At 39.7% G+C, this 1,072,466-nt stretch overlaps 12 protein-coding genes and 2 long non-coding RNA genes across 39 annotated transcripts; 9 read left to right on the forward strand and 5 right to left on the reverse strand.

The window, feature by feature from the left end:
• Positions 1-4,773: 4,773 nt before the first annotated feature.
• Positions 4,774-93,078, forward strand: LOC134529119 (facilitated trehalose transporter Tret1-2 homolog). Its single transcript, XM_063362872.1, has 4 exons — positions 4,774-5,355; positions 80,950-81,085; positions 84,767-84,952; positions 90,733-93,078. The coding sequence occupies exons 1-4, from the start codon at positions 5,305-5,307 to the stop codon at positions 91,962-91,964; spliced, it is 1,605 nt and encodes a 534-aa protein (XP_063218942.1). The 5' UTR covers positions 4,774-5,304; the 3' UTR covers positions 91,965-93,078.
• A 39,352-nt stretch (positions 93,079-132,430) lies between these two features.
• On the reverse strand, positions 132,431-170,426 carry LOC134529911 (uncharacterized). The gene is made up of 4 exons (XM_063364468.1): positions 170,307-170,426; positions 155,281-155,448; positions 137,354-137,521; positions 132,431-134,379 (listed from the first exon to the last, which is right to left on the reverse strand). Exons 1-4 carry the CDS (start codon positions 170,406-170,408, stop codon positions 134,197-134,199), a joined length of 621 nt encoding a protein of 206 aa, XP_063220538.1. The 5' UTR covers positions 170,409-170,426; the 3' UTR covers positions 132,431-134,196.
• A 17,994-nt stretch (positions 170,427-188,420) lies between these two features.
• LOC134529912 (uncharacterized) lies at positions 188,421-204,251 on the forward strand. Its single transcript, XR_010074740.1, has 3 exons — positions 188,421-188,572; positions 203,403-203,525; positions 203,903-204,251. It is a non-coding gene; the product is annotated as an uncharacterized LOC134529912 (long non-coding RNA).
• A 3,286-nt stretch (positions 204,252-207,537) lies between these two features.
• Positions 207,538-260,360, reverse strand: LOC134529120 (SET domain-containing protein 9-like). 10 transcript variants are annotated; one of them, XR_010074469.1, is made up of 6 exons: positions 232,287-232,392; positions 222,360-222,498; positions 220,180-220,405; positions 214,663-214,786; positions 211,128-211,243; positions 207,538-207,798 (listed from the first exon to the last, which is right to left on the reverse strand). XR_010074469.1 is itself a non-coding variant. In XM_063362873.1 (6 exons), exons 1-6 carry the CDS (start codon positions 232,343-232,345, stop codon positions 207,590-207,592), a joined length of 771 nt encoding a protein of 256 aa, XP_063218943.1. In that variant the 5' UTR covers positions 232,346-232,392; the 3' UTR covers positions 207,538-207,589. The 10 variants fall into 10 exon arrangements, 2 of the variants coding, with proteins under 2 accessions (XP_063218943.1, XP_063218944.1); XM_063362873.1 differs by lacking the exon at positions 220,180-220,405 and adding an exon at positions 220,406-220,529; XR_010074468.1 differs by lacking the exons at positions 214,663-214,786; positions 220,180-220,405; positions 232,287-232,392 and adding exons at positions 220,406-220,529; positions 260,200-260,360.
• A 2,695-nt stretch (positions 260,361-263,055) lies between these two features.
• On the reverse strand, positions 263,056-289,163 carry LOC134529121 (nudC domain-containing protein 2-like). The gene is made up of 4 exons (XM_063362875.1): positions 289,009-289,163; positions 278,805-279,006; positions 269,987-270,193; positions 263,056-263,420 (listed from the first exon to the last, which is right to left on the reverse strand). Exons 2-4 carry the CDS (start codon positions 279,003-279,005, stop codon positions 263,346-263,348), a joined length of 483 nt encoding a protein of 160 aa, XP_063218945.1. The 5' UTR covers position 279,006; positions 289,009-289,163; the 3' UTR covers positions 263,056-263,345.
• Positions 289,164-311,180: 22,017 nt separating this feature from the next.
• On the forward strand, positions 311,181-373,940 carry LOC134529124 (phosphatidylinositol 5-phosphate 4-kinase type-2 alpha). 2 transcript variants are annotated; one of them, XM_063362879.1, is made up of 9 exons: positions 311,181-311,463; positions 323,218-323,315; positions 330,062-330,172; positions 330,273-330,411; positions 339,074-339,204; positions 346,374-346,542; positions 355,043-355,349; positions 356,607-356,817; positions 360,338-373,940. In XM_063362879.1, the coding sequence occupies exons 1-8, from the start codon at positions 311,326-311,328 to the stop codon at positions 356,792-356,794; spliced, it is 1,281 nt and encodes a 426-aa protein (XP_063218949.1). In that variant the 5' UTR covers positions 311,181-311,325; the 3' UTR covers positions 356,795-356,817; positions 360,338-373,940. The 2 variants fall into 2 exon arrangements, with proteins under 2 accessions (XP_063218949.1, XP_063218948.1); XM_063362878.1 differs by lacking the exon at positions 360,338-373,940 and having other exon boundaries at positions 356,607-357,803.
• A 21,419-nt stretch (positions 373,941-395,359) lies between these two features.
• Positions 395,360-530,686, forward strand: LOC134529123 (endothelin-converting enzyme homolog). Of its 2 annotated transcripts, none has more exons than XM_063362876.1 (15): positions 395,360-395,599; positions 465,120-465,227; positions 467,783-467,942; positions 471,363-471,569; positions 472,863-473,143; positions 476,196-476,294; positions 481,920-482,090; positions 482,906-483,060; positions 486,982-487,204; positions 495,341-495,464; positions 496,916-497,072; positions 499,928-500,106; positions 510,482-510,628; positions 515,085-515,224; positions 528,484-530,686. In XM_063362876.1, the coding sequence occupies exons 1-15, from the start codon at positions 395,588-395,590 to the stop codon at positions 528,658-528,660; spliced, it is 2,340 nt and encodes a 779-aa protein (XP_063218946.1). In that variant the 5' UTR covers positions 395,360-395,587; the 3' UTR covers positions 528,661-530,686. The 2 variants fall into 2 exon arrangements, with proteins under 2 accessions (XP_063218946.1, XP_063218947.1); XM_063362877.1 differs by lacking the exon at positions 395,360-395,599 and adding an exon at positions 414,512-414,646.
• On the forward strand, positions 424,740-432,017 carry LOC134529125 (uncharacterized). The gene is made up of 2 exons (XR_010074475.1): positions 424,740-431,391; positions 431,507-432,017. It is a non-coding gene; the product is annotated as an uncharacterized LOC134529125 (long non-coding RNA).
• Positions 530,687-545,343: 14,657 nt separating the features above from the next.
• LOC134528845 (octapeptide-repeat protein T2-like) lies at positions 545,344-545,694 on the forward strand. The gene has a single exon (XM_063362511.1). It carries the CDS (start codon positions 545,344-545,346, stop codon positions 545,692-545,694), a length of 351 nt encoding a protein of 116 aa, XP_063218581.1.
• A 243-nt stretch (positions 545,695-545,937) lies between these two features.
• Positions 545,938-625,604, forward strand: LOC134529126 (neprilysin-4-like). Of its 7 annotated transcripts, none has more exons than XM_063362883.1 (20): positions 545,940-546,076; positions 558,505-558,577; positions 559,226-559,379; positions 562,313-562,428; positions 569,421-569,590; positions 572,741-572,895; positions 576,013-576,156; positions 580,594-580,700; positions 581,675-581,913; positions 589,990-590,259; positions 595,457-595,683; positions 598,008-598,187; positions 599,415-599,626; positions 601,820-602,042; positions 603,276-603,452; positions 606,219-606,381; positions 611,527-611,736; positions 617,721-617,827; positions 622,473-622,648; positions 624,418-625,604. In XM_063362883.1, exons 4-20 carry the CDS (start codon positions 562,328-562,330, stop codon positions 624,515-624,517), a joined length of 2,961 nt encoding a protein of 986 aa, XP_063218953.1. In that variant the 5' UTR covers positions 545,940-546,076; positions 558,505-558,577; positions 559,226-559,379; positions 562,313-562,327; the 3' UTR covers positions 624,518-625,604. The 7 variants fall into 7 exon arrangements, with proteins under 7 accessions (XP_063218955.1, XP_063218953.1, XP_063218956.1 ...); XM_063362886.1 differs by lacking the exon at positions 545,940-546,076 and adding an exon at positions 557,629-557,834 and having other exon boundaries at positions 595,481-595,683; XM_063362882.1 differs by lacking the exon at positions 545,940-546,076 and adding an exon at positions 557,629-557,706.
• A 3,267-nt stretch (positions 625,605-628,871) lies between these two features.
• On the reverse strand, positions 628,872-855,729 carry LOC134529127 (carotenoid isomerooxygenase). Of its 6 annotated transcripts, XM_063362888.1 has the most exons (14): positions 855,627-855,729; positions 851,957-852,102; positions 838,763-838,934; positions 812,031-812,227; positions 662,106-662,307; positions 659,629-659,740; positions 657,211-657,357; positions 653,134-653,278; positions 648,187-648,340; positions 642,550-642,764; positions 640,678-640,854; positions 637,345-637,641; positions 633,035-633,133; positions 628,872-630,963 (listed from the first exon to the last, which is right to left on the reverse strand). In XM_063362888.1, the coding sequence occupies exons 2-14, from the start codon at positions 851,957-851,959 to the stop codon at positions 630,775-630,777; spliced, it is 2,109 nt and encodes a 702-aa protein (XP_063218958.1). In that variant the 5' UTR covers positions 851,960-852,102; positions 855,627-855,729; the 3' UTR covers positions 628,872-630,774. The 6 variants fall into 6 exon arrangements, with proteins under 6 accessions (XP_063218958.1, XP_063218960.1, XP_063218961.1 ...); XM_063362890.1 differs by lacking the exons at positions 812,031-812,227; positions 838,763-838,934; positions 851,957-852,102; positions 855,627-855,729 and adding exons at positions 707,640-707,752; positions 708,811-708,834; XM_063362891.1 differs by lacking the exons at positions 812,031-812,227; positions 838,763-838,934; positions 851,957-852,102; positions 855,627-855,729 and adding an exon at positions 786,480-786,550.
• LOC134529129 (uncharacterized) lies at positions 746,334-797,093 on the reverse strand. Its single transcript, XM_063362895.1, has 2 exons — positions 790,966-797,093; positions 746,334-746,511 (listed from the first exon to the last, which is right to left on the reverse strand). The coding sequence occupies exons 1-2, from the start codon at positions 792,569-792,571 to the stop codon at positions 746,429-746,431; spliced, it is 1,689 nt and encodes a 562-aa protein (XP_063218965.1). The 5' UTR covers positions 792,572-797,093; the 3' UTR covers positions 746,334-746,428.
• On the forward strand, positions 825,477-942,705 carry LOC134529130 (facilitated trehalose transporter Tret1-like). 4 transcript variants are annotated; one of them, XM_063362896.1, is made up of 9 exons: positions 825,477-825,626; positions 890,533-890,653; positions 891,986-892,103; positions 897,495-897,719; positions 899,684-899,918; positions 906,089-906,299; positions 908,747-908,879; positions 932,734-932,930; positions 936,346-942,705. In XM_063362896.1, exons 1-9 carry the CDS (start codon positions 825,544-825,546, stop codon positions 936,574-936,576), a joined length of 1,554 nt encoding a protein of 517 aa, XP_063218966.1. In that variant the 5' UTR covers positions 825,477-825,543; the 3' UTR covers positions 936,577-942,705. The 4 variants fall into 4 exon arrangements, with proteins under 4 accessions (XP_063218966.1, XP_063218967.1, XP_063218969.1 ...); XM_063362897.1 differs by having other exon boundaries at positions 891,986-892,085; XM_063362899.1 differs by lacking the exon at positions 825,477-825,626 and adding an exon at positions 855,823-855,941.
• A 52,080-nt stretch (positions 942,706-994,785) lies between these two features.
• Positions 994,786-1,070,968, forward strand: LOC134529131 (phenoloxidase 1-like). The gene is made up of 13 exons (XM_063362900.1): positions 994,786-994,862; positions 1,014,112-1,014,273; positions 1,018,149-1,018,338; positions 1,021,764-1,021,987; positions 1,024,737-1,024,939; positions 1,027,179-1,027,329; positions 1,041,251-1,041,352; positions 1,047,358-1,047,510; positions 1,050,461-1,050,589; positions 1,053,390-1,053,581; positions 1,055,163-1,055,301; positions 1,059,638-1,059,873; positions 1,069,482-1,070,968. The coding sequence occupies exons 2-13, from the start codon at positions 1,014,160-1,014,162 to the stop codon at positions 1,069,713-1,069,715; spliced, it is 2,067 nt and encodes a 688-aa protein (XP_063218970.1). The 5' UTR covers positions 994,786-994,862; positions 1,014,112-1,014,159; the 3' UTR covers positions 1,069,716-1,070,968.
• Positions 1,070,969-1,072,466: the final 1,498 nt, after the last annotated feature.

The raw sequence follows: 1,072,466 nt of genomic DNA on the forward strand, positions 1-1,072,466 counted from the left end.
TAGGGTGTGTGTCATTTCCGTATGTCCGACACACGGTCATATTGTAAGGTCTGTCAACTTCCTATCTGTCCCTTTGGTGATGCTCGCAACGGCTAGCGAACTAACGGCTTCAATAACGGTTTAGTTTTGAACTTCGTCAACAGATGGCGTCGACTTTAATTTCCAACGTGCTATCGTTTGGCGCGTCTGTAAATAAAATAAACATGACATGGCAATGGGCGAAACGAGGATATAAACATCGTTCGTTACAGTGATAAAATCAGATACTTAATATAGGCTATATTTAAAAAAAAAATTGGTTATCTGTAAAGTCGGTTTACGGACGATAGTTTAACGTGACAACGTCATAACATAACATTGATGAAATTATTGCATACTTTTATGAATAAAATTGAATAATTTTAATTTTAATAATAAAAGAATAAATACTTGAAATTATACTAGTAATCATATTTTTAAAATGCAAGAATAATTAACCTTTATTGCCGAAATTGTTGTTGTAATAAGCAATGAAAACCCCATTAACTTTTCACTTCACTTTATAAACAGTCGACGAAACAGTTCACGTGTAGATGACTTGTAATTAATTTTAAAAACTGGCGTTTAACTATAAAGTTTAAATATAATTATGAACAAGTTTTCATATAAATAAACTGTACACAAATATCTATCATCAATTATATGAATCACCATAATTTTACTGCACTCGCCGACAGCGTAACGGAACACAGCGTAAAATTACAATGAGCGTAATGGGACACAGCGAAACGGAACAATGAGCGTAACTGGACACAGCGTAACGGAACAATGTGTGTAACGGGACACTTTTTCGTGCGTGCAGCCGGCGTTCATCGATTTATTAGACGTTGTCACGTCAAAAATTTAAAAAAGCTTCCGCATAACGACTTTAGTAAATATTATTTTTAAACGGTTTTGTTATGAGATGTATCTTTTATACTCCTGACAATATATTGTGCCACTTCTTTAGTAAATATTTTGGGAATAAATCACACACTTTTCTTACAATGGTAAAATCTCAGCAATATCCTGAAATTGCGTGGGCGAAGCCGTGGGTTATTAAATAGTGGTTTTTATATTTCGTGAGATGGACGACAAGCAATTAAAAATTTAATGACTAGATCATAAATTGTGTATTATATCAATCATTGGTTAGCATTACGTAGTTCAAACACAAAAATCATGTACAACTCTTGTAAAAAGATGTAAAATAGGTAGCAGTGCCAGAACATGTTCTTATTAGGTAGGCCTATTATCGATCATAATTAATATATTTACAAATACGTACACATATCATTTTGGTGTCCACTTTGTCAAGTAGAAAGTGTTCTCTAACAACAAACATGATTGTTTAGCACACTTAAATATTCAAAATTATCGCCAACGAATCTTAATAGCATCACTATCCCACCCAAACATAGAAAATGGTACCATGTTAACATAAACATAAACACTACAAAATAACTTTTACGAAGCCATATGCCACGATCACAGTCAGTCAAAACAGTACAGTAGCAAAACTATTATTAATTCAAAATAAGCGTTAAACTTTGGTTTTGAAACACCCCTTGGTTGCAATCTGATGATGATATATCTTAAATTTTCCCTATCAATTTAAGGGAGTTTTCACTTTAAAATATATACACTGCCCAATTCTTTCGGTGTTGCAAAAAAATTAAATAAGACATACAGAATATGAACACTTGCAGACTATCCATTGCTATATCTAAATGAAGATTTTAGTTTAAATAACCCTTGTTAGTTTTTATTTTTAGTATATCAAATAATAGCTGAATAAACGCTTTCACCAGCCACAGAGGTGAAGAAAGATAAGCTTGGTGTATAAAGTAACAGCAGCAGGTATGCTATCATCTGCGAAAGTGAAATATACTCCAGGCATCAAGCAAGAGCTGCAGGTCTGCTCTCCCAGCCACAGAGGCGAAAAAGTGCTCGGTGTATTGAGAAAAACGTGTAGGTTTTCTCTCGTCCGCCACAGATTTAAAAATGTTCTCAGCGTGTCGAGAAAAAGATGTAGGTCTGCTCTCGCCCAACACAGATGTCAAAATGTTCTCGGCGTGTCGAGAAAGAGATGTGGGTCCGCTCTCGCCCACCACAGATGTGAAAATGTTCTCGGCGTGTCGAGAAAGAGATGTAGGTCTGCTCTCGCCCAACACAGATGTGAAAAAGTTCTCAGCGTGTCGAGAAAGAGATGTAGGTCTGCTCTCGCCCGCCACAGATGTTAAAATGTTCTCGGAGTGTCGAGAAAAAGATGTAGGTCTGCTCTCGCCCAACACAGATGTCAAAATGTTCTCGGTGTGTCGAGAAAGAGATGTGGGTCCGCTCTCGCCCGCCACAGATGTGAAAATGTTCTCGGCGTGTCGAGAAAGAGATGTAGGTCTGCTCTCGCCCAACACAGATGTGAAAAAGTTCTCAGCGTGTCGAGAAAGAGATGTAGGTCTGCTGTCGCCCGCCACAGATGTGAAAATGTTCTCGGAGTGTCGAGAAAGAGATGTGGGTCGGCTTTCGCGCGCCACAGAGTCGAAGATGCACTCGGTGAAAGCTTGCAGCTCGACCTTGTGGTGATCCGCGCGCGGGGGCCCGAGGTGCGACGGCACGCTCGTCAACACCCTAGGCCAGGGCCGCCTGGGGGGTGACCTTGGACTGCAGAGGTCCTGGGCTCGGATCTCGGACAAGGCTCGCCCCGGCCGCTGCGAGCTTCCTGCGCGCGCCAACACTCGCAGTCGTTCTTACTTGGCAGTGCGAAAACTAGCTTCAATGTATAATTAGGGGGAGAAATTTTTCGCTAAAAGATTTGAATACTTATTAGACTGCAACAACGTATACCCGCACCTGTGGTTTGTTCCTTGTAAACGGCGGCCGTCTGCGAGAGAAGTCGTCGCCTTATTTGACCGAGCCACTCAGGACGCGTTTACTTCCGCACTGAATCACTGTTATTGGTGTTGTCACAATCGACATGTACCTGGAAGAAACTCTCCCAATCACGGAACACAGACGATGCTACATTGTTTTAACTATGATCTAGTACCGGAATCTTTTCGCGAAATCTGCATGCCCCTATGTATAATTAATAGAAATAAAATAATGAAAAGAAGGCCGGGATTTTATAAATACTTTCGGTAAGGTGTAATTTCAATCAAATTAAAAAAATTATATAAATACTCTGTATTCTATAATAATATAAACACGGGTTTGAAATTGATAATTTAATTTGGTAAATTAATCTATATGTATTTAAATTAATTATGAATATCAATAAATATTATAAATATGTATTCTAGTTTAGAAATTTTAATAATTTACAAAATAATAATGAAATAATTTATAATTAATATTGCAAATAAATCAAACAGGTGGATACATAACCTCACTTATATAAATACACTTGAAAAGGTTTTTAAACACAATTTCTATCACTAATAACCACAATAAATTATGTTTTTTTTTAATTATATGGGCCAGTATGTGATTTAAAAGCACATATATAATTTTTATTTCTATGAGCTTTTTTTCATCTTGTCGATTTTTGTTGCATGCTGCGGGCGTATCATTAAAATTCACTTTCATCTTTTTTTTCCCATAACGTGCCTAAAGAAGTGTGACTTCAAAAACAATAGCATGCATTGTGATTTAGAACTGTCAATTTACAGATACAGGGATATGAATGTATATAAGAAGGCTTGCAGATGTTCGAGTGAGCAAGTATGCATATTACAAGAGTGGAAGTATATGAGTGCGCAAGTATGTTATCCTGTCATCGAGGCCCAACTACTTAGGCCCCACCCCCTCCTTTTCCTGATCTTGCCTATTTTTGTTTTTCTTTGAGTGATACACTTTCGTTACGTTCTGATGACGTCCACGCCTCAACTTAAACCTACCAGCGGTTAAGAGGTTTCACTTTATATATATATGTATATATATATATGTGTGTGTGTGTGTGTGTGTGAATTATTTAAAAATTTAAAATTTTCTAGCCATTTTTTTGACGTCAACAAATTAATATTCTCAGATGTCACTAAACTGTTTGGTACGACGTTGCTAGTGATACGAATTTCTTATAGCACAAAAGTGGCTTCAGATACTTTTCCATAACATTATAATACTTTTATTTTACTTATTAATGTAAAGTCACGTTTCTGAAATGTATTTGTAACATTGTGTGCTGTATAAGGAAGTTTAGATGTATCTTAATTCTTTTTTTCTGGTAAAGGGTGCTAGATTCTAGATATTTGTAATAAATACACATTTTTTTGCTCTGCAAAAAAAATCGTTTTCCTTACACGCCCCGGGAAAGCAAAAAATGATCGACTCAGTTTTGCTGTAGGTCGCGGTGTGTGCAATGAAACGTTTCAACAAAATGGCGGACTTAGGCAGTTGTTGCGCCGCGCGCGGCGGGGTAAACCAGTTGTCCTTCCACGCTGGCGTTGTGGCAAGAGCCGAATGCCTTCTAGCCTCACCTTCTAATTTCTCATTGAACGCCTTCCCCCGCGTGCAGTGTGCCGAATGTGACTGGCGCGCGGGCCTGCGCCGCAGACGCCCGCCAGTGTTCGCCGCGCGTGCACCTCGCACGCAACCGTCGCACGGAGGGGAAGCGGGGAGCGTTCTTCTCTCTCCCTCTCTCTCTCTCTCTCCTTCTTCTCCTTCGCGTCCGCGCGGGTGGCAGCCCTGACGGCGCTCGCGAGCGGAAGAAGGCACCCGGCGTCCGAAGCCTGGCGGCCGACGCGAGAAACACTCTTTTTCGCGCGCCGCCGCGTATAAAAGCCTGCGGGGGCTCCTGCACTGAGCTCTTATCACTTCAAGTGCTGGTACACCGCATCCAGTGTCGCAGAGAATTCGACCAGTTTCAGGTCTACAGTGATACTCAGCAAACCAACATTTTTTTTTTCCTGGACGATTTAATTGTTTTCTATTCCGTCAACATTCGCCTAACCTAAATTTAAAAAAAAAAACTCACGCTTATCCGTAAAACACGTTTCACGAGTCCAGTTCAAGCCGCCGATTTATTTCCTGTTAACTAATTTGGTGAAAGTTCTCTAGCAGCTGACAACGCTTCGCACGAATGAAAAGTGGTGGAAAATAATACGTACTTGCGCTTTTGTTTTTTTTTTATTCTTCTTCTTCTGAAGATCTACGCTTTCTAGAGCTTTTGTCATTATGTGCGCAAAAAATATTGTGATTGAGTTTTTGTTTGCGCACAGGTGAACGCTTAGGTTTTGTGTGTGTGAACATATATATTCTTTTACAAAATAAACTTAATTACAATCGAAGATGGTGGTGAAACACATGCAAAAGATCTGGAAATCGAATATTTCTCGAGAGGTGAGTACACATGTAAATACTATCGCATGTTTATGTATAGTCAGGAGTGTGTTTTTTTTTTTTTTCAGTATTAATATTTTAACCACGGGAGCCACACAAACAAAGGAATATATATTTTGTTATTTTTTTTACTTTAAAGTGTTTGGCAAAACATGGCGGTATAATACGCACCATTATGCGACGAAAGTTTTCCCCCGCCATTACGGTCTGGACGTACCCATGTTTGGAGAATACTGTGACATTAACTATAATTGCCTGTCAAAGGGGAAAAAAATATAAGGTTGTTACCGTCGAGAAAATAAACTGTGAAGACCTAGATAACTTTACACTTACCATATTTATTAAAACTTTCCTGCTTTAAAACTTTTTTGAACGTTTCTCAAGCTAACAAGCAAAATATGTACCCAGAACTAAGACAAAAACATTTAAAACATTTACCTTGCACAATCGTGTTACTATTAATTTTTTTTTGGAAATGTTTACAGCATATCTGTTTCAACATGGTTTTTTTTATTTGCTATGTCTTTTGGCTAAAATACTTTTGAAATATATTCCTGGAAGATGTAAAATGGAATGAAAACTCCTCACTGGGCATTCCATTTACTTCTTAGTTTAAAAACTTATATATAGAAACAAAATTAATAATCTCAAAATAACTGCAATTTAAAAGTACCACAGTTCCCATAAAAATATTTTCTTCATATTTCCTACACGTTAACAAAAACAAGTGTCACATGGATAAAAACAATAATACTATATAGCTATTGTAATAGAACATCATGCAACAATATTTAAGTTTTTTTTTCATTTTTAACACCTCTTGAGATACTTCATAATAGATGCACACATTAAGAAGTTTGTTTAATGTGAATGGCTTACATTTGGGAAATAAATTTAAATTATTGGTTTCAAATTGCTTGGAAGCATTAATATGTTTTAAATGCCTTTGTTGCTAAGCGATGGATTAACTTAAGCTTGTTAATGAATGCGCGTTTCTGTTTTAATAATACAACCATCAATTCGCCCGTTTTTAACCAAATATATAGGTAAATCAACATTTAGTTTTGCAATGAAATTTTGTTTTAATAAATTTCCTAGATGGACTTTAAAGTTTACGCATTAGGATTTGAAACTTAACATTCTCAAACAATAATGTTAAGAAAAAATTTTGCTTTGTTCCTACTTAGAACACGTAGTATTGATATAATATGTTATGTTATTTAAAAGTGGGGACTAACAACACACACGCATGTTGAAGGGATTACAAAATGTTATGTGGTTCCGTGTATTCATTTTCATTAAATAAAACTGTATTTATTACTCAAGCTTATCGTTTGTGCTGCTGGTCAGAATAATGTTACATTTAAAATGAATTTGTGAAGTTTGTTTTTAATTTAACTACAATTTTTAAATACACAACGTGCGTGAGACACACACGAAACCATACGCAGATTTTCACCTTGAAGCATGATTGAAAACACATAAACTTATACACATAAATGTTGTACATGAAAAAATAAACGTGCCATAGAGTCCACTTAGAATGGTTGTAAATAAGCCTAAATCAGATGCAAAAACCAGCACCAAATTATTTCCACGAGACGTTATCGGATGAGTATGATATATATAAAACTTTTTTTAAATAAATCATATTATTACTTTACAGTATTGAAAAATATATTTGTTTTTAATCTTAGAATATATTTTGTAATGATTCTACTAATATGGCATTGTAGACTAAATAATTCCTCCCTTCTCCCCTTGCTTTTACATAGCAAGTCAGAAAATACCGAACACTTTTTTGATATGTAATATTACTATCAGTGGCCAAATACTTAAATGCTTACATTAAGAATACCATCCATGTTTAGTGAAAACCCCTTGTGATTGTTTACATTGAAAATACTTTATATCTGCCCTTTCGTGGTTGTGTGACTTAAGGTACGTGTCAATTAATAAGTAGTCAATAAGCAATTTAAGTCCTGTACGAAAATGTAAAATTAGTACTTTAATGTAATTCATTGTTTGTGAGTGATAATGTATGGATAGTGTTTAGTCACAAAAGAAAATTATCGTTTCGCTTACATCTCCGACATCACAAAAATATTTTTAAGTGGGGAGGAAAAAAAATACGTTTTTTATGATTAAATTTTTCTAGGAATTATAAGATCGTGAAAATCTTAGATCAAAACTGTATCTATTGTACCACTTGTCCCACAATTTGGCAGATACCCGGAGATAAAGCCCCAAAACCCTCGGTGGTGGCCTTACACTAATTATAAGGGTAGCAAATGTTTTTTGCATAGAATTTTATAACAATGAGATAATATTTAGTGCAAATGGTGAATTATTTATAATCTGGAAAGTCTTGGATCAGAACCATATTCACCAGTTGCGAGGAAACAGCTAGTCTACATCCAACTTGAGATCTCCTTGAAAAATCAGTTAACCGGAGAGTCTGCGTGTTAGACGCCTATTTTGTTTTAATTATTCGAGGATTTTAAATTAAATAAGTCGTCATTACAAATTAGCTATTGCTCACTGTTACAAAATTGTACACTAAAATAGGGCGATTGCATTAAGAAATATTATAAAAAGGATGTCAATCTTTCGCCGCCATTGCCTAAAGTTGCTTGTATGGGATCTAGCGGCGTCGAAGACAAATGTTTCGCCGACTTTTCTGTCCACGTTCCAGTCACCATCTCCAGGATATCAGTTAACTGTTGAGGTTCTTGGTAACTCTCCTGACTTAAAAAGTTACTTCTGCCTGAGATGGTAGTGCTGCAGCGAATCACGAAACACTCCCCTCTCCGCAAAAGTATTTAAAGGCAGAAGCATTTACAATAGCTTCATTAGGTTACTGCTACCCTGAAGATGGCGAATGCAATGTCGACCGAAACGTCGATGAAATCTTCAACTTCGACGTGGCTAGAACCAACAAGCCAACAATTACACTAGTTTGAAAATATAAAAAATCTTTGATCAGAAAATAACTAGAGAGTGTTTTGTTATTTTACTCTCTCAAAATTTGTTAAATTTTTTATTAATACCATTTTTGAATGTACTCTTTTTTAAAACACTCTAAATACAAATTTGTGAAAAAAATTCTGCAAATCATTGTTTATCTGATGAATCATTTTAATCATCATTACAGGGAATTCTATTGATTTTCTGTAGTTTGTTTATTATTTTTTTTATATTTAGAATTATGTCCTTACGTATCAATAGATGGATAGTCATTCAATAGGCCGTGTTAATATTACATATCACTGGCTGGAGAATAGCGACCACTCATTTTGCAGTCTGCAGTACATTCATGCCAGCTTCATTTACGTGGTTATTCGAGTTTTTTGTTTTTCTGAGCAGAATTTTTCTTGTTGTGAGACCGCTTACATATTTACATATTTATGAATTCGCTAAGCTGAACCTAACCAGTCGGGAAACAGGTTGCGAGAGTTCTCTGCTCCAACAGGGAATAGAAGACTCAGTGTCACCGCCTATGCAGAGCAGCGTTCAGGGCGTCGCCATCTTGTGCACACTCGCGGAGTGCAGAACTTAACGGAAAATCACACGCCATTAAAAAACTTAAAAACTGCTAAAGACAACATATTGGTGTCTGTTAACGAAAAAGCATTTAATAATCTGCTGAGGGTGGATGAGTACTTATTTTTCGTATTTTTTTTAAACTTGATTTTTTGGCGAGTGATAGTGGTAAACCGCGTGCCTTCAGGATTATTTTTACGCATGAAAACCCGGTACAGTTTCATTGAAAGCGCCGAAGGGACTGGCATTGCACGTTTATCTTCAGCGGCGCTACGCACAACGAGAAGACTTATCGGCAGTCCACAGCCTTGCGCTTAGAGGCGATATCGCGCTGGAAGCACCAACGACGGTCGCACCTATCATCCCGCCTCACCAGCAAAGATACACCCTTGACTAGGCAGGTGCTTCAACCCGCTCGGCCAACGAGCAAGGATACTAACGCTAGTCCAGAACACTTTTAAATTCAATTATAAATAAAAGTCGGTTATTAGGTCCAAATTAGCAACACTTGGGGCAGCTGTGTACTTTTTCTTTTTTTATTATATTATCGCTGGTGCCGATCCACGTAGCGCAGTCGGCTGCACGCCAGCTTGCGGTGATAAGGTTTTTTGTTCGAGAGATACAAAGAAATATTTTTAAAATTAAAAACGCTGCATAGGTTTTTAGCTGGTGAGCCTTGGTTCGCAGGTTCGATTCCCGACCGCTTGTTGAGAAGGACTTCCTGGGTTCAGTACTGGCTGACGTGTTGTCCCTGGATCTCCACACTGCGGAAGGCAACGCAAAACCATCTCGCCCAGTCCGCCTCAGTCACTCCGTGACCGATATCCCCGTGGCGAAGTCTGGGCATCGAAACTATCCTTCCGGCCGACCAATCAGTAGAGACCTGCAAAATTCGCGGTTTCGATGGACTTCAGGATAGACTGCACATACTCCTGTACACTCGGGAAAATAACGCAAGTTCATTGGCTGCCGACTTGTAAGTCGTCTCACCTGGTTTGTCTGTGATTCGATCCTTCTTTGGTTGAGGGTTCATGACTGATTGAGATTCGTCCAGATGAACAGTAAGCCAATAGCAAAATCATCTAAGAGGTATATGTGTTTGAATTCTAGCCTATCACCGAATAAATCAGCGAATTTTGCAGGTCTCTACCAATCAGTAGAGACCCGTGAATTTCGCGGATTCATTTCGTGTTATGCTAAAATTCAAATAATTATACCTTAGTGCTGCTTCTGTCATTGGTTCTCTGTTAATCTGGAGGACTGAGAGCCAATTAGAGACCCTCACTCATAGAAATGTTGAATCACAGGCCACCCAGTCGAGACGACTGACAAGTCAACAGCCAATGAACAGTTGGCATTTGCCCGAGTGTGTAGAGGATATTGGAGTCCATCCTGGCGGTCATTGAATCCGCGAAATTCCCGGGTCTCTAGCAATCAGTCATCATCATCATCACAACTGTTGTTTTACATGATTTAGGCAGTTTGTTCACTTGAACAAAACAAACCATGGACATTAAGGCCCCCGCCTACCTGGGCACACACACGGTGTGCAGAGATTAAAGAAAAACAACGCGATTTCAAAACTACTCAAGATATCCGAGTAGGGTCCGCTTACAAGAAGCATTTAAGAATTCGCTGAGGGCCGAAAAGTACTTTTGAATTTGGGTAAAGTTTTTTAAACTGTATTTTTAGAAGAGTCAAAATGGCTAAAACGCATGTTTTTAAAGTAAATTTTAGGCGTAAAACAACTGGTATATATTCCTTAAAGCACTTAAGAGACTTGCATTACACCTGTTTCTTCATTGATCCGCCATTTAATGTTACGGTCACAGCTCAAATTTCACAGTTGTCCTGTGACGACGAGAAGACTGCGCGCTAGTTCAGAACCTTGCGCTTAGAGGCGACACAGCGCTAGAAGCACCGGCGAGCGTCGCTCTTATCATCCCGCCTCACTAACACACATACACCCTTGACGAGGCGGGCCCCTTAAGGAAGAAATAATATCATGACACACAGCAATTTTTATGGTTTGGCAGCCAGCCTGCTACCACAAGTTTTGAGTAGTTTATTTTATTATTTATATTTTTGATAATAAAGTCACATTAAAACATAAAAAAGATGTGGGTGTAGGTGTGTGTACCTATATATATTTCTCAAATGAATTAATCTCAACAGAGAATGTTCATATTCAACATCACTGCAAGCTTGTCACAACAACCTTGTTGCTAGCTTGTCACAACAATCTTGCTGCAAACTCGTCTAGACAATCTCGCTGCAAGCTTGCATTATTGCGACCACAAACTTTCTGCAAGCTTGTCACAAAAATCTTTGCTGCAAACTCGTCTAGACAATCTTGCTGCAAGCTCGCCTAAAGAATCTTGCTACAAGCTTGCCGGCACAATCCTGCTTCAAGCATGCCAATAAATTTTGCAGCAAGCTGGCAGTTAACCAACAGGCACTCGAACGAAAGACATTTTGCTGACAGGCACCAGACAGGAGTGTCGTTCGCCGACAGGCAGTAGACTGTCAGTCAAATGGCTAATGGTGACTGTCTGCACTGCGCAACTAGGTTGTCGAGGAAGGACTCGACCGTGGCCTGTAGTCAGGATCTACCACGGCGGTGGTTTAGGTACACACCTGGGTACTTGGGTACGCGGGTACATCCTCTGGGATGCCAGTCCAGTACCACTGCGCGACTTCTTCGTGGTCGGGTCTTGTGGTCAGAGAACCCGCCCCCCGACCAAGACGGTTCCTGGTTCCATTCCCGGCGGGTGTACGTGGTTCACGTGGCCCAAGGCACTATGGGACAACGTATTCTTCAATCCTCTCCAAGCAAGGGCAGTGGGAAGATGCTCTCGTCTTTTGAAGTACAGCGGACGAGGCTCAGAAAAACATCGTTATTTTAAAAGTCTTTTAAAATTAACTTTTTGACGTGATAACGTCTTATAAATCGATGAACGCCGGCTGCACGCACGAAAAAGCACGACTCATTGTCACGTTCCGCCTGAGCCGAGCGTGCAAGAACCGGCTAAACAACCGTGCGAGAAAATCTTCTATAATATCAAACAGGTTAAAGCGGGCTTTTTAAAAGCAGCAATTTAAAAAAAAATTATTGATTTGTCCAATTTCGTCATTTCAAATTAATAATTTATTGACATTCATTTTATTTCAGTTTATATATATATATAACTAATTGTTCGTGATTAGGTATATTTAAACAAATTATTTAAATGAAATTGGTCAAAACTGTAAATAATATTTAAAAATTAAAAAGTATGCAATTTTTCATCAATGTTTTCTTATGACGTTATCACTTAAAATTATCGACCGTAAACCGACTTTACATACAACCCCCCCTTTTTTTTAACTAGTATAGCGTTAGAGCTTTCTCAAAATTAGCGTAATAAACTTTTTTTATACTTAAAACCGAGTGATGCGGCGCAACGGACGAACTTCACGCTCTCATGCGGCAGGTCGCTGGTTCAGATTCCGTTCCAGTCGTCCTGGTTTAGGTCGGCCATGGTTTCCCGAGACGACTACGTTAGTGGTCACTGCAAGCCTGGGGTGGTTCGCGCCTGGCTTGTGACGAGATGTGACCGACAATACCCACACCATCAACGATACCAATAACTAGGGACAGGTATTTTTCGCGAAAAGGTCTGAACACTTATTCGACTGCAACAAGGTATACCCGCACCTGTGGTTTCTTCCTTGTGATTGGCGGCCGTCTGCGAGAGAAGTCGTTGCCTTATTTGACCGAGCCACTCAGGACGCGTTTACTTCCGCACTGAATCACTGTGATTGGTGTTGGTTACAATCGATATGTACCCGGGAGGAACTCACCCAATCACGAAATACAGACGATGCCACAGTGTTTTAACTTTCATCTAGTCCCGAAATCTTTTCGCGAAATCTGCATGCACCTACCAATAACGTACTCAAAGCAGCCAATATGAACGCAGGTACTGTATCATAGATCATACGTAGGGGCAGGAATTTTTCGCGAAAAAAAAAACCTGAACATCTACTAGACTGCAAACCAGCGGTTTCTTCCTTGTGATTGGCGGCCGTCTGCAATAGAAGTCGCGTTGTTTTACCGAGCCACTCAGGACGCGTTTATTTCCGCACTGACTTGTTGTGATTGGTGTTGTAACAATCGACATGTACCTGAGAAAAAACTCACCGAATCACGGAACACAGACGGTGATACAGTGTTTTGACTTTTAGCTAGTCTCGTAATCTTTTTGCGAAATATGCATGCCCCTAATCATCCGTGATGTTATTAAAAGTAGCTAAGCCAACCAAAAAAAAAAATCTTCCAACAGCAATAGAAAGGTTAAAAGATGAGTTCTAATGAAGATGGGCCTAAAGTACGATGGAATCTTCTTCCTAAGGTTGTTTTCTATGAATAATTTAAATATGTTTTATTTGCACAACAAAACTATTTCTATATTTTAACTCCAGAAGAAGGACTTATACCTTTTTACCACGATGCCTTTTTGACGTAACATCGTCTAATAAATCGATGAAAGCCGCCTGCACGCAACGAAAAAGGATGACTCATTGTCCCGTTACGCACATTGTACCGTTACGCAGTGTCCCGTTACGCTCATTGTACGATTGCGCCGCATCTATCTCTCTTCCACTCGATTGGAACAACCATCGATTTTACTTTTTCGAGGCACATTAAACTTGAAACACTCCCATTCGTTTCCCACTTTTCCATACATCGTCCTATCCTTAACAGAATAACACAGATTGGAAGAAGTTAAATAGCAAACATGTATAAAAGTTATAGTTAAAATAATCTGTTCGTTAAAGTAATAAACATATTTGAATTAATAAGTGCAAATAAAAGTAAATTTATCAATTAAATTGTAGATTTCATTTCACTTCTTCTTTGTATCCATACAAAATAGTGATAATTCAATAAAAATGATTCAATTTTATTCATAAAAGTATGCAATCATTTCATCAATGTTTTGTTATGACCTTGTCACGTTAAACTATCGTCCGTAAACCGTCCTTACAGACAACCACTTTTTAAAGTATTTTTTGATTAAAAATGTTTTCAGACGTACGTCATTGCTGGTTATACTGTATTTCATAATTACGCCTCAGTAACGGACAAAAAGATGAATACGCGAACACACAAAAAACAAGCCATAATTCGCCGATGTTAAATGTTAAATGCAAATACCACATACAGAATTCTGTGAAAGGAATTAGTAGGAAAAAAAATTCACAGAACACACGAACACAGTGAGCTACTGTGGCGTGGCAGTTTAAAAAAGAAAATTAAATAAAGTGAAACACCGACATTGGTCAACACAGGGACAAAGAGATGAACACAACAATATTGAACAAGTAATTTGCACAGCACGACAACACAGAGACGCATCTCTTTTGTCCATTGTTGAGGCTTGTCAATGGCATAGTGTCCCCGAGAATTGGCATGTGTCCAAAAATTGCATTTTAAATAAATTTTTCACACTACAACAATCCTTCAAAGAACACAATTAACATTTATGGCAAAAAAAATTTGAAACATGCTTGGGAAAACCTGCCCAAATCATTTTGGACCCTTTATATCCAGAATTATTCAGTTACATTGTATTGCAGTCTAATTTGGCATATATATATATATATGTGTACTGTATATATATTTCACTATTATCAAAACTAGTTGCCTAGTAATGACCCGCTATACACATCTCTTCTCCGCAGTTTCGCCGAATGCAATGCAACTCAGTTTTGTTTACGGAATAGGTAGACCAAAATTGTAGCGAAAGAGTTCACAATAGAATAACAATTGTTAAATTTATTCGGGCCTAAAAAAATGTATTTCTTGATTACTGGGGAAAAAATAAACAATTTAAAGTTATTCGTGTGAATCTTTATTAAATACACTAGAAACTGATTATGAGCTCAAGATTTTCATAACAAGAGGCGTTTTGACATATTATTGTGGGAATAGTATAAAATAACACTAAATTTAATAAGTTACTGATCAATTCTAGGAATCCCCTTTTATGTACCGTTTGTATTACGGCACTGCGAGGCATCCCGTTCCGCTTTGGGATGTCCCGCAGGCGTCATACACGCACACATAACTAGACTTCGCAGTGAGGTGACAAATGCGTGTGGTTATCTATTCAGTGTTGAAAGCCATCAGAATAAATGCCAAGCGTAGTGCCTCGCGACTCTTCTACATCCATTGTCATTGTAACCTTCTTATACACTTTTATACTTTTGGGTAGGGGCAGGCGTTTTTCGCGAAAAGATCTGAACACTTATTAGACTGCAACAAGGTATACCCGAACCTGTGATTTCTTCCTTGTGATTGGCGGCCGTCTGCAGGAGAAGTCGTTGCCTCATTCTACCGAGCCACTCAGAACGCATTTACTTCCGCACTGAATCACTGTGATTGGTGTTGTTACAATCGATGTGTATCTGGGAGAAACTCACCCAATCACGAAACACAGACGATGCTACAGTTTTTTAATTTTCAGCTAGTTTCGAAATCTTTTCGCGAAATCTGCATTATCCTACTTATGGGTTGTCTAACACCGGGAAGGCTAGTAAGACGGCGAAGTACACAGTGAAATTGTACGTACTTTTGTAAACTATTCTATGAGAGATTAAATGGTCTTTTTGTAATTGAATATTAACACAGAACTAAAAGGTTATGATTGGTGTAATTGTGGCCACTTTCACATTCTATCAATATGCACTCTGCACTTTAATTTTTTTGACGTGACAACGTCTAATAAATCGTTGAACGCCGGCTGCACGCACGAAAAAGGATGACTCATTGTCCCGTTACGCACATTGTCCCGTTACGCTCATTGTACGCTTGCGCCGCATCTATCTCTCTTCCACTCGATTGGAACAACCATCGATTTTACTTTTTCGAGGCACATTCAACTTGAAGCACTCCCATTTGTTTCCTACTTTTCCTATCATCTTCCTATCCTTAACAGAATAACATAGTTTGGAAGAAGTTTAATAGCAAACATGTATAAAAGTTATAGTTAAAATAATATGTTCGTTAAAGTAATAAACATATTTGAATTAATGAGTGCAAATAAAAGTAAATTCATCATTTAAATTGTAGATTTCATTTCACTCCTTCTTTGTATCCATACAAAATAGTGATAAATCAATAAAAATGATTCAATTTTATTCATAAAAGTATGCAATCATTTCATCAATGTTTTGTTATGACGTTGTCACGTTAAACTATCGTCCGTAAATCGACTTTACAGACAACCAATTTTGTCACCACTACTAAATACTTTTAGGTGAGGTGAATACGAACCAAAATTTCCTTTCAGTGTTTGTTCTCGGCTTGAGATGCGCTTTATTTTCGGTCATAGAGTACCTGGCGTCATCAGCCGTGTGCGAGGCGCTACAAATACCGCATTGGGTTCAGCGCCTCTTGGCTCGGTCTGTATCTATTTTGGTTCTACCGACGGTAGAGCAGACCAGAGCTGCGTTCACATCTTCGCAAACTCGCACACCCGCAATCGTTCCAGCTTGTTTTGTTTTGTTATTTACTCAGACAACTTTACAAACTTGACCGTTCACTTCGTGGATTTCAGTAGAACAGTCTATAATTAGAGACCGGAAAAATTCGCGAAATCATTTCGCGATAGGCTAAAATACAAATAGTTATACCTCAGTGCCGCCTCTGCTATTGGCTCACAACTCACCTGGATGACTCTGGGCCAATGAGAAACACATGACCAAAGCTTTATCGAATCACAGGCTGCTACGACAAGACAGCAGCCAATGAGTGGGTGACATTTGACCGAGTGTACGTAGAACTTTGGAGTTCATCCTAGAGGTCATTGAACCCGCGAATTTTTCTTGTCCCTATCTATAATTTATTTTGGGACAATGTATATTTTTACGTCACGTTATCAGACGATTTTTTGAAGGAAAAAAACACATAGTATAAGTAAAAAAATTTTGGAAAAATATATCTGAGTGTTAAATAGAAATATTTTGACTTGTAAACTTATGTGGGGATTTATTACGACAGTTTACTTAAAACACTGTTATAATATTACAATGAACTCAGCTTGCAAATAACGGTTTTATTTAAAGGGTCATCTAGATTGAATATCAGAGAAATATATTTCTGACAAACCTAAACATAGCCTATATTATAAATTAATTTAGTTTACAGTGATTACTTTGGTGTATTAACATCTTAGCTCTCGGTATGCGGAATTTTGAAGGAGTTATATCATTAAAATGGAACGGAAGTCAAAAAAAGGAAATAAGGGACGAAGATAGCGGTCCCGCGTGTAGCAACATAAACTCGTATTTTGTAAAAAAATGTAGGTTACACTCTTAAAGAATTGGTCCAACAAAAGAAACTTTATGATAGTGAGACTACCTTGGAATATGTTTGGTAAACTAAAATTGTCAAAGTAAAAAGGAATCCCAAGTTTGTAAATACGTTAGGAAACGGGCATTACACTATTTATTATTAAAGCCACAGAATTTTCGCGGATTCATTTAGTCGCAAGCTAGAATGCAAACCTCCACACTGTCGCACTGTGTCCATGATTTGGCCGCAGTTATCTGGACACGCCCCTCTACGACCGTGAGCCAACGATGTCCATCTAGGAGAGAAGTAAGCGAATCAGCTAGTGCCAAATAACAAGGATAAAAATGTTCTCGTTAAGAAATCAACCAATGGGAAAGTAAACGTGGGTCGAGCACACCTATAACTTTGAATTCTATCCTGAGGCCAGAGAAAAGTCCGTTAAATTTCCGGGACTCTATTTATAATACATAGTCTCCGTATTAAATTCAAATTGTACCGATAGCTTAGCTGCTTGCAGGAACGAGGATCAAATCTCGCCACTGTGAAATGTTTTTATTAACATAATTATAAAATAATAATTTTGAATCAGCTCAATAAGGTAAAGTTTTTTGTAGAAAGTATTTCAGTTGCTTAAGAAGAAAAAATTTACAAACGTATACTTAGTGTTGTGTCCCACAATAAGGGTTGTGTTTCAATGTAATATTTTAGTAATGTTATAGAAGTTTAACTTTTAATGTGTGCGGAAACTTTATAGCAATAGCTGTTTAATGAATTCTAACAAAATGGGCAATATCAAATCCAAAGCTGGAATCTATTGGTCTGTAACTTTTAGTTTGAAAATAACATAAAAGATAGCGCCACGTTCGTAATGCTTTAGAGAAACAACAAAATTTTAAATATATTTGACGCCATGTTCGTCCAAACACACTTTGCCTGGCTAATAAATTATAGGTATTTTAAAAGTTGCTATGATATTTTCTTTTGACTATCCAAAATTACAAAATGTATTTCAGGATAGTTTCACTACCATAATGTTTACTTTGGAGCACCAATACGTTTAGGTCATCCCCCGATGTTCGCGAAGGTTAATATGTACGGGTGCATGTTGCCACGCTTGGGTCCGCCATCTTGGTTACTTCGGCTCGTGGCTATAGCACTTTCTGCGTGCAAGCGCATTGGACTTTAGCCTGTCAAATTTACGTTGTGTGACGCGCGCCTCTTACATTGCATTTTTGGTGCATTCTAAAATTTCACCCTCAACGCGCCTAAAGATGAAAACGTAGGCGATTGGGACGCACCACAACGCCGAAATACCACAACACCGAATGCCAAACTGACCACAACGCCGACAGCTAGAAAACTGCTGTGTACCACAACGCCGATTTACCACAAAGCCGAAATGCACTAATGCCGAAAAATGTCATTGCAGGACTGCCACAAAGGTTAGGTTAGACTAGGTTAGGTTAGACTAGGTTAGGTTAGACTAGGTTAGGTTAGACTAGGTTAGGTTAGACTAGGTTAGGTTAGACTAGGTTACGCTAGGTTAGGTTAGGCTAGGATAGGTTAGGTTAAGTTAGGTTAGGTTATATTACGCTAGGTTAGTTAGGTTAGGTAAGGTTATGTTTAATTGTGGTATTTCGGCGTTAAGGTACATTTAAGAAACACACACAAATTCATTCAGTTGTTATTTCGGCGTTGTGGTAATTCGGCGTTGTGGTACACAGCAGTTTTCTCGCTGTCGGCGTTGTGGTCAATTTTGACATTCGGCGTTATGGTATTTCAGCATTGTGGTCAATTTTGACATTCGGCGTTATGGTATTTCGGCGTTGTGGTAATGACCCGTATGCGATAATAGTTCCGGTCTAGGGAGAAAAATGTCACATGTTGAGCGTTGAGGCATTTAAATGAACCGCGTTCAGTACTCTCGTTGTTTTGCTAGCCCTGAGAAATCAATAGTACCATCCTGTTAAAAATAATTATAGATAGGCTTCAGAAAGGGAAAAAAATTTACAGTTTTTCCTTAAAATTAATACTGTTCTTGTTTTTATCACGCTCGGCGTTACTTTTTTTTTTAAAGTATTCTACGTTAAATTTGGTGTCCGACTTTCGTATTATTAGTTCGTGTGCAACATGAGAACACATGAGGTTGTTCGGCACCCAGGTTAGATGTTTGCACATCACTGGCGAACACCGAAACACTCCCTCACATTCGCTTTTAATCTGTTTGGTTTTGCCGCCACTTGATGAACTCCGTGTTTTGTTCTGGCGTTCGTCTTCTTCTTTGGACGTGATGAGTAGGGCCATGAAAATTTCGCGATAAGATCCCGAGAGTAGCTGGAAGTTAAAACACTGTAGCATCGTCTGTGTTTCGTGATTGGGTGAGTTACTTTGAAGTGCATTTCGATTGTTACAACAACCAATCACACTAATTCAGTGTGGAAGCAAAACACGTCCTTAGTGGCTCGGTGAAACAAGGCAACGACTTATCTCGCAGACGGCTGCCAATCACAAGGAGGAAACCGCTGGTGTGGGTATACCTTGTTGCAGTCTAGTAGGCGTCCAGATTTTTGCGCGAAAAATTCCTGCCCCTTCTGATGGGTCCCAGTTGCAACTCCTCGGCCCGACTCAGAAGTTAAGAGTGCGTCTGCCAAAGTTTTGACACAAGTGGCGGAGTCATGCATCGTCGAACACACGTCCTGCGCTGTGGAACGACTGAACTCACCAGCTCGGGCTGACCATCCTGACTTCGGTGCTACGATGGCTTGCCGAAACTCCTACCATCCTGACTTCGGTGCTACGATGGCTTGCCGAAACTCCTACCATCCTGACTTCGGTGCTACGATGGCTTGCCGAAACTCCTACCATCCTGACTTCGGTGCTACGATGGCTTGCCGAAACTCCTACCATCCTGACTTCGGTGCTACGATGGCTTGCCGAAACTCCTACCATCCTGACTTCGGTGCTACGATGGCTTGCCGAAACTCCTACCATCCTGACTTCGGTGCTACGATGGCTTGCCGAAACTCCTACCATCCTGACTTCGGTGCTACGATGGCTTGCCGAAACTCCTACCATCCTGACTTCGGTGCTACGATGGCTTGCCGAAACTCCTACCATCCTGACTTCGGTGCTACGATGGCTTGCCGAAACTCCTACCATCCTGACTTCGCTGCTACGATGGCTTGCCGAAACTCCTACCATCCTGACTTCGCTGCTACGATGGCTTGCCGAAACTCCTACCATCCTGACTTCGGTGCTACGATGGCTTGCCGAAACTCCTACCATCCTGACTTCGGTGCTACGATGGCTTGCCGAAACTCCTACCATCCTGACTTCGCTGCTACGATGGCTTGCCGAAACTCCTACCATCCTGACTTCGGTGCTACGATGGCTTGCCGAAACTCCTACCATCCTGACTTCGGTGCTACGATGGCTTGCCGAAACTCCTACCATCCTGGCTTCGGTGCTACGATGGCTTGCCGAAACTCCTACCATCCTGACTTCGGTGCTACGATGGCTTGCCGAAACTCCTACCATCCTGGCTTCGGTGCTACGATGGCTTGCCGAAACTCCTACCATCCTGGCTTCGGTGCTACGATGGCTTGCCGAAACTCCTACCATCCTGGCTTCGGTGCTACGATGGCTTGCCGAAACTCCTACCATCCTGGCTTCGGTGCTACGATGGCTTGCCGAAACTCCTACCATCCTGGCTTCGGTGCTACGATGGCTTGCCGAAACTCCTACCATCCTGGCTTCGGTGCTACGATGGCTTGCCGAAACTCCTACCATCCTGACTTCGGTTCTACGATGGCTTGCCGAAACTCCTACCATCCTGACTTCGGTGCTACGATGGCTTGCCGAAACTCCTACCATCCTGACTTCGGTGCTACGATGGCTTGCCGAAACTCCTACCATCCTGACTTCGGTGCTACGATGGCTTGCCGAAACTCCTACCATCCTGACTTCGGTGCTACGATGGCTTGCCGAAACTCCTACCATCCTGACTTCGGTGCTACGATGGCTTGCCGAAACTCCTACCATCCTGACTTCGGTGCTACGATGGCTTGCCGAAACTCCTACCATCCTGACTTCGCTGCTACGATGGCTTGCCGAAACTCCTACCATCCTGACTTCGCTGCTACGATGGCTTGCCGAAACTCCTACCATCCTGACTTCGGTGCTACGATGGCTTGCCGAAACTCCTACCATCCTGACTTCGGTGCTACGATGGCTTGCCGAAACTCCTACCATCCTGACTTCGCTGCTACGATGGCTTGCCGAAACTCCTACCATCCTGACTTCGGTGCTACGATGGCTTGCCGAAACTCCTACCATCCTGACTTCGGTGCTACGATGGCTTGCCGAAACTCCTACCATCCTGACTTCGCTGCTACGATGGCTTGCCGAAACTCCTACCATCCTGACTTCGCTGCTACGATGGCTTGCCGAAACTCCTACCATCCTGACTTCGCTGCTACGATGGCTTGCCGAAACTCCTACCATCCTGACTTCGCTGCTACGATGGCTTGCCGAAACTCCTACCATCCTGACTTCGGTGCTACGATGGCTTGCCGAAACTCCTACCATCCTGACTTCGGTGCTACGATGGCTTGCCGAAACTCCTACCATCCTGACTTCGCTGCTACGATGGCTTGCCGAAACTCCTACCATCCTGACTTCGCTGCTACGATGGCTTGCCGAAACTCCTACCATCCTGACTTCGGTGCTACGATGGCTTGCCGAAACTCCTACCATCCTGACTTCGGTGCTACGATGGCTTGCCGAAACTCCAACCATCCTGACTTCGGTGCTACGATGGCTTGCCGAAACTCCAACCATCCTGACTTCGGTGCTACGATGGCTTGCCGAAACTCCTACCATCCAGACTTCGGTGCTACGATGGCTTGCCGAAACTCCTACCATCCTGACTTCGGTGCTACGATGGCTTGCCGAAACTCCTACCATCCTGACTTCGGTGCTACGATGGCTTGCCGAAACTCCTACCATCCTGCCTTCGGTGGTACGATGGCTTGCCGAAACTCCTACCATCCTGCCTTCGGTGGTACGATGGCTTGCCGAAACTCCTACCATCCTGACTTCGGTGGTACGATGGCTTGCCGAAACTCCTACCATCCTGACTTCGGTGGTACGATGGCTTGCCGAAACTCCTACCATCCTGACTTCGGTGCTACGATGGCTTGCCGAAACTCCTACCATCCTGACTTCGGTGCTACGATGGCTTGCCAAAACTCCTACCATCCTGACTTCGGTGCTACGATGGCTTGCCGAAACTCCTACCATCCTGACTTCGGTGCTACGATGGCTTGCCGAAACTCCTACCATCCTGACTTCGGTGCTACGATGGCTTGCCAAAACTCCTACCATCCTGACTTCGGTGGTACGATGGCTTGCCGAAACTCCTACCATCCTGACTTCGGTGCTACGATGGCTTGCCGATACTCCTACCATCCTGACTTCGGTGGTACGATGGCTTGCCGAAACTCCTACCATCCTGACTTCGGTGGTACGATGGCTTGCCGAAACTCCTACCATCCTGACTTCGGTGGTACGATGGCTTGCCGAAACTCCTACCATCCTGACTTCGGTGCTACGATGGCTTGCCGAAACTCCTACCATCCTGACTTCGGTGCTACGATGGCTTGCCGAAACTCCTACCATCCTGACTTCGGTGGTACGATGGTTTGCCGAAACTCCTACCATCCTGACTTCGGTGCTACGATGGCTTGCCAAAACTCCTACCATCCTGACTTCGGTGCTACGATGGCTTGCCGAAACTCCTACCATCCTGACTTCGGTGCTACGATGGCTTGCCGAAACTCCTACCATCCTGACTTCGGTGCTACGATGGCTTGCCGAAACTCCTACCATCCTGACTTCGGTGGTACGATGGCTTGCCGAAACTCCTACCATCCTGACTTCGGTGGTACGATGGCTTGCCGAAACTCCTACCATCCTGACTTCGGTGCTACGATGGCTTGCCGAAACTCCTACCATCCTGACTTCGGTGCTACGATGGCTTGCCGGAACTCCTACCATCCTGACTTCGGTGCTACGATGGCTTGCCGGAACTCCTACCATCCTGACTTCGGTGCTACGATGGCTTGCCGAAACTCCTACCATCCTGACTTCGCTGCTACGATGGCTTGCCGAAACTCCTACCATCCTGACTTCGCTGCTACGATGGTTTGCCAAAACTCCTACCATCCTGACTTCGGTGCTACGATGGTTTTCCAGGGAGATGCCCCCAAGCAACCTTACAAGAAGCCAGGGTGGATTCTGCCTCCGACCTACCTTATCCGCGCTGTTGGGTGTGTTTCCGTCGCTTGCGTCTTCGCTTGTTTGTGAGAGGCTATTCTATATATTCTATAAATAAAAATTAGTACACATAAGGTGTGTTTGTTGCTTTCGTGCCATAAATAACACAAACAAAAACTTGCTTGGCCACAACACGTGTTAGAAGTGAAACTACACAGATATAAGGAAAATTAATTTTTTAGGAAACACAAACATTTGAAACATTTGTAATTTTGCGTTCAAAATATATTTTTAAAGCTTATGGAATATAATTACGAAATAATAGGCTATTATAGCTAATTGGTCTACAATAGCATAGATTCGCGATTCGAGTTTATCTAAATATCTTCAAAGTACAGCGTCGATAGTTGTTCCGGATCATTAAAAAAAACATTTCTTCACAATTGGGAAAGGTCATACAAATTTTAAAAATTTTCTAATTTGAATTAATTAACTTTTTTAAAGAGAATACTTTTTTGTCGTTTCCAGCGTGACGAAAAATTCAGCATTGTAGCGTCGCTTTACCAACGCTTGTCCGAAAGTGAAGAGTGGGGCACTAAATACTGCCCCAACTCCGCTCTCCGATCGACCTCCCCACTCCTGAGCGCTGCAATCTTCGTTATGCTCGATTTAGCCTACCGGCCGTAAAAAAGAATAGTTAAACTTGAAAATAAAGTGCTGCTGGAAATATGCACTGCTAACGAGTCACGTGATTTGACAAGGGAAAAAAAGATATTGTTTTTTTGAGAAACATGCCTGGCGAACACAGTTCAAACACTCTTATGCTGACTGACAAACTATTTTGACAGCTGTGCAACAGGCGGTGTTGTCTGCTGCTCGTATTTGCACGACGTGAAAAAATATTTACAATATCGTGCGCAGTTTTGATGTCATTCTTAACAACTGTAGCTGCAGATCAGTTACATCCTATTCATTGGCTAAGTTATAATAAGAAATTATTTGTTTATTATTTTTTATTATTTACGGCTACAACCCAGAAGCCAAGTTACTTCAGACCAATGGCCGTGAAAGCCTGCGAACATTATTAATAAGAAAGTTATTTTATTAAAATAACTGACCCCTTGGCCATGAATTTGAATGAGGCTGACTTAATACCAGAGTCATCGGATTATATTATTTACATGGCGACGTTTATCTTTTTTCTTAAACACTAAATGCTTTGAAAACAGTGCATCCCGTGCCAAATTGTAACATGTTTATAAACACTTGAAGATAAAAATAATATCGTTATCTGTAAAGATGGAATAACTGATGATATATAATTAGAGCCACGGAATTTTAGCGGATTCATTTAGTCGCAAGCTAGAATGCAAACCTCCACACTGTCGCACTGTGTTCATGATTGGACCGCAGTTATCTGGACACGCCCCTCTACGACCGTGAGCCAACGATGTCCAGCTAGGAGAGAAGTAAGCGAATCAGCTAGTGCCAAATAACAAGGATAAAAATGTTCTCGTTAAGAAATCAACCAATGGGAAAGTAAAAATGGGTCGAGCACACCTATAACTTTGAATTCTATCCTGAGGCCAGAGGAGTCCGCGAAATTTCCGGGACTCTATATATAATTATTAGAGACCCGTGATATTCGCGGATTAATTTCGTGTTATGCTAAAATTCAAATAATTATACCTTAGTGTTGCTTCTGTCATTGGTTCTCTGTTAATCTGGAGGACTGAGGGCCAATTAGAGACCCTCACTCATAGAAGTGTCGAATCACAGGTTACCCAGTCGAGACGACTCACAAGTCAGCAGCCAATGAACAGTTGACATTTGCCCGAGTGTGTAGAGGATATTGGAGTCTATCCTGGAGGTTATTGAACCCGCGAATTTCACGTGTCTCTAATAATTATCATAGGTAATTCGAATAATATACACCCATTTTCAATTGCCTGGCATGATTCAACCAAAAAAAAACATGAACCACGGGGTAAAACAAATTATTAAGAAACGAAAGTACAAAATAATATGACATAAACTGTCCATAAAACTATAATGTACATCTAAAAAATTAATAACAGTGGCTTAGGAGTAATCGACTTATAAGCAAAACTATATTAAAAAATTTTTGACTTCATAATTTTTTAATTTACAGCTTTAAAAATTTAGTTATATTCTACTAACCATAAACACAAATTTTTGTCTCATTTTAGTAATTTTTTTTATTTTGCATTGGCTATTTTAATATCGAAAATAAATGTGTTTTAACGAATGTATTAACTATAATCAAGGTCTATATTGGTGTAAAATGTATTGAAGTTACCACAAAAATGTTTTATCATTTGGGTAAAAAAAAACACTGGACAATTGGGACAATTGACTTGCTTAGCATAAACATTATAATGGACCTACTTTATAAATAAAACTTAGTCATAAATGAGTTCCAAAAATCTCTTATCATCGTACATTTTTAATTTCATTTTTTGTCCATCGTTTATAATTCGTTGAACTGCATTGCAAACCCTTCCACGTAACTCTAATGAAATCTGCCATCGTATATTGCAGTTTTTGCATATTTGTGTCCGTTACCGATGCAGTCCAAACGAAAGGATACTTAGTTCCAAGGCTGCATTCTGAGAGAAACTAGCCTTGAAATGATATCCTGAGTGCTTTGACGCTAAGACACTCTGGTGTTTCTCCATGACACACTTTTTTCAGCAGTCATTTTTTTTTTGTATTTACATATTTTTCACACACTTTGTTTACGGGAAGTTATCAGTTTTAACGCGTTTAAGGTAGCCATTTGACACAAATAGATAAAAATAAAAAAAGTTTCAACAACAGTTGGCTGACTAAGCTTATCATTTTTAAAATGGACATTTCGAGGATGCTTTACGCTTAAAGGTCATTTAAAGAGGTTATCGTTCTGCTTGCTACGTGTCGCGCTAATGTGGAAAACGTCACGAGTTTCGAATGACAACAAAAGGAACCAAATCTCGCATCAAGTTAATACACGAATTTTTTTCAAGTGTACACGTACATCTTGGAAGTCACGTTGCCTCGAGTTTCTGCGAGTAAATCGTGTGGTGCAAAACTCTGTACCAAAATAGTTCTATTGCACAGGATTCCATGCCATGATGGAGTGATTTTCGACCATTAAAAGAAGACTAACCGCAATGATAGTTGCTCATGTAGGGACCGGAAAAATTCGCGGGTTCAATGACCTGTAGGATGAACTCCATAGTTCTACGTACACTCGGTCAAATGCCACCCACTGATTGGCTGCTGTCTTGTGAGACGTTCCAGCGTAGCAGCTTGTGATTCGATAAAGCTTTAGTTGGGTGTTTCTCATTGGCCCAGAGTCATCCAGGTGAGTGTGAGCCAATAGCAGAGGCAGCACTGAGGTATAACGATTTGTATTTTAGCCTATTGCGAAATGAATTCGCGAATTTTTCCGGTCTCTACATAGGCCTAAATGGCTGCTTCCGGTGTGCGATTGTATACGTTTTATTTCTAACGTCCCAATGAATAAAAACAAGTTGACGTATGAATTATTTTTTTTAATGTAGACACGGAGTAAATGCCAATATTATCCTCAAGAATTTGCGTAAAAACCTTAGCTTCCACAGCAGTGTTTTTCAAACATTTTCAATATTTTTTTCTTGAAAGGAATTCATTTTTTTTTACCACATACCTAGTATAAATGCTTAAGAGATTTTATTAAACTAAAATAAAGTTTTATTTTGTAAACATTATTGCATTTTATATAATGCAAATCATTTCCGTTCCATAAAAATAACAAAAAAACTAATATTATTATATATTTAAACAGTCTTATGTAATATTCAATTGATTTTGCATAATATTATGTCAAGCTAGACTAGCATTTCAGCACCCCATTCTTTACAAGAAATATAGCCTTAAAAAGTTAGTTTGACAAACGTGTGTTTTATCTGCATGTCCATTAAAACTCCGTACAGATTGTAAGGGGCAGAACGGCTGATACCTGGGACTGACTACTGCTGTAAATGGCAAACAAAGAGCTAAAGTGGTGAGATATGCATGCATGTTGAAAAAATGCTTCCGAATTTGACGAGCAGATTAGGCAAATAGGTCGTGCTGGTAGCAACACATTGTCGAAGGTAAGACGTGTCACCACACAGTAATACACCGAAGGCGGTAGAAGCCTTAAATATTTAGCTTATAATTAGAGACCCGGAAATTTCGCGGATTCATTTAGTCGCAAGCTAGAATGCGAACCTTCAAACTCTCGCACTGTGTTCGTGATTGGCACGCAGTTGTTTGGACACGCCCCTCTACGACCGTGAGCCAATGATGCCCAGCTAGGAGAGAAGTAAGTGAATCAGGTAGTGCCAAACAACAAGGATAAAAATGTTCTCGCTAAGAAATCAACCAATGGGAAAGTAAACATGGGTTGAGCACACCTATCACTTTGAATTCTATACTGAGGCCAGAAGAATCCGCGAATTTTCCGGGTCTCTACTTATAATGTTTCACCTATTTGCACGTGATTTTAAATAAGTTCATAATATTATCATATTTATTGTTTATAAAACCCTTTTTCTAATAAAGTCTAATTAAAATGTTTTCATGAACTTAAAGGCAAATTCTTATGTCAGTCCTAGCATGTAGTTCTGAAAGCATGGATTCGTGTCGTATACAATTTTGGATTAACCGTTTCTATGTATACTTCGTTTCAATCATTTTATTTTTAGTGCACTATTCGTAAATAAATAAATAAAAATTCCAAAAAAAAACACAGAAACCTTAGTTTTCAGGATTTTTTTTCGGGGGGGGGGGGGGACTTATTTTTTATTTATTTACTAAAAATTAAGTATTTGGAGACGAATGCTCCAAATGAACGGCTACTTTAAAACTTAATACCACGCAATTCCATGGTTTCAGTACATGCTAGGACCTATATAAAAATCATGTGCAAAAAAATATTTGCAGTTAAATAATTTACGATAATGCCGGACTTTATGACGGTGGCTACGAATCACCTGACATCCGTCCCGGCGCTCGTTAGTTTGAGTCATGCTAAGGATGGGATCTAACTCTCGACCCTATGCGCATGAGAAGTACGGAACATTGCCCCAAGACACAAAGGAAAATTCTTTAGTAGAAATAAAGTGGGCATGTCGAGGATGTAAAAATTAATTAATTTCCATGTAGCAATTTCAGGAGTAGTAACAAAACGTTTTAGATGAAATTATGTGAGTTGTTTTTATCAGTCTCCAATACTTTTTTTTAGTTATACTTCTTTAGGGGCGTTATGAAAAAATGATGAGAGTGAACTTTTACGATGCACCATGCTACACAGGATGAAAAAAAGGCTACATACGAATAAATATTATATATGTGTAGGGTCTGGAAAATTGGCGGTTTGAATGACCTCTAGGATGGACTCCACGATCCTCTATGTACGCGGGAATATTACACCAGCTCATTGGCTACTGACTCGTGACTCCTGCTAACTGGGATGCTTATGATTCGATACTTCTTACGTTCAGGGTCATTCATTGGCTCACAGTCCTTCAGGCAAACTGTGTTCCAATCACTGAAGCGGCAATAAGTTACACGCACTTGGATTCTAGCCTATCGCGAAATGAACGGGCGAATTTTTCCTTTCTCTATATATGTGCTTTTTAAATCATAAACTTTAGTTATTGATATTGGATACTGGTCCATAGGAAAAAAAAACTTTATTTATTGTAAATATTAGAGATAAAGATTATGTTTATACACTTTCACAAGTGTATTTATATAAGTAATGTTTTGTTTCGTTTGCATAATTTATTTGCATTGTAAGTTATATTATTTTATAAATATTTCAAATTAATAATTTAAATAAACATTTAGTATATTTATTAAATTTTATTACTGATTAAAATTCGTCTCGATTATCTTACTAAATTAAATAATATTATTGAATATTGAGTAATTATTTAATTGTTTCAATTTGTTTTATTTTATTATTTACCAAACGTATGAATACGGTTTATTATAAATTTATAATATCACTCCAGTCCTTTTATTATATTTCTATTTATTATTTCTTTGTAAAATTTAAGTGATGTTTTTTACCACGCCAAGTAAGTATAACTTATAACACGTGTACATAATTACAAGCTCCCATTTTTATCAACAATTTAAGACCTTAGACGTAAAAAGTGATAGCTCAAAAAATAAAATTATGGTTTCACATATTGATTGTTATTTTCTTCTATTTTCTAAACTATTTACGCCTGAAGTCATCAAAAAGATACGAAAATTATAATTGGTGTTAGTTTTTGCAATTTATTACGTTTTCGCTTGTTATCTTATGAGTTTGAGCTCAATAGACCGCCCATTTCAGAATCTTATTGAAGAAATTCTGCTACAAAAGTCTAAACCCGAACAAAATTGGTATTTTGTTGATATATTTTGTGAGTTTCTTTGGTTATAATGTTGTGCAGAAAAAAATGACTTCATGTTTCGGCGCAAAAACTTAACTTATTTGACCAAAATGTGAATAAATAATTTAGCTGTACATAATTGCGTTAGTTACTACGTAATTTTATTTCGATTTATTTCTATGAGCTTGCTGCAATTCAGTGTTATTAAATTTCACAGGTTATAAGAGTCTGTTTTTACTCTTGGAAACTATAACGCAAGATGGGATAGGTATACTTAAATAAGGACAACATTCACTATAAGTATAATTTTAAAAATAGTTTGAAATATATTAACACAAATGTGTATTGGTCTCGGGTGTAGAGATTTAAAATGTTTACTCGAATATTTTTAGGCTGATTAATGAACCAGCTTTCATGCCGGGAGTTGCTTTAAAGTCAAAATAAATTTAATGTTAAAATTTAAATGCTTCACTCACCTCACCTGGGATTCGAACCCAAAACCTCTTGTGGTGAAGTTAGCACTTAACCACAGAGATCGAGTGAACAGCATCTCGAAATGTCTTGTACACAGAAACCTTTTTTACGGATCGACGTAATAGTGTCATTATGAAACCGAAGGGTCAATGAACATATAAAAAACTTGCATAATTTTTTTTCGTTCAAAATTACTGTACGAATTTTTTTAAGGGAAATTCCTTTACGGCCAGTTGAGGCGATGACTCATCAGAGAGTAACGAAAAGTGCAACGCTCGAAAGTTCTGAAGTTTATGACGGTAAAGGGGGAGGGAATACGAACAAACAGATTACTGTAAGTATCTTTGCTAGTTTTCCTTTACAATATTGGTTATGATTGTGAAAATCCGGCGTGGAACCTCGTTATATATTGTTTAGTTTTATTGTTCAAGTTTATAATTGAACATTTTCTTCTATCGTTGAATCGGACTGTTGAAATGTTTGACTTCTTACGAACGCCGGCTGCACGCACGAAAAATTGTCACGTTCCACCTGAGCCGAGCGTACAAGAACCGGCCAACCACCGTGCGAGAAAATCTTCTATAATATTATAAACGCGAAAGTTTGTAAGTATGGGTGGATGGATGTTTGTTACTCTTTCACGTAAAAACTACTGAATGTATTTGAATGAAATTTGGCCTACAGCTAGCTTATAACCTGGATTAACACATAGACCCCATATTAATATGAAATTCCATCCCTAAGGGAGTGAAAAAGTGATAATTTCATTTTATAACAGAAAAAATCATAGGTCATAGTCATAGACATACAAATAGTGAGTGAGTGTCTTTATCTATGTCTGACACACGCAGGGGCGGATCTAGACTTTTGTTTTGGGGGGGTCACCACCGTCTAATTTATCACCAAACCCCAAAACTGAAGCGCTCGTTCGGGGGTCTTTCCCCGCAAAAATGTGGATTTGAAGGAGCAAAATGGTGCAATTTAAGAAGCTTTCGTATCTTAACATTGAATAAACTGCTGGTAGAAATATTAACATTCTTTAAGTTGATATTCACTACCAATGATATCTATCAAGGTTTCTTATGTTAAAAGAACGAATTGTCCAGCATGCATAATGCAACTAACTACACAGGACACAGCACTACAGTTGTGTTGTGATGTCAATCTGAATTAGTTTGGAACATTTGGTTGTAAATAAATAATTATGTCATGATTGACATGTTGGTTTGATATGTATATATTTACAGGATAAACTCAAGACGCCTTTTGCTGTTCTTTGCAAATTTTGTAATTATTGCTTCAATGTCTAGCTGAATGTCTTTGTGGATGTGCAGCAATGCGAGACCAGTAAGTCTTTCTTCTCCCATTGTTGATCTGAGCCATGTTTTGAGGCGACGAAGGGTTGATAATGAATGCTCTGCGGTTGCTACAGAAACAGGTAGCGTAGCTAGGATTTTAAGAAGTTTGTTGATAGAAGGGTACATTACTGTGTCGCACAAATCAATGATATGAGGCAGAACACTTGGAATTTCAATAACACCCCCAGATTCGCGCTTCCATTTGGCGACCCAAAGTTTGAACTCCTCCAGGACTGTGGAGACGGGCACATTTAGGAGCTGCTTATACATCTCTGCTACCTTTCGCACAACTTCCAGATCTTCCTCAGTGTAGGTTGTGCGAGGCAAGAGTATTCCCAGACTGAAGATATCCATGACATCAGGACTGAGCCTCTTCTTCAAATCACTTATGATATTGTCCAACAAGGGAATATAAACTACTCTTCGATAGTATTCCTCAGGGGATTGAGCTACATTTGGTTGAGAAAAATAATTCTCACGATATATCTGCCGTGAAACAATACGTGGTGTTTTCAGTTCCACATCCAACTCTCGTGCAAGATCTGCTGCTTCAGCAAATAGTTGCTGAAAAACTAAATCGGCTTCCTGTCTCTTCTTCTCCAGGACACTAATGGTGTCTGTTACAGCATCCATAGCCCTCTTCAAATCCAAGGTGTGTGTTTGAAGTAAACGGCTTAGTGACACAGTTGTTGCTGTACAAAGACAAAGAAAAAAACTTGCAAAATTGAAATCACACCCGAATAAAATATGGCACCAGAAAGAGGGGAATGAAGTGTTTCTAAACTTACCTAATACATCACTCAGGCATATGGAAGAAACAATGAACTCTTGACTGATTAGAGCATGTCGAAGGCACTGGGCATCAGATGCAGTTTTGCTGTCCTTCCACTGTGAAATCTCGTATAGAGCATCACAAATTTTTACCAGTGTGTCACCCTGGAACTGCAAGTGGCCGTCGTGCCTCTCCACCCAACGTGTCTCACAAATACCCTGCAGTGAGGTCCCACCTAGAACTTTTTTAAAGAGTTCATGTCTCTTTGCCGAGGCATTAGCAAATAACACAATTTTCTTCATTGTCGCTGATGTGTTGCGGCAATGTACGACATTAGACGATCGTGCAAGTGAATTGTTCAACAAATGGTTATTACAAGGACAATGTTTGGCATGAATGGCTGTTTTGGCAAGTTCATGAACTGCACCCTTCATTCCAGAAACCATAACTGAGCAACTATCGGTGCCTATTCCAACACAGTTTGTCATATCTACATTAAACTTTTTGCAGAGATCAAGAACTATGTGTGCTAGGGCGATGCCAGTTAGACGAGTATCCCCATCAACATCTTCGGAGCGAATCATATCATATGCATTACAGAATGTGATGAAGTCCTCTCTAACCGATCCATTGTGAAGGTAACGAAAGGAGATACTTAGCTGTTCAATGTGTGACTCATCAGTTGTTTCGTCAAATAAAACAGAAAAGAATTTTGCTTCTTTCACTCTGGCCAAAATCGACTCCTGTATTTCTTCTTTGCATATATCAATAAGTTGATTCTGTGTCGTTTTGCTTATGTATGTGGCATTAGCTGAAGTAGTTTCCAAGTGGCGGCGTAGGTTTGAGTCACCAGAGTCAACTCTGAAGTGCAAGAGAGCTCTAAAGTTCCCATCATCTTTCACTACAGAACTTGCCTCTTCATTATTCGCATTTAGCTTTACATTAGTACTGGGACCATCACCGTATTCATGTAAGACTCCATCATCCCTGTGGCCACGCAAGGAAATATTTTGACGACCACAAAAGATGGTGGTGCTGACAGTTGGTCGTAAACGTTCTCGATTTTCTTTAATTTGTGCTTCTCTTTGTGAGCAAACCTGATTTGCAACTTCGAGTGATGGTTGGTGATATGTTAAAAGAAAGTTTTTTCCAGCTTCAACAGCCCACTGGTGATACTGGTTCCGCTGGTGCGTCATAAGAGATCCTTTTCCTCCAAGCTGATCATCGAAGGACTTCAGAGGTTCCTTGACCATCCTTCTAAGAGGGGTGTTGGTTTGAAGGCCACCCCCTGAGCCTGCAGCAAAAAGGACACAGTACTTGCAATAAAGTCTCTGATCTTTGTGCGAAAGCACGAGCCAGTGAAATTTTTCCAAATGTGATCTCTGGGCATACTTCTTTGTCTCTTTCCCCTTCTTGGTAACAATACAGTGAGGGAAAACATAATCTGATGGTGGTGTCCAGTGTCGCTCTAATAGCATAGCCTTGGTGAAATCATTTAAATTGGTCTGGCCTGTGTAATATCCAATATCAGACGAAAACTGAGGTTGTGCCTGTGGCTTGTTTCTATTTGTCAATATGTGCTCATTAACAACTAAGGCAACAGGTTCAGGAGCTGGAACAAAATGGCAAATTTGATCCACAGATGTAGATGGTAGTAATGACGACGATTCACCTCTTGTCTCAGGCTCAGATTTTGACTTCTTACTGAAAAACTTGTCAATAGTTCTACCAGATGCACGACGTTTTGCTCCAGTCACATTCTTCAAGGAATAAACCAAGGAGAGATAAAGTATTAATTGAAGTTGTTATGTCTGTATGAATTATTTTTAAACAATAGTTGTATTTTGTATGGTTGGCAATAATAATATATAAGAATAATAATAGCAATAAATCATTAACTTATTTATTTGTTTGCTAAAATTAAGTACTTATTTTAAAATGCATGCAAGCATTCACAATGTCGCGTAGCATGCGTATGTACATAACAGAGTTGATCAACTCAACTTTCTACTTCGTACGTACGTGCGCTAAGTGGTGGTTGTGAATCCAGCAAGTACTACAAACGTAACATTTAACACTTAAGATAATATTAATTATTGTTGCGAAATCATTTCGCTCTATGTTGTAATCTTTTTTTATCACTTCTACTAAAAAGAGTAATGTAAAATTATGTATTGCCGACATCTTGTAAAGGCAAAAGGTTGCGAATCCAATCTCAAAAACTTAACATACGTGCGTGTGTTCATACGTTCGTTAAATGTGGTTGTGAATCCGCCTTTCTCTTACTTGCTTAAGGAATAAATGAAGTACTAAAAAAAATGTTGATTGTCATACCAAAACATTTTTGAGCAGTTAGTATTCTATTTCTATAATTGGTACTAATTAAGCTAGCTACACAATTAAAGTCTAACTAACTTACCATTATATGTTTTGCACTTGTTTACTTGTAAAACACATCACACTTCACACTGCAATGTTGAATGTTGTAATATTGACTGGATTGACGTACACAAAACAAAGAAGATATAATGTTTCATGTGTGAGCCTGCACAATGCTTCTTGATTTTTCCTTGCAATCGAGATGTGCGCACTATCTAGCGGCATGGGAGTGAAACATTTCTCATTTCTTGCTAAGTATAGTGAAAGAATTATTTAAAATACGCGAACAACAAGGAAAACAAACTAGCGAAAAGCAATTTTGAACTTGTTTGAATGTGTTTTGTATTAAATAATTGTAAGAATAATATATATTGAAATGACTTTCTGAAAATAACGAGAAAAGAAACAAGAGAATGGCAATACTAGTCGCCAGCATGTATCAAACATAAAGTAGTCTTCATACATTTTGATAATCAGTGATCATTGAATCGGCGATAGTTTTTGGTCATAAGCATTTAATTCAATTTTCAGTTCACTGCCTGGGGGGGGGGGTTATGACCCCTGTGACCCCCCCCCCCCCTCTGGATCCGCCCCTGGACACACGATCATACACATAGTAAGGTCTGGCAAATTAATATTTTTCTCCTTGGTGAGACCAGTCCGCTTAGTGGAGCTCGCAGCGGCTAACAAAATAAAAGCGCTAATAACAGTTTTGTTCTTAACTTCGTCAATAGATAGAGTTGCCTTGAATTTTAAACGCACCATCGTTTGATGCGTTTGTCATGTCTTTAATTTTCGTTTGTTTGTGCCGTATGCGTTCCTATACCATTCATCCGATTGCGATGAAATTTTGGTGATTTGTTATGCGCACGCCCATGAAGGTTACTGAGACGGTATAACTATTTTGCAATAGTTGGAGCACGAATCGTGTCAAAAAATGTGTTAATTTCATTTTAAATAGCGGCACGTCGTCTGTTTTTGTTGTATAAGTGCGCACGCATGACAATTCATTTAAATATAAAAGAGAAACAGAGATAGAGTGATATATATATAGATTGAGATAGAGACGGAGAGATAAGTTGAGATAGAGCGAGGTATAGAGAATGAAATAGGTTAGATAAATAGATATACCTATAGATGTATAGAGCTATATAGAGACTTATATATAGAATATATAGAGATAGTGGGAAGTATATATGTAGATATAGAGAGATAAATAGAGATAGAGAGATACATAGATGTATATAGATGTAGATAGAGATAAATATATATAGAGAGATGGATAGATGATTTGTATATGTGGAACTACTTCAAACATATTACAAAACAAAACTGAATGAGGCATTGCAATGCAGGCCGAGCATTAGCTAGATAATGGAATCTTTTCAATGTTAGTAATCTCTTATTTTTCAGCTTTTTTCTATATTGCTTTATAAAGTCTAAATTACATACAGACCAGGTAAATAACTATAAACTGGCAGAACAACGTCTGTCGGGATCTGAAAGTGATATAAATTAATTTTCACACTTGACATTCAAATTAAGAAGACAATTACTAACTACACTCTGTGTTCAGCCAGGGCAACGCCGGGTATTGCAGCTAGTCTTCTATAATATCAAACAGGTTAAGGCGGGCTTTTTAACTAATTGTTCGTGATTATATTTAAACAAACTATTTAAATTAAATTTGAAAAAACTGTAAATAATATTTGAAGATTAAAAATTATGCAATTTTTCATCAATGTTTTCTTATGACGTTATCACGTAAAATTATCGTCCATAAACCGACTTTACAGACAACCCCGCTTTTTTTTTTTTTTGCGATGATATAACTTGCGTTCAACACTCTTACGTAACGTAATAGCTTACTTCACACAGCCTGCAATTGCACTGCGAACATGAAACCACGGACGAAAGAGCACATTACTCCCGGACTTGAACGAGAGAACCAGCAGGCAACCACGTCATTTGGGAAAATTTCCATTGGCGACTTGGAAAGAAAAAAAAAAGAATGTACTGCCGTGGTTTCGCAAGCATTATTTCCAGAGTGACGACAGTATCACAACCCCTGACTCTGCGAGCGCTGCGAGGCTAGTGTCGTTACACCCAGTGGCGAGTAAAGTTTTTTATTTTCGGGAGGGGATTTGGAAAAAAAAAATTGGTTGTCTGTAAAGTTGGTTTACGGACGATAGTTTAACGTGACAACGTCATAACAAAACATTGATGAAATGATTGCATACTTTTATGAATAAAATTGAATCATTTTTATTTTAATAATAAAAGAATAAATACTTGAAATTATACTAGTAATCAGATTTTTAAATTGCAAGAATAATTAACCTTTATTGCCGAAATTGTTGTTGTAATAAGTAATGAAAACCACATTAACTTTTCACTTCACTTTATAAACAGTCGACGAAACAGTTCACGTGTAGATGACTTGTAATTAATTTTAAAAACTGGCGTTTAGCTATAAAGTTTAAATATAATTATGAACATTTTTTATATAAATAAACTGTAATCAAATATTTATCATCAATTATATGAATCACCGTATTTTTTTAGTCAATTGTAACATAACCTATTAATTATTACTGCACTCGCCGACAGCGTAACGGAACACAGCGTAACGGAACAATGAGCGTAACGGGACACAGCGTAACGGAACAATGTGTGTAACAGGACACTTTTTCGTGCGTGCAGCCGGCGTTCATCGATTTATTAAACGTTGTCACGTCAAAAAATGTAAAACTTTATTTATGTATTATAAAAACCTTACGTCAACAAAGGGTTGGGACAGTTTCACCATCATTCTCAACATACATCACTTCCTGCACCGATAAAAAAGTTTGTTTGCCTGAACAACTTATTTGTTTGTTATGGCGAAACAAATTTATACAGTTGATCCAAACCGATATTTTGGAATAGGGAAGATTTAACTGACCAAACAAAATGGTTACGTCTTTTCAAAATTATATTTTCCATTCATAAACAATAAATAGTGTTCGCAGTAAACTGTGTTCGGATTCTTACCCAGGAATTAATGCCTTGTCGTACTTTCAATATTTAATGTTATTTGTGGAACGTTCCTTGAATAGCATTCCTGTATTATATGCGCACATTAATAAGCGTAGTAAAACAAAAAAAAAATACAATTATTGAATATTCGTTTATCTTTTCCATTGTTTAAAAAAATTATGCTTGAATTAAACATCAGTTAAAATATAAAATTATGCACGAATTTTTGAAAGAACTATCCCGAAAAAATGTATTTCATAAAAGCGAGAATAACCATAGCCACGTTTTCAACAAAGATACAATATCTTTATTGTAGAATTACAAACAATTTCTTGGCAACTTGTTTCCAAAGGAATATTTTGTAAACGTACAGAATATTTTTTTTGAAGTGAAACTTCTAATGCGACTTCCAACAAGGTTGCGTTAAACGTTTAACGCCACCATGGAGGGGATATGAAAGCACTGTTGCGTTAAACGTTCAACGCTCCTGGGGAGGGGGAATAGAAAGAGACAGAGCGAGAGTGAATGCGTGGCACTCGAACGCATGCGCGTAGTATACCTGTTACAGGCCAGAGCAACGAGTAGCGTCCAATATTCCAAGCACATGCGCGTGCTATGAATTGTAAGCAATGTTAATAAAGTTTGTCTTAAAGAAACAATATGATTTCACTAAAAATCAATTTCTACTCCTTCCTATTTTCATTTCCACATTACGAAGTTTCACTTCTTCCGCGCGGAGGGACTCCACGCACTATTTTTTTTTTCTCTGTGCGACATGGTCGTTGAGTTGAATCTTAAACGCCCCTTCGACGGCGTAACCAGTAATGGAAGGGACAACTACGTAGGACAGGATTCGGCCGTGGTCTGTTGCAACGAATCCGTCTCGAAGTTCGGCTGGAGTGTTTTCGGGAAGCCACGTGGAACCGAAATCAGTTTGGCCAAACCAGGACTTTATCCCGGTCGCTCTGACAACGTGAGTCGACTGCCATTCACTGCGACACCTAGCTTCAGTCTGAAATAAAAGCCAGTCGTGGGGACTGTCAACAGAAGTGAAAACTTAAAACTTTGTTTTTAAATGTGTAATATGTAGAGACCGGAAAAACTCGCGGATTCTTTTCTTTATACGTTAAATTCCAAATATGTATACCTTGGTACTGATTCAACTATTGGCTCGCTGTTAATCTGGTGGACTACGGGCCAATGGGAGACCTTCAATAAACGAGTAAACCAATCACAACTTACCCAGTTGAGACGTCTCAGAAGTCAGCAGCCAATGAACAAGTGATATTTGCCCGAGTGTGTAGAGGATTGTGGATTCCATCCTGGAGGGCGATGAAACCGCGAATTTTTCCGGTGCCTAGTAATATGACATCATTTCTACATCAAACGTACGTAAGAAAATGATTTTGGTATTATATCAGTACGATTTCAGCATGATAAAACTTATCCTTACGTCATTTTTTAGTCACAACAGATCTCAGTGGTATGTAAAAATTACGTAAAAATTCATTACTTACCTATGACTTACCAGTGATGACAGACCTAGGTCATGTATTCATGTGGTCAAATTAACTTCACTTACTGCTACCACAGCATGTCGGTGATGCGAACTCACAAGATTTTAACCATCCAAAAAAGAGTCTAACACGCACATGATACAGTCGAGTATATACAATGTATTAGTGTATATATGCGTATATACATGTACACAGGCCGGTGCGCGTCGCCAGTCTGGCGCAACACGTCACTAGCATTTCGGTGACGCGAACCCGTAAGTTTCGCCCCTACCAAAAATCGCTCAACGCGGCTTAAGAAGTTTTCACTTCAAAAAAGGATACGGTTTTAGGCTGGACGCACACGGAATCAGACACGATGCCTCACGACAGATAAACACCATAGTTTCGTTACATTATTTCTCCCCGCATGCCCTGAATCAAATCGTTGTCGTAACACTCCTTCAAAGATGGAGCACACATGATCCATTCCGTACTAAAAATACTAATCGAATTGCATCCAGCCCCGTAGTTAAAATTAATCATTTGGCAGTAAATGATAAACATGTAATGTTGTAGACAGCAGTTCGCTGGTCAAACCGTAGTTGTTTACTAAAACATGGTGACACAAACAACTGAAAGGGCTCAAGTATGCACGAAAGTACGTGAAAGACTAGTTTATGTGTACGGTCCTTTAACCTGTCGGACGATCAACTGAAAACGTTGAACATCCTTTAACATGCACTTTTCATGGAGTCATTTAGGCTGGGAAGTCATGTGCGGAGGTATTCAGGAACAGACTAAAACGCAATCAAACCGTTTTGGGATTGAAAATGGAAAAACCTTCTAACCGCTGTTTTATTGACGGTTTGCTAGGCAATGAATGGAAGACAAGTATACGAGCAACGCGGCCTTTCCGAGTTCAAGGAAGCGAGAGGCTAGAAAGAGAGAAAGAGTAAAACTGGCAAGGCCTCCAGTTCACACAGTTCACAGTCACTCTATGAGTCATGTCTTAACTGACCTGACCATGTCTCGGACTGACCAATCAATGACTTGGACTGACCTAACCGTGTCTGGGACTGACCAAACTATGTCTCGGACCTAATTGTATCTCAGACTGACTAAACCGTGTCTTGGACTTAACTAACCATGTATATTTCTGACTTCTTCATGTTTCAGGTTTACCCAACCATGTCTCGGACTGACCGAACCATGACTCGGACTGACCAAACCGTGACTTGGACTGACCTAACCATGTCTGGGACTGACCAAACCATATCTCGAACTGATTAGTGTCTCAGACTGACCAACCCGTGTCTTGGACTGACTTAACCGTGTATCTTTCTGACCTCTTCATGTCTCGAGTTTACCCAACCAGGTCCCGGACTGATGAAACCGTGACTTGGACTGACCTAACCGTGTCTGGGACTGACCTAACCTTGTCTCGGACTGAACTGTGTCTCAGACTGACAAATCTGTGGTTCGAACTGAACTAACCATGTCTCCAATTTACCCTAACCATGTCTCGGACTGACTAAATCGTGACTGGGACTGACCTAATCCGCTCCGCGCGTTCCTGATCGGCGCGTTAAAGAGCAAGCGCCCACCTTTTAGCGCGTCTCCATTTTTCTTTGATCACGAGCTCTGAAAATAACAATTATTCTCTCTTTCCGAAAACCTTTCAGCCAAAAACACAAGTTCTTGGAATGTTTGGTACCCCAGAAAATACAGTAGGACTACCGCGAAATAACTTAACTTATACACACAGCTATGATTTACAGCAAGAAAAAAACGTAATATATAAACATTCAATTCCACCCACTATTTATGATATACTTAATATATTTATCGTTAAACATAAATGTACAGTTATGGCAAAAATTTTGATAAAAAAATCAGAAATAAAAGAAAATTAAAAATAATAGTAAGTTACATTAATTATAAATTACTATATGTGCTTACTTACATGATGTCTTCTTGTGAGTATATTATGTACGAAAATTATAGTAAAATTAATTTACACTTATATTTTTTTTTCACCAAAACAAAATACCCTATAATTTTTACTCTAATTTTACATAAATTATTTCTTGAAAATCCTCTAAGATAAATATCATTGCCATCAAATAATATAAAACTACAACTAATAGGAAGACTATAATGCAATGAAAAAACTATTATATCTGAACATAATTTAATATTTTTTTAGCGGGCTCGCTCGCTTGAAACGATTCTTAAAATGGGAACGACTGATTTAATATTATATCTTTGGACACACGTCATTACTCGTTTACGGTTTTTGTCAAAGAATAAACTCTAGTAATGGACAACTAGAATATATACTTAAACACATGGAGTGCAAGCCAATATCAGCTGATGCCAAATGTTATTTCCACGCGTGGACAACACAGAGTATTCCGTGGAATAAATCAGTCAGAAAAAGTTAGGAATACAAAAAAAATGTAGATTGACAACGACGAATAAGTTGCAACAAGTATACAGTTATTACAAAGAAACAACTCCGGACCACACAGAGACAGCCGAACCCAGTGACGAAACAAAACAGATAATACGGTCGACACAACTAAGATGGCACGGACGAACTCAACATCTTTCAGCAAACCTGTCGAAACGTTTTGATTTCTTTCTTGATCAAGCAAGGAGTTCTGGGTAAGATTTTTCCCCAAGAACATTCTAATTCTTTCTCGTTACAGTTTTTATATCAACACACACATTGATTGTAAAAATAAAGGTGGTTCTCTTTTGGTATTTAAATACGAAAATATTTTTTTAGCTCTTATATAACAATCTGAAAACATTAATTTTAAACATACGTGGTGAAAATTGCCTGTATAACTATAGTTCTGTCTTCTTTAAAACACCCTTAATTTATTTTAAGTAGGTCTTCGTGGTTTTAGTATACCTAACAACTACATGTCCCCTCTAGTACGTAAATGTAACAAATGTTATACGGTAACTACGGGAATAGGCTGCCCCTTGAATATCTGTACCTGGCCTGTGGCACAGCAGTTGAAGACTGCGGTCGGTGAGACGAATGTCCCTGGTTTGACTCCAGGACGGCGCCGGGATCTGACACTTGTGTCCCGGGTTCGGATACCCAGCACGTCTGTGCGCGCAGTCTTAAGGCCCGTGCCCACCCGGGCACACACGCGGTGCGCAGGGCTTCAGGTAAAACAACACGATTTTAAAACCACTCAAGATATCCGCGTGGGGTCTGCTTACGAAAAGCATTCAAGAGATCGCTGAGGGCCGAAAAGGACTTTTGATTTCGGATTAAATTTTTAAACTGTATTTTTAGAAGCGTTAAAATGGCTAAAATGCGTGTTTTCAGGGGTAATTTTTAGGCGTAAATAAACCAGTAAAGATTCTTGAAAGCACTTGAAGGACTTGCATTACACCTTTATCTTCATTTCTCCGCCATGTAATGTTAACGTCACCGCTCATATGCACGACGAGAAGACTGCGCGCCAGTCCAGAGGAGACACCGCGCTAGAAGCACCAGCGAGCGTCGCGCTTATCATCCCGCCTCGCCGACACACATACACCCCTGACGAGGCGACCTCCAAGGTTGCGCATGCGGACAGTGGTCGCCGAGACAACTGGAGACCCAGGGCTTGTGAATGCGAGTCACGCCGAGGTGGTGGTTTCCAAGCCCCTGGGGGCACTCGGCGAGACGAGAAGCGTATGAACAAGAGGCGCATGCGCACCGGTCCACACGCAACGTCTCGAGTAGTGGGGGTTTGCTGCAGACAAGCCGCGGTGAGCCGACAAGGGGAACCACACATAACTTAGAAACACACAACTTAGAACAGTCATAACTTAGAAACCTCGGAAAAATCAACTTAACTTAGAACTGTCATAAGTTAGGACGATCATAACTTAGAAGCACGTAACTTAGAAACACGCAACGCAGAACCACACAACTTAGAAACGTTGTAACGTAGAAAGTCATAACTTATAAATACACAACTTAGAAACACGTAACTTAGAAACACACAACGCTGAACCACATCATGTGGAACCATCATAACTGAGAAATACACAATTTAGAACACGCATAACTTAGAAGATTCTGTATTGCGTGTTTCTAAGTTGTGACAGCACACCTGACGACAAGGAAACCTCCTAGCTTGACGAACCGCCCAGTCTCTGGGAGAGACGAGACAGCGGGTCGAGAGACCTCACAGACAACTGCACAGACTGAGCGATACGTGGCGCAGACCAGTCAGTGCGCCAGGACAGTCTCCACGTCTTCCGCTCCGTTTCAGATCGCAATTCACCTTCAAGGTGTGGCGCAGAGAGTGAAGATAACAAGATAATTTCACATAGTTTACTTACCTACACAAATGTTAACCTTATTTGTGACGAGTTAAAAATGAAGATTAGAGTTAGGGGCAGGGATTCTACGCAAAAAGATCTGAACACTTATTAGACTGCAACAAGGCATACTTGTGATTGGCGGCCAACTGCGAGAGAAGTCGTCGCCTTATTTGACCGGGCCACTCCGGACGCGTTTACTTCCGCACTGAATCACTGTGATTGGTGTTGTTACAATCGATTTGCACCTGGGAGAAACTCTCCCAATCACGAAACACAGACGATGCTACAGTGTTTTAACTTTCATCTAGTCCCGAAATCTTTTCGCGAAATCGGCACGCCCCTATATATACGTTGTTGGGCTCGTTTTCTTTCTCCTCTTTACACTATGATTCGTTACCCCCCCCCCCCCCCCCCCCCCCCCAAAAAAAGAACCGATAGAGATAGATTAACAAAATAATAATACAGAGAGTGTGCACATGCGCTTGTTTCAGAAATTAGATATAGGTACCCTATACAGTCTGCTGTGAATGACTTGAAATTTTATATTTCCTACCAACGCGCTCGCGTTCTTCCTTGTTCAACCAGCAGCGTAGAGTGCGGTGTTGAGACAGTCCCTGCATTTCCCGCATAGATAGCGTTACCTGTTATGAATTCCATATTTCGTTTAGATATTTGGCGAGTTCCAAATTGCAGAATTGTTTGAAGAAACAGTAACACACACAGTTTTTTTTGACGTGACAACGTCTAATAAATCGATGAACGCCGGCTGCACGCACGAAAAAGTGTCCCGTTACGCACATTGTTCCGTTACGCTGTGTTTCGTTACGCTCATTCTTCCGTTACGCTGTGTCCCGTTACGCTCATTGTACGCTTGCGCCGCACCGACAGAAGTGAAAACTTAAAACTTTGTTTATAAATGTGTTTCTACGTCAAATGTACGTAAGAAATTGAATCTGATTACTAGTATAACTTCAAGTATTTATTCTTTTATTATTAAAAAAGCAGCATCTGTCGGCGAGTGCAGTAATAATAGGTTATGTTACAATTGACTAAAAAATTATGGTGATTCATATAATTGATGATAGATATTTGATTACAGTTTATTTATATGAAAACTTGTTCATAATTATATTTAAACTTTATAGCTAAACGCCAGTTTTAAAATTAATTACAAGTCTTCTACACGTGAACTGTTTCGTCGACTGTTTATAAAGTGAAGTGAAAAGTTAATGTGGTTTTCATTGCTTATTACAACAACATTCTCTTCAATAAAGTTTAATTATTCTTGCATTTTAAAAATCTGATTACTAGTATAATTTCAAGTATTTATTCTCTTATTACTAAACTAAAAATGATTCAATTTTATTCATAAAAGTATGCAATCATTTCATCAATGTTTTGTTATGACGTTGTCACGTTAAACTATCGTCCGTAAACCGACTTTACAGACAACCAGTTTTTTTTTTCCCTTATAATGTGAGTATTCCAACAGTGAATTTAATTTAGTTAGAAGATTTTCTTCTTCCTCGCTGACTCTCTGTCGTTTTAACCCTGACGATATACTTACTATGCGAGGTCTGAATTGCCAAAGAAGTTTCACTTTAATCACATGTACTGAGTTACACGCGCTCTTTTTTTTTTTTTTTTTTTGTGAAGAACACTTTCTTGTGCACCCAGCGCGAGAAGTTTCGCGTGACGCACGCACGGTGGAAGAAAAGAAAAGAAAGCGAATGCACGGAGTCCCGTAGAGCTGCTCCAACACTTTCGAGCACGCTGGAGCCGGCGCGCTCTGCCATCGCGGCGGTTAGCAGCTTTCCGCAGCCCACTTAGACAGGGCGCCTCATTAGCGCGCCGACGCACGACTCACTGAACCCGAGTCAGACTCCCGGATAATGCGCGTTCGTGCGCAGGCGCGTGCGCAGAATTTCATTTCGATGGATGAAAGGCCACTCCGGTGTTTCAGGGGCACTACGCAACCAGCGTTAACCTCATAAGATTCAATGCTATTTTCATTTTTCTTATAACTTATTAACTAATATATATTTCGAAATGATGCTTGCTTGATATGTAAGAAAACGATGCTCTTATCAAAGCCTCTTTCTTCAAAAACGTGCATAAATTATGGTTTTATACTAATCTGTACTAATATGCATTAGTGTATTGTATAGGTTTAAACCATAATTTATGCACGTTTTTGAAGAAAGGGGCTTTGATAAGAGCATCGTTGTCTTACATATCAAGCAAGCATCATTTCGAAATCTATATTAGTTAATAAGTTACAAGCAAAATGAAAATAGCATTGAATCTTATGAGGTTAACGCGGGTTGCGTAGTGCCCCTGAAACACTGGAGTGGCCTCTGAAGGGGGGAGATACACGTACTTTTCTAGCATTACACAAGCTACCAGCGCACACATAGGCCCGTGTGCCAAGCCTATCCCACAAGACACGCACCCCCGCCGTCGATTCAAATGATTCTTCACCAGTGTGGGGTGCACCTGATTTACTATGCACTTAGCGAGTTGTAGAAACTTCGGTTCCTGGCCTCGCCCAAGCTTACTGCCCCGGATGGCGATATGATGAATCGGCGGCGGTGGGGAGCCTGAATAGAATCCCTTAGCCTACTGTATGCATTCAAATTCTTTCCTTTCGTTGATGTTTATAAATATTATTGAAGTGAAATATCTTTGATGAGGGGGCTACAATTTTCGAGCGTTACGAAAATTTCCGATCGCATTAGGTGAATAGTTTGGTAAGTGGTGGGGGAAACCGGTATATGGGGAGGTAGGGGAGAGGTAGAAATGACGCAGCACACTTGAACACTTGCATGCTTGCACACTTGAACGCTTGCATACTTGCATACTTGCATACTAGCACACTTACATACTTGCATACTTGCACATTTGCACACTTGCATACTTGTATACTTGCATACTTGCACACTTGCATACTTGCATACTTGCTCACTTGCATACTTGCACACTTGCTCACTTGCATACTTGCACACTTTACACTTGAGCACTTGTGTACTCGCATTATTTCACACTTGCATACTTTACAAATAGAATTATTTAGCGCACTCATACTTGCATACATTGTTTTTATGATCTGTGACCTCAGGCAATGAGAATTATGTTTCCTATTCCTAACAATATAATAAGCAATAAGTTTCACTTATTTCACAAGTGGACTCCACGGGAGGGTATTTATAACTATATCCCCTCCTTTTTGTGTACGGTCCTCTTCAAGCATACCCCGATTTTTTTTTAGTGAAACTTGTGAACAGCCTGTAAATTGATTCAAGGTGTTGACTCATCAGTACGGACTGAAAAAATTCACGGTTTAGTTGTATTCGGGGAAATAACACCTGATCTTTGGCCACTGACTCATGAAACCTGTTTAACTAGTATGCTTCTTTTGTCAAGGGTTATTCATTGTCATTGGCTCAGAGTCCTTCTTATCAATTGTTCACCAATTGCAGAAGCATGCCTTATGTTAAACGCATTTGGATTCTAGGCAATCGCGAAAAGAAAACCGCTAATTTTCCCGATCTCTACTCGTCAGAGATAAACGATTAAAAAGTTCGCCTTAATTGGCGACAAAATTTTGTTTATGAAATTATGGTTAGAGTGGTATATTATTATAATTATTATTGTTTGGAGAATGGCGTGGAGTCGCGGTATGGCCTCGTAGGATAAGGGTGTGCATACACCTGCTCCTGGCCGCCACTCAGTTGTATGGGCCTTAACTAGTTTGTTCTTTTTTTCGACTATACCTGAGTGAGGAGCCATTTTTATGCAACAAAATAATTTCTAAAATTTTCGGGATGCGGCACGTGTCTCCATATGAAGTGCGTGACTCGACTTGGTGTAAAAAACACAAATTTTTCCAAAAAAAAAAAAAACTTCAAAAATAAACTATTCCAAAAAAATTAATATGCACTAAAAATTTAAAAAAAAATTGCGTATTTTTCTACAACTTAATAATCCACTTACTTTTTCTACTCATCAACATGTAGGTACGATCTATGTGTTTACCACGCAAGAAAGTAGGTAGGTACCACCCACTTCAAATCTAACTCAACACATACCTATGAATAACAAACAATTATCAAAATATTTTTTTTAAGTTCTCCTAAGTAAATTAAAATGAAAAATATTAGACAACTTAAAAGTCAATAAAATTATTAAGATAATATAATGTAGTTTTTTTTCTTTAGAAAATATAATATTTTTTTTTAGATATTCTGGCGGAATGTTTTTCCAAAAAAAAAATTGAAGTTTTGGTGGATTTTGGCGAATTTTTTGGCAAGTTATGGCAAATTTTTGGAAATTTTAAAGGTCAAAGTCATCCAAGATGGCCACCGTGACGTCAGAATCCAAGATGGCGGTCGGCTCCTCGGCTCCCCACCCGGAACCCTGTCGCCGGACCGGTGTGTGTATACTACTCACCGCGCGCAAGGAAAAGCCCCGCGGAAAGTGCAACTCCCGCGGCCTTATCGACAGCCGGCGATAATCGCGAACCCCGGCTCTTCCGCCAACGCCCGGAAACTTGAAAAACGGCACACCTAAAAAAAATGTCTCGTGTTCGTTTGCCGCGAGGCGGAAATTCGAGGCCCCGTGTTTGGTCTACACAGGAAACAAGTTTCTGTACGTTCGCAAAAGATTCCCCTGGAAACAAATTGCCAATGAACACTACATAATACAAGAAATATATTGCAACCTTGTACAATACATTACTAGGGCAGTTTTTGCAATTTTTTTTTAGATAATACTTTCAACATTTACGAGAATATAAAATTTTTTAGTTGATGTTTCATTCAAGCATACTTTTTTTTTCTAAAACCGTGGAAGAGATAATGGAATATTCAACAATTTGAATTTTTTTTTGTTGTGCCGTGCTTGTTATGTGCGCAGTTAATACTGGACAGCTATTCAGGGAAAGGTTTGCAAACAACTTTAACCATTGGAGATACTAGGACAACACAAAGCATAAATGCCCGGGTAAGAATCCGAAACCCAAATTTACTGCGAACACTATTTTGTAGTGATACATTTGTTTTCATGTACTAATGTTTGTAAATTTGCATGAACATTTCTGTACCATTTACAAAAAAAAAAAAAAACAAATTCCAGAGAAGTCGGTCCGCTGATTCTGGCTCTTCCACAATGACAAGTAAACTTCAAAACCACACTACCGGAAATTTTTGGAATTCGTCTGCCGCGATGCTGAAATTCAAAGCCTTATTTTCTATCCACCAAACGTTTTTTTTTTTTTTCCATTGGCTGATTTCTAAGTGAAAAACATTTTGTTCTCAATAATCGGCACAGCCTGATTCGCTTACTTCTCTTCTAGCTGGGAATCGTTAGCTCAAGTTTGAAGAGGGGCGTGTCCAGATAACTGCGGTCCAATCATGACCGCTGTGCAAGAGTATTAAGAAATAATTGCGTTCAAATGAATACGCGACCGCGAATATTCCGTACGTCTAGCAAAAGCCGGAAACGTATAACGGACCCGATTCACTATTGCTAAGGGGCAGGCATTTTTCGCGAATAAATCTTAACGCTTATTAGACTGCAACAAGGTATACCCGCACCAGTCGTTTCTTCATTGTGATTGGCGGCCGTCTGCGAGAGAAGTCGTTGCCTTGTTTGACCGAGTCACTTAAGACGCGTTTGCTTCCCCACTGAATTACCGTGATTGGTGTTGTAACAATTGACATGCACCTGAAAGAAATTCACTCAATCACGAAACACAGACTATCCTACAGTGTTTTAACTTATAACTGATCTTGGAATCTTTTCGCGAAATATGCATGCACCTAACTATTGCGTTTCCCGCTGCTACAATGCACGGAAACGTTTAAAAAAAAAAAAAAAAAAATGCAACCATTGAGATTGTATTTCACGGTACCGAAAAATACATTTATTGAAAAAAAATACAAATTTGAGATACAAGAACATAACACGGTCAGGATTTACATATATAATGAAATCTTACCACAAGGTAATGATAAAACACTAGATGTTCCTGTTCTAGAAACAATTTTTTTACCGTATATTTAAAACTTAAACAAAAATGGCTAACTATTCGGCTTCTATTTGTCGTACGGATTAACATAAGCGAAATACCCGGGCATTGCCGAACTAATCCGTACGGGTCTGTGTCCGCATGTGTGCTATTGTGGATACATCGTTCCTTGAGATTCGGCTTCGCTTACGTGTCATTGTATAACAGGCCTCGGGATGGGTTTACAAACCAAGCAAGAAACGCAAAGGCGCTACAAGGCAACACTCAATTAACGCAAGATAATCTCGGTCGTTTATAAAGCACGGAAATCGTAAGACAGTACCAACACAAAAAATTTAAATTCAAAAACACAAGAAAACATATTTCTTCCTCGGGATTTTTTGGTATTAAGGATTTTATCTTGAAAAATAAGAAACTGTCTATAGTATGTTTGGAAAGTGTTCTTTTCTTTCACGGTATGACAGAGACCTGCAAAATTCGCGGATTCATTCGGTGATAGGCTAGAATTCAAACACATATACCTCTTAGATAATATTGCTATTGGCTTACTGTTCATCTGGACGAATCTCAACCAGTTATAAACCCTCAACCAAAGAAGGATCGAATCACAGACAAACCAGCTGAGACGACTTACAAGTCGGCAGCCAATGAACTTGCGTTATTTGACCGAGTGTACAAGGGTATGTGCAGTCTATCCTAAAAGACATTCGAAACCGCGAATTTTGCAGGTCTCTACTAACTGTCCATATGGACGTGTGGAGTCTGAGGTAGGTATCTGGCATGTGAAAGTGACAGCATGGCGTACGAACCGGACCTGGCTCAATACTACTTTGTTGAGCCACAGTCGCGCACTGCTACACTCAATCCAGAAGTATCCATGCCTATTCCAAAATCACAAATAAAAATCTTCATTTCCGAACTTCTGCAGATAATACACACTTTATCCCCAGGTTTATAGTAAACATGAAAGGTACCCTTTATTTCTGAATATATAATGGTTTTTCTCCTTCCTACCTGAATACGGTAGATGAATTAAATTAATATATATTTTTTTATTGTTTACGTGCCAGAAAATAATTAGTTAAAAATTTTAAAATATATATATTTAGTAAGAAGTCTCTTACCACAAAACATTTTAACCCTCCATTTTTACGGGTTTTCTGTCTTACTACGCGAGTTCGCAGATAGTTAACTACTTGTCTGCTCGCCGATACGAAGGCGGCAACGCCTTGATAACTCAGACGCCACGCCCCCTTCCCCCCCCCCCTCTCACACTATTTTCTCGGCGGCCGTCGCACATGTGTCTTGAGGACCTGCCCCTGTCTGCCGACCAATCAAGGACCTCCGCTGAGATTGTCTCCCTCTGGTAACTGCCGTGTCCTTGTGGTACCGCTATGGTATTCGGAACTGTAACCGATTTTCAGAACCGGGAACTTCGGTACTAGTACTAAACGGAACCGAGAATCCCCTGTACTTTCGGTACTGGGTAGTTATTTTTATTTTTTATTAATGGTACAGAGCAATCGGTGATTGAATGATTTATAGGTACCTTTGAACGATTAAACAACAGAAAAAAATTATAGAAACATTTTTTATTGCGAAAATATATACTAACGTAAAGAAATCACTTTATTCTCAACCATATTCTCAATCTTTAACTTTGGAGGGGAAAAACATTTTAAAAAAAATTCGTTTTAATACATGCAAAATAAAAGAATTATCAACTTAGAATCATTTAGTCTTTTCATAACAAACATATTATAAAAACAAATAGGTAGAGACCTGCAAAATTCGCGGTTTCGATGGCCTTCAGGATAGACTACACATACCCCTGTACACTCGGGCAAATAACGCAAGTTCATTGGCTGCCGACTTGTAAGTCGTCTCAGCTGGTTTGTCTGTGATTCGATCCTTCTTTGGTTGAGGGTTTATAACTGGTTGAGATTCGTCCAGATGAACAGTAAGCCATTAGCAAAATTATCTAAGAGGTATATGTGTTTGAATTCTAGTCTATCACCGAATGAATCCGCGAATTTTGCAGTTCTCTTCTGATAGTTTAAATGTTATAAATAATTTAAAGAAATAATAATTGTATTACCTTAAAGATTTGGCAACTTCCGAACATATTTCTTTTAAGTTATGAATGAACTTATTTTTTTCCCCCAGCAATATATTCTATTACTAGAGACCTGCAAAATTCGCGGTTTCGATGGCCTTCAGGATAGACTTTTCATACCTTTGTACACTCGGGAAAATAACGCAAGTTCATTGGCTGCCGACTTGTAAGACGTCTCAGCTGGTTTGTCTATGATTCGATCGTTCTTTGGTTGAGGGTTTATAACTGTTTGAGATTCGTCCATATGAACAGTAAACCAATAGAAAAATTATCTATGAGGTATATGTGTTTGAATTCTAGCCTATCACCGAATGAATCCGCGATTTTTGTAGGTCTCTATCTATTACATTTACATTTTTGCACTTTTTGTGTGACAAGTAAAAAAATTTGGATGAATAGATTATAACTTTGCAATAAACACTAAATTATTGTTGTGTGTCTGTTAAATTTAAGATCGTATATACACAAGTGTAACATGTAAAAAATTTAAACAATCGACACAGTAGCCAATGGATAAAGAGCCATCCTCTGAATGATTGGTACTTTAACCATTTGAAGTAGGCATCTTGTGAATGGCGACCTGGGGAAAAGCCCTGTCAATTATACATACAGCCCTAACACCTCCGAGCTCTTAAATGATTTTCAACCCTGACGATGCCTTCTGCAATAAAGCGCGAAAAGTCAGTACTGCATCCAACTATACGTAACGTGGCCCGACCTGGAAAGATAAAATAATTTATCAATAAAATAAATTTCAAAAACTTGTAGAGTAGGAATAATTTAATTACTCGTACACCGACTCAGAATTCACCACCACCAGAATATTATATATATATATATATATATTTATTTATTTATTTATATTAAACAGTGAGGTATATCTTCTTAATGCAGAAGATAGCTACTTTTGCTATGAAGAAAATTATGCGCAACAAGGAAAGTTTTTGTGACGCCAGAGAAAGATTTATGTTTAAATTAAACAAGTAATCAGAGAAAATGTTTTCCAACAAAAATCAAGATTATTATATCATTAACGTAAATTTAAAGATGTTGAATAATTTATAAAAAAAATTGTTCTATTTTTATATACTATGAAATATGGAAAGTGATTTTACAGTGTGTAGTTACTCCCGTCGTATTTAAACCCTACGCATATCCGTTCGATGTAAAACACGGCAAACCAAAGAGATTGATGAATTAGGCGACGGGTGCAAAACATCCTTGTAGTTACGGTTTCTGTCGCCGGAGGTCGCCAGTAGGGAGCGCGTCTCAAGGGAAGACCTAGGTGTGCGTGTCGACCAATCATCTGTCTAGAGATGGCGTGCATCTCAACTGGAGGCCATTGTTGCTCCCGGGAACCGCCCCACTCCCCCTTAAGCTAGTGGTGAGCAGCTTTAACCAAGTAGCTCTTTAAGCTAGTGGTGAGCAGCGCTAACCAAGTAGCTCCTTAAGATTTTCTTTTATTCATATATTTACACATACATATTATAAGAAGGAAAATTGCTAAAACGCGTGTTTTATGAATATTTTTTAGAAATGAAGCACTAAGTACAGTTTCTAGAAAACACTCAAGAGACTTCTATTTTACCTTAATCTTCATTTTCTCCGCAATGTAATGTTATGGTTACTCTCAAATCTCTAGTTGTCCTGTGCACGACGAGAAACTGCGCGCCAGTCCACAGCCTTGCGCTTAGAGGCGATACCGCGCTAGAAGCACCAGCGAGCGTCGCGCTTATCATCCCGTCTCGGTAACACACATGCAGCCCAAACTGGGCGTGCCCCTTAAACATATGCGCTTAGCCGTGCGGTGCACGCATGTTTCGTAGGTTGCCTAACTACTAGGCATTTACTGGCTTAGTTGAAGCTTTGCTTTACACCGCGTAGTTCCTTCAATTTAAATCTGCAACAAAAAATTAAACATGTTTTATCATGACGAATCTACTCGCTTGTTTTGCAAAAAAAAAAGTAGTTGTATTTATTGTAGGCCTGTTCATGCAGAGTTATTCTATACATAATATTAGATAGATTTTACCACAATTCCAACTTATCGTTAGAGCCACGGAAATTTCGCGGATTCATTTAGTCGCAAGCTAGAATGCAAACCTCCACACTGTCGCACTGTGTTCATGATTGGACCGCAGTTATCTGGACACGCCCCTCTACGACCGTGAGCCAATGATGCCCAACTAGGAGAGAAGTAAGCGAATCAGGTAGTGCCAAATAACAAGGATAAAAATGTTCTCTCTAAGAAAAAAACCTATGGGAAAGTAAACATGGGTCGAGCACACCTATAACTTTGAATTCTATCCTGAGGCCAGAGGAATCCGCGAAATTTCTGGGACTCTACTCATCGTTCTTATATTACAGAATTTTATCCGCAAAATTTTTAAACATGTAGATCAATGTTTTTGTGATGTCAGTACGTTTCGCGTTCTTCAGCAGAAAACGTACAGGTTCAAGGTCTTCGTGATTGAAATCAGCGAGATTGAAAATTAAATGTGACCACGTCCGAAAGATTGATTAAATTTCGGCTGGTCGTAACGTTTTCTTGCGCCGTGTTTATCGGTGCCCGAGATCTTCAACTTGGAATGCAAGGTCATTCGTTCCCAGAGAGTGCGCACGTGATAGCTCTAACAGCTGGTAGAGATACGTGCTGACGTGAACACAATGAGAATATGAATGTACAAAAAAAAACGTTTGAATTCGAACCACTTGACGTGTCACGACTCACAAATATTTTGTTTTACTAAGACAGTGGTGTAACCGATAAATTACTTCGATAAGGCCTATTTGAATTGCAACTACAATCGCAAAAAAAAATGTTAATGTCGATTTTGGAACCCTTTTATGTTGTCTAATATTTACTCAATTTAACCATCAAAATATTTTATCATATATTTACTTACGAAGATCAAGAAAGATAGATATAAAAAATTAATTTACGATTGTAAATCTTATAAAACTATATCATCACGCACCGTATTTCCTCAATTAACTTTTTTTTACTTTTATAATTAGAATAAACTTGTTTATTATTCATAATATCATAAATATATTTTTCAATCATGTATGTAACCTATCAGGTAGCATGTTAGTTTCATTTGTAGCAAAAACATAAAAAATAAAATAAACTATCTAAGGAATTTTTTAGATTCGTGGAAATATAAATTATTAAACTTCCAATTTTAAAAATAATTTGTTGACCATATCTCCTATCGTACATGTGCATAAAATTATTTATTTAATTCCATAACATAACCACTTTTACGTGATCTTTCATTTCTGAAAAACTATTATTTCTAATTTTTGAATTAATTGCATTAATGTTTATGCTCAAAACTAATAAGAAAAATTAATTTAATCAATATTTGGAATTACTCACTTCATTTATTTTCTTGTTGAAATCAAAAACTATTGAAATTTACATAATTATTTTTGGTCATACGATTAAAAAATTATAATGATCTAAGATATTAATAAAAAAGTGGATTCCTTACCTTGAATATGTTTTCCAGCGTTGATTTAAAATAATAATTATTAATTTTTTTCATATTTAACTTTTATATAATGACGAATTTGTTGCTTTCTTGTTTTCTCCGTTATATACAATAATATTTTCAAAATATAAATACCTAATTTATTATTTTTTAATTAATAATAATATCGAAAATTTAAGAAATATTCATTTCTTGAGTCTCTTGCTCTCAAAAATAAATTCTGTATATTGTTGGAAGATATATAACTGCCTAAATTTATAAAATAAAATTGTTAAAAAAAATTAAAAATATACATACGGTAGTAATTTTGTATTTTCATTCTCAATATCTTTTTTTAATAATATCGTTCAAGCTAGTTTTAGAGGTAGCACAGTCTACAAAAACTTAGGATTCTTTTCTGTAATTAATTTTATTAGTTGAAAATAATAATAACTTTACTTAAAGGATGAAATCATACCGCATTTTGAGCTTAAATGATGAAATCATACCGCATTTTGAGCTTAAAGAATGAAATCATACCGCATTTTGAGCTTAAAGGATGAAATCACCCGCATTTGTTCGGTTCATCCTCGTAGCAGAATGGTGCTGTGTTGCGGTGTCCTGCCAGGCGCGCGGGACCAGTCAATGGCCAGGCAGCCGTGGGTTCGATTCCCCGCGGGAGAGAGAAACTCCGGCAGTCTACTTCTGGACCGGATAGGCCGAGTTCAGTCGTCGAACCGGATTTATAAACTACGCAGGAAACGCAATAACGCAAGTGACGCGAGACGCAAAAGGTTCAAAAAACGCAGTTTTCAAATACTCATTTAAAAAAAAAAAAATACGAAACACGCAAAAGCGTAACGAGAGCATTGCCAAATTAAACCTTCTTTGTTTCGGCTTAAGATTTCCAAATTCCATATTTAAAATGGAGTCTTCTGAAAACTTATTAAGACGCAGACATTATGAACATAAAAGGCCAAGATTTTTTTTGTCAAGTCAAGTTTTCAATTGTTTTACAGTAGGGCCTATGTCCATAAAAAGGTCTGAGTTATATTATTTCAATATTATCAATTGTATGCATTTTATAGTGATGGTTCAAAATCACAATTAAAGAGTAACTCAAACTGTTTTAATTATAAGCCCGTGCGTGAATACCGCTTTGTTTTTTTTCTCGCTTGCAGCGTGAAAGAATGGCTCTTTCCCCAATCAGTAGAGGGTGAACCTGTAAACTTTATTTGGCAACAAGATGGAGACTTTCCCCATTGGAATATCTTCGTACGAGAGTGGTTGAACGTTGAAGTCCCTGACCGTTGGATTGGTCGAAATGGTCGAGACGACAGAGATCTTTTTTCGCTGGTCTCCACGTTCACATGACATAACTCCATGCGATTTTTTTGGATCTTTATAAAAGATCGTGTCTACGTTTCGCCGCTACCTATTGATTTGCCAGAGTTGAGACGCAGAACTAAAGAGGCTATTGCTTCCATTACTCCGGACGTGTAAACCAAAGTGTGGGAAGAATTGGACTTTAGGTTTTATGTGTGCCGTATAACCAAAGCAGCACACATTGAACATTTGTTAAAAAAATTAGAATAGTTTACCATCAATTTGATGTATGATTTGTTGTAAACAGTCTTTAAAAAAAACTGTTATAGCATGCCATTGAAACTGGAACTGCATAGTGAAAGAGATTGATAATTTTAAAATGTTTTCATTATAAACCTGAACTAATTAAAGCGTCACGGGGAGTAATTTTTGTTTTTTTACTGTTTTACAATTTTTTAAGTCGTGGAGTTGGCGACGTCTTGCGACTTGTGCGTGCATTCTTCCATCCGTCGGTGTTTCATGACACGAGGCCATCCCAGCAGGACAACACCCACCAAGAACAGCTACTGTTCGGGCTCTCAAAGAGCTGGCTGCGACTGGCGCTTCGAGTGGTTCGCGACGCCGCGTTGGGCGCGGGAAGCCTTCTTTTCACAGACGAGAGAGCCAAACGCCCGATCGTTAGGGACCGGAAAAATTCGCGGGTTCAATGTCCTGTAGGATGAACTCCATAGTTATACGTACACTCGGTCAAATGTCACCCACTCATTGGCTGCTGTCTTGTGAGACGTCCCAACGTAGCAGCCTGTGATTCGATAAAGCTTTGGTTTGGTGTTTAGAATTGGCCCAGAGTCACCCAGGTGAGTTGCGAGCCAATAGCAGAGGCAGCACTGAGGTATAACTATTTGTGTTTTAGCATATCGAGAAATGAATTCGCGAATTTTTCCGGTCTCTACCGATCGTGCATCTTCGTTTTTTTTTTTTGTTCATTGTAAATAAATATGGCGGTGTTGATAAAAGGATACTAATGGTCAATTAGTAGAGACATGCAAAATTCGCGGATTCATTTCGCGATAGGCTAGCATCAAAACAAATATACCTTCGTACCGCTTCTGCGATTGGCCCACATTTTATCCGGGGAACTGTGAGCCAATGGGAAACACTAAACCAAGAAAGTGCCGAATTACGGACAGCCTAGTTGAGACGTCTCACGCGTCAGTAGCCAATGAACAGGTGTCATTTCCGCGAGTATTTAAAGGACTGTGGAGTCTATCCTAGAGGTCAATGAATCCGCGAATTTTACAGGTCTCTATCAATTAGTAGAGACCCGTGAAATTCGCGGGTTCAATGACCTCCAGGATAGACTCCAATATCCTCTACACACTCGGGCAAATGCCAACTGTTCATTGGCTGCTGACTTGTGAGTCGTCTCGACTGGGTGGCCTGTGATTCGACACTTCTATGAGTGAGGGTCTCTAATTGGCCCTCAGTCCTCCAGATTAACAGAGAACCAATGACAGGAGCAGCACTAAGGTATAATTATTTGAATTTTAGCATAACACGAAATGAACCCGCGAATTTTTCAGGTCTCTATCAATTAGGTTAGGTCAGCTACATTATAAATACTTTAAAACATTGTGGACGGTTGATTTGGTTAGGATGGCTACATTAAAGAACATGAACTTCGGGGATCTTCGGGTTCTGGGTCTCTCGTCTTTTTTTTTTTCCTAACCTAAGTTAAAACTATGTGTGTAAGGGAGGGGTCTAGGTAGGGAAGACTCTAAGTGCGTCTCAGGGCAAGCCCTATACGCTCTAAACATGCGGGTTTTTAACCATGCAGAGAAGGTCACGTGCATCATGTGCTAGGAGGGGATTGGCCAGCCATGGCAGACGTTTTCGCCATGACTAACTCCCCTCACTCTTGATTCTAGACTAACACTAGATAAGTTGGGCCCAGGTAAAACCTGCATAGACAGAGGGAAAACCCTGGGCACATACATGCGGGATGCAAAGGTCATGCATTATTACAAGCAGGTGGATTACAGGAATAGAAGGATGGTCCTGGAAGAAGAGTGGGGCGTGGTAGAAGTTCTACTATGCAAGGGTGGGGCATTTGGACTTTTAGTCCGCATTGGTTTGGTCAGATCTGGTCTTTTGGGGGCGGCTTATGCCGTTTCCCGTCGTGCTGCCAGTTAGCACTCATTGTGGCTGTGTAATATGATCGTGTAAGTGGGGCGGTCGCGAACTGTGGCGTCGGACTAGACTCCAGAGTGGTGACATAGCTTCAGGTCGACCTGTCGCCAGTAAAAGGCTGTCGGTCAGTTAGAGAAATTGCCACCATCTGTCATTGAAAAGTCCTAGCTGCAGTACTACGCTGTGTGAGCTGCGGTCGCGAGCAGGGCATCGGGGGAGGAGGAGAGAGGGGAGGGGGTGGAGGGAGAGCATGGGGAGGGGGTGGAGGGAGAGCATGGGGAGGGGGTGGAGGGACCACGGGTCGGCTCTCAAACCGCGACCATTGTGTGGCGGCGATCGTAACTCTGTGCGGGAAGCCGTCAGCACGTGGCGGGAGACAGCCGTGCGCAGTGGAAGCCATTGTTGGAGGCGCGCGCGCGTCACAGCGCCCAGAACAGGAAGCCCGAGACAAAATAATAAACCACCATTAAAGGAAATTCGTTGTTATGCGAGAGAGAGAGAGAGAGAGAGAGAGAGAGAGAGAGAGAGAGAGAGAGAGAGAAACTTCTCGGCAGTTACGTGCAATTCTGCACAGTCACAAAGAGTTGAAATGGCGCAACGGAGTGATGACAAAACCGAGTGTCTGGGTTATGGCTTCTGGAGTTTGGTTGTGATGGTGTAATTGAAGTGGATTGTTTGGATTCAAGATCGTTTATCCCGGTGATTAAGCATTGGATGTAATGTGGAAATCACGTCAAAATACGGAAATATAACAATAACTAGAGACCCGGAAAATTCGCGGGTTCATTTCGTGTTATGCTAAAATTCAAATAATCATACCTTAGTGGTGCTTCTGCCATTGGTTCACTGTTAATCTGGAGGACTGAGGGCCAATTAGAGACCCTCACTCATAGAAGTGTCGAATCACAGGCCACCCAGTCGAGACGACTCACAAGTCAGCAGCCAATGAACAGTTGGCATTTGCCCGAGTGCGTAGAGGATATTGGAGTATATCCTGGAGGTCATTGAACCCGCGAATTTTCCGGGTCTCTAGTTATGACGTTGTCACGTTAAACTATCGTCCGTAAACCGACTTTACAGACAACCAATTATTTGGACCTGATTTTCGACAGTGAATTTTATAAAATCTGGATAAATTGCACTAACCAGTTAATACTATAAAGTTTCCCTTTGTCTGTATGAACTTTGGTTCGCGCCATCCACCACAGGGTACACATCCGTTCCATGCGACTTCCGTTACATTCACGTAATCACTCCTACCAAATGCCGTATACCGAGAGCTGGGATGTTGCACATCAAAAAGTAATCACGAAAAAATAATTTATGGACGCATCCTTTCAATGCTACCAGAGCGAATGGAGGAGCCTTCTCTTTCATATTTCCTCATTTTAAAAAATATTAATCAATTTTTATAACTACTTTATAATATCACTATAAAAGTTCAATAAACTGAGCCAAAATTTAAAAATTGGTGTTGAAGTAGTGTTGATGCATACATGTTGAGGAATGAGTTGGAGTCACAATCAGGTATTAATTGTATGAATGACATGGCACAATAAAATGTCTAGACAAATGTGCAACACTTAACGAACAATAGTTATTTAGAAAAAAATTACGAGCAAAATATATCTAGAATAATTTCTGATTATTATGGCTTTATAATAACCAATTAATACTAATTTGATGATATTGTACTAGGTTCGTAAATTCGCGTACCACATTTTTTTTTCTACGAGTTTACTAGCGTAATCAACATTAGAGAATTCCCACAGGTCTGGCCACTCATGATCAACTCAATGACTGTCTCGGTATCAAACATAGAACACGTATTTTGCAGTTAAAAAGAAGGTAATTTGACGAGACACAGTTTCCCGTGTGAGAGCTCTCACTTAACTGAATGTACCAGTGGCTGACGGTGGTGGCGGGAGATTTCTGGGCAACTGACGGGAAGAGAAACTGCGAGCAACTATCTCTGGAGAGTTGCCCGACCTCGACGAGACAGTTGACCGTGTGAACGCTACCTGGCAATCCCCATCACGCCAATCACTCAGCAGTTGACAGCGACTCGCCCGCCACTCGGTTGCCGGGCAACTGTCTCGTCAAGGTTGCCCGTGTGAACGCTACCTGGCAATCCCCATCACGCCAATCACTCAGCAGTTGACAGCGACTCGCCCGCCACTCGGTTGCCGGGCAACTGTCTCGTCAAGGTTGCCCGTGTGAACGCTACCTGGCAATCCCCATCACGCCAATCACTCAGCAGTTGACAGCGACTCGCCCGCCACTCGGTTGCCGGGCAACTGTCTCGTCAAGGTTGCCCGTGTGAACGCTACCTGGCAATCCCCATCACGCCAATCACTCAGCAGTTGACAGCGACTCGCCCGCCACTCGGTTGCCGGGCAACTGTCTCGTCAAGGTTGCCCGTGTGAAAGGTCTCTAAGTCATACGCTTGATCAACCAAAGTTTGCTTTCCCATTGGCTGATTTCTTAGCGAGAAACATTTTTTTCCCCTTGTTTATTGGCACTACCTGATTCATTAACTTCTCTAGTAACTGTATGTCCTTGGGTTACGGTAGTAGAGGGGCGAGTTAAAATAACTAAAGATATATACAAATAAAAAACAAACACAGACAGCTAAGAAATTTCCGCGGAATAAATTTTCTGTGATTTCCCATATTTTCTACGTTTGACATCGGCTGATTTTGAATTGTTTTATGTTTGATTGCATATGAATATTATATTTTCGTTATTGAGGTTTATTTTGACTTGCCGTCCAACCAGCAATAGCGTTTGTCCGAAAAAAATCTTCAATCATAACATGATCTTTAGATTCAATAAGGAATTTTGATTTAGTACAATTTCTTGAACATACTCCATTGCAGTCTTGCACTGTTTGTCTTGGGAAAAATTCATAAATGCAATATAAGTAGAGACCTGCAAAATTCGCGGATTCATTGACCTCTAGGATAGACTGCACAGTTCTTTAAATACTCGCGGAAATGACACCTGTTCATTGGATATTGACGCGTGAGAAGTCTCAACTAGGCTGGCCGTAATTTGGCACTTTCTTGGTTTAGTGCTTGTCATTGGCTCACAGTTTTCCGGATAAAATGTGGGCCAGTCGCTGAAGTGGTACGAAGGTATAGTTGTTTTGATGCTAGCCTATCGCGAAATGAATCCGCGAATTTTGCATGTCTCTAAATATAAGAAATAAAAATTAAAACATAAACCCACAGAAAGCAAGCCCAAATCAGCTGATGCCAAACAGATAAACCCAACAATGAACATAAACATGTATTATAGGCAACACACCGACGACAGCACAGACGAACCCATTCAAACTCAAATTCTTCTGCTGTCTGATATTTAAATTTTGAATTTGTTCGTCTGTGCAGTCGTTGTGCTGTCCATAAAACCTGTTTAGGTTCGTCGTTGGGTTTATCTCTTTGACATTAAGGCTTGATTTCTGTGGGTTTATGTTTACATTTTTTATTTCTTATTTTGCATTTATGCAATTTTCTAATGAGAAAGAGTGCAAAACTGCAGGGGTTATGCCCAAAAAAATTGTATTAAATCTTGAAATAATTTTCGATGAACCTGTATGAGTTGACGGGAAGTAGAGACCGGAAAAAATTCGCGAATTCATTTCGCGATAGGCTAAAATACAAATAGTTATACCTCAGTGCTGCCTCTGGTATTGGCTCACAACTCACCTGGATGACTCTGGGACAATGAGAAACACTCAACCAAAGCTGTATTGAATCACAGGCTGTTACGTTGGGACGTCTCACAAGACAGCAGCCAATGAGTGAGTGACTTTTTGACCGAGTGTACGTAGAACTATGGAGTTCATCCTACAGGTCATTGAACCCGCGAATTTTTCCTGTCCCTAACGGGAAGTTCCTGCTTCCCGAGGTAAAATGGAAGCGTGGTTATCAGTGTCTGGTGTGACTAAAGATTAGGTTCACGCCGGGGGTGCGGTCTCTGACCTTCCTCCGCGGCGCTTTGCGTCACCCTCCGCAGTCGACGCGGCCTTCGGAGGCAGTTGTCGCCGACACTGTCGTGCGCCCCTGAAAGGTCAACTCCAGACGTAATGCTCGCACGCCGTGCAGCTTGCAGACTCGGCAGCTCCGCGGTCTGGTTGACCTTCAGGACTAGACTTGGCGTCAGAGCCGTGCATTTCTCCATGAAAAAAGTTACATTTCCAGACCAGCTGTGAGCTAAAACTTCGTAGTAGAGACCTGCAAAATTCGCGGATTCATTCGGTGATCGGCTAGAATTCAAACACATATACCTCTTAGATAATTTTTCTATTGGCTTACTGTTCATCTTGGGGAATCTCAAACCCAATTATAAACCCTCAAGCAAAAAAGGATCGAATCATAGACAATCCAGCTGAGACGACTTACAAGTCGGCAGCCAATGAACTTGTGTTATTTTCCCGAGTGTACAAGGGTGTGTGCAGTCTATCCTAAAGGCCATCGAAACCGCGAATTTTGCAGGTCTCTACTTCGTAGCATTGCCTGTGCTTCGTGGTTGGCTGGGTTTATTTCAGGAACGTGTCTCCTGTCAGCGCACCAATCACAGCCATCCAGTGTGGGATCAAACGTGTCCTGAATGGCCCGGTCAAATAGGGCGATGGCTTCTCTTGCAGACGGCCGCCATACCTTAACGCTAGGCGCGTGTACAGTATATCCGTAAAAGGATGTCCCACTTATAAATTTTAATAATATCAACTGTAAGAGTTGTAGAGCTCTGTTTAAAGTTCCCGATCAAAGAGTAACTCAAACAGTTTTAGACGAACGCATACGTGAGAACTGCTTTGTTGTTTTCAACCTGTAAACTTTATTTGGCAACAGGATGGAGCTCCTCCCCATTTGAATCTCTTAGTACGAGAGTGGTTGAACGTCGAAGTCCCTGACCGTTGGATTGATTGGTCGTAATGGTCGATACGACAGAGCTCTTTTTCGCTGGCCTCCACGTTCACCTGACATAACGACATGCGATTTTTTCATTTGGTGCTTTATAAAAGCCGCTAGAGTTGAGACACGGAACTGAAGAGGCTATTGCTTCCATTACTCCGGAAGTGTTAACCAAAATGTGGGAGAATTGGACTTTAGGTCGGATGTGTGCCGTATAACTAAATGTGCACGTATTGGCCATCTGCAGCAAAAAAATAGTTCATTTTACCTTCAATTTTATGAATGATTTGTTGTAAATAGTCTAAATTCAACTGTTATGATATACCATTGAAACTGTGACTTACTTTTATGGACCCCCTATATTGTTCGCGAAAAGATTTCTTAGACTAGCTGGAAGTTAAAACACTGTAGCGTCGTCTGGATTGCATGATTGGGTGAGTTTCTTTCAGGTACATGTTAACTGTTGTTACACGAATCGAAGCCATTCAGTGTGGGAGCAAGTGCGTCTCGAATGGCTCGGCCGAACAGGGCAAAGGCGTTTCTTGCAGACTCCTGCCAATCACAAGGCTTAAATCACTAGTGCGGAATAGCTCATTGCAGTCTAAAGTGTCTTCATATCTTTTTTGCGAAAAATATAAGGCCTTTCTTATCGTTAGAGACATGCAAAATTCGCGGATTCATTTCGCGATAGGCTAGCATCAAAACAACTATACCTTCGTACCGCTTCTGCGATTGGCCCACATTTTATCCGGGTAACTGTGAGCCAATGGTAAATACTAAACCAAGAAAGTGCCGAATTACGGACAGCCTGGTTGAGACGTCTCACGCGTCAGTAGCCAATGAACAGGTGTCATTTCCGCAAGTATTTAAAGGACTGTGGAGTCTATCCTAGAGGTCAATGAATCCGCGAATTTTGCAGGTCTCTACTTGTCATTGTTCCATTGGCTGCTTTCCTCCTCGGATGATCGGAGTAAGACTAAACTGTTCAACTGATAAACAACTGCCCAATTCGCGTCGTTATAATTTTTTAAAGCCACGCAGAAAGCATGCCATGGCGCATTGAAACGAAGTTCTCGTTGAATCGTGAGTAGTTTGACACGTTTTGAAAGGCAAAAAAAAATCGCATCATTACAATATTCATCATAACGCTAACCGGACAGAATACAGTAACCAATGAGCAGAAGATTGATTAAAAACTTCTTCTAGTTCATTCTTTAAATGAGACCTGGAATTGGGAAATTTTAATTTAATACAAATTCTTGGACATACTCCCTTGCAATTTTTCGCTGTTTTTCATGGAAAAAATTTCATGAACTGAAATAAAGAAATAAAAATGAAAACATAAACCCACAGAGAACAAGCCTAAATCAGCTATGTCAAACAGATAAACCCAACGATGTACCTAAACAGGTATTATGGACAACACAACAAACAACCGCTCAGACAATCACATTAAAACTTAAATATCAGACAGCACAAGAATTTCGTGGAAAGAATTTAGTTATGAAGAAAAAATAATAACAGCACAGACAAACACAGTGGACTAACAACGACGAGACATTTTCAACAATAACAGTAAATGCAGGCAGGCAAAAAAAACTTGGAAAACGCAGCAAACATTATAACACAACGATGAAGATTAACAGATATTATGGACAACACAACGATGGCAACACCAACGAACACAGTAGGTTTCCAATGACAAACAAAACAGTTGGGACGTTTCAGGAACTGGCACCTGTTCCCGTCATCAGGAACAGACTGATGCTTTCACATCTATTTCTTAATTTCCTTTCTTGAACTTTTTCCATTACAAACAGTGCAAAACTGTGATGGGGCATGTCCAAGAAATTGCGTTAAATAATTTCTTCCAGGTGTTTATTAACTGCCCAGGTACTGTCATGGCATGTCACGAGAATTTTGGCACAAGCACCAAAGTGATGCAGTTGTATAACTGATTCAAAGCTACTTTCCCACCGAATTAATCCGCTAATTAACCTTGTTTCCGGCCGCCAATACTGGCACAGACTGGTTTTTGTGGGATGCACGAACTTGGTCCCTAGCTCGTGCCAGCTACGCTTGATTCACGTAGGGAAGAAATAGTTCACGACGCCCAGTCTCTCAAGGAGGCCAAATGCTACAGCAGCTAAGCACAGACTCCGTAGCGAAGTCGGTTGCACACCGGATTTCTGTGCGAGAGTTCGTGAGTCCGAGTCCCGGATAAGACACGGGACTACATCTTTAACGTTTTAAATTCATCACAAAAATAAGTCAAAGTCGATAAAAACATATCATTAAATTGTGTATCGTGGGTCACGAACATCACCAAAAATGTTATTGGAATAGTTGTGAATCGGAATGGTTTGCAAGTGTTCAATCGTGGCCGACGTTTCCGTCACTGGTTCTATGCAGCCACCACTGGTTCTATGCAGCCACCACTGATTATATGCAGCCATCACTGGTTCTATTCAGCCATCACTGGTTCTATTCAGCCATCACTGGTTCTATTCACCCATCACTGGTTGTATGCAGCCATCGCTGGTTCTATGCAGCCATCACTGGTTCTATGCAGCCATCACTGATTATATGCAGCCATCACTGGTTGTATGCAGCCATCACTGGTTCTATTCAGCCATCACTGGTTCTATTTAGCCATAACTGGTTGTATGCAGCCATTACTGGTTCTATTCAGCTATCACTGGTTCTATGCAGCCATCACTGATTATATGCAGCCATCACTGGTTGTATGCAGCCATCACTGGTTCTATTCAGCTATCACTGGTTCTATTCAGCCATAACTGGTTGTATGCAGCCATTACTGGTTCTATTCAGCTATCACTGGTTCTATGCAGCCATCAATGGTTCTATGTAGCCATCACTGGTTCTATTCAGCCATCACTGATTCTATTCAGCCATCACCGGTTCTATGAAGCGATCTCGGCCACAGGGTAAGCTTATCGTTTCTATTAAATGTGTCCTTGTTATCTTTAAAAAATTTGTGCAATGGGAGTGCATGACTTGATGTAAGTTTTTGGACACACACCATTGCTAAGAACTTTTTATGTTGAAGAAAAACTAAAAAATAAAATAAAGAAATAAATAAATAAAATACCCAAAAAAGACAAAAAACACACAAAATTAAGCAAACAATTGCTATTTTCAACAAGGATACGAACACCACAAAATATTCCGTAACAGGAATATGGTCAACAAACAAAGAAAAACAAAGAAAAATGTACTAAGAAAACAAAAAAAAACCACGAATGATGACAACACAAAAATATTGAACCCAGAATAATTCAGCACAACAGTTGAAACGAGACAAAAACACGACAAAACGAAAAGACAAACGAACACAATAGTTTTACTAAAACAGAAACAAGCTTTTTTTTTTGTTCTCTTAGTACATTTTTCTTTGTTTTTCTTTGTTTGTTGACCATATTCCTGTTACGGAATATTTTTTGGTGTTCATATCCTTGTTGATAACATCAATTGTTTGCTTAATTTTGTGTGTTTTTTGTCTTTTTTGGGTATTTTTATTTATTAATTTATTTATTTTAGTTTTTAGTTTTTCTTCAACAGAAAAAGTTCTTAGCAATGGCGTATGTCCAAAAACTTACATCAAGTTAAATGTGTCCTTACTTATCTGCTATCGTACATTTTCTCTAATATTTATAATGAACTAGTTGTTCATTTCCAACTTCAAGGGCCTTGAAAGCTGATTCTTGCAGATGAAGGTCGTCGGTCAAATTCTGAAAAATCCCAAACTTTTTCAGTTCGCGGCGCACTTACAGGTTTACTGCCTGCCAGGCACAGAAATGAAAACAACTACAATCTGTGGCTCACATATGTATGTGTATATATTAGAAATGACAAACAAGAATATATTATTAATATAGGAAAATACTGAAGTGTTCGGTGTCAAACTAATGGATGTGACGCGTGATCTTGGTGATCTCATTTGCGAACACAACCCGAGCGTGAGTAACGGTGAACGCAGCGAGCGGTGCACGCAGCGCGCGCTGTTTGATTGGTTTATTGCGAATACAAGTAGGCTAGGTTTCCGGAGAAGAGAGAGAAGGAGCGCCTCGCGGCCCCTTGTTTGCCCACCGCAGCGCGCTCTTTGAGAACCTCTGCCACACAGCCCTAAAACAAACACCACGTGAACATTCAAAAACCAAAAAAGGCAGGAGTGTGCAGAGAACGCAAACATTTTTGCAGGTTGATAAATTTTTACTTAAAAATTGTGGGGAAAGATATGCGTTTCACAAAATCCGTGAAACTAGACGAATTCGTAATTTTCAAGTTAAAACTAAACAAATGGTTTATTGAAAATAATTAGATGAATTATTGAACATGTCTGAATAGTGTTTAATTGAGAAAAAAGTAAATATATGCTTGATGGTGTCAAATGTAGGACGAAAAAATTGCAACGTCTGGGAAGTACGCAACATGCGAAACACCCAGTATCCTGTAGCTGTAACCAATTCAGTAGGACTGATTGCTGAGTGATAGAATAACAAATGCAAGTAAAGGTTTAGCGGTTCCCAAATATTTTTATTTTTGGCCAGGGAAACCCTATGTTCGACTTTTCTTTCGGCGGTAGCCCGACTCCTCCAAAAGAGGTTATTCGGCAACAATCCTGCCTGCTCTATATGTCACTCTTCCTGACTCTCGCAACGCCAATGGTTTGTGGAACAGCTTATGGTCCCCCGTTGGTCCCGTGCAAGCTCAGCAGTTACGATTGTCTGCAGAGAATGTATCAGGCCTATGGTAATGGTAAGGACCGAGAATGGCGCCGGCGTGTTCGGGGGCACGCGGGCTTAAAAAAGAGCTGTACACTGCTCGACTAGGTGTGATACGTTTCCCTAGTCCAGTGGTCGGGGGAGGTACCGAGGTAACCCCCAGACCCTCCAGTCCACGCACGACTGGACTGTCATGTCTAGCCAGGGCTTCCTGCGGTCGCCGCCGGATGAGTCCAGGCACGTCCGGGCCTTAACCGGCTGTAAACCTGTCGGGCCGAGGTACGGCAGGTCGGAGGGTAGTCCAAGGAGACGAGGACATCCAGTGGAGTGACTCTGAAGAGTGGCGGTCGGTTTGATTTTTAGCGAACGGTCTGCCGGAAAGACACCAAGTTGGTAGTAGTACGGGAAGACGCCATGAAAGATTGAAATGTGTCCCATTGAGGTTTCCTCTAGGCCCAGGATTCTGATTGGGTAGGACTTGTACTTGGTAGTGGTGCTCTGATCACTTGGAGCAGGCCCGATGCGGAGTCGACGTGGTGAGCAACGAAACAGCTCCGGTACCAGCCTGGACAGCTAGCAAAGGTTTGGATAGAACCTCCACCGGACCACGGGTTCCCTGGGTGTTTTGAGGGGTCCCAGTGTGATGTGGGAGATCGGGGAAGGCGCCAGCATTGCTGATAACGCCTAAGGGCTTAGGACGCAGCCAATTGTCTGGTTAGCTGAGTGAGGCGGGGAGGGGTGGGGGTGAAGGTGGTGTCTAAGCTGGGATGGGTAGTCCTAGCCTCTGGACATAGCTGGATCTATAACACCTCTCCTGTTTCACGTATACGGCGTATTCCGTATCCACGCCCGTGGGGGCCCTAGGGCCGGTAGGGCTCAGGCTAAGAGGCCTGGGTTAACAATCCAAAAGGGGCAGAAATCCCTTATGCAGTCGTACTGTCTGCAGTAGGACCGACTGCCTTGGATGCAGACAGTTCGCGCACGGGCTGCGCAGCTGGCACAGATGCAGTGGGACAGGGCATCTTCGCTTGGGGCTCGCGGTGACCCGGTCAGCGACTGCCCAACCACCGGAAGAGCGGACACCGTTACCAGCGCCCACCGCGGCGCCTGTGGAGCGGTTTCTTGCAGAAGTGGTTCCACCGACCCAGCAACGACCAAGCTCTCATCTCCTTTTTTGATAGTTGACTCTGATACACTTTAATCGTTTCGTCACTTTGAAAACACATTCTATTTTACAAACAACAACAAAATTAATTACAATATACATTTCAACTACTCAGTTTCACTTTGGCGTCAGTCGAAATAATCCGCACAGGAACTACTTCTTGTCTCGTTCTCAACGTTTCGGTATGCCTTGTTGCAGACATCTTCAAGAACACAAACAACTGAAGGCCTGGTGCTCTGGAGCGGTATTTTATGTAAGGCCGTTCGCAACCTGGCTGTGATTGGTCCCTGGGGGCAGCCGTGATTGTAGGGTGGACTGACCAATCAGGATAACTGTGCTTAGTATGTGCAGCAGCCTTGACTGTGGTTGGTTCTTGGACGGTGGCCAATCACGATTATGGCGAATAAATGAATTCCATATGTTTCTTAAAATGCACCCATCTTCCCTGTTGAAATTGTTAAGGGCTTTTTATTTATACTTTTATGGCTTATCTTGCGTCGAAGGCAACTTTCAAATAGTGACTCTCGCTACGAAAACCTAGTATCTAGAATCAATCAACTCAGTTTATTGGCTTGAACCAAAATAGTTTAGAGATAATTTTTAATTATCAAGCGTGGGGAAGTTTTTTATCATGTTAAACGGTATTTTGTAACTCGGCATTAATCAATTAAAATTTTACGAAAAATTAAGGTACTGAAAATTTAATTTAATTCCCACGTTGTGTGCAAGCTAATGCAACAGTATGTTTAAACGCAAACATACGTCATTCCCGTCGAATTTTTTTTTTATAAAAGTGTCCCTACACGCACCAAACATATCACTTTGGGTTCAGGATAGAAAGTCACGGCGCCCGTTTCGAGTTCTGCCGCTCGTAATAAAGTACGGGGCGGAAAAAAATATGGCTGTGGAGCGAAAATATCTGATAGCATTTGATAGGACGAACAGCGATGGCAGACGATTACAGCCAACCCTTCATTTAGTTCAAGCAGTTGTCATGATATAAGAGCGTTAATTTTTCACGGGTGCGAAGCAAATGTCGAGTCATCTGGGAATCGAACGCGGTATCATTGGCTCACCACTTATAGGCTCTGAACACCGGGTCCACAGGCCGAACTTTACAGGTTCACTTATCCGCTGGTAAAGCCATGTCGTGGTTTCAGCGCTTCCTAAAAACATTGATTGATTCCATCATTTCGCGTAGTGCACACGTCCCCAAAAAAAAGAATGCGAAAATCACCATTGCCCGGGAGTATCAAATTGTATGCACAAGTGTATTACAGTATGAAACTATATATATATATATACATTATTGAAGTTATACTTCCCTAGGCGCGTAGTGAATAAAATAATGAGAGTAAATTTTTACGATGCGCGCGCACCATGAAATGAAATTTTTACAAAATAAAAAGAAGGCTACATACAAATATAACAATTATAATTCTGATTTTAAATCTTATACTTTAGTGATTAATATGGAATAAGTACTGATACGTATAATATGAAATATTAATTCATTGTAAATATTGTGGATATAAATTGTGTTTATAAACTCTTTCAAGTGTATTTATATAAGTGGTATTATGTTCCCGTATGTGTAATTTATTTGCAATATAAATTATAAATTTTTAACATTATTATTTAATTAATAGTGAAAATTTATAGCTATATTTTTGTAAACATTAAGCATTTTCATTGATTTTTATTATTAATTAAAATTTATCTCAATTATTTACTAAAAAAATGATTCATTTTATACACGTATGTATATTAACATTGAATACTGATTATTTATTTAAAAATTTTAATTGATTAAATTTATGCCTTAAGTTCATACACCCATTTTTTTTCAACTTCTTGTTACTTTCATACGATAAAGCTAAAACAAAAGTTAAGTACCCACCAAATTTAAATTAAAGTTTATTAATGACCTTTTTTATTGACGACCAAACATTTGTAAGGTAAATCCGGGAGATATGACGCACCTTTTAATTTATGACTTTTAAAAATACAAAATTAATTATATATAAGTAAGTAGTTTTGTCTATTTAAAAACTAATTATAAAAATAAAATTATGATGCTAACGTAGTCAAAAGCTGAACACATATCTCATATCATAGCTGGCCATATCTCCCATGGGGATGGGTGATATGGCCATGAATGGGTGGGAGGTATGGCTTATGGCTTAACAATGTTACTTCTCTACTGCAATAAGAATTCATTTACCAAAATAAAATCAGATTAAAATATGACAATAATTTATTTTGAATTTTAATTTACTATTTGGTTTACTTGTGTAACAAAATAACATTGTTCTAAAAACTGACTAATATATAAGTAATTTTTTTGCCCCCTCGATTGCCCGCCAGACAGTGTTTGAAATTTTTTTTTACCAAAGTGGGATTTATAAATTGTTCAGAGGAACGCGCGCGTACTTTTAACTCAACACGCATTCAGAGCATTTTGTTTATATCAAAGGATACAAACGTTCATATGTTATGCATTGGGCTCAGACGTGGCCCGTGTTCTAAATTTATTCTGAAACACCCATCAGGCACGTTGCCTCGATGACCACTGAATATATTTTACTTCATGTTGATATCATAATTAAAATATGTTTGTAGACACACTTTTTAAAAATAATTCTTTATAATCTCACAGTCCAAAAAAGTCGGTTTACGGACGATAGTTTAACGTGACAACGTCATAACAAAACATTGATGAAAAGATTGCATACTTTTAGGAATAAAATTGAATCATTTTTATTGAATTATCACTATTTTGTATGGATACAAAGAAGGAGTGAAATGAAATCTACAATTTAATTGATAAATTTGTTTTTATTTGCACTCATTAATTCAAATATGTTTATTACTTTAACGAACAGATTATTTTAACTGTAACTTTCTATACGTGTTTGCTATTTAACTTCTTCCAATCTGTGTTATTCTGTTAAGGATAGGAAGATGATAGGAAAAGTAGGAAACGAATGGGGGTGTTTCAAGTTTAATGTGCCTCGAAAAAGTCAAATCGATGGTTGTTCCGATCGAGTGGAAGAGAGATAGATGCTGCGCAAGCGTACAATGAGCGTAACGGGACACAGCGTAACGGGAAAATGTGCGCAACGGGACACTTTTTCGTGCGCGCAGCCGGCGTTCATCGATTTATTAGACGCCACGTCGAAAACGAACATTTTTTTTTATGAGTCATACGTATTAACATTGCACATAGCGTTCAAGATAGAATTTACATGGTTAATTCCTTTCTGTTTGAAATGTAACAGTATGATAGTTTTAATGTTGCAAGATACACTATTCGGCACTCTGTGCCCATAGATGTAGTTCTTGGAAGGTACAGGCTGAGGAGGATCGGTCCCTGTCGCACCAGTGGGGAAGGTCCGGCTCCCGCCTGACTCAAGCTGACTCACAAAGTGGTGCGCGGCTCGCAATTGACTGACCTCCAATTAGAAGCCATCCTGTCATTACGGCCATCGCGCTGGGAGAGTAGCTCATGCGACAAACAAGACCACGGCGACGCGGGAGGAAGCGACGAAGACACAGGAAATTGAAGCTCGGAGCGGGAAAAATCCCCACGGAAGGAAATTATTAACCTTCTTCTGACGTGAGTACGTCTTTAAAATTGTGGGAGGCAATCCAAAAAAAAAAAAAAAACGAGCGATAACCAAATCGGGGGGATTATAATAGTTTGGTGTTGATCATATCCATCCAGAATTTAATCACACCGCTGGATAGCTAAAGGATCGAAGAATTCGTTACGCTAAGTGAGGACTTTGACGCATCGCGCGCGGTTGAGGTCATTTCGCTGCGTTTCGAGATTTCCATTTAGTATAACTTTAGACTCGAAGAAGCTACGACGTTCGTTTGAGTTTCAATCGTCAGATCTCGTCAAAATCTATCGATAGCATGTGTAAAATATTATTGTAAAATAGTTACAGGGAATATATATGGTGTTAAAATAAAAATGTGTATAATCAAAAATATATAATGTCGGCCTATACGCGACTTCTTAGAGTTCAAACATGATTATAACATACATAAAATAGCGTATTTTATATTTTGTATAGAAAATATTATCTGTTACGTACAAGTATTCATGTACAACACACGGCCGTGTCCATGACACAGCCACACCCCATTTTTTTCGATCTTTGGTCGTTCGGGGACGGGACACGTGGTGTTCCGACATGGATAAAGGAGGCTTTAATCGATAGCTAGAGACCCGACAAATTCGCGGGTTCAGTGACCTCCAGGATAGACTCCAATATCCTCTACACACTCGGGCAAATGCCAACTGTTCATTGGCTGCTGACTTGTGAGTCGTCTCGACTGGGTGGCCTGTGATTCAACACTTCTATGAGTGAGGGTCTCTAATTGGCCCTCAGTCCTCCAGATTAACAGTGAACCAATGACAGAAGCAAAGTAAGGTATATTTTTTTGAATTTAAGCATAACACGAAATGAACCCGCGAATTTTTCGGGTCTCTATAACTAAAGTATCTCGCTACTTACCCCACCATCGTGCTCATTGCACGTCAACTGGCCCGCTTAGTACAAATGTTACGGGGTATTGCTAGAAGAAGAAGTAAACCTAGGTACATCCGGGTTAGCTTAGCATTATCCAAGTTAGTTTGGTAAAGTCCCAGTGATCACTAAAACAAACTTTAATTCAGCGTTTACCCGTGCACTACAGAACGCTTACTGGATAATGTCAGACAAAACAAAATGTATGATAACATTAGTTCATTGGTACATTTACTAACTGACTTAAACTTACCTGACGTGCTCAAAAATGACGCAACACCTAACATCTACCCAGCCAGCGTTGGGTAGATCTAGTTGTACATAGATAAACGCCGAATTAAAATTTATTTTAGTGATTAATCGTACTTTACCCAACAAACTCGGATAAAGCTAAGCTAACCCGGGTCAACCTAGGTTTACTTCTTCTTCTAGCATTTCCCGTGGTATATACAGCACATCTGACATTTTTCACGGTAATTTCGCGCGCCAAATGTTGACTCGACGCTGGTGGCGCCTGGGCGTCGAAGGATGACGGAAATTCACCTAGCCCTCCCCTTTTCGATTCCCTGGTGACCCTACGACCTGGACGCGTGCCGAGAGAAACCACGTCACGTTACGCGGCTCTCACATCACACGGAGGATAGTCACCTCGAAAGTGTTCAGCCTTTCTATGCGAGATAAGACGGACCTCGAAGACGATTTTAGCCAAGATTGATGCGTGATCCGAAAGTTAGTTCATGAGCACTACGTCCTGTGAGCTCACGAGCTCCACTTGGGGCGAGTCCTGTGTCGTGTCGCGGGTAGACAGTTATGTCTGAGGAAAGACAAGAGGACAGTTAGTGAGCTAGTCTGTGAGCGCTAAGTCCTGTGAGCTCGTGAGCTCCACTTGGGGCGAGTCCTGTGTCGTGTCGCGGGTAGACAGTTGTGTCCGAGGAAAGACAAGAGGACAGTTAGTGAGCTAGTCTGTGAGCGCTAAGTCCTGTGAGCTCGCGAGCAACACTTGGGGCGAGTCCTGTGTCGTGTCGCGGGTAGACAGTTGTGTCCGAGGAAAGACAAGAGGACAGTTAGTGAGCTAGTCTGTGAGCGCTAAGTCCTGTGAGTTCGCGAGCTCCACTTGGGGCGAGTCCTGTGTCGTGTCGCGGGTAGACAGTTGTGTCCGAGGAAAGACAAGAGGACAGTTAGTGAGCTAGTCTGTGAGCGCTAAGTCCTGTAAGTTCGCGAGCTCCACTTGGGGCGTGGTCCAGTGTCACGTCGCGGGTAGACAGTTGTGTCCGAGGAAAGACAAGAGGACAGTTAGTGAGCTAGTCTGTGAGCGCTAAGTCCTGTGAGTTCGCGAGCTCCACTTGGGGCGAGTCCTGTGTCGTGTCGCGGGTAGACAGTTGTGTCCGAGGAAAGACAAGAGGACAGTTAGTGAGCTAGTCTGTGAGCGCTAAGTCCTGTGAGTTCGCGAGCTCCACTTGGGGCGAGTCCTGTGTCGTGTCGCGGGTAGACAGTTGTGTCCGAGGAAAGACAAGAGGACAGTTAGTGAGCTAGTCAGTGAGCGCTAAGTCCTGTGAGCTCGCGAGCAACACTTGGGGCGAGTCCTGTGTCGTGTCGCGGGTAGACAGTTGTGTCCGAGGAAAGACAAGAGGACAGTTAGTGAGCTAGTCTGTGAGCGCTAAGTCCTATGAGCTCACGAGCTCCACTTGGGGCGAGTCCTGTGTCGTGTCACGGGTAGACAGTTGTGTCCGAGGAAAGACAAGAGGACAGATAGTGAGCTAGTATGTGAGCGCTAAGTCCTGTGAGCTCGCGAGCTCCACTTGGGGCGAGTCCTGTGTCGTGTCGCGGGTAGACAGTTGTGTCCGAGGAAAGACAAGAGGACAGTTAGTGAGCTAGTCTGTGAGCGCTAAGTCCTGTGAGCTCGTGAGCTCCACTTGGGGCGAGTCCTGTGTCGTGTCACGGGTAGACAGTTGTGTCCGAGGAAAGACAAGAGGACAGTTAGTGAGCTAGTCTGTGAGCGCTAAGTCCTGTAAGTTCGCGAGCTCCACTTGGGGCGAGTCCTGTGTCGTGTCGCGGGTAGACAGTTGTGTCCGAGGAAAGACAAGAGGACAGTTAGTGAGCTAGTATGTGAGCGCTAAGTCCTGTGAGCTCGCGAGCTCCACTTGGGGCGAGTCCTGTGTCGTGTCGCGGGTAGACAGTTGTGTCCGAGGAAAGACAAGAGGACAGTTAGTGAGCTAGTCTGTGAGCGCTAAGTCCTGTAAGTTCGCGAGCTCCACTTGGGGCGTGGTCCAGTGTCACGTCGCGGGTAGACAGTTGTGTCCGAGGAAAGACAAGAGGACAGTTAGTGAGCTAGTCTGTGAGCGCTAAGTCCTGTGAGCTCGTGAGCTCCACTTGGGGCGAGTCCTGTGTCGTGTCGCGGGTAGACAGTTGTGTCCGAGGAAAGACAAGAGGACAGTTAGTGAGCTAGTATGTGAGCGCTAAGTCCTGTGAGCTCACGAGCTCCACTTGGGGCGAGTCCTGTGTCGTGTCACGGGTAGACAGTTGTGTCCGAGGAAAGACAAGAGGACAGTTAGTGAGCTAGTATGTGAGCGCTAAGTCCTGTGAGCTCACGAGCTCCACTTGGGGCGAGTCCTGTGTCGTGTCGCGGGTAGACAGTTGTGTCCGAGGAAAGACAAGAGGACAGTTAGTGAGCTAGTCTGTGAGCGCTAAGTCCTGTGAGCTCGTGAGCTCCACTTGGGGCGAGTCCTGTGTCGTGTCGCGGGTAGACAGTTGTGTCCGAGGAAAGACAAGAGGACAGTTAGTGAGCTAGTCTGTGAGCGCTAAGTCCTGTGAGCTCGCGAGCAACACTTGGGGCGAGTCCTGTGTCGTGTCGCGGGTAGACAGTTGTGTCTGAGGAAAGACAAGAGGACAGTTAGTGAGCTAGTCTGTGAGCGCTAAGTCCTGTGAGTTCGCGAGCTCCACTTGGGGCGAGTCCTGTGTCGTGTCGCGGGTAGACAGTTGTGTCCGAGGAAAGACAAGAGGACAGTTAGTGAGCTAGTCTGTGAGCGCTAAGTCCTGTAAGTTCGCGAGCTCCACTTGGGGCGTGGTCCAGTGTCACGTCGCGGGTAGACAGTTGTGTCCGAGGAAAGACAAGAGGACAGTTAGTGAGCTAGTCTGTGAGCGCTAAGTCCTGTGAGTTCGCGAGCTCCACTTGGGGCGAGTCCTGTGTCGTGTCGCGGGTAGACAGTTGTGTCCGAGGAAAGACAAGAGGACAGTTAGTGAGCTAGTCTGTGAGCGCTAAGTCCTGTGAGTTCGCGAGCTCCACTTGGGGCGAGTCCTGTGTCGTGTCGCGGGTAGACAGATGTGTCCGAGGAAAGACAAGAGGACAGTTAGTGAGCTAGTCAGTGAGCGCTAAGTCCTGTGAGCTTGCGAGCAACACTTGGGGCGAGTCCTGTGTCGTGTCGCGGGTAGACAGTTGTGTCCGAGGAAAGACAAGAGGACAGTTAGTGAGCTAGTCTGTGAGCGCTAAGTCCTATGAGCTCACGAGCTCCACTTGGGGCGAGTCCTGTGTCGTGTCACGGGTAGACAGTTGTGTCCGAGGAAAGACAAGAGGACAGATAGTGAGCTAGTATGTGAGCGCTAAGTCCTGTGAGCTCGCGAGCTCCACTTGGGGCGAGTCCTGTGTCGTGTCGCGGGTAGACAGTTGTGTCCGAGGAAAGACAAGAGGACAGTTAGTGAGCTAGTCTGTGAGCGCTAAGTCCTGTAAGTTCGCGAGCTCCACTTGGGGCGTGGTCCAGTGTCACGTCGCGGGTAGACAGTTGTGTCCGAGGAAAGACAAGAGGACAGTTAGTGAGCTAGTCTGTGAGCGCTAAGTCCTTTGAGCTCGTGAGCTCCACTTGGGGCGAGTCCTGTGTCGTGTCGCGGGTAGACAGTTGTGTCCGAGGAAAGACAAGAGGACAGTTAGTGAGCTAGTATGTGAGCGCTAAGTCCTGTGAGCTCACGAGCTCCACTTGGGGCGAGTCCTGTGTCGTGTCACGGGTAGACAGTTGTGTCCGAGGAAAGACAAGAGGACAGTTAGTGAGCTAGTATGTGAGCGCTAAGTCCTGTGAGCTCACGAGCTCCACTTGGGGCGAGTCCTGTGTCGTGTCACGGGTAGACAGTTGTGTCCGAGGAAAGACAAGAGGACAGTTAGTGAGCTAGTATGTGAGCGCTAAGTCCTGTGAGCTCACGAGCTCCACTTGGGGCGAGTCCTGTGTCGTGTCGCGGGTAGACAGTTGTGTCCGAGGAAAGACAAGAGGACAGTTAGTGAGCTAGTCTGTGAGCGCTAAGTCCTGTGAGCTCGTGAGCTCCACTTGGGGCGAGTCCTGTGTCGTGTCACGGGTAGACAGTTGTGTCCGAGGAAAGACAAGAGGACAGTTAGTGAGCTAGTCTGCGAGCGCTAAGTCCTGTGAGCTCTTGAGCTCCACTTGGGGCGAGTCCTGTGTCGTGTCGCGGGTAGACAGTTGTGTCCGAGGAAAGACAAGAGGACAGTTAGTGAGCTAGTCTGTGAGCGCTAAGTCCTGTGAGCTCGCGAGCTCCACTTGGGGCGAGTCCTGTGTCGTGTCGCGGGTAGACAGTTGTGTCCGAGGAAAGACAAGAGGGCAGTTAGTGAGCTAGTCTGTGAGCGCTAAGTCCTGTGAGCTCGCGAGCTCCACTTGGGGCGAGTCCTGTGTCGTGTCGCGGGTAGACAGTTGTGTCCGAGGAAAGACAAGAGGACAGTTAATGAGCTAGTCTGTGAGCGCTAAGTCCTGTGAGCTCACGAGCTCCACTTGGGGTGAGGTCCTGTGTCGTGTCGCGGGTAGACAATTGTATCCGGGCAATGACAAGACGACAGTAGAATTGACAGATCAATGTTGTCGGCTTGGCGAGTGTGTGTCGGCACAAGCTACCTTATTAATGCAACAGAAGTGTTGATAATTTCCAAAGACAATTAATTGACATTGATATCGGTTAATTTTACAGAGTATTTTGTGGCGTCGTATAATAAAACATGCGTTCTTTAAATGATTCAGCAATGGCAAAATTTGATCAAATACAATTTTTTGAAGACACGGAATTGCAGTTTTGCACTGTGTATAATGGAAAAAATTCATAAATTCAAAATAAGAAATAAAATTGAAACATAAACCCACAGAAAGCAAGCCTAAATCAGCTGATGTCAACCAGTTAAATCCAAAGATGAAACTAAACAGTTATTATGGACAACACAGCAAATACTGTGCAGACGAAAACATTCCAACTTAAATACCAGCACAAGAATTATGTGGAAGGAATTTGGTAATGAAAAAAATAATAACAACACCGACGAACACAGTGGGGTTATAACGACGAGACAGTTTCAAAAATAACAGTAAATGCAGACAGAAAACCAAAACTCGACAACGCAGCAAATATACGAACTTGACGATGAAGAAAACAGATAGGTATAATGGACAAAACGACAACATGGGCGAACACAGTAGGTTTCCTATTACAAAACAAATAATTTTTTCATGACCAAATTACTTTCACGGAATTTTTGTGCTTTCTTATATTAAGTTTGAATGTTTTCGTTTGTACTGTCGTTTTTGTGTTACCTGTTTAGGTTCATCGTTGGATTTAACTGTTTGACATCAACTGATTTAGGCTTGACTTCTGTGAGATTATGTTTTCATTTTTATTTCTTATTTTGCATTTATGTATTTTTCCCATGCAAAAACTGCAGTTCCGTGTCTTCAAAAAATTTTATTTCATCAAAATTTTTTCCCATGACAAACAATGCAAACTTAATGGCGTGTGTCAAAAAAATTGTAAAATCATACAAAGAGACATTCTGACGAAATACCGTCTGCATTCTACTGTCCATTTATTTACAGAAACTGCCAAATAACGACGAGACTCGCTTCATGTTGGCACCTAGATCTAAGAAAACTGACACGATTAGGCTTATATCATTTCTAATATTATTGCGATGTTATGGATGTGCTTTTCTTAAGATCTAAGAGCGTGTAAAAAAATGTTGCAAATATTCTTGAGTCCCAAAAGCGGTCTGCATACGGGCAAAATGTAACTTTTTTGACGGGACAAAGTCTAATAAATCGATGAACGCCGGCTGCACGCACGAAAAAGTGTCCCGTAACGCACATTGTCCCGTTGCGCTGTGTCCCGTTACACTCATTGTACACTTGCGCCGCATTTATCTCTCTTCCACTCGATTGGAACAACCATCGATTTGACTTTTTCGAGGCCACATTAAACTTGAAACACTCCCATTCGTTTCCTACTTTTCCTATCATCGTCCTATCCTTAACAGAATTACACAGATTGGAAGAAGTTAAATAGCAAACATGTATAAATGTTAAAGTTCAAATAATCTCTTCGTTAAAGTATTAAACATATTTGAATTAATGAGTGCAAATAAAAGTAAATTTATCAATTAAATTGTAGATTTCATTTCACTCCTTCTTTGTATCCATACAAAATAGTGATAATTCAATAAAAAATGATTCAATTTTATTCATAAAAGTATGCAATCATTTCATCCATGTTTTGTTATGGCGTTGTCGCGTTAAACTATCGTCCGTAAACCTACTTTACAGGTGTGTTTTACGGGTGTGTTTTACACGCAGCTATGCAGTTGCTGTGTGTCACGCGCAGTGGAGCACAGACTTGTCACGCGGGTGTGTGTGTGTGTCTGCGCACAGGTGGTGGCCACCGTCGCGGCGCACAGCAACTCTGTGTCCGTGGGGCTGTGCCAGGGCTTCTCCGCTGTGCTGATACCTCAGCTCATGGCGAAGAACAGCTCCATCCCCATCACCGAGGACGATGCTTCGTGGATGGGTGCGTCTCCGCGGCCATTTTCCCTTCCGCCCGGTTTCCCAAACCTTTGAATATATATATACTGTATAGAAGTCGCGAGTGGATAGGATTTACTCTACGTTTTTCAAAAGCGTATGATGAGCAGCTTGGGAACTTCACCGCTGCAGTGCGCTGCCGTAACGCCCTGCATCGTCTTAGTTGTTATTTACACGTTAGAGCGCAGCACTGTCGCCCGCTGTCATTACCCGCACCCCTCACCAATCATTCACTGCAGCTCAAGTTCGTTCAACAAGAGGGGGAAGGGGTGTTTGAAGAGTTCGACACTTGTCCACCAGGGACCACCGCGAGTCGATGCCCTAGAGATGGTGGCGATTGCGGCGGTGAATTAACCAACTACCTCAAAACCGTATTAGAAATTTTAACCTGGGCTGGAGACTTCTATACAGTATATATATTCAAAGCCCAAACTCCTTGTCGTGCCTGCGTATCCTCTCCGCACGACTGCGCCGCGTCCAGAAGGAATTTAAAAAAAAAAAAAACCTGTTCCTGCAACGCGACAGCAACCACCCGCACGAGTCGGGACAAACGAGAGGATCTGTGACGCAGGGGCGCAACAACAAGGGGGGGGGGGGGGGCGGGGGGCAGAGGGTATTTTGCCCCCCCCCCCTTCTGAAACCTTGAAGTGGGGGCAAACGGGGGCAAAGAAACAGCTGTGTAATCAATTTTTTAGATAGTAAAACTGCTTAAATAGCACCATTTTCCACCTTGAAATACAAATTTTCCCCGGGGGACGACCCCCGGACCCCCCGCTTCAATAGGGGGGGATCGTTGATTCTCTATAAAAAAAAGGTATATTGCCCCCCCCCCCCCCCCCCTTTTTGGAAATTTGGTGGTTGTTTACCCCTGCTGAGACGTACACACTTTCTCAGAAGATTGCTTTGGACACCGGTTGCAAAGACATAGTTTGAAATACTGCAAGAAAGATTTTGTAACTTTTTACAACACATAAGAAGCTATCGTTTTTTTTTTTTTCAAGTATTTCTTACTGAAATTTGGAATATAATTTTCGAATTTTACTTACGTTCCATTCAAGCAAAAAAAATTTTCAAACCATGGAAAATATAATCGAAAAATTAAAAATAATGGGACATTATTATGTTTAATTATGCTTATTAGTAGTTTATATTGCAAAGCTATTTAAAGGAAAGCTATTGGAGGCACTGGGACAACACAAAGCATAAATGCGCGGGTAAGAATCCGAACCCAGTAAAAATTTAAAAATTATTTCTGTTCCGTTAACAAAAAAAAAAATAACATTTACATTGCACAGCCCCGACCTTGCACCTCGCGACTTTCGCCTCTTCCCAAAGATGAGACGTCACTTTCATTCCGACGACGAGGAGAAAGCTGCTACTCGAGCCTGGTGCATGCAGCAACCCCCGGGATTCTACTGCGACGGGCTCGCTCGACTTGAAAATTCTTGGAAAGGGAAACGTGAATATTGCATTACTAGGGGCAAGCATTTTTCGCGAAAATATCTGAAAACTTATTACACTGCTACAAGGTATACCCGCACCTGTGGTTTCTTCCTTGTGATTTGCGGCCATCTGCGACAAATGTCTTTGCCTTGTTTGACCGAGCCACTCAGGACGCGTTTACTTCCACACTGAATCACTGTGATTGGTGTTGTTACAATCGATATGTACCTGGGAGAAACTCTCCCTATCACGAAACACAGACTATGTTATAGTATTTTAACATTAATCTAGTCCCGAAATCTTTTCGCGAAATCTGCATGCTCCTATGCATTATGTAGAAGACACGTTAAGTTTTCAGGTACAGCAAAAAGTGTGAACATCAGTTAGCAAATAATAAAAATGCTGAAAATTGGGGCTTTACTTTTCAATCAACCCTTGCACGTATTTAAGGATATAGATTTCTAGATGGCCAGACTCGGGGTTTTAGGATACCTCTGTTGAAGTGGCGGTGTTCATGACGTCTCAGCGTGCTTGTTGGTCGCCCCCTGAAGATGGCCGTAAAAAAGAATGCCGAAACGTTGGAGAGAACCCTCATTCACACGAACGTGGTCTCAAACCAGAAGACAAGAACTATTTTAGACGATATAAAATTCTCGGTCCTTGAAGGAGAAAGGGGATATTTTTCAAAACAGGAAATATTTTTCTTTTAAAAGGGAAATTTTGTATCATTTTTCAGAAATGTCGAATCTTTTTGGGAAGAAAAACGAACTTTGAAATTCAAATCCAATATGGTCGCCGGATTCAGAGCCAACTCCTATCCCTAACCTGAAACCTTCGCTACACTCACCATAACTATACTACTCTGCCATGATGCGGAAACGTTAATATTATTACATAAAAAAATTACTTCCCTCCTCAACTGTTTTGCTATGCTTTCCTGCCTTCCTCTGTCCTGTATGTCTACCCAACTGTTATTTACCGACCATTTGAGGTACGGGTTCTATATTTGTATGCCAGAAGTGTTTGTGAGAAGCGGCTTCCAAAAAAAAATTACTCATCCTCATCCTCAGTGTGACACATGCCAGGGTGAGGACTCGAACCCATCCCAGGGCCTCTGCGAACACTACATTTCCGACGCCCGCCCTGTGTTTTCTCGTCTTAAAACTTGACACACAGCACAAATTTTACACAAACATATTTTTTTTTAAACAACTTATGACACGTTTTACCAATTGCTCCTACAGGGCGTGTGATTAATTTTCTATTGGAGGATTAAAATGGAACGTCTATAACTGGATTTGTTTGCACAAACGCTCAATCAAGTACCGGTCGTATACATACTTGACTGAATCTAATTTCTGCGGTAATTAGTTAATTTTATATACTTTTGTGGGACCATCTTTTCATAATATCTATCACAGCCCATCTAAGCTTTTATCTTCCCTTTGGCATTGACTCAGGCTGCTCAGACCCTTACAGGCTAGAGTTTTTTTGTCGCTGGAATGTGCAGCAACACGGAAATCCTATGAACTAATATTAAAAATAATTCTAACCAACATCTTCATTACTAAGTAAACAAATCCACGTTACGCCATGTTTAAAATATTTTGGTTGTCTAATATGTTAGTTCGAGTTGATCAGCAGTTTGTCTTCCTTTTTTATTTATCTTTATATTCAGGCCCCCTTTACAGTTGAGTATTTTTGTGACCCGGGGCAATATGCCCCATCTGCTCCCCCCCCCCCCCCCCCCTACCTGTGGAAGACAACTCTACGAGCACCTCAACCGCTGTTGCGCCTGCACTAATGGACATAGCGAGTGAAGATAGAACCATTCAGTGTCTGTTTTGTACAAGTGTCGTTTTCACTTCGATCCATTGCACTAAGAGGGAAGCCTTAATTTCACAGACGAGAGAGCCACACCCGAAGTTCCCCGAAGTTCATGCTCACTTTTTTTGATTTTTGAATTCACAGTATCTTTAATGTAGCTATCCTAACCAAATCAGCCGTCCACGATGTTTTAAAGTATTTATAATGTAGCTAACCTAACCTGATTGACCATTAGTTATCATGAGTTACAATGAACAAAAAAAAACCGAAGATGCACGATCGGGAGTTTGGCTCTCTCGTCTGTGTAAAGGAGGCTTCCCTTTGTGTACACTGTGGAGGGGAAACCACAAATGGCTGGACGGCCGGTGGTGACGGACGGTGGTCGGTGTGTCGGCAGCTGCCCTGGGCGTGATCTCGAACCCGCTGGGCGCTCTGCTGGCCGGGATCCTCATGGAGATCTTCGGCCGCAAGGCCACGATCAAGCTGACGTCGCTGCCCTACTTCGTGGGCTGGGTCCTCATAGCCTGCGCCTCGGGCATCCCGATGATGTACGCGGGTCGGTTCATAACCGGCCTGGCCGTGGGTGAGAGCGCTTCGCATCTTCGCTTCTTGGGTTGTGCACGTGATGATTTCTTTTCTGAGGGAATCGCCAGAGACCTGTAAAATTCGCGATTTCAAATCCCTAAAGGATGGACTCCATGTTCCTCTACGCACTCGTGCAAATTACATCTGCTGATTGGTTACCGACTCGTGACACCTGTTGACTGGAATGATCGTGATTCGCTGATTCTTCTGTTAAAAGTTTTTTCATTGGCCCAGAGTCCTTCGGATAAACTGTGGCCCAATCACTGAAGCGAAATAATGTCAAAAGTATTTGGACTCTATCCTATCGCGAAATGAATCAGCGAATTTTACAGGTCTCTAGGAATCACTAAATAAAAGGGGGGAATGGGTTTGTCTGTAAAGTCGGTTTACGGAAGATAATTTTACGTGATAACGTCATAAGAAAACATTGATGAAAAATTGCATACTTTTTAATTTTCAAATATTATTTACAGTTTTTGCAAATTTAATTTAAATAATTTGTTTAGATATAATCACAAACAATTAGTTATATAAATAAATTGAAATAAAATCAATGTCAATAAATTGTTAGTTATAAATGACGAAATTGGACAAATTAATTAATTTTTTTTTAAATTTCTGCTTTTAAAGAGCCCGCCTTAACCTGTTTAATATTATATAAGATTTTTTCGCACGGTGGTTGACCGGTTCTTGCACGCTCTGCTCAGGCGGAACGTGACAATGGGTCATGCTTTTTCGAGCGTGCTCACGGCGTTCATCGATTTATAAGACGTTATCACGTAAATATATTATTTTTTTTCTGCAAATTTTGTCACGTAATTGAAGTGGATTTTTTTTTTTTTTTTTTTGCTGTTTTCCATCTGTAAAACCTCAAGTGTGCATTGTTAGCTGAATAGTTTTATTTGGAATAATTACATCGGTCCCTCACCTCAAGTTCGTCTTTGCCTAAAAAATATAATTTGTCATATCTCGAAACTAAGTTTCTCGACATTCGCAACACTGTCACAACTCGAGAAACTTTGTTTCGAGATATGACAAATTATATATATTTTTTTTTTTTTGCATTTTGAACACAGTTTTTTTTTAATGAAAGTACTTGTAACTTTTGTGGAAATTTTTACTACTGTGTCACGCATGAGTGTGTGTATTATTTATTTACGGTTTATTCGTGATTTAAAAACGGATTTTTTCCCCCGTAATATAAAATTACCAATGATAATCATCGTTTGTTGATAACAAGAACGAGTGTCACTTATAATACTTAACTTAGTTTCTTGAGTACTAAAAGAAGTCACGTCCATGCAACAAAACTATCATTAACTGAATGACTTGAGAAAAAAAAGACTCCTAATAATAGTGGATCATTTGGAATAGTTTTATATTGTTGTATGAAAATTCTACCCAACTTAAGTCATCGTTGCTTTACAAAATAATTTAGATTTTTTTAAATCATTGCATTAATATAAATAAAAACCTAGGAAAACATGAGCCCACCATGTTTTAATTTTACACTTTTAGAAATTAAAATATGTTTTCTGACTTTTCAACTAAGAGAATTGAACTCAAATAAAATAATATTTCTTCATAATTTCAAACATCTGAATCTTTTTTAAAAGTTTACGCTGTATTTTAACATCCCCGGTGTATATTTCGTTTTAAACAAAAGTAGACTCACGAGCCGACAAAATAAGTGTGTTATTGCTGTAGACTAAACCGGTTTTTTAATGTTTGGCTAATATACCAAGAAATTTCTTTTGGACTCAAGTTCAAAGTAAGTTAACTCAGTGTCTGTAAATTTACTAAGATCCCTGGATAATTTGTAACCAGCGTTATTTGTAAATTGAAGGTGAAAATCACCAATTCTTGATTCATAACAAAAAATCCAAAATGGGATAAGATTTTTTATATGTGTTGATCACCCAGCTGAGTAGACAAAGACGAACTTAGGTGAGGGACAGTTATGAAATTATTACAAAAAACTAATAAGCTTACAATGCACACCTGGTGTATACAGATGAAAAAGAGCAAATAAAATTAAGGTTGAATTACGTGACAAAATTAGCAACAAGAATTATATTTTTTGCTCATTTAGTGAAGCACACGTATGAATTGCTCTTAAATAAGAAATAATCGCATAAAAAAGTTAAACCCTAACGTGACAGGTGAGGTCAATCCATAAGACTTATATGTCAACATGTTTGTACACTCATCATCGAGAAGACGAAGTTAATACCCTAGTTCAATCTATCCTGAGCTCTGTTTTCCGCGATTTCTTAAACACTTCCCAGTATATTTCTGGTCACTAAGAGTAAATTAAAAATATATATATATATAATTTACTTGCCTTCTACTTTTGTGGCAAATTTAAGGCTTTCGCCTTCTCTTACATTTAACCACGTATATAATTTGTATGATGAAATATATGGTTAAATTTAACAAAAATACGTTTAACTCGAACTACCAATAGACAAAAAAAATAGCATATACAAGAAAATGTTATAAATTTCACAAACTGGGAAACCAACTCAAACCAGCCTAAGACGTTAGTCCACAAATTGTTTATTTTTGATACACGCATTTCTGTTATATTTTTTCCTTTGAAAAATCACTCCCTGATGATGGCGACTGCAATGTCGACCGAAACGTCGGTGAATTATTCGCCTAGGACACGGAAGCCAATGTACTTGTGTGGTGGCACGGTTGTTCTCATGTGAATGCAGAAGTGTACGACTACCTGCTAGCAGCTGGGGAGCTGGGGAGCTGAGGACGCAGCTGTGTTGGCGCAGGCATGGCGACCGCCAGCTACGTGTACGTGTGTGTGAATGCTAGCAGCTGGGGAACTAGGGATCTGAGGACGAGGCTGTGTTGGCGCAGGCATGGCGACCGCTAGCTACGTGTACGTGTGTGTGACTGCTAGCAGCTGGGGAGCTGGGAAGCTGAGGACGGGGCTGTGTTGGCGCAGGCATGGCGACCGCCAGCTACGTGTACGTGTGTGTGACTGCTAGCAGCTGGGGAGCTGGGAAGCTGAGGACGGGGCTGTGTTGGCGCAGGCATGGCGACCGCCAGCTACGTGTACGTGTGTGTGACTGCTAGCAGCTGGGGAGCTGGGAAGCTGAGGACGCGGCTGTGTTGGCGCAGGCTTGGCGACCGCCAGCTACGTGTACGTGTGTGTGAATGCTAGCAGCTGGGGAGCTGGGGAGCTGAGGACGCGGCTGTGTTGGCGCAGGCATGGCGACCGCCAGCTACGTGTACGTGTGTGTGACTGCTAGCAGCTGGGGAGCTGGGGAGCTGAGGACGCGGCTGTGTTGGCGCAGGCATGGCGACCGCCAGCTACGTGTACGTGTGTGTGACTGCTAGCAGCTGGGGAGCTGGGAAGCTGAGGACGCGGCTGTGTTGGCGCAGGCTTGGCGACCGCCAGCTACGTGTACGTGTGTGTGACTGCTAGCAGCTGGGGAGCTGGGGAGCTGAGGACGCGGCTGTGTTGGCGCAGGCATGGCGACCGCCAGCTACGTGTACGTGTGTGTGACTGCTAGCAGCTGGGGAGCTGGGAAGCTGAGGACGCGGCTGTGTTGGCGCAGGCTTGGCGACCGCCAGCTACGTGTACGTGTGTGTGACTGCTAGCATCTGGGGAGCTGGGAAGCTGAGGACGGGGCTGTGTTGGCGCAGGCATGGCGACCGCCAGCTACGTGTACGTGTGTGTGACTGCTAGCAGCTGGGGAGCTGGGAAGCTGAGGACGCGGCTGTGTTGGCGCAGGCTTGGCGACCGCCAGCTACGTGTACGTGTGTGTGACTGCTAGCAGCTGGGGAGCTGGGGAGCTGAGGACGCGGCTGTGTTGGCGCAGGCATGGCGACCGCCAGCTACGTGTACGTGTGTGTGACTGCTAGCAGCTGGGAAGCTGGGGAGCTGAGGACGCGGCTGTGTTGGCGCAGGCATGGCGACCGCCAGCTACGTGTACGTGTGTGTGACTGCTAGCAGCTGGGGAGCTGGGGAGCTGAGGACGCGGCTGTGTTGGCGCAGGCATGGCGACCGCCAGCTACGTGTACGTGTGTGTGAATGCTAGCAGCTGGGGAGCTGGGGAGCTGAGGACGCGGCTGTGTTGGCGCAGGCATGGCGACCGCCAGCTACGTGTACGTGTGTGTGAATGCTAGCAGCTGGGGAACTGGGGAGCTGAGGACGGGGCTGTGTTGGCGCAGGCATGGCGACCGCCAGCTACGTGTACGTGTGTGTGAATGCTAGCAGCTGGGGAGCTGGGGAGCTGAGGACGCGGCTGTGTTGGCGCAGGCATGGCGACCGCCAGCTACGTGTACGTGTGTGTGAATGCTAGCAGCTGGGGAACTGGGGAGCTGAGGACGGGGCTGTGTTGGCGCAGGCATGGCGACCGCCAGCTACGTGTACGTGTGTGTGAATGCTAGCAGCTGGGGAGCTGGGGAGCTGAGGACGGGGCTGTGTTGGCGCAGGCATGGCGACCGCCAGCTACGTGTACGTGTGTGTGACTGCTAGCAGCTGGGGAGCTGGGAAGCTGAGGACGGGGCTGTGTTGGCGCAGGCATGGCGACCGCCAGCTACGTGTACGTGTGTGTGACTGCTAGCAGCTGGGGAGCTGGGAAGCTGAGGACGCGGCTGTGTTGGCGCAGGCTTGGCGACCGCCAGCTACGTGTACGTGTGTGTGACTGCTAGCAGCTGGGGAGCTGGGAAGCTGAGGACGGGGCTGTGTTGGCGCAGGCATGGCGACCGCCAGCTACGTGTACGTGTGTGTGACTGCTAGCAGCTGGGGAGCTGGGGAGCTGAGGACGCGGCTGTGTTGGCGCAGGCATGGCGACCGCCAGCTACGTGTACGTGTGTGTGAATGCTAGCAGCTGGGGAGCTGGGGAGCTGAGGACGCGGCTGTGTTGGCGCAGGCATGGCGACCGCCAGCTACGTGTACGTGTGTGTGAATGCTAGCAGCTGGGGAGCTGGGGAGCTGAGGACGCGGCTGTGTTGGCGCAGGCATGGCGACCGCCAGCTACGTGTACGTGTGTGTGAATGCTAGCAGCTGGGGAACTGGGGATCTGAGGACGAGGCTGTGTTGGCGCAGGCTTGGCGACCGCCAGCTACGTGTACGTGTGTGTGACTGCTAGCAGCTGGGGAGCTGGGAAGCTGAGGACGGGGCTGTGTTGGCGCAGGCATGGCGACCGCCAGCTACGTGTACGTGTGTGTGAATGCTAGCAGCTGGGGAACTGGGGATCTGAGGACGAGGCTGTGTTGGCGCAGGCATGGCGACCGCCAGCTACGTGTACGTGTGTGTGACTGCTAGCAGCTGGGGAGCTGGGAAGCTGAGGACGCGGCTGTGTTGGCGCAGGCATGGCGACCGCCAGCTACGTGTACGTGTGTGTGAATGCTAGCAGCTGGGGAACTGGGGATCTGAGGACGAGGCTGTGTTGGCGCAGGCATGGCGACCGCCAGCTACGTGTACGTGTGTGTGACTGCTAGCAGCTGGGGAGCTGGGGAGCTGAGGACGCGGCTGTGTTGGCGCAGGCATGGCGACCGCCAGCTACGTGTACGTGTGTGTGAATGCTAGCAGCTGGGGAGCTGGGGAGCTGAGGACGCGGCTGTGGTGGCGCAGGCATGGCGACCGCCAGCTACGTGTACGTGTGTGTGAATGCTAGCAGCTGGGGAGCTGGGGAGCTGAGGACGCGGCTGTGGTGGCGCAGGCATGGCGACCGCCAGCTACGTGTACGTGTGTGTGACTGCTAGCAGCTGGGGAGCTGGGAAGCTGAGGACGGGGCTGTGTTGGCGCAGGCATGGCGACCGCCAGCTACGTGTACGTGGCGGAGGTGTCGCTGCCGCAGCACCGCGGCACGCTGTCGGCGGCCGGCCCCATCCACGTGTCGCTCGGCGTGCTGGCCGTGTACGTGCTGGGCTTCGTGGCGCACTGGCAGCTGGTGGCGGCGCTCTGCACCATCTGCTCGGTGACCTCGTTCCTGGCCATCTGCAGCGTGCCCGAGAGTGCGCCCTGGCTGGCGGGCCGCGGCCGCGTGGCCGAGGCGTCGCGCGCGCTGCGCTGGTTCCGCGAGTCGCCCGCGCAGGCCGACGCAGAGCTGGCGGACCTGCTGCGCACCGTCGCCGGCGAGAAGAACAGCAACTCCAGCGACGTGGGCCAGAGCGGCTCCGCGCTCAACGGCGCCGTCAGCTACCTCAAGCCATTCTTCAAGCCGTCCGCCTGGAAGCCCTTCCTCATCCTCATGGTGTTCTTCCTCTTCCAGGAGGGCTCCGGCATCTACGTGTTCCTGTACTACGCCGTGAGCGTGTTCCAGGACGCCGGCTCGGGCCTCAACGAGTTCGTGTCGTCCATCGTGGTCGGCGTGCTGCGGCTCGTCATGAGCGTGGTCGGCACGGTGCTCATCAAGAACTTCGGCCGCAAGACGCTGGCCGTCGCCTCGGGGCTGGGCATGACGCTGGCCATGATCGCCGGCGGCTTCTACGAGTACCAGTACTCGCACCTGCCCACCACGGAGCGGCCCTTGCTCTGGATCCCGCTCGTCTGCGTGCTGGTGCACGTGTGCGTCAGCATGGTGGGCTTCCTGCAGCTGCCGTGGATCATGAACGGCGAGCTGTTCCCGCTCAACATCCGCGGCGTCATGGGCGGCGTGGTGGCGGCGCTCGCCAACCTCTTCATCTTCGCGTCGGTGAAGACCTACCCCAGCATGACGCACAGCCTTGGCATGGACGGCACGCTGTGGCTGTTCGCCGCGTCCAGCCTGTTCGGCGCCGTGTTCTGCCAGATCTTCCTGCCGGAGACCCGCGGCAGGACGCTGCGCGAGATCGAGATGGCCTTCCACGGCCGCACCGGCGACAAGACCAAGGGCGAGGTGAGGCCGCCGGCGGACATCTACACCATCGAGGACCAGATCCTGACCCTGAGGACCATCTCGCCCCTGCCGGCCAGCGGCGAGGCAGAAGGTCCTGCCGCCAGCAGGAGGCGGGCAGACACCGTGGCGGGCGACGATGCGGCGTCGTCCAGTCGACTGTGAAGTTTCTTCCGTGTGACATTCTCAGAGACACGCCTGTCAAACCAACCCGAGACGCGATCGCAAACTTCGAGAACGCACGAGTGATATCATTATAGACATTCAAGATTCGTATGCTGTTATAATGTGTGCCGTTCGAGAGAAGTTTGTGAGGATCAACGAAAGTGAGATGGTGAAAAAAAATATGGAGGGTAATCGTACAGTATTACCTATGAAAGATTTGTGCAATGGTAGTGCATGACTTGATATTGTAAGCTTTTGGACATACGCCATTGCTAAGCACATGCATGACAGACATGCATGTGCTTAGCAATGGCGTATGTCCGAAAGCTTACATCAAGTTAATCGTAAGGTATGTGCGGGTGAGTGAAAAAAAAAGTATTTTCAAGTGCGTCGTGCTAAAAAAAAAATACTAAACCCTATAATGAAATTTCGTTAACCGAAGCATGCAAAATTGTATGCGTTATACACATCAGTATTAGTGTATTCTATGGTGATTTCATTTTTAAGCATTCATTCTGCAAACTCAAACCTTTGAAATAAAGCTAATCAGAGCTAAAGTACTTATATTTTAAAACAAAAACTTAAAATGTATTTAGAAAGCTGTATTCGTATATGTATATAGCTATTTTGGTGAAATGTTTAAAGAAAACTTACTTTAATACGTAAATATTTAGAAAACCTTTTCTATAATTTTCTCGATTGTCAGGTTTTAAAAATGGACCATTGTATATTTTGTCATAATTATTATTGAATTTTTACCAAAAAAAATTAAGCTGATTTGGAGATTATAAATTATTAAATACAAATATGAGTATACAATTGTCATTTGTCAACATACACACTAGAAAAGTAATGAAACCAATGAAAACTCAAATGCTGATAAATATTGTATTACTTATTATGTCTTTATTCACAGGATCTTCCAGTTTTTGAGATCAATACTTTTTTTTCTAGTTTCTTTATTATTTTAAAAGAAATTTTGAGAACCAGACTGTTTATTTTAAATAGTTTAGATTATTTTGTACTGACTAGAATTAATTTTTTGACTATGTACTTGTTGAAATATGTTATTTATCATTTTCGATTATTAAAATATTTTGAGTGTTTACAAAAAGTTTTTATTTATTGTTTATGTATATCCTCCAATTTAATTTGCTACAAGTGGTGTGTAATAACACAAATATGTTAGTGTATATATAAGTAAGAATGAGCTTTTAATGAAATAAAACACACATATTTCATTAAAACAAAACACAGCTGTGGTTTTTATGAAAATAGTGTTTATACAGAAATTACTAGCAGTGTGATAACAAACATTTTATTTTTTCATGTTGGTTTATTGGAAAGGTAATAAATAAAAATCTAAAATTTTTAAACAACACTCCTTAATTTTTTAAATTATGAAATATTTGTTTTTATATTTAAAGCAAAAAAAACCTTTGTACATTTTTATCTATTTTTGGACTTATACTTCTTAATGCGAGTTATGATAAAAATATAAGAGTAAACTTTTACTGGGCACGCGCACCATGCAGCAAAAATTGATAGGATTAAAAAAAGGCTACATACAAATAAAAATTAAATATATAGTCTTAAATCATATACTTTAGTGTTTCCATACTGAATTTTGGTCCATATAATCAAAAATAATTATTTATTGAGTATATTAGTAATAGAGATAATGTTTATAAACTTTTTGAAGTGTATTTATATAAGTGAAGTTATGTTCCCGTAGGTATGATTTATTTGCATAGTAAATTATGAACAATTACATTATAGTTTAATAAATAGTAAAAATTAATAAATTATTACCTATAGTTGGCATATTTATTTATTTTCATTGTTAAATAGGATAATCACTTCTATTTTACTTAATTAAATAATTAGATTATACACATGTGAACAATGAATACTTGTTAAAAAATTTAATTTGATTAAATTATTACCTTAAGAACCATATTTATAATATCACTCTAGTCTTTTTATTATTTTATTTCTATTAATTATTCGCATGCATAATTTTTCAGTTTTTATTACCCCGAAAATAGAGATATTACGCGCGTAAGTAAGTACCCGCATCAATTTTATACTTACTTTTAGAAATTTATAAACATAATTTTAGAAAAAATACAAAGATCTAATTGCAAAGTATTGTCTTTAAACAGTTGTTTTAGTAATTTTATATTATATTATGCAACTAAACATTTATGTTACTCTAGCTTGCAGTCTGTGTAAAAATTTCTCCTAAACAATTAGCAACATGATTTGCTTTCCGGGTGGTGGTTTAGCGGTTTTTCAACCATTCATAATATTATATTTTTATTAAGAATTTACTTAAAATGAGGAAATAATATATTTATTTATTTTAAATCCGTTAATTAGAAGAGACAAAATTTATATTATAAAAGTAACATAATAGGAGCAATTTAAAACAAATTTTAGAACTGAAAAAAAAATCCATTGAGAGTTTATGAAAAGAAATTATAAACGGTAACGTAGGACGTGGTTTTAAATAACGAGCAGGTAGTATGATATATTTCTGGAAAATAATCATTATTTAATATTTTTGAGTAGTATACGAATAGGGCTTCTAGAACATGGAGCTGCAGCGTGGTGTGTGGTGGGGTCAATGACTGACCGTTCTGACGTTACGGCGGCCATTTTTGGTGTCAAATTTAATCAAAATTCCTCAGAAATTTCTCAAAATTCCTCAAAATTTCCCTTTTTCGAGATAAAAATTCCCGTTTTAAGGGAAAATTTCTCATTTTATTCCCTCAAAAATTCAAAATTTTCAATGCCTCAAAAGACTTTGGCCATTGAAAACCCCCAAAATAATATTAAGCCGCCGAGGTCATAACCTTAACCTTGACCGTGAACTTCAAATGCTTTAATTTTTACCAAAAATTCCAAAATACAAAAAATAAAAATAAAAAGATTAAAAAAGTTTTACGGTACACCCGTCATCTTGGATTTTAGAATAGTTGCAATTTTCGTTATGCCGCCATCTTGAAAATTTATATTTATTATGCTATAAAATCGGAAACAATTTTAAAATACAATAAAAGGTTTATTAAAATTAAAATAAAAACTTCACCATATTGAATTAATACGTCACCATTGCACTTTTCGTTACGGCAACCAACTTGGATTCTAGAACTTTGCAAATTTCGTTATAGTCCAATCTTGAAATTTCGTAATAATTATCCAATTTTAATGGGGGAAAATTTAATATTAATAAAAAGTTAATTTAATTTAATTTTAATAAACAAAAAGTACTTACGTTATGGAGTCTTCGGTTCGAATCCCATGAGGGCATTCGATTAAAAATGGCGATGGATCTATCCTCCAGGAAAACTATCGGCAGGCTGACCTACCACCACTAATGCCAGGACAGATATTACGCCAGCCGTATGACGTCATGGCAGCCATCTTGATTCCGCCATATTGTTTTTGTCTGGTGGAGGTCGCCATTTTATTTCGTCTTCTAGAGGGTGTTACCACCATATTAGTAACCTGTCATTCTTATGGTATTTTTTGATTAAATTATTTTTATTATACATCAAACAAAATCAAACTATTATTTTAACAAGTGTTATACCAACGCCGCATACATTCGGACCATGCTTGCCTTTTTCTCAGTAGCCGAAAAAGGTGTACTTCTGCAGGTTTTTATGTCTTTTTTTTTTTAATTATCACTTCGTCCAAACTAAAAGTCGCACTTGTAACAACTTAGCATCTTCTGCAAAGGATTCTTTGCACAATTGTCTCTCTCATGACGTCGAGCATTGTTGGTTTTAGTGAACGAAACACCACAGTACCGACACATATATTGTGAGGATGACACTACTGTTTTTAGAACCACCCTGACTGTTCTTTTTATATCATCAAATTCTTATTTAATAATCCAAACAGAAAATTATCCAGCCAGGTTTGTACTCTGGCTTACGAAAGATTTTCTCCAATATTATAGCTCTTAAATGTGCACATTCAAATATTTCGTCAACAAGAGTTAATTTATCTCACGTAAGAAGCTTGTTGCAAGTAGTTCCGCTTCTTGCCAATAGATGTCGTCAGATGTTGTGTTTTTAAGTAAAATTAATTAATTTTATTTGTGGGATACGGGAAACTCTCTCGCGAAAGCAAGAGGAAAAGGGCTTCACTTGACATTAAGGGGAGGGGAAATTGTCTTGCATGATAATGTTTCTCAGCAGTTTTAGGGAATAGTAATATACTGAATAATGATCTTTCTTGTTTGAATTCTACTTCATTCAAATAATATTTGTTTTATTTCGGTAACAGGAATTCACCAAAAAATTTAAACTGGGAATACTATTTCACGTTTCATATCAATAAAAAAAACCATGGAGCGAATATTTTCTTACGAATAATTATAAACACACGGAGAACACCAATGGTAGTTACGTTTAGAAGATTAATATACAGGATCACCCATAATTATGTATATGATATTTCAAAGACTGCGGTGAAGAAACTAGCAACATAACTTGAACATAAAATTAAGCATAAACACATTACTTTCATGCCTTTCCTTGCAAGAATTTTAATCTCTGTTCTCCATGGCATGGTCCAACAATGCCCCATTCAAATCGATACGTGCCTGGAGACCAATAGTACCATTATCACAAGCAGCTTGACAGACCTGTACTGGTATCCTGTGATAGTTTCTCGTAGTTCCGCCAAATTGCGTATGTGATCTAGATACTTAAAGACCGACACTTTATTTGACGAAAGTTAGTTTGTACTATACAATTTCGCAAGTATGAGAAATTTATGAGAGAAAACATTTTGGTGTTTTAGCCTAATGCTTGGCATTTATTTTACAATTTACATCATTTTTGTTGGAATAGCTCATACTTTTCTTTCATTGTTATTGACTTTCTAAGTAAAATCAATTTTATCAGGCTGTCTATATCTGTAACTACAATTTATCTGTGAAAGCTAATACAGTCCATACAATAAACAACGACAAATAAATTAAAGAAACACCACACTAATTTAATTTTTTTACTCTTGAGTGTGTAAATAATGTCTGATTATCACAACAGGAAATTGTAAGTGTAATTTGTAATCGGAAATAATCATAGTTCATTCAGCTCCTTAAGATTCTGTAAAGAAGACTTACACAATCTAATTTTTTTGAATTGCAGAATTTTAATTACTTATTATTTACAATGTTGTATACGAAATGACTACGTACGTAGAAGAAAGGTGTTTGGTTACATAATAATATCATAATTTACACTACATTGATTAATGTTGTGGAAACGGTAGAATTTTGCTAGCATCCCATTAAAAGCCTACATGTTCGTATAGATTATTGTTACGTATGATGAAAATTATGTTTTTAAAAACCTTAAAGGTGGCTACCAAAATCAAAATACTATAAAAGTTAAAACTTCTAGAAATAAATATGTCGTTGTATTACAAATTAATTTTTTATCTAGAATTACACACACAGATATATATATATATATATATATATATATATAGAGAGAGAGAGAGAGAGAGAGAGAGGAGAACATTAAGACTCGGAAATAAATTGTTGGGAATCATCTGCATTAATTGAATTAAAAATAATTTGATAATTTAAAACATTTATATGGACATAAGCGATTGCTGGTTTTACTGTATGACACGGATAAACCACACGAATTGACAAGAAATATGATTACAAAAACACAAAGAAAAACAAGCCAAAATCAGAGCTTATGTCAATTGTTTAATCAATAGACAGCACAGGGAATTCCGCGGAAGTAATTTGTCAAAACAAATATCACGGTACATACGAACACAATTGGCTGAAAACAATGAGGTAGTTGAAATAGGAAAAGAAAAAACGGACAAACAACAACTTTGGATAACACAGCAAAAATAAAACATACAAACCCAACGATGATACAATCTAAGACACAACAGTTGCGGCGTTTCAAAGAACGTAATAATGTAAAATAAAAGAGAGAGATTTTATGTTTAACTTCATTTGTGTCTTTTGAGTAAAATAAATGTTTGTAATCTGTAATGGGACGTCAAGTCGCTCCGTAAGTTATGACGGCTGCTTTCCTGGACGAACGTTTCTGACGTTCGCCTGCCGATTGACGACCCGCTTCAGCGAGCTGCCGAGCAGGTTGCCTGCCCAGCCAACGTTCGGGCGCGATCGCGTCTTCATGGCTGCTGCTAGTGTGGCCAATGTGCAGTGTTGCCAGTTTTCTATTGACGCTTATGCATACGAATAATCAGAAAGATCTTATTTTCTTTTTTAAAAAAAGTAGCATAAGAATGGGGCTCCGAGAACATGAATTTGGAGCGTGGTGTGTGATGGGGTCAATGACCAACCGATCTGATGTCACGTTGGCCATTTTTGGTATCAAATTTGATCAAAATTCCTTAAAAAATTCCTCAAAATTCTTCAAAATTTCCCTATTTCGAAAGAAAAATTACCGTTTTTAGGGATAGTATCCAATTTTCCCTCAAAAATTCAAAAATTCAAAATTCGGTATGCCTCAAAAGACTTTTTTGCCGTTGAAAGAACCCGAATCCTAAAACGGCTTAAATTCCCCATCGACAAGCCTTATTATGCCACCCAGGCCATGACCTTGACCTTAACCTTAAACTTTTAATTATTTAATTTTTTACCAAAAATTCAGAAAAAAATACAACAAAATATATAAAAAATTTCTTACATCACATACACCATCTTGGGTTCTAGAAATGTAGCACTTTTCGTTAGACCCGCCATCTTGAAAATCCTTAAATTTTATACTTTAAAATCGGGAAAATTTTTAGAATTTAAAAAATTAATAACATTTTAATGAAAACTTTTGCCATATTAAAAAAGATGTCACCATTGCACTTTTTGTTATTGTCCCTATCTTGGATTTTATAAATGTTGCATTTTATGTTAGGACCGCAATCTTGGACGTGTATGACATCATCGTTGCACTTTACATTACGGTCACCATCTTGGATTCTATAACGTTGCCATTTTCGCTATGGCCGCCATCTTGAAAATCCGTAATTGTTATCCGATTTTAACGGAAAATTTTTAAAAATTAATAAAAATATTCCTTGATTAATATTTAGTAAAAAAACCTACTTGGGTCACGAGTCATCGGTTTTAATCCAACGAGGTCATTCGATTAAACATGTTGATGGCTCCTTTCTCCAGGGAAGCCACCTGAAGGCTGACCGCCCACCACTAATGCCAAGACAGATATTGCGTCAGCCAGTATGACGTCATGGCAGCTATCTTGGGTCCGCTACTTGTCATCTGGTGGAGGTCACAATCTTATTCTCGGCTCCTAGAGGGTTTTGCCGTCATATTAGTTTAATTTTTACCCGCTAGAGTGCATTAATCATTAATTATGGTGGCGTCCGCCATCTTGTCGGACGTCTTGGCCACCATCTTGAATTTTTAGAATTCTATAAATCTGATATCTAACTAATTCCGAGTTAATTTTTGTAATAGAACTTCTAACCTGAATTTGTAAAAATCATCACCAATGACTAACAAAGTTGAGAGCAATAATAAAATCATTTCAGCAATCGGAGCAAGTTCAATCAAAATGCAAGTGAAATCAGTTGTAGCCAAATGTAGTTGGAGCAGTTGGATGAATTGGGTATTGGAGCAGTTAGATCTTTGGAGCTTTTGGAGCACTTGGAGCACTTGGAGCAATGGAGCATTGGGTCAGTTGGAGTTGTTGGAGTTTTTGAGCAGTTAGAGCTATGGAGTATTTGAAGTAGTTGGATCATTTGGAGCAGTTGGAGATTTGGAGCTTTGGAGCGATTGGAGCTGGTGGAGTAGTTGGAGTGATTGAAGCAGTTGTAGCGATTCAAGCAGTTGTAGTGATTGGGGCAGTTGGAGCCGTTGGAGAAGTTGGAGCGCTTGGAGCATCAGGAGCGATTGGAGTAAGGGATCATTGGAGCAGTGGGAGCATTGAAGCAGTTGGAGTAGTTGAAGCTTTGGAGAATTTGGAGCTGTTGGAGCATTGGAGCAGTGGGAGATTTGGAGCTTTGGTACAATTGGAGCTGGTGGAGCAATTGGAGCGTTTAAAGAAATTGTAGCGATTGCCGCTGTTGGAGCTGTTGGAACAGCTATAGCTGTTGGAGTATTTGGAGAAGTTGTAGCTGTTGGAGCATTTGGAGCATTTGGAGTTGTTGGAGCTTTGAAGCATTTGGAGCACGTTCGTCCTTATCGTTGATTGTGCATAATTATGTCTGTAGTCAGGTCATGATTGGCCTCGTGTTTAGGAGACTTCTGATCTGTATGTTTGACTTCTCACATTACCTGCTTGAAATGTATGCTAAATTTAGAAAAATAAGTCATCTTGGCTACTGATTATATGTACCAAACCACCAAATAGATGTGGCTGCCCACCAACTGGCCGTGTTAGCAGCGCCAAGCGGTTGGTCGGATCTGATCATCTAACTGGACGTGTCTTGATGGGGGAGAGTTCGCCTTCGGCAGCGGAAGGAACCGGACGTGTGGAGCAGCTCTTCCAGACCTTCATGCTACAGTGAAAAAGTAGAAGAGAACTACAAAGCTGTGTGCACTTTTAAGTGCTACACAGCCCGTCTAGTTTCCTGTGCGCTTCTAAGCGCGCAGGGGGTAACAACTGCTGACTGACTGACACGGACAAATCAGTGATCATCAGTACTGCTAACACCCAGGGTGCAGCACCCTTTGGCCTAGCCGCGACCCTGGCTAACTAGCCCCAGGGAAGCGGTCAGTGGGTGTGGCAGTACAGTTAGGCTGACACTTTCGAACAGGCTCCCATGACAGCAGGCGAGTGCGACAGCGACGGCCCATGGCAGACGAGCCAGGGCAAGCGCGTGAAAAGACACCACGAGGCCATGACAGGCCTGGCCGGGGGCCCCTCACCCCCCGCGCCCCCCGCAGCGCCCTCAGCGCCCACCGTGTGCGCAGCGCCAGCACAGCCGCAACAGGCAGCGACCAAACCGACCAAGAGCCAAATCAAGCCGCTGTTCGTATTCATAGACAAAGGGCACAATTACCCAATGATCTACAGCGCCCTGAAGAACTCCCTTCAGGAGAAGTTCACAGTATATAATCGTGGACGCGACCAACTGCAAATCCAGACCGCGAGTGTGCCCGAGTACCACACAGCAATCAGGGCCCTTAAGGCAATTGACGCGCAGTACTCCGTCCTTCTCCAGAAGGACGAAATTCCGAAAACATTCGTTTTCCGGGGAATCCACAGGGAAACTCCGAGCGAATTTCTTACCGAAGTGTTCGCATCCATGCAGCTGCCAGTCCAGTCGTTCTGGTTTCTGGACAACCGCCAAACCAGACAAAAATGTGACAAGCTCGTAGTCGAGGTCCCTCAGACCTGCGACACGGAAAAAATCCTCGCGATTCGCGAATTCGCGGGGATGCTCATTCGAGTCGAGGACTACCGCCACCCTGCGGGTCCCAATCAATGTAGCCACTGCCAGCGCTTCACGCACGTCGGCAGGGGCTGCGCGGCCAAACCAGTGTGCCGATGGTGCAGCGGACAACATCGCGCTTCCGACTGCCCCCACGGTGACAACCGCGACCATGTAAAATGCGCAAACTGCGGCGGACCACACGCAGCAAACTACCGCGGCTGCTCCGAGTACAAGGCAGCATCCCGCCAACATCTTCCCGCGCAAATCCGGAAGGAACGAGAGCGCCAGTCTAAGCGGGCGATGCGTGACAACAGGCGAGCTGCGGCTGCCTCACAGCTACAGCCACAATATCCAGGCCCCTCTGGCCAGCATCCAGGCCCTTCAGGCCACCAGGGACCACCGAGGCCCAACCCATGGGGCCCTCCCAGGCACCCGGAGCCACACTACTTCGGGCAATACCTGGCCCAAGCCGCGCACAATCGGTACGCTCCACTCGCGCAGGAGCCTACCTACAATGAGCTGGAGTTCCCAGTCATCGCCAATGACTACCGGCCGCGACGACCCTATCAAGGGCAACCAAACCCGCACTTCAAGAAGCACCACAGCGGCCACAAAAATGGTGGTGGTGCTTCTCAAACAAAAAAGAACACCGAGAGAAAGGAGCAGCAGGCCGCGCCGGCGGCCCCTGCCCCCTCTCCGCAACCAACTCCGCGGGCCAAGCCACAAGCTGCCCCCGCCCCACCACCTGCCGAAACAATGGCAGTAGACGCGGCCCCAGGCCCATCGACCGAACCACAGGCCGTGCCACACAGTGAGCCCGCACCTGCGCCAGACATGTCGCAGTTCCTCCAGGTCTTGGAACAGTCCGAGACCTTCAAGGCTGACCCAGTTCTAGCCGCTACCATCCTCCCTATGTGCCAACTCATGGCCATATGGTGCAATCCCGCAACGGAGCTTAAAGAAAAAATCAGAGCCACAATGGGCTTTGTCCAGGTCATCACTGCTCGCCATAATGGCAGCAAATAATCAGGCACACGACACAACACAATCGACCAACAATACCAACTTACACAAAATCCTTTTCTGGAATGCAAATGGAATTAAAAATAAAATGAACGAATTTATTCATCACCTCGACAAATATAAAATAAATATTGCGGCAATAAATGAAACACACTTGCAACAATCCGATCGGTTCACAATTTTAAATTACGTCACATACAGATGCGATAGGCAAAATAATAGAGGAGGAGGCGTGGCCTTAGCGGTGCATAAGAGTATAAAACACTCAGAATGCCAGCTTCCTCCCTTTCCAAATTTAGAAGCAGTAGGAATAAATCTGGTAATAAACAGGCAGCAAATTAAATTAATTTCTATTTATGCGCGACCCGGCAGATCACTAGCAACAGCAGACCTAGATTTATTATTTGATGTAGGCCCTTCGTTTTTAGCTATCGGAGATATAAATGCGAAACATATAGAGTGGAACTGTAGGTACCAAACAGCGAATGGTAGACTACTCTATATGCACCAATTAAATAGAAACTATCATGTCTATGCTCCCTCAGAGCCCACGCATGATTTTGGTAGACCAAACACACGACCAGACATTTTAGATATTGCACTTAATAAAAGAGTAAATTCCGGATTTGAACTTGAAGTTGTACATGAAATGTCTTCCGATCACTTTCCAGTACACATTGTATTTGATGATGCAAAAACAGAGTCAAACACGCCTCGTAAAATCAAAGATTATAAAAAAGCCGACTGGGGGGGTTTTCAAAATTATCTCCGAAATAATCTACCGGACGCGGCCGAAATAAACATAACAGACGGTGAAAATCTAGAGGCAGCAATCACTGAATTAACAACAAAAATTCAAACCGGGGTAACCAGGTGCATTCCAGAAAAGGAGATTAGGTTAATGCATGACGAGCTGCCAGCATATATAGGCCAATTAATTTCACAAAAAAGTCGACTGCGCCGCGAATACACACGACGTAGAACGGCCCAAACCAAGCGTAGAATAAATGAATTACGAATAGTAATCTCGGACGAAATTGCCCTCTGGCGAGCGAGCAATTGGGACAAAAAAATATCTCGGCTCAAAATCCAGGACAACAGCGCCTGGACCATGACCAGACGCATCCTAAATAAAACAGATAAAATACCACCACTACAAACAGACACTGGTATTGCCTTCCAACCTCGTGATAAGGCAGAAGCCTTCGCGAATACACTTGAAGCTGCGTTCCGGCCTCACAATCAGCCGTGCGACAGACAATTCACTGCCCAAATATACAGGGAATTGCGCCTGAAACTACAACAACCTGTAGTTGCAGAACCAGTCCCTACTCTAGCGCAAGAAGTCAAACGTGTTATTAAACGCATGCGACCTAGAAAAGCCCCGGGGAATGATAGTATACAGGCTATCGTCCTAAAACAACTACCAGACGAAACACTCGAATACTTAGCAGCATGCATAAATGCTATGCTAACACTACACTACTTTCCGACACAATGGAAAGAAGCTAATGTTATAGTATTTCATAAGCCAGGAAAAGATAAATCCTTGCCGCAAAACTATAGGCCAATTAGCCTACTAAATACACTCTCTAAAGTAGCAGAATGTATATTATTGAACAGACTTAAAACACACATACGAGAAAATAACATATTGCCTGACGAGCAATTCGGTTTTCGTAGTGCACACTCGACTGTACAACAGCTAGTCCGCCTAACGGAAGAAATAACTAGCGCATTTAATGTGCGGGATTATGTAGTAACTACATTCCTGGACGTAGAAAAAGCCTTTGATCGAGTCTTTCACGCAGGTCTAATCTATAAAATGTATGAAACAGGCTTCCCTGACTGTTACATTAAATTAATAACATCTTACTTAGCCAATAGGACATTTAGAGTCACAACAGAAGGCTCTAAATCAGACATAAAACCTATAAATGCAGGCGTGCCACAAGGCAGCATTTTAGGCCCTGTTTTATTTAATATTTAAGTGAGCGACATGCCAAAACCTGCACACCGCCTTGTAAAATTAGGCTGTTATGCGGACGACACAGTCCTATACAGCCGATCGCATAACCTACAATTAGCCACAAATAGGCTACAAACCGCACTGAGCTCCATGCAAGACTGGTGCACAAAATGGCGCATAAAAATAAACACTACAAAGTCAGAAACTGTAATTTTCACGCGTAAAAATCTACCACCACACGATCGCAGGCCTGAATTAAACCTGTTCGGCGACCAAATTCCCCATAAAGACGTTGCTAAATACTTAGGTGTTCAAATGGACCGCAAACTACTATACAGGATTCACATAGATTCGAAGAAGGGACAGGCACATGGCAGAATGTGTGCATTGTACCCAGTAATGAGTAGGCGCCTCGGAGGCACAGTTAAAAACGGACTGCTGCTCTATAACGCCCTCATCCGCCCAATAATTACATATGCAGCCCCTGTGTGGGCTATAGCAGCTAAATCACACCTTGCAAAACTACAGCGAATACAGAACAGATGCATTCGCATCGCTACAGACGCTCCCCGATACTGCCCAGTCGAGGCTCTCCATCGGGAAACGAACACAGAAACATTACATGATTTTTACGTCCGAACCACACAGACATTTTATGACAAATGTGCAACACACGAAAATCCACTTGTTTCATCACTAGGACAATATGATCCAGATGAAATAATTAAATTTAAGCGACCGAAAATGGTACTTGCGCACCGACCACCGTAAAGCGCTGTGATTGGCCGGACCCTCCGGCCAATCACAGCGCGCGCGCGATTTTTTTTTTTGTTCCTAGCCTAAGTTAATCTAAGTGTGTAGGGGAGGGTCCAGGTTAGGGGAGGACCTAAGTGTGTCTCAGGCCGAAGCCTATACACTCTACCATGCGGGTTTTTAACCATGCAGGACAAGGGCGCGTGCATCGTGTGCTTATTGGGGTTTACTGGCCAGCCATGGCTGCGATTGGCGCCATGACTGACGCCCCATTGGTCGCCTAGCTTAAAGCTAGCTAATGTGACCCAGGTAAAACCTGCATAGACACAGGGAAAACCCTGGGCCGGTTCATGCGGGGATCAATTAACATGCATTACGCAAGCAGGTAACTACTGGACAAGAGGAAGAAGGGTCCAGGTAAGAAGAGTTGGAGGGGCTGAAAAATCAACCTTGGTGGAGTTGGGAGCTTGGGCCTTGCGGCCCGCATTTAAGTTGGGAGCTCCTGGGTTATTATTAGCCAGGGGCGCATGCGCCCCCAGGTCTGGTTTCCCTTCAAACGCATAAATCTTTCGCGCGCGCGCAATTTTTTTTTTTTCCTAGCCTAAGTTAATTCTAAGTGTGTAGGGGAGGGTCCAGGTTAGGGGAGGACCTAAGTGTGTCTCAGGCCGAAGCCTATACACTCTACCATGCGGGTTTTTAACCATGCAGGACAAGGGCGCGTGCATCATGTGCTTATTGGGGTTTATTGGCCAGCCATGGCTGCAATTATTGCCATGACTGACGCCCCATTGGTCGCCTAGCTTAAAAGCTAGCTAAGTGTGGCCCAGGTAAAACCTGCATAGACACAGGGAAAACCCTGGGCCGGTTCATGCGGGGATACATGCATTAAGCAAGCAGGTAACTACTGGACAAGAGGAAGAAGGGTCCAGGTAAGAAGAGTTGGAGGGGCTGAAAATCAACCTTGGTGGAGTTGGGTGCTTGGGCCTTGCGGCCCGCATTTAAATTTGGGAGCTCCTGGGTTATTATTAGCCAGGGGCGCATGCGCCCCCAGGGGCGGGCGACTTCACGTCAGCCCAGCCACAGCTGCCCAGGCAGCCACAGTTAAGACAGAAGCGGGCAGACGAGCCAGTAAACCGGCTCGAACTGCGGGCGCACGGAGCGAAAGGCAGCCTGATGTTGCGCCATCTTCATCTTCCTTCTTCAGGTCAACAGCAGTACTTCTCAAGCCAGGGTGGGGGGAGGGAACCAACCTCGCCACCCAAAATCCCCGAGACGGTTGAAGGTCGCGCCGCTCGAGGCTACTGCTGCCACACCTACAGCAGCCCCAGCTGAAGGTTCCTGATGTCTTCCTTCAGAGTTCCGATGCATTTCAATTCCGTTGCGCGCGCAGCAGTTCACAGCTCCGCAAGTTCCAGCCCGCAGTTCGTCTACACTTCGCATCCAGGGCACATCGAGCTCCCCTGCGGGCCTTCGCCGACGAAGCTGCTTCCTGCCACGCGCCGAGCTGCATTCAGGCTACCTTTCACCCCGACAGCCGTAATAACGACTCCGCAGGCCGGCCATTGGTCCGCGGACTGCTATTGGTTATTCACAGTCACCCCAGCGAGATTGCAACTCTCGGGCTGGGCTCCCGTATCCGCCACCCGCGGGACGCGGTCGGTAGCAGTTGGCGCTGCTAGGCCGCCCCCAGCACGCACACAAAACCCACACGCACTGCCAGCCTTCGGTTACCCAATAGGTCGCAGGGAACTCCCAGCCAACAGCCCGCGAGAGAGATGTCCGGACCCCGACCAAATGGTTGCGGACTGTTCAGAGAATTCCGTCCAGCGCCGAGTGTGGCTATACTGTAATGGGTGGCCATGCCGCTGGGCACAATACACGAGCCTGCTGGCAGCTCAAACACTTACATCAAGCTCTCACACAGCCCGTACAACACCATTAGAAATAAAGCGTAGGAGTTGTTGTTAGGGACCCGCGATGAAGGAGTGGGCAATTTCTCTAACCGACCGACTGCCTTTTGCTGGCGACAGGCGATCTGAAGCTATGTCCTCTCCAGAGTGTGTCCCGACACTTCAACTTGCGGGTAACACAATACAAATTAATTATTCGTAGCTTCATAGCGTAGATGTTGCGGCTAGGGTCTTGCAATGACGGATCAGGCCATTTCTTTAACTGCCGACTGCCATCTTGGCGACAGGCGACCTGAAGCTATGTCTGTTCCGGAGTACGACCCAGTGCCAATACTCGCGGTTAATTAATGCAATGAACAACATCGTGCGTACACAACATATTACACTTCTTCCTTATTTTAGGTACGCGAGCTGACTGGCAGCTTGGTGGGAACAACAACATGTTGCCCCTAAAGACCAGTGCCCACCAAAACAAATGCGGACAAAAGGTCCAAGCTCCCAAATTGCTTAGTAGAATTTTTCTATCTGCCCAACTCTTCTTCCAGGACCATCCTTCTTTTCCTGTACTCAACCTGCCTGCTAATAATGCATGATATTTTGCATCCCGCATGAAAGTGCCCAGGGTTTTCCCTCTGTCTATGGAGGTTTTACCTGGGCCCAACTTATCTAGTAATTAGTCTAGAATTAAGATAGGGGAGTTAGTCATGGCGCCAATTGCTGCCATGGCTGGCCAATCCCCGAACAAAGCACACGATGCATGCCTCCCTTTCTGCATGGCTTAAACCCAGCATGATTAGGCGTAAGGGCTTCGGCCTGGGACGCACCTAGAGTCTTCCCTAACCCAGACCCCTCCCAAACAAAATACACTTAGTTTTAGTTAGGTTAGGAAAAAAACATAAAATTGGACGTGTCTTGTTGCTGACTGGATGTGTCTGGTTAATCGACTGTCATGTATAACTGCCATGAAAACATCATGCAAAGGACTCGCTTTGCCTTCTGAGTAGACTACAGAAATTTAAAAACACTGGTAATGAATTTGCTTTGTGAATTGTACTTGTAAAATGTACGTGATAATTTTTTATTTATAATTTGTTGTTTTATTTTTGAAACTGTCACATCAATGTAAAAATTAAAATAAATAAATATTTTCACCTAAAAATGCTATCTTTGCATCGAGCAAGGCTCACGCCAAGGACGAAAATCGATCGATTCAATCAGTCAATTAATGAGTGATTTTTTAATTAATAAATTTTGGAATTTTTCCCAAATATCTATCTAAATGATTACAGAATTTAAAAATTGTAGCCAATATGTCATCATCAGCTTACTAGAGGCTGGTAGTAGATTAATTAAAGCCTATTTTAGGACTTTTCACCATATTTATTGATATTAATATATTTTACATAAAATTAAACTTTTGGATCGAACAAGGTTAGAACCAATTACTTAAATGAGTTTAATCAATTTATTAATGAGTAAATTTTTAATTAAAATTTTTTTCCGAATCTCTAGCTAAATAATCAAAAATTTTCAAGATGGTGGCCACGACGATTGATAAGATGGTGGGTGCCCTGGCAATGAATACTAATGCACTCTGGCGGGTAAAAATTAGACCAATATGGCAGCAGCGCACTCTGGCATTTTTTGTGTGTGCTATGTGACACTAGTTCCCCTAGTATGAGTACTGAAAACAAGATGGTGGCAGCATTCTCTAGCAGACAGCGTGTGTTAACTAGCGCTCATAGTTACAAGTACTGAAAATAAAGGTGGCTGCCTCCAGCAGACGAAATCAAAATGGCGGACGTGACGTCATAATATCTGGCGATATATATATCTTGGCATTAGTGGTAGGAGGTAATTCTGCCGGTGGCTTCCGTAGAGGAAGAAAACCGTCGCCATTTTTTTTTTTTTGCTCTCGCTGAGTACGAACGAGTAATCCATGACGTAAATGGGGTTTTTAAATTCAAATTTCATTAAAATTATATTTAAATTTCTATACAAAATTATTTTCCTCCTAATTTTTGGACAATAATTACAGTATTCAAGATGGTGTCCATAACGAAAATTGCAACAATGATGTCACAATTAAAAATGGTGGCCATGACATCCTAATGGCTGAGGTCAAATGTCCTCAGAGGTTTATTGGAGGATTTTAGATAAGGAATTTAAGCCTTTTGCGGAATTTATCTTTTTTTTAAAGGTAAAAATAATTTGAAGTTTTTCTAATTCGAACTTTTTGAATTTTTTAAGGGTTTTTTCCCCTCAAAACCAGTACTTTTGAATTTTCATTTTTTTTTTTTGGCGGAAATTTTTTCCTTAAAACTGAAAATTTTGTTGAAAAATTTTAACTCATTTTTGGCAATTTTTGGCCAATTTTGAAGGTCAAAGGTCAAAGTCATCCAAGATGCTCACCATGTCGTCAAAATCCAAGATGGTCGACACCACGTACCAGCACCAGACGCAGGACATACATCTTTATACTGCTCTCCTCTCATGTCAGTTAGCATTTTTACTCAAAGTAAACTCCTTGCTGCAGTAACTACACCCGTTGCCTTTCAGTACAGCTGCAAGCGACGATTTGGAATCCATACCAGCTTTTGCGACTAATAACAAATATATACTGAGAGTTTTAAATTGAAACAAAAACTTTAAAATTAATTTCAGTCATCTACTGAGGAAAGTTAATTTTCCATTTTGTAAGATGCATTACCAAGTAGTTCTACGTTTCACCAACAGATGTCGTCACAGGTTTTGTTAAAAAAATATATATATATGTGTGGGATGAAGGATGCTCTCTCACGAACTAACGAGATGGAAGCCTTCGCTAGGTCGCAAGGATTTTCGTGAAATTTTTTTTTTAATGTCCTTAATATAAAGATATTTCAAGACTTACTAAGACATATAGTCAAATGTAGCCTTGAAGCCAGGCTAAAAATATAGCTTAATTACAAATGTAGCCTGGCTAAAAATGTAGCCTAACTTCAGCTGCAGCGGTCTCGCCTGGCTACAAATGTATCTGTGTAGCCTGGATACAAATGTAGCCGTCTACCTGGCTACCAATGTAGTCTGACTTCAAATATAGCCGTGTATCCTGGCTACAAAAGTGGCCTGACTTGATGTAATTTTTTGGACATACGCCATTCCTAAGCACTTTTTCTGTTGAAGAAAACTAAAAAATACCCAAAAGACATGTTATGTTATGGAATATTATGTGATGTTTATATCCTGTTGACAACAGCAATTTTTTTGCTTAATTTGTGTTTTTTTTCTTTTGGGTACTTTTTAGTTTTCTTCAACAGAAAAAGTGCTTAGCAATGGCGTATGTCCAAAAGATTACATCAAGTCATGCACTCCCATTGCACAAATCTTTCAAAGATAATAAAAGTAGCCTGGCTACAAATGTACCCTGTCCACAGATGTTGCCATGTAGCCTGACTACGAATGTTCGAATCCACATGATGTTAAGTCATGCGTTGACTCAAAGAGTGTTTCTACATTATAAAGTTATATCTTATTCAACCTGGCATAAGTTACCTCATAAAATAAAACAAGTATCAAACATTCATAATTCGTTGTGTTGTGAAAGCAGTCACTTTTCATGTGGTTTTCGGGATGCTCACTCACGATCACAAGAGAAGGAGGGCTTCGCTAGACATCAAAGGAAAGGAAAATATTCTTATATGATAGTGTTTCTCAGCTGACTCAATGAATAGTAATAGACTCAGAAATAAATGTTATTTAATAGAATGAATCGAACTTGGTAAAAGTATTGTATGCGCTGATTTGGTAACTGGAATTCACCAATTAAATGAAACTCTGAATAAAATTCCTTGTCTTATTACGAAAAAAAAAACGCAGATATTGATTTGCCAGAATTAACCAGGAGCACACCATTAGCTGTCAGATAAGATCAGGAGCGCAAGGACAAAACTAAAAATATATTGCCAGGAATAACCAGAAGCTTTCGAAGAATACCCACAAAATATTCTCAGGTGTAATCAGGAGCACACGGAGAAAACCAACCAGAATATTTTTTTTTTTAAATCCATCTCAGTGAATGTCTATGCATAAAATGTATTAGCGTAAATCTAAAGTCGGTGGCATTGTGCGGATCTCCAAGCAAGAAGGCGTCTCCGAGAAAGGTTTCACTGCGAATTGGAGTCCCGAATTTTTCCGTGTGACTCATGTTCGCGAATCGGAACCCAGGACCGGGGACGCACCACAACGCCGAAATACCACAACGCCGAAATGCCAAATTGACCACAACTCCGACAGCTAGAAAACTGCTGTGTACCACAACGCCGAATTACCACAACGCCGTAATACACTAACGCCGAAAAATGTCATTGCAGGACTGCCACAAAGGTTAGGTTAGGTTAGACTAGGTTAGGTTAGACTAGGTTAGTTTAGACTAGGTTAGGTTTGACCAGGTTAGGTTAGATAGGTTAGGTTAGGCTAGGCTAGGATATGCTAGGTTAAGTTAGGTTAGGTTATATTACGCTAGGTTAGGTTAGGTTAGGTAAGGTTAGGTTTGATTATGGTATTTCGGCGTTAAGGTGCATTTAAGAAACACACACAAATTCATTCAGTTGTTATTTCAGCGTTGTGGTACACAGCAGTTTTCTAGCTGTCGGCGTTGTGGTAAATTTTGACATTCGGCTTTATGGTATTTCGGTTTTTTGGTAACGACCCCCCAGGACATACTACCTTGAAGATTTGGACCACAAGCCTATTCGTGGCGGATTCTATGCCGAAGAGATTCAGCCTACGATGTATCCCGATACGTACTTGGTGGTGAAGATTCTCAAACGAAGAAATGGACGATCCTACGTCAAGTGGTGGGGTTTCCCACCTCGCTTTAATTCGTGGGTAGCAGATGCAGAAATAGAGAAAAGGCTAGCAATTTGCTTGTATTTTTTACTTTTAATTACTATTGTTTCTGGAAATGTATTTTATTTCTCAAACGTGTCATTTTTATGGTAAACTTTATTAAATTTTTTTTACCCCTTGAAATTATATTTTTGCATTGATGTAGTATTGAATTAAGGACTTAAAACGTTAGAATCATTTAGAACATTAGTAGGTGAATTCACGATGAATTTTTGTATATTTTCCTAATCTCTAGCTAAATAATTAAAGATTTTCAATATGGCAACCAAGGTGGCTGACAAGATGGCGAATGTCACGGTAGTAAATACTACTGCAATCTAACGGGTAAAAATTAAATAAATATGTGGACAGCTAAGTCTATCAGACTAAAATAAGATGGCAGATATAAGATGGCCACCATGGTGTTATAGTAGTTGGCGTAATATCTGCCTTGACGAAAGTGGACGGAGTTCTGACTGCTTGTGTACTTCAAGGAGGAAGGAGCCATCGCCATTTGTGTTTACCTTCATTAGGTTTGAAGCTATATGTCCATTATTTAAATACGATTTTTCATTAAAATTTTATCTAAATTGCAAATAATTATTTTTTTATATTTTGGATAATATTTACGGAATAACAATATGGCGGCTGTTATTTAATGATAAAAAATGTCGGGTGTTACATCATAAATTCAAATAACGGATTCGGATAAAGGTCAAGGTCATGACTCTGATAGGACTTCTGAGAAAATTGCCTGACTGAGGAAAATGGAACCAATCTGAGGAAAATTGCCCCTCTCCGAAGAAAATATCCCTTCTCTGAGGACAATGGCCCCTCTCTGAGAAAAATGGCTGATACGGAATTTTTTTTAGATTTTTGGCTGATTTTTTTTCTAAAACTAGAAATTTTGAGTCATTTGACAAATTTTCAGCACACTTGAGCAAATATTTGGTAATTTTAGCAAATTTTGGCATAATTTTTACATTTTTGGCAAATTTCTGCCAATTATTAAGTTCAAGGTAATCCAAGATGACGGCGGTGATATCATAATCCAATATTCCGGGCGGAAACTCAGCATAATTAAGCACCTTTCGAGGCACCCTGTCCCAGGAGGCCCTAATATATACTACTGAGGCTGACAAGATCGAAGACATTGTGTAGCACCTGAAGCTCATACTATCGAAGAATGTGATGTAGCACTGACAGCTAAAATATGGAAACGGTGCGTTAAAATGTATAATTATGGTTTTGCTGCTAATTATCACTGGGTAGCTGGCCATTTTAATGACTTTGATGCTCGTCTTAAAACAGAAGACCATATATCTTAAAAATATTAATCACAAAACTGGAAGAAAGATAACAGCAGCAGAAGAAATTGATTACATGTCATGGGACGATCCTAACATATTGGCTGATAGGTTAAGACTTCTAGTTCCTTTGCAAAATGCTCGAAAAGTATCCATCACTAATGAAATATTGATATACTTCGTGAACTAAGAAGTGCGGACTACATACAATAATGATTTGATTAAACTGAATGTGTATAAAAATAAAACAAATACAGTTTTGATTTTTAAAAATATACTTATTTTGTCGTAATCAATTTTATATGACTGAGTTTTCTCTGTACTACTTCTATTTTAAAGATGTAAAATTCGACAACAATGATTAACCAAATGGAAGAGTATAATAAGGTAATTCCAGGAATAGGATTCTGTTCAAACAAAATGCAATTGGAATCAGTTGGAGCTAAATGCATTTGGAGCAGTTGGAACCACATGCATGTGAAGCAATTGGATCAAAATTCAGTTGGTGTAATTGAAACAGTTGGAGTCAAATGCAGTTGGAACCATATGTCGTATAATTAGGGGAAGGAAATTAGCGCGAAAAAATCTGTACATCTACTAGACTGCAACAAGGTATACCCATACCAGCGGTTTCTTCCTTGTGATTGGCGGCCGTCTGCGAGAGAAGTCGTTGCCTTGTTTGCACGAGCCACTAAGGACGAGTTTGCTTCCACACTGAATTAGTGTGATTGGTGTTGTTACAATCGACATGCACCTAGGGTTACCAGACACTGATAATAAAAAAGGAGGACATTCATCTCGCTAAAGGAGGACATTTCACTAAAAAGGAGGACAATATTTTTTTTTAAATAATGAATTAATTACAATGGAGTACGATATTTTACAATGTTTTGGCATTTAATACAATTTCAGTATAAAGAATCAAACAAACTACGCATATACAGCATAATAAAAACACGTTTTTTATGTGATAACTATTTTAAATACAATGGATTATGTGAATAACCAAGTACATCAATCCTATACAAAAAAACACATGTTCAAAAAGTGAATAACCCAGTATAAACTCACTATATCCAAAACGAAACACAATATTACATATACCACACAAAATAAAATATCTTCTTGTGTATAACAAATAAATGTTATAGTTTGTTGCAGGAACACCAATAAGCTTAATATTTACATAATTAGTAGACATATACATTTAATATTTTTCAGATGAACTAATTTTGTTTAAGATTTTAGGGTTCTTAAGCAGATATGAGTAAAAAAATTTCACAGGTTGTTTATTTGAATTTGTAAACTACTGTGGTGATGGTTTTGACAGTTTCTGGTAGAAGTCGGTTTCTCTCCTTTTTCCACTGACTGCTTATCATGGAAAAAATTCTTTCGACCGACGCATTGTGTCCTGGTACAGAGAAAAAAAATTCACATATTTTCAAAAGTTCTGAGAATTGGTCTGAATTAGCGCATTCACTAAAAAAATGTTTTCCATATCACATCCAAACTCCCATCAAAGAAACTTTCATCTTGTTCCTTGAGGAATGCTGTCAAATGACAGTACTAATCAAAAAGTCTGACATCATCGACAGCAATACCCTTGTTCTTCAAATATGTAATGCTTGGTAACAAATCGTCGAATTCAATATTTCGTCTGTATTTCAAGTACATCCACTTGAAACACTGAAATTCTTCTAAATTTGTTGTCAATTTTTCTAAATAGTTTATGCATGCTTCATACAGAATCTGACATTCACCTAAAAAATCAGAACAGTGTTCTTCTGTACACAATCCGGCTTGTTTGCAATTATTAATCAGTTCTCTCACTTTCAAAGGAACAAAGGTGTGACAGTGCCTTTCTTTGAGGCAATGAAGTGTTGCCTCCAGATAGTTCACAACTTCCAAAATACAATTCCTTTCCTTTTCAATAGCCTGTATTTTTGAATCGAAAACAGACATAAGAGAGTGCAGAAACCACAAGTAAATTTCTGAAAATTCATCTTCAAAACATTTCTTGTTTATGTATGATGGCTGTGGTTGACTAAGAAAGTAGGATTTCAAAGCTGGAAATAATTTAAGTATTTGCTCAATAGCTGGGAAAAGACTTAACCAACGAGTTTTACTGTGCGATAACAGTTGTTTATAATCTAGATCAACTGAGTCGCAGAATTCCTTGAGACATTCTGTGCGAACTGTATACACGGAAAAATAATTGAAAATTTTCATGATTATTGATTCAATATCATATTTAAGCAAGTCAGTACCATGCTGTAACGTATTATGCAAATTATGTGCTGGGCAACCAAATCCTACGATGTCTCTACCGAGCTTGATTTTCAGAAATGAATACACATTTCGTCCCTCTTTTCTGTTCAGCCCACCAAAGTTAACGTTTGCAATGTCTCCAGAATACGCAACACATTTCGAGGCAAGGCCATATTTTTCTAAGGTCATAAAAATAAAATTTGTTATAGTATCTGACTTCGTTTTCTAGGTCTTGTATTTCAATTACCTTGGTTTTTGTCCAGCCTTCTTTCCAGTCAAAATATCGAATAAGAATGGGAAATATCTTCATTGATCCATGGTTGCTGGCGTCTGTAGCGACACCAAAACATGAAATACTTCCCAATGTCTCAACAACAATGTCGATTGCATGAGGAGCAATGAATTTTCGAATAATTGATTCGGCTTTAGTTCTAGCACAATAAATATTTTTTGCAGTTTTCGAGTCTCCAAAATTTTTTTTTTGTTCAGGCTAGACGTACAATCCATTGACTTAAAAGAATGGTGGTGCTTAATGGTGTGAAACGCCAATGCTCCTTCTGCGGCGCTTACATTACTGTTTACTTCATTTACAAAATAAGAACTTACTGTTGTAGTTGATGAAGAGCTGCAAACAATTTTCCTGTGTTTCTCACTACTCACGTGGCGTTCCAAGTCTGTAGAACCTTTATTCGCTACCAAAACGTAACAGTCGCACAACACACACTTAGCTTCATGTTCAGTTCTTCCACAAACAAAATTTGGGGATTTAGTTTTTTAAGTGTTACTAAATTCACACTTTCTTTTAGACATTGTTTCACACTACTACAAGTTAGCGCCGCATTAATGCATAAACAATTAGAAAATGATGTGGCTTTTACAAACGCAGAAACGATTTGTGGACTTGTTGTTACACCACAGAATTCATCGATTCAACACAAACTAAGCATGCGCTGTGTCCTGCGTGTACGCGTTGGGCTGGCCGTTCACAGTTCATCCTCCTGCCATCTATAATTATTTACAATAAACTTGCAACACACCACACGTGCTTCTGCATGTGCTGCTACCTGTCAAGCTGTCATAGAACTACTTACTAGTGGGGTGACTCTGCGGACAGCGCATTAGCGCGCACCGCGCGCTTTACTCGAAGTGTAACTGTAGGAATTATCTCACTTTATAAAAATGCCGGACATTTTGGAGCATTAAGGAAATTCCGGCCGGACGCAAAAAAATACATAAAAAGGACATGTCCTCCTTTTGCCGGACGTCTGGTAACCCTACATGCACCTCAAAGTAACTCACCCAATCACGAAACACAGACGATGCTACAGTGTTTTAACTTCCAGCTACTATCGAAATCTTTTCGCGAAATTTTCATGGCCCTACGTATAATGTACCCAGTTGGAGCAATTAGAGCAGTTTGAACTAAATGCAGCCAGTTGGAGCCAAGTGCATTTGAAATCAGGTGTACTACCCAGTTGGAGCAATTGGAGTAGTGGGAGCCAAACATAATTGTAATAATTGAAGCCAAATGAAGCTGGGTCCTATCATATTCTTTGGTATTCTAGAGAATGACTCCTAGAGATCGTATCCTACAGAGTTGAAAGTGCATGCAAATGTAGGTACGTCCTTTTCGTTTAGTATTAATAGTAAAGTCTGTAGTCATGACTGGATATTTAATGGTACAGAACCTCCTGTTCTTGCGTTAAGCGTAATATTTTCAGGGATTGTTAGTCCTCTAGTAAGCGTATAACATGCTTAGTTAGTTGGTCCATATGCTTCGAATAGATTATATCCATACTGTAATTATGACAGTTCAAGAGTGTGCTTGTGTGCTTGAAATATCATATTTGTTTGAAAGATATTACAAATATCGTGGTTCGTAGACCCTTGGTCTGACATTGGACATGACTTGGCTGAAAAGAATGCCAAGTATCGACGGAAAAGTCCTCGTGGTTTGGAAAAGCTCGATCTATATGCTTGTCACTGGAAATGACCTGTGTGAAAGGTATGACAAGTATCGGAAAAGAAGGTTTCTTGGTTCGGAAACGCTTAGCCTATATGCTTGTATTTGGTACTCTAGTAATCATAAGGTGCGCTGAATATGGTCTCCATTTTAGGGGTTGTGATAACTAGAGACCCGTGAATTTCTCGGATTCATTTCGTGTTATGCTAAAATTCAAATAATTATATTTAGTGCTGCTTCTGTCATTGGTTCTCTTTTAATCTGGAGGACTGAGGGCCAATTAGAGACCCTCACTCATAGAAATGTCGAATCACAGGCCACCCAGTCGAGACGACTCACAAGTCAACAGCCAATGAACAGTTGACATTTGCCCGAGTGTGTAGAGGATATTGGAGTCTATCCTGGAGGTCATTGAATCCGCCAAATTCACGGGTCTCTTAGTGATAACATATTAATTTACCCTGGCAGTTGTAGTGATAATGATAAATAAACTCGACGAAGGTATTGGGAAAAATAAATTTAATAATTATTTTAAGCTTAGCACTCAAAAAAATCGAATCCAGGACGGATAACTATCGGATCAATCATTACCTTAATCGGTGATATTTTGATGAATTTTGAATTTTCCATAATTTTTAGGTTAATAATTACGGATTTCAAGATGGCTAATAATATGGCATTTTCGGCTTACCGGAGGTTGTAAGTTTAGGAATTTAAGCCTCTTTTAGGACATTACACCATATTTTGAAAAAAATTATATTTTAACCCTAATAATGAATTTTACAGCGTCAAAGCATCGAAACAAGAAAATTAATATATCAATCAAATTTTTTAATAATTTTTTTATATTCTTGATGATTTTTGGAATAATTTCCGAATTTCTAGGTTAATAAATACGAATTTTCAATATGGTGGCCAAGAAAGCAGATAAAATGGTTTATGTCACTACTATCTGGTGATATATAGTACTGCACTCTAGCGGATAAAATTTAAAACTATTATGGAGGCAGTGAACTCTAGCAGACGAAAAAAAAATGGTGGTTCCAAAATGGCCGCCATGACGTCATACTGGTTGGTGAAATATCTTCCTTGGTAGAAGTGGTCGGAGCTCAGTCTGATTGACGGCATCAATGAGAAAGGACCTGATGACAATATGTTTTGTATGTGCATCATCCAGGAATCGAACGAAAAAGTTAAAACGATTAAGTAATTTAATATTGGAAATAAATATTTTTATATATTTGTTGGAATTTCTTCGGAATTTTTTGTTCACAAATTAAAGTATTTCAACAATGCGGTCAAGACCAGAGGCTTGAATTTTTCCATTTAAGAAATTTAAGTTTCTATAAGAAAAATTAAGCTTGTCAGATGAAAAATAATTCTCTCTGGGGATGGTTAAGCCTCTCTGGGGAAAATTAAGCCTCAGAAATTTTTTGAAGTATAAATTGGGTAATTTTTCCTCGAAAAGGACATTTTCCCCTCGAAATAAGAAAATCTTTAGTGATTTTGAGGATTCCTGGGTCGTTTTTGAGGGAAAATGTGAAATTGTTACACGAAAATGGCTACCGTGACGTCAGATGGCGGTCGGCACCACTCACACCACACAGCCACAGTACTGTGTGTTCATTCCGTTTCCTGTGTGTACTGTGTGTTCATTTCGTTTCCTGTGTGTACTGTTTGTACTGTATGTTCAGTGTGTACTTTTGTTGAATATGTGATGTTTCGTTAAATGTGCTCAGTCAAATCTGTAGTAGCTCTGAATATTTACTAGTCCAAAACCTCTTTGTCTTGATAAATCATTTTTCAGGGATTTTTGGTCCTCTTGTAAGCGTAAAACATGTTATTTTGGTCTAATTGATTGTAATTGATTTTATGATACATTGGGTCTGACAGTTCGAAGACTTTGCCTTGACTGGTCGAAATGTGTTATATTAGCCTACGACGGTCATGAGGTTCGGAAATGACTGGTCTATATGTCTGACATTGATCATAACCTGGTATCGCGGTCCGAAGACGCTTGGTCTATATGTATGACTTTGTACATAAACAGTTTAGAGGTTATTCTAAGTATCGATAAACTAGACTTACATGTTAGGTAATGCGACAACGTTTTTAATTCGACGGACAGTTATATTGTCTTGAGTTGTTTTTCGTAGAGTGAATGATTAATAAACTCCGCGAATGGTAATAGGAAACAGAATATAAAATTTATTTAATATTTAGTTACACTTGTCACTGGTCGAGAATCAAACCGAGAACAGGAATCCATCGATTCAGTTATTATTTTTAATAAGTGAATTTTTTGGTGAATTTTGGAATTTTTCCCGAATTTCTAGCTAAATAATTACACAATTCCAATATGGCGGCCAAATTTAAAGATGGCGGTTGCCTCAGTATTAATAAATGATTACTGCACTCTAACAGGTAACAATTAAAATAACATGATAGCAGCGCACTCTAGCAGACAAAAACAAAGATGGTGGCCTCCAGCAGACCTTGGTATTGGTGGTGGGAGGTCAGTCTGCCGGCGGCTTCCGTGGAGGAAGGATCTATGGACGTTTTTTGTTTTACCCTCACTGTGTTCGAACTGGGGACTTCATTTGGTAATTGTGTTTTTAAATCATTTTGATTAAAATTTGATTAATTGATTTTTTATTAATTTTAAATTTTTTTCCGATTTTCTAGTATAAAAATTATAGTTTTTTTAAGATGGCTGCCGTAACGAAAAGTGAAACGTTCTAGAATTCAATTTGGATTCGTAACGGAAAGTGTAACGATGAGGTCATACTCATAGAAGATGGCGGGCGTAATGAAACATGCAACATTTATAGAATCCAAGATGGCGACCGTAATGATATGTGCAAGGTTTTCTTTTTTTTAGATTTTTATTAAAATTTAGTTAATTTTTTTACAATTTTTGAATTTTTTTCTTTAAAATCGGATAGTAAATAAATATTTTCAAGATGGCGGACGTAAAGGAAATTGGAACGGTGACATAATATTCCATGATGACATCAGAGGCTTTTCGGAGGCTGTAGACATTGATTCTTAAGCCTAATTATGGAATTTGTGTTCTTTCTAAGGCGAAAGTCTTTTGAGGGTTTTCGAAATCCTAATTTTTGCATTTTTCAGGAAGAAAACAGGAATTTTTCCCGCGAAAAAGAGTAATTTTTAAGTTCTTAAATTTTTTTAGATTTTTTTGGCAGATTTTTTTAAAAAAAACTGAAAATATTGGCAAATGTTAGACAATTTTTGGCAATTTTTGAGGGTCAAGGTCATTCAAGATGGCCACCGTGACGTCATCGGAGATGTAGGTTCCAAGGCAGAAGCCGCCACCACCACCACAGCCTAAAGCCTGTGCCAGTATGCCGTATTATATTCTACTATTACCCATAGGGCCATAGACCCTGTTTCCCAAGTATCACGGTAATGGAGATATGTTGTTGTTTTTTTTAAGTTAATTTTGAACATTAATCGAAATCTCGCCTTTAAGTGGTCATAAAATTTTTGTTTGTGGTTTTAATACCACGGAATAACTTTTGTTGTATTCTTCAATGCATTTTTAATCTAACTTAATCAATATTTGATACAAATGGTTTCAAGAAAATTACTATTGCGCTTCCAAAGTTTCAAATATAAGTAAATGTATGAAACAATGTCAAATTCTAATTTTATTTGTAAAAAAATAGGTGCTAATTTTGATTTAGCTTTACTTAAAAACATTCTCTTGTATATACCCTTCCCCACAATATGCTACATGTCTAGGGACATGCAGATTTCGCGAAAAGATTTCGAGAGTAGATGCAAGTTAAAACACTGTAGCACCGGTTGTGTTTCGTGATTGGGCGGATTTCTCCCAGGTAACATATCAGTTGTAATAACACCAATCACAGTGATTCAGTGCGGAAGTAAACACGTCCTGAGTGGCTCGGTCAAACAAGGCGACGACTTCTCTCGCAGACGGCCGCCAATCACAAGGAAGAAACAACAGGTGCGGGTATACCTTGTTGCAGTCTAATAAGTGTTCAGATCTTTTCGCGAAAAATGCCTGCCCCTATACATGTCATAAATAATCAGTAGAGACCTGCAAAATTCGCGGATTCATTCGGTGATAGGCTAGAATTAAAACACACATACCTCTTAGATAATTTTGCTATTGGCTTACTGTTCATCTGGACGAATCTCAACCAGTTATAAACCCTCAACCAAAGACGAATCGAATCACAGACAAACCAGCTGAGACGACTTACAAGTCGGCAGCCAATGAACCTGCGTTATTTGCCCCAGTGTACAGGGGTATGTGCAGTCTATCCTGAAGGCCATCGAAACCGCGAATTTTGCAGGTCTCTAATAATCAGTAGAGCCTGGAAAAATTCGCGGTTTCAATGACCTCTAGGATAGACTCCACGATCCTCTATGTACATACTGCGATAAATTGCACCTGCTCATTGGATACTTACTCGTGACACGCGTTACTTGGGATGCTTGTGATTTGATACTTCTTTTGTTGAAGGTTTTTCATTGGCTTAGAGTCCTTCAGATAAACGGTGGTCCAATCACTGACTCAGCATAAAGGTGTACGAGTTTGGAGTCTAGCCTACCGCGAAATGAATCTGCAAATTTTTCCGGTCTCTAATAATCAGTTATGTGGTCAAAATAGAGATAGAATGTAGTTGCCAGAGTCACGTACAGTAGGTAACTCTACCCTGATGATGGCGACTGCAATGTCGACCCAAACGTCGGTGATATATTGGCCTTGGATGCGGCTACAATCTAGAAGCCAAGCTACTTCAGACAATGCTTGCGAAATCCTGCTATCCCTAGTTTATTAAAATTAATTTTATTTTTATTTGAGTGTTTTTATTTGTTAGAAAACACTTTCCTCTAACTTGATTTTTGAATAGGTACAACTTTAATATTTTAAAATTTACAACAGGATCATTTTATTGTATTTATAAACTCAACAAATATGTATCAATATTTTCAAATACTTGTAGCTATTTGTACATAAACAGTAATTTTAAAAACTTTATTGTTACCACAGTTATTAAAATTAATAAGATTTTTATAATGTTAAAGGAATTCTCGAAAGAATGATCAAAGTTTTAAATTATTAAAACAATTAATTATTTTATTCTTTAGAACTGTATCTCATTTGTTTCGAAATTTTTATTCATACCTAAATATTTCTAAACAAAAATTCACCCGCGAAATATGTGAGAGGCCTGCAAGAGCTCATAACTCATCCAACTAGCATTACTTAAAATCACACTTATTGATCTCCATCACAAGCCAGAGCCACTTACTGCTTCCCAGCTTCTGGGTTAAATGCCACGTTTGTAAAAATGGTGGTGCGCCCGGAGTTTCGGCATGCCTTGTTACAGCCATCTTCAAAGGCGATTAGTTTTTTGGTTGTTATTTTTGTGGTCTCAATCCAGAAGCAAAGAAGTAGAAACATATTTAGTGGGTTAAAGTTTAAAAGTTTAACTTAAAGGAACTCCAAATTTTAATTTCTGCATAATAAAAAATAATTCTTGCATCGAATTAAGTTTGCAAGTTTTTCACTTTGTAGTAAATTTTCAAATTCTGTCTAAGGAAGGCAGTGTAGTTTCGCAAAGTTCGATATTCTTAATAAATAAATATAAGTATTAAGATTTCTGATGGACTTTGTTATTTTCTAATTAATATTCAAAAACTTTAATGTTGGAGGAAATTTGTTCTTAAAAATGGGAAAATCATTGTATTAACATATTCCTAAGTTGGGGATATGCTATAATTTGTTGCAGAATTACATATTAAGTAAATATTTTTATTCTTCTGGCCATTAAAATCAATTTTCAATAACTTTTAACTATTGAAAGCAAACGTAAATAAATTTATTTGCACTATGTAGGCATGGTAATATTGCCAACTCTTGGAAAACTGTAGCAAAATTTAGTTTTGTTGGGGTTTTTTTCGTAAAGCGGTTGCGTTTTTATTGGTATCGTGCTAAAAACATTATTTTGCCAACGTACGACCAAAATGCATTTTCATGTGATGGGAACTTTATTTCGCTAGATTTGGTTCAAATTCGTACTAACATTTTAGGCCTGCTTAGATGATTAAAACGTTATCACTTGGATTTAAAACATAAATAATGGGTAATTGCTCGATTTTTCGAACTTTGTAGATGATTGCCACTAAAAATTTTTGTAGGCGTACAGTTAAAGAAAAAAACATAAATCATGCATCAATCCATATAATCGAAATATTAAATTTAATGTAATTATGCTTAAAATGTTATATAATTGATCGAAATATGGTCTTGCACTGTAATAAATTCATCGTAAATATCTCTAGTACTTTAATTTATGAAATGGAGTAAAAACATATTATGTCAATTTATTATTAAACATTATTACATCAAATTTAATTTTAGTTGACATTAATTTTGTATGGGTTTAGATCTTTTTTAAATATTGCCAAAAAACACTAAATTAGTTCAACAGCCTTTTTTTTTTATCAGTCATACACGCTACGAATTTTTTTTATCGTAGGTTCTTAAGTAGAAATATGTTCTAAGCATACAGATGTAGAAAGTATCCAAACGGTTACGCATTGCTTGTAGCGAGTGTTACATTATCGCACGTACGTTAGGCCGTTGTCACACTGTGTTGTCGATCTGGAGCGGTGATAAGTTTCTTCTCGGCGATTTCTTCGAGATCATTTGTTTGCATGTTCGATTTCGATCAATTTACTTGGTGCACTCTTGAGAGAACTGTTTTGTGCATTCTTATAAAAGCGGCGGAAAAAATATTTAGCCAAAAAAAAACGCTGCGGAACTTTTAGAAACAGCGACAGAAACACACAGTGTGTCACCAGTCCTAATTTGTGTTCTATTAATTACTTTAAAAGACACTAAAAACTTATTTGCCTAAAAATATGTATAATAATTTAGGTCAACTTTAGTTTAAAAACCGTTAATAAACTAATTACACAAAGAAAAAATTATATATACTTTTAATATCTATAAAACCCATTTTAAAAATAAGTTGATTCATTAACATTTTATTTTAACTGTTTGTATCCGACCAAAGTATCCTCATTGGCTGTAATCACTTGAATTGACGACCCAAGTAGTTTGGAAACCACAATATTCTTGAAAGTCCCATTTTCTTGGGGTTTTATTTTCTTTCTGTCTCCCCGCACACATTGTATTCAAAACGAATAGGCCCATTAAAGTTTCACAAAGTTACGTCAAAGAAAATTATTACGTTCAACATTTTTGACACCTTGTGACTCTACATTCGTCGTAAAAAATCATATTATAATAACTCCCGAAATATGCAATGGACCAAAAACAAATAAAATACAATATAATCCTTATATAAATATGGACACAAATTTCACGAAAATTTATTTGGGCTTCCTGCTATGGATTGATTAAAAGCATCACATATGCACTTTTTTCTACAGACGTATGCAAATACATAACTTAATTATTAAATTCTATTAGAGACATCAAAAACGTTTTGCGAAGCCTTTAATGAAACAGAAATGTTGTTCTTTAAGCACTGATTATAAGTATAACAAATTTTCACACATTTACTAAATTGTGCAAAATATTGGTAGTTACTATGAAACAAAATTTGTACGAAATTTTATTTTGTGCTGAACAACTAAGCATTTGTCTTTACTTATGTTTTAGTTGATAGTATCATTCGCAAGTATGTGTTATATTAAACATTAAACACGTTAATTAATATTATGTATAATTAAAATATGATTAGAGCAATTTTTTGTAAATTATTAAATTTTAATTCTTAGAAATAATTTTTTATATTTTGATCTGGAGTTGTTCCGGTGGAATTACGAATCTAGTCATTTACTTTTTGTATTTTTGTGTTAAAAAGTAAAATGGCAGCATTATGCAAGGTTTGAATTCGTACTAACTGACTGATTTAGCAACTGTGCTGATTTTCGTGTATGTAGTTAACTCTTTAATTAAATTAATTAGTTTATTTGTACCACCCCATTTATTTAGGTAAATTATTATTTTTTTCTTTTTTACGTCTCAGGTTTCATTGAGGAACACCGATTTCGCGAAATAACTTAAACTAAACTAAAATTTACAACAGTAGTAAAAACAGTTGGTGGAAAAAAAAGTATATTAATTTAAAAAATAATAATATACGCTATCGCATGCAACACTCACCGTCGATGCTGAGGCCACTTGATCGAGGACTGCGTCAACAGAAATGCAACGTTCCGCGCGCAGTGAAATATCCGCGGGAATTGCTTGATCGGACTTTGGCGCGCGCGGGCAGGCGTGTGTGTGATGTTGTGTCTGCCGCGATTCCACGTCTTCGTGGAACACTGTTCCTTCCCCCCTCCCCAAACCGTTCGAACCCTTCAGGCACCTTTTCCCCCCCTCCCTCTAGGCCTTGTTAGGCCGCGGGCCTTCCTGGGGAACATTCTGGAGCGACTGCAGCGACACAAAACGCGTCCGGCCGCGGCGCCCACGCGAACTAACAATCCTCCCGCCCCCCTCCGCCCGCCCAACCCCAGGCGCAAGAGCGAGACACGAACACAGGAGGAGAACAAAAGAAAAAAATAAATATTTGGTTGTCTGTAAAGTCGGTTTACGGACGATAGTTTAACGTGACAACGTCATAACAAAACATTGATGAAATGATTGCATACTTTGATGAATAAAATTGAATCAATTTTTATTGAATTATCACTATTTTGTACGGATACAAAGAAGGAGTGAAATGAATACTACAATTTAACTGATAAATTTACTTTTATTTGCACTCATTAATTCAAATATGTTTATTACTTTAACGAAGAGATTATTTTAACTATAACTTTTATACATGTTTGTTATTTAACTTCTTCCCATCTGTGTTATTCTGTTAAGGATAGGACGATGATAGGAAAAGTAGGAAACGAATGGGAGTGTTTCAAGTTTAATGTGGCCTCGAAAAAGTAAAATCGATGGTTGTTCCAATCGAGTGGAAGAGAGATAGATGCGGCGCAAGCGTACAATGAGCGTAACGGGACACAGCGTAACGGGATAATGTGCGTAACGGGACAATGTGCGTAACGGGACAATGTGCTTAACGGGACAATGAGTCATCCTTTTTCTTGCGTGCAGCCGGCTTTCATCGATTTATTAGACGTTGTCACGTCAAAAACCTACACAATGCACAACGTCTTTTCGACACCCTAGAAAATTTCCCTTCGCGGCACAACATCTTAGCTCTCATGCACGGCATTTAGTAGGAGTGATTTCGCGAATGGAACGGAAGTCGCGCGTGTGGAACGGAAGTGTGTAACCACGGTGCTGCCATCTGTTGCGGATGGCGCGGAAAAAAAAAGTTCTCAAAGCCAAAGGGAAACTTTGTAGTATTAACTGTTTAATGATTTTTTTTATATATTTTTTTAACGATTTTATCGTAACCGTTTAATTATGTAGTTTAAAATTTTTTGCTTGCTTATCGAATGATTCGATAGTCGACGTAGCTGCTCCGGCAGATAATTCTAGCGGCGGATGTAGGAACCACGTGTGATTCGTGTCCAGAAGTGTAGTTGAAAACACAATTAGCATGTATTTATATGTTTTAATGTGGGCATTTTTTTTCTAAATAAGTCTGTTAAATTTCGTGTCCGAGTTTCGTATTATAATTTTGCTTTCAAAACGAGATAATATGAATTTGCTCGTTACCGTGGTCAAATGTTACACATCTCTGTCGAGTACTTGTGGACTGGCTCACTTGTTTTCCTTTTTCGAACTTCACATGTAATTACTAATTAACCGTTTTGACGTTTGCCTGTGCAGTAACGCGAGCGCCGCCGTGCTTGAGACTTTGCTGTGCTTGCAAACAGCTCACTCAATGAAGACAAGGACCTTCAAACCAGAACCCATCGCTGCGCGAGAAGGTAACAAGTGACGTAACAAAGATGCTAGCTGGAATTTTCACAATTTCCTCTCGTTTCAATAGCTTGAGTATCTTTGTTACGTCACTTGATACATTCATGTCGCTCATTTAAACCCCGCATTTGTTTTTTTGTTTTTTGGAACTAAAAAAGAAAACAACAACGGAAGCTACACGAAAGCAAGCATTTGTTTGTGTCGAAAAGACGTTGTGCATGCTAGGCGTCTTGGGGAACAACTGCCTACAAAATATCTGCCAACCAGTGGAATGGAAGCGGCTACAGAAAACACAAGGCGTCGTGGATCTTTTTTTTTTTTTTTTGTGGGCGAAACGGAGTCTTTTAGTAGTTGGAACCAATGGAAACAGAAGAGAGGAACATTCTTCTCTTCGGGCAGGAACGAGACGGGAGACCGCTGAAAGTTCGGGACGTAAAGTGGGTCGCCCAACCGACTCCTCGGGTTTTATGGCGACCGCGTCACGCGCTGCTTCAAGCGCGGGGCTCGCAGGAAACCTTCGTTACGGGCAAATGAGGCCGGTTTTAAATCATGTCCAAAACTATGCGTGATGCTTTGTGTGTTCTTTGAAGCAGTATACTTCCTCCAGCATACCTTCCTTTGCCTTCAAAGTTTACACAAATCCCCCCCTTTTTTTTTATGAAGCTTTGGCGCTTGACATAACTTTTAACGAACTTTTTTCCTCACCAAAAATTTTACTAGCATAAAAAAAATGTGAGCGAGCCTTTCAGTACCCGCCAGTGTTGTATAACATCTACGAGCAAATCCATATGTCCTCGTGCTGCAAATACACTTATAATATTGAACTCGGACACGAAATTTGATGTAATATTCTTTAAAATAATGCCGAGTGTGATAAACATACGCAAAAATGGTTTTCAACTACATTTCTGGACACGATTCGCACATAGTTTAAGCAACTTTCGCTGGAATTCGCTTCCGGAGCAGCTCCGTCGACCATCGAATCATTCCATTTTCAGACCGAAATCCTCAACAATATAATAAAACTTCTCTTATAAAAGCGAGAAAAAAACTTGATAAAATACTAAACCCCAGCTTTGGACCTGGTTTCCGACGTGGAATTTTATTAAAATACTCTTCATCTCGTTAAAGTTCATTAACCAGTAAATTGTTTCTAAGTTTCCCCCTTGGCTTTGTATATTTTGGTTGGTGCCATCCGCCACAGATGGCAGCACCGTGGTTACACATTTCCGTTCCATGCGACTTCCGTTCCATTCACCAAATTTCTCCCACCAAATTCCGTATATCAAGAGATAAGATGTTACACATCAAAAATGATTACAATAGTAAATATGATAGAAATCATTGCGTAATGAAAATTTAAAATGAAATTTAAGAGTATGTTAAAATTTAATTTTATTGCCACAAATATTAAACATTTTTGAATCAGAGAGTATTGCATTAAGCTTATATTTAACGATTGACAATACAGGGTAATAAAAGCTAATGCAGATCTGTGTTTAATGTCGCATATGACCGACGATTAACTTTAGGATACTCTAACGCAGAAAACCTGCTAAAATTAGCTGCTTTCAAAATACTAACGGAATAAAAAGGGGTTGTCTGTAAAGTCGGTTTACGGACGATAATTTCACGTAATAACGTCATAAGAAAACATTGATGAAAAATTGCATACTTTTTAATTTTCAAATATTATTTAAAGTTTTTGCAAATTTTATTTAAATAATTTGTTCAAATATAATCACGAACAATTAGTTAAAAAGCCCGCCATAACCTGTTTGATATTATAGAAGATTTTCTCGCACGATGGTTGGCCGGTTCTTGCACGCTCGGCTCGGGCGGAACGTGACAATGAGTCATGATTTTTCGTGCGTGCAGCCGGCGTTCATCGATTTATAAGTAGGGACACCTGTATTTCGCGAATACATTTCTTGTCAAGGTATTTCACAAACTACTGTAGCTTTTCTCCTGTGGTTATTGGCTGAGGTCGGTGAGAGGTGTCGTCCCGCTCTTGACGGGGCCAATGAGAATGTGGTCACCGTACTGCTGCACCCTCACAATTTGCCATGACTCTTAGATAAAGCTACAGTGTTTTGTGAAATACCTTCACATGAAATGAAATCGCGAAATACAGGTGTCCTTATTTATAAGACGTTATCACGTCAAAAAACTTAAAAAAAAACATATCTAAAATAAATTTACATAGCTGTTGTGAATCAGGGACTATGTTAGTTAAGTTTTAGTGTTACTGAAAAACCATTTTAATTGAAATAAATTCTTAATTAGTACCATTATTTAAATTAATTAGGAAGAAGTATTAAAATAAAATATGTTATCAACATACAGAATATATATATATATTTTTTTTAATTACTTCCTCAGAAAGTTTCATAAGGGAATGAAATTTGAAAAGTTTTGACTGCAAATTTTTTTTGTAATGTGTTTTTATTTTTTATTTTTTGTATTGAAAATTATGTGACTAAAAGGCTAATTACAAAATTCGTTTGTATTTTAAAACGATAAATTACTTGAGATATTTTAAATAGTTTTGCTAGAATATTTGGAATAAATTATTTTTAACGTATTATGTCGTTTAAATACAAGGTAAAATTTCGGAGTTATCATTGAAAAATAATGTCTGGGTTTATTGAAGGTTTTATTGAGGTGCTTACATTTTTTTAAGTGAGTGTATTTGCAAATCGCAAAATAAAGACTTAGGGAACGTTCTTGTGTTTGTCAAAAAAAAATTACCAACAACCCTTCTGCGAGCGATAAAATACAAAATTTCGGGAAAATAGTATACGTAAGTCGAAATATGTCGCTGATAAAAATTCAGCATGTTTCTAGCAGATGTGAAAGCCTTTGGTGGAAATGGACGCTATCGTGTGGTGAAGGTTGCGGAATAAATTCCAAACATCTGCCCATTGTAATATTGGAATTCCCTTCGTGTTTCGTATACGTCCGTGACAGGCAGGTCCAAACGAATATATCTAGATCCATATAAATTTTAAGAAAAGATTTCCAGACCAGTCGTGGGTTAGATGTTTGTAGCATTGTCTGTGTTTCGTGGTTGGCTGGGTTTATTTCATGTGCATGTCTACTATCAGCGCACCAATCACAGCCATCCAGTGAGCAAGCAAACGCGTCCTGAATAGCCCCGTCAAACAGGGCAATGGCTTCTCTTGCAGACGGCCGCCAATCGCAAGGGAACAACCTCTTGCGCGGACATACCTGTACCTTATTGCAGTCTAATGAGTGAACAAATTCGTTCTTTAACTGTTTCATGCAATGGGAAATTTTGATTAAATACAGTTATTTGGAAATAAATGCCATTTTCCTGTTCTTGTTGAAACTGTCTCATCGGTAGAGACCTGTAAAATTCGCGTATTCATTTCGCGATAGGATAGAGACCAAATACTTTTGACATTATTTTTCTTCAGTGATTGGGCCACAGTTTATCTGAAGGACTCTGGACCAATGAAAAATCTTTAACAGAAGAATTAGCGAATCACGATCATTCCAGTCAACAGGTGTTACGAGTCGGTAACCAATCAGCAGATGTAATTTGCACGAGTGCATAGAGGATCATGGAGTCTATCCTTTAGGGATTTGAAATCGCGAATTTTACAGGTCTCTACTAGGGGCAAGCATTTTTCGCGAAAAAACCTGAACGTCTACTAGACTGCAACAAGGTATACCCGCACCAGCTGTTTCTTCCTTGTGATTGGCGGCCGTCTGCGAGAGAACTCGTCGCCTTGTTTTACCGAGCCACTCAGGACGCGTTTGATTCCGCACTGACTTGTTGTGATTGGTGTTGTAACAATCGACTTGTACCTGAAAGAAACTCGCCCAATCACGGAACACAAACGGTGCTATATTGTTGTGACTTTCAGCTAGTCTCGGAATCTTTTCGCAATATATGCATGCCCCTAATAATATATATATATATTTATATTTATATATATATATATATAGACTTTATTTTAATGAAACGTAAAAGTCAACTGACATACGAACAGAAAAAAATTTAACAAATGGAAATACAGTCTGGAAATTAGTGAAGAGCATTAGGGCCACTAAGCAACGGATGGCAATGCTAAAGATAAATTTATTGCTGGTACACCCCGCATGACAACAAAAGCATGACCTCACAATAATGCAGGGTAATACAGAACTGCTACTCTTGATTTAATTACTTGACTTATTTTATTGGATGCCATAAAAAGAGACCATTATTTCGACTATGTCCTATAATTCAATCGAAATCATTCTAAAACATTTATTGTATTTAATGTATTCAACAAATTTAGTATTAATTACTCCCCTAAAATTATGTTTTTATATTACCCTTAACATCTGTAGCTTTTCATCTGAATTAGTAAACAAGACATTCATAATACTTACACAAAACAAAAGTAATTCTTTATAAAAATTTACATTCAGTCAAATTGTTTCGAACCTCAACTATTGGACAGTAATTTAATTTACTAAACTTAGTATGGTTGTAGGAAAATAAGAAACTATCAACAAGTATTCGCTTGTAAAATTTGGTTTTATATACCTTAAACAACAGACAATTTATTTTGTATAAACACTAGTAAATTGTTAACATTTCTACAGGAATGATTACATGGTGAATAACAATAGAACCGAAATATCACCGAGATGGAATTTAATAAACCACATAACACTAAAATACAAGTAAAAACATTAAATGTAACGACATTATCCTGATACCTAGTTTTGTCCAATAAAATATTAATTTTAAATCATAATTATTTCTTTATACTTTCATTCAAAAAATTTAAACCAATATGTGCTATGTATAAAAGTTGTTTTTTGTTTATAGAGTATGGCATTTTTGAAGATGTATTTAAAAAGTAAGCTTGTTGAAGTAATTATATTAATTTTGGCCACAGCTAAGTAAATTAAAGCCGTTAATATCTGAAAACATTACAAAGAAACGTAAAAGTTTAATGTGTTTTAAACATTCCATATTGATTTTTAAAATAATATTAATAGTGTTATATATATATATATATATATATATATATATATATATATATATATATTACTGCGAATAATTATGTAGGTTTTATAGTTCCAAAAACTTTTTTTGTTTTAATGCACAAAATGTTATACATGCTTCTATTTGAGAAATTGTATATGATCATGACTTATGCATAGTTAATTTTAACGAAGTTTGTATTAAAATCATAAAAACCATCACAACGAATTCGATGTGAATATTAAACCATAAGATCTTGGCTCTAGTTAATTGCAGTTATCTGTTCATCTGAGTTGTAGATTTACGAGACGAATGGAAGATATTCCCGCAAGTTGCAAGCGATGACGCCGGCAATTTTTGGACTTGAAAGTTTCGCGTGATGACTGAAGCTGAACTGCCACTGGCACCACGCAGCCGAGTAGACCAGGTGTCGGTGGTTCATAGGATTGTACGGCTCTGCAACTCACAGCGCTGCCACAGCACAACCACAAGGCATGTCCTCATGCTACCACCCAGCCACAAACACAAACATTATCTTCAATGAATCAACAACAACTAAATCAAGAAGTCATTTCATCCGACGACAACTTACAATCACGCCAAAAATTGAAAATACATATTCACTTGCCAGACATGGCTAAGCTTTCGAAAGCGATGCAATGTCACCGTTATAACCAAGTAATAAATTTTAACAAAACCCAGGTGCTTTTATTTTAATATTTAATTAAAATGAATTCGTTTTTTTTATGAGTAGAGCTCTTACTAATGACTACCATAATTTTTTTTACATTCGAGTGTTTTTTTACTAATTTTTAAGACTTTATGTTGAATTAGTGAATAAAATATTTTTTTTTTCATCTCTTTTTTTTTATATCATCTTAAAATTCCATGAAGACACGCAGAAAACACGTGTTGAGACCCTTAAAAATACAAAAATGGAGAATCTGTTTACGTAATAGTTGGCGCATCCCACTCGGAATTCTGCCGGCCCGCGCCGCTCGTCCAGAACATTCGGTCACGGGAAGTCTATGACGTCAGTTTTTCGCCGCCTGCAGAGGGCAGCCCACTATTCACTGACCTTGAGTCAAACTCCCTGATAATCCCCGTTCGCGCAGCTTCGGCTTTTTGAAGTGAAACTTCTTCACGGTCTGAAGGGGTGAGTCAGAGCGTAACTAAACTTTAACGCTTAAGGGCAACAAGAAGTACAACGGTAAGGAGTGGGGCCATCGATGACGAAGAGAAGGCGAGGGCTTAGTTCACATTAAGTTTTAAATTTTTTTCAAGCTTTTTATCCAACGATAAATATGAAAATATTTTTTTTAAAAAAAATTTATATTAATAAATGCCAAAAATGTCTGACTCACCGGGATGTGATTAGCTAAAAATTATAAAGAGTTAATGGATTTTCTAAATCAAGAAAATAAATTATAAGTGAGTAAGCTATATTGATAATTCGTACAAACGAATAGTGTTTGTGGTTTCTATGCTATAAGGGAATATAATTAAAATATATGTTGGTTTTTTATCCCTGATATAACAGTACAAGAAATAGCTGTCATTGATTTGTAAGTAACACCATTGTCAAATATTACAATTCATGATTTAAAAATTTTTGGTTCCTTGTTTACGTTGAGTTATTGCTGGAACTTAATTTTTTTTTCCCCTGTGTAAAGTTAATGTTTACAAAACACTCTACAACCATGAGTGCAGAAAAATTTATTAAGTACGCAGACATTTTTCAGTTCTTCAGAAAGTTTTACTCCCCACAATTTCAGTAACTCTACATAGCATGGTAATATATATTTTTTTTCTTCGGAAGCCGGATCGCGGCCGGCCTGCTAGTTCTCGCCTACTAATCTGACAAACGCTCTTATTTCAAGCAGCTTTTTGTCGTGCCCGTACTCGGGCAGGTTCGGCGGAAGACGCTCGTAGAAGACCAGGCATATGTGGAACTCACGGCCCGGCATCTTGGGTGGGAATTTGTCTTCCAATATGTCGATACGAACCGAGATTGTCGACCCCTGAAAGAACAAACAGACACGCGTTCACACGAACAGCCTTTAGAACGCTTTGTTGATTTGGTAGTGAAAAGCAAATTGCTAGCGGGGTGTTGAACAACAAGTAATGATTAGAGACCTGCAAAATTCGCGGATTCATTCGGTGATAGGCTAGAATTCAAACACATATACCTCTTATATAATTTTGCTATTGGCTTACTGTTCATCTGGACAAATCTCAACCAGTTGTAAACCCTCAACCAAAGAAGGATCGAATTACAGACAAACCAGCTGGGACGACTTACAAGTCGGCAGCCAATGAACTTGCGTTATTTGCCCGAGTGTACAGGGGTATGTGCAGTCTATCCTGAAGGCCATCGAAACCGCGAATTTTGTAGGTCTCTAGTAATGAATTAATGATTAATTGAATGTTACGTAGGAAACGTAACGTATGTAATTGGCTGTTTGAACGTGTTTTCAAAATAATTTTTAAGAATAAATTTCGTGGCGGAGATTTGAAACCGCTCAAGGCTGTATACAGTTCGTATGTTGCCTTCTTCTTAAAACTCTCTATTTTTATAGTATCCTTCATAAACTCGACAAAAACTGGTTTTTCCACAAACTCAGAAAAATCCCGTATTATGTGGTTTCAGGAAAAATTATTTTTTTTATTGATTCATGAATGATATACCATAAAAAGTACACAATAAGTCGAAAGCTACATACAATTGATTCATCCAAAACTTTTAACCACATTATTTCACGCTTTCAATACATGCTAGCCGACACAAAAATTTGCCTTTTATATTATGAAAAACATTCAATAAAAACTTGATTAGAAAAAAACACTTTTTTATAAAAAATTAAAGGATGTTATTAGTTAATTTGAAATCATGTGCAAACACTAAATATTACAAGCAAAATAATTAAGCCCAAGCAAAGAAGAAAAATTCAAACATTTTGAGTTCAAATTAAATCAATCTAACCTTAATTTATTATAAAATAAAATAATCACTTAATTATTTCTAGTAGACCCTTGAATGTTTCTTTGGTACGATAAGATGTTAACTGACATATTTTAAGGTTCTAATCATTAAGCTTGTAATATAGAGATTTCTTGATAGTAATAATAGCTAATTTCGTTACTAATAAAGTTATTGCACAACTTTAAATCCAATTCAAGCTTAATTTTACAGTAAGAATGTATGTCAAACCAAAATGTTGGTTTGTAGCAAGGTAATCTTTGCATTGACTCATATTAGTGTAGTAACAAACCATCTTCTGTTTTCTAGTATACCTCCTTCAGCCATTCAGGTTAAGTGTAGTCGTGATTGTGGTTAGTATTCAGGGACCCCAAAAGGACAGAGACAAGAGAGAGAAATAGAGAGAAAGTGGCAGAAAGGTGGGGCAAAATAATACCTTGGTTCATTTTTTTCGCGCGTTTAAACTGTAAAAAAAACTAGGCCTGTGTCGATGTATTCCCTGAGTCCGTTGATTTTTGTTCCTGCGTGTCCCAGTTTCGATGACGATGATTACGAAGAGACATGAAAGTCAACAGAAAAATACCAGAAGTATAGCAAACAACACTTGTAAACTGATTGTGGAATCAAAGTTTCAGTCAGAAATCGAGTAGGATGTACAGACGTTCACTCGTGAGAATCTAAAACAATTTTGCCCCTAACTCTATATGTCCCATCACGGAAAACCCAGCATTAGAACGAAGTTTAATCCACATTTGCAATGATAAATTTTTTTTGACAACGACATTGAGAGTTGAACACTGAGAACTTTACACCGAGATAAAAGTAAATATCGTAGAAAGTCGGTACCCAGGACCCACAGAGAGTGACAAACTTCATCTACAGATTCATCACAATGAAATAAGTTGAAAACATATAGTTATACTTATGATCTCATGATCTAAAGTGCAGTTTACATATACGTCTTTAAGATGAAGTTGAAGAACATTTATACTGTAAATAGTAGTGAGAGTATTTAAGATAGAACAATGAGCGACTGGAATGTGTTTAATTTTAGGTAGTTCTACAACCACCGATAATTTTGCTGCGGCGACAGAATTCGCTGTGGTTGCAGAACTCCAGTCAAACATAATTATGACGCTCAGTGTTCTAACTAAAATACTTTCTTTATTGTCTATAATAGAAAATTTGTTCAGCTCCGACTTCAAACGGTACACCAGCTGGGGAAACACTTAAGACCATAAGCCGCGAGTTTGACGGTCTAATTCAGGCTCAACCTGTATCGGGACAGTTTTATCCTATGGGCTGTTGGTAATAAATAACTAATCCTGCAGCATATTAAAGTGAATAATTGTAATTGTGCTACTGAAGTTAAATCTGTCTTGTAGACTTATTACAGACCTCCGATATTGTCCTTCTTTCGCTCAGTTTCACCAGTGTACTCATACCACGATGGGAGATATATTTTAATTGTTTTAGTTTTTTTTTTACGGAATGCCAAAATGTTTACAAACTAAGGGGTGGAACAACAGGGGGCTAAAACCCGCGAACAACTGCCACATAGTTACCAACGGCCACGGACATTCTTCTGGTAGCTGTCCCTGCATCATGGAGTACATCCTCTGCCAGAGGTTGCTTTACGGAATGCCAAAATGTTTACAAACTAAGGGGTGGAACAACAGTGGGCTAAAACCCGCGAACAACTGCCACATAGTTACCAAAGGCCACGGACATTCTTCTGGTAGCTGTCCCTGCACCATGGAGTACATCCTCTGCCAGAGGTTGTTTTACGGAATGCCAAAATGTTTACTAACTAAGGGGTGGAACAACAGGGGGCTAAAAGCCGCAAACAGCTGACAGATAGTTACCAACGGCCACGGACATGTTTTGGGCATCTGAGGCTCCACCATGGAGTACATCCTCTGCCAGAGGTTGTTTTACGGAATGCCAAAATGTTTACTAAGTAAGGGGTGGAACAACAGTGGGCTAAAAGCCGCAAACAGCTAACAGATAGTTACCAACGGCCACGGACATGTTTTGGGCATCTGAGGCTTCACCATGGAGTACATCCTCTGCCAAAGCTCGTCTGCTGTATCCACCACATCGCACAAAGATATGTTCATCAGCGTGTTCTTGACGCTCCATGGGCTCTGGTCGTCCTTGCGATGCCAGTACTCGGCGAACACCTGCGAGCCAAGAGTACACAGCCAGTCATTTGTAGTGCAAGGCACACTAGGTGACAACCATTTTAATTTTACACACAAAGTTCTCACAGCATTATGTACCTCCGAACGATACTGTACTTGCCTTTCTTTTTTTTTTTTTTCGCTTTTACAAGTAACTGAAAATAGTTTTCCATTCTATATGTAGTTACGCCCTTCACTGACTCAACGATCGCGTAGCGCTGTGAGACAGCGCCTGCCTGCAGAATGCCAGCGTGTGGCGGGAAGTCATCCTCCAGGAGTCTGAAGCACTCTGCAGGTAGCCACATTTGCTGTTCTACACACAGCAACACTTCCATGCTTTATATCTTTTAAGAAGTGCATTTACCAAAATATGGCGTTAGGAGTTAAAGAAGAGCTTTTATTTTTATTAAACTTGTAAGATTTGAATAATTCTTTTACTTTTATAATTTGAATAATTAACTTCGCAAAATAAGTAAATATTAAATTTATCGCTGAAAATAAATTTTATTGCGTGAGTACGTCGTTATAATTCATTAGAGATTATTGAATGAGACGATTCACACGCAATGTAGTTTTTCAAGAGGTTCTTCATTCAAAAATTTTTTTGTCAAATACTTTTTTTGTAATTATATATATAAGAAATAATTTTCACTAGCACAATATTAAAATAATTTTAAATTAAATAAACATTTCGTGTATATTAAATTGTTTGTTGTATCGATCATTTTTTCAGCGGACGCCTTAGGCGCCTAATTACTAATTATTATAACTATATAAAGCGAACATGTACATCATGGACATATGCCTATTTTATATTATAAAATAGTGACATAGTGTTAGCTATATTTCATAAAAGGATATTGATCCGGGTACAGATGTATATAATCCCGATACATAATTTTTCATAGTACATTTGGAGACACATTAAGAATGTATTTTGATTATTTGGGACAAACATTTTTAATTAGACAAATATGGCACTGAAGTGAAATTTCCGCATCAAAGTTTTTAATACGAAATACTGTACCAAAAAATAATTTTACATCCATAAAAACAACATTTAGAAATTTGCACTTAACAATTGATATTTTTTTGTTACTATCTCATTTAATTCATACCACAAAAACTATTCATATTTGATGTAGGTAAATGAAAAAAAATATTTAAATAAAAAGGCATTGTAGACCATTCAAACATATTATATAGAATTGCATGCAAATAACTTTGCAGTTTTTATAGCTTATTTATTGTTCTTAAATCCACTAAGAACAATGTTCATAAATATTTATTTGAAAATGATAAAATTTAAGTAATAAATAATAAGTTAGCGTAGGCTTCAAATTTATAAGTATTCTTGCATTTATCTTACAAAGAAAAATATGCTAAAATGTTTTAGTAGATATTAATATTTGAGATTTTTTCCACATATTCAAAACATTCAGAATACTTAGGGCTTAAGAAAAATTCTAAAGTATTCCTAGAAACGAAAACAAAATTCTAAAATAAGTAGACAATTTATAAATATGTTGAATTAATTTAATAACAATAAAATTCATAATCTTATCAATGCACAATATCAATCAACATAATTTTAAATATACATTAAAAATTAATTGGCAGTTTTTATTAAATCAACGATATTTTTGAGAAATAACTTTCTCGTGTTTTGTACAAGAACCCGTTTCGCCATCCTAGGCAGCGAAGTAAGTTAGCTTCAATTATATAACAAGCTTGATTGCTGTAACTATTAACCTTGCAACAAGCATGACATGGGAGCACAAAAATGTGTAGCAAATTTACAGAACACGCTATCAATAAATAACCGTCATCTAACCAAGTAGGCTTACATTTACCTCGTCGGGATTTGTTTGGAGGAGAAATTAAATTTCAGGACTTGCAGTAAGCTAAACTCGCCAGTCCCAAAATCGATGTTGCTTCTAGAACAAGAACTCTACAGCATTGTCGCTAGAACATCAGTTAAGTTTTTTATTCTAACTGTTCCTCCTTCCTCGGCGCTGTCATCTATTGTTTAGCGGCCTGAGAATTCCACGGGCTTGCAGAGATCGCCGCGTGGAGTGGCGTGATTAATGCGCCGATATTCTGGATGCTTCGAGCGTCGGGTCGGCCCGGGATGATGCGACGCGTCACAACCACTCCAGTCCATTCCAGAAGGACCACCAACGGGTATAAAAGTTGCGAAGCTGGCCTCCACGGGAGTTCCAACGGGCGAGTTGAGTGAAGTGCGAGAATCGGTAAGTGGTGCGACGCGGAGCGAAGGGACCGTGCGTGTGACTGAGTGGTGCGATACTGTGTGTGTGCGGACAGGTGTGAGGTGAGGGGCGAACCAGAGTTGAGCCCAGCTCCAGTGAGGAGTGCGTACTGTGGACTGGACAGATACTTGGTGATTTATGAACAGACATTACCTGCGATGATTTAATTTGTAATGTAAATATTAGTAGCAAATAAAAATATATAAAATTAATTGGCCTATATTTACGAACCCGTTTCCCCCACTCGTAACAATACATATCCTTCTAGAGTAGATAAATATAAAACGTAAAGTATGGGAGAATAAGCAAAGTTTGTTTGCATGAAAAAATACACGAGAGATCAAAATATTTATAGACTAAGCAACATCGAAAGTTTACATATTTAATCGTAGTTATGGGTTATTAGCACACGGACGTTCAGTTTTTCATATACGTACATTTAGGAGAACAAATCTAATCTTTGACGAAAAAAAATCCATTATATGTCTACAGAAACTGGTACACAGGATTATTTTATTGTAATACGTTACAAAAATTTATTTTTATAATTTTCCAACCGTAAATGTATGAAAGTTAATTTTATGTTTAGAAGTAATGTTGAGACACATAATAATATGGATTAATTAGTTACGGCATTGCGCTGGTGCGGATTCGATCAGACAAAGACGTCGGTATTTTTAATTTGTTAGATCCCGCGAGCGTACCAGCGCACAACAGTTAGTTTACTAGTGAAATTGGTTCATTTCCATTCATACTGAACATTTAAACTTGTTGCCGAGGTTATATTTTGTACCGATCTCTCGTGACAAGTGTGTCGTGACGCCAACCTCCCTCCACAGAGTTTTCAATTGAGGCAGTAGATAGCATTTGACACAACACAGTGCGCATTGTCCGTGGACAGGATGGCAAACATACGGCGTTGGAAATTCCCACGTGACCCTCTGACGTGAACAGTCCTCGTCCCAGTTTCCGCGTATTCTTCAGGCCGTGTTCCAGTTGGTTTGGCCTTTGGTTATTAAACATTTTGCATTTTATTTTAAAAAATAACTTAGCACTCACTCGCCGTTAAACTATCATGGTGGTGATTTGGTAAATTTTATTTGGTCATTTTAAAGCTATTAAGTTGTTAAAACGCAAAAAAAAAATTGTCACAGATTCAGACTACAAAATTAGATCACGCGTTCGTTTTTGTATTCAAGAATATAATATTTTTATAAGTAAACTAGGAGTTGTTATTAGCAGATTGTCCTAATCAGTGATGACTAGAGACATGCAAAATTCGCGGATTCATTTCGCGATAGGCTAGCATCAAAACAACTATACCTTCGTACCGCTTCTGCGATTGGCCCACATTTTATTCGGGGAACTGTGAGCCAATGGGAAACACTATACCAAGAAAGTGCCGAATTACGGACAGCCTAGGTGAGACGACTCACGCGTCAGTAGCCAATGAACAGGTGTCATTTCCGCGAGTATTTAAAGGACTGTGGAGTCTATCCTAGAGGTCAATGAATCCGCGAATTTTGCAGGTCTCTAGTGATGACACAAAAATGACTTATTATAGATTTTCCAAACATTTAGTTCGGCTGTAAGTTAGACTGACTGGCAGGCCGTTATTTCGCGTTAGATTAGCTTGCAAATTCTTCGTGCTGTGTTGTTTCATTCCCAAAATACAATAATTGGTGGTATTATTCATTGCCATGCAATGGAAGTCAGTAGTATAGGAAAGTATTTCCGGGGACACGGGTTCTGGGTGTGGATTGTGATTGTCGGTCCGCCATATTGGATTGTGACGTCACGGCGGCCATCTTGGATGACCTTGACCTTGACCTTTGACCTTGACCTGGAATTTGATCCTCAAAAATCGCCAAAAATGACCAAAATTGGGCAAAAATTGCCCAAAATTCCTCAAAAATCGCCAAAATTTCAATTTTTTTGAAAAAAATTTCCGCCAAAAAATCTCAAATAATTCCACAGTTCAAAAATTAGGATTTCGAAAATCCTCAAAAGTCGCGTTGCCCTAGAAAAAACGAAAACTCCTAAAAGCGGCTTAAAACTCCTAAGAGCTAGCCGCTTATAAGCCGCCGACCTTGAAAATAAGGATGTCATGGCAGCCATATTGGATGATGACGTCACCGTTGCAATTTCCGTTACGGCCGCCATCTTTAACTTTTTTATTTATTATCCGATTTTAATGAAATTTTTTTTAAAAAATATAAAAAAATTCAAATAATAAAATTTTTAATAAAAAATATTTAAAAAATATACTTTTACGACACGGAGTTTGGAGTCCTCGGTTCGAACCTGGTGAGGGCAAAAAAAAATTAAAAATGGCGACAGGCTCCTTCCTCAATGGTGGGTGCTAGCAGACTGACTCCCACCACTTTTTTCAAAGCATATATATCGTCATCTAGTATGACGTCATGTCCGCCATCTTGTCTTCGATGCTGGAAGCCATCATAATTGTATCGTCGGCTAGAGTGTGCTGATGCCATGTTAGTTTAATTCTTACCCGCTAGAGTGCAGTAAACATTTATTACCGAGGTGCCCCCGCCATCTTGAAATTTGGCCGCCATCTTGAAAATCCGTAATTATTTAGCTACAAATTCGGGAAAAGTTCCAAAATTCATTAAAAAAAATCACTCATTAATTTACATATTGATTCGATCGATTCCCGTCCTCGGTTCGATAACCGATCGATGCAATAATGTTTAATTTTATGTAAAAAATAATAATTTCAATAAACCATGTTCAACATTCGTAAAGAGACTCTAAATCCTCTACTACCATCATCCTATCAGACGTCAAGACCACCATATTGGAAATTCGTAATTTTAATGCTAGAGAGGCGGGAAAAAGTTCCAAATTCATTAAATAAATTTGTAATATATATACTGATTGATTGGATCGACTAAGGTCCTTGGTTCGATCCCTGACCGATACAAAACAACTTTAATTTAAAAAAATACTAAAAAAGTGTTAGGTTTGAGAAAATAAAAACAACACAAGTCCTTTTAAAAAAATTTTTATTACATACATACTACACTACTACAGGTACAAAAAAACACTGACAAATTACTAAAGCCTTTTGGATTCCTCGATTCAAACAGTCTTCTTATTGTACGGACTAAGACTTTTACATGACTTTAAATGTCTATCCGATCCGTTCATCACCACAGCCAGAGACGGACTGAAGTTCATATCACTCATATAGTCTCATTAGCCGGTACAACACATGAGTCAAATCAATAACCATGTTCATTATACGTCTCGGAGCATTTTTTATAATGACGATGTAAGCTATCGAGACGTGAAACTAGTTTATTGCACTTATTGCACTGAAATTGTATTCTTTGAACATTATTAGAACAACCGCTTCTTTCATGTCTGCGAGCATTTGAGGTGATAGTAAATGACGCACCACAGTATTTGCACTGATGCGAAGTACGCTCTTCATTAATTGAAGTATTCAATGATGATGAAACTTCAGTTGATGGTGGAACAGCACATATCGAAGTCTCCTCCAGTGTTGTCAGAGGCGTTGCCAACGGGATCTGCTCCAACATCGTCGACGCCGACGTCAAGGTTCCCGCAGTCGATGGTACAACCTCCATCGAGTTCGTCGTTAAAGTCGGTAAAGATGCCATCGAGTTCGCAAGAACAGGCAATTACGCGACTTATGCACCAGAAGAAAAAACTAGGTGATCCGTACACCGTCGACGGCAGTAACAAACTAAGCGTCCTGCTGTCTAGGACTCGTTTATATACATTAACCGGTTTGAATAATACGCTAGTCAAATCAAGAACAATTTACTAAAATACTAGAGTCAAAACAACATTTAAAAAAATAGAAGCACCGACAACGAAAAGGCAGCACATTTGGAAGCACCGACAACGAAAAGGCAGCACATTTGGAAGCACCATCATCGAAAAGGTGGCACATTTGTCATTGGCTCCAATATTCATTGGCTCCAATATTCATTGGTTCCATCAGTCTATTGATTCTATCAGTCTAGTGACTCCAACAGTCATTGACACCAACAGCCTTTTTCTTCATCAGCTCCAATGATATTTGGCTAGAATGCTACGAGTCTAAGAGACTATGAGGCTACAATTCCACGAGTGTACAAGACTCCTCCAACTACCTTCAAGTGTATAAAGCTCCAAATGCTCCATCAGCTCCAACACGTAATGTACGCAATATACGCGCAATACATGCAATTTACACACAATAAATGTAAATGATTACACAGTACACACAGGAAACGGAATGTACACACAGTACACACACAGGAAACGGAACGTACACACAGTACACACAGGAAACGTAACGTACACACAGTACACACAGGAAACTAAACGTACACACAGTACACACAGGAAACTGAACGTACACACAGTACACACAGGAAACTGAACGTACACACAGTACACACAGGAAACGGAACGTACACACAGTACACACAGGAAACGGAACGTACACACAGTACACACAGGAAACTGAACGTACACACAGTACACACAGGAAACGGAACGTACACACAGTACACACAGGAAACTGAACGTACACACAGTACACACAGGAAACGGAACGTACACACAGTACACACAGGAAACGGAACGTACACACAGTACACACAGGAAACGGAACGTACACACAGTACACACAGGAAACGGAACGTACACACAGTACACACAGAAAACGGAACGTACACACAGTACACACAGGAAACGGAACGTACACACAGTACACACAGGAAACGGAACGTACACACAGTACACACAGGAAACGGAACGTACACACAGTACACACAGGAAACGGAACGTACACACAGTACACACAGGAAACGTAATGATCACACATACAGTAGCGGAAACACACACAGGCTTAGTTGGAAATCAGAATACAAGAAATAAAAACATTAAATTTTTACTTTCAATATTTTATTACTTCTCAACATTACACAAATACAAGTAAAACAAGCCATTATTGTATGTAGCCAGCATTCCTCAGTTCCTTGAGTATGAAGGATATTTCTTTGATGCACGAATAGTTTCCTGCACAAAGCGAACCATGTAGAAGTCTTAGCCGGTCAACCAATATGTTTGGATCTTTCCATGATGTGTAATCATTCTCTTCTACCACCATCTTCCTTGCACCTTTATAATAAATATTATGATCTCTGGTGTCTTCCGTTTTACCACCAACCTCAGGGTAACTTTCATGTTTGAGACGGTGATCATCACAAGCTTGATCAGATTTATTTAATATATCACGTCGTTTCCACCGTTTCGGTCTCAGGACATCGCCACATTCTTCGATCTTGACAGCTCTAGGTGCTTCATCACAGTCTATGCCTTTGTCAACAGCCTCAGAGTCACTGTAACAATCACTGTAGAAGACATCCTCTTCACCCAGATTACCGTATGAATTCGCTATCGATGATGTCGAAGTGTCTTCATCGTCTTCATGCTTCCTTTTTAGGAGTCCATCATTTTTACAAAGAATGGAGGATCTACTGAATATAGGCTTGAATGTATTCTCACTTTTCACGGTGTTGATACTTCCATTAGTTTCAGTCTTCCCGAAGCCATTAGCATCCTTCAATTTATGTTCTTCCTCACGATCGGGTGAGCTAATACCATCACGCTCAGGACAAGGAAAATTATTGTCATAATGCAGATCACTCTTCTTTAGCCTAGTGGATCCATCGGTGTCCTCTATGCCGTAAGTAGTCTTGACTTTACATGTTTTACCATGTCTTTTTAAGCCGTCAATTCGTGTTAACAACCTGCTACAACGATTACAGCTTAACATGTTGCGTAGTGGGTTTCTAGCACAATCATTCTTCTCATGACGTCTAGCATTCCTTCTCATGACAAAATCCTTGTCACAGTATCTACAGCGGCTTCCTTCCGATTCAGCTATAGATATCAAACCACGATCCATGATAGCTTCTGTGACTAATGTTAGATACAAACTGTCAGTTTTCTCCAATTGGAACCATTTCTTAAATAGAGTTTTTGAAATATTTCATCAGCGAGAGTTAAGTTATCTAATGCAAAGCAAATTGATGCAAGTAGTTCCGGCTGTCGTCAACAGATGGCGCCACGTGTTGCTTGCAGGTAAATAATATATATTTCATTAATGTAGGATGCGGAACGCTCACTATCGATCGCAAAGGGAGGTTGGCTTCGATAGTATCCAAGGAGAAAAAAGTTCGTCCTTCCTGCTAGTGCTTCTCAGATTTCTCACGGTCCGCCATCTTGGATTACGTCGTCACGACGGCCATCTTGGATGGGTGTGACCTTGACCTTTGAACGAAACCGCAGGAATGATCGCAAGCACACGGATTTACCATCAAAATATTGATAAGAATAATCAGGAGCACACGGAGAAAACCATCATAATATTGGCAAGAATAATCAGGAGCACACGGAGAAAACTGCCACAAGTTTTCTTTGATATCATTAAAAAAAAATTTAAAAAAAATAAAAAAACCAAAAAAAAAAAATTCAAACAATCTGGCTTGTACTAGAACTCTATCTTTGCTCAACAATGAGAAGTTCACAAGCTAGCAGAATGTTTGAATTTTTTTTTTCGTTTTTTTATTTTTTTTAAATTTTTTTTTAATGATATCAAAGAAAACTTGTGGCAGTTTTCTCCGTGTGCTCCTGATTATTCTTGCCAATATTATGATGGTTTTCTCCGTGTGCTCCTGATTATTCTTATCAATATTTTGATGGTAAATCCGTGTGCTTGCGATCATTCCTGCGGTTTCGTTCAAAGGTCAAGGTCACACCCATCCAAGATGGCCGTCGTGACGACGTAATCCAAGATGGCGGACCGTGAGAAATCTGAGAAGCACTAGCAGGAAGGACGAACTTTTTTCTCCTTGGATACTATCGAAGCCAACCTCCCTTTGCGATCGATAGTGAGCGTTCCGCATCCTACATTAATGAAATATATATTATTTACCTGCAAGCAACACGTGGCGCCATCTGTTGACGACAGCCGGAACTACTTGCATCAATTTGCTTTGCATTAGATAACTTAACTCTCGCTGATGAAATATTTCAAAAACTCTATTTAAGAAATGGTTCCAATTGGAGAAAACTGACAGTTTGTATCTAACATTAGTCACAGAAGCTATCATGGATCGTGGTTTGATATCTATAGCTGAATCGGAAGGAAGCCGCTGTAGATACTGTGACAAGGATTTTGTCATGAGAAGGAATGCTAGACGTCATGAGAAGAATGATTGTGCTAGAAACCCACTACGCAACATGTTAAGCTGTAATCGTTGTAGCAGGTTGTTAACACGAATTGACGGCTTAAAAAGACATGGTAAAACATGTAAAGTCAAGACTACTTACGGCATAGAGGACACCGATGGATCCACTAGGCTAAAGAAGAGTGATCTGCATTATGACAATAATTTTCCTTGTCCTGAGCGTGATGGTATTAGCTCACCCGATCGTGAGGAAGAACATAAATTGAAGGATGCTAATGGCTTCGGGAAGACTGAAACTAATGGAAGTATCAACACCGTGAAAAGTGAGAATACATTCAAGCCTATATTCAGTAGATCCTCCATTCTTTGTAAAAATGATGGACTCCTAAAAAGGAAGCATGAAGACGATGAAGACACTTCGACATCATCGATAGCGAATTCATACGGTAATCTGGGTGAAGAGGATGTCTTCTACAGTGATTGTTACAGTGACTCTGAGGCTGTTGACAAAGGCATAGACTGTGATGAAGCACCTAGAGCTGTCAAGATCGAAGAATGTGGCGATGTCCTGAGACCGAAACGGTGGAAACGACGTGATATATTAAATAAATCTGATCAAGCTTGTGATGATCACCGTCTCAAACATGAAAGTTACCCTGAGGTTGGTGGTAAAACGGAAGACACCAGAGATCATAATATTTATTATAAAGGTGCAAGGAAGATGGTGGTAGAAGAGAATGATTACACATCATGGAAAGATCCAAACATATTGGTTGACCGGCTAAGACTTCTACATGGTTCGCTTTGTGCAGGAAACTATTCGTGCATCAAAGAAATATCCTTCATACTCAAGGAACTGAGGAATGCTGGCTACATACAATAATGGCTTGTTTTACTTGTATTTGTGTAATGTTGAGAAGTAATAAAATATTGAAAGTAAAAATTTAATGTTTTTATTTCTTGTATTCTGATTTCCAACTAAGCCTGTGTGTGTTTCCGCTACTGTATGTGTGATCATTACGTTTCCTGTGTGTACTGTGTGTACGTTCCGTTTCCTGTGTGTACTGTGTGTACGTTCCGTTTCCTGTGTGTACTGTGTGTACGTTCCGTTTCCTGTGTGTACTGTGTGTACGTTCCGTTTCCTGTGTGTACTGTGTGTACGTTCCGTTTTCTGTGTGTACTGTGTGTACGTTCAGTTTCCTGTGTGTACTGTGTGTACGTTTAGTTTCCTGTGTGTACTGTGTGTACGTTACGTTTCCTGTGTGTACTGTGTGTACGTTCCGTTTCCTGTGTGTGTACTGTGTGTACATTCCGTTTCCTGTGTGTACTGTGTAATCATTTACATTTATTGTGTGTAAATTGCATGTATTGCGCGTATATTGCGTACATTACGTGTTGGAGCTGATGGAGCATTTGGAGCTTTATACACTTGAAGGTAGTTGGAGGAGTCTTGTACACTCGTGGAATTGTAGCCTCATAGTCTCTTAGACTCGTAGCATTCTAGCCAAATATCATTGGAGCTGATGAAGAAAAAGGCTGTTGGTGTCAATGACTGTTGGAGTCACTAGACTGATAGAATCAATAGACTGATGGAACCAATGAATATTGGAGCCAATGAATATTGGAGCCAATGACAAATGTGCCACCTTTTCGATGATGGTGCTTCCAAATGTGCTGCCTTTTCGTTGTCGGTGCTTCCAAATGTGCTGCCTTTTCGTTGTCGGTGCTTCTATTTTTTTAAATGTTGTTTTGACTCTAGTATTTTAGTAAATTGTTCTTGATTTGACTAGCGTATTATTCAAACCGGTTAATGTATATAAACGAGTCCTAGACAGCAGGACGCTTAGTTTGTTACTGCCGTCGACGGTGTACGGATCACCTAGTTTTTTCTTCTGGTGCATAAGTCGCGTAATTGCCTGTTCTTGCGAACTCGATGGCATCTTTACCGACTTTAACGACGAACTCGATGGAGGTTGTACCATCGACTGCGGGAACCTTGACGTCGGCGTCGACGATGTTGGAGCAGATCCCGTTGGCAACGCCTCTGACAACACTGGAGGAGACTTCGATATGTGCTGTTCCACCATCAACTGAAGTTTCATCATCATTGAATACTTCAATTAATGAAGAGCGTACTTCGCATCAGTGCAAATACTGTGGTGCGTCATTTACTATCACCTCAAATGCTCGCAGACATGAAAGAAGCGGTTGTTCTAATAATGTTCAAAGAATACAATTTCAGTGCAATAAGTGCAATAAACTAATTTCACGTCTCGATAGCTTACATCGTCATTATAAAAAATGCTCCGAGACGTATAATGAACATGGTTATTGATTTGACTCATGTGTTGTACCGGCTAATGAGACTATATGAGTGATATGAACTTCAGTCCGTCTCTGGCTGTGGTGATGAACGGATCGGATAGACATTTAAAGTCATGTAAAAGTCTTAGTCCGTACAATAAGAAGACTGTTTGAATCGAGGAATCCAAAAGGCTTTAGTAATTTGTCAGTGTTTTTTTGTACCTGTAGTAGTGTAGTATGTATGTAATAAAAAATTTTTTAAAAGGACTTGTGTTGTTTTTATTTTCTCAAACCTAACACTTTTTTAGTATTTTTTTAAATTAAAGTTGTTTTGTATCGGTCAGGGATCGAACCAAGGACCTTAGTCGATCCAATCAATCAGTATATATATTACAAATTTATTTAATGAATTTGGAACTTTTTCCCGCCTCTCTAGCATTAAAATTACGAATTTCCAATATGGTGGTCTTGACGTCTGATAGGATGATGGTAGTAGAGGATTTAGAGTCTCTTTACGAATGTTGAACATGGTTTATTGAAATTATTATTTTTTACATAAAATTAAACATTATTGCATCGATCGGGTATCGAACCGAGGACGGGAATCGATCGAATCAATATGTAAATTAATAAGTGATTTTTTTTAATGAATTTTGGAACTTTTCCCGAATTTGTAGCTAAATAATTACGGATTTTCAAGATGGCGGCCAAATTTCAAGATGGCGGGGGCACCTCGGTAATAAATGTTTACTGCACTCTAGCGGGTAAGAATTAAACTAACATGGCATCAGCACACTCTAGCCGACGATACAATTATGATGGCTTCCAGCATCGAAGACAAGATGGCGGACATGACGTCATACTAGATGACGATATATATGCTTTGAAAAAAGTGGTGGGAGTCAGTCTGCTAGCACCCACCATTGAGGAAGGAGCCTGTCGCCATTTTTAATTTTTTTTTGCCCTCACCAGGTTCGAACCGAGGACTCCGAACTCCGTGTCGTAAAAGTATATTTTTTAAATATTTTTTATTAAAAATTTTATTATTTGAATTTTTTTATATTTTTTAAAAAAAATTTCATTAAAATCGGATAATAAATAAAAAAGTTAAAGATGGCGGCCGTAACGGAAATTGCAACGGTGACGTCATCATCCAATATGGCTGCCATGACATCCTTATTTTCAAGGTCGGCGGCTTATAAGCGGCTAGCTCTTAGGAGTTTTAAGCCGCTTTTAGGAGTTTTCGTTTTTTCTAGGGCAACGCGACTTTTGAGGATTTTCGAAATCCTAATTTTTGAACTGTGGAATTATTTGAGATTTTTTGGCGGAAATTTTTTTCAAAAAAATTGAAATTTTGGCGATTTTTGAGGAATTTTGGGCAATTTTTGCCCAATTTTGGTCATTTTTGGCGATTTTTGAGGATCAAATTCCAGGTCAAGGTCAAAGGTCAAGGTCATCCAAGATGGCCGCCGTGACGTCACAATCCAATATGGCGGACCGACAATCACAATCCACACCCAGAACCCGTGTCCCCGGAAATACTTTCCTATACTACTGAAGTCGAAGGAGACTAAATAAATATTCACATGGCCAAATAAACATCAAGAGCATGGTGGTATCAGTCACACAACGATAACTTCAGAAGTCACTTTGACATTGTCATCAAACATGAACTGCCAAAAAAAAATTCAATATAAACAAACCCATGCGTTATTTAAGTAAAAAAAAAAAAAAACAAGTATTTTGATCCTTGAGTACTTATTTGTAAAGACCCAAAAAATTCGCGAATTCATTTCGCGATAGGCTAAAATTCAAATAGTTATACCTCAGTGCTGCCTCTGGTTCACAACTCACTTGGATGACTCTGGGCCAATGAGAAACACTCAACCAAAGCTGTATCGAATCACAGGCTGCTACGTTCGGACGTCTCACAAGACAGCAGCCAATGAGTGAGTGACATTTGACCGAGTGTACGTAGAACTATGGAGTTTATCATACAGGTCATTGAACCCGCGAATTTTTCCGGTCCCTACTTATTTGCGGTGTCATTATAGTAGTTTACACAGAGGACTCCTGCGGCTGAGATCCGGGTGAGGATTGCATTTCCGGACGATATCTTGGATGACGTCACAACCACCGTCTGGGATGATTGATCCAAAATGGCGGCCGGGGTCAGTGTCAAAAGTCAAGGTAAAGGTCAGAAGTCAAGGTAGAGGTCAAAAGACCCTCAACATAGCGGCCGTGACATCATCCAACATGGCGGCCATGACGCTATCCAATATGGCAGCCAACAACCCAATCCTCGACCAGAAACAAGTCGAGACTAGCCTAAAATAGCAAAATATATTAAAATATATATGAACGAACAAAAAATAAACTTTTGAATTGCTTTATTTCCGGTGCTGTTCTGCAGTTTGGAAGGCACAGCCAAGGCCATTGTGGCTGTACACATGCACGCATGCGCACGTCAATGCGACCACAGTTTGCTTGGAACAAACCCGCAGACGATGGGCTCAGAGCCAGGTTTCAGGATCCTGCTTCTTCTAGTGAGTTCGCGCGCGGCCAAGAAATATTTTAAACCAATGTAATTTGCCAGAGGTGTTTCTTAACCCTGAAGAAGTTACGTTAGGAAATCTACGTGGGTGAATCCTACCGCTGTGGGTATCATTCTGGTAAAATACTTCTTTATAGAGATTAAAATAATTTATTTCACCTTTTTTTGTTACAATCAGACAAAACAAACATCAAATAAAAATAATATTTGGGGAAAATGTGATTCATTCTGATAATTTTTATATTCTTGGTAATGTGTGAGCGTTGGCGACAAATTGGTAAATTTTATTTTCGGTCGAAGGAGGAAAGTTAATTAATTCTCTTATGTGTAAGTCCAGTGTCTGTGCATTTTTTTTTTCCTCTTTGGTTCTTTTAGTGGAGTGTCGAAACCAGTTTCCATATTTCTTATTCGAATCTTTTTTTTTAATTATTGTTTCCTAACATGTTACTGTCATTAATTTGAAAACCTTGAAAGAATATAATAATCTACAATTTCTAACATATTTACGTCTCCAACACGAGATCTTTATTAAGTTCCATAAACGTAATATAAAATCATATATATGTATTACTGTTTTGTACACATTATAAGATTTATTAATATGTTTGTTGCTTCAATGTCTTTTTCTGGAATGTGAATGCTATACCAAAGTGATTAATACGGAAATATGTCAATTAGGTAATAGTTTATTTCCAAATTATTTAGTTTATATTATATTTTGTAAGTTATACTTATTTAGGCCGTCGAGATGGAAAATTTTGGAATGCAACGATTTGCGTGCGCAAAATGTAACGGAAATTAAACAGGAGGAAGTCCAGTACGTATGCGCGCTTCATCCAGTTGTGTTCAAACGCAAGATATACAACGTAGCACCTGTTTTAATTTCAACGATTGAAAAAGAATAGTTTATGTAATAAACAAATTGAAAACCTTATGCTCACATATATTTTAGATACTAAATATAATAATATCTTCAACTAATACCTTTTTTTCAATGCAGAAACCAGAGAACAGATTTTCTTTCATTTGGTTTTCTTCAGGTTTATTGTAATTTATAAGCCGAGAAACAATTAGGCCCTATGTTAGAAGAAACATTACGTCAATGATATTTTCCTTTTCGTTGGTTCTCTATGCTTAAGTTTATTAAGTTACACCAAAAAAATTATAACTTCTAACGCACATCATAATGCGAAGCAACTTTTTTGTCAAATCAAATGTTAAAGCTCAGAGTAACTCACGAAAAGTTATTACTAGAGACCTGCAAAATTCGCGGATTCATTCGGTGATAGGCTAGAATTCAAACACGTATACCTCTTAGATATTTTTGCTATTGGCTTACTGTTCATCTGGACGAATCTCAACCAGTTATAAACCCTGAACCAAAGAAGGATCGAATCACAGACAAACCAGCTGAGACGACTTACAAGTCGGCAGCCAATGAACTTGCGTTATTTGCCCGAGTGTACAGGGGTATGTTCAGTCTATCCTGAAGGCCATCGAAACCGCAAATTTTGCAGGTGTCTAGTTATTACAAAAAACGAACTGTCGCACACTGTGCCGGAGACTGTCGCACACTGTGCCGGAGACTGTCGCACACTGTGCCGGAGACTGTCGCACACTGTGCCGGAGACTGTCGCACACTGTGCCGGAGACTGTCGCACACTGTGCCGGAGACTGTCGCACACTGTGCCGGAGACTGTCGCACACTGTGCCGGAGACTGTCGCACACTGTGCCGGAGACTGTCGCACACTGTGCCGGAGACTGTCGCACACTGTGCCGGAGACTGTCGCACACTGTGCCGGAGACTGTCGGAAAAACGTGAGACATGTTGGTCAGCATGAGCAGCACGCGCTCCTACATTGTTTATTTTTAATGTTTCCGCACAGAAACTTAATTTAATGCAATGATATCTAGGAAATTATAATCTTGTCATAACGCGTCCAGGGGTCCGTTTCGTAATAGTTAGGGGCCGGCATTTTTCGCGAAAAGATTTGAACGCCTATTAGACTGCAACAAGGTATACCCGCACCTGAAGTTTCTTCCTTGTGATTGGCGGCCGTCTGCGAGAGAGGTCGTTGCCTTATTTGACCGAGCCACTCAGGACGCGTTTATTTCCGCACTGAATCACTGTGATTGGTGTTGTTACAATCGATATGTAGAGATAGGAAAAATTCGCGGGTTCATTTCGCGATAGGCTAGAACCCAAGTGCGTGTAACTTATTGCCGCTTCAGTGATTGGAACACACTTTGCCTGAAGGACTGTGAGCCAATGAATGACCCTCAACGTAAGAAGTATCGAATCAAAAGCATCCCAGTTAACAGGTGTCACGAGTCAGTAGCCAATGAGCTGGTGTAATATTCCCGCGTACATAGAGGATCGTGGAGTCCATACTAGAGGTCATTCAAACCGCGAATTTTTCCAGTCCCTATCGATATGTACCTGAAAGAAACTCACCCAATCACGAAACACAGACGATGCTACAATGTTTTAACTTACAGCTAGTCTTGAAATCTGCATGCCACTGATAATAGTATGAGTTCAGTGATACATAAATTTCTCCTTGTGGGTAAGTTCAAACAATTTAAAAATGAAACTCTAACAGCTAATCATATGTAACCGTATTGTTTCCCAATATCGTTGTAGTTTAAGAATTTAAAATTAGTATGCAAGCACATCCGTGTTTCACTAGAATGAAGTGTAAGTATTAGCACACTTTGTAAAACGTGGTATAGCATTAACGTCATTATTTTATACCTCCATAAAATTGGGGTACTTATGTGTGCATAAAAGTTCTTATTTTCATTAAATAACGCTATCCTTGGCTTCACAGTATTTTTTTAATTTATCTGTCAGTTTAGAAACTATATTTTTGTTTAGTACAGTTATGGTTGTGAAACCGAACCATCGTTGTCTAAGCGTTATTCTATTAGCTATTAAAATACATAGTTGTATTTCCTTATGGAGAAATTAATATTTACAACCTGTATAACATATTAAAGACGTAAAAGTTATTGAAATACACGTATTGGAGTGATATTAAGCGAGTCGATATATCTTCAAACTGATTGTGGTAACAACATTCCACAATTTTGATTTAGGTTAAGCTACTATTTTTGGTTTTATAATGAAGGCTGTACATCCCATGAATAGTAAATTTGGAGTATAAAAAGTATAAACTTAAAAACTACAAAACCCAAACAAAGTTTTTGTTGAAGATAATTCTATCATCTAACATGTTATCGAGCTAAGTGCGTAGTTTACAGATATAAAAAGAAATGAGTTGAGGGATGTAATACGCATTTAAGTTGGGGCACGAATAAGGAAGTATTTTTCTAATTTAATATAACTTTTTATGTGTTGTATCAACTATGATTTCAATCAAAGGAAGACTCACCCCGATTTCGTTGGTGAATTGTCGCACCAACTCGAACGACAGGGTTACGCCTTTATTCTTCACGTTCTTGTTGACGTAAAAGTAGGATTTCTTCACGTTCTTCACGTATTTCGTATTCCAGCTTTTAATTTCGAACGAAACGAAGCTCAGGTTGTACGATCGCTTCGTCTGAAACACACGAAAATTTCAAACAGGTGTTCAGACTGTGAGAAAGTAAATTGCAGAAAGGCTTAAGGGGCCCGCCTCGTCAGGGGTGTATGTGTGTCAGCGAGGTGGGATGATAAGCGCGACGCTCGCTGGTGCTTCTAGCGCGGTGTCGCCTCTGGACTGGCGCGCAGTCTTCTCGTCGTCACAGGATAACTGTGAGATCTGAGCGGTGACCGTAACATTATATGGCCGAGAAATGAAGATAAAGGTGTAATGCAAGTCCCTTAAGTGCTTTCAAGAATCTGTACCAGTTGTTTAAGCCTAAAAATTACTCTGATAACATGCGTTTTAGCCATTTTAACTAATCTACAAATACGGTTTAAAAACTTAATCCCAAATCAAAAGTACTTTTCGGCCCTCAGCGAACTCTTGAATGCTTTTTGTAAGCAGACCCCACTCGGATATCTTGAGTAGTTTTGAAATCGCGTTGTTTTCCCTGAAGCTGTGCACACCGTGTGTGTGCCCGGGTGGGCGAGGGCCTTAAGGCACTGGAACCACCATAAACTCGAACTTGTCATCGGGGCTCATATATCAATAAATGAGTCGTTTAGCTGGTAAGCATAAAATCACATCTTGGCAAGCCACGTGTGTGTAATGTTTTTGCGATCACGACAATTTTTTTTTACGGTTATTCATCATTGAAAAATTAATTCATTACTTTCGTGTGCCCACCTAGTCAGGGGCGTATTTGTGTTAATGAAGAGGAATTATTTTATGTGGCAAAATTAAGGCATGCCCAAATTGTCTTCCATTTAACCAAAATTAATTTTCTACAAAGTACACGTAAATTGATAACAAAACCAATCTAAAATAAATAGGTTAACTTAAACAAAAACAATAACCAAGAAGATAAAAACCAACTTACTAATAACATACAAACTATATAAAAACACTATCAAGTATATAAGAAAATATAAATTAAATATATGTAATTTGTTGTAAGTAGTTTAACGAATTATGTAACACATTAAAAAAAATATTAACAAATTGACATTTTTCAAACAAGATTCATAAAAAAGGTTCTAAATTTAACTAACACTATAGTTTTAACTACACTAACACACGTTTTGTGATAAAAAAAACAGTTGATAAAACTAACCAAATACATTAACTATCCTAAAAACTAATTCATTTTATAATAATAATTTACACATATTCACACATATTCAGCCACACACATCGCTGGCGCCTCAGCTAAACCTGGGCATGGAAGTCTTAGTAAATACCTAAATAATCTTAAACAATTAAAATGAATTTCGAAGCCTAATTGACTCTTGTATATAATTCCAGGAACGTACAGTAGCCATAGAATAATGTTTTGCGTATGTAACAGTCATTTTTTGTGGGATGAGCAAAGAACAATTTCTCTGAGAACGTTTGTCTACACCAAGACGGTGACCGAGTGTCTGAAACTTGTTGGCCAGATAATATGGGAACTATGTCGTTAATGTTTTCGTATGCCGTAAAAGTCAAAAGAATTGTTTTATTTTGTATAGTTTTAGCCAAGATAACCTATTGTATTATGTAGACATAAGCTCACGGTGCGACGCTCCTAGCCTTTAAGCATAAGGCACTAAGCTATTAATGTTGGGCATAGGCCAAGTAAGAGATATGTGTGGCAACCATAGCATTATATGGCGTATGTTTGAAGATAAAAGTGTGTTGCAAGTCCCTTGAGTGCTTTCAAGAATACTCAGTGGGAGTTTCATATCCAAATATTATTCCGAAAACACGCATTTTAGCCAATTTCATCCTCCTAAAAGTACTCTTTAAAAACAAAATCCGGAAGCAAATTTACTTATCCGACCGCAGTGTGTTCTTAGGGAGCGTTCAAGTACTACGTAAGGCAATTTTTTTGATATTTTGACCCCCCCCCCCCTTCCCCCCGTGTAACGCGCCGTAACGTTTTTCTGTAAACCCCCCCCCCCCCCCCTCTCCCTAGTAAAACGTTACGTAACCCCAAGTGACCATATTTACCTAAAAGTCACAATTATGTGGCGTAACATACCGGAATGAGTCATTAAAATATCTTTGTTATTGTTTTAATCGCGTTAATGTTATTTATTAACATTTGCAATGTCTTGTTTTTAAAAGCAAGAGCTTTCTAATGTTTTTTTGTCCTAATAAATTTTTACTACTCAGTCATACATTTAGCAAACATACATTTAATTACGTCGTTTTTCTGACTTGGCCCCGTCCTTACACACTTTTTGCTTTATCCGCCATTGTTCTTCTCATGCATTCTCCTATTTTAGCGTTTTACTAATAAAGCTATTAAAATAAAATAACAAATTTTATCTCTAATAATTTATTTTTACCTTTGGCAATGCAATTACAAACATAAAACTAACTGCAATAAAATATATTTGTCAAAATATAATCGTATTTAAGAATTCAATCGAATGAAAACGAAAACATTTAAAATAAAATAAGCCATAATTAAAATAAGTAGATTGTAAAAAAAAACAGTTCAATTGGAGTTTTACTGCTCCTCTGTCCATGGGTTTGCCAGCCACTCAGATTCTTTCATTACTGGCATCCGGAGAGCAGACGAAGAGGGTTCCGGAATTGTTAACCCGCTTGCATCAACTTCGTCTTCGTCGAGCCAATCGGCATCCTCAGACGATGTTTCACAGCGACGCACAATGCAGAGAAGCTCATTTGCCCTTCTTGCAGCAAGTCGCTGTGGCCGTACTCAACTTTCACGAAGGTCTTGGGCAGTCTTGCCATGCATGTAACGATTGTGCATGTGCACACTCTTGTGGGATGTAAAATAAATCCCACAGGTTGAATATAATCGGTTCTTTAGGTCGGGTTGTACTGATGGGCAAACTAAATCGTAAGGCATCTGCTTAAACCCTTCTAGAGGAGGCGACAGATCAACAGACAACTTCACAAGAAGTGGCGAAAACTTGCATGATCCTTTGTCTATCTGACTAGGTACCACGAGCTTGTTTGCGGTTTGAAGTATTGGGCAGGGTGACAGCAGGAAAGTTTCTGGAAAGACATATTTTAATGCACTCCTCAAGCGGGAACAGCAGGATTCATCCGAGCATTTAATAACTTGCAAGAAATATTGCGATTCACGGACGTGAGCGCTATACCACGCCATATTAGGTTCTGCTGGATCCTGCAAGCTATCTTCAGGGTTTCTATATTCCGCCGAAACATCGTAGTTGTCAATTTTCATTTCCCTCCAGACCATAGCAAATCTCTCCCCAGCATGTTGAAAATTGCGTTTTTCCACATCATCATCAACAGTATTTCCTTGGTTGTCGAGATGAGAACCAAAATGTTCATGCGACAGGATGACGCCTGACAGTCGTTTGCTGAGGGGGGCCATGCGTCTCTCAACTCGGTTGTATGCACTCCGGCCAGAAGCATTAGTCGCTATGAACAGGGCATCCAGGTTGTATTTTTTGAAGTGTTGAATGGCAAAGTTCTTGACTTTCCGATAACGCGGGTTTTCGTCTGGCCCACCATCTACAAACACGATGATCACTGGCTTCACGGTGTTAGATTCTGTCATCATTAAAGGTTTAAATGCAGACACTGATAAAAGTGATACGAAATCATAAGCATGGGTGTTCGCTGTGGAGGATGCGTTTTTTCCACTCCTTATAGATATGTGTGTCGACCCGCTGTAACCGACAGCTTCTTCCTTACCGAAACCGTCAAAATCCACATTGACGCCGGCGTATACTGAAGGAATAAGTTTGTGTCGCTCTGCTACGACCCAGTCATGGTCAGGTAAAAGTACTCTGTATTCCATATGCATTAAAAGAGGACTATGACTTTTCACTACCGGTAAACCTATTGGTACACGGGCCTTATCGTCTTGAGAAAGAACAAATACTTGCTGCGGTCCCAGAAGCGACGCGAGAGACTCCAAGGACCTGATTGTAGCAGTGCAGAATTCCCCATCCTCATGCTTTTTGTGCATCTCGGTCTGTGGTCTTGCTAACTTTACGGGGACGGTGCGTACGTGCCTCCTTCCCTCTTGAGTATCAGAAGCGCGTGGAAGTAAATGAAGATACGTGCCGCTTCGAGAAATTTGGAATCCCATCGACCACAGCCTCTCATGCAAATCGGACAGAGTGAGACCACTTCTAATCATTTCTGTTCGGCGGCGTTCATCAGCAGCGCTGCCATGATTGACAATGTTAATTATGGTCTCTAGGAGAGCAGGTTTCGAGTCAACCAAAGGAGGCTGCCCAGGGCCAGATCGAGGTTTTACTGCAGAAGGATTGTTTTTCTGACGTTCAGCTTTCTCAAGTTTTTCTTTGGCGCGAAATTTTTTTGCTCGCTCTGCACTGTCTCTTTTCTTCTTTAAACATTTTTGTTCTTTCAATTCTTTCCTTAGTGTTTTTATTTACCAGTGTCTCTTGCTAACAGTAAGAACATTTAATCTCTGTTGAAGTAGGCTCATTTTCTTCATAAGAGTTTCTTGAGCTGGTTTGTTTGGAACATTTTTATTGATGTCCGAAACAATCGAAGTCATGTGTGATTCCGTAGACGGGATGTCCAGGTTGTCTACAGTCTCCTCACTAGTAGTCTCACTTCGCTCAACATGGGTATCGCTCATCTTTCGTTTGACGGCAGTGCTCTCTCTTCCACCGACTCCGACAATCGATCCCATAAAAGATGAACACGTGGATGAAGCTTCAGCATCCGAATCCTATAAACAAAGTGAACAAATATTTTAAACTAAACTCAGATGTTTCAGACCGACAACTAAGGTCAAAATATGTGCACACTCTGTATAAAACCTCCATGCCGAACCTTTATATAAAAAAAACGTGTATAACATGTGCATTGAAATATATAATAAACTAGCTGCCCAACCCGGCTTCGCACGGCTATACTGATGGAAAAAATTAAGCCACATCTCCCATTTACAGTAATGGTAAATAAAAAAAAATTCAGTGAAAATTTATTACAATGCTGTATTATGTACCGGAGAGAAAATTAATAGCACCGATGGTTTCCCGACTCGTGCACGCAACGTACAACTGATGTACCCGTACTTCGCTACTGCAGTCCACAGGCAGATCACTCTTGCGCCGCTCATTGTACATGCCCCTCCTTGTGGGTACGCCACTGCCGCGCGATGCCCGTTGCCATGGAGACGCAGAAGGCATGAACAATGCAAAATCCTGTTCTCATGCAGACAAAGTACCCACTGTTGCCTGGTTTTAACCACCCATGGGATCTAATTTTCGGAAAATGTCATCCTGCGTAACATAAGGATCATTACTGTGATGTTTCAAGTCCGTAAAATATATATACTTGAAAAAAAGGGCAATTTTTGATATTTAAAGTACCCGAAAAATTTCAACGGTGATGAGGACTGCACTAACAATGAAATAGTCGTTGCCATAGAGACGAATGAAGCATCAACAAAGCAACAGACGTTGCCATGGTGATTTCCTACCAAAAACTGGAAATTTTGATATATTACGCCCCCGAAACTCCCCTTGGGATCGGATTTCCGCAGAATCCGTTCTTAGTGAGCGTCTACATCACAAAATGAGTAACTATGCTAAATTTCAAGTCAATCGGGTGTATAGTTTTAGAGATCTCGTGATGAGTGAGTCAGTGAGTGGTATTTCGCTTATTTATATATATATATATATATATATATATATATATATATATACATACATACACACAAGTCCTTGTCAGAATTGTAACGGGAGAGGAAAATTATTGATGGTCCGAAAAATGAAAATTATCTAAAACTAATAAAAATAATTCTAGTAAAAGAAAAAACAAATTAAACACAAAGAGAGAGGAAAAAAACAATAGTTTAGGTTTGCGATTTAAAGTGATAAAAAGTATTTAAATACTAATTGAACTCTTATGAGGGTACTGATTGCTTCGTATTTAATATCACACGGGTGTTTTTTACTTGTATGGGAAAATTAAGAATGATAAGGCATCTAGTGCGTGGCAACAATGTTAATAGGCAATAGGAAATAAACTTTTAGCGCCTGCGGCATTGTCAACACACACTTTGTACGTGTACTGCATGTTGTATCTAACCCCCTCCAACGCATTTGATTCTAAATTTGACTTTTAGTAAGGATCCCTAATGTTATTGATAATATAATATAGCCTATAGCCTTCCTCGATAAATGTACTATCCAACACTGAAAGAATTTTTCAAATCGGACCAGTTGTTCCTGAGATTAGCGCGTTCAAACAAACAAACAAACTCTTCAGCTTTATAATATTAGTATAGATTACCCGAGTTCATTAAAAGATTAGACATAAATAAATTTAGAAGAGCTTTAATATTACGGCTCAAAAAGAGGTGTTTTTACACAACTAAGGAATATTTTGATTATAAATGAGCGTGAAATGATATAGTTCTGTATCTACTGTCTAAATTATTGTTGTTTATTGATAATTAAATAATTATAGCTAAATATTAGGTTAAGTTTTGAAAATGTTTTTTTATTATTATTTGTTTTGTTATGACTTGATGTAATTTTAATTCTAATTAACTTTGTATGAAATTTGACACTATGATATAAAAATTACATCCTTAATTTTCACGCCTTACCTCAGGCTGAATACTATAATTGTAGATACCTATTTTTAAGACCTTGTAAGCAGTGGCGGTTATTGCATTAGAGCACACTCGCACGTGAACCCCCTTGCCTCATTTAAATAGGCGCCTATTGTAATACTTAAATATCATACACATCGAATAATAAATAAATGCAACCCATGTGGTCTTATAACCATTAGCAATATTTTCCGAAACCGCCGCTGTAGAGTAAGCGCAGCTATGCTGGGATCGCAAGTGCGATGGAGGCTAGGCGGGCGACGGCGCGCCGCTTGGAGCGACGTGGTGGGGGTAGCTGCCCATAAGCCAGCCTAGGAGCACAGTCCAGGCGTGCGCAACACTATCCTGTGCGCGGCGCGACGTTTCTTGTCCTGTTTCTCCCATTTTTGCTCGCTCTTCGAGAATGATGACGGCGCTGTTTGTCACGTGTTATTGTTCTACTTTAGTGCGTTTAGTGCGACGTTTAAAAAGTTTGTTTTAACTACTAAGTTAAGTTACTCGTTATGGCCTTGAGTAAGTTAACAGTCTCGGACATAAAAACACTGGTGTTCTCTAATTTGTCATTGGAAAGGAAAATCTAAATTAAACAAGCAGGCAGGCCAATGCCTAAACTTACTATAGTGTAAGTGACTAAGTCAAAAAATAGGGAGTTCAGGAGAGAATTTAAGCAGGACATTTACGAGAAAAACTCGTGGATCTGTGGATGCGAAGAAACCAACCGGCTCTATTGTTTTCCCTGCCTGCTCTTCGCGAAACGAAGTGATGAATCTAGTTCTGTAAGTTTTGGCGTCTCACATTTGTCTCACTTAAGTCAAAAAATAAAGAAGAATGAGAGTGCAGAAACACATTTGAATTCCGTCCGGGAGTTTCATCTTTTGGGGAAATTAGACATTCGCCAACAACTTGATTGTGCCTACCGTTTGAACATTAAACAACATAACGAGCAAGTTACAAAAAATCGTTGTCTCTTGTCTAAAATTATAGATTGTATAAACATTTGCGGGGCGTTTGAACTCGCGCTGCGAGGTCACGACGAGACACAAGAATCTGCTAATCCTGGAATTTTTAGAGGGTTAGTTAATTTTTCAGCAGAGTTAGACAAATCTTTGAAAGACCACCTTGCAAATGCAACTGTTTTCAAAGAGACTTGTAAAGAAATCCAAAACGATTTGCTAGATTGTATGCTTAAAGTCTGCCAAGAATACATCAAAAAAGAAATTTCATGTGGATGTTTTGTTTCAGTGATTGCAGACGAATAGACAGACATATCATCTTTATTCCAATTGGTTATAGTTTTTCGCTATGTGTTACCTAACGGGCAAGCAGAATAACAATTCTGGCAGTTTGTAAATCCTCCAGGACATGATTCTGCGTCAATCGCAGAATGTATTCGCATTGTTTTGGAAAGTATTGTTGACAAATCCTAGAAATTGATATCTCAGAGTTATGATGGGGCTAGTGTAATGAGTGGGCATCACAATGGTGTTCAGGACATTATTCAACAAAATTATATATATGCGCATTACGTGCATTGTTATGCGCATCAGTTGAATTTAATTGTGGCACAATCTACAAGCCAAAACCAACAAGTCCGTGTATTCTTTTCCAATTTGAGTGATATAACTAACTTCTTTAGCCACTCACACAGAGAATTGCTGTTCTTGATGGCGTTGTTGGCAGGAGAATTCCTCGTGCTTCTTCTACAAGATGGAATTTTAAGAGTCTTACTGTTAACACGGTGTACGAGTACAGAGAACAACTGATTGAATGCATGAAAAAAATTGAGTCGTCATGCAAGCAGTCAACAACAATAAATCAGTCGGGAGCTATTCGGCGTATGTTGAATGATCCAGTGTTTGTATTATGGCTGACAGTTTTTTCACAATATAATGCCGCATGTAGACATTTTGTTTAATCAGCTACAAAAAAGGAGCATCGATGCCGATAAAGTCAGGAAACATGTTGACAGTTTTCGACTTTCATTTGAGAAAGAAAGAGAGAATATGGATAAAGTGAGAATGCAAACTGAAATGTCGGTGCCAGAGCAGCATTATTAAAAAAAATAAAGTGGAAGATGTTCATGTAAATAGAACTGTTGCAGCCAAGGTAGAATGTGATGTGATTACTAATCAAGTAAAGGAGAGGTTTTCTTTCACAACATATTATTCTGCGGTATGCCTTTTTGATCACGTCCGGACCACACGCTTCACAAGGGCCAGGGGGGGGGGGAAATTCGGTGATTCTTTATAAAAAGAGCCTAATGCTGTGAACCCCCATTTTCAAAAGGCACCAGCCGCCACTGCTTGTAAAACTACCTGTGGTCATGCAAATAAAAAAATATTATTACTCGCGATTGCAGATTTTAACTAGGATTCCCTTAATAACTACCCCTTTGGTCAGCAAGGTTTTTGGGTACTCTGCAACCCCCTATGGAGCAAGGTTTTTATAAAAATAATACATGTTCGTGATTAATTTTTTTTTTAAATTTTTAAAAACTTATAAAAATTTAAATTGCAGATTGATAACAATTACGTGTCCAGCAAAATTTAAAAAAACACTATTTTACTATTAATAGTTTTCTAACCCATTTTTTCTCATTGGGTGCAACAACGGTCTATATTACATTTCCAAATTCTACTTATATTTATCGTTTTCATTTTACATTCAAACAAAAACAAAAATAGGACAAAGTAAGTTTTCAATTGCTCCCCAAGAAGGGCTACGTATGCTCAATGATTTATACTACACATATTTTTTATATAAACATCAAAACCTAGAAAACTGTACTGAAAAAGTGCACATACGCACCTTTTTTTTTGTCGAAGAGTACGCGAAGTCGATGCGACATTGGGCCCTGCTGATGTTGCTGGCGTGCTTGATGTCTTCATGGGTAGCTAAAAATATATAATAGTTATGACCAGTTGTTGTATGAAAAATTTAGGTTTCCAATTATTATTACATTTTAACAGTACTTACCTGTGTAAAATAATTAAGCATTGTTGCTTTCTTCTTCGTGGCCTTCACCTCTAACTTCGTATAACATCATTTATATGTTCTACGAACTTTTCTTTATTTTTTAATTTTTCTTTAGTCGTTTTCCAGATTTCGGTAGTATTTTTTTTGGCATAGTTGCGCTGGCAAGTCAGCATGACAGCTGACAGCCTTTATACGCCAAGAACTGATGGTACAAATCTCCCTCTTTTGAGGACATTACTCTCTTTAACAATAATATGAACTAAATTTAATATCACTTACTACGGCAATCAGCTATTGCCGTATTACGCAGCACTCGAATACTGACAATGAAATGACGTGAATACAGTCGGTCGAGTGCTTGGAGCACATAAACGAAGAGGGTTGCCATCTTGGGAGAACAAAATACGAAGAATTCAATCGGGAATTTCCCGTAAAAAATAAACGAAAAGGGTTGCCAACTTGGGAGGTTTTAATTTACTAGTTTTTTTATTAACCCTTCAGACCAATCGTCTTTCGTACCACAACATTACTGTTGTGATGAAAGAAAATCTCACACATAGAAAACAGTGTATTTTGAATATCAATACCTATATAATTTCTAATATGGCGATTGGAGTCTACGTTGACAACCGAATTATAACGAAGCCATCCGAATTGCGGTATTTTTTGTTTTAACTACTTTACTGGAGTGACGAGAAAAACTGTCACAGCTGTTGATAAATATATTTTTTTTTTTTTGCTTTACGTTAGGAGTTAGAAAAAACCTTATTCACTAATCCTGTAAAGCAAGCAGAAGCAATTTTTTGAGAGAAAAAGTTTTAAAATATGCGTGAAAGAATCTGTCTCTACGCGACCGTTCTGAAGGGTTAAAAAAAATAATAAAACAATTTGACGTAACGCGTAGGTCAAACCACCCCTGTAACGCATCGTAACATTTTACAAGACACCCCCCCCCCCCTTTCTCGCCCCAAATTCGTAACGTAATACTTGAACGCTCCCTTAAATGCTTTTCGCAAACAGGCGCCATTCGGATATCTTGAGTAGTCTTCAAATCACGTGGTAACTTCACTATCTCTACACACCATATGTGTGCCCTGATAAGGGGGGGGGGGGGGTCGTTAAGACAACGTCGAAGTCATTTCACCTATGTGTGATATACTGAGAAAAACATGCATCGTACACGCAAGCCTAGTCGACTCCATACATAAACATCTTGCCTGTCAAGACTTCCTGAAACCAAATAAACTGCGGCAGTATACTTCATTCGGGAAGATGTATTTTTTTGGTCATAGACTGAAAATGAAATATTATCTAAAGAACTAATCTTAGTTTAGGATGAATATGGAAGTAAGTTTTACATTAATCGTAAATTATTTTGTTCTAAATTGCTACGAAGTCAACTTCCAGCCGCATTGGTCTGAATTAAAATCCCTGAAAATATTGTTACGATGCGGCTAGAGACGAGGCAACGAGGCAGGCCAGTCAGACCAAGGCGCCGATCACAAAAAGGGGAGGAAGGGGTCCAGGGGAGGCCCGGACACAGGTAGCGCCCATCACTCCGATACATAGTAATCCGATTAGAGTGGTGTATATCTGTCCCTCTCGCGTGTTCGGCTCTACCTCAAAACCCCGTCCACGTAAATTGGCGTAACTAGGACGTCATTGTTCTTGCAACCTCGGGCGTTAAGTTGACCTTGATGACGCGACACTTCGAAGGAATGCGAGAACATTCCAGAGCGGGGCTGAGAGGCATACAAACATGGAGGTTGACCTGCGAGGCCAGTAAAGTGAAGAGGGTGAGTGACACCCTTGGCGAGCGATAAGCGGGGGCGAGCGACGGGCTTCGTGTGCGAAGACCGGATCACCGAGGATTGGTGCATCCGGCCGGCGAGTGACTTGTGCGAAGCCCAAGGTGCGTGGTAAAAGGCGAGCAGTAAACAGATCCACTGTCGAGCCGAGCTACAGTGGGGAGAGTGAATAGTGGTCTTATTAAAAGTAAGATTACTTAGTGGACAGACAGGTAAATTTATGTTGCTAAAATTTCTAAAAGTTTCATATATTTAATGACGTTTTCGTTTGCACTAAAAAGAACCCTCAATTTCAAAGGCGCATGGTACTGGCTAGAGAAACTGTTAGGTTCATTGTTGTTTATGATGTTTTTACTCATGTTTATTCTGGATCAACCTTAAACATCCAAATTCCAGAAATATATTTATTATTTTCTAGCTAAGGTATGAATTTATAGAGGACATTTAAAGGTTTTTAGTCAGTATGTGCATGTTGGGCCAGACTTTAAGTATCCAACATATTTTAAATTTTACGAAATCATTACTTAGCTGATATTTTATTTGAGCTGGTTGGATGTTAAACGAATTTGGTGAAATTTTAATTTTATGGATTTGATAGGAATTGCATATAGAGCTATTTTGCATCTTAATTACTAGATAATAAGCAGGAATCATAATCATGGTTGTTTGACAGCCGATGCATTGTTGGCCAATTTAAAAAAAAAATAAGTTTTATTAGGATATTTAAGAACGTTTGTGTCTGGGTATTTTATAACTCTCCCCTAAATAATTTAATAGAGTATATTTTTAATCTGATGGAAACATAATATTGGAAAATATATTTCAAAATCTATAAACTTGGGTTATTAAATTGCCGAATAAAAGTTTAAAATATATCAGCTAATGTAAGTAATATATGCATGTTATTTGACCATGTGTTTGGATTCCAAAACATTTTATTTTTACTTAATTTATGATCAATAATTATTTAATTAATTGTTATAACATTCGTCTTAAAGTATGTATTCTGGTAAAGTAAAAAAAAATACTTAGGCTTTCCAAAAAATTAAGTGAAAAAATACTTCATTTTATGGCTATAGACTATACTTTTACATTTTCCCCTCAAAACTTTGGCTCTAATGCAAATGTCTCTCTTATTAAATAAACACTTAAACAAAAAAGGATAATAATATGTCAAGGGGGCGAGACAGAAACAAAAAAAAATAATATGTTGTGTTAATTAATTTTAATATTGAGCATTTCCTTTTTTAAAAGTAGTAATCCCACAACATTAAGTGTTTTTCAAAGACCATAAAATAGTGCATATTGACAGGATTATTACAGTTTTAGTCATTCATAAAAATAAATCATCTTTTAATCGCCACTAACTTCATAGATAAAGCTGTTTTTAGCAGCCAGTCCTTATTTACTTCAGTGATTCAAAAAAAACTTTATCATGTGCTTAAATGAAGCCGCATTTAGACAACTAAGCGATAAAAAAAATTATGGCCTTAAAAATGTTGAAACCAAGGTGTCTTTCTTTTTTTTTTTATCTCTCGATGTGGACACGATTTAACCAAATAAAGTAGTAAAACTTAAGTCCAAAGAAATATCTTTTGAATATATTTTTGCACTAAAATATTAATTAATTTTATATTATGTATTATTCCGGTCTGTTTAGTAATATCGGATGACGGACATAGGTGACGAACTATTATAATTCCGGCTTAAAGGGCTCGCCTACCCGAGCACACATACGATGTGCAGAGCTTCGAAAGAAACCACGTGATTTTTAAAAATGTTCAAGATATACGAGTGGGGTCTGTTTACAAAAAAAAACATTAAATAACGGACTGAGGCCATATACGTAGTTTTGTTCCCGCATTTATTTTTTTAAACTGTATTTTCAGGCATGGAAAATACGGTAGAGATTCTTGAATGCACTCAAGATACTTGCATTACACCTTTTAAGTCATTTCTACGCAAATTAATGTAATGGTAACCGCCGTCAGACCTCATAGTTGCCTCATGTACGACGAGAAGACTACGCGCTAGCTCAGAGGCGGGACCGCGCTAGAAGCACCAGCGAGCGTCGCACTAGACTAGGGGAAGCCTATGATGTACATTCTATATTGCACAGACCCGAATACTCACGTTGGCAAGCCTTCTTTCCACAGACGAGAGAGCCAAACGCCCGATCGTGCATCTTCGTTTTTTTTTTTTTTTTGTTCATTGTAAATAAATATACAACTCATGATAACTAATGGTCAATTAGGTTAGGTTAGCTACATTACAAATACTTTAAAACATTGTGGACGGTTGATTTGGTTAGGATAGCTACATTAAAGATACTGTGAAATCATGTAAACTGTTTCCTAGCCCTGGATAGCTACATATTAAAATGGTATTTGCTAAGCAACCATAAAATGATTTTACAGTATTTTTAATGTAGCTATACTTACCTAATATAACCAACCTTCCACAATGTTTTAAAGAATTTATAATGTAGCTAACCTATCCTAATCGACCGCAAAATTTAATGCCACGCCGGTTTATACAATGAGATAGAACAGAAAAAAAAAGCGAGCATAAACTTCGGGGAACTTCGAGTTTGGCTCTCTCGTCTGTGAAAAGAAGGCTTGCCAACGTGAGTATTCGGGTCTGTGCAATATAGAATGTACATCATAGGCTTCCCTCGCACCAGCGGGCGCGGCAAGGACTCACACACACACGATCAGTCGGAACTGTCAGTCGGAACCGCCGTGTGTCAGCTAGGACGGTGGACTGAATCAGTCGGAACTGATGGACTGACGAACTGATGGCTTCCCATCAGTTCGGACTGTGTGCTCGAGAACCCCCCAGTCCGAACTGCCGTGTGTGGAAACAAAGTCTCGCCAGTCCATACAAGCAGTCCATAAGCCGAGTGTCGTGGCAGACATCTTTGTTATAATCTTCGGTTGCTTTGCATTTTTTTTTTTACCTTTTTCTAACTAAAAGTGCAACTGAAATTGCAACTTCCAATGTTTCTTGCATACTTTTCGATGACACGATACATCAAACAGCAACAGCAACCAGAATACTGAGTGCGTCTGCACTGTTAAAAAATTTTCACCTTCAATTCACGAAGAACGCTGGTTACAGATTATCCAGGGTTCTTCGTAAATTTACGGCTAATCTTCTTAAATTTACGGACACTGAGATCACTTCCTTTGAAACATGAATCTGAAAGATTATTAACAGAACATCCGAAAACTGGGTACGAATACTCTTATTTTGTCCACGTGTTAGTTTATCTCTGTTCAGAACGAAACACGCAATTCGGAAATCAAAATTACGGCGTAGTTTCCAAGAATTTTCAATTAATTGAAGTTCCGAAGAACTCTTTATTTGAGGTTAGTTTTTCGTTGAAAAGTCCGTAGATTGACCGTAGTTGTGAACGGTGTGGGGAAGTTCGGAACTGGGAGACCCAAGACGACAGTTACCGGCGAATCCGGAGGCCCTGCTTGTCCAAAGACGACCACCGCGACTGCCAGCAGACAGCAGCCAGCCCCCAGGACGACGTAGTAGCGAGCGCGGCTACCCATGATGCACGGCGCGAGACTGGCGACACCCGCCCGCCTGCAGCGCTTTAAGAGAGAGAAAAAAAGTCCCCGTCCTGCCGAGGTTTAATGTGGCAACCCTGTGTCGCGTGCGTGTGTCTTTTTTTTTTTTTTTTTTTTAACTATTCGGTGACAACGCAACCGTTCGCTTCCGGCGACCGGAAGCCGTAACTTCGCTCGTCGCTAACACTGTTTGCGCGCCGTGAAAAGGTCACGATACAAAAAAAAAAACCAGAGGTGGTAACTGAAAATATTTAACTGCCGTGCTGTGTCGTGCCATGGAATATTTTTATTCCCTGGTTAACGTGTTGGTACGCTTTGTTTACGGGAAGCACACTGTGGTTAATTCTTTATATATTTTTTTTAAGTGAAGCTTCTTTGGGCGCGATGAGGTTGAAATTTCAAGGCCGAGTTTTAATGCAACGTTTTTGTGAAATATTGTTGTGAAACTTTTCTGACGCTGAAAGGACAGAGAATATATACTTGGCCAAAGATATATAAAGAGATAACTATGCTATATACATTGCTAGGCTCGTTTTCGTTCTCCACTTTGTACAATGATATGTCCCCACCATAAAAAAAAATTGAACCGAGAGAGATAGACAAACGAAAGAAAAAGAAAGAATTTGTGTCCATGCGCTTGTTTCATAAAATAGATATAGGTATCCTATAAAGTCATCTGTGAATGGCTTGAATTTCATATTTACTACCGTCATGTGCGCGTTTCTCATTATTCAACTAGCAGCGTAGAGAGCGCTGTTGAGACATTACCTGCATTTCCCTCCTTGATAGCGCTACCTGTTGTGAACTTCATATTCCGTTCAGAGATTTGGCGTGTTCCAAATGGCAGAAGTGTTTGAAGAAACATTAAAATGCACACTTTTTTCTTTATGGTGAGAGTATTTTCACTGTTAGTAATATTAGTTTTAGAAAATTGTTTTCTTTCTCTGGTTTTCTCTCTCTCTGCCTTACGATCAGGGGCGCAACAACAGGGGGGGCAAAGGTATTTTGCCCCCCCCCCCCTCTGAAACCTTGAAGTGGGGGCAAACGGGGGCAAAGAAAGTGCTATGGAATCAATTTTTAGATAATAAAACTGCTTAAATAGCACCATTTTCCACCTTGAAATACAAATGTTTCCCGGGGGAGGACCCCCGGACTCCAGACTTCAATAGGGGGGTTCGATGATTCTTTATAAAAATGTATACTGCCCCCCCCCCTCCCCTTTTGTAAATTTATTTGTTGCGCCCCTGCTTATGATATACTTACGAGTCGAGGTTTGAATTGCCAAAGAATTTTACTTATATCACGTGGTTTGAGCTACACACGCTCTATTTATATTATTCCTTATCTTAGGTTACAGCTATTTACTTAAATAATTCGTTGTTTCAATGACCTCAAATGATAGACACAACTATCGTGTGAGTTCTTGGCTCGGAGTCCTTCAGATAAACTGTGGCCCAATCACAAAAGCAGCAATTTCTTTTTTTATCAAAAAGTTATTAGAAAAGAAAAAGAAATTAAAAAAATATTAGCCCAACAACCCCAGGCGCGCACGCACACACGCGGTAATCCAACATTGATTGCCGACTGACTCCCCCTGACTGCAAACATCGCCACGCCAGAGGAAGTATCAGTAACCTTAGTGCGCAATAAAAAACGAAATTTAATGCTGTCGATGTAAAGTCCCGAAAGAACCGGGAATAGAATTTTAATCCTCGGTTCTTTCATTATATCAAAAGTATAGGGGATTCCCGGTTCAGAGCCCTAGTCACTTGCTGTGCGAACTTGCCGATGTTATGTGACATGCGCGTGCAACGAGCCATGAAAGTCACTGATAATTATTGTTGCTGTGTTGTGCGTGAAGTGGGCGCAGGGCCATCGAGATTGCGCCGGGATGTGGGTATTGTGGGTGGCGGAGAGTGCCGCACGTGCGATCTAGCGCGCCCTTGTTACATCCAGGCCGCCCGCTCAGCAGCAGAGTTCCGCCAGCACACCGCTCGGCAATGGGGTTCCACAAAACCGCTTGCTCGGCAGCGAGGTTCCGCAAGCATGCCGCTCGGTAACGAGGTTCCACCAGCCCGCCCGCTCGGCAGCAGGGTTCTACCAACCCGCCGCTCAGAGGCAAAGTTCCCCCAAACTGCCGCTCGGTAACGAGGTTCCACCAGCCTGCCCGCTCGGCAGCAGGGTTCTACCAACCCGCCGCTCAGAGGCAAAGTTCCCCCAAACTGCCGCTCGGTAACGAGGTTCCACCAGCCTGCCCGCTCGGCAGCAGGGTTCTACCAACCCGCCGCTCAGAGGCAAAGTTCCCCCAAACTGCCGCTCGGTAACGAGGTTCCACCAGCCTGCCCGCTCGGCAGCAGGGTTCTACCAACCCGCCGCTCAGAGGCAAAGTTCCCCCAAACTGCCGCTCGGTAACGAGGTTCCACCAGCCTGCCCGCTCGGCAACAGGGTTCTACCAACCCGCCGCTCAGAGGCAGAGTTCCCCCAACCTCCCGCTCGGTAACGAGGTTCCACCAGCCTGCCCGCTTGGCAGCAGGGTTCTACCAACCCGCCGCTCAGAGGCAAAGTTCCCCCAACCTCCCGCTCGGTAACGAGGTTCCACCAGCCTGCCCGCTCGGCAGCAGGGTTCTACCAACCCGCCGCTCATAGGCAAAGTTCCCCCAACCTCCCGCTCGGTAACGAGGTTCCACCAGCCCGCCCGCTCGGCAGCAGGGTTCTACCAACCCGCCGCTCAGAGGCAAAGTTCCCCCAAACTGCCGCTCGGTAACGAGGTTCCACCAGCCCGCCCGCTCGGCAGCAGGGTTCTACCAACCCGCCGCTCAGAGGCAAAGTTCCCCCAACCTCCCGCTCGGTAACGAGGTTCCACCAGCCCGCCCGCTCGGCAGCAGGGTTCTACCAACCCGCTGCTCAGAGGCAAAGTTCCCCCAACCTCCCGCTCGGTAACGAGGTTCCACCAGCCCGCCCGCTCGGCAGCAGGGTTCTACCAACCCGCCGCTCAGAGGCAAAGTTCCCCCAAACTGCCGCTTGGTAACGAGGTTCCACCAGCCTGCCCGCTCGGCAGCTGGGTTCTACCAATCCGCCGCTCTGAGGCAGAGTTCCCCCAACCTCCCGCTCGGTAACGAGGTTCCACCAGCCTGCCCGCTCGGCAGCAGGGTTCTACCAACCCGCCGCTCAGAGGCAAAGTTCCCCCAAACTGCCGCTCGGTAACGAGGTTCCACCAGCCTGCCCGCTCGGTAGCAGGGTTCTACCAACCCGCCGCTCAGAGGCAAAGTTCCCCCAACCTCCCGCTCGGTAACGAGGTTCCACCAGCCTGCCCGCTCGGCAGCAGGGTTCTACCAACCCGCCGCTCAGAGGCAAAGTTCCCCCAAACTGCCGCTTGGTAACGAGGTTCCACCAGCCCGCCCGCTCGGCAGCAGGGTTCTACCAACCCGCCGCTCTGAGGCAGAGTTCCCCCAACCTCCCGCTCGGTAACGAGGTTCCACCAGCCTGCCCGCTCGGTAGCAGGGTTCTACCAACCCGCCGCTCAGAGGCAAAGTTCCCCCAACCTCCCGCTCGGTAACGAGGTTCCACCAGCCTGCCCGCTCGGCAGCAGGGTTCTACCAACCCGCCGCTCAGAGGCAAAGTTCCCCCAAACTGCCGCTTGGTAACGAGGTTCCACCAGCCCGCCCGCTCGGCAGCAGGGTTCTACCAACCCGCCGCTCTGAGGCAGAGTTCCCCTAACCTCCCGCTCGGTAACGAGGTTCCACCAGCCCGCCCGCTCGGCAGCAGGGTTCTACCAACCCGCCGCTCTGAGGCAGAGTTCCCCCAACCTCCCGCTCGGTAACGAGGTTCCACCAGCCTGCCCGCTCGGTAGCAGGGTTCTACCAACCCGCCGCTCTGAGGCAGAGTTCCCCCAACCTCCCGCTCGGTAACGAGGTTCCACCAGCCTGCCCGCTCGGTAGCAGGGTTCTACCAACCCGCCGCTCAGAGGCAAAGTTCCCCCAACCTCCCGCTCGGTAACGAGGTTCCACCAGCCTGCCCGCTCGGTAGCAGGGTTCTACCAACCCGCCGCTCAGAGGCAAAGTTCCCCCAACCTCCCGCTCGGTAACGAGGTTCCACCAGCCTGCCCGCTCGGCAGCAGGGTTCTACCAACCCGCCGCTCAGAGGCAAAGTTCCCCCAAACTGCCGCTCGGTAACGAGGTTCCACCAGCCCGCCCGCTCGGCAGCAGGGTTCTTACAGCCATGTGTAGTCGTTTTTTATCTTATCTGAAGACCTCGCTGTCGAAGTAATGTCAGACATTTAAATTAAAGTTTTTATACTCTTAATATTGATTGAATTGTACAGGATGTTCATAAACGAATGTCCTAGTTTTATTGGTAATTTATAATGGTTTATTTAGACTATTTCCACAAATCGTACATCAAATTGAAGGTATTCTAACCTAGTTTTTATTACAAATGTGCACCTTTATACACAGTACACATCCAACAATAATGATTAATTCTTCCCACAACTTGGTTATCAAGTTCGGAGTAATGGAAGCAATAGCTTCTTCAAGCCTGTGTCTCAACTCTGGCAAAGGATTATTTAGTGTCGGAACGTAGACTCGATCTTTTATATAGCCCCACAAAGGAAAAATCAAATGGCGTTATTTCAGGCGAACGTGGATGCCATCAAAAAGGAGCTCTGTCGTCTCGACGATTACGACCAATCCAACGGTCAGGGATTTCTATGTTCAACCACTTCGAGTGCTTTTGGTTGTTTCTGGCGAGAACTCTGTTTTTTTTCTCTCCGTGTGCTCCTGGTAATTTCTGGCGCGACTTCTGTTGATATTCTTCGAGTGCTATTTATTCCTGAAAAAACAATCTCTGCATGTATTTTTTCGTAAAGAAACAATCTATTATATTCAAATATTCGTTTAGTTAGTGAATTTCAGTTACCAAATCAGCACTTACTTTATTTTTTATTAGGTGGAATTCAGTTAAAGAAGATTCATTACTCAGATGATTACTTTGTCTTAAAACAACTGAGAATCTCTATCATGCAAGACGATTTCCCTTCCCCTTGAGGCCTAGTGAACCCATCTTTCTCTTGCAATCGTGAGTGAGCATCCCGCATCCCACATGAAAAAAATATATATTTATATCAACACAGCATTTGGTGACATCTGTTGGCAGGAATTGAACTACTTCCAACAAGTTTTTTGCATGGGATAAATTAATTCCCACTGCTGAATGTAGCTGTTGTAGCCAGTTAGAGAAGTTGGAGCAATTGGGGCAGTTGGAGTAATTGGAGCAGTTGGAGCAATTGGAGCTACTGTAGCCAGTTGGGGCCAAGTGCAGTTGGAGTTTTGTGGCCAGTTTGAGAAAGTTGGGAACATTGTATCCTAATATATTCTGTGATCGATCGTATCCCTTTAATGGGAACGTATCCTTTTGATGAGTTTGCTTGTATTAGATTATATCTATAAAATAGGTCTTACAGTTCACAGACTCGTGTCTTTTCTGCTTTAAACATTTCCTATTTTTTTAAATATACAACAGGTATCGTCGAAGAAAGCCTCGTGCCTATAAGCCTGACATTGGACATGACCTGTTTGAAAGGTATTCAGAATATCGAAAAAGATGGCCTCGTGGTTCGGAAATGCTTGGTCTATACGCCTGACATGACTTGTTCTAAAGGTGTTACAAGTACCGAAAAAGAAGGCCTGTGGTAGGCATAGTGATAGCGAGCAGCATATTTTCATTTAGCCGAACAGGCGTCTTGTATGGTCGTTTTTTTTTGTAGTATAGACGATTAATTTAACATTTTTTAAGCTTCAATTACTTTTTTTTGGCATCCACGAGGATCGAACCACGGACTTAAATCGTTTGAAACAATCAGTAAATTAATGGGCGATTTTTAATTTTTTTATAATTTTTTTTTCGAATTTCTAGGTTAATAGTTACACAATTTAAATATATCAACATTGTTTTACTAGAGGACATCATATTAAGAATTTAAGCTGCTTATAGGACTTATCGTAGTTTTTAATGTAATACTTGAATTTTATGCATTGATCTTGTATTATACATAAATCGATCGAATCTGTCAGTAAATTAATAGATCTTTTTTGATAAATTTTAGAATTTTTTTCCAATGTAACAGGTTATTAATTACGAATTTACAAGATGGCGGTCAATATGTCATTATCGACTTACAGGAGGCTGGTAGATGAGGAAATTAAGCCACTTTAGGTATTTTATTGAATAAGTGTTTTTTGCCTAAAATAAATATTTTTGCATTTACCAAAGATCAAACCAAGGACAGGAATCGATCAAATCAATCACTATTATATATTTTTTTAATTTTTACCGAATTTTCAGCTAAATAATTACATATTTTCGCGACAGTTGACTGTCTAATACTAGTGCACTCTAGCAGGTAAAAATTTAACTACTCTGGTGGTAGCTCCCTCTGGCAGACGAAATTAAGATGGTGGACATAATATGGTTGCCATGACATCATTCTGGTTGACATAATATCTACCTTAGTATTAGTGGTGGTAGGTCAGTCTGTCGGTGTCTTCCGTGGAGGAAGGATATATCGCCATTATTTTGTCCTCGCCAGTTTCGAAACGAGGACTCCATGTCGTTAGTGCGTTTTTATTAACATTTTATTAAATCAATTCTTTTATAAATTTTAAACATTTTCCCGGAATTTTTTCTGATAAAAATAATGGACTTTAGAGATGGCGGACGTTTTTGTCATAATTTTAAAAAAAAAGAGGAATGTTCTATAACCCAAGTGAGTGTTTTTTTTTAATTATTGTGGATTTATTAGTCAAAATTTAAAGACTTTCAAGTTTATGGTCAAGGTCATGACCTCTACTAGGGATTTTGAGGAAAATTGCCCCTCTCCAATGAAATTTGGCTCTGGATATTTTTTAGGGAAAAAATGGGAAATTTTCCCTCAAAAAAGGAATTTGTCCCTTGAAATAGGAGAATTTTGAGTAATTTTTTTACACCAAGACGGACGGACGCTGTGACGTCATGGTGGTCGGCCATTGACCCCATCCTCAATCCTCAGTCTGAAACCTGGGCCCGAAGCTCCCAACCTATTCCACTTGTAAGCAAATGTTTTCTTAAAAATTTCGCACATAATTTGCAAGAAATTTAAATAAGTGTCTGAACAGCCAAGATTCCAACGGAAAATAAGTTTCTTCTTAATTTTTGCTAAGACACTTGCAAATTCAGAACGACAGAGCAACGACACAACCCCTCCCCCCCCCCCCTCCTCCATCACACCGTACCATCAAACGATTAATACATTACCTACCTCATCATCCTACATAACCTCAAATTCATCCATCACACGGAGGGAAAATTTTGGAACACTGAATGTCACATCGTAACAACATTAATGCCACGAGAAATAATTACTTAACCTATAAGTAGAGACCTGCAAAATTCGCGGATTCATTCGGTGATAGGCTAGAATTCAAACACATATGCCTCTTAGATAATTTTGCTATTGGCTTACTGTTCATCTGGACGAATCTCAACCAGTTATAAACCCTCAACCAAAGAAGGATCGAATCACAGAAAAAAACCAGCTGAGACGACTTACAAGTCGGCAGCCAATGAACTTGCGTTATTTGCCCGAGTGTGCAGGGGTATGTGCAGTCTATCCTGAAGGCCATCGAAACCGGGAATTTTGCAGGTCTCTACCTATAAGTCCTCGCAGTTTCATGATCTTGTCTCGAGCATGACACATGCAGCAGTGTGAAGCACGCGTGGACGTGAAGACACAGACACCAGCGGGGGCGGGCGAAGCGCCGGGGCTGCGGCCTCGCCCACCGACCGCCGGATTGCCCTCCGCGGCGCTCCGCTCGAGGTCGAGGCTGGCTGATTGACCTCGCGCGCGCAATTGCACAGCCACGGCCGCCATCCATCTCAGTCGCCGTCTTCTGTCCCGCGCTCTTCCCGCCCGACCCGGAGCAGGCGACGGGCGGCTTTGCGGGGGAGCTGAATTGTTGCCCCTTGCATGGGCAGCCCTTCAGGATTTTTCTTACAGTAGTGTTAGGTTAGGTTAGGTTAGGTTAGGTTAGATTAGGTTAAGTTATGTTAGGTCACTTTACAAACTAACCACTGTCAGAAAAATCCTGAAGGGCTGCCCATCAAAGGGGCAACAATTCAGACAACCTTTCAAAAACACCACTGTCAGAAAAATCCTGATGGGCTGCTCATCCAAGGGGCAACAATTCAGACAACCTTTCAAAAACACCACTGTCAGAAAAATCCTGATGGGCTGCCCTTCCAAGGGGCAACAATTCAGACAACCTTTCAAAAACACCACTGTCAGAAAAATCCTGATGGGCTGCCATCAAAGGGGCAACAATTCAGACAACCTTTCAAAAACACCACTGTCAGAAAAATCCTGATGGGCTGCTCATCCAAGGGGCAACAATTCAGACAACCTTTCAAAAACACCACTGTCAGAAAAATCCTGATGGGCTGCTCATCCAAGGGGCAACAATTCAGACAACCTTTCAAAAACACCACTGTCAGAAAAATCCTGATGGGCTGCCCTTCCAAGGGGCAACAATTCAGACAACCTTTCAAAAACACCACTGTCAGAAAAATCCTGATGGGCTGCCCTTCCAAGGGGCAAGTTTTCAGGATTATTTAAACACTTAAAGGAGCGTGTTTTCAGAAATTGGATGGGCTGCCCTTCCAGTCTCTGTACAAATAAACCACTGTTAGAAAAATCCTGAAGGGCTGCCCTTCCAATGGGCAACAATTCAGTCTCCCCGGCTTTACGAGCAGACGGCTCCACCGGAGCGCGTGGGGTAATATTACATAGGTTGGCAATAAAATGAACCAGATTTTTTTTACGTGCTGCAAGACACCTCTCTCTCTCTCTTGCTCTCTCTATCTCTCTCACTCTCACACTCTCTAGCTCTCTCTCTCTCTATCTCTCTCTCTAGCTCTCTCTCTCTCGTAAGAAATGCTAAGTATTATCTCGAAAAATGTATTCCGTAAAAGCAAAAATTACCATAGCTATCTAATGTACAAACTTACATAATTTTATCTTCTAGTATCACTAACTATTTATTGACAACCGCGGTGCTTACCGTATTGGCTCCACATCACCTGTGCTGATGCGATGGTAGACCAAGGCTTGTACTCCCAAGATCAGCATCCTCTAAGGCAAATACATCCTGGTTGCTTACTACAAAATATGTGACTAATGAGTATATTATTGAAAGAGTACTAAAAACTATTTTCTGTGCGAGACACCCTTGTGACTCCTGCAGGTTCTAGCCCTTGGTAACCTGTATTGAGGCCCCGAGATCCAGCAGCGACGGAGTGCTTGGGAACTTGTGGAACATGAGTAGTTAGTCAGTGGAAACGTGAGCAGGTAGTCAGGAGAAACGTGAGCAGGTAGCCAGGGGAAACGTGAGCAGGTAGCCTGGGGAAACGTGAGCAGGTATCCTGGGGAAATGGGAGCAGGTATCCTGGGGAAATGGGAGCAGGTATCCTGGGGAAACCTGAGCAGGTAGCCAGGGGAAACTTGAGCAGGTAGCCAGGGGAAATGTGACCATGTAGACAGAGGAAACGTGAGAAGGTATCCAGGAGAAATGTGAGCAGGTATACAAGGGAAAAGTGAGCAGGTATCAAGGGAAGGTAGTTAGGGGAAATGTGCGAAGGTAACCAAGTCAAATGTGAGTAGGTAGCCAGAAGAGACATGAAAAAAAGCCAGGGGAAACGTGAGAAGGTAGCCAGGAGAAATGTAAGCAGGTAGTCAGGGGAAATGTGAGCAGGTATCCTGGGGAAATGTGAGCATGTAGCCAGGGGAAACTTGAGCAGGTAGCCAGGGGAAATGTGACCATGTAGACAGAGGAAACGTGAGAAGGTATCCAGGAGAAATGTGAGCAGGTATACAAGGGAAAAGTGAGCAGGTATCAAGGGAAGGTAGTTAGGGGAAATGTGCGAAGGTAACCAAGTCAAATGTGAGTAGGTAGCCAGAAGAGACATGAAAAAAAGCCAGGGGAAACGTGAGAAGGTAGCCAGGAGAAATGTAAGCAGGTAGTCAGGGGAAATGTGAGCAGGTATCCTGGGGAAATGTGAGCATGTAGCCAGGGGAAACTTGAGCAGGTAGCCAGGGGAAATGTGACCATGTAGACGGAGGAAACGTGAGAAGGTAGCCAGGAGAAATGTGAGCAGGTAGACAAGGGAAAAGTGAGAATGTACCAAGGGAAACGTAAGCAGGTAGTTAGGGGAAATGTGCAAAGGTATCCAAGTCAATTGTGAGTAGGTAGCCAGAAGAGACATGAAAAAAATCCAGGGGAAACTTGAGCAGGTAGCCAGGGTAAATTTGTGTGACCATGTAGACATAGGAAACGTGATAAGGTAGCCAGGAGAAAAATGAGAAGGTAGACAGAGAAAAAGTGATTAGGCAGCCAGGGGAAAAGTATGCAGGCAGTCAGGGGATACGTGAGCAGGTATACAGGGGAAATGTGGCGCAAGTAGACAAGGTAAATGTGCTCAAGTAGCCAGGGGAAAAGTGAGCAGGCAGCCAGGGTAAACGTGAGCAGGCAGCCAGGGGAAATGTGAGAAGGCAGCCAGGGGAAATGTGAGAAGGCAGCCAGAGGAAATGTGAGCAGGTACCAAGGGAAAAGTGAGCCAGGGGAAATGTGAGCAGGTAGCAAGGGAAACATGAGCAGGTAGCCAAGGGAAACATGAGCAGGTAGCCAGGGGAAACGTGAGCAGGTACCAAGGGAAAAGTGAGCCAGTGGAAATGTGAGCAGGTAGCCAAGGGAAACATCAGCAGGTACCCAGGGAAACGTGTGCAGGTAACCAGGGAAAGTCCTCCGACGGTGTACGTCCACCAACTTTACGGCAGTGTGGAAATTCAGAGTTTGACCCCGCTGGGACCAGGGCATAGATCGTGCGGTGCTGAGACAGGGAATTAGGCAATCTGGTGTTATTGGGGTCTCTCTCCTACCTTCCAGAATTTAACAAATAAAACAACCAAAGACAAAATGAGAAAATTTTAGCAACCTAGATACATACGTTCATAGAGTTATTATTTTTAAGATTATTTCAATCCTTACTGCGCTACAACAAATTATTTTCTCCGCATTTCATCCCGAATCGCCCCATATTCGAAAGCTTCAAGAATGTTTTTACCAAGCAGTAAACATCTTATGCCGGTTTGCACGCGTTTTTTTTGTAAGCATGTATTTCACACAAACGTGACATGTTTGTTTCATGTATTTAATAACTATATGTATTTCTGTATTGTCTTAACAAAATCATCGAGCAATTTACTTAAGAACATAGTATTTAAAACAATTAAATAAAAATTAAAATAAAAAATGTGCAATTTCTTCTCTCATGCCAAATCATAACATGCATTTCAATTTACTATACCATGAGATTTTAGTGAGACCATTAATTTTATTTTTAAAAAATATTGGTTGTCTGTAAAGTCGGTTTACGGACGATAGTTTAACGTGACAACGTCATAACAAAACATTGATGAAATGATTGCATACTTTTATGAATAAAATTGAATCATTTTTATTGAATTATCACTATTTTGTATGGATACAAAGAAGGAGTGAAATGAAATCTACAATTTAATTGCTAAATTTACTTTTATTGGCACTCATTAATTCAAATATGTTTATTACTTTAACGAAGAGATTATTTTAATAATAACTTTTATACATGTTTGTTATTTAACTTCTTCCCATCTGTGTTATTCTGTTAAGGATAGGACGATGATAGGAAAAGTCGGAAACGAATGGGAGTGTTTCAAGTTTAATGTGCCTCGAAAAAGTCAAATCGATGGTTGTTCCGATCGAGTGGAAGAGAGATAGATGCGGCGCAAGCGTACAATGAGCGTAACGGGACACAGCGTAACGGGACAATGTGCGTAACGGGACACTTTTTCGTGCGTGCATCCGGCGTTCATCGATTTATTAGACGTTGTCACGTCAAAAATCACTTTTAACGATAACTTACTCATAGAATTATATTTAATGGTTGTACTTCACAAACTCCTGGCTACGGGCCTGGCTCAGATGTGATATCTCCGGCCACCTCCTCACCGACCTTGCACGGGAATGTTCACTAAGTACTTATTTAATGGAACCCAGTTGGCACTCACGTCCTCCCCGGGCACACATAAGGGCTGCATCTGAACACATAAGGGATGCTTCCATAGCACACACATCTCTACGTCCCTTAGCAAATGCAGCCACAATATAGAGGACTCATTTCCAAGGGATGGATGGTATCTGAATACTTTTAATGCTAGCACCGCCTGTTGACAGTTTGTCGTCCTAATGTTCACGTAGCCATTTTGAGTCGTGACGTCCAAGAATATTCAGCAAAACGTAAAAAAAAAAAACAACGACCAATTAAATATATATACCTATATAATGTAGCGTGAATGTTATAAATGTTAGCGATCAAAATAAAAATATTGTTATGAATCTCAAACTATAAAAAATACTTATAAATAGCATTAAATACCCTTATAAGTTCAAATTCACCTTTCGATAATTTTTATTAACTTTTTTGTCTCTGTTTTAGGTATCACTTTTGCTTGAATTGTTTTAAACAAATCTTGTGCTAAAAATCTGAAGTAATATTATATACAAACAAAATAAAACACGATTCCGAAGCTAATGGATGTAGGGACGCATCAGTGAATGCGAGGGAAATGTAAATAAATCAGAATAATTATACATTAATTAATTGTAGTGATAATGTTAATTGTAGGTAAGTTAACTGCCTTAAAGGCTGAATATTTTTGAAATTTGTTTTTTTTTTTTAACTTGGCAAGAAAATTCAATAAACCTATCACATTCAGTACGATGAAAAAGAAAAAAAAATCATTTATTTTGGTCAAATGCAAACTTGGTTGTAGTTGCATCCCATGAACATATCTGACGTTACATGTATTTGAAAGAAGGTGACAATAAGCGAGACCTCAGAAACAAGCTTGTGAGATAAGTTGTATAAGAAATGGTGGGTTACTTTTGTAAGAAACTCGTAAGCTAAATGGGGTCTTCCCTACTGGTTAATGTATTTTGCAACAGCGACCAAGAGAGTTAAAACATTTGCGAGAAATTTCTTCTGAACATGAATAATAAATGAAATACACGAGTGTTGTGGTAGTGTAAAAAAGGCACGCCTTGAATGTGTCATGATATCTAGCAACAATGTACTCTACGATTATTAAAATAATTACGTGGAGCTAATATACGACGTGACAGCTAACAACATAACATTGTTTAAATATATTTCTCCCAATAAGCCATTATAAGCTCTTGTTGTATTTATCATAACAGATATATTTCAATCAAATACGAAAATTTGAGCAAGAATGAGTTAGCCACGTGTAGGGTTAGAATTAATTCCCGAGGTTTTGTTGTCTAGCACATACCTACGTCATACGCATTTGACCAATGACAGCCCAATAGCGGCATGAAGTGACCTGGTGTGTATAGACCCTGGAGCCGCTGCGAGAACTGTGACTCAGCTGCATATACTTAACACAGCTCAAGCACCGCAGATATGTAGACACTGAAGAGATGTAGAAACTGAAGAGAACACCGCAATGCTACCAACCCCCAAAATACAAACCCAGTCGCTCTGTGGCGCGTCGCAAACGTTTAAATGCCAAGCAAAGTTTGTAAGCACCTAAATAACTATACTGTTAGAAATAACAGTAAATTCACAGACTTTTCAACGAAGAATTTAACTTAAAAAAAAAAAAACGAAGAGTTCTTCGTAATTTCAAATAACTGAATCTTCGTAGAAACTGTGCCATATTTTGACTACCGGGTTTACGTGTCGTCCTAAACAAAGGTAAAAACACGCATGAACAAAATAAGATTGTTCTTACTGTGGACTTAACCATTTATTTATAAGTTTTGTTAATATGCCAAGAACATTCTTTCGGATTCCTGTTCAAAGTAAGTGAACTCAGTGTCCGTGCATTTACGAAGAAAGCCATAGTAGCTATGACGAAAATTCCTGTGTAATTTGTAACTAGCGTTTTTCGTAAATTAAAAATGAAATTTTGTAACAGTTTAGGGCTGAAACTAATACAAAAAAAATCACAGCATAGCCACTACGTGCGCTAGAAGTGAAACGTCACTCGTAAAAAAATTGGTTGTCTGTAAAGTCGGTTTACGGACGATAGTTTAACGTGACGTCATAACAAAACATTGATGAAATGATTGCAAACTTTTATGAATAAAATTGAATCGTTTTTATTGAATTATCACTATTTTGTATGGATAAAAAGGAGTGAAATGAAATCTACAATTTAATTGATATAAATTTACTTTTATTTGCACTCATTAATTCAAATATGTTTATTACTTTAACGAAGAGATTATTTTAACTATAACTTTTATACATGTTTGCTATTTAACTTCTTCCAATCTGTGTTATTCTGTTAAGGATAGGACGATGATAGGAAAAGTAGGAAACGAATGGGAGTGTTTCAAGTTTAATGTGCCTCGAAAAAGTCAAATCAATGGTTGTTCCAATTGAGTGGAATAGAGATAGATGCAGCGCAAGCGTACAATGAGCGTAACGGGACACAGCGTAATGGGACAATGTGCGTTACGGGTTCATTTGAACGATAAAACCAAACAATGAAATACTCACTGGAGGACACAATCGTAGCAAATGTGGCGACGTTAAGCTTTCCAATAGTCTTTCAGTGGTCTGAATCTATTTTATTCATCCACCTCCAACAACAAGCCCCCCACTACTGAACTTTGCAATTTTCGTTATGCCCTGCACTTTTCTCTCAAAAAACCATGTGAATGATAGCCTGAGGGAAAGAAGCCAAAGTGTATCAAATGGAAAGATACATAAAAACAGCTTTCTCAATGGAAAATAAAATGTTTGTGCACCAAACAAATAAAGAAGTTCGTGTCCTCTCAAAAATACTCTAGTTATAGACCCTGATTTCTCATTGGCAGTCATATCGCCAAATTAATGCACTGTGCTTCCGGTATAGTAGGTTCACTGCAACACTTTTTAAACGCATGCTCAGTCTTCCTTTGGTTACAAGAATGTATCCCAAATTCCTTTTTACGGGGGAAGGGATTGGAAGAGGAGTCATATCCTTGATGATTGGTGATTGTCGTAACCAGGCTGTTTCTTTGACAAGCAAAATAAAATGGTTCACACGTGGCAGGAATAAAGAAGCAAATGTGCATTTACATTGATATTCCAACTGCCAAACCTGTTCAATTGTTCGGAACATGTGGGAGAAATGCTACACACTTTTACGACCAGACTTCTTGAACCTACTTCAACAAGAAAGAAACAGGCCTCATTGACCATCCCTGCTCTAATACGTACTGACAAGTATTTTGTGTTTTCTGTTTACGTAAATTTTATTTTTGAAGTAATACTTCTTTAGGCGCTTTATGAAAAAAATGAGTGTGAATTTTTACGATGTGTGTGCCCAGACAAAGTAATTTTCACAGGATTTAAAAAAATTTCATACAAAGAAAAATATGCTTTTAAATGTAATACTTCAGATATCGAATACTGGTCTAAATTATTAAAAACATTATTTTTTTGTTAGTACTAGTGATAGATATGCGTTTTACAAACTTTTTCAAGTGTATTTTCTTGTTTATTTTTATAAGTAAGGTTGGGCTCGACTTATTTAGGTGCGTATTAAAAAAATGATGAGAATGTTTTTTTACGATTCGCACGCAACATGCAAAAAAAATTTACAGGATAAAAAAAAGACTACATATGTATAACAATTATATATGTGTTTTTAAATCATATACTTTATAGATTGATATTGAATACTGGTCCATATAACTAAAAACATTTATTTATTGTGAATATTAGAGATAGAAGCTGTGTATAAACAATTTCAAGAAAATGTTTAAGTTTATTTATAAAAATGAGGATATGTTTCCGTATGTATAATTTATTTGCATTATAATTTATAAATTATTATATTATTATTTAATAAATAATTAAAATTAAAACATGAGAATAAACATTCAGCATATATATAGATTTTCATTATTAATTATAATTTACATCGATTATTTTACTAAAGTAAATAATTAATTTTTATAGCCTACGTGTTTATATCGATATTGAATACCAAGAACTTATTTAAATTTTGATTTACTTTATATTTTACGAACCATATTTATAATATCACTCCAGTCCTTTTATTATTTTATTATTAATTATTTGTATGCAAAATTAAAGTTAGTATTGTATTCCACCGTGCAATTATAACTTATAACGGGCGTACATAAGTACACGGACTCATTATTTTTAAGTGATTTCGGTGTTATTGTTTTATTTTTATGGTTGTGCTTTTCCATAAAGGCAGTGAATAATTCAACACATATGATTGTGATACATGATACGTTTTTACAACAAAATAATTTTTTATTAGCTTTCTATGACAGAATTTTCTCAGAACAATAAAAATTAAAATCAGCAAGCATTTGGTTGTTTGGAAAATGTACCAGCGTCAATATTGTAAGGGATGCAAGAGCAAATAAATCAAAGTGAATTTTTTAACTATACATTTGTAAAAACATTTTTATACAAATTTCATACTACATGAAAATAGCACTCATTTAATTTATTCATTAAATTATCGAGAATTGCGTTAAATTTTGTTGAAATGCTGATTCATTTAATAACTTTAGTGGCGTTTAAGTGCTATGTGGTGTACTGAATTGTATTTCGTTGTAATATGGACTATTGGACTGCTTATCAGTGTTATTTGAATTTTCGCTATTCTACATAAAGTCTTGTCCGCAGTATTCATTCGTTTACGCCGAACTGTTACCAACTTGACAGTTGTTGGCTAATCTTGGTTTTTTTTACTAGAGTTACTAGATGTCTCCTTTTACCACGACTTGTCCTCTTTAGCCTTTTTCGCTATTCGGGCGGCTTGTCTAAAAACCAGCAAATGTATTTTTATTTATATTTTTTTAGTAGAATGGAGATGGATAAATGTTCCGTGTTTAGTTTTCATTCTATTTGTATTTAAACTTCTTGGCGAAACAACACTATTCGTTGTTATTATTATTATTAATAATACTTCCACCTTGCCGCAAAACGTTTAACTACAAAATACGTATCAAAATCAGTTTCATATGTGTATGTGAAGCTGTTCATTTAGAATTAAATTTAAATTTTTTTTCTGTCTCATAGTGTATCGCTTGGTTTTTTGTAACTATATATATACATTGTTTAATGTAATTCTTTGCCTTGTGCAATTTTAAATAATTCTAGGCCTGTTAATATTTTAGATGAATAACACCATTGTTATGTAATTTTATTTGTAATATTAGGTTTCCGACTCATTTAGGTATATGTGGTTGTATTTCATTTCCATTTGTATCGTTTCAGATTATATCGGTTATTTCACATTAATATGTTCAAGTAGATTACATTTCCACACATTTCAGGTCTTTCCTTTGATTTATATCGTTACAATTCATGCATTTAATCATTGAAATTCGTTTATATTAAAGTACACTTATTTCGTTATAAATGGGTTCTTGTGATGCTTTTTCATGTAATTTTACTTCATTTTATTTATTTAATTAGATTTAGATACAAATAGTTCAATTTATATTGTATTAAGTGCTTTTATGTGTTTTATTAGGTTTCCGACTCATTTCGGTATATGTGGATTTATTTCATTTCCATTTGTATCGTTTAAGATTCTTTCGAATATTTCACATTAAAATGTCCAATTAGATAACATTTCCACACACATCAGTCCTTTCCTTTGATTTATTTTGTTACAAATCAAGTATTTGAAAAGCTGATTTCAAAAGCGTTCGACTCGGCGCGGGCTGCGGCCGAGCCCGACGAAGAGGCATTAAGAGAGAGAGAGAGAGGGAGAGAGAGAGGGAGAGAGAGGGGGGGAGAGAGAACGTCTTCCGCGTACGTCACGTGAGCAGCGCGCGCTGAAGTGATAAAGAAGCGGTGAATTATCCCATCTGCGCCACAACGAGCCGGCGGCGACTCAATCAAGCCAGACGTCTGTCCCTGCGCGCGGCTGCGACACGCAGACATGCACGGCGCTCTGCTGTTCGTGCCGGTGGCGCTGGTGTCTGTGCTGCGGGCGCAGGTGGCGAACCAAGGTGGGTGCGCTCTGTGCAAGTCACTGCAGGGCTGCATTACTGTGGGTCTGTTGCGTGTCGGGACACCGAGGCGTCGGGCAAGTCGTTGTAAGGCTGCATTACTGTGGGTCTGTTGCGTGTCGGGACACCGAGGCGTCGGGCAAGTCGTTGTAAGGCTGCATTACTGTGGGTCTGTTACGTGTCGGGACACCGAGGCGTCGGGCAAGTCGCTGTAAGGCTGCATTACTGTGGGTCTGTTGCGTGTCGGGACACAGAGGCGTCGCGCGAGTCGCTGTAAGGCTGCATTACTGTGGGTCTGTTGCGTGTCGGGACACCGAGGCGTCGGGCGAGTCGCTGTAAGGCTGCATTACTGTGGGTCTGTTGCGTGTCGGGACACCGAGGCGTCGGGCGAGTCGCTGTAAGGCTGCATTACTGTGGGTCTGTTGCGTGTCGGGACACCGAGGCGTCGGGCAAGTCGCTGTAAGGCTGCATTACTGTGGGTCTGTTGCGTGTCGGGACACCGAGGCGTCGGGCAAGTCGCTGTAAGGCCGCATTACTGTGGGTCTGTTGCATGTCGGGACACCGAGGTGTCGGTGCAAGTCGCTGTAAGGCTGCATTACTGTGGGTCTGTTGCGTGTCGGGACACCGAGGCGTCGGGCGAGTCGCTGTAAGGCTACATTACTGTGGGTCTGTTGCGTGTCGGGACACCGAGGCGTCGGGCGAGTCGCTGTAAGGCTGCATTACTGTGGGTCTGTTGCGTGTCGGGACACCGAGGCGTCGGGCGAGTCGCTGTAAGGCTGCATTACTGTGGGTCTGTTGCGTGTCGGGACACCGAGGCGTCGGGAAAGTCGCTGTAAGGCTGCATTACTGTGGGTCTGTTGCGTGTCGGGACACCGAGGCGTCGGGCGAGTCGCTGTAAGGCTGCATTACTGTGGGTCTGTTGCGTGTCGGGACACCGAGGCGTCGGGCAAGTCGTTGTAAGGCTGCATTACTGTGGGTCTGTTGCGTGTCGGGACACCGAGGCGTCGGGCAAGTCGCTGTAAGGCTGCATTACTGTGGGTCTGTTGCGTGTCGGGACACCGAGGCGTCGGGCAAGTCGCTGTAAGGCTGCATTACTGTGGGTCTGTTGCGTGTCGGGACACCGAGGCGTCGGGCAAGTCGCTGTAAGGCTGCATTACTGTGGGTCTTTTGCGTGTCGGGACACCGAGGCGTCGGGCAAGTCGTTGTAAGGCTGCATTACTGTGGGTCTGTTGCGTGTCGGGACACCGAGGCGTCGGGCAAGTCGCTGCAAGGCTGCATTACTGTGGGTCTGTTGCGTGTCGGTCATGTGACTGTCGGGACACCTAGGCGTCGGGCAAGTCGTTGTAAGGCTGCATTACTGTGGGTCTGTTGCGTGTCGTGACACCGAGGCGTCGGGCAAGTCGCTGTAAGGCTGCATTACTGTGGGTCTGTTGCGTGTCGGGACACCGAGGCGTCGGGCAAGTCGTTGTAAGGATGCATTACTGTGGGTCTGTTGCGTGTCGGGACACCGAGGCGTCCGGCAAGTCGCTGTAAGGCTGCATTACTCTGGGTCTTTTGCGTGTCGGGACACCGAGGCGTCGGGAAAGTCGTTGTAAGGCTGCATTACTGTGGGTCTGTTGCGTGTCAGGACACCGAGGCGTCGGGCAAGTCGTTGTAAGGCTGCATTACTGTGGGTCTGTTGCGTGTCAGGACACCGAGGCGTCGGGAAAGTCGTTGTAAGGCTGCATTACTGTGGGTCTGTTGCGTGTCGGGACACCGAGGCGTCGGGTAAGTCGTTGTAAGGCTGCATTACTGTGGGTCTGTTGCGTGTCGGGACACCGAGGCGTCGGGCAAGTCGCTGTAAGGCTGCATTACTGTGGGTCTGTTGCGTGTCGGGACACCGAGGCGTCGGGCGAGTCGCTGTAAGGCTGCATTACTGTGGGTCTGTTGCGTGTCGGGACACCGAGGTGTCGGGCAAGTCGCTGTAAGGCTGCATTACTGTGTGTCTGTTGCGTGTCGGGACACCGAGGCGTCGGGCAAGTCGCTGTAAGGCTGCATTACTGTGGGTCTGTTGCGTGTCAGGACACCGAGGCGTCGGGAAAGTCGTTGTAAGGCTGCATTACTGTGGGTCTGTTGCGTGTCGGGACACCGAGGTGTCGGGCAAGTCGCTGTAAGGCTGCATTACTGTGGGTCTTTTGCGTGTCGGGACACCGAGGCGTCGGGCAAGTCGTTGTAAGGCTGCATTACTGTGGGTCTGTTGCATGTCGGGACACCGAGTCGTCGGGCAAGTCGCTGCAAGGCTGCATTACTGTGGGTCTGTTGCGTGTAAGTCAAGTGACTGTCGGGACACTGAGGCGTCGGGCAAGTCGCTGCAAGGCTGCATTACTGTAGGTCTGTTGCGTGTCGGGACACCGAGGCGTCGGGCAAGTCGCTGTAAGGCTGCATTACTGTGGGTCTGTTGCGTGTCGGGACACCGAGTCGTCGGTGCAAGTCGCTGTAAGGCTGCATTACTGTGGGTCTGTTGCGTGTCGGGACACCGAGGCGTCGGGCAAGTCGCTGCAAGGCTGCATTACTGTGGGTCTGTTGCGTGTCGGGACACCGAGGCGTCGGGCAAGTCGCTGTAAGGCTGCATTACTGTGGGTCTGTTGCGTGTCGGTCAAGTGACTGTCGGGACACCGAGGCGTCGGGCAAGTCGCTGCAAGGCTGCATTACTGTGGGTCTGTTGCGTGTCGGGACACCGAGGCGTCGGGCAAGTCGCTGCAAGGCTGCATTACTGTGGGTCTGTTGCGTGTCGGGACACCGAGGCGTCGGGCAAGTCGCTGTAAGGCTGCATTACTGTGGGTCTGTTGCGTGTCGGTCAAGTGACTGTCGGGACACCGAGGCGTCGGGCAAGTCGCTGCAAGGCTGCATTACTGTGGGTCTGTTGCGTGTCGGGACACCGTGGCGTCGGGCAAGTCGCTGCAAGGCTGCATTACTGTGGGTCTGTTGCGTGTCGGGACACCGAGGCGTCGGGCAAGTCGCTGCAAGGCTGCATTACTGTGGGTCTGTTGCGTGTCGGGACACCGAGGCGTCGGGCAAGTCGCTGTAAGGCTGCATTACTGTGGGTCTGTTGCGTGTCGGTCAAGTGACTGTCGGGACACTGAGGCGTCGGGCAAGTCGCTGCAAGGCTGCATTACTGTGGGTCTGTTGCGTGTCGGGACACCGAGGCGTCGGGCAAGTCGCTGCAAGGCTGCATTACTGTGGGTCTGTTGCGTGTCGGGACACCGAGGCGTCGGGCAAGTCGTTGTAAGGCTGCATTACTGTGGGTCTGTTGCGTGTCGGGCAAGTGACTGTCGGGCACGTTATTGTCGGTCACGTTACTGTCGGACAAGTGACTGTCGGCAAGTTACTGTCGGGACACCGAGGTGTCGGGCAAGTCGTGCTATGTTGACTAAACTGTGAAGGCCGGTCCACACGCAACGTTTTGTACACAGTTTTGACTGCGCAGGCAAAACTGTGCAAACATAAGGTTGCCGTTTATCCGTGTCCACACAACACAGTTTGCAGCCAAGTTTTGTCCTATCAGTTGCGAGAATTCCTTACTTTGGCCAATTCTTTCCGGTATACCGACCTCAAAGAATTAATGTGTGTGTGTGGTTTTTTTTTTGTGTGTTTTTATCTCTGTTAGCCGCGATGTCAACCTCTTTGTATTTTTCCACAAGTGCTTCATACGCTTTACTTTTTTTGTCCCTATCGCTATATTCTTTTGATTTGACCCGCCACAAACACGGAAATGACTTGTACGAACCAATGAAATGAAATCCACGTGAACACTGTCGCAAATCTGTCATCGTTTAACAGATTACACTGTTCCGGCACAAATACCGAGGGAGATCAGAGCCCCGTGTACGGAGAAGACGGAGGAAGTGTCCACACGCTACGACAAGTCTGTGCAGGGTCGACTAAACTGCGCGGACGTAAATGTTCTTGGCCACAGTTTTCCTTCTCCGTGTTCCGTCTCCGCGCAGTTCACAAAACTTCGCAACTTTCCTGTCTACTCGCTACGTCTTGTCTACAACGATGTGACCTGTGCAGGTAAATCGTTGCTGAAAACGTTGCGTGTGGACCGGCCTTAAGGCTGCATTACTGTGGGTCTGTTGCATGTCAGGCATGTGACTGTCGGGCAAAATACTTTTATGTTAAATGACTGTTGGCAAAATGACTGTAGTTCTACTGTCGGTCGGTCAAAGGACTGTCGGTCAAGTGACTGTCGGGCAAGTTACTGTCGGGCAAGTGACTGTCGGGCAAAATACTTTTATGTTAAATGACTGTCGGCAAAATGACTGCAGGTCTTCTTACTGTCTGTCGATCAAATGACTGTCGGTCAAATGAATTTCATGTTAAATGACTTTGGCAAAATACTGTTGGTCTGTCGCCTGTCGGGCAAGTGACTGTCGGGCAAAATACTTTTATGTTATATGACTGTGGGTCTACTGTCGGTCGGTCAAAGGACTGTCGGTCAAGTGACTGTCGGGCAAGTTACTGTCGGGAAAGTGACTTTCGAGCAAGTTACTGTCGATCAAGTGACTTTCGGATCGGAAAAAACGACTGTCCGAGTCGGGAGTGTGATTTGTGGATGAAAGATTTTTCTTCTTGATATGTTTGGTAAAAGCTGTCTTTTGTCTTTTAACTTGTTTGAAAAACAAAGCCCAGCATGTGCATCTGCGCTGTATAGAAACCAGGCCTACAGTAAACGTGAAGATTTTTCAACCAAGAATTCAATTAAAGTAAACAAATGGTTCTCCGTAGTTACAGATAGCTGGATCTTCGTAGAAGCAACTACGGATTTCGACTCTCAAGTTCTATTTACTCTGTTGTAAACAGGGTGCGAACATGTGTGACTTTTTTTTAATGATTTAACAAGTTTTTTTTGATACTCCAAAATGATTGTTGTGTGTTAATTTTCAAAGTTAGTTAACTCAGTATTGCCGGTAAATTTACGAAGATAAGCGTTATAGGTGAAATGTTCAAAGTGCGTAAAAATTACCGAGGGAAAACAGTAGTTTAGTATTTAAATTAAAACTTTAACATTTTTTTTAAAGCTATGAGTGTTGTTAGTAAGAAAGCATTTGTCTGTAAAAAAAAAAGTGTTTGTGTTTTTAGTGAAAAATTCAACATATTGACAGTTTTTCCAAATAATTTATTTCTCGATATAGGTTTAGTATTAAAATTGGTTTTAAAGAATTTTTGTACGTTTTTATGGGAGTTTATCAAATAACAACTACACAATAACAATGAACGGCATAATATTGATGAAACTACTAAATGAAAATTATACTGTTTCACGCGGGTTTTGTTGAATACCTATTTTCTAGTTTTAACCAAAAATGTCATTAGATTGATAACTCATGCATACAATATTCCAAATTTGACCAATTTTAGTTATGAATGTTTTTAATGTATTTGCGAGAGGTGATATCTAAAATAAATAAACCATATATCCATTCACAACGCAATATGAAAAAGGTAAAATTACATTTTAAACATTTTCCCCCGGCGAAAGAACTGTCATCACTAGAGACCCGTAAAATTCGCGGGTTCATTTCGTGTTATGATAAAATTCAAATAATTATACCTTAGTGCTGCTTCTGTCATTGGTTCACTGTTAATCTGGAGGACTGAGGGCCAATTAGAGACCCTCACTCATAGAAGTGTCGAATCACAGGCCACCCAATCGAGACGACTCACAAGTCAGCAGCCAATGATCAGTTGGCATTTGCCCGAGTGTGTAGAGGATATTGGAGTCTATCCTGGAGGTCATTGAACCCGCGAATTTGTCGGGTCTCTAGTCATCACTAATATAATATATGTTGCTTGAAAATTTAATCTATAATAACATACTCTTATGTGTTTTTTTACCTACTTCAGCGCGCTTTTATTAACAGGAATTTCAAAAATTATTTTTGCCGGATTTCTGTTTTAGTCGTTAATTAAGCCATTTAATAAACTACTTCAACATTTATCGATACAAACAATCGCTGCATGACCTATAATCCCTTAGAAACTGGCATTAAAAAATCTATGAGACCATTCTTTAAAACGCGAGTTTTTATTTTACGATGATAAGCAATAATTTATTGCGTGAAGTCGTTCAAAGGCTTTATTGGCAAGTGAGAGTTGCGATCGAAATTTGGAAAATCCATTGCAGATAAAATGTTTACACCCATTGCATTACATACTTATTTTAGTTGCTTCATTTGCATGTTTTTTTTTAATCACTCGTGTTAGAGTTTTGAAAAATTCTGGTCCAGAAATAGATTTATTTATCATGTTTATTATATATTGTTTTTAATTATTAACGGTTTTGATTTGAAAGAGGCAATTACATATACTGGTGATTTTTTCGTATGCGTTTCTACGTCACACACAGGCATAAAGGCTCGGCAGCTTCAAGATATCATTGGCCATGATTAGAGACCTGAAAAATTCGCGGGTTCATTGACCTTCAGGGTAAACTTAACAGTTCTCTGTATAGTCGGGTAAATAACGCCAGTTCGCTAGTCGCTGACTCGTGAGCCATTTTAACTTGGTTGGCTGTGATTGGATACTTCTTTGGTTGAGGGTTGGTCATTGGCCCAGAAGCATCCAGATAAACAATGAGCCAACGGCGAAAGCAGCTCAAAGTTACATGTATTTGAATACTAGCCTATCACGAAATGAATCTGCAAATTTTTCCTGTCTCTACATACAGTTTCAATGGTATATTATTAAAATTTTAATTTAGACTATTTACAACAAATCACACATCAAATTGAATGTAAATTAATGTAGCTTTTCTTACAAATGTCCAATACCTATGTGCACCTTTAGTTACACGGCACACATCCAACCTAAAGTACAGTTTTTCCCCACACTTTGGTTAACACGTCCAGAGTAATGAAAGCAATAGCGTCTTCAATTCAGTTCCGTGTCTCAACTCTGGCAAATCATTAGGTAGCGGCGGAACGTAGACACAATCTTTTATTAAGCCCCAAAGGAAAAAAAATCGCATGGCGCTATGTCAGGTGAGCGTGGAGGCCAGCGAAAAAGAGCAATGTCGTCTCGACCATTACGACCAATCCGACGGTCAGGGACTTCGAAGTTCAACTACTCTCGTTCAAAGAGATTCAAATGAGGAGGGCTGAAATTACAGATTCACTCAAGCAAATTGCAGAACACAAAACGCTTTACGCTCAGGAGTCGCCATTTTGCGTAGGTGGCGCTGCAAGCGAGAAAACAACAAAGCAGTACTCGCGCATGCGCTTATCTGAAACTCATTAATTGTGACCTTGAACCAAAACTCCACAACGCTTGCAGTTGATACTATTAAAATTTATAGCTGGGACATTCTTTTTATGGACATGCTGTCCTATTGACATTCGTTTGTCTAAGTTAACCGTTTTTCTGACTTTAATGTGTTTGAGACGAATCCAAACGACACAAACTGGTCGCCAGTGCTTCGCACGGGACTCGAACCCACAACGCCCGGACTTGGGGTGCCCGCGAATACAACGTTAATGGCGCGAGGCACAGACAGATATTTGTCAAGCCGAAAGTCGTGCTGTGTTAAGAAATTACAGTCGATTTCCGGACTTTCCAACGAAGAATTTAACTAAGATATTCTTCATATTTTCATATGACTGAATCTTCGTAGAAACTATGCCGTAGTTTGACTTCCCCAGCTGTTTATTCCGTTATAAACAAAGGTGGACATACGAGTGGACAAAATAACAGTGTTCTTGCTGTAGACTTTAACAGTTTTTTGAACGTTTTACTAACAAACCAAGAATATTCTTTTAGGTTCATGTCCAACAGGGCCGGCGCGTCCATATAGGCGAACTAGGCAACCGCCTAGGGCGCCAAGTAGCTGGGGGCGGCGCAGCACGACACATAACAGCTGATATAATATGTTTAACGATTATTGAAACTAGATGAACATGGATTTTTGTAACAGTTTGGAATTTTTATATTGGTATAAGTAATTATTTAAAGTCCACGGTGACATGTTTATGATTTTTAATAAGTAAAAAATTAAAAAAAAACACAAGCCTGCTTACATTTGATTGTTGACAAAATCTTAGGCTTACGTGATTTATTTTGAGGCAAGGAAAATTTTTTAGGGGTGTCCGAGGGGGGGGGGGATTAAGGTTTTTCGCCTAGGGCGCCAATTTACCTTGCACCAGCCCTGATGTCCAAAGTAGGCAAACTCAGGGTCTGTAAAATTACAAATATAGCCGTACAATTACGAAGGTCCCTAGACAATGTGTGGCCAGCGTTCTTCGAAAATTGAACGTAAAGATTTTTAACAGTGTGGCTTGAAGATTCAAATCCCCTTTCAGTTATCAGGCGAATGGATTCAAAGTGACATAAATTAACGTGATGTTTTGAATTTCATGTTAACAAAGTGTGATGTTATAAATTCGAAACAAATTTCTAGTTATTTTCTATTAAGAGCCTAGGTTTACGGTTAGATATTTGTAATGAGTTACGCAGGCGCGGCTCCAGGATCTATTTTTGAGTAGGCACGGACTGTACCACAGGGGCGCATGCACAGTTTTGGGAGTCCGGACTGTACCGTATCAGAGGGTGATCCGGGGAATTTTTAAAATTCAGTTGCAAAATGGTAAGTTTTATGGCTTTCTGAGGGTAAATTATTTCTCTCTGAAGTCCAATACGTATAATATATTAATTATAAGAATTGTTATAAATGTATATTTGTTTGTCAAAAAAATACACTTTAATACCTACCTATAAAGTTCACAAAAATATTTTTTGGGATGGGTCTTGTGTTAATATAAGGTGAATACTACAATACAACAAGTAGGACGTTAATGTGAAATGTTACAATTTGTACATTACAGTTTGTAATGAAAATAAGATTCAATTTTTTTTTTAAATTTTCAAAAGAAACCTAACGTTTAGTATGAATTGTGTAATTTTTATATTAAAAAAATCTTATTTCAAATTTCCACTGGCCTACCCGCTGTAACCGCCACTGTGAGGTAACCATAAAAAGATATAATTTTTTTCTACCGTGGTATCCTACGAATAAATTTCCTGCAGTTTTAGATTAGACACTTGTCCTTTTTTCTGTAAGGTGTGTCCACAAGTTCGTTTCACTTTAATTTTCATCGTGCTTTTAAATATACTTATAACTGAACATTTAAAAAATACGAAAAATTACAAAATAAACAGAAGCATCAATGCAGTGTTAGACTAAAAAATTTACTTCTTATTCCAGAAAAATAAATTAGGTTAGAATTTACATGAGTAAACACATAACGAGAAAAACGGTGAATAAAATATAATAAAATTTACTTCCTTAGAATACAAAGATGACTTCAAGGTTGTGCAAGTTAATATAACATAACTTTATTTGAAAATGCAAACGTAAAAAATAAAATCAGTGATGTGTCAAAAATTTCAAAATACTTGTTCAAAAATTAAGCAAAAAATAACAAATTTAATTTTATCCATTACTTTAAAAAATTCATCTTAGCAGTTTCCAAAAAATTTTTTGATCAATAACTCATAGAACATTTTGTTACAAAGAATTTTACATTATTTTGTTGATTACCCATATTCAATTTTTTTCCTCTCCTGACAGAATGTTATTTTGTACCGGGGGGTTGCTGATCAACACCGTCGACACGTAAATTTACGGGGACGAAAATCACCAATGCTATTGTTAAATTCCCAAATTTTATATTATCAATAAATCACAGTAGGCGTACAACATATTCATACGAGTGCACACATATAAGCCGAATTGATTTTAGTTACAAGTCTTAAACATTCCTGTCTTTGACTTCTCGCAAACTCTGTTGGCTTAAGTTTTCGTATTGGTATGCGGTTTCAGTTTAATTAGAAAACCTAATGCATGGCTATGGAAAACACTTATCTCGTTCCGATTTCTTCAGAGCAATGGTGATGTCCTCCACAAAAAAATATTTGGGGTCAAAGGGCAAACTTCATATCAGCAGCTTCAGAAGTTGAATGTGTAGGCTTGATTGACTATTTACAGCGTGGACGCACACAGATTCATGGCGCTTGATAGTTATTTATAAATTAAATAGCGCTATTTTTCTCTAAGTGAAGTGTTTGTTTCTATATCCAATATGTTTCTTATTAACATGGAACTGTTAAATAATTTTGATAGTACATGTGCATATCACAATAAATAGTTTACCAGGAGCATAGTTAGGGTACACGCTTATTTTCATGTCCATTTGCAAAAATATATTTACACCATACGTATTATTTGAATCATTCCAGCAATCAATCATTCTCATTAAACACAACTTCGATGTTCTAAGTTATTTGATCCTAGTTTTAATATAAAATTAGGCCAGCTTATTTCATTACGGATTTTGGGAAGGCGGTTACATCAATGGTCTAAAGTTCAAAGTAGTAGCTATATGAAAGCCAATCCGGCAACAGGATTCAGGTTGTGGAGCCATGGAGCCAGCCACCATCTTAGATTGTGACGTCATGGCGGCCACTTTGATGACCTTGACAGACGATCATTTTGAACTCTGCCATTATGTTTTCTAGAACTTTCCGCCATCCTGAATTCCTCCATTTTGCTGTCTAGAAATTTCCGCCATTTTGAATTATGACTAAAAAAGAATGACGTTTTTAACATCGGGTCACCTTGCTAGGAAAAATTCTAGCGTCTTGATGATTAAAAAAACAGTGCATGCATCTATGCACACGCGTTGGAAGTTATACTCAATTTTGATTTAATACACGAAACTATTATGAAATTAATACTAAAATTAAAAATTATGAAAATATGTTTACATAATTTTTGTCAAGGAAAACATTTTGCAGCACAATGGATATAGGTATCTAGAGTTAATTGTATTTTATGTATGTATGTATATATATATATATATATATATATATATAATCTAAATTGCCCGCTTACCCCAGGAATAAAAGAGTATAAATATGGTTTTTTTTTTTTTTTAAACGTACATTCATTTTAACTAGGCAGGTACTGGTCTATGTGAGAGATGATATTTTTTTTTGTTTAATAAAATCTAGACAGTAATTTGTGTCTTATTTTGAATGTCAAGCGTGCAAAATTGTCAGGAAGTACCAAAATTCTGCTTTAAAGGGTGGGAAATTGGGATAGATGTAAAAATAAAGGTTATTTGCCTCCCTAGTATAAAATAACCAAACCAATGAACTCAGCTATATTTTAAAATGTTATTATAGGCCTACCAATAACGTGGCTAAACAAATAGCTGGCAATACTTTATATGTTAGGAATTTAGGGTTATCTATGTTGTAATCCAGAATTGTTACGTATTTTAAAATTGACCATTATTTCTTTTAATGACTAGATATTAAAGTTCATTAAATGTAGGTTTTTACAGGATAGTTTTGCTAACACGCCTTCAACCACTAACGCATTCGTAAATATTTCTTATGATACACTTTTACGTATCACTAGATCCACAAAGATTTACATTTTTGAAAATATGGCTACCGCACATCTACACAGCGACAGCGACGTTGATCGGTAACTAAAGGAGAATCTGAAACTTGATCAACCAAACAATCTCTTGATGTTTTTAGCGCATGCGCATTAGACTTCTCCACGTTAAACCTCCGTTCATGGTGCGCGCGCATTTCATTGATTTTTCCGATGCTTACTGAAATTTCACCCTCTGTGCACCTAAAAATAAAAACACTTGGCCATGAATTAAAAATTACAAGAATAGTTGGAAAGTACTCCGCACACTCTCATCTAGTCTTGTTGCTTGTGTGGTTGAGTGCCCAGATCACTCGTTTGACCCACCAAGGTGATATGATGAATGTCGTCACAGCTGAGATGCATGCAAACACAAAATTCGTCTTTTGACTCGCGTAAATACTCACATAATAAAAAAAAATTGGTCGTCTGTAAAGTCGGTTTACGGACGATAGTTTAACGTGACAATGTCATAACAAAACATTGATGAAATGATTGCATACTTTTATTAAAATTGAATCATTTTTATTGAATTATCACTATTTTGTATGGATACAAAGAAGGAGTGAAATGAAATATACAATTTAATTGATAAATTTACTTTTATTTGCAACTCATTAATTCAAATATTTTTATTACTTTAACGAAGAGATTATTTTAACTATAACTTTTATACATGTTTGTTATTTAACTTCTTCCAATCTGTGTTATTCTGTTAAGGATAGGACGGTGATAGGAAAAGTAGGAAACGAATGGGAGTATTTGAAGTTTAATGTGCCTCGAATAGGTAAGTCAAATCGATGGTTGTTCCAATCGAGTGAAAGAGAGATAGATGTGGCGCAAGCGTACAATGAGTGTAACGGGACACAGCGTAACGGGACAATGTGCGTAACGGGACACTTTTTCGTGCGTGAAGCCGGCGTTCATCGATTTATTAGACGTTGTCACGTCAAAAATCTATGCGTGAAGTCCACGCGTGACAAGTGACAGAAATGAACCTTCTTGCTTATTATATTAGCCTATTATGTATAGGAAACACAATCTTTGGCTGTCACAGATCAAAAAAATAATACATGCGAGTATGTGAGCGCTAAATTAGGCTATTGTGCAAGTATGCGAGTGTGAAAGTATGAAAGTACACGTATGTGAGTGGAAAGTGTGCACGTATTCAATAGTGCAAGTATGCAATTGTGCGAGTGTGCAAGCATGCAGTTATTTCTACCTCTCCCCTGCCGTCTCATCTTCTACCCGGTTCCCCCACCGCACTTAACTATTCCCCTCATCGGTGGTTCCCCCACCACGTACCTAAATATTCCCCTCGTGCTATCGGTATTTCCGTAAGGCTCAGAAATTGTAGCCCCCTGAGAAAAGAAGTTCCACTTCAAAAAAAAAAGCGTGAAAGTTTTTTTTTCCTCGTAAGTTGTAAACGCAGCAGACATCGCTGTGAGCCGCTACGTTTTCTCGAGGTATTCCAGTTTCCTCCACGCATGCATTACATCAATGCTCCATTCCCATCTCATCAATAATTTCCCAATAGCGGCCCCAGACTTTGCTGGGCCCTTTTAATTTTAGAGAGGCTTTATCGAGGGGCCTGGGAGTTATGGACTTGCCCCCAGGGATAAATGTAGTTCGGGAAGCCCTCGCATGGAAAATTTTCAGACATAAAAAATACTTTGAATTAATTTTTAAAGTCAACCATTAACTTAAATATCATCGATGGTTTTGCTAATATATTGTTACGACTTATGTGGGGAGAACTGTGTTCTTTAATGGATAGCCTAATTAAGTTTCATTGATTACTAATATTTACATTACTAATAAATAATTGTACTTAAAAATGTCCGGTCACCAGTCGATGGCACTTAAAAATGTTTATTTGCAAGTCTCTCAATGTCAAGTTCCACAGTTCACACTCCTCACTGGAGCTTGGCTCAACAGTGGTTCGCCCCTTACCACGCGCCTGTCCACACACACAGTCTCGCGCCACTCAGCCGCACTCTCTCGATCCCGTCACTCCGCGTCGCGCCACTCTCGAGGGGGTCTCTCACACTCTTCAGCCGATGTCGCACTTCCCTTCACTCGCGGAACTCTCCGAACTCTCGGAAATGTCGTGGAACTCCCGCGGAGGCAGGCGTCGCTGCTTGAGCACCTGTGACGCTCTTCTCGAACCGACGGAAGCGGCCGTGACGAGTTGCGTCATCCCCGGCCAACCCGACGCCCGAAAAGTCCAGAAAGGCGGTGTTTATTCATGCCACTCCGCGCGGCGGCCCGCGGAATTCCCAAGGCCGCTCAGCGATAGCTAACAGCCCCGAGGAAGGCCAAGGGCCCGCTCAGGTATATGACACGCGTCGCGGCTCTGCTTCCCAGTTCGTAACAATATGTTAAGAAATATTGATACTGGATTAGTTATATTAATGGCAACTATCAAATTCTTGTGAAATCGAGTCTTTATACTAGGAATTAAAATCTTTATATTTTCTAATACAAAATCATGAAAACACATTTGAAAGCTAAAGTTATTGACCAGCATTTTGAATTACATGCTTATAACAATTAAATACTTATATTTCCCATTAATTTCTAATTTTTTCACAGAAAAATAAAAAAAAAAGATAAAAATTGAAAAGGTGTGGTTAGGCACTTGCCCTGCCTTGGAGCCGCCCCTGCATTTCCATCTCTTACTGCTTTGATGTCAACGAGATGTTTAGCCCTAATTCATTCATTCATTCATTCCTTCCTTCATACATCTTCTTGTTGCTCCTTGACACGACAGCAAATCATAGGTGTGTCGGTCCCTGACGCCAGAAGCCTAGGCTACATTCATGATGGCAGCAAACAGCATGTAAATAGCATAAATGCACACACACAGCACAGAAGTTTAAGCTACATTCACACATAACACAGCAGTTAAATCATCCTGTTTTCTGCCTTCATTAACATGTCAAAATTTTCAGTTTCAAAACTTTCAATTGTTTACTCAATCTTACCATTTAATTTCTCCATTTAGCTTCTAGCGACTAGAAATTATTAACTACAAAGCATTGCTTTGCAAATAAAAACCATATTCAAGATGATTTAACTTTACATCATAAAAAAAATTAAAAAACCTGTTACCTACTTTGCCGCTGATGTAGTGTCTGTACAGAGAAAAGTTAGAAGTTCAACAAAACACTGTACACCGTGCACGTACTGTTTTTCATATGCATTGCTGTTTTCCAATGTAGCAGCTACTATTCATGTGCACATTTTGCTCATGCTGCTGTGAATGTAGCCAGGCCTGTAACGCAGAACACGACTCAAGTATGCAATGTGTTTAACCTATTTTTAATGCAGTATAATTATTTGTTGCAGGCTGGGCGATAGTCGAACAGCCAAGATGCTGTTCGGACTGTACTTATGTTTCAGCTGGTTTCAAGTGTAAACTGAAAAGCTGTGTAACTAAATGTCCTTGGGCTCGAAGGCACTTCACTGCAGGTAAATATCACACACCACACTCATCATTTAGTAAAAACAGACACAATGCTAATACTTCAACAGGCAAAATAATGTATTAATTTTCAATACCATAATTCATTACATTTAAAACTACTATGAACTATTATTCCCTTTCAAAAATTCCAAAAAAAATTCTTGTAAAAACTAATAAAAACAATTGAGGCCTAGGTAAAAAAAATTAAAACAAAAATAGTGAATTTTTAGTTCCAGCTATACATATAATTTTTTTAATGAAAATTTTTTTTACTCTTCATCCATTTATAATGACCACAATGTTGACAGGATATTAAACTCCATTCTTTCATTTTTTCATCTTTAGTTAAGAAAATTAATATTTTTCTGTTCTGCTTTTGCAGCTTTCGCAGCCCCTACTACTACAGCATCTGAGCCCACAGTTCCGCTATATTGAAGAAGCCATCGAATTACAAAGCCAGAAGCAACAAATTCATGCCAGAAAAGAACTGTGTACACTCTTGAATAATTTGAATATAATCGAGGAGAAGCAAGAAGACAGTTGAGATACATGCAAACACCAAATTAGTCTCTGACTCATGCACACACTTAAGGAAAAAAAATGCATGAAAATAATGGAATATTTTCATGTTGATCTCAAACACATTTCCTCTGAAAATAGATGCGCATGAAGTTACACGTGTCAATTAATGTTTACTGTACTGAAATCCTTATTAAACAATTTTGACTAAACTACACTAATCTGAATATTCCCAAATCCTTTAAACTACTATTTTTGGATAGTAATATGTAGCTAAAGTATACAAGTTAATCAAACTATTTATTTTCCTTCAAAGTCCTCATGGGTAATGGTCACAAATTTACTCTTAAATATGTCGATAAATTTTTTGGTGTAACAAGTCATTGAACAACCAAAGATACTTTAATTTGTTATTTGTTTCAAAAGTTTAGTTATAACTTTCAAAAATATCACATCAAAATTTGTCAAGCATTGTTTTATGGCCACTCAAGATATGAAAAGGAATTTACAATCTGTTTTGCAAGATAAGTTGTAAGACATAAAAAATCTAAAATGTTCTTTAGCCATACAAAGCTTCTGAGGATCAAGTATCATTTATCATAAGAATTTTGATTAGCATCTGACTGCAAACAAATTTAACATACAGTCAATGTTTGGATATTTGAAATGTTCTCACATTTCCTAAATAATGAAATAAATTTGGTAACAACTAGGTATGTATTTAGAAAGGCACTTTCACATTTTAATTATTACTATATCACATTTACAAAAAACTCCAGAACATAAAATGCAAATTACCAAGTGCCAAACAAATTGGAACATAGCTTGACTTGAGGATTAAAGCTTCCAAGGCAGTATTCACTTTTTTTTTTTTAATAAATAATAATTATTGATTATTTTTGAATTCACACTTGCTGATCCATCTCAGCACCTTATAAAAAGAACAACATCTAAACTTGAAGTCAATGAATTTTATTTTCTCTTCTATGTTAAATTAGCACCAGCAACATACACTTAGTTCAAGATAAGATGATACTGTTTTGACACGTGCTGCAAGGCACATTGAAACTTTGACAACTTATTATTTTTATAAAAATTAACAAAATAATCATTGATACACGTTAAGCGGGTCTGGTGGATCCTGAATCTGTATTTGTTTAGTTTATTACATGACAACATTGCTGCCAAAGTCTCAATGTTCCTTGCAGCAACTGTATAACAGTCTCTCCTGATTGCGAACAGTGTGTGTTTGCCGTAAACTCAAAAGTTTCACAGATTGGTGATTGGACATGTTCCATACATAGAAAAAAAACCATGGCAATAATAAGTCTTGGCTTCACCCACCATATCATATTATTTTGGTTTTTTGCTAATTCCAGCTCTTCATGCAGAAATCTCTTGAAAGTGGGACTATATAAACAAAGTTCTATGCACTACCCAATGTGGAGAGAGAGAGAAAATTAACTTACAGTGATTGATCATAATGGAACTAGAGGCCATAACTAACCGCATATAATGTGTAGAATATCTAGTACAAAAAATTAATTTGCCAAGCTTATGTTGTGAAACATCTGTGAACATTGCAATAAAAATAATTATTACCTGAAACTGAATCCTATTAAGTAGGGTAATGCAGAGCCTTAACTTAAATATATGAAAGAATGACATGCAATGGACCAAATGTTGATTTTAAGCAAATTTTTACAAAGTTATCTGATCAAACATTAATGATGGCAAAATGAATTGTGATGTGAGAGAGAGCTCGTTCAAGTTTCAGATCCTCTTGCTCTTCAGTACATTTCTGCTCTGAAACCACTTCATGTCATCTTAAAATTTTCTTCCTACAGGCTGTCCATAAACAAGAGGTCTGTCTTTTCTAGTATGGAAACCGCAGTGTGCCCACTCATTTTCACCTTACCGAGTTCCATTACTTACAAGACTCCAATAATTTTATAACCCACAAAATTATAATTTTTTTTATAAATGACTGCCCTTGGGCTACTATAAAACTATAATTTTGTTTTTGCTAAGATCTTTTATAAAAGATGTTAGACATGCAATAAGTCAGTGTAATACCACAATGTTTTTAGAATAAGACTTTCAAAAGGGTTTGTCATATTTAGCCTCTTTAGCCTATGGTTCATAAAATATTTTGTGCGGTTGTTTGTTTTTGTTATGATTAAAAAATTTAAAAAAAAAAAGCCTTGAAACATGTATAAGACAAGTGCTTGTTCTACACGAAAATGGATACCCATACACAACTATTGAAGATGTGGACTAAGCAGATACTAGCTACAGCATAGATGTATTTGCACTGAAATTTTAAAAATTGTTTTGCAAAATCTACTACATAGTGCAGCAAGCTTTTTTTTTTGTTATTAAATTTATTTTATAGTATAACTTTTATTTTAAGTTAAAAAATAATTTCATAATATATATTTGTCAAAGTAAATTTATATTGTAATACCAGCCTAAGGAATGAAACAATTACCATTGGCTGGTTTTCAAACACTGGAAGCCAAAATGGTGAGCATAACCACTTAACAACTTCACACTTAACATTACATAAGCCTTCAGAAGCTTCTTGTTTCACTTGAAAACAACATAGTTCTTTTGTATATACGTACTAGATATAGGATATCCCTTTAACCCTTATTTTCTCTTCTCATGAAATCAATTACACGGCAAATTAAAATTAAGTGAGTTCCTTCTGAACAGTTTGTGGCAATGTGATGTTATGGGATGACACATTTATTCTGCAAACCTTATGCTATGTTGCTCAGAATTGTAAACTGATGTGCCACACCAGTAGAAAGGAATGTGTTTAGATCGCCTGGGAAAGAACAAACACATTGCTACTAAGGATCAACATCTTAAAGAATAAAGGAATTTTCACAGTAGTAAAAATATTTAGCTCAAAGGTGCTAGATATTTTTTTGTAGGATATCACATGAAACATTTGGAAGTATTTGTAAAACATTTTTAGAAGGGAAAAAAAATTACAACATGTTACAGTGTGGCAAGAACTTAAAAAACTTTTTTAAAAAATTGGGAAAATTTTATATTTCATATATATTTTTTGTGGAGATTTTAATTATTCATGTAATTGGAATTTCTCTCTTTGAGATGAACCTTTCTTTGATTTTTTTTGTTTGGGCACAAATATATAACTTGCTATAATTTTTTGCATATGCTATATTTTATCGCATAAACTGCTTCAAGAAGCGATTTGCTCACAGCAGAAAGCATAGCACTAAAGAACCCCTTAGCAAACACATAGAGCTTGATGGAAAGAGCTGATCTCAGAACTCGGAAGCACGTGTTTCAGCTCTTTTCCTGAACAAAAATGGGTGTGGGGCTCAGGAAGGAAAACCCACTAACACGGGAGATTCACGCTACAACTACCTGATACATACTTGAAGTAGTGGCTCTTACTTTAAAGGAGTTAGGCCTCTCTGCCACCTTAAGTCTAGAGAAAGAAACAACTGACACACCACATAGTAAAACAAAAGATACTCTATTTATTTACAAAATTTTTTACAGCAGAACATCAGCTCTTTGTATCAGCGACAAGCGTGTAGTAGTTGGACAACACTTCCTCCCCTTTTGAAATATTTCTGGTAGAAACGAGTGCTATTAGGCGTAGACTTCCTTCCGCACCGCCACTGTACCAAATGTTGGGCAGGAAACAATGCAATGCCGGTGGCACGTCACGCAAAGAAATATTCAGCTCCTGGTATGCTACATTAGCATCAGAACCTAGAAGTAAAACAATTTAATAAAGTTAAAGGATTTAGTATTGAAACAAAGTTATGACACAAAATCACACAATCTTTTCAAACAAAATAAAACACTACTGTAACAAGGTGGTCCTGACTTGCACGGAAAAAACCCTGAGTGGTGTGTGACACGGGTGACGCCTCCCTCTCCCCCTACCACAATATGATTCTTACTCCATTAGCCGACCCCTGTCTGCCATTCACACCACTCCCACCCCAGAGTGTTAGGTCGGGGGACTTTGACGGCATGACACTTTGGAGGGCTACAAGACGTTTCCATGGGGGAAGCCAGCAGGTGTAAAAGGCGACGCCAACAAGCGGCGTGTATGTGGAGTGGAGTGAGCGATACCAGCGACTCAAGCCTGGGCAAGTTCAGGAGAGTGAGAGTCCGAGCACTCTAGTTGAGGTTAAGAGAAGCAGAGTTTGCGATAGTGAGCGAGAGCCAGGGTGAGCTGTATCGGGCCAGAGCAACAGGCTTCGTGTGCAGAGATCCGAGGAGCCAGGGTGTTGCAGCGTGGTGGACAAGTGAGTAGTGTGATGAAGTGTGTTGGGACAGAGGTGCGCAGAGAGACAAACAGTACGGAGCCACTGTCGAGCCAAGCTCCAGTGGGGAGAATACATAGTGGACTTATTAAAGTGTGATTAATAGAGACCTGCAAAATTTGCGGATTCATTCGGTGATAGGCTATAATTCAAACACATATACCTCTTAGATAATTTTGCTATTGGCTTACTGTTCATCTGGACGAATCTCAACCAGTTATAAACCCTCAACCAAAGAAGGATTGAATCACAGACAAACTAGCTGAGACGACTTACAAGTCGGCAGCCAATGAACTTGCGTTATTTTCCCGAGTGTACAGGGGTATGTGCAGTCTATTCTGAAGGCCATCGAAACCGTGAATTTTGCAGGTCTCTAGTGATTAATTTTGTGAACAGCCATTAGACTATTATATTTAAATAAAAATGTAGACATTGGTTATTAAATAAGTATCAGGTTAATTAATTGGGCTATCCTTTTGCACCTGTATTCCCACTCGTAACACTTCATACTATTTTTAATAAATCAATATTTTAATTTAATCGCATATAGAAAAAACCAATAATGTGTACACTACACATGTTCACAAACACATTTTATGGTAGAAAAATTGCAATGCTGTCATGTTTGAATCCAGGCTTCCGAGTGTTAGATCCTCAACACACAGTCAATCACTGCACTGATTTTAGAACAAAGTCTTACAAAAAACAGTGCAGCCAGATTACAAATACCAGTTAAGTATTCCAGTTTCGAAAGCTAATAGCATAGTTTTCTCTTTTCCTTATCATATAGTCTCGCACAAATTTAACATTTTGACGTATATATTCAGTGTTGAACTAGAAGTTGTAAAATTACACCCAAAAAAATTTAAAACATGCTACATTAATAAGAAAAAGTAGTAGAAAAGTATGAAAAGATTACAAAAACACACATATATATATATATATATATATATATATATATATATATATTATATATTTAATTTATTTTATGTTGCATAAAGTAAGTGCTCTAGTTGTTGCACTTTGGATTTTAAAGGTGAATTAAAAACAGAAATATATAAACTTGTAATTCATTACCAAAACCATCCTTCATTGTCTCAAACAAGCTGTCATTTCGGTCTTGTCGAAGTTTCAGGTGTGCTGTAGGAATGTCAAAGCTATTCTGCTTGAAACACTTAACAAATAAAATATACGTACTTCATCTTTTGCTCATCTTGAAACTCAAAAATCTACCACACCCTCTCTACTTGTGTTTAAACTGCTGCTGAAATATTTTCTTTGCTAACTTAAAAACAAAAACACATATTTAAAGGGACCAGAAAAATTAGCATTCTGCTCTAAATGTTATTTTACCCTTTAAATGCTATTTTTTCTAATATCCAACATAAATTAAGTTTTAGCTATTTTTGAAAGTAATTTCTTTTTTTCAGCCAAATTTGTTAAAATGTCAATAATCTAACACAAATACCCTTTATAAAATGCCATGTAACTGCTACACATTCTTTAATGGTTTTCAAAATTGTGTTGCAAAATATTGTTGCACAATTAGAAAGAAACAACCCTGTCTTGCAGATTTTCAGTGCCTTGACTCTCCTTATGTTAGCATTCTGCAGTTTGCCTAGTACACATGCACATGTATAGTTAAATTTTTTAATGTATTTTCGTCACTTGAGATTTATCAGAACTGCGGTTAATACACAAACACCGTTGTCCATTATCTTTGCCACAGATTTCCTCTTGTCTCACAGAACTATGACACAGGGTGCTTAACCAAGTCTATCACATCTCTGGGACCCCTTAGAGAGCTTACGATCTGGCCGAGGTACAGCCAACCCCTACTAGCTATCCAGGTTATTACCGGAGCTGTTTAGCCACTCACTGCGTCCGCTCTTCAACGGGGAGGGGACCCATCTGGACGTGCTCTAAGCATTAAGAGCTACCACTGCCAGAGCGAGTCCACACCATGCGACCTGGGCCGGTAGAGATAACCTTAGCGGGGAGTCCCAGCATCTACAAAGACGTCGCTCGCACTCCTGCCTAAGAGTTTTCATGCACTTGGGACTTATACGGTCTGTTTGGACTTGTAAATATTGTGTGTAATTTAGTGTACAGTGTTTAGAAACATTTGAATTTTGAACTTCCCACGCTGCTTGCTAGCAGCACCAAGTTTTTCAAGTTGGCTGCCTGCCAAGGTGGGTAGCCCTGCAGCTTCCGGCAACGAAGCAACAGTTGTTGTTCAACCATCATGGCGGTAAGTTGTGCTATCGTGCACGCTTGCTGCCAATTGAGTTGTTTGCAAGTGCATCATCATTAATTGTGTCGTTTTATCTGGATTTTACAGTCTCGTACGTCTCTAGACAAAACACGGTCTGTTAGCCCGTGAGCTAGTACGGTAACTACCACAATCCAGGACACAGGAGATGGTCCCGTAAGCCCAGCCCCTTGGATGCTCTACCAACTCTGATGCCCCAGAGCTTACAACAGTCTTTCGTGCCTGGTTGCATCTGTTTCCACGGCAGAAGCCGCACCCAGACTAGCCATTCCCATGACAACCCGGGTTCTTCACGTCGAACAAAGGCCTTTGGAACCCGACGGCCTGAGGGCCCGGCAGTTCTGACCCTCCAGGTAAAGCTTCCGAGCATCCGCCACTGCCCGCAGAGAGGGCTTTTCCACCTCACCAGATACCCGTTTCCAACATCTGAGGATTTCAGGGGTCGAGGACTCCCCAGAATTATGACACAGTTGAATCTGACCATCGTTCCTCACCTGTTGTTTGATTGTTGACGTACTGGCCAATGTTCCAGGGCACAACAGCGGCACCCGTCAGCCAGGTGGTATCTGCAGCTTCGTACGGCCATGCAGAGTCACGCCCAACACACGATCTGCACACAGTCAAGAACACCTTATTCCCGAGTTAAAAGCAAAATCAGTACCTACAATGTTAGTTCATGGTTTTCAACATCAACAGATACAATGTTGTAAATAGAGCCTTGGGTCGGATGACTGGTATAAAAATGTAAACCACATGAAATTGTTCAAACAAACCAATTCTCGGTCTCAGCCAGTAGCCATAAATATGTAAAATAAGCTTGTAAGGCTTAAGTTTATAAGGCAATGTCAATGTTTGTTTCTGTATAAATAAGAACCAAACTTAATTTTTTGAAGTTTTTTTAATGAAAAATATTTTCAAAAAGTAAGTGTTTTTAATGTCATAATCAATAACACGTAGGGGCCTGTATTTTTTGTGAAATGCTTTCGTGACTAGCCGAGGTAAAACACTGTAGCATCATCTGTGTTTCATAATTGGTTGAGATTTTTTTTCAGGTAGTACATCAAGTATTTTAAATGTTTGCTTTTGCAGAACTGATTTTTATATTGTTTTAAAAATGTAAGACATGTTATGTTAAGAAAAGTATTATGATTAAATACAATTTGAATTATTAAAATAAAATTTAACAATTCTAGCTACTTAAGGCTTGTCTCATACACCATGTTGGTAAATTCATTTTTTTTTTGCCACTGCTTTTATGCAAGGACTATTTCTTAAATTTATCACAATAATTCTTGTGTTTCAAGTTTCGTTAAACATTTGTCATTAGATATTCATTAGTGTTACTTAACAACTGTTAACAGTCATGTAAGGGTTAATACTTATGATCACTCAAGTGACATTTTACAGCTTGCAAATAAGGTTTAGTAAATATCTGGCAAGCTACAGATGCAAAAGAGCTACTGTGATGAATCCACAGGATTAGCATAAAAATGAAATTAGTATAAAAATGTAATTTACATCACAGCATGAGAGACTCAGCCTTAAGCTTCAAATTATGCACTGAACATGTGTGCAAGCATGGCACAAGGCCCAGAAGCTCATGTGAATATGTATATTGCTGCTTTTAAATTGTCTTGCTATTGGTGGTTTATCAACAAAAAAAAATTGGTTATCTGTAAAGTTGGTTTACGGACGATAGTTTAACGTGACAACGTCATAACAAAACATTGATGAAATGATTGATCCAGAAGAAAATGAAATATCATATTCGGCCTGAGACTGAGCCGTAATTGGTTTTTGCAACCAAACCATTTAGGCATTAAAAATATTATATTCTTTGAGGAAGAAACTTTTTTTTTAATTTTTCTATCTTTTGTATGATAAAATCTACCTCTGCATACTTTTATGAATAAAATTGAATCATTTTTATTGAATTATCACTATTTTGTATAGATACAAAGAAGGAGTGAAATGTTATCTAGAATTTAATTGATAAATTTAATTTTATTGCATTCATTAATTCAAATATATTTATTACTTTTGTAGTGTCGCGCGTGCCGTATTTATTTTTACAAGTACAAAAATGAATGTATCGCAGCGGCCGGGATTCGATCCGTCAACCTTTGGATTGATAGTCAGCGATGCTAAATGCACGGCCACGAGGCCATATTGGAATCAATTGTTTCAGATGTATATATTTATAAAAATTTTGTTTTGTGTTGTGGAAGTTTTAAAAACGTATGTAGTCCGCCATGTTTATTTCTTATAGTGGTAGGCGGGAAATTAATAACCGTACCGATTGTGCTGAAAATCGGTAGACGATTGTTAAATTACATAATATTAATAATTCAAACGATGAAAATATGATTGAAAAGTCAAATCGATGGTTGTTCCAATCAAGTGGAAGAGAGATGCCACGCATGCGTACAATGAGCATAACAGGACACATCCGTAGTGGGACAATGTGCGTTACGGGACACTTTTTCGTGCGTGCAATCGGCGTTCATCGATTTATTAGAGGTTGTCATGTCAAAAAAATTGTGTTATTTTTTGGTGGATGAACTACCAATAGCATGCAACTACAAAAAAAGTACAGACCTCCAGCACTTGGGTTAGGGTGTGAATTTTCCTGAGGCATAAGATTAAAGGTTCGACCACACAGAGCGCTATGCTCGCTATGTTCATAAAATGTCTTAAATGTCACTGGCCACACCAAACTGTGTTCGCTATGTTGACGATCATGGCAACGTCGCCGGGTGTTTGGTTCTCTGCTAGTTTTCTAAACTTCGCTGACTTCGCGCACACACAGATAATAAAAAAACATATGTTTATGCATGGAATTGTGCTCAACTTCCGAGTTTGATTATATTAAGTTTATTTTCTCTCAGTATTGTGTTGATGGAAAATTCGTCAAAAAGTATGAAAATATCCATGTTTATGGAATAAATCAATGGAATAGTATAGAAGGCAGACTTTAGACTGATTTGCCTAGAGCAGCGAAGATAGCACATATAACGAACATAATGTAGATACATCTGTGTGGCCTCACCATAAGTCTTCTTAACTAAATTTCATTCACACGTGCATTATGAACTTAGAAAACTGATGATGATGCCTAACATGGTTTGTTTTCTTGGATACTGTTTTCTACGCCAGCAAGAGCTTACCATATTTTAAATTTGCATCCTCAGTGGTTTAAGTCTAATGTTTAAAATTTTTTTGTGGAATGTTTGAGTGATTCTAAATTGATTATATACAGTTTAAAGTGAAGACATTAACCTGTAGAAATTTTTGTTATGGTTTGGTTAAGTACTATACATATTCTTTTCCAGAGGAAAAAACTTAAAAAAGACATTTGCACATTGGATAAGTTAAGGCAATGTTAGGTGCTTCAGTCTAGATATTTGTAGGTTTTTATTTTAGTTATTTAGTTAGTTATCAGTAATATAATTTTAACAAAAATATGCTTAATCTTATGTTAACACAGTTAAGCAAGGGCCACTGTCTGGTTTTGCATATTTTGATGTTAATCAGTATTTAAGTCAGCGATTACAGTAGGTACATAATTTAAACTATAACATGTCTATACTGCATCCCTGTCATTGTCATACAGTTTGATTTTGGTCACCGTATGACAACTGATTACTGGCGTGGCTGGTGCAACAGTTTTTGTAAAGAAGGTATTATTTTACTTAGGAGAGGTCAGCCTATTAAGTAAATTTGTTACTTTACTAACAAAACCATGTATCCAATTTCCCAACCAAGAAATTGCAGCTATGAATTTTGTGTGCTTAAGTAATTAATGAGCCATTTTAACAATTTGCATTTAGTAAAAAGTTTAATAAAATTTAACATTTACTTCAGTAGTGATGTTACAATTATATTTATATTCTTATAAGACATGAGAAAGGTTGTCTTTCGTTGAAAATTTAACCAACAGTAGAACCTTTTCCAAAAATTAAATTTTCTGATTGCACCTTTATGCTTAGTATAAATTTCAGAAAACTTTTATAAATGCTTTCTACTTACTTGTAAATAATCTTCGATAAGCCCCTATCATTGCCATCAATGTGTAATCTATCAAGGCATCGAAAAACAAACTTATTTCCCAAGGATGGGAAAAATATAGGCTCCATAAATTTATATATTGTACCTGCAAAAATGTGGGGGAAAAATTTTTTTGCATAAAGTTTGTGCAATGAACACTAAAACAGGAATATGCCAACACGTGGCTAGTTCCTAATAAATTTTTATATCACTTTTTATGCAGTTTCACTACAAAAACATTGAAGAGTACTGATAATAAGCTCAAATTCAATCACTGAAAAAATGTTTCATATTTCACTTTCCATAGTGGGCACAGAAACAAACAGACTTATATATTCAACAAAGCTGGTTGAAATTTATTTATTTATTTATTTATTATAATTGTAGCATGCCTACCTATGGTTAGATGCCTTAGATGGTAGGCACAATACCAAAATTCTAACATAAACAACATCAACATTCATATAAAGCTACAAGAGAATAAATACAAAACAGGTACAAGAACATGAATGCTAGACAACACTACACAATACAGGATAACAACCTATAGCTAAACAAAATTTATTTGATCATGTAATTATATATAATCAAACTAGGGAAGAGAACAACTGCGGATTGTTTTGGCTTTTCTGGCCATTCAAGTTTAATTTCTCTTAAACTTTTATTTACCACATTTATATGGCTCTGGAAAGGATTACTACTGGCTGAAATGATACGTTGATTAATCTTAACTTTATCAAAGTCTTCTCATTTTGAGGTAGACCACCACTTTATCCACACCACTTCATCTCCAAAGTTCAATCAAAGTATTTAAAATAACTGAAAGATACAATAACCGAGGAAGTCTGCATCACTCTGGGCAACTTTGCTGGAAATTTCACCTTTGTCATTCAAGATAAAATCCACAGTTACCATTGAGTAACCCTTAACCCTTTTGTATATTATATTATTACCTAAATGATGGTGAAATTTAACCCACACAAGCCTTTGTCAGACTATAGAACTGCGGCATTGTACATTTGACCAAAGGTGCAAAATAATGCTCCTTTAGTAAAAAAGATTGTTAACTTTAGTGACGGCGCTGGCATCCGGTGTAAAAAAACTTACTTAACATTTGCAACCACTCTAAAGACTTTAGTCTTCAAGCAGTGGCATTTTTTTGTCACTTCCCACGGGAAGAAGGCCTATGTTGCTATTGGAGGTACCACAAAAAGGACAGTCTCTAAGTTTAATTGCAAAAGAGCTTACTCAGACCAGATAACTTCAGCTGAAGAAATGTTTAAGTTTTGTTCTGAAGAAATAAAAGGGATTTCCTACATTTTAGTACCTTTAGAAGAAGTTGAAACAAATTAAGCAAAACTGAGTCAAAGATTTAAAACTTGTAAAAGGTACCAGAAATAAGAACATATCACATGTTTGTACCCCAAAATCTTAGTGTAATACAGTGAACATAGCATTTCTGTTCTACCATATTTGGAAACAGAGTCTTTTAAAGTAAATGACATTTTGCTACGTGTTTATGATCAGAACTGGTGGATTGGTGAAGTTAAAAATGTTAGTATGGAAAACGCTGACTTGATATTTCGTTTTTAACATCCTTCAAGATTTCAAAAAAACTGACAGAGAGTGGGTACCAGTAACAAAGGTTTACAGGAAACTAACACCATTGGAGTTTACAACTATGATGGGCAGAGGCTACAACATAACTGAAAAATTATGTCAAGAAATTTCTCAACTGCACAATAGTGGTGTCTTTCGGACAACTAGGATATAGTAAAGCAACATTTTACCATGCCCAAAGTATTTAAAAATTATTTTACAGCAAAATGTAAGTAGGTTTAGGTTAAGTTGTTCAATTTTTTTAATTATATTTTTATTATTATATATTTGTATACTATTATCTTAACATTTTCATGCTCTTCATTCTTTGTTAACACTTAAGGCGCCTGCATCAATGTGCATAGATTGTGTATTTTTGCTTTTTCTTTAATTAAAAAAATTACTTCTAATTAAAAACACTGATAAAATTGTTATGTATTGTATTGAAGGGTTTGTGAAAATTTCAGATTTTTTTTATTTTAATCCTTTTTGAGATATACCTAATGAAAATCAGCAATTGTGGACAAATAGTTATATTTGACGGTTCGTAAAACCTAAAGGAGACATTTAAAAGGTATCAAGACTTTTTGAAGTCTTGCCCAATATTACAGCTTTAAGGGAAAAAAGCCATTGAAGTTGCATTTTTTTTACCCTTCTTTGAAGGAAAAAAAAACCTAAGGTCTTCAATTCATTCTAATTGAAACACAATTTTCTAGTTAAGTTTTAAGTTTTTTCCTCAAAACTCAACAAATTTTTGGTCATAACATGATTTGTAAATGCTTTCATTTAAAATACAATGATTTTTATTTAAGTTGATACCTTTAACTTATTGCTAACCTATGAAAATGCCAAAAATACCCAACCATCATTAACTTACCGTATTTATGCGTGTACAGGCCGCACCATAGATTTAAAAATAAAAAACTCGTGTACAGGCCGCACGAGGAATTTTAAGCGCCAGAGTGTTCATTATCGCCATCGGTAATAGGTGGCAACTGCGCGCTCCCATGAAGCGACTGTAGGCCGCGCGTACTATTGGCAACGCTGCAGTTACATGTGTTGTGCAGCACGACCTTGGCGCGTGACCTTGCTAGCTAGTCACCTAGCCTGTGCCATATTGATCAGCCTGTTCCTTCAGATCATCACGTGCGCACGCTGCCTACAACCTTTCTCGGTCAAAACAAGTTCTTACACGTGAAAATGGGTAATGTACGTGCAATGTACAGCACTAAATTTAAACTACAAGTACTAGTTAGTTACGCGTTAGAACACGGAAAAAGGGCAGCTGTTGTTATTTAAAATCAAGTGTGTGCGCGCATGTTTTATTTTCGCTGATGTAAATAGTTAGAGGTATAAGTGTATGTCTTTTTAGTTCTCTATAAATTTTATATTTTCGTGGTCACTTGTCTTTGTTTACTTTGCTTATGGTGGGAATACAGAAATATTCGTTTACTTTGCACAAGGGCGGGAACATTGAAATGTTGCAACATTGCGAGGGCATTTTGCCGACGTATTTTGTCGAACAGTCGCCAAGTTCAATAATAAAAGTAAAATTTAATGCATACAGTTAATTTTCATACGTTAAATGCTGTTTTATGGTGGTATCGGGCCTTTGGTGTTAATTTATTGTCATAGAAAATTGTTTCCTAGGTTAAAAAAAAAAAGTAAATAAATAAGTTGCGTGTATAGGCCGCACCCTAACTTTTTATCTAAAATTTAAGTAAAAAATGTGCGGCCTATTCACGCAAAAATACGGTAATGGCTGCTAAAAGCCAAAGGTAACAATAACAATGTAAAAAAAAATTGTTTTGTACATACAGACTTATATACAAACATAAAATGTACCATCAAAAATAAAATTAAATTTGCCAGCAATACCCATTGATTGATTTTAATTGGATTGCCCCAACTGTTGGATCAAAACGTGTGACAAACAAAACTTTGGTTCTTTTGAATGCTGGTTTAGTGATGGTTTTCTAAGAGGCTGTTGTGTTTTCACTTCTTTAATCAGACATCAACTAATTACATGTTTTTCTAATACACATTTATATGGATTGCTCTCCTCTTTCCATCGCACTCACTGTCCTCTATCTTCATGATGACTGACTCCGCCATCTACAACTTCCTGCCATAGATGCTAACATAACATATCACAACAGAGGCTTTATTTCTAATACCAAAGTGCATTGAGGTTTTCTTTTTGTCATTAGTAATAGATTTGGATTCAAGACTCATGTCAGTTTTGGGTTACGTGTGTTATTTACAAGGATAAAGCCCTGATCATCTGCCGTCTGTGGTTTTTGTGAGTTAGTCATGGTGTTGCTGATGTCACGGAAATTCCACTGCGTTGCAAGTACGCCAGCCATCCAATCATCCAGCGCGGCATCTGATGCAGCAACATTCCTTGCCGTTTGTTTGCCTTTCTTGCGTCCCGTAGAATTACTCACTGCTGACATTACTTTTTTTTGTTTGGTTTTTTCAGACTTCTTTTGACTTGGATCATTTTATTTTTTTAGACCAAGATTTCATTCCTGAAGTTGTCCAGAAAATTCTTTGCACTTGATTTTCACGTTTAGATCACCAATTTTAATGCATGTATTAATGTATATATTAATTCTGTTAGTTTACTGGAATCCAGTGGTACTAACGTAGTTACTGGGGTAGCTATTTTTTTTCTATTTAGCAACAATTATTAGAGACCCGTGAATTTCGCGGATTCAATGACATCCAGGATAGACTCCAATATCCTCTACACATTCGGGCAAATGCCAACTGTTCATTGGCTGTTGACTTGTGAGTCGTCTCGACTGGGTGGCCTGTGATTCAACATTTGTATGAGTGAGGGTCTCTAATTGGCCCTAAGTCCTCCAGATTAACAGAGAACCAATGACAGAAGCAGTACTAAGGTATAATAATTTGAATTTTAGCATAACACGAAATGAATCCGCGAAATTCACGGGTCTCTAACAATTATCTTCAGTGGGGAGTTTTTACTTTTGTTCATAGTCGCTTCTGACACAGGTTCAAATGTTACCACATTTTGATCTTGATCTTGGGGCATTGAAAACCCCAAAAATTCCTGACTGCCATCAAATGAAGAGTTAATGATAACACTTGTAACTTTCAAGACGACTGCGCACGGGAAAATGTCCGTTGACTACGAACATGTGGCTGCTCTATTTTTCTGGCACAGGCGCGCACCAAACACGTCAGTCGACTTCAAACATGCGGCCGTGACTGACCAACTTACTACAGCCAGGAAAATATCTCCCATCTCACATTTAACTATGGAAAACAACAGACTCTGGTCACCACACTGACCTATATGCTCATCGCAAATTGATGGCAAATGTAAACGGCTCAAGAAAAGCCCAAAATCGAGTGACTCAACCAGTAAACAAAGACAAAGTGAACAACATACCCCCTGACCTATGTTCACCCGCATCTGCACTGGGATGCCTTATGCAAACACGTGAGACAAAATGGAAGGTTACAAAATGTAAATAAGACACTGTTATGGCAGAGACACAGAATGACAGCAGCAAGATGGTATGAGCCAGGTGGCACAACTGTAAAGGTTTATACTTTCATTTGAGGCAGGGGGAGGGAAGCGGGTTCTAATCCCAGGCCATACATTACAGTTTCGGTTTTCCAAGGTTTCCCGAAATAACTCCATGGCCTAGTCCTTCCCCAACACCCTGCCCTGTAGTGCATGTGTCCACTTCTAATGACCTGGTTATGTAAGAGATGTGAGACCAAATGCCTGCCTAAACAATTGGAAACATTAAAACTTGGTGGACCATCGGCCCCAACTCCAGTCCAATCATGCTAAAGAAACAACATATTTCAGAGACATATTCACATCGATACATCTAGTGCCTGTGTAATCTGCATACCCACCTCCTATTAAGATGGCTTATGATTCTGATTCATCCATGGCTGGTCAGTATAGGATTTCCAAAGTGGGAAATTTGGCTGGTGTTTTCAGAGTATGGTAAGTTTTCTCGAACGGACTATCATTTTTCCCTACAGTCAATTCCATCATTGTTCCTTCACAGGCTTAATTTTATGACTTTTTGGAAATGTGGATGCTTGCGTACTCCAGTCATAAGTCGGCACTACGTACCTGGATAAAAACAAATGACAGTGCCTCTTTCAACAGAGCCTTCCGCCAAGAAAACACCTTTTCCGCCACCTGGCAATCCACTTGGGCCACAGGTCACAGAAAATCCAAGAACAGAAAACATAACCTGCAAATGAAAAAAATATATACAAGGAAAAAAAAAAAGAAACAATTTAAACCTTTACAAACTGCAGTGTAGCTTACAGTATTCTATAATCACTACAGCTTACGGAGCTGTCATGAATGAGCTCTAGCTTGACAACACCCAAGTCGCTGATGGCAGAGATACGGAGTTAGTGGCATGAACGCTACAGGATGTCTGACTCGAAGTTGTCCCTCAGGTAATTGATTTGTTAGTTTGCTGTGTCACTCTGCTGCCAACTGAAGCTCTAATGGCTGTTGCAGATGCAGTATGATCCACCACAACCATGCGGCGAATACATCGTTCTGTCAGGATAAAAAAATTTTAATCAGTATTTTTTGACATTGCTTTAACCATGACCATGATTTAATGTTATCCGTGGACCTCTTGCCAGTCCTCACCTCGGATAATCGGGAGTCTACTGTACTTGAAATAAAACCCAGATGGCAGCAGCAGTGCTGTATGTCATGTTCGCATCACAGCACACTTGCTCACTCACATACTTGCTCGTTTGCACACTTGCTCACTTCCGTACCTGTACACTTTCATACGCGCACATTTGTACACTGTTTCAAATATCTGTGTACCCTACAACTTTCCTATCCCTCTATATGTTACGTTTCCTTCTAATGTGCACGGTGGTTACGCACCCATTTGTTTTGCAGCTACAGTATGCATGGCCTCATATTGAAATTTGTACAAATCAAAAGTCATACTATAAAAAGAGTAATTTGTAACTAAGCTACTTCTAACACATTCCTTACACCTTGAAACATTTCTGAGAATTAATCTGCATTTTACCCACATCTAAAAAATGTCCCAACTCACAAGACCTGACTGAACAAATAACTCTGTGCAGTGGGAGACTGATACCAAGACAGTAAGCAAACCGTGAGGTTCCACAGTAACGAATATGAGATGGATATATAGTGTGCAATGCGCACACTTCATATTGGCAACTAGAGAGGCAGTGAATTATTTTCACAACTAAAATTAAGTAATTTGAGACACTGTTAACGATGCTGTAACAAAAGCATGTAAACAATAGAAATTATTCCATCAAAATTACATAATTCTGGTTAGTGAAATACTTACAGTACTCTATCACCACAAACTAGCCTGTGATCGAAGTTATTTTGTACAACCTTTTGGTACACGCATATTAAATTTATAAATATATTTAAATTGCAAATGTTTCTTATTCTACTGACAATACAATGTAATATAAATCCAGAACATAGGGTAAGATAGTGTAAATCAATGGACAATTCATTTTTTTTTTTAAATTATGATTATACTGTATTATATGAATTTTTATAGTAAAAGTGTCCAATAATGTATCAAACAAACATTGTTTTGAATTTGTTTTGAAGTTTTAACCACAAAGAAAATTAGATAACCCTATTTAGATTTGTGTTGAAAAATATGAGAAAGTTGGTGCTCAAAAAGCAATCAAAAAATTTATATAAAACTCACTTTCACTGGAAAACCTTTTTTTTAAGGAAACTAAACAAAAAAACACAAAATGAAAATTTAATTTTGGAATCAAAATTTTTCAATAGCAGATATTTGAATGGAATTTTTTTTACTGTTGCCAAATGTATAAGCAACATCACAGCATAAACTAAGTAATATAAAGGTGTGAAAAAAAGTTTTTAAATCATTGCTTCCAATTCATTCCACCACCTATTCACCCCATCTTACCCTATACATTACAAGAGCAGCGAGATAAAACGATAACTGTTAACACTTCTTTAATACACTAGAGGCAAAATATCTTATTTCAGACAATTTCGAAAGACTAATTTTTTTCACCTCCATGTTTTTCGATGCCACACATGGACCAACATTTGAATGTTTATTATACAAATGTGGGAGCAGGTTTAGCAGCGTTGCTAAAACACGTTTGTCTTCTATAATCTTGTCATTTCCAGGATTTACAATTCTTCTTGCCCTGTCAAAAAGAAGTAAACAGGAGCAAAGCAGTGATAATTTTGGCACATAAAACTATAATGACAAATATAATTGTCCTTACTCATATGTATTTGAATAGTCGCTAGTGTTTGGTCTAATACTTAATTGTATATTATAAGGTTATACAATTATGGGGTGCTGTTTTGTGAGGTGAAGTGCATAAAATATGGGGCATAAATTGAGATGGCTGAGGACAGCAAATGGTTTTGTTTATGTGTCTGTAGGACAGTAAAAGGGTGAAATGTGTCTTTTCCAAACAGCATATAGTTTCAAAACACCATCTTTTGATTCACATAATTATTAATATTACATATTTATGTTAAAAAACACTGTAGAGTTGAGAGAGTGGTTGGTTAGGTTAGCTACATAAAAATTTCTGTTAAATTGTGTAAATGGTTGATTCAAAGAACTGTAAAATAAGGTAAAGGGTTGGTTGTTAGATTAGTTTATCAACAATTTTTTTAGTTTTTTTAATAACTTACAAATTTTTATTCATATTTATATACATTATATATAATACTAGCTGCCCGACCCGGCTTCGCACGGCTATACTAATGGAATTAAGCCACATCTCCCATTTACAGTAATGGTAAATAAAAAAAAATTCAGTGAAAATTTATTACAATGCTGTATAATGTACCGGAGAGAAAATTAATACCACCGATGGATTCCCGACTCGTGCACGCAACGTACAACTGATGTACCCGTACTTCGCTACGGCAGTCTACAGGCAGATCACTCTTGCGCCGCTCATTATACATGCCCCTCCTTGTGGGTACGCCACTGCCGCGCGATGCCCGTTGCCATGGAGACACAGAAGGCATGAACAATGCAAAATCCTGTTCTCATGCAGACAAAGTACCCACTGTTGCCTGGTTTTAACCAACCATGGGATCTAATTTTTGGAAAATGTCATCCTGCGTAACATAAGGAACATTACTGTGAAGTTTCAAGTCTGTAAAATATATATACTTGAAAAAAAAGGGCAATAAAAAAACAAATTAAACACAGAGAGAGGAAAAAAACAATAGTTTAGGTTTGCGATTTAAAGTGACAAAAAGTATTTAAATACTAATTGAACTCTTATGAGTGTACTGATTGCTTCGTTGTTAATATCACACGGGTGTTTTTTACTTGTATGGGAAAATTAAGAATGATAAGGCATCTAGTGTGTGGCAACAATGTTAATAGGCAATAGGAAATAAACTTCTAGCTCCTGCGGCATTGTCAACACACACTTCGTACGTGTACTGCATGTTGTATCTAACCCCCTCCAACGTATTTGATTCTAAATTTACTTTTAGTAAGGATCCCTAATGTTATTGATAATATAATATATTCTATAGCCTTCCTCGATAAATGTACTATCCAACACTAAAAGAATTTTTCAAATTGGACCAGTGGTTCCTGAGATTAGCGTGTTCAAACAAACAAACAAACAAACAAACTCTTCAGCTTGATAATATTACTAGCAGTGCCCGCGACTTTGTCCGCGTGGACTTTGTTGGGGGGGGGGGGGGGTATTGTGACTTTCTGAGATAATATGGTAGATGCACAGTTTTAGGTTATTCTCAAAACACTCATAACCAATGGTATATTAAAGTACTTCTGCGTAAATTATATTTTTAGTTTTGTCTTCCGGCAGAAGTACAAACTGATTTTCTCCCTAACCAGATCTCGACAGAGCAACATATAGTTGCCCGTGAGAAAAACACTCTTGGCGTAAATATATTCCTACGTACTTAAATGTTTGTCCCTGGGCCTTATTAATTGTTATCGCAAACGATACCTTCACCGGAAATTGAATTCGCTTAAAGTGAAAAGGTAAATCCGTTGGTATCATAGGTATGCGAGGTATCAGCAATGTTTGCCCTACTGCTGGACCAGTCAATACTGTAGCACCAATCACGTTATCACGAAGGAATTTTACTTGGAGTCTGGTTCCGTTGCATAAATTTGGTGGTTTAACATTCCTTAGCAGCACAATTGGACAGCCAGTTTTTAATTTGAGTGAATGTGAGGGAAGGCCACTCAGATTTAAAGAATTTAAATATTCTTGTGGATAATGTACCGCATCTTCTTGATCCATTACTTTATCAATGGACATGTAGTTCACGCTATCTCCTGGAAGTTTACCCAGTATCATGTTATTGATGTCGTCAACGCTACTGTTTCTAGCTGCCAATATTGCCCTTTGACACATCCACTGGTAGTCTTTGTTTTCTATATGGACTACATCTGGGTACACTTTAGAGATTAGGTCTTCAATGCTAGTTTTAAATATTGCGGTATCTTTTGAATGAAACGTCCGAATTGAATAATTCAAAAAGTTCTAGAAAGATATTGAATTTGTCTCGAATATGCAGTAATTTATTTTGATAAGGATTAATACCAAGGTACACAATAAAGAGTTTTTGAAGCGACAGCATTTTAATTATTTAAAAAAACAAAAGAAAACACTAATTGTGAAATAACTACAATACATAGTTAGACATATAGCTACGCGATATTTTTTGAAGACAATTATATGTTCTGCAAAGTGGTAGTACATTGTTTTGTTCTATAATCAATAGGTTTCACAGCGCACGCTGTGTAAGGATTTTTTCGGGTCTTTTTTTACACCTTGGGTTACCTTATTGGACTTTTAGTAAGGATCCCTAATGTTATTGATAATATAATATAGCCTATAGCCTTCCTTGATAAATGTACTATCCAACACTGAAAGAATTTTTCAAATCGGACCAGTGGTTCCTGAGATTAGCACGTTCAAACAAACAAACTAACGCTTCAGCTTTATAATATTAGTATAGATTAGTATAGATATAACTATAAAATTATATATAATTATAAGTAGTATTTATAATTTATTAATTGAGCCATTCCATTTCAATTCAGGCAGGAGCGTGTCAGGTCACCATCTCGGATTTGCTTTAAAAAATTACAGCAGTTACAACCAGTGCAGACAAGAAGTATGCCAAAAGGATTTTGTCCCAAAAAAATTTTTCCCCATGTTATAGCCTTTTGAAGTTGGTTCAAAATCAAAAAAGGTGGGAAAAGGGGTGTTTTTTAAATGAGCGGCATTTCAAAACTATTTTACTGATTTTGTTGATTTTTTTTTATTTTGTACCTATTATAGTGAACTACAGAGTGGAATAGTTCCAATGAGCCCAACGACAATATCTTTAAGGGGGGGAAACTAAAAAAATTGGCAAAAAATTTAGATTTTTTTGGATTTTCAAAAAAAAAATTTTATGTGGAATAATCAATTTTCATAAAAAGTAATTCTGGTAATATGTAGACCTATTACAGTAGTTTTACAGGAAAAATTGTTTTTAATTCTATGATGCATGGAATTATTAAAATTTAACTTTAAAATTTTCAAAATTTGACAAAAGTGCCATTTTTGATTGAAAATTACTCAAAAATCCCATATTTTAAAAATCTGAAAATTTGTAACTTTGTAGTTCTCACCTTTATTAATAGCATGCACTTTGTTGGATAGTGTGTTTTTGCCTGTAAACATTTCTAGAATTTTTTGAAAATGTAATTTTCTTACATTTTCTAAGGTCTGCACACTCAATTAACAAATGTTTTGTTAGTTTCCAAAAAGTGAGATGTAATTTGTAAATTGGGGAAACCTTGGGAATTACAAAAGGAGAGTCTGTGTATACATTATCACATTAACATAATATGCACAATACATATACACACATATAATACATATGCATACTCTTTAACTTGCATGAAAACCAAAATTTCAAAGTAAAATTGAAACCAACAATATGTACCTATAATTAATTATATGTAGACTGCTTACCCTTCCTCAACTATATGTAACATATATTGACAAACTTCCTAAAATATTATTTGGCTGATTAAAGACAGTAGATCTGCTGGATCTTCATCAACTCAGCTTTGTCGAAAGTGTGGAGTCTTGCTGATTGTCCAAGTGGAGTAGGATTGCTTACTGCTAACAAAACATTTTGTAGTGGCACCGGACATTCATCCTTCTTCTTTCCAGATTCCTGTGGCCACTGAAACCCTATAGCTGGACCATGGGGATGCATAAAAGACACTGTCATGTCGTTCAACTCTTTAGATATACCAGTGATCTGTCCCATCCACCAATTCTGATCGTATACACAAGCAACGAACAGGCCTACTTGGAAATCATTTATTGAATAATGTGTTTTAATCTGGTTAGATTGTACAACTATTTCTATTTTATCTTTAATTGTGCGTCCCATGTATGTCTCATTTTTAATCAGCCAGTAATGTTTAGATTGTATTCCAACAACTGGTTTTACAGTAGCCCATTCTTTTTCCTTAGATGACCTATACGTTTGAATTGTTTTACTTTCAAGAGCCAATAGAGTTATCTTTGGTACAAGGTTACCTACTTCAGCAACAAATGAAGCAGAATCTCTAATGGCATTAACACACTCTGCCCGAAGATTGAACTTAGTTGCAAAGTGTTTACACAAACCACCTATTGCATCACATGCACTTTTGCCATGCCCTGTAGCAGAAAAAATCCATTTTTTTTCAACAGTTTGAGTATTTTTACATAGTTCATACAGCTGAAACCTATTTTTGAAATGTCCAGCTGCCCCATCTGTAATGTACACTATTGAACTCAAAAGTTCTAACTGACAAAATTTTGAAATTTCCAGTTTTATAACCTCTAAAGCACAGAGAACGTGAGCAGAGTCGTGAGCTATATCATCAGATACTATAACAAAACTTCTTATTTCCGCACCAAAGTATGCAACACAGGTAAACAGTGAAAGCTGATCAGTTTGCCAGTGGTAAGTTTGGATTTCATCAGGCAATACAACTGACCAGTTCTCAGCAAAATCAAAATGTAAAACAAGAGCATTATTTTGTTGGACAGAACTTCTTGCTTCAGCTATTCCTTCCCTTTGTATTTTCCTAATGTAACTGTGAGGAATAGCTTTTTTAACCCAATGCCTTACATGTTCCAGAAAATTATTTACAGATACAGTTTTTTTTATGAGGTCACCATGTTCCCAAATCGCAAATGTAACTTCTTCCCCTTCATCCAAGCCAAAGTTTTCAACATTTAATGTTTCTGTGCCAGGACAGTCACCACACTCCTCGAGCCAGCAATCTTCATTCCTTGTTTCGTCACACAAACACTTCAGTAGAAGATAGTCTTCATCAATTTGGTTATTTGTTACATTTCGAAGAGCTACACAGATAAGTTGCATGTTACTGCAGTAAATACAAGAACACACAGTCTGTTCTGGCTGAATTTTCACCCATCTTGGTCGTAAGGCATAAAACTTTGAAAGACTAATTTCTATAAGAGGATTATCTTTTTTGAATGCTTTGTATGCCTCTTTGATGGACCTTGTCATGAATCTTTTAACCTTTTTTACTTTCTCGCCATTACCATCCTTAATGCAAATAACATCTTTTTTGTTTGGACTTTCCCTTGAACAGTCTTTACTATCTTCTAGGTAATATGATAATGCTAGATCTTGTACCTGTGTAGGTAAAGGATGTCCACTATAGGGGTCAGGTTGAGCATAAATTCCCTTATTTTTTATAACTGTGCGACATTTATCAATGAGGTACTTTGACACTGAAGGTAATTTTTCCTTCAATACAGTTTTACTAAATGTTTGTGGTACCAATGTTAGTAGCTGTACTTTTCCATTGTAGTTACAAGTATGAAGAGCTGAGTCAATATTCGAAAACCATAGACTACAATTGACACACACAGGCATTTCATCATCAGACTCACTTGAAAGATGCACGTGATATATGTCTTGTAATTTGTTCACAGCAGAAGTTTTTAACTCATCAACTAATTTTATCTTCTTTTTCCTCGCATAACCTTCTCTCCTATCCAATCTCACCTCTGAAGGGGATTTCAATGGTGATACTTCTACATTTAATGTTTTAATGAGACTGCTATTTAAAACACTTACTAGTTCATCCTCCGGAATAAAATTCTCTGATGTGGATGTTTCTTCTGCATCTTCAGCAAGTTCCAGAAATTTCTTTTTATAAAAAGTAACACAGTTGCTACACAAAATATCATTTTTATTTACTGAAACAGATACACCCACAAACTTTTGAATATCATCTGCTAAATCATTCACCTTACACATCCTCACACATTTACTTTTATACACACTTTTTTTGTGCCTTTTAATGTAGTCCACACATTTAATTCTCTCCGTACTATGAAAGTCAGACATGATTTAGTTCACTAGCTGAACATCACCCATGAACACACACAACACAACTGTAACAGCAAAAGTTTGGGAATTCCCTTGTAGTCTTGTAGTTGATTCCCCCTATGGTCACCAGGGATTTCCCTCAAGCTACCAGGGATTCCCCTTACAGCAAGTGCCTGGGAATATTCAGATAGGGACTCCCCCTTCATATTTCCCAAGGTTTCCCCTCATACAAAACCAGTTACAAATTATCACATACTATTTAGATACCAACAAAACATTTATTAATTGAGCATGCACAACATACAAAAGGTAATGACATTACATTTTCAAAAAATTCTAGAAATGTTTACAGGCAAAAACACACTATCCAACAAAGTGCATGCTATTAATAAAGGTGAGAACTACAAAGTTACAAATTTTCAGATTTTTAAAATATGGGGTTTTTCAGTAATTTTCAATCAAAAATGGCACTTTTGTCAAATTTTGAAAATTTTAAAGTTAAATTTTAATAATTCCATGCATCATAGAATTAAAAACAATTTTTCCTGTAAAACTACTGTAATAGGTCTACATATTACCAGAATTACTTTTTATGAAAATTGATTATTCCACATAAAAAAATTTTTTTGAAAATCCAAAAAAATCTAAATTTTTTGCCAATTTTTTTAGTTTCCCCCCCTTAAAGATATTGTCGTTGGGCTCATTGGAACTATTCCACTCTGTAGTTCACTATAATAGGTACAAAATAAAAAAAAAATCAACAAAATCAGTAAAATAGTTTTGAAATGCCGCTCATTTAAAAAACACCCCTTTTTCCACCTTTTTTGATTTTGAACCAACTTCAAAAGGCTATAACATGGGGAAAAAATTTTTGGGACAAAATCCTTTTGGCATACTTCTTGTCTGCACTGGTTGTAACTGCTGTAATTTTTTAAAGCAAATCTGAGATGGTGACCTGACACATTATCTTGCTAACTGCCTGAATTGAGGTGGAATGGCTCAATTACTAATAAAGCCATCCTAATCTAACCAACATTTGGTAATATCAAGTTTACCTGCTTTTCTGTAAAAACAAATAATAAAATTTTGACAATGGTATTTAAAACACTTCCGACTTTCCTCTGTTTTCTCTGAAAAGAGTGTATCATGATTCCTACTGGTTTCTGAGAGATTACAGCTTACAGGTGAAATTATGTGGTCTGTGAAATGACGTGGCAGTCGCTTTATTTGTCGTGCCTTATTTGTAATTAGCCTAGCAGAGGCTGTTTTCCACAATAAATTTTCCGGATTGTGTATGGTATTATATGACGTAAATTTATTTCATGCTTCAATAGCATAGTCGCGACTGTTACTTGATACTAGCTGCAACTTGATCCTGTGGTTCTCCAGAGATTCTTGGGAATACAGTGTATCCGAGGCTGTTTTCTAAATGACAGGAATGTTTAATGTCAGTATGTAATGGTCAGGGCCAAACCTGTATTCAACCCTAATTAGGTACAGTTAGGCACAATTAGGGTGGAGAAACGAATTATCTTTAGCAAACAGCCAGACTACACTGTATTCCTATGAATCTCTGAATAACCACATGACCGAGTTGCAACTGCAATCAGGCTGTACTCTCTCATGGAAAACCATCTCAGCTATGCTAAAATAATAGCAAGAAATAAATTTACGTCACTATAAAAAGCATAAGCAAAACATAGCAATGGCCGTGTAATTGCACATACTAACTAATGTAACCTATAAACTATAATTTCTCAGAAACCAGCACAAATTTTGAAACACTATTTCAGGGTAAATAGAGAAAGGTCTTTAGTGTTCAATAAAACCACATTAATAATTGTAATTTTTTTCAACAGAATAACTGCTAACCTTGAAATTTACTCAACATTTCACATTATTTTTGAAGTTTTAAAATGTAGCTTATCTTAGCTAACCTAACGTAACCTACCATTCACATACTGGTAGGTAATACTTGGACATAGCGGCTTTTTTGGAATGGAAAGGGATGGATGGTTTCTTAATTCCTACTGGTCCGTGAAAAATCACAGTTTAAAGCTTACATTAATATACTAGAGTTTTCACACTGCCGCCACCATTCATTGTATACCTGTGATCGTATATCTGTTTGTTTAGCACAACTGTACCCAACTATGGAGAATAAAAAGTACGCTAATTCTTATGTTTCATAAATTGAAGTTTAACCCTGGATCCTGCGGGCTTAATCCTGATGGCATGATCCTGTTGGCTTGATCCTGTGGTTAAATCTGGAACGTCTCAAGTATATGGAAAACAAATATTCCTATTCATCATGGGTAAACAATGAACAGCAGCAGCAGCATAAAAGCAAAGGTATTGTATATGCAAGACATAAAAATTTAATTTTTTCACAAATTAGTAGGAATTACGAAACCATCCTTTCAGAGTAAATTTAGGGATGTGTGTAGTGTGTGCAAACAATGATTATGTACCAATTTCTTTTTTTCTTTCCGTTCTAAAAAGCTGCGATGTCTGATAATTACCCATGTACCTATATACTATATTAATTTGTAATGTACCTAACCAACCATTTACAAAACTACATATTTTTAATACTATAAATGTAACTAACCTAAGCTAAGCTAACCTACCCTAACCTCAAACACCATTAAAACTGTAAGTTAATAACTGATAAACAATAACTGAAGCTACAGCCACACAGGGCACTATGATCGCTATGTTCGCGAAGTTTGCTACATTGAGTAAAATATAGCCAGCTGCATCTCAGGTGTCACTGGCCATACAAAGCTATGTTCACTATGCTGGCAACATCAACAAGCGTTTGGTTCTCGGCTATTTATCTAAAATGTCGCTGACTTCGCTCATGCGCAGAAAAAAAAACAAAAAAACATCTGTTTTCGTGCAGATTGTGCTGTACTTCTGAGTTTACTTTTTATGAAGTTTAATTTCTCTCAATATTGTGATTTAAATTGTCAAGTCGATGGAAACGTCGGTTAAAAGATTACAAAAATATCCACATTTATGGAATAAATCGATGGAAGAATATAGAAGGCAAAATATGCAAGAAAATGCCTGGGATTTGATTCCAAGGGAATGCTGTTAAACTAAGTTGGATTTATCCTGAAATAATCCAAAACTTGGCTTTGTCCTCACATGCAACTGCTTCATTAAATGATGAAATTCTTCAAATTAGTTTGTTTTTATATTAAATTCGTGAGCCCACTTCTTTTAACGTTTACATACTGTGAGAGCCAGCAGAATATTATTATAGTCGAAATCATCACTCGAATCCCACAGCATGTCTCTCAGACATCGCGAACATAAGAGAACATCGCGAAGCTTTCTGTGTGGCACAAGTTTAGAGAATGATCGGGTAACATTCATATACATTTTATTATTTATATTTTCAGGAAAGGGTTACTTTGCAAAATTACTTGACCAACTTACCAAGCAGGGTAAATAATACAATTTAATAAAGACAGGGCTACCCATACCAAATCTTTTGATCAACGGAGATAAAGAAGAAAATAATTATATACGAATACATATCAATTACCTTTTACTTAGATTTAACATTATCCAAGGGACAAATCTTTGTCTGTAACCCTTCCACATGATTTTGCTATTCTTTCACATTTTTCAAACAAACCCTCTTTGTTTTTCAAAACAAAAACATTAGTAAAAGCGTATGATCGATTGTGGTATCGATTATTAAAATATATCGACACCTAGTGTATTCAGAAAAATGAATATTCTACAATTCACTAACAATTGATATAATCCGAATCTTTACTCCCACAAATAGAGCCAACGTAAAATTACGATTTTCCATCAGAATTCTCAGAATCAGTCCAAGTTAAATTCATACCTTCTGGCAAGACTGGAAGCCCAGGCTCGACTGCTCCCATTACCATATCTCAATGGCAGGAGATGCCCCACCCCCCTTTATTTATGTTTAAAAATTCCACAATTAATTTTACATACTTAAGCCTTTATCCAAAGTCGCCGGGGTAGACGGACGGGTGGAAGATGTACGTCCCCATACAGCACACAATGTTTCAGTAACATGTCTGTGATATTGCAGTAACATTACTATGTTTCAAATAGATTACATTTCATCTGTCATGTTTCTGGAATATTTCATAAACATTTCATTGGACACATAGTACTCATGTCTATAAATGAAGTTTCAGATACATTTCAGCAAGATTCGTTTGGCAATATTCCAGTGTGGTTGATTCTTAAATGTATCTGAGACATTATATTGAAACTTCCCATCATGCTTGTTGGCACTAAAGTTCAGAAATCTTTGTCTTTGTGTATTATTTCTTGTTTTGGCGCAGTATTTTGGTACTTGGATTTTTATATGTGGTGAATAAATTGTAAGTTTTAACATTATTTATTTCATGTTAGTTTACTTTTTTTTTTTTTACTTTCGCACTTAAGCAAGTACCGGTATAGAAACATTCTTTTATGCGTCTTCGAAATGTGTAAAGCTGTAGGTTAAGGAATGTCTTTTTTTGTCGGTATGCTTAACATTCCCGTGCCATATTTATATGTGCGCTGTTTTCAATCTGATTTTTTAATTTATGTGATGCATTAACAGGATATTCGCGATTTAATAAAATTGCGAAAGCATCTAATGAGTTTTCTACTTACTGTAGCTATATATGGTCGTTGACTGTAGAACACGAATGCTAATGTATGGGTTATTTATTATCTTTAGTTAAAAATCACACAAATATAGGCTTATAGGTTCCTAAATATTTTGGTTTTAATAGCATTTGATTAAACCAATTTATTTTATTCAGTTATCACCTTCGGGCTTTTATAATATACTTAAGTAAATATATTTCATAACCTATAATATGTAGTTAAGGGTAATTAATGTTTATTTACTGTGCACAACACATAAATTAATTATGTTGTGTTTATTTTAATATAAATATTGAAGTGTTTTATTTGAAATAATTTACAATTCTACTGGTTAAGTAATTATTTTTATTATGTTATGTTCTGCACTCTGTAGTACTTACATCGTATGTTGTAGGCCTACGTATTACTATTAACGGAAATTTAATAAAGCCTGCTATTATATCTGTTTTGTCATAAATGTAATTTATTGTAAGTGAATGCACTAGGCCTACACATATAATTAGACAGCGGTTTCATTAATTGCCATTTCGCTTAACAAAGTTATTTCTGCAATCTGGCCTTCATTTTATTGGTGGGCTGGAATTGCAGCGCAAAATAATTGAAATAAATCTTGTCCTTTACCGCAGAGAAGGTACAAGTCTTCGAGTTGTGTTGTACTAAGCATAAGCATCATTGGTTTTTCTATTTAAATTAGTTTTTCTTATGCTAAATTATGGTAGTAACCAAGTATGTTTGATTTGGAGAGTTTGACAAAACCTAATTCCATCCATTATATGACAATAAAGGAAACACATTAAATGATGATTTATTAGATTACATGTGTATAGTTATGTAGTGGTAGCAATTTAAATAATGAAAATAAACATTAAATGTGCACTACAAAGGATAATATTGAGAATCTGCTCAAAAAATTACTAGAAATTTTAGAGTATTATTGCACAAAAACATGGGCTGAATTGTAATGATGTAACATCACAGGCACTGTTCACACAGACACTTATTAGGAAATCATTAGGATTTAAATTTAAGTTTTCTTTTAAAACTTTGCTTAAAATGTGTTATTATACAATGTCATGGGCCTCTTTGCATTAACCAGACACCATTAAATTGATTATTAGGAATGTAAATAGCATGTTAAGAAATTCCCAGTGAAGAAGTATTCCTGCTTAATAAGTTTGAAAAAAAAATGCATAGGTTGCAATACCAATTTGTCCATTTTAAGATGCTTTTAGTTTTGAAATTTATCATTGGCATCAGAAACTTTTTTTTTCTGTTTGCATGGTAATTTAAAAATAAATAATGTAACAACTTAGTGTCTACATGTTTAAAAATCTCACATACATGTCATAATTGACCTGAAACAAGTTAAAAATAATTGTTTTTTCTTCTTTTTTTCCAGCAAAAATCTCCAAAAACATCTGCATAGAGAGTCAGTTAAAAGTTTCATGTATTGTATATATTATTTATATATATATATATAGTTTTTTTTATTAAAGTCTACTTCTCAGACTATGTTGTTATTTGTTATTGAAAATACCCCTTTGCATCTTTGCCTCTATTGTTAAGTATTCAAATGGAATGAACCTGGTTTGACCTGGTGTGGCTTTCTGATTATGGTTATACATGGTTCTTAACTTACTTCAGGTGCATTCTTGGCTGGTTTCATAACATAGATCATAGAAGTTACAATCCAAAACCCTATTGTCTGATTGAATAAGTTTCTCTATCTCTAATGACTTCATTGTTGACGAGTTAGGCCAAACTAGCTACCTTCTATTTTGTACAAAGTATAACTCGCCATTCATATTATTTTAAAATTTTGTACTGCATATTACAAAATTATTTATATTATTTGTTTACAATAAATTTGTGATCTCATTTGAATATAGTTTGTGTGGAAGTACTGTTGTGTTAATATTATTTTGTGTATTTACTTTGAAAATTTGGATTTTAGAGACCCTATATACTATTGCCATATTGTATTTGTTGTTTTATCCTTAGGCTATTTAGTCAATTTGGTAGTATTAAAATACAAATATAAAACCTAGCTTAATCCACGAACTTTAGGTAGATTAACATGCTATCTATAGAAAAAATTAAGGAAACCAGATTTTTTATGGACTGCCACTATTGTATCTTCAGCAAGTCACTGGCCACTCAATGTTAGGGAAGCTGGATCAATTTGAGCTCTTGTCTGATACAATAAGTCTTTCAATTAGGGAAAGTGACATTGCAATGTTAAAGAGTATTTCTCATTGCACATTTGTTTCATTCCCATTTATATTCCACTACTACACCACCATCTCACTTCATTTAGGCTGGTCAGACAAGTTTTTTGTTTAGTGAGGACAGCCGATTCTAGTCCAGTCTCATTTATGTTGAGCTTGTGTGAAATGGAAAACAATATGTCGATTATAAAGCTATATGATGAAATTGTATTAAGACTGCATTGTTTCATATTTAGACCCTCTGTAAATTAGTATATGTGTGTTTAAGAAGAAAAAGACATTAATTATAACATAAAATTGTTACATGTCTTTTGAGGGTTTTCAAGCGCACATTTTTTTCTTGCAAATGTCCAAAAAACAAGCACCAGCCATATATACTTACTATAGCATTAAATAAGGAGAAAAGTACATCACAATACGAGCACAGGTCAAGTCTCATGGCTGTTCATTATGTTAATACCGGTTTCCTGTGCAACATACAAGTAGGAATTTTCTATTATAATATGTTAGTGTATTGTATATAGGTATATTATTTTTTTATTTCTATAACACTTGTTTGAGGTTGAATGCAATTTTTTTTCTTGTGTGTATCAAGTATTTTAAGTTAATGTAATACCACATGATTATATAGACCACTGATACCGTACACAATAACAGTGTTGTGATTTTTGAGAATGTCAACATCTGGAATGCAATAGAAAACCATACCCAAATTCTCAAGACATTGTTCAAATACAGATAAAGACATCGATGGACAAGTGCTCATTTATGATACTCAAAAACAAACTTGAAGTGGCCATAACACATTGGGTTGTGAAAATTATATTTTAAAATGCTCAGTAATCATGTCTCCTATGCAAGTGGGGTTTGGTTGTTATGGATTAAGTAAATATTAGCATACTTTCTGTGCTGAGCATAAGGAGATCACATCCAGATAGCTTGGGGAGCCTCAATTTAATTTATTCATTACAAGATGACATTGTCATTGTATTTAATAATGGAACCTTTGTGCATTAGCTTGTCCCTTTTTCCCCATGTACTGATGTAGATGCATGCCTGCCTGCCACTATATCACATTCAAATTCCCCATTAAAATAAAATGCAATGGACAGGAACCATGGACAGCAACCAATGCTGGGCTACCTATTACATTCATGTAAGTTTCATTCACTTTGCAAGCATACTGAAGACTTATTTAAATTTTACTTTTATAACCATAATTTGTTTTTAGAATAATAAAATAGTTTGTAAAATTAATGTTAGGCAAGTCTGGTACGCTGACCTGGGAAAACATCTGATGTCTTTATTAATTAAATTATTTCTTTAACTTGGTTCATATATATATATATATATATATATATATATATATATATATATATATATATATATATATATATATAAATTATAAATTAAGCTCAGTAGGGTGGAGAATATGGTTTCATTAATTTACCTGAATTGTTGGATTTTGTCGGCAGGCCTTTTTAATCTTACATTAGAAATTATAAGTAAATTTTTAATTATTGTACAAGCCAAATCATTAAGTAATATAATCAATTATCATTACATTAAAAACGACAAAAATTTACATTCTATGCCCTACCAGAGCACATCTTTAAAATAATTTCAAACAAAATAATATTACAATATCTATTTTTTTATATAATCAAAAAATGACACATTACTATGGACAAGCAAAACTTGACGAAAACAAGAAGATACGAACAAGATCATATCAATCCACCGATTAACACTTTCTAAGGGTGTGGTCAAGGGGCATTATGCAAAAAGTGATCAAGAGGAAGTGTACGAGGGAATGCTGTGATGAATTGGAACACAGTCACTGCACTTCACTGCAACTAGCTGACCAATGCAGCTGTAACATTATGGTATCTGTTAAAGTGCAATACTCTTTTAAATTATAAATATACCCTCAGTCATCCTAATTTCCAAAGGTATTTTGGGTCACATGATACATTTTATATGTATTTCAGAACATTTATGGAAATATTTCGGTTAAATGTTTCAGAAATATTGATGGGGCATTAGTGGAAACATTTCAGAAACATTACCATTTGATGTTGCAGGGAGGTTTCATTGAAACATTTCAGAAACATTACCATTTGATGTTGCAGGGAGGTTTCATTGAAATATTTCACAGGGCGGACATTTTGACGTTTCTGAAATATATCCGAGATGTTTCAGGTAGGTTGCGAAATGTTTCAAACATGTTACAATGTTTCAAAAGTTATATTTCTGAAACATATCTGTAACATTTTGTGCTGTATGGGTCCCGGCGAGGCGCGCGAGGCCTACCCCTACGGCAACTCACGGGCGGCAACCATCATCGACGTCCTGAGCACGAGTTCCTAACTTGGTTCGGCTACCCGAAGACAATCCTGATGGACAGCGGCAGCCAGTTCCTGGGGGCCCGGTGGAGAGGGTGGTTTCAAGAGGCACACATTATCCACCACACCACACCATACTACCACCCCAGGGCCAACCAGACCGAGCGCAGGAACCAAGACCTGCAGGTCCAACTGCAGCTGCGCCTAGGGGAGGACCACACCCAGTGGGACAACCTCATCGCCGACGCACTGTTCTAAGTCCGACGACGCGTGAATGCAGCCACTGGGATGACTCCCGCGGAAATGACCCAGGGGTGTAACCTGCCACTACCGGACGAGTTAGCAACCCACAGCATTCCGCACCCGAGAGAACAACAGAAGGAGCGCAACCAATGACGTACCTACGAACACGACATGGCCCGAGCGCAACAAGCACACTACAGCCAGGAGATAACGCTGACATTGTACGGCCGAAGGCCACCCCAAAGCCCGACCTGCACCCGCCAGTACTCGGCTCCGCTAACAGAAAGCACCCCTAGCCATGGCCCACCCGAGTCAAGTGAGCGGACCGCAGCCCAAGGTAGAGAATAGCGAACCATTTTAATTACGCATGCAACGCACTTCCCGTGCCTACAAAATTCCCCACACAATAATAAAGTAATCAAAAACAAACAAAAGCCCCTAATTAATAGAGTGCGACGTAGGAGTGCCCGGGTCACTCACGTGTAGTTTTCTACTAAAACAGCTGTGAGTGCAACCCTTGCGGCCTTCAGCCTAAATTCTGTAGTGAAATGTGTGACGTAATGCAAACCGCCCCAAATTAGCATTATCATTCGCCACTGGAGTAGTTATCAAGAAACAGACAGTCTCCAGCTTGACTCTAATATTCAAACTTATTTTAGACAAACTTATTAAATGTCAATTCTAAAACATATATAGATATTAAGTTAATCATTAAGTTTTATTGTATGAATTTAGAGCCACTTGCTTTTTATTATTAATGTAATTTTTAACGAATAACGGAACTTTAGAAACTCTGGCGCGACAGGGAGCTCACCCCTCCCCTCGTGCCAGGGCCAGACGCCAGTACATGGCGACTCGCGGACCGGGACGGACGCACGTCCCACGGGGAGCCAGCATCTCTTTGTTTCACCGAACGTCCATCTGGTAATTATAGTCACAACCAAAACCTTTTTTTAAATACTCCCCGTGTGCGCCCGGTCCTTTTACGGTGTAGGGCCTAACCCAGCCGCGTCAATTTAACACGCCCCACACAAAGCATTACGTGGGGCCGTGCAGTATACGGTACGGGCCGTCTCCCGCCACCCCAGAACTTTAGTTAATCGCCCAGTGCACAGGCACAGGCTACATTCAAGTTTAAATGTGTTTTTAATTTAGTAGCGAGCAGCGGTCCACACAGGTGGGCCCACGCGTCGCAAGTTACCGATTACGAGATTAGCCGATGCTAATCGAACGCTCTCCCTCAACTGCGACTGGCGTGAGGACTTAATAAGTAAACACACGTAGAGGCACGCAGGTGTCCCTCTCAGATAACGTGTGCAGTGTAATCGTGTAAGTAAAAGCACCACATAGTGCCGTTTTATCAAGTGTAATTGTAATAATAGTGTAATCAAAACGTCTACGTGTTCCGACGCCTCATTGGCAGTCATGTACCGCCGAGTAAACCTCGCGCCCAATGTAATGAACCAGTGTAAATCGTGAACAATAAAACGTCCACCCCGCACCTCCCGTGCGCGACGGGCGACCTGTAGAACAACCAGAACAGTGTATGTAAATTAACCTAAACAACCCAACCTAATCAGGAAACAAATTCCATCACCGCCGACGGTTCTAGCGGACCACGCTGGGGCAACGAACCCACGAACATCACACGGTTAGACACCGAGCTAGCCTGGCGCCCTCCCGGAACAGAAATCTCTAAGAAAGCCAGCCACCCCGCTAGGACCTGCGCCCGACCTCGAACACGAGACCGCGGCGGACGGCAAATGGTGCCCTTGCGTGTGGCTAAATTTTGAACAAAATACGTGAAAACCGAACAAACTGCAAGAAAACTGCCATTTTGGACGCGCGAGGGTTAGACAGGCTGACGCGCCAGGAGCAGTGGACAAAGGATCCCTCTCACCCCTCCCCAGCGCACGACATTCCAGCAGAACAAGCGACGCAGGCGAGCGACGTCACAGCCCAGCGGCCACCCCAAACCCCTCTTCACTTCCGCACCATCCCGCATTCTCTTTCGCGTGACGGGCCGAACACACTTCCCCCCACCTCCCCACCTCTCCACCCCCTAGCAACTCACCGCTTCGCGCGGCCATCTGAACAGCTTCCCCCTCCTTCAATCCTCCACCCGTCCGCTTTGTGCGGCTGTCCGGGCGCTCGCGGCCATCGCCTCGCACGCCCATCCGCACACCCGCCCGCGCCGCGGCCATTCACGGCCTCCGTTTTGTGCGGCGGTCCGGGCATTTAACCCTCCCCTCCCCCCTCACCGCGTCCCAAATACACCCACGTAGCGCGCGCGCGACTACGTGCGCCCACCCCCGTCAACAGAGCTCAGCTGTCAACAACACCGCGCCTAACCACGCGCTATGCTGCCATACGTAGCTCACGCGACATGCACACTATGCCAACAGCCTAGAGCAATGGATCTACTGACAGGCCCATTACCTTGGCGGAGCACCTGCCAATGCCCACCACTGGACAAAACACCACCGGGGACCGACATTAAACACGAACCATGGGAAGTAAATTGGGATCAGATATGGAAAGGAAAAATAGAGACGGGATTAGCCATGCCACTACAACCTATGCCAACAACCACAGCAACCGATACGAAACCGCAACCGTGCCAGGAGTGTGGACACGCAACCCGCACCACCACCACGGCCGAGGGCGGGATAATCACCCGACCCGACACCACACGTGCATGCACGGCACGGACAGAGAACTACATGTCAAAATTACCGGAGTTTAGCAGAGCACCACACGAAGACCCCCTAACATACACCAGCCCAAACTTGGCACTGGCATTCACCGCTCGCCCTCTGGTCCCAACTGGTACAGGACCGCGCCCATGCCCTCCTGGCTGGCATCCGTCTGCAGGTAAATGTGTTCCGTGGTCTGTAAACGAGCCAGGATGTGGCACTCACAAAACAAGCATTTGACGGCATTTAATGCGCGGTCTGCATCCGGGGTCCACCTAAATTTGAATTTAGGGGACAACAAGTCGATCATTGGGGCTGTCACTATGGCAAGGTTTGGTATGAAGCCCCTGAGCCAGTTCAGAAGGCCCACTAGCTGCTGCAGCTGTTTCCGGGTGGGGGGCAGGTTTAGACTCTATTAAGTCAAGCTGGGTTGGCAGAGGGCGGCAGCTCTCCATGTTCACTATATACCCCAGGAACTCCAGTTCCAACGTGCCGACATGGCACTTGTGGGGCGCGCAGGTCAATCTGTGTCTGGCCAGCCACTCGAGGACCAAGGCAAGGTGCTGTGCATGCTCCTCCCATGTACGTGACCAGACGATCACGTCGTCAAGATAGGCCGCGGCAAACTGTCCCACGAACCCATCTAGGACGCGCACCATCATGGTCTGAAAGGTCACGGGGGCGTCCATCAGCCCGAACAGCATGGCGCAGAAATGGAACCTACGGCTGTCAGGCGCGATGAAAGTGGTCGTTCGTTGGTCCTCGGGGAAGACTGGTACCTGCCAGTAACCAGACTTGAGGTCCAGGGAGGAGAAAATGCCGGCATCTCCCAACCCTGCCAGTGCATCTGTGATGTTAATGAGTGGTGGAAGGGTGGGGATGGTGACTAAATTGGTTGGCCAGAAATTTACACAGAACCAAAGCGAGCCATCCTTCTTCGCCATCACCACCAAGCAGTAGTCTGACGACTCGCTTGCCTCGATTACTCCATCGCGCAGCATCTCTGCGACCTGTGTTTGGATCGCCTTGCGCTCATGAGGTCCCTAACTGAACGACTTAAAAAGTCGAGGCCCGTGGGGACGTGATGGAATGGTGTGCTGGGTCACTGTGGTGCTGGAGGAACTTCATTGTGAAGGTCATTTAATATGTCAGCAGGTGTGGGTTGGGGCGCCACCCCTCGGCCGATGCTGTACAGCATACTACGACCCTAGCATACAATATTCAGCTTACCCTCACTAACATCTATAGATGCATCCTCCTGGACAAGCCAGGGTAGGCCCAGGATTAGGTCGTCCCTCATGTCTCGCATCACCAGGGCTGTTGTCCAACTGGAAATGTCTCGAACAGTGATTGGTACCTGAGCGCGCCCAGACACGAGCGCGCCAGTCATCTGGGTGGCCAGCTGGACGACTTCCTCGCCGTGCTCCATGTCCACCTCTGGCACCAGGTGGGCCGCGATGTAGGAGTGACTCGCTGCGGTGTTCACCAGGGCATGGACTGGCCGGCCGTTCAGCATGACTGGCACACGGATCAGCAATACCGGGTCGTCGCCCGCCCGTCTGAGCCGAGAAGGTCCGCTGCTTGGTCCTGCAGGAGGTGCCGGGGTCGTCGGTGGCGCCTGGTGCTCGGCATCGCTCGCAGGCGACCCAGTGCGGAGCTGGGGCGAGTGGTGTGTGGCAACACCGCCTAGTCTGGTGGGTGGCTGTGGTATGTGGTCCTGTACTGCCTGCGGTGCCGGGGTCGTCGGTGGCGCCTGGTGCTCGGCATCGCTCGCAGTCGACCCGGTGAGGAACTGGGACGGATGTTGCATGGCACCACTGTCTGGTCTGGCAGGTGACTGGTTTGTATCGGCTGGCCCAGCAGGTGCCGCCGGTGCCGTGATCCGGGAACAGTAGCTCGCTGGTATTCTGCTCCCTAGTTAGTGTTTCCCACCAGGGGTCCTCCCAGTCAGCATCTCTTTCACAGCGCGGCCCTAGTCGGGCAACCATAATGCCAGTGGAACATCTCCTACCGGCAGTACCTGCAGCGCGGGGCTCTGTCACGTAGGCTTCTATGACTCGGATGACTCGGATTCGTCGGTGGTGCGGCGCCACAACCCCGCGTCTCTCCTTCCCATCTGGTGGTGTCTGAGGCTGTGGACTCCAGGCCTCCTCAGCTGCCAAAACCCGTGTGGGTGACGTCTCCTGACGTCGGGCCGGGGTGTCTCGTAGGAGAGGTCACAGGTGGAGGTCTCATTCGATCTCCTTGGCCAGCTGGACGAAGTCCTCGATGACTCTGTAGACAGCTCCTCACAGGTGCGAGCGTAGCCCTAGGCGACGCTGATGTCTTCTCTGGTGGCCAGGCATCGGTACAGTCGAACCTTGGCTCTAATGAAGGTCTCAGCATCTTCGTCTGTCCTCTGTCTCTCGCAGAACAGAGAGCGTTGACATTGCGCGCGTGCGGGCGCATCATTGAATTGCCCCTCAAGGCGTGTAGCGAAGTTATGCCACTTCATGTCGCATTCGCCAACCATGACCCACCAGTCCTGCGCACTCCCCTTGAGCTGGTCGCTGACACGCTCCGTCCATTCGTCCAATGGAACGGCATACCTGGCCAGGCAGTCACAACACATCATCGTGAACTTCCCCGGGTCCTCGTGCGCCTGTCCCGCGAATTCAGGTAGCTTGACGCAGGCGCTAACTCGTCGAGATTCACTCACGACGGTCACTTGTGCTGGTCCCGTCACTCTGTCCTCACATGCAGTACACATGAACATACCATCCGGAAATTCAACTCGCGCGCCTTTGTGCACGCGCGGTGCCTCATGGTGCTGCACTGGTGCACATGGTATGCCACCTCGTCGGATTGCCGGTGGCACTCCACAGCATTGCACCTGTGTGCCGGCGTGGCTTTCATCTGTCCCTCATACACTTCCGGTTTGACCTCCACTCTGCACTGACCCCCTGCTTGTGTGACGGCGATTGTATTGCCCATGGGTACTCTGTTCAGTAGACGTGTGTCCCACAGCTCGTCCTTGTCAATCGTTACCTCCGAGTTCTGCATCGCGATTACGGTCGAATGGCCAGCGCGATGGGTCAGGACGTCGTTGACGGGGCGCGAGCAGACGGGGAGGGCCGCCTCCACTCACTTCCGAATTATGGTCCGCGCTCGCACGCTTCCTGTCTCGCGGGAGCCCGTGTACAAGTCTGGTGGTCTGACGTGTCGCGGGTGGAGATGAGTGCAGATCTCATGGTCGCTCTGCTTCCGGCGTGGAACTTGAGCCGTTCTTATCCGCGGGCCCGCTCCGGTTTCGCGCCACACTGTCGCCTGTCGCTACATGAGTCCTTGTCCGCTATGCGAAAAAAACAACTGAAATTTGGAAATTGGTTCATTAGATTCATTTGTATGATCGGCCACACTATTTGGATGCCATTTTGATGCCGCTGGGGCTGATCCCGTTTGGCATGGTTAAAGTCCCGGCTGCTCAGATAGGTGATAGAGGGGGTTCGAGCCTTGTGGCCTGGGGGATCTAGCCTAGAGCAGGTGTGTCGTTCTCCCGCTCGATGAGCACCCTCCTGCCCAGGAACTGTCCCGGAGAGTACTGCAGGTTCTTGTTGTGGAATGAAATGACAAACCTGAGAAGTTTCCTCGCCGTGGTTGCGTCCCGCATCGGCCAAGGCGTCCGTCCACTAGCACGTGCCTCATACACGTCTGATGTCTCCACTGCCAAGAGCAACACACGCACTCCACTCCACCGGCAGCTGCAAGCTCCTCCAGACGTGCAGGCTTTCACGACTCACGTGATATTCCCACGACACGATTCTCCGGCTCATAAGATCATCTCGCCCCCTCCCCCCCCCCCCCCCCCCCCCGACACACCGCAACACACCAATTTTCCCACACGTACACTGGTGGTTCCATCGTGGGGAAGAGATTGGCAATGTGCAAAAACGATCTACGCAACTGGGAAGCGCACTTGAGGCGATGTCAAGTTAATATACAATAATCAATGAAATATGATAAATATAACAAATTTAATTCATCGCAGACACCTGCATGCATCTGTTTTCGTATAGCTTTTTTTTTCTCCTGTTTTTATCTTACTAATCTTCACCAATCCAATATAATATTTATTTAATATGGGTATTACATTTGAATGTTTAAATTGTTGGAAACTGGTTTTATGCAATTCTTTTTTTAATAATAGGAGACTGCAACTTAAGCCTGGCCCACACGACAACCATTTCCTTAGCAGTTTTCATGTAATTTTTATGCTAGCGCGCCTGCTCCCGTGTGGGTAACATTTCAGCACCCTTCCAAGGGGTCTGGCTCTGGGTATAAAAGTTTTCATAACCGAAGTCTTAGCCAAAACCGTAATAGAACGTGTTCTATTTTTCTGCTATACCCACGAGCTGGAGCCGTCAAGATGGCGGACCCACGTGTTGCAATATAACCCCGTATATAGTCTGTATTGTCAACATTAAGGGACGTAACAAATGTAATGGTATGCCAAATGAAACTTTATAATAGTAAAACTACTATGGAATATATTTGTTAAGCTGAAATTGCCACAGAAAGAAGTAATCGGAAATTTTAAAATACGTTATGAAAATACGTTGCATTCTATATTACCCATTTTCTCCTATTACATTCGCAGAAGCTGCGGTAGCGTAGTGGCGAATGGCACGATGGCAGAGGTAGAAGAGTGATTTTGAATGTGGTTCGAATCCTCAACAATCCAATTTTTTTTTAGTTTTTTTAAATAACAGATAATTAAATTACATACTGTGCTTTCTGCAAATATAAATTATTAGAATTTATGATATAATATTATTAACTACATTTAGGTGTCTCAGTCCATTGATTTTATTCATAGTACTACGTACCTACCTAGATTTATTTTTACTTTTAAAAAAGTAAAGTAAAATCACATGTTCACAAATAATTTAAACCAAAAGTTAATTTTATAATTAAAACGCCAACGTTTATTAAGAAACGAGTGTCCATAAATTAATAATGAATAAACTGATACTTCATAGCGACACAACTGTGAGGGTAAAAAAAAACATGCAAAATGTTTTTCTTCACCTAAGATTTAAATTTATTACGCGGTATTTGCGTGTTTATTTGTCTCACTGGGTTACAAAAAATATTATTTACAATTCCTCTAATTATGTAGTTAAATATATAAGTAATCAATAAATCTTATATATAACATATATGAATCGGTAGCATTTTTTTACTATTACAATGAAATTAGCATGATTAACTGTATAATTAAATTAATATTAGAATTTAAACCGTACATAAACTACATTTAGTAAACCCAATGTCCCTTGTATCATTTAAATTTACATATTTTTAGATTTTGAAATTAACCTACAACTTAAAAATATATTTGTAATTCCAAAATTGCTCTTAATTTGTTTTTAAATACTAAACCAATTTTGTTATTTATTTGCAAATGAAAAATATAAGATAAAATATCAAATAATATTTCCGCAAGTTACATAATTTTTAACACAAACAGGTGTAACTTTCACTTTTTTTTCAGTATTTTGATAAGTTGACTACGACAGGTTTATCCTCCCCTGATATGTTTGCTTTGGTCGGCAACTGCGTTGGCTGGTTTTCTGTTAGCATTCTAGGTATCGTGTGTATGGAGTTAAGAAATCTTTCTGCGGTTCTGCTATACAAATTTTTATGAAAATTTTTATACCCATGGGTATAACAGAAGTTATAGCAGAAAATGGGCATCGTGTGGGGTGGGCTTTAACGAAAAACACATATGAACAAGTTTGCCAACATATTGGAGCAGGTAAATTCATATTTTGTGTAAAATGTTAAAGATTTTAATTCGTTGAATGCACCTGTCCAAATGAATTCCAACACTGACAAAGCTGTATTTTTCACTTATTCAGCTGTTAATTTTCCACCTTGAAGACATTGTGTTGTTACAACAATTACCCATTTTTTAAAGATGCTTGCTTTGTCTCCCAGAAAACCTTTCACAGCCATGATCTCATCGCCACATTATATTAGCCAACAATCCACAAAAATGACTGTGTCACTTGATCTTTCATCCAAGCATTTAAAAATAACAAATTACAACCAATGAATTCATTAACATCTGTTTGTACGGTGCCTAGTTTTTCATAGTAAAATAATAAATCATAGCACTTTTATAATTTACAATACTTATAAATTTACTGCTTAAATATTTTTGCGGCTTTTTTACACTTATCGAAAGGTGCGATGATGCAGCCTTCTTTTTATATTTGTTTTGAAATATACTGGAGAAGTAGTCAAGATTGATGGATAGTCCGAACTTTAGTTTCCAATGAAATGAACACTATATTTTTGACGCAGTTCAATGTTACCTAAGTGAACTTAGACCGAAAAAAAAAAACTTTCAGGGATCTAATAAAATACATCATCAATATATTTATGAAGAGTAGTAGTATAGGAATGGGGCTCCGGAAACTGGGTCCGGGGCGAGGATTGAGGAGTGGGATTGTCGGTCCGCCATCTTGGATTGTGACATCACGGCGGCCATCTTGGATGGTTGTAACCTTGACCCTTGACCTTGACCCCGGCGGCCATTTTGGATCCGCCATCTTGGATCCGCCATTTTGGATGACGTCATTGTGTTCTAGAAAATTCTGGCGATGTGTTTTCCGCCATTTTGAATTATGACGTCAACGTTGCAGTTTCCGTTACGCCCGCCATCTTTAACTTTTTTATTTATTATCCGATTTTAATGATTTTTTTTTTTTAAATTTATAAATAAAATTAAATAATAAAATTTTAATATAATATTTGTAAAAAATATACATTTACGACACGGAGTTCGGAGTCCTCGGTTCGAACCCGACGAATGCAAAAAAAAAATTAAAAATGGCGACAGGCTCCTTCCTCAATGGTGGTTGCAGGCAGACTGAATCCCACCACTTTTTTCAAAGCATATATATCGTCAACTAGTATGACGTCATGTCCACCATCTTGAAATTTGGACGCCATCTTGAAAATCTTGATTTATTATCCGAATTTAATGAAAAAAATTCCAAAATTCATCAAAAAATTAACGTATTTGAATTCTGTTTGATTATATCAATGTACATCCTTGGTTCGATTCCCGGCGAGAGTAAAAGGTCGATCCTTCCTCCATGAAAGCTACCTAGACTGATCTAACACCAACAATACCAAGGTATATATCGTCAACTGGTATGACATCATGTCCGCCATCTTGTCTTCATCCGCTGGAGACCACCATCTTGTTTTCGTCTGCTAGAGTGTGCCGATACCATGTAGTATAATTATCTGGTCACCATACTTTTGTCCTCAACTGTTGACATTGACCTTAACCTTGAACCTTGACCTTGAAATTTGACCTTGACCTTGAAATTTGACCTTGACCTTGAAATTTGACCTTGACCTTGAAATTAGACATTGTCCTTGAAATTTCACTTTGCCCTTGTCGACCATCATGGATCCGACATTTTATGTTCAGTACATGCTACCAGGAGCTACCACCTGCTGGAGTACGCCATATTGTGTGTGTACTTGTATTATAGAGTACATTTCCATCTGGATAATTTTATTCTAACCTGCTACAGTGCAGTAATCATTTATTATGGAGGTGCCCTCCGCCATCTTGAAATTCGGCCGCCATCTTGAAATCATGTAATAATGTAGCTAGAAAAGCGGGAAAAAATCCAAAATTCATTAAATAAATCACTCATTAATTTAAATATCGATTCGATCGATTCCCGTCCTCGTTTCGATCCCTGGCCGATACAAAACAACTTTAATTAAAAAATATTAAAAAAGTGTTAGGTTTGAGAAAATAAAAACACCACAAGTTCTTTTAAAAAAATTTTATTAAATAAATTCAATACACTACTACAAGTACAAAAAAACACTGACAAATTACCAAAGCCTTTTGGATTCCTCGATTCAAACAGTCTTCTTATTGTACGGACTAAGCCTTTTACATGACTTTAAATGTCTATCCGATCCGTTCATCACCGCAGCCAGAGACGGACTGAAGTTCATAGCACCTATATATAGTCTCATTAGCCGATACAACACATGAGTCAAATCAATAACCATGTTCATTATACATCTCGGAGCATTTTTTATAATGACGATGTAAGCTATCGAGACGTGAAATTAGTTTATTGCACTTATTGCACTGAAATTGTATTCTTTGAACATTATAAGAACAACCGCTTCTTTCATGTTTGCGAGCATTTGAGGTGATAGTAAATGATGCACCACAGTATTTGCACTGATGCGAAGTACGCTCTTCATTAATTGAAGTATTTAATGCTGATGAAACTTCAGCTGATGGTGGAACAGCACATATCGAAGTCTCCTCCAGTGTTGTCAGAGGCGTTGCCAACGGGATCTGCTCCAACATCGTCGGCGCCGACGTCATGGTTCCCGTAGTCGATGGTACATCCTCCATCGAGTACGACGTTAAAGTCGGTAAAGATGCCATCGAAGTCTCAAGAACAAGCAATTACACGTCTTATGCACCAGAAGAAACAGACTAGGTGATCCGTACACCGTCGACGACAGTAACAAACTGAGCGTCCTGCTGTCTAGGACTCGTTTATATACATTAACCAGTTTTAATAATACGCTAGTCAAATCAAGAACATTTTTCTAAAATACTAGAGTCAAAACAACATTAAAAAAATAGAAGCACCATCAAAAAAAAGGAAGCACACTTGGAAGCACCTTCAAAAAAAGAAAAACAATAGGAAGCACCGACTACGAAAAGGCAGCACATTTGGAAGCACCGACAACGAAAAGACAGCACATTTGGCAGCACCGACAACGAAAAGGCAGCACATTTGGAAGCACCGACTACGAAAAGGCAGCACATTTGGAAGCACCGACTACGAAAAGGCAGCACATTTGGCAGCACCGACAACGAAAAGGCAGCACATTTACAAGCACCGACAACGCAAAGGCAGCACATTTGACAGCACAGACTACGAAAAGGCAGCACATTTGGAAGCACCGCCTACAGAAAGGCAGCACATTTGGAAGCACCGACTACGAAAAGGCAGCACATTTGGAAGCACCGACAACGAAAAGACAGCACATTTGGCAGCACCGACAACGAAAAGGCAGCACATTTGGAAGCACCGACTACGAAAAGGCAGCACATTTGACAGCACCGACAACGAAAAGACAGCACATTTGGAAGCGCCGACTACGAAAAGGCAGCACATTTGGAAGCACCGACAACGAAAAGGCAGCACATTTGGAAGCACCGACAACGAAAAGGCAGCACATTTGGAAGCACCGACAACGAAAAGGCAGCACATTTGGAAGCACCGACAACGAAAAGGCAGCACATTTGGAAGCACCGACAACGAAAAGGCAGCACATTTGGAAGCACCATCATCGAAAAGGCAGCACATTTGGAAGCTCCATCAACAAAAAAAAAGGCAACAAGGAAGCACAAGTTACGAGATCTAAGTCTTAGTTAGAAATCAGAATACAAGAAATAAAAACATTAAATTCTTATAATTTAAATTGTTTATTTTATTGCTTTACATTATACAAATGCAAGTAAAACAAGCCATTATTGTATGTAGCCAGCATTCCTCAGTTCCTTGAGTATGAAGGATATTTCTTTGATGCACGAATAGTTTCCTGCACAAAGCGAACCATGTAGAAGTCTTAGCCGGTCAACCAATATGTTTGGATCTTTCCATGATGTGTAATCAATCTCTTTCCATGATGTGTAATCAATCTCTTCTACCACCATCTTCCTTGCACCTTTATAAATATTATGATCTCTGGTGTCTTCCGTTTTACCACAAACTTTCATGTTTGAGACGGTGATCATCACAAGCTTGATCAGATTTATTTAATATATCACGTCGTTTCCACCGTTTCGGTCTCAGGACAACGCCACATTCTTCGATCTTGGCAGCTTTAGGTGCTTCATCATAGTCTATGTCTTTGTCAACAGCCTCAGAGTCACTGTAACAATCACCGTAGAAGGAATCGTCTTCACCCAATTTACCGTAATAATTCGATGTTGATGATGTTGAAGTGCCTTCATCGTCTTCATGCTTCCTTTTTAGAAGTCCATCATTTTTACAAAGTAGGAAAGATCTACTTGAATTCGGCTGGAATATATTCTCACTTTTCACGTTAAGGATTCTTCCATTGTCTTCATTCTTCCGTAAATCATCAACCTCCTTCAATTTAAGTTCTTTGTCGAGATCGGAAGAGCCAAGAAAATTATTGTCGTAATGCAGATCACTCTTCCTTAGGATGGTAGATTCATCGTTGTCCTCTATCTTGTACGCAGGCTTGGCGCTACAAGTTCTGCCATGTCTTTTTATGCTCTTTCTCTGCGTAAACGACTTGCTACATCGAACACAACTTATCATATTGCGCAGTGGATTTTTAACACAGTCATTCTTCTCGTGTTGTCTTTTATTCTTTCTCAAGATAAAATCTTTACTGCAAAACTTACACCTATGTTCTTTCGATACAGCGTCAGATCCCAAATCAGAATTCATATTAGTTACTGAGACTAATGCCAGATACCAATTGAGTGTTTTAAATTAAATCCAATACTTAAATAGAAATTTTTTCATATTTCATCAGCAAGAATTAATATATCTCCTGCAAAAGTACTTTATGCATGTAGTTCTGCTTTTCAACAACAGATGTCGCCACATGTTGCTTGCAGGTAAATAATATTTAGTTATTTTATGCGGGATGCGGGATGCTCACTAACGATCGCAAAAGAAGGATGGCTTCGCTAGACTCCAAGGAAAAGGAAGTTCGTCTTGCATGTTGGTGCTCCACAGATGTCTCATGGCATAATATTAATTTGACTGAGTAATGATATGTGTTAATTCCACCTTATTAAAATTTAACAAGTTTTGATTTAGTAGCAGAAATTATCGAATTAAATGTAACTCCAAATAAAATGACATGTCTCATCAGACAAAAAAAATCCATGCAGAGAGCGGTTTCTCAGAATAGTCAGAAACACTTGAAGAAACCACAGGAATGATTGCAAGAACACGGGAAAACCCATCAAAATATTGACAAGAATAATCAGGAGCACACAGAGAAAACCATCAAAATATTGACAAGAATATTCAGGAGCACACGGAGAAAACCATCATAATATTGACAAGAATAATCGGAAGCACACGGAGAAAACCGCCACAAGTTTTCTTTGTTATCATAAAATTACAGAAAAAAATTATTAAATAAAAAAACACAACAAATTCAAAAACTGATTATGCTAGCTTGTGAATTTCTCATTGTTGAGCAAAGATAGAGTTCTAGTCCAAGCCAGAATCAGTTTTTGAATTTGTTGTGTTTTTTTATTTAATAATTTTTTTCTGTAATTTTATGATAACAAAGAAAACTTGTGGCGGTTTTCTCCGTGTGCTTCCGATTATTCTTGTCAATATTATGATGGTTTTCTCCGTGTGCTCCTGAATATTCTTGTCAATATTTTGATGGTTTTCTCTGTGTGCTCCTGATTATACTTGTCAATATTTTGATGGATTTTCCCGTGTTCTTGCAATCATTCCTGTGGTTTCTTCAAGTGTTTCTGACTATTCTGAGAAACCGCTCTCTGCATGGATTTTTTTTGTCTGATGAGACATGTCATTTTATTTGGAGTTACATTTAATTCGATAATTTCTGCTACTAAATCAAAACTTGCAATATTTTTATAAGGTGGAATTAACACATATCATTACTCAGTCAAATTAATATTATGCCATGAGACATCTGTGGAGCACCAACATGCAAGACGAACTTCCTTTTCCTTGGAGTCTAGCGAAGCCATCCTTCTTTTGCGATCGTTAGTGAGCATCCCGCATCCCGCATAAAATAACTAAATATTATTTACCTGCAAGCAACATGTGGCGACATCTGTTGTTGAAAAGCAGAACTACATGCATAAAGTACTTTTGCAGGAGATATATTAATTCTCGCTGATGAAATATGAAAAAATTTCTATTTAAGTATTGGATCTAATTTAAAACACTTAATTGGTATCTGGCATTAGTCTCAGTAACTAATATGAATTCTGATTTGGGATCTGACGCTGTATCGAAAGAACATAGGTGTAAGTTTTGCAGTAAAGATTTTATCTTGAGAAAGAATAAAAGACAACACGAGAAGAATGACTGTGTTAAAAATCCACTGCGCAATATGATAAGTTGTGTTCGATGTAGCAAGTCGTTTACGCAGAGAGAGAGCCTAAAAAGACATGGCAGAACTTGTAGCGCCAAGCCTGCGTACAAGCTAGAGGACAACGATGAATCTACCATCCTAAGGAAGAGTGATCTGCATTACGACAATAATTTTCTTGGCTCTTCCGATCTCGACAAAGAACTTAAATTGAAGGAGGTTGATGATTTACGGAAGAATGAAGACAATGGAAGAATCCTTAACGTGAAAAGTGAGAATATATTCCAGCCGAATTCAAGTAGATCTTTCCTACTATGTAAAAATGATGGACTTCTAAAAAGGAAGCATGAAGACGATGAAGGCACTTCAACATCACCAACATCGAATTATTACGGTAAATTGGGTGAAGACGATTCCTTCTACGGTGATTGTTACAGTGACTCTGAGGCTGTTGACAAAGACATAGACTATGATGAAGCACCTAAAGCTGCCAAGATCGAAGAATTTGGCGGTGTCCTGAGACCGAAACGGTGGAAACGACGTGATATATTAAATAAATCTGATCAAGCTTGTGATGATCACCGTCTCAAACATGAAAGTTTGTGGTAAAACGGAAGACACCAGAGATCATAATATTTATAAAGGTGCAAGGAAGATGGTGGTAGAAGAGATTGATTACACATCATGGAAAGAGATTGATTACACATCATGGAAAGATCCAAACATATTGGTTGACCGGCTAAGACTTCTACATGGTTCGCTTTGTGCAGGAAACTATTCATGCATCAAAGAAATATCCTTCATACTCAAGGAACTGAGGAATGCTGGCTACATACAATAATGGCTTGTTTTACTTGCATTGGTATAATGTAAAGCAATAAAATAAATAATTTAAATTATAAGAATTTAATGTTTTAATTTCTTGTATTCTGATTTCTAACTAAGACTTAGATCTCGTAACTTGAGCTTCCTTGTTGCCTTTTTTTTTTGTTGATGGAGCTTCCAAATGTGCTGCCTTTTCGATGATGGTGCTTCCAAATGTGCTGCCTTTTCGTTGTCGGTGCTTCCAAATGTGCTGCCTTTTCGTTGTCGGTGCTTCCAAATGTGCTGCCTTTTCGTTGTCGGTGCTTCCAAATGTGCTGCCTTTTCGTTGTCGGTGCTTCCAAATGTGCTGCCTTTTCGTTGTCGGTGCTTCCAAATGTGCTGCCTTTTCGTAGTCGGCGCTTCCAAATGTGCTGTCTTTTCGTTGTCGGTGCTGTCAAATGTGCTGCCTTTTCATAGTCGGTGCTTCCAAATGTGCTGCCTTTCTGTAGGCGGTGCTTCCAAATGTGCTGCCTTTTCGTAGTCTGTGCTGTCAAATGTGCTGCCTTTGCGTTGTCGGTGCTTGCAAATGTGCTGCCTTTTCGTTGTCGGTGCTGCCAAATGTGCTGCCTTTTCGTTGTCGGTGCTGCCAAATGTGCTGTCTTTTCGTTGTCGGTGCTTCCAAATGTGCTGCCTTTTCGTAGTCGGTGCTTCCTATTGTTTTTCTTTTTTTGAAGGTGCTTCCAAGTGTGCTTCCTTTTTTTTTTGATGGTGCTTCTATTTTTTTAATGTTGTTTTGACTCTAGTATTTTAGTAAAATGTTCTTGATTTGACTAGCGTATTATTAAAACCGGTTAATGTATATAAACGAGTCCTAGACAGCAGAACGCTCAGTTTGTTACTGTCGTCGACGGTGTACGGATCACCTAGTTTGTTTCTTCTGGTGCATAAGACGTGTAATTGCTTGTTCTTGAGACTTCGATGGCATCTTTACCGACTTTAACGTCGTACTCGATGGAGGATGTACCATCGACTACGGGAACCATGACGTCGGCGCCGACGATGTTGGAGCAGATCCCGTTGGCAACGCCTCTGACAACACTGGAGGAGACTTCGATATGTGCTGTTCCACCATCAGCTGAAGTTTCATCAGCATTGAATACTTCAATTAATGAAGAGCGTACTTCGCATCAGTGCAAATACTGTGGTGCATCATTTACTATCACCTCAAATGCTCGCAGACATGAAAGAAGCGGTTGTTCTTATAATGTTCAAAGAATACAATTTCAGTGCAATAAGTGCAATAAACTAATTTCACGTCTCGATAGCTTACATCGTCATTATAAAAAATGCTCCGAGATGTATAATGAACATGGTTATTGATTTGACTCATGTGTTGTATCGGCTAATGAGACTATATATAGGTGCTATGAACTTCAGTCAGTCTCTGGCTGCGGTGATGAACGGATCGGATAGACATTTAAAGTCATGTAAAAGGCTTAGTCCGTACAATAAGAAGACTGTTTGAATCAAGGAATCCAAAAGGCTTTGGTAATTTGTCAGTGTTTTTTTGTACTTGTAGTAGTGTATTGAATTTTTTTAATAAAATTTTTTTAAAAGAACTTGTGGTGTTTTTATTTTCTCAAACCTAACACTTTTTTAGTATTTTTTAATTAAAGTTGTTTTGTATCGGCCAGGGAACGAACCGAGGACGGGAATCGATCGAATCGATATGTAAATTAATGAGTGATTTATTTAATGAATTTTGGATTTTTTCCCGCTTTTCTAGCTACATTATTACATGATTTCAAGATGGCGGCCGAATTTCAAGATGGCGGAGGGCACCTCCATAATAAATGATTACTGCACTGTAGCGGGTTAGAATAAAATTATCCAGATGGAAATGTACTCTATAATACAAGTACACACACAATATGGCATACTCCAGCAGGTGGTAGCTCCTGGTAGCATGTACTGAACATAAAATGTCGGATCCATGATGGTCGACAAGGGCAAAGTGAAATTTCAAGGACAATGTCTAATTTCAAGGTCAAGGTCAAATTTCAAGGTCAAGGTCAAATTTCAAGGTCAAGGTTCAAGGTTAAGGTCAATGTCAACAGTTGAGGACAAAAGTATGGTGACCAGATAATTATACTACATGGTATCGGCACACTCTAGCAGACGAAAACAAGATGGTGGTCTCCAGCGGATGAAGACAAGATGGCGGACATGATTTCATACCAGTTGACGATATATACCTTGGTATTGTTGGTGTTAGATCAGTCTAGGTAGCTTTCATGGAGGAAGGATCGACCGTTTACTCTCGCCGGGAATCGAACCAAGGACGTACATTGATATAATCAAACAGAATTCAAATACGTTAATTTTTTGATGAATTTTGGAATTTTTTTCATTAAATTCGGATAATAAATCAAGATTTTCAAGATGGCGTCCAAATTTCAAGATGGTGGACATGACGTCATACTAGTTGACGATATATATGCTTTGAAAAAAGTGGTGGGAGTCAGTCTGCCTGCAACCACCATTGAGGAAGGAGCCTGTCGCCATTTTTAATTTTTTTTTGCATTCGTCGGGTTCGAACCGAGGACTCCGAACTCCGTGTCGTAAATGTATATTTTTTACAAATATTATATTAAAATTTTATTATTTAATTTTATTTATAAATTTTAAAAAAAATTTCATTAAAATCGGATAATAAATAAAAAAGTTAAAGATGGCGGGCGTAACGGAAACTGCAACGTTGACGTCATAATTCAAAATGGCGGAAAACACATCGCCGGAATTTTCTAGAACACAATGACGTCATCCAAAATGGCGGATCCAAAATGGCAGATCCAAGATGGCGGATCAAAATGGCCGCCGGGGTCAAGGTCAAGGGTCAAGGTCACAACCATCCAAGATGGCCGCCGTGACGTCACAATCCAAGATGGCGGACCGACAATCCCACTCCTCAATCCTCGCCTCGGACCCAGTTTTCGGAGCCCCATTCCTATACTACTAAGAGTAATTTTTTTAACTAAATATTAAAATAAAAGCACATTACACTGTTCAAAATTTTTTTTCCTGGAAATGAATGAATCGTGATGGCAAAACTTTATCTGTAAGTTTGACGTCGTACCTCCTCTTTATTAAACAAAAAACCCGGGTCACAGTCTTGTCCATGGCCCGGGTAGTGCCACCACTCGTCACCAGATGGCAGTTGTAAATATAAAGAGACAATGTATTATAGTTATTTTATATATGTTATTATTGTAAATATTTAGGTAGATTATTAAGTGTATATTGTAAGTATGTTTTGTAGATGTGGAAATAATATTGTAAAATGCAAAAGATCAAAAGAGATAGAAATATGTAAAACTTTAACACAAATGGTTCTAGAAGAAACTTGTATAAATTGTGCGGGCTAACAAGCTTAGCCGAGCATATGAGGTAACGGCGGCTTAGACTTGCCTTCCCTTCATCATTTTCCTTTCCTTAACTAGCGACTCTCTCTCTCTTTCTATCTCTCCGATTCTCCTCAGCTAGCGACTCCTAGTGAAACCGCGGGCTTCCTTCGCTCGCTCTCTCTCTCTCTACCACTCTCCCATTCTCCTCAGCTAGCGACTCCTAGTGAAACCGCGGGCTTCCTTCTCTCTCTCTCTCTCTCTCATTCTACCTCTCTCTGCCCACCCTTCCGCTAGCGACTCTTCGTGAGACCGTGGGAAATCCTCTGCTAGCGACTCTTTGTGCGACCGCGGGCATCCCTCTCTCCAACTTCCATCCTTTCCGCTAGCGACTCTTCGTGAGACTGCGGGCATCCCCCTCTTCTACACCCACTCTTCCTGCTAGCCACCCGGTCAGCTGCACTGGGCCGAACGGTCCACTCCCGCCTCAGAGTGTGAGGCTGCTCTACCCCAAGAGCTGGCGCCGGGCAAACATCACGACGACCGAGCGACGTCCACCCCGTCTCCACATCTTCACCAGAGACGAGGCCGCGACATTTGGCGCCCGAACGTGTGGCACTACATCATCGAGACTACCAGAGTTCACGAACAACCAGCAGCATTCGGCGACTCGAACTGTATATTTACTAAACAAGTGTAGAAGAATGGGTGCAGGACAGAACGTGTAGAAATTCGTGACACAATGCTACCACACAGGTTGACAACCGCATGCGAAACAGGTCAACCACCAAGGGACTTTGACCTAAGGACAGGAGAGGGACCGTGGCACAACACATCTGAGGGCAAACTAGTGAGATCAGAGTTACCAACTGGTACATTGGTTTGGGACACAATATCAACACCAAGGCCCACACATGCACCAACACAGAAGGCAGGGGCAAACCTCATAGACTGGGAGGTACTTGCAAGCCCAGCAGTGCAACCAAACGTGCATATGGGGCGGACAGCTACCGCAACAGGACGCATAGTGCTACCAGAGTTCAGTGGGCTAGCGCATGAGGACCCATGCGAGTTTGTGCAGTGGTGTCAGGGACGGTTGACACAATGCGGGGTGCAGATTGAAGAATGGACACAACGCACGAGTGAGCAATTACGCGGGCAAGCTCGTGAGTGGTGGAACATGTGGGGACGCTATGACATGCAGTGGCAGGAGTTCGCTACCCGCTTAACACGGCGCTTCGACGACCGCATGGCAGTCATGAGCTGTAAGGCTCGCTTCTACGGCGAGACCCAAAAGGACTCAGAGTCAGTAGAGCAGTTCGTGGCAAACAAGCTGCGGCTGTACCGGCGCATAGCCCCAGGAGAAGACCCCGAGCAAGCTTTGCCAGAAGTTACTGCATTAATGCGAGAAGAGTTGCAACCATTCCTCAGGCCATACTGCAATGGGACGGTAGAGGACTACGTACGACAGGCAACAGCTACAGAAGGCAACCTACGACACCTCCTGGGACGTCGGACCGGGACAACTATCCCCGAACGAGGACCCAGACATCAGGTTGGAGCACCTGCAGGGACAAGCAAGGTCATACCGCAGGAACGTCCATGGCGGACAGCAACACAGGCGATCGAGGGCCCACCTGGTGGGACAGACCAAAACACATCTCCAGGATGGCGGAATGCAGGCAATCGGCGCGATGGAGGCCGACCACCACAGTGCCGTCTTGGATGCCCACAGGGCACGTATCACTGGCATCAGGACTGCCAGAGACACCAACAGCAACAACAACCAGCGGGAAAACGGGCAGTAGGGGGTGTAGGACCTACAGACTTAACCCCCGTACCAGCCAATCCCCTGCCGCAAGCCAGGGAGAACAACCTAGAACAACTGGGGCAGCTCACCACGCTAGAAAACCGACTGATGCGGATCCCCATCACCCTGAACGGGAGACAGACTGCCGCACTTATAGACACAGGGGCGAGCCATGTATTCGTTGCCCAGCACTGTGTACCACCCGCAGAAGTCACACCCAGACGCTGTGCCCTGCGCCTTGCTACGAACACTGGAACCGGGACAGCCATTGGAGATGCCACCATCACTGTGGGTATACGGGAGATGGTGACCCAAACTTCAGCAGTCGTGGTAGAAGGACTCAGAGAAGATTTGGTACTCGGACAGCCATGGTTGGTAGAGCAGGATGCCTTGATTTCACCAGCATCAGGCCTGGTAAATTTAGGTAAACGTGAGCGCCTGGCAGTATATACACTAGGAAGCATACCACCTTCCCACAGGTCACACGACCACAGGCCAGGTATGGGGCACAGTGAAACAAACGTGGAAGATTATTTAAATTAAATTTTTGACTATACAAATTGATTTTAAAAATTTTGTACCTATAGTATGTGAAAGAGAATACTACTCTGGTATGATCTGTATATGCATGTTACTTAGTCTTCAATAAAAAATTCATGTAATGAAAAACATAATTTCTGTTTCACTGTGCCCCACCCTCCCCTATGTATTGTATTATATACATATTATTTTTTTCAACAGATGTGTTTGTTACAGCACAGAAATGTATAAATTCTCATACTAAATATTCAGATTATTTACAGCTTGTTTTCACATATCTCACCTTTACTATCTTAGCTAAAGAAACTATGCACTAAATTAATTAAAATATGTGCTTTCCATGCCAGTAACATAAACTTCACATCGTTTGTGCCAAAATGAATGGACTTCCTGATGGTGTATACATACTTTTTTTTTTTTAACTTTATCACACTTAATAAGCAGTGGTGGCATACAGCTTTAATCCAAAAATTTCCTTTCGTTCCTCTTTAGTTAGGGAATGAATAAAACTCAATATATAATTAGTATTCTGTAAGCATTACTGTACCCAACCACACAGTAATTTGCATTACCTTTTCGTAGTTGGAGCTGTTGGAGTGATTGGAGCTTTAGAGCTGTTGGAGCATTGGAGCTCTTAGAGCTTTGGAGCACTTGGAGTAATTGGAGCTCTTGGAGCAGTTGGTGCTTACTGTGTATTGGCGAGATTGTATTCCTGTAACGAGATTGTATCACACCACATAGAATTTTCGTTCATATGTGCTTCCTTTTATTCAAATGCGATTGTGTGTACCATCCAGTGTGTGTACTGTGTGTTTTGTGTGTGAAACTAAGTGTTCTTTTTTTTTTTTTTGTTGAATGTGTGTTGTTTCGTTAAATGTGCCTAGTCAAATCTGTAGTAAGTCTGAATATTTACTAGTCCAAAACCTTTTTGTTTTGATAAAACATTTTTCCGGGATTCTAAGTCCTCTTTTAAGTGTGAAACATGAACCGTTGGTTTTAATGCTTGTAATTTATTTTAACGATATTTTAAGTCTTAAAGTTCGAAGACCTTGTTTTGACTGCTTGAAATATGTTATATTAGCCATAGACGAAGAAGGTTTTGTGGTTCAGAGACATCTGGTCTATACATTTGACATTGCCCATGCCCTGGTCTCGTGGTCTGAAGACACTTAGTCTATACATATAGCAATGTACATGAACTGAATTGAATGTATTTCATGCATTAAAAAAATATACTACCATGTTAGGCATCATGACAATGTATTTATTTCGTCGGCAAAGTATCTTGTCTAGTGATGTTTTTTCTTAGTGAATGATTAATAAACTACATGGGAAACAGAATTTAGAATTTTGTTTTAAGCTTTAGTTATCCATATCACTGATTGAGTATCAAACCAAAGACTGAAATCTAATGTGCAATCATTATTTTAATAAGTGAATTTTTGATGAATTTGGAATTTTTTTCTTAATTTCTAGGTTATATATTACAAATTTCCAATATGGCGGACATATCGGCTTATAGGAGGCTGGTTTGCAAGGAAACTATTATTCTATTAGGACTTTCCACCATATTTTATTGAAATTTTTATTTTTTTTATAAAATTAATTTTTTTGCATCACCCAGGAATTTAACCAAGGACGGATATCGATTGAATCAATCAGTATATTAATTTAAAATTTATTAAATGAAATTTTGGAATTTTTCCTGAATTTATAGCTAAATAATTACAATTTTCCAAGATGGCACACAAATGTCAAGATAAAGGATGCCACAGTAATAATAATAATAATAGATGATTACTGCACTCTAGTGGGTAAAAACTAAACTAACGTGATAGTAATGCATTCTAGGAGATGGCATGTGTACTACATGACATAGCGCTCCTTGTATCGATTACTGAAAACACGATGGCGATTGCACTCTCTAGCATGTGATGTGCATTAACTAGCGCTCCTGGTAGCAAGTATTGAAAATAAATATAGCGGCTTGGTCTCGGAACAGCAGATGATATTATTCCTTCAAATTAAAAAAAATATTACAAGTTTGAATATGTGTGTTACTTTTTAAATACCTTATTTAGTTCTCAGTATGGTATATGTCTCAATGTTCGTGCGGTCAAAGGAATGTTTTTTATAACCTAGAGGTCAGAGCTGCAATGATTTGAATCACAGCGCTTCCAATGTATTTTGCATAAAAAATTATATTTAATATGTTGATAAGGATCATAATAGCTCTGGTAGGTAATGGAACATCGACCTTATGTGATGAGACAGAACGATACTGATGCTCTCTAGGGGTAAACAGCAGAAACAAAGACGTTAGTATCTAAGATGTCGACCTCCAGCAGAACAAATAAACCAAGATGGTGGACATGTCATCATTCAAGATGGCGTTCTCCAGCAGACGAAAACAAGATGGCAGACATGATGTCAGAATCGAAAAAAAAGTCTGTGAAATCAAATCCAAGATGTCGGACAATTTATTAGAATTCAATGTGGCAACCGTAACGAAAATTGCTACATTCTAGAATCCAAGATGGTGGCCGTAATGGGAAGTGCAGCATTAGTGGGAAGGGCACTCAATTTAAAGATGGCAGATATATAATTAAATATTATATGACAGGAAGAACATTTAATATTACACTTTCACAAAAAAAATTGTACAAGCGAACTTCATGTTGTGTACAGAATGTTACCTGTGAGTTTGTTTTACTAAGCCTTATATATATATATATATATATATATATATAATGTCAAAAGTGTAATTTAATTTTTTTAATGTCAAACCTTTTTTTAAAATTCAATAATATAAAAACATGAACTGTTGAATTTTATGTGCTTACATGTATAGCAATTTAACACATGTTTCAAATACCTGTAAATTTTAAACCAGTTTGAACCACAAAATGAAATGTGCACATTTTGATAAGTATACTATTAGAAGTATTTTTTTGGCATAATCAGAAAATTTTTATCTGGTCCTCTTTTCAGACATTTGACCTTGAAATGAGAAAAATTGAAAAATTAGAAAATTTGATGCTAAAAAAAAGGAGAAAGGGCTTAAAACCCGTACTAAAACTCAACACAGTTTGAAAGTAATCTAGCTGTAGTTATTATACTGAAATTTTAGTCTTGTAGTTAAAATACCAAGTCATCTTAAAAGTTCATGAAAAATGCTGAAAATGTTCAATATTTTGGCACATTTCAAGGTCATTTTAGTTAGGTACCCAAAATGTATTTAATATATTTTTATACATTATATGTAAGCCTATAAAGTTCTCTGTTTATCAGCAAAGACAAGAACTATCTATCTTTTAGTCAAGATCAACAATCTCTTCGAGGCCCCGTTTCTGCACACAGTAGCGAAGAAAATCTAGCCTTGATACAAAATGGTGGTACATAAAAGTAAAATGAAAATAGTTTTGAGCTAACTATTGATAGGGCTTTATTTGGAAAAAAAATTAAATTTTTATAAAATGGTCAAGCAATCATATGGTGATTTCACACGGAATGACTTACAACCAAGTTTCATAATGATGAACAGTTAAAGTAGCTCATAATTATGACATATAATGAGCAAACCATTATTTCTCATAAATACAAAAAATTCCTTACAAATCAATTACAAAAAAAAAGGCTAAACAAAATTTTTTTCACACACAAAAAATATACCTAAAAAAACTAACTTAAATTTTCAATTCAAAGGTCAGATCTTCGTCTAAAGAGTTGTTTTCTCATCAAGTTTGTCATAACACTTAGCCAATTTAGCAGAGCTGAAGTCAAATCCTGGGTTCTGTAAAGCAAAATAACAACATACATACAGATACCTCAATCTTGTATGATGAAACTATCAACACCTTAAACATTAATTTTAGCTACGCTATGTTAATTTACCCTTGATTATAGCCACAATGCTAAATTAGGAATACTAAAATATGATTTAAAACAATTTCATGGATTTAAAAGTAACATTTGTTTTCCATGTGTTAATGTACTCATCTTTGTTAACCATTCTTGAGGGTTTTCCATGATAACAATTGCAAACCAGCAATGCCAAATTGTTTTAAATGTAACTTCCCCACTACAAGATTCATTCAAAGAATGGGGGGGGGGAAAAAATAAATAAATATATATAAATAAATAAATAAATAAATATATATATATATATACACACACACACACATATATATATATACACACACACACATATATATATATACACACACACACACATATATATATATATATATATATATACATATATATATATATATATACATATATATATTGACGTCGTCCGGGCCTGCGGCCCCTTTGAGCCCGATATGCCACCGCCCAACCACCGTCTCAGTTCAAACCTCCCGCTCGTGCGTGCGTGTGTGCGTGTGTTTCTAGCCCGGCAAGAGGGCGCTTAGATGCAGTGCGCCGCACCCCTAATATATATTAATTAATATTGTAATCCTTTTTCTTTCCGCCCCAAAACAGTGTAACGATGGCTATGCATGTGTCTTTTAGTTAATAACTTCATGATCTTGTGTTATTTAATAAGTACAAGCACGAACAAGGGCGCTCCCTAGCGGGCGACGGAGGAACTAGCATGCAACTCATTTGAAACATATTTTATTCTTATAAGTAATTATTACAGACGGTCTGGACGTGGAAGTAATTTAATAATTATTGTAAAAGGATTTATGTATTTTCTAATAGTAACCCGGGGCACGCTACAGCAAAGTTGTAACGGTAACTGTGTTCGGCGCGAAGGGCGTCATGTTGCCACCCGCAAGCCATGAGCTCATCCCAGTCTCCTTCTACAGCCGGCCGAGAGCAGACGTCTCTGCAGACACCCCGAGGACATCACCGTTGGTTCACCAAGTAGTAATTCTGTAAATTAATTTATTCAAATCGCTTTCTTTTTTCATCCTCGGGGCCTCTCTCGGTCGGAGAGACTGCTTAAGTAATAATTATTCACTCTCCGGAGTTTTTATCTCATCGGTGTATTGAGTAACGGCTTGAGGCGGCCACGTGCGTGGTTCGCCTCCTCACCTAATCTAATTCGTGCCTCGGGCGTTTAAAGCTGTATCAACGGAGGATCGTGTAAGGACGTGTACCGTGAGTAAAATAAAAACCAATTAACTGAGTTACGTGTTTTGTGTTCGGGGGGGCCACGTGGGTCCTTAACCTGGTCAGCGGCGTGTGGGACGCCCTGAGAGCCCACTGCGATAATTAGGAGCGTGCCCGACGCTGAGAGCGGGCCTAGTTAGGGACAGGTGATACGTAAAAAGTCAGGAGGGCTAATATCTCGCCGCACACGGGCCACGTAACGCCCTGAGTTAAGAGTTTTCCAGCCGGGTCCACGTGCCCACTCACGTGGTAGCGCCCATTAATTTCGACCGATATTTCCCATCTCAACACCGGTACGCCCTCAATATATATATATATATATATATATATATATATATATATATATATATATATATATATATATATATATATAAGGTAAGTGCACCGGTACTCGTCACTGCTCCAATGGTCGTCACTAGCAACTTCAAATGTAAATAATAGAGAAGTAGCTCAATATATCGCCAACTTAAATATTGACAAAAATTTGGTCGACGTTCTAGCTGAAATTACCACAATAGTTTTCGGAACAAACACTATTTTCAATCAAAAAAAGTCTGTGCATAAAAAGTTCGTAGAGCAGTGAAGATAAATAGGGGAATTCCTATACTAAAACACTAAGGACGTTAGTGCACATTTTTACTTCTAATTCTGTAATTTTTCATGTTTATTCGTGATGTTTTGTGCTGAATGTGTTAGTTAAATGTTCTTGAAGAGGTGAAAGTGTTTATTTAAAAAAATTCGTTTTCTTTGTATGATTTAGTTAGGGTGACGAAAACTGGATCAATAAAAACCTTGTATTGCTAGTGTTCGTCATACCTGACGAGCACTGGTACATTTAATATTTTATTTAAAGTTGTGCTAAGTTACACCCTAAAGTTCTTAAATAATATTGGTTCTTTGTTGTTAATAGACAAAGTACGTTATTATGATCAGATCCAGTAGTCGTCACCTATGACGACTTCCGATGCATGTGTATGACGACTTCTGGGTCGGAAATTACTTTACTTTATTGATTGCAAAAATTGTGTAGGCATTGTTGTTTACATTAATTTAGGGGTCATTCGATATATATTTTGACATTAATAAGTAAACTAAACATTGTAATGTGTCTCGTTCTTTAATTACAGGGCAAAATGCCAAAACGGAAAATACTGTTGTATGAAGAGTCAGCCATGGAAGCTGCTCTTAAAGATGTAGCGAATGGTATGAGTATAAAATGAGCAGCGGAAAAAAATAGTGTGCCAAGGAACACATTGTCCGATAAACACAAAGGCAAATCGCCCTTGGGTAGGAAGATGGGCGGGCCCTGATTCATTTTTATATTTTACTTGTGATACCGCATAACATGCTATGTTATGTTGCAGCAACGAATTGAGTCGTATTGCGTACGCGTACAGTATGACGTCGCGTAAATAATAATAAATAGAATATAAATAATTAACAATATTTGATAATTAAACAGTTTTTGTTAACCAAGAAACAATTAAATCTCATTAGAGCAGCTTTATTATATCTCTTTTAAGATAAGAACAAAAAAAACGTGAAAATACGCGATAGTGAAAAACAAAAACATACATATTTCTAATTTGTAAAAAAATACTTTGTTACGTTGTTTCTGTTCCAATCTCAAACTTTGTCTACACACATAATACCTTTAATAAACAGTAAAAAAACTTAGACGAGGAATTTCCAAATTATACTTTATTAATAAACAAACATCATTCTTTGTATCGTAAATTCATTGAATATGCGCGCGCATGCGTAAAATATACGAGAAATGTGAGTAACAAAATGCAGCCGTGTGTAACGTTTCGTTACTCGTTACTAGACGGCACACCCGTTACTCAGTAACGAATACATTGGTTTGCTACAGCTCTATGTGCTGTCCCTCTTTGTTCCGTGAGTGCTGTAAGTAAATTCAAAATTTAATGAGGATTATTCATTATATTACTGAACGATCTTTATGAAATGCCATTTTGATGTTTAAAATATAGTACCAAATAAAATTTGAAGCCCAAATAGTACAATACTATCATTCTGGATCCATGAATTAAAACTAATGCAGCCGAAATCGCACATGACGACTACTGGCACAAACATGTGACGAACACTGGCAAACACGAAAATTTGCATGACGACTACTGGCTCGAAATCACACTTTTTTCAAAATTATAAATCTACAAAAATAATTTATGTTTATCGAAGAGTGTTGGATAGCATTGTAGAGTAAAGTTTGAGGTTAAAAACAAACATGTAGGGGCAGTAATACACCTACAAGGTTATGTACACAATTTTTTTTTTATAAAACTCTTCTTAGCATGACGACTACTGGTACATCTACTTTATATATATATATATATAGAGAGAGAGAGAGAGCAATAAATATGACTCATAATGAAGCTATAGGACCATTTTCTAATGCCTACTTACTCAAAAAATATTCAAAAGTTTATTTTAAGTTTATTTCATTCAGTAATGTCTATGTTACAATTTTTTGCAGCATGTTTGTACTTTTGATAGTAATGCAACCTACATGTATTCACCTTCAGGAATTAGAACACTTGATGCCACAGTAAGCAACATAAGTTTATGAATGAAACTTAGAAACTAAAGTGATTGTGATAAGTAAGTTTTAAAAAGATAAAACAGCAAAACTGCCACGCTTTGCCGTTGGCATACCTAAGACAAACATTAATTCACAAATATTTTTTTAATAAAAATATTGAAGCAACTTGACTTCGTTAAGCAAGAAAAGTCATGTTGTCAAAATTATAGCACTAATAATCATAGTTGCTCACTTTCACTCCCTAGTTGATTACAGCTGACTGACCAAGAGCACAATAATGGACTTACTCCTTTGTCAATGCACACCAAGATCTACTAAAATAAAATTGTGATTCTATTCTCCAAATGGACAATGTTAATGAAATGGTTAATTCTCTCACCAAATACATAAAAAAATGTTATGGATGAGTTTATTCCTTTTTCAACAAATCTCAACTCAAAATACATTGGTTTTCAAAGCATCTCATTCATCTCTTGAAACGTAAGGAACACTTATTTAGACAATACAAAAAAAATTACAGATAACTAAAAGTTTTCAACATTTAGATGATAAGTAAATAATTAAAATCTAGGAAAAAATAAATGGATAGTGAATATAAATGAAAAAATAAAATCCAACCAATCAAAATTTTGAAACTTTATTAAAATTATGAAGGAAGGTTACAAACTGTCTCCTGTAATCATCGAAAATGATTCTGTATTAAGTGACCCTGAAGCTATAGCACTTTGCTAAAATCTATGATCAGCAAAATAATATATACAGCTGCTACCACAAATACATACACATGAAAATAACTTAGTACCACCAACTAATCCATCAGCCTTATTCTTTGGGAAGTAAATTTTCTAAAATCAACAAAATCAGCTGGAGTTGATGGCATTTCTAACTTTATTATTAAAGACTGTTAAGGACATTTTAACACCTATTTTAACTCATATTTTCAACATAAGTCTTATCCACTGGGATTTATCCATTATTATGGAAACACGCTATAGTAGTGCCAATACTTTATAAACGTGACAAACAATTAGTTAGAAATTACAGACCAATTTCATGTTTCTATGGTTTTTCCAAAGTTTTAGAAAAATCATTCATAAACATAGCTCATTTCATACTTCCCAACTAATTTCAGAATGCCATCATGGCTTTGTACCAGGTAAAATAACAGTAAGAAATTTATTTACTGTTGTCAATTATACCTACAATTAGATAATATCATGTGGGCATGTCGATGCAGTATAATGACTTGTGTAAAGTTTGATGCATGTAAACATTCTTAAATAGGAAATAAGTTAACTAGTTTTGGTTTAAGTGCCTGTTATACTGATTGGTTCCATAGTTATTTAAATGAAAGATATTTTTCTGTACGAATTGGGAACACTACTTCATCTTTCTTTAGTGCACACTCAGGTTTACCTCAAGGTGAAACCTCATCACCTCTGTTGTATGATGTATTCATTACCCGCATTGTCAATGTACTTCAGCATTCCAAAGCTTTGCTGTATGCTGATGACATAAAAATCTACTCATCTGTAGGAACACCAAGTGAATGTATGTTGATGCAAGCAGATATAAAAAATGTAACGAAACAGTTCATAACTAATAAAAAAATGACATTGAATGAAGGTAAGATTAAAATAATCACCTTTTCCTGGAAGACACATACTATAAAATTTAACTATGCAATAAATAACAATATGCTACAGCAAACACAATGTATGCGTGATTTGGATGTCTTTTTAGATTCTACGCTTTATACTCATCATCATGATGTTGATGTTAGAATATGGTTCAAATATCTGGAACTCCTCCATCACAACTGACTCCAATACACTTGAAACTATAAAAAAAAAAAAGCTGTTTGGATACATTTTTAATGAACACTATTTAATAACCCCTCTAAGCAATTTGAATAACTAAACCCTCAATGTCCTGAACACGCATACACTGCAGTTTAGAAAGAAAAGTGATGAATCCTGTTTTCATGATAAATTGTTCTTTTCATATTTAATTTACCATAGCTCCAAAATATTTTTGAAAAAAATTGAACCGGGTTCCTGTTTTTTCAACACAGGACACCTGAGTTATTTCAGACAAGCTACAGAAGTCATTAACTGACAAAACACTGCAAAAATCAATCTTAACACTTGTCTAAAAGGTCTGGAGCCATTTATAAAATTAAAACATTCAATGAAATACATTATAAATTATATTCTGTGTTATGTGTATAAATCTTTTTGGCTGTACTTATTAAATGCATTTTTAAGCCAACAATCTTGAAGAGATCACACTATTACCCATTATCCTCTTTATTTAATTAATGTAACAAAAATTATCAATTTATTAAAACAAAAATTAAAAGTTATCAGCAAAAGTTTTCAGCAAACTCATGACCTTAAAATGAAAAAAATATAAATGACTATGTAGATTTAATTTTTTATAAGACAATCAGTATAAAGAGTTTTTTTTTTTTTTAGATTAATGAACATCCTAAATAAACTAAACATAAATTAGCTAACCACATCTTAACATAGCTGTTATAAGACATGCACAGCTACAGAAGAAAACAGTACACAGTTATTCTTCTGTACAAACTGTCACATGACACCACACATATGTGTACAACCAATTTAAAAATTATTTCATTTAAAAAGAACAACATCATAAATTACCTCAATCTGAAACATCTCCAGATCCAATTTTTTTCTCATCTCATGAAGCGTCAAAGGATCAGGTGTGCCCGTACCATCTTTCAGCAAAGATGTCCATATGCTTTCTTTCACACCACTGTGTGCTTTCGATAAAATTATACGGAGCAGCTTTTTGTCTTCAATCACCCATGTAGACTCGGACACATGTATTGTGCCGTATAACTCTCCCTATAAGAAATGGTTCGTAAAATCAAAAGCTTACCAAGAAAAATCTCCAAGATGACAAAAGCCATAGTAATTAAAAATTCAAGAGCACTAGGTCACTGACATGGAAAATATCAAAACTAAATTTAACTAATTGTATCTATGCACGAAAAAACTTACACTAGCACTGGGCCTAGCAGGCCGGTTTGTGTTTTCAATTTCTAAGAGTTTTTGATGGGTGCCACTTCATGGTTGATGGTTATAAAGTCTCTGTTCAACATCTCTTAACAATAGGCATGATGTCGCCCAAGCACCAAACGTAAGTGGTGTAATACCAGTGTTTCCCTAGTAATTACTACCTCAGAGAATGTTAACCACTACAGGCCTCCCATACACCTCGACACTGCACGCAAACTCTCCCACGTTAAGCTAGTAGTTATCTTGGAAGTGATTTGTGGCCTGAAGACATTTATCTGTCTTCAATCGAACACACATCTCAGACTGCTAAAGAGCCTTTAGGCTCAAAATCTAGCTCAGATGAGGAGCCTGTACTCACAGCCTAAAAATGGCACTGATCATTAGCCCCTTTTGAATGAAGAGTCGAATGACGCAAGTCCTCATTACATTATAAAAAGGTTTAAGATGAACTATGTTAACTAAAATACAAGCTCAACACGACAAATGCTGAACTCCCCTAGGGTATGTTTAATGCATCCTGCTTTGGCCAACATCAGTGAATAATGGAGGAAGGTGAGTTGATTATGGCACCACAGGCATCACATTGGTAAATGGAGCCAAAAAGCAATTTCAAAATTAGTTTAACATAAATATTTTAGAGAAAACACATGTTATAAAAATCGTATTTCACTTAAACTAGCTTGGTTAGTTAAAAATTGCTACCAATACATACAAATCAAGGACAAAACTAGGTGAAATATGGAAAAATTAATGAAGCTTAACGTCTCTTTGACAACATAGTTGTTAGAGACGATGAGAAGTGATACAATGTTAATGGAACATTGACGGAATAAATATGTGGGTGAAACATCAAGAAACCCCAACGACTCGAAGCAACAACCACCATGTCGCCAACTTGTGAAAAATCACAGTTTGACTCTGCCGAAAATACAATCCAAATTGCCCTGGTGGGAGGCATGCAATTTGATCACTAAAAAAATGTAGCCCCAACTGGGACAGAAAATAAATTAACAAAAAGGAATTTTGACCCAATTTCCTGCTCGTACCTGTTGAGTCAATTTATAGACATTAGAAATGAATACTGTTGTTCACAGTTTTGCCTTATAACACACAAAACCCTATACACAAAAATTGCACATACACAAGCATTCGAGTAATTACCAATCCTGACTCACAAAGGTGTTCCGAATCCAGAAAGGTTCAGAGAGACACAGTTTCCTGCTTCATCTCTAACACTTAAAAATCACACTATATCATCTGAATTTGAATGTAATGTAAATCTCCAAATTGTACATCAGATGTGTCCAAAGAGTGGACAGTTTAAGTCAGTTGGGTGGAGATCTGTGTATAAATGATTGGTTTTGTGTGTGTGCATGCACATGTACATGTATTTATGTGTGTAAGAGGTACTCAAGATGTTATCAGACGTACAATGGAGACTGCATTCAACTGAATGGCGCAAGTGGTAACAGTCTAGTGAAAGGGTCATTTCAAACACCAAAAATATTATATAACCTATAACTTGTACATGAAACCTTTATCCCATCTGGAGCTAAGCCCAAAAAGGTACTGTCCACTCTTTTCTATTTTCTGATATCGTTATTTTATTTTCTAAGAAATGATGCCTATATATGTTACAACTGAAGGTGGTATCATGAAATATAGTACTGTGTCCTTTTTAGTTTAAAACTTTTTGATTCTGAAATATAATATTTCTAGAAATGCAAAATTATTAAGATTAAATTGCCGGTATTGTCTAATAGAATAGACTGAGCGGGGGTTTATTCTAGTATACGATACCGATAATTTTTTTCCCACACAATTTCTCAATATGCGACTTAGAACATTCCTGCTTATTCTTTGTTGTGATGCCTCAAAATAATATTGTAAAATAATATAATTTTATTCGGTATCGTGAACTACAATAATCTCCCAACAGCTTTATTCTATTTTGTGATTCCTTATTAAATTTTTCTTGAAATTAGCACATACCTAAAGAGATTATATGGGTATTGAAAGATAGAATATTGTATATCACGAAACGTGCAATTATTATTTTGAAAGAAAAAATTAATTGGTATTGTGTTCAAGAATTAACTTGCACCCATTTTAAATTAATTCCTGATACCGAAAATAATTGTTTTAAATATAACACATATTCAACATATATGGTATCAGTATCGAGAGGGTGATTATTCTACAACAGGATACAGCCGATATACCTTTGTAATATAAACCTTTTATTTGGTACCATCTTCCAGTTTTAACTCCCGCCCATTTTATTCTATTTTTCATTACCTGAAAAATTTGTATTTTATTTTACACATATTCAATGTAGATGCTATCGGTTTTTACAGTTGGATTATTCGACTGTATTTGATTTCACAAAAACATTACATTTATATCACTATATTATTCTTTTCTACTAATGAATTTCCCGCATCTCAATACAAACCATTACTGGCAGAATTTTACTTTTTTTAACGTGACCCTTTCCTAACATCAAACATTAAACACACCTGTCACCTAACACATTAAACAAACAGCACATAACACTACTACAACTAACAAACCTTTTCTTTTCCATTTAATATAACACTTATGTTTCATTGCTTTATGTCAATTATCATTTACTATGAATATTTCTCTTGTATTTATTTGATTTACAACTAATAAATTAGCATTACTCCTTTTATTTTTTCTTCATAACAAAACTCTATCTGTTTCTTTCTTGTCCACTAATACCATAATTTTTCTATTCCCTTTTGCACCTATTGATTCATTTTTTTCTTTATTTTCTAACTTTTTTCCTGTTCTCTTTTCTCTTTTTAGATTTTATTTTTTACACACTATTTTTTTTATTTCTGCAAATATCTATTTATCCCACTATATTCATATTTATTTATATCATTTCCTCTATATTATTATTTTCTTATCCTTATTTGTTTTATTCCCCTCTGCATATACTTATCTATTGTTTTAACCCTCTTCTTTATATCTGATCACTTCCTTTTGGATGATACAATGCACTAATATCTTTAATAAACTTTATAAATCACTATTACTTTACCTCCATATATATTCATTTTAATAACTTTGTAACCCTTGTTTCCTTCATTTTCCTATAGCAACATTTTTTTTAATTGCACTCCACTGTGTTTGTACAGCAATCTGTGTCATAGTCCTTAAATTGTATCTTGTGATTCGGAGTATAGTTTTCAAATCATAAATTCGGCAACACTTCATATGCCTTCCACATAGTATGTATTGTTGTTCTGTTCCTTTTCATTTTCTTTTATGATTTTGAACAGTTTCTTTGTCTTTTTTGTCTACTGCCCTTACAATAATTCCCTTATTTATTAATAATGTTCGCAGGCTTTCATGGCCATTGTCTGAAGTAGCTTGGCTTCTGGGTTGTAGCCGTGTCCTTGGCAAATAATTCACCGACGTTTCAGTCGACATTGCAGTCGCCATCATCAGGGAGAAGCTACCTAATGTCGACCGAAACGTCGGTGAATTATTTGCCAAGGACACGGCTACAACCTAGAAGCCAAGCTATTCCCTTATTTATTGTTTTTTTCTCGACTGCTCCAAATACCCTCTTGGCCTTCATTTATTTTTCCTTTGTAGTTTGTCCTCTTCCCAAAACAACTTTCGTCCACTTCTACTATCATACCTTCTCCCCCAATCTGTCCCCTCTCCGCTACCCACTGGCTACAAACTTCTCTACAAAAGTTGTAACAATCTAAAACAGTTCCCGCCGCTACGCCTACTTCATGCATTGACACTTTAATGGGATGCCTCCACACCCACATGTATGTTAATAACAAGACATCCTTCATGCTCATTTTCGACTTCTCAAACCAACCGATACTCCTCCACACTGTGTCCTTTCTGCATCGCCACGTCTTTCTGTTGCTGGACCTACTCTCAGGTACGTATGTTAACTTCTATCTTTTTATCTTATTCTCATTTACCACATTTATACAATTTCGCTAAAAGGCCCTTGTCCATTGCATACTGAGTTGCGGCATCTATCGTAGCTAAAACTGTCATTAAATAAGCTATGTTTATAACCTCTTCCCTTTTCTGTCCACCCCTATCGGTTTCACTTTCCTATTCTCTTGCCATTTCGCTACTCATGCTGGTTTCGCATCTATGTTTTAAACCACCGACATCACTACCGCTAGGGTGATCCATTTTAAAAATAACAAAAAATCGCTCACTTAAGTTTAATTTTTATCCTCGCTACTCCCACTTCCCCACTACACGCCATTTCTTATATGAGCCTTGCTTACTTTCTATTTCCCCTAATTTTCAACTTTTTTTTTCATTCACATGCTTTTATAATTACTCTACTTTGCATATACCATCCTTTAGTTATATTTTATTACTCTTACACACACATATCATTTTTAATATATATTTTACTATTAAAATCTTCCTCGTTCCCTCTCAATTCGTAACTTACATCCTAACAAACCACTAACGTGCAGTTCTACTTCATTATTAAAAACACTTGCACACCGGAACACACTCGTACCTTATTTTTCTTCGCAGTTATTTTTATATTTTTGTGTTGTTTTTCTTCATTTTCCTCAATTTGTTTTATTTCTTTTCTTACATTGCTCGCTTATCTATTTTTATATCCTGCAATCTCTTTTTTCCAAATTAACTTTTTAAATTTTTTTTTCTCATTCCCTGCCTACTTCTTTGTCTTACATATATGACATCATTATTTCCCCTACTTCCCCCCACCTCCTGCAAAAAAAATAACTTCTACTTTCACCGGTATCACATTTTAGAAAAAACCCATAATTTATAATCATGTTGATTTGTTTTCATTTTTCATTAGTTAAACACTATTTATGAAAATTGAACACTATACATCTCTCGCATTTGTTGCACTGTCACAAAAAATATTTTTGACAGATATTTACCAAGTGTGATATAATTGCTGTAAAACACTGGGCAAGTGATAATAATTACAAACAACTGCACAACATTTTACACCCATTATATAACAATTTGTGAATATTTGTTAAAATTGTGTATGACAAAACAACAAAGCAAGAGATGTATATGGTTAAATTTACAGTGAACTATTACTAATGACAAGGAAAAAAAAATAATAAATAACATAGTGAGCGAGACCCCACATTAACCAGCAAAACAAACCCCTATTGGTTGTTCATGCCACATGAATGGAACAGAGTGGAACTGAAGTGGGGTGTGGGAGATAAAAACTGTATCGCATATTGACAATCACAAAAACAAAGAATTTAATCAATTGTGGTGTAAATAATTTTATTTCCAAACCTACTGCACATGGGAAATTCCTTGCTATGCTCTTGCATGCTTGGCAAACTGCCTAACCTAGATTCAGCCTTGTTTATTACGCAAATCCCATCACAGGTTTTAGTTACTTTACTTCAGTGCTGAAAATTTAACTACTCTTTAAGCTGGAGCCACAACTGAAAAAAATAACACTAACAGTAGGTCGTGCACACAAGATTTCACCGCCATGTTTTCCAGCCTACTGATTCACAATAGCGCACAGGATGTTCATGTGCATAGGAAACAGGTCGTTCAAATAGAAGTGAAATTAATACATTTTATTTCTGCTATGGATGCCGGTGCAACAGCCAATGAGAGTAGAGTAGGAAGCCATTTTGGCGGACTTGTTTATATTTATCAATCATACTGTGGCAATAAATTGTCGAGATATTACAAGGCTCAGGTGTAATTCCTGCTATAAAAATTAATTAATGCTATTACACTTATAAGTCACTAGCAAAAATTATAAATAAAAAAATGTGTCATGGTTAGAATGGTTAACTAAAATTTTTGTATAACCCTTACTTGTATGTTAAAAAAACTGTGCTCACAAATTGCTGGTCAGATGTCACAGAACAATCATTTGACAGTTATAATAGTTACTTACTAACACTGCCAACAGATGTTGAATACATGGTGAAAATTCAATGGATGAAGTTAACAGTAAGATTTCAATTGTGAACAGATTTTGCACAAGTCTTGTGCAGAGTTCTGCACATGGCCTACTGTGCACACACTTATGTTCTTTAATTGGGAACCCAACCTAAGGTAGACAGTATGTGGCAAATGAGCAGTTAAATACAATGAATGAGATTAACAGGAAAATTTAAATTTAAATTTGTGCTTAAAGGGTTCTGCAGTACTGTTTGAGACTCAGGTCAGCATAGCAACCAATAGGTATTATCTTGCAAATTAACAGGTATGAGAGTGCTTTATGATACTGATGGGTTACAAATATATATAGGGTGTCCGTGAAAGACCTCACGTTTTTTTTTTGGATCAGATAGAGAATAAATTTCTGAGACAGGAAGTCTTTGTCGATTTTTGATCTTACACATAGGTAATTAGTAATTAATTAAAATAGTTAACCAATGATAGAGGTGGGTTGTTACAGCAATTTTCGGTATCTGTTCCAACCAGCTACTGATACAGTAATGTACTGGTTACAAGTAGCTGATACTTCTGTATCAGCTACAGAAGTAGCAGTTCCAGGGAGCAACAAGGTATCAGCATTCTCGCTACAGGTTACACATCCTCCGTGCCGTCATCACCAGCGTAAAAAGGTATCAGTTTTCTCTTTCCACGTTCTTCGTAAAAAGGTATCAGTTTTCTCATTCTACATTCTTTGTAGTCGTAAAAAGATATCAGTTTTCTCATTCTACATTTTTCGTAGTTGAAAAAAGGTATCGGTGTTTTCTTTTTTTCACGCCATTCGTAATCGGAGTCAAAAATCTTTGCAAGGAGCACGCACTGCGAACTGAGCGTACTTTAATGAGAAGCCTAAGATGTACATCAAGCTCTGTCCCTGCCCGAACACGCCCGAATATTCACCTTCGGCCAACCTCGGGATTTGTTTTATTTTTGCGCAGGAAAAATGAATTCAAATATTAAAAGTGGTCGGTTAGGTTAGCTACATTAAAACACTTTAGAACACAATGGACGGTTAGTTAGGTTAGTATAGCTACATTAAAATAAACAGAGAAATATAAATATATATAAATAAACCCGAGGTTGGCCGAAGGTGAATATTCGGGCGTGTTCGGGCAGGGACAGAACTTGATGTACATCTTAGGCTTCCCCCTCCCCTACATTCTTTCCCTTCTTTATCCCTTATTCGTCGTGCCGCTCCCTCCCCTTTCACAAGCTCCGCCCAAGTGACCGTCATCTGCGATCGTGTTCTGCGCACATTGGCCGTGGTGTTGTTCCAGGTGAATTCTAAACTGATACTAAAGTACTTGATACCTGAATAGTGTACTCGTTTGCAGTACTTGATACAGGCATATATCAGTTACAAAGTAGCAGATTGATACTCTGCAACCCACCTCTAACCAATGATGAGCGCGCACATGCTCGCTTACTGCTGCGTGCCCCTTATACTCTTGGCACGCCGTGAGAGACAGTAAGCAGTAGTACCTCGCGCTTTTCTCTCTCTCTCTCTCTCTCTCTCTCTCTCTCTCTCTCTCTCTATCTCTCTCTATCTCTCTCTATCTCTCTCGATCTCTCTCTCTCTCTCGATCTCTCTCTCTCGATCTCTCTCTCTCTCTCGATCTCTCTCTCTCTCTCTCTCGATCTCTCTCTCTCTCTCGATCTCTCTCTCTCGATCTCTCTCTCTCTCTCGATCTCTCTCTCTCTCTCGATCTCACTCTCACTCTCGCTCTCTCCCGGTAAGCACAGTCCCCAAACTCTTCTTCTTTCTCTTAGAGCGCACTCATCATTGGTTAACTATTTTAATTACTAATTACCTATGGGTCAGATCAAAAATCGGCAAAGACTTCCTGTCTCAGAAATTTATTCTCAATCTGATCTAAAAAAAAAGTGCTGTCTTTCACGGACATCCTGTATAATTGTAATGTACTTAGTGTTCCTTCTTATGAAAGTATTTTGCACATCATTCTCAAGTCATGTTTAGTGTCAATGCCATGTTACTTTTAGTCTTTAAAAGACTAGAAAGATTTTCATCAAAGGAATCATAAATATGTACTTTGTCAATTACCAGCTTAATATTTCTTTTTAAGAATGACTTGACTGTCAATATTTTAACCCTGACATGTCACAAAGATGGCAAGAGAGACTCTACACCTTTACAGTATTTGCCATTCAAACTTTTAAATTTAATCTGAATCACCTTTCAGCAAACACTGTACTAGTATTTTAGTAACAGCTTAGGGAAGACCTGGGTTCAAAACCCAATACAATTACCAGATTTGTGTTTTCCTGTTTCCTTAAAACATTCCAGGCAAATTTTGGAATGGTTCCTTTGAAAGGGCATTAAATATTCCTATCTTAACTGCCCTTACCTCCAATGACCTGTGTGAATGATATGTTCAGCCATATAAATAAATTTTAATAATAAGTAATATTAAATAAATATACACTGTACCTGTAAGACAATATTTCCTTTTACAGAGCACTTAATGGATTTTGGTTTCAGTTCCACTTGGACATTCTTAGCTGTAACTCCCTGTGGCAAATCAACTTCAATAGTAACAGTACCAACCATTTGATTCCAGCTTCCCCATTCTGTATTGCAAGCAACTATGCCACTTCGTTCATCAAAATGGCTGAGCTCTTCACATGCCATTCTAAAAAAAAATTTTTATGCAGTAATTTTATGAGACAATAGTGTTAAATGAGCTGTTTCGAAAGACCGGTATGTTTTACTTCTTTTTTCGACACCACTTCCCACCAAATGTCAATCATTTGTAATAACCCAAATTAATAGTATGCATTAGTCAGTGGAATCTCATGAAACTATGAAGCATGAGCATATATGTGTAATAAACCATTCTTATTCAATAGTAATTTAAAAAAAATAAAGAAATAGATACTGGTAAGCAATAAATTCAAACATTATAGTTCCAATAAGCCTCTGAAACATAAACACAGAACTAGCTCTACAAGATGTCTGACACAATGTGCATATACCAGCCAACACTTTGTAGCCAGGAGCAGAGATCATACAAAGCTTGATTTCAAAGGCATCATAGGAAGCAAATATCGGGCTGAAAGGTGGCCAAATTTTTGCAAAGAGCATGGCTTCACGGGCATGTGCAACAAAAGTTATAAATCCCCACCCCCCCACCCCCTAAATGCTAAGAAATCCTGAAAAATCTATCATTCCCACTAACCAATGGAAAGAATTTGAAAGCAACAGCAGCAAAGGTTCTTTCCCCTCCCCCCACAAATTAAATTCTGCCGACCCAAAACTGATCGGAAACAACAAACTAACTAATGATTTTTTCATTAAATTTTTTTAAGAAAAAAATATTCATTGAATAATTTAAAATCTCACAATTCAGTTGTGTAGTTTCTGTGAATGTTAAAAATCTGAAGGAAAAACATGTTAAACTATTGCGAACTTTATTGACATACAGTAAATTTCTTTGGGTTTCAGTGATTTTCTTTTGCTGTAGAACATCTAAGGCGTAGGCACTTTTTTTTCACAGATGTGTTTCAGATGCTAAACATTACTATTTTCACACCACACACAAAACTGTACACTGGCAATTACAGCATCTGCAAAACTAGATAAATTCCACAGATGAGGGAAAAGTGATGACACATACAGACATAGATATATTGTAGGCTTTGAAGTCGGCTGCATTGACATGTTTAGGCAGGATAAGTTTTCCACATTTCCTAGGGGTTAAGAGGTAGGCATGTGCAATCTAGTAGCGTTCAAGGGTGTTCATGTAACTTCAGCAAACCTACGACAACATAACATCATTTGGTCTTCCAGTATTTATTGGCAAAGTGTAAGTAGGCACACATATGTTTAGCGCATATATTATGACATTATGTAATTAAACTACGTTAACAAACCAAGCTTTTATCTCTCTAAAACTTCTCATCTTTTGTTTGCTTTTTAACAAAATTTTCCATCATCCAAAATCTCCCTGGTTCTCCACAGCGCATAGTGGTCCAGTCCTGAGCATATGCAAGAAATTTCAACTTTATATAGTCACTAAAATCATCCAAATATAAAAAATTACGGCAAAGAGTGGTATTCCAAGAACTATGAAGATTGGTAGCCGTATTTAAAACACTTTCTTCAATCCAAATGAGCAAGAAATACACATCTGCTTGAACCAAGAACAACATGCACGGGTAGAGTCCAGGCCTGTCGTATCTGGCCAGCTCAACGTGTCAACGAGGTGATAGGAGACTGGTTCGGGCAGCGACAGACCGCAGGGGTTGGGGACGTGCAATAGCAGCATCCCAAAAAAAAAGGCCAGCTGAGGACATCTGATGGGACCCATAGAGATTTGAACCCAGATAGCCTGGATGGAAGGTGAGTGGGTCAATCACCACACCACCAATGCCATAGAAAATGCTAAAAAAAAAAAAAAACTACTAACCACGGATGACATAAAAACTTAGATCCATAGCAGGAAAACCAAAATTTCCAAGGTGAATAGACTATAACAGCCACCAAGGAACCCTAACTATCGTACAGGTAGCAAGTTGTGTTTTAAAAACATAAAATAATGGCATAGTACACTTACTTTCTTTTGTAAAAAAATTAAAATTATCAGACATACAACATTTGCAAACAACCAAATGTGTGTAACTGTTAATTACCTACAAAAGAGTTACTATTTTATCTCATGTGCACGGTGACAGGCATGTGGGACTCCCTGAGAGGCCACATGTGCATTATTAATAAGCATATCCGTCACTCAGAACGAACCATGTCTTTGCAAAGGTACTGCAATTAAGGGGGTTCAAGTCTCGTTCCCCAGAGGGTGACATCGTGCTTTGAGTTAAGTCTCTTCATAGGGTGGTGTCCACCTACCAACACCATCAATGTACCACCAATTGCATGAGATACCCCTCAGACATCAAAAAGAAGACAAAAGTAAACCCGATAACATGAATTGGTAACACTAATATGTATGCTACTAGTATTCGAAAATCTTTTTACCGTTTTTTTAGAAGTTCAGTGGATACCAGCATGTTTAACACATATAGGATTAAAGTTTGAAATTTCAACTGAAATATTATTTTAATTATCAGTTTCAATACGTACTTTTTTAAACTTTTTTTCTAAAAAAAGATAAATTTTAGGAACACAATATGTTTTTATTTGCTAACACAGTTAAAACTCTTAATGAAAATAATGTTGGTACATAATGCTGACCAAAAATCATGGTCAAATGAAAGGTTTTTAATTAATGATTCGAGCTGTTGACCTTAGCTGCCAGGTGGGATTTCTGCTCTACCTGCATTTTTATTTCACTTATTTGCTTTTTTTTATTATTTTTATATTGAAAAGATTATCACAACTTTTTTTTAAAAATACTATTGTACTGTAAATAAATATTTATTTTGTATTCCCATTAAAACAACATAGACTTTATAATACGGCCAAATCTCTAGCTCTGCATGGTTGTGGTCCCAAAAGTGCTGAATTCACTGTACTTTGAGCTGGCAAACAGACATTGAAAGAAAACCCAGCAGCCATATACAATTCCCCCTAAGAGGATGTGTTGTGTCCAGAGTCGACGTCCCCAGACACCTAAAACCTGTGCGCCCAAGATTCAACAATAGCAGGTCACTGCAGAGGTGTGACACTCCACGTGGAATCAAAGAGGTGCTGTATCCACAGTCAATGTTCTAGTCATCACCTATATATTTGCCACTACAAAATGCTGCAGATTTACAAGGGGAAGGTCTGAGTCAGGGCTCACCGATTGAGTAGAAGCAGGTACGTGCCCCTTTAAACATCCTAAAATATCTCGCCTGAGTGGGCCCTAGGAAGCAAGAAAAAGTTATTTGAAGATTTCAAAGTATAGTTATAGGTGATATTGTTAATGAATTTTCAAGTCAGCGGTTGTAGTGCAGTGGTCAAATGCATTATCTGGCAATCCACTGGCTCTGGTTCTGTACTCACTACCAGGGGTGGACCCAGGATTGACTTCTGGGGAGGGAGGGGTGGAGTGCACTGGTAGTCTGGACATAGTATTATACTTGTTTATTAAGTCGGAAGTCATATTATCCAGTGCACATTTTAATCTTCTGGAGGGGGATGGATATGTGCTCCCGTGCCCCCTCTCCCCACTACCAGCTACACACAGAAGCCACAAATCTAATTAACTACCTAGCAGGTAAACATTTAGAGAGGAAAATAATTGTTTGGTTAATAGCGGGGTTTTTTTTTCTCCAGGTAATATCCACATTTCAAACTAGCTGAATACACCCTGAAAATTAAAAATACCAAACATTTTCAATGCAAAAATAAGTTTATGAGTCAGAAATAATCATTATTGTGTAAAGGTTCGATGCAAGATGGCGGATGTGGTATATGTGAACTCCGGTTGTGGTGTAATTTAGTGAAGGGCTTAATAAATATACAGTGGTTTACAGCGAAATATGTTTTAAATCATACTAGGAACTAGGGAGTTACTGTGTATATATAAAATACGTGACGGGAGTGCGCATTAGGCGGAGTTAAAAGGGCGAAGGTCGGTGGCAAGCACGTGGCAATTAGGTTAGAGATGGGAGGTAAAGTGAAATGTAGGGGGTTTGTGGGAAAGCGTGGAGAAGGAAGGAGAACGGTGTTCAGTGTGATAGATGTGACGAGTGGTATCATGTAGAATGTGGAGGGATCACAGTGGGCTTAGAAAGTCTCAAAGACAAGGAGTGGGAATGTGAACTGTGTAGGGGAAATTATGAGGAGGGACTAATTGAAGGACAAAAACATTGTCCTGGCAAGGATTTTGAATTGGTGAAGGGGACAGACAGAGGTTCACTAGGGGGAAAGGAGGAAGAAAATATAAAGGGAACGAACGACATGCTTGAAGGAGAGGAGGTAACCATACAGGGGAAGGAGGTAGTGAGTGTAGGAGGAGTGATGAGAGACAACTGGGAGGGTATACAGGAATGGATAAAGGAGCTAATAATTGGAAATATAGTGGAGGGAGGAAAGGGAACACGGCAGGAGTGGAGTACCTGGAAGGGAGATGTAGAGAGGGAACTAGTTGGGAGAGAGAAAAACCTGGAAGGGCTAATAAAAGGTACCAAAAGGGAAGTGGACACCATAAGGGCGGGGAGGCAAAACTGGGAGGAGAGAATGGAGGAGGAAGTGGATAAACTAAGACATAAGGTGAAAACTCTGGAGGGGAACATGGGTGACCTCCAGCAGGAAGTGTTAAGGGCAAGAATAGGAGAGAAGCATGAAGCAGGGAAAGCAGACAGGATGCAGGAGGGGCAGGGACTGGCGGTAAATGCAAGAGATGAAAAAAGTACGGCATTGGGGCAAACTAGGAGTAAGGAGGCTGAATTGAGGAATGAAGTGTGGATGTTAAGGGGGGAACTGGAGGAGGGGAGAAAAGAAATTGACAGACTACGCAAGCAAAACGGGAAGGTTAGGGATCTGGAGGAAGAGGTCAGCAACTTGCGGAAGCAAAAGGTAGCGCTAGAGGGTCAGATACAAAAGTGGAAAGATACAATCGAGGGGGAAGGTAGGGATGACTGGGTAAGCAAAATGGAGGGGACGAAATGCAAGAATGACGGAACCAAAAAGGGAGAAGAAAAATCATGGGCTGAGGTAGCCAGAGAGGACACAGGCAGGCTAAAGGAAGATAAGTCAAATAAAGGGGCTGGGAATGAGGGGACTATGGAAGGTAGGGGAACCGGAAGCGTAAAGGTGGCATTATTTGGGGATTCGATGCTCAGATATGTAAACATACCGGGGGCATATAAGGCAGGGAGGAGTGGTGAGAGGTTGGAGGATGTAAGAGACAGAGTTAAGGCTAGCCAGCTTGACGGAATAAGGAAGGTGATTGTGCATGTGGGCACAAACGACCTTGTTAGAGGGGGAGGACCAGGAAAGTTTGAGGAGGACATGAAGGGAATGCTTTGTAAGTTAAAAAGGAAAGTGAGGGGAGACATCCTGGTGAGTGGAGTGCTGCCTAGGAGGGGTGTGCCTATCCACAAGCACAGGGCTGCGGAAGCCATCATGCTGAAGCAGTGTCAGGAGTGGGGAGCAAACTACATCAGCGCAAGGAGTCGACTTCAGATGAGACACATGGCAAGGGATCAAATCCATCTGAATAGGGAAGGCGTGGGAATCCTGACGCAGGTGATGATAGACGGCTTAAGAGCGGGTAACATGGGGCAGGGAAACGGGGTAGGGGGGAGGTCAAAGGTAGGGTGCAGCTAGTAGAAAGGAATGAAGTGAGAAATGTGGGGGGGAGGGGGGAGGCAGGGGAAATAATCAAGAAGGGATGGAGAGAGGGAGGGAAAGACAAAAGCAGGATGGGGAGGGGAGGGTGTTATAGAAACAGGAGAAGAGGGTAGGAAAAAAAGGGAGAGAGTAAATATAATGGTTGTTAACTGCAGGAGTATCCTAAACAAAGTGGACAAGTTCTGGAAAGTGGTTGAGCTCTATGGGGCAGATATAGTGGTGGCAGTAGAGACATGGCTGGATGAGGACGTTGCAGACAACGAAATAAGGAGAGGGAGTTACATAGTTTTCAGAAGGGATAGAAACAGGAGAGGGGGTGGGATAATGGTTTTTGTTCGGGGGGAGTTAGATGCAGAAGTAAAGTGGATGGGAGAAAAGGAAGAAATACTTCACTTGGAGATCTCAGGGAAGAAGAGGAAAATGCAGCTGTTTGCGGTGTACAGGCCGCCGGATGATGGGGGTACAGAGGTGGAGGCTGTACTCGAAAGGCTTGATAGGCTGAAGGAGGACAGCATGGTAGTTGTAGCAGGTGACCTCAACCTTCCAGGGGTCGGTAAATATTTACTTGGGCGGTATTTCCGAAAAAAAATGTTAAAAATCCGAAAATACCTTTATTTTATGCTCTTCAACTTCCTCTTTTCATTAAAAGTGGCGGAGGTAAGAAATTCCAAATACTTTAGGAGATATCGAATTTTTAAATTTCATCATATGTAGCTGAGCGGTATTTGCGAAAATAAATGTTACAAATCCGAAAATACCTTTATCATATGCTCTTCAACTTCCTCTTTTCATTAAAAGCGGCGGAGATAAGAAATTCCAAATACTTTAGGAGATATCGAATTTTTTAATTTAGCAATACAAGACCTGTGGAACCATTCGAGCGGCGCCATTTTTGTTATTTGGCCGTGTGTTCGTGAATACGTGAATCGTGAATGCGTAATTAATAAAATGGTTGATTAGGTCAGGTCAGTTACATTATTAATACTTTCAAACTAAGCCGACATTAAAAATTATTTTGTGAATTAATTTTAATGGCTGTTTAGTTTTAAAATATTTATAATGTAACTGACCTGACCAAACAAACCCGGACAGACGGTGAACAGTAAACTAAAATGGTCGATTAGGTCAGGTCAGTTACATTATAAATACTTTCAAACTAAGGTGATATTAAAAATAATGTGAATTAATTTTAATTATTCTTTAGTTTTAAATTATTTATAATGTAACTGACCTTACCTAACAAACCCGTTACAAAGGATGTACAGTAACAACTCACGTAAATTTTTTTGTTACTTATTACTTGCGCAACAATATCAAAATAACAAATAAGACTTTAAAATTAGAAACGTTAAAAACTCACCTAAGTTGGAGGCGGTAATTAAACACCGTTTTAAACAATAATTGAACTAAATAATCACGTATTAGTTCATTTGAATTCTGGCCTATCACGAACAATCACGTGACATCATTATCCAATAAAAAAAATAGATACTCATACGTAAACAAGAAACAATGGTGCACGCACGCCACAGGAATGCGCTGGTTTTGTGCTGAAATTTAAAAATTCGATATCTCCTAAAGTATTTGGAATTTCTAATCTCCGCCGCTTTTAATGAAAAGAGGAATTTGAAGAGCATATAATAAAGGTATTTTCGGATTTTTAACATTTTTTTTCGCAAATACCGCTCAACTACATATGAAGAAATTTAAAAATTCGATATCTCCTAAAGTATTTGGAATTTCTAATCTCCGCCGATTTTAATGAAAAGAGGAAGTTGAAGAGCATAAAATAAAGATATTTTCGGATTTTTCACATTTTTTTTCGTAAATACCGCCCAAGTAAATATTTACCCAGGGGTCAAATGGCAGTGTGGTAAGGAACTGGTGGGGCCACTGGGACAACGAAGGGCAACTAAACTGGTGAACATGGGGTTACAACAGGTGGTGGCAGAGGAAACTAGGATGGGTGGGGGAGCTGGCGGCTCACTATTGGATGTAGTGCTGGTAAGACCCGAGGAGCTAGCCACTCACTCTAAAGTGGTGGATGGGATAAGCGATCACAATATTCCCGTTGTGGAGATTTGCCTGGACAAGAAGGTCATGAAAGGCAGCAGCAGGCAAATATGGTTGTATGGGAGGGCAGTACAGACAAGGGTGGAGGAGTTTCTGGAAGAGAGATTCGACCAATGGAGCATAGGCATCGATGTGCAGGAACTGTGGAAGGATTTCAAAAAGGTGGTGGGAGATGCTCAAAAGCAATACGTACCTAAAAAGAGGATTAATGTGGGAGGGGACCCACCTTATTATGGAAGGGAAATTCGGAAACTAAAGAGGAAGGGTAGACTGTTATATGCGCTGGGGAAAAAGGAAGGAAAGAAGACTGTAACAGAGGAGCTGAAATAAATAGGAAAGCAACTGAATAGAGAGATAAAGAAGGCGAAGGAGGCCTATCTCGGGGACCTGATGGTACAGGGGACAAAAGGTAACTGGCAAAAGCTATACGGGTTTGTTAGAAGCACGAACGGCACAGGGACAGGGGTACCAATTTTGAGGAATCAGGAAGGTGAAATTGCAGCGGGATCCAAGGAAAAGGCAAACTTGTTGGCCATGCAGTACATGTCAGTGTTCGAGAAGGGAAAACAGTGGGAAAGGAAACATGCTGAGCATAGTACAGGGCGACACGAGAAACGGCTGGAGATCAGGAAGGAAGAAATTGAGAAAGTAGTGAAAAGGTTAGACAGCAGGAAAGCCATAGGTAAGGATGGCATAGGGAATGGGATGATAAAGCTGGGGGGGCAAGCCATGGTGAAGTACCTGAAGCTGCTATTCAGTAGATTGCTGCAGGAGAGCAAGTTGCCGCAAGAATGGAAGGAGGCGGTGGTGGTACCGATATACAAGAAGGGGGGTAGCAAAGAGGACCCAGCCAGCTATAGACCAGTTAGTATCACGTCGGCAGTAGGCAAGGTAATGGAGAGGTTAGTGCACAGGCATGTAGTAGGGGAGCAGGACGGTAGAAAGTGGATTGACAGGAGACAGCATGGATTTCGCAGGGGTTATTCATGTGAAACTCAGCTGGCTGGACTGTTGGAGGAGCTGGTGGAGGGGGTAGATAAAAGTCTACAGATTGATGCCTGTTTCATTGATTTTGAAAAAGCATTCGATAAAGTTCCTCATGAAAAAATGATGAAAAAAGTGGAGGGAGCTATAAGTGACAGGAGGGTAGTGGGTTGGATTGGTGACTTCATAAGCAACCGGACACAGAGGGTACGTGTGGAGGAGGAGTTGTCGGAGGAAGGAAGGGTAACGTCAGGGGTGCCGCAGGGCAGTGTGCTTGGCCCACTTCTCTTCACCATAATGATGAATGATATAGGAGAGAAGATACAAGGGCATATTAGGCTTTTTGCAGACGACTGCGTGGTTTACATGGATGCGGAGAGAAATGGGTTACAGGAGGATCTGGAAAGGCTGGAAGAATGGGTGGAAAATAATGGTATGAAAATAAATGTGGGAAAGACGAAAGTGGTCAGGTTTACCAGGAAGAGGAAGATTGTCAGGAGGGAATATCGCTGGAGGGGAGACGTGATAAGTGAGGCCGACAGCTATAAATATCTAGGGGTGGTACTGCAGGGTAACCTGGGGTGGGGGGAGCAGGTAGACAAGGTAGTGAAGAAGAGCAGACAGGCACTGGGCATGCTGGGACGAGTGCTCAGGGGGGGAAGCAGCAGCATACGTGACAAGGCCTATAAAACTATGGTCCGCCCCATGCTGGAGTATGCCGCAGCAGTGTGGGACCCATACACGGCAGTACTTGAGAGGGAGCTGGAGGGGGTGCAGAGGAGACCAGCTAGATGGGTGAAGGGCAAGTGGAGGAGAACGAACAGAGAAGGGAAGGGGGAGTGCAGTACCACAGAGATGATGATAGGAATGAGATGGGAGAGCTTAAAGGATAGAAGACAGGAGAGATTGGTCAAGATGTACCAGGTGCTGAGTGGAGTGGGAGGATGGGGAGAGCTGGGGGGAAAAGTCAAAATGGGAATGCCTAGAAGTAGGAAGGAAAATACTAGGAAGGTTTTCAAAGAGAGGAGGAGAACAGAAAGGGGAAAAAATGCGATGGTCGTGAGGACAGTAGGGGAATGGAATAGGCTGGAGGAGGAGTGTGTGGCGGCTGGGAGTGTGGACCAGTTCAGAAGGAGAGTGAGGGGGAAGTAGGGAGAATGCTTGCCACCGGACACTTTGTACCCAATCGCAGCTATATATTAAATTAAATTAAATTAACTGTGCTGCCATGCATCCAAAAAAAAAAATGTTGACAAAAACAATTTCGTTTTACAAATAAAACATAACCTAATAATCCCTAAAAAAATAAAATAAAGACAAACAAATGACCCTTCAGTACCTTCGCTTAGTGCTTGATTAATGTATTCATTACTGTTCCCCAAAATCAATAATAATTCGAGTTCAAAACTTCAAAATTAAAATCCACTTTACTATTTTTCTTCACAACAATATTGGCCTTCGTCTCCGTTGAGGCCATAAGAGAGTATGGTACTTCGTATTCCATAGTAATAGCGAACAAGGAGTCATTCTCAGAAGTGGTACAGAAGCTGTCAGGCAGTGGTGCATCAATCAACTCGAGGGGGGGGGGGGGAAGGGTATTTTGCCCCCCCCCCCCCCCCCCAGAAACCTTGAAGTGGGAGCAAACGGGGGCAAAGAAAGTGCTGTGTAATCAATTTTTAGATGATAAAACTGCTTAACTAGCACCATTTTCCACCTTAAAATACAAATTTTCCCAGGGGAGGACCCCCGAACACCCTGCTTCGATGATTCTTTATAAAAAAAAAAAAGGTATATTGCCACCCCTTTGGAAATTTAGTTGTTGCGCCCCTGCTGACAAGGGATGCTGCTTCAGTTCAACAGATTAGTGATGGGTCGTTCGTGAACGATTCGTTCAAAAAGAACGAATCTTTGAAAGAACGAAATCTTGCGATTCGTTCGCGATGTAAAGAACCGGCTCTTTGAGAGCCGGTACCTTGAAAGATTCGGAAGAACGAAAACGTGGAGAGAACGAGAGAACGAGATGAGAGAACCGGCCACGCGCCCGGTCTGATTCGTTCGTGAAATGATTCATGACGTCAGGAGTCTGAAGAATTAGTAATCACAGCGTGCGCATGTTCACATGAGCAAACGATAACTGATCAAATAAAATAGGGTAACATGAAAAGTATCTATACCTGAAAATGTCAACTGTTAAGTATTGGTTTAAAATTGCTTTTTCACATTCACATACACAAATTTGGAAATAAAAAACTAAAAAAAACACGTATGAATTAAAAATAACAGGGAAAGTAACTACAAATGTTCACACTTACCATTTTTGGGTTAATTAATGTACTTCATTTGTTTCTCTTCATACTGAATCGCAGTAGTAGTATTAAATTTTTGTCTTTTTTTCTCTAAATGTGTTGGTCTACATGTAAACACTTACTGTCAGTAGAGTGTAAATAGCTTATATATTAATATTTGTAACTTAAAAAGTAATAAAATATAAATAATCTTGTTTCATATACGCAACTGTGATTCACTGGCTATGGAAAGCAATGTTAAAATTCAAATACAAAAACACGTACCTAATACTCTAAAGGATGAACGAGTTACGACACCTGATAAAAGAGCCAGATCCCATACACAGAAAAAAACGAATTGACCGAGATGAACGAATCATTTCACGGAACTGATCCAAAAGAACCGACTCGGTCAAAAGAACCGGTCTGCCCATCACTACAACAGATGCCGTAGTGTTGACGATGACGTCACAAGCCAAATGCGTAGTTAGTAATCAGGGAGCCAGTGTGGCAGCTCGGACGAGCAGATTAAATTCCAAAAATACATAACATAGAAATATATCGGAAAAGAAAAGCTAAAAGAAGATATTATTGACACTTAGAAATTCATACATAGCTTCGTAAGCCTGGATGTTTAAAGAAGAAAATACACTTTCCCTGTTATAGGGAGGATATATAAAACATGCTATACGCTTCCTGTACATGATTTCTTGAGATTGCAGGATATGGCTTTAAAACAATAATTGATTTATATCCTGCCTGCCACATTCACAATCACAAGCTAGAGTATCAGAAAGGTTTATTTTATGCAGATGTTGTTTAAAACAGCTGTGACTGAGGCGGAAAAGAACCATAGTTGTAATGAATCCTCCTTTCCATCACCTGAAGATACCATACTTCAGTCTATAGTTGTGTTTGAACCAATCGGCATGTCTGCCTTGGAAGCATCCTAATCCTTTGTCCACTGCAGTCTTATTTCCAGTTGAAAAATATTAAAAAGATTTGCGAGAGTTAATTTCCGAACAGATTCACTAGAAACTGTGACCATTTTAGCAAGTTTGTCTGCATGCTCATTTTCTTGTATGCCTATGTGGCTCGGTAACCAAATTAGTTGGAATTCGTCACCAGTCTGGCACATAGTATGTATGATAATACATAGTTTGTGTGACGTCGACCCAAGTGTCTCCCCTGCTCATAAAGTCCGTTATGCTGCGCCAAACCCTGATCATCCTCCTGCCCTGTGCAGTGATAATGTGTTATGAGGAACATACTTTTATATTTAATAATGTGTTATGTATATTATTTTTATGTATTATTTTTTCCGTAAACTTTTGTAATTATTATATGTTTTTCTAAAATATTATGTGATATATTTACGTTACCAGTCACCAGGCGTCGAAGCCGAGGCCAACACCCAGAATCTCTCCGAGCGTGGCACGTGTCGTGGAGTGGGGGGAGGACGGGCGGAGAGGCAGATGTGCGTCAGGAGAGGGGGCAGTTGGCATCTGGCGGCTGGACGAGGCGGTCGCACTGCGAGACGAGTGTCGCAGAGCCAAGAGCACAGACGGGTGAGATCGTGTCCAGGGGAATTGAGGCTTCACAACCATGTGGGTTACGCGGCCATTCATCTTTGTAAATAGTACAATTGTACATAAGGGTTTTTCTGGTTTCCATGAGAATAGACATTGCGCGTATCGGCGGACACGTGGGTACCGCAACGGGACGGGCACCACGACTCCAGCCAGTGCCAGTGCTACGAACACGCCCGTGCGTGTAACATATTGCAGGGGGGAGCAGTGCCTCGAACGGCATGACGTAAGTCACGGCCGGCTGTGTATACGAAGCGCCTGGCCAGGTGTGGCAATGCGCAAAAGGGGATTCAGTGCACATGCAATTTAAATAAAAAACACTAACTAAAACTTTTAATATGTCAAATATTTTTTAATAATTAATTAATGATTTTGTAAACACTTTTCGTTCACAAATCTGGCTGGCATCATCTTCCAACGCACCGTGGTTTCCCGTGGATTGCTGGAAGGCTAGTGACGATTCTCCCTGGCAACCCGGCCAGTGAGAATCGTCACTAGCCTTCCAGCACTCACCAGGGCCGGCAGCTCCGCGCACGTGGAGCCTCCAACTTTTCGCGCCAGAACCAGCATGTAGCTTCAATAGGTAATATTTGCAAATCCGTTTTATCTGCTCCACCGCCGGCCCTAAATCAGCAGTACGATGTGTCGCGCAGATCAAAATTAAATGTGTGTGGCTCGACTACGAGTCGTTTGAGTACTACGTAATTTATATCGTTCAAATGTTAGTGTTAAGTGTTTGTCATCAGCCATGTGTAAGCGTCAATTGTAGTGTTTTGTTTAAGTCCGTAATAAGTAACTAGTGAACTCTTTCGTAATTTACCGTCCGGACTACCACGTCCTAACCGCTAAATCCACCGTGTGCCTTAATCATTGTCACCGTCACTCTCAGGATAGCCTGCGTCCCTCGGTGTGGTAGTCTCCCGGAATACCGCCAGACGATAATCAGTACCGCCAATCGAGGGCCGTGTGAGCGGAGATGAGGTCGGCGATGATACGGCCAGTCACGTGAAAGTGTATTGTACAAGGTGAACTACTGTAACGTGTGATGCAGCAATAAAACCAGTTACGGTTACGTGTGTTTTTCAATAGTTACGGCATTCTGGGTGGCCTTAACAGCCCGGGTGCCCTTTGTAGACGCACCCTTGCCTGCAGCCACGAGGCAAAGAACCCCGCCCTCGAAAACAAATTCTAGTTAATGTAATAAAATTATAATAATTTCAGGACAGGCAGCGGGGACGGCATCAATATAATATTTATGTATTGTCCAAATTGATGTGTCCTGGCAACAGCATCCAGTGCTGGAGTGGCTTGAGGTGGAGGGTGACTTCCTCAGTCGTCACTGTTGAACAGCTCCCGTAGTCGGCAGTCCGCCGGGCGGAGAGGGGCTGCGGCTGGTCCTCTTGCTGGGCAGGGATCAAGGAAGAGGAGGGAAGGAAAGGCTCTAGAGCGTAATCCTCGAAAGGTCGCTCCAGGGGGAGGATCCTAGAGCAGAATCCTCAAGAGGCCACTCCAGGGGAAGAGGGATGCTAGAGCGTAATCCCGAAGGCCCCTCCGAAGGAAGGAAAGAGAGTGAGAGTGAGAGTGAGAGAAGAGGGAAGAGGGAAGAGGGAAGAGGGAAGAGGGAAGAGGGAAGAGGGAAGAGGGAAGAGGGAAGAGGGAAGAGGGAAGAGGGAAGAGGGAAGAAATACACCAATTCTAGATTCCTGCTGTATTTCCCCAGATTTCTCTGGGGCAAGGATCTCTGACTGGTACAGTACAAGCCAAGCTTATATACAAGTCGGTTACATTATCATTACGGTCAATATTTACAGATTTAGTCTTTGCAGCATGTTCTATAAGATGTCACTGACTGTCCTGATCATATGCTAATTTCTGACTCTCGGGATGCTCCCAACACGAGTGGAAGCCTGCTCCTTCCCTGAGTAATGACGCACTGAATCCCACTTATTTACATTCTGCAGCAGGAGCCATCTATTGGCGCCGGGTGCCAGGGCCGGTGCAAGGTATATTGGCGCCCTAGGAGAAAAACCTTAATGCACCCCCCACCTCCCCTTGATGCCAGACACCCCAAAAAAATTTTCCTTGCCTCAAAATACATCACGTAATCCTAAGATTTTGTTAACAATCAAATGTAAGCAGGCTTGTGTTTTTTTTATTTTTTTACTTATAACAAATCATAAACAAGTCACCGTGGACTTTAAATAATTAATTATATCAATATAAACATTCCAAACTGTTACAAAAATCCAATTTCATCTAGTTTCAACAATCATTAAACATATTATATCAGCTGTTATGTGTCATGCTGCGCCGCCCCCAAATGCTTGGCGCCCTAGGCGGTTGCCTAGTTCGCCTATAAGGACACGCCGGCCCTGCCGGGTGCATCACCATCTTACAGGATAACTAGCTTAGGCATAGAGATTAGGTAAAAAATACCATGCGGTGTCGGGGCAGCCATGTTTGTTACAGGGATGAGCATGTAGCACTCGCACAAGGGGGCCGAGGCCAAATGCAGGATATGACAACATGGCACTAACACACTCGTTTGTCGGAATATTGCTTTTCTCTATTCCACTGCACTTATTTGACGTCGTACCTCCGTGCCTCGGCGTTAAAGCCCGGATCACATCCCTGTCCGCAGCGCGCCGCGGCTTTGGGAATGACGTCACTTCCGCTCCGTGCGCGCGAGAGCAGTGCGCCGGCGTCCTGGTCTCTAGTCCTGTACGAGCCACCTTCGAGGCTAGACGCGGCCACGAGACGCTCCATAAACTCGCCGCTATTATCACTTTAGTTTTCTGTACTATAGTGTGTTATAATCTCTTATATCGTTTTCTTTACCGTGTGCATGAGTGTTGTTTTGTATCTGGCGTGTCCGCGGGCCAAAACACGTTGACTAACACAACTAGCCTGCACCGCACATTTCTCCAGCGCGCGAGACATCCCTCGGCAGCTACACGGGCCGGACCGTCCACCCCTGCCTCCCCGCAGGAGGCTGCTCTATGCGAGAGAGCTGGCACTGGGCAATACAAGAAAATGGCCAAGAGACGTCCGCCACGTCTCCACGTATTCTACGCAGACGGGTACATAACATTTAGCGCCCGTACGTGTGGCGAACTTCAAGTCCACAAGAGAGCGCGTGCAGTGCGGGAAAAGAGTGTACAGTGAGTGATCAGACAGCGTGAAAATCCACCTGGGACAATGAATTGAACCACTTATCCACCTAGACAGTACTTCTGATCTCATCAACGCAAGGATGCAACAATTCCTTTCCCACGTTTCCAACACCTATCAGTTTCACGGTTCAGCTAAAAACGCATCGCCGTTTCCCGTCCCGCAACCGGATTATATTTACCGTCGATTCACCCCCCTCCTCCTTCCACGGGATAACGCACCGTGATACCTTCTCCCTTTCGCTGTTCTGCCATCGGTGATCTTTGTGGCGCACCGGCGGTGTTCGGGCGGGCGCGGTGATAGCCTGCGCGGGCAGGCTGCGCAGACGGAGCGGTCACGTGGCCCCGTGTTTGTAAACAATGCTGCCGCGCGGTTTGACAGTTACGTGCGCGACGTGTCATCTACTGAAAGGCATGGACCTTGTGACAGGTGAGTGGCAGTGTCGTAACACGTGCACGTGCGCTCCACTGAGGCGCAGTGAGGTGAAGACAGAAGCTGCTGAGGGTGTATTGTTGTGGGACAGGGATACAGCATCAGAGCAGATGCATGGGGTAGCCTCGAACACAGCGAGTGCAGTGTACCGGGAAAAAGGGAGATGTGACGAGTGTAGAGGCTGCTCGGGCAACCGTGTCGGGTCGATGTTACCGAACCAGAATCCACCGTCGCCGAACCTAATTGACTGGTACACGCCTAAGAACTCGGCAGCGCCGCCAGTCGCGTACACTGTGCGGGTTGCTACAGGGGCCGGGTGTATAGTGCTGCTGGAGTTTAGCGGGCTCGTTCACGAAGACCCACGGGAGTTTGTGTCATGGTGTGAGAGGCATATGTTACAGTGCAGTGTGCCAGTAGAGGAGTGGACACAATGCACGAGCGAACAGTTGCGTGGGTGAGCTCGTGAGTGGTGTACTCTATAAGGGCCATACGATATGCAGTGGGGGGAGTTCGCTACGCGTCTCATGCAGCGATTTGACGACCACCAGGCAGTCTTGAGCTGCAAGGCCCGTTTTTACGGCGAGGCGCAGAGGGACACGGAATCGGTGGAGAGATTCCTGGCGGGCAAGTTGCAGCTTTATCGTCGCATAGTCTCAGGGGAAGTGCCGGAGCAAGCGTTGCAGGATGTGACCGCGTTAGTGTGGGAAGAATTACAACCCTTCCACAGGCCGTATTGCAACGGGTCTGTTGAAGAATATGTACGACAGGCCGTAGCCACGGAGGGCCACCTGTAGCGCCTTCTGGGGCGCCGGACAATTACAACCACTCCCGGACAAAAGCACAGACACCAGTACAGAGCGCCCGCTCTCCCAGAGTGCGACACGCAGACCGAACAACCAACGGCAGACGGTAGCACGGGCAATCGAAGGTCCACCGAGTGGCAGCCGACAAACCACCACACCAGAGTGGCGGAACGCGGGGAATCGGCGGGACAGAGGCCGACCACCCCAGTGTCGCCTTGGATGCCTGCAGGACACGTTCCATTGGCATCAGGACTGCCCAAGACAACGACAACAACAACAACCGGCGGGAAACGGGCAGCAGGGGGTGTAGGACCAACAGTTCTGCCCCCCACACCACCTAACCCCCTTCCCAAAGCCACAGCCGAGACACACATAACACTGGGACAGCTCACCACCCCAGACGACCGGCTGCGCTTACCCCGCGGCGAGCGGGGGTACAGCCCCATCACGTCCAGCGCGAGCGTCTGGAACGGTGTTGACGGCTGGCGAGGCTGCTGTTGCTGCGTGCCGTCGCCTCTGCGGGCCTTGCGGCCCTGGCAGATCTCGCACTCCCGGACGTAGACCCGGACATCCCGGTTCACCCCCGGCCAGTGGTAGTACCGGCAGACGGCTCTCCGGGTCTGGTCCGAGCCTGGGTGTCCGGCGAGGTCATGATCATGGTAAAATCGCAGTGTTGCCTCCCTTGCTTCGGGTGGGATGTAGGTCTTCCACTCGTCCTCTTCCCCCGGCGGTCTGTTCATGACCCGGTCGTCCCGGAGCTGCCAGGCGGGGTGGTCTCCTCCGCGCGCTGTCTCGCGGCGCCGGTCGGCGTCCGGCGAGCGGTGCTGGGCCATGGGGACGCGCTGCTCCAGGTCGGCCTTGGTACTGGGAGGGTCTTCGGTTCCTTCTACGCCGAGCGTGAGGTGGGTGCAGATAGGGTGTCCGTCGGCAGTCGTGCTGGTGTGGGGTGGAGGCAGTATTTTGTCCCACTCCTCCTCGTCCAGCACCTCCTGTCTGTCGTCTGGCTCGCGCGAGAGCAGGTTGGGGAGCTGATTTTCCGTGCCTGGCACGTGCTAGACCGTAAAGTTGAACGACTGTAGGAGCAGCGCCCAGCGGATCAGCTTCCCCTTCCTCCCCTGCATGGTGTGGAGCCAGGTGAGGCAGCGGTTGTCGGTGCGGAGGGTGAAATGCCTGCCCTCCAGGTGTGGACGGTATTTCTTCACAGCCCACACCACCGCCAAGCACTCCTGTTCGTTGCTGTGGTACCGCCTCACCGCCGCGCCGAACTTCGCGCTGGCGTAGTCCACCACCTGCCGTTCTCCGTGGTTGTTCACCTGGTACAGCACGGCTCCGGTTCCCAGGGCGCTTGCGTCTGTCTGGAGGACGATTGGGCGCTCGGGGTCGATGCGGGCCAGTGTGTGGCACCGGGTGAACGCGCTCTTGACGGCCTCGAATGCCGTCTGGGCGGGCGAGTCCCAGTGGTAGCGGACTTGGGGCGACAACAGGTCCATCAGAGGCGCGACGACTTGTGAAAAATTCGGAATATAGTTATGGAGCCAGTTGAGCAGCCCGATGAAGCGCTGCAGTTGCTTCGGGTGCGTGGGAATTCTGCCATCGTAATCTGCTGGAGGTGACCTAGTTGGGGGCGGTTCCCCTCCGCATTGACCACGTGGCCCAGGAAGTCGACCTCGACGGCTCCGAGATGGCATTTGGCTGGGTTGGCCGTCAGGTGGTTTGTGGCCAACCGCTCCATCACCAAGGCCAGATGGCGACAGTGGTCCTCCCAGGTGTCTGAGTACACTATGATGTCGTCCAGGTATGCTAGGGTGAACTGCCCGATGTAGCCCTCCATAACACGGGTCATCATGCACTGGAAGGTGGACGGGGCGCACTTTAGGCCAAACAGCATGGCTCTGAACTGGAACCTCCGTCTGCCTGGCACAGTGAACGCCGTCTTCTCCCGGTCCCCGCGTCGTATGGGCACTTGCCAGTACCCGGACTTCAGGTCCAAGGTGCTGAAGACCTAGGCCCTTCCCAAGCCGGCTACGGCGGCCTCGACGCTAATCTGGGGGGGCGGGGTGCTGACGGTCACGGCATTTAACGGCCGGAAGTCCACACAGAATTGGCTTGTCCCGTTTTTCTTGTTGGCCAGCACAATGCACGCATGACGGCTCGATGACTCCGTCGTGCAGCATCTTGTCCACCTGCTCCCGGATTATTCGCTGCTCGCGAAACCCGTAGCCGCGAGGCGGGTCGAACACTGGGTCATCAGTCAGGGTGGGGATGCAGTGTTCGGTGACAGTGGTCCGCCTACAGGTTCCGTCATCGGTAAACACTTCGGGTCGGGCGGCGAGGACCTTGTTTACCTCAGCCTGGAGGAGGGGGGGACGTCGTGGCGCACGTCCGCCAGGGTCAGCACCGCGTCCTGTCGGGGGGCGTCTGTCCTAGGGCGTACACCATGTACCTCTCAGCTCTCTTCAGGTTGAGGCGGGGGGGTCCTAGCTCCAAGACCGCATCTTGCCGGACCAACCAGGGGATTCCTAGCACCACCTCCTCACACAAGTCTTGCACGACTACTGCGGACACACTACTGTTTAATTCCTGCATACTCACCACGATCTCAGCATGCCCCAGCATCCGCCTGGTGTGTGTGGTGGTAGCCAGGCGCAGCTCGCCGCTGCCCGGACGCAACGCACCTGCGGGCACGAACGCGGGGCGTACGAACACATCGCTTGCTCCCGTGTCGACGAGCGCGGCAGCTGGCTGGCTGTTGACCTCCACGGGGATGCGGAACAGGTTGTCCTGCGGGCGGCCCAGCTGTCCCAAGGTCGAGAGGGCGCGCACCCCGCCAGGCGCGGGGTTGATGGTCTGTGTGACGGGGAGGGGGCTCTAATTCCGGTCCCCCCGGGGGCCGTTTCCCGACTGGGCTGTGCTGGTGCGCTGTGGCGGAGGTGGTACCACGTGCGTCTCCTGGTGCGGCGGTGTGGCGGGTCGCGCTGCCCGGAATCCCCGCGGGCACTCGCTGTGCCAGTGGCGTTCGCCACGCGGGCATCCCAAGCGACACAGGGGGACTTGCTCCTGTGCTCCGGCGTCCCGCAGTCGCTCCGCTCGCCAAGTTGGCAGCGCCTCGATGGCTCGTAGTCCTCGGTGTTAGTGTGAGGGTGAGTCCCGTAGTGCGGTGTTCCGCCGAGCTTCTGGTGGGCTGTCACCCCCTTCGGGTGCTTTTGGTCGGGCCGCGCCTACAGGCTCTCTAGAAGTTGCGTTCTGTCCCGCGTGCTTCCTGCACGTACTCCGCTACACCGCCGGTGTGGCAGCGACGCAGAAAGGGCTGCAGCTCGTCCCTCACTACACCCGTGATGATGGGCAGTGCCCTGGACAGGGGAGTGCCGGGCGAGATGCGGCGAAACAATTGGAGTTTAGTGGCGATGAACGCCTCCACTGCCTCGCTGTCCTTCTGCCGAGCCCCATAGAATGAGGCGGAACACTCGACGAGGGGCGATCCTGTGTCGAACTGGTGTCGGAACGTGTCCGTAAACTCGCCCAATGGCATGGCAAACCGGCCCCACATGCTCCACCAGCTCCGAGCGGTCCCTCGTAGCTGCTCGGTGACCTGCTCTGCCCACTCCGATTCGTGCGTCCAGCACCCGGTCAGGCGCGCCTCGCACTGCGTCAGGAATTCCCCTGGGTCCTCGTGCGGGGCTCCGGCGAACTCTGGCAGAGTCGCTCTGCGGGGCGGCAGGGCTCGTGCCAGGTCTTCCAGGCCGGGCCACACTCACTTGGCCTCGGTGATGTCCAGCGCGTGTGTCGCGTGGCCAGGGTGCGAGCTACAGTCGCTGGCGTGGGTGTTTGGGGGGGCGGTGATGGCCAGGGTGGTACGGCTCGGTAGGGGTGTGTGGTCCACCGGTGGTGTTCGCGCCTTTAATTCCGTCTCCGTGCTGTCGTGCCACGGTTCTATGAGCGCTTCGACCTTGATTGCCGGCAAGTTGTAATCCGGTGCGCATTTACATGTCTGTAGAGGGTTCGCTTTCCCCGTTACCAGGTCCATGCCCTGTGGCCAGTAGCAGACTCGACAGGTGTTCATCTTGAGTCTGTCTGCCATTGCGTCGCGCGGCGCGTCGGTGTTGACAGTCGCTTCGTGCGCGCACGTGGCTCTGTTTACAAACAGACTCCCGGCGAATGAAGAGTTGGGAGGGGGGTTGGCGCGCGCGCTGATTCGGGCCGCTGGCCGAAAGGCGCCCGGACAGCCGCACAAAAGGGAGAGCCGAGACTGGCCACTGCGAAGGGGGGATGCGGATAGACGTGTGTAGCGGCGGCCGAGAGCGCCCGGACAGCCGCACAAAGCGGAGAGCGCGAGGATGTGAAGGTGGGTGGGGTGGGGTGGGGGGGGGGTGGTGTGCGGGCAAGGATGTTCGCTGAAGGCCCAAAGGGGTGGGGTCGGGGTGAAAGTGAAAGTTAGCGAGGGTCGGCGTGGGCGGTGACGCGCTTTTCCGGGTGGTCCCTTTGTCGCTGCTCCTCTGTGCGCCAAATTCCACTGCGCGCGTCCAAAATGGCCGTCTTCTGTCCCCTTTGTCTGATCTTGCTGCGTTTTTGTGATGTTCGGCTGTAGTTATGCCCCACGTTGGGCGCCATTTCCACTCACCCGTCCTCTGTGAAATGCCCAGGGGGTACCTGACGGGCGCTACGGGTTTCGCGATGCTCTTGTTGTCCGGAGAGGCGCCAGGCGAGCGGGCTGCTAGGCCGTTGGTGTGGGGTCGTGGGTACTCTGCCCCCGCGTGCCCCGCCAGGTACACGGCTTGAATGTAACCTGAATGGTTCTACGCTTGACTGTGAAGGCTGCTCGGCTGTGTGGAGGACGGGGAATTACGGAAAATGATATACGAGTTGGCGAGAATACATTTAATTTGGGAGTTTCACCGGGGGTCTATGTGGGTACACGGTACACTGTACAAGTCCGCTCCGCGGTTCAGTCCCGCTACAAAAATTCTCACGAACACTAAACACATCACTACGTGACAATGGTTACCGCGGCAGTCTCGCGGGACGTGGGTCGATGCTCGCTGGAGACGGCCAGCGCCGAAAGTTAACGGGTGCAGGGGGGCTCTATGAGCGGGCTCCTAAATTCGGCGAAACACTTACGTGTGTGCAGCCGGCAGGCATATGCACGGCGTCCTTAAGTATAAACACTTTCGCTGGAGTCGGCCAGTACCGTACGTTCTGTGATACGATACATCGCGGTATCACAATGAAGACGGTCGGGATAGGCCCGGTTTTGTAAAATACGCGCCGAGTCGACGTGGGCAGCGATGAATTAATAAGAGGTTTTAAATTTAAAGATTTAGTATAGAATAAAATAATCAAAGATAGAAAACTTGGATGCTGCCCACGGACACACGTCTGTTCCCGCGCGGAGTGGTTGGAGACTGCCGAACATGGCCGCCTCGCAAGGAAGAGAAACTTTCTCTACTTTGTGAGTCGGCGTCAAAAAACTTATATTAATTGAATTTACTCTATTACCAGTTAAAACATGTTCCAGGTGCCCAATTAAAATGTAGCACCTGGTAATTGGGTGCTTAAGGCTTAACAATGGTTTTAATGTATGTAATTATTTAAATTGTGACATCAAGTTGGCGACTGTAAATTTACTATCATATTGTCCCACTGTGAATTGTTTTAGAGGGATTTCTCCTATTCTGACTTGATCATAGGCACGGGCATTTTAATTAAGGCCAGTGGCAGCGGTGACTGTTAATGAGGTTTGTTGTCTGTTCCGTGCGTGGTGTACTCACCCGGAGTGGCTACGACGTACTTATTACATTTCGGGTAATTAGTAATTTCGTACTAATGGCTTTTCCCTTAATTGAATTATGGGTTAGAGCCTCCGGGGTTCCGTACCTTTAAATTTCATTATGTCTATTGGGGTCACGCCCGAGGCGCTCGCCTGACTCAATCCGGCTGGGTAAGGGGCGCGCTCCGAAAACGGGATACGGTACTGGCGGTGCGGAGCACGGGCTTAAAAGCTATGGTCGGTACGACGTCAGAATGTTGGCTCTGTTTGCAAGATAGGGAAGGGTAAATAGAATAACCTTTATTTTCACAATCACTTATCATTGTGGGAAATTCATATATAAATGGACTCATTTCGAGTACTTTTCAATTCCGGGATGGATGTACTTTTAACGAATACATTTGCATAATCTAACTACCACTATAGTTTTGTTCCATCAAAACATGAGACACGATTGCAATATTTGGTGTCAAAAACGAATTGCGTTATATGGAAATTATGTTACCGGTATGGTTTTTATCACAATATACGTCAAATAAGCCACAAATGTATACACAGCAAAAATTTCAATGTTTTTAATACTAAGTAGGTACCATATAAAGTACTTAATGGAAGTTGGTAAATATAACTTTGACGTCGTACCGACCGAAGGCCATTAGCCCGGCCTCAGCCCGCAGTACTGGCTCCTGCTGGCGGAACGTACCCCTCGCCAAGTCTTCACCCAAATGAGACGAGCGGCGTAACCTTGGTGCATGGAGGGAGTGTCCCCCCCCCCTCCGCACGCCAACCCCTGAGGAGTTCTGATCAGCTCGCGGCCCGGACCAGACGTGCGCGTACCGTGGGGAGCCTTCAAGTTTTGTCTCTGATCCCTCACGACTGGTAACTATAGTCATCACCGAATACCTTTTACAACGCAACTCCCCACGCGACTCCGGGTCGGTTTTTTTTTCTATGGTGCAGGGATTAACCCGGCCGTCGCTACTTTTCAAGTCAAGCCACCGAGTCTAGGAGACACGCTGGGGCCGATCGACCCACTCACGGTTAGACGACAGAGCTAGCCTGGCGCCCTCCCGGAAAACACCCCAATTTTCACGTACAGCTCCTTAGACTCGCCGCGGGAATCGCACCCGAAACCCCGGCTGATGGCAAATGGCGCCCCTGCGTGTGGCAAATAGTGCAAAATAAATTAGCAAGAGAAACACCCGTCAAGCAAAACCGGACAGAAAACAATCCAGGAGAAATTTAAAAACAGTATTCTTCAAGCCATTCCCAACTCAGGCGACAAAGCGGGCACGAAACGGCCATTTTGCGGGCGAGAACGTATCAGGTTCAGACAGACGGCGCGTCGAGGCGAGAGGACATACGAGCTTCTCCCCACCCACCCGCATCATCAAGCTTCGCGTCCTTCGCGACGCGGTAGCGCGACGCCACAGCCCGACATCCCCTCCACTCAACGACCGTTTTTCACCTCCGCTTTGTGCGGCTGTCCGGGCGCTCTCGGCCGCCGCTGCGCATTGCTATCCGCACTCCCCCTCCTCCAGCCCGCCTGTTCGGTCCTCTGCTTTGTGCGGCAGTCCGGGCGCTCTCGGCCCCTACCTTCACACGGGTGTCCGCACCACCCCCTTCGCCCGGCACCTGGAGCGGCGCGCGCAACCAACCCGCCCTCCCAATCGCGATCTCCGCTTTGTGCGGCTGTCCGGGCACCAGCCCGCGAACCCGCTAAGGCGCGCGCGGCACGTCAACGATAACAGCTGTCCAAAGCACCACGAGTCGCAACACAACTATGTTTCACCAAACATCCAACGGGACATGCGCACACTGCAAGCAACCGAGAACCGCCGACTTGCTGACAGGCTCACTGCCTTGGCAAAGCACGTGCCAATGCACAGCGCAAACCAATACCATGTCACCAACCAACCAAGCGAACCACGAACAGTGGAACATAGACTGGGAGAAGATTTGGAAGGAAAAATTAGAGACAGGCTATACAATACCACCACAACCCACACTGACAGTGCCAGTCACCGGGAACAAGCCAAACACATGTTACGGCATGCCCCCACACCAAACCACAGCACAACCGATTGGGCACGACATAGCAACACGACCCACCAACACGCGCATGGAGTCGGTGCGAACCGCCCCATACTCATCGAGGTTACCCGAATTGAGTGGTGCGCCTCACGAGGACCCTCGCGCATACCTCCACCAGTGCAAAATCCGACTCACGCGAAGCGGAACCCCAATCGACGAGTGGCCCGAGCGGACCACCGAACAGCTGCGGGGAAGCGCCCTGACATGGTGGCGCCTATGGGGCCGCTTCGATATGGAGTGGCAGGAGTTCACGGAGGCCTTCAGCCAACGGTTCGATGCAGGCGCGACGATGGTGCAATGCACCGCACAATTTTACGGGAACACACAGCGAGACGGCGAACCCGTTGAGAACTTCGTGGCACACAAGCTACAGCTCTTCAAGCGCATAGCACCACTCGCAGAGCCCACCAGAGCACTCCCCACCATCACCCTACTGTTGAGGGACGAGCTCCAGCCATTCATGCGCCTCACCCACGTAAACACCGTCATGGAATACGTGCAACTCGCGGTGGCGACGGAGCAAAATGTTCAGAGGATGTGGGGAAGGAACGCACGTGGCCCCGAGCGAGAACGGAGCAGCCCACCCAACCGCCGACACCTGCTAGCAATCCAGGCACCACCACTTACACCACAACAGAGGGGCCCCAACCTCAGAGAGCCAAGAACGCTACGCACCGACGGCCTGGCGCGGCCAGAAGCCAACGCGAGTTATCAACCGCCGCAGTGCAGGTTAGGATGCTCCCAGGGCACGTACCACTGGCACAGCGACTGTCCTAGGGGGGCAAACGCCCGGCGCACGACACAACCCGCCTACCGGCCACTCACCACCTCGCACGACCAAGAGCCGACGGGAAACGAGTAAGGGGGGGACACAGATGGAGCCCCCCACCCGCAATACCGACACGCGAACCAGGTGATGCCACGACCACTGCAAACCCACCCGCGACAAGGGCAGCACGACGTGAACCACCCACCACGACACTCACGACAGGACGCGATGACCCCAGCGCCGCACCATGCTCAACCGCCGAGTGCATCCACCGTGCCGACATACGCCACATGAGCACCGGTGACAACCACGACGAGCCACGACAAGCGCCGCCCACCACAACACCTCGCTACCGAAGACCACCAGGTATACCAACAATGTCTGAACCCACCACGACACTCCTGATAGGACCAGGCGACCCCAGAACCACACCACGCTCAACTGCCGAGCGCACTCACCCCGCCGACATACACCACGCCCAACAGCCCGGCCACAGTGGACCAATCCAGTTACAACCACCCAGGATGGGACAACTCGCACAGCCCAGCGAACACCTGCTCCGCATGCCCGTCGAGGTGAATGGGCGCCCGACCCTCGCCCTCATCGACACGGGGGCGAGCCAGGTGTTCATCCACCCCTCGCTGGTACCTCCCGGCACCTTCCGCCCACACCAGGGCGAGCTCCGGCTGGCAACCACCACCCACAACGGCCGGATGATGGGACATGCGGATGTGAAGGTAAGCCTTTGGGAGCTAACTACACCAGTGACCGCTGTTGTTGTGGGGGACTTGGGGGAAGAGCTTGTGTTAGGGCAACCCTGGCTGGCAGAACACGATGCCGTGTTGGAGATTAGGCCAGCTAAAATCAATGTGGGGCGAACTGAGAGATTCGTTGTGTATGCAGTGGGTCGAACACCTAGTCCATCAGGCCCAACCATAACACTAGATGACCTCCACCACGATGTACCACCGGAGTTCCGTAGCACCATCAACAAAGTCCTGCATGAACGACGAGGCGTGTTCGCGACCGCCGAGCCCCTACGGCGCACCACTGTAGCCGAGCACTCCATCCCGACCACCACCGACCAACCCATCTATGAATCACCCCGGGGTTATGGGTACAAGGAGCAGAGGATCATACGGGAGCAGGTCACTGAAATGCTGCACAGTGGGGTGATCGAACCCTCCAACAGCCCCTACAATGCGTGTATAGTTCTGGCCCCCAAAAGGGACGGTACCCTGCGTTTTTGTACTGATTTTCGCCCCCTCAATGCTGTAACCATCAGCGCACCACCCCCGCAGATCAGCGTCGAGACGGTGGTATCCGGCCTCGGGAGGGCCCGAGTGTTCAGCACGCTAGATCTGAAGTCAGGGTACTGGCAAGTACCAATCAAACACCAAGACCGGGAGAAAACCGCCTTCACCGTCCCTGATGGCAGGCGATTCCAGTACAGGGCCATGCCTTTCGGGCTCAAGTGTGCACCAGCGACATTCCAAGCAATGATGACGCGGGTGCTAGAAGGGTACCTCGGCCAGTTCGCCCTCGCGTATCTAGACGACGTTATCATCTTCTCGGAGACATGGGAGGACCACTGCCGCCACCTAGCACTCGTGCTCGAGAGTCTCGCTACCCACCACCTGACCGCGAACCCCGCTAAATGCCACCTGGGTACCGAGGAGGTGGAATTCCTGGGGCACCGTGTCAACGCGGAGGGGAGCCAGCCACAGACTGGCCATCTCCAGAAGATCGCGACCGCGGAGGCTCCACGTACGAGGAAGCAGCTCCAAAGGTTTATCGGTCTGATCAATTGGCTGAGGGTATACATACCCGATTTCTCCCGCGTAATCGCACCCCTCACCGACCTGCTGTCACCGCAAAGGCGCTACCACTGGGGCAGCGATGCGCAACGTGCGTTCGAGGAGGTGAAGAGCGCGTTCACTCGCTGCCACACCCTTGCGCGTATTGACCCAGAACGCCCACTCATCCTGCAGACAGATGCCAGCGCCTTAGGGGTAGGTGCTGTCCTGTATCAAGTTGACCCCCTAGGAGACAAGCACGTAGTGGAGTACTCCAGCGCGAAGTTTGGGCCTGCTGAGCGTAGATACCACAGCAATGAGCAGGAGTGTTTGGCGGTGATCTGGGCTGTTAAAAGGTACCGGCCGCACCTCGAGGGCCGGACCTTTACTCTCCGGACCGACAACCGCTGCCTCACCTGGCTCCAGACAATGCAGGGCAGAAAAGGGAAACTCATACGGTGGGCATTACTCCTCCAGTCCTTCGACTTCGTGGTGGAGCACGTGCCAGGGCGAGAAAACCAGCTGCCAGACGCCCTGTCGCGGCAACCGAGCAACCAACACGAGGTCATCGACGTGGAGGAGTGGGAGGACATGCTGCCGCCCGGTCCCAACACCGAACACCTCTCGCCACTAAACACCTGTTTACGGATCACGACCGACGCCAATCAAACCGACCCACCACCTGACACCGCAACTGACGTCGACCAACGGGTCATGACCGCTCAACGTCAATCAACCGAAATGACCCGACGACGACAACAAGCCGAAGACGAACTACACCCGACGTGGAGAGACCAGGACGGCCGGATCATGCACCGAGCGCTTGGAGTAGCTGGGTCGTGGAAGACCTACGTCCCTCCCGAGGCGCGCGAGGCCGTATTGAGGTTCTACCATGACCACGACCTGGCAGGACACCCCGGTACGGACCAGACACGACACGCGGTCTCCCAACACTACCATTGGCCTGGCGTGGCGCGGGATGTGAGGGAGTACGTCCGGGAGTGCGAGGTCTGCCAGGTCCGCAAGGCGCGCCGACGCGACGGGGAGCAGCAACAGCACCCACGACAACCGACCCACGCCTTCCAGACCATCGCACTCGACCTGATGGGGCCCTACCCCAGGTCGCCCAGAGGGAAGAGGTTCATACTCGTCGTGACAGATATGTTCACAAGACGGACAGAGGCATATCCGTGCAGCAATGCCAGGGCGTCCACCATCATCCACCTCATGACGCAGGAATTCCTGCCTCGGTGGGGCTACCCACAGTCAGTCTTGACCGATAATGGCAGCCAGTTCATCGGCAAGCAATGGCAGGACTGGTGCGCGCGGGTGCATATCCAGCACCACACCACCCCAGCTTACCATCCCAGAGCCAACCCCACCGAGCGCAGGAACCAGGACTTGAAGATCCAACTCCGACTCCGACTGACTGATGACCACTCGAAGTGGGACCAACACCTCGCCGACGCCCTGTTCTGCATCCGCCGTCGTGTGAACGCAGCCACAGGCCACACACCCGCCGAGATGGTGCAAGGGAGTAACCTGCACCTCCCAGGCGAATGGGCCACCCATGGGACGCTGCACGATGGAGAAGGGATGGAGGAACGTGACCAGCGCAGGACAGATATGTATGAAGACGCACGGCGACGACAAACGACCTACTCGCAGAATATCACCCCCAAGACCACGCGGGAGCCACCCCTAGTCCGAGTGGGAGACCAAGTCTACGCCCGGGTCCACCCGCTGTCTGCAGCCCCCCGCAACTACTGCGCCGGATTGGCACCGCGCTGGATCGGGCCTTACAAAATCCAGAGACGCGTGGGCAAGACCGCATATCTGGTCAGACTCGGGAGACGGCGCATCCGGAAGTTCCACCGTGACGATCTACGACTGGCCACGACACCGGGTGAGCTGATGCCGGAAGTACCCGACCACGACGAGACACACGACGACATGCACGACGATGAACAACCGGTAGCAGACGAGCCCGAACCGGCTACTGGAGAGCAAGACCACGACATCCGAACCAGGACACCAGAAAAGACCCTCGATGACCTGGAAACACCAAGTGATGCACAAGATCTCACGCACGAGATGACAACGTCACGCCAACCAGGACAGATGACCCGCCACGGACAGGTGACCATCACCGACGTCTCACTGAGCGATCCGGAGGGCCTATTGGGAGACACCACCACCGTCATCAACGAGCCCGACGACATGGTACTCGGCGCCACCAGACAACTACAACTCTGTGCGGCTGGGCCAGTGATCGCCCACGCATCAGAGGAGGAGGCGGCAACCCTACCTGAGGGCACTACACCCATCGTGGAGGAACCCGATGACGAGGCAGGAGAAACCCCGGGTATACCCGAACGAAGGAGGCAACCTTACTCTAGCGGGCCATCCAACAACCACGACGCGAGCAACCGCCGTACAACACCGACGGAAGACCACAACAACACCACCACAACCACCACTCGGACGCCTCACGACCCACCAGAAGCGCCAGACGAACCGCCCACACGTCAAGTGATGAGACCCGCCAGGGACAGGCGGGCCCCGGGGTACCTGGCCGAGTACGATCTCGGGAGGGCCGAGAGAGGCCACCGCGGCCCCCGCAATCCTGAGGGCACGACGGAGAAAACTCGACCACCGGTGGACACGCACTACTACCTGCGACCGCCCAGAGCCCCAACTGCCTGGACATGATGTGAAAACTAGGCCACCACACCACACCACCACACGACCACAACACTGCACACCACCACCTACCTCATCACGCCTCCAAGTGGCCCCACCAGCCGCAGCCACCAGGTCCAGAGCGCCGGCCCCACCAGCCGCAGCCACCCCAGGCGCCAGGATGGGGAGTCAACGACATGCTAGGGGTGCAAACCGCCGCAGAGCCTGATCGCGTGCAAGGCCGGGCTTCTTCGGTGGGGGGCGTTTGACGTCGTACCGACCGAAGGCCATTAGCCCGGCCTCAGCCCGCAGTACTGGCTCTTGCTGGCGGAACGTACCCCTCGCCAAGTCTTCACCCAAATGAGACGAGCGGCGTAACCTTGGTGCATGGAGGGAGTGTCCCCCCCCCCCTCCGCACGCCAACCCCTGAGGAGTTCTGATCAGCTCGCGGCCCGGACCAGACGTGCGTGTACCGTGGGGAGCCTTCAAGTTTTGTCTCTGATCCCTCACGACTGGTAACTATAGTCATCACCGAATACCTTTTACAACGCAACTCCCCACGCGACTCCGGGTCAGTTTTTTTTTCTATGGTGCAGGGATTAACCCGGCCGTCGCTACTTTTCAAGTCAAGCCACCGAGTCTAGGGGACACGCTGGGGCCGATCGACCCACTCACGGTTAGACGACAGAGCTAGCCTGGCGCCCTCCCGGAAAACACCCCAATTTTCACGTACAGCTCCTTAGACTCGCCGCGGGAATCGCACCCGAAACCCCGGCTGATGGCAACTTTCGTAACGTAATATTTAAATACCTGCCATTGCAAATCACACAAACAAATGTAATAATACTTAAAACATTAAATATTAGTTAAATTGTTACAAAAGTTTTCTCGCCACGCACACAGGAATTTTAAGGTTGAAAGCATCACATGGCGTATTTTTATCTGAATAATCACATAACATAATGAGGCGAATAAGTTATTTCTGGTTTTAAATGAAGTAGGTAATCTAATATAAGTATATAAACACACACATTATTAAACGAGATATGTAGCTAACCGAAACTAACCAAAAATAGAAACGATTTAAATATTTTTCAGAACCATAACAGAGACTCCATTTTGGACAAATCATGGTTTCAAAGAACACAAAACACTCAAATCTCTACCGGAATTGTGATTCCGCCAGCTCAAGAGGTGGCGGAATTAATCCGGTAGATTGTGACGTAATTCCGATACAAAATTCCGCTAGTGAGTGTTCAAGAATAGGGTTTAGCAAATTTCTGGTGGAATCAAGTAATTCCGCTAGCGGAATTCTTCCAGCAGCGTCAAGAATAGGGCCCCTGGTTACGTACTTTTCGGGACCTTAATATTCGCCACAGGTTAGATTGCAAATATCTTTGGAACGTCCGTTTGTATATGCTATTTTTCATGTTAACGTAACTGCCTGTAGAAGTTCTTGCAGCACAGGAGATCTGTGGCTATCCGCCGCGCCATTCACATGTATAATCGACCATTGTAGAAGTCCTTGTACACCACTTGGCAACCTATCCTGGTCGCGCGTACCGTTTACGTGAAGAAATACGCGTGTCGCAGTGGTCAGACAACAGAAGCGGCCAGTACCTGGACCAACAAGTGTATCGGTTCTGAATAAATGCAGTGTCGTGTCAAATCGTTTAACAGTTATTTATAAGGCGTCCTGGGTGGCCTGAACAGCCCGGGTAGGTTTCGATCAGAGACGCGCTCCTGCCTGCAGCCACGAGGCCGAACCCCCGTTAAAACCCCTGAGATCACTTTCAACATTAATAATCCATTTAAAAACTTAGACAGGCAGCGGGAGTGGCGTCAGTAGCTGTGAGGTCTATATATTTTGCAATAAAGCTACCATAACCCCTAGCTATTCACAGAAATGTGTTTAATTTAAGTTGTAGGGTTACTGTTACTAACTACGTACGTTTTAAGGTCATCCAAAAATTATGACGAATGTACCCCTCTTAGAATGTTAATAAAAAAATATATTTTTTTAAATTTTTACCAGAATTATTGTATTATTTTTATTTTATATTGATAAAAAACATTTACGTTCTGAAAGCGGTCTGTTTGGAATAATTTTGTGCGTGGTGTTTCTCTTTATGTTACATTTAACATTGGAATGGTGAACGAATAATCACAGCGCAACCACAATAAAATTGTGAACTGATGGCGAGCAAATATGAGTTTATGGAATGTGTGTAAATGAACTATTTCTGTTAGGTATTCATTTCAAATAGCGCAATGAGCGGTAGTAGCCAAGGTCAAAGTGGCCTCAGTAAGTTGAAAAAGAAGCATTTTCGCGTGAAACATCAAAAGGTTAAAGTATTTCGCGCTAATGAACCCCTCCTGTCAGTGCTAATGTGGGGCGTAAATCACACGGTAAGTTATAATAAGATTATAATTTAATGCGTTTGTACGTTTTATTTTTCAATGATACTGTGTTGGAACCAAATATTTTTTGAATAGCAAAATTAAAAAAAAAAAAATTCAGGAGTAAATTTGTATTTTAGGTTATGTTACTTTATTTGATAATACATCTAGTAAATCTGGTTTGGTGTAAATATGTTCGTGAATACAAGATTTATGTACTATTTCAATGGATTCTATTAAACAACATAATATTTGGTAAATAATTACAGTATTTATTTATATTTGTTAACTAGTATATGTTAGTGATCTGATTAATTTTTTTGTTAGGTTTTATCCTATGTAACTATTTATTAATATCTATATTTTGAACAATTCGTTTTTAGATTAATCTGTAAATAAATTGTATTTAAACTAAGGCCGTAATTACAATAGCCTGTTGCCTCCATCAGTCTGTAGTTCATGTGACCTGTAGGCAATCAGAGGGCCCGGAAAATGTCTTCCGTCTACCTGTCAAAAGTTTGGCATGCTCATATTCATGATGAATAAACGAATGGATTGTGTCCTTGGTTTTGTTGCACCAGTCTGTTGTCATACAAATACAGACTTGTGGAGTTAGCATTTTTGTGTTCAAATGTTTTTCATAACATTGCATTTGTAAAAACGCAACATACAAGGATATCCATGGTAAATATGTAGTTTAGCTGTATTTCTAAAAAATAATGTTAAAAATCCGAAAATATTTTTATTCTATGCTCTTTAACTTCCTCTTTTCATTAAACCCGGCGGAGATAAGAAATTCCAAATACTTTAAGAGATATCGCCGTTCTTATTTTGCTATACAAGACCTGTGCAATCATTTGACCGTCGCTATTATTTTTATTGCCATGTGTTCGTGAATGCCTAATTAATTAAAATGGTCGATTAGGTCAGGTCATTTATATTTTAAATACTTTCAAACTAAGCTGACATTAAAAATAATGTGAATTAATTTTAATGTGTTATTTAGTTTTAAAGTATTTATGATGTAACTGACCTGACCTAACAAACCGGGACAAAGGATGAACAGTAACAATTCACGTAGTATATATTTTTTTCTTATTACTTGTGCAACAATATCCAAATAACAAAGAAAACCTTAAAGTTTGAAACGTTAAAAACTCACCTAAGTTAGAGACGGGTACAATTCCTTTGCCATTAGTAGAAAATGTTGTAGTCGTTCACCTACGTCACAAAAAAAAAATTCATACTCCTAAACAAGCAACAATGTTGAATGGCGCATGAATGCACAGGTATTGTGATGTAAATTAAAAAATTCGATATCTCCTAAAGTATTTGGAATTTCTTATCTCCACCGGGTTTCATGAAAAGAGGAAGTTAAAGAGTATATAATAAAAGTATTTTCGGGTTTTTAACATTTTTTTCCGCGAATACAGCTAAAGTACATATTTACCAATATCAATACTAAGCTCTTAGAGAAATGTATGGTTTTTTAGCTACACTTGTTTGGGAATATACTCTTGATGGATGGATGAAGTAATGTTGTAAATCACTTGGTTAGATGCTTGGTTTGGACAAACGGAGATGGCGGACTATTGTAATTTTGGCTTTATACTGTATGGCAGGCAATAAGTAGGCTATATTGAAAATATGGGGCCTGAGAGAGACATTAATTTTTAAACATTTAGAAGTAGTTTCTACCTAAACATACTAGTCACTGTAGGTTTGGTGTCTGTTAAGTATTTGCTAATGGTTATTTTAGGCTACTAACTGCATTAAAAAATAATTGTTTAAAATATTGGTAATCCTCCACAGTTTAGCTGCTTATGAGAAATAAGGCAAATAATAATTAGTGAGTGGTTGATTAGGTTAGCTACACTAATAGTAGGCTACTTATTTAATAGGTAAATAATACATTATATGTATGATTGATGTAGCAGACCTAACCAAACTTTAATTTTCCGAAAGCAGCGACTATTGATTTATGCCTTCTGCTCCATAGCCCTTCAAAACTATCAAGTTTTTAGATTTCTGTCTAAATAAAAAACACTTTTGATGAGACTTCAATAACTTAATAATGCTTTGAACTTAATAATGCTTTTAACTTAGTAAAAACTTTCTGACCAGACCTAACCACCCACTGTGTTTGATTAGAAGTGGAACCACTTATCAGTAGCCTTTAATTGTCTGGGCTTTGTGTAAGAATCACAGCAGGGGCACTGTGAGAGATCATCCAGTTATTAAGTATTTGCTTGCTGCATGATTTTATTAAATAATTTTTAAACTATGTTTCTGTCTAATAAGTGTAAAAAATAATTGAAATTTTTTTTTTTTTAATGGGTTATGTTTACCCTTGGCAGGGGTTGGAAAATGATGAAAACAGGCCAAAAACTATGCTTTAGTTTACTCAGAAACAGATAATCTTAAATTCAATAAGTCTTTGTAACAAAATTAAAGAAATTTCAGATTTGTTAATAAGAATAAATTTACCAAAAATTTACTAACAACATGATTGGGTACTTTCATTAACATTAAAAAATATTTTCTCTTTTATTAAAATAAAAATTGTTAAAATTGAATTTTTTTTTAAATTATAAAATTTTTAGCTTCTATCTTTTATCAAAAATAAATTTTTCAAAAATTTTAAACTTGGCCTTTTCTGTAGTTCTATCTGTTCGAACATTCACCCTTAGTTGCCAAATGGTTATTTTGTGACTCGCATAAATATGCTAGATGTACAGGTTCATAGAGAATTATTGCAGGGATTCCAAAGTGTTGTTATAAATTATTATTTAATGAATATACATGTATGGCATCTTAAAATGTTCAGAAAAGAATAAAGTTTTAAAATTAGCTTAGTACACCTATGTGGGTGCCGTTTTGGTTCCGGTGATGTCTAGACGATATTCAATCATCTGCCATGTCTTCTGATCGTGTCCACAGCTGCAGCCTTATCTTTAAGGTGCTGGGTGTTTGTTGTGTTCTCAATGTGTGGAATCTAGTGTATCCCCACAGAAAAGAGTATTAAGTTTTCATGTGACCTGGTGTGGCAGTGAGGTTTAAAACCTACATACTAGGGGAGGGGGAGTGGGGCTGCAAGACCATTGTGAGGTGGCGCGAGGCAATATGTGATTCATTCTACAGAAGGCTCAGTTTGTGTTATAGTATGCCGAACTTAAATTGTTGTCACAGTGCAATAGAAGTGGTGATGTTTGCATCCATGAGAAAAACCTCCAGAAGACAAAGCTATAAATCTTGCTGAATCAGTTCATTAAAAGAATTACCACATTTGTCTGTCGTTTGGTTTGATTTCATGCAGCAGCTGAATTTCGTAAGCACAGAGCTTCAAGCATTTATGCAAACATGTTTGAATTTTTGGAATTCCAAATGCTGAATTTCTGAGAACAATTGATTTCTTTGGACAGGATCGGCATAAGTTTATCCGGGTCATTCCGTGTCGGATCATCCAGCCAAGATTCACATTGTCCACCCCACCATCTCAGATTTGGATGAAATTTGGTACATGTTTTCTTCAGACAAATATGAGAACCTGTATTTTTCATTTTTGGAATATTGTCTCTAGTTTGGAATTTAAAGCCCTTCAAAGTTTCCCTCTGTTTGATGGAATTTTGTTAATCTGCAACCGAAGTCGAGTGACATATCTTGCTTTAACTTACATTTGTAATAACAGTTATTAATGTAGAATCATAAAATTCACCATACTTATTCCGAATTTTTCGTAGATTTCAAATATCACTCGTAAAATGTAATTAAATGCCCAGAAGTATTAGCAATTTATGTTAGAAGTGGAAAAAAATGAATTAACAAAAATTGTAAACATCAGTTCAGTAATCCTATTATAACTTTTTTTCTATTAAAATTTACAATCTCGGACTTGGTACCATTAAAGAGCACAAAATTTGCTACAAGATTGTAAAATAAAATTTGTGGATATTTACCCTCCTTCTTTACAAAAGTAAGTTCTTTGTGAGAGAAATGCTTAAGATGATTATAAATCAGTTTTAAGTGTAAAAAATAATTTGTGCATGAAAAAGGAAATATATAGTAAAATATCGTAGCTTTGGCTTCTAGGCTTTTCGCTTGGATGCAAACGCCACCACTTCCGTTGGACTGTGACAACCAATTTCAGTTCGGCATACCACAAAACAAATAGAGCCTTCCATTGAATGGTCCACATCCTGCTACGCAAGCATTTTGAAGCCTCACGAAGCCTCACAAAAGGTCACACAAAAACTTAACTCTTTCCATTGGGGATACATTAAAAACATTAACATAATAACATAACGAGCATCCAGCACCTTAAAGCTACAGCCACACAGGGCGCTAGGCTCACTATGTTTGCAATGTTCGCTGCTTGAGTAAAAAATAGCCAGCTGCATCTCAGGTGTCACTGGCCACACAAAGCTGTGTTCGCTATGTTCGCTATGTTTGCTATGTTTGCTATGTTCACTATGTTCTCTGTGTTGGCGACGTCACCAGGTGTTTGGTTCTCAGCTATTTTTCTAACACGTTACTGACTTTGTGCATGTGCAGATGAACAAAAACGTCTGTTTTCATGCGGTATTATGCTGTACTTCTGTGTTTGCTTTAAATTAGTATTATGTCGATGGAAAAGTTCATTGAAGTATGAACATATCCATGGTTATTGAATATATTGATAGAAAAATTAAAAGTAATATATGTGAGATAATGCCTGGGATTTGATTTCATATTAGGTTATTAAAGAAATAATAATCATTGGTATGAATTCCCATTGTTCTTAATTTCCCTTTTTTTCATTGGCAAATAATCATTAAAGAATTATATTGTCATGAAACCATTGTTTACTGACCTCAAGCAAATAGTGTATTGTTCTTCTGCTAAAATGCTTTCCCTGTAAATTAGTTTTTCCTCAATTTTATTCTTGATGAGAAATAAAATGCTATCAAACTGAGTTGTATTTATTTTGAAATAATCCTAAAATTTGGTTTCATTATTACAGGCAACTACTTCATCAAATTATTTTATTTTTGAATTCACTTCATGAACCCATTTATTTTTTACTTTTACGTACTGCAAGAGCCAGCAGAATATTATCATTGTCGGAATCATCACTTGAATCCCACTGCGAACTAGACTGTCCTGTATGGCCACCTGGCACAGCGAACATAGCAAACATCATAAACATAGCTTAGTTTTCTGTGTGGCCTTTCCTTAAGGATAGGGTCACTGCAACAATTGCAACTGTAAATGTGGACACGATTCAGAATACATGGCAGGCGATTGAATATTGCCTAGACATCACCAGAGCTGAAATGGTGTACATATTGAAGTGTACTAAGCAAATTCTAAAAATTTATTCTGCTGTGAATATTTTAAGATGCCACACATGTATGTTCATTAAATACTCTTTTTACAATAAGACTTCAGAATCTCAGCAATTATTTTTGATGATTCTGTATTAAGATCCACTGTAAATTGAGAGTAACATTGACTGAAAAAAACTACTTGTTTTGCTTGAGATTAAATGCTATTAAGAGCTTAGTTTTTGTTTTTAATTTTCCACTTAACACATTATTTTTTTTGCTTACAGCAGGGGTGGCCAACCTTTAAATAGAGGGGTTTTTTAAAAAAAAATTTGAAGCGTGCATAGAAAGCATGATTTTACAATAATTGGACATGCAAGCCAAAATGAGAGAATTAACAGTTTGCCAACTATTCAATACTAGTACAGTAGTGTTATCTGTAGCATATTTTGTAAACTACTACTTTAATGTTGCACTTGTAAACTTTTTGAGAATCCTGACATGCATTTGACAATAACAACTGATATATAATGGCGTTATTAACATTAAACCACAGATCACAGAATGCAATTACACTGTCTACATAAATCAAATGCTATAGAAATATATGTGTTTAAATTATTTAAAATTATTTATTAAATATAAACACAATGTAGTCTATCTAAAATAAAATTGTATATTTAGAAAAGTTACATTATTATTTCAGTTTTTCAGTATTCATACTTTATTAACAAAAAATATAAAATTTTGTTTTTATCTTGTATAATCTTTTTGATGACGTAGTTCACAGAATTCTATTTAATTGATATTCCTCATATGGGAGTTATGTTTGTCTGTGTGTAGGTTTTTACCTAAAGGGTGGTTTGACAATAATAATTAGCTCTTAATCAGTTAGTGTTGAATGAACCTCCTAGTCACTTTGACATGACAATACCACCTGTCCAGCTTAAACAAATTGGAGAATGGTCAATGTATACTGGCACACTGATCACGTGAACTCGGGCTACATGCAAAACATTAATGTGAGGCATATGGGTGATTCCACATCAAATCAGCAAACACATTGTACCTGATTCTTTTAGATTTCAATTCAATGATTTTTGGTTAATAGTTTACCTGCATGAAGTTAATGAAGAATAATTTTTTTTAAATTCTTTAAGTGAGTGGTTTTTTTAAAATAATTAATTTACAGAATAACCCTAATTTTGCATGTTACTGATCTAGAAAAATATCTGTCATTTGGGAATGGCTGATGTTAGAAAGCTGAAATTGGTCCAGTTGAAAGATTTTTTAAATGGGCTTTCATATGACATACAACTCGATACGAATTGCTTCATTAAATAATTACATAAAAATATAATGTTAAATTTCAAATTTGGTTTTCTCAAAAAGTGCAATTTTAAAAATTTGAAAGAAAAAAATTTCAAAAAATTGGTTGCTCCATTTGTATCTTACCTATTTAAAAGCATTTTGGGATCATTATGGTTTCATGAGATGAGGCATAAATCTGTGTTTTACATTAAGATCAGGTATTTAATAGTACCCATTTTTGTTAATTTATTTACTTTTGACCACTTTAAATTATGGATATTGATGTTTTAAGTACTCGCATACAAAGACATAAGAATTTGAATTTATTCAATTTATTAGGCTGCTAACCAAAAGTAAAAGGTAGCAGTTACATAAATGATACAAGTTGAAGTATCTGTATTGAATTTCCTTCATTTCTCTTTGAATTGATTAGAGATTTGAGTGGCTTTCTGTGCATCGTTGTCAGAAATCTTGTATATTCGGGTAGTGGCTGGGCAAACCTCGCATAGGATGTCTGCTGATGAAATCCAGAGAATATAGATGCTGTGGGATACGAGAAAAATGGAGATAGTCCGTTAGAGTGTAGAAATGTCAGTTTGACTTCATCTGCCTTTTCGTCTTTTGCCAAAAAATAAGCCAGTCACCATCTGTCACTGTAAACGGCTACAATGTAACCATATGTCTCACTTAGAACCAGTATGTCCTTAGATGCCATAGAACAGTCAACCCAGGTTTCAGCAAAAGAAAAAGATATTGCTAAAACTTTGATTTTACCCTCTACTGGTATGAAAGTATGTATGTAGTTTCATGGTACCAAGAATTGTATGTGAAGAGCTGAATCTGTTTGTCAAGAATTCTTGTGTAGCAAGGGTAAAGTTAATACCCTAAATGTTTTTTTTTTTTTGCCCAATCATTGTCTTCTTGGAGTCATTATTTGGTCTTCGTACGACTTTTGAAATCTTGCACTTGCTGCCATCTCTTAACGTTGCCTCCAATACCATCACATGGACCTTTCCCATGTGCTGTTGCTGAAAAATGCCATACTCCATCAATAAGAAATTCTTTCTTGGGGTGGCACAAGTTCAGAAAGTTCTTGTGTTTATATTGTGCACTAGACCTTCTGAAAATTAGAATATATTTGTGGGAGTTCTCTTTGATCTCTGCTTCAAAGAGTTTAAAAGTTTCTTCTGAAACAGGTGGACAGCAACTGTGTTATGTGTTAAGACAGTCAGAAATCACAACAAAACTCAGGTGTTTGGTTTTCCCTTGGGACAAATGCTAGCAGCAGACTGAGCCAAATTCAGAATTTTGGTGGAGGTGATGACATACATATCTAGTGAGGGGCTTTCTAGAGGGAGTGACTCATATACCCATGGATATACTTTTCACAGTGTTGTGAGTTTGTCAGGAGATATAATTTTCTATATCTGTTTAACTTCCCTTTAAGCTAAGGAATTTACACTATCTGCTTTCTGTCAACTTAGTTGAAAAACTACTCACTCTGCCTATAAAGTGCATCACTTATGTCACATTTTACAGGTGTTATTTAGTTCATCACACTTACCTGATAAGTAATCACTTCTCTTGTGATTCTTTTCCTTCATTCAGTTTAAAAACACAAATTATGCAGATATGGTGATATACTTTTGACACATTTGACACGTAAAATTGATAAACATACTCAAATTTGTCAAACACTATTAGATGATGTAGGTATTTTTTACTCTTCTTTCATTTATTGCGAAAAGCTCTGCCATAGCCAGTCATGCCTTTTAGTGAGAATGAGCCATAACAAAGACTATACATAGTCTCAGGTTAGCATACTACGATTATTTATGTAAATGTTGCCTGTTAAAATTGTTAAGTAGCCTAATAAATAGTTCTTATATAAATTATTATCAAAATCTTTGTATGTCCTTACTTAAAACATCAATATTCGTACTTCAGAATGGTTAATATTAAATAATTTAACAAAAACGATACTAAATTACTGTTCTGAACTCATTAAACAGATTTATGCCTCATACCTCATAAACCCATAATGATCCCAAAATGATTTTTAATATATAAAATATTTTCTTGGTAATTTTTAGTGAAATAACCCCTATCGAGTTGTATGTCATATGAAAGGCTATTAAAAAAGGCTTTAAAATGGGACTAATTTGAGCTTTCTAACATCAACCGTTTTTGAATGACAAATTTTTTTAGATCAGAACCATGCAAAATTGCGGTTATTTTGTAATTAATTAGAAATACACACAAAAAAATTATTTTATTTTATGCAAAAAAAATTATTCATTTACTTCATGGAGTTAAACTACAAACGAAAAATCATTGTAATCTAAGAGGGTCAGGTTGAATTTAAATTAAAACTGTGTTGATTTGACATGGATGACCCATACAAGCTTGGCACTTTTTTAATTATACCATTTAGTTATTCAAGTAATGTAAAACTTATGTTTATTTCTAGAAAATCGTGTAAAAGTCGAGGTTTTGCCTGTTACTTGGAGACCAATCACAATTTGGAAAAAAGTTAGGTCCTAGGTGTGTGGTGATACCTTTGATGACCTTGTAACTGATTGTATTATAGGTAATCCAAGTTTGCCAAAGTGTGTTGATATGTGTTATCAGAAGACTGAAACATTTACATTTTAGGGAACATAATATTCAGAACTGAAAATTTTTTAAACACATCCATTCTTTTAGTATGAATGCTTCAGGAACTACAGCATTCATTTGTTAGATTTTTTAAACAAAAACTTAAAAAACAGATATTTTATGAAATTTTGAAGAAAAAAAACAATTCTAATCAATAAAATAATTATATTTGTTTATACAAATATTTAAATATTTACATACCTTTAAATCACTTCTCCATCATCCCTTTTTACATCTCGTTGGGAGAAAGAGGGAAAGATAACAGAGTCTTGGTTTGGAAGGAACAGCTGGAGCTAAAATTGGCATGTGGTCACACTTAATTTCCATTTTTTTTGTATGTAATAAAATGGGGAGGGGGGGGGGGGTGTTTGTAAGAGAATATAGCATGTAAGTGCAGTACCGTATCCAAGAAGAAATAGTGGTTGGGAGGTTTACTGAGAAGTTTTTAGCTGCAGTTTAAAATGATATAGGTCTAAGAAGACTCAAAATTGTTTGTGAAAATAAATATTTTTTATATTAGCTGTCTGTACATCTACCAGAAAAAATCCTAGCATGCTAGGGTATAGCGATATAAATGCTGTAAGTTTGTGGTTGAATATTTTCCACCAGATCTTTACAAACTGTCTTCACTTTTATAAATTTAATTACATATAATCATACCTTGGACACCGCTTACAAATAAGTTTGAAAATTGTAAGGCCAGGTTTCACCCCCATAATATTACCTAATTTTCATGCCATTATTTTTAATCGGGGAAAATTTCTTCAGATGTTCCATTACCTATACGTTGCATTTTGTTTTTTTTTGTATAGAATGTCATCGCCAGATACATACTACTTGTCTGTCAATTGTAAAAAGTCATACAAATACTTATAATTAAAATTTTTGTTTAACTAATTGTCATTATCACTAATGAGAAGTTCCTTTTCTGGGTTTACACAGATCAATAACACATACAAAAGTGTTCTATAATATAATTTTTGATGAGAGTGTTAATGAAAATCTGTAATGAGCAAAAAAAATTATATGGAGATTAAAGCTGAACCTTAATGTTGCCCTCTCAACTATTGAATAAACATAATAGTAGAAACTGAAATACACCAAAATTAATTATATTAAAATTAATCTCTTAAAACTTTTTAGTTCCCTTTTGGATTGAGAAGGCCTGAAAACTTGCCAACTTTGTGTGCTATTTTACAGCCTGTAATTATTTTACACAAACAAATTTAGCTTTATCAATGTGCTGATAGTATTTAACTTTTCTTATGAGCTCCACTTATACTCTGTCCAATAAGATATAGCTAGCTGCTAGCTAATAATGCTGGTTTTAATTATGTCCCCAAGTACTTGTGATAAATCAAGCTTTTAAAGTATTATTGAATATTTACTACACAAGAAATTAACTCTGAAATGAGAATGAGAAATTTCCTCGCCCAAATCATTCTCAATGCTGCAACACAATGCCGTGTGGTAGCAAATGTTTTATGAAGCAAATAGTTTAAAGGTTCATGCAGTTATAGATAAAACATATTAATTGCAGTTCATTCATACAAGGTTAATGGTCATCTCTTTATTTAATGAGGTCACTTATTTTTAGATTACAAGTTAATCATAATTGAAGTATTCTTGTAACAATAAAACATAGCAGCTCTTTTCATGACATATTTACTATTACCACAGTTTGTGTAATATACATGATTCATTGTAATTTAAATACCCAGAATAACTAAGTTGATGTACACGCAAATGTCTTAAATGAAAGTGTGTTAATTTTTTTTTTAAAATTCTACTTATAATGAATTGAGATCTCTACTGAAGCCAGGTTTTTGATGAAAGTGAAATGGTATTCCTTTCCCCCTAGAAAGCCTACACTGGCAGTTAATGGTAACCTGTAATGTATTAACCAGGCAAAAGTGTAAACTACAACATTAATCTACCATCAGCATTAACAGGCTTATAATAGTGAACTATTTTGAGCTTGTAAATACTGATTATTGACCAACTAAACCATGTTTAAAAGGAGACACATTTGAATCTGTTCACCTCAGATTTATATTTTTTTTTTTTGTGTTTCATTAAGTTATTTGTAAATTGATGTAGTAAATCTTACATAAAATAGCATATGAACTTTAAAAATGAGTGCTTGTTTTATTGTAGCTTTATACCTCTGGTTGAAACATGACAAAAACATTAACAATATTTCAGTTTTTTTTAAATTTTGGTTAAAATAGTTTTATTAGATGTCCATTATGTTTAGTTAATAGTTAGATTGGCAGATTATAGTAAATTCTGAGTTTATATAATGATGAGTAACTTAATGATCTAAAGCTTCTTACAATTTTTTTCTAATGCACTTTGTTAATTGCATTGTGTAGAACCAGGCACTGCTGTTATATTTTGTTTCACTATAAGAGTTAATTTCTTATATAGAACTAGAATTAAGATTCCATGTTGTTTGAATGTATTATATGCAATTATTTTCTGTTTGTAGATCAATGAGTTAAGTCATGTCACCATTCCTGTAATGTTGTTGCCTGATGATTTTCGAGCATACTCCAAGCTGAAAGTAGATTATCATCTTTTTAACAAGTAAGTTTAGAAAAGATTATTTTATTCTAGTCTATGTTTGTTGTGAATAAATCTTTAAATAATCATACTAATATTTCTGTGTAAAAATTAGGCCTAGTATCTGAACTATCATGCATAATAAAAACTTTTTTTGTGGTTTAGACATGGTCCTTTTTTTTTGTTTGGTATTTTTAAAACACAGAAATGATCCTTTAAAATATTGCACAGCAAACATTGAAGAGTAATTTTTTATCTTTACTAAATTAAGTAATTTTGTTTATTTTTTTTTTTCTTGCACTTCATTTAGAGCCTAAAATATCTACGCACTATGTATTTAAAGTAGTGCACTTAGCTACTGCAAGCCTACACAGCCCCTAACGTACTTCCCGGCCCACCTATCATTGTAATCCTAATTTTAACTGCATTTGGTAAAAGCTTTGTGTTTTTGAACATGTTTGCACCAAGATATTGTGTAAGTCAGGTTGTACGTAAATCTCACAGGGCCTGGTAATAAAAATTACATCAGATGTGTAGCTAATAACAGTGATAAGGCTTGGATGTGGTGATAAATTCATGTCTGCAATTACCAACTGCAGAATGAAAACAAAGATTAAGATAGTGTTTTATGTTCACACTGTTTTTCACAGGAAGGCTGAGATAGCATAACCCCTTGGATTTATGCTTGGTTTTGAACCTACCCAGAATTTACTCATTTCTCAAGAATTGAAAGTGCTGTTAGTGTGTATTGCCTTATGATGTATAACAGCAGTAGATCCTAGAAATTGAAATTAAAATAAAACTCTCTCTGCTTATACCAAACTTAACTAAAAAAAAAAAAATATTTGTATGGTGTCATGATACAAATGTTTAATAATTGTGTCTATAAAAACAAAAATCTTCTATTCATCTTGGCCAACTAGCTCACAATGGTGATTTTTCATCTTTTGCAGTATCTGCAGTCTCACTTGCACACAATGCTTTGTATTAAACAAGCTAATGTTGTGGTTGTGTTGCAGTGTGTCTCTTTGTGCTAGTCAAATTACATCGTAACTTGAATAAGCTGATAAATATTATCAACCAAATATAGTAGATAGTTGTAAAATTTTTATGCTGTTCCATCTCACTCAAAGATCATTGACCCATTCTGATATGATATGGTCAACTATAACATTATTTTTATTAGCTTTATTGTTTTGTTTAAAGTCTGATTTGGTATTAATATTATCTGTTTTGTACCAACCGGTTAAAGGTTGTTTAGAGTCAGTGATTGTAAAATCAGTCTCACAACTCTTAGTAAAAATTTGTACCAAACAGACTCAGATTCACATACTTGTTTATTCAACTTAATGTGCAGAAAATTCCATTCTGAGTGAAATGCTAATAAGGGTGCACAGTATCTTGTTAAAGTGTCACAGATGTTACCAGACCAATCATGCTTAATTTTTCTGAAATGCTTTGGTTTACCAACCATGTTTTCTGACAGGTTGTGATTGGCAACAAATGTTTGTGTGAGGTAGGTTCTTTTTTAAAATGATATGAAGTCAGTTTGTGTTTAGAAAAAAAAACATAATTTTTCCTTTTAAAGTTTTCCATGTAGCATTTTTATTTGTTAAGAAGAATTGTACCATAGCTTTTGGCCATACTGTTGAACTGTTTTTGAGTTTAAAATTAAAAACGTCCGTGGACACAACTTGACTACCTTCTAACAATTTCTCTAATGCAAAAGATTTACAGTAATTTTCAAAACCGGATATTATGAAAACATTCAATTACAATTAAATTTAACTGAAAGCAAAACAAATTAAAAAAAATTGAAATGTAAGTGATCAAAATACAGCCAATTAAATGTGAATTACTCACTAAATAATTTGTGGAAATCTACTTCCATAAATATATTTTTTTTTGACAGTAGTAGAGATTAACTCGCACAACTGACAAAAGGTCTGCAGTTTATAAGAGGAATTGCCTCCAAGCGTTTGCTTGTAGAGAATTTAAGGAACAATTGAAAACCAAAGTGAGGGTGGTGGGACCAGACTTGAGTCAGGTCTACGAAATGCCCTGAACTGTTCAGCGACCAGTTGAGCTGAAATTCTAGTTCTGAGAATATGAAGTTATCTTTCTTCCTTCTGGATCTCTTCAGAGTTGGCGTTATGAGGAAATAAGCACCCTAAATCCTCTTTATCAGATATACCAGATATTGTGTAAACTAAGTTGAACTTGTTTTTTTTATTCACTTTTGTAAGTGTAAAAACAACTCTTTGACTAGTTTTTATTTTTTTTTTAAAGAAAAGTAGATGGGAATAAATTTTACCTTTGAAAAATTTTTTTTTAGTGAAATAGCAAAAATTAAAAATCATTACATATCTTATTTTAATTAAGTCAGGTAGATGGAGTATGTCAAAGGGCTTTGATCTGTGTAACAATACAGTAGTTAATTTAGAGTTAATTAACACTGTTAATGCCTTGATTTTATGCTCGCTGGTGTGCACTGCAAGCCTTAACGTCGTTGGGCTGTCGATGGGCTCACTCTGGTACACCCAGTAACTCAATGAGTCTGCCTGGTGTACCGAGTTGGAACTCGTTCTCTCCGCCTGGCTGCTTGACGATCAGCGACTCAGCAGGCAGAAGGCAACAGGGCACCTCGTTGTCTCACTTTCTCGATGACTACAACACTGGCAGCCAAGTTCAAACACACAGCAAGATGTCCTACGATCCCAGTACATCAGTTAGCGGCCTCTTTCTTATTTGACACACTTATATTCTGTCTCATTTACAGTGACATACATCCAGAGTTCGAGTAATTACGTTATGTAAATTACGTTGCTTCGCCGCTGTCGCTAACTTCGAATTTTTATGAGTCTTGCGAGGCAACATCTCATGCTTCTTGTCGCAAGTCATGACGCAAAGTCAGTCACTCGCTAACACTCGTCTGCTCCGAACCGAGCTGTTTCCTATAGTCAAAGTTAATTTCACTTTCACCGAAAATATACTCGGAGGGCTTACCAGAAATAAAGTCCTCGTGCGGGCTGTTATGGTGACGACAGCTGGCGAGCTCTTGACGGTGTAGACATGCAGCGTGATGTCTTCTTCGTTGACCACGGCATTGCTGGTGTGTCTTGTCGGAGTCTCTCTGGGGTCTTACACGCTCGCTAAATGGGGATATTTGTACTCAAAATCTGACCATCCATTAGCTGTTGGAACTTTCTAGTTGGTTCGAGAGAGAAAGGGCCGCTCGGTCCCATTTACAGTTCTCAGCGTGGGAATCAGAAGACACCCGAACCTCTCCGATTGGCTCCGATCTCTTGACTATGCATGCCAAACACCTGGCACGTGCGTTGTGCATTGCGGGCGTAGAGCTTACGACGGCAGGCATTTCCATTGTTTCTGGATCTCCATGTACGTTAACGGAAGTTAACGTAACATAGAACCTGGGGAACACTTTGCTTGCCTAAACATTTCCAAGAAGAATTTCTGTAATAATTATAGTATGCAAATATCACTTTGGATCACTAAATAATTCTCTAAGATAGTGTGAATATTATCTGCAGTTATGTTCTGTTTCTTTTGGTGCCCAAACTAATGAAAAAGATGTGTGCTTAGTCAATGAAATAAATATTTAACTTAAAATTATGGCTTGGTCGTATCTTTTCAGTAATTGTTCCTTATTGCGTATACAGTTTATATCAAATTTTTATAATTGATATTTTCAATATCAAGTATATATTGTTTCACATCACAAAAACATTCCACTACTTAATAAATTTTAATATTTTACATTAAAATACATTTGGAAATGTTTCATGGAACAATTGCTCCTGGAAACAATGTTCCTCAAAGTTTTATACAAATTTCAAAATAAAATATATTTTGGTAATTATACAGCTTGACATCATAAACACATCCAATTGCATGCTTTAATTTAAAATGTTCCGTTAAAATACAACTGGGTACACAATAAGGAACAATTACCGTCTTTTCATCCTTGCACATGTAGGCATCTTTAATTGGTGACATCCAGTTTGTGCCTATTGTAGTTGTCAAGGACGATTCAAAAACACAAATCAAACCACAAATTAATGTCAAGCATCCATTTCTCAAAAACATATTTGATTTAAAAAATGGGATATAAATGGGATATGGGATATAAATATATCTCTTGTTAGATGCTAAACTGCAATGTACATACAGTATAGTCCCGCTAATCCGAACCCCGCTAATCCGAACAGGGCTAGGACCAAAAAAATATTTTTATATCATTTAAGAATTAGGAAAAGTAAAGAAAAACAAGTTTTTTCAAGTCATGTTGTATGTTTATTAATATGTACATAAGAAACTTATAATTGATCTATTTCACTTTCTAACTGAAAAGAGATAAACATAGGATTACGTACATAGTACTTAAATACATTAGTACATATTGAAAATTTTTGAATTTACTTACCTACTATTTGTAGAATTCATGTTCTGTACAGGATTAACATAAAACAAAATGTAAAAAAGCAAACAATTATCTAAGAGGTAAAGTCAGTAATCTTCCTTTGGCGCAATGCACTAAATCCGCTTGAAGATGCAATGTTTCGCCAACACTGCATAAACATAGCATCTGTTGGGGTTGCATCGGCATGTTGCTTGACGTAGCGCAAAGCCAGATCAAGGGCACTGACTGCGGCAGTGTGAGAAACGTCAGTCGGCGCGTTCCCTTCCTCCTCACTGTCGTCTGCATCGAGATCAGTTGACGTTCCCTGCACAGCTGCTACGATATCTTCATCTGTGTATTCCTCGTGGCCACAGTCGTCAATGGCCGTCCACTTTTCAATGCACTCTTCTGCATTTTAGCAACCTCGTACAATTTTTTTCACTAGTTGAAGAAGTTAAAACTTTTCTTTTGCGGGGGGGAAGACCTATTGGACAAACTCTAAATCAGGCCAGAGATTTTTCCATTTTTCCATTATTTCTGTAAAGATTCCTTTTGTGTTTTCTCCTAAGCTTCTGCTACCCAGTAAATGATATCTTCAATGGTGATTTTCTTGAGTTTATGCAAGTATGCAAGTTCTTTACTCTCTTCAAGCAGTCTACGAAGAAGCATTTTTCTGTAATTCTTTTTCAAAGTCTGCAAAACTCCTTGGTCCATTGGCTGAAAAATTGAAGTGACGTATGGTGGGAGAAAAATGGCTTTGATATTACCGCAAACAAGTTGTATTTCTTCAGGATGTGAAGGAGCATTGTCTATGAGTAACAAAACACTGGGATGCAATCCATTTTCATTGTTAAAAGCCTTTACTTTTGGCACAAATTGTTTTTCAAACCAGTCTTGGAACAAGACATGATCCATCCTAGCTTTCTTTTGGTTTCTGTAAAATACAGGGAGAGTGTTCATGTTCATGTTTTTAAAACAGCGTGGTTTTGCCGATTTGCCGATAACCATCAGTGGAAGCTTATTTGTGGCAGAAGCGTTGCAGCAGACTATTACAGTTAGGCATTGTTTATCCATTTAAAACCCTGGTGCAGATTGTTCCTCTTGTGATGCACAACTTTTGGTAGGCAATGCTTTAAAGTTAAGTCCCGTCTCATCCGCGTTATAAACTTGCTGTGGCGAGTAGGAAGAAATGATATATTTGAACTCCTCAAGGTATTCAATAGCTGCTTTGTTGTTCGCTGACAGTTTCTCCCCAGTTATTGTAAGCTGCCTGATTCCATGTCGTTTCTTCCATCGGTCTAAGAAACCGCAACTAGCCGTAAATGATGTGTCACCATCCATGAGCATGTTCAATTGAAGCACTTTTTCTTGAATCCGAGGGCCAGTGATAGGGATTCCTTTATGTCTTTCTTGGGTAAACCATAAAAAAAATTGCTTCGTCCAATTTTTCGTAAGAAGACACTGTTTTGCTACGTTTTTCAATAATTTTTTCACTTGTGGTAGTACAAAACTGCCCAATTTTCCAATCGGAAATGGTTGCTTTGCAGACACCGAAATATTTTGATAACAGAGTGGCACTTCCACCTTTTCAAGTCTTTTCAGCACTTCCAGTTTTTCTTTTAATGTACACGAGTTATGTTTACGGTTGATTTGTCATGATGACCAATAGCAGGGACAAGCACAGAATGTAAAAAACCACACTACACACCGCTCACAAGGGCTCACAAAACACAGGGCAAGTGCGCAGTAGCAGGTGACACAGCAGTAGCATGTGTCGCACTGACTGTCTGACTCATCATGGTTGGGAACGGAAGAGAGGAGGAATGCGTAAACCTATGCAGGAAGGAGGATGGGGGCTTTGTTTACTCTGGTTGAAGGTCACTGCCCTTCCGTTAATACACACTCACGAACCGCCCTTCATTTCAACCTAATGTCACGTAATGTAGACTGTTGGATTTGTTAAACTAGGAATATTTGAAATTGCAGTTTAGGCTATGTGAGTAATTAAATATATAATATGATACTAAATATGTACGCTAAATAACAAAGGTGTATTTTACGTCTGATTTTTCATACATATTTGACATATCAGACACTAAATACGCCTCAAAAAGACAATATATGGCATTGTATGACAAAATTCCGCCTAATCCGAACAGGGTTCGGTCCCAATTAGTTTGGATTAGCTGTATTCTACTGTAGTTGGTAATTTTGAATATTTAGACTTTACAAATATCATAGATATTTGAAGAGTTAATTAGTATATAATATAAAATTAGCACCTGAGTACTATATTGATTTATATTTATGTCTTGTGTGTGTAACTTGAATGAAATTTGTTTCGTTTCAGAGAAAACATGCCGAGCCATTTTAAGTTCAAGGAATATTGCCCATTGGTATTCCGAAACCTTCGTGAAAGATTTGGAATTGATGATCAAGATTACAAAGAATCTATGACAAGGTAAAACTTTTTTTAATAAAAGTATCGTTCGTACTTGCAAATACTGTTTTAAATAAAAGCGTTAGAAAATATAATTTGTTAATAATTTTCTATGTTAAAGGTCGCAGCCTGAACCAGTTGATTCCCATGGTAAAAGTGGTGCCAAATTTTATCAGTCCTACGACAGACTCTTCATTTTAAAAACACTAACAAGTGAAGAAGTTGAAAGAATGCATTCCTTCCTGAAACATTATCATCCAGTAAGTTTTTCAAGTACAAATTTGTATTTCTGTTTTATTTTAATATGTGGAAGTGTTATTGTGCATCTGTTTAGCATTTTTTTCTGGTGAACAATGATCTGTTGTTTTGTGTGTGATTAAATTTGAAATGTTGTGCATTCCTAGGCTTTTTTCCACTTAACTCTACATTATGATATTAATAATATTTTAGTATATACTCTACCAAAATTACTAAGTTTTGTATACATTGTCAAATCTTGTGATGGTTATGTGGTTAAAAGTAGAATCTGTACACCACTTTACTGTTACGAAAACATAAAAAAAGTATACATTCTCTTTTGATATGTGTAACAATGTTAAAGTTCAAAATTATGGGAGTTGGTTTTTGGAATAACACCAGCTTAACGAAGTTAGTCCACTGTTTTATTTTTAATGTTGATATTGGTCTTGTGTAGTTGCTGAGTACGTATAGTGCATTTCATGGAAGTGCTCTTTATTTATAGACTTTTGGCTCTGTGATACAAAATTTCAGCCTGCAAACATGCAAGTCTGCTAATGTTTAAAGCATCATTTTAAGTGATTTGTAGAGACCTGCAAAATTTGCGGATTCATTCGGTGATAGGCTAGAATTCAAACACATGTACCTCTTAGATAACTTTGCTATTGGCTTACTGTTCATCTGGACAAATCTCAACCAGTTATAAACCCTCAACCAAAGAAGGATCGAATCACAGACAAACCAGCTGAGACGACTTACAAGTCGGCAGCCAATGAACTTGCGTTATTTGCCCGAGTGTACAGGGGTATGTGCAGTCTGTCCTGAAGGCCATCGAAACCGTGAATTTTGCAGGTCTCTAGTGATTAGTCATTACAGGTTGTGTGTTTTTAGGTTGTTATGAGTGAAAAAAATACAATGCAAAATTAAACTTAATTAATTTTTATCTTGACAATAATTATATTACTGGGGTTATATTTTTTAATAGTTTTTAGAAGCAGCACTAAGCAATTTAGAGTAGAATTAATAAATGTTGTTTATTTGAAATGCCCATTTTGTTCTTACTGCACAAGTGGCCATTGGTGATAAAGAGACAAACATATGCACATATGCACATTTTAATACTATTTAGTGTGTAATTTTATGGTTTATATCAATCCAATGTGTATTTAATTAATATTAGTACCTTTATCCATACAGAAATAATGTTATAGCTCCTTAAATCTAGGTATGGGGGTTTTTAATATTGAAATAGCAGTAGGACACATTCAAAACAGATTTTTTTTTGTAATTGTATGTGAAACATACTTTAATATAATGATTCCAAATGCATTTTATTTTAATGCCTTTTCATGTAATGGTATTTCTATGTTGGTTAGTATGTGACAGTGCTGTTATCCAGGTGGATATTGCATAAACTGACAGGTAAGAAGAGTTAATTTGCTAACATGTTGGTAAAACTGATGGACAGCTGTGGCATTACATTTTAGAACTGTCAGAAAAGCGAGTGCTTACAAGAAATACACTTTAGTAATGGTGCAACAACAAAGATCTTTCTTAAGCCAGCAGATAAGATAACGTACATGTAGTTTCATTCCAGTTAAATCTAAGTTGCGTGTTCAAGGAAAGACTTAAATGATTAATGTCAAGTCTGTTAATATAGTGTTTAATATAAGTCATAAGTATGTTGCGAATATGAGATTAATTTGGACCATTCCTAATGGAACACTAATAGAAGTTCAAGTTGGGAATGTACCCTCTGGATTGCCTCCTGAATGTTTGAGATACTATTTTCTCTGCATGCACAACACAGAGTAATTTTGTCATGTCATCTACAGTAGACTCCCGATTATCTGGGTGTGGGTTACCTGATTTGTGGATTAACCGTGCCATATTTCACGTTCATAAACCATAAAAACAAAAATTGTTTTTGACTTCTTATATCAGTGTGCGCACAATGGCAACGGCACTTGTGTAGCATTAAGTACAATGCAATGATTTAGTAACGCAACAAATTAATAATGTGACGAATCAACAAATAATATTTGGTTTTTCCTCAATAGCTAGCTATTCGCATCCTTCATTGCATTATTATTTCCGACGACGCCCAAGTGTTCAGCAAACGTTTATATTCCGCCATCCTGCATGTCAACAGCATCTCTGGATAGAAAAGCCAGAACCTTTCAGGGCTAGTTTACCTCGCACCACTAGGATGGGCTAGTGGCAAATCATTGAAGACATGCATTTAGGTTAACAGGTTAAATAATATTTCTAATAGAAAACAAAGTTTATGCTTTTTAAATTCTTACTAAAACTGAAATATATCTCCTATAACAATAACTTTGTTATTTTGTAACTCAGTAATGTTGGTAGTGCCTACATAGGAAAAAAAAATGTTATGCCCAAGCCCTAATACGTAAACAATGCAGTACGTGAATTTTTAAGTTTAATTTTAGGTTGTTTAATCTGTAAATGTTATTCAACATTTATTTAAATTTACTTCAATTGTATTTAGATATGTATTAGTACTGTAAATTAATTTCAATGGGAGTAGTGTCTTGATTAAAATTTTAGTCAGCAATCACACTTACCTATTTGGAAGACAAATTATTTTGATTAAAATACTTCTTATGGAAAAAAGTACGTGACTAGCGGTGTTTTGATTAGCGCTCTGTTTTACTGGAACAAATTAAGGCATTACTTTGAGGGACGGGTGTTACAGTGTTTGTCTAGATAGGATGAAATAAAGGTTTCGTTTTGACATTGCCTTAACTGTGTTTTTTAGTTATCCGTGGACCCCTTATCAGTCATTACCCTGGATAATCAGGAGTCTACTTCATTTGCTTGAAAGAGTTAGCAGTAGAGATCTGTTTACTTGATAATAATTTTGGAAGAAGGCATTTATAAACAAATGGATTTCATTGTCGGCCAGTTGGAAAAATATTAATTTCCTCATCTCCTTGACAGATCATCTTAACTGCAATTAGGGGTTCACGTCACATCACTTTAACCCTTCCATTATCAGAAAAAGGGCTACAACCACCACTCTATAGGTTTTCCACACAAAAAATATAAATCCAAGATCCATGTTTACTCCTTCCAACACTTGTAGTATTATAAGCATTTCTGGAACTTTTTTTTTTACAAGAAAGTACATACATATAAAATGTACTGAGTAATATCTTATTTTCACATAATCACACCTCAGACCACCCGGCTAGCAAATGGATTGGCCTAGGAGTGGACATACATTGTGCGCTAAAAATTATTTAAGTTCCAGAAAAATGTTGTTTACTGTCATTGATTAGTTACTGAATAATACCTCTCCGACACAAACTGATATTAACATATTTTTATTGATACTCAAAGAAAATCCACAGTCATCGTGGCAGCTATCTTGTGACCATGAGAACAAAGGTAGATTGCAGTTGCAAACAATGTGCACATAATCTCTTCACAGACTCAAAAATAAATTGACTGTGTGCAGGTACCAAAGTATGAATATTAAAATTAGTTTGCAATTATGTACTGTGGTTGCGCACAAACTCACGGTACGGCCGAAGGATTGTGTTCTCGGAACAAAGACAGGGTTAAATCGATCCTTGTTGTGGGCTATTACCGATGACTTTGGTCAAAAATTCTATTTTAATGTACCAAAAAGCAAAAAACAGGTTGATTATAAACGATAGTGCCCCGACCACAACTGCAAAATTCTATGTGTCACATTAATATATTTTGTGAGTCAACAACCAACACACAACCTCTTGATACCTCACGCGCTGACTACTGAGGCTACACGCACGCATCTGCGTACTGCCCGAAGGAAGTGGCAGGTGCAAAACCTCCCCAGCCAATCACAGTACTTCCCTTATAAAAACATAGCAGTATACTATTTCCAGCATCTCGCAGCAATGCTTTTATAACTGAGATTACACCAAGAATAAGTTACAGAAATTAGTGACATCATTTTCAACCAACTACAAGAATACATTAAAAAATTACCAGTCAATCGTGGAGCATGGAATCAGCACTCCTGAGTCCTTTCTCACACTCTGTCTCTCTGTCATCCTAATGCAACAGGCCAACTATTGCATCAGCTTACAAACCATGGCGAGAACATGGAAAATATCCACGAAAATTACATTTACACAAATTACGAACAAAGCAAAAACAAGCAACCCTTAAAAATTACGTGAAAAAACACAAAAATCTAAATACCCAACCAAACAGTAAAATAATGCCTAGGGGCTTATTCACTATAAAGCAAGCAAATCATCATAATAACTTAGAAAGCATGAAATAATGTAAATTATAAATATAAAATGTATGGCAAACACACAAATACTTCTTAAAAGGAATGAAAATCGTTTATTTAAATGATATCAAAAAACCCTAACCATAGGACGGAATATAAAATGTAATAAATTGTTAGTTAAAACATGTAACAAGTGGGAAAGGCTGTGATGCTACAACATAGAGTGTCTAACTTGTGCTTATTGGATACTGTTTGTGAGTTTTAGACATGTCCCTTTTTTTTTTTCTAATTTTAACATATCAGTGGTTATTTACACAGTTGGATTTCATTTTGCATGGAACATTTCAGCCTCTCGATTTTTAAGTAACAGAACAGCTTTATTTACAGCTAGAGAATTAATCATGATTTTAAAATACACAGGAGTGGTTTCAAATGAACCCTTACTCTAACTTTAGGAAAAGTGGGATTTATTTAATTGACCCAATAACGTACTTCTTATCTAAGTAGGTCAAATGCCAATTTTATTTTATCCAAATCTCGAACATGAATCACAGAGAGTACATCGAATCCACCACTCAAATCAAAATATATGTATATGGGGTAAATATTAAATAATAAATAAAATATATTAATAATTGTGTTGAATCATTCAACCCTTATAGTGTTGGTTAGTCAAACTATGTTTCTTGAATCAATAATACATTTAGTAATTTTATTTACATAACTACTTATTAAAAGTATACTATCTTGGGAAATGGTAATAGGTTAGGTACCAAGAATAACACTAACAGTTTGTTAAACTACACAGTTACTAGTGTTAATTTTTGAGTTAGCAATTTTACATGTCAAGATTGCTCCAGCGAGGCAACCCAACAGTAGAAGTTATTAAACGCTTGAGGCACTGCTGAACATAGCAATTGAAATATTAATAATTGGAATTGTTTGGTTTCCACCAAAAGTTAGGGTGCACTATTAGTTGAATAAAAAGAGTTTTTAAACTGTTTTATTTGATTATTCTTTGCAGAAACATGGTAACCAACTTGCATTCCAAGTCCAGATGATTTTTCATACATACCAACTTCGTCGCTCGATTAAAAGGAAAAAAAGAAAAAAAAGTCTATGAAATTCCTTGGCAAACATTTTAACTGGGTACAAAACTGCGATGCATGTTTGCCTTGTGGGCGATCACCATTGCCTGTCAATGTCTAATTAAAGGGCCAAAATAAACAATATTAATTTAAAAAAAAGTCCTTGTCAGTCACAGATGTAAAATTGTCCATATCTCGATCACTACATGTTTTTTGTTTGCGAGTTGCCAACGACGTGTCTGTACGGCATGATAATCGAGCGACAACTTGTTGGACGACACATCTACCTTCCCTTACAAAGGTGAGCAAGGGTGAGGCAGCCCCTTGGGCCAATCAACCAATCACAACAAACATTACCTTAAGGGAATTAGGCCTCGCCATTTAACAATTTCAAATATTTTGATGGCTTCTTTGGTAAATTTTTTGGCTTGACGTGGCATAGGACTTGGCTTTGATGCCTTTTTGAAGTCAAGACTTGTTAACTGGTGTGATTATCATGATAGTTGTAGTCGCCAACGTGAAAAAATAAGTTATTTCCTTGCTGCATTTACAGACAAGAGTCTGTTGGTAAATATTTGGTTGTACCAACATATAGAAGGTCTGGGAGAAATGATTTATGCCTTGACATGCCAAAATTGGGATTAATAGTTCAAAATTAGAAATATATCAAAAAGATGAAAATAATCCTAGATGACTGGGCCTAATACCCTTCAGTTTCAAGGTCAGCTCCCTAAGTTTAACAAATACAACAACTGTTCCATGAGTTTTTGGAGCATCGCATTACACCAGGGCATGATTCGTCCTGATTTTCTGTTGAAATAGCCTCCTGCAAACATTTCATTCTACATGATTTCCCTGATAACAATTAGTTGAAATAATGAGAAATAACTCTGTCTCTTGGGCTGGCACCAGGGTAAGATGGGGCCTCATGGTCCTTCTCTTGCAAGTTAGCGTACCTCCTGACCTGCAGTTCTGGGCTCTCTTCATTTATAGATTCTGTCTCATTTTCCGACAAGCTGCTAGTCCTCTCCGGTAACCTAGGGATTTGATTCCCTTCCAACCATAGAATTGGTTCCTTAAAAGTCTGATGAGTTCCCATCAAAATTTTCCTCACTCTCAACCTCTAACTCCATTCTCTCCTTATCATTTTCATTTTCTACCATAGCCTCAATGTTTTCCTGCAATTCTAAGATAGGTTTTGAACCAGAATATTCAATGATCTGTGTGGAAATTTACTTTTTTGAAAAAAAATACGTTGTGAGAGATCTTAACTTTTCTCTCGTAGATTTGCCACAAGCTGTAACATTTGATGTGTGTTTCATAACCTAGGAATGTACATTCAACGATCTTGCAGTCAAACTTATCTTTATCATATGTACACATCTAAGCTCACACCAAAATTATATTTGCTTACACTGATTATTTCTTCTCTTCATAGTTCTGTAGGTATTTGGTAATTAGTTGCATGTGATGGAATAAGGTTTTGCACAAATACAACAGTATTTGCTGCCTCTGACCAAATTACATTTGACAAGCATGATTCTATCAACATACACCTGACAGAATTTGCAATGGCCCTATTTGCTCGTTCAGCAACACCATTTTTCTGAGGTGAGTTCAGAACTGTTTTCCTGTGTCCTGTCCCACATGCTTTGAAGTATGTCTCAAATTCTTTACTAAAGTATTCACCATCCCCGTCTGTCTTTTAACTTCTAATATTAGTACCCTATAATGCTTAAACTTCCTTCTGATAATCTATAAAAGCTTCAAATGCATCACTCTTTTTCACTACGAATTTTATTGTTAGATGTCGTTACATATTAAGCTTTCCCCGGTGACTCTGGCAACTTTCCCATTATCTTAGAGTGAATCAGTTGCTACGGTTTCATAGATTTTCTTTCGCTAGTTTTAGGAAAACCTGCCCTGCACATGTTCTCTTTTATGCAAACATCACAAGCTTCATCCAGTTTACCTTCAATCCTCAAGTCTGCTATTTCCTTAATATATACCTCACTTAAATGACCCAGCCTCTGATACCATCCTGTTAAACTCCTCAGTGCAAAAATTTTCAGTATTTACAACACTAACAACACTGTACCTTGCTCCGCTTGGAGAATATACAAACCATTTCAAAAAGGAGCTTTGAAAATGATATCATTACCATTATAGCCTAAAGCTTCATTCACATTCATTTCTGTGTCGCACCCCTGTCTTTCTTTCTGAGAAATTATGTTCTAGAAATTTTTTAATATGGTAAACCGGGAATACAGTTTGTGAAATGTTGAAACGTAATTGAGTGGTTAGGGGTGAGGTTTTTTACTTCAGTTCGGACTGTCAGTTCATGATCAACGGTCCCCATTGTGACAATGGTTTTCTTTGCATGTGTGTAAATGGAATGAATACCCGGCCGGCAGATCAGCCATCTCCCACACACGTTGGTTCGCCTGACAGGTGCCACGGTCTGCTGACCAAACGGTGGGAATTCCCACACACAGTCTAGCGTTTCCAATGATCTGCTGGCAGCTCCATACAAACCAGTTTTGCCTGACGGGCCAGGTCTGTCCAGGCCGATCAGAAGGCTGAACTCTGTGTTTATGGGGCCTCTTAATTTAACTGACCAAACTTAGAGCCCAAAACATTTTTACCATACAATAATTAATCAAATAATTCAATGTCTAAGCATAACATGAAATTGATTATCAAAAACAAGTACCCTCATCTGCAATATCTCGAAACAACCCAACTTTTTTTACAGACTTACTAAATACTAATGTTAATATTGCAGTATCAGAAAAATAATACTCGGCTTCATCTTTACAAGGGGTCAGATGGTATGTGTATTTCTTCAAGAATTTTTCTTTGAATCTCTTTATTCAAATAATTCAGATACTAGAGATTCTATGGTAATTGAGAAATTGAGGATTTGACTGGCCCATTCCTAGTCAAACTACAATAACGTATATAAGACTTATCTGTGAAATAATACATGTTTAATGTGTTAACCATTTAATGACCTTTATCCTGGTTCATACATCGCCATACTGCACGTTCCACTGATGCCAACCCTGGGACAACTCTCTCCTCACAATATCTAGCTACTGACCTGCAGCAGTTCAGTGTAAGCAGTGCTTAATGATTCTTCACGCTCTCCGTTATAGATAACTATCTCATCAGTTTTTTGAGTGGCATATTATGCTATTATGTTATTTACTTAATAATGTCATACACATAGGACTTCCTGAAAAACAGCAATACTGAACTTTTATCAAATGTTTCATTACTAAAAGAGTGTTTTAATGTAAAATGCAGTTGTTTTCATTGCCATAAAATTGGTCTCTGTTGCAGTATATTGTGGAACGTCATGGAAAAACATTACTGCCACAATACTTGGGCTTGTACAGACTAACTGTAGATGGAGTGGAACATTATTTAGTGGTAATGAGGAACGTATTCAGCAATCATTTACAAACACACAGGTATTTAGTCGTGTGCACAGATTTGTATGATTATACAGGATGTCCACATTCCGGAAGGTGAGGGAAAAGTCAGCGGAGTTTAAATTGATCAGGGAAAGTCAGGGAATTTATTTTAGAACCTGGAAAAGTCATGGAAATTCTTCAGTGATAGTATTTTGAGGGGGAAATGCCATTTCCTGGTATGCCATCACCCAGACTTTGAACACATTTTTTTCTAGGGTGTTTTTTAGTGCATAGTCACACACACTAAAATGGCGTACGCAAGGTTCCGTTTGAACTAGTGCAGCTGTAAGGATGGTGGAGGCTGGATTGTCTGCTTCTTTCAGAAAATTGCAAAATAGGTGAAATATTTAAAAAAAATTGCCAGGAAAATTTGTAATTTTGGTCATGGAAAGTTATGGAAAAGTAAGGGAAATTTTTCTACGAATGTGTGTGGACACCCTGTTAGTGTATTTTTTTTAGTAATAACATAGTAATCAATAACTTTGTGATTGTGTCAAGTGGTATGGTTTTACTACATGTTACCACTGAGTTCAAGGGTTGGAAGACTTTCGAGTGAGATCAGTCAAATATTAAGTAAATATATTCTCCAATTTTTTTAGAGAGCCACAACATGTATTTTCTCTATCTACATGGAATTTGAACCTGATAAAAAAAAGAGATAAAATCAAAATATTTTATTCACACATTTAAAATATTCTTATAAAAAGCCACTTATAGAAAAAAAAACCATGCAAATGTAAAAAAAAATATATGGTAGACATTAGTAGAGCTCTACTGGTGAAACAAGAAAATGTAAATTATTTAAACCAGGGTTTCCCAATCTTTTTCAGTCCGCGGCGCACATACATGTTTACTATTTTGTCTCGGCGCCCTAACCTATTTGGCTCGTCGAAATAGATAAGTACAATGATACTAGTTAGGTAGATAAGCACAAAAATTAAAATATCCGCATTATGAATCTGAACTGTACATTTATATTTATAATAATATAAAATTAACACAAAAACATTCAAGAGAGACTTAAGAACAACAAAAATAAAATACAATAGCTACCTAGCTAGTCAATGTGATGGGTGAGCTTGGTGATCTTCACACATTTTTTTCAAAACGTGGAATAAGTTTTGACACTGCTACTCGCATTTCTTGTTCCACATTGATCTTTGAGCGATATTTGCTCTTGATTACAGCTACAGCTGAAAATCCAGCTTCGCACAAATAAGATGTTGCAAAAGGAATGAAAATTCTTATAGCTTTTGAAGCTAAAGTGGGATATTCATTTTGAACCGATATCCAAAACTCCACCAAATCGGAACATGTGAATCTAGTTCCAAGGCTGCTGTCGCAAGAGAGTTCAATGAGACTTTATTCTTCTTCCGATGTAAATTCTGGCGGAGCTTGTGTATGGAATGGGTCTTGGATCCACGCATATTTATCGACATCGTCTTCGGCAAAGTATTTTGAAAACCATTCAATGAGCTTTGAAAGGTGTTCCGTGAAAAGGGTCATCAGGTCTTGTGAGACAACAAGCTCATTTGATGTCGCATATTCATACAACTGCGGGAAACAATCTTGACCGCGATTTTCATTCATTTTTTAATCCAAAACTGCAGTTTTTTCTTAAACGCAGCGATCTTCTCCGATAGTTTCAGAATGTGCATGTTGTTACCTTGCAAAGACAGATTCATTTTGTTAAGTTTTTTCAAATATGTCGCACAATTATGCTAGTTTTAGCAAAAAAATCTGGTTCAGAAAAATATCTGGAGTTTCATGATGCTCTTTTTGTAAAAAAAAAACTGTGAATTTCTTCATGTAATTCGAACAAATGATTTAAGACATTTCCAAGGGAAAGCCATCGTGAATTGCAGTAATATATCAGTGCCTTATGTTCAGCTCCCATATCTAAGCATAGTTTTTTGAAAAGTCGGGCTTTTAGTGGTCTAGTTTTAATGTAGTTTACAGTGCTAATGACATGTTCTAATACTTGGTTTAATTCAGAACTCATCGACTTTGACGCAAGCGCTTCTCTATGGATGATGCAATGGGTCCACACAGCATGCGAGGCTTTTTTACAAATAAGCGCTTGTAATCCTCCGTACCTGCCAGACATTGATCGAGCACCATCTGTACATACACCAATACATTTTTCCCAATTCAAACCATTTTCTGTAATAAACTTGTCAAGAATTTCAAACAAGTCATGAGCCTTTGCACTTTCGGTAATGTTTTTGCAGAATAAGAGTTCTTCGACAATAATATTGTCAGCCACAAAGCGTACGTAACAAATCGGATGTGCATCATTATTACTGTCAGTAGCCTCGTCAAGTTGCAGACCAAATTCCTTGCCTTTCATTTTTTCTATTAATTGGCGATTTAGATCCTCAGCTATGTCATGGATTCTTCGACTGATAGTGTTGATAGATAAGGGTACCTTAGAAATTAATTTTCCCGCCGATTCTCCCACCATAATATTCACCATGTCGCGAGCAGCCGGTAGAACAAGCTCTTCTGCAATAGTATGAGGTTTTTTTGCATTTTGCCACCCTGTATGCTACATTGAAGGATGCTAACAGCGCGTTGTTAGGTACTGTGGCTTGTTGAGTAAACACATTATGTGTTTTTTTTTTTAATTTTGTAATTTCCTATTTAAAAAATCACGCGATTTTTCAACCATAGCCGGGTGAATGGTTTCGAGATGTCGCTTTAAATGGTAACAGCTCTACTTGCCGTCCCACCCGCGACATGCGTTCCGACCCTTGAGGCGGACTAGGGGAAGGGAGGGGACAGTGTTGCGGAGGGAGGGGTCCGTCTGACCTTGGGTAGTTCATATTTTTACTGGGACTACAGTTGTCTCGGGCGTGTAGTAGATAAGTTTCGGCGAGTGCGCAAGTAAGCGAAGCACTACGCGAGCGCTAGAAATTAAATTGTTTATTTTGTACCCGCGAACACTTAAGTTGAGGTTTCGGAGAATGGTAAAGAGAATCGCTTCACGGCGCCCTTCTTAACTTTCTACGGCGCACCAGGGCGCCGCGGCGCACACTTTGGGAACCCCTGATTTAAACTAATTATTAAAATAAAAAAGCACAGGGGCTTTGTAAAATTTATTACTTAGTGGAATGGTGACCTTGCATTGCTTTCGAAAGTTTAGCTATGTCTGGAAAGTAACTATTAATTTTTAATTTTAGGCATGATTCTAAATGTTCCATTAATTTACTTGTTAATTTTTTTTTTATTTGATTCATTGAAGAGAATGTTTGTCCACATGAATAGGTAGTGCGAAAGATTGTTACAATAGCAATTACTATATTTTTTTTGTTGTGTCTTAGTTTTCAGGAAGACTATTCCATGTATAAAATATGATTTTCACTATTTTAGGCATTTGTTTGGCAAACATCCACTTATGGTGAGATATCAAATTTGATTGTGCCTTTTGATTTTGTTAGGCTTTTTTTTTGTGCTATGGCAGCAAGGTGAGTTGCAGAGCCGTAAACTCCTATGAAAATAGCTGCATGTGGCTTGCGAGCTGCGGTCTTCCGACCCCTGACTTAGTTTAAGTTTGTTCACACAAAGTTATAAAGTACATAGAGAAGTACCTTTATACTATTTGGTATAAAGCTTTTAACATTTATGAGATTTCTGGATTCTGCATTATGGCATACAATGACAAATTGATAATTACACAGTTAAATTACACTTCAGTATGTATTGTGCATTAACGATTAAAATTTTTTATTTTTTGAGGTATTTTTTATGATATAACAAATGGTTTTCTACCTTTTAATAGTGATGGTGATGACGTAAAGAGGTCCTTAAACGTCCTTAATGTTTGATTGCTCAAGAGGGTACGAACAATGTAAAACTACAGGTGGCCACTCACTTGGGAAACCTGAGATTTGCAGGAAAATTTATTTGCAGTTTTATTTGGGATAAACTAAAGTGAACATTTACACACCTTCTAAAAATAAATAATAAATACCCTGTTTGACTTCAGCCTGTACTCCATGAGAATTTAGTAGTGATCTAGTTGCCTTTAGTCAAACATTATACACATCAGTATAGCCATTCTCACATGACTCAAAGCATCATACTTTCCAAAATTGGTTGCAATTTTGTTTGTGAATTTTTGCTCTGTTGTGAGCTGTTCGCTAGGTGAATTTCTCTTATGTAACGGGAATTACGCGAATAGGCAATTGAAACAATTACAAATGGTAGCCAAAGTAAAATGAGAGAGTGATTGTTGTACATTTTTAAGGCTGATAAAATTGAAGTCAGTCCAGGTTGTTGTGTGAAAGAGATAATGTTCAGAGCTCAGTAGTCTCTGGGAGAGATGAAAAGTTGTGAACGGTTTCAGGGAAACATTTGTTGCTTGTGCAAAACTCCATTCTTTTTGTTGTGTTTGTAAATTTGTGCAGTGATGTGGCATGGTGTTAAGAACTACACACATTTTGTAGGACCTGGGTACTATTTGCATCTGGCCTACCTTATTTTGGTTTTTGATTATTTCCCGAAGTCACTCTGGAAAATGCTGGAATAGGTTGTGGCTAGTTCCTCCTCAGTTTCCTTAAATTGTTTAGTTTCCTTAATTTGTTTGTTGTGTGTTTCCAATATAATGATTTTTTTTCAAACCTGTTTAGGAACAAAGCTTTTTTTTTAACTGGTTCTTACATTTACTTTTTTTAAACTAAATTAAATCTACAATTCCTGGTTAATTTTGGTTGTCTTGTGGCAGGATATTTCTGAGATGGTATTGTCAAATTGTGTAATTTTTTTCATCACAATTAGTTAACATTAAGTTTTATCCAGGAAAGTTCATTGCCATGGGAATGCTTTTCTTTATCTGTAGTCCAGCTTGCCCAACTTGGAGGCATCAATGTAGTAGTGATCTTGGCCATATGGGGACCTTTGAGAAATATATTTGTAAAATATAGAAGTTGGTGTTAAATTAAGTTGAAAAATTAGGGGGCATGTTCTTGATTTATGCTGTACATATTTCTGAACTTTCGACATACGCTTGTAGAAGTCCTGGGATATCCCATGTTGGTCTCTATTTTTCTTGTCAGCAAGATACAGTGTCAGATTTTTCTCTTAATGATGGTGCCCAAAAGCTACTCATGGAAGTTGGGTTTAATTTTTTAAAACAATACTGCCGGCATCATGTTAACTTTTGGGTGCCATTGCCTTATCGGTGACTGGAACAAATGCTTGTAAATAATTCTTTTTTTATTGTGTAGGTATTTTTCATGGCATGACATGGTTGGTATCCAAGTCTAGCGGTAATAAACAACATGGCAGCAGGTGACGGGAGTTATTTGTGTATGTAGTTTGCCAATCAAATTTAATATTTGCCAATCAAATTCAGTATTCAGTAAAGAGACTGAAATATATGTGGATATTGTAACATCTGCAGTTCCTTCTACAATATCCTAGAATTGTGTCATTGAGTGTTTCCATCTCTAATGATCTTGACAAGACTTAAACTTAAATTTGTGTATGTACCAACAGCTGTATACATTATGATCAAGTTTATGTTGTGACTATTTTTATTTTAAAGTTTTATAGTTAGTATCTAATAAAACTATTAAATTTGAATGTACACAGCTATTTATGGGTTTTTATATTCAAACACAAATTTCATAACTGAGAACTCAAAAATTGTAATGGTGATACGTAATTGAAGAAATATACCGCATAGTTACACACCACTTACCACGTAACTGAAACATGTATTGAAGAAACTGGGCTGTATTAGCGCCTAATTGTGTATTCAGTTAAATTGGTAAACAGTAGTAAATCATGTTGGTGAAGACAGGGGGCAAAAATCTTTAGGTTTCCCAGGGAAAAGGGTTTTGGGGGGGTTGGCGGGAGAGACTATGTATCATTCCAGTTTCACAATAACAATTTGACTTGCGCCTCTTTGTAATTTTATGTTTTATAACTGGTGTATCAGGAATATAATTTTCAATTCTTATGTTTTAGGGGAATAAAGTAGGGAAAATGATGAAATTATGTCTAAAAATAGGAAATTATGCATTTCACTTTTTTTTTAAATAAGAAAATTTTTTAAGATCTCTATGGCTAAATTCAACCAGACAACATTAAAGAGAAAAAATTAATAATGTGTTATTTAATACTATAAAACCTTATAAGCAAGAAACTTTTTTTTTTCATTTTCTTTTCTTAGATTTCTGAGGTTTTTGATAGGGACACCACCAAAATTAAATGAAAACTAAACACTTAAGAAACTCGTGTCACAGTAATTTTTGAAATGATCCCCAAAAGTTCCCAAAATAATTTCATATTTTAGTTTTAGTGACTCTGTACATTCTGAAATACTTCTTTTATCCTAGTATTTAAGTGTAACAAATGGGTTTTTAATATAGATGTGCGACCTGCGTTGATTGGAACACGAGATTTGTTCCTCTTTGGCCTTGCAATGCAAAGGGATCATAATCATATGGCTTATAAACAGAGTCACAACCAATAGTTATGGAGCCCATTACAATCAAGACTGTCCTGTAATATTAAGCTTTTGTGTTCATAACCAAATATTATAAAAAAAATTATGATACTATTTTATAGATTTGGTTGGATATGGAAATACTCAAGATATGTGTACGTACAGAGTGAGTATGAATTAGAGCAACAAACTTTCACTGGAAGTTTATCAGGAAAAAATAATTTAAAAATGTATAAACTACTAATGGCTTAGAGTGCTTCCCACTCAAGACAGTACATACCTTTGAAATTGGAGGTGAGGAACTGGTTTATTGCATATAATAGAGAAAGTATTTTATCAATAAGCATCTGAATTGTTTAATCAAAGTTTCTCAACCCCAGAAAAATACATAATGTTGTTGAAAAATTGGGGTGTAACAACACATCAGAAAATGTTTGGAAAATAAAGTTTATTATCAACAGTTATTTCAGTGAAATAATTTTAGGACAGTGAATGATATTTTTTTTGCTAATTTCTCATGATGAACTGCAGTTGAAGTTTGTTTGTCAAATTCAGATTTGCTTTGTATAGTTTTCTGGTTGTGTATTGTGTGTTTGCTTTAAGTTTTTTGTGAGCATTAATTCTTCTTTTAGATATCAAAATAATTCAAACTTTTAATGGAGCACGTTACCTGGAAGTGTAATTTTTCAAATGACATTGCCACTGCTTCTAGGAAGTTTGATCTGAAAGGTTCCACAGTTGACCGCGAAGCTTCGGACAAAGAGCGAGAGAAAGATCTCCCAACTCTCAAAGATAATGACTTTGTGAAAGAAGGCATGAAGATTTATATTGGGGATGATGCCAAGGAAAAACTTCTTGAGACTTTAAATGCAGATGTAGAAGTAAGTTTTTTTTCCTCCATGTTTATGTTTCTGTTTACGTTGATGAACATTTTTTCGTAAGTCACAAGTTGACGTGATTAACAAACACATTAACATTACATTAAATTAATTTGCCAGCCAAAGCCATTATATTGCTATGGCCATATTGAAATTAACAAAAATATATTAGGCCTGCATCAGAATCTTGGCTTAGCACAAATTTTAGCTGACAACTACAGTATTGAGTGAATTAATGTGAACACAACTAAAAAATTAGTATTTTGGTTATGGCAATACTGTTATGTCAATTATGGCAGTTGTTTTAATGACAAATCATAACCTTATGATCGCCATTACTTACCGCTAAATACCTGTACAATTATAATATTTTAAATATTTTTTAGGGTGTGTCAGAGGTTTTGATATTTTGCAAAAATATTCAATAATTTATAGGGTTTTTACGGTTTGGCATCATGAATATTACTCCAAGGAAAAGACAAAAGATCATCATGCTTCAATGGAATGTGGTATGAGTTTGGGTGCTGTAAATAAATTATGAAAGCAGAAGTAGCCCAGTGCAATTAGCTCGTTTTGTAGCCAAACCCCAAAATTTGGAATAACAAGCTGAAATTTTCAGGACATATTTATTTGATACCCCTTAGTAACATACTAAAAGTCCCAAAGAATCCCCTTTGGGAATAACGAGTTATTGCTGAAAATGTTTGCCATGTTGCATTTCATGCCATGTTCGCAGTAAAGCTCTATAAAAAAGTAATGGAAAGACCTACAGTAGTAATTCTTTTTTCTTTGTGTTCATATTTGTGTTCTCAATATGTTATTAAAGTCACTTTTACCTGTGATGCCACCCAAAATTTTTTGAATGGCTTATAACCTGACTTTAGAATAAAACCACAATAAAATTTTACAAATTTTTTTAATTTGTGGTTAAACAATGGGCTAAATTTAAAAATGTCGTGGAGTAAAAGTTGTAGAGCAGGAAAAATCCTATAAGAAACGTGCAATTAATGCTTTTTTAGTTTTATCCACTTTCTGAAGCAATCAAATTGTAGAAAATATTCACCATACTGAATATAGCCTATATGTATCTATTGGTGAAAAACTTCTACGGAAATGTGACGGGATTATGTATGGACACATAAGGTAAAACAAACCATTGCTTTTAGATTATTTAAAAAAATTGGTTGTTTTAAATTTACCTGTAACTGTACATGTCTATATAAGAGCAGGAGAATTTTATTTTGTGTAAGCATAATTATGCAGTTGCAAATGTTCTAAAGTTGAAACAAATTTAGTTTAACATAAAGAAACTAAGTGTTGTCTGTGGCGTTTCTGTACTATTTATATTTGTTTGTTAAAATTCATTATTACCATGTAAAGAGCTTAGTGAAAATATAGCTAAATATTTGAAAAATATGTTTAACATATTACCAAAAGAAAATAATATGTATCGTTTACAATATTGGAAGGCCATCTTCAAAGTCTTAAGTTCACTCTAGGAGCTTCCTACGTTGCTTTTCTGGTAAATCAAACACTTCCTCGTCTTCATCTTGCAGCACCAGAAACTCGTCGTCTTCCTCATCGTGTAGTTGCATTTCTCTGTTGGTGCATCCTTGACCAACGCATGAACCACAGAAATTGGAACATTTTATGCTATGCCTACGAGACTGGTAGTTGTATTCACAACCTTACTTGCAGTTACAAGAGATCAAACTCAAAAGTTCATTTGGTGCTGTTTTTTTCTGTGAAGAAATAGGGTATAGAAGCCCATTTTTGCTTTTCCACCCCCAGTCAGTAGGATCGAGTGCAATGCCTTTCCACGCCTGTACTTGATGGTATACTCTCATACTGTGCTGTCTTGTGGCTTCTGATGTAGGCGGAAAGCTCGCAAGCTGAAAAGTGCCATCAATGGGTTGCCGAGCGACACTGCATGTAAATCTGAAATCTCTTTTTGTTCAAGTCATCTGTTAACTTCCCATTGTAGAAGGTTGACAGGAATAATTCTCCAGCTGAAGCAATAGAGTCTGGGGAAGCTGTAGGGTTGTTGAAAATATCAACAATATCCTGCAAAGTAGTTTCATGCTGTAACTTCTTGAATGGTTTGATTTTACCAAGTTTAAATGGAGCAGATGTTGTGTCACACCCAGTGACAGCATGTAAAAATAATATTTGGTGACACATATTACCCAGAGCCTTTTGCAATTTTTTTTTGCTAAATATTTTTTGAGGTTTGGTTTTAGAGCCAGGCATAAGAATTGTTACTTCTGTATCAATGTCAGGAAGAGGTGCTAAAAGTACCAGAAGGTCAGTATCTTGGCCAACCAATACAGTGGGTTTCCCAGTCTTTGCAAGTTCTAACGATGTGTTTACTATAAGAACATCTGCATCGCCAGAGGCTTGATTCACTCTGAATCTACCATCGGTCAGGTACTGCGACAGAAGATTATTCAGTCGCGCCTTATTTGGTAAATTGGCCAAAAAGTCCTGTTGTGCAGTAGTTGCTCTAACACATTCTTCTACAACAACGTCGGCCGATTATCTTAGAGCAGATTGACGGATGTGTTCCATATCTTTAGTTTTTGATTGCTGATAACCATCAAACACTATTGTTGCATCCAATCCAAACATTTCAGTTACATACAACACATATTTTACACAAATCTGGCCATTTGTGTCGGTTCGATTCCAGGAAATTTGGTGAAGCAGGAATCCTCCATCAATAAAATATGTTGGGTGTGAAGGAAGCTCGCAGTTTATCCCCATGGCTTGAAGCACTGATATAAGGGAAGATTTTGCCCCCTTGCGTAGAGAAACATCATCAAAAAGGGATGGTGGAAGGGCAGCTAGTTCATATTGTAGATATTCCGCCAGTTCTTCATCCCGCCTGACGATGCAGTGAACTAACTTGTCTCTTACTACAAAGCCTTTGGTTCCACTTGCCAAAGATACCACATTGTTCTTTCTTTTCAAGTGAACTTCACTGAAAACTTTTCCTTCTATCAGCACCATTGACGACTTACCTACTTCTTCAGCACACCCACAGTTTACTTTTGCATTTGCTACCATTACTGTGGCAATACAAACAAGTAAGGGTGAATTTCTCTTGAATGGATTGTGACCCCTCATCCATTGAAGTATTTTATCACAGTCCAAAGAATCCCTTTTCTGTCGTGAAGCTCTCATTTCAACATGTTGTTCTGTGGTTATGGTTGCAGTTCCTGCAAACGTTTCTACTGCATCTATTATTTTCGCTGATACTGGTGCAGAATGTATCCATTTAGAAATTGTTGAATCTGACAATCCCCGACCATGTGTCAGTCCTCCAACTGCCTTAATAGCTCGCATTAATACTTGCTCAATGCACATGTCTGTCCATGTACCCGACCAAAATTTATCTGTCCGCCATATAGTAAAATATCCCTTTTTTGTAAATTTGTGGAATTCTTCTTGACTGAGACTGGTTTTCAGTTGAGACATCTGTTGAAGATATAGTGGAACACTTTTGCTATAATTATGGTGGCCAGCTGCGAGCAAGTATGGCAACATACTTTGAACAGCACCGTTCAGCTCTGACAAACAAACGTACAATTTCCACAAGCTTGAAATATTGTGTCCAAAGTTTGGATGTGCAATTTGATGAGCTTGTGACTTGCAGTTTTGTGTCAAGTTCTTGTAATGCTTGTTTCAGGCACTGGGTATCCAAAGCTGTGAATGTGTACTTTACATTATCTTTTAAATCACATATAGCAAGGACATCTTCGAAAAGCAGTATTGCTAGTGCTTGTTGAGTTAGGAAATGTGCCCTTAAAGCCCGAGAATATGCTCGGCCACTCAGCATATGAACAACTGAATTTCGTGCATAGACTGTTGCCCAAACATCTTCAAGACCACTTCCGGCCATTATTGTACCAATTGCACCTAAGAAAGACATAAGTAGATGGAAACCTCCAAGTTTTACGAAAATCTTCTTTAGCGGACTGTCACTGCTAGAAACCAAAACAATTTCAACAGCTTTGGCATACAATGGCTGGTCAAATGTTACCATACACATTGATTGATTATGTTTTATGCACTGATCAGCAGCATGCAACAGTGCTGTGTACATGGTAGAAGGGTTACTGGGGTCACTATTTATGAATGGAAAAGGAGCTATGGCAGTTTTGGAAAAATGTTTCGTGTTGTGTACTTGCTCCATAAAACCACTCCATCCAGGGCATGAAAAGGCTTTTATCCACAGACCCATCAATGATAACATATTCAATAGGCGAGCAGGTTCTACGCATTCATTTTCTAATCCTTGAGTACCAATATTTTCTGATCTTACTAAAGACAGACCAGATTTGGAAGGTGGTTTGTAAGTCAACACTCTAAGAGGCCCTAGCGAACCAACATCAGACAGTCTTGTGGAAGCTATCTTCGGTACGGGAGCATCAGAATGAAGTGATGTTGCTGGTGTTACACAGACGATTCCTCCCATGGCATGGAAAGAACCATAACCATCCAGAGTACGTACATTATAATCTGCATTATCAAAAACAAATTGAATGTATGCATTATTATCAAACTCAGCTGGTACATTCTTGCACACAGATGTCGCGCACAATACAGTTTCCTTATAGGGCATGCACATCCCTAAATTAGCAAGCATGTCTAGCAAGGATCTTGATCCATATCGTCTGTGAAGCGTTACGCCAAGTCCAAGATGTATAGGAGATATGAATGATCGAGGTTGTGTTGCAGAAATATGGAGTGCTGGATTGCCAAAGATTTCTTGTCTTTTTTGATGTCTGGGGCTGTAGAATCTTTACTCGTAGGACCCTTAATAATCTTATCTTTAAAAAGTGAGAGTGTTTCGGGGACTAAATTATCCCCGCCCAATGAAATATATTTTACTGATGGGTAACAGCCGATGTCATATACCCTTGACCTGATATCTTTTATTAAAAGATCAGCTAACTCAATTATTCTCTTCCTTTCATCAAGTAAATTACTTTTCTTTTCATTGTACCACATACTTGTAAGTATTTTTTGTGTTGCTCCAGAGAAGCATACAATGCATTTCGTTCCAGGTAGCTCGGTAAAGGTCACTGCTGATTTGTATTTATCTTGAAGCTTTATTTTCAAATATCTCTCCCCATATATTGGTGAAGATGGGTCTATTTCTTCAAGAGTATTTACTAGCTCACCAAGTGCATACTGGCATTCACTGTTATCTTCTAGTATGTTACAAAGTTGACTAAAGGCTGCAGCTTTTAACTGAGTCATAAGAATGCTTGTGATGTGGAGCTGTTCCTGGTAACGAAGAGCCAAGACGACTGAAATAGGCATAACACTGACGATAACAGGCTTCAGCTGCTACCAAGTCGGCTACAGTGTTAAGTCTTATCTTTACTACATTACCCCACATATCATCACACTTCTCTGCTGTATCTTTTATATTGTCGACTATTGGTAATGTTGATACAAGACTAAAAGTCTTTCCGTGACGGTATTTGTGTACAACATCCACATATTTTCCACAAAACAAACACTGAGTTTTGAAATCAAAATCGGGTGAACGAGGCACTCTTAATTTTTGCACTGGTTCAACATTTTTTGCCTGTTGTACTCTGCGTCTGTAGTTTTTGCGACACTGTACGTGAATGGTAATGCAATCTTTACCATCAAGGTTTTCGGATAAACTGTCTTTTTTCAATCTACTACACTCTTTTATGGTATGTATTTAGTCCTTTAATGCCTACTGTCACGAGGTCTCCTTCAATGTTAGTAACATGGTGAAATAAACAAACGAAGCACTCCATTATAATTGTTGAAAATACGTGTGTGTCACACAAAAAAGTAAGAGACAAAAACCTAAATGTTTATTGATTTCTTGTCAACATGAGCAAATGTTTCACTTCACAGAATGGCTGCCAGCAAGGCAGTATCAAAATCATTCTTGTTGCTTGAAAGGTTCATTATACTTGAAATGAAATCCATGTCATTATCAGATTTATATTTCACAGTAAATATATATATATATATATATATATATATATATATATATATATATATATATATATATATATATATATATATATATATATATACATATATATATATATATATATATATATATATATATATATATATATATATATATACACACACACACACACACACACACACACACACACACACACACACAATTCAACATAAGGTATTCATATTTTTATAGTTTTCACCTTGTTCATGAGATTATGGGTTTTTGAAGAACCACCACTTGCACAATTATAAGAAAATAAATTTCTCTAATGTTATGTAGACATGTACAGTTACAGCTAAATTTAAAACAATCAATTTTTTAAATAGTCTGGAATGGTTTGTTTTCCCTTTGATGGTCATACATAATCCGGTAACATTTCCGTAAAAGTTTTTCACCATTAGAGTTATAGGCTATAATCAGTATGGTGAATATTTTCTACAATTTTGATTGTTTCAGAAAGTAAATAAAACTAAGAAAGCATTAATTACATTTTTCTTATAGGATTTTTTCTGCTCTACAACTTTTACTCCATGACATTTTTAAATTTAGCCCATGGTTTAGCCACAAATTAAAAAAAAAATTTTAAATTTTATTGTGGTTTTATTCTAAAGTCAGGTTATAAGCCATTGAAAAAATTCTGGGTGGCCTCACAAGTAAAAGTGACTTTAATAACATATTGAGAACACAAATATGAACACAAAGAAAAAAGAATTACTAGTGTAGGTATTTCCATTACTTTTTTATAGAGCGTTACTGCGAACATGGCATTAAATGCAACATGGCAGACATTTCCAGCAATAACTTGTTATTCCCAAAGGGGATTCTTTGGGACTTTTAGTATGTTATTAAGGGGTGTCAAATGAACATGTCCTGAAAATTTCAGCTTGTTATTCCAAATTTGGGGGTAAAACTTTAATTGCACTGGGCTAAAGAGAGAGAGATGGTATGTGTTGAAGTGCAGCGAAAAGGAAAATGTGGGAGAAAAAGGAAGACCTCTCCTTGAAAAGATGCCAGCCTTCTGCGTAACAGCAAATTACACCCAAGAAAATAAATCTACGACCTTCAACAAGGTCTTGAACGAGTTGGGGTTAAAATCCATGCCTCTACAGTACGCAGAAGACTCTTGGAAAGTGGAAGAAAAGCCATGAGGCCACAGAAAAAACAACTCTTGACTGCCACTCTGATGAAAAAGAGACTGAATTGGGCCAAAAAAAATGTGCTGTTCTCAGACGAGATACATATTCTAGTGCAGGGCCAGCGATAAAAATTATTTCGTAAGGGGATGGATCAAAAACTTACTGCAGTCCATATCGTACAATCAGTTGAACATCCAGCTAAGAAGATGTTCTGGGGCTGTTTTTCATACTCGGAACCTGGCAAACTTATTCCAGTAGAAGGAATAATGAATCGTGAAAAATATAACGCAATGCTAGATCGATGTTTGGTTCAGGAGCTGGAGAAAGTTCAAGCCAACGAAGATGCAATTTTTCACAAGACTCAGCTCCATGCCATACTTCTAAGAAAATGTTGAAATATTTGAAGGGCATTTTGGACTGGCCTGGAAATTCACCAGATCTCAATCCCATTGAGAATTTGTAGGCGATCTGCAAGGCCAGATTACAAAAGATGGGCTGTACAACGAAAATCAAAATGGTAGAAGCAGTAGTTGAAGTATGGTTTCGAGAGGAGGCAATCAAGAATAATTGTAAAAATTTAGTTGTCTCCATGCCGAACCGATTTCAAGCCGTGATTAAAGCAAAGGGAGGACATATTCCTTATTAAATAATAGTATTTAAGCCTTGTTTATGTTTCTATTAATTTTTTAATTTAGAATAAAGAATATACACGAAAAAAAATCTTCGTGCTGAACATTAATTCGCACAATACGGTAACTTGTACTTCGATTATAGATCAAATACAGTATATTGGGGCGTAGGCCCTATGATTCACTGAAAATTATTACAAGCTCTCAAAGCATCTCATTGTTAGTTTTTGGCCATTTAGAGATTTGTGACCATAAAGTTTTGAATCATGTATCAGTTTTAATGCTGTGTCAACTAAATGGTTTTAATCTCAAAGGCTTGCGTTATATATTAAAATAACATTTTCAGTACATTAAGGTTTAATTTATGCAGTAACTAATGCACTTTAGTATAAATCGTCACATTTTAGAGGTTTCGAGTAATAAAAGTATGAGTTACAGGAGTGGTTTTTTAGGAATTTTGTAGGGTAAACATTTTCTTTTAGTAGCTTATCATAAAGCCATTGTAGCATACTAGGATACATGATGTCTATGTTGTGACACATAGTTGTGGGCAGATTATGTTAGTATTATCATTTATGTCATTATTTCAGAACTGTAGAAACATTGAACAGATTCTCCTATTGGGGAAGAATGTATGTATGTTAAAAGGGTTGTATTACAATTTTTTTGTAATTTTATAAAGTTCTCATAAGCCCTTTTTTTTCTCCCCCCAGTTTCTCACAAAGCTGCATTTAATGGACTACTCGTTGTTGCTGGGAATCCACGATTGTGCACGCGCCGAGCAAGAAAACCGAGAGAGAGGCGAACAGGAAGACGACGAGAACAATGGTTTCGAGGACGACGAAGACTCGGAAACAGGTTCAGGAATCGACATCAAGCAAACGGCAGGGGATAGGTGGGGGGGCAACATGGCCACACCGCCAGATTCTCCTCACGTCGCCTTGATGAGGGAAACAAGTATACAGTACGAAACTGGCATAGTGCCAGAACTGGACATTTATGCAGTCCCTAGCTCGGACAGTAAGTTCAACATCTTATCATCTTAAATGTTAGTTTTAAGTTTGTGCAAAGTGATTAATTTTACAAATACCTATATACCAAAAAATGCTTTAATGTTTTTGGTACATGTACTGTGGGTGTTTGTGTTTCTTGTTTACTTTTTGATTGTAATTTTTGATTACTGTGTATTCTTAAATTTTTTTTAGTTGGATATTATGGCTTTCTATCTGAGGTCTAACAAATTGGTAGCAGGCACGGGAAGCAGATAAAAAAAAATGGGTGTTCGTTCATACCAGTTCATTTAAATTTTCAGTTATCTTTACATTTGAATTAGTATTCTCATTTTTAATTTTGGTCACTGTTTGGTGAGTGAATTATTCAGAGATGAACAAAGCCAAGTGCTATGCATGCAAGTGTTTGTAAATGATTTGTTTGCCTGGTTAGTTATTTTACTTATTTCCAGGAAATTTTTAATATCTCAAATTATTTTGTTTAACTACTATGTTTTTACAAAACTGCCAAATTAAAAATTGGAACATCCTATGTTTTTTCTACCAAAAATATGTTCAACATAAGGTTATAAGTTATAGGTAGTATAGTGTTGTTGAAAATCATTCTGCTAGTTGTTATTAATGTACTGATGATTATTCCATATATACTTGTATCTGTTCTAAATTTTATTGTAGTGGGTTTTGTTTTATATTTACATGAATAACGTGAATAAATATTAAGACTTTAGTTGAAAAGCTTTCTAATAAAGCATGTTTGGGAGTATGGCCGTGCTGTATTATCGAATGTTAATATAGTTTTAATGGGAATACCAAAAAATATTCATATACACTATAATGAAAAAGTTGCAACAGGCTGATCTGTAGCTGTTCACTTTGTGTACAGTTGTAATATAGTGCAAACATGATATATAACCTGCCAAGGAACACAATATCTACTGGAAAAATTTGAATGGGAGTTGTTCAGTCATTGCTGGAGTACAGAATGGGTTGAATCATAGAATGCAGACTGTAGTTGAAAGGTTATTCTTTATAGAAATAAGTACTTATAATAGTTATTACATTCGTATGTGAGTCACTTTAATATAATCCAGCAAAAAATTTGGAAATTTTTAACTTTTATCTAATACAATCTTAAATGATTAAAAAATGTGTAGTTTTTTTTTACTAATTTTGTATGGCTTGCCAAACAGCTTGCAAAATCCGTAGCATGTTAAGAGAAAGAGTTAGGGGCCGTGGTTTATGTTGTTTTTTTTTCCTTCTTTTTCAGATGCACCATGGAAAGAGATCTATTTCCTGGCTATTATAGATGTCCTAACACATTATGGTGTAAAAAAACAAGCAGCCAAAGCCGCCAAGACAGTCAAATACGGTGCCAATGTTGATGGAATTTCAACTTGTGACCCAGAGCAATATGGGAAACGTTTTATTGAGTTTTTGAGCAAGGCAATTGAGTAAGAGAAGCTTTGTTTATTTGTTTGGTGAGTTGCGTCTCTTATGTCGTCTTGTATATTTACAGTCAGGCATGAACTTTAACTGTGACTTGGGTGGCAATAGTTGGCATGTCAAATGGGACGGACAATCCAGCTGCATCCACCATAAACATTTGATTTATTGCTTAACTGTAATAGTGGTCATCCTGGTTCAGCATTAAGTCGAGAACCGAACAGAGAATATTGCCATAGAATAGAGTCAAGTTGAGCTAGCTTTAATTTGCTGAATTGAACTTTGAACTTAAGCCAGTTTAAATTTTAACACTTTACTAGTACTAGTTACTACATCTACTTCAACTACTACCTCCACTTCTACTACTACCACCTCTCCTACTGACACTTCTACTACTACTACTACTGCTACTGCTGCTACTAGTACTACTACTGCTACTACTAGTACTACTACTGCTACTACTACTGCTACTACTACTGCTACTACTACTGCTACTACTACTGCTACTGTTACTACTACTACTACTGCTACTATTATTACTGCTACTACTACTGCTACTGCTGCTACTGCTACTGCTACTGCTACTGCTACTGCTACTGCGGACTAATAGCATAAATAAATTATTTCTTACTTAAGACCCTCAAATCTATTCCATGCAAGAAACTGTCATTGTATGCACATCTCACTTTAGGGTGTACAAACAATACTGGTTGTACAAATTAATTTTTTAACATGCTGTACTGAATTACATTGTGCAATGCAAAGTGGCGGCAAACACCAGCTGCTCGTGTTGTATTTGAGCCACATATACATCAATGTAACCTGCTTCAGGCATTATTGGCACTGGTTGGTTTCATTACTCTATAGCTTGTTGAAATGTTCAAATGGCAGCAGTAATGTGTAAAGCATAAATATAAACAGCTGGCTTGAGTGTGTTTACATTACCATAGGAATATCACATTTTCCAGATTTGTTTTGTATAATATATTTAATAAATGTTTTTAAGCTATTATACATAAAAGGATGATTCCAAACAACACCTGCAATCCCTGGTCAGTGATTCCTTACAAAAAAAGAAGATACATGCATACTATTTACAGTGATTACTAATGCACCATTAAAAATAACATTTTGAAATATACTTTTATATATTAATAATTTATAAGTACTTGCAGCTAAGCAACAAACAATTTAAATAATGTTTCTTATAACAGCAATCTTACACATGTGAAAACATGGTCAACTATATCATCCCCCCTTCATTTATAAAACAAGGGTAGCCAAACTTGTTTTTGCATGAAATATGATAGCATTCATTGCAGTGCAAATTCATGAATTTAAAATGGCTGCCGACTGCAGCAGTTTTGTTTGCTGCAGTGAAACACTAATAACTTCTGGGCCTCAAATGACTGACATAAATGCAGCGTTAGATATAAATATTATTAACTAAATCAATAGGAAAATTCCTGAAGAAACACATGGAACAGATTCTCATCTTTCAGACTGATGATCAAATTATCTCTTAGACCACTATGATTAAAAAAAAAAAATTTTTTTTTCAACCAGTGTCACATGCAAACTTCTGCTACATACGTTCTTTCCTCAGTTTTTTTAAAAATTATTTCAAGCCTTTCCGCAACTGTAAATGATCTCAACAGCAAACCTATGATAATAATTGCAACATCTTTCTCAACCATGGATACATACTCTCAGAAACTATTTTCAATGCCTCCGTTGTCCAATAAGAAAGAGCATTGACCTTGGAGCTTTCTGGAACTTGTGTGCAGCGTTGCCAAGTTTTGAGTTAGTACATGGTGTGCTTTTTCAACATACGTTTCATGAAAAAATGTGCACAGTTATTCGTGTGCATACGGTACTGGACAAAATCATGAGTATCCATAGGCTGGGCTTGTGGATTGCCACCGTAATATTTTTGTGTGGTGAAGTGATGATTCGATGACAACATTGCTTGTTAGTCATTATTGGGTAACATGATGGCTGGGAGACAAATTCCTGGAGCCGGTAGAGTGAATAAGGGCTTCACAGTAAAAATTTTTGGTGGCCAGCATATACGGTGCCTTTAAATATTTGCTTGGCCAATCAAAAAAGAAAACCAGCTTTTTTCCGTGTAAATGTTGTTTTATCTAACATTTGCATTTCAACATCCGGAAAGATGTATACAAACACCTACAACAACAAAAAAAGAGCGTGTGTAACTCACTCAATACACGTGATAGATGTGGAACTTCTTTGACAATTCAAACCTTGACTCGTAAGTATATCGTAAGGGGTAAAACGGTATAGAGAGGGAGAGAAGGCGATTTTCTAATAATGATTAATTAACAGTAAATATTACTCACTGTTGAAAACCACCATATAAAAAAACTGTGTGTGTTAATGTTTCTTCAAACAATTCTACCATTTGGAACAAGCCAAATCTATGAACGAATTATGAAATTCATAAGAGGTACCGCTATCTATATGGAAAATGCAGGGACTGTCAACAGCGCTCTCCAACTGCTAGTTGAACAAAGGAATGTGAACATGTTGGTAGCTGGCAGCTGACTATAGGATACCTGCATCTATTTTCTGAAACAAGTGCATGCACACATGCTCAGTCTTATTCTTTCGTTCATCTACCTCTCTCTGTTCTATTTTTTTTGGATGGGGGACAAATCAACGCACAAAGAGAACAAAAACGAGCACAGCAAGTACTTGGCCAAATACCTATTCTGTGTATTTTTGCATCAAGAACGTTTCACAACAATGTTTCACGAAAACGTGACATTAAAATTCGGCCTTGAAATTTTACTCTCATCGCGCCTTAAGACGTTTCACTTCAAAAAGTCAGAAACTTGGAAGATACTTTAGTTTCACATACGGAGGCACAAATTTTACTACTGACAAAATGGAGAATGCACCCACACAAGAATGTAGATCTTGGTATAGTGCACAGAAGCCTAAACTTGCTTTATGTCAACATTCAGTTTGTGGTTGGAGGGATGGAAATGTTTAAACTGGAAATTGAAATATAGTTATTGGAGTTGTAACTCTAATTTGAGGATGAGAGCCAGTGAATTAAATTCATCTCATGTTGAGGTTGGCTAGATGTTGGGGGGGGGGGGGGGGAGAATCCTTGCCACCCTGTTGTAGCAGGGGTAAATGTTGATGTGATTCATCTTATCCGAGAGAGTTGGCAATGAGACTATTACTCTGACACCTCTACCAACACTACAATGTTGGATGCTAACATTGAGCAACACTGATTTTGTGTACGGAGAAAGGTGGCACAGTGGTGAGTTACTGGACTTGCAAACTGAAGCATCTGGGTTCTAATCCCGACCCCACCATCTTGATTTCCGTTTTTCTTGGTTTCCTGAAACCACTCCAGGCAAACACTCAGTTCTTTTATTATTGTAGACTGTAGCAGATATCCTTCACAATTATTCTTATTATAGTTTTTCTCTTTTGTCATCTTTAATGATCGTGCTGTTGACAAGACTTTAAGCACAGAAAATACTTGTGCTTATCTTGTTTTTATTTTCTTTGTTGCAGCATGTACAATACTGGATGCAAATTTAATAAAAAAAATAGACATTTTACACTGTTTTTCACTCTTCAGAGATCACCATTTATCTCTTTAAGCAGACACTGAGAAAATATGTGTGTATTTTGATGAAAGACTTGGTAGTGTTAACATTAATCAAGCACAAAACATTTTACTTCTCAGCCTGTTTTGTCTTGTCATAATGTGGTAAGAACTATAGTGATTAGAGCTCTGTTAATAAGTTAAGTGACTGATAGAAATTAATTTTAAATTTCTGGTGCTTACAGTTTAACACATTGGGGAAATACAGTAGGTACTATCCACCTTTTTTCCTTCTTCTTGGAACTAAAAATTGCAGAATTATTATAAAGGAAAATACATCCAGAATCTAAGGCATTCATGTTGTAAAGTCATTAAATTTCATAGATGCTTTTATTTGTATTGAATATATATATATATATATATATATATATAACCTCATTAATACTAAACATTGTTCAATGCCGGCTTAAATTCTTAAAGCAACTTAATTTTGATTTTTACTCTAGTGACATTTCACATGTGTTGTCTGGAAAACCATGACCAGCTAATAATTTTTTTCCACATCTGCCTTGAAAATTTTACATACCACTTGCAAAAAGTAATGTCATCTTGAAAAATATGCAGTGTGTACTGTAGTTTGTGTGGTTTTTAGTTTACTCGATGAGTTAAAAAAATCAAATTGCGTAGATTCATATTACAATTTTTTGATACATTTGTTTTTAAAGTTATAATGCAGCAGCTGAATACATATTGGTAATATTAGTGAAAGGTTGTAAAAACAATGGGCAAAGTACAAAATTAGGTTAATGTTTATTTGTTTTAAGTTTTCAAAACTATGCTCAAAGATGGGAAACATAGCAGAACCTTCTGGGGACCACTTGTCTACTAAATCAATGTTCATAAATTGTGTATAATTCTGGAGTTCAACTTTGAAACACTTTTTGCCGCACTACTTGAGCTTGATATTTTGGGAATTTCAAGCCATGGAGCAGGTAGTTATTTTGAGGCCATACCATAACAATATAATCAATTTGATGCCAGTAAATAATAATCTTGATGTTTAGTCAGAATTATGAAATTAAAATAAGTTATAAGATTCTTAAGTTTATAATTATTGAGTGTAGTTAAACAGAGCTCTAATCGTGTTGCTATATTATAGAGAATGTATAATACGTATGTAAAGGTGATAAGGGAGCAGACACAGAAAATTTATTAAGGTACATATCTCCTTTTCATGGGTTTGGCATAAGACTTTACTCAGTACATTTGATACCTACAAATAAGGTTGGCATTTAAAAATAAATTTGATAAATTTTTAAACCCCAGTATATGTGTGTAGCTTAGTTTTTGTTTATTTTATTGAACCTAAAACATTTTTGTTTCATGACTGCAAATTTGGCATTTTTATATGAGTATAACAATCTCAGTATCTCTGTTGTTTTTCAAATAACTTTAGGTGAAAACCACGTGGTTCTTAAAAGTTTGTCAGGTTTTGTTAAATACATATAAAAGTAATGTTTCTGTTGGTATTTAGTATCGAACCATTTGAATTATGATCTTTTTTTTAAATACATGTTTTGGAAAAATTATTCAGAGATTAAATTACGTCTTCATACTACTTGACATTTTTTTTGCTAAATCTAGTGAATATGCAATAATTTATACAGAATTACAGCAGGGATTCTATCTTCATTATAAAAGCCTATAAAAAATTCAGTTTAGTGGATGATTATTATCTGTTTGATTGTGAAAGCAACATAAATTTAAAGTTGGATTTTTTTTGTCTGGGTGCTAAGTAGTTTAAAAGAAATTGTACAACAAAAACTTCTATGCTAAAAAATTTTCCACTACTAGTATTACTAATACTTTTACTGCTATGTGTACTTCTACTTTAAGGTAGGCAGTTGAGTTAATGCAGGAGGACATTATTTACTCAACTGGATTCTTTGAAAGGTCAATGTTAGTTCTAAAATCAAGTTATCCTTCTGCACAATCTCTTGTTATGAATCTAGCCTTAAGTTTAAGGTGCGGCTCTACTTCACATAGTTATGCCAATGAGTTGAGTAGTTGGGCCTCCCAGATTCCAGAGGTATGAGAACCACTTGGATACTGACTCATTGCTCATAAACGAAACCTGTGAGTTATGGTAGAGACTGAGTGTGATTCAGGAAGGCTCATAAAATTACTGTGCTTTTAATTTGATTGAATCTTCTGATTCTGAAATTCGAATTGGCCCAGCACTATTAATTTACTTTGTGTTTTGGGGAAAATAGAGGATGAGAACTCCTAGAATTGGTGAAGCAGATTATAACATTTGCAGGACATGTTGTGAAGAGATGGAAAGGATGTGTGCAGGATAGGTGGAAAAGCTGCATAAAACAGATCTGGCAGTCTATGGCTTGAACAAGCATATTCGTGGGTTTTTGTAAAAAAAAATAATAATAACAATAAAAAATAAATTTGTATGCAGGCAGATTTTTTTAAAAATGTAAATTTTGACAGCATGGATGCTTTAGGAAAATGGCAGACCTAATTAGTCTCTTTCCCCTGCTTCAAGCTTTTGTTCCACTCCTAGTGTTGCTGAATGTTGTCATGATGGAAAAGTTTTGCTAACTAAAAGTGCTTCTCATAGTCTTTTACCATTGTCAAACGTTTTTACATTAATTGTTGAGCAAACAGGTGAATGTATAGTTCTATAGGGGTGTGCAAGCCTAAAAAATAATGTAGCAAAATATTTGTGTCTTAAAAATTTTTGTGGAACCCTGGCTTTGTATGTTTTGTCTTAAATTGAATATGTTTGTAGCTTTTGTATTATTATTATATATTAAATATATATATATATATATAAATAATTTAGGTGTACTGAAAATTCATACTGTAATTGCATACATTTGTGTGAGAAAGATTGAGAGGCATTAACACTAGCAGTTATTTTCAGTTAAACAATACAGTTTTGTATTTCCATGTCTTGGATAAAATTCTATTGGGATAATATTGACTATTCAATAATACTCTTACGAGTGGGGTAAATGGGTTCATAAAGGATAGCCCAATACATTTTTTATATAGTTTTATTAATTACTAATAACTACAGCTTAAAATTAATCAAGAACACTCTCAGTCCAATCTCTGTCCGCAAAGTCAGTCTCACGCCGATCAATCACACATTAGCCTGCGCACTGAGCTTGGCTCGAACGTGGCTCGCTCCTCTGCCAGTCCCTGTCCGCTCACCGCAGTCCTGGACGACTGCCTCACCGCTCACCCACGTGCTGTCGCTACTGTCGCTACTGTCGCTACTGTCACCCCGACTCCTACCGAAGAGGCTCTCGAGACACTCGCGGGTCACCTTCCCTGGTATCGCTACCAAAGAGACTCTTCCTCTGTAGCCAGACCTTCAGTCGTTTAACGGTCGCTCCGGGTATCGCCGGTGTCACTCGCCGGTAGGTCCCGGGAAAAACCTGGCGCTCTGGCTTTGTGTCTACCCCTCGACACAGTCATTTTGGGTTATATTGGGGGTAGTGGTGTCTCGGGAGGAATTGAAATATTTTAAATATTATACCCAGACACAAGAAAAATCTCTCGGCGATCGAGACCTCGACACACCGGGAAAATCCTGGCGCTCGGACTTTGTGTCTTCTCCTCGAGACAGTCATGTGGGAGTTTTATATATTATACCGGGACACTACTCTCTACCTCTCTCGTAGGCAGGGCCATTTTATACCCGCGGAGGCCAGGCATGGAAGCACCCAGAAGCTGTGTGTAAGCATTCCTGGTCAGGCATGAAAACACCCAGACGCCGCTTATTACCTCACGGGTGTCCCTAACCTGGTGGCGCATGCCTCGTCCATCCCCTGAGGCGACGACCCCAGAACTCTCCAGACCTCTCGGCGTCCAGGCCACCAGACCGGCCGGGCTCCATGACTGACGCTGTGGGTGCGTGTGGAGGGAGAAGGCTGTGATTGGCAGGCCACTAATGGCCAGGCGACACACACACCTCCCTCGCTGGGGGGTGGGAAGAGTCTGTGGCCTTGCGAACTCCGCGGCAGCCGGCGGCCAGCATAACAATACCTTCCTGCTCTCCTTCCTCTATTTAACATATTAGTTTTGATTTTGTTTTTAAGTTTTATAGTTGTCTTATAAGTGTTTTTAGGTTTATATAGTCTTTTTCTGTGCATACATACATGATTGATTCACTATATTGTCACGTCTCACTTTCAGGGGGAAGGGGGGTTCTCTTCTTAAAAATGTAGCTCAGATAAATTATAAAATAAAAACGTTAAGTCGCCATAGAGCTTTTTGGCACTAGAATCATATTAGTAGGCTCATTCTTATACAAGAATTGAAAAATCAGGATACTGAGAAAAATAAGAGAACCCTAAAAACAATAGAACACATAACATTTATTAAGAAAATAAATAAGGATGACAAATGAGGTGGAACCTTCCACGTCCTCTACAAACAATAAATACCTATAAATAAATAACTTAATTAATACATAAATACAGGGATTATGTTTCCATTATTCTAACTACTGACATTGAAATTAATTATTCTTATCATTTCTCCTAGGCCACCTAGTGATGCCAAACGTCATTAGTTATTCCGCAACTTCATTATTAAGATTGTCAAGAACATTCACTACCGCGAACAGGACTTTAAAATAATTATTTAGTTTAGTTCTATAACGTCATCATAAACATGTAAACGAAAAGGATCGCGATACAAACAAATTACAGAGTTTATACTGGAAAAACAAAAGGAAACTTTAGTTCTGACCTCCTTACACGTTAGTAAAATAAAGTTTTTAAAAAAAAAATTTTTAAGAGAGCAACTACTACACCAAACGAGAGTTTTACAGTTAACTACGAAGAAACATGAAGTTGCGGAAGGCAAAGACTCAGGCATCACGCAGACGCCATTTCAATTTCACTCGCCTAACCATTACCACGTCGACGCACGGCCGGGCAGCATAACAGCCTTCCACAGGATTACAGCCCCGCGGAAACATTTTACGTCTCTTTTAAACAATTTGCTTGGCCGCAAAACCCCCAGGGGAAAAACATCCTGACGGGAAGTTTTCCTGTGTTTTCCAAACACGTAAAGTTATTACAACAAGCCGGCCGTGCGCTCGCCCACGCCGGAATGTCCACGTAGTCAGAAAACCGGCCACCAGATTGTGACACTTGCCTGCGCACTGCGAGTGCGCACAACCTCGATCGCTCAGCTGGCCTCAAAAGAACGGTAAACAAGCCTGCGCCGTGTTTCTCTAGAACCGCAGCAAACAACGTGGCAGCTGGCCTGGCTGAAATGCGGTCACGCCTGCGTCCCCAGACAAATACGTGCAAGACTCGCACTCTTCCAGCCCCACAGCAACCCAAATTACAACAAAGGTGTTACAACATCTGAGCGTGAAGGAAACCAAGTCCCGAACTAGAGAAAAGATTTAAAATTGTGTTTCCAACAAATAAAATAATTAAATAAATTAATGATAATTTTGAACCACGTGACAATATAGTATTTAATTTGCCAGACTTAACATTTTTTACCATATTTTTAAAGTTTCATTTTTTAAATTTTTTAGTAAAATTATTTTTATCCCTGCATAATAGTTTGCTGCACTTTATTAAGCTTGCTTCTTGACAAAATGTTTATGAAATTTTAGAGTTTATATAATGCTGGAATATCACATGATGAATATTCTGGCGTTGAGACAGGAACAAACATAGACAGTATTTTTTTTTTATGTAGTTATAATTTATTGAACTTTTCGAGATATTTTCATTATTAGCTAGCTGAAAATAACAATCATAAGAACCACATGTGTAATTTAAAAAAAATTATTTATGGCATAATATTAATCTGCCTTTTTGTAAGACATTGCTTTAAAGATTGTTAATGAAAGTCTTTTGGATTACGAATAGCTTTTGGCGCTGTAAGGAATAAATGGTTGAATGGTTCTTTCCAATGTGAAAAAATTTATACTTTTAACCACAACGGTAATCTGCCGTAAATAACTATGAAAAATCAGAACACACAAGCCTTTTGCAGATATGTAGTTCCAATAGTTCCATGTTTTGTTCTCTTGTCTACATCATGTACAAACAATCAGTTTTGACACTAGTAGAAACCCAATGCCAGCCTAGCAAGTAAAATAAAGCCAATCACAAAGCGTTCTTGGGCCCGTTTAAAACCTTGCATTCCTTATATTTTCTACACACTTTTTTCCATGTTCAGGTCATATTTTAGGTCTTTGTAGTACAGACTTATATTAGTATAAACTTAATTCTAAACTCTCATGTTATTTAAATGGAATACTTTTCACATGCATTTTCCTGACTAAAACATAATTCAAGAACATATAAGCTTAACAGAAATTTTTAATATTATTTTCATGTCTAGTAGGTGATGTTCCTTAGAAAAAATGTTTGTAGTGCATTTAAAATTTGTAACATTGTATGTATTTTTTTTTTGTTTTTAAATATGTATATTTATTTGGCCAACATTACTTTGTATTTAATCGGGATCATACTTTTTACACCTACATTCCTTATTTTAAGTGCTCTTTATCTTTCTCATGCACAGTGCTTTGACGTGGCATATTCTATTATTTTGACAATTTTGGTGATGACAAATGCAAAAATTAAATGAATTTTTGACATTAAATTGGTTCACATCCCTGTTTTCAGTGTCTTCCATTCAGATAGTTATTATTACATTTTGTTACAATTTATTATATAGTTTATGGGTTTGTTTTGGTTTTTTATGTTAATTAAGAGGCTAAACAAGATTTTTATTTAATTTAAGTTGATATAAACTGTATTACATAGTTGAGTAAAATTATTTTCATTAAGTAATATAATGCTTGCAGATCATGTTTATATTAAATGGTATATGAAATTTTAAGTTAAACCTTTTTTTAATGGAGCAATTTTTTTTTAAGAAAAACTTTCTTAAGATAAGTTAGATGTGTTTAGATTTTTCTTTTACTATAGTGTAATTAATTCTTTGTATATATTGTACTGATCAGTTATTTAAAAGAATAAATGCAAATTATGGATATTAAGCTTTCAAATTGCTATATACTAATTGATTTTGAAAATAATTATTTATGAAAAATTTATATTTTTGCTGCAATTTAGTGTAAATATTGTAAAGTGCTGTGATCATGTTTTGTAACATTTATTTCTTAGTGTGCAAAAATATTAAAATAAATGAAATATTTCTATTCAATGTGAGTGACGACTTCTTATAACAATGTGATAAATTTGAGTTTGTTGCTTTACTAACAATATTTTATTTTAACATGGTTGTATCTTGTTCTTCAGTATAATATTAGGATACTGTGATTTTAGCTTCAGCTAATTCTGCACTGAATTGTGCTGTCACATGTTTATTGAAACAATTAGCTTTTTTTTCTATAGTTTTTAAATGTGAACATTGTAACTTGGTCATTCTTTGACAAGTCAACAGATTTCTGTAGATTTTCACAGTGACTATTTCAGGTTAAATACTTCTGCTTTAAATAATGGAAATGATTATCATGCAACGACTAAGTAATGCTGAGGCTAAATGATTCTGTATTAATGTTTGGTTATTTTTGCATGCCATTACATCAAATATAACGAATTTATAGGTAGTAACATTAGAAATTGTTTTGTTGAAATTAATTTCAGAATGATTTGTTACGATGGACATCATTATCTAATTGCCGGACTCACTATATATCTTAAAAAATTTTAAACATTTTTTTGCCGTATTGGAATTAAGGTTATTACTCAGAACTCTAAACGCACATGGTTGCAACAAATTTAATTTATTTGACTTGGACCAGTGCATGAGGGTTTTCCTTCATATGGTGACAGATTGTCAGCCCTTATCTCTGTGGTAATTTGACGTCACCAGTAGTGCCTCTGAGTCATCAAGACCGTAAATATAATTTTAGGAATCTCTGTGTTGTAAGTAATTTTATATTCTCTTGCAATTTTAAGCAAAAAAAAAAATTCCTAAATGATTTAGTATTTATACTTACTTGACATGAAATTTAAATTTATTTGAAGTTAGCAGTGTTAACATTTTTGATAGTGAAGCGTATGGATACATTATTTGTGAACGCAGACGAGTCGTTGGTGCCTAGTTCCAGTCACGCAGGCTTTAAATAGCAACCATTAGAATGCCAGTTTAGTGACTGTTGGGCATTTTTGAAAATGGCAAGATTGTTACTTTCCGAGCAGCTGCCTCTTGATTCCTCGACAAGCATGAAGTAACACTCGATGCTTAATGTGCTTAATAAATCTAGCAATGTTAAGTTGGATGGCCTGGGAAGCATGCAGTGGGCAGTCATGTGTGCGTATGTGCATGTGTGTGCATGCAGTAGTACATTTGGTTCTGTCAGGAAGGCAGGTGAGTATATTGACATGTGGGTGTGTGACTAAAAATGTAGGCAACCATGTTCATGCTATACAAACACTGATAAAAATAGATAGTATTAAAATTCACAGATACAGACTAGGACTTTGTTGAGTTGACATGGAATGACCTAGATGATTTATTCAATGTTTTTCTCTGACTGAAGTGTACAGCTATATTTTTCTCAGGAATTTAATGTTTTTATTATTTGTGTGTGCATATTGAGTCTGTTTTGTGACCTTTCTTTCACTGACTAGTACAGTATATTAGTAAAGAAGGTGTGTGGGAAAGCTGATTAGATATTTAGTATCATAAAACTGTGTTAAGTTTTAATGTTACAACAATTGTATCTGTATAAAAATGTGAAAATATGTGGTGCCATTAACAGTATTGTGATGTCATGAAAACACTTTTTCACAAATTAATCGAGATTGGAATGTTTGAGGAATACATAGAAGTCATGGAATATTAATTTTTTTAAGTAAAGTGAGATGACAGAATTGCACAATTGTTTGTTTTAATCTGAATACATGAAATATTTCAGGTCATATTGCAATTAAGTTAAAAAAAAATTCTTTGGTTGAAAGAGTTATTAATTTTAGTGTATGATGCCATCCAGTGCATTAGAATAGTTGAGAAAAATATTTGTGGCATAACGTTGCCTGATCACTGAATTTATGTATTACATATCCACATTTTATGTGTGCATAAAGATGTATTGTTTGTGTGGCGTATATATTCACTCTCTCGCAAATCATGTTGATAGATTCTATGGGAAACTATCGCTGCTTATTACTGTGTATGCACACACTGTCTGGTTTGTGCATGAAGCCAATTATGAGGTTGCTGACTATGTGTTTACTTGTTCTGAAACTTTTGTGCTGTATGGGTAGCCAATTTTACTTTATAATATACCAATACGATTTCCTATTTTAACATTCTGATAGGTATTTTTTGTAACCAAATTAGGAGTTTTATTTGTGGTTGGAGCAGTGTATTATGAATTAACTTTCTTCATTTTTATATCACAGTCTCTCATTGAGTAACTGGTAGTTCCGGTCAGTGGTGGATGTGGATACAGGGTTTGTGCAAGGGGGTAATATATAATTTAGATGAGCTTCTAAATCATATGCTTTACTAATGCTATGCTTTCGACATTGTTTTAATTTGTATTATACTTATACAACTGATGGCTCGTTAATGAAATCTAATATTAGTTAAAATTTTCGAATAAATTAAAATATGAGAAAAAATGGAGAGGGATATAACCCCTTACCCCCCCCCCCCCCCCCCCCTCCCTTCTTTCCAACTTCTTTCTGTTTTCTATACACTGATTCTGGTTTGGCGATAATCCAGGAACAGGGTGGGTCAGAACATACAACTTATCATGCACTGGTCAGGTTGTAGGAGTTAAAAATTCGGATCGTGGAAAAGACTGTGACCGCATTATCCTGTTTCTGTTCAGCTTAAATGATGATTAATAATCTTTTATTCAAATATCAATTACAATTTTGTATAACAAAATTACATTAAACTTGCATTAGAGAGGCTATAGTGTGTTTTTATGATGTAATAATCAGCATAGTGTTTGGCAGTGGTTGGGAATTTTGACACTGTCACACATTTTTCATAGAATAAACACATGTTTAATTTTCAAGCACGACTCTTAGGATTCACATTATGTTGGCTTAAAATCAATATTTTTCTTTAACATAAGCAAATGCAGTTTATCTGTGTTATTTAGTAATACCATGTATATATGTATACATGTATGGAGGATCCAATAAGTGTATAGTTTGTATATTTGTGTTCTCTGATAGATTTTCATGTGCACAAAGTATAAGTGTGTAAATTCTTTGTAGATTCTTGGTACTGAAATAAATTTGATTAAATTTATCAGCCCTGGGGCATCAAAGATCTTATCGAATCCATGTGTGTGAATGTTTTTACAACATTGTGAGAAACGGTTGTGGAATCCATTTATTCACATAAGTTTTGCTCCTAACAGGTCCAGATTTCAGTTATTTGGATAATTGTTTATCATTTCAGCCTATATTAGTCAAGAATGCACTGTTTAATGTCATGGCATATTTTTACCATAGGACAGTCCTTATTATGAAATTCATTATATCCTAGAAAATATAGGCTGTATCTTAACTTACCACAGGAACTGAAACCGAAGCATCTGTAAGTTGAAAGAAACTGAATATTCTTTAAAAAATCTGGGAAAATTTACTTTGTGTTGTTAAAATGAAGTTCTGTGTGATGTCAGGAGTTTGCATTTGCAATTGCAGAGACATCAAAACGTTGAATGCCACTATGTTTCGCTCATGCGAGTAAAATTGTAGTCTCATTTGCGGGAAAGTGAGTATTGCACATATTCTATTAGGTAACTCCTAGTGGCAAGATTTACAAGAGAACATGTGCTTCGTTCCAAACTTCAAGTGATTGATATTTTCACTTATTTTAGACACCTGCAGTGTGTGTGTCATCACGACATATTCTTGTGCTGTTTATTTTCACTTTTATAGTCATCAGATTACTCATGTGTGCGAGATGACAGGTATTATGATATTAGTACTTGTACTGCAAACAGTCACAAAGTTATGGCCTCTTTCTGTATGTATGCTGAAAGATATCTGCTTCTGTAATGTCCAAATTATAGGAGGTTCATACATAGAAGGTTGTCTTCCATTTCTGCGTTCTGAGTTTGTGATCATCGTTTAGACAGCACACATACTACTTTATTTTTCCTTGAAATTGCAAATTCTGTAATAATGTCATCATGTTTTGCAACTTGTACATATACGTACTTGCAGTTACATACAACCTTATGTACAACCTGCATTGTTGTACCTAAACTTCAACTTTAAGGCTTAGTCTTGCAAGTCATGTTAGTTATTTAATTTTCTTGTCATTACTATTATTTGAGAGATTTGTCTGTAAATTTATCGTGGTAGCTTTCTTGTGCATTTTGTGTTTCATCTAAAAATTTCTTAACAGATATTTATTTAATATTGTCTAATAGCAGTAAAACATCACTGGGGTGTTTATAATTATGATCACAAGTGTGATTGATTTTTTTTTACAGCTCAAAAAAAGTTTTGTAATTATCAGGTAAGAAAATGAGTGATCCAACAACAAATGCACCAGAGCTATAGGAATAAGTTTACAGGAAAATCCCTTAGTTAATATTAATAGTGAGAATAAAATTAAATGACCTCGGCATGTGAGAATGAGCCTTAATTTCTTAATTTTTCTTCTAGGGCTCACACGGATGCTTTTCTGTACAAATTTAAGATACATCCTGTAATTTATTCTTGTGTAGTGATATATTATAATTGAAAATACATTGTATTATAAGCAAAATGGTGTATATTCCCCTCTGTATTACTTCAAACATGCCTGGCTTTTTTTGTTCACTGTTGTGTGAATTTTTTTATTGGTTTTGGTTGCCAGTATCTATGTAGTTAGGATGTTGTGTAATGCCATTAATTTATTTTCTGTGTATTATAGTTTTTTTGATTTCATGGAAATTTGTGTGTATAAATATATAGAATCATTTAAATGAGAATCAACTGTAATTAATTTGATGTGCATATTATTGTGCAGCACTTATTATTATTGCATTAGATAGTTGTACATAATGTATTATGATTAAATACTTTGTAGAGTGCATGGAATGATAATTTTTCAATTTTTTTACGTATATATATTATTTTAATATTTTGTAAAGGAGTTATTTACATTGATCAATTTTAACAACCCAAAGACTGCAAATTTTGGTTATTGTCATTTTGTTTAGTATCAAGTTCTTTTTTTAGTTTTCTGTGGACAGTTTCATCGCTAAACCAAATGAAAGTGAATCAAACTGTACTTTATGTAAAGAATATTGTGTTATAAAATTTCTCTCTCGGTGTATTGAACATTGTATGTCAACATCACTGTCAGTATTTTATAATATTTGTCTGTTTGCATGTGTGCATGTGCAGTGAGGAAGACAGAGAGAAAGAACTTGTGTACAAGTGCACTAGCACTACTTATTGTACTTATCTATTAAAGTTTACATGTAAAATGTGTGGACTCTTATATGTTAGCTGGAAATTGAATTTTTCTTACATGTTATATTGGATTATTTACACTTTTATACTGGTTGATGAGTATAAAGTTTGTTGAATCATTTTTTCAAAGTAATTACTGTTCTATGTAGTATATTACAACTAATGATGGACCATTTGGCAGAATAAATTATGAGGTCTAGAAATTTACTTGTGTTTTTGTCGTAAAAAAATACCTTTATGGTTAAATGGAAAATGCTATTTATATGTGACAAGAGTGTAATTTTTATAATGTGCTGTAACCATCTCCTTGTATTTGTAAGTACAAAATATTATTCAGCTACATGAACCATAAAAGGAACTAAATTCTTATAAGTTATATTCTACATCACAATTTTTTTTTGAATTTTAACCTAACAAACCTTATTTTTGATATTTTTGTCACAATTTTTGAAGATTATTAAATTTTCTTTGTGGTCAAATATGGTACATTTTGGTTTCTTATTGAAAAAACGTTTATTTGTTGATGTGTGGATTTTTGCGGCACATCCGCTAAATGTCCTTCTCAGCTGTAATGACTGATTATATTTATTATCTAGTGTCTCATTGGTAGAGACCTGCAAAACTCGCGGTTTCGATGGCCTTCAGGATATACTGCACATACCCCTGTACACTCGGGCAAATAACGCAGGTTCATTGGCTGCCGACTTGTAAGTCGTCTCAGCTGGTTTGTCTGTGATTCGATTCGTCTTTGGTTGAGGGTTTATAACTGGTTGAGATTCGTCCAGATGAACAGTAAGCCAATAGCAAAATTATCTAAGAGGTTATGTGTTTTAATTCTAGCCTATCACCGAATGAATCCGCGAATTTTGCAGGTCTCTACTCATTGGTCAATCCTTGTACAGATTAAGATACAAAATCATTATTTTTACCTCAAAATATTTTTTTACATATTTTTTTATGTTCTTGGTAAAATATTGGTATAAAATGAACCACCTGCACATGCTTACTTTGGGACCTCCTAATCATGATTCTTTGTGGACTTGCGTGTTGAATACTACTTGTGTTTACATAACTTTTGGAATAAAGGAATATTATTTGACAACCTTGTGTTTTCCAACTGTCTTCACCAATTGTAACATTACACAGAATTATGATTATAATTATGTTTTTACAATTGCACTTTTTTTTGTGGAAACATGGGAAACTAATGTTCCATAGCTAGAGCCACATTTGCATATTCTTTTCCCTTCAGGCTAGACTCAACTGAACTATATATACTGAATCTACTACAGTGTTATAGTGTGCTTATTTATGAAGGCTCTTCAGTCTGTGCACTGGTTTGCACTCCTCTCTGTCTAACACTGTCTCAGGATTACCCAGGGATAGTCAACAACTGTAGGCCATTAATCAAAGTAAAGCAAGTTTTATATGTATGTGCTTCAAGTCTAGTTGCTTCCAAATGAATCCTTGAAATACTCAGGCCTCTATCCACAACATTTTATCACATAACTTTAGTTACAATGCTTTAATTATAACCCTTTGTCTTTTGAAGCAGTAAAAAAAGGCCTCCTTAAATCATTATGTTTTAGGATTCTTAGCAAATTTTTATTTGTCCAGTAACATTTTAGTATGTCATTTATCTAATTTAGTATTATATAATGTGCTGCTGCCTCTTGTGTTAATGGAATCTAACATACATTCATACATTTCATACAAGTAAGATAATTTTGACACAGTAAGAGATGATTTTCCCGTACTTCCAAGATAAAAGAAAGTGTAAGATTTTTAATTTAGTGTTAAATGGCGTGTGCTCCATACACATGACCAACTAAATAGCTTTCTGCTTTTTAAAAAATTTTGTGGTTACACATTTATTCTCACACTAATGGGTCTTTGGCAGGCTCTCCCCCTAAGGAAAAGAGAAATTGCTGTTATAAAGCGTAGAAACGAGAAGGTTGTAGGCAAATACAGAACAAGCTTCCTGGCTGCCGTTGTTTGGGTGTAAAGCCGAGGCCACACGTAAATTTATTTGATGTTCGCTATGTTCACTATGTTCGCTGCACCAGGTGGCCAGACGGATCAGTTTAGTTCGCAGTGTTTGAGAGACTCCTCCCATGGGATTCGAGTGATGATTCCGATGATGATGATGATGATGATGATGATATTCTGCTTGCTCTCACAGTATGTAAACATAAAAAGAAATGGGTTAATGAAGTTTATCTAGAAACAAAATAATTTCAACACGTTCATCATTTGATGAAGCTGTTGCCTGTGAGGACAAAACTAAATGTATGGATAATTTCAGAGTAGATACAACCAAGGTTGATTGCATTCCTTCGAATTCAAGTCCTGCATATCCTGCCTTATATGTTCTTCCGTCGATTTAATCCATAAACATGGAAATTTTTGTAATCCTTTAAGAACTTTAAGAACACCATATGGCATGTGGAGACACAACTGGGACTATGATAACGCTGCATATGTTGGCCTGTTGTTGGTAGTGCTGCAGTTGTCATAAGGATAACCTACCAAAAATTCAATTGAAGGCATTTTATTGGTGATGCGGCTTCCCACTTGTTTTGTGCACGGGGCCATGGAATGTTACAAATGAATTGGGGAATAATAGCTTTATGTCCGTTGATATCTGGGTCATTGGGAACTGTGAGGAGCGATGAGATGAAAATGGAGCATCGATGGAACACAGTGGGGTAAATGGGGTACCCAGTGAAAACCCACTTTGACCCCTGTGGGAATCAAATGTGGATCACCTTGGTGGCAGGTGAATGATTTGACAATTTGACAAGATGCAAGCTATTTCACCAAGTTGTGGGAATGAGCCCAATAAAATGAATTAATGTACATGGTGCTGAATGATGTAGCGAAATTTATGGGTGATCCCTTGGCGTACAGCGATGATATTAACAAAATACGTACAGTTTAGGGCATATGAAATGTACTTTTAAGAAGTAGTAGAACATCAGCTATATAGTCATGTAAAGTTTTATCTTTGCTGCAAATCTTGAAGCTTGTGTATCAGTTTGCATCTGAAGAAGTTGGAAATTTATTTTTAAAATATGATTGTAATGTGCCACTTCTGGTTTGGAATTCGTCACATTTTCTCTACAGTGCCACAGAAGGAGCTACAGTAAACAGAATGATATTTTGTGGCCGCTCTTTTCTTGCAAGTACTTTGCATTATTGATTTACAGGTTTTTCTCCTGCTGTTTGTGTTTTATTTTACTACTAGGCAGCAGGGAAATGTGCAGCAGAGTGCATGAGGGCTGTCAACACTGAGACACACACTAAATTATAAAGTCACACAAATTATGCTCAGAGACATTTAAGGGGGCGATGTAGTCGTGGGACAATCATATCCTTAAATATCATCAAATCTTTAGTTTTTGGAAGATTTGATATTTGAGGAAAGGGATTCCAAGGAAAATATTTGAGAGAGGAAAATTCAGAAATGTAGACATTACCTCATGGTTTAATACTTTTTTTTTACATAAATAAGTTCTAAGGAGTCTTTGTTAAATGTTTAAGTGACTTTCGTATATTCATGAATATTAGGGATTGACCAGTCAAGCTATCTTCGAATACCACTGAATATCTAGTATTTAAATGAATTAAGATTTGAGGGAAAAGATTAAAAGAAGAATATCCAAGGAAATTTAAATTCAAAAATTCAGCTCTGACAATTGTGAAGTTTGCTAGGTCTACTTTGGTTTTTCCTTCTTACCTATCTGATTACAGAATTCCCCATTATGATACACTTGTGATATGCAGTTATTTGGGAAATATAGCTCTTGAAACAGGCATTAAATGGTTTGACTGTTTCAACAATATATTTGTTGGTTTACCATTTCTTGTGCAGTAATTGAATTTTTGATTCTTGAGATAAAGGTTTGGATACAAGGTGTGGAAGCGAGGTACCTACGTTTGAGATTTGGATTCATTATAATTGGTATTTGATCCCAAAGTCAAATAAGGCAGATGGCCTGTGATAAAAATCACTGTCGAAAGGGTGATTTGACACAGGTCGTGTGCAAGACAATGTTACATGTACACGCTAACTAATATAATTCAAAGTACTCGAGCTCATCCTAAAGTGGTGATTATGTTGACGAATGCTGTGTCTGGAGCGCTGACAACCTGCAGGCTGACCAATAGGGCATACGACCCGCCTACGCATCAAAACAAACAGCCCGAGGGCGGTCTTACGAAGGCGCAATGATCCAAGTTTGACATTGATTCTGGTACTGTATAAATTAATCCAACAGCACATGCTTGTTTTGGAATCTCATAATCATACTTCTTTGTGTACTTGAATTTTAAATACTACTTGTTAAAAAAGTATTTAAAGGAAGGACAACATGTCAATATTGTTGTTTGAAATAGAGTTAGCACAATTAAAAAGGAAACTGTTGTCTTGAAAATTGTGTTTTCATCTTACAAATGATACCAATAATGTGTGAAATTTTTCATTAAGCGATTCCTGTTGTTAGTTGAAGAAACTTGAAAATAATTCATTCTCCTAAAAAATTACAATTTTGTTACTCCAAGGTAGAAATTTTTTTTTCTGAAACATGATTGTTTTACAGCTGCAGTCATTTTACTTTGTAACAACATTACTCAAGAGTTTTTGTTTTAAATCTCCTTTTACCATCTCACTTGCCAGCACACATTGGTCAACAAATTATAAGCATGTTCGTTATTTTAGGGGTTACAGTGGTTTGAGTGGCCAGACCAACTCTTCTCCCTCCAAGGTGATCGGGGTTCGATTCCGAGAGTGGTCAACCCCGAACTCTTCGGTTAGGTGAGCCGGTGGATTTTCTGACATTTCTCCAGCTTACCATTTCACCCCACATCTGTTCCTGATTACCTGGATATTGTACAGACATTCATTTCTTCATTCATGCATAATGTAAATAAAATAGGCTCTTAAATTGTAGTGGAAAAAAAGGCACAAATTCTCATACGGTAGAGGTATGATGAAATATTCGAATTGTATTCCAGCTAATGTGAACAACTTAAAATTCTTGCCAGTTTTAACAGTGCGTAAAAATAAGAAACTACTTGAGTGGACTCTGCACGCAGTCTCCACCACGCAAAAATATTTCTCACCAACTTTGGCAGGAAAGAAGTACTAGATTCATAGAAAAATAATTAGATTTTTTTCCCCCCATTGTTTTACACTGTTTAGACACTTTTGCGATTTTGATATGCTGTTATGAATGAACTCTGCTGTCGTCCGGGGTCTCGGGCTCGAGTCCCGGTGTGGCTCCTAGTGGGAAAAGGCGGCTCTTGATATGTATTGTCCGGGTGGGCGCCAGACTAGCTCGGTTCTAGTCGTGAATTTGGGGTCGTGGGTGTATGTGCCCCTGCGTGGCCCACTAGGGCCGGCGGCGGTGTTGCGTGAGATGATGTTTAAATAAGAGACGTGGAGTTGAGGTGGCGGTGTCGTACCTTTTATTCATAGGAGCGAGTCGTACACAATACAACACACTACAGAGGTCCCCGGGGGGGGTTTTACTCGTTATTCCGTGGCGCCGTATTGTTTGTGTTCCGCGTTACGTGGGCCTCGGACGCTGTTACGTCTCATACGTCTCACTGGTTACGCGGGTAACGTAGTTTCGTAACACAAAGGCGGGACACAAAATACACTGAATTAAGGGGGTGCGCACAAGTTACGTGGCACTCGTTACTCGGGTAACGTAAGTTAGTAATACAAAATACGGGACACAAAAATACACTGAATTAAGGGGGCGCGCACAAGTTACGTGGCACTCGTTACTCGGGTAACGTAAGTTAGTAATACAAAATACGGGACACAAAAATACACTGAATTAAGGGGGCGCGCACAAGTTACGTGGCACTCATTACTCGGGTAACGTAAGTTAGTAATACAAAATACGGGACACAAAAATACACTGAATTAAGGGGGCGCGCACAAGTTACGTGGCACTCGTTACTCGGGTAACGTAAGTTAGTAATACAAAATACGGGACACAAAAATACACTGAATTACGGGGTGGACGGTTGGAGACGGCCAACCCCGTATACGAATGTCTCTGCGCGGGTGTTGTGCCCACTGTAGTGAAACACGCACCGCAATTAAGTTTGTCCAAGCTCCCTTGCGGGTTTGTGGTCAGCGCCGTGCGCGTGACCTTAATTAAAGTTCTGTGAGTTGCGGGAGGCGGCCCGTGCCGTATACTGAAGATCAACCCCGCTGACCAAGTGTGGTGCGAGGTGTCTTTAAACTGATGCGGTCGGATTAGGTCCTGGACCGAAAAAAGGGACCGGGTGCTCACGGAGAGGTTAATTAGAAAAAGGGGTCTGTTAATTAGTGACTATTTACCGGACGTTACTTTCGACGAAGACAAAGGCTGTTGCCCCTCCGTGGGACGTAAGTCCGCCCCGGTCCGTGAGCTGCGGTGAACTGCCGATTTGGCATGGCGTCCGAGGGAGGCTCGGCCTCTCTCGCGCCAGGCATGACCACATTACGCTAGACTCCAAACTGGTGTGTCTGGAAGAGACTTTATTGTCGCTAAAATCCTAATTTAATGTTCCAGGAGGAATGGGTACGGTTCTTCTCTTGTCTACTCAGGTTTTCGCGGGTTTGCCTTTAATCGCTGTTCGGCTCGCCTGACTCGGGTGGGCCATGGCCAGGGGTGTGTTCCGTTAGCGGGAGCGTATACTGGCGGGTGCAGGTCGGGCTCTGGGGTGGTCGTCGGCCGGACGACGTCAAACCGCCCCCCCCCCCCCCCCCCTGCGAAGCCCGACCTTGCGCCGCTTATGGTCCCGCTAACATGGGGCCACCCCTAGCTCCGGCCGCTCCATCCCGGCGTGGTTCGCGGCTCAGCGGCTAGTAGGGCCAGCGCACTGGACCAGGTGATCGTGGCTGACTGGGCCAGCGTGCGTGCCGCCCCGGTTGCCGTCGTGGCAGGCGTGCCGGGGGCGGCGTCGTGGCGCCTGTGTGGGGTCAGCGGCTGGTAGGGCCAGCGCACTGGACCTGGTGATCGTGGCCGACTGGGCCAGCGTGCGCGCCGCCCCGGTTGCAGTTGTGGCAGGCGTGCCGGGGGCGGCGTCGTGGCGCCTGTGTGGGGTCAGCGGCTGGTAGGGCCAGCGCACTGGACCTGGTGATCGTGGCCGACTGGGCCAGCGTGCGCGCCGCCCCGGTTGCCGTCGTGGCAGGCGTGCCGGGGGCGGCGTCGTGGTGCCGGTGTGGGGTCAGCGGCTGGTAGGGCCAGCGCACTGGACCTGGTGATCGTGGCCGACTGGGCCAGCGTGTGTGCCGCCCCGGTTGCCGTCGTGGTGCCGGTGTGGGGTCAGCGGCTGGTAGGACCAGCGCACTGGACCTGGTGATCGTGGCCGACTGGGCCAGCGTGCGCGCCGCTTCGGTTGCCGTCGTGGCAGGCGTGCCGGGGGCGGCGTCGTGGCGCCTCCTAGCTCCGGCTACAGCTCCACCCGGGTGGTGCTCGCGGTGGCCGCAGTTGGTAGTGCCCGAGCACCTGTCCTGAGTCGTCCCACGCCGAACATCCGGGGGTCGACTCGTCGAGGTGGCCTTGCGGCTGACCGGCTCTGCGCCCTGGACCCAGGTCGTAGTCGGCTAGGTGAACTGGGGGTCTGTGGGCCCTTCGGGGTCGTTCCGCGGGCTCGTTGGCGGGTTCGCTTGTCCCCGGTCGATGTCCCGGTCCGCGGAGGTCCTCCTTCGGCGGCGGTTGACAGTTCGTGGACTGGTACGGAGTCCGTTCCCGTTCGGGTATGGCGGCTGATGCTGAGGCGGCGATCTCCGGGTCGGTCTCTCCGGGTTGCGTGACGATCGGCGTTGGCCCGTCGTCGTTGCCCGCGTCGGATTTACCTATGCTGTGCGACAGCTCGGCGATCTCCACGGCCTCTGCTTCATCGCCCCGTGGGTAGTATTGCGGTGGGGGGCTCTCGTACACCCCGCTCCCCTCCCAGGGTACCACTGCCGTCTCCCGTGCGTCCTCGTGGACCTCTTCCGGTTCGTCTGGCACGTCGTGGGCGGGGTCGCCCCCGGTGTCCCCCGTGGTCATGCTAAGGGCGTAATCGTCGAGGTACGTGGGCGGGCGCCGCCACCGCCGTGGTCGTGGCCTCGCCTCGTCGTCTGATGCCGTCTCTGCGGGTGATGTCCCGGGCGTGTCCGCGGGTTCGTCTCGGGGCCTGTTGGACGTGGTGTTCGTGAACACCAGGGTGCGGTATGGGCGTGGTTCGGGTCGGCTTCTAGCGGGTGTCGCTTCTGGCAAGCCGTCTTCTTCCTGGACGGCGTCGCTCTCCGGCGTACGGCGTCCGTTTTCGTCTGGAGTGGGGGGTCCTGCGTCTCTGTCTGGGTTCCTCTCCCCAGGTAGGGTGGTGAGTCGGATGTCGTCTCTGTGCACTTTCTTCAGGCGCCGTCCCTCCGTGCGGACTAAGTACGTCGTCCTGCCTAGTCGTCGCCGTACCGTGTATGGCCCGCCCCAGCGCGGGGCCAGTCCCGCGCAATAGTTGCGGGGTGCGGCTGAAAGCGGGTGTAGTCGCGCGAACACCTGATCGCCGACCTGCACGGCGGGTGGAGGATGGTCTGTGGTTGGGGTGATCCGGTTGGCGTATCTCTCCTGCCTGCGTCTTGCCTCGTCGTGCAGAGTCACCCGTCGTTGGTCGCGTTCCTCCGTCGTCTCGTCGGGGTGTGGAGTGCCGTGTGTGGCCCATTCTCCCGGTAAGGGCAGGTTGTGGCCCTGTATCATTTCGGCCGGTGTGCGGCCGGTTGCGGCATTGGTGCGGCGCCGTACACAGAAGAGGGCGTCAGCCACGTGTAGGTCCCACTGCGTGTGGTCCGCCCCCAGCCGGATCCGGAGCTGTGCCTTCAGTTCCTGGTTCCGGCGCTCTGTCGGGTTCGCTCACGGATGGTAGGCGGGCATCGTGTGGTGCTCGATCTGGTGTTCGTCGCACCAGCCCTTCCAATGTCGCCCCAGGAACTGACTGGCGTTGTCCGTCAACACCGACTGGGGGTATCCCCAACGTGACAGGAATTCCCTGGTCAGCAGGCTGATGATGGTAGGTGTGCGCACGTTCCCGCATGGATACGCCTCCGTCCACCGCGTGAAGAGGTCCGTTACGACGAGGAGGAAGCGTTTGCCGCGCGGCGTGCGGGGGTAGGGGCCCATCACGTCCAAGGCTATCGTTTGGAAGGCGGTGGTGGGTTCCCTGGGTCGTTGTTGCTCCTCGCCGTCACGCCGCCTCGCTTTCCTCGCCTGACAGATCTCGCATACGCGCACGTACGTACGTACGTCGTACGTGATGCGGGGCCAGTGGTAGTGTCGGGTGACTTCTCGTCGTGTCTGATCGGTCCCCGGGTGTCCAGCGAGGTCGTGGTCGTGGAAGAACCGAAGGACCGCTTCTCGGGCTTCCGTCGGGACGTAGGTCCTCCAGTCCTCCTGGTGTCCGGGCGTGTGAGTCTGAATCAGGCCGTCTCGCACGCGCCACGCCTCATGTCCGGCGGTCGCTTGCTGGCGGCGTCTTGCCGCGTCTATTGACGTTTCCTGTGCTCGACGTACCCGGTTCTGGACGTCGGCCACGGTGTTGGGTGGGTCTTCGTCCCCGTTCGCGTCGGCCGTGATGCGCGCGCATGCCGAGTCGTGCGATACGTGTCCGTGTGGTGTGTTCGGGGGTAGAATCTCCTCCCAGTCGTCCTCGTCCGTCAGCTCTGTTCGGGTGTCGGGTTCCCGCGACAGTAAATCGGGGAGCTGGTTCTCTGTGCCGGGAACGTGCTCGACGTCGAAGTCGAACGACTGGAGGAATAGCGCCCATCGTATGAGTTTTCCCTTCCGCCCCTGCATCGTACGCAGCCAGGTGAGGCAGCGGTTGTCTGTCCTCAGTGTGAAGCACTTCCCCTCCAGGTGGGGCCGGTACTTTTTCATGGCCCAGACTACGGCTAGGCACTCCTGCTCGTTGCTGTGATACCGGCGTTCGGCCGGTCCGAGCTTTGTGCTAGCGTAGTCGACGACCTCGCGGTCCCCGTTCGGGTCCGTGTGGAAAAGCACCGCGCCCACACCGAGTGCGCTGGCGTCGGTCTGGAGGTAGAGGCGGCGTCCGGGGTCTACTCGTGTGAGGGTGTGACAGCGAGTGAAGGCGGCTTTTATTTCGTCAAAGGCGCGTTGCGCGGGTTCGCCCCAATGGTACCGTGCCCGTGGTGACAGGAGGTCGGTCAGCGGTGCGATGGTACGTGAGAAGTCGGGAATGTACCCCCTGAGCCAGTTCACTAGGCCGATGAACCGTTGGAGTTGCTTCCTCGTCCGCGGTGGTGCCGCTTCAGCGATCTTGCGCAAGTGAACGGGTTGGGGTCGGTTGCCAGCCGCGCTTACTAGGTGGCCCAGGAATACGACCTCCTGGGTCCCTATATGACACTTGTGGTGTGCGGCCGTTAGATGGTGTGTGGCTAAGCGTTCCAGGACCAGCGCCAGGTGTCTGGCGTGGTCCTCCCACGTCTCGGAGAAGACGATCACGTCGTCGAGGTACGCGATCGCGAACCGGCCCAGGTACCCCTCCAACACTTGGGTCATCATTCCCTGGAACGTGGCCGGTGCGCACTTTAGCCCAAAAGGCATGGCGCGAAATTGAAACTTCCGCCCGTCTGGTATCGTGAACGCGGTTTTTCCCCTGTCTTCCGCTCGTATGGGCACTTGCCAATACCCAGCCTTCAGGTCGAGCATACTGAAGACTTTCGCGCGGCCGAGTCCGGCTACGGCGGCGTCGACGCTGATTTGAGGTGGGGGTGAGCTAATCGTGATCGCGTTTAACGGCCGAAAATCGACGCAGAAGCGTAGCGAACCGTCTTTCTTTGGGGCTAACACGACGCAAGCGTTGTAATGACTGTTGGACGGTTCGACTACCCCGTCGTGAAGCATGTCCGCCACCTGCTCCCGGATGGCCCTCTGCTCCCGGAACCCGTAGCCTCTCGGGGGCTCGTGTACTGGGTTGTCGTGGGTGGTCGGGATGTGGTTTTCGGTGATGGTGGTGCGCTTCAGTGGGTCGGCTACCGCGAAGACGTCCTGTCTTTCTGCCAACACGTGTTCAACTGCTGTTCGGTGTTCGTGGGGGACGTTGTGGCGGAACTGGTCTAAGGTTACCTTCTCCCCCTGACTCTCGGGGGTAGTGCCTATGGCGTACACTGTGAGTTGCTCGCGGGTGCCAATGTAAACTCGTCTGGGTTTCATTTCGATTACCGCATCTTGTCTCGCTAACCATGGTTGGCCTAGTACTATCCCTTCGTGTAAGTCCTCTACCACCAGGGCGGTTACTGTGGTGACGTCGTCCCTAATGCGTACCTCGAGTTCGGCTTGCCCCACTGTCGTTCCCGGTTGTGTGCTGGTTGCCAACCGCAGTCCCCGGATGTTCCGTTCCGTGTCTACGGCTTGTCGGACGTAGTCCTCGACTTCCTCCGCGCGGTAACACCGCATGAACGGTTGCAGTTCATTGTGTAGGAGGGTGGTTATGGTTGCGAGCGCGGCGGTTGGTGCGGCGCCGGGGAGCTACTCGGTTGAACAGCTGCATTTTCTTGGCCAGAAACTGTTCAACGGGTTCGCCGTCGCGTTGGCGTTCGCCATAGAACTGCGTAGTGCATTGGACCAGTGCGTGGTCCGTGTCAAATCGGCGGTTGAATGACGTTGCAAACTCCTCCCAGGGCATACGTCTCACTGGTTACGCGGGTAACGTAGTTTCGTAACACAAAGGCGGGACACAAAATACACTGAATTAAAGGGGTGCGCACAAGTTACGTGGCACTCGTTACTCGGGTAACGTAAGTTAGTAATACAAAATACGGGACACAAAAATACACTGAATTAAGGGGGCGCGCACAAGTTACGTGGCACTCGTTACTCGGGTAACGTAAGTTAGTAATACAAAATACGGGACACAAAAATACACTGAATTAAGGGGGCGCGCACAAGTTACGTGGCACTCGTTACTCGGGTAACGTAAGTTAGTAATACAAAATACGGGACACAAAAATACACTGAATTAAGGGGTGGACGGTTGGAGACGGCCAACCCTGTATACGAATGTCTCTGTGCGGGTGTTGTGCCCACTGTAGTGAAACACGCACCGCAATTAAGTTTGTCCAAGCTCCCTTGCGGGTTTGTGGTCAGCGCCGTGCGTGTGACCTTAATTAAAGTTCTGTGAGTTGCGGGAGGCGGCCCGTGCCGTATACTGAAGATCAACCCCGCTGACCAAGTGTGGTGCGGGGTGTCTTTAAACTGATGTGGTCGGATTAGGTCCTGGACCGAAAAAAGGGACCGGGTGCTCACGGAGAGGTTAATTAGAAAAAGGGGTCTGTTAATTAGTGACTATATTTACTGGACGTTACTTTCGACGAAGACAAAGGCTGTTGCCCCTCCGTGGGACGTAGGTCCGCCCCGGTCCGTGAGCTGAGGTGAACTGCCGAACTGGCATGGCGTCCGAGGGAGGCTCGGCCTCTCTCGCGCCAGGCGTGACCTCATTACGCTAGACTCCAAACGGGTGTGTCTGGAAGAGACTTTATTTTCGCTAAAATCCTAATTTAATGTTCCAGGAGGAATGGGTACGGTTCTTCTCTTGTCTACTCAGGTTTTCGCGGGTTTGCCTTTAATCGCTGTTCGGCTCGCCTGACTCGGGTGGGCCATGGCCAGGGGTGTGTTCCGTTAGCGGGAGCGTATACTGGCGGGTGCAGGTCGGGCTCTGGGGTGGTCGTCGGCCGGACGACGTCAACTCAAAATGAAAAGCCACTTAACCAACAAGAAATATGAAAAAAAAAAAATGCTGAACTTCACTTAGGTGTGGTAAACGTTACGTGATTAGGGCATGGTCTCCACAAGGGTGGGGCTGGGTGGACCCCTGAGTCCAGGCCCCGGGACCAGCTCCGGTTTGGCAAACTAGAAAAACCTATTCAATATATTATAAATAAAGCTTAGTTTGGACTTATACAATAGTAACCATAATTATACCCCGTATTTTCAGGTTAAATAACATTCTAAAAAGAGTGTTGGTAAGAAATAACCGTGCAATTATAATTTAGCACGTGACTCTAAAATAAGGGAGGGGGATCCCGGGTCCAGGGCCCGTAGTCGAATGTGGGGGCCTTGGGTTAGGGCATGTGGACCCAACTCCAGAGACTACCCCTGGGTCTTGACGTGGCTAGGCTCGACCTCCCTACAAGGTGTTAGCTATCGGTAGAGACCTGCAAAATTCGCGGATTCATTCGGTGATAGGCTAGAATTCAAACACATATACCTCTTAGATAATTTTGCTATTGGCTTACTGTTCATCTGGACGAATATCAACCAGTTATAAACCCTCAACCAAAGAAGGATCGAATCACAGACAAACCAGCTGAGACGACTTACAAGTCGGCAGCCAATGAACTTGCGTTATTTGCCCGAGTGTACAGGGGTATGTGCAGTCCATCCTGAAGGCCATCGAAACCGCGAATTTTGCAGGTCTCTAGCTATTGGGCTCTCTAGGCGTCGCACACACATCAGAGTCTAAGCTGTCGGACACGCGGTTGTACGGACGAATACTCACAAGTCTGTGGAAGGTATTTTAATCACGTCGAGTGGTACGTTGTAGATTAACAGTTACACAAAAAAAGAAAGAAATGAGAGTCGTTACGTATAATACTGCAAAATTGCCAACGGCAAAATAATCAGTTCATGTGCGGACCAGGACATCTCGTGGCCTGGCCTCGAAAGTAAAGTCATGCAGTTTTAGTATCAAATGCTCGGTAACAACTTAAATATTTACGCTAAACAGTTGCTTATCACCTGGAGCAGGCCTCGAAGAAAAGATAAAAAGGTTTAAAAATATTTAATGCTCGGCGGATGCTATGAGATCAGTTAAGGAAAAAGTTGAAGTCGACGAGGTGCGTTGAGAGCGTCCTACCTCTCTCTCTCTCTCTCTCTCTCTCTCTCTCTCTCTCTCTCTCTCTCACTCTCACTCTCACTCTTCCCCCCCCCCCCCCCCAGTTCAGCGAACGGAAGAGACTGGTGGAGGCCAGGGTGTCATGGCCGCAGGAACAGTTAAACTACCGTTAGGTCACTTTATAGTTACCTGATAACATATTTAACACAGCAAATCATCTTAAAAACTCTTAATGTCCTCTATCTCTGTCTTCATAGCATTCGTCATCTCCTCTTGGCAGTTATCAATTTTACTATTCATTTCTTCCTAGCCACTCTTCATTTCCTCCAGATCATTCTTCATTTCGGCCAAGAATTCCATGGCATTCTTTAACTCGGTTCTTCATATATTGATCTACAAAAATGGATTACAGAAAAAAAAAGTATTAATGTAAAAAAAATCTAAAATGTTTTCTGAAATAAAATTGGGTTATATCCAGCAGATAATTATTAACAACCAGTAAGTAAATATGTAAATGTAGGACAAAATATTAATAAAGTAATAAATACATTTCAATATCCTATTAAAATTTATAGTATCCTAAAATTGAAGAACAAAATGATGTTTCTATAAATGTATATTCTATTGATGGCAATAATGTACAGCCATTAAGAATATATATATAAAAAAACAAGCACATAAAGTTACTTTATTTCAAAGACGAAGAAATATGTCACTATTATTGGATAAAAGATTGATCAAGATTGGTTTCATCCCAAAAAGATAATCAGAAAAGAAAAAAAAAACTTATATTTGTAATATGTGTCTTCTATTTTTTCTCCCAAGAAAAATCAGATAATCATATAGTTTATTGTTCTAAAAACGAATCAGTAAAGGTTGTGATGCCAAAAAAATGATAAATTTCAATAATATTAAACACACGATAAAAGTTCAATTTACAATTGTAGCAGATTTTGAATAATGTTAAAGAAAATATCAACTACTTAACAAAATCCTGATATGCCATATGCAATGAAATATCAAAAACCATGAGGTGTCCGGTTTTTATTATATTATGTAAAGTTATGGAGATTATAATGTTACGATTTATGAGGGGAGAAAACTGGGTTCGTAAGGGATAGCCCAACTAATTAGTACAGGTTTACTTATTATTAATGTCTACACTATAAATTTAATTACTGCACTCAAGATTTCTGTCCACGACAATTAGTCTTCTACTGATCATTGAAACATTAACACTGTCCACTGGAGCTTGGCTCGACAGTGGCTCGCTCTTCTGTCCGCTTCCTTCGCACACTCAGCCACACCGCGCCGCAGTGCAGTCCTCAACTATCGCTCGCCAGGCCTTCTCGCAGGTGTCGCCTCCCGATAGGTCCGGTTCGCTCAGCAAGGACCACTTGCCCTCTTCACCTCTCGCTGATCGCACGGGTATCGCCAGTATCACTCCCTGAGGGGGAGACTCTCTCCCCTACTATCAGAACTCTCCAAACTCCCGCGCAGGCCGCCGTCATCACTTATATACCCGTGGCATCGTTCTCGAAGGGATGAGAGTGTCTGTGACGTGTCGCGTCATCCTGGACCAACCCCACGCCCGAAACATCCAGAAGAGCAACGCTTATTCACGCCACTCCTCGCGGCGGCCTCCATAATCCCGGTATTCCCAGGCCTCTAGAGGTGACAATAGCCCGAGGCGGGACGGTGCGCGGGAAGCGGAAGGGGTGGATAGCGAGGGCCCTTGTAATCCGGCCAGGTACGCGTGGCATGTCTTACGTCAGTGGACGGTGCGTGACGTCAGTGGCCGTGTGTGGCCGCCAGCCCGCTCTGAAACTGATGCGCATCGCGGTCTTGTTTCTCGTGTTTGTAACAATAAGGAAAAAAAAAATGTTACATATCAAATTCCAAATGAAAATAAAATATTTGTAAAAATTATAAAAAATTAAGTAGAAAAAATTGGTGTAATATATTCAAAAATTGAACTAATGCATACACTCACAAAAGAAAAACAAGCATTATATAATGATTCTAAAAATTGTACTGTTTAGACATATGAATATAATAAAGACAATAAAACATATGTCATAATAATAATTTAACTGGAAAATTCATTAATTCAGGAAGGTGCCCGCAGTCTCCGAAGAGTCGGTAGCAGGAAGGTAGATGCCTGCGGTCTTCGAAGAGTCGGTAGCATGAAGGAAGATGCCGGCGGTCTCCGAAGAGTCGGTAGCAGGGAGGAAGATGCCTGCGGTCTCCGAAGAGTCGGTAGCAGAAAGGAAGGTGCCAGCTATCTCCGAAGAGGCGCTAGCAAGAGGGAAGGTGGCCGTGGCCTCCGAAGATTCGCTTGCAGGAAGGAAGATGCCTGCGGTCTCCGAAGAGTCGGTAGCAGGAAGGAAGATGCCAGCTATCTCCGAAGAGGCGCTAGCAAGAGGGAAGGTGCCCGTGACCTACGAAGATTCGCTTGCAGGAAGGAAGATGCCCGCGGTCTCCGAAGAGGCGCTAGCAAGAGGGAAGGTGCCCATGGCCTACGAAGATTCGCTAGCAGGAAGGAAGGTGCCTGCAATCTTCGAAGAGTCGGTAGCAGGAAGGAAGGTGCCAGCTATCTCCGAAGAGGCGCTAGCAAGAGGGAAGGTGCCTGTGGCCTCCGAAGATTCGCTAGCAAGAAGGAAGATGCCCGCTGTCTCCGAAGAGTCAGTAGCAGGAAGGAAGGTGCCAGCTATCTCCGAAGAGGCGCTAGCAAGAGGGAAGGTGCCCGTGGCTTCCGAAGATTCGCTAGTAGGAAGGAAGGTGCCTGCAATCTTCGAATAGTCGGTAGCAGGAAGGAGGATACACGCGGTCTCAGAAGAGTCGGTAGCAGGAGAGAAGGGTCATAGGTCTTTCCCTAATGTGTTGAAGCTTTGGCCGAGTCCAAAATGGTGGCGATGACAATACCATATGCAAAGTTATAATGAACATAGATTGTTTTGAATATATTAAAATTTCATGTTTCCTACTAATAACAAGTTTAAGGCGTCAAAAGCTAATGGGAAAAATAATTTAACAATTGAACTTAAGCTTTAATTACTCTTAGCACTTACAAACGAACGAAGCAAGTATGGAAATCGATCGAATCAACAAATATAATAATGATAAATTTTGAATGATTTTGGGATTATTTTTTTCCAAATTTTTGGTTAAATTTACAGATTTTCAAGATGGTGACCAAATTGACCTCATCTGGTAGATGGATAATTTAAGCCCTTTTGGGGACATTTCGTCATATTTAATTAAATGAATGCCAATTTTACCATGCAGTTTGTTAAACGTTGTTTAGCCAAGGGTAGTTTAAAGTTACCTGACTTTTTTAAACTTCTCTTAAACATTTTCACTTCATCACACATTTCTTGCGTTTCGCTAACTTCGAGCAGCTAAACAAAGTTTAACTTTATTAAAGTTCGTTAGAAATTCAATAACAAGCAGTGGCCATTCTATTTTGTTCGTTTTTGGGTCATAGCATGTTAAGTTTGTAAACAAATACAGTTCATTAAGAGTGAAAAGTATTTAAATTAAAATTTGTTATATTATTTACAATTATTATTTATGTTCATAGAAACTAGAGTTATATATTAAGTAGGATAAATTGTAAAATATATGGTTTTCAATAAATATGTAGCTCATTATTCGTAGTAATTAAATATGTTAGAGATGAAAAATACGAACGAGATATTCATCTCATAAAGAATGCCAAGCATTTTGTATTTATATTTTTGGAATAATTGTCTTACATTTAAACATAATTAGGAAGTAAACATCGTTGGTCTATAATAGTTCGGGCAAATACGTTTGAGTCAATTGCTGAAATTGATCAAATCAGTCATTATACTAATAGGTTTTATTATTATTATTGGAATTTTGTTTCGAATTTTTAGGTTAATAAACGATTTTCGATGTGGTGGGAAAAATGACTGACGAGATGGGGAATACTAAGAAAGTCTGGTGATTGGCACAACTGTACTCAAGAAGATAAAAATTAAACCAATATTATAGCGCGAACTCTAGCAGACGAAAACAAAATTGTAGATCCAAAATGGCCCTCATGACATCATACTGGTTGGTATAATATATATTCTTGGCTATGATTAGTGGGGGGTCAGTCTTCTGGTAGCCTCCATGGAGGAAGGAACCATTAAAAATTTGTTCCTTCACCAGGTTTGAACCGAGGACTGTAAGGTCCATAAATTAAAATTGTAAAAAAAATACTATTTTATATAAATCTTATTTTTAAAATTAATTTGGATAATAATTATAATTTTTCAATATGGTGTACGTGGGGACATAATTCAAAATAGTGAAGTCTAAAATGGCTTAGAGTAGTAGAAAACAAAATGGTTGAAAAATCTCGAAAACAAAATAATGACTGTGACATCACAATTAAATTGGAAAATGTTCTAGAATTGAATATAGTGACTGTGACAATCAAAAATGGCGGAGAGTTATCGAAAATAAAATGGCGGCTATGAGGATATCATACAAGATGGCAGAATCCAAATTGGTAGAATTTTATAGAATTCAAATGGGTTCTGTAACATCAGAATCCAAGATGGCGAAAAGGTTCAAGTCCAAGATCAGAAGGTAAAGGTCAAAGGTCCCCAGCAGCTTACGGGCAACTGGTAAATGAAAATTTTAAGCCACTTTGGGGACATTTAGTTCTTTTAAAGGCAAAAACACTTTGAGGAGTTTAGAAAATTTTAATTTTCTTAATTTTTCATGGAAAATTTTCGCTCAAAAATGAAAATGTTTAATTTTCACTTTTTTTTAATTAGATTTTTGGTGAAAAATATTTCATCCAAAAGAAATTTTGATTCAATTTTGACAAATTTCGAGTTAATTTTGGCAAATGATTGGGAAATGTTGGAGGTCATGTTCATCCAAGATGGCTGTTGGCCGCCGGCGTCAAGGTCATTCAAGATGACCACCGGCATCAAGGTCATCCAATATGGCCTCCATGATGTCACAATCCAAAATGGCGGACACCCGGCTCCAGCTCCTCGACTGACACCAGGCGCAGGATGGCCATTTTTATACTACTTATGTAGAGCGAGGTTCGGCGAGCGTGTGCCCGTTCAGGCGTCATGCGAGAACACGTCTCATAGTCTCATATCTACAAGCTGTATATAGATGCGCACATGAAACAAGATCAAACTTGCACGTGAACCACTAGATGTGGTTGTATCTGTGAGCCGTGGCCCAGAGAGTTCTTTAGGCCCATCGCGCGAGAAAATTCGTGGTTTATTTCTTAGAATAACTTGAATAAACATCCGCTTTATATATATATTATATACATATATATTCGTGTTATTTAGGAATCAATGCTTTCCACGTTAGTATAATCAAAAAAAATATTGAATCACTAGCTAAGTAATTATGCTGGTGCTCCGTATTTCAAATTTCAAAGGTTGGTTAAAATTGTTCATAAATCGATTCAAATGACGCTAGGTGCTTGATATTAGTTCTTAATTCTCCGGGCTCAAGCAAAAAGAATTATGGAAATTTAGTTCACACGAAGAAAAAGTTGTCACTCTAACCCTGGCAACAGAACTCGGGTCGCCTTTGTAGCAGGCTGTGCTACTGATCGTGGACTGGTGTGTGTGTTTGTTGAAGGGAGGGGGTAAGTGATAGGTGACGGCGAATCGGTGGGTTTTATCGGGGTACTTTCGATTCCTCCACCAGTGAATACCGTCGCTGTTCTTTCTTAATGTCCCACCCCTAGTCCATCGGTCTCTTAATGACTTTGATTTCGACCGGACGTTAGAACATTATTAATTAGTAGAGACCTGTAGAATTCGCGATTTCAAATCCCTAAAGGATAGACTCCATGATCCTCTATGCACTCGTGCAAATTACATCTGCTGATTGGTTACCGACTCGTAACACCTGTTGACTGGAATGATCGTGATTCGCTAATTCTTCTGTTGAAGATTTTTCATTGGCCCAGAGTCCTTCCGATAAACTGTGGCCCAATCACTGAAGCAAAATAATGTCGAAAGTATTTGGACTCTATCCTATCGCGAAATGAATACGCGAATTTTACAGGTCTCTATTAATTAGTTGATTGTTAATTACATCCTACCCCTCCCACTACTGAGCGTATGCAATATTGGGTCATGGGAGGGCAGCGGCCTGTGCAATCATTTGAAGAAAAAAAAATAGAAACGTGTGCTTTAAAAAAAAACTTTCTTTAACAAGGGGTTTTGACAGTTACAATATCGTTCACAACATGCTGTTCTTCCTGTGTGGTTTGTAGTTCCGAATGTTGTAAAAGATCACCCTGCATCATCCAGAATAACATACTGTCTCGACAGAGATCTCGCATATGGGGGATATATCCCTCTACCCCCTTAATCCACCACTGTCTTCACGTTTATGTCATGTAGCTTGTCTCGAATTTGACAGTTCTCTTAAGTAAGTATTGCTGGTGGTACCCATATTCCAACTGTCTCTTGCAAAGCATCACGTACAATCATACGAAGTTGTTAAACACTGTTGACATAATATATATTCTTGGCTATGTTTAGAGCCACGGAATTTTCGCGCATTAATTTAGTCGCAAGCTAGAATGCAAACCTCCACACTGTCGCACTGTGTTCATGATTGGACCGCAGTTATCTGGACACGCCCCTCTACGACCGTGAGCCAACGATGCCCAGCTAGGAGAGAAGTAAGCGAATCATGTAGTGCCAAATAACAAGGATAAAAATGTTCTCGCTAAGAAATCAACCAATGGGAAAGTAAACATGGGTCGAGCACACCTATAACTTTGAATTCTATTCTGAGGCCAGAGGAATCCGCGAAATTTCCGGGACTCTATCTATGTTTGGTGGGGGGTCAGTCTTCTGGTAGCCTCCACGAAGGAAGGGACCTTCAGAATATACGTAGAAAATTGGTAGATACTACTGATTTTTATAACTGTCAAATTTGAGACAAGTTACTCGACACAGACTATATGAATTTTTGGCAGACAGTGCCGGCAAGTACACCGTCATAAACTACAGTACATTTGCGGACTTTTTTCAACGGGGAATGCACGTAAAGTAAACGCATGTTTGTTCGTAGCTCCAGATTACTGAATCTTCGAAGAAAGTGCGATGGATTCCGACTTCCCAGTTATGTTTTTCTTTTGTAAACAGGGTAAACAGGCGCGTGGAAGGAAAATGACTCTTTTCGCTGCACACTTCAAAAGTGTTTGGAAGTTCTGCTAATGCTCCAAGATTATGCTTGTGATTTTACGTTCGGAAGAAGTAAACTCATTTATCGGTAAATTTGCAAAGATATGCGCAAATCTGTTAAGATACCAGTAAATTTGCTACGATTCAAGTAAATTTATGGAGATACCGGCAAATTTGCAAAAAAAATACCAGTAAATTTGCGCAGATGCCAGTATATATACCAATAAATTTACGAGGATAGTACCAGTAAATTTACGAAGATGCATATAAATTTGTTGATATACCAGTAAATTCACACCGTTTCAAGTAAATTTAATAAGATGCCAGTGAATGTACAAATGTATATTTAATATACAATTGTATGTATATTTATGTATATTAAATATACAATTTTTTTCCCGATTACACCCAGTAAATTTACGAAGATACAAGTAATTTTACTGATATTCCAGTGATTTTTACGAATATAAAAGTAAAATTTCATAACATTTACGTGTACACCGGTAAATTTACTAATAGGCCAGAAATTCCGCGAAGATGCCAGTAAATTTACGAGGATGCAATTTTTTTTTAACGAGCACGCCAGTGAATTTACGGAGATACAGATAAATTTACCAATAGGTAGAGACCTGCAAAATTCGCGGTTTCGATGGCATTCAGGATATACTGCACATACCCCTGTACACGTGGGCAAATAACGCAAGTTCATTGGCTGCCGACTTGTAAGTCGTCTCAGCTGGTTTGTCTGTGATTCGATCCTTCTTTGGTTGAGGGTTTATAACTGGTTGAGATTCGTCCAGAAGAACAGTAAGCCAATAGCAAAATTATCTAAGAGGTATATGTGTTTGAATTATAGCCTATCACCGAATGAATCCGCGAATTTTGCAGGTCTCTACCAATAGGCCAGAAATCTCGCGAAGATGTCAGTAAATTCACGAAAATTCCATTTTCTCACGGATAAACCCGTTAAATTTACGAATACGCCAGTTAATTTACGGAGATACAGGTAAATTTACCAATAGGCCAGATATTTCGCGAAGATGCCAGGTTAATTTACGAAAAATCCATTTTTTTTCACCAATAAATTAACGTGAAATTTACGAATACTACGCCAGTGAATTTACGGAGATGCAGGTAGATTTGCTAGCAGGCAAGAGACAGCGAGTGGCAAACCCGCGGATATCTCGTGGATCGCGTGTGGCCTGCCGCGCAGAAACGGAACGCGGGCGACGCGCCCCCCCCCCCCTTCCCACCCCTCATCAACCCCCCCAAATCACTTGCGCCGGGGAGGTTGTCGGTAACCAGGGGTTACGCCCTGCGCGCGACCGGCGGATCAATACCTCCGTCGCGGAGTTTCGGCGGAGGGGCACCAGGTGCGACGCCGGTCACGCGTCAGCGAAGAGGGGGAGGAAAGAAAGAAAAGGAACACACGCACGCGCGTGCTCGGTTAGCCTGACGCATCAGTTCCGATCTCTCCCTTTGGGCGGCTCGGCGCGGCTTGTGTCAGACCCGGGGAAACTAACCTGGGTCCTCGAGCTTCTGGGAGGCCTCATGTCGCGCGCCGTGTGAATGCCGCGACGCCGGGAGACCGGAGCCGTGTTCTGGTTGTCGCTGCAGAGTAGAAGCCGTCGAGCTCCCGGGAGCTGTTCGACCCATCATGTCAGCCAAGGTGAGCGGACCATCGCAAAAAAAAAAAAAAAAAAAAAAACCAACGAATGAAATTGGAACCGAATCTAATCGGGTGATGCGTCAATCAATCGCTTCACGATTTGTGTTCAAGGTCGGCTACATCACGCACTCGGTTGAGGCAGGTCGCAGCTGAAATACTAAAACGTAATTTTTTTTCTTTCCTTCCAACAAGCGGCAATGTATTAAATCAAATATATTTTTCCTCGCATTTTTTATGTCTGTAAATTTTACTCGACAATAAAATAAAGTCAGCTTTATAACTTCAGTTATTTGTAATTTATTTCTTGCAAATCAGTACATAAAGTGTGAACACTTGGCAGGTTCATTGAGTTCAAAACTAAAAATGTACGCGCGTACATAGACGAAGGTTAAATATAAATTTGTGTTTGGTTAGTTTTAGTTCTTACTTTGCTATTTTTTTTTATTAAAATATGTTGCAAATGATTCCATAAGCTAGTTAGTGCATAAAATAATCACGGAATAGTACATTATAAAGACAAAATCTGTTAAATCAAACATATCTGATTTTAGCTGCAGCAATGGAGGATACTTTACAACGACTTCCATAAACTGTTATGCATTACTTTCGTTCTAACAAGTGTTACAAAATATGGTTATTTCGATGCCTGCTGGAAGATTTTTGTAAATACTATGTATATCGAAAACCGACTTTAACTAAAGTAGCGTACGTTTATTTACGTATCAGTAATAAATGTTAGCAAACCCAACCTAGTCATCAATACCACCAACATCAATAACGGCTTGTTTCAAATATAGGTATATTATCATCGTAAGACTATTATTCACACAACATCGAAAGCTAGTGTTAGCTTAAAAGGCTAGTGTTAGAGTGTGAAAGTTAGATTTCTGCTTGGCAACATCAAAAATGTCGTGAATTTTCCAGGACAAATAACAAACGGAAATTGTTCGCCACTTATCAAGCACGTTTGATAACTTATTGGCCCGGGGGGGGGGGGGGGGGTGGAAATTGCCTTTTCCTACATGCAAATAATTCAACAATGTCAAGTCCTCGGTAATAAATAAAATTAGTTCCGAATCTGTTTACGTCTTACGTTGGTGACCACAGAGATCCGGTTGTTTTTAGCAAATGTTAATTTCAGTTATAAATGCTTTAACTGAAACACATTTAAATTCTCTTAACTCAACAATTACATGTGGCTGTCGTACGTACACTAGAAAGAAAATATGTCTCTCTTTTGACAACTAGCATTCAGCTTTGATGACTGAATATAGTGGCATAATAAACAAAACAAACACAGATCAATACAACACCAGACTAGCTTTTCATGAATTTGTGGTTATTTTGTTTATTTCGTGAGGATTTTCAGCTGTCACAGCCTAAAGTACGTGTCACAGAAGTGAACTATTATCTGGAACACAGTGCAGCTGATAGACAAGTGGCTACACACATTTCGAAATGCCAAATGTAGAGAAAGGGTGTTACGTCTCACGGACATGCACATAGGGATAAGACGACCGGGCATTCGAGAACATAGTGGGCTCCGAACTATGTGGAAGGGGCAAAAGACTGCAAAACCCGCTGTAAGAATAAACTAACTGCACACCTGACGTTTTATCAGCGGGTTTTCCCACCTATTTTTTTTTTATGCTGTGTAACATCTTAACTCTCGGTGTATGACATCTGGTAGGAATAATTTCGTGCATGGAACGTAAGTCCCATGGAACGGATATGTGTAACCACGGTGCTGCCATCTGTTGCGGTTGACGCAAACCAAAGTTCACAAAGCCAAAGAGAAACTTTATAGTTTTAACTGTTTAATGAATTTTAAAAAGATGGGCAGTATTTTAATAAAACTACTGGTCGAAAATCAGGTTCAAAGCCAGGTTTAGTATTTTTTTTTCAAGACTTTTGCTTCTATCAAAGTCGTTTAACCTTTCAATCTGCCAATCGAATTATTCGATAGCAGACGTAGCTGCTCCGGCAACGAATTCTAGGGGCGAGTGCGGAAACTAAGTGTGTTTCGCGTCCAGAAATTTAGTTCAAAACACAATTTTCGTATATTTATCACTCTTGGTATTACTTTAAAGAATTATAAGTTAAAATTCCTGTCCTAGTTTCGTATTACAAGTGCATTTACAACATGAGAACACATGAATTTGCTTGAGTGAATGAATTTGGCGAGTACTGAAAGACGCTCACACATATTTTTTTTTGTCGGAGCTTGCGGTTTAATTGCGTAACGAACACACTTTTAAAGCCAAAATACAGCACCATCGACAGTTATCATCTAGTTAATGCGAAGGTAGATAAATGTTGAACTGGTAGCAGCAATGTATCATAATCCGTTAATGTGGGTTACGGAAGAAGACAGTAACTAGTCATATTATTCACTCTAAAATAATAATAAAAAAATTGGTTGTCTGTAAAGTCGGTTTACGGACGATAGTTTAACGTGACAACGTCATAAAAAACATTGATGAAATTATTGCATACTTTTATGAATAAAATTGAATAATTTTTATTGAATTATCACTATTTTGTATGGATACAAAGAAGGAATGAAATGAAATCTACAATTTAATTGATAAATTTACTTTTATTTGCACTCATTAATTCAAATATGTTTATTACTTTAACGAAGAGATTATTTTAACTATAACTTTTATACATGTTTGCTATTTAACTTCTTCCAATCTGTGTTATGTTAAGGATAGGACGATGATAGGAAAAGTAGGAAACGAATAGGAGTGTTTCAAGTTTAAAGTGCCTCGAAAAAGTCAAATCGATGGTTGTTCCAATCGAGGGGAAGAGAGATAGATGCGGCGCAAGCGTACAATGAGCGTAACGGGACACAGCGTAACGGGACAATTTGCGTAATGGGACACTTTTTCGTGCGTGCAGCCGGCGTTCATCGATTTATTAGACGTTGTCACGTCAAAAAGATTCAATCAGTTGACTGATAGTACCTACTTGAATGTTGTGTTACCAAGATCTTGCTGATTTGTAAATCAGTGGACTTCTTCGGCTATTTCAGACCTCGGGTGGCGCAATTCACTACAAAATGAGTGCAGATCACGGATAAACTGATGAACTTCTACCGATGCAAACGGCAAAGAGTCACAGAGTCACAGAATTCGCAGTCGAATTTCACTGGTTTGCAGCAGTATTCACTATTTATAATTGCTGGAGTACCTTCACTTTACTTCCACGCTATTCGCGCCTACGTGGACATGTCTTAGGGGCACTCATTGGCGTACTCAGCAACCTTTCTCGTACTTATTTCCTGTTAGGCATTTGTTGAGTTGTAACAAATCATATTAACCAACTAGCACGGCGGCTCTAAAACACATAGCTATCTTCTAGATTAATGCAAGTTCATCTTAGGCTTTTAATTCAGCATGATTTTTATTCTGACCATTGATTTTATATAAAGTTGTTCAAACTGTTTGCGAATTCATAAAAGTGTTAAAACACGGCCTTTTTGTGTTGTCTTGATGTGGCACGAACATTAATTTAGACAATATATTTGGCAATGGACTGCCAAGTTATCCTGTGTCACCCCTCAATTACACCTTTGGTGAAGAAGAAGCTTGGATAAAACTGAGACCGATTTCAGCGCTGAAGGAGATCAAACAAGCCTTTAGGTTGTATACTGAATGTAAACCTACTTAGAGTTCGTACAACCTCGTCTGAGCACTTTCGGAAAACACCGTTGAAAATAAATCACTGCCCCTAAACTGAGAATAAAACTAAGGTGTTCCACACCCTGGTAAAGTCGGTGTCATGTAACTGTTCTCAATTTTGACAGTTCGTAGCCTACCAATTGTTGTGTATCCTGCCACAGATGTTCTGTCGACAGTGTTTGTTGGTGTTCGCAAACAAACACAATGTGTTGTCTGACAAACGACAGTTGGGAAATAGGTACCACTGATACTACATTTTATAACTCGACCATTTGGAATGACAAGGTTCCAAATGAAAAAAATGAGTTGGTGTGACAAGGCTCCGTCTACTTCTGCTACAAGTTGAACGTACTCTTGCTGCAATCTGTTGAGAGATAGCCGAGTTACACGAACGCTGAAGTTCCAACTGATAATCACTTTGTTTGATTCGTTGGCACGAAAAGGTTCTATTTGACGGTTAGAACTATTTGCCAACATACGAATTTCAGTCATAAATGAAAAGAGTCCTAAGTGCTCAGCTGGAACCTTGTCATAAGAACGCTCTCTAGTGAGTGATTTTAGAAACTATCGTTTCGGCCACTCGACAGTGGTGTTACTATTCGTGAATCACTGAAGGCATTGCTATTCTGGTTGATCGTTTGTGTGGTGATCATAATAAATAATAGTGGGTTAAAATAATGATTGTATGGCTGAGTTATTAGATGATTCTGGTTCACCATACAATCCAGAAAGCAGTTTTGATTGGTCGCTGACATGTAACCCCCAGTATGTTCGTCTTGTCCGCACTTATGTCTGTATTTACTAATAATCATTTTAAGATATTTTTTATATGTTTACCCGAAAGCTTCCATAAATTGAGATATCTTAATTTTATAACGCGATTACTTAAAATCTTACTAGTTTACACTATATTCCATTTATTCAGCTTTATGAAAATCGTTCAACATTAACTTAATGTCCTCACAATAATACATTAGCATTATTAAATGTTGTTCAAAAAGAAGTTAATTTTTCTAAAATTGCCCCTTCTGACAATCTTTAATCTCACATCTGATGTAATTATGAAGATTTCATAGATTTCAAATTGCAGTTTCTTTTAATAAGTGACGTCATACATTTACCTAATGTCACTCATAAAATTCACTTGCTTCTTTAATTCAATTTCACATGTATATTTATTATTGTTAAACTCATTTAAATAATTTTATTCGGGTACCCTACTTATAAGTCTCGTAGCATGCATTCACATATGTAAGATTAATTTCTGTTTTGTATTGCTGCAGAACCCAAACTCATGGAGACATAAATAAAAATACAAGGGAAAAAAAGCGTTTTGCTCACAACCAGTATTGGAAATCAAGTGTAAAGCAGGTATCAAGCAGGTAAATCCTACATAAGTCGAAGAGGTAAAAGTGTTCCAGCCAAAAACACCAAACCACTGATAGACTGCACAAATACTTGCAAATCCAAATTTAGTGCAAAAATTGATGAAATGATAGGAAACAATTATTTTATAGCTATTATTCGTTGTCAAAATGAGAAATTCCACTTATTGCTCAACTGTACTGAATGAAGTACAACTGTGCGTCAAACAGGTAATTTAGTTAAAAATATTTTTTTAATGTTCAAGGAGAAAAAAATCGGGGTACGCAAGAAATATTTTCTAGGGAACTTTGTATTTCACAAAAACCATAAAAATAAAAAAAAATAAGAATCTTGTTAATAAACACCACCACATGACAACAGAGGTTTGAATCAAAATATTTCCAGGAAGCTTTGTGAGGTTGAAAAAGAATATGTGAAGCAGCATAATAATCCTTTTTCAATTATTGTAGAATATCACTGTTGCGTAGCTCAAACCTCAAGAAAATACCTTGAGTCAAGCTTAACTATTTTAAAAATATATTCTCTTTATCAAGATAAGTATTCAGAAGAAATTAAAACACCAGTCAAGTATAGTATGTATAGGCATATTTTTTATCGCCGAATTCCATTTATGATTCTACGAGAGAATATCTGATCTGACGACCTCTGTGAAGGATACAAAGAGTCAAAAACTTACAACAGACTCACCGAAAAAAAGTACTGTAAACATATTAAAGAAAAAGAAGCATTTAGAAAACTGAGGGATGAGCACAGGACACAGAAGTCTGTTCCTGTGCAGAATGTAATCACATGTCCAAGAGCAGAAGTTAGTACAATATTTATTTTTAGAAAAGAACATTAAATTTATATAATTTAACTAGCTGCCCGACCCGGCTTCGCACGGTTGTATTTATTGGGGGGGGGGGGGGAAATGAGACCAAATCTCCTATTTACAGTTATAATAAATGAAATAAAATGAAAATTAATTAATTTTGACAAAAACTTAATACAATGCTTTGTAATGTACCGAAGAAAAAACGAATAGCACCGATGGTTTCCCGACTCTCGAGCACGCAGCGTTGTCATGGAAACGAAGTACCCACTGTTTCCCGGGCTTAAACACCAATCAACATTGATAATCAGTTTATTATTAATTATAAATTATTAAGACTATTAATCGAAATAAAAACTACCCTATCTCTCAAGTTGGAAACAATTACACATAAATGCCAATTTTCATCGAAATCGGTTGACTTGGTAAAGAGTTCACTGGACCTTTTTAGAAATCAGATGTAGTTAGTAATTGTCTTCTTAATTTGAATAATTTATATCACTTTCAAATCCAGACCGACTTTGTTCTACCAGTGTATAGTTATTTACCTGTATATATCTAAAAATTGGTGGTCTGTATTTAATGAGTGATGAGGACTACACTAACAATGAAATAGTCGTTGCCATGGAGACGAATGAAGCATCAACAATGCTACAGCCGTTGCCGTGGTGATTTTCTGCCAACTCATACATACATCACATTAGAAAACTCTAAAATTATCAGATTAAGACCATTAATCGAAATAAAAACTATCCTATCTCTCAAGTTGGAAAAAATTACACATAAATGCCAATTTTCATCGAAATCGGTTAAGTGGTTTAGGAGTCCATTGAGGACAAACATTGTGACACGAGATTTATATATATTAAGATAGGTCATTATTTAAGCAGTAAAACTGTATATTGTACTTTGAGGACAGAGGCATTGTCTGGCATATCGGGAAATGACCTTGCTAGTGCCTTTAAATCCATTCTAGAGAAGGTAAATGGTGAACATGATTTTACAATTGGTGATCACACGAAGCGATTCCTGCGTTCCACTGAAACAGAATTTTTGATTTCCTGTGTTGTTTTGAATTTCCTCAATGAAAATCCTCGTGTGAATAAAATTACAATGTTTTATTCGGTGCTTGGACATTCATGCATTCAGGATGTTGATAGTACACACAATGCCAATGAAAAAGTGATGGTAAAAATGAGTTCTCCCTGTTGTATTTGTAGTATGTATTATTGAAAAGTATGGCTCGAAAAACCTCTATTCGATTAATACAGCTCTGCAATTCAGATTATTATTACGTTGAATCCGTGTCGAAGAAATTTAATTTTCGAGTTATTCCATTTGCACAAGTAACAGCATTGGAATTCACACCAAGCCTTGTAGTTATTAGAGCGTACCAGAACGATGAGGTGACTTGGAAATCACACAAAAAAAAATTTTTATATCTAAATGTTCAGTTCATGTAACTTTATCACCTATAATGATAAATAGTTATGAAGCTCTATTAGAGGCTGCAAACAGAAGAAGTGAGGTTTTGTTTATCTGAATGGAAGCAGATCGAGGAAAAATAATTTTGCAGTCAAGTATGCATTTTAATAGTAACTTATAAGTGCTGAATTAAAAACTGGTTCTAGTGTATGAAACTTTTAACAAAACGTGGGACTACATAATATTTTTTATTAATTTGTGAACAACTCTTTTGAAATTAGTTCAGAACTTTTTCGAACATTGCAAAAAATATATGGTAAATTTTGTTATCAAAAGAAAGTGTGTGTTATTAGTATGAGTTAAATTAATGTTGTCATTAATAAATATACTTTGTGACTACAAAATTATTTTGCTGTCACGACAAATGTATGTGAGACAGTTACAAATCTATTTTTTTATTTTCATTGTTTCACTTTGCTTTTGAATTGATAAAATTAATTATTTGCTTATTTCAGTCTTTTAGTTAATTTTTCTTAACGTCTTTCAAACATTTAGGCCGTCAAGACGTAGGAAGCCAACAACACAGTTCAGGAATATCAAGAAACAGGAACTACCAGGTCCTACCGAGTGCGAACTTCAACAAGAACGTACTGTATTATTTGCATTTATGGTGAACTTGTCGATACACCATTGATTTTGTTCGTTTAGAGCACTGAAGTTTCAAATGTTTTATTTCTTACTTCCAGTGTAAGAATATTTTTTTGAGCTAGTTTTCAAATTATTTGCGGTAAAACGCAACAGCTAGGCAGACATTCTTTAAAAACTGTCCTTGTATAGATTAGAGTAACTTTTAACTAAAAGAAGTTTGTGGCATTATCTCTTCCCATGCTTTAAATTAACAACCCTTAGCGATGAATGAAAATTAATGGACACTTTTGCAGTGAAAACTTGTGCTTTTGATGGAAAGTTTTCGTATTTGGCATAGCATAAAGTTGTGAAGTTAACATTGTATAGCTTTGTTTTATAGTTTTTCGGTTGCCAAGTTTTACTGTTGATTCCTTAGAATTTTATTTTAATTTTTAAAATGAGGATTTAATATGATTTCTGCTGTTGTCAGACGACATTTAGGCTGTTACCGAATATGCTTCCGTAGCCAGAAGCGTACGCAAGATTTAATTTGGGTGAGGGGGAGGCAGGAAATTAAACTTCAAATAAACGAATCTACCAACCAAAATGTAGTTAATTTTATTTATCAAGAACGCAACTCTTTCAAATATAGCAGAGCCCCCCCCCCCCCCCCTTTCTTTTCTCAAGAAAATGTAGATTTCAAGGAGAAAAAAGATGCCATCTAATAATTTTCCGTATCCAAACATTAAATACACATAATGGTTGAGACTGCATTTTTTATATAAAATTTGTTTCACGGAAATTTAAAAAAAAATTGCAACTGACATATTTGGAGCCTTGCCCACTCGAGATTATTTATTTTAATATCAGGAAACGTGAATGTCACGCAATGAAATTAAAATTATTATTTGCATTTTTCCTAGTGTGTATCTAAAACAATGACTTAAAACAAACTAAAATACAGTACTTTACCTTAATTATTGTCCTGATACTGTACTACTTAGGAATTTGCTTCTCACAAAGCACCGGGAGACAAGGTTGTCTTGCCACTTCATGCAATACTTTATGGGTGATAATGTCTATAATTTTATGTACACATACGTAAGTGCCAGCCAATTAAGTTTTATTTTTCAGCCTTTGAGAGACTCAAGTATGTTTTTAACACTCGCAGTGTTTACAATGATCGTTTTGGTGTCGCAGTAGTGACTGGTATTACAGAAATCAAATTTAGCAGTTTGGGCGAAGTGGAAAAAAAAAAAAAAATAATTTCACTGCAGTTATTGAGAGCAGAGATTAAAACCAAAGACTTAGGTTCTCACTGAATTTGAGAAGATTTCGTCTCCACATTGTAAGTTCACTGTGGGGTAACACATATGATGCACCCACATATTCTGGCCACTGGTTCATTATCGCTAGAGTCCCGGAAATTTCGCGGATTCCTCTGGTCTCAGGATATAATTCAAAGTTATAGGTAGAGACCTGCAAAATTCGCGGATTCAATGACCTCCAGGATAGACTCTACTACACTCTACACACTCGGACAAATGCCACCTGTTCATTGGCTGCTGACTTGTGGGTCGTCTCGACCGAGTGTCTGTGATTCGACACTTCTATGAGTGAGGGTCTCTAATTGGCCATCAGTCCTCCAGATTAACAGTGAACCAATTGCAGAAGCAGCGCTAAGGTATAATTATTTGAATTGTAGCATATCACGAAATGAATTCGCGAATTTTGCAGGTCTCTAGTTATAGGTGTGTTCGACCCATGTTTACTTTCCCATTGGTTGATTTCTTAGCGAGAACATTTTTATCTTTGTTATTTGGCACTACCTGATTCGCTTACTTCTCTCCTAGCTGGACATCGTTGGCTCACGGTCGTAGAGGGGCGTGTCCAGATAACTGCGGTCCAATCATGAACACAGTGCGACAATGTGGAGGTTTGCATTCTAGCTTGCTACTAAATGAATCCGCGAAAATTCCGTGGCTCTAGTCATGGCAACTGCAGCAGAACTGATATAGTCAGCAGGCGTGTGAACTGAATTCTGAGGCGACATAACTTCAGTTTTGATACTCTGTAACAGAATGGAACAGAAATATTCATGTAAAATTACAAATATTTGTAAATTTGTACATTTACATGAAAACAACATAATAATGTCAGCAGTAATTCTGGGTACGGATTCTTACCCGGTCATTTATGCTTTGTGTTTTGCCAGTACCTCCTATAGTTAAAGTCATATGTAAACCGTTGCCTGAACATCATTCATTACCTGCGCACATTTATAAGCATAATAAAACAAAATAATGTACAATTGTTGAATATTCGTTTATCTTTTACGTGGTTTGGAAACATTATGCTTGAATGAAACATCAACTAAAATATAAAATTATGCACAAATGTTTGCATGAAATACTCAGGACTATCTAGAAAAACGTATTTCATATATGTAACAAATAACCATTTCCATTTGTTGTACAAAGTTTCAACATCTTTCTTGTAGTATTATGCAATCTTTGTCTTGGCAACTGGTTTTCAAAGGAATCTTTTGTAAAAGTACAGGAAAGGTTTTTCTGTGTAACGATACTTTGGTGGTTCAAACGCAATTGGCTTGAAAAGTAGTAAAAAAAAAGCAGTAATCTGTTAGTTTGAAATACACTTCAGGACTATTTTTTATTTTTAGTTAGCTTTGTTTGTCGCTGAAGTGTTTACGAAATCTCTAACTGATGACCAATAGCTAGGGCTATCTTTGTAACCTCATTTGAAATTGGTTTAAAATTCACTGTCACGCCTGTCAAATCTGTTTGAAGATTGTCACACAGTTTGGACTGCATAAGCTTTGAGAATACGTTTCATAGGCCAAGTACATTATTAACTATTGTCGCAAACAGCCTATACAATCAACGCAGACGTCTGTGCAAATACAAATGCGTAATATCATGCCATCAAATAATAGTAATAACGACAAAATTAAACAAAAATTAACACGGTGAGTGAGTGCGGTTCTTAAAGTTAGCATGGATTCTTTAACCTCAGCTGTTAAACTAGATGCCTAAGTTTTTTTTTCCCGTGGCAACCAGAGTAAACAAGCAATGATGATGTAGAGTCCTTTGATATGCTGAAGGGAGTTATTATTCCTACATTTATGTAAATATACACACAATACACCATCGTACGGCATCACAGAGAAACAAAAGAAGTTTGGCTGCATTGTAACTCTAGATAAGCAAATTTATATATACACCACATGTAATATTTTCCGCCATGTTGTATTCAAAAATCCTTCAAATAACTGTATACTTGCATAAATTTGTATCCCTAGTTGTGTTCGTACAGAACTACTGAAATGAATTAGAACAAACAACGCTGCTGAAGAACTCTTTACATTTGGAGTCATCCCTTGATGAAGGAGATAACTGTCTCCCTTGTCGAGCTAGCCCCCCACCTTTAAGTGCTGTTTTGAGGCAGCAGGCCTACTCTCGCGTCATCGTCATTTCTCTGGCTAACCCCGAGGACGTGTACCGACGAGGCCACGCGGGTTCGACTCCCGCGGGGGACCTCTGAGGGCGTCGTGGGGTTTCTCGGAGTCCTCCCGATTCCCTCCGGCCAGTCATTCCACCGATGCCCCATCAGCACTTCGTCACCTGCCCCCGTTCTTCTGCGGGCAGCCTTCTTCTCACAGACGAGAGAGCCAAACGCCCGATCGTGCATCTTCGGGTTTTTTTTGTTCATTTAAAAAAAATATGGCGGTGTTGATAAAAGGATACTAATGGTCAATTAGGTTAGGTTAGCCACATTATAAATACTTTAAAACATTGTGGACGGTTGATTTGGTTAGGATAGCTACATTAAAGATACGGAAAAAAAATTGGTTGTCTGTAAAGTCGGTTTACGGACGATAGTTTGTGACAACGTCATAACAAAATATTCATGAAATGATTGCATACTTTATGAATAAAATTGAATCATTTTTATTTTAATAATAAAAGAATAAATACTTGAAATTATACTAGTAATCAGATTTTTAAAATGCAATAATAATTAACCTTTATTGCCGAATTTGTTGTTGTAATAAGCAATGAAAACCACATTAACTTTTCACTTCACTTTATAAACAGTCGAGTGGAAAAGAGATAGATGCGGCGCAAGCGTACAATGAGCGTAACGGGACACAGCGTAACGGAACAATATGCGCAACGGGACACAGCGTAACGGAACAATGTGCGCAACGGGACACTTTTTCATGCGTGCAGCCGGAGTTCATCGATTTATTAGACGTTGTCACGTCAAAAACATGAACTTCGGGGAACTTCGGGTTTTGGCTCTCTCGTCTGTGAAAATAGGCTGCCCGTGCTACGACCTGGGTGTCGACGAGACGCTTTGCCCAGTCCACTTCCTTCCGTTTCCCACGGATGCCGCCTGCCCGGGCACACACACGGAAGGAACCGCTCAACACATCCGAGTGTCATCTGTTTGCGAAAACCACTTGAGAATACGCTGAGGACGAATGAGTACTTCTGTTCCTGTATTTCGTTTTTAAAACTGCATTTCTAGACGAGTGAAAATGACTGAAACAATTTTCAGGCATGAAAAAAAAAAAAAAACAGGTACAGATTCTTGAAAGCACTCAAGTGACTTGCACTACAACGTCTGCATTTCCAAGCCGTGTAATGTGTAATGGTTACCGCTCAGATGTCATATTTCTAGGGGCAGCCATTTTTAGCGAAAAGATCTGAACACATATTAGACTGCAACAAGGTATACCCGCACCAGCGGTTTCTTCCTTGTGATTGGCGGCCGTCTGCGAGAGAAGTCGTTGCCTTATCTGACCGAGCCACTCAGGACGCGTGTACTTCCGCACTGAGTCACTGTGATTGGTGTTGTTACAATCGATATGTACCTGGGAGAAACTCTCCCAATCACGAAACACAGACGGTGCTACAGTGATTTAACTTTCATATAGTCCCGAAATACTTTCGCGAAATCTGCATGCCCCTACATATTTCCCCTACGCACGACGAGAATTCTGCACGCCAGTCCACAGCCTTGAGCTTAGAGGCGATACCGCGCTAGAAGCACCTTTTATTTCTATTTGTTTTGCTAACTGCCTCACAGTCACCAACTAAAAAAAAAATCGTAAGGATCTCAGGCTTTCTCGCGCCGTCGTCCGAGGATGCTGGGCTTTAGTTTCGGTCGGCATTGCAGTCGCCATCTTCAGGGGAGATTCAAGCTGTACGCACGTTGATAAAGATGATGCAACAGTCCGAACCCCATCGTTGTTGACGCAGTGGCGGATCCAAGGGTGGGGGGGGGGGCCACCAGGGGCAAGTGCCCCCCCCCCCCGAAAAACCAGTTGTCTGCTACATTAATATTGCCGACAAAAATGATTGTTTATGAAACCAATAAAATAATTTAATACAATTAATGAATTTCTTGTAGAATCATAAAATCTGTTGGTTGGATGTTATGTGTAGTGTGAGTAGATTAAATACAAATTTAGTAATTTTAAGACATTTTTTCTCTGGCTACTCTGAAATCCTAGAGTGCCCCCTCCGAGGTGAACCTCTGGATCTGCCAATGTGTTGACGTGAGTTTCTTTGAATACACAGAATTTTAATTTTTTTTTCTTGTTTTTTTTTTTTTTTTTTTTAATACACCTCCATCCCCCCCGGAAAAGAAATTGTGACCGCTAGTGCTGCTACTGCAGCAGGCGGAGAGGCATGCGGCGTGGATCGCAACTGCCAGAAGAGCTGCAAGCGGCCGTGGAGGGGGTGGTATTGAGGAGGGGGGGAAGGGGCGCGCGCCACGCGGTTATCTGCCGGGACCACAGAAGCCGCGCACTTCCTGATGCGCGCGCAGCCGCGCCGCGTGGCCTTGGCGCGCCGGCAGGCCACAAGTCGCGCGCCCGTCGCACACGGCCGGCCGCGAGGCGCCATCTTGATCATCGTTTCACTTCGTTGTCCCGCACGTGCAGAGCGAGACTGCAGGTTCGTCACGACAAAATTACTTGAAAACAAGATTCTTTGAAGTTGGAACTCTACAACATTTTTATTGGAAATAACGATGTAGAGTTGTTTCCCCCATTAGTAGAGACCTGCAAATTTCGCGGATTCATTTCGCGATAGGATAGAGTCCAAATACTTTTGACATTATTTTGCTTCAGTGATTGGGCCACAGTTTATCTGAAGGACTCTGGGCCAATGAAAAATCTTTAACAGAAGTATTAGTGAATCACGATCATTCCAGTCAACAGGTGTTACGAGTCGGTAACCAATCAGCAGATGTAATTTGCACAAGTGCATAGAGGATCATGGAGTTTATCCTTTAGGGATTTTAAATCGCGAGTTTTTCAGGTCTCTACCAATGAGCAGGAGTAATTTTTCCAAGTACATACAGGGTCGTGGAGTCTATCCTAGAAGTCATTGGAACCGAGAATTATTCCAGGCCCTACAGGTTAGGCCAAAGCTTTCTGAACAAAAATGTGTCGAAACGGGTATGATCACGGCATTTTTTTTTTTTTAAGTTAACAGAAAACTTTTAGCACGTTTCGCGTAAGACTCCAACCAGCTGAGGAATTATTTTGTACGTTTCACGCTCAAACCATTGAAAATTAACCCTTTAGAAATAAAGTCACATTTATTAGATCTTGAGACGTGACCTTTATGAATGATTAGTAGAGTCCCGGAAATTTCGCGGATTCATCTGGCCTCAGGATAGAATTCAAAGTTATAGGTGTGCTCGACCCATGTTTACTTTCCCATTGGTTGATTTCTTAGCGAGAACATTTTTATCCTTGTTATTTGGCACTACCTGATTCGCTTACTTCTCTCCTAGCTGGACATTATCGGCTCACGGTCGTAGAGGGGCGTGTCCAAACAACTGCGGTCCAATCATGAACACAGTGCTACAGTGTGGAGGTTTGCATTCTAGCTTGCGACTAAATGAATCCGCGAAAATTCCGTGACTCTAATGATTAGTCGGTTAATCCTACGTTGCATGGGTTAAATTACCGTCTACGTAGACAAGACCCTAGTTCTCTTCATTCAACTATATTTTTTAAAATATATATAATAAGACCCGAAAATTTCAATACACCAATAAAGCACAAAATGTCATCAATGACATATATATTTATATTTATAATGGAATTTTGTTACTTGGGGTAAAAACCTTTCTTATTACCCTCCCCGTTTTCTTCGTAGGATTTTATTTTTAATTTCGTGTTTTCATAGGAGTCTTGGCAATTCGTTATTTCACAAACCCCCTCCTTCAGAATACTTTCAAGACTTATGGCAAACATTAATTGGAAGCCTTTCAACGTGACCGAACTTGAAATTTTCACACCGCTGCGTTTGAAAACTCTCCAACTGAATATTTAAGAAGCCACCAAGGATGTGTGTGTTCACAATCCTTTCAGTGATAACATTATAGGGTCGCCACTCAATAGTCTCCTAGGTTGACGCAGCTTTCAGCACCGCCTTGCCATTAGTGGCTACTGGAGCACTCGATACTCATGCTGGCGTCGACCTTAGCGCTTCCTGGTCCCTGTCCAAATAACGATTAATAATAACTCCGGGAAGCGAACATGTCAACAGGCGGCGTTGTGTCGTAGCAGTGCTATATCTGCTTCTGGTGTGGTCATGGGAACCAGCCAACCTAGGACACGGAGTTCAGTGGCGGACACGGCTTAGAGTTTTGGGGAGGGCGTATGATTTGGTGGTGTGGAATATCGTAGGGGCAGCCATTTTTCGCGAAAAGATCTGAACACTTATTATACTGCGACTAGGTATACCCGCACCAGCGGTTTCTTCCTTGTGATTGGCAGCCGTCTGCGAGAGAAGTCGTTGCCTTATCTGAACGAGTCACTTAGGACGCGTTTACTTCCGCAATGAATCACTGTGATTGGTGTTGTTACAATCGACGTGTACCTGGGAGAAACTCTCCCAATCACGAAACACAGACGGTGCTACAGTGTTTTAACTTTCATCTAGCCCCGAAATCTTTTCGCGAAATCTGCATGCCCCTAAGAATATGTAACTCTCGGCTAAAGGAGAGAATCCGTTATTTCGCAAAACTATATAGGCCTACCTTAAAAAAAAATTGGTTGTCTGTAAAGTCGGTTTACGGACGATAGTTTAACGTGACAACGTCATAACAAAACATTAATGAAATGATTGCATACTTTATGAATAAAATTGAATCATTTTTTAATAATAAAAGAATAAATACTTGAAATTATACTAGTAATCAGATTTTTAAAATGCAAGAATAATTAACCTTTATTGCCGAAATTGTTGTTGTAATAAGCAAGGAAAACCACATTAACTTTTCACTTCACTTTATAAACAGTCGAGTGGAAGAGAGAAAGATGCGGCGCAAGCGTACAATGAGCGTAACGGGACACAGCGTAACGGAACAATGTGCGTAACGGGACACCTTTTCGTGCGTGCAGCCGGCGTTCGTCGATTTATTAGACGTTGTCACGTCAAAAACTCCTTTACACTGTATTTTTTTTTGTAAATGTAAAATAAATATTCATGTGAAATTACATATATTTGAAAATTTACATGAAGACAACTCCATATAAACAAAACAGTGTCCGTAGAAATACTGGTTTCGGATTCTTACCCGGGAATTTATGCTTTGTATCATCAAAGTTATTTGTAAACCGTTCTCTGAATAGCTTTAAAGTATTAACTGCGCACATTAGTAGGCAAATATAAGACCTAATAAAGTCCAATCATTTATTACAAGGTTGTATTTCCCATAGTATAAAAAATTATACTTGAATGAACCACAAAAAAATACTTTTTCGTGCCAATTTTCGTAAGAAATACTCAGTTTAGCTCGAAAAAGTATTTCATATATGCAAAAATAACTGTAGCAATGTGTTGTACAAAGTTACAATATCCATATGGTAGTATTACAAACTACTTGGCAACTGGTATCCAAGGATATTTTGTAAAAATACATACAATTTGTTTTCTGTGTAACGAATTTGTGACATCCTTAAAATTCATTTTTAAAACTAAGGTTAAATTTGATTTAAAGGATTACTTAAGTTAAAAAAATTTATACTAAGTAGAGTAATACTAAAAAGGCAAATGGGAATACATAAAAAAAATTAATTGAGATCACAGGTTAGATGCTGACTGGTGTAAATCTTTTTTATACCACGGGGTATTTTTTTTAGTTCAAGGGATTATGGGTCTGAAGTAGCGAGTGGGAAAGGGGGAGGTGCCTATACCATAGGACTGCCCCTGAACAAAAAAAATGAGTGAAAAAAATTACAAAAAAATAAAAAAAGTATGAGTGAAAAAAATTACAAAAAAAAATGAGTGAAGAAAATTACCAAATATTCTGGCTTGTTCTAGAACTCTATCCTTGCTCAACAACGGAGATGTTCACAAGCTGGCAGAATCTGTTTTTGTAATATTTTTCACTCATTCTTTTATTATTATTTCTTTTTTCTGTAATTTACTGATATTAAGGAAAACGTGCAATTGTTTACTCCGTGTGCTCCTGGTTATTCCTGACAATATATTTATGGCTTTCTCAGGGTGCTTCTGCTTATTCCTGTGGTTTCTCCAAGTGCTTCTGGTCATTCCTGTCGTTTCTCCTCGTGCTTCTGGTTATTCCTGTGGTTTCTCCAAGTGCTTCTGCTTATTCCTGTGGTTTCTCCAAGTGCTTCTGGTCATTCCTGTCGTTTCTCCTCGTGCTTCTGGTTATTTCTGAGAAATCGATCTCTGCATGATTTTTTTTGCTTAATGAGGCATGTTATTTTATTTATCAGTTAAATTTAAATTGTGAATTTCTGTCACCAAATTACCTAACTAAAAATTCTTTTATCATTTGAAATTCAACGGAAAAACATCCAATACTAATTCAAATAATATGATTTGAGACACCTGAGAAGCACTAACATGCAAGACGAACTTCCTTCTCCTTGGTGTCTAATGAAGCCTACCTTCTTTTGCGATCGCGAGAGAGCATTCCGCATCCCACATGAAATAAAAAAAAATAAAATTGACCACTACGGAACACGTAGCGTCATCTGTTGTTGAAATGCAGAAGTACTTGCGACAACTAGAGACCCGGAAATTTCGCGGACTCTTCTGACCTCAGGATAGAATTCAAAGTTATAGGTGTGCTCGACCCATGTTTACTTTCTCATTGGTTGATTTCTTAGCGAGAACATTTTTATCCTTGTTATTTGGCACTACCTGATTCGCTTACTTTTCTCCTAGCTGGGCGTCGTTGGCTCACGGTCGTAGAGAGGCGTGTCCAGATAACTGCGGTCCAATCATTAGAGACCTGCAAAATTCACGGATTCATTCGGTGATGGACTAGAATTCAAACACATATACCACTTAGATAATTTTGCTATTGGCTTACTGTTTATCTGGACGAATCTCAACCAGTTATAAACCCTCAACCAAAGAAGGATCGAATCACAGACAAACCTGCTGAGACGACTTACAAGTCGGCAGCCAATGAACTTGCGCTATTTGCCCGAGTGTACAGGGGTATGTGCAATCTATCCTGAAGACCATCGAAACCGCGAATTTTGCAGGTCTCTACCAATCATGAACACAGTGCGAGAGTGTGAAGGTTTGCATTCTAACATGCGACAAAATGAATCCGCGAGATTTCCGGGTCTCTAATTATAACCCCAAGTAAGTATATATACGCGCAACGGTTTTTATTTTTTTATTTTTGCACGGCGGTGGAGTGTGACCGTGTGAGTCGCGCTCTGGAGTTGACAAACACAGGCCCGAGTCGCCCCTTTGACGCGCGCGCGCGCGCGGTCAAAATAGCCCCTCCCACCCCTGTTTCCCCCTGCTACCCCTTCTTCCCCTGCGACCCCTTCTTCCCCTGCGACGGCCCTTCCCCCGCCTGCTCCCCTCTTCCCTTAACCACCGCGGGAGGGAACTTCCTCCGGCTCAGACGCGCCGCGAAAAAGAAGAGAAGAAAAAAAAAATCCGCCAGTCGGCGGTAGGAACTGGGTTAGCTGGCGGCTGGGCTGTCGCGCGGACGTGACCGCAGGGTCGAGCTAAGGTCGCAGCGCCTTCATAGGAGGTCCGTCAGCCCTGGCGCGGCAACAAAACACAACTGGTAAACACCCATTCACTTTTCTACGCTCTAATATGTTGGGCCTGGAAAAAAATTCGCTGTTTCATTGAACCTTTTAGGATGTACTCAACGATCCCCGACGTACTCGGGATAAATGCCACACGCTCATTGGCTACTGACTTGTGATACCTAGGGGCACGCAGATTTCGCGAAAAGATTTCGAGAATAGATGAAAGTTAAAACAATGTAGCAAAGTCTGTGTTCCGTGGTTGAGTGGGTTTCTTTCAGGTGCATGTCGATTGTTACAACAACCAATCATACTAATTAAGTGTGGAAGCAAACTCGTCCTTAGTGGCTCCTGCAAACAAAGCAACTTCTCTCGCAGACGGCCGTCAATCACAAGGAAGAAACCGCTGGTGCGGGTATACCCAATGGCGTAGCCAGGATTTGTGTATGGGGGGTGTTAAGAAGCATGGTGTCCCCCCCCCCCCCCGTTTTAAAGCGTGGGGTCCGGGGGTCCTCCCCCGGGAAAATTTGAATTTTAAGGTGTAAGATAGTGCTATTTTAGCAGTTTTCGGTACTTAAATTTAAATATTGTAATAGTAAAAATTTTATTGATTTTAATATGGAATTTGTTTGAGTGATGAATAAGAAATTAATTAAAGATTCGGTGCTAAGGGGGGGGGGTTGAACCCCTAAAACCCCCCCCTTGCTACGCCCCTGGGTATACCTTGTTGCAGTCTAGTAGACATTCAGTTTTTTTTTCGCGAATAATGCCTGCCCCTACCCATTTACCTTTTCTACGCTCTAATATGTTGGGTCTGGAAAAAAAAAATCACTGTTTCATTGAACCTTTTAGGATGTACTCAACGATCCCCTACGTACTCGGGATAAATGCCTAGAGACCTATACAATTCGGGGATTCATTTCGCAATAGGATAGAGTCCAAATACTTTTGACATTATTTTGCTTCAGTGATTGGGCCACAGTTTATCTGAAGGATTCTGGGCCAATGAAAAATCTTTAACAGAAGAATTAGCAAATCACGATCATTCCAGTCAACAGGTGTTACGAGTCGGTAACCAATCAGCAGATTTAATTTGCACGAGTGCGTAGAGGATCACGGAGTCTATCTTTTAGGGATTTGAAATCGCGAATTTTACAGGTCTCTACCCATAAATAGAGGTCCGGAAATTTCGCGGATTCATTTGGTCGCAAGCTAGAATGCAAACATTCATATTCATGCGCTGTTCATGATAGGATAGCAGTTATTTGGACACGCCCCTCTGCAACCTTGGGCCAACGACGTCCAGTTATGAGAGAAGTAAGCGAATCAGAGAGAGCCGATTAACAAGATAAAAAAATGTTATCTTTTTTTCGCTAAAAAATCAGTAGAGACCTGCAAAATTCGCGGTTTCGATGGCCTTCAGGATAGACTGCACATATCCCTGTACACTCTGGCAAATAACGCAAGTTCATTGGCTGCCGACTTTTAAGTCGTCTCAGCTGGTTTGTCTGTGATTCGATCCTTCTTTGGTTGAAGGTTTATAACTGGTTGAGATTCGTCCAGATGAACAGTAAGCCAATAGCAAAATTATCTGAGAGGTATATGTGTTTGAATTCTAGCCTATCACCGAATGAATCCGCGAATTTTGCAGGTCTCTAGAAATCAGTCAATGTAGAAGCAAACTTTGGTTGGAAGAAACATAATGCTTTGAAGGTTAGCTTGACGCTAGATGAACTCGCGAAATTTCCGGGTGTCTACCCATAAACCTTTTCTACGCTCTAATATGTTGGGCCTGGAAAAAAAATTCGCTCTTTCATTGACCTTTTAGGATGTACTCAACGATCCCCTACGTACTCGGGATAAATGCCACACGCTCATTGACTACTGACTTGTGATACCTGTCAACTGGGATGCTTCCGATTCGATAAGCACTTCTTTGGTTGAAGGTTTTTCATCGGCTCAAAGTCCTCCAGATAAACTGTGTGAGCAAATCACAGAATAAATATGCAAATACGCGTGTTTGGATTCTAGCATAACGCGAAATGAATCCGCGATTTTTTTTCCGGTCTGTACTCATATGTATATTTTTGTAAAAGGAACTGAATTGATCATGTAAAAGCAACTGTATCGCTACGTGAAAAAATTTTTGTCCACAGTAATACTAGTTTCGGATACCTGCCCGGGCATTTATGCTTTTTGGTGTCCCATTACTAGAGACCTGCAAAATTCGCGGTTTCGATGGAATTCAGGATAGACTGCACATACCCCTGTACACTCGGGCAAATAACGCAAGTTCATTGGCTGCCGACTTGTAAGTCGTCTCAGCTGGTTTGTCTGTGATTCGATCCTTCTTTGGTTGAGGGTTTATAACTGGTTGAGATTCGTCTAGATGAACAGTAAGCCAATAGCACAATTATCTAAGAGGTGTATGTGTTTGAATTCTAGCCTATCACCGAATGAATCCGCGAATTTTGCAGGTCTCTACCCATTACTAGAGGGACAGGAAATATTCGCGATTTCAATGATCTCTGGACAGACTCCACTATCCAGTATGTACTCGGGCAAATTAAATCTGATTATTTGCTACTGACTCGTGACACCTGTTAACAGCAGTGATTTTGATTCGATTCTTCTTTTGTTGAGGGTTCTTCATTGGCTTGAAGTACTTCAGATAAATTTTCCTGTCCGTACCTATTACCTACATTAGTTAGTTATTTGCTTTAATAGCTTTACATCATTAATTGCACACATTAAAAAGTATAGCAAAAAAATAAAGCCCTGTTGTTGATTATTCGATTATCTTTACATAGTTGAAAAAATTAATATGCTTTTAAAAAACTTAAAAAATAAATTTAAAATTATGTGCCAAGTTTTGTAAGCGCGACAAGAAATATTCAGAATTGTTTCCAAAAAAAGGTATTTCATTCATGAAAAAATAACCATAAAAGTGTGTTGTACAAATTTACAATATTTTTCTTTTAATGTTACAAATCTATATATTGGCAACTAGATTTCAAAGGAATTTTATCTAAAAGTACAGATTTTTTTTTCTTTGTATACATTTGTTTAGATAAAGACGTTTAATTGGTGATCTGTCTGACCCGTCAAGATGGCTGTTAGTTTTTCTTGTAATTACTACTAAGGGGTTTTCTCTGTAAATTTAGTCCGTTAGCTCTTTTGCATTTATTGTTGGAATACCGAATTTTTCCCGCCAGATATTTAAGTTGTTATTTTCGTGTGTGTATGTGTAGATGTTTTGGTGTATGTGAAGGTGTGTTGGTGTATGTGTAGGTGTGTTTAGGTGTGTGTGTGTGTGTTGGTGTGTGTGTAGGTGTGTTGGTGTGTGTATAGGTGTGTTGGTGTGTGTGTGTGTTGGTGTGTGTGTAGGTGTGTTGGTGTGTGTGTAGGTGTGTTTAGGTGTGTGTGTGTGTTGGTGTGTTGGTGTATGTGTGTGTAGGTGTGTTGGTGTGTGTGTAGGTGTGTTGGTGTGTGTGTAGGTGTGTTGGTGTGTGTGTAGGTGTGTTGGTGTGTGTGTAGGTGTGTTGGTGTGTGTGTAGGTGTGTTGGTGTGTGTGTGTGTGTTGGTGTATGTGTGTGTGTTGGTGTGTGTAGGTGTGTTGGTGTGTGTGTAGGTGTGTTGGTGTGTGTAGGTGTGTTGGTGTGTGTGTGTGTGTTGGTGTATGTGTGTGTGTGTTGGTGTGTGTGTAGGTGTGTTGGTGTGTGTGTAGGTGTGTTGGTGTGTGTGTAGGTGTGTTGGTGTGTGTGTAGGTGTGTTGGTGTGTGTGTGTGTGTTGGTGTATGTGTGTGTGTTGGTGTGTGTGTAGGTGTGTTGGTGTGTGTGTAGGTGTGTTGGTGTGTGTGTAGGTGTGTTGGTGTGTGTGTAGGTGTGTTGGTGTGTGTGTAGGTGTGTTGGTGTGTATATAGGGTGAGTCTGAATTCGACCGACGAACTTCGGCTGCATGTTCATCACGACAAAGTTTGTTGAAACCTATTTACAACTTATGGTTAGAGACCCGTGAATTTCGCGGATTCATTTCGTGTTATGCTAAAATTAAAATAATTATACCTTAGTGCTGCTTCTGTCATTGGTTCACTGTTAATCTGGAGGACTGAGGGCCAATTCGAGACCCTCACTCATAGAATTGTCGAATCACAGGCCACCCAGTCGAGACGACTCACAAGTCAACAGCCAATGAACAGTTGGCATTTGCCCGAGTGTGTAGAGGATATTGGAGTCTATCCTGGAGGTCATTGAATCCGCGGAATTCACGGGTCTCTACTTATGGTCGTTAAGTGCTTTCCAAGGCTGGTATGAAACTTTGAAGACGGAGCTGAACAGCATTTTTATTGTAAATAATAATAAAAAAAGTAATTAAGATGGCGGACTTATCATCGGAATTCTGGTTAGTTACATGGAGTTCTACTACCACCGCAAACAGCGTAAACTGTGCAGGTCATTAGGCATAGGCAAGGGGCATGCATATTTCGCGAAATGATTTCGGGACTAGACACCGTCTGTGTTTCGTGATTGGGAGAGTTTCTTCCAGGTACATATTGATTGTAACAACACCAATCACAGTGATTCAGTGCGGAAGTAAACGCGTCCTGAGTGGCTCGGTGAAAGAAGGCGACGACTTCTCTCGCAGACGGCCGCCAATCACAAGGAAGAAACCACAGGTGCGGGTATACCTTGTTGCAGTCTAATAAGTGTTCATATCTTTTCGCGAGAAATGCCTGCCCCTAGGCATAGAACATTTGCAATCTAACTGAATGTCTGAAAGTAACAGTGACTGGCTGTAAGACATTTTTCCTGTGTAAATAACTTTCATTATTGAATCCATTTTAAGAACGTCTACAACTGTAAAAGTATTATAAATTGCTAGAAACAATTGTGCTTCCATGCACAAAACGTCTCCGTCTTAACAATTTTCAGAACACTCCCTTCGAATATGACATTCGGAAAAGAACGCTGAAAACGCACGAAAGTTGGAAGTTGAACAATAATTGCGTGGCGTTATTGTGCCTTGCGTATAGTTTATAAAGAGGTAGGTACTCTGAAGTGTGGTTTTTAAAAATTTTTCGCCTTGCGTTCTTGTTGGTAGCATAGTTTATTAACCAGGCCCAAATACTCAAATAAAAAGATTTCAGTGACACCAACTTAAAACAGATTTATTTGGGTCGTGAATTCAGGGAACATACGTACCTAGGTATTTTCCTTTACACGCAAACCACCAAAAGGCTGGGGTAGAGTTGATATAAACATTTCCCTACTTCAAAACTCGGTTATATACAATAAAGGTGGAACGCTTGATTTTTCATATTGATAACTACAGAAGCACTTACAGGTAAACACAGCCTATCCATAGAAATATTATTAAGCTAAGTTCAAACCAGGTTTAATTTTTGCTAGTTGTTATTGCTGAGTAATGTAAATAGACAATCACAATCAGAAGCCATGAGCATGAATGCATTTGATTTGGTAACAGCTGTGCATATTATGGTTCTGTTACCTCAACAGGAAGTCTCATTTAACGAAAACGTGCTAACAACAGAAATAACGTTGAACTTCTGGGCTCTGCGGATCGCTAAATAAAGTACGTCTACGTTAGAAACGTCACGTCGATTGCAACAACACCTCTGTGCTCTTGTTTGCACTGTACTTGCTTACTGCAGTAATTGTGTCCTGTCAGGTATTTGTCCATTGCTCCCTAGTCACAACTGGATGTTTACCAAATAGTAAAAGACAGTGAGTGGTTGTGTTTTTTTTTGACGTGACAACGTCTAATAAATCGATTAACACCGGCTGCACGCACAAAAAAGTGTCCCGTTGCACACAATGTCCCGTTGCGCTGTGTCCCGTTACGCTCATTGTACGCTTGCGCCGCATCTATCTCTCTTCCACTGGATTGGAACAACCATCGATTCGACTTTTTCGAGGGACATTAAACTTGAAACACTCCCATTCGTTTCCTACTTTTCCTATCATCGTCCTATCCTTAACAGAATAACACAGATTGGAAGAAGTTAAAAAGCAAACATGTATAAAAGTTATAGTTAAAATAATAAACATATTTGAATTAATGGGTGCAAATAAAAGTAAATTTATCAATTAAATTGTGCCGAATCAGTGCTACTTTAGGCACGATTTTTTTTATTTTCTTATTTTTACAAAATTTTAAATTTTTTTTATAACTTCAATTTTCCTCCTTCGCCCGCTGCTTTCGCCCCCATCCAAACGGGTTCGGTCGAGTGTACCGGCAGGTTAGCTTGTTGAGCAGTATAGTGCTCTCACCGCCGTTTCCCACCAAATTTGCTGGGTCTAGCCGACTACAGGGCTATCATCAGCAACGGTATCCACTGGCCGTCGCGTCTCGTCACGAGTTTAGCGCTACGCGTGACGAAAGTAGCCACCCTAAGCTTCCCATGGTCACCCCAACCCCTTCTCGGAGGTGTGCTGAAGTTTGCGGTCTCTAACACGTTTTGGTGTCCTTTTTTCAAGCTCCGCCGCACGTCCCGACGCCTGGCCGGCGAAGTCTCCCAGGGCAGGTCATTCACCGGACATACCCCCCACCCCTCCCTGGTCCACAGCGGTCATCGGCCAGCCGGGGCAGTGACCAACCTCAAGGCCAAAATCCCCCCCACTTGCAAAATGGCGGCCACCAAGTGCCGCGATGGTCTCTGCGAGACTCCGATCTGCATGCCCACGCCATCTAGCGGCGAAAGGACGAACCAGCTATCCCCTATCCCCTCCAGAAGAAACAGTCGACCTCACACTCAGTCGATAGGTCGCCGGAGCCCTTTTTTTTTCTTTCGGAGCCCTTCGGAGCACTTCGGGTTTCCCGATCCCCTCCTCCAGAGGAACAGACGACCGGACTTAATTTTAAGTTAGCGTCCCGGCGCCATTTTCAGGGATTTTGAGGGCAGCTCTCGTCCAGCGCGCATCTTTGCAACAGGTCGCAGTAACGACCAGCAGCTATCGTGATCCGCTTTCGGCAATAATGTAGTGGCTTCTGAGCCAGGCCATGTCGCCTAGATTTTTTTTAGTTTTTCTTAATAGCTGCCCAAATAGCTAAGTTTAACTTTAGTTTTTTTTTTTGGTTTTCGCCATAACTATTTCTTCTATGGCTACCGCGAGCTCCCGTGCCGCGCATCCCCGGATCACCCCCAGGGACAGCCACTACCTACTTCACCCTGCCAGCTAAGGTAAGCTGCACTTCGTCCCACACAAACCTGTTAGGTTGCCTTTTTTTTGGGCTTAACTTCGCCCGTCATAAACTGCCTGCTAACCAAGCTAATCCAGGTGGATTATTGGTTACAGGCAGGGTTCCAGAATCCCAGAGGGTTCCAGAATCCCAGAGTACTTCAAGGACCCCAGACCAGTTCAAGATGGCGGCCCAGTTCCGGCGCCACATTTTGCACCTCAACATGTAACTCGTGAGCCTCTATAACGGAGTCTCCCTCCATCTTTCGGCACCCCTCAAAAAGAAGTGAAGAACAGTTTATAACTCCGCCAGTTTTAGGATGTTTTCCATATTATTATAAAATATTGTATTTTAAACACATATATTTGTTTTATGAGCCTGCGAGCTCAATGTTCCTAAACAGTTGAACTTAGCATAGTATGAAATGGTGTCCCCCCCCGGCCCCTCTTTCTTCTTTTTTTATTCGTTAGTTACTCAATGTAATGTATCAAAAATAAGAATCTGACATTGTTAGCAGTTTTGTTTGTAATGGCTGTAATGCCGTAAGATATTTTATAATGTAAGAAACCTATCAATGAAAAGATACTAAACTACTAATCAACAGTAAAAGCCTCTAATAAAACCAAACCATACGAGTGTTTTCATTTGCTGCTACTTGAAACCACAATCCACGTAACCTTTCCTACTGTCAGGGAGGTTAATTTTAAATTGTGTTTGTAAGTGGGCTGTGCCCCTCTGGCAAGTTCTTTTAGATAATTAGCCTGACGCTTCCACCGGACATTTATTATCAATAATTATGGTTTTGTTTTGAGCACAGCACCACGGTTACAAATTGGTAGCAGTTAGCATGGTTACGGTTACAATGTGGTAGCAGTTTGTGTGATATGGTTACTCTTAAATTGTTAACTGTATTTTGGTTTGATTTATGAGAATGCTTTAAATTTATTTGGTATAAATATTTTTTTTGTTTGTCACTAAGATTTTCTATATATAGTATTATTGTAAGTCCTAAAACTGGCACCCAATCTGATTCACCCAAAGTGAGTTAAATTAAAATTCTCTCGTATTTTACGTCCCGCTGTGACTGTGTTTGCGCGCGGTGAGACACCGCGCGGCCCCGTCCTTCAGGCAGCGTGCTTTATCAGCGCGCGTGTCATTCTCCCTGTCATCCTCTTCACCCCTCCCCTACACGCCTCACCGGCTGGAGGAGACAAGGTCATGTCGTTGCCCCCGTGCAGGGATGTTAGACAGTAGCTCAACGAAGCTGGTACAGATGTCACTAAATGCTGGTATCTGAAAAAAAAAACTGGTACACTCCAAGATCTTACATACTTATATATATATATATATAAAATCTATAAACAAAATCTACAAGATCTTTGTCAGTGTAAGATCTTCGGCATAGCGATGTGATGAATTTCTAGAGAACTAGCATCTGAAATTATAAGATGGCCATAAAAACGTTAGCACCTATTATGAATACTTTCAATTAAATTAGCACTTAAAAATTTCTCTTAAAATGCAGTTTTATTAATAGTATACAGATGGAATTATTAAAACGCAACTATTCGAATTATTCGTCCACGCCTAAAGTTAATTGTTAATGCATGGCGCATCGCGCATGGTCGATGTTCAAAGTTGGTATTTCTGCATACCAGCACAATTTATACTTGGTACATGGTACAAGACCCTGGAAAATGGTATGTGTACCAACAAGTTGGTACGTCTAACATCCCTGCCCCCGTGTCCGGCAGCGAAACAATGCGTTGCGGACTAGTTTGTTCCTCACGGCCGACAGTGCACTAAGTTTGTCTAAATTCCTCCCTTTATCTGTGTTTTTTTATAACACATCCGCCTGTAAACCAGGCCATCTTTGTAAAAAAAAACTCATCATAGAAGTCCTTTCGGACATCGTGGTATTTTTTTGTTTTGTCTCTCGGCGCCTTGCGCGCGCCGACATGTTATCTCTTCACCACATGGCAGGGCCGCCAACCGCGCGGAACTCTTCTCTACTCCACCCACGTAACACTTAATTTGTAAACAAACTACCCATGCTTTGTATGTCCTAATAATATAATTTTTATGTCACAAAACAAGCACTATAAATAATACTGCATTAAATATAGCAGCAAAGTATTTTTTTAATCTAGGGAAACGTAAATTATAACATAATATGTTTATATAACTTAAAATAATATTAACAATACAAATAATATGATAATATAAACCTTTTGTTTTAGCTAATGTTAAGAAACTTCCATTGTTTACTATTTCTAAGTATCTTAAAATTAACGATTAAGTATTTTAATAATACATAAAATAAATCTAAAAAAGGGTCCATTCATTAAGTAACATAAAATAAGAATATGTTCATAAGTAATTTTAACAAGTACTCTAATCATATTGCATCGTTCACAAGCAAAGTGAATATACTTCGACGTACCATTTCATGGTGTCACCATACACATCCATGTGCCTAGCTTTTGTTTAGATTTATTTCGTGATCACCCAACGAGAGGTGCAATCACTCGTGCCTTTAAGAAAAGGCCTGAATTAAATTGTTTATATACACGGGTTGAATCCCCAATACTTTTTACGCTAGTCATGAGGTGAGGAATTTATTGTAAGATAGAGTACTATACCTTTTTTTTTAACGTCGAGTTTTCTATGAGCAATTTACCAATTAATCTAAGAATGCAAGGTAAAGGATAAATAATATTTTTGTAATTATGAATTTTGAGTAAACAATTTATTAACTTTTATATTTTTTTTGGATCGGTGTTCATTTCCTTTATAAGGTGGTGTACAGCTATGTAATTTTAAACATCTAAATTTTTTTCATTATCCATTTTTCATCCAAATTTGTTGATCTTTCGGGTTTCAAACCCGAACTAACTCAGGGGTGAAATTCCCTCGTAGGTCTCTGCTTCAGCCTGATGGTCTGATCAACCGTCAGAGCTTGAACATATTGAGCCTGTGTGAGTTAAGAAATGTAGGTATCCGGGACCGAGGTGTACTTCGCCTTTTAAGCAAGTCATAAATTCATATCATTCGTCTGATCCATCGTCAGATTGTGCAGAGCTATGACTCAATGCCTTCGACTTCTTATGGACAGCGAAACAATTATGTACAGGGGTTATATTCCCAAATTTAGTTTGTAAGTTACGGGTTACCATACCCATTTACAGGGGTTACAATCCCCATTAGTCACTGAGTGCTCAAGGACGCATTTCCCTTGTTTCGGCCTCAGTGCTTTTCGGCCTCCCTCACAGAGCCCATTTTGTGTTCCTACACGATATCCAATATCTGAGATCAACAGGATGAATTTCATTTCATTAATATAGCAAAGACATAAATAGTTGTAAGCATACAGGTACTTTAAATTTAAGCTTTGAATTTAATATTTTTTTATTTATTAAATGATTTTAAGGATTTATTTTAAATAGGGTAAAGTAAGGTAATTTCGTGACACAGGTAATTTCGTGACATTTTTTATGACGTTTGTAACGAAAATACCATCGGTTTTTTGGAGCTGCATTTTGGTCTGGTAGTTTCAGCGTTCTCCGCTAAATAGTGTGGTATGTATCGTTCGTGTCTTGGAATGCGTCAACGTCACAAAACAAAAGTTTTCGTAAAAGTGAGCAAAGTTTCGTTAAATTTGAGTACTCTTTTGCAGGTTTAACTTCGAATATTCATAAAAGGATCCATGTACATGGTATGTTAGCATTTAATACACAGTTTTGTAGAGAATATAAACCTCTTACAGTGTAAATAATTTTATGATTTTGCACGTCTGCATACAGTTGTTATTGCTTATGTTGTTCATGGCGTTTCTTAGCATTTTTGTCCTTGCTAAAGATAAATTTTCAAAGCCTTTAATATGGATTGATCTTGTAAGTTTTCTAAGCTTGTTAGAACAAAATTATTATGAGAGTTTGTGTTGTAAATTAAGTTTACAATAACTTAGTTTCACTTAGAAAGCTAATTATAGTGTGTCACGAAATTACCTATATCACGAAATTACCTATATCACGAAATTACCTGTATCACGAAATTATCTATAGGCTAACACAAAAATACATTGGCTATTTTTTTTATTTTTCAGTTGAATGATGAATAAATCAAGAAGTAAATACAGAAAATATGACTCCAGACAGTTAATTGCAGCTGCTGAATTAGTTAAACAACAAAATTGTTCACTTTATAAAGCCTCCAAGGAAATGGGTGTGCCATGGAGTTAACTAAGAGACTATCTAAAAAATATCCCCTGTGAAAACAGAAATTAACCTCTGCCAAAACTAGGAAGACCATTCGCTCTCACTTCAAACCTAGAAATTAGTCTGTATAATTACATCATAGAGATGCAAGAGTTAGGATTTGGTTTAACTGTTTCTACAGAAAGGAAAGTAGCACATGAACTCGCAAGAAGTGCCGGCCGTGAAAATTTATTAAATTCAGACAGTGAAAGTGCTAGCAAATGGTGGTGGACAAATTTCAAGAGTAGGTACAACCTCTCATTAAGAGCTCCAGAAAACCTTGCAGCATACAGGGCTTCTATGGCAAATGAAGAAATCATTTGGGATTTTTGTATTAAATTAGAGGAATTACTGGACCGATTGGATATCAAAGAAGCACCTGATAGGCTATGGAACTGTGACTAAACAGGTCTTTCGTATGTCGTGAAAGCAAACAAAGTTGTAACAGCAGTGGGAAAGCGATATGTTTATAAGAGAGTTTATGCAGACAGGGGAGAATCACATACACTTTTGGGATGTGTGTGCGCAAATGGGACATGGATTCCGCCTATGATTATTTTCAAAGGTTTCAGGTGGAACGATAACCTAAAGAGAGATTGTTTGCCTAATGCAATAGTGAAGTTGTCTCCAAAAGGGTCGATTAACAGTGATCTGTTCTTTGAATGGTTCCAGTTCTTTGTAGCCTCCATTCCTCCTGCTCGACCAGTCATCCTCTTCATGGATTCACACGCATCGCATATTAACCCTGAAGTTATTTCGTTTGCGAAAGAAAATCAAATTTTCTTATTTACTTTCCCAGCCCATACAACTCATTTGTTGCAACCGTTAGATGTAGGAGTTTACAAATCCCTAAAATCACATTGGGGTCAACGTCTTAACTCCTACATGAAGGAAAATCCAACGGAAAAACCAAATAGAACAAATTTTCATACGATTATGAATACTGCCTTTATTGAGAGCTTGTGCACTAAGAAAATTACAAATTCTTTCAAGAAAACGGGAATTTATCCATTCAACAAGTGTGCTATTCCTAAGGAAGCTTTTGAACCCTCCAAACTAACGAACAAGCCTCTACCTCAAGAACAGCGGGAAAAATATCAGATATTGGTAGCTGACAAGATCTTGGTCCTGCCATCAATGTCAAGAGACACCCTCATTAACAAACGAAGAGAAAGCGAGACTCAAGTGCAAGATGCCTTACTCCAGTAGGAGAAATTACCATCTTGGGGTCAATAAAATACGCATCATTGAGACCTACCACTTCAACTTTAGATGCTGCCCTACCAACATCGAATCCTGTAATATCATCGAAGGATATCTTCAACCACAAAGGCTACCCCATCAACTTCCAAGGCTACCCCATCAACTTCCAAGGCTACCCCATCAACTTCCAAGGCTACCCCATCAACTTCCAAGGCTACCCCATCAACTTCCAAGGCTACCCCATCAACTTCCAAGGCTACCCCATCAACTTCCAAGGCTACCCCATCAACTTCCAAGGCTACCCCATCAACTTCCAAGGCAACCCCATCAACTTCCAAGGCTACCCCATCAACTTCCAAGGCTACCCCATCAACTTCCAAGGCTACCCCATCAACTTCCAAGGCTACCCCATCAACTTCCAAGGCTGTCCCATCAACTTCCAAGGCTGTCCCATCAACTTCCAAGGCTGTCCCATCAACTACCAAGGCTGTTCCATCAACTTCCAAGATTGTCCCATCAACTTCAAAAGCTTTGACACCAACATTAGAACCGTCCATATCTGGTCCAGAACTTCGCGAATGCAAGACAAAATCAAAGGAAGTCCAAATTCTTGATGAAGATTGGATCTGTGGTATGTGCGGGAACAGTTATTTCATAAACGTTCAAATAAGAAATGGCGCTAAATGTGTACAATGCTGTTATTGCTTGATGCCTTATCATGAAGAGTGCCAACCTGCTGATTCTGGGGAACTATTTTTCATGTGTGATAATTGTGCTAATGCTGAAAGTGAGTTTACCGAGGTAAGCAGCTAAATAAACTAGACTAAACCTAATTTTTCGAAGGTTATTTGAACATTTTTTATGATGAAATGAAGAAAACAGCAATTAGAATGCATGTTACAAGTTAAAATTATATTATTTGTTATTATAGTTGATATTTGTTTGAAAATATTTGTATTGTTATTGTATCACGAAATTGCCTAACCCCTATCACGAAATTAGATACCCATATCACGAAATTACCTGTCAAACTATTTAAAATTTGAAATTAAATTTTGTGTTGAAAAAATGTATATAATGGTAAGTATATTACTTATAATGTTAGTATTACACAAATGTTAAACAATTTTGGCCAAATACGACAATAATTGTTGAATAAAACAATATTTATTAGCGAAAAATTAATTTTATCACGAAATTACCTTACTTTACCCTAATTCAAATCAAGTTTAAATGGACTATATTTAATTATTAATCTTGTCTTGGACTTATAAAGTGTTACAGTCAAAGGTCATGGAATTAATTCTGCTTTATTACAAGTAGTAGGGCAACAGGCATTTTTTTCTTTTTTTCTTTTTGCTCAATAATAATAATATAATCAATCATATTAAAATACGTATTCCCCAGAAATTAAGCAGCTACGAGGTGACTAGTCTCATTTTAATATTTAAGGTAATCACCAAGAAGAGTGAAATACTTTCAACCCCCAACGAGAGGTCCACTTAATTAATTTGGGTATGTTTGAGCATCCCGTTTCTAGACTAGCACAAGCTAGGTAATTTAAGATATTTTAATTTTTAATTTTTACATACGTAAGTTCAGTCTTTAACAAGCTACTTGACGTAAATAGTTTTAATTTTTTTTACTCAGAAATACCTCTCTGATATTTTTTGAATCTTCATGAATCTTGTTCCACGATTTCATATATTTAATTTCTGATTACGTTCCTTTTTTTTAATAACCATAATTCGTAAAGTAAGCAAGAATATGTTTGTAGTGTTTTTTTGTACTGATTTTGCGTTAATACTTGTACATGTTTATTTCTTTATTTTCCCTTGCACGTAAATGTGATGTACAGTGACGTACATAGAGTCTGAGCACTGAAGCTGTCACATCTAGCCATTTTTCTTTTTTCTTTTGCATTCTACCCCAAAGTTGGATTTCTTTTACATCGTTATCGATGAGATTGTTTATTTAAGTAAGAGCGACGTGACTTCCAGACGGCAAACTGGTTTCTTTTATGTGTTTTTCTAAAATAGGAGCTAGGTCAAGCTAGCCAACGAGCGGCGCAAAAGTTAGGGTCCTCTGAGCCAACGAGCCATGACCAAGGTCCTCTGAGTGAAATATCTCATGACCATTTTCGAGTGTTCTTTGGGTTACATTCCCACCACTCATCTTTGGACGGCCTATGTTCAAACCCCCTCTCAGGCAGTGCGAAGTCTATCAGCAGTCATGGAAGATCTAACCGCTCCATTATAATTTATCCCTTTTTGATTTATAATTGTTGGTTTATTGCATTTTACATTTTTTTAAATAATTTAAATTTGAGTGCGAAGAGTCGTTAATTTATCGTTTTGTTTCCAGAATACATTTAAATAATAAATATTAGTTAATAATAATAAACATCAGAGTGGTATGCGCTGAAATTTCTTAATTTATCGAATATTTAATATTTTTAAATTCATTCTCTCCTACGGATTGTTGATCTGTTGGGGTTTTCATCCCCAATCATTTAAAATTCCGCCAAGGGAATACCACCCATAGGCCCTGTGTCACTCTGGGACTGAGGTTCTGTTTCGCCTTCGGGCAAGCAGCAAATTCGACTGTCTTCTCCATCGCCTGACTGTGCAGGGCTGAGTCCCAATGCCTTCGGCTTCTTATGGAAAGACTATTGTACAGGGGTTTACATTCCCACTTTCATTATTTTCAGGGGTACACAAATCCCCACCTTTCTTTACTGGCACCCAACGGACCAAGTTCCGGTTCCGGCCCAGTGTTTTAGGCCCGCCTCACAGCGCCCATATTTAGAGTTTTTGTCAAGTGACACCATTCCCAACATCTGAGATCAACTTTCCTCATGACATCATTCACCGTTAAGGGTAATTTAAATAATTATAATACATCTTCGAATTGACCGTAAAAATCTTTTTTGTAAGTAGTAGGATACAGGCGAACCTGGTACTAGTTTTACTAATAAATGTAGGTTTGTTTTTTATTTTCCCTATATGCTCCGCATTCAAGCGGGGGAGTATGTGCCGAATCAGTGCTACTTTAGGCACGATTTTTTTTATTTTCTTATTTTTACAAAATTTTAAATTTTTTTTATAACTTCAATTTTCCTCCTTCGCCCGCTGCTTTCGCCCCCATCCAAACGGGTTCGGTCGAGTGTACCGGCAGGTTAGCTTGTTGAGCAGTATAGTGCTCTCACCGCCGTTTCCCACCAAATTTGCTGGGTCTAGCCGACTACAGGGCTATCATCAGCAACGGTATCCACTGGCCGTCGCGTCTCGTCACGAGTTTAGCGCTACGCGTGACGAAAGTAGCCACCCTAAGCTTCCCATGGTCACCCCAACCCCTTCTCGGAGGTGTGCTGAAGTTTGCGGTCTCTAACACGTTTTGGTGTCCTTTTTTCAAGCTCCGCCGCACGTCCCGACGCCTGGCCGGCGAAGTCTCCCAGGGCAGGTCATTCACCGGACATACCCCCCACCCCTCCCTGGTCCACAGCGGTCATCGGCCAGCCGGGGCAGTGACCAACCTCAAGGCCAAAATCCCCCCCACTTGCAAAATGGCGGCCACCAAGTGCCGCGATGGTCTCTGCGAGACTCCGATCTGCATGCCCACGCCATCTAGCGGCGAAAGGACGAACCAGCTATCCCCTATCCCCTCCAGAAGAAACAGTCGACCTCACACTCAGTCGATAGGTCGCCGGAGCCCTTTTTTTTTCTTTCGGAGCCCTTCGGAGCACTTCGGGTTTCCCGATCCCCTCCTCCAGAGGAACAGACGACCGGACTTAATTTTAAGTTAGCGTCCCGGCGCCATTTTCAGGGATTTTGAGGGCAGCTCTCGTCCAGCGCGCATCTTTGCAACAGGTCGCAGTAACGACCAGCAGCTATCGTGATCCGCTTTCGGCAATAATGTAGTGGCTTCTGAGCCAGGCCATGTCGCCTAGATTTTTTTTAGTTTTTCTTAATAGCTGCCCAAATAGCTAAGTTTAACTTTAGTTTTTTTTTTTTGGTTTTCGCCATAACTATTTCTTCTATGGCTACCGCGAGCTCCCGTGCCGCGCATCCCCGGATCACCCCCAGGGACAGCCACTACCTACTTCACCCTGCCAGCTAAGGTAAGCTGCACTTCGTCCCACACAAACCTGTTAGGTTGCCTTTTTTTTGGGCTTAACTTCGCCCGTCATAAACTGCCTGCTAACCAAGCTAATCCAGGTGGATTATTGGTTACAGGCAGGGTTCCAGAATCCCAGAGGGTTCCAGAATCCCAGAGTACTTCAAGGACCCCAGACCAGTTCAAGATGGCGGCCCAGTTCCGGCGCCACATTTTGCACCTCAACATGTAACTCGTGAGCCTCTATAACGGAGTCTCCCTCCATCTTTCGGCACCCCTCAAAAAGAAGTGAAGAACAGTTTATAACTCCGCCAGTTTTAGGATGTTTTCCATATTATTATAAAATATTGTATTTTAAACACATATATTTGTTTTATGAGCCTGCGAGCTCAATGTTCCTAAACAGTTGAACTTAGCATAGTATGAAATGGTGTCCCCCCCCGGCCCCTCTTTCTTCTTTTTTTATTCGTTAGTTACTCAATGTAATGTATCAAAAATAAGAATCTGACATTGTTAGCAGTTTTGTTTGTAATGGCTGTAATGCCGTAAGATATTTTATAATGTAAGAAACCTATCAATGAAAAGATACTAAACTACTAATCAACAGTAAAAGCCTCTAATAAAACCAAACCATACGAGTGTTTTCATTTGCTGCTACTTGAAACCACAATCCACGTAACCTTTCCTACTGTCAGGGAGGTTAATTTTAAATTGTGTTTGTAAGTGGGCTGTGCCCCTCTGGCAAGTTCTTTTAGATAATTAGCCTGACGCTTCCACCGGACATTTATTATCAATAATTATGGTTTTGTTTTGAGCACAGCACCACGGTTACAAAATTGTAGATTTCATTTCACTGCTTCTTTGTATCTATACAAAATAGTGATAATTCAATAAAAATGATTCAATTTTATACATAAAAGTATGACATCATTTCATCAATGTTTTGTTATGACGTTGTCACGTTAAACCATCGTCCGTAAACCGACTTTTCAGACAACCAATTTTTTAGTGTTTAAATAAGCTTTTACTGAGAGTATTGCTAGTACTATATATAACAGGCATGGGTCAGCCCCGCGGTGAACAAATGTTCAACACTTGATGGCAATACTTTTAAGGTCTCGATTGCGGAACGCAAGACTAGTCCGGGATGTTGAGTGAGACACTGAATTTGTTAGATGAAACATTTGAAATAACTACTTCAATGCTTGTCATAATTTGTATTAAACACAGAGTTCTACACCGTTAGAAATCACAGTAAATTTTTGTACTTTTCAACGAGGAATTAACCTTGAATAAACGTAGAGGTCTTCGTAATTTCAAATAACTGAACCTTCTTAGAAAATACGCTGCAATTAGATTTACGAATTGTATGTTTCGTGGTAGAGACCTGCAAAATTCGTGGTTTCGATGGCCTTCAGGATAGACTTCACATACCCCTGTACACTCGGGCAAATAACGCAAGTTCATTGGCTGCCGACTTGTAAGTCGTCTCAGCTGGTTTGTCTGTGATTCGATCCTTCTTTGGTTGAGGGTTTATAACTGGTTGGGATTCGTCCATATGAACAGTAAGCCAATAGCAAAATTATCTAAGAGGTTTATGTGTTTGAATTCACGCCTATCACCGAATGAATCCACGAATTTTGCAGGTCTCTATTTCGTGGTAAACAAAGATAAACTAACAATGGTGTTCTTAACAAGTTTTTGAAATGATTGTAATATTCCAAGAATATTCTTTTGGATTCATTTTCGAAGAAAGTGATCTCAGTGTTCGTAAATTTACGAAGATAGCTGTGCGTTTACGAAGTTCCCTTTGATAATCTGTAGCCAGCGTTCTTCATAAACTGAATGTGAAAATTTTTAACAATATAACATCAAAGCCACAAGACGTTTGAAGGAAAAAAAAGGGGGGGAGGTTATAGGAACTGACGACGCCATCTTAATGTCAACAGTTTTTATACCAAAACAATGTCTCTTGAATGCTATTCGTAGTGGGGCGACTGAAATGCTGCCCCTTGGAAGGGCAGCCCTTCAGGAATTTTCTGGCAATGGTTTGTTTGTACAGCGACTGGAAGGGCAGCCCATCCAATTTCTGAAAACATGTTTCTTTAAGTGTTTAAATAATCCTGAAAACTTGCCCCTTGGAAGGGCAGCCCATCAGGATCTTTCTTACAGTAGTGTTTTTGAAAGGTTGTCTGAATTGTTGCCCCTTGGATAGGCATCCCTTCAGGATTTTTCTGACAGTGGTTAGTTTGTAAAGTGACCTAACCTAACCTAATCTAATCTAACCAAACCACTGTCAGAAAAATCCTGAAGGGCTGCCCATCCAAGGGGCAACAATTAAGACAATCTTTCAAAAACACCACTGTCAGAAAAATCCTGAAGGGCTGCCCTTCCAAGGGGCAACAATTCAGCTCCCTCTTCGTGTAATCAGACACTTTCAAGAAATCTCTAACGGTTCTGCACGCCATCTGGGACCCAGAACGCCTTAAAAAAATACCTGGTTGCACTGCAAAACATTTCCACCTTAAATTTACGAAGAATGCTGGTTATAAACTATCCAGGTATCTTCGTGGATTTACGGACACTGAAATCACTTCCTATGAACATGAATCCAAAATAATATTCTTGGTATACGAACAATCCTTTCAAAAAATTGTTAAGAACACTCTTCTTTTGTCCACGTGTTAGTTATTCTTTGTTTAGAACAAGACGTAGAACACGTATATCTAAATAAGGCTTAGTTCATACGAAGATACAGTTATTTGAAATTACGAAGAACTGCTCGTTTATTTCAGTTAAATTGTTCGTTGAAAGGTCCATACAAGCGCGGCTCCAGAAGGGGGGCGGTGGGGGCGATAGCCCCTCCCGAGACCAATTTTACTGATTAGTGTATATTTATGTTTACTTAAATATTTAATTTCGTATGTTAAACTTTTATCTCATCAAAAGTTTCATGGAACTACAAAGGTTCTGTATTTGAAACTTGTAATTTGTAAATAATATTCCCAGGCCAATAGCTGACCACTTTCATTTTTTGCAAATACGACCTTTCTTTTTGCGATAGGCCGATAGCCCCTCCCGAAAAGTCATCCTGAAGCCGCCATTGGGTCCATAATTCTACTGTAATTTATAACAGTGTCCTCGCAGGGCATATTTGCCTCTACGCGTAAGGCACTCTAAGGAGTTACAGCGAGACAGTGGAGGTTAAAGCTTCTTGCACCCATATTTACCGCTCAAAATAGTTATCAAATCTATCATACTTAAGGTTAAGAATCACACTACGAGCTGGATGTTTAACACATCTGCTTAATGTTGATGATTGGACTACCGGTCTCTCGACGACCCTGATCCAGTCATAAACAAGGAGAAGTAGAGGTTGTCCAATCACGTGTAACTCACCAAATGACGTAGCCTTGTTATCGACCAATGAGCACTCTAAAACGGCCTGGTCATGTACAGGCAAGTGGAGGCTCGCCTAAAGTAAAATGATCGTGGTTCTAGCTCTGCGTAAGGCTATGCTCTGGACAAGCTACACAATCCTCTGCTCACGCGGGAAAATGCCGCCTGCTCGTTGGCTGCTGACTTGTGATCTGCTTCGACTGGGTAGCCTGTGATTCGATGCTTCTTTGGTTTACGAACTCTCAATGGCCCAGCGTCATTCCAGCTCTAAACTGCAAGCCAACGGCAGAATCAGCTCAAAGGTATGAGTAGGGGCATGCTGATTTCGCGAAAAGATTTCGAGACTAGATGAAAGTTAAAACACTGGAGCATCGTGTGTGTTTCGTGATCGGGAGAGTTTCTCCCAGGTACATATTGATTGTAACAACACCGATCACAGTGATTCAGTGCGGAAGTAAACGCGTTCTGAGTGGCTCGGTCAAATAAGGCGACGACTTCTCTCGCAGACGGCCGCCAATCACAAGGAAGAAACCACAGGTGCGGGTATACCTTGTTGCAGTCTAATAGGCGTTTAGATCTTTTCGCGAAAAATGCCGGCCCCTAGGTATTAGTACTTGAATTTTAGCCTGTATCGAAAAAATCCTCGAGTGTTTCCGGCCTCTAGCTAGTTAGTAGGGGCAAGCATTTTCGCGAAAAGATGTGAACACTTATTAGACTACAACAAGGTACACCCGCGCCTGTTGTTTCTTCCTTGTGATTGGCAGCCGTCGGCGAGAGAAGTCGTCGCCTTGTTTGACCGAGCCACTCAGGATGTGTTTACTTCCGCACTGAATCACTGTGATTGGTGTTGTTACAATTGCTATGTACCTGGGAGAAACTCACCTAATAACGGAACACAGACGGTGCTAAAGTGTTTTAACTTTCATCTAGTCCAGAAATCTTTTCGCGTGATCTGCATGCCCCTACTAGTTAGTATATTCAGTAAGGTCAAAGAAGGAATAATGTGAGTGTTTTTTTTTTTTTTTTCAAAATTTTCGAACCAATCGTGAGGCAACTGTTTCTGCCACGTATTCATCCGCGGCACTCTGGGCTCGAATGCTCTCGTCCCTCTGTGCGTCGGCGTGGACTCATCGCTGCTTCCCCAGTTCTCCTCAATCTCCCGGAGATCTGCAGTTGATGTTTTCCACTCATCTCTCCCGGCCCACGCCCCGCCCACCACAATTACCGCTCATTGAAACCACTGAAACAACGACGAGAACATTGCTGGCGCACGGCTTTTTTCTATTTTTTTTTGGTACGAAATCGCGTCGCGTTCGTAACATCTGAAAAAACTCCGAAGTTTGTTTTCCTCTCGTTACAGCTTAGGAACATTTGTGAGGAAAAACTGATTATTTCCTACAAAAAAAATTGTTGTCTGTAAAGTAGGTTTACGGACTATAGTTTAACGTGAAAACGTCATAACAAAACATTGATAAAATGATTGCATAATTTTATGAATAAAATTTAATCATTTTTATTGAATTATCACTATTTTGTATGGATACAAAGAAGGAGTGAAATGAAATCAACAATTTAATTGATAAATTTATTTTTATTTGCGCTCATTAATTCAAATATGTTTATTAATTAAACGAAGAGATTATTTTAACTATAACTTATATACATGTTTGCTATTTAACTTCTTCCAAACTGTGTTATTATGTTAATGATAGGACGATGATAGGAAAAGTAGGAAACGAATGGCAGTGTTTCAAGTTTAATGTGCCTCGAAAAAGTCAAATTGATGGTTGTTCCAATCGAGCGGAAGAGAGATAGGTGCGGCGCAAGCGTACAATAAGCGTAACGGGACACATCGTAACGAGACAATGTGCGTAACGGGACACTTTTTTGTGCGTGCAGCCGGCGATCATCGATTTATTAGACGTTGTCACGTCAAAAATGGCTGTCACCACATGCGTTATAAATAGAGACCTGCAAAATTTGTGGTTTCGATGGCCTTCAGGATAGACTGCACATACCCCTGTACACTTGGGCAAATAACGCAAGTTCATTGGCTGCCGACTTGTAAGTCGTCTCAGCTGGTTTGTCTGTGATTCGATCCTTCGTTGGTTGAGGGTTTATAACTGGTTGAGATTCGTCCAGATGAACAGTAAAGCCAATAGCAAAATTATCTAAGAGGTATATGTGTTTGAATTCTAGCCTATTACCGAATGAATCCGCGAATTTTGCAGGTCTCTACTTATACCTTTGAATTTTTGTCTTTTGATTTTCTTTCTATTAAAAATAATCATTCATCTTTTCTTACGATGACTGAGGTACTAAGCCTATGTCAATTTCTAAATTTTTGATTTATAACCTTTGAATCATTTATTTTTAGATAATTTTGTTGTTACGTAACTTGTCATTCCAGAGAATGTTTTCTAGTCGAAACTCCGGTTATTTTGGGACACGACCTCCCTGCGTACCGAACCAGCAACACTGGGAGGTGTAGCCAGGAAGAATTTTTTTATAATTGAAAATATAAAGAATGCCGAACATCCCCGAAAAAGATTAGTAATTCGGTGACGAATTAAAATAATGATCATAAAAAAAACTGCAAAATTTTCGTTATCTCCAGTCTCCAGGCTAGTCTGCATAAACGTGTGCAGGATCAGGTCGTCGATGTCACGTGTTCATTGGCTGCAACCACATACCACCATCTTCTCCCGATCGCACGTCAATTGGTCAAGTGTTTGAAGGTAGGGGCAGGGCCGAAACTATGACGGGGGGGGGGGGGGGGGGGGGGCAAGCGGGGCATACGCCCCGGGCGCAAAGCTGTGGGGGCGCCAAAATCGCTTGCATTGTAATTCCTACTACAACTGGTCACTGGTAAAAAGTTTTTTTAACTTGCATGCCAGGAATGTCTAATCTGATTTACAATATAACGTCTCAACATATATTTAATGAACAAGTCTAGTGATTATACGGACTACTTTATGGACATAGTGAGTTCATGCATGGAAGGTACAGTAGCACAGAAACTGTTACATGTAGGTATGGAAAATGCTTAAATAGCACCATTTTTCCGTGAGAGGGCCCCCGGACCCCCCGCTTTATTGGTGTGGTATGTGCAAAAAAAGAGGGGGGGGGGGGGGGCGCATGAATCCATTCATGCCCCGGGTGCCAGAGACTCTAGTTGCGGCCCTGGGTAGGGGCATGCATATTTCGCGAAAAGATTTCGGGACTAGATGAAATGTAAAACACTGTAGCATCGTCTGTGTTTCGTGATTGAGAGAGTTTCTCCCAGTTACATACCGATTGTAAAAACACCAATCACAGTGATTCAGTGCGGAATTAAACGCGTCCTGAGTGGCTCGGTAAATAAGGCAACGACTTCTCTCGCAGACGGCCGCCAATCACAAGGAAGAAACAACAAGTGCGGTTATACCTTGTTGCAGTCTAATAATTGTTCAGATCTTTTCGCGAAAAATGCCTGCCCCGATTGATAGATGTTTAACATCAGCATTTATTCCTTCAGGGCGTGTCAAATAACCCGTGGATATAGACCGTAAAATTTCGTGGATGTTTGTAGTTAGACTGCAAACATCCATGTATTAGCATTGCTTTGGTGATAGCTAGAGACCCGGAAATTTCGCGTATTCATTTAGTCGCAAGCTAGAATGCAAACCTACACACTGTCGCACTGTGTTCGTGATTGGCCCGCAGTTGTTTGGACACGCCCCTCTACGACCGTGAGCCAATGATACCCAGCTAGGAGAGAAGTAAGCGAATCAGGTAGTGCCAAATAACAAGGATAAAAATGTTCTCGCTAAGAAATCAACCAATGGGAAAGTAAACATGGGTCGAGCACACCTATAACTTTGAATTCTACCCTGAGGCCAGAAGAATCCGCAAAATTTCCGGGTCTCTACTGATAGCTTCCCGGTGGTACCACCATTCCCATACACGCCTGTGGACCGGTTAGCAGTAGAGAGATAAAATCGCACCGACCCACTCAAAAGAAAGGGCGGTTCAACATAAGAAGCCAGCCAATGGGAAGCATATAAGGGTGCAGTATACATTTTATCCTGACACCAAATGAATACGCGAAATTTCCGGGTCTCTAAATTTGATCTAGTGACAAGGATCATTTAGATGTTCGAATATTTGCAACCTACTGTGTGATAAAATAAAAAAAGGTAAGCCCCCTAGGTGAACATAACGTCTTAATAAAAAAATAATTATTTATCCTCCAGAATTTTATTATAGTTACGTTGATGGAACTGATAGTACGCGATTACACTGGTACAACAAGTTAATAATATTTTACTCTTTTGAAAAGCCTCTGGGAAATGATCCGTCCTAAATATTTATTACATAGTTTTCTCCCACCTTATTGTCCGACGCGTCAGTTTAGTTTTCCTGCGAAGCGTTGCGGAACGTTGCGCCCGTTGCAGCTGATGGAGACGTCATCCTCTTGGTCACCCCAATCTGACCATCACCGTGGATGGACGGCGTCAGCGTAGCCCAATCGGCAGCAACCCGTTCTGCTACAATAGGCATAGCCGAGTCACTGAAGAGCCGATCACCCCTTTGCAGGCTCCCTTGTCGACCGGTTACGTTTCTGCTGCCCGAGGGACCCTCGATTGCTGTCCCCTCCAAGTCTCTCAGCCCTTCACTGCATGCTCGCCGAGACTTCCAGCACGTCGCGTAACGTCTCCCGCCTGACCACTCCGTCGCTCCTCTGCCACCTTCACAGTCCTCGCCGCTCACCACCGCTAGTGGCGCTGCCATCACCAGTGGCCCTGCCATCACCTTGCGCATGCGCGACTACCAACCACCGTGTCACTTGAGCCCACCTGACGTCACAGCGGCGCGGCCGTTTAAAACGGAATAACTGTTTCAAAGGGGTTGTCTGTAAAGTCGGTTTACGGACGATAATTTTACGTGATAATGCCATAAGAAAACATTGATGAAAAATTGCATACTTTTTAATTTTCAAATATTATTTACAGTTTTTGCAAATTTAATTTAAATAATTTGTTTTAATATAATAACGAACAATTAGTTATAGAAATATACTGAAATCAAATCAATGTCAAAAAATTGTTAATTTGAAATGACGAAATCGGACAAATGAATCAAATTGTTTAAATTGCTGCTTTTAAAAATCCCGCCTTAACCTGTTTGATGTTATAAAAGATTTTCTCGCACGGTGGTTGGCCGGTTCTTGCACGCTAGGCTCAGGCGGAACGTGTCAATGATTCATGCTTTTCGTGCGTGCAGCCGGCATTCATCGATTTATAAGACGTTATCACTAGAGCCACGGAATTCTCGCGCATTCATTTAGTCGCAAGCTAGAATGCAAACCTCCACACTGTCGCACTGTGTTCAAAATTGGACCGCAGTTATCTGGACACGCCCCTCTACGACCGTGAGCCAACGATGTCCAGCTAGGAGAAAAGTAAGCGAATCAGGTAGTGCCAAATAACAAGGATAAAAATGTTGTCGCTAAGAAATCAGCCAATGGGAAAGTAAACATGGGTCGAGCACACCTATAACTTTGAATTCTATCCTTAGGCCAAAGGAATCCGCGAAATTTCTGGGACCTTAGTTATCACGTCAAAAGTGCGAGTTCCGTTGTAAGAACTGTTCGAGACGACAGTTTGGCGGGCTCGAGGACACCCTCCCTGGAATGCAAGTGCTGGAAGAAAGAAGCTGGTGGACGTGAAGGCGCCTGGAGACTGGACCTCCTTACGCGCCCCTTGCTGGGCGGTGAGTCACCGCACTCACGCTTTGTTTGTCCTTTAATGCGCTCGGCTGTTATCGTTATTCCCGTGCCGCGTGTAAACACCGCCTAAGTGCCGGGGAGCTCCACGCCAAAGTAAACTGTATTTTTAGCCGTTTCAAACATTCTCGTTGCACTACGTTATCCAAAGTTGAGAGCGCAGTAAAATAGTGTGTGGAATTCATGGAAAAATATCCGAACACGGTTAGAGATTGGTAGGGACCGGAAAAATTCGCGGGTTCAATGACCTGTAGGATGAACTCCATAGTTCTACGTACACTCGGTCAAAGTCACTCACTCATTGGCTGCTGTCTTGTGAGACGTCTCAACGTAGCAGCCTGTGATTCGATACAGCTTTGGTTGAGTGTTTCTCATTTGCCCAGAGTCATCCAGATGAGTTGTGAGCCAATACCAGAGGCAGCACTGAGGTATAACTATTTGTATTTTAGCCTATCGCGAAATGAATTCGGGAATTTTTCCGGTCTCTAGTGATTGGTAGGGGCAGGCATTTTTCGCGAAAAGATATGAACACTTATTAGACTGCAACAAGGCATACCCGCACCTGTGGTTTCTTCCTTGTGATTGGCGGCCGTCTGCGACAAAAGTCGTTGCCTTATTTGACCGATCCACTCAGGACGCGTTTACTTCCGCACTGAATCACTGTGATTTGTGTTGTTACAATCGATATGTATCTGGGAGAAACTCACCCAATCACCAAACACAGAGGATGCTACATTGTTTTAACTTTCATCCAGTCTCGAAATCTTTTCGCGAAATCTGCATGTCCCTTGTGATTGGAATAATAAATGAGCCAATCTTGAGCAGTTCTGTGCATTGCCTTCAGAATAAATCCTTGCAACTTGACAAAAAATGTAATTTTAATTGTTGGGCTCTTGAAGTGTATCTTCTTTGCTGAGGGGGCTACAATTTTCAAGCGTTACGAAAATTCTTTCCGATCGCATGAGGGGGATACTTAGGTATGTGGTGGGGGGAACGGTAGAGGAATAGATGGCAGGGGAGAGGTAGAAATGATGCAGCATACTTGCGCACTTTCATGCTTGTGCATTTTCATGCTTGCACACTTGCATTCTTGCAGACTTGCAGGCTTGCACACTTACATTCTTGCAGAATTGCATGATTGCACACTTGCATGCTTGCATACTTGCTAGCTTGGACACTTATATACTTGCTCACTTGTATACTTTGATACTTGCATACTTCGCAATAGCATAATTTAGCACTCGCATACTCGCGTATATATCTATTGATTAAATCAGCCAAAGAGAATTATGTTTCCTTTACCTAATAATATTATAAGCAAGAAGTTTCACTTATGTCATGTGTGTACTCCATGCATTTATTGAAAATTCACACACACACTTTCGGATTAACATTGATTGGCATGGCTCGGATTAAATGCAGTTCTTTATTTTAAAGTGATTTTCGCCCTTTGCTGTACGATTCTCTTGTGTAGTTTCTTAGTCTGCTTAAGCAGCAGATAAAATACACCGAAGAAGAAAAAAAGCCTTATTCTGGTCGTATGTTCTTTGGATGCAAGAAGGGACACCGAAGTGGAGGGAAGTGAGTGTATTGGAATGGAATTTGGAAACAACCATAGAAAACCTAGGTTAGAATGATACAAATTCATTTTTGTTCCGCTTGTTGAATAAATCACAGCCTATAGAGCTTTAATTCTTTGCTTTGTGCAGGATTTAAGTGGATAAAATACAGTTGGGGTACTTACGTTCGCCAAGCCTCTATTTATGTTTATAACTAAATTAAGATTACTCAATGGCAGGAGTTAATGCGTCATATTCTTGTTGAGAGAAAAAGTCTTTGGTTTGATCCCAGAACCCAGTGTGACTCATCAGTTTATTATCGTTGTGTTTGGAGGCAGTTGGTTGGAACCCACTATAATGTTTGAGCACACATCGCTTCAACCTTATTAGTTATTAGTGATACCTTTTCCCATTACCTCATTTTTCATTAATCAGAAACACCCCCCCCCTTTTTTCATATTATAGACGGAAAAAAATTTCACATCCATATCTGTCTTTCTGGTCGAGAAAATTCATAAACATTTCGGCTGTACTGTTCATGGCTACCGGAATGTATATGGGATTTTTCGGTACGTCCACTATTTTATAACTAGGTGGAACTATCGAAGCAAACTCATGGGCCGTAGAGTTTTTTTTACTGCTTGAGAAAACAGTGACCTGTGACAATACTTTTGATTCTTATAACATCCACATACAATATATTAGCTAGGGTTGTTGATCCATGCACTTCATTTGCATCATAAAGCATGCTTTTGAAACTATCATGGCCCTAGGGTATCATCACTCTTAAAATCCACCATCATGTCATCACTGAACATTACAGAGTATAATGCGCTAGGTTTTAATCTATAAATTAACTATAAATCTGCTGGTAATCGCTGCTTAGTATATTCCTGTAAATCCTCAGTTTTGTAAGTGCCTGTAGGCTATTTTATTTTATGCTTCTGGACCCCTTCCTTCTTGACATAACAGAACACGTTATTCAACTCATTCACATTGTGTATTTAACTGTATGTTAAAAGTCCAGTACAGCCATTTCCCATGAGACCTCACTGAGGTATAGAGGCAGGAAATGCATTGAAAGAAGCATAGAAGTTGACGCCGATAAAATTAAAGGTATAGAAATTTCAAGACAACTCTAACATTCAAAACATCATATATTTTCAGGATAGTTCTTAACATACTATATAATTTTTTGCCACCTGCATTGTGTGAAGCTAAGCTATCCAGTAAATACTAAGTGTCCAACCTATATTTTACGGCTCTAGTAAATATACACCATGTAGAAACTTTAAATATAAATGCTCAGAGTTATATGTGTTTGGCATTTGCAGCCTAATGTGATTGTACATTATTTTATGGTTTCTCAAATACTTGCGTGATTACATTGGTGGGGCCAAGCCCCCGAAACTACCAAGATATTGAACATTACACCCTCTTTTAACGTAAGCCATCCAATGGTTGCCGGGTCTTTTAGGAATGTCTGAATTAAGTATAGAAGTCTCCTTATGCCATGGTTTTTCAGGTAAACCATAACGTTAAATTATGTCTCTAAAATGCGGAATCCATAATATTTTTGCCGCTCTTTTTAGATCGACGGTGGTAAGATGATGATTTCGTAATTTATATTACTATTTCTTCTTGTTCGTTCCAAATTGTCTCTTTCTTGGCCTTCCCTTCACTTGCCCCCTCTCACCATTCTGTTAGCAAAAGAAAGGATGTTTAATAAATTTTATAAAAGAAGAAATAACTTTGAGCCTACATTTGGAAAATATATGGGTCAGAGGGTTTTGAATAATGCAAAATGAGGTAATGAGAAAATATATGCACAAATAAGGTTAGGGCGATAGGTGCTCAACCATTATAGTAGGATCCAACCAATTACCTCCAAACACGTTGATATAAAATTTATAAGGGTCACACTGAGAACTATGATCAAACCAAAGTCTTTTGACCTCAACAAGACCGTGACACATTAACAACACCTGACTTTAAGTAATCTAAATTTGATTATAAAACTAAATAGAGGCTTGGAGAACAGAAATTTCCCAGCTGTATTTCATCATTACACCTGGTTTTTTTTTTTTTTTTTTACAGAAGTCACAGATTTAGCTGTGCATGCGGCTCCCCTAATCGTAATCACGCATCTTAGGGTAGCAAGGGCTGGGAATCTAAATGGAATAACGCTCCCTTTCTTGAACATATTATTTCTGTTTTTATTTTCTCTTCTATTTCTGGTTGGGAATTGAAATTCCGACCCCAAGTTTACATTAAACACGTATGATTTTGTTTATGCTTCAAGCTGCAACTTTCTGTCCAAATTTGGTTTCAGGGTTTTTCACGATCTGGGCTGCTTTTTTCAGTAATGTTTTGTTTTCTTTGGGGCCTGTGACTTAAATTATTGCTTTATGAATATGCTGTGACTGTCAAAAGTACTAATGCCTATGCCACCATTCGCTAGTCATTTTGTAAGCTTTCTTCTGGAATTTAGAAGTTGTATCCTAACAGATGCAATTCTATGGGCAGGTTTTTAAATCACCAAATTAAAATTAATTAAGCCCGTGCCAGTTTTTACCTTCCTTATTGCTCAGTGCATAACAAAACACTGATTGGTTTGTCTATAAGTAGAGACCCGTGAAATTCGCGGGTTCATTTCGTGTTATGCTAAAATTCAAATAATTATACCTTAGTGTTGCTTCTGTCATTGGTTCACTGTTAATCTGGAGGACTGAGGGCCAATTAGAGACCCTCACTCATAGAAGTGTTGAATCACAGGCCACCCAGTCGAGACGACTCACAAGTCAGCAGCCAATGAACAGTTGGCATTTGCCCGAGTGTGTAGAGGATATTGGAGTCTATCCTGGAGGTCATTGAACCCGCGAATTTCACGGGTCTCTATCTATAAGTATGCCTGTTTCATAGTTTTCGGGCTTAGTATTATAAAGTAAGATCGTGCAACATGATATGTCCTTGTCAGTTACCATAATTAATAATGATAATATTAATAAATGTCATGAGCATCATGTTTTCCTCTTACCAAGTACCATACGGTGTATTGTGTCAGGACTGTGGAAAAACCTGTTTGATGTTAACACTGTTGGAACATTCTAATGGAATCCATTTTGAAAATCTTTATTTATACAGTAAGTCGCAGGAACAGGCTAAATATCGTCATTTGGCTCATGAGCTGCATAATATTGAAGGGATAAAATTCTTTCAGTTTCATGAAAATGAAGATGTTATTCCTCCACTACGAGCTCTCCTTAATTTCATTTTCTTTTTTGATGAAGTTTTTTTTGAGAACCAACATGTAATCCAATACTATTACTCTATGGGATGACATGTTTTTGTTGATTGTTTCTACTTGGTGCAAACGTATAACCTAGCTAGGAAACAGCTGTTAAGAAATAATTATATTATTTTAATATTATTCCGGATGGATAATTTGAATTTTCACTATGTTTGTTTTGAACATTTTTCCACCGACATGACCTTTGAAAAGTTTAAATCTATTTGTGCGCATGGTTGTAAGTAGTATACAATAGTATTTCCGGAAACAGGCTTCAGGCTGTGGAGCCGAGAGCCGGCTCCACCATCTTGGATTTGTGACGTCACGGCGGCAAAAATTCCTCAAAATTCCTCAAAAATGACTCAAAATGACTCAAAATTTCCCGTTTTAAGAAAAAATTTCCAGTTTTCGAGGGAAAAATTCCCGTTTCGAAGGAAAATTTCCCGATTTAGTCCTTAAAAATCCCAACGGCTAGAAATGTCCTGATAGAGGCTTAAGCATCCTTAACTCAAGCCTCAGTTAAGCCTCTATCAGGATGTGACCTTGACCTTTGACCTTGACCCCGACGGCCATCTTGGATCCACCATCTTGGATGACGTCATTTCGTTTTCTCGAACATTCCGGCATTGTGTTATCGGCCATTTTGAATTATGACGTCACCGTTGCAATTTCCGTTACGGCCGCCATCTTTAAATTTATTATCCGATTTTAATGAAAAAAATTTAAAAATTATAAAAAAATTTAATAATAAAAAATTTAATAAAATATTTAAAAAACAAACATTTACGACACGGAGCTCGGAGTCCTCGGTTCAAACCCGACGAGTGCAAAAAAAATAAAAATGGCGACCGATCCTTCCCCCGCGGTGGCTGCAGGCATACTGACTCCCTCCACTTTTTTTTCAAAGCATATATATATCGTCAGGTAGTATGACGTCATGGCCGCCATCTTGTCCTCGTCTGCTGGAAGCCATCATCAGTGTATCGTCGGCGAGAGTGCGCTGACGCCATGTTAGTTTAATTCTTATCCGCTAGAGTGCAGTAATCATTTATTATTGCTGTGACACCCGACATCTTGTCATTTGGCCGCCATCTAAAAAATCCATAATTATTTAGCTAGAAATTCGGGAAAAATTCCAAAATTCATTAAATAAATTTGTAATCTATATACTGCTCGATTAGGTCGACTAAGGTCCTTGGTACGATCTAGGACGATGCAAAAAAATTAAATATAACTTCAATTTAACACAATAGTAACAGGTTCGGGGAATTAAACACCACAAGTTCTTTTACAAACATAATATTTATTACATAATTTCTTTCTACTACAGGATCATTTGCGAAAGCCAGCAATCTTATAATCATTTAGTTCCGCAGCGGTGTGAAATGACTAATTCTTAGCTCCAATCGGTTTATACTAGACAGAGTCCAGCCAGAACCTTTACAGACATAGTCCACCTCTTCTTGACAGAGTTTCTGGATACCGTTTTTAACAGTTTGCTTCACATCGTTAGAACTGTAAATTACTGCAGCCGATGTCTTGAATGCACACTTCTTCACTTTGTCATCGAACGGATATGGCTTTCCATATATACAGTCCAACCACAAGTTATATTTCAAAGGTCCGTTTGTTGCTACATCATCAGTAAGCTGATTGATTATCTTCTGTCTGATATCGTCAAGAAAATTACAAATGTCCTTCGACTCACCGAACGTATTTAGATAATAGTAGTCTTTCAACGTTCCACGAAATGCAGACTGCGTCAAGTAGAAGCCATTATCGTTCACTTGTAATGCGCCGAACACAGTCTTAGGTTTATTTTCCTGTTCAGACGTCATACCAATCGGTTGCTGCACATCGGTTTTCTTGCTTGTACGCTCACGAGCCTTCAACCTAAACCGAGGAGTCGAAATTTCTGCAGGTAGTTCAGCAGTAGGCACACGGACTTCACCTTTACAGTTTTTCGCATGTCGTCGCAAATTATCAATTCTAGTAAACCATTCATGACACTCATCACATCGAAACTTCATGCGAGATGGATTCTTCGTGCATTTGCTCCGCTCATGTCTTCGTGCATCATGAGCAAATGCGAACGACGTATCACAGTAGCTGCAAGGATACCGTGGTGATGAAAACGAACCTTTCAGACCCGATCCAGATACTGACGTTGCCGCAGTTGCACCATCTCCAGGCATACTCTTATGAACATCAATGCATCGTTGTTGCGCCGAAACCTTTACTTTCTGCCGAACAGCAGGACCTTTGCATGCCTTCATGTGCGTTTTCATATTATCTTTTCTGGCAAACTGCTTATGACATTTCTCACAAACAAACATTTTACGATATAGGTTCTTGGCACATTCTCTATTCTCATGTCGTCGAGCATTGCTGTTGTTTGAGAAAATCTTGTCGCAGTAACAGCACCGATGTTCGCTAGTTGTCAAATCAGCATCCATTGAAGTCTCCATTGATGGCGAACCAGCGTTCGCCGAGTTTCCCTGTGCAGACAGCACTAGCGGCATTAAAGTCTCTTCTGCTGGCGGTACCACGTCTGTTGAAGTCTCCTCCAGTGTTGACATCGACGTTGCCAACGGGATCTGCTCCACCATCGTCGACGCTGACGTCATGGTTCCCGCAGTCGATGGTACAACCTCCATCGAGTTCGTCGTTAAAGTCGGTAAAGATGCCATAGAGTTCGCAAGAACAGGTAATTACGTGATTAATGCACCAGAAGAAACAAAATAGGTGATCCTTACACCGACGACGTCAGTAACAAACTAAGCATCCTGTTGTCTAGAGCTCGCTTATATATAAATGCACCGTATGGAACAATACGCTAGTCAAATCAAGAACCATTTACAATAATACTAGAGTCAAAACAACATTAAAAATAGAAGGACCATCAACGAAAAGACAGCACATTTGGAAGCACCGACAACGAAAAGGCAGCACATTTGGAAGCACCGACAACGAAAAGGCAGCACATTTGGAAGCACCGACAACGTAAAGGCAGCACATTTGGAAGCACCGACTACGAAAAGGCAGCACATTTGGAAGCACCGTCATCGAAAAGGCAGCACATTTGGACGCACCGACAACGTAAAGGCAGCACATTTGGAAGCACCCACAACGTAAAGGCAGCACATTTGGAAGCACCGACAACGAAAAGGCAGCACATTTGGAAGCACCGACAACGAAAAGGCAGCACATTTGGAAGCACCGACAACGAAAAGGCAGCACATTTGGAAGCACCGACAACGAAAAGGCAGCACATTTGGAAGCACCGACAACGAAAAGGCAGCACATTTGAAAGCACCGACAACGAAAAGGCAGCACATTTGGAAGGACCGACAACGAAAAAGCAGCACATTTGGAAGCACCGCCAACGAAAAGGCGGCACATTTTGGATGCATCATCGAATAAGGAAGCACATTTGGAAGCTCCATTAACTAAAAAAGGCAAAAAGGAAGCACAAGTTACGAGATCTAAGTCTTAGTAAGAAATCATAATACAAGAAATAAAAACATTACATTCTTATAATTTAAATTATTTATTTTATTGCTTTACATTATACAAATGCAAGTAAAACAAGTCAATATTGTATGTAGCCAGCATTCCTCAGTTCCTTGAGTATGAAGGATATTTCTTTGATGCACGAATAGTTTCCTGCACAAAGCGAACCATGTAGAAGTCTTAGCCGGTCAACCAATATGTTTGGATCTTTCCATGATGTGTAATCATTCTCTTCTACCACCATCTTCTTTGCACCTTTATAATAAATATTATGATCTCTGGTGTCTTCCGTTTTACCACCAACCTCAGGGTAACTTTCATGTTGGAGACGGTGATCATCACAAGCTTGATCAGATTTATTTAATATATCACGTCGTTTCCATCGTTTCGGTCTCAGGACACCGCCACATTCTTCGATCTTGGCAGCTTTAGGTGCTTCATCATAGTCTATGTCTTTGTCAACAGCCTCAGAGTCACTGTAACAATCACCGTAGAAGGAATCGTTTTCACCCAATTTACCGTAATAATTCGATGTTGATGATGTTGAAGTGTCTTCATCGTCTTAATGCTTCCTTTTTAGGAGTCCATCATTTTTACAAAGTAGGAAAGATCTACTTGAATTCGGCTGGAATATATTCTCACTTTTCACGTTAAGGATTCTTCCACTGTCTTCATTCTTCCGTAAATCATAAACCTTCTTCAATTTAAGTTCTTTGTCGAGATCGGAAGAGCCAAGAAAATTATTGTCGTAATGCAGATCACTCTTCCTTAGGCTAGTAGATTCATCGTTGTCCTCTAGCTTGTACGCAGACTTGGCGCTACAAGTTCTGCCATGTCTTTTTAGGCTCTCTCTCCGCGTAAACGACTTGCTACATCGAACACAACTTATCATATTGCGCAGTGGATTTTTAACACAGTCATTCTTCTCGTGTTGTCTTTTATTCTTTCTCAAGATAAACTCTTTACTGCAAAACTTACACCTATGTTCTTTCGATACAGCGTCAGATCCCAAATCGGAATTCATATTAGTTACTGAGAATAATGCCAGATACCAATTGAGTGTTTTAAATTAGATTCAATACTTAAATAGAAATTTTTTCATATTTCATCAGCGAGAATTAATATATCTCATGCAAAAGTACTTTATGCATGTAGTTCTGCTTTTCAACAACAGATGTCGCCACATGTTGCTTGCAGGTAAATAATATTTAGTTATTTTATGCGGGATGCGGGATGCTCACTATCGATCGCAAAAGAAGGATGGCTTCGTTAGACTCCAAGGAAAAGGAAGTTCGTCTTGCATGTTGGTGCTCCACAGATGTCTCATGGCGTAATATTAATTTGACTGAGTAATGATATTTGTTAATTCCACCTGATAAAAATATTGCAAGTTTTGATTTAGTAGCAGAAATTATCGAATTAAATGTAACTCCAAATAAAATGACATGTCTCATTAGAACAAAAAAAATCCATGCAGAGAGCGGTTTCTCAGAATAGTCAGAAACACTTGAACAAACCACAGGAATGATTGCAAGAACACGGGAAAAACCATCAAAATATTGTCAAGAATAATCAGGAGCACACTGAGGAAACCACCATAATATTAACAATAATAATCGGAAGCACACGGAGAAAACCATCATAATATTGACCAGATTAATCGGAAGCACACAGAGAAAACCACCACATGTTTTCTTTGATATCATAAAAATAAAAATAAATTAATAAAAAATTAAAAAAAATTAAAAATGCATAAACAGTTTCTGCTAGCTTGTAAACTTATCATTGTTGAGCAAAGATAGAGTTCTTGTACAAGCCAGAAATTTATGCATTTTTAATTTTTTTTAATTTTTTATTAATTTATTTACTATTTTTATGATATCAAAGAAAACATGTGGTGGTTATCTCTGTGTGCTTCCGATTAATCTGGTCAATATTATGATGGTTTTCTCCGCGTGCTTCCGATTATTATTGTTAATATTATGGTGGTTTCCTCAGTGTACTCCTGATTATTCTTGACAATATTTTGATGGTTTTTCCCGTGTTCTTGCAATCATTCCTGTGGTTTGTTCAAGTGTTTCTGACTATTCTGAGAAACCGCTCTCTGCATGGATTTTTTTTGTTCTAATGAGACATGTCATTTTATTTGGAGTTACATTTAATTCGATAATTTCTGCTACTAAATCAAAACTTGCAATATTTTTATCAGGTGGAATTAACAAATATCATTACTCAGTCAAATTAATATTACGCCATGAGACATCTGTGGAGCACCAACATGCAAGACGAACTTCCTTTTCCTTGGAGTCTAACGAAGCCATCCTTCTTTTGCGATCGATAGTGAGCATCCCGCATCCCGCATAAAATAACTAAATATTATTTACCTGCAAGCAACATGTGGCGACATCTGTTGTTGAAAAGCAGAACTACATGCATAAAGTACTTTTGCATGAGATATATTAATTCTCGCTGATGAAATATGAAAAAATTTCTATTTAAGTATTGAATCTAATTTAAAACACTCAATTGGTATCTGGCATTATTCTCAGTAACTAATATGAATTCCGATTTGGGATCTGACGCTGTATCGAAAGAACATAGGTGTAAGTTTTGCAGTAAAGAGTTTATCTTGAGAAAGAATAAAAGACAACACGAGAAGAATGACTGTGTTAAAAATCCACTGCGCAATATGATAAGTTGTGTTCGATGTAGCAAGTCGTTTACGCGGAGAGAGACCCTAAAAAGACATGGCAGAACTTGTAGCGCCAAGTCTGCGTACAAGCTAGAGGACAACGATGAATCTACTAGCCTAAGGAAGAGTGATCTGCATTACGTCAATAATTTTCTTGGCTCTTCCGATCTCGACAAAGAACTTAAATTGAAGAAGGTTTATGATTTACGGAAGAATGAAGACAGTGGAAGAATCCTTAACGTGAAAAGTGAGAATATATTCCAGCCGAATTCAAGTAGATCTTTCCTACTTTGTAAAAATGATGGACTCCTAAAAAGGAAGCATTAAGACGATGAAGACACTTCAACATCATCAACATCGAATTATTACGGTAAATTGGGTGAAAACGATTCCTTCTACGGTGATTGTTACAGTGACTCTGAGGCTGTTGACAAAGACATAGACTATGATGAAGCACCTAAAGCTGCCAAGATCGAAGAATGTGGCGGTGTCCTGAGACCGAAACGATGGAAACGACGTGATATATTAAATAAATCTGATCAAGCTTGTGATGATCACCGTCTCCAACATGAAAGTTACCCTGAGGTTGGTGGTAAAACGGAAGACACCAGAGATCATAATATTTATTATAAAGGTGCAAAGAAGATGGTGGTAGAAGAGAATGATTACACATCATGGAAAGATCCAAACATATTGGTTGACCGGCTAAGACTTCTACATGGTTCGCTTTGTGCAGGAAACTATTCGTGCATCAAAGAAATATCCTTCATACTCAAGGAACTGAGGAATGCTGGCTACATACAATATTGACTTGTTTTACTTGCATTTGTATAATGTAAAGCAATAAAATAAATAATTTAAATTATAAGAATGTAATGTTTTTATTTCTTGTATTATGATTTCTTACTAAGACTTAGATCTCGTAACTTGTGCTTCCTTTTTGCCTTTTTTAGTTAATGGAGCTTCCAAATGTGCTTCCTTATTCGATGATGTATCCAAAATGTGCCGCCTTTTCGTTGGCGGTGCTTCCAAATGTGCTGCTTTTTCGTTGTCGGTGCTTCCAAATGTGCTGCCTTTTCGTTGTCGGGTGCTTTCAAATGTGCTGCCTTTTCGTTGTCGGTGCTTCCAAATGTGCTGCCTTTACGTTGTCGGTGCTTCCAAATGTGCTGCCTTTTCGTTGTCGGTGCTTCCAAATGTGCTGTCTTTTCGTAGTCGGTGCTTCCAAATGTGCTGCCTTTTCGTAGTCGGTGCTTCCAAATGTGCTGCCTTTTCGTTGTCGGTGCTTCCAAATGTGCTGCCTTTTCGTTGTCGGTGCTTCCAAATGTGCTGCCTTTTCGTTGTCTGTGCTTCCAAATGTGCTGCCTTTTCGTTGTCGGTGCTTCCAAATGTGCTGTCTTTTCGTAGTCGGTGCTTCCAAATGTGCTGCCTTTTCGTAGTCGGTGCTTCCAAATGTGCTGCCTTTTCGTTGTCGGTGCTTCCAAATGTGCTGCCTTTTCGTAGTCGGTGCTTCCAAATGTGCTGCCTTTTCGTTGTCGGTGCTTCCAAATGTGCTGCCTTTTCGTTGTCGGTGCTTCCAAATGTGCTGCCTTTTCGTTGTCGGTGCTTCCAAATGTGCTGCCTTTTCGTTGTCGGTGCTTCCAAATGTGCTGCCTTTTCGTTGTCGGTGCTTCCAAATGTGCTGCCTTTTCGTTGTCGGTGCTTCCAAATGTGCTGTCTTTTCGTTGATGGTCCTTCTATTTTTAATGTTGTTTTGACTCTAGTATTATTGTAAATGGTTCTTGATTTGACTAGCGTATTGTTCCATACGGTGCATGTATATATAAGCGAGCTCTAGACAACAGGATGCTTAGTTTGTTACTGACGTCGTCGGTGTAAGGATCACCTATTTTGTTTCTTCTGGTGCATTAATCACGTAATTACCTGTTCTTGCGAACTCTATGGCATCTTTACCGACTTTAACGACGAACTCGATGGAGGTTGTACCATCGACTGCGGGAACCATGACGTCAGCGTCGACGATGGTGGAGCAGATCCCGTTGGCAACGTCGATGTCAACACTGGAGGAGACTTCAACAGACGTGGTACCGCCAGCAGAAGAGACTTTAATGCCGCTAGTGCTGTCTGCACAGGGAAACTCGGCGAACGCTGGTTCGCCATCAATGGAGACTTCAATGGATGCTGATTTGACAACTAGCGAACATCGGTGCTGTTACTGCGACAAGATTTTCTCAAACAACAGCAATGCTCGACGACATGAGAATAGAGAATGTGCCAAGAACCTATATCGTAAAATGTTTGTTTGTGAGAAATGTCATAAGCAGTTTGCCAGAAAAGATAATATGAAAACGCACATGAAGGCATGCAAAGGTCCTGCTGTTCGGCAGAAAGTAAAGGTTTCGGCGCAACAACGATGCATTGATGTTCATAAGAGTATGCCTGGAGATGGTGCAACTGCGGCAACGTCAGTATCTGGATCGGGTCTGAAAGGTTCGTTTTCATCACCACGGTATCCTTGCAGCTACTGTGATACGTCGTTCGCATTTGCTCATGATGCACGAAGACATGAGCGGAGCAAATGCACGAAGAATCCATCTCGCATGAAGTTTCGATGTGATGAGTGTCATGAATGGTTTACTAGAATTGATAATTTGCGACGACATGCGAAAAACTGTAAAGGTGAAGTCCGTGTGCCTACTGCTGAACTACCTGCAGAAATTTCGACTCCTCGGTTTAGGTTGAAGGCTCGTGAGCGTACAAGCAAGAAAACCGATGTGCAGCAACCGATTGGTATGACGTCTGAACAGGAAAATAAACCTAAGACTGTGTTCGGCGCATTACAAGTGAACGATAATGGCTTCTACTTGACGCAGTCTGCATTTCGTGGAACGTTGAAAGACTACTATTATCTAAATACGTTCGGTGAGTCGAAGGACATTTGTAATTTTCTTGACGATATCAGACAGAAGATAATCAATCAGCTTACTGATGATGTAGCAACAAACGGACCTTTGAAATATAACTTGTGGCTGGACTGTATATATGGAAAGCCATATCCGTTCGATGACAAAGTGAAGAAGTGTGCATTCAAGACATCGGCTGCAGTAATTTACAGTTCTAACGATGTGAAGCAAACTGTTAAAAACGGTATCCAGAAACTCTGTCAAGAAGAGGTGGACTATGTCTGTAAAGGTTCTGGCTGGACTCTGTCTAGTATAAACCGATTGGAGCTAAGAATTAGTCATTTCACACCGCTGCGGAACTAAATGATTATAAGATTGCTGGCTTTCGCAAATGATCCTGTAGTAGAATAGAAATTATGTAATAAATATTATGTTTGTAAAAGAACTTGTGGTGTTTAATTCCCCGAACCTGTTACTATTGTGTTAAATTGAAGTTATATTTAATTTTTTTGCATCGTCCTAGATCGTACCAAGGACCTTAGTCGACCTAATCGAGCAGTATATAGATTACAAATTTATTTAATGAATTTTGGAATTTTTCCCGAATTTCTAGCTAAATAATTATGGATTTTCAAGATGGCGGCCAAATGACAAGATGTCGGGTGTCACAGCAATAATAAATGATTACTGCACTCTAGCGGATAAGAATTAAACTAACATGGCGTCAGCGCACTCTCGCCGACGATACACTGATGATGGCTTCCAGCAGACGAGGACAAGATGGCGGCCATGACGTCATACTACCTGACGATATATATATGCTTTGAAAAAAAAGTGGAGGGAGTCAGTATGCCTGCAGCCACCGCGGGGGAAGGATCGGTCGCCATTTTTATTTTTTTTGCACTCGTCGGGTTTGAACCGAGGACTCCGAGCTCCGTGTCGTAAATGTTCGTTTTTTAAATATTTTATTAAATTTTTTATTATTAAATTTTTTTATAATTTTTAAATTTTTTTCATTAAAATCGGATAATAAATTTAAAGATGGCGGCCGTAACGTAAATTGCAATGGTGACGTCATAATTCAAAATGGCCGATAACACAATGCCGGAATGTTCGAGAAAACGAAATGACGTCATCCAAGATGGTGGATCCAAGATGGCCGTCGGGGTCAAGGTCAAAGGTCAAGGTCACATCCTGATAGAGGCTTAACTGAGGCTTGAGTTAAGGATGCTTAAGCCTCTATCAGGACTATTCTAGCCGTTGGGATTTTTAAGGACTAAATCGGGAAAACTTCCTTCGAAACGGGAATTTTTCCCTCGAAAACGGGAAATTTTTTCTTAAAACGGGAAATTTTGAGTCATTTTGAGTCATTTTTGAGGAATTTTGAGGAATTTTTGCCGCCGTGACGTCACAAATCCAAGATGGCGGAGCCGGCTCTCGGCTCCACAGCCTGAAGCCTGTTTCCGGAAATACTATTGTATACTACTGTTGTAGTTCCAGTAATAACTATGGGCATTTATTTTTAAGTTTGCAAAGGATTTTGGATTTTATAAAGGACGCTACGATGTGGTTTTGATCAGTTCATAGGGGCATGTCATTGAGTCATGATGTATGAAATTTCAAAATTTGGCGGTAGTGGTGCCTTAAATGGCATAATGAGTCATGTATAAATTCTACCAGTGATGGCGATTGCAGTGTTGGTGGCAAGCTTATAAAATGTACTGGCTCGCCAAAGGAGGGAGAAGAAGCACACTCTAAAAAAAAATTTGTACTTTTACAAGGGAAATTCTTGGAAACCCTGTTGCCAAGGATATTTCTTGCAAAACTACAAGGCAGAGCCTTGCAAAATCACACATGTTACAAAAGCTCTGCCTTGTAGTTTTACAAGTAATATCCTTGGCAACAGGGTTTCCAAGGATTTTCCTTGTAAAATATACAAAAATTTCTTTCAGTGCAGTTAACAAAGTTTGTACAGATTGCATTTACGGAGACATCACACATGCATTGCACATTTTGAGTGATGAGATGACACTCATATTTAAGGTGTTTAACATGTTATTAACAGGTACTAGGGACATGCAAGTTGGTCTTATAAAATATTTACATAATACTGAAGTAAAAAAAGCTCTCTTTAGCTCAACTTAATTCGCACATGTATGAAATTCCTGAAAAATTAAATTTCGTTACACTCTTCTGTTGGAGAATAAACTAGTTTTTTTGAGGATACTGTGCACCATATAGTTTTGGCCGAGGTGAAAGTTATGCTACACGTAAAGATGAATGAAACGTTGCATAAAATAGGTTCCAGTAATGTTGATGTTACTAAAAGTCTATCTGAACTGGCACGTGGATGGCCTGAAGAATGGCATAAACAGATTAATATCTGTCAGCTGGAAACCTACTACCACTGCTGCTAGAAAACCTGTGACTCCGAAACAAAGCTCTACTTCCTTTTCAAACCCAGGCTCTCGGCCTACGAATCCAGGCGTTTAACAGTGTAGCATCTACTTGTGGTGTATAAAAACACTTCATTTTCCATGCAACCTTCAGCCATGTCTCTCGAAGCAGGTAAGATAGATCAAATTATTATAAATGTACGTGACAAGTATTTACTTGATAAAAGGGCACATCTTAAGTGTGATGCTATTAATGAAGCTATTTTTAAACCAATAACTAGAGACCGGAGAAATTCGCGAATTCATTTCGCGATAGGCTAAAATACAAATAGTTATACCTCAGTGCCGCCTCTGCTATTGGCTCACAACTCACCTGGATGACTCTGGGCCAATGAGAAACACCTGACCAAAGCTTTATCGAATCACAGGCTGCTACGATGGGACGTCTCACAAGACAGCAGCCAATGAGTGGGTGACATTTGACCGAGTGTACGTAGAACTATGGAATTAATCCTAGAGGTCATTGAACACGCGAATTTTTCCTGTCCCTACCAATAACTTTACGACTCGATAAGATTGGAATTGCTCCAACAGTAAACACTAACTAAAATTTGGTGAAACATGAGTTTAAAACACATGATCCTGAGGAAACTGTTTTAAAAGATTCTTTATTAACAGAAACTACAAGTGTTAATGAAGATGGCGATGTTAATTACAAACTTCGAAGGTGCATGATCGTGTTAAAGTCGTGGTTGTGTGTGGGTTAGGGATCGTCCATTAATCACGTGAGGCTCGAAAAGGGGGGGGGGGGGGGGGGGTCCGGGAAAAATCACGAAATATCACAAGGGGGAGGGGGGGTGTAGAGAGATATCACGTGTATTAATTTTTTCACGCGATTTATACTAAACCGAAAAGCGATGCGTGACCTTGACTCGCCGTAGCCAGGCAACAATATCCCCGCCCGCCGCAACATGAACCACCCGGCTCGGCTTGCCAGTCACCAGTAAGACCATTGAATATAAATATTCAATGATAAGACTGTGATTTTGGCGCCGAATACATGCGTAAATCACATATAAGCCTTTCCTTTATTATTTTTATGCCAGTGAGAATAAACCTGCAACCTTAATGTGTGTCTGAACATTTTTATCACTGTGCTTAATTTTCCAGAATTAAATTAGATTATACCTATATTTAAAGATAATGTTCTGAAATTTTTAAAAATATTTTGTACCAAAAAAATACACGTGATTTATTGGGGGGGGGGGGGGGGGGGTAATTCTGAAACCTCACCACAAATCACTAGGGGGGAGGGGGGGTTAAAAATTTTCTAAAAAAACATCGCGTGATTAATGGACGACCCCTTACATCTAAGATTCCTTAGGCGAAGTAGCTCAGGCATACCTTGACATGTTATTTATAAACATAATAAAAATGGTACATGGGTGGAAATAAAGTATTTTTTCTAGCCGAATCCGGGGTTGTTTGAACTACTTTATTCGAGATAGCCTAAAATGGCTTCGGATGCAGCTTTAAGGGGATTGGTGCACCAGCATCGTATTATAAAAAACAATATATTTGTTAATGATTCAGCTGCTAGAGAAGATTTGAACCATTCTGGTGTAAAATTTATTTTTTTATTTTTTTATTTTAATTAAGTTATTGCTGATTTTCGGGAATTTTTGAAATTCAAGCTTTATTAAAAAACTATAAAGAATTCAGTGGTAAAACTTTCGCAGATAAATTTTCAGACACGGGAGATATGACTGTGACCATTATTTAATCTGTAATCATTATTAATTTAACGTATTTACAATATGAATTTTAATAAATGAGCTGCTACGAAATTGCGTGATATTCATTTGCGAATTTAATAACATTCGCGTTTTCATTTGTAATTCAAACGCCTACATATCTGTCGGCTGAATGATTGACTTTATTTTAGTCTTTAGCTTATTGCAGTCGGACCTAAAGTAAAAACGTAGCTGTAGAAGTTTGAGCAGCGTGCAAGCTCGGATACGAGGAATTATGGAGCGCGCTGGATGGTAGTGACACCTTGCGACAGTTTCCCCAACTTGTTGCAGCCCGTTCCCACCCTGCCACAGCTGTCTGCTGTTTACGAAGGGGAGACGGGATTTCGCGTGAAACTGATATGAAGGTCAACGTATTCATTTTCAGTAGATAAGAGAACGTGTTTGGTCTAGCTCGGCGTATAATTGAATGGTTATTCTCTGTTATTATTGAGCACAGTGATTTAGCTAGATGTTTTTTGTTGTAAGCGTGAGATTTATTCAGGAATAAAATGCCGAAGAAGCAGAGTACACAAAAGAACAAAACTATCGAAAGCCATTAGAGCGCTTAGAAAAAAGAATAAAGAAAGATAAGATATTATTTTATTATAGCTTTTTTTACCATACATTTATTTTTCAGAGTTGCGTATGGACAACGCGATGGACGCGATGCGACAACAAAAAGATGTGTAAAATTGTAAACATGTTTTTTTTTTCAGCAATGCGTGAACCATTCATAAACTATACTCAACATGTATCCGTATAATTACGTTTGAATTTTTTTTATGAGAGGCATCAATGTTAACAAGTTTATTAAGCCACAATAGACTTTTTTCAGAAAAATAAGTGTAGCAGAAAACACTCAACATAGTCTCACACAAAATCAGTTTACATGAATGCAGTTTTAAGAAGTAAGCTACGTAAATAATAGTTACACATTATTTAATATCTGCTGGTAACGTTTCCAAAGTATCAGCTTCGCCTTCATTCACGAACAATATTCGTGAGCTTATTTATTTATTTTGCTGGCGTTTCGTTGGTGACTGTTAGGACTGCAAAATTAGTAAACATTTTTCACCCTATCCTGAGTTAAATCTAAGTGTGCGCGGTTAGATGAGGACCTTTACACTCTACTCATGCGGGGTATTAACCATGCGCGTAAGGGCGCGTTGCCAATGACCTGTAGGATAGTCTCAACAATCCTCTACGGACTCGAAAAATGTCACCTGCTCATTGGCTACTTGACTTGTGACAACTGTTTGTTGTAATGCCTGTAATTCATCGTTGATTTTGTTGAGGAGTTTTCAGTGATTCAGAGCCTCCCATTTAACTGTGGCCGAATTGAAGAAGCAGTACAAATGTTACATGCTTGAATTCATAGCGAATGGAAACCACAAATATTTACTGATGTAGTGGTTGGTAAAAAAAAAAAAAATATTATTCGTATCGCGTCCATCGCTTCGCGCCATGTTGGCTACTATATTATATGGATTTACAAAATATAACGATTCATTTACGACACTTAAAGTGTGTAGGATTTTAAGAATTCACTTGAATTAATATTTAAGAACATATTTCAGGATAACTTGTGAAGACGCTCGTACAGACGGCACCGGTTGTGATGACTCATTGTTACCAGAGCAGGGGCCATCTCGTGTAAACGAAGTGGCATGTGAAACCTCAACACAACTCGAAAATCACTAAGTGTTACATTGAAATGTGTCCGCTACAAATGTTCAGGAATTATAATTTTGAAATCGAGTATAAATATTCCTGCAATTAGCATTAGGTATATTTTAATAGACATTGAAAGCGAATCATTAAGTAGCTTCAAAATCCAAATACCAGAATACAGATAGTCTGTAACAAAACAGACCTCACCGACTAGATATGGTCCAGATTGTTAATACTAACACATTTGAAAAAACTGACTAGTTACTGAATATGTTGAAATTTTGTAAACCTGTTACTTTAGATGATTGGTGATGTAATAATGTCTCTTGGAAACTACATAAGATTTTAACTGCTTTTATTTCTCCATAAATTCGCAAATCACCATGGTGGCCATTTTACGATCACGATTTAGTTCTTAAATTTTAAATTAGTTTATTTGTTGAGAGCCTGGTACAATTTGTCTGACCACTAAAGCGATCCGAGCCGCGTATTGTATACTACTGCGAGGTTGTCGAAGTAGGCTCGGGTCGGGACGAATTTCGCTGTTAAGAAACAAAAATTTTTAATACATGGAAAACTATCCCAAAGCAAAAATTTTGTACAGTAGTAGAATGAACATTTCTTAGTAACACGTCAAACGTTTACCGATGAAACCTTGTGATCACACCAATAATGAGCAGTTGAGTCCTTAATGATAATTTCTACAATGATCCACAAAAATGTTTCGTAAATTTAATAACTTTAATACTTTTTTAACTCGGTTCTCATTATGGCACCAATGTAATATAAAAGAATGTCCTACATGGTAATTGTGATAAACACCTCAAAGTTTAAACGTCATATTATTAAATTGGTAATTTTAATCATAAAAGGTAAGAAAAAAATATTTTTTTATAGAAATTTGACTACATGTTACATAAATTAAATATGTTGAGCGTAGCGTCAAAATCACTTCATAAATATTGTCTGTGTGTGTGTGTGTGTTTTTTAAGGTTTAAATGTGTATATTTTGAGTGTCTGGTACAATAGTCTGACCACTGATGTATTTCAAGCTGTGTAGTGTGTGTGCAGCAGTATTAAAGTCGCTCGTGCTGGGACGTTTTTTGCTCCAGCAAACTAAGGTTTTTAATGTATGGTAATTCCAGACTGAATTTTACTCTGAAATAATAAAAGTTTCCTAACTACAAGTGATTTTTGCTGCAAACGTAGATAAAAATCTTCCAGGATGCGATTTGCTTAGGTAAAAATGTTAGTATGATCAACTCTTTAATTTCTAAATTATAAATAATTAACAACAATAGAACTTCCCAGAAAGTTGTGATAAACTGACGATATTGCGCGAGTAGCAGACCCGTACGTGACTACAGAGAAAGGCTATTTTCCTTGACCGTTAGGATTTCTGGGACAAACACCCTCTCACAGCTAGGGTCATAAAATACTGTCAAACTCTTGCAAAAACATCCACCACCGGTCTTTGCCACTAGCAATTCAACGAAGTCAGCTAGGCGCAGCACTCCAATAAATTAACTTAGAAAAAAAATACTAAGTATTTAATTTTATCAATACATTTTACAACACAACTTATGTTTTATTTATTTTCTGGAAAAAATAATATCATATGAATTATGTTATAAAAGTGACAAAACTCAATAAGTACATTTACGGTGTATGGTTTTCTTCAATTGTTATGTAGTAAACTAATTTTATACAATTAAATATATATATTTTATAATATAGGCTACATTAAAATTTTGCATAGTTCTGATCGAAAATAATATAATGTATTAGAAATAAAAAAATAATTATATTTTTTGGTTTTAAAGTCATTTTTAATAATAAAATTTTTGTAACAAAATACGAACACACATATATAAAACCAGAGGTCCTCTAGAATTTTGATTTACAAGTTCCAAGGAGAAATTGTTTATTGTTAATTTTATTGTATCAAAAATCATTCATATAAGAAAAAAGAATATGTATATCTCAATAGATGTAACATGAATACACCATATCATATGCATTAAATATATTTTAAGTAATCCCTAAATAAGACTAAGTTTATTGAGTGTCGCAGTACGCAGCGTGTTTCAAAGCCCGCCGGCCGTTAAAGATCAGTACGGCCGCAGTACACTGCAACGCTCGGGCAGCTTTAATGAGGCAAATAATTATGCTAGACTCTTTATAAATATACTATCTTAAAGCTAAAAGTATAATCAAAAACATTTATTTAGACATTTTTTCGCATTGGGCTCTTCAAATCGGTGAAAATCGTATTTTTATCTGGGTGGCAAAGATAAAAAAATATATGTCGTGAATTAATCGCTTTATATCATATCTTAAATATTAAAAATTTAATTTTTTTCTAACATTAATGGGTGTATTACAGTTTCTAGATTATTTTGGTAAGTTTACGGACAGTCAAAATTAAAAACTGTATAAATGGGTAGCATTTTAATGGACTGATGCAAGTTGCTGTCACCTAGGACTTAAATGCAAATTTTCGGTGATAACGTACAAGGTATACAGCGGTAAACTTTCTGTATGTTATTAAGCATAGTCAACTCTACCACAGTACAAAAATTCAGCTTTGGACAAATTTTTCACAGGTTTGTGCAATTTTAAGTCTTGGTTTCCTGGAGTAACACGAAAGTCTACGCGGGGTAGGGCGGCTACCTGATCCGAGAATGAAGGTCCGAGAATGAAGGATAGGGCGAGATGGGAAGCGAAGATAAGAGCTGGTTATCACGGTTCGCTTTCCGTCCGTGTTGGAGAGAGAGAGAGAGAGAGAGAGAGAGAGAGAGAGAGAGAGAGAGAGAGAGAAAGGCGATATTGTGGAAGACCTTCGAAAGATTCCCGCTAGATGGCAGGCCTCAGAGCTGCAACCTTCGACAACCTCCCCTCACAGAAGCTCTCTCGCCACTAACTCGCCAAATCTAACCCGCTAGCTTATATACGTGCTGGCTGGCCTTACAGTAGTAATAAACAAGCATTTATGAAACACTTAAGCTCATTTCCAACAAATTCTGACGAATGACTGTTTTTTGTCCTGCACCAATCCCCTTAAAGCTGTCGTCTACTAGTGCTGCTGGTGTTTACTGATGCATTTTATAGATAAAATTATACTTCAAGCGGACAGTATTAAAGTGTCACACATCACAAATTCAGTATTATAAAGGGTTTGTTGCCAAACCTTGGCACACCTAAAGGCAGCAAATTGATACAATAATTTGATTTTCTGTGTTTTGGAATGACCCAAATTAACTTGTGACTTGATTGAAGGTGTTGATGGGTTCCCGAACATCTGGGACTACTTCGCATACTAACGGGATACTCTTCATTGTGAAGGAACTGAAGGAAGCTGGGAACATACGATGAACAAAATTTGAATCATACACGAACTTCATGCTCCAGCTAGGTGGAACTACCTTCATCACAAAGTCATAGTAGGGCCTTGATGATTTATTCCTGGCATACTTGGTTGAGATGATACCATATTATCGAATAAACACAGGCTTCAATACACATTGATGGTCATTGATGTGTAAGTTTGCTTGGACCAGGCCTGAGAAAACAAAGAAAGTGGCTGATGATTCCAAGGTCATTGCAGATGTTTTACGTGGCAGACGTGTACTAGCGAAACTGAAAACGGATCGCGACAAGGAATTCTACAATGCGATCTTCAAGGGATTGATGAAGTGGAATGACATCACTCACTACGCTACATTTAGTAATGTCAAAGCTTCCATAGTAGAGAGGTTTAACAGAACTTTGCGCAATAAGATGTGGCGTTAGTTCACGGTTAATGGAAATTATATCTCGCAGAACTTTATTCAAGAGTACAATTATACAGTACACTCTACCATGCACATGAAGCCCAAAGACTTAAAGGACGATAGCCTGCTTCGGACGGTTTTTCCTTAAACTAAGAAGAAATGCAAAGGCGTAAAGCTAACATTGGTACCATTGTGCAATCTTCAAGCAGAAAGGTGTCTTCGAGAAAGGTTTTACTGTGTGTGAACTGGAGTCTCGAACTTTTCCTTGTGACCTATATTCGTGAATCGGAGTCCAGAACCTACTACCTCAAAGATACGGACCCCATGCCTATTCGCAGCAGCTTCTGTGCTGAATAATATAATAATCACGAACAATTAGTTATAGAAATAAACTGAAATCAAATCAATGCCAATAAATTGTTAATTTGAAATGACAAAATTGGACAAATAAATCAAATTTTTTAAATTGCTGCTTTTAAAAAGCCCGCCTTAACTTGTTTGATATTATAGAAGATTTTCTCGCACGGTGGTTGGCCGGTTCTTGCACGCTCGGCTCAGGTGAAACGTGACAATTGTTCGTGCGTGCAGCCGGCTTTCATCGTTTTATAAGACGTTATCACGTCACAAATGACTACACATAATAGAAGAAACATGAGTACAAAATAATTATGAAACATTCAGAAAACATCAACATAAAACATTCTCAGTCACAATACCTGCCACGCCTGTGCACATAGCATGTCTGGCTAATTTGGTGAGAGGGGTGGGTGGGTGGAGAAATACATTATTGTAACCCAGTAAGGATTACAAATATTTTTTCCAAAATAACTTGTCGGTGCCCTTACGTGTTATGTAGCTTATGGTGCTTTGATTTTCTTATTTTGTCTTCACTTGCTTTAATTTAATTTTGAAACCTATAAGGGAGGAGTCCGGACCCCTGGCTACATCCCTGTGACCTGTGACCTTGTGACCTGTTGCAGATAACCATGTACAAACAGGCAGAGTTCGAAGATGATAGCAGCAGTGTGGGTTCCGTCCAACTGGCGGAGGGGGTGTCCGCCACCAGCACGCACATCCGCTACCACACGGTGAGTCGCCGCGCGCGTTTCAAGCGAAACTTCACTGGCAGACGAACAGGACGTTTGCAGGGCGCTCAAATATTTGAGACAAGTGTACATGTGTACAGGCGTACAGGCGAGTGAGCAGGCATGCACGTGCACAAGTATGAAAGTGCACAAGAATGTACATTCACAAGTATGCATGTGCAAAAGTATGCGAGTGCACAAGTATGCAAGTTCACACGTATGCATGTGCACTAGTGTGCAAGTGCACACGTATACATGTGCACTAGCATGAAAGTGCACAAGTATGCAAGTGCACAAGTAAACACGTGCACAAGTATGCAAGTGCACAAGTATGCATGTGCACTAGTATGCAAGTGCACAATAATGTATATTCACAAGTGTGCATGTGCACAAGTATGCATGTGCACAAGTATGCGAGTGCACAAGTATGCAAGTGCACACGTATGCATGTGCACAAGTATGCAAGTGCACAATAATGTACATTCACAAGTATGTATGTGCACAAGTATTTTGGCACGTGAATTATGAGGCTGTTTTGTATCGCCGTTTAACGCATTTTCCAACCAAATGCAGCTATTTGATTGGCTGAACGGAAAGCAGGCGGGAGTTATAGACAGAAAGAGGGTGGTTATTACATGCTTTACATTAGCTTCACCTGTATGTTTGTCTGTCCGTCTGTAACTCTTTCGACTAAGAGTGAGTGATCACTGTAAAATGTTCACTATTTTCATTACGTTCGTTAGCCGAGCGGTCTAAGGCGCGCGACTTCTGTGACGTCAGCTTTCGGATTCAGCGATCGTTGTTTCTACTCCCGGCCACGCCGAAAAAAAAGGGGTGTTTTTTTTCCGGTAAATTCTAAGATTATATCCATACATTTAACTGTAAATGATTCGGAGAGACTTTACCATTTCTTTGTGACGTTGCAACTCCAAATAGTTATCTCAGATGGTAATAGGTAGTGTCGGTAACTCATTTCCCTATGATAATTATACATAAATATAGTTTAAAAAACTAAAAAAACATGCTTTTAAAGAATATCAAACTAAAAAGTTAAAAATAAATATAGTTTAAAAAACTAAAAAAACATGCTTTTAAAGAATATCAAACTAAAAAGTTAAAAATAAATATAGTTTAAAAAACTAAAGAAACATGCTTTTAAAGATTATCAAACTAAAAAGTAAAAAATAATTTTAAAATTTAATTTATGACAATAGTATATAAGCAATACTAGTATAAATGAGAAAAAAGCATGGGGCGCTTAATATACAAAAAATATGGCACAAAGCGCCTCAAGCTTTTTTCTCATTTATACTAGTATTGCTTATATACTATTGTCATAAATTAAATTTTAAAATAATTTTTTACTTTTTAGTTTGATAATCTTTAAAAGCATGTTTCTTTAGTTTTTTAAACTATATTTTTTTTCACGTCTGTTCCCTTCGATTTGGCAGCGGGGTAGCACTGGCTTACGATTTTCCACCAGAAATGTCAAATTCAGATGCATTTGTTTACAGTGTATACTTGACATATTTTGTTTAAATGATTTAATTCTAAGAAGCAATGAGATGCGGAAAATATCAAAACCCACCGGTAATGAAATATCGTGCACCAATTGCTTGGAATATTTACCAAACAATCGATACGTCTTTTGATAACCACAACGATGTACCAACTGCGTTTTTCATTACAGTTGCGTTTACTGTAAGAATCGTTTGTTAATGGAACATAAATAATCATGTAAAATTACATATACCTGTAAATTCGTACAAGTAGGTACATGAAAGCAACTGTATCGCTACAAAAAAAAAATTCACAGTAATACTGGGTTCGGATTCTTTCCAGGCATGTTTGCTTTGTGTTGTTCCAGTACCTACAACAATTAAAGTAATTTGTAAACCACTCCCTGAATAGCTTTCTAATATTCACTGCTCATATTAATAAGCACAAAAAAAAATCAAATTCCAGTTGCTGAAAATTCTGTTATCTTTTCTATGGCAATAATAAAAATATGCTTGTATAAAAAGTCAATAAAATTTTTGAATCATACACCAATTTTCGTAGGTACAGCAAGAAATATTCAGCATTGTTTCCAAAAGCATATTTAATGTATGGAGGAGTGCCACAATCAAAATGTTTCAAGTAACATTTTAAAACATTTAGAGCAAAACACATGTACACAAAGTGGTATTTTAAGTTTAATTTTACATGTCATATGCAAAGTAGCCTACTTTTTCATTGTTAGAGAAGATTTACAAGCCTTAACTGCACCAAATATAAATTAATATAATAATAAATATTATAATACATAATAATATAATGAATTAATATAATAACATAATTAGTATAAAATAAATATATATAATTTTGTTTCCAGGAATGGCCCGTAGGACGTTGCAAAATAACTACATATAACCATTTGTCATGTGGTGTCGCGAACTATATCTTAGCAACTGGTTTCCTAAGGAGTTCTTGTGTAAAAGAAGGAAACAGTTATTTTCTCCCTGTGTTGGCAAGCACGGAGCTGGTGCTGAGTGTCTGGGTGCTGGTGCACGTTGCAGGGCACGACGCTGTGGAAGGCCCGCACGCTGCTGGAGAAGGGCCTGCTGGTGCTGGCCGCACTGCTGGCCCTCGTGGTCTTCATCCTGGGCACGCTGCTCAGTGTCACCAGCAAGCAAGTCAGCCTGCTGCGGGTGCAGCACGTGGACGGCCGCGGCCCAGGTACCTCCCGGCGGTCCGCCCGCGCCTCCCGGTGCTGCCATCATGCCATCAACATCGCGTCCATTCCCAACGCTTTGGGCTATTTATTTTTCACGAAAATATTTGTAGTAATGTCTGTTTCTGTGAGCCAATAGCTAGGGACCGGAAAAATTCGCGGGTTCAATGACCTCCAGGATGAACTCCATAGTTCTACGTACACTCGGTCAAATGCCACCCACTCATTGGCTGCTGTCTTGTGAGACGTTCCAGCGTAGAAGCCTGTGATTCGATAAAGCTTTGGTTGGGTGTTTCTCATTGGCCCAGAGTCATCCGGGTGAGTTGTGAACCAATAACAGAGGCAGCACTGAGGTATAACGATTTGTATTTTAGCCTATCGCGAAATGAATTCGCGAATTTTCCGGTCTCTACCAATAGCAGAATCGACGCAAGGGCACAGGTCTCTTGATTGACGAAGAACAAGATGGGTTCGCCCATCGGTTCAGACTTGCAAAAAATAGGGAGAATATTAAACGGTATACCGCCCCTTGTGAAAAAACAAAAGTCAAACATTTCGGGAGTCCACTTGAGCGTCACGGTCTGGATGTCCCGCGGGACTTTCGGGACTTGACCTGATCGTGCCGTGACTCGATCGGACCTCCTTAGCCGCGTTCCGTCGACGCTGATTGGACAGCGACTCGGCCGCGAGATGACACGACCCTTACCGCCAGTGCGAATCTATCTCGTAAGTCCTCTCCCCTTCACGACGAGGGTAAGCAAAGTAGACTCGAACCGCATCCAAATCTTCTTCACGTTGATGATTTAACTACAGTGCTCTTGAAATGTTCTTGGCGACTTTGGGCCAGTTGGAAACAAGGGAAGATTTGGTTACCCAGTAGGATGCATGAAAATTTCCCTTGGAAAAATGACACCCTTGCACAATAAGAGGGATAGTTGCGCCCTCCTTAAGTAAGTATGGGAAAATTGTGCCCTGTGATGTTGCTGGTTTTGTTCCGTTTGACTCACTCTAGGTGGCCTTAAATGTACAACCAATTTTTTAAGTAAAGCATTATTTACCGGAATGCAACCCATAAATAATCATTAGTGATTTTGAATATGCCTGCTATTTTTACTGTTGAAACTTACCATTTTACACCACAATGAGACGCAACTTTCACTTCAGTCAGTGTCTATTGCAAAAGGTCTGAATTGCTGCATGTCTGTGTGGAGCTGGAAAGAAATTCGCCACACGTGATTGTCTTCTGTGCCATATCCAATATAAAGGTGTGTGGCCCCTTTTTCTTCATCGAGAAGACGGTTACAGGTTCTGAGTACCTGGCAATGTTGCAGTTGTGGTTATTGCCATGTGATTAATGCTTGTGTGGTTATTTTAAGGACGAAGTTAGGCTAACTCTGTATATTACATTCAAAGGGCATCTCCAGCTTCTAAAGTGAGAATAATTACTATAGATTTTACATACGTTGGAATTATCAAACATTATAAACAGCAAAATAAAAAAATATTGTTAAATCACTTGACTATCGTCAATCTCAGATATGTGTAACATGGCATGAGTTCAAATTTTGTTTAGTTAAAGTCCAAAATGTCTTATGTGACAAATAAATCGCTTTACTCTGGGCGCAGTTATATTATATATCGATCGCTGTTTTTGTTCTTGTGAGGGGGTAATTATCAAATTTTCTAAGTGCAGGCGCAATTTTTCCGAAACTCCCCAATCACGTGTAACCCTCCAAAGTATGTGAACTTGTTCAGGGGCGTTCTCAGGGGGGCGGATGAAGTCTTACATATCCCCCAGAATCTTAAAAAATCCTAAAATAATCTAAAATTCCGACTAACAAAAGGAAATAATTTTAATGCAAACAGCAGGTAAAGAGGTTCTACCAGCTCCCCCCCCCCCCAATCCTACCCAACATTCGTAAAGAAATTCAGCATATACTCCTGACATTGGAATAAACCAATGAGCACTTTAAAAAGGCTTGATTTTGTATGGGCAAGTTAAGTCTAGCCTGGAGTGAAATTAATCCACGAAATAATCTTGGCCGGAGTAGTAAACTGAAAATAAACTTCAGTGAAATCTTTCAAAGATTTGAAAATCTCCCGACTGGCCCGGGAATATAACCCTGTACCGTGGATCACCATCTAGAAGCTGTTGCCACTGAGGCAACAGGTTGATCTTCAGTAATGAAGTTATCTGTAATTTATAACCAGAGGGAGGCCATGCAAGACATGCATGGACACTACCTGAAGCCATTTTTGTCTAGCGTGTTTTCGGGTCATCCAAAATTTTTTCCATAGTATTATGTTTGCATTGTGGAAAAGGTTTTAAATGATAACATATTTTTTGGACGAGACGGTGTTTAATGACGAAAATTCTAATGCATGCCTATTTACAATAATAAGGCATGGTCAAACACCATTTACGCAATGTTATGTGTGTTGCAATATGGCGATGGTGGTGTGAAAAAGGCACATAAACTACGTCACAGCAGGCCATATCCTGAAAATTCCATGCTTATAACATATCTGGATATAGCAGCACCTAGGACCCTTTTTTAAGTTTTTTGGATTTCGTGGGCAAATAATTTGGGTTCCCTCCATACATCCTTCCTGGAAGGGTCAAACCCGGATTTTTTTTGCACGTAGGGAACGTGGCGGAAGTTGCTATTTGTTGTTGGTTTATTCGACAAATTCCCGTTTCCCACGCCCATTCATTCAAATCAGTGCTCCATTCTAATTTATACATTCTTTAACATCTCCAAAACTCCGGTGTTGACGAGACTTCAAAACCTTATTTTAATTTACTCATTCATTGTTTGGAGATTAGTGGCGGATTTATTTAAGTCACATCGACTACGTCACACAAGCCAAGGAAGCCTATAGTAAGGAACCATCGCGGAATTTGACTGGAGTGATCGCAAGAAACAATAGGAAACCGAATTCGGAATGGATCATGATTTGAGCCCGAGTCATCATGAATGCAAGGCGTCGAAAACGTCCCTGTTAATTGCGAGTCACCAAAATAGCATAACTGGCTTGCGACATGGTGGAACACCATTTGCAGAAACGAACATACAAAACTGGGTACATTTACAGTACATGGACGATATATCTTTGTCAGTAAAACAGCAACAAGAAACATTATATTACATATATGATTTCATAGTCCACCATAGTTTTAATAAATATTCATTTACCTAAACAACACAGTAACAAAATATTGATGTATTGTTTCTCAGGATTCCTTTGGGATGAGCCAAAAAACTGTCAACCAAGAGCAAACATTAATAAGAAACTGAAAAACAGTTTCGTCTTAAGCCAAAACACTTAATAAATTTTGAAAGAGTATTACTGCAGAAAAAATAATTATAAAAATGTTCGTTTCTTTATTGTTTGTTGATAATTACTTTCCTTTTGTTCATCAGGAGATCTCTGCTTGACCCTGCCATGTGTCATGGTGGCGTCTTCGATACTGGAGTCCCTCAACCAGCATGTTGATCCTTGCCACGATTTCTACGAGTTCTCGTGCGGGGGATGGGTGAAGAACAACCCGATACCGTACGAGAAGTCCATTTGGGGAACCTTCGGCAAGTTGGAGCAACAAAACCAGCTTGTCATCAAGAATGTTCTAGGTGTGTGTAGAACTCAATTTTTTTTGGAACTCTCGTTTAAAGAGATCTGAAAATTGATGGCAGCATATATTAAGAATGATTGTGCACCTAAACGATCCTTATCAGTGATCATGAGTTATTCGACGTGCTATGAATAGGGACACCTGTATTTCGCGATTTCATTTCATGTGAAGGTATTTCACAAAACACTGTAGATTTTTCTAAGAGTAATGGCAAATTGTGAGGGTGCAGCAGTACGGTGACCACATTCTCATTGGCCCTGTCAAGAGCGGGACCACACCTCTCACCGACCTCAACCAATAACCACAGGAGAAAAGCTACAGTAGTTTGTGAAATACCTTGACACGAAATGTATTCGCGAAATACAAATTTACGAATGTACAAATTTACGAATGTACAAATTTACAAATATCTGTAAATTTATGTTAATAGTTTTGTTCCATTTACAAATAAAAAATTAATGTGTGTGTGTGTGTGTGTGTGTGTGCGCGGAGTCCACGTGCAACAAAAGTGAAACTTCTTGCTTATTATATTATTATATAAAGGAAAACATTCTCTTTGACTGAGGTCGGAGATTAAAAAAAATATACATATGCAAGTATGCGAGTGCTAAATTATTCTAGTGCGCAAGTATGAAAGTGTGAAAGTATGCACGTGTAAAGTAGGCAAGTGTACAAGTGTACAAGCGTGTAAGTATGCGAGTGTGATTGTGTGCAAGTATACTGTGTTAAAGTGTAAAGTATGCAATTATGCAAGTTTTCAAAAGAGTGCAAGTATGTAAGTGTGAAAGTATGCCAGTGCAAAGTAGGCAAATATGCGAGTGTGCAAGCATGCACATATGCAATTGTGAAAGTGTGCAAGTATGCAGTGTGCAATTGTAAAGTATGCAAGTATTAGAGTGTGCAAGTATGTATGCAAGTATGCAAGTATGCAAGTATGCGAGTATGCATGTATGCGAGTATGCAAGTATGTGAGTATGCAAGTATGTGAGTATGCATGTATGCAAGTATGCGAGTATGCAAGTGTGCGAGTATGTGAGTATGCAAGTATGCAAGTATGCGAGTATGCATGTATGCGAGTATGCAAGTATGTGAGTATACAAGTATATGAGTGTGCAAGTATGCAAGTGTGCAAGTATGCAAGTATGTAAGTGCTTAAGTGTGTAAGTATGCAAGTATGCAAGTATGCAAGTATGCAAGTGTGCAAGTATGTAAGTGCCTCTCCCCTGTCGTCTCCCTCTTGCGACCGTGGTTCCCGCGAGGCTCAGCAAGGAGAGTGCTTGTTGTTGACCAGAGCGGCCCGAGAGCGAGTTCGCGAGCGACGCGGAGCGCAAGGCCAAGCACTACTACGCGTCGTGCATGGACGCCAACGACACGATAGAGGCGCTGGGCGCGCGGCCCATGCTGGAGCTGCTCAAGAAGGTGGGCGGCTGGAACGTGTCGGGCAAGTTCGACGTGAGCTCGTGGAGCCTGCAGTCGGCGCTGCACGTGCTGCAGAACACCTACAACATGGGCGGCCTCTTCACGTGGATCGTGAGCGCCGACGACCGCAACTCCAGCCGCAACATCATCCAGGTGTCCTGCGCCGGCATTGTGTGCTAGAGTAGGCAGCAATGCGAGTGTGCATATATGCAAGTGCGCAAGTATGCAAGTGTGGAAATGTGCAAGTGTGGAAATGTGCAAGTTTATGCAAGTGCACAAGTGTGAATGTATGTATATGTGCATATATACAAGTGTACTAGTATACAAGCATGCAAGCATGCAAGTATGCAAGTATGCGAGCGTGAAAATGTTAAAGTATGCAACTTATTGAAATTTGCAACAATGCAAGTTTTTAAGTATGCAAGTAATCTAAGTTTTGCAAGTATGCTCGTGTACAAGTATGCGTATGTGCAAGTTTGTATGCAAGTATGTAAGTATGAGAGAACAGAAGTGTGCATGTCTGCAAGTGTGAAAGTATGCGAGTGTGCATGTATGCTAGTATGCAAGTATGCGATTGTGCAATTATGCTAGTGTGCTAGCATGCCATTTTTATTAACAGATACTTGTGAAAAAAAGCAATATTTTTCCAAGCATGCAGAAACAGACCTAGGACTTACTTGCAGAAATTGTGATATAGTCTAAGCGCCTTTACAACCACAACCCCCTCCCCGCTAAATCCATCGCCCAACTGTAATAAACGTATCAGGTATTATATATTTTTGCCTTTAAGAACATTATTTGTAAAATGTTTCGTTAAATTTTTATCAAAAACTTATAATCAAAAGTGTTTGAGTGTATATTATGTTTCACGCAGGACTGTATAAATAGCAATAATACAGTGTTAAAGGTTCAATGGAAGCAAATAAGTTTTGCCAGTGACGGGAATTAAACCACGTCCCTTGAGATTTACAAGCGCGCTCTCTACCGCTGTGCTGCTAATACTATGGAGAGTGAATAAGTAGAATATAAATTATAATTAGTATATTGCCAGTTTTCTAAGGTATTTTAAAATGTGAAAATACTGTTTACTATGGCCAAATATATTCCAGGGCAGTTACATTTGGCAGACAAATACGGTTGTTATATCCCCTCATTTTTACGAAAGTGACTATATACGGGTTTATGTTGCTACACGTGGGTCCGCCATCTTTGTGTATCATTTCCATTCATCGACTCCTTCCGTTCCATTTTCACGTAACTACTCCTACCAAATGCCGTTTACCGAGAGCTAAGTTGTTAACATTTCAAAAATAATAAGCATATTTTTTAAATTGTGTTACAATGTTGGGAGGATTACAACACTGAAAAAATTATTTAATAACTTGCTAATCCCCGACATGAGTTGCTAAGCCTTTAAATTTTTTTGTAATTTACAAAGCATCTCTCTCTATCTCTCTGTCCATCGCTATCTCTCTATATCTGTCCCTCTATAAATTTTACTATATTTCTCTCTATAAGTATATAAATCTCTCTATATCTCTATATATACATCTATATCCATATATCTCCATATCACTCTAACTCTCTATATCTCTACGTACCTATCTATGTTTCTATCTATATCTCAACTATCTCCCTATCTATATGTCTTTTATCTCTATATATATCTTTGTATATCACTCGCTCTATCTCTCTATGTAAATGTTTATATCTTTCTATTTTTATATATCTCTAGCGCTTTATGTCTGTATCTTCGTATCGATATCTTTACCTTTACAAAACAGAAGACGAACACACAAACATTCATTTATATATATTTTCTTACCTATCTTTTTATCTATCTTTTTACCTGTCACAGGTGTGACACATATATAAATACGCGCGTATTTAAATGCAACGTTGTGTTAAAATTTCAAAGCAATCGGTGAAGAACTTTCGGAGTTTTAAGATACTGAACGAACGAACATTCACATTTTCATTTATATAGATGTACAGAAACCAAACTTACTTTTAGTGTTGCATTACGAGAATTCTATACGTACATATTAAAGGCCCAATAACAAATTTTCCAGTCCACCCTGCTGCCCTCTGACCAAGCGCCCGGGCCAGGAACTCACCTTTTTAACACCCTGTATGTCCGGCCCTGCAAACAAGTGCATAGTCAAGTCGTTGTCAAGTGTCCGCTGGCTGCTGCCACTTCCCACGTTTTTTCCAGCTCGCAGCATGTATGTTTTTATACGTGTTTGACACTGGCGTCTAGATCATAGGGGGTGTATAATTTCCCGTGGTCCGATGACATGGCCTATTCGAGTGTGGACAAAGTTCCGTTCTAGACTTTCGCCGTACAAATTGCCTCGGGAGTTTATAGCCACATCAGCACGCAAGCTGCCGTCCGCCACGACACATTTATTTTTTACCGTTCTATTGGCAAATATGCCCTTCAGTGTTGTATGTCCTATTGTTTCTTCTTAACAGCTTGAGAGCGCGGTTTTTATCCGTCGTTGGTCTGTGGTCTGAGAGTCATACCTCACCATGTTTGCTCCGAGCCTAAATAATCTTTAAAGAGGGGTAGAAGAATACCAATGAGTAGAGACCTGTAAAATTCGCGATTTCAAATCCCTAAAGGATAGACTCCATGATCCTCTACGCACTCGTGCAAATTACATCTGCTGATTGGTTACCGACTCGTAACACCTGTTGACTGGAAGGATCGTGACTCGCTAATTCTTTTGTTAAAGATTTTTCATTGGCCCAGAGTCCTTCAGATAAACTGTGGCCCAATCACTGAAGCAAAATAATGTCAAAAGTATTTGGACTCTATCCTATCGCGAAATGAATCCGCGAATTTTACAGGTCTCTACCAATGAGATCACACTAAAGAAAGAGAGAGAGAGAGAGAGAGAGAGAGAGAGAGAGAGAGGATGCGAGCAAGGGACGTTAAACGGCCCTCTGTTAGTTCAGATCATTGGCCTGATAAACTTGTTCAACTTTTTGTCATAATCCTCCGCTAAACTGGATGGGTAAACATGATTGTTTCAAACAATTTACCTCTTTTCTCTTTCATAGAATTAGGTTTCATTTCTTTCTGTTGACACAGCATAATTTTTTTTTCACATGTTTGAATATACATAATTCTAGCTATCTGAAATGTTTGTTAGAGTATCACTCAAAGTCAGTAAAATTTTTCTGTCGCACATGATTTCAGATTGACCAAGGAGGATTGACGCTTCCTGCGAGGGACAACTACCTAAACAAGACGATGAATAAAAAGATATTGACTGCATATTTAGATTACATGACCAAGGTAATAAAGAAATTTGTTATCCTTCATTTTTATTCTAGTGTCTACTTAGAGTCCTCACCAAGGCACACTAAAATTTTAGTAAAATGGCATTAAAAAATTCTGAAACACGACAGTATATATGACTACAAAAACTTTTTTCGGCAAACAGGTTTCTAAATAATCTCTTTGCAAAATTACAAAATTTCTCTTTACAGAGTAGTACTCGAATGATTTGCCGTGACATACTATCATTATAGCAAGACAAAATGTGGATACAAATTGTTGGTATATTTGTAAAAATAGGAACCCTGCCTGAGGCCCGTGTGTTCTGTTCCACTCTGGCAGAACGGCGAGAAGAACTCGACACGCAAGCAGGTTCAGGATGTCGTAGCGTAGTTTACAAAATCTGCCTGAGGCGATGCTGGTCAGCTAGCGAGTTCTTGGTGGTGCTGATGCTGGGATAGCCTCGGCCTCACGTCATAGCCGAGGCCCTAACTGCTACCCCGATTAAGTAAACGGCGTATCCAATTCTGTGCCCATGGCGGTCCCAGGGCGGAAGGGGCTTACAGTTTACAAACCCTGCCTAAAACCTGCCTGGTCCTGTTTTGCTCTCGCAGTTCGGGTTCTGCTAAATGGTGAAGAGAACTCGTTTCACAGGTAGATTCAGGACGTCGCAGTGTAGTTTACGAACCCTGTATTAAGCGTGCCTGATCTTGTCTGATCTCGCAGGTTGGCGTCCTGTTGAACGGCGATGATAACACGTTTCACTAGTAGTTTCAGGACGTCGTAGTGTTTTTAAAGAACCACGCCTGGTTTGGTCTGCTCTGGCAAATCGGCGTCCTGTTGAACGGCGATGATATCTCGTTTTACAAGTAGATTCAGGACGTCGTATTGTAGTTTACGAACCACGCCTGGTCTGGTCTGCTCTCGCAGTTGGGCGTCCTGTTGAACAGCGATGATATCTCGTTTCACAAGTAGTTTCAGGACGTCGTATTGTAGTTTACGAACCACGCCTGGTCTGGTCTGCTCTCGCAGTTGGGCGTCCTGCTGAATGGCGAGGAGAACTCGTTTCACAAGTAGTATCAGGACGTCGTATTGTAGTTTACGAACCACGCCTGGTCTGGTCTGCTCTCGCAGTTGGGCGTCCTGTTGAACAGCGATGATAACTCGTTTCACAAGTATTTTCAGGACGTCGTATTGTAGTTTACGAACCACGCCTGGTCTGGTCTGCTCTCGCAGTTGGGCGTCCTGTTGAACGGCGATGATAACTCGTTTCACAAGTAGTTTCAGGACGTCGTAGTGTTTTTAAAGAACCACGCCTGGTTTGGTCTGCTCTGGCAAATCGGTGTCCTGTTGAACGGCGATGATATCTCGTTTTACAAGTAGATTCAGGACGTCGTATTGTAGTTTACGAACCCTGTATTAAGCGTGCCTGATCTTGTCTGATCTCGCAGGTCGGCGTCCTGTTGAACGGCGATGATAACACGTTTCACTAGTAGTTTCAGGACGTCGTAGTGTTTTTAAAGAACCACGCCTGGTTTGGTCTGCTCTGGCAAATCGGCGTCCTGTTGAACGGCGATGATATCTCGTTTTACAAGTAGATTCAGGACGTCGTATTGTAGTTTACGAACCACGCCTGGTCTGGTCTGCTCTCGCAGTTGGGCGTCCTGTTGAACGGCGATGATAACTCGTTTCACAAGTAGATTCAGGACGTCGTATTGTAGTTTACGAACCACGCCTGGTCTGGTCTGCTCTCGCAGTTGGGCGTCCTGTTGAACGGCGATGATAACTCGTTTCACAAGTAGTTTCAGGACGTCGTACTGTAGTTTACGAACCACGCCTGGTCTGGTCTGCTCTCGCAGTTGGGCGTCCTGCTGAACGGCGAGGAGAACTCGTTTCACAAGTAGATTCAGGACGTCGTATTGTAGTTTACGAACCACGCCTGGTCTGGTCTGCTCTCGCAGTTGGGCGTCCTGTTGAACAGCGATGATATCTCGTTTCACAAGTAGTTTCAGGACGTCGTATTGTAGTTTACGAACCACGCCTGGTCTGGTCTGCTCTCGCAGTTGGGCGTCCTGCTGAATGGCGAGGAGAACTCGTTTCACAAGTAGTATCAGGACGTCGTATTGTAGTTTACGAACCACGCCTGGTCTGGTCTGCTCTCGCAGTTGGGCGTCCTGTTGAACAGCGATGATAACTCGTTTCACAAGTATTTTCAGGACGTCGTATTGTAGTTTACGAACCACGCCTGGTCTGGTCTGCTCTCGCAGTTGGGCGTCCTGTTGAACGGCGATGATAACTCGTTTCACAAGTAGTTTCAGGACGTCGTAGTGTTTTTAAAGAACCATGCCTGGTTTGGTCTGCTCTGGCAAATCGGCGTCCTGTTGAACGGCGATGATATCTCGTTTTACAAGTAGATTCAGGACGTCGTATTGTAGTTTACGAACCCTGTATTAAGCGTGCCTGATCTTGTCTGATCTCGCAGGTCGGCGTCCTGTTGAACGGCGATGATAACACGTTTCACTAGTAGTTTCAGGACATCGTAGTGTTTTTAAAGAACCACGCCTGGTTTGGTCTGCTCTGGCAAATCGGCGTCCTGTTGAACGGCGATGATATCTCGTTTTACAAGTAGATTCAGGACGTCGTATTGTAGTTTACGAACCACGCCTGGTCTGGTCTGCTCTCGCAGTTGGGCGTCCTGTTGAACGGCGATGATAACTCGTTTCACAAGTAGATTCAGGACGTCGTATTGTAGTTTACGAACCACGCCTGGTCTGGTCTGCTCTCGCAGTTGGGCGTCCTGTTGAACGGCGATGATAACTCGTTTCACAAGTAGTTTCCGGACGTCGTATTGTAGTTTACGAACCACGCCTGGTCTGGTCTGCTCTCGCAGTTGGGCGTCCTGCTGAACGGCGAGGAGAACTCGTTTCACAAGTAGATTCAGGACGTCGTATTGTAGTTTAAAAACCACGCCTGGTCTGGTCTGCTCTCGCAGTTGGGCGTCCTGTTGAACAGCGATGATATCTCGTTTTACAAGTAGTTTCAGGACGTCGTATTGTAGTTTACGAACCACGCCTGGTCTGGTCTGCTCTCGCAGTTGGGCGTCCTGCTGAATGGCGAGGAGAACTCGTTTCACAAGTAGTATCAGGACGTCGTATTGTAGTTTACGAACCACGCCTGGTCTGGTCTGCTCTCGCAGTTGGGCGTCCTGTTGAACAGCGATGATAACTCGTTTCACAAGTATTTTCAGGACGTCGTATTGTAGTTTACGAACCACGCCTGGTCTGGTCTGCTCTCGCAGTTGGGCGTCCTGTTGAACAGCGATGATAACTCGTTTCACAAGTAGTTTCAGGACGTCGTATTGTAGTTTACGAACCACGCCTGGTCTGGTCTGCTCTCGCAGTTGGGCGTCCTGTTGAACAGCGATGATAACTCGTTTTACAAGTATTTTCAGGACGTCGTATTGTAGTTTACGAACCACTCCTGGTCTGGTCTGCTCTCGCAGTTGGGCGTCCAGTTGAAAGGCGAGGAGAACTCGTTTCACAAGTAGATTCAGGACGTCGTATTGTAGTTTACGAACCACGCCTGGTCTGGTCTGCTCTCGCAGTTGGGCGTCCTGTTGAAAGGCGAGGAGAACTCGTTTCACAAGTAGTTTCAGGACGTCGTATTGTAGTTTACGAACCACTCCTGGTCTGGTCTGCTCTCGCAGTTGGGCGTCCTGTTGAACGGCGATGATAACTCGTTTCACAAGTAGTTTCAGGACGTCGTACTGTAGTTTAGGAACCACGCCTGGTCTGGTCTGCTCTCGCAGTTGGGCGTCCTGTTGAACAGCGATGATAACTCGTTTCACAAGTATTTTCAGGACGTCGTATTATAGTTTACGAACCACTCCTGGTCTGGTCTGCTCTCGCAGTTGGGCGTCCAGTTGAAAGGCGAGGAGAACTCGTTTCACAAGTAGATTCAGGACGTCGTATTGTAGTTTACGAACCACGCCTGGTCTGGTCTGCTCTCGCAGGTCGGCGTCCTGTTGAACGGCGATGATAACTCGTTTCACAAGTAGTTTCAGGACGTCGTATTGTAGTTTACGAACCACGCCTGGTCTGGTCTGCTCTCGCAGTTGGGCGTCCTGTTGAACAGCGATGATAACTCGTTTCACAAGTATTTTCAGGACGTCGTATTGTAGTTTACGAACCACTCCTGGTCTGGTCTGCTCTCGCAGTTGGGCGTCCTGTTGAAAGGCGAGGAGAACTCGTTTCACAAGTAGTATCAGGACGTCGTATTGTAGTTTACGAACCACGCCTGGTCTGGTCTGCTCTCGCAGTTGGGCGTCCTGTTGAACAGCGATGATAACTCGTTTCACAAGTATTTTCAGGACGTCGTATTGTAGTTTACGAACCACGCCTGGTCTGGTCTGCTCTCGCAGTTGGGCGTCCTGTTGAACGGCGATGATAACTCGTTTCACAAGTAGTTTCAGGACGTCGTATTGTAGTTTACGAACCACGCCTGGTCTGGTCTGCTCTCGCAGTTGGGCGTCCCGTTGAACAGCGATGATAACTCGTTTTACAAGTATTTTCAGGACGTCGTATTGTAGTTTACGAACCACTCCTGGTCTGGTCTGCTCTCGCAGTTGGGCGTCCAGTTGAAAGGCGAGGAGAACTCGTTTCACAAGTAGATTCAGGACGTCGTATTGTAGTTTACGAACCACGCCTGGTCTGGTCTGCTCTCGCAGTTGGGCGTCCTGTTGAAAGGCGAGGAGAACTCGTTTCACAAGTAGTTTCAGGACGTCGTATTGTAGTTTACGAACCACTCCTGGTCTGGTCTGCTCTCGCAGTTGGGCGTCCTGTTGAACGGCGATGATAACTCGTTTCACAAGTAGTTTCAGGACGTCGTACTGTAGTTTAGGAACCACGCCTGGTCTGGTCTGCTCTCGCAGTTGGGCGTCCTGTTGAACAGCGATGATAACTCGTTTCACAAGTATTTTCAGGACGTCGTATTATAGTTTACGAACCACTCCTGGTCTGGTCTGCTCTCGCAGTTGGGCGTCCAGTTGAAAGGCGAGGAGAACTCGTTTCACAAGTAGATTCAGGACGTCGTATTGTAGTTTACGAACCACGCCTGGTCTGGTCTGCTCTCGCAGGTCGGCGTCCTGTTGAACGGCGATGATAACTCGTTTCACAAGTAGTTTCAGGACGTCGTATTGTAGTTTACGAACCACGCCTGGTCTGGTCTGCTCTCGCAGTTGGGCGTCCTGTTGAACAGCGATGATAACTCGTTTCACAAGTATTTTCAGGACGTCGTATTGTAGTTTACGAACCACTCCTGGTCTGGTCTGCTCTCGCAGTTGGGCGTCCTGTTGAAAGGCGAGGAGAACTCGTTTCACAAGTAGATTCAGGACGTCCTATTGTAGTTTACGAACCACGCCTGGTCTGGTCTGCTCTCGCAGTTGGGCGTCCTGTTGAACGGCGATGATATCTCGTTTCACAAGTAGTTTCAGGACGTCGTACTGTAGTTTACGAACCACGCCGATCTGGTCTGCTCTCGCAGGTCGGCGTCCTGTAGAACGGCGATGATAACTCGTTTCACAAGTAGTTTCAGGACGTCGTATTGTAGTTTACGAACCACGCCTGGTCTGGTCTGGTCTCGCAGGTCGGCGTCCTGCTGAACGGCGAGGAGAACTCGACTCGCAAGCAGATGCAGGACGTGATCGACTTCGAGACGGAGCTGGCCAAGCTGACGACTCCTCTCGAGGACCGGAGGGACGACGAGAAGAACTACCACAACATGTCCATCAGCGCTCTTCAAGAACTGGCCCCGTTTGTGAGTCGCACTTCCTGCACGTGCTTGGCTACTTTACACACGGAAAATGTACCTAACTGGTGTAGCTTCAGTAGAGGGTTGAACCCACGAGTGGAGGCCTAATTCTCGAAACAAAAAAAAATATTTATATTAATGGTGTTGATTTCCTTAGGTGAAGAAGATATTAAAGTCTTAAATTAAGGACCCGGGGGAAATAGTTTTTTGGGTTCCCTCCGCATTAGGTACTCGATGTACAACTTTTATAAACTCACAAATTAAAATAATTAACGACCGTAAACATTACCAGCCATGAGCGTAAATGTGATCAACATACAGTTAGCATAACTTGTAAGGTTTCCAGTGAGCAAGAGACTTGTATTTTTCGTCCTAAAATTGGGGTGAAGGAAAGAATCGAAACTCAACCGGGTCCGCTTGGAGCCCGAGGCTCGGGTAGTTTGACCCATCTGACCACTGCCCCCTCCCCCACAATCGATGAGCCTGCCTATTAGCTATGGGAAATTTCTAACGTCAAACTCGATTGTGCGAAGTTCGTGTCATTGTATCAGTCATGTTAAGGCTTGTCCTTAGTTCGGCTGCTGAAACTGTTCCATTCATTTGCAACAAACGAAGTTAGTTGGCTAAAAGTTCCACGGACAGTGAAAGCAGTCTGTCTTGAAATTTTCATGTATCATTCTGTTTCGTAGGCTAATGGTCGATGAAACAAAACATTGAATCCACGAATGTCATATTTTCATATTGTTATATGTAGAATACACTGATATTCAATTTTTATACATAAATAAACATTTCTTAAAATTTTTCTTGACATTCTGCAGATGAACTGGCGTGATTATTTCAACGACGCCATGCGCCATCGATCCAAGCCGAGGAAAGTCAGCGAGAAGGAAACGGTGGTGGTGTACGCTCCAGAATACCTCCACAATATTAGCCACCTGATCAAGGAGTACAACAGTACAGACAAGGGCAAGATGTAAGTAAGAGTATTGTTTGTTGATGTTGTGCCTACACATAAATGATAAGGGTGGGCGGTCCCGTTAATAAACTATAATTAGGGACACCTGTATTTCGCGATTTCATTTCATGTCAAGGTATTTCACAAAACAATGTAGCTTTTTCAAAAAGTCATGATGGCAAATTGTGAGGGTGCAGCAGTACGGTGACCACATTCTCATTGGCCCCGTCAAGAGCGGGACGACACCTCTCCCCGACCTCAGCCAATAACCACAGGAGAAAAGCTACAGTATTTTGTGAAATACCTTGACACTAAATGTATTCGCGAAATACAGGTGTCCCTAACTATAATACTCATCATGAAGATGACTGAAGCATGCACCCTATAACAAGTAGAGACCGAAAAAATTAGCAGATTCGTTTCGCGATAGTCTGAAATTCATACACATATACCTTTAAGCTGCTCTTGCTATTGGCTCACTGTTCGTCTGGGCGACTCTGGGCCAATGGGAAACCCTCAACCGAAGAAGTGACTAATCTCGGGCAAACCAGTTGAGACGACTCACAAGTCAGCAGCCAACGAACTGGCGTTATTGGCCCGAGTTTACAGAGGACTGTGTAGACTATCCTGAAGGTCAGCGAAACCGCGAATTTTTCAGGTCCCTACCTATAAGACGCAGTGATTCATTTAAAGGGCCAGTGATTTTTCGCGAAAAGGTTTAGGACAAGTTGTGTATTGAAACACTGTATCATCGTCTGTGTTTCATGATTGGTTGAGTTTCCTTCAGGTGCATGCCCGCTGTCAGCATACGAATCACAGCACTTCTGTGCAGAAGCAAACACAGCCTGAATGGCCTGGCTAAATAAGGCAATGGCTTCTCTTGCAAATGGCCTTCAGTCATAAAGCAGTAATTAATAATGCAGAAATACCATATTGCAATCTACTAAGTGAACAGATTGTTTCGCAAAAAGTGGAAAATTTGGCGAATTTTCGGAAATTTTGAGCAATTTTTGGCAATTTTTGATAAATTTTTAAGGTAATGGTCAAAGGTCAAGGTCAAGATCATCCAAGGTCACCGCCGTGACATTACAATCCAAGATGTCGGACACCGACACCAACACCACGCAATGGCAACAGCCTACTGGCTCAAATTTATATACTACTCCTTTGGATAAGTCCCTTTGATCATACCAATAAAAGTTGTGTTGCCTTCCGGAATTTGACTCTCGACTAGCCTATACCTCACCATGCAATTATTAAGGTATAACTAACATTTATAGGAAACACAACTTCAGATTTCCTACACACTAAATACATTTAAAATACGCCAAAAGCCAAACTACCGGTCGCAGGCATTCTGTAACGCCTACAAGGGACTGCTTGAGGCCCTCATAGGGCTGGAAGGTGCTTTAACAGTACCTGGTGCTGCAGAATCCTGAACAACTACCTGGTGTGGCTGATGGTGAGGAGCATGACGGCCTACATGTCGCAGGCGTTCAGGGACTCTTTCAAGGGTCTGCGAATGGTGCTCATAGAACTGGAAGGTGCTTGAACTGTTCCAGGTGCCTGGTGTTTGCAGAATCCTGAAAAACTAACTACCTGGTGTGGCAGATGGTGAAGAGCATGACGGCCTACATGTCGCAGGCGTTCAGGGACTCTTTCAAGGGTCTGCGAATGGTGCTCATAGAACTGGAAGGTGCTTGAACTGTTCCAGGTGCCTGGTGTTTGCAGAATCCTGAAAAACTAACTACCTGGTGTGGCAGATGGTGAAGAGCATGACGGCCTACATGTCGCAGGCGTTCAGGGACTCCTTCAAGGGTCTGCGAATGGTGCTCATAGAACTGGAAGGTGCTTGAACTGTTCCAGGTGCCTGGTGTTTGCAGAATCCTGAAAAACTAACTACCTGGTGTGGCAGATGGTGAAGAGCATGACGGCCTACAGGTCGCAGGCATTCAGGGACTCCTACAAGGGTCTGCGAAAGGCCCTCATAGGGTTGGAAGGTGCTTGACCTGGTACCTGGTGCTGCAGAATCCTGAACAACTACCTGGTGTGGCTGATGGTGAGGACCATGACGACCTACATGTCGCAGGCGTTCAGGGACTCCGTCAAGGGTCTGCGATAGGCGCTCATAGAACTGGAAGGTGCTTTAACTGTTCCAGGTGCCTGGTGTTGCAGAATCCTGAACAACTACTCGGTGTGGCAGATGGTGAATAGAATGAAGGCCTACATGTCGCAGTCGTTCAGGGACTCCTACAAAGGTCTGCGAAAGGCGCTCATAGGACTGGAAGGTGCTTTAACTGTTCCAGGTGCCTGGTGTTGCAAAATCCTGAACAACTATCGGGTGTGGCAGATGGTGAATAGAATGAAGGCCTACCTGTCGCAGGTGTTCAGGGACTCCTACAAGGGTCTGCGAAAGGCGCTGATATGACTGGAAGGTGCTTGAACTGTTCCAGGTGCCTGGTGTTGCAGAATCCTGAACAACTACCTGGTGTGGCAGATGGTGAAGAGCATGACGGCCTACATGTCGCAGGCATTCAGGGACTCCTACAAAGGTCTGCGAAACGCGCCGATAGGACTGGAAGGTGCTTGAACTGTTCCAGGTGCCTGGTGTTGCAGAATCCTGAACAACTACCTGGTGTGGCAGATGGTGAATAGAATGAAGGCCTACCTGTCGCAGGCGTTCAGGGACACCTACAAGGGTCTGCGAAAGGCGCTGATAGGACTGGAAGGTGCTTGAACTGTTCCAGGTGCCTGGTGTTGCAGAATCCTGAACAACTACCTGGTGTGGCAGATGGTGAGGAGTATGATGGCCTACATGTCGCAGGCATTCAGGGACGCCTACAAGGGTCTGCGCAAGGTCTTGATGGGGCTGGAAGGTGCTTGAACTGTTCCAGGTGCCTGGTGTTGCAGAATCCTGAACAACTACCTGGTGTGGCAGATGGTGAATAGAATGAAGGCCTACCTGTCGCAGGCGTTCAGGGACACCTACAAGGGTCTGCGAAAGGCGCTGATTGGACTGGAAGGTGCTTGAACTGTTCCAGGTGCCTGGTGTTGCAGAATCCTGAACAACTACCTGGTGTGGCAGATGGTGAGGAGTATGATGGCCTACATGTCGCAGGCGTTCAGGGACGCCTACAAGGGCCTGCGCAAGGTCTTGATGGGGCTGGAAGGTGCTTGAACTGTTCCAGGTGCCTGGTGTTGCAGAATCCTAAACAACTACCTGGTGTGGCAGATGGTGAATAGAATGAAGGCCTACCTGTCGCAGGCGTTCAGGGACACCTACAAGGGTCTGCGAAAGGCGCTGATAGGACTGGAAGGTGCTTGAACTGTTCCAGGTGCCTGGTGTTGCAGAATCCTGAACAACTACCTGGTGTGGCAGATGGTGAGGAGTATGATGGCCTACATGTCGCAGGCATTCAGGGACGCCTACAAGGGTCTGCGCAAGGTCTTGATGGGGCTGGAAGGTGCTTGAACTGTTCCAGGTGCCTGGTGTTGCAGAATCCTGAACAACTACCTGGTGTGGCAGATGGTGAATAGAATGAAGGCCTACCTGTCGCAGGCGTTCAGGGACACCTACAAGGGTCTGCGAAAGGCGCTGATTGGACTGGAAGGTGCTTGAACTGTTCCAGGTGCCTGGTGTTGCAGAATCCTGAACAACTACCTGGTGTGGCAGATGGTGAGGAGTATGATGGCCTACATGTCGCAGGCGTTCAGGGACGCCTACAAGGGCCTGCGCAAGGTCTTGATGGGGCTGGAAGGTGCTTGAACTGTTCCAGGTGCCTGGTGTTGCAGAATCCTAAACAACTACCTGGTGTGGCAGATGGTGAATAGAATGAAGGCCTACCTGTCGCAGGCGTTCAGGGACACCTACAAGGGTCTGCGAAAGGCGCTGATAGGACTGGAAGGTGCTTGAACTGTTCCAGGTGCCTGGTGTTGCAGAATCCTGAACAACTACCTGGTGTGGCAGATGGTGAGGAGTATGACGGCCTACATGTCGCAGGCGTTCAGGGACGCCTACAAGGGTCTGCGCAAGGTCTTGATGGGGCTGGAAGGTGGCGACGAGCCGTGGAGGTACTGCGTCGCCGACACTTCCAGCGTCATTGGCTTCGCTGTCGGTGCCATGTTCGTCAAGGAAGTTTTCGTCGGCAATTCCAAACCGATGGTACAACACGTTTCATTTTTTAATCTAGTTACGTTTTTGTGTACTGTTTACAAGTAAGTTTATAATAACAAGGAAATGTGGGTAAAATATTCCTCTGGAAACATCCGCACATTTAACTAACATTACATATTTTATTCTAATTCATGTTATATTGTTTTTTTTAAAATAAGTGGCATATATATATATATATATATATATATAGTGTAGACAGGAAAATTATTATCAGCCACAATGTTATTCTTATGGGTCAATGGCTTTTTGATTCACTCAGTTGTGGCTTGCCAATCGAGATGATTCAGCCGTGTTAGGGTGTATCCTCTGCTCGTTGCCTATGATCGGGACCCCGGCGCCCATCTTTGATTATGTACGTCCACCATTTTGTTTATCAGCAATTTTTGAAATCTGTTATTAATATCCAATAATATTGGTAAAATTTTTCAAAATAAGAAGAAATTATCTAATACATTTATGATAAATTTTTTAAAAAGCTTATACGCCATCCTTTTCGAAGTTCTCGTTTTGATCCAGACAAAGCATAATTTAATAAAATATCAATTAAAAAATCCCCATAAAATATTAACATTCCAGATAAAGTTACTGAAATACTTTAAAAAAAGGCAATTACGTCATACATTTCAGAGTCCTTGGTTCAATTCTCGGCGAAAGTACATGTGAAAATAAACAGCGAAATTTCCAAAAATGTTTCCACTTAACATATATTGTTCTACCAAACCAGATATTATACTGATCAGTATGGTGCCATGGCAGCCAACTCGGATCCGCCATATTGTTTTCAGTAATCGATACTAGGAGCGCTAGTACACACATTGTCTGCTAGATTGCCATGCCGCCATATTAGTTTCAATTTTACTCGTAAGAGTGCAGTAGTATTCACTATCATAACTTCCGCCATCTTGTTGGCCATCTGGGCCGCCATTTTGAAATCTGTAATTATTTAACTAGAAATAATGAAGCAATTCCAAAAATCATCAATCAAATCAGAAATTAATATACTGATCGATAAAATCGATTTACATCCAAGACACTTGAAGACATGCAGAGGTCCTGCTGCGCGTCAAATAGCAAACATTTCTCTGCAACAGCGATTAATTGATTCGATTAAGAGTACACCGGGAATTGGTACAACTGCAGCAACACCAGTATCCGGTTTGGGCCTTGAAAGGATCGTCTTCGTCAACTAGGCATCCTTGCGACTACTGCGATATTTCGTTTGCATTTGCCAACGATGCAGGAAGACATGAGCGGAGTAAATGCATGAAGAAACCGTCTCGTACGAAGTTTCGCTGCGATAAGTGCCATGTTTGGTTTACTCGTACTGACAATTTAAGACGTCATGCGAAAAACTGTAAAGGTGAAGTCCGTGTGCCTACTGTGGAACTACCCAGGGACGCAACAACTAAATTTCCAAAGGGGGGGGGGGGCAATATACCTTTTTATAAAGAATCATCGATCCCCCCTATTGAAGCGGGGGTTGCGCCCCTGGAACTACCTGCAGACATTTCAACTCCTCGGTTTCGGTTGGGGACTCGTATGCGTACTAGCATACAAGCAGATGGGCAGCAACTGATTGCGATGACGCCTGGACATGAAACTAAACCCAAGACTGTGCTCGGTACATTACAGGTAAATTATTACGGATTCCACTTGGCGCAATCCGCATTTCGTGGAATTTTGAAACACTACTTTTATCTAAATACGTTTAGTGAGTTGAAAGATATTTGTACTTTTCTTGACGATATCAGCAGAACATTATTAATCAGCTTACTGATTAAGTAGCTACATACGGACATTTAGAATATAACTTGTGGTTGGACTGCGTCTGTGGTAAACAGTATCCGTTCGAAGTAGAGCCACGGAAATTTCGCGGATTCATTTAGTCGCAAGCTAGAATGCAAACCTCCACACTGTCGCTCTGTGTTCATGATTGGACCGCAGTTATCTGGACACGCCCCTCTACGAACGTGAGCCAACGATGTCCAGCTAGGAGAGAAGTAAGCGAATCAGGTAGTGCCAAGTAACAAGGATAAAAATGTTCTCGCTAAGAAATCAACCAATGGGAAAGTAACCATGGGTCGAGCACACCTATAACTTTGAATTCTATCCTGAGGCCAGAGGAATCAGCGAAATTTCCGGGACTCTAGTTCGAAGACAAGGAGAAATAGTGCGCTTCCAAGACATAGGCTGCTACAATTTACACTTTTAAAAATGTGAAGCAGTCTGTTAAACATAGCATCGCTAAACTCTGTCGGGAACAAAAAGACTTTGTAGGCAAAGGATCTGGCTGGTCTCTGTCTTCAGTAAATCGATTAAAGTTAAGAATTAGTCAATTCAATCCAATGCAGAACTAAATGTTTATAAGATTGCTAAGTTTATCAAGTGTTCCTGTAGTAGTATAGGATCTATGTAATAAATTGTATTTGTAAGAAAGTTTTTTTTCGAACCTGTCACTTTTATGTTACATTTAAGTGTTATTTATTTAAATATTTTTTTTGCATTGACTAAGTATTGAACCAATGTCAGGAATCAGTCGATTCAATCAGTAATTTAATTGCAGGTTTTTAAAATGAATTTTTGGAATTTATCTCAAATTTCTAGGTTAATTATTGCATAATTTCAAAATGGTGGTCATAATTGCTTACTGGAGGCTGGTATATGAATATTTTAAGCCTCTGTTAGGATTTTGAACATAACTTATTGAAATTGTTATTTTTTTACATAAAATTAATTATTAATGCATGACACAGGAATCGAACCAAGGGCAGAATTCGATCTATCAATCAGTCAATCAATGAGTGATTTTTTTTAATGATTTTGGGAATTATTCCCTTATTCATAGCTGAATAATTATGACTTTCCAAGATGGCATCCCAATTTCAAGGTGGCGGGTGCCACAGTAATAATAAATAATTACTGCACTCTAGCGCACTCTAGCAGACGAAAACAACATGGCGGACATTACATCATACTAGCTGGCGATATATATACCTTAGCACAGTGGCGAAGGGTGAATTTCAAAGTGGGGGAACCAAGTATGTTCACTGTCACCCCCTATTAAGGTGGGTGGTCCGGGGGTCCTTCCCGGAAAAAATTTGATTTTAAGGTGCAAATTGGTGCTATTTAAGCGGTTTAACGTATCTCTTTTGTAGGAAATTTTATGTTCTTTAATTTTGTATCAAAAAATTTTTTTTTTTGCTAAAACTCATAGTTTGGAAAATACTTAAGCAAAAGCGATGAATTGTACCTTTAAACAGCCCTCCCACCTCCCGTTCACCACCAATGGGTCTATTAGTATGTTTTTCATCTATTTTTCTTTTGTTGTCTCGACTAATAAGGCGGCTTCCGCAGCAAAACAATTTTAAGTGTCAATGAAAGCCAGGCCTAAGAGTTTATCTACAAAAACAAAATGTTAATTCAACATTTCCTATATTATAAGAAAATTAAAAAGCTGGTATGACTAAAACTTAAGCAATCGTCGTTACATGAAGCAAGATTTTTTAATCAGTGAAACAGTGAAAGATACGTTCGGAAACATATCACATGCATATATCAAAATTCACGAAATTATGATCTTGGTAGTAAATGCAATACATGTTAAAGTCACACAGAATTTAATAATCTTAACTCTCGCTTTCAAGCATGAGCATGTGTGGTCGTTTTGTTAGGCTATTTCGCTTAAGTAATAAATACATACAAGTCAGTCTTAAAAATCTCAATATATATACTGCCAAAATGTTAACAAATCTGTGCATACATAACAATTTTGAAACTAAAATATTGAAGAAAGCTCTGTAATTTAGGAAGTTTCCTACTTACCATCCTGTCAGCTTATATAAATTATTGGTGGAGTGGAGAGATTTGGGCAGCGCTTAACATTTGTGGTCTTGAGAACTGATGCAGGTGAATGAGGTGGGGTGGAGCAGCACTGGAATGCAAGAGCGGGGAATACAGGAGATCTTGAGTAAACTTGCTGACCAGCAATATTGTCCGGTAATATCCACATCCGGGGAATTGTTGAGGTGGGCTGCTACTTAGTTATTTGTAAACCAAGTCTAGTCGTCGTGTCTTGCGAACAAAATTGTCAATTACATCACTGTAGAAAGTTTTTCTTTGTTTCAGGGAGAGCAATAATATATGTTCAATTGAAATGAGTCCAAGATTTGACAGTCTTTCTTGTTTCTGGGCGTTTCTGATGTAGGTCTTAATTCGTTTCAGTGAGGTAAACGAGCGCTCGACAGATGCACTTGTTGCTGGAATTTTAGCTACTAACGAACACAATTTATACAGCTCAGGAAAACCGTCAACACTTAAACCCGACTGTCTCAATACCTGCAGTATCTCATAAATTGATTTTGATTTAAACTCTGCTAAACTGAATTTTGCAATTAATTCACTCCTAAAACGAGGTAAATCGAAGTAGTTGCCATAAGAAGATTTTAAAGAGGCGAATGCTTCCTCGGGAAATATTTTTGCATTTCCCTCGTTTTTATTTGGATCCATTAGACCCACGAACTTCAAATTTTCGAGTGAGCTGAATCGTGTAACAAGCTGTACTAGAATATTATCAATAATTTCAAAATACAGTTTTCTGTAGCTAGCTTCTGGATCATTTTCCTCAGATGTACGCCGTTTCTTAGTGGGAGGGTCATCTTTGAAGGCGGACCAAATTGTTGAACTGAATGTATTTCTCTTCTCAGAAATTAATTTTTCTGTTTATTTCAGTTTTTGAAGGCAATAGCTAATGTTGAAAGTTTTTGCTTGAATAATCTGAAACAATGCATCTGTGATGGAAAATAAATCAGAAAAAACATGTAACATAAAATTAAAATTGTATTATTTTTATGCAGCTAGGAAGCCACGCGCAGCAATGTAGGTTTCGGTTATGTTTTCGAAAAGGCTTATCAGATCTGATTTGTTTTCAAAAATCGTATGAACTAAGCGGGAATTATAATTCCACCTTGTAGGACATACTTTGGGAAATCGTTTGCTCACAAATTTGTCTAATGCCTGTTTTCGTTTGGTAGAATGAGAGAAGAATGAGGCAAACCCACTTAATGTTTTGAAAAATATCTTACAATCAGTAATGTTGTTGAGTGATTGCGAAAGCACAAGATTAAGTCTATGCGCACAACAATGTATGAATATAGCATTATCATATTTTTCTCTCACTAATTTTTGTAGCCCATTCAGATGACCAGCCATAACAGCAGCTCCATCGTATGTTTGAGATACCAATTTTTCGCCACATTTATACTCATCTACTAACTTAAAAACGTGCTCTGCCAGTGCTTTTGCTGATCTGTTAGAACGTTTGTAAAACCGAGAAATCTCTCTTCGATGTTACCCTCGTTCGTTACATACCGCAGTACAGATGCAAGCTGCGACATGTTGGCAACATCAGACGTTTCGTCAAGGATTAGTGCTACAAAAGGAGTTTGACTAACTTGTGTTTTAATTTCCGTTACAATCGCTTCGGCAATACTTTCTATTATATCATTTTGTATGTTACTAGACAAACCTGTGAAAACCTTAGAAGTTTCCAAATGTCAGGCTAATACTGAATCGTAACTGCTTAACAATTGCACTAATTCTATGCAATTACCGCGGTTTGAGGAACATTCTTTTTCATCGTGACCTCGAAACGCAAGCTCTTGTCGCCCGAGAAACATAGTGACATCAATCAAACGTTTCAAAACTTCTCTGTTTCGGTCCACAACCTCATTGTGTTTTTTGACATCAGCGCGGAGTTGTTCGTTTAGATCCAGATCAACACGACTGAATCCAAACATCTTTAGCTTACAGACGGCCGATAAATGTGTCTGCGAGAGTTCATGTCTCTGAGCTGCTTTATGAAAATTGTTCATGTCACTAAAACCGTTCTTATTCCAAACTACTTTCTCATTAGTAAACATTAAACTTTTAAAGTTTGTTTACAAGCAGTAAGCCATTTGTGCGAACTGTAAAAATTAGATTTGAAGTGTCTTTTGCACTGCACACCGCTTGATTTAGCATTTATTACCATACACGACATATCTGGCGTGGGTCTACCTTGCAAAATTAAAACTCGTTTTTGTTCAAAACTTTTAGCACAAAAAGATGAAACAAGTAAATTTTCTACCACGCAGTCACAAGCGCGTCTGTTTCCTGCCGCTCCCTCCCCTCCTGCGACAGCTTCGCCCCTCCGCACACCCCTTAAAATCCCCTCCATAGCCAGGGCCCGCAGAATAGACTGTTGGTTCCCTTGGCCAAGCCTACCGCAATGCTGTAGCTATGCGGCCACTTTTGAATTTGACGAAACTCTTCACCAAAAACTTGGGACGTAATGAAGTATTATAAAGTACGTATTTTTACCGCAGTAAATCTGCTTTCAGGCTGCCAGGTGAGTTATTTTACGCAACGCGAAGCACACAATTTCTTTAGAGAATACGCCACACGGCACGCGATGGAACCAGCTGTCTGGCTTGGTTCCCCAGGTCGGCGGCCGAAGCCGAGTGCTCACGTAAACACCCGAAGGCGAAGGGGGAGAGATCCGATAAGGAGTCGGCCACCAATGAAGGCGCAGAAGGCATGGAAGCTACCGTTGATTTTGGTGGGGGGGGGGGGGTGATTGGATGATGGAGTGGGGAAGGCAGAGAGAGAAAGAGAGACGTGAGAGAGATAAAGCTATAGCTGAAGAGGTTCTACGCGCGAACGCGCCTACACAAAGTGTTACGGCGACCTGTTCAAAAAATGCAAGTTGAATTATTTACGATAGTAGACAAGTAGTAATATATTTATTTTATTTATTTGTCAGCAGTAGGGAACCAATTGTTCCCTTGGTTCCATGGAATATTCGCCCCTGCCTTAGCATTAGTGGTGTGAGGTCAGTCTGTTGGCAGCTTCTTTAAAGGAAGGATCTGTCGCCAATTTTTTTATTTTTGTCCTCACCGGATTCGAAACTAGGACTCAATGACGTAAGTGTATTTAAAAATAATAACTTATTAAATGTTGATTAATAAATTAAATTTTTTTATAAATTTTAGATTTCTTTCCGAATTTATAGCATAAAAATTACGGTTTTTCAAGTTGGCGACTGTAACAATAATTGCAGCGTTCTAAATCCCAGATGGTGGGCGTAACAAAAAGTGCAACGATTACATTATTCACATCCAAGATGACAGGAATAAAGAAACATGTAACATTAATAGAATCCAAGATGGCGACCATAACGATATGTGCAACGGTTTTGTTTAAATAATTTCTATTACAATTTTATTAAGTAGTTTTTTTATAAATTTTCAAATTTTTCCCGATTTTCTAGCATAAAAATTACGGATTTTCAAGATGGCGGGCGCAACAGTTACCTCAAAATTCAAAATAGCTGCCATGTCATCCTCATTTTCAATGTCATGATCTAAGAGGCTTAGGGAGGCTGTAGATTTGGATTCTTAAGCCTCATTATGGACTTTTGAAGCCTTTGGCATTTTTGAGGACTAAAACGGGAATATTCCTTCAAAACGAGAATTTTTCCCACGAAATAGAGAAATTTATAGGAATTTGCAGTCATTTTAGAAAAATTTTGAGGAAATTTGACAGCAGAAATGATGTCACAATCTAATATGGCGGACGTCATCACTCATCACACCCTGAACCCTGTGCCCGGACATACATTTACATACTTTTTGTTGATGTGTTATAAACACAAATAAATGTACAACGAGCACAATAGTTTTGCCTTGGTGCATCTGTAAGTCATTAAATTCAATAATATTGTATGGCTTACAGATGCACTATACAGATTTTTCATCTAGACATTACTGCATAAATATTCTTTTTTAAAAAATTATAAATTATAATGCGCATGCTTAATTTATGAACAAATTTAAACATAGAAACAAAACAAAAAAAAATCAAGCAAGGACACGTGATAACGAAAAAAATTTGTTTGCATTATTAAATTATCCCTTGTACGAGTTTTGATAGGTCCGAGAGCAGACTACAATCTGAGAAGCAAATGCATTTTTGAGAACGGACGTTCGACAGTGGTTGCATTTGCATAAAATGGTCTTGAACATTGTACTGGCTGAAATTGGGTGACCCGAATGAAATCCGAGACTTACTGAATTTTGTAATTTGTAGGCAGAAGATATGATAAACGAGGTTCGTGACGCTTTCAAAAGAAACCTGAAGAACCTCCATTGGATGGATGAAGAGACTCGTAAGTCAGCAGAGAAGAAAGCTGATGCAATTTCCGACATGATAGGTTGGTATTTGCCTAAGAATTTGTACTACATGCAATGAATTTAAAATAGACGCTTACATAGTTATACTGTACTATCGTTAGCGTTAAAATGTATTTAGTAAAGCACGTTAATCATACGATTTATTTAAAAAGTCGTTTTGTAGCTATATATTAAGTTAAATATATTTGTTAAAAATTATTTCGTTAAAATAATACTAGAAATTCCAGTGACTAAAAGAATAATATGTTACTTGTTTACCGGACAACAATTAATTTACACACACCTACAAGTTCTTTGATTATTATAGTTATAGCTTGATTCATATTTCCTTTAAATTATTTATTTAAATAAAGAAAAAAAATTATAGTTAATTTATTGCAATTTAAAATGTAAGGTTTGTTATTAAAAATTATCATCAACCCCTCACAACTAAGACTTTTGTGCTTCAACTTATATTTAAAAAGCAATACAAATGTTTTCAGACTGTTATAATTTACGTCCGTAACTGAAAGAATTATCAGTAAATACACACTTATTACTTTAAAGAGTGAGAATATAAAAAAACTCAACCCTCATATATTTATTCTTTATTAAGGCAAACATTATTAATGATGGCGTAACTTTGAACGATTTAAGAAAATAACAAAAATTTAGAGCTAAAAATATTCCTCCTTTTTTGTGTATAAATTTGAAACAAATCAAACTAAAATTATAGAGTTCTTTTTATGAGATTGGTTAATGTCAAGTAAGTATGTATTGGTCCTCTAGGTTAGTCACATTTGCTGACTGGCACTCACACAAACTCCACATACAAACACATACAGTGCACACAGTGCAACATATAGTGTTCTTACGCTCTCAGCTATAATTTTCCAGTCCTAGCCAAGAAGTATATCACACACACAGATGTGTTCATAGTTTACTAGTTGACTATGTGATACTTAGCCATTTTGTTGACAGCAATCTTTTATACTGAATTTCAGCATTGATTAAAAAAAAAAAATTGTTCTTCAGCTTTATCCTTGGCCAGGGAATGTGAACTTGAAATTTAAATGTGAACATTACTTTGAACATTAAGTTTTTAACATTGAACTTAAAATTAAATACTAGACTATTTTTAGAGACCTGTAAAATTCGCGATTTCAAATCCCTAAAGGATAGACTCTATGATCCTCTATGCACTCGTGCAAATTATATCTGCTGATTGGTTACCGACTCGTAACACCTGTTGACTGGAATGATCGTGATTCGCTAATTCTTCTGTTAAAGATTTTTCATTGGCCCAGAGTCCTTCAGATAAACTGTGGCCCAATCATTGAAGCAAAATAATGTCAAAAGTATTTGGACTCTATCCTATCGCGAAATGAATCCGCGAATTTTACAGGTCTCTAACTATTATGTAAATATTGGTAAAGTTACTCTAAATTATTGGTTTTAGTAACATAGGTCTACATTTTTATATTATTTCCAGGTTTTCCGAACTACATATTAGACCCAACAGCACTGGACGAGACGTACAAGTACCTCATATTCAAGAGTGATGAATATTTTGAAAACAACGTGCGGGCGAATCGCTACAACTTCAGAATGTCTCTGGACATGTTGGACGAACCTGTGAACAGAACCAGGTACGTGAAACTTCAGAACGTATCTGGATATGTTTTATGAGCCCATGAACATAACCATGTACATGGAACTAAAGAATGTCTTTGGATATGTTAGATAAGCCCATGAACATAACCATGTACATTGAACTAAAGAATGTCTCTGGATGTGTTGGATGAGCCCATGAACATAACCAGGTACATTGAACTAAAGAATGTCTCTGGATGTGTTGGATGAGCCCATGAACATAACCAGGTACATGAAACTACAGAATGCCTCTGATGGATATGTTTGATGAGCCCATGAACATAACCAGGTACATGAAACTACAGAATGCCTCTGATGGATATTTTTGATGAGCCCATGAACATAATCAGGTACATGAAACTACATAATGTCTCTGGATATGTTTGATGAGCCCATGAACATAACCATGTACATGGAACTAAAGAATGTCTCTGGATGTGTTGGATGAGCCCATGAACATAACCAGGTACATGAAACTGCCTGTGAATACGTTGGATGAGCCCGAGAATAGAAACCGGTACATGAAGCTTCGTCGCAAAATTATAACAAACCTAACGAAAATAATTTTAAAAAATGAATTTCAATATATGCATTTATTACTCGAACCACGCTTATTTCGCGAATTAATTTCACTCCATGCTAGACTTAAAACAGCCAAGCTTTATTAAATTTTTCTTGGCCGATAACAAGGTCACGTCCTTTGGCGGTTTACTATTGGTTGGGTGACCACTTCTCCTCCTTGTTTACAACTGGTTCAAGATAGTCGAGGGCGTGTCTACAGCACCGTAGTCCAATCAGGCGATCACCAAGTGAAGCAGATGCAAGTCTTCTACCCAATAAATCTGCGAAGTAAATCGTGGTTCTATTTCATTACATGTAACAACTTTTATCGACGTCTCTGATTTCGTGTTAGGTTTTCAATCTTATTTTTTAACGTATTAACGAAATAAAACTTTTTCGCGTATTCAACTAGTTTTTTTTTTAGCTATTTATTAAATATGTAATCCAACTTTGTACGCTTATACTATTTCCATTTTTGAAGTGAAACTTCTTTTTGAGGAGGCTACAATTTTCGAGCGTTACGAAAATTCCGATCGCATGAGGGGAATAAACAGGTACGTGGAGGGGGGGGGATAAACCAGTTAATGAGGAGACGGCCGGGGAGAGGTAAAAATAACGCAGCATACTTACACACTTGCGTACTTGCACACTTGCATACTTACACACTCTCGTACTTGCACACTTGCATACTTACACACTTTCGTACTTGCACACTTTCGTACTTGCACACTTGCATACTTACACACTTTCGTACTTGCACACTTGCATACTTACACACCATCGTACTTGCACACTTGCATACTTACACACGTTCGTACTTGAACACTTGCATACTTACACACTTTCGTACTTGCACACTTGCATACTTGCACACTTGCATACTTATACACTTTCGTACTTGCACACTTGTATACCTATCCACCATCGTACTTGCACACTTGCATACTTACACACTTTCGTACTTGAACACTTGCATACTTACACACTTTCGTACTTGCACACTTGCATACTTACACACTTGCGTACTTGCACACTTGCATACTTACACACTATAGTACTTGAACACTTGCATACTTACACACCTTCGTACTTGCACACTTGCATACTTACACACTTTCGTACTTGCACACTTGCATACTTACAAACTTTCGTACTTGCACACTTGCATACTTACACACTTAGTACTTGCACACTTGCATACTTGCACACTAGCATACTATAATACTTGCATACTTACATACTTGCACAATTGCATACTTGTATACTTGCGAAATAGCATAATTGGATGGTGTTATGTAAAAATGGTTCAACCCACAAACATTTTGAACTGAGTAAATTGAGCTCAAAGTTGAACACACAATAACCGGTATTGTGGCAGTGCGTTGAATGTTTGGTCGCAAGATGGCATAGTAGCAAGGAATGTCGGTTGAAAAAATTTAGCTCAATTAAAAGTGTCATTTTACCTACACAATTATTTCAATGACATTTTTTTTCCTTTTGTTGGTTAACTCATTTGTGCAAAACACCATCCAATTATGCGCTCGCATACTTGCATATATTTTGTTTTTATCTGCGACCTCAGCCAAAGAGAGTTATGTTTCCTAAAACCTGATAATTAGCAAGAAGTTTCACTTCTGTCGTGTGTGGACTCCAGGCACACATTTCTTTTAAATGTTAAGCTAATCATAAGTAGGGAAATAATATGAACGTAAACAGTTAGATGTTCTTAATTTATTTAATAAAAACAATGCTTCCCAATTTTTTTGACGTGACAACGTCTAATAAATCGATGAACGCCGGCTGCACGCACGAAAAGTGTCCCGTTTCGCTCTGTCCCGTTAAGCTCATTGTACGCTTGCGCCGCATCTATCTCTCTTCCACTCGATTGGAACAAAAATCGATTTGACTTTTTCGAGGCACATTAAACTTGAAACACTCCCATTCGTTTCCTACTTTTCCTATCATCGTCCTATCCTTAACAGAATAACACAGATTGGAAGAAGTTAAATAGCAAACATGTGTAAAAGTTATAGTTAAAATAATCTCTTCGTTAAAGTAATAAACATATTTGAATTAATGAGTGCAAATAATAGTTAATTTATCAATTAAATTGTAGATTTCATTTCACTCCTTCTTTGTATCCATACAAAATAGTGATAATTCAATAAAAAAGATTCAATTTTATTCATAAAAGTATGCAATCATTTCATAAATGTTTTGTTATGACGTTGTCACGTTAAACTATCGTCAGTAAACCGACTTTACAGACAACCCCCTTTTTTTTTTGCAGGTGGGGGATGTCTCCGCCAACTGTGAACGCATACTACGCCGCGTCCAAAAACCAGATAGTTTTCCCAGCTGGCCTGCTGCAGTCTCCGTTCTACGACATTCGGCACCCGCACTCCCTGAACTACGGCAGCATGGGTGTGGTGATGGGTCACGAGCTCACCCACGCCTTCGACGACCAAGGTGAGTGCATAGAGCAAGGAGGGAGGTAGAGAAGTGCGACTCTTATGGGGGTGCCTCTCATTTCAGGTCAAGACTCTATATTCACAGTAATTACTAGAGACCTGCAAAATTCGCGGTTTCGATGGCCTTCAGGATAGACTGTACATACCCCTGTACACTCGGGCAAATAACGCAAGTTCATCGGCTGCCGACGTCTCAGCTGGTTTGTCTGTGATTCGATCCTTCTTTGGTTGAGGGTTTATAACTGATTGAGATTCGTCCAGATGAACAGTAAGCCAATAGCAAAATTATCTAAGAGGTATATGTGTTTGAATTCTAGCCTATCACCGAATGAATCCGCGAATTTTGCAGGTCTCTAGTAATTACTAGAGACCTGCAAAATTCGTGGATTCATTTCGTGATATGCTACAATTCAAATAATTATACCTTAGCGCTGCTTATACCACTGGTTCACTGTTAATCTGGATTAATGAGGGCCAATTAGAGACCCTCACTCATAGAAGTGTCGAATCACAGGCCACCCAGTCGAGACGACTCACAAGTCAGCAGCCAATGAACAGGTGGCATTTGCCCGAGTGTGTAGAGTGTAGTAGAGTCTATCCTGGAGGTCATTGAACCCGCGAATTTTGCAGGTCTCTAGTAATTACAGATAAACTTTCAGAAGTTTTCAATTGTTCAACTTTCATGACATGAAAAAAAAATATATACAGCGCATACTTTTTGCATAATTAGCTGCCAAAGTTACATTTTAAATGTTTTTGGGTTGTACAAATAAGGAGAATTTAATTTATTGCAGACCTGAAACTTTTTATGTTTAACTGCAATGCCACTGGCTACTTCAAGAAATGGTTTGAATTTCTTTCAGAAAATATTAATTTATTTTACCTGGCATTTAAATATTCTCATATTTGTTACGATTGTGACAGCCAAGAAACATGAAATGAGTTTTTGTGATAGAAATGCAAACCATAACTTGAAGTAGCCAGTGGCATTGTAGTTAAACCTAAAAAGTTTCAGTTCTGCAATAAATTAAATTCTCCTTGTTTGTACAACCCAAAAACGTTAAAAATGTAAATTTGGCAGCTAATTATGCAAAAAGTATATGCAGTGTAGGCCTATATATTTTTCATTTCGTGAAAGTTAAACAATTGAATAAGTCTAAAAGTTTATCAGTGATTAATATAAATATAAAATCATGGCCTAAAATGGGAGGCACCCCCTTAACAGTGGAAACTGATACCATGTTCTGCGCGACATGTGACGCTATCTGTAGGGCGAGGACAAAACTACCAGCGAAAACAACTCGGGCGGGTGGTTAAAATCCAGTGTTAGGTTTATAATGTTAATTTAACTACTTGCTAAGTAACAGAGATTTAAACTGTGCCAGAAACACTTAATGCTGTTTTGTAATAAAAAAGCATGTTCAATATAAATTTCTATGAGATGAAGAACTTCTGGTATGCCACACTAGAAAAAACGTGGTTACCAAAACAAAACTGGTTGCTTTTTCCTAGGTAATAATAGCTTGTGCATTACTTCTCACAGTCAATACAGCTATGTAGGTTATATGTAGGGGCAGGAATTTTTCGCGAAATGATTTGAACATTTATTAGACTGCAACAAGGTATACCCGCACCTGTGGTTTCTTCCTTGTGATTGGCGGCCGTCTGCGAGAGAAGTCGTGGCCTTGTTTTACCGAGCCACTCAGGACGTGTTTACTTCCGCACTGAATCACTGTGATTGGTGTTGTTTCAATCAATATGTACCTAGGGGAAACTCACCCAATCACTAAACACAGACGATGTTACAGTGTTTTAACTTTCATTTAGTCTCGAAATATTTTCGCGAAATCTGCATGCCCCTAGCTTATATGTTATAAAATCTGCTATCTGGCGGTTGGGCCAATAACTGCTTCAAAACACTAGGTTTTAGCCTCAGCAATTGGAGTTTCTCCCCCATGCGTAAATCCTCCAACCAAGACTGTAACGCCCCTCGTGCCCAAAAATTATATTATTTTTAATTAATTAAAAACACCTTGGAAACAGCTGGGCAAACTATTAAGAAAATTAAAATTAATTACCAGAGGGGACACGAGGCGGTGAACAAGACAAAATTAACACTCCCTGCACACTAGTAACTTGGGAGTTCGTGGATCGTTATGTAGAAGAAGGTATATGATAAATAAATACGCTATATAAACAGCTTGGTCTATAGGTTTTCCTGGTTTAATTTTAAGAGGTTTTGTTTTAGCATTATTTCGACATGATAATAAAAATCTTAGTAATTAACAAAGTTAAGGGGGGGGGGCTACATTATTTAAAACAATACATATTACACCTTAACAAACAAATGATTACATTAACAAAATTTCAAGTATAGCGCCAAATTTTGATTCTCCCAACGATTACATATATATGAGTTTCCTTGATTTTACATATTCTTGAAGATTACGTTCTTAAAGCACTGCTCGCTGGTATCTTATTAAGGAATTTAGTTTATTCTATGCAAGTGGAATATATATATATATATATATATATATATATATATATATATATATAGCTCATATCACCCGGGTCTTCCCAGGGTGACGTCGGACCGAGAGGAAAACTCTTCTAAGGGGGGAATCGGATGGAGGTCCCGAAGATCATGCGGGGAGCAATTTCTCTGCCCCGAAATTTTGACCCTGTCTGAAACACAAGCCAAATTCAAAACGAATTAGACCTGCGTCCAGACAGTCATACACAGTCGGCGCGAAAGGCCAACAAACGGGAATTTGGGAGAAAAGAAAAAAAAACGGATTACTCACCAAACAGGGTGTGGAAACAGGGCTCGCGAGGTGTCTCGCGCCGACATCAGCATGGCGCGTACCAAGAATTCGCGGATGCGCGAAAGAAACCAGATTTAAAGAATTAAATATAAATAAAAAAAATTTAACTACGCATGACTTTTTCTAAAAAACTACATCTGCCTGGCTACTGTACAAATGGGATCGCATCCCTTAAGCAACTGACTACATATTTTATGCAACCGAAAATCGCCGTTCCCGCGAAAAGCCTCTTAGCACAGAGGACGCCGAGAAGACGTGGTCAGCAGCCGAGGTCAGAGTACTGAGTGCCCGCTATGGCGGACAAGGCTTCTAATTAAAATGGGCGCTTAAGCCCTAGGGAGGAGGGGGAAGGTTCGGTTCTAATCCGAAAACATGCGGAGTTGCCGAGGCGGGGTGACAACAACACGACCTGCGCGCTCTCCACCGGCGGTAACCGGAAGCTACAAAGAATCGACTTCTACAGGCCGCGAGAAGAAAGCATAGTACCTTATGGCACGGCGGCGCTGCTCTCTAGCGGCGTAAATGGGAACTAACTGAGGCGGTGAGCTGACTTGCCACTAGGTGTCACCAGGGTGAGCTCTGTATGCTGGCGACCAGGCCCGCGGTTATTTTTTTCGCCGCTAGATGTCGGGGACGTCTCTGTAAGACCAGGGAGAATGTCCTTGAATTAGGCCATCGTCTTGGATAAGTTCCCGTCAGGTCACTGCTCCTAGCTTGATTTCTCAGAACTAACGGGGAGGGGGGGGGGGAGAGGAAGGGGAGTCAGAAAACGCCACTTCGCTGGGAACACAGCTCCACTGGAGCCCCATTCGTGACGAGACTTGCTATTCTCAGCAAGCCTCTCAGAAGTAGCAGCTTGCAGCCCACAAGCTGCTCTATGCAATTTTGGTCATGAAGAGAAATAATATTACAAACTCGGGACGTGACTGCAGGCGAGAGAAAATCAACCGGGCTGCCCACGTCCACATTAGACAGCAAAATATCAGATTGTCCCCCTGGGAAAGGGCTTCGGTCCACTGGCACAAAGTTTAAATACGTGGCGTACACTGGCCTAACAAAAATTAAATCACCCCCTTTACAACCAGATAAATTAAAAAATAAGAATTCCCAAAAATTTTAAAATTATAGAAAAATTAAAAAAAGGTGACGAAATGCCCAATTTCCGGCACAAGACCGTGTCTGATCCAAGCACACAGTCGATGCCTCGCGACCTCGCGAACTTCATCCGCTCTTGCGGTGTACTACAGGCAGTTCGTGCGGGTAACATTTTTGCCTTCGACAAAAGATACCTACTAGCCAGCTAAAAACTGATTAACATCACCTATATTTTTCAATTGACGAAAATACTCCTAGCATATATTAATCACTGAAAATATAAAATCTGTACACTCAATTACAAACACACAAATTTGTGGTAATCTTTTAAAGTTTCTACCTTTTTAAAAGAAAGTTACTTTCGGTTTGTTTAAGCATGTTGATAAATTCGTATAAATAAGTTAAAATATTAATTTGTTATTTAAGTATTAAATTTTAATTTTTACTTTCGCGTAAAATTACTTCAACAGGCATTTAATTCCTTAAGTGTTTAAAGAAAATATAAATTACAAAGTGATTTCAAAATGGTAACGTTTATTTACCTAAATGTACGCAAGAAGTACACAGATTGGTTTACTTGCAAATCTGCATACTTCACTTCCGCTTTGGGTAGCCATTTTGATGACAATTCCAGGGACAAGTACATTTAAGTATGTACTTAAGGCGGATTCGGACACGACCTAAGACGCCTATTGAACTGTTTTAATCTTCACTATTATATATTCCGAATTTTTTTTACTTACTTCACGTGGTTTTAATGACACCGCACTATAAAACCGCCATATCTGCTTCAACATATATGTCACGACAAGCGAATATGAGCTACTATAAAGATTACCTTACTGCAAAAAGAAAAGAAAAACTCTTAATGGCAAAGTTAGCTAGGTATTATTGCTATAAAGATTTGTTTGTGTTACGAGCCAAATTACTTGAACCTCAAAAAAATCATGATGTCAAAATAAACAAAATATAGCATAGAGACATTCTGCCAACAACAATAATATTTATTTTGATATTATAGTAGTATATAATAATTAGGTCCTGCGCCTGAGACTGGGTCGTGGACTTAGAGCCGGATGTCCCCCATCTTAGATTATGCTGTCACGACAGCCAATTTGAATTACTTAGACCTTTGACCTTGACTCCAACCGCCATCTTAGATTCCACCATCTTAGATTTGACGTCACAGCTGTCGTTAAGTTTTCTAGAACTTTCCGTCATTTGTTTTCTAGAACATCCCATCATCTTGTGTTCCTCCAGTTTGTTTTATAGAACCTTCGACCATTTTTTCTAGAACTGTCCACCATATTTGTCAGCCTTCTTGTTTTGGATTCCGCCATTTTTAATTATCACTTCACATACACGATATAAGAAATCAGTAAATATTATCCAAAATTTTGGGAAAAATTAAAATTAAAAAAATTATGATTACAATTTCAATTAAATTTTAATTAAAAAAACACATTATGTATGTGCAGTCCTCAGTTTGAACCCGGTGAAATCATTCAATTAAAAATGGCAATGGGTTATTCTCCCCATGGTAGCTGCTGTCAGACTGATTTTTACCACTAATGCCAATGCATTATGCCAACCAGTATGATTTCATGACGATCATCTTTGATCCGCTATTTTGTTTTCTTCTGCTTGAGTTTGCTGCCACCATATTTATTTGTTATTACTCGCACGAGTGCAGTAATTATTTCAATAATCAGACAGTCAGCTGTCGTAGAATCCGCCATTTTGTCACCTATATTGGCCACAATATTAAAAATCTGTAATTATTAAACTAAACATTTGGAAATATTTTTGAAAATGTAAAAAAATACCTATATATGTGGTTGATTCGATCGATTTCTGTTCTCGGTTCAATCCTTGATCGATGCAAAAAAACAGTATTTTTTGCTTAAAAATATTTTTTAATTAAATAGGGCAAAATGTCCCCAAAGAGACTTAACTTTATCTACCTGCCTTCAGTGAGCAGCTGATGTCGTTGTGACAGCCATCTTGGAAATTTGTAATTATTAACCTAAGAATATGGAAAAAAAATTATATATGATTTAAAAATTAACCTAATAGGATATTGATAAATCCGTTCGAATACCATCCTTGGTTAAATCCTTTGTCAGTGCTAAACGTTATTAAAGTTTAAAATAATTATTAAATTTTTTTTTCCTATAACGTTTCGACGAGTTTGTTAATCATTATTGAGAACAAGGTCTCTACTAGAATGCCAACTACAAGCATACATTCGAAGTGTCTCCGAACCACGAGACTTAGTTTTTCGATAGTTGAAATGTCTTTCAACCAAGTTATGTTCAATGACATGCGCATAGGCCAAGCGTCTTCGAACAAGAGACCTTCTCCGCCTATACTTGGTATGTCTTTAAATCAAGTTATAATCAATGTAAAAAATATAGACCAAGCATCGTTGAACCACGAGGCCAACTTTGTCGATAACTGCCATAAGTTTCAACCTAATCATGTTCATTGTCAGGCATATCCAAGCGTCTCCAAAACACAAGGCCTTCTTTTTAGACTCCTGGCATACCCTTTAAACAAGCCATGACCAATGTCGAACACATAGGACGATAAATTCCGAACTGTCAGACCTACAGTACTAGCATAAATTGATGTGATTAAAGATTTATGTAATGTGCATTACAGATGTATAGAACAAAAAACCTACGAATTCCAGGAACGGAACTAACAACAAAATTATAAATATTCACAAATCATATTGGAACAATGATCCAACTGCTCCAATTGGGCGCAATGAATTCACCTGCTCCAATTGGTCCAACTGATCCAACTGCTACATCTTCTCCAAGTAGTTCAACTAGCTACAATGTCTCCAACTGTTCCGATTGCTCAAATTGCTCCAATTAATCCAACTGCTTCAAATGCTCCAACTACTCAAAATGATCCTACTGTTCAAACTAGCTCCAAATGCTCCAACAGGATAAAATGGCTCCAATTGCTAACCGGTCACAGTGGCTTTAGTTGTTTCAATTCCTCAAACTAGCTAATATGGCTCCAATAGCTCTAATACTTAGTTAAAACTGGCTACAATATCTCCAATTGCTCAAATTACATTTTTCTCCAACTAGTTACAATCGCTCCAATTCCTCCAACTGCATTTTATTCCAATTGGCTACAGTGGCTCCAATTGGCTACAATGGCTCCAACCAATTGTTCCCACTAATTCCAATCACATTTGGCTCCAACTGGATTCAGTGGCTTTCTCACAACTCTCCATTTTGTAAGTTATTGACAGCGATATTTTTAACAGCCTTAAGCTAGATGTAAGGTTTCGAGACATAAAACATTTTTTTTAAATAAAAAAATTAGTTTTTAATTTTATACACATGGAGGTATTGCAAGTCTTTGATTGTTTGCAGCCCGCAACTCTTCATTCATTTTTCTTTGTTTATTAAAACATCTTCAGCATTCTGCGAAGAAAGTAGAACTTTTAACCTGTCGATCAATATTTTAGGGATCTTATTATGAGATGTAATCATTCTCTTTTGCTGCTGTCATCTTCCTTGCATGTCTCTTATTAATATTTTTTAAATATTAGATGCTTCTGTTTTAAGACCAGCCTCGTAGATATTAAAATCGTCATCATTCCAGTGTTCGTCACTATCATAACCATAGTCAAGATGGTTTATAATTATTTTAACATGTTTGTTCCATCTTTTCGGTCTCATAGCAAATCACACTTGACAGTATTGTCAGTTTCAGGTGTTTTAAATTATCAATTTCGCTGATGCGATTATAATTGAGTGTAAATATATATATATTTTTTCTTGATTTCTCATGGAAATGCTACTGTATTATTTTGTATTACCCATATCTTCGCTACCTTTCAATTCCAAAGAATTAACGAGATCAGGGAAAGTATTGTTATAATCAGCATTTTCACACTTATCGAGAGCATAATATTCGTTTAATATTTGCCGTCATTCCACTTCATTGATGTTGTAGACTCGATCTCGTTATCATTAGTCAGATTGGTTGTACAAATATTGCGATGATTAATCAAAATATATCTTCGGCCAAAGAATTTCTGATGCAAATTCCAACTAAATGATTTTTGGAAAGGACCCAAAATACACTTGATTATCTTATGACATTTAGTAATTTTTCTTAAGGTGAAATCCTTGCCGGAATAACTACACCGGTGACTTTACGATACCACTGCAGGCAACTATCCGGAATCCATATTAGTTTCGGAGACTTACACCACGTGCATACTGAGAGTTTTAAAAAGAAGCAAATACTTAAATATGAGTGTAAATAATCCATCAGCAATAATTGATTTTCCATTTAAAAATAGTGCATGTCCTATTAGTTCGGTATTTAAATGTATGTTTGTATGTATATTAATAAAGATCTTGGGCTCCATTGTATGAAGTAGCTTGTCTTCTGAGTTTTAGCCGCGTCCCAGGCGAATAGATCACCGACGTTTCCATCGACATTAAAGTCGCCATAATAAGGGTACAGTTAATTACTGAGGTTATTACAAGTTCTTCTCCATTTAAAACTCTCACTGGACAGTAGTGTTTCCCGATTGGCTGCAGCTGTGGGCCAATCACAGCCTTCCTTTCGTCTAGTTGGCCCGTTGGTTTGGTCAATCGGAGCTGGGCTCCTGTGATTGGCTGGAGGCTGCTGGCCAATCAGTGGCCTCTTCTCATCTGATTGTATGGGCTGTTTAGCCAACCAAAGGTGACCTGTATTTTGTTAGATGCAGAGCTAGGCTTTGAGGTTTTCTGAAGATTGGATCCCATATTCTGCTTAATTTGTAGCCATCTTTTATATTTATGTTTGCTGGGTGTTTTTATATTTCTACTAATTCTCGAATGTATCTTTACTTGTATTGTCGGATGTTGGCTATGGCGTGGAATATGTCAAAATCAATACTGTGTCTGGTTTCCAAGGAGTGTTCTGCTATAGCTAATCGTGGGTTTTCATGTTTATAGTCCCTGCTATGTTCTTTAAACCTTGTGATTATTCATCTACCAGCTGGTCATATATATACCTTGCCACAAGAACATGGAATCTTGTACACACCAGCTAGGTTTACAGCTGGAGTTTTTATCTTTCACAGATATCAGAGATCCCTCAATCTTGTTTATAGGTTTAATAATTTTATGAATTTCATACTTCTTAAGAATTATTGCCACTTGGTCTGAAATTCCTTTTATGTAAGGAATGAAAGCTTTATCAGGAAGATTTTCTTTTTTTTTGCTGTTGAGGTGGCGTCATGGCTTTCCTAATTTCTGATTTTGACTACCCATTTGCTTGAAGAGCACTTGTTAGATGTTTCATTCCTTCCCCAATATTGTCTTCTTCGCAAGAGGCTCTAGCTCTTTTGACCAAAGTAGAGATGACTGTTCTCTTCTGAGATAGAGGGTGGTGTAAACTCGCTTGTAGATACCTGTCTGTGTGGATTATCTTTCTGTAATCACTGAAGCCGATGTGGTTATCCTCTCCTCTTGTGTCCAAGACGTCCAGAAAAGCCAATTTTCCTTCCACTTCCACCTCCATGGTGAAATGTATGTTCGGGTGGATGCTGTTCATGTGTTTCAGGAAGTCGTTTTTAGCTTATCTTTACCATCGCTCATGCATCCAAAATAAGAATTTAAACTTTATATAATTGGACACAACATTTAAAAAAATATGTTGGTAAGAAGCATAACTACTTGGAACATTTTAAATTGAAAATTAACTTTTGCTGATAAATTATTAAAATCGTATTTAAAGTTTTTGCAAGTATGATTTGTGAGTATTTATTATTTTTTATATATTTTTGTTTTTGCAATTAGCTGATGTTTTGTCAAAATTCTGGTAATACAGCTCATAGTACTCACTAAGCACATTACTTTATGATATCACTGTAGGCCTGACAGTTGCTCCAGAATAGCGGATTGTTCTAGAAAACAATAGGAAGAATCCTAAGTGGCGGAAAAGTTCCTGAAAACAAAATGGCGGAAAGTTTTAGAAAAATAATGGCGTATGTAACGATATAACCCAAGATGGCGGAAATCCAAGATGATGGCCGGGGTCAAGGTAAAAGTTCTAAGTCATCCAGTATGGCTGCCGTGACCCCACAATTGAAGATGGCGGACCCCCAACTCCAGCTCCAAACATGGACCCAGGCGCAGAACACTTATAATACACTACTTACTATAGTATATTTAATATTTTATTTTTTATAAATAAATAATATTCATATTATTTGGTTTTCTTTTCCATAAAAATAGGTTTACAATGCGATATAAACGAAAAGACAAGGAAAACATAGGAATTTCAACTTCTTTGACCAACACAGATACTGTGTATTCCGTCCATGCAAAGAATCTAGATACCGCATGTATACCAACAGTGTTCGATGCAAAATAAATATAATATAGATCCAGTCAGTGTCTCTCCACCGGGCATTGTGGTTTCCAGGCCGAGAGTACGACGAGAACGGCAACCTGCACAAGTGGTGGAACAACAGAACCATCGAGAAGTTCAAGGAGAGAACTGACTGCATGGTGAATCAGTATTCCAAATACGACCTGAACAACAAGTACATCAATGGAAAGCAGACATTAGGTAAGTTTCGTTGTAAAATAAATACTGGTACTTGTTAAAACTGCAGAGACACTTAATTGAGTAGAACCACGATGTTGGTAATTTACTTCAAAAAGTCGTAATTCGGAATCATTTGCTACAAATAAGTGACGAACTTCCGGCGACGAAATCAACAGCCCTTCTCTCACTCTATTTTTTTTCTCTGTCTCTCTCTCGCTCAGAAGCGTTTTGAGTGAACGCAGTTGGTCACTTCACTGCAGTAAACAGTCTAATGACGGTAAACTCTTCAACAGTAGCTCATCCGGTGTTGGTTGGCGATAACTAGGGGCAGGCATTTTTCGTGAAAAAACCTGAACGTCTACTAGACTGCAACAAGGTATACCCGCACCAGATGTTTCTTCCTTGTGATTGGCGGCCGTCTGCGAGAGAAGTCGTTGCCTTATTTGACCGAGCCACTCAGGACGCGTTTACTTCCTCGCTGAATCACTGTGATTGGTGTTGTTACACAACAGTCGATATGTACCTGGGAGAAACTCTCCTAATCACGAAACACGGACGATGCTACAGTTTTTTAACGTTCATCTAGTCTCGAAATATTTTCGCGAAATCTGCATGCCCCTACATAAGAAACATTAATTCTTTAATTCTTGTTTAAGTTCAGGGCATCTTTAATGTGTGCAGTTTTTAATATGTAAGGGGACTGAAACCAGTCAATTTCCCCAAAAAACACAATCTCATCTCAGCTTATTTCATTTTCTTGTCACTACTATAATTTGAAAGGGTTTTACGATAGTTTTCTAGCGTTTTATTTTTCCGTCTCAAATTTCATGAACAAATAATACTTACTTAATATCATCAAACAGCGGTACAAAGCCATCCGAGAGTTCGTACTGATGACCACGTGCATGGCCAATTACAGCTAGAAAGCAAATTTCAGGAACTAATTGGAAAGAGAAAATTTATGACCCAACAACAAATGCTGTCGGAATAAATTCACTGGAAAATCCGTTGTTTGATAGTAATGAAAAGAAAAAAAGAATAACCAACTCGGAATTGTAGACAGAGCCTTAGAATCATTGGGTGTCTCCTGCTCTATTTAAGTTGGGGAGAGACGGGAAAAGTGGCCAAGCTAAAATTCGCCCATTTTTAAAATTACTTGAGTAGTATGTATTGGTATGTCCTTGCACAGGCGCCAGGCGGTGGTGCTGTGGTGGCGACCGCCATCTTGGATTGTGACGTCACGGTGGTCATCTTGGATGACTTTGACATTGACCTTTGACCTTGACCGTGGCCTTGACCTTCAAAATTTGTCCAAAATTTACCAAAAATTGCCCCAAAATTTCCAGTTTTTTTTTTTTTTTAAAAATTCCGCCAAAAAATCTCAAAAAATTTGAAAAAGAAAAATTTCACTTTTCGAGGGAAAAATTCCCGTTTAGAGGGAAAATGTATTCAGATTTGGTATTGTTGAACAGATTACAGCTTCGATTAGCCACAGAAAAAAAAATAGAGTTACGGCCGTGTCACAAACTAAGTCCATTTCAAAAATTTAAAAATGAAATGGGAGGTACAAATCCTCGCAAACCCAATTGCTAAATACCAAAAGTGCCATATAAGGAAACATGATTTAAAAAAACAGGCGAAGACGCCAACCCACGCACAAATCCATGCTTTCTCCTGGGATTGCAGCCTTTAACCTAACACGCCTCAATCTGACATAGCATTCCCACCAACCAGACCCCGGAGATGGGCTGTTATGCAGTCAGTATTTCCTAGTAGAATGAATACATTAACGTGCTCGTTAACGAACATGTGTAATGTGTAGTAGACCTGCAAACCTTGTGCTATTGTTTAATGACAGTGCAAATTGATCATTTTGTTCACATAAACGACCCTTGTCATTGGATCACGATGCAAAATGTTCAGAAATCACATTTTAGAGTACCAGTGAATCAACTTCGCAAATCGCAATAGCGCAACGAAAGTATTGTTATCTTCCAACTTTCTGGGTTATGGTTTGCGTTTTCGACGGAAATATTTGAAGAGAAGTGTTCCGAATACCTACTTTTAAAGGCGAGGACGTTGAAGTCCATAAAGTTAAATTTTCACTCAGTGATAGAAGAAATACTTTTTTGTATCAAATTTACCATTATATTTGTTTTCGTGATAAATATGAATTATCAAAAATAACCCGGTGTAAAAATATGTTTTCTACTGATTTAAGTAGTATATAATTTTATTTCCTGCACCAGGCTTCCGCAGGAGGAGCCAGAGGAACCAACCACCATCTTGGATTGAGACGTGACGTGGACCTCTTGGATGACCTTGAAATTTGACACATGACCTTGTACTTTAACCTTTAAAATCTTCAAAATTTGATCAAATTTCACCCTAAATCTGCCAAAATCCGCCAATATTTCCAGTTTTTATGAAAAAATTCACAAAAAATCTCAAATTTTAAAAACAAAAAATATATATATATTATTTCAAGGAAAAAATTCCAGTTTCGAAAAAAAATTTCCCATTTTAGTCCTCAACCCAAATCTACAAGCCTCCCTAAGCCTGCGAGGACATGACCTTGACAATTAGGATGCCATGACCGTCATCATAAATTATGACGTGACTGTTGGAATTATCGTCACTTCCGCCATCTTGAGAATCCGTATTTTTTATGCTAGCAAATCGGGAACAATTTTAAATTCATAAAAAAATTAATTAATCAAATTTTAATAAAAATTATTAAAAAAACACACCTTTGCACATTTCGTTATGGTTGCCATATCGGATTCTAGAAATTTGCATGTTTCTTTACTTTCGCCATCTTTGATATGTATGATGTCATCATTGCACATTTAGTTACAACCGCCATTTTGAATTATGATGTAACTATTGCAATTGTCGTTACGGGTGCCATATTGAAAATCTGTAATTATTTAGATAGAAGATCAGGAACAAAATAATATTTATGAAATTTAATTATTCATGTTTTAAGAAAACATTATTTTAAAAACGCACTTACATAATGGAGTCCTTGGTTCGTACCCAGTTAGTGTAAAAAAAATTGATCGATCCTTCCTCCCCGGAAGCCACCGAAAGACTGACCTCCCACCACTATATCGCCAACCAGTATGACGTTACATCCGCCATCTTTTTTTCGTCTGCCGGAGGCCACCATCTGGTTTTTGTTTGCTAGAGTGCGCTACCGCTATATTAATTTAATTTTTATACACTTAAGTGCAGTTATCATTTAGTATTACTTTGGCACCCGCCATCTTGACATTGGACGCCATCTTAGAAATCGCAAATTATGTAGCTAGAAATTCAGAAAAAATTCCATAATTCATCAGAAAATTTACAACTAATATACTGATTGATTCGATTGATATCCGTCCTTGGTTCGATTCTTGATCAATGCAAAAAAAAATTATTCCAGGGAAAAAATACTTATTTAATAAATCACGTTCAATATCCTAAAAGCTGCTTAAGTTCCTCATATACCAGCCTTCAGTAACTAGATGATAACATAATAACCGCCATCTTGAAAGTTCAAAATAATTAACGTAGAAAATCGGTAAAAATTACACAATTCATTGAAAATATCACTTATTAACATAATGATTGATTCGATTGATATACGTCCTTGGTTCGATATTGATCAATGCAAAACAAATTATTTCAGACAGAAAATACTTATTTAATAAACCATGTTCAATATCCTAAAAGCAGCTTAAGTTTCTCATATACCAGCCTCCTATAAGCCGATGTGAGCCGCCATCTAGGAAATTTGTATTTATTGATCTAGAAATTCGAAAAAAAATATTCCGAAATTCATAAAAAAAAAATCACTTATTAATAGAGACCTGCAAAATTCGCGGATTCATTGACCTCTAGGATAGACTCCACAGTCGTTTAAATACTCGCGGAAATGACACCTGTTCATTGGCTACTGACGCGTGAGACGTCTCAACTAGTCTGTCCGTAATTCGGCACTTTCTTGGTTTGGTGTTTCCCATTGGCTCAAAGTTCCCCGGATAAAATGTGGGCCAATCGCTAGAGCCATGGAATTTTCGCGCATTCATTTAGTCGCAAGCTAGAATGCAAACCTCCACACTCTCGCACTGTGTTCATGATTGGCCCGCAGTTATCTGGACACCCCCCTCTACGACCGTGAGCCAACGATGTCCAGCTAGGAGAGAAGTAAGCGAATCAGGTAGTGCCAAATAACAAGGATAAAAATGTTCTCGCTAAGAAATCAACCAATGGGAAAGTAAACATGGGTCGAGCACACCTATAACTTTGAATTCTATCCTGAGGCCAGAGGAATCCGCGAAATTTCCGGGACTCTACCAATCGCAGAAGCGGTACGAAGGTATACTTGTTTCGATGCTAGCGTATCGCGAAATGAATCCGCGAATTTCGCACGTCTCTACTTATTAAAAATAATGATTGACGCAAAGATTTTCCTCGGTGTGGTTCGCAGGGGAGAACATAGCCGACAACGGCGGCCTGAAGGCGGCCTACCACGCCTACCTCAAGTGGCAGGCCGAACACGAGGAGGAGATGCGTCTGCCGGGACTCAACTTCACGCACCGCCAGCTCTTCTTCCTCAGCTTCGCCCAGGTGGGCTCCCGCCCAGCCCCTCAGGTCCCCGAGGCACCGTCTGCAGCCATTTTTTCCCCTAACCTAACTAATAACTAAGTGTGTTTGGGAGGGGTCCGGGTCAGGGAGGGAGACTAAGTGCATCTCAGGCCGAAGCCTATCAAGCCTTAGTCGTGCTGGAATTAGCCATGCAGGGTAGAGGGTCGCATGCATCATGTGCTAGGAGGGCATTGGCCAGCCATAGCAGCGATTTTTTGCCATGACTAACTCCCCTCACTCTTATCTCTAGTCTAAACTACTAGTTAAGGGATCGTCCATTAATCACGTGAGGCTCGTAAGGGGGGAGGGGGGAGGGAAAAATCACGAAATATCACAATGGGGAGGGGGGGGGGTTGTAGAGAGATATCACGTGTATTTATTTTTTCGCCCGATTTCTACTAAACCGAAAAGCGACGCGTGACCTTGACTCGCCGTAGCCAGGCAACAATATCCCCACCCGCCGCAACATGAACCACCCGGCTCGGCTTGCCAGTCGCCAGTAAGACTGTGATTTTGGCGCCGAATACATGCGTAAATCACATATAAGCCTTTCCTTTGTTATTTTTATGCCAGTGAGAATAAACCTGTAACCTTAATGTGTGTCTGGACATTTTTATCACTGTGCTTAATTTTCCAGAATTAAATTAGATTATAACTATATTTAAAGATGATATTCTGAAATTTTAAAAATATTTTGTACCAAAAAAATACACGTGATTTAATGGGCCCGGGGGGGGGGGGTAAGTCTAAAACCTCCCCACAAATCACTAGGGGGGAGGGGGGGTTAAAAATTTGCTAAAAATACATCACGTCCCCTAAGTTGGGCCCAGGTAAAACCTGCATAGACGCAGGGAAAACCCTGGGCACTTTCATGCGGGATGCAAGTTGGCATGCATTAAATGTAGGAAAGTACAGGAGACAGAGGATGGTCTGGATGAAGTGTTGGTCAGAGTAGAAAAGAGTCTACCATGCGGGGGTTGGGCACTTGGACTCGTGGTCCGCTTTGGTGTCTTCTACGGGACTGGAATTTGGTGGCCTGGGACGCAGGCGCCCCTGGCGGTGAGTGTAACACGAAACACTCACATCCGCTCCAGACAGCAGCACCTATAATTAAAAGAAAGAAAATTAATCATCCTACAAACTAAACTAATTTTAGTAAATGCATGTTGCGCGGGCTAACATGCCTTAACGGTACTTTAATTAAGCATAACTAAAACTATGTTTTTGTCTGCAGCTGTGTCTGACGGACGCTGGTCGCTGATTGGCCCACGTCACCCTCTGACGCCACGCGTGGTGTGGGCGATGGTCCGCATCTCCCTGGTCCAAAAACATTGGTCAACTCGAACCTTTTTGTGCCTTTTGGTGGCACAGAAGAAGAGCACTCGTGATATTGGCTGTTTCCTGTTCCCGTTTGAAAAAAAACATACACGAAAACAATAAACAAAAGACAAACGGAAAACATTTAGTGCACTCTATTAATAGGGACACCTGTATTTCGCGAATACATTTCGTGTCAAGGTATTTCACAAAATACTGTAGCTTTTCTCCTGTGGTTATTGGCTGAGGTCGGTGAGAGGTGTCGTCACGCTCTTGACGGGGCCAATGAGAATGTGGTCACCGTACTGCTGCACCCTCACAATTTGCCATGACTCTTAGAAAAAGCTACAGTGTTTTGTGAAATACCTTGACATGAAATGAAATCGCGAAATACAGGTGTCCTTATCTATTAACTAATTTAGAATTCAGGAGATTCGCACATCGGAAAATCACAATTGTATGATGGGCAGTTTTTCGTGCGACAATGTGACGTCTTTCACATTCGGATAAGGACTTGTACCTGCCACAGGTTTGGACTATTGTGTAAGGGCCTTTAATGACCATCTACAACCGTCCGCTTTCCTTGCCAACATTTGCGATGTCAAATGTCCGAATCCACTTGTTACTAAATTAGCCACTAGAGCGCAGTAAATATGGAGCGGCAAGATAGGTGATTTTTGATTGTTTTGTTTTCATGCATTGTAAAGGAGTATGCAGCTTAGTTTTGAATATTAATTCAGCTTGTGAAAAATGTTAGAGTTTAATAATATTCAGTTATTCGGTAAGGCAAAAGTAAATGCTAATGAATGTATTCTAATCACCCTGCCGAAAATTAATTAATGAGTTCGGCTTTTGAAAAATACCGGTCGCAAATGGACGGCACTAATCAATATTTCGTCTCGGTTTTCTTGGCTTTACGTTCCTGATACATTGTCCGTTATTTTATGTTTAATTTTTTGAACTAAGAACCAGAAGCAGCAATAAGGTAATTTCGGGAGAGATGCCACACCTTTTGATAATGCGGAACTGTCTAATGATGGATTACCCAACTTTAAGTTTCAATGTATTGGGAGAAGCAATAGGTTTCCTAGTTTAGTTTCAGAACCATAATAATATTTTACTAATTGCTAAATTATTACAGCAATGATTTTTAAAATATATTATTTCCGGCATCTCTCCCAAATGAGCATGGGTGAGATGCCGCATAGTTAGAGGGAGAGATGCTGTAAACTTCAACTGCCAAAACAAACCACACTAATTTGTACTTACTAAACAAACATAGTTATAGAACTATTTTAACAAAAAAAATTATTCCATTTTTATTTATTTATAGATCATGAAAATAACTATTTTTATAACTTAAAAATGTAAAAAGCAGAAATAATATTCTAAATTTTCAAACAAGAATTTCAACTATACATTACTCTACATAAGTATAAAATATAAACTGTAGTTATTACATAATCAATTATATGTAAAATAAAAGCGAAGTGTAAATGTAAGTCCACATTTTAGCAGTGTCTCTATATAAATTTACTTTTAATAAAATAAAAGCATTCACAAAAACTAATAATTATTAGACATAAAAAAACTTGTAAGTAATCTTTAAATCACAGTCTTTATAATTTTCATCGCAGATCACAAATAAAACTGAACTTAAGTTTATTTAAAAATGTTACTACTTTTTCTTTGAGTTAACGTCACGGTAGGGACTGGAAAAATTCGCGGTTTCAATGACCTCTAGGATAGACTCCACGATCCCCTACATACTCGGGCAAATGTCACATGCTCATTGGCTACTGACTTGTGAGACCTGTCAACTGGGATGCTTCCCATTCGATACTCCTTGGTTGAAGGTTTTTCATTGGCTCAAACCCCTTTATGTAAAATCTGAGCCAATAACAGTATCAATAGTAAGGTATATGTGTTTTTATTCTAGCATAACACGAAATTAAACCGCGAATTTTTCCGGTCTCTACGTCACGGATTTTCTCTCTCCCACAGTTTGTACATAAATTCTTGTAAAGAGTACACGTTTCGTGCATTCACATTTTACATTGATTGCAGCGAATCCAGTCGGCAGTTTGTTTGGTGGCATACTAGTTTTCCCAACACTCTATGCACTTATTACTGTCCACAGCAATAGACGGATCATCTTCATTCGAGCTAGACGTATTTGCTATTCTTTCCTCCCTTGGACCATCTGCCTGGTTGCCACGTAATGCATTTATTTTCCTCTTTCTATTGAATAGATTTCCTCCAACAGTTTTCCTTTGGTTCTTATTTCTTTTGTCAAGTGCATCTTTCTTGACTTGAATGTTTTCAGGCGATGTTAACACTGTTGCTTTCTTCCGCCTGGGTCCAGGTGCAGGCATTGTGGGCAATGGACTTATTTCGTGCAAATGTTTTGAAGGAGTTGATGGATCAGTAGCCGTGTTGGATACATTGGAATGTGTCCTTGATGAGCATGGGCAATCAGATGTTACTTTGGAACTTGGTACGGGTAAAATTACTTCTGGGGGGCCTCGGCAGTCTGATGAAGTGTGTGGAATGAAGTCATACGCAAGTAAACTAGTCGATCCTGAGCCGGAAGATGCAGGGAAAGAGAGCTTTTAGAAATTTTTCTGAAATTGAAAAAAAAAAGTATTCTGGTATAGCAGCTGGGCATTATGGGTACACTCCAGTCGCCTTAAATCCGCTGACAGCTGTTCCAACTGATGCTGCTTTCTTCCATGCATTCCCTATCAGTAGAGACCTGCAAAATTCGCGGTTTCGATGGCCTTCAGGATAGACTGCACATACCCCTGTACACTCAGGCAAATAACGCAAGTTCATTGGCTGCCGACTTGTAAGTCGTCTCAGCTGGTTTGTCTGTGATTCGATTCTTCTTTGGTTGAAGGTTATAACTGGTTGAGATTCGTCCAGATGAACAGTAAGCCAATAGCAAAATTATCTAAGAGGTATATGTGTTTGAATTCTAGCCTATCACAGAATGAATCCGCGAATTTTGCAGGTCTCTACCTATCAGCACTCCCATTTTCACCCTGCTGATTTTTTTAAATTTACTTGTTTTTATGAAATTGTTGGCGTGTTTGTTAAACTCAGATATATGAGGGTCAAAGAAAGCTCTATCCAATGGTTGAAAAGCTTGGGTCGAGTGGGGTGGCAGACATAACAGAATAACATCATTATCATTTGCTAACTGCAGTTAATCAAATGAGTTGGAGTGAGATGCGTGGCTATCTAATAAAAGTAAAGTCTTTCCTAGAGGTTTGAGAGGCAAAAAGTGTTCTTTGAACCACTTCAAGAATAACTCAGCATTTACATAGGCACTTTTTGGGTTCATGAAAATATTTTATCCTGGTGGCAGACCTTCCAAATGATCTTGGTTTTTATTTGTTCCCTTCAATATCAAAGTTGGAGGTAGGAAAGTCCCCATAGCACTGCAAAAAGCAATCAATGACACTGTTTCGCCCTTTTCTCCTGATGTTACTTTGTGGACAACTTTCGAACCTTTTGTAGTTACAACACTACCTGATTTGTTTATTAACTTAATACCGGTCTCATCTACATTAAAAATATTTTTGGGTTTGTTAATGTAGATCATTATTACTCATAATGTCTAGCAACAATTGGAAGAAATATTCAACTTCATTTCTGTTTAAACCTTGAGCTATTGCGAGAGATAAACCTTGAGCAACTCTTACGCTAAGTTCTGGGTTCCTTTCTAAAAATGAATAGAGCCAATCATAGCCAGCCATTTCATTGTCTTTTGAAAATTTGTGCTGTATGCCTAACTTTTCTGCAAATTGGTAAGCTAACCTTCTAACTGTGGTCCGGTCTGGCGCAAATCCAGCAGAGCTCAACTTCTGAATGTGTGACACGAGTTGTTTTTCATTTTCTGGACTGAATGTTCCAGATGGTCCAAGGCCAGTTTTTGTCAATTTCCCTGATTTCATTCTCCTATCGAGTATCCTTGTAGGGATGTCATAGTATCTTTCCGCTTCTCGCTTACCTATATCTCGATTAGTGATCCTATTCACTGCTTCTACTAGCTGTTCTTCCGTCCATTGCGCTCGTGGTTTTATACCAAGTTTCCGGCGGTACTTTCTAGGCATGTCCTGATAGGATCCTGCAACAAAGATAATAAAAAATGTTAATAAATATTTAACATTAAATAATTTAGTATTATTACTTAACTACAAATTTCCCACACATTATTTAAATCACTTTTAAAATAAAAAATAAAAATTATGAATTGACTAAAGTAATTAAAAATGGTTTGGCATCTCTCCCTTTAAAAAATGTGGCATCTGTACCTACTTTCAGGGACAGACCCCGCACAAATCATTTAGAAACTTTCGAAAGTAATATGGCTGCCATCGGTCAGAAATTCACGAGTAGGAATCATATTTTTATGTCCAGTGATAATTTTTTACAAAACATTTACTTTTTGTTAAAGAACACCATTAAAATAAATGTAATTAATTATTTTGATACATTGAATTGAGTGCTTATCTAATAAAAAAGCATTAATCCTGTAGAAGTTAAGAAGACTTACAGCTGTAACTTTTCACGCGAAATACAAAGACAGGCACTGAAGGAAAAATCAAGAAGTTGGTGTGATCTACCGGCTTCTGTTCAAACTACAACGACCGCGGCATCTCTCCTGACGCGGCATCTCTCCCAAAATTACCTTATAATGAGTGCTCTTCTTCTGTGCTACCAAATAACATAGATTGGGACAAAAAGTTCAAGTTGACCAATGTTTTAGGATCAGGGTGATTCGGACCATTGCCCACACCACGCATGGCGTCAGAATATCACGTTGACCAACCAGCGATCAGTGTTCGTCGGACACAATTTAGGACTTTGCAATTGTAGACAATCCTTTAAGGAGTCTTGAGCCGGAAGGTTCCTTGAAAAGTGCATCTTACAGTGATAGTGTTCTCAATTATTTTTCTTCTATTTCTTCGTGTTTTTGATAATGTTTGAGATCAATTCGTAATATAACCATACTTAATTGTTTATAAAAGGCATTTTCTTCCAAAAAAGTTCATAGTTAATATTTTTGACTAACTTAAGTCAAATATTTATGTCAGTGCTAGCATGTACTGTGTATTATACAGGTTTGTATTAACTGGTAGTATGTAGACTTAATATTCAAACACTTTAATGTGTAGTATGTCATTCATAAACTAATAAAATCTAGGTTTTTTAAAACAACAGAAACCTTAGATACTTTTAGGGTTTGGAGAAAACTAATTTTTATAGGTTTATGAATGTTATGCTAAAATTAAAGTGTTTGAATATGAAAGCTACATAAGAACGGTTGAATCCAAAACTTTATAATACACGATTCCAATCTTTCAGTACATGCTAGGACTGACATAGAAATTTGACTTAAGTTAGCAAAAAGTATGAAATATATACATTTTTTTGTAGAAACAGTCTTTTTATTAACAATTTAATACGTTTATATTATGAATTTATTTAAAGTAACACCTAAAAACACGATATCATAGAAGCAAAATAACTAAGAACACTAATCCCTGATGAAATCCCAACCATATTTGTTGACCTTCCGAGCAGTTGCAAGGGTCTTTACAGAATCGCCGATGGGGTAGTGTACGTATACACTCATTTATCACAACTCTATTATCGTCCATTAACACCAGTGCTAGCTTATTCGTGCACTCTGTTATAGACGCAAAAATGACTTGCGACTTTGTGTGACCAGGTAGTCCTCAAAAGTGATTCTCTTCTTGATTACACACTTCTGCACACCTTTAGTCGTTGCCGCACTTGAGATCATATAGTTCAGCCCTCAAGCCAACAAACTCTGTCATGGATGGGCCACAGCACTCATCTTTAAATTTTCTCTATAGCTTCAGCATTTTTGGTATAAAGAGCTGTATGTCAGAGAGCTGTAGGATACCTTGTCAGACTGTAAATTTCTATAGAAGTTTGTAGTTTTTAATTGGTGCATGAAGCTATCGGTCTCCCTGTGTGCAAGTTTCAGCTTGTGGCCACATCATAATGGAAGTCATCCATCAATGCCTTGGAGAGGGTGATAACAGCCAACCCAGCGTGTATAGGTTGGTCGAAAACAATGTTCTTGTGTTGTAAGTGCAACAGCGCCAGACTTTATCATAAAAAGTTTAGTCCTTGCAGCTGGGGCGAGCCACAAGCTTTCGGAGGCGCTAATCACTGCATAACAGTTTCATTACCTTTCTGTTTCTTTTCGCTTGCATTAACTTCCCAAAACAACTATTAATTGGGAGTTTAAAGAAGTCCCACACAAAATCATTTTGCGCAGCCAGCCGTTTGCTTGTATTCATGGCTGTGTACGTTTGTAGCCATGCCAACTGGCGAAACCTCAGGACTCTGTGGACTTGACCACGAACTAGTGCTTGTTTCAGGTTAGCACAATGGGGAATGAAGTGGTACTTTTGCACAGGGTGGTGATAAGTTTGGGCTGAGTAGAATTAGGAGGGCACTGATTCCTAGGAAGGAAGGTTATTCTCTGTGGGAGGGGAGTCGTTCTGCAAGATACTCAATGTCGCACTTCCCCAATATATCCAATATCATTATCATCGGGCATACTGGTAAAATCAATGGTGACATCATTGCACCATTGAATGTCACTGCACGGTAAATGGCGATACATGGCATACCCAAAGAGATTATTGGCATCTTTGCAGGCGAGAAACGACGATTGCTTGGCAGGGTCATGTGTCTAGGGTACATAGTTATTTTAAGAAATGTGCCACTCCACCCCGGATGCAATACTCACTGAACAAATTCCTGTCATAGTCAGTTAATAATTCCAGTTATACCCCTGTAGTGCAGAGCATAACATCAAATGTGAATCCTGATGCACCAACATAATGAGCAAAATCTAGATCATGCGTAGCAAGGTAAAGGTCGTGGAAGCTTTGAAATACATCGCAGGGAATGAGAACATCAGACTTGAGGGAAACATTACTATATTTCCCTAATGTCAAGCACTGGAAGTCATCCCAGGCAGCATGTGCTTGTACATAATCCCCATCACCAAGGCTAGAGCCCGTGAGGAAATGGTAGAATGCATCGTGAGGTGGCAGATGCGGTTCATTAAGATGCTCCCACGAATCGATATAATTATAGGAGAATACGACCTTCCTCGTGACGAGCTCTATGCAGGTAGAATTGTAGAATTTCATTTTTGTTTTAAACTGAGCTGGTGGCAGGTTGTGCACCAGTGCAGATAGAGAACACGATATAAACCTGAACATATAGATAAAATGTATAGAGAATCTGTTGCCCAACTTTTTGGAGAATGTAATCATCGTCTCCTCGCTGTGTGGTGTGATATATATCCCTTTGATGTTGTACCCAAGCTGATTAATGATAAAATTCTGGTCGTAGCCAAGATTATGGAAGAAGACATAGCTTATTAAGCCGATGTCTCCGAAAGTTACAGCTGTTACACGAAGGCCCTATGTGGTTCCCAGTGAAGTGGTCGTGATCTTTGAATTTGTAGCTCACTGTCATGAAGGGATGGTGGCAGTGGCAACATAATATTGAATGCTATTAAAAACATTTCGAGGTTGTGTCAAGGATTACATTGCGATGGAGGTAGCATATATGTCCTTTACCTTGTTCCCAATATCGACAATATCGGATGCAAACCTGGTCGCAGCATCCACACCTCGATTTATAAATGGTTCCTGCATCAAGTCAGCTTTAAGTTGTGCTCGCATTCTGGCATTATAAATCTTAATGTAGATACCATAGCATTTTTGTTCGTAATCCTGATATTTCTCAGTTTAAGCACCATTTGAGTTAGTCTGACACAAGCTCACCTTCGTCAGTATGGCTTCAAAATCTTCATATATCACAATCGGCATCTTATCCATGAGTATGAAGTTGGCAAATGTCAGCATGGGTGAGTTGTCATTCTTATCAGGTAGAGGTATTTTTATACAAACTGGTGCATGAGCTGTGCTGTGCGAGACACTTTTACCCTGTCATGCCAGTCATGCGGGGCTGATCTCCAAACATCTTAAAGCATCTCTTGTAAATGTATATCCGGCTGTTATGGTCAGTCATTTGAGAAACCAACAGCCGCAAAAGGTTCTTGATTAGGCAGTAGTGCTTACAATCAGAATTTGATATCAACAGAAAATCAAAGTAATGCTCCTTCTCTTCATTCACAACTCGGATGGGAGCGATCTTATTCTCTTCACCGAGTGTGTAGACATATATATTCAGGTTGTGTTACCCAAAAATGCCGATATATTTTATAGTAATTGGAAACTACCATCTTCAAAATCAAATCTACCCTGCTGGGCTTGGTATAATTTATCCATTCTATAGACATGTTTGCCCTAGACAAACCTAGACAGAATGGCTCACTTGAAGCAAACATGGTCATTATCGTTCCTTGGATTAATTATAGATGGTGGCAGAAGCACGTAGGAATATGCACACTGACTAGAATTTGTATATACTTCGCTGCTGTCAGCCAACAACCAGAGACATTGCTCATGAATGCCTTCTCTTCTTGACATATATTCATAATGCTGTTTCGAACAGATTCGGGAACATCATCCACATCATATAGTGTGATGTTGGGAGTCTTGATGGCGCGCAGGTCCGTTTCCATATCGATGATTTCTCATAGACACAATTCAGCCAAACATTAAAATTGATGGGCCCCGAAGTCTCCACAAGTTGCACAATTATGTTTGACTCCATGGCCTTTATATAAAGTGAAGATATCATCGCTCTGTCGAAACCACTTTCAGCAACAAATCTATGCAGTGTGTTGTAGAAGGCACTCAATGTATGCACAAAATTTCCAGTATCATCACCTCCCACCATAGACTAAGCGGCTCTAGAAGTAAATGCATGATGCTCATCACTATCGAGCGTGCATTGGGCCGGGAGGGATGGAGATTGTGTCAAGTCCATGGCATACGAGTCGGTGTGATGACGAATTGTCATGTCTACCAAAAACATTTCCGCACTTGTCGCACTGAGCATTTACAGCTTGAGCTGAATTTACTGCACAGGAATCCTCATGCCTACGAGCATCGAAGGCTCGCGTAAACTGCCTGTAGCAAAAACGTTAATGCCTGCTACAGGATGAATGTGTGACAGTACATGCTCTTTCATGATGCAACAAGTAATCTTTCCGAGCAAATGTGTTGCCACATTTCTCCCATGTGTGCATCTCACGGTTCGTCACATTGTTACATGCAGTAAATGGCTTCTTACAGAAACTGTAGTATAAGTCCCCATCGGGCCTAGCCCTTAACTAACTGAAACATTCATCGACGAAGACATTTCTTGAACTTTGCCCTTATATGTGACTCTTGATCTCTCTGCTCCGGGATCCACGAAGAAAGCGTCAACACAGCTGGACAGGGTAGAGTGACCTATAATAATGATTCTAAATTGTAACCTTCAAGGCACTGTATGGCATAAATCACTTCTCTACATAAAGTATTGTCAAAGCTTCTGCTTAGTAGAGATGTTTAACAGTATTTGTGTACAAATATGAAGCGACAGTTCACGGCTAATGGAAACAAGTGGTTGGATATCTTTCCGAACTTTGTTTTAAAGTACAATTCTACTGTGAACTCTACCACGCACACGAAGCCCAAAGATGTAGCATGTGATCGCTGCCTTGGTCGGTGTTTCCCAACACGAAGAAGAAAATCCACGAATGCGTAAAGCTAATGATAGTACCATTGTGCGGATCTCCAAGCTGAAAGGTGTTTTCGAAAAAAGATTTTACTGCGATTTAGAGTCCCAAAAATTTTCGAGTGAGCTATGTTCGTGAATCGGAGACCAGGACCGACTTTCTTGAATGTATGGACCACACACATATTCGAGGAGGCTTTAATGCCAAAGAGATTCTACCTACGATATATCCCGACACATATTTGGTGAAAAAGATTCTCAAATGAAGAAATGGCCATCCTTCGATAAATTGTGGTGCTTCCCATCTAGCTAAAATTCGTGGGTAGCAGATGCAGGAATCGAGAAGTGCTAGAGACGTTATTGATTTGCGTTTGTATTCATTATTTTTGTAGTAGCACACGTCCTTCATTAATACGTATTGTTTAAATATTTTCGTATGTTTTATATCTTGTCATATATTAATAAATATGAAATACTTGCTAATGTGATTTATTTGGTTAGGGATTACCCATCAAGAGCAGCACTCATTTAATATTACAATAGGTTGTGTATAGCTAACAGATGTCAATCCAAAATAGTGGCGGAAGGTAATGTTCGCAGGCTTTCACGGCCATTCTCTGAAGTAGTTTGGCTTCTGGGTTGTAGCAGTAGGTAAATTCTCCCTGATGATGGCGACTGCAATGTCGACCGAAACGTCGGTGAATTATTCGCCAAGGACGCGGTTACAACCCTGAAGCCAAGCTACTTCATCGGCGGAAGGAGTTTCTGGTGCACTTTAGTATGTGGCATAAATATATCTGCACGACCGACCTAGATGCGGCTCCCGAAAGCCATAAGTTGGGAACCCACTATTGCCATCCAAGAAGGCAGCTGTGACGTTACTTCCGTCTCTCAGTCCAGATTCTTCTGCTACCTCACTTGCCACCACCCTATATGCATATCTCGTAGGTGAAATGAGAGAGCAGTAGGAAATTTCAAAAATGGCAACCAATAGTAGCTGTCATCGTCATAACTCCTCTCCCCGCCTCAATTTAATTAAATATCCACTTGCCATACCTATCCTCCTCGCTCCTATATGACTATAGCACAAGTGTAATGAAAGAGCAGAATAAATTTATAAACCAAGATGGCAGTCGGGAGTAGGGCCTTCGATGTTGTTGACCGTAACGGAAAGAATATCGTTCTGGAGTGGGGTGCTTGGACTGCGGGGATCAAAGTCAAGTACATCCAAGATGGCGGCTGGATCCAGGATCCAGCACCTGGTATCAAACTCTCTATTTCCTACATATAATATGCCATGGTGAATCAAGATTTTTTTTTTTTAGTTTTTAATTTTTTTGCTCATGGTGTAGTTCGTATTTTCCTGATAATTAGTAGGCACTGGTATTTAATTAGTGATCGTAATATCCATCCAGAGAAACGAATAATGTAGATATAAGCTTATTTCGCGGATTCATTTCACTCCAGGCTAGCCTTAACTCTCCTATGTATAACCAAGATTTTCGGCGGGTCACACGTGGTTGGGTAACCATTTCTCCTAGCTCAGGGTCGTTGAAGGAGTGTCAAGACGAATGTAGTCCATTCATCAACGTGAAGCAGCTGTATATATGCGGTTCAAGTCTACTTTGATACACAATAAATCCGCGAATTAATCGTGGCTTAGTGAAAAGATAAAATGGATTAATAAAATTCCTTCTAATCACAAACGCTTTCTGTCTTGAATTTCGTAAAAAATTCATTTGGCCAGCTTATGTGCATAGTTATGATTCCAGCTAGGACATAATTGTACTGTTCACAGAGTCAGTAGTTATTGTTAGGGGCATGCATATTTCGCGAAAAGATTCCGAGACCGGTTGAAAGTTAAAAGACTGTAGAATTTTCTGTGATTCGTTATTGGGTGAGTTTCTTTCAGATACATGTCTAATGTCAGTACAACCAATCACGGTAATTCAATACAGAACAAAAGCGTCCTGAGTGGCCCGGTAAAATATGGCAACGACTTCTCTCGCCGACGGCCGCCAATCACAAGTAAGAAACCGCTGGTGCGGGTACACCTTTTTGCAGTCTATAAGGCGATCAGATTTTTTTTCGCGAAAAATAAATGCCCCTAGTTATTGTCATGGCACTGGTTATATTTTAAGTAATATATATTTTTTCATTTAACATTTGCTTGTTTAGTGCAGATATCACAATTCCCCGTCGTAAGGCGACTGGCGGTGTTCTGTTCGCAGGTTTGGTGTTCAGCTAGCACGGACGAGACTACAGACCTGCAGATTGAAAAGGACACACACTCTCCGCCAAGATTTCGAGTCGTCGGCCCGCTTTCAAATTTCGATGAATTTTCGAAAGAATTCAAATGTCCCATGGGTTCCTACATGAATCCGAAAAGCAAATGCGAGGTTTGGTAAATCATCTGGTTAGCATGTTACTGCTACAAGATAGTTCAGACTTCTGTAAAAAAAAATCATTGTGATAAGGTTTTTAAAAAAATGACTGTTGTTTATGCTTTTAGACATATCCAAAAATGTAATACCTACCTTTATTTAATGATTAGATTGAACTTAATTGTAATAATTTATTTTATAGTGTTAAAACATCCGATATTTGCTGTGACCAAGATCTGTCAATACCAAGAAAAAATGTTGTTCTTAAATGTTGGAGTTCGCAGTCTTAATTACGTAGTATATATGCCTTGCTAGAGTTGAATGTAATGTTTATTGCAGGGAAAATGTTTGAGTAACTTCCTTTTTGTTGCAATAAGAAGCTTTAGGTATTGTTATCTCTCTGGCTGTGTGAGGTTCAAGTGGAGTACTTACTTTACTAAAATATATTATACTATATATTATTTATAATCAAATATATGGGAACAATAATACTTTTAGTTATATTTGTTGTTAAAACATTTGTGTGGTCAACAACTATTTATATTTTAAATTTGATGTTAATAATTACAATTATTTTAAAATAAAATACAAAACTGTTTTAAAAGACTAGAAATAGATAAATATAATATTAATTTAGACTATTCTAGGAACAGTGAGGCTTTAATAATTTTATTCTGCCACAATAATTCATATACGTAAGTGTTATCATAAATGATTATGCTTACCATAACATGCCTTGTGCTTATCTTATGCACACTGTTTAGGTTTGTATCTTTGCCTTTTTAATGAAAATGTGAATTAAAAACATATGACTGTATTAGAACTAAGAAAAAAATAATATGTTTTATAAATTTGTTTTCAATTACATAATTGACGATATGATAAACTTTGTACAATGTTTGTAAATAGTCAGTTTTTCAATTTCATTTCGCGTGAAAGTTGAGGTTTTATCCATAATGCATTATAACATTTATATTTTATTTTTAAGTAAACATTGTGCAAATAGCTATAAGTTTTACATACTATTAATAAGACTTTCATGCGCGTATAATTTACAATACCTTTGAAACAAAAATGAGTTAACCGAAAAAGGTTTCTTTAAGTAAAACCAAAAAAAATTGACATATTTTTTTGTACTTAAGAAAATAGCTACTGTGTGGATTAAAGTTTGTATGGATAAAAATAAAATATTTAGGTAATTGAAGCCTTTAGGGTTATAAAATTTTGTTGTAATTTTGTACAAAACTAATTTCTGAAAGTATTATGTCAATATAAGTGTTTATAATATATTAACTATCTGTTATAAATGAATATAAATCTTGTTATGTTTCTCAAATATTGTAATAGTATGTGTACAAGTATATTATAGCTAAATAGTAAATAGTACAGTGATTTTACTTTATTGAAAATATTTCATAAAAGTTAGTTTAAATAAATCGTTGTCTGTAATACAGACGCGTAAGTTACTTCATTAAATTATGGAAAACGTTTGCAGGCCATAAATTCAACATTTTTTGTGTTATAATCTAATGGACTGTACTTTATAGAACAAAAAAGTATTTAAAAATGACTACAAGTTCCAAATAACACTTGTAAGAAAATCGAAAAAAAAAAAAAAAAAAATGCTTTTATCTAGTGAAAATTCATGAGTTTGGGGTTTCAGAGCGAAAAAGTAAATTTAGCAAATTTTCGAAACTAGTAAAACCTGAATAAAAACGAGTGTTAAACTTTAATTAATCAAAAAATGTTGTTTACTGATACTACAATATCCTTTAAAAAGGGAGTTGTTTTTTTCAGAAATGTTGTAAAGAACAGCGTTCTTCAAAGTTGTATTGGATAGGTTAAAAAATAACCAACACAAATAGTCTCTAATAAAAAAAATTATTGCATAAATACATAATTAGAGGTGACCTATGGAAAAAAGTAGTGTCAATTAGACGAAGCCAAGCAATATCTCTAAAAAAGTGCAACAAAATGGTTAATTTGTCAGTATCCATTGCATAAAGGTTATGTTTAAGAACCTACAGTCGAATTTATTTTAACCAGTAAAGGTGCATTATATATATATATATATATATATATATATATATATATATATATATATATATATATATATATAATTCGTTGATAAATTCACTCGTGTTTAGAACTCATACGAAGAAACTAGGTTGTTAATTTTGTGCAGACAATATATTACTTATAAGTTATAAACACGGTGCTTTCCTGCTGTGGGCTTGTATTTTCTGTGGAAGTATTATTTATATAAGTTTTAAATAAAAATAAAATTGGAAAATCGAATTAAATTAATAAAAAAATAAAAAAAATCACCTGTTAATCAACTGCCAGTGGAACTCTAGTTTAACTTTCCATTTGAACTTAAAATAAAATTGTATAATAGTGCTATGAAATTAAATAATAAATTCAGATTGCATGACATCGAAAGAAAACGAAATTATGTAAATCCTATTTACTCATATCAGTTGCAAGGCTTAATATTTATTATTTTACCTTGTGACAAGACAAAATTTAATAGAGCTGTAATAATTTTAATTGAATACCAGACTAATATATATGTCTTAAAAATATTCGTGAAATAAAAATCTTATAAATATTAATAAACATTCCAGTGCTACAGTAATTAGAGAAAGAAGCTACAAAAGCATTTGATTCAAGGACGCATAACTAGAGACCGGAAAAATTCGCGTATTCATTTCGCTATATGGTAAACTTCAAATACATATAAATTTAAGCTGATTTTTACTATTGGCTCTCTCTTCAGCTGTGTGACTCTAGGCCAATGTGAAAACCTCAAACAAAGAAGCATTGATTCAAATGCAAACCAGTTGAGACGACTAGCAGCCAATGAATTGGCTTTTTTCCCCTCGAGTATGAAAGGAAATGTGTAGTCTATCGTGTAAGTAATCGAAACCGCGAATTTCTCTCATCCCTACGCATAGAATAAAAAAATAAAAGCGTTTAAATATTTTAACAAAAGGGTCAAATCGTTTACCGCCACTGACATCACACTCGCACAAACTCTGGGCACAGAAAAAACGAGGGCAAATGGAAAAAGAATCATTAGCATAGAAGAAAAAAACCTTCTTGGAAGTGAAATACCCATGTCTGTGTATCTAACCGACATAGTCTCACTACGAGGGTGAGAAACAAAATTCAAAATATTTGCCCAAAACCAAACATCGAAAGGACATCATATTGCACATCGCTAGAGACCGGAAAAATTCGCGGATTCATTTCACGACAGCCTGAAATTCAAATAGTTATACCTCAATGCTGCCTCTGCTATTGGCTCACAACTCACCTGGATGACTCTGGGCCAGTGAGAAACACTCAACCGAAGCTGTATCGAATCACAGGCCGCTACGTTGGGACACCTCCACAAGACAGCAGCCAATGAGAGGGTGACATTTGACCGAGTGTACGTAGAACTATAAAGTTCATCCTAGATGTCATTAAACCCGCGAATTGTTCCGGTCCCTACACATCGCTCAGCTGAGCACGCTATGACCACAGCAAAGAAGGATGTTTAAAAACGCCAAAGCTATTACGATGGCACAGCAGCTGAGGACAGGCTCATCCCACAAAAACACGGAAACGTAAAAAAACGTAAAACAATGAGATTGAACTTCACAGTTACGAAAAATTAATTTAATTTAAACAAAAAAGATTGATATCCGAGAACAAAAAAGGATAGTGTTTACATATTTAACAAAAATAAACCACAACGCAATGATAGAACACTAGTTGAAACAATTAATGACGTATTTAAAACGTAAAAAAACATGGCTACCTCCGCGGCCAAATACTTGGCTTCTAGTGGTCGCACGGAGTGACGTAAACGTAAGAGCTGGGCATTGTCGAGGTAACCCGCATTCGTGTCATTGTGGATGCCCCGTTCCGTGAGATCCGCCTCCGTTTACGTAATCCGTCTCTGTTTGCGTGTAGAAAGAGCAGGGCGTGTGCAAATCGTAGAACTGTGTGCTCTGCCATCCACAGGAAACTGTTTGTTGGATATCTCTGCGTCACTCGGCCAAGTCAGCAGTTTGCGAAGTGGTCCTTCGCTGTCTTCCAAGAGTTAGGCCTGGTTCATAAACTACGCAAGAAACGCAACAATGGAACGTGCAACCAAAGCAAGAGAATCATAGCGTTTACAAAGCACGCAAGTTGCAAGATACCATCAACCTTTTGACTTAAAATCGTAAAACAGTAGAAAACAAATGTCTATCCGGGCCTTCTTGCGACAATTCATATTTATCATGAAAACAAAATAGATTGTAGCAAAGTGTTATTTTTAAAATTATGTATTAAATTTATTTATGTTGTAAAAATAACATCGTACATAAGTAGAGACCTGCAAAATTCGCGGTTTCGATGGCCTTCAGGATAGACTGCACATACCCCTGCACACTCGGGCAAATAACGGAAGTTCATTGGCTGCCGACTTATAAGTCGTCTCAGCTGGTTTGTCTGTGATTCGATCCTTCTTTGGTTGAGGGTTTATAACTGGTTGAGATTCGTCCAGATGAACTGTAAGCCAATAGCAAAATTATCTAAGAGGTATATGTGTTTGAATTCTAGCCTATCACCGAATAAATCCGCGAATTTTGCAGGTCTCTATACGTAAGTTCTGTGTCTTTAAGTTTTCGGAACACACCTCTCTGAAAGTTGGAAGCTGAACAATGCTTTCGTTGTGTTATTCGTCTTGCGTAATTTATAAACAGATTTTCTATAATGTGAATGGTAAACATTTTTGCGTCTTGCGTAGTTTAAAAACCAGGCCTTGGTGGTAGTCCTGCGTGACGTTGTACAGGCGAGGATGACTATAAGATCGATCTGCTTCACCAAGCGCATATTCGCCTCTGGCAAGCGCAGGCAAGCGCAGACATTCGGCGCTCTAGCGACAACTCTCGTAGTTCATATGTGACAGTATGGTTAAAAACCCAATTTTCATTGCAACAAAGCACAGAAGGAACGTATGTTTTCAGATTTCATAGTTAATGGTGACGTTTATCTACACAGCCACTTTTGGTGATATTTTGGGAACAAAAACACTTTTAACATCAAATTAAAAAAAAAAATAATAATCATACAACTCAAATGGAAAGCGTTTTCTTTGATAAACTCAAAAAAACTTTGTTTTAAAACAAGTTCACGGATCACTACTGGGTTACACTAGTTTCATAGAAAACCCTAAAGTATGAACAACGTTTTACCTCTTTCAAACTTTTTTGCGGTTCATTTGTGTCCATCTCGTAACTTCAGGTAGATATTTTTTTAATAACCGGATGATTTATTATTCACACAACAACAAAGAAGAATTCTTGAGTCGGCTTGTGTAGTCGTGAATTAAGGCACAGAAAAGTATTCCTCCACTTGATTAACCTGACAAACGTTTTGTTTATATTTTACTTACCTGACTCTGCAAACGGCCATTAAAGCTACTGTTAGGAAAATCACCAACATCTCTGAACATTTGTTATTTAAATGTATGTGGCCATTGTTTTTGTAGCATAGAGCTCCTAAGAAACTAAACGTGGGAAATTTAAAATGATGTTTTTACGTCCGTGTCCAAAATTACCTGCAGTACATAAGATACGTTCTTTTGTCCCCGGAAGTGACATCACAAGGTCTGTACGAACCAAAATGAAGTATTCAAGTATGCAAATAAACGTATCTGTGTCTTCTCGCGTGCTTTGAGATGATAAAATGTCGCCATTTTGAAAACAAAAGATTTTGGAGGTTATGTTTTATATAACATTCAAGTAAGTTAATAGCCTGTAAACTCATTTTCACTTTATATTTTGACTGGTATTACTAAAGCGAATAAAAATATATATATTTAAAAATTTTTACAAGGCAGTTTCGACAGATACATGCACATACATACCAATTAAAACTACGAAACAAAGCTATAATTATAAAGTGAACCACCGTAATATCGTGTAACACTAAATAAGAGCTGAAAATTACTAGGAAACTGAAAAATTCGCGGATTAATTTCTGGATAGGATAAAATTCAATCATGTATACATTCCGCTGCTTCTGCTATTGGCTCACAGTTTATCCGAACGGCTGAGGACCAATGAGAAAACTTAACCATAGAAGTACCCGCATTCTCCACAGCTTATACATTTAAAAAGTCAGCAGCCAATTAACATTTCACTTTTCACCCAAGAATATAAGTGTCTGTGGATTCAGTCCTAGAGGTCATTCAACCTGCAATTTTTTCCACTCTTAAAAATAAATTAATAAATAACTAATTTATAGAGACTGGAAAAATTCGCGGTTTCAATGACCTCTAAGAAAGACTCCACGATCCCCTAAATGCTCGGGCAATACCACGTGCTCATTGGCTACTGACGTGTGTGATCGGTAGGGGCATGCAGTTTTCGCGAAAAGATCTCGGGACTAGATGAAAGTTAAAACACTGTAGCATCGTCTGTGTTTCGTGATTGGGCAAGTTTCTCCCAGGTACTTATCGATTGTAACAACACCAATCACAGTGATTCAGTGCGGAAGTAAACGCGTCCTGGGTGACTTGGTCAAATAAGGCAACAACTTCTCTCGCAGACGGCCGCCAATCACAAGGAAGATACCACAGGTGTGGGTATACCTTGTTGTAGTCTAATAAGTGTTCAGATCTTTTCTCGAAAACTGCCTGCTCCTAGTAATATCGCAAGAACAAAATTAATTGCGTACTTGAATTCGGACACGGCATGACGTTAACAGTAGTTCCGTGAATGCGGTATAGATTGCGCTGCTTGTCTCCAGAGTGGACAGTTGGAGGTCCGTCCGCGAGAATGCGCTACGCTTCTAAAAAAATAAAATAAAAAATTCCCACCAAAAGACAGAAAGCTCACAGGATGAAAGCAACGCATTAGTGACGAGACAAACATACTTATGTGAGGCGTTGGAAAGAAAAATAAAATGCTCACAGAAAAGAAACTTTTATTTTCCAACGATGAAAGCGAAATTGCTTGGAAGAAAACAACTAACAGCTGACTGAAATACTTTCGTCTTCTCCATGAAAAAAAAAAAAATGTTTCTAAGCATAAAAATTTAATGTTAGACTTCAGCAGTTCAAAAGTTATCTTTTATTGAAAAATTTAAAAAAAGCCAAATTCACAATATATGAACACATAACCTGAACCAAGATACTGATATTAAAATAACGAACTCAGTCACAAAACTTGTAAACCATGCGAGAGAAAAAACTAAAGTTTAATACTTATTTTATTCGTTAAATAACATGCCGCGTGAACGTTCGTAAATATGCCACACATATCTGGTCTGAGAAATATGTAAATGCATATAATGAATGCAGGCCAATATAAAACTGGATTTGCTTTTTAAAAATTTATAATCGAACGATTCAAGACGAAGAATTATATCGCCATGTTGTACTTTTGCTTATCGAATGCATTCGACTGATTGGCTTACGAATTGAATGTAAACAACGGCACTTTCATTTGTTTACTCTAAAAATCACATGCTTTTGTTAAATTTATTGAATATTAAATTGTATTTGGACGCAGTGCATATTTTGATGTACACGTCCCGAAATATCGAATGCTTGCTGTATTGTAACCTGACATACAGAGTGATACGAGATTTTAATAACCTTAGCTATGACCCAGCTAAGTCCACCATGACACGTTTCTGACACTGGCAATCAAGCCGTTCAATTAGGAGCCATGATTTCTCTGCCACACAGCTCGTGAGGGTAGTGGAAAATTATCTTTGAAAGATTTGTGCAATGGGAGTGCATGACTTGATGTAAGCTTTTGGACATACGCCATTGCTTAGCACATGTCTGTTAGTTTCGTCTTTTCGTTTTGCTGTGTTTTTGTCTTGTTTAAATTGTTGTACTGAATTTTTTGGGTTCGGTATTTTTGTGCTGTCATCATTTGTGGGGGTTTTTTCGTTCTGTTAGTCCATTTTTCTTTGTTTTTCTTTGTTTGTCGACCATATTCCTGTTGTGGAGTATTGTGTGGCGTTAAATCCTGACAACAGCAATTTTTTGCTTGATTTGTGTTTTTTGTCATTTGTGTTTTTTTGTAGTTTTATCTACAGACATACATGTGCTAAGCAATGGCGTATGTCCAAAAGCTTACATCAAGTTGGTAGTGGAAAATCTGCATTCGAATACCGGCCTAATGGATCCCTTCACTACGGCCGGAATTACAATAGCCCGTCGCCCCCGCCCGTCGATCACGTTACCTGAAGCCAATCATACGGCCCGAAAAATTCCATCCGTCCGTTTGTCAAAAGCTTGGTAGCTTCATACTTTTGACGGACGGACAGATGAAGTTATAACCTCCAAATGCCATTTAGGTTTTTGCGTGTCAAATCTTATTATATTAGAAGGTATTAAAAGTTTGATTAATTGTTTAGCTGCTTCCAAAAATGTTTCTTATCTTACCTTTGAACACATTTGAAAAGCTGTTTTTTTTTTTTTTTAAACAAAAATGGTCTAGTCACAGAATTGTATTAATCACGCAAGGTAACACTGTAAATGTTAAAAATAAATACCAGAGTTAAAAAATATATATATTGAGTTTTATGAGTTATAGATACTTAGTTTACATGATTGTTTAACTAATATAATTACATAAGAGAATTTTTTCACAAAATTTAAGTTTTCTCAACAGTTGTCAGCACTGAAATAGAAAAAATTACTATTAAGGACAAGTGGAGTGTTGTAAATCACTCGGTGGCTGACGGACGGACGGGTGACAGACGGACGTGTGACAACGGATGGGAGACGGACTGACGGGTGACGGACGGTTGACGGACGGACGGGTGACGGACGGACGGGTAAAAGACGGACGCGACGGGCTGTTGTAATTCAGGGCCGCGGCCATCTTTTCGTTGCTTCCGAATTCTCACAAGGAAAGCCTATGCATCACTACATGCATCTACTAAATCGAGGTTTCTAGGAATGCGAAACTCTCATTCACCGATGTGTCCTTACATCCATTAGCTTCGGAATCGTGTTTTATTTTGTTTATGTAGAATATTACTTTAGATTTTCGGTATAAGATTTGTTTAAAACGTTATAAGCACATGCTATAAGCTATAACTCAAACAGAGACAAATAAAGACGTTAATAAAAATTATCGAAAGGTGAATTTAAACTTATAGGGGTATTTAATGCACAAAAGTATTTTTTTATAATTTGAGATTCAAATCAATATTTTTATTTTGATCACTAACAAATATAACATCCACGCTGCATTAAATTAATAAATTGGTCGTTGTTATTTACTTTTATTTTCTGACAGTTGACAGTTGGTCGTACCAATGTGCACGTAGCCAACTTTGGTTGTGATATCTACGAATATTCAGAAAAATGAACGTAGATAACAACGACCAATTGATTAATTCAATGTATCTTGGATTTCATAGAGGTCAGCGATCAGAATACAAATTTTGTTATGAATCTCAAAATATTAAAAATACTTATAATGAAGATTAAATACCCCTGTAAGTTTAAGTCTGGTAATTTTCATAGACGTTTTTATTTGAGTTATCACGTGTGCTAATACCTTTTTAAACTAATCTTATTCCAGAAATCTGAAGTAATATTATTAAGGGCATTAATATTTCGCGAAAAATATTCCCAGACTAACTGGAAGTTAAAACACTCTAGCATCGTCTGTGTTTCGTGATTGGGTGAGTTTCTTCCAGGTACATGTCGATTGCTACAACACCAATCACAGTGATTCAGCGCGGAAGCAAACGCGTCCTGAGCGGCTCGGTCCAACAAGGCAACGACTTCTCTCGCAGACGGCCGCCAATCACAAGGAAGAAACCGAAGGTTAGGGTATACATCGTTGAAGTTTAAAAAAGTCGTTCAGATTTTTTTTCGCGAAGTATGGCTGCCTCTAAATATTATGTACAAACAAAATAAAACGCGATTCCGAAGCTAATGGATTTTAGGGACGCATCAATGGATGCGAGAGTCGCTTCCTTAGAAACCTAGATTTAGTGGACACATGTAGGGATGCATCCCATTGAGGATTCGGAAAAAATGCAAAGATAGCCGCGTCCACTACGATGCACTTGTAGTGGATCCCATAGCTACGGGACCCGTTAGGCTACGAGTCGGTTTCAGCTTTAGTTTTGTGTTTCCGGCATCGTACCATCACCTTCACGTTCAGATTCCCCCTAGATATTGTCAATTCGGCCTTAGAGCAACCACTTTCTCCTACTGAACATGGTCACGGTGCGAAAAAGGTTTTTAAATGTTTAATAATTAGCGTATAAAATATTCTAGACACTGCTCCATGACACGCAAGCATAGTGAATATAATAGATCTGCCAACTGCGTGCAACTCAGGAGGGGTTCAACGTAATAGGTAGCATATATTGATCACATGATATCGCACACGCACATACCTATAACTAGGGACACCTGTATTTCACGATTTCATTTCATGTCAAGGTATTTCACAAAACACTGTAGCTTTTTCTAAGAGTCATGGCAAATTGTGAGGGTGCAGCAGTACGGTGACCACATTCTCATTGGCCCCGTCAAGAGCGGGACGGCACCTCTCCCCGACCTTAGCCAATAACCACAGGAGAAAAGCTACAGTATTTTGTGAAATACCTTGACACGAAATGTATTCGCGAACTACAGGTGTCCCTACCTATAACACGGAAAACTGAGCATATGAATAGGGGCATGCGTTTTTCGCGAAATAATCTGCTCGCTCGTTAGACTGCAACAAGGTATGCCATTGTTCCCTTGTGATTGGCGGTCGTCTGCGAGAGAAGCCATCGCCCTGTCTGGCCGGGCCATTCAGGACGAGTTTGCTTCCGCACTGGCTGGCTGTGATTGGTGCGCCGACAGTAGACATGCACCTGGAACAAACCCAGCCAACCACGAGACACAGAAAATGCTATAGAGTTTTAGCACATAGCTGGTCGGAAAATCTTTTCGCGAAAATCACATGGCCCTACGATATGAACTATTATCTATTATTGTGACGAGACCACAATTAAATTGGTTTTTCTCGATTGAATTACGCTGTTGTTAAATGCTTATTTATAACTGTATATATTGGTGCCTGAAAATTTGCGCTTAAAGTACAAACACTAATAATTTATATAATCCTTTTTTCTTGAATATGTCACAGTATAGTTAGTTAAATGTATTTCTTGATTCTATGAGGAATAAAATAATATATAGGGATCTTATATATAGCTTTGAAAGCATGATAAAATCGGTGTTAAAATTTTGTTCTCACAAATAAATTTTACATGTTGTACTAATTTTGTGAGATGTTATGTGTAATGTTTTATAAAACACATTTGTATTGAAAAAAAGAAATGTTTAAACTATGTTATGTATAAGGAGCATATTTGTGTATAAACAATGTATACAAAATAAAAAAAATAAATATATATTTTTAAAAAAATACTTGGTTACTTATAAATGAAATTATGGTACTCACTGAGTATTATTAAACATTCTCGTAGTATTGTTAGTGTGTGTTTACAAAAAAAAATTGGCATGCAGAACAACTTTAAGATTAATATCTTACTTACAGATCAATAACAAGAAATTATAAGTAAGGAATTTGTAATTAGAAAGCTATTTTTGACCCCGAAAATGTTTGGTCATCAATAGGCCTAAATTATATAATATACACAGAATGTCTCGTTTCTTAATGGCCAACCATGGCAATAAGTTGTACAGTTCAAAAACAAACAAAAACAAAAGAAAATAAAAGCCAATAGTAACTTTTTTTTAACGATACTTCGTTCAAGATCATTTTCTGAATAAATTTTTTCAAAATTTCAGTATATTTACGTATAAAACGCTAATAATTATAGATGTACTGAGTCTACAACAAATCCTAGTACATAATTCGAAAGGACGTTAGATATATTGTCAGTCAATCTTGTTTTCAATCTTCAGAATAAGTAACATAAATTGACCAATACAATACAAGATCAAATATTAAACAAATTAAAAAAAATTGAAAATGTGAACATCTGTGTACAGTTATTGTATTAAAAAAATAACATAAAACTCGTAAAATTTTACAAAAAAAAAACCAAAATTCGCCAATAACTTTGCATAGGTTTCATTTCAATCGCCAAAACTCGTAAAATCTACCGGAGATCGAATTCGGATTACCAAAACACGTGCAAGTTAAGATGTACGGGAAAATCTACACGAAATACAATTTTATGGGGGAGGAGGTTTAGGTTTAGCGCAAATGACTACTGTACCTTCACAAAGGTGGGATTGAGACAGAAAACAAGAGCGAACAAAAGAGACCCGACATAAAAAAAAGAACACAGATGGCATTGAAAGCGAGCAAAATGTTTGCGAGTTATTCGAATCTCTTATCTACCGACCGTTCGATAGCTCGCGCGTGTTGATGCCACTCGAATCAGCCGGGGGATGGAAAAAAAAAGTGCCCAAAAAAGTTCGTTAGCGATAACGAAACGGAGGTCAACTTTGAAATGTGTGTCGGGCAGTGTGCTCCATGTGGCAATCATTTGCATCACACGCGTGAAATACCCTTTGACACAGTTTCACTCCCAGAGCCGGGGGTGTGCAAAGTTCTGCGCCAAACGTGTTCGGTTCTAATAACTGGGGCAGGCATTCTTCGCGAAAATAAAAAAAGATCCGATTGTCCATTTTACTGTAACGAGGCACGCCTACGCCAGCAGTTTCTTCGTGTAATTGGCGGCCGTCTGCAAGAGTAGCCATCGCCCTATTTGACCGGGCCATTCAGGACGAGTTTGCTCCTGCAATGGATGGCTGTGATTGGCGGGCTGACAGTAGACATGTGCCTGAAATAAACCCAGCCAATCAGGAGAGACAGACGATGCTCAGCTAGTCTCGAAATATTTTCGCGAGAAATACATGCTCTTATTTTATATTGTGTACCAAATGTTTATCTAATACTTAAAAAAATTATAGATAACCTTCACTAGGCAGTCATGATTTTTTTATTAATTTACGAATAGTTGGCTGTCTAAGTATATGCATATTTATTTAATTAAATTCGCGGTGATAGGCTATAATTCAAACACATATACCTACCTCTTATATAATTTTGCTACTATTGGCTTACTGTTCATCTGGACGAATCTCAACCAGTTATAAACCCTCAACCAAAGAAGGATTGAATCACAGACAAACCAGCTGAGACGACTTACAAGTCGGCAGCCAATGAACTATCGTTATTTGCCCGAGTGTACAGGGGTATGTGCAGTCTATCCTGAAGGCCATCGAAACCGCGAATTTTGCAGGTCTCTACTCATTGGCTATTGAGATATGCGTCCGTAACAGAAATAAAATACATATTATTTTCCCTCCAATGTGCACAATCTCTCCCCATGCGCAAGGCTGATCTGTGTGTTGTGAATCAGTAGGTTAAAAACATGGTGGTTAAATTCTTGTGCACATGACCTAGTGTTACTATAATATTTTCAACTGTGAATCCAGTCATGGAGGTAAGAGTTGTCATGATTAGAGACCCGTGAAATTCGCGGGTTCATTTCGTGTTATGCTAAAATTCAAATAATTATATCTTAGTTTTGCTTCTGTCATTGGTTCACTGTTAATCTGGAGGACTGAGTGCCAATTAGAGACCCTCACTCATAGAAATGTCGAATCACAGGCCACCCAGTCGAGACGACTCACAAGTCAGCAGCCAATGAACAGTTGGCATTTGCCCGAGTGTGTAGAGGATATTGGAGTCTATCCTGGAGGTGATTGAACCCGCGAATTTCACGGGTCTCTAGTCATGATACGGAATGCTGTGACATAGTTGGTCACTTTTTATTTCGCCTACGCCACATTGTCACGCCCAAAACATTGCGGAAATTATGCTTGACCACGTTTGATGATGGTAAGTACGTATGAATAGAGACCGGAAAAATTCGCGGATTCATTTCACGACAGCTTAAAATTCATATAGTTATACCTCATGCTGCCTCTGCTATTGGCTTACAACTCACCTGGATGACTCTGGGCCAGTGAGAAACACTCAACCGAAGTTGTATCGAATTACAGGCCGCTACATTGGGACACCTTCACAAGATAGCAGCCAATGAGAGGGTGACATTTGACCGAGTGTACGTAGAACTATAGAGTTCATCCTAGAGATCATTGAACCCGCGAATTTTTCCGGTCCCTACGTATGAATTATAATGTCAGATGTTAAGAACAGTCACTTCCATAAAAATAAGTCATTTGAAACTGTTTACATAATGCAAACACTACACTTCAGCCATTGTTTGGACGTCTAACCCACATGGTGCAGACCATGAGCTTAAAAACATTTCCTCACTCCGTTTTCTATGTACGAGGTATGATCAAAAAATACAGTGAATACAATTTTATAACTGCATTTGTCGACGCTACATTTATTGAAGTAATAAGCCAGATAGCCGGATCCGTTGAAATGGTCAGTGTCAAGATTGAACAAGTCGTGACTTGCCAGTTGGCTTCCAGAGCCGGAAGAGTGAGGTCGTATTTACCGTGGCTGTCGCGCATCATGGATATAGACCCGGAAATTTCACGATTTCGTATGGCTTCCGAGTAGAATTCAAAGTCACAGGTGGTCTCAAAACATGCTTGCTTTCCCTTTGGTTGATTTCTTAACGACAACATTTTTATCCTTGTTAATCGACAGTACCTGATTCTCTTCTATCCTAACTGGGCATCGTTGGCTCACGGTCGTTGAGGGGCGTGTCCAAATAACTGTGGTCCAATGAACAGAGTGCGAGAGTGTGAGGTTTGCATTATAACATGGGACTAAATCAATGAGCGAAATTTCCGTACTACATCATATCACGGAACTGGAACGAGTTAAAATTAAGTTTTATTTCCGAAATAGCGACCAGAAAAATGGGTCGTTTATCTTTGGTTGTCGCGCGGGTGGAAAAACATCTTGTTCACAATGACGCGATATTTTGATGTCGCATCGCGTTGTCGCGCTATTGCTAGAGACTATAAATATTCGCGGGTTCGATGACCTCTAGGATAGATTCCGCAATCCTCTGCTTACTCGGGAAATGCCACCGGTTCATTGGCTGTTGGCTTGTGAGATGCCTCGACTGGGTAGCCGGTGACTCTATGCTTGTTTGGTTGATGGTCTCTGGTCTCTCATTGGCCTAGAGTCCTCCAGATAAACTGTGCGCCAGTTATATACAAGCGCAAAGGTGCAGGTACGTTTTTTTTAAAAAGTTATACTTCTTTAGGCGCGTTGCAGGAAAAATGATGAGAAAATGTTTTACGATGCGCTCGCACCATGCAATGAAATTTTCACAGGAAGATGGCGGACCTACGTGCATGAACATAAACCCATATATAGCTACTTTCATAAAAAACTAGGGGACATACCAAACCTATTGGTGTGCCAAAAGAACCTACCCTGGAACATATCTGATGAATAAAATAGCCATATCAGAGTGTGATTCCAAACTTTAATAAAAAAAAAAGGAATCAAGAATATGTTCACGTGTGTATAATTTTTTGCATGATATATTATTACATTATTATTTAATAAATAATAAAAATTATAAAAATTGTCAAACATACTTATAGTTTTTAGAATTCATCTCAACTATTTTACAAAATTAAATAATTAATTTTATACACATGTTCGTATTAATATTAAAAACCCAGTATTCATTTCGTTACGAAAAAAAAATTTCGAAATAGTTCGGTTGCTTAAATCAAAATACAGTTTTTATTTTTAGTTTTAGTCTGTCGTGAATCTAATCTGTGAGTGTTGGCGGTGTGTTGGCCTTTGCCGGGGGGAGCGTCGCTGCTGAAGCAGAAGGGCAGGTAAGCAGAGAAGCAGAGGGGCAGTGAAGTAGAGAGGCAAGGAAGCAGAGAAGCAGAGAAGCAGAGTGGAAGGGAAGCAGAGAAGCAGAGAGGCAGAGAAGCAGAGGGGCAGGGAAGCAGAGAAGCATAGAAGCAGAGAGTCAGAGAAGCAGAGAGGCAGAGAAGCAGAGAGGCAAATAAGCAGAGAAGCAGAGAAGCAGAGAGGCAGAGAAGTAGAGAGGCAAGGAAGCAGAGAAGCAGAGAAGCAGAGTGGAAGGGAAGCAGAGAAGCAGAGAGGCAGCGAGGCAGAGAATCAGTGAAGCAGAGAAGCAGAGAAGCAGAGAGGCAGAGAAGCAGAGAAGCAGAGAGGCAGAGAAGCAGAGAAGCAGAGAAGCAGAGGAGCAGAGAGGCAGAGAAGCAGATAAGCAGAGAAGCAGAGAAGCGGAGGGGCAGAGAAGCAGAGAGGCAGAGAGGCAGAGAAGCAGAGAAGCAGAGAAGCAGAGAGGCAGAGAAGCAGAGAGGCAGAGAGGCAGAGAAGCAGAGGAGCAGAGAAGCAGAGAAGCAGAGAAGCAGAGGAGCAGAGAGGCAGAGAAGCAGAGGAGCAGAGAGGCAGAGAAGCAGATAAGCAGAGAAGCAGAGAAGCGGAGGGGCAGAGAAGCAGAGAGGCAGAGAGGCAGAGAAGCAGAGAAGCAGAGAAGCAGAGAGGCAGAGAAGCAGAGAGGCAGAGAGGCAGAGAAGCAGAGAAGCAGAGAAGCAGAGATGAAGGGAAGCAGAGAAGCAGAGAGGCAGAGAAGCAGAGAAGCAGAGAAGCAGAGGAGCAGAGAGGCAGAGAAGCAGAGAAGCAGAGAAGCGGAGAAGCAGATAAGCAGAGAAGCAGAGAAGCGGAGGGGATGAGAAGCAGTGAAGCAGAGAAGCAGAGAAGCAGGGAAGCAGAGTGGCAGAGAAGCAGAGAGCCAGGGAAGCAGAGAAGCAGAGAGGCAGAGAAGCAGAGAGGCAGGGAAGCAGAGATGAAGGGAAGCAGAGAAGCAGAGAGGCAGAGAAGCAGAGAAGCAGAGAAGCAGAGGAGCAGAGATGCAGAGAAGCAGAGAAGCAGAGAAGCAGAGAGGCAGAGAGGCAGAGAAGCAGAGAAGCAGAGAAGCAGAGATGAAGGGAAGCAGAGAAGCAGAGAGGCAGAGAAGCAGAGAAGCAGAGAAGCAGAGGAGCAGAGAGGCAGAGAAGCAGAGAAGCGGAGAAGCAGATAAGCAGAGAAGCAGAGAAGCAGTGAAGCAGAGAAGCAGAGAAGCAGAGAAGCAGGGAAGCAGAGTGGCAGAGAAGCAGGGAGCCAGGGAAGCAGAGAAGCAGAGAGGCAGAGAAGCAGAGAGGCAGGGAAGCAGAGAAGCAGAGAGGCAGAGAAGCAGGGGCGGACGTGGCGCCGGCCGACCAGTGCCTGCGACTCCGCGCTGGCCGAAGGTCGAGCTCGTCTCCGCAGGGCGCGCGCGTATGTGGGTCAGTTCCACTTGATCCCGGCCGCGTCTCGGGCACCGCGCGTGTCTGCCGCCAGGGGCGCGTTGCAGGGCGGACCGACTCATCACGGCAAGAGCTTACCACATATTCTTTTCTGAGAGTACAGCCACGCACGAGCAGGTAGGCTTGGTTGTGAACGCAAGAAACGCCACACGTTCAAAAGTTAAATAACCGCACTTTAGAATACCCATCAATAAATTACGCAAGACGTGAAAAAACGCAACGCAAACTTTGTCTAACTTTGACCTTTTTCTACGTTACGCTTTGGCTTGCATTCCCGCCTTCCATATTTTAAGGGTAGTGTTCCGAAAACTTTTAAATATGCGAAAGTTAAATGTTCATAATAATATATTTTTTATTTATTTTTAATTAAATGAAGCACAGTGAAGGTAAATAACTCTCTTAAATAAAATTATTGAAAATTTCACATATTTTCGCAATAGACATGAATTATCAAAAGAAGTCTAAAATGTATATATTTTTTTTTACAGTTTTAAAATCTAAAGTTTTGGTGAGGTGAAAGTTTTTGATATTTCGTGTTTCATAAACAACTGTGATTTCCATGCTTTATTTGCGAGTTGAATTCTTGCGCTGTTACGTTTCTTGCGAAGCTTACTACCCGTTAATCATAGGAACTATTTATTTCATGTTTTGGAGTCAAAAAAAAATACACGTATTGTGGGCCTCGTTCCCTATTTTGATGGAGTGCTTCGACGAATATGCAATTCCTTGCAATGAGCGGGTTGTTGGGTGTGTGGAATGGACACGCATCACACATATGCCTCTACAGTTACCAAAGGGAGTCGTGTGCAGCTATACGTAGAGCAACACATGCGATGCCTTATCGTGCGGCAGAATGCGTAGGAGAAGACGGAAACATTTTTTTGAACTTCTCTCGGTAGCTTGTTACACGCAATCGTCGTGCTTAACTGTGAAAAAAAAAAAATCATGGTAAAATAATTCATCTGAATGGGTTTTTATTGTATTCTTAATTTTTATAATGTTTTGGATTACTTTGTAAATGTTGGCAGCTTAGGGCTCACGTTCCTGTAACATATTTCTTTCTAAATGTGAGGAATAAGCCTGTGAGTAGCGGCAACACCTTGCTGCAACATGTATGCCATGAGTCAAGGCCAAAGTCAGGATCTTGCGAAAGAGGGGGTGCATTTTAACCATTATATCATTTTTTATTAATAATTTTTCTTTATAATTGAATATTAAAATATTGTCACACTAAAATCTCAGTTACAGTATACTATTCACATCTCCAAAGTTTACAAATAGGAATTAAAGTGATGATTTTGCTTAAGAATAGAATACTGAACATATTATATTCATGTTTATGATTGCTTTTTAATAATTTGTAATTAATTAAATTAATAAAGATCGTAAGCTTTCGCGGCTATTGTCTTGTAGTCGCTTGGCTTCTGGGTTTTAGCCCCGTCCAAGACGAGTATATCACCGACGTTTCGGTCGAGATTGCAGTCACCATCATTAGGATAGAGTTGTAGTACGTACCTCTACCCTTATGATGGTGACTGCAATGTCGACCGAAACGTCGGTGATACATTCGCCTTGGACGCGGCTACAACCCAAAGTCAAGCTTCTTCACTTATTAATTATGGTTTAATGGTTTTATCAAAAAGTTATACATGTTTATATTAATGTTACTAAATACATGAATTACACATGCCACGTTTTCACGAAAGATATGATCTGAGTACCATGTGTGAAAACCAGCATTAAATACAGGCTACTTAGAAATACAATCCCAGCCACATGTCCACTATCATGAGGCGAATATACAGTATAGTAGTCCATTATCGATTAAAATAATCCTTCTTAAATAATTTCTAGAGACCGGAAAAATTCGCGGATTCATTTCACGACAGCTTAAAATTCATATAGTTATACCTCAGTGCTGCATCTGCTATTGGCTCACAACTCACCTGGATGACTCTGGGCCAGTGAGAAACACTCAACCGAAGCTGTATCGAATCACAGGCCGCTACATTGGGACACCTTCACAAGACAGCAGCCAATGAGAGGGTGACATTTGACCGAGTGTACGTAGAACTATGGAGTTCATCCTAGTGGTCATTGAACCCGCGAATTTTTCCTGTCCCTAACCTTACGTAGCTAAGTGGCCGTAATTTACTCATGTCTTCGCTGGTTGGTTTTAAAACTCCGGAAGGAGTAAGGGATGCATTTTTCGCGAAACAATCCATCCTGCAATAGAGTATGCCCACGCCGACAGAATCTTCGCTGTAATTGGCGGCCGACTGCAAGAGAAGCCGTTGCTGCCTTTGGCCGAGCCAGTCAGGAGGAGTTTGCAACAGCACTGAATCACTGTGATTTGTGTTGTAACAATCGATATGTACCTGGGAGAAACTCACCCAATCACGGAACACAGACGTTGCTTAAAGTGTTTTAACTTTCATCTAGTCTCGAAATCTTTTCGCGAAATCTGCTTGCCTCCAACTATAAGTTATCTTCTGTTAAAAATCTCAGCCAAATATTCATTTTTACAATTTTCGCCTAACTAATTGTATCGTGATAACTTACTAAAAGTTTATTTCCTATGTTTCAACACCTGGTTAAATCATAAAATAATGTCTTTATTAATTTTATTTTCGAAATATTTCATCATAAAAATTTGCAAGGACCGTAAAAAAAATTTACTAAGGTAGGCAACATCTCTCTTGTATTTTGTGTACCTTCACAAATTTTTACAAACAGAAATTTAATTAATGTAACTCTATTGCCGTCAAAAGCTACGCACTTTCATAACAAATTATGATCACTTGGGTGACATTTTACAACTCGAAAGTAATAGTTTGTAAGTAACTGGTGAAAACATTTGTTGATCAAACAAAAAATGAAAAAGTGCTACAGTGATGAATTCACAGGAACAGCACTTGAAGCAAAGTAATGTCACATAAATTAAATAACTAACACAGCACATGACACCATGGTGGTAAGATGTGGAGTGGGTAGGTGCAAACTATAGTACGTAAAAATAAAAGACATGTGATCAACACCCCAGCATACTTTTACATATAGGTAGCAAATTATTTTTTTATTATGATCAATATAACACTTATTCCTGAACATATTTGTTTAAAAATCATTTAAAAGATTTTCATTGAAATACGCTATTGCTGGTTTCAACTGTTTGTCATAGATAAACAGCTATGTTCACAATGTTCACTTCAATTTTCACAATGTTCACTTCATGATATAATTTTTTACGATTTTTTAAAGCCAGTTTCTTTCAAGCTATTGAAAAATCTTCTAGCATTAGTCTTGACTAATTTACGGATATTTTATAACTAAATGTTAACTAGAGTGGCTTCAACCTTTAAACAGACATCCACTCCGTACACACATCCACCTCCATGGGTGAAACAGAACCTTACTATACTCATCACAAGGTCCTGTGTTCGATTTCCCACAGGGTCAGCAATTATCCACCTGTGGAAAAACACTTGAAAATTACGCAGGTTCACCTTCCCACATTGGAAGGCAACGGGAAACCAGCGCACAATCACTTTGCTATGAGAACCTCAGCTGTGTCGTGGTACCATCAGCGTGCTGCTACCTTGGCTCACCACGCTCATAAATGAGCAACAAGTAGGCCTGCTCATTATAGTATCTGTGGCTATAAAATGACGGTGCTCAGAACGACAAATATCCGTTACTTACGTAAGAAAGTTTTTTTTTTAAATTGGTAGATTAATATCTTGACGAGAGTAATAAATTGTTTTAAAACAAAATTTTTTTGTACAAATTTGACTAAGAAAATACAGGTGTTTAAAATGTACCAAATATTATTGTTACTTAAGAACAGAGCTTTGCATTTGGTCAGGTTCAACGCTGGAAGTTGCACTGTAGATAGCCAAAATACCAAGAAAGATTAAAAAAAATTGTTTTAAGTGCCTAAATTTAATAACTGCCAATTATATTAGTAAATATTAACTATAGCATATTTATAAAATGGTATAAAGCAACTGTACTAAGATACATAGATATTGAGAAAAAAAATTTCAATATGTTATTAGCATTATCCTGAAAATAAATGTTATATGTTGTGAAAGAATAAATATCTAAATTTAAAAAAAATTCTACATATGTTTACATCTGTAATGTTTCTTTATAACAGTTACCACGTTTGATGCCGTTAAGTATTTTATAATATTTTGGAAATATTGTTTAGTTAAAATTATTTTCAGTCAATGTAGAAGTAGACAGAAATTGAACTTATTTTTATTTACTTTGTGCAGATAAGTAACTATTTTGGCCTGCATAATTTTATGTAACATAGCGTAATGATTTTTAAGTCTAGAAATGCTAACTTATATAGAAGATATTTAAAAACTAGTTAAAAATTAGGATTCATGACTAAATTATACTATCTTAATGAGTTCATCTTCTCCTTAGATCTCATATTGAGTAATTTAACCTCCACGAAAAAAAATTTTTTTATAGGAATAAAGTCCATTCATTTCATGTCCTGCGTTAATGTAGAATTTTGTAATGTTGTTGTTTGTCAGTTGTAGATCATAAATGAACATAATATCGAACTGAGATTGGCACTTCAACTGTGAAAATAACCATAAAAAGGGTTTATGATAGGTCTTAAGTATCACAGTAAGCTTCAATTTAGTAGTTTTAGTTAAAATGTGTCCATACAATAGTTATACCAAGGGACATGCAGATTTCGCGAAAAGATTTCCAGACCAGATTAAAGTTAAAACACTGTAGCACCGTCTGTGTTTCGTGATTGGGTGAGTTTCTCCCAGGTACATATCGATTCTAAAAACACAAATCAGAGTGATTCAGTGCAGAAGTAAACACGTTCTGAGTGGCTCGGTCAAATAAGTCAACGACTTCTCTCGCAGACGGCCGCCAATCACAAGGAAGAAACCACAGGTGCGGATATACCTTGTTGCAGTCTAATAAGTTTTCAGATATTTTCGCGAAAAATGCGTGCCCCTAGTTATACCAACTGAACCTCATTTTACTTCTCTGCGTGAGAGACTCAGAAGCAGGAGATTAAAAAAAGTAGTGGTCTACGGCGCTGGATTAGCATGCTTTTATTGTCAACTTGCTTCCACTTAAAGCTCTTCTTTATGTGTTCGTTAACTGCAGCCATATCTAACCGTTTCATTTGTGACCAAGTGACAAAAATTTTCTTGTGGCAGTTGGGCGTGGGGGATATTTGAAAGACGTGACGGGGCCACAGTCTTCACTGCATCTTTGTGAATCAATGTTGTCTACATTTGTGATTGTTGCCTGCTTAGAGCTCCATAAAGAACCAGAGAATTACCTAAGAAATAAAACGATTCCTTTAAGTTGTTGACTAGTAAATAATCCATAGCATTAAAATATAGTGATATATTTTTTTTTAACTAACGGAACAGGATACCACAATAAACCCTTTTTTTCTTATTTGCGAAATTTTTTCAGACCTAAATCGAATTAATTGGTTTTCAACCCATAAATATTAGAGTTAATATTTACCCCTAAACGTTGGGTAAAAACTTTTCTAGTCACCTGTTTCGTTTAAAAACTGTTGTGTTGTCGTATGTAGTTGTGTTTTCCATAATACCTGATTAGAGTGATTAGGTACATGGGTTTGTCTGTTTGACAACTGATGATTTAGGCTTTTTCGCTGTAGGTTTGTGTTTTATTTTTAATTCTTAATTTGAGTTCTTGAATTTTTTCCATGAAAAACAGTGCAAAACTGCAATGGCGTATGTCCAAGAAATTGCATTGAATCAAACTTCACCATTGCGTGAATCATTTAAAGAACGTACAACTGTGGTGATAGTCACCTCGGAACGCGAATGTCTACAGAAACAAGAGCCCTAACGGAGCGAAGCCGCGCAGCGCTAAGACAATGGACTCGCACTCCATGGGTAGAGACCCGGAAAATTCGCGGGTTCATTTCGTGTTATGCTAAAATTAAAATAATTATACCTTAGTGCTGCTTCTGTCATTGGTTCACTGTTAATCTGGAGGACTGAGGGCCAATTAGAGACCCTCACTCATAAAAGTGTCGAATCACAGGCCACCCAGTCGAGACGACTGACAAGTCAGCAGCCAATGAACAGTTGGCATTTGCCCGAGTGTGTAGAGAATATTGGAGTCTATCCTAGAGGTCATTGAACCCGCGAATTTTCCGGGTCTCTATCCATGGGACACGGGTTACTATCCGGTGTCTGACCATCCTGACTTCTGCTTGCCATTATTCGCTAGGGGCAGGCATTTTTCGCGAAAAGATCTGAACACATGTTATACTGCAACAAGGTATACCCGCACCTGTGGTTTCTTCCTTGTGATTGGCGGCCGTCTGCGAGAGAAATCGTCGCCTTGTTTTAGCGAGACACTCAGAACGCGTTTACTTCCGCACTGAATCACTGTGATTGGTGTTGTTAAAATCGATATGTACCTGGGAGAAACTCTCCCAATCACGAAACACAGACGATGCTACAGTGTTTTAACTTTCTTCTAGTCACGAAATCTTTTCGCGGAATCTGCATGGCCCTAATGATTCCTATACAAAGCTAGAGACCGGGAAAAAACTCAAAGACTCATTTCGCGATATGCTGAACTTCAAGCAATTACTAGAGACCTGCAAATTTCGCGGATTCATTCGGTGATAGGCTAGAATTCAAGCACATATACCTCTTAGATAATTTTTATATTGGCTTACTGTTCATCTGGACGAATCTCAACCAGTTATAAACCCTCAACCAAAGAAGGATCGAATCACAGACAAACCAGCTGAGACGACTTACAAGTCGGCAGCCAATGAACTTGCGTTATTTTCCCGAGTGTACAGGGGTATGTGCAAACTATCCTGAAGGCCATCGAAACCGGGAATTTTGTCAGGTCTAAGACAATTACTAGAGACCTGCAAAATTCGCGGATTCATTCGGTGATAGGCTAGAATTCAAACACATATACCACTTAGATAATTTTGCTATTGGCTTACTGTTCATCTGGACGAATCTCAACCTGTTATAAACCCTCAACCAAAGAAGGATCGAATCACAGACAAACCAGCTGAGACGACTTACAAGTCGGCAGCCAATGAACTTGCGTTATTTGCCCGAGTGTACAGGGGTATGTGCAGTCTATCTTGAAGGCCATCGAAACCGCGAATTTTTCAGGTCTCTAGCAATTACACCTCTCTTTTGCTTCTGCTGTTGGTTCACTGTTAAGCTGTAGGACAGTTTGCCAATTACAAGATCCTCAATCAAATAAGTGTCGAAATACGAGTTGCCCAATTGAGACGCCTCACGAGTCAGCCGCCAATAACAGGCGACGTTCGCCCAAGTACACAGAGGATAGTGGAGTCCATCCTGTAGATGATGGAACGCGCGAATTGTTTACAGTCCCTGGACGTAGCTCCAGGCAAATGCTGGTATGCTACCTTACAATAGGCCATAGGCGGTTCCTTCCCCCGATATCCTTGTTGTTTGTCGTGTATCCGTCTCTAACGACCCAGCTGTCGAACAGACGTTAACCGCCAAAAGGAGCCTGGGAGCAGCGATTTTTCGCGAAGTGTTTTAGAGACCAGAACACTGTGGCTTCATGGGTGTTTTGTGATTTGTTGAGTTTCCTACAGGTAAATATCTGCTTTTGGCACACGAATCACAGCCACACTAATAGCCAAAATGTACTTAAAATTCGCCAAAATAACTACAAAGTCACCGTATTTAAAGATACAAAAAAATTTTAAAAAAATCTGAAAAAATTTCCTTTTTCGAACAAAACAAAATCCCATTTTTAAGAAAAAATTTACATTTTATTCCTCAGAAATTGTCATAGGCTTGAAATGTCCCCAAAGCAGCTGCAATTCTCCATCTACCAGCCGCCAGTAAGCCAATGGGAATATTTGTAGAGCGTCGGGTCGACCCGGGATGACGTGACACGTCACAACATCTCCAGTACATTCCAGAAAGTGGGCCGACGGGTATAAAAACGGCGACGCCGGCCTCCACGGGAGTTCCAACAGGTGAGTTGAGTGAAGTGCGAGTTCGGCGAGGAGGACGAGAGTGGCACCACCCCCTCCCCCCCTCTAAAGAGTGGCGTGACGCGGAGTTCGACTGGTTCGTGAGAGTGAGGTGACTGAGTGACGCGATACTGTGTGTGGACAGGCGCGAGTTAAGGGGCGAACCACTATTGAGTCCAGCTCCAGTGAGGAGTGCGAACTGTGGACTGGACAGATACTTAGTGATTTGTGAACAGACAAGTGAGGTGATTTAATTTGTAATGTAAATATTAGTAGCAAATGAAAATGTATAAAATTAATTGGGCTCTACTTACGAACCCGTTTTCCCCACCCGTAACAATATATAGTTCCAAAGTTCACGAAGTTGACTGGAATTCGGAGTAAATATTTCTATATTTTTTTTATGGAAATGGAACTTCCCTCTTCCAGTATCATTTTATTATCTTTACTATATTTTAATTCCAAATTATTGGTTGTATCAGTTATAGTGTTATTAGCATCAGTTATTTCACCTTGTTGGAAATCATAATTATTGTCTAATACTTTTCCTTTATTCCATTTCGCTGATGCTTGTCCTTGGCATCATCAGTAAGCTGGCTTGTGCAGGTACAACGATGATTATTTAAGTTATTTCTTCGAATAAATGATGTCTGGCATCGGTTGCAACTAAATGGTTTTTGATAAGGACCCAATATACATTCGGTCCTTTCATGGCGATTAGCATTCTTTCTCAAGATAAACTCCTTGCCGCAATAGCTACACCGGTGACATTTTGATAACGTTCAAGTCATTGGTCCAGAATCCATATCAGCTTCTGTGACATATGTCAGATGCATAGTGAGAGTTTATATTGAAATAAAAACCTTAAATAAAAATTTAAATAAAACTTTCGCGAGAGTTAATTTTCCCAAATAAATAATACATGTTCTAAGTAGTTACGCTTCTCATAAACATATTTCATCTCATGCTGATTTAATGTTTTATTTTTATTTATTTGGAATGCAGTAAGCTGACTTTTAAGTACAGAAAATTGGTCAATGATAAATAAATGTTGCTCCATATGGTTACAAATGTATCCAATTTGGCTACAAATGTAGCCAATTGCTTCATATGACTACAAATGTAGCTTTGTAGCCTGGCTACAAATTTAGTCAAATGTAGCCAATCGTTAAATTTATTATCATGCATACATATATTTTAAATATTTAGTTATGTATACGCATTTTTAACATAATTATTAATATGCTTAGCATATATATAGTATACTTTTTGTGCATACGCATATTTGTAACACACATATGCTAAGAAAATATATAAATCGTTTTTAAATATTGAATACTATAGATAAGTCGTCGAAAAGTAATACTAACAGAGCATGATTTAGCAAAACTTCTGTTGATTTTCGCTGTGTGCTCCTGGTTATTCCTGGCAATACATTTGCTTCTTTACTCCATGTGTTCCTGGTTATTCCTAGCAATAATTTTGTTGATTTTCTCCGCGTGGTCCTGGTTATTTCCGAGCAAACAATCGCACCATGTTTTTTTTTTTTTCGATAAGATATATTAAATTATTTTCAGAGTTTCGTTCAATTGGTGAATTTCAGTTACCAAATTAAAACTAACAATATTTTTAATCAGGTAGCTATTCATGTATCTAAATTTGCTATACTTCTAACTAGATAGAGAAATTGACTAATTTTGGCTACATTTGTAACATGGCTACAAAGCTACATTTGTAGCCGGATGGAGCCATCAACTATATTAGTAGCCAGGCTACAAGGCTACATTTGTAGCAAAATAGAGCAATTGGCTACATTCATAACCAAATCGGCTACATTTGCAGCCAGATGGAGCACCATTAAATCAGGATTTTCCAATATTTTGTACTTAAAAGACAGCCTACTACATTCCAAATAAAAAAAATTCAAATTAAATCTGCGCCATTTTCCGTAATAAATATTTGTAGCTATTATCTAAAAAAAAAAGAAGAAGGTACTTTATGCATGCAAAAATTACCATAGCCATCTTTCTTGTAGTATTACAAATTATTTCTTGGCAAACTTGTTTCCAAAGGAGTCTTTTGTAAAATTACAGAAGATTTTTTTTTCTTTGTACCTACTCTCTCACGGGTTTTTAATGCCGTGTGTCGCAACTGAACACCCATCAACAGCATCGTCTGATGATGCCACTGTCAACCTTTGAACATGTTCTGAGCCAGCGAGTTGGATATAAACACACGTTTTGCGAAACGAGACACGGTAAACAACGAAGGTCGTGGAGATCACCGCCGGAATAAGCTGCGTGATCACGAACACAACATTTTTCGTTAAACTCTGACCAGTGATGACGTTGTAACGGCATGTACCGTAACCTTCGAGTGTGAACACACATTTAGGACAGTATTTATCGCACCGGTGCTACGTTAATACCACGTGTGTATCAGTTGATGGTGCGAAACGAATATAACAGGTAAGCGATGTGATTGACCCATTGTAACTATAAAATAATGTGAAATTTTAATGCCAAGATTTTCGTTTTATCATAACTGGGTATGTTAACGAGCCAAACCTATCTAAGATGAGGTTTAAAGTAAGCAATATTGTATCTAGGAATTGCTACTTTAGTATTTTTTTATCTATGGTTTTCACTTTTGCTAGGGCAATACACAGGTATTGCAACATTTAAGACACAGTGCTATTTTACTCTATCTTTAAGTTTAAAAAAATAATATTTATTTATCAGTGAAACATCACTTTCATGTTTCCCTGACGAAATTGTTTATTCAACGGACACGTGGTTCAGTGGTCACGGTTGAGTGGTCGCGTGGCTTTGACGTGGCTCGCCAGTCACGCGGAGTGTGCTGGTTCGCGACCACCTGGCGCGGTGGCTGGAGTGTTCCGGTGTTGCGTGGAGTGTTCTCGAGTCTTCGAGACAGGCCCGCGCGCATGCGCAGTCTGCGGTCCGGGGATTCCCGGAACGTGCGTGTTGGGTGCGTGTTCCGGTGGGGCGTGGAGTGTTCTCGAGTCTTCGGGACCGGTCTGCGCACATGCGCAGTCTGCGGTTCGGTGATTCCCGGAACATGCATGTTTGATGCGTGTTCCGGTGTTGCGTGGAGTGTTCTCGAGTCTTCGGGACCGGTCTGCGCACATGCGCAGTCTGCGGTTCGGTGATTCCCGGAACATGCATGTTGGATGCGTGTTCCGGTGTTGCGTGGAGTGTTCTCGAGTCTTCGAGACAGGCCCGCGCGCATGCGCAGTCTGCGGTCCGGGGATTCCCGGAACATGCGCGTTGGGTGCGTGTTCCGGCATTGCGTGGAGTGTTCTCGAGTCTTCGAGACCAGTCCGCGCGCATCTGCAGTCTGCGGTCCGGGGATTCCCGGAACGTGCGCGTTGGGTGCGTGTTCCGGTGGGGCGTGGAGTGTTATCGAGTCTTCTAGACCAGCCCGCGCGCATGCGCAGTCTGCGGTTCGGGGATTCCCGGAACGTGCGCAGGGCTTCGAGCGGCCCAGGCGCGGCTGCGCGTGACGTGGTCAAGTGTCGGGCTTCGCCGTGACCTTCCCAGGAGCGAGAGAGAGTCGTTACGACCAATTGCCGGGTTGAATTGTGGTCCGCGGCGTGTTGGGGGGAAGGGGGGGCGGAGGGCAGGGGTCCATTCAGGCGGCGGATGGCATGGGCGACGCGTCGCGGCGAACGTGCGAAGGCGTCGGTTCCTTGACGGCGGCGCGCTCGGTAAACCTTTCATGTGCTATTCGCGAGACGTTTGCTGAAACATACACATGTTGTACATTTTGTTGCAATGATGCAAGTAAAATAGTGTTTATTTTCTGACGCCCAGCCGCGGGAATTGCGCTCTTAAGGTGGGTTCTCACGCTCTCGTCATTTCTGTCAGTTAAGGACTATTTCTGTAAGTTTGACACCACGCAAGTTTTTAATTTGTTCTTCTGTCACTGTAATTTTCAACAAATTTTAACTAAGTGTAATGTAATTGGTGCAAAAACTTGCGCAATTATAACTATTACCAACATTTGCGCGATATTTTACACCCATTATATAAGATATCTGTTGAAGATATTAGTAACAAAATCACAATTTGAAGAGATGTACAGTGTTAAGTTTACATAAATAGCCATTAACTAATATTAATGAATAGAAAATTAAAAGAAAAAATAAACATGGCATGTGAGACCCCATCTTAACAAGACTGTATTAAAAAAAAACTAGGTACTACAAATAGTGGAATGTCACAAAACAGGCGATTAAAAGTCTCCAAATAGGCTTAAAAAGAAGAATTTTATATATGTTCTAAGAATAAATTCCACAGTTTTCCAGTTGTTTCAACATTTCATATTTAGAGTGTTCAAAAATGTTGCTATAATTAAAATTTTTTGGTCATGATTTGGGAGACTAGATTACTTACATTTCCAGATACACGAAGTGTGTACGGTTCAGTTTGTAGATTTCTAAATAAGTAAACAGGCAACTGGTTTCCAAAGAGTTCCTTCGTGAACCAGCCAATTGTTCCCACAGTGCGCGCCGAGTGTCCAGTTTTGCACCAGTGCCTCTTTGAGCTGAGAGCTGCCTCGTCGCCAGGCTCCATAAGGTTGGTATTCGCTTGTCTTACAGGAAAATTGGTGGTCATGCATGAATGAACGTGTGCAGGATCAGATCGATGTCATGTGGCCATTCGCTCAGCCACAAATCACGTTCTCTCCGAATAGCACGCGATTGTCAGCTTTTCAAAACCTGTTTGTCATTAGCTTATGTTCTTTTAGGGTGTGTAAAATAACTCATAATCAGGGGCATGTATTTTTTGCGAGATAATATGATTGCTCATTAGATTGCAATATGGCATGACTGCGCTAGCGATTTTTTTCCCTTGTAATTGGCGGCCGTCTGCAAGAAAAGCTCTTGCCCTATTTGACGGGGCCATTCGCTACATTTACCAGAAATAAATACAGCCAAACAAGAAACACAGACAATGCTACAAAGTGTTTAACTCACATCTTGTCTGGAAATCTTTTCTAAATAAATAAATAAAAACATGACCCCGTAAATAATCCAAGGACAAATGTAGACACATGAAAAACTCGCGTTTTCGTTACGTGGTAAGCTAAAATTCAAGTTTGTTTGGCCTACTTCCGAAATTAGTCCATAATAATAGAGACAGGAAAACTTGGCTGATTCATTTCGCGATACACCCAAATTTAAACCCGGGTATCTTTGCGCTGATTGTGCAATTGGCTCACAGTTCAGCTGGTTGGACTCTGGACCAGTGAGAGAGACCATCAACAGAAGAAGCTTCGAATCACAGGCTACGCAGTTGAGTCATCTCGCAAGTCACCAGACAATTTACAGGCGGCATTTTCCCGACCAAGCAGAGGACTGTGGAAGCGAGCTTAAAGGTAAGTGAATTTTTCCAGTCCCTACATATTATATGTGGAGGACTCTGAGCCAATAAGAAATTTTCAACCGCATAAGTATCGAATCACATGCAGTCCAGTCGAGAAATCGCTCACTTAAGCAGCCAATGAACAGGTGACATTTGCCCAAGTATTCAGAGGACTGCAGAGTCTTTCCTAGAGGTCACTGAACAAGCAAATGTTTTCAGTCCCCGTTAAAATGTCACGAAGGTGCACAAACCTCTCCATTGCTTTGTAACGCGAATTATGCAGGTGTCTGTAATCACGGCCCGCTTGTTTTTATTAATTCTTAAGGTGCTTCGCGACAGTCTGGCGTCAGTATAACAGGACGGGACCGTAAAGGTTGGGTAGGAAGGAGTTTTTGGTATGCGTCTCGTTGAAAACGAGGCCTTTGCACAGGCCAGAAAAAAAATCGCGGAGTCATTTCGTGAGATGATAAACTTCAAGTAATCATACCTTTTTGCTGCCCCTGCTGTTGGGTTCACTGTTAATTAAGAGGACTGATGACCAATTAGAGACACCCAATTATAAAAAATCCATCGAATCACAAGTTAACCCAGTTGAGACGCTTCACACGTCAGCAGTCAATGAACGGGTGATGTTGGCCCGAGTGCGTAGAAGATCCCGGAGGTCATTGAACAGGCGAATCGGTACAGCGCCCACACGTTACAGATTCGGGAAATTGGTGGAAGGAGCACTTGTATGACATGAGTAGAGACCTGCAAAATTCGCGGATTCATTCGGTGATAGGCTAGAATTCAAACACATATACCTCTTAGATAATTTTGCTATTGGCTTACTGTTCATCTGGACGAATCTCAACCAGTTATAAACCATCAACCAAAGAAGGATCGAATCACAGACAAACCAGCTGAGACGACTTACAAGTCGGCAGCCAATGAACTTGCGTTATTTGCCCGAGTGTACAGGGGTATGTGCAGTCTATCCTGAAGGCCATCGAAACCGCGAATTTTGCAGGTCTCTAGACATGAGTTCAGGCCGTCTGGAGCGCCACCTCTCTCGTCGTGGTTCAGGCACCAAAGTTTATGTCTGATGAGAAGCTGCATCAGCCATCACGGGGGAGTGCAGATGGCGACGCACTTTAGGTGAATATACACTCGGGCTGACACGACCTCACGAATCCCAGCCGAAAATGCGACTAAATTGCAAGTGTTTCGGAACCCACCTTTTTGCCGACACATCCGCAAATAATACCAAAATTAAAAAAATACACACACACACACGCTCAAACGTGTCTGATCAGTAGAGCCATGTATTTCTTAAAGAAAAAATCTGTTTGCTCATTAGACTGCGATAAGTAGGGGCAGACATTTTTTACGAAAAGATCTGAACAACTATTAGACTGCAAGAAGGTATACCCGCACCTGTGGTTTCTTCCTTGTGATTGGCGGCCGTCTGCGAGAGAAGTCGTTGCCTTGTTTGACCGAGCCACTCAGGACGCGTTTACTTCCGCACTGAATCACTGTGATTGGTGTTGTTACAATCTGTATGTACCTGGGAGAAACTCTCGCAATCACGAAACACGGACGACGCTACAGTGTTTTAACTTTAATCTAGTATCGACATCTTTTCATGAAATCTCCATGCCCTTAGCGATAAGGTATGCCTGCTCTAGCGATTGTTCCCCGTCTGCAAAAGAAGCCATCGTCCTATTTAGCCGGGCCATTCAGGGCTCACTTGCTTCCGCGCTGGTTGACTGTGATTGGTGTGCTGACAGTAGACACGTAGCTAAAATAATCGCAGCCAACCACGAAACACCGACAATGCTACAAAGTTTTAACACACAGCAGGTCTGGAATTTTTTTTTGCGAAATATGCGTGGCCCTACTGATCAGTAGAGACATGCAAAATTCGCGGATTCATTTCGCGATAGGCTAGCATCAAAACAACTGTACCTTCGTACCGCTTCTGCGATTGGCCCACATTTTATCAGGGGAACTGTGAGCCAATGGGAAACACTAAACCAAGAAAGTGCCGAATTACGGACAGCCTAGTTGAGACGTCTCACGCGTCAGTAGTCAATGAACAGGTGTCATTTCCGCGAGTATTTAAAGGACTGTGGTGTCTATCCTAGAGGTCAATGAATCCGCGAATTTTGCAGGTCTCTACTGATCAGTATCAACAATACGTTGATCTACACACAGAACATTCCCAATCATTACATTATGAATGTTACCGGAAGAGTTAAATGGTTTTTCTCCAACAGAGTATGTTGTTGTCCGTGCACACACAGGTTGTGGTCAGTGTTGAAACGTTTTGAAATCTTGATTTAATGAGCCATCTTTAAATAACTTGCAAAGTTTCAAAGTTAACTTTTTTTGCAGTATGATTTAATCGAAGCTACCCGATTATAATTTTTTTGCCGCGGAACCCGCGCAGTGAATTAATTTAAAAAAAAAGTATACATGATTTTATTTTGAATTGTTATCAATACTATGGCTATTCAAGATTGCTTAGCAAAAAAATTTAATAGTTTAATATGTAATTTGTAGTCCCATTATTTAATAGTTTAATGCAGAGTGAAGGTTTAACATTTTTTTTAAAAAACTATTACGCGTGTTTTTATTTTATACTTCAGAACCATCATTGTATATTAATAATGTTCGCAGGCTTTCACGGCCATTGTCTGAAGTAGCTTGGCTTCTGGGTTGTAGCCGTGTCCTTGGCGAATAATTCACCCACGTTTCGGTCGACATTGCAGTCGCCATCATCAGGGAGCAGTCAGTAGGTACCTGCTCCCTGATGATGGCGACTGCAATGTCGACCGAAACGTGGGTGAATTATTCGCCAAGGACACGGATAGAACCCAGAAGCCAAGCTACTTCATCATTGAACGGCCTTGTCGACTGTTCTCGGCTCGACGCGCAGTTCTGGGACATCCTGTGGTGTTGCAGAGTCGCCGCGGCACGATGAACCTGATTCCTGAGCCAGGACACAGGGGCAAGGGCAGGTGTCGTCTGTGTCCCCGGTGCTGTCGCCTGGCCGCCTCCCGCCAGACCGGCAGAGTGAGGTGAGTACCGCACCGAGCTCACAACATTGTCTCGCCTCCATGCCAAGGCGCTTCTTGGCATACTCCAAGGATCGGCAGGACCTTCTCGTGTGCTCCACGTTCATGTGGTAGCGGAATAACATGGTTGCTTGACGTTCTCCGAGGATTGGTGGTAGCATAATTAGAGACCGGAAAAATTCGCAGATTAATTTCGCGATAGTCTGAAATTCATACACATATACCTTTAAGCTGCTCTTGCTATTGGCTCACTGTTCGTCTGGGCGACTCTGAGCCAATTAGAAACCCTCATCCGAAGAAGTGACCAATCTCGGGCAAACCAGTTGAGACGACTCACAAGTCAGCAGCCAACGAACTGGCGTTATTGGCCCGAGTGTACAGAGGACTGTGTAGACTATCCTGAAGATCATCGAAAACGCGAATTTTTCAGGTCCCTAAGCATAATAAACCAGTTCCTTGGAATTCTCCAAGAGTTGGTGGTAGCAGATGGTTCCTTGATATTCTCCAAGACTTGGTGGTAGTGTAACAAGCAGCCATTCATCTCTGGGGCTCGGTTTTGGTTGCCGGCCCGGATTGGCTCAGTTCGGTGACAAAGTTAGTTGGTTGAAGCCTGTCTGGTGGTGGACCTTGGTGGTCACCAGTTTCCGATGTCAGTACGTACTGGTTGGGTCAGCGCCTGCCGGGCGGCGGAAACCTGAAGCTAACTTCCTGTGAAACTCTGTCCACTGACTTGCGCAGGCAGTAGGCGGTCCGCAAGTTGGACAGAGCGGAGGGGACCTGTTTTCCAAGTCTAATTCAGATGTTGGGCTCTGGATTAAATAAGATCTGTAAGACGACTCCTATTCTACCCTAAAAGGGCACAGACACAGGAGGGGAGGTGGCGGGTGAGCCGGCCTTCGGGCCGGAAAACAGTGTAATAAGCAAGAAACTTAGTATGCTCCAAGGATTGGTGATAGTAATATAAAATTGTTACTAGAGATTCTCAAAATATTGGTAGTAACACTCCAAGTATTGGTGGTAGCAGAATAAAACGGTTACTGGATATTCTCCAAGAATTGGTGGTACCAGAAAAAAGAAAGTTCCTTGGTATGCTCTAAGAATTGGTATTAGTAGAATACGAGGTTTGCCGGACATTTTCCAAGGATTGGTGATGGCACACTAAGCATGTTCCTCGATATGCTCCGAGGATTGGCGGTAACAGAATGAGCATGTTAATTGGTATGATCCACAATTGGTGGTTGCAGAATAAAAGATTCCCTTGGTATGCTCCAAGTAATGGTGGTAACAAAATAAGCTAGTCCCTTGGTATGATCTAAGTATTGGTGGTAGCAAAATTTACAAGCACCATGGTATGCTCCAAGGATTAATGGTGGTACAATCGAACGTTCCCTAGTATGTTTAAAGGATTTGTGGCAGCAGGATAAGCACTTTTATAGCTTTGCTCCAAGAATTGTTGTTAGCACACTAACAAGGTTCCCTGGTATGTGTCAATAATTGGTTGTGGCTCAATAAGCAGGTTTCTTGTTATGCTTCAAGAATTGGCGGTAGCACAATAAGCAGATTCCCTGGTATTTTCAAAGGATTGATGGTAGCAGAATAAGCAGAATCTTGGTATGCTCAAATAAATGGTGGTAGTGCAGAAAGCAGAATTATTGGTATGCTCAAAAGACTGGGGGGAACATTATGTTCAGGTTCTTTGGTATGTTCCAAGGACTGGTGGTAGCAGAATAAGCAGGTTCCTTGGTATGCTTCAGAGATTGGTGGTTGGAAAAAAAAAAAGCAGGTTTCTTTGTATGTTCCCATAATTGTGGTAGCATAATAAGCATGTTCTATATTTTTTTGTTAAGATTGGTTGTAGCAGAATAAGAGGGTATTTTTGTATACTGTCCAAGGTTGTTGTTTGTCTGTATTTGCTGTCCTTGTTGCAATTGTATCGCCGTTTTCAGCGCAATGTGTTTGTCTGTATTGTAATTAACTTATTTTTTAATTTTAAATTAGTTACACCAAATTCCTTCCACGAATTTATCTGTGTTGTCCGAGCATTTTAAACATACTATCAGCTAAATTTGGCTGTTTCTTCGTGTAATTATGTGTTTATTTTTGTTGTCTTTTCTTGAGGGTTTCCGTGACATCCAGTTTAAACCAGGAATGACGTGTGTTCATATAATTGTTTCGCAGTTATGATATGTTGATGGAGTGCAGACGAATGAACGGGTGAAGTAAATGGGAGTACCTCGAGAACAACTAGTGGCTCACGGCAACGGCAGCCACGTTTACCGCTTGTGAAACATAAAGGTGTGAACCCGCCGTAAATTGGACACTATTCACCTAATTAAGAGGCGAGTAATCTGACCACTATTTTTTTTTAATTTTGGCTTGCTATTAATTTTTTTTATCACAAATGAGCCAAACAGTATTGATTTTTTTTTTGGCAAACATTTGGTGTGTGATGACAGTTTCGTCGACGTTAAAATGTTTAAGACAAATTTCAGATGACGCAAATTGACACCCATAGGGGCAGGCGTTTTCCGCGAATAAACCTGAACGTCTACTAGACTGCAACAAGGTACACCCGCACCAGCGGTTTCTTCCTTGTGATTGGCGGCCGTCTGCGAGAGAAGTCGTTGCCTTAATTTGACCGAGCAACTCAGGACGCGTTTGCTTCCGCAATTAATCACTGTGATTCGAGAATTAAACATCAAGCCGATAACAGTTGATAGGCTAATAATTAGAGATACTAAAAAAATTAAAATGTTTATTAGTTTTTGCATTAAAGGCTTTTTTTTAGTTTTAAAATCCCCACCTCTCACCAAATTATATGATACTGGGACTACAAATTTTTGTTACGCAATTTCGGAAAAAACCCTGTTCTTGAAATTTTTGGGGGATAAGTTTACTATGCTAACTTAGCAAGTAATTTGAAAATATGACTCATTTAAGCAAATAATTTGCTATTATGTAGACACAGTATCTAATAATAGGGTGCTGGGCGGGGATTTTAAAACTTAAAAATAATTCCTATAACTCAAAAATTACATTTTTTAAATTTGTTTTTTTTTATTCAGAACCATAATTAATTGGCCTATAAACTGACCTCGGCTTGACATTGTGTTCTGGGACATCCAGAATACACACGGCGACATGTGTTGCTTTAACATACACGTTTAATGCAATGGGCGGAAGAATGTTGGCCTGAGCCCGCCCATATAAAAACAAATTAGTGCGTGTACTTACGTACTCGCGTTAGAAGTTATACTTTCTTACAAGGCGTAATAAAATAATCAACCTAAAATAATTTTGCATACAAATAATAATTAATAGAAATAATATAATAAAAGGAATGGCGTGTTACTATAAAACCAATTAAAAACATCAATAAATACTCAGTAATCAATATTAGATAATATAAACATGTACCTAAAACTATTTTTTTTAAATTTTGAAGAGTAATTGAAATAAATTTTAATTAATAAAGAAAATCATAAAATATGCGGAACGTTTATTCTAATTTATTAATTTTCATTATTTATTAAATAATAATATTTTTATAATGCAAATATTATACATACGGGAACATAACCTCACTTATATAAATGCATTTTAAAAAGTTTATAAACCTAATTTATATCATTAATATTCATAATAAATAAATGTTTTAGTTATATCGATCAATATCAATCATAAAAGTATATGACTTAAAAGCATATATAATTTTTATTTATATATAGACATTTTTATTCTGTCAATTTTTGTTGCATGCTGCGCGCGTGTCGTAAAAATTCATTCTCATCATATTTTCATAACGCACCCAAAGAAGTATAACCTAATCACACTTACATAAATACGCTTTAAAAAATTGGTTGTCTGTAAAGTCGGTTTACGGACGATAGTTTAACGTGACAACGTCATAACAAAACATTAATGAAATGATTGCATACTTACCTAATTCAAATATGATTATTACTTTAACGAATAGATTATTTTAACTATAACTTTTATACATGTTTCTATTTAACTTCTTCCAATCTGTGTTATTCTGTTAAGGACATGACGATGATAGGAAAAGTAGGAAACGAATGGGAGTGTTTCAAGTTTAATGTGCCTCGAAAAAGTCAAATCGATGGTTGTTCCAGTCGAGTGGAAGAGAGATAGATGCGGCACAAGCGTACAATAAGTGTAACGGGACACAGCGTAACGGGACAATGTGCGTAATGGGACACTTTTTCGTGCGTGGAGCCGGCGTTCAAAATTTTATTAGACGTTGTCACGTCAAAAGTTGATAATCACAATTTCTATCACTAACATTCACAATAAATAAATGTTTTGATGATATGGGCTAGTATTCAATATTTATCACTAAGTATAAGAATTAAATTAAATATACATTTTTTATTTGTATGTAGACTTTTTTTTTCATCCTGTGTAAAAATTCGTTGCATTGTGTGCGCGCAACGTAAACATTCGTTTTCACAACAAAAACAAACGAGTCCGTATGCTTTGAAAAGTCGTCGTCTTGGTAGTTATTTAGGTACGTTGTTTGGTGTTGTGGGCAACGCCACGGTTGTTACACTTGTTAACAATCTTGTCGCCGAGTGCATAGTTTACGGCCGCTTCTAAATATTATAACCTAGCATTCGTGCCTCACTCGAGTGTTCCTCGTCGCCTGCGTACCGTAATTTATGGTGCCTGCGTGCAGCTGTGTGGTAAACATTCAAGTGGCCGCTCTGGCTGGCAGTGCGTTATGTAAGTGAGGTTAAGTGATAAAGTCGAATTTTCTTGGCGAGTCTTGAGCAAACTTGGCCTTATAACTAGAAGGCCGTAGACGTCTACGGCATGATGTTTCCCTTGGGACTTAAAGCGGAGCACATAAATGCTGACAAATCAATGATAATTGATAGAGTTTAAAGCTTGGTATCGTTCTGATATTTACCTTTTTTTTTCATTGAATTCATCAAGTGAAGGAATGCCGATTCTTAAATTATTTTTATGGTGTTTTTCTTGGTTTTTAAAGTACTTTAATTAGCCAGCGGATATAAACAAAATATGGTCCGTAGATGCTAAAAATATTTAGATTAAAACTTATTAGCATAAAATTTGCACGTACATTTTCTTTTGACAAATCATTATCGTAGGAATATATGTTTGTTCATAGTTTATACACTATATATGTATATATAGGTAGTTTTTTATAATCGTGCTTGATGCGAAATTTGTAGATCAAATCTGTACTAAAAGTTTACAATTAAATTAGAATAAGAGCAATAGATATTGTATTGCCACGTCTCACTCTGCTAGCGAGGCCAGGCGGGTGTCTGTGGTTCGATCCCTAATGGCGGCACGAATTATATGTTTTATGACCACCGAGTAGGTTAACGAGCAGTTCGGCAAAACTCGAATACTTTATCCAAACCCGAAACAGACACGTAAAGCACAAGACAAGAATCAAAGTAACAGACTTATAGAAGGGAAAAAAAACACTGTTCTAATGTAAACAGTTCTTCATAGATTCAACTTTAAAGGGAGTGATGTTTCAACTGAAACCTTCTCTATTAGCCGTTAGTGAAGCTACGTTGCTAATCATTATGATTACTAACAGTCCATGTTTAATAACATAATAGTTTGATTTCTATAGATGCTGTGGCGGTTGGGTAGTCAGATCATTTCCCCCCCTCTACACCTTCCATGGTGGCTACGGTGGTTGGGTTGACATATCATTCTCCCCCTCTTCTCCTTGAATGTTTTCCGGGTTCGATTCACAGCGGGTGTCTTCATTGGAATTTTTTTGCTGACGCGAGCCGGTGGTTATTCGGTATATTTAAGTTTCCCTTTCTCATTCTTTCCATCAACGTTTATTTTTTCTCTCATTTCCCCCTTCCCCTCTCATATTCTGCAGTGACCCCGATGTCATCGAGACTGCAAGCCTCAGTTAATGTGTTCATTCCGCCCACCGTTAAGGAAACAATTGGCTGCAGAAGGACTCAATATGACGGACAAGAATAATGCAAAGTGGTGGCTACCGAGAGAATAGCGGAATGGAAATGGATGTAGCAATGTATTAGAGAAAACATTCAGCGATGGATTCCTTACAAAATATTACACACCATGATCTTGTATCCTTAATTATCTTGTTGGGGCGTGAGTAAATTTTACGGCACATGTTTAAGTTACATTGTGCAAATGTGGACACTTTTACCTATTATAAGCAGGTTTAAGTACCTATTGGACAATACAATACACACCAAATGTTTCGCCAAAAAATTAATGTACCTTTTTTTATTACCGCCTAAATTATGTGTACATGACATAGCCTAACAGTTTATTACATAACTAATTAGTAGACTTATATATATATTTTTTCTTTTTTCAATACAAATGTTATGTTTTCAATCATTTTAAATCAAAAACAATGCTATCATTTTAGTATAATAATATAAATTTTCATTTAAGATAACTTTCAAAAAGTATCACTTAAATTGTTTTATTATGCAAGCAAAATTATATAAGTTAAATAATGAGTAAATTAAAAGGGAAAAAAAATTCTATTAAGTAAGCCTGCAATATTAAACCCAAAATATTTTCTATTCAATATGAAGAATCACAAATGATTCATGTTCGCGAACAGTACACGTTGACAGTTTACAATGGAAGGTGAAGCATTTAATCAAATCGTAGTTCAAATTAATACAAAATAAAAAGGTTATAAACATGAATTTGATCAAATAAGTTTATGTCTTGTTGGTCAAAATGTTTCAAAAAGTAACCTTTTGTTCTCTAAAACAATTTATAACTATTTTTATATTGTATACAGTCGTCATTTTTTCTCAACCTATTTCATGCCAAAATACGAGTATTTTGTGAAATGTACCACGCCATTTTTGTTGCATTTTAAAAATTGTTTAGACACTAAAATAGTCTGTAATAGCAACTCAATATTAGCAAGGCCACGTAGTTCGTAGTTACCGTGGGTTCATTTTTCTCCAATTTTGAATGTTTAGGTGGTGTGTGATCGACGAAGCCAAGAATTACCGCTACAGGAAGCTGAGGTTTCTGCCTTTACTTCCTGTGGTACTTCTGCCTGTGTTCCTACTGGCCGCGTCCATCAATCACCACTTGAAAGATCACCCGCAGCAACATTCACTCACGCCACTTCCTGCTTCCGGAGAAGGTGAGTCGACTGCTCGTGTGAGGAATAATCGATTTAAATCGCTATGCTCAGAATAGAAACAAAGTTGTTAATAGTAACTAACATATTTTATTAGTTGTGCAAGACATCAAACATATTTCAAATATTTTTATGATAATTTTAATCAAGGCTCTTGTTAGTAAAACGATATAGGTATATGAATAAAATTTATTAATAAAATAATATAACAATTTGATTGTTATAAGCACTGTTCATAACTATTATTATTAGCATTATTATTTTGTATTTGAAAGCTTAAAATATTACAGAAATTTAAATATGAAGTCATATCTAACAAATAAAAATTTAATTAATTAAAATTAAAATTTAGTTTTATTTAAATATGAAACCCGAGCATCTGGGTGACAATTCAATTCAATTCAAGAGATTTATTGACGTATAAGGTACACTTTACAATGGTTTGGAATATTATACAATTGACACCCCAGCACATGGTGCTCTTTTGACAAAATTTACACATGGTAACACATATGTTGATGAAATGTATAAAAACAGGAACAATTAAAAATCATAAAAGGAAAATTTAAGAAACCTTAAGAAGAATGCATATATCGGAAAATGCTAATAAATTTGTTTTTTGTACTCGTAAATTTTATGTAATAATTTTTTATTTGTAATTTTGTGGCAATTTTTATATCTGACACCTGTCACTTTTTTTAGTTATTTTAATTGAATTATCTTTTTTACGGATCGAACCCGGGTGTTAAAATAAATCATTATTAAAACATGTGATTTTTTTTAATGAATTTTGGAATTTTTCCTAGTTTCTAGCTTAATAATTGCAGATTTACAACATTGTGACCAACATGGCGAGCGCCACAGTAATAAATGAATGCTGCACTCTAGCGGGAAAAAATTAAACTAATATGGCGGCAGCACTCTCTAGCAGACGAAAACAAGATGGCTGCCATGATGTCTAACTGGCTGACGTAATAACTGCTCTAGAATTAGTGGTGGAAAGTCAGTCTGTCAGTGGCTTCAGTGGAGGAAGGATTCGTCGCAATTTTTTTCCCTCACTGGATTTGAACCAAGTACTTTTTTATAAATGTAATTTTTTTTTTCAACTTTTTTTCAATTTAAAACAGTTAAAAATCAAGTATTTTTAATATTGCGGACAATTTTCAAATTGGCAGAAGTTTTTAATATTAAAATTTTATTAATTAATTAATTTTTATAATTTGTTTCCTTAATTTTTAGCATAAAAATCGCGGATTTTCAATACGGTGGCAATAACTAAAATTGCAAAGCTAGTGATTTGGTTGTTAGATGGCGGAAAACTCTAAAATGTAAAATAGTGGAAAACAAAATGGCGGAATATTCCAGAAACAAATATAGCAGACCCAAAATCGGGGATCCAGGATGGTGGAATCTAAGGTGGTGACTGAGGTCAAGGTCAAGGTCAAAGGTCAGGTTCAAGGTAATTTAATAAGGCAGCTATGACATCACAATCTAACATGGCGGTCTGCACTTCATTCACCTTAGCCACAAGCCAGCAGCTGGAGGAACAGTTATATACTACTGCCGCAAAAAACGTAATGCTGTCTAGTCCCATTCTAGCAGCAGTTGCGTTTAACTATGTATTTTCACGAGTGTGTTGCGTTACAAGACGTAGCCAATAAATCATAGTGTTACGATTTTAATAATATTTAATAATATTCGTATAGGGATAGCCAAATTATTATTTTCTGCACAGTTTTAATGACTGCTAATATTTACAACACTAATACATAATCTTACTTAAAATGCCTACTAATCAATTACGCGCACTCAGTATCTCGAGTCCTTACACACCGCACACCTCGCTGGGCCGCACCCCTTGCGCTACTCTCGCCGCAGCACACCTCGTGCCTCCGTCGCCGCCGTCGCACTTCCCTACGCCGAGAAGCTCACTCCAACTCGCCGAGGAGCTCACTCCAACTCGCCGAGCCAATCCGTCGTCACCGTCACACTTCCCTTCACCAAGCCACCTCGCGGAGGCCGGCGTCCAGGCTTATATAGACCCTGGCGCCCTTCTAGAATTGACGAGCGCGGCTGGGGCCAGTCGCGTCATCCCGCGCCGACCCGACGCCCGAAGCGTCGAGAAGGGCATCGGCAGCTCGCGTGATGACCCTTGGAATTCCCTCAGGCTGTCCGGCGCCGGGGCAGGGCGCCGCGCGGGGAGCGGAGAGGAGAAGGGGGTAGCGATGACTCCTGTAATCCGGGCAGGCACACGTGTCATGTCTTACGTCAATGGATGACGCATGACGTCAGTGACCGTGCGGGGCCGCCAGCCAGCACCGAACCTGGCATCGCGGTCTGGTGTCTCGCGTTCGTAACAAAAGTATATCCTAATGAATCCACGTATAGTAGGTAAAAATGATAATCCCCTCTGAAGCATAATTCAGTGGAAGAATATGTTGTTATAAATACCACTAGTGAACGAATAATAGTATAACATTATTATATTCAATTTTTCAGACGAATCTGTAAAGCATATACTTTACTGAGGCACACAGTAATGCTTTCAAACGTATTTAGTTTTATTATGTAAGTTCTTATATACCTCGCCTTTAGTATTTTGTATTTATTAAGTTATAAAAGTTAAGGTAGTCATGATTTTTCTGGGTTAGCCAATCATTAAGATGCTTTTATTAAAATTGGGTAGTAGTATAGCTATGCGTATGACATATTTTTTCAAAAATGTATCTTTGTAACTAGGGGCCTACACCATAATTGTAAGAATAATATCATTATTTTATCTTGTAGGATTTTACCTGCGTTTAACTCTCTAGCATTGTACGAATTTTGTGTAGTGTTCAGAACCTAAGCCAGCTTATTAAATGGCATTTAAACTAGTTTGGTTTTGTTCAGTTACACAAGCCTGCCATTACAGCCACTTTCAATAATTTTTGCTAAATGATTATTTTGAGGGAGATAATATATTTTTATTCCATTTTTTTGCTCACATCCTTGAAGTAAAGACACACACAGCATTGTAGAATAATGTGGCATAAATATGTTTCCCAATATTGAAAGTGAAAGTCCGAATGTACGAGCGACGCTGTCCTAGATAGTAAGGGTAGTGAGCAATAGAACGCTCACGCGAGCGGCGGGCTGTGATTGGCTGCGCAGTCGGGCCAGCGCTGGACCGAGAGGCGAGCGAGCTGGACGAGCACCACGCCGACACAGACGCGCAGACCAGCTTCGTGCCGCCGACTCGCGACTTTCGCCTCTACAGCCGCAGCAAGCGGGGCTGGGACGACTCTGCGCCGTGGGAAACCTACCAGGTATGCCGGGAAACAGGTGTGGTTGTAAAGACCGAAATTCAACACTCACAGCCCATGTTGAATGTAGAAATGATAGATAAGAACCGAAACTTTCCGTATTAGTTTCAAAAGTTTTTATAGTATTTTAATATTTTGTAGTTTGATATTAAAAATTTTCCTTTGATTAGGCAGAGATCACACATTAATAGATTTTTATAGACCATAACATAGTGTCTACTGACAATTTATTACAGTTGCATCCATTTACAAAAATTTACTTCGATACAAAATTCCAATAACTTCACAGGCGAAACAATTTCTAGCACCCAGTCACTGTTGACTCTAGGATTTCTTTTAAAATATACACAATGCTTTAACGGATTCACAGATTGAAAACTTTAGAATAGCAAATTGTAATCGCCCAAAATGGTTGAAACCAAGAAGCGCCTTTCTTTTCCTATCTTTCTCTGTTAACACACAACTGTTCCTGCCCCACACTCCGCTGTTATCGTGTATCCATTGTAAGGAGATAGAATTATTTTTCGAGGAAAAAAAAGAATGCTCATTAGTATGCAATATAGTGAACAAGCTCAAACAGTTTCTTCCTCGTCATGGGCAGGTCTCTGCAAAATACATTGCCTTCTTTTGTTTGACTCCATGCTAGATGGTTGTATTCGCGTGCCGCGAGCGGACATGTGTCTGAGTGAAACTCAGCTGATCCACGAAACACAGGTGATGCTACAGTGTTCCACTTAGTCTTGAAATCTTTTTGGCAAAAATTACACGCAAATAACAATGACTTATGATGTTCTGCATACAGTCTGCTGCTAGTAGTGAAGTTTGGTAACGGTTACATTGTTCATCTATCATTCAACTGTCTTGTTCAAGGAAGGGGGTGGGGGAGGCATAAAGCTTAGAGGGAGGGAGGTAAAGCCACATTGAATAAAACTTATGTTCTGGTTTTTTTACATACGAAATCATTGAGTGGCTCTCATGACCACCATATTGAGAAAATAAATTGTCCGGTCGTTGCGAGGCAACAGTCCGGTTTATTTGGCCTCACCTTCACTATCACATACTCCATCTGGACCTTCGATCATATTTACTTTCACATAGCCCATTGGATATAGCTACTGTGTTGTTTTTTGGTACCAGGATCTCGAACAGATGAGTGCTTGCGTCTCATATGGAGCAAGCCATCTGAATCGATGGAGCAGCCAGCTGTTATGACTGATATTTTGATTTGTTGTGTAAACGACAAATTGTAGGCCTCGTTTACATACACTAATATATTGGTTAATGAATGAAAATATGAAATATTGGTGAAAGGTGTTTAAAGTCTCCAGTATGTATGTTATTAACATTCACTAGTGGATTGTTTATGTCGTGTAGTGTAACTCAAACCTAGACAACTATATTTGTTTTAATCGTTAGAATTTGATAAATCCAGTTTTCAGACATACCTGTTTGTTTTTACAAACTTTTGTGGAGTAAACGCAGACTTTTGTTAGCCAAATGTGAGGCAATATTGGTCTTAGCATTGAAAGTGTTTGTAACCACAAAATCCAATTTTATTTCCCAGTCAGTTTATTACGTTGATTGAAAAGATTTTCTTGTTGATTTTGGATATAGTTACATCATACGACGCTTGAACTGCTATATTAAAATTATGCTCAGTTATCAGTATGCAATAAAAATATTACCTTTAATCAACAAAATAAAATATAATAACCTGCATACATCTCCATTTATTCTTATCCCTTAGCAGCTTTTCTAAGAAGATCCGGGTTGTACTACAAAAGACGAGTAAGCTCTGTATGAAGTACTTTCTCGAAGATCTGGACTCTTCCAATAAATATAAATATATTAATATTATTTATTTATTTTCTGTAGCGTATACAGACGACTGTCAAGCAGTCATATTATTTCCATGTAATAAAACCGGAAAAAATTACCACGCACTACCTCTATAAAGTATTCCAAGCTAATCTGATCATAAAGTTCCTGAGTCACTCTCGCCAAAAACAAAACTAAATTAAACTTAAATTTAACCCATCTCAACACTTGTTTCAACAGACAATATATTGGGAGCGATAGTTTAATGACTAAACGCATTCTCGGCTGAAAGAAAGCATGCAGCGAGAGTTCAAAGTGTTGAGAAGCTCTGGATTTCACTTATGATAGTGCCATGATTATATCTTGGATTAATTCCACTCTGGGCTAGACTCAGCTTGTTTAGGTATAATAAAGAAATTACTGAGCGCTCACAAAGCCAAATTCTTTTGGCGGGTTACACGTGAGTAGGTAATCGCTTTGTCTTCTTGTTTATAACTGGTTCACGGTCGTATAGGGTGTATCAAAGCACTGTACTCCAATGATAAGTAGATGTACATACATATGCATCCGCGAAATATAGTGTGTCCATAAAATAATGTCCCAGTTTCAATGGTATATTATAACAGTTTAATTTAGACTTTTTACACCAAATCATACTTCAAATTAAAGTTAAAATAACCTAGTTTTTTTTTACTAATGTTCAATATGTGCACCTTTATTTATATGGCACACATCCACCATAAATTTCCATTCTTCCCACGCTTTGGTTAACACGTCCGGAGTAATTCAATCAATACCCTCTTCAATACAGTGTTTCAACTCTGAAAAATCACTAGGTAGTGGCGGAACGTAGACACGATCTTTTATAAAGCCCCAAAGGAAAATATTTCATGGCGTTATGTCAGGTGAACGCGGAGGCCAGCGAAAAAGAGTTCTGACATCGCGTCCATCGCAGGATGTTTTTACCACATGGGAGATCACAATTAAACTTGACGAAACTCACGCTGAACTGAAATTACAGATTCACTCTCAGCAAATTGCAGAACACAAAACGCTTTATGCTCAGGAGACTCCATTTTATGTAGGTGGCGCTGCAAGCGAGATTAAACAACAAAGAAGTACTCGCACATGGGCTTCTCTAAAATTGTTTTGAGTGACTGTTTAGTTATGACCTTGAACCAAAACTCTACAACGCTTACAGTTGTTACTTATAACTGGGACATTCTTTCATGTGGACATGGTGTATTCGTGGCGGTAGTCATGGGAAAGGCGAGGAATGTACGTGGTGTGACGTGTCTGCAGGGGAACAAGACCAGCGACGTGATCATATGGAGTGCTGTGACGTCACGCGGCGACAGTGGGGCCCGTCTCGGCCCGCTCATGACCGAGCTGCTGAGAGGACTCAACCTGTCGGCGAGTGGCAGCCCTGGGTCGGCCGACCAGCGGGTGTGTTCCGGAAACACAGACCCTTCCTTTCCACTGCTACTAGCCCAAGGCCCTGTCACACGATGGAAGTTTCCTTACAAGGTCTCTCATGGCAGCTGGTGTGGATGGTTCTGTGGAAGAATTAGCAGAGTGCTGGCCGTTTCCATGGAAGTTTTTTTTTGTAATCGGTCGTGTTTGAATTTCTGTGGAAGGTTTCGCAGAAGGTGGAAAATTCAACCAATCAGATTGAAGTGGTGGTGTACCCTTATTGGTAAAAATAGTTATTTATTTTCGAGGTATTGAAGATTTCTTGATTATTGATTTGGAATTCGGTGAATGTTGAAGCAGTTACAGTATTGTGCGACAGTTATGAGAAACATCCAGGTCTAACAATACAAAAAAGTACTAACTATTATAACAAAACCATACGCACAAGCTAAGCCTAGGCCAGTCACAATTCTACGTGTGATAGTTTCTTCCATAGAAACATCCATACCTGCTGCCATGTACGCTTGGGTAGCAGTTTTGCTTGAAGCTTCTAGCGGAGACTGAATGAAACCTTCTACCGTTTGATACCTACAGGTGTCAAAAATAATATAAACTGTTCTTTGTCTACCGATTCTTTTTTTTAAATCTCCGATCCCCCATTGAATGGGGGAGAGATAGGAAACGAAAAATTCCATCTTTGTTTTGACTGATTTTTTTCCATGCCATAAAAATGTTTTACAGTAGCTATAATATTGAAAGTTTTCCTTTGAAAAAACAGGGAGTACACAGTAACAGTTGTTATGAGATTAAAGAAAAGTGTGTACTGTCACTATCATTTCAGTTGTTATCATTCCCAAATATTTAATTCAGTTCCAAACACCTGTGATTTCACCGAAGAAAATGTTTGTATCAGATGATAGTCACTCTTAACTTCATGCATACCACTAATTTATATACCTATTATGATTTGATAAAACTAATTGTGGGATATTAATCATTAAAAATTTAGTTTTTCCTTAAAAACTGTTGAAACCAAAATTGCGTCTTAAGGTTCTTATTACTTTTTCAGAAGGATTTCAAGTAGTGGAAAAAGTTCTTGCGAGCTCTATTATTTTTCTTATGAGAAGCCTACCAAGCCTTAAGAGACAATGAAGTTTTTTTCGTGGACCTTGGGTCACATTCAGGCAAGTTCATCGCACGATGCATTATAGTGGTACCCTGCCAATAAATTCAATCGTCATTTGCTTCGTATTTTCTCCCTTATGCCTTCGAATCCAGCTATAATCATACCCCGATATTTTACTGATCAAATACCACAGTTTGTCAGTGTTGCAGCTAGACATATATTATATTTTTCGTTATTTGCTAAGATTATTACTAAATTCGCTTTTAATTCGGCCTTATGTGAAGTTTATTAAAATTAGTAGACAAAAGAGCAGCCAGATCTTCCATGGCAGTTGCTGGATTAAAGCGAGTGATAAGTTAACTAGACAGCAAGATTACCATGAGCATGTTTGGTTAGGAAAAGAGTGAATTTGCAGGCAAGTGGCTGACAAACGCATCCAATCTGATCGAGGCTTTACTATCGACAGTGGCAGCTATGAGATACGAAAGATAAAAGTCACATTGTAGTTAGCAACTGGATATGTGATCTGAATCTAGTGTGAAGAATGAAAACTTTTCTGTAAGATACTTTTGTAGTGCAGAGGTTACAGGCCTTTCTGATGAGAGTGATCTTGTAATGGCGGCAAAATAGCACGTTCAATAAATAAAGGAGAATTATTAGTATCATATCATAGTGTCAGAAGTGCTATTTCTAATAGTGTCGAATTAAAAACTGCACTGCAGTAAAACACAGCAAACTTGGCCAGGATGACAGATCGGCACAATCGGCCCGGAGATACACCTAGTGATATCTCCAATCTCAAGCCTCCGGCAGCTTTCGACTTTAAATCGCCACTATTGCGGAAGCAGTGGAAACAGCATTTTTCTAGGTACTTGAAGGTGTATTTCCCTTAACATTACTAAGAGATTTTTTGGTGTAACCTAAGTGAAATCTGGCTACATCATTAGTGCCGAGAGGGTTTCAATTGACCCCGACTGGATTGAAGCTATTCGACGATTTACAGTGTCCACAATCAAAACAGAGGTTCAAACGTTTCAGGACCTTGTCATTTTTTTACCGATTCCTCCCTAAGAATTCGGGATTGCTTATGCCTTTGTACGCCCTTCTGAAGGAGGATGTAACATTTATATGGGGGATGCTACAGTAGGAAGTATTTCCAGGAGCCAAGATAGTGTTAACTCAAGCACCCACACTGGCATGTTCTGATGCCTTAACTTCGATCTTTGTCAGTGCAGATGCTAGCTCTAGGTGCTTAGGAAGTTGCCTCAAGCAGGACCAAGAGGGGAAACGAAAAGTTGTAAGATACACATCTCGTACACTATCTGAAACAGATTAATGTTATTCCCAAGTGGAATTAGCTCTCACATGTTGTGTGATCATATTTAAGCATTGCATTTTAAGACTATCAGAAATGCTGGAAACTGACCACAGACCACTGCTTCAAATACTGCAGACAAAATACAAAAATAAGTTAAAACCTAATTTGCAGATTTATCATCTAAGACTGATGAGATATTCTTACACAGTTCGGTACATTCCAACAAACCCCTTGCAGTGAAAAATTGTTTTTCAAGGCGTACTCCAGAAGTTAATAACCAAGATGGAACAGAGATGGAGCTGGAGAGAGAAATAGGTGCTTTCGTACACCAGATCATCTCTAACCCTAGCATAAAATATCATTTCTTGTATACTATTCAGGCAGAGAAATAGCAAGACAAGGTTTGCAAACAACTGCAGTCCTTATGTGTGCATGGTTATCCCAAAAAAATTAGATCCCAGAGTATATGACCCCTTATTGGCAAATTAAAAACGACATAATCTATGCATATGTTTTCTTGCTCAAAATTGCTAGATGCATCATCCCAGTGTCACTTCAACGCCACTGTCTGGAAAGTATTCATAAAGGTCTTCTAGGTATAGTGAGATGTAGAGAAAGAGCGAAAATGTATGGTGGCTCGGATTATTCTCACAACTGTTAAACTAAAACTTTATTAGGAACTGCCCAATTTTTGTGCAGGAGAGACAAAATCTCAGACAACCATTTGTCCAAGCAGAAAGGCCATCTCAGCCATGACAGTAAATCTGTTTAAATGTGATGCATGGTACCTAATTGTAATTGACTATTACTCTAGATATCTTGAAATATTTCCTTTGTCTCGTTCGACAGATGCCATAGCCATAATTGGATTGAAGGAAATTTTTTGCATGTTTTCGCATACCAGAAATAATATGGCATGATAGTGGCATGCAATTTGTTTTGAGTAATTTTCAAAGCTTTATGTATACCTACAAGTTCCCAGTGATTACATCTTCTCCTCATTACGCTTAGTCCAATGGCTGTGTTGAAGCAGCTGTGAATATTGCTAAGAATATATTGAAGAATGAGGAGATATATTTGGGCCTTTTGTCACATAGAACCACATCCTTTGGATTGTGTTTTCACTACAGCAGAGATGCTGATGAATCATAGACTGCGATCTACATTCCTGGTTATTCCAGCGGTGCTCGACGAGGTAGTACAGCCTCGTTTGGCACATCCTAGAGACATGATCGCAAAAGAGACACAGGCTGCTCACAAAATTGTGCAAATTGGTCCACAGCCATGCTCCTATGTTATAGAAACTTATGGGAGTAAATAACGAAGAAATCGATGGTTTCTGATTCCGGCACCTTTCTATAATATCAAGAATGGAGATGAGGGAGATTATGTTAACAAAGTCCCTTAACCATTCACCAATGATGTCAATAGTGTCGTACCCAGAAAAGAAGTATAAAGGTATTCCTACCTTAACACAGGCAAAGTGAAGAAGCATTTGAAGACAATAACATTTTTCAAGAAGAACGAAGGTGAAGTCACATGACACAAGACTCCGACTCGGAAGCTAATTTACTGAGAGAGGATTTCAGAAGCATTTCTGACAATAACACCGCGAATGCTAGTAAACCAGGGCCCAGTGAGGTGAAGCAGGGAGACAGGAAAGACAAACGCTGTATAAAGAAACCCAATTGGTAGACAGATGTGTGAACAGGTGTACATCTAGAACTTTAACTTAGTCTTTGTGATCACTACTATAACTGAAGGATTATGTTTGTAAGTTGGTATATTTGTTATTTATTGTCCTGTCTATGTACAATACATTAGAATACAATTATTTGAAATACAAAGATATTCTGTAAGAGACTTTTTTAGTGCAGAGGTTGCAGGCCCTGCTGAGGAGAGTGATCTTGTAATGGCGGCCAGCTGGCATAATCAATTTATAAAGGATAGTTATTAGTAACACAATTTTTTTCGGTATGTTGCCTGTGGCAACTATAATAATCGTGCAGATTCAATTTTATTTCAGAACGCACTAGAAGACTCCGGTTGGACCATTTGGCCCCAAGCTAATGAGAGTTCAACGTTTCGTGTGGAAAACAATTCTACTGCATTTGAAGACAATTCTACCAGTTTGTAAGTATTATTAGCTTTTTTCAACATTTTTTAATGACTAAAATAATTTTGGATTTTAAATAACCTAAGTTTCATTACAATATTATTCCTAATTGTTGCTGTAGCCTATTTCAGATTCAATGAATATTTCAATTTGTAATTTTTTGTAATGTGTAACAGGGTAGCGATTAAATAATGCATGCTATGTTTAATCACCACAGATTAAAATGAATTCTCTTGGGAGTTAAGATTATCAGAAGTTAATAATGTAGTTCAGTAGTTGGCCCGTTACAAATAAAATGATAGTTTTTGGTGCTGCTCCAGGCTTTTGAGGGAAGGGAATGTAGATTTAACACTTAAGAGTCTGTAACTTTTTTTCTTTCGCATTCAAGGATCCATACATAGGAATATAATTTTGTCACTTAATTATAATGTTGAAAGAAGCAAATTCCTTTCAAGTGTACATGTTTACACTGTTTGTGTTATTCAACCAGTAGATCATAAATGTTTCAGAGACTTTTGGTTGTAACTTTGCAGAAACATTTCAGTGTGTTATTTGTTTCTTAAATCCACCAGATTTATTTATTTGCTGAACTGAAAAAAAAGTTACCTTAGAGTAATTTCTTGGATTTTTAAGTCCGATTAAATTTTCTCCCGTGTGTTGATACTGCTTTAAGTTGGCGAAAATTGTACAGCTAAAAAACTATTACTACATCAGTATTTTGACATAACTAAATTCCCATTTTATAACTTTATTTATTAATATTATCTTTGAAAGATTTGTGCAATGGGAGTGCATGACTTGATGTAGGCTTTTGGACATACGCCATTGCTAAGCAATGGCGTATGTCCAAAAGCCTACATCAAGTTTATTTATTAAACTATATTAATAACATGTATTACACTTTGAGTTTTTCTTTGTGAGAATTTTATAAATAAACTAGGATAGCTATTAGTTCATTAATAATTATTTAAGGATTTTTCAATGTCGATAGGAAGTTTGAAAATGAAGACGAACTGGTTGAAAATGTTACATCTTCAGAAGATGTGGAACGCGAATGGCGGCTTTTCATAGATGCTACACAAAGTCCGCCTGCTACGACAGAGCCTATGGCAAGCTACAAGAGCGAAGTTTCTTCACAGTTAAACAAAGAAAATGAACTAGAAGACAAACTGAGTCGGAAAATTTTTGGGGCTACATCTGCTGACGAAGAAAATATAAGGGCTATTCAAGGTAAAACCTTGGGGGGAAAAATATTCTTAATTGACTTAAGGCCAATTTCAACACCGTCAGGTTAAACTTTGAGTTACTAAGCTTCTCTTAGAGTTAAACAATAATTATGCACTTAGATTAAAGGTTTTCATTTCACCAAAATTTCTCTTATGCCACTTATCTCTTGTAGTTACACCAAGCTTAACTTTAATTATTTTTTATTAGAAACGCATTGAAGGCAGTGGCGATGCTTTTTGGTTTGTTTTGGAGGCAAATTTGATTTAGTTTCTTAACAAATATAAAATCTAAACAAAATTGTTTTTATAGTTTTCTTAAAGATTTCTTCTATTTTTGTAATTACTTAGATTTACGATCAAATACATTCGCACTCAAATGTTAACAATATATGTCTGAATAACCTCTAACTGGTAATTAAATAATTTCTAAATCGAATTCACTAAACATAACTAAATGAATTTTATTTATTTAAAAAAAGTAGACTTTATTTTAAGGTTGGTTTATTTATGTGGGATAAAATTGTAGACATTGCTTTAAGAATCTTATGAAGATGACTTTGCGATAATTTTTACGGTATGTGCGAAATTTATATGCGATTGATACAGTACTATGTAGACTAGATATACCTTCTGCTATCGTTTATGCCTCTTCTACAATGACATGGAAATGGAGACGGATCTCCCAAATCATTTTACTATCGCGTCTGCTGCTTCCTTTATGCACGGAAGCGTACTAAATGACAACCATTGATAATGGATTTCACGGTTGCAAAAAAAAAATTAATTAAAAATAACAAAACTATAACATGGTTGGGATTTAGATATATACTAAAAATAAACCAAAAAGTAATGATAGAACCGTGGTATATATTAGAGGCTCCGTGCGTAGGATCCAGGCTGTGGATTGATGCGTGTCGTCGCAATATTGGATTCTAACATCACGGCGGCCATCTTGTATGACCTTGATTTTGAACATAGACCTTCACCCCGGCGGCCATTTTGTATTCTGCCCTTTTGCACTTTTCGTATTGCCCACCATATTTGACTGTATAACGTCATCGTTTCACTTTTCGTTATGGTAACCATCATGAATTCTAGAAACATTACAATTTTCGATACAGCTGCCATAATGAATCCTAATGTCATGCACGCCATCTTTTATCTGATGTCACGACCATTTTTTTCCGATTCTGTCGTCATTTCCGCCATATTTTTGTTTTCAGCTGGAGGCCGCCCTCTTGGATGACATCATGACCTTCTTGTTTTTTCTGTTCCAATGGAGGCCGCCATTTTGGATACCGACATCTTTGTTTCTGCTGTTCGTTCCTAGAAAGCGCCAGAATCGCTCTGTCTCAGACACATAAGGCCGATGTTTCATTACCTGCCAATGTTATTGTGGCTCTTATCGACATATTAATATTATTTTTTTATACAAAATACATTGGAACAGCGGTGATTAGAACCACGACTGCTCCGACCTCTGGGTTGGAAAAGTTACGCCTTTGACTTCGCCGCCATCGATAAATTTACCAGACTTATAATTATTTAAGGTATATAAAAATTAAAAACATATTTTAATTTGTAAATATTTAAATTCGAAGGAATAATAGCATCACTTGTAAGAGACCAATCCGCAATCTTTATTTTCAATGCTAGCTACCAGGAGTGCTAGTTAACACACATCACCTGCTTTAGGGCACCACCACCATTTTGTTTTCAGGAATCAATTCAAGGAGCATTAGTGTCATGTAGTACAAATGCCATATGCTAGAGGGTATTGTCGCCATATTAGTTTAATTTTGACCTACTAGAGCGCAGTAGTATACTGTGCTATCCACCATCTTGTCAGCCATCTTGGCCGCCATCTTGAAAATCTGTAATTATTTAGCTATAAATTCGGGACAAATTCCAATATTTATCAACAAAAAAACACTCGCTAATTTACTGGTTGAATCGATAGATTCCTGTCCTTGCGTCGATCCTTGGTCAATGCAAAAAAAATGTAATTTGATTAAATATCGCATAAATTTACCATAAAAGTGACATGTTCAAGAAATAAAATACCACAAGATCTTTTACAAACAAAATATTTACTACATAAATTGTACACTACTACAAGTACAAATACAAACATATTCAAGCGTTTCTCAATTTCTACAGTCTTCTTAAAGTGTGAAGTGAGTCCTTTGCATATCTTCCCATGTAATTTCAGCGTATCTTCACATGCCAGTTGATTAACACATACAGTAATAAGTTCTCGGTTTCGTTAAACGGACAGTGATATATTTAATGATGCCTCGCACTGAACATGTGCATAAAAGTCTTTCCACAGAAGATTAATTTTGGTCCCGATGAATATGCAGCCAGTCAATCACAATTCCTTATGTGTTTTTTTAATCTTCCATTGCATATAAACTGTGAACGACACCTGTTGCACTGATATTTAATGCGTTCAGAGTTATTATTACAATTGTGTAGTATTAAGTCACGAATTTTCAAGTTATTGATGTCACAGTACATACAGTTGAATGATGGAACACCGTTAGTTGCTGCGTCCTTTATCGATGTCACTGGCACTGTTTACAACCATTGTCATGCTGCTGAAGTCACTACAGGCATTAAAATTTCCTGCTCTGCTGGAACAGTATGTGCAACTGTTGCACTGTTGCCAACATGATCTGCGTCGTCGCCACCGTCATCGCCATTGGGACCTCTGGAGCTGTCAGCAACGTTGCCATCGAGGTCTGCACTGTTGATGATACAAATTCAATCAAGGCTGTCGCTAATTGCGTAATACAGTTCTCAAGAATATACGATTACGAGTCTTTTGCAACATACTAGTCAAACAAGATGATCCGCACTGCACAACAGTCAGAGATGGACTGAGGGTCCTGTCGTCTGCGACTCGCTTGTACACCCACGACCGCTGGAATAATATGCGAGTCAAAACAATAGCCATTTAAATAAATATGCAAGTAAAAAAACTTCAAAAAAAGAAGCACATTTCGAGGCACACGCGATAAAAAGGAAGCACATTTGGAAGCAAACAAGATAAAAAAGGAAGCATATTTGGCAGCACCTACAACTCGGTAGGATATGGTAGGCTATGATCTCATTCGGGATACGACCTCGTCAGAGAGTTATGACTTAGTCGGAGGGATACGATCTCGTCAGAGGGATACGATCTCGTCGGAGGGATATGATATCATCAGAGGGATATGATATCATCAGAGGGATACGAACTCATCAGAGGGATACACTCTCATTATAGGGATATGTTCTCATCAGAGGGATACGATCTCATCAGGGATATGATCTCGTCAGATGCATACGATCTCTTTGGAGGGATACGATATCATCAGAGGAAAATACTCTCATCAGATGAATACAATATCATCACATGGATACGAACTCATCAGAGGGATACACTCTCATCAGAGGGATATTTTCTGATCAGTAGGATATGACTGTTAGTAGGATACGATCGTTCATATAATACGACTGCTCTATGGACATTTGACTACAAGACTAAAAGGCTACGAGGATCCAACTGGGTACAATAGCTCCATTCAGCAACGAGAGTTAATTTATCTCACGAAAAAAAAAAAATGTTGCATGTAGTTCCGATTCTTGCCAACAGTTGTCGCTACAAGCTGTGTTGTACAGGCAGCCGCTCTTTCATGCGGGATGCTCACTCACTATCGCAAGAGAAGGAGGGCTTCGCTAGACATCAAGGAGAATGGAGTTCTTCTTGTATGACAGCATTTCTCAGCTGTCTCAAGACATAGAAATTCACTCTGTAATGAATATTTTATTCGATGTGTTGTACAGGCAGTCGCTCTTTCATGTGGTTTGCGGGATGCTCACTCACGATCACAAGAGAAGGAGGGCTTCGCTAGACCTCAAGAGGAAGGGAAAATCGCCTTGCATATCAGCTGTCTCTAGGCATAGTAATTGAATTAATATTTTTTTCTTTGAAATTCAATTATAGCGTTTCTCAGTTGTCTTAAGACAAAGTAATCGTCTGCTGATGAATCTTTTTTTGTTTGAAGTCTACCTGATAAAATTTTAAGTGATGATTTTGTAACAAGAATTCGTCTATCAAACGAAACTCTAAATACAATTGCTTGTCTCATTACGAAAAAAAAAAAAATGCTGGGATTGTTTTCTCAGGAAAAACTAGAAAAACTCGGAGAATGTCAGCAGAAGTATCACCAGGAATAAAAAAACTCTCGGATAATATCAGCAGATGTATCGCCAGGAACAACAAGGAGCACATGGAGAAAACCAACAGAAGTCTCATTATGAATGACCAGAAGATCTTGGAAAAATCAACAAAATTTTGTCAGGAATTATTAGGAGCACACAGAGAAAACCATCAAGATATTGCCAGGAATAATCGGGAGCACATGGATGAATCAAAACAAAATATTGTCAGGAATAATCATTATCACACGGAGAATACTAACGCATGTTTTCGTAAGTCAAGATCAATGAATCACAAAAACAAAAAATTAAATAAAATAAAAATTCCAAAAAAACTTTATCTTTGCTGAACAAAAAAGAATTTCGCAAGCTGACGGCAGTTATTTCAGTTATATCAGTGATGTAACCCCTCACCTTGTTTGAGAGGCGCGGCAAACTCACCACACACTGTTGGGATCAGGGCAGACCGTATAACTCACAATACCCCAAAATTAAATCTGCCCCTATCGGCCACCTAGAAATTCCCATTATATAGCAGTCAGTGAGTACACATTTAACTTCTTAAACAACAGTTAATCCAAATTTATAGGACTGGATAAATTATCAACTAGCAGAGTACTCTTTACGAAAACAATAAGTCCATTAATAAACATATTAATTTTATTGGTCCTTTAGTCCATTTAAATAGTAGCAATAGTTTGGTGTTCGCCTTTTACAAAGCGAAGTTTTACGAAATATTTTTTACTGAAGTTTAGACTATAAAGTGACTTAATACAACCTTGTTAATACAGCTCGGCAGCTAATAACCAGAAACCTACACCTAACAGCGTACAAACGCTGCAGCGCTAACTAGGCTAAGCATCGCCTGCAAATACATAAAGTCCTTTTGTTAATTAACAATATTGAGAGACTTTATCTTAGACAAGCTTATATGTAGTAAATAAAATTGGGCCAAAAAAATTTACTAAGCTTTAAAAAAATTCTTAAAAGTTCTAATGCCGCTTGCTCAGAGAAACGTAAACAAAATTTCATGTAAACCCGCCTCAGGCCGTCCATCATTAAGTTTCTGTGTTTCGTTGTATTTTTCCAGTGTGTTATTTCGCGTGTCAGACACCTCGGGAGAATGATGTTGCATTTTTTTTTGCAAAGTCCGTGTACTGGTCCTAAACCAGGTAGTTTACGAGGCGATTGGGTAAACTTGAGCCTCTTGACTATACACTACCTGAGTACAGGTGCGCAACCACCAGACCCCGCTTTGACTGCACTCTTCACTTGCAGTCGCTTACGCTGGCCTAGCGTCGTTGCGGTCCATAAACCTCGGGCACGATTACCACACACGTAGTATCACATTTATACAGTCGCCATCATCAGGTAGCATTTACCTACTATCAGTAGGTAACTGCTCCCTGATGATGGCAACTGCAATGTGGACCGAAACGTTGGTGAATTATTCGCCAAGGAAATGGCTACAACCCAGAAGCCAAGCTATTTCAGACAATGGCCGTGAAAGCCTGCAAAAATGATCATATTTATACAGCTTATAGCGCTCACTGTAAACACTACTACAAAAAGGAACCTACTCTAAGTTCATTCGGGTTGACTTTCCCTCAAACTCATATCACAAAGTTGCTTCTGCATATGTCATATATTCTAAGATTAAAATATATGTGTACTCAACTCGTGGCGTGCCAGGCACACATTCATGAATAAGTTCAGCTTAAACGTAGGAAAAGTTAGGCCACAAAAATTCGACGTAAGGGGCTTCGTCGCGCCAGTGTAACCTCTCCCCTTCATCCACTAGTCACAATTTCTGACGCGGGATTACCTTGGTATTTAAGAGTTCACACGAGTAGTGAGGACTTTTAGTTTATCGGCACCAAGCACGCAACACTCAAGTTCTTCCATTTCCAGTCACCAAAACTACTGTCGTGGACATCACCATAAAAATATGTATGTCGCCTAGGACTATCCACACACCGAAAGAAAATTAATCCGAATGAGCTCACCAAGAAGTTGTCGTTGCAGGGCAGGGTGTGGGTTGCCTCTTGCAGCGCGCCGCAAACACACGCACTTCTTGCCTGGCTCCACTTGACTTCCAGCACTCCATGTGGCCACTTCCCGAAGCAAGTCCCAGCCATAGAGCGTACTCGTCGTAGAACCACACAGCCGCTACCGTTCCGAGTTATTTTACTTGATCAAAACAAAGAATTATAAAAAAAAACTACCGAAGTATGCCTATCTTAAATAACAAAAGAATAGTTTTCACAAATAATTAAACATAACAAGTAAGTAAATTAAAAATAAAAATGTTTAAACAAACCAAATGAGCCACTGAGTGCCTCAGTAATTCAAATGAGCTGCAATTATGCTGCCTGCTAATCTTCGTGTAAAAAGTTTAACGCCTTAAAACGGGCAAGTAAAATTAAACTCGAGTAGCTTGTGAATTACAATTTGCTTAAGTTTTCTTAAACACAGCTTAAAATCTCAATCATCCATGGTGTAATTAGCTCTAGTTTTAAGGACAATATTTTAATTTATGATGGTATTTTATTCATATTTGAAATATTATACAAATGAGTGTTATCCTGAGGAATATTTACCAAAAGAAAATATTGTTACGAGCACACTGGAGGTAGAAAATTTTCATTATCAAACTATAAATAATTGTACTGGACTGAAAAAGTTGCTGAAAACAAGATGGTGTCTTTCGGTGTATATCTCTTCCCTTAAATACATATGCGTAACGAATCAGCTCCGTGCTGTTTTAGTGAACCAATATTTAGTGATTTGTTAAAGTCAGCATAAAGAAAGTAAATACTGAGAGCTCAAAGTTGGATAAATGAATGAATAACAGTTTAACATCTCGACAACATAGAGGTTATAAGATAAGAATGAAGTGTAAAAGGATGAATCCATTTAGTTGGAGAAACTAGAGAACACCGAGAAAATCCACTTGTAGAAGCGTCCACCATGTTTCTGGTCACGGAAAATCAAAGTTTGAACTTGTCAGAAACAGAACCTGGATTGCCTTCTTGGGGAAGCGAGTGATCTGCCTGATAAACCACTGTGGCCTCCAATGGAATTTGGAGGTAGCTCTCGTATAGCCAGATAGTAGTAGCTAACCTGTGTAGGTATGGATGTACCTAGTGTGGTTCTTTTTTCAATTTCTAATTTCTTTGTGTTACTGTTTCTACGGTGCATGAGGTTCTGTGTTAGATTACAAATTTGTAAGAGCCTTAGTTGTAATTTTATATTTAGTCCAGTTTTTAAGATAAATATTTTTCTCTATCTGCTTTCTTGCACAGATCGGGGGACAAAATAATGAACGTAAAAAAAAAAAAGAACTTATTCTCTTGCCTCACTTTCACATTCAATTGTTAGTTCAAAATCTATTCATTAGTAGTGCAACACTAACTAATCATTTGAGACTAAATAGTTTTAAAAACTTAAAATAAATAATTTTATTAGTGATGCCAAGTTTTCTGTTGATCTTTTGGTCTGTGTCCTTTGGTTTTCATTTGTTTTGTGCTGTCCTGGCTTTTGTTTTTTTGTTTTGCTTTCGACAATGTAAAACACTTATTTTAAAGTTTAACAATTGTCTATTGACAATAATCTTTTAAAAAAAATAATATTGTGGAGGATAACACAGGTTTTATTTCTGGTACGACCATCATGGCTTCAGTTTTCCATGGTTTCCTGAAATGACTCCAAGAAAAGCTGGGATGGTTCGTTACAATGCACCTTAGAGCATGGTATATTCTTGGAATTGTTGTGAAGTTCAGTGTTTCCATGTCAAACGACCTCACTGCCGACCAGATATGAAGACCCCCACCCCGTCACTTCCATTAGCAATCAACTCGTGTCCCAATTTCAGGGGAAATAATGAACAGCTACATAGACTACACCACCGACCCTTGCGAGGACTTCTACCAGTACGCGTGCGGCAACTGGGAGTCGCAGAACCCCATCCCCAAGGACAAGTCGGTGTACGACACGTTCGAGATCCTCCGAGAGTCGCTGGACCTGCTGCTCAAGGACGTGCTGGAGGACAGCTCGAGCTCGGAGGTTGCTCGGCCAGGAGACGGCGACCAAGTCGATGCCATCTCCAAGGCGAGGAACTTGTACAAATCGTGCATGAACGAAAGTAAGTACGACAACAGTATTGTTACGAGTGGAGGAAACAGGTCCGAAATAATAGTCTTACTAATTGTAATTTTATTTATTAGGTAACATTTAAACATAATAATTTAACTGATTGTCTACAAATTAACCACACATTCATATGTCCACTTTTCACTCTACCCTATTGGAGCTTGACTCACAGTTACTCCATCTACTGTTTGTCTCTTAGCACACACCTCTGTCCCAGCACACTGCTTTTAACTACTCACTGTCTGCACTGCGACACCATCCCTGATGAAACAAACTTCGCCGGTATCGCCACCAGCCTCGCACACACACACATACACACACAACCACACGTCGGTATCGGTCCATTATATACACCTGCCAATTCCTGCCCTGGAAATGTCTTGCAGCCCCCCGAAGTTTTGCATCATCACAAACTTCATCGTCATCATCGAATCAACACTCGAAGCTGCGAGAACAATGGCATCGTCGGTACGCCACTTCACGCGACGGGTCTGGGAGTTTGCTGAATCCGAGAGAGAGAGAGATAGAGAGAGAGATAGAGAGAGGTGCAGCAGAATTTCTGGGAAGGCTATTAATTTGATTTTGTGCTTAGTGGAAGGGAAGGGTGCTATCTGCATCGTGCCTCCATCTCCCACATCACGCAGGCTGTCGTGCCGGCTGGCTGGCCAGCCTCGTAACTAATAGCATCGTAACGATATATAATAACTGACAGGCGACAGGGTCCAGGGTCAGAATGAGGCTGGGATAAATAACCAGAGCCAGAGCTCACTACCTTTGATGACATTCACCATTTACCTTGTTATATGAAACATCGACTGAAATATGATACCACGAGTGAAATTCGACACCTCTATCTCATTTTAACCTAAAAACTAAAAAAAGTTACTGAGTTTGGAGTCCTCAATTCGATCACGGCGAATGCAATGTAATAACAAGATAGTAAGAAATAAACAAAACAAAAAATAAAAAAGAATAATAAATAATAAATCTACCTACATCACAAATTTCTGAGGTACAGCGTTCGATTCCCGACAATTACAATTGTAAAAAAGTGTCAACATATCCTAACTCTGCAATATTTACCAAGTGACTGATCCCCCTCATCACATTTACCAAGGCACATGATGTTGCAGCAGTCATATTGGAAGCCATGTTGGATTTTGTTTTCATCTGCTAGAGTATGCTACTGCACTATCGTTTTTTTTTGTTGCCTTCTTGAGTGCACTAGTGTCAATCACCCGATAGTCAGGTAACATTGTTTCTATCATCTTGACCGCCATCTAGAAAATCGTAAATATCAACCAAATAATCAGAAAAATTTTCAAAAAATTCTTTAAAGAATAACATATTTCTCATAATAAGTCTTTTCATTCATTGTTTACCATGGGTAAATACATACCTCAGGCATAACAGCAACTTTGTTTCTTTTTTCTTACATTATTTAGGCACTTGACGACAAATACAAGCACAATTAAAAGTGACTTGATGTAAGCTTTTGGTAATACGCCATTGCTAAGCACATCTATGCCTGTAGAAGAAAACTACAAAAAAAAAACACAAAGGACAAAAACACAAATTAAGCAAAAAATTGCTGTTGTCAGGATTTAACACCACAAAATACACCACAACAGGAATATGGTCAACAAAGAAAAACAAGGAAAAATGGACTAACAGAACGAAAAAAAAACCCACAAATGATGAGAGCACAAAAAAATACCGAACCCAAAAAATTCAGCACAACAGTTGAAACGAGACAAAAACACAGCAAAACGAAAAGACGAAACAAACACAATAGTTTTCCAAAAACAAAGGATAAACGAAAAAACACCCAAAAATGATGACAGCACAAAAAATATTGAACCCAAAAACATTCAACACAGCAGTCAAAACGAGACAAAAACACGACAAAACGAAAAGACGAAACAAACACAACAGTTTTTTAAAACAGAAACAAGCAATCATTTTCTTTTCCAACTTCCTCAGAGAAATATGCATACCGGGTCCATACCGGGCATTGATATTATCTTTGAAAGATTTGTGCAATGGGAGTGCATGACTTGATGTTAGCTTTTGGACATACGCCATTTCTAAGCACATGCATGTCTGTAGAAAAAACTACAAAAAAATACTAATGACAAAAACACAAATTAACTAAAAAAATGCTGTTGTCAGGATTTAACACCACACATTACTACACAACAGGAATATGGTCAACAAACAAAGAAAAGCAAGAAAAAATGGACTAACAGAACGAAAAAAAAACCAGAAATGATGATAGCACAAAAAAATACCGAACCCAAAAAATTAAGCACAACAGTTGAAACGAGACAAAAACACAGCAAAACGTTGGAAAAGAAAATGATTGCTTGTTTCTGTTTTAGAAAACTGTTATGTTTGTTTCGTCTTTTCGTTTTGTCGTGTTTTTGTCTCGTTTTGAATGCTGTGCTGAATTTTTTTGGGTTCAATATTTTTGTGCTGTCATCATTTGTGGGTTTTTTTTTTCGTTTCTCTTTTGTTTTTGCAAAACTAGTGTGTTTGTTTCATCTTTTCATTTTGCTGTGTTTTTGTCTCGTTTCAACTGTTGTGCTGAATTTTTTGAGTTCGGTTTTTTTTTTGTGCTGTCATCATTTGTGTGGTTTTTTTTCGTTCTGTTAGTCCATTTTTCCTTGTTTTTCTTTGTTTGTTGACCATATTCCTGTTGTGGAGTATTGTGTGGTGTTAAATCCTGACAACAGCAATTTTTTAGTTAATTATTTTTTGTCATTTGTATTTTGTTTGTAGTTTTTTTCTACAGACATACATGTGCTTAGAAATGGTGTATGTCCAAAAGCTTACATCAAGTCATGCACTCCCATTGCACAAATCTTTCAAAGATAATATCAATGCCCGGTATGGACCCGGTATGCATATTTCTCTGAGGAAGTTGGAAAAGAAAATGATTGCTTGTTTCTGTTTTAAAAAACTGTTGTGTTTGTTTCGTCTTTTCGTTTTGTCGTGTTTTTGTCTCGTTTTAACTGCTGTGCTGAATTTTTTTGGGTTCAATATTTTTGTGCTGTCATCATTTGTGGGTGTTTCTTCGTTTATCTTTTGTTTTTGGAAAACTATTGTGTTCGTTTCGTCTTTTCGTTTTGCTGTGTTTTTGTGTCATTTCAACTGTTGTGCTGAATTTTTTGGGTTCGGTATTTTTTTGTGCTCTCATTATTTGTGTTTTCTTTTTCGTTCTGTTAGTCCATTTTTCCTTGTTTTTCTTTGTTTGTTGACCATATTCCTGTTGTGGTGTTAAATCCTGACAACAGCAATTTTTTGCTTAATTAGTGTTTTTGTCCTTTGTGTTTTTTTTGTAGTTTTCTTCTACAGGCATAGATGTGCTTAGCAATGGCGTATTACCAAAAGCTTACTTCTAGTCACTTTTAATTGTGCTTGTATTTGTCGTCAAGTGCCTAAATAATGTATGAAAAAAGAAACAAAGTTGCTGTTATGCCTGAGGTATGTATTTACCCATGGTAAACAATGAATGAAAAGACTTATTATGAGAAATAAGTTATTCTTTTAAGAATTTTTTGAAATTTTTTTTGATTATTTGGTTGATATTTACGATTTTCTAGATGGTGGTCAAGATGATAGAAACAATGTTACCTGACTATCGGGTGATTGACACTTGTGCACTCAAGAATACAATACAATTAAAAGTATTCACAAACGAATAAACAAACTACATAAATTCAAGCAGGTTTACTGTAAATTTTCAAAAATTTTCAAGGCTGGAAATAGAGGCTGGCTACATGGACCATTAGGACTGCCTGTCCACTTTGAACCATGCTTGAGAGTTGCAAAGCTTCTAAAAATGCTGCCACAGCCCAGTTAAGAACGAGGTACTCAGTCCCGCTGGCCTTGAGCATCCTACTGAATAGTTAAAAAAAATTTGAAACCATAAACAAATACTCATAAAAAACTCATAAATAGGTACGGAAAACAGAATGAGGATAAAGTTAGCCATTAAAATTAAAATTTACGACAGAAAAATTGAAGTACATGTTTCAGTGTCGAACCCATAACATATGCCACAAAGCCATCACTATAAAAGAAATTTATTCTTGCGCAAAAATATCTAGAGTGATTCTAATAGCTACACTCTGGTATAACCCATCATGCATTAGCTCAATGTGCCGAAACTTTAGGTGTTAAAATCCAGACAAGAGCACAAATGTAAATTTTTGCAAGATTTTCAATATTATTTCAAATAAGTTATTTAAACATTCTCACTACAAACAAACACTCTGAACAATTATGTTGCACCATGCCACTACATCTACCATGGAGGCCGTATTCGCTGCAATTAATGGCTACTACAAGCTTCTAGGCCAAACATACGGGACTTTCTTTCCGACACTTGTCATGTCTTTCAAACAAGGAATGATTTATGTCAAGCATATTAGACTAGGATCTCCGAACTGTCAAGCTTACAGTATGGATATAACCTGACGAGCTTAACGATAACTATAAGATGCATTTCATGCATGTAGAAGAAAAATCTCTGAATTACAAGTGGCGGGTCGACAAGGGAAAGGGAGTAAGAAGGTGTTACGTCTTAAGTGGCGTTTAGGTGCTTGTCGAGCGAAGGGTTGCGTAGAAGCAGTCCGCTTCCCCGACTAACATTATTTGCCGATTTTTTTTTGCCTAGCTGCAATTACTATCCGATATTTTTTAAAGAAGTTTTAAAATTATATTTGCACGTGTGCTTAACCCTCCAACTAATCACTTCAAGGAGGAGGAGTCACTATTATCTTTGAATATATATACTGTACAGAAGTCGCCAGCCCAGGTTAAAATTTCTAATACGGTTTTGAGGTAGTTGGTTAATTCACCGCCGCAATCGCCACCATCTCTAGGGCATCGACTTGCGGTGGTCCCTAGCGGACAAGTGTCCAACTCTTCAAACACCCCTTCCCCCTCCTGTTGAACGACGTTGAGCTGCAGTGAATGATGGATGAGGGGTGCGGGGAATGACAGCAGGCGACAGCGCTGCGCTCTAGCGTGTAAATAACAACTAAGACGATACAGGGCGTTACGGCAGCGCACTGCAGCGGTGCAGTTCCCAAGCTGCTCATCATACGCTTCTGAAAAACGTAGAGTAAATCCTATCCACTCGCGACTTCTATACAGTATATATATTCAAAGCTATTGTGTAGTTTTGAGCCACCCTGTGCGCGCAGCCGTGCTGGCGGAGAGGGGCGCGAGGCCGCTGCTCGACCTGCTGCGCCACCTGGGCGGCTGGCCGGTGCTGGAGGAGTCCTGGGACCCGGCGGGCTTCGACTGGCTGCAGCTGATGGCTCGCCTCCGGCTCTACAACAACGACATCCTGGTGGGCCAGTGGGTGGCGCCCGACATCAAGCACTCGGACGAGTACGTCATCCAGGTACAACCACCGCTAGACTGATCCAGTCCTGAACTGGACTCCTGCACTGTCAGAGATGTCTGGTCTGGACACCTGACATTGAAAATGACCTTTTTAGAATTTTGGCCGCGTGTCGGCGAATAGTACCTCTTGGTTCGGAGACGCTTGGCCTGTACACCTAACATTGTGCACGACCTGGCCTCGTGGTTCGGAGATGCTAGGCCTATGCGCACGATTTTGTGCGTTAACTGTTTTAAATGTTCGCCGATTATCGACGAAAAATACCTCTTTGCTACTGACAAGATGTGTTTGACCACCTACTGGATGCATCTGGCTACCATCTAGATGTGGTGTCAACCTACTGGACATGCATTCCTGGCCACTGAATAGATCTATCTGGCTGCTCACTGGGCGTACCTTGCCATCAACTTGACGTGTTAGCTTGACCAACCGACTGGACGTGTGTGCCTGGTCGCTGAATAGACGTACCTAACCACCGATTGGGCATAAATTGCCACAGGTTTGAGGTGTTAGCCTAATCATCCGACTGAACGTGTGTTTGACCAACCTATCTGATGTTCCTAGACAACCAACTGGTCGTGGTTGTCCACTTACTGGACATGCATTCCTGACCACTGAATAGACGTATCTGACCACCAACTTGGTGTAACTTGCCACCAAATGGACATTATACCCTTTCCAACCGACTGGTTGTGCGTGTCTGGCCAACCGACTGATGTGTACGGTCATCGACTGGACGTAGCTGGTTGATCGACTTACATGTGGAAATGCGCTGAAAACACGTGTCAAGGCATGCAAAGGACTCGTTTCGCCTTATAAGAAGACTGCAGAAATCGAGAAACGTTAGTATTTTGTTTGTTTTTTGTACTTGTAGAATTTCTGTAATACATTTTTTATTTGTAATTTGTTTTCTAACATGCCCTTTTTGTAATTTTAATTAAATTATATTTTATTGAATTAAGCAAGGTTTGTACCAAGGATGAATATCGATCGCATCTATCATTATTTTAAGAAATTATTTTTGTAATGTTTTCCGAATTTCTAGCTTAAAATGTACAGAATTTCAAGATGGTGCCCAAATTACAAGATGGCAGATGCTACAGTAATAAATGATTACTGCACTCTCGCGAGCAAAAATTAAACTAATATGTCGGTAGCACACTCTAGCAGATGAAAACATTATGTACGATCCAAGGTGGTAGCCTCCAGCAGGCGAAAACAAAATGGATGTCATGATGTCATACTGGCTGGTGTGATATCTGCCTTTGCATTAGTGGTGGGAGGTCAGTCTGCAGGTGGTTTCCGTGGAGGAAGGACCCGCCGCCAATTTTAATCGCATGAGTTGCTGTGTTTGAACGTAGGATGAATTTTTTTAATAAAAATTAAATAAGTAATTTTTTTATAAATTTTAATATTTTTTCCCACATTTCTAAGTTAAAAATGAGGGATTTCCAAAATGGCAGAAAATGGTAAAAAGTTTTAATTAAAATTTTTATAATATTTTTTATGAAGTTTTAAATTTGTTTCGATTTTCTAGCTTAAAAATTACAGATTTTTAATATGGCAACCTTAACGAAAATTTCAATGCTAGGGAGTGGGGTGATAGATGTCGAATTTCCGGAAAACAAAATGGTGGAAAAACAAAATGGTGGCAGTAAAAATGGCAGATAAAAAATGGCCGCCGGGGTAAGGTCATCCAAGATGGCAGCCCAAATGTCAGGTCGGTTGTTCATCGACCCCCTTCTCGCTAGTTGCTCCAAAACATTCAAGAATTAGCGATGTTTACAGTAAGAACACTTTTATTTTGTCCACTTTTGTTTTAAAACGAAACATACAAAGCTTAAGTCAAAATATGGTGTAGTTTCTACGGAGATTCAGTTATTTTTAAATACCAAGAAGTCCTCGTTTATTTGTATTGAACTCCCCGTTGAAAAGTCCGTAAATGTACTGCAATTTCTAACAGTGTGGCTGCTCAGGGTTTTTTTATCTGTAGAAAATTTCCTTCCTGCGGGCTGATTACAACATTCTGGAAACATGCATTATTCCACACGCACCACCGAAACACTTTCCTCTGATGATTACGAACCACACCGTGCGGAGTGAGTTTTGTTAAAATCCGTTATGTCAAAGGGACTTTAATAGGTTTTCTGATTTTGACACATAGATTGAGTTATATGTCACAATTTATGTTAATGTACTATAATAGTGTTTAATATAAACCATTAATAGAAATAAAATCGTTAAGAACGAAATGCACATGCTTTGGTTTCCAAATGATGATCCAAAAGACATGTGCCTTTCGTATTTTTTTGGAAATTTTCTAGTTCGACCAAACGAGCCTCGGACTTCAAACGAGGGATTACTACTTGGAACCTTTCGGTGTCAAATATCTTGACGCCTACAAGAATTTCATCATCGACATCGCCACAAAACTTGGTGCTTCACTGGAACAAGCAGCCACGGACGCTTACGACATCGTCGCGTTTGAAACACAGCTGGCGCAGGTAAAGGACCTCATTAACGCGACTAATAACTGTCTAACCATTGAAATTTGTGTTAAACTAGTTAGTTGTAAGGCTACCGTTGAAAAATGATGAATATAACAAGCACTTTAATTTCATCCAGCCTACACGTTTATCAAAAAATAAATTAATTTTAATATTGTGCAAATTAAAATAATTTCTGGTTATATATATATATATATATTTATATATATGTGTGTGTGTTTGTGTTTGTGTTTGTGTTTGTGTATGTGAAATGATTAAAAACAATAATTGACAAAAAATAATTTTTCATGAAGAACCTCTTGAAAAGCTATATTGCATGTTAATTGTTTCTGGTCATTCAACAATCTTCCTTGCTGTGTACTTGATTGAAAATACACCAGGATGGCCTCTATATTGACAGTGTGAATCGTATGAAGGTGCTCAATTGAATAGAGTTCGAGACAGCATTAGCATGATACAATTACAATGTAAATCTCAATTGAAATCTAATCGCGATCAATTTAATCCTATCTCTAGCGCTGAAAAATTGACACCACAGTGGTTGGTAGATTTGCAAGTGGAGGCCAACTTGAATGGTATTAAACAGATATACGCGGCCAAAATAGTGGCACACTAAGCCACGGCTCGCTACTTTCTCACTGAAAAATGCTGACATTTTCGGCCTCGTCAGTATATGATGCTATGCCCCCTTGCATATTATCTTTGCGCCATGGACTCGACAGTAATGCTAGGAGGAACAGGTTAGCAAAGAGGAATGAAATGTTTCACTGTAAGCGCATGAAAACAGAATTTCTACAACATTGCAGAGTCAGTCAGTGAGTCAGTGATGAGAGTATTTACATTTTAGATAGCGTTTTAATTATTTCTGTTCTTTCCTAAATGTTTGCATTGAGAAAAATATAAGGTGATACGAAAAAGAAAACTCTTGATATACGGGGAAAAAAATATGTAAAGATTGAAATGCCATATTTTGAATGTTCCTGAAACAAATTGAACTGTTTTAAAATATGGTTGAACATGTATCCATTTAATTTTAATCTTACAATGAAGTTGAAATACTTTTTTCTAACTTATGCACTTATTACATAAATGTTATGTAGTCCGTTCTAAGTTTATTTTCCTCGGTCAGAAATTGTTCAATGCTCAGAATCGTCATGTGATTGGTGTAAAGAGATAAAGGACAAGATATAAATGCTCAAATAGTGATGTGTTTGGTACGTGCAGATAATGAGCTCTCCGGAGGATAGGCGGAACATAACAGCAATGTACCAGAGGATCAGCTTGAACGAGCTGTGCCAACTGGTGCCTTCCATCGACTGGGAGCGCTACCTGGAGATTGTGCTGCAGAGGCCGGTCAACAAGTCCGATCCGGTGGTGGTCTTTGGGGAGACGTATCTCCACGACCTCGTGGGTCTGCTGTCACGCACCTCAAACAGGTTAGACACACACACACTATCAACCAATCTTAATCTATTTATAAGGCATTGAAGAGTGTCCCAGGGTAGAATACACGATCCCTCGCCAAACACCACGCATTAGATGAACAACTCAATTAGATGATGCTACCCACTTCGGGTTGGACCTATTATCTCAGTGGCGAGATCATCTTGCTGGTGATTCAAAAGTTTCTCGTTTGATTCCCATCACACTCTGATGATTTTTCACTTATGTAAGATCTCCATCTTGGGTCCAGGACAGGATGTTTTATTGTCGCTTCACCGCCATTCTTGTGGAAGAGGATGACATGAAACCAAAGTAGCTTTTGGCCAAGTCAACCCTAGCCACACTATGACCATATTTCCAAGACGATGGCAAGTAATAAAGAATAACTAGCCACCCACAACTAGAAACTATGTGCAACATTTGGACTTGAATTTGGGAGGCCCCAGCTTTGAATGTTTGTCCATTCAGCTTCTTTTCGGTTCCCTATAGTTTCCCAAAGTCACTCCAGGAGAACGCTGGACTGGTTTATTATATTAGGCCACGGTCGAGTCATCCGTGACTAATAATTAGTATACCACCCTTTGTCTCGTTGTCGACAAGATGTGAAAACCAGACACTACCTATGTTGCAGTCCTGCAATTCTTAACATTTTGGACTTAACTTTTGCTAGTAACTTCCGTCAACAACTGCATATATTTGAACTTAAACTCGGCCTAACTTACACCTGTTTCAATTTACAACATGTAATCAGAAAACTCGTATGATTTAATGCTATTTTTTTGGACATACGCTTTTGCAGGTTTGTACTGTTTGTCATGGAAAAATTCCGAAAATCACAAATAAATAAAAACATTAAAATAAAAAAAAATTACAAAAAAAACCAGACTGAATCCGTCAGACAAACACAGTGGGCTAACAACAAGACATATTAAATGCAGGCAGACAACAAACCTGGACAACACAGCTCACATATAAACACAGCGATGAAGATATAGTATCATGGATAAAACGACGACGATATCAATGACGAACACAGAATATTTCCAATGTGAACACTTGCGACGTTTCGGGAACTGACATATGTTTCCGTCATCAGGCACAGACAGACTTTCCCTATCCAAGCCTTCCCATAGAAGTTTTCACTTCAAAAATCAAGGTGGCCAAAATATTTTTTTTGACGTGAAAACGTCTTATAAATTGATGAACGCCGGCTGCACGCACGAAATAAGCATGACTCATTGTCACGTTCCGCCTAAGCCGAGCGTGCAAGAACCGGCCAACCACCGTGCGAGAAAATCTTTCATAATATCAAACAGGTTAAGGCGGGCTTTTTTTTAACTAATTGCTCGTGATTATATTCAAACAAATTATTTAAATTAAAATTTGCAAAAACTGTAAATAATATTTGAAAATTAAAAAGTACGCAATTTTTCATCAATGTTTTCTTATGGCTAGAGACCTGCAAAATTCGCGGTTTCGATGGCCTTCAGGATAGACTGCACATACCCCTGTACACTCGCGCAAATAACGCAAGTTCATTGGCTGCCGACTTATAAGTCGTCTCAGCTGGTTTGTCTGTGATTCGATCCTTCTCTGGTTGAGGGTTTATAACTGGTTGAGATTCGTCCAGATGAACAGTAAGCCAATAGCAAAATTATCTAAGAGGTATATGTGTTGGAATTCTAGCCTATCACCGAAGGAATCCGCGAATTTTGCAGGTCTCTACTTATGGCGTTATCACTAGAGCCACGGAAATTTCGCGGATTCATTTAGTCGCAAGCTAGAATGCAAACCTCCACACTGTCGCACTGTGTTCATGATTAAACCGCAGTTATCTGGACACGCCTCTCTACGACCGTGAGCCAACGACGCCCAGCTAGGAGAGAAGTAAGCGAATCAGGTAGTGCCAAATAACAAGGATAAAAATGTTCTCGCTAAGAAATCAACCAAAGGGAAAGTAAACATGTGTCGAGCACACCTATAACTTTGAATTCTATCCTGAGGCCAGAGGAATTCGCGAAATTTCCGGGACTCTAGTATCACGTAAATTTATCGTCCGTAAACCGACTTTACAGAAAACCCCATTTTTTTTTTTCGGAAATTCGACAATTTCGAGGTTGTCAGGTTGTCGGGTGGTTCCCAGAGGAGACGAGGGCGCTGATTGGCGCTGGTGGGTGGTGACGCAGGACCGTCGCCAACTACCTGCTGTGGAGGTTCGTGCGCCACCGCACCAGCAACCTGGACGACCGCTTCCTGGAGGCCAAGCAGCGCTTCTTCCTGGTGCTGTTCGGGCGCGAGGAGTCACCGCCGCGCTGGAAGAACTGCGTCAACCACGTCAACACCAACATGGGCATGGCGGTGGGCGCCATGTTCGTGCGCAAGTACTTCGACGAGAGCAGCAAGAACGAGGCGAGCGCGATCACCACTCTCTTCATTTGGACAACAACTGCATTTCCAAAAGGGGGGGGGGGAATATACCTTTTTATAAAGAATCATTAGAGACCCGTAAAATTCGCGGGTTCAATGACCTCCAGGATAGACTCCAATATCCTCTACACACTCGGGCAAATGCCAACTGTTCATTGGCTGCTGACTTGTGAGTCGTCTCGACTGGGTGGCCTGTGATTCGACACTTCTATGAGTGAGGGTCTCTAATTGGCCCTCAGTCCTTCAGATTAACAGTGAACCAATGACAGAAGCAAAACTAAGGTATAATTATTTGAATTTTATCATTACACGAAATGAACCCGCGAATTTTACGGGTCTCTAAGAATCATCAATCCCCCCTATTGAAGCGGGAAAATTTGTATTTCAAGGTGGAAAATGGTTATATTTAAGCAGTTTTATTATCTAACAACTGATTACACAGCACTTTCTTTAACCCCGTTTGCCCCCACTTCAAGGTTTCAGAGGGGGGGGGGGGGGGGGGAGCAAAATACCCTTGTCCCCCCCCCCCTGTTGTTGCGCCCCTGATTTGGACACTAGGTTTTACTGTTGATACTTCAAAAAAACAACATACAAGATACAAATTAGTATTTACATTGATGTTTAGCACTAGGAATGTACTTTTTTTTTGACGTGACAACGTCTAATAAATCGATGAACGCCGGCTGCACGCACGAAAAAGTGTCCCGTAACGCACATTGTCCCGTTACGCTGTGTCCTGTTACGCTCATTGTACGCTTGCGCCGTATCTATCTTCTCTTCCACTCGATTGGAACAACCATCGATTTTACTCTTTCGAGGCACATTAAACTTGAAACACTCCCATTCGTTTCCTATACTTTTCCTGTCATCGTCCTATTCTTAACAGAATAACACAGATTGGAAGAAGTTAAATAGCAAACATGTATAAAAGTTATAGTTAAAATAATCTCTTCGTTAAAGCAATAAACATGTTTGAATTAATGAGTGCAAATAAAAGTAAATTTATCAATTAAATTGAAGATTTCATTTCACTCCTTCTTTGTATCCATACAAAATAGTGATAATTCAATAAAAATGATTCAATTTTATTCAAAAAAGTATGCATTAATTTCATCATTGTTTTGTTATGACGTCGCGTTAAACTATCGTTTGTAAACCGACTTTACAGACAATTTTTTTTTTGTGATTTATGTGTTTGGTTCATTTCCTCCTCAGACCCTTCAGTTGACAAGAGAAATAATGCAATCTTTTAAAGAAATTCTAAACGAGACCAGCTGGCTTGACGAGGAAACAAAAAAATTTGCAGCGCAGAAAGCAGAAGCCATGATGCTGAAAATTGGCTACCCGGATTTTATTTTGAGTTCAGGTGAACTCAACGAGCGCTACAGAGAGGTAAGTTTGCCAAAGTGTGATAGTAATATTGTTAATAACCATTTTTAACGCATTTTTACAAAGCAAGCTTTTTATGTCACAAATTATAATTAATTCGTTGATTCACAGGAATCACAAAAGCATTGTAATAATATTATTTTGTTAAATATAGGAAACATTGTAAAGTAAACAACGTTAAATTTTATTCAGCTTTACTACTTATTAGTCCAAAAAATGTTGAAAAAGTAATTAATAGATTTTAAAAATCAGTAATACTTTAATACAATCAATTCATTGTTTCGTGTATAAAAGCATTATTTGTAACAAATAAAAATAGCAAAGAATTTTTTTCCTCTGTAATTCCATATTTAAAATGTTAAAAATTTAAGTGTTTGGATTTTATTTGTAGAACAAAATTGTTTAGACTTTCACAAGATGGGCGCAATTATTGTAAATAGTGCACATGGTAACAGTGGCAATGTTCAATAATATTAAATATTAACTTGAAATGGATAACAAATTTGGGTGGAAAACCGATCAGTGCTGAAAACCGAAAACTATCTCGGCTCCGGCCTTGATGCGCTGACATTAAACATCCCTGTCTTTCATAAAACGTCCTCAGCTACGCTATATTCCAAAGAATCTCTGGAGAAACACAGGTATCAAGTGACCATCATGCTGGCGACCACAGGACCAGGGATATCTCTCGTTGAAAACAGTCTTGGTTGCTCTAAAATAGCACAAAATAAATTTACGTCACTATATTTACATTACATGTAGTATTTACAACTAGTTTGTTGTAAGACGCCTAAGGCGCCCTTTGAAAAATGATGAATATAAAAAAGCCTACAATTTAATATACACGAATATATTATTTAAAATTTCAAAATTATTTCATTATTGTGCAAATGAAAATTATTTCTTATATATATATAAAGATAAAAAAGGTATTCGACTTAATATTGTTTTTAATGAAGAACCTCTTGAAAAACTTCATTGCGTGTGAATCGTCTCATTCAATAATGTTTAATGAATTATAACGACGTACACGCGTAATTAAATTCGATTTTCAGCGATAAATCGAATATTTACTTAATTTGCGAAGTTAATATTATTCAAACTAGAAAAGTAAAAGAATGATTAAAATCTCACAAGTTAAATAAAAAGAAAAGCTCTTCTTTAACTCCTAACGCCATATTTTGGTAAATGCACTTCTTAAAAGATATAAAGCATGGAAGTGTTGCTGTGTGTAGAACAGCAAGTGTGGCTACCTGCAGAGTGCTTCAGACTCCTGGAGGGTGACTTCCCGCCACACGCTGGCATTCTGCAGGCAGGCGCTGTCTCACAGCGCTACGCGATCATTAAGACAGTGAAGGGCGTAAATACATGTAGGATAACACCATACCTTAACCCGAAAATATCATTACTTAGACGTTTAACGGGACTCAAGCATGGCGGCGACCAGTTACCGCCCAGACGAACATAAAATTGTTAATTAAATGCGAGGTTCTTGTAAATATCTTAATGCTCCTGGACAGGATCAACAGAACTGAAACAAGCAACTGAATAAATCCATTCTTTGTTGTTTCCCTTTTTTGACGTGTCAACATCTACGCGCTCGGTATACGACTTTTGGTAGGAGTAATTTCGTGGATGTAAAGGAAGTCGAATATGAACGGAAATGCGTAACCCCGCTGCCGAAGTCGCCAAGATGGCGGACCCACGTGTAACAACATAAATCCGCGGATAGTCACTTTCGTAGACATTAGGGTGCATACCAAACGTATTGGTGTTCCAAATTAAATTTTATAATGGTAACGTTACACTGAAATATATTACGTACACTAAAATAGTTATTTAAAATACGTATGAAAACTTTAATTACAATATTATGATAAGTCATATTCTCCTTTTAAAACCTCAAAAGGCTCTGTAGCACTGCGGTAGAGTGCATGGGCGTTTTTTTTTGACGTGGTCATTGGAAAAACAAATTTAATTTTTTTAATAACATTTTAATACAATAATATTAAATAATAATGTTGAAACAGCTCAATGCGGTAAAGTTTAGATTTTATAAAATATTCACAGACTGATTTAAATCTTTTAAGCAAAAAATAAATATGTAAACATTTACTTAGTGTTATAATATGTGTTTTAAAATGTTTCAAATTATTATTTTAGTAATGCCACAGAATAATAACTTCAAATGTGTGCGGAAACTTTAAAGTATTAAATTTTTTTAGTAACAACTACTTAGAAAGTATTTTAATAAAATTCATTCTCGAAAATCAGGTCCAAAGCCGGCTTTTAGGCTTTTTAACTATTTTTCTCTGTTATCGAAGCCGTTACTTATAGTTTAAAATTTCCGTGTGTTTCATGCTGCTATCTGTGCATGACGGTGGAAAGCAACGTTTACGATTTAGGCAGCGAATTCTAGTGGTGGGCGCAGAAATTAAGTGCGTGATACGCGTCTAGAAATTTTGGAACTTGAAAAGCGATTATTTTATTGATCAATATATTTATGAAGCTCGGCATTATTTTAAAGGATACTACATTTTGTGTCCGAGTTTCGCATTATAAGTTTATTTGCAACATGAACAACATGAGAACACATGAATTTGCTCGTTACCGAGGTTTGATGTTTACACATCACTGAGGAGTACTGAAAGACTCTGCAGCCGCTGCAGTAGACAATTGCCAGAATTACCAAGCACACAGTGATTTGCGCAATAAAACACCGATATACGTTTCTACAACTGGCTTCTACTGCCGTATGTGTGTCTACAGTTGGTAATAAACCCCGACGAGTATTTCGAGAACACGCTGAGTGTCCTGCAGTTCCTGGCGAAAGCGGAAATGAACCGTCTGGGCTCCACCGTCAACAAGACTCTGTGGAACGCCCCACCCGCCTTCATCAACGCTTTCTACAGCCGCAACAAGAACCAGATAAGTAAGAGCTCGACAGCGTGCGGTCGACATCGGTGTTTTCTTTGTTTTTGACAGTTCGCGCACTTTCGAGGCCCGTTCGACAATGACGCGGCATCACGTGATCGGAGACGCATCTCTCGGGAACGGAGCTCCTACAATGGCACTCGTGCGGACACGGGCCCGTACGTTAATCCCTGCGACCAATAGAAAACGAGCATTTACCTGCGCTGCTAGCCATGTTTTTTTTTGTTTTTTTTTTAACTTTTCAAATACGTTTAAAAATTGTTTCAAGTACAAGCATATCATTTATTAATGTTTTATTGACGTGACAACGTCTAATAAATCGATGAACGCCGGCTGCACCAACGAAAAAGTGTCCCGTTACGCACATTGTCCCGTTACGCACATTGTCCCGTTACGCACATTGTCCCGTTACACTGTATTTATTCATTTATTATTAAAAAAAGTAGCATCTGTCGGCGAGTGCAGTAATAATAGGTTATGTTAGATATTTGATTACAGTTTATTTATATGAAATCTTGTTCATAATTATATTTAAACGAAAAGTTAATGTGGTTTTCATTGCTTATTACAACAACAATTTCGGCAATAAAGGTTAATTATTCTTGCATTTTAAAAATCTTATTACTAGTATAATTTCAAATATTTATTCTTTTATTATTAAAATAAAAATTATTCAATTTTATTCATAAAAGTATGCAATCATTTCATCAATGTTTTGTTATGACGTTGTCACGTTAAACTATCGTCCGTAAACCGACTTTATAGAAAACCGATTTTTTTTTTTTTTTACTTTTCAAATACGTTCAAAAATTGTTTCAAGTACAAGCATATCATTTATTAATGTTTTATTTTTGTTAGATATGTTAATCATGATAGTTGCGTGTTCTCGATGCTATCTTTTTTATTAAATTAATTCTTCGGAACCATAATATTCAGTCTCATTGGCTGTCATATGATACGTTTCCCTGCCACCATAGAAGTGGGCAATCCGTCTCCGTTTACGTGATCCGTTTCTCCGTAAGAAGACATCTTTGCCAGCTTTTCTTCTTTCAAATTCTTTGTTTTTGTAGATGGGAATTATAGATTTTTTTTTAGTTATTATGATTTTGAGTAGAGGGGAAAATATCCCCTCAATTTCCCCCTGTGTAGCCCCTGGTTTCCGTATCAACGTACACCTGGCATGAAGAGTGGTTGGTGGCCGTGCGCGCTAGGGCGCCAGACTCGTCCGTAGCAGTGTGAGGGTTGAGCACACATAGTTGAAGTGATCCGCGGCAAAGAGATCCATGCTCCAAAACTAAATTCAAAGTTCTTTTTTTTTTCCAATGAAAAGTGTGCTAGTGGCATAGCTAACGCAGCGCACTCTGATTAAAAAAAAAAAAAAGCTCTACGTTTCCTTGTAGTTCAAAACTGGCACGGGTAGATTTTGCTGGCATTAACGAGAAATTTAGTTACTGGATCTTTTTTTCTATTATTTCCTCACAAACGCGGGGGAATTTTGCACTAAGATCACTTTGCCCCGAAACACTTATGTTAGTTACCACAATCCTCTGAGTCTCTAAATGACCAGTCAGCATGTTCTTCTCTGGGCGTAAAAGTCAAAGTAAAAAAGCAAACTGTATAAAAAATGTCGAAGTCCCTGACCTTTATATTGGTCGTAATGGTCGAGACGACAGAGCTCTTTTTCCCTGGCCTCCATGTTCACCTGACATAACACAATGCAATTTTTCTTTTGGGGCTTCATACGTTCGCCACTATTTTATGATTTGCCAGAGTTGAGACACATAATTGAAGGGGCTATTCTTACATTACTCTGGGCTTGTTAACCAAAGTGTGGGAAGAAATGGACACTAGTTTGGATGTGAGTAGTATAGTTTAGCTGGTCCGAGCGCAGGAGTCGGATGAGGTGATTTTGAAATCACGGCATCTATCTTGTATGACCTTTACCATGACCTTTGACATGACCTTTGACCTTGACCCCGGCGGCCATCTTGGATTCTATAACTTTACACTTTTCGTTACGCCCGCCATTTTGGACGTGTATTACGTCATCTTTGCACCTTTAGTTACTGTCGCCATATTGGATTTCAGAATTTTGTAATTTTCGTTACCTAACCAACAACTGGATGTGGCTGGCCACTGACTGGTCGTGTTAGCCAGACCAAGCAGTTGGTTGGGCCTAGTCCTCTAACTGAACGTTCTTTGTTGCTGACTGGATATGCCTGATTAATTGACTGTCACGTAGAACTGCCCTAAAAACACATGCAAAGGACTTCCTTTGCCTTCTAAGAAAGCTGTAGAAATCGATAAATGCTTGTAATTTGCTTTTTTGTCCTTTTAGAATATATAATAGTTTTTTTATTTGTGATTTAGTTTTTATTTTCGAACCTGTCTTGTTTTAGTAAATGTATGGAATATTTAATTAAAATAAATATTTGCAGCAGTCAAGAATCGAACAGAGGACGGATATCTAGTGAATCAATCATTATTTTAATAAACAATTTATTTGATGAATTTTGGAATTGTTTTCCGAACTTCAGCTTAAAAATTACGTAATTTTAATATAGCAGTCTATGTAATTATTAGCTTACTGGAGGCTGGTAAATGAAGAATTTAAGCCACTTTTAGGATTTTGACTATGTTTTATTCAATGTTTTTGTTTACCCAGAATAAACAATTTTGCATCGTTTAGGGATCAAACCGAAGACAGAATCAGTAATATCAATCATTAAATTAATGAAAGATTTTTTTGGTGACTTTTGGAATTTTTCCCGAATTTCTAGTATAAAAATTACAGAATTTCAAGATGGCCGACAAGACGGTTAATGACATTGCATACTACTCCACTCTAGCGGATAAAAATCAAACCAATATGGTGACAGCGCCCTCTAGTGGATGATGTGTGTACTATGTAACTCGCACTCCTTGTATCAATTACGGAAAACAAGGTCGTGGCAGCACCCTCTAGCAGGCGACGTGTTTAAACTAGCAGTCCTGGTATCAAGTATTAAAAATTAAAAATGGTGGCTTGCTCTCGAAAAATGTGATGCTATTATTCCTTCGAATTCAAAAATTTACAAGTCCGAAATGTGTGTTAGTATATACAGGCTATACAGCTTAATTAATTTTCGGGCTGGTAAATCTATCGATGGCTGTGCTGTCAAAGGCGTATGTTTTCCAACCCAGAGGTCTGAGCTGTCATGGTTCGAATCACCAACTTTTCCAATGTATTTTGTATAAAAAAATCACGCCAAAATAGAAACAAAAAAGTGGTTCCGACATCATATCCAAGATAGCGGGCTTGACATTAAAATTCAAGATGGCGGCCGAAACGAAAATTGGAAATCATTTGATAGCGTCGGAACGTAGACACGATCTTTTATGAAGCCAAAAATAAATCGTATGGCGTTATGTCAGGTTATGTGAGGTGGAGGCCAGCGATAAAGAGCTCTGTCGTCTCGATCATTACGACCAGTACAACGGTCATGGATTTCAATGTTAAACCACTCTCGTACAAAGAGATTCCAGTTCCTGTTGCCAAATAGAGTTTTTTGTACACACTCTACTAATTAGGGAAAGAGACACTCTTTCAACATAGGTGGCGCTGCATGCGAGAAAAACAACAAGGAAGTATTTGCGCATGCGCTAATATAAAAGTGTTTTTAGTTACTCTTTAATTGTGACCTTGAACCAACACTCTAAAACGCTTACAGTTGGCACTATTAATATTTACAACTGGGACATTATTTTGTGTACATAATGTATAAAAACAGTTGAAACCAATATGGCGTATTTTTGAGGTGAATACGTCTCCAATTGCTTCCATAGTAGGAGGCAATTCAATAACGAATGGTAACAAAATCGGGGATACAGTTTGGTGTTGCAACTACATATCTATCATCTCCATCCAAAATTTAATTACACCACTGGATAGCTAAAGTATCAAAACATTCGTTACGATAAGTTAGGACTGTGACACATCGCGCTTGGTGGAGGACGAAGCGCCGCCATTTTGAGGTCATTTTGCTGCGTTTCGAGATTTCCATGTAGTATAACTTTTGACTCGGAGAAGCTACGACGTTCGTTTGAGTTTCAATCGTCAGCTCTCGTCAAAATCTATCGATTACATATATAAAACATTAGTGGAAAATAGTTACAGTGTTTATATACGGTGTTAAAATAAAAACAAAGAAACTCGAAATATTTCTTAATGTTCAAACATTATTATAACATGCATAAAAAAGCGTGTTTCATATTTTGTATAGAAAATCTTACCTGGTCCGTGCACGTATTTACGTACAACACAGAGACACGCCCCATTTGTTTCTCCTAGTCACCCCTGTGGTGAGGGAGACGCACCACAACGCCGAAATACCACAACGCCGAAATACCACAACGCCGAAATGCCAAATTTACCACAACGCCGACAGCTAGAAAACTGCTGTGTACCACAACGCCGAAAAACACTAACGCCGAAATATTTCATTGCAGGACTGCCACAAATGTTAGGTTAGGTTAGACTAGGTTAGGTTAGACTATGTTAGGTTAGACTAGGTTAGGTTGGACTAGGTTAGGTTAGACTAGGTTAAGTTAGGTTAGGTTATATTATGCTAAGTTAGGTTAGGTTAGGTAAGGTTAGATTTGATTGTGGTATTTCGGCGTTAAGGTACATTAAAGAAACACACACAAATTCATTCAGTTGTTATTTCGGCGTTGTGGTACACAGCAGTTTTCTAGCTGTCGGCGTTGTGGTCAATTTTGACATTCGTAGGGCCACGAAAATTTCGTGAAAAGATCCCGAGAGTAGCTGGAAGTTAAAACACTGTAGCATCGTCTGTGTTTCGTGATTGGGTGAGTTACTTTGAGGTGCATGTCGATTGTTACAACAACCAATCACACTAATTCAGTGTGGAAGCAAACTCGTCCTTAGTGGCTCGTGCAAACAAGGCAACGACTTCTCTCGCAGACGGCCGCCAATCACAAGGAAGAAACCGCTGGTGTGGGTATACCTTGTTGCAGTCTAGTAGGCGTTCAGAACTTTTACGCGAAAATTTCCTGCCCCTAGACATTCGGCGTTATGGTATTTCGGCGTTGTGGTAACGACCCCCCTGTGAGTGCAAGTGAGTGTAAGGCAGTGTTCGCGCAGTGTTCCCAGCGGGCATCCTGCAGCCGCCCTTCTACCACCACCGCTTCCCGCCCAGCCTCAACTACGGCGGCATCGGCGTGGTCATCGGCCACGAGATCACGCACGGCTTCGACGACAAGGGCCGCCTGTTCGACAAGGACGGCAACATGCACCGCTGGTGGGGCGACCAGGCGGTGCAGGCGTTCAACCAGCGCATCCAGTGCCTCATCGGTGCGTGGGTCGCTCTGTCGCCGCGGTTCCATTTCTGTCGCGAGTCGCCGCGTCCACACAGTCGCCGAGCGTGTTCAGACCTGTCCCTCCTCGCGGGCGACCCAACTGTCGCTCTTTCGCAGGGACTTAAAAGTTGCAGGTGGTTCCATTTCTGTCGCGAGTCGCCGCGTCCACACAGTCACCGAGCGTGTTCAAACCTGTCCCTTCACACGAGCGACACAACTGTCGCTCTTTCACAGGGACTTAAAAGTTGCAGGTGGTTCCATTTCTGTCGCGAGTCGCCGCGTCCACACAGTCGCCGAGCGTGTTCAGACCTGTCCCTCCTCGCGGGCGACCCAACTGTCGCTCTTTCGCAGGGACTTAAAAGTTGCAGGTGGTTACATTTCTGTCGGGAGTCGCCGCGTCCACACAGTCGCCGAGCGTGTTCAAACCTGTCCCTTCACACGAGCGACACAACTGTCGCTCTTTCGCAGGGACTTAAAAGTTGCAGGTGGTTACATTTCTGTCGCGAGTCGCCGCGTCCACACAGTCGCCGAGCGATCGCTTCGGCCAATGAAACACGTGTTTTAAAACTTGTCACTTCACGCGGGTGACACAACTGTAGCAGGGACTTAAAAGTCACAGGTGGTTCCATTTCTGTCGCGAGTCTCCTGAGCGATCGCCAAAGACAATGGAACACGCGTGTTCAGACCTGTCCCTCCTTACGGGCGACATTAAGTGTAGCAGCGACTGCCGAGAGCAGCGACACGGCATTCAACAATCAATACAGAATCAGAGGTAGAAAAACCACCTGAACTCTATGACTGCGCAGTAAAAAATTAGTGATAGAAATTCGAAATCGAAGTTGTGGGGTTAGATGTACGTAAGAGTTACCACAAAATGGAATGACCTGGGTGTAGAAGAGAAGAAAGAGAAAGTCCAAAATTTTTAATCATGAAAAGATTTTAATAAGTTTTAAAATTACTAGTTAATGCACAAATTCCTGTTTTTTTTTATATTTTATTTTATCACATGCGTTCCGAAAAGGCGAAATCCATCTTGAAATTGCGACAGAAGTGACGCTCGTGTACAAGGTGTGGCGACTGTCGCCTGAAGCAGCGACTTTCCGTCGCTCAGTCGCTGCGACAGAAAGTCGCCCGTTTGTAAGTGCCTTTATTGTCAGCATATAGCATTGACCCGCGTGGCAACCAGAAATAAACGATTGCGTCTGAAGTTCGACAGCCACCGCAAATTTTGTCGCTGTAGCAAAAAAAAAAAATTACCTATATTAATATTTGGTGGTAGTAACACCTTACAAAAATATGTGGAAAATAAAGGTGTCACCCCTAGATATTTTAATGACGTAATTTTGCTACAGCGACAAAATATGCTTTTAATGTTAGCCATCAATTCTTCCAGGTTTTTTTAAATCTTAATGTTTGAGAGAATTTTTTTTTTTTAAATTTAAAATTATCATTCAATTGTAAAAAAAAAATCATTGAGTGTTAACACATTTCAGAGTTTTCACAGTTATATTCAGTAAGAAAACATTTAAATACAAGAATGATTATATAATTACCAGTGCGCCAGTTTAACCATCTTTCGAAAACTGAATTCCGGCGCGCATTTCAGTACTGCCGCGCCAGTGACCTGATGGAAATAGAGAAAGTATTTCTAATCGGGAAGTCTGTCACGTCCGCCATTTTCTGTCGCGCTGACATCACAGACGTGTCAAACGTGATTGGCTGGAAATACTTGCGTCGCCGCCTTCGCGCTATGGTGATTCCAGCATCGTACAGCAGTAGTTTATAACGGGTGATTCTGGGTCAGGATTCAGGCGATGGTGCGTGATGCGGGTCAACGACCGACCGCCATCTTGGATCTGTGACGTCACTACCGCCAAAATTTCCTCATCGGTTCGAAAAAACAACTCAAAAATCCTCAAATTTATTATGAAAATTTCCTATTTCGAAAGGAATATTTCCGTTTTGAGAGGAAACTTTCCGTTTTAATTCACAAAAATGCCATAGGCTTGAAATGTCCCAAAACGGCTTAAGACACCTTAAAAACTTTTAATCAACCTATTAAGGGGCCCGCCTACCTGGTCACACAGACGGTGCGCAGAGCTTCAGGAAAAACAACGCGATTTCATAACTACTCAAGATATCCGAGTGGGGTATGTTTACGAAAAGCATTTAAGAGTTCGCTGAGGCCCGAAAAGTACTTTTAATTTTGGATCATGTTTTTAAACTGTATTTCTAGAAGCGTTAAAATGGCTTAAACGCATGTTTTCAGAGTAATTTTTAGGTGTAAAACAAGTGGTACAGATTTTTGAAAGCACTTAAGGGGCTTGCATTACACCTTTATCTTCATTTCCCCGTAATATAAAAATACGGTCACCGCACAAATTTCACAGTTATCAATTGACGACGAGAAGACTGCGCGTCAGTTCAGAGCTTTGAGCTTAGAGGCGATACCGCGCTAGAAATACCATCGAGCGTCGCGCTTATCATCCCGCCTCACTAACACACATACACCCCTGACGAGGCGGGCCCCTTAATCCTGAAACATGACATTTGGCCCTCATCATGACTGAAATATGACGCATCGGGTTTAATTTGAGTCCTCTAATCCATTTATACTTTAAAAACTAAATAAAAATATAAATAAATTAATTAAAATTAAATAACACACCATCGAGTCCAGAATCCTTGGTTCAATTCCAGGAGAGGACGATTAAAAAAATATATATTCTCAACACCTTCTACAAAGCAGCTGACCCCCACACTACTAAAACCAATTCATATATTATTTCCGACATTAGGATACCACGGTAACCATCTTGGATCTGCCCTTTTGGATTTTTGTCGTCTGCTAGAGTGTGCAGCTACCATATTGGTTTATTAATTATCTGCTAGAGTGTAATAGTGTTAAAGGCCAAATCGTACCTTCTGCCATCTTGTCGGCCATCTTGGCCGCCATATTAAAAACCTGTAATTTCGACTCAAAAATCGGAAAACATCCAAAAATAATAAAAATACTACCCATTATTATATTGATTAACTTAATGGATCGCGGTTATTCGTTCCATACCCAAACGATGCAAAAATATAATTTCACATAAGAAATATTTATTTAATTAAATATCGTCTCCATTTAACATTTTTCCATAAAAGTCTGGGATCCTGGTAAAGAAATAAAAAAAAATCGTGCAAATTATATTTATTATGTAAATTCTACTCTACTATAAGTATAAAGAATACACATCATCACCAGTAGTGTATAAAAGTCGGTCATGCGCCTGGAGTCGTGGTGTGGTATTGGTAGAGACCCAGAAATTTCGCGGATTCATTTAGTCGCAAGCTAGAATGCAAACCTGCACACTCTCGCACTGTGCTCATGATTGGCCCGCAGTTACTTGGACACGCCCCTCTACGACCGTGAGCCAACGACGCCCAGCTAGGAGAGAAGTGAGCGAATCAGGTAGTGCCAAATATCAAGGATAAAAATGTTCTCGCTAAGAAATCAACCAATGGGAAAGTAAACATGGGTCGAGCACACCTATAACTTTGAATTCTATCCTGATGAGGCCAGAAGAATCCGCGAAATTTCCGGGTCTCTAGGTATTGGTGTCGGTGTCCGCCATCATGGATTGTGATGCCATGGCGGCCAACTTGGATGATCTGCCCTAAACTTTAGACCTTAATCTTCAAAGTTTACCAAAATTCGCCAATATTCACCAAAATAACTCAAAATTTCAAATTTTTAGGGAACATCCCCCCAAAGAATCTCAAAATATCTGAAAATTTAAAAATTTCCATTTTCGAGGTATAGTTTCCCATCAAAAATTCAAAAATTATTAATTATTAAATCCTCAATGTGTTTTTGAAGGCGACATTTGACCAAAAATTGACCCCGGCCGCCATCTTGGATTTTGACGCCACACCCATCAATTGTTTTCTTGAACATTCCAAAATTTTGTAATCCGCTATCTTAGAGTCTAGAACTTTCCGCCATTTTTTCCGTCATTTTTAAATATGACACCATGTTTGCCATGTTGAAAATTCGTAATTATTATTCTCAATAAAGGGGGGAAATATTAAAAAAGTATATTTTATTCAATTTTAATAAAATTAAAAAGACACAACATTGACCTTGGAGTCCTTGGTTCAAACCCGTTAGGGCCAATAATGGCGATGGGCCCTTCCTCCACGGATTCTGCCATGCGAGCTGACCCGCAACCACCAATTTAAGGAATATATATATATAACGCCAACCAGTATTACATCATAACGGCCATCTTGGATCCATCATTTAGTTTTCGTCTGCTAGATATCGCTGCTGCCATATTAGTTTGTTTAGCTCGTTAGAGTGCAGTAGTGTCAATCACCAGATCGTCAGCTGTCGTAGCATTCGACATAGTGTCGGCCAACCTGATCGCCATATTGAAAATCTGTAAATATCAACAAAAATTTTCCAAATATCATCAAAAATATCACATATTAATGCATTGATTGATTCAATGGATTCCTGGCCTCAGTTCGGTCCTTCGTCGATGCAAAAAGTTTTATTTTGGCTTAACAATGTTATTCATAAATTATTAAATTTAGAAAATGATATTTAATATTTTAATATTTAATATTTCAGGTGCAATGAATAAACCAAAACTTTTACAAACATTATTTATTAAATAAACAGGAACACTAGCGAAAGTTAGCAATCGAATAAGCATTTAATTCTGCATTGGATTTAACTGGCAAATTCTCAGGTCCAATTGGTTTACCGAAGACAGTGATCTGACAGATTCTCTCTTCACATAGACTTTTTCTTTCCAACAGAGTTTTGCGATACTTTGTTTATTAAACTGTTTCACTTCGTCGGAATTGTACATGGGAGTATTATTCACTGTCCAGAAAGCGATCTCTTCAATCTCGACTCTCGCGCTCCCAAGTGGCAGTTGCATGAAGCAACGAACCCGCGAACCTAAAATACATAACTGAAAGTAAACTTACAATTAATAAAAATATAAAAATAATGGATTCAAACAAAATTTCTGAAAACAAATATATTAAAAATAACTACTTTGAAGAGTGTATTAACGGGGGAATAAACTTGTGTGAATATAACAGCCAAAAAAATAAATAGCATAAAAAATGGCCGCATGGCCACATTACAGCCAAACATTTTGCGAGGCAAAATTTTAGCACTTTCTCTCTTCTCGTGTCGACGAGCTTTGCTGTTGTTCAAGAACGTACTGGCTGCAGCTAATGAATACGTGACTTTGACTTCATTATGCACATGTTTGTAGAGACTTTAGTTTTAGACTTGAGAATAAAGCGCATACTGCATATATTTACGGACTATCATCGGTCCGAGAAGTCTAGGAATGAATCGCATGTAAATAATGGCATGTTTTGTGTTTTACTCAAAAAAGTTATAATTTTTTAGTTTCAGTCCTTTACCGAGTATGACTAAAGGCAAAACATCTATTGTGTTTAAATACGATTTATTTTTTTATGTGAACATAAAAAAACGTAATGGTTCGATTATTATCTAGTTATAAATATATGCATAATTTTTTTTTGGAATTCATAACAATTATTTCATTTAAACTGACAAATTCTTAATTATGTCTTTACATGCAAGGAACTGTTTATGGAACATTTGCTATTCATTCACGCTAAAGAGATTTGTTTTAAAAATTTTTGCCTTATATGTCATGTTACTTAGTTTTATTTTATCATAGAGAAATTCACAAATTAATTATTTACTTCAGAAATTAATCTCAGTAAAACCAAGAATTAAATTTAAGTGAGTTATTCAAAAATTCACGAATATTAAAAAATGTTGGTTCAAGACTGCACGGACTAGCGTGCTTAAAATTCTAAATAATATTTAAGCTTCCCTTATATGAACTTAAAAATGTGTACGTTATTGGATTAACGATAAAAAAAAAGTATTTTCTTATTTGACATCAGCGTTGAAATATGCTTCAAACCTTTCAGATCAGTACAGTCGGTACTCGATGAAAGATGTTGATGTCCACATCGACGGAACCAACACGCAAGGCGAAAACATCGCCGACAACGGCGGTATCAAACAGGCTTACAAGGTAAGAGACTCAGTCCACTTAACATTCTCGAGAACAATCCGGCTTACAAAGAGTTCAATCAATAATAATTTACATCTCGTGAGACATCGGGCATGTGTAATTGTATGTGTTATAACTAAACTGCGCAATGAAAAATATACTGGTTGTCTTCAAATTCGTGGTGCAATGAGTAATCTTTAGAGACCTGTAAAATTCGCGGATTCATTTCGAGATAGGATAGAGTCCAAATGCTTTGAACATTATTTTGCTTCAGTGATTGGGCCACAGTTTATCTGAAGGACTCTGGGCCAATGAAAAATCTTTAACAGAAGAAATAGCGAATCACGATCATTCCAGTCAACAGGTGTTACGAGTCGGTAACCAATCAGCATATGTAATTTGCACGAGTGCATAGAGGATCATGGAGTCTATCATTTAGGGATTTGAAATCGCGAATTTTACAGGTCTCTAGTAATCTCAGATGCATTTCACAAAAATAAAAATGTTTGAAAATAATAGCTCAAAACTAATTTTTTATAAAGATGCAACAAAAAAAATTTTTAAATATTATGTTGGACATAAGTCATGTCTAGTTTACACTATATGTCGTGGAGAATACAGCTGATGTCGTAGGCTGGTTTGGGGGATATGTATTCACCTCTCTTTGTCCGTTCTTCAGGTATTCTCTGTGACGTGCGAACAATAAATGGCGTAAGTACAAATTAATGGTTTTAATCAAGCTTCCCAATTGCAAAAATATTTAGTGGAACGTACTACAAAATTTATAGTGAAGTGGCTAAAACATCTTGTAAACAAATTCAATGGCAGCGTGTGTGTCAAAGTTAGATCGAGGATACAGTGAATCGTTCAACAGCAGAGACAAGTTATTTTGCTGTGGTGTCAGACCTGTTTCGCTACCCAGAGCTGCCTCCTGGGATGTGAGCTACACCGTCATGCAACACTGCAATACTGGTTGCATGCCATGCAGGCAATACTACGCAAAGCTGAAAATAAACGTATGTACATTTTCCAAGGAAACGTTTTTACCTTAGAAGTGTTTGTGTTACAACAAGGAAGCCTTTTTGCCATGTTTATCTATACATACTCATTACTAACTACAAGTACAAAAAAAACCATCGAACTTCTGGGTAGATACCTGTTGTGTTAACTTCTATCGTAATGCAGATAGTTTAATCCTCCATATATGGCAAACATTAACCACGGTTTTGAAATGTATTTTTGGTACACGAATTTTTTTAAAACTTTTTTCACTTTGTTGATAATAATAACACCATTCCAGAACGTAACAGGTAACACTTACTTAATAAAGGAGGCACTAGATGGTCAATTGTTGGATCAAAAGATTTAGTCAATAGATTGACGTGCGCTAAAATCATCCCGTTAATCAACCCTTAAATATTTTGGTAAAAACTCATTCGTATTGGAGTTTCCGTATGGAAGGTATTATTACTCAACCGTCAAACAGGTACCTTAACGATCATTCATGCTTGAATCAATCGATTGACGCAAACTTTTGATCAAAATGATTGAACATCTAGGGCCTACTTAATTCGAGCACTGGCGGAATGATTAAGGGAATAGGAAAGAAATGAAAGCAACCCGAAGTAACCCACTGATATAAAGCAATGTCCATATCGTTTAACAAAATTAAAGAAATCGTATCTAAAATTCCAAGAGTTAGGGTATAACAAAACTTTCCCATTAAAATTTTAAACATTCTTGGATGTTATAAAAAATGTACAGACGTAACAAAAAAATATATCTACATTCAAATAAACAAAGGTTTTAAATTAGTGTCAGATAGCTGTATCTTAGTAGGAAATACATCAGAATTAAACTTTCTAGTTCTGTGTTCCCTTGTAAACAGGTACTTGTAAGGAAGAATATTGGTCTTTTTTTCCTGTGGACTTATTTATTACCTATGCTTTGTTCATAATTCAGTTTGGATTATTGCGAGGTCATGCAATAAGTAAAATCATACTCGTAAATTTACCGCCGATATCAGTGCATTTATGTAGATATCTGGATAGTTGGTAAAATGTGTTATTCTTCATTTAAAGGTAAAATTTTTAAAAGTAAAGTATCAGAGTGCAGACCCGTGGTGAACCACCAATAGGGACTCATGCAAATTTTCCAGGCGTACCAGAGCTGGCTGCGTCAGAGCGGCGGGAAAGGGGAGGTGTTGAGCGAGCCACGCGTAATGAGTTGAATCACCAATAGTGACTCATGCGAATGTTCCAGGCGTACCAGAGCCGGCTGCGTCAGAGCGGGAGTAAGGGGGAGCTGTTGTGCGAGCCACGCGTAATGAGTTGAATCACCAATAGTGACTCATGCGAATGTTCCAGGCGTACCAGAGCCGGCTGCGTCAGAGCGGGAGTAAGGGGGATGGTGTTGTGCGAGCCACGCGTAATGAGTTGAACCACCAATAGTGACGCATGCGAATGTTCCAGGCGTACCAGAGCCGGCTGCATCAGAGCGGGAGTAAGGGGGATGGTGTTGTGCGAGCCACGCGTAATGAGTTGAACCACCAATAGTGACGTATGCGAATGTTCCAGGTGTACCAGAGCCGGCTGCGTCAGAGCGGGAGTAAGGGGGATGGTGTTGTGCGAGCCACGCGTAATGAGTTGAACCACCAATAGTGACGCATGCGAATGTTCCAGGCGTACCAGAGCCGGCTGCGTCAGAGCGGGAGTAAGGGGGATGGTGTTGAGCGAGCCACGCGTAATGAGTTGAACCACCAATAGTGACGCATGCGAATGTTCCAGGCGTACCAGAGCCGGCTGCGTCAGAGCGGGAGTAAGGGGGATGGTGTTGTGCGAGCCACGCGTAATGAGTTGAATCACCAATAGTGACTCATGCGAATGTTCCAGGCGTACCAGAGCCGGCTGCGTCAGAGCGGCGGGAAAGGGGAGGTGTTGAGCGAGCCACGCGTAATGAGTTGAATCAACAATAGTGACTCATGCGAATGTTCCAGGCGTACCAGAGCCGGCTGCGTCAGAGCGGCGGGAAAGGGGAGGTGTTGAGCGAGCCACGCATAATGAGTTGAATCACCAATAGTGACTCATGCGAATGTTCCAGGTGTACCAGAGCCGGCTGCGTCAGAGCGGTAGTAAGGGGGAGCTGTTGTGCGAGCCACGCGTAATGAGTTGAACCACCAATAGTGACTCATGCGAATGTTCCAGGTGTACCAGAGCCGGCTGCGTCAGAGCGGGAGTAAGGGGGATGGTGTTGTGCGAGCCACGCGTAATGAGTTGAACCACCAATAGTGACGCATGCGAATGTTCCAGGCGTACCAGAGCCGGCTGCATCAGAGCGGGAGTAAGGGGGATGGTGTTGTGCGAGCCACGCGTAATGAGTTGAACCACCAATAGTGACGTATGCGAATGTTCCAGGTGTACCAGAGCCGGCTGCGTCAGAGCGGGAGTAAGGGGGATGGTGTTGTGCGAGCCACGCGTAATGAGTTGAACCACCAATAGTGACGCATGCGAATGTTCCAGGCGTACCAGAGCCGGCTGCGTCAGAGCGGGAGTAAGGGGGATGGTGTTGTGCGAGCCACGCGTAATGAGTTGAACCACCAATAGTGACGCATGCGAATGTTCCAGGCGTACCAGAGCCGGCTGCGTCAGAGCGGGAGTAAGGGGGATGGTGTTGTGCGAGCCACGCGTAATGAGTTGAACCACCAATAGTGACTCATGCGAATGTTCCAGGCGTACCAGAGCCGGCTGCGTCAGAGCGGCGGGAAAGGGGAGGTGTTGAGCGAGCCACGCGTAATGAGTTGAATCACCAATAGTGACTCATGCGAATGTTCCAGGCGTACCAGAGCCGGCTGCGTCAGAGCGGCGGGAAAGGGGAGGTGTTGAGCGAGCCACGCGTAATGAGTTTAACCACCAATAGTGACTCATGCGAATGTTCCAGGCGTACCAGAGCCGGCTGCGTCAGAGCGGGGGGAAGGGGGAGTTGTTGAGCGAGCCACGCGTAATGAGTTGAATCACCAATAGTGACTCATGCGAATGTTCCAGGCGTACCAGAGCCGGCTGCGTCAGAGCGGGAGTAAGGGGAAGCTGTTGTGCGAGCCACGCGTAATGAGTTGAACCACCAATAGTGACTCATGCGAACGTTCCAGGTGTACCAGAGCCGGCTGCGTCAGAGCGGGAGTAAGAGGGATGGTGTTGTGCGAGCCACGCGTAATGAGTTGAATCACCAATAGTGACTCATGCGAATGTTCCAGGTGTACCAGAGCCGGCTGCGTCAGAGCGGGAGTAAGGGGGATGGTGTTGTGCGAGCCACGCGTAATGAGTTGAACCACCAATAGTGACTCATGCGAATGTTCCAGGCGTAGCAGAGCCGGCTGCGTCAGAGCGGCGGGAAAGGGGAGGTGTTGAGCGAGCCACGCGTAATGAGTTGAATCAGCAATAGTGACTCATGCGAATGTTCCAGGCGTACCAGAGCCGGCTGCGTAAGAGCGGGGGGAAGGGGGAGGTGTTGAGCGAGCCACGCGTAATGAGTTGAATCACCAATAGTGACTCATGCGAATGTTCCAGGCGTACCAGAGCCGGCTGCGTCAGAGCGGCGGGAAAGGGGAGGTGTTGAGCGAGCCACGCGTAATGGTTTGAACCACCAATAGTGACTCATGCGAATGTTCCAGGCGTACCAGAGCCGGCTGCGTCAGAGCGGCGGGAAGGGGGACTATCTGCCGGGCGTGAACGCGACCGGCGCGCAGCTGTTCTTCCTGAACTTCGCGCAGGTGTGGTGCGGCGCTAGCCGGCCCGAAGTGACGCGCAGCAAGCTGAAGAACGCGTCTCACTCGCCGGGCAAGTTCAGGTGAATAATTCTCTTTTTTTTATCGTGAACATAACTAATTGAAGTATCCTGGAAGCCCCATAAGGCCTTCGGATACCTACATGCAATGGTGTACGACAGAAGTAAGATATTTCCTCCCCTCCCAGAAATCCCAAAAAAAAATTGTTTGTCTGTAAAGTCGGTTTTCGGACGATAGTTTAACGTGACAAAGTCATAACAAAACATTGATGAAATGATTGCATACTTTTATGAATAAAGTTGAATAATTTTTATTGAATAATCACTATTTTGTATGGATACAAAGAAGGAGTGAATTGAAGTCTACAATTTAATTGAAAAATTAATTTTATTTGCACTCATTAATTCAAATATGTTTATTACTTTAAAGAACATATTATTTTAACTATAACTTTTATACATGTTTGCTATTTAACTTCTTCCGATCTGTGTTATTCTGTTAAGGATAGGACGATGATAGGAAAAGTAAGAAACGAATGGGAGTGTTTCAAGTTTAATGTGCCTCGAAAAAGTCAAATCGATGGTTGTTCCAATCGAGTGGAAGAAAGATAGATGCGGTGCAAGCGTACAATGAGCGTAACGGACAATGCGTAACGGGACGATGTGCGTAACGGGACAATGAGTCATCATTTTTTGTGCGTGCAGCCGGCGTTCATCGATTTATTAGACGTTGTCACGTCAAAAAATCATTCTAAACCCATTATTCCCACTTAAAAAAGGAAAGAGATAGTAAACAGCAGGCAAAGTGGTTCTATCATCCCCCTTCCCCACCCCCCAAAATCTGAATGAAATTTGTGTTAGTTCCTGCTTTCAAGAGTTTGTGTGACCTTGAGCTGAGTCCGGCCTCCTCGTTTGTCAATAAACTATAATTGTCTCTTTGGAAAAATATGTACCGTGGTTTTAAAACTGAGATTGAAAGAGATGCCCTTCACGCGAAATACATTTGGACTTATTTTAAATTGATGAAGAGATTAAGTTCAATGAAAAGGGTGGATCTGTAAGCATATTTTAATAATTTTTAACGAAAAAAAAGTTTTTAAGCCAGCATTGTAAATCATACTTAATTCCATTTTTTGTTGATTTATTTTATACCCTATAAATATCAAAGTATTGTATCATTTTAGAATGCCTGATTAAATTATTAAGGTTATGTGAACACTTTTTAAAATCACATTTGTAAAAAGCACATGTCCGCAACTGGTTGTTATAAGAGATAGTGATTCATCAGAAATATTTATTCATGCTAAGATAATTTTTCAATACACGGTAACTTGTTAAGAATTGAAAAATTTTGCCGCACCAGTGATCTCAAATATATACGTATTCCATACACGCAATTAAAAACCCATTTCCCTATTTCATCTTTAATAAATCTTTAATCACCCCGATTTAAAAGAGTCGTTTACCTTTGCTTAAATAATTGATTCATACCTTGATACATTAGGAACAGTAACAAAGAGGTCATACAACCAAATCCCATTAAATAATTATAGCATTATTTTAACTCCACAGTTGCACTCACATATATCATTTACTATATTAGCTCCATAATTACATAAATGTTTCCAATACATAACTTCAAAGGTATTATCAAATTATTGATTCATGCTGATAGCAAATATACCCAAAATTTTAATTCTTGTTTGCATATAAAATCCTACAATACATATATATTTTTGAAAAGAACTAGGAAAGCAGATTTTAAAGTTACGTGTTTACTTGTGATGTTTACACAAGTCACATTAAAATAGCATGTATTTGGACTTTTTCAGAGTCATTGGTACGCTGTCAAATTCCAGAGAATTTGCCTCAGCGTTTGGATGTGCAGAAAACTCACCAATGAACCCTGCCAAAAAGTGTGAAGTATGGTGAAGAAGATTGTATTAGGCCTACATGCTCGGATAGTCTGAGAAAAGTGTATAAAAACTTCCGTGATTTATAACGTCCTGTGACAAAGGAATGACTGATATAACTAACAATTTTAGATAATTACTATCTAAATATGAACATATTTTTTCACATGCAATTTTTTGGTAATGTAGGCCTAGATAGTCTACAGTATTTATTACATGGGTAAAGTGCTAGCATAAGCCTACACTGTTGAGGGTAAGAGAGAGACACTGACTGAAAGACACCACCTTAGTTTCAACAAATTTATGACCATAATAATTTTCTTTAGTTTGATGACACTAATATATACCTAACTTAGTGTAATTTTTTAAGATGATACTGACTGCCTGCTACAATTGACAGTTCCCCATGTAAAGTTATTGGAATTTAATATAAAATTAGTTATTTAGAATAAATACAACTATAATAATACTCTAACTAGACACTGCATTATAATATCTGTAAATATTTTAATGTATGATCTCAATTTTAGCTAAATAAATTTTTTATATTAAACCATAAAAAATTGTTTCGTTATAAAAACTGTTGAAATAATACTGGTGTCTATTGGTTTTAAACCCTCCCCCTTAAATTCTGGAAGTTTTATTGAAATAACTACATTTAATATCATGAAACTAATATTTTATATTACTCAATATTATAACATTTTTATTTAGATAAAAATAAATATTAATGTGATTTATTTGTATTATTTTAAAATAGGTTAGTGAACCAAACAAATTATTAGTGTTATGAAGAGAGCTTGTTCTGTATTGAATTAGTGTTTTAAGAATTGTTTTTATATGATGTTAACTATACACATATCACTGTATTACGGTAGCAAAAAAAAACTATAGCTCCTTTTTTATATTGTGCCGTTATGAAATGTTAAAGAGCATTTGTTACTGTGTTGTTTTACTTATCCAGTCTGTTATAACAAATACCTCAAGTTTCAACTAATACTTAAACTTGTGATTTTATCCCAATGTTTGAGTACTATCTCATATGTTATTTTGTATAATGGTGCACGATTGCAGTAGATAATGTATGTAAATAAATAGAAAACAAAGATAATAATGTAAAAATCTTTTAAACCCTGACCACGCTGATAATGACTAGAGCTATGAGCATTTCGCGAAACCATTCTGTTGCATCGTGAACCTGAAACACATAGACGTCTGCTTTACTTTGGTGATTTGCTCGCAGTCATTTCCACATGCCCCCTAGAATCAAGTCAAGAGGGAGAAGCCAATGTAGCCTAGTCGTTTATTACCTTGATCAAAGATGAAAAGTCCATGATCTAACAATTAGCCAATAGGGAAACGTAAGGGACCCTTAAATATGCATAGGACAGTCAATTCTTGCCTGGAATGAAAAATATAAAAAAAACTGTGCCTGCGTTAATAATATAGACCTGCATTTTCACATCATTTTATGTTATCAGGATAAACTCATCGCACTTGTATCTATAAAAATCAGTTATTGTCATTTTTCTTTGACTGCTGCCACTTTTAACATTTTCCCTGGATTGCACATGGTTGCTTGAAATAAATGAGGTCGTATTTTCTTATTGGTTTCTAGGCTTTTGAATGTGACTAACTACTCATGAACCAATTAAAATGCCAGTCACGCATATAATGGTATACTTTCTAGATTGTATCCAGATAATAACATCAATTTTGCATGTTTCTAGTTATGATATATAGCTATAGGTTAATTTTAATCATGAAATACAGCTGATGTAATACAGATGGTCCGTGGCACTCTTGTAATTTATTTTAAGTATCCCATAGCTTCTTCCACCTGCCCAAATTTGCATTTTTATGCCGCATTAAAAAAACCTGTGTTGTTAAGTTCTTAGTGGCCAATACACCCGCCCCTCGAAGTAACGTTCTAATTCGTTCCAGGAAAAATATAGCACAAATCAAAACAGAGCTAACTAAATACGATTTTCCCATAAAAGTATATTAATATTAATCAAAATAATTCGTTCTCCAATCAGGTAAGTGTTTAATCAAGACGCTGCTACCGTTTAAATTTTTTACATTAAAAATATATTTCTAAATCCGGTAAGTACATTTCAATAAATGTGGACTAATATTTCGAGACCAGACAACCTAAAAATAAATTTTAAAAATTCATGTACCACATTGTTTATATAATTGGGCTTGGGCATAGCATTCCTATGTAGGCGCTTCCAATATTACTGAGTTACAAAATAATAATGCTTTTAATTTAGATGTAGGACGGCTTTTTTTTTCAACCTCCGATGGGCTATAAAAAAGACAAATTTACATAACTTTATAATTTTACTAGCAAAAGTTCAGCATGGTCTTACTTATTTTTTCTACACAATCACCAAAACGGTTGAGGCATTTGTCATATCGTGACACAACATCTCGATGCTTTCTTCAAAGATGTTACCCGCCAGTGAGGGATACAGGGCTAGCGCCTGGATCTCCCTCTCTCTCACGACACCGCTGTGAGGCGGGTGGACTAATAGTGATGCCCACTGGCTCCCGCGGCAAGGGGTATCGCAATATTAGCGAATAGTGGAGCAGAATGGGGTGCTGTCATAACTTAGAAACACACAACTTAGAAACACATAACTTAGAATTTTCTAAGTTATGACAGTTCTAAGTTATGACTTTCTACGTTTCGACGTTTCTAAGTTGTGTGGTTCTCGTTGCGTGTTTCTAAGTTACGTGTTTCTAAGATATGACAGTTCTAAGTTGTGTGTGTCTAAGTTGTGATAGTTCTAAGTTGTAACTTTCTACGTAATGAAGTTTCTAAGTTGTGTGGTTCTGCTTTGTGTGTTTCTAAGTTACGTGAATTTTACCAATTTTTCTAAGTTGTGACTTTCTAAGTTATGTGGTGTTCCCGGGCAGAATACGCCGCACTGTTAGTCCACCCGCCTTACAGCAGTGTCGTGAAGGAGAGGAAGGTCCAGGCGCTGGCCCTACATCTCCCTTCACTGGCGGCTAAAGTCTTTGAAGAAGGCATCGAGAAGCTTGTGTTACGATATTACAAATACCTCGACCGTTTTGGCGATTGTGCAGGTACTTTTGGTAGTAACATTATAATGTCATGTAAATTGGTCTTTTTTATATAGCACATCGGAGATTAAAATAAAACAGCCGTTGTATTGAAGTTATAAGTAAAATTAAAAAAACAACATAAACTTAACATTAACTGCTATAGAAAATTTATTTAACCTGTTAAAGTAGTTTCCAACTCAGTTGTTTACTAAATTTATGTCTGCCATTTGCCACTAGCGCATTCTAGTAGGCGCGAGGTAAATTATCCCTGGAAGCTTCTTTCTTTTCTCTCCAGAGCTGCTGCTGACATGCGGGAAGGCGTAAAATAAACGTTGGCTGAACACTGAATATACGGGTGTCGTCGGAGGTAAATACGCAATGAAGGAAGTGAACAGCTATTAAGGAGCGAACATAACATTTGTTTGTTGATTCGTCATATTATTAATTAGTAGAGACCTGCAAAATTCGCGGTTTCGATGGCCTTCAGGATAGACTGCACATACCCCTGTACACTCGGGTAAATAGCGCAAGTTCATTGACTGCTGACTTGTAAGTCGTCTCAGCCGGTTTGTCTGTGATTCGATCCTTCTTTGGTTGAGGGTTTATAACTGGTTGAGATTCGTCCAGATGAACAGTAAGCCAATAGCAAAATTATCTAAGAGGTATATGTGTTTGAATTCTATCCTATCACCGAATGAATCCGAGAATTTTGCAGGGCTCTATTAATTAGTTGCTTTGTGTTAAAATGTTTCGAAATTACTTTTGCCATTGTGCGGGCAAGAAAATAAAAAAAAATCACATAACAAGAAAACAGCTACTTCGAATCTATGACAATTTAATTTCAAATAATGCCATCATTTGTTGGAATTGTTAGCTTAAAACCGCGCTAGTCCAACAACGTTACTTCGAGGGGTGGGTGTGCGGTGAAGATGAAGCTCTGATAGTGAATAGTGAATATTGTCACGCTGGTGAAGATCGCAACACACCTGACTCCGCTGAAACTAGCCATTGTGTTCCACAATAAGGAGGTGCAAAGGCTGGGCAACATCTACTTCTGTATCACAGAAAGGCAACATTTGAATTTTGAAAATCCTCTACCCAACTGTGGATGTAGCTGGATCTTTGCTTTACCAGTCAAGAGTCCTGATCGTACAAATCATGTGTGAGTCACAGGATGAATCTAATTCTGGAAACCATGGAAGACATAACATAACCATATATATTCCAACTGTTCATCTTAAATTATACCTGAGTTTAACTTTTTTTTAAATTAAAAAAAATTTCTGGCAGTTTGGTTCACTCAAACATATATTTCTCTTAGTGTTTTCTCATAAAAAAAAAACTTTGTTTTCAACTGAACAGTGCATGCAAAGAACATTAGCCATGTCGCAGTGATAACATTACAAATAAAGTCGATTAATCGTTTATTTTTCATACGGAAAGTATATAGATCTAAAAACACAAACGATGTTATTGTAGGGAAAATAAAACATGTTTTTATAAAATAAATGTAAATTTAATATACTTTATTTCAGTAATGTTAGTTTAAGTAGATTAGTTTTCAAAATTATAAAGGATAATGAATTTTGTAAATATTTTTCTCAAAATTTAACAAATAATTCTGTGAAAACAAGTTGCCAATTTATTCTTGTGAGTCTTCAAACGAGCAGTGTAAATTTTATATAACTCTTCTCTTATTATTTTTAAAATTAATGCTTAATCTGAACAAGCACACGTTATAGTTTCCTTGCTTATGACAAACGTTTTGTAAATTTAACAGTAACATGTTGTAAAAGGTAGCAAACGTTTCTTGAGTGTTACAGAATAAGGTTTGGTTATTTGTTTTGAATGATTGTTTATAAAAGTTCATACTTTTTTACCATGTAGTTAATCACTGAATATTACATGCAGGAATGCATGTTGCACATATCACTTCAAGATAATGTTGTATAAAATATGTCCACTTTATCATGTAACAACACAGATCACAAGGACTGACACAAAATCAGAAAAGAAAAAAAAATTCTTTGGATTGTTATTGTTTTATGCCTCTTAGTTTCAAAAATTTTGGCCATTAATATTCTGTTATTTAAGTTACGAACTGTGGCTTAGTTTAAGCATAGCATATAATTTAGTGGAATGTCTTTAAGTTATTAGTGAAATTGTTCCCGTGTGACATTATTAGGTTTAAAATATATTTCATTCTAGTGAATGACAACTGCAATTATATTGTAAACAGACACCTTGAAAATCTGTTGTTATTTGCTCTGGACCTAAATGACGAAAAAAAATTGCAATTTTGATCGATAAAAAAAATTGTTAATGACCTTTAAAACTGTTGAGACCAACATGGCATATTTCAGTTCTCCCTTAAACTACGTTTTTTTTGTATAATAGGTGGGGACTTACAGTGTCGTATAAAATCTTTGGTTCACACAGTCACGGGGTAGGTACCGGATAAACTCGCGGATTCATTTCGCTACAGGCTGGAACCCAAATACGTTCACCTTTTTTTCGCTGCTTCTGCGATTGGGTCATAGTTAGGGGCAGCAATTTTTCGCGAAAAGATCTGAACACTCATTAGACTGCAACAAGGTATACCCGAACCAGCGGTTTCTTCCTTGGGATCGGCGGCCGTCTGTGAGGGAAGTCGTCGCCTTGTTTGACCGAGCAACTCAGGACGCGCTTACTTCCGCACTGAATCACTGTGATTGGTGTGTTGTTACAATCGATATGCACCTGGGAGAAATTCACCCCAATCACGAAACACAGACGGCGCTACAGTGTTTTAACTTTCATTTAGTCCCGAAATCTTTTCGCGAAATCTGCATGCCCCTAGCCATAGTTAGGGACACCTGCATTTCGCGATTTCATTTCATGTCAAGGTATTTCACAAAACACTGTAGCTTCTTCTAAGAGCCATGGCAAATTGTGTGGGTGCAGCGGTACGGTGACCACATTCTCATTGGCTCCGTCAAGAGCGGGACGACACCTCTCACCGACCTCAGCCAATAACCACAGGAGAGGAGCAACAGTATTTTGTGAAATACCTTGACACGAAATGCATTCGCTGAAAATAGGTGTGCCTAGCCATAGTTCACCTGAAGGACTGTGAGCAAAGGAAATAAATAAAAGAGAAGCATCAGCAAACGAAGGGTCGAGTCGAAATGAACCCCCCGGCGAACAGGCAGGGGATGGTGCCTACACGGCGTGCGGCTGGAAGTCGCCCACGAACCAGCCGTGCAGGCACTTGGGCACGGCGCTGGGCGTCAGGAACTCCGCCCTCGCGACCTCGGCCAGCGAGCGCGCGTCCAGCACCAGGACTCCGGCGCGGGTCTCCTCGGCGCCTCCCCAGACCAGAGCCGACAGCAGCACGCCGTCGTCTTCGCCCTGCAAGCGACGGTCACCTGCCAGCACGTCGCGGGACTGCCGACTCTCCGCCACAAGCCAACCACGACGACGCAAACAACATTTGTGAAACTCGCTTCAACTCACTGGCGGATTCAGAATTATTTTTTTCCGTGAGAGGATTTGAAAAAAAAAAATGGTTGTCTGTAAAATCGGTTTACGGACGATAGTTTAATGTGACAATGTCATAACAAAACATTGATGAAATTATTACATACTTTATGAATAAAATTGAGTCATTTTTATTTTAATAATAATTTTTTTCTTTACGTTTTTACGACTTCAGAGGGATATACCCTCCATGTCCACCCCTACACCCCTATCTTGTGCATCCGCCAATGCAAATACTGGAGACGGGTGAGATTCGCCTGCTTATTGACGAGAATATAGGCACATTGTAAAGGTTTGTACAACTAAACAAAACTTGCCATTGGACCACGAGTTATTCGAGACACGTCCTGAAGCCAAAGACAAACACTTTAAAAAAAAATTGGATGTCTGTAAAGTCGGTTTAGGGACGATAGTTTAACGTGACAACGTCATAACAAAACATTGATGAAATTATTGCATACTTTTATGAATAAAATTGAATCATTTTTATTGAATTATCACTATTTTGTATAGATAAAAAGAAGGAGTGAAATGAAATCTTCAATTTAAGTGATAAATTTACTTTTATTTGCAAATAATTAATTCAAAAATGTTTATTACTTTAACGAAGAGATTATTTTGACTATAACTTTTATACATGTTTGCTATTTAACTTCTTCCAATCTGTGTTATTCTGTTAAGGATACGATGACGATAGGAAAAGTAGGAAACGAATGGGAGTTTTTCAAGTTTAATGTGTGCCTCGAAAAAGTCAAATCGATGGTTGTTCCAATCGAGTGGAAGAGAGATATAGATGCGGCGCAAGCGTACATTGAGCGTAACGGGACACAGCGTCACGGGAAAACCTGCGTAACGGGACACTTTTTCGTGCGTGCAGCCGGCGTTCATCGATTTATTAGACGTTGTAACGTCAAAAAGCGGACATAATCACGTGCTTCCCGGAGAGAAGGTGAAATTATGTTGCAGCGAATGAACACGTGACGTCGACTGGATTTGCATGTTTGTGAATCCGAAACACAGAACCAGAAAACAACGCCAATTCTGTAGGACTATAAACTGTTAATTATTCTGCAACCTACCAGAGAGTTAAATATGAATAGAGTTTATGTAGACTTGATTTCTTTTTGCGTCTTTTTGCAGGCATATTGCAATACCACTTATTACGCCAGATGACGAACGGAAACAATATATATTTGAGATTTGAGAAGAGATTAAATTTATAGTAAAAATGAAAAAAAAAATCGTGAATAGGTCACTGATTAGAGTGAATATATTTATTTACACGGTTGGTGAATTTAGTTTTCACATTATTTCCAATGTCAGTCCAAAAGACTTTCTAAGAAAACTTCATTACTCCCAAAAATTATGACTTGGTTGCCAGCTCATTGTACCATAAAAAAAAAAGAAATTCCAAATATTTTCTGTTGTAAATAAAAATTATTTTAAACTAAAATGCTGGAAGCTTACTTAACTAGTGTTTTTGGATAGTTGTGTTTGGCTTCTACGAAATTTTCATGCGTTAAAATATTATTTACCTATCGGTGGTGGTTGTTATGATTCACCCAGTAGTAAAAGACCCTCTTAACCTATCAAGTTCTCCTCTGGATGTAATGTAACTAAATATGTTGCAAGTAAAAGTAATGTAAGTAAGTAAAGGGGAGTGGTGACCCAAGAGGTATTAAAATATTTTTAAAATTCATATGTCGTAGACAATTTTATAAGGAATTTTGGGTGATCTTGGCCTTAACTGGATGTCTGGGATTTTTTAAAATTTTATACCCCGAGAAAAAAAAAATCTCTCGGCGATCGAGGCCTCGAAAACCCCGTGGAAATCCTGGCGCTCGGACTTTTTGTCTACACCACGTTGTTTACCGCGTCTTGTATCGCAAAACGTGTGTTCATGATCAGCCCGCGGGTCTCCTGCAACAAATCCGTGAGTTACCTGTGCGTCCGGCGCAGGTACGAATATCGGCTCACTGGGGTACACGTTCTCTTCGTTCCACAACTTCCAGGTGCCAGTTTCCGTGTCCACCTTCAGCAGCTGTGGAAGAGACCGAACACTTCCGTCACATGTTTGCCCCGCAGATTCTGCAGGTATTGAGACAATGTGAAAATTACAACTGGGAAAATGATACCCGGATATTTCTCCCCCATGAAATTGGACGCCGCACATAGTGTGTCCGACTTCGTCCATTTGTGCACAGAAAGGATGGCGGTTACAGGACCTTCTCTTGTTACCTACAGTTAGTTCTAAAAAATGAACTCACACTATAAATGACAAAAAAATATAATGTTTATTAACATTGATACCAAAATACATAGCAGTATACTAAGTCAAACCAATCCAGGAAATAAAACAACTCTTATGCCTTCTGCATGTATGCAAATGTTTACTTATTGTTAGGTACTGTAACATTTTGCAGTATATTTTACAACCAGGCTAGACTCAACAGCCCCTTACATAATGGAGACTCAAGCCACACGGAATACATACACCCAAGGGTTGAATGTTTACCTACTAATGATTCAAATTTCGGTCTGTTTATCATCATTTAGTTTATTCGTGGTTTTCCACAATTACTCCAGGCAAATTTTGGGGTGGTGTCTTACAATATGCCGAGGCCCATCCCTCCTTCAATTTCCCTAATACGAGTGTTTGCACTTCTGTAATGCCTTTACTGTTGACGAGATTAAAAACTCAAATAAATAAATATCGTCAGTCCAAGTGTGAGCACAGTTTATGTAATGACAGCCTTAAAATATTAAAAGCTAATCACACGGAATTACAATTAATACAGGCAGATATTTTGTTTCGAAAAAAATAAATCTCAACTTTCATTTGTCTGTAACTTATTTTTTTTTAATACAGGATATCATTCAACGCCTGAATGACATTTTTTAATGACTCGTGTTTGGTTTGACACACCGCAAATAACAAAAGAAAAGTAAAACCTTCGAAAATACCTCAATTGTCCAAGCATTTGCAATCTGGACAGAAAGTAAAAATGAGGCAGTACCCAAATAACTAAAAAAAAAAAAATAATTAATAATTTGATTTTTGTGCAAGTGTGTTGTGTGTAGTCTGTTGCAGGTAATAACGCAAATTTTGAAGGACTTTAAATTTAAAATTATCTTCATTTCTACGCCATAAAACGTAATGATAACCTCTCAAAATCTCAAAGTTGACAAGAAGATTTGCTCTCACGGGCGAAACAGCGCTTGAAGCGCCTGTGAGCCTCGCACTTATCATTGGGGGATAATCCCGTAACGCCGGACGTCACCCAGTGTTGGACACTCGTACTATCTCGGCCAGTCAGAACGCATTCGATTCAAAAACGGTTGAATGGGGTACGGGGGAGCACAGCGATTCAGGATCGTGGGACGCGGATTGCCAGTGACGCAAAAGGCAACGGTAGGAGACGTCGATTGCTGTTTTTGGCAGAAAACACTGCGTCACGTAGATCCAGGCGAGTGTTACTGCTGAGTTTTTATGTCTAAGTGTTCATGGTAATTGTTAATAAAGGTAGTTTTCCATTATTATTCGTGGACTGTAAAAGTTTTCTTGTTGGTTTCCAAAACAGTTTTGGTATGGTACACATAATTTTGGTGATTCCCTGTCCCATAGTACCGGACACAAAGTGGCCCCTTTACACAGGACAGTGAACAAGTTGTATATTCTCGTAAGTATTTATACTTATAAAAATTGTTGTGCGGAGAGAGATCAAAAAGGAAGAGACTAAAAGGAAAGGAAAATAAGACCATTAAAGTTTAAAAACTGCGATAGATAAGATTTTGTCCAAAAATGATCTAGAGAGAAGCTTCGTCGCGCTAAAACATCCCAAAAAGCACTCTTCATGGTAATATATTTGCATTGAACCGTGGAGAAGAAGTGACGTTCCAACTAAAGATCGGTAGATTCACTAGCACCTCCTCACTCGAGTATGAGCAAGTTTTAGTGGATCAAGTAAAAGATACAATAGATGTCTGCCACTGATGAAAAAGTTAAGAAAAAAAGAAAAGAAGAAGAACTAACATCAAAACAGCAATAGAAGAGAAGGGGCAACAAACCAAAAGCGTGAAGGCCAAAGGAAAAAGTGGAGATAAAGCTGAGAAAAAGAAACCACTAACTGATATCCGACATAGGAAGAACTACTTGTGTAATATGCTCAGAGGACCCCCCACGAAGACTGGATATAGTGTTCCAGCTTCCACGGGTGGGTTCATGAAGCATGTGCAGACATTCCTGAATGTGCATATGCCTACATATGCGGTCGATGCAGGATGTTTTAAAAAACTGTCCGGTGCTTGAGTTTCGAAGTTCAGTTCGTTTGGTACTAGGTACCACTTGCAGTGATTGCATTTTTAAAATCAAAGTTTAATTTAAGTTTCTAAATATGTTTATGCAGAAGTTAAAAAATTTTTATTTATTTTGATTTTAAACTTTGTTAACTTACCTAATTCATAAATAAAGTTACATTTCTTGAAACAGTTTTTATTTTATTTTATGGATAACTTAAGTATCCGCCACTAGGGGACTTTCCCCTATGTCTCAATAACATACATGATTATCAATAAGTATATTAATCCGAATATAATTAGGTAGTTCAGGCTCTATTATTTGAAATGACTCTATCTTGGTGTACTCTCAAATGCTCGGTCTCACATGGAAAGTTAATACGAGGTGTGATCAAAAAATATGGTAAGTGAATTTCTTACAGCAGCAGATGCTGATTCTACGTATATTTGAAGTAATAAGCCCGATAGCCTTATCCGTTGAACTGGTCAGTGTCAAGTTTGAACAAGTTGTAACTTGTCAGTCGGCTTCCAGAGCCGGAAGAATGATGTCGTGTTTACCGTGTCTGTCGCTCATCATGGATTTAGAGCAACACGTTAACATCAAGTTTTGTTGTAATTTGCAAAAAAGTGCCAAAGAAGCTCGTGAATTGTTAACGACTGTTTATAACTGGTATGAGCGGTTTTAATGCGAAAATAAATCGGTTGAAGACGAGCAAAATTCGGGGCGTACATCGACCTCAAAAACAGACGAAAAAATGCAAAATGTGGCAAAAATGGGTTCGTTCGAACGGGCGATTAACTGTTCGAGCTTACCAAAGAACTGAACATGTCGTACGCGTCTGGCAAAGCACTTTCACAGATAATTTTCAAATGAGACGAGTGAGTGCAGAATTCGTTCCCAGACTTCTGAATGACAAAAATAATAAATATCGTGTGTCAGTTTGCACAGAATTGAAGGATCATCTTGATGCAGATCCGAACTTCATAGCCAAAATTATAATTGGAGATGAAATTTGGGTGTATGGCTATAATCCTAATACGAAAATTCAGAGTTCACAATGGAAAACAGTGTCTCTTCTCGCCCTACAAGGCATGTCAGTCAAGGTCGAATGTCAAGGTTATGGTCTTTTTTTTAAATAAGGTCAAAGTGCGATCAGAGTTCATTCCAAGGGGAACAACTGAAAAAAATAAGAATGTTACAAGGGCGTACTGGAATATTTGAGAAACGATGTACGGAGAAAGAGATCAGAAAAAAATAGTCAAATTGCTTCCTCCTTCATCACCACAATGTGCCGTGCCACATCTCGCTTCTGATCTGCGAGTTTTTGGCCAAACAAAAGGTTCCTGTCCGTCCACAACCGACTTACTTTGCAGATTTAGCACCATGCGACTTCTGGCTTTTCCAAAAATTAAATAATTGTCCTAAAAGCAAAACGTTTTGACACCATTCCCGACATTGAGAGGCGCAGCTGTAGGCCCTTTCAAAAAACCTCCCTGAAATACTTCCAATAATGGATTCAACACTGGGATAAATCGCTAGCCAAGAAGAGTATTTTTAAGGAGATAAAATTTAATGTAAGCTTATTACTTAGTTTGTAATAAAAATGTTTTACTGAATGTTTGATCACACCTCATAATGTCCTTTATATGGCATTGCTTAATGACTATTTCTGTACATTTTAACACGATAAATTTCGCATTTGTTGTTTTGTCTCAAAATTGTTTAACAGATATTAATTAATTGTAATATAATGGGTGTAAAATGTCGAGCAAGTTTCCGTAATTATATTTACACCCATAATATTACAATTGGTGAGCATCTGTTGAACCGCAAATGCAAGAGAGGTAACATGTGGAAATTACAGAGACAGCACTTAACTAATAGAAATGACAAGAAATTAAATAACCAACTCGGCGTGTGAGACCGAATCTTGAGTACTGCCTGTCCACACTCACGCTTCCGGGGTGCTCGAAGTCCACGTCGGAGGAGATGGCGTAGAAGTAGCGGTAGGGGCGGCCGAGATGCCGCTCGTAGTGGATGCGAGGCGTCTCGCAGCCGACGTCGCAGATGAGCTCGGGGACGACGACGACCTTCTCGCCGGCCCTCGGGCGCGTCGCCACGCAGCGCGAGCCCTTCAAGGTCACAAGGTTGCGGCCGGGCGTCTCCGGGCCCGGGGGCTCGCTCAGAGGCAGCACGTAGCGCATCGGCCGGCCTCGGAACATCGTGGCATAGTCGGGGTTGCTCTGTAAATTCTGCGGCACAAGCGGGAACACACTGCCAACTTACTCCAGCAAAACCACTCGTCACCCTTTGTTACACACATGTGCCTGGTATCCCATAGGATTCACTGTGCGTGAGCTATGGAAGCAGGTATGACGTACTCAACCATGGGGGACAGCAGGCTAACACAACAGTTGGACTGTACCCAGGCCACCAGTCACTCCAATACACCTCGTCCTCTTATCGGTCTGAGATCCTCCACTCAGACAGTACCTGTTCTGGCCGGAGTGCTTTCCTCACACCTTGAACTTTGTCGATGGCGCCATCGGAGTGTATCAACCGTCCCCAATGGTGGCTCCCTTAGAGGAGTGGACCATCCCTCAGAACCTACCCCAGCATGCAGGGTCACCACTACCAACCATGAAACCAACCACCATTCCGATCCAGGGTCAATAAAAAAAAACCAGCGGAGATTACAACATCTTCATGGATGAGCCAGTGATACTCCCAACTTTCAATGGCACTTGCATGTTGTCCCAGGCCTTAATAACATTTTACCACTTTTCCACCTGACTGTGCCACATGGATACCCTCGACCTTACCAGATCTTAGTATCCCAGGTACCCTTATGAAGAGCAAGTTAAGATGGTTCACAGCTATATTTAGCCCGTTTCGGACAATAGCCAAGCTTCTAATCTCCCAGGGCTCGTCTTCAAATGGGCAATCCACTTACTTTCAGCATCCTTAACAACCATCCCTGGACAAATAAGATCTTGGGCATCGCAGAAGCAGCAATGCCATGACATCACCCAGGTTAGCCTCAATTCCAGGCCATGCCAAGAAGTTTACAACATTTGGCATGGCTGGAGCTCCGCGGGTGGTTAGTCGCCCAGCACTTACAGATGAAATATCGGGGAGACATACTCGGAACCACCACCAATTGACGAACACCAAAGATTCCGGGTTTACAGCTTTGAAACCTGGTTCGGAGCCGGAAGGTAGTTAGAGCTCATTCCTTAGCACTTACTGACAGAGCCCATCTGGAACTGCAGAGAGATACCAGGACAGGCTCAAATAACCAACCTTTGCTCTTACCATGGACTAATGGTCTCTTCACATTGATTCCAAACCTTTGAGACATAGTGGCCAGAGGGTCCAAGAGACCAAACTCTCCACCGTAACATACAAGTTATGAGGATCTCTCCTCCTTATTGATAACCCAGCCTTCATATCCTATAAAGATTTCCAGGCTGGGGCCCCCATGGGCACGGATACGGATAACCCATAACATACACTAGCATTTCTAGTCAGGAAAGAAAGTGAGGTGCCGCAGACACTGGATTCCCATTCCAGACGACAAGGGTTCGAAACCACGTCCAGCCACCCTAATTTCAGTTTGCATAGTTTCCCGAAAACACTCCAGGCAAATTCTGGTATGTCCGATTTCTTTCCAAATATATTTTGTCGGTATCGAAATGTGTTACTGTCTCTAATGACTATTGCCACAGAAGAAGTGGCCATACAATAATGTGTAATCCGCAAAAGGATTGGACCTTGTTGTAGACCAGTGACCACTATAAAATGTCTTGATGATATATGGGCAAATTCAGTCTAGTCTGGAGAGAAATAAATCCGCTGACTCACTCCTGCCTTTCTGTAAAAAAAGTTCCATATTTATTGTTATTCTTAAACAATTCTCTCTTCAACCAACACACATCTTAGTCAGCTTCAATGTTGTGTCCCTCTCTACCAACGTGCCTGTTCCAAAAGCCCTCCAAATTCTCCTCACTCATCTGATTGGTGACCACTGAGCAGAGACATGGTAAAACTCACCAAACACAGTGTGTCTTCCACAATAATCTCGTTCAGTGGGTAGATCTATAGGCAAAAGGAGGAAGCCACCATGGGCTCACCAATCTTTTCCCTTTTACCCAATGTCTTCATGGCTGACTTCGAGGGGACAGCAATAAACACCAGCCAGTCTAAACCCAAGTGCTGATATAGGTATGTAGATGATATGTGTCATATCATCTACATATCAGCGACTACAAACACAAAAACTTATGATTGTCCATAGCATAACACTCCATTAAAACCAGCAAAGCACTTAATTTTGAACAGTTTAATGCCATAGCAAACATCCCCCAATACAAGAAACGATACATTCAAGAAAATACGGATACATCACCCAAACAGGGAGGATGGATAGAAATGGAGCAGAATCTGGAAACCAAGCTCTGCGTTCAGCAAAATACAGCTCACCTCTGACCAGCCAGAAAGGCCAGCCAACCAGAAGAAAAGAGGCCACTGATTTTCCAGTAGCTCCAAACTATCACAGAAGCCTATACCCGATTAATAGATGTCTACTACTCTGATGATGGCGATGAAATGTTGACCAATATGTCTGTGAACCTTTTTGCCTTTGACACAGCAACAACCCACAAGCCAAGCAATCTAACTGAAATAAATTGTAATTCACACATTTAGCATAAAATATTAATTTTTTGTAGCATTTTAGATTATTTAAACCTTGCAGAGTAGGCTTATAATATTTATGGATGTTTTCCACTGGCTAGCACTAGTCAGCAAAATAATAACATATGGTAGGCCACATAAATTAAGTTAAAACAACACAACAAAACAAAATAAGTCATAAAGCTACCGAAAAAAATAGAAAAAATGAATATAAAAAATTACAGGTACATTTAAAAAATAACATAAATCATGGCACACATCAATAGCTATTTTGCTACTAAGTGTGAGTTTCATATTTTTAAAAGCCAAAATTCTTTAAAAAAAAAAACTGTAAACGTTGACAGCGAACCAAAAAGAAATAATTAGCATTGGCATAAATTTTATAAGTTTCCAATATTATACCAGTTTTAGATTTATTTATTGGAAAGAGCCACAGTGTGTAAAAAAAATTAAACCGAATTCTTTTGGTTTCATGAAAATTACATCACAAATAAATTGCAGTTTAAAAAGTTTTTGATGCAAATATTAATAAGAAAGCTTACAAGTACGCAGATCATTGAATCAGAAGTTTTTTTTTTTTGTTGATGCAGTACCTTGATTGCTTCCACGTACATGCAGTCAATCATTGAGGCGTCTTTGTAGCAGCATATGTCCAGGACCACATGCCCATCTTTTTCGTACTGATTAATGATGTGCAAGTAGAAAAACGCTTCGGCAGAAAAGGTCTTGAAGTGCTTGCCGCTGTCTCGCTCAATCAGATGAATTAATGTCTAGAAAAAAAGAAGGAAAGTACGTTCGTTTCACTAAACTGTACTAAAATGAACGGATATCATCAGTACAGCCACGATTATTTTACATATTCTTTTCTCTTCGGGCTAAACTCAAACAAGCTTATACATAATCAAGCAATTTTAGAGTGCTCATTGGTTGATAACATTACCACATCCTTTGGCGGGTTACAAGTAGTTTGATAACCACGCCTTCTCCGTGTTTATAACTGACACAGGGTCGTCAAAGGTGTATAAAGAGCACTGTAGTTTAACCATCAATGTGAAGCGGAAGTATATGTCCTTCAAGTCTACTTTGCTACCCAAAGAATCCGCACAATTTTCATGGCTTTGCTTATTAACATACAATTTTTTTTCTGGTTACAACTTTCCCAAACTATAAATGATTCATCAGGGCATTGTACATTTAAAGGATAGAGCTGGCCTTGGTGGAAGGGGTCAATGTACCGCATTTCTGACTTTAGGGTCGTGGGTACGAGTCCTACCTGTAGAAAAAGTTATTATTTTTAGAACTACTTTGTAATCTGTCCCCCACTAAGCTCCCTGCTCAAAGCTGGAACAATAAGAGGTTACACTTCTTGTAGCAAGTTGTATAATTATGTAACAATGTCCGAGCGCAGAATTCAGGTTGGGAAGCCGGTCGCCGTACTGTAAAATGCCACGACCAACATATTGGATGACAACCCTAGACCTCATTGACTACGTGTATAATACAGACCGATTTATTTTTCAAATTTATCATTGATTTAATGTTTGCCAACATTAATATCAAATTCTACTGAAGTACACAAAGCCATGCGATATTACCAATAGTTAACCAATAAACACAGGTTTTCTTGAATTTTTTTTAAAGTTAAGTAGTATTTTGACACAGAACATATTAAAATAAAATATGCATATAAAGCTAAATCATTTACTGTGTATAGAAATTATAATATATTAGAGACACAAGATTTTATAAACAAAGTGACACAATAACAGCAATCCGCAATACGCCTTTGATGTTGTGTTATTCCAATACGCCATTGATGTTGTGTTATCCTATAGGTTTACCAATAAATACAATATGTGGCATTTTTGAAAAAAAATATATATATAAACAAACCTTAAATGCAAGAGAATTAACAGTAAACAATATATAGACGACCGAGATTAAAATTATATTTATCAGTATTTCTGTGAGAATATCTTGGCTGCATAACACTGTCTGGTGACAATGTATTGAACATAATGCAAAAATAAAAAACACTCATTGTACAAGAAAGTATGCCTAATAAAATTAAATTTGTTGAAAGATTCTTTGAGCATGCCTAGAGACCGGAAAAATAAGCGAATTCATTTCGCGATAGGCTTAAATACAAATAGTTATACCTCAGTGCTGCCTCCGGTATTGGCTCACAACTCACACTGGATGACACTGGGCCAATGAGAAACACCCAACCAAAGCGGTATCGAATCACAGGCTGCTAAATTGGGACATCTCACAAGACAGAAGCCAATGAGTGAGCGACATTTGACCGAGTGTACGTAGAACTATGGAGTCCATCCTACAGGTCATTGATACCCGCGAATGTTTCCGGTCCCTAAGCATGCCGCTACCGTAGGGGCAGCACCGTACAGTGACACGCAGAGTGACCAGGAAAGGTAATGAAGTAGTTCGAGCCGCCGGTCGGCTACCTCGTGCTCGGGGTACCACTCGAGCGTGCCGGCCATCGGCGTGCTGCCCAGCCGGCTCCGCAGCAGCTTGGGCACGGACACGGACAGCGGCTGCTCCACCACCACGAAGAAGCTGTCCGTGAGGCCGAAGGTGTGCATGTAGGCCGGGTGCAGCAGCCAGCGCGGGGGCAGCGTGGCCACGATGCGGGCCTGCTGGAAGGCACTGGTCCGCTCGCCTGGGGCACACCGGGGCGAACACTCGCGCGCTCTCGGGGTCTGCTCCCGACCTCTCACCCCCCACGGCACCCCAGCGGGTGACAGTTCGACTAGAGGGGGCGATGTTATCTCAGGCCAGCCTGCCCTCCTTCCGCGCAGCTGGCCTGGGGCACACCGGGGCGAACACTCGCGCGCTCTCGGGGTCTGCTCCCGACCTCTCACCCCCCACGGCACCCCAGCGGGTGACAGTTCGACTAGAGGGGGCGATGTTATCTCAGGCCAGCCTGCCCTCCTTCCGCGCAGCTGGCCTGGGGCACACCGGGGCGAACACTCGCGCGCTCTCGGGGTCTCCTCCCGACCTCTCACCCCCCACGGCACCCCAGCGGGTGACAGTTCGACTAGAGGGGGCGATGTTATCTCAGGCCAGCCTGCCCTTCTTCCGCGCAGCTGGCCTGGGGCACACCGGGGCGAACACTCGCGCGCTCTCGGGGTCTGCTCCCGACCTCTCACCCCCCACGGCACCCCAGCGGGTGACAGTTCGACTAGAGGGGGCGATGTTATCTCAGGCCAGCCTGCCCTCCTTCCGCGCAGCTGGCCTGGGGCACACCGGGGCGAACACTCGCGCGCACTCGGGGTCTGCTCCCGACCTCTCACCCCCCACGGCACCCCAGCGGGTGACAGTTCGACTAGAGGGGGCGATGTTATCTCAGGCCAGCCTGCCCTCCTTCCGCGCAGCTGGCCTGGGGCACACCGGGGCGAACACTCGCGCGCTCTCGGGGTCTGCTCCCGACCTCTCACCCCCCACGGCGCCCCAGCGGGCGACAGTTCGACGCGTGGGGGCGATGTTATCTCAGGCCAGCCTGCCCTCCTTCCGCGCAGCTGGCCTGGGGCACACCGGGGCGAACACTCGCGCGCACTCGGGGTCTGCTCCCGACCTCTCACCCCCCACGGCGCCCCAGCGGGCGACAGTTCGACGCGTGGGGGCGATGTTATCTCAGGCCAGCCTGCCCTCCTTCCGCGCAGTTGGCCTGGGGCACACCGGGGCGAACACTCGCGCGCTCTCGGGGTCTGCTCCCGACCTCTCACCCCCCACGGCGCCCCAGTGGGCGACAGTTCGACTCGTGGGGGCGATGTTATCTCAGACCAGCCTGCCCTCCTCTCGCGGCGCTCGCCTGGGGCACACCGGGGCGAACACTCGCGCGCTCTCGGGGTCTGCTCCCGACCTCCCACCCCCCACGGCGCCCCAGCGGGCGACAGTTCGACTCGTGGGGGCGATGTTATCTCAGGCCAGCCTGCCCTCCTTCCGCGCAGCTGGCCTGGGGCACACCGGGGCGAACACTCGCGCGCACTCGGGGTCTGCTCCCGACCTCCCACCCCCCACGGCGCCCCAGCGGGCGACAGTTCGACGCGTGGGGGCGATGTTATCTCAGGCCAGCCTGCCCTCCTTCCGCGCAGCTGGCCTGGGGCACACCGGGGCGAACACTCGCGCGCACTCGGGGTCTGCTCCCGACCTCCCACCCCCCACGGCGCCCCAGCGGGCGACAGTTCGACTAGAGGGGGCGATGTTATCTCAGGCCAGCCTGCCCTCCTTCCGCGCAGCTGGCCTGGGGCACACCGGGGCGAACACTCGCGCGCACTCGGGGTCTGCTCCCGACCTCTCACCCCCCACGGCGCCCCAGCGGGCGACAGTTCGACGCGTGGGGGCGATGTTATCTCAGGCCAGCCTGCCCTCCTTCCGCGCAGCTGGCCTGGGGCACACTGGGCGAACACTCGCGCGCACTCGGGGTCTGCTCCCGACCTCTCACCCCCCACGGCGCCCCAGCGGGCGACAGTTCGACGCGTGGGGGCGATGTTATCTCAGGCCAGCCTGCCCTCCTTCCGCGCAGCTGGCCTGGGGCACACTGGGCGAACACTCGCGCGCACTCGGGGTCTGCTCCCGACCTCTCACCCCCCACGGCGCCCCAGCGGGCGACAGTTCGACCTGTGGGGGCGATGTTATCTCAGGCCAGCCTCTCGAGGTCAAGTCGTCTGCTCGTTGCCTCGATGCGATCGTCTACTTTTGCGTTGATCGTTATGGCCAGTGCATCACAACAAATGCATAACGTTACAAATGTCTATGATAGACATATATTCATATCCCATGTTTTTTTTGGGAAAAATTGTTTGAGAATCTCACGTTGAAACACATACAGCATAATTTGATTAAGCTCTCGTCATATGTGGCACGATATTAGCAGTTTCACCTTCAGACGATACGGAATGGTATTTTTCAAGATGTCTGCTTTTGTGTCATCAAAAAAAATATGTCAAGTTGTTCTCTTCGCCTATATGAGAGCTACCGACTTTTTTGACCTAGGTTTATTTGCTCCTAACTGTTACAACTCCTAGGGAGCAAAAGCGACGGCGATTGAAACAAGCACAAGGAGTCATGCACCTGGAAAACTGTGCTGCTACAAACTACTGTCTCAGGTGCTGCTGGGGGCCGTGTGGCTGGTGGGGGTAGCCACCTCCCCCCTCTTTCTACCTTGCCCTCACCACACCATGGTTACAAGAAATCCAGAACTCGGATAAAAAATGTGATTGCGTACTAAGTGTCCAAGTGCCCAACCCTTGCATGGTGTAGACTCTCTTCTGGCCCGACCATCTCTTCATCTGGACCATCCTATGTTACTTAATGCATGCTCATTGCATGTCTCTGCCCGGGCATTTCCCTGTGTCTATGAAGGTTTTACCTGTGCCCAACTAAGCATAGTTTTAAGCTAGATTTAAGATAGAGGAACTGGTTTTGGCTTCAATCGCTCCCACGGCTGGCCAATCCCCACACAATGCCCTATCTCTCTGCATGGCTAATTCCCAGCATTACTAGCCTATAGGCTGAGACGCACCTAGGTCCCTCCCTAGCCCAGACCCCTGCTATAGAGCATCCCACTCTTAGATTGCAGTGTGGAAGTAAATGGGCGCATTCTCTCTCTCTCTAACACACGCCGATTGCCGTTAGCTCTGTCCTTGTTTCTTCGTGCGTTGTTGCCAAATGTCAAACGAAATTTAAAATTTTAATTTTTGGACCAAGCTTTTTTTCATATTGTATAGAATCAAAATACGCATCAGGCAATGCTTATTTTGAATACTTAACAATATTTTAAGTGTCCGAAAAAATTAAAAAACATAACTTATTCGCTGCGAACTGTTTTGAAGTATTCCGATATGTTTCACATCAAAAAAAGAAAACCTACATGTGTATTTCATTCAGATTTTTTTTTATTAGTAAATTATTGCCTTAGGACGCCACCGAACAAATGTTAAGACAAAAACTGTACAGGTTTCACTTAAATAATTTTTTTAATATATTGAAATGCATTTTCTCACAAACTGAAACATCAAAAAGTTGACCCGCGGAAAACATTTTTTCTATTAAAGATAGATGGGGGACGAAAGCTAGAAAAATGTTCACAATGAATTGAATTAGTTTTTAAAAGCAGCCCCATCTCAATTGCTTCTACAGTTTCCGTGTAAATAGCTGTTAAAGATGTGTCTTATCAGTACAAGAGCGCGCGCTGCCGTCGTAAGAGGAAACAGGGTCGTGTGTTAAGATAAGTGGGGTTCTGTCCTACAAGCAATTTCAAATACATGGCTTCCTTAGTCAACAAAAAATATTATAATCGATTCTTGAACATAATATGTAAAATGTATGAAATAAATACGAAGGAATTCAATAGCGATCATGGTACAAAATTTTGAATTACTTTTCTATCCTTCTCAACACCAAGCATTTTATCAAACATTGTTTTAGACAAAGTTTTGGAAAATAACTATGATATTATTACAAACAATTTAAACAGATTTGATAAGGTGTCTACTAAGGCAGTTACGTTTTTTTGTCCGGTGAAAATTTTTTTCGAACCCATGCAGTTATGGCTGGTCGTATCAAAAATGTATTTAGAAAACATTTTTCGGCATTAGGTAATCCGAGTTATCATACGTTAAAACGGATTCGATATTATTCATATTATGGGAGTTGTTGCGGTTTTTCTGTTTTTTTTTATAAAAAATCTTCCCCATTTCGAACCAATTGTTCGGATTTTTCCCATAACTTACTCGACCGAGAATTTCCATTACTGTATTTTATTTATCATTTTGGACATGACTTGTCCAAAAATACGGCATTTATCGGGCCCATGAAAAGGTGATATATATATAGGTATATATATATATATATATATATATATATATATATATATATATATATATATGGGATTTTTAGAACAGAAAAGAAAACTAAGAAATTTTCGTCTACAATAGGTAGTTTTTATTTGAAATTTACATAAAAGTGGTATTATTACAATTTTATATGTGTAATAGTATAAAATATTATAAATTACGATATGATTTCTTAAAATGCTTCTTGTTCGATCCAAATTACAAATACACGCATCTCCTGAAATTCGTAATGTGTTAGAAATTTGGCAACAGCGCGCGCCATAAGCCGTGTACTGCAATCTAAGAGTGGGACGGGCTATACAAAATACACTTAGTTTAAGTTAGGTCAGGGGGAAAAATATTCTTTACATACGGCGAGGTAAGTCGAGGCGATTACATCATCAGAGCTTAAAGAAAATTTTAACGCTCAGAGGATAACGAAAAATGAAACGCCAATTTATGTATTATATTTTAAAATTATCAAAACATTTGCCGAAAACTACAAGTGACACTGCGTTCGATGGCAAATTTGCATTATAGCACTTGCTCCAAAAGTTTGAGTGGTGTTTAAATGTTTTTTTCTTAAATCCCTTTTTTTTTTGTTAGCACAACCTATGCCACTTTCCATACTAAATCTACATGTAACAACATGCCATAAACATTTTCACCCAAAAAATAATTACTTCACCAGAACATTTATCTTAAATAGTTTGAATGTATAATTAGTGTAACTTGTTACCAACACTTCTCTAGAAAGTGCTGGTGTGATTTTCTCTTTTTTTAATTTTTTTTTGTTACTTGAATATGGTAAAACTGGTATCATCTCGACATCCATAAGTAAACATTTCCGTACCGGTGATACCGGCAACCTTCACCCATTCCTCTCACGCAGTGAAGCAACAAGAAGTGTTTGTCACTTTTCATGTCAAAAAACTTGAGTTAAAATAATAACAAATTATGAAATATAATTAGCGGAAAATAAATCCAGTTACATAAATACTATGTATTCTTGATTGCTTTCATTTTCTTTTGCTGATGGCACACTTCTAAATACCACATTTATTTACAAGTAAAACTTTAATGTCGACCACAAGTCAGAATGTTTTTTTTTGTTATTTTATTATTATTAGTTAGTATACCCTGCAGTAGCGAATTTATTTTTCACTGGTGCACAATGTACTGCGTTCCACCTCGAGTTAGCTTTACTTTAATATACTCTACATGTTTAAAATTGCACCAATATACCTGACGATGAATTCTTTGGTGGAGGAAACTTGACGATAGCGTATTTCGGTCCCATCGCTGTGACTGATAGACCCAAGTTGTACACAGTTCCGTCATTTACCACATGCGGGTGGGATGTGTGGTTCACAATGTTGACATGCTTGGACAGATTCACCTGCAAGCACACAAAAGCCGAAGCACATGTAATTAGTGGACCTGTTTTTATAAAGCATTACGCATTGACCATAATAAAAAATAATATGACAATAGTGGTTATCACAAAATCTAATACTCTTCTGAAATGAAAATATTTTCAATACCTACTTCTCAGTTGTATAAAATTAGTTTGGAGAGGAATGAAGACTGTTAAAAAGGCAATTGGTAAACCAAAGGGAGTAAATAAAAAAATGCTCACAAAACCTTATTACAAAAAAAAAATACAGAAACAAATGTGGCCTTGAAAACATATTAACATTAATTAACTGGAGTATGGATTTCAGCGGAATCTTTTTTAATAAGTTATTTATAACATGGGTGAATTAGTATGAAATTTATTCTACCATACAAAAGAAAGTAATAGTTCATTTTGACAGTGAAAATATTAAAGGTATAGTAAAAGAAGATTGAAATGAAATCAATATTAAAAATGTTGATATGTTTTACAAAATATTAATTAATAGAAAAATACACTACCTGCATCATCATGACTCTTCACAAACAGAAGTCTTAAATTTTCTAGTTGTTACCACCAACTAAGCACAGCAGGTAATCATCTATCTTCACACAGCGGTTAAAATTAAAAATGAGAGCAGTAAGTGAAAGTATATATATTCAATTATTCTTTATGCTGCCATATATTCACCCATTAATAGATTAAAACTTATATTGCGGTTTTGCTGCTGACACTTCTGTTCACTAAAACGAAGAAACTTTCACAAAATGTACTCCTGTCCCCTCTCGAAAAAAAAAAAAAAAAATTGTAACACATGTAACACTTGGAAAGGCATTAATTTGTATTTCTTTCCAATGTTATCGTGCTTTTTTTCTTCTTACTACATACCGGGCACTTCAAACATGTCATTTCCGGTTTTTAGTAAACGAAAAAGTTTTATTAGCATAAATACTCCCATAATATTATGAATATCCTAGTTCGTTCCATTATTTTGAATAACCGCTATCAAATCCCCCCAAAAAATTAATATTCACTATTTTGAGTAAAATATAAACTTAGAGAATGTCGATATTCAAATTTTCAAAGTCCACTTTGTGTACTTATAAGACTTGACACATCGCAACGATGTCTAGAAATTAACCAAGCCACATTAATCGTAAGTACTTTGCACGAATCGCTATCATGCATATTCTGACTCGTACATAACTGGACAAAGGGAAATAATCGTATGGACCTTGATTTTGACCTGACTTGTAATGCCTCAAATCCATGATGTACTTTATCCTTAAAAAATTTCCGAATTATGTAATTACAAGATTTGCACAACCGCAGACTAATAATGAGTGGATTTAAAGTAGGACGACCTCCTCTTTGTATAATGGAAACCTAATAAATTAAATTATTCTGAAACTCAAGGGAAATGTTGGTACCCATATTTTATTTATACCAAAAACCTTGCCTTTTTTGAATAAAAAAAAGAACAAAATATTTCGAAAAATTCTAAGCACTGAAAGCAGTTATGTTTTAAGCGTTATAACTGGAAGACACCAATTGTGAAAGTGTATAACGTTCTAAGAAAAAGGAGAGAACTAGAAGTCAGCATATTAAGGAATTATTTAATACAAATACATACGTAATGCATTCATGTAAAAAGTAAAATAAAAGATTCTAAATTTTTGGTAGTAAATATTTTTACACGTCGCGTAGCTATATATTTTTGCATAAATATTGCCCTTTGGTACAATGATTTATCCGTATTTTCCGACTATATACTTTATCTAGATATTTCTGAAAGTTTCCTTCATTTTTAGCTTACTATACACGGAATTATTTCTATGCATCCCCATATTAAAAAACAAATACTGTACATTTTGAAATGTTGCGAAGTACGTTCATAAGAAACATAATTTGCCACATGTTAAGAGAGTACCGATGATGAAATGTCCTTCATGGTATTTCAAAGTGACGACACATTAAAAGGGCTTAATTCAATCAAATAATTCCATAATCACTGCAGGTCTTACAAAATGAAGCTCCTCTTCAAAGTTGGATAACGAAATATTGCGTTATTACTTTTATGGGCAGGAGGAAGTACAAATTATACACATAATTATAGCACGCCACACCATATAATTTTGTCGGTAATATGACACTGATTTCACTGAAAGCTACGATGACCGTTGTCAGGATCAGGGTGATGTTTGTAAGAGCCCATAACACAAATTTCAGTCCAAAAAAGTGCTGTAATCAGTTTAATCAAAGCAAGTACCTGAAAATATAAAATGTAAAATTATTTTTTGCATTGTAACTAACTTTACTTTTACAGCGTGGTCATTCGATAAAGTAACATACACAGACCTAAACTCTATATTTTTTTTGTAACTCTCCTAAACATGAAATGAGAAAGCTACCATGAGAATATGATATGTATCCTAAATTTGTTTTGATAAAAGTCAAATGCATAGAGTATGTACAATATTTGCATAGTAAATTTCTCTTAGTTACTTACATTACATGTTTAGGAATGTTACCAAATGTTTCTTACCATGTATTATATCGAGGAAAAAATCGGTCTTGGCATATAGTGAAGTGTTAACTTGTCATTTGCCTAGAGCGTTTTCGCAAAAGCAAAGAAACCATCAACCAGGATGCCTGAAACGGGGTTTGAACCCGGGTACTTTGGAATGAGAGTGGAGTGCGTCACCACTGTGCCACTTCGCTCCATCAAACCTTGTAAAGCTACGCTGCATTCACCCAGCGAGAAGCAAACAGTTTATAAACATCATGTTCTTATCCTGTTTCAGTGAAGATCGGACTGGTAAGACGAACAGCATAAAACAAGTACCATAGATGAATAGCTACAGAGGTGTGTTCGGTGTGTGGAAGTTTGCAAGACCATGCATTGCAAAAGCCTGTACAGAAAGTCACAGTCCCAGAGAGCAAACCTTTCCTGTGTGGGTTTCCTGTAGATAGTAATGTGAAGTAAGATGTGTGCACTGATATGGGTATGGTATGGCAATACATGTGTGGGCTAGTTTTTGAAGCAGCACGCAAGTTGTATAACCAAATTGTGTAACTAAAATCTGGATTGTTGAGTGGTTGGTTAAATCACGTTGTGTGAAGCATACGAAACACAGAGAGGCCTATGCTTATGTGGGTAGGGTATAGACATGGAAGCATAGGCATGTCATATGCATGTAAAAAGCACAATTGGCACAAAGATGTGTCTAGTATCGAGAAATGAGTAACATCAGGATGTGAGGATCACTGAGATTGGAGTATAATCGAGATGTAATAAGCATATAAATTCGTAGGGAGAAGTCGAGAAGAGAAAAGTCAAGTTATAAAAGACGCTGAAAATTTTATTTGATATGTGTAGCTATGGCAGATGTTAAGCATTCAAATGAAGTAGCTAGGCCTATACGAGATAGGTACAGGAAGTTTGGAGAAGTAGGTACCATCAACATGTGAGTAGGACAGATTGCAATTATATTTTATGTATGGATGGCCGCTACTTTTAAGGAGCATCGTGAACTATATAGCATCAATATCTAAGTAGCTTCGAAATGTAAATAGCATCAAGTTATGAGTAGCATCATAAATACGGTAGAATAAAGTTGTAAATTTAATGAGAAGTCCGTTTCCATAAAAAAAATATTGGTTTGTGTACGGCCAAACCAATTTACAGAGTTTATTTGAACAAAAATATTGTCATGTGTTAGATTTTCTTTAGAACATAAAATCAATGTGGCATATTATCATACTTTGGCCAACAGAACAGATACTTAGAGTAATTTAATGTTTGTTTCACTGTGTGCATACAAATACTTTAATGGTCTTTGCAAATCTATTTTCTCAGTTAATAATTGACATTTTAATTACACAAAGATTGTGTCAATGTAACATAGTTCGGTATTTTGAATAACAGAGGAGTGAGTAAACAATGTTATATGAGTAACAAAGAGGCATGAGTAGCATATAAATGCGAATATTTATTGAAGCAACAAGATTTTAAATTTTTTTTTAACTTATAAAAAGGCTAAGTATAAATACACACACACCTAAACTTTTACAGGAGCTGAAAAGGGATTTAATTTAAAAACAATTATTCTGAAGGTACCAGGTTCAAATTTTTATCCGGGCTTACAGGTTTAATTTTTTTGGTGTTTTCCTGAAATCAATCCTGTTGCAATTATTTAGATAGCCATGGCATAATACTTCCCTAATAACTGCAATTTTTTAATTTTGTGTGCAGTTAAATCACCATCACAGAATATTATTTGAGCCACCAATATTTCACGGATTTATCTCACTTCAGGCTAGACTCAACTTGCCTATACATATTAAAGCATTTTTAGAGTGCGCATTGGTCGATAGCAATGTCACATAATATAACGGGTCACACATGATTGCGTAAACGCTTATTCTCCTTGTTTACTATTGGGCCAAGATCATCAAGGGCGTGTTAAGAGCAATGCAGACCAACTATCAACGAGAAGTAGATGTATATGTGTTTCAAGTCTATTTTGCTACCCAAGGAACCCCCAAAATACTCGTGGCTCTAAATATTGATTGTCCCACTTTTTTTAATCAGTCTGACATTAATTTGTCTGCTTCACAGATGATTTAGAAAGCGCAGAACATCTCTTAATTGAATATTGCAAGACGGGATTTCTACATTCTCTAAAAGAAAACGCACCTGGTCTTGATAATGGACATACAACTCCAAAGATCTTAGACGCACTCCAGAGAACTCAAACCCTTTAAATAAAAGTTTTAAAAAATATATGTTTTACCCGCTCCAGTGTTTCCAGGGTGTTCGGATCTATTCTGTGGATGACTGGAATTTCTGTGAATGTGTAGAGCTCGTCTCCAAATGGATACACAGATATCATTGCATTGTCTGACATTGTCTCATCTGGACTGAACACAGCTGATATCCTGCAATATTACAAAACAAAATATTTCAATACCTTTTTTTTACCTTACAAAGCATTTTCATCATTTAGCAATCAACAAACACAAGGGCGTACGCAAGGATAGTGATGAGGGGTGGATATATCACCAACAATCCCCCAACCAACACGTAATCCTAGCAAATCTATCATTCCCACCAACAAATGGAAGGAATTTTAAAGCGAACATTTTCAATTCTGAGTACGCTTCTTAACAAACATTGTCTTACATTTATTTAGCGCATGGAAAATTTTACTAATGCATTAAGCCAAATGATGTAAACGAAAAACAGTTTTGTGGAAACACAACAAATTTTTTTAGTATGGATCCCATCAAGTATTTTGTGTTGACTAAAAAGAAATTTACTAAATGTTCAGTAAGAAATCTATCAATGACTCAAGATTTTATGTCGCTATTAAATGGTTTTGTTTGAGGCTATATAATTATTTTTCTGGCACCACAAAATATTTTATGGGTTCTATATTGGCAAAACATTTTTGCGGCAGTCCCAAAACTGTTTGCCTTTTAAATTGTCTTTTACTTCCTACATTTGGACCCTTTATTATTATAAGCCTGGAGCAACATTTTTATTATAGAACTAGCAAAAGAAACCACTCATAAGTATTATCAAATTTTCTGTTTATTTTTCACTAAACAACATGAAACAGATTTACCATGATACTGTAAAGTCTATCCTACAGGGCATTTAATCAGAGCAAATTTGCTACCTGTACATATGATTTCATATCAACACAGTAACTCACTAATTATCAAAATGCAAATTTTGAATGTGTTACATAAGCAATTGACACTATTATAATATATTACCAAAAACTGGTAAAAACAAAATTTAACCTTTATAGATATTGAATAATAAGTAAAAAGTAAATTAACTGCATTTCCAAATATATATTGCAAAAGTTTCTCTGAAAATATGTTGGGGAAAATGTGAACAGAAGTGTTTTATAAGTTATCAGCAAGAAATGTTGATATATAGATAATACTGTCTCAAAATTTCTAGGTCGTACAGTCTACAATAACTAGAGACTATGGCATCGGACTAAAAAAAATAGATAGTACTAGAAAACTTTCATTTTCACTTTTTTTTCTGTAAATAGCAACTAAATCATATAAACATTTATATTTTTTAATAAGTGATTTAATCACATCATTACTCTAGTTATATGAAATCATAAATTGGGACTGACAGAACTATTTATATTCAAATATTAAAGATTCAAAATTTATAAAAACAATTAAAAGTATTTAACACACTAAGCCACTACATGAGTCAGAAACAACTTTGTTTGAAATAAATTATTACGTGGAGTTTTTGCTGAAACTGACAATATTGCACGGTTTTCACTGATATTTACCACAATAAACTTAATATTTGGACATTTTAAAATCATTGCCCTTAACACAGTTGCACTGAACTTTGTGTTTTACTATTTTTTATTTTTTTTTTCATATGAATAATTCCAGAGCTGTGGAATAATTCCTTGCCACAAGCTAGAAGCAAAGAAGGTGAAACCCTATCGCTCGCCTCGCCAAAATGAGTGACCAATCAGAAGGAAAGCCTGCTCCGCAGCACAGCTCAGCCAATAGACGACCGAGTAAGCCTGTGCCAAAGGCTCAGCCACGCCATTTCACTTGTGTGATAGCTCGCGGATTCATTTCACTCCAGGCTAGACTGAACTGGCCCATTGATAATCAAACCTTATTAGAGTGCTCATCTATCGATATCTAAACAAGGTCACAGGCTTAAAACGGTTACACCATTTCTTCCTCTTGTTTACAACTGACTCAGGTTCGTCCAGGGCTTCTCAAAGCACCATAGTCCAATCATAAACGTTAAGAAGATGTATACGTGTTTCAAGTCTACTTTGGTACACAATGAATTCGCGAAGTAATGGTAGCTCTTGTAAAACAATTTTTTTTGTGTGTCCCAGACGTTGAATTAGGTTTTACGGGATATGTCATTGAAAAACTCAAGATATATTTAAATCTTTGTTATATAATTAGTATAAATGCAAAGGCAACTTAAATTATTGTAATATTATACAACTGTATTTTAAATCACTTGCTGTTTTTATTGACTTCGAAATTTTTATTTTATTTAATTGAATAGAAAATATTTGATGCTAGTATTTTACCAACATTAGAAATACTAATCGTGAGTGAAAACCTTTTACAAACAATAGCACTGAAATATATTATGAATAAATATTTATCATTAGCTGTATAAAATACTATACATTCTTTATAGTTATGCATTATTTGTGACATAATTACGTATAATTAGCTATAGAAGTAATATGTAGGAAATGCTAAAGTATTTTAATTTTTTTAATAGTTACATAAATAGAATGATGTACGTTCATTACGTAAAAATTCACAAAGTAGTAACTATTAGTAAGTTTTTAAATTAATGTTTTTTTTAATTGAACGAAGAAAATTTTATAGCATTACTTGAAAATTGCTGTGGAAGTTACAAAAATGTATGTCATAAACATGGCAACTACAGTATTTGCTAGTTTAAATGTAGAGTTGATTTTTATGATTCAAAATGACTGAATAGTAAAACCTGTGCTATATTATTCTTTAACTTATAAAACAAATAATTACCAAGCAAATTCCCAAGTTAAAGGGTCCCTAACCATTGAATGCGTGGAATGAACTATGGGTAATGGATGCTTTATATTTTCCTTGTAATTCATACAATATATGGAACACACCCTTATTACTAGGGGCATACAGATTTCGAGAAAATATTTCGGAACTATATGAAAGTTAAAACACTGTAGCATCGTCTGTGTTTCGTGATTGGGCGTGTTTCTCCCAGGTACTTATCGATTGTAACAACACCGATCACTGTGATTCAGTGCGGAAGTAAACGCGTCCTGAGTGTCTCGGTCAAATAAGGCAACTACATCTCTCGCAGACGGCCGCCAATCACAAGGAAGAAACCACAGGTGCGGATATACCTTGTTGCAGTCTAGTAGACGTTCAGATCTTTTCGCGAAAAATGTCTGCCCCTACTTATTACGTGCAGCGAAAGCTTTTCGCACAAGTTTCAAAGCAGTACAACTATGTTTTCTTTAAAATACACATACTTATTTTTGTGTTTTGCTCGCTAATCTTTTAGCCAATTGCTTAAAATTCTAATTAAGGTTCTTAGATTCATTTATCGCATATTTCACCAAGCAGCGAGTTTCTGTTTCACAGTATTTTTCCTGCTGTGTTGCATCTTTTTTTACCAATATTTAACCTTCTTTTCGTTTAATTCTACTTAATAGAAAATCTTTGCTGAACTTAGGCCTGTGTGAAAACTAGTTTTTTGATGCGAAGCGAACATCAATTTGAATGTTTAAAATATTCGCGAAGTAGAATCGAGTTGCGAATATTGTTCTCAATAACAATAACAATAAGGCTGTAATACACTTATTTTACAAAAGAAATCGACTGACACGATAAAATAATGTCTAACGTCTGTAATGTTTGAAATGATTAAGCCCGATTTAAAACACAATTTAATAAAATTATAAATAACCATGCATAATATTAATATTTGCATTCATATAAGCAAACATTTGATTCTTTTTAAGTAACCAACTTTATTTGTACGAAACATATACTACACAAAAAATAAAGTTAAATTCTTTCATGAGCGAATATTTCCATGTTTTAAAAAAGCTTCGCAACAGACCACTAGCTTCATATCAGACGCGTAGCTTTGCATCACAACCGATGCTTCAAATAAAACGAACAGCAAATTTCCTGGCGATTTCAAATTGTGTGTCAAAAAGAGCTTCGGTTGATTCTCTTAGTCGGAGCTTCGCAAAAGGCCTAGCTGAACTTCAGCTTTAAGCTAACGTAAAAGTAACTTTCCACAATTTTCATGCATATAATTTTACCTGTTGAAAATTGTCTGGCAAGGATCCGGAACAGCTTTGGTTCCGAATTCCGTGAAAACAATCCTGTTAGCTGCATGGTTCTGCTTATATGCCTCAGACTGCAAGAATCGCGACTGGTATGTTATGCTACCATCAGCGATGGCGAACCTGGAAAATGTTTCACAGCGCATGCATTATTAACGGCTTTCTTTTGTTCCTAAACAATATCAATAAAACATTTTTTTTTTCAACATAGTGACACAAAATATTTTTTTTTTAAAAAGTGGGGTTGTCTGTAAAGTCGGTTTACGGACGATAATTTTACGTGATAACGCCTTAAGAAAACATTGATGAAAAATTGCATACTTTTTAATTTTCAAATATTATTTACAGTTTTTGCAAATTTAATTTAAATAATTTGTTTAAATATAATCACGAACAATTAGTTAAAAGCCCACCTTAACCTGTTTGATATTATAGAAGATTTTCTCGCACTGTGGTTGGCCGGTTCTTGCACGCTCGGCTCAGGCGGAACGTGACAATTTTTCGTGTGTGCAGCCGGCGTTCATCGATTTATAAGACGTTATCAGGTCAAAAATTGTCCACATTTAAATTTAAACAAAAAAAGACACTGTAACAATTCACGAAACATGCCTCATTCACAAATTATCTCTGTTGCGTCCCTAAGAATATTTCCAAGGACGGAAACCACCACAGACAACAAACATATGATAACGGAACGTCACACATACACATAACAAATAACTTTAGGTTGTTTTAAGGCCAGCAACAGGAACGTGTTGTGCTTAAGCGTGCATTAATTTAGTTTCATTTTTAGTTTTAACAGAATTTCTCTTGAACAGGTAAATTGTATAATACCCTTTTTTATTCATGCAAGTACAATCCTTCTAACACACACAAATTTCGAATAAAATTATTCTTGATGTAATTTTGAAAGCACCTATATGAAATCATTGTAGGAAATTTAAAACAAAAAAACGTATCCAATCCTTTGGCAATGGCTATTAATTAAAAATCACTGAGTATCATAACATAAATAAGAATTGTCTGTAGAAATAATTTGTACAGTTACATTAATTCGAATTATTGGTTATATTTAGAAGATATAAAGATAAAATGTATTTGTGTAAATTTAAAAAGTTTTCCATCCTTTAAAATGTTTGTGACCAACACTTAATATTTTGTAAGTTTTCAACCCGGCAAATATTTCATTGTGACGAGACAAAATAATTTTATTTAAACAAAAGATTGTTGACATATGTTTAAAGAATCACACGACATAAATGTTTTAGTAACATTTTCACTGACTGCACTTCTTTTTCCAGATAAATATTACTGGGACCGAAAAGAAAATAAGAAAAGTGTCTGGGGATAATTAGCTCAGTCCAGGAGGAAAATTAGTAATAATATTCACCAGGAAAATGTGCAGAACAATTTGAAATATAAATACCAGAATTTTAAACAAAAATAAGAAATAATAATATAAATGATAAACATTTAAAGCCAAAAAATTATTTTAAAATCTATATAACAAAATATTTACAAAGAACTAAATCGAAAAATATATTTTAAAAATATATTTTATACTAATGATGAAACAAATTGTATGCACATGACGAAGGGTTAAACAAACAATAAAAAAGTTGATTAGCCCTTTTAAAAGACCTTAATTGAGATAAGTTAACCATAAATTTTCTAATATATGTGTGTGTTACAAAATTAAACAGTGAACTGAAAAAATTGTTTCATAAATATATTTTCATGTTTTACAAGTCATCACCATAATTAACTGAAACATGTTGTGCTCTGCTGCATCGCAGCATTCTAATTCCTTATTTTTAAATTAGTATATTTAAATGGTGGAGATATGGAAACTTGTATCAGTTATATATTAACTTGTGGAAAGTAGAATTATCCAATATTACATTAAAATGTCTCATTAATTTAGGTCACGATTCCTAGAAGTGGTTATTTGTAAAATAAAGTTCAAATACAACACTTCAGATGACATCATTTAAACCTAAATTTCCCCACTTATCTATTTACAAAAAAAAATTGTTCTGAGTATTTTTAGCTTACAGACTGATACAAGAGCAACCTCGACTTAAACATCCTGATTTTTCAAAAAAAAAAATAATAATAAACTGACTACTGATAATACCTAAAGCCCAATAAAAAAATTGATAAAAAGTAAAAATACGTGTTTTTTTGTGTTATTGTCGGCTCCTCTTAATGCCACTATGGTGATCGGTGGCTTGAAAACGTTATTTAACAAAGCTTACATCTAAAAACGCTAAACAAACACATCTATGTCTCATCCAGTATTACAAGCCAGAAACCATTCCAACAATATCAACACACGCTTAAACAAACTGCACCACGAATAAAAATATGGGGGGGGGGGGAAGTATTAAATACCTGTGTAGAAGGGCTGAACTGTCGAAGAGATGTTCGAAGGTCATATCTCCAACTTTGAGACTTCCTGGTCCATTCCGAATGAGAGAACCTCTGAGCCATTTTGGGACTTGGCCTGAAAGATAGTCCATTATGTGCAGTGAGAGGATATTGGACATATGGTATGACAACGCTTAGTATACTATGCTGGACAGGAAACTGATCATTTTGAAGAGAACACCCATTGCCAGCAAAGCAGGGTGTGGATGCTGTGGGTCATAAAATGTTCAGATTGTTTTTGGTGTCCTAATAGCTCTGAGAGATGTTTTTCGTTCCCTATGGGATGTGGTGCTGATAACTGCTCGTCAGCTCTAGCGCACTTGGATGCAAATGTGCAGCACCAACTGGACACCACATATCCACATGATGGATTGGTGGAGGGTGTTCTGTTCCATGACCAAAATGGTCAACAGATATTTCAACTCTCCACTATTATCTGTGGGACTCATTGAAGAAGTATCGTGTATATTCTCATGTGACTTCAGAGATGGACCTTATCGCATGAATCTTCGCAACAAATGAAATACCGAACACACAACCGCAAGTGCATAAATCTCCACACCGCCTATGTAGGCTCTGTAATGAAGAGGTTGTCCAAATTTGAACTTTTTTTTATTTACTGCACGACGTGATGTTTATGTTGGGTTTCTTAACGAAATATGGAACGCACGCCCGTTGCTATACCCAAACCGTTCTCAAACTTCGATGTGACACAACACCCAAACCATTTTTATTTTTCACACATGGGTTCCTCCTTGAACAATGACCAATTCCCGATTCCGCACAACATGATGTGTTTTCGGTTTTGTTTTAAATCACTTGGTATTAAGCAGAATACTATTTCTATAGTTATTTATAATTTTAACATGCCCTCCAATAGTTGGACTTGTTCGGCGGTCACAACACATACATACAAAGACAAAGACCAATGACAAATGGGTCACTGCCAGTATGTATTCACCTCCCACCCCCCTCCCCCTTGCTACTGCCAAGAGCAGGTAAGCACCGCATGAAGGGAAGCATTACAACAGGTGGGCACGTCCGCATTTGGCCAACACACGTAAGGAAAATATACCACATACTTCCAGTGTACAGGACTGTCTTTAAAAAGTACACGCAATAACCGGACATTTAACATAACAGGACATACAAAATTTAAGATAATATCTAACATAGATAGTTGCAGTTAAACAATCAAGAAATGCACCGAGTATTAGGCGTTGCACACTTACACACTTAAGAATGCGGCTGTAACCAGACCCTCCAATCCCTACGGATTGGCTCGTTGGGATGTCAGAGCGGCCCTCCTGTACTCCCTAACAGAACAGCCAAAATGCCAATCTAATAGGGTTCACAGTGGTTGAGTGATCTGTCAAACCCTCTCTCCGGGTGACTCTAGACTGATTGACTTGATGTAAGCTTTTGGACATACGCCATTGCTAAGCAATTCGCTAAGTGCTTAGGAATGGCGTATGTCCAAAAGCTCACATCAAGTCATGCACTCTCATTGCACAAATTTTTCAAAGATAATATCTAGACTGATTACCGGTGGGATCAATACCAGCATTTTTTTTCGCAAGTGGGAAACGCGGTGGACAATACCGTGGATCCATATGTTTTCTCGGAGTCATCCTCCTCTTACCCATAAATTCATTCTATCGCGGCCATCTCACCGTATCACCCTTCGTACGTCTCTAACGACTTCGATGTCTAAGAGACGTTAAAATTCCATTAATTTAACCACACACTTTCTACTTTTTAACAGAGCGAAGTGGCGCGGTGATAAGTCAATAGACTTGCACTATACGGAGGATCTTGGATGGAACACTGGCCCGGGCAACAGCATTTTAGTTTGCCATCAGTCCATGCAGATTCTGGGATGGTTCCTTGCGATGAGCCTTGGCCGATCTCTCTACACTAACCCTAATAAGAGTGGTTCATTGACTGTATCTCTAGCGATCTCTCAGTCGACGAAAAGTGGAGCCAGATAAAAAAAAATTGGTTGTCTGTAAAGTCGGTTTACGGACGATAGTTTAACGTGACAACGTCATAACAAAACATTGATGAAATGATTGAATGCTTTATGAATATAATTGAATCATTTTTATTTTAATAATAAAATAATAAGTACTTGAAATTATACTAGTAATCAGATTTTTAAAATCCAAGACTAATTAACCTTTATTGCCGAAATTGTTGTTGTAATAAGCAATGAAAACCACATTAACTTTTCACTTCACTTTATAAAAATTCCAGCGGAAGAGATATAGATGCGGTGCAAGTGTACAATGAGCGTAACGGGACACAGCGTAACTGAACAATGTGCATAACGGGACACAGCGTAACGGAACAATGTGCGTAACGGGACACTTTTTCGTGCGTGCAGCTGGCGTTCATCGATTTATTAGACGTTGTCACGTCAAAAAATAGGTTCTACTTACCAGACAACTTCCCTTCCAGCGGCTGCACGACCTCTTGGCTACACGACCGCAGCCATATTGAAGTGTCGCATTTTGGATACAACTTTTTCCCTTTGTTGACCTCTCCGCCAGGGCCGCAGGATTTATTATTTACTAAATTTTTTAATTCTTTGGCATTCATTGCATACTCCTTGTGGCCAAATTGATTTATACAAAAGCCCTCCTAAAAGGTAAACAAGGAAGAATTAAATCAACACCAGTTATTTGCACGAACATGCATTAGTAAATTATTCATACTATTTGCTAATTTTTTTTAACTTTAAGAGATAGTAAATAGAATAAAAATCATTCAGAAGATGCTTATTACATAACACTAAAACATTTATCACATACACACTACGATTATATCAATATGTTTAGTCTATAAATGTTATATTACAATATATAGTCACACTAATTGTCACAAAACTCATGTACGGAAATTTTTTTATAGCAAAACCTTAATAATCTTATCGTATATAGTGTCCAGTGTCATTTCAGAGTGAATGTCTTTTTCGTCTGTAAAATGTATTTAATGGAGAACGAATGCATCTAAAACTGGTGTTATAAAAATAATGTTTATGTATTAACAATGTGGTGCCGAAACTTGAAAGCATTACTGAGTATTCCCACTCTGCATATCCCAGTCACGTGTCACGGAGATAAAGTTAAAATTGTAAGTACGTAGTTACATATTACTTAAATTCTTCTATTTTTCTTTTTCTTTTATGTGACCATCATATGAATTAGTACAATTTCGATAGACGTGACTTGATGTAAGTTTTTGGACATACGCCATTGCTAAGAATTATCAATTAGCAATGGCGTATGTCCAAAAACTTACATCAAGTCATGCACTCCCATTGCACAAATCTTTTAAAGATAACTTCGATAGACGTAACGATATGGAACTAAATTTTTCAGATCGATCCCAACATGGCAAAATGTACCAGTCAAGAAACACTTTTATTATTTAGCGTTTAGTGATAGTGATGTTTTGCCGAAGGTTGGTTTCTAACGTGATTTAATTAGCGCCAGTAATTCTAGTTGCTGTCCCAAGTCCCCGGTACCGTTTACCCCCCCTGTTGGCTCAGTTGTTGGAGCTTCTGGCTGGTGAGCCAAAGGTCACTGGTTCCATTCCCGGCTGGTTAAATTCTCTGGCTGGGTTCACGTCTGGGTTTTGCGTCGTTCCTGCACCTTCTTAGTGCGGAAGGCAATGTGCAACCACAGTCGGATCACGTCTCCTCGTGGCGGTTGCTGGGGACATGAAGCTAAGTTCTTTTTAGGTGACATCAAATGGCTTTCGTCCTTATTTCTGCGTTTGCATCAATTTCTACCCCTCCTCCCCCCTCAAACATACACCAATTCCTTTCCATAACTTCGCGTCATTTCATTCATTTTACAGGCTGTTCAGTAATGGACGATGAAAATGTGGGATTACCCTTCACTAGAGACCTGTAAAATTCGCGATTTCAAATCCCTAAAGGATAGACTCCATGATCCTCTATGCACTCGTGCAAATTACATCTGCTGATTGGTTACCGACTCGTAACACCTGTTGACTGGAATGATCGTGATTCGCTAATTCTTCTGTTAAAGATTTTTCATTGGCCCATAGTCCTTCAGATAAACTGTGTCCCAACACTGAAGTAAAATAATGTCAAAAGTATTTGGACTCTATTCTACCGCGAAATGAATCCGCGAATTTTACAGGTCTCTACCCTTCACATTAACAAGTACCAAAGGACCGACGTCAATGAAAATAGAGAAATCCGAACATACGAACGTTTCCCCTTGCGAATCTTAAGGGGGTAATACTTTTAACTATTAAAATATGTTTCAATTTTTTTTCCCTTTTAACTAAAATTGAATTTAAAATACTATAATATACAATAATAAATGGTTTTATTAAATCAATGAGTGTTTATTTAATAATTTTAAGATATTAATGTTCAATTAATATTTTAACTCTAGCATGAACTAATATCGTGTAATTGTCTAGTATACAGTTTTGAATTCACCGTTCGCATATTGCATTTATTGTAAAACTCTTTAATTTTATATGTTCCGTAATATTAAATTATTTGGTTAGTCAGAATAATTTACCATTCCATAAATTTGGAAAAAAAATTAATTGATTTATAAATGAGGTTCTATAACTAAAAGGTTTGACAACAAATACTGCATACAAGCTGTTAATTCAAAGCTGTAAACGACCTTATTTCTGGCTTTCAGTTCATATGTAAAGAATAAAATATAAGTTGATTTTAAAATATAATAAAACTATCAGAAATCACTTTCATGAAATATTGAATTGATTAAACAATTTACAAATCATCACCCATAGTTAGGGGCATGCATACTTCGTGAAAATATTCCGAGACTATCTGAAAGTCAAAACAATGTAGCACCGTCTGTGTTCCGTGATTGGGTGAGTTTATTCCAGGTACCTACATGTCAATTGTTACACCACCAATCACATTAAGTCAGTGCGGAAGCAAACGCGTCCTGAATGGCTCGGCCGAATAGGGCGATGGCTTCTCTTGCAGATGTCCACCAATCACAAGAGAAAAAAAAATAGGGACCGGAAAAATTCGCGGGTTCAATGACCTGTAGGATGAACTCCATAGTTCTACGTACACTCGGTCAAATGTCACTCACTCATTGGCTGCTGTCTTGTGAGACGTCCCAACGTAGCAGCCTGTGATTCGATACAGCTTTAGTTGAGTGTTTCTCATTGGCCCAGAGTCATCCAGGTGAGTTGTGAGCCAATACCAGAGACAGCACTGAAGTATAACTATTTGTATTTTAGCCTATCGCGAAATGAATTCGCGAATTTTTTCTGTCTCTAACAATCAATTGCGTGGACATACCTTATTGCAGACTAATGAGAAGTCAGATTATTTCGCGAGAAAAAAATTTCCTACTTAAAACATGGAGGAAAACGCTGAAGAAACTACCTTCTTAAGCAATCACAGCCACCCAGAATCCACTATGCCGGAAAATACGAATGTAATTTGTTGGAAAAAGGTTTTTCCAGATGTAATTATGAAGTACGTGCTTACCAGGTAAAGCGAGGGACCACTGTGGTTGGTGGAGGTCCTAACATTCGCCTGCCGTCAAATAGACCCGGACAGATTACCGGCGGGGTAAAAAAAACCGGGCGAGAAACGTGGCTAAAGTCGCCATCATACATTCTCATCACATCACCCCTCATCGTATCCAAAGATTTCAAAGTCGAACAGACGATAATCCTTAAATCATTCATTACTAAGATACAGTTATAAAATTTCAATTGCAGCGTGTGACAGTGGCACGAAAATAAAAAAAATAAAAAACGCGTATGTGCTCATGTACAAGCGTTATAAGTTATACTTCTTTTTGATAAAAGAGAATGAACTATTATGAAATTTAATGTTACAAAAATGAATTAAATGAACACTCAGTATTCGATACTGATATAAAAATGTGTTTGAAATAATATTATAGCAACACGATAAACAAATAAAATGTATTTATAGATTTGCTTAAAGCACAATTTTTATAATTAGGGGCAGGCATTTTTCGCGAAAAGATCTGAACACTTATTAGACTGCAACAAGGTACAAACGCACCTATGGTTTCTTCCTTGTGATTGGCGGCCGTCTGCGAGAGAAGTCGTCGCCTTATTTGACCGAGCCACTCAGGACGTGTTTACTTCCGCACTGAATCACTGTGATTGGTGGTGTTACAATCCATATGTACCTGGGAGAAACTCACCCAATCACGAAACACAGACGGTGCTATAGTGTTTTAACTTTCATCTAGTCTCGAAATATTTTCGTGTAATCTGCATGCCCCTAAGGACTGGACCACAGCGCTCTTGACACGCTATCTGAGAGAAGAAGTGGTTATCCAGTCAAGTGTAACCCGCCAAAGAAAGCGACCTCGATATTGTCAAAATGAGCACTGTAGACAGGCTTGATCAAGCATACGCAAGTTGATTCGAGCCGCGAGATGATTAGAGATACGGAAATTTCGCGTATTCATTTAGTCGCAAGCTAGAATGCAAACCTTCACACTCTCGCACTGTGTTCATGATTGGACAGCAGTTATTTGGACACGCCCCTCTACGACCGTGAGCCAACGATGCCCAGCTAGGAGAGAAGTAAGCGAATCAGGTAGTGCCAATTAACAAGTATAAAACTGTTCTCACTAAGAAATCAACCAATGGATAAGCAAACATCGGTTTAACACACCTATGACTTTGAATTCTACCCTGAGGCCAGACGAATTCGCGAAATTTCCGGGTCTCTAGAGATGATCGTAGCTCTGAGCAAACAACACTTCAAAGAGAGGGACGCGTCTGTGATCACCTGCGCAGCTGCGGCACCAGCGAAGCACTGCGCGAGAGCACACGCGAACACCACCTCCACCGCTGCCACCAGACCCAAGACGCGAACTGAGTTAAGTTTAGCCCCGGACGTCACCACTTGAAGGCACGTGTCCAAACTTGTTCGGGGAAGCGACCACTGTTGGAGGAGCGCCTCCTGATGTGCTCAAAGAGTTCTTCCACTCGACAATGAGTTTTAAACTGGCCGCTCTTAACGAGTTGCCCGCACCGGGACCTCGGTGATGAAGGGAGGGGAATTATGCTTTCTTCCCGCCCGCTGGACTCGGTTAGATCATCAAAGCTTGATGCGTCACTTGCCGGCCAAGTGGCAGTCACGAGCACCCGTCATTTCTGCCGCAGCAGCAGGAAAAACTACGTGCGTACGATGTATACCAAGTGTCTCGGCTATGCGGGTTCCGGCCGCGTCGAAGGTGAAATGATCGCCGAATTTTCGGTGGAAATTGAAGTCGCCATTTTCAGGGCAGCAGTCTCCTGCTGTATCTACTTCTCAGTAGGAGACTTCTACAATTGGGATGGCTAATACATAAGGACCGGAAAAATTCGCGGGTTCAATGACCTCCAGGATGAACTCCGTAGTTCTGCGTACACTCGGTCAAATGCTACCCACTCATTGGCTGCTGTCTTGTGAGACGTCCCAAAGTAGCAGCCTGTGATTCGATAAAGATTTGGTCGGGTGTTTCTCATTGCCCCAGAGTCATCCAGGTGAGTTGTGAGCCAATAGCAGAGGCAGCACCGAGGTATAACTATTTGTATTTTAGCCTATCGCGAAATGAATCCGCGAATTTTTCCGGTCTCTACTAATACAATTTTGACCGTAAAGTGTTCGACGAGGTCAAAACTTACAAGCCAAGCAACCTCAAGTTGAAATGGACAAACACCGTTATTAAATACTAGACAGTGAGCTCCTGCATTTGCTTGGTGTTTTAGTTCTTTAAGGTTTGCATCACTTTATGTTACAAAAGAATGCACCGTTCCCTTGTATTTATAACTAGATACGAACTTTACATTGTCTCTCCTGTGAAAATTTCATTTTGGACTTAAACCACTTTGCAAATAACCCACCCATACGTAGAATACACAGTATGTGTTAAAATATGAAGAATATAATTTAAATTGCATGAAAAGGTCTTTATTTTTCTAGCTATGGTTTACAAGTAAATAAAAATTATGCGATGTCTAATAAGAAAATTGTTGATTTGTTTCTTACTGTCGATTGTCGCCGCATGAGGCAAGTAAGGCATGAGGTTGGCAGGGCATGAGGCAAGTAAGGCACGAGGTTGGCAGGGCATGAGGCAAGTAAGGCATGAGGTTGGCAGGGCATGAGGCAAGTAAGGCATGAGTTTGGCAGGGTATGAGGCAAGTAAGGCATGAGTTTGGCAGGGTATGAGGCAAGTAAGGCATGAGGTTGGCAGGGTATGAGGCAAGTAAGACATGAGGTTGGCAGGGCATGAGGCAAGCAAGACATGAGGTTGGCAGGGCATGAGACAAGTAAGGCATGATGTTGGCAGGACATGAGGCAAGTAAGGCATGAGGTTGGCAGGGCATGAGGCGAGTAAGGCATGAGATTGGCAGTGCATGCGGCAAGTAAGGTACAAGGCAAGCTAGGTTAGATGCAGGTCGGTCACGTGGCCCAAGTGAGGCATGGGGCAAGCAAGGCATGTGGTCCAAGTGAGGCATGGGGCAAGCAAGGTATGTGGCCCAAGTGAGGCATGGGGCAAGCAAGGCATGTGGCCCAAGTGAGGCATGGGGCAAGCGAGGCATGTGGTCCAAGCCGGGCCCAATTCAAGCCGAGTGTATGTCGAGACAGGCAGGATGCAGGCCGAGCACTTAATTAATCTAGGCAGGCCGGATGGAAGCTGGGATAATAGGCCAAGCCAGGCAAGATGCACGCTAAGTACTTAAGAAATTTACGTCCATATGTGCGTCCATTAAGTTTAATGTTCATTCAAATTTGTGTCCTAATCAACGAATCTGTGCCCTAATGTGGGTGCTAAATGACGAATGTGCGTAGTCAAGTCTGTAATCAGGACTGAAGATTTAATGGTTCAGAAACTCATGTATTTTTGGTAAGCCTAAAAAATTTTTTCAGGGACGCTTGATCCTATAGTAAGAGTAAAACATGCTTAGTTAGTTGGTCTATATGCGTGTAATAGGTTGTATGCATACTGTGGGTCTGGAATTTCTGAGTCTCTTGTCTTGTGTGATTGAAAAATTTCATACTTGTTCGAAAGGTATCATAAGTATCGAAAAAGAAGGCATTGTAGTTTATATAAGCTTGTCCTACGCCCCTGAAATTGGACATGACTCTTATGAAATATATGAAAAGTATTGGAAAAGAGGGACTCGTGGTTAGAAGATACTCGTTATATATGTTTGTAATTGGTTTTTACTTGGACGTATTGCATACTTAGTATTGACAAAGAAGACCTCATAGTTGGGAGACATTTGGTCTATATGCTTGTAGGCGGCACTCTAGTAATCAATAGTTGTATCTAATATGCCGTACTGTTATGTAAAGTGATATTGTCTAACATATTTATACAGTCGGACAGTTTACCTTGGTCATAGTAATGAAGATTAATAAACTCGTCAGAAGGTAATGCAATGAAATAATTTGAATAATAACTTTAAACATAAATTACTCTTAGCAGTGACAAAATATTGAACCACGGACGGAAACGATAACATTTACAAATATATTAAAGGTTAGTTTTTGTTTTCTTTCTTTTTTTTTTGTGATTTTTCGATTATTCCGTTAATAGCAGATTTTTAAGATGGTGGAAAATATTACCTCAGTGGCTTACTACAAGCTGGTAGATGGAGAATTTAAGCATCTTTGGCAATATTTCATCATTTTATTAAACATGAATTTTTAAGAAAAAAAATACTTTTTATCCCGCCGACTAAGATTCGAATCGACGACATGAATAGATTAAATTAATCAATTTATCCATACGTAATGTTATTAATAATTTTTGAAAGTTTTCCCGAATATTTGGTTGATAACTACACATTTTAAATATGGCGGCCAAAATGGCCGACAAGATGACGGATGCTATGACAGCTGAAGATATGGTGATTTACACTACTGCACTCTAGCGAGTAAAAAATAAAACATACTGGTTGGCATAATATATATTCCTTGGCCTAAGTGTTGTGGGGTCAGTGTGCTGGTAGCCTCCGTGGATGAAAGATCCATCATCTTTTCTCCCCTCACGGTGTTCTAACAGAGAACTCCAAGGCGTTTGATTTAAGTGCTTTTTTTTATTAAAATTATACTTTTTTTAATTTTTTTCCGATTTATGATAATAACTACATATCTTTAATTATGACGGAAATGACATATTTCAAAATTACGGAAAGTTATAAAATAAAAATGTTACCATTGACGTCATAACGGAAAGATCTAGTAAACAAAATAACAGTCGGGGTCAAGGTCATTCAAAATGGTGGCTGGGGTCAACGTCATCCAGGATCAAAGTCAAGGTCGAATGTCATTTTCAGAGGCTTCATGGGGGTTGGTAAATGGGGAATTTATGACTCTTTGGGGAAATTTAAGCCTGAGACAATGTTTGGGAAATAAAATGGGAACTTTTCCCTCGGAAATAAATTTTTTTAATTTTAATATTTTTTTAAATTTTTGTTGGCAATTCTTTTTTCTATAATCTGGATAATATGGGTAAATTTGGCTAGTTTTGGGTCATTTTTGGCCAATATTGAGTTAGTTTGAGCGAATTTAGACAAATTTGAAAGGTCGAGTTCAAGGCCAAGGTCATCCAAGATCGTCACCGTGACGTCACAATCCAAGATGGCGATCGGTACCAACACCTCGCTCCGAAACAAGCCGTCCGAGGAACATTTATATACGACTAACTAGTAACAGACCAGCCTAATGTTTAAGAAACCCCACAACTAAGATTAGGAAAGCACTTGGAAGGTTTCCGTTTGAAACTTATACTGTCCAATTCAGAACCTACCGCTCAGAAATCCACAGTGTAGCTACGGCGTTTCCAAATCAGTGTCTGAGCAGTCGGTATTTAATGTCATAAAAAAGTGCGCATGTAACTCAGTACTTGTGATAGATGTGGAACTTCTTTGACAATTCAAACAACGACTCATAAGTATATCGTAAGGTGTAAAACGACAGCGGGAGAAAAGGAGAAAGAAGACAATTTTTCTAAATAAGCATGAACTAACAAAATTATTACTCATTTCAAAATAACTGCTCATGATATCATAAATATTTACCAATCAATGATTAATAATTAAAAATAAATATTACTCAATGTTGAAATAATCACACCATTAAATGTTATATTTATATTTTCAGGACCCCAACTACAGCACGAAAACAATTCTAACTACAATTTATACACATTTTAAAAAATAACTCAAATTCTACAAATTTTATTCTCAACCACATTTATAATATTACTTAGTATTACTCAGCAAAACCATTTATACAATTTAATAACAAGATAACACAGCCCGAGAATTTTGGCTTTCATTTCTTTTTCAACTATTTAAGAATCCTTACTTTTTTGTAATTAATTATTATGAATTTGTTTCTAGTAGAAATAAACAAATAAACATGAATTAACAAAATTATTACTCACATCATAATAACATGTCAGGATATGAATAATTATTTATCAATCAATATTGATTAACTGAAAAAAAAAATATTACTCACTGTTGACTCAAACCATAAAGAATTGGTTTTAGTAAATATGAAAGCTAGGATTGATTATAATAAATTAGTTTTTAATTTAATTTTATATTATGTATAGATTAGATGTCATCGAGCACTTTTCTAGACTAATTTTGTCGTTCTGCAGATGTCAACTTATCATTGAGTTATAGTGCAACAGCATTTGCCAATAGGCTACATAGACATACCGCAATGTATTTATAGGCATTGATAATGTTCTGCCGTCGAATGAATGAACAATGACATGTGCGCCGCTCCACGACGCGAAAACTAAACGGCACGAACCTACCTCACAGCAATTCTTTACATTATACCTAGAGACCTGCAAAATTCGCGGCTTTGATGGCCTTCAGGATGGACTGCACATACCCCTGTACACTCGGGCAAATAACGCAAGTTCATTGGCTGCCGACTTGTAAGTCGTCTCAGCTGGTTTGTCTGTGATTCGATCCTTCTTTGGTTGAGGGTTTATAACTGGTTGAGATTCGTCCAGGTGAACAGTAAGCCAATAGCAAAATTATCTAAGAGGTATATGTGTTTGAATTCTAGCCTATCACCGAATGAATCCGCGAATTTTGCAGGTCTCTAATTATACCATATTGCCACAAAGTGAAAATAAAAACAATTAATATTATACGCACGGGATTGGTTTGAACCTTTTTTAAGCTAGTTTATTCTTAGTTGGACTCAACATATTTACAAGCTCTGGGCTCTTAGTTATAATACAGTGTGTGATATAGTTAATAAAATAATTATAATACGTGATGAATAATTAATCTGTCTAACTAAAACGTAAAAACATTATACCAGCAAAAATATTTAGTTACACAGCTATAACAATTCTCATATAACACTGTTTAACAATACCGATCTACACAAGTACCGGTAATTTAAATAAGACGTACTTAAACAACGCCATTTTCTTGCGAAGCAAGGGCCAGAGGCGCGGTGCACTAACTTCAAACCCCGTTGTGTTGGACTCTGCCCAAATACTGCCTTACTAGATGCCAGCAAGTCGGGGTGGCGTCAGGCGCAGGCTGTGCCTACCGCCGCGACCCGCCTATCCCTGCAGCATGGCGGGGTTCAACCCGAGCCGCACGCCGCCACGTGGAGCCCGCGGCCCGCTGAGTTCTCTGCACCGTCCGCAACCGTTTAGCGACAGAAATTGTTTCACAACAGAAACGTTGCAAGACTTCTATGTCCGAACAACACAAGCTTTTTACGATAAACGTGTAAATAGCTTAAATCCACATGTTTCCTCTCTAGGGAATTACGGCCCAGACGTGGGACAGAGATACAAGCGCCCGAAATCCCTTCTGGCTCACTACCCGCCGTAGTGCCGCGTGATTGGTTGGGCAGTCTGCCGGCCAATCGCAGCGAGCTGCGCGCGACCCCACTCTAGGAAAAATAGTTGCGCTGGCCGAGCGGAGCTCAGTCGCCTGGCAGCCCCAGGCGTGCGCGCATGCGCGGAGCTCGTGCCAGTTCCCAGACGAATCGTTACGCACTGGCGGAAATAAATCTTCCCTGTGATTTAGCACAGGAAAGGGCAGTGTGCGTCCAATTGTATTACAATTGTACTACAAAATACCAGTGCACTACACACATGTACGCTGGCAGTTCATGTAACTAAAGTTACATTTAATTTATTTTATTTTTAAGGTTCCTCTCACACCACCATCCCCCCTTCAATCATACCACGTATCCCACAGCTCACCCAATACCGTAGCCGACGAATGCGTGGAAGTTGAGGCTAGGGCCTCGCGATGAAGGACTGGATAATTTCTCTAACCGACCTCGGTCAACCTGAAGCTCTATCCACTCCTGAGTGTAGCCCAACGAACCAATTCGTGACAAACATATTAATTAAATACTCGTATCTCGCGATTTATTAATGCAACCAAACAAAAACATTTTGAAAATTTTAATTAATGTTTATTGATATAAATTAATTTATATGCGACCACTAAAACCTTTTAATTTAGTTTAAGCTGCCTGGCAGCCTGGCAGGAAACGGCACTAAGTCGCCCCCGAAAAAATCCAGCGTCTTCTAAACCCAATGCGGACATAAAGTCCAAGCGCCCAACCCCCGCATGGTGGACTCTTTCTACTCTGTCCAACTCTTCTTCCAGATCCAACCTTTTGTTTCCCGTAACCAATTTGCTTGTATTTAATGCATGAAATTTTGCATCTCGCATGTAAGTGCCCAGGGTTTTCCCTGTGTCTATGCAGGTTTTACCTGGGCCCAACTTATCGTGGCCATGTCTGGCCAATCCCCTCCTAGCACATGATGCATGCTACCTCTCCAGCATGGTTTAAACCCAGCATGAGTGGAGCGTATAGGCTTCGGCCTGAGACACACATAGTCTCCTCCGTAATTGGAATCCCTCCCAAATGCACTTAGTTTTTAGTTAGGTTAGAAAAAAAATCGATGTTTCACCACAACGTTGCATTCAAATTCGGCCTTGAAATTTTAATCCCAATGCGCCCAAAGAAGTTTCACTTCAAAAATGTTTAATTCTACAAATGTATTTCGTAACAGATACTCCATCGATGTTAGTGTACATTCACACAGACAGTAAATTGTTCGTTATTTTTACTCTAGTGATCAATAAAAAATATATTAAATGTGTTAAAAGATCATTGCAATTATTTGGTAAACATATCATAGCTTTTGGTGTATTTTTACTCTATGGTTTATAAATTAACATATACACGTAAGTGTAACATTACAACTGTAAATTATTTTTACTGTATAATTTTGCAAATTTACACAAAATTGTTAACATTTCCAAAATATTTAATAATTTTGTAGATTATTGCTGTTAATAAGTAACGTGTACTATAGAGCGATTTTTAATTTTATCGCCTTATACGTAAACCTTTCAAATAATTTGAATGGATAGCCGAGCACCGATCCCACAACCTCCTGTCTTACAATCTAGTGTCCTAACCTCTTTTTTTGCCATGTTTTCTATTTTATTGATGTCAACATACATGTTTATGTATACAACATAAACAAAATACATGATACAATAGAAGTGCAAAGAACTACATGAACTGTTCGCGATAAAAAAAATTATAAAGGTGTTTAGCACAATAACATCTTTGTAAATGTAATATTAGACAGCAAACAAGCAGTTGGGTCGGTATATACTTTATAACACTTTCTTATATACAATTTTTTTCTATTTGGAACAATTTTTTATATAATGTCACTGAAAATTTGTCTCTCGTGTTGAAACCTTACATATTTACATCAGATTGAGAACAAATATGGCCGAACCAACACCATAAGGTACCTCTTCAAGCCATGTACCACCTGTCCGCGAAGAAAACATTTTGAAAATCCACAACATTCACAGAATCTCTGTTGTCCATAAAGAATGCTACAGCATGTAACACATACCATAATGCTGCACGTCGTCCTGTTGGTGGAAAGGCATATATTTCACATTTAGAACACGCATTATTGATGTCTTCTTCAGCCAGTCTATACATGCACACCCTGCCAATTGTCAATGTCCAGATCGTTGTGGCATACAAACAAATTTTGAAACGATGATAGGCAGTGTTCGGATTCCCACATAAAGGACATAAATGGTCTGGTGTCACATGAATTTTGTGGCGAAGATATGCAGTTGGTATGAGGTCATTGTATAAAAAAAAAGCTCCCGCCAAAATCTTCAAGTGGATGTGACTATCGGAAAGAGCTGTCCGTACGCGAGCCCAGTGAATGTGAGGACCTCGGGTTTCTACAGCCGGCACCCCTGGTTATGAATAATAATACTTTGATACAGGAGCTTAGATGTGACAACTGTTACAACTTACAGCGAGGCTACTGTTTCTACCAAGGGGTCCTTGCGCCTTCATAAATGCTGTCACCTCTGCATATATTTAAATATGTTATCCGTTAAAGAGTCTTGTTTGGTTCTCGTTGGGTAAAAATCAGTTCAATCATACTTTCCTGAAAAAACTGCCATACATTTTGAGTTGTGGTCTACTTATCCAATACCACATTTTCGCACTGGAAGAAATAACTGGTTTCATGTCACTTTAAACATCCGGCGCATATATTGTGGCAGTTGTGCCATAGTCCTCTTAGGTAAGGAGTAAAAATGTATGGTATACCACATAGGTAAGGAGTAAATATGTGTGGTATACCACATTTTTAACAGATGAAAAGTGTTGATCAATGTTGCCTGTTAAAAAAGTGTCACATCACGAGAAACCACCTGTAACATTCTTTCGCGGATTTTTCCAATGACAGCATCCCAGTTGGTTTGTATCATATCAGCTGTGTTTGCTATAAAGTATACTGCTAAATTCTTGAGCTTTACTACACGTCGGTAAGGTACCGTTATATTTTCAGTAATCTCCATTGATTTAAGATCGAGAATTGCAGTCTTTTTCTGAATTGACTTGAAGGTTAGAAGCCCTACCTAACCTTTCCAATTAAAATATTAACATTGTTCAGCTCTTTCTCATCCCTGATTAGATAAGATATGTCATCGGTCATCCGAAAAAATGGCTCCATCGCGAATAAAACCATCAACATAGGTCATCTCTGACGCACGGAACTTTAATCAACTATAAGAGGTGACAAGAAGCCATCTTCGAGGTCAAATCTGTGATAACTTTCCTCACCCAGGAAAGTACGAGGGTCATTCTAAAAGTGAATTACGATTTTATGTCATGAGCTGCGCATTTATCCCACCCCCTCCCCTCCCCCTGTCCCGGACCTGTCCATTCTTTTGCGCCAGTCTGACGCTAAAAGCGAGCTTCAAGTTCGTATTCTGTTTTTAGCGTGTCTTTGAAATGTGTGAAAAAAATTTAATATCCCAACAAGTGTAAGGTTCGTAGTGTTATGTGCTTTTAGATTACGAAAAAAAAGTCCACCCTGTTGAAATTTCCAGACAGATAACCTATCTTTATGGTAATATGATGATTGAAGCTTTAGTTCGAAAATGGTTCGTCATGTTTAATGGCAGGCGAAGTAATATTCATGATGATACTGCCTTCAGTTGTGACTGACGAACTCAAATCAAGGATTCAGGAAAAAAATTCAACAGGATAAACATTTCACTATACATGGATTAATTTTGATATTTCCTGAAATTTCAAGAACAGTTCTTTATGAAATCTTTATTGTTGGTCACTGAGTATGCAGAAGACATAGAAAAGCTGGTGATATGCTATGACAAATGTTTAAATTTTTATGGTGACTACATAGAAAAATAGCTAAGGTATCGTATGTGGTTTAAAAAAGTTTTCTTTTACTATCTTAAATAAAATAATCTAGAGAAACAAATGCACATTACTTTTAGAATTACCCTCGCATATTTTTTTTCCGGAAAATGAAGATGTGACATCACCTGAAGTACATATCGGTGGTCCACGTGGTCAAAGTAGGTAAATTAATGTTTGATTTATATATGAATCTTTATTCATAGCAATACTAAAGAAGACCATTTCATCCTATCAACTTTGGCAATCAATAGGGACCGGAAAAATTCGCGGGTTCAATTACCTGCAGGATTAACTCCATAGTTCTACGTACACTCGGTCGAATGTCACCCACTCATTGGCTGCTGTCTTGTGAGACGTCCCAACGTAGCAGCCTGTGAGTCGATACAGCTTTGGTTGAGTGTTTCTCATTGGCCCAGAGTCATCCAGGTGAGTTGTGAGCCAATACCAGAGGCAGCACTGAGGTATAACTATTTGTATATTAGCCTATCGCGAAATGAATTCGGAAAAATTCGCGGAATCATTTCAAGCCATGCTAGAATCCAAAAAATAATGTATCTTCATATTGATTCTATGATTGGCTCACAGTTTATCTGAAGGACTTTGAGCCAATGAAAAACCACCAACCAAAGAAGTATACATTCGGAAGTATCCCAGTTGACAGGCCTCACAAGTCAGTAACCAATGAGCATGTGGCATTTGCCCCAGTATGTAGGGAATCGTGGAGTCTATCCTAAAGGTCACTGAAACAGCGAATTTTTCCAGTCCCTAGTTATCGGGCGATAATCTGTGGGCTATTCCGACAATCTGACCGTGGGTACCGGAACAATCATTCCCTCGTAGGAACACAGCTCTTGACGCCTCACAATATCTCTTATTAACTAATAATACAAATTATTTTATCACATTCCAGAATTGTTTATAGAATTCATAGCAGATACCATCAATGCTGGGAGATCGCCGACCTGGTAGTTTCCGAATCACTAGAGACATGCAAAATTCGCGGATTCATTTCGCGATAGGCCCACATTTTATCCGGGGAACTGTGAGCCAATGGGAAACACTAAACCAAGATAGTGACGAATTACGGACAGCCTAGTTGAGACGTCTCACGCGTCAGTAGCCAATGAACAGGTGTCATTTCCGCGAGTATTTAAATGACTGTGGAGTCTATCCTAGAGGTCAATGAATCCGCGAATTTTGCAGGTCTCTACGAATCACTTATTCGATTTCTTCAGTAGTCACTGGTTCACTGAGTTGACTTGCTATGTCTAGTGTCAGTGTCTTGTCGCAACCTTGAAGTATTTGTTGAAGGAGAGCAATATCGATTTAATGCTGTGAGTATAATTGATGGAAATATGAGGCTATCACGGTGGTCATCTCAACTTGGTCCGTCAGTTCTCGGTCATCTTCACCAACGATTCGAGTGATCGCTTTCCACCCAATCGCAGCACGTCCCTTTGAAATCGTAAAGAGGCTTATAGTAGTATATGAATGTATTTTCGGGGACTGACTTCTGGCTGAGGATTGAGGATTGTCGACGCCATATTGGATTCTGACGTCACGGCGGCCATCTTGGACATAAAATACCTCAACAATTACTCAAAAATTTCTCAAAATTCCTAGCAAAGTCCCTGTTTCAAGGGAAAAATTCCCATTTTGAGGAAAAATATTCCGTTTTATACCTTAAAAATTCAAAAATACGGAATTCAAAAAACCTCAAAACAATTTTGCCTTAAAAAGAACTAAAATTCCACAAAGATGCTTAATGTCTGCATCTACAAGCCTTCAATAAGCCTCTGGCAGCCATCTTGTAAGACCTTGACCTTGACCATAAAATTCAAATTCATTAATTTTTTTACCATAAAATTCCGAAAAAATTCTAAAAAATATGAAAAAAGCTTATTTCAATTGTTTAGTTACTTAATCAAATACGGTTTTCGGTTCGATTCCCGCGAGAGTAAACATGTAATTTATTAATAAAAAACTAAAAAATTCTTAATAAATAATCAACAAATTAATAAAAATTACTTACATCACTCCCGCCATCTTGAATTATGAGGTAACCGCTGCAATTATCGTTACGACCACCATCTTGAAAATCCGTAATTTTTATGCTAGAAATTCGGAAAAACGTTAAAAAATTTATAAAAATTTTAATAAAAAAATTTTGATAAAAATTACGCCATCTTGAATAAAGATATATTTGCACACTTCGTTACGGTCACCATCTTGGATTCTATAAATGCCGCATGTTTCGTTACAACCGCCATCTTTGATGTGTGTGATGTTATCGTTGCACAATTAGTTATTATTAGTTATTATTTTAAAAACTCACTTACATCATGGAGTCCTCGGTTCGAACCGAACGAGGTCAAATTACGCAAAACTGGCGAAATATCCATCCTACACGGAAGCCACCGACAGACTGACGTCCCACCACAAATTCCAAGGTATATATATCGCTGCCTAGTATGATGTCACATCCACCATATTGTTCTCATCTACTGGAGGCCACCATTTTGTTTTCGTCTACTGGAGGCCGCCATTTTGTTTTCACATGCTAGAGAGCACTACCACCATATTAGTTTAATTTTTACCTCCTAGAGTGCAGTAATTATTTATTGCCAGAGCGCTAGCCATCTTGTCAGCCGTCTCGGCCACCATCTTGGAAATTCGTAATTATTTAGGTATAAATTCGGGAAAAATTCCAAAATTTATTTGAAAAATTTGCAATTAATGTAATTATTTATTTAATCGGTTCCTGTCCTTGGTTCGATACTAGACCGATAATAAAAAAGTTGATATTAGAAAAAATTATTAATTTATATATATTTGGTGGAATGTCCTAAAACCAGCCTACAATACGCCAAGGATGACATATATTGACACCGTCTTGGAAATTTGAAATTATTATGATATAAAATCAGAAAAAATTCCAAAATTCATCATAAGAAATCACTCATTAATATACCAATTTATTCGATCAACAAATTTCCTCGGTTCGACACATGGTCAATGCAAAAATAAACATTTATGTAATTAAAAATAACATAAGAATGAAATAAAACAACACTTTTTTACATATATAATTTATTACAAAAATCCTCCACTATTGCAGGAACACTTGCTAAAGTTAGGAATCTAATAAACATTTAGTTCTGCATTGACTTGAACTGGCTAATTCTCAGCTACAAACGGTTGAACGAAGACAGTGACCAGCCAAATTCTGTTCGTACATAGTCCTTTTCTTCCCGACAGAGTTTCTCGATACTGAGTTTAACAGACTACCTCACATCGTCGGAATTGTAAATTGGCATATTCACTGTCTTGAATGCGCACTTCTTCAATTGGTCCTCGAACGAATACGATTTACCATACAAGCAGTCCAGCAACAAGTTATATTTAAAGGCCCGTACGTTGAAAATTCATCAGTAAGCTGATTTATAATGTTCTAGGTACTTGATATCGTCAAGAAAAGTAAAAATATATTTGCCTACAACTGTCTTTGGCTCAAACAGTCTTTAGCTCCAACTGTATTTGGTTCCAACAGTCGTTAGCTCCAACTGTCTTTGGCTCCAAGAGTCTTTAGCTCCAACTGTATTTTGCTCCAAAAATTAATTGGCTCCAACTGTATTTGACTCCAACAGTCACTGGCTCCAAAAGTCAATGCATTAATGCTTCAATTGCTCCAACAGCTCCGAAGCTCAATTGTTCCAAAAGCTCCAATCCTCCAATTGCTCCAGTTGGCCAACAGCTCCAAATGCTCCAAAGCTCCAAATGCTCCAATTGCTCCATTAGCTCCAACTGCTACAGTTTCTCCAAGTGCTCCAAATGCTGTAAGTGCTCCAACTGCTCCAAAGTTCCAAGTGTTCCAATGCTCCAATTGCTCCAAGAGCTCCAATGCTCTAATTGCAAAAAGTGCTCCAACAGCTAGTACTCTAAAGCTCCAAGTGCTCCAATGCTCCAATTGCTCCAAATTCTCCAACAGCTCCAACTGTTCCAAGGGCTTCAGAGCTCCAATGCTCCAAGAGCTCCAATGCTTCAAATGCACCAAATTCTCCAATTCCTCTAAATGCTCTAGGAGCTCCAACTGCTCCATCTACATTTGGCTCAATCTGATTTAAATTGCATTTCTATTAAAATATTTATTATCTAATTTGTTATATAATTTTTAAAATTTTCCCCAAATTTCTAGCTTAATATTTACGAATTTTCAAGATGGCGGCCATAACAAACATTTAATCGGTTACGTAACAATTCAAAATGGCGACCATGGCATCCTTATTGTCAGGTTCGTGACCTCAGCGGCTTATGGCTGTTTGTAGATGCGGACTATAAGACTCTTTGTGTGGTATTCATATTTATGTCTTGGGCAATTCCTTCGTCAAGAAATTCGTATATGCATTCTTATTTAAATATTTGGGTGCCATGGACGTTGCTTGAGATTGTCTCAAGAGATCGCAAACAAACCGTCTTGATGAAGACCATCTTATGATAGTCCCATAGTTCTTATTTCTGAGAGGGCCTTCTCATGTATCATAGTCGTTGCTTGAGAACACCATCGCATAAGCATGTTTCATAGTCGCTGAGGCCTTGCTTAAGAACACGAATAAGACCGTCTTTGCCAAGACCACTGGAGACATGTCTCAAGCAATTGCTTACATAAATCCTATATGAAGTGCTGAAGCAATTTGATATGTATTTTAAATGAATTTAATGTTTGTTTATGACTGGTGGTTACATTTTCAAATGCTAACCAGACCCATTTATTTACATATCGATTACAGAACGAGTACAATATTGATGTTGAAGATGATTAGTTAAATGATGGGTGATGAAGTTCATATCACCATCAAAAAATGAAATCTATTTTCGTGACACCCAGAATCCATTGAAAAATATTTTAAAAAACTGTGGCATTTACAGGAATAACTGATAATCTCCCTCTCAAGTTGCTTAGAACTTCGCTAGTGTAATGGCTAGAGTGATAGAATTCGGATAAATATGATACATTGAAATGGTATCTATAGTTCAAATCTTGTCATATGCCTAACTAATTTTTTTGTTACAGGTTATTGATTACAAATATAACTTTAAGAAAAATTGTATTAATAATATTTTTGTTTATATAATTGTTATAATATATTTAAATATATAGCTAAGTCCATTGGTTTGGTTATTTTATACGCGAAAGGCATTGTGACATGTTTTGCTTCTAATAAGATTCAATTACAGGATCACAAGTAACTTGAACAAGAAAAATTAAACTATTATATGAGGAAATGAATGTCTAATTTTATTGATGAATAAACGAACACTTTATAGGAAATTAACTACGTGCCTGTTAGCCTTACATTAAAGCAAAACCCAATTCACTCGTATCCTTTTAATGTTATGTAACTGGAGTTTCAAATTCAATCTCGTTAAGCCTAAATATAATATTTTTTAATAATAAAACAACTTAGTTATTTGTTTACAAGTGACCCGCAGAAAGTAAAATATCAAAAATTAATTGTAGGTTTCATACTTTTAGAATAAATGTCTGAAATTTTATAACATTACACATTTGATTCAATGGACAGTAACATGTTTACAAACTCCCTTAAAAAACCAATATCTCATCTGTATGAAGTTTTTACATCTCGTTAGAGCAATACCAAATCATTATCGTAATATATTTTAAATATGACCAATGATAACAGCAAGGGGTGGAAAAAGCAAGGGTTAAAGGAGAAATAAATTCATAATTTCCTTCAGTATTAAATCTGTTATAATTTATTGTAAATCTTCAAATACTAATTAAAACTTTCTTTTGAAACAATTTTTGATAAGACGAACCATTACTGCAAGGAATAGAAGAAAAAAATTTCGGAATGAAAGTAATATTACTTCTGTGCTCTGTATACTATCAAATCCATTCTTATTTTTTTTAAATTTTTTTTTATATTATATTGAACTTTTGTTGTATATAAATTTTGACACAAACAATTATTACCGCAAAGGGGGCGAAAGTACTCAAGCACTATTGAAATATTTGTCTGAACAATTTTTGAGACGAAATATTACTGTTGGAGGTTGAAATAACAAAAGGGATTTAAAGCATTTAAAATTCCTTCCTACGTAGCCTATACTATTTGATTCGTTCAAACTTATTGTGAAATTTCTAAACATAAATGTTTCTTATTTAATGTTAAAATTTCTTTTGCTGTGTAGTTCAATATTATATTTTTATTAAACTAATATTTATGGTACCTTATCCTGAAGCTGAAGCAGAGTGATATTTCTACAAAAAAATATACAAAGATCAGTTTTTCAGTTTTTCATCATCTTAAATGTTTTTTAATCATTTTGTAAAGGCTCGTTGCATTAAGAAAAGGAGTTATTCAGTAATGACTGTTATGGAGATGCTAGTTTAGGGTAGTTATACTTGAAAAACGGTAATACAAAGTTAATGGTTAATTAAGTTAGGATAACTACATTAAAACTATAGTGTTAATGATTAATTAGTTTAGGTTAGCAACATAAATGATATGGTAAAATGTGTTAAATTGTTTCTTATGTCGTATTAGCGAAAATAACTAGGAATGTAGCAGAGCTATTTTAAAAACAGTTTAACCTATTTTTCATGTTATTTTGATAATAGTATATTATTAAATCGTTAGATACATAATGTCTTAACGTTAAACTTGCACAGGAAAGGCAAAAGTATAGCAAGTTCATAATAGAAGGTGTGCATCTTCGTGGTTGCAAAACACCTATGTTTCCAGGTGTGAATCAAGAGTATTGAAACAATAAAAACTCTTCCTCACCTCAAAGTACAAACACACCTCAAATTTTGGGGTTTCAGTGCTCTGTGTGAAAAGTAGCATAATATTTAACGAACGAGTCAAGTCGGCAAGATTCGTATATGTTCGTGTCTTTTCGGCTGTCATAAGCAATCGCTTCGTCAAGCCGGAAGTACGTCAAACAAGCTGTTGCTGAGCACGGAGACTTCATGAAGCTTATCTCGTTTACGGACTATGAAACATGGATATTGAAATCGCTGCCTTGAGAAACAAAACGGTCTTCGCCAAGATGGAGTCAAGAGATTTCTCAAGACACGACTATTTACCAGCCTTTGCGGATATTTCAAGCCACTGGCATTTTTGAGGACTAAAATGGTAAATTTTCCCTTAAAACGGGATTTTTTTCCTCGAAATAGTGACATATTTATTTTTCTGATTTTGTGAGATATTTTGGTGACATTTTGTTTTTCCAAAAAAAAAAAACTTGAAATTTTGGCGGATTTTGGGCAATTCTGACGAATTTGAAGTCATTTTTGGCCAATTTTGACACATTTTTAAGGTCAAGGTCGAAGTTCCAGATCAAGTTCATCTATGTTGGCCGCCGTGGCGTCACAATCCAAGATGACGGACGGCTCCTCAGCCTGAAGCCTGTTTCCGTACCGACATTTATATACTACTAAGTTAATTGGTCGTTTCAAACATATTCTTAAAAATAAAAGATAATTTTACAATGACAAGTGTGCACACAACTAAAGTAAGTTATTTAACACTTTTTGTAAGTTTAATTTCACATATAATTAAATATAAAAGTGTGTAACTAACATATAAGTTATTGAAACCAAAAATAAAAATTGGCATTTTTTTTAACGAAAGCCTGTAGCATCATTAATTTTTTTTCTCGAAACATTAGTGAGAAATTACAAAAATATTACATATCTTTTAATACTTCAAGAAAAAATTACTTAACCTTTGTATGTAAAATTTTACAATATTTTAACAGTGACCCGCCTAAGTAGTATTCGAATGGGCCACTTACAACATTTTTGCACTGGCCAGGTTGCAGGATATGGAGAAGAAAATACGAACTTACACACAAGCTTCGGACGTTTGTATAAAGATATGAAATACGATCTATACAAGTATATACGTTATTATCTTTAAATTTGATGGTTTTGACTACTGCGCTACAGACACTGCCCTAGCTGGCTGACTTTCCGTCGGAGAATCACTTCTAAAGTAAGTCAAGTACAGGAGCCTCAACAGTTTTGGTATGAATTCAGTGACTATGTTTTCAGTCACAGCTGTATTTCACTGTTTTCATAAGCAATAAAATAATGTTTCGTGTGTACTTGTGTGTGTGTGTCGTCTAACAGCGTGTAAGAAATAAGTAGATTTGCAAGGAAACACAAATTATGGATTAATTCAAATAGTTTGTTTTAAAAGCGTCATTTCAGACACGCTGTTTCGTCGTTCACGCGACTAATAAATAGAGATTCGCGTATTCATTCGGTGATAGGCTAGAATTCAAACACATATACCTCTAAGTTAATTTTGATATTGGCTTACTGTTCATCTGGACGAATCTCAACCAGTTATAAACCCTCAACCAAAGAAGGATCGAATCACAGACAAACCAGCTGAGACGACTTACAAGTCGGCAGCCAAAGAACTTGCGTTATTTGCCCGAGTGTACAGGGGTATGTGCAGTCTATCCTGAAGGCCATCGAAACCGCGGATTTTGCAGGTCTCTACTAATAAATTGTCAAAGGAAGATCATCACCACGCCACGGAAGGCAATGGAAAAACCTAGCGAAATCAATTTTCAAACCAACGTTGAGGTGCGTCATTTCCAGCGCGTTTGGGCTATGACAATCAACGGGGCACATGACGGGCCGTAACCAATCATCACACGCCTAATCCGATGCACGACGGCGCCTTAAGGACACGCACGTGTTGCCGGACTCATTGTTCCTTCATAAGGATGTCACGGAGCAACAGGACACAAACAATAGAACCTGACTCCCCTTTCGTCTATACTGCGTCCCACGCTTCGATAGCAGTACAGAGCAAATGGCGCCCACTGTTGCCAAATTAATACTATCCGGCTTGTCGGCATTTAAATTATTATTTTATTACTTTTGTTAATTAATTAAAATAAGTTTTTATTGCACTAATTTTTTTTCTCATTTTTCTAGGACCATAAAATAGTATATTAGAATTATCATAACAGTTATAGATGTTCTGAAAGACCAAAATGAAAAAACAAACATAAATTATTATTTCACAGGAGAAACTATTTGAAGCAGTCGGTCACTGTTAATAACAGACATTCCATTAATTATGTACAACTAATACAAAAATAAATTATGTGAGAAAACGGTTGAAAAAAATATTGCGTCCATAAGTTGCGGTTTCCTAAATGTTAGAATTAATGTTTTTTTTTACATTTTTAAAATTTATAATTACATTACAGAGTTGTGTCTATAACTTTTGTACTCGTTGGGTACATCTGGCCACATAGCATGCTGAAACCAGTACAGCGCTAATACCAGATATCGCACATTGGAAAGCGAGGGTAATGTGCTCACTGAAATCTATGAATTCGACCCGCCATAGCTCGTAAGCCTATCGCGTTTCTTCCTCAACTGAAACACGTTTCGTTGTTCGTCCAGCAGTGACTCTGGTGTCTACGTCACTAGTTGTTAAAAATATACATACTTCAACATTACAACTAGGAATGAATGTCTTTACTAAGACCACTTCGACGCTACTAAAGAATATAACGACTAAGAAACATCAAAATATTTAGTGACTAAACAATACCTGCAAATATAAAACAAAAATTTAAGAAATGTAAAACTAGGAAATAAAATTAATGTTTCTACAGTGTTAACAGCTGGTTTTGTTTTTAAATTGGCAGCCTGCTGGAAAATGTTCAATAATTTTTTTTTTTACGTAACCATGTAGTTCACCAGAGAAAAAAATGAAACTTTGAAGAAACCTCAATAATAATAGCAGCATTTTTTAGATACTTTTTTATTCGTGTTTAGTTTCCAAACAGCAGCAGTTATATTAAATGTTTTGACATGAAATGTATCATATACGTAATGAAATCAAATATAAAAAAACACAAAAAGCTGAGAAAAATCAGAGAACACAGTGAAAGTTCGATTGTTTCAAGAAAGGTTTCTTAAAACGGCACAACTTCCAAACCGTTTCAAAAGAAAAAATGTATTTATTGATGGTAAATATGCGGGATCTAGAACTAAAGTGCCAACATTTTTACAGGTTATGTGCAGTAGGGCTATGTCATCTGGGCGACCAGAAACACATTTGCAACTATATTAATGTTTAGAAAATGTAACTTATATTTCCCCCTGAACGTTATTTTTGTGCATTTTATCCGACACCAGGTGCCTTGTTATACCAAAAATCTTATAATTGTTTAGATTCATTATACTAAAATATTAGTATGAATCCGAAAATGTTTTATTTTATTTAAAATAATTAACAACATTCTTATTAAAACATATTTAAAATTATAAAATTTCATAGCGTTCGAGGTTGAAATGCGTCACAGTACTGACGTTTCACTCTGCATTGCAGCAGGCATCTTCAGAGTTGAGGCCAGATAGTTAATCAAAAAAATGGCTGCGAAAATCTGCAAATTTTCATTAGACTTAAATTTTTTATCTATATTATATTTAATTCTTATTGAACAGATTTTTAATACATTTATTACAATATATTTTCCCAACTATAACTTTTTATTCTATTCCTCTAAAATTTCGTCTTTCTTCCTTGCTTGAGATAGTACTTTAGCCGTCTTGATTTTTTCCCCCCGTTTTTCTAACAAAAAAAAAGTCTCAAATTACTAGAGACCTGTAAAATTCGCGGATTCATTTCGCGATAGGATACAGTCCAAATACTTTTGGCATTATTTTGCTTCAGTGATTGGGCCACAATTTATCTGAAGGACTCTGGGCCAATGAAAAATCTTTAACAGAAGAATTAGCGAATCACGATCATTCCAGTCAACAGGTGTTACGAGTCTGTAACCAATGAGCAGATGTAATTTGCACGAGTGCATAGAGGATCATGGAGTCTATCCTTTAGGGATTTTAAATCGCGAATTTTACAGGTCTCTAAAAATTACGTCTTGATTCCGGGATAGCAGAAACAGTGAAGCTTCACAAAAACCACTTAGTATTGTGGATGCCTGCAGTAACCAAGTCAGGTTCACACGAAGATAGTCGCAAATAAACACCGGACACTAAACTTCGGGATTGCAACACTGTGACGCGAACCCCCGGTGAAGACAGGAGCATCAGGTCACTGGGGTCACGGCCAATAAAGCACCAAGGTCACGGCCGTGGTTTCGTCAACTGCACGCCGACGTCAAGGTCGTCCCAGCTGGCGATGCCTGGACGAGCCGACAGTGGCCTGCAGAACACACGTCTTGCCTCCGCCGTTTTCTTGCCAAGTCTTCATCCGTGTCTTTGCTCGATAGCGATATAACTTAATAAAAGTACCTAACTAGCACCGTGACTTCGTACCGAACCAAAATTCACAGACAATACATAGCTAGAGACCTGTAAAATTCGCGATTTCAAATCCCTAAAGGATAGACTCCATGATCCTCTATGCACTCGTGCAAATTACATCTGCTGATTGGTTACCGACTCGTAACACCTGTTGACTGGAATGATCGTGATTCGCTAATTCTTCTGTTAAAGATTTTTCATTGGCCCAGAGTCCTTCAGATAAACTGTGGCCCAATCACTGAAGAAAAATAATGTCAAAAGTATTTGGACTCTATCCTATCGCGAAATGAATCCGTGAATTTTACAGGTCTCTATACATAGCTAATGCTAAATTTTTCACCATTAGTCCTTTTTTTAAAAAAAAAAATTATTACATATTTTAGCTAGCGTTTTTACTCATCAACTAAATAAATCCACACGATCAACACGAAAAAAATCAGGAATTGATCCCCCAAATTGAAAAAGCCAAATAAAATAAAGTAAATTGATTGTATATAACCATGTCTTTAACAACTCATAATTAGAGACACCTGTATTTCGCGAATACATTTCGTGTCAAGGTATTTCACAAAATACTGTAGCTTTTCTCCTGTGGTTATTGGCTGAGGTCGGTGAGAGGTGTCGTCCCGCTCTTGACGGGGCCAATGAGAATGTGGTCACCGTACTGCTGCACCCTCACAATTTGCCATGACTAGAGACCTGCAAAATTCGCGGATTCAATGACCTCCAGGATATACTCTACTACACTCTACACACTCGGGCAAATGCCAACTGTTCATTGGCTGCTGACTTGTGAGTCGTCTCGACTGGGTGGCCTGTGATTCGACACTTCTATGAGTGAGGGTCTCTTATTGGCCCCCAGTCCTCCAGATTAACAGAGAACCAATGACAGAAGCAGCACTAAGGTATAATTATTTGAATTTTAGCATATCACGAAATGAATCCGCGAATATTGCAGGTCTCTAGCCATGACTCTTAGAAAAAGCTACAGTGTTTTGTGAAATACCTTGACATGAAATGAGATCGCGAAATACAGGTGTCTCTACTCATAATAATTGCACTATCTAGAAAGGTGTGTACTGAAAAATTGGTTTATTTTGCTGCTTGCAAATCTGAGTAAATATTAATGCATAATTAGAGACGGGAAAAATTCGCGAATTCATTTCACGACAGACTGAAATTCAAATATTTATACCTCAGTGCTGCCTCTGCTATTGGCTCACAACTCACCTGGACGACTCTGGGCCAGTGAGAAACACTCAACCGAAGCTGTATCGAATCACAGGCCACTACGTAGGGGCACCTTCACAAGACAACAGCCAATGAGAGGGTGACACTTGACCGAGTGTACGTAGAACTATTAAGTTCATCCTAGAGGTCATTGAACCCGCGAATTTTTCCGGTAACTATGCATAATATACCTACCTTTATTTAGATACCAATAAATTTCGCGACATTATTTGAAGAAAGGCTAGAATGCAAACCACTGTTTATTTGAATGACTTTCTCATCGGAGCATCGGTATTTAGACTCGCCCTAAATGGCAAATATATATGTGTGTGTGTGTATATATATATATATATATATATATATATATATATATATATATAGTCACATTACAAAATAAGTACAAACAAATTAACAATATATTTCTTCTTATTTAGGTACAAGTATGTGAAGGAAGTATAGACTAGTACTCAAGAAAATAATGCAGATTTTTCATGTCTCTATTTAACATGTAAGTAATCTTGTCACACTTTCAGAGAGTTCAGCACACAAATACAAGGCACTAAAGGCACTAGGGGGAAATAAAGCTTGGTTTATTATTAATTTATTTGGAGAATAAGAACGCAGGGTATACTTATTTATTTATTTTACTGTTTTATTTTACGTGGCGAAGTTAAAATGTGCCGAATTAAAACACATACATCTTTACAAAGTATGTACATGCAAGATAATCTGAATAAAAAACTATAGCCAAGAAAAACGAAAAATACCTACAAATACAATACAATAAAAACTAAATTAACAAATCACTAGAGACCCGTGAATTTCGCGGATTCATTTCGTGTTAAGCTAAAATTCAAATAATTATACCTTAGTGCTGCTTCTGTCATTGGTTCTCTGTTAATCTGAAGGACTGGGGGCCAATAAGAGACCCTCACTCATAGAAATGTCGAATCACAGGCCACCCAGTCGAGACGACTCACAAGTCAATAGCCAATGAACAGTTGGCATTTGCCCGAGTGTGTAGAGGATATTGGAGTCTATCCTGGAGGTCAGTGAATCCGCGAAATTCACGGGTCTCTACAAATTACTAACAAGTATAGAAATTACAAAAAAAATAGCACATAAGATAAACATGATTAACTAACGTACCAAATATTAAAGATAGATTTTAATAATTTGTTATCTATCTAATGCTATAGTTATGGCCTCCACTGCTGGTAAAATCACCATTCGAACCGCAGCGGAGCATAACCTCGTCGCTCTGTCAGGAGTTGCGCGCACATAAAACAATTGCAAAACTCGCGAACTAAGCGGTCTTAAAAACAAACGAAGATTAGCTAAGCTACCACCAAGGAGAACTGCGTGGAACCAGGAGAAAACATGTACTAAACTTTTACCAATTACAACACCAATTTTAAGTTCTGTTGTGTCATGCACTGGTTATTCAACATAGTGTTACGATTTATGTAGGGAGAACTGGGCTAGTGAAATATAGCCCAATTAAGTTTTATTACAGTTTTATTAATTACTAATAATTACATTAATAATAAATAATTGTACTTAAAAATGTCAGATCACAAATACTTTAAAATGTTTATTTGCAAGTCACTCAATGTCTGTCAAGTTCCACAGTTTGCACTCTTCACTGGAGCTAGGCTCAACAGTGGTTCGCCCCTTACCTCGCGCCTGTCCACACACACAGTCTCGCGCCACTCAGTCGCACTCTCTCGATCCCGTCACTCCGCGTCGCGCCGCTCTCGAGGGGGTCTCTCACACTCTTCGCCGATGTCGCACTTCCCTTCACTCGCGGAACTCTCCGAACTCTCCGAACTCGCTCGGAACTCTCACGGCACTCGTCAAGGGACTCCGGCGTCGCTGCTTAAGTACTTGAGGCGCCCTTCTCGAACCGACGAGAGCAGCTGTGACGAGTCCTGACGCCATCCCGACGCCCGAACAGTACAGAAGGGTGGCGTCAATTCACGCTGCTCCGCGCGGTGGCCCACGGAATTCCCAAGGCCGCTCAGCGATGGATAACAGCATCGAGGGAGGACGCTGTGCGCGGAGCGGATGGGGGAGAGGGTAGTTATGACCTTTGTAATCCGGCTAGGCTCCCGTGGCATCCCTTACGTCAGTGGACGGCACGTGACACGGCTCGTGACGTCAGTGGCCGTGCAGGGCCGCCAGCCAGCTCCGAACCTGGCATCGCGGCCTGGTCTCTCACGTTCGTAACAATGACTCGCGATATACGAATTACTACATTCCAAATGGCTGCTACCGTAAACTTTACAAAATCTTTCAAATCATTTAAGAGGCCATTAAAAAATGCTTTATAGTTATTTCTTAACGTAACCATCGCTTAATTACAAGTAGACTATATAATACAATACTTTCATACTATAAGGCAAAAAAGCACTGCAGCTCAAAAAATAAATTAATATTAATAAACATATAATTTGTAGAGCCGGGAAAAATTCGCGAATTCATTTCGTGATAGGCTAAAATACAAATAGTTATACCTCAGTGCTGACGCTGCTATTGGCTCACAACTCACCTGGATGTCTCTGGGCCAATGAGAAACACCCAACCTAAGGCTTTATCGAATCACAGGCTGCTACGTTGGGACGTCTCACAAGACAGCAGCCAATGAGTGGGTCACATTTGACAGAGTGTACGTAGAACTATGGAGTTCATCCTACAGGTCATTGAACCCGCGAATTTTTCCGGTCCCTAATAATTTGGCATGTATAAAATTTATTCATTAACATAAATGTAGACTCTTCCCAGCACAAATTATTTTATTTTGTAAACTATATTTCTTTCCTAACAAACATTTAAATTCTGATAAAGTTTCATATGGCCTAGTCTTCGAAACCAACTTTTTAAAATTCTCATAAATTATACATCTTCGGTGAGTTTAACGTATTTCTAAAATTTTATACGCACACAAAAAAAATACTGCCAAAAGTTCTTAAATCCAAAGGTACTCGTGCGGGCAGGCAAAATGACACGAGTCTGTTGAAAATCACAATGGTTTAAAATCGCACCGCAATTTGAAATTGCAACTCTGATGTAATTTTCATCATGGCGTGTCTCCTGCTTCACCGTGAATTCAATTCGGCTACGATTCGACGTCCCGTTGTACTAATGTCCATCGGGTACTCGGATCCGGGCTAAAGTTGATGCGCGCAAAATAAAATTGAAACACTATAACTAGGGACTGGAAAAATTCGCGGTTTGAATGACCTCTAGGATGGACTCCACGATCCTCTATGTACGCGGGAATATTACACCAGCTCATTGGCTACTGACTAGTGACACCTGCCAACTGGGATGCTTATGATTCAATACTTCTTACGTTAAGGGTCATTCATTGGCTCACAGTCCTTCAGGCAAACTGTGTTCCAATCACTCAAGCGGCAATACGTTACACGCACTTGGATTCTAACCTATCGCGAAATGAACCCGCGAATTTTTCCTTTCTCTAACTGTAACTTTTATTTTCTCTTCTAAAATGTATACGTCCCGCATGCATTGCCAGGATGTTGGAAGGCAACGAACACCATAGCCGTGCGTGCCATGGTGATTACTGGAGACGTCACCACACACTCTCGGCGACATTGACTCGCCGATGATATTTGCTTGCGTATGCGCATGTTCACAGATGCCCAGCCCGTTTTCAACTGCTCGAAGTTTCGAGAACACACCCCGCTCACGTCACATGTCAGTTTTTTTTTAATGTGAATACGTAAGGGCATGCGTTTTTCGCGAAATAATCTGCTCGCTCGTCAGACTGCAACAAGGTATGCCATTGTTCCCTTGTGATTGGCGGCCGTCTGCGAGAGAAGCCATCGCCCTGTCTGGCCGGGCCATTCAGGACGAGTTTGCTTCCGCACTGGCTGGCTGTGATTGGTGCGCCGACAGTAGACATGCACCTAGAATAAACCCAGCCAACCACGAGACACAGAAAATGCTATAGAGTTTTATCATACAGCTGGTCGGAAAATCTTTTCGCGAAAATCACATGGCCCTATGAATACGTCTCTAAAATTGCTTCCATAGTGGGAGGCAATACAAAAAAAGTAAGATAACTAGAGACCCGGAAAATTCGCGGGTTCAATAACCTCCAGGATAGACTCCAATATCCTCTACACACTCGGGCAAATGCCAACTGTTCATTGGCTGCTGACTTGTGAGTCGTCTCGACTGGGTGGCCTGTGATTCGACACTTCTATGAGTGAGGGTCTCTAATTGGCCCTCAGTCCTCCAGATTAACAGTGAACCAATGGCAGAAGCAGCACTAAGGTATCATTATTTGAATTTTAGAATAACACGAAATGAACCCGCGAATTTTCCGGGTCTCTAATGATAACCAAATCAGGGTGTTGAAGCTACATATACATATCATCTCCATCCGAAATTTAATTACACCACTGGATAGCTAAAGGATCAAATAATTAGAACCACGGAATTTTCGCGCATACATTTAGTCGCAAGCTAGAATGCAAACCTCTACACTGTCGCACTGCGTTCATGATTGGACCGCAGTTATCTGGACACGCCCCTCTGCGACCGTGAGCCAACGATGTCCAGCTAGGAGAGAAGTAAGAGAATCAGGTAGTGCCAAATAACAAGGATAAAAATGTTCTCGCTAAGAAATCAACCAATGGGAAAGTAAAAATGGGTCGAGCACACCTATAACTTTGAATTCTAACCTGAGGCCAGAGGAATCCGCGAAAATTCCGGGACTCTACAAATAATTCGTTACGCTAAGTGAGGACTGTGACGCATCGCGCGCGGTGGAGGGGGAAGTGCCGCCATTTTGAGGTCATTTTGCTGCGTTTCGAGATTTCCATTTAGTATCTAGGGACACCTGTATTTCGCGAATACATTTCGTGTCAAGGTATTTCACAAAACACTGTAGCTTTTTCTAAGAGTAATGGCTAGAGACCTGCAAAATTCGCGGATTCAGTGACCTCCAGGATAGACTCTACTACACTCTACACACTCGGGCAAATGCCACCTGTTCATTGGCTGCTGACTTGTGAGTCGTCTCGACTGAGTGTCTGTGATTCGACACTTCTTTGAGCGAGGGTCTCTGATTGGCCCTCATTAATCCAGATTAACAGTGAACCAGTGGTAGAAGAAGCGCTAAGGTATAATTATTTGAATTTTAGCCTATCACGAAATGAATCCGCGAATTTTGCAGGTCTCTAGTAATGGCAAATTGTGAGGGTGCAGCAGTACGGTGACCACATTCTCATTGGCCCCGTCAAGAGCTGGACCACACCTCTCACCGACCTCAGCCAATAACCACAGGAGAAAAGCTACAGTATTTTGTGAAATACCTTGACACGAAATGTATTCGCGAAATACAGGTGTCCCTAAGTATAACTTTTGACTCGGAGAATCTACGACGTTTATTTGGGTTTAATTCGTCAGCTCTCCTTAAAATATATCGATTACATATATAAAACATTAGTGTAAGTTAGTTAAAGTGAATATATATGTTGTTAAAATAAAAAAATATATATAATCAAAAATAAATATAATCGGCCTATACCAGGGGTCGGCAACCTTTTGAGTCGAAAGAGCCAAAAAATTACAATTTACAAAATTTCAAAGTGTTTTAAGAGCCACAAAAATTTTTCATGCCAACAATAAATAGTACTTGCATTATAAAGATTTTTGATAAAAAAAAACTAATCTATTTTTTTATTCATAAGAAAAATTTATTCATATATATAAGAAGTTTTTTTTCACAACAAAATTGATAATATAAATGGTCTTATTAGATAATAACTTATTATATTAGAAAAAAATTAAAACAATTAATCACTTACTTACAGCACAGCCCGTAAGTACTAGTAAAACGAAAACCTCGGGCGGATGGATAGCTTTAAATTGATAATTTAACTGCTTGATGACATATTGTTTAGTAAAATATAACAAGCGTGGAAAAAAACCAGGCTTACTACTGGTTTGTAATAAAAAAGTATTTTCTGTAAAAATGACGTGGTGATGCAGTATTTCTGGAACGGAACTAAAGAGCCGCAGCTTCACATCCAAAGAGCCGCATGTGGCTCGCGAGCCACAGGTTGCCGACCCCTGGCCTATACGCGTCGAAAAGCCAAATCCAAGTACAGAGATCGCATACGGTTGGAAAGATTTTACCAAAAGTAATCGAATTAAACCAATAAAAAATATTACCTGTTACGTACACGTATTCACGAACAACACACGGTCGTGTCCATGACACAGCCACACCCCATTTTTTTTATTCAACCACACTATCAACATCTGTCGGGCATCTGCTGCACTACATCACAACAGTACGAAACTAGCACCGCACTATCGGTGCTGTCCAAAGCTCACCCTGATTTGTTTCTCATGCGATCTCAACAGAAGTTTGATAAATGCCTAATTACTAGAGACCTGCAAAATTCGCGGTTTCATTCGGTGATAGGCTAGAATTCAAACACATATACCTCTTAGATAATTTTGCTATTGGCTTACTGTTCATCTGGACGAATCTCAACCAGTTATAAACCCTCAACCAAAGAAGGATCGAATCATAGACCAACCAAATGAGACGACTTACAAGTCGGCAGCCAATGAACTTGCGTTATTTGCCCGAGTGTACAGGGGTGTGTGCAGTTTATCCTGAAGGCCATCGAAACCGCGAATTTTGCAGGTCTCTACTAATTACTAACCAGCATGAGTAACCAAACAAATAATTTAAAAAAATACAAACTTATGAGACTGCCCGGTATCAATAATAGTCTACATATACCTACCTATTTGAGCTGCTGTAAATAAATATTAAAACTTGCAATAAAACCAATTACAGTCAACAATACGAACAGTAACATAACTATAATATCAAAAATATGAACCAGAATGTTTTCGTGGCCTTGGCTTGGGCCACATAGTTTTAACGGTTTTAATGTAGTTAATGACAAATGCATTCAAATAAAAACCAACTATGACATAAACAATTTAAAATAATACTAATATATTTTCGTCGTCCAGGGTCATAGCTGTGGTCATCATCAATCAATTTTATCAGCTTCCAAGTTTTTTTTTGCTTATTTATTACTAGTGTCCCGGAAATTTCGCGGATTCCTCTGGCCTCAGGATAGAATTCAAAGTTATAGGTGTGCTCGACCCCTGTTTACTTTCCCATTGGTTGATTTCTTAGCGAGAACATTTTTATCCTTGTGATTTGACAATACCTGATTCGCTTACTTCTCTTCTAGCTGTGCATCATTGGCTCACGGTCGTAGAGGGGTGTGTCCAAAAAACTGCGTGCCAATCATGAACACACTGCGAGAGTGTGGAGGTTTGCATTCTAGCTTGCGACTAAATGAATCCGCGAAATTTCCGTGGCTCTATCTATTACCTACTTCTTTGTCTCCGTCATCTACGCCGTCTCTACTGCCATGTATCAACCTTCTTCACTGTTAATTTGTTTCATTCAAGGAATGTTACTGTAATTTAAGATAATTTGTTTCATATACTTTGTCTTAAATTGTAGTAACATTCCTTATCACTTCTTTCTTCTTCCTGTCTTGTTTTCTTTCATGTCAGCATCTAGTTACTATCTAGCTTATTCGCTGTCTTCTCCTATCATCGGTCATTAAAATATCTTTCTTCTCAATCAAAACAACCTAAATATTCTATTTTATTGGAATGAACTAGTCCTCACTAAGCCCCGCTGGCATAACACGAACACAACCGACTTTGAATGTATATTTGGTGATTTGTTACATGGGAATGGTAATGCCTAGGGGCAGGCATTTTTCACGAAAAAATCCGAACACTTATTAGACTGCAACAAGGTATACCCACACCTGTGGTTTCTTCCTTGTGATTGGCGGCCGTCTGCGAGAGAAGTCGTTGCCTTATCTGACCGAGCCACTCAGGACGCGTTTACTTCCGCACTGAATCACTGTGATTGGTAGGGACCTGAAAAATTCGCGGTTTCGATGACCTTCAGGATAGTCTGCACAGTCCTCTATACAATCGGGCCAATAACGCCAGTTCGTTGGCTGCTGACTTGTGAGTCGTCTCAACTGGTTTGCCCGAGATTCGTCACTTCTTCGGTTGAGGGTTTCTCATTGGCCCAGAGTCGCCCAGACGAACAGTGAGCCAATAGCAAGAGCAGCTTAAAGGTATATGTGTATGAATTTCAGACTATCGCGAAATGAATCTGCGAATTTTACAGGTCTCTAGTGATTGGTGTTGTTACAATCGATATGCACCTGGGAGAAACTCTCCCAATCACGAAACACAGACGATGCTACAGTGTTTTAACTTTCAGCTAGTCTCGAAATCTCTGCATGCCCCTAGTAATGCCCCTCTTCAAACCGTGGTAAGTCCTGCCGATCAGTGACTCAGCCCTCTGGTGTCTCCCCCCCCCCCCCCAACTAAACACTCTACAAGCGGTAATTGATAGCGACCCGAAAAATTCGCGGGTTCATTTCGTGTTATGCTAGAATTCAAATAATTATACCTTAGTGCTGCTTCTGTCATTGGTTCACTGTTAATCTGGAGGACTGAGGGCCAATTAGAGACCCTCACTCATAGAAGTGTTGAATCACAGGCCACCCAGTCGAGACGACTCACAAGTCAGCAACCAATGAACAGTTGGCATTTGCCCGAGTGTGTAGAGAATATTGGAGTCTATCCTGGAGGTGATTGATCCCGCGAATTTGTCGGGTCTCTAGTGATTGATGACGCCGACCTGTGTCGACTTGAAGGTTCACGACAGACAAGAGCGAGGCCAGAGGTGCGCTCAGGAGGAGAACTGACGTGCGCTGATTGGTCGAAACTGCCAGCGGAAAGTTTCCCGAAGCTTGCTTCCTGAATAGTTACTCTAGGTCCAACGGGTGAGTGAGCAGAGAAGCCGTCTCTGGTTCAAGGCCACTGGTTTGGGAGCGACACGTATCCCAGGGCGGATCACCCGCCTAACTCGTCAATGGTTGTCAGTGTTCTCGACGGAACTCACTTATCTCACCATACGCCTTTTTGACGTGGTTTAGATGAGGACAGTACTGACTAGAGACATGCAATATTCGCGGTTTCGATGGCCTTCAGGATAAACTGCACATACCCCTGTACACTCGGGCAAATAACGCAAGTTCATTGGCTGCCGACTTGTAAGTCGTCTCAGCTGGTTTGTCTGTGATTCGATCCTTCTTTGGTTGAGGGTTTATATCTGGTTGAGATTCGTCCAGATGAACGCAAATGATTACATGATTAGCAAAATTATCTAAGAGGTATATGTGCTTGAATTCTAGCCTATCAAAGAATGAATCCGCGAATTTTGCATGTCTCTAGTAATGACTAGTCTTCCGTGGTTTCATTTTCGAGCTACTTTTATTCAGTTGGCTGTAAATCGTACTAAAAGTTGTATGTTTTCAAAATATTTTATTGTATTTTCACCGATACCAATTAATGGAGGCATGCAGATTTCGCGAAAAGATTTCGGGACTAGAAGAAAGTTAAAACACTGTAGCATCGTCTACGTTTCGTGATTGGGTGAGTTTCTCCCAGGTACATATCGATTGTAACAACACCAATCACAGTGATTCAGTGCGGAAGTAAACGCGTTCTGAGTGGCTCGGTCAGATAAGCCGACGACTTCTCTCGCAGACGGCCGCCAATCACAAGGAAGAAACCACAAGTGCGGGTAAACCTTGTTGCAGTCTAGTAGGCGTTCAGGTTTTTTTCGCAAAAAATGCCTGCCCCTATATATACATATAATTCGGGGGTGGCAGGGCATGGCGACTGCCACTGCCAGAACGGACCAACCAGGTATTTAGCCACCTTATTTTGAAGTAAAAATATCAGTAATATACGAACAATTGTAAAACGAATTTTTACAAGCATGACACGTTCTTGATTTCAAGCCTTATTAATGATTGGTGTTGTAACAATCGACATGCACCTTAAAGAAACTCACCCAATCACGTAACACAGACGGTGATACATTGTTTTGACTTTCAGCTAGTCTCGGAATCTTTTCGCGAAATATGCATTCCCCTACATATAAATCAGACACATGATGTCCGTACGGATCGTTGAAATGCAGCAGCAGCCAATGAAAAATAGACCTTGACTTATTTATGTGCACCTGTGTGGAGTTTATCCTGTTACCATAAAACAACAAGAATTCTGCAAATTTTATCTCAGCCCTAGTTCGCGCAATTTCCCGACGCGTTATCAAGAGATTTTTTTCTTTACATGCGGTAACGCACGAATAGGCCTACACAAATACAGAATGTAGAGGATGGAATTTTCCCACGAACTATGATCACACCTTAAAAAAATTTTTTTTTTGTAAATGGTACTGAAATCATCATGTAATATTACAGATATTTGTAATTTTGTAAATGTACATGAAAGCAATAAATTGTATCATTAAAAAAAATGTTTGCAGTAATACTAGGTTCGGATTCTTGCACGGCCATTTATTATTTGTGTTGGCCCACTACCTACACTAGTTAAAATTTTTTGTAAACCGTTTCCTGAATGGCTTGCCACTATTAACTGCGCACATCAAAAAGCACAATAAAACCATATAAAGCAAAATTTTTGTATATTCGTTTATTAGAGACCCGACAAATTCGCGAGTTCAAGGACCTCCAGGATAGACTCCAATATCCTCTACACACTAGGGCAAATGCCAACTGTCCATTGGCTGCTGACTTGTGAGTCGTCTCGACTGGGTGGCCTGTGATTCGACACTTCTATGAGTGAGGGTCTCTAATTGGCCATCAGTCCTCCAGATTAACAGTGAACCAGTGGCAGAAGCAGCACTAAGGTATAATTATTTGATTTTTAGCATAACACGAAATGAACCCGCGAATTTTACGGGTCTCTATACGATTATATTTTCCATTGTTAAAAATTTTATTCTTGTATAAAAAAATCAATCAGAATTTAAATTCATGCATTAATTTTAGTAAGCACGACAGGATATTATTCAATATTGTTTTCAAAAACGTATTTTGTATATTCAAAAATAACCACAGCAATGCGATGTACAAATGGACGATATTTTTCTTGTAATTTTTCAAACTATTTCTTGGTAATTGGTTCCCAAATAAACCTTTGTAAGTACAAACATGGTTTTTTTTTCTTCTGTGCGGGAATCGAATCCCTATTTGCCCTGAGTTATTTGTGATTTCCGGGAACCAGTGGAAACAAAATCATAGGATGTCCGAACCACAATTATAAACCCGTGTCCTCCAGGAATGCGAACCCAGTGTGTTACCACTGCATCAGTTCTTTCTGCGAGCCCGTTTTCAACTTCACACACACTAATTGGAATGTAAAAAATAAAATAAAAATACAAACCCGCAAAAATGATAGAATAGATTGGACCAAGCACTATCAAAACGACGGGAAAAAAAATTACTTCTATGTCCTAAGACAATACTTATTAACAATACATTGCTATGTTTAAAATGTTAGTTACCCATTTACGTGTTCACCTATTTATATTTTAACAGGGACTTATTCATGACATTTTGGCATCAATTATTTTTTGACGTGACAACGTCTAATAAATCGATGAACGCCGGCTGCACGCACGAAAAAGTGTCCCGCTACGCACATTGTCACGTTACTCTGTGTCCCGTTACGCTCATCGTACGCTTGCGCCGCATCTATCTCTCTTCCACTCGATTGGAAAAACCATCGATTTGACTTTTTCGAGGCACATTAAACTTGAAACACTCCCATTCGTTTCCTACTTTTCCGATCATCGTCCTATCCTTAACAGAATAACACAGATTGGAATAAGTTAAATAGCAAACATGTATAAAATTATAGTTAAAATAATCTGTTCGTTAAAGTAATAAACATATTTGAATTAATGAGTGCAAATAAAAGTAAATTTATCAACTAAATTGTAGATTTCATTTCACTCCTTCTTTGTATCCAAAAATAGTGATAATTCAATAAAAATGTTTCAATTTTATTTATAAAAGTATGCAATCATTTCATCAATGTTTTGTTGTGACATTGTCACGTTAAACTATCGTCCGTAAACCGACTTTACAGACAACCATTTTTTTTTATATCTTGGTCTTTTTATGTAAATGAATGGCATACTAAGGAATGGAAAGAACATACTCGACCTTTGTTTTACGTAGCAGACTACAGTGGTAATGAAACAGCGGCATTACGCAAGCGCAAGCAGGAACTGGCTGATTATTCCATGAAGCCAACTGCTGATAACAACGCAACACAGAGATCCGCTAGGCCACCAAGGTCGGCGGGAACCAGTGTGCATGGCCACTTCCTCTTCTTTCTCCAGCCACAGAGCTCTGCTGCAGGCAGCGGCGGATCCAAGGGGACGGGGGGTCACCATGGGCAAGTGCCCCCCCCCCCTCCCCCGAAAAACCAGTTGTCTGCTACATTAATATTGCCCGACAAAAATGATTGTTCTGAAACCAATAATGAATGAATTTCTTGTAGAATCATAAAATCTGGTGGTTGGATGGTATGTGTAGTGTGAGTAGATTAAATCCAAATTAAGTAATTTTAAGACATTTTTTCTCTGGCTACTCTGAAATCCTAGAGTGCCCCCTCCGAGGTGAACCTCTGGATCCGCCACTGGCTGCAGGTCAGGGCTAGGTCTCTCCAAAGAATGTCAGATATAAAACCGAAAGAAGCCATCTTGGTTTCAACCATTTTTATGCCTCGACTTTTTTTTTTAATGAAGTCATACTTATTTAGGCACGTTATGAAAAAATTATGAAAGTGAATTTTTCACGATGCGCGCTCCACATGTAGCAAACATTTACGGGATGAAAAGAAGAAAAAAAAGCTACATACAAATAAAAATTATGCATGTGCTTTTAAATCATATACTTTAGTGATGGATATTGAATACTTGTCTATATAATTAAAAAAAATTATTATTTATTTTGAATATTATTGTTAGAAATTGTGTTTATAAACTATTTTAAGTGTATTTTCAATTGTCTCTTTATAAGTTAGGTTATGTTCCCGTATATATAATTTATTTAAACTATAAATTTACACTATTATTTAATAAATAATTAAAATTAATTAATTAGAATAAAATTCATTATACTTATAGAATTTCGTTACTAATAAAAATTTATCTGTGTTTATACTGATATTGACTACTATTCATTTTATTTTTTATTTGATTGAATTCATACTTTAACAACCGTATTTATGATATCACTCCAGTCCTTTTGTTATTTTATTTCTATAAATTATTTGCATGAAAAATTAAAGTTAGCTTTTTTTATTAGGCCAAGTAAGTACAAATTCAAACGCGCATACATAAGTAAATACACGGAACCATTCTTAGTTTGATATTGGATATTTAGCTTCGTTAAAGCGTCTTATATAAATCAACGTAGTACCTTAAGTTAACAGTGCTGGCTGCTACAAATGTTCCCCTGAGTAGTAATTTGGTATTGAATTTTTTTTGAGAACCAATTTAACTTTGTAATATTACCATAAAAAACACTATAATTAATCCTCAGAAAATCTTTGAAATGCCTTAACAAAAGCAAATTCAATAATAAGCAGCCCGTCTAGTCAGGGGTGTATTTGTGTTAGACGGAATGATAAGTGCGACGTTCACTGGTGCTTCTAGCGCTTTATCGCCTCTAAGCGCAAGGCTCGGAAATGGCGTGCAGTCTTCTCGTCGTGCACAGGACAACTGTAAGATTTGTGTGCTAACCATAACATAATATGGCGGATAATTGAAGATAAAGGTGTAACAATTAGAGACCCGTAAAATTCGCGGATTCATTTCGCGATAGGATAGAGTCCAAATACTTTTGACATTATTTTGCTTCAGTGATTGGGTCACAGTTTATCTGAAGTACTCTAGGCAAATGAAAAAACCTTAACAGAAGAATTAGAGAATCACGATCATTCCAGTCAACAGGTGTTACGAGTCAGTAACCAATCAGCAGATGTAATTTGCACGAGTGAATAGAGGATCATGGAGTCTATCCTTTAGAGATTTAAAATCGCGAATTTCACGGGTCTCTAGTAATAATGCAAGCACCTTGGGTGCTTTCAAGAATCTGTATATAGTGTTTGTTCATGCCTAATTCTTAAGGGCAGGCATTTTTCGCGAAAATATCTGAGCACTTATTAAACTGCAACAAGATATACCCGCACCTGTGGTTTCTGCCTTGTGATTGGCGGCCGTCTGCGAGAGAAGTCGTTGCCTTATTTGACCGAGCCACTCAGGACGCGTTTACTTCCGCACTGAATCACTATGATTGGTGTTGTTACAATCGATATGTACCCGGGAGAAACTCACCCAATCACGAAACACAGACGATGCTATAGTGTTTTAACTTTCATCTAGTCTTGAAATCTTTTCGCGAAATCTGCATGCCCTTACTAATTCTGAAAACATAAGTTTAAGCTATTTTCACTCTCTTATAAATACTGTTTAAAAACTAAGTTCAGACACATAACTACTCATTTTCCCTCAAAGTATTCTTAAATGATTTCTGTAAATAGACACTAGGTACTCGTATATCTTGAGCAGTTTTTAAACTGCGTGTTTTTTTCTTCTGAAACTCTGCACACACCCTGTGTGTGCCAGGGACACTGTATGTGGGGTTATAAATCTGTATGGTGATAGGAAAAAATTATTTCATACTTTTTATTCCGTTTTAAAAACGTGGCATATTAAAAAATGTTTTAAAGTAATTACTTTCGGCTTTTTTTAAGTTTTTGTGTGTCCGTATTAATATTGCATTGTCATCGAGTTATGAGTTATGTTCTTATGTTTAAAATTTAAAGTCTCTAGTTCATCGGGAAGACAGTTTAAAATCGATCGCAAAATTTGTACCGAACAGACAAACTGACAGACAAAAAACCAAGTTAATAAAAACGTGGTAATAAAAAGGAAGCAAATAAAATATTAAGTGTGTACACGTTCCGTATAATAGCCGATAATTTTTACCTCGGCTCTTACCTTCAGATGACTTACAAATACAGTCCCAGTTATAAATTGTAATAGTATCGACTGTAAGCGTAGTACAGTTTTGGTTCAAGGTTACATTTAAAGAGTAAATAAAGCAGTTTTAGATAAGCGCATGCGTGACACAGCTTTGTTGTTTTCTCGCTTGCAGCGCCACCTACGCAAAATGGCAACTTTAAACGTTAAGTGTTTTGTGGTCTACAATTTGCTAAGAGCTAATTTGTAATTTTAGATCAACGTGCGTTTAGTATATTTTAGTTGTGATCCATGTGGAAAAAGCATCAGTCGATGGTAGAGACGACAGAGCTCTATTTCGCTGACCTCCGCGTTCACATGTCATAACGCCATGCGATTTTTTTTCCTTTGGGGGTTTATAAAAGATCGTGTCTACGTTCCGCCGCTACCTAATTATTTTCTATAGTTGAGACACAGAATTGAAGAGGCTATTGCTTCCTTTACTCCGGACGTGTTAACCAAAGTGTGGGAAGAAGGTGAACATATTGAAAATTTGTAAGAAAAACTAAGTTAGTTTACCTTCAATACGATATATTGTTTGTAGTAAACAGTCTAAATTAAATTGTTATAAATAATAAGGAATGGCTGTAAAATTTTAACTGTCTAAGTAAGTCTCAAATTTTATAAGCGTCACACCAGTTGTGAAAACGAACAATTAACTTTTGAATTGTAGTCAGTAGAGGTGTATTAAATGAGGCGGGCTGATACGTGCGACGCTCGCTGGTGCTTATATCGCAGTATCGCCTCTAAGCGCAAGGCTAGGAACTGGCGCGCTGTCTTCTCGTCGTGCATGGCTCAACTATGAAATTTGAGCGGTGACCATAACATAATATGGCGGAGAGATGAAGATAAAGATTAATGCAATGTCCTTGAGTGCTTTCGAGGACATTTACGGGAAATTTCATGTCTAAAATTATCTCTGGAAACACGCGTTTTTAACCCTATTCACGCTGTTAAAAATGCAGTTTTAAAAAGAAATACGGAAACAGAAATACCTATCCAACCTCAACGTATGCTTTTCGTAAACAGACGCCGCTCGGATATCTTGAACAGTTTTCAAATCACGTGGTTTCTTCTGCGTGAGCCCAGGTAGGTGGCGGGCCATTTAATGGTGGGTTGGTTGGTAATGGAAAAGTCGCAATTAACCATTCTTTTTTTTAAGGTGGTTAAGGATACTGGCTGGTAAATAATGGTACCTTTGTAATTACCGGGCACGTGAGGAGTTGGTACCATTTATGAAAATTTATTTTCACCCGTTGCCAGGACTGCGTGGAGGAAGAAGAGGGTTACTTCTGTAAGACATGAATAGAGACCGGAAAAATTCGCGATTTCAATGACCTTTAGTATAGACTCCATGATCCTCTATGCACGAGGGAAAATTACTTTTGCTCATTGGCTACTGACTCGCGACACATGTTAACTGGGACGCTCGTGATTCGATACCTACTTCTTTTGTTGAAAGTTTTTCATTGGCCGAGTGTCATTCAGATAAACTGTGGCCCAATCACTGATGCAGTTAAAGGGCAAACTTATTTTGATTCTAGCCTATCACGAAATGAATCCGCGAATTTTTCAGGTCTCTAGACATAAATATATATATAAAATTTTGTTAAAACATGTGGAAGATTGTTGTGATTTAATGCCATAAGTAAGTTAACTCACAACTTGTGGTTTTACGAACATCTCCGAATAACTTTTAATGAACACTTTTACAAACCTAAAGTAAAAAATAAATAAATAAATAAATAAATAAGTGGTTTAAGTTCTGGTAGACAGCATGGTAGTCAGAGACGGTACCTCACAAAGTCGCAGATCAAATATCTTGAGAAATAAATCGGTAGCGCCACGATTATTTCGTGGATTAATTTCACTCCAGACTAGAATCTACTTGCCTGTACATAACCAAGCCTTTTAAGAGTGGCCATTGGTCGATAACAAGACCACGCTGTTCGACGAGTTGTACGGGATTGGGTAATCAAGTCTTCTCCTTGTTTATAACTGGTTCAATGTCGTGAAGAACGTGTCAAGAGCACCGCAGACCAATCATCAACTAGAAGAACATATATAAGTGATTCAAGTCTACTTTGCTACTTAACGACAAAGCGAAATAATCATAACTAGGGGCAGGCAAATTCGCGAAAAACCCTGATCGTCTACTAGACTGCAACAAGGTATACCCGCACCAGCGGTTTCTTCCTTGTGATTGGCGGCCGTCTGCGAGAGAAGTCGTCGCCTTGTTTTACCGAGCCACTCGGGACGCGATTGATTCCGCACTGGCTTAATGTGATTGGTGTTGTAACAATCGACACATAAACTCACCCAATCACGGAACACAGATGGCGCTACATTGTTTTGACTTTCAGCTAGTCTCGGAATCTTCTCGCGAAAAAATGCCTGCCCCTAATCATAACCCTACCTTTTCTTTTAATTAATATTTTTAAAAATGTATTATGTTAGATATAATAGCTTGTCAAAAATAATACCACGAGATTACGCTTATTTTACTTATTATTTATAGGAAACTTCGTCACATAGGTTTCGCGAATATCTTCTCCCCGGAAATTCCCGTCCCAAAACCTAGGGGAAAAGGAAAATATTGCGATTTCATTCAGCGATTGCAAGACTGAAAAAAATACTACACGTTTTTAAAGAGCTTGTAATTGGACGAAGCATAAGTATAATTCTAAGCCAACAGAAAAACTGGTGGAACAGAGACAACAAACCGTGTGCAAACCAGCATCTAATAAGTTGGGCCAAGATCATTTAGGGGATTAATTTCACTCCAGGATGGACTCGAATTGTCCATGTATGATCAAGTCGTCATTGACCGATGAAAAGGTCACATTCTTTATAAGTAGAGACCTGTAAAATTCGCGGATTCATTTCGCGATAGGATAGAGTCCAAATACTTTTGACATTATTTTGCTTCAGTGATTGGGCCACAGTTTATCTGAAGGACTCTGGGCCAATGAAAAATCTTTAACAGAAGAATTAGCGAATCACGATCATTCCAGTCAACAGGTGTTACGAGTCGGTAACCAATCAGCAGATGTAATTTGCACGAGTGCATAGAGGATCATGGAGTCTATCCTTTAGGGATTTGAAATCACGAATTTTACAGGTCTCTATTTATAAGGTCACGCGTAACCGGTAGAGGCGTGTAAAGATTCCGATCGCTCATTAGACTGCAACAAGGTATGCTCGCGCTGACGAGTGTTTGCTTGTGATTGGCGGCCGTCTGCAAGAGAAGCCATTGCCCTGTTTGACCGGGCCAATTCGGACGCGTTTGCTACAGCGCTGGATGGCTGTGATTGGTGTGCTGACAGCTGACATGCACCTAAAATAAACCCAGCCAACCACGAGACACAAAATTTCAACAAACAGCGGGCCTGGAAAACTTTTCGCGGAAAAAAGGAGATTGGGCGCTCACTTCTGCTCTTCGTTCACGGCGTCTCAAGAGAACTGCGGACCAATCAACAGCACGAAGCAGATGAGTACGTGCTTCAAGTCTACCCGCGGAGTGATCGTTAGGGACAGGCATTTTTCGCAAAACATCTGAACGTTTATTAGACTGCAACAAGGTATACCCGCACCTGTGGTTTCTTCCTTGTGATTGGCGGCCGTCCGCGAGAGAAGTCGTCGCCTTGTTTCAGCGAGCCACTCAGAACGCGTTTACTTCCGCACTGAATCACTGTGATTGTAGAGACTGGAAAAATTCGCGATTTCAAATTCCTAAAGGATAGACTCCATGATCCTCTATGCACTCGTGCAAATTACATCTGCTGATTGGTTACCGACTCGTAACACCTGTTGACTGGAATGATCGTGATTCGCTAATTCTTCTGTCAAAGTTATTTCATTGGCCCAGAGTCTTTCAGATAAACTGTAGCCCAATCACTGAAGCAAAATAATGTCAAAAGTATTTGGACTCTATCCTATCGCGAAATGAATCCGCGAATATTACAGGTCTCTAGAGATTGGTGTTGTTACAATCGATATGCACCTGGGAGGTACTCACCCAATCACGAAACACAGACTATGCTACAGTTGTTTTAACTTTCATCTAGTCCCGAAATCTTTTCGCGAAATCTGCATGGCCCTAGCCATGATTAGAGTCCCGGAAATTTCGCGGATTCCTCAGGCCTCAGGATAGAATTCAAAGTTATAGGTGTGCTTGACCCATGTTTTCTTTCCCATTGGTTGATTTCTTAGCGAGAACATTTTTATCGTTGTTATTTGGCACTACCTGATTCGCTTACTTCTCTCCTAGCTGGACATCGTTGGCTCACGGTCGTAGAGGGGCGTGTCCAGATAACTGCGGTCCAATCATGAACACAGTGTGACAGTGTAGAGGTTTGCATTCTAGCTTGCGACTAAATGAATGCGCGAAAATTCCGTGGCTCTAGCAATGACTAGAGACCCGTGAATTTCGCGGAATCATTTCGTGTTATGCTAAAATTCAAATAATTATACTTCAGTGCTGCTTCTGTCATTGGTTCACTGTTAATCTGGAGGACTGAGGGCCAATTAGAGACCCTCACTCATAGAAGTGTCGAATCACAGGCCATCCAGTCGAGACGACTCACAAGTCAGCAGCCAATGAACAGTTGGCATTTGCCCGAGTGTGTAGAGGATTGTGTAGTCTATCCTGGAGGTCATTGAACCCGCGAATTTTTCCGGTCTCTAGCTATAAGAGTCTCTCGGGATGGACAGCGGCCATCCCCCAGCTCGGAGGAAGCGGAGGACCAGCGGGAAAGGACTGACCTCTCTGGCGATGGTGTGTTCGCCCGGCCGGTGGAACCTCACTGAGCCGCCGCGGCGCTAGGCTGCGTCCCGACTCCGGTACCCCCTCCCCCCTCCAACATCCTCCTCCCTCCCCCCCCCCCCCTCCACCCCTCCAGCCCGGCCAATCGCGTCGCAGCGCTCAGCGGACCCGCAAGTTGCGGCGCGCTGGAAGAGACGCCCAAACATTCGTTTGCATGTGGCCGAATAGATACATACGGTTGATTCAAGGCAAATATTTCTGTCGCGGCCAAGATTTGTCTGACCCGACAAAACCGGTTTAGTCCACGCAACTATGTATTTTGTCACGGATGAAAATAAAAAAAAAATTTTTACACTTAGAAATTGGCATGGCCAAACTATACATTTTGTTACATATTTTAACAAATAAGTACTTGTTCGTCTCAAACAAGCCCTTTTTTTTCTGTGCATAGTCACTATCAGGTGACTTGTCTTAAATATTACACTTCTCCAAAGTACGACAATCATTTTTTTTGGGAAAAAATCTACGTTTGGTGATAAATGACAGGAACTCGTATTCTCCGTTCACTCTTAGCTGAGTTCTGAAATAAACAAACACCGTCGTATCACTGCGCCGCGTCAGCAAGTGATAGGCTGCATTCATTTTGCGCGCCAAGCACTAGTTGCAGCACACACACTTCAGTACAGTCGGTGCTAATAAAATAACGGAGAAGTAATATAACAGGAAAATGGTGCCGTTACCGTTCAGGACACAAAAGCAAACAATGTTTATTTTTTGAATAATCGATAAAATAGCACCGTAACGTAAGACAACAATATGATAGTGTTACGATTTGGTACTCACCTAATCACTATCTGGCAGTGGTGCTATCCCTTCCAGACTTGAATCAGACCTACCACCACTATCTTCGCCACTACTGTGGTCACTGTCACCAAGAGGAACTATAACACTGTCAACGACAATATCACTGATGCCATCCAATTCCCACATTCTTTCCTCTTCTTTCATTACGTGCCGAATACAGTCGTTCCACTTCTCTGGAGTAATCTGAGACAAAGCTGTGGCTACCAAATAACGTACCTCGCTTAGCTTGAATGTTCTGTTATTACGGGTTGCATTCATTCGATGTGTATGATATTTAAGTATTACAATAGGCGCCTATTTTAATGAGGCGAGGGGGTTCACGTGCGAGTGTGCTCTAATGCAATAACCGCCACTGTGTCCCAGTGTACACTGCTCTTCGAAACACCCGTAAATTCCGCAGTTAAACTCGCGATATCGTTCACACGACAATCCGGATATTTGTCTGAAAATGTTTTAAAAACATTCAACACAATAGTTTTCTGTGCACTTTTAGAAGGCTTTCCCCGTTCTGTGCTTTACAAAAATCGGTCCGGCGACCGGCGTCAGCCATAACAAACCGTGCGCGCGCGAATCCGAAATACAACTGTTGCGCCGGGCGTCAACTTTACACCGTACACACGGAGTCTGCTAACATAATTGTAAGTAAATACTTGCTAACACATTAAACTGTATTGGATATTAATGGTGAAAGACTATAATGTTATATAACAACAATTGTTATAAAAAAAAGCCGTGTAAAAATACTTACAAATGGTACGTAACCAAGGGACTATTTCTTGCGCACGAATAACGTGCGCGGCGGCCGGCAGCCAATGAAAATGTTTGTTTACAAGAGGCTTTGTTTATTTCAAAACTCAGGTAAGAGTGAACGGAGAATAGCAGCAAAAATTTTATCACAACTCAGGGTAGCTATTGCCTATTACTAGAGACCCGGAAAATTCGCGGATTCTTCTGGCCTCAGGATAGAATACAAAGTTATAGGTGTGCTCGACCCATGTTTACTTTACCATTGGTTGATTTCTTAGCGAGAACATTTTTATCCTTGTTATTTGGCACTACCTGATTCGCTTACTTCTCTCCTAGCTGGGCATCATTGGCTCACGGTCGTAGACGGGTGGTCCAGATAACTGCGGTCCAATCATGAACACAGTGCGACAGTGTGGAGGTTTGCATTGTAGCTTGCGACTAAATGAATGCGCGAAATTTTCGGGTCTCTAACTATTAATTAATAGGCTAACAGTAGGTAACTGCTACCCTGAAGATGGCGACTGCGATGTCTACCGAAACGTTAGCGAAATCTTTGCCTTCGTCGCGGCTAGAACCCAGAAGCCAAGCAACTTCATTTTGTTGTATACACGGGCGTGTATGTTTCTTCAGCAAAATGATTTCTAGACTAGCTGTAGCATTGTCTGTGCTTCACGATAGGGCTCTGCTTCGTTCGGGTTCAAGTTCACTTCCGGCACACGAATCGCGGCAGTTTTTGCACAAGCAAACGCGTTCTCATTGGTCTGCCAAACCGAGGCAACTGCTTATCTTGCAGGTGGCCGCCAATCACCAGGAAGAAACAGCTGCCGCGGGTACGCCCTTTTGCAGACTCGTGAGCGTGCAGATTTTCTTTGCGAAAAATACCTTCCCCTTATTATTTACCTACAATATTGAAAACTACAACTTGTCGGTATAATCGCCGTACACATTGCGGAATTGGCAACGAAAGATAACAAGTTTGGCATTGTCTTCTTTAAAAAACCTTCACTGTAATTTAGTTTGTAAATTAAACAAAAATATTCACGTAAGATTACAGTTGTTTGTACATATTTACGTTCACGTGGAAACAACTATAGCACTACAAAATAGTGTTCGCAGTTATACTGGGTTCGGTTCAAAACCCGGGCATTTATGCTTTATGTCGTCCAAATACCTCCCAAAGTTAAAGTTATTTTTCTAAACCATTCCCTGAATAGCGTTTCAGTTTTAACTACGCACATAATACGCATAATACAACAATATTAAGTCAAAATGGTAAATTTTTTCCATGGTTTAAAAACATTTTGCTTGAATGACACATTAATAGAGACCTGCAAAATTCGCGGTTTCAATGGTCTTCAGGATAGACTGCACATACCCCTGTACACTCGAGCAAATAACGCAAGTTCATTGGCTGCCGACTTGTAAGTCGTCTCAGCTGGTTTGTCTGTGATTCGATCCTTCTTTGGTTGAGGGTTTATAACTGGTTGAGATTCGTCCAGATAAACAGTCAGTCAATAGCAAAATTATCTAAGAGGTATATGTGTTTGAATTCTAGCCTATCACCAAATGAATCCGCGAATTTTGCAAGTCTCTACACATTCATTATACATATATAGACTTATGCGCCAATTTTCGTAAAAAAAAATACTCAGTATTATCTCGAAAAACGTATTTAATATATGTACAACTAACCATACCTAGAGACCCGGAAAATTCTCGGGTTCAATCACCTCCAGGATAGACTCCAATATCCTCTACACACTCGGGCAAATGCCAACTGTTCATTGGCTGCTGACTTGTGAGTCGTCTCGACTAGGTGGCCTGTGATTCGACACGTCTATGAGTGAGGGTCTCTAATTGGCCCTCAGTCCTCCAGATTAACAGTGAACCAATGGCAGAAGCAGCACTAAGGTATAATCATTTGAATTTTAGCATAACACGAAATGAACCCGCGAATTTTGCGGTTCTCTAACCATACCCTAAGTGAAGAGGCTTCGAACACTCGGTGCACAAGAACAACCAACCAGAACTGCTGCGTGTCTGGTGCTGTGCGAGCGGGCCTCGTCGGGAACCAACACGCTACTGGAAGTCAGCGTGACCCAACGCTAGAGACTGGAAAATTTCACGGTTTCAATGACCTCTAGGATAGATTCCACAGTCCCCTAGTTGCTCGGGCAAATACCACGTGCTCATTGGCCACTGACTTGTGAGACCTGTCAACTGTAATGATTCCAGTTCGATACTTCTTTGGCAGAAGGTTTTTTTTCATCGACTCAAAGTCCTTCAGATAAACTGTGAGCCAATCACAGACGAAACATGAAGGTACGTGTGTTTTGATTCTAGCGTAACTCGAAATTAATCCACGAATTTTTCCGGTCTCTACCCAACGCTTGAATCAGATGGCTCTTTTGAGCTTTCGTATTTTTTTTTATTCGGGATTCCCTATGAATAGGGACACCTGTATTTCGCGAATACATTTCGTGGCAAGGTATTTCATTAAATACTGTAGCTTTTCTCCTGTTGTTATTGGCTGAGGTCGGTGAGAGGTGTCGTCCCGCTCTTGACGGGGCCAATGAGAATGTGGTCACCGTACTGCTGCACCCTCACAATTTGCCAAGACTCTTACAAAAAGCTACAGTGTTTTGTGAAATACCTTGACATGAAATGAAATCGAGAAATACAGTTGTCCCTACCTATGACAGAGTCAATTTTTTGAACAGATGCAGCGGACGAGTCAACAGCAGCACCATCTTCTAAATCCACTCAATACCTCCTGCGCACCTGCTCACAGCGCCTCAAGAATAACGTCTTTACGTCCGCACATTTCTCGCAATGTGCGAACAGAGCTTTCTTTCAGAACTACCCTTGTAGTAATAGTGGTCCACGTATCGTTTCGCCTCTATCGTTCGGTCACCATTGTTTCAAACAACTTGTCAGTCTTTGCAGGGCGGTCTAGAGAGTTACAAGAAGGCGCGGAGAAAAAAAAATTAAAAAAATGGGGAGGAACTGGACCCTGGTTGAGTTTCGTGTTTCAAGGTTTTTTTTATTCCTCTGGTTTACCCTGATTGGTAGGGCCATGCATATTTAGCGAAAAGTTTCCGAGACCAGCTGAAAGTCGAAACAATGTAGCACCGTTTGTATTCCGTGATTGGGTGAGTTTCTTTCAGGTACATGTCGATTGTTACAACGCCAATCACATGAAGTCAGTGCGGAATCAAACTCGTCCTGAGTGGCTCGGTAAAACAAGGCGACGACGTCTCTCACAGACGGCCGCCAATCACAAGGAAGAAACCGCTGGTGCGGGTATACCTTGTTGCAGTCTAGTAGACGTTCAGGTTTTTTCGCGAAAAATGCCTGCCCCTACTGATTGGTAGAGCCACGGAAATTTCGCGGATTCATTTAGTCGCAAGTTAGAATGCAAACCTCCACACTGTCGCCCTGTGTTCATGATCGGACCGCAGTTATCTGGACACGCCCCTCTACGACCGTGAGCCAACGATGCCCAACTAGGATAGGAGTAAGCGAATCAGGTAGTGCCAAATAACAATCAATGATTAGGGACCGGAAAAATTCGTGGGTTCAATGACCTCTAGGGTGAACTCAATAGTTCTACGTACACTCGGTCAAATGTCACCCACTGATTGGCTGCTGTCTTGTGAGACGTCCCATCGTAGCAGCATGTGATTCGATAAAGCTTTGGTCAGGTGTTTCTCATTGGCCCAGAGTCATCCAGGTCAGCTGTGAGCCAATAGCAGAGGCAGCACTGAGGTATATCTATTTGTATTTTAGGCTATCGCGAAATGAATTCGCGAATTTTTCCGGTCTCTATCAATGATCAAAATGTTCTCGTTAAGAAATCAACCAATGGGAAAGCAAATATGTTTTAAGACTACCTTTGACTTTGAATACTACCCTGAGGGCAGACGAATCCGATAAATTTCCGAGTATCTATATATTAAATAATAGGGAGAGGGAGTAGTGTACCAATGGGGCTCCGGTGCCGTGTCTCCTCCGCCATCTTGAATTGTGACCTCACGACGGCCATCTTGTATGATGACATCATCGTTGCACTTTTTGTTACGCCAGCCATTTTGTTTTCCTGCCAACTTGGAATCGAATGCCCCACTCTCTAACGTTGCACTTTTCGATATATAACACAATTTATATATAATTATAAATATATTATCAAATATTTAAAACATTATATATAATATAATTTTTATATACAAACTTCCGCCTATTTTTAATTTGTTCGCCATACTGAAAATATGTACGTATTATTAGGGGTAGGCACTTTTCGCGAAAAGATCAGAACACTTATTAGACTGCAACAAGGTATACCCGCACCCAGGGGCGCAACAACTAAATTTCCAAAGGGGGGGGAAATATACCTTTTTATAAAGAATCATCGATCCCCCCTATTTAAGTGGAAAATGGTGCTATTTAAGCAGTGTTATTATCTAAAAATTGATTACACAGCACTTTATTTGCCCCGTTTGCCCCCACTTCAAGGTTTCAGAGGGGGGGGGGCAAATACCCTTGCCCCCCCCCCCCCCCCCCTGTTGTTGCGCCCCTGCCCGCACCTATGGTTTCTTCCTTGTGATTAGCGGCCGTCTTCGAGAGAAGTCGTTGCCTTATTTGACCGAGCCACTAAGGACGCGTTTACGTTCGCACTGAATCACTGTGATTGGTGTTGGTTACAATCGATATGTACCTGGGAGAAACTTACCCAATCACGAAACACAGACGATGCTACAGTGTTTTAACTTTCATCTAGTCCCGAAATCTTTTCGCGAAATCTGCATGCCCCTACGTATTATTTAAGAGCGCGTGGGAGATAATATTTTCTCGCGCGCGGTCAGTTGAAGTGGTTCATTTTTTTCCTCGTAGGATAGCGCAGCGTTCGGCCACGGGAGTATAGAGCGTATCCAAGTGGAGACCCCGCGAACTAGTAGGAAAACGGAATGTCACCCGTGAGAGGGGGGGGGATGAGAGACAAAGACGAATGTAGGACGGCTGATAGGGGTGGGATGAGTCAGCTCTAGCAGCCAACGCAACGGCTTTGTGATGTGCTGAGAAGCACAAGACGACACTGGACTCATCACGCCCGTTTCATACATAACCAGACAGAGCGGATAGAACATTTTTTTTTCGTTTAAAGGAACGCCGGTTTTATGCTTAACTGTTTTGGCGCCCGTGGATGTTACTGTGTGATACAACACCACTTCGTTTAAATAAAAACCGTACAACAGTTCTGGTACATAAAATAATACTAAGTAAATTTATCACTCATGTTTATTTTACATTTTACTGCAAGCGAAACAAAAAAAATAGAACTTTAGATACAAGGTTACACTACATACCTAATAGTTTAGTATTGTCATCTGCCTGACAACTTCAAAACGATGCTTCTTTAATACCTTTTTTAATACACTTGAAGTTTCTGACTCGTGTTTTGTAACAAATGTACCGTTGATATGTAGAGAATAAAACACAACATAATTTGTTAATAGTTTGAGAAGATAACAGCATATTAAACTCTGAAAAATCGCCGATCTCGGCACTTTCCGCATTACAAAATATCGGCTTGACCTCAACTTTTTCTGCTCTTATCGCGCGAGGTTGCGTTAATACCAATGGCGCGTCCTGATAGGCTGGAACAGTTTTCAGCTCTGTCTGGTCAGCGTTGTCTGGCTGACCCGAATTACTAGGCACTGGTTCGGGCAACTGAAGCTGAACTACTCCAGGAAATATTATTCTAATCAGTTTGCTAGTGTACTATTTTCTACATGAGCATTTACTAATTGTTTCTCCAAATTTCGTTTCGAAGTTTAAAAAAAAACATGAAGTCCGTGTAGTCTACTTTTTTGATTGAAAAGTCAAACAAGAATTTGTCTTTTTTCCCCCCGCAATGGACCTAGATACTAGTTTCTATATTTTCTCTAAATCCAAATGTCCATACTTTAATTTTAACTTTAATTTAACTTTTATAAATGTATGTTGTGTATAATTAAGATTACCTTTTTTTATCGATCAACATAATATTTGCTCCGTAACCAATTAAGTGAACTTAAAAGTGAATGTTACTGGCATTACAGTATATTACACATAAATTATTATTATTGCAATCACAACTGGTAATCATAATTTAAACAGAACTACTATAATCTATTTCATTGTACGAATTTTGACGTTTAGCTTGTGAGAAAGGTCTCTGTAAACAGGATTGCAAAGATCTTATTTTACCAGAGAACTATTGGACTGCCAGAAACTTTCTAAAAAAGTGAACGTCAAAATTCGGACAACATGGACTTCATCTCAATGGAAGTTATATCTGTTTTTCGAAATTGAATGACAGTTCACTATATAATTATTGTGTTATGTTGAAATTCAGCCAACTTCTCGCTACAGAAAGAAAACTTATGTCTCTTCTCATATAATGTAGTTACGTAGAACATGGTCGTTGTAACTACCCACCTATGTATATACTACCTCTGAAGGTTCAATTACTGAACTCGCATTCGCGTTGGCCTTAGTTTCAATCCTTTTCCAGCGAGTCTTGTTATATTTTAAGTAGTGTATCTATATTGAGGCAAATTTTAGACTAAATTATGTGTGTCGTTAAGAGAGTCTATGGTGGAAGGCCGCGGCCTAAGGTATGGGAGGGCTTGCTGCCTGTCGTTCAGTGGCTATTCTGTAATTGAAGCTACGGTATATCTAAATATGATACAGAGACTATAACAGCTAATGAGCGACCGCCATTAACCCTAGCACACCGCAGCCTTCCAATAAAGATGCCCACGAAAGAGCCCATCGAAAATTAATACTGAAACATGTAATTAATTTGAGTGAAAAATTATGTATTACTTCAGATTTATTTTCGTTCATGTTACGTAGCGTTTTCTTTCCATAGGCTAGTCATAGGTTCAGCAACTTAACCAAAGTAAGTTTACTCTTGGTTATTGAGCACTATATATATATATATATATAACATATAAAGTTGACATATATACACAACGAGTATTTAAAACATAAGTACAAACTTCGGCAGGCTGTTTCTGGAAAGAATACAAGACGAAAGCCTAATAACCACTTTACTCATAAATCGAGTTACGAACCTCCGAAAATGGAATTTTCTATATCTTGAAATTAACATCATCAGTAAGTAAACTGTGGCATATGATTTTTTAGGAAGTAAACTTTACACCTTGCAAACGTGCTTTGTAATGCCTGCCCTGGTTTATTTTTTATTTTTTATTAGCTTTTCAGGTGATAAAATTTGCTAAAACAGAAATACCGTTATATTCATTGAAGGATGTTCATTACAACCCACGTATCTCGTGGTGAACAATTTGCGTTCTACAAAATCATCAGACACAGTGCAAGTTGAGGCCATTTGTGGCGGCCTCAGTCGTCTTGATTTTTATTATAACTTTTATGGTGCGTAAAGGTTGTTTTAAGATGAGTAAATTGTTTTATAATATTATTTATAGTATTATACTAGTTAATGGTATATGTAAATTATTTATTTGTTGTTTCGTTGTACGCTTATTATTCTTATTCGGTAGTGGCAACCGCTAGAAATAACCAGAACGATCGAGCGGAGTGAGGGGTGGCAGGACAGGAGGGGGGGTGACGTCAGCTGACGTGAGAAGGGGAGACGGCGGGCAGCTGTTTTTGACAGTGAGTATGTGTTGACCGCGGGCCACGGAACTATCCGGCAGAGACGAGAATTGGCTTTTCAGCGATGAGCTACGAGTGCGACGTTACGTGATTAATATTGAAGATGACGGTAATGCCATACACCCTCGGCGAAGTAACACCAGTCGTGGTGTATGAGAATGCGATATCGTGGGCCTAGTGCACTGGTCATCAATGTAGCGCGATGCTACAGGCGCTACATGGTAAGCGGGGTTTACATCCGACCCCGGCGCACACCGACTACAGAGGTATGCCTCTAGAACAAGTAAGTGCGAGAACTGGATTTGTAACTTTTGGTTCCGCTGGTTTGACTTGCGGGCAACGTAATCAAAACAGAGTGCGGCGATGGAAATTACTGGTAGAACTATCTAGACGTCACTATTTCGTCTTTCCACCCTCCCCTCCTCCGCAATAGACTTTATGGGACTTTGGTTTATTTTAAGTATAGTGTAAGAGTGTTTGTATGCGAATGTCACCAACGTACATTAAATTTAATTATAGCAATTGAAATGGTATCACGAATTGGATTTATAGGTTGCTTTCCTTTTTTACCGTACTTAATGCTGGTCATTTTATTTCTGGTAATTCATTATATATATGTTAACTATCACAATAAGTTTAGCAGGGCTGTCGGTCAATTTAGTACGTTAATGATTGCTTTTGCGCACTGGTCAAATTTTAAGCCAGTCCATGCGCGTCTATTTAAGTTAATTTTACTACACTTTCATTTTCAATATGTCAATAGAGACGCGTATACGGGACTGGCGTGGCGGGTGCGGACGTGTTCAACTACCCCGGTATAAGGGGGGTTGGCCACAAAGTTATTCAAGAATAGGAAAATTTTATTTTTGGGGGTTCAAAACTCCGAATCCATTTACGAGAAAAGTATGGTACACAGGTTTTCGTCTTGTATTTTCGCCAGGAATAGTATGCCTGAATTTGTCAGTATGTTTAAGATACACGTTGTACATATATAGAATGCATTAGAAAGTTTACACACACACAAACACACACATATATATAAATAGAATACAGGAAAAAAATTGGTTGTCTGTAAAGTCGGTTTACGGACGATAGTTTAACGTGATAACGTGATAACAAAACATTGATGAAATGATTGCATACTTTTATGAATAAAATTAAATCATTTTTATTGAATTATCACTATTTTGTATGGATACAAAGGAGTGAAATGAAATCTATAATTTAATTGATAAATTTACTTTTATTTGCACTCATTAATTCAAATATTTTTATTACTTTAACAAAGAGATTATTTTAACTATAACGTTTATACATGTTTGCAATTTAACTTCTTCCAATCTGTGTAATTCTTTTAAGAATATGACGATGATAGGAAAAGTAGGAAACTAATGGGAGTGTTTCAAGGATGATGTGAAGGAAAATGGCTTACCCAACACCAAGATGCTGTCAAAAATAATATATTTGCGCCACGGACTCTGCAGCAATGCTAGGAGGAACGGGTTAGCAAAGAGCAATGAAAATGTTACATTGAAATGCATGAAAACAGAATTACGCCACGGACTCGGTCGCAATGCTAGGAGGTTCAGGTTAGCAAAGAGCAATATAAAATGAGCGTAATGGGACACAGAGAAACGGGACAATGTGCGTAACGGGACACTTTTTCGTGCGTTCAGCCGGCGTTCATCAATTTATTAGACGTGATCACGTCAAAAATTTTACACATATAATATATAGAATACATTACTAACTTAAAAAATGTATATAGAATACATTAGAAAGTTGACATTCCGTGTTCGGCCCTTGCAAGAATCGAAGTTTTACAATTCGCATCCACAAAATAATAAGTAATGTGTGCAGAAGAGATAAAAGATAAAAGATTATGGAGAATATATTAAGTTAACGATATGAAATTAATTTACAGTAGGATAGGTCTTACAGTAAAGCACACAAAAACACATTTACTATGTACTTCTTGCATCAGAAAATAGCTTTGGCGAAACCTTGTATTCATTCAAACCTTCTTTTGATAGTTAGCCTATCTTGTGTACATGCATCGTAGTTGAAACAAATTTTTGTTTCAATTTATACAGTTAAAAATAGTAAGGAACATATTCACATATCATTATAATTTAGGTAACTATTCTATATGTAAATTAATCATGAACATACCTTACCAAATGGCGGGTTTTAAAGCATGCTTACTTACAATAGGCCTACTTATACATTTTTATATTGAACCCTAGAATACCGCACATAACATATATTTTGGGTTAAAGTTACAAGAACAGTGAAATACTTAATTACTAACAATATGTAGGTTACACTGATACAATTATGATTGCTACAATGAATATTTCAAACAACATAAAAGAAAACATCTGTTGTTTGATTTAATATGCACACAACTGGCACTTGTCAAAGCTCATCTAACCAAAAAATGTTTTCATAAATCGTACGCATCTAGGTACATAATTACATAACGAAGTAGCCGTTTTATTACATTATTCTACTATAACTGGGAAGTTACTCCACCTGGCTCCACTTGCATTCAAACATGCTAAATGTTACTTTCTTGTGTAACTAGAGAATTTGACTTGGAATAAATTAATGTTGTAGATAAATTCAAACCTGTAATGTCGGTTTTTAAATAAATTAAATGAAATTATACAGATGCTTTGAATAATAATAGACCATTAGCTTTATTTTGAATACAAATAGTGAACGAACGGTGCGCGATTGTTAAAGTCGCTAGTAGCTAAAGTATTGGCGCCTACGGAGCTGTATTTGATGTTCTGAAACATTGTTAGATAGTGTTATAAAGATAAGTATTAGTAACGGTTGTTCTTAAATTTCATTAAGATCTTCGGGGTATTGAATTGCTTCGAATCTGTAGGTTCCAACAAGTCTTTGAGCGATAAAATACATAAACGTTCAAGTTATTTTCCACCAATAAGTATTTTAAATTTACTATATAAAGTATGTCAAAATTTATTTTGAAATGAAGCATAATCTTTGTAGAAAACCACATATGATACCACAAATTAACGATTAATTGTTAAAGAAGCTGGAATAGTACTTTAGTAGTCATTGCAATTTGTTTTCTATTCATCTGTTCATGCGTATTTATGAAATTTTTAGACACGTGAGATTTTTTACAATGTTCTCCAGTATCAGTCGGGTTGAAAATTACGATTATTGTAATGTATTCGCACAAAACAGAACAAGGGTACAAAAAGGCTTCACCACCAAAAGTAGTACACATTAAATAATTGAAGCTATAGCATCTCGTAAGATTCGTTTACCGTGCCCAAAAGTTTGAAATACTCCTCACTTACAAATAAGTGTAACTATGTTACACTGCGTACTGATACAAACATTTCGGGACCAATAACATTTTACGATGTAATTATAATATTCTATTAAACTGTACTCCTCCCCCGTGCATTCATTTTCCCCTCTGTCAAACCCATAACACCCATTCACTTGCATTTTATGGTAGACGCGGTATTTGCTTACAGCGCTACACCTTATCTTTCAGGTCGCACGTCGACCTCGGCCGGCAGCTAGTGCTAGATAGTGAACTGGAAATGCAATGCAGTTGTGGCGTATACCTATATTTTGGACGTTTAGTATTTGTTTATACTGTGTTATGTGATGTCAGCAACAATTAACATTAATGTGTGTCCAGATGTAGCAATCCCAAATATGTAATGACCAAAAAGAGACCTGCATAAATGTTTTAAATTCTTTAAACTAATGTTTTTAATAGACGCGATATATAATTGCTATGCTACGCTTATTTGATAAGTTTCCATTCACGTGTGACATTTGAAGAGTAGTATTGCATTAGGCTGTACGAACGTTCGAAATTTCGAACTCGAACCGAACTTTAAAATAGTTCGGTTCAAGTTCGTGTCAACAATTTTGGGTTCAAGTTCGTTTTTTGTGACAACACTAGAACTTGTTAGTTTCCACATTTTAATAATACTAGAACTACGATTTTATGTATGCTCACGGCAAGGGCGCCCATATGGCAGTTTGTAAGGGGGGCCAGACTATAAAATAGTTTGTAAGGGGAGGGGGCAGACCTTCAAAAATTGACAAAAAGTGTCAAAAATTACAATTTGCCAAAAATCCTCAAAAACCCATACATTTTTTCCTCTTCCTGAAAGCTGGGGGAGGCGGCCACAGCCCTACCCTGCTCATGGGTATGGGCGCCCTTGGCTCACGGTTCCAAGGATGGCATTCGTAAAATCGCTGCCATTGTAAAATCGGGGCTGGCCCATTTGCCCCCCCCCCCCCTTTTTTTCACACCATTTTATTTCTTTAACTTTTCGAAATAAATATATTTGGTATTACTTGTGTGTATTTTGTCGTTATGAACAACATATAATTAAATATTAACGACTATTACTGCAACGAGCGGGGAAAAAACCTCCGGCCGTAGCATGTGAACTAGAGCTGTAGCAAACCGTATGTATTCGTTACTGAGTAACGGGTGCGCCGTCTATATACGAGTAACGAAACGTTACACACGGCTGCATTTCGTTACTCGCATTTTTCGTATGTTTCACGCATGCGCGCACATATTCGATGAATTTACGTTACAAAGAACGATGGTTGTTTATTAAGTAAAGTATAATTTGGAAATTCGTCGTCCAAGTTTTTTACTGTTTATTAAAGGTATTGTGTGTGTAGACAAAGTTTTAGATTGGTACAGAAACAACGTAAGAAAGCATTTTTCACAAATTAGAAATATGTATGTTTTTGTTTTTTATTATCGCGAATTTTCACGTTTTTTTATTATCTTAAAAGCGATAATATAATAAAGCCGCTCTAATGAGATTTAATTGTTTCTTGGTTAACAAAAACTGTTAATTATCAAATATTGTTAATTGTATATATTCTATTTATTATTATTTACGCGACGTCATACTGTACGCGTACGCAATACGACTTGATTCGTTGCATGTTATGCGGTATCAGAAGTAACGAGTAACGATACGATAGTAACGAGTACTGATTGTTATAGTAACGAATACATACGGGTACGCTTTTTTTGGTTACTTTTACACCTCTAGTGTGAACGTGGAATGCGCACTGGCCCGCCCCGCCAGCCCGGCGCCGCGCCGCCCGCCCTTTCCCGCGCTATCTTCCCACGCTGCGGCCGGTCTCGGATGCTACAGTCTCTGCGCTGCTGTTATTTGAAATATTCAGATACATGGAAAGTGTTATACAATCGTTTTAAAGATTTTGCAATCAAAAACAAACTAATATCATCAATTTAAAAATAAGTTACCTAACTTTTATTTTTCCGCTTTGCAGAAAGAAGCAGGTTTCCTTAGTCACTATTATTTCTAAAACGCGTCTTATTGCCACCAATTGCAGCGTTTCCCACCTATTTCAATTTAAAAATGTGGCTTCGTGGTAGCGCGATACAACAAAACAAGTAGTGACGACCTCCGACATGTGCGACATCTGTTATGTGTTACTGCAATGAACCTCTGCGTGCGGAGTGCCCGACATCTGTGTGTGGACGCGTGAACTACGATTTGTAAAATTCGTTCTTCGTCTGCCGATTACAAAGGTTACGGCGGAACAGATTTTTCAGCTGGTATTGCTTCTAAATGCATCCTGCTGTTTCTAACTGATGCACACATATGTGTTGTAAAATATTATTATTTTGTTTCCCATTTCCAATCAAATTATACTAGCATTCGTCTACTAAACTTCGCCGTTTTTAGGAATAATTAGTTAATAAAATAAGACTCATACCGAAATTTCGAGTAATAACATTTTTAAGATCCATCCTTACTCTGTAAATAATATTTTACCAAAATCCATTTTATGTCATGGCATTTACAGAATCTGCTCCGCCGCGAACGTCGATTTTGCTGCTCGGAACCACATGTATCGCGCACTCTTAAGCTATAATATCGGGAAAGAGTTTAAAATTCATAATAAAATTTATTCAATTAAATTTTGATGATAAAATTTGTAAACAGGTACTGGGTTCAAACCCGGTGAGTACAAATAATGGCGACGAATCCTTTCTCCACAGAAGCCACCGAATGACCTCCACCACTAATTCCAAGGTATATATGACATCAGCCAGTATGATCATCTTATTTTCGTCTGCTGGAGGCCGCCATCTTGGATCCAAGATATTGTTTTCGCCGGTGTGATTTCATTTCTACGATATAGGCAGCTCACAACCGTTTTTTTCTCTCTCCCCACTCTGGTAGTGGGCTGTGGGGGCTGTGAGGGGAAGTTAAAACAAAATGGCGCGCACTGAAATGCTCAAGCCAATAAGGAAATGTTAAAGAAAAAAATAAAAATAAAAATATCAACAAAAGTCCGTATTTTCGAGTAGTTCCGTATGAGAAAGTATCCGGGGACCAGAAGTCACAGAAAGGTAGTTAAAGCGCCCTCCTAACCAGGGTTGTTTTGGCGGGCAGTGGCCGAGGCTGCAGCTGTGTTTGCACCGCGGGGGTCCCAGCCACTTCCCCCCTTCAAAGAAGTCACAACCCGTAATAGGGTGTTCCTAAACTTCCCACCACTGCTGCTCTAAAAATACAGGAGACCAAGACTTAAAAAGGCACATACCTGTGAAAAATTTGTCCAAAGCTTAATTTTTGCACAGTGGTACAGTGGACTATGCTTAACAACATGCCAAAAGTTTACCGCTGTAGACCTTGTGCGTATCACCGAAAAATTGCAGTTAATTCCTAGATGACAGCGACTTAACAACAGTCCATTAAAATACTTCCCATTTATACTGTTTTTAACGCAGACTCTCCATAAAACTACTAAAACAATCTAGGAACATTGGTGTTGAAAAAATATTTGGAATGTTATTAAAAATATAATATATTAATCAATCAATCTTTTTGTTTTCTATATAATTTGGTTACAAAAGGGTGATTTACACTTTGTTAGGCTGGTGTACACTACGTAGTTAAACTTTGCACCCGTGGACCGAAGCACCTTTTCTCAGGGACAAATCTGATCTTTTGCTAGTCTAATGAAGACGTTGGCAGCCCGTTTGACATTTATCCCGCTTACAGTCACGTCCCCGGCCTATAACATTTTTTTCCCTGCATGACTAAAACTGCATACAACAGCTCTGGACGAGTTGTTACCATTTCTCAGAGACGAGCTTAGAACAGCGGTTACCGTCATGCATATGTCTTTGGTTCTCTCCTCAAAAGTCACATTAGGAGGCTCGTTCCCAACCTGGTTGCATTTTCTGTCCCCCCTTACTCCATCTCCACCCCCCCCCCCCCCTTGATTCTAAGTATTTAGCCCAGGATCATTGCCCTGACGTGAACACCGCCAGGGAATGGCCGACTTCAAGGACGACTTGCCATAGAAAAAATATGTACAAATATGGACCACACACGACATCTAGCGGCAGAAATAGTAACTTATCCTCTTGTCGCCAGCTCGTGGAGCTGACGCCCGCAACATCTGGTGGCGACTTTGCGAACCTCCCAGCTACCTTCCCCTGTAGGCCGCCAGAACGCAGCACCGACTGCGCCATTAGCCCCAGGCTATAGCAGACGTCTTGGGCGAGTCGATTCTTTTTTATTTCAGACACCCCTCGATAGGTAGCGCTAAAATCGGCCAGTGCTACCAACTTCGAGATATCGAAAGCAGAGTTTTTTTTTATGATTCCCACTCGGGGAACTTCGGAACCTTTCGGTCCGGACGCCCCAGTCTCCCCCTTCACTTTTAATTGAACATTTCCTTTTAATTACGAGACGCGGCTCCTCCGCGGACACATCGCGTCACGATTGCAGACGGACTGTTTGAGATTATCGGCTGATCAACGAAACGCACTACAAGACTTCCATCCGGCCGTAATCGACAATGTAGACTATGAGACAAGGGATGCGATCCCTGTAAATTTCTTTAAGTAGTTTAGTCCGTCTGTATAGTACAAAGAATAGTAGTTATTTCTTTTAAATAATTTATTTTTGAAATAATGGAAACGTCCGCGCCTGCCGCATATTCGCGAGCTCCTGATCCGGACGGGCGACGCATCAGAAACTAGAAGATAACTTACCTGTCTGGTGAGTTACTATCAGCATTTTCACCAACCTCCCTTTATCTTTTGCGGGCATTTTCTGCCTAGTTTGCTGTCTGTGTACTACTAGTTCTGATCATGTTTGATTCGGACTGTTCACAGACAGGGTTCAAGAGCCTGGATGCAGGCTTTGTATTTTCCACACTCTTCCTCTTCAACAAACAGGCGCCCTGGCACCAGGTTTTCTACTGAGCTCCTGGAAGCGAACCACCGACCTCCGGTGCTCCAGCATCTATGAACCCTTTTTGGAACTTTTTTTAAATTACTAATTTCAAAGAAATTAACTATGTAAAACATTCGTTCTAGACTTTCACAATCAATATTGGGATTGTTATTCTGCTTTGTATTTCTTTTTTTAATTTAACTGAGTTTGTTTATTTATATTAAGTGAAACCTTTATAATCTAATTTAGGGCCAGCACAATTTTTTTAATGTATGTGAGAGCTCATTAATTATGTAATTGAAAAAGTATTGTAACACTTTAATATCTGTTATAAGTTTCCTTTAATAAATATGGAGTAATTATATTCAGACGGAATCACACCTTTTTTTTCTGTTCATTCCTCATATCCTTGTAAAACGAAGATCCACCGTTACAGCAGATTATAATGTAAACACTATTATTTATATACTTAAAATGATTTAACTACACTGCCTCAATGTAACAAAAATGGTAATTAATGAACCAAGCTGTAACAAAAATGGTATCATTTAGTGTGGTTAATTCTCTATCTGCTTTGGTTAAGATTAATGAAGAATGCTGTAAAACAAATGGTAGCACAGAGCATGGTTACCTGCTGTAACAGTACTTGGTGGAGAAGATTATAAAACGAAGAAATGGACGATCCTAAGTCAAGTGGTGGGGCTTTCCACCTCGCTTTAATTCGTGGGTGGCAGAAACAGAAATCGAGAAATCCACAATACTTAAGTAATTTGTCTGTGTATTTTTTGTACTTGTAGTAGTGAGAATTTATGTAATAATTTTTTTTTGTTTTTTAAAAGAACTTGCGGTGTTTTTACTTTCTCAAACCTGTCACTTTTGTGCCATTTTATTAATTAAAGTTGTTTTATATCGCCCAGGGATCGTACCAAGTATCGATTCAATATGTAAATTAATGATTGATTTTCTTATGAATTTAATAATTTTTTATAAATTTATGGGTCAATAAATACAAATTTACAAGATGGTGGACTTAACTCCTTACTGGAGGCTGGTAGTATAGGATTTTAAGCCTTTTTAAGAATTTTGAACATGATTTATTTAAATTATTATATTTACATAAGATCACAATTTTTGCATCGTCCAGGTATCGAACCAAGGACAGGAATCGAAATAATCAATCAGTATATTGATTACAAATTTATTTAATGAATTTTGGAATTTTTCTCGAATCTCTAGGATTAAAATTACGGATTTTCAAGATGGCGGACATGATGTCATGCTAACTGACGATATATATGCTATGAACAAAGTGGTGGGGGGTCAGTCTGCTGGTGGCCTCCATGAGGGAAGGACCTGTCACCATCTTGGTTTGACCTCGCCGGGTTCAAACCGAGGACTCCGATCTCCATGACGTAAGTGTACATTTTTATATTTTTTTTAAAAATATTTTTTTTAATTATTATTCAATTCGATGATTAATTTTTTTAATTTTAAATTTTTTCCCGATTTTCTAACATAAAAATTACGGATTTTCAAGATGGCGGCCGTAACGAAAGTTGCAACATTGGTATTTTAAATATTTATATTAAAATTTCATTAATTGAATTTTTTTATAAATTTTAAAAAAATTTCCATTAAAATCTGATAATAAATGAAGATTTTCGAGATGGCGGCCGTAACGGAAATTGCAACGATGACGTCATAAATCAAAATGGCAGAAAACTAAATGTCGGAATGTTCGAGAAAACAACATGACTTCATTCAAAATGGCGGATCCAAGATGGTGGATCCAAAATGGCCGCCGGGGTCAATGTCAAAGTTCAAGGTCCCAGTCATCCAAGATGGCCGCCGTGACGTCACAAACTAATATGGCGGACCGGCACCCGGCACCACACCCAGAACCCAGTCCCCGGACCGGCCAAAACATACTACTAGTATGCCTTTTCTTACTTTTAACCACTGTTTAGCAATCACATTAAATATTGAAATATTACAAATAAAGCATGACATGAACAGTATGTTTTTCTGTCGCATTTACTGGTCGGAAATTATAGCTGTAAACGCTTGATATCAAAAGAACACAAAGAAAATTTATTTCATTAGTTACGTTGTAAATTTATTCTGGTTCATAAATTTCAAAATAGGGATACAAAATGTAGACTTAGAATTTCATTGATTAAAAATCCAAAGGTACCGCTGTTAAATCCTTAATACACCAACAAGGTAATATTATCATCTTGAAAATTACTGATATTTGTTCTTAAATTTTTAGGAGTTTAAAGCTACTATGGACGAAAAATAAATATTCACTGTTTATTTCCATGGTAAAAAAATTTGTTGTCGATAAAGTCGGTTTACGGACGATAGTTTAACGTGACGTCATAACAAAACATTGATGAAATGATTGCATACATTTATCAAAAAAATTGAATCATTTTTATTGAATTATCACTATTGTGTATGGATACAAAGAATGAGTGAAATGAAATCTACAATTTAGTTGATAAATTTACTTTTATTTGCACTCATTAATTCAAATCTTATGTTTATTACTTTAACGAAGAGATTATTTTAGCTATAACTTTTATACACGTTTGCTATTTAACTTCTTCCAATCTGTGTTATTCTGTTAAGGATAGGACGATGATAGGAAAAGTAGGAAACGAATGGGAGCGTTTATAATTTAATGTGCCTCGAAAAAGTCAAATTGATGGTTGTTCCAATCGAGTGGAAGAGAGATAGATGCGGCGCAAGCGTGCAATAAGCGTAACGGGACACAGCGTAACATGACAATGTGCGTAATGGGACACATTTTCGTGCGTGCAGCCGGCGTTCATCGATTTATTAGACTCTGTCACGTCAAAAATAAATTAAACTTTCACCAAAATTTTAGATATACTTGTGATCATACGGTGTACGTGAATTTAAAACACAGACTCCAAACGAACAAATTGGACACTTTCTTCATGAGTTTTTCAATGTATACACTGTATATAAAATTGTTGTTCTTGTTTGTATTTGTGTAATTGTTTCGCTTTCCAGTTTTTAGCTGAGAACAGCTTCTTAATTTAACGCGGCCGGTACGCATAATTATAACAAGAATAAATTTATTTATATTAAAAATAATAAACATGCTTTTGTAGCAATATTAACTAAAATTAAAAATAAATAAACTTTAATTATAATTGGATTCAAAAATGATAGGAAGTCTCAAATATGTAACATAAAAATAAAAATCTGTGGTGCTTGATTGCCTATCAGTTGACTTGAACTTCTTATCTCCAGTTATTCTGAAATTTCATGTCTTTATAAAATTTTAAATATAATGCTTGATATGATTTGATTTTTATTTTGTATTATAGCTATTAATAATTGCCAAATCAGTATAAATACGTAAATAGGAAGGTTGGTATAAGTTGACTCTAATTTCATATAGTCATTTATTCAGCCATTCAAATTCATTTCCTACATTTCCTCACTTTTAATAACGTTACGTAGGCCTAATACAAATCTGGCCTCAGCTGTCTATTTAGATCGAAGCTTTCGCTTTCTTTTCTAGCCCCCCTGTCTTTGAAAACACTCTCAAGGGTCGCGGACATCTTGCTGTCAACCTACCTCCCATGGCTTTCTGAACGCCGGATACAAAGCTGCTCCGAAGAGCTGCTCCGATGCTCCGAACGAAGTCTTCTGAACTTAAATTAAATTTGTGTTAGAGGGATTAGATAGAGCCAATGACAAGGTTCCGATTCATACTCTGTTATCTGACAGGTATATTTATTTTAATATTTTTCTTTTCTTATCCCTAAGGCTGCGCAATGTAACTACAGATAAAAATACTTATGTGTAGAGACCTGCAAAATTCGCGGATTCATTGACCTCTAGGATAGACTACACAGTCCTTTAAATACTCGCGGAAATGGCACCTGTTGTTCATTGGCTACTGACGCGTGAGACGTCTCAACTAGGCTGTCCGTAATTCGGCACTTTCTTGGTTTAGTATTTCCCATTGGCTCACAGTTCCCTGGATAAAATGTGGGCCAATCGCAGAAGCGGTACGAAGGTACAGTTGTTTTGATGCTAGCCTATCACGAAATGAATTTGCGAATTTTGCATGTCTCTACTTATGTGTAACAATGACTTAAGCCATAGCAGAACGTTCGCCCTGAGTATTTAAGATATATTCTTTACTGTTATTTACAAAGCACAAAATTGGCAAAATCAAAACCATCGTAACCATTCCATACACGAATTTGTATTTAATTAACTGGGCTATCCGACCTGTTAGCCACACTTTTTGAACCTCTTGACAAAACACTTTTTTTTTATGTGCCAATACGATTTATCTGAGAAACATAAAGTAGCATACCGATTGAAGTTTAACGAACATTTATGATGCATTTATTACAAACCAATATTTTTGAACTTCAAATTCTATATATACATCTTGTAAATAGTACAACTATTTTTTTTTTTTTTTTTTTTTTTTTTTTTACCGGGATGGATAATGTTTAGTCAACATGAGATCGTTAGAGACAGAAACTCACATTAATACTAATCAGGTATATTGCAGAAGGTATTGGCCATGGCTTGCAAGTAAAATCTACCTCTTTTTATACCTAAAGTAATTTACAGAAACCATGGAAATCTTGAATCGGTATGACTGGTTCGGAATTCTAACCCAGATTTTTAATACCACGTCACTTTGCTTTATTGGCAATGATATATTTTAGTTACTGTGACGAGGCTAACACTTCAACATTATTATAAAAACATGACAAAATAAAAAAAAATCCTCTCGGCACCTCCTACAAGTGTGAGTAGATTTTTAAGGAATTATTTATTTTGGAAATGTTCTTGAAACTTTTACAAATTCCTGGAACAATTACAAATTTTAATGTACCTACTCTATGAATTATATGTTCACCAATATTTAAAAAAAAATATATCGATTAAACATTTTCTCATACTCCAAGCAGTGAAAATATATTAAATGTTCTTTTTCTCAACTGAATGCATCCAGCATTGAATGTATAAACGATTTTTTTATTATATTATGCCTACTGGTAACTATGCAATTCGTTTGAACCTTCAAACAATTTTTTTTCCATCATTCGCACAAATACGTGGTCGTATGAAAATTTTATTTTGACAAAGATTTGAGGTAACAGTCAGACAGTCAAAAATAAATATGACTAAAATTTTTAATTCGCCCTTTTATTTTTTCAGCCCCCTGCAACAATGACTCGTATTATCAAAAATATTTTTTAATGAAGTTTTGAATAAAAATTATAAAATGAACTCACAATTTGAACGGATTTGACTGTGAACCTACTAAGGGAGTTACGATTTTAGTTGTAATTTAACCTCTCTTTTTTCAACCCCTTACAGCAACGGTTCATAATATCAAAATTAGTTTCAGTCAAAAGTTTTGGGCAAACATTGTAAGATTAATAAAAAAAATTCGTACGGATTCGATGTTGTGCGTAGGAAGGGAGCTTAAATTTTTTTCGTCCGCCGACACTTGTTTATTCGAACCCTAGTTGGTGTATATTTTTTTAAATAAAACATGTTATGTATAGTAATTAAAAGTTATAAAAAAAGTATTTAATATTGTACATGGTACGAAATTATGAGTGTTTTTATATCCACACCAGAATTATTTAAAAAAATTTCTAACCACTGCAATAATGGCTGGTCGCATAAAAAACCGTTTCAAATAAAAGTATTTAGATAATAATTATAAGATTGATATATAATACGTACGTTTTAAATGTTTTGTCTAAGAGGGCGGAACTATAATTTTGTACTATATATGTATATATACTAAAGTTTGAGTTGACAATCGATTTGGTGTCTATGGACCATGAAACGAGAAACTATATAAAATTTTCCATGGATACGGCTACAATAGGTGGTATTTCTTTTTAAATTTACCTTAAAGTGAAACTCATACCATAAAAAGACGCATATAGTCACTTGAGTAAAATATTTAATTAAAATAAACAACCTGCCATAAGTTTCTCCTTTTTTAAAATTAATTATTCGCGTCGGTAATTTTTTTAGTTTGAAAATATATATTTTGACATAAATATAGTTGCTGTGACCACTACAGCAGCTCAATAATTTCAGTTCTGACGAGTGTTGTGTATAAGGCTACATTTGTGTTTTGAGATATTTAGACTGTTAACTTGATCATTTTTTTAATAGTTAAGCAAAGAGAGAAAACATTTAAAATGGAACAATCATCTAAATCGTTTAGCAATAATGTGTGTTACGGTGAAATGATACATAATATAAAATTCGAACCTGATAATTTTGACAAAATTTTACAAAAATATTAAAACTTTGTTCTTAGTTTATGTATTTTTTCAAACCTTAGAAGAACATTCCTTAGCGGAATGTTTAACCACAGACCAGTATTCTAACATTTATGTAGGTAATTCAAAGTATAAGCAAAATAGTCATATTAAAGGATTTTTGGTGATACAAGATATATATATATATATTATATACATATTTGGATATAATGTTATATTGTATTCATTATTAAAAAGAGTTAGTACAAGTAGAATAATTATTTACATGAGTTACAAAATATAAAAAAATCTTAACTGCTCTCTAATAACTTATGACGAAATTAAATTATAAGGGATAAATAACTTGAATTTTTTAAGTTCATATATATAACTGTATAAACTCGTAGCAAAATAACTGGTTAGTTTTCAGCAATAGTTACGGCGCAAATAGTGTCAGTGTACCTACAAAACGTATTTCCAGGAAAAAGGCAAACACGTAAGCAAATGTAGAATTTAAAACTGAAAGAACACTAACATTTAGTACAAAAAATGCGAATTAAATATCGAGTCTTATTATACACAGTGCCATTTTTTAAATGTTAGATAGTAAATATTGTAACTAATAGAAAATAAAATATAAGTTACAATGTCTTAACCAGATTTAAAATAATGTATGTATTTTTGAATGCTTTGATACTGACTCCAAACAAATTAAATTTTTCATCAAATTTAAATATCTATTAAACAGAAAAAAAACTGAAAAAATGCGTACCTAAGGCCATTTAGTAAAAATTAAACTTCAAAATCTCTGTTACTAAAAAAATTTCACAAAATATTGATAAACATAAACGATCAGTGACGTTGATATTTTTTATTTAAAATATATCAATATGCTGGTAGTGCCACAGAAAGCTGCGCTCACCTCTCGCTAAGTTATGAGCGCCTGATACCCAGCTCGCTTGAGCACTCCAGCGCAGCGCATAGACGTTCGGGCCTGTCAAAACTGAAAAATCGCTAATATTGAAAAAATTCCATTATCTAGTTAATGCTCGGCATGAATTGCAATGCCTCCCACTATCTCTTAACATACACACACACAGCGTGGTTGCCGTCAAACGCGATATGGACGCAGCGCGAACCTGCCGCTGTCCGAAGTACCAGGCGAACATGACAACGCGGGAGGTAGCAGACAGCACGACCTCCCGCACCGACATGTTCTCCTGGTATCTCGGGCAGAGTTTCGCAATGCATGCACGCGGCGTTGGCCCCAGCTACCAGGCAAGCATGACCACACTGGAGGTAGCGAACAGCGCTACCTCCTGCGCTGTCATGTTCGCCTGGTAGCTGGGGTCGCGGTATGGTCTGAAAACTGCGCGCCGCTTGCATGCGGGCGAGGCGTTCTCAGCCAGCCAGCCAGCTTTTTTTATTATTTATTATTTTATAGCTGCCCGACCCGGCTTCGCACGGCTATACTAATGGAAAAAATTTAAGCCACATCTCCCATTTACAGTAATGGTAAATTAAAAAAAAAAAATCAGTGAAAATTTATTACAATACTGTATAGAGACCCGGAAAATTCGCGGGTTCATTTCGTGTTATGATAAAATTCAAATAATTATACCTTAGTGCTGCTTCTGTCATTGGTTCACTGTTAATCTGGAGGACTGAGGGCCAATAAGAGACCCTCACACATAGAAATGTCGAATCACAGGCCACCCAGCCGAGACGACTCACAAGTCAGCAGCCAATGAACAGTTGGCATTTGCCCGAGTGTGTAGAGGATATAGGAGTCTATCCTGGAGGTCATCGAACCCGCGAATTTTCCGGGTCTCTATGTATAATGTACCGGAGAGAAAATGAATAGCACCGATGGTTTCCCGACTCGTGCACGCAACGTAAAACTGATGTACCCGTACTTCGCTACGGCAGTCTACAGGCAGATCACTCTTGCGCCGCTCATTATTAAAAACCGGAACAATTTGCGAATTCATTTCGCGATAGGCTAAAATACAAATAGTTATACCTCAGTGCTGCCTCTGGTATTGGCTCACAACTCACCTGGATGACGCTGGGCCAATGAGAAACACCCGACCAAAGCTTTATCGAATCACAGGCTGCTACGTTGGGACAGCAGCCAATGAGTGGGTGACATTTGACCGAGTGTATGTAGAACTATGGAGGTCATCCTACAGGTCATTGAACCCGCGAATTTTTCCGGTCCCTACTCATTATACATGCCCCTCCTTGTGGGTACGCCACTGCCGCGCGATGCCCGTTGCCATGGAGACGCAGAAGGCATGAACAATGCATAATCCTGTTCTCATGCAGACAAAGTACCCACTGTTGCTTGGTTTTAACCACCCCTGGGATCTAATTTTCGGAAAATGTCATCCTGCGTAACATAAGGAACATTACTGTGAAGTTTCAAGTCTGTAAAATATATATACTTGAAAAAAAAAGGCAATAAAAAAACAAATTAATCACAGAGAGAGGAAAAAAACAAAAGTTTAGGTTTGCGATTTAAAGTGATAAAAAGTATTTAAATACTAATTGAACTCTTATGAGGGTACTGATTGCTTCGTTGTTAATATCACACGGGTGTTTTTTACTTGTATGGGAAAATTAAGAATGATAAGGCATCTAGTGCGTGGCAACAATGTTAATTGGCAATAGGAAATAAACTTCTAGCGCCTGCGGCATTGTCAACACACACTTCGTACGTGTACTGCATGTTGTATCTAACCCCCTCCAACGCATTTGATTCTAAATTGGACTTTTAGTAAGGATCCCTAATGTTATTGATAATATAATATAGCCTATAGCCTTCCTCGATAAATGTACTATCCAACACTAAAAGAATTTTTCAAATCGGACCAGTGGTTCCTGAGATTAGCGCGTTCAAACAAACAAACAAACTCTTCAGCTTTATAATATTAGTATAGATAAAACAACAACACTGCAAACATAAATTTATTACATAATTTATTCTCTACTACAAGAACAAAATACAAGGATATTACGAGTATTTCTCGATTTCTGCATCTGCTACCCATGAATTGAAGCGAGTTGGGAAACACTACCACTTGAAATAGGATCATCCATTTCTTCGTTTGAGAATCGTCTCCACCAAATATGTATCGGGATAATATATTATATCGTAGGATGAATCTCTTAGGCATAGAAGCCGCTACGAATAGGCTTGTGTTCCAAATCTTCGAGGTAGTTGGTCCTGGGTTCCGATTCGCGAACATGGGTCACACGGAAAAGTTCGGGACCTCAATTCGCAATTAAACATTTCTCGAAGACGCCTTCCTGCTTGGAGATCTGGAGATCCACACAATGTCACCGACGTCAGCTTTAGGCTTCCATGGATCTTTGACAAGCAATATTGTAGATAATAACAGTAGCAAAATGTTATCTTTGAAAGATTTGTGCAATGGGAGTGCATGACTTGATGTAAGCTTAGCAATGGTGTATGTCCAAAAGCTTACATCAAGTAGCAAAATGGTCTGCAATATTAGTGTGTAACACAGCAGCATAAACATAATTTTTATTTTTTATTTTTTGCAAACGCATGTTCTATTCAGGTTTGTGTGGAAAGTGTTTTGCGTGTATATTTGTTAATACAATATGTCAAGCCATGTTTAGCAAGAATGTTTAAATATTTTTCTGTGTATTTATCATAAACAGTCGTACATATATTTATATTAATGTCACCAACTAGCTTTAATTTTGTGGTATTGTGAACAGTAAACGCATTGTCTAATGAATTAAGGAAGTCGTCAAGACGCCCAGAAGGAGGTCTGTAGACAGCTAATAGCGAAGCATGACTTGAAGCAGCGGCGTCGCTGCGACTGAGCGCGACAGTGACACGCAAGCAGACTGCTCCCGCGATGACAATCTCCTCTACGTCAGCAGCCAGCTCGCTTCTGACAAACACTGCTACTCCATCACTTTTATGAAGCGTTGTTTTGCTAAAGTAAGCGCTGTAGTTCGCATTGGAGTACAACGTACTCTGCCCGCTTAGCCAGGTTTCAGTAAGAACTATAATATCAAATTTTACTCTAATATCTGATAATAAGACCAGGAACTGTTCAAAGATTTTGCTTTTACTTCTATTATTTAAATGCAGGACACTAAAACCATTAGCTACAAAAGTTTTATCTAATTCAGAACAATCAAGACAGTCCCATGTGAAAATAAATGCATCTAATGATTGTAAAAATTCATTCATAAAAAGATTTTTGGAAACTTACAGATTAACTAGGAATTCTTGTAGGCACTAAGTTTTCAAGATCTGGCGGACGTCTGATTCTTGTGGCAGGTTTCCCTTCCTCTTTTCTTACGAATATTTTCGCGTCGCGTACCCACAAAAACTTGAAATTGTTCTCTCTTGCTACTTTCTTTGTTTCCCAGAGATGAGATTTATTGTAGTGCGTGAGATGTTCATTTATAAAAATCCTACTTGCAGTAAATCTAGCATTCACTTCCGAGGCTAACAACGTCTTGTTTTCTTTGAATTTCTGTAACCATTGATCTCTTGTTTGTCGGGAGAGCAATTGAGCGAGTATTGGCCTAGGCTGGTCTCTTCGGCTGCTGGGTAATCTGTGAGCAACTTGGACATCCTTATCGCCCATGTCAATGCCAACAGCCTTAGCGATTTCGCCTACTACAGCAATACAGTTTTCGCCTCTCGTCTCAGTCATTCCAACAATTTCAATGTTCATGTTTCTACTGTATTGTTCAAGTTCGTTAACTCTTTCTTCTAGCTCGTTTACCGATTTTTTAAAACCCCATTTTCTTTCTCTAGTTTATCATTTTTTTTTCTTGAATTATTTTTGTAGTAGCACGAAATTCCTCGAACTGTCCAGATATAAATTTGACACTGTTTTCCAAGGATTCTATTTTTTGAACAACATTTTGGAGAGCCGGTAACTAGCGGTGGATTTCAGCCACTTGTTCCATTAAAAGCTTTATATCAAAAACCGGATCAATATTACTCACCTTAAGAGCTTTGCACTACTCACATTTCCAGGTGTCTTTCTTCAATCTAAGTTTTATTAAGTTTCCTGCCGTTTTCAAAGATGTGCACCGAACATGAAAGTAATTTTCTCAAATCCCTGAGCATTTAATAATGTCTTTCACATTCGCCGCCTCCAAACACATTAGACATTTACCACACACTTCTGAATCATTTGACATTGTTAATTATTTAACTGGCGAAAATTTAAGAATAAACAGTTTAAATACTTTTTTTAAACACTTTCACTCGGCACGATACTTCGCGTTTTAACGGAGCACCGACCGACACGTCTGCCCTCTACCGCGGTCAACTGGCAAATGGCTAATATTAACATATATCCGCACCCGCCATGTTGGTTCATGTTCATTTCATGTTATTCTTATTACTTTTTTAAGGGAGAAAAAAAATATGTTTCTCTACTTTAGAATTTATTTCGTAAACTGTTGCAAATTTCGCCACTCAACACATGTTACACATAAAAAGTAGGGGCAGGCACTTTTCGCGAAAAAATCTGAACGCGTATTAGAATGCAACAAGGCATACCAGCACCAGTGGTTTCTTCCTTGTGATTGGCGACCGTCTGCGAAAGCGTTACTGCATTATTTGACCGAGCCACTCAGGACGCGTTTACTTCCGCACTGAATCACTGTGATTGGTGCAGTAACAATCGACGTGTAGCTGGAAGAAACTCTACCAATCATGAAACACAGACGATGCTACAGTGTTTTAACTTTCAGTAAGTCTCGAAATCTTTTCGCGAAATATGCATGGCCCTAATAAAAAAAATTGTTGTGAAAACTCATGCCAGTGTTAGTAATAAAAATAGTTTTACTAACTGAGTAATAGTTACTGACTAGAAATTAACAAATAATTTGTTTTTTGTTTTCTCAGCTGGGTAATACAATACAACTTCACTTATTTACTAATTATTTCGAAGGTTCATTACGCGATAAGCTAAAATGCAAAAAACTTTTTAACTTAAATAAGTTTGTGGCATTGAGGATAAGTAATTCGATGAGAATTATCAAAAATTTCGTCTTTCGTAGAAAACCAAAACTGACAAATAAAATATGGATGGAGCCACGGAATTTTCGCGTATTCATTTAGTCGCAAGCTAGAATGCAAACCTCCACACTGTCGCACTGTGTTCATGATTGGAACGCAGTTATCTGGACACGCCCCTCTACGATCGTGAGCCAACGATGTCCAGCTAGGAGAGAAGTAAGCGAATCAGGTAGTGCCGAATAACAAGGATAAAAATGTTCTCGCTAAGAAATCAACCAATGGGAAAGTAAACATGGGTCGAGCACACATATAACTTTGAATTCTATCCTGAGGCCAGAGGAATCCGCGAAATCTCAGGGACTCTAAATATGGAAATTGTACAAAACAAAGAACGAATCCAAGATAAGCAATTGTCAGAAAAAATTGTGAGCCAGTCTTTCATATCTCGCCAGTGATGTGTAACATCGGTACCTAATCTCGATGACGAGCAAATACATTTGTTCTCATGTTGCAAATACACTTATATTACGAAACTCGGACACGAAATTTAACGTAGAATTCTTTAAAATAATGCCAAGCGTGATAAATATACCCAAATTGTGTTTCCAACTGCATTTCTGGACGCGAATCACACTTAGTTTCCACGCCCGCCGCTAGAATTCGCTGCCGGAGCAGCTACGTCGACCATTGAATCATGCGATTTACAGAGTAAAAATTTTAAACTATATAATGAAACGACACCAATAAAAGCGAGAAAGACTTCAAAAAATACTAAACCCCGGGTTTGGACCTGATTTTCGAAATTGAATTTTATTAAAATACTGCCCACCTTGTTAAAATTCATTAAGCAGTTAATGCCATAAACATTTCCTTTGTCTTTGTGAACTTTGGTTCGCACCAACCGCCCCAGATGGCAGCACCGTGGTTACACACGTCTGTTTCTTGACTTCCGTCGCATTCACAGAAATTAGTTCCACCAAATGTCGTATACCAAGAGCTAATATGTTACACATAAAAAAGGAAATGCACGTGGAATTCTGAAGAAGGAATAAACTGGACAAGTGATAAAGCGAATAAAACAAAAAAACTAGGAGTATACTGACAACAAGCAAACAGCCCTGTACCAAGCAAAACAAAACAGCACAGGCAAAAGAAGTAGCACAAACCGACAAGCCACCTGCTAGTTTTCGGGGAACTTCGATCTGTGCCTGCTGTCAGGCACACACAAGACTGTTTTGCTGTGCTGACTGTCACGCAAATTGCCTAACCAGCAGGCGTTGTCTTGATGACCGAATGTGTGGCGGCTTATCTCGTCGTCATCTGGGTACAAACGAACCGCAAGGGATCGCGAGGTGACTGAACTAATTGGGCGGGGTTAGCGGGAGCACCCCAAGACAACCCGACCCCACCGGCCAACGGCAACGTCCGCCACGAATTTCCACTTGCTGATCATCCAGGTTCGGCCCAGCTGGGGTTGAAACCGGGTCGCTTACTGACCACTCTCTCGGCCACTGCGCATTTCCCCCTCCCCTTTCCCTTCTCCGGCACATCCCTGGCTCACGTGAGACTCTTTCCGATGTACTTATCGAGATGTTCTTAGAGACGAGATTTTATTGTGTTATTTTTAGGTTTTTTTTTAAATTTCAATGGTTTACATTTAATTTTTTTATAAATTACTGACGTGACAACGTCTAATAAATCGATGAACGCCGGCTGCACGCACTAAAATGTGTCCCGTTACGCACATTGTCCCGTTACGCTATGTCCCGTTACGCTCATTGTACGCTTGCGCCGCATCTATCTCTCTTCCACTCGATTGGAACAACCATCGATTTGACTTTTTCGAGGCACATTAAACTTGAAAAACTCCCATTCGTTTCCTACTTTTCCTACCATCGTCCTATCCTTAACAGAATAACACAGATTGGAAGAAGTTAAATAGCAAACATGTATAAAAGTTATAGTTAAAATAATCTGTTCGTTAAAGTAATGAACATATTTGAATTAATGAGTGCAAATAAAAGTAAATTTATCAATTAAATTGTAGATTTCATTTCACTCCTTCTTTGTATCCAAACAAAATAGTGAGGATTCAATAAAAATGATTCAATTTTATTCATAAAAGTATGCAATCATTTAATCAATGTTTTGTTATGACGTTGTCACGTTAAACTATCGTCCGTAAACCGACTTTACAGACAGCCAATTTTTTTTATTCCTGGAAATAATTGTGGTGTAGTGGTTAATAAAAATGACACTAAAATGTTTGTTAGTACGTACTTATGTCACCAAAAAATATAGTGCAATTTTGCATTCATAATAGTGTTATTCGGTCTCGGGCAGAATATCGAATATTCGAGCAGGAGCGTGGCCGAATAGCCGAATACTCGGCCAAACCGTTACGCCTGATTAACGCCCGTGCGAAAATTGTCGCGCAAACCGAATTCTGGCAAGGATCGCACACCCTGCTCTCTGATTGGCCCGCTGTCAACACGCTTCGCCAATCGCGTTAATTCCTGACAGTGTTTTGTTTCGCTCAGGTTAAACCACTCTCAATTACGCTATGTAAACAAACAGTTTTTATTTGGTTGTTTTATTTGCAATTGATCTTTTCAAAATATTTTGTGACTTTGTAACAGTATGGTGAGTAAAAACATATCTTCAGTTTGGACTTACTTTGAAGAAAATGACGAAGATTCGCGTAATGTGAAACAAAAATTTCTTATGGAGGTACGGGGGAAAAGCTTCGACGTTGGGTTTGATAAATCATTTTAAAACAACCACAAGGAGAAGTATAAAAAGATACAGAATTCTATCTCAACGAAATTAATTGCAGCAGATGATGTTCCCTGTTCAAGTAAGTCCAAGGAGCAATTAAACGTCTACGAATGACCAAACAAAGTAGGATATAAATGACCCTAAGGCTGTTAAATACCATTATCTGATTACCGAAATGATAGCGATTGATAATGTACCAGTGAAAATGGTTGAAAGATCTGGTACTCAAATATTGTTGAATGAGATCCTGTCGAGATATGCCGCACCGAGTATACCGTACTTTCTTAAGAAAATAATTCCGGAACTTTATGAAAAGGTAGTAACAAAGATAAAAAAAGCTTGAAGACACAGATTATATATCAGTCACTACTTACATGTGGACGTGTTTGCAAAACTATGTCAGTTACCTCAGTTTCACTGCACACTGGCTTCACAGCGATTTTAACTTGAGACATGCTGCACTTAACGCAAAACACTTTGAAAGGCAACATACATCGCAGAATATGGCAAATTCTCTGCAAGAAATACCGATCCGGTGAGAATGCCCTTTATCAAAAATTCACGTCAATGTTCGTGACAACGGGCGAAATATTGTTAAGGCTATCAGTGAGGCTGAAATGAATTTTGCATGTTTCTTCATATATGCACTACAGTTAGTAATCACAGATTCTCTCAAAATTCAACTTGAGGTCGAAGAAACTATTGCTATAGGACGAAGAATAGTAACTCACTTAAATCATTCGGTTACTGCACAAGGAAAACTGAAAGAAAAAAATTCAGGAAGAACTGGGAATAGCCAAGTATCATTTAGTGCAAGATATCACATCAAGGTGTGATTCTACCTTTTATATGTTAAAAATTCTTCTTGAAAAAAAAGCTATTTCCTTCCATCTAACTGATACAGCAAACACATCTAATCTGACTGCAGAAAATTGAGAGGTCGTAGACCAATTAAAGAAATTATTAAACCGTTTGAAGAGCTATCAAACATGACCCGCTCAAACTACTCCTGCTTATCTGAAATTATTCCCCATGTAATTATCGACTGCTACTGCGACAAGGCCGTGACTTGTGACCTTGCACCTAAATTAAAGTCTGCGGTGATCGCCATGCAATAAGGGATGAAACAACGTTTTTTTTAAGGATTTACAATAATAAAAACTACCTATTGGTAACTATGTAAGGTCCAAGGTTTAAGAAAAATTTCTTCACGAACCAATTGCAAAAAGAAAGAGCCCGCGCTGAGAGAAAGGTTTGTTTGCCTCAACAAAATATTTGTTTATATATGGCGAAATAAATATATTTTGTTAATTCAGACAAATATTTTGTAGTAGGAAATATTCTGTTGACCCAACAAAATGATTTTGTCAACTTAAATGTATATTTGGTTAGGTGTAACAAATTATTTTTGTTACTTACTGAGTTTGGTTAAACTAACAAAATATTTTGTTCCACCAAGTAAATATTTGTTTCGCCATATATAAACAAATATTTGTTTGATTCAAACAAACCTTTTTCTCTGTGGCGGAAGTACATCCAGATCAGGACCAGCAGCAATGAAAGCGTGCATTCTTTTCCCGTGCAGTCTCTACGTAAGAGAATCGACGAGCCTGGACAAAGCATCCGTACATCTTACTAGGAGTCTATGATGAAGTAGTTGCTGAGAACGTCACCGATGATGTAAACGGAGCTTCGACTTCAAAGAACACCACAGCAGGTGACCTTTTTAAGTACTTGGGAATGAAAATTTTTGAAGAGAAACGACGATCCATTTGCCTGGTGCTCTACACATAAATCTGAATTCTCCCAATGTAATGTTAAGACAAACTGGCTGCTAAGTACTTATCAGCTCCTGCAAGCAGTGTGTGTTCGCAGAAGCTTTTTAGTGAAGCAGGAAACGTATACGAAGAAATACGGACAGACCTCTTCCCAAAAATGCGAAAAAGTTGATTTTTCTGCACCATAACCTTCTACGTATTAACTTCAGTTATTGTAAGTAATTTTGTACAATGAAACCAAAAAGGTAATTTATTTTCAAGTTTATAATGAGAGATGATTTCATAAAACCGCTTTACAGATTATTCTCTTTTTTTTTTTTTCACATTTTATGACATAAGTTTCAATCTAATGTGCCCAAGCAGTAACATTTTTCATACAAATTTTAATACTCTTTTTCATTCCTTAGGGCTTGAATTTCACAAAATCCTTTATTAACACGCCTATGACTTAACTACATGATAAGTAGGCCGTTTACAATTGATTTGCTAACTTTTTTGATATCTTAGAAAAATAACTTAGCTATGTTACATTTCTTTGGTCTTTTAAATAAATAAACGAAAATTTCGCTTTCTTGAACTTTGAATAAATGTTCAGCATTAATAAAAGTTACATGATTAATTTACTGTATTTTTTTATTATTTCTTACACCTGTTTTTAGGTATTCGGTATTCGGAAGATTATAGTGATTAAATATTCTGTATTCGGCGAATATTTGTTGCAACTCTAATTCTTAAGTTGAGATAATTTGAAATATGCATTTACACGTTAGTAAAAATAAATTTTAAAAAAACTTGCTTGTTTCAAAAATGTACGAACATCAGTAATGTAAAAATGAGTTGTTAAGAAAACAAATTTTAAAAAAAAGTAGAGGAAATCTTGTTCGTTCCGGCCACACAGTAGTGTCGGAGTGCGCCGATCTCGGCACGTTCAGCACTTCGTCAAAGGCGTGACATGAGGATTTCGAAACAAACAAAAAAATATTATTGACGTCATTGCCCGACGATAACTTGACCTTTGAACGCACATCTTAGTTTTTTTTTTTTTTGGGGAAGCTTTTCTCCGCAGCTGATTTTTTTCAAGTGTGTTAACCCCTCACCCCCTTATTTTATTGTATGATTTATTTAAATGGTCACGTGTCCAATTAACGTTTTATTTTGTGTAAACGTCTCGTCGACAGTTGGGCGGGGGGGGGGGGGGGGGTCCGGACACCACTCTCTTGCAGGATTTTTAAAAAAAGTAGGTACTCAGTAAGAAAATTACAGCAACTTAGTCATATGATGTTGTAGAGATAAAATTTTGGAAGGATTATTTTAAACCTTAGTGGGGTACAATAACGTTTTTCCTCCCCATTACGGCCCGACATGCATCGCACACAGAAACGGCAGTAGTCTATAGTGAATGCCCGTTCGTGCGTGTGTTACTGTAAGAACGTCTTTCACACAAACTTGGCCCGTGTGCTCCGCGTATTTAATAACATTAATATGTATGTATGCATTAATGACTTGTTTTAACGAAATCATCAAACAATTGACTTAAGGACAGGGTATTAAGGGGGTGCCTCCCATTTCAGGTCAAGATTTTATATTTACAGTAACTACAGAAAAACTTGTAGACTTTCAATTGTTTAACATTCACGAAATGAAAAATATATACAGCGCATACATTTTGCATAATTAGCTGCCAAAGTTACATTTTTAACGTTTTTGGGTTGTACAAATAATGAGAATTTCATTTATTGCAGAACTGAAACCTTTTAGGTTAAACTGCAATGCCACTGCCTACTTAAAGGAAAATATTTATTAATTTACCTGGCATTTCAAAATTCTCAAATTTGTTACGATTTTGACAGCCAAGAAACATGAAATAGGTTTTTGTGATAGAAATGCAAACCATATCGTGAAGTAGCCAGTGGAATTGCAGCTAAACCTAAAAAGTTTCAGTTCTGCAATAAATTAAATTCTCCTTATTTGTACAACCCAAAAACATTAAAAATGTTACTTTGGCAGCTAATTATGCAAAAAAAAGTATGCGCTGTATATATTTTTCTTTTAATGAAAGTTAAACAATTGAAAAAGTCTAAAAGTTGATCAGTGGTTAATATAAATACAAAATCATGACCTGAAATGAGAGGCCCCTTAAAGCAATAAATTACACAATACGAAATGCACAGTTTTCTGTAAACGGAGTTCTAAAATTTTACTATTATCTGAGATTTTAATGTGACAACCAATATATATATATATATATATATATATATATATATATATATATTTTCAATTCAATCGTAAAGAAAGAAGAACGTAATGGCCACGCTAGACAGCCTCCTTCCCGAAATCTCGGCTATGGGTTCGCAGGAGGTCACGACAGACGTTGACCCCCGACACGCAGGCCAAGGTCACAAGGCCACCAGGGCATGGAGCAGCCTTGGGCTCGCGTAATGAAGAGACCGGAAAAATTCGCGAATTCATTTCGCGATAGGCTAAAATACAAATAGTTATACCTCAGCGCTGCCTCTCGTATATTGGCTCACAACTCACCTGGATGACTCTGGGCCAATGAGAAACACCCAACCAAAGCTTTATCGAATCACAGGCTGCTACGTTGGGACGTCTCACAAGACAGCAGCCAATGAGTGGGTGACATTTGACCGAGTGTAGGTGGAACTATGGAGTTCATCCTGCAGGTCATTGAACCCGCGAATTTTTCCTGTCCCTAGTAATGAATAGAGACCTGCAAAATTCGCGGTATCGATGGCCTTCAGGATAGACTGCACATACCCCTGTACACTCGGGCAAATAACGCAAGTTCATTGGCTGCCGACTTGTAAGTCGTCTCAGCTGGTTTGTCTGTGATTCGATCCTTCTTTGGTTGAGGGTTTATAAGTGTTTGAGATTCGTCCAGATGAACAGTAAGCCAATAGCAAAATCATCTAAGAGGTATATGTGTTTGAATTCTAGCCTATCACCGAATGAATTCGCGAATTTTGCAGGTCTCTAGTAATGAACCATCGCAGCTCTGGCCCGGGGCGGACTCCCGGGAAACCACGGGGACTCTTGAAATCAGGATGCCCTGGCTGGCCATCGAACCCGGCTCCTCGGACACTGCGTGTCCTCACTGCACGGGGGACTCCGTTCAGCTCTCGGCGTTCAGTTGCGACGCGACTGACGTCGTTTCAGCGCGGTCTTCGTCACGAGTTGAAGTTACACTTCTTCAGGCGCGCGATGAATTTTTTTACGATGCGTGCCCCCCATGCAATCATTTCTTCACAGGCTGAAAAAAAAAGTGTACAATAAAATAGGCTCAATACAAATAAAAAAATTATACGTGCTTTCAAATCTCATACTTTAGTGATTGATATTAAATACTGGTCCATAACATTTAAACATTTTTTCATTGCGAAAATTAGTGATATAAATTGTGTTCATATACTTTTTCAAATGTTTCATTGCATGTATAATTTAGTTGTATTATTATTTAATCAATAATTAAATTTAATAAATAATAAAAGACACTAAGCATGGTTATTTATTTTCATTACTAATTAAAGTTTATCTTGATAATTTTACTAAATTAAAAAAAAATAATACTATACGTGTTTATATTAGGATTTAACACTGAGTATTTATTTAAAATGTTTATTTTGATTGAATTTATTCTTTACCGACTGTATTTAAAACACTCGAGTCGTTTTATTATTTAATTTCTATTAATTATTCGCATGCAAAATTAAAGTTATTCTTTTTCTACGCCAAGTAAGTAGGCCTATAATTGCTAACGCATGTACATAAATACACGCACCTATTTTTTTTTAACTGTCTTGCGATTATTCGGGGCAGCCTGTAACGACATTTAAATTTTGTCGTGCGTTCGATCACTTGGATGGTAAAGTAGTGAGATAACGCAATCCTTAGTGGAATTTAGTGAAAGTAACTTTGTGCGACCTAGTCAAACAATAAATCTAATGATATTTAATCGATAAACATAATTACTCGAGAAAGTCATCGATAAATATTAAGTTTAAATGTTTTAGGTTGTAAAAAAATTACTACTAAGTGTTTTAAAATAATAATTTTATACAAAAAATATTTTTTTTTTCATAACTAATGTGAACTGTGTCATTTAATGCTTGAGATAAGAGATAACTTGCAACTTTGGTCAACGGCATTTCACATGGAAACCAAAAAAACGGAGAAAGAACGGGGATGAAATTAGTATATGTATGGGGTTCCTGGGACTGGAGGCGTAGTGTGGAGCGTACAGCTTGTCAATGACTACCACCTTGACGTCACGGCAGCCATATTGGATGACTTTGACCTTTGACGCAGACCTTGACCCCACTCACTAATATTGCACTTATCGTTATGCATGCCATCTTGGATGTGTATGAAGGCATCGTTGCACTTTTCGTTTAAGCCACCCTCTTGGATTCTAGAACGTTGCCTTTTTCGTAACAGCCGCCATCTTGAATTCTAACAACATGTCCACCATCTTCGATATGATGTAACAGCCATCCTTTTTCTATTCTGATATCATGTCCGCCATTTTGTTTTCGTCTGCTGGAGGCCTCCATATTGGATGTCGTCATGGACACCATATTTATTTATTTTGTTTTGCTGGAGGCAGCGATCTTGGATACCGACGTATTTGTTTCCGCTGTTTACTCCTAAAGAGCGCCAACATCTATCTGTATCATCACATAAGTTCGATGTTCCATTACCTACCAGAGCTGAAATGGTCCTTATCGACATATTAAATTTAATTTTTGATGCAAAATTCAACGGAAGCACTGTGATTCAAACCAACACAGCTCTTAAATCTGTGTTGTAAAACATACAACTTTAACCGCTCGGCCTTCAAGACATTTACCAGGCTAAGAATTAAATAAGTTTTATAAAAAATAACGCACAAATTCGGACTTGTATTTTTTTTAGTTTGAAAGGATAATAACATCACCTGTTCGAGACAGAACCGCCATTTTGTTTTCAGTTCTCGCTACCAGGAGCGCTAGTGTCACGTGGTACACCCGGCATCGAGCAAAAAGTGCTGATGCCATCGTGTTTTCAATCATTGTTACTAGGAGCACTAGTATCACTTAGTATACGCGTATTTTGCTAGAGTGCGTTACCGCCATATAAGTTGAGGCCGGGCCCCATCAGAGTCCCAACTCCCACTGCAAGCATCAACTCTTGTTACCTTCAACAAGGTAAACACTTGCCCAGATGGGGCCTAACCTGCATATTAAATTTAAAAAAAAAACAAGGTCAAAGGGACAAAACCTATGCTGAAAAATGTAGGTGGCAGAACATTGACCGAACACATCAAATTAGTTCCAACGTTTATTGTTAATCTTGAACATATCTCATAAATAACTTCAGTACAAAAATAGTTATATCTTGTGATGACTAGACATATCTCATAAATAACAAATATTATAATTTACACACTATAAAAACTATATCTAAACTTTAATGCTTTCTTTGGTTCAAGCTCCAGGCTAGAAAAGCCAATATTTATAAGGTACATTTGAATGCTTAATATCTTTACCAATATAAACAAACTATTAGTCAACTCATAAGGCAAGGTCTTTGGAGCGCTAAATCAGTTATTGAAAGCAATATGGCCGCCAAACAAGAAAATGCACAGGAGGTGCAGAAAATTGAACAATTGCCAAGTCCACATTATGAGCACCTAACCAACACTTTAAGTTTAAACAGGTGCATCATATTCACAAAAAAAAAAACACAAGTCCAACAGATACTACCCACACATATCAAAGTTATTATCATCATCATCAAAAATTCAAACTCTACTGGCCATTTCATAATTACAACCCTACCAATACTTAGCTCTCCAAAACACCTTTTCCTGCTGTCGATCTCTCTCTCTCTCTCTCTCTCTCTCTCTCTCATGCCTCATGATGTTGGTGGTGATGGTCTTGCTTCTCCATGCCTAACTGGTCAAAACCCCGAGCTTATATACCCATTTTCTCTATCCCCCCCCCTTCCCTCCTATTGCCCATCCAATTCTCTGGTTTAATAAAGATGATTCTCGAATGTTCTAGAAGGATCTTCATACCAGTTCACATAATCGATAAATAACCGATTTCCGGGATTTATTCTTCTTCTTGCTAAATCAGGAGTAGGTAACACTGAATTCGATGTTGTGTTGGAATTAAGTCTCCACTTTGTCTATGGTTTTAGTTTGTAAGTGCACTGTCTTTTGTCGCACACAGCCGTAGCCTATCTATGAGTCGTGATGTCACAAGATGTTTGTTTAGTCCTACCCGCTAACATGAAAGGTAAGCTTCTTCATGTCCTTAAATGTTTGTGTGTAGAATCTTAAATTAACGTCTCGTGACCATACACGGTCACAAAGTTTTTTTCCCTGTTAAAGTGCAGGAATCATTTATTTCCAGGGCACCTGCCATCTTGACAATTGGTCACCATCTTGAAAATCTCTAATTATTTACCTACATATTCGGGAAAAAGTCTAAAAATCATTTTTAAAAATCGATCACCTCAATTCAATCTTTGAAAAATGCAAAAAATGTAAAACCACCAAAAAATGACGGATTCGATAAATAAAAAACTAAATTATAAATCAAAAATCTAATATATAATTGCTACAAGTACACAAAACAAGCAACTTATAAGCATTGCTCGCTTTCTACAGCCCTCTTAAAAGGCAAAACAAGTCTTTTGCATGTGTATTTTGCATATAAAATTAAATTTAATATGTCGATTAGGGCCATTTAAGCTTTGGTAGGTAATGGAACATCGACCTTATGTGATAAGATAAAAGAGCGATGCTGCCACTCTCTAGAAGTAAACAGTGGAAACAAAGATGTCAGTATCCAATATGGCGGCCTCCAGCAGAACAGAAGAAAGCAAAATGGCGTTCATGATATCATCCAAGATGGCGGCCTCCAGCAGACGGAAAAAAATGGCTGACAGGATGTCAGAAAGAAACAACGTGGCTGTGACATCATCTACACTAATATTATAAAGTTGAAGAGTTTGTTTGTTTGTTTGTTTGAACGCGCTAATCTCAGTAACCACTGGTCTGATTTGAAAAATTCTTTCAGTGTTGGATAGTACATTTATCGAGGAAGGCTATATGCTATATTATATTATATTATCAATAACATTAGGTATCCTTACTAAAAGTCCAATAAGGTAACCCAAAGTGTAAAAAAATGACCCGAAAAAATCCTTCCACGGCATGCGCTGCGAAACCTATTGATTATAGAACAAAACAATGTACTACCACATTGCAGAACATATAACTGTCTTCAAAAAATATCGCGTAACCATATGTCTAACTATTGTAGTTATCTCACAATTAGTGTTTTCTTTTATTTTTTTAAATAATTAAAATGCCGTCGCTTCAAAAACACTTTATTGTGTACCTTGGTATTAATGATTATCAAAATAAATTACTGCATATTCAAGACTAGTTCAATACCTTTCTAGAACTTTTTGAATTATTCAATTCGGACGTTTCATTCAAAAGATATCGCGATATTTAAAATGTAAGTATTAGTGTTGTAGCCAAATAAGTATTAAGTATTGCACGCGCATGTATGACTAGCATTGAATACCTAATCTCTAAAGTGTACCCAGATGTAGTCCATATAGAAAACAAAGACTACCAGTGGATGTGTCAAAGGACAATATTGGCAGCTAGAAACAGTAGCGTTGACATCAGTAACATGATACTGGGTAAACTTCCAGGAGATAGAGTGAACTACAGGTCCATTGATAAAGTAATGGATCAAGAAGATGCGGTACATTATCCACAAGAATTTTTAAATTCTTTAAATCCGAGTGGCCTGCCCTCACATTCACTCAAATTAAAAACTGGCTGTCCAATTGTGCTGCTAAGGAATCTTAAACCACCAAATGTATGCAACGGAACCAGACTCCAAGTAAAATTCCTTCGCGATAACGTGATTGGTGCTACAGTATTGACTGGTCCAGTAGTAGGGCAAACAGTGCTGATACCTCGCATACCTATGATACCAACGGATTTGCCTTTTCACTTTAAGCGAATTCAATTTCCGGTGAAGGTATCGTTTGCGGTAACAATTAATAAGGCCCAGGGACAAACATTTAAGTACGTAGGAATAGATTTACGCCAAGAGTGTTTTTCGCACGGGCAACTAGGTATATGTTGCTCTGTCGAGATCTGGATCTGGTTCGGGAGAAAATCAATTTCTACTTCTGCCGGAAGACAAAACTAAAAATATAGTTTACGCAGAAGTACTTTAATATACCATTGGTTATGAGTGTTTTGAGAATAACCTAAAACTGTGCATCTACCATATTATCTCAGAAAGTCACAATACCCCCCAACAAAGTCCACGCGGACAAAGTCGCGGGCACTGCTAGTATCTAATATGGAGGACATGTTTTTACAATTCAGGATGGCGGCCATAACGAAAAGTGCAACATTAGTGAGTGGGTTGCTCGATTTCAAGATGGCGGATCCAATATGGCCGTCGAAGTAAAGGTTAAAGTCAATTTCAAGGTCAAGGTCAAATTTAAGGTCATCGGTTGGTTTTTGACCTGCTCCTCGCTCCACTCTCCGCCTCCAGTCCCAGGAACCCCATTCATATACTACTGATGAATATTTGCAGAGTTAGTAATAAAACTATATTTTACATATTTTTGGCTTTTGGGTTTTACTTGATGTAAGGTTTTGGTCATACGCCATTGCTCAGCACATGTATGTCTGTAGAAGAAAACTACAAAAAAGAAAAAGAAAGAAAAAAAACACAAATGACAAAAAACACAAATTAAGCAAAAATTTGGGTTTTAGCTTCGCCAAAAGTGAAAAAAAACCACAAAAATTTCGGTTGACATTGCAGTTGCCATCATCAGGTAAATAGTTTTCTACCGACGAACTCTTACCATTTGACACGGTAAATATCCACGAGCCAAAAAAAAAAATACCTCAGACAATGTCTGCGAAAGCGTGCGATAATTACTTGAGTTTCAGTACTTTGGTTCCGAGATTTCCGTAAGACCGACCCAACTGACCAAGGCCAGAGATTCGCCTTGTAATGTTATCTAAAGCACACATTAAGTGATATCGCGTGAAAGGTCAGTGCTGCTCTCGGGTCGGATAATTAACAAGATGTAGGCCTATAACTTTTGAGGGAAATATCTCGCATTCGTCCTGTCGCTAGTGTTGTCAAAATCACCGAACCGTGATAAATGACGTAAATCGTACAATCGAGTCATGATTTTTTTTATCAGAACTAAGTCCAACTTTGGATTGCGTAATTTTTAACTTGGGTGGGCACACACACACACAGGCGTGTTAATCAACTGACAATTTCAACAAAGCGTGAACGCAAGAAACTTTGTTCCCCACTTTGATACTGACCGCAAGCCCGCCTGTTGAACATTCGTGTACCTTTGTTAATATAAAGAGTGAATGAAACCTAGCCCGACAAACTTCCCCTACAGATTCATCGCGGAAAAAAAATCAAGTTCGAAAATTACGATGCATACTTTGAATTGGTGGCATAAAATGCCGAAACAGACCATTTTTGTTAAGGAACGTACGTACGTCCGGAAACGCAAACCTGCAACATTACAGACGCGAACATTAGCGCGAAAAATTTGAATTTCGCGCGCATCAGAGACATGCCCCATTGGTAGAGACCGGAAAAATTCGCGGGTTCAATGAACTTCAGGATATACTCCAATATCCTCTACACACTCGGGCAAATGCCAACTATACATTGGCTGCTGACTTGTGAGTCGTCTCGACTGGGTAACCTGTGATTCGACACTTCTATGAGTGAGGGTCTCTAATTGGCCCTCAGTCCTCCAGATTAACAGTGAACCAATGGCAGAAGCAGCACTAAGGTATAATTATTTGAATTTTAGCATAACACGAAATGAATCCGCGACTTTTATTAGGTTTCTACCCATTGGCTGAGAGAACGCGCGCTCGCAGGCGCAGACGCAAACTGCAGTTCTGGTTAAACTTCCAGACGGGTCGAGGGGTTATTCGGGCTCGGAACTAGACGTTGTGTGGACTCTTGACCTCCACTCGACGGAAGGCAGTAGACAACCACCGCATGATCATGTCGACCAGTCCGCCCTGGACACACCATGGACATTGCTCCAGAACACTGGCTGCTAAGTGTCCACAAAAGTTTGTAGTAACATTTTTCTGAATTACATTAACCAAAAGTTCAAAAAATTCCCAGGCTATTATTTTAGAAAATAATTTAACCATTCATTTTCGGAAATAAATAAAGAAAATCCAGCCTGGCCAAGTTATCCCTCCATTATATAATAATTTCAAGTGATGGCAGACTGGAGTATGACATTTCCTCCTCAAATTACCATCACTGGAGAATTTCCACGAATTTTTCCAGGATTTCAAGTTAATTCCCTGACCTTCCCTGACCACCACCAACCTCCTTGAATTTTCCCTCATTTCACAGAATCTGGTCACCCTGGGCTGGAGATCCAAACCAACGTCACAAACTGATGGACAGCCAAAATTTATCGAAACCAAAAAATTCTGGTTTGTGCTAGAACTCTATCCTTACTGAACAAAGGAGAAGTTCACAAGCTGACGGAAGTTTTTTGTATTTTTTTTTTTTGTGTTTCACTGACCTTGATTCAAGAAAACATGCGTTAGTTTTCTCCGTGAACTCCTGATTAATCATGCAAATATGTTGTTGGTTTTCTCCGTGTGCTCCAGATTATTCATCTCAATATTGTATTGGTTTTCTCCGTGTGCTCTTGATTATTCCTATTAAAATTTTGTTTGTTTTCTCCAAGTGCTTCCGGATATTCCTAGCGAGACTTCTCTCGGTTTTATCTATGTGCTCATGGTTATTCCTGGCGATACTTCTACTGATATTCTCCGAGTGTTTCTGGTTATTTGAGGGAACAATCTCTGCATATAATTTATTTTTCGTAACGAGACAAGCAATTGTATTCAGTGTTTCACTTACTAAGCGGATTCCTGTTATCAAATTAATAACTTACTATATATATATTATCGGTTGGACTTCAGACAAAAATTATTCATTACTTAGACGATTAGTTTGCCTTGAGACAGTTCATAAACGCTATCATGCAAGAAGAACTTGCTTCTCCTTGAAGTCTATTGAAGCCCTCCTCTTGCGTTCGTGAGTGAGCTCCGCATCCCACATGAAATAGCGACTGCCTGTACAGCAAGTGGCGACAACTGTTGGCAAGAATCGGAACTACTTTGAACAAGTTTTTTTTTTTTGCATGAGATAAATTATCTCTCGCAGCTGCATGGAGCTATTGTACCCAGTTGTAGCCTTGTAGACTCGTAACCCCGTAGCCTCGTAGCCATGTAGCTTCGTAGTCAAGTAGCAATTTAGCCATGACGCATCGTAGCCAGTTGGAGCCTTGTAGACTCGTAGCCTTGTAGACTCGTAGCCTTGTAGACTCGTAGCCAGTTGGAACCTTGTAGACTTGTAGCCTCGTAGAATTGTAGCCTCGTAGAATTGTAGCTTCGTAGCCAGTTGTAACCTTGTAGACTTGTAGCCTCATAGAATTATAGCTTCGTAGCCAAGTAGCCTTGTATTCATGTATCCTCGTAGCCAGTTGGAGCATTGTAGCTTGTATTCTCGTAGCCGTGTAGCCTTGTAAACATGTAGTCTCATAGAGTTGTAGCTTCGTAGCCAAGTAGGCTTTTAGTCTCGTAGCCATGCAGCCTCATAGAATTGTAATCTCGTAGCCATGTAGCCTTGAAGCCTTGTAGCCGCATAGACTTGTAGTTTCGTAGCCAAGCAGGCTTGTAACTTCGTAGTCATATAGCCTCGTAGCCTCGTAGACTAGTAGTATCGTAGCCGAATTGAATGTTCATGTAAATGTAAGTCCTTTCCGTTAAATATGCTTCCTTTTTATTAATGTTTTTCAAAAAGTGTGTCCTTTTCAGGACTGGATATTTGTTGGATCAAAAACTCTCGGTCCTGTTGTAAAAGGTAAAGCATTTTTCAGGGAATCTTGGTCCTATAGTAAGTGTAAAACATACTTAGTAATTTCGCCTATTTTACTGTCATAGGTTGTATACATTCTGTAGTTCCTGTAGTTCTGACAGTTCAGAGCATCTTGTCTTGTCTGCTTGAAATAGAACATAATTGTTTGAAAGCAATAACAGGTATCGTCGAAGAAGGCCTCGTGGTTCGGAGATGCTTGGCCTACACGCTTGGCATTGTACATGACATGTTTAATATGTCCGTCGAGTATCAACGAAGAAGGTCGTTTGGCTACTGACTGTATTTTCCTGACCACCAAATGGGTATGTCTAGACAACCACTGGATGTGTCTGTCCCACAACAGGATGTGCCTGGCCATCGACTGGATGTGTCTAGCCACCAACTGATAGTGTTAGCATTTCCACAAGCTGTAAGTGCCTAACAACCAACTGGGCATGTCTAGACAACCACTGGACGTGTCTGGCCCACAACAGGATGCGCCTGGCCATCGACTGGATGTGTCTAGCCACCAACTGATGGTGTTAGCATTTCCACAAGCTGTAAGTGCCTAACCACCAACTGGGCATGTCTAGACAACCACTGGATGTGTCTGTCCCACAACAGGATGTGCCTGGCCATCGGCTGGATGTGTCTAGCCACCAACTGATGGTGTTAGCATTTCTACAAGCTGTAAGTGCCTAACCACCAACTGGGCATGTCTAGACAACCACTGGATGTGTCTGGCCCACAACAGGATGTGCCTGGCCACCAACTGGGCGTACCTTGCCACGAACTGGACATGTTAGCCTGACCCGCTGACTGATGTATTTGTCCAACCTATCTGAAATACCTGTCCACAGACTGGAGGTGTCTGGCCCACAACAGGATGTGTCTGGTCGCTGACTGGACATGCCTTGCCGCTGACTGGAAATGTCTGCCTACAAACTTAAGGTTCCTGGCCGCAGATTATATGCCTGTCATGTGGTACTGCCCTGAAAACACATGTCAAGTCATGCAAAGAACAAGCTTCGCTTTCTTAGGAGATTGTAGAAATCGAGAAATGCTAGAAATTTCCTTGTTTCTTTAATGTTCTTATAGACTCTTCGTAATAAATTTTTTATTTGTAATATTGTTCCTTTTCTCATTGAACCTATTACTTCAATGTTAAATTAAAATAAATATATATTTTTTTCTGAAATTATATTTTTGCAATGAGTTCAGATCCAACTAAGGAAATAAATGATTTAATCAATCAGTAAATTACAAGGTGAATTTTTTGATGGGTTTTTTGTGATTTTTTTTTCCGAATGTATAGGTTAATAATTAGAGAATTTCAAGATCGCGGTCAATATATCATCATCGGTTTACTGGTGGGTGGTAGTAAAGGAATTTAAGCCTATTTTACGACTTTCCATCGTATTTATTTAAAATTAATTATTTATGTAAAATTAATTTTTTTGCATCGATCAAGTGTTGAACCAAGGACAGGAACCGATCGAATCAATTAGTATGTTAATTGCAGATTTTTGATGGATTTTAGAATTTTAGCCTGTCCTCAAACTGGCTATTTCCATCTACTAATAAAACGTGCTATGTCGGGAAAATAAGCCTTGCTATGTCGGGCAAATAAGCCATACTACGTCGGGGTAATAAGCCATGCTACGTCGGGCTAATAAGCCGTGCTATTTTTTTGTCTAATAAGGCGTGCTATCTATGTCAGGCTAGTAATCAGTGATATGTCAGGCTAATAAGCCGTGCTGTGTCGGGCCAATAAGCTGTTCTATTTTGGGCTAGTAAGCCGTGTCTACGCCGTGCTTACAGGCGGACGCCAACGACAAGCGAAAGCCTGCGTACTGACTACTGACCACCGATCAGCCCCGGACATATCCCAGCATCCCAGGTTAGCTGCTCGCTTGCTCATGTAACTTCGCGGTCTAAAAAAAATTATTTTTTGCGAGATCTAAAACATTTTCACTACTTTGGAGTAATTTAAATGTCGCTGACCTTCTCTACGCAACGTTTTATTTCAATTACGAGTAACTTTACGGCCAAACGCGACCCTCCCTGAAAAAAAAACACTAATTTAAAAAATTTGGTAGATAATTTCAATACTTTAACAACGATTTTAGGACTAATTTACGTAACTGACCTAACCTAACAAACTTTTAACTTTTACACAGAAAACGTGCGTGACCAACATAAGTGTTAGAAATAAAATGATAAAATAAAATATTTAGTATTTAAATTGAATGTTGAAAATGAACAATAAGTTCACAATAACATACTAAAACTACACTATAATAATTATTGGAATTTCAATACAAATTTCCACTACTATTATTAAATTTAATTCAATTTTTGAAGAGTTGTTTAAAGCATAACGAAAAAATGCAGCCCTGTAGCATCGATTCCGTAACGATTGCCCGAGATTGAGGAGTGGGGAGATCGATTTCTCTCCTCTATCCGCCATCGAGTTCCTCACTCATGTTCGTTGCACTTTTCGTTACGCTCCGAAAATCAATCGCCTTAACTTTCCCTACCGGCCATGACGAAGTTTTGCTTTAAAAAAGTCTCGGAAACAGCATGAAGTCTTCTAGTCGGAATAGGTGAACAAATAAATAAACAAACACATAAGAACTTGGTACGTCTATTACCATTAGCCCTCCACGGAGTTACTTTATTTTTTCGATGTTTTACTATAACTTTGTTTGCAATGGGTGGACACCACATACCAGCACATTCGGCTCCCATTAGAAAGCATAGTGGCTCCTCTGTACTTATATTGTCAACAAGCCCCCAAATCCTTCTCCCAGTTTCCCGTACGTCACATGGCTTAAACATCAAAGTGGCCCTTCTGTACTCCCCAGGTCTAGAAGCCCCTAAATCCTTCCCCCAGTTTCCCCGTACGTAACCTTGCTTGTACATCAGAGTGGCACTTCTGTACTCCCCTTGTCGAGAAGCCCTCAAATCCTTCACCCAGCTTCCCCACATGTCACCTGGCTTGGACATCAGAGTGGCCCTTCTGTACTCCCCTTGTCGAGAAGCCCCCAAATCCTTCACCCAGCTTCTCCCACGTCACCTGGCATGGACATCAGAGTGGCCCTTCTGTACTCCCCTTGTCGAGAAGCCCCCTAATCCTTCACCCAGCTTCCCCATACGTCACCTGGCTTGGACATCAGAGTGGCCCTTCTGTACTCCCCTTGTCGAGAAGCCCCCAAATCCTTCCCCCAGTTTCCCCACACGTCACCTGGCTTGGACATCAGAGTGGCCCTTCTGTACTCTCCTTGTCGAGAAGCCCCCAAATCCTTCCCCCAGTTTCCCCACACGTCACCTGGCTTGGACATCATAGTGGCCCTTCTGTACTCCCCTTGTCGAGAAGCCCCCTAATCCTACACCCAGCTTCCCCACACGTTACCTGGCTTGGACATCAGAGTGGCCCTTCTGTACTCCCTTTGTCGAGAAGCACCCAAATCCTTCACCCAGCTTCCCCACACGTCACCTGGCTTGGACATCAGAGTGGCCCTTCTGTACTCCCTTTGTCGAGAAGCCCCCAAATCCTTCACCCAGTTTCCCCACACGTCACCTGGCTTGGACATCAGAGTGGCCCTTCTGTACTCTCCTTGTCGAGAAGCCCCCAAATCCTTCCCCCAGTTTCCCCACACGTCACCTGGCTTGGACATCAGAGTGGCCCTTCTGTACTCCCTTTGTCGAGAAGCCCCCAAATCCTTCACCCAGCTTTCCCACACGTCACCTGGCTTGGACATCAGAGTGGCTCCTCTGTACATCCTTTGTCGAGAAGCCCCCAAACCTCCCCACGTGTTTTGTAGCACCGAACCCGCCACAGAGTGGTCCATCAATATAAAACATTTTTTTTTAAAATTATACTTTTTTAGGGACGTTGAGGGTGTAATTTTAGCTCGCAACGGAAGTGCAATGAAATGCGCGCGCATTAAAAATGGTAATTTAACAGGTTGAAAGTCCAAACAGCATGCATATTTCTGCTACAGCCTTTAGCCGAGAGTGGCCCCACGATTTATAACATTCACCCGTATGTATTCACTTTCGTGTACATCGTGGGATGCACTAAGTATATTGGTGTTCCAAAAGAAATTTTATGATAGTGAACATATCTTGGAATACAGTTTGTAAACTTACATAATCATAACATTTCATAATCACAACATTCAAATATGTATAATTTATTAGCCAAGGTAATTATGTTGAAAGAAACAATGGCGTCAAAATATCAAACATTCTGTTTGTTCTTTATAACATTACGAAAGTAGATATTACTTTCGTGTACTTTTTAAACTAAAAGTATTAAATCTAACCCAAATGCATAAGTACATGCACTTTGGTTATGTGTTATCAATAATTGGTTTTCACAAAATATAACTGGTATAAGTTAATTTAAATTAGTTTAGTTTATTAATTTTGAGTTAGAGCTAAATATGAAACCATACTTAAAAAAATCATGTAAAGGCCTGTCCAAGTAGAGGGCAGTTAGCCAAGGCGCTCTAAGATAAGCTAATTAATTTAACTAACTGAGCTAGTGACTCGGGACAAACCAGAGTTTAATAAATAATATAATTACACTCATCACTACTCACTGACTGATTCTGTAACGCTGTAATATTCCATAAACAAATTATCTTTTAATATTGTGCAATAAATATAATCACTCGCATACTTGCTCTCTAGCATACTTGATCACTCGCATACAGCTCACTCGCATATTCACACTCCATTCCTTGATCACACGCTTAATTGCTACTCGCATAATTACTACTTGCATAATTCTTCTCTAGCATTGTCGCTCTCTAGCATGCTTTCTTACTCGCAAATGTGATCACTCGAATGCTCGTTCAGTCGCATAATTGCTTATTCGCATATTAGCTCACTCTAATACTTAATAAATAAATATGCCTTCCATATTAGAGTGTATGTTTTAGAAGGGGCGCCTCAGTGGCGCTGCAGCTACTAGCTACTACCTACTACATACTCGCCCCGTCGCGAGGAGACAGCAATTCCAGTCGCGACGCCGAGCGCTGGCCAATGGGCGCCTCAGTGGCGCTGCGGCTACTAGCTACTACATACTCGCCCCGTCTCGAGGAGGCAGCAGGTCTAGTCGCGCCGCTGAGTGCCGGCCAATGGGCGCCTCAGTGGCGCTGCGGCTACTAGCTACTAAATACTCGCACGGCTCGAGGAGGCAGCAGGTCTAGTCGCGCCGCCAAGCGACGGCCAATGGGCGCCTCAGTGGCGCTGCGACTACTAGCTACTACATACTCGCCCCGGCTCGAGGAGACAGCAGGTCTAGTCGCGCCGCCGAGCGCCGGCCAATGGGCGCCTCAGTGGCGCTGCGGCTACTAGCTACTACATACTCGCCCCGGCTCGAGGAGACAGCAGGTCTAGTCGCGACGCCGAGCGCTGGCCAATGGGCGCCTCAGTGGCGCTGCGGCTACTAGCTACTACATACTCGCCCCGGCTCGAGAAGACAGCAGGTCTAGTCGTGCCGCCAAGCGACGGCCAATGGGCGCCTTAGTGGCGCTGCGGCTACTAGCTACTACATACTCGCCCCGGCTCGAGGAGACAGCAGGTCTAGTCGCGCCGCCGAGCGCCGGCCAATGGGCGCCTCAGTGGCGCTGCGGCTACTAGCTACTACATACTCGCCCCGGCTCGAGGAGACAGCAGGTCTAGTCGCGCCGCCAAGCGACGGCCAATGGGCGCCTCAGTGGCGCTGCGACTACTAGCTACTACATACTCGCCCCGGCTCGAGGAGACAGCAGGTCTAGTCGCGCCGCCGAGCGCCGGCCAATGGGCGCCTCAGTGGCGCTGCGGCTACTAGCTACTACATACTCGCCCCGGCTCGAGGAGACAGCAATTCCAGTCGCGACGCCGAGCGCCGGCCAATGGGCGCCTCAGTGGCGCTGCGGCTACTAGCTACTACATAATCGCACGGCTCGAGGAGGCAGCAGGTCTAGTCGCGCCGCTGAGTGCCGGCCAATGGGCGCCTCAGTGGCGCTGCGGCTACTAGCAACTACATACTCGCCCCGTCTCGAGGAGACAGCAATTCCAGTCGCGACGCCGAGCGCCGGCCAATGGGCGCCTCAGTGGCGCTGCGGCTACTAGCTACTACATACTCGCCCCGGCTCGAGGAGACAGCAGGTCTAGTCGCGCCGCCGAGCGCCGGCCAATGGGCGCCTCAGTGGCGCTGCGGCTACTAGCTACTACATACTCGCCCCGGCTCGAGGAGACAGCAGGTCTAGTCGCGCCGCCGAGCGCTGGCCAATGGGCGCCTCAGTGGCGCTGCGGCTACTAGCTACTACATACTCGCCCCGTCTCGAGGAGACAGCAGGTCTAGTCGCGCCGCCGAGCGCCGGCCAATGGGCGCCTCAGTGGCGCTGCGGCTACTAGCTACTACATACTCGCCCCGTCTCGAGGAGACAGCAGGTCTAGTCGCGCCGCCGAGCGCTGGCCAATGGGCGCCTCAGTGGCGCTGCGGCTACTAGCTACTACATACTCGCCCCGTCTCGAGGAGACAGCAATTCCAGTCGCGACGCCGAGCGCCGGCCAATGGGCGCCTCAGTGGCGCTGCGGCTACTAGCTACTACATACTCGCCCCGTCTCGAGGAGACAGCAGGTCTAGTCGCGCCGCCAAGCGCCGGCCAATAGGCGCCTCAGTGGCGCTGCGGTTACTAGCTACTACATACTCGCCCTGTCTCGATGAGACAGCAGGTCTAGTCGCACCGTCGAGCGACGGCCAATGGGCGCCTCAGTGGCGCTGCGGCTACTAGCTACTACATACTCGCCCCGTCTCGAGGAGACAGCAATTCCAGTCGCGACGCCGAGCGCTGGCCAATGGGCGCCTCAGTGGCGCTGCGGCTACTAGCTACTACATACTCGCCCCGGCTCGAGAAGACAGCAGGTCTAGTCGTGCCGCCAAGCGACGGCCAATGGGCGCCTTAGTGGCGCTGCGGCTACTAGCTACTACATACTCGCCCCGGCTCGAGGAGACAGCAGGTCTAGTCGCGCCGCCAAGCGACGGCCAATGGGCGCCTCAGTGGCGCTGCGGCTACTAGCTACTACATAATCGCCCCGTCTCGAGGAGACAGCAGGTCTAGTCGCGCCGCCAAGCGACGGCCAATGGGCGCCTCAGTGGCGATGCGGCTCCTAGCTACTACATACTCGCCCCGTCTCGAGGAGACAGCAATTCCAGTCGCGACGCCGAGCGCTGGCCAATGGGCGCCTCAGTGGCGCTGCGGCTACTAGCTACTACATACTCGCCCCATCTCGAGGAGACAGCAGGTCTAGTCGCGCCGCCAAGCGACGGCCAATGGGCGCCTCAGTGGCGCTGCGGCTACTAGCTACTACATACTCGCCCCGTCTCGAGGAGACAGCAATTCCAGTCGCGACGCCGAGCGCTGGCCAATGGGCGCCTCAGTGGCGCTGCGGCTACTAGCTACTACATACTCGCCCCGTCTCGAGGAGACAGCAGGTCTAGTCGCGCCGCCAAGCGACGGCCAATGGGCGCCTCAGTGGCGCTGCGACTACTAGCTACTACATACTCGCCCCGTCTCGAGGAGACAGCAGGTCTAGTCGCGCCGCCAAGCGACGGCCAATGGCCGCCTCAGTGGCGCTGCGGCTACTAGCTACTACATACTCGCGCCGTCTCGAGGAGACAGCAGGTCTAGTCGCGCCGCCAAGCGACGGCCAATGGGCGCCTCAGTGGCGCTGCGGCTACTAGCTACTACATACTCGCCCCGTCTCGAGGAGACAGCAATTCCAGTCGCGACGCCGAGCGCTGGCCAATGGGCGCCTCAGTGGCGCTGCGGCTACTAGCTACTACATACTCGCCCCGTCTCGAGGAGACAGCAGGTCTAGTCGCGCCGCCGAGCGCCGGCCAATGGGCGCCTCAGTGGCGCTGCGGCTACTAGCTACTACATACTCGCCCCGGCTCGAGGAGACAGCAGGTCTAGTCGCGCCGCCAAGCGACGGCCAATGGGCGCCTCAGTGGCGCTGCGACTACTAGATACTACATACTCGCCCCGTCTCGAGGAGACAGCAGGTCTAGTCGCGCCGCCAAGCGACGGCCAATGGGCGCCTCAGTGGCGCTGCGACTACTAGCTACTACATACTCGCCCCGTCTCGAGGAGACAGCAGGTCTAGTCGCGCCGCCGAGCGCCGGCCAATGGGCGCCTCAGTGGCGCTGCGGCTACTAGCTACTACATACTCGCCCCGTCTCGAGGAGACAGCAGGTCTAGTCGCGCCGCCGAGCGCCGGCCAATGGGCGCATCAGTGGCGCTGCGGCTACTAGCTACTACATACTCGCCCCGTCTCGAGGAGACAGCAGGTCTAGTCGCGCCGCCAAGCGCTGGCCAATGGGCGCCTCAGTGGCGCTGCGGCTACTAGCTACTACATACTCGCCCCGTCTCGAGGAGACAGCAGGTCTAGTCGCGCCGCCAAGCGCTGGCCAATGGGCGCCTCAGTGGCGCTGCGGCTACTAGCTACTACATACTCGCCCCGTCTCGAGGAGACAGCAGGTCTAGTCGCGCCGCCAAGCGACGGCCAATGGGCGCCTCAGTGGCGCTGCGGCTACTAGCTACTACATACTCGCCCCGTCTCGAGGAGACAGCAATTCCAGTCGCGACGCCGAGCGCTGGCCAATGGGCGCCTCAGTGGCGCTGCGGCTACTAGCTACTACATACTCGCCCCGTCTCGAGGAGACAGCAGGTCTAGTCGCGCCGCCAAGCGACGTCCAATGGGCGCCTCAGTGGCGCTGCGACTACTTGCTACTACATACTCGCCCCGTCTCGAGGAGACAGCAGGTCTAGTCGCGCCGCCAAGCGACGGCCAATGGGCGCCTCAGTGGCGCTGCGGCTACTAGCTACTACATACTCGCCCCGTCTCGAGGAGACAGCAGGTCTAGTCGCGCCGCCAAGCGACGGCCAATGGGCGCCTCAGTGGCGCTGCGGCTACTAGCTACTACATACTCGCCCCGTCTCGAGGAGACAGCAATTCCAGTCGCGACGCCGAGCGCTGGCCAATGGGCGCCTCAGTGGCGCTGCGGCTACTAGCTACTACATACTCGCCCCGTCTCGAGGAGACAGCAGGTCTAGTCGCGCCGCCGAGCGCCGGCCAATGGGCGCCTCAGTGGCGCTGCGGCTACTAGCTACTACATACTCGCCCCGGCTCGAGGAGACAGCAGGTCTAGTCGCACCGCCAAGCGACGGCCAATGGGCGCCTCAGTGGCGCTGCGACTACTAGCTACTACATACTCGCCCCGTCTCGAGGAGACAGCAGGTCTAGTCGCGCCGCCAAGCGACGGCCAATGGGCGCCTCAGTGGCGCTGCGACTACTAGCTACTACATACTCGCCCCGTCTCGAGGAGACAGCAATTCCAGTCGCGACGCCGAGCGCTGGCCAATGGGCGCCTCAGTGGCGCTGCGGCTACTAGCTACTACATACTCGCCCCGTCTCGAGGAGACAGTAGGTCTAGTCGCGCCGCCAAGCGACGGCCAATGGGCGCCTCAGTGGCGCTGCGGCTACTAGCTACTACATACTCGCCCCGTCTCGAGGAGACAGAAGGTCTAGTCGCGCCGCCAAGCGACGGCCAATGGGCGCCTCAGTGGCGCTGCGGCTACTAGCTACTACATACTCGCCCCGTCTCGAGGAGACAGCAGGTCTAGTCGCGCCGCCGAGCGCCGGCCAATGGGCGCCTCAGTGGCGCTGCGGCTACTAGCTACTACATACTCGCCCCGTCTCGAGGAGACAGTAATTCCAGTCGCGACGCCGAGCGCTGGCCAATGGGCGCCTCAGTGGCGCTGCGGCTACTAGCTACTACATACTCGCCCCGTCTCGAGGAGACAGCAGGTCTAGTCGCGCCGCCGAGCGCCGGCCAATGGGCGCCTCAGTGGCGCTGCGGCTACTAGCTACTACATACTCGCCCCGTCTCGAGGAGACAGCAGGTCTAGTCGCGCCGCCAAGCGACGGCCAATGGGCGCCTCAGTGGCGCTGCGGCTACTAGCTACTACATACTCGCCCCGTCTCGAGGAGACAGCAGGTCTAGTCGCGCCGCCAAGCGACGGCCAATGGGCGCCTCAGTGGCGCTGCGGCTACTAGCTACTACATACTCGCCCCGTCTCGAGGAGACAGCAATTCCAGTCGCGACGCCGAGCGCTGGCCAATGGGCGCCTCAGTGGCGCTGCGGCTAATAGCTACTACATACTCGCCCCGTCTCGAGGAGACAGCAGGTCTAGTCGCACCGCCGAGCGCTGGCCAATGGGCGCCTCAGTGGCGCTGCGGCTACTAGCTACTACATACTCGCCCCGTCTCGAGGAGACAGCAATTCCAGTCGCGACGCCGAGCGCTGGCCAATGGGCGCCTCAGTGGCGCTGCGGCTACTAGCTACTACATACTCGCCCCGGCTCGAGAAGACAGCAGGTCTAGTCGTGCCGCCAAGCGACGGCCAATGGGCGCCTTAGTGGCGCTGCGGCTACTAGCTACTACATACTCGCCCCGGCTCGAGGAGACAGCAGGTCTAGTCGCGCCGCCAAGCGACGGCCAATGGGCGCCTCAGTGGCGCTGCGGCTACTAGCTACTACATAATCGCCCCGTCTCGAGGAGACAGCAGGTCTAGTCGCGCCGCCAAGCGACGGCCAATGGGCGCCTCAGTGGCGATGCGGCTCCTAGCTACTACATACTCGCCCCGTCTCGAGGAGACAGCAATTCCAGTCGCGACGCCGAGCGCTGGCCAATGGGCGCCTCAGTGGCGCTGCGGCTACTAGCTACTACATACTCGCCCCATCTCGAGGAGACAGCAGGTCTAGTCGCGCCGCCAAGCGACGGCCAATGGGCGCCTCAGTGGCGCTGCGGCTACTAGCTACTACATACTCGCCCCGTCTCGAGGAGACAGCAATTCCAGTCGCGACGCCGAGCGCTGGCCAATGGGCGCCTCAGTGGCGCTGCGGCTACTAGCTACTACATACTCGCCCCGTCTCGAGGAGACAGCAGGTCTAGTCGCGCCGCCAAGCGACGGCCAATGAGCGCCTCAGTGGCGCTGCGACTACTAGCTACTACATACTCGCCCCGTCTCGAGGAGACAGCAGGTCTAGTCGCGCCGCCAAGCGACGGCCAATGGCCGCCTCAGTGGCGCTGCGGCTACTAGCTACTACATACTCGCGCCGTCTCGAGGAGACAGCAGGTCTAGTCGCGCCGCCAAGCGACGGCCAATGGGCGCCTCAGTGGCGCTGCGGCTACTAGCTACTACATACTCGCCCCGTCTCGAGGAGACAGCAATTCCAGTCGCGACGCCGAGCGCTGGCCAATGGGCGCCTCAGTGGCGCTGCGGCTACTAGCTACTACATACTCGCCCCGTCTCGAGGAGACAGCAGGTCTAGTCGCGCCGCCGAGCGCCGGCCAATGGGCGCCTCAGTGGCGCTGCGGCTACTAGCTACTACATACTCGCCCCGGCTCGAGGAGACAGCAGGTCTAGTCGCGCCGCCAAGCGACGGCCAATGGGCGCCTCAGTGGCGCTGCGACTACTAGATACTACATACTCGCCCCGTCTCGAGGAGACAGCAGGTCTAGTCGCGCCGCCAAGCGACGGCCAATGGGCGCCTCAGTGGCGCTGCGACTACTAGCTACTACATACTCGCCCCGTCTCGAGGAGACAGCAGGTCTAGTCGCGCCGCCGAGCGCCGGCCAATGGGCGCCTCAGTGGCGCTGCGGCTACTAGCTACTACATACTCGCCCCGTCTCGAGGAGACAGCAGGTCTAGTCGCGCCGCCGAGCGCCGGCCAATGGGCGCATCAGTGGCGCTGCGGCTACTAGCTACTACATACTCGCCCCGTCTCGAGGAGACAGCAGGTCTAGTCGCGCCGCCAAGCGCTGGCCAATGGGCGCCTCAGTGGCGCTGCGGCTACTAGCTACTACATACTCGCCCCGTCTCGAGGAGACAGCAGGTCTAGTCGCGCCGCCAAGCGCTGGCCAATGGGCGCCTCAGTGGCGCTGCGGCTACTAGCTACTACATACTCGCCCCGTCTCGAGGAGACAGCAGGTCTAGTCGCGCCGCCAAGCGACGGCCAATGGGCGCCTCAGTGGCGCTGCGGCTACTAGCTACTACATACTCGCCCCGTCTCGAGGAGACAGCAATTCCAGTCGCGACGCCGAGCGCTGGCCAATGGGCGCCTCAGTGGCGCTGCGGCTACTAGCTACTACATACTCGCCCCGTCTCGAGGAGACAGCAGGTCTAGTCGCGCCGCCAAGCGACGGCCAATGGGCGCCTCAGTGGCGCTGCGGCTACTAGCTACTACATACTCGCCCCGTCTCGAGGAGACAGCAGGTCTAGTCGCGCCGCCAAGCGACGGCCAATGGGCGCCTCAGTGGCGCTGCGGCTACTAGCTACTACATACTCGCCCCGTCTCGAGGAGACAGCAATTCCAGTCGCGACGCCGAGCGCTGGCCAATGGGCGCCTCAGTGGCGCTGCGGCTACTAGCTACTACATACTCGCCCCGTCTCGAGGAGACAGCAGGTCTAGTCGCGCCGCCGAGCGCCGGCCAATGGGCGCCTCAGTGGCGCTGCGGCTACTAGCTACTACATACTCGCCCCGGCTCGAGGAGACAGCAGGTCTAGTCGCGCCGCCAAGCGACGGCCAATGGGCGCCTCAGTGGCGCTGCGACTACTAGCTACTACATACTCGCCCCGTCTCGAGGAGACAGCAGGTCTAGTCGCGCCGCCAAGCGACGGCCAATGGGCGCCTCAGTGGCGCTGCGACTACTAGCTACTACATACTCGCCCCGTCTCGAGGAGACAGCAATTCCAGTCGCGACGCCGAGCGCTGGCCAATGGGCGCCTCAGTGGCGCTGCGGCTACTAGCTACTACATACTCGCCCCGTCTCGAGGAGACAGCAGGTCTAGTCGCGCCGCCGAGCGCCGGCCAATGGGCGCCTCAGTGGCGCTGCGGCTACTAGCTACTACATACTCGCCCCGTCTCGAGGAGACAGCAGGTCTAGTCGCGCCGCCAAGCGCCGGCCAATGGGCGCCTCAGTGGCGCTGCGGCTACTAGCTACTACATACTCGCCCCGTCTCGAGGAGACAGCAGGTCTAGTCGCGCCGCCAAGCGACGGCCAATGGGCGCCTCAGTGGCGCTGCGGCTACTAGCTACTACATACTCGCCCCGTCTCGAGGAGACAGCAGGTCTAGTCGCGCCGCCGAGCGCCGGCCAATGGGCGCCTCAGTGGCGCTGCGGCTACTAGCTACTACATACTCGCCCCGTCTCGAGGAGACAGTAATTCCAGTCGCGACGCCGAGCGCTGGCCAATGGGCGCCTCAGTGGCGCTGCGGCTACTAGCTACTACATACTCGCCCCGTCTCGAGGAGACAGCAGGTCTAGTCGCGCCGCCGAGCGCCGGCCAATGGGCGCCTCAGTGGCGCTGCGGCTACTAGCTACTACATACTCGCCCCGTCTCGAGGAGACAGCAGGTCTAGTCGCGCCGCCAAGCGACGGCCAATGGGCGCCTCAGTGGCGCTGCGGCTACTAGCTACTACATACTCGCCCCGTCTCGAGGAGACAGCAGGTCTAGTCGCGCCGCCAAGCGACGGCCAATGGGCGCCTCAGTGGCGCTGCGGCTACTAGCTACTACATACTCGCCCCGTCTCGAGGAGACAGCAATTCCAGTCGCGACGCCGAGCGCTGGCCAATGGGCGCCTCAGTGGCGCTGCGGCTAATAGCTACTACATACTCGCCCCGTCTCGAGGAGACAGCAGGTCTAGTCGCACCGCCGAGCGCTGGCCAATGGGCGCCTCAGTGGCGCTGCGGCTACTAGCTACTACATACTCGCCCCGTCTCGAGGAGACAGCAGGTCTAGTCGCGCCGCCGTGCGCTGGCCAATGGGCGCCTCAGTGGTGCTGCGGCTACTAGCTACTACATACTCGCCTCGTCTCGAGGAGACAGCAGGTCTAGTCGCGCCGCCGAGCGCCGGCCAATGGGCGCCTCAGTGGCGCTGCGGTTACTAGCTACTACAAACTCGCCCCGGCTCGAGGAGACAGCAGGTCTAGTCGCGCCGCTGAGTGCCGGCCAATGGGCGCCTCAGTGGCACTGCAGCTACTAGCTACTACATACTCGCCCCGGCTCGAGGAGACAGCAGGTCTAGTCGCACCGCCGAGCGCTGGCCAATGGGCGCCTCAGTGGCGCTGCGGCTACTAGCTACTACATACTCGCCCCGTCTCGAGGAGACAGCAGGTCTAGTCGCGCCGCCGTGCGCTGGCCAATGGGCGCCTCAGTGGTGCTGCGGCTACTAGCTACTACATACTCGCCTCGTCTCGAGGAGACAGCAGGTCTAGTCGCGCCGCCGAGCGCCGGCCAATGGGCGCCTCAGTGGCGCTGCGGTTACTAGCTACTACAAACTCGCCCCGGCTCGAGGAGACAGCAGGTCTAGTCGCGCCGCTGAGTGCCGGCCAATGGGCGCCTCAGTGGCACTGCAGCTACTAGCTACTACATACTCGCCCCGGCTCGAGGAGACAGCAGGTCTAGTCGCGCCGCTGAGTGCCGGCCAATGGGCGCCTCAGTGGCGCTGCGGCTACTAGCTACTACATACTCGCCCCGGCTCGAGGAGACAGCAGGTCTAGTCGCGCCGCCGAGCGCCGGCCAATGGGCGCCTCAGTGGCGCTGCGGCTACTAGCTACTACATACTCGCCCCGTCTCGAGGAGACAGCAATTCCAGTCGCGACGCCGAGCGCTGGCCAATGGGCGCCTCAGTGGCGCTGCAGCTTCTAGCTACTAGCTACTAAATACTAGCACGGCTCGAGGAGGCAGCAGGTCTAGTCGCGCCGCCAAGCGACGGCCAATGGGCGCCTCAGTGGCGCTGCGGCTACTAGCTACTACATACTCGCCCCGGCTCGAGGAGACAGCAGGTCTAGTCGCGCCGCCAAGCGACGGCCAATGGGCGCCTCAGTGGCGCTGCGGCTACTAGCTACTACATACTCGCCCCGTCTCGAGGAGACAGCAGGTCTAGTCGCGCCGCCGAGCGCCGGCCAATGGGCGCCTCAGTGGCGCTGCGGCTACTAGCTACTACATACTCGCCCCGTCTCGAGGAGACAGCAGGTCTAGTCGCGCCGCCAAGCGACGGCCAATGGGCGCCTCAGTGGCGCTGCGGCTACTAGCTACTACATACTCGCCCCGTCTCGAGGAGGCAGCAGGTCTAGTCGCGCCGCCAAGCGACGGCCAATGGGCGCCTCAGTGGCGCTGCGGCTACTAGCTACTACATACTCGCCCCGGCTCGAGGAGACAGCAGGTCTAGTCGCGCCGCCAAGCGACGGCCAATGGGCGCCTCAGTGGCGCTGCGGCTACTAGCTACTACATACTCGCCCCGTCTCGAGGAGACAGCAGGTCTAGTCGCGCCGCCGAGCGCCGGCCAATGGGCGCCTCAGTGGCGCTGCGGCTACTAGCTACTACATACTCGCCCCGTCTCGAGGAGACAGCAGGTCTAGTCGCGCCGCCAAGCGACGGCCAATGGGCGCCTCAGTGGCGCTGCGGCTACTAGCTACTACATACTCGCCCCGTCTCGAGGAGACAGCAGGTCTAGTCGCGCCGCCAAGCGACGGCCAATGGGCGCCTCAGTGGCGCTGCGGCTACTAGCTACTACATACTCGCCCCGTCTCGAGGAGGCAGCAGGTCCAGTCGCGCCGCTGAGCGCCGGCCAATGGGAGCATCAGTGGCTATGCAGCTACTAGCTACTAGCTACTACATACTCGCACGGCTCGAGGAGGCAGCAGATCCAGTCGCACCGCCGAGCGCCGGCCAATGGGAGCATCAGTGGCTATGCAGCTACTAGCTACTAGCTACTAAATACTCGCACGGCTCGAGGAGGCAGCAGGTCCAGTCGCGCCGCCGAGCGCCGGCCAATGGGAGCATCAGTGGCTATGCAGCTACTAGCTACTAGCTACTAAATACTCGCACGGCTCGAGGAGGCAGCAGGTCCAGTCGCGCCGCTGAGCGCCGGCCAATGGGAGCATCAGTGGCTATGCAGCTACTAGCTACTAGCTACTACATACTCGCACGGCTCGAGGAGGCAGCAGGTCCAGTCGCGCCGCCGAGCGCCGGCCAATGGGCGCATCAGTGGCTATGCAGCTACTAGCTACTAGCTACTAAATACTCGCACGGCTCGAGGAGGCAGCAGATCCAGTCGCGCCGCCGAGTGCCGGCCAATGGGAGCATCAGTGGCTATGCAGCTACTAGCTACTAGCTACTACATACTCGCACGGCTCGAGGAGGCAGCAGATCCAGTCGCACCGCCGAGCGCCGGCCAATGGGAGCATCAGTGGCTATGCAGCTACTAGCTACTAGCTACTACATACTCGCACGGCTCGAGGAGGCAGCAGATCCAGTCGCACCGCCGAGCGCCGGCCAATGGGAGCATCAGTGGCTATGCAGCTACTAGCTACTAGCTACTACATACTCGCACGGCTCGAGGAGGCAGCAGATCCAGTCGCACCGCCGAGCGCCGGCCAATGGGCGCATCAGTGGCTATGCAGCTACTAGCTACTAGCTACTACATACTCGCACGGCTCGAGGAGGCAGCAGATCCAGTCGCGCCGCCGAGTGCCGGCCAATGGGAGCATCAGTGGCTATGCAGCTACTAGCTACTAGCTACTACATACTCGCACGGCTCGAGGAGGCAGCAGATCCAGTCGCACCGCCGAGCGCCGGCCAATGGGCGCATCAGTGGCTATGCAGCTACTAGCTACTAGCTACTACATACTCGCACGGCTCGAGGAGGCAGCAGATCCAGTCGCACCGCCGAGCGCCGGCCAATGGGCGCATCAGTGGCTATGCAGCTACTAGCTACTAGCTACTACATACTCGCACGGCTCGAGGAGGCAGCAGATCCAGTCGCACCGCCGAGCGCCGGCCAATGGGCGCATCAGTGGCTATGCAGCTACTAGCTACTAGCTACTACATACTCGCACGGCTCGAGGAGGCAGCAGATCCAGTCGCACCGCCGAGCGCCGGCCAATGGGAGCATCAGTGGCTATGCAGCTACTAGCTACTAGCTACTACATACTCGCACGGCTCGAGGAGGCAGCAGATCCAGTCGCACCGCCGAGCGCCGGCCAATGGGAGCATCAGTGGCTATGCAGCTACTAGCTACTAGCTACTACATACTCGCACGGCTCGAGGAGGCAGCAGATCCAGTCGCACCGCCGAGCGCCGGCCAATGGGAGCATCAGTGGCTATGCAGCTACTAGCTACTAGCTACTACATACTCGCACGGCTCGAGGAGGCAGCAGGTCCAGTCGCACCGCCGAGCGCCGGCCAATGGGAGCATCAGTGGCTATGCAGCTACTAGCTACTAGCTACTACATACTCGCACGGCTCGAGGAGGCAGCAGATCCAGTCGCACCGCCGAGCGCCGGCCAATGGGAGCATCAGTGGCTATGCAGCTACTAGCTACTAGCTACTACATACTCGCACGGCTCGAGGAGGCAGCAGATCCAGTCGCACCGCCGAGCGCCGGCCAATGGGAGCATCAGTGGCTATGCAGCTACTAGCTACTAGCTACTACATACTCGCACGGCTCGAGGAGGCAGCAGATCCAGTCGCACCGCCGAGCGCCGGCCAATGGGAGCATCAGTGGCTATGCAGCTACTAGCTACTAGCTACTACATACTCGCACGGCTCGAGGAGGCAGCAGATCCAGTCGCACCGCCGAGCGCCGGCCAATGGGAGCATCAGTGGCTATGCAGCTACTAGCTACTAGCTACTACATACTCGCACGGCTCGAGGAGGCAGCAGATCCAGTCGCACCGCCGAGCGCCGGCCAATGGGAGCATCAGTGGCTATGCAGCTACTAGCTACTAGCTACTACATACTCGCACGGCTCGAGGAGGCAGCAGATCCAGTCGCACCGCCGAGCGCCGGCCAATGGGAGCATCAGTGGCTATGCAGCTACTAGCTACTAGCTACTACATACTCGCACGGCTCGAGGAGGCAGCAGATCCAGTCGCACCGCCGAGCGCCGGCCAATGGGAGCATCAGTGGCTATGCAGCTACTAGCTACTAGCTACTACATACTCGCACGGCTCGAGGAGGCAGCAGATCCAGTCGCACCGCCGAGCGCCGGCCAATGGGAGCATCAGTGGCTATGCAGCTACTAGCTACTAGCTACTACATACTCGCACGGCTCGAGGAGGCAGCAGATCCAGTCGCACCGCCGAGCGCCGGCCAATGGGCGCCTCAGTGGCTATGCAGCTACTAGCTACTAGCTACTACATACTCGCACGGCTCGAGGAGGCAGCAGGTCCAGTCGCGCCGCTGAGCGCCGGCCAATGGGCGCCTCAGTGGCTATGCAGCTACTAGCTACTAGCTACTAAATACTCGCACGGCTCGAGGAGGCAGCAGGTCCAGTCGCGCCGCTGAGCGCCGGCCAATGGGCGCCTCAGTGGCTATGCAGCTACTAGCTACTAGCTACTAAATACTCGCACGGCTCGAGGAGGCAGCAGGTCCAGTCGCGCCGCTGAGCGCCGGCCAATGGGCGCCTCAGTGGCTATGCAGCTACTAGCTACTAGCTACTAAATACTCGCACGGCTCGAGGAGGCAGCAGGTCCAGTCGCGCCGCTGAGCGCCGGCCAATGGGCGCCTCAGTGGCTATGCAGCTACTAGCTACTAGCTACTAAATACTCGCACGGCTCGAGGAGGCAGCAGGTCCAGTCGCGCCGCTGAGCGCCGGCCAATGGGCGCCTCAGTGGCTATGCAGCTACTAGCTACTAGCTACTAAATACTCGCACGGCTCGAGGAGGCAGCAGGTCCAGTCGCGCCGCCGAGCGCCGGCCAATGGGCGCATCAGTGGCTATGCAGCTACTAGCTACTAGCTACTAAATACTCGCACGGCTCGAGGAGGCAGCAGGTCCAGTCGCGCCGCTGAGCGCCGGCCAATGGGCGCCTCAGTGGCTATGCAGCTACTAGCTACTAGCTACTAAATACTCGCACGGCTCGAGGAGGCAGCAGGTCCAGTCGCGCCGCTGAGCGCCGGCCAATGGGCGCCTCAGTGGCTATGCAGCTACTAGCTACTAGCTACTAAATACTCGCACGGCTCGAGGAGGCAGCAGGTCCAGTCGCGCCGCTGAGCGCCGGCCAATGGGCGCCTCAGTGGCTATGCAGCTACTAGCTACTAGCTACTAAATACTCGCACGGCTCGAGGAGGCAGCAGGTCCAGTCGCGCCGCTGAGCGCCGGCCAATGGGCGCATCAGTGGCTATGCAGCTACTAGCTACTAGCTACTACATACTCGCACGGCTCGAGGAGGCAGCAGGTCCAGTCGCACCGCCGAGCGCCGGCCAATGGGAGCATCAGTGGCTATGCAGCTACTAGCTACTAGCTACTACATACTCGCACGGCTCGAGGAGGCAGCAGATCCAGTCGCACCGCCGAGCGCCGGCCAATGGGCGCCTCAGTGGCTATGCAGCTACTAGCTACTAGCTACTACATACTCGCACGGCTCGAGGAGGCAGCAGATCCAGTCGCGCCGCCGAGCGCCGGCCTATGGGCGCCTGGTTGCGCTGGTCGCGTGCGGCTGGCGGTGATCGATAGTCGGGCGGGGGGCGCGGAAGACTGCTTTATCGGAATTCCGCCTTGCCTCTTCGAAAAAAGGCGGAAAACTACCATTACGGAAATCTGCCATACCCCAAAAGACGAGGCGGGATTCTACCATATTTCCTTATACACTCCATGGAATGAGTACAGCTTCTTTGTTCTCGAAGTAGTGTATAGAACAAGATAAAAATGTATTGGTGTATTGTTGGATCTTGCTAAGGCTGTTCATACAGTTTCACATAAAATACTTTTAAATAAACTGGATAAAGTATGAATTAGAGGTTTGGCAAATACTTGGTTAAAAGTTATTTGGAGGGTAGATCTCAGACAGTCAAAATAAATAATAAATTAGGAGACACCCTATATATAAATATAAGCGTCCCAAAAAGCAGTGTTCTTGGGCCAATTATGTTTCTGATATATATCTATATATGTAACTTAGACATAACGGGGCAGATAGTTTCTTTTGCAGATGATACTGCAATTTTATATTCATCCGACAATTGGCCTTCGGTTTTTGAAACGGTAAATAACGAACTTAAAAATGTTAAAGAAATATTAGATGATAGTTTTCTTTCTCTGAACATAAATAAAACCAAATATATTACTTTCTCTGCCAACATTTTGGGTCAACCTATCGAATATGAACTAAAAATTTATGTATGTAACGAAATCAACGATCACTGTAAAAAATGTGGTGTCATGGAAAGAGTACAGGATGTAAAATACTTAGGTATAGTGCTCGACTCTTTTCTAAAATGGGATAAACATGTTTCTTATCTTTCAAACTAGATTCTAAAAAAGGTGTATACATTCTTTGAACTAAGATCAATAATATCTACTAGCTGCCCGACCCGGCTTCGCACGGCTATACTTATGGAAAAATATTAAGCCACATCTCCCATTTACAGTAATGGTAAATAAAAAAAATTCAGTGAAATTTTATTACAATGCTGTATAATGTACCGGAGAGAAAATGAATAGCACCGATGGTTTCCCGACTCGTGCACGCAACGTACAACTGATGTACCCGTACTTCGCTACTGCAGTCTACAGGTAGATCACCCTTGCGCCGCTCATTATACATGCCCCTCCTTGTGGGTACGCCACTGCCGCGCGATGCCCGTTGCCATGGAGACGCAGAAAGCATGAACAATGCAAAATCCTGTTCTCATGCGGACAAAGTATCCAATGTTGCCTGCTTTAACCACCCATGGGATCTAATTTTCGGAAAATGTCATCCTGCGTAACATAAGGAACATTACTATGAAGTTTAAAGTCTGTAAAATATATATATTTGAAAAAAAAGGGCAATAAAAAAACAAATTAAACACAGAGAGAGGAAAAAAACAATAGTTTTGGTTTGCGATTTAAAGTGATAAAAAGTATTTAAATACTAATTGAACTCTTATGAGGGTATTGATTGCTTCGTTGTTAATATCACACGGGTGTTTTTTACTTGTATGGGAAAATTAAGAATGATAAGGCATCTAGTGCGTGGCAACAATGTTAATAAGCAATAGGAAATAAACTTCTACCGCCTGCGGCATTGTCAACACACACTTCGTACGTGTACTGCATGTTGTATCTAATCACCTCCAACGCATTTGATTCTAAATTGGACTTTTAGTAAGGATCCCTAATGTTATTGATAATATAATATAGCCTATAGCCTTCCTCGATAAATGTACTATCCAACACTGAAATAATTTTTCAAATCGGACCAGTGGTTCCTGAGATTAGCGCGTTCAAACAAACAAACAAACAAACAAACTCTTCAGCTTTATAATATTAGTATAGATTGAAGGTATTAGAATGGTTTACTTTGCTATTTTTCAGTCTGTTATGCAGTATGGCTTTCTGGCTTGGTGAGAGATGATTAAAACGTCAATTAAGCCACTTATAACAATTTAAAAAACTTATTTTACGAGTTATTTTCAAAAAAAAACCACATGTACCCATCCAAGGAACTTTTTAAACTATTAAATGTATTTGATATTAAAAGATTGTTTATTAGAGCTGCAATAATTAATATGTATCAAAGGGAAAATCAGTTAAATTATAGCTATAGATCATAACTATCCTACACGGCATAGACAGAATATAAATTTACAAATCCCTCAATTTCATAAAACAATATCTCAGAGAACTTTAGAATTTTTGCTTCCAAAATTTGTTGTTATTCTTCCTGCAAAACTAAAAACTAAAAATTATTTTCAAATGAAAAAATATGTTAATATTTGGCTAGATAATTTAACTGATGAAGAGATGGCTTTAGTATTTAAATAAGTTTTATATAGTGTTATAACTTTGTACCTGTACTTTACTTAAATACTAATTTTTATTTAATTATATTTTCATTTATTCATGTTACAATGTTATAATTTATACGTTTTTTTGTTTATACATAATATTGAATTTTAATAAATTGCTCTTTTTAACTTTCAGCTTTATATAACTAATGTAAAGTTTCTTAGGTTATATTTTATATATTTATTTCTCAGTTATTATACATTTACAACTGTTTACAATCGTCAAAATACCGCATGTAATTTGAAGTGACTAGATGCACTCACATACAAGTTTGCTTTCGTGAGTGCTAAATTTCCTGGTTAAATTAAGTGAATATTGTTAACAAAGGGAAACAAAGGGAAGCTCATCTTTCACACACACACACACACACGTATTTTATTTATATAAAATGATTTGTGTACCAAATATAATTAAAATATTCCATTTATTTCAAAATTAGCAAAGCTTTTGATACTTTCTCACACAATCTTACGATTAAAAATTATCAATTTTAGGCCTGGTTAAGCAATACGTGGTGTGTGTGTGTGTGTGTGTGTGTGTACCTATTATTTAGTTCATAAAAAAATATTCTAGATGAAACTGAAATCATGATGGCCAGTTATGTGCCTTAACAACTTCGCCACCACAATCTATGACTGTCCACTAGTCACATCATGGATACAGGCGAGCAATATTTTACCTATACGGCGGCCCAAAACTCCTGAGCAAACAGGTTCTCTACTAATTGTAATACCGGGAAGTTAACTATCTAACACGCCGGCAAACGACGGGCTCTACTTCACTAATTTTATTCCCGCCCGCTTCACACTACGATCGATTTTATTACTTTGCGCCTACAAATTATGCCGTATGGCTAACGGGGAATTTCCTTTGTTCAAGGATTCTGCATCCAATGCCTTCGCCTCTACGTTCAAGACAAAAAAAAAAATTTGTGTGGACATTTTTCGCTGTCCACTTCCTCTATAGGTCCTCCAGTGGTTACTTTATTATTTTATACAGTTCAAGTATAAGTAAACTTTTAATAATCTGCACAGTAGTATAGTTTGTTATGTCCGGAAACAGGAGTCGGAGTGGGGAGGTGGACCGAAGTCCGCCATCTTTGATGACGTCACGGTGGTCATTTTTCGTATCAAATTTCATCCAAATTCTTAAAAAAAAAAAAGACTTAAAAAATCCTTTTAAAAATTCCCTATTTAGAGGGGAAAAATCCTGATTTGAGGGTAAATTTAACGTTTTATTACTCAAAAATATAAAAAATTATAAATTCGAAATGCCTCAAAATGCTATTGCTTATAAAATAACAATAATTCTTCATAGCGGCTTAATATCTCACGGGCAAGCCACCCTAAGCTACTTAGGCCATGACCTTGACCTCGGCGAGTAAATTGAATTTTTTTTTAATTTTTAACAAAAAAATTCCAAAAAAAAAAATACCTACAACAATATAAAAATTTGTTTACGTCATATGTTTAGTAACTCAGTCCATCCCGGTCGTCGGTTCGATTCCCGGTGAGAGTAAACATGTAATTTATTAATAAAAATATTTTAAAAAATTCTTGCCTAAGTAAAACGCACCATTTGGATTCTAGAACTTCCACCATTTTGAAAGTAAAGTAGTCACTGGTGCAATTTTAGTTACGGTCGCCAGCTTGAAAATCCGTAGTTTACATCCAAAAAAAAAAAAGAAAAAAAATTAATTTTTTTAAATTTTAATTAAAAAACGCACTTTCATCATGAAGCTCGAAGTTTCCGGTTGGTATTCGGCGAGAGAGAGAGAAAAAAGCGACAGAACGTTCCTCTACAAAAGCCACCGAAAAATTGACCTCCCACCACAATTACCTACTAAGGTGTGTGTATATATATATATATATATATATATATATATATATATATATATATATCGCCAGCTAGTATGTCACGTCACCATCTTGTTTTTGTATGCTGGAGGCCGCCATCTTGGATCCTGCATATTGTTTTCGTCTGCTGAAGGCTGCTAACGCGATGTTTGTATACTTTTTGCAAGCTAGAATGTAGTAATTATTTATTCTCAGGGCACCTGCCATCTTGTCGACCGTCTTGGCCGCCATCTTGGGAATCAGTATTGATTAAGATAGAAATTCCGGGAAAAATCCAAAATTCATCAAATAACCACTTATTAAAATTATTATTATTTCAATTTATAAAAGTTCTTGGTTCGATCCTTGCTCGAAAAAAAATGTTTATTCCAGGTAAAAAAAATTGTTCAATAAAATATGGCGAAAACCTTAAAAGCAGCTAAGGTTCCTAGTCTACCCACCTCCAGTAAGCTGATGATGACATATTAGCCGCCATCTTGTAAAATTCATAATAATAAATAACAGAATTTCGGGAAAAAATTCTAAAAATCATCAAAAAGATTTTCTCTTAAAATAATGATAGACTCGCTCGATTCCCGTCCATGTACAATGACAGGCGAATATACCAAACATCTCCGAAATTTTTCTGAAATGTTTGGTCCAAAAAATTAATTTCACATTTCCGGCCAACTTCAAAGGGAATGGCTTCTGCGGCTTCGACCGGCTTGCCCATGGGAAATTTAAGCCGCTATGAGGATTTTTCGTTTTTTTAAGGGAAAAGTATTTTGAGGCATTTCGAATTTTTATTTTTTTATTTTTTTAAGTAATAAAACGGGAAGTTTTCCCTACGAACGAAATTGGGAAATTTTTAGGAATTTCAAGGAACTACAGCAACAATAATATGGAAATAACCTTATATTAAGTAGCAATTTGACCATTTCTTCATACTTTGATGTAGGTATTATTAACGAAATTTAAAACACCTATGTTGTATACTTATTACCTTGCTTACTTCAATTGCCCTTCTGGCGTACTTGACGAATCCTGACGGGTTCAATTGTTGGCCTCTTCAAACTGTATTAGCTAGCCGAACAGGGTGTTTATATATTTTTTCAACAAAAAAAAATTACTGGTAAAACTATGTTAAGTTGAAAATAGTAATTTATTAGACTTCATTTCTCTCCCACGAGCTAAAGGCACTTTACTTTAGTATTCTACCTATTTCGTGGTTACAATCGGTATGTATGTGCATGTGTTTTTTGAAACTCACTTATAAATATAATTGAGTATTTATTGATGTTTAATACCTTAGCTCTCGGTATACGGCATTTGGTAGGAGTAATTTCGTGAATGGAACGGAAGTCGCATGGAACGAAAATGTGTAACAATGGTGCTGCCATCTGTGGCGGATGGCGCGAATCAAAGTTCACAAAGCCGAAGGAAAATTTTTTGGTAGGTACTAACTGTTTAATAAATTGCAATAAGATGGGCAGTGTTTAAATAACATTCCTTGTGGAAAATCAGGACCAAAGAAGGGTTTTTTTTCCCAAGTCTTTTTCTCTTTTATCGGAGCCGTTTCATTATATACATAGTTAAAAATTTCTGTCTGCTAATCAAATGAATCAAAAGTCGACGTAGCTGCTCTGGCAACGAATTCTAGTGACGAGTGCGGAAACTAAGTGTGATTCGCGTCAATAAGTGTAGTTGAAAACACAATTTGCATAAATATTTACCACGATTAGCATTATTTTAAAGAATTCTACGCTAAATTTCGTGTCCGAGTTTCCTATTGTAAAAGTGTATTTGCAACATGCGAACACAAGAATTTTCGCAAACACATGTTTTATTCAGTTTATTTTAACCATTAAAATATAGTCAGAATGCTTTTACAATTATTTATATTACTTAATTTTTTTTAACAAATATAACCTACAAAGCCGAAAAATGGCTACGTTTCTTTAACTCGAAGTACGCGAGCGAGTATACAGATTCGTTTACTTGCACGCTTGCATTCCTACTTCACTTCTAGTTCGGAAGGCCCTTATGATGCCCCTTCCGGAGACAAGAAACCTAAGTGTAATTATATTCTTCAGGCGAATCCGGACGCAGCTTTATACTGGCAGTAAACACATAACCTCAACTTTAACACAAAGAAATGAGACAGGCAAACTGGACGATTCAAATGCGATCCAGTCAACGACAGGCAGAGTTTTTGAAGTGAAACTTCTTTGCTGAGGGGGCTACAATTTTTGAGCGTTACGAAAATTCCGATCGCATGAGGGGAATAATAGTTAGGAAGGTGGTGGGGGGGAACCGGTAGAAGAGAGTGCGTCAGCGGCGACGCCACTTCAACGCATGCGCTAGCGGTCGAATGGGAAAACGTCAAGGGGGCGGGTGTTCATAGTTACTTAGTGCAGGGCCACAACTAGGTGGGGGGGGGGGGACAAGCAGGGCATACGCCCCGGGCGCATAGCTGTGGGGGGGGGGGGGGCCGAAATCGCTTGCATCGTAATTTTAAAGAAAAAAGAAAAGAAAAAAGAAGAAAATGTTTGACGAATGCTGCGAAGATGAAATTTCCAACTTATCAGAGCACGATCTGTTTAGAATAGCTTTGTTAGATATCACTGATGGAATAGTGAATGCCTTAAAATCCCGGTTTCAGGCTCTTCAAGCAATTAATGATAAGTTTTGCTTTTTAAATGGGAATAACATCTACAAAATGGAAGTTAAAGATTTGAAGACTGCAGCCAAATGGTTGTCTGAAACATACAAAGATGACACCAATGGAGAAGAAATAGTTCAAGAAATGGAAAGTTTTAATCATCACGCCTTGGCAGTTGATGACACTATGAAAACAGCATCTGCAGCGACCCTCTTGAAGCTCATTCACGAACACAGACTTGAAGAAGGATATCCAAACCTGACCACAGCCCTTAAGATTTTTCTTACTCTTCCTGTAACAGTTTCTTCAGGCGAAAGAAATTTCAGCAAATTGAAAATTGTAAAAAATTATTTAAGAAATAGTATGAGGCAAGACAGACTGTCAAATTTGAGCATTATTTCCATAGAACACAAGAGAGCATCCTCTATTTGCTATGATGATACCATCAAAATCTTTGATGCAAAAAGGTCTCGTAAGTTGAATTTGAATCTAAAAAACATTTATGACGACAATTTAATGAACAAGTCTAGTGATTATATAGACTACTTTATGGACATAATGGGTTCATGCATGGCGGGCTATCTCTTATGGGAAAACCGCTTACAGTGTAATTAGTTCGAGGTACACCCACGTGAGTGCATTTGAGCGCTAGTAGTCTGTTTTGTTTATGTTGACTGACATTTTTCCCCGCTTAAATGCTTAAGAACTGTGCACAGTTTAGGTTAGCTTATTCCTGTTGATCGTGTAATTTATATTTAGTGTTTTTGTCGTACTTGCGTTATGTGAATATGTACTACACTAAAAACTGTTGTGTGCCGGGTTGTCAAAACAGGACTGAAACCCGTCACAGATTTCCTCGTGTTTGTGACATGGAAATATTTCAGCACTGGAAACGTGTGATTGCTTCGCCGAAATTAGCTCTCATTAGTAATGAGCATATTTACAAAGTACAGGATATGCACCAGTCACTTCAGTGCAGATTGTTTGTTCTGTACCAACCCTCCTATTGCCAAGTTCGTAATATCAATTTATGCCCTAGTATTATCTGTTTCTGTTACTACAAATGTATTCGTTCATGTCGGCATGTTTTTTAAACACCTTTCAGCAATTGTTCGTATTATCAAAAATTGTTTCATGTAACAGTTTTAGATACAAATTATAAGATTTATAAACAATTCGAACGGTTTTTATAGTGTGCCTGATGAGGGAGTTACGGATTTTTTTTTGTTCTTGAACCCCTGTTTTTTTCTCTCTTTGCAATAAATTTGGTCGTATAAAAAACTGTTTCAGATGAAAGTTTTACATAATAATTCAATGTTTAACAATAAATAAGATTGTATTTAAAATCTTACATAGTTCTGAACTTACGAATTTTTATTTATATTCAAACCCAGTTTTTTAAACCCCTTTCTGCAATGTTTCGAATTATCAAAAAATGTTTTTGATAAAAGTTTCAGATAAAAATTATAAGAATAATCAAAAAAATTGAATGGTTTTGATAGGTTGCCTAATGAGGGAGTTATTAATTTTTTTGGTCCAGGAAACCCTGTTTTTCTACCCCTAGCAATCATGGTTGGTTGTATAATAAAATTAGTTTTGACAAAAAAGAATTGAGTTTTCACAACAATTTATTTTCCATCGGATGTGATATTCATCATATTATGGGAGATATTGCAATTTTTCTGTTTTTCGAAAGCCATCCCGATAAAAATATGTAGTTAAGCTGTATTTGTGAAAAAAAAATTTTCAAAATCCGAAAATAATTTTATTATATTATCTTTAACTTCCTCTTTTCATTAAACCCGGCGGAGATAAGAAATTTCAAATACTTTAGGAGATATCGCCGTTCTTATTTTGTAATACAAGACCTGTCCAATCATTCGACCGATGCAATTTTTTATTTTGCCGAGTGTTTGTGAATGCCTAATTAATTAAAATGATCGATTAGGTCAGGTCGGGTCAGTTACATTATAAATACTTTCAAACTAAGCGGACATTAAAAATAATATGAATTAATTTTAATGGTTGTTTAGTTTTAAAGTATTTATAATGTAACTGACCTGACCTAACAAACCGGAACAAAGGATGAACAGTAAGAACTCACGTATTTTTTTTTACTAATTATTTGCACAATATCCAAATAACAAATAAAACATTAAAATTCAGTACAATCACTGTTTCTTGATAGAATTTGTGCTTTTATGGCTCAGTACATCATATCATTTATAGTGTAGGTACTAACTGTTTTACTATTCTGCAATGTCAATAAATGGTGAATAATTTTTTTTCCAGTTATATCTTTGAATATATATACTGTATAGAAGTCGCGAGTGGATAGGATTTACTCTACGTCTTTCAGAAGCGTATGATGAGCAGCTTGGGAACTTCACCGCTGCAGTGCGCTGCCGTAACGCCCTGTATCGTCTTAGTTGTTATTTACACGTTAGAGCGCAGCGCTGTCGCCCGCTGTCATTCCCCGCACCCCTCATCTATCATTCACTGCAGCTCAACGTCGTTCAACAGGAGGGGGAAGGGGTGTTTGAAGAGTTCGACACTTGTCCGCTAGGGACCACCACAAGTCGATGCCCTAGAGATGGTGGCGATTGCGGCGGTGAATTAACCAACTACCTCAAAACCGTATTAGAAATTTTAACCTGGGCTGGCGACTTCTATACAGTATATATATATTCAAAGGTTATATGTGCATTCCAATAAATAAATTATATTGTATACAGTTGTCTAGTTGCTGCTTTATACATTTGGCAATATGTTTGCTCTTTGCTGTTGCAAATGTACAATCTTAATGATTTTTTTTTGTAGTCACCAGTATCGTACATACCTATTTTTGTTTTAATAAAGTTATTACAACATTTTATCTCAACTAACAATTTACATGCACACATGTGGTGGGCAGTTCAAAATGCACTGTTAAGGCTTGAAATTCAACTCATGTTTTTTTTCTTCTTTTTTTTTCTTTGCTTCTAACAATTTATGTCAATGTTTATTAAAATTTGCAAACAGGATATTCATTTATGGTGTTTACTCGGTAAATGGAATTTATTGTTTGTAAAATTTAATTACGCATTGGCTCTTACAGTTAAGCAAATTCATTGATGGAGTTGGAATGCAAGTCTAAATAGTGCATTTTGAACTGCCCGCCAAAATAGTTTTTTTTTGTTGAGTTCGAGGTCCAGCCACCAGGAGCGCTGTAAACACTGTCAATGTTTGCTCTATGGAAGATATCCATCTATCCCCTCCCTTATCTATGGGTTCATGCATGGAAGTTACAGTAGCACAGAAACTGTTACATGTAAGTATGGAAAATGCTTAAATAGCACCATTTTTCCGTGGGAGGGCCCCCGGACCCCCGCTTTATTGGTGTGGTATGTATAAAAAAGAGGGGGGGGGGGGGGCATGAATCCATTCATGCCCCGGGTGCCAGAGACTCTAGTTGCGGCCCTGACTTAATGTAGCATGCTATATGCCAGTTGTAAGGAGAGACGGCAGGGGAGAGGTAGAAATGATGCTACAGAATTCTCGTAACGCTGCTTGTTTATGTCAACTCCTTAGTTTTTTTTTTGAGATGATACCCATAACCTTAATATTCTCAATAAAATACCTAATAACTAGAGACCTGCAAAATTCGCGGTTTCGATGGCCTTCAGGATAGACTGCACATACCCCTGTACACTCGGGAAAATAACGCAAGTTCATTGGCTGCCGACTTGTAAGTCGTCTCAGCTGGTTTGTCTGTGATTCGATCCTTCTTTGGTTGAGGGTTTATAACTGTTTGAGATGAACAGTAAGCCAGATGAACAGTAAGCCAATAGCAAAATTATCTAAGAAGTATCTGTGTTTGAATTCTAGCCTATCACCAAATGAATCCGCGAATTTTGCAGGTCTCTACTAATAACTAATAATTAGAGACCCGTGAATTTCGCGGATTCAATTACCTCCAGGATAGACTCCAATATCCTCTACACACTCGGGCAAATGCCAATTGTTCATTGGCTGCTGACTTGTGAGTCGTCTCGACTGGGTGGCCTGTGATTCGACACTTCTATGAGTGAGGGTCTCTAATTGGCCCTCAGTCCTCCAGATTAACAGAGAACCAATGACAGAAGCAGCACTAAGGTATAATTATTTTAATTTTAGCATAACACGAAATGAATCCGCGAAATTCACGGGTCTCTACTAATAATTAAGGGCATGCAGATTTCGCGTAAAGATTTCGAGACTAGATGAAAGTTAAAACACTGTTGCACCGTCTGTGTTTCGTGATTGGGTGAGTTCCTCCCAGGTACATATCGATTGTAACAACACCAATCACAGTGATTCAGTGCGGAAGTAAACGCGTCCTGGGTGGCTCGGTGAAACAAGGCGACGACTTCTCTCGCAGACGGCCGCCAATCACAAGGAAGAAACCGCTGGTTCGGGTATACCTTGTTGCAGTCTAGTAGACGTTCAGATCTTTTCACGAAAAATGCCTGCCCCTACTAATAAGTAGAGCCACGGAATTTTCGCGCATTCATTTAGTCACAATCTAGAATGCAAACCTCCACACTGTCGCACTGTGTTCATGATTGGACCGCAGTTGTTTGGACACGCCCCTCTACGACCGTGAGCCGACGATGTCCAGCTAGGAGAGAAGTAAGCGAATCAGGTAGTGCCAAATAACAAGGATAAAAATGTTCTCGCTAAGAAATCAACCAATGGGAAAGTAAACATGGGTCGAGCACACCTGTAACTTTGAATTATATCCTGAGGCCAGAGGAATCCGCGAAATTTCCGGGACTCTACTCATAAGCAAGAAATGTCACCGATGTCACGCGTGGTTGTTTCATAAAGTTTACGTACCGTTCGCACGCAGCACGTGCAGGCAGCTGCGTCGCGGCACCAAGGCCGTGTGCCAGGTCGCCGCGCGCGGACTGCAGTCGGAGCTCGCCAGTTCCCGCTTGCGGAAGACCACGGCGTGTCTCCGCTCGAGCGGCCAAGGTCGCGCCGCAGCTGCCGGAAAGCGTCGCCGTGGCCATGAGGCGACGTAGATAAAAAAAAAAAAAAAAGGCCCCAACGGTGCTAGTTTTAGATGGGAAGCCTTCATTTCACAGACGAGAGAGCCACACCCGAAGTTCCCCCGAAGTTCATGCTCACTTTTTTTTTTCCGTACCACAACAGGTGTATTTATTTGGGATGTAGCTTACTCATACGTCATACGCCATTCTATCTCGTTGTATAAACCGGTGTGGCATTAAATTTTGCGGTCGATTAGGATAGGTTAGCTACACTATAAATACTTTAAAACATTGTGGATGGTTGGTTAAATTACTATAAAATCATTTTATGGTTGCTTAGCAAATAACTTTTTAATATGTAGCTATCCAGCGCTAGGAAACCGTTTACATGATTATCCTAACCAAATCAACAGGGGCGTAGGAACCGGGGGGGACAGGGGGGACATGACCCCCTGAACTTTTTTGGTGGAGGGGACTGTCCTCCCCCCCCCCCAACTTTCTAGACCGTGATATTTTTATTTTATAATATAATATTATTCCGCATTACTGTTATGCTATTTGAATAAATCAATAATCTAAGCAATTATTAACATTTCATTTTATCGACAATGAAAAGACAAAAAAACTGTTTTAGAATATTTTTCAATAGCCAAAAGACAGTGTGAAAATGCTCATGCTGAAACTTCATCGAACGGAAGTGAACCAGTAATAAGTGGAACTGAGGTGAGTAACAATCTATCATGAGAAAAATTCTGGCGGTACAACACATTATAAAATTGATTATTAATTATTCTCTTTGTAATAAAGTGGCCAGAACAAGTGTGTGTTTTGGTGGGGGGGGGGGGGGGGGGCTAGGAGGCTGTTTTGAATTATCATTAAACCATTACATTTAACACTTAACTCTTAACTGTAATTTTATAATTTGTAGTCTTAAGTTTCTGTCCCTTGCTGGTAGTAACTCATCCTTAAACATAAAAGAGATAACAAAGTTAAAAGGTTAACTTACTGATTTGTAAACATTGAAATAAAAATGTTTCTCTATAGAAAGTCCACACAAATTTAATAACCTATTTAACGGCTATGCATAAGTACATAAAAAATTCTACTAAACATAGAACAAGTATTCATGTAAATAAAAAGTTGTCCTTTTCTTAGAAATGCAGTTATTTTAAGTTACCTGGTTCGTTTCTCAGTGCGGTCATCCGAATTTCGGATGTGGAAATTATGCCGGGATGATGCTTCGGAAAGCTGGTATTCTCAGGGATTTCCTGTTTTCCCTTTTCCCTGCCTTTTATTTTCGGCGCGGCACACCGTTCACCTCGTTTCAAACACTCTCTCACTTTTTTTTTCGCCCAGATACCTACACTCCTTCAAAAGGGATCTCTCCGCTTAAGTACTTAATATAAATAGTTGTCATAAGAAAAATAGTCTCGCTCATTAACAGGATGGATAGTATAACATTGAATTGTGACAGCAATGCCACAGGTGCATGTGTTCAAAAATGAGTAAGGAAACTAACATAGAAACCGCAAGCGTAACAATTACACACAAAAGTACAAAACAAAACATTTGTGTGCCGCGGTGGCCGAGCGCTTAGAGCTTTCGCCTCTCACCAAGTCCAAGTCACCCCTGTGACCTTAGTAACTGCAGGAGATTTTACCCTGATTAAATCTTTACATTTTTATTAAGTGAGTGAAGTCTTTAATACAAAAAATGTGCAGTGTTATTTAAGGTATCGAATAGTGACGTGTGCTGGAGATTTTAAATGTGTAGGGCTAATTAGTCAAAGTAGTCGTAACATAATATGTAGCCTATTATGTGGACAAGGCAAAGTTTATGAATTATAAACAATTTTTTTTAATGTTTCCAAGTGTACATGTTTTTTAATTTAGATTGAAAATATTTGTAGAAAATAATTTATAAAAATATCATTATGATAGTAAAATGTTACATTTAATTCCATTCGAGTAAAAAAAAGAGAGCTTGTGCCCTCCCTACCTTCTGCCCAACTTTATTTGTAAATTCTTCACTCATCAAATTTTATCTCAAGGAAACAATAATTTTAACATCGATGTATCCAATGGTCTTAGTAGGAGGGGAATGGGTTTACATGACATCAATATCATTATTTGTCCCCCCCCCCCCCCCCCCCCCCCCACAACTTTATGAACACAGCTACGCCAATGCAAATCAACCGTCCACAATGTTTTAAAGTAGAGGAAAAGGTGTAAATATGGGCCCCATATTTATTTATTGTCTTAAAGTTAATTTATTTTAAAAATATTTTAGATTATTGACTTTCATTAACTACTATTACATATTTACTACATTATAGGTGGCAAAACTATAATTAATATATATTATTTCAATTCCAAAACAAAGATATACAGAAAGCTTTAAAAAAGGCCTCTGGAAAAATGGGGTGTAAATATGGGCCCTCTCCAAAAAAAATTATTTTAAACCTCTTTAAAATGGATATATAATTCAAAATGTTACACAGAACATCACACCAAAAATTATTTACAGAAATCGCAAACATAAATGTCTCTTTCAGCCCCGGCACAATCTAAGTGTGCCCACATCTGGCACATAACACATTTAACCCACACTTCTCCTCGAGTGTCTTCAGAGAACTTTATATCGCAAAAGATGCAAGTTGCATCGCTCGAGTCTGGTGTATCCCCATCATTTATATTGACGTCGTCTGGCCGACGACCACCCCAGAGCCCGACCTGCACCCGCCAGTATACGCTCCCGCTAACGGAACACACCCCTGGCCATGGCCCACCCGAGTCAGGCGAGCCGAACAGCAATTAAAGGCAAAGCCGCGGAAACCTGAGTAGACAAGAGAAGAACCGTACCCATTCCTCCTGAAACATTAAATTAGGATTTTAGCGACAATAAAATCTCTTCCAGACACACCCGTTTGGAGTCTAGCGTAATGAGGTCACGCCTGGCGCGAGAGAGGCCGAGCCTCCCTCGGACGCCATGCCAGTTCGGCAGTTCAGCACAGCTCACGGACCGGGGCGGACCTACGTCCCACGGAGAGGCAACATCCTTTGTCTACATCGAAAGTAACGTCCGGTAAATATAGTCACTAATTAACAGAACCCCTTTTATTACTTAACCTCTCCGTGAGTACCCGGTCCCTTTTTTCGGTCCAGGACCTAATCCGGCCGCATCAATTTAAAGACACCCCGCACCACACTTGGTCAGCGGGGCTGCTCTTCAGTATACGGCACGGGCCGCCTCCCGCAACTTACAGAACTTTATTTAAGGTCACGCGCACGGCGCTGACCACAAACCCGCAAGGGAACTTGGACAAACTTAATTGCGGTGCGTGCTTCACCACAGTGGGCACAACACCCGCGCCGAGACATTTGCATACGGGATTGGCCGTCTCCAGTCGTCCGCCCCCTTAATTCAGTGGATTTTTGTGTCCCGGATTTTGTATTGCTAACTTACGTTACCCGAGTAACGAGTGCCACGTAACTTGTGCGCGCCCCCCTTAATTCAGTGTATTTTTGTATCCCGTATTTTGTATTGCTAACTTACGTTACCCGAGTAACGAGTGCCCCGTAACTTGTGCGTGCCCCCTTAATTCAGTGTATTTTTGTATCCCGTATTTTGTATTGCTAACTTACGTTACCCGAGTAACGAGTGCCACGTAATTTGTGCGCGCCCCCTTAATTCAGTGTATTTTTGTGTCCCGTACTTTGTATTGCTAACTTACGTTACCCGAGTAACGAGTGCCACGTAACTTGTGCGCACCCCCTTAATTCAGTGTATTTTGTGTCCCGCCTTTGTGTTACGAAATTACGTTACCCGTGTAACCAGTGAGACGTATGAGACGTAACAGCGTCCGAGGCCCACGTAACGCGGAACACAAACAATACGGCGCCACGGAATAACGAGTAAACCCCCCCCCCCGGGGACCTCTGTAGAGTGTTGTATTGTGTACGACTCACTCCTCTGAATAAAAGGTACGACACCGTCACCTCAACTCCACGTCTCTTATTTAAACACCATCTCACGCAACACCGCCGCCGGCCCTAGTGGGCCACGCAGGGGCACATACATCCACGACCCCAAATTCACGACTAGAACGGAGCTAGTCTGGCGCCCACCCGGACAATACATATCAAGAACCGCCTTTTCCCACTAGGAGCCACACCGGGACTCGAGCCCGAGACCCCGGACGACGGCAATATTAAATTCATCGCTGTCGACAAGGGGAGGGTCGCTAGAGTCTGATGAGTCCGATGATGAAATGTAGCTTTTCGTGGGTTGAATTTTCTTTTTCTGAAGGCCTTTTGTCTTTTTGCCCCTACCTCCTGGCTGGTCTCTTGCCCCGGGAAAACTCAATGACCTCTTCTTGTGAGCACTTTCGTTAAGCGATTTGGTCAACTGCATCTTGTATGGTGATCCAGTAATGACGGTGGCCCTTGCTGCTTTGCGCCCCCGAGTGGTGGTTCTCCTCTTAATGTTGGGGACAGGAGATATGTCAAATGGTGAAACTGCATTTGAAGTTCCTGTGGAACATTTTGGTGTTTCAAGAGCCTCATCAACTGGCATAAAAGGAGCCTGATGTGCTTGTATATCAGGATAACATGAAGGAGAGGCAGATGATGTTGATGGTGCACAGAAAGCAAGTTGAGGAGCACATGATTCAGAAACATTATTTGCCACTATGGAGCAAGTTTTTCCTGCTACCAACTCAGCAGCTATAAAGTCAGCGTCATTGAAGATATAGCGATTCAAAGGGTATATTCCAGTTACTCTGAACCCATTTATTGCTATCTCAGCCGTTTGGGCACGAACATAGGCTTTGCCAAAAACCTCCATAACATCATAGGGTGTGAGAGGACGCCCATTCTGTTGCAACCATACTCTCACTGCCTCGCTGTAGTACAACTTCAGAGGCCCCATAAAAGTTTTATCTAGGGGCTGTAATTTGTGGGTTGAATGAGGAGGAAGCGAGATGATAGTCACATGGTTCTGCCTTGCCAAGTCAATTACATCTGGATTACGAACATGGCTATAATGACCATCCAAGATGAGTAAAACAGGCCTTTGTTCAGTAGGGCATGTTTTCTTAATGAAGTGAGTGAACCATTCTGTGAACAAATTGCTTTGAACCCATCCAGAAGGATGGGCTCTACCAACTACACCATCGGGACAGCCTCTCATCAGAGCATGGGTCATATTTGTTCTAGGGAAAAATATCATTGGTGGGACATAATAACCCGAAGCGCTCATGCTTGCGATAATTGTAATTGTAGCCCCTCTTTCTGCGGATGTTAGAGCTGCAATTTGTTTCTTCCCTTTCATCCCAATCACTTTAGGAATTCTGCTCTGGACAATGGACAGTCCCGTCTCATCCACGTTATACACTCGATCTGCTGGGAATGAGTGTTTGTTAAAAGTATCTGCCAAGAGATCAAAGAAAGCAGCTACATTCTCTTTATTGAAACCCAAAGCTCGAGCATAGGATGTTCCACAGGGTTTGCGAATTGATAGCTGATCCTTGTGTCTCTCAAGAAAAAGGTCAGCCCATGCTCGTCCTGCCTCTCCATTTTTGAAAGGGGTTGTCAAGCCATTTCTCTGGGCAAGTAAATATGCCATTCTTCTCAGGTCTGTCAAAGTGCACCCAAAATATTTTTCCTCCATCACAAGGAGGTAAGAAACTAACTGTTTTTCGAGCTCTGCATTTAAAAATGGTTTCCTTCCAAGCCTTGATTCTTGAACCACTTGCTCGGGGCTTTTATCAAGTTTAAGAAATCTCTGCAGAGTACTACATGGTACTCCGAATCTTCTTGCGGCACCTTTCACAGAAACCTCCTTAGTTTTTACAGCTATGATAGCATGTACCATCTGAGATTTATCCCACTGATTCCTCTTGTTCTTGCACTCATAACGCTTCTTAGTCCTTGGCATTCTGCAACAACCAGAAAATAATTACTAGCATATTTCAATGGGGAAAAACTGCTACAATGCCCTCACATTAATTTTTTTTTAGCTCCTCCTAAGTGAATAAGATAATGCAGGTATATAATGTTATATGCTGCACATTACTCAATATATTATAAAATAAAACTTACATATGCTTTGAGGTAGGAGAACTTTAAATGTCCTTATAATTGTTTAAGATAAAATTTAAGAGAAAACATGGTGTAAATATGGGCCCCTTTTAAATGGAGGCCCGTATTTACACCAGTGAAGGGTTCCCATATTTACACCATCATCACCAGAGAAAGATAGCCTGTACCTTACATAACCTAAAAGCATGCTCGACTAGACGGGTGCTTCTATAGGTAGCTTAGGATCTCTGGTTACCTAATACCACTGTGAAATTATTTTAAACTAACACAAAATACATAAAAATAAAACGATTTCACATACCTTCCAAAGGTTTACAGGCCAAAACAAACACCAATTCACACATTAACTGAAACTGTGTCCACACTTCTTGAAAGAAAGATTCCAACTGATTGCTGCTATCATATAGCAACAATGGCCACTGTTTACATTACTGGCCGCCAGTCTGCAGCACCTCCCATATCCTCTTCTTGAGGGGTGTCCATATTTACACCTGTGCCCGTTTTTACACCTTTTCCTCTATTTATAATGTAGCTAACCTAACCTAATTGACCATTAGTTATCATGAGTTGTCCAAAATAAACATTCACGGACACACGGCAAACGAAAAAAATGGCGGCGTACAAATAAATACCGTTGCCTTGTTTATAGTCTTTCCTTTTATCAACACCGCCATATTTATTTACAATGAACCAAAAAAAAAAAAATGAAGATGCACGATCGGAAGTTTAGCTCTCTCGTCTGTGAAAAGAAGGCTTTCCTAGTTTTTGATCGCCGGGACCATAGAGAACGAAAGATAAAGAGACGTCACTCGGTTTTAGTTTTTGATCGCCGTGGCCATAGAGAACGAAAGGTAAAGAGACGTCACTCGGTACTGGTTTTTGTTCGCCGTGGCCATAGAGAACGAAAGGTAAAGAGACGTCACTCGGTGCTGGTTTTTCATCGCCGTGGCCATAGAGAACGAAAGGTAAAGAGACGTCACTCGGTGCTGGTTTTTGATCGCCGGGGCCATAGAGAACGAAAGGTAAAGAGACGTCACTCGGTGCTAATGTTTGTTCGCTGTGACCATAGAGCAAGAAGGATAATGATAAGTCACTTGGTGTTAGTTTTTCATATCTTACTTTTAACATAGCTCTCAGCGACATATGCATATAATTTATAAACTCCAGATAAAGTCTTTGCTCATGTTTTAAGTTATTAACTGCGATGAATGCGTTGTTAGCCAGACCAACCTACACTTAATATTATGTATTTTAATGGTTAGTGTATGAAAAAATTTAAATGCATACCAGACCAAAGCCTTATAATACTATTCATTCAGAAATATTCATACAAGGCATTTCATGTAAAATTGAAGCCATTTTTATCATTTTTACAGTTTCTTGTAAATGGTGCACAAATTATTTTAAAACTTAGTTATGTACAGTCCCTAACAAAAGTTTAAGAACACATACTTATTTCATATAAAATTACCCTAGTTTTCAATTTTTTAAAGTTATAATCTCATGAATATTTTGTAAACAGTGCAGACCTTGAGACATCTGTCCAACCAAAAAGCATTGGGATAGGTACATCATTTAGTTTTCGGATACAATTTTTTTTATTACGATAATAGTTGTAAAAACCTACATTTTTAATTATAAAATATTTTGTAAATATTAAACCATTTGGTTAATTTCTGATTCAATTTTTTACTACCATTTAGATAAGTAGGGGAAGGCGGGGTAACTGGACGCAGTGGGTAATGGTACGCACGTCAGTATCTGGCTAAAGAAGAGGAGACGCACTCGGGAGGGCCGGTGCTACCATGCTGCGAAAGGAGTCACTTCGTTCTAGTCAAGTTGCAATGGCGTGCGGCTGAAGTTGTGTCGGATATACGGGTTTTTTTAAATCGGAGATTTTTCCAATAAAATCCTGCATTCATTGCATTCGAGGTAAGGGAAAAACTGTGTACTTTTGTAGAATTTTAGATGTTTATAAATAATAAGTGTTGTTTTTGCTATAATTTAATGCGGTAAGGGCTTGTATTTTGTGATCGTTTCAACTGTGACTGTCAGTAAACTGACATGGCGTCGTTTGGGGTATTCGTACGCAGGGATGCGTACTAGTTCCCCATCTGCGTTTCATTTACCCATGCGAAATTTGGTAACTGTTATGTTTAAATGGATCATATCAATGGTTTTGTACATTATGAAAAATAACAAACAAATATGTATACTAATTTCGCCAGTTACAAAACCATCCACATCAAGGACTGCAGGGACCAGGAAGGCACCGACACGAAAACGGTTTAAGAAATTCTAACAGCCACTCCAAAAAAAATAGTGCTGGAAGAAGTGGAAACAAAGAGGAAAAATAAAAGGAAACACAAGCTTAACATGATACAGAGAAGCTTGACGTCGTCTGGCCGACGACCACCCCAGAGCCCGACCTGCACCCGCCAGTATACGCTCCCGCTAACGGAACACACCCCTGGCCATGGCCCACCCGAGTCAGGCGACCCGAACAGCAATTAAAGGCAAAGCCGCGGAAACCTGAGTAGACAAGAGAAGAACCGTACCCATTCCTCCTGAAACATTAAATTAGGATTTTAGCGACAATAAAATCTCTTCCAGACACACCCGTTTGGAGTCTAGCGTAATGAGGTCACGCCTGGCGCGAGAGAGGCCGAGCCTCCCTCGGACGCCATGCCAGTTCGGCAGTTCAGCGCAGCTCACGGACCGGGGCGGACCTACGTCCCACGGAGAGGCAACATCCTTTGTCTTCATCGAAAGTAACGTCCGGTAAATATAGTCACTAATTAACAGAACCCCTTTTATTGCTTAACCTCTCCGTGAGTACCCGGTCCCTTTTTTCGGTCCAGGACCTAATCCGGCCGCATTAATTTCAAGACACCCCGCGCCACACTTGGTCAGCGGGGCTGCTCTTCAGTATACGGCACGGGCCGCCTCCCGCAACTTACAGACCTTTATTTAAGGTCATGCGCACGGCGCTGACCACAAACCCGCAAGGGAACTTGGACAAACTTAATTGCGGTGCGTGTTTCACCACAGTGGGCACAACACCCGCGCCGAGACATTTGCATACGGGATTGGCCGTCTCCAATCGTCCGCCCCCTTAAGTCAGTGTATTTTTGTGTCCCGGATTTTGTATTGCTAACTTACGTTACCCGAGTAACGAGTGCCACGTAACGTGTGCGCGCCCCCTTAATTCAGTGTATTTTTGTATCCCGTATTTTGTATTGCTAACTTACGTTACCCGAGTAACGAGTGCCACGTAACTTGTGCGCACCCCCTTAAGTCAGTGTATTTTTGTGTCCCGTACTTTGTATTGCTAACTTACGTTACCCGAGTAACGAGTGCCACGTAACCTGTGCGCGCCCCCTTAATTCAGTGTATTTTGTGTCCCGCCTTTGTGTTACGAAATTACGTTACCTGCGTACCCAGTGAGACGTCTGTGACGTAACAGCGTCCGAGGCCACGTAACGCGGAACACAAACCATACGGCGCCACGGAATAACGAGTAAACCCCCCCGGGGACCTCTGTAGAGTGTTGTATTGTGTACGACTCGTTCCTATGAATAAAAGGTACGACACCACCAACTCAACTCCAACCCTCTTATTTAAAATCATCTCACGCAACACCGCCGCCGGCCCTAGTGGGCCACGCAGGGGCACATACATCCACGACCCCAAACTCACGACTAGAACGGAGCTAGTCTGGCGCCCACCCGGACAATACGTAGCAAGAACCGCCTTTTCCCACTAGGAGCCACACCGGGACTCGAGCCCGAGACCCCAGACGACGGCAAGCTAAAAAAAAAAAAATGAATAAGAAGAAAACAAAGAAAAATATTTTCAGCGATTCGTCCATTTCTTCTACCAAAAACAAAGTAAATACAAAAGATCTTTGTCAAGATGATGACATTGAAGATTTTGATATGGTGGCTTCATCTTTCCATCAAAAATAGTTCTAATGAGATCTGTATGTTTTGTGGAGAGTTTAAGGACAGAGAACTGTGGTACCGCTGTGGCAGGTGTTCGGGCTGGGTCCATTCAAACTGTAGTGCTGCAGAAAATCATTCAAATTTTGTATGCGATTTTCATCAAGTGAAAGTATTATTATTTCAATAACTTTAATGCTGAAATAGTCTACTTTTTTGTCAAATAAAAAACTGTGATTAGTTATTTTGATGAAAATTTAATTTTTCCATATATTTGCAACTATGGTTTGTCAGTGTGTAAATGTGTTGTTTTGTTAGCTCTCCCTATTTGTTCATTAACAATGCAAATAATGAGTAAGCTACTTTCTAAACTATATATAATTTAATTCAAGTACCTACAAAAATATTTTAAAAATACTTAACTGCAAGCTTGAATTAGAGGCTATGAAAAATTAAAAAAAACTGTAGATAAATATCAAATCATGTATTTAATTTGAAAAGAAAATAATTTTTAATGTCCCCAGTATAGTACAAAAAGTGTATTTTGTTATTTAGGTACATTGTCATAGTTAAAAAAAATTATATTTCCATTCAGGAAATATCCGGGAAAATTTTTATGCACCAGAATTGGCATAGAGGGTAATAGTACGCAACATTAATTTAGTGCGTACGATTACCCACTGACGGGTAATCGTACGCAATACATATTTTAATAGTTAAGTAAAAAACCACACTTACCTTTTAAACAATGTACTAATACTCGGCTATATTTAAACTGACTTAATGTCGCTTTGCTACAAATTAATTACATTGCTTTTTAAACTTTATTAACAGAAATATAATGTGTCCAAGTTAAGTGCGTGCAGTTACACCGCCTTCCCCTATGAGATTATTTTAAGGGAAAAAAAAACATACCGGTAATAAAAAATATTTTATACAAGAATTTTTTTTTTTTTTTTTTACTTTTTGAAAAATATAGAGATAAAATAATTAAGTGTATTAGCATGTTAATATATTTTCAAACAATATTATCGAGTGAGCTAGCAATACCATATGAACGCCATTCAGTATTTTATATTTTCCTCGAAAGATAGCAGCACAGCAGCACAGCAGCACAGACACCTTTTTGTTAAGAACACCTGTTTCACCAGAATAGTTTTCGTTCATATGGGTTATGGGTGAAGGTTGTGTGTGTGTTAATTATTGTTAAAATGGGGGAAAAAATCTGTATCAGAATCTTTGAAATGGCAAATAATTGATATAAGTAAATGCGCCAAGTTTCACAGAACGATCGCCTTAGAGTTAGGTGTGAGTAAAACCTGTGTAACGAACACAATAAAAAAATTTACAGAGGAGGGTGTGGTGACGGATAAGCCACGCAGTGGCTGGCCTAGAGCACAACTGTGCGTGAAGACAGAGTCATCTGTAAAGCGGCTAAAATGAACCGTAAGTCGTCGCTACCTACAATTAAAAGGGAATTTGAAGATAGTACAAACATTAAAGTATCAACAATGACAATTTCTCGTTGACTGAGGGAAAAAGGACTGTATTCCTATGTTCCGTTAAAAAAACCACTGTTAAATAATACTCACAAGATGAACCGTAGAAACTGGTGCAAAGGGAAGAGAAACTGGTACATGGAAATTGGGGAAAAGTTCTATTCAGCGATGAATCAAGATTTGAGCTCTACAGTTCCCGAAAGATGAAAGTTCGGAGAACCGCCACAGAAAAGTTAAATCCTAACTGTCTTGTACCAGCTGTCCAGGCAGGAGGTGGTTCTGTCATGATCTGGGGTTGCATGTCATCAGAAGGTACTGGAATATTAAGATTCATTGATGGGACAATGGATTCGCAAAAATACATAGAAATTATGCAGGAGAATATGATTCCAACTGCCCAAAAGCTTCACGGTGGGTATTTCGTTTTCCAATAAGATAATGATCCATGTCACAAATCTGCAGCAACAATGGAATGGTTTGAAGAAAAAGGGATTTCACTGTTGGACTGGCCTGCTAGAAGTCCGGATTTAAACCCAATAGAAAATTTACAGAATGTCATAGGTCTTTGGGTTGCTGCTCGCAAGCCAAGGAGTATCCATGAACTTAGAGAGAAGATATCAGAGGTTTGGAACAAAATTACGCCTCAGGAGTGCAATAAATTGGTCCAGAGCATGCGTAAACATGTCCGAATGTGCTTCAAAAACAAGGGAGGGCCTGTTGATTACTAAATAGACGATACAGTAATACCTCAGTGACAATTAAAATTTAAATTTGTTCAAGTTGTAGCAAATGACATGAGAATTTTAATTCCCTTACCAATTTTATGTTAACTCCATATACTTTACTAATGTTCCCTCAAAATATGTATAAATATTATAACTAATCTTTTAAATGTATTAAATTATATTATTTGTATGGATTATAGGTAATATTTCAAGTGTGTGATTTAATTTTTAATTTTTTTTTACCAAATGATTTTTTAATTTCAACTCTTAATGCATGTAATGGGTAAAAGCCAAAATATTAATTGTTGATTGTATATTCAAATAGTTTAATTATATTTATATATACAATTTAAGCAATTATTGTATAAATAATAAAATTATTTTGTTTTCAGTAACAAAAAAAAAAAAAACAAAGTTAAAGGTGGTCTTAACCTTTTGTTAGGCACTGTATGTATGTCAAGAATGTTAATGTCAATTGATAGTTCCTCTATTCCCACACAGCACACAGTTTCTCAGAAACATTTCAGAAATATAACATTTACTTTCTGACACATTGAGATGTTTCTGGAACATAACAAGAAATGTATCTTAAACATTTTTGCTGTGTGGGGTAATATTTGAACACACACAGTAAGCAGTGTCTAATACATTTTTTGTAAACTAGACTTATTTTGCTCAATGTAAAGTTGAAGTACAAGGTAACACAATTGTATTACTTACGTAAGTGTCACTTTAAATACAAGCAAATAAATACTTACTAATAACTCTTCTTATGAATCAATTATTTACAGTAAATAAGAATTTGCCACAAGTATTATGTAATTTTTTTTAAAAATGAAAATGTATCTTAATTTTTAAAATATTTTGAAGAACATGTCTAAATTTTTCTGAAATAATGCCCCAGCTATTGCTTTTAAATTTGACACACAATTAAATTGGATTAAAAATATATATATCTAACTACAGGAAATTAAAAATTATAAAAATTAAATTTTAAAACATTTAATAAAAAACATAACATTCATTTGTTCAATTTCTAATGGTTGCACAAAATAATAGCGGAAAATCCTTCATCCATCTTGTTCACCAGAATACTTAAGCCCACCACTAAGAGAATACATGGTGCTGTACTGACTTGATCACTCAAAATGTCATCGCTAACAAGCAACGCTACGGACTGTGCTACGAGTGTTTCCTTTATAGAAATGATGCTAGTTCTTCTATGTCGTTCCGTAGTGAATTCTGCAATTGGCCAGTGAGCACATTCTCAGTTAGTGACGTTACTTTGGGAAACTAGCAGATTGGTGAAAGCAATGAAAGCTCACCAAAAATGCACCATATTAATGTTGTGTGTATTTTAAAATAATAAAAAAAAAAATGCTTTGCTTGTTGATTTCAAAACGAAAATTACAACAAAATTTACTTTATTTTCTGAAATGAAAATTCTTGTATTAAGATACTACTGTTGTTCTATTTTGTGTTATCTAACATGGTCATTTATGTGTAACAATAGTAAAGTGAGTAGATAAAATCAGTTATGTATAACAATAGTTAAGTGAGTAGAATGTGATCAGTTAGGTATAACAAAAATAAAAAGAGTAAAAATTATAATTTGGGTATAACAATAGTAAAAAAAGAGTAAAAAATAAAAATTTGGGTATAACAATAGCAAAAAAAGTAAAAAATGATAATATGCGTGTATCAATAGTGAAGTGAGTAGAACATAATGATTTAGGTTTTACCATAGTGAAGGAGTACAACATAATCATTAAGGATTTACAATAGTGAAGTAAGTATAACATGATCATGTAATCATGTCACTCTTCGTGCAATTTTTTTTAATGAAAACTAACTGTATCATTCTTACAAAGTAACTTTTAATAATATTATGTAAAATTTGCTAAGAACTTGTGTAATTCCTAATTTTAATTTTAAAATGTTTCCAACAAAAGTCAATCAATGCTTAAATATAAATTTTATGTTAAGGTGACTATCTAAACATGTTACTTGCGCATAAACATAATAAATGCAAAACTATTATCAGGTTATGTGGAGGAATATGGTAAAAAAAAACTATTTTTCTCAGACCGCAAGGTCCAAAAACAGTTGCCTATTTCGCCTTTACATTAATCCAGCTCTTGACTAGACACATCTAAATCTGATCTCAAATATATTTGAATATTTAAGTGCTGGTTGGTTTACTGAATCACATTTCCTGAGTTTAAAGTGCAAACAACTGTCAGACTGGAGGAATGTGAAACGCTGACTAAAATCACTTTTAAAAAATTTAATGGTTTTTATCAAAAACCATACATACTTTGGTTTTTCCTCATCATCCCCTATCTGCTCCCGTGAACAATTGAGATGATGCTAAACACACATTAAATCGAAATCATAAATAAATTCTAGAAACATTTCTAAATTACAATTTATGGTAGAACAGAGCTTCACATTATATATGTACAATTTTTTGAAGTGAAAACTTCTTTAGCCGCGTTGAGCGATTTTTGGTAGGGGCAAAACTTATGGGTTCATGTCACTGACATGCTAGTCATATATTACCAAAATCATTTTCTTACGTACATTTGACGTACAAATGAGGCCATAGTACACATTTAAAAACAAAGTTTTAAGTTTTCACTTCTGTCAACAGTCCCCATGACTGCCTTTTTTTTTTTTTTTTTTTTTTTTCGTAATACAAAGAATCAACTGTGTTCATAACATCTATTACGATTCTGAAACCGTAAGAGGTGGGGTGAAGCACCTTACCACATCACAAGTGATGAACCCCTGCCTTCAACTCCCCACCATTTGCAATTACAAGAAAAACAGGTGTTAATGCCGCCAGAGACGGTGAACTGTTCGGACTGTGTTAGTTGTATCTCTATTGGTTACACTGACCCAAAGTGTTTTTTGCCCTATGCTCAATACCAAACTGAATCGTACAGAAAAAAAAAACATAATTCGATTAGCACTCTATTTATTATAGCAGCAAGCAAAGACAATCACAGTTTTTACCGCGCAACAACTTCTAAAAGGCAATGTTACAAGTATATGACAGATTAAAATATTTGTTGAAGATAATACAACATGAAACTTTACAAAGTAAATACTGCTTTATTGCTGGTTGGCTTGGATTTGACAAAAAATTACATTCTGTAATCAAATAAATTAAGAAAGGACATATGCACGTTGCCCTCTGTAAGTTACGTATTTACAGCCTCGCCACAACTGCGAGAGCATTTATTTACACCTTTGATTTATAACCATAAAATAGCAAGCTAAGCTCTCATGCTTACAAAATAAAACATACTAGGCTAACCATGTCCCGTTATAAGCCTGAATAAACACTTATCATTAGAGACCTGAAATTGGCGGTGTTATTTTTGGCCAAAAGCGGTATTATTTTTGCCAAAAAGCGGTGTAAAAAAGCGGTGTTATTTTTTTATCTGTATAATTAAATTAAATAGTTTTAACTGTATAGGCTTAATATTTGTTACGTAATTAATTTTCTTTGGCATAGCTTATAATTATCCTAATTTAAACACACTCTTTACATTTGCTTAAACCAAAAATAAATAACAATGAAAACATTAAATTTCCAGTTGTACATAAAAATTGCTCACCACTGACTGTGAAACTTCCATACAGAAATTTTTTAGTCACTTGGTTGCTTAATGCATTGTTCAGTACATAACATAAGAAATTAAAGAACTGTTCATCATATGTAGAACCACAAAAACATTTCATTTCACTATTGAACACTATGTGTTAATAATTTCCTTGTAAAAATTTTACACACACATTAGCTTAACATAACTGTTGCATAAAATTCTTTAAAAAAAAAATATATATATATATATCAATCATCAAAGGAGAGCATTGTAAACACTTCAATATTCTCTTCTTTTAAGTTCTGCCGTCTATCTGAAACAACAATATTGTAGTGACTCAACAACCTCTCACTCTCAACATTATTTGTAGGCATCCATATTGATTTAAGCACAGCTGAAGCAAACTGTTGACAATCAGTTGTCAGTGCAGTGAGAATTTTCACTACATCAACAACTTCACCAGCTCTGCACAGTGACTCTGCTGCATCTTTTAGAGACTGGTACCCTTTAAAAAGGTCAACACTGTCTATCATCTTCAGGTCAGCAATGGATTTTAGTTGTGTAACTATGTTTTCAGTTTTGTTAAGCAGAATGTTCTTAGGGTTGAAAAGCTGGTTCAATGACCTGTAAACATGTGCACAAGGATCACTGTTCATGAGTGTCTGCAGTTTGTTCATGCACAGTGTTGTGGCTTTTTGGCAGTTGTGCTTCACATGTGCAATGTCAGTGGTGTTCAAATTTTTGAGGACACTACTGTTTTCGAACGTATTGGAAAATATACCCTTTGCTGCACAGTCCAAACCTTTTTGTATATTTTCCAGATCCCCATACAGAGTATGTGATGTAGGGTACTTAGACCCTTCAAGTTTCGTTAGCAGATCCATTATTTCAAAAGCATGCTGCTGTACAAAAATACACTGTGCTAAAATTACGGATACTTCTTTGTCTGAAAGCATGATCAGATACTTAATTCCTGCATTGTTAGTTTCCTGAAAGTCACTATTTCTGAAAAAGTTAATGATTTCCAAAAAATATTCAGCCAGGTAGAACACTGCACGAAACCATGAATTCCAACGAGTATTGACTGGCATTGGAAACAATTTATCTGGTTTCACAGTTTCTTCTCGCAAATATTGCAAATATTGGTGTTTCCTCTTGCGAGTGTTTAAAAAGGCAGACTTTACCTTCACTACGACATCGTTTACCTCAACAAGTTCACATGACAACACATTTCCTACTAGGGCAACTTTGTGGGCCCAGCACTGAATATGGAGTACGTGATCTCCATACAGAACTTGCAAGCTGTTGACACACTTTGTCATGTAGCAAGCTGAGTCTGTAACCAAACCTCTGATGTTCTTGTATGAAATTGCATACTTATTTACACATTCTGAAATAACTTGTGCACATGTGGTCGCATCCGCTTTTGCAAGAAAATTAACTGAAGCTACTACTACCTGGGGCCCTATTCTTGACGCTGCTAGAAGAATTCCGCTAGCGGAATTACTTGATTCCACCAGAGATTTGCTAAACCCTATTCTTGAACACTCGCTAGCGGAATTATGTATCGGAATTACGTCACAAACTACCGGAATTATTCCGCCACCTCGTGAGCTGGCGGAATCACAATTCCGGTAGCGACTTAAAAGTTGTTTGTTCTTTGAAACCATGATTTGTCCAAAATGGAGTCTCTGGTATGGTTCAGAAATTTTTTTAAATCGTTTGTATGTTTGGTTAGTTTAGGTTAGCTACATTTAAATCTCGTTTAATAATGCGTGTGTTTATATACTTATATTGTATTACTTCATTTAAAACCAGAAATATCTTATTAGTCTCATTATGTTATGTGATTATTCAGATAAAAATACGCCATGTGATGCTTTCAACCTTCAAAATTCGTGTGTGCGTGGCGAGAAAACTTTTGTAACAATTTAACTAATATTTAATGTTTTAAGTATTATTACATTTTTGTTTGTGTGATTTGCAATGGCAGGTATTTAAATATTACGTTACGAAAGTTATATTTACCATCTTCCATTAAGTACCTACTTAATATTGTACCTACTTAGCATAAAAAACATTGAAATTTTTGCTGTGTATAAATTTGTGGCTTATTTGACGTTTATTGTGTGTGATAAATACAATACCGGTAACGTAGTTTCCATATTACGTAATTCGTTTTTGACACCAAATATTGCAATCGTGTGTCATGTTTTGATGGAACAAAACTATAGTGGTAGTTAGATTATGCACATGTATTCGTTAAAAGTACATCCATCCCGGAATTGAAAAGTACTCTAAAAGGAGTCCATTTATATATGAATTTCCCACAGTTATAAGTGATTGTGAAAATAAAGGTTATCCTATTTACCCTTCCCTATTTTGCAAACAGAGCCAACATTCCTACCACGCAAATAATATGATTGAAAACAACACACACTGATGAAAACCCACACAAGCATTATTAAATAAATGATGAAAGAAGATATAGTAGAAAGATAATGTTGATAAATTCATAAGATTTTCAAGAAGCCCCTACACCAAACAATTACAAACTTTGGTAAAAGTTCCGTTTTGCTTATCCAGATGTATCCAGATATACCTTTGATTCTAATGGCATAATCCTGTACACCTGATCCTGTGTTCTATGATGCTTATCTTTTTTATCAGTTGGAATAACTTCAGATTTCGCGCTGTCGCGCGAAATGCGTCGGCGCTACGCGCCTGCCCACTGCTAAAAAAATAAGCATCATGTACCACAGGATCAGGTGTACAGGATCACAGGTTAACTTGGATACGCAATACGGAACTTTTACCCATTTACCCCCGCACCATGAGATAATTGCTAGATGATGTTCATAAAATTTTATAATTTTGTATTGACTTGCAGTTATAAAAATCTAATGTACACATTCACAATATTGTTTGCTGAATCAAGAAACACCGCATAAAATTTATTTTCACCTCAAATTTTACACTAACATAAAAAGTTGCGGCAAAGTAAGCAGAAACAAACTAAGAAACGATTCCTTTTAAGTGATAAGAATTTTAAATTCTATCAAGTAAGCAGAAACAATAAACTAAAAAACGAGTAATTTTAAGGGATAAGAATTGTAAATTTTAATAAAATTCTTGCCACAAACTATCAGCACGCTTTTTTGGTAAATTCAGGATTAAATTTTCCTCTGGACAAAGAATCATTTTTTTTCCATGAATGATAGCAAAATTTCCCGTTGTTCGGCCGTAACTATACAGCTCATTTCAATTTGATAAGTAGATCTTCAACCTACACCCCTACCCTAACGAGGATATTTGCAAAGAGTAAACAAAATAAAACATTCAGTATTCATCCCAACGACCTTAGGTCGTTGATTCATCCACTTCCACGGGAAATTTACCTTTCCTCATTGTGATTGGCCTTCTACCAGTGACGTCAACAGTTAAAGCAACGTTGCCTCACTTCCGTAAAGACTTTTCGTTGACCCGACAATGTTGATTCCGGTAGCCACTACAGCAATTTCAAGAATTGGTTTTTTACTCTCTACCGGAATGAAACTCGTGGATTAATCCGGTAGCGGAATTATTCCGGTAGCGTCAAGAATCGGCCCCCTGAGGTTCGCCTACTGGTTCTTGGAGCACTAGAAATAGTACCACAAAAACACATCTTCCCTGACTATCTGTAGTCTCATCCGAATAGATAAAAATTAGTTTATCTTTAACAATTTCCATCACGTTTTCAAAGTGGTATTCAGCAAGTTTAGGAACATACTTTTCCCTCAGTGTTTTGACACAAGGCATGTCTCCAGAACCTGCCACAAATTCATTTAACCATGCCCTTATGTTAGGATCATCCAATTTTTGAAGAGGTATGTTAGCTTTAGCGAAGGCCTCTGTTGTCCTCAGTGCCAAATGTTCGACGTCTGCTTTTTTACGTTTAGCACTACCAAAGCACTCTGCAACAGAGCTCTGAATTTTTTTATCAGCACACCCATCATCATATTTTTTTCTTTTAGTTATGTGTTTTTCGCTCTTAGTGTGCTTTATCACGGTGTCTTTTCTCTCAAATGCGACTTTACAATTACAAAATTTGCACATTAACGTCGCCGTATCGGGTGCATATAGCCCGTCGCTTTTGAAATCGTCGGCACGTTGCCGCGCACTTGCAGCATTTTTCGGCATATTGTTACACAAACTCAAGTTATTTTATTTTAATGTTCCCATGCAGCAATAAAATATGATACATTAAACGAAAGAAGTGGCAATGTATGGTTGTACGGTGTTTATCTTATACTTCAGCTGGAATCGCGTTACAAACACATATCATTGATCCTTACGGCAGACGTGCGCATGACTGCCAGTGCCGGTTGTTTGTGAAATAAAAGCTGATTCTTCCCAGCATGCAATCTTTTGTGGCGTCACAAATCGTTTATTCCATAACTGCGTTGTGTGAGAACAAGATTTTAATTCGTTTATTTCGTAATTCTATTTCATGGCAAAATTAAATCACGAAGTCATTATTGTGCAATAGTTTTATTAATATAATCATAAAAAAAAATTCATGTACGGACCTGGATCGGGAAATACGGTCCAAATGACATTTTCGTACGGACATTTCTTGCTGAAGGGTTGGCCAAGCTGGTTCTGCTTGCTCACAACTTGCCGCCTCCTTCCAGTCATTACATCAACAGTATCGCTCATGTATGACGTGGAGTTGTGGTTGCGTACATTATGTTTATTTTGTGTTGTGGTCACATCTTAGCAGCAATATATTTCGTTCTTCCATACATACATGTAAAGTATGTGATTTTCGAAACGTAAACAGTGGCAGGCTACCGCTAAGGTTGGTTAGTTTTAGTTCTGACCATGGCGATGCCGGCGAACTCAAGATGAAACCAAGTTTGTTACCGTACATTTCTTAAAATTTCGTGTGTATACAGAAAACTAGACGAAATCGTATTATTTCGCGAAAATCAATGAAATTCGCGTTATTTTTCGCGTTATCGCGATCGCGAAAATTTCAGGTCTCTACTTATCATACATTTCTCTGTCATAATTTCAAAATGATTACGAACACTATTGCTGTACTAAAAGTACATCAATTGACTTAACATTTTAACTTTTAAGGAACAATTTAAAGAAAATTTCATTACACTGTGAAGGTTTGCACACGGCAGTGAGCGACTGCACCGTGTCGTGTAACTTGGAGTTCCGCACACGCATGCAAGCACGCATGCACGCGCAAAATAAACACATTTTATGTACATACTGCCACACAAATGAACAAGATTTATTAGACAACTATTAGCTAAACTGAGCATTTCATAAACAATTACTTAGCCATTTATGTTCGCAACTTCAAAATATTCAGCTTTAAACTCTTCTGTCTTTAGCTTGTTCCATCAAAGTACTACAGACAAATTTTTTGTATATTTATAACATCTTGAGTGAAAAAAATAAAACCTACAAATGAATTAAGATGTATATACTAGCTGGAATTCACTATATACAAGATTTCCTTGAACTTAACAATTTTTTTGACATTTTTTAATAATCACAAAGATGTGAACTTAAATTTTTTTATTTAATTATAAATTATTTACTTTTAGTTCAATACCCATTAATATAATGTTAATTTTTGGTATATATATATATAATTCATTATAAAAGCTTTTTTACCATTTTTATCTGCATTACTGGGAAGGCAATGTTTAAATTTGTTTCCTATGATGCTTGTTTATCATTTAGTAGATTTAGAACACAATTTAATTCATGTTTGATTTGGCCCATTTAAATATTTCTGATATTCAAGTGGTTTAAACTGTTATTTCTTGACTACATATCAAAGAATTGTACAAAATTATCCACAGCTGGCCTGCAGAATGGACAGGCACTATTAACTGCCTACAATATATCTACACATTGGTGGCAAACACCCAGATGTCCACATGGAAGAACAATGTGGGTGGCAGGTTACAATAAACAGACTTTGTGCAAACCCTCGCATTTGCTTGAGCTGGAACCTGCGGATTCTGTTTCCTCCGGTTCTGCTCCAGCTACAGTTCCGTCGCCTTTCACACGTCCAGGATGACCGTCCTGAAACTCAGGCCGTGGTGCTGGTTCATCGAGGTCTTCTGCTTCTTCACCATTGTCGTGGTTTCTGTTCTGGGGGTGGCCCAGAACCTCAAACAGTCTGTTCACGGTGTGTGACACATAGCGTAGGAATGTAATAAAACTGTATTCACCAGTTACTAATTTCCGGATGCCGTTCCGAACCATCATTGTGTTGAGGGTCGAACAAGGCGCCTATCTGAAACAGTTCTTACTCCTGCCGAGTATTTTCTATTTATTTTCAACAACAAGTCCACAAACTTCCACATGTTGGAGTGTACTAGCATGACACTGCGCAGACGGCAATGGAACCCTTCCAAGTCATTATCAGTTCGCCATGGATGGCTGAACGTGGTGAAGTTCTCTGCACCTACGCAGCACACCCAAAACCTTTCTACATAATCTACAAGAGCATTCAGCCTTAACGTGTTGCTCTGTTCAATACATATGTGAATGGCACGAAGTCCTTCGGCCATATCCGTTTCTGGAGTAAGTGTGTCATGGTGCAGGCCCGGCTGTGGTGGTAGGTGGGGAAAGGACATTCCATCTTCACTGCAGGGTTGAGGAGGCAGTCACCTGCCAATCCTTCACGTGGATGGGGTAGGCCCGGCTGTGGTGGTAGGTGGGGAAAGGACATTAACATCCTGACCCCCATCTTCACTGCCGGGTTAACGAGGCAATCACCTGCCAATCCTTGACGTGCATGGGGTAGGCCCGGCTGTGGTGGTAGGTGGGGAAAGGACATTAACATCCTGACCCCCATCTTCACTGCCGGGTTAACGAGGCAGTCACCTGCCAATCCTTGACGTGCATGGGGTAGGCCCGGCTGTGGTGGTAGGTGGGGAAAGGACATTAACATCCTGACCCCCATCTTCACTGCCGGGTTAACGAGGCAATCACCTGCCAATCCTTGACGTGCATGGGGTAGGCCCGGCTGTGGTGGTAGGTGGGGAAAGGTCATTAACATCCTGACCCCCATCTTCACTGCAGGGTTGCGGAGGCAGTCACCTGCCAATCCTTGACGTGCATGGGGTAGGCCCGGCTATGGTGGTAGGTGGGGAAAGGACATTAACATCCTGACCCCCATCTTCACTGCCGGGTTAACGAGGCAATCACCTGACAATCCTTGACGTGCATGGGGTAGGCCCGGCTGTGGTGGTAGGTGGGGAAAGGACATTAACATCCTGACCCCCATCTTCACTGCCGGGTTAACGAGGCAGTCACCTGCCAATCCTTGACGTGCATGGGGTAGGCCCGGCTGTGGTGGTAGGTGGGGAAAGGACATTAACATCCTGACCCCCATCTTCACTGCAGGGTTGCGGAGGCAGTCACCTGCCAATCCTTGACGTGCAACTTGTTCCCAAATGACCCTACCCTAAAATAAAAGTATTTTCTTATTCCATACACAGAGACAAACAAAGAGTGATTCACGAGTATTCAGTTAACACAACTATATATACATATTACATACATACACATGCATATAAACACACACATGCAAACTCAAAAATGCACACAGAGTGAGTTAGAATTTAACTGACAAACTTCAGCTGCTCATTCATCTCGAAAAAAGTAATCTTAAAACCTCTATACCACTTATTTTATAAAGTGCTTCCCAAAGCTGGTATACATCTTCGAAGTTGGAGCTAAATGACATTGTTATTAAAATTAATAGACAAAGTATTAAGGTAAAACACTGAGTGTCTAAATTAAGTTTTATTTTAATTTTAAAGCAGAACCATATTATTTTATTGAAATAATTGATGGTTAACACTCTTATTTTACACATATTCTAGAGGCATGTAACTACCCTCCAATTATTTCAAGGATATAATTTTGCTACAGCAAAAAAATCGCATTTGTTGTAGAATTTCATTCAATTAAACAAGTTTTGATGCTCAGTGTTCTATCCTAAATACTTTGTACATATATATTTGTGTATATGTGCGTATATATACACACATATATACAAACACAAACACACACACACACACACCCACACGTGCGGTGAATGTGAATTTGACATACAAATTTCAGCTGCTTTTTCATTACGACAAAATAGGCTGAAAACCTCTATACTACTTATATTCTAAAGTGCATCTCAAAGCTGGTATACGTCTTTGAAGTGAAAAACAAATTTTATTGGAAACAATGTACAAAGTACTTAAGATAGAACACTAAGCATCAATACCTGTTTATTTAATGAAATTCTACAAACAATATATATACACACAGACACACACCCATATATTTATATATATATATATATATATAGGTGTGTGTCTGTGTGTGTATATATATATATATCTTGTATATATATATAGTGTGTGTGTGTATATATATATATCTTGTGTGTGTGCGTGTATATATATATATATAAAACATACTTTCTAGTATATTGTTTGATATCAAGATAACTTAGATGTACGTGGTATTTTGTTTATAACAATATAATTTCTGTATATAGCAGACAATTTTTTAACTGAATTAAATATTGTATCGTGTATAGACATTACAAATAAAGAAACAACTTCGTTATTTTGTTACCAATAATTTTTTTTACCCAGCTTTGACTTTTATGTGTACAATATTGAGTAATGTGAACATTAAACAGTGATTGCAAGGTTTTAAGATAAAATGGGTAGGTGTGATGTTCTGTACTGCTATAAAAGGTGCTAAAAGAAACATCAGAGTCTTCGTACCCACAAAGTTACTCTTGATTTTCACTTAAATAATTAACAAACGTTAAAAATATGTTTGCCTCATTTTGTAGTGGTATTATTCTATATATAATATTTAAGTTGTTGATTACACAAGTGTTTTGTGCGAATGAACAATACTTACTAAAAAAAGCATATAAACACAAGAATATGTAATTAGTTTTCAAATCATCCTCACAAACACACATCAACAAGTATACCCATATATGTACGTACATACATACATAACCTTCCTACAGACACATATGTGTATGCAATCATTCAATGATTGTTTTTGATCTAAGTAATGGTGAAAACGACTGAAATTTATACTACCGATCTCTGAAGAACAATAGAGAAATCTGCTATTTTTTTCAGGCCATCTAAAAAATGCATGAAGTTAAAAAAGATGGTGATATGGCAATGAATTGATTTAATGCTACTGTTATCATAGGGTGTGTTTACTTCTAACAAAAGATCCAGATCCTACTAGGAATCAAGATGGCCTTGATATTTTAACCAAAACACTGCCTTGGCCCTTTGTGAATGCTTCTGTGTTTGCATATTTGTATTTGTGTAAACTGATGTAAATGAGAAAGCACACAAGTAACCTTCATGTGAAGAATGCAATGTGGGATCAACAAAGCGCTTGCTGAAAAATATTTTATGCATGGATATGTACACAAAAGTTGCTTGCAATGCAGCTTACTTGGCAGAAGTGAAACCAGCAACCGAATAGTCTCACTCCAGGATATGCAGCTCGTATCGCTCGGTGTAGCGCCACTTCGAAGTCGCACATTACCAGCAGAATCTCCCACCGTTCTGCTTCTTCTTTGAAATGTGCAAGGATAGCACAAAGGCTGCCTCTGTGCGTGAGCACATAAGTGCGAAAAGCATGGGAAAGGCCTGCACAGTAAAACACATAAACCACATATGTTAAGTAATGTTAACTTTGCAAAGAGAGCCATTAGTGGTTTAAGGGTCCTATTAACATAGGCATGAATGTATGTAGATAACACATATAAAGAATATATAGCATTTATATATATTAACGAAACAAAAGAATAAGGTTTACATTTCCAAAATGATTAACATCCCATTCACACACTGCCTCGTAATGCAGCGACACAGGATTCCAAGTTGTATGTTTGGTTTTGCAATAAAAGCAGTTTCCAGAACTATTTTTTTATTAATGTAAAAAAAAACACAGCTTGTTTTCCATCTGATATTTGCTTTCACGCACTGAATGTAAGTAACAAAACATTTTTAATGTTACCTCATTGAATGTCATACTTGCTATTAATTGTATTTCTAACATGTATTTGTACCTCAGCATGAACCATTAAACCTAAAATTATACTTCTATGCAATAAACAAGAAAGACTTGTGCATAGATATTAAAATATTCCCTAAAAAAATAAAGATCACGACCACAAAGTCGTTAGCACTCAACTAGACAGGACAGTAATCTGATATAGACATAATAAAATATGCTGTATTTATTCCACTTCACAGACAATTATAATTTATTTAAAAATGATTTTAAACATGGCTGCCGCTAGGCTTAACATTTTCATTGTGGTCTTTGTAGAAACATGCACTGAGTATAAAATTTAAGAACAAAGTTATTAAAGATATACAGAAAAAGGTTGGTTAATGAATAAACTATATAGTATAAAAATAATATATTTATTAGTGATATCTTTACAAAATTAAAATATTAATAAAATGTATAACTAGCAAAACCTAAAATAACTATTTGGTAAGGTTCCTTTAACAGCAGTCTTTAGCTTTACGCAAAGTATTAATTCATCAGTAACAGTTGGTTCAAAAGTTGGAGATATCATTTAGTTTCCAATTTATACACTCGCTTCACTCACAAAATATACCGTCTTGGTACTCGCGATGCATGTCTGAGGCGTCAGGCTGTGCAGCCAACTAATATTTTTGGCACAATTTTAAATTTGAATTTTTTTAAAAATTAAATGTCACCAGTCATTCCTCTGCTGCAAGAATTTAAACTTGTTCCCCCTCCTGTACACTCCCATTCAAACTATGTCAGACCTGTCTCCCCAATTTTTCCCAGCCCTGGAACCGATTTTTGCCGAGTCCTTTGCCAGTCAGACTCAGTATCGTTTTCCCCGCCTTGGCGCACGGACGTCGCCTGTAATTCACCTCCGATCCTTGACGAGAACTGCTATGACTTGCAAGCTCTTAGGGCAGGCCACTTCCAAGACCTCGCCTGACGCGAGCACTTCTTGACATGATCGCGAATCATCTTCGCCAAGTACGGTCACGCCTCCGGGTCCTGTAGAGCATCTTTCCCACTGTCATCAGCAGCCCCACACCCCCCACCTCTCCAAGTTTTCCTAGGAACACTAGCCCAGAGCGATGACCGGCCACTAACCCCGGCCAGGGTTGACCTGTCCCCAAGGCCACGACAAGAGTCCCAAAAGTACATGCTTATGCCACCTAGCGGTAGTTTTGCGAATCACTTCCTCTGGGAGTTTGAACGCCCGCTAAATCCTGCCCTCTGGCATCTCCCGCAGTAACCAGTACCCCGTAGTTCCTTCCCCGGCCACCAGAGCGCTGCCTCAGTCCTCTCCATAAGCCCAATGCTGCTAGCGGCCGCCTCGCGCGAGTCGACCTCTACTCGGTTCAGCCACACCTCAGTAGGTCATGCTGACATCGGGCAGTACCACCAACTTCGAGATATCGAAGTACACTTTTCTCGACAAGCACCTTGGTAATCTTTGGAACCTTTTGGTTCGAAAGCCGAATCCTCCCCCCTTTCTTTCTTGAACGTCACCTTTTAATTACGAGTCTCTGCTGCCCCAAACTTACTGCGCGCCGTGATTCGGGACTGACTGCTCCGCATCTACATCATCAGGACGCCTCTCTGTTTTTCTTTTAAGATGTGATCAAACTAGACTAGGGATGATTCCCACAACAGTAGTGTTTAGGCATTAGTCAGTCCGTATAGATCTAGCTCGTAAAAGTAGTCATGTATAAGTCATCGTAAATAATTAATTTTTTTAATATCATGAAACATCCACGGCGGTTTCGTGTCCTCAACAACCGGGCAGATCCTGGAAGACATCATTCTGTTTGACAGGGATCAAGTGCCAGGAACCAAGTACTGGGGTACAAGTACCGGGTACTTTTCCAAGGACCAGATCAGTCTCCACGGGCCGGATGACTAAGGCCCCCTGACGTCCCGTCAGCCGTTCCACTTCGCCTAGCAATCTTCAAACCGCCAGCCCTTCAGTTTTTTAAAACCTTTTTGGACTAGCATCCAACCACGACGTTTCTCAGATCAGACATCCAGAAGCTTCCTATGACTCTTTAACATGTTTATTGTCACGAACTTTATTTAAATTGAGTTAATTATTATTAATTATTATTATAATTGTCTAATAAGGGCCGACCCATTCTTTCAATAATGTGATCTTAAATCCATGTTGTATATGTTTTCTGTTAATCAACCTATATTATATACTTATATTATATAAGGAAAAAATAACCAAAAGTAAAATAAAAACAGAAGAACTAAAGTCTGGAAGAAATCATTATTTTGCCTGCTGAAACCAAAAGATCCACGAGTTATCCCCAGTCATCAGGAGAGACTAACGAGGTGTAACAAGGTATAATATCCTTACTTGAAGAGTGGTGGTATATTGCACACGACCTGATACATGTCTGGTAGATAGGGCCGTCCACGGACGCTCGCTGTTTCCGCTTCCACTCCCCCTGGGTACTCCCCGGTGACTGCCCCTCAAGACAGTAAGCACAGGCAGTTCTAGCAGACCCATTGTCCAGAGTACCTTCTCGCAGAACAGGACTTCACACACCTACTGCAGGCCCATAGAGAAAATTTTAATAAAACCTTATTCAAGTAATTAAATGTAGGTAAATCATTCTGAATACCAATACCTACCAAGTAAGTATATATTCAGATATAAAATTAAGAAATTAAAGTACATTTTGGATCTCAAAAACAGTAGTATAGGAATGGGGGTCCGGGCACAGGCTTCAGGCTGTGGAGCCAGGAGCCGACCGCCATCTTGGATTGTGACGTCATGCGGCCATCTTAGATGACCCTGACCTTGACGTTCAAAAATTGCACAAAATTAGCCTAAATTACCAGTTTTTTTGGAAAAAAAATTCCGCTTAAATTCTCAAAACATTTGGTAATTCAAAAATTAGGATTTCGAAAACCTCAAAATACTTTTTACCTTAGAAAGAACACAAATTCCTAAAAGAGGCTTAAGCATCCATGTCTACGGCCTCTGATAAGCCTGACATCATCTAGGATTATGACGTCACGGTTGCAATTTCCGTTACGGCCGCCATTTTGAAAATCTTTAATTATTAACCGATTTTAATGACAAATTTTTTAAATTTATAAAAAAAAATTTAATTAAAATATAATAAAACATTATTTAAAAATTTTATAAATAAAACATACACCATGCAGCTCAGAGTCCTTGGATCGAACCAGGCAGGATAAAAAAAATGGCGACCGATCCTTCCTCCATGGAAGCTGCCAGCAGACTGACCTCCCACCATTTATTTCAAAGTATATATATATATATATATATATAGACAGATAGTATGACATCATGTCCGCCATCTTGAAAATACGTAATTTCAATGCTAGAAAATCGATTGAGAAAAATTTTAAAAATTATAAAAAAAATTAATTAAATAATGATAAATCTTTAAAAACACCGTTGCGCATACCGTTACGGCCGGCATCTCGGATTCTATAAATTTTGAATGTGTTTACGCCCGCCATCTTGTTTGAGTATGATGTCATCGCTACACTTTTCGTTACGACTGCCATATTGGATTCTAGATTGTTGCACTTTTCGTTATGGCTGCCATCTTGAAAAAAAAGAATTTTTGTGCTAGAAATTTGAAAAAAATTTCAAAAATTATAATAAAATTTTATTAATCGAATTTTAATATAATATTTAAAAACGCACTTATGCCTTGAAGTCCTCAGTTCGAATGAGGTATAGCAAAACGAATTAAAAATGTCGATGGATCCTTCCTCCATGGAAGCCAACTGCAGACTGACCTCCCACCACCATCAATACCAACGTATATATCGTCAGCTGGTATATATATGTCCGTCATCTTGTTTTCGTCCGCTGAAGGCCACCATCTTGTTTTCGTCTGCTACGAGTCCGCTGACATCATGTTAGTTAATTTTTGTTTCACCATACCTTTGACCTCGACTCTTGGCATTGAAATTTGACCTTGACCTTGAATTTAACTTCAGCCTTGACCTTGAATTTAAAATTTTACTTTGAACTTTAACCTTGACCTTGTCTGCATCTTGGACCCGCCATTTTATGTTCCGTACTCGCTACCAGGAGCGATAGTTATCATATATCACCTGCTAGAGGACATTGCCACCATCTTGTTTTCGTCTGCTGGAGGACACCATCTTTTGTGTGTACTCGTCTGATAGAATGCATTACCTCATATTAGTTTAAGTTTTACCCGCTAGAGTGCAGTAATCATTTATTATTACTGAGATGCCCGCCATCTTAAAATTTGTGTGCCATCTTGGAATTGTGTAATTATTCAGCTAGAAATTCGAGAAAAATTACAAAATTCATTGAATAAATTTCAAATAAATATACTGATGGATTTGATCGATTCCTGTCCTTGGTTCAATCCCTGGGCGACTCAAAAAAAATTATTTTTTTATAAAAAAATATCAAATTCAATAAATTAGTGTGGCCATAGGTGCCATGGCCACTTGATTTTATATTTATTTTAATTAATTTTGAATTATGGCTGTGACGTAATTTTAGTTTTAGTATTTGCCCTTTTCCTTTTTTTTATAAGTATTGGTCTTTTATAAGTTTTGTTAATCTTATTTTTAAATATGTTTTTATATATATTTTTTTTTTAAATGGTTTAGTTTCTTGATATTTAATTATATCGTTTTGGATTTTGAATCATAATACGGTGTACGACGCTTCCCCTCCGTGAACATTCAAATGGACTGTTCCAAGGCAATAAGGTGGTGGGGGAAATACGTCAAGAGGGACGGAATGAGCTGTACGAGGGAGTCGTCAGCTGATCGCCGTGGTGAACGTGTATGCGCTTCGGGCGTGACGAGCGCGGTGATGGCTTGTGGTATTGGGCCGGCGGGGACTCGTGAATATTTTTTAACATGAATCAGCTGACGTATATTGAGCTTCGGGAAATACTTACATTGTGGCGGGTGCTGCCAAGAGGATGAAGAGTCCACGCTACATTTTTCGTTAATGAAGCATTTAGCATGTGTGCTAAAGTACAGCCGGCTAAACTCCGGGCCAGGAGGTCCGGGGTGGGATGCGACGTACAACGTTCAATCCAAGTAAGTGATTCCGGCTCCGAACTTTTGCCCCTGTAACCCCGGGGCGTTGATATAAACTTTGCCCACCATAACAGTGAACAATTTAAAAATAACTTTTGCCAAAAGACCCTAATTCCCTCGTCGAGTGTATGTTGCGTCCTCGTACTCATTTTTATCGAACCTTCCATCAAGCTTGCCACATAGCGTCGTAAAATAAAATCACCCGGGTGTAATCAAGATGCTTTAGAGTGACATTAATTTTTACTAACTTTTATTTGAATAGTATTGTAATTTATTATTTATATATATATATATATATATATATATATATATATATATTTAGAGCGGTTTTTGTATCAATGTCTGAATTTATTTATGCGTTCATTGCAGTATTTATTATTTATTGGTATATATTAAAACGTGGCTATATTAAAAGCCTCTGTAACTTTATAGGGCAAAAGGTTTTAGATATAATTGTAATATTTTTGATATTTGGTCTTAAATTAAATTCCTTACCATGCTCATGCGCAAACGGTCTCATTAAAGTTTTTGACATTTCAAGTAAATTACGTTCTTTTTATTTTAAATACTATTAATCTGTTCTCTTCCATTTCTAAAAATTTTTTGAATATTTTATTTATGAATTTTGGGGCACTCGTTTATCGGAGCAGCGTGCAAAATAATAATTTAAAAAAGATAAACAAGATTGGAGTGTTGAAGGCTGTTCCCAGACGGGTGTCTAACTTGTGGTGGTGTGACACCGGGAGTGTCAACCGCGACAAAGTGCGCCACTCTGCTGGGAAGAGCAGATTTTTAATAGTATTTGAGACTATTTTGTGTTTAAGCTGGGGCATAAAGCATATTAATACTAGTCCATATTTTCCAAACCCGAACTTGGTAGAAAGAGTAAACAAAAATGTTAAAGTTGCCCTAACCATTTTTCACCAACGCGATCAACGCAAGTGGGATGAATATTTACCTTTTTTAAACTTGGCTTTTAATACGACCAGGCATAGGGCCACAGGAGTAACCCCCGGGCATGTATTTATAGGACGTGAATTATGCCATCCATTGTTAAATATTTGGGGGTTGGAATCCGATAATTTGCTTATACACAGCCCCCGAAAATTAGAGCAGCTATGGGAGCAAGTTGCTACAAATTTGGATAAAGTAAAATGAAGTCTCAATATGATAAAGACCGGCTACCCAATCCTTTCACTGTGGGTCAAGAAGTAGTGTGCCGTCAATTTTGGCAGAGCAACAAAGCCAAATTCCGTGCCGCTAAGTTGCAAAGTCCATATGGGGGGCCGTTTATTATTAAGAAATTTCTAGGCCCAGCAACAGTGTTGCTTGAAGAAGTAGGAAATAAGTTAAGAGTGCGAAAAGCTCATATTACGCATCTTAAGAAATTTTGTGGTAAAAGGTAATGAGTATGTAAGTTTAGGAAAAGTTTATTAAATTTTGTTTAGTTTACTGATTTAAGTTTACCATAGTTGTACCTGTTCCACGAGTGTGTTCTAATTACGTGTTGTTCTATCTTGTGAAGCATCCTAAATGTGCCTTGAGACTGTTGAGACTGTTTCTAATACTCTCCTTTCGAACTCTAATTTTCATACTTGCCTTATTATATGTTGCTTTAAGTGTTCTAGACTTACGTGGAACATAGGTAGTTGTAAGATTATGTATTTTAGTTACTATTTTTAGATTTTTTTTTGGCCGGGGAGATTTGTGGCCATAGGTGGCATGGCCACTTGATTTTATATTTATTTTAATTAATTTTGAATTATGGCTGTGACGTAATTTTAGTTTTAGTATTTGCCTTTTTCCTTTTTTTTATAAGTATTGGTCTTTTATAAGTTTTGTTAATCTTATTTTTAAATATGTTTTTATATATTTTTTTTAAATGGTTTAGTTTCTTGATATTTAATTATATCGTTTTGGACTTTGAATCATAATACGGTGTACGACGCTTCCCCTCCGTGAACATTCAAATGGACTGTTCCAAGGCAATAAGGTGGTGGGGGAAATACGTCAAGAGGGACGGAATGAGCTGTACGAGGGAGTCGTCAGCTGATCGCCGTGGTCAACGTGTATGCGCTTCGGGCGTGACGAGCGCGGTGATGGCTTGTGGTATTGGGCCGGCGGGGACTCGTGAATATTTTTTAACATGAATCAGCTGACGTATATTGAGCTTCGGGAAATACTTACATTGTGGCGGGTGCTGCCAAGAGGATGAAGAGTCCACGCTACATTTTTCGTTAATGAAGCATTTAGCATGTGTGCTAAAGTACAGCCGGCTAAACTCCGGGCCATGAGGTCCGGGGTGGGATGCGACGTACAACGTTCAATCCAAGTAAGTGATTCCGGCTCCGAACTTTTGCCCCTGTAACCCCAGGGCGTTGATATAAACTTTGCCCACCATAACAGTGAACAATTTAAAAATAACTTTTGCCAAAAGACCCTAATTCCCTCGTCGAGTGTATGTTGCGTCCTCGTACTCATTTTTATCGAACCTTCCATCAAGCTTGCCATGAAGCGTCGTAAAATAAAATCACCCGGGTGTAATCAAGATGCTTTAGAGTGACATTAATTTTTACTAACTTTTATTTAAATAGTATTGTAATTTATTATTTATATATATATATATTTTTAGAGCAGTTTTTGTATCAATGTCTGAATTTATTTATGCGTTCATTGCAGTATTTATTATTTATTGGTATATATTAAAACGTGGCTATATTAAAAGCCTCTGTAACTTTATAGGACAAAAGGTTTTAGATATAATTGTAATATTTTTGATATTTGGTCTTAAATTAAATTCCTTACCATGCTCATGCGCAAACGGTCTCATTAAAGTTTTTGACATTTCATGTAATTACGTTCTTTTTATTTTAAATACTATTAATCTGTTCTCTTCCATTTCTAAAAATTTTTTGAATATTTTATTTATGAATTTTGGGGCACTCGTTTATCGGAGCAGCGTGCAAAATAATAATTTAAAAAAGATAAACAAGATTGGAGTGTTGAAGGCTGTTCCCAGACGGGTGTCTAACTTGTGGTGGTGTGACACCGGGAGTGTCAACCGCGACATTAGGTGTTAAAATATAAAAGAGGCTTATAATCCTCTACTACCAGCCTCCAGTAAGACGTTATGACCACCATCTTGAAAATTTATATTTACTGACCTAGAAATTCGGGAAAAATTCTTAAATTCATTGAAAAAATCACTCATTAATTGACATTTAGAATCGATGGATTCCTGTCTTCGGTTTGATTCTTGAACAGTGACAAGTGTAATAAAATATTAAATAAATTATATATTCTATTTTCCATTACCATTCGCGGAGTTTATTAATCATTCACTCTACGAAAAACAACTCAAGACAATATACGTGTCCAACGAATTAAATACGTTGTCGCATTACCTAACATGTAAGTCTATTTTTTCGATACTTAGAATAACCTCTAAACCGTTCATGTACAAGCCATACATATAAACCAAGCGTCTTCGGACTACGAGACTGGGTCATGAACAATGTCAGAAATAAATACCAGTTATTTCCGAACCTCACGACCTTCGTCGACAGTTCATTATATTAAATTAAACCAATGTAACATTTGTTATGCTTACAGGAGGACCAAGAATCCCTGTAAAAAGATTTATCAAGACAAAGAGGTTTTGGATTAGTAAACATTCAGAGATACTACAGATTTGAATACACACATTTAACGAAACGTCACACATTTAACAAAAGAACACACTGAGCATACAGTACACACAGGAAATGGAATTAACACACAGTACACACACGAAACGGAATGAACACACAGTACACACAGGAAATGGAATGAACACACAGTACACGCCGGAAACGGAATGAACACAGTACACACAGGGAACGGAATGAACACACATTACACACAGGAAACTGAAAAAAAAACACAGTACACATAGGAAACGGAATGAACAAGCAATGTACACACCTGCCAAAGATCCATTAGCTCTAAATGCTCCAAGGCTCCAACAGCTCCAAAGCTCCAATTGCACCAAATGCTCCAACAGCTCCAAAGCTCCATCAGCTCCATTTGGAGCTGTTGGAGATTATGAGCTGTTGGAGCTTTAGATCTGTTGGAGCTTCGGAGGAATTTGAGCTTTGGGACATTTGGAGCTGTTGGATCTAATGGAGCTTTGGTGCATTTGAGCTTTGGAGCATTTGGAGCTGACGGATCTTTGGTAGGTGTGTAAATTGCTTGTTCAATCCATTTCCTGTGTACTGTGCGTTCGGTTTCCTGTGTGTACTATGTGTTCATTCCGTTTCGTGTGTGTACTGTGTGTTCATTCCGTTTCCGGTGTGTACTGTGTGTTCATTCCATTTCCTGTGTGTACTGTGTGTTCATTCCGTTTCGTGTGTGTACTGTGTGTTTATTCCATTTCCTGTGTGTACTGTATGTTCAGTGTGTTCTTTTGTTGAATGTGTGACGTTTCGTTAAATGTGTGTATTCAAATCTGTAGTATCTCTGAATTTTTACTAATCCAAAACCTCTTTGTCTTGATAAATCTTTTTGCAGGGATTCTTGGTCCTCTTGTAAGCATAACAAATGTTACATTGGTTTAATTTAATATAATTAGCTGTCGACGAAGGTCGTGAGGTTAGGAAATAACTGGTATATATTTCTGACATTGTTCATGACCCAGTCTCGTGGTCCGAAGACGCTTGGTTTATATGTATGGCTTGTACATGAACGTTTTAGAGGTTATTCTAAGTATCGAAAAACTAGACTTACATGTTAGGTAATGCGACAACGTACTTAATTCGTCGTACAGGTATATTGTCTTGAGTTGTTTTTCGTAGAGTGAATGATTAATAAACTCCGCGAAAGGTATTAGAGAATAGAATATAAAATTTATTTAATATTTTATTACACTTGTCACTGTTCAAGAATCAAACCGAAGACAGGAATCCATCGATTTTAAATGTCAATTAATGAGTGACTTTTTCAATGAATTTAAGAATTTTTCCCGAATTTCTAGGTCAATAAATACAAATTTCCAAGATGGTGGTCATAACGTCTTACTGGAGGCTGGTAGTAGAGGATTGTAAGCCTTATTTATTGAATTTGATATTTTTTTTACAAAAAAATTAATTTTTTTGAGTCACCCAGGGATTGAACCAAGGACAGGAATCGATCGAATCAATCAGTATATTTATTTGAAATTCATTTAATGAATTTTGGAATTTTTCTGGAATTTCTAGCTGAATAATTACACAATTCCAAGATGGCACACAAATTTTAAGATTGCGGGCATCTCAGTATTAATAAATGATTACTGCACTCTAGCGGGTAAAACTTAAACTAATATGATGGTAATGCACTCTATCAGACGAGTACACACACAAGATGGTGTCCTCCAGCAGACGAAAACAAGATGGTGGCAATGTCCTCTAGCAGGTAATATATGTTAAAGGTTAAAGTTCAAAGGTCAAGGTCAAAGTTCAAATTTCAAGGTCAAGGTCAAAGTTAAATGCCAATATTCGAAGTAAAAGGTATGGTGAACAGATAATTATACTAACATGTCATCAGCACACTCTAGCAGACGAAAACAAGATGGTGGTCTCCAGCGGACAAAGACAATATGGCGGACATGACGTCATACTAGATGACGAAATATACCTTGGTATTGGTGGTGTGAGGTCAGTCTAGGTAGCTTCCATGGAGGAAGTATCGGCCGTTTACTTTCGCCGGGAATCGAAACAAGGACGGGAATCGATCTAATCAATCAGTATATTGCTTACAAATTTTTTGATGAATTTTTGGAATTTTTCCCGAATTTCTAGCATTGTAATTACATATTTTCAAGATGGTGGACATAACGGAAATTGCAACAGTGGTTTTTAAGTAATATTTTATTATTTAATTAGATTGATTAATTTTTTTAATGATTTTTAAAATTTTTCCCAATTTCCTAACATAAAAATTACAGATTTTCAAGATGGCGGACATGACATCATACTAGGTGACGATATATATACTTTGACATAAGTGGTGTGGGGAGTCAGTCTGCCAGCAGCCACCATTGAGGAAGGAGCCTGTCGCCATTTTTTTTGCACTCACCGGGTTCGAACCGAGGACTCCGAGCTCCATGCCATAAAAGTTAGTTTTTTTTTTAATATTTTTTATTCAAATTTTATTAATTGAATTATTTTTATAAATTTAAAAAAAAAATTCTTTAAAATCGGATAATAAATAAAGATTTTAAAGATGGCGGACGTAACGGAAATTGCAACGGTGATGTCGTAATTCAAAATGGCGGAAAATAAAATGCCGGAATGTTCGAGAAAACAATGACGTCAGCCAAAATGGCATATCCAAGATGGTGTATACTAGATGGCGGATCCAAAATGGCCGCCGGGGTCAAGGTCACGACTATCCAAGATGGTCGCCGTGACGTCACAATCCAAGATGGCGGTCGGCACCACTGGCACCACAGCCTGAAGCCTGTGCCCGGAGCCCCTTTCCTATACTACTGGTGTCCTTGGTCTATTTGAAAGTGAGAGATTTTTTTTTGACGTGATAACGTCTTGTAAATCGATGAACGCCGGCTGCACGCACGAAAAATTTTCACGTTCCGCTTGAGCCGAGCGTGCAAGAACCGGCCAACCACAGTGTGAGAAAATCTTCTATAATATCAAACAGGTTAAGGTGGGCTTTTTTAACTAATTGTTCGTGATTATATTCAAACAAATTATTTCAATTAAATTTGCAAAAAGTGTAAATAATATTTAAAAATTAAAGTATGCAATTTTTCATCAATGTTTTCTTATGACGTTATCACGTAAAATTATCGTCAGTAAACCGAATTTTTAAATACAACCCCCTCCCCTCCTTTTTTTTGAAACAGCTTCAAGTAGGATGAGTCGGTTTTAGGCGAGCTGTTCGCTTGCCAATCAAAGTTTTCTTATGAGGTTATCATGTAAAATTATCGTCAGTAAACCGACTTTAAATACAACCCCCTCCCCTCCTTTTTTTTAAAAATAGCTTCAAGTAGGATGAGTCGGTTTTAGGCGGGCTGTTCGCTTGCCAATCAAAGTTTTCTTTTGACGTTATCACGTAAAATTATCGTCAGTAAACCGACTTTAAATACAACCCCCTCCCCTCCTTTTTTTTTTTTAAATAGCTTCAAGTAGGATGAGTCGGTTTTAGGCGAGCTGTTCGCTTGCCAATCAAAGTTTTCTTATGAGGTTATCATGTAAAATTATCGTCAGTAAACCGACTTTAAATACAACCCCCTCCCCTCCTTTTTTTTTAAAATAGCTTCAAGTAGGATGAGTCGGTTTTAGGCGAGCTGTTCGCTTGCCAATCAAAGTTTTCTTATGACGTTATCACGTAAAATTATCGTCAGTAAACCGACTTTAAAGACAACCCCCCCCCCCTTTTTTTTTTTTAAACAGCTTCAAGTAGGATGAGTCGGTTTTAGGCGAGCTGTTCGCTTGCCAATCAAAGTTTTCTTATGACGTTATCACGTAAAATTATCGTCCGTAAACCGACTTGAAAGACAACCCCCCCCCCCTTTTTTTTTTTGAAACAGCTTCAAGTAGGATGAGTCAGTGACGTCGAAGGCGAGACGCGACGGACACGGGTAGTCCGATCCTAGCGGCGTCTCCCAGGTTATCTCGCTCGCTTCGTGCGGAGCGGGTGGTCTGCGACCTCCGTCGACCGCGGCGCGGGCTGCAGTTGCCGGCGCGTCGCGCGGAGGACGCTGCTCCTAGGCGCCTGGCGGCACTGCGCCGACGACCGCCGCGCGACGAAGGAGCCCCCGTCGCGACGCCCTCTTCTCACGCGCCGCCCCAGTCGGCCGGGAGAAATGGCGGAAGACACCCAAGTGCCGAAAAGGTCGCGCACGTCCGGAGGAAGCCCCCGTGAGGACAAACATGCATTCACAGCTGGGTAAGTGGAACTCACCAGGCCTTTATTCTGGTCCGTCAGAAGTAGGGTGTCCTCGTGATCAATGATCACAATATTATCTTTGAAAGATTTGTGCAATGGGAGTGCATGACTTGATGTAAGCTTTTGGACATACGCAATTGCTAAGCACATGTATGTCTGTAGAAGAAAACTACAAAAAAAAAAAACAGAAATGACAAAAACACAAATTTGTGAAAACTACAAAAAAAACACAAATGACAAAAACACAAAATTGTGTATTTGTCATTTGTGTATTTTTTTTGTAGTTTTCTTCTACAGACATACATTGCTTAGCAATGGCGTTATGTCCAAAAGCTTACATCAAGACCCCACTTCAATCTCCGGTAACATAAAGTTTCCACCTGAAGATCGCACCACAGTGGGTATCTACCATCAACAGTGTAGCCGAGTTGTTAATGTATTATCAACACGTGTTAAATCATTGCGAACAGTGGCGTTTTCATAACCGACCTGACGAAGCAACCCGCCGATGAAGTACGAGTGGAATGGTGGCCGATTCACGATTTTCAGGGCTGATGCGACAGCAAAATAACGCTTTATCGTGAACATACGGATTTCACCCGCGCCACAGCCAAAATAAAAAAATTATGTATATAAAATGTTTCTTACTGTTACACACGCAACAAACATACGACAGACATAAAGGCTTGCAGTTTTTTTTGACGTGACGTCTAAGAAATCGATGAACGCCGGCTGCACGCACGAAAAAGTGTCCCGTTACGCACATTGTTCCGTTACGCTGTGTCCCGTTACGCTCATTGTACGCTTGCGCCGCACCGACAGAAGTGAAAACTTAAAACTTTGTTTATAAATGTGTTTCTACGTCAAATGTACGTAAGAAAATGAATCTGATTACTAGTATAATTTCAAGTATTTATTCTTTTATTATTAAAAAAAAGTAGCATCTGTCGGCGAGTGCAGTAATAATAGGTTATGTTACAATTGACTAAAAAATTATGGTGATTCTATAATTGATGGCTATTTGATTACAGTTTGTTTATATGAAAACTTGTTCATAATTATATTTAAACTTTATAGCTAAACGCCAGTTTTTAAAATTAATTACAAGTCATCTACACGTGAACTGTTTCGTCGACTGTTTATAAAGTGAAGTGAAAAGTTTCATTGCTTATTACAACAACAATTTCGGCAATAAAGGTTAATTATTCTTGCATTTTAAAAATCTGATTACTAGTATAATTTCAAGTATTTATTCTTTTATTATTAAAATAAAAATGATTCAATTTTATTCATAAAAGTATGCAATCATTTCATCAATGTTTTGTTATGACGTCACGTTAAACTATCGTCCGTAAACCGACTTTACAGACAACCAATTTTTATTTAATGTGTTTATGAGTAATTTGTTTGATTTTAAATTAACATTCTATTTTAAAAATATTTTAGAGATTTCACAGATAAACTTATTAAACAAAACTTTAAAAATACAATAATAATTTGAATACCATTGCACCAGTTTTAACCATCTTTCGAAAACGGAATTCTGAAATACGCACGATGCGATTGAAATAGGAAATATTTCTAATCGGGAAGTCGGTAGCGCTGACGTCATAGATGTGTCGAACGTGAGTGGTTAGAAATCTTAGCGTCGCCGTCTTAGCGTTATTGCGATCCCAACATGAAGCTATTCGTATCCCGCAAAACCCGCCTTCGTGCAAGGGCAAAATCACCAAGGACAAGTCGGATGCTGACTGAGTGCTGCAAATGTCACGTCTCGGGCAAGTCGTGAACCGAAATGCTCGTCATTAAAGCCCGACAAACAAGTACTTAAGATCTCCGGTGGTCATAAAAGATCTGTTTCTGCTACTTGGCTTTTTTTTTTTCAAGCCCAGACCTCAGTGGCAGATTCAGAAGCTCATGAAGATGGTTTCCAAACAGTTGCAACAGTCTGCAGAGCCGTCGAGATACACAAAGGGCCCAAGGGCAAATAATTATTTTTTTATCTCCCCCACCCCCTAATTCCATATTTAATGAACAAATTTTCAATACCCACAATTAGAAAAAAAATTTAACACGTAAACATTATTGTGGTCATAACTGTAAATGTGCCTACTTGTATTGCATAACTTCTTAGTTTTTCCTATGAATCGTATTAACTATCATTTTCACCCCTTTTCACAATGGCCCTGGAAACAAGTATCAGTAAAGATTATGTAATACATCCTGTAGTTTGTTGACGTGGAGCAAATAAAAGCTTTTCGAATTTTTATTCCAAGCAAATGCAGTTTCTGATTTGTAATCAACGGTGAAAAATTACTTACTGAGTATATAATTCAAATGATTTCAGAGTTAAAATTTGCAGAACAACTTTTCCAAAAAAAAAAAAAAAAAAAAAAAAAAAAAGTGAGATTCATTTGCCTGTCATTCACATCCAAGCAAGAATTGGTTTCCTTGTAATTTAGTTTCAAACACTTTTACGGAGATAAGAGGCGAACATAATGTATAATTTGGAACTGTAATGAGTAAAACCACATTTTGCTTAGAGCAGGTACTAGACAATATCAAATATTGTGCACAAAATCCTAATAAAAAGCAGCCTAAATAAACTTTAGGTGGGTACACATCCGAGCTAAAATTCTAAGGAATTTACTGGTCACTTTTATATTAAAAAAAGTTATCTTCTCACATGAATATAAAAGGTTGATTTTAACAGCAGACATGTACTTGGTTATATTTTTCTTAAAAAAATGATTCCAGTAACAATAAATTAATCTATAAAAGCCATGTTCATGATGCAATACTGATAGAATATGTATTAGAAAATACCTGCACGCAAATGTATTGGTAGCCGGGCTGAGACGAGGGCTGAACACCTCGATGAGAATATTTCCTAGGCTTATAACAAACAATATCTTTCTTGAGAAGGAAAATAATTTTCTTTACTGAAATACTAGTGCCATTTTAAAAATTATTTGTGGTAAAAATTTGGTATAATTTTTCTTATCTCAGAGCTGTTTCATATTTATCAGTTTCCTACACAGCCTGACAAATCATGCTGACATTCAAAATACATACTAGCAAACTTAATTTTATATGGAAATTCCTTTAAACTTATAAATTTGTTTTATTTTTGTGACTTAATATGTTCAATTAGAATGTACCTTAGCACGTTAAAAAAAAGCACATTAAAAAAGTTTAATCATCCTACAATGATGCTGTAAAATGACAGATAATTTGTGTGGTTTTGTCTCTTTGGCAAATTTTTTTATAATTTATTCATTTTACTTGCACCAGAAAGTAAATAAATTTTAGGCCTAAAGATAGATTCTTAGAATCCTCATTCTTATGTTATTTTTTAATTTTAATTTTTAATACATTCTCAACCATGACTAAAACCCAAGTACAATCCATCTGAAAATCATTGGGATCCAAAACTGCAAAAATATCTCTGACCCTCTAACACAAAATGAAAAGTTTTATTCGCACTCTGCTACATATTACTAACATGAAGATTTTCAACTTCATGTACAATGGAGTAAAGTGACACAGTAGTAAGAAATTGGACTCACATTCTGCAAGACTGCAGTTTTAATCTCAATTCAACTATTTTGATTTCTGTTTTCCACTGTTTCCAAAACAAATTAAAGAAAATGCTGGGTTGGAGCCGAGGTGGTTAAATGGTCGAATCACGTACCTCTCAAAGCAATCTGGGTTCGACACTCGACAGAGTCAAACCCGGGTACTCCCATTTCCCCCACCCATTCATTATCAGTGCCCCATTAGCATCTAATCATCTTTCATCATATCCAACGACCTTGATGTCGACAAGACATTACGCTCAATCCATTTGTTCATCCAAATAATGGCCATTTTTTTATCATATTTTCCTGATTTGTGGTGCATGTTTCCATCTCTAAACATCTTACTGTTGACAAAATGTTAAGCTGAAAACCATAAATACATAAAGTACATGGGCAAACAGCATAATGGTGCTGTGGTTTCCTGCTCTGTAAGATTAGTAATAAAATATTTTCACTTATTGTAATACGTGAAGACCCTACAAAATAGTTTTGTAACAATACAGTTGCACACTTGTTTAAATCTTCAATACTACATGTATATATTTATTACTTCTACATGAATTGAGATTTATTTACATTACTAAATAAGTTTAAGTATAAGTAAATGGGTATAAAAAATTAAAATCAAATTAATTAGAGAATTATGAATCGATTTTTATAAACTACTAAAACTTAAGCTAAAAAATAATTATGAGTATGATGTTCTTTATATTTTTTTAAGCTTCCTCAACATGTAAGGGAAATCTAACTTCCAATGTAGTTGTAAGAGAACAAAAATACTTACAAATTAAAATTAGGAACATTCTGGAAAAAATTTGCATTGTCCTAATTTAAGCAACCATCCCAGCATTTCCCTGGAGTGATTTTAAAAATCTATGGAAAACTGAAATCATGTTGGCCAGACTGGCTGGATGATGATTTGAGACTGGGCCCTTGAGAATGTCAGAATGGTATGTTATAACTGTGCTATTTTGTGTTATAATTTCTGGTGTTTTATAATTAAAAAATTGCCTTGCAAATTCTATGGCAAAAACTTAAGCAATAATTATTTATAATTTTTTATACATCACCCATCCCACATTTCAATAAACAAATATATATATATATATATATATATATATATATATATATATATATATATAAGTATATAATTTTTTTTATTTTTCATGACTTGGCATACTAATTTAATTCATCAAATAAATAGGGGATACACATGAACCAAGTAAATGGCCGAACTTTCTCATCTCATCGTAACCGTATAATGTGATCAGTTATTTATGTTCAACATATAATTTGCATTCATAGTGTTCATTTCTAATTACAGTTTAGTTTCAAAGTCTATTAGGCAAATTTTTAAACAAAAGGTCACATTTATGCCACTCATATGATGTTGACTCTTGCTAATGGGAGCAGATTCAAGTAACCTCTGTAGCAAAATTCCAAAGCAAACAAATTCAGTTTATAAAAATCTCTATTACATAATTTACTAAGTAAAAAACCTATACACCAATCTATTTTGTAAAGTTGTGAACTGGAACCCCACATAAGTACGAAAAATTACACCACAGCTTTGGGGCATGATGCAATGTTTTTTTCTATTTGCCGGATGCGACCCAGAGGGTTTGGAGCTAGTCGGAGGCAGACCTGTGTTTGGGCACAGATTAGTTGTGCTAGACTAGCTCGACATAAAGAACATGTGTCTCGTCTACGTTATAAATGCTCAATACTTTATAGATAAATAAATTGATTTTAATTAATGTAAAAAATTATGTACACGAGTTATATTTCTGGAATACGTGCAAATGAAGCCTAAATTTTATTTATTTTATGATTTAAATATCAGTAGGGAAAGTATTGATTGGTTATTCGTGTCTTCTATGGATTTTATAAGTTGATATTTCAAATATAGCACTGTCATCTTCCTTTCTCCTACTAGGTTTTTTCTTATAAATTGCTTCTTCGTTGGTTGTCAAAAAAAATTTTTTTTTGTTAGAACGTAAAAGGATTCTAGGCTTTTTATAAAAAAAACCTCCGAAGAGAGTAGATGAATATTCGGGTTGAACAGCTATTTTCTCCCGAAATACTCTAAATTGATCCGGGACAACCGCGGAGTTCGTTTTATAGCTGACAACGACGAGTTGATAGTAACTTCTGCACTTTTAGTGACAGAATTAGGCAAATTTCCGAACTTCAAGAGAATATTCAACCGCGTCGGTCGTTACGGTTGTTGGTGATTAACTACGAGAAAGACATTTAAAATCTTCGGAATGACTGGAAGGAAGACATCAGACGCTTCTAGCGTTTGTCAGTGCCGACCTCGACACCCGGAGGACGACCGTTTGGTGAGGTTCATCTGTTCTGATATTACCACTTTCCAGAGCCAGAAGGACGTCAAGTCGCTGCAGAACGAGACGTCGAATTCGCTGTAGTGTTAGACATTCTTTTCAGTTTGAATCCATTGCCTACCCAAATCCAGGAAGATTTCCAGTAGTCCTGAACCATCGCTCGTGTTCTCTGAAATACTAGTTTAGTCGGTAGACTGTTGACGGTGAGTTAGACAATTCTCTACATGCAAAACGTATGTTGAAATACAACTAGTTAGGAAAGGCTTTACTCTTACGTACTAAAAGAAGGTATAACTCTCACAGTAACATTAAATTATAATTTTAATAAATGTTTAATTATAAATATATTGTGACTCTGGTTACTGTGTGAAGTAAACGAAATTAAATTCTAATTGTGCGAAAGATCCTTTTTCATTTGTCTGATTTATAAGTCAGTAGTCTAAAGGTGCCCTTAACATATAAATTTATACACAGACTAAGGTTCGCTGTAAATAGCACTGGCAGTCAATGGCAGTGAGGTATTCCTTAATAGAATCTGGATACTAATGCATCAAGTCATTGAGGAAAGTATTAGGTACCAGACGAGTAGCGTCTACCAAAGATAGCTTATTCGACGGTCTTAGTAATTTCCATACTGCCAGCATATCTGTTGGCCCACCAGATTTGTCAAGCCAGAAGCTGAGGCATTTCAAAATTGGCTACAGCAGTTCGAGGCGGGTAACATACATATAGAACGTCAAGACCTTAGAAAGCTGTAACTTAGTATGTAGGCCTACAATATTTAGTTCAATGCTACAGTACTGTGATAAAGTTAGCACACAATCACAAAATAATGATGTATGATCAGTGTTTTGTTTACTAGAGTGCTTTTTAAAATTTTATTTATTTGTAAACATAAATTTTTTGTTTCTGATCTACAAATTTTTTAATGTGAACTAGCTAAGAGAAAATTTAACTTATACTTTTTTTATGAAAAATAAAATTACTGAAAATATTTGCTATGGTTAATACCAAATGCAGTTTCATCATTAATATTCTAAATTTTAATTAAAACTAAAAAAAAAATGCTTTAAAAAGGTGCCTTTCATCAAATGTTCATGCAGTGTCTTCTAAAACAATAGAGCACTATAATAGTGTATAAACATTATGTATGTGGCATGTGCTCACTTAATTTTGTGGCTTCTTTTTAATTATTCCTTGACCTAGCACTGCGCCCACATAAATAATTGCATTAAGAGGAACCAAAATAATGTACATTGTAATACTAATTTTTAAATTTTCTAGGCATTACACAAAAAAACCAACAAAAAATTTCAATAACAAAACATAGTTACGAACTATGTAGGTGTGCTTTGCGGGGGGGGGGGGGGGGGGGGGGGGGGTATTTTCTTTTATTGTTTAATATTGCAAATTTGTTTGCATTCAGGCAGAGAAAACACACAAAAATATTTTTGAGACTGTAAAATAGTGCCTATTAACTGAATTATTTTACTTGAAGTCAGTCACAAAAATTAATCCAATACTAAACAACAATTACTCCATAGAGAAAACTATTTATATCACACAGCGACTCGTAACTTTAGTCATTCCATTGAAATGTGTACTATAAATTAACAAAGACTAAGTCATTCACGGAGAATAACTGTTTGACCCATTTATGATCTACCCAAAATAGGGGCACACACATGTCGTAGGGAGAGGACAACCCAGAAACATTAGAACAAGCAGCCTGAAACTGAGTGCCACGTCATCCATTACGTATGTAATGTACTGAGATTGTGATTACTATCAACATGCACGTAAAGCATTACTGTATTTCATTTTTACTGTTTCCAACAGCCCCAACTTGAAATTGGCTAAGTGAAAGATTTAAACTAGTAGTAGAATATTTGTATTGTTCTCCAGATAACCCCCCAAAGAAAAATTTCTGTGCGCGCTACAGAACCTAACATTTATTTCATGCTAATGTTATTTTACTGCTGGATTTTTCCCAATTTTCAATGTAGATTATGTCATAATGTTTTTTTTTAATTTTTTTTTACAAGGAACCAAAAATAAGATGGCAGAAACTAATAAATTAAATTATTATTGTTTCAAACAACTGTAACATAAATGATAACGTGGTGAATCTGTGCATTATCCCAAAGTAATTAATATGTAAATTTTTATGGGAGTAGCATTACAGTTCATGAATTACATTATAGTGTAATTGCCAAGAGCATGCTTTGACTGATGTGGTGTTCACCTACAGGCATTATGTTAATGTGAAATAATTTTAAGCTTACCTATAACCACTAATACTTTGGGCATAAAATAAAGGTTTTAGGCTGGGGTTATTGTTTGACAGAAGAAACATTAAATGATGAGGCTAACTGGCAGAGCACTAAAGCTCAATATATATTTCTACTCTATTTTATTATATCTTAAACTAAACTAATAAAAACATTTTTACTTAAACTACGATAGGGCCCCTCACAAATAAGAAGTAGAAAGCTCTGTGGAAGACTGCCACTGAAAACCGGCCATTTCGAAAAGTGGTTGCGAGAGATGCTTGCTATGATATGTAGAACAGCCACATGCAATGAAGAATAGATATATTTCTGTAACACTTAAAAATGGGAGTGGAAACATAATAGTGAAAAAAAATTGAGAAAAGTGGCACAGTGGTAAGACACTAGTTTGCCTTCCACACATCCCAGGTCTGAAACCTAGTTTGGCAATCCTGATTTTGGTTCCCGTAGTTTTCCCAAAATCACTTCAAGCAAATGGGCCATACAACCCCTCCCCTCGGAAAGCAAAAAATACTTATCATTCCCACCCACAAAATTGAAATCAAACAGCAGAAAAAGTGGCTCTTATCTCCCCCTCCTTTACCCGAAAATTAAATTCTGCATAGGCTCTTGGTCTTGGATGATTTCATTTCTAACATCCCTGTATGTGTCGTCGTGTGTTACTGTCTCTAATGACTTCACTGTCGATGAGATGTTACGCCCGAATAACTGCTTATTGGATTCCGGGTTGAGAATGAGTTGATGCACCTACAGACTCTTTGATTGGCCAGACACTCCTCCACGACCACCCCTAGAGACCAATCACAGATTGAGGTGAATGGCCCTATATAAATACTGTGCCACAACACCAGGCCTTACGGTAATAATCATTCTTGAAGAGGATTGAAGAGGCATGCCGAAGCATCAGGCAAACCACTAATATAATGGATGTGGCTTCAACCCAGAAGCAGTAAGTGACTTTGGCCATGAAATCCCAATATCTAAATTTAAGCCAAAATAAAATAAAAAGTTCAACAGAACCATTAGCACTATCTCGAAAGTTAGAGCATCCACTGATGAGTAGCCCATGAGGCTATCCTGAAGTGAAGTCTCATTTTCATTCACTACTTTAACTTGTATTAGCACGAGAACTAAGTAAAGCTCATCTGTGTATGCTTTGTATATTTTCAAGAAATTATTTAGTTTTCTATAAAAGAAAGGTTTACGTGTAATCACGACCACCCCATTCAAGTCTCCCCTCAGCAATAATCTCTTAAGTTTGAAGTAGATGGGGGGCCTACTAGGGGATGTGGGAGACCAGAACCTGGCATGGACTGGGGTTTACGTGAATGGAGCAGATTAGATATGCAAGGTAAATGGTTTCAGGTACACAGACATTTTATTCATAATCAAAATTAATTCAAAATAACATTACGTTAACATTGCTGATAATGTTAAGTTTAAACAATGCAAGGCTGAATACATAAAGTGAGAACAATTTCTGACAAAGCGAGTTAATTGACAATTATATGGGTAAGCCGGCTACACAGTAAGCGATCCAATCAACGATCGTCAAAAAGAGACAATGCGCAGTTAACTCGAAACACAAGCATTGCCACGAATGAAGTTATATTAAAAAATTAAATTACCAAACTACTGCAAAGTGCAGGTACAAGAAAGAATGAAGTTACATTATTCTTTAAAAAACTTTAACAAACAAATACATGCGACGACGTCTCAGGGGGAGACAGTTACAAACAGAAAAACGGAAGCGAAAGTGAAGTTAAATTTAATGCAAAAATCCAAACAATTTTTGATGGTGGCGGCCGAAAAAGAATTTAGATAGAACAAAGTCAAGAATAAATGATTCTACATTAGGGTGAGGGCCACCGCCTCACTGACGACTCAAACCAACTTACATTTCTCCCCTGAGGTCGCACACGCACAAAGTTTAACTAGAAGCTCTCGAACTACATGCTAGTAGAATTACACAGATCAGCTATTGCTGACAACCAAGCCTGACTTAACAAACCAGTAGAAGAAGGCTCTATGGTTGCAGCTTAATTTATAAGCTCGCGCCGCAGCGCGCGCATGCGCCTATAATCAAAAGGGTGGGGGAACGAGTACAAATTGAACAAACACTTGGGGGGGTGGGGGGGGGAAGGAGGGAGAAGGAGGAGGGGAGCGGAGTGCCGGAGGCTCGCAATGACGCGCGCCGTTTGAAAGTAGCGGACCTAACCGCTACAAGTTATGCACTAAAAGAGAAAATAAATATAAATTGATGTCTATATGTCTGTGGTCATGTGCACCATTTATCCCGGGGAGCCAGGGGGACCAGCCAACCCCCCCCCCCCCCGGAATTAAGAAGCCCCTTCACTAAGGGTGGCCCGCTTGTGCTTGCAAAATCGTGACCACGAAAGGGGGTTGATAAACATATATGTTAAAACTATGTTTTATGGAAAACTGTCTGTCTATTTTAAAGTTTTCTGTTTACTGCATGCACAAAGACAAACATATAATTAGCATACAATATACAAGCATCCTATCCAGAGGTAACTTGTGTCGGTTAAAAACCGACGTGCAAAACTCCCCCCCCCCCCCCTTCCCGAACCAAGAATTTCTGCAGCCACCCTTGCAAATCCTACAGATTTTCGCCCCTGTCTGAGCTAATCAAAAAACAGTAAAACATTTAATTGTAACTAGTTTCTTAACTTTGCCACTGAAGTACAACACTCTCAACAAATGCAGTTATCTCCTGAGAATCCTAAAATTATTTCAACGTTCCTGTTTCAAGGCACATCTTTAAACAGACAGTTTCGATTATCTCTAAAAGTTTTTAAATTGTTCATTTATAAGAATTGAACACTACTATTGACAAAAACTATCTCAAAGAGATGGAAATCCTGACAACAATAAATTTCATAAAAGAGCATTTTTTCCCAATGTAGCTAAATTCTAGAAATTGGTAGTAAACACAATGACTTTGTCTTTAGCTGACCTAATATTTTGGAAAGACTAAGCCTTGCAATAACCCTCAGTCATGCAGAACTTATAAAGAATAAGTCACAATTCAACAAACTTTGGCTGCCGGTTCATCATGAAAAAGTTGAAAAGATTTTTATTAATTATGGTCTAAAGTGCTCTCCAGAACTGGTATACACTTTTGAAGTTGGAGCTAAGCAAAATTGTTTATGAAAATGACAAAGTTTTTAAGCTGGAACAGTGAGATTCTGGATAACGTGTAAGTGAAAAAATTTCTACAACCACCGTCACTGTTGTAAAATTATTTCTTTCAAATAAATGGGGGGTAACAAAACTCAAAAAAATTTATAATAAACAAAGATGTTAATGCTAATTATTTCAATTAAATCATTTAAAGACAGCTGCAAGTTGTGCAGTTCTTTTAGAACTTTATTCAAATCCATTTTCAACTTACTATTTGAAATGATGAATCAATAGTTGAAGTTTGTCTACAAAATTCTGACTCATTCTGTATATGTGTGCAGATTTGTATGCACAGGCTATGGCCGTGGACTTAATATATCAGAAGCTGGTGTATTGAGTGTGTGCCCCAAATGTTAAATTTCTGCCTTATATACAGATTGTTCGTGAATAAACAGGGTATTAATTTAATGGATAGTAGGTTATGCCAAAACAAGCAATAATCTTTAAGGAACATATGTCTGAAAACAAAACACTGCAAAGTTACCGGCACGAACAGTAGTGAGCAAATTTTCATTTTCCGCACATTATGCACCACTTTGATGGCTGAGAGGATGCGCGTTAGCAGTGCCATGTCATTCAAATGCTCCACGGGAAGCAGGCGACAATGCGAGGTTTAGATTCAGCCAAATGCACTAACAATAAACTGTTTGGCAAAAGTTTCAGGTAGTCAATGGTTAAGACGTAAGATGGTCTTCCCATTCAGTACATTACTGTTCTGAAAGCACTCTCGGTAAATGCACACTGATCAAGCGGCAATTCCCCCCCCCCCCCCCCCCCCCCCCCCCCCCCACACAAATTCACCATGTGCACACGTTGGACATCTCTGAAAATGTTAAGTTTGTCAAGCTGTTGTTGATCGTAAAATCTGTATAACTGCTGCACTGTACTCACTAAACCATAAACACTGTGCTAATCGCCAAAGCCAAACATGCACACTTAAGACAACCAACTATTCACTATGCTGTACACCTGAGAACTGGTTGCTAGTGCACATGTTTAACTCTAAATATCTGCGCCCCCCTCATCAACCTGCTTTTCACGGGGCATTTGTACGTCACGGTTCTTTGATGGGGGGGGGGGGGGGGGGGGGGGTTGTCTTCTCAGCCACTTGAATTGCGCATAATGTGCGGGAAATTCAAATTTGTGGGCTACTGTTCATGCCAGTAACTTTGCAGGGTTGCTTTTCTGGACATACCTTCATTAACAACAATTGCTTTTTTTGGCATTCCCTGCCACCCATTAAAATAATCCCCCTTTGTTCTTGAACATTCTGTAAATAAAACATTAACACTCACATTATCAAAACTGTATGTTAGTGATCAGTGAGCAGGTGCAACATCCTACCATTCCATTCATTGAAGCAGAACTCTGCTTTTTTGTATACGTCTTGGCATAGGAGTACCACCAGTATTTCCCAATCAAGGACAATGCAACTTCGTTAACAGTCCATACAAGAGTAACATGTAAAGTCATAGAACGTAACGTCTTGGTTAAGGGCACATTGCTCAGCAGTCATAACTAATTTCTTGGTTAAGGGCACATCACCCCAAGACATGTTTATAAGACATGAAGTCATATGCTTGGTAAATTTTTTTTGCTGAAACATGGTTGATACAGTTTCTCTATATTTCACATCCAGCTGAATTGGTAGTACCTATGATGTAATAACAACTACAAACAATGTTCTGAACTAATGCTTGCGTTGTTTCACTTACCCTGAAATATTACTAGAATTTCTGATTTCATTCCTTTTGATGCACCTGCATAAATTGTGCAGTGTATGTGGACTCTAAAAGTTACTCTTATTGGAGATATAGGAATATCCATTGTTGATGTTGACTTCAATATATTTTGTAGTTTGTTCATTACAACCCCAACAATGCTAACCTGCAAGTAAACAGAATAATTATTATTGGGTCAATATCAATTGAATATAATTTTTCTACACATGCTACACAACTTAAGACAGTATGCACTGTTACTGACTATTACCACCACAAAAAGATAGCAGGCATTAGCGGCCATTGTCTGTAGTTTCTTGGCTTCTGAGTTGTCATGTCGAAGGCAAACAATTCACTAACATTTTGGTCAAAATTGCAGTCACCATCATCAGGGTAGCAGTTACCTACTGAGGTTCTTGAAAGTTCTCCTGCCTGCTGTGGGCAAGTAAGAGTCTTTATTTCTTCTGGTTGGCTGGTTGGTTTGGCCAGTCGGAGATGGGCTTCGGAGCAATCGGAGGGCCAGCAGCCTCAGCCAATCACAGCAGCCCTTCTACGATTGGCCAAAACAACCAGCCAACAGGAAGAAATGAAGGCTCTGATTGGCTCACAGCTGCAGCCAATCAGGAAACACACCCCTCCCAGGCGAGAGTATTTAAAAGCAGGAGAACTTACAAGAACCTCAGCAGGTAACGGCTACCCTGATGAAGATGATTGCACGTCGAACGAAACATCGGTGAAATCTTCGCCTTCGACAGACTACAACCAAGAAGCCAAGAAACTCCTATTACCACCATAGTTTATCAATATTTTCATCAGATAGATACAAAAAATAAAAAATGGGTACGTGTACTTAGGTACGCGCATGAGAAGTTATACTTCTTTGGCATCATTAAAAATAGTTTTTAATTGCATGCAAATCATTCTCCATGGTAGGGTTATTCTCCATGGTACCGTTAAACGTTTAACGCAACCTTGTTGGAAGTCGCATTAGAAGTATAACTTCAAAAAAATAAAACATTTAATATTTTCAAGTATGGAGATGACCCAAAAAATAACAGAAATAGCGTTTGAAGTTACAGTCAACTGATATAATCCTATTGATAGTGCATATGTTTATAAATATGTAAATAAATGACATAAGCATAATATGGGTAATATCTGATATTTTTTCTTTTGTCCAATAAGAAGGTTCTACAAATTATAAGAATCAGGGCACAATCTGTTTTGTTTACACATGAACAGAACTTGAGAAAAACACATTCAAAGATGGGATGGAGTACAGTTTTGGATAAGAAAAATTGACACCCACATAATTTATGGCCCATGACATTAGAGAACAGAAATATTTGTTTGGCATGTGATCAGTTTGATCTAAAATTAAAAAAACTTAAGACAATAGCTTAGAAAACATACACAATACGTGTTATGTTGTACAACCACTATGCAAAATTGTTTAAAAAAAATATTTTTAAAAATGGGACTCGAAACAATGAAATCTGATATTTAGTATGGCTAAACTTGTAACACACTAGTATTACACATTACCAATTTAAATACACAAGATTGATGGAATACCAAAGGCAAGTGAAACACATTTTGAATTCAAGCCAAAATAAATATTTTAAAGCAGTGCAATATATCTCGAACACTACATCACAATCACGTAGGTTAGTAATATGCATATGTACGGTTTAATACAAGTTGGTCTATAAACTAATGAGCATGCAAAGTAAAAATAAGATAAATGCAATACCAGTTAGCGTTAAATGTTAAAGCAAAAGGATATCAACATCAGGTTTCTTACAGTTCAGAACTAGTGTACATTTTGCTATTCATAATATAACTCACTACCCGACATGTATTTACAAGAAGTATATCACAGTTAGAGCTCTTTAATAGGATAAATTTAAGTTCAGCACATTCTGCAATCAGGCACTGACCGAGCTACTTGTGTCAAAAGATTTTTCGTGTGGACCAAAGTGTTTGTTTTCCTGCAGCCCGTGTTGTAACGACCCGGGATACAGTGCTTCCCCTTGTTAAATGGTGTAATTAATTAATTAGTATGGAGTCAAATCATGTTCAATAAATTGGTTAGGTTTTCTGATATCATTTAAATAACATATTTTTATTCCTTTCAAAAAGTATTCTTGGGTTTGCCATGTGTGTTATTATCATAAGTTACATTGTTTCATGCTTTTTAAGTATTTTTGATAATTTGCTTGCTTTATGGTGCATAAGCCCCTAGGTGTTATTTTTACCTATTTGTTTATGTATTCAGGTTTGTATGTGCTTTTACATAACTTTTAAGGAGGGCTTGTATTTGCTTTGTTCGTAAATGGGCGTGTTAACGTAAGTTTCCTTTGTCTGAAAGCGAGCAGGTGTCATGGTTTGCCCAATGAGTAATTATTAGATAGAGAAAGTGTGTGTGAGAAAGGACTCGGTTCTGTTGCCATGCACCAGTATTGGCTGGTATTTTTTTCCTGTATTATTTTTAATTGGTTAAAAATGATGTCACCAGACTTTGTGATTATTTCTTGTTCTAATTTTTGCCACAAAAGCCTCGTTGCGAGGGGTACGAAATTTGTACACTGCTATGGTTTTGTGAAGGATGTTCTGTGATTGGCTGGTGAGGTCGTGCAACACCACTTCCTTCAGGTGATACGTATTTGCACATAGCCTCGTTAGTCAGGGTCTGAACAAGGTACTGTTAGGTCTTGTGTAAGGTGGTGGCTCACAAATAATATATTAATGTGAGTTAGAGAGATATTTGCGTCTATGGTCAGGCGCTACTATATATGATCATCCTAATTTTTCATAGTTTCGAACTGTAACTAGAATTTTCTGACCACAGTCGCAAGTATTTTGCCCACAGCAAATATTACAACTGTATACATACAGTACCAACATACATTCGATAATCCGGAAAATCACTAATCTGGCATGCCCATGCCAGATTAAAGAGAGTTTACTGTACCAAAGCACAATTTTAGGCAGACAACCAAGTTTTACAGCTTACTGCATGCAATAAGTCTGCACACTCGCATGTCCAATGCTACAAAAACGACGATTTAGTCCGCAAGTGCTATGACATCGCGCACTCAACCAATAGTAAGTAATTTTCAGTGTTTATGGCAGAATTCTAAAATTTTACATTTTTAATACATAGCTGAGTGAAAACTAAAATTTTTACTGAAATAAAGTTTTATATGGTTGTAGTATACAATGATTTAAATGAAATTGGATAGGACAAATGCAATTTTCTAGGAATCATCCATATTGTTCCAAATTTTGTGTTTCATGTGCATAATTCTTAAACACAAGTCTCTTGAACTGAATGAGTACTGGGTATCAAGGTAACAGCAATTAAAAGATCTTATAAATCCACCTTTATTCTATCTTCCAACTGAGTTATAACTCAATCAACATGTATTTAACTTTCTAAAACTTTTCTTGAGCACAAAAGATAACATGATAGGTGAACAAGAAATTTAAATTCCCTTTCTAATAAGTATGCAGAAAAAGATAATAAGCAATACACAAAATTGAAATTTCTGTACTCATTATTTAAGGCATAATTTATTATTTTCACTAACATTTTTTTATTCACATACAAAATTCTATAACATTTTTAATCACTCAACTTGTAAGCATGACATGTACCATTTCCCGATTTTAGTTTCCTATTGGTTTCCTATTGTGTTTCCTATGTGTGTTTTGGTGTCATAAAATGTGTACTTTCAGTCACTGTTCACACAGAAAATTATATGGCACAAAATGCTTTTGATTAATGTACTTGTATACTAAAATCGACAAGAATTAAAATGAATTCAAAAACATGTATTAAGTATTATATTCTGAGGCTGCTATAAATAATTTTCTGTTTGTTTTCATTGTGACAAGAAACACTGAAAGATACAATTGTTCCTATATCACACTATTAGTATAAAAGTCCTAGTATGCTAGTTGCTAGCATACTTGGTAGACATTCACATGACACAAATTCACTGTATGCTTGTACAAAAAAGAGATGTACTGGGCTTAGCATAAACAAAGTTCAACGATGGTACGACTAATATCAAATTTTTTTTTAATTCAATACCTTTTTCAACAAAAAGATATAAATTACATTTTTAAAGTAAACTTTTTTTTTTATGCATTTTTAAAATGAACAGGAATAAACCATGCAAAATGCAAGAAAATTTAAAAAAAAAAGTCTACTACATTAGTGGTAAATGGGACCACATAAAAATGATGCAACAAACAAAACAAAGTGTTAAATATAAGTGTAAAAGTAGGGTACCATCGTACTTAGCAATAAATTGTGCATGCCATGATTAACTGTATGTACTTATTAGTATTTGTTTTTTTTTCCAGCATTAATCATGAACGAATTACAGTACAGGTTGTTTTTAAATGATCATCCTATTTCACGCTTTTTGTTACTCTGTTGTCGTCATCTTGACACACAGTGAACGAGCATGCTAGCAGTGCCAGTTGGCACGGCACCAGAGTGACACCTGTCGGCAGCCTAGTGAACCAACAATGTGCAGCATGTACTACAAAACACCTTGACTTTTCTATGTGTGGTTCCACATTTCCACCAGGTTCTATCTTTATTTATGTAAACGTTATAGAGTTGTAAAAGTGAATAAATAATTTAAAAAAACCATGTACTAAAGAGCACAACTTCGAAGCATCATAGCACAGCTAGGACATGCAGGATTTGAAGTCACCTTCCAAGGAGGAGTGTACGCATTAATCTAGACATGCTCTCGCTGGATTTTTGGCTTGAACTCTCGGGGAAAAAATGTTTTCTGCATTTTGTTCTTTGGCTAGATTTGGTAGTACCTTGCAAGTCACAATATGAGGGCCATAAATAGCTTACTTGCACTTAATTGAAATAAGCTACAAAATATATAACTCAAAAGAATTTTGTATGTTTCACCAAAAGATGAAAGAAGTAATATTATTTATGAAGAGTCTAATAGAAGACAAAACATCTGTTACATCCACACAAATGATTTGTAAAAGGAGTAAACATACATGTCTATCTAAAATCAATTCCTAAATATGATAATAAAGATTATTTGAAATGCTGAAGTGGTATGTTTAGTGAAAATATTTTCAACATTAGCATCGATACCTGTCAAATCAGTGTATTTTACTTGATGCTTATAGTCTAAAAACTAAGAACATTAAAATGTATTATATAAGTAGCTTTCCAAATTAATTTATCAAATCTATAATGCAAATAAAACCCTTTTTTTGTAAACTAGACCAAAAAAATATTCTACTGTTGTAGAAAGAATACCTACTAAAAAAAGTGTGCGTGTACTTGCATGTTAGAAGTTATACATCTTTTTCATTTAATACACTTTAACTATTTTGAAATTAGTAGTTACAAAACTATCAAATATTGTCGAACTTCATTTTTGTAAAACAAAAAAATATTTTACAGCACAATGCATTTAGAGTTAATGTGTGTGTGTGTGGGTGTCTGTATATACCTATAATAAGCTAAATTACTCGGTATTGTCTGGGCTTTACAAAGTGTAAAGAGAGTTACGAAGTCTAAAGTGTAGAGAGAGTAAATCGAATACAAAAATTTAATATTTTGTATCAGAAATTTAAATTACTGGTGGGTGGAGGATAAGAATAATATTGTAATAATAGCAGAGTTGGGCGAGTAAATTACCTGTAACAATTTTCTTCATGGTGTAATTAACTAACATTAAAATTAATGGTTGGAGATAAAAAAGAACATTACTTCAATTATTATTTCTGTTAAGGTTTTACATACCTACTAAACAACACATTTAGTGCAAATTGAATTTAGTCATTCATATACAAACACAACTTAGCCATACATGTACTGTACTCTTCAGACATATATTTCACTATCTACTATCTACACATATCTAATACATGATTGTTTAAATTATGTTAATCATTTTTAAATGTGTTTATGAAAAGGTGTTTTTTTCCACCATTAACTTTTACTTGTTTGATCAGTGTTATGCTATGCTAAATCTCTTTCCTTGATATGATAATACGGAATTTCTCACTACACCTCACTCTATGCAGGAAATAACAGATGTTTTCTGAATAACTTCTGATGGTAAACTATTTTAACTTTTGTAAACACAACATAATAATGATAAGTAATAAGTTGCTTGAATTCAAAATAGCTTCTTTTATGGTAATAACAATATGTTTAAAATTCCAACATTCACTAATTATAAATTAATGAAGCGACCACTTCACTACATTGACTAAGGGTAGTCAATAATCATCACACGCTTGATCTTTCATTTTAAGAGAGTAATAAACCTGCAATAGTTTTTTTAGTTCTCAAATGAAAGGTGATTCCTGTTGGCATTATGGACAAACGACCAGTTGGAAAAAAACTCTCTCCAATTGCGCAGATGATGCTGGAATGTTTAGTAATTTGTTGGCCAAATCTGCTAGTTGCTTATGGTGCATCTTTGCAACAAAACGAATTTGTTTTTGGAGATTTAATGCATTTGTTTATAAGGTCACCAAATATTCCAGCCTTTTCCCGATACTGTTGAAAACTTAAGAAACCTTCTGCGTCCAAAGTTTTCAATATGAGGCCTTCCACTTGGTTGTGGTGTTCTTCATTGATTCTGACCTTGATATTGTGGGTGAAGTACATTTGTTGACATGCTGTATATATTTAGAGATTGTTTTCTCTGCTTCTCAAGAGGATGATGTTTGTCATTATGACCATCAGGTAACTGTAGTGACATCCACATTTCTACTGCATCAGCAACACTGCTGTCTGACTTTTGACAAGCATTAATGAGCTGGCTTACAGGATCTAAGAGCGCAATTGTATCATTTACTTGTGAAAGAAAATATTCATCAAATAAAAGACATTTCACTTGTGGTGAAATTTTGGCTAATTCATCGCTAGCTGCCACTTTACGCATTGCTGTAATGTTGCTTTTCAGAGAAGCACAGGCATCTCGTTGAGAGCACCAGCGAGTGTCCACTGCAGGACAAACTCTAGGACCACTAAAAGACAAAAGTTGGCGCTGCTGATCTGGATGTTTGAATGTTTTCAGAACTTCATTTACCTTTGAAGACACGTTTTTTGGTAGAAGGTATTTAGCCAACAGATTTGCAGTGTGAGAGTTACAGGCAGAATGCCATAATTGATGGCATTTGCTCATTTTAACCATGTTGCTGGCATTATCAGACAGTACAATATATATGTGTGTTACACAGTGTCTTAGCTTTTTCAGATGCCTCTTCTACAATTTCACATAGTTTGTTTCCTGTCTCTGACTCACCTGAAAGATCAAAAGCCTCCAAAAACCAACTTTTTGGTTTTCCAGTACTTGCATTGACATTGTGTAGCATTGTAACAACATTTTTAGTATTATTGGATTCATTTTTCCACCCATCAATGAGTAATTTCTGCAGCATGTCCTTAAAATGCATACTATCCACAACACTAAATGGAATGTTGCAACCAAAAACAAATTTAGCAACAGCTAAGTCAATTTCTTTTTTTTTCAGAAGCATTCATAGTGTCAATATAACTTGTTATTGTATCTCCAGATGTAGAGCTGAGGGAGTGTTTTGTAGGTTGGCTAGCAGAACCAGTAGACTCCTTATCGAAGTCAGTATGTGATGTTGAACTGCCACAACAGCTGGTTTGTAGATCCTCCTGCTGCAAAGGATTGTCCACCATCTCTTCATCTTTGACTGACATCTCGAGTGTAGAGCGGGGCCGGGAACATTCTGCGAGTGTTGGCTCTTGTGGATTTTTTCTACACCAGATTCTTCTATGAGCTTTGAGACACTCCTTTGCAGTGTTTTTTACTATCACTTCACAGAAGCAGCATTTAACACAATTTTTATTTTCATCTTTTATTTAACAAAACTAAGTTCTCCATATATGTTATGAAGTGGTCTGCCACCATGATTCATTATTATAAGTTATAATAAATCTCAGATTCTCACCACAGAAGGACTTGTCTTGCTAACATAAAAACTTCTGCTACATCACTGAATCTGTTTCTTGTTAGCCAAATTTGGTCTAGAAAAGGAAGTGTCTCTCACTGTCACTGTAATATGATATGGATGGGAACTCTGGCGATATGTGAGTGTGACATCCATACTCGCCTCTTGCCTTTCCATGTAGTGATAAGATAACAATGTTCCTAGAATACACATGATACGTTACATGCCTTCCACAATCATATCAATTGCATGCTGACGTCAATCTTTGGCCACCACTTGTGTGGAAAGACTTATATTCTACATTAACAGGCTCCAGGCCACATTTAATAATATTATTAAAAATATAAAATGGCAACAAAGGTTTTTTTACATATTTTACTTTTTTTACATTAATTACATTTTTTTTAAAGTGTATTTTACATTTCGTGTAGAAAACCATTTTTTACACGTCAGGTCCCAACCCTGAATAATAGACAATCATTTTTGTTTATTTTGAAAGTCAAGTGTGCAAAACGTCATCAAAAAAGTACCAAAATTTTTTTTTAAGATGTGAGAATATTGGATATTGGTTTTTTGATATCTTATGTAGACAGTAATTTTCCACACACTTTATTTAATATTAGATGTAGACAGTAATTTTTGTCAAGTGTGCAATATTTCATTAAGAGGTACCAAAATTTAGCTCTAAGGGGTGGGAAAAGGGGATTGGGTGCTCTTAGAAATCTCATGTGAACACTCATCTTCCTCTTTTTTCAAAACAGATGTAGAAAGTAATTTTCATTTTACTTTATTACACAGTTTGGCAAAATTTCATCCAGAAGTACCAAAATTCTGTTTTATGGAGTGAGAAAGAGAGATGGGGGTGGTGTTTGCAAAATCTAATGTAGAAGACAGTGATCTTCTATCTTTTTTTTTTAATCATATGTAGACTGTATAATACCTCTTTATTTTGAATGTCAGTTGTGCAGAATTTCCCCAAGTACCAAATTTCCAATTTAAGAGTTGGGAAAGGAAAATATGAGTGGTATAAAGAAATATTATGTGTTACTGTAGAACTGTCTTGACCCAGACAGGGTTGTTGACCCGGACAGTGTGCAGGCTCATTTAAAATTTTAACAAAAAACTTACCTGATGCGATATCACGATGACAATTGCGTTTAAAAATACTTCAAAACGCAAGCTAAACAGTTGTATGAATATTAGAAGCTTTGATGCCTTTTTTTTTTTTCCATCATCACTTGAAGGAATACCAACTGCTCACTTTTTGGAAAAAAACATTTTCGTCCAACTGAAGTTTATAACATTTCATATTTATTGACAAAGATGTTACAGTTGATATAATTCTGTGCAATATTTTCTCGCAAACAACATTTTGATAGTTGAAAGCGTATTTTGCTAAGCTGGGAAAAAATTTTTGAGGAAAAGTTAATCCATTTTTGACACTGACACTTCGGCTGAATGAAATTCAGCACTGTGAACACTAGGCCTACTCATGTTTGCTAGCACACTTTCTGCCAAATACCAAAAAATTGACATTTAGAGGTTATTGGAGTGTCTGTTTGTTACCTGCATTTACCTGAGTCTTGTTTTTAAGTTTTATTTAATAAACTTATTACTGTTAGTGACATTAGTGAGTGTTCAATGAGTGAAAATAAGTGAATGACATGAACTATTACAAAAAGTCATTCAAGAAATCAAAGACAAAAATATCACTTAGAGCTGCTGCTAAGAAATATTCTTTACCAAAGTAAACTTTAAGTGATCATATTTCTGAAAAATACAAAGGTCCTTATGGCAAAAAACTGATATTAGCAGAAGCTGAAGAACAGGTTTTTGCTTCACACACAGCTAAGGTAGCAGAATGAAGGTTTCCTTTCACTCGACTCTACATACACCTTGTCGTGAAAATGTATTTTGAGAAGGAAGGCTGTCAGGTGCCTGTTTTTTAAGAACAACTTCCCTGGAAAAGAATGGGTTAACTGACTTTGGTCCAGAAATCCCGATCTCAGACTACGCATGAGTAGAAAGAAATATCATCCATAGGCGAGCAACGATCAGCCATGATGAGTTTCAAAATACTTTGAAAACCTTAAACTGACTATTGGCAACATGCACCCAGCCAACATACTAACCTACATTGAAAGCAACCTGAGTGATAATCCTGGCTCATCAAAATGTATTTTTAAACAGGGTACAAAATACCCAGAGCAGATTCTGAACAGCTCGAAAAGCTGTATCTTCCTCATGTTTGCCGGAACGGCAAGTGGGGTATTATTGCCAACTTATGTCTGTTATAAGGCATAAAGAATGTATGACACTTGGGTGTCAGGAGGCCCACCTGGGGCTCGTTACAACCGGTAAAAATCTGGATGGTTTGACGAGGATACTTTTTGTACTTTTTTAAAACCATTGTTTTGCCTTGGGCAAAGTCTTGTGAAGGAGACAAAGTTGTCAATACACTTCTCTGAAGACATACTGAAAGTCTGTGAGTCAAACAAAATCAGATTTGTTATTGTTCAGGCAAATGCATCATACTTCTTGCAATCCCTCGACGTAGCCTTTTTTAGGTCGTTGAAGGAATCTTGGAGACAGATTATCCTAGAATGGAAACTGCAAGCAGACCGCAGACTGAGCTTTCTTCCCAAGCAGTTGTTACCACCTCTCCTCAAAACCTCTACGAGGCGATATCGCCTAATCAGAAAAAAAAAACTTAGAAGCTGGGTTTCGTGCCTGTGGATCAGTCTACTTGATGCTGAACAAGTTTTGAGGAAACTGTAAAGAAACCAGAATGCCAAGTTGAGGATTCCCCTACTTAAGAAGCCAAGGCAGCTAGTAGGAGAGGTAGTAATTGCCTTTTTGTCTATCTCCTCAATAACACTGTGACAACATACCCAAGAGGAAGGAAAAAGTCAATGTTGCTCCAGGACTCAGCATTTCTGCTCAAGACATCGAGGTTGGTGATCTGAAATGTTCGTCCAGCGATATAAGATCGAAGCCTACAAAGCCAAACAAAGAGGGGAAGAAGATTCGAAAGCGGCAGCGGAAACTGTCTTCATCTAGTGAGGAAGGGCACTTCTCGCTGAAAGACTCTTCTGACGAGTTCCATGTATTGGACATTGAAGGACCTCCTCATGGCAAACTTGTCTTCAAGGACCCAAGTGATGGGGACTGGTTGTTGGTGAAATTTGCTAGCAAAAGAAGTGTACACTCTGTGGGGCTGGTGGAAGAAATTGTTCCTGATGGACTCTTCATGCCGTTTGCTTGAAACATGGACGTAAAAAAAGATTGTTTTTAAGTGGGTGGAGCTGGAGGACAAAAGTGTCATCAATTACGACCAAGTTGAGCGCAATCTCGCACTGCCAACTTTTAACTACAAGAACGACCGCTTGTTGTGCTTAGAATTTAAACTCTCTTTTAAAGGCTATATTGTCAATCAAAACTGCAGTTTTAGTTGTTTCCTAACATTATGTTTTATTTATATCCATTAAAATTTGATTTTTATGTATGGTACAAGCTGGTTTTTATTATTCAGCCTGAAACCCGTCAAAAAAAAGTAAACGGCTTGCTTTACGTACAAGCCTGTCCGAGTGCGGGCGAAGAAGGTTAGTTTCTTGTTTGTACTTTGTAATGTTATTTATGGTAGTGTCCGGGTTAACATGGTTGACCCAGACACGTTTGTTTATTTTTTTTCTGTTTGGTAACATTTAAAGAGGTTAAATAAGAGTAAGATGTTATAAATGAAACACACTTAATTTAATGGTAAAGGTTATAATTGAATATCTTAACCTATAACCTACCTACGACCCAAAAACCATAAAAAGTGTCCTGGTCAAAACAGTTTTACAGTTTATGTTATATAAGAAAAAGTAAAAATTAAACTCTCCGGTGACATATTATGATTATGGAAACTTTAAGTTAAAAACCACAAACTTAAACAATGAGCTAAACAGACATTCTACTTGCTTTGATTATCAATGGTGTACAGTAATTCCAACATTCTAAGGTATTTTAAATTTCTGATTATTTCCTTTGTGACTATTAAAAGTTTATAAAATGTATTACAGAATAGTTATGTCATCACAGTGATTTATTTGACACAGATACACTTGTACGTCCCCTGATTTCCACAAAAGCAAATATATACAAGTAAACGCAGCCACATGCTGTCAGCTTGCAGGTATAGCAGAAACGTCCAAGCACATTAGACTTCAACCTATTTAACTTCCGCAGCATGGTACGTGCACAGACCATCGCATTTCCATTGCATACAAAAATTTCACCCTCAACACGCCTAAAAAAGTATAACTTTGCTAATCACACACTGTAATTGCTAGTCACGATTGCAAAGCTGATATCAAAGTTACGTAACTGCTATGTTTGAAGACTAGTAAGACAAGTCTGAGAAACATTACTTTCAAAGTTAACAATTAACCTTTGCTCTGCCCCAAAGAAAGTTTCCACAGTGCTTACACACAGTTTGATTGTAATCATAACTTCCACATAAAGCATAATAACATGCAGGTACACATAGTTGAGTGAAGAAACATGTATTTTTGAAGGTTGCTACTGGCACAAACTGATTTTAATATTTGTCAATGATTAACAACATAAGGACTTTGCATGAATTTCCATGTACAGGCCTACATTATAAAATCAAAAGAGAGGTGAGCTAACTAGATAATTTAATTTTTAAAACAAGAGATTTTGCTTTATTTTATTTTTTATGAAATCTTTGTATTTATGAATGTAGTGTATTTTCCAACCACTAGGTTATTTCTTAATAATTATTTCACCAAAAAGTGTCATTTTTACTAGAATTATTTTTAATACGCATGTTTAGGGCCTAACGATTTGGAATAACAAATGAATTCCTAAGTGTTTAAATAGTTGAGAAATGTACTAACATCAGAAATATAAAAAATAAGTTAAGTACTAACAACAGATGCAAGCTCACAAAAAATAAAAATTAATATTTTTGTAGTCCATTCAGATGATTCATTTTGTTATGCACTTCATTCTGATTAACTACATTTATTGAATTTAATACATTAAGATTACAATTTTTGTAATCTAAGTTGCTGAATAATTTCATGATTTAAGTTCCATTTCAGTGCTATGTGATGTATTAATTGCACTTCAGTGATACCTGGTGCAGTGACATGCTTTCCAGTGTTGTTTTGGTTTCATCCCACTCACCATATAATCTTGTTCCTACTTAGAACTTCATGTGGCGGAAAGAAAGTGTCCTCTGCATCATGGTGCAGTAAAAGAATACAACCTCCCACACAGCAAAAAATGGCTTCTATTATGCTATGTATATTTTTAATTCGTGTTCCTGCAAGCTGTAAACACAAATAAACATTGGTGAGATATAAAATCCATTACAAATTTACAATAAGCAACTGCTATAAATTATTTGTTTTACATGACAACTTAAAAATGTAAGGTGGCAACAAATTATTGATGCAAAAAAAAAAAGGAGGTACGTTTTACATCACACCGCTGTGCATACAAGATAAAGTCAAAAAGAATTAGTGCTCCATTTGGCACATGAAACTCTCGTAGGGATACCTATGGCTAGAGACCCGGAAATTTCGCGGATTCCTCTGGCCTCAGGATAGAATTCAAAGTTATAGGTGTGCTCGACCCATGTTTACTTTCCCATTGGTTGATTTCTTAGCGAGAACATTTTTATCCTTGTTATTTGGCACTACCTGATTCGCTTACTTCTCTCCTAGCTGGGCATCATTGGCTCACGGTCGTAGACGGGCGTGTCCAAACAACTGCGTGCCAATCATGAACACAGTGCGAGTGTGTGAAGGTTTGCATTCTAGCTTGCAACTAAATGAATCCGCGAAATTTCCGCATCTCTACCTATGGCTAACCAAACTTTATAATAATCAACAGTATGTAACACTTCAAGGACAAAAATAGTTTGTGCTGAAATTGCAACATAAAATCCTAAAACCTTACAATGAAATTTTATTTATTTTAGTTATCACTCACTATATACATCATGGGGACTCATCACATTTCACTTTGAAAATCATGAGAATGATCACTGAAATTGGTGAATAAAATATTTGTAATCTATATTTTATATTACGAATGCTGCAAACCACAATACACATTCACAATTTCTCCTGAAAAATGTTAGCAATGTAATTTTTTTGTTTATATACAGGTAAGGAACATATGTCCAGGAACAAAATTCTGCAAGATTACAGGCGCGAACAGGAGCGAGAGAATTTGAATTTGGCGGGCTTCCGAAAACTAGTCCACTGGCTGAAACGATGTGATCGCAGCACAGTGGTGTTCAAACACTGCGCAGGAAGTTTAGTTTATGGTATCCACTGAAAACAATTTTGTGTGTTTAAATTTGCACATGGATATTGAATAAGTCAAGTTATACAAAAATTCAATAAAACAATAACAAATTAAATATGCACATAATTCTTTTTTTCCTTATAATCTATTATCTAATCATGACCATGAAAGTCTAGGAAAAAGTATGAGAATGAGATTCGTACAAGTACAAAATATCTCTTTCCTGCAAAAAAAAAAAAAAGGGAAAAAGCATGCTTCCTCTGTCTGCACTGTTCTCGAAAATAAGACACTGTTTAAGCTTTATGCAAGTTACAATCAGTGTCAAGGTCAAAACTGGAGGTTATTATGTATTTTGTCCAAAAAATGATGTCAATACTCCCTGCATAAAACTCCCCTACTTCCACACTTGTCCCATAAGACTATAAGGGTGGTAATGATGCTAGTGCCATCATGTTAGTGACATCATCAATATTGTTATGGTATTGGGATCTAGACTATTCCCCTATGTTCCTTATCACAGATGCAGTTTATACCAATATCTTTAAAATAAAAGATTATTTTGGTAATCATACAGTTTCAAATAATACACATTAAATTGCTTACTTTAACATATTTTACATTAAAATATAATTGGATGTATCACACAGAACAATTGCTGTATCAGAATACATAGGGATGCATCCACACATATCCTGACATCTCTTAGCAAATACAGCAATAAATTTAAGGATGCATTTCTAATGGAGGGATAGTATCCGAATACTTTTACTGTTAGCACCACCTGTTGACAGTTGGTCATACTAATGAACACGTAGCTATTTTCAGTCCTGATTTCTATTATTTTCACCAAAACATAAATAATGATAATTAAAAAAACTTAATGTAATGTGGATGTTATAAATATCAGCCATCAAAATAAACATTTTGTTATGAATTCCAAAATATTAAAAACACTTATAATGAGCATTAAATACCCCTGTAAATTTAAGTTTGCCTACAGGTAATTTTTATCAACTTTTTACTTGTCTCTATTCAAGTTACCACTTATAACATTTTAAACAAATTATTATATACAAACTAAATGAAACACGATTCTGATGGTAATGGATGCAGGAACGCATCTGTAGATGCGAGTGTCGCATCCCTAGAAATCTCAGGTTTGGTAGACACATGTAGGAATGCCGATGCATCCTTTGTGAAAATTCGGAAGCATCGTAAAGATGGCCGCGTACACTACGATGCATTTCTAGTGGATCCCTTAGCTAAGGGATCAATTAGGCAAGTATTCAGATTCAGTTAATATTCCTCACAGTTTAATACATATTTTCGAAATAACATGTTTTTCCGTAATTATAAAACTTTGCATCACAAACACATCAAATTATTTTCCTTACTTTAAAATTGTATGTTAAAATACAACGCATACACAATAAGGTACAATTAACACGTATCCCATTGCATATTACGTATTAAAATAGTAAGCAGTTAAAACGTATTAAGCTGGAATCACAATGCCCCGACGGGTCCGACACGACAGGCCCGACAAACTGTCGTGCAGCATCTCAGCACGACAGATTGAAAAGCGTAGGGTCACAATACCACGACAAAAATAACCCGACGATTTTCAATTTGGCCTTCGGCAAATCGTGCCAAGCTAAATACTACAATTAAAATGCATTATAGAAAGCGCTAAAAACAAAGTAGGCTCTTTTATTTATTATTGACAGTTGAAGTGCAAAAAAAAACATTTAGTCGTCTGCGATACGAAGTAAGGTTAATTTAATTTGTAAAACAAAGAGTAGTTTATTATAGTTACAAGGAAACAAGATAAATATATGTCAGTGAGGGACAGAAAAATACTCCTGATGTTAGCTGTGCGAAGAATATAAAAGAAACGAAAAATTAAAAGATGGATTCTAAAATAACGTCTTTAACCATAAACACGATGATATCTGTTTTGTTTATGTTTATACAAACAGACTAAGGCAAGATACAAATTTTTCAATTCCTCACACGTAAAACGAAATTTCACTTTTCAGCAAAAAGATTTACCAAGTAGGTAAATATTTTTGAAATTTAGTTCTGTGCTGTTTCCTTTCCGTTGCGGTTTTCTTTTCTGTCGGGCCCCGACACGACGAAATAAGAAATAGAATCTATTCCTTGCGGGCCGTCGGGGTGCGTGTTTTGTCGGGCTGACGTCACGGCGAGCTTGTATTTCATTGGCTATTGAACTTGTCGGGCCTGTCGTGTCGGGGCCGTCGGGGCATTGTGATTCCAGCATTAGTAATGCGAAACTGTAGCATAAACAAAGAATATTTAATTATGAAAACACCAATAATTATGATACTTCGATATAAACTGAATATGCAATAAGGAGCAATTACCAAAATTGAAATTAAACCTCGTAAAAATGTTATGTTAACACAATAAGATTATTAAAAAAAAAAAAAAAAAACATTTTTTTTTTAACCAGCTAGAGTTTTCAACATAAATAAACTAACCGAATATTATATTTCATTACATCTTTCACTCAACATACCTTCATATCAGATCTAATAAACATTCAAATACAAACAACGCTCATACAATAGGCAGAAAGGCGCGTTGTAAAAACAATATCAAACGAAATCATAAACATGAACAGGTTGGCCAACCTCAAAAATAACATTTTGGTAATAGCCCTTATCAGCTGCATTCCTATTCATACTATAAGTAGCAAAGACTACTAACGTGTGTTCCTTAAAAAATATCGTTTTCTAAATGGGCAATAAAAATTTTAACTAATGGAATCGATTTATAACTCCTTGATTGCAAGTGCCAACACTTTACCAGACGATGATACAAATTGACGCAGGTAGGAAGCATTCCTGGTCTGTATATAATTTCAAAAGAGAATTTGTATTTCAACTCCTCCTGAGTCAAGTTTTGGTGAGTATGTATAACTAAAATGTAAATGTGAATAATTTTTAAGTGAAATACTGAAACCTTAAAATTGAAAGAAATAGAGTTCTCAAGTGATGCAGCAGCTATTATTTCCACTGTTATACTGCGAGCACACATTCCATTCTCTCCCCCCAACCCCCCACCCACTCCTAAAGGTAACAATGTCTAGGGGACTAGGACGACCCACAATAAAATCACAGACAAACAATAGCAAACATTTTTGGCTGTTGACAATAATATTCATTCAAGTATTTTCGCCCAAATATACAGCTCTAGCAAACATATAAGAAAATTACTTTTGAAATGATAGTGATAGATCTATTTTTTGATAGCTAAACAGTTAAAACAAAGATTTGTGGTTTTTGATTATAAAATCGTACTTTAATAGGGGTTTCCCCCCATATTTTAGTCGGTATATTTACTATAAGGATAATTATATAGACAATACCATGGCTGTCGAGAGGCAGTGGATAAAAAAATACAGGATGAGGGCAAAATTCCTGGGGCGCAGGCATCAGGGAGGGTCCCAGGTCAGTTTTAATATATATACACACACACGTTTGAATTTACACTCATAGGACAAAAATTTAAAGTGTATTGCTAATAGAATTCACAAGAAATTTATTATTTTTAACCAAGCTGTTTGAAAATGTGTACATAAAATAATAGGGAGGGACGAGGGAAAATTATTTATCACTGGTCCCTTGATTTCGTCCGGTGGCCCTGATAAAAACAATTTTATGATAGCTTGAGTTACTTTAAGACACAATTAAAATCAGAAGAATTTTTTTTGCAAAATATCACAAGTACAGTTAAGAATTTGAAAAGGTTTATTAATGATACATATATTTAGATGTTATATGTGAAGAAGAAATTTGTGTATAAAATATATGTTTAAAATTCTCACTACCCGAAAATATGCACTGCAACATTTTCTATGTTTTGAGCTTTTATATTTGCAGATTTTATTATTGAACTTTTTGTGTGAATCACACAAACTCATCAAATTACAACCAGGCCTACTACATGCAATAGGTACCTATGTAAAAAAAAATATGGATACATTAATTTATTACAGTAGTAAGATTTTTAATACATTCTTATTTATTTCTGTACATTACAAATTGCATAAAGTATTTTCTTGCAAATATTCAATTCAGTTATTGATATTGAGTAGTATTTAATGTTTGTAATTTATTTCAATTAGTCCTCCATATCTGGGTGAATTTTTATGCATATCTAATTCATATTGTAATTACATATGCTAAAAGTGTTTACCTTAATGCATTAGAGTTTAAAAGAATAGTTTAATTTATTGTAAAATATAGGCTACATATTAAGACAGTAGTGCAGTTTTGTCTAATTAACAGTTTGAAGGAAACATTAGCCTGAATGTAACCTAAGTATTTTAACAAAAATTTTATGTATTTACAGTTTCTATAGTTTTTGAAGTGTATTGGGAAAATTTTCATAACATATTTGACCTGAACCAATTTTGCATAGGTTTGGTTGAGAAAATTAATACTGATTCATATTTCCAAATTGTTTTCTGGGTTTCCGTATCTAATTGTCGATAAAATTAATTCATCAGCAAATCTGGAAATGTTTCAGATTCGCTGGTTAAAAATTACGAATAAAAATATTCCAAAAATACAAAAAATAATGATAAGTTTACCTGTATGACTAAAATGAAATTGATTTGAAAAATTGTCATAAAAAAGAGTTGTGGCACAGTGGTAAGCAACTGGACGAAAATATAGTGGCAAATACATCTGTAATAAAAATGGAGGTAGTCTTTGTATTCACAAATGTTTGTCTCAGTCTTTCCTGGAAATCTTAATTTAGTGCAATGTAAATGGTGATTATAAAAGGAGCAAGTGGCCTACTGCACTCTAAATATTTCTTCTTTTTTGGATAAGCCTTTGCTTAAATTCTGGAGAAACAGAGAGCCAATCAGTTCCCCGTACTTATTTTTTTCATGGTTTCCCGAGATCGCTTTTCGAGGTCCCTTAATCTATGCCCTGACCAATAACTTTCACAATACTCCTGAAGTTTGTGGTTTCTTTTGTATTTAGTGACCTTGTCAGGAAGATTGAAAGCTCAATCATAAATTTTAAAAAAATGTAATAATATCTAATACAGTACCTACCTATGTAGGATATCTGTTTTTTTTGTTATTTTTGTAATTAGTAAGCATTGGAAAATGGACAATTGCTTTAAGAGCTTTAATTCCATGTTTAGCTATTTTGAAAGGTTTTTGAAAAATATTAAATTGTAATACAAAGTATGTACAATTGGAGATATTATTGGCATATATCTTAAGTAAGACCTACAACATAAAATTTAACTGTTGTATAAAGAGTTTCTTTAATCTTGTATATTTTTCACAGTTTTTGTAGTGCTTTAGCTTAGAGCTTCTAAATGTACTATTTTAGCTTTGTGCTGCAGTAAGTCATAAGAAAAATGGTTATGGCATTGTCAGTATCACGTTTTGACACAGCTGCCTTTAAGGCAATTTCGAGGGTTTGCACTCTTTGTATCTACTAATTTATGTGTCACTGCATAGTAGGGTGCTATTACTCAAGCAGAATATCTAACTTTATTTAGAAATTAGAAAATTATATTCTTGTAAACTCAGATCCATTATCTGTGATATGTGGGATGCTAAAGTTTCTGAAAATTTTCTGATTGAGTTTTATACTATGAGGGCTAAAACTAACATACAGTTTGGAACAAAAACAAAGAAATTGCCCAAAATCAAGAAGGGAGTAACCAACTTTTATACGTTCGTACTTATTTCTGTACATTACAAATTACACAAAGTATTTGTTTCTTGTTAATATTAAATTCAGTAATTGCTATTGAGCATATAAGGTTTGTAATTTCACTTAGTCCTCCATATATGGGTGAATTTTTATGTATACCTTATTCATATCATAATTACATATGCTAAAAGTGTTTACAATTAATACATAATGTTTAGTTTTTTAGATTAATTCATTGTAGTTTATTGAGTTATTATGGAGTTTATTATATTTTAGGTCTCTAAAAAAATCATCGATGCCACCACACACTGTTTTTTGTGGTCTTCCGACAAGAATTTTGATGCCTATCTAGCACAAAATTTATGGTAGCCTAACTTGTATTTTACGATTTTATGTGACGAATTTCGTGAAATTTGAGATAACTATAACGAGAGCTCTGAAATCGTACAGTGGCGGTTTTCACAAATTTTCTCATTCATTTTTGGCACCAGTTCATCAGACATGATATTTGATGGCCACTTAGGTCTTCGTCGTGATCATTAGTGCTACCATTTTTTTAACATAATGCACCTCTGTCTCACTCTGCCTTCACTTATTACATTGTTTCCATACACTTTACAAAGTTTTCGATGAATTTCAAATGGCTTGTTATTTTCTAATAACAAAAACCTGAACACCAATCGCACTTCACAGCTGATGGAATTTTCTATTGCACCACACATTTTAAAAATACACAATTCACTAATCAGAAGCAACATAAACCTCACCCTATTGCAGCTGGATGTTCACTAATTGAGAGAATGTCCAAACACCAAGACAGCTGTGGTAGCCCCTCCCCTTGCCCAATTCATTTAAAGTGTCAATTATTTCCTGGATAGCCCTCGTATTTTAAACTGTTAAATTATTTACTGAAACATTTATAAACCAACCTGCTGTATACATCTACAATTATACATGAACAGTATGTATAAGCCTTTGTAGGTATTATCTTTCGAAGTTTATATAAAACCTTTTAATTATACACTGTCACTTATGGAAAAGAATTGTTGCCAAATAAATTTTCAACCTCTAACATGATGCACGTTTATAACAACACTTCCAGATTTCTATAGATGAAGCCATTCCAAGTTTTCTTTCGTGCAAATTCCTCAAATAGTACTCTCTATCATAACTTGTTGATACTGTCAACCTTCAGGTCTGATTAACAGTAACTCATGCCTCAGAGAAAATTATGTTTCAGGTGCTTCTACAGGATAGATTAATTGTCGCTTCTTGAATTGAGCTAATAATTCCATATTTCCTCATTGAGCTAAAAATTTAGTGTTTGAAGTTGGGTGAGATATTTTCGTTTTGCTTTTACAGTTTTTAGACGCCATTGCTTGGTTAACTGTGCTATGTTTTGTCTTGCCGTCGCCTGGTGTCTCGTGCTCAAGACCGGGCGGGTGTCCTAGCAGATATGTGGCGTTTAGGTGTTTCTCCGGGTGGGCGGCAGGCTAGCTGCTCTAACCATGATGTGGTTGTGGGTGTTTCGCCCCTTGCGTGGTCTACTAGGATCGTCGGCGGTACTTACTACAAATAATGTACACGGGTTTTCTGAGACGTCTTTTAATTGCGCAGCGTGCACTGATCGGGCATAGCCTGCACTGTACGAATGTTTGCAATCACATACAGAGTGACACAACATGTTACAAATGAAGTTACACGATACCTTACAAAGGAAGTTACACGACACATTACACTGTAAAACTACGTAGTTTGAAAGGCACTGCTTCCTACGTGATACCCTAACGCCAGTCTCGGTTGGGGTGGCGATTGGAGGCGGCCAATCCCATAAATTACAAGCCGAGCGGAGGCCGGGCTCACCTGTGTGAGCTGCGGTCCGAATTAAATTTAGCGAACAAGTCTGTTACGCAGTTGATATCGGCATTCGTGTACCTGACACATTAAATAAAGTTCTGAGTCTTCGGGAGTCAGCCCGTGCCGTGAAGTGACTACACTGTGGGTCTAAGTCACACGTGAGCAAGACATGAAGCAGCCGGGCTAAGCTCTGCACTGTATAAGGACACGGGGGATAGTTAAGAAAAGGGCTTAGGACGATGAGTTAATAGTTACCAGAATGAACATTCCAGTGAAGACAAAAATGTAGCTCCCCGTGGAACACTATGTCCACCCCGGTTCGCGAGTCGCGGGGTACTGGCGTCTGGCCCTGGCGCAAGGGAAGGGGTGAGCGCTCTCTCGCGCCAAGGTTCCTAAAGTGCCGTTATTCGAGAAATATGAAACATGAGTAAGTTATGATTGTACACAAATTATATTAATAATTAGTTATAGATAAATTAGGCGACAGAAGGCCTATAATAATTATGCTAATGAAATTTACGTAAAATTATGTTTGAAAACCCAAAATCATGCTAGAGACTGTTCGTCACTTGTTGACTACTCTAGTGATTGCTTATGCGTAAAAATGTGGAGGCCTAATTTGGTAGACATAACACTACACTTGATTAAGGCGGAAGGCTGCAAGGGGGACACTCACGCTCATAGATTAACACGTTCCAGCGGGAGTGACCCGGGCACTCCTGCGTCGCAATTCCCCAGATGGGGTTAAGAAATTATATAAAAATCACTGGTGAGTGGCGTCTAATAATTAGATGTGGGGGTCAAGCGGTATGGCGGTTAAGTGCTGTGGCAACAGTTTTACTTTAAAGTTGGGAGGCTTGCCTGACTCCGGTTGGTTTGCCTAGGGGTGCGTTCCGTTAGCGAGGTCAGATGCTGGTGGTTGCAGGTCGGGCTTAAGGCGGCCTTCGGCCGGACGACGTCAACTGTAGCCTTAAAGCTTACATCATTCATGGACCTTTTGTTCGGGTAAAATTGATAAAATATAAATATTATCACTAACCAAAGTGAAAATGTGTCGAAACAGATAATGAAACCAAAAATAAAAACTAAAACTATTGATGTATCTTCCTTTTGTGCCTTTCTGGGAATTTGCTCCTGCTGCTCAATGTATTACTAGCATTCATCCTCCATGCGATGAGCCAAAATTGCTCTTAAACTCTGTTCTTTCATCTGTACAAAGAACTAAATTTTTGTTATGTCAAAACATGTAAGCCCCAATGCAAAAAGCTAACATCATGAATTTGTTGAAAGCATTGTTTAAACCATTACTGTCAACAGTGAAATCCTCTTCATTTTTCAGTTGACAATAAAACAGTCGAGCTAGGGTGCTCTGAAAATGTATATGCAATAAATTTTAGTTCATAGCCCCTGAAAAGGATTTCAATTCGATTTCGGTTCTATGATACTTTATATGGAACCCATCTTTCAGAAAACTTGAATAACCAATTTTTCCTAACAATGAACACAGGGCATTTTATAGAAGGATTCACGAACAAATGTTTGTTGGTATTGACATGAGAATGGTGATGTTGCAACTTCTTGAGTAGTTATTCAAAAAGAATAAAATGTTGTTCCATAGGTACTGATGCCCAAAAAATATCATTATAAAGGACATGTCTACCTCTTATGTGATGTAAAATTCCTTTAATTGATCTCTGCCATGTGTGCAAGTGTAGCTGTAATGTCAATATATAAAGTATTAATATTTTGAGTTATTTATAGTCAAAAAATTACTGGTAATGCCTGGCTTAGGATTTTCAATAATTTACTAAGCTTTTTTTAAAATTATATACAAGTTCATTAATAATATTCGTCGCAGAAACAGGTTGGGGAATCAGGTGCCCTAAAACAAAACAAAAAAACCTACAAGAACGAAGAGTGATTGTTTTGTGTCTCGGGAAATGTAAGCATGGAAGAGTGAGCATTACTGTGATCCATCCCTCTACTGTATTCAATAACATAAGTAAATGCTTGCATGATAATGACATATCACTGTAGCCTAAGATCTGACATATTTTATGGTCACGTTGTTGGGCTTAAAATAGACAGAAGAGAATAATGATCACTAACCATAGTGAAAATGAGTAAATACAGATATTGAACATTTCATGTCTTCCATTCTAATATTGTTAAAACCTGACTTACATCTGACTTCTTAACACTTGCAAGATGAATTTCAGTATTGGGATTAGGATAGTTTTCTTGAACAACTTAAAGTGGGTCGGGAAGGGGAGGGGGAAGGAGGAAATAACTGGCATGTAACTTCACAGAAACATTCGCAATAATGATTGGCATTGCTAGTATAGTATGTCTCTTTGATTATGATACCTTCTGTTCCCAAATTGAACAATGTGCCTCCACATTTAATAAAACACAAAATAATTAAGTTGCTTGTCAATTTATGTTTCTGGACTGTTAAAATACCTTTGAGGAATGCATTATATAGGCATGAAAAGCATTAATTTTATTTTATTTATTTGCTTTAACTGCTGGCTAACATCAAATGCCAACTATTGCTAGCAAAAATGTTATTTAAGTTCTGTTGTAGACCCTTAAACAACAATATTTAGTGCTTCATCATTCGATGTTACCTAAGCATATAAATGTTATAGGATATTTTTTGTTTCAGTAAATGTTTCATAGAACACATAAACAAAATAAAAAATGATTGCTGTACGACAGAGACTATAACTGTGTTCCAAAAAAGTGTCCATAAACCAACAATGTAGGGATTCGGAAGGGGTTATTGCTAGTGCTCTTTGTTGTAAGGGCACATTCAGGGTTCATGGTGAATCAAATCAGTGACATTATGACATCATAGCTTCGATACAGTTTTCATTGGCACGAAGCTATTTAAGGACTCTCTGCAAGTAAATTATATTACAGCTCATCATTGGTTTTGCCAGTAGCAACACTCGGTAACCCACAAAACACTCACCACCCCCATTACTGTTCTTAAGTTTCACATTTTTATAGCGATCTTTGAATGACTTACTTGTCACAGCTCATAACTATTTATCAGTATTTCTGTGTCTATTGACTATTACCGTTTGTGCTGGTCATAAATGTTAAATGGCATAATGTTAAAAAATAATGAAGCATATTGTTTGCGCGATTTTTTTGTCATCTTCGTGAAACATTTATTAATGTTGAGTGGCATTCTCGCCACGCAGTGTGTTGAGGTGCTGGTGGTCATTCTCGAAACCCCATGCAGAATGGATGCCACTCAATGTGAACGTTACCATTTACCACAATTTAGCTCTGCAGCACCGAGCTGTACCGCGAAAGTGCAGAACAGCGAAAAACTGTACTTTTGGAAGGAGTCTAAGTGTTAATGATTACAGCTAATATTATTTCAAGTATAGAAGTGTCCGAAATGCTTTAACAGTTGCCAGTGAAATGCCACGTGCTAAAAATAATAAATATAGCTTAATGATTTCCACGAATAAAATAATTTAACGCCTAGTACTGTGGTGGTAGAGTGGAAATTAAGGAATGTGTCCTAGTTAGTCAGGTTACTATAAAATTAGAACTTACTGAGCGTAATATGAATACCGCCCAACAATTTACAACCCAGGTGGATAAAATCGAACAAGATTTAACACAATACATTTCTGCTGTTAGGATAAGTACAACTCATGAGTTAGCCAATACCAACTGAGAGCTCATGGAGTGCACTGCTGACTCACATTTAGAAAATATTACCAATCTAAATGTCATGGTTGTGAGACTTGAAGAGTATGCTTCGTTTATTAGAAACGAAGTAAAGATGGATATATTATATGAAATCTAAATATATTGATGACATAATAAGTGACCTTAACTTATAAAATAAATATAAATAATGACCGATGGAATTGATCATAATGCATGAGCTTGCATACAACAAGCAACAGAAATATCTAATGCAGCAGAGAAAAATAAACTAGTTGTTTAAGCTTGAGTCTTTACGAATCCAAAAGTACAGGAAGTATACGTAAAGTACTTAAGTAGATATAAGTATTGGTAGAAATACTAAATATAAAGTAAACTGATGTGGAAGCATAAATACCACATTACCAGCAAGAAAGGGGGGGAACCTTTTGAGCTCATCATTCATTACCAACACAGCAGTAAACACACACTATATAGCAATGAGGCTCCACTTAGACTTCAAATGGAATAACTACCCATATTCTGAGGACATCGAACAGAAAATCATATGTTATTTTTTCTTCACTAAAAGCGATAAGTATATGAATCTAGTCAAAATATCAACACTGGAATTTATATCATACTTGGATTTTTATTTGAAGGAAAGTTAAAAATTTTGGTTTGATGTTTTAAAATGATCATGTGGACATTTACAACAATTCTAATACTAGTTTCGTGGATGCATTTTGGAACAGGGAAATCAAAAATGTGGTTATATGCCGAATTTCATTTTGAAATATTTATTCCTATTCATGTTAACATTCGGAATCTTATTAAACATAATTATTTGAACTATCTTGTCGTATACACCATCTCTGATAACTCAAGTTGTTTCCATTCCAAAATAAAAAGTGAACTTCCCATACAGGTCAGTCAATTTCTTCAGTACAATAGTAATCCAGATATGAAATACTGCACTTCACCCTATTTTACCTATTGTAACGAGGTAATTACAACACTAGCATACCAAACTGCTAGAATCATGATGAGAGTGGACTTGTTCCTTACAAAAAAAAACATACTGTGAAGTGCAGCAAGGGCTACTGTATCACTACATACAAACTAATTCAATTCAGAATAGTCGTTATTATAAGGAATTATATGGTACCATTCACAGGTGATACAATAAACAGTCCCTAATGGATAAGGAAGAGATGGCCAGAATGGTATTATAACTCATATCTCCACTATGGCCAGTAAAATAACCATGAATCTCATTCATTATCAACTTCGCCACATAACAACAAAACACCAAGAAAAGAATGGTACTGTCAAAATTTGAGATGAGATTATGAGGGGGAACCCACAAAAACTGATTTTTGCCATAAAAATTCTTTTATTGCAGTTTTCACAAAAAAAATTCAGTCACCTTCAAAGTACTCTCCATAAGATGCGATGCATTTGTAATTTATTTTTTCCCACTGTTTGAAGTCCCTCTGGAACTCTTCAACTTTGACATCCTCAAGTGCCCATTGCAAAGCTGTTTTTACCACCTCAACATCACCAAAATGCTTCCTTTTTAGGTTTTTCTTCATTCTCGGAAACAGGATAAAGTCGCATGGGGCTAGGTCTGGCGAATATGGAGGGTGAGGAACAACAGACCACCCCTGAGAGGCGAAATAGCCATGTGTGAGGGCGTTATCGTGATGAAGGAACTAGTCACCCGATCGCCAAAGTTCCGGACGTTTCCTTCACACATCCTCTCGCAAACGTCTTCAAAACGTCCAAATAAAAGTGCTGGTTAACAGTCTGACCAGGGGAAACCAATTTCCGGTGCACAATTCCACGAACATCAAAAAAGACAATGATCATCGTCTTAACATTCGACCTCACTTGTCTTTCTTTCTTTCTTTTTTTTTGGTCTGGGGGAGTTGGAAGTCTTCCACTGGATTTGTTTCTGGGTCATACTCGTAACACCAACTCTCATAACCTGTAATGATTTTGTTCAAAAGGTTGGGATCACTTTCAATCTCATGTTCATATGATTTGATCTTTGGCTGATTACATTGTTTTTAGATAGATGTATTGCCCCTTTGATGTCACAATACACAATGGATGGCTTGCATCCATGTCCGGGTTGCAGTTCACCGCACAACATTATAAACCACAAGACTTCCTGAACAGTGAAGCTGAACACCATGTATTCAGCTTCGACTGTGCTCAAGGCAACCATTCTTTGCTTCTTACTAGCACATGAAACCAGTCCACCCATGAATTTGATGCTGCAGCCAGTAATTGAGTGTCTGTTATTATTGTCACTTCCCCAATATGCATTACTGTAGTTAAGTAACTCATGGTTCCGTTTTTTTTATCAAACACTAATTTCAAGACTCTAGTCCCTTTCAGGTATCTGAACACCCTCATGACAGCAAGCCAATGGCATTTTTGTGGGTGGTTGTTATATTGACTTAAGCAATTAAAGGCACAATATATGTCTGGGCCAGAAACTTGGGACAGGTAAAGGAGTCTGCCAATAGCTTGCTGATATGGTACTGTCTTACCATAATTCATATTGACATAATCACATTCCATTCCGTTTTGCAAAGGGTCCCTAAGGTTGGTCCGGGCCTCCATTGGGATTGAGACGGGGTTGCAGTACGACATGCCAAACTTATGAAGCATGCTGTCTATATAGTTCCTCTGGTCAGTGAAGAGTTATCCATTTTCTCCCTGCTGATTTTCATACCTAGACAATTTTCAATTAGACCGAAGTTTTTCATGTAGAATTCCGATTCTAACTTCCTCTGGACTTGGCACTGAATTTGCAGTTTATTCGTGAAGATTATATGGTCGTCAACATATATGGCACATATGAAGAAACCTTTGTTAGTATGTTCAAAGTAGACACAAGTATTTGCTTTGAACTGTCTTAGCCCCATCCCTGTAAGGACTGGTTTAGACGACGATTCCAGCACCTTCCACTTTGTTTAAGTCCAAACATAGTCTTTTTGAGCCGCCAAAACTTTCCAGGAGGCCTTCTCTCAAGCTCTTCTGGAGGTTTCACATATATGACTTCATCTAAGTTGCCACATAGATAAGCAGTTTTCACATCAATATGCACTATCTCTAGATCTTCCTTTACTGCCAGTGCAAAAAGGTATCTTAGTGAAGTGTGAATTGTCACCGGTGAGAAGGTCTTCTCATAGTCTATACCGAGCTTCTGTCCACATCCCTTGACTGCTAGTCTAGCCTTGTATTTAGGTTCTGTTAGTGCCCTTGTGTGGTTAAAGAAAACGTTTTATTAATTTTGTTATAAAAGTCCTGGAAGCTATTTAAGTGGGCGAAAGACACAACAGTATACTCAGATGTACACAAAAGTGAAACATTAAAAAAAAAGGACTATCTTCTCACAATGGGAAGTGGAAAATGGATCATATTTGAAGTAATAAATAAGAAATGAAGTTTGCTTAAAGCTTGCCCTATTTATTGTTAATTTTTGTTTTCATTATTTTCTTGTGATAATCTCAGAAATTACAAAATTACACTGATCATAATTAATTTGGGAAAAGGGGGGGGGGGTGGCTGTTAGAAGTTATCAATTACAAATAGATAATAAATTGTACAAATTTAAAAATCTTGTTTTCACAAATAATAAAATAAATAAATTTAATTAGGAAGTTGAAACATTTGTTAGCTCAACCAGTGTGGGACTATATATATTCTGATTTTACAGTATTTGATCGTTGACTGTTCACTGGCAGTGAATAGAAGTGGGAGATACTCATAGAATCTATTCCAGAGGAAAAGGCATAAATTTAGTTGACTTCTGGGATGGGCTTGAGTCGGAGAAAACCCTGCGCTCTAGCACCATCTCTTGGACCCCACTGGAACCAAACGAAAAAGGAGGTCCAGTGGTCAAGCGTAGAAATTAAATTGTGAAACTACAAGAATCGAGAAGTTAGGGCAAAAGTTAAATAGAGAGCCAACCATGGACAAAACAGCATTGAACTTTCCACTTACAATTCTGGGGGTGAAATGAAGAAACTCACTCCCTTTGAAGCTGCACGAGTGATCACGGTAGTCAGGCGCGAGTCGTGCTAACGAGATTACCTAGTAATCCGACCTAAAACGACTAGCAGACAAGAAAAAAAAAACTTGGAATCACTCCCAGACTCTAGGGATCACAACCCTTAATTTAGTCATGGTGAGACTGCTTCCGAATAAAGTTGCGGGCGATAAGCACCGGAGAGATACGATCACGGTGATGACAGCAGGATGACTCATTCAATGCATCGGGCTGCAATATATTAAAGAACTTAAGCTAGAGGCCCAGAGGCCTAGGAAGTGGGGGAACTATTCTATGATTGGCTGGAGGTTGCGGCCGAGAGCTTGTCCCACCTAACAAAAGAAAAATATAACGAAGGTGGCTGGTGGCCTAGCTTAAGGGGCATCGGAGGTTAATGCGCTTTGAAAGCAGTGCGCTCTGTCGGGGAACAGGTAGAAAGTACTCAGGGTTAGTATGCAAAAATCCCGCGAGGGGGACTAGCGTAAGCCTGGCCCTTATGTGCCCAACTGTATCGTGCTCTGTTGGGCTAAAAGAGAACTAGAGAGAGGTGTGGTAGCGGATGGAAGACGTCTCGCCCCAGCGCCGAACTAAGGTAAGTTAGTTCGCCTCATCGTCGTGGGATATCGAAAACAGGTCTTTCGCCGGCCAGCGAGATGTCCTCGCGGCCTAGGGAGGTTAATGGCCCAGGTCGTTGTTCTGGGCATAGTTCCTGGAAAAGATGTAGGAGTCTGCTGGCTCGTGAGAAAATTCTTAGGCCGGGCGCCGATATATGCCCGACAGCCCTGGAACATAAAATGGGGCATGTCTAGAGCTGCCAACCTCAGCCAAGCTCGGGGAAGTGGGCTGCCCTGGGAGACAGCTGAGAAAAGCGATCTTGATCACGAAGCCGGACACTGTTACTGGTCGCATCAGTGGCTCGAGGCGGGAAGAAAAATGATGGCTAATACTTGCCTGGCAAAATCACATCAAGCCATCAGTTGCGGCACTGGGAAAACGTTGCTAGACTATAGTAGGAAAGATTTGATCAGGATTAACAATGGGCTATAAAGTTTATATTAGGGAATTGAAAAAAAAATTGTGCCAAATATCTCAAATTTGCAGCACAGTTTCTTGGAGTCCGGATTTTTAATTTTGAGCACCCATTTTGATTTGAGAGACTTTGCGTCATCTGGTAAGTCTACCTACTCAAAGTTTCATTTCTAACAAATGAAGATAGTTCTTCATTATTTGCTTCCTCCACTTTGCGGTATGTGGACTTATCAAAGCTTCCTCTGGAGTGATGGGCTCGTTGTTTTCTGCAATGAAGTTAGTGGAAAAATCTGGACTGGCAGCTTTAGGCCTTGGGGTACAATGAGAACTTCTTAACTGTTGAGGATTGGAGGTTTCTTCAAGGTCATCATTTCTAGTGAGCCCCTTTTAAGACTCTTAGTCTGAATCTGCAGCGAAGTCATTTATTTCCCTATACTGCTTAGATTATAGTTCTTGAGAGATAAGTTGTTCATTTTCACCAGCAATTTGTGAGGTGGGCTCGCCTTCTCTCAACATTTCTGGCATTTCGTTTAGCATATTTTCCTCTAAGAACACAACATCTCTGCTGATAGTCACTTGTTTAGTCATTGGATTGATGAGGCGATAACATTTCGTGTTACCACAATAACCAATGAATATCAGTTTTTCGGATTTGGGGTCTCACTTTTTCTCTTCTCTCTTGTAATTTGGGCCATGGCTTCACAACCGAAGATCCTGAGGTAACTGAGCTAGGGCTTCCTTGAATAACAAACTTCAATTGGTATCTTTTCTTCAATGGCAATTGCTAGCTCCTGTTGTTGAGATGGACAGAAGTGGTTACTGCTTCGGCCCAATACATTTTTGGCAGTCGTACATATTGTAATAAGCACGTGCCTTTTCAACAATTTTCCGATCAGCACGCATTGCATCCCGTTCAGCTGAGGTGAAGCTCTGATGGTGCAATGGTTTCTAATTTTCAGGAAACTGCAGAACTCACTGTTTACGAAATCTGTCCCATTATCTGAGCATAAGATGTTTATTTTGTGACTCTTCTGGTTTTCAAGAAGTGCGCAGTATTCTTTGAACACATCACAGACCTGATCCTTTGATATCAGGAAATACACATTTGTGTACCGAGAATAATTGTCTATGAGGACAAAAATGTACTTCATGCTTCCAATAGATTCTGTATCCATGGGGCCACATAAGTCCATAAGTACCATTTCCAAGGGTTCCTTTGCTCTAAAGATGCTTTGTTTTAATGTAAAATGGGATTGTTTACCTTTGACACAAAATTCACATGGGGCCTTGCTTGTCTGTAGGTTCTGCACTCAATCTGCCATTGATTTTAACAAGTTCGAATTTTTCTGTTTAAATGACCTAACCTGCGGTGCCATAGACCTTCACCAAAAATGACAGCATACACTCTATCAACACATGGATACTGCACTGTGTCTAAATGGTAAATGCCATTTTTCAATGATACCGAGGCTATCAGTTCATCATTTGAGTTCGGTATTTTACCACCATTTTTATGAAAAATCACAGTATTTCCTTTGCTTGTGACTTTACTCACTGAGAGTAGGTTGGCTGCGATGTCTGGAGCATGATGCACCTTGTGGGCTGTGATGAGGCTGGTCTCTTCATTGACTGACAACTCAATATCAACATTTCCCACAGATTCTGTTGTGAGAGGATTGTTGTTTGCCGTTTGGACTTTGAGCTTAGATTCGGACACGCAATTCACTAACTTATTTTTTGTCTAATGCACTGATGCACACACATCTAAATACCACTCAGTGTCACTGTTTTCCATGTTTGTTAGCATACATGCTAAAAATGCATTGTTTGTTTAATAGTCGAAATCACTATTTCTCGTTCTTTCATTCCCCTTAAACTTTACACGACAATTTGCAGCAAAATGTCCCGTCCAGTTGCAATTGTATCATTCGTGAGATGCTGCATGGGGTTTGTTTTGTTTGTTGTTGTTCCATGACGATCGATTACTGTAGTGTGCTGTATTGTTATTGGATGATCGAACTTGACTTGAACTAGATTTTACTTCTTGTAGCAATTTGATTTTAATGGCGTCAGCTGTAATTGGAATTCCTGAACACTCAACTGCCATTATCATGGGTTTGTACTCGTCTGGAAAACCTGCTAGCAATAAAGTCCCAGCACAATCATTAGATATCTCAAACTTAATATCACGTAGGCATTGGTTTGTTGAAGTTATTTCATTCACATACTCTTCAAATTATTTGCAGTTATCTAAGCGAGTCAAGATTAATCGACGCAACAACCCGACTTTCCGAGTGAGGCCAGAATCTTCAAATAGCATTTGGATCTTGTCCCACGCTTGCATTGATGTTTCACTTTTTTCAATGTGGTGGATTAAATACTTCTCTGCCAGTAATGAAATCTTGGCTAATGCCTTGAAATTTTTCTCTTTCACTTCATCTACCTTGATGTTTCCTTGGACGAAATCCCACTGGTCTTCTAAGTTTAACGAAGCTTTCGTATTAAATTTCCAAGTATCATAGTTTTCCCGACCTTTCAGTTTTTCACGAAAGACATACTTTTTGACGCCATGACACCACGATGCGAAATGTTAATAATATCCGTACTCCCGCGTCGACCGAACTTAATCCACACTGATTGACACAATTGGGCCCATAACCTTTGTTGGGTATATGAAGTTTAGGTAATAATGCATTGCTCAATAGGTACTTATTGTCTTTTACTACACACGATAAACATCACACAAATGTCAATGGCCGCGAAATACACACTCACTAACCAGATAAAGTAAAAAAACAGGATTGGGGATACACCACTAGAGTCAAGTTAAGATTTAAACAATTTACAAACCAACACAGACAATGTGTGCAATACGCGACACTAGCACTCCTAGTAGCAGGCATCGAAAACAAAGATGTCGGTAGTGCACTCTAGCAGATGACTTGTACAATATGAGTCACTAGTGCTCCTAGAAGCAAGTATTGAGAACAAATATGGTGGTTTGACCTCTAATACATGCTGTTATTATTCCTTAATATTAAACAGAATACAAATCCAAATAAATATTATTTTTATTTATTTCTCCATCTGATATGTCTCTATGGCCATGTGGTCAAAAGCGTATGTTTTCCATACCAGAGGTCCAAGCTGTCAGGGTTCGAATCACCTTTTTTCCAATACATTTTGTATAAAAAATAAAATTTAATGTCTATGAGAGTCAAAATGAACAGAACATCGACATTATGTGCATGAGACAGAGCAATGCTGGCGCACTCTAAGAACACGCAACAGAAAAAAATATGACGAACATTACATCATCCAAGATGGTGGCCTCCAGCAGAAAAAATCGAATAAGGCAACCTTCAGCAGAAAAAATTCAAAATGGTACCTCCAGAAGATGAAAACAAGGTGGCTGTTCTAACATCAGAATAGAACAAAGCAGCTATGATGTTAGAAACCAAGATGGTGGCTGTGACATCATAATCCAAGATGGTATATGTCATAATCCAATATGGTTTACTTAATTCAAAATGGTGGAATCATATATGACGGAAATTTCTAGAATCCATAATGTGAGAATGTTCTAAAATCCACAATGATGACTGTTACATCATAATTCAAGATCACGGGATCCAAAATGACCAATGGGTTCAAGGTTACTGAAAATGGCCGCCGGATCAAGGTCATACAAGATGGCTGCCGTGACTTCACAATCCAAGATGGCGACCGACATCTCCCCACTACAACCATGAACCAGGGCTCGGAGGAACCAACATATATTAGCTATTATGTGGCATTCCATTATCCTATATTTATATTTACGAGAAAGAAAGTTTCTTCAAAAAAATATTGCACTTGCTTCATTGTGGAGTTTCCGTAAAACTTGAGTCGAAATGTAATAAAACTGTTCAAAAAATACATTTTTGTTTTTGTTACAGGAATCCACATGTTTAAAGTAATGAACTCTTCAAAGTAAGGAAAGCATTATCTGAGCACTTTTAATTTAGGTATTTAGTTCAGGAGGTCTGGTTTTAAATACTTAAAACAAAAGATTGTAACTTTACATGAATAGTGCATGTTATTCTTTAATTTATAATTTTTTTAATGCAAATTCAGGTTCGCGTGTATATATGTGTAGTATACCCTTTCTTATGATATGTCTAATAGTTTTAAAGTTGTAGCTAAATGACGAATGTTTTTTTTTTAAATTATAATGTAATCCACTGTAGTTAAGACTGATTTTAAATTTTGTCGTAAAACTTTGTTTTTGTTCTTGTTTATATTTTTTATATATTAAGACATTCAAAAATTTCTCAGTAAGAAATCAGACCAGCATCATAAGCCGATATTAAAAAAAATAATTAATTTTTATTAATTTTTAGTTAATCACCTTAAAAGTGAGCTATTCTATTAGTTAAATATTTTTTTTAAAGCGATAAATACACTTTTTTTTTCATGTTTAATTTTTATTTGCAAAAGTAAGCCATTGTTTTATTTCTTTATCTGTAGCAGAATGTAAGACAATGCGGTCAGAGACTTAACTTAACTTTAAAATAAAATTGGTTGTCTGTAAAGTCGGTTTACGGACGATAGTTTAACGTGACAACGTCATAACAAAACATTGATGAAATTATTGCATACTTTTATGAATAAAATTGAATCATTTTTATTGAATTATCACTATTTTGTATGGATACAAAGAAGTAGTGAAATGAAATCTACAATTTAATTGATAAATTTACTTTTATTTGCACTCATTTATTCAAATATGTTTATTACTTTAACGAAGAGATTATTTTAACCATAACCTTTATACATGTTTGTTATTTAACTTCTTCCAAACTGTGTTATTCTGTTAAGGATAGGACGATGATAGGAAAAGTAGGAAACGAATGGGAGTGTTTCAAGTTTAATGTGCCTCGAAAAAGTCAAATCAATGGTTGTTCCAATCGAGTGGAAGAGAGATAGATGTGGCGCAAGAGTACAACGAGCGTAACGGGACAAACGGGACAATGTGCGTAACGGGACCCTTTTTCGTGCGTGCAGCCGGCGTTCATCGATTTATTAGACGTTGTCACGTCAAAAATAAATAATTTGGTTATTCCTGACGGGTAGAGACCTGTAAAATTCGCGGATTCATTTCGCGATAGGATAGAGTCCAAATACTTTTGACATTATTTTGCTTCAGTGATTGGGCCACAGTTTATCTGAAGGACTCTGGGCCAATGAAAAATATTTAACAGAAGAATTAGCGAATCACGATCATTCCAGTCAACAGGTGTTACGAGTCGGTAACCAATCAGCAGATGTAATTTGCACGAGCGCATAGAGGATCATGGAGTCTATCCTTTAGGGATATGAAATCGCGAATTTTACAGGTCTCTACTGGTGGGGCTTGGAATCAAACCACTGACAGGCTTTGGTCACCTGAGAAGACGTAGCTAATGCGACCACCGAGCCCAAGGCGAGTGAAAGCTTCTCCGAACAACAAGAGCGAAGGAAAGCAGAGGAAACGGGAGACTCGGTGTCTGCCCTGGTTCTACCGCCGCCCCACAGCGACCATGAAACTGAAATCAAACAAATAGTTTCAACGCCTGTTCTGCCCGGTTAGGCTACCCGTCTACGCTGTGCAGGGTTTCAGAAGAAGAAAAAACCTCACCCGATTTGAAAACTCCTCGAGATATCCCAGTGTGGTCTGCTTACGAAAAAAAAAAAAAATTGTTTGTCTGTAAAGTCGGTTTACGGACGATAGTTTAACGTGACAACGTCATAATAAAACATTGATGAAATTATTGCATACTTTATGAATAAAATTGAATCATTTTTATTTTAATAATAAAAGAATAAATACTTGAAATTATACTAGTAATCAGATTTTTAAAATGCAAGAATAATTAACCTTTTATTGCCGAAATTGTTGATCTAATAAGCAATGAAAACCACATTAACTTTTCATTCACTTTATAAACAGTCGAGTGGAAGAGAGATGCGGCGCAAGCGGACAATGAGCGTAACGGGACACAGCGTAACGGAAAAATGTGCCTAACGGCACACAGCGTAACGGGACAATGTGCGTAACGGGACAATGTGCGTAACGGGACACTTTTTCGTGCGTGCAGCCAGCGTTCATCGATTTATTAGACGTTGTCACGTCAAAACATTTAAGAATACGCCGAGAGCGGACGAGAAGTTTTGTTTCCGTGTTTCGCCGAAGAGTGAAAAGCGTTTTCAGAATAATTTTCAGGCATGAAACACCCGGTGTAGATTCTTGGTAGCACCCGAGGGACTTTCGTCGTGCCTTTATAATGTTATGTTTACCACTCAGATATCGTTGTTGGCCTAAGCACGACGAGAAGACTGCGCTCCGGTCTTAGAGGCGACACCGCGCTAGAAGCGCCGGTGAGCGTCGCGCCTATCATCCCGTCTCGCTGCACAAACATACCCCTGGCTAGGCCTCGTCAGGGGTGTATCTGTGTCGCTCGCTGGTGCTTCTAGCGCGGTGTCTCCTCTGGACTGGCGCGCAGTCTTCTCGTCGTGCACGTGAGCGGTGACCGTAACATTATATGGCCGAGAAATGAAGATAAAGGTGTAATTGCAAGTCCCTTTAAGTGCTTTCAAGAATCTGTACAGGTTGTTTTACGCCTAAAAATTACTCTGAAAACATGCATTTTTAGCCATTTTAACTCTTCTAATAATACAGTTTAAAAATTTAATACGTAATCAATAGGGACACCTGTATTTCGCGAATACATTTCTTGTCAAGGTATTTCACAAAATACTGTAGCTTTTCTCCTGTGGTTATTGGCTGAGGTCGGTGAGAGGTGTCGTCCCGCTCTTGACGGGGCCAATGAGAATGTTGTCACCGTACTGCTGCACCCTCACAATTTGCCATTACTCTTAGAAAAAGCTACAGTGTTTTGTGAAATACCTTGACATGAAATTAAATCGCGAAATACAGGTGTCCCTAGTAATCAAAAGTACTTTTCGGCCCTCAGCGAACTCTTTAAATGCTTTCCGTAAGCAGACCCCACTCGGATATCTCGAGTGGTTTTGAAATCGCGTTGTTTTCCCTGTAGCTGTGCGCACCGCGTGTGTGCCCGGGCGGGCGCGCGTAGCTTCCTCCTACGGCCCCGGAGGCTGTGTGTGTGTCGTGATGCCAGCTGCAGAGCCTCCACACAGCACTGGGTGTTGTGTTTGTTACATTTCCCCGGACACAGTCGGTGGTTCACGGGACTGTGTACGAGCTGTCGGGTTCGTTGACCTCTGCAGGAGTCACGTGTGTGTGTGTGTGTGTGTGTCGGCGGGCGTAGCTCCCAAGCAGCCGGGCTGGCCGGTGCGGTGCGCGTCATTTGACCTAAAAGTCGTCACTTGACCTAAAATTTAAAATAATCCTTCAGTCATTTGACCTAAAAGTCATTTGACCTAAAAATCATTTGCCCTAAAAGTCATATCTCCTAAACGTCGCTTGACCTAAAAGTCAGTTGCCCTAAAAGTCATATCTCCTAAACATCACTTGAACTAAAAGTGACTTGGCCTAAAAGTCAGTTGCCCTAAAAGTCATTTCGCCTAAAAGTCATTTGCCCTAAAATTCATATATCCTAAACGTCACTTGACCTAAAAGTCACTTGGCTTAAAAGTCATTTGATCTAACAGGCATTCAGCCGAAATTCATTTTAGGTCGAATGACTTTAGGGCAAGTGGAGTGTACTCGTGCTGTGTATCGGAAGTGACCCGGTCAAGCTCGTCGGGGAAGTGTCGTGTGAAGCTGTGCGAACTGCCGCTGGCTCACTCCGACCTGGACACAGACTCGCAGGCATTCAGTCGTGTCGAGTGTGGTCGGACGTGGGAGAAAACACATGGATTATCATCATAACTTCCCCCCCTCCCCCCTCTAAACCAGTATGGTTGATTGCTGTCCCCGACCTGAAACAAAGAAAGATCAGGTCGATTTATTAGTTATTACTTTGGAGAGTTTACCTATAGCTATTTTCTATCGTGCTAAACTGGAACTATACTGAGTGCCCCGCTCGTAGGAGAAAGCCAGTCTATGTGTTTCATGCTGTGTATTTTTTTATATTATTATTTGTATCAGTATTTTTTTATGTTATTTAAAAAATTTATTTTTTTATTTTATTATGATTTTTAATATATATTTATGTTAACCTATTTTCCGATTGAGTTTCTTTTCTATTTGCATATGCACATGTCCCCCTATTCCCTCTCCCAGGTGGGGCCCTACATCCTACAAGCCAGTCCCCGACGGGGCGAACAGCAACCCCCGTCTCCGGAGGTGTGTGGTGCGCTCCGCCATTCATCACCGCAGGGAAATCCTTCAGCGCGGGGGAAGTAAAAGCCTTCTTAGGGGTTCTTGTTTTCCCATTGGGTAATCATTAGAATATCGCGGGAAAGGGGAGTAAACTTGCACCCCCCCCCCCCTCCCCGGGCCCACTCGTCCTTAATTGATTAACCTGGGCTTAGCGCAACCCATTCCTGGTTGGCTTTTGCCTCCTCCACTATGCCTACAGGGGGGGGGGGGGGAGAGTGGTGGCAGGATATCCCACCTGCACTTGTCCCTGAATGCCGGAATGTGGTATACTGTAGGTCTTTGACGTTAGAAGTAAAAGAAAGGTAAAGTAAGCCGAAAGGTTTCGGTTAAAGACGTGTTTGTGGTCGAGGAGAGCGACCTGGACTTTAAAAGAGGGCTTTAATTTTGTTAAAAGGTGAAATTAGGGTTAGTTTATAAAGAGTGGTTGTTTGAAACGATTTTTTTCCCCTAACCTAACTAAAAACTATGTGTGTTTGGGAAAGGTCCGGGTTAGGGAGGGAAACTAAGTGCGTCTCAGGCCGAAGCCCATACGCTCTAATCATGCAGGGTGTTAGCCATGCAGGAGAGGTAGCATGCATCATGTACTAGGAGGAGAATTGGCCAGCCATGGCAGCGAATGGCGCCATGACTAACTCCCCTCACTGAGTATTCTAGACTAAAAACTAGATAAGTTGGGCCCAGGTAAAATTTGCATAGACACAGGGAAAACCCTGGGCTCTTACATGCGGGATGCAAAATTTCATGCATTGATATCAAGCAGGATGCTTACGGGAAACAGAAGGATGGTTCTGGAAGAAGAGTTGGACAGAGTAGAAAAGAGTCTACCATGCGGGGTTTGGGTGCTTGGACTAAATGACCGCATTAGTTTTGGGTGGCACTGGTTATTTATTTCGGGGGCGACATTTGTCGTTCCCCGCCGGGCTGCCAGGCAGCCCAATTTAAATTAAAGTGTGAAAGTTTTAAGACATAATTGATTCTGCGCTGGATTTAACCCTGCAAATGTGTGGTATGAAGCGTGCGATTCAAAATCTCATGCCTTTCAGAAACACTTCCAGCACTAGAGGTGAGGCCAGCCAGGCGAGCCATGCCCATTAGACATGAGAGTCAGCACTAACACAACAGGCAGAAAAACCCCGGGAGTAGTGTATAACAGCCGAAGCTGGGACTGGCTTCGGCTGGAGGAACCGGAGGAGCCGACCGCCATTTTGGATTTTGAAGTCATGGCGGCCATCTTTGATTACTTTTTTATTTGACCTTGACCTTGACCTCAACCTTGACCTTCAAAATTTGCCCAAACTTGCCCAAATTGGCCCAAAATTTTCAGTTTTTTGGGGGGGAAGATAATAAAAATTAATCGTACAGTAGAGTGGCAGTCAGGGATTGAACTGTATAGAGTTAGAATTTTTATTTTTATTTCTAAGAACTTTATATATTTTCCAAAATTTATCCATGTGGTCTGAGAGTTCTGACATGAAGTTCTAGCAGTTGTTTATTTTTAGTTTTTGTAATTGGTTTTTTAGTTGTTTTTTTAAGGAGGTAATATTTATCTTTGTTTTCTTTAGTGCGGTGAGCAGGAGGTTGGCTTCCGGGACGGACTGCTTTAAGAATTCGCTTCTGTTTAAGAAGGCGGTGTGTTTTTTTAAAATGTATTTAACAGTGTATTTTTGTAATATTTCTGAAGCGGAGTCGATATGTTCTTTAGATGTAATATCAAGTTTATTTTTGCTGAAAATTTCGTCGACTTCAATTTTAAAATCATCCCAATTAACGACCGGAGTTTTTCAGAGGACCGCGTTAGTATGTTTTAATATGTTGGCTTCCACAATACGGCGTACTGGGAGGTGGTCTTAGTCTAGTTCTGGAAGCACTTCTAGGTAAATATTTATTTTTGGGATATAAGTAGGGGCAGGCATTTTTCCGATAAAACCTGAACGTCTACTAGACTGCAACAAGGTATACCCGCACCAGCGGCTTCTTCCTTGTGATTGACGGCCGTCTGCCAGATAAGTCGTCGCCTTGTTTGACCGAGCCACTCAGGACGCGTTTGATTCTGCACTGACTTCATGTGATTGGTGTTGTAACAATCGACATGTAGGTACCTGAAAGAAACTCACCCACTCACGGAACACAGACGGTGCTATATTGTTGTGACTTTCAGCTAGTCTCGGAATCTTTTCGCGAAATATGCATGCCCCTAGATATTCATATTAGTTAAAATAACGTCTAACACGTCCGGTTTTTTGCTAACTTCAGAAGAGTAAAAGGTGGGGGTAAGCGGCACGCGAACTAAACAATCACATTCCATACAGTGGTTACCGAGAACTATTCCTTTAGAGTTTTTATACCTACTGTGCCACAGTTGCATTTAAACCGCCGGCGATTATAAATGGGCACGGTTGATCCATCAAATTATTGAGGTCGTCGTTTAGAAGTGTTTTTTTTTTTTTTTTTGGGGGGGGGGGGGGCTGTAGACTGCTATTTAAGTTAAGTGGCCATTTTGTGTTCGAATATTTATGCAAGTATTTTCAACGTGTGTAGTTAGTTACTATTGTTTTATTTAGGTGGTATTGTATTCTGTTGTGTATTAGAGTTAACGTTCCCCCGCCATATGTTAATCCATTTGTGCGATATGTAGGGGCATGCAGATTACGCGAAAAGATTTTGAGACTAGCTGAAAGTTAAAACACTGTAGCAACGTCTGTTTTTCATGATTGGGAGGGTTTCTCCCAGGTACATATCGATTGTTACAACACCAATCACATTAAGTCAGTGCGGAATCAAACGCGTCCTGAGTGGCTCAGTAAAACAAGGCAACGACTTCTCTCGCAGACGGCCGCCAATCACAAGGAAGAAACCGCTGGTTCGGGTATACCTTGTTGCAGTCTATTAGACGTTCAGGTTTTTTCGCGAAAAATGCCTGCCCCTAGTCATTACAAATGATGTGTCAACAGTCCCCAGCAATCCTGCTTGTGTTTTTTTTATTCGAGATCAAAGGTCATCAATTACTGTTTTTTTTTCGTATATCTCTGAAACTATATGAGCTACATTAAAAATTAACCTTTGCAAAAATTCCGGCTTGTTGGGAATCAGTGCAAACCCAGAATATTTTTTCGTATATTTTGTCGTGACTAATGTGCGTCATGAAGGCCAGGAAGTTGGAATCATGAGTAGGGACCGGAAAAATTCACGCGTTCAATGGCCTCTAGCATGAACTCCATAGTTCTACGTACACTCGGTCAAATGTCACCCACTCATTGGCTGCTGTCTTGTCGTAGCAGCCTGTGATTCGATAAAGCTTTGGTCAGGTGTTTCTCATTGGCCCAGAGTCATCCAGGTGAGTTGTGAGCCAATAGCAGAGGCGGCACTGAGGTATAACTATTTGTATTTTAGCCTATCGCGATATGAATTCTCGAATTTTTCCGGTCTCTAATCATGAGTTCCTGGAGGTCGGGCCGTGCGCACTTGATGCCATTGCAGTCACCGATGTTGATCGGTCCTGGAGGGGGAAGTGTGAGTGATGGGGAGGGGGTTCGTGGAGGGGGAAGTAGGGTGGGTTTGTTGGCCTGGTCTGGGCCGCGGTGCGGGGTTCGTTACTCGCCGCCTGCGCGCACGAGAAGGTTGGTCGATCTGGGTCCGTGTGTGTGGGTGGTAGCGACGGGTGGCTCAAGAGGCGGTGCTTGCACGGCGAAGACGCCTGCTTTTGTCGGAGCTGAACGTGCCTAAGGTAGGGGCATGAAGATTTCGCGAAAAGATTTCGAGACTAGCTGAAAGTTAAAACCCTGTAGCATCGTCTGTGTTTCGTAATTGGGTGAGTTTCTCCCAGGTACACATCGATTGTAACCAACGACGATCACAATGATTCAGTGCGGGAGTAAACACGTCCTGAGTGGCTCGGTCAGATAAGGCGACGACTTCTCTCGCAGACGGCCGCCAATCACAAGGAAGAAACCACAGGTGTGGATATGCCTTGTTGCAGTCTAATAAGTGTTCTGATCTTTTCGCAAAAAATGCCTGCCCCTTGGTGTTGTCACAATTGACATGTACCTGAAAGAAACCCACCCATTCACGGAACACAGACGGTGCTACATTGTTTTGACTTTCAGCTGGTCTCGGAATCTTTTCGCGAAATATGCATGCCCCTAGCAATTATTCTTAAACATTTGATCTGGGTCGCTTGCACAGATTTAACGCGGTAATTGGCAGCATTTCCCCAGGCCTCGCATCCATAGAGCAGGGCGGGGAGTATGATTCGTTTATATACAATTAGACTTTTGTGGTGGGGAAAATGGGAGGAGTTTAGTTGAGGGTATAGTTCTCGGAGTTTACCGATTGCTGCATTTTTAATGTTAGTTATGTGTGGCAGGTAGATGAGCCTCTTATACAGAGTTAAGGCCTAGGTTTTTAACAGTTTTGTTTTTCCGCATAGAATATCCTAGTTAAAAAGTTTAAGATGAGACTCAGGGATGGTGAGTTTTTTTGTTATTAATATTGTGGCGGATTTAGTAGGGTTTATTTTTATTCGCCATTTTTTTCACCATCGTTCTAGTGTGTTTAGTTGTCGTTTCATTGCAATTAGGGCGTAGCGAAGATTGCCATGTTGTTTAGTTATTGCATTGTCGTCTGCATACATTTGGATTTTAGTTTCTGTTTCAAGGATATCGGCCGTGTATGTTGCATATAAATGGCGAGAAGGCTGATACTTGTGGTACTCCCGCAGTTAGATTTCTGGTTGACGAGATGCATCGAGTGCAGCATAGAAAGCACATTCGTTTAGATAATGTACTAAAATATGTACATAGTTAAGAGGAAAGTTATGTGTTATTAATTTTTTTATGAGCCCTGGGATCCATACTTTATCAAAGGCTTTTTCTGCGTCTGAAAGTGTGATTACTGTAAATTTTTTAGCTTTGTGATGAAACCCTTCGGTAATGTGTTCTACTGGATTTATAAGTGGGTGGATTGTGATTTGTTGTGCTGTAAAACCGCATTGTTAACAGGAAATATGCGGTTTTGTATCTGCATGGTACTGTATTCTAGTTAGAATTTTTTTCAAATATCGTACTCATACTATGTAGTATGCTTATCGGCCGTCTGTTTGCGGGCTGTGAGTGATATTTTCCAGGTTTAGGGATGGTTATTATTTTTTGCCTCTTTCCATTACGTGGGAAATTTTCGTCGTTTTAACATTGAATTATATACTTCCAGTAAGTATTCTAAGGAATTTAGAGGGATTTTTTTAAGAGTTTCATATTTAATATTGTCTGGGTCTCCAGCATTGTTATTAGGGTGAGTTTTGATTATTTGTTGATAATTCTATGAGGGTTCTTGGTTCGACTGTCGTGCGTTCATGTTGTGCCAGATAGTTTTTTTGTATTATTTCTTGTGTTTCGTGTGATGTTTAAGTACTGAATATCCGAGTTAGGCGAAAAAAATTGTTTAGGATTCCACACAGACAGCTACGCTATGTTCGCTATGTCCGCTGCGCCAGGCGGCCAGACAGGATAGTCTAGTTCGCAATGTCGGAGAAATGAATGCCATGCGATTTGAGTGATGATTCCGACGATGATAATATTTTGCTGGTTCTCATAGTATGTAAAATTAAAAATAAATGGGCTTATGAATCATATTCTAAACCAAAATAATTTGAAGCATTACTAGTGACAACGAAACCAAATTTATTGATTATTTAGGATAAATTCAACTCAGTTTGACAGCATTCCCTTGGAATCAAATCCCTAAATATTATGCCTTCTATACTCTTCCATCGATTTAGTCTATAAAATTTTCCGTCGACTTGACTAAAGCACAATACCACGTAATATTCGTGGATCTACACATCTACTTAATAAAACACTAACACTGACAGACGGACAGTCAGCGCACAGTTTAAACTGGTGGGTATAGATGCATGACATTTTGCTGAGGTGTTCCTTATATAACGCAGGTGAGCACTAAGAAAGGATTTTTGAAAATTCATCTCCTAAGGAGGTTAAAATAGGGTATGGAAGTTTGTATGGAAGATTGTCATTTTCGAAGTTAGTAATATGGAAATTGGCGTGGTAGGTTAATAAATCCCATAATATAACATGTTTTGGAATGTTACCAAATGTTACCCTCACTAACGGGACAGCGTAATTATGCCAACTTGGAAAATGCGCGCTTTTGCTTGGGCTACTCGAAACATGGTTTTGGGTTGGTGGGGCCGGGGGGGGGGGGGGAGTATTTGAAACTGCCAACATGTAAAAAGTGCAACAGGGAAACGAACCGGCGGAATTCCAGTAATAGGTATTTTATCGTACTTCCCATGCAATGGGCAAATCATTTTCTCTCTCGGTGTTTTTTAGAAATCAGTGAATAAAATACGTCGGTGGATATAGCTCAACTTCACGAGACAAGAGTCATGTGAATTTCCGCGAAAAGGTTTTTCGATATCGGCAGAGATTCTCCCGGGAACACGTCAGCTGTCGACACGCGAGTAGCAGCAGTTTTTATTTTCGCGGAAGCGAACGCGTCAAACAACACAATGGCTTCCATTGGAGACTGCTTCCGATTACGAGGAAGAAAAAGCGGCCTCGGGCATACCTCATTAACGTTCAGATAAAGCCAACACGGTCAGGAATACAGTTTGTTCTCTCTATCTCTATGCCCTGCCGCATTTGCGCAGTTGCGTCTGTCTGGCCGTGCTGATTCCTGTTTCTGTAGAAGCGTTCTACATTCACTTGTCACGCATCTGGTTCACGTGACAACACAGTAGATTGCTATTAATATTTATCTTTGTTTTACTCGAAAGCCTTACACAAAATAAGATAATGAAAATGTGTATCAATAAATGTTGATAATTGTTTTTAAATTTAGCTAGGAATATGATTTATATTTACGAAAAACCTTTCACTTTCATTCATATATATAATTTTTTTACATTTTTTTGTCGTTTATTTTCAAATTCTAAGCAATTTTACCAAAAGTGAAAAACTAATTCAACAAAGTGGTGCCCCAGACGAAATGATAACAGGATACAAATAAAACGATTGGAAATAATTATTTTCGCGTGATTTTACACATCATAATCCTCACTGGCGAACATCGTTCACGATGCCAGGTGCAGACACGTCCGACCTCGGAAGTTCAAGTTCGCCAGCTCTGGCGAGACAGACAGTCTCTCTCTCTCTCTCTCTCTCTCTCTCTCTCTCTAGGCGGGACTCGAACCCAGGTCGCCGGTCGCAACAAGGCCCGCTGCGGTAAACATGTTTAGTAGCGGAGCGGACGTTAAGGGAAGGCGGGGTGAGTAGATAACAACGAGCGGTTCTGGGAAGCTGGGATGAAAACAGTCCGCCGAGCCGCGCGCGCCAGTTCGCGAGCCGGCTCAGGAGATGATTAGCGCGGGAAGGACAGTGTCGCGGAGGAGCTACGTGCGCGCGCGGCGGAGGACGTTCGAGTCCCGCTGACCGAGCACCGAGCATCGGTAAACATTCTCTGTTGTGGTGGACGTCCGAGTCCCGCTGACCGAGCACCGAGCATCGGTAAACATTCTCTGCGGCAGTGGACTTCCGAGTCCCAACGACCGAGCACCTCGCATCGGTAAACATTCTCTGTGGCGGTGGACGTCCTTAGTCCCGCTGACCGTGCACCGAGCATCGGTAAAAATTCTCTGTTGTGGTGGACGTCCGAGTCCCGCTGACCGAGCACCGAGAATCGGTAAACATTCTCTGCGGCGGTGGACTTCCGAGTCCCAACGACCGAGCACCGAGCATCGGTAAACATTCGCTTCGTTGGTAGACGTCCGAGTCCCGCTGACCGAGCACCGAGCATCGGTAAACATTCTCTGCGGCGGTGGACTTCCGAGTCCCAACGACCGAGTACCGAGCATCGGTAAACACTCTCTTCGGCGGTGGACGTCCGAGACACGCTGACCGAGCACCGAGCATCGGTAAACATTCGCTTCGTTGGTAGACGTCCGAGTCCCGCTGACCGAGCACCGAGCATCGGTAAACATTCTCTGCGGCGGTGGACTTCCGAGTCCCAACGACCGAGTACCGAGCATCGGTAAACACTCTCTTCGGCGGTGGACGTCCGAGACACGCTGACCGAGCACCGAGCATCGGTAAACATTCTCTTCGGCGGTGGACGTCCGAGACCCACTGACCGAGCACCGAGAATCGGTAAACATTCTCTGCGGCGGTGGACTTCCGAGTCCCAACGACCGAGCACCGAGCATCGGTAAACATTCGCTTCGTTGGTAGACGTCCGAGTCCCGCTGACCGAGCACCGAGCATCGGTAAACATTCGCTTCGTTGGTAGACGTCCGAGTCCCGCTGACCGAGCACCGAGCATCGGTAAACATTCTCTTCGGCGGTGAACGTCCGAGACACGCTGACCGAGCACCGAGCATCGGTAAACATTCTCTGCGGCAGTGGACTTCCGAGTCCCAACGACCGAGCACCTCGCATCGGTAAACATTCTCTGCGGCGGTGGACTTCCGAGTCCCAACGACCGAGCACCGAGCATCGGTAAACATTCGCTTCGTTGGTAGACGTCCGAGTCCCGCTGACCGAGCACCGAGCATCGGTAAACATTCTCTGCGGCGGTGGACTTCCGAGTCCCAACGACCGAGTACCGAGCATCGGTAAACACTCTCTTCGGCGGTGGACGTCCGAGACACGCTGACCGAGCACCGAGCATCGGTAAACATTCTCTTCGGCGGTGGACGTCCGAGACCCACTGACCTAGCACCGAGAATCGGTAAACATTCTCTGCGGCGGTGGACTTCCGAGTCCCAACGACCGAGCACCGAGCATCGGTAAACATTCGCTTCGTTGGTAGACGTCCGAGTCCCGCTGACCGAGCACCGAGCATCGGTAAACATTCTCTGCGGCGGTGGACTTCCGAGTCCCAACGACCGAGTACCGAGCATCGGTAAACACTCTCTTCGGCGGTGGACGTCCGTGACACGCTGACCGAGCACCGAGCATCGGTAAACATTCTCTTCGGCGGTGGACGTCCGAGACCCACTGACCGAGCACCGAGCATCGGTAAACATTCTCTGCGGCGGTGGACTTCCTAGTCTCGCTGACCGAGCACCGAGCATCGGTAAACATTCTCTTCGGCGGTGGACGTCCGAGACACGCTGACCGAGCACCGAGCATCGGTAAACATTCTCTGCGGCGGTGGACATCCGAGTCCCGCTGACCGAGCACCGAGCATCGATAATATTCTCTTCGGAAGTGGACGTCCCAGTCCCACTAATCGAGCACCGAGCATCGGTAAACTATCTCTGCGGCGATGGACGTGCGAGTCCCGCTGACCGAGCACCAAACATCGGTAAATATTCTCTGCGGCGGTGGACGTCCGAGACACGCTGACCGAGCACCGAGCATCGGTAAACATTCTCTGCGGCGGTGGACTTCCGAGTCCCGCTGACCGAGCACCGAGCATCGGTAAACATTCTCTTCGGCGGTGGATGTCCGAGACACGCTGACCGAGCACCGAGCATCGGTAAACATTCTCTGCGGCGGTGGACTTCCGAGTCCCGCTGACCGAGCACCGAGCATCGGTAAACATTCTCTTCGGCGGTGGACGTCCGAGACACGCTGACCGAGCACCGAGCATCGGTAAACATTCTCTGCGGCGGTGGACTTCCGAGTCCCGCTGACCAAGCACCGAGCATCGGTAAACATTCTCTTCGGAAGTGGACGTCCCAGTCCCGCTAATCGAGCACCGAGCATCGGCAAACAATCTCTGCGGCGATGGACGTGCGAGTCCCGCTGACCGAGCACCGAGCATCGGTAAACATTCGCTTCGTTGGTAGACGTCCGAGTCCCGCTGACCGAGCACCTAGCATCGGTAAACATTCTCTGCGATGGTGGACGTTCTAGTCGCTGGAGTCGTCGAAACGAGAAGTCTCATCATTCCCGACTGGAAAAATTCGCGTTCTCAATTACGTTTTTGCCCTGATTACGAAATCATTTGCTTACTCGGGAAAATGTCATCTTTTCACAGAGACCGGGGAAAAAAAACCATTTGCGTATTCATTTCGCCTTTTGCTAGAATCCAAACACGTGTACCTTCGTATTGCTGTTGCGATCGGCTCACTGTTTATATGAAGGACTTGGTGCCAGTGAAAACTATCAACCAAAGAAGTATAGAATCGGAAGCATCCCAGTTGACAAGTCTCACAAGTCAGTAGCCAATGAGCATGTAGAGGATTGTGGAGTCTTTCCTAGTGGTGTTTGAAATCGTGAATCTTGCCAGTATCTACCTATTCATCGGCTGCTGCCTTGTGAAATGTTTCGACTGGGTAGCCAATGATTTTATGTAAGGTCACTGATATTAAAATTACTATGAAATCTTTAAAGTTTAAGAATTCTCGTAAAATACTTTTTTTTCCTTTTAAAAAATCCAGATGGATTTTATATATATATATATATATATATATATATATATATATATATATATATATATATTGGTTAGTGTCAATGGCCTAGAATTCGTAGGAAAATGCATGATTTTATCAACTTAAAAGAAAAGTTAATATAAATGAAAAATTATCGACCTCTCTGTAATTTGCTTCCTACAGTGGTTTAAAAAGTTTGCATGCCAATATTTACATGATTTTAATGCCTTATACAGCCTTATTTTATTAGACATCACTGCGCCTCCCCCCTCCATTTTTTCCACCCACTATTTATGAAATATTTTAGAATTCTACAAAAATAGCGTTTAGCAGGACAGTCAAAGTACATTAGTGATACTCAAAAATAACTTTTTGGACGTTTTTCACAAAAGAGCCATGACTCTCCATAATTACTTTTTTAACTCCTTTGTTTTTAAAGACGAGAGGCCAAGAATACATTAACGGCTCGTTTTATAACCCCATCTTGCTTAAAGAAAAATTAGTGCTTTAGATTTGAGAAGCATCTAAACAGGTCATGAAAGATGGGAAATCCGCAAATTGTGTATTTAATTTTTTGGTAACAATTTTTAACACCATGAATTTCATACTGTGCTAACTAAATACCTAATTAAATTATCCTATAAACAGTATTATACAGTTACCCTGTTAGTTTGAACTTCTGTCACGCCATCAATATGAACTATTTTATTGTAATTTGTTTGTTTTAATATATTAGTCTTCGTGAATTGTAATGAGTTTGTGACGACAAGCAAACTCAGTATATTTACATGTGGTTTTTTTATTGTTTGCAAATCTTTCTTCGGTATTTGGTTTTCTAAAATATAATGATTTTTTTTTTTTTTCGCTTTCCGCTCTGGGTTTGGGTGTTAGTATATCAACTCATTTTCCTAGTCCAACTAGATATGTTTTGAATCTCTACATAGGCTACAAGGATAATATTCTGCTTTCATCCTCTTTTGTTTCCTTTGCTGTAACTTCAGTAGTAACAAGCACGATATGGCTAAAACACAAGTTTACAAACCATTCTTTATGAACGCAAGTTAACATGTTTAATTTTTACAAAACATATATGTATCTATATTATTCGTATTCTACCAAACTTATTACACGTGTGGGTATTAACTACATCAAGTGAACATATTGGTGCACGTTGGTAAAAATAAGTTGACGCAAAATACCACGGGGATGTTCAAAAAAGGTTTAGGCCTAAGAAATCTTCATTACTACAATCTTTAAGAGTTTTGTATAGCAACATTTTAAGTGACAAAACCACTGTATATTTATTTTGAAATTACTTTAACACTGTTGTAGATATCTATTTTGACACAATTTTCGTAAAAGTTAAAAGTATGATTCTTGGAATCATTTCTTGATTTTTTTTACAGCGATATTAAATTTATTTTGAGCCTAAAACATCCAGATTTGCGTATAATTTTTATTAAAATAAAAATAACTATCTAATAATAAATGCGCTAAATTTTAGGTCACAGTTTTCTTAACAGTACCATCTCATGAACAGGTGTGGCAACAATAATATTTTTTTGTCCGATTTACAGTAGAGACCAGAAAAATGCGTGGTCCCATTTCGAGATATGATTAAATCTAAATATTTATACTTGGCCCTCTCCTGCAATTGGGGAGGACTCTAAGCCAATGGGAAATTTTCAAGTCACAAGCAATCCAGTCGAGACAACGCTCACGTGATCAGCCAACGAACAACATGTGACATGACATTTTCCCGAGCAGAGGACTGTGTAGTCACTGAACCAGAGAATTTTTCCAGGCTCTTACTACAGGATAAGCCACAGTTTCCATACAAATGTTGAAAGCGGCGGTTAGTGTTTATTTTATTCGTTCAATGGTAACATGTAGTGCTGCAATTATAGTCTATGTTCCACATGTCTCCCTTTCATGTCGACACAAATTGGCATACGCTCTAACTAGTTCTGACGAACACGTGACAATGTTTTCCTATATTTGTATGGAGACTTATGACTAGAGACCTGCAAAATTCGCGGTTTCGATGGCCTTCAGGATAGACTGCACATACCCCTGTACACTCGGGCAAATAACGCAAGTTCATTGGCTGCCGACTTGTAAGTCGTCTCAGCTGGTTTGTCTGTGATTCGATCCTTCTTTGGTCGAGGGTTTATAACTGGTTGAGATTCGTCCAGATGAACAGTAAGTCAATAGCAAAATTATCAAAGAGGTATATGTGTTTGAATTTTAGCCTATCACCGAATGAATCCGCGAATTTTTCAGGTCTCTACTTATGACTCAACCTGCATTTGTAAGTTTCGCGTGATACTTTCTGTAAAAGTTTCCACCCATGAAGACAAATGGTTAATTAACTACACGGTAAAACTTTGGTTTCAGGATTTCGATAACGTCATTGGAAAACCCCTTCTCCGCCGGCGACGACTATCAAACAATGGCTCAAGGTGACAGTGAATCTTCGAGAAAGAAACAGGAAGAAAGGGAAGCTTCCTTTAGGCAGGTGGGTGCCAACGGCTTACTTGAGCATCAAGCCAAGCATTGGGGAAGGTTTTTACATGTTAAAAACCTCTACATGCGATGAAACCCACCCTTAGAGATATCGCTCTCAAACGTAAAAACCATTGCTGTGCATTTTTAAATGTTGCAGATTAAAAATTAATTTTAAGTTTTCGTTTCTGAGTTAAATGCATTGAAACACTGAAAAAATTCATTTAAAAACAAAAACTTACAATAACTTTCGCGAACTTATTGCTCTGCAGCAAAGATGCCGTGTCTGTACCCAAGTATCATCTTCAGTCTTGGAGGTATCCGTTGATTTAAGCCCCTCGGACATAATACATTACAATGCTCTGTATGTACATCGTTCTCTGTGTGATTTTTGTTGCCTTGTCTCTCTTGCTAAAGACCGGTTCTCATTATCCGAGTAAGCTCACTCGAGTACTCGGCATAAGTTGTACTAGCCATGTTTTAGAACAGCCCGTTCGTACACAGTTCAAGAAAAGCATGAGTTTGGATATGTGGTATTATTATTATTTCCATAGACAATGTACCTGGAATATCGCGTTGTTTTTAAGAATTGTGAAAAGGGTGTTCGATTCGTTGATAGAGGAATTGGGTGAATTAATGGAATAAGGGAATAAAAAGGGAAAGACAAGTTTGTGTAAGAGATTGGGTCAAAATAATCATGAATCATATGGCGCATTTGCTCTTTTATTTAAGGACCTAGTAATTAAAATAACCTTTAATAAATCGTGAGTTCAGTCTACTGTAGAGTAGATCTCACTATGCTAACTCGTCAGACTGTCAAAAATGAGTGACTGAGGAGGCGAGTCGAAGAAAGCCTAAAAAAAAATACGAGTCGTCGAGCGGCTGTCTCACTAATGGAACTGCTTGACTCGTCTGTAACTCGACTTGCCATAGTGTCCACTCTAGCCGAGTAGACTAACTAGTACTAACTCGCCTTTCTACTCGCCCTCCTACTCAACCAATGTGAACCAACTATAATGGGCTGGTAACATTTGAGATTGTTTAATTATTTGTTACTTAATATTTTTATCATGTCTTGTCAACAGCAAGATCATTGGAGGCAGACATATAAAACAAAATTCAGGGAAATTGGCCTACAGTAAGAAGCTGTCACAGCATTTTCCTGGAGTGATACAGTGAAACTACGGAAAACAAAAATGAGGTAATATTGACCGCAATTCTACCCGCTTGTCCCCCGAATACGAGACCGACATTTTATCGTTGCGTCACTTCACTGGGTGGGTGATATAATGATAAGCAAGTAAGTATTATCTCGTTCTCTAAGCCGCATTGTTTATTTTTTCAGTACATCATGGCGATACTGGTGAATCTGACTGGCATAAACTCTGGATTCATGTTTGGGTTCTCTGCAATCTCTCTCCCACAAATGGGTCATTTGACTGCGAGTGAGTTATCTTGGGTTGGTAAGTGAGTCTACAAAAATACCAAAACACTTTTGCATTTTATTTAACGTATAATAATTTTCACTAGATATTGGAACCAGTGGCAAAGTCTTATAGTGTCCCAACGTTTCGGTCCTTACTCTAATAATCATCTTCAAGGTAAAAGTTATCTCCCAACGTTCTGTTTAGTTATCTTGCCTTTAAACGGAAACCCCCCCCCCCCCCCCCCACATCATTCTGTGGGCCCCGTTGCTAGAAGTCATGATGCCCCCCCCCCCCCTTTTTTTTCTAACAGAGATTTAAAAAAATGTTTCTGCTTTATGTATATTGTTTTAGTTATATATTTTTTAACCTTTTCACAATTATTTTTAAAACACATTAAAACTAGTTTTAAGTCAGTGTTTCGATTGTCAACGTAAATTGATTTTGAATAATGGCAAATAAATGAGTGTAAGTGTTCTGTACTGTCAACATGGTGCCACGTCAATTGGTGGTGGTTTTGTTACATTTGTAGATTCAGACACGTTCTGTACGCACAGCATATTCCGAATAATATTACTCTGGTGTAATATTTCATCGGTAACCATATTTAGGCCTTACTGTTTAGTTGTTTTCTATGATCTATTTAAAATTGTCTACTTTTTTGTTTTAAGTTTTTTCTTTCCTTCGCAGGCCCCCTAGACCCATGGGCCCCGTTGCCATAGCAACGGTAGCACCGGCCATGTGGGGGCCCTGCCTTTAAATGCCATAAGCGAAAAAAGGAAAGTTCCCCGATTAGGTGAAGCTGACTGCACGTCAGTGACGTCTTTCTTCCTGATTTGCTGCATAGTTTGGGAAAAAAACATAAACTAGGTCGAGTTCTTTCCTTCAAGCACGCAACTAACTCAATTTTTTATTTATAGGTAGACTAATACTTAGTTATATAATTCATAATAAAAAACGGAGGTCCATGTCAAGTGATACAATCTAAATGTCCGTGCTATTTTAGTTATTTTTCTTTTAAAAACACTATTTTAAAATAAGACAGGATATTAAATCTGGTATGACTTTTTCATCTCATTTAATTTGTGTTTTAAAAAGCTTAAATCTTTGAAATTTTGAATTTTTCTGCACACACACTTATACAAAATCTTGGTTGGCTAGTCATAGTTGTCATATTTCAGTAAAACAAAAACTGTCTTTTTTTCGTAATTGTATGCCTTTTTTAAATTGATGTAGCATTAATGACTACGGATTACAAAATTTTATTTTAACTATACAAACTCAAAATTTGGAATTTTTAACTACACAAATAATACAAAATAACATTTTGGAAAAAAATTGATAATATGTATTCGTTAATGCTTCAAGTTCGCATGTAGGTACCAAAAAATAATATTAGGTTTGTAATGGGATCATACTCACTAGTCACATATCAGGTTTCTTCATTCATATCGAGGGTCTGTGAACCTCCTTTAACAAATGCCAATTACTTAGCTTGTAATACTGTCTGTAAACATTTTACATGTGTCACATTCGTTTAGGTAACACTTTGAAGTTAGTTGTAAACACAAGCAATGATTTATAACCACTTATATTTCATCTGTTTCTCTAAACTTAGCCCAATTTATCATAATTTAAACCATTTGATGATTGATCCACACACAAACAATGCGAGTGACACTACCACCTGCCAAAACCCAATATTTAGGTCGTTGCTCAGAAAATTTAGAAATTAATTAATTTACTCTGTATAGGGTGCATCTACTTGAGCTGCTGTCAGGAATATGGTAAAGGAACTCAAGAGTACGCATTATTTTTAATTGTAAACTTAAGATATTAAGTATTACACAAAAAGTGATAATAATAAATGAAACACTATTACTTAAAGTTTACGAATCACATATTAGACAAGCAGCTATGAAATCCTTTGCAACTGAAAAACATAAGTTTTGCATAAATTGAAATTGCGAACTCTTAGAGGACTGGTGTCTTAAGTGTGCGCACAGTGTCCTCCAAGAGTACGCATCAGCACCCATCACATTTCAAGTGTCCAGACCCTTCATAGCTTGAGCAATCTTCGTGCCACCACTGTTTGCATTTGCCGCACTGTACCCAATCCTCTAAAATCGGTTCTTGATAGCGTTCATCGCAACCTGGACAAAAAACATTGTCTTCAATTTCTTCTTCTACTGCATGTAGGCCTACTGCTGAAGTTGATGGTACAGCGGGATTGTCGAAATGTACTGTATTCTTTACTTGTTTTCTTGTTTGAATTTTCTTAGCCGTCTTGCTTACCAGAAGAGAGTTTTTAAATGGTGATGAAGACATTATTTCAGACTTCTTACCAGGGGCGTATCCTGACAAATTTGGTAATGCATGCAATATAGAATACATCCAAACCCCCCCCCCCCTCCCCCGGAAGAAGGGTGGTCCGGGGGCCCTCTCCCGGAAAATTTTGGTTTTCAGGGAGCAAAATGGTGCTGTTTAGGCAGTTTTTTTAAAAAATAATTAAACATAAAACTGGTAACAACATTAAATTTTTTGTGATAAACTTAGAGAGAAGAATTAACAAAGATATCAAATTGTCACCCACCATTTATATGAGAGACTGACTTTTCATGCCTTGAAATTGCCGTGTGCAAATTATTAAGATCTGAATAACCCCGGTCTTTATTGTTCCAGGGTGATTTTTCATTTGCAAGCAACAAACATGGCCAACAGAAGAGTTTTGTTAATGTTTCACTGCCACATAACCACACAATTTTGTTATAAAGCTCAGGATTTAATGTCCGTACAAAATTTTTAGTTTTGTTATCTGTTTTTAGATTGCTAAGCGCTGGCATCGGGCGCCCGTTTTTAACGATTTATAACATTTCATCAAATGAACATGATTGAAAAGGTTTATTAAAAATAGTCTCTACGACGTCATTTTTACAGTTATTCATCTTGCAAAACTACAATTTTACAAAAAACTTAATTGTAAACTTATCACTAAATCACTAACCATCACACAATCTACTCCTGTTCATGCTGAATAAAATGTCACCTTCAAGCACCTGCAACCTCCCACGTGACACATAAGCTTAACACAAGCTGCGACAAGCACCCACGCCGCACGCGTTAAGATTGCAGTGAAGAGGAAAAATAGTAAAATTAAGAGTTGAATTACAACTAAATGTGTCTACGAATGTTATATAATTCTAACCCAAACATTTAATTAAAAAAAAAACCGACTGAACAGACACTAAATGGACTCGTTCGCGGTCGCGCTGTGTTACTGATCAGTGAATGCAGAAGCAACTAGTGCATGCATTCGACCATAGAGTAAGTAAAGGGAGAGGCGCCACTCCCATAGTAATGATTGTTTGCTTAAATTTGTAAACAAAACCCTTGCGATCATACCATTTCTTTGCAACTTGACAACGAAAAAATTACAGCCAGATACAACCTGAGAAAGGTTTAGCGTGTGATAGTTGGCACCGTTGGCACCTTTGTAGTCGTCATATTTTATATTTTTTCGATAAAGGCTACTGATATTGTAAAATTGCTTTATGTTAGTCCTTATAATGGGACGTTAAACTATTTCCGCAATAGAAAAAAACTTCGAACTAAGGTAGAATCGAATTCTCAATCGTCAGTTTCGTGCCATGACGCCTTTACCCACAAGACCACCATTTTATCTTGTGTTAGTTAAAAACAAATGTATATACTTATATATTAATTTTTTCTACACTAGTAAAGTCCAAATTAATTATACAGCCAAATTGAAACTGATGATCGTTTAGTAATTAATTTTATTTCTGTTTATTATTATTTTTTTCCATTCCATTTTTTATTTTTTTAATTTTCAACTTCAAAAACTTCAGTAGCAGCCCTAGCAGGTAATATGGAGAACGACAGGCCAACGTGCTCTAATTTTCGTTTTCGGCAATATGCCACGCAGCATCTAATTTTCAGTGACATTTAAAAAATATATACTTTTACTTTCAAATCCCATTATTACCACGAGACAATACAAAGATGGCCGTATGTAATTATAATAACTGGATATGTAATAAACTAAAGAGATCAAAACTTGTAATTTTTTTTTCCGATGTTGGTGAAACTTGGTATGATCTCATTTTTAAGGATTCAGTTTGTCCTATCTACTGTCACCCCCCTGTAAAGCATTCGACCCCGTCTTCGCGAGAATTGGTAGTGACGTCACATCTGGAGAGTGGCTGTTGAGAACACCACAGCGCCGTACCGCGACAATCTGAGGAACTATTACAAGTATCATTCACGCTGTAATCAATAGGTAGCGCTAATGCATTTGTTTGCCACACGTCGCACAAATCGTGAACGGAACGAGATTAGCTATAAAGAAAAGGGAATAACTTAAGCAGAAAACAATTACAGAACTAAACAGCGAGATAGTGATCAATGCCACAATTCCCATAAAATATTAGTTTCATTTAGAGCATGCACTGCATGCATTGCATTCATGGAGAATACGCCCCTGCTTCTTACCTGCCACTTTTCGTTTCCTTGAAATGACACACTTTGGTAGTGGTGTTATCATTGAGGGTGGAACTCGCTGTAGTTGTAGATTGGGTGAGTTTCTCCCAGGTACATATCGATTGTAACAACACAAATCACATTGATTCAGTGCGGAAGTAAAAGGATCCTGAGTGGCCCGGTCAAATAAGTCAACGACTTCTCTCGCAGACGGCCGCCAATCACAAGGAAGAAACCACAGGCGCGGGTATACCTTGTTGCAGTCTAGTAGACGTTCAGGTTTTATCGGGAAAAAATGCCTGCCCCTAGTTATCAATCGTTTGGTTTTTCTGACATTTCCCAGTCATCGTTGGGTGGCATAGGTAGAGACCGGAAAAATTCGCGAATTCATTTCGCGATAGGTTAATAACCTCAGTGCCGCCTCTGGTATTGGCTCACAACTCACCTGGATGACTCTGGGCCAATGAGAAACACCCAACCAAAGCTGTATCGAATCACAGGCTGCTACGTTGGGACGTCTCACAAGACAGCAGCCAATAAGTGGGTCACATTTGACCGACTGTACGTAGAACTATGGAGTTCATCCTACAGGTCACTGAACCCGCGAATTTTTCCGGTCCCTAGTAATAAGTAAAAAAGTAAAAAAAAAAACACAAGCCTGCTTACATTTGATTGTTGACAAAATCTTAGGCTTACGTGATGTATTTTGAGGCAAGGAAAATTTTTTTGGGGGTGTCTGGCCGGGGGTGGGGAGGGGGGGGGGGCATTAAGGTTTTTCGCCTAGGGTGCCAATTTACCTTGCACCGGCCCTGATATTTTCGCGAAATGCAGGTGCCCCTATGCGTGCCTCTGGACAAGGTGTCCACGGGTGAACGCCTGAGCCGACAGAGGTGCTCAGTCGCAGCGGAGTCGAGCGAGCGGGTGGGTGCGCAGCGGCCGCCGGGTCCCTCACCACGCCGCTGGGCTGCGTGCTGAGCGGGGTGCTGGCAGACGCCGTGGGCCGCAAGCCCACGCTGCTGCTGACCCAGGCGCCCAGCCTGGTGGGCTGGCTGGTGCTCGCCGCGACGGACGACTTCGCCAGCGTGTGCGCGGCGCGCGCGCTCACAGGGCTCGGCGCCGGCATGGCCAGCTCGCCGGCCAGGATCTACGTGGCCGAAGGTACCTACCTGCTTGCCGCCCGCTCGTCTCCGGCACGAACCCCTTCGTCATGCGCGAAGCCTGAATCTTACTTAGTAGTACATGAATGGGGCTCCGGAAACTGACTTCCGCTGTGGAGCCGATGAGCCTAACCACCATCTTTGATTGTTACGTCACTACGGCCATCTTGGATGACCGTGACCTCTAAATTTGACCCAGCAGCCATTTTAGGTCAGCCATCTTTAAATCTAACGCCCCACTCACTAATGTTGCAATTTTCGTCACGGTCACCATATTGATTACTAGAGACCTGCGAAATTCGTGGATTCATTCGGTGATAGGCTAGAATTCAAACACATATACCTCTTAGATAATTTTGCTATTGGCTTACTGTTCATCTGGACGAATATCAACCAGTTATGAACCCTCAACCAAAGAAGGATCGAATCACAGACAAACCAGCTGAGACGACTTACAAGTCGGCAGCCAATGAACTTGCGTTATTTGCCCGAGTGTACAGGGGTATGAGCAGTCTATCCTGAAGGCCATCGAAACCGCGAATTTTGCATGTCTCTATTGATTACTTTTTTTCTGTTCCACTGGAGGCTGCCATCTTGAATACCGTCGACTTTGTTTCTACTGTTTGTTCCTAGAGAGCGCCAGTTTCGCTCTGTCTCATCACATAAGGTCGATGTTCCATTACCTATCAGAGCTATTATTGTCCTTATCGACATATTAAAATTTATTTTTATGCATAATACATTGGAAGCACTGCTATTCGAACCATCGCAGCTCTGATCTCTAGGTTGGAAAACATACGCCTTTGACCGCACGGCCATCGAAACATTTACCGTACTGACAATTAAATAAGGTATATATAAAAAAACACACTTATTCGGACTTGTATTTTTTTTAAAACCATCCAGAATTTATAGCTAAATAAATACAGATATCTAATATGGCGTCCAAATTTCAAGATGGTGGGTTCCCTGGTGCTAAAAAATTACTGCAATCTATCAGGTGAAAATTAAACTAAAAGGGTGGCACTCTAGCAGACGAAAACAAGAATGTGGCCACCAGCAGATGAAAACAAGATGGCGGCCTCCAGCTGACGAAAAAAAAAGAAGGCAGACATGAAATCATACTATCTGGTGATACATATTTACCTTGGTATTAGTGCTGGGATGTCAGTCTGATGGTGGTTAACATGGAGGAAGGTTTGGCCACCAAATTTTATTTTGCCCTCACTGGGTTCGAACCGAGGACTGCGTGCTTCTTGACGTAAATGCGCATTAAAAATAATATTTTATTAAAATTTGATTCATTTAATTTTTTTATAAATTTTTTAAACAGTTAACAAATTTTTCTGTCAATAATTACGATTTTTAAGATGGTGGGCATAACGAAATTTGAAATTGCGACATCATAGTTCAAAATGGTGGGAAATTCTAGAGAACAAAATGGCGGAATCCAAAATGGCAGAATCCAAGATTGCGAATAAAATAATGGACGCCAGGTTCAAGTTCAAATGCCAAGGTCAATGGTGAAGGTCAGATGTCAAGTTCGAAGTCAAAGAATGTCAATATCAAATTTTAAAGGTAAAGGTTAAAGATCAGGTTCAAAGGTCAAGGTCATCAAAGATCACACTCCAAGGTGGCGGACCGGCTCCAAGCACCACAGCCTGCTGCCTGGGCCAGTAACTTCTTATGCCATTGATAGGGACACCTGTATTTCGCGATTTCATTTCATGTCAAGGTATTTCTCAAAACACTGTAGCTTTATCTAAGAGTCATGGCAAATTGTGAGGGTGCAGCAGTACGGTGACCACATTCTCATTGGCCCCGTCAAGAGCGGGACGACACCTCTCACCGACCTCAGCCAATAACCACAGGAGAAAAGCTGCAGTATTTTGTGAAATACAGGTGTCCCTAGCCACTGAAAGTGGGGAATTCTGTGACGGACATCCTGTGTGGCGCGGGTTGCAGCGACGCAGACGCACCTGCGCGGGACGCTGTCGGCGCTCGGCTCGGTGACCTTGTCGCTGGGGGTGTGCCTGGTGTACCTGCTGGGCTCGCTGGTGCAGTGGCAGGCGGTGGCCGCGGTGAGCGCAGCCGTGCCGGCGGTGTGCCTGGTGGGCCTGCTGTTCGTGCCCGAGTCGCCGGCCTACCTGGCGGGCCGGAGAGACCTAGCCGCGGCCCGGCGCGCGCTGCGCAAGCTCAGGTGCGGCCCTCCTCTCTTCAGAACGCTGTTTAACCTGAAAATACAGGGTACAATTATGGTTACCATTTTATAAGTCCTAAATAATCTTTGTTAATGAAAGTAGTATGTAAATGTTCCTCCGGGCACACGGGTTCTGGGTGTGGTGACTGGTGCCGAGCCACATCTCTGAATGTGACGTCACGGCGGCCATTTTGGACTCAAAAATTTATTTCAAAATTCCTTAAAAATGACTCAAAATGACTCAAATATTCCCATTTTGAGGAAACATTTCTCGTTTCCTACAACAAAATTTCAAAAATTAGGTTTTCGAAAAACCTCAGTACTTTTGCCTTAGAAAGAACACGTAATCCTAAAAGCGGCTTAAAAGTCCTAAGAGCTAGCCGCTCTAAGCCGCTGACGTGATCTAGGATCATGACGTCACCGTTGCAATATCCGTTATGGCCACCATCTTGAAAATCTTTATTTATTATCCGATTTTAATGAAAAAAAATCAAAATTAATAAAAAACTTATTAAATAAAATTTTGATAAAAACCAAAAGTCCGCCATCTAAGATTTGTTCGACCACCTTTAACTTTTTTATTTATTAACGAAAAATTTGGAAAAAATATTTTAAAATTAATATAAAAATTAAAAAATTAATATAACTTTAATAAATTTTTATATAAAAGACTTACAATAAAAAGTCCTCGGTTCGAACCCGACAAGTGCACAAAAAAGACGACAGGCTCCTTCCTCCACGGTAGCTGCTTGCAGACTGACCCCCACCACATTGTTGAAAGTAAATATATATTTTGTCACCTAGTATGACGTCATGTCCTCCATCTTGAAAATCCGAAATTTTAATTATAGAGATTCGGGAAAAGTTTCAAAATTCATTAAATAAATTTGTAATCAATATACTGATTGATTAGAACGATTCCCGTCCTTGGTTCAAAACCTGTAAGAGCATAAATAAAAATAATGTCGATATCTCCTTCTTCCATGAAAGCCACCTGCCGACTGACCCAACAATACCAAGGTATAAATATATCATCAGATGGTATGATGTCATGTCCGCCATCTTGTCTTCGCCTGCTGGAGGCTACCATCTTGTTTTCGGCTCCTAGAGTGCGCTGACGCCATGTTAGTGTAATTTTTACCCGCTAGAGTGCAGTAATCATTTATTATTACCGTGGCACCCATCATCTTGAAATTTGGACGCCATCTTGTAATTGTGTAATTATCTTGCTAGAAATTCGGGAAAAATTCCAAAATTCATAAAAAAAAATCATTATTTCTTCATTTCGTTTCCTGTGTGTACTGTGTGTTCATTACATTTATTGCGCGTAAATTGCGTGTATTGCGCGTACAATGCGTACATTGCGTGTTGGAGCTTTGAAGCTGTTGGAGCACTTGAAGCTGATTCCCAATTGGAGCATGGGAGCCAAATGTAGATGGATCTGATGGCGCGAATTGTAGCCAATTGGAGCATGGGAGCCAAATGTAGATGGATCTGATGGCGCGAATTGTAGCTCTTGAAGCCAAATGTAGATGGATATGATGGCACGAATTGAAGCTCTTGGAGCCTAGCATATATATATATATATATATATATATATTGGTAGGATCGAATTCATGAGACGAGAACGTATCATACCTCATCGAATTTTTTCCATCATATGATCCTCTTTTTTAAATGTCGTTTTTACTCGTGCATTATAGTAAATGGTTCTTGATTTGACTACCGTATTATTCCTTCGGGTACATGTATATAAGCGTGTCCTATACAGCAGGCCGTTCAGTTTGTTACTGACGTCGACGGTGTAAGGATCACCTAGTTTGTTTAATCTGGTGCATAAGTCGCGTAATTACTTTCTTGCGAATTCGATGGCATCTTTACCGAATTTAACGACGAACTTGATGGACTTTGTACCATCGTCTACGAGAACCCTGACGTCATAATTGGAGGAGACTTCAACAGTCGTGGTACCGCCAGCAGAAGAGACTTTAATGCTGGTAGTGCTGGCTGCGCAGAAACCTCGACGAACGCTGTTTCGCCCTCGATGGAGACTTCAATGGAAGGTGAAACGTCAACAACTAACAAACATGGGTGCTGTTACTGCGACAATATTTTCTCAAACAACAGCAATGCTCGACGACACGAGAATAGAGAATGTGTCAAGAACCTTTATCGTAGAATGTTTGTTTGTGAGAAATGCCATAAGCAGTTTGCCAGAAAAGATAATATGAAAACGCACATGAAGACATGCAAAGGTCCTGCTGCGCGGCAGAAAGTAAAGGTGTCTATACAACAACGATGCATCGATGTGCATAAGAGTATGACTGGAAATGATACAATTGCAGTAACATCGACATCTGGATCGGGTCTGAAAGGCTCGTCTTCATCAGCACGGTATCCTTGCAGCTACTGCGATATGTCGTTCGCGTTTTTCTATGATGTACGGAGACATGAACGGAGTAAATGCAAGAAAAATACTTCTCGTATGAAGTTTCTATGCGATGAGTGTTATGAATGGTTTACTCGAATTGATAGTTTGCGACGACATGCGAAAAAATGCAACGGTAAAGTCCGTGGGCCTACTGATGAACTACCTACAGAAATTTCGACCCCTCGGTTTAGGTTGAAGACTCGTGAGCGTACAGGCAAAAAAACAGATGAGCAGCAACCGATTGGTATGACATCTGGACATGAAACTAAACCTAAGACTGTTATCGGTGCTCTACAGGTGAATGATAATGGCTTCTACTAGGCACTGTCTGCATTTCGTGGAACATTAAAGGACTACTATTATCTAAAAACGATTAGTGAGTCAAAAGACATTTATAATTTTCTTGACGAAATTAGACAGAACATAATCAGCCTACTGATGACGTAGCATCAAACGGACCTTTGAAATATAACTTGTGGTTGGACTGTATATATGGAAAGCCATATCCGTTCGATGACAAAGTGAATAAGTGTGCATTCAAGACATCTGATACAGAAATTTACAGTTCTCACGATGTGAAGCAAACTTTTAAACATGGTATCCAGAAACTCTGTCAAAAAGAGGAGGATTATGTCTGTAAAGGTTCAGGTTGGTCTCTGTCTAGTATAAACCGATTGGAGCTAAGAATTAGTCATTGCACGCCTATGCAGGCCTAAATGATTACAAAATTGATAACTATCGCAAATGTTCCTGTAGTAGAAGAGAAATTATGTAATAAATATTACGTTTGTAAAGAACTTGCGGTGTTTTATTCCTCGAACCTGGCACTTATCTGGTATTTAAATTAAATTTGTTTTTTATCGCACAGGGATCGAACCAGGAACGGATATAAATCGAATTAACGAGTATATATATATGAGTGATTTTTTTATGAATATTGGAATTTTTCCCGAATTTCTAGCAAGATAATTACACAATTCCAAAATGGCATCCAAATTTCAAGATGATGGGTGCCACGGTAATAAACGGTAAACTCTAGCGGGTAAAAATTACACTAACATGGCGTCAGCGCACTCTAGGAGCCGAAAACAAGATGGTAGCCTCCAGCAGACGAAGACAAGATGGCGGACATGACATCATACCATCTGATGATATATTTATACCTTGGTATTGTTGAGTCAGTCGGCAGGTGGCTTTCATGGAAGAAGGAGATATCGACATTATTTTTATTTATGCTCTTACAGGTTTTGAACCAAGGACGGGAATCGTTATAATCAATCAGTATATTGATTACAAATTCATTTAATGAATTTTGGAATTTTTCCCGAATCTCTGTAATTAAAATTTCGGATTTTCAAGATAGAGGACATGACGACATACTAGGTGACAAAATATATATTTACTTTCAAAAAAGTGGTGGGGGTCAGTCTGCAAGCAGCCACCATGGAGGAAGGAGCCTGTCGCCTTTTTTTTTGCACTCGTCGGGTTCGAACCGAGGCCTTTTCATTGTAAGTATTTTATATAAAAAATGTATTAAAGTTTTATTTTTTTATTTTTTTTATTAATTTTAAATTTTTTTCAAATTTTTCGTTAATAAATAAAAAAGTTAAAGATGGTCGGACAAATCCAAGAAGGCGGACTTTTGGTTTTTATCAAAATTTTATTTAATAAGTTTTTTATTAATTTTAAAAATTTTTTCATTAAAATCGGATAATAAATAAAGATTTTCAAGATGGTGGCCATAACGGATATTGCAACGGTGACGTCATGATCCTAGATCACGTCAGCGGCTTAGAGCGGCTAGCTCTTAGGACTTTTAAGCCGCTTTTAGGATTACGTGTTCTTTCTAAGGCAAAAGTACTTTAAGGTTTTTCGAAATCCTAATTTTTGAATTTTTGTTGAAGAAAACGAGAAATTTTTCCTCAAAACGGGAATTTTTGATTCATTTTGAGGAATTTTTGAGGAATTTTTGAGTCCAAAATGACCGCTGTGACGTCACATTCAGAGATGTGGCTCGGCACCAGTTTCCACACCCAGAACCCATGTGCCCAGAGGAACATTTAGGCCTACATACTACTTATGAAATTATTATACTTTAAAATAACCACAGCATGTATTTATCGTTATTTTACACACAAAAATAAAAACGAAAATAGTTACATAAAAATTAAATTAGCTGTAGTGGTGTAAAATCTTCTAAAATTTCATTGGATAAAAAATATTCATTTTTTTTAGTTTGTAAAAAAATGATAATAGTTAAAAACAGGGCTGGTCCCGGGCCCTGGACTCAGGGGTCCACCCAGACCCACCCTTATGTGGGCCATGGCACATCCACACCCTTTCCCTCTGAGCAGGCGTCTCGGTTTAGGTGCTTTTACCATGCGGCGTCTTTCGCACGTATCTGACGCATAGGTGGCGGTTCCTATACAGCGTCAGTCGCCAATCTGGTCTTGGTACTGTAAGGACGAGCGAGCGTGGTTGGTCGCTCTATTTAACGTTAGAATAAGTTAAAGATAAAGAACTTCTACTGCAACAATGCCAGGGGAATGCTGAAACAACACACTTTTATTTTTCAAAATAAGGACTACGGAAGCTTGTTTTAAACACCTACTCAACCGACTCTTGTTGAAAGATGACTAGGAGACGAGGCATTTCGATTACATCCAAACACGGTGAAACCATTCTCTCATAGAAATTCAAGTACTGACGGTCATGCGGTAAGATATATTTTGGAATTTGAAATTGTGTCTATTTAGAGTATTATAAGTAGAGACCCGGAAAATTCGCGGGTTCAATGACCTCCAGGATAGACTCCAATATCCTCTACACACTCGGGCAAATGCCAACTGTTCATTGGCTGCTGACTTGTGAGTCGTCTCGACTGGATGGCCTGTGATTCGACACATCTATGAGTGAGGGTCTCTAATTGGCCCTCAGTCCTCCAGATTAACAGTGAACCAATGACAGAAGCAGCACTAAGGTATAATTATTTGAATTTTAGCATAACACGAATTTTCCGGGTCTCTAATTAAAATTTGTCTTTATCTTAAATACATTTAATGCTAAACATCTGTAACTTCACGTGGGAAACTATTCATAGAAGTCATTCGCAGTTAACGTCAAGCACTTCATTATGTTAGGTTGTATGCTTTAACGAAGCAAAGTATTAATTGCAAATCTATAAAACTGTAATTAGTGCCTAAAATCCATTGGAATGAAAATGCTGCCTTTCGTTTCCTATCCCTTCCACTTAAAAAAATAATAATAACCACAGTTCAACCCATGAGCCAAGGAACTATTGACGACTTTTCATACCCAAAACATTTAGAACAAAAACATAGCTTCTTTTAGGTGGAGAAATTCCACTAATAAAATGTTATGTCAATTTGTCTTAGTGTGAATTCTGAAACGCATGTAATTGCTAGAGACATGAAAAATTCGCGATTTCAAATCCCTAAATGATAGACTCCATGATCCTCTATGCACTCGTGAAAATTACATCTGCTGATTGGTTACCGACTCGTAACACCTGTTGACTGGAATGATCGTGATTCGCTAATTCTTCAGTTAAAGATTTTTCATTGGCCCAGAGTCTCAGATAAACTGTGGCCCAATCACTGAAGCAAAATAATGTCATAAGTATTTGGACTATATCCTATCGCGAAATGAATCAACGAATTTTACAGGTCTCTATAGGAATTGCATATAATTACATGTTTCGCATGTAATTCTTTTCCAGGGGAAATGGTTTCGACATTGAAAACGAGATTAAAGAATTGTCTCTCGGCGTGAAAGAAGTCGTCGAAGGAGAAAGCCGACTCTTGACGAAGTTAAAGACTTTTCGGAGGCCAGCTTTGTACAAACCTTTAGGACTTCTCATCATGTACTTCGTCATTTATCAGTGTTCGGGCGTGAACGCTGTGACTTTTTACGCTGTCAACATTTTGATCGTGAGTACCATTACATTACTATACTTAGTAGAGATAATCTTTAATTTAAAGTAATATCATAAAGAAAATATTGCTGATGTGTGTACGTCCAAGCAAATGAGGAGCTATTGGAAAAAAAACAATTATAGTCCCAAAAAATCAGTTTTGCGTTTTTGGTCCTTCCTGTGGCGATCCCTGGTGGGCAGGGGCGCAACAACAGGGGGGGGGGGCAAGGGTATTTTGCCCCCCCCCTCCCTTCTGAAACCTTGAAGTGGGGGCAAACGGGGGCAAAGAAAGTGCTGTGTAATCAATTCTTAGATAATAAAACTGCTTAAATAGCACCATTTTCCACCTTGAAATACAAATTTTCCCGGGGGAGGACCCCCGGATCCCCCGCTTCAATAGGGGGGATCGATGATTCTATATAAAAAAGTATATTTCCACCGCCCCCCCCCCCCCCCCCCCCTTTTGGAAATTTAGTTATTGCGCTCCTGCTGGTGGGCATGCATAGAACTGACGATTAAAGCAGAGACACCACAGTATTTACAGCACAAGACTTTGAAATATGCTGCGTTCAACAAAAATAACCATTTTCCACATATTTCCAGCAAAAACAACCATTGCCTACAGTAATGTAAGCAATAATAACCATTATCATTAAAATAGGTAATTTTTTTATTTACATTTTGGCTATCCTTACACGTTATCAGCCAATTTCTTTGATTTTAAACTAATTTCCTGTATGAAAAGTCAAACAATTAAGTTTATTATTTTCAAATTTGTTCACCCAGACAAATTTGTTTTGGTAAAAACATCCTTAGTCCAGCAAAGACGGAACTGTTTATTTATTTATTTTTTTTAACTTCTCCAGAAAAATTTCATTTTGTTGTTGTTTACAAAATATATTCGTGAATTGCGGGGCATAAATTAAATGTGTATCAGGAGATACCAAAACAAACAACTTTTGTAAAGGTACATTCATATGTCTGGAAACGAAACCCTGCATAGTAACAGGCGCGAACAGTAGAGCGCAAATTTGAATTTGGCGGGCTTCGGGGCACTGCTCCATTGGCTGAGCGGACGCACGATCGCAGCGCAGTGGCGTTCAAGTGCCCCGCTTGAAGCAGGCGAAGAGCCGGGTCTAGACGTCATAGTTAGCCATGCCGCACGCACTAGCTGCCAGCAGTCTGGTGTAGAGCACAGTAGATGGCTGGTTGCGGTGCGTTCAGGAGATTAGCGCAGTGTGGACTGTCGGTGGGTACGATACCTCGAATACGGATCTGACACACAGAAATAGCACGGCAGACTTTACCATCTCAGTGATGATATGCACATGGTTTACGGGCAGATGAAAAAAAAGATTGCAGGAGTAGTAGAGCGCTTTTACCAAAGGCGCTCTCACAACAGATGTGTACCAAATATGAAGACCTTCGACCATCGATTGCCTGAAACTGGAAGTTAAAAAAAAAAAAAAAAGAGTTATTGACACCAAACTGTGAATGAGTAACTTTATATATTGCGATATCAGTATAATTATTTAATGTAAACATTCTTATGGCTAGATTTGTTTATGAGTAGACACCCGGAAATATCGCGAGTTCATCTAGCGACAAGCTAACCTTCAAAGCCTTATGTTTCTTCCAACCAACGTTTGCTTCTACATTGACTGATTTCTTAGCGAAAAAAATATAACATTTTTTTATCTTGTTAATCGGCTCTCTCTGATTCGGTTACTTCTCTCATAACTGGACGTCGTTGGCCCAAGGTTGCAGAGGGGCGTGTCCAAATAACTGCTGTCCAATCATGAACAGCGCATGAATATGAATGTTTGCATTCTAGCTTGCGATCAAATGAATCCGCGAAATTTCCGTAACTCTATTTATGAGAGACAAAGGTAGAGCGATCATTTAGCTAGCATATTTTATCTGAAAGCATGGGTGAGGATAGAATGTCTGGCAATGGGTAGTCCGATTTTAAATATCCAGGTGCCAACCTCTTAATTTATTAAATAGATATAAAAAAACATTTCTCAGCTGTTCAATTTTTCCCGCAAGAATAATTGGTAGGGGCAGGCATTTTTCGCGAAAAGATCTGAACACTTATTAGACTGCAACAAGGTATATCCACACCTGTGGTTTCTTCCTTGTGATTGGCGGCCGTCTGCGAGAGAAGTCGTTTCCTTATTTGACCGAGCCACTCAGGACGCGTTTACTTCCGCACTGAATCACTGTGATTGGTGTTGGTTACAATCGATATGTACCTGGGAGAAACTCACCCAATCACGAAACACAGACGATGCTACAGTGTTTTAACTTTCATCTAGTCCCGAAATCTTTTCGCGAGATCTGCATGCCCCTACGCATAAAGGATACAAAATCGAAACAATTTGCTGTGCCATGCTGTTTTTTTTTTTTTTTTTTGTGGACTTGACTATTAGCCTTATGTTATTAAAGTTGTTTACGTTTCAGGAAGCTACACCGGAGTACGGAGATGGTTCTTATTACGTGGCAGTATCTATCGGTGTTATCCGACTCCTTTTCACGATCTGGACATGCTACTTGCTAAAAATTATGGGACGGAAAACGCTTACCCTAATATCCGGTAAGTAGACGAATTATAGATTATTTATTAGTAGGGACCGGAAAAATTCGCGGGCGCAATGACCTGTAGGATGAACTCCATAGTTCTACGTACACTCGGCCAAATGTCACTCACTCATTGGCTGCTATCTTGTGAAATCCCAACGTAGCAGCCTGTGATTCGATAAAGCTTTGGTCGGGTGTTTATCAATGTCCCACAGTCATCCAGGAGAGTTGTGAGCCAATACCAGAGGCGGCACTGAGGTATAACTACTTGTATTTTAGCATATCGCGAAATGAATTCGCGAATTTTTCCGGGTCTCTAGTTATTATTTAGACACAAATTAGAATGCATACAGTAGTATATAATAGGGCATACTGCGCCAGGATGCAGGTAGTGGATTGTGATTGTCGGTCCGCAATCTTGGATTGTGACGTCACGGCGGCCATCTTGGATGAGCGTAACGGGACACAGCGTAACGGGACACCGCGCAACGGGACAAAGCGTAACGGGACAAAGCGTAACGAACAAGTAGATCACGGCGGCCATCTTGGATGACCGTGACCTTGATCTTTGACCTTGACCTTTGAACTTGTCCTTGACCCCGGCAGACATATTGGATCCACCATATTGGATCCGCCATCTTTGATACCGTCGACTTTGTTTCTGCTGTTTGTTCCTAGAGAGCGCCAGCTTCGCTCTTGATTTTTTCTGTTCCACTTGAAGCCGCCATCTTGGATACCGTCGTCTTTGTTTCTGTTGTTGTTCCTAGATAGCGCCAGCGGCGCTCTTGATTTTTTTCTGTTCTGCTGGAGACCGCCATCTTGGATACCGTTGAGTTTGTTTCTATTGTTTGTTCCTAGATAGTGCCAGCGTCGCTCTTGATTATTTCTGTTCCACTGGAGGCCGCCATCTTGGATACCATCGACATTGTTTCTGTTGTTTGTTTCTAGATAGTGACAGCATCGCTCTTGATTTTTTTCTGTTCCACTGGAGGCCGCCATCTTGGATACCGGCGACTTTGTTTCTGTTGTTTGTTCCTAGATAGCGTCAATGTCGCTCTGGCTCATCACATAAGGTCGATGTTCCATTACCTACCATAGTAGTATGTAATAGCCGATGCGGGGACAGAGGATTGAGGATAAGGATTCAGGATTCATGACCTTTGAACCCTGACGTCACCGTTATGACCTTTGACCGATGACATCATCACAGATTTCCTGGAAATTTCCCGATTTTCCCCCAAATATCCTCAAAATTTCCCGTTTTACCCTATATATTTCCCTTTTCCCCTATAAAATTTCCCTACGAAAATTCCCCATTCCCGAAATTTTCTAACAATCCCCCCATCTCCCCATAGTGGGTAAGCAATTTTCTAACAATCTCCCCATCTCCCCATAGAGGCTTGGAATCCCCCTTACCTAGCCACCCAAATATGACATCACCACACCCCCATCTTGGATTATGTCATATCCAGTCACCATCATTTCCGACCGCCATTTTGGATTCAATTTTCGCATGCTCTATCATTCCATTATTATTATGCAATCATATAGTATTACATCATATCTGACCGCCATCTTGGAGGACCCGGCCGCCATCTTGGATTACGTAATTTCCAGCCGCCATTTTGAATTATAGAACTTTCTACCATTTTGTTTTCCAGTATTTAATATTATGAAGTCATAGCCGCCATTTTTAATCACACCTGTTACAATTTTCGTTACGATTTCCATCTTTGTTTGTGACATCACAACAGTCATTTTTTTTGTCTGCTGGAGGCCGCCATCTTGGATGTTGTAACTATCGCCATCTTGATTTTTTCTTCTGTGCTGGGGCCGCCATCTTGATTTCACATTATGTTCCGCCATCTTGGATTTCCCCATCTTTTTCTGATGTTTGTTCCTAGAGAGCATCACCATCGCTCTATTCATACACACAAGGTCGATATTTCATTACATACCAATGTTATTATTATGGTCCTTATCAATATATTAAAACATTGTTTTTATACAAAATACATTCGGAACTGATGATATTCGAACCATCACACAGCTCTGACCTTTAGGTTGGAAAACATACACCTTTAACCGCTCGGCCATCAAGACAATTACCGATCTAAGAATTAAATAAGGTATATATATATATATATATATATATATATATAAAACATTAACACACACATATTCGGACTTGTAATATTTTTTATTATTATTGTTTCAATACTCGCTACCAGGAACACTAGTGTCTAGCAGAGTGCGGCCGCCATATTGTTTTCTGTATTCGCTACCAGGAGCGCTAGTGTCTAGCATAGTGTGCAGCGGCCATCTTGTTTTCAAAATTCGCTACCAGGAGCGCTAGTGTATAGCCGAGTATTGCAACAATCTTGTTTTCAATATTCGCTACCAAGAGCGCTAATGTCTAGCCAAGTGCAGCCGCCATCTTGTTTTCAATATTCACTACTAGGAGTGATAGTATCACTTAGTACACACATAATCTGCCAGAGGGTGTTATATATTAGTTTAATTCGGCCCTGCTGGAGTGTAGTACTGTCTTGACCTATAACATCTTAAATATGTCCCTCACCTTGAACTTTCCACTATATTGGATTATAGCATTTATGTTCGCCATCTTGTCGCCAACACTATCTTGGCATCATCACATTTTACATTACTGTCGACACCCTGAACTTCCAGCCATCTTGGACTATATCATCACATTTGACCTATAACATATCCGCACAGCCGCAAACTTAGATTTTGTTATCACCCACTTTAATCTTGACCATAAACATATTGTATTATCATCTCTCTTGTATGCACCCACCATACTTGTTTATATAATCATACTAACTTTCATCCTCTGCTAGAGTATGTAGATTAATAATTCGTAATGAGCATCACGTGATCATCCCAAATACTAAGATAAAAAAAAATTATTCCTAGTATTACCATTAAACTTATCACAGCCCATATACCAAAGTCATACCATAGACTTGTGCACTGTAGCACTCTACTCAAACTGACTTACATAGCTTATGAATTCTTTACATGCTTTCATTTGCGCTTACAATTTCTTAACATGCTTTCATTTGCGACTACAATTTCTTTGAGGGCTTCCCTTTACACTTTTGTTTTCATTGAGTGTTTTAAGGTTCGCTTATGTTTTCTTTACATGCATTCCTTTGCGATTATATTTTATTTATATTGTAACTCAGTATCTCATGTAAACAATATTTAAGTATCAATATATATATCATTAATCATAACATATTTTTTTTTTAGAAATTATTTCATTACATTTATAATTTTCACCATAAAGTAAGCAGGATAAATTAAGGGAGAAACAAAACATAGTATACATGACACATTTATTTTATTTACAACCTTTATTATATACACAGTCTTTTACACAAAAATATATACATCTATTTATCTAGTGGGTCGAAATGGCTAATTCTCAGCTCCAGACGGTTCACCGAATTCAGCGACCAACCATATCTTTTACCCATATATTCTTCTTCTTCCTTGCAGAGTTTTTCAATACTCTGTTTAACTGACTGCTTCACGTCGTTTGAAGTATAAATTACAGCAGCCGATGTCTTGAAAGCACGCTTGCTCACTCGATTCTCGTGCGGCTCCGGTTTACCATATAGACAATCCAACCATAAGTTATATTTTGAAGGCACATGCGATGCTGTGTCGTCCATAAGCTGTTGTATTATATTCTGCTCAATATTACTCAGAAAAGTGCAAATATCTTTTGCCTCACTAAAAGTATTTAGATAGTAATAGTCTTTCAGAACTCCTCCAAATGCAGATTGTGCCAAGTAAAATCCATTATCATTTGTCTGTAACTGACCAAGCACAGTGTTAGATTTATGTCCAGATGACGATGCGGGTGGTTGTTGCTGCTGATCTGCATTAATGCTGGAGCCTGTGCGCATGGGTACCTCTAGTTTAAATTGAGGAGTCGTGACGTTCACATGTTGTTCTACAGGCAAGCGAACTGCACCTTTACAAATCTTCAAGTGTCTTTTCAATTTATCGTTGCAAGTAAACTTCTTCCAACATTCATCACATCTAATCATAGTGCGAGACGGATTCTTCGCACAATTACTCTTCTCATGACGTCTCATGTTGGAGCTCGTTGAAAACATCATATTACAGTGCGGACACCGATGCTTCAATGGAGATTCTTGCTTCATACTGGATTTCGAAGAACTAGGGGTAGGATCCATACTCTCCCCAGATGCCTTTGTTGTTAAACAAGAAAAAGAGCTCCCAAGCGATGTTCAGTCTTCGGAGTCAGGATGACAACTAAGCTATTAATTCCGTTCACATCCCTACATATAAAGCCAACCCCTACCCCCACTATGGCACTCTTCACATCATCAACATGTTTACTTAGGACTCATCTTACATAGGGTCTCTCTCTCTTTCTCTTTTTTTTACTCCAAATCATTCAACTATCCTAGAATTCTTGAAACTATCTAGATGATGCAGATTCATAACCTGACCAATGTAATCACGAGATCATTCTTTATATGGTAAACCCAACTAAAATACATCTTCTCCAACTGTCATGATCTATTTTTAATAAAATGCCTCATATCCTCTTAAATATTAACATCCATATTGGACTTTGCACACCTCATTTAATTTCAAAACTCCCAGCCACTATATCTACGCGGAACCATAAATCATTAATACTATCCCAAATCACAGTTTTAAGCAAGCATATTTGTATAATATTATCCAGTAAAGTTGCCATTCTAACATAACCTACTGACATAATGTTATGTAGCATTCCGTCCCATTATATCAGTTAAGTCGTAATCGTGCGTAACTATACTCTAGCCATTATTCCAAAGCAACAAGAATTTAATATCAGTCCACCATCATTATCAAACTACTTAATAGATATAATTCCATAAATATTTACCATATGCAAACATTAACTACATCATTGTAAATATACAACATAGGTCCACCCAACAATCCAACATGAACATCAGTCAAAAGACATTTTTTTAAATCTACAAACCATAACATACATTCCTATTCCTCAGCCCGCAGTACCCAACATTAATCAGCTTACAAACTCTTTAAATTAAACATTTAATTATGTATTTTCTTTCATGCTTTGAATGTTTCTTGCAGTAAATAATTTTGAGTCAAATACCACTTACAGACATAACCAGTCACATCATGCCATACAAAAAATCACAGCATATACCGACTTAACCACAGTATAAACCAATATAGCATCTTCAACTAAGTAGATAATACTTAAGATATGTACAAAGTGCGATCTGACATTCTGGTCGAGTCATTGCATATGAATACAAATATGAGGAGGGCACACACACAAGCTAAGTCATTACATACGAATATGAGGAGGAGGGACCATAGCATATGGATACAAATATGAGGAGGAGGGATCGTAGCATATATGGATACAAATATGAGGAGGGATCGTAGCATACATAAATCACACACCAAACTTTACTCAAATACCAACTATATCAACCAGAAAGTAAATTATAAGAGTTATGTTTCCAATTTAAATTACTTTCCGATCGATCATTCAGAAACCCAGGCATAAAACACATAAATATCGTATAAGATCAAAAGAACTGCAAAGTCAACATATAATACTGATCTAAGTATACTGGTCTAAGCCATAAGATCTATGTCCATCGCATTTATATCAACCATTTCCCTTATACACCTTAAGTGTATGAAATGTAAGGCCAGCAAAAAGAAATACATGCTACATATTGCTCATTTTAATTGTCCTTTTCACGATGTAAATACTTGTAATGATTATGCTGTAGAGATACCGAATCAAATTTCTTACTTAAATAACAACTACTATACCACCAATTCATGTTATAAGTACTGATAATAACTCTCCTTACCCCGTAAAGACAAAAATTACTCAACATGTTAGTATATCTACACAACAACAATATATAAAGTCATATGTATAAGTATTTACAAAACTTGCACGAATCGAGAATTTAAACCATACAGGCTAAACATTACTTTAAGCCTGAAATATGTAGATCATAAATATATTATTTTCCGAAGGATTGAACATGTATTTGGCATAAGCATTGCCGCTAAGCTACATACATACAAGTTAATGGCATTAGAACTCATTCGATTATTGAGTAACAATATTGAAGAAACATCTATAATGTAATTTTAGATAAAAAGGAGAAGTAAATGAAATGAGAAGGATCTAGAATTAACAACAAATGCTGGAATTTGGCTCACAGCTTTATTTTACTATATATCACTGATACAGCTAGGTACATTATACCAGGAACAAGTTCTTACACTTTCAATTACGTCCAACAATATTCGGTGATTCTGGATTCAGCTGCGAAAACATATCATGAAAGAAAATGTTCTTTATCAGGTTTTTGCAATCAGACATTACTTCGTGTGGTATATCCTCAAGTTAAATCTCTTTAGGTTAATATCTATTACACACAGTTAATGAACAAAAATTTCCAATTGCTTCACTTATAAATCACATCATCATCCCGAAGCTGGTGATATCATGTAAACTGAAGGCCAGTCCCATAGTAGTATCTGCTGGGGTGGATGCTTTCATAAGAATCAAATTATATGTTGCAGCGACTCATGTGCACATTCAAACTATCGCCTCGCGAAATCAACTTTCCACACCTATCACACTTATATGACTTGGAGGTAGGATTCACAAGGCAATGATGTTGTTCATGTCGCCGAGCACTACTGCTGCTTGAAAACTTCTGCTTACAATATCTACACAAAATTTCGGATTTGCATTTAGTTTTCCCGTTACACTTCACAATATGTAAGTTAAAATTTTCTCGTCCCGCCAAAAACTTTCCACATTTATCACACAGAAGTATTATATCGGGGGAAGTCTTCATACACTCATCTTTTCCAGCACGTGATGATTCTGGTGACATTATAGGTGATGTAGGCGTTGGTAATGACGGGTGCGATGACTTCGACTTCATTTCCTGTGTAGTAGAATGATTCACCGCTAGTGATCTACCACTAAATGTTTGTCCCATTGCAGGAGAAAAAATAACCTGGGAAGTCTATCTCAATGAGTCTCCGCTATTTAAAGCCCAGAAACAAACTGATGGATTGCTATTTACATCGCGCCTTATATACTCTCGAAACCATGATCACATCATATTAACCAATTAAAAGAAGCCAAGTTATCTTACATACATAAATATGTATTCACATGGACATGCACTGCACTCACTGAATACACACACAGTGGCCACACATGTGACTAAAACTTGCTCCAACTGGATCCAAATACCTTTAGTAGCTATAATAGCTCCAACTCTTGATAACATCATTTACTGGAGTTAATTGAAAACACATTTGGAAGCACAATCAAAAAGGAAGCACATTTGGAAGCACCATCATCAAAAAAAGGCAGCCAATTTTGGAAGCACAATCAAAAAGGCAGCACATTTTAGAAGCACAATCAACAAAAAGGAAGCACATTTGGAAGCACCATCATCAAAAAGGCAGCACATTTTTGAAGCACAATCAAAAAGGCAGCACATTTTAGAAGCACAATCAAAAAGGCAGCACATTTTGGAAGCATAATCAACAAAAAGGAAGCACATTTTGGAAGCATAATCAACAAAAAGGAAGCACATTTGGAAGCACCATCAACAAAAAGGCAGCACATTTGGAAGCACAAGTTACGAGAACTAAGTCTTAGTTAGAAATCAGAATACAAGAAATAAAAACATTAAATTTTTATTTTCAATATTTAATTTATTTCTCCACATTATACAAATGCAAGTAAAATAAGCCATTATTGTATGTAGCCAGCTTTCCTCAGCTCTTTGAGTATGAAGGATATTTCTTCGATGCACGAATATTTTCCTGCACAAAGCGAGCCATGTAGAAGTCTTAGCCGGTCAACTAATATGTTTTGATCTTTCCATGATGTGTAATCAATCTCTTTTACCACCATCTTACTTGCTTGTTTATTATAAATACTTTTAATATCACAATCGTCCCAGTGATCATAATAAGCTTTATCTGATTTATTTATTATAACACGTCTTTTCCATCGTTTCGGTCTGAGGACACCGCCACATTCTTCGATCTTGTCAGCTTTAGGTGCTTCATCACAGTCTATGCCTTTGTCAACAGCCTCAGAGTCACTGTAGCAATCACCGTAGAAGGCATCGTCTTCACCCAGATTACCGTAAGAATTCGATATCGATGGTGTCGAAGTGTCTTCATCATCTTCATGCTTCCTTTTTAGGAGTCCAAAATTTTTTTACAAAGTAGGAAAGATCTACTTGAATTCCGCTGGAATGTATTCTCACTTTTCACTTTAAGGATTCTTCCATTGTCATCATTCTTCCATAAATCATCAACGTCCTTCAATTTAAGTTCTTTGTCGAGATCGGAAGAGCCACGAACATAATCTCTCCCAACACAAGGAAAATTATTGTCGTAATGCAGATCACCCTTCCTTAGCCTAGTAGAACCATCGTTGTCCTCTAGCTTGTACGCAGGCTTGGCGTTACAAGTTCTGTCATGTCTTTTTAAGCTCTCTCTCCGCGTAAACGACTTGCTACATCGAACACAACTTATCATATTGCGTAGTGGATTTTTTTAACACAGTCATTCTTCTCGTGTTGTCTTCCATTCTTTCTCAAGATAAATTCTTTGCTGCAAAACTTACACCTGTGACCTTTCGACACGTCAGACACCGATTCAGGATTCATATTAGTTACTGAGACTAATGCCAGATGCAAACTGAGTGTTTTAAATTAGATCCATTACTTATATAGAATTTTTTTTCACATTTCATCAGCGAAAATTAAGTTACCTCATACAAAATAACTTGTTACAAATAGTCCCGATTATTAGCAAATGATGTCACCACGTGTTGTGTTGAGTCATAATTTATTTAGTTCTTTTATGTGGGATGCGGGATGCTCAATAACGATCGCAAAAGAAGAGTGGCTTCGCTAGACCGCTAGGGGGGAAGAATTTTTTCTCAAGGAAAAGATCAGGTAACTTACCGATACTGATGCTGGTAGCGATAAATAATCCATGTTAGCTTCTACAACCAATACATCTTATATGTTATTTTAATAGTATACTTATATAAAATTCCACCACCAAGAATAAATGTTTCTACTTAGACAAATAAAATCATAAATTGGAGAAGGAGATGTATCAATGTATTTGAATATTAGAATATGTCGTTGCGGATGAATGTGTGTTGACAGCTTTTAACATTTTAATTTTTTTCTTACAACAACTGCCTGCAGTCAGCTAAAGAAAAATCAAGCTATAATATAATAAATTATATCCCACGTCGGCCAATTTCTTTTCTGATGTAGGTGGGTACCATATCTCTTATGCTTGCATATTTGTATTAGATATATATTTAAAAAATATGCTGAAGCATATATATGTTAACATATCTAAAATTAAAATTTATTTATGCTTAAGCATATTATATGCTTAAGCATAAGTTGTATACAATATATATATATATATATATATATATATATATATATGGTGCCCACCTACATCAGAAAAGAAATTGGTAGATCACTAGCGGTGAATCATTCTACTACACAGGAAATGAAGTCGAAGTCATCGCACCCGTCATTACCAACGCCTACATCACCTATAATGTCACCAGAATCATCACGTGCTGGAAAAGATGAGTGTATGAAGACTTCCCCCGATATAATACTTCTGTGTGATAAATGTGGAAAGTTTTTGGCGGGGCGAGAAAATTTTAACTTACATATTGTGAAGTGTAACGGGAAAACTAAATGCAAATCCGAAATTTTGTGTAGATATTGTAAGCAGAAGTTTTCAAGCAGCAGTAGTGCTCGGCGACATGAACAACATCATTGCCTTGTGAATCCTACCTCCAAGTCATATAAGTGTGATAGGTGTGGAAAGTTGATTTCGCGAGGCGATAGTTTGAATGTGCACATGAGTCGCTGCAACATATAATTTGATTCTTATGAAAGCATCCACCCCAGCAGATACTACTATGGGACTGGCCTTCAGTTTACATGATATCACCAGCTTCGGGATGATGATAGTAGTATATGAATGTATTTCCGGCGGCAGGCTTCCAGGCTGTGGAGCGTGTGGGCACGTCCGCCATTTTGGATTGTGACGTCACGGCGGCCATCTTGGATGACCTTGACCTTGACCTTTGACCTTGACCTTTAATTTGATCCTCAAAAATCGCCAAAATCCGTCAAAATTGGGCAAAATTTGCCCAAAATTCCTCAAAATTCGCCAAAATTTCCATTTATGTGGAAATAAATTCCGCCAAAAAATCTCAAATAATTCCACAGTTCAAAAATTAGGATTTCGAAAATCCTCAAAAGTCGCTTTGCCCTAGAAAAAACGAAAACTCCTAAAAGCGGCTTAAAACTCCTAAGAGCTAGCCGCTTATAAGCCGCCGACCTTGAAAATAAGGATGTCATGGCAGCCATATTGGATGATGACGTCACCGTTGCAAATTTTGTTACGGCCGCCATCTTTAACTTTTTTATTTATTATCCGATTTTAATGAAAAAAAATTAAAAATTATAAAAAAAATCCATTTAATAAAATTTTAATAAAAGATTTATAAAAATTATATTTTTACGACACGGAGTTCGGAGTCCTCGGTTCGAACCCGGTGAGGGCAAAAAAATTAAAAATGGCGACCGATCCTTCCCCCCGTGGTGTGTGCTAGCAGACTGACTCCCACCACTTTTTTTCAAAGCATATAGATCGTCATCTAGTATGACGTCATGTCCGCCATCTTGTCTTTGATGCTGGAAGCCATCATCAATGTATCGTCGGCGAGAGTGCGCTCACGCCATGTTAGTTTAGTTCTTATCCGATAGAGTGCAGTAATCATTTATTACTGTGACACCCGCCATCTTGAAATTTGGCCGCCATCTTGAAAATCCGTAATTATTTAGCTAGAAATTCGGGAAAAGTTCCAAAATTCATTAAATAAATCACTCATTAATTTACATATTGATTCGATCGATTCACGTCCTCGGTTCGATACCCGATCGATGCAATAATGTTTAATTTTATGAAAAAATAATAATTTCAATAAACCATGTTAAACTTTCGTAAAGAGACTTTAAATCCTCTACTACCATCATCCTATCAGACGTCAAGACTACCAAATTGGAAATTCGTAATTTTAATGCTAGAGATTCGGGAAAAAGTTCAAAATTCATTAAATAAATTTGTAATCAATATACTGATTGATTGGATCGACTAAGGTCCGTGGTTCAATCCCTTGTCGATACAAAACAACATTAATATTTTAAAAAAGTACCACTAAAGTGTAAGGTTTGAGAAAATTAAAAACACCGCAAGTTCTTTTAAAAAAACTTTTATTTCATACATACTACACTACTACAAGTACAAAAAAAAACACTGACAAATTACTAAAGTTTTGTGGATTTCTCGATTCAAACAGTCTTCTTATTGTACGTACTAAGCCTTTTACATGACTTTAAATGTCTATACGATCCGTTCATCACCACAGCCAGAGACGGACTGAAGTTCATATCACTTATATAGTCTCATTAGCCGGTACAACACATGAGTCGAAACAATAACCATGTTCATTATACGTCTCGGAGCATTTTTTATAATGACGATGTAAGCTATCGAGACGTGAAATTAGTTTATTACATTTTATACACTGAAAATGTATTCTTTGAACATTATTAGAACAACCGCTCCTTTCATGTCTGCGCGCATTTGAAGTTCTAGTAAATGATGCGTCACAATATTTGCACTGATGCGATGCACGCTCTTCATGAATTGAAGTCTGGAATGCAGATGGTGAAACTTCAGCTGATGGTGGAACAGCACATATCGAAGTCTCCTCCAGCGTTGTCAGAGGCGTTGCCAACGGGATCTGCTCCAACATCGTCGGCGCCGACGTCATGGTTCTCGTAGTCGATGGTACATCCTCCATCGAGTACGACGTTAAAGTCGGTAAAGATGACATCGAAGTCTCAAGAACAGCCAATTACGCGACTTATACACCAGAAGAAACAAACTAGGTGATCCGTACACCGTCAACGGCAGTAACAAACTAAGCGTCCTGCTGTATAGGACTCGTTAATATACATTAACCGGTTTGAATAATACGATAGTCAAATCAAGAACAATTTACTAAAATACTAGAGCCAAAACAACATTAAAAAAATAGAAGCACCGTCAACAAAAAAGGAAGCACATTTGGAAGCACCTTCAAAAAAGGAAAAAAAAATTGGAAGCACCATCAAAAAAAGGAAGCACACTTGGAAGCACCTTCAAAAAAGGAAAAAAAAATTGGAAGCACCGACTACGAAAAGGCAGCACATTTGGCAGCACCGACAACGAAAAGGCAGCACATTTGGAAGCACCGACAACGCAAAGGCAGCACATTTGGAAGCACCGACTACGAAAAAGCAGCACATTTGGAAGCACCGCCTACGAAAAGGCAGCACATTTGGAAGCACCGACAACGAAAAGGCAGCACATTTGGAAGCACCTACAACGAAAAGGCAGCACATTTGGAAGCACCGACTACGAAAAGGCAGCACATTTGGAAGCACCGACAACGAAAAGGCAGCACATTTGGCAGCACCGACAACGAAAAGGCAGCACATTTGGCAGCACCGACAACGAAAAGGCAGCACATTTGGCAGCACCGACAACGAAAAGGCAGCACATTTGGAAGCACCGACAACGAAAAGGCAGCACATTTGGAAGCACCGACAACGCAAAGGCAGCACATTTGGAAGCACCGACTACGAAAAGGCAGCACATTTGGAAGCACCGCCTACGAAAAGGCAGCACATTTGGAAGCACCGACAACGAAAAGGCAGCACATTTGGAAGCACCGACAACGAAAAGGCAGCACATTTGGAAGCTCCATCATCGAAAAGGCAGCACATTTGGAAGCACCGACAACGAAAAGGCAGCACATTTGGAAGCACCGACAACGAAAAGGCAGCACATTTGGAAGCACCAGCATCGAAAAGGCAGCACATTTGGAAGCTCCATCAACAAAAAAAAAAAAAAAAAAAAAGACAACAAGGAAGCACAAGTTACGAGATCTAAGTCTTAGAAATCAGAATACAAGAAATAAAAACATTAAATTCTTATAATTTAAATTGTTTATTTTATTGCTTTACATTATACAAATGCAAGTAAAACAAGCCATTATTGTATGTAGCCAGCATTCCTCAGTTCCTTGAGTATGAAGGATATTTCTTTGATGCACGAATAGTTTCCTGCACAAAGCGAACCATGTAGAAGTCTTAGCCGGTCAACCAATATGTTTGGATCTTTCCATGATGTGTAATCAATCTCTTCTACCACCATCTTCCTTGCACCTTTATAAATATTATGATCTCTGGTGTCTTCCGTTTTACCACCAACCTCAGGGTAACTTTCATGTTTGAGACGGTGATCATCACAAGCTTGATCAGATTTATTTAATATATCACGTCGTTTCCACCGTTTCGGTCTCAGGACACCGCCACATTCTTCGATCTTGGCAGCTTTAGGTGCTTCATCATAGTCTATGTCTTTGTCATCAGCCTCAGAGTCACTGTAACAATCACCGTAGAAGGAATCGTCTTCACCCAATTTTCCGTAATATTTCGATGTTGATGATGTTGAAGCGTCTTCATCGTCTTCATGCTTCCTTTTTAGGAGTCCATCATTTTTACAAAGTAGGAAAGATCTACTTGAATTCGGCTGGAATATATTCTCACTTTTCACGTTAAGGATTCTTCCATTGTCTTCATTCTTCCGTAAATCATCAACCTCCTTCAATTTAAGTTCTTTGTCGAGATCGGAAGAGCCAAGAAAATTATTGTGGTAATGCAGATCACTCTTCCTTAGGATGGTAGATTCATCGTTGTCCTCTAGCTTGTACGCAGGCTTGGCGCTACAAGTTCTTCCATGTCTTTTCAGGCTCTCTCTCCGCGTAAACGACTTGCTACATCGAACACAACTTATCATATTGCGCAGTGGATTTTTAACACAGTCATTCTTCTCGTGTTGTCTTTTATTCTTTCTCAAGATAAAATCTTTACTGCAAAACTTACACCTATGTTCTTTCGATACAGCGTCAGATCCCAAATCAGAATTCATATTAGTTACTGAGACTAATGCCAGATACCAATTGAGTGTTTTAAATTAGATTCAATACTTAAATAGAAATTTTTTCATATTTCATCAGCGAGAATTAATATATCTCCTGCAAAAGTACTTTATGCATGTAGTTCTGCTTTTCAACAACAGATGTCGCCACATGTTGCTTGCAGGTAAATAATATTTAGTTATTTTATGCGGGATGTGGGATGCTCACTAACGATCGCAAAAGAAGGATGGCTTCGCTAGACTCCAAGGAAAAGGAAGTTCGTCTTGCATGTTGGTGCTCCACAGATGTCTCATGGCATAATATTAATTTGACTGAGTAATGATATGTGTTAATTCCACCTTATAAAAATATTGCAAGTTTTGATTTAGTAGCAGAAATTATCGAATTAAATGTAACTCCAAATAAAATGACATGTCTCATTAGACAAAAAAAAAAAATCCATGCAGAGAGCGGTTTCTCAGAATAGTCAGAAACACTTGAAGAAACCACAGGAATGATTGCAAGAACACGAGAAAACCATCAAAATATTGACAAGAATATTCAGAAGCACACGGAGAAAACCACCATAATATTGACAAGAATAATCGGAAGCACACGGAGAAAACCGCCACAAGTTTTCTTTGTTATCATAAAATTACAGAAAAAAATCAAAAATAAAAAAAACACAACAAATTCAAAAACTGATTATGCTAGCTTGTGAACTTCTCATTGTTGAGCAAAGATAGAGTTCTAGTCCAAGCCAGAATCAGTTTTTGAATTTGTTGTGTTTTTTTTATTTTTGATTTTTTTCTGTAATTTTATGATAACAAAGAAAACTTGTGGCGGTTTTCTCCGTGTGCTTCCGATTATTCTTGTCAATATTATGGTGGTTTTCTCCGTGTGCTCCTGAATATTCTTGTCAATATTTTGATGGTTTTCTCGTGTTCTTGCAATCATTCCTGTGGTTTCTTCAAGTGTTTCTGACTATTCTGAGAAACCGCTCTCTGCATGGATTTTTTTTTTGGTCTAATGAGACATGTCATTTTATTTGGAGTTACATTTAATTCGATAATTTCTGCTACTAAATCAAAACTTGCAATATTTTTATAAGGTGGAATTAACACATATCATTACTCAGTCAAATTAATATTATGCCATGAGACATCTGTGGAGCACCAACATGCAAGACGAACTTCCTTTTCCTTGGAGTCTAGCGAAGCCATCCTTCTTTTGCGATCGTTAGTGAGCATCCCACATCCCGCATAAAATAACTAAATATTATTTACCTGCAAGCAACATGTGGCGACATCTGTTGTTGAAAAGCAGAACTACATGCATAAAGTACTTTTGCAGGAGATATATTAATTCTCGCTGATGAAATATGAAAAAATTTCTATTTAAGTATTGAATCTAATTTAAAACACTCAATTGGTATCTGGCATTAGTCTCAGTAACTAATATGAATTCTGATTTGGGATCTGACGCTGTATCGAAAGAACATAGGTGTAAGTTTTGCAGTAAAGATTTTATCTTGAGAAAGAATAAAAGACAACACTAGAAGAATGACTGTGTTAAAAATCCACTGCGCAATATGATAAGTTGTGTTCGATGTAGCAAGTCGTTTACGCGGAGAGAGAGCCTAAAAAGACATGGAAGAACTTGTAGCGCCAAGCCTGCGTACAAGCTAGAGGACAACGATGAATCTACCATCCTAAGGAAGAGTGATCTGCATTACCACAATAATTTTCTTGGCTCTTCCGATCTCGACAAAGAACTTAAATTGAAGGAGGTTGATGATTTACGGAAGAATGAAGACAATGGAAGAATCCTTAACGTGAAAAGTGAGAATATATTCCAGCCGAATTCAAGTAGATCTTTCCTACTTTGTAAAAATGATGGACTCCTAAAAAGGAAGCATGAAGACGATGAAGACGCTTCAACATCATCAACATCGAAATATTACGGAAAATTGGGTGAAGACGATTCCTTCTACGGTGATTGTTACAGTGACTCTGAGGCTGATGACAAAGACATAGACTATGATGAAGCACCTAAAGCTGCCAAGATCGAAGAATGTGGCGGTGTCCTGAGACCGAAACGGTGGAAACGACGTGATATATTAAATAAATCTGATCAAGCTTGTGATGATCACCGTCTCAAACATGAAAGTTACCCTGAGGTTGGTGGTAAAACGGAAGACACCAGAGATCATAATATTTATAAAGGTGCAAGGAAGATGGTGGTAGAAGAGATTGATTACACATCATGGAAAGATCCAAACATATTGGTTGACCGGCTAAGACTTCTACATGGTTCGCTTTGTGCAGGAAACTATTCGTGCATCAAAGAAATATCCTTCATACTCAAGGAACTGAGGAATGCTGGCTACATACAATAATGGCTTGTTTTACTTGCATTTGTATAATGTAAAGCAATAAAATAAACAATTTAAATTATAAGAATTTAATGTTTTTATTTCTTGTATTCTGATTTCTAAGACTTAGATCTCGTAACTTGTGCTTCCTTGTTGCCTTTTTTTTTTTTTTTTTTGTTGATGGAGCTTCCAAATGTGCTGCCTTTTCGATGCTGGTGCTTCCAAATGTGCTGCCTTTTCGTTGTCGGTGCTTCCAAATGTGCTGCCTTTTCGTTGTCGGTGCTTCCAAATGTGCTGCCTTTTCGTAGGCGGTGCTTCCAAATGTGCTGCTTTTTCGTAGTCGGTGCTTCCAAATGTGCTGCCTTTGCGTTGTCGGTGCTTCCAAATGTGCTGCCTTTTCGTTGTCGGTGCTGCCAAATGTGCTGCCTTTTCGTAGTCGGTGCTTCCAATTTTTTTTTCCTTTTTTGAAGGTGCTTCCAAGTGTGCTTCCTTTTTTTGATGGTGCTTCCAATTTTTTTTTTTCCTTTTTTGAAGGTGCTTCCAAATGTGCTTCCTTTTTTGTTGACGGTGCTTCTATTTTTTTAATGTTGTTTTGACTCTAGTATTTTAGTAAATTGTTCTTGATTTGACTATCGTATTATTCAAACCGGTTAATGTATATTAACGAGTCCTATACAGCAGGACGCTTAGTTTGTTACTGCCGTTGACGGTGTACGGATCACCTAGTTTGTTTCTTCTGGTGTATAAGTCGCGTAATTGGCTGTTCTTGAGACTTCGATGTCATCTTTACCGACTTTAACGTCGTACTCGATGGAGGATGTACCATCGACTACGAGAACCATGACGTCGGCGCCGACGATGTTGGAGCAGATCCCGTTGGCAACGCCTCTGACAACGCTGGAGGAGACTTTGATATGTGCTGTTCCACCATCAGCTGAAGTTTCACCATCTGCATTCCAAACTTCAATTCATGAAGAGCGTGCATCGCATCAGTGCAAATATTGTGACGCATCATTTACTAGAACTTCAAATGCGCGCAGACATGAAAGGAGCGGTTGTTCTAATAATGATCAAAGAATACATTTTCAGTGTACAAAATGTAATAAACTAATTTCACGTCTCGATAGCTTACATCGTCATTATAAAAAATGCTCCGAGACGTATAATGAACATGGTTATTGTTTCGACTCATGTGTTGTACCGGCTAATGAGACTATATAAGTGATATGAACTTCAGTCCGTCTCTGGCTGTGGTGATGAACGGATCGTATAGACATTTAAAGTCATGTAAAAGGCTTAGTACGTACAATAAGAAGACTGTTTGAATCGAGAAATCCACAAAACTTTAGTAATTTGTCAGTGTTTTTTTTTGTACTTGTAGTAGTGTAGTATGTATGAAATAAAAGTTTTTTTAAAAGAACTTGCGGTGTTTTTAATTTTCTCAAACCTTACACTTTAGTGGTACTTTTTTAAAATATTAATGTTGTTTTGTATCGACAAGGGATCGAACCACGGACCTTAGTCGATCCAATCAATCAGTATATTGATTACAAATTTATTTAATGAATTTTGAACTTTTTCCCGAATCTCTAGCATTAAAATTACGAATTTCCAATTTGGTAGTCTTGACGTCTGATAGGATGATGGTAGTAGAGGATTTAAAGTCTCTTTACGAAAGTTTAACATGGTTTATTGAAATTATTATTTTTTCATAAAATTAAACATTATTGCATCGATCGGGTATCGAACCGAGGACGTGAATCGATCGAATCAATATGTAAATTAATGAGTGATTTATTTAATGAATTTTGGAACTTTTCCCGAATTTCTAGCTAAATAATTACGGATTTTCAAGATGGCGGCCAAATTTCAAGATGGCGGGTGTCACAGTAATAAATGATTACTGCACTCTATCGGATAAGAACTAAACTAACATGGCGTGAGCGCACTCTCGCCGACGATACATTGATGATGGCTTCCAGCATCAAAGACAAGATGGCGGACATGACGTCATACTAGATGACGATCTATATGCTTTGAAAAAAAGTGGTGGGAGTCAGTCTGCTAGCACACACCACGGGGGGAAGGATCGGTCGCCATTTTTAATTTTTTTGCCCTCACCGGGTTCGAACCGAGGACTCCGAACTCCGTGTCGTAAAAATATAATTTTTATAAATCTTTTATTAAAATTTTATTAAATGGATTTTTTTTTATAATTTTTAATTTTTTTTCATTAAAATCGGATAATAAATAAAAAAGTTAAAGATGGCGGCCGTAACAAAATTTGCAACGGTGACGTCATCATCCAATATGGCTGCCATGACATCCTTATTTTCAAGGTCGGCGGCTTATAAGCGGCTAGCTCTTAGGAGTTTTAAGCCGCTTTTAGGAGTTTTCGTTTTTTCTAGGGCAAAGCGACTTTTGAGGATTTTCGAAATCCTAATTTTTGAACTGTGGAATTATTTGAGATTTTTTGGCGGAATTTATTTCCACATAAATGGAAATTTTGGCGAATTTTGAGGAATTTTGGGCAAATTTTGCCCAATTTTGACGGATTTTGGCGATTTTTGAGGATCAAATTAAAGGTCAAGGTCAAAGGTCAAGGTCAAGGTCATCCAAGATGGCCGCCGTGACGTCACAATCCAAGATGACGGACGTGCCCACACGCTCCACAGCCTGGAAGCCTGCCGCCGGAAATACATTCATATACTACTGATGATGTGATTTATAAGTGAAGCAATTGGAAATTATTGTTCATTAACTGTGTGTAATAGATATTAACCTAAAGAGATTTAACTTGAGGATATACCACACGAAGTAATGTCTGATTGCAAAAACCTGATAAAGAACATTTTCTTTCATGATATGTTTTCGCAGCTGAATCCAGAATCACCGAATATTGTTGGACGTAATTGAAAGTGTAAGAACTTGTTCCTGGTATAATGTACCTAACTGTATCAGTGATATATAGTAAAATAAAGCTGTGAGCCAAATTCCAGCATTTGTTGTTAATTCTAGATCCTTCTCATTTCATTTACTTCTCCTTTTTATCTAAAATTACATTATAGATGTTTCTTCAATATTGTTACTCAATAATCGAATGAGTTCTAATGCCATTAACTTGTATGTATGTAGCTTAGCGGCAATGCTTATGCCAAATACATGTTCAATCCTTCGGAAAATAATATATTTATGATCTACATATTTCAGGCTTAAAGTAATGTTTAGCCTGTATGGTTTAAATTCTCGATTCGTGCAAGTTTTATAAATACTTATACATATGACTTTATATATTGTTGTTGTGTAGATATACTAACATGTTGAGTAATTTTTGTCTTTACGGGGTAAGGAGAGTTATTATCAGTACTTATAACATGAATTGGTGGCATAGTAGTTGTTATTTAAGTAAGAAATTTGATTCGGTATCTCTACAGCATAATCATTACAAGTATTTACATCGTGAAAAGGACAATTAAAACGAGCAATATGTAGCATGTATTTCTTTTTGCTGGCCTTACATTTCATACACTTAAGGTGTATAAGGGAAATGGTTGATATAAATGCGATGGACATAGATCTTATGGCTTAGACCAGTATACTTAGATCAGTATTATATGTTGACTTTGCAGTTCTTTTGATCTTATACGATATTTATGTGTTTTATGCCTGGGTTTCTGAATGATCGATCGGAAAGTAATTTAAATTGGAAACATAACTCTTATAATTTACTTTCTGGTTGATATAGTTGGTATTTGAGTAATGTTTTGTGTCATATGTATGCTACGATCCCTCCTCCTCATATTTGTATTCGTATGTAATGACTTAGCTTGTATGTGCCCTCCTCATATTTGTATTCATATGCAATGTCTCGACCAGAATGTTAGATCGGACTTTGTACATATCTTAAGTATTATCTATTTACTTGAAGATGCTATATTGATTTATCCTGTGGTTAAGTCGGTATATGCTGTGATTTTTGTGTGGCATGATGTGACTGGTTATGTCTGTAAGTGGCATTTGACTCAAAATTCTTTAATGCAAGAAATATTCAAAGAATGAAAGGAAATACATAATTAAATGTTTAATTTAAAGAGTTTGTAAGCTGATGAATGTTTGGTACTGCGAGGCTGAGGAATAGGAATGTATGTTATGGTTTGTAGATTTAAAACTGTCTTTTGACTGATGTTCATGTTGGATTGTTGGGTGGACGTAGCACATATTTAATATGATGTAGTTAATGTTTGTGTATGGTAAATATTTATGGAATTATATTAAGTAGTATGATGATGGGCTGATACTTGATAGTATTAAATTTGGCTGCTTTGGAACAATGGCTAGAGTATAGTTGTGCACGATTACGACTTTGACTGATAAAATGGTCTGGAATGCTACATAACATTATCTAAGTATTATGTCAGTAGGTTAGGTGGGAATGGCAATTATACGAAATAATACAGCGGATAATATTACACAAATTGCCGGCTTAAGACTGTCATTTGAAATAGTATTAGATTAATGATTTATGGTTCCGCGTAAATATAGTGTTTGTGAGTTTTGAAATTTAATGAGGTGTGCAAAGTCCAATATGGATGTTAATATTTAAGAGGATATGAGGCATTTTATTAATATTATATCATGACAGTTGGAGAAGATGTATTTTAGTTGTGTTTATCATACAAAGAATGATCTCGTGATTACATTGGTCAGGTTATGAATCTGCATCATCTAGATAGTTTCAAGAGTTCTAGGATAGTTGAATGATTTGGAGTAAAAGAGAGAGAGATCCTATGTAAGTTGAGTCCTAAGTAAACATGTTGATGATGTGAAGAGTGCCGTAGTAGGGGTAGGGTTTAGCTTTATATGTAGGGATGTGGACGGAATTATTAGCTTAGTTGTCATCCTGACTCCGAAGACTGAACATCGCTTGGGAGCTCTCTTTCTTGTTTAACTACAAAGGCATCTGGGGAGAGTATGGAATCTACCCCTAGTTCTTCGGAATCCAGTATGAAGCAAGAATCTCCATTGAAGCATCGGTGTCCGCACTGTAATATGATGTTTTCAACGAGCTCCAACATGAGACGTCATGAGAAGAGTAATTGTGCGAAGAATCCGTCTCGCACTATGATTAGATGTGATGAATGTTGGAAGAGGTTTACTTGCAACGATAAATTGAAAAGACACTTGAAGATTTGTAAAGGTGCAGTTCGCTTGCCTGTAGAACAGCATGTGAACGTCACGACTCCTCAATTTAAACTAGAGGTACCCATGTGCACAGGCTCCGGCATTCAAGGAGATCAGCAAAAACAACCACCCGCATCGTCATCTGGACATAAATCTAACACTATGCTTGGTCAGTTACAGACAACTGATAATGGATTTTACTTGGCGCAATCTGCATTTGGAGGAGTTCTGAAAGACTATTATTATCTAAATACTTTTAGTGAGGCCAAAGATATCTGCACTTTTCTGAGTGATATTGAGCAGAATATAATACAACAGCTTATGGATGATACAGCATCGCATGGGCCTTTAAAATATAACTTATGGTTGGATTGTCTATATGGTAAACCGGAGCCGCACGATAATCGAGTGAGCAAGCGTGCTTTCAAGACATCGGCTGCTGTAATTTATACTTCAAACGACGTGAAGCAGTCAGTTAAACAGAGTATTGAAAAACTCTGCAAGGAAGAAGAAGAATATATGGGTAAAAGATATGGTTGGTCGCTGAATTCGGTGAACCGTCTGGAGCTGAGAATTAGCCATTTCGACCCACTAGATAAATAGATGTATATATCTTTGTGTAGAACTATGTATAATAAACTTTGTAATTAAAATAAATGTTTCACCTATTGGGTAAAGGGTTAATTTAGTTAACATCCTCCTTGTTGAAGCCTTACATACTTAACTAGCAATAAATACTTTTGAACTCTAACCCGAATCTTTCGCAAGATGAGACGAGGCTCACGCCGTGAGTACGTGGGTTTTTTTCGGGGTGCTCCTGTTTTCCCCGCACCGATGCATTCTATCGCTGCTTCATCAAGCTTCGCCCTTCATGCGTATCTGATGACATCTAGAGACATGCTTAGGGCCATGTAGTTTTCGCGAAAAGATTTCTAGACCAGCTTTGTGTTAAAACACTGTAGCATCGTCTGTGTTCCGTGATTGGTTGTGTTTCTTTCCGTTGCATGTTTACTGTCGGTCAACAAATCACAGTCGTTCATTGAGGAAGCCAACACGTTCTGACTGGCCCGGCCAAACAGGGCGATGACTTCTCTCGCAGACGGCAGCCAATCGCAAGGAAACAATCGCTAACGCGGACATAACTTTTCGCAGTCTAACGAGTGATCAGATTTATTTGCGAAAAACACCTGCCCCTAGACATGCTAAATTCACATTATATTCAGGCCTCAGGCTAGACTCCTCAAACCTGTGCATAATTACTAACTAGTTTTGATTGGCTGCAGCCACATTTCACCTTGCCTCCGGGCCTATCTTATGAATAGGGACACCTTTATTTCGCGATTTCATTTCATGTCAAGGTATTTCACAAAACACTGTAGCTTTTTCTTAGAGTCATGTCTAGAGACCGGAAAAATTCGCGAATTCATTTCGCGATAAGGCTAAAATACAAATAGTTATACCTCAGTGCCGCCTCTGCTATTGGCTCACAACTCACCTGGATGACTCTAGGCCAATGAGAAACACCTGACCAAAGCTTTATCGAATCACAGGCTGCTACGATGGGAGGTCTCACAAGACAGCAGCCAATGAGTGGGTGACATTTGACCGAGTGTACGTAGAACTATGGAGTTCATCCTAGAGGCCATTGAAACCGCGAATTTTTCCGGTCCCTAGTCATGGCTAGAGACCTGCAAAATTCGCGGATTCATTCGGTTATATGCTAGAATTCAAACACATATACCTTTTAGATAATTTTGCAACTGGCATACTGTTCATCTGGGCGAATCTCAACCAGTTATAAACCCTCAACCAAAGAAGGATCGAATCACAGACAAACCAGCTAAGACGACTAACAAGTCGGAAGCCAATGAACTTGCGTTAATTGTCCGAGTCTACAGGGGTATGTGCAGTCTATCCCGAAAGCCAACGAAACCGCGAATTTTGCAGGTCTCTAGTAATCCGACGACAAGCATTGAAACTTTTAAAAAAATCTAGACTCTCGCCAAAATATTTGCATGTGCCTGATATTCACTCATTACAAGGTTTAATTTCGTGTGTCTGTGGGTGAACTAGCTGTTTCAGAACGCATGTTTGGTTGTAATGTTAATAAGATGTTTCCTTGTTTTTTTGCAGCTGTTGGATGCGGAATATCGATGATCCTGCTGGGTGTGTACATTCATTTCACCGCCGGTTGTACTCCTGCCTCGTGCTTCTTCTTGAAGATAGTGCAGTGGGTACCTGCGATGCTTCTGAACGTGTTCACTGCGGTGTCCACCGTCGGGTACCTCACTGTGCCATGGGTCATGGTCGGAGAGGTTTACCCGCCAGAGGTCAGTCACCGAACACGAGATGAAGTCAAATGTTCATCGAAATGTGTACAACTGGCCAAGTTGTTTCCCGATCGGTAGGGACCGGAAAAATTCGCGGGTTCAATGACCTGTAGGATGAACTCCATAGTTCTACGTACACTCGGTCAAATGTCACCCACTCATTGGCTGCTGTCTTGTGAGAAGTCCCAACGCAGCAGCCTGTGATTCGATACAGCTTTGTTTGAGTGTTTCTCATTGGCCCAGCGTCATCCAGGTGAGTTGTGAGCCAATACCAGAGGCAGCACTGAGGTATAACTATTGGTATTTTAGCCTATCGCGAAATGAATTCACGAATTTTTCCGATCTCTACCGATCGGTGACCGGATCGGTGACATGATCTCCTTTTGGTCATTTTAGATTGATGTATTTTTCGCGAAAAGACTTCGAGACTAGCTGAGAGTCTGTGTTTCGTGTTTGGTTGAGTTTCTTGCATGTACATTTCAACTGTTGGTGCACGAATCACAGCCATTCGGTGCGGAAGAAAACGCGCCCTGAATGGCCCGTTCAAATAAGGCAATGGCTTCTCTGGCAGACGGTCACCAGTCACAAGGAAGAAACCGTTGGAGCGGGCATACCTTATAAGAGTCTAGTGATCTTTCGAATCTTTTCGCGAAAAAAATACAGGGTTAGTATGTGGGCGTGCTAGCCATCTTTAATTATGCCCTACACTTTCAATGTTAAAAACGTCAGATTGTTAAATTTTGGCAAATGTTGAAGGTCAAAGGTCAAGGTCAAGGTCAATTTCATGTCCAAGGTCATCCTAGATGGCCGCCGTGACGTCACAATCCAAGATGGTGGTCGGCTCCACGGCTCCACACCCTGAACCCTGCTCTCGGACATACCAAAGCATACTACTAAGTCTTTTGAAAATAATTTTTTGTTGAATGAAAATACTAATTTTCATGGTCTCTACCTACAGACACGACAATATATCTTGAACATTCATTTTTCGCTAAGATTTATTCAACACACTTTAATTTTTTTTAGTATTTTATAAGGAAGAAAAACCTTTCATTTAGATTTGTATTTTATTTTTAGATGCATTGAAGAATGTAAAGGTTCACGCTGTGAAATACATCTATGATTATGGACCGGAAAAATTCGCGGATTCGATGACCTCCGGGATAGACTCCACGATACTGATCATGCTTGGGCAAACATCACCTGTTAATAGGCTGCTGACTTGTGAGGCGTCTCAGCTGGGCAACTTGTGATTCGACACTTCCATGATTTAGGGTCTCTAATTGGCACACAGTCCTACAGATTAACAGTGAACCAATAGCAAAAGCAGCACAAAGGCATAATTATTTGGATTCTAGCCTATCACGAAATGAATCCGCGAATTTTTCCGGTCTCTATCTATTATGGATAGATTCCCGGAACTTTCGCGCATTCATTAGTCGCAAGCTAGAATGCAAACCTCCACACTGTCGCACTGTGTTCATGATTGGACCGCAGTTATCTGGACACGCCCCTCTACGACCGTGAGCCAACGATGTCCAGCTAGGAGAGAAGTAAGCAAATCAGGTAGTGCCAAATAACAAGGATAAAAATGTTCTCGCTAAGAAATCAACCAATGGGAAAGTAAACATGGGTCGAGCACACCTATAACTTTGAATTCTATCCTGAGGCCAGAGGAATCCGCGAAATTTCTGGGACTCTAATGATGGACTTCGTAGTCGTCTGCATTTTGGAACAAATATCGTTTGTTCATCGATACACGCTGTGAGTTATTTTTTAGGTATTAGTAGCTTCACATGTTGCGGCATCAATTCGATAAATTTTCCTATCTCTGTGTACTGTAACAAAGCAAATGCAATCTCGTTGGTCCATTGTCAAGAACAGATAGACATTATTTCACCATTCAGAGCCACAAACAAAAGAAAGATTGCAGGAATGGACAATTGAAACCTAGCAAACAATCAAAGTATTTCCGCAAAATTAAAACATTTTTACGTATAGCCACGATTGTTTCGCGGTTTCATTGAGCATACACTGTAACAACACTGTTTTTTTTTTACTTTTACAGAGCTTAGTACCATTTGCAGTTTTACAAAGCTCTTCCTTGCAGTTTTACAGGTGATATCGTTGGCAACTGAGTTTCCAAGGATTTTCCTTGTAAAAAGTACAAACTTTTTTTTACAATTATAGAAATTAAGTCTTGAAGCATATAAACATCAGATTCACGTTGATTATTGGACTACAGTTATATTGAAACGCTCTTGAAGACCCTTAGCCAGTTGTACACAAGGAGAATAGGTCGTTACTGAATAACGTGTAATCTGCCAAAGGATTTGAATTTGATATCGACCAATGGGTGGAGACCGGAAAAAATTTGCGATTTCAATGACCTATAGCTAGGGACCGGAAAAATTCGCGGGTTCAATGACCTGTAGGATGAACTCCATAGTTCTACGTACACTCGTTCAAATGTGACCCACTCATTGGCTGCTGTCTTGTGAGACGTCCCAACGTAGCAGCCTGTGATTCGTTAAAGCCTTAGGTTGGGTGTTTCTCATTGGCCCAGAGTCATCCAGGTGAGTTGTGAGCCAATACCAGAGGCAGCACTGAGGTATAACTATTTGTATTTTAGCCTATCACGAAATGAATTCGCGAATTTTTCCTGTCTCTACCTATAGCCTATAGGACAGACTCCGTGATGCTCTGTGCCCTCGGGCAAATCACATCTGCTCATTGGCTACTGACTCGTGACCCCTGTTAACTGGGATGCTCGTTATTTAATACTTCTTTGGTTGAAGGTTTTCATTGGCCCAGAGTCCTTCAAATAAACTGTGGTCCAAACACTGAAGCAGCAAAAAGCCAAAAGTATTGTGATTCTGGCCTATCGCGAAATGAATCCGCGAATTTTTTTTTCAGTTTTCTATCAATGAGCGTTATAGAAATGCTTGATTGTACATAGGCAAGTTGAGTCTAACCTGGAGTGAAATGAATACGCAAAATAACCGTTCCTCTGCCTATAACAGAACAGGTTTGAACATTTCTAGGTTTAAATAGCCTGTAGCTTACCCGCAAAGACCCACGAACGTGTTAGACTTTGTCATTGGTTGGTTTGTATTTGTCTTCTTAAACAGCCCATTTTTAAGTTGAATGCGTTGGGCATGGATTATGTTTTATGTGCCAATGCGTTTGCTCTTCAGTAAGTATCAAAATAAATTTGGTACAATCCATAACTACATGTATTTGAATACATCCCTAATGTGAATAATTTTCGTTAACATTTTCCGTCCTTACATATAGGCAAATTTCTAAAGGCCTAATCTGTTCCACGTGATAGTAATTAAGTTTCACAATTGCCATCCAACATGAAATTTTTTTAATATATCTTTACTTATATAAACTTATATTTTATTTCCAGGTGCGAGGATTTGCTGCAGGATTATCATCATGCATATGCTACCTGTTCATATTTGCTGTGGTGAAAACATTCAAACCTCTTGAAGAACTGGTGCAAATGAAAACCGTCTTCTGGGGATATGGAACTATATCTCTTTTTGGAAGCGTTTTGTTTTGGTTTTTTCTGCCAGAAACAAAAGGAAAGTCGTTGAAAGAAATAGAAGCGATATTTACAGGTGAACAAACCGAATAATAACATATACAATGGTTTATATATTACGAGAGAATTTCTTTGCACAATAAACTTGGTAAGTTTAACCCAGAAATAAATATTCAGATCTATACTTCAAAATAAATACTTAAAAAATGGTATTCTCTAAATTAGAAAATACCATGAAATGTAGTTTATGATTTAAATGTTGCTAGGAAAACTGGTGTACAGATAAAGTCAACAAATCAAATTGAAGTTTGGTTTGTATATTATTTATTTTATATTGTAACGTTATGTAAGGGCGTACTAGTTGCATAAAATGCAGCTCCACATAAAGAAGCATTAAAATTCCTCTTAATATATTTATTCAGTATTTTAAACATTAACGCACAAACAAAAGACAACAACGTGATTGTGAATGTAAGTTAAATTGAAAATTATGTGGTGGTCTTGGTCCGTAGGATAGTCCTATTTAATTACAACTAAGGTATTTAATTTCAGAGTTTAACAAAAAGTACATGAAAGTTTTGAATCACTTGCAATGTATTTGGTACATATCTATAGAATAAGAATGTACGAAATGGTTTTAAACATATGATCTACATAGTTAAAAGATCGTTTTATTTTATATTTTAAAAATGCGCACTTAATTGTCCTTCTCAAAGTAAAGGGTGTAGTTTTATAATTCATAGAGACCTGCAAATTTCGCTTTTTTTTGCCGCTCTATAACGCATACCAGTACACATTTTAATGACGTCATTACAGTATATGTGTGATCCAATCACGCGCTGTTCGGACACAAGGCAGCAGCCAATGAACAGAAGACACCGGCTTATTTATGCACAAGGGTGTGCAGTTCAGTCTGTGGCTATAAAATATCGCGAATTTCGCAGGTGCTCATTAGGTGTGTTTGAGAAATGCATTTTACATAGCAAGGATTGAGTACATCTTCCTATCAACTAATATAAGATATTGTGCAGGACCGGTGATTTATCGCGAAAAGATATCGAGACAAGCTGTGCGTTAAAACACTGTGGCATCGTCTGTGTTTTGGGATTGGTTGGGATTCTTTCAGGTGCGTGCCCACTGTCGGCACAAGGATTACAGCCAATCTTGTGCGTAAGCTAATGCGTTTTGAATGGCCTGGCCAAATAGGAAGAGCCACGATTATTTCGCGGATTCACTGGGAAGCAAAGTAGACTTGAAACACATATACCTCCGCTTCACGTTGATGGTTGGACTGCAGTCCTCTTGACACGCCCTTGGAGACCCTGAGCCAGTCATAAACAAAGAGAAGAAAAGGTCACCCAATCATGTGTAACCAGCCAAACGATATGACATTGATATCAACCAATGAGCACTTTAAAAAAGCTTACTGGTGTATAGACAAGTACAGTCCAGCCTGAAGTAAAATGAATCCCGTGAAATAATCGTGGCTCTACAAATAGGGCAATGACTAGGGACCGGAAAAATTCGCGGGTTCAATGACCTCTAGGATGAACTTTATAGTTCTACGTACACTCGGTCGAATGTCACTCACTCATTGGCTGCTGTCTTGTGAAGGTGTCCCAGCGTAGCGGCCTGTGATTCGATACAGCTTTGGTTAGGTGTTTCTCACTGGCCCAGAGTCGTCCAGGTGAGTTGTGAGCCCATAGCAGAGGCAGCACTGAGGTATAACTATTTGAATTTCAGGATGTCGTGAAATGAATCCGCTAATTTTTCCGGTCTCTAGCAATGACTTCTCTTGAAAACGGTCTCCAGCAGAAATTACTGACGCAGAAATGCCGTATTGCAATCTAGTAAGTGAAGAGATTGTCTCGCGAAAATTCACTGTCTCTAAAAATGGTTTAAATGACTAGGTCAAAGTTATTTTTGTGAATTAATTATTTGTACTTTGAGTTTCAAAATTACATAATGTACGAGGGATGACTTGTATTTTAAAAAGATTTAACACATTTTGTAAGTATATAAAAATTCCTTTATTCTATTTTTTTTTGTGTTACAGTAAGTTTTAAATAGATTTATATGAATATTTTAACGATTAACATTTAAATTCCATTTAAGTCATTCTACACGCAAACGTTTTGTTACGGTACCTTATTTATACAATATGTGCCTGTTCAACGAGACAGCAGCTAATCTTGAAATATTTGCAATTAATTAATAGGATTAATGCGCAGCAACACACAATTTCACTTAAAATAGTAATAAAACCATTTGATAATGAATAAAAAAACCTTACTATAAAAACAATTTTTTAAAATTTTCCGAAACATTAACAACAGCCGCGTAGTAAACTAAATTAGTCACTTCTGACTTACAACGTAATTTAACCAAAACGTTCAAAGTAATTGTAAACACGTTATTTATTGTAGCACAAGTCACGGGGCCTAAGTTTGCACTGTCTACTTTACGTCACTTATAGCGTGCAGAGGATTATATACTCTCACATGTTTCATATTCGATATGGGGAGCACGTGGTATTTTTGTATAATCCATGGTTTAATTATCGTTTATAACCTCATGTGTGTATATTAAAGAGTATAATATAGTACACAAACTTCAGAAAAAAAATTGAAAGAAAATAAATATATTTATAATATATTTTATCATTAAACTAACTTTAGATGTATCATATATATTTTTTACTTTTTAATGTAACTCCATGAACTACCCATCGGTTAACATTTCTGCCAGTTCCTTGAAGGACCACAACTGTGTTACATAGTAAATATTTCCATATTATGTATACCCAGGACTGGATAAATTCGCGGTTTCAATGACCTTTAGGATGGACTCCACGATCCTCTACATAATCGGACAAATACCACGTGGTCATTGCTTACTGACTTATGAGACTTGTCAGCTGGGATGCTTCCGATTCGATACTTCTTGGTTGAAGGTTTTCATTCGCTCAAAGTCCTTCAGGTAAATTGTTAGCCAATCACAGAAGCAACATAAAGGTAGGGCCTACTTACTTGTGTTTGGATTCTAGCATAACGCGGGGAAATAAAATCCGCGAATGTTTCCGGTCTTTACGTATATCATGTTCTTTAAACGACCTTTCATTTAGCTAAGTATCGTTTACTTATTTTGTTTTTAATTTTCATCTCGCTCCCAAAAACGGGTCAGCGGCTAACACAAGCTTCCAAATTGTGTGCCGGCGTCTCTAAATCTCGTGTCTGCCTTCGAACCACACAGCGGACCTACGATCCTGTAACGAAGTCTGAAGGATCCTTTGTTTAACGATGCATCAGTAGGGGCATGCAGATTTCGCGAAAAGATTTCGAAACTAGATGAAAGTCAAAACACTGTAGCATCGTCTGTGCTTCGTGATTAGGTGAATTTCTCCCAGGTACATATCGATTGTTACAACACCAATCACAGTGATTCAGTGCGAGAGCAAACGCGTCCTGAGTGGCTCGGTCAAATAAGGCAACGACTTCTCTCGCAGACGGCCGCCAATCACAAGGAAGAAACCACAGGTACGCGTGCATCTTGTTGCAGTCTAATACGTATTCAGATCTTTTCGCGAAAACCGCCTGCCCCTATGCATCAGTAGAGTCCCGGAAATTTCGCGGATTCATTTAGTCGCAAGCTAGAATGCAAACCTCCACACTGTCGCACTGTGTTCATGATTGGACCGCAGTTATCTGGACACGCCCCTCTACGACCGTGAGCCAACGATGTCCAGCTAGGAGAGAAGTAAGCGAATCAGGTAGTGCCAAATAACAAGGATAAAAATGTTCTCGCTAAGAAATCAACCAATGGGAATGTAAACATGGGTCGAGCACACCTATAACTTTGAATTATATCCTAAGGCCAGAGGAATCCGCGAAATTTCCGGGACTATATGCATCAGTAATGGACATGTCCTCACTTCTCGGAAACAGCAATTGTTTCGATGTTGGGCTTGAAAATATTCTACTGCACAGCTAGCGCGGACGGTCTACGGTCGATTCTGAGTGTATGTATGCGATAAATCGACGGGAAAATCGACCGGACCTGTTTTCGAACTCACGACCTCGCCAGCATGAACGCGAGGCCGTTTCGTGGTGCAGACCAGACCAGCCCTTGAACAATTGCGGATATCATTCCAGTTCCCTTCAACACTCACGGCTTCATGCTGTAGGGCAAACTGCTTCCATCAAAAGTTATCCAAACAATCATGATATTCGTGCACAAATGTTCCAACGTGGTAAATACAAAATTTGATTATAATGGATTGTTTTAAAAAATTACCGTCTTCAATTCCGGAACATCTACTGTTTGCAATTGCTTGCATTATTTATTTAGTGTAGGGATAATTAAAAGTAATTTAAAATTTAAAAAAAATCTGGGAAATTTTGACCATTTGTAATATGACTAAATTATCTCTAAACGTGACTTCGTTTTCAGTTAGTTTTTATAACACTGTTTGGGGGCTAACGAAAGATCGCTTTTCAATGTTTCCATGAAAATAAATTTGGCAAATCTGCGACTCAGAGTCAGACGAGCATAAGTGCAAAATTGGCGAATTTAATTATTACAGAATATGTCTTAAGAGTTCATTTTCAATCGGATCATAACAACGCAATTCACTCAAAAACGTAACATAAGTCCAGATATAATGTGTTGTAACTCTTGCTGTTGGGAAATGTCCCCCATTAGAAAGCTATTAATTACAAATTATTTCTTGCGTTACAAGCATATGGAAGTTGGTGGAAAACAAAGTGTCAACGAAAGAGCAGGGTTTTTTTACTCTCCTGTGAAGTTGCTGAACTGTTGCTTAAGCACGTTTGGTTATGATCTACCAAAATTACTTAAAACATATTTTATGATTCTATCACTCTATCAAAGTTTAATATCTGACAGAAAAAAACTTAAATGTTTTTTTATTTTTACATATTTCAAAATTATAATAGTTATTCACCTTGCTGAATGGAAAATTCGAACATGTTATGAGTCATGATTTATCTAACCATTTAAAACAAATCTAATATTTAATAAACCATATTGTTGATGTGAAATAAAATAAATAGTCTGTGATAATTGTAATTATTTAGACGTTGTTAATTTTTAAAGCATAATAACTTTACATGCAACGTTAATATAATCATATTTTACATTCCCAACCATTTTTATCTCTCATAAGTCCTTTGTAATATTGAATATTTGTTAAGGCATAGGACAGATTGACTGATTCCATACAAAATACAGCGTATTGTAGAACCTGTCCTATATACAAAATATTTAATGGAAACTAAAGGAAATAATTCATTTGCTAAACAGAAATTCCTGTGATATTGACATTTTCAGTATCGTCTTGAACTCTGACCAATTAGCTTGAAACGAGTGGGAAGTTAAGTTTGTCCCTGCAGCATGGTTTATGCAAATAGTAAATAAAAAATAAACCATTGGACATGTTTTTAACTAAGAAACGGAATTATTATCTGAAACAAAAATGGGGAGTATTTAATGACGTATCGTTGAATATTGGTAAACTATGTTTCTATTGTGTTTTTTTGTTAAAATGTTTTAATATATTTTTTTTTATTTTCAACTAATAATGTGGTACGATAATGTGTATTTCAATTGATTCATTTCTGTTGATTTTATTGTTTGTTAAGTTTTAAAAAATTAGAATTTTAAAATTTTAATTTAAATTTGCTTTAATAACTTCTGGGTGATAATTGAGTTGTAATACTGATGTAAAACAAATTTTTGGCCATTAAAATGATAATTGATGGGTTTGTTTATCAGAGAGTTAATAAATTTGAAGAATTTTTATAAAAATTTGGTTATTGATCTGTATGTATCGCTCAAGTAAGTGTAATAATTGTAATCACTACTCTTACAAATTTTGTATACATTCCTTAAAACAATGCTATGCATATTTTGATAAACCTCAAGACATTTTTATGTAACATAAACACATAAGAGGAAAAATGTTCCTGCGATGTTTGTATTACAAAAAGATGTAATAGAATTGCAATGTGTGGGTTTTGCATTTAAAGATAACAGTTCTTGTTAAATTGTGTGTTTTATACCAAAATAATGTTTCATTACATTGATCACTATATACATCACATATATCAGTTAAAGCACGCTTTAAAGTAAAATATATATTTGGAATATGATTTAGATGTTGTTTGTATGTTTTATGCTTGTTAATAAAGGCACAATCGGTTTGAATGTTTGTTTCATTGTTTTTAATACAGAATACAATCCATTTTGACGTGTATACGTCTTTAAAATTGCTTCCATAGTGGGAGGCAATTCAAAAAACGAATGATAACAAAATCGGGGGGTGCATTTTGGCGTTACAGCTACATATCTATCATTTCCATCCAAAATTTAATTACACCACTGGATAGCTAAAGGATAAAAGAATTCGTTACGCGAAGTGAGGACTGTGACGCATCACGCGCGCGCAGTGGAGGGGGAAGCGCCGCCATTTTGAGGTTATGTTGCAGCGTTTCGAGATTTCTATTTAGTATAACTTTTGACTCGGAGAAGCTACGACGTTCGTTTGGGTTTCAATCGTCAGCTCTCGTCAAAATATATCGATTCCATACATAAATCATTAGTAGAGTCCCGGAAATTTCGTGGATTCCTCTGGCCTCAGGATAGAATTCAAAGTTATAGGTGTGCTCGACCCATGTTTACTTTCCCATTGGTTGATTTCTTAGCGAGAACATTTTTATCCTTGTTATTTGGCACTACCTGATTCGCTTACTTCTCTCCTAGCTGGATATCGTTGGCTCACGGTCGTATAGGGGCGTGTCGAGACAACTGCATGCCAATCATGAATACAGTGCGAGAGTGTGAAGGTTTGCATTCTAGCTTGCGACTAAATGAATGCGCGAAATTTCCGGGTCTCTAATCATTAGTGTAAAATAGCTACAGTGGATATATATGATGTTAAATTTAAAAAAAAAAATTGCTTATTTTCAAGGACTATATTACCTGTTACGTACACGTATTCACGTACAACGCACGGCCGTGTCCATGACACAGACACAACCCTTTTTTTTTAGAGCATTTGTCATGCATAGAGACCTGCAAAATTCGCGGTTTCGATGGCCTTCAGGATAGACTGCACATACCCCTGTACACTCGGGCAAATAACGCAAGTTCATTGGCTGCCGACTTGTAAATCGTATCAGCTGGTTTGTCTGTGATTCGATCCTTCTTTGGTAGAGGGTTTATAACTGGTTGAGATTCGTCCAGATGAACAGTAAGCCAATAGCAAAATTATCTGAGAGGTTTATGTGTTTGAATTCTAGCCTATCACCGAATGAATCCGCGAATTTTGCAGGTCTCTAGCTCATGCATGATCAAATCTCAACGTGCAGCCTGGTGAAAACGGAAGCGTTCCGTCGTTGTGATTGTAGCGAGCATCCTGCAGTCCTCTCGTACGCTCCCTGCGAAAGAAACGAGAACCAAGGCTTCAATGTTCACATCCACTATGAACACGTTCTGGTCATAACTACACAAACGAATATACGTAACAAACACTGAGTCATTGGTAACTGTCACTGAAGAAAGTAATGATGGCACCCGCAGTTTGATGTCAAAAGAAATGTGAAACTCTGTTGTTCTGATGTATGTTCAGCGGGAAGCCTAGTTTTCACAGACGAGAGAGCCAAACGTCCGATCGTGCATCTTCGTTTTTTTTTTTTTTGTTATTCATTGTAAATAAATATGGCGGTGTTGATAAAAGGATACAAATGGGTAATTAGGTTAGGTTAGCTACATTATAAATACTTTAAAACATTGTGGACGGTTGATATGGTTAGGATAGCTACATTAAAGATACTGTTAAATCATGTAAACTTCGGGGAACTTCGGGTGTGGCTCTCTGGTCTGTGAAATGAAGGCTTCTCATGTTCAGCCATGGCCCCCACATTCGATTACGGGCCCTGGACCCGGGATCGGAGACGCCCCCTCCCCCCCCCCCCCCCTTGCCAATTTTACAGTCACGTGCTACATTAAGTATAATTTCATGTTTATATCTTACCTACACTCTTTTCAGAATGTTATTTAACCGGAAAGTACAGGTATAATTATGGTTACCATTTTATAAGTCCAATCTAAGCTTATTTATAAAATTATTTTACTTTAAAATAACCACAGCGAGTATGTATATTTATTTCACACACTGAGATAAAAGTGAAAATGTTTACAGAAAAATTAAATTAGGTAGGGCCCGGGCCCCCTCCAGACCCAGGGGTCCACCCAGCTGCACCCTTGTGGGGGCCATGAGTTCAACACACATATGTTCTCAACTTGCCTGCGTCGTTTGAAAAAAAAAATGACGAAAACCATAAATGAAACGTACATGTAAAGTGAGTCTTGATTTTTAGGGGGGCGCGGAAGGCTGTTATATCGGAAATATACCATAATGACAGTATTCCGCCTGGCCTCTTCGAAAAAGGCGGGAAAAGTACCGTAACGGAAATCTGCCATAATTTCAAAGGACGAAGCGGAATTCTGCCATATTTCCTTATACACTCCATGAAATGAGTACAGCTGCTTTGCTCTCGAAGTAGTGTATAGAATACGTCGCTAGGTAGCACTGTTAACCCCTGTTTCTTGGGTTAACTTAAAAGGCTACAGATAGCGCTCCTGGCGGTTACTTTTTGTAGTTCCAGTCATAAATCAACTCAACAGATCGCGCACTAATAGAAACAAATGTTTCCAAAAATGGGTTATAGGAAGCAGCACTGCATACTTATAGCCGCGATCTGTAAAAATAAAAATATGGTACTTTTCCTCCTGTTTTGACGGTGGAGGTGGGGCGACGGAAGACTGTCATACTGGAAGACTACCATACTGGAAGGCTGCCATACTGGAAAGCTGTCATACTGGAAGACTACCATAATCGAAGAATTCCGGCTGGGGGCGACGGAAAACTACCATAAGTTAAAACGTGACCATACAGTCCTAATACTCGACCGACATGAGTCAATTATGTCTATTATCTTTAAAAAAAAATTGAATTATTTCAATTATACCAAAGCAATTATTTATAAAATATTGCCCAATTTTTTTAATTAGTTGGTTTATTTTTGGTTATTTTATTTAACATGAAATTTTGTTTTATTTAAATTAGTTAATTTTGTAATTTGTAAATATATTAATTTTTATTTCAGTTATTAAATTGAAATGGGTTATTTATTTGTAAATAATTGAAATAAGATTTTATTGTAATTTGTATTTTATAACTTGATTATGTTCATGGAATTTAAGCTATCTTAAAAACAAATGACATTCATTTAGATAATTTTTTTATTGTGTCAAAATAAAAATATTTTAACCAGACCGCTGTCAGAATAAACATTTTCAAAAAAACAGATCAGATTGATTTAATTAAATCAAGTAGACCTGATTTAAGTGAGCTTAATTAAGTGAGATTAATTATTAATCTATAATTGTTCTTATAATTTTCTTCGTTTTGGTGATTTTTTTTATTTGAGTAGAATGTTAGATAATATGTTTTTGATGATAATTTAGTTCATTGTTCCTTAATTCAGAAGTGATTTTAATTATATCTTAAGTGAGTGAATTTAAACTTAGTGAACACAATCAATAAGAAATTATTCTTCAAATTCTTGAAGTTTTGGTGAGTTTTTATGTAATTGGGTTTTCCGTTTAAACGTATATAATTCTAATATACTCTACTATATTTCCCATGTAATTAATCACCATAATTTTAAATAATTCAACTTATAAAGTAATAACTGAAATAAAAATTACATCTCCATTTAATAGTAATTACTATATTCTTCATTAAATTTAAAAACATCCGTTCATTATTTTCTAAAGTTTGTTAAACATATTTTTTTTTAAATTTGATATGTTAAGTTATTGATAATCAATACATTTAATGAAATTTTATTTAGAGTTATAATGATAATTTAATTTTTTTAACTATTTTATTAATGAAATTTTATTAAACTACTTACCCACTTTAATTTCCTATCCATTTCATTTAATACTGATCCGCACAGCGAAGCGTGGATGGGTTTAGCTAGTTTATATCATATGTTTAAAATGCCACGACAGTTTGTCACCATCACGTGTATAGTCATCTATACTACAGAGGTGGTAATTCAATTGAGTTTATTTTATGTAATTACTATCAAAAGAACGATATGCGTTAATGATTTCCCAAAAAAAAATATATTTTTTACGTTACTACATCATTAATAATACCCACATTATGTTTCTGATGGGCTGTTGGGGTTCACTTTTCGTAGGCTGACTTCACTACTACGTTACTTCTTAATGGCTGTGATGGTGTTCTTGTCATGTTAAGGATGTTACAGGATATTGTGATTCCAGCATTATGTTTATAGCATGTGCTGTGAAAACCATTAGAAGAGTATTTTAACATATTGTTGTACAGAAAAAATTGGTTGTCTGTAAAGTCGGTTTACGGACGATAGTTTAACGTGACAACGTCATAACAAAAATTGATGAAATGATTGATCCAGAAGAAAATGAAATATCATATTCGGCCTGAGACTGAGCCGTAATAGGTTTTTGCAACCAAACCATTTAGGCATTAAAAATATTATATTCTTTGAGGAATAAATTTTTTAAAATTTTTCTATTTTTTGTATGATAAAATCTACCTCTGCATACTTTTATGAATAAAATTTAATCATTTTTATTGAATTATCCCTATTTTGTATGGATACAAAGAAGGAGTGAAATGAAATCTACAATTTAATTAATAAATTTACTTTTATTTGCATTCATTAATTCAAATATATTTATTATTTTTGAAGTGTCGTGCACGCCGTATTTATTTTTACAAGTACAAAAAAAAGTCAGCGTTGCTAACCGCACAGCCACGAGGCCATATTGGAAACAATTGTTTCAGATGTTATAAATTAATAATATATATGTTATATTTGTTTGAATTTCTTTTAACAAGCATATTCTCTGTTGGAATTGAAATATTTACACGTTCGTGGGCTCATAACTATAATACGGTGTGTGATTTAATTGATCAAATAATAACTCATGACAAATAATTACCAATGTCAAACTAAAGCGTGAAAAGTATCATACCAGCAATAAATATTAAGTTACACAGCTAAAACCATACTCATACAACAGTGTTTAAATATACTGATTTACACTAGTAATTAAAATAATACGTACTTGTAAGAACGCCATTTCCTTGCGAATATACTTCCGTGGCGCGGTGCACAACAATAACCTCGAACCCCACTATGTTGTCGTTTGCCCCAAGCCGTGTGTGGCGACATGCGCAGGCGTGATCCAACCGGCGCGACCCGCCTATCCCTGCAGCATGGCAGGGTGAAACCTGAGCAGTACGCCGCCACGTGCCGGCCGAGTTCTCTGTACCGTCCAACATACCAGAGAGATGCCACGCATACGTAAACAGAAAACATCCGTAGTGGGACATCCGTAGTGGGACAATTTTTCGTGCGTGCAGCCAGCGTTCATCGATTTATTAGACATTGTCACGTCAAAAAACAATTGCCATTAAGAATAGATAAAAACAAACACAGCATTACCAGCCTGTGAAATGCGAATACGGAATATTTGTTAAACGTAACTTGAGAACTATTTACGTTTGCTGTTTAAGTTTTACTGATTAAGTAGTTGTGAAATTAGACCTATATTATAACTGCCTCAATTAATAGGAAATCATTTAGAAATACTGTAATGAGCTGGTTAAGTGAAAACATTTCAGAATATTAATTTATGAAAGCCTTGAAATCATTTTTATGTATGTTTACCAGGGAAATAGTCTATTTCCGATATCATTTTTTTTTCTTATTCTGAAATGCTTGCTTGTCCGTAAACATATTAATAGCGAGGTCAATGCAGACGGCAAAACACAACGCCACATTAGAGCGACAAAGTGAAAGGAATTAGCCGTGACCTATAGTACGGAACCATTCTACCAATTTTGTAGAAAAAATCGGTGGGGCTGTATCGAGACTCACGACCGTTGGTTTCACGTGAAACTTCTTAGTCAGCTAGTCGTTTTTTTTGTGTAATGGTTTAAAATAAAAACAATAAAAACGAGACATTGACTACGTACTAAAAAATTTAATTCTAAACAGACACTAAATGGTAGCTTACTATTAATTTCAATTAATATTCGACGAAAATTGTGTTTAATCAATGAGATACCGAAGGCATAATATCAAAATTAATGTTTTTTGTTGAACGTACAATCTGTATTGCCCAGTGTTGTTAGTTCTCTATACACAATCACACGAAACACCGCGCTATCACATCTGAGTCGTGAGCTACACTGAACAGAAAATTTTTCCGAACCTAAATTAAAACTAAGTGTATTTGGAAGGTCTAGGTAAGGTTGACTTTGGTGCGTCTCAGGCCGAAGCCTATATAGTTAGAAAAATGTTAAAGCAAGATGATACACACCTTTTCGTCAGACTTTTTCTGGTACCCATATGTTTCGCTGTGATTTTTTAGACGTTTCACGTCAAAATGATATGACAATTACCAGTCGGGATTTGAACCTATGTTCTCTGGAATACGAATATAGTGTCTTACGACTCGGTCCATAAACTTCGATATTGTATCTTTTCTCATCATCAGATGGCCTTGTAGTTATTCCTTATGCTACAGGCGTGGGTGTACGATTACAAATACAAATACAAATACATAGTTTCAGACTATAGGACTCCATGTAGGCTATCATCACATATATTGAAAAATTATTGACATCTGATATTATAAGTACAACTATCAAATATTACGGTCTCTCAATTTTAATTCACGTCTTTTGAGTATATCCTGTACAAGTGCGTGTAACTACAGGTGATTTTGTTTACACATTTACCATGGGTGTAGACAGTATTTGTGGAAGGGGAGGGCAGAGGCCAGTCCCTCCTCCGGAAACTCTTTTACAAAGATAATGCTTGAAAATACATTTTTAGGTTAGTTGACGATCTCTTAAGTACTTTTTTCAAATTCCTTCCATTGTAATTTTTGTAAAATAAAATTCTTTATATAAATAAATCTGGCAACCCTACTTTCCCCCCTTTTTTTTACTACGCTCTTGACACTTATTGTTACAGAAACAGGTTCCTCTTTTGAATAAGCTTCTCTGCACTAATTCATTTGCCTGGTTGACAGAAGTGTAAACAAATATACACATTAAACAAACAAAACACAAATCTGTTTAAAGAAAGTCAGTAGGTATCCATGTGAATATCAACAAATTCAGTATAGTTCATTAAATTAAATTTCCACCGACAAACAACATTTTAAATAATAGGTAAATTAATTCAAGATGTAGTTTCGGACAAACGTCATTACTAATTACACTATATATCATGACAAACATCAGTCTGTTTGTGCCTTAAGATCTCTTTCCCGAAACTTCGCAACTGTTCTCTTAGGAATCATATACTGTGCTAGTCTGCGCTATCATCGTTGTAGTTTTCAAAATATCTGTTTTTTTCGCTCAACTGTTGCTTACGGTGTTTGTCTGTGCTGTCATCACTGTTTCTTCACATCGCTGGTTTCACCTGTGCGTCTCTGTATAGCCGTTGTTTTTTCAATTTTTATCTGTTAAGTTTCATCGTTGATTTATTCTGTTTGCCGTTGTGCACCGTAAATTTTCTTTGTAAATGGAACAGAAATATTCATGTAACCTTAACTATTTGTTAATTTGTTCAATTACATGAAAATAACTGTATCACTACAAAATAGTGTTACCATTTATGCTTCGTGTTGCCCCAGTACCTCCAATATTTAGTTATTTGCAAACAGTTGTTTGAATAGCTTTCCAGGGATTAGCTGCGCATGTTAAGCACGGTAAAACAAAAGAAACCCAAAAGTAATATAAAAAAGTTAATTTTTCTGTAGCTTTAAAACTAAATAAATAAAATGTTTATACAATAACTTCATGCTTGTAAGCACACGCATATTTTAACTAAACACACTCTTTTAATATCTAACATTTATTTCAAAATAACTTTACCATCTACAGTGCAAGATCTTACATATGTTTTAACTAGTATATATTTATATATAATTATTGTACAGCGGGATCGTAAGTTTGTTTGCAGGAAAGTAACTAAAAAATTGCCAGACTAGTTATACAAATTATATTTCACTGTTATGAAATTACATAATTCATGCTGAACGAACAACAAAAGAACACACAAATTTGTTCGTTACCTAGGTTAGATGTTATTGCACGTACTGCACGTGTTAATGACACACGAAACTACAGTAAACTCGTGGAATAACATCATGTCAGTGTTAAGAAGACTGCAAATATCCGCTCTACCACTCTGGTTCTGGGGTATAGCGCCTGCCTTGTGACTTGTAGGACCCGGGTTCGCGCCCCGGCTCCTCTAAGGCGGATTGCCCAGACAAAATGGTGGCATTTTTCTGGTATGAATACAATCCCTTGCAACAAGTCAGGCTACCAAAGAAACGGTGGGTGGAACAGAAAAAAAAAACCTTCCAGGTGGCTTCCAAATGGGGAGCCCGTTTCTTTTCTTGGGCTCCCCATGCGGTGGCCATTCCGGGGGTTTCTCCGGGGGAACGGAGTTTTGCAAAAATATTTTTTTGTAGTTTTTAGCGTTTTAGCTTTTAGTAACTTTAGCATTATTATTCCAACATGTTATAAATAAAGCTCAAACAAACATTTAAAACATTTAAAAAAATTTGCTTTTATACAAAAATAATTTAATGAAGTGTGCGTCAGTCAGTGAGTGGTAGTGTGTTGAACCATTTATCGGTATATATTTTCTTTAAGTATTATTGACGGTTAAATTCTAGTCAGAAACCTTTGTTTTGTAGTATTTTAGCAGTGTTTGACGAAGAAATATTTATAGGCACATGAATTTTATTCCTAAAAATATTATTTCTATAAAATTACATAGTTTTCAATCAGGAATATGGTCTTTAACACACGCTTTATATAAATATATATATATGTGTGTGTATGTGTGTATGTACCAGTATAAATCTAGATGTAAATAAAATATTCTATTTATTTCAACATCAGCAAAGCCTTTGATACTTTCCAACATAATATTATGATTAAATAAATGTCAATTTTAGGCCTCTTCAAGCAATGCCTGGTATAAATGTTTTAATTACCTTACAAATAGACGCTTTGCAGTCAAATTTGCAAATGCAATTTCATGGTATTAGGTGTTGCGCAAAGTAGTAGTTTATCTCAACTACTCTTTAATATTTAATAAATGATATTCCAGCTGTAATCAGAATTCATCAAGAAAAGATGCTGATGAAAAAAATATATAATTTGGAAAAATGTTTGTGAAACTATTCAGCAAGATATTTCAGCTGTCCGGATCTGATTTTCAAGTTAACAAACGTCTCTGAATTACGATAGCATTTATTGTATAACCTTTAGTCAAAAAAACTAATTTAATTAATCAGAATTATCACATAGTAAGTAATGACATTAAACCTGGTGTCCTCTTTTAACACCTTCGAGTTATATTGGATGCCAAGCTTTTTTGCACCAACATGTAGATAATACTATTAGCAACACATGAAGATCTTTAGGTCTTATTAAATTTAAAACTTTCTCTGCATCAAAAGATTTTAATTAGAAAAGATTTGAAAGTATGCACAAAAAGTTCTTAAATTTATATTTAAAATTTTCAGGCATTTAAATTATGTTGAATATGCTACATTCATATATAACCTATTTGCATTTTCTATTTATTAGACATTCGATCTGTGATGCACATTTTATTATAAAGATTTTATTACCATTTTTGTTGGTTCAGACATAATGACTCGGTTTGGATTAAGAATTCCAACTTGCAATTACAGAATTAGTTACACTTTCAAAACCATTAGTAACTATAAAATGTGTAAAACGTTATACCTCCTTTTGAAATATCTACAAATATTCATTGGTAAAACTTTTGCAATCTAAATATTTATTTTGTATACACCATTTTAGTTTCGGTTTAAGATTTTTGTGAAAACCAAAGTAACCAATTGGTTAACTGAACTTTATCAATCTTTATCTATCTGTGTGTTGTGTTGTTTCGTGTTTTGTCGCATTTATGTGTATCAGTGTATATCTTGTGTTAATGTGTTTTTGTTGTTATTTTATGTCATAATTCGTTTATAGGTGCTGTAAGGCACAAAAACTGAATTTCAATTAGATCTGACAGTTTTAATGAAGCAGGATAATATGCTACGCATAGTAATTTGTTTTTATTTTCTAATATAAATAATACTTAAATTTCAGCAGAGTTTATTTTTAAAAGACTGCAAGCTTGTGCAAAGTCCATCAACATTCTAAATGTACAAACCAATGTCTCCCCTAGAGCGCCTGTGCTGCTTGCCCTGTGCCAACAAACTACACTACACAAAAATATTTCCCTCGCATTTAGCCATCTTAAAAACACATTTTGTAGACCTTAAATAATTTATTATAGACATTAAAAACTTTAACATCTGAGTTTTTTGTGTTCAGTCACAGAAAACATTACATAAGAAAATCCTTTAATATTTGCGTTGGATTTGCACACATTAAATAATGATCTACAATTACTTCAATTATTCCAGTGTGCAAAAATGTAAATTCTATGAAGCTAGTTACATTACAATTTTACGACTAAGGCCGTTTTCCTCATTCCGTAGAATGTATAAGAAATTTTGGCAGAATGGAATACTAGGTACCACATGTATTTTTTTTAATCGTCGTAATAAGAATAAAGTGCTACCTATACAAAATTTTTGGAAAAATTTCTTTCTTCTCGTCCGCGATCTGGATATGATTTGTTATTGCAACTATCACCGTCAGAAGCGCTAACTGTACGCTTTAAAGTTAACCTGAGAAACAGCTAGAGGGTTGACAGTTCTACCTACCGAGTATTCTATACACTACTTCGAGGACAATGCTGCTGTTCTTATTCCATGGAAGGTGTAAGAAAATATGGCAAAATTCCGTCTCGTACTTTGGACTTATGGCAGATTTCCGTTATGGTACTTTTCCGCCTTTTTCGAAGAGGCCAGGCGGAATACTGTCATTATGGTAGTCTTCCGATATGGTAGTCTTCCGTCGCCCCGCTTTTTAGCCAAGTACAGAGTTATCAACCATATCCGGAGTGACAGATCTGGAGTTAGGTTTAATTTACTGTTGTAGGAAATACGTTTTTCGTAGGGGTGTGCCATTTTCGTGACACGGTTTCGAAACTAGTTGTGTGGTGAACCACTGTTGCGTTGTCTGTGTGTTTCTCTCAGGAACACGTCAGTTGTCGGCACGCCAATCACAGCCACTCATGCGCGCTTCAGGAAAGTAGTTGCTTCTCATTAAGCTAGTGGTTAATGACCAGATGGAGAGCACTGGTGTGTCCAAACTCATGGCCCCCACAAGGGTGGGGCTGGGTGGATCCCTGGGTCCAGGGCCAGGGCCTTCAGGGGCCCAGCCCTGTTTATTTTTAAAAGTTTAACTATTATAATTTTTTTACAAACTAAGTAGTATAGTTTGGCCGGTCCGAGCGCAGGGTCCAGGGGGTGGATTGAAGATTGTTTACATTGTGACGTCACGGCGGCCATCTTGGATGGTTGTTACCTTGACCTTTGACCTTGACCTTGAATTTTACCTTCAAAAATTGCCCAAATTGTCCAAAATTGGGCAAAATTTGCCCAAAATTCCTCAAAATCCGTCAAAATTTCCATTTTTTTGGAAAAAAATTCAGCAAAAATTCTCAAAAAATTCCACAATTCAAAAATTAGGATTTCGAAAATCCTCAAAAGTCTTTTTGCCTTAGAAACCACGATAATTCACTAAAAAAAGCTTTAGCATCCTTGTCTACAGCCTCCGATAAGCCTCTGACGTCATCTAGGATTATGACCGCCATCTTGGATTATGTCGTCACCGTTGCAATTTCCGTTACGGTCTCCATCTTTAAAATCATTATTTATTATCCGATTATAATGAAAAAAAATTTTAAATTAAAAAAATCAATTAATAAAATTTTTGATATAAATATTTGTAGCAGTTGGCTACACTGTCGGTCGGTATAGGTAGCGCTCCTATCGTCTTCCTCCCCTTTTCCCCCTCCACCCTATAGTCTCCTTCCCTCCCTCCATCCCCACTCCCATTTACTCCCTCCATCCCCGCCGCGATTTTAGCGCGCCTAGTGGCGTAGTTTCAGAGGCCTATATAAACTCCAGATTTTGCATGTTTTGCCACTGTCTGCTTGCTCTTCGGAGTGATCGACAGTCCGTCGGGCATTAGGCGATGTTAGGCTTAAACACGGTGAATCTATGCTAGTGGTAATATCGATGGGGTCTCGCTCGCCGTCGTTAGGTTTCGGAAGGTTATTATGTCCGTACGCGGTCAGATGGTAGTAGGTTCAGTTATGTTATGGTTACCTACCGTATCGCTTCGTTGTTATTTAGTGCAAACTTGAATACTAGTTGTTTGAATTTCTCTCTTTTATGGCACTCGCGTCGCGCTCAGTAAGGCTTACTTACATCAAACTCTTGTCGGTAGTAGATGCGCCAGAGTTCGTGTTTCCTTGCTTATGATTGTAGCTTCATTCACGTCACTGCCCGACGTACTTCCGTGCAGATGTCTGATATATTTCAAGTCAGTAGTAGGTTTAATGATAGAGTTGTAGAACGGGCGTTTGGCCCATTTAAATTTGTATTGCTCTGAAATCGATATATATATATATATCGGCTATGTCGTTATTTCCTAAAATCACGATAGGTATAAGAATATACTGACGTAAGCTGAAAGAATACGTTGTACCTTATATCATGTTAGTCATGAATAGCCATCTGTTTAATACAGTTCAGATGGTCTTGCGCAAGTAACGTTCGTCCTATTGGATAAAGTTGTGTGTATTTGATTTTTTCTGCACTATTATTTCAGCAGACTATTATCTTATGTTTTATACGAATGTTATGCTCGTAATCTAAACTGCGTATTATGTAAATTATTTGTGTCTCATACCCTCTTTATTAGCAGTAAGATTTCACGTGTAAATGCAGTTGATTGCAAATTTATTGGACTATGAAAATCTCGGAAATGAATCACGAAAACCACGTTATCATATTGTAAACACTTAAGTAAAAGATTTAAGGCGATTGAAATATAGAAATATACAAAAATGTATAATGCAAAGAATTCTATGTTTGTGGCCATGTGCCAAATTGACTCATGAATAATTTATTATGCACGGAATTGTTACTACAGCCCAATTGGTATATTGAGCTAGTGTGTGCAGCTTATTATCATCAGTATTGTCCTTTATCTAAAATTGTACTTTTATATATATATATATATATATATATATATATATATATATATATATATATATATATATATATATACCTGTTTCGTCTATAATAAAATATTATTTTTTGGTAACTTTGGATTTACTTCAAAACCTTACTGCGCCTTAAATAAGGGTAATAGAACCCTTTATTTTTTCTTCTTGTTACACTCTGTATTGCAGTTAGGGATAGGTAGGGACCATTCTCAACCCTCCCCCCCGCTGCAAGGACTGCGCAACTCTGCTTTTAAGGCAGCTCCAAGGTTTTGTTCTTTGGTTTCATGATGGCCGTGAGCGGTGCGACGAGCGGTGTGAGTTGGGTCTACCGACTCCACCGTGAAGATTTGGTGCGGTACTTGGAAGAAAATCAACTCCCTTCCGAGCCTTCCGATACTGTGGCCGCGCTTCGTGCGCGACTTATTCGCTTTATGCGCGAGGCGGCCGAGCCGAGTGGTGACATCACAGCCGAGACTCCTGGGATGCAGACTTCTCCTAGCGTGAGTCCCGTTTCCGATCCCTTTTCCTTAAAATTGTATTTCAGTGTTTTAAAATCCCTTCCGCCATTGGAGGGCTCTGACGTAAAAAGTATTTTAGACTTTTTCCTTAGTGCTGACAGATTAAGTAAATTGAGTTTGGTACCCGTAGGATCTCTGATGAAAGGGTTATTAACTAAGTGTACAGGTACTTATGTTAGCCGTCTCACTGAAGCTATAATACAGGGAAAAGATTTCAACACTTTTAAATCTGAAGTCATTCGCTCTGTGTGCCCTCCCCGCGTCATGGACGCATGTCGTCGTGATCTAGTACTTAGGTTTCAAAAACCTGATGAGTCGGTCCCGCAATTTGTGGATAACGTACTTGCCTATGCAGGCGTGTTGGAACTAGAATATAATGAGGGAGATTTAGTCCAACTCATATTAGGTAATGTGGCGCCACGAGTTATAAGTTTGTCTAGTATGCTCGTGCCTCCTTCAACTTTCGACTCCTTGCGCTCGTGGGCAAGTGAGGTGGAAGCACGCCTTTCTTCCGCAAACAAGTACGACGTTGAGTATGCTGCCAAAGGAGAAGTTACATCTAACACGAACAAAGGACACAGCTCGATCACATTGTCTAAAGAATCCTACAGTAAGCCGGTTATGGATGTTAATAAACATAAAGGGGTAAACTATTACAAAACAAACCAGTACCATGACAGAAATCAGCGGTTATTTGCGACTGAAAGTGGTAGTCGTGAATCTCGCGTTCCGTCAGACAGAGGCAGTTCGCCCTGTGTAAGTTACCCCGCGGCGCGCGTGGCCGATAGTCGTGCGAACGCCGCCCAGCCAGCTCGCCAGGTACAGAATGTGCATGAATTCCGCCACACTCGTTGCGCCAATTGTTGTCAGTTTGGGCATTCAGTGGAAACCTGTGACAAGGTGCGTGTCAGTTTGAATGACCGCAAATGCTTTTCTTGTAAGGCGATTGGACACTATCGTAATAAGTGTCCTTTAAACTGGCAGTGACAGGTCGGAAAAGAGGTAGACTCTGTCGTTTTCTAAAAAAATCCTCTGTTAGTAGTTATTTACATTACCTACCGGTACAGATACATAATCATTTTTTTTCCGCCTTGGTTGACACTGGGGCTTCACGCTCAGTAATAAGTGAAAATTTTCTACAAAGGTTAATTACCCTTTTTCCTCATTTATTTCCGCAACATAAATTTACTGCTGACTCTATTAATATTTGTGTCGCAAATGGGCAATGTTTAAAGTCAGACAAAGCTGTGATATTACATTTCAAAATAAAGCATTTTTCGTGGGATTGGAAATTTTCTGTTGTACCCAACATCACACCAGAGTTTATAATTGGTTTAGATTTTTTGGGGAAAACAAGGTGTATCTTGGATTTAGATCAACATGAGCTGCATTTTGGCTTTAACCCTAACGTTAAGGTACCCTTGAGGTTTGAGTCATAAAATAATTTTGTCATGGAATGTCGTGATATTGAGAGCACGGACCACCAGTCTGCCATTAGGTCTATCATTCAGAAGTTTTCCGATGTTATTACGACTAAGATAGGTAACTGTGACATTTTACCTTATAGGTTTTACCTAAAAGACGAAAATCCTGTGCGTAGTAAGCGATATAGTTGTTCACCACCTAAGTTACAGGCAATGCGTGACATTGTCAATAAGCTACTTTCAGCCGGTGTCATTTCAAAGTCTACATCAAATTTTAGCACTCCAACCTTTTTAGTCCGAAAGAAAGATGGCGTCAGTTGGCGCATGGCGCACAACTATATTCCTTTAAACAAAAAAATTGCCTATGAGGACGTTTACCCGTTACCAACTATCGAGAGCGCCTTGCAACATCTGGGAAAGGCAAAGTTCTACTCAGTCATAGACTTAAACAATAGTTTTCATCAGTGTTATTTAGACCCGGGCTGTCGTAAATATACCGCCTTCTCCACTCCTTTCGGGCACTATGAGTTTAATCGCATTCCCATGGGTGTCAGCTTTGGTAGCCAAGCAATGAGCAGAATTTTGGATCACATTTTAGCAGACGTAAAATATAAATTTGTGTTCAACTACATCGATGACATAATCATATACAGTAATTCTTTTGAGGAACATTTACAACACATCACTGAAGTTCTTACAAGGTTGCGTGCAGCACATCTCACTGTTAATCCTAATAAAGTTGAGTTTGGTCAAACCTCAGTTAAATTTTTAGGGTTTATTATTTCACAGGGTAATTTAATCATGGATCCGACAAAAATTTCTTCTATTGTACAGTTTCCCAGACCGACTAATGTAAAAGGTATACAAATATTTTTAGGGATGATCGGATATTTTTCTCGCTTTATTGAAAATTATTCAGCAATTTGCGCACCCCTAAACCAACTACGTAAAAAGAATGCAGAATTCTGCTGGGGATCAGATCAGGAAAACTCATTTCAAACCTTAAAACAATGTATAACCACTCCGCCCATTCTAATCTTACCAGATTTTAACAAAAGATTTGCCGTACAAGTGGATGCTTCTTCGATAGCATTAGGAGCTGTCATAGGTCATTTGAAGGAAAATAAAATCAGGCCCATAGCATACGCAAGTCGTTCCTTGTCCGACGCAGAAAAAAGTCTAGGAATTTACGAAAAGGAAGCCTTAGCATGCTTATTTGCCCTAGAAAAATTTGAAGGTTATCTTGATTCAGCAGAATTTGATCTTTTCACTGATAACCGGGCACTGTCCTGGCTGTTTAACCACCCTCACCAGTTAGGGAAACTAGGTAGGTGGATCCTCAGGCTATCTAGGTTTCGGTTTCAAATTCATCATATTCAAGGAAAGGAAAATGTTATTGCAGATTCCTTATCGCGGATGTTTTGCCCAGGCGAGTTTGAACAAATTACAGATACCCCAGATAATTCGGTCCATAGCGATCAGTTACTTGCCTATAAATTACAGCCGGAATCCTACTTTAATATTAAAGAATGTCAAAAACAAGATCCCTTATGCCAACAGATTTTTAAAGACCTTCAGGCTAAGAAAGTTATACCATTTGTATTGGAGCAGGGCTTAATATATTTCACTGGTGTATCCGGAAAAGCTCGTCGAGCTGTGGTCCCAAATTTGTTAAGGCCCATGGTTCTATCATATTTCCATGCTTCAGTGTTTGGCTGTCATCTAGGGATTGACAAAACGTATCGTCGTATCGCCGCTCATTTATACTGGCCAAATTTACAGTTCGTTCGTTGCTGTGAGGATTGCCAAATCTCTAAACCCCCACATAATTCTAAGATAGGATTATATGCAGCTGACCCTCCAGTTGCTCCATGGCAGGTGATCCACATAGACATTTTTGGTCCTCTTACCCGTTCAAAAAAGGGGAATATTTGCATTCTGGTTATTATGGACATTTTTACTAAATTTGTAATCCTTCTACCCCTTAAGAACATGAAAGCAGAAACAATTGTTAAAGCCCTAAATGATCAAGTCTTTAAATTATTTGGTCCCCCATGTGTGGTCGTCTCAGACAATGCCCCTTATTTCCAGTCTGGTTGTTACAAAAATTTCCTGTTTGAGTGGGCTGTCAAGCCTGTGTACAGTTCCCCTTATTTTCCGCAGGGTAATCAGGTTGAACGCGTAAATAAAGTTTTAAAGAGTATTCTAATTTCATATTATCGGGGAGATCAGAGTTTGTGGGATTCTGATTTATCTTTCATTAATGTTGGTTTAAATTCCGCCCTTCATTCCTCTACCGGATATCCTCCCAGCACCTTATTCCTAGGGCGTGAACTCCTGCATCCCCTGTTGAATCTATGGGGTCTGCCTCCCATCGATTCCGTCTTGGATGAACGCCAGCTTGAACAGACCTTAGAGTCAGCTACATTTAATTTGAGTAAAGCTAGAGCTCGTTTGGCTAAAGTGTATAACCAAAATCGCACCGCCCCTCGTTTTGAAATCGGCGATTTAGTGTTATGTCGAAATTATCAGTTACCCAAGGCAGCTTCCCAGCTAAATGTTAAATTATTGGCACCCTTCGAAGGGCCATATAGTGTGGATAGGTACCTGGGCGCAAATACATTATTGTTAAAAAGCTGTAAGTTTAAAAAGAAATTCCGCAAAGCCCATGTATCCCAGGTTAAGCTGTTTGTCACTTGAATATTGTTGTGGGCAATTCTTCTTTGCTTCTGATTAGAGTTTTGTTAGGTTTAGTTTATAGGAGTTTATTTCAAGTGTTGTATGTTGTTGTGTTATTTGGGTGTCTGGTGTTTGCGGCTCCCCTTGTCCCTTTTCAGATGACGCGTCATTCCATCTTCCTCAACCTAAGCGCTGTCAGACCGACCTTCGCCTCGTCTGTTTTCTGCCTGCGACTTCTCGGGAGACGTCCCTACAAGTTCAGAGGATCTTCACCCCCTCCTGACCTGCGACCTGCCTGTTGAGATCTTGCTTCTGTCTTCTGGAGCTCCGTCGGATACTGCTGCGTCTGCTCTACTGGGTGCCAGTGTTTGATGCAGTAGCGTGATGGTGACCCACCGGACATCTCCGCCTCTACTCACGCCAGCTCCGTGGAAGTGGTTCGTGGTGGAATCCTGCCGTCGAGCTGTCCAAGACAGTCATGACTACGAGCCCTGGAGGGGTGCATGCTATAACTATCAGTTTCTTCGTCAGACTTTTGCTACTGGACATTGTGGATTTCGTCGAATTCTAAAGGTCACCATGTTTATGAGCACTGAAACATTGTCCTACTGAGATTCGTCTTACGTCAATTGATGTGTTTGCAAGGTCGTCGTCAGATCTCCAGGCAAGGGTCAGTCAGGGAGGGGGGATTGTAGCAGTTGGCTACACTGTCGGTCGGTATAGGTAGCGCTCCCATCGTCTTCCTCCCCTTTTCCCCCTCCACCCTATAGTCTCCTTCCCTCCCTCCATCCCCACTCCCATTTACTCCCCCCATCCCCGCCGCGATTTTAGCGCGCCTAGTGGCGTAGTTTCAGAGGCCTATATAAACTCCAGATTTTGCATGTTTTGCCACTGTCTGCTTGCTCTTCGGAGTGATCGACAGTCCGTCGGGCATTAGGCGATGTTAGGCTTAAACACGGTGAATCTATGCTAGTGGTAATATCGATGGGGTCTCGCTCGCCGTCGTTAGGTTTCGGAAGGTTATTATGTCCGTACGCGGTCAGATGGTAGTAGGTTCAGTTATGTTATGGTTACCTACCGTATCGCTTCGTTGTTATTTAGTGCAAACTTGAATACTAGTTGTTTGAATTTCTCTCTTTTATGGCACTCGCGTCGCGCTCAGTAAGGCTTACTTACATCAAACTCTTGTCGGTAGTAGATGCGCCAGAGTTCGTGTTTCCTTGCTTATGATTGTAGCTTCATTCACGTCACTGCCCGACGTACTTCCGTGCAGACGTCTGATATATTTCAAGTCAGTAGTAGGTTTAATGATAGAGTTGTAGAACGGGCGTTTGGCCCATTTAAATTTGTATTGCTCTGAAATCGATATATATATATATATATCGGCTATGTCGTTATTTCCTAAAATCACGATAGGTATAAGAATATACTGACGTAAGCTGAAAGAATACGTTGTACCTTATATCATGTTAGTCATGAATAGCCATCTGTTTAATACAGTTCAGATGGTCTTGCGCAAGTAACGTTCGTCCTATTGGATAAAGTTGTGTGTATTTGATTTTTTCTGCACTATTATTTCAGCAGACTATTATCTTATGTTTTATACGAATGTTATGCTCGTAATCTAAACTGCGTATTATGTAAATTATTTGTGTCTCATACCCTCTTTATTAGCAGTAAGATTTCACGTGTAAATGCAGTTGATTGCAAATTTATTGGACTATGAAAATCTCGGAAATGAATCACGAAAACCACGTTATCATATTGTAAACACTTGAGTAAAAGATTTAAGGCGATTGAAATATAGAAATATACAAAAATGTATAATGCAAAGAATTCTATGTTTGTGGCCATGTGCCAAATTAACTCATGAATAATTTATTATGCACGGAATTGTTACTACAGCCCAATTGGTATATTGAGCTAGTGTGTGCAGCTTATTATCATCAGTATTGTCCTTTATCTAAAATTGTACTTTTATATATATATATATATATACCTGTTTCGTCTATAATAAAATATTATTTTTTGGTAACTTTGGATTTACTTCAAAACCTTACTGCGCCTTAAATAAGGGTAATAGTGCAGCCCCTTGGGATACGGAATTCGCAAGAGACTACAAACTTGGTGTATAACACCTCACGTTAATGCGAAGTTCCTAGCTGGATAGGAAATGAGTAGCTACGCTGTGGAGGAAACCCTTACGTGGTATGAGAGAAAAACAAATAAATATAACCAAAATAGCAAAACCATTTATAGGTTAGTAAACTCTATACGTATTCGAACAAGCAATTAACAATAAACTGATTAGATACGTAATACAATAATGATCAATTTACATACGCCAAATATACAACAAAAAAAACGTTATGACACATGCAATCCCGGGTCTAGTTCAAAGCAATTCACCACGACCAAGGTAAAAGAACTAAACGCCCCAAAAAACTGCGCACCCAACTAAGCGCGCAAGCTCAACAAATTCAATTACAAACAATGACTCTCAAAAATTCAAGCATTGACATACAAACCGAGACAAAGTACAAGTTACACGATGGTTTATTACTCTACCAAACCTGACAGTACTTCATTCGACGCGGCGGACTAGAGATTGCATGGCCGTACACGCGTATTATTCACCGTGGTCGTCGTTGCAGAAGGTTATAAGCTGGCTAGCAAAAATTCCAAATTATTAAAGGTTATGATCCTTTAGACATGACTTCTCAACCCCGCTACACCAGCACGTTTATTTCCCAAAGTGAATTTAAGTAAAGTTCTGTCAGACGTGCCCGAACAAAAATTTAACAGATACAAATTTACAAAGCATTATGACGACCAACAGCAATGAAGTGATTAAATCTGACAGAACGGCAACAACAATACATGTTGTTTCTACTAAAACTCAGTTGAAAATAATAAGAGTCCAATGAGCTCTGCGAGCCCTTAAATAATAGAGCCTAACACAATTGCGCATGCGCGGAGGGGAAATTAAGGGGAAACGGCGCACCGCACACCAGACACATGAGAATTCACCTGTAAATAAATTATTGGCGAGAGGGAGGGGGTAGGAGAGGAGTATAATGACGTGAGGAGAGGGATGGAAGGAAGGCGCATGTACGAACTCTGAAGATACACCCGCTTCAACTTCCCCCCCTTAAAAAAAGTTTAAACCTTTCCGGAACGATCCCTAAAGTTCACCAGTAAATAGCAATTTCCAATGTTTTAAATAACGACTTAAAAGGTGTCCATGATACGGGCCTTAAACAGTTTATTTTCTCTCATCTTCGTGTCACACACTTGAAGGCGAAAGTTTATGACAGGATCGTAGCACATTCTTGACTGCAGCAAACAGCGACCAGCGAGCAGCGACCAGCAACTGGAGATCGGCAACCAGCAACAGCGTCCTGCGACCAGCTACCAGCAACCAGCTTGCGGGCCGACGGCAGGCGGTGGCGTAAGTCGTCGACAGCGTCTATCTCTGCGCCTCGTCCAAGCGTCACAGGTCTCTGCGCCTGGGGTTGCGGCAGCCCGGGCGCCTTCTCGGTACGTTGATACTTATGCCGCCCAGAGGAAAATCGTGACAGCTGGGCCGGAATGCCATGACGTCGGGCGGGACGGATCTAGCAGATTCAGCCCTTTCAGTGGGGTGAGCATAGGGAAGTAACATGATGATTGCTCATTACGATTAGGCGGCCAGCATAGTGAAGCGTTGACGAATCTCTGTCGGCAAGGGTGGTAAGCAGTAAGTCTGTCTGACTGAAGCGGACGTTTCGGCCCATGAAGTCGGGCGATAATAAGGCAAGTCAATTCGAGGAACGCCTCGAGCGCCACCATGGTTTGGCGAGAGGCGTCCTTATGACAAGGAGATTTGTCTCTGCGAGTCGGCCTGAAGATCTTCGAGCTCGCCGGGGTGCTGGTCATGACTACAGCACGCCGGGAACAAGGAAGGCAGCTATCCTCTTCGATGACGTCAGCAGGGGCGGGCCCTGCCCCATGTTGACTGTCGAAGGGACGGCAATGAGAGTGCCGTGAAGCCGCTGATAGATGTGTAGTCCAGGGAGTGGGTCGCTCCGGCGGGGGCGGGAAGAGACGAATCACACATTCAGCCGACGGACGGGCTGACTCCGCAACAAGCGAAGTCGGACGAGCAGAAGTCCGCTGTAGGCGATGACGGATAAACAGCTTGACTCGCACTGAAGCTCGCACGCACGCCAGAGGACGGGCAAGGAGGGAGGGGATGCCGGTGTCAATGCAGTATGGCTAAAACACACGAAAAACAACGAGGAAACAACCGAACCCAGGCAGTATTTTTTTTTTTTGAATAAGGTGTGCACCAAAAGAATTAAGGCTTTACAAAAGTGGGGAAAATGGTAATAATAACATTAAATTACATCATAGGCAGAAACAAACAAACCAATTTTAGAATATAAAAATCGTTAGACAGCTGAATATATACAAATATTAATTTAAATATATATTAACAAACTTTCAAACTAAATCATGTTACTATGACGAAAGACAACAGTGCTTCAACGTACCAGTATTAAAAGGTAAAGAGAAAATTTACAGCCACCACATAAACTATACTAAAGGATGCTATGCAGAGCAGTACAATTTCAAATGACTAACGTGGCATTTTTTGTATTTCTTCTTATTCGAAGAACATCTGAGCAACGCCGTATTAGGACCCAGAAATCTTATGATCTCAAAGGGGCCATAATACGGCGGTAACAATTTTACATTAAGGTTATCAATGCGGGAGGGGAGAACAAAGCTCCGGCATAAAACCTTGTTACCTACACTAAAACCATGCTCAGTGCGCGTCTTATTAAACGTAGCTGCCACAGCCTCGCGGGCCTTACGCAAGTTACACGACACAGTATCGAGAACGGCGTCTAGGGAGGCGCTGTCGAGTACGGTCTCACAAGAAGGGAGGCCCCACTGATTAAGAAGCGGGTGGGTAATTTCCCTACCTAAGAAAGGAATCGAGGGCGGAAATCCAGAGGCGGAGTGATGAGCAGAATTTAATCCAACGTTAATAAAATCTAAATCTGTGTCCCACAACGTTTGATCATCACGGTAAAAGGAAATGAGAGTGGCCTTAAGGACCTTATTTAGGCGTTCAGATTGGTTACCTTTAGGATAGTAAGCACTGCTGAAAATCGGTTTCACAGCCCATTCTAGACACATGTTTTTATAGACCGTGGACTGAAAATATTTAGCATTATCGGTCACTAACATGGCGGGAGCGCCGAACAGTTTCCAAACACAATCCCTCAGTGATTTAACTATCGTGGTGGCCTTCATGTTCTTTAAAGGTATCAAAATGACAAATTTAGTGAATATGTCTAGGAGAACCAAAATACAATTATTACCCTTGCGGGACCGGGTGAGGGGGCCGAAAATGTCCATATGTACTACATGCCAGGGGGCGACGGGAGCGTCTGCACCATACAGCCCCACTCTGGTGTTCTGAGGGGGCTTTGACACCTGACAGTCGTGACAGGAGCGGATAAAATTTCTTACGTCGGCCTTTAACTCGGGCCACGCAAGATGAGCTGAAATTCGCTTGAAGGTTTTTTCTATGCCAAGGTGGCCACCTATCAAGGACGCATGGTAATAACTCAATACCATGGGACGTAATTTAGCCGGCACCAGGGCCTTGCGAGCATGGCCAGATTTGCCCGTAAAGAAAATTACGCCATTTTCCTCAACGTACGGAACATTTTCCTTAGCCGCCAAGTCGTTTTTGACTCCCTCACAAAAGGGATCCTGTGCCTGGCAATCACGTATACTGAAATAAGATTCAGGGAACACTTTAACGACATTAACGTGAACAGGCTCAGGCTCAAGCTCAGAAGGGTTTTCCACGGCCTCGAATTCATCAGTGTTATACATGTGAGAGAGAGCGTCGGCAACCACATTATCAGCGCCCTTAATGTGATGCAGCTGAAAATTAAATTTGGAAAGACGAAGAACCCAACGACCCAGCTTCCCCAGCTGGTGTGGGTGGTTGAAGAGCCAAGACAATGCCCGATTGTCAGTAAAAAGATCAAATTGCTGACAATCAAGATAAGACTGAAATTTTTCGACGCCGAATAGGCAGGCGAGGGCCTCCTTCTCGTATGTGCCTAGCCGCTTCTCCGACTCCAAGAGAGCGCGGCTGGCAAAGGCGATGGGGCGTAACCTACCGTCTTCCATATGCCCTAGCACCGCACCTAGAGCAATGGAGGAGGCATCAACCTGAAGAGTAAATCGCCGATCAAAATCCGGGAGGATAAGAACAGGAGGAGAAGCTATTAAGGATTTAAGGGTGTTGAAAGCCTTTTCCTGTTCCTCACCCCAGGAAAATCCGACATTTTTTTTACGCAGGTGGTTAAGCGGGGCTGCAATAACGGCAAAATCTTGTACAAAACGGGCGAAGTATCCGATCATGCCCAGAAAGCGTTGTACCCCTTTAAGGCTCTTGGGTCGGGGAAAATTAACAATGGGGAATATCTTATCTGGATCCATGACCAAGTTCCCTTCAGAAATTATGAAACCTAAAAATTTAACATGGCCTTTAGCTAAGTCAATTTTGTTTGGATTGACGGTTAAGTGGGCGGTCCTTAAGCGCTCTAAAACCTCCTTGAGGTGCAGTAAGTGCTCCTCAAACGTCGCGCTATAAATAACAATGTCGTCAATGTAATTAAAGACGAATTTGAACTTTAGGTCACTGAGCACATGGTCAAGCACACGGCTCAGTGCCTGACTTCCAAACGACACGCCCATAGGCACGCGATTATATTCGAAGTGCCCCCAGGGAGTCGAAAAGGCTGTGTACTTACGAGAGGCAGGATCCATCAAACATTGATGAAAACTGGCATTGAGATCAAGAACTGAGTAAAATTTAGCTTTCCCTAAATGCTGTAGCGCGCTTTCAACAGTAGGGAGAGGGAAAATGTCAGCCACTAACTTTTCATTTAGGGGCCTATAATTATGCACCATCCTAAACTCAGAGGTGTTTTTTTTTTAAACCAAAAATGTGGGAGTACTGTAATCCGAGGTAGACGGCGATATAACCCCGGCATTCAACAACCTGTTAATAATTTCTCTCATTGCCTGCAACTTAGGAGGCGACACTTTGTGATACTTAGATCTGACAGGCGTTTCGTCCTTCAAGTAAAGGCGATACGGAAGCACATCGCATCTACCTATGGCCTTAGTGATTACGTCTGGATACAACGTTATCAACTCCGCTAAAGCTTTCTCCCTATCACTAACAGTGGGCTCGTGACAAGCCATGACAATCGGCTTTACGTTCTCAGAGGTAAGCAATACCCTTAAGTTGGGGGCAAATCCAAAGCGTAACTCACACGCACACGCGTCGAAGACGCAGCGGGTGCCGCCCAGGAAATCTAAACCCAATATCAAATCATAAGAGAGACCAGGCACCACAGTAAATACCCAATCCCAGGACAAACCCGCGATTTTCAAGTGTAAGACGACCGACTTAGAGGCACTCAAAACTTCCCCGTTGGCGGTGAAAACCTTAGCTTCAAGGTTGTGAGAGACTTTACTCGCTAAATACGGGGACCGGATACACAAACGATCAAACAGGCTATCGCTAATAAGCGAACAAGTAGCCCCGGAGTCCACCAAGGCGGAGAAAGACTGTCCTTGAATCAAAGTTTCCACAAAATGTAAAAAATATTTAGACTTGGATTTGCGAAACTTCCGACGGAGACGACCAAGTTTCCGGCCCGTCAAGGTCAGTTTCCCGGACAATCCCGGCGGTAATGCCCGATTCCCTTGCACCTAAAGCATTTACGTCTATGGAGATCCACACGACTGCTAGAGCAAGCTGCGGTTAAATGTCCAAACGCGCAGCAGTTGGCACACCTGCCGTGGGAGTGCGTGACGTCAGTGGCATTAGACGGCCCGGCGACCTGGCTGGCGCGCGGTGCATCATCAGGCGCACGTCGCTCGGTGCTACCAGGCTGGATTACACTTTTGCTCACTCGAGCGGGCGGTCGCTCGGCGCCGCCGACAGCCAACACTTTAGCAGGCTGGGAGCTCAAGGCCTTAGACTGTGGGCGTGTCACGCCAAAATGACCAATGGGTGGGAATTCCGCATGAAACTTCTGCGTGGTAATGAGCCTACTCTCTACTTCACGGCCCCAATGACGTAATTCCTCTATTGTAGTAGGGGCTTTAAGCATAGCTGAGTGCTGAAGGTACAGAGGTGTGATGTTTCCTAATATAATGTCTACCACTTCAGCCTCAAGCAGAGTCAATCCTAACACTTCAACGTAAGACAAAACCGAGTTTATAAATGTTACAACTGACTCGTTAGGAAACTGAAACCTGTAAACTAAATCTCTTTTACAGGTGTCAAGGACCCGTGGAGGACATGCTAGACGTAGAACTTGTGACTTAAAATCTGAAAAGGTAGACCTATTGCGAATCGCGTTCGTTAACAATTCCTGATAGTGGCTTCCGCACTTACTAAGCAGAGCCTTTAGAAAGTCAGTTTCAGAAACAAGATTAAGCTCGTTGATCCTATGTGCTTCTAACAGAAATGTCAAAGCCGCCTTGGGCTCGGCATCGTCCAAGGAAGGGAGAGATTTCAAAGTTGAAAAAAAAAGTTTCAAATTAAACGACGAGCTCACGTTAACGGGAGCGGGCAGAGGAGAGTCCGCACTCGCCGCGTCCCATGACGTCCGGACGAACTTTACGAGCCTGGCGCGCAAGTCCGCCACGGTCTCGCAAGGCTCGTAGACAAGGCCGTTGTCCTCAAAGTGCTGCAGCAGCTCGCTCTTAGAACATTTATACACCCAGCCCACGGACGGAGCAGCCATGATGGTAGTGATACTGTAACAGGGAACAACACAGCACAGAAGCTACGCAGCAGAGTAGCGCAGTTTATTTGCAGCCCCTTGGGATACGGAATTCGCAAGAGACTACAAACTTGGTGTATAACACCTCACGTTAATGCGAAGTTCCTAGCTGGATAGGAAATGAGTAGCTACGCTGTGGAGGAAACCCTTACGTGGTATGAGAGAAAAACAAATAAATATAACCAAAATAGCAAAACCATTTATAGGTTAGTAAACTCTATACGTATTCGAACAAGCAATTAACAATAAACTGATTAGATACGTAATACAATAATGATCAATTTACATACGCCAAATATACAACAAAAAAAACGTTATGACACATGCAATCCCGGGTCTAGTTCAAAGCAATTCACCACGACCAAGGTAAAAGAACTAAACGCCCCAAAAAACTGCGCACCCAACTAAGCGCGCAAGCCCAACAAATTCAATTACAAACAATGACTCTCAAAAATTCAAGCATTGACATAAAAACCGAGACAAAGTACAAGTTACACGATGGTTTATTACTCTACCAAACCTGACAGTACTTCATTCGACGCGGCGGACTAGAGATTGCATGGCCGTACACGCGTATTATTCACCGTGGTCGTCGTTGCAGAAGGTTATAAGCTGGCTAGCAAAAATTCCAAATTATTAAAGGTTATGATCCTTTAGACATGACTTCTCAACCCCGCTACACCAGCACGTTTATTTCCCAAAGTGAATTTAAGTAAAGTTCTGTCAGACGTGCCCGAACAAAAATTTAACAGATACAAATTTACAAAACATTATGACGACCAACAGCAATGAAGTGATTAAATCTGACAGAACGGCAACAACAATACATGTTGTTTCTACTAAAACTCAGTTGAAAATAATAAGAGTCCAATGAGCTCTGCGAGCCCTTAAATAATAGAGCCTAACACAATTGCGCATGCGCGGAGGGGAAATTAAGGTGAAACGGCGCACCGCACACCAGACACATGAGAATTCACCTGTAAATAAATTATTGGCGAGAGGGAGGGGGTAGGAGAGGAGTATAATGACGTGAGGAGAGGGATGGAAGGAAGGCGCATGTACGAACTCTGAAGATACACCCGCTTCAATAGAACCCTTTATTTTTTCTTCTTGTTACACTCTGTATTGCAGTTAGGGATAGGTAGGGACCATTCTCAACCCTCCCCCCCGCTGCATATTAAAAGAAATTACTTTTATGACACGGAGCTCGGAGTCCTCGGTTCGAACCCGACGAGTGCAAAAAAATAAAAATTGCGACCGATCCTTCCCCCGTGGTGGGTGCAGGCAGACTGGCCCCCACCACTTTATTAATAGCATATATATCGTCAGGTAACATGACGTCACGTCCGCCATCTTGTCTTCGTTGCTGGAAGCCATCATCATTGTATCGTCGGCTAGAGTGTGCTGACGCCATGTTAGTTGAATTCTTATCCACCAGAGTGCAGTAATCATTTATTATTACTGTAACACCCGCCATATTGTCATTTGGACGCCATCTTGAAAATCCGTAAATTTAATGTTAGATATTCGGGAAAAAGTTCAAAATTCATCAAAAAATTCGCGCATTGAGGAAATTATTGATTCCTGTTCTTGGTTCGATCCCTGGGCGATACAAAACAACTTTAATTTTAAAAAAGTATCACTAAAGTGGCAGGTTTGAGAAAATAAAAACACCGCAAATTATTTTAAAAAACTTTTATTACATTAATACTACACTACTACAAGTACAAAAAAACACAGAAAAATTACTAAAGTCTTGTAGATCTCTCGATTCAAACAGTCTTCTTATTGTACGGACTAAGTCCTTTACATGTCCGTAAATGTCTATTCAGTTTATCAGGTCGACATATTGGTACACCACAATTTTCACACAAAGACGAATTATCGATTTCATTAAAAGGACAGTAATATATTTAATGTCGTTTAGCACTTTTGAATATTTGCTAATGTTTGTTACAAAATATACAGCTTGATTCTGATGAATGTACCGTCAGTCTATCACAATTCCTGAGGTGTCGTTGTAATCTTCCATAGTGTATAAACTTGGTTAAACACCTGTTGCACTGCTATTTAATGCGTTCAGAGTTATTACTACAATTGTGTTTTACATAATCCCGTAATTTCAAGTTTTTTATCTTCTCACAGTACGAACAGTTGGGTGATGGAACACCGTTTAATGCTCCTTCCTTCATCAATGTCAATGGAACTGTTGACAACCATTGTAACACTGCTACATGTTAACTTCTGAAGCCTTTGAGGTCTGCTCTGCGGAAGATGTTGCACGCGTCGAAATCTCCTGCTGTGCTGAGAGAGTAGGTGTAGCTGTAGACGACGTTGTCATCGGGCTCTGCACTGATGATGGTAGACCGTCGATCCAGACAGGTGTTGATAGTGGTAATGATGACATCGAGTTCTCAAGAATAGGTAGATACTGGTCTAATACGTTAGTCAAGTCTGACTATCCGATCCATTCATCACCGCAGCCAGAGACGGACTGAAGTTCATATCACCAGGGTCTAACTTATATATTCTCATTAGCTGGTACAACACATGATTCAAAACAATAACCATGTTAATTATACTTGCACTTAACTTTCTCGGAGCATTTTTTATAATGACGATGTAAGCTATCGAGACGTGAAATTAGTTTATTGCACTTATTGCACTGAAATTGTATTCTTTGAACATTATTAGAACAACCGCTTCTTTCATGTCTGCGAGTATTTGAGGTGATAGTAAATGTTGCGCCACAGTATTTGCACTGATGCGAAGTACGCTCTTCATTAATTGAAGTATTCAATGCTGATGATGAAACTTCAGCTGATGGTGGAACAGCACATATCGAAGTCTCCTCCAGTGTTGACATCGACGTTGCCAACGGGATCTCCTCCATCCTCATCGGCGCTGACGTCATGGTTCCTGCAGCCGATGGTTCAACCTCCATCGAGTTCGTCGTTAAAGTCGGTAAAGATGCCATCGAGGTCTAAAGAACAGCTAATTGACACGACTTATGCACCAGAATAAACAAACTAGGCGATCCTTACACCGCCGAAGTCAGTAACAAACTGAGCGGCCTGCTGTCTAGGACTCAATTATATACATGCACCGTATGGAATAATACGCTAGTCAAATCAAGAACCATTTACAATAATACTAGAGTCAAATCTACATTTAAAATAGAAGCATCATCAACAAAAAGGAAACACATTCTGTAAGCACAATAAAAAGGCAGCACATTTGGAAGCACCGACAACGAAAAGGCAGCACCATCATCGAAAAGGCAGCACATTTGGAAGCGCCGACAACGAAAAGGCAGCACATTTGGAAGCACCGACAAAGAAAAGGCAGCACATTTGGAAGCACCGACAAAGAAAAGGCAGCACATTTGGAAGCACCGACAACGAAAAGACAGAACCATCATCGAAAAGGCAGCACATTTGTCATTGGCTCCAATATTCAATGGCTCCAAATGCTCCAAATGCTCCAATTGCTCCAAAAGGCTCCAGAAATGTTACAGCGCCAATGATATTTGGCTAGAATGCCACGAGTCTAAGAGACTATGAGACCACAAGGCTACAAGTCTAAAAGGATCTAGCTGGTTACAAGTTATACATGGCTACGAGACTGCATAGCTAAAAGACCGCGTGGCTACGAAACTACATGTCTTTGAAGTTACCAGAATACAATTCTACTCGGCTCCAACTACTACAGCAGCATTATGCTATTATATTGCATGACTACTTGTTTACGTGGCTACAAGTCTACGAGGCTACTTGGCTACATAGCTACAACTCTACGAGGCCCCAAGACATCATGTCTACGCGACTACGAGCCATGAGGTTACGAGAGTACACGACTACGAATCTTCAAGTTTACGAGACTGCAAGGCTACAGAGCTACGAAGCTTCTAGAACACAAGTTTACGTGACTGCGAGGATACAGGACTTCAAGTCTGCATGAGTTCTTGACTACGAAGCTACTCGTCTACAAGGCTCCAATTACCGTATCTTTCTTCGACGGAATTTTCTCTTTTGCTCCAACTGCACCATCTGCTTTATGTTATAAGATTACAAGGCTACTTTCTTACGTAGATTCAAGTCTACGAGGCTCCATGCATCATGACTACGAGACTACGAGACTATGCGATTGCAAATCTTCAAGGTTATGTGATCGCGAGGCTATAGGACTATGACGCTTACAGAACGCATGGTTACGAGACTGCTTGACTAATTGGTCGCAAGGCTACGAAACCTTGTCTCTAACTGACTAAAACAGCACCATTCAGTGGTGAGAGTTAATTTATCTCATGCAAAATAACCTGTTTAAAGTAGTGTCGATTACTGTCAACAGACGACACCTCATGTTGCTTACAGGTAAATATTATTTATTTATTTTATGCGGGATAAAATTCTGGCTTGTATTAGAACTCTATCTTTGCTCAACAATGATAAGTTTACAAGCTAGCAGAATCTGTTTATGTATTTTTTTTATTTTTTTTTTATTTTTTATTAATTTACTTTAAATATTTTTTTTCCTGTAATTTTATATCACAGAAAACGTGTGTCGTTTTTCTCCGTGTGCTTCTGATTATTCTTGTCAATATTATGGTGGTTTTCTCCGTGTGCTCCTGATTATTTGTGAGAAATCGATCTCAGCATCTGAAATTCTGCTAATAAATTGGCACTTACAATATTTTTACCAGGTGGAATTCATAAAATAAACATCCATTATTCAGTCAAATATTATGCTTTGAGACAAACTACATTGAACTTATTGGTTAAGACAGGTAATTTTATTCAGATACTCAGTCAAATAATATACCATGAGACATCTGTGTAGCACAAACATGCAAGAAGAACTTCCTTCTCCTTGGTGTCTAGCGAAGCCATCCTTCTATTGCGATCGTTAGTGAGCATCTCACATCCCGCATAAAATAAATAAATAATATTTACCTGTAAGCAACATGAGGTGTCGTCTGTTGACAATAATCGACACTACTTTAAACAGGTTATTTTGCATGAGATAAATTAACTCTCACCACTGAATGGTGCTGTTTTAGTCAGTTAGAGACGAAGTTTCGTAGCCTTGCGGCCAATTAGTCAAGCAATCTCGTAACCATGCGTTCTGTAAGCGTCATAGTCCTATAGCCTCGCGATCACAAACCTTGAAGATTTGCAATCGCATAGTCTCGTAGTCATGATGCATTGGAGCCTCGTAGACTTGAAGCTACGTAAGCAAGTAGCCTTGTAATCTTATAACATAAAGCAGATGGTGCAGTTGGAGCAAAAGAGAAAATTCCGTCGAAGAAAGATACGGTAATTGGAGCCTTGTAGACGAGTAGCTTCGTAGTCAAGAACTCATGCAGACTTGAAGTCCTGTATCCTCGCAGTCACGTAAACTTGTGTTCTAGAAGCTTCGTAGCTCTGTAGCCTTGCAGTCTCGTAAACTTGAATATTCGTAGTCGTGTAGTCTCGTAACCTCATGGCTCGTAGTCGCGTAGACATGATGTCTTGGGGCCTCGTAGAGTTGTAGCTATGTAGCCAAGTAGCCTCGTAGACTTGTAGCCACGTAAACAAGTAGTCATGCAATATAATAACATAATGCTGCTGTAGTAGTTACAGCCGAGTAGACTTGTATTCTGGTAGCTTCGAAGACATGTAGTTTCGTAGCCACGCGGTCTTTTAGCTATGCAGTCTCGTAGCCATGTATAACTCGTAACCAGCTAGAACCTTTTAGACTTGTAGCCTTGTGGTCTCATAGTCTCTTAGACTCGTAGCATCCTAGCCAAATATCATTGGCGCTGTAACATTTCTGGAGCATTTTGGAGCGGTTGGAGCATTTGGAGCTGTTGGAGCAATTGGAGCCTTTTGGAGCAATTGGAGAATTTGGAGCATTTGGAGCCAATGAATATTGGAGACAATGACAAATGTGCTGCATTTTCGATGATGGTTCTGTCTTTTCGTTGTCGGTGCTACCAAATGTGCTGCCTTTTCTTTGTCGGTGCTTCCAAATGTGCTGCATTTTCGTTGTCGGTGCTTCCAAATGTGCTGCCTTTTCGTTGTCGGCGCTTCCAAATGTGCTGCCTTTTCGATGATGGTGCTGCCTTTTCGTTGTCGGTGCTTCCAAATGTGTTGCCTTTTCGTTGACGGTGCTTCCAAATGTGCTTCCTTTTCGTTGACGGTGCTTCCAAAAAAATGTGCTTCCTTTTTGTTGACGGTGCTGCCTTTTCGTTGTCGGTGCTTCCAAATGTGCTTCCTTTTCGTTGACGGTGCTTCCAAAATGTGCTTCCTTTTCGTTGACGGTGCTTCCAAATGTGCTGCCTTTTTATTGTGCTTACAGAATGTGCTTCCTTTTTGTTGATGGTGCTTCTATTTTAAATGCAGATTTGACTCTAGTATTATTGTAAATGGTTCTGGATTTGACTAGCGTATTATTCCACACGGTGCATGTATATAAGCGAGTCCTAGACAGCAGGCCGCTCAGTTTGTTACTGACTTCGGCGGTGTAAGGATCGCCTAGTTTGTTTATTCTGGTGCATAAGTCGTGTCAATTAGCTGTTCTTTAGACCTCGATGGCATCTTTACCGACTTTAACTACGAACTCGATGGAGGTTGAACCATCGGCTGCGGGAGCCATGACGTCAGCGCCGACGATGATGGAGCAGATCCCGTTGGCAACGTCGATGTCAACACTGGAGGAGACTTCGATATGTGCTGTTCCACGATCAGCTGAAGTTTCATCATCAGCATTGAATACCTCAATTAATGAAGAGCGTACTTCGCATCAGTGCAAATACTGTAGCGCAACATTTACTATCACCTATAATGCTCGCAGACATGAAAGAAGCGGTTGTTCTAATAATGTTCAAAGAATACAATTTCAGTGCAATAAGTGCAATAAACTAATTTCACGTCTCGATAGCTTACATCGTCATTATAAAAAATGCCCCGAGAAAGTTAAGTGCAAGTATAATTAACATGGTTATTGTTTTGACTCTTGTGTTGTACCAGCTAATGAGAATATATAAGTGAGACCCTGGTGATATGACCTTCAGTCCGTCTCTGGCTGCGGTGATGAATGGATCGGATAGTCAGACTTGACTAACGTATTAGACCAGTATCTAGCTATTCTTGAGAACTCGATGGCATCATTACCACTATCAACACCGGTCTGTATCGACGGTCTACCATCATCAGTGCAGAGCCCGATGACAACGTCGTCTACAGCTACACCTACTCTCTCAGCACAGCAGGAGATTTCGACGCGTGCAACATCTTCCGCAGAGCAGAGCTCAAAGGCTTCAGAAGTTAACATGTCAGCAGTTTTACAATGGTTGTCAACAGTTCCAGTGACATTGATGAAGGAAGGAGCATTAAACGGTGTTCCATCACCCAACTGTTCGTACTGTGAGAAGATAAAAAACTTGAAATTACGGGATTATGTAAAACACAATTGTAGTAATAACTCTGAACGCATTAAATAGCAGTGCAACAGGTGTTTAACCAAGTTTATACACTATGGAAGATTACAACGACACCTCAGGAATTGTGATAGACTGACGGTACATTCATCAGAATCAAGCTGTATATTTTGTAACAAAACATTAGCAAATATTCAAAAGTGCTAAACGACATTAAATATATCACTGTCCTTTTAATGAAATCGATAATTCGTCTTTGTGTGAAAATTGTGGTGTACCAATATGTCGACCTGATAAACTGAATAGACATTTACGGACATGTAAAGGACTTAGTCCGTACAATAAGAAGACTGTTTGAATCGAGAGATCCACAAGACTTTGGTAATTTTTCTGTGTTTTTTTTTTGTACTTGTAGTAGTGTAGTATTAATGTAATAAAAGTGTTTTAAAATAATTTGCGGTGTTTTTATTTTCTCAAACCTGCCACTTTAGTGATACTTTTTTAAAATTAAAGTTGTTTTGTATCGCCCAGGGATCGAACCAAGAACAGAAATCAATAATTTCCTCAATGCGCGAATTTTTTGATGAATTTTGAACTTTTTCCCGAATATCTAACATTAAATTTACGGATTTTCAAGATGGCGTCCAAATGACAATATGGCGGGTGTTACAGTAATAATAAATGATTACTGCACTCTGGTGGATAAGAATTCAACTAACATGGTGTCAGCGCACTCTAGCCGACGATAGAATGATGGTGGCTTCCAGCAACGAAGACAAGATGGCGGACGTGACGTCATGTTACCTGACGATATGTATGCTATTAATAAAGTGGTGGGGGCCAGTCTGCCTGCACCCACCACGGGGGAAGGATCGGTCGCAATTTTTATTTTTTTGCACTCGTCGGGTTCGAACCGAGGACTCCGAGCTCCGTGTCATAAAAGTAATTTCTTTTAATATTTATATCAAAAATTTTATATATGATTTTTTTAAATTTATATTTTTTTATTAAAATCAGATTATAAATAATGATTTTAAAGATGGCGACCGTAACGGAAATTGCAACGGTGACGACATAATCCAAGATGGCGGTCATAATCCTAGATGACGTCAGAGGCTTATCGGAGGCTGTATACAAGGAAGCTTAAGCCTCTTTTAGGAATTCTGGTGGTTTCTAAGGCAAAAAGACTTTTGAGGATTTTCGAAATCCTAATTTTGGAATTTTGGAATTTTTTTCCAAAAAAAAATGGAAATTTTGACGGATTTTGAGGAATTTTGGGCAAATTTTGCCCAATTTTGGCAATTTTTGAAGGTCAAATTCAAGTTCAAGGTCAAAGGTCAGGGTAACAACCATCCAAGATGGCCGCCGTGACCTCACAATGTAAACAATCTTCAATCCACCCCCTGGACCCTGCGCTCGGACTGGCCAAATTATACTACTAAACTAGGAAAACATATTGAATATTTTATAAATAAAGCTAAGTTTGGACTTATAAAATGGTAACTATACTTATACCCTGTATTTTTAGGTTCAGGTTCTAAACAGAGTGTAGGTAAGAAATAATCATGCATTTATAATGTAGCACGTGACTGTAAAATTTGGGGGGAGGGTCATCGTCTCCGATCCTGGGTCCAGGGCCCGTAATAGAATGGTGAGGGCCATGTCCAAACTACAAAGAAAGCTAGAAGCTAGTGGGTGCTGAGATAACCTCACGGGGGAAAAAAATCGTTCGTACGAATAATTAGCGGTTGGTTTCAAAAAATAAAGAAAACTTGCCAGTGTGTGGAATTCTAAACTTTTCACCAAACGAATCACCGAAAATTTCCACCTCTTATACATTGAAGACGCGATTGGCCGGGACATATTTTCACTGGAAGTTAACGGTCGATGCCAGGTAGTCGGCAGGTTATTTCGAGGTGAAGAACGCGTCACTTTGGAGCACGCTTGTGTTCAGTTTCTGTTCCCTTCTATTGTCCGTGTTCCCGCAGCAGGAAGCATTGCTATCTCACCACGATAGGCCGTTATTTCCTCAAGAGCTTCAGGAGCATCTTTTATTCGGTCCGGTAGATAATTTATGTTGAAAACAGGAAACCGTTATCAGCGTCTGCGGTGACAGTAAGTTCTGATAACCGAATCCGGGAGATTCCCAACCTTGAAGATAGCATATGTTTATTTCCGAGCGAGGGATGCACCTCTGTGCCTTGAGAAGAATAGGTTGCTTCTCTGGCAGAAATTGTTTTCTAGTTTTGGTTTGCATACGCAAGAGCTTACTTTGTCCCATAATGAGAGAGACAGAGTGAGAGAGAGAGAGAAATATTTTCTTTGCCGTAAACCAAGCTAACTATTTTATCTAGTTGGAACTGACCACGAGACAATTATAATCGGACGGGATGATAGCACTATAAGCCACGCATGAGGAGTATTGGAGCAGGAATAAGACATGACGTAAGCAACGAACCAACTTAGCGTTTGCCTTGAAGGATTTCGGGTAGCCATGGAAACTTACGGAGTCCGAAATGTCCTGGTTCGAGACTCTAACCCGTGTCCTCGCGGATGTGAGTCCAGTGCTTCACGTTCCTTCAATACGGTGACATCAAGTTAAGGGTCGATATCACACGCCATGCTGAATGTTCAGTTTTTTTCGCTATCACTTTTTGCTAAGGGCTATTTCTAAAAAAATATTTACTAGAAATCTCCCTTGAAATTCTCATTCTGCTACAAATATTTTCAATAGAAATTAACATTTTTGTAATATCAAGGGCGTGAAAAGGCGCTAAAATCTTCAAAATTATTAACCCTTGCGTGACCTTTTACACCCATGATATTACAATCAATGAATATCTGTTCAAAATATTTGTGGCAGAACAACAAATGCAAAGATTATATCGAGTTAAAAATTTTAGAAACAGGCCTTAAATAAAAGTATTTACGATAAAAAAAGTGGGGGGTTGTCGGTAAAGTCGGTTTACGGACGATAATTTTACGTTATAACGTCATAAGAAAACATTAATGAAAAATTGCATACTTTTTAATTTTCAAATATTATTTACAGTTTTTGCACATTTAATTTAAATAATTTGTTTAAATATAAGTAGTATATAATAGGGCATACTGAAACAGGCTTCAGGCTGTGGAGCCTGTGGAGCCGACCGCCATCTTGGATTTGTGACGTCACGGCGGCCATTTTTGACTCAAAATTTCTCAAAATTCCTCAAAATTGACTCAAAATGACTCAAAAATTCCCGTTTTAAGAAAAAATTTCCCGTTTTCGAGGGAAAAATTCCCGTTTCGAGGAAAAATTTCCCGTTTTATTCCGTAAAAATCCCAGCAGCTAGAAATGTCCATATGTAGGCTTAAGCATCCATGTCTACAGCCTCAGATAAGCCTCAACATGGATGATGTCACCGTTGCAATTTCCGTTACGCCCGCCATCTTTATCCGACGCCTGGCGCTGGCGCGTGGAGCCGAGAGCCGAGCCACATCTCTGACGTCACGTCTATCTGTGACGTCACGGCGACCATCTTGGATGAGCGTAACGGGACACCGCGTAACGGGACAAGTAGTACCGCGACTTTGACCATGACCTTGACACCGGCGGCCATTTTGGATCCGCCATCTTGGATCAGCCATTTTGGATGTCGTCATTGTGTTTTCTCGAACATTCCGACGATGTGTTTTCCGACATATTGGATGATGACGTCACAGTTGCAATTTCCGTTACGGTCACCATCTTTAACTTTTTTATTTATTATCCGATTTTAATGGGAAAAAATTTAAAATTTATAAAAAAATTCAATTAATAAAATTTTAATAAAAAATATTTAAAAAACATACATTAACGACACGGAGCTTGGAGTCCTCGGTTCGAACCCGGTGAGGGCAAAAAATAAAAATAAAACATCAGATCCTTCCTCCACGGAAGTCACCTACAGACTATCCTACCACCAATAACAAGGAATTTTCCATCAGCTGGTATTACATCATGTCCGCCATCTTGTCTTCGTACGCAGAAGACCACCATCCTGTCGTAGTCTGCTAGAGTGCGCTGACACCATGTTAGTTGAATTCTCACCCGCTAGAGTGCAGTAATCATTTATTATTGATGTGTCACCCGCCATCTTGTCATTTGGCCGCCATCTTGGAATCGTGTAATTATTTAGCTAGGAATTCGGGAAAAATTTCAAAATTCATTAAATAAATCACTCATCATTTTACAGATTGATTCGATCCGCTCCCGTCCTCGGTTCGATAACCGATCGATGCAATAATGTTTAATTTTATGAAAAAATAATAATTTCATTATACCATGTTCAACATTCTTAAAGAGACTTTAAAACCTCTACTACCATCAACCTATAAGCCATCAACACCACCATCTTGGAAAATTCGTAATTATATTGCTAGAGATTCGGGAAAAAGTTCAGAAATCATTAAATAAATTTCCAATCAATATACTGATTAATTAGATCGACTAAGGTCATTGGTACGATCTAGGATGATGCAAAAAAAATTTAATATAACATCAATTTAACATAATAGTAACAGGTTCGAGGAATTAAACACCGCAAGTTCTTTTTACAAACATAATATTTATTACATAATTTCTATTCTACTACAGGATCACTTATGGAAGCTAGCAAATTTATAATCAAACATTTAGTTCCGCATCGGTGTGACATGACTAATTCTTAGCTCCAATCGGTTTATACTAGACAGAGTCCAACCAGAACCTTTACTGACATAGTTCTCCTCTTCTTGACAGAGTTTCTGGATACCGTTTTTAACAGTTTGCTTCACATCGTCAAAACTGTAAATTACTGTAGCCGATGTTTTGAATGCACACTTCTTCACTTTCTCATCTAACGGATATGGCTTTCCATATAGACAGTCCAACCACAAGTTATATTTTAATGGACCGTTTGTTGCTACGTCATCAGTAAGCTGATTGATTATGTCCTGTCTGATATCATCAAGAAAAGTACAAATGTCCTTCGACTCACCGAACGTATTTAGATAATAGTAGTCTTTCAACGTTCCACGAAATGCAGACTGCGCCAAGTAGAAGCCATTATCGTTTACTTGTAATGCACCGAACACAGTCTTAGGTTTATTTTCATGTTCAGACGTCATAGCAATCGGTTTCTGCACATCTGTTTTTTTGCTTGTACGCTCACGAGTCTCCAATCTAAAGCGAGGAGTCGTAATTGCTGCAGGTAGTTCAGCAGTAGACGCACGGACTTCACCTTTACAGTTTATCGCATGTCGGCGCAAATTATCGATTCGAGTAAACCATTTAAGGCACTCATCACAGCGAAACTTCATGCGAGAAGGATTCTTCATGCATTTGCTCCGCTCATGTCTTCGTGCATCATGGAAAAATGCGAACGACGTATCACAGTAGCTGCAAGGATGCCTAGTTGAAGACAAACCCGAACCAGATGACGTTGTAACTATGGTTGTACCATTTCCAGGCATGCTCTTGTGCACATCGATGCATCGTTGTTGCACCGTTACCTTTACTTTCTGCCGCTCTGCAGGGCCTTTACATGTCTCCGAGTGATGCTTCAAATTAGCATTTCTTGTAAATTGCTTGCGACACTTAATACAACCAAACATTTTACGATAATGGTTCTTAGCACATTCTCTCTTCTCATGTCGACGAGCATTGCTGATGTTTGAGAAAATCTTGTCACAGTAACGACATCGATGATCGTTAGCTGTTGAGGATTCGTCATCCATTGAAGTCTCCATCGAGGGCGAAACAGCGTCCGTTGAGGTTTCCTGTACAGCCCGCACTACCGGCATTAAAGTCTCTTCTGCTGGTGGTAACATGTCTGTCGAAGTCTCCTCCAGTGTTGTCGTCGTCGTTACCAACGGGATCTGCTCCTTCTCCGTCGTAGCTGTCGTCAAAGTTCCCGTAGTCGATGGTACAACATCCATCAAGTTCGCCGTTAAAGTCGGTAAAGATGCCATCGAGTTCGCAAGAACAGGTAATTACGCAACTTATGCACCAGAAGAAACAAACTAGGTGATCCATACACCGTCGACGTCAGTAACAAACTGAGCGTCCTGCTGTCTAGTACTCGCTTATATACATGCACCGTATGGAATAATACAATAGTCAAATCAAGATCAATTTACCATAATACTAGAGAAAAAACATCATTAAAAATAGAAGGACCATCAACGAAAAGACAGCACATTTGGAAAAACACCAAACGAAAAGGCAGCACATTTGGAAGCACCAACAACGAAAAGGCAGCACATTTGGAAGCACCACCAACGAAAAAGCAGCACATTTTGAAGCACCGACAACGAAAAGGCAGCACATTTGGAAGCACCGACAACGGAAAGACAGCATATTGGAGCCTATGAATATTGGAGCCAATGAATAATGGAGCCAATGAATATTGGAGCCAGTGAATATTGTAGCCAATGACTATTGGAGCCAATGACTATAGAAGCCAAAAGACTGTTGGAGCCAAAAGACTGATGGAGCATTTTGTAGCCTGTTGGAGCATTTGGAGCAATTGGAGCCAATTGATATTGTAGCCCAAGAATATTGGAGCCAATTAATATTTAAGTCAATGACAAATGTGCTGCCTTTTCGTTGATGGTGCTGCCTTTTCGTTGTCAGTGCTTCCAAATGTGTCGTCTTTTCGATGGCGGTGCTCCCAAATGTGCTGCCTTTTCGTTGACGGTGCTGCCTTTTCGATGACGGTGCTTCCAAAATGTGCTGCCTTTTCGTTGACGGTGCTGTCTTTTCGTTGACGGTGCTTCCAAATGTGCTGCTTTTTCGTTGACGGTGCTGCCTTTTCGTTGACGGTGCTTCCAAATGTGCTTCCTTTTCGATGACGGTGCTTCCAAATGCGCTGCTTTTTCGTTAACGGTGCTGCCTTTTCGTTGTTGGTGCTTCCAAATGTGCTGCATTTTCGCTATCGGTGCTTCCAAATGTGCTGCCTTTTCGTTGTCGGTGCTTCCTAATGTGCTGCCTTTTCGTTGTCGGTGCTTCCTAATGTGCTGCCTTTTCGTTGGCGGTGCTTCCAAATGTGCTGCCTTTTCGTTGTCGGTGCTTCCAAATGTGCTGCCTTTTCGTTGTCGGTACTTCCAAATGTGCTGTCTTTCCGTTGTCGGTGCTTCCAAATGTGCTGCCTTTTCGTTGTCGGTGCTTCCAAATGTGCTGCCTTTTCGTTGTCGGTGCTTCAAAATGTGCTGCTTTTTCGTTGGTGGTGCTTCCAAATGTGCTGCCTTTTCGTTGTTGGTGCTTCCAAATGTGCTGCCTTTTCGTTTGGTGTTTTTCCAAATGTGCTGTCTTTTCGTTGATGGTCCTTCTATTTTTAATGATGTTTTGACTCTAGTATTATAGTAAATTGATCTTGATTTGACTATTGTATTATTCCATACGGTGCATGTATATAAGCGAGTACTAGACAGCAGGACGCTCAGTATGTTACTGACGTCGACGGTGTATGGATCACCTAGTTTGTTTCTTCTGGTGCATAAGTTGCGTAATTACCTGTTCTTGTGAACTCGATGGCATCTTTACCGACTTTAACGGCGAACTTGATGGATGTTGTACCATCGACTACGGGAACTTTGACGACAGCTACGACGGAGAAGGAGCAGATCCCGTTGGTAACGACGACGACAACACTGGAGGAGACTTCGACAGACATGTTACCACCAGCAGAAGAGACTTTAATGCCGGTAGTGCGGGCTGTACAGGAAACCTCAACGGACGCTGTTTCGCCCTCGATGGAGACTTCAATGGATGACGAATCCTCAACAGCTAACGAACATCGATGTCGTTACTGTGACAAGATTTTCTCAAACATCAGCAATGCTCGTCGACATGAGAAGAGAGAATGTGCTAAGAACCATTATCGTAAAATGTTTGGTTGTATTAAGTGTCGCAAGCAATTTACAAGAAATGCTAATTTGAAGCATCACTCGGAGACATGTAAAGGCCCTGCAGAGCGGCAGAAAGTAAAGGTAACGGTGCAACAACGATGCATCGATGTGCATAAGAGCATGCCTGGAAATGGTACAACCACAGTTACAACGTCATCTGGTTCGGGTTTGTCTTCAACTAGGCATCCTTGCAGCTACTGTGATACGTCGTTCGCATTTTTCCATGATGCACGAAGACATGAGCGGAGCAAATGCATGAAGAATCCTTCTCGCATGAAGTTTCGCTGTGATGAGTGCCTTAAATGGTTTACTCGAATCGATAATTTGCGCCGACATGCGATAAACTGTAAAGGTGAAGTCCGTGCGTCTACTGCTGAACTACCTGCAGCAATTACGACTCCTCGCTTTAGATTGGAGACTCGTGAGCGTACAAGCAAAAAAACAGATGTGCAGAAACCGATTGCTATGACGTCTGAACATGAAAATAAACCTAAGACTGTGTTCGGTGCATTACAAGTAAACGATAATGGCTTCTACTTGGCGCAGTCTGCATTTCTTGGAACGTTGAAAGACTACTATTATCTAAATACGTTCGGTGAGTCGAAGGACATTTGTACTTTTCTTGATGATATCAGACAGGACATAATCAATCAGCTTACTGATGACGTAGCAACAAACGGTCCATTAAAATATAACTTGTGGTTGGACTGTCTATATGGAAAGCCATATCCGTTAGATGAGAAAGTGAAGAAGTGTGCATTCAAAACATCGGCTACAGTAATTTACAGTTTTGACGATGTGAAGCAAACTGTTAAAAACGGTATCCAGAAACTCTGTCAAGAAGAGGAGAACTATGTCAGTAAAGGTTCTGGTTGGACTCTGTCTAGTATAAACCGATTGGAGCTAAGAATTAGTCATGTCACACCGATGCGGAACTAAATGTTTGATTATAAATTTGCTAGCTTCCATAAGTGATCCTGTAGTAGAATAGAAATTATGTAATAAATATTATGTTTGTAAAAAGAACTTGCGGTGTTTAATTCCTCGAACCTGTTACTATTATGTTAAATTGATGTTATATTAAATTTTTTTTGCATCATCCTAGATCGTACCAATGACCTTAGTCGATCTAATTAATCATTATATTGATTGGAAATTTATTTAATGATTTCTGAACTTTTTCCCGAATCTCTAGCAATATAATTACGAATTTTCCAAGATGGTGGTGTTGATGGCTTATAGGATGATGGTAGTAGAGGTTTTAAAGTCTCTTTAATAATGTTGAACATGGTATAATGAAATTATTATTTTTTCATAAAATTAAACATTATTGCATCGATCGGTTATCGAACCGAGGACGGGAGCGGATCGAATCAATCTGAAAAAGGTTAAGTGATTTATTTAATGAATTTTGAAATTTTTCCCGAATTCCTAGCTAAATAATTACACGATTCCAAGATGGCGGCCAAATGACAAGATGGCGGGTGACACATCAATAATAAATGATTACTGTACTCTAGCGGGTGAGAATTCAACTAACATGGTGTCAGCGCACTCTAGCAGACTACGACAGGATGGTGGTCTTCTGCGTGCGAAGACAAGATGGCGGACATGATGTAATACCAGCTGATTGAAAAATTCTTGTTATTGGTGGTAGGATAGTCTGTAGGTGACTTCCGTGGAGGAAGGATCTGATGTTTTATTTTTATTTTTTGCCCTCACCGGGTTCGAACCGAGGACTCCAAGCTCCGTGTCGTTAATGTTTGTTTTTTAAATATTTTTTATTAAAATTTTATTAATTGAATTTTTTTATAAATTTTAAATTTTTTCCCATTAAAATCGGATAATAAATAAAAAAGTTAAAGATGGTGACCGTAACGGAAATTGCAACTGTGACGTCATCATCCAATATGTCGGAAAACACATCGTCGGAATGTTCGAGAAAACACAATGACGACATCCAAAATGGCTGATCCAAGATGGCGGATCCAAAATGGCCGCCGGTGTCAAGGTCATGGTCAAAGTCGCGGTACTACTTGTCCCGTTACGCGGTGTCCCGTTACGCTCATCCAAGATGGTCGCCGTGACGTCACAGATAGACGTGACGTCAGAGATGTGGCTCGGCTCTCGGCTCCATGCGCCAGCGCCAGGCGTCGGATAAAGATGGCGGGCGTAACGGAAATTGCAACGGTGACATCATCCATGTTGAGGCTTATCTGAGGCTGTAGACATGGATGCTTAAGCCTACATATGGACATTTCTAGCTGCTGGGATTTTTACGGAATAAAACGGGAAATTTTCCCTCGAAACGGGAATTTTTCCCTCGAAAACGGGAAATTTTTTCTTAAAACGGGAATTTTTGAGTCATTTTGAGTCAATTTTGAGGAATTTTGAGTCAAAAATGGCCGCCGTGACGTCACAAATCCAAGATGGCGGTCGGCTCCACAGGCTCCACAGCCTGAAGCCTGTTTCAGTATGCCCTATTATATACTACTAATATAATCACGAACAATTAGTTAAAAATCTCGCCTTAACCTGTTTGGTATTATAGAAGATTTTCTCGCACGGTGGTTGGCCGATTCTTGCACGATCGGCTCAGGCGGAACGTGACAATTTTTCGTGGGTGCAGCCAGCGTTCATCGATTTATAAGACGTTATCACGTCAAAAAAAAATCAACAAGGGCGAGAGACCGATCCTGAACAGTAGAGTGACGTAACTGCGCGCCAATCAGCTGAAACAACTAGCGATCACTGACTACGTCATCAGTCGCGAAGGAAAGGTAACTGGACTTGAATACCCGCAAGTCTGGCAAGCGTGGAGTTAACAGAGAGGCAGAATTAATATGAGCCACCTGAGTAAGAAAGACATTTGTAATTTTTTTCTACAGGATCTACTTGCAATGGCAAAATCAGAATCTAAGGTTGGAAATTTTTGGTTTTTCCCATGTTTACGTTTTGTTTATTTAAATGTCGAAACCAGGTACGGCTGGATTAACCTGAAGTGGATTACGTATAAGTATTATGGTTAGCTTAGGTTAGAGAAAAATTATAATGCTCGTTAAAATAAAGGAGATGAAAAGATAACATTTTCAAGCTATATATATGTGTGTGTTGTGTGTACAGTCTCTCACAGAACTCAAAGCCAAGCTGTGGCAGTTTATAGGCCAATTTATAAAAAAATAATAACTCAAGAGTTCTATAGATAATTTTTTTCAATAGTTAATCATCCTTATCATTCACTTAACTAGTTGATTCTGTGACTACCAATTTCCATAACTTACTATCCTAATATTTTGTTACGCAATTCTGAACATCTGAAGTGATCAGGTATAAGGACAACCAGGCAAGGGTATCTATTTAGACTACGTAAAGGTATGAGTTCGCATCACATGGCTATATATATTAATGATTCATAATATCTTAATTTTCATTATCGTCAGAGAGAAATTTCCACCACAATTCAAGCCCTCTAGTCTGTTGGCAGCATCAGAATGGAAAAGTGTATTGACGGAGGTTCGGATGTAGTTGGACGGATGCGACGGGTCTTCGATAGTTCAGCTCAACATACGTCAATGGCCCTTTTCCTTCTTGAAAACCTGCGCACTAGCCCATGTTGGCACCCAGTAGATTATCCGAGTGGTGTGGTGCGAATACAGTTATGGTCTTAGTCTTAGCGGTCCCGTCGTTTTAAGATCTGTGTGTGTGTATATATAACGGCAAGCAGCCAACCATGAAGTTTTTTTTGGGTGGAGGGGTTGAGTGGCTCTAACTTCTCACTACTGAGCCAGATTTTCTCCAACCTACAGGGCTAAAGAACAAGCTGTGAACACGGACAGAAAACCAGACACACCACTCCACCTGTTCCCTTTCTTCACTTCGCATGGCCTACTCTCTCCTCACCCCATCACTTAGACTCTGTGTGTGAGTGTGTATATATATACATACCACTCACATAAAAAATATATATACACCACTCACATTATATATATTATGTGAGTGGTGTATATATATATTTGTATGTGTGTGGTGTATATATACGTATATACACACCACTCACATAAAAATACATACAACTATTTGGAAAAAAAACATTTACACTACTTAAAAATTACCCTTGAAAGCTATGTGGCAACAAGTGAACGTATTATTCATACATTATTGTGGTCACAAGAAAGAAGTTAAGACAACATTTTTTCTAAAATATCCTCTTCCTAACACATCGCAACAGACTTTCCCTTGTCATGGGAGTTTCAGTTATCCGGGTGATATGAGTGGAGTTCTCGGTAATGAATCATCCATCACTTGGTCGAACCTTTCCTGTACTTGCAAGATGTAACCCACCCCATTGACGTACGGTACGTCGTATGTACTAATACCACAATTATATTTTGATTCCTGACCATGCTGTAAGCTCTGTCAAATAAAATCAAGAGGTTTTAATTGCTTGTTTGAGCTTAGACAAAAGTTTTAATTACATATTGACGTGACAACGTCTAATAAATCGATAAACGCCGGATGCACGCACGAAAAGTGTCCCGTTACGCACATTGTTCCGTTACGCTGTGTCCCGTTACGCTCATTGTACTCTTGCGTCGCATCTCTCTTCCACTCGACTGTTTATAAAGTGAAGTGAAAAGTTAATGTGGTTTTCATTGCTTATTACAACAACAATTTCGGCAATAAAGGTTAATTATTCTTGCATTTTAAAAATCTGATTACTAGTATAATTTCAAGTATTTATTATATTCAATTTTATTCATAAAGTATGTAATCATTTCATCAATGTTTTTTATGGCGTTGTCACGTTAAACTATCGTCCGTAAACCGACTTTACAGACAACCAATTTTTTGTTTTTGTTTTTCTTTCAGCTAGATGGTTTTTGTATAGGAATGGTTGAAAATTACGTAAAACATACATGTAAAATGATTTTAATCATAGACTTTATGATTGACGTAATTATCTTGAAACAAAAAAAAACAGATATCATGCGTGAATAATTTTTTTTTCTAACGTAACGTGAGGTTAATTTATGTGACCAGAATTTTAACGAGAACTAGCAGAAAAAAATATTTGATCCTAGCACTGAACCTTTTTTTTGTCAACAAATCTGCCAAAACTTGGTTTGGCATACGCGTTTCGGCGCAGTGTTGAGGTTATGAACTCTCTTTTCACTTTGCATTACTTAATATCAGTATAATAATTCACATGAGTTCAATATGTACATACATTGCAAAACCACAGCTTTATATTTAACTTTCTAACAAGTACACCGTTATGTTATAGTTAGGGACACCTGTATTTCGCGAATACATTTCGTGTCAAAGGTATTTCACAAATTACTGTAGCTTTTCTCCTGTGGTTATTGGCTGAGGTCGGTGAGAGGTGTCGTCCCGCTCTTGACGGGGCCAATGAGAATGTGGTCACCGTACTGCTGCACTCTCACAATTTGCTATGCCATGACTCTTAGAAAAAGCTACAGTGTTTTGTGAAATACCTTGACATTAAATGAAATCGCGAAATACAGGTGTCCCTAGTTATAGTACCTTGTATTAAAAAAACAAATGCGTCATTGCTTACATCAGCCAAGATTGGCCATTATGTATCCTACCCGCGAGTTTTGGATGATGTGTTTTCAGTAAAACCCAAACGGTAAAAAAAATTTCTGGTAGTCACCACCCGGGTTTTATTTCAGTTGTTAATTTTTATTTAAATAAGCATATTTTGGTCTGATTGTGTCATTAGCTGATTTATATGAATCATATAGCGAATCAAAGGCCAATGGTTGTACCATGCGCAGGAGACAAGAAAGAATCAAAGGCTAATGATATGGTATTGACTGGGTTTTTTATTTTCCGCTTGCTACAACAGTGTAATAACGATTTGTTGACATAACTGTCAAAATTAACTTGTGTAAATAATGACACGTGAGCATGTTTACAAATGGCACTTCAACAGACACACGCTAGTAATGAAAAGTGGTCTGCAAAATATGCGTTTATTTTCTGGCACCTCACACTTGTGCCAGAATAAGGCGAGGTAATGTTCGTTGCCTACTGCTTCATTTTAAGTTCCTTTCGTATAGCATATAATTTGAATACGTGTATTTTGTAATGTTGTAGTTAGTTTGTAGCCCTTCAGGGCGAGTTGAACTACCGATGATTCAACGAGACTGCCATTGGAATGAACATTGGTATGCAAATTTCTGCAGGTCTCTTAGTAATAGTAATAAATAGAGACCTGTAAAATTCGCTTTTTCAAATCCCTAAAGGAAAGACTCCATGATCCTCTATGCACTCGTAAATTACATCTGCTGATTGGTTACCGGCTCGTAACACCTGTTAACTGGAATGATCGTGATTCGCTAATTATTCTGTTAAAGATTTTTCATTGGCCCAGAGTCCTTCAGATAAACTGTGGCCCAATCACTGAAGGAAAATAATGTCAAAAGTATTTGGACTCTATCCTATCGCGAAATGAATCCGCGAATTTTCAGGTCTCTAGTAATGAATAGGGACTGGAAAAATTTCGAAGGGCTAGTTGACCTCTACAACTCTTTGCTTACTTGGAAAAAATTCCACCTGTTCATTGGCTGCTGACTTGTGAGACGACTCGACTGGGCAGCCTGTGATTCGACGCTTCTTTGGTTGATGGTCTCTCATTGGCCCGCAGAGTCCTCCGATGAACTGGGAGCCAATAGCAGAATCAGCTAATTGTTTACAGTCTCTATAGTAATACTATGTAATACACTTACTTTAATGAAACTTGAGACATACGAAGTGATGATGGATTTTTGACGTTATACTTATTTAGGCGCGTTATGGAAAAAATATGAGAGCGAATTATTACGATGCGCGTGCATCATGCAAATAAATTTTCACACGATGAAAAAAAAAGTTATACACAAATAAAAATTGGATATGTGCTTTTAAATTTTATACTTTTGTGATTGATATTGAATACTGGTCCATATCATTAAAAAAAATTATTTATTTTGAATATTAGTGATAGATATTGTGTTTATACACTTTTTCAAGTGTATTTATATAAGTGAGATCATGTACCGGAGGTAAAATGTATTTGTATTATAAATTACTGCATTATTAATTGATAATTAATAAAATTAATAAATTAGAATAAACATTCAGAATAGTTATTGGTTTTCATTATTATTTAAAATAAACTATTATTTTGCTAAACTAAATAAATAATTTTATACGTGTGTTTATATTAATACTTAGTACTGAGTATTATTTAAATTAGTTAATTTGATTGAATTTATACTTTACCAACCGTTTTTTCAATATCACTCCTGTCTGTTTTTATTTTATGTCTATTAATTATTCGCATGCAAAATTAAAGTTTATTTTTTATCACGCCAAGTAAGTGTAACTTCCAACGCGCTTACATAAGTACATGCACCCATTTTTTTTTTTAACTGCGGTCACGCACCAACTGTGCAATAAATGAGAATATTCCTGTCAGTTCTGTTGGCAAACGAGCCGTTTCAGCGCTGAAGCCACAGATGTCGGCACGCCCGGGCGATACCTCATAATTACATCATTACATCATTACATCATTACATCATTACATCATTGCTCCAGAGCGAGTTCCGGCCACAGATCTTCGATGGAGATGGGTCGATGGACACGAGTTGCGCGGTGAAGGATTTACGTCCCCTGCAAGCAAACAACTAACTTGCCGTCGCCAATGTCGAAATCGTGAGTCATGGCGTTTGCAAATGGCGCGTCGTTAAGCACAGAGTTTATTTTTTTTGTACTTTCATAAAAAAAAAATATTTTGGAAACCAGTTTATAAGAAATAGTTTTTAAAAAATTGGTTGTCTGTAAAGTAGGTTTACGGACGATAGTTTAACGTGACGTCATAACAAAACATATATGAAATGATTGCATACTTTTATGAATAAAATTGAATCATTTTTATTGAATTATCACTATTTTGTATGGATACAAGAAGGAGTGAAATGAAATCTACAATTTAATTGATAAATTTACTTTTATTTGCACTCATTTATTCAAATATGTTTATTACTTTAACGAAGAGATTATTTTAACTATAACTTTTATACATGTTTGCTATTTAACTTCTTCCGATCTGTGTTATTCTGTTAAGGATAGGACGATGATAGGAAAAGTAGGAAACGAATGGGAGTGTTTCAAGTTTAATGTGCCTCGAAAAAGTCAAATCGATGGTTGTTCCAATCGAGTGGAAGAGAGATAGATGCGGCGCAAGTGTACAATGTGCGTAACGGGACACATCGTAACGGGACAATGTGCGTTACGGGACACTTTTTTGTGCGTGCAGCCGGCATTCATCGATTTATTAGGCGTTGTCACGTCAAAAATACTGCTAGAAAAATATTGGAAACTTGTACAACACATTCCTATGATTATTTTTGCCTATATGAAATACTTTTTGGAAACAATTCTGAATATTTATTGTCGCGTTTACGAAAATTGAAGCATAGTTTAGAATTTTTATTCGTTTTTTTATATTTATCAAGCCATGGAAAAGATAACGGAATATTTATCAATTGAATTTTATTTTGTTTTATTATGCTTATTAAAGTGTGCATTTAATACTTGAAAGTTATTCAGGGAATGGTTTACAAGTAACTTTAACTAATGTTAGGTACTGGGTCAACATAAGTACATGTGCCTGGTAAAGAATCAGAACCCAGTATATTTCTTCAAACATTTTTTTGTAGCGATACAGTTGTATATATGTAAAATTAAAAATTTAGAACTATCTGTAATTTTAAGTAATTGTATACCATATAATCTCATGTTTTCAGTTAATGCTATGATTGACATAAAGTTTTACCTTTAAGTTCATAAAAATCTTTGAGACGAATAAGGTCTCGCTATCTTGCAATTAAGCTTCCATGATTTATTGATTTGTTTTGTTTGTCAAGGCTGTTTAACAATACTGATTTACACAAGTACCGGTAATTAAAATGATACGTACTTAAATGAACACCATTTTCTTGCGAATATGGCCCGTGACGCGGTGCACAACAATAAGCTCAAACCCCGTTGTGTTGCCCTCTGCCCAAATGCTCCCTTACTAGATGCCAGCAAGTTGGCTCGCGTCAGGCGCAGGCGGGTCCCTACCACCGCGACCCGCCTATCCCTGCAGCATGGCGGGGTTCAACCCGAGCCGCACGCTACCTCGTCCCAAGGTTTTCCCTGTGTCTACGCAGGTTTTACCTGGGCCAAACTTATCTAGTTTTAGTCTAGGATAGTCAGTAAGGGGAGTTAGTCTCGGCGCCAATCGCAGCCATGACTGGCCAATCCCCTCCCAGCACATGATGCATGATACCTCTCCTGCATGGCTAACACTCTCTCTGCATGATCAGAGCGTACAGGCGCACTAAGTCTCCTCCCTAACCCTGACCCCTCCCTAACACACTTAGTTTTTAGTTAGTTTAGGAAAAAATAAATAAAATTTAAAAAAAAATGTTTCACGAAAACTTTCTCATTAAAATTTGGCCTTGAAATTTTCTCCCATCGCGTCCGAATAAGTTTCACTTCAAAAATCTAAAAATTTCGTTCGGTTCGTTTTATTTTAAATCTGTATAATTTGTAGACAGGTGTACGAAGAGGTTGTTGCGTTGTCGCGTTCCCCGCCCCGTGGGGGGACGCACCACAACGCCGAATTACCACAACGCCGAAATACACTAACGCCGAAAAATGGCATTGCAGGACTGCCACAAAGGTTAGGTTAGGTTAGGTTAGACTAGGTTATGTTAGACTAGGTTAGGTTAGACTAGGTTAGGCTAGGTTACGTTTGGCTAGGCTAGGATAAGCTAGGTTAAGTTAGGTTAGGTTATATTACGCTAGGTTAGATTAGGTAAGGTTAGGTTTGATTGTGGTATTTCGGCGTTAAGGTACATTTAAGAAACACACACAAATTCATTCAGTTGTTATTTCGGCATTGTGGTTCACAGCAGTTTTCTAGCTGTCGGCGTTGTGGTCAATTTTGACATTCGGCGTTATGGTATTTCGGCTTTGTGGTAACGACCCTCCCGTGGTGGCTGACACGCGCGGTCATAGCACGAGCACGTGCAGGGGCCGGGAGGGGGTGGGGGGAAGGAGGGGTCACTCCAGGAAGCCGCAGACCTGAGTCGCTATAAAGGCGCCTCTTCCTCCAGGACTGGCGTCACTCCTGGGCGAAGCACGGCGCTCCACGGGTGAGTATAAGCCTGGTCTTGCGCAACATGTGATGCTTAGAGACCTGCAACATTCGCGGTTTCGATGGCCTTCAGGATAGACTGCACATACCCCTGTACATTCGGGCAAATAACGGAAGTTCATTGGCTGCCGACTTATAAGTCGTCTCAGCTGGTTTGTCTGTGGTTCGATCCTTCTTTTGTTGAGGGTTTATAACTGGTTGAGTTTCATCCAGATGAACAGTAAGCCAATAGCAAAATTATCTAAGAGGTATATGTGTTTGAATTCTAGCCTATCACCGAATGAATCCGCGAATTTTGCAGGTCTCTACAGTGATGCTATCTGTTGGGTGGGCCCGTAACTACTAGCAAAAGAAACTCGCCACCCAGAGAAATGTTTGTTTGCCTCAACAAAATATTTGTTTGTATATGGTGAAATAAATATATTTTGTTAATTCAAACAAATATTTTGTAGTAGGTAGGAAAGATTCTGTTGACCCAAAAAAAATTATTTCGTCAACTCAAATGTGTATTTGGTTAGGTGTAACAAATTATTTTTGTTACTTACCGAGTTTGGTTAGACTAAAAAAAAATATTTTGTTCCACTAAGTAAATATTTGTTTCGCCATATATAAACAAATATTTGTTTGATTCAAACAAACTTTTTTCTCTGTGGCGGACGCGAGGTTCAGATCCCTTCTTGACGTCTAATGGCTCAGTAGAAGAGATTTTAAATGGGCAAAGAGAACTCTGCATACTGGTTTTAATAAAAAAACAACATATTCTTTATAAATGTGAAGGCGATGCAGTATTTCTGGTAGGCCACATCAAAAAAATGTGTGGCTGTCAAATTAAAGTTAATTTATTTTTTACTGGTCCCAGTCTCGGCAAATCAGAGTTTCTCCCCCGTGGTAAGGACTCACGGTTTCATTTTGCGATACCCTACAATTCACATACTTACGGCCCTGTCGCACTGTCAAATATTTGTCTCCAATAGGATATTTGACAATAGATTTGGAGGAGAAATATTGGACGGAAAATCGCTTCCAATTTTCTCCATCAAATATATTTGGACAGATAACCTCAATCATGTTTTTAATCATGTATAGTTTAATTTTTGTCTGAGCTATCTCAAACTTTTCAATTTTTTCCCCCTCAATTCTGAAATTAAATAATGCATCACAGTGATGGACTGATATTTAAAATTTACTATTATGTTTCTGTGTTTTTAAATTATTTAAACATGGATTATTTAAAATCACTATAACATTAGTTACATGATGAAATAAAATTTCAGATGTTTTTTTGAGTTATAGAAATATAATTTACTTCTTACGCATTAAATGTTTTCGCATATGACATTCATATTAAATTTATTTTAGTTAATAAATATCGCAGGCTTTCGCGGCCATTGTCTGAAGTTGCTTGGCTTCTGGGTTGTAGCCACGTCCAAGGCGAATATATCACCGTCGTTTCGGTCGACGTTGCAGTCGCCATCAGCAGGGTTGGCTAGTGCATGGGTAGGAGAGCCGATTCCAATAACTATATTCCACTAGTAATTGCATTGTTGACCGAAACGTCAGTGATATAATGGAATATATTTAGTGTAATCTGCTCTCCTACCCATGTTTTAACACACAGGTAGTACCGTGATCATTTCGCGAAAAATGCGTGCCCATTCTTATAATTCAAACTTCCGAATACGTGTCGTGCGTTTAAGGTTGTATGTCCTGTATCAGATCGTTATAATTTTATTTTACGTTCAACATGGTTAAACTTGCCGACTTTTTAATATCCTGAAATTTCACAAAATGGAATGGAATGTAAAACTGGAACTTTTTAAGTTTAAAGTCAATTTTGCTAGCTGCTGTGTGATGTGGTAAAATTTATTTCAGAAAATAAAAACTAAATTTTACCTGGCCTTTGAAAATCATCAGAATTTGTATGATTTTGAATAGGCAAAATAGAATAATATTATTTTTTCTGAAATAATTTTAAACCGTACCACGCCTTCAAACCCAAAGATTTTCAGTTATTTATTCAAAAAATTCAGCACAACAGTTGAAACGTGTTTTTTTTCTCGTTTCAACTGTTGTGCTGAATTTTTTTTAATTCAATATTTTTGTGCTGTCATCATTTGTGGGGGGTTTTCGTTCCCTTAGTCCATTTTTCATTGTTTTTCTTTGTTTGTTGACCATATTCCTGTTATGGAATATTATGTGGCGTTTATATCCTGTTGACAACAGCAATATTTTTGCTTAATTTGTGTTTTTGTCTTTTGGGTATTTTTTAGTTTTCTTCTACAGAAAAAGTGCTTAGCAATGGCGTATGTCCAAAAGCTTACATCAAGTTACAATCTCATTGCTCGCTGCAGAAGCAACCGAGTCACTATCTCTGGGCGCTGTTTTTCAGCCAGTTCTGTTGTATCCTGTCCTGGGAACTCACGCGAAATTTTCATTTTCTTCAAAATCATGATTTTAGAATTTTGTTGGTGAACATTAAACAACATTCTCAACAAAACACACAAAAAATGGAGCACTAATTTTCAAGTAACGTTATCAAAATATTTTAAGATATTTGCTAACAATTTTGTTCGGAAAGTCTATATCCAGTGGGTTTTTTGTGATGTAGTATGGAAGTATTTTCTTGAAAGTGCAGAAACGGTTTATCCCCTGAATTCAATTATGAGGGGAGAAGAAATAACCTAAAACAATAATACAGAATATTAAAATAAATTTCTACAAATTGTATTTGAACTATTTTAGGAATATAAAATAGTTTTCATTATAGTAAAAATTAATATTTGTAATTAAGTTTGAAATTATTATGAATAAATAATTTACTTTCAATTTCATTTGCACAGCCACTTGACTTCTGTTAAGTATGACAACCAGAAAATACAAAAAAAAAAAAAACTTAGAAAAAGGCTAAGAATTTATTTAAATTATAACATTTTATTGCGAAACGTAGTTAAGAATATTCTCACGTCCCCAAGCAAGTCCTATTTCATTTTTTGTTGAAATGAAACTTCTTTGGGTGCGATGAGATCAAAATTTCAAGGCCGAATTTTCAAGCAAAGTTTTCGTGAAACATTGTTGTGAAACTTTCCTGGCGCGAAAAGGATAGAGAATAGGTACTTGGCCAAAGAGATATAAAGAGAGCATTATACTATATACATTGCTGGGCTCGTTTTCTCTCTCCTCTTTGTGCGATGATACGTCCCCTACCCAAAAAAAAAAATAGAACCGAGAGAGATAAAAGAACGAAAGAATAAGACAGAGTGTGTGCACAAGCACTTGTTCCATTGTTCCAGAAAATAGATATAGGTATCCTATACATACAGCTGTGAATACATTGAATTTTATATTTGCTACCAGCGCGCTCGCATTCTTCCTTGTTCAACCAGCAGCGTAGAGAGCGCTGTTGAGAAAGTCCCTGCATTTTCCGCATAGATAGCACTATCTGTTATGAATTGTATATTTCGTTCAGAGGTTTTGCGTGTTCCAAATGGCAGAATTGTTTGAAGAAACGGTAACACGCACAGTTTTTTTTTTCTCTATGGTTTAAGTATTTCAACAGTGAGTAATATTTACTGTTAATTAATTATTATTACAAAATTGTCTTCTTTATCTCTCACACTCTCTCTCTCTCTCTGCCTTTTTACAACTTACGATGTACTTAAGAGTCAATATTTGAATTGCCGAAGAAGTTTCTCTCTTGTCACGTGTACTGGGTTATACGCTCTCTTTTTGTTCGAATATGAACGAATTTTCTTGAAAATAACATTTAAAATTTGTATTTTTTTTTCACGTGATATACGTTATCGAAGTAACACACGCGTATGAAGTGCGCTTTTATATTCACTACCACGCCATGAAATCATTGTGTTGCAACTTAAACTTTCACTGAAGCGCGTTGACGATGAGTGTGGACTTGCACGGCGGTTCAGTTTGTTGCGCATAAGGGCGAAAATTACATTCAACTTGGTATTACCCGCTGTAGCAAGAAGTACTCCCAATTTAGCGAGTCCGAATAATTATATATATTTGGAGAGTATGTTTATACAGCATGTCCACAAAAAATGTTCCGCTTAAAAATTATAATAGTATCAACTGTAAACGCTGTAGAGTTTCGGTTCAAGGTCACAATTAAAGAGGAACTCAAACAGTTTTAGATAAGCCCATGCGCGAGTACTGCTTTGTTGTTTTCTCGCTTGCAGCGCCACCTACGCAAAATGGTGACTCCTGAGCGTAATTAGTAGAGGGTGAACCTGCAAACATCATTCGGCAACAGGATGGAGTGGTTGAACGTCGAAGTCCCTGACCGTTTGATTGGTCGTAATGGTCGAGACGACAGAGCTGTTTTTCTCTGGCCTCCGCGCTCACCTGACATAACAACATGCGATTTTTTTTTTCCTTTGGGGATTCATAGAATATCTTGTCTACGTTTCGCCGCTACCTAATGATTTGCCAGAGTTGGGACACGGAACTGAATAGGCTATTGCTTCCATTACTCCGGGCGTGTTAACCAAAGTGTGGGAAGAATTGGACTTTAGGTTGGATGTGTGCCGTGTAACTAGAGGTGCGCATATTGAACATTTGTAAGAAAAACTAGGTTAGTTTACTTTCAATTTTATGTATGATTTGTTGTGAATAGTCTAAATTAAACTGTTTTAATATAGGTACATTGCAACTGTGATTTTCTTTTATGGACACCCTGTCTTTACTTAATTAATACGGTTTTTTTAACTTTCCAATCACAAAAGTTATATGAATTTATTTAAGGCCCCCGCCAACACATTCGATGTGCAGAGCTTCAAGAAAAACTACTTGACTACTCAAGATATCCGAAGAGGGTCTGTTTACGAAAATCATTTAAGAATTCTCTGAGGGTCGATAAGTAGTATTTTTTTCGGATTAAGTTTTCAAGCTGTATTTTAGAAGAGTTAAAATGGCTAAAAGGCGTGTTTTCAGGGTGAATTTTATGCATTAAACGACCGGTAATGATTAGAGCCACGGAAATTTCGCGGATTCATTTAGTCGCAAGCTAGAATGCAAACATCCACACTGTCGCACTGTTTTCATGATTGGACCGCAGTTATCTGGACACGCCCCTCTACGACCAACGATGTCCAGCTAGGAGAGAAGTAAGCGAATCAGGTAGTGCCAAATAACAAGGATAAAAATGTTCTCTCTAAGAAATCAACCAATGGGAAAGTAAACATGGGTCGAGCATACCTATAACTTTGAATTCTATCCTGAGGCCAGAAGATTCCGCGAAATTTCCGGGACTCTAGTAATGATTCTTGAAAGCACTTAAGGGACTTGCGTTATACCTTTATCATAATTTCTCCGCCATATAATGTTGCAGTCATCGCTTCAATTTAACAGTTGTCCTGTGTCTACGAGAATACTGTGGGCCAGTTCACAGTCTTGCGCTTAAAGGCGACACTGCGCTAGAAGCACCAGCGAGCGTCGCACTTACCATCCCGTATCACTGGCCCTGACTGGGCTAAATACTCAGTGTCATCTCGATAAACGTATTTTACATATGCTCAAATAACCATAGCCACGTGTGTGCAAAGTTATCTTATATTTCTTATCTTTTTTGTAGTATTACTAGAGACCTGCAAAATACGTGGATTCATTCGGTGATAGGCTAGAATTCAAACACATATACCTCTTAGATAATTTTGCTATTGGCTTACTGTTCATCTGGACGAATCTCGACCAGTTGTAAACCCTCAACCAAAGAAGGATCGAATCACAGACAAACCATCTGAGACGACTTACAAGTCGGCAGCCAATGAACGTGCGTTATTTGCCCGAGTGTAGATACAGGGGTATGTGCAGTCTATCCTGAAGGCCATCGAAACCGCGAATTTTGCAGGTCTCTAAGTATTGCAAACTATTTCTTGGCGACTGGTTTAGAAAGTGATATTTTGTAAAAATACAGAGTTTCTTTTCTGTGTGGTGACATACCAAGTGGAGCATCACTGGACTGCATTGAGAATCTGTGGATCTGCGGTGGCGCAGTGGTCTGAACACACGTCTCTCACGCGGTGACCTGGGTTCGATCCCCGATGGGTCCTCGCTCAAATTTACGCCGGGACGGAGCTGTTTGTATTCCTTGGCTGGCCTCTTTTTACCCGTTCTTGGGTCATGTCGTCGAGACAATGGCCCTCACAAGGGTGGTTCTGGCTGGACCCCTGGGCCCAGGGCACAGTCCCGTTTATATATTATACATACTCGCTGTGGTTATTTTAAAGTAAAATAATGTTATAAATAAAGCTTAGTTTGGACTTACAAAATAGTAACCATAATTTTACTCTGTATTTTCAGGTTAAGGGGGTGCCTCCCATTTCAGGTCATGATTTTATATTTATATTTATCACTGATCAACTTGTAGACTTTTTCAATTGTTTAACTTTCACGAAATGAAAAAATATATACAGCGCATACTTTTTTTATGATTAGCTGCTAAAGTTACATTTTTAACGTTTTTGGGTTGTACAAATAAGGAGAACTTAATGTATTGCAGAACTGACACTTTTTAGGTTTAACTGCAATGAAACTGGCTACTTCATGATATGTTTTGCATTTCTATCACAAAAAACTCATTTAATGTTTGTTTGCTGTCAAAATCGTAACAAATTTGAGAATTTTGAAATGCCAGGTAAAATTAATTAATATTTTCTGAAAGAAATTCAAACCATTCCTTGAAGTAGCCAGTGGCATTTCAGTTAAACCTAAAAAGTTTCATTTCAGCATTAAATTAAATTCTCCTTATTTGTACAACCCAAAAAACGTTAAAAATGTAACTTTGGCAGCTAATTATGCAAAAGGTATGCGCTGTATATGTTTCTCATTTCGTGAAAGTTAAACAATTAAAAAAGTCTACAAGTTTACCTGTAATTACTGTAAATATAAAATCTTGACCTGAAATAGGAGGCACCCCCTTAAATAACATTCTAAAAAGAGTGTAGGTAAGAAATAACCTTACAATTATAATGTAGCACGTGACTGTAAAATTGTAGGGAGGGGCATTTTTCTGATCCTGGGTTTGGGGGGGGGGGGGGGGGGGGGTTGTCTCCGATTCCGGGTCCAGGGCCCGTAGTCGAATGTGGGGGCCATGGCTGAGACGCATGCGCTGTTGCAGATATTTTAATGTATACAGACAGAAGCAAAATGCCAAAGAGCACGTTTGGACGTTATTCAAAGCAAAGCAAAGCTTGATCGTATATTTTCTTTATCTTAAGTGAATGGAAAACACAGACATGGCCCAAATTACCGTGCGGTAATTTGGATACTTATTTCGTGTTTTCCGGAAGATGTGAGATTTCTCGCTAGAAATATTTTACTAATTTTTGCTGTCATTTGGAAAGAGATGAGAGAAGCGTGTTTCGGATATGTAGGATTTTGTTGGATACTCAGTTATTATGTACTAAAATTCCTAGGAAAATTGAAAGATTTTGAAAGTCAACAGAGATATGGAAAGTTTCTTAGTTTATAGAAAATTATAAATAATTGTTGGTAGTACTTATTTTAATTTATATTCATATCGTCACCCTTTTCATTAAGTTACAAAAGAAAATCGTCATATTTATACTGTCATAGGGAATAGTTTCTGATATTTTTATTTATTTATCGTTGCTGATTCCTTGAATTCTCAATTCTACAATGAATCAAACACCCAGATTTACGATTTTGAAACAGCGAGGATTTAATTAATTTCATGCCAAGATTATAACTATGTGTTTTTAAGAAAAGTTATTTTCAACCTACTATCATATGCGTTAAAAAAATATTATATTTTTAGAATCTCTCCCTGTTATTGTTTTTATCTCTTACTCTCTAAAGCCAAAGACAATTATATTTTATATTATTTGTGCTGAATTAAGCTATCAATTATCAGCAAATGGAGTATTGTATTTATTTAAACTATATTTAAAAGCAATACATCTGCAGCTTATCACAAACTGATACCGTGGCCCCTAATTCAGCCACCTATCTCTCCGGGCAGATAATCAATAGCACACACACACACACACACACACACACACACATACCCCTCCCCCCCCCCCCCCCCCACCAGCAGGTTTTACTTTTACACTCCACCCAAACATAAAATTTTACAAATTCAAGCTTATTTATTATATGTTTTAAAACTGCACATTATACAACTAAATACTGAGGTTTTTCAATACACAGGCTATTTGTATTTTTTCTTAGTTAAATTTAATAATTGGCTGTTGCAGTTAATACGGCTGTTATAGCTACAGTAATAAAACATAAGTTATAGTATACTGTATATTGTTAAAAATAAGTTTTAAATCTATATTTAAAGTATTTTGTTAAAGGCCTAATATTTTTAAGCGCACTTCAATAGTTAGTATAAACTAAAATTTGCCCTTAACATGTATTTTGGAAAATCATATCATTACTATTCGTTAAATAAACTTATTTCTTTCCGTCCCTCAAATTTTTTCTCAATTTTTTTTTTGCGCCTCAAATTCTTCCGCCCTTTAATAATTGGTGCTCTTCGCGGATGTCCGGTTGGCCCGTTTGTAAATCGGAGCCTGCTGATAGTTCTCAGTCACTATAGTATATCTTCACTTTTTTGACGTGACAATGTCTAATAAATCGATGAACGCCGGCTGCACACACGAAAAAGTGTCCCGTTACGCACGTTGTCCCGTTACGCTGTGTCCCGTTACGCTCATTGTACGCTTGCGCCGCATCTATCTCTCTTCAATTCGATTGGAACAATCATCGATTTGACTTTTTCGAAGACACATTAAACTTGAAACACTCCCATTCGTTTCCTACTTTTCCTATCATCGTCCTATCCTCAACAAAATAACACAGATTGGAAGAAGTTAAATAGCAAACATGTATAAAAGTTATAGTTAAAATAATCTCTTCGTTAAAGTAATAAACATATTTAAATTAATGAGTGCAAATGAAAGTAAATTTATCAATTAAATTGTAGATTTCATCTCACTCCTTCTTTGTATCCATACAAAATAGTGATAATTCAATAAAAATGGTTCAATTTTATTCATAAAAGTATGCAATCATTTCATCAATGTTTTGTTATGACGTCACGTTAAACTATCGTCCGTAAACCGACTTTACAGACAACCAATTTTTTTTTGCATAATATTGTTTCAACCGCTTTTCTCAGAGCGCACAATGTAGGTCTCTCAAGAAAACACAACGTAAGATCATCAAAAATCAAATATGAAAAATTTGATTTAGAGTAGAAACTGCCAGTCGCTCCGGTTCAATCACGTGACCGGACACCGGCCTCAGCTCGGATACCACACGATGAGCGTACGAAGTTTCTCTGTAAGAATTCCAGTATAAGGAGCAGAACCATTATCGTTAGGGGGCCAATTCCACCTCATGGACGTGTTTACGCTCTGACTCGTCTCCACCCAGATACGTGAGAGTTCTCGAGAGCGTTTATCAGTTGACTGATCTTTTTACAGTGGCCGTTCCGGTCCGACGTCCAAGGAAACCGCTATTTCTGCCGCTCGCTCAAGTGCGTGTTGTGTTCTGTGGTTGAACCCAGCCCTCAGGAACGTTGGTGTGTTTTCCCTGTGGTTCCCCAGCGCTTTCCAGGAACACTGTGGCCGGTTTTTCCATTCCGTCAAAACCCCAGCCTGCACGCCAGGTCTCTCTGGAATGGGCCCGACCACAGTGCACATTGGTTAAATAGTGCGACACGACGTGAATCATTTTAGGGCTGGAAAACACTACGATCTTAAAGTAAAAATAATTTCATCCCACGAAATAAAAATTTAATTTTTTGGCCACTTGCAATCCCCATTGCTTCGCAGCAATATTTTCAGAAATACTGTATACAAAAACGCCTAAACGAAACTTTCAGGAACCAAACCCGGAGGTTGGGGGTCGCAGTGAGCGACCTGGGACTCCTTCACGGGCCTCGGGGTTCGATGCCAAGTCTTGGCACTCGTTCCTCAGGCCCGCAGCGCCGATGATGAAACCCCTGTCAGACAGTCGTGATGACTGCTTTGGGTTGCAATAATTCTGAGCCCTGTACATAGAACAGAAGTACTCCTGTGAAATTACGGATGTTTAAAAATTTGACCTTTTACATGAAAAACAACTGTGTCACTACAATAAAAGTGTTCGCAGTTATACTGGCTTTCGGAATCTTACCCGGACATTAATGCTTTGTGTTGTCTCGATACCTTCAACGGTTAAAATTTATTTGTAAACTGTTGTCCTGAACAGCTTCGCAGAATTAACCACGCACATTAACAACAATGATAAAACAAAATGAAGTCAATTATTGACTATTCGATTATCTTTTCCGTGGTTTGAATGGTATGCTTGAATGGAACATCCACTAAAATATACAATTTTGTGCCAATTTTCGTAAGAAATACTCAGTGTTATCTCAAAATTAACGTATTTCATATATGCAAAACTAACTATAGTCATGTGTTGTACTGAGTTACGATATCTTCCTTGTATTTTTTCTTGGCAACTGGTTTCCAAAGTAAGCTTTGGTAAAAGTACAGAAAATATTTTTTTTCTGTGTATACTGATAAGTAGTTTTGAAAATATTTGTCGACAGTTCGATGATGTGGTTATAGTTTTCAACGTACAAACGATGCCAACGGGAACGATTGTGGTTTAGTGATAAGATCACCAACTCCTCCATCCTCTGAGATGTCCGGTTCATTTCCCGGCGGGGTGAAATCTTAATTTTGGTTTCGCAATTTGGGAAACGTGACGGACGTTGCCATGAGTAAGTGGGTTTTCGCGGGGTACTCCTGTTTTCCGCACCAACCCATTCCGTCGCTGCTTCTTCTCAACGGACTCATCCCTCAATCCGGATCTTGAGACCTCGACTTGAACGTGACGTGAGAACCCTAACTCAATTCCAGCCCATTCCATTTCGCTACGTTAAATGCTGAGTCACATTTTATTAGCTTTCCGGGTGTAATTAAAGGCATTGTTTGGTAACCGTTTCGTAATTTTTTTACATATTTTTTTAATTCTCTCCCTGTTATTGTTTTTATCTCTTACTCTCTAAAGTCAAATACAGTATATTTTATATTGTTTGTGCTAAATTAAATTTTCTGTAATGGCGTGCAGATTTCGCGAAAAGATTTCGAGACTAGATGAAAGTTAAAACACCGTAAAACCGTCTGTGTTTCGTGATTGGGTGAGTTTCTCCCAGGCACATATCGATTGTAACAACACCAATCACAGTGATTCAGTGCGGAAGTAAACGCGTCCTGAGTGGCTCGGTCAAATAAGGCAACGACTTCTCTCGCAGACGGCCGCCAATCACAAGGAAGAAACCACAGGTGCGGGTATATCTTGTTGTAGTCTAATACGTGTTCAGATCTTTTCGCGAAAAATGCCTGCCCCTAATTATCTGCAAATTGAGTATGGTATATATTTAAAGTATATATATTTTAACTATATTCAAACGCAATACACCGGACGAATTCGCAGATTCATTTCGCGACAGTCTAAAATTCAAACCCTTTACATTGAATCTGCGACTGCAATTCACCCTCAGCTCATGAGCTCATCACCTCGAGATTGCACAGACTGTGGAGTCTATCCTGGAGGTCACTGAACCCGCCAATGTTTCCATTCCCCACCTAATATTGAATAGTTCATAAGTTTTTTCTTTTAATAATATGTTCTTAGTTCAACCATTTTGTCACGTACCAATTGTAAAACAGCCAATGTCTGAGTGTGGCCGTGAATAAATAAATAAATAAATAAATGGAGTAAATTCTGACTTCCTTGCGAACACGAAACGAGTGAAAATACCAAAACTAAGCTCTATAGGAGGGAAAAAGTAATACTACACCTTATCAACGTGTGCAGTGTGGTTGCTCACATATGTTTCATAGCTGTTCTGAAATGTAACTTAGTGCTTTTGATACCTGCGTGTGGAATTGTTTAGCTAATAAATCTAGTTCGCTCTGAAATATGCTTTACGCATAGTGCAATGAAAATGGCCAAAACAAAATACGCAGATTTTGTTCATACAACTTAGTACTATGTTCAGCGATACCTAAATACTGGAATGAATACCAACTATCACAGACAATCAAGGGAAGTCGTACATTTAACATTTCACAATTTCTACCACGAAGCAGACACAGTTATAAATGTTTATAATTAACTTAAGATGATCGGTTAGTGCCGAATCAGTGGAGAAATATCAGTGAGAAGACTGCATTAGAGATAGAGAGATATTTAATAACTTTCTGCGTTAGCAGTACACTGCCGTGTGTTTTATAAACAGCAATACCTACGCAGCTTATTGCTGTCCCCATATCAACAGTCTTGGAGCATTGTGGGTACGCAACCTTTGTTACTTTGTTATTGCCATGGGCGTAGATCCGGGAAGGGGAGGGGGTCTCCGGAAATTTCCGCGGGAAAGATTTTCGCACCTGCTGCCAATAAAATTTATTTCTCAGTGAGGCCAGACGAGATGTAGCCCTCATTTGTTTCCGATATTGCTCCAGACCGTTAAAGAACACGGCACAATTTTTGATGATTTTTTTTAAGTGAAACTTCTTTGCTGAGGGGACTACAATTTTAAAGCACTACAGAGAGGAATAGTTAGGCACGTGGTGGGGGAACCGTTAGAGGGGGAGACGGCAGGGGAGAGGTAGAAATGACGCAGCAGTGATGCTACGGAATTCTCGTAACGCTGCTTGTGTTTGTCTACTCCTCAGTTTCCGTAACGGCTGACGATTGGCGCTACCGTACTTCTTTTATTTAATTTAAAGTATCTGTTTATTCATGTGGAAAAGAGTTACTCATTTGTGCAATGAATGCAATTAACTTTATAAGTATTCTTATGTGAGCAGTGTTACTGAAAATGTAAAAAAAAGATGTATTGACTTAAGGGGTTAGCTTCATTTGTGTAATTTATTTTTGGTATGTGTATGCTGTGATTTTAAATGACAAAAGGACCTATAAATTTGTGAAATAGACTTATAAGTCTAATTTATATTTGAATGAAGTGTTTTGCTTTTCATTTTATTCAGCTGGAGATCGTGATTTAACATCATGCATAAAAATTATAAAAAGGCAGAAGCAGACAAGAGGTATCATCAAAGAAAACGTGGGAATAAACACACAAAAGAATAGTCAAAACGTTCCAGCGTACAGATACGAGATTTCAGAGCGCCAAAAAAAATTATTTTTTTTTTTCATTTGAGATCATACCCACATTCTTTTATTCTCAAAAATTATCTCTTGTTCAATAAAAAAATACTAATAATTTATCTCTTTCTATACCTAAGATGTTTCACTTCTGTCACGGATTGACTCTATGCACGCTTTTTTTTTTTTGCAATAGCATTTTCTTCACATTTAATTTCGTTCCGCCCACACACAGAGAAATCGGCATGACAGGCGACTAACGCCATTCAGCAGTGGGAGCCAGAAATGTGCGTTGTTGCCACGTTGTAATCATTTCTAAGCCCAAGAATAAATACAGGACAGTTTGGCGCTATGTATACATTAAGTACATAAAAAGATGTCCCAGTTATAAATTTTAATAAAATCAACTGTAAGTGTTGAAGAGTTCTGGTACAAGGTCACAATGACCAGCCATGGTAGAGATGGGCGCCATGACTAACTCCCCTATTTTAAAACTAGCTTAGAACAATATGCTATGCATATGACGAAGGTAATAGAGAAATTGGTCGACGAGCTTCCGATTGGCAAGCCACAATTGAGTAAGTCGCCAAATCGTAGTCCCATAAGAAATACTTTGTTCCCGTATGCAGTTTCCATACTTCAGTATGTCCATAAAAGAATGGCCCTGTTATAAATTATAATAGTATCAACTGTAAGCATTGTAGAGTTTTGGTTCAAGGTCACAAGTAAAGAGTAACTCAAACAGTTTTAGATAAGCGCATGCGCAAGTACTGCTTCGTTGTTTTCTCGCTTGCAGCGCCACCTGCGCAAAATGGCGACTCCTGAGCGTAAAGCATTTTGTGTACTGCAATTTGCTAAGAGTGAATTTTTAATTTCATTTGAAGTTTAATTGTGATCCCCCGTGTGGCAAAAACACCCGTCGATGGTGCAGGCAGTTCGAAACGACCGGATGTTTGTGAAGGGAGAAGCACGGGACGACCAGAAGTGTGTGTACCGGATGTTGACCGAGTCGGAGCGTCTGACCTGCGTAGTCCTGAGAAATCTGTTCGGGAAGAAAGTCGTGATCTTCAGTCGCCAAAGACGACCGCGTGGGAGGTTTTAAGAACACGTTTACACATGCGTCCACACCGGTTACAATTGCTACATGCCTTAAAGATAGGTAGGGACACCTGTATTTCGCGAATACATTTCGTGTCAAGGTATTTCACAAAATACTGTAGCTTTTCTCCTGTGTTTATTGGCTGAGGTCGGTGAGAGGTGTCGTCCCGCTCTTGACGGGGCCAATGAGAATGTGGTCACCGGACTGCTGCACCCTCACAATTTGCCATGACTCTTAGAAAAAGCTACAGTGTTTTGTGAAATACTTTGACACGAAATGTATTCGCAAAATACTGGTGTCCCTAAAGATATGTGACTATGGGTGTACGTTGTAACTTTGGGCATGTTTCCAGCGAAAGCGATTTTGAAGTATGCCGCGTGGACTTCGCGCTGGATTTAGCAACACGCCTTCTTCCAACTCCAGCCTTGGATGCCGATGTTCGTGGCGCAGTAGCATCCACGTTGCTGGTTCGGCGCCGGGGTCGGTTGTAAACTTGTGGTCTCACCCAGACACAGTTCACGCTGCAAAACACCAAACAACTAGCCACTTTTGCCAAAAATAATATTAAATAAATAAAGTACAAAGAAAAAATATTTTGTTTTACTTTTATAAAAGATTCCTTAGTAAACCAGCTGCCAAAAAAAGTTTTTTTATACTACAAAAAATGGGTAAATTTGTACAACAGATTACTATGGTTATTTTTGCAAATAAGACATTTTTTTTGGAAAAAATTATTGAATGTTTCTTGTCATGATACGAAACTAGGCATACAATTAGAATTGTTAATTAATGTTTTATAAAAACAAAAAAATTTTAACCATGTAAAATATAATCGAATATTGAACAACTGGACTAAATTTTGTTTTATTGTGCTTTTTAATGTGTGCAGTTAATACTGGAAAGCTACATATTCAGGAAACGGTTTACAAATATCTTTAACTAATGTAGGTACTGGGACAACAAAAGCATTAATGCCTGTGCGAGAAACCAATCCCAGTATTAAAGTGAACATTTTTATAGCGATACAGTTGCTTCCATTTAAATTAAAAATTTTAAACATCTGTAAATTTACATGATTATTACAATTTCATTGGCAAAAAGATTTTATAGTGTAAAGAAAACTTTGATGCTAAAACATTAAAAATATACGTTAGTTGAATGATTCTTGCAATGGGAAGATTTATTCAATTCATTATTTTGGACAGACGCCATTGTTGTTTTGCTATGTTTTTCATAAGTAAAACCCGAATAACCGACAAAGAGATATGAATACAAACATAAAACCAGCCAAAATCAGCTGATATCAAAAGTTAAATGTAAAAACTGCCCCGAGAATTCCGTGAAAGGAATTAGAACAACATCACAGCACAGACGAACACAGTGGACTGACAACGAAGAAACAGTTGTAATAAAAACCGAAAATAGACAAACAACAACTTTGTACAACATAGTGACAGACAGAAAAACCCAACATTGATACTGGGGTCGCATTTGCGTCGCTGTATTGTCAGTGTGTGTTGTTCAGATTATCTGTTTAGTACCATCGTTGAGATCCCCTGCCTGTCGCTACGTTTTACGTCCGTATTTTCTGTTTTTTGTTACAACAGTCTCGTATTTGTCAGCCCAACATTTCCGTCTGTGCTGTGATGTTTTTTTTCCCCTGAATTATTCCTTCCGTGGAATTCTCTGTGCTGTTTTTACATTTGACATGTGAAATCAGTTGATTTTGGCTGGCTTTCTGTATGTATTCATTCTTCTTTATGGTTTTCTCTATGGCACGCAGTGCAAACTAGCAATGGCGTGTGTCCAAATGGCGTATGATTGAAAATAAGTAAAAGAAATGAAACCCAAGTGGTAGAGGGGCTAGGAAACCTACACTGTTAAAATGTTTCACCTTAAGTTTACGAAAAGCGCTGGTTAAAAATTACCCAGAGATATTCGTAAATGTATTTGCAGGTACTTATTTCACTTCCTCTGAGCATTAATCCACAAAAATAATCTCGGTGTATCAGCAAAACTTCAAAAACTTGTAAAGACTACTTGCAAGAACGCTATTATTCCTTCCGCGTTCTTTTTTTTTTTTTTTTGTTTACCCTGATCGTAACGAAAAACAGAGCTCCGAAGATCCAGCTGTCTGAAATCACGGATAACTCTTCATTTACTTCAGGCGAATTCTTCGTTGCAATGTCCGTAAATTTACTGTGATTTCAAAAAAATTCAAGTGAAATTTCAAAAGGCTGCAAGTTATATATATATTTTTTTAATTACAGTAAATTTACGGACATTGCAACGAAGAATTCGCCTGAAGTAAACGAAGAGTTATCCGTGATTTCAGACAGCTGGATCTTCGTTTAAACTGCACCGTATTTAAACTTCGGAGCTCTGTCTTTCGTTGCGATCAGGGTAAACAAAAATCTCGGAAGGAATAATAGCATTCTTGCAAAGTGTAACTTGCAGCCTTGGGCTCGTGGGTTTGAGTTCCGCCCGTGGGTTCGGCTGTTTCCGAGCCGACTCGACCACGTGACGTCACCGCACCGTGAACAGGTCAATCCGGGCTCACGGGGACGCACCACAACGCCGAAATGCCAAATTGATCACAACGCCGACCGCTAGAAAACATCTGTGTACCACAACGCCGAATTACCACAACGCCGAAATACACTAACGCCGAAAAATGTCATTGCAGGACTGCCACAAAGGTTAGGTTAGGTTAGACTAGGTTAGGTTAGACTAGGTTAGGTTAGGCTAGGTTAGGTTAGGCTAGGCTAGGATAGGCTAGGCTAAGTTAGGTTAGTTTATACATATTACGCTAGGTTAGGTTAGGTTAGGTAAGGTTAGGTTTGATTGTGGTATTTCGGCGTTAAGGTACATTTAAGAAACACACACAAATTCATTCAGTTGTTATTTCGGCGTTGTGGTACACAGCAGTTTTCTATCTGTCGGCGTTGTGGTCAATTTTGACATTCGGCGTTATGGTATTTCGGCCTTGTGGTAACGACCCCAGGTTCACCAGTTGAAAAACAAAAGCCAGTTGCTCAGCAGGCCATGCGCACGACTGTGTACACGGCCGGTGAGACACCGGTTCACAGTCGAAATCTTACTCTTTGGAATTTCAGCCAGTGAAATTTCGCGATGAATCTGACATCCCTCGGTAGTTTTAGTAAATAACTATAGTAACTATCAAATGGTTATCACGTGACATCTGACCAGCAATCTGTGAACGCAGTTTTGCAGCATATGAATTAATTTGGGTTATGTCAAATTTGTAGTTTACCATTCTACCCATGAATAGAGACCCGTAAAATTCGCGGGTTCATTTCGTGTTATGCTAAAATTCAAATAATTATACCTTAGTGCTGCTTCTGTCATTGGTTCACTGTTAATCTGGAGGACTGAGGGCCAATTAGAGACCCTCACTCATAGAAGTGTCGAATCACAGGCCACCAAGTCGAGACGACTCACAAGTCAGCAGCCAATGAACAGTTAGCATTTGCCCGAGTGTGTAGAGGATATTGGAGTCTATCCTGGAGGTCATTGAACCCGCGAATTTGTCGGGTCTCTACCCATGAAACATGTATATTATTTTACATTAATTACTATTGACATTTTATTAGCAGGGGCAGGAATTTTTCGCGAAAATATCTGAACACTTATTAGACTGCAACAAGGTATACCCGCACCTGTGGTTTCTTCCTTGTGATTGGCGGCCGTCTGCGAGAGAAGTCGTTGCCTTATTTGACCGAGCCACTCAGGACGCGTTTACTTCCGCACTGAATCACTGTGATTAGTCTTGGTTACAATCGATATGTACCTGGGAGAGACTCACCCAATCACGAAACACAGACGATGCTACAGTGTTTTAACTTCCATCTAGTGCCGAAATCTTTTCGCGAAATCTGCATGCCCCTATTTATAAGTTATAACTTTTAAGGCAGGAATTACGTACACCTGAGCATTGTAATATCTCGACAATACCTTGCCACATATTACTGATAATTATAAACAGTTATCTAGTCCCGCCAACATTTTCACCATACCTTACGCTCATTGGCTGTTGCGCCGTGCGTCCGTAAGAGAAATAAAATGTATTCATTTCCCTTCCATGCGCACTACCTGTCTCCCTTGTACACGACCGTCCTGTGCGCTGTTGTGAACCAGTAGGTTGGAAAACATGGCGGTTAAATGTTGTGCACACGACCTACTGTTCAGCCCCTGTCACACGATGGAAGTTTCTTTGGGAGGTCTTTGAGGGCATCGGGTATGGATGGTTCTGTGAAGAATTAGCAGAGCACTGGCCGCTTTCATGGATGTCTTTGTAATCTGTCGTGTTCGAATTTCTGAGGAAAGTTTCGTAGAAGGTGGGAATTTTAACCCAATCAGTGGTGGAGTGCCTCTAGGGTCAAAAACCGTAATTTTTTTTTGTATGGGGTTGAAATTTTCTTGATTATTGATTTGAAACGCGGTGTACATATCTGTTGAGGCAGTTACAGTACTTATTATGCGACAAATTTGAAAAAACATCCATGTTTATACATAGAGACCGGAAAAATTCGCGGATTCATTTCACGTTAGCTTAAAATTCATATAGTTATACCTCAGTGCTGCCTCTGCTGTTGGCTCACAACTCACCTGGATGACTCTGGGCCAGTGATAAACACTCAACCGAAGCTGTATCGAATCACAGGCCGCTACATTGGGACACCTTCACAAGACAGCAGCCAATGAGAGGGTGACATTTGACCGAGTGTACGTAGAACTATAGAGTTCATCCTAGAGGTCATTGAACCCGCGAATTTTTCCTGTCCCTATTTATACAGTACGTAAAAGTATTATCTACCATAACAAAACCATTCGCACAAGCTAGGCCTACAACAGTCACAATTGTACGTGTGATATTGGCTAGCAGTTTTGTTGGAAGCTTCATAGCGGAGCCTGTATGACGCATTCCATCGTGTGATGCCGGCTTTACTGTTGCTGTTGCTGTTATGTGTTTCAGTCGTGCACCCAGCTTTAAGGGGGAGCTGGTTTGCTGAACGGCCGCAAGATGGCGCAGAAGAACGCGGTGCTCTACCTGTTCGACAGGCCGCTGGAGCCCGTCTTCATGCCCAAGGGCGACAACGAGAAAGGTGTCGTGTTTGACGTCACAGCCGACGGCCTGGTGAGAACTCTACGCATGCATTAGGGGCAGGCATTTTTCGCGAAAAGATCTGAACACTTATTAGACTGCAACAAGGTATACCCACACCTGTGGTTTCTTCCTTGTGGTTGGCGGCCGTCTGCGAGAGAAGTCGTTGCCATATTTGACCGAGCCACGCAGGACGCGTTTACTTCCGCACTGAATCACTGTGATTGGTGTTGTTACAATCGATATGTACCTGGGAGGAACTCTCCCAATCACGAAACACAGACGATGCTACAGTATTTCAACTTGCATCTAGTCCCGAAATCTTTTCGCGAAATCTGCATGCCCCTACGAATGCTGCATGCCTGGATGCGAAGATTCCCTGCTAGCTTCCATATCCGCTGGTTTGAAATTTTCCATTTAGATCTTGTGCAAATCCATGTGGTAGGATTTTTTAATCTGTATATATAATTTATAGAGACCCGGAGATTTCACGGATTCATTTAGTCGCAAGCTAGAATGCAAACCTTCACACTCTCGCACTGTGTTCGTGATTGGACCGCAGTTGTTTGGACACGCCCCTCTACGACCGTGAGCCAATGATGCCCAGTTAGGAGAGAAGTAAGCGAATCAGGCAGTGCCAAATAACCAGGATAAAAATGTTCTCGCTAAGAAATCAACCAATGGGAAAGTAAACATGGGTCGAGCACACCTATAACTTTGAATTCTATCCTGAGGCCAGAAGAATCCGCGAAATTTCGAGGTCTCTAATAATTTACAAGGTGGAGAGACGAACCTATCAGATGAGTAGTGTCGCAGCGACCCTGCCAAGCATAGTATCCCACTGATTCCTACCAAGCATAGTTAAGTAATTTAAAACACTTCAATTATTAGACCCTAACAATTCCTACAAGGAGTAGGAGTTTCTAACTTGTGCAGCATCTACATATTTAACCAATGACTGCATTGTCGGGTTTGCACTTAGAAACGAAGAACCAAGCACGCTGCCTTTTCTTGTCCTGCTTGCATACATATTGTGTGGAAAGCATAGCGCGAGTCGATGAGTAAAATGATAATTGGGTTATTCACTACAGAAAAGTTACAAAACCTAACGCCCTAGTGGAAAAAAATTGTTAAAAATAATATTTACGGTTTGTTATGATAAATTTCATGATAAGGTATAATCGACAATCATGCAGTAACAAATATTGCAGAAGTAGTGGATAAAGTATCGTGTGATAGCTCATGCCATAGCAAGTCCACAGTTGCTTGTATGTATGTAGTCTCAGGCAGCAGTTCTGATACAAGCCTATGTTGCAGTCTGTAAGAAGCCTTCCATCGTGGTTTACGAGTCGTAAGTGGCACCATACGAGTACGAGTCGGACTCGTGAGTCCATTTCGGCGAACTTGGCTCGCAAGCGGACTGGGATATGTTTGCGCACATATGATTCGAGCACTCTCACAACTTTGCCCATAAATTCTAGTATAGCAGATGAGTTTTTTCGAAGCAAGTTGCAGCTATAGTGATCGTTCTAGACGATAGTGGAGTGTATTTTTGAGGAGTAAACAGAAAAATCACGGGAAAGTTTTAGCTAAGAAGTGGTTGCAACAAAGAAACCGATTCAAACACTTGAGTTTTATTTACTTCGTCAGAGTTGACCGTACAGACGATTGCAAATACCGTTTGAGAATAATTGACGGTAATAAGCTGTATTTTCTTGAAAAATTAGCTTAGCTTGTATTGAAACAATGCCTTGTCATGCGAAATGTTATAGCCTGTGACCTGCTACAAAATATGTAATTGATATTCATCCTCAAATTCAGCCACAAAGTCAGAGCTCGTTAACGTTTTTTACATGGCAGCCGAAATGATTCCTTCTTCGCCAAATCACAATGGCGGCAGTGCCTGGCGCGGGTAAACACGAGCATGGCTCGCACTCCCACTCATGTGCTCGAGTCAATGTCGAGCCAGAAGCCAGCAAGACTCGTACGAATGTGAGCCACTAAAGGGTCTTTGCACAGTTGAGATATTTTGATAATTTTCTAGAGCAGTGGTTCCCAAACTTTTTCAGCTGGCGATCCACCTTTCCTTATAGGAATACCTCCACGGTCTATCGGTCCATGGTGGAGTAAAAAACCTTATTTGTATCGTATCCCTTCCTTATGTATATATAATTTACTATCAAATATTGCAAATATATACATATGTATGCTTTTTTTAAGATACCGATTGATTATTAATAAACAATTTGTGTTCTGGTTTGAAAATGGTTGACAGAATATAAGTGCTTTGTAACAAAACAGTTATTTATTTAACAATAGATATGTGTTTGCAAACGATTCGATTTGTTTCGATTTTTCTTATCTTTTCTGATGGTTTATTCGATGGTTTCTGATAGTTTTATGTCAAGTCACGTCCCACCTGTAACCCTTCCGCGACCCACTAGTGGGTCGTGACCCACCGTTTGGGAACCACTGTTCTAGAGACCTCTTCAGTGGTCGTGATAGCTAACGCCTCTCACTCATGTTCGATTCCAGCTCACGGGATGACTCTGACGTTTGGGAACCTAGTTGATTTGTAATTGTTACTGAGTTAAGTATATGCTCGGAGACCCCGTGGATTTAAACGTAACAGACTTTGCCATGTTTTTTTCTTAGCGTATCATTAATCGTAAACGCTTACTGAAATAATAGAAAAATTTTATGGCTTAGTTTCAACACCTAATAATTATCTGCAAGATTAATGAAAATATACCAAACACATCATAAATATAAGTATTATTAATACACTTTTAGAAACTGCAGTAAATTTATGGAATTTTAATTGAAGATTTCTCCTGAAAAAAAAAACGAAGAGTTCTTCATAATTTAAGATGGCTAGCTAGATTTTCCTTGAAACCATGCCGTATTTGAACATCCGAATTTTCTTTTGCATAAACAGGGCAAACACACACATAGAAGAAACAAAAGTGTGTATGCAGTAGTCTAAACTACTTTTTGAATGCTTGGCTTATATAAAAAGATCATTCTTGTAGATTCATGTACAAAGTAAGTGAACTAAATACCCGTAAAGTTACGAAGAAGATGATATATTTAAAAATGATTTCTAGTACCTTGGTTAGTATAAGGTGGAATGTTTACAAATGAAGCTTGACATACACTCGTTTCATCGCTAACACAAATCATTGAAGTTTACCGGGCTGATTTATAACTTCAGTTCATACACGGAAAAGTAACTATGAAATGTTCGTGCCGTTTATATGTTCCACGTTTTTGTTGCTGAGTTTCGAAGTTCAGATTTTCCCCTTCTCTTTTCATCGCTAACACAAATCATTGAAGTTTACCGGACTGATTTATAACTTCAGTTCATACACGGAACAGTAACTATGAAATGTTCGTGCCGTTTCTATGTTCCAAGTTTTTGTTGTTGAGTTTCGAAGTTGAGAGTTGCCCCTTCTCTTTTCATCGCTAACACAAATCATTGAAGTTTACCGGACTGATTTATAACTTCAGTTCATACACGGAACAGTAACTATGAAATGTTCGTGCCGTTTCTATGTTCCAAGTTTTTGTTGTTGAGTTTCGAAGTTGAGAGTTGCCCCTTCTCTTTTCATCGCTAACACAAATCATTGAAGTTTACCGGACTGATTTATAACTTCAGTTCATACACGGAACAGTAACTATGAAATGTTCGTGCCGTTTCTATGTTCCAAGTTTTTGTTGTTGAGTTTCGAAGTTGAGAGTTGCCCCTTCTCTTTTCATCGCTAACACAAATCATTGAAGTTTACCGGACTGAATTATAACTTCAGTTCATACACGGAACAGTAACTATGAAATGTTCGTTGCCGTTTCTATGTTCCGCGTTTTTGTTGCCGAGTATCGAAGTTGAGAGTTGCCCCTTCTCGTTGCAGGCCGATCGCTACAAGCCCATCGCGTCGCAGATCATCAACAGGTTCGGCGAGGACGCCGATCACATCTCGGTGCAGAGGATCACTCTGCCGGACCTCAGCATCCCGATGCAGATCGGGCGGCGCGAGCAGTTCTCCCTCTTCATCCCCAAGCACCGCAGGATCGCTGCGCACCTCATCACCATCTACTTGGGTGAGTCGCTCGACGGTGTCACTCGCGCTCTATCTTCTGGGCAGCTTCACCGCACAAGGCAACACCATTACAACGAGTAAAACACATTAAACTCTGAGCAACTCTTGCCCAAACCACAATTATGACAGGTGGCACTCTCTCTCTCTCTCTCTCTCTCTCTCTCTCTCTCAACGTAGTTTCCCTGTGTTTAATCTGCTCAAAACCCGAGTGAACATATCCTGCAAGCCCCTCTTCCCTCATATTGCCTCTCAATCCTCTAGTAATTTGGAACATTGGAGAAGCAACTAAATCCTTCTAGCATATTCTTCACAATTCTGAAGTAAACTCGGCCCAATCGATTCGTAGACTTTCCTTCTTTTTCTTTTTCTTTAAGCTGTCGACCTGTCCAGTTGGTACCTCTGAGCTTTTTGGTTAATGTTGACAAGAAGATAGTTCATTCAACCCTCTACTCAGTCTATGTTTTACTGAATATTTACAGTTTTTTCAGCACACAGGAGTACACTATCTACGACTCGTTGATGATGACAAATGTTGTGTTTTCCCCACACCAATCCTCAGGTAAAGTTAATTATACTTATTTATCATGTCCTTCACTGCGTTTTTGTTGTAGAAACATAAAAAAAAACAATATATCACAAGTGTCCCGTGACCTCACACACGGTTACAGTACGACGAGAAGGCTGTATGAAATTTCAGTGCCTTGCTCTTAGAGGCCACGCCGCGCTAGATGCACCAGCGAGTATCGCACATATCATTCCGCCTAAATTATACATATACACCACTGACTAGGCGGGCCCGTTAAAGACTTGTTACTCACAAGTTTTACTTAAAATACTCATTTGAAAATATTTAGTGACTGAATGAGAGTTGTGACAAAATAAGACACTGACAAATTGACACCCATGCCTTAATTTGGGACACAAACCTCGAACACATCGCACAAAAACCTTGCGTGCATCCAATTGTGCTATGGAGGTCGGCAAACCACTCAACCGAAGTGGCCATCTGCATTCGAGAAAAGCCGAATGTGGCCTGAAGCAGTATTAAAAGAGTTCTTGGGAAGATGTTATTCGCCATAAACATTTATCAATACACATCATGGTGAAAAAACTAAAGGTATTGTTTAGTAATGTTTGAACATCAGAATAATTTTGGTTTCGTTATTTAATAGTCACTTAGAGCAAATTTGGAGAAAAAAAATTTCAGGAGGAAATGCCTTATAATATTGGATAAACAATTTAACATCTAAGGCCATATTAAAAATAAACATGTACCGAACTGTTGATCTAACAAACACGAATTATTACCAAGAAATATGAACAATATGTTGTGCCGCCAATTAGCATTTGTTTGCACAATATTAAATTTGAATTTTGAACCATTAATTTTACCAGTAATTTTGCAGTTAAAACTTAAACTTTTTCCGTGCTATGTGCACTCCCATTTAATATTTGTCAGGCCAGTCTCCCCAATCCATTCCCAGTGCTAGATCTGATTTTACCGAGTCATTGCAAGTCAGCCAGTGTCTCGTCGTATCCCCGCTTGGAAGCACGCCCGTCGCCTGTATTTCTCCTCCGAGCCGTGATCAAGACGGCTTATCCCTGCGTTTTCCCAGGGGCCTGTTTTTCTCGGAGCTCTCCTGAGGCAAGCACCTAGAGGCACACCCGCGAGTCGTTTTACCCAACGTCTCGGCAAATCTTTGGCCTTGGTAGAGCTTAATTTCCCACCATCGTGCAGTTTCCTTCCCCTCCCCCCTTCTCCAGCCTTTCCAGGGAACCCTGCCCAGGGCACTGATCGGCCACTAATCCCGGCCGAAGCCAAGGACAGCTATCGGTCTCCGAAAGTACCTCCTCTGCCCTCTCGTGGCGGATTTGCGAGTTATTTCCCCTGGGTGTTTGAACACCCGCTAAACGCCTGCCCTCTGGCGCCTCACGCCACAAGCAGTGCCCTGCAATTCATTTCCAAGCCACCAGAGCACTCCACTAGTCCCCTCCATAAGCTCCGTGCTTTCGAAGTCACCTCTTGCGAGAGATGCACGAGTCGATCTCTTCTTGTTTCGGACACCCCTCAGTAGGTCGCGCTGCGATCGGCCACTAACAACAACTTCGAGATATCGAAGTCAGTATTTCTCGACCACCCCCTCGGAAATCTTCGGAATCTTTCGGACCAGATCCCGAAGTCCCCCCCCCCTTTTCTTTCGATAGCAATCGCCTGTTTTAATTACGAGTCGCTACCGCCACGCAGGGACTCCGTGCCGTGCTAGCAGACTGGACACCTCGGATCATCGGCCAGCAAACAGCAAGACTTCAGTCGGTCTTCGTAGGAAAACGTAGTCGGCTAGTCAAGGGATGTTGTCCCTAATATATATCATAACCAGTAATTAATCATTCTCTTTGCGTAGTAGAAATTGTTATACTTTGATAAATTCCTAATTGTCTTAATTTATGGAAACGTCCGCGGCAACCGCACATGTTCGGCGCTTGTCTTCGCCTCGCATCCTGGCGGGCTACATTCCTGAGCACTAGGAGTTTGGTGAGTTTTTGCCAACCTTTTTATTCCCCGACCATCACCGTTTTTGGTGGGCATTTTCGCCAACTTACTGGCTGTCTGTGAACCAGTTCTGACCGTGTTGGATTTGGGCTTGTTCACAGACAGGGTTCAAGAGCCTGGAGCGGACATGATGACCGACTCCTCGTTCCCTTCCCCGGGAACCCAGGATTGCTAAGACGGCCTTGGTTGCCTTTAACACATCACCTTCGGCCATCTAACTTCAAATCTCCATACCTCCAAATTCTTAGTGATGTCTACAGCATGACAATTAAATTACTACGTTGAAGATGCTTGATCAAACGAAACTATTCCTTATGGGACTTTAATAACTCTAAGCACAAAAAAAATATAACTCTGGGATTGTTTATTTTAACATTTTTATTGTTTCTGATTCTGTTTGACGATGCCAAAGGAAAACTAATAGTAATATTCTAATTAGGGCCGGCCCATGCATCAAATGTTCTTGTTTAAATTAATTTGCCAACCCATATAGCAAATATTATACTTTTAATATATTTGGCAATACATATATGTAAGTTAAGTTACCTTTTAACCTGTTTACTGAGATCATGTATTGTTGGTTTATGTTCATTTAGTTAAAAGTAAAATAAATATATAGGCACATACCTATATATAGACGAAATCGCATTTGTTATTATTTTGCATTTGAAACTAAAAGATCCACCAGTCTCCCAAAGTTATTTTAAGGGGACATTTACGTTACACTAGAGAAGAGGAGAGTGTGTAACAAAGTCTCGGTGCAATACACAGCTTTCGTAAAAAAAATGAGTGTGACAGCCTTGGAACGCCCTTGGAACATAGCTGGTGGAAGTGACCCAGACCTGCGAGGGTGCTCAGTGCGGACCTGTGTGCAGGCATGCGGACCGAGAGTGACTTCATGTCGGCGGCAGTGTACACGCGCGACGTGCTCAACCCCTACCTGTACAACTACGCACTGTCGGTGGCCATCCTGCACCGGCCCGACACGCGCAACCTGCCCATCCCGCCGCTGCACGAGGTCTTCCCAGAGAAGTACATGGACAGCAGGGTGCTGGGCCGCCTCAAGGAGGAGCTCAACATCGTGGACGCCGGCTCGCGGGTGAGTGGGCACCTCCGTGCGCTGTGGACATGCGCGGGTTGCAGTCTGGGCCACGTCAAGTGCCTTGCGTAGTGCCTCCGTGCGCTGTGGACATTCGCGGGTTGCAGTCTGGGCCACGTCAAGTGCCTTGCGTAGTGCCTCCGTGCGCTGCGCATGCCCGGGTTGCATTCTGGGCCACGTCAAGTGCCTTGCGTAGTGCCTCCATGCGCTGCGCATGCCCGGGTTGCAGTCTGGGCCACGTCAAGTGCCTTGAGTAGTGCCTCCGTGCGCTGCGCATGCCCGGGTTGCAGTCTGGGCCACGCCAAGTGCCTTGCGTAGTGCCTCCGTGCGCTGCACATGCGCGGGTTGCAGTCTGGGCCACGTCAAGTGGCTTGCGTAGTGCCTCCGTGCGCTGCGCATGCCCGGGTTGCAGTCTGGGCCACGTCAAGTGCCTTGCGTAGTGCCTCCGTGCGCTGCGCATGCCCGGGTTGCAGTCTGGGCCACGTCAAGTGCCTTGCGTAGTGCCTCCGTGCGCTGCGCATGCCCGGGTTGCAGTCTGGGCCACGTCAAGTGCCTTGCGTAGTGCCTCCGTGTGCTGCGCATGCCCGGGTTGCAGTCTGGGCCACGCCAAGTGCCTTGCGTAGTGCCTCCGTGCGCTGTGGACATTCGCGGGTTGCAGTCTGGGCCACGTCAAGTGCCTTGTGTAGTGCCTCCGTGCGCTGCGCATGCCCGGATTGCAATCTGGGCCACGTCAAGTGCCTTGTGTAGTGCCTCCGTGCGCTGCGCATGCCCGGATTGCAGTCTGGGCCACGTCAAGTGCCTTGCGTAGTGCCTCCGTGTGCTGCGCATGCCCGGGTTGCAGTCTGGGCCACGTCAAGTGCCTTGCGTAGTGCCTCCGTGCGCTGTGGACATTCGCGGGTTGCAGTCTGGGCCACGCCAAGTGCCTTGTGTAGTGCCTCCGTGCGCTGCGCATGCCCGGATTGCAGTCTGGGCCACGTCAAGTGCCTTGTGTAGTGCCTCCGTGCGCTGCGCATGCCCGGATTGCAGTCTGGGCCACATCAAGTGCCTTGCGTAGTGCCTCCGTGCGCTGCGCATGCCCGGGTTGCAGTCTGGGCCACGTCAAGTGCCTTGCGTAGTGCCTCCGTGTGCTGCGCATGCCCGGGTTGCAGTCTGGGCCACGTCAAGTGCCTTGCGTAGTGCCTCCGTGCGCTGCGCATGCCCGGGTTGCAGTCTGGGCCACGTCAAGTGCCTTGCGTAGTGCCTCCGTGCGCTGCGCATGCCCGGGTTGCAGTCTGGGCCACGTCAAGTGCCTTGCGTAGTGCCTCCGTGTGCTGCGCATGCCCGGGTTGCAGTCTGGGCCACGTCAAGTGCCTTGCGTAGTGCCTCCGTGCGCTGCGCATGCCCGGGTTGCAGTCTGGGCCACGTCAAGTGCCTTGCGTAGTGCCTCCGTGCGCTGCGCATGCCCGGGTTGCAGTCTGGGCCACCTCAAGTGCCTTGCGTATTGCCTCCGTGCGTCATTCCGCCTCTGCTTCGTGGTTCGTGCCACTCTCGGCATCCGTGTTGCCTTGCGCAATGATAACTACTGGTACTTCTTTCGAACACTGTTCAATTTGATGCAGTTTACATGGCATGGATCATATTTTGGAGGATTTTGAAGCCAAAAGGGCAGGAAGATAATTTTTTTTTTTTCGCAATAATGTAAACACCTTTATTTCTATCTATGAGAGGACTCGGCTGTAAATTTTTACATGTCCGTACCAGCCAAAGTATTATCAGACTGTCATTTATTATGTTAAAAAATAATACTAAATCATCAAAGGGGGTGTTGTAGACTATTTGTTACATAATTTAAAAAAACATTACAATTGAGCCAAACATTATTAAAAAATTTATTATAATTTAAAACAGTTAATGTAAATAAAAAAAGAGTCCAGATCATTCGCTCCCCACTTAGCAGTTGGGTTTGGTATTCCAAGGCAGACATTGCAATTAATCAGTGGGAGGGAGGAGTTTCAGGGTGCTCCTGTGTCCACAATTTCGCTACTTATTCTCACCGCTTTACCACTTATATGTCTCGAATTACATCGATGTCAACGAAGTGTTCATTGGTTAGTCACCAAATGGAGTGGAGTGGTTTGATCTTAACAACATGGTCATTAGTACGATGAGGGGTGATAAGATGGGAATGGAGCATTGACAGAATGAATGTGTGGGCCAAATTGGAGTATTCCGAGAAAACCCACTGGTTAATGGAAAACAAACGACCACAACGGTTCACTCATGCGAGAAAATTTTGTGTGTTCGACCCCATTGGGAATTGAACCCAGATCCCCTTGGTTGGAGGCAAGTGATCTTCCCACCACTGTGGTGTACCCTTAACACTTTCCCCTCTTCTAAACAGATAGATACAAATTAATTCACTTAGTGTTATATCTGTTGAAAATAATTTGGGCAGATAAACAAATGGATGGAAAGTATCGAGTTTAGATTTTTGAACTACTTCTTGAAATATTGCAATGATGAGAAAAAAATGAGAAAAAATCATCATGGCGTGTGAGACCGAGCCTTAAATGTGACCATCGTAAGGAAACTTGCGGTTTCCGTTTAAACCTTTGTAGCTGAATTAAACCAGTTATTGAAATTTTAAATAAAGGCATGAAAAGTTGGTCACATTTTATTTTCAGGACATTTGTCGAATGGACATGCGAGTATCGGTATGGTTATTGCGCAAATACGGTTGTCACGGTGTAGGTGTGTGTGTGTGTCGCAGGTCCCGCTGGTGATACCTCAGGACTACACAGCATCCAACCTGGAGGTGGAGCACCGCTTGGCCTACTTCCGCGAGGACCCGGGCCTCAACCTGCACCACTGGCACTGGCACCTCGTGTACCCGTTCAACGGCCCCGCCAGCATCGTCAACAAGGACCGTCGTGGGGAGCTCTTTTACTACCTGCACCAGCAGATCATGGGCCGGTGAGTGGGCTCTCCTATTGCCTGCACCACCAGATCATGGGCCGGTGAACGAGCTATTCTACTGCCTGCACCAGCAGATCATGGGCCAGTGAGTGAGCTCTCCTAATGCCTGCACCACCAGATCATGGGTCGGTGAACGAGCTCTTCTATTACCTGCACCAGCAGATCATGAGCCAGTGAGTGAGCTCTCCTAATGCCTCCACCACCAGGTCATGGGTCGGTGAACGAGCTCTTCTATTACCTGCAAAAGTAGATCATGGGCTGGTGAGCTAGCTTTCTAATGTCTGTACCAGAAAATAATTGGCCAGTGAGAGAGACCTTCTATTATCTGCAGCAGTAGATCATTAGCTGGTGAGCGAGCTCTACTATTGCCTACATCAGTATTTTATGAGCCATTGAGCGAGCTCTACTTTTGCCTGCACCATCAGATCTATGGTGTGAGCGAGTTCTTATTTTGCCTACACCAGCAGATCTATGACGTGAGCGAGATCTTTTTTGTTTGCACCAGCAGATCTATGGCTTGAGCGAGCTCTTCTTTTGCTTACACCAGCAGATCATGGGCCGGTGAGAAAGCTCACCTTCAGGCACGGGGTGAGGAATCGTCCGTGATGTAGTTGAAGCCTCTCTCTTCACCATCGCCATATTGCAACACTCAAAACTTTGCAGAAATGTAGCTTGACCTCGTGTTGCAGGGTCAGTTTTTTGGTACCAACCACCTATCAATGTCTAAAAATATATATCAATATTTACAATGTAAATCATTATTCGACTGACAAAATTCATATGAATGTTGATTACATAAAAACAAGTCAAAAACAAAAAAAATAATATTACTTATGGTCTAACGTGCATCACAAGGCTGGTATACATATTTGAAGTTGGTGCTGAACAACTGATTTATTGCAATTAATAGAGAAAGTGTTTTTAAGATGGGACACTATGAGTATAGCTAATTTTTAATTTAACAACGTACCACAACAACTGTAAAACTTGTTACTGTTGCAACAAATGTTTTAACTGAAATAATTGGTGAAATAAGACATCATAAAATGTCATGGGAACAAAGAATGTTACCAACAATTATTTCAATAAAATAATCTAACATTGCTGCGAGTTTTGAGGAGTTTGTAGGAATTTGTTTACCTAGACATTATCCAGTCACACAATGTGATATCTTGAATTATTTATTATTACAAAGAACTCTGGTTACAAACCATCCAGAAATCTTCATTAATTTATGTATATTTTCGTAAAATTACGCTCAGTGAGCTTCTTTACTTCGAGCATAAACTCTATACTAACTAAAACCATCACACTGTAGTTGATCCTACAGCAAAAACACTCCTTATTCGTTCCATGTGCATAATAAACTTATTTAAAACGGAACACAGATCTCGGACGTTGTAATTCAGCGTTGTTTCCTCGAAGGTTTAGTTGTCTATAATTATGAACTATTGTTTATTCGAGGTGAGTTCTTCTTAAAAACTGTCTGTTGATTTTATTGTAATTTCTAACCGTGTGGAGATAGGAATTATCAGGCGATGGTATCATGTGATGTATTTGAAGTCTTTTTTTACATCACCATGGCCATATTACAACACTCTAAACGTTTTTGGAAATTATTATAGACCACCCCGGATGATGATTAATAAGTAACAACCAGAATTACAGCCGCTAAACACATTTACTTCAATAAAATAGTCTTCCAAATATGTTCCTGCATTGCAAACATTAAACTTCACAATTGACCCACAACTATGGGGCAGATCATCGGCTGGACAAAATGTAACTTCACGCAGTATCCATGAGGTCATACATGCATACATGCCTTTGATGTATGAGCATTCACCAAATTTTCATGGAAAAGGTCGAGCGATAACAAGTCTTTACATTCCCGCAGCGCGAGGCATGACAAACTTCAGACAGGTCACGCGCCGTGGGAACAAGCATCGATTGCGCGCGCTAGCAGACTGAGGCAGGGTTTGCACCCACCTGTAGGTACAACTTCCGAGCATATTACAAGTCTTTACGTTCCCACGGCAAAGGCATGACAAACTTCAGACCATCCACGCGCCGTGGTAACAAGCAGACTGCGGCAGGGTTTGCACCCACCTGTAGGTACAACTTCCGAGCAAATGACAAGTATTTACGTTCCCACGGCGCGAGATGTGACAAAGACCAGACCAGCCACGCACCGTGGGAACAAGCAGACTGCGGCAGGGTTTGCGCTCGCCCGCAGGTACAACTTCGAGCGGTTCTGCAACAACCTGAGCCGCACGAAGCGCCTCATCAACTGGCGCGAGCCCATCGAGGAGGGCTACTTCCCCAAGCTGGACAGCCTGGTGTCGAGCCGTGTGTGGCCGCCTCGCCACGCCAACGCCCGCCTCTCGGTGAGTTCTCGCGCTCTGTGTTTGTGAACCTCGCATGCTGCACAGTGGCGTAGCCAGGATTTGTGTATGGGGGGTGTTCAGAAGCATGGCCCCTCGTATTAAAGCGGGGGGTCCGGGTCCCCCGACAAAATTTGGTTTTTAAGGTGTAAAATAGTGTTATTTTGACAGTTTTCGGTACTTAAATTTAACTATTTAATGGTAAAAATTGTATTAATTTTAATATGAAATTTGTTTGAGTGATGAATAAGAAATTAATTAAAGATTTCGAGCTGGGGGGGGGGGTTGAACCCCTAACCCCCCCTCCCCCTGGCTCCGCCCCTGATGCTGCAAGACTTCTCCAACACTCCAACTCAAAACCTTAAAACTATAGCTTCTTTCATAAACAACGTTCTTAAAACATAAACATCAAATACAGAAAACCGAAACACAAGTCGAAACCTTGTGTTTCTGTATCTTTCGGATTATAAATGTGTATTTTAAAATGTCATTATTTTATTTTTTTTATTTTTTTTTTACATCTTGCGTTTCTTGCGTGGTTTATAAATTTGGTCATTGGCTCGCTGACTCCTGATCAGTCCTGAACGTTTTGGATTCTGGCCACTCGCTCGTGCAAATCCGCGGTCGAAATAAAACACAATTTTGCGAGAATGTGTAAATTTTGACACCATTAGAAAATTTTAAATGTCGTTATGTGCAAAAACTTATTCTGAAGGAGAAAAAATTATCTATATTTGTAATCATTTAAATACTGTAACAATGATTTTACGTATTATTTATGTAACAAGCCTAACCACACCTATCTTTTACTTTTGAACATGTACGAACGCGGATTATTTTGACCATGGATTAAGGAATAACCAGCAGACGGAATGCTGTGACGTAGTTCAAGTCAAATTTTAAACCTCGCCATCGCCATATTGTGTCGCCTAAAACATTACGAAAATTGTGCTTGATAACGTATGGTTAGTAAGTACAAATCAGAATTTCCATGGTAATTTTTAATTTTGACGTGACATCGTCTAATAAATCGATGAACGCCGGCTGCACGCATAAAAAATTGTCCCCTAACGCACATTGTCCCACTACGATGTGTCCCGTTACGCTCACTGTACGCTTGCGCCGCATCTCTCTTCCACTCGATTGGAACAACCATCGATTTGACTTTTCAATCATGATTTCGTCGTTTGAATTATTAATATTATGTAATTTAACGATCGTCCTTCGATTTTCAGCACAATCGGTACGGTTATTTAAAAGTAATGTTGAATTTTCAAATACGTTTATGTACGAACAATGGTGTTTTACAATTACACATAATAATTCAAATATTATCTTTGAAAGATTTGTGCAATGGGAGTGAATGAATTGATGTAATTTTTTGGACATACGCCATTGCAAAGAACTTTTTCTGTTGAAAAAAAATAAAAAATAAAAAATAAAGAAATAAATAAATAAAACCCCAAAAAGACAAAAAACACAAAATTAAGCAAAAAAATTGCAGTTGTCAACAAGGATATAAACAACACAAAATATTCCGTAACAGGAATATGGTCAACAAAACAAAGAAAAACAAAGAAAAATGTACTAAGAGAACGAAAAAAAAACCACAAATGATGACGACACAGAAATATTGAACCCAAAAAAAAATCAGCACAGCGGTTGAAACGAAACAAAAACCCGACAAAACGAAAAGACGAAACAAACACAATAGTTTTCCAAAACAGAATAGAACGATAAAAAAAACCACAAATGATGACAGCACAAAAATATTGAACCCAAAATAATTCAGCACAACAGTTGAAACGAGACAAAAACACGACAAAACGAAAAGACGAAACAAACACAATAGTTTTACCAAAACAGAAACAAGCGACGTTTCGGGAACTGCTATCTGCTCCCGTCCTCAGGCAGAGACGCACATGGTACGGAAACACAGGTGCGACAGGTGCGACTCAACAGAAAAAGTTATTTGCAATGGCGTATGTCCAAAAACTTACATCAAGTCATAACAATTCAAATTACACCCGGGATCTTTTGCACAATGTTTTAAAAAATATTGTAACACATTATAAATATGTTTGGTGTATTTGGGATGCGTATTTGTTATAAAATCGTATTATAAAAACGAAATAATATTATTCCCTTACGGTGCTTCCATCTACGGTAACGGACGCGAACCGTACGAATCGTGCTATCTAACCACTTCCGCGGCAACCAGGCACTCGTTAATACATATTTTCCTTTGTTTATCGCGAGGGGCGTTATTATTTATGAATTATAAATAAAATTTCGTGCCCGGGGCCACAATTGCATATCATTTTGAGCACTGGAAAACATAAAAACGTAAAATATTCTCGACGAATTTTAATCTCAGCCCCAGCGCACCTCGAGCATCTGGGTTGGAGATTAAAGCCGAAATTCTTTCTTAAACTTACTAATACTTATTTTATTAACTGCAAGGGCATTTTTATTAAATTCTACGTTTAATTTCACGACGAACAAACTTCGTCGTTAAATGTGTAATTGCGAAAAAGCGTAAAACATTCTCGACGATCTTGAAGTTAAATAGCAAACATGTATAAAAGTTATAGTTAAAATAATCTCTTCGTTAAAGTAATAAACATATTTGAATAAATGAGTGCAAATTAAAGTAAATTCATCAATTAAATTGTAGATTTAATTTCACTCCTTCTGTGTATCCATACAAAATAGGTATAATTCAATAAAACTGATTCAATTTTATTCATAAAAGTTGCAATCATTTCATTAATGTTTTGTTATGAGCTCACGTTAAACTATCGTCCGTAAACCGACTTTACAAACAACCAATTTTAACTATTTCAGTCGAAATAGGTAAGGTTAGGTTAGGGTAGGATAGGTTAGGTAAGGTTAGGAGAGGTTAGGTTAGGTAAGGTTAGGTTAGGTAAGTTTAGGTTAGGTTATGTTAGGTTAGGTTAGGTTATGTCAGGTTTTTTTTTTAAACGAAAATTCATTTAAAATTGTTTTACAATTTAAATAAACAACGCACGATGTACTTTAGCCAATGTTGTGTGCGTCTAACCAACATGGCGCAATAATTGGCTCAAGAAGAAAAAATGGCTACAGACACTTACCATATAATTATGGAGATGTGGCTACCCACTAATTTTTGCGTCTGCCTTGGGGGTTAATGAATCTTAGATTTCTCCTCGCGTTCATAGCATATACTATGTACGTGAATATACTGTGCACCCCAATTGTTTTGAGTCCATAATTAAACGGCTTTTTGCCAAAAGTCCTGTCAAAATCATGTGACTACACCCCAGAAGCCAAGCAACTGCAGACAATGGCCGCTAAAGCCAGTAATCTTTATTTATAATTATTTTAAAAAAACATTAAGACAAATTGAAGTAGCTTGGATTCTGGGTTGTAGCCATGCACGGCTACAACCCAGAAGCCAAGCAAGTAGTATATGAATGGGGCTCCTGCGGCTGGCGCTGGCGCGTGGTGTGTGGTGGCGGTGTCAGCCATCTTGGATTGTGACGTCACGGCGGCCATTTTTGACTCACAATTCCTCAAAATTCCTCAAAATTCCTCAAAAATTACTCAAAATTACTCAAAATTTCCCGTTTTAAGAAAAAATTTCCCGTTTTCGAGGGAAAAATTCCCGTTTCGAGGGAAAATTTCCCGTTTCATTCCTTAAAAATCCCAGCGGCTGAAAATTCCTAAAACTGGCTTAAGCATCCTTAACTCAAGCCAACGTTAAGCCATTTATAGGATTATGACGTCACCGTTGCAATTTCCGTTACGCCTGCCATCTTTAACTTTTTTATTTATTATCCGATTTTAATGAAAAAAATTTAAAATTTATAAAAAAATTAAATTAATAAAATTTTAATATATTTTTTATAAAAAATATACTTTTTAGACACGGAGTTCGGAGTCCTCGGTTCGAACCCGACGAGGTCAAAAAAAAACTAAAAATGGCGACAGGCTCCTTCCACCACGGAAGTCACCTACAGACTAACCTACCACCACCAATAACAAGGTCAACTAGTATTATGTCATGTCCGCCATCTTGTCTTCGTCTGCTGGTAGCCATCATCATCTTGTTATCGTCGGCGAGAGTGCGCTGACACCATGTTAGTTTAATTCTTATCCGCTAGAGTGCAGAAATCATTTATTATTGCTGTGTCACCCGCCATCTTGACATTTGGCCGCCATCTTGGAATCGTGTAATTATTTAGCTAGAAATTCGGGAAAAATTCCCAAATTCATTAAATAAATCACTCATTAATTTACAGATTGATTCGATCAGTTTCAGTCCTTGGTTCGATACCCGATCGATGCAATAATGTTTAATTTGATGTAAAAAAATAATAATTTCATTATTCCATGTTCAACATTCTTAAAGAGACATTAAAACCTCTACTGTCATCATCATCCTATAAGCCATCAACACCAACATATTGGTAATTCATAATTTTAATGCTAGAGATTCGGGAAAAAGTTCAGAAATCATTAAATAAATTTCCAATCAATGTAATGATTAATTAGATCGACTTAGGTCCTTGGTACGATTCTGGACGATGAAAAAAAAATAACAATTTAACATAATACTAACAGGCTCTTGGAATTAAACACCACAAGTTCTTTCACAAACATAATATTTATTACATAATTTCTATTCTACTACAGGATCACTTACGAAAGCCAGCAAATTTACAATCATTTAGTTCCGCAGCGGTGTGAAATGACTAATTCTTAGCTCCAATCGGTTTATACTAGACAGAGTCCAGCCAGAACCTTTACAGACATAGTTCTCCTCTTCTTGACAGAGTTTCAGGATACCGTTTTTAACAGTTTGCTTCACATCGTCAGAACTGTAAATTACTGCAGCCGATGTCTTGAATGCACACTTCTTCACTTTGTCATCTAACGGATACGGCTTTCCATATAGACAGTCCAACCACAAGTTATATTTCAAAGGTCCGTTTGTCGCTACGTCATCAGTAAGCTGATTGATTATGTTCTGTCTAATATCATCAAGAAAAGTACAAATGTCCTGCGACTCACCGAACGTATTTAGATAATAATAGTCTTTCAACGTTCCACGAAATGCAGACTGCGCCAAGTAGAATCCATTATCGTTTACTTGTAATGCACCGAACACAGTCTTAGGTTTAGTTCCATGTCCAGACGTCATAGCAATCGGTTTCTGCACATCTCTTTTTTTTGCTTGTACGCTCACGAGTCTCCAATCTAAAGCGAGGAGTCGAAATGTTGACAGGTATTTCAGCAGGAGCACAGACTCCACCTTTACATTTTTTCGCATGATGTCGCAAACTGTCAATTCGAGTAAACCATTTAAGGCACTCATCACAGCGAAACTTCATTCGAGAAGGATTGTTCGTGCATTTGCTCCGCTCATGTCTTCGTGCATCATGGGAAAATGCGAACGACGTATCACAGTAGCTGCAAGGATACCGTGGTGATGAAGACGAGCCTTTCAGACCTGATCCAGATACAGGCGTTGCAACAGTAGTACCATTTCCAGGCATACTCTTATGCACATCGATGCATCGTTGTTGCGCCGAAACCTTTACTTTCTGCCGCACAGCAGGACCTTTGCATGCCTTCATGTGCGTTTTCATATTATCTTTTCTGGCAAACTGCTTATGACATTTCTCACAAACAAACATTTTACAATATAGGTTCTTGGCACATTCGCTCCTCTCGTGTCGTCGAGCATTGCTGCTGTTTGAGAAAATCTTGTCACAGTAACAGCACCGATGTTCGTTAGTTGTTGTCGATTCGGCATCCATTGAAGCCTCCATCGAGGGCGAAACGAAGTTCGTCGAGTTTTCCTGCACAGCCAGCACTACCGGCATTAAAGTCTCTTCTGCTGGTGGTATCGCGTCTGATGAAGTCTCCTCCAATGTTGTCGCCGTGGTTGTCAACGGAATCTGCTCCTTCTCCGTCGTAGCTGTCGTCAAGGTTCCCGTAGTCGACGGTACAACCTCCATCGAGTTCGACGTTAAAGATGGTAAAGATGCCATCGAGGTCTCAAGAACAGCTAATTGACACGACTTATGCACCAGAAGAAACAAACTAGACGATCCTTACACCGCCGACGTCAGTAACAAACTGAGCGACCTACTGTCTAGGACTCGCTTATATACATGCACCGTATGGAATAATACGCTAGTCAAATCAAGAACCATTTACAATAATACTAGAGTCAAATCTACAAATTAAAAAAGAGGATCATTTGATCGAAAAAAAAATTCGATCTCTCCAATATACGCCAGGCTCCAAGAGCTACAATTTACGTCATCAGATCCATCTACATTTTGCTCCTATGCTTCAATTAACCATTAGCTGCAAGCGCTCCAACAGCTCCATCAGCTCCAACACGTAATTTACGCAATGTACGCACAATACATGCAATTTACATGCAATAAATGTAATGATCACACAGTACACACAGGAAACGGAACGTACACACAGTACACACAGGAAACGGAACGTACACACAGTACACACAGTAAACGGAACGTACACACAGTACACACAGGAAACGGAACGTATACACACAGTACACACAGGAAACTGAATGTACACACAGTACACACAGGAAACGGAACGTACACACAGTACACACAGGAAACGGAACGTACACACAGTACACACACAGGAAACGGAACGTACACACAGTACACACACAGGAAACGGAACGTACACACAGAAAACGGAACGTACACACAGTACACACAGGAAACGAAACGTACACACAGTACACACAGTACAGACAGGAAACGAAACGTACACACAGTACACACAGGAAACGGAAAGTACACACAGTACACACAGGAAACAGAACGTACACACAGTACACACAGGAAACGAAACGTACACACAGGAAACAGAACGTACACACAGGAAACGGAACGTACACACAGTACACACAGGAAACGAAACGTATACACACAGTACACACAGGAAACGGAATTATCACACATACAGTAGCGGAAACACACAGGCTTAGTTGGAAATCAGAATACAAGAAATAAAAACACTAAATTTTTACTTTCAATATTTAATTACTTCTCAACATTACACAAATACAAGTATAAGAAGCCATTATTGTATGTAGCCAGCTTTCCTCAGTTCTTTGAGTATGAAGGATATTTCTTTGATGCACGAATAGTTTCCTGCACAAAGCGAGCCATGTAGAAGTCTTAGCCGGTCAACCAATATGTTTGGATCTTTCCATGATGTGTAATCAATCTCTTCTACAACCATCTTACTTGCTTGTTTATTATAAATACTGTTAATATCACAATCGTCCCAGTGATCATAATAAGCATTATCAGATTTTTTATAACACGACGTTTCTATCGTTTCGGTCTCAGGACATCGCCACATTCTTCGATCTTGTCAGCTCTAGGTGCTTCATCACAGTCTATGCCTTTGTCAACAGCCTCAGAGTCACTGTAACAATCACTGTAGAAGACATCCTTTCTCACCCAGATTACCGTATGAATTCGCTATCGATGATGTCGAAGTGTCTTCATCGTCTTCATGCTTCCTTTTTAGGGGTCCATCATTTTTACAAAGAATGGAGGATCTACTGAATATAGGCTTGAATGTATTCTCACTTTTCACGGTGTTGATACTTCCATTAGTTTCAGTCTTCCCGAAGCCATTAGCTTCCTTCAATTTATGTTCTTCCTCACGATCGGGTGAGCTAATACCATCACGCTCAGGACAAGGAAAATTATTGTCGTAATGCAGATCACTCTTCTTTAGTCTAGTGGATCCATCGGTGTCCTCTATGCCGTAAGTAGTCTTGACTTTACATGTTCTTCCATGTCTTTTTAAGCTGTCAATTCGTGTTAACAACCTGCTACAACGATTACAGCTTAACATGTTGCGTAGTGGGTTTCTAGCACAATCATTCTTCTCATGACGTCTAGCATGCCTTCTCATGGCAAAATCCTTGCCACAGTATCTACAGCGGCTTCCTTCCGATTCAGCTGCAGATAACAAACCACGATCCATGGTAGCTTCTGTGACTAATGTTAGATACAAACTGTCAGTTTTCTCCAATTGGAACCATTTCTTAAATAGAGTTTTTGAAGTATTTCATCAGCGAGAGTTAAGTTATCTAATGCAAAGCAAATTGATGCAAGTAGTTCTGGCTGTCGTCAACAGATGTCGCCACGTGTTGCTTGCAGGTAAATAATATATATTTCATTAATGTGGGATGCGGAACGCGCACTATCGATCGCAAAGGGAGGTTGGCTTCGATAGTATCCAAGGAGAAAAAAAGTTCGTCCTTCCTGCTAGTGCTTCTCAGATTTCTCACGGTCCGCCATCTTGGATTGTGACGTCACGGCAGCCATCTTGGATGGGTGTGACCTTGACCTTTGACCGAAACCGTAGGTATGATCGCAAGCACACGGATTAACCATCAAAATATTGATAAGAATAATCAGGAGCACACGGAGAAAACCATCATAATAGGGGTGATGGAGGGGCTCGCATCATTCACTTGTTGCTTTATGCTGCGGAGAACGGGGCTGCGTGTGTCTGTGCGCGTGTGGCGGCAGATGTATTCTCGGGCGGCGCCGCGGCAACCTCCCCCCCTCCTAATGGCGGTACGCGCCGCCGCGCGCCGCCCGAGAATACATCTGCCGCCACACGCGCACAGACACACGCAGCCCCGTTCTCCGCAGCATAAAGCAACAAGTGAATGATGCGAGCCCCTCCATCACCCCTATTATGATGGTTTTCTCCGTGTGCTCCTGATTATTCTTATCAATATTTTGATGGTTAATCCGTGTGCTTGCGATCATACCTACGGTTTCGGTCAAAGGTCAAGGTCACACCCATCCAAGATGGCTGCCGTGACGTCACAATCCAAGATGGCGGACCGTGAGAAATCTGAGAAGCACTAGCAGGAAGGACGAACTTTTTTTCTCCTTGGATACTATCGAAGCCAACCTCCCTTTGCGATCGATAGTGCGCGTTCCGCATCCCACATTAATGAAATATATATTATTTACCTGCAAGCAACACGTGGCGACATCTGTTGACGACAGCCAGAACTACTTGCATCAATTTGCTTTGCATTAGATAACTTAACTCTCGCTGATGAAATACTTCAAAAACTCTATTTAAGAAATGGTTCCAATTGGAGAAAACTGACAGTTTGTATCTAACATTAGTCACAGAAGCTACCATGGATCGTGGTTTGTTATCTGCAGCTGAATCGGAAGGAAGCCGCTGTAGATACTGTGGCAAGGATTTTGCCATGAGAAGGCATGCTAGACGTCATGAGAAGAATGATTGTGCTAGAAACCCACTACGCAACATGTTAAGCTGTAATCGTTGTAGCAGGTTGTTAACACGAATTGACAGCTTAAAAAGACATGGAAGAACATGTAAAGTCAAGACTACTTACGGCATAGAGGACACCGATGGATCCACTAGACTAAAGAAGAGTGATCTGCATTACGACAATAATTTTCCTTGTCCTGAGCGTGATGGTATTAGCTCACCCGATCGTGAGGAAGAACATAAATTGAAGGAAGCTAATGGCTTCGGGAAGACTGAAACTAATGGAAGTATCAACACCGTGAAAAGTGAGAATACATTCAAGCCTATATTCAGTAGATCCTCCATTCTTTGTAAAAATGATGGACCCCTAAAAAGGAAGCATGAAGACGATGAAGACACTTCGACATCATCGATAGCGAATTCATACGGTAATCTGGGTGAGAAAGGATGTCTTCTACAGTGATTGTTACAGTGACTCTGAGGCTGTTGACAAAGGCATAGACTGTGATGAAGCACCTAGAGCTGACAAGATCGAAGAATGTGGCGATGTCCTGAGACCGAAACGATAGAAACGTCGTGTTATAAAAAATCTGATAATGCTTATTATGATCACTGGGACGATTGTGATATTAACAGTATTTATAATAAACAAGCAAGTAAGATGGTTGTAGAAGAGATTGATTACACATCATGGAAAGATCCAAACATATTGGTTGACCGGCTAAGACTTCTACATGGCTCGCTTTGTGCAGGAAACTATTCGTGCATCAAAGAAATATCCTTCATACTCAAAGAACTGAGGAAAGCTGGCTACATACAATAATGGCTTCTTATACTTGTATTTGTGTAATGTTGAGAAGTAATTAAATATTGAAAGTAAAAATTTAGTGTTTTTATTTCTTGTATTCTGATTTCCAACTAAGCCTGTGTGTTTCCGCTACTGTATGTGTGATAATTCCGTTTCCTGTGTGTACTGTGTGTATACGTTTCGTTTCCTGTGTGTACTGTGTGTACGTTCCGTTTCCTGTGTGTACGTTCTGTTTCCTGTGTGTACGTTTCGTTTCCTGTGTGTACTGTGTGTACGTTCTGTTTCCTGTGTGTACTGTGTGTACTTTCCGTTTCCTGTGTGTACTGTGTGTACGTTTCGTTTCCTGTCTGTACTGTGTGTACTGTGTGTATGTTTCGTTTCCTGTGTGTACTGTGTGTACGTTCCGTTTTCTGTGTGTACGTTCCGTTTCCTGTGTGTGTACTGTGTGTACGTTCCGTTTCCTGTGTGTGTACTGTGTGTACGTTCCGTTTCCTGTGTGTACTGTGTGTACGTTCCGTTTCCTGTGTGTACTGTGTGTACATTCAGTTTCCTGTGTGTACTGTGTGTATACGTTCCGTTTCCTGTGTGTACTGTGTGTACGTTCCGTTTACTGTGTGTACTGTGTGTACGTTCCGTTTCCTGTGTGTACTGTGTGTACGTTCCGTTTCCTGTGTGTACTGTGTGATCATTACATTTATTGCATGTAAATTGCATGTATTGTGCGTACATTGCGTAAATTACGTGTTGGAGCTGATGGAGCTGTTGGAGCGCTTGCAGCTAATGGTTAATTGAAGCATAGGAGCAAAATGTAGATGTATCTGATGACGTAAATTGTAGCTCTTGGAGCCTGGCGTATATTGGAGAGATCGAATTTTTTTTTCGATCAAATGATCCTCTTTTTTAATTTGTAGATTTGACTCTAGTATTATTGTAAATGGTTCTTGATTTGACTAGCGTATTATTCCATACGGTGCATGTATATAAGCGAGTCCTAGACAGTAGGTCGCTCAGTTTGTTACTGACGTCGGCGGTGTAAGGATCGTCTAGTTTGTTTCTTCTGGTGCATAAGTCGTGTCAATTAGCTGTTCTTGAGACCTCGATGGCATCTTTACCATCTTTAACGTCGAACTCGATGGAGGTTGTACCGTCGACTACGGGAACCTTGACGACAGCTACGATGGAGAAGGAGCAGATTCCGTTGACAACCACGGCGACAACATTGGAGGAGACTTCATCAGACGCGATACCACCAGCAGAAGAGACTTTAATGCCGGTAGTGCTGGCTGTGCAGGAAAACTCGACGAACTTCGTTTCGCCCTCGATGGAGGCTTCAATGGATGCCGAATCGACAACAACTAACGAACATCGGTGCTGTTACTGTGACAAGATTTTCTCAAACAGCAGCAATGCTCGACGACACGAGAGGAGCGAATGTGCCAAGAACCTATATTGTAAAATGTTTGTTTGTGAGAAATGTCATAAGCAGTTTGCCAGAAAAGATAATATGAAAACGCACATGAAGGCATGCAAAGGTCCTGCTGTGCGGCAGAAAGTAAAGGTTTCGGCGCAACAACGATGCATCGATGTGCATAAGAGTATGCCTGGAAATGGTACTACTGTTGCAACGCCTGTATCTGGATCAGGTCTGAAAGGCTCGTCTTCATCACCACGGTATCCTTGCAGCTACTGTGATACGTCGTTCGCATTTTCCCATGATGCACGAAGACATGAGCGGATCAAATGCACGAACAATCCTTCTCGAATGAAGTTTCGCTGTGATGAGTGCCTTAAATGGTTTACTCGAATTGACAGTTTGCGACATCATGCGAAAAAATGTAAAGGTGGAGTCTGTGCTCCTGCTGAACTACCTGTCAACATTTCGACTCCTCGCTTTAGATTGGAGACTCGTGAGCGTACAAGCAAAAAAAAGAGATGTGCAGAAACCGATTGCTATGACGTCTGGACATGGAACTAAACTTAAGACTGTGTTCGGTGCATTACAAGTAAACGATAATGGATTCTACTTGGCGCAGTCTGCATTTCGTGGAACGTTGAAAGACTATTATTATCTAAATACGTTCGGTGAGTCGCAGGACATTTGTACTTTTCTTGATGATATTAGACAGAACATAATCAATCAGCTTACTGATGACGTAGCGACAAACGGACCTTTGAAATATAACTTGTGGTTGGACTGTCTATATGGAAAGCCGTATCCGTTAGATGGCAAAGTGAAGAAGTGTGCATTCAAGACATCGGCTGCAGTAATTTACAGTTCTGACGATGTGAAGCAAACTGTTAAAAACGGTATCCTGAAACTCTGTCAAGAAGAGGAGAACTATGTCTGTAAAGGTTCTGGCTGGACTCTGTCTAGTATAAACCGATTGGAGCTAAGAATTAGTCATTTCACACCGCTGCGGAACTAAATGATTGTAAATTTGCTGGCTTTCGTAAGTGATCCTGTAGTAGAATTGAAATTATGTAATAAATATTATGTTTGTGAAAGAACTTGTGGTGTTTAATTCCAAGAACCTGTTAGTATTATGTTAAATTGTTATTTTTTTTTCATCGTCCAGAATCGTACCAAGGACCTAAGTCGATCTAATTAATCATTACATTGATTGGAAATTTATTTAATGATTTCTGAACTTTTTCCCGAATCTCTAGCATTAAAATTATGAATTACCAATATGTTAGTGTTGATGGCTTATAGGATGATGATGACAGTAGAGGTTTTAATGTCTCTTTAAGAATGTTGAACATGGAATAATGAAATTATTATTTTTTTACATCAAATTAAACATTATTGCATCGATCGGGTATCGAACCAAGGACTGAAACTGATCGAATCAATCTGTAAATTAATGAGTGATTTATTTAATGAATTTGGGAATTTTTCCCGAATTTCTAGCTAAATAATTACACGATTCCAAGATGGCGGCCAAATGTCAAGATGGCGGGTGACACAGCAATAATAAATGATTTCTGCACTCTAGCGGATAAGAATTAAACTAACATGGTGTCAGCGCACTCTCGCCGACGACAACAAGATGATGATGGCTACCAGCAGACGAAGACAAGATGGCGGACATGACATAATACTAGTTGACCTTGTTATTGGTGGTGGTAGGTTAGTCTGTAGGTGACTTCCGTGGTGGAAGGAGCCTGTCGCCATTTTTAGTTTTTTTTTGACCTCGTCGGGTTCGAACCGAGGACTCCGAACTCCGTGTCTAAAAAGTATATTTTTTATAAAAAATATATTAAAATTTTATTAATTTAATTTTTTTATAAATTTTAAATTTTTTTCATTAAAATCGGATAATAAATAAAAAAGTTAAAGATGGCAGGCGTAACGGAAATTGCAACGGTGACGTCATAATCCTATAAATGGCTTAACGTTGGCTTGAGTTAAGGATGCTTAAGCCAGTTTTAGGAATTTTCAGCCGCTGGGATTTTTAAGGAATGAAACGGGAAATTTTCCCTCGAAACGGGAATTTTTCCCTCGAAAACGGGAAATTTTTTCTTAAAACGGGAAATTTTGAGTAATTTTGAGTAATTTTTGAGGAATTTTGAGGAATTTTGAGTCAAAAATGGCCGCCGTGACGTCACAATCCAAGATGGCTGACACCGCCACCACACACCACGCGCCAGCGCCAGCCGCAGGAGCCCCATTCATATACTACTCAAGCTACTTCAGAAAATGGCCGTGAAAGCCTGCAAACGTTATTAATTAAGACAAATTTACGAAAAATGTTCGTTTCCACTGGGAAATTTTGCGGTTTCTTGCAGGACGTGTACCGCGAGTTGGACCAACTCAAGTTCGACCTTCAAGATCTGGAGCGATGGCGTGACCGCATATACGAGGCCATCCACAAGGGAGAAGTCGTCACTGTAAGTCGCCCTAACCACGGCCAGTCCTCTTTCAGCCTATCCTTTTAGTACACAATTTTGATCGAAATCATCAACTGTTGGTCTCTCTTCGCATTGTATACGTTATTACGTTAAAAGACACTGATTTTTTTTTCCCCGAAAAAATAAACTGCCATATGGTCAGTGGTATGTCATGAAGGGGACATTTTTGGATAAGATGTCTGCACTGTCATTTCAATGATAAAACAGCCAACCGCGATGTACCTAACAAAATACGAGCGAGGTGGTGCAGCAGGAAGACGCTGGACTCGTATTTGAGAGGAGCTGGGTTCGAACACCTTTATTATCCACAAGACATTTTTTGGCGTGTTACTAACCCCAATTTTTCGATAAAATGATTTTGCTACAGAGAAAAATTTGCTGTGGTTGTAGATATTTGTTCAGTTAAACATAATCCAGACAGTCAGTTTTCCCTCTAAAATAATTTATCTACTATTTACAAAACAAAATTTTTCATTCCCATCTATAAGAAGTATATAGGCCATGGGAAGCATTTTAGAGTACATGATGTCCAGGAAAGAACGTCCCAATTTCAATGGTATACTATAACAGCTTAATTTAGACTATTTACAACAAATCATACATCAATTTAAAGGTAAACTAACCTAGTTTTTCTTACAAATGTTCAATATGTATATCTTTTGTTATACGGCAGACACCCCCAGATACGAAAATTACGTGTATTTACATTCCCACTCGGATGAAAAGTTGACTCATCGCGGAACACCACGCGATCAAGAAAGTCTTCTTCCCGCTCAAACACTTGAAGTGCAGAGTTACAACGTACACCCACAGTCACCTATCTTTAAGGCATGTGGCAATTGTAACAGGTGTGGACACATGTGCAAACGTGTTCTTAAAACCTTCCACGCGGTCGTCTTTGGTGACTGAAGTTCAAAACTTTCTTCCCGAACAGATTTCTCAGGACTACGCAGGTCAGACGCTCTGACTCGGTCAACATCCGGCACTCACACTTCTGGTCGTCCCGTGCTTCTCCCTTCACAAACACATCCGGTCGTTTCGAACTGCCTGCACCATCGGCGGATGTTTCTGCCACACGGGGATCACAATTAAACTTCAAACGTAATGCACGTTGAACTGAAATTACAGATTCACTCTTAGCGAATTGCAGAACACAAAAATCTTAACGCTCAGGAGTCACCATTTTGCGTAGGTGGCGCTGCAAGCGAGAAAACAACAAAGCAGTACTCGTGCATGCGCTTATCTAAAACTGTTTGAGTTACTCTTTACTTGTGACCTTGAACCAAAACTCTACAACGCTTACAGTTGAAACTATTACAATTTATAAGAGGGACATTCTTTGATGGATATAATAAAGTATGGAAACTGCATACGGGAACAAACTATTTGTTATGGGACTACGATTTGGCGACTTACTCAATTGTGGCTTGCCAATCGTGAGGATTCGGCCATGTTCGGACACGTCAGCCAATCGATACCTATGATCGGAAGCTCGTCGACCTTCGTCACACGCATAGCATATTGTTTTAAGTTAGTTTTAAAATAGAGGAGTTAGTCATGCCGCCCATCTCTACCATGGCTGGCCAATCCCCGCACAAAGCACACGATGCAAACGACCCTCTCCCTGCATGGCTAGTCCCAGCATGACCAGGCGTTTAGGCTTCGGCCTGAGACGCACTTAGGTCCCTTCCTAGCTTGGGCCCATCCTATAGATACACTTAGTATTTAGTAAGGTTAGGAAAAAAATTGGCTGACGCCTGCGTTTGTTATCCAATTGTATGTTGTTTTTTTAGGTATTGGGTACTTGTATTATCGTCAAAATATCTTTTTTCTGTATTTTATAAAGTTTTCTTAAAATTTTAAATAAGTCAGAAACACCTGTAGATTCGCACTCACGGCCATCAAGTTTGAAGGTCTGTGCCTCTGACCACGCGGCTATCATTCAAAACCTAGACGTTTCGTCTCTTATTAAGTGTTTACAGACAGTAATATCCCTTCGGAAATCGTTTACTCAGTCCCAGTCTCATAGATAATACATATTGTATAATGTAGTAAACTGACTAAAATATTAAAAAATATGTTAAACTCATTTTTATTTTTATTCATTTACTAAAAGTATTTGAAACATTAAAGCTTGACTCGCATCGCGAGTCGGGCACAACCAGAAGTCATTCCGTTGATTCTGAACTTCCGGACTTACTCAAAAACCCGTCAAAATTAGTTGGAACTTTAAATTTTCGGAGGAAAAATTTACGTTTTGAGGGAACTACTTTCAGACCGTAGATCGTGCAGATGATGGAGTGGTCTTGTTGAGTTTAACCTGCGGTCGGAGCTCGGACTCGGCCAGTGCGCGTGAGAGTGAGAGTGCTGCCGGGTCTGCTACAGAACCGCGGGCAGATCGTGCAGATGATGGAGTGGTCTTGTTGAAATGCGCCTGTGCGCGTGAAAGTGAGAGTGCCACCGGGTCTGCTACAGTTCCGCGGGCAGTTCGTGCAGATGATGGAGTGGTCTGGTTGAGTTGAGCCTGTGCGCTTGAGAGTGAGAGTGCTGCCGGGTCTGCTACACGACTGGGGGTAGATCGTGTAGATGATGAGGTGGTCTTGTTGAGTTGAGCCTGTGCGCGTTAGAGTGAGAGTGCTGCCGGGTCTGCTACAGGACTGGGGGTAGATAGTGTAGATGATGAAGTGGTCTTGTTGAGTTGATCGTGTGCGCGTGACAGTGAGAGTGCTGCCGGGTCTGCTACTGGACCGTGGGCAGATCGTGTACATGATGAAGTTGTCTTGTTGAGTTAGCCTGTGCGCATGAGAGTGAGAGTGCTGCCGAGTCTGCTACAGGACCACGGGCAGAACGTGTAGATGATGGAGTGGTCTTGTTTAGTTGAGCCTGTGTGCGTGAGAGTGAAAGTGCTGCTGGGTCTGCTGCAGGACCATGGGCAGATCGTGTAGATGATGAAGTGATCTTGTTGAGTTGAGCCTGTGCGCATGAGAGTGAGAGTGCTGCCGGGTCTGCTACAGGACCGCGTTCAGATCGTGCAGATGATGGAGTGGTCTTGTTGAGTTGAGCCTGTGCGCGTGAGAGTGGGCGTGCCGCCGGGTCTGCTACAGGACCGCGGGCAGATCGTGCAGATGATGGAGTGGTCTTGTTGAGTTGAGCCTGTGCGCGTGAGAGTGAGCGTGCCGCCGGGTCTGCTACAGGACCGCGGGCAGATCGTGCAGATGATGGAGTGGTCTTGTTGAGTTGAGCCTGTGCGCGTAAGAGTGAGAGTGCTGCCGGGTCTGCTACAGGACCGCGGGCAGATCGTGCAGATGATGGAGTGGTCTTGTTGAGTTGAGCCTGTGCGCGTGAGAGTGGGCGTGCCGCCGGGTCTGCTACAGGACCGCGGGCAGATCGTGCAGATGATGGAGTGGTCTTGTTGAGTTGAGCCTGTGCGCGTGATAGTGGGCGTGCCGCCGGGTCTGCTACAGGACCGCGGGCAGAAGGTGCAGATGATGGAGTGGTCTTGTTGAGTTGAGCCTGTGCGCGTGAGAGTGAGCGTGCCGCCGGGTCTGCTACAGGACCGCGGGCAGATCGTGCAGATGATGGAGTGGTCTTGTTGAGTTGAGCCTGTGCGCGTAAGAGTGAGCGTGCCGCCGGGTCTGCTACAGGACCGCGGGCAGATCGTGCAGATGATGGAGTGGTCTTGTTGAGTTGAGCCTGTGCGCGTGAGAGTGGGCGTACCGCCGGGTCTGCTACAGGACCGCGGGCAGATCGTGCAGATGATGGAGTGGTCTTGTTGAGTTGAGCCTGTGCGCGTGAGAGTGGGCGTACCGCCGGGTCTGCTACAGGACCGCGGGCAGATCGTGCAGATGATGGAGTGGTCTTGTTGAGTTGAGCCTGTGCGCGTAAGAGTGAGCGTGCCGCCGGGTCTGCTACAGGACCGCGGGCAGATCGTGCAGATGATGGAGTGGTCTTGTTGAGTTGAGCCTGTGCGCGTGAGAGTGGGCGTACCGCCGGGTCTGCTACAGGACCGCGGGCAGATCGTGCAGATGATGGAGTGGTCTTGTTGAGTTGAGCCTGTGCGCGTAAGAGTGAGAGTGCTGCCGGGTCTGCTACAGGACCGCGGGCAGATCGTGCAGATGATGGAGTGGTCTTGTTGAGTTGAGCCTGTGCGCGTAAGAGTGAGCGTGCCGCCGGGTCTGCTACAGGACCGCGGGCAGATCGTGCAGATGATGGAGTGGTCTTGTTGAGTTGAGCCTGTGCGCGTGAGAGTGGGCGTACCGCCGGGTCTGCTACAGGACCGCGGGCAGATCGTGCAGATGATGCAGTGGTCTTGTTGAGTTGAGCCTGTGCGCGTGATAGTGGGCGTGCCGCCGGGTCTGCTACAGGACCGCGGGCAGATCGTGCAGATGATGCAGTGGTCTTGTTGAGTTGAGCCTGTGCGCGTGATAGTGGGCGTGCCGCCGGGTCTGCTACAGGACCGCGGGCAGATCGTGCAGATGATGGAGTGGTCTTGTTGAGTTGAGCCTGTGCGCGTGAGAGTGGGCGTGCCGCCGGGTCTGCTACAGGACCGCGGGCAGATCGTGCAGATGATGCAGTGGTCTTGTTGAGTTGAGCCTGTGCGCGTGAGAGTGGGCGTGCCGCCGGGTCTGCTACAGGACCGCGGGCAGATCGTGCAGATGATGCAGTGGTCTTGTTGAGTTGAGCCTGTGCGCGTGAGAGTGGGCGTACCGCCGGGTCTGCTACAGGACCGCGGGCAGATCGTGCAGATGATGCAGTGGTCTTGTTGAGTTGAGCCTGTGCGCGTGATAGTGGGCGTGCCGCCGGGTCTGCTACAGGACCGCGGGCAGATCGTGCAGATGATGCAGTGGTCTTGTTGAGTTGAGCCTGTGCGCGTGAGAGTGGGCGTACCGCCGGGTCTGCTACAGGACCGCGGGCAGATCGTGCAGATGATGCAGTGGTCTTGTTGAGTTGAGCCTGTGCGCGTGATAGTGGGCGTGCCGCCGGGTCTGCTACAGGACCGCGGGCAGATCGTGCAGATGATGGAGTGGTCTTGTTGAGTTGAGCCTGTGCGCGTGAGAGTGGGCGTGCCGCCGGGTCTGCTACAGGACCGCGGGCAGATCGTGCAGATGATGGAGTGGTCTTGTTGAGTTGAGCCTGTGCGCGTGAGAGTGGGCGTGCCGCCGGGTCTGCTACAGGACCGCGGGCAGATCGTGCAGATGATGCAGTGGTCTTGTTGAGTTGAGCCTGTGCGCGTGAGAGTGGGCGTACCGCCGGGTCTGCTACAGGACCGCGGGCAGATCGTGCAGATGATGCAGTGGTCTTGTTGAGTTGAGCCTGTGCGCGTGATAGTGGGCGTGCCGCCGGGTCTGCTACAGGACCGCGGGCAGATCGTGCAGATGATGCAGTGGTCTTGTTGAGTTGAGCCTGTGCGCGTGAGAGTGGGCGTACCGCCGGGTCTGCTACAGGACCGCGGGCAGATCGTGCAGATGATGCAGTGGTCTTGTTGAGTTGAGCCTGTGCGCGTGAGAGTGGGCGTGCCGCCGGGTCTGCTACAGGACCGCGGGCAGATCGTGCAGATGATGGAGTGTTCTTGTTGAGTTGAGCCTGTGCGCGTGAGAGTGGGCGTGCCGCCGGGTCTGCTACAGGACCGCGGGCAGATCGTGCAGATGATAGAGTGTTCTTGTTGAGTTGAGCCTGTGCGCGTAAGAGTGAGCGTGCCGCCGGGTCTGCTACAGGACCGCGGGCAGATCGTGCAGATGATAGAGTGTTCTTGTTGAGTTGAGCCTGTGCGCGTAAGAGTGAGCGTGCCGCCGGGTCTGCTACAGGACCGCGGGCAGATCGTGCAGATGATGGAGTGGTCTTGTTGAGTTGAGCCTGTGCGCGTAAGAGTGAGAGTGCTGCCGGGTCTGCTACAGGACCGCGGGCAGATCGTGCAGATGATGGAGTGGTCTTGTTGAGTTGAGCCTGTGCGCGTGAGAGTGGGCGTGCCGCCGGGTCTGCTACAGGACCGCGGGCAGACGCGTGAGCTGGACATCGACACGCTCGGCAACATGGTGGAGGCGAGCGTGCTGACTCCCAACTCCAACCTGTACGGCGACATCCACAACCTGGGGCACGTCGCCATCGGCCTGTGCCACGACCCGGATGGCCGCCATTTGGTGAGGACCCCCCCCCCCCCCCCCCTTTTCTTCCCGCGCAGACACTGCCGTTAGGCACGACTGCCAACTAGAGGTGTAAACTTAACGAAAAAAAAGCGTACCCGTATGTATTCGTTACTATAACAATTACTACTCGTTACTATCTTATCGTTACGTTATTCGTTACTTCTGATACCGCATAACATGCTATGTTTAGTGGCAGGCATTTTTCGCGAAAAGATCTGAACGTCTTCTAGACTGCAACAAGGTATACCCGCACCAGTGGTTTCTTCCTTGTGATTGGCGGCCGCCTGCGAGAGAAGTCGTCGCCTTGTTTTACCGAGCCTATCAGGACGCGTTTACTTCCGCACTGAATCACTGTGATTGGTGTTGTAACAATCGATATGTACCTGGGAGGAACTCACCCAATCACGAAACACAGACTGTGCTACAGGGTTTTAATTTTCATCTAGTCTGGAAATCTTTTCGCGAAAACTCATGCCCCTGGCTATGTTATGTTGCAGTAACGAATCGATTCGTATTGAGTACGCGACCAGTATGACGTCGCGTAAATAATAATTAATAGAATATAAACAATTAACAATATTGGATATTTAACAGTTTTTGTTAACCAAGAAACAATTAAATCCCATTAGAGCGGCTTTATTATATTATCTCTTTTAAGATAAGAACAAAAAAACGTGAAAATACGCGATAATAAAAAACAAAAACCTCAAATATTGTTTACGTTTTACTTCACTGTAAATATGTTTGGCTCCCAATGCACCCAGCTTTGTTAAAAGAAAACCGTGACTCTGAAATTTCACATTATTTAATACTTATTTTTGCGTATGTGGTAACACGGAAGAATCAAGTGGTGAAATAAATCTAATTTGTTTTAATTACTTTTTTCGTTAGGATTCTTTAGGCGTTAATGATCTTGAAAACATAAAGGCATTGTTGTTGGGGTATCCACTGTAACATTTAATTCTTTAATGTACCAGGTATACTTAGAGATTTACAAGAATAAAGTTTGTTAACACCTTTTTTTTACATAGAAACCTCACGTTTGATGCAGCAATAATTATTTAACTTACACAAGTAAGTTGGTATGCGACCAAAGCCAAAGCATGAAAACATATTTTAAAATTTTTAAATTAATTAATTTTTCTTTTTCCTTGGTGAATTTGATGTTGTGTAGTAGCTGTATCTCTGGGTAGCAATAAACATGGTGCTGTCAATTTAACCAAATACTGAAAAGACACCAAAAATGTAAGTAATTCATTGATTCTAAACGAAGGTTACCCGCGAAATTGATTTTTTTTATTTTCCTTCTTCACTTGCAAAAATAATGCAACTTCAGTGTGTAGATTTAAAAAAAAAAATCTGCCTAACTTTCGACTAAATGAGATGAAGATTTCTTGATGGGCTAATTTAGACAAATGTAGTAAGGAGTGTAAGGAGTACCTAGCTGTCATTGAGAAAATATACACAACATTTCATATAATTTGCAGTGCAATAAAATTGTTAGTGACTTCGGTGAACTATTCATGCATCAATTATATATTACATGCGCCACACATTTTTTTAAATTTTTTATTGAATCTCACAGTCAGGACAATCTGTATGTGGTTAGGAATCTGTATTGGGTTATAAATGTGTATGAGGTTAGGATAAATAATTTTACACTTTTTAGTCCGTTTTAAAAAATAAGTATATATTAAGATTTTTTATTTAACTGATTATTTTTTACAACGACAACGTTGGTGTTTTTTTAATTGTGTGTTATGAATTAGTAGGTTTGCCATAGCTGCTGTATATTTTTACTCCATATTATAAAAATTTACGTAACAATACACATTTAAATACACCACAAATGCCAGATAATGTTACGTACAGTATTTAATACATCTATACGAAATTAAATGTGTAATTTTGTACCTACTTCTTACAAAAATGTAGCTTAATCCTGTTTATCCATGATTGCACTCTAAAGATGTGTTCTAGTGGATCATCACTTAGTAATTCAAACACATCCATATTGAACTGAGTTAACTTTTGGTGTATTGAAGTCACGACCTATGGAAAGTTAGTCCAAAGTTTTACCTCTCAATCACTGTTCGTACTGATTATCTATAAACTAATGGTAAAAACCCGATAATAACGATGTGTTCTTCTAGTGCTATATAAACAGTAAGCATCATTTAATGAGATTTCTCAAGTATGCATATGGAATTTTGCAGATAATTAGTCGTTGTAAATTTACTGTGGTGAATAGTTTGCGATTTTACACAGACCTAAGTCTACTTTGAATACTACAGTGTAGTAATAAAAATTGAACTTTATTAATTTAAAACGTATTGCAAGTATATTTTCACATTCAAAAAACTGTGCAATTTAACACGTTAGTTGTGTTAAATTAATATGTACATTCGTGTAATTTAACCTAGGCTAGTTGTGTAATTTGGTTTTCTTGAAAAAGTGTACAAAACGACATCATTTGTTCTTGTTTTACAAAACTACAATAGAAAAATCTAAAATTACTTAGCATTTTTATAAGTTATTTTATTTATTTATTTATTCATTCAATTTTACTCGTTTCAGCAACGCATTTGGCAAACCGAGCGAATTTGTTCGAGCTTTTGGTCTTTCCTTGCCATTGTTTTAACTACGAAACAATGAGCATTGAACAATACCCATTCTTAGAGACCTGTAAAATTCTCGATTTCAAATCCTTAAAGGATAGACTCCATGATCCTCTATGCACTCGTGCAAATTACATCTGCTGATTGGTTACCTACTCGTAACACTTCTGTTAAAGATTTTTCATTGGCCCAGAGTCCTTCAGATAAACTGTGGCCCAATCACTGAAGCAAAATAATGTCAAAGGTATTTGGACTCTATCCTATCGCGAAATGAATCCGCGAATTTTACAGGTCTCTACGGCCATTCTCCTTTGTTTGTGTTGCAGGAGACTTTCGGTGTTATCGGTGACTCAGCCACCGCTATGCGCGACCCGGCCTTCTATCGCTGGCACGCGTTCGTGGACGATATGTTCCAAGAACACAAGAACACGTTGCCGAGGTACACCAGGGAACAGGTGCGTGTTGTCTAGCAATCTGTACTTCTGTGTTTCAAACCAGTCGTCATTTTCAGAACTCCGCGTAATCAACACAATACAAACTATACAGAACAGTTAAACATCACGCAATTCAATCTATCTACAATCGTATATGCGATAAGCGTTTATACGAGCGTGGTAGCTGTTCAGTATCAAGTATAGAGTTCGCTATAAGTTCAACTCTTGTTTAATATGTACGGCCAATCAGAAGCTCCTAACGTCGTGCTACGTTGTCATTTGAGGACTTTATTTAATAAATAATAATGCACCTGTATCCTCTACATTGTGTCGAATATTATTTTATTTTATTTTTTATATGTATTTGCACCGTGGAGTTTATTACAATGGCTGTATCCGAATACATAGGGATGCGTCCTTAGCACACACATCCCTACATCCCTTAGCAAATGCAGCCACAATGTAGAGGACGCATTTCTAATGGATGGATAGTATCCGAATACTTTTACTACTAGCACCACCTGTTGACTGTCATACGTACTAATGTTCACGCAGCCATTTTGTGTAGGGATATCTACGAATATTCAGCAAAACGTAAATAATAAATACCTACCAATTAAAAAATAATGTAACGTGTATGTTATATATGTTAGCGATCCAAATAAAATACATTTTATAAATTGTAAACTTTAAAAATACTTATGAGTTTTGAATTATCCTTTAAGTTTAAATTCGTATTTTTATTATATTTATTAACGTCTTCATTTGTCTCTGTTTAAGTTATCACTTTCGCTTATAATGTTTTAAACAAATATTTTGCTGAAAATCTGCAGTAATATTATACACAAACAAAATAAAACCCAATTCCGAAGCTAATGGATGTAGGGACGCGTTAGTGGATGCGACACTCGCATCCCTAGAAATCTCGAATTAGTGGATGCGTGAAGGGATGCATCGGCATCCCTTGTGAGAATTCGGATTCAACACAAAGATGGCCGCGTCCACTACGATGCACTTTTAGTGGATCCCTTAGCTAAGGGATCCATTAGGCCAGTATTCGGATACAGCTCATGTATTTTCCGAAGTGAAAATAAATAAATATATATATATATATATATATATATATATATATATATATATATATACACACACACACACACATTTGTTCTAATTTAGAGATTTCTGCGCTACTACAGAATTTATTCTTTAAATAATAATTATATATCCTACCAACTACAGTAGCATTAATTTATCACAAGCTAAATAAACCAAAAATATCAAAACTTATGGGGTTAAATTAAAGTCCATGGTAGCCAGACCGCTGAGATTTTTTTGTACGTGCTTGCCGTTATCACTATAATTATCCATATGTAAATACTTATGTTATTTGTGTCTGGTCTTTTACGCTGACAAGAACATGCACAGTGAGTAGTAAACAAAAGGGGCTCCTGGCACAGGGTTCAGAGTGCGGATTGTGATTGTCACCCCCCTCTTTAATTGTGACTTCACGGCGGCCACCTTGGATGACCTTGACTTTGACCCCGGCCGCCATCTGGAATTCTTGAACTTTCCGCCATCTTGAATTGTAACTTCAAGGCGGCCATCGTGTTTGATGATGTCGCCCATCGTGGTGTATGATGTCACCAGTGAACTTTTCGTTAAGGCTGCCAACTTAATATTCCGTAATTTTTAAGCTAGAAAAACGGAAAAATCTTAAAATTTATAAAAAATTTAATTAATAAAATTTCAATAATAAGAACTTCCACCATTTTGAAAATTGCTCGCTGTATTGAAAATCGGTAATTTTTAAGCTAGAATATAGGAGAAAAGTTAAAAGTTCTTAAATCATGTAATAAATTGTGATGATAAAAATTTTAAAAAGGCACTGGGTTCGAACCCGGTGAGGTCCTTCGATTAAAATTGCGATGGATCCTTCCTCCACAGAAGTTACCAGCAGACTAACCTCCCACCACTAATGCCAAATCAGATATTACATCACCCAGTATGACATCATGGCAGCCATCTTTACCCCACGATATTTTTTTCAGTAATCGATAAAAGTAGCGCCAATGCCATGAAGTACACATGCCATCTGCTAGAGAGTGCTGTCACCATATTACTTTAATTTTTACCTGCTAGAGTGCAGTACATATTATTTATTACCAGGGCACACGCCATCTTGTCAACCATCTTGGCCGCCATCTTGAAAATTCGTAATTATTAATCCAGATATTCGAAAAAAATTCCAAACATCATCAAAAAAATACTAAACTTTGTTGGTGTTATTTTTTAACTAATCAGTATGTTCCTTGTATGCATATAATTGAATTACTGGCGGCATGAAAGGCCTTTCGTAACACTGAGTTAATTTAATCATTAGTATTCAAGTTCCTGTTTTCGAGAAGACTGGCTTTTGCAGGGAAATTCCTTCATTGCAAGTATGTATCGAATGGAAGGCTGAGTGGTACTCAAGTGTGTGAAGGATCGTTAATTTTAGTTTCAGGGTCAAATGTATAGACAAAATGGTGGTTTTTCTATCCCTAATCCATGTATTTCCTATTGTTTTGTTCAGTTTTGGCTTAACGTCTCTTGGACAGTGAGGTAATTTGAGGAGATAATACATATTGACACTCGCACAAGGGTTATCAGGAAAATAATCTACAGTCTCAGCATTTTCCTTTAATGATTTCAGGAAACTATAAAAAAAACTAAATAAGAAAACTTGCCCGGTATTCGAACTGCATACCTCTGGAATGTGAATCTAGTGCAGCAGCTCACTCCACAGGAAAGGGCGTAAAGGTCTTTGTATTCGTGGTTACAGATCGACTACCCCGGGGTTCGAGTGACGTCCGTAGAGATAGAGGTGCGTGGCGGCCGCACCAAGAACGAGCTACAGACGTTCTGGCAGCAGAGCGATGTGGACATGTCACGTGGCCTTGACTTTCAGCCACGAGGCTCCATCCTGGCGCGCTTCACGCACCTTCAGCACTCGCCCTTCTCCTACAAAATACAGGTGGGTGTCCATCCATTCTTGCTTCACACCCTTCTAGCCACATAATGCTTATACTGCAACATACAGGTAGACATCTAACACGTTAGGTTTCACGCATCCTTCTCCTACAAGATATCCTGGCGCACTTCACGCACCTCCAACACCTACCTTTCCCCTACAAGATACAGGTGGGTGTCCATCTTGTCATGCTTCATACACCTCTATTTGCACCCATATTCTACAAGATACAGGTGAGGTGTGCACTCATACACATCTAACATGTGCCTTTCCCCTACAAGATTCAGGTGGCTGTCCACCCTGGTGCACCCACACACCTTAAACACGTGTCTTTCTCCTACAAGATACAGGTAAGTGTATATCCTGGCGCACTTCACGCACTTCCAACACCTGCCTTTCCCCTACAAGATACAGGTGGGTGTCCATCCTGGTGTGCTTCGCACATCTCTAGCTGCACCCATATTCAACAAGATACAGGTGAGGTGTGCACTCATACACATCCAACATGTGCCTTTCCCCTACAAGATACAGGTGGGTGTCCACCCTGGTGTGCTTCACACACCTCTAGCTGCACCCATATTATACAAGATACAGGTGAGGTGTGTACTCATACACATCCAACATGTGCCTTTCCCCTACAAGATACAGGTGGGTGTCCACCCTGGGGTGCTTCACACACCTCTAGCTGCACCCATATTATACAAGATACAGGTTGGTGTCAATCTTGTCATGCTTTATACACCTTTATTTGCAAACTTTTCCTTCAAGATACAGGTGGGTGTTCACCCTGGTGCACTCACACACCTTTAACACATGCCTCTGTCCTACAAGATACAGGTAGGTTTCTATCCTGGTGTGCTTCACACACCTCTATTTGCACACTACTCCTTCAAGATACAGGTGGGTATCCACCCTGGTGCACTCACACACCACCAACATGTGCCTTTCCCCTACAAGATACAGGTGGGTGTCAATCCTGGCATGCTTCACACACCTCTAGCTGCAACCTTCTCCTCTACAAGATACAGGTGGGTTCCATACATGATTCACACACCTCTATTTGCATACTTCTCCTTCAAGGTATAAGTGGGTGTCTATCCCGGATATAATTAGTTCTTACTCAGTTAAACTACTAGTTTTATTATATTTTCAATAAAAATTTTAACGTATAGCTTCCAATGAAATACTTTGTAAAATAATTATCCAAGCAATGTTTTTTTTAATTGTTAATACTTATTATTGTTAAATGTATGGGTTTTTAATTGTTTCTTCCTGGCAATAATGAAAAATTCTGTAGTCTAGACGCCACACGCCTATGCATAAAAGAGCGTTAAAGTTCGTTTATTGGCTGTGGGAAATTTGTCGACTTGAAGAGCTTACATGCTGGATCACCATTGGCTTGAAGCCCACTACAGCGTGTGATCCACCCCTCTAGTCAAGGTTAAAATAAAATTCACACTTTAGGTATTAGGACACATGAATATACCGCACTATCAATGTTTTATTCTTAGAAATAGTTATAGTACCAGGTGTTACTTTAACAGTTATATCTCATATCCTTTGCGATTTCTTCTATGTCTGCAGGTTGAGAACAGTAACAACAGCAACAAGATTGGAACCGTAAGAATTTATCTGGCACCTAAGTTTGATGAACGTGGCCTTCCCATGCTGTTCACTGACCAGAAAGGATTATTTATCGAACTTGACAAATTCCAAGTAACATGTGAGTGTCGCTAATGTTTAGAATCTTATGCTTATTCATTACATGCATTTATTTCACCCTGGAAAATTGTAATGTAGGAAGTTACAAACATATTTTTGTGTGGTTTGAAAGAAGATCGAGTCAAAACATTTTATGACGATGATGTTGATAGACACTACCTCCACATTTAATCTGTGAGAGTAAAATTCATAATAAAAATTATACTTGTTTTTGAACTATTGCGAGGGAATATCTAGGTTTTAATTTGGGGGTATCATTTTGTGACGTTGTGTGCTTAAGCTTTTTAATACCACGTAATGTTGTTTTGTACCTAAAAAGTGCTATTTGACATAAATTATGGAAGACAAAATGAATTATAAAAATTAATTATTTATGTGCGATAGAAATTGACAGTATCTCCTTCGCATAATTTCGGGAGGGGTACATATCGACGACTGTCTCCTCCCTTCAACTATTATATAATGAGAGAAGTTCTTAATGTTTTAATTTTTTTAACAATTAAGTTTGCAAATGTCTCCAGAACATTTACATGGTCCTTCAAACAATTTTTTTATATTTCATTTAATTTTTTTTTCTGATTTTGTAAATATGCTATGGAATTTTGCTTCAACACTTACATATATATTTACCTTACATTATTTCATAGTGTAATTTATTTGTCAATTAGAAGACATCAGCTTGCTTCTCTTTCAAACTTATCAACACTTTGAAAATTATGTTGATGACCTCCGTGGTGCTTTTAGATGCATCCGGCTTTCGGTGCGAGGGGTTTCGGGTTTGAGTCCAGGATGAGTCATGATCTTATTAGTCACAAACATGTCACATAGATACTGAACTGTCAAATTAATATTGTATGCCAACCTTGTCAATGAAAATGCACTAAACAGTTGCGTCGTTGGTGATAGAAAATTACCAACGTGTTAAACACTAAAAAAAAAAAAAAACATGTGGCGTGGTGTTAGATAACTGTATATGCATTTAGAAGGACCCGTGATCTAATATTGGTATGGACATCCTGATTTTTGGGTTTTATGTGATTTATCGTTATCACTCCGAGAGGCCTTTGCTGATTTCTTCTCCAATTTTCCTGATTTGGAGTTTTTCTGTTTCCGTCTTTAATGACCCGTCTGTGTCTGTGGGTTTATATATATATATATATATATATATATATATATATATATATATATATATATATACTCACACAACTCTACAGGTTTTTTCTCTGAGCTTCGTGAAATTTTGCACACTTCATCTTCAAAACAAGATGAAGGTCACTCACTGTCTATGTGAGATTTGCGAAAGATCAAACCATCCATATTCACCACCCCTTAAGGTAATATTTGAGTAATTCTTTATGAAATTCCTCACAAGTGTCGTTAAAAACACGAGGAAATTTACTGTATACATTTCCGAACGCCCCGGACGTACAAGCGAAAAATGTTGTCTGCCCTCAAGCTCTGCAAGAGAAAAGGTTATAAAATATTTTAAGATAATGTTTGTTTGGTAGTTTTTGTTCTATCTAAATAAAATCTACAGTTTCATTAGAGCTTGGTAAAATATTACGCCATTAACCTTGGACCAAAATAAGAGGAATATCATTGTCGACTTGAGATTTCGAAAAAAAAATACCACCGTGCCCCTAAATTAAGTATCTTCGCTCTGCGTAAAACCTTGGGCGATGCCGGATTATTCAGCTAGTAAATATATATTTTTAAAAATCTACAGAAAAAATTAAACTATAAAGCGAATTATTTTTACAACAGTACCCGAATGCTGACTTCAACAAGTCTTCAAAACTATATAATTTTCACTGTCGATCCATAACATGTAGAACTAAAACCTGTAACTGCATAGTAAACTGTTACGTTTGTGTTGTAAAATTCAATGAGGTGGAATCTAATCACGCTTCACTCAAACCACAACCTTTTCCCGGTCTTTTTTAGTGTGGCCATTATCCCGTTACCGATCGAGTTGGCGCAATAATAAATATTGGTCTCTTGTCCTGGAAGACAGGCCATCTTGATTTCGGTAGGGAGATGTTGTCAAAGAGGAATATGGCGTCGTATACAAGCGGCAATCAATCAAAAGTTTAACTTTTCGGTAGTAGGCTACGAGTAGTTCCGCTGAGTCTATCCTTGTAGTCACACATGCTGCAGAATGGTAGCGCCTACTCCCATGACGACGCCATCGACCACACGCAAAACATCACTGTAAAAAAATTTAAGCGAGACTTTCAGTACTCCTCAGTGATGTGTAAACATCTCACCTCGGTAACAAGCAAATTCATGTGTTATAATGTTGTTCATGTTGCAAATCTATACTACTTAATATTATCTATACTAATATTATAAAGCTGAAGAGTTTGTTTGTTTGTTTGTTTGTTTGAACGCGCTAATGTCAGGAACCACTGGTCTGATTTGAAAAATTCTTTCAGTGTTGGATAGTACATTAGGGATCCTTACTAAAAGTCCAATTTAGAATCAAATGCGTTGGAGGGGGTTAGACACAACATGCAGTACACGTACGAAGTGTGTGTTGACAATGCCGCAGGCGCTAGAAGTTTATTTCCTACTGCCTATTAACATTGTTGCCACGCACTAGATGCCTTATCATTCTTAATTTTCCCATACAAGTAAAAAACACCCGTTTGATATTAACAACGAAGCAATCAGTACCCTCATAAGAGTTCAATTAGTATTTAAATACTTTTTATCACTTTAAATCGCAAACCTAAACTATTGTTTTTTTTTTCCTCTCTCTGTGTTTAATTTTTTTATTGCCCTTTTTTTTCAAGTATATATATATTTTACAGACTTGAAACTTCACAGTAATGTTCCTTATGTTACGCAGGATGACATTTTCCGAAAATTAGATCCCATGGGAGGTTAAAACCAGGCAACGGGTACTTTGTCTGCATGAGAACAGGATTTTGCATTGTTCATGCCTTCTGCGTCTCCATGGCAACGGGCATCGCGCGGCAGTGGCGTACCCACAAGGAGGGGCATGTATAATGAGCGGCGCAAGAGTGATCTGCCTGTAGACTGCCATAGCGAAGTACGGGTACATCAGTTGTACGTTGCGTGCACGAGTCGGGAAACCATCAGTGCTATTCATTTTCTCTCCGGTACATTATACAGCATTGTAATAAATTTTCACTGAATTTTTTTTATTTACCATCACTGTAAATGGGAGATGTGACTTAATTTTTTTCCATTAGTATAGCCGTGCGAAGCCGGGTCGGGCAGCTAGTAAACTTATAATACGAAACTCGAACACGAAATTTACCTTAAAAATCTTTAAAATAATGCCGAGCGTGATAAATAAACTGATAAATAAAATAGTCGCTTTTCAAACGCCAAAATCTCTGGAAGAGATCATTCTGCACCCACCGCTAGCATTCGCTGCCTGAATCGTAAACGTTGCTTGACACCGTTAAACGCAGATAGCAATTAGCAGCTCGAAACAACCGGAAATTTTAAACTATTTGAATCGGCTCCGTTAAGACCCCGGTTTTGGTCCTGATTTTCGACTAGAAACTTTGTTAAAATACTGCCAATCTTGTTTAAATTCACTAAACAGTTAATGCTTTAAAGATTCTGCACACTTTAGAAGTTTTACTTCTATGGCATTACTAAAATATTCAACTGAAACATTTTTAAAAACATAATAAACTTTTCTAACTTTATATATATAATAATGTTATTAAAAACAGTAAAAACATTTACAGTGACAGGAATTGAACCACGTGCTTTGGGATTACCAAGCGCGCACTCTACCGCTGTGCTACTTTTTTTTTTTTTTGTTCAAAAGGTTTGTTTGGGTGGTGATTTTTCATCACCAACTAGCCAACCATCCTCCCTTCATTAACTTATTATTTCTTACAGTGCGACAGCTTAGTGGGACAGTTTTATTGACTTTGACAACTTGGTGCCTCATTTAAACATTTACAAATTTACACCCATGCCTTTCCCGGGACTCGAACCCAGAACGACTCGCACCGTAAGCCAATGTGCAACCGACTACGCCACGGAAGTCGGCATGCCTCTGAGGAATTTTGAAGGTAATATGTCTTATAATCTAAGATATTTTAAAACTAGAGCTCATGTTTAACTATATATCCCAAGGTGTTTTTTCACTATCATAAAGTTTCTTTTGGCACACCAATACGTTTGGTATGTCCTCTAATGTTAACGAAAGTGACTATATGCGAGTTTATGTTGCTACACGTGGGTCCGCCATCTTTGTGACACATTTCCGTTCCCTTCGCACGGAAATCACTGCTGCCCAGAGCAGAGATGTTCGCGCGTGAACACGAGGGGTTTGTTCCGATGCGCAGTGAAGCCCAAGTCGAACACCATCACCCGGCGCTCCGACGAGTCGTCGGTCACAATCCCGTTCGAGCAGACGTTCCGGAACCTGGAGAAGAACCGGCCCGCCGACACGGACTCCAGCATCATGGCCTTCAACTTCTGCGGCTGCGGCTGGCCGCACCACCTGCTCATCCCCAAGGGCAGCGAGCAGGGCTTCCCCTGCCAGCTGTTCGTCATGGTGTCCAACTACGACGGCGACAAGGTGCGAGGTCACCGGCTCCCCGCAGCTTCCACTGCAATCCCAGTGCAATCTCATTGTAGTCATCTTCTCTGCCAACATCTGAATGAAGCACCATTACTAGAGACCTGTAAAATTCACGATTTCAAATCCCTAAAGGATAGACGCCATGATCCTCTATGCACTCGTGCAAATTACATCTGCTGATTGGTTACCGACTCGTAACACCTGTTGACTGGAATGATCGTGATTCGCTAATTCTTCTGTTAAAGATTTTTCATTGGCCCAGAGTCCTTCAGATAAACTGTGGCCCAATCACTGAAGCAAAATAATGTCAAAAATATTTGGACTCTATCCTATCGCGAAATGAATCCGCGAATTTTACAGGTCTCTAACCATTACGAACCAGTAGGGGCAGGAAATTTTTCGCGAAAAGATTCCGAGACTAGCTGAAAGTCAAAAACAATGTAGCGCCGTCTGTGTTCCGTGATTGGGTGAGTTTGTGTGTCGATTGTTAAACACCAATCACATTAAGCCAGTGCGGAATCAATCGCGTCCCGAGTGGCTCGGTAAAACAAGGCGACGACTTCTCTCGCGGACGGCCGCCAATCACAAGGCAGAGACTGCTGGTGTTGTTACACCTTGTTGCAGTCTAGTAGACGTTCAGGTTTTTTTGCGGAAAATGTCTGCCACTATGCATCAATAGGGGCAAGCATTTCTCGCGAAAAGATCTGAACACTTATTAGACTGCAACAAGGTATACCCGCACCAGTGGTTTCTTCCTTGTGATTGGCAGCCGTTTGCGAGAGAAGTGTTTGCCTTATTTGAACTGTGCCACTCATGACGCGTTTGCTTCCGCACTGAATCACTGTGATTGGTGTTTGTTACAATCGATATGTACCTGGAAGAAACTCTCCCAATCACGAAACACAGACGATGCATACAGTGTTTTAACTTTCATCTAGTGCCAAATTCTTTTCGCGAAATCTGCATGCCCCTGTGAATCAGTTTTTTAGCAATTTCTACATATTCCCAATGGAATTCCCCATGATTCGGAGTAATTTAGTTATTTATAAGTTTGTGTTCTTTGAACGATTCTTGTAATGGAGAAGATTTATTTCAAATATTTTTATGGACATATGCAGTTGCTGGTTTTCGCTGACAAACAAGTCAAAATCAGTCCATGTCAAATCTGTGAAAGCATAGACAGCTTAGAGAAAATTCCACGGAAGGAATTAGTTGGAAAAAAAAATATCACGGCGCAGACGACGAGGCAGTTGTAACAATAACGGGAAACGCAGACAAACAACAACCTTGGACGAAAAGCTTTTTGGGTTTTTTTTTTTCCTTCGTGTTTGTGTGCTAATCTTTCATGTCCATTCTGATGGTTTCTCTGTGGTGTACGGTAAACACCAGCAGTGGTGTATGTCCATAAAAAAATTGTTTTAAATAGTATAAATTTGTGATTTTAACAAAAAACACACTAGACTGTGCTTTTATTTTAATTACTCATGGTGTCATGGTTAGAGACCTGTAAAATTCGCGATTTCAAATCCCTAAAGGATAGACTCCATGATCCTCTATGCACTCGTGCAAATTACATCTGCTGATTGGTTACCGACTCGTAACACCTGTTGACTGGAATGATCGTGATTCGCTAATTCTTCTGTTGAAGATTTTTCAGTGGCCCAGAGTCCTTCCGATAAACTGTGGCCCAATCACTGAAGCAAAATAATGTCAAAAGTATTTGGACTCTATCCCATCGCGAAATGAATCCGCGAATTTTACAGTCCTTACAGGTCTCTACTCATGGTACATTAATGTCCCTTCCTCTGTAATTGTGAAGCGGTCACTTCCACTGCCGTAAAAAGAAACTGTGAGTAGTATGTAAATGGGCATACTAGATCAGGCCTCAGGCGGTGGTGGTGGTGTCGGTGTCCGCCATCTTGGATTGTGACGTCACGGCGGCCATCTTGGATGGTTGTGACCTTGACCTTTGACCTTGACCTTGAATTTGATCCTCAAAATCCGCCAAAATTGGGCAAAATTTGCCCCAAAATTCCTCAAAAATCGCCAAAATTTCCATTTATGTGGAAAAAAGTTCCGCCAAAAAATTTCAAAAAATTCCACAAATTAAAAATTTCTCATTTCGAGGGAAAAATTTCCCGTTTCGAGGGAAAAATTCCCGTTTTTAGTCCTTAAAAATCCCAGCGGTTGAAAATTCCTAAAACTGGCTTAAGCATCCTTAACTCAAGCCTCAGTTAAGCCATTTCTAGGAATAAGGATACCATGACCGCCATCTTGGATTATGTCGCCACCGTTGCAATTTTAGTTACGGTCGCCATCTTTAAAATCTTCATTTACTATCCGATTTTAATGAATTTTTTTTTAAAAATTATAAAAAAATTCAAATAATAAAATTTTAATAAAAAATATTTAAAAAGCATACATTAACGACACGGAGCTCGGAGTCCGCGGTTCGAACCCGGTGGGTGCAAAAAAAATTAAAAATGACGACAGATCCTTCCCCCTAGGTGGCTGCTGGCAGACTGACCCCCACCACTTTTACCAATGCACATATACCATCAGGTAGTATGACGTCATGTCCGCCATCTTGTCTTCGATGCTGGAAGCCAACATCATTGTATCGTCGGCTAGAGTGCGCTGACACCATGCTAGTTTAATTCTTACCCACTAGAGTGCAGTAATCATTTATTACTGTGACACCCGCCATCTTGTCATTTGGCCGCCATCTTGAAAATCCGTAATTATTTAGCTAGAAATTCGGGAAAAGTTCCAAAATTCATTAAATAAATCACTCATTAATTTACATATTGATTCGATCGATTCCCGTCCTCGGTTCGATACCCGATCGTTGCAATAATGTTTAATCTTATGTAAAAAAAATAATTTAAATAAACCATGTTCAACATTCGTAAAGAGACTCTAAATCCTCTACGACCACCATCCTATCAGACATCAAGACCACCATATTGGAAATGTGTAATTTTAATGCTAGAGATCCGGGAAAAAGTTCAGAAATCATTAAATAAATTTCCGATCAATATACTGATTAATTAGATCGACTAAGGTCCTTGGTACGATCTAGGATGATGCAAAAAAAATTAAATATAACATCAATTTAACATAAAAGTAACAGGTTCGAGGAATTAAACACCGCAAGTTCTTTTACAAACATAATATTTATTACATAATTTCTATTCTACTACAGGATCACTTACGAAAGCCAGCAATCTTATAATCATTTAGTTCCGCAGCGGTGTGAAATGACTAATTCTTAGCTCCAATCGGTTTATACTAGACAGAGTCCAGCCAGAACCTTTACAGACATAGTCCACCTCTTCTTGACAGAGTTTCTGGATACCGTTTTTAACAGTTTGCTTCACATCGTTAGAACTGTAAATTACTGCAGCCGATGTCTTGAATGCACACTTCTTCACTTTGTCATCGAACGGATATGGCTTTCCATATATACAGTCCAACCACAAGTTATATTTCAAAGGTCCGTTTGTTGCTACATCATCAGTAAGCTGATTGATTATCTTCTGTCTGATATCGTCAAGAAAATTACAACTGTCCTTCGACTCACCGAACGTATTTAGATAATAGTAGTCTTTCAACGTTCCACGAAATGCAGACTGCGCCAAGTAGAAGCCATTTCGTTCACTTGTAATGCTCCGAACACAGTCTTAGGTTTAGTTCCATGTTCAGACGTCATAACAATCGGTTGCTGGGCATCTGTTTTTTTGGTTGTACACTTTCGTGTCTCCAATCTAAAGCGAGGAGTCGAAATGTCGGCAGGTAGTTCAGCAGTAGGAGCACAGACTCCACCTTTACATTTTTTCGCATGATGTCGCAAACTATCGATTCGAGTAAACCATTCATGACAATCATCACATCGAAACTTTATACGAGAAGGATTCTTTTTGCATTTGCTCCGCTCATGTCTTCGTGCATCATGGAAATAAAAACCAAAAATACATAAAATTCTGGCTTGTACTGGAACTCTATCTTTGCTCAACAATGTTAAGTTTACAAGCTAGCAGAATCAGTTTATGTATTTTTTGTTTTTATTTTAAATTTTTTTATTAATTTATTTTTATTTTTAAATATTTTTTTCCTGTAATTTTATGATATCAAAGAAAACATGTGTCGTTTTTCTCCGTGTGCTCCTGATTATTCTTGCCAATATTATGATGGTTTTCTCCGTGTGCTCCTGATTATTCTTATCAATATTATGATAGTTAATCCGTGTGCTTGCGATCATTCCTGCGGTTTCGGTCAAAGGTCAAAGTCACACCCATCCAAGATGGCAGCCGTGACGTCGCAATCCAAGATGGCGGACCGTGAGAAATCTGAGAAGCACTAGCAGGAAGGACGAACTTCCTTCTCCTTGAAGACTATCGATGCCATTCTTCTTATGCGACCGATAGTGAACAACCCGCATCCCGCATAAAATAAATAAATATTATTTTACCTGCAAGCAAAACATGACGTCATCTGATGTTGAAAAGCGGAACTGCTTGCAGCAAGTACCTTTGCATGAAATAAATTAACTCTCACCATTGAATAGTGCTATTGTAGTCAGTTAGAGACATAAAGTTTCGTAGCCATGCGGTCAATTAGTCATGCATTCTCGTAACCATGCGTTCTGGAAGCTTCGTAGTCCTATAGCCTCGCGATGACGTAACCTTGAAGACTTGCAATCGCATAGTCTCGTAACCTCATGGCTCGAAGTCGCGTAGTCATGAAGTCTTAGGACCTCGTAGAATTGAAGCTACGTATCCAAGTATCCTCGTAGACTTGAAGCTACGTAAGCAGGCGGCCTTGTAATATTATAACATAATGCTGGTGGTGCAGTTGGAGCAAAAGAGAAAATTCTGACGAAAACAGATGCTGTAATTGTAGCCTTGTAGACGAGTAGCTTCGTAGTCAAGTACTCATGCAGACTGGTAGTCCTGTATCCTCGCAGTCACGTAAACCTGTGTACTAGAGGCTTCGTAGCTCTGTAGCCTCGCAGTCTCGTAAACTTGAAGATTCGTAGTCACGTAGTTCTGTAACCATGTGGTCTCATAGTCTCTTAGACTCGAAGAATTCTAGCCTAATATATTTGGAGCCAAAAGACTTTTGGGACCAAAAGACTGTAGTTGTCAATGACTGATGGAGCCAATGAATATTGGAGTCAATGAATATTGGAGTCAATGAATATTGGAGCCATTGAATATTGGACCCAATGAATATTGGAGCCAATGAATATTGGAACCAATGAATATTGCAGTCAATGATTATTGTAGCCAAAGACTATTGGAGCCAATGACTATCGGAGCCAAAAAACTGTTGGAGCCAAAAGGCTGATGGAACCTTTTGGAGCAATTCGAGCCAATTGATATTGGAGCTCATGGATATTGGAGTCAATGAATATTGGAGCCAATGAATATTGGAGCTAATGAATATTGGAGCCAATGAATATTGGAGTCAATGACAAATTAATGTGCTTCCTTTTCGTCGATGGTGCTGCCTTTTCGTTGTCGGTGCTTCCAAATGTGCTTCCTTTTCGTTGGCGGTGCTGCCTTTTCTTTGTCGGTGCTTCCAAATGTGCTTCCTTTTCGTTGGCGGTGCTGCCTTTTCGTTGTCGGTGCTTCCAAATGTGCTTCCTTTTCGTTGGCGGTGCGGCCTTTTCGTTGATGGTGCTTCCTTTTCGTTGTCGGTGCTTCCAAATGTGCTTCCTTTTCGTTGGCGGTGCGACCTTTTCGTTGTCGGTGCGGCCTTTTCGTTGTCGGTGCTTCCAAATGTGCTGCCTTTTCGTTGTCGGTGCTGCCTTTTCTTTGTCGGTGCTTCCAAATGTGCTGCCTTTTCTTTGTCGGTGCTTCCAAATGTGCTGCCTTTTCGTTGTCGGTGCTTCCAAATGTGCTGCCTTTTCGTTGTCGGTGCTTCCAAATGTGCTGCCTTTTCGTTGTCGGTGCTGCCTTTTCGTTGTCGGTGCTGCCTTTTCGTTGTCGGTGCTTCCAAATGTGCTGCCTTTTCGTTGTCGGTGCTTCCAAATGTGCTGCCTTTTCGTTGTCGGTGCTTCCAAATGTGCTGCCTTTTCGTTGGTGGTGCGGCCTTTTCGTTGTCGGTGCTTCCAAATGTGCTGCCTTTTCGTTGTCGGTGCTGCCTTTTCTTTGTCGGTGCTTCCAAATGTGCTGCCTTTTCTTTGTCGGTGCTTCCAAATGTGCTGCCTTTTCGTTGTCGGTGCTTCCAAATGTGCTGCCTTTTCGTTGTCGGTGCTTCCAAATGTGCTGCCTTTTCGTTGTCGGTGCTGCCTTTTCGTTGTCGGTGCTGCCTTTTCGTTGTCGGTGCTGCCTTTTCGTTGTCGGTGCTTCCAAATGTGCTGCCTTTTCGTTGTCGGTGCTTCCAAATGTGCTGCCTTTTCGTTGTCGGTGCTTCCAAATGTGCTGCCTTTTCGTTGTCGGTGCTGCCTTTTCGTTGTCGGTGCTTCCAAATGTGCTGCCTTTTCGTTGTCGGTGCTTCCAAATGTGCTGCCTTTTCGTTGTCGGTGCTTCCAAATGTGCTGCCTTTTCGTTGTCGGTGCTTCCAAATGTGCTGCCTTTTCGTTGTCGGTGCTTCCGAATGTGCTGCCTTTTCGTTGTTGGTCCTTCTATTTTTTATGTTGTTTTGACTCTAGTATTATTGTAAATGATTCTTGATTTGACTAGCGTATTATTCCATCCGGTGCATGTATATAAGCGAGTCCTAGACAGTAGGTCGGTCAGTTTGTTACTGTCGTCGACGGTGTAAGGATCACCTAGATTATTTCATCTGGTGCATAAGTCGCGTAATTACCTGTTCTTGAGAACTCGATGGCATCTTTACCGACTTTAACGTCGATGGATGTTGTACCATCGTCTACGGGAACCTTGACGTAAGCGACGACAATGGTGGAGCAGATCTCGTTGGCAACGACGACGACGTCAACATTGGAGGAGATTTCAATAGATGTGATACCACCAGCAGAAGATAGCTTAATAACTACTGAGCTGGATGTGCAGGAAACCACGACGATCGACGATACGACCTCGATGGAGACTTCAATGGATGCTGATTTGACAACTAGCGAACATCGGTGCTGTTACTGCGACAAGATTTTCTCAAACAACAGCAATGCTCGGCGACACGAGAGGAGCGAATGTGTCAAGAACCTATATCGTAAAATGTTTGTTTGTGAGAAATGTCATAAGCAGTTTGCCAGAAAAGATAATATGAAAACGCACATGAAGGCATGTAAAGGTCCTGCTGTGCGGCAGAAAGTAAAGGTTTCGGTGCAACAGCGATGCATCGATGTTCATAAGAGTATGCATGGAAATGGTACTACTGTTGCAACGTCCATATCTGGATCGGGTCTGAAAGGTTCGTCTACATCAGCACGGTATCCTTGCAGCTACTGTGATACGTCGTTCGCATTTTTCCATGATGCACGAAGACATGAGCGGAGCAAATGCAAAAAGAATCCTTCTCGTATAAAGTTTCGATGTGATGATTGTCATGAATGGTTTACTCGAATCGATAGTTTGCGACATCATGCGAAAAAATGTAAAGGTGGAGTCTGTGCTCCTACTGCTGAACTACCTGCCGACATTTCGACTCCTCGCTTTAGATTGGAGACACGAAAGTGTACAACCAAAAAAACAGATGCCCAGCAACCGATTGTTATGACGTCTGAACATGGAACTAAACCTAAGACTGTGTTCGGAGCATTACAAGTGAACGAAATGGCTTCTACTTGGCGCAGTCTGCATTTCGTGGAACGTTGAAAGACTACTATTATCTAAATACGTTCGGTGAGTCGAAGGACAGTTGTAATTTTCTTGACGATATCAGACAGAAGATAATCAATCAGCTTACTGATGATGTAGCAACAAACGGACCTTTGAAATATAACTTGTGGTTGGACTGTAATATGGAAAGCCATATCCGTTCGATGACAAAGTGAAGAAGTGTGCATTCAAGACATCGGCTGCAGTAATTTACAGTTCTAACGATGTGAAGCAAACTGTTAAAAACGGTATCCAGAAACTCTGTCAAGAAGAGGTGGACTATGTCTGTAAAGGTTCTGGCTGGACTCTGTCTAGTATAAACCGATTGGAGCTAAGAATTAGTCATTTCACACCGCTGCGGAACTAAATGATTATAAGATTGCTGGCTTTCGTAAGTGATCCTGTAGTAGAATAGAAATTATGTAATAAATATTATGTTTGTAAAAGAACTTGCGGTGTTTAATTCCTCGAACCTGTTACTTTTATGTTAAATTGATGTTATATTTAATTTTTTTTGCATCATCCTAGATCGTACCAAGGACCTTAGTCGATCTAATTAATCAGTATATTGATCGGAAATTTATTTAATGATTTCTGAACTTTTTCCCGGATCTCTAGCATTAAAATTACACATTTCCAATATGGTGGTCTTGATGTCTGATAGGATGGTGGTCGTAGAGGATTTAGAGTCTCTTTACGAATGTTGAACATGGTTTATTTAAATTATTTTTTTTACATAAGATTAAACATTATTGCAACGATCGGGTATCGAACCGAGGACGGGAATCGATCGAATCAATATGTAAATTAATGAGTGATTTATTTAATGAATTTTGGAACTTTTCCCGAATTTCTAGCTAAATAATTACGGATTTTCAAGATGGCGGCCAAATGACAAGATGGCGGGTGTCACAGTAATAAATGATTACTGCACTCTAGTGGGTAAGAATTAAACTAGCATGGTGTCAGCGCACTCTAGCCGACGATACAATGATGTTGGCTTCCAGCATCGAAGACAAGATGGCGGACATGACGTCATACTACCTGATGGTATATGTGCATTGGTAAAAGTGGTGGGGGTCAGTCTGCCAGCAGCCACCTAGGGGGAAGGATCTGTCGTCATTTTTAATTTTTTTTGCACCCACCGGGTTCGAACCGCGGACTCCGAGCTCCGTGTCGTTAATGTATGCTTTTTAAATATTTTTTATTAAAATTTTATTATTTGAATTTTTTTATAATTTTTAAAAAAAAATTCATTAAAATCGGATAGTAAATGAAGATTTTAAAGATGGCGACCGTAACTAAAATTGCAACGGTGGCGACATAATCCAAGATGGCGGTCATGGTATCCTTATTCCTAGAAATGGCTTAACTGAGGCTTGAGTTAAGGATGCTTAAGCCAGTTTTAGGAATTTTCAGCCGCTGGGATTTTTAAGGACTAAAAACGGGAATTTTTCCCTCGAAACGGGAAATTTTTCCCTCGAAATGAGAAATTTTTAATTTGTGGAATTTTTTGAAATTTTTTGGCGGAACTTTTTTCCACATAAATGGAAATTTTGGCGATTTTTGAGGAATTTTGGGGCAAATTTTGCCCAATTTTGGCGGATTTTGAGGATCAAATTCAAGGTCAAGGTCAAAGGTCAAGGTCACAACCATCCAAGATGGCCGCCGTGACGTCACAATCCAAGATGGCGGACACCGACACCACCACCACCGCCTGAGGCCTGATCTAGTATGCCCATTTACATACTACTACTGTGCTAGGTCCTAGTTGTCTGAAAAGCTTCCGGAGTGCCTGACGTGTTGCTGGTGCGGCAGATCGACCAGACGATGGAGGGCCAGTGCTCGGACGCGTCCAGCTACTGCGGCATCCGCGACAAGCTGTACCCGGACAAGCGCAGCATGGGCTACCCGTTCGACCGGCAGCCGCGCGACAACGTGAGCACGCTGCAGGAGTTCGTCACGCCCAACATGGTCGTGCAGGACGTCACCATCCGCTTCACGGGCCGCACCGTCGCCCCCAGGTCCGACGCCTCCAACACGCTCAACTAGCGCAGCGGGCCCACGCCGGCTGGCGACCGACGGCAAAGTCTAACGGTTTTACGATTTTGGAATCACGTGGGTCAGGGACGGCGATCCCTCGCGAGGACGCTTTAACTCTAATGCTGGGTTCACAATTAAAAAAATTAAGCGAGTGCATAGCAAGCCATGCACACGACCTGTGTACACGACCTGTGCGAACTGCGTAATCGGTTCACAATTGAATTCTTACTGTTAATTTCAGCCAATGAAATTTCGCGAACTATGCGACATCTGTAAGCAGTGTTAGTAAATAAACATATTAACTTTCAAAATAACGATAATACTATTATTATCTCGACATTTTCTTACCACAAAATAGTTAATAAATATAAACATATTTCTAGTCCCGCCAAAAAAGCACCCTGCTCTTCTCTCATTGGCTGTTGTGCCATGCGTACGCGACCGAAATAAAATATATTCATTTCACTCCTATGCGCACGACCTCGCTCCATGTACACGACCAACTTTCTGCTATTGTGAATCGTTAGGTTAGGTAACATGGCGTTCATATCCTATGCACACGACCTACTGTTACTGTTACTGTTATTTTTTCAATTGTGAATCCAGCATAACAACCAATTCCTAGAGGCAGGCATTTTTCGCGAAAAGATCTGAACACGTATTAGACTACAACAAGATATACCCGCACATGTGGTTTTTTGGTTTCTTCCTTGTGATTGGCGGCCGTCTGCGAGAGAAGTCGTTGCCCTATTTGGCCGAGCCACTCAGGACGCGTTTGCTTCCGTACTGAATCACTGCGATTGGTGTTGTCACAATCGATATGTACCTGGGAGAAACTCACCCAATCACGAAACACAGACGGTTTTATGGTGTTTTTTTAACTTTCGTCTAGTCTCGAAATCTTTTCGCGAAATCTGCATGCCCCTACGCAATTCCTCAAACAACTGCACAGGCCACGCTACCTAGGAAGAAACTCTGGCGCCCGCCTCTTTATCTAATTGGTTGATTGGTTGTGGCTACCAAGGCTGAATCACGCCTTATCCATTTAACACATGGAGGCGGTTTTACATATGCTATACCAAACCCTCAAAACCCTCTCTACTGCGAATGCACTCTACATTTGTTTATCTTCTATGAATGTAGTGTTTATTTGCCAATAACAGGTTGTGTCGCGATGAATCATCATCTCTACCCTTGATACGTATTTATTATGTGCCGCATTGTATACAAATATTTTGGCATTAAATAAGCACGAAAATGTACATTCTTTTGGTTTTATTTAACCTTACCTATATACCTATGTACAGCCTATGTGATTCTGAATATATTTGACCAACATGCTTATTTTTAACATTCCCGTGTTTCTTACACTTGTGGGGGAAACTTTGTCATTAAATTGTCATGATAAATCATTAGGCGCCTTTATTTTCTTGGAAAACTTTGAGAGCTTGAATGGATAAAACTTTGGATTGACCAAATTTTCTACACACAATGTTTTTAACTATGTTGGTAATAACATGTTATATATATTTTTAATAAATCACACAAATTGAAAAGTAATGTTCGTTTTTTTACTTAATCTGTGAAAAAACTTAATAAAGTTGTACTTCATTATAGAACTGGGTTTCTGATGTCAACCATTTAAAAAAATTAAGTTGAATTTTATTTTATACACTCAACAGAGACTACTTGCAGCTCAGATTTAAACAAAACTCGATTTACGGTTGCTTTACAATACCTCAACTTCAAAAAAAACATGTAAAGGTGTAAATGTTTGCCTACAACTTATGCATTATTCATATCACATTTGCAGATAGTGGATCTATTTTCTTAAGGCCCTGTCATAATGTCAAAATTTTCGTCTTCAAATGTATTTCACAACAGAGTTGAAGGGTAAATGCTGGAATGAATAGTACTTTCGATTTTCTTCATCAAATAAAGTTTGAGAGATAACCTCGAAATGAATTAATTATTTTCATACTATCAAAGTTTATTCCCAAAGAAAATACACATTCTACTGTACTCTGATTGGTGCTTCCCATTATTATTAAGGGAAAATATTAAATATTATCATTCTTAAGTCAACATGCCATCAAGAATAATTGGCTATGTTGATCCCAATCTTGCTGGTGGTCACCCAACCTTTCCACCATGTCATCAGACTGAGAATGTAAGACTGTAGTACTGTTTTTTTTATATACCCTGTAACCGTCACACCTCCTGGAATACAGCCGATTCAAAATTTCGGCCTTAATCTGAGTGTAGCTCCATCGGTGCCCCAAATCTAGAGATGAGGTTGTTGACAGTGCATCCATCACAGTGGTGGCTTCCTGGTTAGGAAGAACATGAGCCTCTTGCCACTTTTTGAAATAATCAATTGTCATCAGTATGTACTGGTTATCACCTTAAGTCTTGGTAAATGGCCCAGAAATGCCAATGGCCACCCTCTCAAATGGGACTCCAACATTGTAGTAGGTATCTCATTTTTCCACGACTATGGTACTGTAGCCTTTTCTGGTTGAACATTTGTGGTCACATTGTTTACACTATGCCTCTATATCCTGATGGCACCTCAACCTGTAGCAGCACTAACAAATCTTGGCTAAAGTTTTATTTACTCCCAGATGGCCACCCTATGCATTTCTTTCAGCACTTCTGGCACTAGGCTCGTCGGGAGGAGTAGCTGCATGGTAACAACTTCCCCATTCATTGCATATTACTATTATATAAATTATCCTCTGGCACCAAGGTGCAGGGTCT

Source organism: Bacillus rossius, chromosome 2, assembly GCF_032445375.1.
Source record: "Bacillus rossius redtenbacheri isolate Brsri chromosome 2, Brsri_v3, whole genome shotgun sequence".
In the NCBI taxonomy this organism is placed as follows: Eukaryota; Metazoa; Arthropoda; class Insecta; order Phasmatodea; family Bacillidae; genus Bacillus; species Bacillus rossius.

Coding starts and splice junctions, on each gene's coding strand:
- LOC134529120 (XM_063362873.1), bottom strand. CDS start 232,345: ATGTGGAAGGGTTACAGACAAAGATTTGTCCCTTGGATAATGTTAAAT. Junction 220,530..222,359: donor TGGCATCGAAAAACATGGAG/GTGAAAAAAATT, acceptor TTTCATTTGCAG/GTTATGTTTTCTGTTCTTGG. Junction 211,244..214,662: donor TTATCGAAGATTATTTACAA/GTAAGTAGAAAG, acceptor GACTGTGTGCAG/ATCGTGTGTTGGGCGTGACT.
- LOC134529130 (XM_063362896.1), top strand. CDS start 825,544: ATGGCGGAAGACACCCAAGTGCCGAAAAGGTCGCGCACGTCCGGAGGA. Junction 899,919..906,088: donor CGCGCGCTGCGCAAGCTCAG/GTGCGGCCCTCC, acceptor ATTCTTTTCCAG/GGGAAATGGTTTCGACATTG. Junction 932,931..936,345: donor GAGAGGTTTACCCGCCAGAG/GTCAGTCACCGA, acceptor TTTTATTTCCAG/GTGCGAGGATTTGCTGCAGG.
- LOC134529126 (XM_063362883.1), top strand. CDS start 562,328: ATGAACCTGATTCCTGAGCCAGGACACAGGGGCAAGGGCAGGTGTCGT. Junction 602,043..603,275: donor ACGAGAGCAGCAAGAACGAG/GCGAGCGCGATC, acceptor TTTCCTCCTCAG/ACCCTTCAGTTGACAAGAGA. Junction 622,649..624,417: donor CACTCGCCGGGCAAGTTCAG/GTGAATAATTCT, acceptor GGACTTTTTCAG/AGTCATTGGTACGCTGTCAA.
- LOC134529124 (XM_063362879.1), top strand. CDS start 311,326: ATGAGCGGTAGTAGCCAAGGTCAAAGTGGCCTCAGTAAGTTGAAAAAG. Junction 330,173..330,272: donor TACAAAGAATCTATGACAAG/GTAAAACTTTTT, acceptor TCTATGTTAAAG/GTCGCAGCCTGAACCAGTTG. Junction 339,205..346,373: donor AATCATTTACAAACACACAG/GTATTTAGTCGT, acceptor CACTGCTTCTAG/GAAGTTTGATCTGAAAGGTT.
- LOC134529121 (XM_063362875.1), bottom strand. CDS start 279,005: ATGGCATGTGAAGAGCTCAGCCATTTTGATGAACGAAGTGGCATAGTT. Junction 270,194..278,804: donor AAGGAAATATTGTCTTACAG/GTACAGTGTATA, acceptor CATTTCTTATAG/GGAGAGTTATACGGCACAAT. Junction 263,421..269,986: donor TGGAGATGTTTCAGATTGAG/GTAATTTATGAT, acceptor TTTGCTTTACAG/AACCCAGGATTTGACTTCAG.
- LOC134529131 (XM_063362900.1), top strand. CDS start 1,014,160: ATGGCGCAGAAGAACGCGGTGCTCTACCTGTTCGACAGGCCGCTGGAG. Junction 1,014,274..1,018,148: donor ACGTCACAGCCGACGGCCTG/GTGAGAACTCTA, acceptor TTCTCGTTGCAG/GCCGATCGCTACAAGCCCAT. Junction 1,050,590..1,053,389: donor CGAGGTACACCAGGGAACAG/GTGCGTGTTGTC, acceptor TCGTGGTTACAG/ATCGACTACCCCGGGGTTCG.
- LOC134528845 (XM_063362511.1), top strand. CDS start 545,344: ATGAGAAGCAGTGAAGCAGAGAAGCAGAGAAGCAGGGAAGCAGAGTGG.
- LOC134529911 (XM_063364468.1), bottom strand. CDS start 170,408: ATGGGTAGCCGCGCTCGCTACTACGTCGTCCTGGGGGCTGGCTGCTGT. Junction 137,522..155,280: donor AATTCACCAACGAAATCGGG/GTGAGTCTTCCT, acceptor CTTGGCTCGCAG/GTGTTCGCCGAGTACTGGCA. Junction 134,380..137,353: donor AAACATGTCCGTGGCCGTTG/GTAACTATCTGT, acceptor TTGTTCTTTCAG/GGGTCGACAATCTCGGTTCG.
- LOC134529127 (XM_063362888.1), bottom strand. Junction 662,308..812,030: donor GCTGGTTTCACTTCTGCCAA/GTAAGCTGCATT, acceptor TTTACCTTTTAG/GAGGGCTTTTGTATAAATCA. Junction 648,341..653,133: donor CCCTGGAAACACTGGAGCGG/GTAAAACATATA, acceptor GTGTGCTTGCAG/GTGAATCTGTCCAAGCATGT.
- LOC134529119 (XM_063362872.1), top strand. CDS start 5,305: ATGGTGGTGAAACACATGCAAAAGATCTGGAAATCGAATATTTCTCGA. Junction 5,356..80,949: donor AATCGAATATTTCTCGAGAG/GTGAGTACACAT, acceptor GTCTGCGCACAG/GTGGTGGCCACCGTCGCGGC. Junction 81,086..84,766: donor GGACGATGCTTCGTGGATGG/GTGCGTCTCCGC, acceptor GTGTGTCGGCAG/CTGCCCTGGGCGTGATCTCG.
- LOC134529129 (XM_063362895.1), bottom strand. CDS start 792,571: ATGCCAAGGACTAAGAAGCGTTATGAGTGCAAGAACAAGAGGAATCAG. Junction 746,512..790,965: donor GGCAAGAGACCAGCCAGGAG/GTAGGGGCAAAA, acceptor TTTTTTTTTCAG/CCTGTGAAGAAATGATTGCA.
- LOC134529123 (XM_063362876.1), top strand. Junction 482,091..482,905: donor TTCAAGAACTGGCCCCGTTT/GTGAGTCGCACT, acceptor GACATTCTGCAG/ATGAACTGGCGTGATTATTT. Junction 483,061..486,981: donor AGTACAGACAAGGGCAAGAT/GTAAGTAAGAGT, acceptor CTGGTGTTGCAG/AATCCTGAACAACTACCTGG.